Raw genomic sequence first — 1,153,433 nt, 5'->3', positions numbered from 1 at the left:
CAACAGTAGTGTCAAGCCACCCTACCCTTCAGTGCCTTACACATTTTACATAGAAAAACAAAATGTATGTGGGTCTCTTGACCATTACACTCCTGAAGGTCCACAGCCAACCCTTTCTGAATCTCTGCGTCCAGTGGTATGTTAACCCGGAAAATAATGTATATCGATTTCATTTCCGGAAATGCCTTCTCCAGCTAAGCTTCCAATCCCTTACTAGAGTTCAAATCAAATAGGCTATTAACCTGGAGATATGCCATGCATCGCCCCACATACCGATATCCTTTTCTACCCAATATAGATCTTTCACTATTTGGATGTCTGAGAAGGTAGTCTGGCCGCTTTTAAACCTGGTCAAGGTTCAGCCTGACCAACCAGTCACTAACATGTTGGGAACAGGGTAACCTTGGCTTGCCCATCCAAGCCCTAACCTCTTGCAAATGCTCTTTATAAAGCAACAGCCCTGGTTTAGCTCCAACCCTAACCCAAAAAAAGAATAGGTTGGGAGCCCAACCCGACAACCAATGCTCTTAACCCCCAAATCTTCGGGAAGCTGATTAGTTGATGGGCATACAAGGTGACAATGAAAATGTGCCTTCAAAAACCTGCTATGATGGCATGGGTTCTGTGTCTACAGAACCTCCGAGATCAGCACCACGCAGCGTCCAGGGACAGCTTTCACTTCGTATAATTCCAACAGAGATTTAACATAATAGGCTATGAACGTCCAATTAAACTTATGCAACCACCTGCTTTATCAAGTTGGAACTGTTACGAATTTTGGGGGCCCAGGTGCCTCAGGCTGCAAGTTTAAGACCGGAGTAGCCTGAAAAGGTACCAATTCCAAACCCCCCCCATTCACTAGGATTTAAGTTTTAGGGACTTCTGGTGCCCATAACCATGATCTTCGTTTTTAAACTATTCATGGCAAGGAGTTGTGTTCACAAGCCCTTTCAAAAGCTTTAAATCGACAACATGAGGCCTGTTTCAGTTTAAAAAACAAGGATACAAAGGGGGGGGTCTGCACCCGCTCACCTTCTCCAACACTGCATCATTAGGTGTAGCTGCACGTCCTTGCGATATGCTAAAATCGTTAGTAACCTGGCCCTCTGGGGCCAAATCTTACTTTTCCTTATTTTGTTATAGGAGCGGAAGTAAACAAACTAAAGCAGAATCCAATTCCTCTGAACTTGTCCCCTTCCCCAGCAGAGCCCTCTAGGAGTCCAATGCAGCGCAACCATCAACAAACCACTAATACCTTTACGGAGCTTGAACTCTTCATATACAGTAATGAAAGAAGCCCCTGGACAACAGTGCAAGCTGCCTATTGGAAGCCACTATCACTCTGCTTCCTTTCCTGCTTTTTCCACTCCTAAATAGTGCACACAACCATTCTCCTAAATAACTTCCCACTTGTATCAAGCAGGGTGTGGTAATTATCTGGATCTGATCTATCCCTTTTTTACACATTTGGATGATCTTGGCATCTTTCCAGGACTCTAGGACCTCTGCAGAATTACAATATGTACAAAGAAAGGGGTCGCGTCTTCATATTTGCCCTAATCTCTATTGGAATGTGTTCACTGCCCTTAGCCATACCTGCTTTCTTTCCAGAAAGGGCATCCCTAACTTCTGCTAGTTTAATGGATTCAACCTTGAGGCTATAGAGAATAACTGCACCATCACCACCAGAGTTGATCTTCCCTCCCCCCTGAATAGATTGTAGATGGAACAGCCTCCATCCAGCCTTGTTGGTGGTAGTAACACTACTGGTTCCCAGTATTTGGAGCCCCAGCAGACGAACACCCAGGAGGTCTTTATATCCCTTTGAAAAATAGTAAGCATCAAATCCTCCCAGGCCTTGACTCCATTCTTATTTTCTTTCTCTAGGTCGCTGTAATGTTTCTTCAGTTGCCTCACCTTATCAGCATGGCGAGAATATACCTCCTGAGATAGGACTTGGCACCCAGTGGGGAAAAAGCGTTTAGTACTATCAAATAAGAAATGGCTAGTGAACCCACGAAGGAAATGTTCAGTCGACGTGACAAGATATTCTTGACCACTAATGTGAGCAGTGTTGGTTTGTGTGTCGTGTTGTGGCAGGAGGGGTGAGAAGTTGTGGTGGCATTTGTCTCCTGCAGCCGTTGTTGATCAGAAAATAATTACTCCAGATTTGAAAAGGAAGAGGATGGCCTCCAAAGGGGTTGTCAATTATTTCAATTTCCTTTTGGGGGGCATTTGCTTCAAGGTCAAGACTGACCACCATACCCTCATTCACACCCTCTCAATCAAGGGCGATAAATGCACTCCTAAACCCCCCACCCCCCCAAGAAATGTTTTGCAGATTATCTGTTGAGGATTATGCTGATGGCTCCCGAAAGGGAGATGGAGAAAATCATGTGTTGCAGTTGCCTAAGTGACCCGGGAATGGTCAAAGATCAAGTCTCTGTGGCAACTAGAGGTCCTACCAGCCAGTGGCAGAGGGTAACCATGTGGCCTAGAAATTGTTACCCGGACCCCGTTACGCAGGAGGCTGTAACATTCTATTTAGCATGTTCCCAGCTGGACAATTCCTACGTAGGCACCAAGCCTCCCCTTTGCCCATGTGTGGGCTGATTGTCCAATGCTCAGTTTGCTCTGGATATCCTTGGACCCATTTACTAGCTCATGCCGTAAAGGTAGTTTTATTTTTGTTTTGATGTACTATCACTCAAAGTGGATGGTGTCATGAGTCAAGGATTCCACTGCCGCCAACATGATTTAGTTCCTGAGGACCTCTTTTACCCAATAATGGCATACAGTTTAAGTCTAGTTTGGTAAAGGATTACATGACATTGGCGGGCAGAGGGGTGTCGTGAGACCACCAGTATGTATTTCCCCCAGCAGAATGGTTGTATTTAACAGTTCAATAGTGTGGCCAAAGTTACCATCCAACTGGCTCGGGCTTCAGTATTCGATGTGTGAACGCTGGTGTGGACATACCTCACAACGCCTCATTCTTCAAAGGGGATGACTGTTTTGCATTTTTGCAGTTCTGTAGGCCTTTGTGAGAGCTTGTGCTTGGTTGGTTAGTAGTGTCAGGACTGGTGCCGGTTGACCAGCAGAAACTGCTGAGATGTGCAGAGAATGGTCAAGTCAGATCGAACCGGTGGTATGATGAGAGGCTATGAGTGAGTCCCCATTCTAAACTGGTGAATGTTTGAGAGTAAGGACCTATCGATTGCGTGGGAAGGAAAGGTCACACATCGCCACCAGAAACAGGGTGGTGGGTCCTGTAGTGTTATATGATTGCACCAGATTGAGCCAGCGAGTTAAGACACAAGACTGAATATGCCCCTTGACACCAACACAGATCCTATGTTTGGGGCGCAGCCCCCTCGGATTCTCCCCGTCCTGACATATGCCCTAAAGGTGCTTCCACAAAGGAGCAATAGGTCATTGGTACCACTGGTCAGGAACCTAAAGTGTTCAAGGCCAAGCTGAGGACACCCAGGTACTGTCATCCCATCGACAGACTAGTTTGCAAGGTTTCTCAGCCCATTTCAATGAATTCCATAAGGCTTATTCCTGTTCCATGAGCAAGGTTTTTTGGGGGGCCTGGAATTGAGGTTGCAGCTGCTGTTCATGTTGGTACTCCCGTGCATGGAATGGAATGCGTGTCTCACGGGGTTCACGGGTGACAGTTGGCATTGCAGAAGGACTGGGGAAGTTAGTTGCTAACTCTCCTGCATGGTGGCCCTTCATGTACTGAATAAATCCAATTACCAATCATCCACATCAGTACTGGTGTCTTTGCTTAAAAGCTGTTAAGGATGCCGCTAGGGTATACCCCATACAATAACGTAACAAAGTCTTTAATCCCTGTGGTCAAAGCAGCAAAGTCTGTTTTTTCCACTGTATCATAACCTGAAATGCTGATCAATATTTACTCAGACCTGAACTTCACCCTTCCGGAAATTGTTTAACAGCACTTTATTTGCAAGCTCGATGTATGTGGGAAGGAGAATCTTTTTTTTAATCCATTGTGGTAATAGTGCTCTTCTGATACTCTTGTCCTTAGAAAACTAGTAAGTGATAAAAGATGTTGTTGTCTGAGATCAGAGCCTCAATACGAGTTGGGCGGAGCAGTAAAATGCAGCGGTAATGCCATGACCGCTTAGCCCAAACACGAGTTTGGCCCTGCCATGGCTCATTCACCTCCAGCTCTAAGCTGCAGGTGAATGCGCCGGCGGAAAGCCATTTTTGGCGTTACCGCTGGCAGTAATGGGGCCAAAAAGCCCCATAGAGTCCTATGGACTCTTAAAAAAAAAAAAAAAAATGTAAAAAAATAAAATAAAAATGGGGACCAACGGTGCCACCACAACTCGTGAACCGGCGCAAATTCTGCCAGAACGAGCTGCGGTAACGCTATTCGCGTTGGGCAGTATCCCGGCAGTATTACCCTGGGATACTGCCCAACTCATGGCGAGGCGACTCTTGGCTATGCCAGCCAGCAATTGTTACTTATCTGTACTTGTGTTTGAACAACAAGATGGTGGGGCGAAAGAAACTTTGGCTATATTATGTAATCTAGCATTAGGTGGTGGTGTCAGTTTTTGTTAATATGTGGTTTGTATTAGCTGCACTTTTATTTGTGTATGTATGTGTGCATGAATAAATGTGTTATTTATTTAGGTGAGTGGCTCTAATTAAGAAAAGTGTACACGTGCGAGATTCTGCATGCAGTATATAGCAGTTGATATTATGGCACCCTGGAGAGTGCCTTCATTTTGTTAAAGAACACTGGGAGATGAGCCCCCATTAAACATTGCTTCTCCCATCACTGAAGGTTATCACAGCCTTGGTATCTTTATGAAAATTAAGCTACTTCTGGGGTGGCCATAATTTATTCCCTTCTGTGATATGTTCCCTCCTTCACTAGAGCAGACATCATGCCCATGGAGTCTTCTCACCCCTAAGGCCCCATACTAAGATCTTACTGTGTTTCTTCTGCTCCTCCCTCAAAGTTCCTTTCTCATCTTAATAGGCAGCCTTCATATCCCTCAGTCACTCTCCGTCGAGCTGAAGATTCCAGCCCCTCAAGAGTCCACCTCCTCTGTCACATCTGCTGGTGGTGACGTAAACCTCCTCTTTGGTTGAGAGTCAGTTTGCACAGACACCCCCCCCCCCTACATTCTAGTAGACTTTCTTCTCATTAGACCATGAACGCAAACCCTGCAGATCCTAACCAGCAATAGAAGCCTGTATTCCAAGATTCTCCAGTGGTGTTCTCACTGTTCCCAACTCTCTAGCCAACCAGAAAACTTGGAATTGAGGCCTAATGCCTGCAAGGGCTGCATTCCAATCTTCCCGTTGTATTGTGTATACACTGAGCAAGGAGACATTGACAAGCTCTGACAGGCAGCCTCTTGTGAATCTTTCCTTTTTTTTTCTCCCTGTTCAAGCCCTACTAGCATTAGATACCCTACCATTGACTTCTTTTGTGTTTTAGTAGACCTTCGCCCTCAGAGGACATCCCCTTCGGCTCTGGACCAATAACTTGGCCAGCAGTCCCCTACCACATAACCAAGCCCACTTTTGTAGGGTATCGGGTAATAATATCGCCACCAAAAATATCGCCGTACATATGGTCGTCGGGAACGGCCATAGGCGATATTTTTGGTGGGGATAATTTATGGGGTAAATGGATGGGAGGGTGTGGGGGTGTCCCCCGCTCCCTTTTAAAATATATGGGGGTTGCGGGGGTGTGCCCCGCATGGTTTCATGGGGTGATATCCCCACAAAAGTATGGCAACATTTTTGTATGGCGATATTATCACATGGAACCTTTTGTAGGCACTAACGCTTCATTGGGAACTCAAGAACTTGTGTGTGCAGTTCAGCTTCTTTGTTCGCCAGAGTGTTCATGAGCACTCCCTTCTGTATCTGGATTGCCAGGTGCTCACATAGTGCACAAGTTAAAGTATCCTATGGTAAGGATACTTCCATCCCCTGCACACCAATAAAACTGCTAATAGCCTGTATTCAAAAAATGTTTGCTATAATTCTGTTTTACTCTCTGCTACCAATATATAGTGTAGCGAATCGGATAAAGGGAACAATTCTTAAGGTAGATGGACACTACTTAATAAAGATGATTAATATGGAAAACAGTTCAATGTATTCAATATTTATTATACAAAAAAGGTATCTAAATCCATTATTTCTTCCCATAGGCACAACGTGTTTCAGCAACAAAGTTATCCCTTCATCAGGAGCAATACAGTACACAATCTGTCAACAATTATGAAAAATGTATCTGTTTAACTTATAGTTTACAATTTATAGGTATCATTAAGCGTCGTGTAAGCGATATTCAATCAACACTACATTTAAGTCGATGCCTAGTCTGGGATGCTGAGGAAAACCCTTATTGATGTATTTTTATATCCAGTTCAGTACTCTGGATGACAACCCTTGTATAACACCCCCCTCTTAGAATCCCCCTGACCCCACTGAGCCAAGAAGTAGGTTTGTTTTGCAAATTAAAAGGTTTATTTGAAAATTTAAACAATAGATCTATATATCACACTTCTATAAATAAATTGATAATGGATATTACACTTGTGAATATGAGCAGTAGTCAGCAAGAGGTAATTTATGAATAGGAACAGAAGAATAAGGTGGGAAAGAATGATTTATATGGTTCAAGGAAACGCAAGGTGGAATAAAATGCAGTACAGGAATAACTTGTTATGATTTTAGCAAAAGGTAATATGATCACTTTTTCTTTTGACTATTCACTCCCCCCCCCCCCTATGCAATACAATAAATGGAAGGAGAGCACAGTTAACGAATCCCAACAAATCACACTTTATAATGCAATACACAGTTCCAGTTCCCCCAGCAAGCTTAGAGAAAACAGGGATGAGTTTTAAACACAGGCAAATTACTTTAATGTGGTTTGCAAGGAAGTGAAAAGGTGCTAAAATTGCTTTTAATTACCTCAAGAGGTTCAGGGTAGGTGATGGCTACTTTATATTAGTTCAGGCTCACTTTAACAATACTCTATGAATGATTAGCAGATTGCAAACGAATTTTAGCAAAGAGAAGCAAAAAGCTGCTGATTTCTACAGATGAAGAAATCGGGCCAAATCGCGGTAAATTTTGCAAGTGCGTGTCTCGCGATTACGGAAAAAGTATAGGGAGTAGGAAGTCTCGTTCCTAGCACAAACGGTTCCGGAGATACGGATGATTTAATAAAGGTAGATTTTCGGATTTAAAGTAAAACTCAAAATGACAGGTAACAGCTTGCAGCTGCAGAATTGACAGGTGACAGTTGTGCAGCTTTAAAAATGACAGATGACACGATTTCTAGGAGGCTTTTCTAATTAGGTTAACATAGTTTGGATTAGATTATTTTAACTAGGAGATTGGGTTCTGCACAGTTCTGGTGGTACTCACAATATATTTTGGGCAGGAATGGGCCTCGCCACGGATCTGGTCAGGTTTTGGACTGGACTCCGGTTCTGGTCTCGGCACTTCACAGCGATCTGGGTCAGCTCTCCAGATACAGCGGCCTGTGGTTCTCTGGATCTCTGGTCTGCTTCCGGTCCGGATCAAGTGAATTCTGGATGTAACACTGCTTTCTGGGTACTGGCAAAAGTTCTTGGCACAAAATTCAGACAGCTCACCCGGCTGTGGAATAGTTTGCAGCTGATTTTAAGGATGCTGAGGTCTGCTGAGAAGAGTTCTCAGTTTGTGGGTTTAGGCCCTTGCTTTAAGTTCTGAAGTAAAGTTCTGGTCTTTGGAGATTGATGGATGTGAAGTCTGGAGTCTCCCGGCAGAGCGTCCTGCAGAAAATGGAATTGAATGTCCTCTACCTGGGTTTCTGTGGCCCTTTTTATGTGTTTTGAAAATGGGTGTGCCTGGGCCTAGCTAAGCCTGCCCCTCTCACTTATCATTGGCCAAGCTTTCCTCTCTCCCTTGTTTGGGGGGAAGAAATGGAGTGTCAGAGTGATGCTGTAGGTTTTATGGTCAGAGGAACCTTCCCTTGTCAAATTGCACACATCTATTTCTGATCCAAATACATATTTATCTATGTACCATTTTTCTCATATTATAGGTTCAGTTTACATACTTTCTGTAGCACCAAACCATCCGATCCCTGTCTTTGTACGATGTCGTGTCCACTGATGACAGAATTCTCCCCTTTTCATCCAGATAACGACCTCTAAACCTTTCCAGATTTTACACAAATGTGCACCAGGGATATGGGTTTCATATGATAAAGTGTCAGATTTTTAACATGCAGACATTTGGAGTAAGACCCTATTTTCCGCCTCTTAAAACGTGCACAGAAAAATCACAAGAATAATGATATTACTTATATAATTTTGACCAGTCCGCACTATGAGTTATCTATCTTTTTAACTTATGCCCTGGTCAAAAAAAGGGGTGTGGCTTCCCACATCACATGGTGGAAGAACTGGTTTATCCACTTCCCCCAATCTCAGCTGGCTCTCACAGGCACTTCTCCTCCCTCTTCTCCCAAGAGGAAGCCACTTTACGGCCCCCCCCAATATAACATTTGCCTGAGTCCATTGAATTACCTGGGGACTGCAGGAAAATGAACAATCAGAGAGGTGTTTAATTCCTTTTGGTGGGGAAGCAGGATGCAGCCAGGCCTGGGAACACAGCTGTTGATCCAGCTTCAACTCCTGTCGGGGGGTAGTTGTCAGGCAGAATCCAGTTTCATTAAGCCAGGTTTCAGCTAAATGTCACTTTTTGTTCCCAGTTTTCTACATTCAAATCAAACTGATAATTTTTACACATGCAGCTAGAGTGCTGATTCTAAATTCAAAAGTATGACATTTCAACAGTTACAAACTATGTGACACTCAAAAGTAGGTCCCTCATTTAATTTAAACCTTTCGATTTTTGTGGTTTTCAGTTCAGTTTAACTTAAGCTGCTGACCTCCACAGCTCAGCCAGTTTTGTTATGAACATTGTTTTGGGCTCTTTTTATTTCCAGATTTTGTATTCACACAAAACTTCATTCTGCCAAATGTCTGCTGGTGTTCAGTGAGATTTTTGACTATCCTGCAATGTTTGACATAGGCATTTTTAGCTTGCATTCAGAGAAACCAAGGTAATTTCAAAGGGCTTTTTAAGCTAACAGGCACTGCTGTTTTTCCTTTGGCACACATTCCACTCATGGCACCCCTGGCCCATCACGCTCGCACTGGTGGGTGGAAGGTTAGACGACCATTTTGGTGTGCGCACAAACTGCACGGTTCTCCTATTCTGGCGTGAATGTAGGCGGCGATAGCTCATCCCCACATCCACCCAGTCTATTGATTTAGTTCTGGGATAGAATAAAGGGCAGCGACAGCTCATCCCCACATCTACCTAGTCTATTGATTCAACATGGGTCAAAACCCTTGACAAATCCACCCCGCCCGACTGCGCTTTGATTGAAGTCGAGGGGAAGTCTGGTGCAAAGGAGGTTTTGAGCCCTTGCGCTGGTATGTCCGCATTATCTTCTTCCAATTCTGTAGATGGCACAGTTCAGCATCTTTTCCTCCACCCAGTTGGATCGATTGGTTCTCCTCGCCGGTCCTGATGGGAATATTGGGCGGTACCCCGGTCCCCTCGGGTCTCTGCTCCCGGTCCCCGGATCGTCGTCCTTGGCCAGTCTCCAGGTTTTCTTTCTCCTAGGACGACAAAGGAAAGCAGCATTACCTATTCGTAGACGTTTCTTCCCCACCATTGATATAGTGGGGTGGCATATACATTTTATAGTCAAAACATTTGCGTTCTTATTTTGACAAAAAACAAGATACAATTATAAGACATTTTTTTTTTCCAAATCATAATATTTTAGAGACTATATGTGGGATATTTTAGGGTTGGAATTGAATTACTCTGGAGCGGCCCCCTCTGGTATTGCAGAGGACTCCTCCAGTTGTTGAGTGTGCCTGGGATGGCAACACTTTAACTGATTTATAATGGACCCACTTGTCTTCCCCCTCTGCCAAACCGCCTTTGGGGATGCAGATCTTGTAGGCAACAGGGGAGATCTTGTCTATAATTTCAAAGGGTCCCTTTCATGTAGGCAAACATTTTCGCTGTTTGGCCTGGTTCCTTTGGAAATTGTATAGATAGACCCGATCACCCACCTTATATTCCTTTCGGGTAGTTTTCAAATCATAGTCCGTCTTCATGCTATCAGCTGATCTTTCTAGATTCCGCTGAGCATAGGCAAAAGCATGCTGAAGGTGTTTCCTCAAATTCTCCACATACTCATGAGTTGTGGAGGCATTTATCAATGTCTGCTCTTGGGCCCTGTAGAGCAAATGTTGAGGAAGCACCATCTTGCGTCCAGTCATCAACTCAAATGGTGACATTTTGGTTGCAGATGAAGGGATAGATCTGATGGCCATTAGGACCAGAGGTAATCGGATATCCCAACTTGGCCCAGAATCTGCCACAAAGTTTTTTAATCTGCTCACAATGGTTTGGTTGTATCTCTCCACTGCTCCAGAAGAAGCTGGCCTATAAGCAATATGTAGTTTCCTTTTGACCCCCAGTATCTCCCACATGTTTGTCATTACTTCACTGGTGAAGTGGCTACCCCTGTCTGACTCAATCCTTTGAGGGAGACCAAAACGGGAAAAGATGTGGTTAATCATCAGGGCAGCTGCTGTTTCTGCCTTGCAGTTTGGGGCTGGGAAACATTCCACCCACTTGGTAAACAAGCATGTAACGGTCAACATGTACTTGATTCCTCTAGATGAGCGAATCACGGGGCCTACAAAGTCGATTTGCAAATCTGACCATGGCAGTGTCATCCCCCTCTTTTGGAGAGGCGCACGGTGTGTGAGGGATAATGGCTGAAATTGTGCACACACAAGACACCCCTTCAAGTATTGTTCGAGGTCCTGCCCCATGTGTGGCCAGTATGCAACCTCTCAAGATTTCCAGTGTTGTGTGAAACCCCCTATGACCGGCGGTGGCTGCATCATGGGCGTGACTTAACATCAGGCTTCGGAATGAGGTAGGGACCACCCACTGATCATGGCCAGCTTGGGATTTCCTTACCAACAAACCGTCTTGGATTCGGAACCTTTTCGGACATTTCATCAACACTCTTAGGTCCTCTTTCCCAATGTAATCGGTATCCATCAGGGGAAAGTTCTCAGGGTCCTCAAGGTGTTGGTAAAACTTACCAATAATTGGATCCCCCTTCTGTGCTGTAATTAAATCAGCATCAGGGGTCTCCTTACTCCATTGTGCAGTTGAAAGATCATTGTGAGCATTGGTCTGGGACCTAGTGATGGCAGTGCCCTGGATTTCCCCCAACGGGGACTCTATTTCTATTAGATCCCCTTGGATGGCCCTGGTTTTGGCCAGCTGATCAGTTAAGTCATTTCCAGTTTTGTCTGGTCCCTCTACTTTGGAATGACCCTTGATCTTTTTCCAGTAGATGGTCATCCCATTCAATGTGACCAGATCATCAATATTTTGGATCAGCTTCCCATGTTTCAGGGGTTTGTTATTAGCACATAACATGCCTCTGGTTTTCCAATTTACCAGGTGCTCCACGAACCCGTTCCATACATAATCCGAATCTGTGATTATGACCAGTTTGTGGAGTTGATGTTGGACAGCAGTGAGGATGGCCTGATGCACAGCCATCAATTCTGCCACCTGACTACTTCAGGGACCAATTTTGTATCCAGCGGAGGGTTCTGGGGACTCATTCACCCATGCATTCCCTACTCCGGCCACCAGTTCTTTCTCCCCGTTGTCATCAACATGGTACGAGCATCCATCCACATAGACAGTGGGCATTCCCTCACACTTGTCTTCTTCAAAGACTTTGTGTGGGGAATTAAGGTATGCCTCCATGTTGTCCTTGATTTTTAGACTTTCGTCCTCGAGACAGTATTCTCTGGCACAATCATGCAAGTCAGCCAGACCTTGCGCGAGGGGACTCTTCTTGTTTTGGCCATATCTGACCTCCACAGGAAAGCCTTGCATTGACAGAATCCAGGAAGTAATCCGGCAATTACTCACATTTCCGGCCCGGATTCTGTCACTTTGGAGATATTGCAGAGGCTGGTGTGGAGGCTCCACTATGATGTGTTCCCCCTGGATAAACGGGCGGTAATTCTTCAATGCCCACACCGTTGCCAGGAGTGCCTTTTCACAATCGTTGAATTTTTCCTCCACAGAGGATAAAGTTTTGCTCGCATAGGAGATTACTTTATTGACATTGTCATGCTTTTGGTATAATACTGCCGTCAAGCACGTATTAGAGAACCCTGTCTCCAGGAAGAACTCCTTGTTTCTGACAGGGTAAGCTAGGCAAGGCGCTTGTGAGCGGCTTCTCTTGAGTTGTCTTACTGCCTCGGATTGTTCTGGACCCCATTCCCACTTGACCCCCCCCCTTCAAGAGATGAATCAGGGGTCTAGTGATCTCTGTGTAGCCTTCAATGAACTTTCTGCTGTAATTAGTCAGTCCAAGGAGGCTCCTTAGTTCCCGCAGAGTTGTGGGGTCTTTCAGCTTCTGAAGTGTTTCCACTTTCTTTTCTTGGGGACAGAGACCCTGAGGAGTAATCTCATGCCCCAAGAAATTAACACGGGTTCTACACCACTGTGCTTTCTGGAAGGAAAGTTTTGCTCCGGTGGCCCTCAACTGTGTCAGAACATAACGGATCTCCGCTATGTGTTCTTCCACAGATGAACTTTTGATGAGGACATCATCTACATAAGTCAGGTTACCCCTCGCACCCAGGTCGGGCATGGCCTTATGTAGGAAAATGTTGAATTCATTGCCGGAGTTGAGGTATCCGAAGGGAGTCCGGGTCCATGAGTACTGCTGGCCCCCAAAGGTAAAAGCCAGTTTGTATTGGTCCTCCCTACTGACGGGCACGGTCCAGTACCCATTGGTCAGGTCTATTGCAGTGAATACTTGTGACCCCTGGATCTGGGCCAGCCCTTGGTCAATGTAGGGAAGAGGCCATCGGGAAGTATGGACCAGTTTGTTGAGCGCCCTAAGGTCGGCGCAGAGTCTCCACTGGCGGTTTGGCTTCAATATTCCCAGCACCGGATTATTGAAGGTGCTGTTTACTGGACGGATTATTCCCCGGGACTCAAGGTTCTTAATTATTTCAGTAAGGGACTCCTGGATGCGAGAGGCAAACGATATTGCTTCACAAACACTGGAGTCATTCCAGGGTCCGTGGGAATTGTTGTGGTGTGTATGTCAGTGCGACCACAGTCATATGAGTCTACCGCAAAGAGATCTTGGTAATCCAAGAAAACCTGTTTCAACTTTTGCTTCTGTTCCAGAGTCACGCAGGCATCAGCTAGGTTGACTCTCTCTTCCACCATCTGCCTGAAGCCTGGAAAGACTTCTGGTTTGGCTATCTCAGCGGCCTCCTCCAGCTGGGAGGAGAAGTCCCTGGTCAGAGTGCCGATTTGGACTGGAGGCTCCAGGTGGGAAAGGCAGCCCTCATGGACCTGGAAAATCACCTCATCCCTCCTGAAGTCACAAGTGACATCTTCCTTGCCATAAGGGCAAGAAGTGTACACCAGGAAGTTCCCCCCATGCCGGGTGAAAATCCTGTCTGGTGTTGTATTGTCCTCACTGTCACTGTCAAAACAGTCCTTGGGGATCGGTCCTAACAGTTAATTTCCTAAGTCAATGGAGAAATGTCGGTCATCAACCGCCATTCCAATAATGGTGCCTGCGGCTAGAGTAATACTCTTTAAGTCGCTGTTATCCACCTCTATTGGAATGGTGTCGTGTTCTCTGTTGACTAATGGAGTTGGGTTTACCCCCAACCATTGCTGTTGGAGAGAAGCATTTAGATGTATATAAGCATCAGGGTTTTTCAATTTTTGTCCTCTTTTAACTTTCACTTCCAGGGAGAATTGTCGGGTCCTTTCTGGGATAGTGATTCCTCTTTGAGCTGAATTTCAACTGCATAAGGTAGCAATTGAGCTGACCTAAATGCTTTTTCCGGATCATCAAAGCCCATGGGACTATCCGCTAATCGGGACCAAGCTTTGAAGTTTATTAGGTCCAAACTAATGGCAAAGCGATTGAGAATGTTACTGCCTAAGTAAAAGGCGGCAGTGACGTCTCGCACGACCCAACAATTATGGACTATGCTCTTGTTGCCAATGGAGATTTTGAGCATACACCTGCTTGGCAGGAGATGTTTGGAATTAGGTGCTTCCAGTTCCATTTCCCATTTGTCTATCAGTTTGAATGTGGGAATGGCTGGATCTTTTGGGAGTTGGCGGAACATGGCTTTGCTGATGAAGCTCTTACCGTTGTTCACACACACTCGAGCGAGAACAGAGTCCTTCCCATCATTTAACCGAACAGGGATGTACAACTGCTCTCCAATCTGCTGAATATCAGCCAGGCTCTGAGCTGATTTCACCTCTTTCTGGACTATAGGAGTGGGAGTGTCTGATTGTGGATTGGTAAAGAATTTCAGAGTGTTTCCTTCCAGTGTGGAATACCACCTTAAACTGGAAGGAAGGTTGATTTTCAGAAATAGAGAGGACCCCCCATCACCAGTACTGCTATTACTGTCACATCTGGAATCTGGCTATTCTGGAAGTGAAATTCTACTTGGTCAGATTTTTGTTCAACCATGTGGCAGCTGCCATTTAAACTAACATGGTTGACACACTGTTTTAATTTTATTGGTCGGCTAGTCTGGGTCCAGAGGACCTTGTTTACACAATCTATTAGGGGTGACAACCTTCTCAGGAGGTCATTCCCTAGTAAACAAGGGGTGCCCTCTGGAGTCACTACTATGACCGGGTGTTTCACCTTGTGTCGCCCAATTTTGATGTCCAAATCTGCAGTCCCCTCGACCGGAATTTCCTTCCCGTCAAAGTTCTGCAGTTGTCCAGGAAGAGAGGTGAGAGGAATACGGCAATTCTCCCCCCTTCCTGCATTTAGTTCATCAAAGGCCCTTTTGGACAGCAGGATAGCTTGGGATCCAGTGTCCACCAGTGCCGAAATTGTACCTTGCCCCTGTACTTGTACCGGGGCATATCTTCCCTCCTTCTCCTCAAGGGGGCACAGATAAAGCACATTTTTGGACAACTGGTGGGCTAACTTTCTGGTTTTGGACATTGCTAGCAAAGAGATTTGGGCAGAATTCTGTGCAGAGCCTGGGGAATCTGAAAGAAAAAGTTGGCAACTGGAGATCAGAGCCATTGTGGCTTCCCCTGGTTCCGGTTCTGGGCCGCCCCCCCCCCCCCCTTTTCGGAGGCAGTCACCAGGATGGGTTTGAACCAGTGGATTTTGGTATTGTCGGTTCTGGGATGAGATGATGGGCGGCGGTAGCTCAGTCTCCACATCTCCGAGGTCTGAATTGACATCCCTTGGGACCCATTTTTCCTTGGGAGGAATTCCCCCATCTCTGAAGGAGAAGATCCTTTTCCCAGGATCTTCTGAGGATCCCTCTCCCTCAAATTGGAAGACCTGTACCTCCTCCACAAAGTGGGTCTGTTTGGGTCCTTTGTTTCTCCTACCCCCCCTTTTGCTCCTTGGGAGGCAGGCTTTCAGGGGCAGGAGATTTCGTTTGCGGTTCCTGGATTTCCAGGGGCTGTTTACAAGTGAGGAAGGAAGCTTCCTCCAAGGCTTTACACCCCTCTTCCCCTTGTGCCTCCTCGCTGGGAACCGGTGGGTTATCGGGGTGCTGCCCCGTCATTGTTCTGGAGCACCAGGTCCAGAGTTTGGGGCATTCTGCGGTGGCATGCTCATCTGAGGGTTCTGTTGAGCCCTCAGTATGTGACCCAGATCCCGTGCCATATTTTGGACCTGGCGCTCAAGTTGTGAAACCCGCTCAGGCTGATACGGGGCTCTATTTTCTCCCCTGGGCTGATCCCGGGAAGGGTAGCTATCCCTTCTCTGGTAGTACCCCTGGTTGGAAAGATTTTGGTACCCCTCCACCCTTGGCCTCCCCTCTCCCGGATTAGGTTGTCTGGGCTCAGGGAATTGGGGAAAGAAGGATGGATGATTTTGGGGCTGGAAATTGGGTGGATACCTGGGGAAAAAGTTCTGCCCAGGATTTGGAGAATCTCTGCCCTCCTGTGGGAAGTTGGGAGGGAAGTTCCCTGGGTTAGGTGCTTGGCTGGATCCCCCCCCCTTGGGCTGGAGGAGTCCACACATAACCCGGGATTGGTTGGTTTCCCTTGTAGCGGGGACTTACATAGTCAGGGGAGTGGGGGACCCCATTTGTGGGACTTCCTCCTCGAGTTCCTGTCTGTGACTGGCCCAAGGGCCTTCTGGGCTGTGAATTATTTGGTGCAGGCAGGTTTTTAGGCCCCACCATCTCCAAATCTAAAACGGGGGCAGCCTTTACCTCTGCCACCTTGGCAGCAGCAGGGGTGCTGTTGGTTTTGGGGTTTTTCGACGCATTATTTTTATTTTCGATGGGCTTCTGCACCTCATAGATCCGGGTAGCCTGTTCAATGACCCAGTCTAAAGATCTTTTCTCATGAAAATCTCTCACGAGCTGGGTCATTATGTATTTGGGTAAGGCATGGAAAAACGTATTGATAAATTCTCTGCTATCTGTGCGCACCCTTCTGGTGGTCTGCGCAAAAGCACAGTTTAATTCTTGCACAAACTCTTGTGGGGCCTGATCCTCACCACATTGCAAATTGTAGGCTGCCTTGCGAGCCTCTTGAGGATTTCTGTGCACAGAAAAATGTTTCAAGATGGCCGCCCTGTATGTGGACCACCTTGAACGGTTTTGATCCTCCAGCCCCGCAAAGAAACTGGAGTATTCTGGTGAGAAGGTCCACTTTACATATTGAATACAGCTTTGGCTGATCTTCAAATGGAAAGTCTCCATCATTTGCTCATAGATCTCCAGGTGTTCCCAAACAGAATATTTGGCGGCGTTCTTATGATAAGGCGTGATGACACTCCTTATTGCCTTTAATTGTTTCAATGGGTCCTTAAGCAAGGCCCTTTTTGCCTGATTGGCCTTTTTGGTTCGGGTAACCCTGGTCCATTCATCCTCCGACTCAGAAGCGCTGCTCCCAGAGGTGCCCGTCTGATCTTCCAGGTTTTCCCGGATTCGGCGTGCCTGGGAATGGCTGGCAGAATGTGGGGACCTGGTCTCCTGTGTCCTGTGACGCTCAGAGGAGTCTTCAGATCCCTCCTTGCTACCAGGATTTGCTGGACACCCCCCCCCCCACTGACCTAACTGGGCAGAGGTTTTCAGGATGCCCTTAGTGGGCCTACTCTCCTGGGGTTCCCCACTAAATTGCACTGTGCTTGGGTGCCCATACCCGGATGCCCGCCCATCCATTCCTGGGAGGTACTGGCCTATGAGCCCCATACTTCTAGCTGGATAGTAATCTGCCATCCCCGTGGCCATGGGCTCATGTGCGCGAGGGGGCATGTGGGTGGCAGAGTCCAGGGACTGGGAGAGATGAAGGCCTCTGGTACTAGGGCTCCTGAGGTTATGCTCAGGAGTTTCTCTTTCCCAGCGAACCTCATCTCTATCCGCCCCTGCTTCCTGTTGCAATGCAAGAGCCTGCGCTTTCAGTTCCTCAGTTAAGGCCTTACTAGACTCAATCAGTCTCTCCTGCATGTCTACCTGTTGCTGGAGCCTATCGTTGTGCTGACAGAGAGCCTCATTTTCTCTCTGTGCCTCCTGATTGGTCCTGGAGTACTGGGCCAGTCTCTGCTGCAGGAGGGTTACCTCCTCAGTCCCATCCCTACTGGCCTGCTCCTTTCTTGCCAGAGCCGCCTCCACCCTCCTGGTGTGATCTAGCAAGCCCTGATGCTCTTTTTGGAGGTCACCCAGCCCCTGGAGGGCCATGTGATTTTCTTCAATTCTTCTTTTTAAATGGCAGACTTCCTGGCCTAAGGTATCCCTTTCCTGACCAAGACCCTGCATTTGTGACGCCAGGTCGTCCCTCTGCCTTTGAAAGGCACCAGCTTTCTGGCGTTCTTCATCAAACTCTGCCTGGGTATCCAGGTCTTTCAAAATCAATGTATTGCTTTCCTCTTTCTCTGTCTAGTTGGATTTGCAGGGTGGCTACCTGCTCTGTGCATGCCCTGTTGAAATTGATCTGTTGCTCCAGCTTTTTCTGGCTCTGCAGTAAGGAGTCCAAACTGTCTTGGTGCTCCTTCTGCAAAGCCAGAATTCTGGATTCCTGGTCTGTCTTTTCCTGGTGCAGTATATCCATGTCCTCTTTTATTTTAATGATATACTGCCTACTATCATTTTCTGACTCCTGGCTCCTCTGCAGCCTCTGCTCAGAAGAGACCAGGTCAGATTGGGCCTTTTCTAACGCCATCTGTTGCCTATTTGCCAGATCTTGGTCTTCCGCACATTTGTCCTGCATGGCTCCCATATATAGATACAAATATGCCGCTATCCTGGCAATCTTATTGTGTTCATCTTTGGCCTTAGAAGCCATATATAATTCACTCAGGGCCACATGTAATGGACCCTGATCTCTCCATATATCTGACCCTGTTTCAGTGACCTGTTGCGCGATTGCCTGCAACCAGACCGTTTGGTCCTGATGAGACCACTCACCTCTCACAAATAGCTTATGTAAGAAGTGCTTGGCTATTTTCATATCTACCAAGGTCGTCATTCTGGAATTTGAGTTCCTTCCTGACTTACAGAAGTTTGTATTTTATTTTGCAAAACAGACCGTTTCCTTAGAGCGTTCCTTTGAGGGATGCTTTCACAGTGTAAAACAGCGTGGTGATCTAACCGGTTATGTGTATCTGGTCAGTTGGCACACTGTATTAATCTGCACAAGTGGTAAATCTAACCCAGAATATCCCGGCTCCGAGCCCCCACTTTTGTAAGCGATATTCAATCAACACTACAGCTAAGTCAATGCCTAGTCTGGGATGCTGACGAAAACCCTTATTGATGTATTTTTATATCCAGTTCAGTACTCTGGATGACAACCCTTGTATAACACCCCCCTCTTAGAATCCCCCTGACCTCACTGAGCCAAGAAGTAGGGTTGTTTTGCAAATTAAAAGGTTTATTTGAAAATGTAAACAATAGATATATATATCACACTTCTATAAATACATTGATAATGGATATTACACTTGTGAATATGAGCAGTAGTCAGCAAGAGGTAACTTATGAATAGGAACAGAAGAATAAGGTGGGAAAGAATGCTTTATATGGTTCAAGGAAACGCAAGGTGGAATAAAATGCAGTACAGGAATAACTTGTTATGATTTTAGCAAAAGGTAATAAGATTACTTTTTCTTTTGACAATTCACTCCCCCCCTATGCAATACAAGAAATGGAAGGAGAGCACACAGTCTTCACGAATCCCAACAAATCACACTTTATAATGCAATACACAGTTCCAGTTCCCCCAGCAAGCTTAGAGAAAACAGGGATGAGTTTTAAATACAGGCACATTACTTTAATGTGGTTTGCAAGGAAGTGAAAAGGTGCTAAAATTGCTTTTAATTCCCTCTAGAGGTTCAGGGTAGGTGATGGCTACTTTATATTAGTTCAGGCTCACTTTAACAATACTCTATGAATGATTAGCAGATTGAAAACGAATTTTAGCAAAGAGAAGCAAAAAGCTGCTGATTTCTACAGATGAAGAAATCGGGCCAAATCGCAAATTGCGGTAAATTTCGCGAGTGTGTGTCGCGATTACGGAAAAAGTATAGGGAGTAGGAAGTCTCGTTCCTAGCACAAACGGTTCCGGAGATACGAATGATTTAATAAAGGTAGATTTTCGGATTTAAAGTAAAACTCAAAATGACAGGTGACAGCTTGCAGCTGCAGAATTGACAGGTGACAGTTGTGCAGCTTTAAAAATGATAGATGACACGATTTCTAGGAGGCTGTTCTAATTAGGTTAAAATAGTTTGCATTAGATTATTTTAGCTAAGAGATTGGGTTCTGCACAGTTCTGGCGGTACTCACAATATATTTTGGGCAGGAATGGGCCTCGCCACGGACCTGGTCAGGTTTTGGACTGGACTCCGGTTCTGGTCTCGGCACTTCACAGCGATCTGGGTCAGCTCTCTGGATACAGCGGCCTGTGGTCCTCTGGATTTCTGGTCTGCTTCCGGTCTGAATCAAGTGGATTCTGGATGTAACGCTGCTTTCTGGGTACTGGCAAAAGTTCTTGGCACAGAATTCAGACAGCTCGCCCGGCTGTGGAATAGTTTGCAGATGATTTTAAGGAAGCTGAGGCCTGCTGAGTAGAGTTCTCAGTTTGTGGGTTTAGGCCCTTGCTTTAAGTTCTGAAGTAAAGTTCTGGTCTTTGGAGATTGATGGATGTGAAGTCTGGAGTCTCCCGGCAGAGTGTCCCGCAGAAAATGGAATTGAATGTCCTCTACCTGGGTTTCTGTGGCCCTTTTTATGTGTTTTGAAAATCCTGGGCCTAGCTAAGCCTGCCCCTCTCACTTATCATTGGCCAAGCTTTCCTCTCTCCCTTGATTGGGGGGAAGAAATGGAGTGTCAGAGTGATGCTGTAGGTTTTATGTTCAGAGGAACCTTCCCTTGTCAAATTGCACACACATCTATTTCTGATCCAAATACATTTTTATCTATGTACCATTTTTCTCATATTATAGGTCCAGTTTACATATTTTCTGTAGCACCAAACCATCCGATCCCTGTCTTTGTACGATGTTGTGTCCACTGATGACAGAATTCTCCCCTTTTCATCCAGATAACGACCTCTAAACCTTTCCAGATTTTACACAAATGTGCACCAGGGATATGGGTTTCAGATGATGGTGTCAGATTTTTAACATGCAGACATTTGGAGTAAGACCCTATTTTCCGCTAGAAACCCCCCCAGAATACACCACAGGGTCCTAACGCCTCTTAAAACGTGCACAGAAAAATCACAAGAATAATGATATTACTTGTATAATTTTGACCAGTCCGCACTATGAGTTATCTATCTTTTTAACTTATGCCCTGGTCAAAAAAAGGGGTGTGGCTTCCCACATCACATGGTGGAAGAACTGGTTTATCCACTTCCCCCAAGCTCAGCTGGCTCTCACAGGCACTTCTCCTCCCACTTCTCCCAAGAGGAAGCCACTTTACGCCCCCCCCCCAATATAACATTTGCCTGAGTCCATTGTTCATTTTCCTGCAGTCCCCAGGTAATTCAATCAGAGAGGTGTTTAATTCCTTTTGGTGGGGAAGCAGGATGCAGCCAGGCCTGGGAACACAGCTGTTGATCCAGCTTCAACTCCTGTCGGGGGTAGTTGTCAGGAAGAATCCAGTTTCATTAAACCAGGTTTCAGCTAAATGTCACTTTTTGTTCCCAGTTTTCTACATCCAAATCAAACTGACAATTTTTACACATGCAGCTAGAGTGCTGATTCTAAGTTCAAAACTATGACATTTCAACAGTTACAAACTATGTGACACTCAAAAGTAGGTCCCTCATTTAATTTAAACATTTCGATTTCTGTGGTTTTCAGTTCAGTTTAACTTAAGCTGCTGACCTCCACAGCTCAGCCAGTTTTGTTATGAACATTGTTTTGGGCTCTTTTTATTTCCAGATTTTGTATGCACACAAAATTTCATTCTGCCAAATGTCTGCTGGTGTTCAGTGAGATTTTTGAATATCCTGCAATGTTTGACATAGGCATTTTTAGCTTGCATTCAGAGAAACCAAGGTGATTTCAAAGGGCTTTTTAAGCTAACAGGCACTGCTGTTTTTCCTTTAGCACACATTCCACTCATGGCACCCCTGGCCCATCACGCTCGCACTGGTGGGTGGAAGGTTAGACGACCATTTTGGTGTGCGCACAAACTGCGCGGTTCTCCTATTCTGGCGTGAGTGTGGGCGGCGATAGCTCATCCCCACATCCACCCAGTCTATTGATTTAGTTTATTCTGGGATAGAATAATGGGCGGCGACAGCTCATCCCCACATCTACCCAGTCTATTGATTCAACATGGGTCAAAACCCTTGACAGTCCCTGTGGAATTTTAAATTAATTTACCTCAATGTCTTGTACTATACAAAAATAAAATAAGAAAGGTATTACTGTTAAACATACGAGTGAAGAATCGATTTACAGGTTTACAAAAAGGATGTTACCTTGTTCAAGAAGAAAAGTGCATAATGGTGGTACATTCAAGTAGAAGGCAGAACTATGTGAGATGATTTCTACAAAAAATAAACCGAGAATGACATGAGAAAAAGGGCTCTGTCACACAAAAATATAGGGATAGAAAAAGAAGACTGTTACTTTGCATTATGTTGGTATTACAATGCCAAATCATGTATAGTGTCATGTGGCAGTTGATCAGCACACTGGCATTTCCCGATTAGGGCAAAATGGCCGGTATTTATTTAGGACTTAGGAGCGTAAGAGACACAATGACCTGTAGTTATCACGTGATCAGTGTCAACAATGTGAATAAGACAACATTGGCAGTATTTGTGTAGGATGTCTGTGCGTACGAGATGCAATGACGTAATTTGTCATGAACGGAACGTGTCATATTGATGTAAGTAAATCAAAAGTTGTATTGGAAAAATTAAGTTCATATTTCACCCTTACATTCTTACTGTGAAAATAATGAAGACCTTACAATCTTGGAATTAAATATATTGACTCAGTGTTCTGATTTCAGGTAATCCATCCCTCTGCATTAAAGGGAACATTTTAGTGAAGTTGAATAGAAACATTACATTCTAAACAGGGAAAGGCTAAACAATGCTGACCTAGGTTACCAAAGAAGGAACATACTCTCCTGGCACATATACTCTAGATTAAAGTAATGCATTGATCCCAAACCAAAAATCTATTTCAAGGCATCACATTTAAAATAATCCTGAGTTGTTAAATGTCTGATAATGTTGCAAGGATATATGCTGATACCATCTGGGTTGAAATCATGAAATCCATGGCATCATCATTATATATATATATATATATATATATATATATATATATATATATATATATATATATATGCCCCAAGTAAAGGAGTTTCTGTTGTGAATTTCTTTGGTCAGGTTCCCACCCCTGGGTGGTTGGTGTACCGCCTCCAAAACGAGACATCTCAATTGTGCTATTGTGTGTCAATTACATTTCAAACGTCAGCCAACTGGTGATTTGGGTTACCTGTGCGGCTGCATTCCCTTACCTTCTGGGATGTCTGTCCCACATAGTATCTGCCACAGGGGCAGCAGAGGCTGTAGATTGCGTTGCCTGTGTTGCAGGTAGAGTAATGTTGTAATGTAATCTTCTATTCTGACTGTGGGTGTCTTAAATGATCTCGCTTGATTATGTGGTTATTGCAATTCAAGCAGGGATCTGTCTCAAGTTTACATTATTGTAGGAGTGTTTGTTTCATAGTATTGGATCTTTCATCTTTAATTCATCATGGATGTTTCTAGCTTGTTTGAACGCAATAATCGATGCCTTTGGGAATAGACATCACTGTTGAGGATCAAGCTGAATAAGCTTCCAATTTTTCTTTAATACCCTTGAAATATGATGACTTTGGCTCGAGTATTTCGTGTATAAAAAACAAGCAGAAAGGACCCGTTCTGGGAATGGGTTCTGTTGACAGACTTGACAACACTCATCAATTATTGAAAATTATTGATCCTTTAGGTCGCTGTTGCACTCTGAAGTAAATTGCACTTAGAATGGGTGTGTGTGGCTGGCTGGCTGACATACCCCGGAGCAGACCTTGGGGGAGGGAGGAGGCAAGAGTTGGTGTGCATACTGGGACCTACTGTGCGCTCTCTCCACGTGTTGCCTCACCCTGGCGTGGTGCAGTTCATTGCGATGCAAATGTCCCAGAAACCGTGCATTCTAGGGTTGATTGACTACTTTGCCACAGCGGTATGCAGGTTTTAATCTGGGGGCGTGGGAGGGTCGGAGGGGGGGGAGAAACTGGTGAGCCATGTTCACCCTCTCAAATTGAAGACAATGGCTCTTCGAAGGCAGAAACTGCCCGACTATTTGCACCTACTCACGTATGAAGTCAATATTCCCATTTGCTCTAACCCCAGTGTAACTCAAACGGATGCAGCAAAGATGACAACTTCTTTTCATAAAACCAAGCTGCCACCACCCTTTTCGCCGTGTGTACAAGTAATAAGAGCGACTTACCGCCCTGAGATCCCCCGATGTAGCCTTATTGGTTGGGGTGCAAGGCTTGGAAAGTAATCTGGAAAGATTCTGCTTAACTTTCCCGATGCAGCCTTAAGTGAAGTGATGTTAAATTTGCTTCACAGTGTAACTAATGATATATTTATAACGTGCCTGTACACAAGTGTTCCTAGGCGCGACAAGACAAGGAGGGGAAACAAAGGGAGGACAAAAACTACGATTTTACTAGGCCTTGTCAATCAAATCGCACAAGTGCGGGGACGAGGGAGGGGAGAAGTGCTGGTAACTTAATACATGCAGCTAAACGGTTGGCACATAAGCACAGTGAGAATGGACTGTAGGTTTGCAGGTACAGACCCTTAAGTGCAGGAGGAGCCCGGAGGCAGTTCATGGGCAACTGGACATGCAAGAGCCTAGGCTGGAGTTCAGAGGGTAGCCTGGTGACCAGCGTGTCAGAGACATCAGCAGGGGAGAGGAAGAGGGAAAGCTGAAGTGAAAAGGAAGGTCTTGAGTTGCTTCTGGAACCAGAGGTGGTTCTGCTCAAGTTTGAGAGAGGGAGGGAGGTTGTTCCAGAGGGAGGCCCCACCCGAGGACAAGGATCTGCTCCCACTCTTTGCTTGGAGAAGCGTCTGACCCTCAGAGTTGGAGGTGGATGAGCAGAGGTGTCAAGAAGGAAGATGTTTAGGAAGAGAACATTGTAGCTAGTGCAGTCCCAGGCCCCAGAAAGCCTTGTGGATGATGCAAAGGGTCTTGAACTTTATCCTTGCAACCACAGGGGGCCAGTGGAGAGATTGCAGAGTTGGAGATATACAATCCCTCGGTGTGAGGTCAAGGACAAGTCTTGCAGTCCTGTTCTGGATAAGTTGTAAAGGGCGAAGAGTAGAGGCAGGCAGATTAAGAAAGATGTTGCAGTAGTCCATCCTAGAGAAGTTCCAGGTGTTGAAATCATGGCAAAAATGGCTGTTTACACAAAAAATTGTGGCAAAGGCTGTGAATTTGCCACCGCAATCCATGTAATCGATGCGGGGGACACCCTTGCAACCCCCGCTCCCCTTAAATGGTATAATGGGGGACACCTTTATGGGTTCAAACCACAGCATTTTTTCTGTGATGTTTTTTGTACAGACTTTTTTGCTGTGGTTTTTATTACTACATACCACTAGAGAGGACTAGAGCTCTGGAGACAGCATCTGAGGGAAAGTGAGAAAAGTAAGAATACCTCGGAGGACGTGCAGCAGGTAGTTTGTAGTCTTAGAGATGTCGGAGATATGAGAGGAGAGGAGAGGGTGAAGTCAAAGATGACACCAAGGTTCTTAGCCTCACAGGGAGGGAGGGAGAGAAGGGAAAAAATATTAAATTAAAAAAAGGAGGGAGCAGGTGTACCGATGAGGATCTCAGTCTTACCCGGATGAAGGCAGAGATCATTGGCGGCACACCATTCCTGAATTGCGGCCAGACAGTCTGGTATGAGAGAAGGAGCAGAGGTGGCTGAGGGGAGCTTGAAAGATAGCTGGGTGTCATCCGCGTAACACTGAAAATTTGAGCAGAAAGTAGCAGTGCGGTGGGCAAGGGGTGCCAAGTAGTGGTTGAAAAGCCAGCGAGATGGGTCAGACCCCTGGGGAACACCACAAGTAGAGGGAGGGATAGGAGAGAGTAATTACCCCAGTTGGACCTGAGAGGGTTGGTCGGTGAGAAAGGTCAACCAAGCCAGAGCCTGATCAGTGATACCCAGGTTATCACAGAGGCGATTGAGCAGGATGGCATGGTTGAACGCACCAAAAGCAGAGACTAGATTGAGTAGAATGAGGACAGAAAGAAGTTTAGAGTCAAGATTAGAGAGCAGGTCTTCACATGTGTTCAGGAGATCAATTTCCGTGCTTCTGGCAGCACTGAAGACAGACTGGTGGTCGTGGAGACAACCAACAGATTCAGTATGCAGATTAAGCTGGGAGATGGCCAACTTCTCCAGGAGTATTCCCTGGAAAGGAGTGATGGAGATCAGGTGATAGCTAGCCGGAGAGGACGGATCGGCAGAGGGCTTCTTAAGAAGGGGGTGCACAAGGGAGTGCTTGAGGGGCAAGTGGAAGGCTCCAGTGGCAAAGTAGTGATTGCAGAAATCGGTTAAGGCTGGAGCAAGGGTGTCGATGTGGTCCTTGATGGTTCTGGATGAGCAGGGGAGAACCTGCTTTGGCGAGACCTTCATAGATTGGACTTGACTAGAAACATTGTCGGGGTGAATAAGGGAAAGGAGGAGGAGAGACGGCCACAGACGGGCCAGGAGTGGTAGAGGAGGAGGAAGGGGAGGTAGCAGAACAGAGGGTGGACAGGAAGTCCTGAGTTTTAATAGTGAAATAAGAGGACAAGGCTGTGCAGCGGGCCTGAGAGGGAACAGGAGAGGTAGAGATTGCAGCAGGATTGGCCAACTCCTTGCAGATTTTTCAAAGTTCGGTACAGTTGTTAGATGCCGAGATGCAGGCTTGGATGTAGGCTCTCTTCACTGAGAGGACGGAGAGTGAGTCTGTATTGGCTTTGGAGCAGGTGGCAGGCCAGTTAGTGGTGTGCAAGAGGCTCTGCAAGAGAGAGGAGTGGTGGGAGGGTTAGAGAAGGGGAGGGCTTAGGAGATCAGAACACCCACGGTGTGCCCTGCAGATTGAGTCGAGCCAGAGGGAAGAATAGAGAGAGAGTCGCAGAGGTTGCGAGACTCCTGAAGAAGAGCTAGCAGCATCCAAGTGGATGTTCAGATCTCTGAGGAGAAGTTGAGAGGTAGAGGCAAGGAGGGAGGGGGAGAGTTTAGACCACTCGGAGAGGAAGATTGTGGCCTGGCCAGGCGGCCTTTATATAGTGGCCACTGTGAGAGAGAGATGCCAGGAGAGAGAGAGACTGCAGACCAGGCATTTAAAGGAGTAGTGTTTGAATGCATTGGAATGATAGAAGCAAGTATCCACTCTGGGAAAACCAAGCCTACATCCCCACTGGGACAGTTAGTTGTGGGTTCGAAGAGGATCCTTGTAGCCATCAGGAAGGAGAGTGTCAAAGCTTGTGACAGAGCTGGCCGCAAATCAAGTCTCGGTGAGACCGGGTACATCCAAGTCAAGATCTTTCAGGAGATGGCAGATGTCAGAGGAATGTTTGACAGCTGAGCAAGAGTTGAGAGTAGCGATTTGGAGAAGGCTGCCACTTTTGAAGGACCTCCTTGGAGGGGTACAGGCCAGAGGTATGCCCTGCGGAAGTGTTGGAGGTGCCTGAGGGTGGGCAGAGGAGGAAGTAGGAGAAGGCAGGGAAGTCAGAGTAAGAAGAGAGGGACAGAGGGGTGGTGGAGGAAGGAGGCAACAGGGTGGCCAGAGAAGCAGCAGGGGGTGGCTGAGGAAGGAGGCGGCAGAGGAGCCAGAGAGGGGTAAGAGGGGATAGCAGGAGAGGAAAGGAAGTTGTTAAGTGTGGGAAGCATCTATCAAAAAGGAGATTGGCCTGAGGGCCCCGGACCAAGACGGTGCCATTCAAGTTGACATTAATGATGGTCTTAGAGGAGTGGAAGGGGGCCAAGAGGGCCTCCCACCGGGTGCCACTATTAATGGGAGAAGAGGAAAAATGAGAGAGAACAGAGACCATATGGGGGTCCATAGTCCTGGAGAGGGAACGACAGAGGATGTCGCTAAGGGTCTGTCTGGCGGAAGCGCTGGTGTAGGCATCGTCAATAGGGAGGCCTGGGTTGGAGAACAGGATGTCCCTTTTGAGCTTCTTCCTGCAAGACTTGGTGAGAGAGATAGGATAGTTGATAGAAAAGCAATTAGAGAAGATAGGTGAGACAGAGAGCACCATAAAGGGTGCGGGGAGGAGAGAGGGGGGTAAAGGGAGCCCAAGCAGGGGAGGGCAGGGTAGCGCTGGGGGGTAGACAGGAGGAAGGAACAAAGGGGGACACGAAAGGAAGGGGAGAACAAAGAACAAGAACGTACCTGTGAAATCAGATGCCATACAGAACCTACAGCAAAGCGCAGAGCACAACAGGGAACCTAGAAGTAAAGAATGCAGATGCAATACAGAAATCAACAGCAAAGCACAGAGCACCACAATGAACCTGGAAGTGAAGAATGCAGGCAGTGCAATGTAATGCCAAAAACCGTAGAGAACAACGGTGTTGAACACAGTAGAGAACAACACAATATCAACACTGTAGAGAACACACAAAGTCAATACCATCAACACGGCACAAAACACAACAGGATCCTTGGAGTAAAGAATGCAGGCAATGTAATGTAATTCCAAAAACTGTGGAGCCCAACACAATGTCAAGTACAGTACACAATATAACAGAGAAGGGAAAGGGCTGAGATGCGAGAGGAAGGTGGGAACGCAGGACGGCGAGGGAGGTGGGGGAGGTGGAACAGGATGCAGGGACATATGATGCGATGGAGCGCACACGGCAAGAGAGATGGGGGTGCACGCAGCCGAAGTTGCGAGGGAAGCCACACAGCATAAGATGAAAGGGAGCGCACGCTGCCTAAGATGCGATGGAGCTCGCATATGCAAGGGGGTAGTGGGCATGTGGGGGGTGTGTGAGAACTGGTTGCAGGGGGGAGCAAAGCATATGCAAGAGGGAGATGGGGCACAGGTCAGGGGGGGTTGCGTGGAGTGTGGCAAAGCTAACTCGCTTCTCCTTCTTACCTGTGGCCAGAGACAGGAGGGTGAGGTTGTCTGCGCTGCTACTCCATCGCCACCAAACACTGTACTTATAATCGGGCAGCATCCACTGCGCACCTTTGCCGCTAAACACTGCTGCCTGTTCCTGCGAGGGCTTTGCTGCACTTGTTCCGAACCTCGATTCTTATAGGCAGGGAAGCGTGGGTGTAGCGATGTGTGCTACGTGTAATCTGGCATAGTCTCCTTCGCACCTGCGTCGCTCAACACTGCAGCCTTGTCTTGCGAGGGCTTTGCCGCATGAATGCCCTGTGCAACGTGCAAACTCTCGGGAGGATAGCCTAGGGGCAAAATGCTCACCTTGGAAGCAAGACGACACGGAGGACCACAGGTTCCATTCCCCTGGTCAGTGCTTACAAACCTCTGGGTATTAAGCACGTTATAAATAACCTATCATATCATTGCAATGCAAATGGAGAAAGATATAAGGGAAAGTCTACAGCCTGCGCCGGAAGCGGGGGCCTTTGAATTTGCATGAAAATAGTAATTCAAAAACTAATTTTGCAGCAAGTTAAGTAACAGAAGATGACATTTTATCAGCCTCTCTGATGCTCTACCCCGACCCCATTTTAAGCTCCTCTGACTGGTTGGAGCTAGGTCTGTCGCGGACACATACTTCGGTTGCTCTGGAGTAGGGTGAGTCCCTGTACAGCCACGGCTATTCCAACTCTGAACTTTGCGCTTGTCACTTTGGTTAAGTTATATGAGTCACTGAATGTAAAACTCCATGACCATGTGACTTTAACAACGCTTAAATCTAAAATTTTGCGGATTGAAGGATTTTTAAAAGCTAATAAGCCTCCCCAGTTGCAAGTAATCGATGATGGCCATAAAGAACAAAGAATGTGGGGAAGAGAGGAGGCCAAGGGTCTATTCTGATCGATCAGTGGTTTGTGTGAATGTGTTAGAGGAAACCACCAGCATGCAGTCAAATGCAACACATCAAAGGAATGAGCGATATTCAGCTGTAAGAAACGCACAAGAGGACCAACTTCCGGCCCAGGAGATAAATAGAACCACCCCCACCATCTTTGGTTACAGGAGTAGTTACAGTAGTAGTAGAGGAACAACCAAATTATTCTATTTTTCATCAGCGGTAGAAACCAAGGCCTAGGGGGGGGGGGAAAGTTAAACAAGCCAAAAAAGTCGAAAAATCAGAAGGCACTTCCTAGAACAAGAAACTGTGGATCAACAACATTCCTCCAAGCCCCACAGTCCACAGATGATACAGGCTGTGGAAAAAGAGTTGCTGATCCATGTAAGGAAGCCCCATTGATGAACAATATTACTGGACAGGCGGTAGTGGAGACAGAAGAGAACTACGATGAAATGATGAACTTCACTCTATACTCTATGATCTCTACATCAGAGCAAATGCCTGTTGCACAAACAAGAACTTTAAGTAAACATAGGTCAGCAGGTCAATCCAAGATGCCCTCTAGCTTGCCTATTAATGCAATCCGTAGACCTCCGAGTGAAGAGATGAGGAAAGATTTATCAGCGCTCAAGTTTTGTGCTCTGGAGAAGAGATGAGAAAGAATTCATAACCACCAGGAGAAACGAGAAAGAGTGCAGCTAGGAAAGTGTCAACGTCTTTCACCAAAGAGACTTCTATAGATGTCTGCTCTTACAACAGATCCCTATATCTAATGATATTATAACTTTAAACAGGTTAAATATGTGTAGTCTTTTTTTATGCTTTTCCGCAGTTTAGGTCGATCAAATCAAGAGACATAGACCAGGTGGAATTTTGCTATGATTCTCAATGAAATAGAGTATTCCTTCACATTAACTCTAAGCTCGTCAGAGTATATTGGTAGCTGCATTATATCTACACAGTGGGTTTCGATTTTTCAGAAGTCTGTAGAGCAGACTCCTTGCCATTATTCGAATCTGAGCAGGGCGAACCAAGATCTGGAGAATAAACTGAGAACCTACCCCCAATTGAAAGTGAGGTGCTTGTTAAATAAACAATCAGAAGAATTCGAGCAGTCTCTCAGATGGTACAAAGGGTAGGTGGGAAGGAGGAGTCTTGGTTGTGGCTTTCTAGACCTGATACATTCTCAGACAAAAATCGTAATGGGGTATTGGAATACCAGAGGCTTTTCTATTCTGGTAAGCCCCAACATCCGATTTAATATTTCTGCAAGAAAACCTGGCTCCCCAATCGCCTGATAATAGATGGTTTTACTGTTCTTAATCCTGCAGTGAAATGAAAGAAAAGGATACCACTGTCCGGTCTCGTGTTGGCTGCGCGGAATAACAAAGGGATGTTTATCCAAGATTTAAAACTGCCTAATAGTTTTATCAAGGTAGCAAAACTAACCTGGAATAGTTGGAATTCCCAGAGTTTAGAACCTCTACTCTACTTAATGACTATTGGAACCCTGCTGCGATTTCTGTGTTTGAATATTCAGACTGTGTGGCAGCGATTCCGGATGAATGTTTAATAGATGGCACTGAACTGGTGCTTGCAATACCCTTCGAGATGGATGGGGATGCAGAATGTATTCAAACATCAATAATTGAAACGACTCAGGTAGTTGGCAAAAGGATAACTGTTTTAATATCAATTATCTAAAACAGGGAGTACAACAGACATTGACGGACGTCTCAGCATAAGGACTCTCAATGCATTTTGAAAAAAAGCGTGCTCATATAACAGAAAATCATCATATGTGACGTTTACCTACGTATTACTAACGTCATCCTATGTGGCAAACTACAAAAACCTAGTGGCAAGTGTTATAGGGTCTAAGGAAACCTTTAAGTATACTGTCTAAGGCAGTGGAATAAAGTTATTTGCTTCTTAACATCAGGTGGGGCAACTCAGTCCTCCCCTTAAACAGGTCACTATGAACGTCACTAAATACTAGACGTCCCATTAGCTAAACATACCATAGGACCCTTAATCATGCGGTCCTCTATCATTGGTTGGCTTCTAACCTTAGCAGCACGAAGGCTGAGCGTCCAGTTGCTGGTGAGCTTGTCTTAACCATAGCTTCCCACCTATTAGCATAACCATCCATCACCTCAGTGGTCTGCTGTCAATTAGGACTTTGAACTTGTCCTTGGGAGTGTTGTTTGCTCTGGAGAATTCAGGGGAGTGAAGGCACGTTCTCCTCTCATGCGTAGGTGTGACCATCATGCTCGACCAACTTCTCCCCATGTGACTGAAGACCACATAATCGAGTTTCTTAGTGTATTAGAGTACTATTTTTCTGATAGACCTCTGACGTCGTCTTGTTTTTGTCCATGCCTCCGGAACAGGAGCTTCATTCTTTCACATGATTTGTATCCAATGTCAGCTCACCCCGGCCTGATATGGCCTTGGCTTCTTGGCTCATCCAGCCTCGCCTTTCAGAGATTCGCCTGTAATTCACTTGTTTTCTTAACTGCGACACACTGGAAAAGAGGCCTTCCTTCTTTTGCTCAGCTCTGCTATTATACGTAGTGGAAACATCCATTCTTTACTGACTCCAATATATATATAAGCGAATTCAAAATCTATAAAGGCCAGATAGGTCACTTTCATTTCTCCTAAAGCCGTCGCTTAAGTATATTTAGAATTAAGCCATTCAGGGCAGTGCCTAACCCCTGGATAAATCCTGATTGGTTCAAATCGAATCTCTCGCTTTCCTTGACCCAATGTTTCAATTTTTCCAGTACCAGCAAAGAAAACATGTTCCCCTGTACATCCAGTAGGGCGATAGGCCTATTGTTCTTAGGACAGGACCTATTGCCTTTTTTAAAAACAATCTGTACAATTATAGCTTCTTTCCATGAGGCTGGTATTTTGTTTTCCCCTTAATACCTACACAAATATCTTGAATAATAACTTCCGCCCACAATTCTGGATGTGCCATGAGGATCCTGCAATCTATTCACTATAAAGCGAGCCTCAAGAATACTTTGTCTGCTTGCATTTCCTTGCATATGTACACAGCTTGTCTGATTGAGGTATTTAACAGAGGTAAGCTAAGCCAAGAAGTGGAATGTGACGGTGCTGAATTTGTTTGTAAGAAACAAGTTGGATTCAGTCAAATATATAAGCATAAAACTGTTTTAGACCGGGAGGTCCAGGGAAAGAAAAGAGAAATGAGGGCAGCAATTAAAAGTTTGGGGATATCAAAGAGGAGCAGAGATGTTGAGAGGAAAAGAGGCTGAAGCTAAGATATAGGAATCCAGCAGATGTTTGTAAACTAATTTTAAAAAATGTGATACGCCACAGGCTGCTATACTATTCAATCCCGTGCCAATGGAGGTATGGGTGGAGCATTCCACCCATACCTATGCTGCTGAGCCCTGTATAGAACAAGAGTCTAACTTGGTAAGTTTGAATGACTGGCAGTTGTAACTTGAGATGGTGGATATCGTAAGTCTAATTAGTACAAGTAGTAATTCAAGGGCACCTGGGTCCGATGAGCTATCAAACAGGATCCTCAAGGCACATCCAGAATTGTGGGCGGAAGTTATTATTCAAGATATTTGTGTAGGTATTAAGGGGAAAACAAAATACCAGCCTCATGGAAAGAAGCCGTAATTGTACAGATTGTTTTTTAAAAAAGGCAATAGGTCCTGTCCTAGGAACAATAGGCCTATCGCCCTACTGGATGTACAGGGGAACATGTTTTCTTTGCTGGTACTGGAAAAATTGAAACATTGGGTCAAGGAAAGCGAGAGATTCGATTTGAACCAATCAGGATTTATCCAGGGGTTAGGCACTGCCCTGAATGGCTTACTGCCATTCAGGGCAATGGTTACTGCTATAAAATCTCACAACACATAAAACCATAATGTTATCATTATTGTTAAAACCAAATTAAAACACCTCTTAATCATACAGTTTACAGACAATTTTTAAAAATCTCAAAACCGTTAATTTCAATGATACAGATTTCCCATTTAAAATCCTCAACCACAAATTGTCAATTATTACCCATTGAGGGCTGGCTATAAATGTTCTAAAGTATTCCATTCTCTAGACCCTACGTGCAGGGCAGAGAAGGATTAGATTCAACAGTGTCTCTTTTGAGTTTATCATGTTACAAAATCTGCAAGTAACAACTGCCTCCCGACATGCCCCTCTGATGCCAATAATCTCATTAGTAAACAAGACGTTTAATCTGAAATGCAAAAAAATATTTCTAGCACCTCTTGAAGGAAACCGTCTGAGATATAATTTCATGGTACTGGGGCATTTATGATGGAGGGTCAAATCATGATACAGGGTGGATTTTTGCAGACTTTCCCTCATACCAATCCAGTCATTCGATTGTATGTTTAGTTTGGCAATCAGGGTTTCTAATGAACTACCCACCACTATCAAGAGCCTAGAGCAGTGTGCAACAAACTGATTTATGAAAGGATCGTTTGTTATTCCTCCTTTAACCAATTCTGAATAAAGAATGACTTTAGGGGAACAGTGCAATTTTCTGTAGAGGGCTAACTGTTTCCACTCATCTTTGCTTTTAAGAGACTGCAGCCCTACTTCGTGGTAGATTGCGGCCATCAAGGTGCTATTAGACAAATAAAACAATAGTCTCCTCCACATGAGGGCTTCATAAAAGCTTAATTCTTTAAGTAACCAGCCTTGAGTAAATTCTAGGCCATAGGTGACTTTAGGGATTACCTTCCCTAGATAGTATTTTAACACAGGTACTATATAATATTTTTCATACTTATAGTCTATTTTTTTAATTTGCCCTACAGACATTGCTTTTTGTCTTAAAAGGTTCCTATAAAATCTTTTCGAGGGGTGCACAATAATAGGATAGCCCAGATAGACCATACTCATCGCTAACTTAGTTTTGTCTATATAGCAGCAAAATGTGTGTTTTTAAAAAAAACTTTGCACAGTTTTAAAATCAGTTTTGACGGGGTTGATTCTTAATTTATTGAGCTTGATTTATCGATTGGAAGCATCTATCAATCTCTGCAGTCCTTTTGGCGTATGATCAAATAGCACAAAACCGTCAGTGCAAGCCAACCAAGATATTCTAAACTCGCCTATTTTTGGAGCAACAAAAGAAGCTTTTGAGAGAAACCTGCCTATGTCTGCCATATATAAATTAAAAAGACAGGGGGCATGAATGCACCCTTGCCTAAGGCCATTGCATGTTGGTATTTGCTTAGATAGCCCACCTTCATTATTCAGACGTACACAAACCGAGGTGCCTTTGTGAATGTATAAGAGTATGCTTAGCAGTTGTTTAGGTAGACCTAAAGTATCCATTTCCGCCTCCACAAGATTGCCCGGTCCACCTAGTCAAAGGCCATGGATAAATCCATAGAGGCCAAATTGACTGGCAAATCTCGCTCTTCCCATGCTACATTTTGCATGCGGCTCATTAAGAGGCCTCCACTATCTGTGCCTATGCCTTTCCAAAAACCAGTTTGATTTATCTGGAGCACATTAGAAAACTACTTACTACCTGGCTAACATCAGTGTGCTATGTTATGTTAGGTAATAAGAGTGTAGGGTTTTAATGGAATACAGTAATTGCTGTACTCCCCACCCAGACCGCGCTTACCTTATCAGTTGCTGCTGGTTTGATGGCGGCAGATTTCACAGGCGAACACGGGACAACACGGGACAACACGGAGCGGAGCTGCTTCTTCGGGAGCTGCCCTTTGCCTTGGGCTGTTAGCCACCTCCTGGCTGCTGGCACCTGCCTGCGCACTGCCACTGGACTTCAAAGTCCAGCACCGTGCTACAATTCTCCTCCCAGGCGATGAGGACCAGTGGATCTACAGTGCCTCCTCCAGTCACCAGGGACAGTAGTCCCTGCACCCTGCCCTCAGGTCGTTTCATCGCCAGCGGCAGTCCTCTCTGTCGCGGGGCACACTGGTTACTGCTATCACAGAGATAGAAGTTCAGAGGGCTGTCGTGCGTTGCCCAGTGGTCTTGCGTTGGCGACTGCCATACAGTTCATCACAGTGTGAGATCACCTCATCTGTGACGTCAACAAGCTCCCCCTCACTGAATTTTGGTTTTCGGAGATGATTTACGGCCACCTTGCCTCTTATCCTCTCCTAAGACATTTTTGCTGCTTACCACGACTGGGTGGCTGCAGGAAGTGGAGATAGTTAATGGAATGTGTTTTTGAAAATGGCCGCCGCAATGCTTCCTGTTCCGGCGGTGATGCAATTTCCGCTGGCACTAATAGCGCAAGGATTGGCGCTGGCAGCGCTATTAGTTCCGCTTTCTCCGCAGTAGCCCTTATTTTGGCGCAGTTACCACCAGGTGCCAATAGCATTATCGTTGGGGCGCTTTCACACCAGCTTGTGATGCTGCGATAATTCCGCTGCACGACCCAGCAGTAATGCTATTACCGCCTGGCAGTAATTGCGCTGGATTACAGCCGGACTTGCATGAGCAGATACAACCATCGCTCTGACCTCGCTGACTGGCTGATGCCCTGCCCGAGGTGCTAATTAAGAGGAATGAGCAATTTCGAGGCAGGGAATGGAACATTACGCATAGAATGCTCAAGATGCTATCCAACAAGGCTGCTGATGCTGTGCCAAGAAACAGAGCAGGCAATTCCCAGATGCCTTTCGCGAGTGTCACAAGGAGGAGGACACGAGATCGGATCACATCTTTCTTTATTTACATTTCTTACTTTGGTTAAGCAACCAGCATCTTGCAGGTTTTAGGACAACTCCTTACTTGCAGGTATGCCTCAAAGGCTGGGTCAGTTGAATACCTCTCAGTCCTATGGGGAACACATCTAGAAGGCATGTGAAAGTGATCCCAAAGCTAGCAAAAGGGATTGATGCCCCTGATCCAAATTAGGAGACGTCCTCACCCAGGAACAGAGCTGTTTTGATGGTATCATACCAACACATCAAACCATTTTACTGTGAATCCCATAACATGGGATTTTAACATCGAATTTAACCGAAATTATGGATGGTTATGGGGTTGGGGCCTACATTAAGGAGGAGGAGATGCGGTGGGGGGCTGCATCGGGTCTTCCCCACACATATTGGCACAGAAATGGGTTAGAAGAAAAAACAAATCAATGTCATGAGACTCACAGTGAAAAGTTTGATGTTTTGAGGTAGCTCTGTTTTGATAATTCACAGTTTCGGGGAGGGTGGCGGAGGGGGGTGGTGTTATGAAGTGCCTATTGCATTTCATTATCTTTGTCTATTTGTTTTCTTTTGTCTTGGAGTTGGTAAAAATTCTCACTTTTGTGTTGCTTCCTGGATGTGCTGGCTGTGGAAGTTTTAATGGGGTAAGCCACTTATGGTACCCATCTTAACATAAAGGCTTTTTGTGTTTTTTTTAATTTCTTATTGTGTATTTAGTTTACTAATATTGTAGTATTGTGTATAAAGTTTAAAACCTTGCACAATTAAAATATCCATACAAAGTGGTACAACCTTAAACATCCTAAAACACAGTGTGCATACTTAGATTATCCATATTCCATCAAATTACAACCACAAATTCACAACATATAAAAAGGGAAGGTTTCATAATTGTAGATTTTCCCCTTCTAAAAATTGTAGAGGCTGAACAGGCAATTGGTGGCCTGGGGGCGGGGAAGGCCCCAGGCCCTGACAAAATCCCCATCAATCTGTTTAAAGATGAGCAGGGCATTTGGGCACCCCTCCTGGTATGTGTCTTCAACACGATAGTTATATCTGGAATTGTCCCCCAATCTTGGAGGGAGGCAGTTATTTTGGCCTTTTTTAAAAAGGGAGAAAATAAGCTGCCAGGCGATTATCACCCTATCTCTTTGCTAGACTCGGCAGGTAAGTTTTTGCAAAAGTGCTCCTGGTTCGGCTCCAACAGTGGGCTCTGGAGGGCAGGAGAATCAACCATCTCCAATTTGGATTCCAGGGGAGCTTAGTACGATTGACCAATGCTTCAGACTTGGCTTACTCTTAGCTAAATATGTGTCGATAATGCACATAAGGGTATATGCTATTTTCTTGGACCTAAGTACTACCTTTGACAGTGTCTCAAGGAAACAGCTATGGGAAATTCTGTCAAACAAAGGCATACCAGGATATCCTTTGGCTAGCATATGGCTGATCTATACTGATAACACAGCAGTTGTGAGATGCTAGTCGGGGGCGAAGAAACGGTACCTCCTTGAAATCAAGCGGGGTGTCCGCCAGAGAAGTGCGTTGGCGCACATTCGATTCTGCCTTTATATTAAATAATTGAGGGCTTTCTGGCACGCTGTCTAGACCCGCTAAAGTTGGGGGTGACAGGTTTCCGGCATTGTTCTATGCGAACAATGCCGTGATTCTGTCAACCATCCCTATGGGTGCCAGGCGAGCATTGGAGGTCTTCAAGTGTAGAGAACTCCACATGCACATCAATATTGGTAAAACCAATGTGATGGTCATTGGCCAGAAGCAAAGAGATTGCAGATTTCCATTGAAGTTCTGGAACAGGTCAGTTCTTTCGACTATCTGGGGGTCAGATTGTCTGAGGACCTATCCTGGTCGGCACAACATCATAATGCAACAGTGTGTCTGGAGAAATATGGTGGAGGAATACACCGTTCTTTCTCTAAACACAGTAGGGGGGTGTTTTCTCCGGCATTGAAACTTTATCAATCTCAGGCTCTGGGGGCAGCGCTGTAGGGGGCCAAGTTATGGTGTCATGGTAAGGTGTCGGCACTGAGTATAGCAGAGAATGACTTTTTGAGAGCCATTTTTATGCAACCAGGGGGTGCCCCAATGGCAAGTCTTCATTGGAAGGGCAATCTTCCGCCAGTGGGAGGGGTTATGCGGATAAAACATCTGCTGTACTGGGTGAGAATCTGGATTGCCCCCGTGCTTGGAAAATATAGGGAAGCTCTGGGTAACCTGTTGAGACTACCTGGCTCTGCCTTGGTTTAAACATGCGCGCTTTAGCCTTGGCTTGGAGGCCTTTCGGTTAAATCCAGTGGAGCTAACACCAGGCGCTAAAATAGTGGTAAAAGATGCATGCAAGGAGGCGACGTCTGCAGGTATGATATGATATGATGTGGCATTTATAACACGCCTGTACACAAGTGTTTCTATGCGTGAGCCTGCCAACTACTGAGCACTGGGGCTAGATATTATTACATAAAACAAGTTCAGGGCTTGGAGGACTACTTGGACTGGGTGGCCCCTAGTTATGTTTGTGCTCTATTTTTCCAGCTTTGCACCCATACGCTTAAACTAGCCCTTTATACAGCTAAGGGGACACCACAGAATGTTACATTATGTAGGATTTGTGGGGTGCTTGAGGAGTCAATTGGTAATTTTCTCCTTATTTGTCCAGGCTATTTGCACCTGCGAAGGTGGTATGTATTCCCACATTTTAGAATCAAGAACATCAGGTCGATCATACAAGCGGTGAATTTTTGTAAATGTACTGATGATTTAAATATGGTTTTTATGTATCTAAATATGTTTTAGAGCATGGCTAAGAAGACAGTATAATTTAACAATAACGTGAAACCTGTTCATTTTATTTTTCAATGCATTTGCATGGATAATATTCCATGAAACTGGTCTTAACTGTGTTTTATCCTAATTTATTGTACTACTTTTATGGTTTTACGCTGAATACAGTTTTTTTACCACAATAATTAACAAATAGAATAAACATGTAATTACACCATATCAATCCTTTTTGACCAATGGTCTAAAATCCTTTAATACCAGTGACGTGTTTCAATTAAACGGTCCCGATCTTAAAATTGTGAATGCATCATATCTTATTCTATTAAAATGCAGTCAACTCTATGCTAAGCAAAAATTGGTACAAACTATTTCGTAGATTCCAAGAAGTCAGGTTCTGCAAGGACAACCATAGAATTTCCTCTTACATTTTATATAGAGGATGCAAACCATAACCTGCGTTTTTCTAATAATCTAGGACATCCAAGTACCAAATGTTTAAGCATTTCCATCTCAGTCAAGCAATGTTGACAAATATTATCTTCGTAATTCTCTTTTTCACCAAAAACAGTTCTCTTTAGTTAATTAATAATTTTAACCTGAGTGACAAACTCTCTGGATGGAAATTGACAGCAGCATGTGCCATAAGAGCTAACCCTCTTGCGTACCTGTCATGCCGCCGAGTTCCTGGCGTCTATGGAACCGCTGGCGACGCAGAACTTAGTCCCGTTCGCCGGCAGCTTTCAGCCACGCCCCCTGTTTCCTGGTTTTACTTTCCTTCTGTTCCTATTGGTTGGGCGCTCCGCGGCCCGGTGTTTTAACCAGCCACTTCCGGGTCACGGATGCGCTGCAATGCTTCCGGTTTCGTCCGTTAGCCCTGAGTTGCTTGCTACCTGTTGCTATCTTCCTGGGTTACTCGCTTTTCCGCCAGTCGGGTCCTCGTGCCCAGGCCGGCTCCCTCTGTGTTCTCCCTTCGTCCTTCCGCTAGTCCTATCTGCCTTTCTCTCGCTCCCTTGGCTTTGTTTCACTCGCCCGCCTCTTCTGCCCTCCTTCCAACTTGCTTACCCTCCCTCCCTCCCTCCCATCTTCACTTACCGCTTTTCCTCCTCTTGTCTGTTCCGCTTGCTCCGTCCTTCTGTTTCCTACTTCCTCCCGCTCTGCTCCATACCTTCCGTGTGCCAGTTCCCTGCCTTGTCCATTGGACTTGCTCTCGCCTACCTTCTGGATTGTTTGCTGTGATCTTCCGTGTACCATACTCCGGCCTGTTCCCCTGGACTGCCTTTGCTTACCGTTTTGTTACTTCCACTTCTAGCCTCGTGTACCAGATCCCCGGATCGCTTACTGGACTGCCTGTATTCTGGGGGGGTTCACTCCACGTGTTGCCTCCAGACACTTTCCACCAGCTCTCACCCTTCAAGGATTCCTGGTTCCACACCTCCAAGGCAACCGACGTTAACACAGGGTTTTTTGTGCCTAAGGCTTTTTCCCCTCTTGGTCGATCCCGGGGGAGGGGCCCCCATGTCTCCCCCCTTGGCGGGGCACGGTGGCTTCCTCCCAGGGTCATCCCTATCTACATAAAAAAAAGGTGCGATCACGAAGAAAGCAAAAGAAGGGTTCTTGGAAGGAAGAAGAAGGTGAGTCGGGGGAGGGGGAGATCCCAGAATCTACACTGTCGGACGAAGATATCACCAACCCCTGTGACAGTTTGCGACGCCAAAAAGATATGGCCACCCCACAGCAGGTACAAGAACTCGTAGCCACTGTACAAAGTCTAAGTTTGGAGATGCAGAACCTTAAGACAGCTAATGCCACCCTTCAACAGCGTCTGACGGACAGGGAAAGACCTTTAACCGATTTACCTCCACTTCCCCTAGTGCCAGGGAAGTTCGATGGTTCCCCAAAAAAGGTTAAGGAGTTCCTGGACGCATGCAATCTTCATTTTTCCTTTCGCCCTCAGACCTTTGCCTCAGACCACGCCAAGGTGGGGTTTATGATCACCCACATGACCGGGAATGCCCTGGCTTGGGCTACCCCTCTAGTAAACCAGCCAGACCCGGTTTTACAGGACTACAATGCCTTTAAGGCCCTAATTCAACAAACCTTTCTGCGAACAGAGAGTACCTACTTGGCCTCGGAGGACCTCCTTGACATCCGTCAGGGGAATTCTGATCTACTGACATACATCACTGCATTCAAACAGGTGGCAGCTGAGGCAGGTTGGCAGGAACAGGCCCAGTATGCCATATTTCGGCGAGGTTTAAGGGAGGAATTGAAGGACGAACTAGCCCGGATAGAAAGACCGGTGTCTTTTGCCGAACTCCTGACAGCTGCCCTCCGAATTGACTTCAGAATGACGGAAAGACGTCAAGAAAAGAAGAAGACCAGGTTAAGTGTACCCACTCTCTTGGAGAGTCACTCACCCACGTCTGTACCCTTTCTACGGACCGCTAAGGAAGAACCTATGCAGATCGGAACCACCAGAGCCCCGCTCACACCTGAAGAAGGAAAAGGCGCAGGGAGGGTTCCCTGTGTATGTACTGCGGGTCTTCCTCACATCTATTAAGAGATTGTCCGGAAGTATCGCCCAGAAGGTCAGGAAACGCTCGCCCTCGGTAAACATTGGGACGCATTACCGAGGGGCTGCTCTTTGTCCCTACGCGCCTCTTTCTGTATCCTCTACTGAAACGTCTTAGGACTCCCGGTTGATGGTGCTCACAGTTTCTCTCAGAGTGGGCCCCAAGGAAGTAACCACTTTAGCCCTACTCGACTGTGGAGCAGCAGGGAACTTCATAGATACCCATTGGGCAGAACGACACGGAGTGAAAAGGATAGCCAAACGAGAAGATCAAAAGGTGGAAGGGGTTGATGGCGAACCTTTGAGCTCGGGTTTGATCACTCACACCACCGAAGCACTTACTTTGTCCATCCAACAACATACCGAAAGTATCACATTCGATATCATCAGGGCTGCTCACTTCCCCCTAATCCTGGGTATCTGTTGGCTACGCAGACACAACCCCAGTATTGACTGGTCTAGAAACTTACTTAGTTTTCAATCCTCACTATGCAAATCGGAATGCTTGCCAGAACCAAGATTTGAGACCGTCAAGACCACAAATAGCTGCGAGGTCAGAACAGTACACTGTCTCCCACACTACCTGAAGGAGTTCAACGAGGTGGCAACTGAAAAGATACCCGTCGAGCTCCCTCCGCACTGGCCTGAAGACTGTTGCATTGATCTCACCCCAGGTGCATTGGTACCCTTCGGTAGGATGTTTCCACTGTCTTTAGAAGAAAAACAATACCCCCGAACGTACTTGGACAGCAACATGGAAAACAGGCTCATAAGGCCTTCAAAGTCCCCTGCAGGGGCATCCTTGTTCTTCATCTCTAAAAAGGATTTAAAGGAGTTGAGGCCGTGTATAGATTATCGCGGTATAAATAAGGTTACCATAAAAGACCGGTATCCTATGCCATTGATCACAGATATCCTACAAGCTGTACAGGGTGCTACCATCTTTACTAAACTCGACCTGAGGAATGCTTATCACCTACTCCGGGTACAGAAAGGAGACGAATGGAAGACTGCATTCCGGACTCCTTTCGGACTTTTCGAATACAAGGTAATGCCGTTCGGGTTGGTAAACGCCCCGTCGGTATTCCAACGGTTTATGGACAGACTATTCTCCGATCTCCTGTGCCAAACCACATTTGTATACTTAGATGACATTCTGATCTACTCTCGCACTCCTGAAGACCATGTGTAACATGTCAGGGAAGTATTCAGAAGGCTCCAGAGAAATCATTTGTCTGTTAAACTCGCCAAATGTGTGTTTTCAGCCTCCTCCATTCCTTATCTAGGATACATTCTGTCAGACCACGGTATCTCCATGGATCCTAACAAAGTGTCTTCCATCATTGAATGGCCTTCACCCACCTCAGTCAAAGAGATACAGAAATTCCTGGGGTTAGCAAACTTCTACCAGAGATTTATCCCTAATTTCTCTCAAAAGATACTACCCATCACCTCGATTTTAAAGAAGTCTGCAACTCCATTCAGATGGTCAGCGGAGGCGGAAGACAGTTTTGGGAATCTTAAGGAAGCCTTCTGTTCGGCACCCATCTTACAACAACCAAACCAACATCTACCCTTCATTCTAGAGATGGACTCTTCATCAGCCGCAATAGGGGCTGTGCTTCTTCAAGAAATCCAGGGTACAGAACATCCGGTGGCTTATTTCTCAAAGACCCTAAACACCAGTCAAAGGAACTACTCGGTCATAGAGCGAGAGCTACTAGCCATGAAGGCGGCCTGTGTAGAATGGCGCCATCTGCTTCAAGGAGGAAGGTTCCCGTTCACCATTCGGACCGATCATAAGAACTTGCAGGTTCTCAAACAGTTCGAGTGCTACAGCACTCGACAGGCCCGATGGGCTCACTTCTTCGCCCAATTCGAATTCCACATAACCTCCATCCCCGGCAAAATGAATGTTGTAGCCGATTCTCTTTCCCGCCGGTGTGATTACCTGCCAGAGACAGATACGCCTCTTGAACGGATGTTTCCCCAGTCCAGGACTATCGGAATCCTTTCTAAATTCCTTCAGCAGGTGCAGGAGGATTCTGGAGGTCGTTTTGAAGAGGAAAGACATTCTAAGGATCTGGCCTATGAAATCAGGAACGGCCTTTACCTTGTCGGAGGAAAACTCTATCTACCCACACCGGCTTTCCGCAAGACAGCACTTGCCTGGTGTCATGACTCTAAACTAGCAGGACACAGGGGAGTGGCTGGCACTCTCGAATACCTTCAAAGACATTTCTACTGGCCTACGATGAGAAGGGATGTAGATCGGTACGTTCAGTCATGTATCGTCTGTCTGCGGAGTAAGTCATCTCGTCAACAACCAATTGGTCTACTGGAACCTAAGGGTCCTTGGAGCACGATCTCTACGGATTTTATAGTGGATTTACCCCTGTCTTAAGGATGCACCTGTGTCATGGTAGTAGTGGATTAATTTACCAAATTGGCTCACTTCTCCCCATTGCCTCGTGTTCCTATTGCAGCCAAGATGGCGGAAGTGTTTCTCCAAGACATATTCCGGTTACACGGTCTGCCTAACAAGATAATTTCAGACCGGGGTAGTCAGTACACCTCCCGGTTCTGGAAGGCACTGTGTGTCAGACTAGGTATCGAAAAAGCTCTCACCTCTGGATTCCATCTGCAATCCAATGGGCAAACTAAACGCCTGAACAGAACCCTGGAACAGTACTTAAGGTGCTTTATCAACTCCCAACAAGACAACTGGTACACGCTACTCCCTCTAGCTGAATTCTCTTACAATAACTCCACACATACCGCTCTGGGGTTCAGTCCTTTTTTTGGTTCTTATGGTTTTCACCCTTGCTCCATTCTTCCTGTCTCGGGCCTCTCTACTAGCGTACCATCGGTAGATTCTTCCCTCTCCCTCCTTAGAGAGACACACAAGAAGGTAGAGGAAGGCCTTAAGTCAGCCCAAGCTCAATATTGCATTCAACACAACAAACACCGTAGACCTGTACCAGGATGGGATGTGGGTACCAAAGTCATGCTCTCCACTAGATATTTACCTCGTTGGGTACATCCCTCCAAGTTATCTCCCAAGTATCTAGGGCCATACGAGATCATACAGAAGATCAACCCTGTGGCTTTTCGCTTAAAATTACCCAACAACCTCAAAAGGGTCCACCCTGTTTTCCATGCCTCTCAACTCAAGTCATTTCATGCTGACACATGGGCATGACAGATTAGACAGGCCCCGATTCCTCAGGGTTCCACTCGGGCGGAATATGAGGTCGCCCAACTCTGTGACTCCAGGTATCATAAGGGCAGGCTAGAATATTTGGTTAAATGGAAGGGCTACCCTTCATCGGAAAACTCTTGGGAACCCATCACACACATTAATGCTCCTGTCTTACTTCGCAAGTACCACTTCTTTCATCCAGGGAAACCAGGAGGAGGATCTTATAGGAGGGAGCATACTGTCATGCCGCCGAGTTCCTGGCGTCTATGGAACCGCTGGCGACGAGGAACTTAGTCCCGTTCGCCGGCAGCTTTCGGCCACGCCCCCTGTTTCCTGGTTTTACTTTCCTTCAGTTCCTATTGGCTGGGCGCTCCGCGGCGCGGTGTTTTAACCAGCCACTTCCGGGTCACGTATGCGTCGCAACGCTTCCGGTTTCGTCCGTTAGCCCTGAGTTGCTTGCTACCTGTTGCTATCTTCCTGGGTTACTCGCCTTTCCGCCGGTCGGGTCCTGGTGCCCAGTCCGGCTCCCTCTCTGTTCTCCCTTCGTCCTTCCGCTGGTCCTATCTGCCTTTCTCTCGCTCCCTTGGCTTTGTTTCACTTGCCCGCCTCTTCTGCCCTCCTTCCAACTTGCTTACCCCCCCTCCTTCCCACCTTCACTTACTGCTTTTCCTCCTCTTGTCTGTTCCACTTGCTCCGTCCTTCTGTTTCCTACTTCCTCTAGCTCTGCTCCGTACCTTCCGTGTGCCAGTTCTCTGCCTTGTCCATTGGACTTGCTCTCGCCTACCTTCTGGATTGTTTGCTGTGATCTTCCGTGTACCAGACTCCGGCCTGTTCCCCTGGACTGCCTTTGCTTACTGTTTTGTTACTTCCACTTCTAGCCTCGTGTACCAGATCCCCGGATCGCTTACTGGACTGCCTGTGTTCTGGGGGGGTTCACTCCACGTGTTGCCTCCAGACACTTTCCACCAGCTCTCACCCTTCAAGGATTCCTGGTTCCACACCTCTAAGGCACCCGACGTTAACACAGGGGGTTTTTGTGCCTAAGGCTTTTTCCCCTCTTGGTCGAACCCGGGGGAGGGGCCCCCTGGTCTCCCCCCTTGGGGGGGCACGGTGGCTTGCTCCAGGGGTCATCCCTATCTACATAAAAAAAGGTGCGATCACGAAGAAAGGAAAAGAAGGGTTCTTGGAAGGAAGAAGAAGGTGAGGAGTCGGGGGAGGGGGAGATCTCAGAATCTACACTGTCGGACGAAGATATCACCGACCCCGGTGACAGTACCATTGATAAATTAGAAATATTCTTATATTTTAGGATTACATCACAAGTGAGGCACCAATCTGACTGCCAAAGCTTCTTTTTATACGCTAGCGGATTTAACATGACCTTCTCATAGATTAGACTGTAACTGTCTAGTAACGATTTGCAGTTTGTGAGACGCCAATCTACAATGTTATGAGACAACATTGAGATACTTGCAAATAGGGAGGCAATAGGACGAGTTTCCAATTTGTTACAGAGAAGACTGTTTTTCCATAGAATCCGAGCATTCAATGAAACTAGCCCTAATTCAAATCTAATTGCTTAGGTATAGCCGCTGGTAGGGATAGGGCAGTTTTCCAAAACGTTCCTTCCAGGGTAGTGAAGTCGTGATTTGTTAGTAACAATTACATAGGCCATAAATAAAGGCCGGTATGACCTTAGACTCGTCCAAATTTTCTAATTGGGAGCCAAGAGAATTTGACATACCTGTTGTTAAAGTGTTTTTCATTTGTATGGCGAGGCTAGTGGCCTTCTCTTAAAGATAATTTAAGAAGCTAACTTTGCTCTGTTGGGCTGAGATATAGAAACCAAGATACTTAAAGACATTAACTACCTCTATTTTACAACCATTGATTCACCACAAAAGACGTTTCTAATGCCCTTTCGAGAACAATATTATTTAGTTTGTTTTAATGTTTATCAACAAATCGTTACTGTGACAAAATGTCTCAAAAACTGTTAACAATTTTGCAAACCGATGTAAATTCAATCCAGGAAGATGATGTCATCCGTTTAGGATATTTTTATGTGGGAATTATCTACACTATCTATATTCTTTCTGCTGGGCAGGCCGTTCTCCCGGATCTAAGTTCTCAAATGTTGCAAACTTTTTTAGTTTGACTGGTGGTTTTTCAGAGGGGAGCTAGACCCTAATTAGGGGGCAGAGTTCACCCAATCAGTGTTTTTGTCCCTCTGTCTATTTTTTCTCCCTAGACCAGGCCTGAGTTGATGTGACAGTGAGCTTGCTATGCCCACCCTGCTTCTTGGCATTAACATAAATGACAATTGACACAAACATCAGAGCCAGTTTACTTTTATGCAAGGCGTGGAGGGTGTGTGTTTGTGTTTTCTTTCCACTGGAGCTGCCCCTACTGTGCAGTTAGATGAAGGACCAAATTAACACATAACAGATACAAACCTTTAATTCACAGGAGACAACAGAAAGGGGACGGGTTTGATGAATGCTTATGGGGCTTATGGTTGCATCCAAAACTTAAGAGGGATAATTATTTTAAACCTGCTCGATGAGTTTGCTTGATGAAATTAACCCTATGTAAGGAAGTCTTTCATATGATACCCTGGCGTTGAGAATATGTTCCCTACGTACCTAATACTCTTATTTAGGTTATAAGAATGGATTAACACAAAATGGTGCACAAGTCTATCAAAGGGACCCCAGATCCTTTCAGGACTCCCTAAACTAAAACACCATCTCAGCTATGGGGCCCAGCTTGCCTTTTGAATAATTGTATAGTCCCTGGGATTTAGCACCTGGCTAGTTTTATGACTACTCACTTCCAGCCACATAGCACCCAGCACGCTTCTTGGTAATCTAGCATTACAGCACTCCTCTCACTTCATGGATTCTCATTCTCAGGGATACAGAGTCCAGCATGCTTTCTGGAAACCAAGGGATATGCTGCCCTGCCCACTTCTTGGGAAACTCCTACCAGCAATTATTTAATTCTACCTTTAATTCTACCTTGTTCTGGGTATTACTTTCCAGCAAGTATTTCTTCCCCATTGTTTAGGGTTTTTGTCTTACCATGAAGGTCCCATTCTCCAAGCACGAGTCATCCTCCTGCGTAAGTAACAATACTTTTGACACATTCCTTTCCCCATTGCTTAGGGCTTTTGGTAGACTATTCCATATTAACTCACTAGCCCAACGTCCACTTCTTTTTTCAATGCCTCCTCTTTTCTCTACTAGTGCATGATATATTCCCGAAGTCTGGTTCTCCCCCTGTGTGGGTCACTCTTCTGGGGTTGAGTTCTCTCCCTGTGCCTGCTTCTATACCAGGGCCTTGTCCCCCCCTGAGTTTGTCTCTCTATTAGTGATCACACTCTGTTCTCTATAGTGCCAGTTATGTAGCCCTCAGCAGGCTATTAGATATCTCCCAGAGTTCTCCGACTCTGCAAGGAATAGGGTGCCCTTCCCACCGTAAAGGGGGTATGGTGTCAGTTTCTTCAACCCCCTGGCCCTTCATAATCTTCTCAGTTCTCCTGGCCCTTCAAGTGGCTGTGATTTCACAACCCTCCAATGCATGCCAACATACCTAGTTTCCTTCCTTCAGAATTAGGAAATATAGTCTCATGTATACTGCTTGGCACAGGTGTATACTCCCTGATTGGCTGGGGAAGAAATGTAGGTTCTCTGCTTTGGTCTTATTGGGAGTGAGTATTTGTGTTTCAGTACTTAGGATGGAGGGTGCTTTATATGGCTGGTGGCCATTTAAAATTCATGCCATGTGCTGCTTTTGTTGTTTGTTTGCTGAGTAGGCAGTTTCCCTTCCTTGCTTGTGGATTTCCTTGTAGGTAAAGTGGGTTAACCCTGTGTAATTCTTGGGGATTGCTCAGTTCCCTTTACCTGTGAACTTTGGGCTGTTTTTTCCAGTTGGGTTTTAGGGCCATATACGTGATTTGTATATTCAAGCCCTGCTGCCTTATGGGCAGGGCTGCAGTTTTCCTGTGCTGTTCGGACTGAATGACATCCGTTAAGGCGTGGGGGAGGGGGTGGGGTCAAGGGTGCTTTTTCCATTGTCTTCACTCACTGGTGCAGAGTTTAACTCCCACCCATTGGGCCACGGGTTCAATGGGTAGAAATGGAGCAGGGACCCTGTTGGATAGGGGAGTTGTGAGGAGGGGATTCTATTACATCCCTACTGCGTCTTGGAAGGTTGGTCATGGGATGCTCTAGAAGTAGCTCTGATTTAACATTTTTTGATAAGTGATAGGCAGGTGGGGTGACATCTCTCCTGCTATTAGGGTACAGGATGCGTTCTGCAGTACGGAGGGACGCTGGGGAATCCACCATTTACCACCATCAGGTAGCTCCTCATCACTCTTGTGAACATCCCTGGACCCCAGAGGCTGAGGTGTCCTTAAAGAAGGCCTACATAATGTCACTTTGTTACAACAGTCTCTATGTATGAGAGAACCTTTCCCAGCTCTGGTCTGTGTATTTAAGGAAAGCTTGCATTGCAGCTGCACCTTCTTTTAGTGATGCTTGCAATACCTTTGTCCCTGAGGCACTTGCATTGCTGAAGAGAGGGAACATTGCACTGCTGGACAAGCCCCTGTTTGTGTATTTGATGAACATGTATACTGCATCAACCTTTGGCTGGTGCAAGTGTGTGCATGGCTTTAAGTGGTCAGGGGCCAGCCTGGGCTGAGCCCCGGCAGGTTCAGAAATCTTGCTTTGAGGCAGGACCCTTGCGGGGCTCACTAATCTCCTCTGGCAGCCCTGGCTGCTACAGGGCAAGACTTTCTATTCTAAAGTCTGAAGGTCTTGCTCATGTGCAAGAGCTTCAGGCTTCAGAAAAAAATGCCTTTCATCCATACTGGTGGTGCCACACCTGCGAGGCACCGCTTCAAGCAAGAGATGCCTGTGAGCCGACGCCACCATTATGGAGAGAAAAGTGAGGCCGCTGGAAGCAGAGGCCTTTTTAAAAAAAATCCTAAAGCTCCTGCGACTGAGCTCCAGGATTCTGAAAAAAAAGCCTCGGCTTCCAGCAGCCTCACCTTTTCAGCCTCAATGGTGAGGCTGCCCATCCCCAGCAGGCGAGGGGCAGCGCCACCATTAAGGCTGAAAAGGCGAGGCGCTGTCCCCTGCCAGGCAAGCCTTTAGAAAATAAATGCAGAGATCATAACGCTCTCTCCTGAAGGGGAGAGGGTTCTGATCACTACAAAAGGCTGCCTGGCAGGGGTGCTTGTAGCCCATTGAGCAGGGGCTCAGCAAGGGGGCGTGGCCTAACGAGCCAGCATGTGACCCCCCTTGATGAGCCTGTCTCCTTTTTCAGTGCCACTTAAGGCACTGAGTGTGAGTGTAATGTATTGTAATATGGCATTTGTATGGCCTGAAAGCGCTGTAGGCAAATGCCCTTGGAGGACCGAAGTCTGAGGTATAAGAGATTAGTCGGAGGAATTTGGAATGTGTGTGTGCATTTCAGCCAGTACGAAGGTAATTAGTGGTGGCTAAGACTCTGCTAGCGACCCAAGTAGAATTGGCTTGTAGTTGGGTGCTGTGAAGGCTGTTGGGAGAGTATGCGAGTCAAGGAGACTGAGTATGTGTCTAGCTAGAACACATTTTTATCGTGTCACTTACCGGCATTCTAGTGCCATAGGTGATGTGCGTTATGAGATCGAGTAGCGGGTGTTTTCAGATATTTGCGGGGGGGTGGCTGTGCCTTGGGAGGGCATTGCTAACTTCCATTGAGATAGAATGCATACCCATGAGTCATGGCTGTTTACTCATTTCGTTGAAGGAGTGCGGACTACGGGAATCCTTTGTGCATGCTAGGCACTTTCTTGGAGTCTCCTGAAGTGACTCATTGGAAAGTGTGTGTATGTGTGTGTATATACACGTGCTCGTGTGTGTGTGTGTGTGTGTATATATATATATATATATATTTATATATGCAGCTTGTACTATAGCTGCGCCTTCAATAGCTTTTCTGGTTATGTCTATGGTACCAATGAAGTTCAGCTGCTCTGGGCCAGAACACTTCCACCCCTCCTATTTTTACTCTGATATATTCTTGCTTTCATAGCAGTACATTCTGCTGCAGTAAGCTGTTCTGTCTGCAAGAAATTGCACAAGGTTTCTAGCAAAATACTGATGCTAATATATAATACATTAGATCTTGTATGAATGTTCAAGGGTTCCTCTTGTTTTCTTTGTTCTTCTTGTAACTTGTGAAGCAAGTTATTCACTGTTCAAACGTTGCATGATGTGAAGCCGTAAATATATCTATGTGCTCTGCGATTGATGTTGGTATGTGAGCTGCCTGCCCCTTTAAGGACAAACACGCAGTGGAGTGACGCAACTCTGCCGCGTGTGCTTGTAATAAACGAGGCATTGCCACGGCCGCGTCAGTGCGACCGTGAAGCCCAGACAGCAAGCATCTCTTGTAGTGTGCTCTGTGGCTGGGGCGGGGGGTGGCTCACAGGGGCCAGAGGAGCATACCGGCCACACGCTACAGTGGCGCCGAAGTGAGGGATCATTCCGTCATGGACCTGCTGGGTGTAGGCGAAGTCCATGCGGTCGGCTGCCATCTTGTACACGTGGTTGTGAGGATTGCAGCTCCTATTAGGAGTACTTGTGTGCCTCACACGTGTCATTTCTGGAACCCTTTGCGCAGGACACTTTCTACTTGTTGAGTGTGGGGTGAGGAGAAAGGGGAGGCCTCACAATTTTATTTCTTTGTTCTTTTCCCCAGGGTCCCACACCACTACATTTTTGGGACTTTTGGCCAGTAGCCTGGGAGACTATCCCATTTTTTCTGGCTGTTTGGACATTGGTGGAGGGGCTATCAACACAACAAGCCCTAGTGTGGAGTGGTGGGAAGTAACTGCATGCCCATTTATTTGACATTCTGGACTGGGTGACTGCATGGAATTGGTGGAAGGGCAATCACCAGAACTAGCCCGAGGGGGAGTGTTGGCCAAAATCGGCACGCTCAATATTTTAGGGCATTCTGCCTGGAGGACAGCCATTTGTGAGTTGCGGCCCCAGTGCTCACGTGGGGTGCTCGTCCGTGCACCACCATGGGTGACCAGGATGATGGTGCATGAGCCCCAGCGGCATCGGCAGGACCAACGGGCCCAGTGGTTGCGCGTGTGCCGAGACAGCAAGGGGCTCTGACGCCAATGCCCGAGTTTGATATTTCTGGGGCCCCGTCAAGCCTTGGACCAAGGTGGAGGCTGTGGATAGATCGTCTGGACATGTGCTTCTGGGCCACAGGTGAGACAGATGAGGACAGCAAAGTGGCCACACTCCGATAATCGGCACGACCAGCAGTGCACAAGGTTTTTCAATCCCTGACACCAGCGGATGCATCGTACACGGCGGCCAAGAATGCACTGCCCGAGCACTTCATGCCATTGGCCAAAGCAGACTGTGAACGCTTTGTTATGTGCAGTGCCAGACAGAAAGATGATGAGTCTCTAGACACATTCTATGGATGTCTGCGCCGGATGTCACTGTTGTTTGCCTGGGAGAACCCCCAGACCATGATCAGGAACCAGCTCATACAGGCTGTCTATCTGGAAAGCTGAGAAGGCAAGTGCTGCAGGAACCGGGACTCACGCTGCCCCGCATATTGGAGCTAGGCCAGCGTCATGAGGTGTCGGAGGTACGGGCGTCAAAGATGGATGGGTCTATTCGGCCAGGGAATACAGAGGAGGTGTGTGCCGTGGGCCGAGGTCAAGGAGGAAAAAGGGGCCGACGTCCAAGTGGGGGTCAGCGTGACAGAGGTGCCAAAAACCTCGAGTCCTGCCTCAAGTGTGGGTATGACCCTCTGCACCCCACAGAGTGCTCTACGCAGGGGAAAGCCTGTGGACGTTGTGGGGCAATCGACCACTATGCCCATATGTGCAGGGCGCCGGTTGTGGTGCAGAGGGGGACGGTAAGGGCAGGTTTCTTCAGGCCACAGCGGCTGCCCAATAATTTCTGAGTAGACCAGGGGGATGATGGTGTGACTCACGAAGAAGATGAAGATGAGGAGGAGGAGAACGTTTTCTTTATCTCCGGGGTCATCAGAGTGCTATGTGCTGCCACTAGAAGGCAGCCACGATGCCTCGTAAAGGTCAACGAGTCAACGGTACCGGTGCTGGTGGATACACAGTGGTCATGTCAACGTAATGGCGAGGGTGCACTATGATGCCATGGCGGCACCGCCCACACTACAGACGCCCAGGGTGCAAATCTTCACTTTTGGCTGTGAGCAGCCCATTCCATTGGCCAGAGCATTTGTGGCGAAGGTTGAGCATGCAGGGTTGTCCATCAAGGCGCTTCTATGTGACGAGCTTCAGCAGCAACACTCTCCTGAGCTGTGTGGCAGCAGACACATTGGGCATTGTGAGTTTCGCCTATTCATTGTATGTGGAAGATGTACAGGGGCTTCTCGCAAAGTACAGCCCACTCTTTGAAGGAATATGCCGTATGGCTGGTGAACCCATGAGGCTGAACATTGAGGAGTCCATATAGCCAATTGCGCTCAAGCACTGCAGAGTCCCATTTCATCTGTGGGACCTGGTAGACAAAGATCTGGCCAATTTGGTGTCGTTGAAAATCATCGAGAAAGTGGATGGACCGACCCCATGGGTGTCGCCAATAGTCATTGCAAGGAAGCCAAAGCAACGGGATTCTGTGAGAATCTGTGTGGACATGAGGCTCCCGAATAAGGCCATCATGTGAGAAAGGCACCTCATGCCCATGATCGATGACATCATTGCGCAACTGCAAGGGGCACGATTCTTTTCAAAGCTTGACCTAAAGGACAGGCTACCATCAAGTGGTGTTGCACCTGGACTCAAGATACATTACCACCTTTACCATGCACAGAGGCCTGTACAGGTACAAGCGCCTGAGCTTCGGGGTGTCATCGGCAGCGGAGATGTTCCAAAAAAACATCCGTGGGGCCCTGGTGGATCAAGAGGGTGTCCTAAACATCAACAATGACATCCTGGTGTTTGCGAAGACGAAGGCGGAACACATGGAGTGGCTGGTAAAGACTCTGGAGCGGTTGCAGGCATTGGAGCTGACCTTCCATAAGGAAACATGCAAATTCCTCAAGTGAAACATTGAGTTTTTCGGGTTCGTATTCAAGGAGGGAGGTATGTCACCCAACCCCCGAAAGGTAATCAAGATATGGTTCCAGCCCCCAATTTGTCTTAACTAATAAATAGTTAGATCCCAGCCTTACTTCATAAGAAGTGTCAATCATCTGTCACCAGACCCAGATTTTAAAGTGGTTCTTGACACTGCATTTGTACTTACTACTAAGTTTAGTGGGATCTTCCCATAGATCTTCGAGCTCAATATTTGCTAACATATTTTTCACATGCCTAAACCATGGCAACTGCTTTCGTCCCAATCTATTCAACACTTCCTCCATCCCTTCTCTGTACAATGCCAGTGCCACGGAGTTCCAAATTCTAAGCCAATACAAAACTGGTGGGAGCAGGATAGAATATTATATCTCACTAAGGCCAACCTTGCAAGCTACCGGAACCAAGGGTAGGCTTGATGGTAAACCAAAGAGACGCTTTAAGAATGTATTCTCTGCTGTTTGTATAGAGGGGCAGGCAGTGCACCTCCATAAATTGGTGCCATATACAACAGCTGCAATTGCCTGAGCCCTATAGATCTTGAGAGGGACAAATGCAACATTACCATCCAAGCATGACACCAGGCGTGCAATTAAACTGCTGTGCCGCAAGCATGTCATGGTTCTCTTTTCTATTTGTCTGGCCCCATTTCAAGTTATTAGAAAGAGTCAGGCCCAGACATGTATTTCAGTTGACCGATTCTAATAAGTAATTGCTCAGAGAACATTTTGCAGCTGGCTGAGAAGCACGTCCCGCCGGGGTACATATCATGGTGTTAATTCTAGATTGTTTGATGCGCAGGCCTTCGGTACAACATAAACTCACAAAAATATTGAGTTGATGCTACAAACGGCCACTCTTTTTGCTAGCAGAACTGCATCATCTGCAAAGAGAAGACTCCATTTATGGCTGCCAAGGCTAGGAGCATCCTTTGCCACAGCGTGGAATGCTGATGCCATGCCATTAATCTACAGTAAGAACAGTAACAGGGCTAAGATGCAGGCCTGCCTCACTCTGATGTTAATGGGCACTGGGTCAGTTGTCTCGCCATGCATCACCCAGAGATTGCGTGCACTATTCCTGTGGTAGAGGGACTTGATTCATTGGAGAGACTTGCAGGAGTTCCCAAATCCTCTAAAGGTTTCCAGAGGATGTTTCTCTGCACAGTATTAAAGGTCGTCTGGAGATCTACGAACGGCAAGTATATATAGTGGGAGTTCAACCTCACATGTTTTTGTAAAATGAGGTCCAACCGCATCACTAGATTGATTGTTGAGACCCTTGGCCTAAAACCCGCTTGGACATGAGAGAGGATATCTGACTCAGCTACCCGGTCCTCCATGCAATGCAAAATAATCCTGGGTAGATTTTTGCCAGGGAATCGATCAATGAGATAGGCCTGTAATTCGATGGTTAGTCCTTATCCCCTTTCTTATGGATGGGAATTTATGACCGCCCCCCTCTAGCTTGCTTTCCGATAGCGCAGTTGTAGGGAACACGCCATTTAAAAACGTTGTGCCTTTCAGATATTCGCAGTCATCATTCACATATGTATTATGATATAGTTCTATGGTCTGATGTCGCTGGTGGTATTTCACAGCACTTATGTGTTGTTCCTAAACATTATGTCACACTCCCCGTGATCATTCTTCACCATTTGATGGCTTTGACTGTTTTCAAGATACCCAAGGAGAAGAGACTGACCGTCAAGGAGTTGCAGGTGGAGGAACGAAGAGCTCGAATCGGAAGATATTTCCATAGAGAGAGTTGGACGTATTGCGGTCCCAGACCCCAGAAGGCCTTGTGGACAATGCAGAGGGTCTTGAATTTGATCCTTGCCGCCACTGGGAGCCAATGGAGAGATTTCAGAGCTGGAGAGATACGATCCCTGGGCTTGAGGCCAAGGACAGGTCTCCCAGTCCTGTTCTGCATGAGTTGTAAAGGACAGAGAGAAGAGGCAGGTAGATTTAGAAAGAGGCTGTTGCAGTAGTCCAGCCTAGAGAGAACCAGAGTTCTGCAGACAAGTTAGCCTCTGGGGGAACGTGAGGAAAGGAAGAATACCTCTGAGGAGGTGCAGCTGGTAGTTTGACTTCCTAGAAAATGCAAAAAATAAATTGCACACCCTATATTATAAATAAGTTGTTAGTCTCTGTTAAAGAAATTCAAAGCTCCAATGGCTTGTTCAGTCATTAAATACTCTTTGGGGGTGCGGGGGAGAAAACCAACAACCTCGGTATCAAAGGTCAGTAATATAATGGAAAAACATGGAATTCCTATTAATAATAGGAACTCCCGTCCCCTGCACACCTCTTGATATTGAAAAAAAGATCCAACAAAAATTTAAATAAATGTCATCATTTTCACTAGTTTATGTTTTTGGAACAGCTAAATTCGTAAATCATTTTGTTTTGTAATTCTTAATTAGAAAGCAAGTTTCAATAGACTTCTTAGAGACATCGGAGATGTGAGGAGAGAAGGAGAGTGTGGAGTCAAAGATGATCCGGAGGTTCTTAGCCTCTTAGCCTCACAGGTGGGAGCAGGAAGAGGGCCCAAAGTGGGTGGCCAGCGGGTGACAGGAAAGGAAGGTGCTGGTGAGCCGATGAGGAGGATCTCAGTCTTACTGCCATTAGCCTGAGGCAGTCAGTGGGTGGGTACATACCTAACAACACCCCCAGGCTTTGTGTCCCTCCTCATATGTCATCTTTCTCCGATCTTCACATCCCATGACAATAGTTTTGGCTTATAGTTAGCACTTTCAGGGCCACCTAATAGCCCAAACTATAAATGAGGAAAGTATGTCTGTGTAATGCGCAGGTAGACAACAAAATGCTTTATTTCAGACATAATATGTTCCCATAAAAGTCAACATACAAAAATAGGAGCAATCAGTTAAAAATAAAAATAAGACCTATTGTTATCCGAGATTTTTAGCCATTGTAGAACAAACATAAAAGTCACATAGCAATAGTAAAACATATAATGCATGTGTACACTGTACAAAATCTCTCTGATTTAATAATGGGATGATTTTAAGATTTCTTTCTGACAAGTTTTGTCCTTATGACTGCATGTGATGTAGTCCATTTGAAACACTCATTGTGCACAGTTGCTCGCGCACCAGGAGTTCTGAAATGAATCTCTCAAACTGTGTCACCCATTGCACCGCCCACCTGTTCCCTGAACGCACATCAAACCTCCCTTGCCACCCTCACCCAGCTGCTCCATTATCAGCGGTACACCCTGGAAACACCCTACCCTCCCCTCCTCTCCTTCCCCCCTACACTCCAGTTCTGCCCTCCACCCTCTCATCCCCCATCTATTTCCCCATTCCCAACTCTCCGCTTACCGCTCCTCCTGCCACCACCATTCCCTTTCTGGATTGCGCAATTGATAGTTCGCACTGGTTACGTGCAGAATGTGTTTACACAATCCAGTAAGTGCATTGCCTGTATAACCCTCTTGCAACAAGGTCCTTATGAATTTGAAAAGACTCTTGCCATTTTGTTGAGATGCCCCAGGATCATTGTACCAGAACTGTAGTTCTATCCTTGTTTACTGGCGGCAAGTACAGTCTAGCCAAGGTATCCTATCCTTCCACTACAGGACTACTCATTTAGATCAGTCAAGAGTTATCTGGTTAAAGCTGCTTGTTTGGTAGACCAGATCCTGACCTATAGCTCCAAGTATTAAGTCCACGGATATTACCCAGGTACGACTCACTCAACTCCATGAGAATGTTGTATACTGGAGTTGAGTGAGGCACACTCACAGGCTTCCTAAATCAATAATGTTCTTCTAGTTGTAGTGTGACAGTAAAAAGTGAATCCTCCCAATATAACTGCCTGTAACTCGCTGTTATCATTTTGTATATCTCCCATATGTAATTAACCCCTTGGCAGTCCAACTTTACGGTCAGTTATCCCCCCAACCCCCATCGACTGCATCTCTAGCTTTAACATTCAATGTGATGTTTACATGACAATTTATCACTGGAGTGTGTGCCAAAATAGTCATACACTCTGCATTTTGGCAAAGAGTTGCCACCAGACATGACTGTAACTCCGGATGTCGGATCTAACTTCCGGATGCACTACATTCGATTTTGTAGCACTCACACTAAAACACTGCTTGCTCATGAAAGCAAAGTATCATTGAACTAATGTCTGCCATGCCAACAGCGAAGGAACCGCCAATGCAGCGCCGTCTGGCCATGAGAGGACAGGAAGATACCCTGTATGAATACTTGGGACATCAGGGGTATTTTATTTCCAGGGTTTTGGTCAGATCAGTTAAGTGAAGATTAAAATGAAGTGAGGCCACACAAACCCCTTCTTGACCCCCTTCTCAATACGAAATAAATCAGACACTCACTGTCTAGACCATATGTTTGTTTGTCTATTTATTTATAGATCGCCTCTAACCCTAAGATATCGGGGCACATTGAAAAGTTACAGTTACATGACAGACAGGTATAGAAACAATACATGACGTTATAAATTACAGGTGCATTGCAGATATGTGCAAGTTCACAGTTGAGCTAGACATTTATAGTGCCCCGTTTGAGGAGAGCCAGGTTTTGGCATTTTTCCTGAAGCAGTAGAAGGAAGGTTCAGGCTCTAAGGGCTACAGGCATGCAATTCCACAATTTAGCCGCTAGTACGGGGAAGCTACTGCCCCCTGCTTTCTGTAACTTAAATCTCGGAACATTGAGGCAGTGTAGGTGTGGGGATCTTGTAGGTCGGTTTAATATGTTTCTAGTGAATTTGCATGCCAGGTATTTAGGAGCTGAGTTGGAAAGACATTTATGTGTGAGAGCGAATTATTTTAATGCAATTCTGTCTTTGACTGAAAGCCAGTGGGCATTACGTCTTGCTGCTGATATATGCTGGATTCTGAGGATATTAAGAGGCTTCTTAGCGCATTATTGTCTATATTTTGCAGTATTTTTATATTTCGCTTACTAGTCCCTAGGTACAAGGCATTACAGTCATCTAATTTGGATAGAATAAATGCTCTAGCCAATGTAATGCAGCTTGCTGTCGACCAAAAGGGTTTGCAAGCATTGATTAGTTTGCAGGTATAGGTTGTGGCCAAAGCTGTAGCATTGACTTGTCTAGCCAAGGTCAAAGCGGAGTCGAGATAGATTCCAAGTGTTTTCACTTCCTTGGAGCCTTTTATATTGATACCATCTATGTTGAATGATGTGAAATGGCTGCCAAGTTTATTCAGTCTTACCTGGGAACCGGTGAGAAGTAGCTCTGTCTTGTCATCGTTAAGCCAAAGGCCGTGTGTGGCCATCCAAGCTTGAATAATTATATACATTTTGTTAAGCAGTGACAAGTCAGTGTCGTAATCACCAGTGATGGGGATGAGGATTTGGGTGTCATCTGCATAGTTAGTGTTGGTGACACCCATATTGTTGAGATTATCGAAAAGGGACTTGGTAAAAATATTGTAAAGCGTCTGAGAGACGCAGGAGCCCTGGGGTACTCCGCAGGTAACCGATGCAGGCTCGGCAGACGCGGTTGGTGTGAATACCCTCATGGTTCTGTTGTCCAGGAAGGATTGTATCCAGAAGGTGGCTTTAGAAGAGAAGTGGGCTGTTGACGTGTGGTGATTGCAGATGACCTTATGACTGACTAAATCAAAGGTGGCCGATAGGTCTAGTAGAAGCAGGAGGGCTAAGTTGCCTTTATCTTTGAAGTCATTCATTTGAGTTTTTAAGTCTATCAAGGCTGATTCAGTGCCATGTTTCGGTCTGAAACCTGATTGTCGCAGGCCACAGAGATTTTTGGATTCAAGATGAGCCTGTATTTGTGAGTATGCTGCTCTGCCTAGAATTTTCACTAGGAAGGGTACTGTAGGTATCGCTCTGTGATTGGTGGGAATGTTGGAATCAAGGCAGTGTTTTTTCTGTAGTGGAAGGGCCCATGCATCTTTCAAGTTGGTGGGGATAGTACTGGTTTCGAAGGATGCGTTTATTAATGTGGTGAATAAAGGCGCGAGATCCTTCACCGCCTCTTCGATGATTGTTGCAGGGCAGATGTCCCCTTGGCATTTTGACGGTTTGAGACTGATTATTATGCCCTCTACTTCGCGGATGGTGACAGGAGTGAATTTAAAGAGATTAGATGGTTTTAAGGTGGGAGCCTGGGGCTCTTGTAAAGGTAGGTCGGGAGTGAGGCTCTGTTTTTTTGTTTCGATTTTCACTTGTAGTAGCGCTATTTTATCAAGCAGTGCTTTTTGTAAGTACAGGTTTCTGTAGGTGGTATAGGGGATTCTAGCTCTCTGAGGATGATGAATAATTCTTTTGTGCATGAATTGGCTTTATTGATTCTGTCATTATAGGTGTCGCTGTTTGTCGATGGCTTGCTGTAAGGTTAGGTTGTAAAGGTCTACTAATGCCGAGGGGTCTGAGTTGGTGTTCGAGTGATTGATAATGGGTTGAATTAGGGATAGCAATTTCTGTACCGTGATATTGCGGTTGTTTCTGGTGACTGCTGACGGTGCTGATGAGTTGTGTGGATTCGATCGGAAACTGTCCTCTAAGGTGAAGGATATGATATGGTGGTCAGACCATGCATATAGTACATTAGATAAAATATTGGTGTTGCAATTGAGCTCTGCAATCCAGTCTAGGGTTCTCACTTTGCTATGCGTAGGCATGTTGATACGTTGAGGGAAACCTAGTTCTGAGATTGTGTTGGCGAGGGCTAGGGCGTTGTCATCATTTGTTTTAAGGAGGCCTAGATTGAGGTCTCCCAGCAACATGATTTGTGATCCTGTTTTGGTATTTGCAGTTAGGAGTAATGCGATATCTTCCTCGAAGGTTGATATTGGTCCTGCAGGTCTATACATGAGGTGACTAGTTATTGTTTGAGATGCCGTGATTGGTAATTTGACTGACAAGAGTTCTCCTGAGGGGAATGGCTGATTAAATAGAACCATTAGGCCTAGCTTGGCAATAAAGGCGACTCCACCACCTCTAGAAGTTTCTCTGCCTAGCCTGATGATGGTGTAGTTGTCAGGTATGGCTAGAGTGAGTGTTGGACCTGCTACGGCATGAAGCCAAGTCTCAGTTATGGCTAAGAAGTCAAGTTCACTAGAGACTATAAGGTCGGCAATGTCTAGTGCGTGAGCTGTCACGGATCTTGCGTTTATGAGCGCTCACTTAATGAGTAGAGTGTTGCCATCAGAAATATAAGTTGGTAAGGTGGTAGTTGCTAGTGGGGTAGGATTACTTTTTATTTTACCTTTGCCTAACTTGATCTTGTTTCTCCTCGTGGATGAGGTTGTAATGCTAGTTGTGATTCTACTGTTAGTTGGTAGTTGTAGAGCATGTTTTAATCTAGATCATAGCCTCAGCTTTCTAGTATTTGTAGGGCAAAGGTGGTTAGGTGTAGGTTGGGTGGCATATAACTGGATCCATTGGAGTGGTGTGAGCAGAAAAATGGTACTTGCTAATGTCTTTGTGGTTGTGGTGAGTTTAGGTTGATAGGAAAGCAAGAATTTAGTCGGTATTATAGTTTCATAGGGTGGTAGAGTAGTGGACATGGTAAGGGAAATGCTAGGTTTGCAGGGTCTAATGGATGGGGCATTGGCCACCTGCTGTGTGACGTGTCTATCAGAGTTAGTTTTAGCAACTATGGCATGTGGAGCCATTGTGAATAGAAGGAGAGAACTGAGTTTGAGCAATATGCGTGAAGTTATAGTGATATGCGAGTACATGACTTATCAGGCTAGTGCTGATGTGGTTATATGCTTGGATGCTGGATCAGTTAGCTGATGCACTGACTTGAGGTTGGCTCAACTGAGAGGTATTAGTGTTAATAAATGGATAACCTGAGTAGAGAGACTAAAGGCTAGTTGGAGCCTTGGACTAAAAATGGTGCAGGCCAAGATATGGCATCTATTTAAAGATCTCGAACATTAGGCATCTTCAGTTGCAAGAGGCAATATTACATTTCCGAGAAAAGGTGGCGAGTAGCAGGTAATGTGGCCTAGCGCAATCTGGTGCAGAGAAAGCAATAACACAATTGTAAAGAATGGCAAGCCACAGGCAATATAACCTAGCGTTATTTGGAGCAAGGTAAGCAAGATCACATTTCTAAGAAAAGATGGCAAGCGGCCGGCAATATGGCCTAGCGCGCTCAGGAGCTAAATAAACAATATAGCATTTGCAAAAACGGTGGCAGGCAATGTGGCCTCGTGCGATCAGGAGCAAAATAAGCAATATAGCATTTGGAAGAACGGTGGCGGGCAATGTGGCCTAGCGCGATCAGGAGCAAAATAAGCAATATAACATTTGCCAGGAAGATTGCGCGTAGTGGCAGATTGGTAATTTCATAATAATGCAATCAGTGATATGACAGTTTGCTATCTGACGTGAGACAGTGAGTAAGGATAAACTAGCATATGCAAGGATGGTGGCGAAAAGTAGATAGTAGAAGATTTAGTACAGTGATATGGTAGATGAACGTTTCACAAGACTGTATGTGGCAATCGCAAAGTTACTGGCAGTAATAACAGTGTGGTGATTGTTCGGATGATTTTTGAGAAGCACATGTATGGCTTACCCTTCTGGGTCGTGCCAACAGTTAGGCTGAAGTGCGATCGCGTGATCTTGATGTTACAGAGATGATGTTTTTGTCTTTGGAGTCACAGCAGTGCAGGTGACAATAGGCAGCACAGCCTTGATGCTCGTTGATAACCCTCATAGTAAAGATTGCTCTTTGTTCGGTCGTTGGTGCAGTAGAGAGGCAGAGGGGAGCTGAGGCTGTAGTGATGTGTGGGGGGGGCAGCGTGTCTGGCCTGGGGCCCGGGCAGGCACCTTATCCTTTGGGCCTTACTTTGCAGGACTGGCTTCCGCCTACCAGCTTCAGGGATTGGCAGAACTAAAGGCTGCTGCTGGACAATCACGGTGATCCTTGTTCGCTATACAAAATTCTGCTTGTAGCTCCACAATTGGGCAAAGGGGGCACATTGGAAATCCCAATTTCCCTCACTACTGTCCACAGAATTGACTAAATCAACATAATCGAACGTGGTGCACAGATCCATAATGAATAAAACAAGATTACGAATATAGGAAGGGGCCCCTATGCATCATTTTGCTATAGTCCCTTGTTGTCCATCAGGCAGCCTTGCTTTGATGACAACTGCTTGCAACAAAAGCTGCCCTCAAGATATCAAGGCATTCACCATAGCAGCGCAATTCACAATTAAGAGAACACAAGAAAAAGTGAGTGTTAAATAGTCCTAAGCTTCAGCAATGCAAGGATGGGTGTGACTACTAATTGGCAGCTGTTAGACTATTCAAAGGGATGGAGCCTGTGCCACTCCTGTTACATGCATTTCCTTGCAGCAGATAGTCATGCTAGCCTAATATTTCTCACTGCACGCATATCCTCCTCTGAAATATGGAGAGCTCTCTTTGTGTGTTCATTTATCCCTTTATCTTGTATGCCAGTATGTATTTCTGTATGTATGTATAAGGTATTTATAAAGCGCACAAAGACTGTAAGGTATCGAGGCGCTGATGGTGAGAGGAGAACTGATAAGTCAGACTAAAACAAATTAATTTTTCGGGCCTTGCGAAATAGAAAAAAACTCCTCAAGATTGCGACCGTAAAGAGGAAAGGCGTTCCAGAGCATGGGGGCGAGAACTGAAAAGGATCTCTCTCCTGCTCTGGCACCCGAAATCTAGGAATGCATAACAGAGATTGATTTGTTGAACACAATGATCGACCTCGAATGTAGGGCACAATTTAGGATCACGGAAAAACTGCTCCGACATTGTGACTATCGCAGTGAACCAGACAGAGAACCTTAAACTTAATGCGCCTTCTAATGGGAAGCCAGTGTAGTTCATGTAACAGTTCTTGAGATGGGCAAGTCTGGGAGCTCCAAGAGCAAAATGTGCTGCTGCATTCTGGTGCGTTTGAAGACCTTGAAGTAGCCTCTCTGGTTGACCAAGATAGATTGCATTGCAAGTCTAGGGAGCTCATAATTGATACTATAACAATTTTAGACCTGAGAGCAGCTGGAAGGAAAGGTAAAACTTTTTTCAGGACCTTAAGTTTTATAAAGCCCATTTGACAAACTGCAGAGACCTGGGCTTCAGGAGAGCCAGTAGCCATACGTTAATTCCCAAGGCTCTAAACTACTGGAGAAGGCTGGGGACAAGGACCCAGGGAGGAAGGCCAATAATCACCGGTCCACAGCTGACCCTTGACATTAGGGCCAACCAGGAGAACGTCAGTTTTTTCTCCGTTTAGTTTCAACCAATTGTTGGCCATCCAGTCTCCGACTGCAACAAGGCAGTTTTTTACTTTATCGGGGCGGCCAGAAAAAGGCATGTTTAACGAAACAGGATCTGAGTATCATCAGCGTAGGAGAAATAATGTACTCCATGGCTGGCAAGAAGTTTAGCTAATGCATGCAAGTAGAGAATAAAGAGCAGCAGGGACAGGGCAGAGACCTGGGGGACTCCACAGTTCAGGACAATAGGCGAAGAAGTAAACGGGGTGAGAGAAACTGCTTGAACCCGTTCAAAGAAAAAAAGAGGAAAACCATTTGAGCGGGATTCCCGAAATGTCAGCCTCATGAAGACAGTGGAGCAGCTTCTGATGGTTGACTGTATCAAAGGCTGCAGAGAGGTCACGCTGAGCATATAGTTTATGCATATGCCCTAGGATGACATGATTTTCTCTTGAAAAGTTGATTGGATTCTAGGCCAGAAGTGTTGGGGTCTGTTGTAGCTGGGAAGAAACCATTGGCATGCCAAAACAGTCAGCAAATCCCTCAACCTTTGTGGTGCCGTGGAGTGTGGCTGCATATTCCCAGCTCAGTTTGCCTTTTAGGGGTGTCGGCCTGTCAACAATTTATCCCAACATGCCCTAAGGAGTGAAATGTGACATAATCTTGAGTCTTTGCAGCCTTTCAAATGCACTGGCATGTAGTGAAATGCACTGGCATGTAGTGAAATGTCCTGACTTTGCTTTTAAACATCTAAACTCAACAAGGGTGGCTGGTACAGTCTCGATAACCCAGGTGATAGATATACTTTAACAACAAATAGATCAAGACCTTAAGTGATGGACAGAACGGATTCAATTAAATATAATCCTGTTTGTACAAAATCAATTGTTCTTGAATTTTTCTCAAAGTTCATTGGTGACATTTGGCAATGAATAACATTAAAAGAAAATTTTAATTCAATGAATACCTTTCAATTTGCTTCCACAAATACACACATACCAAGTTGATCAGGCGTACCCATTTGTAACCACATTGTATTTGTATTTTGCTTATTTGTAGAGCGCACCGAACCCTTAGGCAACTGGGCGCATTTCTTAGGTTTACAAAGTTACAGTGTTACATATTTACATTACATATTTGCATTACGAAATTACAGGTGTACATAGGGTATTAGTTACGGAACACAATGGAATATCAGTGAACATAATATATACAGACATACATTATATACATATATCGTTGATTGCAGATTGCATATGATTTTCATTATACAAATGATCAAGAACAGTCAGCAATAAGCAGATTAACCATGAGCCTGCGTCAGAGGAACAGGTTGCCAGGTGGACCCGCTAGTACTAAGCAAGAGTGCCTGCAGAGTGTGAGTTAGTGTTCTTGCGCTAGAAGCCAAATTTTGATTTTGCTTCTGAAGGTGTGATAGGAGGGCTCAGATCTGAGTGCCGTGGGTACTGTGTTCCACAATTTGGTTGCGAGCACACAGAAGCTGCTTCCCCCGCCTTCTGTAAATTGAACCTCAGGATTTTGAGGCAGTGAGCTTGGTCAACTCTAACAGGGTGGTCTGATGTGTTGCGCGAGAATAGTTTGGACAAGTAGCTGGGCGCACGGTTCACGAGGCATTTGTGCGTGAGCGATCGTGATTTAGAAGCAATTCTTTGGTTGACCGATTCATGTCTCTGAATTCAGACCGATGCGTCTGAATTCAGAGACATGTTGGTCTCTTGGGATATTCAGTGCCGCCCTGATGGTGTTGTTTTGTAGTACTTGTAGCTTGTTGGTGTTTCTTTGGCTAGTCCAAAGAGAGAGCGCATTGCAGTAGTCGAGTTTCGATAGGACTAATGCTCTGTCTATGGTTGTGCAGTTTTCAGTGGTAAGAAAAGGTCTACATGCAGTTATTAAGTTACACGTGTAGGCCGTTGAGGATGTTATTGCATTGGTTTGTCTATCTAGGGTTAGAGTGGAGTCTAGGTATATACCAAGAGTTTTTACATCTTTGGAGATCTTGATGGGCTTGTCGTCAATAATGAAGGAGTCGAAGCTGGCATGAGCTTGCTGAGTCTCTGTTGTGATCTGGGCAGATGTAGCTCTGTCCTATCATCGTTAAGACAGAGCCCATGTTGTGCCATCCATGCCTGAATGACAAGGGGATGAGTATTTGGGTGTCATCTGCATAATTAGTGTAGGTGAAACCCAAATTGTCCAAGTCATCGAAAAGAGGCTTCGTAAACACATTATAAAGAGTCCGAGATACGCAAGAGCCTTGGGGGACTCTGCATGTGACTGGTGCCGGGTCTGCTTCGGCTGAAGGTGAAAAGACCCTCATGGATCTGTTCTCTAGAAATAATTGGACCCAAGTAGTAGCTTTATTGGAGAAATGTGCTGCGGAAATGAAGTGGTTGCATACAACTTGGTAATTGACCAGGTCGATAGCAGCAGATAGGTCAAGTAGAAGGAGGAGTGCGAGTTTGCCATTGTCTTTAAATGCTTCAATTTGAGTTTTCAGGTCAATCAGGACTGTCTCCGTCCCATACCTTGGTCTGAATCCTGATTGCCTACAGCCGAGGAGGTTATTGGATTCTAGCTACTCTTGGATCTGCAGATAGGCTGCTCTTTCTGGGATTTTCAGAAGAAAGGGGACAGTGGTGATGTGCCTATTATTAGTGGGGATACTAGGGTCTAGCGATGGCTTCTTAAGTAATGGTAGAACCCAGACATCTTTCAGGTTGTTGGGGACTATGCTAGTATTGAATGATCTAGCATTAATTAGAGCACCCTTAATGGGCAGGGTAGTTTTGTCACGAGTAGACTTAATATTGACAGGCGAGGAGATTTCCATGGGTGAAGTGCCTGTGGTTGGTAAGTTTGTGTGGAGATCCTCTGGTTTGGTAGTGTTGTTCAGAGTTTTGATCATGGCAGAGGTTTTAGGCATTGAAAGGACTGGTAGGAATCTGGAGCTGAGTCTGTCATTCCTGTATTTCAGTGCGCAAGGTATGTTAGGTGTGGGTTTCATGGCGAATTGTTGGAGCCAAAGAGCTGGTGAGTTAAGGTAGGCGTTGTGTAATGAAGATGTGATGCAAAGTATGGTTTCGGTATTTGGCTGCAGGCAAGAGGGCAAGAAGGCTGTTGGGCGAATACTATCTGATGATGGGAGCCTGTTGCTCATAGTCAGAGAGGTGCTGATGGGATATGGCATGTTATTAGCTCTGTCGGCGGGGTGTGCAGAGTGGTTGCTGGAGATAATCATATGCAAGATGGGCTGTAAGACAATGCAGAGTAGCAGTTGTACGTGAAGATGTGTGTGGATTTGATGCATAGTGTGGACAGGATAATGTGAGGCAGAGCGCTGAGAGATGTTTGGTTGGTGGGGTGGGCTAGCGGAGCTAGGTTTGTGTGCAAAGTGTCATATGATCAATAAGGTTGAAGTGGAGGCAGTTGCTAGGATCGTAGCTTGCCAAACGAATCAGACAGCGTATAGTATGGCCTGTTACTATTTTTAGCGGGGCAGTTAAGCACAGTAGGACCTGATTGGTGAAGTTACCTATTGTAATTCGTCATGCGGGAGGGCGAGGCATGTGCGTGGGTGTGGCCGTTTAGGCACGGGAAGTCATACAGAGCTGTCGATGAGGCGAGAAGTGGTGTGCTGCAGTACAACTAGGTCTAGAATCAGTTGCCTATCAGTTGTGAATTGGCTAACGCGGTCGGAAACAGTTATGCAGGTGAGAACAATTGACTAGTAGTTTAGGGCCGGTTTGTACAATCAGGAACAGATATACAGGTAAAACGATTCACACGCCGCTAGATTCCAAATTGTAGAGGCTGGAGCAGTTATGCAAACGGGAGCAATTATACAGGTAAAACAATTGACACGCCGCTCATGGCCGATTTGTGCAAGCCAGTGCAGTTATGCAGATACAAACAGTTGACTGGTCGGATGGAAATTGAACAATCAGGCATAGTTAAGCAGGTGAGAGCAGTTGGCTATCAGTTTAGGGCCAATATGTGTGATCAGGAACAGTAGTACAAGTAGGACAATTGATTAGCCGCTAGAGGCCGATTTGTGCAATCCAGAGCAGTTATACAAGTAGAACACTAAGTGGTAGCTTCGGACTAGTTTAGGCAGCCTGGCGTGTCTAATGTGTGGCAATGCATGGGAGTCAAAGCAAGGTAAGTGAGGCAATTGATCATGTAATCATGTGACCGCTTATCGAGCAGAGATATGCAAAGTTTACTAATTAAATGAGGATAACAGAGTTGACAATTGCAAATAACAATGGGTTAGCGCAATGGAGTAAATCATGCAGATATGCTAATGGCTATGGACAAGTGCTGCTGGTGTACTGGTGGACAGGCGCAGTGCTTACGCAAAGGGCTATACACAGATTATGAGTTGAATGGTTGGTAATGGATTGTGCACATAGAGAGAAGGCGTTTCATGTCTATCTGGCGGCGAACAAGAGGTTGGGACGGCTTACCCTGTGTGCAGGTTTGTGATGATGATTGAATCGCAGTCCAACAAAAGTCCTCTGATGAGCATAATGGGGCATCCAGCAGCAGCGGTTGGCCAGGACAGGCACAGAGTGGCTTGGCCCTTATGAAGAGTCCCTTGGATAAGAGGCAGGCTCACGCCTTCCGGTGAGGGTGGGCGCAACAAGAAGTGAAGAGCAGCCAATCAGGTGGCACACTGCTCAGTGGTTCTAGTTGCTAGGCAAGTAATAAACAATAAGTGTGGAGGGCATTTTCTAGGGCAGCGCATGCGGTGCACAGCTTGCCAAACGGCTGATGCTGCACTTCGTAGCACGGCGGTCACAGACAAGGTACAGCTGATCATCAGGATATGGTCACGGGTACCTCAGCGGATCATGGGGGTGTCCTCTGGGGTAACGATCAGAGCTTGCTGACAGCAGAGTGGCGCTTCTCCTGAGGCCGATGCCAGATGCAGACTTAGAGGTATGGGCTTCAACCCTCCCACGGAAGATGTTGGTCGCAAAGAGGCGAGCCACAGACAGGCTTGGCCCTTATGAGGAGGCCCTTGGGTAAGAGGCTGGCTCATGCCTTTTGGTGAGGGGGGGGCGCAACAAGAAGTAAAGAGCAGCCAATCAGGCGGCACGCTGCTCAGTGGTTCTAGTTGCTAGGCAACTAGTAAACAATAAGTGTGGTGGCCATTTTCTAGGGCAGTGCACGCGGTGCACACCTTGCCAAAAGGCTGATGCTGCACTTCGTAGCACGGCGGTTACAGACAACCTACAGCTGATCATCAGGATATGGTCAAGGGTACCTCAGCGGATCATGGGAGTGTCCTCACGGTAACGATCGGAGCTTGCTGGCAGCAGAGACGCGCTTCTCCTGAAGCTGATGCCAGATGCAGGCAGAGAGGGATGGGCTCCAGCCCTCCCACGGAGGTTGGTCACAAAGAGGCGAGCCACAGACAGGCGACAGGCTTGGTCCTTATGAAGAGTCCTTTGGGAAATAGGCCAGCTCACGCCTTCCGGTGAGGGTGGGCGCAACAAGAAGAGCAGTCAATCAGGCGGCACGGTGCTCAGTGGTTCTAGTTGCTAGGCAACTAATATACAATAAGTGCGGCAGCCATTTTCTAGGCCAGCGCACACGGTGCACAGCTTGCCAAAAGGCTGATGCTGCACTTCGTAGCATGGCGGTCACAAGGCAGTCACAGACAAGGTACAGCGGATCATCAGGATATGGTCAAGGGTACCTCAGCGGATCATGGGGTTGTCCTCGGGGGAACGATCGGAGGTTTCTGGCAGCAGAGTCACGCTTATCCTGAAGCCAACGCCAGATGCAGGCTGAGAGGGATGGGCTCCAGCCCTCCCACAGAAGATGTTGGTCACAAAGAGGACCATTCACACCAGTCACACTAAAAGTCAATACACACAATATATACAATCCCTTTGGTTGAATAGGATTTACCATTAACAGAACCATTGACATATTACCATACACCCAGTTTTTCTAACAATGTGTCTATTGCTTAACAACCAAACAGTGGTCGACATGTGTTTCAGCCAGACTAAACGAGCCATTTGCTGTGGCTCTCTGATACTCCAGCCTTCTTCAGGACACTGGTGGGTGCCACACTTTGCCCCACTCCTTTCACCATTCTGTACTTCTGGCTATATCAATAATTGAGCTGTGGACCCAGGATTCTGAAAATATTTTTCATGTTCAGGCGACTGCACACTTGAAAATTGACCCATATATGTAAGGTGTGCATAAATCACTGCTGTCACCTATTATCTTGCTGTTTGTTGACTGATACGGCTGAGGGAATCACTGCTCTCAGCTCTCTTGTGCAGCCTATTCTTATGCTGGGGACACTGAACCACCCTCTTCTCCGTATTCTCTCCATAATGTCTCATGGGCAAAAGCCTTTCTTCTCACAGTATCTGACACTGTGTGCAGCAGCCTGCCGATTCGCAAATCCCTGTGGTTTCTCCGGGCATCGAAGATTTTTAGTGTGAATATGGTTACAAATATGTACGCCTGATCAACTTGGTTTGTGTGCATTTGTGGAAGCAAATGGAAAGGTATTCATTGAAATGAAGATGTTCTTTTAATGTTATACATTGCCAAATGTCACCAATGAACTTTGATTATAATTTAATGTAATCAGTTCTGTCCATCACTTAAGGTCTTGATCTATTTTTTGTTAAAGCATTTGCTTTTAAACAGCCACAGGGCCAGCTAAAGGTCTGGCAGCGCCCGGGGCGAGACAACATTTGGTGCCCCCCCCTCGCTTGTTGGGGAAGGAAGGGCACCACATTCGGGGTAGATCTGCCACACCGGCACGGGCAGCCTTTTTAAGAGGCTGCCCGTGCGGTGTGGCAGCAGCACCCTGTTGAAATGGAATGCGCCCCACTCCCGTGCTGGAGCGGGGAGTTTATCACTTCAACAGAGCGCCACTGCTACCCCAGCATGGGGTAGCCTGTCCCTTGCTAGTGTGGCAGCGGCGCTCTGTTGAGATGGAAAATGACCGCTCTCGTTGCTGGAGCGCCTGGCGCCAGAACGAGAGCAGGGCTCATTTCATTTAGGGTGCTTTCCCCATGCTAGCTTGTGGAAGCCCTTGAAAGACTTCCCCGGGCTGGTGTGGCAGAGGGGCTAATGTGGCAACCTGGATCACCCATGCCTAAAGCCGGCCCTGAACAGCCATCCAGTGGCTGTCTGACCTGTGTATTCCTTTGAGCTGGATTGGCTTGTGGGACAGTACCTCTTGGGGTGCGTTGCAGATAGAGAGAAGCCAGTTGCATGCCAAAACTGGCAGAACATCCCTCGGCTTTCTTGGAGTCCTTGTGTGTACCTGACTCTGCCCCAGACCTGCTTGCCTTTCAGGGTAAAGGGCAGGTCAGCAGATTGGTCTAACATGCCAACAGGGGTGACATGTGACTGACTTGAAAGTCCTAAAATGATTCTAATTGCCCTTTAATGAGAACGGCTATATTTGCCATTCATTTCGTTCTTCCTTTCTTGACATCGCTCTTTTTCTCAATGGTGGGGTTGAAATGCTGGATTCTGAAAGCAATTTACGAATGTGTCACTATCCAACAGTCCTACCAAAATCACTGGCTTGTGAATTCTTCTGATATCCCAAATTCCTGTCGGCTTCTCGCCGGTACAGTGGCTTTGCAGGTTATGTCACTTGTGCTGACCTATCACGGGCAGTGCACCTGCATAAGACACGTGTGCAAACCTTGAGACAGTGAATCTAGTGACCAGAAGAGCAGCAATGCTACTAGCAGTATTGGTTGCAGTGCGATAGGTTAGCGGTCTGCTGCATGAGAGTAGACATCTTTACTGAGGGCACCCTTCAGGGAAGTTTCCGCATTTGGGGTCATTGGAGCTTATGCTGCTATGGGTGCTTCGTGGCTTCAGCAGGGTAGCACTCAGGGCCGTCACAAGGGGGGGTCAGGGGGGGCAAACTGCCCCGGGCCTCGCGCTCAGGGGGGGCCTCGCGCGAGCGGTGCGGGCGGCTTGAGCGCGAGGCCCGGGCGGCTTTGTATTTTATTAAACAAAACAACATCTCCTCTCCAGTCCCATAATTGTTTGTTTTCACACAGAACCTCGGGGCCCCGCGAGTCGAGCGCGCGGCGCCGGCGGCTGTGCATTTTACAACATGATGCATCACATCGATCTGAGATCTCCAGTCCCAGTGACAGACATCACAATTGTTTGTGTTTTCTCTTTCACGCAGAACCAGGGGTGGAGGGGTTGGGCTGGCTGGGGCAGGGGTCTGGGGGGGTTCAGCATAAATCAACAAAGCAAGGTAACACTCATTGTTACCTTGCTTTGATTTGCAGCATGCATGCATGATGTATGCATCATAAATTATGATGCATGCATCAGGCAGCATGTATTTGCAAACCAATTATGCAAAATTGCAAATTGCAAACAACAAGAGGGCCTGGGCCCGGGTGCGAGGGACGGTCTGTCTGGTGCTCAGGAGTCAGGCCCGGCTTCCGCGAAGAGAGACAAGACAACAAGTGTTTCTTTGCAATTGCAAAGAAACGATTCACACCTGGCCCCTGGGCAGCAGTCTGCTGGAGCCAGGCTGCCTGCAGGGGAAAGCGGCTCCGGTGTGCACTGTGCAAATGAAAGACTTTGAAAGTTGCTACTTACACTTGCTACTGCAACTAATGGCCAGGCCAAATTGAAATGCCAGGGCGCCCGCCCCTATATTATGCCCTCCCTCTGACCCTTCTGCCCTCCCTGACACAGACTAGTAGCTGTAGCTGGCATTCAACAGGTGCTGCCTGCTGTGCACATAGAGGACTGGGCTGCAGTCAGAGCTTCAGCCACGCACAGAGGAGGACCAGTGCCACAGCCAGGACTCAGGAGTCCTGTCCACCAGGACAGACCACCAGGACTCAGTGGACCAGGTCAACTTCGAGGAGGCAGCCAGGAGGCCAGGCCGGGTCCCGGGGAGTCCAGGAGAGAGACCATCGAGCCAGGCCCAGGACCACAGTGAAGCAGCGGTGGGCCGCCTACGGTACCCCAGCCCAGCCCAGGAGGGCATACAGCGGTGCCGGCAGTTGGCACTCAGGCAGCCACACCACCACACCCTGACCCAGGCCGGCCGCGGTGCCGGCACAGGCGAGGCGAGGGTAGGCGAGAGGCGACAGCAGCCAGTGTCAGTGACAGACACTTGGAGGTAAGAGAAAAAATGTCTGCCTGTTGCTCTATATAGGGTAATGTTCGTGGCTCTATCTCCCCCTCCTGGTCTCTCTCTCTCTCTCTCTCTGTCTTTCTGTCTATCTCTTTCTCTCTCTCTCCCCCCCTTCTGCCCCCCACCCATTTCTCCATTCAATCTCTAGTTGCCATGCATGTCATACCTGCCCACCTACTCTTCGGCCCCTCTGTCTGTGCATATAATGTTCCCTGATGTCACCTCTGCACCTGTCTTTCTGTCCGTCCAGCCATTGCATCGTTCGTGACTTGCTCATGCACTCTGCCCTCCTCTGTTTGTCCGCCTGCTCTTTGCTCTGTCTGTCTGTCTGTCTGCACCTCTCTCCTCCGGTCTTCGCATATTTTGCCTGTCTTCCAGGCCATCCTTTCTGCGGCCCTGTCTGTTGGTCTGTCCATCCGGTCCGATGTTTCTGCATATCTCTACCCTAAACATTCGGTCACTTTCTTCTGTCAGCCTATCTATCTTCTGTTTACTCTGTCTCTCTCTATCTCCTGCCATCCATCATTAAAATCTTCCATTTGTCCATCTGCCCATTCGGCAATACTTTTGTGAATCTGTCCGTGCACCCATTCTTCACTCACGTGTCTGTCCGTCCGTCCGTCCATCCATCCGTCCCCGCTTGCTGCATTGCATTTGTCCACTTATCCGTCCAGCCCTCAACTCTTTCCCCATCCCCTCTCCCATCCGCACCTCTTTCGAACCATCATCCATCCATCCATCCATCCATTCACAGGGCTTTCTCTCGCCCCTGCTGGCTGCTACGAAGGGACTGCATTCAGTAATTCGCCTCGTGCAGAGATCTGTGTGCCAGCTGCCGAGCAAGTTGCCCACCCACTCATCCTTCTCAGGTCCATCAGTAGTACTTGCTTTGTTGGATATAGCGCTTTCTGCAATCGTGTTTGCCCTTTGTAATGCTCTAAACACAGGCTTTGCTATTACGTTTGCAATGGCGCTAAACGGTGAGTGCGGTTCACTTCAGAAACAGTATCGGCTATTAAAGCCTTTGCAAACCTTGGTATAGTCTAGGCGCTATATAACCTAACAGTTATTGTGAAAATAGGAAGTGTCACCAGAGTGCTTCCATAAAGAGTTGCATGACAGTCGGTACAAAGAAGTACAGTGCAGCTTCAGAGTATAGCTTTAAGTCAAAATTCACTAGTGCATTTAGTATCGGCGAAAAGTGCAAAACGGCGGGTCCACCGTGCCTAAAACCCTCCCCGTGCCCTCCCTGATCTATTCTATATGCTATGATGTTTGGATACTGACATTGTTGGCATTAGTATGGGCACGGAGAGTGGTGACCAGTCATGCAATTCTCTCCTGTAGTGAGTGATTCGTGACGTGGACACTCACTAATGCACCCTATAGTAGCAGCGAGGACAGGGATGCAGTTAAGAGTGTTTAGGGGTCCCACAAAGGTTACTGTCCAACTTGTTGCAAGCTCCGTGTGCAGTGCAAAATGTGGCAAAGTCTCATGCCTCTCGTTCTCACAGTCATCTGTCATGACTCTCTCATGCCTCTCGTTCTCACAGTCATCTCTCATGACTGTCTCATGCCTCTCGTTCTCATAGTCATCTGTCATGACTCTCTCATGCCTCTCGTTCTCACAGTCATCTGTCATGACTCTCTCATGCCTCTCGTTCTCACAGTCATCTCTCATGACTGTCTCATGCCTCTCGTTCTCACAGTCATCTGTCATGACTGTCTCATGCCTCTCGTTCTCAGTCATCTCTCATGCACATGGACCTCTCTCATGCCTCTTGTTCTCACAGTCATCTCTCATGCACACAGGCCTCTCTCATGTCTCCTGTTCTCACAGTGAGTCATCTCTCATGTACATGGGTCTCTCTCAAGTCTCATGCCTCTAGTTCTCAGTCCTCTTTCATGCACACAGGCCTCTCTCATGCCTCTCGTTCTCAGTCATCTCTCATGCTGATAGGCCTCTACTAAGTTCACACACCCTCATCCTCATATTTCTTTGTGCTCACAGAGCATGCTTCCCCAAGTGCCTACTTATTTCTCTCTCTCCTCAGACCTCTCTGGGTTTGCAGTCCTATCTCATGGTTTTCAGGACTCTTTCTCGGTTTGCAGTCCTCTCTCAGGCTTTGAATGCCTCTCGCTGGGTCATTCCTCTGTGCTTGCAAGCCACCCATGCTCACTGGCCTCTTGCAACCTTGCAGCCCTCTTTCATGTCCATGCTTCTCTCTGTGAGATCACAGGCCTCCTTCTGAAAATGTAGATCCCCTCCTGCTTTTCATACGAATCATATCTGTCTTAGGTATTGCAGATCTCATTCATGTTCCCAGACCTCTCTCTGGATTTGCAGGGCTCTGTGTCCAGATCTGCAGGCCTCTCTCTGGGGGATTACTGTTGCTCAGCTCAACCTCAGTACCCAACATGCCAGGCCTGCCTGAGTTTACACTGTCTGAAGGGAACACCTCACCAAGGCTGGCGAGGTCTAGAGGTGCCGTTTCATTTTGGCTTTCCGTGTGTGTCATTTGGTGATTTGGAGCTCGCTTATAGCCACTTTGACTCGGCTGGAGGAGGAGGAGACTTCTCTCAGTGAGTGAATCACCTTTCCAACTATGGCGGGCACTTTTCTCTCGCCTCCTGTCACCCGAGTGGGCAGCTGGTCTTTTCTTCTGTTGCTGCTGTCCCCTCAAAACCAGCGCATTGAGAGGCAAGAGGGCCTAGGCAGACTTCATCTCCCCCCGTATGGGGGAAAAACAGACAGCACAAGGCCTGGCAGCTTAGATATTTGATTGTTATGTATCATATGATATGATATTTTATTTGTATCGCGCTCGTACACAGGTGTTTCAGAGCACGACTAAGCAAGGGAGGGGAAACAAGGAGAACACAACACATTATCTAATAGGTATGAGAGTTGCCAGGTAGAGGGAGCAGCAGTGAAAATAGCAGATGTGACAGTATATGGTATGCAAGGGGATTCTGTACGATACTGTTTGGCAACAGCAATGAGTCATCCTGTGCTCACAGTAGTGTTGCAAAACACAGACCTATTTACTGACCATCGCAGGTCTCATTCACATCACTTGGACCGCAATTTGAGCAAGTTTAACAACACACAAATCCCAGCGTCCTTATAATTACAAGTTTGTTGTCAACACACGTTAGAAAATAAGCAACAGAGTGGAGAGCGGGAAAGGGCAAGAAGCGTAGGCATTTTGTGGACATCCACACGCACTTTATTTAAATAATAACAGCATGATATATTAACATAAGCTCTGAAGTGAAGCACAGTGCTGCTGATAAGACACATTGGGCCTCATTCCGAGTATGGCGGTAAGGGATAGCGGCCACCGGTAACGAGACCGGTGGCGGTAATCCTTTACCGCCATACTCCGAGTTCCCTTTGCGCCCTCGCCCTTAACGCCTGCTTTAAGCAGGTGTTAAAGTCGAGGGCGCAAAGGGGCCTCCAAGCCAATAACGGTGGCCGTAATGAACGGTCACCGTTATTTGCATCTTCCCCATTCCCATTGAGCCCTATGGGGGCTCATTTGGGAATGGGGAAGAGCCTTGGTGAATGGGGAATTACCGCCCCGCCGACCTTGGAATGGGGCGGTAATTCCGCCATCCACCAAGGCGCTGCCGGTCCGGGTACGGCGTCAACCAAGGCGTTAATAGCGCCATTGGTTAGCGCCGTACTCGGAATGAGGCCCAGTGTGATTAAATGATCTGCCCAGGATCACACACTTTGGTTAATGGTGAAACCGGGATGGGGACAATTTAAGCAACTGAGCCCATCTTCACAGGTTTAGTTGCAAGTGCTTGAAGACAATGCATTCACTTCTTTCAACAGTGCAAAGGCTTTGCTGTGACTCGTGCGTCTTGTCTATGACAAACCAAGTCTGGAATAAACCTTTCTTCAGCTTGGAAACATGTCTTTGCTTTAGTTGATTTGCAGTCATAAGACTAAACCATATTCGAGTTCTTCCATAAATAAACTCAAGTAGAGATTTCTCGCTTCACTTATTTACGGTGCCACTGGCCAAGTGCAAAAAATGAAGGGGCCTCACCAAATGTTTTGCCCCGGGCCTCACCTCACCCTGTGACAGCCCTGGTAGCACTGTTTTAAAGATAAAGCCTGTATTAATTTTTATCGTTATTGCCACCCCCATGCCAATGTGTCTTCCGTGTTTGGTATCTTTCTTCATTTAAAAGGAATTTTAAAGAATGTTTTTGATTAGTTTATCCATCAAGACATTGCGAAACCTACCTGCCACATCTGCTTGTGTCCACATTTGTCCACATTTTGAAACCTGAATTGGAACAATATTCTAATTTCTCTTTGTCCGTCATGATCGTGTTTACAAAAAGCATACTTTTTCATAAATATCTGTATTAGTTAATAACTGGGCATTTGATGGCAATCCCTGCAAATGATGTGATTACCTCTGGATTTGATGGCAGTACCTGAGGGAATGGATACCTGGACACACAAACTCAATGACTGGCAAATGGTCCATGACTGCCAATTGCCTTTAACGCCACTTATACAAAAGCTAAATCTGTTAGCTTCAACAAGGCTTGTTTCTTTTGTGCATGGTATCTGTGCTTGCAAAGGAACTGGCTGCATCTGCTCATTCGAAACAGATGGATAGCCTCCTTGAAGAGGGTCTTCACTTCTTGGTGGTAGTAGGGATGGGGTACCGTGAGCAATTCGACCATCTGCATGGTTGGCGTGCGCTTGCCTGGCCTTTTTTGACATTTTTAATTAAATGGAATGATGGTAGACCGACCTCAAGAAAATGTGTGTGCCTAATCCACACTCATTTTCCTATGCTCACACCATGACAAAGCATACATCTGTGTACTCTGGACTGGACAATGCCTACAGGCACAGTCCGCTCCTGTCATATTTGATTGGAATGTGACAGCCAAGGAGTGCACAATGTCATCCTCGGGAAGGGGGGGACCAACCTTCCCCGTGCCATGGTCAGCCTGATCAACTGACAACGCTCCATGTAAATGCCCTGCTCTTTTGTTAGGCCCTACAGCTGGTGGCAGCAATTGTCATACCAACAGGGGTATTTCAAATAGGCCCACACAGGGCCTGGCTGCAGAGGATAACAAAGGAGACTGGAAACCCGGCAACCTTTCATAGGTAACTGTGTCACCCTGAAGCCAGCTTTCACCTCTCAGTATAGATGGCAGTGAACTGTTATGTCTGGGTCTGTTGTTCCAGTAGGCCACTCCGCTAATGGGACCCAATTCACAAGGTACGAGAATGTGGTTTTCAGGAGCCAGAGAGTCTGGTCTCTCACCAGCTGCAAGGGAGGCCTACTGCTTTAACAGGAACTACACAGGGAAGATCATTAACCATAGAGACTCTTTGAACACAACAGATAGGAAGATGGGTGGCACTTAGTAGCAAGAGCGAGTGATCCTAGAGCGCATTCTGTTGAGAGATGGATTCTGCCATATTAGTTCTGAGTCACACCTTGGAGGGAGCTTAGACAGAGAAAGATGATCCTCCCAATCTGGTGGAGTTGTGATGGAGATAAGGAGGAGGAGAGCAGAACCAGATCTGCGGTATCTGGTGGGCTGATAACATGTGGGTGTATTTATTTATTTATTTTAATTTTTATAACGCGCCACATGCCTGCAGGCCTCAGAGCGTACAGAAAAACTGTGACAAGACGCACAAACATGCCAAGCAATCATCCATCCTTATTCTCCTTGACCTCTCTGCTGCCTTTGACACTGTTGATCACCCACTCCTCCTACACAATCTCTCCTCCTTTGGTTTCAAGGGCCATGGTCTGAATTGTCTATCTTCCTACCTCTCTTCTCGTTCCTTTACCGTCTCATGGGGAGGTCAGACCTCTTCTTCCTTCCCTCTAACATACGGTGTTCCACAAGGCTCTGTACTTGGTCCTTTCCTCTTCTCTCTTTATACCTCACTCATCGCCCCTGTTATCTCCTCCTTTGACATCTCCCATCACTTTTATGCTGATGATACTCAACTCTTTCTCTCTTTCTCCTCCTTCACACCTGACCTCCATCTCAAACTCTCCTCCTGTCTCACAGCTATCAAGAACTGGATGTCCTCCCGCTTCCTCTCTCTTAACACTGATAAGACGAAGTCCTTTTCTTCCCTTCTAACTCACTTCCTCTCCTCCCCCATTCATCCACTTTCCACCCTCCAACCTCCCTATCTCCTCCCATGCTCCTAATCTGGGCATTATATTTGACTCCTCTCTCTCATTCTCACAACACATTTCACTTACCTCTCGCTCCTGCCGCTACCACCTATACAACATACGCAAAATCCGTCCCTCCCTCACATTCCATGCGACCAAACTCCTTATCTCCTCTCTCATCTTTTCCCGACTATTCTACTGCTCCCCTTTATTCTTTGGACTTCCTGCATCCCAGCTTACCCCCCTTAAATCCATTTACCACTCTGCTGTGCGTACTCTTTGTCTCCTTACCTCCCGTGATTCCATCTCCTCCTCGCTCTCTCATCTTCGTTGGCCACCTTTCCACTTTCAGTTAAAATTCAGTTTTCTCTGCCTTGTCTTTAAATCCTTACATGGTCTAGCTCCTCCTTATCTCTCCTCCCTTCTCACCTTTTACTCCCCCTCACGCTCTCTTAGTTCTGCTGACCGTTTCCTCCTCACTGTACCAAGGGTGTGACTTATATAGTATTCTGAAAGTAGTCCCCAGGTAAAGTAGTTCCGGCAACCACACCCAAGCAAATAGTCCCTCGGCAAGTAATCCCTTCACCCTGCTTCAGATTGGTTTACACGTGCTTCATTGGGTTTGAAACGTGCCATGTTAGCGATGGCAGAATGAGCCTGGCGCCAACGGTGCCAGGACCGAGTCCAGGAAGCCCCTGCAAGATCCTTTGGGGCCTTTAAGGTCCCCATAGGACCCAACGCCTTGGGCAGGTTGGTCTGTACCTGATACTTGGAGGTATGGACCGTGACAGTTCTTTTGTTATTGAGAGCTAAAGAATTACAAGCTATTCATTTCTGAATGGCATTGTAGATCCTGGAGGAATTCTGGTCCAGTTTTATGGAGAGCGCAGGGCTAATATGTTCTCTTGGCGAGAGGGCAAGGAGGAGACGAGCGATAGAGTTTGGGATTCTTTGGAGCTTCCTGAGCTGGTATGCCAGAGCACCTAAGTAAAGGAAGTTTGCATAGTCTATGCAGGAGAGGAGGATGGCAAGGATTGCAGAGACTCGGTATGGGTAGGAGAGGTATGGTAGGATTTGCCTGCAGATGCGTAGGTGGAAGAGGCTGGACATCGAATTGATGTGATGGGAGAGTGACAGATTTGAGTCCAGCCTTCATCTGAGTTTTTTTTTTACAGAAGTGGATGTTGCAGGGAAGTGTCCTAGGAAGTGTGGCCAGAGGATCGGCTGGGGAAGAAGTGAGGATTTGCAGCATATTCAGAGAGGCAGGCATTGAGGTCAGGGTTGGGGGAGGTCGTCTTGGGGATCTTGAGAATGATCTGGGTGTCATCTGCATAATTATAGCATACAAGGTTATGAAAGTGGATGAGTGCAGGGAGTGGGCTATGGTAGGTATTGAAAAGGAGGGGAGATAGGGAGGCTCCCTGTGGGACCCCTTTCAGAACAGGGCGAGAGCAGGAGGTGAAAGGGAGGAGGAGCATAATTTGTGAGCTGTTCAAAAGGAAGACGTAGATCAATGTTAGAGCAGAGTCTGTGGTCCCTAAATAATGGAGCCTGTCTGCGAGTTTGGTCAATGGTCTCGAAGGCGGCCAATAGGTCAAGCAGTATGAGCTCTGCGCATCCTTCAGAGTTTGCCGTTCTTTTTAAGTCATCCCAAACCGACACAAGCAGGGACTCAGTTCCTCTGAGGGGTCTGAAGTCCATTTGGGCTGGGTCAAGGAAGTTGTTGGTTTCTATGAAGAGACAAAGCTGTTGTGCGCAAAGAAGCGGGTGTTGGGCAGTAATTGGAGGGAAGGAGGGGTCAAGAGAGGGTTTTTTGAGGAGAGGTTTGATTTGATGTAAGAAGTTTTGAAGGCCTCCGGTAAGATACCTGAGGAGAGGGACTGTTTAATAATGGACTGTGCCATGCTACCTACACATATTGTCGTTGGGATGTTCTTAAGAAGGGTGGGGGGGACAAGAGTCTCTGGGGCACCCTGAAGTTCTGCTTTGTGCTAGAAGTCTGAGGAACTCTGGGTGTGACATGGGGGTGAAAGAAGAGAGGACTGGCATAGAGGGAGGAGTAGGGATGGGACTGGGTGAGGAATGGAAAGAAGCTTGGGGCCAGAACTAGTTTGGAGAGGATGGAACAGTGTCTATTGTAGCAATATTATGGAGGTTGTCAGCAGAGCTTCGCAGAATGATTCAGAGTTAGGGGATGGGGGCTTGAGCAGCATGGCGTTTTGAATTCTATGATGATTCTGTGCAGTTCTTGGCTAGGGTTATGGGAGTTGGAGATTCGGTTCCCATAGAAGTTTCTTTTGTCTTTTCTAATTTATGACCGGTAGGCCCGGGTCAGTCTTGCAAGAGAGGTTTTGTTTTGAAGGGTGGGGTTTGTTCTCCAAGTCTGTGCCAGTCAGTGCTTGATGGTTTTGAGCAATTTGAGGTGGGCTGTGTACCACTTGGAATTGGGTCCCGGTTTCTGAGAGGTACGTCTCGTTGGAGTGTGGGGTATGCGGGCACTGGAGAGCTACTGATCAAAAAGATCAATGGAGGGGGGGCGCTTCCTGTAGTGAGAGTGCTGGGAGTGAGTTTAGAAGGGAGCTGGCTATATCAGGGTTGATAGCGAGTTTATTACAAAGAGGAACGGGTGAGGGAGAGGTTGGAGAGGGAAGGTTGGTGTGACAGGAGCAGAGGGTTGGGGAGGTCAGGAGGGAGAAGATCGTGGAGTGATCGGTCCTGATGAGGGGGTGGGCAGGGTGGATCTGAGGTACTCCATTGTTGGACACTGGTGTAGTGTCTGAATTTTAGTTACACAGAAACACTGATTTTTGATCGTTTAGTAATGATAAATATCCTGCTAAACGTATAATATGGAAACAATCACTACCACTGTTTTAAAGGGATTGCACAAAAAGATTGTGTCTAAAATGCTGAATGCACATTTAGAGTGCATTCAGCATAGAAGATACGATCTAAGCCCATAATACCAAAAAGGGGTGCGGGGGTTGCGGGGTGCCCCCACACCTTCAGTTTGGTATTTTGGGCTGCAAGGGTTACGGGACTGACTGGCTACTCCCAGTAACAGTGAAGGTGCCACTGTTGCTACCATTATTGACAGGAGGGGTGGGGGGTTCATGAGGACCTGTCCTATGTTGCATCTGCATCCTCTGAGAAGCAGAAGCAATGTGTAACGCTCACCTGGCTCCCACGGAGGCGCTGGTCTAGTCTGGGTTGCTGTGGCCTCTTCAAGCGTGAGGCGCAGAACTCGGACCACCGATTGAACAGGACCCCCAAATCTTGCTTGTCTGGCCCGTAGGAATATCCTTCTGCAGATGAGAAAGGGGATTAACTGTCTACAGAATAGTGTGCTTGCTCCCCCCTTTCCCCCTTCGTTCTTCTCTGACTTCCTCCAAAACCCCCGGTTTAAGCTCACCTTATGGTTTGGAAGGATGAACTCTCCATCCTGCTTCTGGTGCAGGGGCACGCGTTCGTCCAGTTACTTCACTGGTATTCAGAATGGCGCTGGCAAAATCCACTTGACTTTTCTGAGCGATACGCCGTAAGTATGAAGATTCAAAAGTTCAAGTGTGAGCCTCTTTTTATGTTGTCTTCCTAACCTGTGATCTGTCCTTTATTTCAGGTGCAGAACGAAGGCGATGCGTTGAGGGGTTAAATTGCCGATGGTAAAATCAGGTGAGTTAGTGGTGAGGGCGACCCCTCTAAATGTCTTTATAATTCCCCAGTAATGTCTTTTGTCCTTTCCCCATAGGGGCCGGGGTGCGGTACCTGCCAAAGAAGCGGCGCCGACCCGAAATGTGGAATGGTTCACCAAGAAAAGCCGGTAAGTATTATGGCTGAAAATTCGGCTTTCCTCCTGTGTTCCCTCTGCTCACCTTTTGTCTCTTCTTCTCTCCCCTAGGTGCAGAGATGTGGCGACCGGTGCTGACAGCCGCGATGGAGCCGGGAGATGTCTCGAGGACAGGTGAGTGAAGCGCGGCAATGCAGCGAGCAACGCAATGCTTTTAAATGGAAGTCTTTCTTCAAGAATGCTGGCGGGAAGATTCCAGATGCATGTAAGAAGTTTGAATAAGTTCTTGGTTTTCACCTTTCTCTTCTCTTCTTTCCTTCAGGTGTTCCAGGTTCGAGGCGGGCGTGGCTGGAGTCCAGGTGCAGGAGCAGACACGGTGAGCGTTCAGCTGCTGGGATGCAGAACAACGCGAAGCACGTGTGGCTGTCCTGGCGTGGCTTAAATAGCCTTGGAAGAAGTCCTAGGTAAGTATTCTTCCACAGCCCCACCCAAGTAACAAAATAGTCCCTTCAGTAAAATAGTCCCTCCTAAGCCTCATTTGGCTTGGGTCTTCATGCAGCATGGTCTGCATCAGGTGAGTATGCAGCATGGTCTGCATCAGGTAAGTGCACCAAACACTTTCCTTTATGAGCCTGGCGCCTATGACGCCAGGACTGATGTCCAACGAGCCCCTATAAGGGGCTGCTGGGCTTTTACCCGGGGGCATGATGCCTGCTCCCGGGGGTGCTGGGCCTGGCCTGGTGCTCCGGGGGTAGACACCATGGCACAATGCTAGAGCTTTAAGAAACAAAAGCTTAGACTCAGAGAGAAAGAGCTTGAGTTCAGCATGGCAACCCGCGATAATGCAACCACAACTGCTGAACCACAGACATTGGGCAAAACACTGAATACAGCAAGACTCACCTGCCTAGAACCAATCATCGAAAAAATCTTCTCCGCACTGATCAAAAACACCAACCTTGCAGGATCTCCAAGGGACCTTTGTGTCCGCCAGACATCTTCAAACAAATCGTCAACCACAACACCCCAGCGACACACTTCCATAACCTAATGATCCTGTCACTTAAATCCTGAATCATACCAACTGCCATCAAATCAGCATACATCAAACGACAGGTAAAGAAGGAATCAGAAAGTGCAGAAGACCCAAGCAACTACAGACCAATATTCAACTTGCCCTACCTAGAGAAGATCCCGGAGAACCATGTATACAATATCCTACTTAAATACATTAAAACAAATAGAATAGTCAACCACTCACAAGTTGGCTTCAGAACAATCAGAGGAACAGAATCAGCACTCGTATCAATATAGTATTACCTGAAAGTAAATGCAGACAACGGCACCCAATCTGCTCTCGTACTATTGCATTTAACACAATTAGCCATGCAACACTAATAAAAAGACTGAAGGAATGTGGCATACAGGAACCCACACTATGGTGGCTCAGCTCTTTCCCCACAAATCAAACCAGAAGAACCTACTTACCACCTTTCACCTCAAACACCAAAAACATCCAATCTCTCTCCCCTGCTTTTCAACATCTACATGTGCCCCCTGATGAAAATCATGTGCACCCATGCACACCCAACTGATTATGAAGATGACCACAATCCAGGAACCAAACAACTGCTTCAGCAACTGTCACACATACAACAACAACTGGATGACAACAAACAACCTCAAACTGAACCCGGTAAATATTGAAATAATGTTGTCACCCACAGAAACTATGCAACCAACCCATAACTGGACTGCCTGGCTGGCATGGGAGCACAACCACAGACGTCCAACGTGGTAAATAACCTAGGAATACTCATGAACAAAGGAGTATCCCTGGAACCGCAAGTCAACACAATCACCAAAAAGTGCTTCTGCTTCCTAAGAATACTTAGGGGATTGCTCCCATACCTCTCCTTTCCACACTAAACCCTTACAATCATATCTCTGATACTAATAAGTATTGACTATGCAAACCGCCTCTACCTAGGAATGCTGGAAAGACTCACCAAAAAACTCCAGCAGGTCAAAAACACTGCAGCCAGGATTCTACTAAGATTAAACAGAAGGGACCACATCACTACAGCTTTGAGAAGTTTTCATTGGCTACAAGTAAAACAATGCATCAAATTCGAAGTCCTCTGCATCGCCCACAAATTCTTACACAGACAAGGAGCCGAATTCCTACAGGCCACAATCAGCCGCTTCCAGCCAAGAAGGGACCTAAGATCAAGCGACGACTTACAAATAAAGACAAAACAGTATGAAAAGAGGCCATTCTGAAGAACAGCATTCTCACACCTAATTGACAACCTATGGACCACCATATGCAAAGAAATTATAGCCACAGAAGACCACATCACCTTCAGGAAATGACTTAAAACCTGGTTATTCAACAGACAATGACAAGTGCAAAAGGACAACGATGGCAAAACATCACGGACCAAAAGAAACGCACTAATGAATGCGGTCACAGATAACAGCTGCAAAATCAAGGAGGTCCAAAGTACCCCACCGGAAGGGGAGGGGAGGGGAGAGTGAGAAGGAACATACAAAGACAAAAAGGTTGGTCATCAATGCGCCTATGCATGCAGGCACAACCAAGCTAGGGAGGGGAGATAGAGGAGGACCGGACAGTCAAATATGCCAAGCCTAGTACATTCAAGGTCGTGCAAGTGAGCAGACAGAAGTGCGAGGGCGGTGGACAAGTGAGCACGGTCCTGCAGGGGCCAGGGTTAAGTGCAGTGTGGTTGCCACTCTCATTGCACGTATTCTGAGTGCAGTAATGTGGGGCTGATTGGTGGTTTAGAAACCGATATTCACCCCTCGACCACTAGCACCCCAGAGTTAGATTTGTCACAGGTACCCTGCTCGTTTTTCCAGATTCAAAGTGTCTCTATCAAGAGTCTGACAACAGGGATTTCGAATGGCGGCTGCGAGAGCTCTCAGATTATTTTTGATGGATAATGTGTAGCCCTCGTGACACTGTCCCACTGGCTCTTTTTAAGGATATTACTGCTACTGCGAATATTTTAAGAAATTCATTTTTGCTATGAGTTTTTATTTTTATTATTGATTTGTTATTCCTAAATTTTATGCATTTTGAAAATGTATTTATTTTATATTGTATTATGATTTTGCGATGTATTTACTGTGATGTGTTACCACTTGTCACTTCAATACAGCTCCATAGTGATAGTAATTTTCTGTTTATTTCCCTTCATAATATCTCTGTTTATTTTTAATGGGTGTATACAGTGCGTGGATACATGTGAATGGCTGCACTGTGGAGGTGGACGGAGCCTCTACGATGGTCCACAGAGACCTTTATCTGGATAAAGTACCAATTCTACCCTAGATTTTTGTATGTGTGGATGTATGTATGAGTTTGGCATTACACAGCCCTTTTTATTCTGTGAAAGTGAGACTGTGAGCTCCAAAAGTGCAGATAGATGTCAAAATAAGGCCTGTCTGTCTGGTGAATGTTCATCTGCAAAATTGGGGTCTTGTACCTCTCTTTTTACCTAGTGATGCCAAACTACTCAAAGTTCATGGCAGAGCTGTACAGCCCATGGATGCTGCCTATTGGTGGGACCGTGTGAGGGTCACTGGCAACACTGATTTGCTTTAACTTTGCAAATAAATCTACAGACCATTTAAAAATCTTGTACATCATGCCTACTCCAACCCCAGCCTGGGATATCTTCGTGCAGGCAAAACACCAGCTAACCCCCATGAACCCTCCGCAGCTACCTCCATAGATCAGGCCTTTTAGCCTTTTTTCCCATTTTAATTGCTTCATCCAATCTGTTATTGAGCCCTCACATGTCATCCTTTTGAGAGACTCATTCTTTTATCCATTTTTTTCTCATTTTGTTTCCTTTCTTTCTCTCTTTCACATGTTTGTTGAATCCTTGCCCTAGGCTACAGCCATTAGAATTTTGTTTTATCCACCTTATCATTCCTTTTATGCTTACGCAGAACGGCCACCTTCCCGCTGCATTTCATTTCACTGCTAAATGTTCACCTATTTTCTCCTCCCAGCCTTAGGTGACTCTCTGCATTTTAACATGTGGGCTAGCATTTTCTCTGTCCCTTTCCCAGTGAAGTGTAACTGACTGCATTTCTGCTCTCTCTCCCCCTTCGTGTTTTATGATGGCTGCATTCCTGAGCTGTTCGTGCTCACACCAGCAACAGGAGACAGGGGCCTAGGCTCTAATCTGATCGCCACCTCCACCACCACACTTATGGCAGGAGACATCTGTACCATTCCACAGAGTGCAGTTCAGAGTTTGCTTTATCCCTTCACAGCAGCTCAATATTGCGGTAGACATTTTCTGTTTATTATCCTTCATACTATCTCTGCTTATTTTTAATGGGTGCATGCAGTGTGTGGGCATATGCGAATGCTTGGACTGTGGAGATGGGCAGAGGCTCTAGGGTGGCCCTTTATCCAAAGAAGTTCCAATTCTGCCCTAGATTTTTGTATGTACATATTGTTTAATTTACATTTATTTTGTGCTCAAATGCATCAATAGGTGTGTGTGTGTGGATGTTACCAATGCAGCAGCTCATTAGTGAGGCAATTGTCCTGAAAACCAGAGGAAATTAGGATCCTGGCAGAGAAACGCATAGGGTAGTCCATTCTGGGGGTAACAATCCTGGTTTGAGGATCAGTAAAGATCAATGGCATCCCATCACAAGAGGTATGGTCATGGGGATGGCATTTTTGGTATAGGTGATATGCTCACACACAGTGAGCAAATCAGAAAAAGGAACAGTCATTATGTTATGTTATGTTATGTTATGTTATGTTATTGGGCATTTGTATAGTGCTTTTTTTTTACCATTGGTATGATCTCAAAGTGCTGTGGGTTGGACACCCTTGGGGACTGTGGTTCAGGTCAATGGAGAGAGTAGGGTAGTAAGCAGTGCTTGGGTGCACTCTATGTGTGCGGCCAGGCTGAATTCATGTGGTCTGTAGCTGCAGGCCAATGCTAGGAGTGGTGTGGAAGTTGTGTGAGATCAGTTGTTGTGTGTGTGCAGCAAAGCCGATTTGACTTGGGAGTAGCTGCTAGAAAAAGATGGGAGAGTAATACCACAGGGAGTGCTGTTCCAATCCAAGTCACTTCCAGCCTAAGAATTCCTGCAGTGACCCCAAAACAAGTTGCTACACCCCAAACGGATAGTGAGCCTTTGGAGGGTAAAAGCAGGTTGACTGTTTGGGGTCAATCGCATCGTTGGTGTCTCTGGCCACACCTTGAAGTGGTTGACATGCTTTCTAGACCGTCAAACCCAACAATTTGAAATGGAATGAAATAAGAGGTGCATCGAACTTCGGCTTCGAACAGCTATTCCACCAAATAATGATTTATGATCCCATTTGAAACCGAATGCTCTTAAACTTGGCTGCTGGCTGGGTTTTCAGGTGGAGTTGCTCAGCATATCAAAACCAAACAGAAGTGAAAGCTGCATTACAAAAGGCAAGTAAACACTGGCCTGCCAATTCTTTGAATATTACTGCCGTGAAGATAAGAAGGGGTGAGAAGGAGTGACTTTGCAGCAGGTCTATTACAAATAAGGAAAAAAATAAGAAGGGCAAAGAGAAACACATTTAAATTAGTGGTTACATTTCTTTTATATGATGTTTGGAACTTCCTTTAATTTAAAAATAAACAACAATTCGGCTCTGAATTAGTATTCAGACAAATACTTGAACAATTATTTGGTATTCGGCGAAATAGTAAAAATACAATTTGGCACTGAATATTGGTTCATGGCTCGCACACTGGAACACGGAGTCTCACAGGACTTCTCCATTCAACATTTCCCTGAGACCATTTGTTTTCATCAGCCAAAGCCAGCAGCTGTTATTTAATTGTTAAGCAAATAACCCAAATAAGCATTTGCCTGGGCAAGCCCAATGTTCACTATCAAAGTAAGGCAGGATCTCTTACAATCCGCTTAAAGGACATTCACTGCTCAAAATGTGTTGGCTCTTATTGGTCCCAACCCTGAAATCCTTATTGTACGTCAACCAAATCCCTCTGCATTAACCTTTGATTGGCTGTCATAATTCTCTTCTCCAACTGCTATGCTAATAACCTCAAAAATATGGTTGGCATCCATCCATCCAGTGTCAACCAAATGAATTCTCTAGTTAAAGCCAACTTTCAAAGGAAACTTGCAAACCATCTTACTGGCTGTCCTGAAATATGTGTCATATGTCTTCCTATGAGAACACTGCCAATTTCTGTAATTTCATGCTTTGAGTACTGTAATCCTTGCACTTTGGAAATTCCAATAGCCTTTGCAACACACTTTAGATTGTCTAGAATGAAGGAGCTTGCCTGATCAACAAACTCAACTAAGCAGGTCACATCCAACTTGCCCTCCTTTTCCCATAGTAACAGAACAAAATGAAAAATAAGTTCAACGTGTTCACAATGATCCATTAAGCCTTATGCTATGCTTGTCTGAGTGACCTACCTAACCAGATATTTTGCCGGCAGAATCATACAGGCCTCATCTTTCCTTGCCCTCTGTAGCTGACATTTCAAGAATTGCAAGGATGGCAGCTTATGGCCAAAGAGACAGTAACCACATGCCTAGCGGTACAGCCGTAAAGACACCCTTATTTTGCCAAGTTCTCACACACTAAGCCCCTTTCCATAACCCTGTGTGCTTCATGTTGAACCAGCACCCTGATAGAGAGTTGCGCTTCATGCATTGCTATTCAAGCAACTGATAATGATGACAGTAATAACAACCGCAATACATATACTAATAATAGTGATAATATTGAGCATTAAAGGAAAACAAACAAAATTTGCAAAGCCAATAAGTCTGTCTTGGATAATGTGCAGGGTAAAATGTTCATATAATGCCTGATGATGACTCCTGTGGAGTCATCACTGATTCCAAGCCTAGGATCTCCTCCCATGTGGCCAGGGGAAAGCACCTGCTACCTCACCCTGGCCCTGGGGGTGGCATCATGAGGGAGAATCACATGGGAGGGGATGGCTGTCGGGGAGATGTAGTGATCCTATCAGGAGAGGCATGGTACACTTCCCTTCCATGTGATGAAAACCCTAAAATCCCTAAATTCCTGATGGCATGTTGTCATTATACAAATCCTTACAGTTGTAAAACCCTAAAACCTCTTCTCGCCAAACACCCTAGACAGGATACCATTCACACCTCATATGTACATAACACCTTTAGAACACCTCCTGTTTCTGATGCTTTTGATTTAAAGAAAAATCCAAAGTAATACACAATAATCCAACAGGCTCCAGCTCCCATAAACCTCAAGTACTGGGAAGAGGAAGAAGGGGTTAATGTGGACTAAAAGAAATGCCAAGCTAAACATTGTTGTGATGGAAATCAGCTGTGCCAGACTTTTTAAAAAGGGTGTACATTTTCAAGTTAAAAGGGAAGGTGGTGATGAGAGATGCGAAGCGGGCGTAGCTTGAAGCAGAACCGAAGGCAGACAGCTGAGAGCAGGCTGTGTTGAAGGAGGAAGGCACTTCTTACCAGAATGGCGAGAGACCGGGAGAAGCACAATTGGTACCGCAGGTGAACCGCTGGGGAGCCGGCAGCAGCAGAGAGGTTGTCGGGGATGCGGTTGCATTTAAGAGCAGCAGTTCAACCAGCGGGTGAATAAGAAGCCGACGGGAGGAATGGAAAAGGGGCCACAGAGCGGGAAGCGCTTCCCCGAAGCAAGGAATTTGTCGCAACCATGGGCCACGGGTCGGAAAGCCAGCAAATATCAGGAGTATTAGAAACCCTAGGGTGTACCGACAGACATACAAACAATTGGGAACTTGTTTTGAATAGCAACCAAGTAATATAGAAAGACGGAATTCACACAAGTCTCCATATATAAGATGCCGATATTGGGAAAATTGGAGTAAAAGTTGTCATAAGCAACTGAACACTAATTAAGAAGTTGAAATACAAGATCTGTTAAAGTCTTCATAAATGAGATGTCAATATGGGGAAGATTGGAACGAGTCAATGAATATTAAAGTCAAAGAATATTAACAAGAAAGTTAACAAACAAAACGGAATGTTGGCCAAGGTGACAGCAGCTTGAACCTGCAGCTCCTGGTCCCCTCCCTGAAGCTATTTCATGATTGATAATGAATTCTAAAAAGAAAATTCATGAACCAGAAAACCCTTCTTCCAAAAAACAGAAACAATTGATTGAGATGGAAGAGGAAAATCCTAGCAGCCAGGACATCTATAAACTCCTGAAACAAGTGTCCCTGGACATGGGGGAAGTGAAGACTACCTTGGCTGAATTGAACTCAAAGGTGTGTCATTTGGATGGCAGAGTGGAGGAGTTGGAAAGAAAATCACACTCGATGACCTCAGAGATGGCAGGAAGCTATAGGGCTTACAACATTTTGAAAAAAGACCTTCATGCTGAAAGAGATCGGAGATTGGAAATGGACTTTAAACTACGGGAGAGAAATGTCAGGCTGGTCGGTGTGGAGGAAGATCCTGGAGATGAACCCCTGATTTCAGTAGTTACCGGGATCTTCAAGGATTGCTTTGGTTTGTTATCAATTACTGAAGAGGATATAGATCATATGTATAGGATTGGTAAACAGCCGGGGTCTAGGCCTAGACACATAATGGTGGTTTTTGTTTTGGCCAGGAAGAAGGAAGGTCTACTGCTTGCTGCTAGGTCCAAGGGATCTGCCTATTACAGAGGAAAACCTATTTTTGTTTTTCCGGACTATCCTAAAGAAGTCATGGTGGCTAGGAGGAGCTTCAAGGGGGTGAAAGATTTGGCAAAAGCCCTGAAGGTGAAATCCTTTTTGAACAAATACAATGCTTTGACATTGGTGATGCCGGAAGGTGAGAAGGTTACATCTGACCCTAAAGAAGCTTTGTCCTGGCTGGAGGCTCTTAGGGATAAAACTGCCACGATTACTGATTGATGCAGCATTATTATTATATTTGCCCCCCCCCTTTTTTTTTTTAAATTGCACCACCCCCTTTTTTTTTTTTTTTTTTTAACATTGGATTGCATGGAGAAAGATGGCGCCGGTGGATGATTACAGTTGGAGTGGTTTAAATTCATTGTTGCGTTCGAGGACGATACCCGTGCATTCGCTTCGTGTGAAAGGGAGCTGGTAGGAAAAGGAAAGGACCTGTGTTAATGCACGCTGATCCCGTGCGACGTGTGACGCTTCGTATCTTTATGCGTCACGTGTCAGAGGAGACGTGCTTTGGGTTCCGGCTCTTCTACTCCCACCGACAGATGTCTGCGCGGGGGGTCCCGACCCCGGAGAAACGATTTCTCCGTCTGGAGCTGATCTAAGGCAGCGTCTACAGGGAGGAAATGAGTGTGCCACCAGGCTGAGTGCCTACGAGGAAATGGCACGAACTTGGCTGTAAGTTTTACTTTGGGTTGAGTCTGACTTGGAAAGACATATTTTGACTCTGCAACTATGCAAACATTGCGTGCATAGCCGAGACACCATTTTATCGGGAGCCCAGCTTGCTTTGCTGTTTGAACAAACATTTTAAGAGGGTTTTTTTTGTATTTTTATTGAATTCTCTCAAACTCCAAGCAAATGATGAGTTGAAATACATTCGTATAACCTGCCAGGAATATAATTCAGATTCCTATCAAACTTGTTTAATGCATTTCTTTGACAGATGTAGTTAAAATGAATGTTTGTCCTAATTTGAAAGAAAACTGATAGGCTCCGCGCGGCGTACACTTCCTACCCTTGGGACACAGATAACACGGCGACCAAAGTGAATTCGACAGCGCAATAAATGTGAAAATGCGGAAATTAAAAAAGCGGGAAGCTTTTATCAGCCTAAGTCCGACAGTGTAACGAATGTGGGAGCAGCCCCACCTAAGCTGAACATACGTGACTGCCTGTGGAAGCAAGCTTTCTAGGCGAGAATACTGCAAATGGGTGTATATCAGAGACAGAAAGTGACTAGAGCTAGAAGCCACACCTCCACCAGTAGTTACATGGTGTGGGCGCTCTCAATCCACACAATGTGTAACCCCTGTTGTGCACTCCCAAACAGTTTAATATAGATATATGGTACACAACCAGGGTCTGCAAACAGCAGGACTGCAGAGGCTTTGGACATTAAATATGCTGCATTCAGGAGTAGACTGGAAACCAAAAGAAAGGCCCTAGAAATCATTTTCAAAGAGGCCCCCATATTACACAATTTCAGCAGGCCCAACCCTTTTCCTGAGAACATTTGGAAATAAAATACCTTATCACACAAAAGAAGCCCAGGTTGCACTGCAGAGACCTGGGTGTATTCCATGTTTTTCTTTTGTCCAGTGCCACAGGAGGTGGCAATTATGGCCTGCATTGACTTTGGGAGGTGTGTGGTGGCATTTATGGGCCTCTCTCCGTCAAATGGACAGCCTTTCAGACTTGCCAGGCCCTTTAGCTGGTCACATTCATCTGTTGGAGCTTGTGGATCTTACAAACTATAGATCTGGCTTGCTTCTGCTGTGACCTAGAGTTGGTTCTGTCATTCTCTGTGACAGTGTGGATTTTAAATGTACTACTACCTAGTCGTTGGTTGTATGATGAATTAAGTTATATGTTTTGCTGCAATATACCTTGTTTTATTATTTTGTTGGGTCACAGTTTAAAATGTTTGTTTTTTTTTTTTTTTTTTTTTTTTTTTTGGGGGGGCTGGTTATCCTTTTTCATCTATTGCCTTGCTGTTTGAAATGCTGTTAGTTGAGATTCTGGTTTGGTGTTGCTGCTAGGTTTACTAGAGTCTAGGTGGCTCTTCAATTTGGGGTTTTTTTTGGTTGATGTAATCAATTTATGATTGGGAGGGGTACTGGGGGTGGCTTGGGGTTTGTTAGTTCTTGTTGACGTTGGATTCATACTTCTGCGGGTGGGGGAGGGGAGGGGTTTGTGAGTTTTACAAGTACAGAATTTTTGATTTGGTTTTTTGTTGTCTTTTTCTTTCTCTTATAATGTCATCCGAGAGGGGTGATCAATTGTCTGTCTCCTCATGGAATATAAATGGTCTAAACAATCCACTCAAGAGGCAGATGATTTTAAATTGTTTGAAAGATATGCACAGTGATGTTTATTTTCTTCAAGAGACCCATTTACTGATGGATGAAGTAAATGTATTACGCAAAGGGTGGATTGGGGAACTTTTTGTCTCATGCTATTCGTCCAGGAGTAGAGGAGTCGCTATTCTGATTCGGAAGGGCTCACCAATTAAGGTTTTAAACTCTTGCTCCGATAAGGAGGGCCGGGTGGTTACACTCTTGGTGGAAATCCAGGGTGTTCAGACAATTCTTTGCAATGTTTATGCTCCCTCGGTGGATGATGGTTCATTCTTTGGAAAAGTGGCTCAAATTTTACAGGATTTTGCTTGCCGGAATGTTATTTTGGGGGGTGATTTTAATTTGGTTATTGATAATATCAAGGACCGTAGTGGATCCGGTGTTGCATGCAGGCGGGATCCGACATTTTGTTCTTTCAATTCACTTGTTTCTGAATTTGCCTTGGAAGACTGTTGGAGATTGCTTCATGCTGATTTGAGAGAATACACGTTTTATTCTAACTCTCATGATTCACATTCTCGCATAGATATGTTTCTCACGGCTGGCTCAGCAACCTTGAATCTGGCGAGCTGTGACATTGGTTGTATTGCCATCACTGACCATGCACCTGTGTTTATGAGTATGGGTCTGCAGTTTGATACTTCCGGATCTTTTTGTTGGAGAATGAACACCTCAATTCTCCAGGATGAAAAGATAGTGGAAAAAATCAGGTCTGAGGCTGACCATTTTGTTGTAGAAAATAGGACAGGAGGAATTGCTATTGGGACCGTCTGGGAGGCATTTAAATGTACGATGCGGGGATTGATCCTGGGTTTGTCCAGCAGCAAGAGGAAATGTATAGAGAAGGAAAGTTTGGTTTTGGAACAAAATATTAAGCAGCTTTCAATGGATCTGATAAGTGACTCAATGAATCTGGAGAAAAGGAGAAAACTTAGGGAATTGCAGAGGAAGCTGAATGAGACTTGGAAGGCTAGATCTGAAAAGGATTTGTTTAGATTGAAATGTTCTTATTTTGATTATGGTGAAAAGTGTGATCGTTGGCTTGCCTATAGATTAAGACAACAGCAATCAGAACGATCTATCACTTCTATCATTAGAGAGAATGGTCAGGTGACTTGTGACCCGAAATTGATTAATGAGACTTTCAAGGAATATTATATGAAACTCTACCAACGGGAGTTGGATGTCAATGGATTGAATGGTTACTTTCTTGATGGATTGGAGATACCGAGAGTGAATGATTTGGAGAAGGCAATGCTGAGTGAGGCTTTGACTGTGGATGACTTGAAAACCGCGATTGGGAAGCTGAACCCGGGCAGGTCTCCGGGTCCGGATGGTCTGCCTGCTGAATTTTATAAAATCTTACCTGATTCAGTGGTAGAACTTATGCGGGATATGTTTGTAGAATCCAGGGTGGGAGGTTTGCTTCCGGCTTCTACTAGTCAGGCCATTATATCAGTTTTTTTAAAAAAGGGTAAAGATGGTTGTCTGACTTCAAATTACCGCCCGATCAGTTTGATTAATACTGATAATAAGATCCTTGCAAAATTGTTGGCCCTTCGTTTGCAGAATCTTCTTGTGAAGTTAGTGCACACTGACCAGTCAGGCTTTGTTCATGGCCGGAGGACATCTAGCAATATTAGGAATTTATTGTTGTTGATGACACATGCACAGGATATGGATGATGATATTGCGGTGCTTTCCTTAGATGCGGAGAAAGCGTTTGATCGTGTTGATTGGGACTATCTTTTTTCAGTATTGCGTGCCATGAATTTGGGAGAGGAATTTATTTCTTGGATCGCCTTGCTTTATGCCAGCCCGACTGCCGCTGTCAGGACTAATGGGCAATTGTCAGACAATTTTGTGCTACAGAGGGGTACGAGACAGGGATGTCCTTTATCCCCCCTGATATTTGTCTTGGCCATGGAACCATTGGCGATTGCCTTAAGGAGTGACGCGGGGATACAGGGTCTAAGTTTTCATGGTGCTGACCAAAAGTTGTGGTTTTATGCGGATGACCTCCTTTTGTTGTTACGGAATTTAACGGTGTCCCTTCCGGCCTTGCTGAATGTTTTGGATAGATTTCATGCAGTGTCTGGATTTAAGGTTAACTGGTCTAAATCTGAGGTGTTACCAATTTCAGGATATTGTGACAAGAACTTGATTACTGGGATAGGGTTTCAATGGTGTGAAAAGAAACTAAAGTACCTGGGTATATGGCTAACCCCACTGGTAGATGAGATGGTTGTGGTAAACATGAACGAGGTTTGTACTGATTTAAAAATGAGCATCTTGAGATGGTCTTTACTTCATTTGTCCCTATGGGGCAAGGTGAACGCTATCAAAATGAATGCAGCCCCAAAGATTAATTATGTTTTAGGTATGCTTCCGATGAAAATTGGTCAGCATTACTGGAAAAAAATTGATGGTTTCTTACAGTCATTCCTGTGGGATAATAAGCCACCTAGGCTTAAATTGTGGAAACTTCAGTTGCCAGTAGAAAAAGGTGGTCTAGGAGTACCGAACTTCAGGGCATATCATTTAGCCTTTTCAAGTCATTTTATTGTGCCTTTTTTGATAGATCTGCCTGATCAATGGGTAAATGCAGAGGCCAGTATGTTGGGTCCGCTCCCTCCAAGGGCAATTCTCACAGCGACCAACAAGTCATGTAATAATTCACCTTTGACGGTTTTTCTGAGAGAGACATGGAGACAGGTTCATGAATTGTTAGGCTCGGTTGCCTCAAGGACCATTCACTCATCAATCTGGTTGAATCCATTGATTGCTATTGGAGGCAGGTCTTTATTTTGGCCGGATTGGTTTCTAGGTGGAGTGCTCTGGATTGATGATATTCTGGTGGATGGAGGGTGGATTGGGGAACGTGAGTTACGAGCAAAGTTTCACAATGATAATTTCAGGACTGAAGACTTCAGGAAATTGAAAAGGTGTATTGGTGATGTGGCAGAGCTAGGAAGTTCAATGGTGAATCTCTATCTAATGGAGAGGGAGCCAGGTGGTTGTTCCATTGCTAGCAGGATATACAATTGTATTGTGTCTGCTTATAAGGAAAATTCTGATTTGAGAGATGAATGGGGAAGGAGGTTGGGGTATGAGATTTCGTCTGAGGTATGGCTGGATATGTGTGCGAATGTTAAACTCTGTGCAACTGATTTGGTGGAACGGTCGAGACAGATAAAGATCCTCAATAGAGTGTTTTGGAGTCCGGAGCGAATGTTTAAGAGGGGGCTATTGGATTCGGATGAATGCTGGTGTTGTGGGAATGGAAAGGGAAGTCTGGAACATCTGTTGTGGGAATGTGTGCGTGTACGGGGATTTTGGCAGGAGGTTTGTGGTGCCTGTCTGCGTGTTTTGGATTTGGATGTTGAATTGGATTTCATGACAATGATTTTGGGAGGTGGAGAATTGCTGGATGATCTCTCAATGTCACGGAAAAAGTTTTTACTCCGTGGAGCTTGTATGGGCAAAAAGCTGGTTCTCAGGGGCTGGAAGTCACGGAATGCACCTTCTCTGGATGATTGGGTTGAGGGGATGTCTGTCCTTGCATCCATGGAAAGGGTGGTCTACAAGCGGCAAGGGAAGTTGAGGTTGTATGGAAAGGTGTGGGATGACTTTCTGAGTATTTATTGATTTATTACAAGTTATGTATGTATAATATTCTGTTATTCAGTGTATTCTTGCTGAGTATTTTTGTTTTGATTGTTTGATTGATTATTTATGTGTAAACTTTATAAATAAACAAATAAAAAAAAAAAAAACAAACAAAACTTGAACAAGTCTCCATATATGAAATGTAAATATGGGGGAAGTTGGAACAAGTAATACCTGGAGCCAATAAAGTATAAAGAGTGAAGGAGTGCAACTGGGGTATACTTAAAGAGAAAGAGAACTAAGGAAAGGGTTATAAGAAAACCTGGTGAAAGTAGTACATCAGGCAGTGGGTCTTTGGGGGAAAGATACCTGGCAGTATAATATACCAGTGGATCTACCAAGCCCAGAGGGGTATTCCTGGCAAGGGAGTATACCAGGTAATCCATCTAGAGTATGTGAAAGGAAAAGGCATTGGGGAAAGGTTCCTTGCAGTAGATATACCGGCAGACCACCTTTTAGAGGTTACTGTGTAGAAGAGATACTTTGGACCTCTTTAAAACATCATTGTTTGAAAAAGACATTTTTCTCATCACCCTTAAGAATGTGTTAAAACACCATTACTTAAGTTGCTGTCTAGAAGAGACAAGTTTGCCATCCTTTCCAACCCCACTGCTTGTAAAAGACACTTTTTATCATCCTTAAGAAAGTGTTACGTGAAAGAGAAATTTCTACGAATCTTAAATAATCATTTTCAATAGTCCACATGAGATAGTTCAGGGGAAGGGAATCACCCCCTGGATGCAAGGATTGTTTCATTGGATTTACATATTTAGTGGTTGCACACTTTTTCTCAGAAGATTTTTACCTTGCACCTTTTGTTGTTCATTTTTAGTGTGAGGGTCAGATACGTTTTGGACACAAGGACAGTTTGCCTAATTTTAACAATTATTTTTGATTTCCTAGGCGGTGAAACTCTCTTTAGGATAGGGACAGAAAGGCTTTTATCCAAACCCTTTTATTTTGATAAAATGTCTAATGTTGAAAACATTACAACTTTGTGTCCTCCTCTTATTTCTGACCCCCACAGCCCCCACTGGACAAAAAAGTTTACAATTTTTGAAAGCCAGCTCTATTCTCTTTGGCAATGCTTGTAGACCCATGTGTGTAATGTAAACAAGTCCTATGAAGATAAGTGTTGCTGGATAAAATTCCATAACACTTTATAGCTTATATAATGTGGCGCTTAATGGCTAGAGCAAGGGGGCACGTGCAGGGGTGAATTGTTACTGGGACAGTGTAACATTGCCTTGTGGCAGGAGATATGGCGCATGAAGAAGGGGCAGACTCAGGGCAGGCAAGTCTGGCCAACACTAAAGAGGATGCCAAAAGGTAATGCTTTCAGCAATAGAGTCACTGTGAAGGAGACCCAAAGCTACCTGTAATGAAGCTGCTCACCAAGGAGTGCTTGTGGTAGGTTGTCCTTTCCAAGAGAACAGCAGGGGTGAAGGATGATCATAGCAATGCAACACTTGGTATGCCAGAGGGAGTTGGGGAATTAGTGCAGAGGAACAATGGGGTGATGGGCGTTAGGATGGAGGGTAACTACTGTGTCCTGAAGTATAACAATGCTAAGGTTACATCAAAAGGAAACTAGTGGAGCAAAAGTGGGTTCACAGCAACCGAGTAGCACTGATGGAAGGGGGTGGGAATATGGAAAGACCAACCTTTGGGAGATTTTGCAAATATTAAGACCTCTTTGGAAGGCAGAAGGGGTCATGGTGAACAGATTCCAATAGGATGAGACCCAGCACAAGGTACAGAAAAGGGGATCTGTGAGAGAGGTGATTTCTTGGTGGATGAATGACTGGTGGGGGAATGCATCGTTGAGAGAGAGGGGTCTAAGGTGGGGGTACTGTTTGGTCAGAGAGGGTCTTTACTGGTAAAATATCGGCGAGAGGAAGGTTTGTATTCCGAGATGCTGTCCGTGTTTTTTCTCAGGCGAAAATGTACGTCATATTTGTAATTTTATTGTATTTATAGAACGCTGAATGCCCAAGTGCTTTACAAAAGTAAAACAGCAGTAAACATCAAATGCAATTAATTGGCATGATAAAATCAGCAAGACTGCATGTGGCCCTTAAAACGAGAACAGAACAGAGAAAAAGAGGAATTGGAGCATAGAGGAAGAAGAGAACGTGTGTTCCAGTGCCTTGTCGCGAGTAAAGAAAATGAATGAAAGCGAGATTGGGGACAGGGGGTCAAGGAACTGATAGACGAGAGTGAGAGTGGACAGAACATGGTGGGAAATTGAAAGAGATCCATGAGGAGATATAGTGGAGAGCCAGACTATAGAGAGACTTAAAGACAAGGCAGAGAAAGTTAAACAGCAGACGTGATTCACATGGGAGTCAGAGAAGGGATGTCAAGGCCTTGGAAATAGGATATTGGGAGAAAAGAAGATGTACGGATAAGCTGTAAAAAGAACGTAGAGGAACCAGATGGGTAGAGGGAAGACCAAGAAGAAGACTAGAGGAGTAGAACAGATGGTAGAAGATGAGATGAGACTAGAGTTTTAGTGGCAATAAAAGAAAGTTGGTAAAAAGATGGAACCAACAGGATCGAGAAATAGCTGAGATTTGAGAGGAAAAGATGTGGGAAGAAATAAAGATGACACAGAAGTTGCGGGTGGACACGGAGAAAGATGGCAGGAGGAAACAAGATAGAGGGGGGGCAGAGGTGGAGGAACAGTCATGGCTGGAAGGAAAAGCACCTCAATCTTGGGGCTAAGATGGAGACAGTGATCAGACATCCAGGACTGAATGGCTAGAAGACAGGAAGCAAGAACAGCATCGATAGATGGGGAGAATGGTTGAGTGGTGTATACAAGGAGGAATGTCTAGTTAGGGCTTAACTGTGTGAGGGACACATTACTGGTTTGAGATTATTATTGGGGAATACTTGGACTATGAAGGTACATTGTGTGTCGAATGCATGTGACTAACAGTGAGATAAAAGGTTTGGTTTGTGGGCGAGAAATGGTTTATACAGCGTGGCAGTGTGGGAACATGTGAGCTGTGATAACTCAGGATGAGGATAGTTTGGAAGAATGCAGTTTGCGAGTGATAAACTTTAAGTAGCAGTATGTGGGAGTGTGTTGAGCTTCAGATGTGCTGAAGCAGGCACTTGTAGCTCGAAAGGCACATTTTTTAGGATTGCTATTGTTCTGAAACCCCAGAAAACAGTTTTTGACTGCCCAGACAATGTAAACTCAAACGTAGACTGTGGAAAAGAAGAATGTGGAAGGAATAATTAGGGATGAAGGCATGGGTAGAATTCTGTCCATCTGTGAACTGAGAGTATTTGACAATACATATGAGTGAGTCTAATGAATGAGGGTGTGAAAAGTTGGTCTCAGTGGTAAAACCTTAAGATGTTAAAATTCTTCATAGCCTGTTCTGGTAGTTCAGGTTTTCTACCTCCATGTTGATAGCCTACCTGTAATCACCACACCACAGGACAAATATATTAACCTGTTATTCGACCTCCCTACCACCATAGAGTATTTGCAAAGGCTTTGAGATTCTCAATAAATACATTTGTGCCCCCACTTGGAAAGGTGCCCCCTGTCCCTGTGAAACACCAAGTCGCCGTTTATCAATCTATAATGTATACAACTCAGTTTCCCACCACCTATAGTGATCTTAGCCATTGCTTTTTCCTTTCCCGGTGTCTGGCAGTCCCTTTTCTGAATCATTTGGGACTGTGTCACCACATTCTTTGGAAACTGATTAGAAATCCAAGTGGGTTCCACCAGCATCAAGTCTGTTGCTCCTCTTCTACTGAAGGGCAGCGTGTTGTTCCCCCTAAGGGTACCTCAATTAGATAAAGAGATGGCATATTCCTGTTCTCCAAAGTCTTCATAAATGCACCGCTAACCTGCAGGAGTGGCAACCCCCGGCATCCACACAAATGAGTGATCAATGATCGATACCACTCTCATGATATGTCCCCTCTGCTGAAAGGAAGTTAATAAGCAGTCAATAACAATGCACACTTATTGTCGTACAAGGGGTGCATGGAAATAATGCTTAAAACAATCAGATGTCCACCTCCCAATCCCCTGGACCTCCTCATCACCCAGACCACTAAATGCTGCTGGTGTCGCCACACCTATCCTGAAGAACTGGAAGGAAAACCCATTAAGGTATTACCCTACTGATTGCAGAGTACAATTGCAGAATTGAAACCATGGTTGCTACAACCCATCCTGATAGATATGCAAAGGCCCACCTACATTAGCTGGTCTAATTACCAAACAGTGTTTAAATGGCTGCACTGGGGAGTATTCCATCCGAGCGCCATGTCTAACCTACCTAACTCAGCCCTGCCCCTCTGATCAGTTCTTAGCTTTGCGATCTGGCTACACAGCCAGCCTTCTCTCATGAGCACATCAGCCAGCTGGATCTGCCCCCCCCCCCTGTCACACTTAGGGACAGAGGCCAAATCCCTAGTCCAGAAGGCCCCATAAAAGGCACACAGGACCTAGATTCAGGAACTGCAAACCTTCTTCAGGTCCGGAACCGTTGCTCCGAACTTGCTCACATCTACCGGGTGCTGGTCTTCGCTCCTTCTCCCCCCAATCCCTCTCACTCCTCCGATGCTGTTGTTCTCAAGAAGTGGGAGGGTGCCACAGTGGCACCAGTAATCTTTGCAAAAAATGGGATGCCCTCCATGTGTGTGCAGGTGCTGGTAATGGTCCGCACTTCATTTAGCTTTTGTTCCTAGGAAGGCCGCCATTGACCCTGTTCTAAACATGATTTTTGTATAAATTTTGCAGTCCTTTGTGGCTTTGATTTCCTATAATTGGCGATTTCTTATTGTGCAGTAATGAATGATTACGTTGTTACCTGGATGCTGCACCTGTTGAAGTGTATATTGCGGCTGCTGCAATATTAAACAAACAATTCTTTTTAACTGTACACTTCCTTGGAGTGCGCTTCCGGTATTCCTTTTCTGAACATTTAAATCATACAAAGATACATCTTTGATTGGTTATGCACATCTTTGTTTTTTATTTATTTATAAACTGATACAAAAATCTTGTTCATAGGCTTTCCAATAGGCTGACTTCGTGCATAGAATCAATCAAACCCAAGAGTAAATCAGAATAAATCAAAAAGAAGATGTAAAAAAAGTAAAAATGTCAGATATATTCGAAAAAAGAGAGGCAGAAGCTGAAGAACTTTTCCTGAGACACAGACAGACACCTGGCGATGTACGTTCATCTCAGACATCGACGTCATTGAGAAATCTATTTGAAAGATTGGAAACAGTTTCAAAAAAAGAGTTAGCCAAGTGGTGGGAAATGAAAACCCTGAGAATGTATATGGATATGGAAAGAATTCCACGAGGACTTGGAATATGTATTCTTCCTTCCTTTGAAGATGAAGATATAGAAGACTTGAAAAATTGGGAGGCTCTCCTCGCAAAAACTTCAAAAGATATGATGGTCAGAATAATCAACCATTCGGCAATAGCCCATGAGAAAGCATTGGAAGAAATTAAGATACTAAAAGAAACAATTGAGAAATTAAACTTACCTGAAATAACGTTTAAAAATTATCAAATAGATGATTATTTAAATAAATTCACTGAAGAATTAAAATCTAAAAAACAAATAGCATTCCTAAGAGACGAAATAGATTATAAAATTGGAAGAGTATACACATATCAGAGAAAATATGACATTAAAGGAACCCCTATTTCAAAACCTTATTCTAAGGCAAAAAATGTGAATATACCATCTTCAACTACTCAATCTTCTGACACAGAAACGGTTAGTGAAGCAGAAAGAGAAATGGAACCAAGTACATCAGGTAAAACACGTGAATTTAATCTTTTAGCAGAATTCAGAAGGCACAAGTCGATCACGAAATCGAATTTTCAAAAAAGTACCATCAATACAAGGGGCACAAGATCTGGTATAAACGAAGGTATATCAATCAACTTACCAAAAACAAGAGAGGAAAAAGAGGAGGAACGCAAAAACAAAGGAAGCGGACAAGGGGGAATGCAAACTAGATCACAAGACAAGAGGATGAAGTAAATTTAGTCATGAATCTAACTGGACAAGAAGTCGACACAACAACTAACAAGGTATTGAATAAAGGACTACATTTCAGTCCATCAAATAAGGCAGATTATTTTCACACTAATGTAGATCTATTCAAATTTTGTAGAAAATTAAAATTGAAAAAATACTTTGCCGTATCAATATTCGAGAAACAAAAGAAGATGAATCAGGATATCTCACCTCTGTCAGTAGAAATTGTGGAAAAGACAATAAATATCATGAATCTCACAGAAGAAAATTATACTACAGAAATGTTCCTGGATGAACAAAATATTGATCCTTGTTTATCGGAAGAATCAAACTTAAAACTAAAATCTAAGTTCATTCCTAAAATGGCAGAAAACAATGTAATTGATGTCTTTCAAAAAATGGTGAGTGCAGATCTAAGACAAAATTTCCTCAAAAATAAACAAACAAAAATGAAACACAATCTTTCACAAAAAGAATCGATGGCTATTGAGTCCTTATCAAACAATACCCAATGGATAATTAAGAGTGCAGATAAAGGAGGCAATATTGTCCTGATGCAAAGAAAAGACTATATTACTGAAGGAAACAGACAATTGAATGATAGGAATTGTTATTGTCTACTACAGAAGAATCCAATTATGGATTTGCAGTCGGAATGACACAGCATGATCAAAAATTGGGAAGAAATCGGCTTACTCTCTGAAGATGAATATCATTATCTGAACAACACTCATCCAATTATGCCAATAATATATTTTTTGCCAAAGATTCATAAAACATTTGAACAATTTCCAACCTGTAGACCAATCATCAATGGCATAGGTTCATTAACAGAAAGAGTTTCCCAATATATTGATTTACATCTTCAGCCTTTAACAACTAATCTGTCATCATACCTGAGAGACAGCAAACATGTCATACAACAACTGGAAGAAATACCCTGGGAAGAAAGTTTTCTTTTTGTAACTATGGACGTGGTATCTTTATATACCAGTATTGAACATTTAAAAGGGCTTGAAACAACAGAGTTCTTTTTGAAAACAAGATCAATTTCGTTCTTTCAACAAAATTCAATGATTTTAGAAATGTTGCATTTTGCTTTAACCAACAATATCTTTTTGTTCAATAAACAAATTTACAGACAAGAATGAGGCACAGCAATGGGGGCCAAGTTTGCACCGTCCTATGCAAACTTATTCATGGGACATTTTGAGATCAACCATGCATGGCAACATACAGCATTTACGAATGGATACATAACCTATTGGGGAAGATATATCGATGATATTCTTATGATATGGAATGGAGACAAAAAAGAACTTTTTGACTACATCAGATATATGAATGCGAATGATTATAATATCAAATTTACTGAAAAAATGAGAACATTTAATTTTTGGATCTGCTAATCTATACAGATGGGGAAAAGATCCTAACAGATCTATATATAAAGCCAACTTCAGTAAATAAAGTACTACATGCTGAAAGCAATCACGTGAAGCACATAATCAAAAATATACCATATGGTGAAATTCTGAGAACAAAACGTAACTGCAGTTCAAATGAAAAATCCGAAAATCATGTTAAATTGCTCAAAGAAAACTGTATCCAGAGAGGTTACAAAAATCAAGATGTGGACAAAGCTATCTACAAAGCTGAAAAAGTGCCTAGAACTGAACTACTAAAGGACAAACCAAGAATGGTGAAGAAAAGTGAAGAAAAGGTAGACTTCATAACGACTTTCAATAGTGAAGCTCACCTTTTGAAAAAGTTCCTGACAAAACATTGGAACATTTTGCAAAGCGATGAAATGCTAAAACAGTATATAGAAGCTAAACCCAGGATAATTTATAGAAGGGCACCAACTTTAAAGCAAAAAATTAGCCCCAGCCATATGAAAGAAGAAAAAAACGAAGTGCTAAGTCAATTTTTACAAGTACCAGCACCAACAGGAACCCACAAGTGTGGGAGTTGTGGAATCTGTGACCAAATGGAAAATGGTGTAAAAGAGATAAGGTTACCAAATGGAAAAATTAACAAACTAAAGCAATTCATTAATTGTAACACTAAGTATGTGATTTATAAAATTACATGTATATGTAATAAGAAATACGTGGGAAGTACTATCAGAGTACTGAAAATCAGATTAACAAGAACATATTAGAGCCATTAAAAATAAGGACACAAGATACCCTATGGCAATTCATTTTGATCAAGAACATAAAGCAACGGATATTAAGGGTATCAAGTTTCTGGGTATAGAAAAAATTGAAAGCATGGAGAGAGGAGGCAACAGAGAGCTACAATTAAGGAGAAGAGAAGCGAAATGGATCTGTATTTTGGATACTTCCAATACAGGGCTAATTTCAGACAATGAAATGAGTTATTGGTTGTAATGATTTGTTTTTTGAAATTCTGTTTGAAATTTAAAAATTGTTTGGGGGTTGAGAAAATGTCTAACTAAATTTAAAAGAATTGCTGATATAGCAAAAAAATGTTTTTTCTTGTTTTATATTAGAAAACTCTCCTGATGAACCACATGCGTTAAACGTGGAGAAACATGTGTTGAGAGACAAAAGGGATATGGTTATTTGAAGAAGAAAGTTTATGTTTGAAAGGAAATAAAAAAACAAAGATGTGCATAACCAATCAAAGATGTATCTTTGTATGATTTAAAAGTTCAGAAAAGGAATACCGGAAGCGCACTCCAAGGAAGTGTACAGTTAAAAAGAATTGCCTGTTCTAAACATGTTGTCCTCCAAAAACCCAAATATTCACAAATGCCCTCTCGGAAGTCCTTTTCTATTTTTGTGCCACTAATGCCACAATTCGATTAAGGAGCTGAGACATCAATCCTCCACAAGTCTTCTTGGATTGGGTTTATCAGCAGTGCTTCTGTCGCCTACAGAATTCCAGCATGCTTGAAAAAGATAAGGCATCGGCTGCACTGTTCAAAAGGCCGGTATATACTTTACTTTCAAAGCAATGTTAGCCTTCATGCACACCAAAGCCAAACTCCTCAACAGTCTCAAACCTCTCCTACAGGATGCCCTATGGTTGTTGATGGACTCTAACATGGACATCTTTTACAAATAGTATATCTCACATCTGTCAGCCTAAAGACGCAACGCCACTAGAATCGAAAACAGTTCCAAAATGGCCAAGTTCCTCCTCAAGCCACTGTTGCTGCATGCCACACGACAGTTCTGCATACACCACCCATCTTCCAGAATAGCCACAAAACCTGCACTCCCACTAAGTCAGTATTTAGGCCCAAATCAGAATTCGGTACTAGGGCCACAGGCCAAATGACTACCCCATTGAAGGTCTCCAAGAATTCCACCCATATTCTCAAGTCCTATTTCACGTCAGTGGAAAGTTGCAGTCTATGGTGCTTTTATTTCAGCCCTGACATTGTCCACACAGCGGATCTGAAGACAGGGCAATCCATATCTATAGCGTGGAGAGCAAAATATAATTGACCCACCAATACCTGGAGCTGATGTAGTGTTACTTTTCTCTATATAAAAGAACACAATTGATCAAGACCATAAGTGGTGGACAGAAAAAAATTACATTGACTTGTAACCATGTGTCATACAAAAATAGGAATGTATTGTTCTGCAAATTTCATTAATAACAATTGGTAATATCAGATCTATGATACATATATTTCATTTCACAAGCACATATGTATGTTCGTAGCTTCCAACTCCATCCAAACTATTTGATCAGGAGTATCTCTCTTCATCCACAGTCACACTCTCACACAACTCTTCCTATTCATAACACAACTAGCCTTTTATAATAATGCAGGCTTCATACAAAAAAAATATTTATGCTACTTCTTATGCACCCTGTTGATCTAATGGTGTAGCTCTTGTTCAACAACAATTCAGTCATCTACGCGTGTTTCGGCCAGACTGTGCGAGCCTTTTAGATGTGTCTCTCGGGTAGCTCCAGCCTTCTTCAGGACAATGGTGGGTGCTTCAATATGCTCCACTTTCTACAACTTCATGTGTTGGCTGCTTATCTACAATTAAAACAAAAACTCATATTACCAAAAACTGTCCCCACTTGTCAATTCTTGTTTGAATAAATCTACTCATATTACTTTCACGTGAATATCAATTCGAATGAGACCCTGCCCTACCTCCAGTGGTGACTCTAGTGACAGGTTCAGGGTTCTAGCGAAGTTCTTATGTCTCTTCTGATGTCTGTATCAGATTTGATGAGGCCATCTATGGGCAGCAAGGTGAAGAAAAGGCAACAGTCACTCTTCTATTACCTCTTCATCCCTATCTGAACATGTCCGCGTGCAGGACTCTCTTGCCTCTTTTTAAGGCAAAGTTACTGAATGTATCGGATAGTGCCCCATCGTCCCCGTCTAGCCATTGCTGACTTCTAATATGCACAGGAAACTTGAGGGTTCCCCCGCAAACCGGCAAGGGAGGGCCTCATGGTTTGATGAATACTAACAAAAGGCTGAGAGCAGCTCTGCAGCAGATAGTTTTTGCAAGGCTCACCCGTTTGTATGACTTGTCACTCTTTGGTAATTCTATGGACAATGTCTTTGCTGTTTTTTCTTCTGCGATATTGTTCTGCAAAAAAAGGAGAACAGGAGCCAGGGTCAGTATCCATATCTCACCAGTCTGTTAGGATCTGTGACATCTGACTCCACTGCTTTGTCACAGTACAAAGGCATTCACCCTCTACGACTTTTCAGGCCAACAGACACTTCCTATGCAATAACTAAGAAAGCCTCAACATAACGAAGAGGAAATCTCCAACAGCCTGCCTCAGAGTCAATCTCAATGCCCAAAAACTGCAAGTACATAGCTGGTAATGCTGTATTACCACATGCCAAAGGAAATCTCCAATTCTTCACGGCCCAGTGAAAACCATCCAGTAGTCTCACACGTTCCTTTATGCCTAGCTTGGCCAAAAAAAGGAAGTTGTTCAAATAATGGATGATGTTTTGTGACCCTGCCTAAGTGCTCACTAGCAGTTTCAAAAAGGGTACTGAAACATTCGAGTAGCATACATTTACAAAATAAATAACAGCTGTTGAAATGGAAACTTCGGAGGCTCAACTTGTCAGGATGCACGCTACTATTGATTGAATAATGATTTCAACCATCAAAGCTTCCATTGTCCATCCTCCTTAATTTTACCAATGTAGTATCTACGTAGGCATACCCCACTGAACACATCCCTGGACCAATCGCATAATTTACAGACACATGCCTAAGAAATGACAAATTGTGTATAAGACAAAACTGTTCTGGGAACCGAAAACATCAGCAAAGGGCCGTCAAGCAAAAGGACCTGCAACCTTGGTCAACCAACGCTCCTTCTCAATGTTTTATTGAGGTACCCTTGGGTTGGTTACCAGAAAGACCTGATTCTTTGAGGCTCTCTCGCCCCTGCCCAGATGAGATACTTCGGTGCCCCTGAAACCCCACTAAAATTCCTCTCACAAAATAGGGCAGCCATTGGAACCGGCTAACACCTCATGCAATAGTCCAAAACCTTCCAGTTCATCTGAGAGCGAGCTTTGGGGAAAGAGGTAGCACCCGATGACACTAATGCTTCCATCCCCTGCACCATCACACCGTCACTGACCACTAGGGGGCTCCTTCTCCGTTGCTTTTATGTGGCCCTTGAACACTGTGGGGGCTGGAGGAGGACACAAACACAGAGCAGCAGGGCTGGAACTTGTAACTGGAAGCACCTTAACTGCGAGTTTGCAAGTGATATGCCCAGCTTGAGGAAGGAAAGACATCTTGCTGTCTTCTCCCCACCTTTTCAGCTTCATATTATTATTTTTTTAAAGGTACAGTTATTTATTTGTGCTCAGCAGGTTGATTTTTTAACAATAGCCACACCTCAGGTGTGAAAAAGGTGACAGATTTATGATAAACATTTTCAGCTTCATATTTGATAACCAACTGGTTTCCTCAGCTATAGAGTATGCTGCATAGTATATACTACGTAGTATATATAGATTTTAGAATAGTACATAGTCCGTGTCTCCCAGGTGCCAAACGAATATAATTTAAATAGGGTGCCATAGCCCCCGCCACGCAAGCATGGAGGAGCGTTTAAAAAGCTCCTTTGTTCTGGAGAGGCAGTGGCCGTGGCGCAATATGTATAAAAAAAATAGGCTCTCCCACGCTGGTGCTGCAGTGGACCCTCCGTAGTGGACCTACGGAGTGGACCCTCCGTAGGTGAAAAGCTCCTGCCCCCTTGGGAGGAGCTTTTCACTTACGTTGGGTGCTGCACCAGCATGGGGCGCAGCTTTTCTTTTACAGAGAGTGTCGCTGCCACGCAAGTTCGGGGGAGCCTTCCCAGGGCTCCCCGAAGCTGGAATGACGGAGCTGCCCTATGCAAGTGAAAAGCGTCCTGTTCTCGTGCTGGCTCCAGGCTCTCCAGCACAGTAGCAGGGAGCTTTTCATTTGAGTAGGGAGCCGCTGCCACGCCAGCACGGGGCAGCTTCCCCAAGCGGTGCCCTTTTAAAGTGGAACGCTCCCCACTCCCGGGCACTGCTGCCATGCCAGCATGGGGGAGCCTTTGAAAGGCTTCCCCTGAGCTGATGTGGTGGCAGTGAAAAGCTATGCGCTCCTGTGTTGGAGAGGGGAACCTTTTCACTGACGTAGGGCATCACTGCCCAGAAACCAAAAATACTGTGGGCTCCCCCTCGAAGAGGGCAGATCTGAGGGTCGTGGCCAAACCAGGCATTTTGTGTAAAAACAAAGGGCCTTTTGGGCACACAAGAAATTCTTATGTTCCCAAAACGTTCTTTGCTTTTATGCAAAATTCATGTTTCAAATTTTAAAATTCTGGGCATTCTTATTACGTATCACCACAATTTTAAATGTTAAACATGTCTCTGATAGTGATTCAGCAAGAATGAACTCCTTTTGTTTGAGTAACGGAAGTTGGACTCTACTGTTTCATTGGTGACAATACTCACCCCAACAAAACAAGTCTGTAAATTGCAAGACAAATATATCAATTTCAGACATCTCCGGAACCGGATGTGTGGCTGGCTGTTTCTGCATTAAGTCTAGTGCCGGGTCTTGTTATGCATGGCTGGGAGTTTCCTTGGTCAGTCATGGTCCTCAGGGGTGGCTGGAGACAGTTTTGAAAGCTCGTCATCATAGGGTATATTGATATTGCATGGGCAGGCTTTTCCTCTGCCACTGTATGTTTGCTGCTGCTGCCGCCTCATTAATGAATGTTTAAGTACTATAGTATACAATATATGATGCTTGCTATGAAATCTGTCAAATAAATAAAGTTTAACGTATATACATTTTAATATGACTCTATGACTCTTTGACAGGCATTACAGAATGAGTTGCTACCTCAGACATAACCAGTGCTAGTGGTGACAGGCGTAGGCAGGTTTCGCATCACAATGTATCGCACGTGTTGTCATCAAAACATTTTCGAGCGCTGCCTGCCAAAGGACCGCACCTTTACCAGAGTCAGCTGGTAATGCAGGCCTTATATAAGAAAGGGCTGGCTTAGCAATACCCGCAGCCAACGGGTTTTTCTTTCTTGTGAAATAACAAAACTGTGCAGTAAGCAGTGCAATGAGTGAATAGTACTGCGTTTGTTAACGATATGCTACACATGCAAGTGGAGGCATTCGCTCATGTTGTGTCACAGGGAGTACCTGGATTAGTTGGCTTTTTCGTATTTGTGGTGAGACCCCATTTACTTTGCTTTTAATGAGAAATTGTGGCAAATATGTATCACTCATTAGTGATACCTTCCCCTTGTCTCCGTTTCTCGGAATGTGTTAATAGTCTCCATGTTCAGACTGTTCTTCCATTGACATGGATTCTCTCTCCTTAAAGGAGTCCCACCCCCCCATTCCAAGTAATGTTTGCATATAACCTCTTTACTGACCCCCTAGATCCACTGCCAGACTGCCTCTGTCTACTTTGGTCTCTCTCTGTCTATTTCAGATTTTGTCTTGTTTTGTTTTGTGTTCGCAGTGAGGCCGATTTGCCGCTCTATTAAGAATTCAAATAAATAAAAATAAATATATTATCCCATTAGCATTTGCAACCTCTTCCCTTCACTGGCTTTTGGGGGTCTCTCAATGACCCTGCTAGTGATTCCCGTGAGCCCCCAACCCCCACAGACTCAGCCGGAGAAGTCTGCTGTGTTCAGGCTCCCCAGTCGCACTAACGCGGCCGGGAACGCCCCCTTTATTTATAGTGCACGCGGTGGAGTGCTACGTCACTCCGCCGCATGCTCTTCCCTTAAAGGGGCAGCACCACACTCCTCCTTTTTCATGAGAACAACACATTTACATTAACAATTCCCACAATAACAACAACACATCAAATAGTGCAAATGAAAACATCACAGCCACCCTGGATCCCTTTAACGACTACAACGACCCTAGGGCTGTTCAGGATACTTGTCCTATCACGTAGTCGGTGAGGCGAGCAGGTTTCCCTCGCCCTGTCCTCAGGGGGTACCTCTTGCTTGCCTCTGGCATGGGCAATCCCTCAGCAGGCGTTCCCTCAGCGGGAGACGGGTACCTCCATGCTGTCCTGCTCCTGGGGTGGGTCAGTCCTTGTGTCACCCAGTCTCTTAAAGAAACTCACGTTCCTGGTGACAGACGATTTGCCGTCGGGTGCCGTCACCATTGATCCTTTGATGGCTACCACGTCCAACAGCTCCGGTTCATACGGGAGGGACAGCTTCCCGTGGGGGTGCCTATTTCGTATCAGCACCTCATCCCCAGGTTCCAGGTGTTGTGGGCGGAGTCCTCTCCTTGCATTCTCTTGCTCAGTCCTCAGCCGGCGATCATGCTCCACTTGCTGGTCGTCGATAACCCCAGGTTCCTTCTCGACAACCTCTGGCAGCAGTCCCCGGGGGCACCGCTTGAACAGGGCTTCTGCTGGTGCCACCCCCGTAGATGTATGGGGAGTGGCCCGGTAGACTCTCAGAAATTGGTACAGCACTCTACTCAGGCACCGTCCTTGGCCTTGCGCTATGCAGAATGTCTTGCTCAAAGTCCGCATCAGCTTTTCCGTCTCCCCGTTGGCTCTTGGCCAGAGCGGGGTGATCTTCCGATGTTGAACCCCATACCCGTCCATCAATTCCGCAAAGCGCTCACCGTGAAAGGGCGCCCCGTTGTCTGAGCACAGGGTATGGGGAAAACCATGAGAGGCGAAGACTTTCTCGAGGGCCACGACTACGTGTTCAAAGGCCACAGAGTCCACAAACTCAACCTCAGGGTATCAGGAGTATTCATCCACCACCACCAGGAAGTGTGTACCCTCTGTGGTGGATGCAAAGTCTGCATGTACCACCTCCCACGGGCACGTCCCTCTGGGTATGGTCTCAATGAAAGGCTCTTGTTGTGCGGGGTATGCAGCCTGGCACCAGACGCATGCGACCACATGTTCATCGACCCGCCGCTCCAATTCAGGGAACCACACCTTCAGGCGTAGTCAGGCCTTTGTTTTCGCGGCCCCTTGGTGTCTTTGATGGGCCAGACTTATTACCTCCTGGATCTTGGCTTGGGGGATGACAATCCGGTCACCCCTCCACAGGAGGCTTGTGGCTGAGAATGACAGTTCCTCCCTCACCTTCCACAGTTGTTCTAGCACCCCTTTTGCTTCTTGGGTGCATCCAGCCAGAGATTCAAGCACCGTCTTCCATGACTCCTGTTGCATAGTGGTCTTTAGGATGTGAAACATTCATCCCGAGCAGCTGCTGCCTCCAGTTCTTCCAGGGGCATGGCATTCCGGGTGGCTGCTTCCGCCACCATCTGCACGTGGTCATTCGCTTCTTCTGCACATGCGTCCGGTGCATCTTCGCTGCTGTTCCCCGGGTGGCGGGACAGATATTCTGCTGCATTGTTGGTGCCAGGTCTGTACACTAGCGAGACCCCGTACTCGAGGAGTGCGAGCATCCACCGTTCAATTCTCGCCGGTGGTTTTGACGAGGATCCTGTCAGAATGGGAAGCAGTGGCTTGTGGTCAGTCACAATAGTCACAGGCCGGCCTAAGACGTACAGCCTGAAATGCCTGCACCCCCACAGGATGGCCAGGGCCTCCCGCTCGATCTGGGAGTAGCGCTGCTCGGTGTCAGACAGCGCCTTGCTTGCATACGCCACTGGGCGAACGCTGTCATCCAGGCTGATCTGCCTCAGTACGGCCCCCAGGCCGAATGGGCTGGCTCGACGATTATCTCGGAGCGGAGTGTTGGGTCGAAGAATGCCACAGTGTCTTTGGCCATGGGGGCACTTTTGATATCTTCAAACGCCACCTGCTCGAGAGGGCCCCACTGCCACACTGTCTCTTTCTTAGTGAGGGCCCTTAGGGGCTCCAAACTAGATGCTAAATTCTTGATGAACCGACCACAGTACGTCACCATCCCAAGAAAACTCCTCCCCTCAGACACATTATCCGGTGGTCGGGCCTCTTTAATGTCCTTTACCTTCCTGGGGTCTGGTGATACACCACCCTCCTTGAACATAAATCCAAAGAATTTGGTGGTCGGCCGCAAGAATTCACACTTTTCCCGGTGGAGCGTGAGGCCCAGCGACTGCAGCCTCTCAAAAGTCCTGGCCAGCTTGCGTAAATGGTCCACCTCAGTCTTTGCAAATACCAGGATGTTGTCGCTGATATTCAAAACTCCTTCCAGGTCAGCCAGGGAACCTCTGATGATATTTTGAAATACCTCGGCTGCCGACGACACCCCAAAACTGAGTCTCTTGTACCTATACAGGCCTCTATGGGTGGTAAAAGTCGTTATGTACCTCGACTCTGGATGTAGGACGACCTGGTGGTATCCGGCCCTGAGTTCTAACTTCGAAAAGAAACAAGCTCCCTGCAGTTCTGCAATGATGTCGTCGATGGTTGGCGTCAGGTGTCGTTCCCTCCTGATGGCCTTGTTGGGAAGCCTCATATCGAAGCATATCCTTACTGTGTCGGGCTGTTTCGGTTTCCTTGCCACCACTATCGGGGACAGCCATGGTGTGGGGCCTTCGACCTTTTCAATAATGTCCAAGTTTACTAAATTGTCCAGCTCTTTGTCCACCAGTTCTCTCAGATGAAAGGGCACTCTCTGGTGTTTCAGAGCGATGGGCTGCACAGACTCATCTATGTGCAGCCTCACCGGATCACCAACCATTTGTCTGATTCCTTGGAACAGGGCAGAGCACTTGTCCAGTAGGTCATCTACGTCTTCCATGTATATGGACTAAGCGAAGCTTACAATGCACAGGGCCTCCGCCGCGGTGCAGCTTAGCAGCGTGTTAGTGCTAACCGGTGTCACGTAGAATCTCGCCATGATTTTTGATCCTACGTGTTCTACTTTGGCCACGAATGCGCCATCCAAGGGAATTGGCTCTGACCCTCCGAACGTGAAGATGCGAGCCCTGTGGGTGACCAGTTTTGGTGGGGTGTCCATCACATCATAGTGTCCATGGGCCATCACGTTGACAGACACACCCGTGTCCACCAGCACCGGGAAGGGAGACTTGTTTACCGCAACAATGCACCTTGGTTGCCATCTGCTTTTCGACTTGAGGGCCTCCACACTTGATACGAAGAAGATGTTCTCCTCCTCTTCTTCCTCTTCCTCTTCCGCTTGAGCACCTTCCTCCCCTTGGTCGACCTGGGCCACATTAGGTGGGCGGGATTGACGCAGGAATCCGGACCGAACCAGGCCTCTGGGCACCATTACAGGCAGAGACACCTTGCACACGCGTTCATAGTGGTTAGCAAGGCCACACCGCCCACAATTTCCTCCCACCACTGGACACTTGGTGGGGTGGGGCAGGTCATAGCGACACTTTTGACATGCTTCTCCAGCTCTCCCAGCCGCGGAAGCTGCTGCCGGGCCTCCTGGCACCTCTGCTGCCACGCCCCACCGCACATACCTCTTCCGTTTTCACCAGGCCTGTTCCTGCTTCCATCTTGGACGCACGTGCCTCTGAGACTTCATGGCAACGCCCCAGTTCCAGGATGCGAGCAAGGGTGGCCCCTGCTTCCCTCAGTACCTGTCGCCGTAGTTTCCCCGACGAACAAGCCTGAATTAGGAGTGTCCTAATCATGTTGTCTGGGTCACCCCATGCACATGCCAGGGACAGACGTTTAAGATGACCATAAAAAGTGTCCAGAGTCTCGACTTCCTTCTGGCGAGCCGATAACATTACAAACCTCTCATAGTCTGCGTTGGCTAATGGGATGAAATGGTTGTGGAGAGCTGTCTTGGCGGCATCATACGAGGCATCAGCAGGTTGAAGTGATTCAAATATTTCCTGCACCGCAGGCCCTGCAGCATGAAGCAGCGTCGCCATCTTACTGTCGTCATTCGTCTCCATGATGCCCCTGAAATACATGTCAAGGCGATGAACCCACCGTTTCCATCTGGGCCCCAGACTGGATGGAGGGCCTGAGACATCGAACTATGGAATTGGCGGAGCACCACAGGGGCCCGCATTTGCGCCATGACTTGGGGTACTGGCTGAACAATTGGTTGTGCCACAGGTGGCTGAACTTGAGGTAACTGCTGGTCTGCAGGCTGCCCACCGTCTTGATCATCAGGTGCATTCATGGGTTAAAGCACACAGGCAGCCCTGCAGAAAAGAGATGGGGGCCGCAACTCACCCAGCCAGCATAGGCCTCGGAGGCCGTCGAGTGCACCAGTCCAGTCACACAAACAACACCCACTGTCCAGAACTGATGATGATGATGACGATCTGTAGCAGATGCTGCAGGCCACCGGGTTCACCAGTGCAAAATTGTGATTTAAAAGTAGCAGCTGGTCATGATGATGATGATGGTGATGAAGATGAAAATCCTAAGCTGCAGGACAGTGTGGAGGATCCACAATCCAGCACAGATGGTCCAAAAATGGAGGCAGGGAGGTCCAGGGATCAAGCAGGCCTCAGCATCCTTCCCCCAGCACCTCGCCTTCACTCGACATAACTCGCCCAAAAATCAAATACAATTCAAAATCTGATCTCTATCATTCTGTCCAAAAATTGGGCCTGGATGTCAATCACGGGCCCCACCGGAGCGCCGTGAACATCCACTGCCTAGGCTCCAAAATGGCCGCCTGCAGCGCAGTATCTACCCAGCCCGCGGCATGGAACGAACAAGCCTTCTCATCTGCTCCATTCCAAAAATTGTTCCAAGCTTCACCGCTGGGCTCGGGCAACATACCAGACTCGTTGTCACTGTTGGGGGTCTCTCAATGACCCTGCTAGCGATTCCTGTGAGCCACCAACCCCCACAGACTCAGCGGAGACGTCTGCTGTGTTCGGGCTCCCCGGTTGCACTAATGCGGCCGGGAACGCCCCCTTTATTTATAGTGCACGCGGCGGAGTGCAACGTCACTCCGCCGCATGCTCTTCCCTTAAAGGGGCAGAACCACACTCGCCACTAAGGCCACCCCTCCCCACTCGCAGACCTTATGGCTTACCCGAGACTTTCTGTCTGCAATGCCTTTTAAGATCTCAACCCCAGAATGGGGGCGGGGCATCATCATTAGGAGCAGTGGTGGAAATGGAAAGCATTTACTCTGAGAACCCTCTCCTCCTTGGAGAGTGGGGCTGGGGTGAGGAGGGTGCAGGGCCAAGGGGCGTGGCCACAGAGCGGGTCGCACCTCTTTGTGGAACCCAACCCTGTGTGTGATGGCGATTCAGTAAGAACCCCTTTTGTTTGTTTGTTTGTTTGTTTGTTTATTTTATTTATATCGTGCACCTGACCTGGAGGTAATTGGGCGCTAGAGGATAGTAATGGTTACAAGGCATAGGGCCTCATTAAACGGAAGGCGGTGAGCCATGGCGCTATTAGCGCCATGGCTCATGCCGGTAAAATACCGGCACCGCCTTGGCAGAAAGGGGATTTACCGCCCCATTCCAAGGTTGGAGGGGCGGTAAATCCCCCTTCCGCCATTGCCCTTCCCCATTCCCATTTCTGCCCCATAGGGCTCTATGGGAATGGGGAAGGCGCTAATTACGGCACCGCAATTTTGCGGTGCCATAATTAGCTCCGAGGTCCCTTAGCGGGTTGGTTTTTAACGCCTGCAAAAAGCAGGCGTTAAAGCACCAACCCGCTAAGGGACCTCGTAGTAAGGCGGTAATGGTTAACGGTCACCGTTACCATTAACGGTGGCCGTTAACCATTACCGCCTTCCGTGTAATGAGGCCCATAGTATAGCATTCACAGAAAAAATGACAATGGAACATATATACATATTAGACATTGTACATATTATACACAGGTCATAGCAATAGTATAGGGTGGATGACATACTATTTGTGCAGATCATCTCGCAGTTAGTGGTATCAAGAGCTGTTATTTTATGTTTTGTTGAGTATCCATGTGATAACATGGCTTCTGAATTTGTTGAAGGTTTGAATAGTTTGAATATTCTGAGGGAGAGTGTTCCAAAGCTGGGCGGCTAATACCGGGAAGCTGGAACCTCCGGCTCCTTTTTAGATTGTATCTGGGCACCGCCAGACATGGTATGTTGGATGATCTGGTGATTCTGTTGGATACCTTCTATGTGAACTTGTCTGTGAGATAGGGGGGGCTTGGTAGTTAAGTGCTTTGTGAGTGAGGCAGATAGTTTTTAGGACGATTTTGTCATGTATAGAGAGCCACCTATAGTGCTTTCTAGTTTCAGATATGTGCTCCCTTTTGGGAATATTCAACGCTGCTCTGAGGGCGTTGTTTTGCATGATCTGGAGTTTATTTAAGATGGTTTTGTTCACTCCTAGATAAAGGCTGTTGCAATAATCCAGTTTAGATTGTATGAGCGCTCTCGCCAGCGTAAGGCAGCTGGTGGGGGATAGTAAAGGTCTACAGGCTCTGATCAACTTGCCTGTGTAGGCTGTGGCCGGTGAGGTCATGTTAATCTGCTTAGTTCGGTTGGACTGGGCATCGAGGTAGAAACCTAACGTTTTTACATGTTTGGCAATGGGTATACTGTTCCCATCGATGAGGATATTTGTGTAATGAGGACTTAGTTTGCGAAGGTTATTGGATGATCCGACTAGGAGTAATTCTGTTTTATCATCATTCAGGTAGAGGCCATGTGTGGCCATCCATGCCTGAATGATGATGTAGACTTCGTTAATCCGTGCGACGTCTATATCATAGGTTACTGAGAGGGGTAGGAGTATCTGGGTGTCATCTGCATAATTTGTGTAGGTGACTCCCAGACGGTCCAGTTTGTCAAATAGTGGCTTTGTAAAAATGTTGTACAAAGTAGGCGATACGCTACATCCTTGAGGGACTCCGCAGGTGATGGGGATGGGGTCCGCCGCTGCTGAAGGTGAAAACACGCGCATAGTTCTGAGCATCTGCTGTAATGTTACGTTTATTCCTTGTGAGGTAGGGGAGGAGCAATAATGGGCTTTTTCTTTTCCAAGTTGTTAATGTGCACTTCAAAAGTGATAAGGTGGTGGTCTTGACTATACTAGTGGAGTCGAATCTAGTAGGGTGATGGCACAGTTGAGAACTGCAACCCAGTCAAGTATCCTTCCTTTTTCGTGGGTGGGTTTGGTGCTAATTTGAGTATATCCTTGCTCTAGTAGTGCAGAGCCTAGAGAGATGGCGTGAGGGTCGCTAGTGTCCTTGTAGCCGAGGTTGAAATCTCCTAAAATGATATTTTGCGCCGTGGGTTTGGTGGTGTCGGCTGCTAAGGCTGTGATATCTTCTTCAAAGAACCCAGGGGGTCTTGGGGGCCTGTAAATGATGTGTAGTGTGATGGTGCTGTTAGGTGAGGTTTGGAACTTAACTGAGAGGAGTTCACATGATGCCAGCGACGTGGGGGTGGCTAGTCTTATATTGAGAGTGGCTTTAAAGATAATGGCTATTCCTTTTGTGCGAGTAATGGAAGTTGAACGCTCCTTTTTTCAGTAGTTACACCCCCCACCGTAACAAAAACATGTCTGTAAATGGCAGGACATATAAACCGATTTGGACAGCCCCTCCACAGTATGTGAGGCCTTGGCTGTTTCCGCATCTGGTCTCCCGAGTCTTCTGAAGCATGGGCCGCTCCTGTGTCTGGCAGAAAGGGGAGTTTCCTGGTCAAGCGCCTGGGCCTCGAGGTCAAAGCAGGGCTCCGGCAAGACAATATTTGCCAGAGCTTCGTTCCATCTTGTTCTGGCCCATTCCCTACGCTGGTTAGGACCATGTGCGCAGCCCCTGCTGCTCTGTCCCCTTACCTGGGCCATTGTATTGCAGTAGTTGTCATGGGCAGTGGGCGAGGAGTAGCAGCTGGTGGGCGGGCTTGGAAGTGGTCTGCAAGAGCTGCCTTTGCAGGAGGGATGAGATATTGTAACCCTTAAATGTAGGTGTGGCAACTATTGCAATCAATGAGTGTCCCATTTTTTAGTACTGCTCTTTCGAGCATTTGTATCATTGGAGGGCCCATTTTGTCTTTTGGATTGCTCGGTTTCCTTGGTTTTGGCTGCTGCGTGCATCCCGCCTCTTCTTATTGATTGTGCTCACCCCTACTTCGGGTTCACCAGCCGGTACTTCTGCAGGACATTTTGCCTGATTAATGGCTCCGTCCTGGAAGGGTTTAAATGGCAGTGCTGGGTGGTGCATGGCATCATGGGCCAGCTGCAGGATGGGTGAGGTCAGGTGCCAGTGGCGCAATGACCATTGGGCAGATTGGGCTTCAGCCCTCATACTACATTTTGGTTCATGTTGACTTGATCTGGCTGGCCAACAGAGCCGTGGCAGGACAGAGACAGCAAATGGCCTGTGTGGCAGCACAGCTAACAAAGAACCGACAATTGCCAGTGTAAAGTGTTTCTGTTCCGTTATCTGCTTGCAACATTGAAGCTGCACTAGAACAGTCATTAGAATGTGTAAAGAAGTTAAATACCCCCACACAAGTACATTTGCCCCTACCTCACAGTCTCTGAAGTGAGCCCCTCTGCGAACATTTGAAAGGATAGCCCTCCCAAAATATTTGCCTAGCTGCGCCCCTGTTGTATTGGGTGCCTGATCACTATCAGGCGGTACTCAATTACCATGCAGTGTCTCGGTCAAAGGGTGCACATTTGGCGGGCTCTGAAATAAGGTCACGGAGCCAGATATGTAGTCAACCATCTTTGTTCTCTGTCACACTCGCTCTCTCCTTTCCTCCTGTTGCTCCTCCTCTTCCGCCCCCATTTAGCGTGTCCTCTCTCTCTTACCTTAAGGTCATCCTGCAGTTAAGGACGTTCAGTTCCAATATCCATCAACAAGCTCCCCTCCCCCAACCCCTTGCTAATCATGAGACTGGCTTACATTTGTTCTATTAGTCTCCAAGGTTTTCTGTTTTCTGATGGTTCTCTTGGGTCGACCTTTTTCCTCTGTGGACTCATCTGGCCCGACATCTCCTGGGGCATCTGTTTCACTCTTCGTTATCTGCACCGGATCCTCAGCCTGACTTTGTGCAGCTTCCTCTTTGTCAGGTATGGTGTGGAGTTTCCGGAACAGAGGCATTTTGTGTTATTTCTGTTCGCTCCCCTTTGGCTGTTACCATGGATCCTTTCACTTCCACCACCTGAAGTGGGTGGGGGTCATATCTGGTGTTTGGTTGCTTCTGCTGTCATTGAGGGACCAGCACCTCTTCTCCTACAGGTAGTTGAATCTCTTTTGCTCCTCTTTGGCGGACAGCCCATTCATTCGGTAGCCTCTTTTTCTGGTTGTCTCTCTTCCTGATTTCCTTGTCTTGTTCGTCTGTATAGTCTTCCAGCTGGATCAGGAGTGTTCTTGGTTTGTACCGGATCAATATTTCCATCTGGGTTTTCCCAGTGGCCTCATTTGGTGTGTTGCACTAACTTTTCAACATTTTACACAGTGCCTGTGGCAGTGGTTCTTGGTCAATGATCGCTTTCTGTCTTTTTCCGTTGATGGCTGACATGAAACATTCTACCATCCCATTGGTCTGTGGCCACAGCGGTGTGACCCTTTGGTGTTGGGACCCGAGATGGGCTGCAAGATTGTAAATTCATGGCCTTGGAAAGGAGGTCTGTTATCCGTTTTTACTACATTGGGTATCCCTAATTCACTGAACAGTTCCTCTAGTGTTTCGACAGTACTGTGGAAGGCTGTGAATTGGACCATTTTGACTACATGGAATCTGGAATATTCATCTATGGTGACCACCTTCTCCTAGGGGCACATAGAAATCCAGGGCGACTTGCTGCCATAGTCTGTGAGGTAGGGACGTTGGTCGGAGTGGACATGGTGTTGTTGGCCTTGCTGTGCATTGACATGCCTGGCAGTGCGTGATGACATACTCCACAATGGCGCACATGTAGAGGAACCATATGTTACGTCTTTCAGACGCCGGTCCCTTTGGCATCGCGGACGACTATGTGGGGCTATCCTGACGAATACATCCAATATGGCCGGCGGTCTTGTGGACTCTGCAAGATACAGCGGTATAGTTTTTTCACGTCTTGGAGGGACGTTGCCGACTACTCACGTGATCCCATATACAGACCAAAGAACTGTTACCCGATGCATCGCTTCTGCTAGAATCGGAGCTCCGTAAATTCGCATCTAGGGTTCAATTCCTGTTTCCCTTTTCATGAGCTCTCCCTCTCTCCTCAACTTTCTTTCTTTTTTTTCCAACTATCCAGGGTTTCTCAGCGGCTCACTCCTTCCGCCGCCATTCCACAGCAGCTAAATTCTTACGCCATCATTAGGCTAAAAGATTTCATTCCTTCAAGCTCCAGATTACAGTTCTATAACACACCTGCCTTCTTTTGGAATGTAAGCCTTCACCCTCCAGCCATTAGGTAGTAGTTATTTTCCTATTTCCATATCTGTGCGCTTTTCTTTTAGAACTGAATCTCTCTCTCTACTTGTAGGACTCCTTTCTGCTTCCCAAGGGCTCCAGGCGGAGGACACTCTTGTTTATGGGGATTGAAGTCCTCTCCTTCTATGTTATCGGGGTTGTTTATCGACCATTAGGTGAGGTCTAACTACTTCTGGTTTCCCTTTATTCCGCTCTCTCCTTGCTTTCTCTTTTTGGGATTATACTTACGATTCTGTGTCTTTCATTCGAAGAGAAGAAATCCCAAGTACACGCCACTCATTATTCAGCCGGCGGCGGCCATTCTTAAGACCTGGCTCCGAAGTCTCGGTTTCCTGCTACTACACAGGGTTTTTTCCCCCGGAGGGTTTCCCTGAGAGTTGTGCCCTCTCTCTTTGGTTTTTCTATTCCCAGGCCAGAAGTGGCAGGGCTGTCTGAAAGATCTTTCACTGCTGCATTTGTTCTCTCCACTGGATACATTGCTGTCTGCCCAGGTGCGTTTTCACCTGGATTTGTTTATATGTGATATTGATAACAGTTAGCAACGCCAGCTAAAAGACAGACAGCAAGGTCAATGGACCAGCAAATGCAGCAGCTTATGGCTGCTATGCTGTCGATGTCTCTGGGAATGCAGTCCCTTAAACAGGACAACGCTCAGTTAAGGCAACAGGTTGCCCGAGCGTTTTCCGAAACACCCCCATCCACTTTGCACACAGGCAAGTTTTTGGATAGTTGCACGGTACAATTTATCTTCAAATCCCGCTACTTCCCGACAGATAAGGACAAGGTTGGTTTCTTGATCTCCCACCTATCGGGACCGGCTTTGGCCTGGGCCACTCCGTTAGTAACCTCAGGCAATGCTATTCTAGACTCCTACCTGGCCTTTGTAAACAGTCTTAAGTCGATGTTTAGCCGACAGGAGATTTCGGTAGCAATCCAAGAGCGGCTTCTTGATCTTAGACAGGATAACAAAGATCTTTTGACTTATATCACCCAGTTTAAACAATTATCTACTGAGACCGGCTGGCCTGATGACGGGCTTCTCACTTTGTTCCGGCGGGGACTCTCAGAGGAACTCAAGGACGAAGTATCTAAAGTCACTTGTCCGGCCAATCTGGCAGACATGATAACCCTCACTATGCAGATGGAATATCGCTTACAAGAACGCTCCCAAGAAAGGAAAAAGGGAAGAGGGGTTCGATCCCACACTGAATGCCCTCCAACCACTAGCAAGCAGATCCCTGCTGAAGAACCCATGCAAAAAGGGTCGGTGCAAGGTCCACTTTCTTCTAACGAGAGAGAAAGGCGAAAGACTCTGGGCTTATGCATGTATTGTGGGTCATCCTCGCATATTTTACGGGACTGTCTGATTGTTCCTCCACGCCGAGCACAAATACCGTGCCGGGAAACTCCAAGACCCTGCCGTAGGGGGAACCACAATAGGAGTGCACAAACAGAGTTCCCCACACAGAATAGATCTGTCCCTCGATGACTCATCTGCTGGCCAGGCTATGGTGGTCCTGTCCTTAACTATAGTATTACCTGATCAGGTCCTGCAGGGTATACCTGCTTTAACCAATTGTGGAGCAGCTGTAAACTTTGTTGATGATAAATGGGCCGTGGAAAAGGGCATTGCTCGGGTTTCCAAACCTCACGTCACTCCAATCCAAGGTGTAGACGGCAGCCCTTTAACCCCCGGTCCCATTCTGGAACAGACCAAACCCGTTACCTGTATGATAGCATCACATAAAGACACTCTAGTATTCGACCTGATAAAGGCCGCCCATTTCCCTATCATTTTGGGTCTTCCCTGGTTACGGGCACATAACCCATTCATAAACTGGGCAGCTGGTACTCTTTTTTTAGGCTCAGAATATTGCGTTAATCATTGCCTCTCAAGAGTCGGTGGGAGTGCAGATTCCATCAGAGGATACCAATCTTACTGCTGTTCCGTCCATAAGTCAGCTAGGAACTATACCAGAATGTCATCAACAATACCGATCAGTGTTTTCAACGCCTAGGTTCCCTACTTTACCCCCTCACCAGAGAGACGATTGTCATATAGATCTACTTTCAGACCAGCCAATTCCATTTGGACGCATGTATGTTCTTTCCCAACGAGAAAAGGCAGCTCTCAAGGAATATCTTCACTCAAATATACAGAATGGACTCATCACAGAATCAACCTCTCCTGCTGGTGCTTCCCTGTTCTTTATCCCTAAGAAAGATTCGGATGAACTCAGACCTTGTATAGATTATCGAGGCCTAAATAAGATCACTATATCGGACAAATATCCAATGCCCTTAATACCCGATATTCTAGAAGCAGTTCGGGGGCATCTATCTATACCATCTCGTATGAATCGCTCCTGGGGATGAGTGGACAACAGCCATCCGGATGCCGTTTGGTCATTATGAGTATCATGTAATGCCTTTCGGTCTGGTAAATGCGCCAGCTATTTTCCAACGATTTATGGATCACTTATTTGCTGATATTCTATTACACTTTGTGATAATTTATCTGGATGACATTCTGGTCTTTTCAACAAACAAAGAGGAACACATTCGGCATGTAAAAATCATTCTAAATCGTCTTCATTCCAACCATCTGTACTGTAAAGCAGAAAAGTGCAAATTCCACCGAGCCCGGGTTACCTATTTGGGGTTTGTTTTGTCTGCTCAGGTGATATCAATGGACCCCAAGAAAATATCCGCTGTTTTGGACTGGCCTTCCCCGACTAACATCAAAGAAATCCAGCGATTCCTAGGACTCGCCAATTTCTATCGTAAATTCATCCCCTGTTTTTCAGAGGTAATTCTTCCTCTTACTAGACTACTAAAAAACAGGGTCCCCTTTTCCTGGGATATGCGGGCTCAAAGGTCTTTCGATAACATGAAGAGTCTGTTTACGTCCGCTCCAGTTTTGTCCACTCCCGACCAGTCCCGACAGTTTATTGTCGAGACGGATGCATCTCACCATGCATTAGGGGCTGTTCTCCTGCAAAGATCTGAACAAGGGGAAGAAAGACCATTGGCTTACCTTTCGAAGACCTGTAATCCGTCAGAAGTTAATTATTCAGTACTCGAGAAGGAACTATTAGCCATAAAAAGGGCATTTGGGGAATGGAGGCATCTGCTGTTAGGCTCTCCGTTTCCTGTGGAGGTCCGCACTGACCATCAAAACCTTAAGGTACTTCAGCAAGCACATACCACCAATAGCCGGCAGGCCTGTTGGGCTCATTTCTTTCTACTCTTTCGGATCGTATTCACCTTTCTTCCAGGGAACCAAAATCTCGGAGCAGATGCCCTTTCCCGAAAGGATCATCCAACAACCAGATTCTGCTCTGAAAGACTGTTTCCTAAAGCTAGATTTATCGCGGTTATCACAGACTTCCTTCAATTACTCAAACAAGCCACAACCCGGAACTGGCAATACTGCAAAAACATTGCGTCTACTCATCAGCTTTTTAAGGATCAAGGTTACTTCTTTCACGGGGAACAGGTCTTGGTCCCTACTCCATCTCTTCAGAAGGAAGTTCTCCAGATGTGCCCTGATTCCCGGGCCGCAGGTCATCGAGGTTACCAAACTACCTTAGATCTGGTTAAACGACATTTCTGGTGGCCTGGTCTACAATCTGATGTTCGAGATTATGTATCTGCTTCCGTGGTTTGTTTACAATCCAAGACACCACGGTTGCCACCTCTGGGCCTGTGAACCTGTATGCCTATCCCAGATAGGCCATGGCAAGTGATTTCTACAGATTTTATTGTTGACCTTCCTCCTTCATCTCTTCACACCACGATTATGGTTACTATAGACTATTTCACCAAATTGGCCCATTTTACCCCGTTGCCCAAAATACCAGGGGCGGCCCAGATGTCCAAAATATTCATCTCTGAAGTTTTTTCCCATCACGGCCTCCCAGATACCATAGTGTCTGACAGGGGTCCCCAATACACCTCCCACTTCTGGCGAAAGGTCTGCCATGTATTGGGGATCAAGATAGTACTAAGCTCTCGATATCATCCCCAGACTAATGGGCAGACAGAATGCCTAAATCAAACGCTGGAGTGCTATTTACGCTGTTTTGTATCTACACAGGACAATTGGGTGGACTTACTACCATTGGCAGAATATGCTTACAACAATGCTATACATTCTGCTCTGAAAACCAGCCCTTTTCACTGCTCCTATGGGTATCACCCTTCTTTTGTTCCTACAGTGGCCTTAGCCTCTTCCTGTTGGCCTGGGGTGGACAGCCTCATATCGGACATACAGAACGGACATCGGGTCGCTCGACTGTCACTTCAAGCTGCACAAGACCGGGCTAAAAGCTATGCCGACCGACACCGCCAAGCAATACCTGCACTCACTGTGGGAGACTCGGTTTGGTTGGCTTCCCGGTTACTTCCACGCCATTTAGTTCCTTCTAAATTGTCTCCTATGTACTTTGGTCCCTTCAAAGTGGTGTCACTAGTGGGCGCAGCAGTGGTTCGACTGGCACTACCTTCTTCATGGTCCCGCATACATGCCGTCTTTCATCTATTACAGATCAAGTTGTCAGTAAAGGATCGTTTTCTACGGACAGCTAAAGCTCATCCCCCTCCTGTGGCGACAGGGATGGGTCCTGAATTTGAGATGGCCAACATATGTGACTCCCGGTATCATAGGGGCTGTCTTCAATTTCTTGTTGATTGGAAAGGTTATTCCCCTGCTGAAAGATCATGGGAACCGGCTTCAGGGGTTCATGCTCCCCGTTTAGTGCGACGATTTGTCCAGTTGCATCCAGCGAAGCTGGGGTCGCCTCCCTTGCGGAGGGGACATACTGTTACGTATTTCTGACCTGGTCCCTTTGGCATCGCGGATGACTATGTGAGGCTATCCTGAGGAATACATCCAAAATGACTGGCGGTCTTGTGGACTCTGCAAGATACAGGGGTATAGTTTTTTCACGTCTTGGAGGGACTTTGCCGACTACTCACGTGATCCCATATACAGACCAAATAACTGTTACCCGATGCGTCGCTTCTGCTAGAATCGGAGCTCTGTAAGTTCGCATCTAGGTTTCAATTCCTGTTTCCCTTTTCATGAGCTCTCTCTCTCTCCTTAACTTTCCTTCTATTTTGTCCAACTATCCAGGGTTTCTCAGCGGCTCACTCCTTCCACCGCCATTCCACAGCGGCTAAATTCTTCCACCATCATTAGGCTAAGAGATTTCATTCCTTCACGCTCCAAAGTACAGTTCTATAACTCACCTGCCTTCTTTTGGAATGCAAGCCTTCACCCTCCAGCTATTAGGTAGTAGTTATTTTCCTATTTCCATACCTGTGCACTTTTCTTTTAGAACTGAATCTCTCTCTCTACTTGTAGGACTCCTTTCTGCTTCCCAAGGGTTCCAGGCGGAGGATACTCTTGTTTATGGGGATTGAAGTCCTCTCCTTCTATGTTATCGGGGTTGTTTATCGACCATTAGGTGAGGTCTAGCTATTTCTGGTTTCCCTTTATTCGGCTCTCTCCTTGCTTTTTCTTTTTGGGATTATACTTAAGATTCTGTGTCTTTCATTCGTAGAGAAGAAATCCCAACCACATGCCACTCATTATCCAGCCGGTGGCGGCCATTCTCAAGACCTGGCTCCGAAGTCCCGGTTTCCTGCTACTACACAGGGTTTTTTCCCCTGGAGGGTGTCCCTGAGAGTTGTGCCCTCTCTCTCTGATTTTTCTATTCCCAGGCAAGAAGTGGCAGGGCTGTCTGGGGGATCTTTCACTGCTGAATTTGTTCACTCCACTGGATACATCGATGTCTGCCCAGGTGAGTTTTCGCCTGGATTTGTTTGTATGTGATATTGATAACACCATACTTGGTTGCATAGTATTTTCTTTGTGTTAAATATTCCTCAATGTCCTTCATGTGCAAGACTGCCTACTGTTTTCCTTAGGGTCCTAGGTACAACCAGTCTTCTGCCCTTTACTAGAATTCCTCGGGTGGTGGTTGTTTGTTCGTGGTGTACTTTGGCTAGTCTATTTATTTCATTGATGTCCACCTCTCGGCCGATTGCAGTTTGCATATGTAATTCCTCCACTTGTTTTCATTGGTATAGTATGCAGCTGTACTGGGGAGACCCCCGGCCGGCCCATAGAGCCGAGGATTGCTCGAGAGTACTTTAAGATGAGATAGCTGCACCTTTGAGAAGGATGGGGGTGCAGATTTATTACTCCAACACCAATCTATAAGAACAACTCAATGGTTTGGCAAAGGGAGTCCGTTTAATGACAAGTACAAAAAAAGGGGAGTCATGGAAATCAGCAGTGATGTGATAGTCCGTCTCGCTTCAACTCCAATGAACTTCATACAAATATTGACATTTGTACTCAAAACCTGTCATAATCTAACGTGTAATACTCAAAAGTTAACAAACATTTCTATTGGTTAGGAAAAGGTAACTTTAATATAGGTGCTATATCTGTATATGGTAACGGAGTGAGGGGATTTATAAACACTGTCAGGTGGGCGTCTAAGCCCTTCCTTCAGAAATGACTACTGTAGACGTCATTAAAAGTACGACGCCCCATTGGTTCTACTAACTACAGGACCCTAGATTATTTGGTCCATTGTGATTAGGTTGGCAACATTCCCTGCATATTCTTCCACTTCGCTTAGCAGCACGCAGAATGGTCGGGCAGGTGCGGGGAGCCCCTGAGTTACCCGGCCTTTCTCTAATTATAGTTACAATCAATCATCACTTCAACAACTATGTGTCAATTATCTTGATGTGGTTGGCCTCGAAACTGCATCTTCTGTCTGGAAAAGTTCTGATATCTTCTGCTGGGGCGGATAACAAGCGTAGGTGTGAACCGGGCTCTCCTCACTCGGCTGGTCATGTGATTTACACACCATGAATTTGTCTCATTTCTCTCAATTTGTGTATTTGATTCTTATTTAGCTCAGCCACTTGCCTACGCCTCCTTATCTCGACCTTTCAGAGACAGGATATTCTGTGCTTAAGTTTCAATTATACGTAGCTACTGTTCCTCTTCTTAGTAGCTTGACCTTGGCTCTTCTGGAACGAGTTGCTCTTGCTTAGTTTCGATTCAGCCGTCTCTTCTCGGTTTGCTAGAATATGAATCTCCGATCATTTGGCCTTTAGTGACCTAGGTTGATTCTGCTTCATTGTGCAAAGTGGACTCGCACTTATAATACTGTGCTTTCTTTGAGGTAGATTATGAATAATGGCGCATGCCGCGCTATTCTTCTACTTAGCATAGCAAGCTGTACTGTTTTCTTTTCTTCTTGCAGTTTCAAGGATATGTACAGGTGTAAATTGATCGACTGTATACTCATTTTGGTTACAGCTTAACTCTCTTTTGTTTGGATATCTTCCTATCACTTTTAAGTTCACAATCCCTTTTCTCATGACGTTTTGTCTCTTTGTGTCATCCTTGGGTCGTCATTCCGTCTATCTGTGAGTCCGTCCGAGTCCTCGTGACGTCACCATTCGTCTTCCATTAGGACTTTTTGGGTTTCTTCCGGGACAGTACTTAGGCAATCTTCATTTCGTCTCATTTGCTGGTAGGGTTTTCTCAATGGATACCTTACTGTCCATGGTTTTCTGGGTATTGGTGCTTCAACAGGTGTTGTTCTTCTGATAGGCACTGGGAAGAGCCCTACTGCTGCTCTCTGCTGGTTTATTTGCTCATTATACGTCGCATATTTTGGTGTGAATGTTCCTGGTACTTCAAAATAGGCGATGGGAGTGCAGGCTTTATTTGGGACCTCCTCTACACTCCCCCCTCTGGGCGATTCATCAACCACTTTTACTTCCTTCTTTGGATTAATTTCACTCGATTCTTCTATGTTTATCTTCACTCCATCGCCTGGGTTCATTCCGTCTTCATCTTCTGGATCTATACATGATGGTTTGAAGAAGTGTCTCTTTGGATATTTTTATTACTCCTTTCAGGCTTCCTGCTGTTCTTACGTGTTCGTCTTTATTCCATGTCATTAGTTGACATTGTCCATTTGGGCTACAGTAAATCCATCTTCCTACGTAATTTCTGCGTTTCCTGGGATGAAGAAACTTTGTTCCTTCTGGTGCGTGAATGCTGGACTTCACAAAGTCTCTTATTTCTTCATAAGTCAGGTCTTTGGGCTTCCATCCTGGCTTGACGTCAATCATGATCTTCATCCCTATGTTTTTTTTTGCAGTTTTCTGGCATTGCGAGATTATTAGCTTGATAACACAAAATCCTAGTAATATCATCACTAGCAGGGCTCCTAGGAACTTGAATATGTCTGCCATCCATTGTGGAACCCATGAAAACAGTGATCCAAACCAGCTGTCATCAACAACTTTGTCAGTTTCGTCGATCATCTGGTTCTGTAGCTTCATCAGCATACCTATGGCTTCTGTTAAAGTTCCCATTTTCCTCGTTGTGAGATGGTATAAATTTGCAACATGATTCTCCAATTTTTGCACAAACTCCTCTATCCATAGCTGTGATCATGTCAAGGACATATCTGTTCTGGAGAGTCATCAGTCGGATTGCTCTTAACTCTTCCTTAATCGCATTCCATCCTTTTATGGTCGTTTTGATGGTCTGCAGTAACTCCCATCTGGTTATCTGCAACCATTTAGTATTTACTCCAACTTGGATTCTTGGCACAAAAATCGTTGTGAACACTGATGAGGTGAGCCTGAACAGCCTGTGTTCATATGGGGTTGCGTGAAATGCTTCTGATTTAGCAGAGAAATAATTTTCTCTCTTCATTCGCGTCAGCAGTTCCACAGATCTCTTCTTTCTCGGGCGAGCATCTGCTTTCGGGAAACTGTCAATATTTAGATAACTTTTCAGGATTACTAATGCTGGGATGTGGACGTTCACTATGGTGCATATGCCTCCCCAGTCTGTTGGCAGTCTGATGTATGCTTTGGATCCACATGCCCAATAATGATCCATAATTACTGCAGTTCCGTGAACCATTCCTGGAGCATCAAAAACTCATCCACAGTTCTGATTCTCTCCCATTTTTCTTGTGCCATTATTCCTGAAGCAGAATTTTGGGCTTTCCAGTGGCACTATCTGTTGGAGTCTTCCTCTGTCTTCGACCCATGTCAGTAGTTTTGCAGGTTTTGGCCATAAGGGCTTGCAGCCATTCTGCACGATGTGAAAAGTTTCTTTGTAGAGTCCAGTGATCACCCATGCTCTGCATATCACCACTCCTTTCTCCCATCGGTCTGGTGAAAGCACTGTTCCCCAAATCTGCATTTGGGCTCTGTTCTTCCACTTTCGAGCCTCTTCTGGAGTTTTCCCTTGGACATTTAGCTTCGGGTTCATTTGCCATTTTATTCCTGCTCCTTTAGCTCCAGGCTTCTCGTACCTGATCACGTGGTTCCTAGTATGAGCTCTGTTTCTTGTCTTAATGTCTTGAACATAATCATCTTCATCAGGGTGAGCTGTTTCAGTTGTCCATATTAGGGAAGCGTCACTTCCCATAAACTGTCCTCTAGTTTTGCACATGGCTATGTGTGAAAGACAGTGTGCTGTCTGGACATCAATTTCTACAGCTAGGAAGATCTTGGACTTCCCCCTGCTATACGGTAGGAGTGCACAAACAAAGCATTCCCCTTCTGAATTTCGTCTTCCAACTTCCTTCATGTGCTGGTACCAAATATTATTTCCCAGATGTGCTGTGCTTTCCAGGTAGTCGTTTAGTTCATTGTCATCTCCATGCATACTTCTCTTGATTCTTAGTGTTTTCCTGTAGTTTGCTATAACTACATCCCTGAAGGCATCTGTATGGCTTTTTCTTGCTGGAGGCGTCTCAGGTATATCGGTCCATGGTGCAGGCCTCCTCATCTGCACCATTTGAGTGGACAAGAGTCTGGTAGCTCTTTCCTTTTCTTCATACATCTTGCTTCTACTGGTTATAAATGTCCATGCCAACCAGCCTGACGCTGGTCCAATGTATGGTTGCATCGTAGAACTAGTACTTGTCCCTTGTGCTGGAACATATGTGCTTGGTAATACAGTCTCTGTGGTTTTGTTCTTCAATTCCTCTTGTAGTTTCCTCGCTCTGGCTATGAACGGATAATGAGTCTACTATCAGTTGTGTCCGTGCAGAAAGTTTCTCAGAGTTTCTGATATGACTGCTTCTGTTGGTTTCCTTCTTAACTTTTCTTGTTTTCTCACAACATCTGCTGTGGAGTTTCTTATTGCAGGCAGTCTCTTCTTCTCTACTGCTTTGGTTTGTGGTTCTGCAGTCATTGACACTAGGCCTGTTTCATGTGCATTCAGTGTCTGCATGCGTGTAGTTGTCAGATATTTTACTTCATTCATTTCGTGCCGACCCTGTCTCCGGCTTTCCTTTTTGTTTGTTACCACAAGTGTGTGTGTGTGTCATTGCTAATCTCATTCATTTCAAGTTCATTTACTCCACCATCAGATCTTCTAGGGACTGGAATGACCATGGGCCTCATTACATTGTAGGCGGAGAACCATGGCGCTTTTAGCGCCATGGTTCATGCCGGTAAAATACTGGCACCGCCTTGGTGGAAAGGGGAATTACCGCCCCATTCCAAGGTTGGCGGGGCGGTAATTCCCCCTTCCACCATTGCCCTTCCCCATTCCCATTTTTGCCCTATAGGGCATAATGGGAATGGGGAAGGCGCTAATTACGGCACCGCAAATTGCAGTACCGTAATTAGCTCCCTGGGTCCCTTTGCGGGTTGGTTTTTAACGCCTGCAAAAAGCAGGCGTTAAATACCCCAACCCGCAAAGGGACCTCGTAGTAAGGCGGTAAGGATTTACTGGTACCGATAAAATACCGGTACCGGTAAACCCTTACCGCCTAACGTGTAATGAGGCCCTATATAAGGTCTGTGCTTTTGTGGGTTTTATGCGTGCATCATTAGGTGGGTGCACTGAAATTGGAACGCTTTGTGCACCAATAAAAAATGCAGTTCTTATTGTTAATGACAGTAAAACAATGATGAATATAATACACAGATACATTATGCCCCGGTAGGTCAGGCGGCAGCATCTACTTCCAGTGAAGCGGGGGTGCCTCTCTTCTTGTGGAAGGACCAGGTTGCTACTCTGGATCCCCATCTCGATCATTCACCAAATGTCAATGTTTATTGTTTCTGTATTTAAGAGTGTCCAGTGTTCCACAAGTGTCCCCTCCCTCTTGCGAGTGACAATTGTCTCTTATTTCAGGATACAGTTCCTTTGCTAGACTATGGGAAAATCAAATAAAATAACGCTTCAGCAAGTCCCTTTACTGTGCATGTTTGAAGTAAGTAAGCTCCCAATCCACTCCTCCAATTTGCTTCAACCCTGAGGACATATTGTATGCTGATCAGTATGAAGAAATAGGGAAGAATAACAACAAATATAACAAGTGAAGTTCTTGACACTGCTTCCTCGATCTGTCCCTCGGCGGAAGGCTTTTTAGAATCTCTGATGGTTAGAAAGTTCCACTTAAAGCACGATTCCATGCAGGAGAATTCCCATTGAAGGGGCCCCTGAGGGACCCTCGGGTGTGGAAACAAGGCACAATCACCACACACAAACTGATACACCAGACACGAGTTGGCCAACTGGGTCCCACGCCCCGCGATGTGTGTCTACCAGACCTCGGGGGACGCAAGAGAGCGAAGATCATACAACAGTTACATATATACAAAACAAGCATCTAGTAATCAGTAGTGTCACATCCAATACCGCCCTAATACATTTCCTTTGAACTGGGCACAATGATTGACAATGGTGACGAGTATGACACCTTCAAACATTAATTTAGTAACAGTTTGCAATTTTGTGAGCCCACAGACACAAGTCTTTGTTTTAAAGAACACAATGCTTCTGTTTCTGCAAGCAAGCTGCGCGTAGGGGAGAGACACATTCCAGGCCTCGCTATCTCCTATTTTCTATTTGCGTACTGGGGGTCAACTTGCTCTCCAGGGCTCTACTGGGCTCAAGAAAGGGGGGCCGCAAAGAAGAGCATAATTCAAGTCATTTAATGTTCGCTTCTAGCATTTCTACTGTGTTTTTGAGACTAGCTGGCACCTGTGGACTGATTAGGATGCCTCGCTGCTCTCTTCCAAGGATAGTGCGAGGGAGGAGACCGGGCATTTCTGTCTGGGTTGCTACGTTATGTTTCAACATGTCTCTCGTGGCCTTGCGTCATGCACCAGTAAAGCAGAATAATATTTCAGCGAAGCAGTTTAACAGAAGGCAAAAAGCAAACGTTAGAGAAAACAAAATGGTGATTTCAGTCACCTTAAAATGGCCGCACTTTAGTCAAGTTTATGGCTCCCCCTTTCTAATACTAAACACATGAGGCGGTTGGTCTTCGGCCAACAAAGTACATTGCCTTCCGATCGAGGGGATGTCTACTTTTTCTGGACTGACAAACCCTCCTTTTGGCCGTATGCCAAACGCCTCATCCATACATCACGCTTCAGATACTTCTGACCAAGTATCTGAATCAGATTCTGAATCCTGCTCACTACTGGTCTCATCTTCATTGTCATCAATATCAATTGACATGAATTCTGTAACTGTCTTTGATTCCTCATTACCGTGGGTACTTGATTTAATAGTGCTCTTTTTTTGTATCATCAGTACTAGGGGTGTCACGGTATTAGTTTTATGACGGTACAATAACCTTCTTGCCAAATGACGGTATCATGGTTATTGCGGTATAGCAGGTGGAGTTAACTAATCTTAACAAATATTTTCTAAAAGGTCATAAATTGTCAGGTTTATCATCAGAAACAAAACCAGGCACCGAGGGCCAGAATTGGGCTTTTCAACATACTTTCCACTGAAATGCCACCCCTTGCTTCCACCAAACACAAACACGTGTGGAAAGGGGGGGGGGGCCTGCTGCAACTGGCAAAGCAAACTGAATAGCTTTTCTTAAATGGTCCTTTAGGCTTTTAGCTCCCCCCACTGGCTACTGGTGAAGATGAACATGTTGCCATCTTGATAATCTTCATGCCACAGATCAATGGAGTCTGATGGTAGTATACGCTTGTGCGCATACACACACACACACGCACACACACTCTCTCTTTATGTTACAGCCTTTAGTTTACTTCCGGGCCAAAAGGTGTTCAGTAATCACAGACATGTTACCCTTTGGTATGGCAGCAGGGAATACCCACAGAGATGATTACATTTCGCAGTGTGACTTATTATATGTAAATTCAATGAAAGAACCAGGCAAATCCCCCATTGTCATATGTTTAGAAAACATTATCCATTATAAATATATAAACCCCAAAGCCACCAACCCAAAGTCCCGGGAGGATAGCTCAGCGGCAACGTGCGTGCCTTGGAAGCAAGACAACACGAAGTAACACAGGTTTGATCCCTGGGTCCGCGCTTAGAAACCTCTGGGTGCTTAAGTGCGTTATAAATACGCAACCAAGACAAAAACAATTACGCAACTAAATAAACAAAACCAATTTCTTTAACAGCGCCTCGATGCCTGCAGGCTGTGTGAGCGCTTTAAAAAAAATGTACATAAAAAAAAAAACCCTCTTCCTTCTTGGCACTGTATTTATTCTTCCTATTGCTAACATATTGCTTTTGTGTCAGGCACGTGTGGTTTATGGAATGGCATTAAAAACTGCTCAAACTGAAACTACTTAGCAGACTGCACATCCAACAGTGCAAGACCAAGACTGTGCAGCACTTGCTTACTGCAGCCTTTCCGAATCAGATTGAAAAGCCCACTTAACGGTATGAACGGTATACCGGTATAAACAATGTGACGGTTATTATTGTTCAATTAAGTGGTTCACGGTATCTTTAACGTTATACCGTAATACCGTTACATCCCTAATCAGTACACACTCTTCACTTATTTCAGTGCATATTATGGGTAAGCAGTGTATGCAACAACAACATGTCATGAATATTCCTAGTACTGCTACTAGGATCACAAATAGTTTTCATCCCCACAAATATAATAACTCCCAGAACCAGGAGCCTATATCCCAACCCCCTTCTTGGGTATGGAGTTCAGAGCTCAAGACGTGTAACTTTCTTATCGCTTCAAAAATCGTAGGAGAGGAGTCGTTTACAAATACACAGCACGCTGATCCCACGATTTTGCAAACACCGCCACGATCAACCAGGATTACATGAAGAGCCATTCTATTTTACAGTGTCATTAACCTACTCCCTTTCTCCTCTAATGTCATGTTGTATAATATATCTGTTGTTCCATTTATTGTTTTCTCTAAGATTCTGGATAGTTGTCGTATATTATAGGAGTTTATTGCTTGGGCCATAAATGGTATAAATGATTTTGCTACGTCTTCTACTATTAATCCTCCTTCATTACTTCTCTGTGGCCTAGAACTAGATAGTTTGGCTATGTCTATTGTTTTTAAAAGAAACACTCCTGGGAACAAAAGTCCTAAATAGCAAGTACCCCCCCCCCCAGTTTCTAGGCAACCAGGGATATGCTTTTTCTCCACATATAAAATACACAGGATCACCTACATATACAGGCTCTACTTCCCTATCAAGAATCGCTATATTCATGCATCTAGTAAATGTCCCTACTGAATAGGAGCCTTTCTTTTTTAAGCAAAAAGGAACAAAACGTGGGCTGTAGTTTACTGTATAGGATGGAGGCACTGCATCTTTATTTACTTCTAATCTCATATGAGACGTGATTACAGATGATTTATATGGCACAAACAATCTATCTTGTGGCATTGGTTTGGGCGTAGCTTTTGGCATTATCATTTGTGCTGTATGAAATATAGAGCAACCTACAGGTCTCATAATTATCTCCTCAAATTCATTCATGTTTGTGCTATCTAGTTGACCCGTTTCACTTTTATTCCATTTCCCATAATATAATGTACTCAGAGATGCACTGCATGCAGAACTTAATGTTAGTGGCTGCACGTACCAACTTATTCCTTTGCCACCATGCAGTGGCAAATGAGCACATACCCAACAATTATTCTTTCTCAGAATTGAATGTGTCATATTCATTATTTGCAATAATGTATTGTTACCATATCCTTCCCTGTGTCTTTCTTCCATTGGGGACAGAGTGTAAGTAATTACATGAACAGGGCTTTCAGTAGTGGAGATGTTTCGGGCAAGAGAATTTCTAATGGGTGCATTTCTTCCAAGTACCATAATACCAGTGCTGTCGTTATTGGGGCTATTATACTCATTACGCACATAATTATTGTTAAAATCAGCATACAATTTTTTCGGTAACTCTTTTTGTGTAATTTTCCAGTTTCTATGTTTAATTCATTATCCGCAACGGTGCAGGAGGGGGAAAAAGCTGGTTCCGGCATTTTTCTCTCACGGTTCTTCGTGGTTATCTCTCCTCATTGCACTCGTTCGAATGTCAATAAGTTCGGTAAATGTCAACAGTCCGTTCTGCCAGTTCTTAGCAGCCTGGATTGCTATGCATTGTGCAAGATCTCTGTGCGTCTGCACATTGCTCAAAGAATTCCAGAGCAGTTATTAATTGCCTTCGTACCATGTGTGCCCCGTCCGTTCGCACGGGTTCAGGACACATGGATTTTATGTTAGCACCGAGGAGCCTCGTTTTTGGGCTGTCCGATTTGCACAACCCTCACACCACTCTCCTCTAGGCCTCCGCTTCCTACTTCATCCGAGAATAGGAAACAGAGGCAACAAAAGGCAACAAAAGATCAACAGAAATGTAGGTTTGATCACTCCTTCTTCCGAGACCGTAAATTGTATCGCCTTGCTCCTGGTATCGTGTGATCAATGAATAGTGCGGACGCATTTCCAGACTCAAGCTGGGAGTCAGCCTGTGGCTCAATAGCAGATGATGGTGGGCGCCACAGTGGTGATGCAGGTTTTGTTTCAGACTGTGGCGCAATAAAAGAGGGTGGGCGCCAAAGCGGTACACGTTTTGTGTCAGCCAGCAGTGATGCAGGTTCTGCTGGACAACATTGGGGCACCCTTTGCCCTTCCTCTTTTACAGCAATCTTTTCAGGCTTCGTGTCAGGATCAGGCAAATTTTGTGGCAAAGAACTGGCAACCGTCTCTTTCGTTTCTGGGACCGCTGTCTCTTTCTGGTCGTCTCGATCAAGCAGTTTTTCAGACGGTGACAGGACCTTTTTAGCGTGGGTTGCGTGAATCCATGCTTTTCTTCCACCCACACGAATTGCCGTTTGCGTAGTTAGGAGGATCAAATAGGGACCACGCCATCTGGGTGCAAGCGATGTCTTCCACTCACAGTTCTTGATAAGGACCCACTCTCTGGGTTCCAGTGCATGTCCCGGACCAGTGTATCTTATTGGTAATGCCTCCTGCACCTGCTGATGAATCAAACGCAATTTTTGAATTAAAAGATTACAATAAATGCTGAGCACAGGGTATTCGAGTTCCCTCAGCCTTTTCGGCCGAGGTGCACACCAAACATTCGCCGGCCTCCCCATTACGATCTCGTACAGGGAGAGCCCAGTTCTAGCCTGCACAGATGTGCGCATGCACAGTAACGCTATTGGTAACGCATCTACCCAGCTTAACTTGTTTCCTGCGCATATTTTGCTTATTTTGGACTTCAAGATGCCGTTGTGGCGTTCAATAAGACCGGCAGACATGGGATGTCTCGAACAATGGAATCGCTTATCGATCTGGAGACCTGCACAAATCTGTAATATTACTGCGCCCACAAAATGTGGACCGTTGTCTGACCATATGACACGGGGCAAACCAAAACAGGAGAAATACTCCTTGAAAATTACTTTTGCAGTGCTCATGGTGGTGCAGTCTTTCAATGGATATGCTTCCACCCACTTACTAAATGCACATATGACCACTGGGACATACTTCAAGTTTTGGCATCCCTCCATCCCTATGAAATCAAAATGGATTACCTCAAAAGGCATAGAGGGAGGGCCAAAACTGCCTGTTGGAGTCACCGTTCCCTTCTCCACATTGTGTTGTAGACATGTGATACAGCTCTGGACCAGCCTCTCTACATTTTTCTTTATGTGTACATTCTCCCATACTGTGGCTAGATGCTGGACTATCTTTTTGGCACAAATATGAGTAGGGCTGTGGGCCATCGTGACCATTGCAGTTACATAGGAGTTTCTACTCCTATGTAGGGCAGCATCCAGTTTCTACTCTTCTTGTCCACCCAGCAAACTTCTAGATCTAATTCTGCAGAGCCCTCAGTCCAACCTTGTATTTCATCGGCAGTGGCTTCTGCCTGCATCTCTTTGACAGTAGCAATTCCATTTTCTATCATGCAGGACACTTCCTCAGACTGCACTGTTAACATTTTGGTATTCAAGTCAGTGGCAGTTTGCTTCGCAATTCTGTCGCAAATGCATTTCCCTCTCCCACTTTGCATGTTACTTTTTTATGTGCCTCGCATTTCACTATCACTAGGCGCTTTGGACACGTAAGTGCAGACAGCAATTGTACAACCAAAGGGCCATGTTGAATTCTGGCCCCATGTGATGTCAAGAAACCCCTCTCAGGCCAAAGTTATGGACCACACCAAAGGCGTATTGGCTGTCAGTATATATGTTTACACTCAGATTCTCAGAGATCTCACAGGCTCTGGTCAAAGCTATTATCTCCACCGCTTGTGCAGAGTTGTAGGGGATTCTTTTACTCTCCACAATACTTTTTAACGTGGTGATAGCATAGGCAGCAGTTGATGCGCCATCCGGTAATTTAAAACAGGAGCCGTCACAAAACAGTTCTCCATCTGGCTCTTTTTGTGGGGTATCTGTCAAATCAATTCTCCCCTTCGTTTCTTCCTCAGTAACCATTAAGCAATCATGGGGAGGTGATTCATTTACACCAAGTTCTTCCGTGGGCAGTGGCATTAATGCAGGATTCAAAGCGCTAGACCTCATAATTTGGATGTGTGGTGCAAAAAAGACAATTTCATATCTAGTCAATCTAGCTGAGGTGAGGTGTTGCTTCTGCGTTCTATTCAACAGAAGGTCTATGGCATGTGGCACCATCAAAATTAAGGTGTGTCCCAATACCATCCCTTCTGTTTGTTTCACTGATGCAGCAGCCGCTACAACAGCTCGCAAACATTGTGGGAATGCGCGCTACAGGGTCCAGCGCAGAAGAAAAATAGCCGCACGCCCTATTTCTTCCACCTTGTTCCTGTGTCAAAACAGCCAACGCGCAGCCTTCATTCTCGTGTACAAACAATCTGAAAATGTTGTCATAATTTGGTGTGCCCAGAACTGGAGCAGAACACAATGCAGTTTTGAGCAGATCAAATGCTCTCTGACATTCTTCATTCCACTACAAAGGCATCCCAAGGCATCCCAACATCCTTTTTTGTCATTTCCACCATTGGCTTCACAATTAGGGCGAAATTCACAATCCACTGCCGACAATAAGAAGCCATGCCTATTATAGCTCTGATTCCTTTTTGTGTTTTTGGAATAGGTATACCAGAAATGCTCTCTATCCGCTCTGCTCTCTCCCTTCTCTCGAAAGTAGGTAACCCAAATAAGCCACCTCCTTTCGACAATACTGGAATTTCTTTAAACTTGCTTTGTGGCCATGCGCTGCTAAGTGTGTTAATAGTAAAGCACTACTCCTTTTACAAATCTCCTCTGTATCCCCTGCAATTAATAGGCCATCTATATATTGTAACAATACACAACCTATTGGTAATTCTAGCATGTCTAGTTGTTCTTTCAATGCTCTACTGTAAATACTCAGACTCTCTGTGTAGCCTTGTGGAATGCGCGTAAATGTGAATGATCGTCCTCCTAGTGTGAAGGCGAACAAATATCTGCTTTCCTGGTGTACTGGAATACTGAAGAAAGCATTCTTCAAATCAATAACACTAAAGTATTATGCTGAGGCAGGAATCATTGTCAAAATTGTGGTGACATCTGGAACCAATGGGAATTGGGGATCTACTACCTTGTTTAGTGCACGCAGATCAATTATAAAACGATACGGTACCGTACCTCATTACCTCCTTTCTTATATACTGGAAGAATGGGACTGTTACACGTGCTGCCTGTAATTTCTTCAATCACCCCCAATTTTACCAAATCAGACACAATACTTTTCAATCCTTTCTCTCCTTCTGTTGAGATTTTGTACTGTGGAATACGCGGTAACGTTACTCCTTCTTTCAAAGCAATTTTCACTTGTTCTATCTTCAAACATCCCACATCATTGTCATTTATTGCCCATATACAAGTTGGCACCTCACTCAATTGTCCTGGCAACGGTTTGGACACAAATTCAGATACCGGTACATTCTGTGGTGAAATGGTCAAAAATACTCCATCCGGTGTACAGTGGATAACTGCACTTAGTTTTTTCAAAAATGTAATCCCAAAAGATTCTCTCCGCAATTCTCTGTTAAGAGAAATGGACAATATTCGGTGAATGGGCCTAATGTCAACGCTACTGGCTGGGACACTCGATTTATCACTGGGGTACCTGCAAACCCTAATGAAATATTCCTCTGCCCTGACAGTGGTATTTTCGGAACCAAGTGATGGTCTATTGAACACTTTTGTACCCCGTATCCATGAGGAAGCTATGCTCTCTATTCCCGACTTTCATTTCTACGTAGGGTCCTTTCTGATTCACAGGAATAGGCACTGGTTCCAACCCCTGTCCTTGGCTGTCCTATTGGGGAAACAACACATCATCTGATGTGTAATCGCTGCTGTTATTATAGTACGCGTTTGCTTGGGTGTCAAAAATGTTCCCACCCTTCCTCTATTTCCGTTCTGCATGTTCTGACGGCTCTGGTTCTGAGTAGAGGCTGTTTGATTATTACTTTGGTTCTGATTTTGGGTACCATTCCCTTGACTATTTTGGTGCTGCTGCATGTTATTTCTATTATGTCCATTTGCTCCAGGATGTCCCCTATGCTGTCTTCTCTGGCCATACCCATTTCTATTTTGCAGATCTGGACATTGCACTCGCCAGTGACCTTCCTCTCTGCAATATGCACACTGATTCAATCCCAGGGGCCCATGCATGTTCGAATTACCTCTGCCCTGGGCATTACCTCTTCCTCTATTGTGTCCCGCCACTTGCTGGAGTAGCACCCTTGTTTTCAAATTCGCCCTATCCTTCACCTCTTTCTCTTTCTCAGCGTTCACTCTGTTCTCATAATATTGGGCCATATGTAGTACTTCACTTGACGTTTTTGCTTGCCATGCACTTTCCGATGTCATTATTAAGGTTTGAATTGGAAGTATTAACCCTCTCACATACTTATCGACAAATAGGGCCTCATTACGACCCAGGCGCTGGAACATGGTGCTATTAGCACCATGGTCCATGCCGGTCTCCGGCATGGTGGATGGCGGAATTACCGCCCCCATCACAAGGTTGGCGGGGGCGGTAATTCCCCATTCACCATTTGCCCTTCCCCATTCCCATTTTGCCCCATAGGGCATAATGGGGATGGGGAAGGCGCTAATTACGGCACCATAAATTACGGTTGCCGTAATTAGCTCCAAGGTCCCTTAGCGGGTTGGATTTTAACGCCTGCAAAAAGCAGGCGTTAAAGCCTCCAACCCGCTAAGGGACCTTGTAATCAGGCGCTAATGGTTTAACGGCGCCGACGCTCTTTACGACGCCGTTAAACCATTAGCGCCAGGGTCGTAATGAGGCCCATAGCCTTTTCCCCGCTTCTGTGCTTACATCCTGTCCACGAAAGTCCGTGAATACTTCCTCAAATCTATTAAAATAATCTGTAGCTAACTCATCCTTGCCCTGCACACATGCAGTCAATTTGTCCCATTGAATTCTTTTCTCCGGAACAATTTCTTTCAATTTCTGTATTATTCGTGCTGGTAGTGCTACCATGTTTGGCCCTGGTTTTCCCCCTACCTCTTTATTCCTATCCTCCAATATTAAATCCATCCATGTGGCGCCATAGGCCGTTACATCATCCACTTTTCTTATTTGCTTTCATAGGTCTGCTGGCAGGATTACTGGGAATATTAGATCTATGTCACCCATAGTAAGCACGGATGATTGCAGACAGGACTCTACTTCTTCATGAAATCCCGTGGGATTCTTTCTTATATCGGGAATCGTCTGTTTTATGTTATTCACTTCCTGTCTGGAGAAGGGGACGTGCACATATTGTGCTGTATAATGTGCTTCCGTTACTCACGCTGCTTGGTTGCCTACTGCAGGAGTCTCTACTTTAGGCACAAAAGTAGGTGGGAATTCTCTCATGGGAAATACCCCACTCACTGTTCCTCCCCCTTCTCTCATATGCAATAATATTCCCAAGTCAAGTGATAAGGCTGTTTCCCCTGTTCCACGTACTAATGCTCTCTTGTATACTGCCATCATCTCGGCGGGGGGGGGCTGGCTTTCTTTTCAGCTATATCTTTGTCTATCAAATATTCAACCATCGTAACTAGTGCTTTTCTTTTCATGGGCAAGGGGTATTCATCAAATATCTCATGTATTTCCATTGTGGGGATACTAGGATCTGATATCCATTTTAACGCCTCTCGTATGCATACTTTTAAGTTATCACTTGTCTGTCTTGACGATGGTAAAAATCGCCACTGTATATATGGCTCTACCGCTTCCTTCCTGTCTCTCCTAATATCTTTACTCCTATACGCAGGCATGGCAAACATTTCAGCATATTCACCATCAAGTTCGTTCTTAAATTTAAATAGTCGGTCTACATGTTCTCTTATTTCTTTATCGTTTTCTCTACAACGTGCTAATACATTCAAATCCAACAATCGTTGTGGCGGCAACCTCCCAATTAACTGTTTCCATCTTGCCACTAAATATTCACCCATGCATTCCAACACTACCAGTCTTTCACTGCTCCTTCTGAAGTCATACATCGAAGCTAGCGCTGACGTTTCATCATTCCCATTTATATACATTTCTGCCTGTTCTTGCAACTCCCGTCTTCTCTCCTTGCTGATCGCACTACGAGTCACTCTTGCGCATCCACTTTATCCAGCCCCTTCCCTCGCTTCAATAAGTTCAAGTTCAATCAAGGGAGGGGCAGATGGGACAGAGACAGTCTCTAGGGTGGGAGGTACAGATGGGACAACGGGAACGGGAAATGACTGTTGCAGTGTTGACTGGCTAATAGAAGGCGCTAAGTGTGCGGTCTATGGCTGTGCTAGGGTTTGAACAGTTGGGAGGGGCTGAGCAACAGGAGGGGGCTGAGCAACGGTTACTGACACAGTCTTTTTGGTCTCTACCCTTAGACCTTGCTTTGTATCAGTCAATATTTTTTCTATCAATTCATCTGATACATGCAATTCTCATTGTGGGTATACTGGTCGCGTCTATTTGACTTTCTCAAACTATCATTCTACTCTTCCTCCTCTTTTTCTTTTGCTCTTTCTGCTTTCGACTTATGCCTGCGCGCATGTTTCTCTCTACTTCTCCAACGAAGCATAGCTTCCCTTCTCCAGTCCCATCAAATGCTGCAGGGCGTGTTTTCTTTTTCATCAACACCTTCTCCAAATTATCTTGTTTGTTTGTTTTATTCACTTTTTATGCGCGCCAGACCCAAGGGTAGCAGGCCGCAGTGGCAAGAAAATGCAAAACTTACATGGTTACAACATAGCATAACGTACATTATAAAATACAATAAGGTCTCTAGAACACAAATAATTACAGAATATACAATGTTCAGGTAGGATCAATAAGGGTTTCAGATGTAACAAATTAATGCGAGTAATTACACTAGGAGGTAGGTTACAGAGGTCAGCTAAGGTCAGTCGAAGTGAAAAGTTGAATGACATTTTTTCTGAAACGAAGGTAGGGCAAGTCCACTCTCAGGTCTTGTGGCAGAGAGTTCCAGGTTTTTGCAGCCTTTACCGGGAAGCTGTTTCCTCCGATCGTGGTGAGTCTAAAGTTTGGTATTGTCAAACAATTAGAGTTGACAGCTCTGGTTGGTCTAAGAGATGTTCTCCTGTGGAATTTGTCAATCAGGTATCTAGGGGCAGAGTTATTAAGGGCTTTGTGGGTCAAGGATAGCATCTTGAGTTTTATTTTGTTGTCCGTGGTCAACCAGTTGTGATGGCGTCTGGCGGAGGAGATATAGGATCTTTTGTTTATGCCTAAAGCTGCTCTGAAGGCATTATTTTGTAGTATTTGTAGTCTTTGAGTTATTGTTTTATTGGCTCCGGAGTATAGTGCGTTGCAGTAATCAATTCTGGAGAGTATTAAGGCTCTAGCCAGGATTAAGCAACTCTTATTGGAGAGGAATGGTTTGCCGGCTCTTATTAGTTTGCACGTGTAAGCCGTAGAGGAGGCAAGGGATTTTAGTTGTTTATCAAGTGATAGGGTAGAATCAAGATAGAATCCCAGGGTTTTTACATCCTTGTAAATATTCTTGTTACCTCAAAACTCACATGAATCGGCCACTGAAGGTCTTCCTGTTTTCTGGTTTCCCTATGCCAAGACTCACAAAACACTATCGCTCCAACACCATGCTTCACATACATCTCATACGCTGGCGTTCCCACAGGTGGCGCGACCTGGCCAGTTTCCAAAGGTTGTCTACCGCAGCGGAAAAAATCCTGCTAAGGTGGACAATACCCAGGCATGTTTTAACCTTATCCTCGGCTAATCAAACTTACACTGGCTGTTTCATTTTGCAAAATCAACTCTCAACCAATATCAGGATTACTTTGAATTGGGGTACGACTCACCTGATCAATCAAGTTGTCTTTTTCAAGACACAATTCGTCCGTATACTGACACACCCAATGACGTCGTGTCTGCGTATCTTTGCTCACTCTGCCTCATTTCGGGACCCTCGTCTCCTTGTGCTCTGGCTGGGCACGTTGATCAGGGATCAGTTGTGTGCAGATCTGCAAAGGAGTCTCTCATCGCTTCTGCAGGGGCACCCTGAACACCTCTTGATCCCGGCTCGATCGTCCCGTCCTCGCCGTTCTCTCCACCTTCCTTATCTTACAACGTTACACGATGGAACAAGTGGGGGAGGGTCCCTATTCGGGTGCCATCCTGAAGCGGCCCCTGAGGGACCCTCGGGTGTGGAAACAAGGCACAATCACCACACACGAACTGATACACAAGACACAAGGTTGTATTCCTAAAATCTAGGGTTTATTGCAAAGCAAATAGTCCCAGTTGGCCAACTGGGTGCCACGCCCCGCGACGTGTGTCTACCAGACCTTGGGGGACGCAAGAGAGCGAAGATCGTACAACAGTTACATATATACAAAACAAACATCTAGTAATCAGTAGTGTCACATCCAATACCGCCCCTAATACATTTCCTTTGAACTGGGCACGATGATTGACAATGGTGACGAGTATGACACCTTCAAACATTCATTTAGTAACAGTTTGCAATTTTGTGAGCCCACAGACACAAGTCTTTGTTTTAAAGAACATGATGCTTCTGTTTCTGCAAGCAAGCAAGCTGCTCGTAGGGGAGAGAGACACTTTCCAGGCCTCGCTATCTCCTAGTTTCTATTCGCGTACTGGGGGTCAACTTGCTCTCCAGGGCTCTACAGGGCTCAAGAAAGGGGGGCCGCAAAGAAGAGCATAATTCAAGTCATTTAATGTTCGCTTCTAGCCTTTCTACTGTGTTTTCGAGACTAGCTGGCACCTGTGGACTGATTAGGATGCCTCAATGCTCTCTTCCAAGGATAGTGCGAGGGAGGAGACCAGGCATTTCTGTCTGGGTTGCTACGTTATGTTTCAACATGTCTCTCGTGGCCTTGCGTTATGCACTAGTAAAGCAGAATAATATTTCAGCGAAGCAGTTTAACAGAAGGCAAAAAGCAAACGTTAGAGAAAACAAAATGGCGATTACAGTCACCTTAAAATGGCCGCACTTTAGTCAAGCTTATGGCTCAACCTTTCTAATACTAAACACATGAGGCGGTTGGTCTTTGGCCAACAAAGTACATTGCCTTCCGATCGGGGGGAAGTCTACTTTTTCTGGACTGACACCATCTGTGCGACATTAGCTGTATCTCTGATGAATGTGAGGACGTCAACACGGATATGTCTCCACACTAGCTCTTGAAAGTCAGTGACTAGGCGAAAAAGGACATTGTGTGCAAATCTGCTGTCTTCTGTTGACTGGGACATCAGTCCTGTCTTGCTGGGTTCAGGATTATATGTTTTCTCCTTGATGTAAACAATGTCTGCACTGTCCGGTCCCGGGGAGTGCGACTAGAATTATGATCTTATTTAAAAGATGGCTTAAATGTTCAGTGTTTGCTGGGTCTCGAAGACACGTGAGCGTATCTGTTGTTCTTCCGACAAGAGTTGGACAGTCTTCGATTATACGAAAGAACAGTGTGTTGATGAGCTCATCTATTTTCGCCTGTGTTGGGAACATTTGATTCTTTCTCACTGTACTCAAGGAGTATGATAAATTGTTTGGCAATGACAGTGAGGAGTTGTCTTATTGTCTTTTTGTTTTTAGGATCTTGTAAAAAGTCTGTGACACTGGTGAGCCTCCCTAACAATGACGGGTATGATCTTAGTACAAGGTCGAAATAGGTGACCACATCCTTGTCGATATCGCTACTGCGGGACACCATAAGTGATTCTGAATAGAGTCTCGGTGTGGAACGAGTCGGGATACTGCATTTGCTTCCAATCTAAGTGTCCTCGGTCAAAATTTGTCATATTCTTTTCTCATCAAGGCTTAAGTGTGCCTCAGTCCAAAGTTCAAAGTCAACAGACTGTGTTGTAGCTTACACGTGCAATTTTCTTCTTCACCCTGCAACTAGGATGCACAGTGTCCATTTTTGTATGTCCTTATCCCCTTTTTTGCTTAGATGAGGTGTCCAATTTAAGCCACAACTTGCAAAAAGTACTTTGTCTTTTCTTTGCTGGTCATGCGTCCTTCTTCCTCGTCATGGATGTGGTTCTTCCCTGTCGCTCGTCGATTCCTCTCGTTGGGGTGCAGGCAGGGGGTCTTCTCCAATGTAAAGTTTGATATTGCCGAGAAAAATCCAAGCTCTCCTGCCTTGTAGCTTCACTGCGGGTGGAGTGCAGTCCTCCACTATAAAAGGACCGTTGAATCTTGGCACATCCCACTTTTTCCTTGTATGATTCTTCACAAGGACGGCATCTCCAGGGAAGACGAGTGGAACACGTAGACCCTGAACTTGGTCTGCTGTAGTGTCTCCTTCTGTGTTCTGTGCTACGCTGCACCCTTTTCGTCATCGCTGCAGCTGGTCTGAAATTACAGTAAGGCAAGATGTCATGCAGTTCAGATAGTTTTGCATTTCAGACCCTAAAACCTCTCCTGTTGATTGGGCATCACATCTAGCTCTATCTCAGGGTGTCAAGGGAGTTCTCATTCTTCTTCCTGTGGCTATCTCGTGTGGCGTGAGATGATGGTCGGAACCTGGTTGGTTCCGAAGTGCATACAGTGCCAGTGGAAGGCAGTGCAACCATCCCTTCCTTAGAGTAAGCTTCATCTTGGCTATCCTTTCCTTTATCCTTTAACAAGCCATTGAGCTTCTCACAGATCTCATTACCTTGCGGATGATAAGCCGACGAGAACTTGTGCTTTATAACAAGCAGCAAGCTAATCTCCTCAAATATTGAATTAACAAAGTGAGGGCCATTATCTGATCTCATCACTTCGCATACCCCCCACTTTGGGAACCCTTCCCTCACTAAAAATGTGGCCGCACAGGTAGAGTCTGGGTGTGTACATGGACCTGCCTCTATCCATCTAGAGAATGGACACACCACAACAATTAAGTATCTGTACCCGTTACATACTTGAATCATGTCGATGTAGTCAACAAGCAAGTGCTGAAAAGGCCCATTTGGCCTTGGGATGACTCCTCTTATTACTTTTAATGTGTGCCCTGCCGTGAATTGCTGGCAGATTATACAGTTCACCATAAAGAATGCAACATGCTCTGCTAAATTCGGTGTGAAGCAGTCTTCCGTGAGCGTTGCTGCTAGGTTCTCTTTTGTCATGTGGGCTGGGTAATGTAGTTGCTCCATCACTATATTTAATAGGGCTACAGGCATTACTGGTTTACCAGTGCTGTCTTGTCACCACAAGCTGTCAGAGGGGTTTAATGAACACCATCGATGTTTCCACAGGTTCTTCTCTTCCTGTGGTGCCTCCCCTTGGAGTTCCATTAGCTGTGTTTGTCCCAAATTACTGTAACTCTCTGGTGCTGTTCGTGTAACCATCATTCTCTCGTTGTCATGGATAGCTTCCACTGCCATGATCGTTTCACCTTTGGATGCCATACGCTTGGCTTCCGTGTCTGCTGCTTGATTTCCGCGTGAGATAAAATCTGTCCCTTTAGTGTGGGCTATGCCCACTGGGAACTATAGTGCCTTAATCAGCCTGTCCAATAAGATTGCGTGCTGCACTGGCATGCCATCCGCTCGGAGGTAGCCCCTCCTCTTCCAGCGCGCTAGGCCTGCGTGCACTGTTGACGTCACATAGGCGGAGTCACTGTAGACCGTTACTTCTTGGTCTGCGTGATTCTCAATGGCGAGTATGAACACCAATAATTCTGCAGCTTGTGCTGAATAATGAGATGGTATTCGTGCACTAAGAAGCACTCGAAATTCTCCATTTGCTGTGTGCTTCATCACAGCAACGCCTGTACATCTTTGTCCGTCACTTTGATGGATCCTCGAAGACCCGTCAATAAAGACAATCTCTCCTTCTGCCAACGCATTTTCTTTCACCCTGGGGATTTCATCATAGAATTCTTCATAATTTGCACAGTCATGTATCGGCTCTCCTTCGGTGACTGGCTCTGCTATAAACGTAGCTGGGTTTACTATTTTACATCGGACTATTTTAATCCATAGGTTTGATATGGTCACTTCATAAGCAGAAGCTCTTTGAGATGTCAGTGTGCCTTTTGGTTTCTCTAGAATGGCAAATACTGAGTGCTCGACGTACAACGTCATTGAGCATCCCATTACAATAGTTGTAGCCTTCTCAATGGTGAACGCTGCAGCAGCTAAACTTTGTTCGCACGGGAAAGGACCTCTCATCAGTGGGTCCAAATTCCCACTGTAGTGTGCCAGGAGCTTGTACCCCAGCGTGGTTCTCTGTGTGAGTACTGCTGACATAATGCTGTCATTCGTGTGTGAAGACAGGTAGAATTCCTCTGCCTAATTGGGAATCCCGAGAACTGGTGCTGTGCAAATAGCTCTTTTGAGTTCAGCAAATCCTTCCTCCATGGTCTCAGACCATTCAATCTTTTCTTTTGTTACTTGGGCCTTCTTTAGGACCTGAAGTAACGGCTTAATGTAAGAGCTGTAGTCGAAGACCCATGCCCTAACATAGTTGCATAGGCCTAAAAAGCTCTGCATCTATTTTATTGTGTGTGGCTTAGCCGTGTTCAGTATGGCTTCAGCCCTTTCTGGTGTCACTCTCTTTCCTTCATGCGAGATCAGCTGGCCTATGTGCAGCACTTCTTGTTGACAATATTGTAACTTTTCCTTGTCGACTTTATATCCTTTCTCAGCCAGTATGGTCAATAGCTGAATAGAATCGTGCCTGCATTGCTCTTCTGTTGTGCTGCAAACTAAGATGTCATCCACGTACTGCAGGATAACACTTTTTAATGCAATATTGCTCAAGTCCATCTGCAGGACTCTGTTGAAAATAAAAGGAGACTCACAGTACCCCTGTGGCAGCCTTGTGCTTTTTAAACGCATTTGTCTGAACGTAAATGACGTCAGATCTTGTGAGTCACGCTGCAACGGGATTGAGAAAAATGCATTTTTCAAGTCAATCACCGTGAAATATTTTGCCTCAACGGGTATATTACATAGGATTGTAGACGGGTTAGGGACTAGAGGAAACTCTGCCTTAACAATATTGTTTATTGGCCTCAGGTCTTGCACTAGCCTCCAAGACCCCCCTTTACTTTTTTTCACAGGGTACATTGACGTATTACATGGTGACTCTGACGTCACTAAGATGCCCTGGTCCATCATGGCAGAAATTGTCTTGAAAATCCCCTCATCTGCCTCTCTGGACATGGGATATTGGCGGGCTCTTGGTAGAATTGCTCCTAGTTTCAGTTTAATCTTCACTTCACCTCTTCAAGAGGCCTACATCATAGGGTCCTGTAGTCCACACTGAGACAGGCACCGTGGCTATGTCGTCATCAAAATATTCAGGACGATTTAGTGCTAACATCATTCTCTGATGTACTTCTCTTTTAATCATCTTTACCCAAAAGGTGAGACTCACTTCCACCATTGTCTCTCCCCTCTCTGCTTGTTCTTCAAACAGATCGTCAATGGCAATTATCGCGCACCATTGTCTGCCCTTGTCATCGTAACCGTCAACCAAGGCCACTTTCCCTCGTATTGCAGCTGTGTGTATCATCAAGGGAAATACTTATCCCTTCTCCTCGTGCATAGGTATTCTGGGCCTGAATAAGAACTCATCAGGGGTTCTCATGATTTTTTCTGCAAGGCCTGGCAATACTGCCATAAGCACACGCATACCATACGTGAAACTTTATGGTTCTAATGGTATGGCCCTCATGGCTATATGTCCTGAGTATGCTCTAATCATTTTGAATACATTTGAGTAGTGCATTCCTGGGGTGGAACATTCTATGCCCTCCTCCGTGAACGAGATTGTCATGTTCAACTTTGTCATTAAATCTCGACCCAAAATATTTACTGGGGTCTGACGAGAATATAATAAAGGTACATTCATTTCGCACTCTCCTATGGAGACTGCTAGTGTATTTGTGAAGGGAACACGACTGGTAGCTCCTGTAAAACTCTGAGTATCTATGGCCTCGCCGGACAAGGTTAACTTGCCTTCACGTATGCACGAGTGTTTTGCACCCGTGTCTACTAAGAAGGAATGTTCTTTATCCCCTATAACGACATCCACCCTAGGTTCCCTTTGAGGGTCTGCTGTCACCGATAGGATAGAACACATCAGGGTTCCCAGTGAGCTGTCCTAGTTTATATACAAATTTGGCCCACTGTGTGCTGGTGGATTTCCCCCATTTCCATTGTTACTTCCGATTCCAGGGTTCATGGTCTGTGATAGTTGCAGCGGGGCCTGTTGGAATTGTCCTTGTGGAAAATTCCCCATGCTTTGCGGTTGCACCCTTGCTGCGCTCCTTGTGCTTGTTGTTGCACCGCGTGATTCTGTCCACCACCCTGCTGTAAAACTGCAGGTGGATTTGTCATGCCTGCTCGTGTTCCTTGGCCATTCTGCATCATGTCTTGATTTCTGCATGTGCGCGCCAAATGCCCTGTCATTCCACACAGCCAACAAACTGGCGGTGGTCGGACCATTTGCCCATTTGACATATCTTGGTTATCATTTGGCATATTTTGAAAACCTCCTTGATTATTTTGGAAACCTCCCTGATTGCTCTGCCATCCTCTTCCCCTGAATCCTCTTCCCCTGGGATAAACTAGCCACCTGCTGCATGCTTGATTCAGCTGTGCTAGTTATCATGGCTCCCTCAAGTGCATATTTTGACAATTTCTTTTGCACCAATTTCGCTTCCTCACCCTTACGAGTTGCTTCCTTTTTGCAATTCTTTTCTTGCAGCAGTCTACAGTAACGTGCAATGGTCAACTGTATTCCAGCCCAAAGTTTCGCTTCGATTCCCACCAATTTCTTGAGTTGTTTCTGCACCGGCTCTGGCAGCCCTTGGCACAGTATATGGTAAAACACAGGTATAGATTTCGTCCAGGATTCATGAGTCTCGAGCACCCATGCGTCTTGAAAATTCTGTATGTAAATTAACGGATCTTCAGACGCCTTCCTTTTTTCGTGTCATTATAGCTCCCATATCAGAAGTATCTGGGTGTAGTACTTGTAGCGCTTTCCATACTGCGGCTCTACAATTGTTAAATGGAGCTCCGTCATGCAAGGTATTATTTGTGGTTACACCAGGGTAGTCTGCTCGTGCCCACACATCGTCTGCTCTCTCACCAAGTATGGCGATTAGAAGACCTTTGATGTCCTCTATAGCTAGCGTGTTTCCTCCTGTCATTTTTTCTAACTCATGTATCCACTTTCCAGCTCCCGATGTCAGCATTGGAAGTTTGTTTTTCAGATTCTCTCTATCCATGTGTGGCCATGGAATATATTGCGGTCTTATTCCCCCCTTCTCGAGCAACGGAAATTGGAATGTGTAGCCCTCTCTTTCTTCCCTCATGGTTCTCCTATCTAAGGCAGGGGTAATCTTCCCACATCGTCGCCTGCCTGGTAGGGACCTAAGTCTGTCCACGTAGGGCGGTGAAGACACCCCCCTCTGACCGTGAGATACTTCTCCATGCCGGTCTGACTGTGTGGCTGATTGTGATGCTCTTGGCGCAGACTCACTAGTGTCTGACCATCTTATTTCCTTTTCCCTTGGGAGTCGTCTTTCACTTCACTTCCCTTCTTCATTTTCCTCAAGCTCTTCCCTTTCGGAAGGGAAGAGCTCGACAGACACAGACAGACATTGTCTGCTCCCAATTCATGCAACTTCTTGCATCTTCATTGTTTCTACTGATTTCTAATCTATCCAGGGATAGTTCCCTATTTCCACTACTTCGGGTGACATCCTTAGTGTCATAGAGCTGGGTGGTCTCTAGGCGCTCGTCTTCCCCCTAGCCCCATTTCATCATATATTCTATCGATCGTTTCTCCGATGCTTCTGGTGTCGAAGTCATCATCAATATTTGCCTAAATGTGCCTGGTACTGAATCGTACGCAGGAAAGAATTCTTCATCATAATCCGACGTGTAACACTCAAAAGTTAATAAACATTTCTAATGGTTAAGAAAAGGTAACTTTAATATAGGTGCTATATCTGTATATGGTAACGGAGTGAGGGGATTTATAAACACTGTCAGGTGGGCGTCTAAGCCCTTCCTTCAGAAATGACTACTGTAGACCTCACTAAAAGTACGACGTCCCATTGGTTCTACTAACTATAGGACCCTAGATTATTTGGTCCATTGAGATTGGGTTGGCACCAACCCCTGCATATTCTTCCACTTTGCTTAGCAGCACGCAGAATGGCCGGCCAGGTGCGGGGTGCCCCTGAGTTACTCAGCCTTTCTCCAATTATAGTTACAATCAATCATCACTTCAACAACTATGTGTCAATTATCTCGATGTGGTTGGCCTCGAAACTGCATCTTCTGTCTGGAAAAGTTCTGATATCTTCTGCTGGGGCGGATGCCAAGCATAGGTGTGAACCCGTGCTCTCCTCTCTCGGCTGGTCATGTGATTTACACACCATGAATTTGTCTCGTTTCTCTCAATTTGTGTATTTGATTCTTATTTAGCTCAGCCACCTGCCTCCGCCTCCTTATCTCGACCTTTCAGAGACAGGATATTCTGTGCTAAGTTTCAATTATACGTAGCTACTATTCCTCTTCTTATTAGCTTGACCTTGGCTCTTCTGGCATGAGTTGCTCTTGCTGAGTTTCGATTCAGCCGTCTCTTCTCGGTTTGCTAGAATATGAATCTCCCATCATTTGGCCTTAAGTAACCTAAGTTGATTCTGCTTCATTGTGCAAAGTGGACTTGCACTTATAATACTGTGCTTTGTTTTGAGGTAGATTATGCATAATGGTGCATGCCGCACTATCCTTCTACTTAGCATAGCAAGCTGTACTGTTTTCTTTGTCTTCTTGCAGTTTCAAGCGCATGTACAGGTGTAAACTGATCAACTGTATACTCATTTTGCTTACAGCTTAACTCCCTTTTGTTTTGATAGCTTCCTATCACTTTTAAGTTCACGATCCCTTTTCTCATGACGTTTTGTCTCTGTGTCATCATTGGGTCGTTATTTCGTCTATCTGTGAGTCCGTCCTAGTCCTCGTGACGTCACCATTCGTCTTCCATTAGGACTTTTTTGGTTTCTTCCGGACAGTACTTAGGCAATCTTCATTTCGTCTCATTTGCTGGTTGGGTTTTCTCAATGGATACCTTACTGTCATGGTAACTTACATAGTTTCCTGTGTATTGGTGCTTCAACAGGTGTTGTTCTTCTGATAGGCACTGGGCAGAGCCCTACTGCGGCTCTCTGCTGGTTTATTTGCTCATTATACGTCGCATATTTTGGTGTGAACGTTCCTGGTACTTCAAAATGGGCGATGGAAGTGCAGGCTTTATTTGGGACCTCCTCTACACAGCGGCCTTGATGGTTGGGTAATTCAAGCTTTTGATGATGAACATTGCCAGCATGAGTGTTGGGGAAGGGCGTTCTCTTAGATGTACTGGGTGTAGAATTCAGCTACTCTTTCTAGCGTGGGGTTTGCCTGGGCCCTTGCATGTCTCGACAGGCAGCCTGCTGGGTTTAGTTCCCTTTTGTAGTTTGTGTATTATCTTGAAATCGTATTCCTGATGCCCCATCGTTCAATCCGTGATGGTATCCGGGTCTTTGGGTTTGGGTTGCCAAACAGGGACAATAGAGCTTGGTGCTCTGTAACGAGGGTAAGCTGCTGCCCTATTACAAAGTGGTGGAAGCGCTTGCAGGCCCACACGGCTGCCAGACTCTCTGCATGAGAGTATGCAGTCTCGGTGTGTGAGAGGGCTCTGCTGGCATATGCCACGATGCTTCTTACCAACTGGGTTTCCAACTCAATCTGTGCTAAAATGGCCCCAAGTACTATGGGGCTGGCATCCACCGTCACCTCCATTTACCATTTGGGGTTGAAGTACGCTAGTTGATGGCTGGCTGTGAGTTCTTCCTTGAGCTGTTGGAAGGCTTGTTTGCAGTCATTGTCCCATAGGAACAATGCACCCTTCTTTAGTCGTTTTCGAAAGGGATCTGTGAGGGTGGCGTAGTTTGGGAGGTACCGTGCAGAATACCCTGCCATTCTGAGGAACGATCTGAAGTCTGTTACATTGTCTGGAGGTGCTAAGTTAACCATAGCACATATCTTTTCTGGGTCTGCTGTCATGCCTTGATCGGAGAAGATATGCCTGAAGAATCTTAATCATGGCTTATTGATGTCACACTTTTCTCTGTTGTGGGTGAGGCCAGCTGTCTGCAGAATTTCACACACTTCCATTAACGTCTTGTCATGTAGCTCCTGGGATGTCCCGAACACAGGGCTATCCTCACTGTAATTGAGAGCTGAAGACACTGGGAATATGAGCCTTGTGATGTTTTCTTGAAATATTAATGATGTTTTATGTAAATTGTCCTGATGACTTTATAGTCGCATAAAGGATTATCAGAGGAGAAAAGAAGTGTTCCTACCAGGATCACAGATCACAAATAATTGTAATTATTTTTCTTTGGGTCTGTTGTTTTAAAATATCATATATCAAATATTATGTTTTCAAGTATATTCAGCATACATATTGTTTGTACAAACTCTTAGCCTTTTGTCTTAATCAAAAGATTTTTAATTTCCAAAGTATATTTTTTATAATAGCAACTTTGGTGTTTCATAAAACAAGCATTCAATCACATAGATAATTAAAACGTCAAAGAACATCATATGTGAAGAGACACAGGACAAAGTGTCAAAAACAAATAAGATTAAAGTAACATAGGAAAAAGCAAGGTTGAATACAATGCTTCTTAGAATCAAGAACTAAATAGTGAATTAGTCCAATAAAGGATTTTCATCATCAGCTAATATCTCTTCGGCGGACAATATTCCAAAGTTGAATCTCTTGTATCAGAAGAGGCTATCATTGGTAGCAGATGTGGTGATGGGCCTCGAATCTGGTTGGATGACGAGCTGATGCTGACCCTAGTTTAAGTCGAGCTTTGAATACTAAACGGTCTGGTTGAGCCTAATGATCATATCCACTATGCTGGGCCCTGTGTGTCTCTCTCGCTGGATTGTCGCATTTGGGATTCGCCTGTCCACACACAGTCTAAACTGCTCATTTACTTTGGGGGCCACTACCAATGGGGACGCTGAAGGTGTTGGGCCGCTCACTCTTTCTATAATGTCATCTCTGAGGAGAAGCTATAATTCTTTTCATACTTGTGCTTGCATGTGGATCCCCACTCTCTGTGGGTGTTGTGGCACTGGGTTGACGGCTGGGTCTATGTGGAGAGTAATCATTGAGTCTTTGAACATTCCTACTACTTTGAAAAGATCAAGGAACTTCACTTTTATGTGCTGGATGGATAGGTGTTTGTCTTCCATCGTGCTGATGGACCAGCGATGTACAGGATGACCTTGTAATTTTCGACTTGTCATATTGGATTTTGATGAGTGCAAACTCATGTCTTCCATCGCCCGGATTAACTTTTGTTGGGGTGAGAATGGTATGTTGCTTCACAGCGGTTGTGGTCTCGGGTAGTAGTTTTACGTTTGATGCTTCTGGGTGTTAGCCATCCTGTGGGGATCCTTTCGTCCTGCAGCCGCTTGTTGTAGCGCAAGTTTGTATCCTGGTGGGAATGACAGGCTTTCTCTGCACATCGACTGGAAGTGGTTTTCCTTTCTGCATCTCATGCATATTTTCCCCATGGCCCTCGATGGGGAAATGTAAATCTGCACCTGTAGCACAGTCTCACCTCCACTTTGACCTCAGGTGGTAGGTGCCTGTGTACCTTGCATCGTTGCTACGCCTTCAGCCCTTTTCAGCTTTTCTATCGTGGCTGCTTGAACTTCCACCTTCTCGTAGATGCAAGCCAGTTCCATTATGTCATGTAGTTTAATGTTTTTTCATAGCAGGTGTTTTCTGAATGTTGAGGATGTACACCCTTCTATGGTTCACAGCTTTATGGCTGCCTCGTCTGAGAAGTTTGCAAATTCACATTATGTGATCTTCTTCTTTAGTCAAATGTGGGGTCTTCTTTGTGCTCTACTACTTCTGGTACCAAAAGTGCTCTTTTCTTCCAATCACATGCTGCAGTCAAGTTGGTGTGCGTGATGCTTTGCGTTATGGGCTTCCTACGTTCGTTTGGCGCTGTTCCTTTTAGGGTTTGGAGGGTCTTTTGCAACATGTAAAAGCCTTTCGGTGTGCTTTCTTGGCATCTCCATTTCCTGTTCTGTCAGCTTTCTTCCCCTTGGTGTTATGTGCACCCGCTTGTCCTGTTGGTGCGCCCATGGGGCTTCCTTGTAATGTCTATGTGCCTTTTGCTGCCTTCAGGTGTTTTATCTGCACCCTCTTTCCTCTCTCTTGTTGGTGCGCTCCCTTGGCATTGTCCCAGTAATGTCTGTGTGCCTGTTGCTGCTGGCGATGATTTATCTGCACCTTCTTTCCTGTCTCTTGTTGGTGCGCTCTTGAGGTCCGTGTTTCTCCTGTCAACCTTCCCTGTCTTTCCTCACTTGTGTGCTCACTATGCCCCGTTACTGTTATGTTTCTATGCATACTTGGTACTCCTGCAGTGTGCTGTTGCTTGAAGGCACTTGTTCTCTGGTGGCCCGTCACTTTTATGGTGTTTTCTATCTTTTTTAATTCGTGTTCGCTCGGCAGTCACAAGTTTTCTGGTGCCGTTACTTTATATTGATCTATTATTTCTATGCATACACTTGCTTTTATTATTGATCCCTTTTTCCTGAGCTCCCTTGGCACTCCTGCCGTGTGATGTTATCTGAAGGCACGTGTTCTCTGTCTCTCTCTCTCTCTCTCTCACTCTCTCTCTCTAGAGAGAGGCATGAGCCACGTGTTGGGCCGCTGTTTGAGCCATCCTGCCGGGTGTTCGTGCCCCCTCACTGCCACTTATGCGTGTAGGTGAGTTCCTTCTCCTTACCGAAGCCGGTGTTGCTGACGACGATCCATCCTGCTCGCTTCGGGTTGCTGTTCGGCCTCTTCAGATGCTATCAGCATGTAGCGGATGGTTGCCACCGTGGTCTGGACCTCTCCCTTTACTATGGCTCACTTCGTGTATGGGTGTCTCCGGGCCGCAATATGATTTCTGCAGTGGCCCTGGGAGTCTCGTGCCTTTCTACACGTGAGTTGATCACTTCATCACCAGTTGTTTTGGGTACTCCATCACCGTCAGATGGTGCCCAATTACCTTGCGGTGTCTCGGTCACAGGGTTGACATTTGGTGGGCTCTGAAATACGGACACAGAGTCAGATATGTAGTTAACTATCTTTATTCTCTGTCACACTTGCTCTCTCCTTTCCTCCCATGGGTCCTTCTCGTTCACCCTCCTCCCGCGTGTCTTCTCTTAAGGTTGTCCTGCAGTTAAGGATTTTCAGTCCCAATATTTATCTACAGCACCTTTGAGGGCCAGAGGTCAGGATGCGAGGGGAAGTCTGAGCACGCAATTCCTGCATTGCTTTTGTGCATGTCTTATGGTGCTGGTGGGTGGTGTTTCGGTCACAGGAGCAGCAGAAGACTTGAGAGCTTGTTTTGAAGGTTTCTGTTTCATGTAGCTTGTAATTGGGAGGTGGCGGTGGAAATGAGCTTAAGGTCTGGACTTTGGATGCTTGAGATCAGGATTCTAATTAGCCCTCCAATGTCTGGTTCAGGTTAGGTGGTAAAGGATCATTAATTGAGGTACAGTGTGTGTAGTGAAACAGTCTTGATCTGGTGTAACTGAGCAGTATATTCATAACACAAAAATAGAAATACATATCACACTTTTCTGCAGCGCTCTTGGGAAGGCTGCTGGGCATGGTCAAGGACCAGGGTACAGATACAGTTTGTTTCAAGCTGGGGGTTCACTACGACGAAGGTGAAAATTAACATCCACCACCTGACATGATTGTTTGGCTCCCTAGAAGGGCTGGGATACTCCATCCATTGCCGTGGAGAGCTAAGAAGGCTTCTGCAGATTGTGCATCACAGGCAGCACCAAATAGTGGTCAATTACTGGGGACAAGAAACAGGGATGGTTTGAAAGGGATGGATGTTGATGGGCCCTTGCCGTCACACCCCCAAGGACCAGAGTACCAGTGCTAGTAGCAGAGGCACCTGTTTTTGGCCCCCCACCATGATGCCCCTCTCCTGTAGACGTGATGTGAAGCTTGCACTAGGCTTTGCGTATGCCCGATTGCTGTGCTATTCACACCAGTGGGCCCTGGACGTTGGGATGGTGCCTTCCTTCCGGAGCTCCGTTGCTACAGTCAGGTCATAGTAGCCAAATACGTTGGCTGTGGCATGATGGTAAATAAAATGTTTAATGGTTCTATGTTATTTCCACGCAGGGCACTTTCACCGAAGCCCGGTTCACCGGACCCGGTTTCAACACTGTAGGGAAATACTATCCCTTGGTGTGGCCCCACCCGGCAACTCCTGTTCCAGTAACTGCGCAGGCGGTAGTCCCCGACAGGCTGCTGCTCGGTGAAAGCAGCCTGTTGGGGGGAAAACTATTTGAAGGAAGCTGGGCAGTTGGTATTTAGTGGCCTAGTCCCTCAGTGGCCAAGTGGTCAGAGCTCTCCTGCCAATCACTTATCAATACTTCCTTGGTATCACATCATGTGATGGGCCCACAGAGACTACTACACCGCCATACAATGCAGGTGGATCACACGCCTTTCATAGCAAATGTTCAGCAAAGAGAACAGGCATCTAATCTGAAGGATGTGTGGCATTCACATGGGGTTTAGGGGAATATGTTAGGACCTACAGAAAGTGCAGGATCATTGGCAACAGAAGTGCCTAGCACACCATCTGCAGCTAAGGAGAATATTACGCTCATCTGATCTCTGCGAGGACATTGGGGCACGGTTGCAGCCATCCCTGGAAGTGGAGTCCCCTTGTCAGGATTCTTCCCCAGCTCATATGCTGTGGGCTGTGCTGATTGTTGATACTGTTCCTGCATGGATATAAGAGATCCTGAGAATGTTGCTATATGACTGCCGTCTCTCTCAAACCCATCTTCCCAGAATGTGGTGAGCATGCGCCGACCCATATAGTCTCACCTGTTGATTGATGATGACGAGCTCTCCGTCCTGCTTTTCAATGCAGGGGCGCTTTTTGATAGACCAAGTTCCTTCACTGGCCCATGTGCGTGGCAGCCCAGACCAGCTGTGGCTGAACCACTCCTGAAGGTAAGTGTCTTATGGCTTTTAAAATATTGTGATGTTGATTCTTGATTATTGTCCTTATCTTTTAATGATGTCTTTCCTCCGCTTTCTCCCAACAGATGAAATGCGGCCCAGCGCAAGTTGCAGTGCATTAAGCGAGGCCAAATGGGAAGAGAATGGTGTCCACGATGCTCCGACAGAAGGTGAGTGTTGGTTTAAGGTGAAGCGCAAGGATTTGTCAAAGCGCGACCTTAAATGTAATGTCTTAGTGAATTCTAACCTTGTCTTTATCCTTTTCTCTTGCAGGCACTGTCTTCAGATGGATTGCTCTTAGTGCCACGACGTCGGGGTGGAGCACTGCTTTCCGGAGGTCTGGAGATGGATGATGAATGCCAGAGTCAACGATGATGCATGCCGAAGAAAGCACATTGCACGGTAAGTGCTGCGGCTGGTAGCTGGAAACAAGGTAAGATGCACTCAGGCTGGTAGCTGGAAACAAGGTAAGATGCGCTCAGGCTAGTAGCTGGAAGCAAGGTAAGATGCGCTTAGGCGGCGGTGAGCATTACGCTGCCATAGCAGAATAACGCGAAGTGCATGCATGAAGGATGAGCAGGCTTATATAGCCTAGCTCTGGCCGCGCCCATTAGCCTTGACTCACTGGTCCCACCCTGCCACTCCTAAAGGATGCTTACACGTGCAGTCTGATTCTCCCCAGCAGCCACACCCGACCGAATGCATGTGGAAGCCCCTGCAGGGAAAACAAAGTACTTGCACCAAATAAAAATGTGCTAGTGCGCATTTATTCATGAGCCAGGCGCCAAAGGTGCCAGGACTGAGTCCAGCTGGGCCCTCCATGCTGTATTGTTTGAAAAGGAACAATAAAAGGTTGTGTTAACCCTTGCTCTCGTTCCCTGATGGTGGGGGATCTGGGGTTCCAGGCCAATGGCAATGACAGCACTCCCCCTCAAGGCCCCTCTCACGGGTGTTCATTCTCCTGGCTTGGTGGGATTGTTGTGATGGAATTGTCTGATCAGTCGTGGAGCGAGGATGAATTCACTGGGTTCCCATGTACGGTCTTGAGGTCCATAACCCTTCCAGTCTATAAGGTAGTACAATTTAGACTGCACTATCTTGGAATCCAGAATAGTTTTGACCTCATATTCCGATTCTCCTAATATGATGTCGGGCTATGGTGGTGCTTCAATCTGAGTACCTGTTTTCATTGATTTCAGGAGTGAAACATGGAATACTGGATGGATTTGCATATTAGGTGGTAATTCCAATTTCATGGCAGCTGGGTTTATCACAGCTTTGATGGGATAGGTCCCCAGGTACCTGGGACGGAAGGCTTGTGGTCCTTTCAAGGGAATGTTTTTGGATGCTAACCAAACCTTGTCTCCAATCTGATAATGTGGGGCCTCCCTTCAGTGTCGGTCTGCAAACTTTTTCTGCTTTTCTTTAGCTCTGGTCAGATGTTCAACTGCTTCTTTAAGAATCCGAGTGATGGTTTTATGTAAGTTCGTTACTGCTGGCATTTCCGATTCGTCAAGTGAATCAAAAGTGGACGTTCGAGGATGTCGACCATGCACCGTGTAGAATGGGGTCTGTCCGGTACTAGTGTGGATGGAATTGTTGTAGGCGAATTCGGTCAACCAAAGTATGTCTTTTCAGGATTCCTCAGTTTGTTGCAACATACACCTCAGATATTGCTCCAAGGTCTGGTTGGTCCGTTCGGTTTGGCCATCGGTTAGACGATGGTGACTAGTGGATAACTAGAGATCAATTTTGGCTATTTTGCAGCACCTCCTCCAGAGTGCTGAGACGAACTGAGTTCCACGATCTCATACTAGTACTGATGGAAATCCATGTAATTTGACAATCTGTTCCAAAAACACAGTGGCGAGGGTGGAAGCAGTGGGGAGTCCTTTTAAAGGGATAAAATGGGCCATTTTGGAGAACAAATCTACAATACTTAATATGGTGTTATATCCATTGTAGGGAGGAAGATCTGTGATAAAGTCCATTGACAACGTATGCCACGGGGCTGGTGGTACCGTCAATGGACGCAGTAACCCGGCTGGATTTAGCTTCTCAGATTTGTGTTGTGCGCAGACACCACAGGTCGCAATAAATTGGGCAATTTTCTCCAAGTTGGCCACCAATAGCCTTTTTGTATTTTAGCTTGAGTCTTGGCAATCCCCGGATGCCCTTCCACTAGTGAATCATGATAGTTAGCTATTATTTGGTCTTGTAGCTTCTTGTCCTGAATGTACAACCTCCCTTGAAAATACAGTAGATAATTTTCAATGGTGTATTGGTGCCGTCTAGATAGCCACTCCTGTCGTGTTGCTTGGTTCATCTGAGATTGGAGATCGTTTTTAAAGTTATCCAAACAGGCGGTTGTGGTGATTTTGTTCTGGATTCGTTCTTCAGGAATGATGGCCACGGGCTCAGACGTGGTAAAAGCTTCTTGGTCGTCACTCGTGCGTGACAGAGCATCTGCTTTCCCATTGCGTACTCCGGGTCTGTAGGTGATGAAAAAAATCATATTGCGCAAAGAAGAGAGCCCAACAAAGTTGATGAGAGGATTGGGCCTTGGCGGTCTTCAAGTATTGCAGATTGCAGTGATCCGTGATGACAGTGACTGTATGCCTTGCCCCCAGGAGATAGTGTCTCCATGTTTTGAAGGCACCCTTAATCGCTAGCAGTTTCTTGGCCCTCATTCCGAGGTTGGTGGTAGTCATGGCGCTATTTGCGCCATGACTGCCACCAATAACGGTACAGTGTCCGGTTTGGTGCAATGGGGACTTACCGGTCTAGTCAGACCTTGGTGCGACCGGTAAGTCCCCATTCACCAAACCATTCCCCATTCCCATTCGAGCCCCTGTAGGGCTCAGTGGGAATGGGGAGGGTGCAAATAACGGGCCGGTGTTTGCCAAGCCCGTTATTTGCGCTTGTATGCTTGGCATACACCGGCCCGTTATTTGCGCCCATGTCCCTTAACGGGTCCCGTCCTTAACACCTGGTCAGACCAGGCGTTAAGGAAGGGACCCGTAAGGGACCTTGTAGTCGGGCAGTAAGGGATTACCGTACCGGTCTCCTTACCGGTACCCGGTATCCCTTACCGCCCTACTCGGAATGAGGGCCTTTGTCTGTGATAGCATAGTTCAACTCCGGTGCAGAAAACGTACAGGACCAGAATGCTATGGGATGTAATTGTCCTGTGTCGGGGTCTCTTTGTGATAATACCGCCCCCATGGCTACGTTGGAGGCCTGTGTTTCAACCACATATGGCAGATCTGGTCAAGGGAGTCGGAGAACTGTTGCTGTGGTGAAAGCAAGTTTCAACTCCTGGAAGGCTTTCTCTGCTTCTGGAGACCAAAGAAATGTCTTGTTTTTTCTCAGCAGGGAGGTAATTGGATGAACTATCTCTGAAAACCTAGGAATAAACCGATGATAAAAGTTGGCGAATCCGAGCACACTTTGTACTCCTTTTGTGGATGACGGTGATGGCCATTGAAGGACAGCATCCACCTTGCGTGTGTCCATGTGTACGCCTCGTGGTGTGAGCATAAAACCCAAGAATTCAACTTCTGTTACATGGAAGAAACACTTTTCTAACTTGGCAAACAGCCGATGCTGTCAAAGTTTTCCCAATACTGCTCTTAAATGGCCGACGTGGTCCTCCTTGGAAGCCGAGTAAATGAGAATGTCATCTTTGTAGACAAGTGCGCAAACGTCCAATAATTCTTGAAGCACTACGCTCATAAAAAATTGGAACGCTGCTGGTGCATTACATAACCCAAAAGGCATAACCTGATATTCAAAAAGACCATACTTGGTACGGAATGCCGTCTTCCACTCATCCCCTTGTTTAACTCTTAGAAGGTGATAGGCTCCTCGCAGATCCAGTTTTGTGTAAATTTGAGCATTCTTTACCTGACCCAGAAGCTCTGGAAAAAGGGGCAGTGGGTATCTGTTTTTTACCATGATCTGGTTAAACGCTCTATAGTCAATATAAATTCTTAAGTCACCCTCTTTTTTAGGTACGAAAAATAGAGCCGAAGAAACAGTAGACTTAGACGGGCGGATAAAGCCGTTAGCTAGATACTGATCTGGTAACATTTTAGATGCTGGTTTTCCTGCTCCGTTAGTGCGTAAATTCGACTGCAGGGATTTTGGGCTCCGAGCACCAGATCGATTTGGCAATCATAAGGCCTGTGTGGAGGCAGAGTGTTCGCTTGCTCCTTCTGAAAAACATCCTGGTAATCCAGATATTCTGGTGGTAAGAAACCAGTGAGTCCCAGAATAGTTTTTGTCTTGGGTTTCAGGTTGCCCTCATCTTTGTTGTAGCAAGCGTTAGCACACTCTTGAGGAAAGGTCAGAACTTGTTTTCTACAGTCGATCCTAGGGTTGTGGGGTTCCGGCCAAGGCATTCCTAATATCATCTGGAACTGAGGAGCACTGATGAGATCGAAGGAGATGTCTTCTTGATGACCATCCTGGCACATAAGCATGACTTTTTCAGTATGCTTCGTCAGTGGCCCGGATGATAACTGAGAACCATCCACTGCTGTGACATTTTCCGATTTCCACTTTTGTTGGAGAGGAATGCCCATTCGTGCAGCCAGATCTTGATCAATATAATTTCCCACAGCTCGGCTATCAATATATGCCTCTAAGGCATGTATCTTTGACGGTTGCTTATGGTTAACCAAAAGTACCGGGATGACTAGATGTGAGGTCTGTATGGATTCCTTCTTTTCGCTTGACAAGTGGACCCCTACGCTTGCCGGGCGTTGGAGTTTCCCGAATCTTGTTCCTTGTCCGTTACTCCAACTACTTTCTTGGGCGGTTTCATCGGGCATTCTCGGGGGAAATGTCATGCTCTCCCGCAGTATAAGCAGAGCTGCTGTTGCCTCGTTTTCTCCCTTTCAGCCCTGGTGATAGGTCTCTGTAATCAACTGATCTGCATTGGTTCAGTTTGTTCGTGGGTTCTGGTTTGATTGTCCCGGGGTCGCATATAGACCGACATCCCTTCAGCTTTTGTGCAATCCATTTTTCAATTCTGCAATCTGTGATCGAGCTGCACAGTCAAGTTGATGTATTCCGCACATGCCTCGGGGGGGATTGACCACTTGGGCTATAACATCCTTAAGTTCTCCACGTAACCCTCAATAAAAGAGCATAGTCCTTTTTTCCTCTGGCCACTTTGGCTGTGCTACGAGACAATTGAAAGTGGCGATGTAGGTCAATAGGTCTTGGTTTCCCTGTCTGAGTGACAATGATTAATTGTCCGAAGCTTGTCCTTGAGTATGCCTTGCAAACAATTTCTCCATTTCCTGCTGAAATTCCCCAAAGTCTCGAAGTAGCGGATCATCCTGGTTTACTAATGGTATCGACCAGTCCGCTGCGCTACCTCCTAAATATGAGAGTACAAATGCGATTCTGGCTTGATCGTTAGGAAAAGCCTGAGGCCAGCATAAAAAACAGAGGCGACATTGATTCATGAATATAGCGTACTTGTTAGGGTCGCCAGAAAAATGTTTGGACAGGCCCAGTGGCACTGCACCTGGAAGAACCACTTGAATTGGTGATGATGGCTGCGGCATGGGAGGATGAGCAAGTCCTGGTAGTGGGATCTGACCCGCGTGGGTCTGAAGCATTGGTCTTGCCAAGTCGTCAGTTTGTTCCTAAGCTATAATAAGATCCCTCCTTAAAGCATTGATCTCCTGTCTGGAGGCATGGACTTCAGCCTGTAATTCCCCCAGTAGTTGGGCCAACTGGTCTGTTTCTGAGGTTTCCATAACACCCAGGCTGTTACGCTCACCTGGCTCCCACAGAGGCGTCGATCTGGACTGGACTGCTGCGGTTTCCACCAATGTGACGCGTAGGGCCGAGATGACGGACTGGACTGGCCCACCTAGCTTCATTTGCTTGGCCCGTAGGAATATTCTTCTGCAAATGGAGAAAGGGAATTAACCACCCGTGGAGTTGAGCGTAAATCCCCCCACCCCGCTGTTCTCCCCACTGATCACCTTGGATGTCCCCTCTTATAGTCTCACCTGATGATTTGAAAAGATAAGCTCTCCATCCTGCATTGAGCGCAGGGGCGCGTAGATAACCAGTTGCTTCACTGGCTCGAAGGAATTGGTGAGTTCCAGGACAATATTGACTCTGATATTCCCGACAAGACTCCGTAAGTATGTCGTTCGTAAGAGTTCAAATGCCTGACTTTCACTCTTGTCAGATTCCTTGCAGGTTGCAGCTTGACCCTACTGAAGAGTTCCTCGTGGCAACCGGTAATGTTCTGGTAAGGGTTTGTATTATCCAACACATTTAAATAAAATAATGTCCATATGTAACCTGTTGCTTTCTCCCTTATTCAGGCGCTGAGAGAAAGTGTATGAAGTCTCGAGGAATAATGCCTCCGGTGGTAAAATCAGGTAAGTCTTTTGTGGTGAGGAGGGTTCACCTTGTTATTCCCTTGTTTCACCTTGCTGACCTTTTGTTTCCCCTTAGGGGCCGGGGTTCGGCTAGGATGCAGTGGAAGCTGCGCTGACCCGTGAAGAGGAATAGTACCCCCGGTGGTAAAATCAGGTAAGTCTATGGGGGGTATTCCTCTGTGTATTCCCTTGGCTCACCTTGCAGTTCTTGTCTTCTCCTTAGGTGCCGGAGTGCGACGGGAACATGCAGGAGGATGCGTTGAAATGTGAAGATGCTGCGAAGGCCGGTGAGTTCAGCGCGGCGCTGCAGCAGGCGAGGCGACGCGCATAAAATAACTTCTTTCTTCTAGCTCGAAGGCGCGATGGATCGGGAATTCAGGTAAGGATCAAAGGTATTGCTCTTGTTCTAACCTTTTCTCCTTCTTTCTCCCTTTTTCTAGGAGCTCCAACCTCGAGGCGGGCGTGGCAGAAGACTGGATGCAGACTTGCAGGCACGGTGAGCGTTACGCTGCTGGATGCTTAATAACGCGAAGCGTGTGCTGCTCTTCCGACGTGGTTTAAATAGCCTCCAAAGTAGTCCCAGGTAAGTATTCCTCCCCAGCCCCAGGTAAAATAGTCCCTTCCAAGCCTCGTTCGGCTTGGAGCTCTTGCAGCATGGTCTGCATCAGGTAAGTTTGCAGCATGGTCGGCATCAGGTAAGTTTTAATCTATGAGCCTGGCGCCATAGGCGCCAGGACTGACTCTCCATATGAGCTTGGCGCCATAGGTGCCAGGAATGCACCTAAATAGCCCCTAGCGGGGGTTGTTGGGCTTGCTTGGGTTAACTTGATGCCTGCTTCTGGGGTTGCTGGACTTGCTCTGGGTCCCCGGGGGTAGGCATCATGACAGCACTCCCCCCTAAGGCCCGTCCTAAAGTCGTTCTTCCCTGTGGTTTCGGTTTGTCTGGGAAATTTCGGTGGAATTTTTTCACCAATCGGGGTGCATGAACATGGTCACTAGGTTCCCATGACCTTTCCTGTGGTCCGTAACCTTTCCAGTCGATTAAATATAAAGTTTTGACTTTATCAGCTTGGAGTCCAGGATGTTCTTAACTTAACATTTGGGTTCTCCGTCTACAAGGATGGGGTCTGGTGGCTTGGTTAGTCTTGTCCCTGTTTGTACTGGCTTTAAAAGTGACACATGAAAGATGGGATGAATTTGCATATTAGCAGGTAAGTCCAACTTGACAGCCACCGGGTAGATAATGTCCTTAATAGAGTAAGGTCCCAAATCTCTGGGGTTAAAGGTCCGTGTTCCCTTTAGAGGTATATGTTTTGTGGCTAACCATACTTGGTCCCCTATTTGGTATTGTGGAGAATCACTTCTATGCCGATCAGCATCTTTCTTGTATTTTTCTTTCGCCTGTTTTAAATGTGCAGTTGCTTCCTTAAAGGCTTGTGTAATCGTAGCGTGCAGATGGTCCACTGGGGGCATTTCTAAGTGTTGGGGTGAGTCAAGGTCCTAGGTTCGAGGATGGTGCTCATATAAGGTATAAAAAGGGCTTTGTCCAGTTCCAGAGTGTACTGAATTATTGTATGCATATTCGGCGATCCAAATAATGTCTTTCCAATTACTCTCCGTCTGATGTAACATACAACGCAGGTATTGTTCGAGAGTCTGGTTGGTCCTCTCCGTTTGACCATCGGTCTGGGGGTGGTGACTGGTCGATAACCTCACATCGATTTGCACCAATTGACAGCATTTTTTCCAAAAATGTGAAATTAATTGACTGCCCCGGTCAGAGACCAATACGGATGGAAATCCGTGTATGCGAACAATGTTTTCGAGGAACTTCTTGGCCAGGATTGAAGCAGAAGGTAATCCCTTTAAAGGAATAAAGTGGGCTATCTTGGAAAAAAGATCCACAATAACTAGAATGGTGTTAAATCTATTGCATTGGGGTAGATCAGTAATAAAGTCTAACGATAAGGTGTGCCATGGTGTAGGCGGAATGTCTAAAGGTTGTAAGAGTCCAGCTGGTTTTTTCTTTTGACTTTGTTTTGGGTGCAAATGCCACAAGACATCACAGATGATTTAATATCCTTTTGCCAGGTGGGCCACCAGAATTGTCTTTTAATTTTAGCTTCAGTTTTTGCAATACCTGGGTGCCCCTCCATTAGGGTATCATGATAACAGGAAATGACTAGCTCTTGTAGTTCCTTGTGTAGCAGAAATAGCCGTCCTTGGTAATAAGGCAGATCATTGGTGACAGAGTAGTCCGGGCCTTTCTTTACCCATGTCCTGCAAGGCTGTAGAATCAAAGAGTTGCTGGATCTTTACCTGAATGTCCTCTAGAGTCTGTAGAGTAGTCATGCCAAGAATCCTTTGTTCGGGAATTATAGGTACTGGTTCAGGGTTCACTTCTGCTTCTCCCATCCCTATTCGGGATAAGGCGTCTGCTTTACCATTCTTACAACCTGGTCGATAGGTTATCACGAAATCGAACTCGGCAAAGAACAATGCCCATCGGAGTTGACGTGACGATTGGACTTGGCTGTCTTTAAATACTGTAAGTCCCGGTGATCACAGTAATGGTATGCCTGGCACCGAGAAGATAGTGCCGCCAAGCCTTGAAGGCGGATTTAATGGCTAATAACTCCTTATCGGTAACCACATAGTTTAACTCAGGTGCCGAGAACTTTCTGGACCAAAACGCTACTGGGTGAAGCTGGCCAGTTTCAGGGTCCTTCTGAGACAGGACAGCTCCCATGGCTAGACTGGATGCATCAGTTTCCACTATGTATGGAAATTCAGGGCGCGGGTGCTTTAATGCAGGTGCAGACGTGAATTTCGCTTTCAGCTCTTGAAAGGCATTTTCAGCTTCTTCAGTCCACATAAAGCGTTTATTTTTCGCAAGAGTGCTGTGATGGGATGTACAACATGTGAAAAATCTGGGATGAATCTGCGGTAGAAATTGGCAAAGCCGAGCATACTTTGTACTCCTTTAACTGAACTTGGTGATGGCCACTTAAGGATTGCGTCCACCTTTCGTGAGTCCATTCGGACTCCCTTTGGGGTCAGGATAAACCCAAGGAATTCAACTTCTGTGGCATGAAAAATGCATTTTTCCAGTTTTGCATATTGTTTGTGCTGGCGCAATTTCTCAAGGACTGCTCGGACGTGCTTCACATGGTCAGATTCTGAAGAGGAGTATACTAGAATATCATCGATATATACGACAACACAAACGTCAATGAGTTCACGAAGGACATCGTTCATGAAGTATTGGAAGGCTGCAGGTGCATTGCACAACCCGAAAGGCATCACCTGGTATTCGAATAACCCATACTTAGTGCGGAAAGCAGTCTTCCATTCGTCGCCCTCTTTTACACGTACCAGATGGTATGCCCCCCAGAGATCTAATTTAGTGTATATGCAAGCGTCCTTCACTTGGTCTAGTAGTTCAGGGATCAGAGGCAATGGGTATCGGTTCTTAACAGTTATCTGGTTCAATGCGCGGTAGTCTATGCATGTTCTGAGGTCACCTTCCTTTTTGGGCATGAAGAACAAAGCTGAAGATGCAGGGGACTTAGATGGGCGAATAAAGCCATTGGCAAGGTACTGGTCTAAGTATTGTCGTAGGTGAAGGTTCTCAGGTTCCGTAAGGGCATAGATCCCGCTACAAGGGGGTTGTGCACCGGGTATGAGATCGATTTGGCAATCGTACGATCTGGTAGGAGGTAAGGTGTTTGCCTGTTCTTCTTGGAAGACATCCTGGAATTCTTGGTATTCAGGAGGTAGTTGCATGATTGCTGTGGTTACTGTGGCCAGGCCTGCGCTCAGATTTTTCTTTGGGTAACAGGTTTGTGCACAATCCGGGAAGGTTATTCTCTTCTCTCGCCAATCAATACAAGGATTATGTGTTTCCAACCAAGGTATCCCCAGTATTATTTGGAACTGTGGGGCCTTGATTAGATCAAACACAATAGCCTCTCGATGCCCATCTGGACCCAATAATGTCATCTCTGCGGTGGAATGAGTTACAGGCCCAGAGGCAATTTCAGTTCCATCAACTGTGGTGATGACATCTGAGGTGGTTTTTCGGCAGAGAGGCAGATTCATCCTGGAAGCCAATTCGTAGTCCACATAGTTTCCTATGGCCCCGCTATCAATGTATGCCCTTACTGCGTGCATACGCGATGGCTGCCCTGGATCTACGAGGACCATTGGTATGATGAAATGCGAGGTCTGAGTATCCTTCTTCAAGCTCGGCAAGCGGACCCCTGCGCTTGTCGGGCGTGGTCGTTTCCCGAGTCTGACTCCATATGGCTTTTATCAGCAGCTCCTACCACCTTCTTGGGTGGTTTTACAGGGCAATCCCATAGAAAATGCCCAGAAGTTCCACAATATAGTTCCACAATTGCATTTGCCGTCTCCTTTCTCTTTCCTTCTGGGTTAAGGGTCCTTTAACCCCTCTGCTTTGCATGGGTTCTGAAGCCTCTGCTCCTTTGGGGTTAGCGTGGGTTTTGACCAACACCCTGTTCTCAAACTTGGCTTGATCAGCCTTTCTGTTCTGAAGTCTGTGATTTAACTGGACCACTAAGTCTATATATTCAGCACAGTCTTGAGGTGGGTTCACAACTTGAGCCAAGACATCCTTGAGTTCTCCTCGAAGCCCTCGATGAAATAACGTGATTCGTTTTACCTCAGGCCATCCAGTTTCCACTATCAACCTATTAAAGGTCACGATGTAAGATAGAAGGTCCTGGTTACCCTGTCATAGGGACAAAAGTTTGTTATCCAGGGCCTGTCCTTGGGAGTGCCGGGCAAATAGTCTTTCCATGCTCGTTTGAAAGCCCTGAAAATCCTGAAGAATTGGGTCATCCTGAGTAACTAGTGGAATTGACCAATCAGCTGCACTGCCGCTGAGATATGACAATACAAAGGCTACCTTGGCTTGATCGTTTGGGAAGGCTCCAGGTCTGCATAAAAAGTGCAAGCGGCATTGGGTCATAAACACGGCGAACCTTTTGGGATCTCCAGCAAAGCTTTCGGGTGGAGCTAATGGAATATTTCCAGGTAGGTTTATTTGCACAGGGTTACTTGATAACACAGGAGCTGGATTTCCCCCGGAACCAGGTAGGGGTGCTTGTCCAGCCTAGCTTTGCAATAGCTGCCTAGCAAGGTCATCAGTTCGCTCCTTTGACAAAATCAGTTCCCTCCTAAGGGCATTGGTTTCTTGACGGGCGGAATGCACTTTGGCCCTCAGTTCCCCTAGTAATTGGGCCAATTGGTCAGTCTCTGAGGTATCCATAACGCCCAGGTGGGAATTTGTAGGTAGGCTTTGCGTTCTGTTATGCTTACCTGGCTCCCACAGAGGCGTCGATCTAGACAGGACTGCTGCGGTCTCCACCAATGTGACACGTAGGGCCGAGATGACAGACTGGACTGTCCCACCTAGCTTCGTTTGCTTGGCCCTTAGGAATATTCTTCTGCAAATGGAGAAAGGGAATTAACCACCCGTGGAGTTGAGCGTAAATCCCCCCACCCCGCTGTTCTCCCCACTGATCACCTTGGATGTCCCCTCTTATAGTCTCACCTGATGATTTGAAAAGATGAGCTCTCCATCCTGCATTGAGCGCAGGGGCGTGTAGATAACCAGTTGCTTCACTGGCTCGAAGGAATTTGTGAGTTCCAGGACAATATTGACTCCGATATTCCCGGCAAGACGCCGTAAGTATGTAGTTCGTAAGAGTTAAAATGCCTGACTTTCACTCTTGTCCGATTCCTTGCAGGTTGCAGCTTGACCCTACTGAAGAGTTCCTCGTGGCAACCGGTAATGTTCTGGTAAGGATTTGTATTACCAAACACAGTTCGATAAAATAATGTCCATATGTAACCTGTTGCTTTCTCCCTTATTCAGGCGCTGAGAGAAAGTGTATGAAGTCTCGGGGAATAATGCCTCCGGCGGTAAAATCAGGTAAGTCTTTTGTGGTGAGGAGGGTTCCCCTTGTTAGTCCCTTGTGTCACCTTGCTGTCCTTTTGTTTCCCCTTAGGGGCCGGGGTTCGGCTAGGATGCAGTGGAAGCTGCGCCGACCCGTGAAGAAGAATAGTACCCCCGGTGGTAAAATCAGTTAAGTCTATGGGGGTATTCCTCTGTGTATTCCCTTGGCTCAACTTTCCCTTGGCTCACCTTGCTGTTCTTGTCTTCTCCTTAGGTGCCGGAGTGCGGCGGGAACATGCAGGAGGATGAGGTGAAATGTGAAGATGCTGCGAAGGCCGGTGAGTTCAGCACGGCGCTGCAGCAGGTGAGGTGACACGCATAAAATAACTTCTTTCTTCCAGCTCAAAGGCGCGATGGATCAGGAATTCAGGTAAGGATCAAAGGTATTGCTCTTGTTCTTACCTTTTCTCCTTCTTTCTCCCTTTTTCTAGGAGCTCCAAACTCGAGGCGGGCGTGGCAGAAGACTGGATGCAGACTTGCAGGCACAGTGAGCATTACGCTGCTGGATGCAGAATAACGCGAAGCGTGTGCTGCTCTTCGGGCGTGGTTTAAATAGCCTCCAAAGTAGTCCCAGGTAAGTATTCCTCCCCAGCCCCACCCCAGTAAAAAAGTAGTCCCTAGGTAAAATAGTCCCTTCCAAGCCTCGTTTGGCTTGGAGCTCTTGCAGCATGGTCTGCATCAGGTAAGTTTGCAGCATGGTCTGCATCAGGTAAGTTTTAATCTATGAGACTTGGCGCCTATGGCGCCAGGACTGACTCTCCATATGAGCCTGGCGCCATAGGCACCAGGACTGCACCCAAATAGCCCCTAGTGGGGGTTGTTGGGCTTGCTTGGGGTAACTTGGTGCAACTTGGTGCCTGCTTCTGGGGTTGCTGGACTTGGTCTGGGTCCCCGGGGGTAGACATCATGACACAGGCAAAGATTCGTAGATGCTTCGCATTCTGTTACGCTCACCTGTTCTCTGCCGGGACGTTGGGGCACGGTTGCAGCCCTCCCTGGAAATTGATTCCCCTTGTTAGGCTTCTTCCCCTGATCATATGCTGTGTGCTGCACTGATTCTTGATACTGCTCCTGTGTGGATATGAGAGATCGTGAGAATGCTGCTATATGACTGCTGTCTCTCTCTGACCCTTCTTCCCAGAATGTGGTGAGCATGCGCCGACCCATATAGTCTCACCTGTTGATTGATGATGACAAGCTCTCCGTCCTGCTTCTCAATGCAGGGGTGCTTTTTGATGGACTGAGTTCCTTCACTGGCCCATGTGCGTGGCAGCCCAGACCAGCTGTGGCTCAACCCCTCCTGAAGGTAAGTGTCTTATGGCTTTTAAAATATTGTGATGTTGATTCTTGATTATTGTCCTTATCTTTTACTGATGTCTTTACTTCGCTTTCTCCCAACAGATGAAATGCAGCCCAGCGGTAGTTGCGGTGCATGAAGCAAGGCCTAATGGGAAGAGAATGGAGTCCAGGATGCTCCGACAGAAGGTGAGTGTTGTTTTAAGGTTAAGAGCAAGGATTTGTCAAAGCACAACCTTAAACGTAATGTCTTAGCGAATTCTAACCTTGTCTTTATCTTTTTCTCTTGCAGTCACTGTCTTCAGATGGATTGCTCTTAGTGTCACGACGTCGGGCTGGAGCGCTGCTTTCCGGAGGTCTGGAGATGGATGATGAATGCCAGAGTCAACGATGATGCGTGCCGAAGAAAGCAGATTCCACGGTAAGTGCTGCGGCTGGTAGCTGGAAACAAGGTAAAATGCGATCAGGCTGGTAGCTGGAAACAAGGTGAGATGCGCTCAGGCTGGTAGCTGGAAGCAAGTTAAGATGTGCTCAGGCTGTAGCTGGAAACAAGGTAAGATGCGCTTAGGCGGCGGGGAGCGTTATGCTGCCATAGTAGAATAACGCGAAGCGCGTGCATGAAGGCTGAGCGGGCTTATGTAGCCTAGCTCTGGCCACGCCCATTAGCCTTGACTCACGGGCCCCACCCTGCCACTCCCAAAGGATGCTTACACGTGCAGTCTGATTCTCCCCAGCAGCCACGCCCGACCGAATTCACGTGGAGGCCCCTGCAATGAAAACAATGCACTTGCACCAAATAAAAATGTGCTAGTGCACTTTTATTCATGAGCCTGGCACCAAAGGCGCCAGGACTGAGTCCAGCTGGGCCCTCCATGATGTATTGTCCCCAAGGGACAATAAAAGGTTGTGTTACCCCTTGCTCTTGTTCCCTGATGGTGCGGGATCTGGGGTTCCGGGCCAATGGCCATGACAGAGAACAGGAACGTGCAGCCAAGTAATGTCGATGATGATAATGCGGTCGACAAACAGCCCAAAAGGTAACAGTTGCCCACTGTGGTGCCCACCAGTGGGTTGCCAGCGCAGGATGCACCTAAGTGGTCTAGCATCCAACATATGCTCTCTGCCTCAGAGAAATTAGCTTGCCATTTTACCGACACATCTAAAAATATGAAAGGGGCAATTTCTTGATTTTAGAACTGATGGAGAAAGGTCTGGATCTAGATGCCCAAAACGATATCATGAATAAGTGGCAAAAATGGATCCAACACTGGTTAATTGGGTGCAAGGTTTTTGGGATTGCTTGTCTCTCCCCCCATCCACCCGTCCTCACCCCGCCACTGCCTCCAGTGACGCCTAATAATGTAATTTGGTATATTGAAATAGTACTCCTCTTTAATGTTGAAGTACTTGCCCCTTAGGTTATTTACATTCGTAAGTCACCTGTTCTCGTATATATATTTCTTTCTGTCTGTTTTGTCCCTGATGTATAACCCATTTCTTTTTGCACCCTTGTAAACTGGCTTACTACTTGTTCTTACCTTTGTGCTAACCTACCCGGGAATTCCCTTCCTATTCTAATATCTATGGGAAAACCTCCTAGCATTCACAAAACTAACCCTCACCCTAAACAATATAAACATTCAAACAACATAAATGCAACATAAATAAAAGGTTACCAAACACCCAGTGTCTTGGATGTCATCCTGTTGTCTTGGGCCGATCTTGCCCCCCCAAGAATGCCCCAAAGTCAATTTTCTCCAAGGATCAAGACATCTCAACCAATTATTTGTTTGGTGAAAGGCTTTCTTCTTTACAGTTCCACAAAGAATACACAGCACCAATGGAGGTTCTTGGATGACTTCCTTCCAAGAAAGAAGAAATGAAGGTGACAAAAGTATCTTCTCCCACTTTGATTGCAACTTCTTCACTTCCAGATTCTGTGGTGTCTTATGTACAAATTGTCAGGATATTCTTGCTTGCGATTTCCTCTTCTATCAACAACTTCCTTCTAAAATGTAACTGTGAGACCGGGTCCCTTGGCTCCACAGTTAGCTTCAACAGTACTGACAGCCAGCGTCTTGCTACTGCTACCACAACTTCTACTGCTCTGTAATGTGCTGCTACAATGGCAACTATAAAGACTGGGCACTCTACAAAACATATTCCCCCTCTACAGGTTGGCAAGGCATTCTCCTTTCTATACCTTAAGAAAGGGTAGCCTTTTTGCCTGTCTTGCAGCTACCATAGAATTTGTTTCGGCCTCTAGACTATTTCTTGTTCTTCTAGAACAGTCTTTGCCATGCAGATATAAAACACCTTTGGTGAACAAGTACAAGCTTTATATACACCTGGTCTTCAGTAGTTACTTCAAAGTGGTTGTGCCACTCTCAAAGCTTTGGATGAAGACTCTTGGGTAACAATACATTCATCAGCTTCAAACACCAGTGTACAGTTATTCTATGCGTAGGATTTTTCTTTCATAGAGATCCCTCTATGGGCTTGGGTAATGCTTGTTCTGGCTTCGACTTCTACTGCTACTATAATCTCCTGCTTCAGCCTTTGATGTGTTGCAAGATGTGTATCTTCAATAGGAACAATAATTAGGAACACACAATTGTGTTTTATTATTGAACTGCCACTTCAAAGAGGGATGTGTTTCCACCTTTCCGTTGTTGCTGATTACGAGTTTGGAGGTAGCCATGCCTGTAATACAGGCAGGCTACCTCCAAACTTGCGAAAAAATCCAGCAACCGCAAATGGGCAATTACCGGGTCATGCTGAGTTTGGCGTACCCGGTAATTGCCCATTCACAGGTGCCAGTAATAAGGGACTCCCCATCCCCATTCGGCCCCATAGGGCTGAATGGGAATGGGGAGTTTGGTAGCACCGGTACCGTTAATAACGGTACCAGTGTTACCATCATGTTCTTCTCGTGTGTGCCGGTACGGCTACCAGGTCAGACCTGGTGGCTGCAAGGGCACCCACAAGCAGAACTCGTAGTATGGCGGTACGGTAGCAACGGTGCCGGTAGCGATACCGGCTCCATTGTTGACTTACCGCCATACTTGTAATGAGGCCCATTGTCTCATGTGCGTGGTCTCTTTAACAACACTTGCAACTCTTCTGGAAAGACAATGGGCCTCATTACGACCTCTGCGGTAGCCATGCCGCTATTGGCGGCATGGCTGCCGCCGAAATCGCGTCCGGGTTCCCAGAATGAGGAATTACCGGCCCATTCCGAGTTCGGAGGGCCCGGTAATTCCTCCCTCCAAGGATCCGGACCCAGACCTTCCCCATTCCCATTTCAGCACCCATAGGGCTGAATGGGAATGGGAGAGGGAGCAAACAACGGGCCGATTACGAGTGGCCCGTTGTTTGCTCCCTCTTCCCCTCACGGGACCCGGTAAGCACGCCTAGTTTTACCAGGCGTGCTTAGCGTGTCCTGCGAGGGGACCTCGTAATGTGGCGGAACAGGTTTAACGGGTCTGTATCCTTTTGCGGCACCCGTTAACCCGTTCCGCCAGGGTCGTAATGAGGCCCAATTTCTCTTCAATGAGGCTACCGGCTGCGGTCTCCGTTTTCACCAGAGCCACATGACCGCTCAGCAACAAAGTATTTCTGCTCTTAGGGAAAGAAAGGCTTTTCATCACACATAAGTGTTTCAGGTAAGTGTGTGTTTTTTCCCATTATTAAAAAGACTTCCCGCTTCTACTGATGATTTCTACTCACTCATAACTCAACGCGAGTGCAATTAAAAACTGTCCCCAGTTACCAGCAAGGAACTTCTGCTTCTCAGGAGTACAGTGCTCTCTTTTCCGATTTAAAACGGCTGTGGGCTGCTGGGGCTTCCTGTCTTTGTTTCTTCTCCTGCTACTAGTGTGGGCACTCTTGGGACCCACACCCCTCTGCTGCATGAATATCTCCGATCCGGCCTCATTAAGGGAGAGCCTCCCACTCTCCAGTTTCCCTCAGCTTGACTCTGCACACCAGCCTTAGGAACAACTGCAACTTCAGCTCTGCATTCACAGCAATGAGGCACACCTGGAAAGACTGCCTCCTGCTTTCATTTCTCTCCAGTGCTGCCATAGCTATTCAGGGTTTGTGAGCACAGGACCAATTCAGAGTTTGCACTTGGAATTTGCCTCTCTATTCCAGTGTCCCTGTTGTGGTCACACTTCCTTGTGATCTGTTGGTTAAGTGCTCTGCTTTTTCTACTTCGTCAACGACCGACCTCCCAGCTCCTGTCCCAGCTTCTTTCTAAGCATCTATCTACTGCTTCTCTCCCAGGCAGCCTTTTATACCTCTCACGTGGGCTGATTAGGTTCAGGTGTAGGCCCTTATAATTAGTTGCCTGACCTTGTTTAGAGTCAATAGGCTTGCCTGTCTGACTCGGACTCCTACCTGCCTCATTTGCTCTCTTCTTTTTCACAGTCTTTGGGGAATTCTGGGACTTGTAGTTTAATTTAGAAAATGTGATTTCTCTAATTCTTCAAAGGATGTTAAAATGGATTTTCTTCCCCAGCTTTAATTAAGCGAAGCATTATAAGGTTTAGCCCTTTTAGAGACAGAAGTCACAGAAAAAGTTACATGTTCACCGCTCCTGTTGGAATACTTTTGATCTTGTGGAGGATATGGTACCCTGGGTGTATAAAAGATTGGTTTCTTGGGTTCAACGCAAAGTGGAGTCAGGTTTTACCTTTTTACCCTTAATAGAGAATTGAGCTGTACCAAAATAGCAATAATCAATTTTCACCTTTAAGTTTGAGTTAACCAGATCTCTTGTCAAGGAAAAATACTGTGTCTCACCCTGGGCAATCTCCCCACTTCCCTGGGCCTGGTCTCCACCCAGGTGAACCTCCTGCAGTACACGACCCCCGGGATTGGGACCATGAAGCATCTGACCTCTCCTGGCCACCTGGGAAGAGACTCTAGGTATGGATTTAGTGGGATATCTGCTGGATTCTCCACTTGTTGTACAGGCATCCTTTGTGAGAATTCCTTTGCCACTTGTAAATGTGTTATTTTAAGTCATTTCAGATCGAAATTAACATCTCTGTTTCTCTGTTCTTCAAATAAATACAAATACATAAAACAATACATGTCTGTGGTGTATTGAAAAGTGCCCAGAACAGGGTTCCCAATTATGTCACTACACGCATAAGATTATTGGGGTGCAGATAGAGTTTCATTTTGAGTTTTGCCTCACACATGACATCAGATTTCACAGCATGAAGGCAGGCAGGTCAGGGAGATTCCAGTAGTATTGTCCAAATAATTTTGTCTATCATAAAACAAAAAATGGAGTACTGGAAAGTAATTTTGAATGTGATTAAGGAGGTTGATGTTGATGTCATGTGACGATATTTCCAGCAGCAGGCCTGTGTGAGCGGGTCCTCTGCTTTCCGTCCTGGCCTTTGGCAAGGTGAGTGCCCCTCTGAGCACTCCTGCCCCTTCCTCCATCTTGTTTCCATCTCTGTCCTTGCTTTCTCCCTTTCAGACTTTTGTCCTCTGCTTTCTCTCTCCGATCCTCTGCTCACAGACCCCCCTCCTCCATCTGGCCTCCATCTCTGTCTTTGTTTTCTCTCTTTTCACTATTTTGACAGCTTTCTCGCTCTGATCCTCTGCTCTGTGACCCGTGCCCTCCTTCTCCCAGCCCCCACACCTCTCTCGCTCTTGATTGGATACTCCACCTGTTTCACCTGTGACCAGGACGGTATTTCCAGCAGCAGGCCTGTGTGAGCGGGTCCTGTGCATTCCGTCCTCGCCTTTGACAAGGTGAGTGTCCATCTGTCCCCTCCTGCCCTCTCCTCCATCTTGTTTCCATCTCTGTCTTTGCTTTCTCCCTTTCACTCTTTTTCACTTTTGTCCCCTGCTTTCTCGCTCCAATCCTCTGCTCACTGACCCCCCTCCTCCATCTGGCGTCCATCTCTGTCTTTGTTTTCTCTCTTTTCACTCTCTCACTATTTTCGCCAGCTTTCTCGCTCCTATCCTCTGCGACTCTTGCCCTCCCTCTCCAAGCCCCCCTCCATCCCCCTTGCCCATGATTGGATGCTCCACCTGCGACCAGGACGGTATTTCCAGCAGGAGGCCAGTGTGAGCGGGTCCTGTGCATTCCGGCCTCGCCTTTGGCAAGGTGAGTGCCCCTCTGTGCCATCCTGCTCCTTCCTCCATCTTGTTTCCACCTCTGTCTTTACTTTCTCCCTGTCACTCTTTCTCACTTTTGTCCCCTGCTTTCTCGCTCCGATCCTGTGCTCACTGACCCCCCTCCTTCATCTGGTCTCCACCTCTGTCTTTGTTTCCTCTCTTTTCACTCTCTCACTATTTTCACCAGCTTTCTCGCTCTGCTTCTTCTTCCCCTCACTTCCCTCCACCCTGATTGTCCAGATTTGCGTGCCTTCTGCCCTTATGAGGGCAACGACACATAATGCGACCCCCAGCATTCAAATGGGTTAAATTGCAACTCTGCCCTCCCCCACTTGCAAAGCAGCCAGCTTGCTGGCTCTGCCTTTCTCCGCCTCCCTTGCCCTGCCACCGCTCCCTTATTGCCCTGGGAAGGCCATTTCTGACCTCCACTCAGGGCAGCCTTGCCCGGCCTTAGGCTAAGGGCTGTAAGGCAAAGGCAGCTCCTACAGAAGCAGCTCCAGATCGTGTCTGCCAATGCCAGCCAGGGAAACAAGAAGCCAGCAGCTATCAACCAGCAGCGTGACTGACATGGTTAGTGTGGTGCAGACAGAGGGTGCAGCAATCACTGCACTCCACAAAACTGCCCCACCTCTCTCAATACTCCTACTTCACCCTAAAGCTTGCATACAGAGACACCGTGTTAGCCCACCAAAGCTAGGCAGACTGTGTAGCTCAGCCACCTCTCTCATCTAGATGAACTGTGTCCTAACTGTGCCAGTTAGCAATATCTTGCATCTGGTCCAGGTAGGGAGAACAACCATTACTACTCCCCTTTGGGCTGCCATGCCACTCTTGGTGCCTAGCGGCTTTAGTATGGTGCACAGGGCCTGCAATGGGTTGGTGATCATATCCTGCTCTATGCCAAGCCATTATGTTAGCTAGCCATGATGGATAACCCTCTGACTACCCACCTACAGCATCACCAATTATCCTATCCCCCCAGGCACTCTGGCTCCCTATGTCTATCAGCCACAGTCAGCATTTACCACACTTGTACAAGGTAGCCATTCTGCAACCAGCCTCATTGTGTACGTTAACCACACTGCATCGTGTCAATGATGTTGGTCACCCACAGTTTGCAGTCAAGCATGTAGGGTAGGGATAGTATTGTGAATTGACTAACATGCACCACATCCACACAGAATTGCAAAGATAATCACTCATCTCATCTAGATAGAATTGTGAGGATTAGCATGCGTCACTTCTAGATAGAACTGTGAAGATATTCTTGCATCACATCTAGATAGCATTGTGAAGATAATCTTGTGTCATATCTAGATAGTACTGTGAAGATAATCTTGCGTCACATCTAGATAGAACTGTGAAGATTAGCATGCATCACATATGAACAACATTTTAGAGATTAGCATGCATGTCATCTAGAGAGAATTTTGGACATTAGCATGCACCACATCTAGATAGAACTATGGAGATAATCTTGCATCACATCTGGAGAGAATTGTGAAGATAACCTTGCGTCACATCTAGATAGAATTTTGAAGATAACCTTGCGTCACATCTAGACAGAATTATGGAGATTAGCATGACTTGCATCTAGATAGAATTTTGGAGATTAGCATATGTCAGATCTAGATAGAATTTTGGAGATTAACATGCATCTCATCTAGATAAAACTGTGAAGATAATCTTATGTCAAATCTAGATAGAGCTGTGAAGATTAGCATGCATCACATGTAGATATAATTTTGGAGACTGGCATGCGTCACATCGAGATAGAATTGTGGAGATTAGCATGTGCCACATCTAGATAGAATTTTGGAGATTAGCCTGCGCCACATATAGATAGAATTTTGGAGATTAGCATGAGTCACATGTAGATAGAATTTTGGAAATTAGCATGTGTCACATCTACACAGAACTGTGAAGATTCACAAGAGTTGCATGTAGATAGAACTGTGAAGATTAGCATGAGTCGCATCTCGATAGAACTGTGAAGATTAGCATGAGTCACATCTAGATAGAACTGTGAAGATAAGCACGAGTCACATCTAGATAGAATTGTGGAGATTAGCAGGATTTGCATCTAGATAGAATTGTGGAGATTAGCATGCGTCACATCTAAATAGAATTTTGGAAATTAGCATGTGTCACATCTACATAGAACTGTGAAGATTAGCATGAGTCGCATCTACATAGAACTGTGAGGATTAGCATGAGTTTCATCTAGATAGAACTTTGAAGATTAGCATCAGTCGCATCAAGATAGAATTGGGAGGGTTAGCATGTGCCACATCTAAATAGTGATGCCATTAACCAACCCTACCAAAAATCTCACCCCTCTGCATACACCTCTCATATTCAAATCAAACACAATCATTCCTCCAAGCATAAAAAACTGCACGCACTTCACTACACCGCAACAACAAAACAAACTACACATAGTCTTGCACAACAGCACATGATGGCAACCAACCCAAAAGCACACTCAAGCTCAGCGAATGGTGTTAACCGAACAGATGCTGCCAACAGCACATCACAAGTCTTTTGCTCTTCTCCCTCTCAGTCCTACTAACGCACCCCGCCCCCTTTCTCTTTCAGATCCTCCAGAGTGCCAAGGGGCCACTCCGGTGGTGATGGTACACGGCATAAATATCCTTTAATATTAACATCAACTACTCAATTTGTTTTCATTTGTTTATGTCAGGCAGCATTGTTTGGACAATACCACTGGGGGCAGAGATTCTTTTCACACCCAGCAGCAAGATTCAGCCCTGATGATGGACCAATAGGTCCGAAATGTATTTATTAATTTATTTATTGTTTGCTTGTTAGGTGCTTATACAGGAAATACATTCTGTTTCAAGGCGCCCACAGGGCAGCAGGGAGGGAACACCGGATAGCAGTACAATTAAATACAGGAAAATACAGAGGGGGAAGGGATGGCTGAACTAACTATGCATTGTGAGTATTCAGAACGTGCAAGTGCAGGAAGGAAGAGTGCAGTAGGGTAGGTGTTGTGGTGTATATGCTCGAGGGTGAGCCACAGATGAAGTGCAGGGTATGTTAAGTGCTATGCAGCTAGGCGCTGCATTGGGTCGAAAGTGTGAATCTCCAGTGCAGAGGATGTGCTGAAGGAGGACAGATGCTGGGGAGATTGGGTGTATGAATGGTTAGAGGCCCAGGGGATGCATAAGGGCCCAAGACACCAATCACAGCAACTGTGGGATTAGCAGAGCAAAGCTGAAGGAAGAGGAAAAGAGGAGAGTCTTGAGATGTTTTTGGAACTTCAAAATGTCCTGCTCAAGACACAGTGGGACGGTAAGGCTGTTGCAGAGGAGGGATCCAGCTGAGGAAAGCGAGCGGCCTCCTGCTCTCTAGCAAAACGCTTTACACACAGAGAGTTGGTGGCAGAGGAGCGTAGAGGTCTAGAAGGAGAGTATTTGGTGAGAGAGAGTTGCAGATAGTGTGGTCCCCGGCCCCAGACAGCCTTGTGGATGATGCAGAGGGATTTGAATTTGATCCGTGCAGCAACCGGGAGCCAGTGGAGGCTTTTTAGGGCAGGAGAGATGCGGTCCCTGGGCTTAAGGCCAAGGATAAGTCTTGCTGCTCTATTCTGGATTAGCTGAAGGGGTCGCAGAGTGGAAGAAGGTAGATTGAGGAGGAGGCTGCAGTTGCAATATTCAAGCCTAGAGAGAACCAGGGCTCGGGAACATTGAGCTTCTGGGGAAAGGTGAGAAATGGGAGAATTCCTTTCAGAAGGAAGAGTTGGAAGTGGGACTTCGTTCCTGAGTGTGAGAGAGGAAGGTTAAAGAGAAATCAAATATGTCTCCAAGGTTTCTGGCTTCAGAAGAAGGAGCAGGGGGAGTGACCAAGGTGGAAGGCCAGAGAGAAGGGAAGAAGGGAAAAAGGAAGGAGCAGGGGTCCCAATAGAATGGATCTCAGTTTTGCTTGCATTGAGGCAGAGATCATTGGAAGAGCACCAACCCTAGATGGCAGACAGACAGCCCGGGATGAAGGAAGCTGTGAGTGAGTCAGCAGGAAGTCTGAAAAAAGAGTTGAGTGTCATATGCATAAAACTGGAAGTTGGGGGAGAAGGCGGAGATGAGGCGTGCCAGCTGAGCAAGGTAGATGCTAAAGAGCCAGGGGGAGAGGATAGATCCCTGGGGGACACCACAGGTGGAGAAGGAAGTAGGAGAGGAGAAGGTGCCCAGGATGGCTTCGGAAGTTAGGAAAGAGGTCAGCCATTCCAGTGCCCATTCTGAGATACCAAGGATATAGTGGAGCCTTTGTATGAGGATGGAATGGTTGACAGTGTCAAAGGCAGATGAGAGATCAAGTAGAATGAGGACAGCAGGGGAGTTGGAGTCCAGGGATGCAGGCATAGGTGTTCAGAAGAGCAGTTTATGTGACCCTGGATGCTCAGAATCCAGATTGATGATCGTGGAGACCACCAACAAGTTCCGTGTGCGAGTTGAGTTGGGGCAAGGCCAGCTTCTCCAGCAATTTCCCCAGGAAGGGGGTGATTGAAATAGGGCGGTAGTTGGATGGACAGGTAAGGTCTGCTGAAGGCTTTTTCAATATTGGGCACACAATGGAGTGCTTGAGGGAGGAGGGGAAAGGGCCAGTGGCGAATGAGTGGTTGCAGAAATCAGCGAGTGCTGGGGCAAGGGAGTCAATGTTGTCCTTGAATGTTCTGGACATGGAGGGGGGAGCCTGTTTGGAAGAAGCCTTGATAGAGTTGACAACTCTGGTAACTTCTTCAGGTGTGACAAGGGTGAAGGAGGAGAAGGCGGAAGGAGGAGGGGGAGTGGCCAAGGAGGCAAAGGAGTGTGAGATGGGTTAGGCTGGTGAGTAAAATGGGTGTTCAGGATGTCCTGAGTTTTGGTGGAAAAATGTGTGGCCAGTGCATTGCAGAGGGCCTGCAAATGAAGAGGGGAGGAGGAGACTGCGGAACGGTTGGCTAGCTCCCTGCAGATTTTGAAAAGTTCAGCTGTGTTATTGGATGCACCTGATACCAATCCAATAACAGGTACATCCAATCAGAAATGCATTGGCTGTGTTGTGTCAGCCTTCAGTACATTAAGAATCACGTTGCTGTCTCATTAAAATTGGTTATCCAAATGGATAGAAGAAATTGTGCATTATGTTTTGATCTTTGTTGGAAAGTGAATGTAGTCTTGGTTTCTATGAGGGTACATGATGCATCAAGAAAAGATTTTCCTTCATTGGTTATGGCGCATTTGGTGGCGCTAGCCACCTATGTGCTAAAGTATTGCTAACAGAAAAAAGTGAAACATGGGGTTTGGAAAGCAGGCTATGTGGTTGGCATGATAACTGGCAAAGCTTTGGAATGGAATAGAAAAATCACAGATTGTTATTTTCAGTCCCTCTGCGTCCTTTAAACCAATGGGCACACCGTTTAGATTGATCATGTCAATCCAAACACCTGTTTGAAAGCATGTGCTTTCATCTGGTTTTTGGTCACTGAGTGATCCTTTGCAGTCATGTGTCTGTGTGTTCTCAAGGGCTACTTTCCAGCCTCCTCTCAACATGGTCGCTCTCCCTTCCCCTGCCTTACTGTCTTTGCGCGAGGCGACACTGAGCAGGGATGTTTGGTGCAGTTTAAGTCGCTTTGTCTTATTTGAGTTAGTTCTCTCCCCAATATAGGTCTCTCAAGTTTAGCAGGGGTCCTGTCCCCAAATTGCATTGTACGATATCTAGATTGCATTGATAGGCCTCTCTCCCACTATACAGGTCTCTCAAGTTTAGCGGGGGGTCTGTTCCCAAATTTTCATTGTATGATATCTAGATTGCATCGATAGGCCTCTCTCCCACTATACAGGTCTCTCAAGTTTAGCAGGGGTTCTGTCCCCAAATTGCATTATATGATACTCAGATTGCACTGCAAGGCCTCTCTCCCACTATACAGGTCTCTCAAGTTTAGCGGGGGTTTTGTCCCCAAATTGCATTGTATGATATCTAGATTGCATTGATAGGCCTCTCTCCCACTATACAGGTCTCTCAAGTTTAGCAGGGGTTCTGTCCCCAAATTGCATTGTACGATATCTAGATTGCATTGATAGGCCTCTCTCCCACTATACAGGTCTCTCAAGTTTAGCAGGGGTTCTGTCCCCAAACTGCATCATATGATATCTAGACTGCCCTGATAGGCCTCTCTCCCACTATACAGGTCTCTCAAATTTGATAGGGGCTCTGTTTACAGGCTGCATTGTGTGATATTCAGACTGCATATATAGGCCTTTCTCCCACTATACAGGTCCCTCATACTTGGAAGGGGCTCTATTTCCAAGCTGCATTGTGTGATTCGGATTGCATTGATAGGCCTCTCTCCCACTTACAGGTCTCTCAAATTTGGTAGGGTCCCTACCTGCAGGCTGCATTGTCTGATAATCAGATTGCATTGATAGGCCTCTCTCCCACTATACAGGTCTCTCAAATCTAATAGGGGCCCTACGTCCAGGCTGCATTGTGTGATAATCAGATTGCATTGATAGGCCTCTCTCCCACTATACAGGTCTTTCAAATTTGGGAGGGGCTCTGTCTCCATATCACACTCTGTGATTTTAGATTGCATTGATTGGCCTCTCTCCTACTATACAGATTTCTCAAGCTTAGTAGGGGTCCTATTTCTAGACTGCATAGTATGATATTCAGATCTCATTGACAGACCTCTAGACAGGTCTCTCAAATCCCGCTGACCAACTCACCCCCTAAAGTGAAACAGAACCGACCAGTGAATACAGTGGAGTGACACCCCGATTAGAGACTCACGCCTCATAAGGCGCATGTCCTAGCTGCACCCCTCCAAATCAACCTTTAACTATTAGACATCCTCTTAAGACCACACTGCCTGCTCACTGCAGTGAACCACGTATAGGGACACCGACACTAAAGAGAGCCACCGAGAAACACCTAACTATATAACCCCTAACAACCTCCCTAAACCTCTCAAGACAGCAACTGAACGAGTCAGCAACATCAGCCGGAAATACTGCCCACAAACAGAACCCTAACTGTCAGCGGACAGCCCTCCGCACCCATTACTACCCCACAAGACAACCAGAACCAACTGGGCATCAGCAAACATATAAAGACTAAACAACATCTTATAATGTCGCACAAACGACCCATTCCGAGGGCAAGAAAAAGAGAAGAACCAACCTACACTCTGGAACAGCAACAAAGAACCACAACTACAGAACGCAACCCTGCAGTTAGGAACAAGAATCGAACCAACACTGAGAGAAGAGAAAAATCCCTCTACTTAACTCCTTACCTCGCTAACAACTGGTCACCAGAGCAAACCAACCCAACGCTAGATGCAGCAACATCAAACTACCCAACACAAACGTGCAGAAGAAGGGTGAAAAACACAAGAAACAACAAATACACAACCGATGCGATAACACCTTACATCATGAAAGCAAGAAAAACTTCCAATCGACAACCACAACTCATGGAAGACGAACCCAATGAAAACAAAAACCTAAGACAGAACCTAGAAGAACTCTTCAAAGAAGCTGACACCCCAGAATCTACACCTCAGCAAGAGATCGGCCAGGAAGGAAACCACAACACCGATCAGAAAACGATCTCATCAAAAAAGACCAAGCAAAACGACACCTCCAAACTCCACTGCAATCTTATAAATGCAAGATCCATGTCAAAACACTCAACAGAGATCTTCGACCTACTCGATGACAACGGCATTGACATCCTGTTCATCACAGAAACATGGCTGGACGACAAATACAAAATCACACTCCAAAGCTGCCCTCCAACCAACTTCAAATGCCTTCAAATAAATAGGAAAAACAAAAAAAGAGGAGGCATTGCAATAGCATTCAAAGAACACCTGAAAATAAAAACAGACCAACCGCTCAACATCCTCAACTGCGAAACCATGGTAATACACCTAACAGCAAGCCCAAACACCAAAGTCACATTCATCCTGTTGTACAGACCACCGACATATGATGCAACCTTTGTCGACAACTTCATAGAAGCCATCACCAACATAGCCATCAACCACGAACACCTAATCATCCTGGGGGACTTCAACATCTGGTTTGAAGACAGTCAAGCCAATTCCCAAAACTCACTGATTGAACAACTCACTAACATGAAACTACGACAACTAGTCAAAGGGGCAACCTACTCGGCAGGACACACGCTCGACGCAATTTTCGCCAATGAAAAACTCATCACCACGGCACGGCCGATACAAATACTGTGGAGCGACCATCTCATCATCCCATTCGTCATCACCCTGCCTACTCAAATCTGCATTCAACCCCCTAAACTCACAACCACCTCAAAAAGAAACTGGAAACACGACAAAGAAAGCAACCTATTTGAACAACTGGAGTGAACCAAACCCTGAACTACAGAACTAGAACTAGTTGACATAGACGGGAAAGCGGAGCTACTACACAAATGGATTGCAGGCGCAATTGACAAGATCGCCCCAGAAAAACCATTCACCCCATCAAAAAAAAGAACAATGGCAAAATGGTTCACCTCTCTATTAAGCACCATTAAAAAGGAAAACAAAAAGATGGAACTGGAATGGAGGAAAGAATACAACCCAGACAAAAAAACACTGTTCCAGAGACAAATCCGCACATACAAGAAGGAAATTCAAAAGGCGAAGAGAAGGCATTATGATGACAGAATCACCAATGCCACCAACACACAAAAATAAATGTTTGATATTAAAGAGATGAGAAACCCACCAGGCTGTGACAACACCCCAACCCCCTCAGAGAAACTATGCAACGACCTGGCAGACCGCTTCAAGAAAAAAATCAATGACATCCAACAAACCATACAAAACATACCAACCGACCACAACATACTACTAAGCGAACCTATCACAGAACCTCAGTACAAACTCAAAAACTTTCCTGAAATATCAGCAGAGGCATTAACAATGCTGGTAAAACACAGCAAGAAAGCTGGATCATCCATGGACCCCTGTCCCCCGGACATCTACAAATCAATCCTCGCACAAGGAACGCCAGCAATATACTACAGAAACCTTCTGAACCTTTCACTAGCAACAGGAACTGTACCAAAGACCTTCAAATCAGCATATATCAAACCACTTCTGAAAAACACAAGTGGTGACGTAGAAGACCTCTCCAACTACAGGTCGATTTCAAACATTCCCTACCCGGCGAAACTCTTGGAAACCTATGTATATAAACTAACCCAAGAATACGTAGAAAAACACCACCTGCTAGACCAAGCTCAAGTCAGTTTCAGACCCTCAAGAGGAACGGAAACAGCAGGGACGACCTAAAAACTAACGCAGACTCGAACACAAACTCCGCCCTCATTCTACTCGACCTCTCCGCAGCCTTCGACACAGTTAGTCATGACACCCTAACCAAAACACTAGAAGACATAGGCATAACAGATACAGCACTACTCTGGACTAAATCATTCCTAGCAGACAGAACATAAACCGTATGGATTAAACCCTTCAAATCCACTCCAAGAGTTAACGACTATGGAGTGCCCCAAGGATCCTCACTATCACCACTGTACTTCAACATCTACCAGACCTCGGTTATCAGAATCTTCCAAAAGTACAACATTACATGCTACAACTACGCAGATGATACCCACATCATCTACAAAATAAAAGACACCCAAGCTGATCATTCAACCGTAATCGAGTCTCTAAAAGAAGTCTTCAATTGGATGACTGCCAACAACCTGAAAATCAACCCAGGAAAGACAGAAATCATGATCATATCCAAAGACTAAGAGAACAATACTGCCATCCCATGGCCAACGGAAATGGGAACCGCACTGTCACCATCTAAGGTAGCAAAAAATGTGGGAGTCCTGATGGACAACACCCTAACCTTAGAACCACAAGTAAATGCAACAGTCAAGAAAGGTTTTTTCCTCCTCCACACGGCAAGACGAAACCTACCTTTCCTCTCCTTCACGAACAAAACACTCACTATCGTTGCCCTCATCATGTCAAGAATCGACTATGCAAACAGCCTCTACCTCGGAATACCAGAATACCTCCTGAACAAACTACAATGGATCCAAAATGCAGCAGCCAGACTACTCCTCGAACTATCAAGAAGAGAACACATCACTCCTGCCCTAAAAACACTACACTGGCTCCCAGTAAAACACTGTATCAGCTTCAAAACAATGTGCATAACGCACAGGGCAATCAGTGGATAAGGAGCTGAATTGCTACAAAAGAAAACAACAATCTACAAGCCAATGAGACTCCTCAGGTCGAGCAACGAAATCCGCCTGGAACCAAAACCATACCTCAAGAAGAAACTCGGAGGCACCTCCTTCTACCACTTATCTGTAAAAACCTGGAACAACATCCCAAAGAAATAAGAAACACCAAAAATCACCTAAAATTTAGGAAATTACTAAAAACCTGGCTCTTCAACACCACAGACTCAAACTGAAAACCGAAACAAAAAGAAAAAGTGATGACTAAACTGGAGTGAACATGGACAACTCCCAGTACTACCGACTGTGGACAATTGCCTATGTGAAGAGGCTCCCACAACACTGGGACGAAGGACGCCGGTTAGAGTGGAACACAGGAGACACCCACAAAGACGGAGTCAACCACCCACCCTAATCCCTCCCAACACCTGCACTCGCCCCTTAGTTGCCACCAGGTACCACAGTGTGGTGGAATTATCAGGATATTGGCAATCACCACACTATCTGAGCTGTGGGCATTGGCAGGTGCACTAGCCGTACAAGTGGGAAGGGAAGACAGGTTGCACTGCGAGGGAGGCTGGGGGAGTAGGGGACCAGAGGTGAAAGGGACCTTGAAAGCCGGACGGACCCAGATCAGAACAGAGGCGCAGGGGTGCTCCTGAACCCCACCTGGGGAGATTACAGAAACCCAGCCCCTCAATTCAGGATAAAGATGCCAACTAACCAATTGCACTAACAATTCCCCCCCTCTGCATGAACCTCTCAAACTCTAAATCAAACGCAACCACAAACCTACAGCACAATAAACCACACAAACTTCACTACATTGCAACAACATAACAAAAAACACACATAGTCTCGCACAACAGTACACAATGACTACCGGCCGCAAACACCCCAGGCCCAGCCAACGGACCCAGCGGGCTGAAGCCGCCAACAGCACATCACTGCTGCTCTTTTCCAGCTTCTTCCCACTAACCCTCCTCCCTTCCTCTTTCAGAGCCGCCAGAGCGCCAGGGGACCACTCCGGTGGTGATAGAGCGTGGTACAAATGTCCTTTAACATTAACATTAAGGGCTGTACCTTTACACACTTCTTACCGAGGCGCGGGTTGAGCCCTGCAAGGTTTTCCCATCTGCTGTGTCTCGCTATGACTGAGATTACGATTGTTTGTTGTACAGCAGGATGGGGTGACGGGCAGCGACTGAAGGTGCTCTTCAAGGACAGCATCAGGCAGTCGTGCTTACCATTCAGAGGAGGGGAATTTGGTGGGAGAGAGGCGCTGTCTGTGTTGTTAGAGTTGGCTTGGTTAAGCAGAAAGAGCACCTGGCAAGGAGCGGTGTTGGGCATCGTGGTCAACTTATCTAGCAGGTTTTTCCCTCAGTAAAGAGGGGCGCATGTTTTCCACCTGGTGAGGTGCACGTTCTCAGCAGGCTGCTCTTTCAGCCGCCGAAACAAATGAGGCTGAGATGAGCTCAGGCTTCAGCATAGCGCAGTGGTTTGTTTGCGATAAGTGTAAGATTACAGGGGCTGAGTGACCATTGTCTTTTTATGGCAGTGTGCTTTGTTTGTAAATAACTGTGATAATAATTTCAAAGTGGGTTTTGTGAAGTTATGTTGTGCCTATATTGGATCAAATATGGTTGTAAGTAAAGGTTGAAATTGATTTGAATTTCATAATGGCGCTTAGAGTGAATATTTTGTGTAAACATCCTGTATTGGTAAATTAAATGTACTGCTCGCCTGAATGGGACTGATCCTGTTTGGTTTTGGAGCCTGCAGAAGGTCTGTACAGAAATAATAATAGGAGACCAGGCTACCCCTCCCTTTTCACACCTTTGGCAATATTGGATTACGACACTGTGCTAGCGTATGATTAAACTGAAGAGGGTAGGTCGAAGTCTAACCCTGCTTCCCCTTGCGCTAGACACATGAACCGGAATAAGAACAAAGGAACCATGATCAATCGTACCGTTTCGGACCAGTTCCCAGTGCGTTGAAAGGTACCCACTCAGCCGACCTTACAGCCCAGGAGCAGTGCAAATGTTACCCATAGTGGATGAGGAGCCTCGAGGTGTGACCTAAGACACTTCCATTGACAGCCTTGACTAAAGCGCAAAGAAGCCACACATAATGTCGTTAGAGACATCAAGACATAGCAGCATTAGGCATGAAGCACACATGCCATCCGCACATCAGGACACAATCACACACCCGAATACACGAAGAAAACATGCATACAGTTCTATAAATTAGGGGACATACACACGTACATACTGTCTTCACGTTTATTATTTTGCCATTAGCTTGACTGTAGCTTGACTGCAGCAATGCAGAAACCACAAGAAGCAAGAGATCCTGTGCAAAGGCTTGCAGATGCCATATGCAAATAACCTTATGGGACTGCAGGAGCACCTGAGTGACCTGACAGAGCCATAAACAACTAACCTATGGATACTACAGAATAGCACAAACAAGTTAGAAGCCATGCCATGGCTTAGGAAAATTACAGTAGGCCACCATTGTCTCAGTAAAGGCTGAGCTGAGCTGAATTCAGCGCGAACAAGAGAACAACTGCGTGGGACAGGGACTGCTGCCAAAGCCTCCAAGATACGAGTGACATTCCATTCCCTGAACTACAGTAACACTGGCTGCAGCAAGTACAAATAATTCTTCATAAATGCAGGCTATTTCAGAGCTGCATAGCTCAGAAAGACAGTCTCTGGACACGTGACCCGCCAAGCTGATGATGAACCGAAGCTAGCATCTGGGAAAGCAGAGCAGTCTCATGCAGCCAGACAATGGCTTGCAACAAAGATGTAACAGAAGAAGCAGAGGGTTGCATGATGAGAACAAGCACTCTCATAGTCTTTGGTGGTGCACGCACATTACAATGCAGACGCATATTTGATATTATTGCCTTAAAAAGGTACACCTCGAGCTGAGAACCGATTTCGGTCCCAGGCCTGGGGGTGACAGCTCTAACCAATCACAGTACAGTACCCTAGGGGTGGGTAACGAGGGGCAAGAACCAATGATCTGACCCTCACACTGCAACATTGTAGATGTAGCATTTTTTGGGGATGAACCAGGCCAGCCATCTTACATGAGAGGACCAATAAATTATCAGATATAGGGTCCGCCATAGGTGGACTACTACTCAGCACCCAATCCACTTGCTTAATAGGTTTATTGGAGAGGGGCCCATGTTATGATGTCATTGTGATGTGGATTTGCCTAAAAACTGCCCTTTGAGCCAGAGTTTGCTGAGACGTTCCAGGAGCGTGTTCCTTGTTCTGATCCCTGTTGGTTTTGGCTGTAATAAACCACAGTTTGAACTTGCTGTCGGTCTGGGCCTGCGTTCCTTTTGGGAAGGGAAAGAGTTAGGCCCTCCATGAGTTCGGTGTCTGTGAAGTCCTAGACACAGAGGCCCTCATTACAAGTCAGGCGGTGGACCATGGTGCTATTAGCACCATGGTCCATGCCCGATTCCGCCATGGTGGATGGCGGAATTACCGCCCCATTCCAAGGTGAGTGGGGCGGTAATTCCCCATTCACCATTTGCCCTTCCCCATTCCCGTTTTTGCCCCATAGGGCATAATGGGGATGGGGAAGATGCTAATTACGGCACCGTAAATTACGGTGCCGTAATTAGCACCAAGGTCGCTTAGCACCTTGGACTTTAACGCCTGCAAAAAGCAGCACCTCGGCTCGTCCTCCTCCGACTCTCTGCGGGTGAGCCGCTTTCACAGAAATTTGGGGGCAGATTTTTATCCTCTGCAGGTGCTCCCTTTGGAACACCCTCTCTGCATCTCTCCGTCTTGAGCCGGAACACCTTAAGTTCCGGAAACTCCTCAAGACCTTCCTAGAGGGAGAGCATTTTGGGAAGAGAGTGTTTATAGATAGTGCAGGCCCCGGCCACAGAAAGCCTTGTGGATTATGCAGAGGGTCTTGAACTTGATCCTTGCAGCCACGGGGAGCCAGTGGAAGGATTTCAGCGCCGGAGTGATGCACTCCCTGGGCTTTAGGGCAAGGATAAATCTTGTAGTTCTGTTCTGGATGAGTTTTAGAGGACGGAGAGTAGAAGTAGGAATATTGAGAAAGATAAGAACACTTGTCATGCTTGATTCATTATAGATGCTCAGGTAATAAAAGGTTGTGCTAGTGTAACAAATATACAGGCTGGCGCACCAAAACATCAGTCTAGCGAGGTAACACGACTTATCATGCTTGCTTTTTTAAAGATGCTGAGTAATAAATGTTATGCCACAGTAAGCAATGGCTAGACTGACTGCACCAACATGCCAGTCTAGCCATGGAATGACACTCATGAACTTAGCTCTGCCCAGTAAAACATGCAACGTCAATAAAGGATGTGGCATACGTGCTCCAGTGATCCCCAGTCTCCCAGGGCCTTACCCCCAGTCTCCCACGGCCTTACACACACATGCATCCCCTTTCATGCACTGGTCACTCAACCATACATCCCCTCTCGCATTCATGCCCACTGGATTCACCACACAGGCACACACCAAACTCCACCCAGAACATTCAAATACAAACTATCACATGTATACTCATTCACTCACCAGTAACTAACTCACACCTTTTCTTACGTCCACTCATTGCATTCTCTACAAAGGCACACAACCACACACCCTCCCAGAGCATTGGAAAACACACCATCACATTCATACTCATTCACCCACCAGTCACTCACACCTCTTACACCCACTCATTAAATTCTCTATATAGGCACAAACCCATCCACTCATTGCATTCTCTACACAAGCACACACCCAGCCACCCAGAACATTCAAAAACACACATCACATCACTTCTCATTCAGCCACCAGTCACTCACGCCTTCTCTTACATCCACTCATTGCATTCTCTACACAGGCACACATTCACCCACCCACCCAGAACATTCAATAATACCCATCACATCACTTCTCACTCACCCACCAGTCACCCACACCTTCTCATACATGCACTCATTGCATTCTCTGCACAGGCACACACCCACCCACCCAGACTATTCAAAAACACACATCCCATCACTTCTCATTCACCCACCAGTCATTCACACATACACCTTTTCTTACCTCCAACCATTGCATTGCTTTCTCTACACAGGTACACATCCACAAGCCCACCCACCCAGAACATTAAAAAACACACAATCACATTCATACTCATTCACCCACCAGTCACCCACTCAGACCTCTTACATCAACTCATTGCATTCTCTACACATGCACACACGCACCCGCTCATTGCATTCTCTACACAGGCACACACCCACCCATCCAGAGCATTCAAAAACACACATCACATCAATTCTCATTCACCCACCAGTCACTCACACCTTCTCTTACATCCACCCATTACATTCTCTACACAGGCACATGAACACCCACCCAGAATATTCAAAAACACTCATCTCATTCACCCACCATTCACATACGTACATCTGACACGCACTTCACACATGCAAAATACACATCATATTACAAAAAAAGCCTTCTTAACTTTTTCTTGCAGCTTTGGTCCATCCTTCAGGCCCCATCAGCTCTTCCATACTACACACAAACAGGAACCAGGAAGCTGCGAGATCTTCCTGGTTCCTGTATGTGAGCTGCAAGAAAGCTGAGGGGGAAAGGGTTGGAGCTGAATGTGGCATGTGACATGTGCCACATGTCACGGCCAGCTCCAACACCTACTGATTGCCTCGCTAGCCCAGCCTTTTACCCTGATGGGTGAGGACCGGGCCGGGGACCCACCAGACCTGGTGTGGTGTGGTGGGGCCTCCCATGCCGCAGGGGAGATTTGTTTTGCAAAACATTTTTCTTTTCTTTTTTTAAAGTCATCACAAGGGAGACCCCAGGGGTCACAGTTGTAACCCCTGGTTACCCCCAAATGACATCCCTGCCAAGGGGTGCAATTATCAGGAGAGAGGAGCTACCCTGTAAAGAATTACAGTTCTGCATTGCGCAGTCAGCGAGTGAGGTGATTTTCATCTGTGCCCTGTCCCTGCAGCCTTTCTAGTTTTGAACTTCACATGGACCTGTGACACGACACCTCTTTCGGCCCGCGGGTCCAACGCTATCCAGGGTGGTTGCGCAGGGCAGCTTTGGTTTTGATTGTCCCCATAAAGTTCTTCACCAGTCACTGACTGAGTCCCAGGGCCTAATTTACAAAAGTGATTTACAGTGGCACAATTACATTGGAAAACATTTTGTCCTTTAGGCCTCCAGTTTCTCTCCATATGTTGCTCTTTTCCCGTGTGCTGAAAGAGCCATCTTTGCTCTGTCTTGAGAACATTTTTCAAGGGTGGACAAGCAGAGCAAACACTCACACTGGGTAACTGAGCCAGCTCTCTTTTCCCTTTTTCTTTCGTGGTCACTAAGAGAGAGCTGGTAAACTCGCCACTGCTCACATCTACCTGCAGTTACGAGAGGCAAATATGCTTGTTATGTTATGTTATGTTATGTTATGTTACTGTATTTATATAGCGCCAAAGCCCCTAGGCATTCAGGTGCTGGGACAGAAAGAAACCTAAAGACAGATCATCCGGGTCAGATGATAATTACTCAAACAATTTGGTCTTTAACAATTTCCTGAAAACCAGGTGATTTTCCTCCTTTTGGAGTGCATTAGGCAGCTCACTTCAGGCCGTGCCGACAAAACAGGAAATGAGCGACCGTTTCCCCGAGCTCTTTTTATATGATCCACTTTAAGGTAACATGCCTTGGTGGAACAGAGATCTCTTTTGGGGTGGTAGATAGTCAACCTTTCTTTAATGTACTGGGGAGCAGTTCCAAAGACACATTTGTGACATACTGTCGGCAATTTAAACGAAATCCTTGCGGAAACCGGCAGCCAGTCCAACTCCATCCGGGCTGTAGATGTGGGTTCCTTACGACCCATTTGGTGCACAATGCGTACTGCAGCGTTTTGGACCTTCTGTAGTTTATAGACATCTTCTCTACTTGCACCACTCAGAAGGGCATTACAATAGTCCAAACAAGGATGTATGATTGCCATGGCTAGTTTGGCCCGGCTTTCTTTTGAAATCATCGGAGCGACCTGTTTTAGGACTTTTAGATGATTTTTTTTTTAAATGTATGTATATTTATATAGCGCGCAAGCAGCCCAGGGGCATTGAGGCGCTGTTACTTGCAATAACTTAGTTACATGGTACAGGCATGATAGCGATTGTTGACACATTATGAATACTACAAGACATCATACTGTTGTTACAGATATTGCATTTGGTCGTATATTACAACATATATGATAAGTATTCGTGCTGATGTGTCAGGCCTTATGTAAAGAGGGTAGTTTTCAGAATTTGCGGAAGGTGGTGAGGGAGGCCTCACCTCGGATAGTGGGAGGTAGGGCATTCCAGTGAGTGGGCGCGAGATAGGGGAAGCTGGATCTGCCCGCTTTTACTCTTTTTACTAGTGGCACAGAGAGCATGTTGGTGTACGGTGATCTGGTTGGCCTGGTAGTGGAGACGGGATGGATCCTTTGTGAGAGGTATGCAGAAGCAGTGAGGTGAATGCACTTGTGTTTCAGTGTCAGGGCTTTGAATACAATCCTTGCCTTTATTGGGAGCCAGTGGGCTAGTTTTCTGGCTTCAGAGATGTGTTCTCTTTTAGCAATGCCTTGGGCTGCCCGGAGAACATTGTTCTGTATTACTTGTAGTCGCTCTAAGTTTTTGCCGGAAGTTCCTAGAAAGAGTACGTTGCAGTAGTCTAGCCTAGAGCCGGTGATGGCTCTGGCTATGTCGGTGCAGTTCTCTTTGGAGAGAAAGGGTCTGACTGCGTTGATAAGTTTGGCATGATATGCAGCTGCGGAGGCTATTGCGTTGACTTTTCTATCCAAGGATAGGCTGGAATCCAGGTATACTCCCAGAGTTTAGACAGAATCGGAGACCGGAATATTAATGGAGTCAATGGTGAAGTGGCTGAAATGGGCATCTAGATTTTTTAACGTGTCGGGGGAACCTACCAGGAGGAGTTCCGTCTTGTCAGAGTTGAGGCATAGTCCGTTGTCTGCCATCCAGGCTTGGATGGTGTTGTAGAGGTTGTTGAGGGTCAGGGAGTCAGTGTCATAGTTACCTGTGAGAGTGAGGAGGATCTGAGTGTCGTCGGCGTAGTTGGTGTAGGAGATGCCCATAGCGTCGAGGATGAGGAAGAGGGGTCGTGTGAAGATGTTGGATAGGGTGGGGGAGAGGCAGGAGCCTTGGAGTACACCACAAAGTATAATGGTTGGTGATGCGGCGGCTAGGTCAGAGAATACTTGCATGGTTCTGTCTTGTAAGAAAGAGGTGATCCAGGCTGTGGCCTCTCGGGAGAATTTGGCATGTGGAGGAAAGGTGGCAGCATAGGACGCCATGATCCACGAGGTCGAAGGCCGCGGATAGGTCAAGGAGTAGGAGAAGTGCTGGTTTACCCAAGTCTCTAGCATCGTCCATCTGGTTTTTCAGGTCAAGTAGGGTGGTTTCGGTCCCATGTCTGGGGCGGAAGCCAGATTGGCGGAGTCCAAGGAGTTTGTTCTCTTCAATGAAGTGCTGGACCTGCAGGTAGGCTGCTTTGTCCAATATTTTGAGGAGGAATGGGACCGTGGTGATGGGTCTGTAGTTGTTGGGGGAGGTGGGATCGAGAGTTGGCTTTTTCAAAAGAGGGCGGACACAAGCTTCCTTGAGGGAGGCAGGGACTTTCCCTGTGGTAAAGGAGGCATTCACAAAGGCTGTTAGGAAGGGAGCTAGCGCTTCCGTGCAGTCTTTGATAATGGAGGCTGGGCATGCATCACCTTTGCAGTTGGAGGGTTTGATGTCCCTCATTATGTTGATGATGTATTTTTCCTGAATGGGTTTGAAGGAGAAGGGTAGGGGGGGATCCGGGGCAGGTGGTGGGATAGGGATATGCCTATTGGGTAGGGCTTGTTTAGTGGCTAGTATTTTGTTTTTGAGGAGGCTTAATTTGGTTTGCATGGCCGTTTGTATTTCGTCACACCAGTCTTTGTCTTTGGTGAAATTCTGGGGGGCGGGAGTGGGTGTCTCGAGCTCTCTGAAAATGGCGAAGATTTAATTTGTGCTAGATTGGGCTTCTGAGATTCTGGATTGAAAGGATTTGGCCTTTGCTTGGGTGATTGCCTTTTTGTATTTGGTGTATAGGGCTTTAAAGATCATCTTGTCTTTTTCAGAGTGGGACATTTGCCACTGTGTGAGTGCGGCTTTTTTCTTGTTGCGGAGTGTGAGGCGGTCAGGGGTGAACCAAGAGTTGGAATGGGTAGTGGGTTTGGATTTGCGAGGTTTGAGAGGGGCAATGGAGTTGATAGCTGCTTTGATGGCAACATCATAGGCTGTTGCGAGTGTTTCTGGGTCTGAAGAAAAAGGTGGTCTGAAGGCTGAGCCTTGGAGGAAGGGCAGTAGCCTTTCCTTAGTGAGCTGGCGGGAGCTTCTGTCGAGGCAGGGTGGGAGCGGTTGAGGTGAGGGGGCAGCAGGGGAGCTAGTGGTGAGGATGCTAAAGGTGATGATGTGGTGGTCAGACCATGGGGTGGGAGTGTTTTCTGTGATGATGAGTGGGCAGTTGTGCTGTGCTATCCAGTCGAGTGTTCTGCCCTGGGTCTGAGTTCGGCTAAGGATGGTGTTCCTGTAGCCTAGAGCATTGAGGGCAGAGTCAAGGGATTTGGCTGCTACGTACTTACTATCCCGGAGACCTAGGTTGACATCCCCAACGAGAATGGCTTTAGGCTGTTTTTTGAGGTTGTCAGAGAGGAGGTGGATGAGAGAGGCTTGAAAGTCTCCTGTTGGGCCTGGAGGGTGGTAGACAGTGTGCACAGTAATGGTGCAGTGGGGAGAGAGGGTTATTTTGACTTGGAGGTAGTTGCTGTTGTTGTTGGTCAGGGATTTCTCTATCTTTCTGATAGAGAGGCAGTTTCTGGCAATAATTGCTACACCTCCACCTTTGGAGAGGCGGTCTTGTCTAGTTATAGAATAGCCAGGGGGTAGGGCGAGGGAGAGCGCCGGGCCGGAGGCCTCATGTAGCCATGTTTCTGAGATCATGAGTAGATCTAGGTCATGGGAGGTTAGGAGGTCGTGGATGTCTAGAGCGTGGGCATTGATGGATCTAGCGTTAATCATGGTGCATTTCAGGTGGGGTTCAGTATTGGCTGGGCGGGGTTCATGATGAGGGAGGGTGAGGTGGAGGGGGTGGTTGCGCTGTGAGTGTTAGGGGAGATGCACAACACAGCTTTTACATTTGGGGGCTCATTTTCAGTGGTGTTGGAAACATGTGGCATAGCATTTGGCACAATAGCATTCAAAATGGTGGTAGAAGCATTGCACATCACAGATTGTACACTGGGGGGCTCATTTTCAGTGGTGCTGGAAACATGTGGCATAGTATTTGGAACAATAGCATTCAAAATGGTGGTAGAAGCATTGCGCATCACAGATTTTACACTGGGGGCTCATTTTCAGTGGTGGTGGACACATGTGGCATAGCATTTGGCACAATAGCATTTAAAATGGTGGTAGAAGAATTGCACATCACAGATTTTACACTGGGGGGGCTCATTTTCAGTGGTGGTGGACACATGTGGCATAGCATTTGGCACAATAGCATTCAAAATGGTGGTAGAAGAATTGCACATCACAGATTTTACACTGGGGGCTCATTTTCAGTGGTGGTGGGCACATGTGGCATAGCATTTGGCACAATAGCATTCAAAATGGTGGTAGAAGAATTGCACATCACAGATTTTACACTGGGGGGCTCATTGTCAGTGGTGGTGGACACATTTGTAATCACATTAGTTATGGAGGCAGTACAGTTGCACGAAGAGTTAAGTACTTGATTGGTCGCTGTATTGGTAGTACTTGTAGTGGATGCGGGCTTTGAGGTTTTGCGGGGGAGCCTGGCCTTATCAGCGAGTAAAGAGGGTTGTACAGTACGTGAGCATAGCCGTGTATTACGGGTGCTCGTGGGGATCGGCTGTGAGCTGATGGCGGCTTGCAAAGTACGGGCGCGCAACCTGACACGCCTTGAGGTGGAGCATGGGTTAGAGAGAAGCTTGCAAGGGTAGTGCTTCTTACCTTCTAGGTGCGGCATAGGATTTGGGCAAACGGCATACGAGCAGCGAAGAGCTGCAAAGAGCACAGGAGGCCTTTTCTCCTGGCCTTCTCTCGTCGGCTTCGCCTCTCGGCCCTCTCCCCCTCCATTTAAAGCAAGCCGACGTGACGAATGGGCAGAAGACTTCGTGGATGTTTTGGATGCTTCCATGGAAACTGCTCTGACATCCATTTTAGCAGGTTTCCGGACGGCACACGTGGCGGGCGGGTCACAATGGAATACACGGTTGTTCCAAACGATAGAACAGCTGATCCAGCATCCAGCTGGAGTGGGGGGAAACGTGCTCGCAGCGGAGCTGCAAAGAGCACAGGAGGCCTTTTCTCCTGGCCTTCTCTCGTCGGCTTCACCTCTCGGCCCTCTCCCCCTCCATTTAAAGCAGGAGGGGAGGGGCAGGCAAGCCGACGTGACAAATGGGCAGCAGACTTCGTGGATGTTTTGGATGCTTCCATGGAAACTGCTCTGGCATCCATTTTTTTTTTAAAATCATATTTTATTGGTTTTTGCATGTGTTATAACATCACAGTACATATTAAAGAACGTAATAACAAGAGTCCGATCATAACACTGAACCCCCCCCACCTTCCCTCCTGTCCCTCCCCCCTACCCTCTCCCACCTCCAGTTCAAGTTTGCGTCTGGTGTTTGCTTAGCGGGTTCTCAAGGAGCATAGCGGTACCGTCGGAATTAGTTATTGAACACGCCAAAGTCTCGGGCCAGGTTTCATAAAGTTTCGCGATCAGGTTGGTGGGTAGCAACACATCACCCTAGGGGGAGGAGCCCTTGGCCATGATGTCTCGCCTTAGGCGGGGCGACCATATTTGTCAAAGAAAGGCAGCCATGTCTCTTCGATATTTGATTTAGCCTCGTCAAGTAAGTGTGTGAGAAATTCCATGTCGTAGATGGAGCGTACTTTGGTGACCCATGCTTTTCCCCTCGGCATTCTGGGGTTTTTCCACTTCTGTGCCAGACAGCACCTGGCCGCCACCAAGATGATCTGTAGCATGTGATCTTGGATGTCTTCCTGCCCCTCTCCGGAGCCAATTCCAAAGAGGAGAAGCCAAGGGCAGGCGGGTCGCTCAATCCCATCAACCCCTTTGATCCACCTTAACACCTCACCCCAGTACTTTTGGACCATGGGGCATCCCAACCACATATGAATATAGTCCCCCCTCGCTGTCTTGCATTTCCAGCAATGTGGGTTGTATCCCGGCCTCATTCTGGCAATCCTCTGTGGGGGGTAATGCCAGCGATGCAGGACTTTTAGGGCCTGGTGGCGATATTGGAGGGAGGCCGTGGATCTGTTAGCCCGCCTGCACATCGCCGTCCACCTTTCGTCATCGATCTCCTCTCCCAGGTCCCTCTCCCATTGTGTACGTGCCGGGGGCGGGTCACTTGGGACGGAAAACAGGAAGAGTTTGTAGAGGCGTGATATTGTCCCCTTAGAGCCTCTGGCGGAGAGGAGGAGTCTCTCAAAGTCTGTGAGGTCCCTCCTAAGGGTATCCCCCCATGATGGTTCCGTGAGAACCCCCTTGAGTTGGAGATAACGGAAAGGGGACAAGGTACCTATTCCCAGGGATTCCTCTAGATCTTTCAAGGGTATGAACGTGCCCCCCACCCAGAGGTGGCCGGTCCTGCTAAGGCCGGCTTCAAACCACTTTTGGTACAATGCTGGTTCTGCTGTCTTGGCTAAGAAAGGGGGGGCCCAAATGCAACTCAGCGGAGAGGGCCAAGTCGTGAGCCAACGATAGTAGTCTCCCTCCCTCCACAGGGACCACAGCACTCTCAGGACTGGATGGTTCAAGACACTTCTCGGGATCTTTTTCCTTGGGACCCAGAGCCACTCCTCCACTGTGACGGGTGCGAGAACCCTATTATCCATAGCCACCCATTGTTTCTCTGTGCCTGGGGTGAAATGGTCGATCAAGATTCTCAGTTGGGAAGCCCTATAATATGTTTCCAAGTCGGGGTATCCCACCACCCCGTCATCCTTTGGCCTGGTCAGAACCTCGTAAGAGATCCTATGGTTTTTGCCCGCCCAGAGGAAGTTGAGAAGGATTCGCTTTGTTTCCGTGAAGAATGACTTTGGGACCAGTACCGGGAGCATCTGGAAGAGGAATAGGAACTTGGGGAGGATAACCATTTTTATGAGATTAAGGCGTGCCATCCAGGAGAGACCCAACCCCGCCCATCTTTCCACGTCTTTTCTGATTGCTGACCAGAGGGGGGGAAGTTGGCCGAATATAAGTCCTCATGGTCACGTGTCACCTGGACCCCCAGATACCGGAATCCCTCCTCCCGCCGGGCAAAGGGGAGCCCTCCCACAGAGGCTGCCTCAGGGTCCGACAGGTTACCCCCTATGAATGCCACCGACTTCTCCAGGTTGACCTTGTAGCCGGACAGTTCTCCGTAGCATGTGAGGCCCTGTAGGACCCTGGGGACCGTCTGGGATGGCTTTGTAATGTATAGCAGTGCGTCGTCTGCGAAGAGGCAGATTTTGCATTGTGTGTCACCTATCTGTACCCCCCTAATGGCTTCGTCGTTGCGGACCAAGATTGCCCATGGTTCCATTACAAGTGCATAAATTAACGGGGACAGTGGGCAACCCTGTCGTGTACCGCGCTTGAGGGGGAATGCTCTGGACTCCATCCCATTTGCTACCACCCTGGCGGAGGGTGAGGAGTAGAGTGCGGACATCCAGCCAAGCCACTTCGGGCCATTGCTTGTTGTTGTGAGAACCTCCCCCATGAATGCCCAACTGACCCTGTCAAAGGCCTTCTCCGCGTCGAGGGCCAGTAGGAGCGTGCCTTCATCCCGAGCCACCCTGGATGTGAGCACGTGGAGAGTCTTCCGCATGTTGTCGGAGCCCTGTCTATTTAGAACAAATCCTGCTTGGTCAGGATTTATCAGGCGAGGAAGGCAGTGCTCCAATCTGGATGCCAGGATTCTTGCAAAGATTTTGGCGTCCAGGTTTAGGAGCGAAATAGGTTTATAGGACCCGCATTCCGTTGAGTCTTTGCCAGGTTTAGGTATTACGGTGATGAGGGCCTGTAAGAACGTCGGGGGAACTGAGTCTTGGTTCTTAATTTGGTTAAATAGTTTGGCTAGTGGCTTTAGGAGGACAGATTGGGTCTGCTTATAGAAGTCCGCCGTATAGCCATCACCCCCCAGTGCCTTTCCCGCTTTCAGTCTTTTAATGGCGCCCTCCACCTCCTCCTCCGATATCTCCCCCTCCTGGGCCTCTAGCTCTGCTTCTGACAACTGGGGCAGGTGGTGCTCTGCCAGGTAGGTGCGAATGTCGTCTAGTGATTCGCCTGCCTGTCTAGAGTAGAGTGTGCTATAGTAGTCGGCAAAGCAGTCCACTATTTCCTTCCGGCCTTTATGGGACCCGCCTACCCCATCCCTCCGATGGGGGACTCCTCTCTCGGCTCTACAGCCTCGGGTTCTCCGTGCCAAAAGGGTCCCAACCCTGTCCCCCCGTTCATAGTACTTTTGCTTGGTGTATCGCATTTTCTTAACAATTTCCCCTATAAGGACTGTGTGGAGTTCCTGTCTTTTGCCTTGCATCTCCTCCAGGAGCGCCCCGCGGTCAATCCCTGGGTGACCCAGCTTGGCTCGCAGCCCGCCCAACTCTGTGCGGATTCTATTTTCGATGAGGCCCCTTTCCCGTTTACGCCTCGATCCTTCTGCGATAAGGAGGCTCCTGAAGGTGGCTTTTGCCGCCTCCCATACCATGGACATATCGGTCTCGCCCATATCATTTATCTCAAAGAAGGCCGCCATTTCCTTGCCCATGAAGTCCCGGAATACAGGGTCCCTGAGGAGCGTGTCATTGCATCGCCATCGGGAAGATTGTGGGGAGATGGGCAACGACCAGTTAGGTAGGAGTAGTTCATGGTCGGACCATGTGATAGCTTCCACCTTTGGTTGTTCCATCCCTCCATTTCCCTCCTCAGAGATCAACAGAAGGTCGATCCTGGTGTAGGTGCAGTGCGGGGGTGAGAAGAAGGTGTATCCGCCCTGGCCCGGGTGTGCTTTACGCCAGACGTCCACCCAGTAGTGTTCCCTAAGGAGGGCCTGCAGGGCCAGGTTGTCTTTGGATTTCGTCTTGGGTGCCCCCCCTTTCGCGGACCACCAGTCCAGGCGGGGATCCGATATCAGGTTAAAATCCCCACCTAGTATCATGGCGCCCTCTGCTCATTCGTCCATGAGATTAAAGATCCGGGTCAGGAAATGTATTTGTCCCGAGTTGGGTGCGTATAAAGTGGCCAGGGTGATGCGTTCCCCCTCGTAGGTTCCCTTAATACCCAGGAATCGGCCCCCAAATCCCCTCTTGGTCTCTACTCCCGTAAGGCGAAACATCTTATTAAGAAGGATGCCCACCCCTTCCTTCTTTGAGCTCCTATGGGAGGCCCAGTAGTTGCTACCAATCTCTTTCCCCTTTATTTTCGACTCCTTTCCTTGCCTGTAGTGTGTGGCATCCATTTTAGCAGGTTTCCGGACGGCACACGCGGCGGGTGGGATCACAATGGAACACACGGTTGTTCCAAACGATAGAACAGCTGATCCAGCATCCAGCTGAAGTGGGGGGAAACGTGCTCGCAGCAGAGCTGCAAAGAGCACAGGAGGCCTTTTCTCCTGGCCTTCTCTCGTCGGCTTCGCCTCTCGGCCCTCTCCCCCTCCATTTAAAGCAGGAGGAGAGGGGCAGGCAAGCCGACGTGACTAATGGGCAGCAGAGTTCGTGGATGTTTTGGATGCTTCCATGGAAACTGCTCTGGCATCCATTTTTGCAGGTTTCCGGACGGCACACGCGGCCGGCGGGATCACATGGAACACACGGTTGTTCCAAACAATAGAACAGCTGATCCAGCATCCAGCTGGAGTGGGGGGAAACATGCTCGCAGCGGAGCTGCAAATAGCACAGGAGGCCTTTTCTCCTGGCCTTCTCTCGTCGGCTCCGCCTCTCGGCCCTCTCCCCCTCCATTTAAAGCAGGAGGGGAGGGGCAGGCAAGCCGACGTGACGAATGGGCAGCAGACTTCGTGGATGTTTTGGATGCTTCCATGGAAACTGCTCTGGCATCCATTTTAGCAGGTTTCCGGACGGCACACGCGGCGGGCGGGATCACAATGGAACACATGGTTGTTCCAAACGATAGAACAGCTGATCCAGCATCCAGCTGGAGTGGGGGAAAACGTGCTCGCAGCGGAGCTCCTAAGAGCACAGGAGGCCTTTTCTCCTGGCCTTCTCTCGTCGGCTTCGCCTCTTGGCCCTCTCCCCCTCCATTTAAAGCAGGAGGGGAGGGGCAGGCAAGGCGACATGACAAATGGGCAGCAGACTTCGTGGATGTTTTGGTTGCTTCCATGGAAACTGCTCTGGCATCCATTTTAGCAGGTTTCCGGACGGCACACGCGGCGGGCGGGATCACAATGGAACACACGGTTGTTCCAAACGATAGAACAGCTGATCCAGCATCCAGCTGGAGTGGGGGGAAACGTGCTCGCAGAGGAGCTGCAAAGAGCACAGGAGGCCTTTTCTCCTGACCTTCTCTCGTCGGCTTCGCCTCTCGGCCCTCTCCCCCTCCATTTAAAGTAGGAGGGGAGGGGCAGGCAAGCCGACGTGACTAATGGGCAGCAGAGTTCGTGGATGTTTTGGATGCTTCCATGGAAACTGTTCTGGCATCCATTTTTGCAGGTTTCCGGACGGCACACGCGGCCGGCGGGATCACATGGAACACACGGTTGTTCCAAACAATAGAACAGCTGATCCAGCATCCAGCTGGAGTGGGGGGAAACATGCTCGCAGCGGAGCTCCTAAGAGCACAGGAGGCCTTTTCTCCTGGCCTTCTCTCGTCGGCTTCGCCTCTTGGCCCTCTCCCCCTCCATTTAAAGCAGGAGGGGAGGGGCAGGCAAGGCGACATGACAAATGGGCAGCAGACTTCGTGGATGTTTTGGTTGCTTCCATGGAAACTGCTCTGGCATCCATTTTAGCAGGTTTCCGGACGGCACACGCGGCGGGCGGGATCACAATGGAACACACGGTTGTTCCAAACGATAGAACAGCTGATCCAGCATCCAGCTGGAGTGGGGGGAAACGTGCTCGCAGAGGAGCTGCAAAGAGCACAGGAGGCCTTTTCTCCTGACCTTCTCTCGTCGGCTTCGCCTCTCGGCCCTCTCCCCCTCCATTTAAAGTAGGAGGGGAGGGGCAGGCAAGCCGACGTGACAAATGGGCAGCAGACTTCGTGGATGTTTTGGATGCTTCCATGGAAACTGCTCTGGCATCCATTTTAGCAGGTTTCCGGATGGCACACGCGGTGGGCGGGATCACAATGGAACACACGGTTGTTCCAAACAATAGAACAGCTGATCCAGCTGGAGTGGGGGGAAACGTGCTTGCAGTGGAGCTGCAAAGAGCACAGAAGGCCTTTTCTCCTGGCCTTCTCTCGTCGGCTTTGTCTCTCGGCACTCTCCCCCTCCAATTAAAGCAGTTGGGGAGGGGCAGGCAATCCGACGTGACGAATGGGCAGCTGTCATGATGCCTACCCCCGGGGACCCAGACCAAGTCCAGCAACCCCGGAAGCAGGCATCAAGTTATTCCAAGCAAGCCCAACAACCCCTGCTAGGGGCTATTTGGGTGCACTCCTAGCGTCTATGGCGCCAGGCTCATATGGAGAGTCAGTCCTGGCGCCATAGGAGCCAGGCTCATAGATTAAAACCTACCTGATGCAGACCATGCTGCAGACTTACCTGATGCAGACCATGCTGCAAGAGCCCCAAGCCAAAAGAGGCTTGGAAGGGACTGCTTTACCCAGGGACTATTTTTTTACTCAGGTGGGGCTGGGGAGGAATACGTACCTGGGACTACTTTGGAGGCTATTTAACCACGCCCGAAGAGCAGAACACGCTTCGCGTTATTCTGCATCCAGCAGCGTAACGCTCACTGTGCCTGCAAGTCTGCATCCAGTCTTCTGCCACGCCCGCCTCGAGTCTGGAGCTCCTAGAAAAAGGGAGAAAGAAGGAGAAAAGGTTAGAACAAGAGCAATACCTTTGACCCTTACCTGAATTCCCGATCCACCGCGCCTTCGAGCTGGAAGAAATAAGTTATTTAATGCGCGTCGCCTCGCCTGCTGCAGCGCTGCGCTGAACTCACCGGCCTTCGCAGCATCTTCACATTCCACCGCATCCTTCTGCATGTTCCCGCCGCACTCCGGCACCTAAGGGGAAGACAAGAACAGCAAGGTGAGCCAAGGGAATACACAGAGGCAATATTAGTTAACCCCCATAGACTTACCTGATTTTACCACTGGGGGTACTATTCCTCTTCACGGGTTGGCGCAGCTTCCACTGCATCCTCGCCGAACCTCGGCCCCCAAGGGGAAACAAAAGGACAGCAAGGTAAAACAAAGGGACAAACAAGGGGAAACCTCGTCACCACAATAGACTTACCTGATTTTACCGCCGGAGGCATTATTCCCCGAGACTTCATACTTTCTCTCAGCGCCTGAATAAAGGAGAAAGCAACAGGTTACATATTGACATTATTTTATCGAACTGTGTTGGATAATACAAATCCTTCCCTGATTATTACCGGTTGCCACGAGGAACTCTTCGCTAGGGTCAAGCTGCAACCTGCAAGGAATCGGACAGAGTGAAAGTCAGACATTTGAACTCTTACGAACTACATCCTTACGGCGTCTAGCCGGGAATCTCAGAGTCAATATTGTTCTGGAACTCACCAATTCCTTTGAGCCAGTGAATCAACTGGTTATCTACGCGCCCCTGCGCTCAATGCAGGATGGAGAGCTCATCTTTCCAAACCATCAGGTGAGACTATAAGAGGGGACATCAAAGGTGATCAGTGGGGAGAACAGTGGGAGTGGAGGGGGTTAACGCTCAACTCCACTGGTGGTTAATTCCCTTTCTCCATTTGCAGAAGAATGTTCCTACGGGCCAAGCAAACGTAGCTAGGTGGGCCAGTCCAGTTCGTCATCTCGGCACTACGTGTCACATTGGTGGAGACCGCGGCTGTCCAGTTCAGATCGACGCCCCTGTGGGAGCCAGGTGAGCGTAATAGCATCAGACTTCGTGGATGTTTTGGATTCTTCCATGGAAACTGCTCTGCCATCCATTATAGCAGGTTTTCGGACGGCACATGCGGCGGGCGGGATCACAATGGAACACACGGTTGTTCCAAACGATAGAACAGCTGATCCAGCATCCAGCTGGAGTGGAGGGAAACGTGCTCGCAGCGGAGCTGCAAAGAGCACAGGAGGCCTTTTCTCCTGGCCTTCTCTCGTCGGCTTCGCCTCTCGGCCCTCCCCCCCTCCATTTAAAGCAGGAGGGGAGGGGCAGGCAAGCCGACGTGACGAATGGGCAGCAGACTTCGTGGATGTTTTGGATGCTTCCATGGAAACTGCTCTGGCATCCATTTTAGCAGGTTTCCGGACGGCTCGCGCGGCAGGCGGGATCACAATGGAACACACGGTTGTTCCAAATGATAAAACAGCTGATCCAGCATCCAGCTGGAGTGGGGGGAAACGTGCTCGCAGCGGAGCTGCAAAGAGCACAGGAGGCCTTTTCTCCTGGCCTTCTCTCGTCGGCTTCGCCTCGCGGCCCTCTCCCCCTCCATTTAAAGCAGGAGGGGAGGGGCAGGCAAGCCGACGTGACGAATGGGCAGTAGACTTCGTGGATGTTTTGGGCGCTTCCATGGAAACTGCTCTGGCATCCATTTGAGCAGGTTTCCGGACGACACACGCGGCGGGCGGGATCACAATGGAACACACGGTTGTTCCAAATGATAGAACAGCTGATCCAGCATCCAGCTGGAGTGGGGGAAACGTGCTTGCAGCGGAGCTGCAAAGAGCACAGGAGGCCTTTTCTCCTGGCCTTCTCTCGTCGGCTTCGCCTCTCAGCCCTCTCCCCCTCCATTTAAAGCAGGAGGGGAGGGGCAGGCAAGCCGACGTGACGAATGGGCAGCAGACTTCGTGGATGTTTTGGATGCTCCCATGGAAACTGCTCTGGCATCCATTGTAGCAGGTTTCCGGATGGCACATGTGGCGGGCGGGATCACAATGGAACACATGGTTTTTCCAAACATAGAACAGCTGATCCAGCATCCAGCTGGAGTGGGGGGAAACGTGCTCGCAACAGAGCTGCAAAGAGCACAGGAGGCCTTTTCTCCTGGCCTTCTCTCGTCGGCTTTGCCTCTCGGCCCTCTCCCCCTCCATTTAAAGCAGGAGGGGAGGGGCAGGCAAGCCGACGTGATGAATGGGCAGCAGACTTCGTGGATGTTTTGGATGCTTCCATGGAAACTGCTCTGGCATCCATTTTAGCAGGTTTCCGGACGGCACACGCGGCGGGCAGGATCACAATGGAACACACGGTTGTTCCAAACGATAGAACAGCTGATCCAGCATCCAGCTGGAGTGGGGGGAAACGTGCTCGCAGCAGAGCTGCAAAGAGCACAGGAGGCCTTTTCTCCTGGCCTTCTCTCGTCGGCTGTGCCTCTCAGCCCTCTCCCCCTCCATTTAAAGCAGGAGGGGAGGGGCTGGCAAGCCGACGTGACGAATGGGCCGCAGACTTCGTGGATGTTTTGGATGCTTCCATGGAAACTGCTCTGGCATCCATTTTAGCAGGTTTCCGGACGGCACACGCGGCGGGCGGGATCACAATGGAACACACGGTTGTTCCAAACGATAGAAAAGCTGATCCAGCACCCAGCTGGAGTGGGGGGAAACGTGCTCACAGCGGAGCTGCAAAGAGCACAGGAGGCCTTTTCTCCTGGCCTTCTCTCGTCGGCTATGATAATTGGTGTTCTTTACAATGGCCTCCGCATGAGCACCTGCGTTCAAATTGGCCTCCATATAAGTGCCAAGGGTCTTCACTTTCGGGGTAACAGCTATCGAACTACCATCGATCAAAAAAACTAGAAAAGGCCTGATCCAGACTATCCCTGGCATGTTGTGACTTGTATATCAATAGCTCTCTCTTGGCAACATTTAGACATAACCAATTTATGGACATCCAGTTTTTTATGATCTGATGAACATCATTTATTTTTCGTTGGTTGACAGCATGGTTCCCACTAATCACTAAAGACAACTGAAAGTCGTCCGCATAGTTAGTGAAGAAGAGTCCTAGTTCTTCCAATTCCATGCACAGAGGAATAAAGTATATGTTAAAAAGTAGCGGGGACAAACATGCCCCCTGAGGTACTCCACAGATGGTAATTTCTGCCTCGGATGAAGTATCACCCGAGCTAAACCCTTGATCTGTGGTCCTCTAAAAACAATTTCACTCATCTAACGGCTTCCTCTGAGAGGCCTCCCGTAGTGACCAGTCTCTCTAGCAAGATTGTGTGGTCTAGCAGATCGATGGCTGCCGATAGATCGAGTAAAACCAGCAGCCCGATCTGCTTTTCTCCAGCATAGACAGCATTTGGGCCTGCAAGTCGATTAAAGCACTTTCTGTGCCATGAAAGCATCAGAAACCTGACTGCTTTTTATGCAGAATGCCACCCGCTTCAATGTATGATTGAAGCCTTATGGTAGCTACTTTATCAACCAGTTTCAAGAAAAACAGTGTATTTGTAATGGGTCGTAGATTAGCTGCGTCGTTTGGGTCTAAACCCGTTTTTTTCAAAAGTGGGGTGACCGCCACATCTTTGATTGATTGCGCTATTATACAAGATTTAAATGAGGCATTAACGAATCGACACAGGTATGGGGCAACCATTTCATGGTGTTCCAGGATTATCTTCGATGGAAGTAGATCTCCTGGGTAGCTGGTAGGATGCATCACTTTAAAGATATTTTAAATTTCTACTGCGGACAGCATAGAGAAACAAAACCCGGGGGGGGGAGTCATTCCCCCTGTCCATGGTCCTGTAGATTGGACTTCGAGCTGTCCACCTTCTTCCTATCATGCCCACCGCCTAAGTTGACGGCTGTGATAAGGGGTTACTGCTTATCCAACTCTTCTCTAATCTTATTTTGGGTATGTTGAAGTTTGTTGGAGAAGGCTTTATGGACTCATATACAGTCATCCTTAGTAGGATTACTGGTCTGATTAAGAGCTCTGGGTTTTTCCCATGATCTAAAAAGTTTTAAAAGTTCTTTAGTTTGGTTCCCTGCCTGGTTTATCTGATCATTGGAATGGCTGCCTTTGGCTTCAATGATCTTATTTTTATACTGTGTCCATGCTGCTTTATTAATAGAGTTTTTATCTTTAAGCCAGGCATGCTCTGCTTGCCTCTTGCTGGCTTTTAACTGGGCTAGTTCTGGGGAGAACCATTTCTGGTGGTTAGGGGCATCCCTGATATTTCTTACCTTCAGAGGGACGAGTCTATCTAACATGATCGTCATATCCTTATTGTAATTTGTTATTAAAATGTCGGACTGTCTGTGTCGTTTGTTTTATTCATCAAGGCGTTCATACTATCCAATAGATCAGCGGCTGTGGTAGCCTGATAATTTCTGCTTTTGGCCTTACGCAGAGGTTCATGTTGTTTTCTAAAAGGCACACAGAGTTGTATTTGACACGAGATGGAAAAGTGGTCAGGCCATACACACGGTTTAGTTATAACCTCTGTCAGTAAAATATTGCCACTTCCCATCCATTCAAGGGTGTACCCTTTTATATGGGTAGGTTCAGAGTTATAAATGACAATATTGTCATTTTTGAGCCATTTCTCTAGCTCCAAGACTTTGTTATCTTTGGGGTGCCCCTTCCAGAGGTTAAGATCCCCCAATAGTATAATGGCAGAGTTAACTGATTGCATATTGGGGTTGACACGTTAACTAAATCTTCATTAAACCTAGCAGATTCTCCTGGTGGCCTGTAAAGCGCCACGAAGTCGATGCTAACATTAAGGTTTGGGATGAGTGTAATGTGCAATATCTCACAACCATAGCATTCTATTTTAACCTCATACATCCCAAGCTCTTTTTTGCATATCATAGCAACTCCGCCACCTGGTCCTTCCTCCCGGTGTTTCCCGAAGAAGACATACCCAGGTGGAGGCGCTTGCTCTGTGGCGGGATCATGTGCATCAGATCACCAGGTCTCCGTGACGTACATTATGTGTACATCTACTGTATCCTTGACAAGAGACCTGGCATTAAGTAGTGCTAAGGTCAGCTGTGCAGCAGGGAGCAGCCTAAGTAGGGGTTCAGCATTCATCTTAACAATAGGGGAATTTTGATCAGAGTTGCTTAGGTTATTTTGGGGGCAGGTTTGCAGGCAGGGGGGGACTAGTAGTGCTAGTGTGTGCTATACAGATAAACAAAGATGACTTAAGTAATTTACTTTCTTATATCTCTTCCCCCAGAACGATGTACTCTCAGAGTCCTACATTAGTTCCCCCTGTCTTCTTGCTTTCCTCCTGTGCCATCCGACCCCTGCCTGGATATGTTCCATGTTGTCTTCAAATCCATCTTTTGCAACATACTTCAGTCCATCTCTTAGCCCCCAAATCCCACCTGAGTCCATTCACAAAACCACTTCTTGCACCTTCTCTAGACAAAGAATTCTCTACTCTCCATCCCCAATCTCCTCTGAGTGCATGGTATCTACACCACATTGTGATATGTATCTCTCTGATTGCCCACAGGAGCCATCCATGTGGTCCCACACCTCTCCCCTGGTCACTCTTTGATAACTCCATCTTTGCTGAGTTTCTGCTCATATGTACTACCTTTTGCTTTCTATTGACACTCTTTGGCATTATGTGACATAGGAGGTCAACCTGCGTTAAAATAGATTCCTCAGTTCAATCTGGATGTAAAGAGAATTGGCTAAAGCACTAAACGTGTTCTGCAATGCGCAGTCAGCGAGGTGAAATCCATTGCCGAGGTGTTCCTTGGAACCTGCAGCCCATAATCTGTCCCATGCGCCCCCTTTTTGCCCTTGAGTCCGCCCAGCCACTATCAGAGGATTGGCCCGCTAGAGCTCTGCCTTTGTCCATCTGACACGTGCATATGAACAGCACCAGCCTGTGCAGTCAGTTTCTGGGTCCCATTATGCTTAAGGGGCTCTCTGAAAAAACCTTTGAACGCTAGTGTTTGTACTCTTGCCTTTATAATGGACAAAGTAAAACTGCGATTACCAGGGTATAATGACCTGGCTGATATACTTGCATACTACTGATTGCGAACTAAGATGTCTGTAGAGGGTGTAATCCATCTTTAACATTTATCATTTTCTGGGGCTTATAGTTCTGAATATTTAAAAATACAGGTAACAGTGTACAATGTTCAAATACAGGATTGGGTATTATGATTATTATTGGGGTTTGATTGAGCGCCGACCTGGTAGATCAGACATGGGAGTTAACAGAGCTGCCTATGAAGCAGCTACCCCACCCCCACTCTCTCTATCCCTACTCAACCCCTACCCTACCCCCACTCGCTCTACCCCTACCGATCCCCCCTCTCTCTATATACCCCACCTACGCCCCACTAACTCCCCCAAATCCCCTTAGACCCACCCCTCACCCTGCTCTCTACCCCACCCATCCCACTCTCTATTCCCCTGCACCCTATCCCCACCCTCTCTACCCTTTCTCTACCCTCATCCCTATCCTCTCTCTACCCCCTCTTTACTCAACCCTAACCCCACTCCATCTAACACTACCCACGCTACCCCCTCTATTCCCCCACCCACCCTAATCCCCACTCTCTCTACCGACTTCCACCCTACCCCCACTCTCTCTATCCCTACTCAACCCCTACCATACACCCACTCACTCTACCCCCTGTGGCGCTGCCCGATGACGGGCGCGCACGCAGCGGCGTGACGTTGCACGCTGTCGCGTGCAGTTTAAGTAAACGGGGCGTTTCCCGGCCGCATCAGAGCGACCGGGAAGCCCGAACCAAGACAGACGTGTCGGTCCATGTTCTTGGAGCCGGGGCTTGCGGCGAAGCGCGCGGGGGGCGCCAGTCACCCTCAACAGTGGCGACGAGGATGGGATAACGATGCCCGGGCCCGGCGGTGACAATTTGAACAATTTTTCTCATCGGAACGAGGTCGAAGGACAGACTTCGTTTCATGCCGCGGGTAGTGCGTTTGCCCACGCGGCTGGCGGCCATTTTGTGTAACGGCTGTGGGACTTCAAGGAGCTCCGGTTTGGGCCCTGAAACGACCCCAGGCCTAATTTTTGGACGTTTCAGTAGCTAACAGCTACATCTACACGGAGGTGTGCATGTTTGGTGCATTAACTTAATTTCGGGTTTACTACGTCGAGTGGAAGCTAGGAGAAGGCCTATCTTGACTGGGCCTGCTGCATCCAGTCACTATCTTGCTACCAATTTTTGGAAAACCGAAAGGCATCCTGCTTTTTCGTCCCCTTCATCATCATCCTGGTGAACCCATCTGTCTTTATCCTCTTCATCATCGCAGAGGTGGCAGGACTCACTGCATCCTGGGGTGGCCCATGCTGAGAGTCACTGTGGGCTGAAGACTTGAGTTGCGGCCCCGATCAGCCTCATGGGGGTGCCTGTGCGCTCAAGCTCATGAGTGACACCGAAGACCAGGACGGAGCACACGCAGTTTCATCCTCGTGCACCAGTGGCCCTACAGGGTCTTCTACCCCCAATGCAGCAACCAGCAGCTCCAGGAGACGGTCAGGCAGCCGTTCCCGCCCCTCAGCCCCCAGTTCAACCTGCTGTTGCTCCTGGTGCTCAGCTGGCAGTGCCTGCCATGGTGCAGGGGCGTGCGCATGCTGCCCTGCAGCCCATCCCCGAATTTGATGTGTCGGGCCCACAATCCAGCCTGGGGCCCCGATGGAGAAGGTGGGTGGACCGCCCGGACATGTATTTCAGGGCTGCGCAAGTAGTTGATGATGAAGCCAAGCTGGCCACGATGTTGTACTCGGCAGGGCCCTCTGTCCAGGAGATTTTCGAATCATTGCCACAAGGGAATGGAACCTATGATCATGCAAAGGCCGCCCTCCAGGCATACTTTTTACCCCTGGCCAACGCGGACTATGAGCGATTTGTGATGCTCTCTGCCAAGCAAAAGGATGATGAGACTCTGGACACGTTCTACGGGCGCCTGAGGCATCTGTCGCTTGCCTGCGCCTGGGGCGATGCGGAGGACATGATCAGGACCATGCTCATCCAGGCGTGCTCATCAGGCAAGCTCAGGCGCCAAGTGCTGAGGGAGCCGGGAATAACGCTCCAGCGCATCCTTGAGCTAGGAAGGAGCCACGAGGTGTCAGAGGCGAGAGCGGCAAGAATGGAAGCCGGGTCACGCCCCATAAAGACTGAAGAGATCTGCGCGATGTGGCGAGGGGGAAGAGGAGCTAGGAGGTATGGCGGTGGCACACGGGACAGAGCTGGGAGGGCAGGAGAGATTTGCAAAAAATGCGGATACGACCTGCCTCACCCAGCGGAGTGCCCTGCAGCTGGAAAGACATGTGGACGATGCGGCTTGCCAGACCACTTCTCAAGAGTGTGTAGGGCAGCTTTGCCTGTGCTGGTGCCAAGGGGTCAGGGCCGAGCAGTCGCCACTCACCAGGGTCGGCCATCCAATGTTGCCCAGGTAGACCAGGGCGAGGAGGAAGCTCAGGCGGAAGAAGCAGAGGAGGAAGATGAAGAGAACATTTTCTTCGTATCAAGTGTGGAGCTCCTAAGAGGCAGAAATCGACAACAACCCAGGTGCGTGGTTGAGGTGAACCAGTCTCCGGTCCCTGTACTCGTGGACACAGGGGCATCAGTGAACGTCATGGCCCGAGAACATTACAACGCCACGGATCGGCCGCCCAGGCTGGTCACGCCAAAGGCCCGCATCTTTGCGTTTGGTGGCGTGGAGCCCATCCCTCTGGACGGGGCCTTTGTGGCAAAAGTGGAACACGATAGCTCCCACATCACAGCCCACTTCTACGTGACGCCAGTGAGTAAGAACACCTTGCTAAGTTGTGCAGCGGCGGAGGCTCTCGGTATCGGAAGCTTCGCGTACTCCGTCTACCTGTAGGACATTAATGACTTGCTAGAGAAGCATCAGGCCCTATTCAAGGGGATTGGGCAGATGGTCGGAGAGCCGGTATGGCTGCACATAGACGAGTCGGTACAGCCGGTGGCCCTCAAACATCGAAGGGTACCTTTCCACCTCCGTGAGCAGGTAGACAAAGAACTGGACAACCTCGTCGATCTAGACATCATCGAGAAGGTGGAGGGACCGACTCACTGGGTGTCCCCCATAGTGGTGGCAAGGAAACTCAAGCAACCGGGCGCAGTCAGAATCTGCGTAGACATGAGAATCCCCAACAGGGCCATCAGGAGAGAGAGGCACCTCACACCGACACTGGATGACATCATCGCAGAGGTGCAGGGTGCTCGATTCTTCTCGAAGCTAGACCTCAGGGCCGGATATCATCAGGTCGTCCTCCACCCCGACTCAAGGTACATTATCACCTTCACCACGCATCGGGGACTGTATCGCTACAAGAGGTTGAGTTTTGGGGTGTCTTCGGCCGCGGAAGTATTCCAGAATATCATTCGGGGTGCCCTGGCCGACCTCGAGGGCGTCCTAAACATAAGTGACGACATTCTGGTCTTCGCGAGGACCGAGGTGGACCACCTGAGGCGTCTGGCGAAAACCTTCGAGAGGCTGCAGTCGCTGGGACTCACACTACATAAGGAGAAGTGCGAATTTCTGCGCCCCTCCCTGGAGTTCTTGTGTTCAAGGAAGGGGGAGTGTCGCCTGACCCCAGGAAGGTACTGGACATACAGAAGGCCCAACCACCGGAATCTGTGTCAGAGGTGCGAAGCTTTTTGGGCATGGTCACATACTGTGGCCGGTTCATCAAGAACCTGGCGTCCAGGTCTGAGCCCCTCCGAGCCTTGACAAGGAAGGACACTGTCTGGAATTGGGGTCCGCTGGAACAGGCGGCCTTCGATGACATTAGGGGCACCCTCACGGCCGAGGACACAATGTTATTCTTCGATCCCGCCCTACCATCGGAAATCATCGTCGATGCTAGCCCATTCGGCCTGGGGGCGGTGCTGACTCAGATTGACCATGATGGCGGCGTCCGGCCAGTCGCATATGCCAGCAAGGCGCTGTCAGACGCCGAACAACGCTACTCGCAGATTGAGCGCGAGGCTCTGGCTGTGCTGTGGGGATGCCGCCATTTCCGGCTCTATGTACTTGGACGCCCGGTGACGGTGGTAACCGACCACAAACCGCTGCTGCCGATCCTAGCGGGGTCGTCATCCAAACCGCCGGCACGCATTGAGAGGTGGATGCTGGCTCTTCTAGAGTATGGGGTGACCCTGGTTTACCGGCCAGGGGTAAATAACGCGGCTGACTATCTGTCCAGACACCCCGGGCCGCCTGGAGAAGGAATTTGTGACGTCTGTGAGCAGGAAGCGGAGGAGCATGTTCAGGTTGTGGTGGAAGCTGCCACGCCGAATGCCATGCCGCTCCAGGAGCTGGAGGCTGCGGCGGCGCAGGATGAGTGCTTCAGAGTATTGAGGCAGTCCATGCAGCAGGGCTCCTGGAAGTCTGCGCTTGAGGCCCTGGCGGGACGCACTCAGGAGGCCCGGACGGCTCTTGAGCAACTGTGGAAGGTTCGTGAGGAACTGTCCTTCTCGGCGTCGGGCCTGCTGCTTCGGGGCGACCGGATTGTAGTTCCCCAATCCAAGGTGGGTGAGGTGATCGCGCTGGCACACCGGGGCCACCAAGGGGCTGCCAAGACCAAGGCCCACCTCCGGATGAAGGTGTGGTTCCCCGAGCTGGAACGCAAGGTGGACGAGTTCGTGGCGGCCTGTGTCTGGTGCCAAGCAGCATCGCCCCTACAGCGGGAACCAGTCATCGAGGCAATGCCGAGAGGGACCATTCTGTGGGAGGTGGTTCATGCCGATTTTGGGTCCACCACCATGGGCACCCACTTTCTGGTCCTGGTAGACGAGTACTCCCGCTCCCCCGAGGTGGAGTTCGTCGAGTCCGTGGCGTTTGAACAGGTGGTGGTGGCGGTGGAGAAAGTGTTTGCAGCTCACGGATTCCCGCACACGCTGTGTTCGGACAATGGGGCGCCTTTTCAGGGTGAGCGATTTGCTGAGCTGATGGTGAGTTGCGGGGTGGTGCACCGGAAGATCATGCCCCTGTGGCCTCGAGCGAATGGGGAGGCAGAACGCCTGATGAGAACCCTCAATAAGACATTTAGAATTGCCCAAGGCCAGGGGCAGTCCCTACACAGGGCCCTGTACCAGTTCTTGAGAGTGTACCGCACCACACCACATGCGTCCACGGGAGTGGCCCCGGAGATGCCCGCGAGGGCTATTGGCGGAGGTCGGAGAACGGGAACCTGCGGTCATTGACGATCAACGGGTCGAGATGGACCGGCAAGCAAGGACGGAGCAGGAAAACGTGCGGAGGGGGCTTCGCCCCCAACAGCTGGAGCCGGGCGATGAGGTACTCATTCGCAATCGACACCCACATGGGAAACTCTCCTTGCCACATGAGCCTGAGCCGCTGGATGTCGTGGCCGTCCGGAGCTCCATGGTGACGGCGTCGGATGGACGATCGGAAGTGACGCGGAACGTGAGTTTCTTTAAAAAGATCAGAGACCCCAGGACTGACCCACCTCCTGATCCGGACCTGGGAGGAGCCCTGGAGCAAGAGGGAGATCCACCCTGCATGCCGGAGTCCCCGATGCGAGGTCCGCAGGCGGACCGATCACCCGTGCCGGAGGCGAGCAGGAGGTACCCCCAGAGGGCTGGGCGAGGGAAACCAGCTCGCCTCACCGATTACGTGCTGGGACAATTGGCTGAGGATCCAGAGGGTGAGAAAGCATAGTTAAGGGGACCCGGGTGGATGCTAATAAAGGGGTGCTCCTGGGACAGAGTTTGTGTGAGTTGTTTGTGTTGTCCCGTTATTATCATGACTTGTGTCCGTTGCAATGTTTTATAGTTTGCAGTGAAGAGTTAATGATGATTGTTGGTTCTCCCCGAAAAAGGAGGAGTGTGGCGCTGCCCGATGACGGGCGCGCATGCGGCGGCGTGACGTTGCACGCCGTCGCGTGCAGTTTAAATAAACGGGGCGTTTCCCGGCCGCATCAGAGCGACCGGGAAGCCCGAACCAAGACAGACGTGTCGGTCCATGTTCTTGGAGCCGGGGCTTGCGGCGAAGCGCGCGGGGGCGCCAGTCACCCTCAACACCCCCCACCAATCCCCACTCTCTCTATATACCCCACCTACTCCCCCACTAACTCCCTCACCCCCCTTAGACCCACCCCTCACCCTGCTCTCTACCCCCACCCCACTCTCTATATCCTCATGCACCCTACCCCCACCCTCTCTACCCTCTCTCTACCCTCACTCCTATCCTCTCTCTACCCCCTCTTTACTTAACCCTACCCCCACTCCATCTAACACTACCCACCCTACCCCCTCTATTCCCCCACCCACCCTAATCCCCACTCTCTCTACTGACTTCCACTCTACCCCCACTCTCTCTATCCCTACTCAACCCCTACCATACACCCACTCACTCTACCCCCACCAATCCCCACTCTCTCTATATACCCCACCTACTCCCCCACTAACTCCCTCAACCCCTCTTAGACCCACCCCTCACCCTGCACTCTACCCCCATCCCACTCTCTATATCCTCATGCACCCTACCCCCACCCTCTCTACCCTCTCTCTACCCTCACTCCTATCCTCTCTCTACCCCCTCTTTACTCAACCCTACCCCCACTCCATCTAACACTACCCACCCTACCCCCTCTATTCCCCCACCCACCCTAACCCACTCTCTCTACCGACTTCCACCCTACCCCCAACTCTCTCTACCCCCAGCCCCTCTCTTTACCCCCTCTCATCTTTCCAAACGCTTGCTTTATTTCTTACTCTCTCACTCTCCCCCTTTCTCTCTCAGGTTTCCTCTTGCTCACCGTCAATGGCACCCTCTATCAATGGCTTCCTCCCTTGCTCTGTTCCTCTTCTCATTCTATTGCACACCTGCACCCTTTATCACATCTTGCTTTGAAACGTTCCTCCTTGCACCCTGGTGCCTATAAATGCAAAATCCAAAGAACAGCAGTATTCGCCCAAACTATTGGCTTTGCCAATGCTCGATTTTTAGTTGCATTGTACGTCACACTATGCATTCTTCCATTGCATTTTTAGGTCTGCACTAACATACACTTTTGTCTGCATTGTAGTCTGGAAAGTGTTAAACTAGTTCTCTGTGCTTGGGTGCTAAATGATAGGTATTCTATGGCGCAGTCTTTAGGCACAGCCTTTGACTGAGCCAGACGTTACATCACAGGAAAGGGCAATCCGAATAGAGGTTCAGGGGAAGGTCGCAGGGTATAGGAAAGGGATGGCATGTGCTTAGGTTTCAAATGTGTCTCTTTTTAGGATGGACATAAAAGTGCTCTCTGGTCCAACCCTGTAACCACACAATGTACGGCGTTGCATGGGAAGCAGAACTAAAGACTAATATCCAGAAAGTGCTGCATATTCACACTCATTGTAACACCAATCTGCAGAAACAGTGCTCTTAAATTGAGCTGTTTTGCTAGTTCCGGCTTCGTAGCTCATATCATTCTGTTTTTCTTGTACAGTATTTGCGGTTTTATTTTCCCACTGTAAACACAGGTGTGCAGGTATCACAAGGTGATGGGAGCCCAAAGGCTAGCACTGGGTGATCATTTCGCTCGTGATATGGGCGAACTCTTTATTTATTTATTTTGGCATTTGTTAACCGCACCCAGCCCGGAGGCATCTAGGCGCTGACTCTAGATGTTAATTTCTCTTCGGGGTTACACATGTATTAACCTTACTTGCTCTCCATTAGGTATGATACAGTCATGCTTTTAAAAGCTGTGCATGATGTGAATGCACATTATATTTCAACAAAATAATCTTACAGTACGTTACATAAATCGTACACTGGTTTTCAGTTTTATTTTTAAAGTTTATTATTATGAATGTACTTACAGTCAATAAAAATCAGTATATCATAATTATAGCAAAATTAATCTACCCAATTTATACATCCAAGATCAGAAAAATCCTTTTACTTTGCAAATGACTATTTTTTAGAGAGGTTGTAATACCATGTTAGCAAGACAAACAGTACAGCTTGCTTATGGAAAAAAGCAAAAACAGCATGGGATTTTGCAGACATGGTACCTTTTGCACACATGTGAGCAGCAAGCTTGAGCAAAAGACATTGTTACAACAGGTGGTAATTTCACTTTGAGTTAGTTGTACATGGCACACAGCCCTCCTACTAACTACCCGCCTTGTCTGCTGCAGATCAAATTATTTCACTCCCCAGATCATTTATACAATCAGTAGAAAACAAGCATTGCCGGCTCCATAAGGAATAGGCTCAGCTCAAAGAACAAGTGAGCTGAAAGGCCGGTGATCACATGGCTATTATGTGAGCTTGTAGCCTCTGCTGGCTGAATAATTACTTCTAACACTTTGTATGAAGCACACTCGGCAGCTTAAACAGCCTGCTACGAAGGCCCATAACATTCTTTTGATCTCTGTCCCACCCAGAACGACACCATCACTATCTTAAAACACACTTTCAAGCCCCAGTGTCATAGAGCCTAAATGTTACTTAACAGAACCAGGTAACCCCTAACAATCTCTGTTTACTGCAGGGTGAAACATTAGCAACATACCTCCCTGAAATAGAACACAGACATGCATGATAGTTGAGACCATTTGTAGGAGAACTTGCACTGCTTGAAAACTATCATTTTCAGCAAGGTTAGAATATTGTGCTGTACCAAGAACCTGCACTGGTTTACCAGCCATGACCATACAAAGAGAGCATCAACATTGATGTAAACATGTTAGCTCTAACAGATTTAAAGAAGGTCTGATACTGTGAAGATCATATCCCTGTTTCTGTCTGAGAAGCATTTGAGCAACAGTGATGCCTTACCATTTACCTCTGGGGCAACTGAAGCAGCTGCCATACTCATTGCTTGCGTGAAAGTGACATGATAAGAACAGAGCGCCAATTCCATGCATACCTTGCACTCGCCAACCAGGAGACATAGCCAGAAGTGGAATGTAGAAACATCACACACAGATCCATAGGCAGGCTTAGGGAGTTTTTGGTCAATATAAGAGAGCAACATTCTCATCGATTATTCCGTATTTATTGCTTTCAGAATTCTGCCTTTTTCAAAACTCTCCATCTACACTTACACTATTAGGTCATCTTTCTTTTTTATATTCTCTCTCTCTCTCTCTCTCTCTCTCTCTCTCTCTCTCTCTCCTCTCTCTCTCTCTCTCTCTCTCTCCCTCTCTCTCTCTCTCTCTCTCTCTCTCTCTCAGGTACAGAACACTTAGGACCTAATTCATAGAATGTTTTGATGTGTTGTGCACTGCAAAGCCATTTTGCACCTAAAAAGTGCACTTTTGCACTGCGCAAATCTCAATTTCTCGATTCATGAATCAGACTTTGCGTGACTTTGCGCGAGTCTATCACTACTTTGTGTGGTGCTGAGCGCTTTGCGTGACACACTCCGCAAAGTGTGGGAAGGGCCTATGCAATGAAACAAAAAAGGGGCGGAATATGCATGTTCCCCATTTTCGCTGCAAAATGAGGAATAATGAGGAATAACGTGGGCGTGTTGGGTGTCGCGCCACGGAAATGAATCACACGCCCAGTCACATGCAAACCTATCTGAATTCATGGATTAGAAAGCACAACTTCACGTCACAAAAAGTGTAAGGAAGGCATGGTATCAAAGTAAGACAGACGCAAGTGACCAGAGCTCAAGGCTGTTTATTGAACTTTTGCAAGGGTATGATAAACGCCTATCTAAACCGAAATGTAAGATGGGGAGCAAGCTACAACTATCAAATGATAAAGAAGGCAGTCCTAGTGGAGTCCTGTCAACATAAAAGGGCATATACTAAAAAAAATATTGCCAATCCTTACTACTAATTTTACAAATAGTGTGGGGGGACGTTCATGAAAAAGAAAAGTGTTCACAAAATGATGAGTCAGGATGATTGAGCCGTTGGCCTCCCTTCCCCACATTTTCAGAACGGGGCAAGGCGATTCACTCGAGCCATGCGCACACTCTGGCTTCCTCGACATGAGGATACATTTCCAATTCTAGCATCAGGGCCTTTTGTGCCCAAGTCTCTTTCCACATCAAAGTCTCTTGATCCAGAGGGCCTGATGTACAAAACAAAAATAGAAAGTTATTTTCTTCTTATAATTAAGTGATTCGGGAGTCTTTACCTGGATCCCCCTCGTCGGGCTCCAATCCCTTTTCCACTTTCAATTAGTCTCCCTCAGCTGGGCTCGGACCAATTACAGTTAACTTTATACTTATTGAAGACTTTCTTTCGAATGTGCACAGGGTTTAGCTTGACCCGTTGCAGGACCACTTTGCTACAAAGTTCCTTTTTTTATAATGCAGTCACCATTCAGTTGGATACCTAACAGAGACCTTTGAGTGAGCACCCACGTGGGGGCGGACCACTCTGTACACAGTATCTTATTTGGCCTCCTTTCAAAGTACATTCACTCCTTTAGGTTCCACTTTTTCGCGCCTTTCATTGCCTGCATTTCAAACACTGTCCTTTGTGGATTCCTTCATACAATGTTGCCGCTTGCAACCTTGGTTCAAACATAAGCTGATTTTGTATCAGTTTCTCTGACTCACCGGCTGTGCTGCTGTTACCTGCTCAGCTTCCTTGCAGGAGCTAAGGACAGTACCACGGCGGCAATCCCTACTCCTGGCCTGGTTTATCGACACAGCGACGTCCCGGATACCTTTGATGCACTGTGTAGGATTGTTCAGCTCCAGTTCCTGGTCTTAGGCTTCTCACTTTCCAAGGCTCGTGGAAATAATGGTTTCTAGAGGTCAAGGGTACTTCCCTCCTTGCAACCCTCTCCGGTCTTGCTGCCTTTCTTCTTGTGTTAAACTACCATCTTGGAAGTGCTGCTTCCTCGTGTACTTTTCCTTCTCAGAGTGTGCGTTCATGCTCTGCCTTTTATCCATGTGGGGAAGTGTGATGGGCGTCAGGTGTGTGTAATGATCAGTAATTGCCCGACCTTGCCTGACCATGGTGTTCGGACATGTCAGGTATACGGCTCTGGTGTTAGTCCATTGTCGCTCACGATGAACTGTCCATGAGAAAGTGTTTGCGTCGGGATAGGGGTATGGGGGGTGGTTGAGCGTCTAGGTATCCTACCTGGTAGGATGGGGAAAAGGTGTTAAAGGGAAGGGGATACCGTATCTCACCCTTCGGTGTCCCACTTACACTCCCCTAAGACCCCTCATCCAGGTGATCCTCCCGCACTGGTCCAACCCAGGAACTAGTTCCAATAGCGATGGCCATATCCTGGCCACCTGGATGACAGATCCCGGGGACTAGCGGTTGAGACACCTTCAGGTTTCTCACATACCCTTCTCCCAAGCGATGTAGCCGCATCTGTTTCACAGGGGAACTGGGAGAGGAAATCGACATTCCTTTGGTCTATACCTTTTCAGTGCTCGACAGTAAAACAGTAGGGTTGCAGGTCTAAGAACCATTGCATGACTCGAGGGCTGGAGTCCTTTCATTGGCTAATCCAAACTAGTAGAGAATGGTCCGTGAGGAGTGTGAACTTTCTTCCTATGACGTAGTATCTAAGGTGGATAATGGCCCACTTGATGGCAAGGGTCTCTAATGACAACATGGAGTCATTTTTTTCATGTGGTAAATGTTTGCGACTCGTAAACCAGATGGGACTCTCTAATCCGTCACAGATTTCTGATAGGACTGCTCCTAACCCTGTAAAGTAGGCGTCTGTTTGCAATACAAATTCTTTTGAGAAATCTACTACCTTTAGAATCGAGTCCTGGCACAGGGTTTGTTTTAGGTTGTTGTAACATATCTCATATCATCCTCGTCAGTCCAATGAATTTTCTGAGGTTCAGCGTTCTTTAGTTTGTCTCTCAGCCTAGCTGTCCTGTCCAAGAAGTTTGGGATGTACCTACGATAATAACCAATTAACCCTGGAAATGCTCTGAGATCTCTTTTAGTTTTAGGTGTAGGGGTATCTAAGATGGCTTTCACTTTCTTGCGTTGAGATTGTCCACTACCTTTCCCTACAAAGAAGGCAAGGTATTTCATGGCTGACTGGGCTAGTCTGCATTTGGATGGATTGGCAGTTAGGCTGGCCTCTCTGAGGGCCCTCATAATAGTAAAAAGATGGAAAAGGTGGTCCACCCAAGTTTTACTATAAATGGCGATATTGTTAATATAAGCTCCACAGAAATCAGAGTAGGGCTGTAATATTTTGTCCATCAGTTGTTGGAAAGTGGCTGCAGTGCAGTGTAACCCAAAAGGGAGGACTTTGACCTGAAATCGTCCTAGGGGCATTCAGAAAGTTGTCTTTTCCTTATCAGGCCCATATACTGGTACCTGACAGTTACCTTTCGTTAAATCTAGGGTGGATAGAAAAGTGGCGTTTCTGAGTTTATCAATTAGGTCATCAATGAGTGGCATGGGATATGTATCGAAGTCAGAAATAGCATTAACTTGGAGGAAATCTATACAAAACCTCCAGGAATGGTCAGGTTTGGTGACCAATATGATAAGGGAGGACCATGGGCTTCAAGAGGGCTCAATAATATTTGCCCTTAACATCTTATTCACTTCCTCAACCACTATCTAATCACAGGTATCTGGGAGTCTATACGGTTTTAGATTAACCACTTTTCCCTTAGATGATCTAATGTAGTAATAGGTGCATTTTACTCTTCTTGGTTTCTCTGAGAATACATCGGGAAACGGTGTGACTAAATCTTTTAAATCTTCTTGTTGTTAAATAGACATCTCTAGGTTCTCTAACATAGAGTAGTTCAAACTGAGAGAATCCAGTGGATGCCTGTGGGGTTTTCCTTCCTGCAAATAGTGACATGGGGAACATTCGGTTTCCCAATCCTTCCCGTCTTTATCTACCAACTTTCTTAGGATCATTTCAAGCATTTTATTGAATCTCTCTACCAAACCATATGTTTGAGCATGGTACACAGAATCTCGTAAGGTGGAATTATGGAGTAGCTGTTTGACTTCAGCCATGAGCTTTCTCATAAAATTTGAACCTTCATTCGTCAGGATTTCCTAAGGACAGCAAACCCTGGAAAAATACGGTAATAGGTGCTTGCTACGACCATCAAATAATAAAGAAGGCAGTCCTGGTGGAGTCATGTCAACATAAAAGGGCCTGTACTAAAAAAAACTATTGCCTGCCAATCCTTACAGTGTGGGGGGACGTTCATGAAAAAGAAATACATGTTCACAAAATGATAAATCAGGATGATTGGGCCGTTGGCCTCCCTAACCCATGTTTTCAGCACGGTGCAAGGTGGTTCACTCGAGCCAAGCAAACACACTGGCTTCCTCGACACGAGGATACAGTTCCAATTCCAGCATCAGGGCCTTCTGTGCCCAAGTCTCTTTCCTCATCAAAGTCTCTTGATCCAGAGGGCCTGATGTACAAAACAAAAATTAAAAGTTATTTTATTCTTATAACATTGCCTGACCATGGTGTTCGGACAAGTCAGGCATACGGCTCTGGTATAAGTCCGTTGTCGCTCACGATAAACTGTGAGAAAGTGGTCATGTCGGGAAAGGGGGTGGGGGTAGAGCTTCTATGTATCCTACCTGCTAGGATGAGGAAGAGGTGTTACAGGGAAGGGGATACCGCATCTCACCCTTCGATGTCCCACTTCCACTCCTCGAAGACCCCTCATCCAGGTGATCCTCCTGCACTGGTCCACCCCCAGGATCTGGTTCCAATAGCGATGGCCGTATCCTGGCCACCTGGATGACTAGATCGCCGGGGGCTAGCGGGTGAGACACCTTCAAGCTTCTCACAAAAGTAACAAGCAAACCCTGTGATATTACCGCCACATGACATGAGACGCAATTTACAAAGTGCAAATGAAATGTACATAAGGACAATGCACACCCTTTCAAAGTCACACTACCAGGATGAATCCAGATGCAGTAGCAGCAATCATATAGGTCCATGGAAGAAGGAGAAGTAGAATGATAAGGGATAGCATTTTCCACCCACACACAATGCTCTTTGGGATGCCAGATGACGAGGTTTATACAAGATACAGATTCCCTCCCCATGTCATCCTAGACCTGGCCAGGTAGTGGGAGGAAGACTTTGCATCACCCACCATCTACTCCCATGCACTCACGCCCCTGTAGAAGGTGCTGTCCACCATACATTTTTTGGCCACCTATACATTGTTGGTGGCACATCGCAGGCCACATACTCCCGGTGCCTACACCAGGTATTGCACTGCAGTACATCACGTGTGCGTATGCACATATACATGCCATGTGTACTGCAGGCAAGGCAGAGAGTGTGCCAGGAGTTCTATGCCATAGTACACTTCCCACGGGTACTGGGAGCAACTGATTGCATGCATGTTGTGCTATATAGCACCCCCCCTGAGCAACTGAGCAGATTCACCACATGCAGAAGCATTGGCATTCTATCAGTTTACAGGTCATCTGCAATGCAAAGAGAGTCATCATGCATGTCAATGCACATTTGCCAGGAAGCACACATGACAGTGGCATTTACCTATGTTCACCACTATACCGGTCCCTGGCATCCAGAACCTTTGGCAACACCTGCCTCATTGGTGAGTAACAACCATCACACACATGCAAGCAGTCACATGACACACAGAATAACAAACCATGATAATCAATGCTAACAACCATGTACACATTTGCAGGGGACAGTGCCTACCCGATCTCACTATTACTGCTCATGCCATTCAGGAATCCTGCCACTCCAGCAGAGATAAGGTAAAATGCAGCATACACAGCCACTAAGGGCATAGTGGAGCGCACATTCAGGGTGCTTAAGTCACGCTTCCGCTCCTTTGACCACTCTGGCGGAGTGTTGTTATATGCCCCACAAGTAGTATGCAAAATCATCATGGCATTGTGTGTCCTGCACAACGTTGCCACACTGCGTGGCATACCAATAGAGATGCAGGAGGGACATCGCCCTCTGCCACAGACACTACGATGCCCATGGCAGGCCAAAGGTCACAGGGACAGGATGCACACAATCAGCTTGTGCAAACCTACTTCACATAAATACCAGCTCCTGTGAAGCACACACATTGAAGCCACATCCCTGGTGACCTTCAATGATGAATCAGTCTACTCCACCTTGCCCATGACAACACCCTGAGAATGTGTGTCTGGGAGAGGCAAACTGTGTGTGGACTTAGGCATAGAATCCAATCCACAATACACCGACACAATCATAGCAAGTAGAAACAACAGTATCCCTGTCACTCTTATAAAAGCACATAACACAATTAGCAAAAACTCTGTCACATGCTCACCGCCAACACCTGTGCACTCAGACCCCCAACAACACACAGGAGAACACAAGTAGGAAGGCACAGCATACAATGAAAGCAGGAACAGACACTTTTGAGGGCTGCCCAGGCCCCCCCAGGCATATCTACCCCCCAATATACAGGTCGAGTGGATGCTCCATTCCCTGCCAACAACAAAGCTTGTACTACACATCTACATCTGAATAGTAATACATACTTAGAAAATTGCAAGTTCAGTACAGGAAAGATGCCCATCTCACCTCAGATCTTTACCCATGAGAGTTTGCTCCAGCTGTACCCAGACATGCAGCAATGCTCCCCTCTGTAGGTGTTCAAACCTGCCTACATCTCTGAGGTGTGGCATGCAGGCATACCATAGCCCTGTGTCCTTGCATAGCAGCAACCACCTCCCCTAGTAGAATGCCTCAGAAGAAAGCAAACACAAGGTCAGAGCAGGTAACACATCCATGCGCCCATTGACATTGCACCCTGTGCCCGCTCCCCTGAGTGCCTTGAACCACCCTGCACAAAGCGCACACCTGGATGCCATCCACAGCATGACACCCAAAATCACATTCTCAGCTTGCAAAGACATGCAGTGCATGAATGTAAACAAACAGGACAGCCTTGAGGTGTCCCATATGGAACAAGCAATCTGACAGCTATGATCCACTCAATGTTAACAACTGGAAGGAAACATCAAAGAGTGTGAGCACCAAGGAATACACCTCTGAGGTGTGGCATGCAGGCATACCACAGCCCTGTGTCCTTGCATAGCAGCAACCATCTCCCCTAGCAGAATGCCTCAGAAGAAAGGAAAACACAAGGGCAGAGCAGGTAACACAGCCATGCACCCAAATGACACTGTACCCTGTGCCAGCGCCCTTGAGTGGTGCCATGCAACAAGAACAAGCAATGACTCACCAGCCTCCCATAACCCCTGCTCCCACCGCATCCATGGAGCTGGATCTGCTCACCTCAGGACCAAGCACAGAAAAACACCCCATACAGTGGCAGCATTCCCACACCCAACACCACCACCACCATGTGCCACCCTCGAGGGACATGCAACAACTGGAAGGAATGACTCGGCTTCCTCCCATATCCCTGTCTCCCACCGCATCCATGGAGCCAGACATGCTCACCTCAGACAACACACAGAAAAACACACCACACAGCGACCAGAACCCTGACACCAATGTCACCACACCCTGTGCTCGCATGAACCAACATGCACAAAGTACACACCTGGATCCCATCCACAGCATGACACCCGAAATCACATTTCCCCTCCCCTTCTCCTTGCACTTTTCCCTTCCCCTACCCCTGCACTTGCGCGGTCTGAATGATACCTGGCCTAGTAGGATCGTTGTCTGTCTTCCCCTTGTTCCCCCCTCCCTGCCTCGTCGCGCCTTGAAACACTTGTGTATAGGCGCGTTACAAATGCCATATCATATCATATCATATCATATCCTCAGGTTGCAAAGACATGCAGTGCATGAAAGTAAACAAACAGGACAGCCTTTCGGTGTCCCGTATGCAACAAGGTAACCTGACAGCTATGGTCCACCCAGTGTCAACAACTGAAAGGACACATCAAAGAGTGTGAGCACCAATGAATACAACAAAATCGTAAATCATGATCAGAGTAATCACTGGCAGGGAAGTAAACAAATTGCCACCAGAGCATGTCATGCACTCTGGACACAGGGGTCAGACTGCCCTGGGATGCGGCACAAGGGGGCCTATTGATTGCAGGCATACAAGTTGGGCAGGTTTCCTGTGGGCTTGTGGGGTACCCATGGATTCAGGGAAGGGAAAGGGACACCAAGAGAGGAGTGTAAGGTCTGGGGAGTGGACATAGAACTGGGGGAGCAGTTCGGAAGGATGAAAGAGGACAAGTGGGAGAGAGGTAACAGAATGAATAATGCATAGCTGGGGCGCAGAGAGAGTGGGAGTGGGGAGCAAGCAAGGATGAGTCTGGCTGTTGGGGAGGTGAGGTGAGAGACAGGGGCTGTTAGTGGGGGAGGGATGAGAGAAGGGGGAACAGAGGAATACAGAGACAAAAGGATAGGAAAAGAAGGAAGCCAGGGCAGAGAGCTTGGGAGGCACATTGATGGAATAAAAGCCCAGGTTGGGTGTGAAGAAGGACTATAGGGGACGAGGGTGAAGGACAGACTGGTAAACAAAGGGCACCTGCCTAAGGGGACTACTCAGCTCATCATCCCACGAACACCACGGCATGCAACCCAGGAAGAGACCCATGTCCCCAACCCCCACGCAAATAAGACTGTGGCACACACAGTCCAGACTCCGCCCCACCCGCCTACCCCCCTGTTGGACACAACAGTTCATGGCCCGGTCATCGCTCCCCAGCTGTTGCTTCACCCTCCACCAGATCACACACACAGGATGGGCCCTTCCCAGAACGAAGATGGGGATCATAGGGTGTAGTGCAAACACTTGCAGGGACAACAGATGAACAGAAGCTGTGGGGACGGGATGATGTTTCACATGCATGTGCCCACAGTATACAGACACATACAGTGCAGGATTTGAACACCAATTTAGAAAAGAAAAGTCATGTAATACATTAATGATGAAAGAATATACAGAAAAACAACAGTAAACAACACATGACTTGTATGGGGAACACAGGTAAAGGCTGACAGGGGTCCACATGTGCAAGGCAATACGCATCTAAATGCGCCAGATCGGTCCTGTGGAGTGCAGGGAGACATATGGCCAGGCTGCCCTGCCATCTGTATGCAAGTAGGCTGATGTATACCCCTAGGCCAGGCACCCTGCTGGACTAAGCAAGCCAGACTCCTGAAAACCAACACAGCCATGACATGCAGTGCAACACTACCATGGGCCGGCAGGATGCCCCCAGCAGGGCAATCTTGGCTGGGACATTGCATGGGGTGTGGCATTTGTCCTGCTTGGGGAAGGAAAGAGCCGGGTTCCTTGTGCCTCACGAAATGAAAGGTGGCCCATGTTGAGTGGAAGGGAGTATCAGAGTGTGGGAGCTTTGACGGGGAAAGAGGCCTGTTAAATTCAAGTTTAATTGAGGGAAGGTATCACAAGGAGTTATGCAGAGCCTTATGTGAGGTATCTGTAGTGTTGTCAGGTTATGAGCCAGTGTTGGAGGAAGTCACGCACACATCTCGTGGAGGGCCCAGTTGTTGATGCAAATGGCCATGAAGGTGTTGCATCAGACAATGGGAAGCCAGTGGAGCACATAGAGTGCATGAGTTATGAATACCTTGGGGGTGAGTGCAAGGATGGGGCAGGCTGTGTTGTTCAGGATTTGTTGTAGCTTACTGAGATGATCGGCAGGGCCGCACACATAAATGGAATAAGAGCATTCTAGATGGGAGAGGATACTTGCCTATATGTGTGTGATTCTGTGAGGGTAGGATCATTCAAGGATGTGGAGCAGTAGATGACAGGATCTGCGAGCAGCGTCCATGTGTTGACAGAGTGTTCTATCATAATCCATGGTACTACATCACACTTACTTCACTCACCTGTGTGCCATGGGGATGTGGTGTAGAGACCACATCCAGTGGCTTGTTGGAAGAGTACTGTGTCACTGGAAACATGATTCTTCTGCCAACAGTACTTATGAGGAGGTGGCTAGCTGGCAGCCAGTGTTTGGAAATCTGTGTGTCCCAAGGCAAGGTCACGATGGGGAGCAGCCGAGGTCCTGGTGATCTGTGAATGGATGTGTGTGTAATCCGTGTAGTTGTAGCAGGACAGGTCATGTGAGTGGATAAGGGTGGGGAGTGGGCTCAGGCACTGGTTGAAGAGTATGGTGGCTAGGGAGTACACTTGCAGGGCCCTATAGGAGACAAGGGGGAGAGGAGAAGGGGGTAGGAAGAAGACTTGAGAACGTTCAGTGAGGCAAGAAGTGAACAGTAAGAAAGCAGAGTCCATGATGCCCAGAGAGTGGAGTCTGTGGATGAGGATGCTGGCATTGAATGTGTCAAAGTCTGCCAATGTCTCAAGGGGGATAAGTGCCACACAGCCTCCTGAGTCTGCTGTTATTTGCGGAAGTGCAATCGGAAACCCAAAGCAGATGCATGGATGATAAAGGGAATATGCACACAGACGTGTGGACAAACTCACATCTGCCCTGACAGTCACCATCCCAAAATCACATGATCCATGCAAACTACGTGTGCCACTGCATGCCAATATTGTGGTGCACACTTAACCAGCCATTAGGATGATTGACAGTGTACAACCTTACCTGCCGGCATAACTGTTCTGATGTGATTCCCACAGCCACTCCACTTAACACTGTGCCTCCGCATTGGGGAATGAAGAGACATTGTGCGGCAAAGGGCATGGGGACTAGGGAGGAGAAAGGGTGATCGGTGGACCTCCCATAGAGTGCAGTTACTGGATGAGGCAGGATCCCTGCAACCACATGGGACATTGGATTTCACCAGCTATCAGAGTAATTCATGCAGACTGCCCATGTGTACATCAATGTTTAGTGTGATCTGCATCTGTATGTGGGATCCTGTTGCAGTCAAGTGTACTATGGCAGTTGACACTACTGTGCATGGCTGCATGTCCCATCCTTCACCCATAGAGGCCTTGGGAGGGCAACAACACTCAAGGTTTATAAAAAAAAAAGAAACATGCGTCCATCCTAGACAGGGGTGAAAAAAAAGAAATTGTGGCCACCTTGTACATGGGTGAAAGAAAAGTGTCCATCTTGGACGGGAGCGGGGGAGCGTCCATCTTGGACAGGGGGAATACAATGTCCACCCTGGAGGGCAGTGAGGGTGGTGGAAGGGCATGTCCATGTCCACATGATGAAACAGAAAAGAGTCAACACCAAATCCTCCCCAGAAATACCCTCTTGATGGGCTTATGGAGATCAGGGCACAGGAGGTAGAGGTGGCGTTGGTGGACTGTGACTGCCATCCTGAGGTGGACCCTCAGCTGTTGGTGCATCCTGTCCACACAGTGCCAAAGCCTGGTCTTCATTGGCTAGCACCACCCATGATACAGATGCATGCATTAGCATCCCAATGGTGGAGAGGTCTCAATGAACTTCCTCCCGAGCTGTCACTTATGACTCATCAGATTGCTGGGAAAGCGTCGGCCTCAAGGCGTCCATCTCCTTGTGGAGCTGGGACCTTGTAGCCGATGGATCATCATGCAGTGAAGTCCTTAAGCTCTCCGCTTCATGGCGATTGCAGACCTGAGATGCCAACATCTCCTGCTGCAGGGCTTTTCTGTGTGCCACTGCATCTCAATGCAGGGAGGCCTGCAGATATACCAGATCAGCCTGCCGGCTTTTGATTTTGGCTTCCTAGCCCAGTTTATGGGAAAGCCATGAGGACCGCATCTCAGCATGCAGTGTCTTTGCCAGGATGTCCATCGGTCACTGCTGATGGTCCTGAGAGGCCGGATGATGTGCATCCCGGGCAGCAGGTGAGGAGCTATCCTCAGCCAGGCAATGGATGTCCCCCGCCATCTCCTACATGATCTCTCCATATCGGATGCTCGCACACAGCATCTGCTGCACCCATTAAGGCTCTCTGTCATGCGCACGCCCACCACGTGTGTGGGGCCGATGGCGGTGGGATGCCAGTGTCCAGGCCTGCCACAGTGAAACCACTGTTCTCCAGCCCTCTTTCAGCCATCAGTCCCTGATTCTGATCCCAACACAGGTGAAGGCGATCTTGCAACCGTAACCACTCTGAACGCGGGGATTACCCCTGACTAACCCTGTGACTCTTGGCTCATGTCCTCTGACTCAATAGCTCCATCGGGACTGCCCACTGGGGCAACCTCCATGTCCCTCACTATGTCTTCCACATCCAACTCAGAAGCTTCACTCCTAGAGCTTGAAGAGTCAGAGGAGTCAGAAACCCGAACGAGGAGTGCCTGCAGCACCTGTGGATTTTCATGCGGCACAACACCCTGGCCTCCACTGGTGATCTGTCATGTAACTGCCTCCTCTTTCTCCTTCACTTATGCATCTGCTGCATCATCACCTGCACAGAGACAGACAACAATTCGAGGTATGATCACATTGTAGAACATGCATATGTGCATAAAAATGCATACAGACACAAAATGGACAGACACACATACATCACACATTGTGACTTGGCACACTGTGAGTTGTACGTCACAGATGAATGGTATTCACTGACATACAGAGTCATGGCTGGGCAAATCAGGCCATGCAACATGGCATGGTTTGCGGAATCAAGAACACAGACATGCACCCAGACCTGATTGAGAGTGATTCCAATCAGTGGAAGGATAGAGGTCTGTGCTTCATCAGTGAGCCCATACTCCACTTAGCCATTTTCTTGTGGCAACATGTAGAAGTTTGACCTGTACATCTGATGACCCAAAATTTCATACAGGCATGTGTGTAGACATGATAACGCCAACCACCATTGCTACATTGCCCCTGCTAGATACTTGGCTGGCCACGGTCAAAACCTTGCAAACATGTGTGAGGAGACTGTGACATGGAACCGACAAGGACAAGCTTGCAGGTCCACTGCTCCATTGACATGTAATACGTGGAATGTACTACATTAACTATTGACCACTGTAAGGAACTCATGATGGCAATAGTAAAAACAGACACAAGTGATCACAGTTCATGGGTGTTCATTGAACTTTATAATGGGTGAGATAAATGCCTAATCTAAACCTAAATCTATGATGGAAGCAAGCTACAACCATCAAATAATAATAAGGCATTCCCAGTGGTGTTTTGTCAAATAAAAAGGGCCTATACTAAAACAAAAAAATTGCTAGTGCTTACTACTAAATTACAAAAAGAGTGTGGGATAATATTGACCAGGAAAGAAAGAAGCGTTCACAAAATGAAAAGTCAGGATGGTATGGCTGGGTCTCCCTTCCCCATGTTTGAAGCACGGGACAAGTCCGGACTTCTGAGCACAGCACCCTCCTGGGCCTCATCAGCACAAGGTTCATAGTTCTGGTTCAACGATATCAAAACATTCAGAGGCTAAGTCTCTTTCCTGACAAAGTCTCTTGCCTTAGAAGACCTGCTACTTCACAATGACAAACAAACAAAAAGGTTCCTTCAGTACTCTTGTGCCTTGGGCGACTGTTCTTCGCCCCTTGGATCTCCCTCCGTTGGGCTCGGATCCTTCTCACAACTCGGGCCTCCCACTGTCGAGTTCACTACGGCCTTTCAAGTGCAGCTTGCAATTTTCTAGAGTCTTAAGGTCCTTTTGAACAACTTCACACTGTGGACAACCCTCAGCCGGGTTCACTCTTGTCGACACAATGTTCACGGGTGTGTTAGCCTCCACCTTACAGTTTGGGCCTCCCTCCATTGGGTTCACCACAGCCGTTCTTTAATAAAATTCATGTATTTCTAACACAGTTCATGTATCTCTAACACAGTTCATGTATTGTTCATTTTCATTAGAAAGCAGGGGTTTTTCTTCTCCTAGCTTTCCCTCGCCATCCCTTCACCCTCGCCTTATTCCACAGTTCACAATCTTATCAGAAAGCGGGGTACCCTTCTCCTAGCTTTCCTCTGGCAACAGGTCAGAGACTATAGATTGTATAAAGGATTTGACCTAACCCTTATAGGACCACTTTGATGCCTTATGCCACCCTTTCCTAGGGCTTTCTTTAAAGTACAAACACATACACAACTTCTTTCTCTTAGGATTTGTGCATTCAAAAAGTTTGCCACTTGCAAACTTGGGCTCAACACAGTTTGGTTTGCTATCAGTTTCCTCCTTCTTTGTTCTCTGGAATCAAGGATAGTTCCACGGTAGCCAGCTTGCCTCTCCACCTGTGTCATCAAAGCAGGAAGCACCCGTGTACCATTGATGTCTGCTACTTTGCATGCCAGCTGTAGCTCCCGGTTTTATAATTTACCTTTCCGAGGCTTTGCGGCTCTGAGATAAAAAGGGCTAGGGTAAGTCCCCCTTTGTCAGCTTTCCAGGTCCAACCGCCTTTCTTCTCCGTTTGAACTGCCGGTTTGGTGTAGCTGTCTCCTTGTGCGTTCGGCCTTGCTTGAAGTGTGCTTTCCTTCTCAGCCTTTTATCCCTTTGGGGAAGGTAAAGGGCTGTCAGGTGTGCGTGATTATTGTTAAGTGCCTGGCTCTGCCTGACCCATGTGTTGGGACATGTCAGGTAAATGGCTCTGGTGTTAGTCCATTATCTGTTACCGTGTAAGAAAGTGTTCGTGTGGGAAAAGGGGAGGAGTGGAGCTTCTAAATATCCTATGGGGTAGGATGGAGAAAAGGTGTTACAGGGAAGGGGATACCGCATCTCAACTCTTGGTGTCCCACTTGCACTCCCTGAACACCTCTCGCCCAGGTGATCCTCCCCCACTGGCCATCCCCCACAAACTGGATCCAATAGCGATGGCCATGTCCTGGCCACCTGGACGCCAGATCTCAGGGGACTAGTAAGTGAGACACCTTCGGGTTTCTCACACCATCCACATCTCGTCCCATCTGCAAGCCGGCCTCATGGATCTATGTACATTGTTGCTCATCCATGTCCACCACCTGCCAGGTCCAGGTAATGGGTGACTGTGACATCATGCACACAATGCTGTGATTCTGTGTGAGCCATGATTGTCACACCCAATGGACGATACACAAGCAAGGGATAAATATAAGGGTACCTGTAAATATCGTAGGTCCTCCAGGTAAGATATATAAGAACTAAGAAATGGGCCTAGATATTTTTGAGGCTAGAGACAATACTTTCACAAATTGCAAAAACTGTTCTTGCAATAAAAAAAGATATTTATTTTCACATATAGTTTTCAAGTTCTGGAGTCAGAACCTATTTACATAACATACATTCTTTGACATCATACTCTCTTCATTCATAATTTCATTCATACACAAAATAAACAATATTTTCTCTTTCACAGAAAAAGTGAGACCTAACTCATCACAAAAGAACATAAAGCAATCCTGCCCGTTTCAGTATTATTTTTTGTATTTTAATACACATTTAGATGTTCGTAGAGTAGTTATAAATCCTCTCTCTTGGATCTACATATGTTTCGGTCGATCTTGGACCCCACTGGGTCCGCTATTTATCCGACCTTCTTAGGGATCAAGGAACCACTCGTCAGGGTTCCCCATATAGGAGGAAAAGAGATATCTTCTGTGATATATCTCTCCAACCAAAATCGTGTCAGGGGTAGTGTTGATGCCGGAAATCAATCCTCCCGGTCACTGCAATAAATCACATGCACATAAGACTTCAATAGGTGTCAGGCACATGAATGGTCTCCCTCAATGGAGCAATATTAAATTCAATTCTTATGGATGCTACACCATCTGCTGTTATCCTTCTCTGTAGTTTGAGGGATCAAGGGGTAATCGCGGTGTCACCTTCCACTGTCCCTTGATGCTCTTCCAGTAAATCGTGTTTACTTTTCTCTGCGATACTTCAATATGCATTTTTGAGTGATTCGCGTCTGCATCCACAGCCTAATTCAAACAGCTTGTGTGACGGCGAGCGTGACAGCGTCCCCGTGGTTAAACATGGACACATGCAAGACACTGTGAATGTGCATTCGCACCCGGGGAAGGGCGCTCAGCCAATCAGGTGGCCCGCTGTCTCAGCTACACGTGTCCCTTCCCCAGTGGTGCCTTTTTTTTCTTTTCTTTCCTTGCGGGGAGGCAACAGGGAGCATCCCCGCTCCCAAAATGACCCGATTCCCCCCGCCACCTCTTCTGGCTGTCGCCATAGATATGGAAAATGGACTTTGATCCTTTTTTATATGGCGCTGGCATCTTTTTTTTTCTTTCATTTTTCATCGGGAGATCAGCTGCGCAAGCATTGCGGATTTCCTGATGTAAAATTTAGAAAGCCATTCACACCCCAGACAAACCCCGGTGTGCGAATGGCTTTCATGGCCTGCCAGGAGGGCAGACATGGCCTTTATCGGCCCACAGAACGATCTGAGGACCTCGCTTATCTCGGATCTGCCTTAGATCGGGCTGGTGGGCAAGGCATGAAAGCCATATATTTACATGTGTGTTGCATGGCAATCCCACACATACAAGCAGCACCGTTTCCTGGGCCTGGTGGACGCGGTGACTTCCCAGGAAGCACAGCTCAAGTTGCACAGGGGTGGGCATAGGAAGGGTTAGACTCAGACAGATGACTCAGAGTACACCACCAGTAAAATGTTAAGCATTCCTTGGTATTAAATAAAGGAGTGCATATTGAGAGTGCAGCCTCTGAGATGCTCTTGAGACACACACCCTCTGGTCTGCACACCCTCATACCCCAAGTGTCCAGCTCAAGATCTTTGTGTGACCGAGCCTTTAAAGTAGGAGCAATTTCGACTGATGGCTCATTTAACAAGCTTTTGCTTTTAAACCTTAGGGATAAGAACTGAACACAGGGCATTTTCATTTTGAAGGCCAGCACACAGCATCAGTTAGCTGACCAAATCTACACATTCTGCTAAAGAGAATTACCATGCCAACCAGAAAAAGCTCAAAACAATGTTCTTCATTTCCATGTCTTATTATTTCATGCACAAAAACGAATAATGTATATTACTTTTTAGCTACACATGGCGCATGCCTGAGAAGGTTAACTGTAATTTTTAGTCAAATTGCTCTAGTTTCTGCTTTGGGACATGGACTTAATATGCATCCCCTCGGCATCAATGTACTCTTCATTTTCTCAACATGCCAACCACTTCCAGATGGCTCCTCAATGTGACTGGGCACCTTGATTAGGACAGCAGGGTTCATTGTGTCACTGTGTAGACTGTAGTGCACAGAAAATCAATACTGTGATATGCGTGCAACAATGATTTGTGCATTGCTCAAGTCACCACCCTGTTTGTCAATTTGTCAATGTGCTGCTCCTCTATGTAACGGCACATAGGACTATTTTTGTCTAATGTGTTACAACAGTGCCGGACCCAGGTCTACCAGCACCCTGTGTATGATTTATCGGGGGCACAAGCCCCCCCCTGCTTTTTGCCCAGAGTGATTCTTGAATAGGCGTATTACTTTACATTCAGCCTGATCTCGAGTCCGAGTTGGGCAGAAGCCCTTAAATGCAGCAGTAGCAGTGTTACTACCACATTTAACGGTCGGCCAATCTCTAGTCTGGGGTGTTTACCCCCAGCTGAGAGCTTGGGGGAAACACGCTGGGAAAATGACAATTTCTGGCGCAATTCACGCGGTGGTATGAACCCAATGGGGAATGGGGACTAACAGTTAACGCCTAACCCATGATCCGGCAGTAATAACACCAGACTGGTGGGCACTAATGCTAATAAAGTTGGCCGATATCCCAGCCGGGTTACCGCCCAACTCGTGATGAGACCCATTGTGTGATGTGAGGAGTCAGACATGGGAGACGGACACATAGGTGAAGTTTTCTCACAAGACGCCATTTATTAAGTAATAAAAGTTGTTAAAACGTTTATCTTTCCCTAAACTTACAAGGATTCCCCTGCCTACCAAACCAATGCTAAAAGAAAATGGCCTAACGTTCAAAATGTCTGTCCCTCACACTAATACATATAACAAAATCATGCAGGAATGATTTGGCGCTTTCGACATATATTCAAGTATAAAGAAAACAATAATTCTTATGATCAGGGTTGGATACCCTTCCCCTAGATCAATTCAGAATATGTTAAATCCAAGTTCAATTTCAGAAAAGTTATTTTCCTTTGCCAAGTTCTATTCCAAGTGGAATATACAGTTCTTTGTATTCATTACGTCCTTCACTTGGCAAGGTGACTTCCTTATGTCCACAAGGTTTCTCACCCTTATGACAATTGTTAAGGTTTCCACTTGGCAAATCAAAAAGTCTCTTTCTTCATACATCAAACTGAAAAGTCAATGACAAAAAGATTCCTTTCTCAGGAGACCAATCAGTTTTCACCACTTTACATTTCGTCTTCATAAACAACACCTTAATCGGCTAGATTATTCAAAAGTTCTACTTTAGTCAGGGTGGTTATGCAACAGTTAATCAAAACACAGAGGTGGATTTGCAATTTCCACCTTCTACTTCAGCCACAACCTTCTACCACAGTTACAGTGCTTCAAATGATCTTCTTCCTAGTCCACTCACCTGCCAGGACTAACCACTACTTGTCCCTTTCCTGTTATACTCCCCTGCATGACAAAGCTCTTACTACTACTACTCATACTCTGTGGTAAGGCTCGTTCACAACTTTCCACACTTAACTCCTTAATGAGGAAGATTAAATCAACAATACCTTCTGGAATAAGTCTTTTGACTTGTAACACAATTTGAGTATAACTTCTTTCATACACAAGAGGACGATGGTTCTTACATTGATTTGTTCTCCATCAGCAATGCAGGTTGCAATTCTCTCCCCCTTCATCCTTTCAACATGGAGGGCTTTTCCTCTGCTATCTTTCCACACAACCTATTGACTGTTGACAATGTGATTTGCAACTTCTAGGTTTGCTACATTCAATCTGCCTTAATATCTCTTGGCTTTGGCAATGCAGGACATAAGGTCCCTTTTTGGGATAGCCCTCTTTGGGACAAATGTATCCCTTTTGTTTTATATTTGCCTTTCTTTGGTTTGTACACTGTGGGTTACAATGTTCTCTTATGGGGCCTCTCGTTTCACTTAAGTCGTACTCACTTTGTTTAATAATTCCCCCTTTTTGGTTTGGACAATGCAAGTTACAATCTGCTTCTATGGGCCCTCTCTGTTTTGAATAGTTCCATTCAGTCTGTTTGAATTTAAATGTTTGTTTTTCAAAACTGGATTTATTGCGCAGTGATCGGTTTTGGAGTGCCCCGGGGTTACTTCGATTAGGCCAGCTCACCGGTAGATGTTGGCGTCTCCTCTGGACCCGCTTCCTCTGCTTCACTGCTTGTCGGGCCTTTCCACACATTTGACAGCTACGATCGGCTTCCTGCTGGCCGTGCTTTCTATCAATGGAGCTCAGCCTGCTCCACACGTGCTCCGGTGAAGCCTCACACTGGAGCAAGATGCAAGACAGACATGGAGAGCGCTCCTCCCTTTCACGACAGCTGGTCTCAGCACTGCTTCCCACTGTGCATCCTCTGCATCGCTTGGGCACCGCGACTTCAGTCTCTTTGCAGCGCCCTGCTAAAGCATTAGTTTTTGGCCCCCCTAACAAGGGGGAATCCCTGCCCACCACTCTACCCCTGTGTTTGGCCTCCCGGGGCCATGCTGCAGGCGGACAGGGAGTGGTCCTTGACAAGTGGCCAGGGCTATGGGTCGGCTGTGCCCATCATGGTATTTTGAATTGTCGCTTGTCCACTCCCCATGCCTGGCCATCTGGTGGACATGGGGTGTGCATGGTAGGTCCAGAGGACTGGCCGGCTCCGGAGGTCCGGATGGGCTACAATCTGGAATGTACTCCTGTTGTGTCTGTGAGAAGTAATGACACTTTTTGCCAAGCAACCCCCTCTGTCACCCAGGGTTCACAGATTAAATACAGGCGTAGATGCCTTTCCTGGCCTTACTGATGACAGTGTGTAAGGGTCCTGTGTGCCCTCCTCTTGGTACTTGCAGACACAACCAGGCTACGCACATTTGCAAGATGTACAAGGGCTGTGCCACACACAAAGTGCCAACAGAGCTTTTCCTGCTTTGGATGCTCTTCTGTGTGTCCAGGTTCATTAGCAACCGTACAGAGTGCCTGGCTGACGATACATCCTCCGATGACTTGCACCACAATGGCAGGACATCCTGTCCATCTGGCTCTCTGCAATCCACAGGTTCATTTTGCGGACTTGGTTCAACTTGTTTTGGACTGCTTGTCCAGCTGTGGCCAATGAGCCAGGCATCAACATGCCACATGGTTGGGGCAATGTTGACTCGGGAGCAGACCCCCTCTAGGAGGGCCCACTTGCATGGGGTCTCTCCCCTCCAAGCAGTGCATAGGCATGGAAGTGCAGCAGTAACCCAGTGGTCATGTGAAAGTACAAGGATGGTGGTCTGACCACAGGGCCTGACTTACACACAGTGGTTGTGGGCCCACAAGAGCCATGCCCTTGCACCTCTCAAACTAACCAATTTCTCAAATGCAATCTAGGGTGATGACAGCTCCACAGGGTGGCAGACCACCCTTCACCACTCAGGTGGGGTGGGCATGTGTAGCAGCCACCCCCTTCTCACAACATTGGAAGCTGGGCCCAGGCTCTCCCTCCCACCCATCCAGTTGGCCTCCTGGCACATGAGTAAAGAACAGGACACCCTAGTCTGCAGCATTGGGCCATCCACTGACATTGAGGTCACACAGACAGGGCCAAGGGTATGATGCCCATCCCAAGCCCAGCCACCTGGATTATGGTCACATGGATACACTCATGTCAGACATGGCAGACTGCAACGTTCAGCCAAGTTACTTCAATGGGTCATCATAACATGTCCAGGAGTCCTTCTGTCACCCTGCGTGTTGCAGGATGCCAACAGTGCACAGTGCTAGTTTGACATCCAACAGCGAACACATTGAATGTGGCGTAATGTGACCCACCTCCCAGCAACACTCAGGGGGCACTGGCCATTTTGATGGAGCTGACCCCACAGACAGTGTTATGCCACTAGCAGACACTGTCACAGTGTTGATGGCTCCAGGCCAGACCTGAGATGGTGCCCTTATGGGTGGCCCTGTCTCATGGCCCCACATCCATCTGTTGGTTTGGCTAGTTCCTTCAGCCAGGCCCAACTGCACATATGGCTGGGCCTGGCTCGGTCCACCAGATGCACTGAGTCACAGCTGGCCCAGCTAGGTGCCACATTTGTTGGCAGAAAAGAACACCACATCGTTGTCTGCGGTAGGTGTCTCCCTGTGTGATGGGCATGTGGCATGGGGGCATGAAGGCCTCTTCTGTGCTGGTGCCGGGGCACCAGCAAAGGTGTGTTACTACAGTCATGTCTGCTGTGGGAGTGGCTAGGCAAGGCCAGCACCTGAAGCGCCAGGCAGGACATGTGCTCTGGTAGGTGTCCCAGGGAGGTGCTAGTGGGGCTCCATAATGCAGTTGGGATCACCAGAACTCTCTGGAGGGTACTGCTCTGGGCCGTCAATGGCCTGGACCCAGTTGTGCACATTGCCGTGCCACACTTCTGTGCCACTGTGTAGGCAATTTCTGTCAAGTTTCCCCGTCCCATGCGTGACTCCTTGTTGCCGTCCTGTTTGTATCCTTTTCTACCCTGCATGTCTATGCGAGCGGACAAGGTGTTCTTGTGAGCAATGCGATGGTGGTACTGAAACATGTGCCCAGGTGAAGTTCCCATGGACCTGCCTGCATGTTCCACTTGGGTCATTTTCACATTGGTGTAGTGACGTGTGCTGATTTGGTTAAAAGTGTATGTGTCCACATGTGAATGAGCTGGGTGGACATGTGCATGTCTCATGATTATAAATCACTGTTGTGCCTACACTTGTGTGTCAGTATTCATGCTGATTGCATGAGTCTGTGTGTGTGTGTGTGTGTGTGTGTGTGTGTGTGGCAGTTAATGGTTGATTTGTGCTGAATTCATGGTACTGTTAATGCTGTATATGTGATACGTGCATCGTCACTGTTAACTGATGTCTATGTTCTTTGTTCCCTTTCCACAGATGCTGCAGCTGGCGAAGAGGGCAGTAGCAGTGCTGTGGAGCAGAGGAGCAGGGACAGAGCCTCCAGACCTAGGCGCAGACCACAGCCACACACAATTAAGACCTCCTCTTCAGAGAGCTATTTGGCTGTGGGAGCACAAATTCCATCAAGTGAGGCTGCTGAAGGTAGTTCTTGGGAGGTGTTGTCATGGGGAACTCCTCAGCAGCAGTGGGACATGGCGCTGCTATACAGGGGCCAACCAGGATGGAGGGCTCGCTGGGGGCTTCTGGACTGATAGAGTGGATGTGATGAAGGAGGCCATTGCAGGCCAACCCATGCGGTCCGGTGCGGGCATCATAGAGGGTGTTAAGTTGCACCCCTGGCCCAGAGACACGAGGATGTGCAGTCCACAGTGGAGGGTTCTGTACAACCTCATGTCCCTTGGCCATCTGCTACAGCAGTGACCACCTTCTGTAATGCCTCCACCTAGACCGATCCCCCACTTGCAGTCAATGAGGCCATCCGGTCTGTAGTGAAGCTCTTGCTGGCAGGTATTGCCAGGTGGGACAGCAGCTATTGGGGATGCTGTACAGGTTTCTGGCATGAATCTTGTACATCATCACGAGCAGATATCCTGGCACAGTTGGTGACTGCACTCCTCTTGGGTGGTCTCTGTAGGCTGGCCCATGCAATGGCCCCCTCCACTACTTCCTCCTCTGTGGCCCAGTTGGCCTCCACTGCAGTTTCCGTGGCATTTCCCACCTGTGCAGCAGTCCCACCAGGATCACGTTCAAGACCCTCTGCATTGTCCACAAGGCTTTCTGGGGCCTACGACCTTTCTAGCTGCAACAATGCCTACCTAAATACTGTCCTTCCAGAGCCCTCCGCTCATCTACCTACAACCTTCTGTGTGTTAGCCGGTTCTCCACAGATATTTGGAGGGAGATCTTTATCCTCAGCAGGGGCCTCCCTCTGGAATAGCTTCCCTGCCGCCTTCCGCCTTGAGCCTGATCTCCTTAATTTCGGGAACCTCCTTAAGACATTCCTCTTCTCCTCCTCCTTCTCTCTCCCTCTACCCTGCTAACCCCTCCATCTGCTCTATCCCTCTCTCCCTCCTTTTCGACACAGCTTGCTGACTGGCAGCCAGGTGTACCTCAGAGTTTCACAGGTCCCTAGCACCCTCGCCAGTCCTCTTGCACTGCCTCCGGGCCTGCACTTGTCTCTTCGCTACTGCACTTGTTCAATGACCCATGAGAGTGGAATCTCTCAGCGGTTACCCCAATTTATGACTGACTGGGCGCACTTGGACCCCTCCTGCACTTGTCCCCCCCTCCCCTCTCCTGCACCATTTGTGCACTTGCACGATCTGATCATACCATGCCTTCTTGAAGATCGTCTATCTATCCTCCCTGTCTCCCCTCCTTGCATGGTGGAGCCTCAATGCACTTGGAAAAACTGTAGAATCATTGCCAGACCTATTTGCTGTTATCTACACTGTTAATTGTATTATCTGTACTTACTCTGCATGTGCAGACTTGTATCGTTCAGAAATTCAAGGGCTCTGAATGACTGTTGTTTTTCCCCTTGTTGCCTCCCTCCTTGAGCGCTTTGAAACACTTGCCTTGTGTATAGGCACTTTACAAATAAACATTACCATACCATACCATACCATACCATACCATACCATACCATACCATGTCTGGATGTGCCCGTGTACCTGGTTGAGGTGGAAGCCACTGCATCAGCAGCAAGGGTGATCACTGAGCCTGCCCAGGAGCACACACAGGAACAGGCAATGGTCGAACAACAGGCACTTGAGGGCAGTGCAGGTGCCATACTCCCCTGATGATGACTATCATCTGGTCGGAGGGAATCCAGCCATGAGGCACTCACTCCCAGGCAGCAGCAGATCGGGGCTGTGAGGGGGTGGATTTTACAGGGCATTGCCACCCAGAGGAAGCAAAGCGGCGCACAAGTGCACAAACTGAGGCAGGGGTTGTGGATCTGGCTGGCTAATTTGGTTTTCGGCCAGGGTGCATTATGGGAGAGAGCAGGAGGTGGAGAGGCGGCGTGCAAGCGATGTGGCCATTTATTGGGGCGGGCCGAGGCTGATGAGAGGAGGGCCAGGGGGCAGCTGCCGCACTGGGCGAGTCCTGCTGGGCAGGGAAGGAAGCATAGGCAGAGTCTTTGGACACCCTGCAAGACCTCCAGGAGCGTACAGAGGGCTGCCTACAGGAAGCGGATGTTGTTGTTGATAAGAGGTTGAGTAGAGCACTAGAATGAGTAGATCACTGTGCTGATCATGAGTGAATTAGGACAATCCTGGTGCCAGTGAGTAGGTTCTTGGGAGACGGTGCCCTTCCGTCTCCAAAGTGGTTTGGACAGGAGTGGGTAAGAACCTGGGTCACACAGGCGCTGGGTTAGTAAAGTAGTTAGCCGGATATTGTTATCTGTTTTTTTGGAAGTAAATTCAGAGGAGTCATGTCACTTAGTATTGTGGGGATTTTATTACACAGTTCAGCTGACACATGTTTCGACCCACCTCGGTCTTTTTCAAGGCTGTGGCATTTGTATAAATATTGTGCAATGGTATAGACACACGCAAGTATTGAGGCCCAAGAATAGTATTTGCGAAGCATCCGATAGTGGTGAGTGTCATAATGGTTTCTCAAGTGACATATGTATATTGGTACGTCATTATGCAGAGGTTTGAGTAATCATGACATAGTTACATCAGTGTTAATAGCCATACAGCAGCGCGCATGGTGACCAAGGTCAGGTATACATTATACATCTGTATTTGTTGAACTTGTGAATCAGACGTGGTGATGGGTTACAAGATTGTGTGAAAGGAAATCAAGTAAACATTTTAAATAAAAGTAAACATTAAACATTAAGAGTGGACCGAGGAGTTACACCAAGGTAAAAAGAAAAGGAAAAAGAGAATGGTGATGTTAGTCGTGTTCAGTATAGTACCAGGCCACGTCGGGCCATTGAAGCTATGTGTCTCATTCATTTGTAACGTGTTCTTACCGTGTGTAGGGCGAGTGTAACCTTTGGTGTGGATTGAGAGCTCCGCGTTAGTAGCTCATGTTGAGTAACATCTGTGGGGTGAAGCAAGGGTACTAGTTAGGTGGCATGGGTTTGCCAGGTAAATGCTTACTATTGTATCATCCATTAGTTGTTTTCAAAATCATAGGTGATTGTATGATGGTACGCGTGTGCCTGGGGCTGGTTAGTGGTGCTCATGGGGGGTGGGGGGTCCTGTATGCATGTCAATGCACGGTACTGGATCCTCACTGTATCTGCGGGGGTGGCGTAGACTCCCATGTTCATGCTTCGAGGTGATTGGTTGGGCCTAGAATGGAATGGCCTGATATATCAAATTGGGCTAGTGTCACTTACTTATGTTGGTATTTGTAGTGCAGTGAGAGTTAAGCAAGGATAAGTCATGTGAACTCCATGCAAGCGTCCTAAGTACTAGCAAGAAGGTTGTGTTAAAATTATTTCATTTAGATTACGGTGGTACCCAATGTAGGATTACACATGTGAATAATACATTGTCATATGTCAAGGTCATATTAGTGGTATTTCTCTTAGATTGCGGATGGGTATGGAAGAGAAGGCTGTGGCTGACTCTTAATTGTGGGCACGCAGCAGTGTGGCTGTCATATAGAGCAAATGAACGTAGTATGGAAGTGCTAGTGGGTGATTGAATTGTTAACAGAAAAGGCACATGCTGGTGCTCCATGTAAAGTGCAAGCAGGGCTGGGAAATAAACGGGGGAGCCGCAGCGGCCACGCATGAGAGTGTGGGCTGTTGGGCAGAATCACATGCAGTACCCTTTGGGAACACTACATGCAATTAAGACTACCAGTTTAAGCACAATTTCACCTTTGGTAAAAGCCTGTACTACACAGTAAAGTGGTAGCGATGGCTGGACAGCCAGACTTATCTCAAGAGTTGAAGTGAGCAGTAGAACAAGTTACACAAAGGACCAACAAATACAGTGGTTCAAATACTTACTCAAGGTTTCTTGGTAAAAGAATATACATTCATTTACAAAGTCAGTTTGAAAACATTACACTACCAAGAGCAGCTCAATATCACACACTAACAAACCACAAATATACAACCGGTAAGTAACTGAACAAGTTTAGCTCCCCTAAAGTGGGAGCAAAATGGCACTTCAGATACTTAATAAAGGGGTAAAAAGACAAGGTTGTAAGAATCAACAGCACAAATACTTGAATAGGCAGGGCAAAGGGTTTCAGTAAACTTCAACCAGCAATTCAGTTCATAGGCCTGGGCCAAAATCAATGGTTCAGAGTCTTTGTATAGGATAGCACAGTTCTGATAGTAAATGGGTACGTTTTTGCCACAGAGTTTAGAAGAATTTGGCTAGGCGAAAAATTTGACAAATGTTTAGTGAAGGACAAGCCTTCGAAGTTGAGGAAAGTTCCACGAGCTTTCGCGATGGCCGAAAATATTTCCGGACCGCGTTTGCACAGTACCTTTTAAGTGTAGAAGAGCTGTAGCTGAGGCAGTTGTTCCTGGTAGTTCGAGCAGATCTCGCTGTTCCTGAGCTTCAGTCGTGGGGACAAGAAGGAGGATGTCAGGAGGTTCCTGCACTGCCCAGGGATGAGGCCACAAGCTTAGCAAAACGTTGTTTTAAGGTGTGAGTGCCTTAAAGTCCACTAGCTGATTTCCTTCCCTCTGGCTATCCGGTTTCCAACAGCACTCTGATGAAAATTTGACCAGATGGGGACGGTGTCCAGGTGGCTTGCGAGTTGGTCTTTCCCACCAAACTCAAGGGAAGAAGTTAACCTTGAAGGGCTTCTCTGTCGATGGAGTTTCAGGCAATTAGGACCTGCAGCAGGGCTTCACCGGTCGTCCAGGAGTTGCAGCAGTCCTCTTCCTTCAGCTCGTCTTCGGTTCTTTTGTTCCAGTGGTCGACTCTCCTTTCCAAGTCCCAGAGACTTGCTTTTAAACAGTTTCCCCCCATTCATTCCAGCCTGGTTGTCACTCACACAGCAGGGTGGCTGTCCTTGCCGGACAGCCAGCCGGCCAATCACAACAGAGTGAATTCATGTCTCCTATGAGACTAAGCACAGGGAGTTTGGGCACCTCCCTCACATCCTGTCCACCCCAGACACTCAGGCGCCAGAGGAGGGCTTCAGCACTGAAGCCCGCCAAAGGCCAGCGAAAACAAAGGGACCAAACCTGGTTTGGCGCACAGAGACAAACAAAAGAAGGACTCTTCCTAAAAGAAACTGCAAAAAAAGATGACCAGACTCTTTTTACAGATAGGTCTGGGGCGCCATTTTGAAAAACATGGCTGACCCAATTTTTAGCTACCGTTGTTAGTGCTTGGGAAAAAGCATGGTAGTTTGATCTAAACCACTGCCACCAGCCATTTAAATTAGGAAAAGGTAACATTTGACTGTTACATGAGTATTTTGACTCATGGGAAGCTAGGCAACCCCTCCAGCACTCTATAGGAAGATAGTGTGTGCTGGGTCTGTAAATTTAAAGAGACTAGTAAAATCAATTTCACTTTACATGCTCTGGGAGACAGTAGTCAGTCCCAGAGAAGGTATTTAATCCAAGTCGGAAAGACAACCCTGTGCCACTGCACTGAAGGTTCTGTGTGACACACAAGACAAAGATGATGCCTATATAACCAAAGAACTCAAAAGTACAACACACAGCAAAATACATGGAAGAGTGGAAAAAAAGGCTCACACTCTTCCCAGGTAAAAAGATCAAATCCTAGAAATCCAGCAAAGTGGCGGGGGGTCTCAAAAGGTAAGGGAAATTAGTACATTTTGAGAAGTCTCCCTAACACAGGCCAGACATCCAGAGGCTCAATTAGCTGAGCTCAATTCGTTTGAGGGTATCATAACATGTTGTGGGTATACTGAAAGATAGTGGGAAATGGGTGTGTCTGCCATTGCTGAGAGTGAATTACAAAGGGCCGGTGATTACAAGCGCTGGCGAGGGAGGGCCTCAGAACATTGTGAGCTCATATACGTATTTGCAAATAAACATTGGAGCAACTGCTATGCAGGAGTAAACCTGGAGGATGGTGGAGATTAGGCAAGAGTATGTCAGGCGGGCGGGGTGAGCCGAAGCGCAAGGGCCTGTGGCATGTCTAGCACTTCAGCTAGTCAAGGGCACTGCTCCTGGCAGGGAAGGAGCCTGGCCTTGGATAGCGGGTACTTGAGGAGACTGCCTGCGAGTTATGGTGGCGGTCAGGGGGTGAGGGTTGGTGTCAGGACTTAAAGGGGCTGCCTGGGGGTTGTGGTGTAGGTCAGGGGGGGTGAGGTGTGGTGTCAGGACTCGAGGGGGATGCCTGGGTGTTGTGGTGGAAGTCAGGGGGGTGTACTAGCAGGGGGCTGCATGGGGGTTCTGGCAGAGGTCAGGGGGTGTTGGGAGGGGGATGTACTAGCAGGGGGCTGCCTGGGGGTTTGGCAGATGTCAGTAGGGTCTTTGGAGGGGGGTGTACTAGTGGGGGGTTGCCTGGGAGTTGTGGCAGAGGTCAGGGGGGTGTTGGGAGGAGAGTGTACTAACAGGGGCTGCTTGGGGGTTGCGGCAGAGGTCAGAGGGGGTGCATGGTGGTGTCAAGACTTGAGGGGGCTGCCTGAGGGTTGCGGCGGAGACCACGGGATGAGGGGTGGTGTCAGGACTTGAGGGGGCTGTCTGGGGGTTGTGGCAGAGGTCAGGGAGGTGTTCGCAGGGGGGGTGTACTAGCAGGGGGTTGTGGCGGAGGTCAGGGGGATGTTGGGAGGGGGTGTACTAGCAGGGGCTGCCCAGGGGTTGGGGCAGAGGTCAGGGGGGTGAGGGGTGGTGTCAGGACTTGAGGGGGCTGTCTTTGGGTTGTGGTGGAGGTGAGCAGGGTGTTGGGAGGGGAGTGCACTAGCAGGGGGCTGCCTGGGCATTGTGGCAAAGGCAGAAGGTGTTGGGAGGGGGGTGCATTAGCAGAGGGCTGCCATGGGTTTGTGGCAGAGGTCAGGGGCGTGTTGACAGAGGGGTGTACTATCATAGGGCTGCTTGGGGGTTTCGGCGGAGGTCAGTGAGGTGAGGGGTGGTATCAGGTCTTGAGGGGACCGCTCGGGGGTTGTGGCGGAGGTTGGGGGTAAGAGGTGGTGTCAGGACTTATGGGGCTGCCTCAGGGTTGTGGTGGAGGTCAGGGGGGTGAGGGGTGGTGTCAGGACTTGAGGGGGCTGTCTGGGGGTTGGGGTGGAGGTCAGGGGGGTGATGGGTGGTGTCAGGACTTGGGGGTACTGCGTGGGGGTTGTGGCAGAGGTCAGGGTGGTGTTGGGAGGGGGTGTACTAGCAGAGGGCTTCCTGGGATTTGTGGCAGAGGCGAAAGCGGTGTTGTGAGGGGGTGTAGTAGCTGGGGGCATGCTGGGGGTTGTTTCAGAGGTCAGGTGGGTAAGAGGTGGTGTCAGGACTTGAGGGGGCTGGCTGGGGGTTGTTATGGAGGGCAGGGTTGTGTTGGGAGAGGAAATACTAGCAGGGGTTGCCTGGGGGTTGTTTCAGAGGTCACGGGGTGAGGGGCGCTATAAGGTCTTACGGGGCTGCCTGGGCGTTGTGGTGGAGGTCAGGCGGTGAGAGGGTGGTGTCAGGACTTGAGGGGGCTGCTTGGGTGTTGGGGCAGAAATCAGGAGGGGTGAGGGGGTGTCAGGACTTGAGGGGGCTGCCTCTGGGTTGTGGTAGAGGTCAGGGTGGTATCAGGACTTGAGGTTGATGACTAGGGGTTGTGGCAGAGGTCAGAGAGGTGTTGGGAGGAGGGTGTACTAGCAGGGGGCTCTGGCAGAGGTCGGGGGATGTTGGGAGGGGGGTGTACTAGCAGGGAGCTGTGGTAGAGGTCAGGTGGGTTTTGGAAGGGTGTGTACGAGGTCAGGGGGTGAGCGGTGGTGTCAGGACTTCAGGGGGCTGCCTGGGGTTGTTGCAGATATCAGGAGATATCAGGGGGTGTTGGGAGGGGGGATACTAGCAGGGGGCTGCTTGGGGATTGTGGCACAGGTCAGAGGGGTGTTGGGAGAGGGGTATACTCGCAGGGGGCTGAATTGGGGTTCTGACAGAGGTTAGGGGGTGTTGGGAGGGGGATGTACTAGCAGGGGGCTGCCTGGGGGTTGTGGCAGAGGTCAGCGGGGTGTTCAGAGGAGAATGTACTAACAGGGGGCTACCTGGGGGTTGTGGCAGAGGTCAGAGGGGTGAAGGGTGGTGCTGGGACTTGAGGTGGCTGCCTGGGAGTTGTGGCAGAGGTCAGAGGGATGTTGGGAGGGTGGTGTACTAGCAGTGGGCTGCCTGGGGGTTGGGCCAGAGTTCAGGTGGGTGTGGGGTGGTGTCAGGACTTGAGGGGGCTGGCTGAGGGTTGTGGCGGAGACCATGGGAGGAGGGGTCATGTCAGGACTTGAGAGGGCTGCCTGGGGTTGTGGCAGAGGTCAGACGGGTGAAGGGTGGTGTTAGGACTTGAGGTGGCTGCCTGGGAGTTGTGGCAGATGGATGTTGGGAGGGTGGTGTACTAGCAGGGGGCGGCCTGGGGTTTGGGACAGAGTTCAGGAGGGTGAGGGGTGGTGTCAGGACTTGAGGGGGCTGCCTGTGTGTTCTGGTGGAGGTGCGAGGGGTATTGGGAGGTGGGTGCACTAGCAGGGGGCTGTCTGGGCATTGTGGTGGAGGCCAGGGGGCGTTGGGAGGGGGGTGCACTAGCAGGAGGTAGCCATGGGGTTGTGGCGAAGGTCAGGGGGTGTTGGCAGACGGGTGTACTATCATTGGGCTGCCTGTACTATCATGGGGCTGCCTGGGGTTTTTTTTGTTGGTCGTGGGGGCGAGGGGGGTTGTCAGGCCTTGAGGGGGAAGCCTGAGCGTTAGGGCAGAGGTCAGGTGGTGAGGGGTGGTGTCAGGACTTGGGGGCTACCTGTGGGTTGTACCGGAGGTCAGGGGGGTAAGCAGTGGTGTCAGGACTTGAGTGTACTGCCTGGGAGGTCTGGCAGAGGACAGAGTGTGCTGGGAGGGGTGAACTAGCAGGGAGATTCCTGGGGGTTTTGGCAGAGGTTAGTGGGGTGCACTAGCAGGGGGCAACCTGGGGGTTGTGGCGGAGGTCAGGGGGTATTGGGAGGGGGTGTACTAGCAGGACTCTGCCTGTGGGTTGTGGCACAGGTCAGAGGGGTGTTGGCAGGGGATGTACTAGCAGCGGGCTGCCTGGGGGTTGTGGTGCAAGCCAGGGGGTACTACTGCAGGGGGCTGCCTGGATGTTGTGGTGGAGGTCAGGGGTGTTGGAAGGGGGTATACTAGCAAGGGGCTGCCTGGGGGTTTTGGCAGAGGTCAGTGGAATTTTGGGAGCGATGTGTACTATCGAGTGGCTGCGTGGGCATTGTGGTGGAGGTCAGTGGGGTGAGGACTGGTGTTAGGAACTTGCGGGGGGCTGCATGGGTGTTGGGGCAGATATCAGGGAGAATGAGGGTGGTGTCAGGACTTGAGAGGGCTGTCTGTGGGTTGTGGCGGAGGTCAGGTTGGTGAAGGGTGGTGTCAGGACTTGAGGGTGCTGCCTGGGGTTTGTGGTGGCGGTCAGGGGGGCGTTGGGAGGGGGGGTGTACTAGTATCGGGCTGTGGCAGAGGTCAGGGGGATGTTGGTAGGGGGTGTACTAGCAGGGGGCTATATGGGGATTGTGGCATAGGTCAGGTTGGTGTTGGAAGGGGGATGTACTAGCAGGGGGCTTCCTGGGGGTTGTTTCATAGGTCAGGAGGTGAGGGGTGGTGTCAGGACTGGAGGGGGCTGCTTGGGGGTTGTGGTGGAGGTCAGGGGGGTGTTGGGAGGTAGTGTACTTGCAGAGGACAACCTGGGGGTTGTGGTAAAGGTCAGGGCGTGTTTGGAGGGGGGTGTACTAGCAGGGGGCTGCCTGGGGATTGTGGCACAGGTCAGATGGGTGTTGGGAGGGTGGTGTACTAGCACGGGCTGCCTGGGACTTTGATGGAGGTTAGGGAGTTGTTAGATACTGGGTGTGCTAGCAGGGGGCTGCCTGGGGGCTGTGACAGAGGTTAGGGGTGTTGGGAGGGTGGTGTACTCAACGGGGGCTGCCTGAGGGTTGTCATGTAGGTCAGGGGGGTATTTGGGGGGAGGTCTACTAGCTCGGGGCTGCCTGGGAGTTATGGTGGAGGTCAGGGAGTTGTTAGATACTGGGTGTGCTAGCAGGAGGCTGCCTGGGGTTTGTGGCACAGGTCAGAGGGGTGTTGGTAGGGAGTGTACTAGCAGGGGGCTGCCTGGGGGTTGTGGTGTAGGTCAGGGGGTGTTGGGGGGGTACTATCAGGAGCTGCCTGTGGGTTGTGGCGGAGGTCACTGGGGTGAGGAGTGGTGTCAGGACTTGAGAGGGCTGTCTGGGGGATGTGGCAGTGGTCAGGGCGTGAAGGGTGGTGTAAGGTCTTGAGGATGCTGCCTGGGGTTGTTGTGGAGGTCAGGGGGGTGAACGGGTGGTGTCAGGACATGAGGGCACCTCCTGGGTGTTGGGGCGGATGTCAGGGGGGTGAGGGTGGTGTTAAGACATGAGGACGCTGCCTGTGGGTTGTGGCAGAGGTCAGGGTGGTGAAGGGAGGTGTCAAGACTTGAGGGTGCTACCTGGGGGTTGTGGCGGAGGTCAGGGGGGTGTTGGGTGTACTATCAGGGGGCTGTGGCAGAGATCAGGGGAATATTGGGAGGGGGTGTACTAGCAGGGGGCTGCCTGGGGGTTGTGGCAGAGGTCAGGTTTTTTTGGAAGGGGGTGTACTAGCAGTGGGCTGCCTGGGGGTTGTTTCAGAGGTCACGGGGGTGAGGGGTGGTGCCAGGACTTGAGGCGGCTGCCTGGGGGTTGTGATGGAGGTCAGGGAGGGTGTTGGGAGGGGGTGTACTAGCAGGGGCTGCCTGGGGGTTGTGACAGAGTTCAGGGAGATGCTGGGAGGGGGTGTACTAGCAGGGGGCAACCTGGGGGTTGAAGCAGAGGTCAGGGGGTGCCAGGAGGGGGTGTACTAGCAGGCGGCTGCCTGGGGGTTGTGGTGTAGGGCAGGGGGGTGTTGAGAGCAGTGTGTACTAGCAGAGAGCTGCCTGGGAGTTGTGGCAGAGGTCAGGGACATGTTGGGAGGGGGGTGTACTAGCAGGGGCTGCTTGGGGTTTTGATGGAGGCTAGGGAGTTGTTGGGAGCTGGGTGTGCTAGCAGGGGGCTGCCTGGGGGTTGTGGCGGAGGTCAGAGGGTGTTGGGAGCGGGGTGTACTAGCAGGGGGGCTGCCTGGGGGTTGTGGCACAGGTCAGAGGGGTGTTGGGAGGGGGTTTACTAACAGGGGTCTGCCTGGGGGTTGTGGCACAGGTCAGAGGGGTGTTGGGAGGGGGTGTACTAGCAGGGGGCTGCCTGGGGGTTGTGGTGTAGGGCAGGGGGTGTTGAAAGCGGTGTGTACTAGCAGAGAGCTGCCTGGGGGCTGTGGCAGAGGTCAGGGACATGTTGGGATGGGGTGTACTAGCAAGGGCTGCCTGGGGTTTTGATGGAGGCTAGGGAGTTGTTGGGAGCTGGGTGTGCTAGCAGGGGGCTGCCTGGGGGTTGTGGCGGAGGTCAGAGGGTGTTGGGAGCGGGGTGTACTAGCGGGGGCTCCCTGGGGGATGTGGCGGAGGTCAGTGGGGTGAAGGGTGGTGCTATGATTTATGGGTGTAGGGCAGAATTGTAGATGCCTTGATACTAGGGGTGACGGTTTCTGTTACAGGGGACGGTCCACAGATTCACTGGGGTGCTGGCTTACCTTGTGGGGGATGGTTTACAGTTTCGCCGGGGTGCCGCATGAACTTAGGGATGACGGTCTGCAGTTCAAGAGCTGCTTGAAGTTCGGGGTGCTGCTTGGAGTTAGGGGTGACGGTCCGCAGTTCTTGTGCGGTTGGATTGATTTAGGGCTGCTGCTTGGAGTTAGGGGTCATGGTCTGCAGATTTGCCAGTGCTGCCTTGAGTTACGGTGGATAGTATGCAGTTTCGCTGGGGTGCTGCCTTTAGTTACGGGGATAATACTCAGTTTCTCCGGGGTGCTGGATGGTGTTGCAAGGTCTGGCGCAAAGGTTGTTTGTTGGTGCTAGTTTTTGTTTGCATGGGGGTGTGTTGTGGGCGTTCCAGGCGCACCATGTTTTTCTTTGCTCCTCTGGCTACTTTGCAGTTTTGAATCCATGAATATGCGGAACACGCAAAAATGTTCAAATGTGTAAGTAGGTGCAAAGATGTTTATGTTGCTGAGTAGTAACACTGGTTCACAATTACCCAATTACGCAGCTCGAGCCGGAAAGAAACAGTGCCAAGCAGGACTCTCAGATCAGTCGTGCAAAATGTTTTGCCCCTGCTATTTAATTACTTTTTATTAATCGCTCTTCAGGGTGCAAGGAGTAAATGACAATTGCTGTGACCAGCAACCGTTTTTTAAAAAGCAATGAAGATAAACGGTAACAAATTGTCCAAAGTTGCCCCAGTCATGTAAACCAAGATGAAGTGAATAAGAGATCTGATCAGCTATGGAAGTGCTTCCACTGGAAGGTTTGGCTTTGTTGCCCTCCAAACAGTACAAAAAATAACATAAAAAAATAGCCACAGGCCGATACTTTTGACTCTTCCTTTTACTATGGGGTTCAATAGTGAAATAAAACACGCTATATTCACCTACCTTCATTTGCAAAATGAATAAATTGTTGGGTAGTAGACTCGCAGTAGGCGCATGCGCGAGCCTCGTTACGGGTTGAATAAAGGAGGTCCCAGCCGGCAGTTGGAGCCGGGACCCCATACTGGCCACACACGTCCCGTGTGTTCTTCGGCGCGAATGCGTGTGTGAGTGTGCGTGCCTGCGGGGGGCCCAGGAGGTCACCCTCAACACATAACACTGGCGACGAGGAGCGGTGACGGTGGGGAACGAGGCATTGCTCCGACCGTTGTCGGGTTGGAGAAAGTGTCTTTCCTCACGTCGCGTACGCATTTGGTTGGCAGCCATTTTGAGATACGCGGATCGCAGCGGTTGCGGCCCATATGGGTGCTCGTGCGCCGGCTGCGATCCGGATCCCATGGAACAATTTTTAGACACTCCATAGCCCTTTTTGGTTGAAGGACTGTGGCTACAAAATAAAAAAAAGTCAAGAAGGAAAGGCAGCTGTAAGCACCACCTATGCCTGCTGCAGGCCCACCACTCCTCCATCCTGTGCCTCTTGGTACCTGGGCACCCATCCTGAGGCCTGAAGGTCAGTGCAAGCGATCCAGGGCTGATCCAACCGGGATACTCTCAACCCAATCAACACCATGGGTGAGGAGGGTGAAGAAGAGGGAGCCCCTGCGCCTGTCCCACGCAGATTGCACAGCACCCTGGCACCCATGCCTGAATTTGATACCACAGGCCCGCCATCAAAGCTGGGGCTGAAATGGCTACTAAGGGTGAAGAAGCTACAAATGTTTTTCAGAGCATCAGGAGAGACGGATGATGATGCGAAGGTAGCCACAATGGTATATTCAGCTGGCACGGAGGCCCATAGGATTTATGACTCGTTAAATCTTCAGGTGGTCACCTATGATGCAGTGAAGCAGGCCCTCCAAGAGCACTTCCTCCCCATGGCAAGTGTTGATTTCGACAGATTTGTAATGTGTGCGGAGAAACAGCAAAGTGAGGAGTCGCTGGACCAGTTCTGTGCACGGCTGAGACTGAAGGTGTGGTTCCCGGACCTGGAAATGAGGATGGATGAGTTTGTGCGCTCATGCGTACCGTGCAGGCAGCAGCCCAGTGGAAAGAGGACCACCCATCCAAGCAATGGAAAGAAGTGAACAGCCATGGGGGACAGTGGATGCTGGTTTCGGCTCCACGGGCAGAGGACTATACTTTCTCGCAGTTGTCGACCAGTGGTCGCGCTATCCCGAGGTGGAATTGGTAGAATCCACGGCCAGTGACCACACCATTCTGGCCCTGGAAAAGATGTTTGCCACCGACGGGGTCCCCACCGTGCTGTATTCGGACAACGGCCCGCCATTTCAGGGGCAGAAGTTTGCCCAGTATTGAATGGAGAGGGGGATCAAACACTGTAAAGTCGCCCCGCTCTGGCCCAGGGCGAATGGAGAGGTTGAGCGCTTCATGCGGACACTCAATAAGGTCTTCAGAATCTCGCTGGATGGGGGAGGGGAACTATGCCGAAACCTCTTCGAATTTCTGCGAGAGTACCGCACAAGCCCACATCAGTCCACCGGGGTCGCGCCGGCCGAGGCCCTTTTCAAGCGGTGCCCCAGAGGACTGCTACCGGAAGTTGAGGGGCGCCGTCCTGGGGTGATTGATCTCATCTGCATACGGGTGGAGCGGGGCATCAAGAATGAGCGGGAGAGCACCCGCCGGAACCTGCCCGAGAAGGCGATTGCAGTAGGGGACACTGTTCTGGTCCGGAACCGAAGGCCGGAGGGTAAGCTGTCCCTCCCGTACGAGGCCCAGCCACTGGGAGTGACTCATGTCGAGGGGTCCATGGTCACCGCGGCTAATGCCAGGGGCACCATCACACGGAACGTGTCACATTTCAAGCAGATTGAAGCCACACCTCCTCCTGCGCCGTCAGAGGCGCCAAGATCTGGGCCCGGACCAGGGTTGCCGCTGATTGGCGATGAACCTCCCGAAGTCCCAGAGGCATCGGGGACACCTCGAGAGGAGTCTAGGAGGTACCCGAGTCGTGAGGGACGGAAATCCCCGCAGAGGTTCCAGGACTTTATCATGGACCCTGTGTCATAACGGGTCGAGAACTGTTCCTGAGTTTCAAGGTTGAGACTGTTATTTGTTAAAGTTGTAGTTGTTCACTGTTTGGGGAAAAAGGAGGGATGTTGCGTAGTAGACACGCAGTAGGCACACGCGCGAGCCTCGTTACAGGCCGCACATGCACATGTTGAATAAAGGAGGTCCCGGACAGCAGTTGGAGCCGGGACCCCATAATGGCTACACGCGTCCCGTGTGTTCTTCGGCGCGAATGCGTGTGTGAGTGTGCGTGCCCTGTGGGGGGCCCAGCGGGTCACCCTAACACATAACATAAATGACAGAAACGCGTCAACCATCACTCCCCGCTCTGAATTTCATCATGCCATATCCAGGGTACACATTTTGTCCTCAAAGTATATGCCTAGAACTACCGCTGGAGGGAACAGTGAACATATCCCTCCAGTCTGTGGTGATGATGCTCTGCAGCATGGAAACTATTTGCCTTCTCTGTCTGAACAAATAAAGATTGGATCCACTATTCATTGTGCCACAGTATTTTCTGTTTATTTGCTACGTGATGATGTGTTAAACTTGGACATTTGGTATTTTGATGCATTCTTTTTTTTTCATAACAATATTTTATTGGGTTTTACAGATAAGCACAACATCAACAACAATGCAGTAATCAATGGTCGCATCATGGTGATAATGTCTCTCAAGCTAACCGGTGGGTGAGGGGAATATTGGTAACCTGATCACTGTTGTCCATGCCCCTCTCTATTTGCGGTGATCGGGTGGGTACCCGCTTTCTGGGTTGCTCTGATTTGAGTCTATAGTTTAATAAAGCGGGCTGCTTTGGAGCCATCTGGTTAATGGAGGCTTTCTGGTGAGAGCTGGGAATTTAGCGGCGTAGTCCATAAACGGGTCCCATATGTTTAGGGCTCTGTTCAGGGAGCCTGAGCGAATTGCAGTGATCTTTTCGGCCACCGCTATGTCCCAACATTTGGACCATCATAGTGCTACTGAAGGTCTGTCTTCGTTTTTCCACAACCGGGCCATTGCAATTTTTGCTGCTACGAGTAGGTGCGTGCATAGACGGGGATGTGTCCTGAGATTGGGAATGCACCGCCTCCTGTTTCGCCCAGAAGGATAATTCCAGGATACCATGGGATAGATAGACTGGTGATCTCCTTAATGTGTTTTATTACCTCTCTCCAGTATACTTCTGCTTTCAGGCAGGTCCGTACCATGTGGAATAGTGAGCTGGGGGCAGGGCAACCGCGCCAGCAAGTTCCAGAAATGTTCGGATTGGCCCTGTTGATTTGAACTGGGGTGACATAGTACCTGTAGCAGAGTTTGTAGCCGCCTTCCCTGTTTGTGATGCACTGTGAACTTTTATGTAGTCTGGCCCATATTTTCTCCCATTCCTCGACCTCTATTTCTCGTCCCAAGTCCTTTTCCCATTCGAGCATATACCTTTCTTTTTTGGAGGGATTTGCCCTGTCTAGGAGTCGATAGAGGGCAGAGGTTCTTCCTCTTTTGGTTTGGGTTGTTAGAGATAATTCCAGCGCTGTTAACTCTCTGGAGCATTTTTCCCGTATCATCCTGTGGGACAGCCAGTGCTGGATTTGGGTATAATGGAATCTTTCCCGCTTGTCAACCCTGAATTTTGACTTGCATCTCTCAAATGAAATGGGCGTTCCCTCTTCTAGAAAGTCGCTAGTTTTTAGTAAGTCTCTCTCCCTCCAGGGCTGGAAGCTGAACGGGGGCATGCCTGGGGAGAAGTCGGGATTGTTCCAAATGGGGGTTAGGGGACCCAGAGCTCCTTGGATGCCCCATTTCCGGGCTGCTGCTTTCCAACAGCGGACTGTTGTGATTGTTGTCAAGAGGGGGCTGCTGTTTGCTTGTGGTTTTATGTTTGGTAGGTGTGGGAGGTCTGAAGGTTTGACTGGGCACCAGGCCTCCTCGAGTTGTGTCCATTTCGGGATATCTGCCTCTTGTACCCAGGAAAATGCATGTGTCAGCTGCGCCGCTAGGGTGTATCTGTCCAAGTCGGGAACTCCCAAGCCGCCCTGTGCTTTCCCCCGCATCATTATTCGTTTGCCGATATCAGGTCGTCCCCCCATACAAATTCCTGAATTTTCTTTTGCATAGCTGTCAGGGCCGGGCCCGGTATGTGGATTGGTAGTGCTGTGCAGTGGTACAGAAATCTGGGGATTAGGTTCATTTTTATGGCGCCCGAACCAAGAAATTTCATGGGGCTTCCACCTTTTTAGATCATTTTGGAGTTCTTTAATCAATTGCGGGAAGTTGCTTGAGCACAAACGTGACGTGTCTTTAGTGATATGTACCCCGAGATATTCGATTGCTCCTATCGCCCATGGGATCGGCATTAGGGGACTGAGGGTATCTCTTTCCTTCTTAGAGAGGTTGATTGCTAAGGCTGAGGACTTGTCCAGGTTTACTCTAAACCCTGACAGAACCCCGAATTCTTTGATCTCTTCCTATTGGCCCCCAAGGACATTGCTAGGTTTGACGCTGTTATTAACACGTCGTCCGCGTATAGTGCAATTTTGTATTCGTGGCCTCCCACAGTTATCCCTCTTATCCCACTGTTTTGCCTGATTCTTGCTGCGAAAGGCTCCATGGATAGGGCAAAAATTAGGGGCGAAAGTGGGCATCCCTGTCTAGTGCCCCTGGATATATGTATTGCCCCGGACCTGGTGCCGTTAACCCGCAGTTGGGTGGTGGGGGTTTGATAATTAGCCATTACCCATGTGATGAAATTTGGGCCGAAGCCGAAATGCTCGAGGACAGCCCGAATATACCCCCAATCCACCAAATCGAAGGCTTTGTGAGCATCCAAGGATATGACTGCCATTCCTACCTCCAGTTTGTGGGCGCTTTCAATGATATTTATCGTCCTCCTGATGTTATCGTGGGTCCTTCTTCCCGGAATGAATCCCGTTTGATTGCGGTCAATTAGGATTGGCAGAATCGATCCCAGTCTGCCGGCCAGTACTTTGGCAAAAATCTTGCCATCGTTGTTCAGGAGTGTGATCGGGCGGTAAGAGGTAGCCAGTTCGGGGTCTTTCCGGGGTTTGTGTAGCAGGACTGTGAGCGACTCCGCCATTGACCCAGTGACTGATCTTGAGGACAGGAAGGAGTTGAATAGGGCTGCCAACTGGGGTGCTAGAATTCTGACATATTTTTTGTAGAAGTTAGCAGTTAGGCCATCAGGGCTTGGGGTGGTGGATTTGAGAGATTTAATGGCTTCAGTGATTTCTTCGGTGGTGATGGGTGATTCTAGGGACTCTAGTTGTGATGAACTTTGGGAGGGTATAGTGCGCAGATATTCTGGCAGGTTCTCTAATACTGTGGGATTTCCCAACATTATGGTTTTATGGAATTTCACTAGTTCGCCAATTTTATCCGCCTTGGAGTAGAGTAATTTCCCATCTTCACCCACTAGTTTGAGAATATTGTTTCGGCTGCAGATCTTCATCAGCTTTTGCACTAGCACTTTGATAGCCTTATTCCCTTTACTATAATACAACTGCCTCGTGAAGGCTAGTGATTTGGCGGTTTGGTTGGTGCAGTGCATTTCTAGCGCTATTTTGGCTTTCCTCAGAGCCCTCTCTGTTTTCCTGGAGCTGCGTGATTTCAGCTCGGCCCCTAGTTGGTTTATCCTTTCCTCCAACTTGGCTGCCGTAATGTTCGAGACTCTTCTCTGTTCCGCCCCAGCGCTAATTAGAGATCCTCTGCTGTCTGCTTTCATTGCGTCCCAAATGATGATCATGGGGGAGTTCTCCGTTGTGTTTTCTTTAAAATAGTTGGATATCGTTTCCTCCACTTCCGTTCTGATACATTCGTCTAGTAGTAAGGAGTCATTCAGTTTCCAGTGTCTCTGAGCAGGGTGCTTTTGGCCAGATATGACTAGGTTTGCGGACACTGGGGCGTGATCAGATATCATGCAAGTGTGGATTTCTGCCTTCTTTAGACATGGGAACAGCACCCCGGAGATCACTCCGAAGATCAGTATGAGGTCTATTCTTGAGAATCCTTTATGTACACAGGAGTAGTGAGTGTAGTCTCTCGAGGTTCCATTGAATAGCCTCCAGGCATCGACAGATTCAATTTCTCTGAGCAGCTTGGCTAGGGACAGCGCTTACACAAAGTCTGCATTTGTGGGGGTCAGAGTTTTGTTCAGGTGGGGGTTTAGCATGTAGTTAAAGTCCCCGCCCATGAAGAGGTGCCCTTCGCGAAAGGCCAGGATGGTCGGGATTAGGTCCGAGATAAAGCTGGCTTGAGATGTGTTAGGACCATAGATTGTAATGATGGTGATGGGGAGCTCCTCGAAAAGGCCCTTGAGTAGGAGGAAGTGACCATCCGGATCTCTTCTTATTGTGATATTTGATAACGGGACTCTGTCGCTTAGCCACTCCTCTTTTCTTCTTTCCAGATGTGGCAAAATAGGCTTTTTTATACCTGTTGAATCTCACCCGGCATTCATCTTCTTGCCACAGGTGAGTTTCTTGGAGGAGAACGATGTCTCTAGATAGTTGCCCCAGTCTGTGTTCCACTGATCTGTGCTTTCTTGGTGAATTCAGGCCTTGGACATTCCATGAGAGGATTACTACCTCGCTTGTGTCAGCCATCATCTTTTACTTCTGCGTTGGGTATGTTGCGGCCTGTTTCCCCCACTGGGAGCTTTGTCTTTGATAGTGAAGCGAGGATGCTGCATTGGTGTTGTATGGATATTGTTGTTGTTGTGACATGTTGTGATGTTGATCGGGAGGCCAGATCTTGGGTGAACCGGTACTCCAGGCTTTGGACTGGTCCTTCAATAACCCATTCCCCCCTCCTCCATCCCCGAATTGAACTACTAGGAGAAACATTGTCCTACTGCCACTGGGAAAACTGGTGGCACCAATGCGCTAGACGTTGGCCAACTCGGCCGCCAAAATGAAATATGTTGGAGCTCGAACGTTGCTCCTGCACTGTTAGAATGGTCGTAGGCATTTTTCGCTGAGGGCCTTCCTCGTTATAAAGTTCTTGGCTCATCGCAAACTGTGTGGTTCCATTCGGCTTTTGGTTCTTTGATTCGAGAGGAGTAGTTGGTAGGGGCTCGATAGGCTGGTTTATCTGGCTATGATGATGGATGATCATCCCGGGTTAGAGTCTATCTTGGGGAGACCACGGAGTCTGCATCGTCTGCCGGCTATTGACCATTCTCCTACCGAGGACTTTCTGGGAGGGGCCTGGTTTGGTTCTTCGGATTCTGACTCCCCATCTGTTCTCCTGAGGCCCATGAGTTTTTCCGCTTCTTTCATTGACTGAATTTGTTTCTGGGCCCCTTCCCACATGAATCTGACCGAGGTCGGGAACCCCCAGTGGTATGGGATCTTCCTTTCGCGCAGCCACTCTGTGAATGTTCGCGTAGATTTTCTTTTTTGAAGAGCGGAGTTCGCTAAGTCTTGATAGAGCGATATTGTGGATCCCTGGAAGGTTATTTGGCTCATTTGCCTCGCCTCGCGCATGATTTCCTCTTTGATTTGGAAAAAGTGCATTCTCACTAGGACGTCTGGGGGGAGCGTGGATGCCTGCCTCGGGGATGTTCTATGCACCTGGTCCAGTTCAAGGGGTGATTAATCCGGGAGGGTGATTATGAACCTAAGCAGTTCCGAGACATAACTTTTTAGGTCTGCATCTGGGATGGAGGATGGAATCCCTCGTAGGCGAATATTATTCCTTCGAAACCGATTTTCTGCGTCCTCCTGCTTTGCTTCTAGGAGGTTGCATCTCGCCTCTAGGGCTATAATTCTGTCCCTGTCCAGCTCATCTTCAAATCTTTGGTCGCAGACCTCGGATTCGAGTTCGGAAGTTCGGCGGTTCGTCGTTCCACCTCCCCCATTCTCTTATCCAGAGAGTTGATTTTTTTCGTGACCTCTTCCGTGCTTTTCTGGATTTCTTTGGTCAGTGTCGATAGTAGATCTTGAAGGTCGGCCTTTGTGACCATTTGTGATGAACTGTGAGCTGTTGTGGATGTGATGGGTGCAGTGTTATTGGTGGAGTCTTCTGGTGTGTCCCCCTTTTTGGATCTTTCAGTGGAAGAGCTGGACATTAGGGCGGCGATGTCTGTTTGTTTGGATGCTTTCCCGCTTTTTGACATCTTGCGGTTAATAGATATTTGCAGCTGCGCTCTCTGCGGAAAGTTTCTGCTTACACTTTGCAGGAGAGGAACCCGGGGGCCAGCACTTGTTTCCTACCCTCCCAGGCTCCACTGTGGGGTCTTAGATGGGAAGGGGGAATGTAAATATGTAGATCCCGCCTTCTGCTGGTTGTAATCGAGCTCGGTGGGCTATTTGCTGGGCACGGGTAGGCGGTGAGGAGGCCGCTTGCAAGAGGGGCAAGATTTAGGGACACAGTTGTGTCTGAACGAGTAACTTTGATGGTGACCGTTGAGTATGGAATCTGGGCATAGATTGGCAGGAGTTTTAGTAGCTGGGCAGATTCTGATGGGCCTCTCCACCCCCCCCAGCTCCTCACCTTGTGCAGTTTGGGTTGGTGTATCCTCTGGTGCTGGGCTGCTGTTCTGTCCCAGGGGAATCCAGTCGTGCAGGCCAGTTGAGCTGTGAGCTGGCATTGCTGGAGAGCGAGAGTTGCGGGTGGTCAGCCGGATGGGGGCTTGCTGCGTCGGCTTGTTGGGCAATGGAGTTAGTTGGAGTCGGGCTGGGTTTGGCACTTCAATTGCCCGGCGATGCTGGTGCGGTCTTGCCTCATGAGTAGATCTCGGGGAGCGGCCTCAATGCAGAGCCAACCTTCGGGACCGCCAGGCAGGCCGTAGCAGTTGACGGAGGGGCGCTAATAAGCTCCGGGCGGCAACCCGCGAGTCGCTCCCCCATCTGCCTATGGTCCCCGCGCAGGAGTCGGGCGCGGACTCCTCGCTCCTGGAGCCGTGAGGAGCAGCGGAAGTTTGGCTCCCAGTCCAGGTCGGCCCCGTAGGAGAGATGGTGCTTAGGTCCCAGGTAGGTGGGTGTGGGCGGGAGGCCCCGGGACGGTGGTTCTTGACCGGCGTTATGGTGCTGTGAGTTGGGGCATCTCTTTTCTCTGCCCCCAGGGTCACCCGGGTGGGTGACAAATGCAGGGTGTTGTGTTGCCGGCGACAGGCTCCCGGATCAAGGTGCTGGATCAGTTATGGCAGTGCGGGCGAGCGAGCTGGGATCATTTGGCGGCTTTGGCTGCTTTAGCTCGCCTGCCCCTCCCCCTTAGGTTGTTCTTCGCGGGTTGAGATCGTGGCCGCCATCTTGCCATCGAGTGGGTCCCGTTTGGGAAAAGAAGCCGAATAAGGGCGAATCGACAGGGGAGCGGGGACCCACTCGAGCGATCGCTCTGGCAAAGTTTCCCCCGCAATATACTTCAATCGAGGCTCTAAACGGGGTCTGGAATCGGCGCTGTTGTTTGTGGCGCATTGGGCCAGGCAGGAGCTCCTAGGAAGTCATGCCGATTGCGGCAGCTCCGAGCCACGCCCCCCTGATGCATTTTTTGAAAATCAAATTTTTATTAAGATTTTGCGTTATAACAATGCGTAAAATAATAAAACATGAATCCCCAAATCACATTTATAACACATCCCCCCTATCCCTCCTCCCCCCACCCACCCCCAGTTCGAGCGTTCGCACATGTTCCACTTAACAGGTTCATAGAGAGATTAACAATGTCTGTCGGTTAGTTTCGATGCAGACTGGTGTTTTGGGCCCATCCTTGAGCCGCTTTCAGTTGGTCCAATCGATGGCGGCGATTCACAACCGGGGGAGACCCCAGGTGTGGGTACGTCTCCCTAGGCCGTGCGACCATATTTTTCAAAGAGGGGGAGACATAATTCTTCAATGTTTGTTTTAGACACATCATTCAGATGGGCGAGGAACTCCATTTCGTAAATAGCCTGCACTTTCGTGACCCATGCCTCCTCCCCCGGCATATGAGAAGTTTTCCATTTCTGTGCCAGACAGCACCTGGCCGCCACCAACATAACCTGGAACATGTGACCATGGGATTCCTCGTGATTGTCTCCTATATCAATCATGAGGAGGAGGAGCCAGGGGCACAGGGATCTCTCCACTCCATCAACCCCCTTGATCCAGGATAGCACCTCTCCCCAATATATCTGGACCTTCGGGCACCTCCACTACATATGAATGTAGTCCCCCTTTACGCTCTTACACTTCCAGCAGTGTGGGTCATAACCCGGTCTCATTCTGGCTATCCTTTGCGGGGGGTAGTGCCACCTGTGTATAACCTTGAGAGCCTTGTGCCGGAATTGTAACAAGGCCCTGGAGCGGTTGGCTCGTCTGCACATTTTCACCCATCTTTCGTCATCTATCTCCTCACCTAGGTCCCTACCCCATTGCAGGCGAGCGGATGGTGGGTCTCTCGGGGCGGAGAACAAGAAGAGTTTATAAAGGCGAGATATCACCCCTTTGGAACCCAGGGTGGAGATGAGGAGTCTCTTGAAATCGGTTAGATCTCTCCTGAGGGTGTCACCCCACGAAGGTTCGGTAAGGACCCCCTTAAATTGAAGGTATCGGAATGGTGACAGGGTGCCTATTCCCAGTGCCTCCTCCAGGTCTCTCAAGGGTAGAAAGGAGCCCCCCACCCAAAGATGTCCAGTTCTGCATAGGCCGGCTTCAAACCATTTCTGGAACACGGCTGGCTCTGCTATTTTGTCTATGAAGGGGGGGGGGGCAGATGCAGCTCAATGGGGAGGGCCGCCAGGTAGTAAGCCAGCGATAGTAACCTCCCTCCCTCCATAGGGACCATAAGACTTTCAGGACTGGGTGGTTAAGGACCCTCCTGGGGATATTCTTTCTGGGGACCCAGAGCCATTCCTCCACTGTGACGGGTGCAAGGACTTTGTTATCCATGGCCACCCATTGTTTTTCGGTGCCTGGGGTGAAGTGGTCTATAAATACTCTCAACTGGGAGGCCCTATAATATGTCTCCAAGTCCGGGTAACCCACCCCGCCGTCTTCCTTTAGCCTGATTTGTACCTTGTAGGAATCACCATTTTCACAAGGTTAAGGCGCTCTTGCCCATCTCTCGATATCTTTTTTCATTTCTGACCAGAGCGGGGGAAAGTTACCCAGAAACAACCCCTTGGGGTCCCGCGTCACCTGAACTCTGAGATATCGGAACCCTTCTTCCTGTAGTCTGAAGGGGAGCCCTCGCACATAGTTTATCTCTAGGTCTGGGATACCCCCCTTTTGAATGCCACCGATTTCCCGAGGTTGACCATGTATCCTGATAGGTCCCCATAGTGTTTCAAACCCTGGAGAATCATGGGAACTGTCTGGGACGGCCTTGTGATGTAAAGTACCACGTTGTCAGCGAATAGGCTAAACTTGCATTCTGTGTCCCCAATTTGTACCCCCCTAATGGCCTCATCCTTACGAACAGAGATTGCCCAGGGTTCCATCACAAGTGCGTATATCAGGGGGGACAATGGGCATCCCTGCCTCGTGCCTTGCTCCAGACGGAATTACCTTGATTCCATCGCATTAGTGACCACCCTAGCTGAGGTAGAAGAGAATAGGGCGGACATCCACCCCAACCACCTCGGCCCCATCCCCAGGGCCGAGAAAACCTCCCCCATGAAGGCCCAGCTGACCTTGTCGAAGGCCTTCTCTGCATCGAGGGCCAACAAGAGTGCGCCCTCCTCCCGCGCCACCCTTGAATTAAGAACATGAAGGGTTTCTGCATATTGTCGGAGCCCTGTCTATTTAAAATAAATCCCGCCTGGTCGGGGTGTATTAAGCGGGGGAGGCAACCCTCTAACCTGGTCGCCAGGATTCTGGCGAAGATTTTGGCATCTAGATTTGCCTGGTCCTTCCCTGGCTTAGGTAATACAGTGATTAGGGCCTGTAGGAATGTGGGAGGAATCGAGTCCTGATCTCTAATTTGGTTAAATAATTGTCAGCGGCTTCACCAGGATCGATTGGCATTGATTATAGAGGTCCGCGTATAACCATCTCCCCCGGTGGCCTTCCCGGCCTTCAATCTTTTAATGGCTCTCTCCACCTCGTCCTCTGAAATATCCCCCTCCTGGGCCTCACGCTCGGGGTCAGTCAGTCGGGGCAGGGGGACTTGGCTAGGTAAGTCTGGATGTCCTCCAGTGATTCGCCTTCAGGCCTGGAATATAGTTTGCTATAGAAGTCAGCGAATCCCTCTGATATCTCCTCCCTCTCTCCACTCTACAGCCCCGAGCCCTTTGCGCCAGAAGGGTCCCCACCCTGTCCCCTTTTTCGTAATACCTTTGTTTGGTGTATCGCACTTTCTTGATGACTACCCCTATGAGGACCGTGTGCAATTTCTGCCTCTTGCCCTGCATCTCTACCAAGAGAGCTTCTCGGTCCTCCCCGGGTGCGGATTTTGTTTTTGTTTTGCTGTCAGGAGGCCCCTAAAGGTGGCTTTCGCCGCCTCCTACACCACTGCCATGTCTGTCTCCCCATTATCGTTTATCTCAAAGAAGCCCATCATTTCCTTCCCCATAAATTCCCATAATATCGGGTCCCTGAGTAGTGTGTCGTTGCACCGCCACCTCGATGTTCTCGGGGAGACGGGCAGTGACCAGTTCGCTATCAAGAGTTCGTGGTCTGATCATGTTATTGCCTCAACCCATGGTTGTTCAACCTCCCCTCTCCCCTCCTCGGATATTGACAAAAGGTTGATTCTTGTATAGGTATAGTGTGGGGGAGAGAAGAAGGTATACCCGCCCTGACCCGGGTATGCCCTTCGCCATGTGTCAACCCAATAGTGTTCCCTCAGAAGGGTCTGTAGGGCTAAGTTGTCCTTGGAGGGTCCCTTGGGTGTTCCCCCCTTTGCCAACCACCAATCCAAATGGGGGTCCAGTATAAGATTAAAGTCCCCACCAAGTATAGTGGCCCCCCTCTTCCCATTCGTCCATAACCCTGAAAATTTGAGTAAGGAATCGTATCTGGCACGAGTTGGGTGTGTATAGGGTGGCTAGGGTGACGCGTTCACCCTCGTGGGTGCCCTTAACTCCGAGGAACCGTCCCCCAAATCCCCTCTTGGTTTCTATTTCCATGAGGCGGAACGTCTTACCCAGTAGGATACCCACTCCCTCCTTCTTGGTACTTCTATGGGAGGCCCAGTAGTTGCTCCCATTGTCATTCCCCCTTATAGTGGTTTCCTTTCCCTGTTTATAGTGTGTTTCCTGTAGGAAGAGGAACGGTAGTCTTTGTTTACGAAACATATTACTTGTGAAAGATCTCTTATTCTGGGAGTTTAGGCCCTTAACATTCAGCATGCCAATTCTCCCCTCAATCATTGTTGTTCCTCGTCTTGTGCTCTTCGAACTCCTCTATGTAGTTCCTATAGATAACCTGTCGTGAAACAAACAACCCATGACTCAAACTGTTTTTCCCCTTTTCCCTTAACCCCCTCAAAAACTTCATCCCCCTCCTAAATCCCCCCCCCCCCTTACCGGTTTTGCCAAGGCGTTCGTCATTGCCCCCCCAACTGGGGTTGGAGTTAACAACGAACCACCCGGGTTGCTACCCTGGCCCCGGGTAAAATTACATATGGGACGTTCCTCAACGCCCCCGACTCTGGGGTGACCCCTCTTTCCGTCGGCGTCGGAACCCCAGTGAGGGACACCCCTTTGCCCCCCCATTGCTCACATTATGCAATCCGCCCCGATTCACACGGGATCCCGTACCGGGAGTCTCCCGACGTGGATCCGCCGGCCCACGTCTGTTCTTGCAAACGGAGCATTTAAGAGCACTCCACTTAACGCTGGGCCGATCTTTCGCCAAGCAACTGTGAAACTTTTAACTCACAACATTTGAACAAAAAACACCCCAACTGTGGTTTGGACTTAAGCTAGGCAACACTCTCCCCTGATCCTAAGGACCCTCCAAGGGTTGTATTCCAAGCTACAGGTGGAACCTTCTTGACATTTTTCGTGTGTTCATGTGGGGCCCCCGTGGTCTGCGCGGGGGATGCCTGGTTTTTTGGAACTTTCTGGAGCCTTTCACTTTGTGTTTTCCTTGGGAAAGGTCAGGGCCCTGGGGGGCACGGCTGGGATCCCTGTCAGTTTCATTCTGATCTCTGGATATTCCCGCATGTCCCCTGTCAGGTCATCCGTGGCCCTCTGAATGTCTCCATCTGTGACTAGCTGGTATCTCTGGCCTTGCCATTTAAAAACAAGGTAGAATGGGTGTCCCCAGCGGTAGCAAACCCCCTTCTCCTGCAGCCATCTGTTGATGGCTCCGTATTTTTTCCTCATCTGGAGTGTGAGGGCCGAGAGTTCCTGGTAAATTGTCACCCTTGAGTTCCCATATTGAATGTCTTTCAAGGTCCTTGCCCTCTCCAAAAGTTTGGCCTTGTCTCTATAATAATGAAATCTTGCCAACACTGATCGTGGGCCCCTTCCGCCCCCGCCCGCCCGATGGACCCTGTCGAGCAGGAGCGTCTCTCCGGAGTCCGACCAGGACGATCCTGATAATGTCTTGAACTTTCCCCTCCAGGCCACCCTGGGTCTCCCCTTCCTCAGGTTATTTCTCCTTTCGCGGTTTTGCATGTCGTCGACCTTAAGACGGATGTCTTCCTCGCAGCGCTGCAGCTCCTTGAACCTTACTTCCATTTGTGTCTCAAGAAGGTCAGCAAAGGCATGGTTATTCTCCACCCCTTCCATCGGATCTTCCAATGTGGAAACCTTGGCCGTGAGATCAGCAAGCTTGGCACCCATGTCCGAAGGCATTCCTCTGATTTCATCGAGGATTGTCTGGATGTTGTTCTGCATGGTGTTCATGTCGGGGGCTGGCGCGGAGGGCGGGCTGGTTTCCATCCTCGGTTGCCCTGGTGTGAACCGATATCTCGCAAGGGTTTCTTTCCAGTTGATGGGCCCCCAAACACCCTGGTTTGCTGTGATTTATGGTGCGTCCGCTGGTGTCGTTCCGGTGCCCTGGGTTTGTCTACGCTGTTGTGCGGAGCGGGTCTTTAGGGTGTTCTCTCCGTGCTCGCGGTATAGGTTGCTCCCAGGGTCCCGTTCAACAGGTTACTACTCTGATGCCTCGGGGCAGGTTGCCACTGATGTGCTGGTTGCGAGTCAGCGATCTGGGGAAAAGTCCAGAACCGCGTTTGGAACCCTGCTGGGGGCCTGGGTGGGTCCCAGCCGACGTCTGCGAGTTCAATGGTGAGGGATCTGCCTTTCGGTGCGGTCCCCTCTCTATTTCCTCCCTATGACCCCCAAACGTGTTGGGGAGGTGTAGAGTTTCCAGGAGGCCTCCTGTGCTGCCCCCTGGCCGGGCGTCGCTTGTGGCAGGGTGTTAATGTCTCAGCAGGTTCCGGCGAGGGCTCACTAGGCTGGTGGTGTCCCGTGTAGTTTTCTGAGATTGGCCACATGGGGGGGGGTTTTAGTCAGAGCCACCCCGTGATGTCGGAAGAGATGTTGCCTCCAGGAGAATACCAGGTGGCTCTTAGAGCTGGTGGAGGGGTGTTCCCCAGAGGAGGCGCAGAGTGCTGTGTGGTGCCCCCTCCACTGAAGGTGCGCAGAAAGGTGTTTGGGGCCCTGTGAGTGTTCTGCCGTGTGGGCACTGCAGGCTAGATGTGTGGCAGGGTGGTATGGCTGTGGGTTCATGTTGCTCCTTTGAGCGCGTGGCTTGGAGAGACTAACCTGATGTTTTGCTCCTTGCAGAGGCTGATTTCCCTGGATGGTCTCCTCCCAGAGGTCCCAATGGGAGGAGAAGGGAGGGGGCCTGGGCACGCTCCTGCGACGGCCCAGGCCTGTTGGAAACAATGCAAGGTAGGGGGGGTTGGACCCCCGGCGATTCCGAGGCCCCTGCAGCCTCACACCTCTGCTGTTGCCCCTCTCTGGGGTGGCCTAGTGAAACCCCAGCCGCTGGAGTGCGTTGGGCAGAGGAGGCCTGGGCGCGTTCCGCGTCAGCCCAGGCCGGACGGTGTCCACACTGATGGAAGTGGGGGAGGCAGGGGAGCACGGACCCCACCGTCCACGCTGCGCGGTGTCAAAGGTGCCCAGGCGCCCGCGCCAGGCCCTCCTCCGGCCACCTCCCCTCGCAGGGCCTCGAGGCCGCTCTTCACTCCGGGGGTGGGGGAGGGGTGGGGAGAGGGTCACTGCGTCGGGGCTTCCCTGCGCCGGCGAGTCCCCAGGGGGGGGCGTTACCTCCAAATCACAGCAGGGGGCTCTCCCCGGAGTCTGCAGGTGTTGGTCGCGTGGAGTGCGCCGGCCCCTCCACATTCGGAAGAGCGGGTTGCTCCGCAGACTTCAGGCCACGTCTTTCCCTGCGATGGCTGGAGGAGGGGGAGGGCGGCGGTTCGCACACGGCTATCTCAGTCACGGGGGCACCCCGGAAGGCATCTCCAGCTTTCAGGGGCTCCACGCCAGGTCGCCTCTTGGGTCTCTGCAATTTGTTGGGGGTCACAGAGTTACATGGCGTTTATTTTTATAGGTTTCCCTGGGCCATGTGGGGAGCGTAATGCTTAGGCAGCCATCCTGCCTGCCCCCCCATGGTTGGCCTCCTGATGTATTTTTTAATTAGCGAAGGAAAGCAACAAAGCACTGTACACATTAAAAAAAAACATATTTGATGGGCAAAGTATTGGCATTCAAAATAAACAATGCAGTTAAATGACATAATTTAGATATTTATAGAAATGAATAGCCCTGTTTGGGGATATAAGCAATAGCAATAACCCAATGTTGGCAAAAGTTTGATCCAATTGTATTTTTACATTGTTCTAATAATCTATTCTGAATTCTTTATTTAATGCAGTTATAATTATAATTGTTCATTTATAACGAGCTTAATACCTGGAGTGGTTTCTAGGCGCAGGATCGGGAGTCGAACCTGTGCTGTGTTGTCTTGTTTCCAAGATAAACGTGTTGCCCCTGAGCTATCCTTCCTCTCTGGGTGCTACAGGTGTTTATGAGGGTTTGCAAACAACCAAAACATAACAATCGGAACAGTTTCAAAGGACAGTAATGTTTCCAGGTACATTTCTGGAGTATTTTTTATGAATATTGCAACAGAAACGTAGTACAATGTTACGTGCTCAAACACTCAAATGTATGGAATGGTATGGTATTGTTTATTTGTAAAGCGCCTATACACAAAGCAAGTGTTTCAAAATGTATCACTGCAAAGACAGGAAGCAACCTCCAAAAACTTTTTTTAAAGAAAGAAAAATCCTACAGCAGAGAAAGGTTGTTACATTATTTACATGTCATATATGAATAAAGTCTTGCGCAGTTTGTTTTTCCTGTTACTAATAAAAAAAACTAGAGGACTAGGGCTTTGTCAGTGCCCTCCAATATAGCCAGTTCCTAAATCTGATGGATCATGTTCCATGATTTCTTATCTGAATTGCATTAGCTAGAAGTGGTAAGTAACATGTTACACGTTACATTCATTGGTACAGTCATACTTCTCTGTGTCTGTTTCGCACATTTTCCTTTTAAAGAAATTCAATTAAAGTTTAAAACATTCCAATTAATACATTTTAAGAAGTTGGGTTGCTCTAGGCTTTTTGTTCCCGTCTGTGTGGTATTGCAAACAAAATGTCTCCTTGTTCCATTTTTAGGACATTGTTATAATGTCGTCTCACTGCCCATGTCTCTGGGATTTTTCTCAGTGTCGGTGTCATCATAGTCCGACTCCAATTGGATGTTCACTTGTGGCACTCCACTTAGCGGGTTTCTTGGGTAGCTGAAAGCAGGAGATGGTGGGCAGGAAATCTTCAGGTGAAGTGTTATGCTACAAAACAAAGGAGCCACACACATTTCCGATAAATGAATAGCCCAGTGTATTTCACCTTATTTAAGATTCCAAACAGACAAAAGGAGAAACAATGGTCTTCTGGCAAGAGACACAAGATCCAGTTAATTGATTGACAGATTTTACAGTAGTATACTCTAGGGTGCAACTCTGATTCATTTCCAGAATGCATCATCTCCACAGTCTATTTACCCCCTTAAATGGGGTTGAAAACCACCAGCACTCTCAAAGTTAGACAATGAGCAATAAGAATAGGGGACCTTGGCATGTAGTTTGTTGTTTATATTAACATTAGAATCTACAGTAACCTAAAATAATTTTGAAGCCCATTTTATCTTGTTATTCGAGAATCAATAATACAAAATGGAGATACCTAGTGTACCTTTGCACAAGAATTGACTACATATGATGATAATTAATAATTTCAAATTATTTACAAATGGCACTCACCTGAAAGGGAAGAAGAAATGAAAGGAAACAAAAAAGGAAAAAAAGACAAACGTGTGAGTTACATTTTTTTAATTGAATCATTGAAAATATATATATTATCTATCAAAGAATATGTGGCCATCACTTTAAAAAGAGTTCTCAATAATAGCAGAATGTGGTTTTAAACATGTAAAAATCACATAGAAACCACTGAGAAGAAATGTTTGAACAAGTGACCTCTGAAAATATGGACTGCCAAAGAAAAGAAAGAGCATGTCATTAATTGGGAATTCACAAAAATTCAAATGTTTAACTGGGGCAGTATAAAGGTAACGTGAGGGATGAGGGATGAAGCATGCAATGCATTATTCATTGGTTTTGTTTTAAAGGTGGTGCTTTAGGACCACCTGATGTGGTAAAACAAATGGAACTGAGTGTAAATAGTGGGAGATGACATTTGATTCATCCTCTCCACAATCCTGTCATTTGTTTCTAGCTGTGTCTGTGCACGTTTTTATTGGCTGCCTTTGCTGCCACTCAGTTTGAAGGAGCAATTGTATTTGTATTGACGTTACAAAGTCTGTGTTGATGCTTTTCCTCAGTAGATCAGAAAGGTAGTTGTTGGGCGGGTTTTGCCTGTTCTTAACTTCCCTTGTCACAATTGAAAGCAAAGGAGAAGGCACAGTTCTCAGATCAGTGGAATGGAAAACACGTGCTGCCAAACTGCAGGCTTTAGTGTATGTGTGGACTGTGTGTATGGTTTTGTGAATAATAAGCAATACAAAAAGGAATTGTATCCTTTCTAATTTGCTTTGCAAAATTGTATTTGTCTAATCAGTATGTGTTTACAAATGTTGTATGCACTTCAAATAAAGTATCAAAATGTTTTGGGATGCAAAGAGGTGCATTGTGCATTTTGTGGTATTCTACTTGTTCAGAGGTTGTGAGTTCTAAAATACAATGTGCCTCATGACACATAAGCTGGAAGCACATTATTTACAAGAATAGCGATACACTACAAACACTTCATGTATTGCAGAACAACTGCGAAAGGTGTGGAAGGAGTTAAACATTAACAGGTGGAAAAGGCACTTTTATCTTACTAAAGTGTGCAAACACATTCCTAGATAGTAGTACAAAACAAGTTTCATATGTAGATTTATAAAAGGCGGAGTCTGGAGGTTGGGAACGCGCCATTACTGGGGAACCAATTACACATCATAGAGCTACAGGGTGTTGTGTAAGAGGGGAATTGAAGCAACAAGTTCCACCAGGGTGCCTTGCTGAGGAGATAAGGTAACCTAACCAGAATGAATGGCATACACCACAAGATATGTCAAGAGGATACAGCCAAGTTAGCCTGGTTCTAAAAATGCTAGGGCCCGTAGTGCCAACTCACATTTAAGGGACATTTTGTCTGGCACAAAAAAACGGGATATCTACTTTCTTTTTAATATGGCGAATGCTGGTACTGATCTAATATCCCAAGGCAACTCATTTCAGAGATTTCCCCCTATAATTGAGATGGTCCGGCCACCAGGATGATTCCTTTTCAACTAAGGGGGTCTACATTTGAATTCTATTGATTTTTAGTGCTATTTCATCAGAGCAGTGAATACTAAGTGACTGTACAAGAAATGTAAGCAAACAAATGTACACAATATAATGAGATTACCATGAAGGCACAGTAAAACATGTTGACATTTCAGGGTAACAAGGATAGAGTGGGAGAGGATCTAATATATAGCGGTGTTCTAATGTTTGGTGGCCAAGAGGAAAATGTAGGGGATGGTACATAAGAATTAACTGGAGGGGTAAGATATGATGTGGCAAGGGCCTGGATACATTTAATACATAAGCAATAGAGGAGAATTCAGGATTCAAAGCCAAGAAATGAAATGGAGCAAAGAAGAAATAGATGTACAGGGTGAAAAACAAAATGACAGTACGAACGGTAGAATTAAATGGTGCATCACAGATCTGACAGACCTGACAGGGATGTGTTTTTTCAGGCAAGAGGAATTGATAACTAGGGCTTGCCAGCCTTTGTGACCCAACATTTGTATTTTTAACCACATTCTTTGCTGCACAGGAAGCCAGCGTGAAGCCCTGAGAAAGGAGATGGGCTCCCAAGGTTTCAGAGAGAAGGTAATAGTTGCTGCTTTTTTGGAGTAGTTGTAGATAATCAACCTCCATTCTATTCATGGTCAGGCATAGACTATTGCATTAGTCAAACATGGATAAGGCCAATGCCTGGATCACTAAAATTTCTAGAGGCATTTCAAGGCATTTCATGATTTCTTTGATGGTATGGAGATAGAAATTAGATTTCTGTGATCCTTAGTTAATTTGTGGGGTGAAGTTCAAGTTATTGTCAAAAATAAGCCATAGGCTCAGACATTCTAAAATAAATCATTTTAGTTTTGACCGCCTTTTAAAAAAAGACTAAGGTCCAGCTGGACATCCAAAAACCTCCATTCTTATCTGTACTACATCTGGACATTTTGAGGCCTTCTTTGCCAGTGCTTGCACTGTCCTGATGTCACGCTAATCAGAGAAGTGCCGTCCTGTGGCGTTGGGAGCCAGTCCAGCCCGTTCTTTTGGAGTTAACCAGGAGGGTGTTGGGTTGGTAGCCTGAGTTGCTTGTTTTACACCTAAAGTATACATCGACAGACTGACAGCCTCACCACCCCGCTCCCCAGGAAAAACAGGTACCCATTGTTCACAAGACACCTTGTTTAACAATCTGGAATCATCTGTATACATTTGAAAAGTGGTTGTGAACGATTCTGTCACACCAGGCAATGTTATGACATATGAGTTAAAGAGTCATCTAGTTGATCGATCCTTGTCGAATGCCAAAAGTCAACGGATCAGCTTGTATGAGAAGACAGCTCTTTCCGCCTCCCATGAAGGATCTCCATGCAGTCTTTGTGTCAGCTGCTCGCTGTTGACAATGTTGACAAGCCTCAGATGATGAGTGCTACTGGACTATCCTTGCCCAAATTATCCAGGATTTTTCATACTAACATTAGACAAGGTTTGGTTCTCCTAAGCGGATGGCATTCAGATTAGTTCTACTATACAAGTTTATGGGACTCGTAGTCTAACATCAGTTGTGACGTTATAAATTGGATGATAGTTGTCAATTTTTTTTTAGTAGTTGGGTGACTTTTTTGAGTTGAGGGACATCCAGACTTTGCCACTAGTATAGGAAGCTTTGCATGTTTGAAATTGATGTGGCCAATAGAAGTATTAACATTATGTAACAATGCTGAGCGAGTGTAAAATTGATCTGTTGATGCTTTTAGTTTTTTGTTATTTTGATTTTATTCCTCTGGTGAGTCAGTGGTGAAATAGCTGGATGCAAAAGTAGATGTTCTGTTGTGAGAGGAGGAGTGGGGAGGGGACTTGAATCTTGTTCGGGATTTAATGTTCTCTTCAGTTGCCCGAATCTAGTCCTCGAGTGCTGTATATAGAGTATTTGCCATTCCCTCCGATGGAAGTTGGTTAAAGAAGATTTGATGAGGGCATGGTGTTTGTTGTAAACCATTTTCACTGATTTATTTCGAGGTTAGGAGATATGATTCTGGTTGAAAAATATACCCTCAATTAAATAGTTTCCTTTTGTCTTGATCTTATTTATTTTTCACAATACGCCACCTGATGTCCAAATAATGCTGCTACTGAGCTTCTATCATATTCCTAGGCAGAGCCATCTCTATTGAAGCTTCGGAGTGAATTGGCACTGGTTGCATACCCTCCTGGTGGCGAGGGTCCACTTTTTGGGCAAACCAGAGAATAGAGGGTGTCCCTAAACTCAAGTCACATATTCATACACCACTCAAATAATTGGGGGCCAGCCAAGCAGTGCTGGCCACCACACACCAACCTCCACCTGCATTTTTATGGCCAAACTCATGGGATGTGGATTCCAGAGACATTCTAGCCAGCCATTAGCCCCAGACGGCCACAGGAACACCCACACATTCCTTTATGTGCTCCTGGCCGGAGCTCAGGCCAGAAAATGACAGTACATGGTAATTTCCACTCTCCGTCCTATCACATGCAAGGGCAACAAAGTACAGTTGCCTAGCTACCAGATTTAAGAACACTAGAGTCTCCATTTTCAGAGCATCGTGGGGAAAAAGGGCTTCCTGTCAGCTAAAATGACTATGCCCCGTGCAGCCAATGTATTAGAAAATACTGACAACAACCAGAACCAGAACAACTGTTTGGGTTAGGTTACTGGGCCAGGGAGATTCCGGGCACCTTTCTGGTAACCCTCTACCTTTGGGGCTTGTATGTAAGGCTTTAATGAGCGCCAGAAACATATATGCGTTGGGTTGCCAGTGAAATATGGATGGAACTCACTGGGGAAAAACAGTAAGAGCATCACAGAACAAAAGCTAATTTTGTAAGGGACTAAAACACCCCAGCACAAAGTTAAACTGGGTACCCTGCCAAAATAAATAACAGAGAACAGGAGTCAAAAAATGACTAAATAAATCAATAAGGGATGATATGCCGAGAAGGGGAGTTGATGTCTAAAAGTGTAAGGCTGAGTCCTGCAATGAAAAGAGGTGTACTGATTCAGTACACTCCTTTATTGCAGTGCTCAGCCTTACGCTTTAGACATGAAGACACTTTGCATGTCCTTGAACGTGGGACCACCACTAAATTATGAGCAAAATCCCCTTATGTGCATATCAACCCTGATTTAATTAGTCATTTTATGACTCCTGTTCCCTGTTATTTATTTTGGCAGGGTACCCAGTTTAACTATGTACCGGGTCCTGAGGAAGGCGTATCAAATATATTGCACCGAAACGTCCACTGACATTGGCCTGCTACACACAATCCAAGGTACTATACCATCAATGTTTTCCAAAATCCCCCAATGTATCAGGATTTATACCTATCAAAATTGAAGAAATAACTTTGATGTGACTTGATCTACACAAGCTAGGGAGTTAAACTCTTTAATGTATAAGAAATATATTTATATTTCAAATTGTTGAAATATTTTTTTTTAAGTAATGCTGATGATTTATGATCCCCGAACCGCATTAGAAGAATAAGGACTGTGACCAATTGAAAAGAGGATTACAATCAAGTTGTATTTTTATTGTAATATATTTCCATGACACACCTTAATCAATGGATCGCTCTGTGTATATCTTTAAAGATCCTCACTTTGTATTTCTTTTGCTCTTATTCGTGTGTTAACCTTTACTGATTTTATTGTCAATGCACCATTTGTTTTTGATCTGTTTACACTTTGTTGTTGTTTGAAGAAACCCAAACATGTTATGTATGCTGCCCTTTTATATCTACACTAAATGCTCATTGCACATGTTCCAGACTGTCTAACGTATCACTGTTTTGCAACCTGGAAAACTCTTCTTTTTCATTGTTTACCCCATTTCCCTGGGGACCCCGTTTTGGTTGAAATATTTTGGCACAGTGTACATAACTGCTATTTAGGGGAATACGACATTAACCACCTCATTCCTATAAATACATTTAGACGTTTCCCACTAATAATCCTGTCTGCCCACTGATTAACTCTCCACGATAACATTCCATTCTACTAGCATGGCTGAGAGTACAACCTTGAGTTATACTGAAGAACAGATGTTATACATAACTTGTGGACCCTCCCTATTCAATCCTACAGGGTGGGGCCACAACATAACCACCCAACTATCAGGAGAAAAGCGATTAAAGAAAAAGTGCTACATGGTCACTTTTTAAGAGAATACCTAAAAGGCAATGTAATCCCCACGGGCCTTGTGGTACGCAATGAACCATGCCTTTTACTAGATGACCAGGAACATAAGGACAACTTTAGCTACATTGCAACCAAGTGCAGCAGGGTCCTTATGGTGCTCACGATAACTACTGCGCAAAGAATCAGTATTACATTGACAAAGGGAACTCGAAGAGGCTGAAATGTATTGCCAACACTGGAATAGTTAACGCACAAGAAACACTGAAGGAAATTAATAAACAAATTGATACATTTTGATCCTCGACTATAAATAAAAAACAAATAAATTAGCTAAAGATGTACGAGATTTCAAAAACTAAATTTATTTATTTATTGTTTGCTTGCTAGGCGCTTATACAGGAAGTAAACACTGTTTGAAAGCGCCCACAGGGCAACAGGGAGGGGACAAGGGGAAGTAAACAACGATCGAAATACATAATAATACAGTGGGAGGGGGAGACGTACATACTGTGCCTTGTGAGTGTTCAGAACGTGCAAGTGCAGAAGGGGGGGGGAATGGGATAGGTGCTGTTGTGCTCACGGGTGAGCAGCAAGTGAAGTGCAATGTGAGGTAAGTGCGAGCCTCCATAGTGGAGGGTGAGCCGAGGCAAGTGCTGACGATAGACAGAAGCTGAGGGGGATTGGGTGTGGGAGGTCAGGGCCCTGAGGATGCATAAGGGCCATGATCCCCAAACAAGCAACTGTGAGATTAGCAGAGGAGAGGGTGCAGGGGGAGGCAGAGGTAAAGAGGAAAGTTTTGAGAAGCTTCCAGAATTTAAGAAAGTCACGCTCAAGATGAAGAGGGAGGGGGAGGCTGTTCCAAAGAAGAGAGCCAGCTGAGGAAAGAGATCGACATCCTGCACTCTGTAGCGAAATGCTTTACACACAATGAGTTGGTGCCAGAGGAACGCAGGGGTGTAGAGGGGGAATATTTAGTAAGAGAGAGTTGCAGATAGTGTGGTCCCCGGCCCCAGAAAGCCTTGTGGATGATACAGTGTCGCGGGTGCAGGAACAGTTTACAGGTTTCGCACGCAGATTTTCCTAGTTTAACCCGAGTTACAAAGTATCATGCGTATGTTGTCAGGGTGCTGGCAACAGTTAAGGGGGACCCCCTGCGCAGGGTCCCAGAGACCCCATACACTGTTTTACGGGAACACGCAAAGATAGCTGTTATGGCTGTTTCTGCTTTGCGTGGGGGCGTGTCAGCGGCGTTCCAGGCGAGACCAGCAAATACAGTTACTTTGCGCAGTAAATTCCAAGAATACGCAGGGTGCGCATCTTTCATTCTGCGGGCAGGCTTGCGCAGTGTCTGTCTCGGCACGCAGCAATTGCAGGAGAAATGCACACTTTTCCATGAATCAGGCCCTGAGTTGATAGAGGCAGTGTGCAGCCTGGCACAAGTGTCCAGGTGAAATACAAGACCTTGAACCTGTACTTCTTTAATTTTCACAGACGTTTGCACTGCATTGATATATTGTCCTTCTTTTTTTTTAAACTTTCTTTATTGTTTTTTTTACAGTAACAAAGCTCACCATCAAAACAGCAAGGAAGCCCTCAACATACCCACCCCCTCTTACCCTCCTCCCAAGTCACAAGGTCATCTTCGTTTACAGTTCACATTACAGTCGCTTTGCAGACATTGAATAGGAGCAAGTTCAAACCGCTGAGAGTTATATATAGACGCGTCTCACAACTGGAGCAGACATCCGACTCGTGTTTATTCCTGTATTATTGACCTTGGGATGATTCCGGAGACTGTGATCTTTGATTGGTTTCAGAGAAGTATTGTCTGAAGGGTGGCCAGTAATCAAATGGGCAGCTTGAAGCCGGCAGTGTAGTGGCGTACCTGGTTTCCATTTGTTCACACAGAGACTTATTCTCCACCCACTTTGTAAATGTGGATGGGGTTGGCCTTCCCCCATGACCTAGCTGTCAGATATCTAGCCAGTGCGTAAGCCATAACCAGTAGTTTCTTCTTGGTGCGTGTGCCCCCTTCAATTAAGGCTAGGAGCCATAGTTTAGGTGAGTATTCCCTCATTTGGGGCAACATTCTGGTCATTGCGTGCTCTATATTCATCCAGAATGTCTTGATGCGGGGACAGCACCAGGCTACATGATAAAAGACTGCAGGGTCCACCGCGCATCTCTTACAAGTGGGGGGCCTTTCCGGAAAGAATCTACTGAGGTAGAGGGGGGAGTCGTAGATATGGTGAATAAACTTGTAGTGGACCAGTCTGTATTGACAGTTTAAAGATATGTATCTGGTTTGCATACAAATAAATTTCCATTGGCCCTTGGTCAGAGTTTCCCCCAGAGCAGTTTCCCATGTGGTCCTGTATGTTTGATTCCGTGTTTTCGTCCCGCCAGAGCAACCTGTATATGGTAGAGAGAAGTTTGCTGGAGGTTAAAGGTTTAATTATTTGGTTCTCAGGATACCCCACAGTCTGTAATAGTGGAGCAGGGTTACAGCATCGTGTTCCCCTCTGAGTTTCAGCTCCTCCCATTGCACAAATCTGTCTTCCCGTATCAGGTCAGCTAAGGTCTGTATGCCCAGCGACTGAAACTGTTCCTTAAAGGATCTCTCATGTGTTAGTGGAATTCCTATTGTGTCATATATTGGCAAATCTGGTAGGTAAAAGGGGTTAGTTCTCAGTAATTGATTCATCCTGTCCCACGCTCTGCAGGTCACTGCAATGGGTTGAACCTCGCCTCTCGGGGTGGGTGTCCTATTGCCCCAGATCATGCATAGAAGGGTGTCAGGGCAGGCAACTGCTTTCGCCAACAGGGAGTGAGGGGAGTCAGTAATGGGAGGTTTCCATCCGGCTATGTATTGGACTTTAGCCACCAGGTAATATAGGTACATGACAGGGTATTGGAGGCCGCCCAGTTCGTATGGGCGCGTTGGTGTATCATAGGCTATCCTGAGTTGTTTACCGGCCCACACCAGCCTTGTCATCAACTTCCTAATACGGGACCAGTAGGGTGCTAGAGGCCAGATAGGCACATTGTTAAACGTATAAAGAAGTTTGGGGAGTAGCATCATCTTTGCAAGTGCTATGCGGGTTGCCTGTGAGATTGGGAGTAATATCCAAGCCTCCACCTTCTGTTCTAGGACCTCCAATGGGGTAACATAGTTATCTCTATAAAGGCCGTTGTACGAGGTGGAATCTTTGACTCCTAGGTATCGTGTCCCGAGGGGGCACCATCGGAAACTATCTCCCACATCTGTCCGCCGTACTGTAGGGGTTAGGAGAAGGATCTCAGATTTGTCCCAATTGATCCGGAGGCCGGAGAATCCGCCAAATCAAACCTCTTGTTGTATTAGTTAAGTTTTGGCGGGGGTGCTTAACGTAAAGTAGCACATCGTCTGCGTATAAGGATATCATGGATAATTGCGTGTGTATATGTATCCCTCAGTTGCGAGTGCTGTTCCCTAACGTGACAGGCCAGGGGTTCCATTGCAACGGTGAACAGGACTGGTGAGAAGGGGCAGCCTTGTCGGGTGCCCCTCAATGGTTAGATGTGTAGTGATGCTATGCCGTTAGTATATATTGTTGCCCTAAGGGCGGTGTACAATAGTTTGGCCCACCTGATGTATGTCAGCCCGAAGCCGGAGCACCCCAGTACCTCAAAAAGGAAAGGCCATTTGACGGAGTCGAAGGCCTTTTTGGCATCTAGGGCAGCAACCGCTATAGGCACTTCCCGATCGACGTTATGCATTGGGGAGAATAGGCGTCACAAGTTGTTTTGTGTGGACCTACCAGGAATGAATCCAGCTTGGTCCGGGAGAACTAGAGCCGGCATAAATGGAAGTATACGATTTGTGAGTATCTTTGCTAGAATTGTATTATCTGTGTTAACTAGTGATAGTGGGTGGTATGGGGAGAGTTGTCGGGGGTCCTTCCCGGGCTTCAGAAGCACAGTCACCAGGGCAGATCTAGTGGATTCCAGAAGGGAGCCGCTGGACAGGGCGCTCTCATACATGGCCATCAGGTGAGGGATCACTTGGTGTAGGTAAGCTTTATAAAATTCTGCCGTTATGCCATCCAGACCAGGGGCCTTAACATTAGGGAGTGTTTTTATAGCGTTGCAGATTTCTTCTTCGGTGATAGGGTTATTAAGAGAGCTCCCCTGATCCTGGTCCAACCAACCCAGTGCTATCTCATCTAGGTATTGTGTCAGTTCGTCATGACCGGATGTAGGGCGGGATGTATAGAGTTGATTATAGTATTCCCTAAACTCGTTGTTGATACCCAGCAAATCTTAAATGAGATCCCTTTTTGGTTTTCAATCTCTGTTATGTTGGTGGATTGCCATTCTTTCCTAATGGCCCAGGCCAGAATCTTGCTTGGGCGGTCTCCCTCCCTATATCTTGCCGCTTTGATCGGGTCCCCAATGAATCTCTCTTCCCCCATCGCCAGTTGCAGGAGCTGTTCCCTAAGGACCAACAGCTTGCGAAGGGTCTCGAGTGTGTCTGAGGTGCACTGTTTATTCTCCCTGTCATAAATTTTGAGCTCTAGCATCCGCATCGACTTTCGGATAGCCTTCAGGACCCTGCCCTCTTTCGAGATGCAGCAGCCTCTAACATATACCTTGATGGCCTCCCATATTATGCCTTGATTAGGTATCGATCCCTCATTAGCCTGGTAGAAGTTTTGAATGTCTTGGCCTATTTCGGATGTAAACGCCACATCTTCCAGTGCAGTAGCTCTGAATCGCAAGCGGAGTGAGGTAGGGGGGTGAGTGGAGATCGCGATACGGACTAATACGGGGAGTGGTCGGAGAGGGTTCAGGGAAGAATAGTTGCATCAGTTACGTCTCTGAGCACAGGGTCAGTGGCCATTACGTAGTCAATCCGAGAGGCGCTCCCATGTGCCCCAGAGAAAAACGTGTATTCCCGGGCCGAGGGCTGGATGGTGCGCCACACGTCGTGAAGATCGTGATACTGGGCAATGGAGGACCACCATCTACCCGCCAGCGGGAGGGCCTGTTGTGATGTTATCGACCTGTCCATCCCTAGTGTGGGAGCAAGGTTGAAGTCGCCCGGCAGAGTTGTAGTATGCCGTTCTGGATTAAACAGTGCTGGTAAGCTTACTGGCACCGTTGTTTCCAGACCGGCATACTTATAATGAGGCCCAGTATTCACAACCACTGTGCTGTTTCAGAGTTGCTGGAATTACCTTTGTTTTATTCTATAAACTGCTTGACTTGGCGGGATTCATGTTTCAACGAGTCTATTGTATGAAACAAAAAAGATTCCAGCACCTACGAAATAGCACAGTGCCATTTCGTAGGTGCTGGATTTCTTTTGTTCCACTTAAGACTGCTTGACACATGAAGCCTGTAATGAGCGTTATGTGTCAAACAGTCTACTGAATGAAACAAAATAAATTACGTACCTATGAAATAGCACAGTGCAAAGTGATACTGGCTTGTCAGTAATAGGGCTCGCGTTTGAACCCCCAGCAAGGGACAATACAGAAAAAAGGTGAGGAAATCCATTATTTTTATTGTCCCGAGCTGGGGATTCGAATCCAAGCGCTGCCGAGCCAGTGTCGCATCTCACTGCGCTACTTGGGACATGCTGGATTACTTTTCGTTCATTCCATAGAATGCTTGACACATAAAGCCTGTGTCAAGCAGGCTATTGAATGAAACAGGACTCAGGTTTGAACCCTCATCACTGGACAGTAAAATCAAAAACCTGACAGTGAGGAAAGCCACTTTTTTGTATTGTCCTATGTAAGGGAAACTTCAGGCCCTGGCCATCATTTAGGCCATGCCCCCTCATTACAGCCCCCCTCGATTTCTCACCCCACTTTTAGTACTGTGTAGGTGGCACAGAAAACTACAGCCTTCTCACAATAACCACTGTCAGTCAGTCTTAAGATGGTCCAACACAGCTTGTTTTTTTTAACTGTCCTTAAATTGTCAGTTGAGTATATTTGATTACAGCAGTGATTTTATGTTTTCTCTTCACCTAGTCCTGTCTCTTTTTCCATCCCCATTTGTTACTTTCTGCTAGCTTTCCCAGTGTCTTCTTGCTTTTACTTTTCAGCAAAACATAACGCACACTTGTCAAGACTCAGCGCCTCCTATTGATTCAAAGTTTCAGACCCTTGCAAAGGCCCCTTCCAAACCAATGGAAACGACCCTTTTTTGAGTCATAAATATAGGAAACCTGCCACCCTTTTTGGATATCAAAAGGTAGATAAGCTTGCAAACCGTGTATGGCATATAATAATTCTAAGGGGACCCTTGCCGAGCCCTTTCTGCCCACACTTGTCCATACAGACCTTTTAAACAGTCTGTATGCCGGATATATCAGAAAAATCCCTACTGTCTGTGTCATTTGTCGTATATTTCTCTGGGATCCTTCCACTGGAAGTGAACCTAGTGGGACGGTACTGCATTAACTTATGTAGAGGAGCAGCCGAGTGCCCCTACAGGAAGTACCGCCCCCTTCGTGCCGGATCTATGTGGTCACTGCGCCACCCGTAACTGCGACGGCCAAAATGCTGACGCCAGTTATGGCGTGGTGCAGTGATCATATGGATCACTGTGGCCCCTTCCCCTGGCCTGCATTACCCCTCCCAACCCCCCCACTCCACTTACCTTTAGGGTGGCACACACAGAAGTGTGCCGCCCGTACTCTGCGATCCCTGCAGTGTCAGGTCCTCCCACTTACGTGGGTTGGAGCTGACGGCGCAGGGTGCTTTTCTTTTTTTTTTCTTACGTGTCCCCCGCTTTCTGAAATGGTAAGCGGGGGACACCCCTGCAACCCCCGACCCCCATTACTGCGCCCAGGAAGAGCGGGGGATACCCCTGCAACCTCCGCTCTGCTTGGGCGTAGTAAATGTCACCCTCATTTTGTGCGCCTCCAAAGTCGCAGTGACTGCAGGGGTGCACAAATGAGGGTGACATTTTTGTACAATACCTTCGTGCCTATACGTTGGAAGCCAGAGTTCATGCATGTTTGACACCAGCAACTATGACCATTCCGAGGAGTCTTTGAGAAAGGGTATCCATTAAGAAAACCGTATCTGATGTATCCCAGGAGAGATGAGAATCTCTTGGAGGACTTTCCTGAAGGAATGTAAAGAAGGAAGGAAAGAGAAGTGGTGATGTCACACAAGGGATGATCGTGAGGCCCTGAGAAGAGTGGCTGAAGAAGAAAATGTATAGGGCCTCATTACACGGATGGCGGTAAGGATTTACCGGTACCGGTAAAATACCGGTACCGGTAAATCCTTACCGCCTTACTACGAGGTCCCTTTGCGGGTTGGGGGATTTAACGCCTGCTTTTTGCAGGCGTTAAAAACCAACCCGCAAAGGGACCCAGGGAGCTAATTACGGTACCGCAATTTGTGGTACCGTAATTAGCGCCTTCCCCATTCCCATTGAGCCCTATGGGGCAAAAATGGGAATGGGGAAGGGCAATGGTGGAAGGGGGAATTACCGCCCCGCCAACCTTGGAATGGGGCGGTAATTCCCCTTTCCGCCAAGGCTGTGCTGGTATAGGCTATGTTATTTGTGTAATTCGTTATGTGATATCGTGTGGATATGTACCATGGGGATGGGTGTATCTCGATTTGCAGTGATTTACAGCCGCAATCAAAATGTTCTCATGCGAACACACATACAAGCTCACACCCACACACACAACACACCCATAACACCCCCCCACCCACACCCTCAGCACACTCCCACCCACACCCCCAACATAAACAAACCCCACTTACCTTCATCTTCACGCTGGGTTCCTGCAGCACCAGTTCCCTTTCACTTCCGTGATCGGGACCTGGCGCTGTAGGGGTGTGTTTCTTTTTTTTTTGTAACGGAAGGCTGCAGGGGTGTCCCCTGCAACCCCGCTCACTATACCATGAAGTATAGTGAGCGGAGCGATGCGGGGGGCACCCCCGCTGCCCCCTTTTCTTTTACAATGCTACCACTAAAGGGTCGAACTTTTCTTGTTCGAACCTTCGGTGGTAGCATTTTTCGAACTTTTGGTCATTGCGACCATTTATTTTCCGTAAAATTGGCGTAGACCTGTATTTCCCCCCTTGGCTTACACATAGTTTATTTACCTCAGTTACCAGTGATGGGGTGGAATAGGACCATGTCCTTCCCAACACTTGCCTGGTTTTGCTTTAGGATTTGGTTCACTCTTTGAGTGGGAGGGCTGAGTAGGCACTTTGGCCTGTACTTGTGAAGGGCATACGTCAATTTGTCACCTTCCCCATGACTCCATGCAAATGTCCCGCCCATGCTCCTCACCCCCAACCAAATGCCATCCCCATGACCCCCATCCCCAACCTAACACCATCTCCAATGACCCTGAGCCCAACCAAAAGCTATGACCCATAACCCCCACATACAGCAAAATACTATGCCCCATGACCCCCAACCCTCAACCAAATGCTATTCCCCCTGACCCCCACCCCCAACCAAAAGCTCTGTCCCATGTCCCCCACCCCCAACCAAACGCTATACTCTATGGCCCCCAAATGCCATCCCCATTATCCCCACCCAAAAGCTATGCCCATGGCCCCCACCCCCAACCAAATGCCATCCCCATGACCCCCACCCAAATGCTATGCCCCATGACGCCCAAACGCCATCCCCAATGACCCTCCACCCTCAAGCAAAAGGTCTGCACCATGACTCCCAAACGCAACCCCCAATACCCTCCACGCCCAACCAAAAGCTATGCCCCATGACACCCACGCCCAAGTAAAAGATATGCCCCATGAGCCCCACTCCCCAAGCAAAAGCTATGCCTCATTACACCCACCCACAACCAAACACTATGCCCCATGACCCCCAAACCCCAACCAAACGCTATGCCCCATGACCCGCTCCCCAACCAAATGCTATGCCCCATGAACCCCACCCCAACCAAAAGCTATGCCCCATGACCCCCACCCCAAAGCCAGGCCTATGACCAGCATCCCCAACAAAACACCATCCCCATGCCTCCTCACCCCAACAACACACCATCCCCATGCCCCCAACAAAATGCCATGAGCACCTCAACCAAGAATACACTTACCTGGGAGAGAAGGTGGGCTGGCAGAAGGACAGGTAAACAGGAAGGCAGGTGAGCGGACGAGTTTTCGGGTGGCAGGCAGACTGACGAGCTGGCACATAGGCGGGTGGCCTCTTCCAGACGTGTATTGTGGCTGGCGTGGCAAGATTGAAATGCCTTCTGGCCTGATTAACCGCTGATTAACCGCGCCAGACGCAGTTTTGATCCTCAATTGGTACAGCACACACACTATGTGACTCATAAGAGCTACGTTTCGAATGCACTGAGCCAATAGAGGGTCAGTATTTTTCCCTGGCCTGGAACACAAAGACTTTACTAATGGTGGGCGGGCATTGTGGCTAGTGAGTCGCCCTCCACTAGAAAAGTCTTTAACATTGGCAGGCCGGAAGAAGTAGTATGCCCGGGCCGCACTTGGCCCACGGGCCATATGTTGTGCACCCGTGTTGTAGATGGTCTGTTGACATCATAACATTAACTCTAATGTGTTTCTTTCAAATGCAGAATGCAGTTCATATATATTTATTTTTCAATGTAGAATTTTCAGTTTATCCTTTTTGTTTTTGTATAGATTTTCGTACACAGGGACTCTTCTCCTTTGATTGAAAAAAGTGATAAGGATGTGGCCAACATTACAGCAGGATGATTTCTCTATGAGGACAATAAATAAACCAAAAAATACAGACTTAAATGTCCCAAAGTCTACACCCCCAGGCCCAGCAATCCACAAGGGTTGTGAGTCACTCAGAGTCCAGTCTGAGCTGTTTTGAATGCCCTAGACACTTTGCTCCCCAGCTGCTGTGAGCATTGTCCTCTTCCACTTCACTTGCTGTGTAGGACCTTGCTCTAGGGGTCATACACTGTTGACGTCCAAAGTTAGGTGACCACTGGAAAGAAGGTTAGGCTCACCAACTTCACTCCACGAGATCCATGTGTCATCTCTGGCAGGTTGGCTTGAGTCTTGGAGCGAGGAATGGTTAACTTTGGCTCTTGGATTCCCAGGACTAACCCACAAATCCCCCTTTGACTGTCCTTCCCATGCCTCAATAATGCTCCCATCCTGAGGGGTACCTCACACCACTCTCTCTTGGCCTTCATTAATGATTATTCGTTCGTCTTTCTTTTCTGATTGTATCAGAGACATTAGCCTAGACGACTGCCTCGCCAGCGATCTTCAATGTGAGGAGGAGAGTGGTGGAGGAGGTCCGTTTCCTAGACACTGGGGCCAGACCCCCTGGGGCCCTACCCTGGCTAGTGCCAATTCTGTTAAGCAACGGTAGTTCAGTTACAAATCAATTTAAGGCACGTATAGTGGTGGTGAAATATTGTACTGCAATGGAATGTTAAAAAAGAAACATAAAAAGAAACAAAGGGACAGAACTACCCTGCCTGCCCAAGAATGGGCCGAGCCCGGGATCATTCTAGAAGAAAAGAACAGAAACTGTTAGGAAATAAGAAAACCATTAGAGAGCTGGAGAATGAAAGAAGAAGAGAGAAGGAGACACTAGAAGCCTCTGTGTGTGTGTGTGTGAGGGTTTGGGGGGCAGCGGGAAAGAAACTGCTGTGCCGGGCCGTATGACCCAGTGCTTGAAGCATGGACTGGACCAAATGGGCCCATGAATGATAAAAGCCCCTGACGCCATGCACGGTTATTCCCGGGGTGAAGTAAGAAAAGCTGCCCAGTCCCCAAATGCAACCTGAAACAGGCAACCTGGCCGTACCCCTTGACAACCTGCCCTGCCAGTCGGGACAGGCCCAGTGTTGAAAGTCCTCGCAGAACGTATATAACTGGTGGCCTGGTAGGTAAAGAGAAGAATAGAAAGTCCACAGTCTGCTCCAGGTGAATTAAAGCCTGGGGCTACCGGCGGAGACCATGTAAAGAGAGAAGTCCCAGTTATTTTTAAAGGTGTAAGTATGTTTTATAAATAAAGCGGGATCCCGGTTGGGATCCCTATATAATCCACTGTGATCTGTGTGTCTAATGAAGGCGTAAAAAGTAAGAACCCTGGTGTAGCCGATCTCCTGTTAACCTGTTAACAGCAGTTTTATTTCACTTTTATTTATTTTGTGTGTCAATGGTTTACAATAATCCTTACACAAAGTTGTATAAAGTTTAAATTCATATATCATAAAATTTCAAAAGATATAATAAATGTACCATTCATTAAAAGCATTTAAAATACATTATATAAAAATAAACTTCAATGTAGATGTTCTTATATAAATAAAGATGCGCATAAAATACAGAATAATTCCTAATAGCACACATTCTATACAACTCCGGCACATATACGATGCCAAACTATTGCAGGTTACAGTATTAGCTTCATAAAGAAAGTTTTTAAAAGCAATGTGGCTTGTCATCTGAAAACATAGACAATCAATAATTATGTGTTTTAAAGTTTCTAGGGACATAGGAATCTTGCAAAACCAACAACAAGAAAGTGTGACTTTATTGTTCGTTGTCACAATACCTCACGAGCAGGTAATACATTCAAGACATTTTTAGCCCTAACTCAGGAAAAATATGTACATTGCGCAAAGTGTATTAGGCCTCAGTACAGTAGAGTTGAAAGGCAATATTGACACTAAAACATAGTATTCAATGTAGTGAGACGATTGGAGTGTGGTATTACCCGAATTGTTTGTTTACAATTGTTCGAATGACACAATTGTTCGAATAATAGGGGTCCTAATTTACCTTCTGCGCAATTGACCGTATGGTCATTTTAATATATTTTATGGGTTGGGTTGGTGTAATAATAATATAAGGGGATTGGGAGGGGGGTTCGGGCGGGGGTTGGATTGGGTGGGGTGCTGCGGGGGGTTAACTCCCGCATATATATCCTAATTGACTGTTCAAATTCGGTCAATTGTGCATAAGGTCAATTTTTATTCGAACAATTGACATTCGAACAATTCGTATACAACCTGGAGTGTTACTTTGTATTCAAAGATTAAAGTAGATAGTAACATTATTAGTAGAATGGACAATGTATTTCGCAATGTACTATTTGTAGCGCTTAAAGGCACGAAGCAGGAAGCTCTGCGCACATGGGAACAAAAGGAAGTTAACGTGGGGGGATGCGGTCATTCTGAACATTGTACATGTGAGGGTTTGACAAAGGCTTAAAATGTGAAAACATTATAGTATATGAAGACATTGTAGAACATGCAAGGGTTTTTCACTCAGTTTAAAAGTCCATGTAAATTGCAGAATGAGTTTGTTTGCTGCAGGGTAGTGGATGTTCAGCTGGCCTAGAAGGCATAGGGGGATGGGAGCGAGACACATATGGCTGACTGTGATAATATTGCAAAGGAGAACAGGAGGCAAACACTGTTTTCAGGGTCTTTATGGTCAGATTGAATTGTAGAAATTAGGCCATTTTCTTGAGCGCACGTAGGTTCTTGCATCACAGGGTGAAGCAAAGGTTAGTTAATAAACCACATGTTAGCCCGGGGGCTTTTATTGACTCTAAAGGAGAAAAGCAAGTTGTGGGTTGAAGATTATATGGCCTGAGATGGCAATGGCAAGTAAGCTTACATCAGGTAATGATAGAAAATAATACAAAGATGCCAGCGGATTGAATTTTATTGTTGTTCCAAAGGAATAATAGCTTTGTACAATCACCATCTGAGTTAAAGGGTTTCAGTTATATTGTATGAATAATAATAAACTTGGTTATTTATGAACAATATGTGTATTATGTGGAAATACGTCATATCTGATGATGGAAAAAGATTGCATGTCAATAGGGGTGTACCTTAACAAAGTATCCAATGGGAATTTTAGAGTTAGGGATATTAAGTTACTTTGTATTGGTGTTAGCCAAAGGAGTGTTGGGTGATGACTTTGTAACAAAATATGTGTGATTATGTAAATTGTTTAAACTTATATAAGCTGCTATTTTGTATTCCTCGGAGAACTGGGTTTGTTTTTCAGCTTTCAGGGACTGACTAGCCCCACCTGATCGGAAGCATGCAATAAACCTGTTTTCTGATAGAGTGCGTTTGTCTCTTCATGGAAGCTGTACTTTTGATTTGGAAACATTCAGACACTTCCCAACAAAATATATCCTGAACCTCATAAAGAGGTTTCTGCTATTTCCAGCAAGGAAATGTAATCAAATAATCATGAATCATGTAGTGTGGTTTTACCTCCATGGTGATAACATAAAATAACACAATATAGGCAATAAGTACCAATCCTCTCTTTAGTCTGACACCAATCAAAGTCCTTTGTCGCCCTTTTCGTTGGATTTTCTATCAATAAATCTAAGGACCGTGCCATATGTCTCAGCAAGTCAACAGAGCTGAAATCCCAGAGATTCAGCAATTGGCATTTGCCATCCTCTATGTATGTCCTTACCTCTCAAAACAAAGGCTTGGGTGTTGAGGTTAGGACTTTTCTGTAGAGCATTAAAGATCTAAGTTGGAATGTTGAGGCTAATGATGACAAGCCCATCTCAAAATGTAGTACCGCAATCGTTAAGCAATTTGGTTGAAAAAGAGATTCTCTCCAAATTAGCCCTTCCAATTTGTTCTACACCTCATTGTTTAAATCCAAAAGGATTTCAGCACCATAAAGAAGGGAAGGAGTCACCTTTCATTTATAAAACTTCAATGACAGTAGGAATGAGAAACATCCAAAACATGCATTGATTTCTCTCATTTGGGCAATGACGATCACTGCTTTGGAACACAAAGCAGTGCATGTATGGTTTGTAGTAGAGGGATCTATAAAACATGTAACCCAGATATTTAAATTGTTCTGTAGTTTTAACCATAACATCTTCTAAATGCCATGTATACTGATTTTGTTTTAGAATAATTGAAAAGCAATATTTTTGTTTTTGCACAGTTGATTTCGAGATTGTTAGGCTGCATGTATTTGCTTGAGGGATTTAGACTTCCTTGTAATTCAATCAGTGCAGTGTTCGGTCAAAAATGACTAAATCGTCGGTGTAAGCAAGGTAGTGTACGGGCACCGAACCGAATTTGAGTGGGAAAGCACACATCTTGTTTAGAGCTCTACACATGTAACCCAAATAGAGATTAAAGAGGGAAGAGACCAACACGCAACCTTGATGAAGTCATCAGAATTTTTAATTGGGAACAACATCTTCCCCGTGGTATCCAACCATACACTCATTTGGGTTTTAGTATGCAGTTTCATAATAAAGTATAATAATCAGTGAGACATTCCCCAAGATTTCAGTTTAAACCATAACCTATAGTGAGAAACCTTGTCAAAGGCAGAAGCCAAGGCGTCAAACACCAGATAAGGAGGAATATTTTTCTGTTTGGCCTCTGCCTGCAGTACAGACAGGATAAGACCATTTAAGCGTGTTCCTGTTCCTTTAGAAAACTTGGATTGACATCTATCCCACACATTGTGAGGACCAATAATTCAATGTAATCAAAAGCAGTGTAGCAAAAACTTTACTGGAAATATCAAACCGGGTGATGAGATGACAGCTGGGCAGATCGACTTTGTCGCCTTTTTTGAAGTATAGGAATAATGAAAGAAAGCTTCACAGAGGAGTAAATATGAAGCATATTAGCTTCATATTTTTTACTATACTTACTGAAAAGAAAATATAAAATATTAGCCCATAAATTGGGATTGATTTCAGAGTCACATTGGCCAAACTATCATGCCCTGCTGCTCTCAAAGATTTTAACTTAAGATTGGCATATAGCTCTCCAAAGTATTATAGTATGTTCACTGCTTACTGCTATCAGCTCTATTAGAATGCTACATGTCAAATGGAACTTTAACTGCATGTAGATTCTAGGTTTGACAGTTGAAGGGACTTTCAGGATGGGAGCTAGACTTGGGTCAATGCTAATCTACTGTTCTCCTGTTTCCCATCTTATCTTTACCCTGTAACCAAATTAACCAAGTTTCCTTTTGTACTTACTGTCTTCTGACTCATCCTTGCCTCCAGCGTGACTTACCTGAAGTATGATGACACTTCCAGCAGTGAATCCAGACAACGTTAATATAGGGTTGCTAGTTAGGCGTCATGACTCAGCTCAATTAAATTTACTATTTTCTAAAAATGCATATCTTGCTTAAGCAAAATCGTCCAAAGCATCAGATCCGATTCACCTAACCATAGTGAAAACTTACAGGACTTTACCAAATTTGTATTTTTCTGTTTAAGACGCCTAATTATGAACACTGCATTATTTCCTGAATATTTCTTAAAAGATCTAATATTATTATTTAGAATTGTTTTGTTATCCTGGATACCGGGATCAAAATGATGTAGGTGTGTTTTATTTTTTTACCACCAGAGTAGAATACCTTGAACTAAGCCGAATGAAAGAACCTGTAAAGGAATGATGCCCAAAGATAGCACCTAAATCCTTCTCAGCAATGCTGTCATAAAACTTGGCTAAAGTACTATTAAATATAAAGATCATCTTTGGTTGCCAAATAAATTGATTGCACCCCTTGCTCAACTCAAGCTTTTTTTACCAAAAAACTCTAGTAGGCTTGACATTCTTAGTAAAAGTGGTGCAGAGAATTCAATGATCACTATTAGGAAAGAGGACTAGGACTGTAGATAAATTAGATGAAATATCTTGCTAATTTTGCGATATAAAAATGTGATTATTGTTGAAAATAGAAAACCCCTCTGCCAAATCGGAAGCTATATCAATTTTATCAATTTGTGATTTTCTTCAATATTAAGACAGAGGGGTTCCAATTCTTCATTTGATTTGACCATCTCTAAGCATTACAATTATTGATGGCAAAAGATTTATGTGTTAACTTGGACATACTTTTTGTGCAATCATATTTTAAATGTATTTGCTGAAATATAACCATGTAGAAATGTTAACTCAAGAAATATAATTTGTTCTGCTTTTGTATGGAAAATTTTGTAAAGACCCACTCAGTCATAAACAAAAAAACCAAATGTATTTATAATTTATTAATAAAAATCACAGGGAAATCAGTTCATTTTGACACAAAAACATGCACAAAATGTACCATTGATAACAGAGCAGAGAAGACATGGGTCCTTTAAAAGGGAGTGAGAGAATGTGACTTGAAGACCAGATGTCGCAGGGGAAGGTGGAAACATAAACCAGGGACAGGACAGGACGGAACCGGATGCTGGAGGCAGAGCTAAACTAAGGATGGAGGGGTGACAGAAAGGTGCTGTGGGGTTGTCCGTGAAGGGTAGGGAGAGAGGAAAACAGGGTAATGCAGTAGCGTGGAGTGCTAGGAAACATGTTCTTCAGAAAGAAGGAGGCTTTTGAGATTAGATCTAAATAGTGATAGCGGTCCAGAGAAGGAGAGCGAGGAAAAAGAGAGCAGAAACAAGAGGGAGCACAGGGGGCACGAGTGGTGGCAAAGTGGTCAGCAGAGGATGATCGTTAAGAGCGAGGAAGATAGTAGGGAGTGAGATGAGCAAATAGGTAGGGCGGTGTGAGTCCATGGATAGTTTTCATAGATCGCCAGCCAATCTGGTGGTAGGCAGAGGAGGTAGCGGTAAAGCGAAAAAGGTTGAAAAGTGTGCAGTCTGCAAAGTTGAGGACATTTTTCAGTGGTGAAAAAGCATAGTTGGGAAGGCCATAAAGGAAACAGGCACAGTAATCAGATCAAGAAGGGACTAAGGAGGAGTTTAGCTGTTTAGCAGTATAGAAAGGAAGAAGATGACAGATTTCTTAATATTGAGGAGGTTGAGTCTGGCTGCAGTGGCAGATTTGGAGATGAAGAGCGAGAAGTTGTGTGGTGGGGCGAAGATGACACTAAGTTTATGAGCGGAAGCAGAGTAAGGAAGTTAGTCAGGAGAGAAGAAAAGAAGAGGGGAAAAGAAAGAGATAGACTGTTTGGCTAGGAAGTAAACTTCAGTCTTAGTGGAGTTTGGCATGAGCGAGTGAGTTGACATCAAATATTGGAAGCCGGAGAGACAGTTTGAAACATTTAACATCTCGTTGGATAAGGAGCGAAAGGAGAAGAATATCTGAGTATCGTCAGCAAAGAGTTGATAGGAGAAGCTGTAAGGGGAGATCAGGGAGCGAAGAGCTGAAGTATAGAGAGTGAAGAGAAGTGGCCAAGGACAGCCCCTTGGGCAACCTGAACAGAAAGGGGCTGGGTGGATGAAGGGGGGTGAGTGACGAGGTAATGCTGTTGCAGGACCCCTGAAAGTGTCTGGGTGTAAGTTATGAAGCAAACCAACGAGGGCCTAATATCTGATACCAAAGTGAAATGATGTAGACAAAAGTTAAGATTGGCCGACATTATGGAAGGCAGCAGAGAGGTTGAGAAGAATAAGAATAGAGGAAAGGTTTGCATGACGAGAGGAAGAGATGAAGTTACTGACATTGAGGAGAGCTGCTTTGGTAGAATGCAGAGGTTGGAAACCAGATTGAAGAGGGCCCCAGAGGTTCTGAGTATAAAGGAACTCAGTGAGTTGATTGACTACTACTCGCTCTAGGATGATAGAATAGTGTGGAAGAAGAGAGGCAGGGTGAAAGTTGGCAGCACAGTTAGGATATAGACCACGTTTATTAAGAAGAGTGATGACAATAGTTTTCTTATAGGATGAGGGAAAAGTGGCATTGTCAAGAGAGGAGTTGAAGAGCTAAGCAAGAGGTGGAGCAACACTGGGAGCTGTGTCCTTCACAATATGCTGGGACAGTGGGTCGGTAGGTGCACTGCAAGTGTTAGCCTCGAGGAATAGGGAAGGAATATCATCAGGGATGGTGGGGGCAAAGGAAGACATTGTAGCAGGAGAGGAGGGTATGAGTGGTGGAGAAAAGTGAGCAGGAGGAGACGATAGAAGGTAAGTAGCAAGGTGAATGGTAGACATTTTAGAAGAAAAATAGAGAACAAGATAATTTGCAGAACGAGTAAAGGAGCTGGAGGAGGGTTTAGGAGGGGAGAGATTTTTGGGGGCACCTAGTTTGGGAGGATAGAGACTAAATGAGAGAGGGATAGAAGTCACGTTTGTCTGAGTAAACAGTGCAGAAGTAGTTCTCCAGCGATAATAATATTCTCACAGTCACCCTGACTATACCACTCACAGAGTATTGTTTACAGTGGTTGTAGGAAATTTGAGATTAACACAGAATTTTTGTTCCAGTACACATTTAAAACCAAGTAAATGATGCCTGTGTGGACAATGGTACAGAGCTTACAATTCATACCAGAGGAGTCATTTGTGATGACACTCAAGAGGCCTCTAAAAGGTCGGCCAAGCCTACCCTTCTAAACCGGTTGTACAAATATTTGAAACCCATCCAATCAAGCGCGGGCTCACAGAGCTTGGTCTCCTATAAAGTAATTACATCAAAGTTTAAAAAGCAGGGTGAAGTGTCTCAGGCCTGTGATAAGTGATTACAACCCCTGGTGTTCCAAATGGGAACTACTCGATGACAAAGTAGATGCCATGCCCAGTCTGCATCATGGTTTATCGTGTGGACATAGCTTTAACAAATCTTCTCGAAGAGTTATCATTTTCGACATGTACCCTCAGAGCAGCAAACACAGGTTCGCCAACAGAGCCAAGGAGCTTGACCCTCTGTCTGAGGGCACAAACACAATCATTGGGAATAGCATAGGGAACTTGAAAAAGATCATACCCCATTGACAACAATACAACTTTAGCGGCCAACAACATGTTGTATACAACCTTGGTACGCATAGCGCAATGTCAGTCCTGTGAGGATCGATACATTCAAATTGATCCAAGTCTTTTGAGAGAAGAGTTCTTAAATTGGGTACATCGATAAGGGATTAAAAATATTAGATCTATTTAAAATAATTTCTGGATTTTTTTGCAAAACATATTCCAAGCCTAGAACGGCCGCTAAGGCAGTAACATGTTTTTTAAAACCTGTATTAACATTTATTTTAGAAAAAAAATGATTTTAAAGCCAGAGTCATCCCCCTGCTGGAGCAATTTCATTGGCACTCCATCATTAATTATGCCACAAGCTGGAACAACCACAGCCATACCGGGAGACGGTATGGGATTGCACAACACAGAGGAATTAGAGATTTCCAAATGTTCATAGACTAAGAAATCTTATAGAGCGTTGTCAATTGCTTCAAATTGTTTGTTTGACAAAGTGTGTGTAAAAAAGGAAGCATGCAATCTTGCTTGGGTAGAACCTTACTGTCCACCATTTCCACATCTGTGTTAGCCACTTTAGGTCGAATCGCTGAATATTTATTTTCATTTTTGCACTTCTTAGAAAAACAATGGTACTTGGAACTCGTCTGTAATAGAACCAACAGGGGATTTTATGGATGCTTTAGAACACAGACTTTTCTCGATCCTTTCCGCTTTGATGTGTGTTTGATTTTAATATTTGTCGATTCGTTCTCATTTTGAGGAACCATTTTGTTCCATATATTAGCGATAGGGGCCTCTACAAGTGGTGGCTGGAAATCTACTAACTGAAGAGGTAATTCCCCTACAATCTTGAGGTGGATTGTCATCAAGTGTTATGCCGTCACCATTTAGCCTGTTCTGATCTTGTAAAAAGGGTTTGTCTTCAGATTGCAAAACAGGAACAGCCGTGATCACAGGTGGACATTGAGATGATTTTATAGAAGATGGAGAGGCAGGGAATACTACTTCCTGATAAAATTTAGCATTGGTTTCTTGAATAATGTTACCATCCATCTTTCCCATAATAAAACCTTCCACATAAAATATTTTTGAATAATGGTAGATAGTAAGTCTTAGTTACATCTTACATCATGAGAGATATTGGCGCATTAATGTACCAATGAGGAGAGCACATACTTAGCGCCAAGATAGTTGTGGGGCCAATATCTAAGGAATGGTGGATATCATCCGAAGTATTAAAAATATCATGAGGTGGGAATTTATCTTCGGATAAGTTGTTCCTTAGAGAGTCAATATTTGTAGAGTTGTCCTAGAGATGGCAATAAAGACGACAGTAAAGCCATGTTCGCTGTAGTTCTTTGGGAATTACACAAATCCAATTTAGTCGCAATAGGCAGGATTTCTGACGGGCTGCTCGCCTCGGCAGGCCGAGCAGTATGAGTCCCGTTAAACACGATAAAGGTTCTGACTCAGGAGAGACAATTTGCAAATCCGATCGTGACTGGAAAACAACCTTAATAGAAGGTGTTCCCTTGCGAACAGGCATGTGCCGGGTTACCATGGCATAAGATAACTTTGGGTCCTACAAGTACTAAATACCTGCATACTGTATCCGAGCTGGGTGTTGGTCTGGAGGTTAAAGCCTGCGATTCCAATAGAACCTGCTTACTACTTAAGGTAGACATAAGTCAACCGGTAGGCGCAAAGTAGCAGTATAGCTGCAGTAAGCAGGAGCGGCTTGTCAAATACGAGGAGTCTTCTCTTACCAAAGAGGCCAGAGAATGTTCTGTCCTGCTAGCGGAATGCAGCAGACTACACTTCGGTGCACTTCGGTGCTCGCTCCGTGCTGTTGGGAGCGTTTTGATCACTTACCTCCTCCTTTGATCCACCAGACTCACCGTTCGCCATAGCACAAAACAGTTTACAGCCACAACCTCGTAACGTAGAGCATCACAGCAGACTACACTTCGGTGCACTTTGGTGCGCGCTCCGTGCTGTTGGGAGGGTTTTGATCACTCAGCTCCTCCTTTGATCCACCAGACTCACCGTTCGCCATAGCACAAAACAGTTTACAGCCACAACCTCGTACCGCAGAGCATCACTGCACTTTGGTGCACTTGCTTGCATTTTATTTTATAGGTGCCTATCTGGCTGGCCTGGTGTGCGGGGGTGGGTGTTCCATGGGCAATACCCCTGCACTGGGTTAAGGGAGGTGCACACCATTTCCCTAGATCAACCGGAAACAGAGGCTACACATACTTCTCTTAATGGCAGTAGCGGACCCTCCTGCACACAGCAGCTAGAGTTTCAAAGTATTATATTTGAGTGGTGTGGTTGACCTTGTATAAAGTGGCCTCGCCCATCACCCTTAACCCTACCCCCTCATGCATCTTTGATTTTCTGCTCTTGCCAGGACGGGATGCAACTGTTATTCCTGCAAGAAAATCTGTTCTATCATTAAAAAATACACATAAATAAATAAGCGGCAACTAATATCAATAAATGAAAGAGAACATTTTAAAGTGGGCCAACATGCTAAAAATAAAGCAGCATTATTCAGTGCACTTAAGTAAAACAAAAGGCAAACAAATAGGCGTACTTAAGCATATCCAATATATGCAGTACAACAGCTTCTTTAAAATGTATTGCCAAATCACTGATGCCACTGGCTTAAAAAAATGTGATTTAAAGAAAACCAGCTAGCAACACGTTTTGCATTCAGCAACTATTTGATTTTGATTCCCCGGGTCATATTTGTTGTAATATTACAGCTTTTGTATGATACCATTGTTTTACAGATCATACCAATAAACCTAATAACATATTAGTACTGATCTGTACATTTTCTTTACAAAATAAAAAATTATGATAACAAGTTACCACATGCGGTACATTGGGCAAAAGAAAAGAACAAATGAAACCGGCTACTTTCGTTGAGGGCTGTGTACTGGGAGGCGGAGGTGCTCAGAAATCAAATGGCTGGACGCAAACTTGGTTGCAACCGAAGCTGCTTGTTAGCTGCAATTAACCCATTACCATTTCGACGGATGTTGTTGCAACCAGAAATTACTGGTTTTAAATCATATTTGTGTGGCCAGAAGCTAAACAATGGTCACCTGAATGGCTGCAATTAACCCATTTCTGTTAGGGGCTATAGCCATGTATGTGGGTTTAGCGCCAAGGCCCATGGGTTGTTGTGTGATGCTAATAGTGCCCAGGGCCTTAACGAGTAGTATAGAAAATGTAAGAAAGTAACATAGAAGATTACAGCCTGGGTATTTAGGTTTACCAAACATACACCATTCTCTTTTGGTCCTCTGCACAGATTTCATGTGCACACCTCGGACAGCAACGTACAGAGGAGCACTGGCTCCCACTAAACCTATGAGTGCTTTGTTCCCAGATTAAACGAACAATGGAGGCCTGGCTCACAGAGCAGCAAAAGGCTTGACAGCAGAGAGCACGAAGTCGCAACCTTTTGGTTCATTCTTCTCGACTCAAGGGCATAGTTTGACCCTCAGAACTACTGGCTCCTTCCATGCCCCTTTTCGGGATCTCTGCCCAACCTTGCTTAGACTCTTGGTTTTGCCTGCAGCTCCATCAAAGGACCCCCCACCGCCTCTCTCTGAGTACATGTTGGTAGGTCGGGCTCACTCCCAAGACATCTAGCTTAGTGCTGAAGGTATTGTGGAATCTTCCCCCAGGGGAGGTGGAGGAGCCAGGAGCTGCACAGAGGATCAATCCCTCCGCCTGCCTGAAGGGGGCAGTCAAGCCACGCTGCCAGCAGTGTACTTTTCATTGTTTCATAGCCTCAAACCGACCGCGCTGGTATTGGGCGCCCAATCGTCCACTTCTCGAGTGTAGGTCTGGTGGTGTTAGCAACTCTGTCTCTTGGGCTGGACACTCTGTGGACTCTTCGGGCTTGTTGATACTATTGTCAGAAAAGAATGTCTAAACAGACCCATGAGTCAATGGTAGGCTGAATGGGGATTGGATGAAGCAGGCGGTACGTTCAGCATAATTAGCATTTATGGGGTTGGAGAGAGGATAAAGATCATTATCCTATTAGCTTGATATCAGTGTTCGAATGATATCTTATTATTATACCTTGCTTGCTGCTAAGCCTCAGCCAGCGATGTCTCCTGTTGGATGTCCGTATGAGTGACACATGAGTGTTGTTGTGTTGTTGAATGCGGAGCTTGGAACAGAGGGCTAGCTGGGATCCAAGCTCACTTTAATGCTGATGCTAAGACCCAGCGGAAGTGGGATGCGGCTGCAGTGGCCTTCACTGACTATCAAACAACTCTGTATTCAGTTAAATCACCTACATGTGACAACAATTTAGATAACACAGAGAAGATGCTGCTGGTCATGGTAATGGGGAATGTGGTTATCTTTACGCAAACGTTAGAAAAATGCACCAAACACACACACATACTTATGGCAGTGTTTTGCTTGGTTACAGTTGCCTATAGCTGCCTCTATGAGCCAACACTAGGAAGAGCCATGCAGCGTGTAACACTGTGAAGTTACAGTGAGATCTCCATCCACAGCGCTGCATTCTGGGTAATTTCTCAGAGGTTAGGGAGATCACACGGGTGTCTATTGTCATCCTACCGTTGGAAGGCTCTGCCTACTCCCACAACGAGGGGTGTCCCAAAGAAACATTTAAATCAAGGCAACCCCTTCCTGCCACATCTCTGCTACCATCACAGTTGGAAAGCTACTAACTTGGGGTTGTGTCCACTATCTGGAATTATAACACTGTAAATGAAAGAGGGATTTAGAGCCTGATTGATCTTACAATGCAATACTGGTGTATATATAATATTTATATAATCTTTAATATAGTGCTGCATTTTGGAATCCTCCCACTTGTAAGCGCTGTAATAGTAGATGTTTTTATTAACCTATGTAATGATACTCCCTCGACCTCAGAAAGTTGAAGGGCTGAGTCAGACTTTCCAGAATTCGAATTCGTGAAGTGGAGGCTCACGCCATGTAAAAAGCCAAGCAGTTTTCTCCTTCTGCTATCCACCCAGCCTAATAGATGCTTTACATTAAGAGCAATCATAACGAATGATGAAATTGTAAGGGTAACGCACACCGTGATGACCCGTACAAAGAAATATTACCGGAAGTCATTCAAAGAAGCATGTCTTTTTTCTCGATTACAAGATTTGGGCCTCATTACGGGTGTGGCAGTAAGTGGTAATATTGGCAGTAACTCTGTTACTGTCAATTGTACCGCTACGCCAAATTACAAGGTCGGGCCTGGAGTGGAGGATTTACTGCCAAGAAAATTCTGGAGGTAAATTCTGCCACTCACTGCTGAAAAATCAGCAGAATCGGCAGAATTACCCTTGGCGGAAATTCTGCCACAGTAACTCAGCCAAAAAAAAACATTGAGTCCAATTGACTAAAAAAAAAAATGGGAACATACCCCTCCATTTGTAATCCGGCGGTAATTTCACCAGACCAAGTGGCGGTAACAGTAATTCAGTTGGACAGTATTCTAGCACCGCAATACCGCCCAACTCGTATTGAGGCCCAAAGCGTTTTCAGAAAAATGTTGTTTATAATTCTTTGTAAAGCAAAGGCACTGGCAGGTCTCTACATTTGCTGAATGTTTTCTTGTAGCCCCTTAGCCACACTCCCGGTGTGTTCCACTTACCTCCGATCCAGATCAGAACCATTTGGAGAGGTATCAGAATGCACGAGCCCCGATGGAAGGCCTCCTCCCTGCACAGAAACAGAACGCAATGCGGTTATTTACTGGAGATGTTATGTAAGGATAGGAAGAATAGGATAGGTAACATAGTGGCAAATTACATTTAGGGGTTGTGTTCAATTTAAAATGTGTTGTTATGCACAAAATGGACCTTAAACACTAATGATATTCCTAAATTCACTCGCAGTTTATTGTCTAAGTTAACCCTCTAACTCAGTGAAAGTTGCCAAATGCCAACAAATACAAAACAGGGCTGTGAGAATTATCAAAGAAAAAAGGAAAACTGAACATATCAGTGAAGACAGGAGAAACTTACAATGGCTCTGTTTCCAGGATAGAATTCAGTTTAAGGCCCTAACCCTAGTTCATGGGGAAAGCTCCAGCATACCTTAAGGCTAAATTGGTTGCTTACGTGCCAGGCTGTGCCCTCAGATCCAAAGCTCAGGCCAATCTCGTCACCACCAGATTTAGGAAAACGAACGGTCTAGGTAAAGCTTTTCACACTAAGGTCGCGACCCTGTGGAATAATCTCCCACCACAAATAAGACTACAGCCCTTATATAGCAACTTCAGAAGGACACTCAAGACCCACTTGTTCAGATAAACCCCCTGAATCTACCCGTCATCCTGTAGGAAATCATGATACTTGTGTTGCACTGTAGCCTGGGTGTTAAAGGTGTGTCTGTTCTTGTCTAAGTGTGGCGCCCCGATGCCTGCGGGCTCCGGCCTGGTAGAAACAAATAAATAAAATAAATAAGAAAGTGAAAACTCTTCCTCAGGACATCGCCGAAACCCACGCCAAGCGATGCTCCATGGCCAGCCCGTTCTGGCAGTTGCCCACCGACCAGCAGAAGGATGTTGATTGCTGCACGAGATCTCTGGTTGCTGATCCATTCCCATAGTGAGTCCAAACTAATTAGCCATGCAGTCATCTCATTCTAAAGAGGGTTGGGCCTTCTGCAAGGCAAGGTGATATTTCAATAATATCCATGTTTGACTGTTCATCAATACAGCAAAATGGGGCGGGGGAAAGGTCCCATTATGTGGGGAAAATATTGAAGGGCTGTGACTACTGGCATGAGGAGCGAATCACCTGCCTTTCTTCCACCTGTGTGTATGTGGCTGCTGGGAGGGAGTGCACGATCGAGACAAAGTAGGAGCTGTCCTCATTCTAAGCCTCTGCTCTCTCGGGTTGCCACAGTATTTCTATTTATTGTTATTCATGTTTTTAGTATCTTGCATCGGAATGCAAATGGAGGTAGGCATCTTTCAATGCTTGTTAACACAACTAAAAACAACAGTATGTGGTGTTAGAGTGTGAGGCCATACACGGCAGTGCATCAAACACCTAATAATTCATACAGTGGTCACAATATACTTCATGGAAGGGGCATTGACCCTGGGATACAGCGGTGACAAACGTGATGACGCCCACTGCCTAACCTTGGGGATCAGCAGTTGGGTTTTCAAAGGGGCAAGGGTCTGCCCTGAGCAAGTGGACTGCAGGGCCTGGAGACCACCTACCGGGGATGCTCAGACCACTGCCAATATCAAAGCTATTATCCCTCAAGCTTGGACAGACCATTTCTTCCTGTCATTTGAATTATCTACCTCCAGACCACCTCCACCAGCTTCCATCATGGCCCCGCCCTGCATAACAAGAAATAAAAAGAACATCACCAGAGATAAAGTGATCCCGGCCATTCTACCTACCCTCAACGGATTAGAGGACCATTTAGACCCAGAAACATTAGTCAATGAGCATAACAAAATTATGTTAAGCCCCCTCACAACATTGCACCTCTGAAACGCAGACAAAGTAAACCCAAATCTCACCTAAACAAATGGTTTACCCCTGAAGTAAAGGATCTGCGACTACTTAAAAGGAGTTGCAGAACAGCATGGAGGCTTACCCCTTGAGTAGATCATAACATGAAACTAACAGAAATCTCCTCCCAATATGAAAAAGAAATCCACTTGGCCAAACAGAACTCTTTCAATAAGCGTATTTCCAACGCCAATTCAAGCATGAGGGAACTGTTCACCAACCTCTTTTGTAATGGACCAGACGGGCACAAAAATTGTGGTGTCTAAGTTTGCCCAGAGCAATGGTTGAGATCAATTCAAAACCGTCTGCCCATAACCATTTTTTTATTATGAGTCTTTCTGCACCATCAGGTGTAATGAAAGCTTGGACCAAACAGGGGCCAGCACAGACTAAAATCCTACAGAAGCGTTTGTTAGGGGTGTCTCCGAAAAGGTGTCTGATATTCCTATTCCTCATACCACACACTTACAAGTAGTAGCCAAGCAATAGCACTTTAATGTTAAATGTCATGTCCAGTAACCATCATCAACAAAAATTAATTCGACCTTCAGGCCCTCAAAGTACATCCTATCAGAATGTACAGACAAAACCCGCAACACAGGAAAAAGAAAACCATTGCGAGAGAGCCGGGTCCTTTTCAAGATAACACCAGCACTGAGGGCCCAATCCCATTATGCCCCGCTAAACCCCTTCCCAAACGAATGAGATTCAAGCCAGTTAGGGGATTATTTCTCAGGGATGGCCTAAATAGGCCATCAGGACACGTGCAGTGGTACGGGCTGATTAGAATCTAACTCTTGTGCGACCAAACAACATCCCCCCCCCCCTTCTTCCCAGGACCCCATCAGCCACTCTCCAGTCCCAAAAAGAGAGTTTGACAATGTCATAGGGGTTCTGGCCTTTGCTTGGGACTCTATGATATCCCGCCATGGCTTCCCTGGAAACAAAGTCACAACCTCATGTCGTCCGCAACCAATGCAGGCTTTTATTAAGCAAGGTATTCCTTCATTCTGATTAGTTCATCACTAGTTTGGGTACCCCGTGGAGGTAGATTGTGGCACATCGGAGCACTCCTTATGCTTTGGGCTTGCCCCACCCCTTCTTTGCTGGTTGCCCCTAGGCTAGTACGTTTTATATCGTCCGGGCTTGAGGCATGACCCCCCAATGGGGTGTGCTTTGGCTTGGATTTAAACACCCCTTTGGACTCCCCGATCATTGTGATACTTTCACAGGGGGCTTCAATGTTTGCAGGGCTTTGTTTCCCCAAGATCCGAATTGCAGTGATCAAATTTCCCATTAGTAAGCACTGTGCTCAGAGGCACCTGTGCATTGAGACTTTCCATGGGTGGGTTACAAGACCCCCCACCAGCAATGGTGATGGTCCAAGGCTCCCCCTCCCCCTGCAGCTTTGCTCCTCCCCTCCCCAGGGCCTCCATCAAGGCTGCAAGGATTTCCTTGATTATTACCAACACAGCAAGTGTTTGAGGGCACTTGCACCCTCTGGTTGAGCAGTGATCCCCGGGGGATGGGTCAGTGGCTATCCCAACACCCAGATTGGTTGCATGTCGTGGGTGGTTGGAGGCCCTGAGTGGGGTTAGGTGAAGAAAAGAGCTGGCCCCTGAGCAAGTAGACAGATGCTCACTCCAGGAACTGATGGAGGAGCCAGAGAAGGTTTTAGCAACCATGGAGTCAGTGATCCCTCTGTCCACTTCCTCTTCGAGGGGGGAGGGGCAGAAGTTAAGGAGGAAGCAATGCCCAGGTCATTTGCTAGCATGAAAGCTGGGAACAGGCTAGGAATTACAGAGATCGATCTTGAGGCCATGCAATTGCTTGCAGGTGCAGCTGAAATTCTTCTTTGCAGGGGGCTGCTGACTTCTTTGACCTAGGATATGGGGGTTCAGGTAACAAGTGTTCCAAAATGGTAGCTGGGGCACTTGGGGCCTCGTGGGGGCAGTAAAGGTTGGGGGAGGGACAATCAAGCTGCCCTGGTTGTAAACCTTGTCGGTATCTACAGCACTGCATATGGTGTTCCCTCCGGGCATTCGCAAATTTCCTATGATACCTGAAATAATGCCTAGGTCATCTGGCGTGGAGTCGGTACAGATCACCCCAGGGCACGTAACAAACAGGCCCTCTAGGTTGCAGCACTTTGCTCAGCAGGCAACTGTTGGGGATTCTATGGATGCCCGCCATGCGCCCCTCCACGGACATCCTTGGTCCCCCCCAGAAATTTATGGATTTCATCGATCAGTAGGTGCACCTCCTCCGTGGAATCGGTTAACTTCTTGGGGGGTAGTGTGGGTGGCCTGTTTGCCCCACCCAGCGGCAGGATCACCGGCAGTGGTTTGGAGTGGGCCTCTGTGTTGTCGCAGCCTTCTTACTGTCAACATCCTGCACTGGGACTTGGGAGCAGGGTGAACTTTGTGGGCGTCGAGTTGGGTGCAGAAGGAAAGCAGGGAAAGGGGGAGATCAGTGAGGGCTCCATGTGCTGTGCTTGAGGGTGATGTTTGGGGGTTGCGCCTTGCCAATGAGCCAATGTGCTAGAGTACAGTTACAACAATGCCCCTCCAAGGCCCTCCACCACCTCCTCCTTATGCAGCAAGCTTCCACCCCAGTCCCACCTTACTTCCTCTCATGGCCTTCGCTCCCTCTTCGAACCAGGGTCCTCAGCTTGCCTCCACCATCCGGCGCCGAACACCTGCTGTGCCAAACACAGCCCCTTGCCTCGCCGCAGGCTTCACCGCTGCAGGGTCTGTGACCGTGTTAAGTGTCCCAGGTGGGGTGGCCAGAAACCAGCAGGCAGCAAAGAAAGATGCAGGAGAGGTCAGCGGGCTGCCAAACAATGTGCCCTTGCCTCGCCGCAGGCTTCACCGCTGCAGGGTCTGTGACCGTGTTAAGTGTCCCAGGGGGCTTGGCCAGAAACCAGCAGTTAGCAAAGAAAGATCCAGGAGGGGTCTCCGGACCGCCAAACACCACGCCCTTGCCCTGCCACAGGCTTCACCGCTCTGGGGTCTGTGGTGGCGTTAAGTGTCCCAGGGGGCTTGGACAGAAACCAGCGGGTAGCAAAGAAAGATCCAGGAGGGGTCTTCGGGCCGCCAAACACTGTACCCTTGGACTGACGCCCAGTAACAGTTGCAGTGCTGCAATCTCCAGCCTCAATGCTGCAAAGGTGCCCCAATGCACTGTGCACCTGCAGACTGGACAGCTTCCTAGGTCTAGTAGTGTCAATGGGCTGTCACTCACTAACAGGGCCCAAAAGGACCACTATACATTCTACTCTTACATCTGCTGAGTTGTTCAAAAAGAAGTGATTAAGTGAATTAGGAGCCCATGCAGCTGTCTTAGAGGGCCATGTTTCTGACCTGCAGTCTGAGGCTATACGTCTGAAATCTTCCATACATTCTTTTCATTTTCCTGGCATAAAAGTAAACAACGCAGGATTCATTGATTAATCAAGAAGTCAAACCTCCTACAGTACTAATGCAAAGGGGCTGTGGTACCATGGTTTGAGATAGCAAAAATAAACTAATGCTACATGATGCCCTACTAGCTACATGCGAAAGGCATGCATGCAGCTTGACATGTGCCCTGACTCTTCTGTAGTTAAATAACAGTTATCAACGCAATCTGCAGAAGGAGGGGCTGGGTTTGACTAACTCTAGAAATATGGGCAAAATGACTGTAGGAATAAACCAACCTATTGTTCTCCTTAATCCTTAATACATTCCTTTGGAGTGCGCCTCTAATCTTTTAGTAGTAGTTCAGCTGGGCAGCTTCTCTGGTCTGTTTTGAATAGATGCAGCTCTCATCCATTAAACGCAAACATCACCTCCCGCAAGGCATGCCGCAATTAAAGGCCAAGAAGCGTGAAAAGGCACAAAGCATCCACAGGATTTCTTGGGTGGTATTGCCGAAGCTTTGCACTGGTGCATGTGCAGTTAGGGCTGTGGTGGAAATTGCGTTAGTCGATGCAAAAAACAACAACATATTCTTTCAATGCATTTTCGCACCAGGGAAAAAGGGCAAACATTGCGGTGGTGCAAAACTGCAGGCAGAATGTTTTTGTTGCACTAGGACCATTTCTGCCTTAGGGCTGATTGCCACCAATGTGCATTTTGTGTAATTGCACCCCATACATCCTCTTGATAGCCTTTGCATCTATTATAGCCTTTTCCCTTAGGATCACCCCTCCCCCGATCCGCGCGCCCCCCCTAGCTGGTAGGTATTATACATCTATAAGACACTTGCTGTGCTGGGATCTTTTCTACACCGCCTCTTGCCTTGATTGGACAGCTGAAAAACATAACCATACTTGTGAAACGGTGTCAGCGCAACTAGAACGTGTGGTTCTCAAGAGGATTGGTGGTACCAGTTTTAATGCCTGGCAACCAATCTTTTGGAACGCACTCCCCCCGGATCTCAGGATCTGTGCTACTACAGCTCTTTTAAAAAAACAGCTGAAAACAATACTGTTTGACAGAGGTATAGCTTAGTAAATACAAGACCCAGCGAATATGTGAGACACCCCCACTGCAGTTCACTATATGATTTCTGTTTGTTCTGTCTTGTGAGCACGATATAAGAAATCATATAGACAGATGGATACGTTGATAGTCCTTCCCACTTGGTTACAGGTAAAAGGTTTTTCTGGAGTTGTAACTGAGTTTTGTATCTTTTTTTCTGATGACAGTTTCTTCCGAAATATTGCCTAGCAAAAAAGCGTTGGGACAAAATAAGATCTGACACTGAAATGTCACGTTCCCTGTCTCAAAATGTTGCAACCAACACAAAGAAAAGAAACACATGTCTCACTTCACGTTGACAAAATGCACCCCTCTTCTTGACATATGTTGAATTGGGCATTTTTGGTCCTACATTTCAGTCTTTTACCCAAATAATTAATCCTATGCATTTCACACAATAATTATTTTTGTAAAGTCTGTCGCCATAGCCTAGGATTTGCTGAACTCCTACACATATACGAGCTCAAAGCAAGCGTTTAGCAAGATTTGTACAAATGTTGGCATATCTAAGCTGCATGGTCTTCTACGTATGATATACACTCAACCGCCCTTTGGAAACAAACTTACAAACAATTGCCCTTCTGATCACCCATAACACACATACATTTCAAAGTCTGCCCAGACTAAGGGAACCAAAGTCCACAATACAAATACAGCCATCGGGCAGTATTATAGGCTTGGCATTGTACATTTAAAGGGTAATACCCAAAAGTACAACAAAACCTACGTTTACAAAGCCAAACCTATTGGCTTAGCCAATAAAGGCTGCTCCATGATCTCTGTTAGAAATCTAAAGTGGTCTCTAGCCAGACCTAAAAGAAAATTGTGCAATGATATCCGAGCATTGTAAATATGAAATCATATAGTTTTCAGCTGCCTTACACAGAGTATAAGTTTGCTTCTAGTAAAAGAATCAACATATAAATCAAATTACATTTGAAAAATTCTTGGCAACTCCACGACCTCACGCAAGCGAGGTGCACGCTATACCATTTGGGTGCATGACCCGGCTGCGTGGAGGCTCCATTAGATGGCAAGCTGGAGCATCTCTAGCACAATGAGGTCCTAGATGTTTGCAGTGAGTCCTGGGCGTCTGGTGCTCACAGTCACATGCCTATGGCGCCTAGTCGGATATATATATATATATATATATATATATATATATATATATATATATATATATATATGGTGCTGGAGAGCTCTTTTGTGGGAGATTAATTCCAAAGGTCATTAGTTTCATTGCATTTCTTGGAATTTGGATCTTCTACCAAACAAAAGTACTGCCCTGCCCATAAGCAGCCCACTGGGCCTCAAGGACAAGCCCTCGCTGGAGCAGGTGCCATCTCATGAGCTTGTGTCTGGTGTTACCTTCAACATGGGCCTGTCTGTCTAAGGAACAGCAGAATAAACTTGACAGGCAGTGGAGAGAAGCCGCAGACTGCCTCATGCACCACTGTCTTACCTCGTCATCGCTTTCCTCGTCTCCCTTGTCTTTCTTCTTCTTCTTCTTGTCCTCCTCTTTTTTCTTCTCTTTCTCTGGAAGGATGTCATCAAGCCAGGCCAGGTCATGCTGTGAGAATACCCAGTCCAGCAACTTCCTTACCATAATGAGCCCCAGAATCTGAAGTTGAAATGCGAAAAGATGGATGAAAGCATGAGTCTTTCTTCATTTATAAGTAGCACACTTAGATCAAAAGCCATGGTTTGCAGATAATATCGTTTTCTTTGGTGTTTTTCAAATTGTAACGATTGTTATAAAAATATATCTTAACCTGTTCTATTTGGCGCAAATGTTTTTAGGCTTGCCAAAGACATTTATTAAAGACCAATGAAGTCGGTGATACATGCCTGTTCCTGGAGGCTATAATGGATTCAAAGTAGTCAATGCTGAGAAATGCATAAAATACTGTATACTGGAAATTGCTATACTTTCTGCCTCATTATGAGCTTGGTGGTATCTCAGCGGTAATACCACTGAGATGCCACCAAATGGTATCACTGTTACCACCACTTGGCATGACGGTATTACCACCAGCACTATTACCACCACAATACCAGTGGTGGTAGGTGGTGTTAGTCCCCATTACTTGGAGTTGGTAGGACTCCATGGGGATTTCAACAGTATTACCACCGGCGGCAATACCGACAATTTGGCAATTTTTGGGCAGTTAGGTGGAGGAATGACCTCCAAATGCTGCAGGTGTTTCCTCTGCCTTACCTCCAAACCTGGAGTTCAGTGGTATGGTAATGCGGTGCTAACTTAGTTACGACCACATTACCACAGTTTTTACCACACCGCAAAACTCATACTGAGGCCCAATATGTCCAAGTACACCATTCGCCAGGTATTGTCAGTTTATGACCATATACTGAGACTGTTTTCTAGATATTGCTAAAATAGGCCTAGGAACACTATTTGCCAGGTATACCGCCAGGGGCTCACATTATACGCCTTGAATTGCCACAAATTGTCAAGCATTCACATCATATCCCTAGGCACGTATATGGATTCCACGTATTGTCATTATTTACCAAGTATAGTCATTAAGGTCCTCATTACGATTAAATTCAGCAGAATACCGCCCAACTGAATTACTGTTACTGCCAATTGTTCTTGCGTAATTACCGCCGGATGACAAGTGGCATTGCAGAGTTAATCCGCATTTGTTATGAGTCCATAGGACTCTATGGGGCTTTTTTGACAGAATTACTGCAGCGGTAATTCCACTGCGGTAATTCTTCTGATTTTTCAGCAGAGAGTTGGAGGATTTACATACAGCATGATGCTGGAGGTAAATCCTCTACTACAGGGCCATACTCGTATTATGGCAGAGCAATAAAATTGGGGGTAATTCCATTACTGACAATTTTTGGACGCCCCGCCATACTTGTATTGAGGCCCTTAATGCCCAGGTACTCATAGCATTTGCACATAAAACCGCACTACAATACCCACACCATTATAAAAAGAGCAGCGCATACATTCCCCAAAGTGAATATTACAAAATAACACACGGAACACCACAACTAAAACCAAATAACTAACACACACACACACACACAAACACACACACACACACACACATTGCACTTAGAAACACATTGCACTTAGAAATCAATGTCCAGAGCAGATAACAACATAGACAACCCAATTCAAACAGCACAACACACCTAGACAAAACCATACAAAATAACACACACTTCACACAGTGCACATACCACAAGACGGTGCAAACCCACATACCACGTCACAATACAAATACCACACCATGAACACATAACACACAAAATACAGCAACTATACCACAACTAAAGCCACATGCCACCAAAAACCACAGATAATACTCTAAATGATACATATATGACAATATATACATAACACAACATACTGCACTCACCACAGATCCTGCACACTCTGCTGCACCACACACTTTATAGCACCGTGCACACCCCATAGCCCCATAGCACCATGAAACACCCACGCCCACTGCACCATGTCCATATCCGAGCCCCACACAGGTACAGATGCACACGTGTCACCTCATCAACACCGACTGCAGGCTGATAGAGAAGGCCTCTTGGTTTCTGGCCCAATGCCAGGATAACTTCTCACTAAACCCAAGCTGAAAGGTGATAGGGAGGGCTGTTAGTTTTCTGACTCCTTCTAGGACCATCCCTCACTCACCCGGAATTATACAAAAAGACGGGTCACAACAACTCAAGAACTCAGCAACAATACAACAAAATCATCATCGGTACCTCAAGGGGCCAGATAATCAGCTTCAGTTTGGGCAGCAGCACAGCACAGGGTGCATACTGAAAAATGATCATGACTGTGTTTGCAAAGGATAAACTTGCATTATGTTATTTTGTCTAATTGCGCAAGCGCTACGTGTGTGTAATCTGGAATGAGCAAATGTATTTTGCAGAATTAGGAGTCGGATCACCCCTCTCACAAAATGCATTGTATGAAGGTTAGTGGCATTCTTAGTGGTGAAGACCACATCAGAGCACTTCAGCCATTATCCACCAAGTGTTGGTGCATATTACATTGTTGCTCTTCTCTGTGTGTGAGTAAAGCAGGCAGCCCCTGTCCACTCCCTCCCACCTCTCATGAGATGGCTAAAATGGCTGGGCGGAGTATTCCTGTCCATCCCTCATACGCTGGCTGACCTGATCATGGGGGCGTCGATGATTGTTGAGCTTGTGGACAGCTTCCCGATTGAGCCCTCTCTAGTTGATCACATGCTCAGTCACAGCTGAGCTGCATTGTGGACAAAAGGTGTGGTGGTGTTTCAAACATGGTGTTGCCTGACACAAAATGGCACCTAATGGTTGGATGCGTGAGGAGTGGAGGCAGGGGGTCTCGCTTTGCAGAGTGCCACAAAGCAAATCGGTTTAATAGGCAGGCACTAACAGACTTGGCACCTGCACTTTCGACTTTTAAAAGAAAAAGTGCCAGGGCATTTCTCAGCAGAAGTACAATTATTTCAATGGGAGGGTACAACAACTTTTCAGCTGAGATCAATGCATTTAGTGTTCGCTTGTTAAGCGCTTATACAGGAAGTACATACTGTTTCAAAGCGCCCACAGAGCAACAGGGAAGGGACAAGGGATGAGAAACAGTTAAAATACATACAAAAATTAAATACAGCGGGAAAGGGGAAGGACAAACCTACTATGCCTTGTGAGTATTCAGAACGCGCAAGTGCAGGAGGGAGAGGGAATGGTCTAGGTGCTGGGGGTGCTCAAGGGTAAACAACAGCTGAAGTGCAATGTAAGGTAAGTGTGATCCTCCAGGGGTGGAGGGTGAGCTGAGGAAAGTGCTGAGGATAGACAGAAGCTGGGGCGATTTGGTGTGGGAGGTCAGGGCCCTGGGGATGCATAAGGGCACTGGACACCAAACAAGCAACTGTGAGATTAGCAGAGGAGAGAGGGAGTCAATAGGAGGCTATCAATACATCTCAGTAGGAAGAAGGTATTACGAGACAGAGTCCCTGTTTATTACTGTCTCTTTAGCAAGGGTGCATGATTCCACCTGGAAACTGTATAAAATGTCAAGGTGCATTTACATCCATAGAAAAGCTTTCAGGTTGCCATAGCCTCATTTGCCTGAGGTAGTTCATTGTAATTACTCTTAGGGGTGTACAGCATATGGATTTATTGGGAAGGCATGCTTGGGCCAATAGACTAAAAGTATGAGGTATTTTAAACTCCACCAGATAAGGAGTCAGTGTAGAGATGTCAGTGACCCAGTAATCTATATATATACAAGGCTTAGGTATGTTTCCATACTCAGCTGATGCAATGTATCAGTGTTAGGTTGCCCTCTGCTGTCCAAATGGCAAACTGCACCTCTGTGTGCCCTTCCACTTCAGCAACAACTATCATTTTAACAAACAGAATGAGCACGGTTCTATGCGGTCATCTTCAACTTCCACCATCGCAAATGTTCGGAATAATTTCAAGTTACTTCTTTCCAACCCCACTTCTCTTCACACAGGGCACTGCGGTTCCAGTGTCAATGAACAGTTAATTACCGGCTCAACGCTTCAGCCTCTAAAGAGTGAAATGCTGTAGAACGAATGACTCCTCACAAGCTAAAACTGAAAGTAGGTGCTGTAATTATGCGCTGTAATTATGCTACTACGCAATCTTATGCCATCACAGAGACTCTGCAATGAACACTCTGTAATGGAACAAGGTTGACAATCATGCGTCTACAAAGACACATGATAGAGGCTCGTGTAATCGATGGATTGAACTTAGATACTGTTCTTATACCACGCATACCTCTCATTCTATCTGATACAAATATGCCTTTCAAATCCAAAAGCAGACACTTTCCTATACGTTTAGCCTTTTCAATGACCATTAATAAGTCACAGGAGCAGACCGTTGACAGAATCTGCGCATACCTTCAGAAACCTGTATTCAGTTATGGGAAACTATACGTTGCTCTCTCAAGAGTTTGATCATTCGGCTCATTAAGTGTTGTATCTGAGAAGAACGAGATTGTTGATTGTGTTTACAATGAAACACATGAGTGACAAAATAAATAAAAGTGCAATGATATTTAATTAACAACCTTTAATATATGCTAGAATGGCGTATGTTTACGCCAGGTACAGCTAGTATAATTGTATTTCCCAAGAGCTAGGATCCCATTTTTATCAGCACAGAGGCTTTGACCACATCAGTCCTATGGTTGAAATCTAGCAGTACACTTGAGCGTACACAGCTGTTATTGACTGCTGCTCAGCAAGCTTTTTAATCATAAGAAGAGGCTCAAATGGAATATTATTGCCAGCTTTTCCACTTTCCCAACAACTTGTGGGCTTCTCAATGTATTTGGCCAAGTGAATGGAAGGAGGTTTTGTCTATAATACCTCATTAAAGATTTTCCTGTTTCGATTCAATCTATCATTCATTCGGTTATGGATTGCCTGAAGGTACATCATTGGGATTTCTTGGTAGCCACCACCATCATCCAGGCAGATCATTAATTGAGAGCCAACGGAATCAAGTTGGAAAGGCAGGGCAGATGTGGCACAAGGCTTACTGCCCCTCACAATAGTACGTAGTTATATGCCCTGTGTCGAAAAAAGAACACTTATTTGGTAAATGTATGCTCTAAAGGCCACACTAATAAAACAGAACCCTGTGGTAGATCACATGGTAGGTAGAGTGAAAGAGTAGGTAGGAAGAGACCCGAGTGGTAGATAGCCAAGCCGGTGAGATAGAAAAATACAGGGGATCATCCTAGACTGCTTTTAATTGTGTCCCCTTGGCCAAAACATACTCCAGTTTAGATGTAGCTTATAAGAGAATTTTGAAATTTCTCCTGTGGATTCTTGAAATGTGGGAAGAGGAACCTGTAGAACAATGTTGTCCACTGAAACTAAATTCTCACCACACGTTGAGGCCATCAAGCATCTATAGGTCCTGATTGGATCATCTTCCGACCTGGCCCAATGAGTCACTGTTGCGGTGTCCTGCTGCTGCTGCCATGTCCACTGCCTTCTGGGCTACATTGTGGGGGTTCTCCAACCTGTTAGGCATCATTTCTCTCATCCATTCATTCCGAGGGGATCTTACTGCAGATTCTGTACCCAGAATTGACACTGCAACCAAAACTTAATTCCAGCATTGGAACTGATGTCGGAAGTTTGTGGAATTCACTGACACCCTCCAGCAGTCTTGGCCACATCTTGGGATCTTGTGACACCTATTCTGCTGTTGGTCCTATTCTTTAGTGCCTGGGGGCGTTGCCTGTAGTCTTTGCTCAGAGGCCTTCTGCCCCTGAGAGTCACTACTTCTTGAACATAGACCCAACACTACAGGCTCCCATCCGAGAGCCCCTGACCATCAAACCTGTGTCTAGTCATCCTCTAATGAAGATATTACTTCATGCATAAATCTCTACAAACCAGATTTCTTCTATAATAAACTGTGTGGACATTCCTTTATTGTGTGCAGACGTGTTTAGGCTATACTCTCCTATCATCATTCTCCACTCCTAAGGGTAAGGCTTCACTGCTCTGCCTGTTGCCATGGTGAGGGTCAGGAATACATTCAGGTTGCTCTTGCTAAGCCCTCACCAGGAGATTTGTGGGAAATCTCCCAAAGACTATCACTAGCTGATTTCTATAGAATTGGAACAGGTGTATTAGTAAATTGTTTTCCTTACAATTATAATCTATTTGTAGCATCATGAGTGGGTGATGGCCGTTATCCCCGCCCCCTGGTGAATTTGTGCAGTCATTTGTCATGGGAGTTAAGAATACAGGATACTACTACTCAGGATAACAAGAGTGGAACATATGTGTGGCCTTGAGCTGTATCGCTCACTCTGTGCTTAGGGGTTGAGCAGATGTTCAGGGAATCTGGAGGGGAAGACTCGCTAAATACTGTTCATCAGAGCTGGAGGTGACAGCCCATTGGCCAAAGGTGAAACTCACGTCCCCAAATTAAATAGGCAGCACAAGGGCTGAGATTTTGACCACAAATCCCAAAAAAATTTAATCTTGTGGAACAACTTTACCTTTTCTACTGTTGCCAAGTAGATTTTTGACCTGCTGGTAGAGTCTGTTCTGGTTTACTTGCTTGCTCAATTGTGCAGGAGGGAGATGTTGGTGATTTCAGTGCTATGGTTTTATTAATTATGTCAGCAGCATTTCACACCGTCACCATGGCAACCTGTTGAATTCTTTAGCACCAATGCGTTTGGTGCAGTTAAGATATTTTCACCAATTGTTCCGTGAAGGGACTCAAATTCTTGTGTTGGGATTGTCAAATCAGACAATATTCTGCGGTTTCCTATGAGCACCGAGGAGGACCGCAGCCACGGTTAGGTATATGAATGCAAGAGCCATGCAGTAACGCGATTGGCTGACAAGTATCATCAAGCCATAAGACTGTATTGCTGTGATATTTGTGATATTTGTCTCTATCTGGGGTCCAGGCATGCCCAGTGATGGAGACACACCACATATCAGGGCAAGGTATTCTTGCCTGAGAACAGGAACAAGGGTCATGTGTGGTGCTAGTGACCCAACCAGGCCTGTTACATATGATGGAGAGATAAAGACAGAGATTTGAATTTGTCTAGTTGAATTAGCATTTAGAATTAAAACTGACAGGAGTAATTATTTTTTTGTTTTGCCCGTGTTAAGTTGTTTTGATAATCTAATCTATTTTTGAGTAAAGCACTGTGATTTTAAACGGATTGAAATTTTGAGAAGGGATTGATGAAGAATTCATAATTTAATTTTAATACATTTTCCTACATCACACGAGAGTGATGAGGAGTGAATAAATCACTGAATAGTGACATAGAACACTCTGACTATGGTTTGATATATTCCAAGAATACACATGCAATAGGTATGTAGCCCCCGGCCCAAATGGGCCCAGTCAGTTAAGGGTGGTTATTATAGGGTGGCGAGTCAGACTCCCTTAGGCACCCCTCAAAATTCTATTGTTAATAACATTTGATTCGAGTAACAGATTTGTCTGAAAGTCCGAAAGTGATTAAGGACTTGTGCCTCTCCCCAGACTGCAATGTTTTGTAATTATTTGTTAAAAAAAGTTATTAAGAAGACAATAGATCTTTTTTTCCAAAAGTGCTGCCTACTTCCCAGGTCCAAAACAACTTGAGCACGAAGAGTTGACTCGCGATCCATGCATGGTTTGGGGTTATTCTGTGCAGTAGTTTTTTTAATATTTGATGGAGAAGGGGGTGTCCCCTTCCCAAAAATAGATAGCTATATCTCAGGGATTTACCCAAAACTGTTTTTTTTTTAGAAATTAAACGACTGCCATCTTGTTTTTCTCTTGATGCAAGAGATATTCGAGGTTATAGCGGATGAAATGGGGAAAATTAAACACCAGGAAAAAGGCTATTTGCAGGTCAAAAAACATGCAAATGTCATCAGGCTAGAGGGCACCAAGTGAAATATAGGAGTTGGAGGGAGTCTGGGGACTGAGTTTGCAACACACATCTTTCTCTGGCCTCAGATAGCTGACATCTCAAAGCAAACTGCATCACAGAAACAGCATCTGTTTCAGGAAGAAGGGTGCCACCTGGGGAGTGGGCACAGATCAGGGGGGCACTTGGTGAGGAAGGCGTTGATTTTTTTCAGCCGGATATTCGTGGCTATAAAGGACTACAGAAGCCAAGGGTATGTGTAGTTCAGTACCTGCCGTTAAATCACTGGCCATGGTTCAGCCATGGCTAGTGATATGATTGACATCCAGGTCTCCCATCCATGCAGTAACCAGGTCAAACCCTGCTTAGCTTCAAAGTGAGGAAAGGGCCAGCCCAATCAGGCCATGTTGCCCGATAAAGGAGTCAAACTTACAAGACCACTTAGAGAAACGGGCCATTCTGTCCTTGCTTTGAAGCTAAGCAGAGTCAGTCCTGGTTACTGCATGGATGGGCAACCGAATGGGCATCCAAATAATTTTTTTTTAAAACCATGCTATTGTCAGTCCTTGAAAGCTTTGCAATTGGAGAATTTTTTTTGCCTTTTGCTGAATTAAATTCTGGTATTTGGAGGCTCCCAGCCAATAATATAAAAAACATTTGATATTTTTATAGCAACATTGGGTTTCCCATGCCGGCAATAACCAGGACCCCCCCTGCTTAGCTTCAAAGTGAGGAAGGGGCCAGAGCCCTCAAAGCATATTACCTATTAAGTGAACCCTCCTTGCAAGACCACTTAGAGCAGCATGGCATGAGGGGGCTGCATCCTTCCTCGCTTTGAAGCTAAGCACGGGCAAGGTTAGGTTTTCTTAGTATAGGTTTTATTATTTTCACCAGACTGACTTGGGCGTATTTGTTATTGTTTAATGGTCGAGATTACTCCCATTTTTGAGTTAGGGCCAGTTAGGAATTCTACCATCCCAACCAAAATATCAAGTAAAGGTTTTCAAAACAAACCTGTATCAATTGTGTCTGTGCCTACTGCTCGATACTATGCCTTCCTCACAAAACATTCACCCAATCACTGCATGATTTTAAGAAGGTCTTTTGAACTGCACTACCAATGGGTTAGTAATAGTTGCGTGTCTTCCATTTTACGCGAGCCAGGGTAAACAAGATTTTGTTTGCAGCTCAAGGGAGGGGCTTGCCACACAGTCCCATTATTCCCTTAATATGGTGTGCTACTTTTAGACTTTGAAAACGGCAGGAGCAAGTAGACACCACTCATCTCGAGCCCCTTATTCTCACTTTCTCAAGCTGAAAATAACAGTTAACTTTTTTTTTCCCCCTCCTCTGATTCTACACTATGTACCTCCTCCTTCAACAACTTACAGACCCCCTATTGCCATTCAACGCAAACAAATAGAGGTGCAGGAGAAATCATGAATATAGCCAAGTTACATTTGTTGTATATATTGTTATATGCCACATGTCGCTTGTTATTTGGAAGATGATCATTCAGATTTTATTTTTACTTTGCATTTTGGGACTTGTAGTACAGGACACTTGATGGACAAAACAAAACTACAAGTCACAAAATGCAACACAAAAAACAAGAACTGGATGGGCTTCTTCCGAATTACATGGAGACATGCATATACCCTCCCCATCTCCCCCCCCCACACACACACACACACACACACACACACACACACACACACGCACACTCTTGACACTGAAAACTCACACTCGACGTGTTACAATGCTCACATGTACACACAGGTGCACACGCGTGCACACACACTAACACTCGCCTTCACGGTGCAAATGCACACTGCAAGCACAATCCCTCACACACACCTTCACACCATGTACACACACATTCCACCCTACACCGCACATATATTCAAAATGAGGACTACATCAGCTCTGGGCAAAATTATAAAACAGAACAAATGACATTTAAAAAAATCACATTTCTGCTGAACGCTGCCATTGGAGAACTCTGGCCTGCAGGAGTTCTAGACACAGGACTTAACCATTATGCTACAATGATGTTACTTTGTGGATCCTTACAAGTTGCATACCTAGATTTTTATCATTGAACATATTAAATTATAGGCTAAGCATGACATTTATGCCCCATGAAGCACCAAGCCATTGTGGCCTAGTGGTTACATTTATTTATTTATTTATTTATTTATTTATTTATTTATGTGTCCATTTATAATGCTCCAGAGCCCGCAGGCATCAGGGTGCAGAAAACCAAAAAAGTGAAAGAGGGGCGAGACGACCGGACAGGGTTGGGGCATGGAGGAAGAGATTCTACTCAAAAACAATAGTTTTTACCCCTTTCCTGAACTTCAATAGATTACTCCTGGGAACAGATAAGCAAACCCCATAACTCGATCTGGTTAATCTGGCTGAGCTATGGATCTTGAAACAGTCTTTAAGGTAGCCTGGGGCTTGGCCATATGGGCATTTGTGTACTAATGCCAATGCCTTAAAGTGGATTCGAGCTTCTACCTGAAGCCAGTGGAGACTCCTTCTGTGGGAGGAAATAGGTTTGTGTCTGGATATATTCTTAACGATGCAAACTGCATTGTCTATCCTTGGCATTATAAGGGCACGAACCAGAGTGGCACAGTTGGCCTCTCAAACATAGGGCTTCAGCAACCTTAGGAGCTGAAGTACATATTGGGCCTTGTTAGCAACACTTTTGGTGTTAGCATCAGCGTTCAGAGAGGATTCAAAAGTGACGACCAGTGTCTTAACCTCACCCACGGTCTTAATGAGATGGTTCGCAATATAGAAACTGGCGTACTGAGTATCCAGTTTGGCTCTCGCCTGTGGTGAGCCAAATAACATGATCTCGGTTTTCGTAGCATTCAGGCACAGCCCGTTGTTAGACATCCACTGCTGAATTGTGGCATACACATTGTTAATAAGCTCTGCATCCTCAGTGTACTTGCCACTCAACTCAAAGACGAGCTTGGTCTCATCAGCATAGGTGGTAAAATGCACACCCAGCCCATCCAAGAGGTCACAGAGTGGACGGCAATATACATTGCAGAGGGAGGGAGACAAACAGGCACCCTGCGTTACACCACATTTCAAAGGTTCATCAAGTGAACACGCAGTACCCCATACTATCCTGGACAGACCCCCTGTCAGAAATGACCTGGTCTGAAGTTGGAGTCATCTTTTTGATCCAGACCAGGTTTAGTTTTTTAAATGCCGGGCCTTGAACTCTGGCAGACCAGGGTTCAAGGCTGTATGTTTTTCATTTGTTTTATCAAACTCATTTAATGTAATTAAAAGAAAAGCAACACAAGTGGGAGGTGGCGAGGTTTGTTGCAGTGCTGCCTGTGATCTTATTTGGCATGAGGGCGTTTAGACGTGGCTGCAATGTCAGGCACGTTCAAACATCCCTTGCGCCAAAATAATGGCGCCAAAATGGCTTTCATGCCTAAAAGGGCGTGCTGAAATGGGCGCTATGGCAGAATGGCCACACGAAATTGGTACGTGCAAAAATGTCAGCACCGAAAAGGGGTGTACCGCTTGGAGCACGCTGCTTAACCAAAGTGCGTGGAACATGGCAAATAATTTGATCTCACTGCGCATTGCCTAAAATCATTGTGAGTTCTCAAAGCCTGGAATCCAAAAGCCATGGCTGGTGGTCTGGAAGCGTTCTAAAAATATATGGAATAACAAAACCCAATGAAAAACCTTTAGTTGCAGTGACGTTATGGTGAGCAATACATTGTAACACAACCTTTGAAATTTAAGGAAAAAACATTAATTGCAGGGACGTTAAGGTGAGAACTTAACGCAATAAAACCCCTGAAATTCAGCTGAAGCCACCTTAACTTTGCAGCCCTTGTTGCGCAGCCTATGACCACAATGATGACATCACTGATGACATTACTAATTACATGTTGTATGAGAACACTAATGACATTAGAAATCACATTACTGATCCCATCACTGGCGACAACACTAATTATATTGAATGTAACTGATTACATCAATAATGGAATTAGACATACCATAATTTATAAGTTAGCTCATGAAAACTTTGATTACCTTAATAACAGTTTAGGGCGTGGACTAGGCGTTGACAAAGGCTGGGGTCACTGGCCTGCACCAAAGGCCATAGCTAGTGGTCGGTTATTGCTCGAAAATGTGCATGGTTAAAAGCCATGCCTAGTGGCCCATCACTGTTTAAAAATATATAGTGGGCAACGTTGAAAGCTGTTGTCAGTGGCCATGGCTGAAGGCCATAGCTAGTGCCCATTAATATGTTAGAACATACAGTCGGCACAGCCAAAGGCCATCGCTAGTGGCTGGTTAGTGTTGTATAATAGACAGTGGGCACAGCCGAAGGCCATCACTTATTGCATTTTTTAATTTTTCTAAATATACAGTGGACATGGCCAAAAGATGTACAAACTGCTCAAGGTCAAAGGCCATGGCTAGTGCCCCATTTATATATTAGAATGTATAGTGGGCACAGCCAAAGAGTGTTGCAACTGGCTAGTATTGTGCTAAAGTCCATGGCTACTGCCTGATCAGTGTAAATAATATACAGTGGACACGATTGAAAGTTGTATCCGCTGGTTAAGGCCAAAATCTATGGTTGGTAGCCTGTTAGTGTTTTAAAATATACAGTGTACATGGGTGAAGACTGTGGCCAGTGTCCATGACTGAAGGCCATGATTAGTACCCATTAATGTGTTAAAATATATTTGGCCATGCACACTGACCATGGCTGAAGGCCATCCTTAATGCCAGTTATTGTTGTAGTGTAATTAGTGATGTCATCATTGTGATCATAGGCTGCGCAACAGGCAGAATGCAGTTAAGGTGGCTTTAGCTGAATTTAGGGGGTTTTGTTGCGTTAAATTCTCACCTTAACGCTCTTGCAACTAATGTTTTTTTCTTGAACTTGAAAAGTTTTTTACAATGTATTGCTCACTTTAATGTCCTGCAACTAAAGTTTTTTCCTTGAATATATAGATTTTTTAAATGAAATTCATGGATTTTTTCAATAAAGTTTAAAATACATTTTAAATTTGAGGACTTTTGGCTTTCTATCCTGGGATCCGTTACATGACTGCTGCTCAACATGTGGGCCTCATTACGAGTTGCCCGGTAAAACCGGGTTCATTACCGGCATGCCGGAATGAGCGGGTCCGTGCTCGTATGAACCCGCTAATAGCGGGTGATTACGAGTGCGCGAGCACGCGCCTCCCCCCATACCGGTAGTGGCAATACCGCCATGCCGCTAAAGGGCCTGCAACCCCCCTATACCGGCATCGCGGGCCCTGCCCATAGCAGTACCGCCTCATACCAACCCCTAAATACCGGCATGGTAATACCGGCATGGTGATACCGTGTTCGTCAAAAAACGGACCCGGAAATTACGTCATCGCGCAGGAACGGGAAATGGGCCGGCGGCCATCTTTAAAAACACAATCCATTGCCATCCTCCATAACCACCAGCCGATACTCGGAGAGCACAGTGGAAATCCATAGAGGATGTCAAAGGCTAACAGGAAGACCACCCACCGGCTGCGTAAACAGCGTTACTCAGACGCAGAGCTCACCATATTAGCGGACACTCTAGCTGCACATGCAGACACAATACAATCCCACGACAAGAAGCGGGTGGTGCAGCAACAAAATCGGCAAATCTGGCAGAAGGTAGCCTGCAGGGTATCAGCCGTAGGTCCCACCCCACGCAGTGTGAGGGACTGCAGGAAGCGGTGGGATGACCTCCGGTTGAGGGTACGCAATATCATGGCCACCAATCGGAGGGAGGCCATGGCCACAGGCGGGGATGCCCACCCCCCTGCCAAATTGATGCCCTGGGAGGAGACGGCCAGCAGACTCATCAGTCCTGAGTCCATCGAGGGATTATGCGAGATGGAGACGGGTGCGGCATCAACCGCGGAAGGAGGTGAGTGATCCTGCAGATCCCTGTAGGGGAGACCATGAAGTAGCACAAGTGAAGTGGTAGAGAGTCTAGGCAAGGCAATGCATGTCCCATCACACACATGACCATACCCAAATACAGATGGCGGGCCAAACGCTGCCACACTGAAATGCATGCTGAGTGCCCATCCCTTAACCAACACACAGCCAACACACCTGGAGCTTCCCCATGTGATACTTCACACAAACCCAAAATAAAGGGCATGCCACCTGCCATGCAGTGAATGCTTACATGCCCTCTCTGAATACCCTGCGTGACAAACCTGTAAGACATGAAAGCATGATCAAATGAATAATGAACAGCACCGCCACTGCCATGTCACACCATCACTGATGCCCTGCATCTCTTCTACCCCCCCAGGCACTGATGAGGAAGAAGCAACCCAGGAGACAACTGCGTGGGCATCCACCTCACACCGTAAGAAGAGGACAACCACCACCTCCGCTGGAGACAAGCAGGCCACACCCACACCTGTCCAAGGGGAGTCCCTGGAAGCACCCGCCTCCACTGGGGAAGAACTAGATGCCAGTGTGGAGCCTGAGGGAGACACCGAGGTGACATGCCCGGCCAACCCGAGCCACGTGCCCAACCCCTTGCCCCAACACCTGCAGTCACCCACCTGCAGTGAAGTTGATCCCTGCCTCCGTGACTGTGACCTACCCACCTCTGAGGAGCCCAGTCCCGAAAATGCCACCCACGTGACTGCACAACCCACCACTCCAGCCCCCTCCAGAACCCTGGAGACACGATTGTCGATGATGGAGGCCCAACAGGAGGCCATGTTAGACCTACTCCGCCAGTACATAGCGGACAGGGAGGAAACCAGGCGGGGTATTGCCACAGCAATTGCAGGGACCACAGCGGCCATCGAAGCAAACACAGCCGCTGTCAATGCATCGGCTCGGCTAATGAGGGACTGCCTGGGGGTGGTGACACAGGTGCTGACCTCAATGCTGCTTCATATGCAGCGGCCATGGCTTGCAGGAGGTGTGGAACCTGCCTAGCGAATCACCTACTACCTCCACACCAGCTTCATCTGTTCCCACCAGCCCAGTACGCCACACACGTAGGAGTGCAAGGCACACTGAAATGCCGCCTCTGGACAGGCAGAAGTCCCAGAAGTAGTGTGGGGGGACAATGGTAGTGGGACACAAGGTTGGGGGTGAAGGGGTGCATCTTGTGGAGTCTATTGGGGGTGTTGGTGTTTGTTGGGGGGGTCAGGGAGTTTGTTGGAGGGGGTCAGGGAGTTTGTTGAGGGAGTCTGGGAGGGGGGAGTGGGCACATTTTTGCTGTTGTAAATAATACACACGTTGTGATAAGAAAAATCGATGGCTGGACATTGTTATTTTTGTGTGCATCAATTTAATGTGGTACGGTGTTCAGTGCCCAACTCCCAACATTCCCTGTGTGCATGTCCACATTGGCCCAGTGTCTGACTGACACAAGTCTTTCATAGTACCTGTGTTTCAGAAGTATTCGTGAATCAGTGCTTGGCGTACGGCATGGCCATCCCTTGCATGACGTACTGGCAGGGGGGCTACTTCACCTCCGTCTCCATCCTCATCATCCTCACCCGGCCCATGCATGTCAATGTCAGGTGGCAGTGGTACATTTCTCCGGACGCACATGTTGTGCTGCATGACACAGGCCATGGTGATCTTTGCCACCTTCTCAGGCCTATATAGGAGTGCCCCACCAGACCTGCTGAGGCAGCGGAACCGCCCCTTCAACAGGCCAAAGGTCTGCTCAATCACAACACGGGTATGGGTGTGCACACGATTGTACTCCTCCTCATGGCTGTTCTGCGGGTTACGCACAGGGGTGAGTAGCCACGGCCTGAAGGGATATCCTCCATCACCTGCAAGCAGATTCAAATAGGTGTGTGTCACTCTGAACTGCCACATTCAGGGAGCACAGTCATGGCGGCAGCTATTTGGTGTGGCCATGCACGTGTCCCTGTAAGCATGAAAAAATGTTATCTAGGTGCAATCTATACTGTCATGAGGTGTGGTAGTCTGGATGGCGTTCAATAGATGATGCAGGGTGTAATCATGCATGCTGAGGCAGATGTGCTGTGGTAGTGCAACAATGTTTTGACTCCAATTCATGCTGTTCATTATTTACTATGCATGGTCACACGGCCCACATTGCCACACTTGCCATCCTGTTCATTCATGCATTGTTTGTCATCACCATGGTGGCCTGGTTGTGCCTCTTACTTGTTCTCATCGATATGCATTATTTGCGATATGTGGCCCAGTGAAGTGTCATGTACCGTTTGACTGGTTCAGGTCAGGAGTCTTTGGCTCTGCATGCATTCTCCAATCACCGGCTATTCCCACCCAGGTGCAGTATTCCCCCCCTTATGCATCACCACACATCAGTTCCCCAAAGCACTGCCATGGGACGGTTGTGCAACTCACCAAGCAGCCAGGCACGTGGTCCAGCATGTCGCTCCATGTGATGGGGTAGCATGGAATTACCCAGTAACATGGCATCATGTGTTGATCCAGGAAATCGGGCGCAGCAATGGGTGATGATCTTCCTGGAGTCACATACCATTTGCACATTGATGGAGTGGTATTGCTTGCGATTGCGGTACACCGCCTCTATGGCATGGGGGACTACCAATTCCACATGGGTGCAGTCGATGGCACCGACAAAATTGGGTATGCCTGCCAGTGCATGGAAGCCTACTTTGGTTTCGGCTATCTCCTGGGCAGTCCGTGGTAGGGATATGTGGGTGCTTGCGTGCTTCAGGAGGGCATCCAGCACTTGGTTCAGCATGCATGAAAATAGTGGTTGTGAAATGCCATGCAGCTGGCCCACTGTGTGTTGGTAGGTGCATGTGGCCAGGAAGTGTAGCACAGACACCACCTTTAGTAGTGGGGGGATGGAAGTGCGTATTCCTATGTGGCTGGCAATGTCGTTCTGTATCATGTCCACTATGGTGGTGATGGTGTCATGGTCCAACCGGTACAGGGTGTGGATCTGCTCAGGGGTTAGGTTGAATGGGCTGGGTCAGGTGCGAGGGATTGGTGGCTGCCTACGAGGCACTGGTGGCTGCGCTGGTGGTAATTGCTGGCCCTGTCTCACCCTCCTTCTCCTCCTGCGTCTCCTCTGTGCTGCCTGTTGTTGTTTCTGTAGTTGTTGTTGTTGCTGCTGTGGTTGTTGTTGTTGCTGTTGTTGCTGTAGTTGTAGCAGTATAGGCATGTCCTCCAGTGCCATGATTGCAACTGCTAGTGTTAGCATTTTGGTGTAGGAAGGGGTGTGGTGTGTAGGTGTGCTCCTTTTGTACTGGGCCACTCTACATTGCCTACACCTGTGGGGGGGGGTTGTGGTGTGTGGATGTGCTCAATTTATACTGGCACAACCTCCATTGACTCCACCTGTGGCGATTGTGTGCACCTGTGGCAGCTGCCTTGTATCCTGCTTGCTGTTCGCGGGTGGTCTGAGATGCCTGTATGGCCAGCATCGTGCAGGCCATGATTACCGGCTTTGCGATGCCGGTATTTGCATGTATGCGTGGGTTGGAATTACCCCCTATTACCGGCATGCCAGTATTTGCTCCTTGAAGGTGCGCGTGTACGCGCCTATGCCGCTATTAGCAGCACCATTGTTTAGTGTGCCGCTAATACCGGGTTTGCGGGTAGGAATGTAATGGGACGGTAAACGATGCCGGTATTACCACACCGGCATCGTTTTTGCCTTACCGGCATACCTCGTAATGAGGCCACAGTGTTTCTGCATCGAAATTTTGGATGAATGCACGCTGCAGCGTTGCAGCGCGGAGCATGCACCGGTGGAAGATTTACAATCGCGCATGCAGTGCATTTCAATGTTTCCTTCATGGTTTTGTATCCCGAGGCCGCTCGGATTGCCTGAAACCTCCATAAACCACTAACAGAATCAGAGGAGCAAGCTAAGGAAACCTATGACAACGTGAACCTGCAGCGTCGGAGGACACTAAGGTAAACATTGAACGGTTAGTTCGACTTGCTTTCACTTTGTATTCTGTCTGGCCACGTTATTCTCCCAGTTGGAGCTTATTTGCAGTTCTAAAATCTACATCGGACATATAATATTTGTTGTATGGAAAACTGAACGTAACACTTCAACAGACTTTAATTGAAATAATTGGATCCAGTGATTATATATATGCCGAAACCATATGATGTTATTGCTTACTAGCATGTCTTCCCAGGCCAGCAGAGAGGCAGCAAGAAAGGAACAGTCAAATACACTGTTTAATGAAACACTGACTTTTGGAAAAGACAAAGGCAACAAGACCGCAACAAAAGTAAGGGACAACTGTGAAATCTCTCTACTTAAAACATTTGAGAAATACAAAACGAGAAATGAACATATGGTAGGAGGAACACACCTTGCAGAATTATATAGATGTAGGGAAAATCTCAAGAGGGCTAAGAATCCTCACTACACCATCCTTTGAGGAACAAGATCCCGACATGCTACGCGAGTGGGGAGATGCCAATAATTTTTACTCTAATACTTTTCTGAAACTGCTTATCAAATATGCCGGAAGTGATTGGGACAATATTTTGATACAAATGACTGAGATAGAACATAAAATCAAATTGGTCAAAGAAAGTGAAGAAGGCAAGAAATTGAAAAGCAACATGGAAAACAGTTAAAAACATATGAGGATGAAATCAAGTTAAGGAAACAACTTACATTTCTACATGATGAAGAGGATTACGAGAATGGCTGTGTTTACACCTTTGACCATTTCAGACAGAAAGCGAAAATAGTGACTGTTACACCTTCAAGCCACAATGAAAATACTCCTGATCCAATTCCTTCCACATCAGAATCAGATGTCACAGAGAGTGAAAATGATGATCCATGCGTACACTTTAATTTTTTAGAGGAAATGAGGCTAATCTGTCAAAATGGCAGAGCAAACAGAAAAACATGAGGAGGAAATTTCAACTCAAGAGGACAAGGGAGAGGGGGAAGAAAATGAGGAGGGCGGAGAGGGGCAGAGGGGCAGCAAGTGCAACCAACAATCCCACAGGGAGATCTCTGCGCTCTGGCAAATAAGTAGTACCAATCTGGAAGAAGCCAATAAACGCCAAGTCATACATTTATATGATCATATCTTAACAGACAAACAAATTAAAGTGTTCAATTTGGGGCTTAATTTCTGCCCTTTAGCTAGGTATGATTATGTGCAAACAAAAATGGACTTAGATTTATGCGTAAACTGCGTCTCAAAAAATTCTTTGTCACCAACACATCGCGGAAAAAAACACGCTGGTACATGAAGGTCGTACAGACATTACAATAGGAGAATTAAACAGGGGGCAAGTGGAAACTATTGAAGAGTCGGCCAACTTTGAGGAATTAGGTATCAATGTAGAATGGCTATCTATGAGCAAACTAAAATGCAAATCCAATTTCAATCCCATCAGTACATTAGGCAGTAACATCGAAGCCTTTCAGAATCTGGTGATAGACGTCCTCAAAAGCATAAGAGAAAGTAGCAGATTCCAACATAAAGATAATGTGTCAAAAGAACACAAAAATGTGCTCATAGAACTAAGCCAACTACCAAATTGCATTATCAAACCTGTGTATAAAGGCATCAATATTGTGGTAATGAACAGAAATTATTACATCAAGGAGGCCTACAGACAACTTCATGATACCAGATGTTATGAGAAACTGGCTACCAACCCCATCAAAGAAGTAAAAGTTCAGACCTTTCTTCATGAATGGGAGTAGTTAGCATTAACATTAACATTTAGATGAAGACATTTAGAGAAAAACACAAACAAACAACTGCACATCATTCTTAAAGAAAGCAGGCGAAATTTAACTCTTCATTTAATCCCCTTGGTGTCAGAGTTCCCAATTTGTCAATCCAAAAAGACTCGCGCTGGTCCAGTCTCTGTTGTATATTCATGTGCGGATCCACTTTCTTTACCACTTCCAGTATCTGAAATCTGATCTGGGATAAATTATGTTTTTTCAAATCCCAGCGTCTTGCCACTGCCGAATTTTTGTTACGGTTGCGAATGCAAGAGCAATGCTCGTTCCATCTTACTTTTGCAGTACTTGTGGATTGTCCCACGTAGTATAGTCCGCAAGGACATCTTATGGAGTAAATCACATTGCTGGAATTGCATGTTCCAAAGCATCTGAGCTTTATTTTTTCTCCTGTGTGCGGATGGTGTACTATATTGCCTTTAAGTATATATCCACAGTTCGTGCAACTCAAACATGGGAGTGTTCCGTTTTTGGCGGTGTCCTTTGGGGAGATACTCCCCCTTGTTCGTACCATTTTGTCTTTAAGATTTTGGCTCCTTTTGTATGCAAAGGTTGTCAGTTCCTTGAAAAGTGATTCTACCCTCTCGTTACACATAACTACATGGCGCACTGACCCGATACTTAGTGTTTACTTCCAGACAAAGGGCTGTCATGACGTTGACAATCCCTTGGGAGGGTGGGACCGGAGGCGCGCCTGCACTATCCAATCCTGGACGTATGGCGCTGCCTCGGTCGTCATGGCAACATTTAAACACGAAGCTCAGGTGTGCGGTTGCATTTGCAGCCCGCCGCGCGAGCAGAACGGTTCAACGAATACGGCCTAGAGGTAAGGGCTTTACCAGCACGGGTATTGAAACACACACAGCTACACCATGAAGCTCAACACACTGATTGCATACTGTTTCTCCCGCAGAGATATCTACCCCGTATACTTGAAATTGAAGAAACACGAGATGCATACTCTCGCCAGTCATAGCTAAGGTAATTACGAAACATGACGCGGGTTACTGAAGTTTGTAAAAGGTATGATACACAATGCAAATATGGGTTCGAGTATTCTAATTAGGGTACTCTGTCTTTTTCTGTTTTTTCCTGACCTGTTCATCGACATACAACTATGCATCATTTGTGACACGCTCAAATGGGGGTATGTAAATACTTACAATTTATTACATGATTGAAACGTTTGTTTGAACTACTGTTTTTTTTAAATAACGCAGCCCTGACGAAGGTGCTTTGCACCGAAATGCATTGGCCAAAGAGCTTGTACTGTTAACTGAGGATTTGTTGATTCTCTTGGGATAATTGTGTGATTAAAACACAAATCTTTTACAGCATACTTTCGAATGAGTATATTTTGAACATCTGATCATTGAGGCAAGCAAACTAGGAATAATTTAATTGAAGAATTGAAGCAAACATAATTACAAACACAAGCTTTTTTACTTGAGAACAAATGAACTGAGCTCCTTTTATGGAGCAACGAGGAGCACCAGGCTTTACAGGGTGGATCCCACTCTGTTTTTTTTTTAAATCTTCATTTGGAACAAACATTTATTGTGTGTTTTAATTATTGATGTAGCTCTTGTTCCTATACCCTTCTTAACTTGTTTAGTTAAGGATAGTGTATACGTCACACCTTTGCCGCCATTTCTCAGTCTATCATACGCCAAATGCCTTCACAATTGGGATCCGTGGAGAGCCAAAGGCACAGTCTTTTTATTAGTATGGCTTAGAAAGTAAGTCAACTTCATATGTAGTCTCAAACAGACAGTTGATGCTAATATCTGTCTTGTTATTCATTAATATCTAGCTAATTGCTAGACATACTGCATGAGTAGATCTAACAAGCTGTCTGAATAGCCCCACTATACAACTCGATTAGGTTATTATCTACAATTGGTATTTCTAACTTATAGACAAATAGACCCTGCTATATACCTGTTACTTGTAAGTCAGTGCACTAGACACGTCATTAACAGATACACGATTGCACTTTAAGACAATGTTGGATGCAAACTATTTTACAGTATACTGCATTAGGCATTGTATTTAGTTTGATTGTCTAGTCACTTTGAATATCAAGCATTAGAAACTTTTAGATGGTATTTAATGGCCGGTTCTCAAAATCAATTTCCTTAAAAGTATGGAATTATGTGCAATAATGACATTCATTAGCAATGTATAATGGCGTGTCATCTGATTTATTATTGGTTTTACGAGCATACTTAACCAGACCACTATGTGCATGTTATGGTAGCATTGTAAAATGTATAAATTGACAGATACATCTGTGGTCGGAACCTCATGTCCCAGTTCATGATGCACCTTACCAAATCCGCTTTCACATCATTGTTAACTTGATTTTAATGTGAATAGGATTTTAGTATGTTTGTTTGCTTGTTTGTTTTAATATTTGTAGTGCGCACCAGACCCAAGGGTATCAGGGCGCAGAAAGGCAAAAAGAATATTCTCAGCTTGGATGAGTAATGTCAAATAATATTCACCGCTCATTGAAACGCCATGTACTTTACTGACAATCAGGCAAGCAATTCCACGTGAAGTGGGAAAATATATTTGAAATTTAGGAAACTGATAACAATGCACGTTGACAAGTTTTGTTCCCAACATTGTTGAAAAATAGATGCATCTTGTAGAGTATTTGGTAATGATTTCAAGGCTTCTCCTTTGCTTTCTATGTCTCATTTTACAACCCTAAGCAACATGGCTGAAATGACTTGACAAGGTGTAAGCAGCTCACACAGGGCTGGAAATTGTGATCAAGCCATGGGATTGTGGCGAAACACGTCAACTGCCTTGTACCTGCTGGCACACACCAAAATGGGAGGATGATTTTATTGAATGAAATCATTAATTTTTTCAATAAAGTTTAAAATACATTTGACATTTTCAGACTTTTGGCTTTCTATGCTGGTATCCGTTACATGAGTGCTGCTCAACATACAGTGTTTCTGCATCGAAAGTTTGGGTATATATATATATATATATTCACTGAAAAAACTTAATTAAAGGGATGTTATGGTTAAGTTGCGCTAATAAAAATATATGAAATTTAGTGAAAAAACGTTTTTAAAGGGACGTTATGGTTAAGTTGCACTAATAGAAACCTATACAATTCAGTGAAAAAGCTTTGTTAAAGGGACGTTATGGTTACAAGTAAAACAGAAAAACACCAGAAATTCGCCAGTTATGGTAAGTGAAGCAACCATAACTCGCACCGCCACCGTGCACTGCTAAGACTAACACACAGGACATCAAGGATGACATCACAAATGTCATTGATACATCAGTGATGAGATCACATATCTGGGCCACTTGATTTTGTTCACTGAGATATTTAGGGCAGGTGGTTTTGTTCACTGACAGTCAGAATATGAACATTTAAAAGCTGCTATATTTCCAGAAGTTAACCATGTTGTATGTTCTTAAAGCACTTTCATTAGGGTTTGGTCTGAGATGAAGTTTCATGTTATTGACATTTTGTGGTGCAGTTATTTCTTCCTGACTTTAATTTCTCTGTATGTGCCTTTGTATGCATTGTGGGTCTTCATATATATTGTTTGTACTAACACAAGTGTATACGTCTTGTATTGTTAGCTATTTACTCCATGTTTCACATTACTGAAAACTCTTATAAGGTAGCACTCATTATTTTACTATCCAAAATTACCAGATTAAAAATATTATACCTCTATGGTGCATTCTGCAGCCATTGCTGATGTGTATGTATTATTAGATTTCTGTATTAACAACAAAACTCCAATATGTTTTGTTTAGCTGAGTACATTCTTTAATACATTACGTAGTTTATGATAGGTCTCCCAATCACTGCTAAGATCTTGTTACCAACATTATGAACACAACCCCATGTAGGGACATTTTATCAAAATTAATTTAATAGGGTCACAGTACTATGTATGTACTGGGGTACACCAATCTGCGGGGGGGGGGCAGTTTCATAAAGCTTTTGAGGCTGCGGTCAAGGAGCATGAGAAACAGGCCCCCCCACCTTAAATGTAAGGCCCACCCAACATCTTCCTCTGTCCACTTGCCCCTCCAGCTCTATAGCTCTATGGTTGGTGGCCCTTCCCTCCCTTCCCCCCACACCTTACACCTTACCTTGCCTCTCCTGGAAAAAATGTGAAAACGGCCCAAAAAAGGTTCCTTTAGTATCCACCTCTCACAGTTAAAAACCAGACCTGGGGGAAAAAAATCACAGGCCCCTTTGCAGCCTGAATAGTCCACGGACAGTGCAGTAGTCCACGGACACCAGGAAAATTCTAAGCGTGTGGTGGGGAAATGAAAATAATTTAATTGTTTTTTCGTGCAAAGATGGTGGCTATCCACAGGTGACTGTGCATGGATCCAACATGGTGACTGTTTAAAAAAAGATAGCGCTTTTCAGTTGACCGGTCCCCCCAGCCCGTATGGGTATGCCAGGATATCGCAGTGGCGGGAGGCCCCTTGTCCAACCTGTTGTGGATGCACAAGAAACATAGACATCCGAACACGGTTGTCAGTGAGGTGATGGGAGCGAGGCTGGAGGCGTGGGATGGAACGCTAAAAAGAGGAGCCTTGACCACGATTCCTTCTCCATTCATGCCTATGTTTGGTAATCCGGACTTTCCACTCGGCCTAAATGCACAGGCCTTTAAAGGAATGGGTCACCCAAAAATTTTTATTGCAATAAAAGATGGGCAATAATAAAAAAAATAGATTGCCACTTTTTTTTTTAAGTCCCTATGTAAAATTTTGAGCACATGAAGCTCAAAATTTACAAAAGGAAGCACATGGGGCATCCATTTTGTGAAATCGATGCCCGCCTGTGCTTGCTTTTGCTTTTGCGGCACTAATGAAGGAAAAGCCAGCCAGCTGTAGTAAACAAAAGCTACCACTGGGTGGCTTTTCCTTCATTGGTGCCGGGACTCGGAGGACGCAGACCGGAGACTACAGGCAGAAAAGCTGCAGCTGCATCTCGGTAAGTGCTATTTTTTTTTTTTTAAATAAGCACTAGCTGTGTTTTTTTCTCTAAGTTTTCTGGGCTGGAGGAGCCCTGAAAACTAAGAAATAAAACCGCAGCTTTAAAACGTTGTATTTATGTTTGCGGTAGCTTTTGAAGTTACCGCAAACATAAATACAACGTTATTGTGTTTGAAAACGCTGCAGTTTTTCTTTCTAAGTTTCTCAGGCTCCTCCAGCTTGGAGCACCAGGGGAGCACCCGGAGACCCAAAGTGAAAGCCAAGGCAGGCAGAAACACAACGCGGTTGTGTTTCCATGACGCGGTGTTTCTGCCTAAAGCTGTTTTCGCATTTGGGGCTTTCGGGCTCCCATGGCGAGCCCGAAAGCCCCAAATGGGAAAAGCAGCTTTAGGCCCCAAATGGGAAAGTAGCTTTAGGCAGAAACACAACGCGGTTGTTTTCTGAAATGCTAAATGCTGCAGTGTTTCTGCCTACAGCTGTTTTCCCATTTGGGGCTCTGTGGGCTCCCCGTGGGGAGCCCGAAACCCCCAAATGGGAAAGCAGCTTTGGGCAGAACACAACGCGGTTGTTTTCTGAAATGCTAAATGCTGCAGTGTTTCTGCCTACAGCTGTTTTCCCATTTGGGGCTCTCTGGCTCCCCGTGGGGATTTCACAAAATGGATGCCCCCATGTGCTTCCTTTTGTAAATTTTGAGCTTCATCTGCTCAAAATTTTACATAGCGACTTAAAAGAAAAGTGCCAATCTATTTTGATTATTATTGGCCATCTTTTTTAGCAATAACATTTTTTGGGCGAACCATTCCTTTAAGAGCTGGTCTCAGGCGGGATGTTCCATTATCAAAGATATGTACAAAGACCAAAAAGTAAGATCATTCCGAGAATGTATGCAAGAATTGGGATGCAAGCCTACAGAACATTTCCAATATGCGCAACTCCTACACTGGCTCCAACTCCGCGCTCTCAAAGATGCAGCTACTAGGCAGTTCACCAACTTTGAAACGTTTATGACCACCGATCCAGGAACATGGAAACTGATCACCAACTTGTATGCGCATCTGAATTCACAGGGAGAAGAAGTGGTATGGCAATACATATGAAGAAATGGGAAACCACACTTGAGGAAACAATATCGAGGCCCCGCTGGAGAAGTTTGTGGAGCAAAATCAGTAAGCTGACCTGCTCTATCCAGCTGAGAGAAATGTGGCAGAAAATAATACTTCAATGGCACTATACGCCAGCGAAACTTTCATGCCATGTTTCCCAATGTCAGTAGCTCCTGCTGGCGAGGGTGCCCAGCAACGGGGGACTGGCGTCACATGTGGTGGACCTGTCTGAGGATTGCGCAGTTTTGGCAGGAAGTGATAAAACAGGGCAACGAAATGGTCCCGGGGGCAGAGCACCTAACATCAAGGATATGGCTCCTGGGCATGTGGGACCTAAAACAAAGGTCGTTCTCGAGAACTCAGCAAAGAGGTATCATGGTACTAGTGATAGCAGCCTGGCTAGCAATAGCCCAACTTTGGAAGAAACCACAGCCACAACGATATATGACTGGCTCATAAAGGTATGGGGGATTGTAGCTATGGAATGGGTAATTTATAAGCTGCAACGAGATCAAGACGCTTTCCGAACTGAGTGGGGGGGGGGTGTTTTCTCCTATCTTCAGAGTGACTGTATGCTTCAATGGTGCCCTCACAATATTAGAATTTTGGACATGCTATAGGGCTCCTGGGGACTGAATTTTCTTTGAAGGCAAATGACTGATGGGAATAGAGGAATTGTGCAAGTATTGGTGCTGCTTATCTGATGGGTCGGGGAGGGGTGGGAGGGGAAAGGGGGAGGGGAAGTTGCTGGGAAAAATGGTTGAACATATGGACATTTAAGAATAAATAAGGGGGGTGGAGGGATAATACTTCAAAGCTTAAAATTTGGAGGCAGTTTGCTTAACAAGGGATGACCTTACCCTAGTATTAATGTTGGTTTATGTATTGAATTAACAAATAGCAATGGGCATATGTTGTAATGGATTATGCCTCAGGTGAAAAATAAACACGATAAAATAAAATAAAGAAAGCGGGCCCTAATTGCTCCTTACCTTTACAGAATCAACTAAAATAAGGGATGTAGCCCTTTATGTTTGCTTTAAGAGACGTCATCCTACAGGAAATTGGGGTCTGTCTGAAACTTGTTGGGAATGGTAGTTCACACATGTGTTTTATTTAATCCAACTTCTTTTGTTTCCAATAAAGTGATGTGTGCGCCCTAAGAGTCTGAATGCATTTTATGCTTGAAGGAAAACCATGCAGTGCAGTGCTAAATTTGAGTGGACTAAAAGAGCAAGCCACTTAAGAGACAACAAAACCCTTGAATATAGGGTGGCACACAGATTATGCAAAACAGGAGCTGCAACTCTGGGAAAATTCGAACTTTAGGTGTTGAGCCTTCCCAGATAAATGCACCAGCCCCTGCATTGACACCCTATTTTGCCTTCTCACATGTGAGTAGGCCCAAATAGGGTATCGCTTGATGGACTGAAGCATTGAGCAGGCAAATAAGGAGTTTTGTTGATCGATGCATTTAATTTGCAAGGTTCCCCACTTTAATTGGAAGCGTGTCCCAAATATTCCTCTGATTATTGTACACTTGAGAGACAACCACTCTTTATAAGATTTATATATGTATATATGTATTCACTGAAAAAAAACGTAGTCAAAGTGCAGTTAAATTACGCAGATATAATGAAATAAAACCTTTCCAAATGAGCGGATGTGGGAAGACATGACCCGCCTAACTCGGCACGCTCCTGTTGATGTCCCCCATAATGTCATGTCCCCCATAATGCCATTTGTATGCCATTGTGAATGCACCAGGTTAAAAGAACGGTGAATAAAACCCAGGCAGCATCAGCCAGGCTGATGACCGGCTGGGTAGAAGGTGCTGTGGTTTCAAAATGATTCTAACCACACCCGTGATTGTATTTTTTAAAACATCTGAGGGTCAATTAGTGCTTTAAAAGTAACGAGGCATGATGCTCTCTGGAAAATTTCTCAAAATGGGGCCGCTTCAGGAGAGGCGCAATCAGTGTAGGCTGCGGCAATACAAGCAAAAGTAAAATAAAGCAGATCCTCGGCACTAATCCAGAACATGTTTTATAAAGAAAGGAGAATCAAACGTGCAAAAGCCTCGATTTCTCAATTGCCTAAAAGTTAGATAAACCTGAGTGGTAATGCTGCCACGATGCGGTTGCTTTTAGGTACTGCAGGCACAAAAGCAAAGAGCGTTAGTTTGGACGGAGGAAGGAGAGACAAAGGAGATTCTTGCAAGTTTGGGGCCCGATTCATGGAATTAATTTTGTGCACAGTTCAAAGTGACTTTGCACTGCTGAAAAGTGACTTTGCACTGCAGACAGAAACCTTGATTCATGTAATTGTGCAAAGTGTATTTTTGCAGTGCAAAGTCAGTGCATAGTCATTTATGTCTGCAGTGCAAAACCACTTTTCAACCGTGCAAAGTCACTTTGAACCGTGCAAACAATTCCATGAATCGGGCCCTTGGTTATTGCTACAAACATTATGTGACGTTATAAGATGAAGGCACATGTCCTTAAAACTACTGTGCCTACATTAGCTTCGTCTCCTTCCTACAAAGAAACGCTACTTCTGCGTTTATAGTGCAGTACCCTCAATAAACCACATGATGGCAGCATTGCCTTTCAGATCGAACACAATCTTTTTGGGGATTCTGGATGTAGAGTAGACCCTCATAAGGTAGCTCTATACGGAATACACAAATGCAGCGTTTTTAACGATATAGTGAAAGCTACTTTATAATGAGGTTTATTTTAAAAGTTTAGCCCCTTCCTAAGAAATCTAAACAACATTTGACAGCACTATATAACTGAATAATTACTGCTGGAGAAAAGCAAACACTCTTTTTTTAAGGCTATGGTGGTGATCCTTAGTGGATATGCATGCAGTGAAAACTGGGTGCAACGGGTGGTATTACAGAAACTTTGCCCTGTGCAAGTGCAATTATTTACACCCTGTCAAAAATTGCCTGAGTGGAAAAAACATTGTTTGAATGCATGTTTGTACCCAGGCAAAGGACTAGGACATGGGAAAATATTGCCTGGTGCAAAAAATATGTTGAAAGAAAAAGGGCTAAATTACAGAAACTTTCCACCAGTGCCGAGTGCAATTAACACTAGCGCAACACTGCCTTAGTGTAAAACACATTCTTTCAATGCATTTGTGTACCGGGGAAATGTTTGCACTAGTGCAAAGTGCAAAAGTGCAAAGAAGGAAATGTTTTTTTGCACTGGCGCACTTTTCGCTCAAGTACTAATTGCAATTGCCACCCAAGGTGTGTTCAATGGGCTAGTTTTATAAACTGGATGGTCTGATCAGTGGGGTAAAGAGCATTCTTATTGCTGCATTGTTGCTCTTCTTGAAGTCTCATTGCATGTGCTGGTGACCAGGATGACAGATTGAGGCTGTAGGAGAGGCTTTCCAATGTTGCCAGTGACCATGGATCTTGCACTATGACAGCAGCTCAACAGGCAGGGATCAGTCAGCCGGATTGTGATTTGCTGCGAAAGGCTTCTTACCATGCACGATGCAAGATTATGGACTTGCGGGATTTACCTAGGCTGGGGGAGTCCACAGGATGGGTCCTGGAAAAAGGTGCCATGTTGATCTTGTGGGTTTGGCAGTGGGTGGCTGATCAGTGGGAACCTGCCTTTGGTAGGTGATGCCGGTTGCAGAAGCTCCAAGAAGGTGCTCCATGGGACGGGGGTCGGAGTGGGGGGGCCTGAAGGGGTTAGGAAGATGTTCACCTATATGCCCAATCTGGAGGTGACATATTTCCCTTGGTGCAGAGAGAAAAGACTGTATCTTAAGGAATTCTTTAACATGGCGACTTGATTTATATAGTGCAACATTGTGGATCAACATGCTTCTAGGCACCACAACTGAAGGCTTTGTGGTGTACACTAAGGGTAGTGCTGCTCTCGAGGTGCAAGGACAAAAGTAATAAGGCATTCTCAATACATATTTCTCTGAGAGGGACAATGCGAGGCTGGCATTTGTCTCCCCGATAGCGATGGACTTTATTACTATTAAAATTGTACAGCATCAGTCCATTTGGGATTTGTATATGAGACATGGAATGTCACTTTCTACCATTCACACAGGAAACACATTGGGGCTCATTACAAGTACGCCGGTCCAGACACAATGGTGTCCGTAAGCTTACTGGCACCGTTGTTTCTGGACCGGCATACTACATGTCTGCCTGCCGGAGCCGCCGTGCCCGACAGGTCTGACCCTGCCGAGCACAGCAGCCATGGTAGGCAGACTGTCACGGTTAGCAATGGTGCCGGTGCGTCCGTGGTCCCCACTCCCATAGAGTACCGACGCCTGACTTTCCAGGGCCGCCGGGGTTGTAATCTCCCGGTGGCACCGGGAAATCAGGCACCGGTAAACACCGGCACCGGTTGTAATCTCCCGGTTGCACCACATGGGTACCACCAGACCCGTAACGAGCCCCATTGTCAAGTATTCAAATATTTCAGAATTCAATGTTTACCCTCACATCATATTATGTGAGTACCTGCGACATTACAGATTGCTTTTGTGCATAAATTCACGGTATTAAACCTTTCCGAGGACAAAAAAGAATAATTCTATCCGGGTAAAAACCCCACTCTTCTGGAATGTCTTAGAGCCACACCTGATCCTCTATGGAGTCTGCCCTTCTTCCAGGAGGCCCTGAAAATGATACTTTTCAAGGCAGCCTTTTACCCCTGAACTGCCTTTGACTCAAATCACTCACCCCACAAGCACCCATATATGCTGATCACTAACATTGTCGACCAAGTACGGGCAAGCGTGCATTCCAACTGGGGCTACCTGCTTCTACAGTAACTCGATGCAAAGTTATGCAAAGTGGCCTAAAGGCGACATGGTCACACTTTTCAAAACATTTGCAATAAAAAATTCATACCATTTCCTAGCACTAGCAGGCAAAAAGTACTTTTACGTTGATTGTTATACTTGCATAAGTATTCGGGTCACAGTGACCTCATTTCCCTTCTACACGTGACGATCTGGGGGTAACATTATTTAAAATGTGCATCTGTGCTAAAAATGGAGCAAACCACTTTTGTCACAATCTGCATTATCTAAAAACGTTTGCACCAGGTAAAGAAATGAACCAGGCTGCTTTTCTGCTTTGCTTGCTGCATAACATAAAAAGAAATGTGTGCACTACTTGTATTTCCATGATATGCATCAAACATAGTAAATAAAGCGTCTGCACATTGTGAAAAAGTGAAATCATTTTTAGCTAATACGGACTGGGACTAAACCAGTTTGCACCATTCCATATTATAGAAGCAGCAAAATTGGTGCTGAATTAATTTGTTCCATTCCTTGCACATGGACAACGCTTTTATAATCTGGCCCCTCAATGAATAGCCCACTCGCAGTCTGCAGAGGGCGTACCCACGAACTGGTTGCGAACAAAAGCATGCCCTGCTGTGCCTCGGGCTAGCGGGCAAGTGTTCTGAGGAGCACAGAAGGAACCCAGGAAACAGGGCGCTGGAGGCCGTAGCCTGCAGCAGGTAAATGGGGGAGAGGGTAGGAGCGGGTTGAGAAGTGCGGAGGGTGTCGCGTAGCGAGCAGATGGTTGGGGGGACCCCGACAAGGAAGGGGAGAGAGCCGCGCACAAAACGTCACACCTGTGATGAAGTCACGTGGCGCGACGGCAAAGATCTGCCGTCGCGCATGTATATAAAGGGGGGCGGTCCCGCGACACAGGCAGTGCGCGCAGGAGCCTGTAACAGGAGGATCTGTGTCTGTGTATTTATTACAGGTACTGAGGGGCAAGGCCTTCACACAGGGGTCTCGGGGCAAGTCCACATGTAACATTGGCGACGAGGATGCAGCTGGGCAGGGGGCCGGGGCTCCGATATTTGTTTTAGCTCTGGTGGCCTGATCTGATGCCTGTCAGAGGCATAAACCCTTGCGCAGAAGCAAAAACCACCATTTTCGGTCCTTAAGGCAGCGGCTCCACGTATGGAGGGCTTGTGCACCGTGAGGGCAATTCTTGGAGCCCACAAGTGCCACTGACTAGGGAGATTTTTAAATTTTTCTTCTCTCTTCTCCTTTTTACATTGAACTGTACTTCGTGCCTACACGTAACAACATTTTTCCATCTGGGAGTACTGACGTGCCGGAAGGGGAACACGTATTACCTGCAGGATACCGGAAACCTCATATTGTCTGTTGCCCTACGCTGTCACTTGTGCTTTTGGTGTATCAATAGTGGGTGGTAAATGCAAAATGGACTTGTGCAGAAACCCAGCCCGTCGCCTTTCTTTGGTGAATCACATACGTTCCCCAACCCTGGAGTTAAGGTTCTCCCTGGGAATCTGCTCTCTTCTAGGTATGAAGGCAGGGCTGTCTGCTGGCACTGACACCTCCCATAGGACTCTAGTTTCACAAGGTATCACTCACAACGATCTCATACAACCCTTGGCAATCAGCAATCAGGACTGATAACTTCCGAACCACAACACAGGGTTCCCTACTCATGCCCCTATTACACACCCAGACCTGTTTCCTGGTGTGTCCCGTGTGATCCATACTCTCCTTATTACGTACTGGCAACTAACCCGTGGTGCACCAATAGTGAAACCGCATACATTCCCAACTCCACCATACACTCCAATTGCGGTGAGGTATGCCTAGGAAGTTTTTTAAAGTTTATTTTGTTTGTATTGAAGAATCATTATTGTCACTTTTTAGATTAAAAATCAGTACAGGGGAAGCAACTGTACATTGCATGCATGATCACAGGTCTCGGTGCATGCAATAGACAAAACTCTCAGTATATTTAGTGGGGATCTGGTGATGTCGACAGCATGCACGCCCCTAGTGTGAGGTTAATTATTCTTGCACCGGTTAGGTTCACACCCGCAGATGAATATAATCTGCAGATATCAGACCTCTGGACACTCAAACATGAACAGCAATGAGAGGACACCAATCACCTGTAAAGAGCTGAGGGCCATTATAGCCACAATTATGCATATCACGATTGACTGTCTCAGCCTCAGACATAATGGGAGCCTAGCACGCAGGGCGTTCCTGTTAACAAGACTCATTGGTGGTCTAGAATAACCCACTGATTCAAGTATTGAGCTTGCAAGAGTGGGTGTATACTTTTCAGTGTTCCCAGAAAAATATCCAGATCTAACTATCGAGGAGACACAAGTAAATGTGATTAGACTATGGTCACAGGGAATATAGTGGTTGTTCCACTGAGCCATAGGTAGTGGATGTATGTTGTTTAGTAAAAACATACATTACTATTGTTTTAACCTCTTAAGTGCCCTTTGGAAGTTTATATATGTTCGGACTTACATATTGAAATACTGATGTCCTGGCACTCAAAGGGTTAATTTCATGCCTTTTTCTGAACCCACGACCATTACTTCAGCCTTGTCTTGGTTGAGCCTACATTTCTCCTTTCACTTGGCCATTTTAGCGAAGCAGGTTTGCAGGAAATCACTTGGAGACCTGCAACAGCACGAATGCGTGAACGCGCACGCGCGTGCGTACACACCCACACACACAGTATTACCATCGGATCATGGGTTGGGCGTTAACGGTAAATCCTGATTCCCCATTGGATGCAATACAGCGAGCGGTAATACAGCCGAAAACAGGGTGCTAAATGGGATTTTCACCTCCAGAAAAAGCTGGATGTAAAACAGCCCATTTAGTGCCCAACTCGTGATAGGGCCATACTGTTACCGCTGCATTTAGGGCTACTGCACAACTCGTGATGAGGCCCTAAATCTTTAGGGTCAGTAAGGACCTTGGAAGTCACTCACTAGATTGCACACTTGCAAGTCATCTGTGGGGCATCTCACCATGGACCAAGTCACCTCCTTGCAATCGTCCCTGATTAGATCCACATTGTGTTTGAAACCTTTTTCCCCAGATTGCCTTATGACATTTAACCGCCTCCATCTTCTGGTGTTTATATACTTTTAGATCACTGCACTCCAATAACGACTGTAAAGGAAAGAAAATCCTGCAAATATTGAATTTTCTAAAATAGTGCATTGGGTAGAGTATTCAAAAATGTGGATATTAAATGCTGAGTTTGGCATGTACAACACTAACCAGTGTAACATCTAATGATTACATCACCCATCACCGATGACATCACTCAGGGAATGAGAAATGATACCAATTATCACAACAGTTACCCAATGACAAATGTCCAGACCGGAAGTAGATTCCAACTAACATTTGTTTCAATGAGGCATGCACCTGTGCATGGACCATCACCCACTGTAAACCTCCAGTCATAGGTTCCTCTCCTTGGTTGGAAGTTAATAAGATAGCTCAGAGGGTTGAGCACTCGCTGCGGTGACCTGTCTGTGATGTGCAGGTTTGAATCCCGGCAAGGCAAACTCAGCTTTTCATCCATCCGAGGTCGATAAATGAGTACCAACTTCGGTTGGGTGATAATTGTATGTAAATATGTTCCATGTACAGCACGTATATAAATAATACATCTTTTCATCATTATGGCATTAATCAAATATACTCTCCAATGGTGCCTGTATTGAATATGCATATTAAAATTGTGTAGACAGGGTAATCTTCCTTGGAAAATTTGCGCAAGAGCTAACCTACCATCACAGGGAAGATGATGGCTGCCACTGTTGATTTCAAAACCCAAAGGACAGCGAGGCAGACGATCTGTACCACAGTGAAGAGGTGGACACGGCGTAAGGGGACGTGTCGCAGGTACGCATAATCCGGTTGGTGTTTTGATGGCATTAGAAAAAGCTTGCAGCGATCCCAAAACTGTAAGAAAAGCAATATTACCAAACCGTTAACCGCATAGAAACAGCTCGTGTTATATATAACACGCAAAGGATCTGCTGGTGGTGGATTGGGTAGAAACGTGTTGCCAGTGTTACCCCAAGAGCCATAATAGAATCTGAGCTGCAGCTAGAGGTCAGTAGTTGGTGCAGTCACATTTTCCAACCCACTAGTGTTGCTAGTGCTTCATTCCCTCTGAAGGTCTTAGATACATGACCAGTGTAGCCACACAGCCCATATGGAAGTATTTACGAAAGTTAAGAACTGTGCCAAAGCTCTACACAGGGAATGATAAGAACTCTTAATACAGAATTCATTTTCATCAAACATTTTTATTTACCTTGAACATCTCCAAACGCACCAATTTTCCATTTAGAAAAACAGTTGGCGTTTCGTTTCTGAATTAAAACTTACTAGTTGACTATTTTTTGTGATTAAATAATTGATTGATGTAGTGATAGATAGATTGTATTTTGCATCTAAATAATTTGTTACAAATGAACTCATGACATAGCATACACATTTGTGTTTAAAACAAACCAATTTGTTGTTACAATTATTTGGGTTTGAGTCTCTTGAGTGAAACAAGGATGATTTGTTTTTTTTACAGAATGTTGTTTGAGTCATGACTGATAATGGTCTCCAACAGTTAGATATCCATCGGTCCATGGAGGGGGGAGCTCTTCCCCTTTGTTGGCATGGCACGGCCCTAAAATGGCTGGTCAATCCAAGGCATTTACTCGTCTTTGCAGTGTGGCGTGCGGCTCTTGGAATGAAAAGTCCTAGACCTACAAAGTGTCTACTCTCAAGCTTCCACTAATACCAACTACAGACCCACCTGCTGCAGAGTCATTGTAATTGTAATGGGTTATTTATAACACTTAATACCCAGAGGTTTCTAAGTGCGGATCCGGGGATCGGATCTGTGATGCTCCACGTCATCTTGCTTCCAAGACGACCGCGTTGCCCCTGAGCTATCCTCCCGAGACTGAGTCATCAGCACCTTCTGTTATATCAGACATTCCAACCAGATAACAATGAATGCACATAAATCAATGGAAATGACAACTGACACTGCCCTTCTGCTAACTGCGCATCATTCCTTAGGTCCCAACAACAGATACCGACTTGCAACAGTACCCCAGCGATTGATAAACAAAATGGCTGCTCTCTTTCTCTTTACTAAATGGGGCATCAGCACACAAGGCACTGTCTCTTGAGAAAGCCATGTTCCGACAAAACACGCACTCATGCATTTACACTCCACCTTAGGAAGAGGAAAAATTGATGAGCGTCCCAATTCCCAGCCCACCCAGACAACATTCCTAAAAACCACCAGGAGGAAATGTTCTGCTTGGACGTTGGGGGCATGTGGTACTCTCGCAATGGTGGGGTGCACTTTGTCCTCCTCTGCCGGAGTGTAAGAGGTACCCTTGATCACATACACACCTGCTGTAAGCTTCAGGTAGACCGGTGGAGGGTCAATGCAAAAAAACACCCACATTTTCATCAGCAAAAAGCGCAGGCTCTTCCCACTGTGTAATACCAATTTGGTACAGGGATCTGGAGGCAGAGCTGTATTTGCATCGGGCACAAAAGCCCCTGAAGATGTTCAGCTTCTCTGCTCTCGGTGGAAGGCCGAGGCGCCCGCCAGCAGGTATTTGCCGATTGGATGGAAGTCTCCACTCACTAATGGCAGTCTTCTGTCACAGGCGGAGCTAAACGTCTAGCATTAGATAGGCCTACAATGTCTGAGCCGTCCCACTCACCACGGCCGCTGGCGTTATAGCTTCTCTGTGTTTCTATCATAGTCTAGATTCCGCCCTGGAGGGTTTCAGTCTCTTGTATAATACTCGGCAAGTGGTTGGCTTTCTAAGCCAGCCCAGGACTGGTCTCTCAGTTGAGAAGCTTGTTTTTCACTCTCATAACATAGATGTCCAGAGTGACTAACAGCTTCCCAGAGCTTTTAGATGTGGTCCAGGTCATTGGTGCCATTTTGCATGTTCAAATGTGGCTGGACGCAGCTCCGCAAAGTTCCGTAGTGTTCAGGTTTCTGGTAGCAAGCAGGTTTTGCAGACCCCCCAAAAGGTACAGTGTTTTCTTGGCATTCTCACGGCTGAATTCATATCGGCAGTCGGCGTTCCACCACCTCCCGTGGTTCGCCGTTTCTTCTGAAGTCAAGTCTGTTTAAAGGATGCTGCTAGGTTTCATTTCACAGCAACAGTTCCCGGCACTCTGGGCTTCCAAGGCCATTCCAGTGTTATTGCTTTGGAATCATTTACAATGACCATCTTCTCTGATGGTAGAGTTTGATCATTTTGGGGCACCCTGGGACCTGCAGTCTTGAGTTATGTTTTAGGGAATGGTAACTTCACATGTACTAAAACAATACGGCGTATCTGATGGTAGGGTGAGGCTAGTTAATCCTGCTCCATTCACCTGCTGGAAAGCATATAGGGCAGCTGCCAGAGAAATCCTGGCCCCTGTGGCTCGGACCCCTCATGAGAAAGGATGGTGAGTTTCTGCAACTGACCACCATCTAAGAAATAATTCAGCAGATTTTTCCAATCTAATACCATATATTTTAATAATGACTTTAGACTGATTTGGCAGCTATCTTTGTAAAGAGCACAGGAAAGGAAAAAGTGCTCTAGTGATTTCATTGTCCCTTTACAATGTCGCGCCTTGAAACACTTGTGCATAGGCGCGTTATAAATGCCATATCATATCATATCATATCATACATACAATTAATGGTTGCCAAATACTGCTAGTTACCGCTACTAGGAGGATAAGAAACAGAAGTGATATAATGAGAGGGTGTGATGGGTGAGAGAGCAGCATCAGAACTCCTACCTGAATGCCATTTAGAGACGCCACTCCCATGTACAGGAAGACGCCGTACAGCACTGGCATCGGGATATACTGCGGATACAGAAAAACAGGGGCACACGTTCAGTGTGCCATTAACATAACAGTGCAATAAACACACTATGTTTCTTCACATGTTACATAATCTTTTTATGCCAGCTCATTGATGACATATCATGAGTTTCTTCTTCACTGGCAAATTAAAAATAGGCATTGGTGACATCAAATACTCTTTTTACAAATCAAATGAAACTCTCTTCATTTTTTAATAACCTAGTATACAAAATGTACACACAGACACATACAATACGAAAAAAAGTTCACTCAATACATATGGATATTTCACATGGCCAATACAATCTTTTTTTGTCCAAAAACGATTTTAAAACAGTAAGCTCAGGTCCTGTATTTGCAACAACATAAAAAGAATCCAACAACCTTCTTTTGATAGTTTTCTGTGCCGGTCCTCCCTGATACTCGCTTGTATAGAATTAGCTCCCTTAAACACTAGGGGCTCATTCTGAGTATGGCGGTCCGGAACTAAGGGCGCCGGTCCTCCCTGATACTCGCTTGTATAGAATTAGCTCCCTTCAACACTAGGGGCTCATTCTGAGTATGGCGGTCCGGAACTAAGGGCGCCGGTCCTCCCTGATACTCGCTTGTATAGAATTAGCTCCCTTCAACACTAGGGGCTCATTCTGAGTATGGCGGTCCGTAACTAAGGGCGCCGGTCCTCCCTGATACTCGCTTGTATAGAATTAGCTCCCTTCAACACTAGGGGCTCATTCTGAGTATGGCGGTCCGGAACTAAGGGCGCCGGTCCTCCCTGATACTCGCTTGTATAGAATTAGCTCCCTTCAACACTAGGGGCTCATTCTGAGTATGGCGGTCCGGAAATAAGGGTGCCTGTCCTCCCTTGTACTCGCTTGTATAGAATTAGCTCCCTTCAACACTAGGGGCTCATTCTGAGTATGGCGGTCCGGAACTAAGGGTGCCGGTCCTCCCTGATACTCGCTTGTATAGAATTAGCTCCCTTCAACACTAGGGGCTCATTCTGAGTATGGCGGTCCGGAAATAAGGGTGCCTGTCCTCCCTGGTACTCGCTTGTATAGAATTAGCTCCCTTCAACACTAGGGGCTCATTCTGAGTATGGCGGTCCGGAACTAAGGGTGCCGGTCCTCCCTGATACTCGCTTGTATAGAATTAGCTCCCTTCAACACTAGGGGCTCATTCTGAGTATGGCGGTCCGGAACTAAGGGCGCCGGTCCTCCCTGATACTCGCTTGTATAGAATTAGCTCCCTTCAACAATAGGTGCTCATTCTGAGTATGGCGGTCCGGAACTAAGGGCGCCGGTCCTCCTTGATACTCGCTTGTGTAGAATTAGCTCCCTTCAACAATAGGTGCTCATTCTGAGTATGGCGGTCCGGAACTAAAGGTGCCGGTCGTCCCTGATACTCGCTTTTATTGTTATGTTTTGTCCGGTCTTATCTCCTTGTGCACTTTGAGGCCAATGAGCGAGAAGCGCATTATAAGAATTAAAAATAATAATAATAATGTACGGGCACCCTTTCCAGATCGCCATACTACAATGATGCCAGTAGAGGGTAAGGATCCCCTGGCAGGCCTCACCTGCCGAGTTTTCAGGCCCCTGCTGGCATGGTTGTCACGGAAGCACTGGCACCGTAAGGAACAGTGCTGGTGCTTCAATGGCCCCATTCCAATGGGACTCCATGGAAATGGGGAGTAACCGTTACCGCCGCCCTTGTGATATCCCAGGGGAACTGAAAGGTGTCTCTGAAGGAGAAACTTATAACACATTTTCACAAGACCTTGCATCACATCTAGACAGAGCTGTAAATAATATCTTGCCTCACATTTAGACAGAACTTTGGGTATTGGCTTGCTTCCCATCTAGACAGAAATGTGAATGGTACCTTGAGTCACATTTAGACAAAAGTGTGACTATTGGCTTGCGTCACATCTAGACAGAACTGTGAACTGTGAATGATACCACATTTATACAGAAATGGGGAGCTATTCATGTGCCACATCTAAATAGAATTTTGGAGATTGGCAGGCACCAGATCGGGAAAGAACTGTGAAGATTGGCATGTGCCACACCTAGATAGCGATGGCACTTACCAACCCCACTAAACAATCTCGCCTCTCTGCATACACCTCTCAAACTCTAACCAAACGCAACCTCACCTCTAAAACACACCAAACAGCACGCACTTCACTACTCTGTAACAACAAAACAGAACACGATGGCTACCAACCGAAAAGCACACCTAAGCTCAGCGAACAGTGTTATCCGAACTGAAGCTGCCAACAGCATATCACAGCTCTCTTGCACTTTTCCCGCTTGGTCCTACTAACTCACCCTATCTCCTTTCGTGTTCAGATCTGCCAGAGCGCCAGAGGGCCCCTTCAGTGGTGATAGTGCATGGTACAAATGTCCTTTAACATTAACAAGCATTGTCGGTTTTAAGTAGAACTTTTATTCAAGCTTTTCATTAATACCTCTTATCAATTCATGTTGTCTCATAGTAATTTCACATGTTCCAGATCAGTGATATGTACCCTCTATGACTTTCAGGCTTGTGCCCTCTTCCAGCCATACACACCAGCCCTACACACACACAGAAGAAACGATAGGTGGGTAATGAGAAGTGTGGTCTATTTTTCTTATCAGATTGTTGTGATAGTGGTCAGGTTTTTTAACCTTTATGTATCTTATTTTTTATTGGTCAACTGTATTTGATGCAAGATGAGCTTCTCAACGTCCATACATTATTAATCCGTACGTGTCCTGAAGACGGCTTAAATGGCTCAAGTACACAAGGGAGAGATGTTAACTACACTGCCCACCCCCCTATTAAGCCAGAAACACATTCTGTGTTGACACTATCAGTAGACTACTATTCGATGTACATCACGAATCGTTTTTCCACTTCCGTTACTAATATCACCATTAATGTGTTTATGATTTATTAGTGTTTGCATGTAGCTCTGATGTGTTTCTCTGTATTTTTATACAATTTGTGTATCTTTGTATTGCAGTGTTGTTCTGCCTTTTGTAGATTTTTATATATGCTCTGAATACATTGTTTTTTAAGCGATCCTGACCCCATGAAACTGCTGAGTCATAGATAGCAGGTTTGCAATGGCCACACCAGGTCTGACCTCTGAATGTGTGCAAAGGCGGGGTAGCTTGTGGGATTTTGCTTGTGTTTCGCTCATCTATCAGGGCATCCAATATTCATTTGAAAAGATCTCACCTTGCCTACATTAGCAAACCACATTGAAAATAGGTTCACTGTCTCCCTTTGAAGGCAACCACAAAAAGTGCATCTCCATGTGACAAAAATCACTGCAACATCAAGTCCGCTTATTCGTTCAGCCTCATTACAAGGACTGTCGGCCTACCAGCAACCTCGCCTTTACCGTTTCTGCCGCCCGATATCCCGGTGATACCAGGATATTACGGGCAGTGGTGGAACGGTAAGTTCCCATTCCTGTGGCGTCCGATAGGACCCCACGGAAATGGGAACACTGAAACACCTGCACCATTGTTAACGGTGCCAGTGCTTAGGTCAGGCCTGCCGGTTGTTTACTGCCCCTACCGTCAGACTCAGAGTGAGCCGGTCCGGTAACGCTCTGACCGGCACCTTATTTCCAGACCGGCTCACTTGTAATGAAGGCCAATGACTTGTTTCCCAGTTCCAAATGATAAGGTAGAGTCTTAAAAATCTGTGGTTGCAGAGTTGCAAAGGCACTTTCTCCAGCATTGGATCTTTCATGGATTCACATGTTCATGAATATTCCCTGTCATCAGGCCGGGAATCCTTGGTAATAATAAAGCAGTTTTGCTTTACACTTAAAAACAGCTTGGTACTTGTATAGCCTATTGCTGTCACTTTGGGTTATACTGTCCCAGCCAATGACAGTGGTCCTCCTTATCTCCACCCCTGGCAGCCATCTACAGATTTCCACTGCACGTTTACGTGTTGGGAGGCCTCGTTGTTTCGCTCCTCAAAATTTCAACTTTTTTGTCTACTTTTGAGAAAATGTTCAAACTGTTTTCTTCATCATTTGTCAAGGCTGTGACCGCTGGTAGCGGGGATCCATTGCCGGTGAAGATCTGAACATCCAATGATCTTCTGAACATCCAACGATCTTCTCAGAGAAGTCCTCTTCTTGATTTTGAGGGCCTCTCCACACAGGCATGGCAGTCGCCAGCTAGATAAGCCTTTTCAGACCCTTCTCTAGGTGTCACCTCAAGAACATTTTTGTGGACGATCGACATGAGAAATTCATTTATTGTCTGAATCGGCACAAGGTGGACAACTGCTCCATTTGCCAAGCCTTCTCCATGAAGACTCAGAAGGATCGCCATAGAAGGTTGGTGGCTTGGTTGGAAGAGGGTCCCAGGGCCTCTGACGCAGCCTCGGTCCGGATTCATGGCTCTGCCAGGGTTGGCAGACCCATAGATCGGACTCCCTCTACAAAGAGGTTGAAATACCATGAGGACACTTCCCGGGGGAAGAAACCTAAAAGGGGACATAAGTCGCTGGCTTCGACTACATCCCCATCGACAACATCGGCAGTGGCCCAATCTATGGCCTGTCTAACCACGACTACAGCGACAACAAAACACTTGTCCCACTCTTCGAAGACAAGGGGTCCTTCAACGGCGACAATGTCTACCCTGTCTATGAGCTACAGGTGAACATTGATGCCAGTTACTTCATCCACAACCTCATCAATGACAGTCCCATTGACGACTCCGGTGATGATCTATCGATGAAAATATACAACATCGTCAATGACCTCTCCATTCACAATCAGTTTGCCAATGACTTCGAAGACGACTACAACAGTATGCAGGATCACTCTGCCTCCAATATCAGTATCTGCAACATTGGCGTTTACAGCACTGTCAACTCCAGTGCTTTCTTAATTTCCTAGGAGCATGGTTGTGCACAAGGAGATACCCCCATCTCTCTCTTCCCTACTGCGCCAAATAAAACCAAACCACTCTTCGCCCTGGTGCCAGTGAGACCTCTTGCACAGTTGATGTAAGAGGGTGCGTTCTCAGGAGATGAAGAGCCTCTGGAGGCTTTAGTCTGAGCATGACAAAATGAAGGAAGAAGTGGACACAATTGTGCCAGCACCCCGGCCACCACCAGTACCTGTTTCACCAGTGGCTGTTTCACCAGTGGATGTGCCTACTGTTCCTGTGGGAACACCAGCGGCACCCAGAGACTTGTCTGTAGACATCATGTCTACCCTGCAAACTTTAGTCACTGGATTGCAGCAGTGCCTGCTACCGCCAGCCCAGCAAGGTGTACAAGGTTGCCCAAGTAGGCCAAGTAGAAGTCCTCCTCCCTGGGCATCACGTGAGGCAGTGGCTGCACCACCACCACGCCCTGCAAGACCAACTCCTCAATTGTTTTCTGCCCTGCAGCTATGCTCACAGACACAAATCCTGGCCCAAATAAGGACACATCTCTGGCATGCATACTACTACTGATGAGTATGATGAGCTGGTGCCTGCCGGTGGGGAGCTAACAGACATGCCAAGCAGGCCTTCTAGAGATTCTCCTCCAGACGAAATCGGTTCTTCCCATGTTCTGCTCGCACAAGCTGTGAAGCTTTTTGATCTTGTTCCAGAGAAATAACGAAAGGAGGGGTTCCTTTTTCAGAGGCGGAAAGCCTCTAGAAAATTGGTAGTTGCTGTCCCAATGCTTGACGACATCTCGGAGGATGGGCTGCTGATTATGAAAAATCCTAGCTCAGCACCTCCAAAGAAAGTGAGGAGGGAAACCTAAAGGTGGCCTCGTTACACCTATCCCTCTCTTATCTCGACGGCAGAGAAATGAGAGGTTTACATCGTTCCTGGTCCCATCATCTCCATCGGCAATGTACCGCAGGTGTGAGAAACGCTATTCACTCAGACAGCCTTTTAGACCCTATCTTAATGACCCAACTGAAGATATAAGTTTGCAGTCAATAGAGCAGGTAGACTGACTGTGACCATGCAGAGGTTGAAGACCTCAAGACAAAGACTATGACATAGATGCTTTAGACATGAAGCGCATCTGCATCCCTGCATGAGGCTACTCAGACACTTAGATCAAATTGCTTGTAGACATGAAGAACATGCTTATGACCCACTTAGATAGAGGACATACACACTCTTGCTATGCAGTAACTGCAAGTTGCGCAAGAAAACATATAAGCCGCTTGCCGACGCTTAAACGCAACTAACATGGGCAGTCACATTAAATTAGGATGGGAGCCACATCTACATTGAAATGATTGGAAGGTACTAAAGGGACTCCAGAATACAGAGAGAGGCTGACATGCTGAGTTTGCATTGACGCGCAGAAGAGGCTGTCAGTGCAGCCAGTGTGCATACTCTTGACAAGAACAACGAGGGAGAATGTTTAATGTTAGCAGACAAGATAGGACAACACCTGCATATGTAAAGATTACAGTCCTCATAAATGCAAGCAGGAGAAGTCAAATGTGTGGTCCCTGCACACGTGATCTGAACCTGGGAAACAAAGCCTATTCATTCAAGCCAGGCTGAGGCGGTTGTTCCCATACAACCGAGGACAGGATGATACAAAAGTAATACCTGGTTCAAAGCCAAATGTTCTGTCGCATGATCTAGAGGATCGGAGATGGTAACTTCTTGGGAACATGCAGCACCTTTTGGGCCATTCTCACCACCTTGAACAGTTGTACTTGGCCTGGTAACTTTCCAAAGTTGCAAGGCTCAGAAGACCCTAAGCTCACACTGTGTTGCATAACCCAATCACAGTGCACTAACCTGAAATATTTGTAGTTGCAACATTTAGAAGGTGGTCACAGGAGGAGCCACGAGATATGTTTCATTCAATCAATATACTAATCCCCTACATTTGTTGTGTGTAGTCTATCCTATTAACCAATATTATTCCACCTTAGGTTTTGTGTGATGTGTCATTATTGTGTGACATCACCGTGCCTCAGAAACACCGGACGAGCCTGTGAACGACGAGACAGTATTGAAGAATGCTGTGTTGTCCATTGCTTGATCCCTGTCTGAGAGCTCTCATATAAACAGTAAACCTTTTTGCTACATTGCTGGACTCTTCTGTTTTTGAGTGCACAGGATTTCCTCGGCCCAGTTCCTCTTGCGTGTAATCAGTAAGATTAACAAATCCCTCGCCTTAATACAGGTGGTAGCAGAGAATGGCTGCCAAGACCCCTGGTGAATAATACCGTTTTTTCCCGCTGCCTGCCCGAAGGGATGCGTTGCGACCCACGAGGACTGGACTAAAGACCACATGTGGACATCGAGAAAGTCGTCAGGAGCCCCCTTGGTGAAATTTCTGCCCAATCCCCATGGGACGCCTAGCAGACCGGATGGCAGAGTGGCAGATTGTGGGAGTAACGGTGTGTGAGGGCTTCAGCAGATCCGTGGAGTGTAAGTATAGGCCCAGCAATTTAACAAATGTTGGGGAGCAGAAGTGTTGTTTTGTGATTTGTTTTTGTGTTCTTTATGAGGTATACCTGTTTCCAGGTGTTATCTAGTTTACGGATTAATTATGTATGGGTACCTGTTTCTAGGTGCTAGCTTAGTTTGCGGATGACAAGAAGTATACCCGTTTCTAGGTGGTTAGCTTAGTTTACAGATTCATTATTTATGTATACCTGTTTTCCAGGCAGTTAGATTAGTTTACGGATGGCGAGAGGCATCCCTTTGTCTAGGCACTATCTGAGGTCGCGGAAGGTGGTATCTCACTGAATCTTTATAGATGTATGTACTCCTATGCTGCGGTGTAGAAGAAGCACCACATACTTTTAACGATTAGTATCCCCTGTGAGTTAAAGAGCAGGATGACGGCTGTGCGGTATTTGTGTTGCAATGCGTAAGTGTATTGTGGGGTTTGAGAGTGCACTCAAAGTATTGGGTTTGCATAAGAGCTTGTGATGTCACACACAAAAGGTTGTTAATAGGACATAACACATTGACGCGGGGGTGAAGGCCTGCACCGGGGCACAGAATTGTTGGCAAAACAAAGTAAATATGGAAAAGATGGTGGTTTAGAACTGGACGAGGTAGTGTGGAAGCTTTAGAGGAGTGCTGTACCATTTGGGTTGGCCTTGAAGAGCATGTGGAAGAACTGTGGCTTGGCCTTTGAGAGCGGAGAGTAGAGTGAAGACGGTGTGCGGAACACACCCTGGTGGTAGTCGGTGAGCTAGAGAGGCTGATGGAATAAATTGGGGGTTGTGTTTTGGAGAAGTTGATTAATTGTGATACTGAATTTATCATTGTTTAAGTGTACAACATCCCGGTTTGAGATCAAGTAAGTACTGGAAGTCTGAGAGGGATGTGCCACTTATGGGGGTATACACCCCTGAGACACTTGTACAAGTCCCTCAGCACGGAATGGACTCACACTACTGATGGCAAAATGGTAAAGCCATGGCCCAGGGAAGGCTCTCTTTTGAAATCTGTGCTGCAAAACATGTCCACATACTTACTGCTGCATATAAAGGAAAGAAACTGAGTAGCAGGTTAGGAATATTGGAGTTATGGAAAATGTTTGAGGACAAGGAAGAGGACCCATCAAAAAAGGAGTGGATGCTCAGTCAGCATGACATAGTGGTGGAAGCGCCCATTCCTCCTTCTCCTCAAACTGCAGATCCTCCAATCGAAGGCCAGGGATTTATCCCCTTGAATGGGCTAAAAGCAATGGCAGGATATATTAACCCCATTTATGCTCCTCCTGAGAATAGTTGCGAAGATATACTTAGTGGCGCTAAGCTGGTGAATAATAAAATAGGGACTATGATTGATGAACACAAGGAACGCAGCAATTTGCAAGCTAACGTTAACTGGGGGCAACAAGGTAACTAAGGGACGCAAGGGGGACTTAGAAGTGATGGTTCGCCCAAGCGAGTGGGTGGGAGGCAAGATATTCCTTAAAATGGACGAAAAGAGTGTAACGGGGCCCAGAGACATTTAGGAGGAAGTTCAGAAATGATGGGAAAAAGAGAATGGGCAGAAATAATGGAGGAAGTGAGCAGAAGAGAAAGGGAGGAAAGGAAGGAACTGGAACAGTTAAGAAAGGAGGCAGGGAAATTAGAAGCGAAAGAGAGAGATGAGAGAGAAAAGAGAAGACAGAAAGAAACAGAGGAGAAGGTGAAAAGAAAGGCTGAGGATGAGAAGGAAAGGCAGACGTAATTAAGACAGGAAAAAGGAAAAGGAAAATTGAAAAACTTGTTAAGGAACATCGACGCATATAGGAAGAGGAGAGAGATAGAAGACAGGAGCGTGAAAGAGAGAGAAGTAGAGGGAGATGCCTCAAGGAGGAGGAGGACATAATGACAAGACCCAAACTTTTAAATGACTAGGAGGTAGAGTTAATATGGAGGAGAATTGGGACATTTTATAGGAGTAGGATTAATAGTGCTTCTGCCCCTAAGGCAAGCAGAAGCATAGCAGGGACCCCACAGAAGGGGGGAAGTGCCTCACTGGACACAATAGGAGAGAGATGACAAGGGTAGAACTTGTTGAGGAGACTTAACTTTGAGGACAACGGGAGCAAAGACAGCGATACAGGAGCGAAGACAGCGATGACAGCTTAGAGACAATGGGGTCGGAGTAAGCCCAGAGCGGGAGACATTGTGGGGCGAAGGGGAAGACATGGAAAGGGGGACACTGGAATTTGAGGCACACCTTAAGCGCTCCAAAGGTAGATCACGTAGTGCCAACAAAGTCACCCCATATGCGCAGAGGTTAAGGGCATTACCTGGATGAAGAAGAACTAGTATGGCGGGAGCATTTACTGTCACAAGGCTCAGGAAGACATGACCAAGGTATGGGGTTGACACAGTTCCTGCTGCTAGAAAAGGGTGGCGGACGACCACAATACATTCAGTGGCAACAGATGGGCAAGGACAATTTGAGGTGTAACCTACCCTCATTAACTGCGGGAATGGGGAAATGAATTGATGAGCTAGAAAGATTAATGGCAGGAACAACATTGGCAGTGGGTGACATGAAGAGTTTACTTTCAGCCATTCTTGGGAGGTAGCTGACGATATTTGGAAAAGTTACAGGTCCTCCTGGAGTGACAGTGCAGAACACAGCACATGATGGAGTGCCGTTCAATAACTGTAGAGCAGCCGTATGGTGGGCTCTCAGGGTAAAGTACCCGGACACATCTGACATAAGCAAAATCATGGCACGCAAAATGCGTGAGGAGGAGGATGCACTTCAATATATTCAGGAGATACAAGAATGTTGGCGTCTTGAGACGCATGAAACGTAGGACTAAATGGTGGGTTTATTTTACCACATATTAAGCCAGGGATTACCAGAGCAGGTACAGAAGCAGTTGAACAAATTAGTGGGGAAGGAGGTGGAGCCATGGTCAGAATTTCATTTGACTATAGTGCATTATTGTCGAAATAATGCAGGAGAATGTGAGTAAGAAATACGAGGAGAGAAAATGGGAAGTTAGTACAGAAAAAACAGTCAAAATATTAAATAGAAGGGGCGATGTTGGCAAGTGCAGAGGGGGTGGCTACCCCGAAAACTCAGTATCTGCAGCCAATGGCAGGGGGAGGCTTTACAGTTAGAGGGGACTCAAACTATTGGCTGCAGGGAAGAGGAGGTGTGACCAGGGGGAGAGGAGCAGGGCACCCAGCACAGCAGCACAGAGACGGAGTTAACTGGGGACAGCTCAGACCGATAGAGAGTCCACCACAGTGTTGGACATGCGGGAAGGTAGGCCATATAGCTTGAGTGTGTAGAGGCAGAGAGGGAATGCAGCAGAATGGGGAGGCAACATACCTGCCGACACACAACACTGAGCAACCCCACTATCATGTCCAAGATCCCACCTCGCTTCCCACTTTCAGGGGCCATTATAAAAAGCCACCTCAAAGATGTTATTGGAGGGTGCAAAGAGAGTTGAGCTAGGAAGGAATGTGTGAGGTGTGGAATGGGTGGTGGGCTAGGGAAGCCGAGGTGGTAAGTTTAGTTCGGTAATTGTACAGAAATTGTTTTCATGGAGTACTTGATTTTTACATATAAGAAATGAATGGTTAGTGTAAATGGATGAATTTGAAACCAATGCCCATAACAGATGGTCAGTTACACCCTAGAGGATGACTTGGTCATTGCAATTCTCAGCCTGTACAGGTGCAGGTACTGGGCCTCCTCATCCTGGTCACTGTGAGGCTCCCAATTTTCGGGACTGAGCATCAGCACCCAGTGCACCATGCAGCACGTAATAGTGGCCTCAAGGACCTTTTCAGGGCCTCACTGCAGGACGTCTCCTATCAGGGAAAGGCTGCAGCACCTGACCGGCAAGAACCCAGATACCTGCTGAATGGAGCCATAGGTTGCAGTGTGGGCATCATTGCAGTTTGCCACCTGCAACTGAGCGCTCTGGGTGGGTGTGAAGAGCCATGGCATTTTGGAGTGTGATGCGCCACCTGAAAAATGTAAGCAAAGATTTAGGGCCTAATTCATGTTAACATTTAGCGCAGTGCAAAGTGACCTTGCACTGCCAACAAACACGCTGAACCGGGCCTAATTCACACAGCGGTGCAAAATGGATTTTTGTGGAGTAAAGTCACTTTGCACTGCAAAAGTACTCTTTGTCCCACTGTAAATGGATCTAATTCGCAAAAAAAGCACTATGTCCAATGCTTTTTCTTTAAATTAGGCCCATTTAGCGTGGTGCAAAGAAGACTTTTGCAGCACAAAGTGGCTTTGCTCTGCAAAAATACACTCTGCACTGCTCTGTGAATTAGGCCCGGTTCAAAGTGTTTGTTGACAGTGAAAAGTCACTTTGCACCGCACTAACCCTGATTCATGCAACGTTTTCCTATGGGATTGCACCATTATAAAACACTTCCATGAATCAGGCCCTATCACAGGGTAGCAGTGACTGTGATTTCCTCATTGCCTCCTACCTTCAGCCCTGTGCATCCCACTTCATAACTGGAAGGAGTCATGGTCTGTGTGGGACTGACGGGCGCATACGTGGGGAGAGTAAAGCCAAAGGGCCGATTCATGGAATATTCGCCCGGTTCAAAGTGACTTTGCCCTGCTGAAAGGTGACTTTGCACTGCCGACACAAACCCCAGATTCATGGAACTGGGCAAAGTGTATTTTTGCAGTGCAAAATGACTTTGCACCGCAAAAATACACTTTGTTAAATTCCATTAATCAGGGTTTGTGTCGGCAGTGCAAAGTCACTCCGAACCATGCAAAACATTCCATGAAGAGGGCCCAAAAGGTTCAGGGCCTGATTCATGGAAGTGTTTTGTAATGGCGCAATTCCGTAGGTAAACGTTCCATGAATCAGGCCCTTAAGAGATTGTGGATGATAGCGAGTTACTGACGTCGCACACCTATTTTTGCTCATGTAGAAGCGGCTTCAAACCATAATGTTTGTAATACACAGACAGGCCAGTACTTATGGACATAGACAGGCCAGTACTTATGGACATGCCCCAACAAGGTATACATAGAAGCAAGGGCTGTCTAAAGGTAAATGTATGCCTGGTGATTTCAGGTGACGTTTTGGAAAAAGCAGAACATACGATAGGCAGGCATCCAATACTGCGATGTCATTGGTGCATAACGTCCTACCTTCAGAACTGGAGCGAGGAAGACCGATATCCCCGTCAGAATGAAGACTATGATACCGGTCACTCTTTGTTCCCTGCCAAAATAAAAGTGCAATCCCATGCATTAAATTCCATTCACGGCGCAAGAATGTGCAAAGAGAACCTTTCGCTGTTCTGATGTGTTTCAGCACAGGTTAACAGGGAAAAAGAAAGAAACATAGGCCGCAAACATATTGACACAATAACATTGAGTTGGTCATTTCATTGTAAATGTTAACATATTTTAACATAGTTGGATTTCCTCACAAGGAATGTAACATTGCGTTCCAGACTTCTGCAAGAAAACTGCATGGCGGGTGCAAATGATGACTCCTGTGCTAAATTGCATTTCCATGTTACTTGTGCTCCACTGATTGCATATAAGAACCATCAGGAATGCCGTCTGAGGGGAAAGGAATAGGCTCTGTAATGTGCATGTCTGAACCCCAGAAGGCAGGTTTTGCCCTGACCAAGCCTGTACTCGCGCACATAAGGTTTGCACTGAAGGCAGGGACTTTACTATGGTGCTCACGGGTGCTTTATAAAAGCCTATTGCACTCCATTTCTTTCCATTTGTCGTGTTGCGGGGAAACGTCCCACAAGGACTATCAGGCCGTGTAGGCTGAAATAACGGAGTCCCACACAAGCAGGACTAACTTTATTCTTGGACTGAGGACTGCCCGTCCTCGGACGTCACTTCCCCTAGTGGGGAATGTGACCCAAACCTCGCCTCACACATAACAAGGCTGATCAGTTACGCCTCGCAACATGACATCTCCCGCTTTCTTAAATGCTAACATACAAACATCAACCCATTTCTTCAATGAGTCTAATAGGCTTTATTTTCACTTGGACAGGCTTCCTTCTCTCTGGCCGTCCGGGCTTTGTCTTGGTGTTTCCTGTTCAAGTGCCTTCCACTCCTCCTCAGATGCTTCACTTCCTTCTTGACAGGAAACTTCAGAATCCCATCTGCATCGACTTCTCATAGGGGCTTTCCACTGAGCCTGTCCTCCCCCGCGTTCGTAAAAGTGGGATATGTTTCTCGTTACTGTCCTCCCCTCCTCTCTTTCTGCCATTATCATGCAGCGAGGCTTCCTCGCGACGTCAGGATTTCTGGAGCAAACGTGGAATCTTCCTTGTGCTGTCTATCTTGGCGTGCTGTTACCGGATCACCTACGTGAATGGACCCTTCCCACCACCTCTTTTCTTATCCGCATACTCATCTTCATCTTCTCCACCGCGTCTTTAGGACAGACCTGCCCATCACAATCCTTCCTCCCACCTTGGCTCTGGCCCTGAGAAATCCTGGTTCTGATTTTTCTGCCGAACATGAGGTCAGCCAGGCACATCCCTGTGGTGCTGTGAGCGGTGCGGCAAAAGTCTCTGAGGAGTTGCAATAGCACTTGCTCAAATGGCATGCCCGCCACCTGTGCCACTTGTAGGGACCTTTTCATATTCACCATAAATCGTCCGACTGTGCCATTGGCTTGGGGCCAGAGGGGCGTGATCTTACGATGTTGAAAACCCATGTACTGAACACATTTAGCAAATTCCTGACTTGTGAAAGGTGGGCCATTATCCGATTTGATGACTTTTGGAATGCCATAAGCCGTGAGAATGGTATCTGTAAGGTCAAATGCCGTTGGTAGCTTCCAGGGTACCGCCTCCGCTTGCGCCAAACATGTCAGATGATCGCGCTGACATTGTTGCAGGAATATCCTCACTGGACATCTTGTGCTCACTCACCCTTTGCTCGGTGTCTCTCTGGGGGAGCAGCTGCTCCCTTCACTTGTTGCCTTGTGTCTTCATGGGCCTATTCACTGGCAATATAGTCAGTCTTACTTCACTGCCCAATGTTGAGCAGGCTCTCTCCCCCTTTTCATCAAGGCATACCCTTCATTGGTTGCCTGCTTCAGGTGTGACGAGTGCTCTGCGTGCCTCACACAGCCTCAGTCCGTGTCGTGTTGTGGGGTGCAGTGGCGATGCTCCTGCAGCATCCGCACTGGTCTGCTGTGAACCTCTGGGCCTCCCCCTTTATTGCTGCGTAGCGAGCACCATTTCCGTGTCGGGTCACTTGCATTTGGGCTTGCGCTCCACAGCCCAGCCCGTCGCAATGGGGGCTCCTCTGACACACGACCGGCGCACAGGGTTCTCTTTCGTCACCTATGTCAGGTTGCGGGGAGTATCATGGCGTATAGGATGAAATAACATAGGCCCTCACAAGCAGGACTTCATTCTCTTAACTTAATTCTCGGACTGAGGACTTCCCATCCTCGGACCTCACTTCCCCTCGTGGGGGAATGTGACCCAAACCCCACCTCACACATAACGAGGCTGATCAGTTACACCCAGGGCTTTAAGTGGGGTAAGAAATCGAGGGGGGGGGGGCTCATTTGGGGGCGTGGTTTATGGGAGGGGCGTGGCCTTAAAACGTATGCAAACCGTAAGGTATGCACACAAATATATAAATGTTATATATTTGTGTTTGCGTACCTTACTATGGTTTGTGTACTTTGCAAGCCATCTTTTATAAATATCTGTTTATGGCTTGCAAAGTACACAAACCATATTAAAGTACGCACACAAATATATAACATTTATATATACTTGTGTGCATACCCTACGGTTTACGTAGTTTTCAGGCCATCTTTTTAAACATTTCGGGGTTTATAAAAGATGGCTTGAAAATTCCGGCCATCTTTCATAAACCTTGAAATATTTAAAGGAATCCCCAGGTTCGCCGAGCGTTAAAGACGCCTCGGCGACCTGTGGAAACAAAGGGATAGTTACTGCCTCTGGTGACCCCTCGCGCGAGGGGTCACCAGAGACAGTTACCTTGACTGACGTAAGTGGCAGCCAGTCACAGCGTTGCTGTGGCTGGCTTCCACGTCTTTCAGCTTGAATGACTTCATGGCGGGTGCATCTCCCGTCGTGGCTGCGGCCGTGGTGGGAAAATGTGTCCTCCAATGTTGCGGTGGGACCGGGGGGCTCGGCAGGGCCCCGGCTCAGCCCCATTTTTTGGAGACTGCCGCGGCCCGGCCCCGGCAGGCCCCAGCCCACTTAAAGTACTGGTTACACCTCAAAACATGACACCATTGTTCACATTTTCTTGGCAGCACGATGCTGGTGTTGCGTGGCAGGTGGAGGGCCTACCCTGCAGGGCCCTGCACCAGGAGAATGCCTGTGCAGGGCAACATGTCCCCGTGCTCCTCTGCAGCTGCCGAGTCCCTGCAGGGCAACTCTGCATGTGTGGAGCCCCGAGGTCATTGAAGTGCCCATGTGATCATGGGCAGACAGGGTGTTCCCTGTCCCTGGATGTCAGCTGGGCGCTCCCAGCAAATCCTTGGGCTGGCCTGTGAGCCTGCGAGCCAGCCCGGAACTCTTCAGGCCAACGTGTGTGCTGGGTGCCCCCAGCAATGGTCGTACTGGCCTGCGTGACCGCAGGTCCAGTCACAACAAAAGCCAGCACCAGCAGAGGAGAAAGGGGAGCAAGGAGAGAGATCCAGGGCAGCGCGTGCCATTCCCAAAGGATAGGCACATTAAAATAAGACAGGCAGCTCAGGTCTATGGCAAATACAGGCAGCAATTACCCACGTTGGCAGATTACTGTTGCCTGGTTCCAGAAGCTGTTTTCAAATAAGGCTGGATTCTTTCCTTCCTGATTTTATGCCCTATTTGTTGAAGTTGTACTTGGCACAATTAGTCCTAGAAATGGGGTGGATTTCCTTGTATTCGGAGCATGAGAATAAATTGCTTTGTCTTCTCTAAGCCCATGCCTGAGCCGCCATACAGATCTGCACCTGCAGTGATCAGCCATTTGCAGCACTTACAGGCAGACTTCTGAGCTTAGAAGAGCTCTACTCAGCATTGCCTTTATTTGCTCTGCATTGAAGCATGACTATCATTAGATTACTGCAGGCGCAGCAGTGAAGGGGGTGGCTGGGGTCTGTGGCATATCCATTAAGAGCTGCAAGTAGTTAGTGATTATAAAAGGGAAGGGTGCATAAAGCAGCATGTGATTGGAAATAAGGACTACAAAGTGGTGTTTGTGCAATGGGTTTTATTATACTGTGTGTCTTTCAGTCTTGGCAGCAAAGTTGTAACGCCGTTTTTTTAGACTCACATTACTTTTCAAATTGGAAAAAGTAGGCTTCCATTCAGGATGGGGAAAAATTACAATCATAGCCACCCTGCTCTGTGATTGACAGCCTAGACTGTGCATGAATGGGAGAAACCTGCTTAAAAGGCGAGGTTCTTGGGACTACAGAGTCAACCACTGGAAGAAACATCAGAAGAAACTGAGAAGTGAAGCCCGGTGCAACCTCCTAGACCTTGAATTGTCCGCTGAAGCTCTACTGCTGTGCTGACCTCCTTTTTCACCTCGACAGAGAAGCTCTGGATGGAATTACTTCTGCTCTTGGGTTAGTGGGACCAACTAACCCAGAGACAAACTCCTCTTGTGCACCATCCCTGACTTGCTGTGCCTCTCCGTTGCTGCAGAATCCCCATGCCAGCGGTCGAGTGTCCATAGTCGAGTGCAACATCTGCTGCGGAACAAATCCAGCCAAAAACTCCAGGAGCCTCCTAAGGACCCTCCAGAAGCAAGACCTCCTGGTTCAGAGGCCCCTCACCAGAGTGCCGGACCGAGGGAGCAAGGAAAGTACACCCGGTGTCCATTGTTCTGCATCAGTGCTGCTTACTAAGCGCTGACACCGCGAAGTGCCGCTGACACAAAGAAAACCCGTAGCTGTCAACGACGATCCCGAGTACCGCCGAAGGAGCACTCCAGACGTCCTCCCTCTTGTCCCCACAACCGAGGCTCAGGAACCAGGGCCTGTTTGGCTGTAGCAAGACGGAATCCAGCTGGAGCCCTTTCTTCTATCAAAGGTACTTTTTCAGGCTTGGGGGTACTTACCTTATAACCTTAAGTTGTGCTGTCTCACTTGAGACTTGCACCCACTTATTTTGTGAGTTGATTTCAACTCCCTTTGCACAGGCTTAACAGCTTGTGTTCCTACAAGTGATTTTTCGGAACTTTCTAACTTTGTGCAAGATTTATTATCCAAGAGGTACATCAGATCCATAGCAACTGTCCGAATGACTTTGTCTGTCCTGGCTCCCTAAAGGCACCCTTCTAAGTCCATTGACTTTGATACTGTTTGTCCCTCACAGGTTGTAGGCTGTGTAATACTGTAACTGCTGGGAAAGGCTCATCTAGACTTCATTGGAGGGTTTTGTTGTCCTCACCTTGTCTGAGAAATTGTTCTAACCTTTTTTACTTCCCTTAACATTTCCTTTCTGCAACTCAGAGTCTACAAAAGTATATTGGTGAGATATATAAATGCAAATACTATCTGTGTGACTGAAGTCGCCTCAGGGTGTAGGAGAAGTGTATGAAGCATATCCAAAGATTATCCACCAGCTTTATATAATTCTGACAAGTAATGTCAAAGTGTATTCGTATTGTTACAATCTTTTGCCCTTTTTAAAGAATGCTTTTTAAAACTGATGTTAAATAAATAACTATTTATAACTGAAACCTTGAGCGCAAGTGTTACTTGTCTCCTTGTATTTACGGATTTCATTTGTACAGCTCTACAGCTCACATTTACCCCTCTTGAGATAGGCCTGGCTGCTCAGTCACACTACCAACCTGTGTAGCACAGACCTATATCAAAAGGTGGGTTACCTAATACCAACCAGATAAGTCTTGTGTAGTCTCACACAGTGTGACTGCACCATTTCTTACCTAACAATGTTGACATTATTTTAAAGTTTTTTGTGGGGACTGGCATGGGAAGCACGTTAAATAAGTATACCATTTGAGAGAGGTAGACCATTTTAAAGAGTGCGACTCTGCTCTTCAGTGAAAATGGGAGAGTCACCCAGCATTGCAAATCCCGTTCTACGTCATCCCACAGAACACCATAGGCCTCTATATTTAACCCTCCAATACGTCAGAACAGGAATTGTCTGAACTGATTGGATTGCAGAGAGATGTAGTTGTGGTGGGTGGGTCCCTATGGGGAGAACCTCTTTTGTCACACTTTATTTAATAACCCAGGATGTTCCTGTGGTCACTTGTAATCTTAAGGATATGTGCTGTATCTATTGTGAGATTAGAGAGTGTGAGATATTGGCTTATAATAAGAGTCGGCTCTCAGTGTCACCTATCGGGATGCCGCTAATAAGGGGATCACTTCTGATATGACAGGCCAGAGGGTCTGAGGCTATCATGAAGAATAAGGGAGATACGATATGCCCTTGTCTAGATCAAGGTAGGTCGAGAGAGCACTGCCAGTCGAGACATTCACAGTTGGGACTTCATGTATGGGTTGAGCTCAATCAATAAAAACATAAGCAAATTGAAGTTGTTTCAGGAATCGAATGAATGAGGATCACCCAACTCTACTGAAGGTCTTATCTGTATCCATAGAGACCACAGTGTACCTTCTCAAGGGAGGGGTCTCTGCCATGTCAATAATGTGTAGAAGTCAACGTACGTGATCCGGTGAAGATCTTTGTGCAATAAGTCCCACCGTGTCTGTGCGAATAATGTCCTGGTGTGTTTCTAGACCTGGCCGGACAGTATTTTAGTTCAGATTTTCAGGTTGTTGTTTAATAATGTGATTGGATGATAGATCCTGCAGTTCAGAGGGCGCTATCCCATTTAAGTGGTAAGAACAAGTGTCGCTTGACTCGTGGATGTCGAACAAATTACGTTGATCCAAACATTTGTTAAATAGTCTAGTTCGATGGAGCGCTAGGATCTGGTGAGTTGGGGTTTCCCTATATTGTTGTCCAAGCTTTTGAATGGAAGCTTCGAGGGGTGCACTCTCTCTCTTTTTCTAAAACTCAACCCTTTTGCTTTTATCACCACTCTAGTCATAGCTTTTTTGGCATCACATAGAATTTGTTGAGAAGTTTCACCACTGACCTTCAGAGTCATGATTTCAAATAAGTGCCTTTGAGCATTTTAACTTCTGCTCTTGATAGACACACATTAGGATTGTATTTCCACCTAGGAGGTGGTCTAGTGAGGCAAGCATTCTTAAGACTTCCTATGACCAGCGAATGATCCATGAGAGCTTCAGCCAATAGCATGGCCTCCAATGGGTCATTAGGCTGTAGGCCAGAAATGAAGATAGCATCAGTTCTTGAAAAGGAGAGCTGGCGAGGAGACTGGCATGTATCTTTGCAACTGTTAGGGAATAGGAGTCTTCAGGCATCAACCATGGAGCAGTCCTTGAGCATATTCTTAAACATGATCATGGCTGCAGATGTGAAATTTTTGGGAACCCCGAATCTATCCAGAGTAGATTCCAGTTTCTCATTCCAGTCCGCTCTGTGTATCATCCGGTGACCAGTATAGGATCAGAGTTGATCATATGTAGACTGCAAAAAGGAACACTTGTTTATATTTGGGCCATGTAAAGACATTATTGACGTTTCATGAATAGCCGGCTGCCCTGTCATTGCCACCCAGGAGCTCTCAGAGTTCATCAAAACTCTCTCATGCCGAAATGGAACCTGTTTACAGATCAGTATCACAATACCCTTCTTCTGCCCCTTTCCCGAGATGACAAATGGTTGCCCTCCCCAGCGTGTGGCTAGTTTTTCAGAGTCAGAGCCACTCAAGTAAGACTCCTGCAAAACTGCAATATCTTTGAAAAGATACATGATGATTTTGGATTTCTTAATAATAATAATTTGCATTTGAGCGCTGCTTATTATTACCCACAGTGTGGGGTGCTCATTTATCGACCTCGGAAGGATGAAAGGCTGAGTTTGGCCCTGCCGGGATTCGAACCTGCATCGCAGTCTCTGCACGGATGTCAAAGCGAGCACTCTACTCACTGTGCTATCTGTCCAGATGTTTATAGGGTTGTGTATCCCTTTAATAATACAGGACAGAACTTGAAATGGGGAGTTTTTAACCGGCTGCTTGCCTTGTAATTAATGGATTGTTGGAGGGAATGAAAAGGCTCTCATTTTTTTTGCGTGTCACCCCTAGTTGTAGCCGGCTTCGCAGTTGGTTTTGCTTTTCCAAAGATATCCGGAATTGTCTTAGTGGGTTCTGTTGTATTCTCCTCTGTGTCTCCTGAGTGGGACCAACTCCTCTCTCCTTCCTCCCACAGAACAGTACACACTCCTGTTAGCCTTGTTGCAGTACCATTTTTATTGCTTACGTGAGCTGTTGAGCTATTATACATTCCTATGCGAAAAGGACAAACATACTCACTCGTAGCACTTAAGGGGTTAGTGAGATCAGGGCGATTCTGCAGGACTCATGTATCTTACACTGCCATGACTCTTTCTTGACTTTAGAAAAATAGTGTCTCTTCTGGAGGACGCCAAGTGCCAAGTCACGCTAGAATTCAATTCTATACCTGTTTTAGAGAACTTCATTATTTTGTCTGTCCTTTGCATGACTTTTTCCTTGCTATACGAGCACAGACAATATGCCATGCGGGGTCTTCAGATGAGGTTGGAGTACCTATGGGCTCTATCAATCTCAGTGTGATCACTCATGTCCAGTTGGAGTGGTGTTGATAACGGTTTAAAGCTGTCTGACCTTCTGCTCCCTTTGGCCCTCCCAAGAGCTTCATATTATTCCAAAGCTCTCTGGACTCCAGATGGTCTGGGCGGTCCATCAGGGATGCTATCTGTTTCTAAAGATGTTTCGATATGCAGGATTCAGCTGCCTCAATTCTGGCATTGATGGCTCCATGGTCGTTTACACAGGTGTTGTAAACCAGATTTGATAAGGGAGAGATATTTAGCCATAGATTTCAACAGCACCCTATATCCCCCTTACTGTGATTCTTTGTCTTCTATTGTGGAATCTGTTGGTCCCTCAGACAGCTCCTCGTCCGAGGTTTGAGATCTGATCTTCCTCCTTTGTTGCTGTTTTGGTTTTTCAGATTGATGTTCCATGTAACCCGTCAAAAGATCTCAGTGGTAGCCAGCGCCAGAATGCTGCATATTCTGGGAGGGTGTTTCAGCAGGCGAGGATTAAGGAGGTGAGACACAATGCAAAGGAACAAAGGTACCCAACGGGTGCGGTGATGAATAACATCTGCAATGCATCTTTATTGGTTCAGTGTAAATGTGTGCCGGCACCAAAACACAGAGCAGGGTCTGTGCAGGACAGAGAGTGGGAGGCACTGGGCTTGGCAAGTCCTGTGAAGTGCGTAAAGAAATGGACTATGCTGTATATAGGTGTACTCTAGTTGCTAACTTATATCTCACAGGTGCCCACGTCGGGACTCATTAAGGAGCTGGGTACCACAATGCACCAAAGGTGCATTGGTGCAGTGAATTCTGAGATCTGGGAAGAGCTAGCATGCATGCACCCTCATCCATAGAGCACCCAGAGGTGCTATTGAGGAACATGCCTCATGGGTCTGCGGAAAGGAGGAAATGTCCACATTCTGGCAATGGAGACTATTCTTCAAAATTGTTCTTCTTGAACCGGGATCCTCCTCCATGAAAAAGCCAGGTACCCAGTGTTTCTCTCCGTCGTTGCTCTTCCACCTCTCCCTAGCGTACCTCCTTCTGTGCGCTCCGGCTGTGGCCACCAGCCTCTAGCCTCCAGTATGTACAGTTGCTATTGTGCCTGCTCTCTGTATCCTGGAGGAACCAGCAGCCTTGCTTTCCTGGCCTTAGTGGCGGTGCAAGTCAGGATGCAAATCTGGAAGCCACAACTCCAAGCCCAGGGATCAGTGGCGCAATAAACACAGGGCCACAGCAGTGGCCTTCTGGGCTTCTTAGCGCCTGGAAAGCGGCTGCGCGTGCTCTGAATTTATAGACTTTGGGGGAGATGTTTTATGCCCCACTGGGGCAAAATAAGCAGAAATCGCTGCCTGTTCAGCAGTGCACACAGAGCCACTAATAGTGGCATATACTGGGGGTCATTATGACCCTGTGGTCCAATAACAACGGTGCCGGTAGGCTTACCGGAACCGTTGTTATCGGACCGGCAGAGTACAAGTTTGCAGGCGGGAGGAAATGCACCTGCTCGTAGACTTTGACAGTTGCAACAGTCCCATTGAGTCCTAAGGGACTTGAATGGGGAGTTAATTTTTCCGGCGCCTGGCTTCCGGGACTGCCGGGGCTGTAATGCCCCTCTAATTCTCCAAAGCCAGGCTCTGGAAAAAAACACAACTCTGGCGGCAGCCGTGCCGTTTTTACCGGCACAGCTACCGCCGGGGTCGTAATGAGGCCCACCGATTCAATCCCTACCCAGTATCTTAATACTCACTAATTTCCTTTAAATGGGACTAGTTCCGTACTTATTCAAAATGGTGGAACGAGCACAGTCAACAGAGTGGAGAGAATGAAGACATTCCATGTACCGATGTTTTCAAGGACAAAGTTTACGCCAAATTTTAAGTTGGCGCAAGAGTGCACCGCTTCTGTTAGAAAATACATTAAATAAGAAATGGTAAGCAATTATGATGAGCTTTCGTAATAATCTAGTATTAGTTCTAATGAAATAAATGTCTCAAATGTTCTGGTGTTTGATTTATTTGATAAAACTGTTGTTAGAGCCAACGCATTAATGCCTGTACGAAAACGGGAACATTTAATCGAAATACAAATACGGGAAATGAAAACGTGAAGGGGTTAATGTGGAAATCGATTTACTGCTTATGGCAGAAGAAAATGCGGGATTGCAAAGCACGCTGTATCGTTTTACAGAACATTGCCTACCTGACTCCCAGGAACTGCGGCTGCTCCCCGGGGGCGCTGGTCTCAGTCTCCATCTTCAAGCTGTCAATGTGGGCGATGGAGATGACCGTCGCCGCCACGTACCAGGGCAGGCCCATGAACGAGCACACCGCCATGAGGACTCCCACCCAGAACAGGTCCAAGTGGTACCCGGAGGCTTTCTGGAAAGAGAAGCATTGAATGAAGACCCACAGAACACAAGCATAGCATCCTCCACGGCTGTGTGATCAGTCCAGCCGGTAACTGCCTTATTTATATCAGTATAGATCTCACTTAAGATACATTGCGGCATCCTCGCCATAACTTTAAAATAAACATTGCGTGATTAAGCAGTGTGCAAGTTAGAACTGTATTTTTACAAAATTCAATTTTATTTCCAAATCTTATATAGGGTGAAAGTGTCTGATAGTACTAACAGGTTTTTTAGAAATTCGCCAGTGGTGTTTTTTTGATATATTTTTTTTCTGGTAGTCCTGGGGTCTTATTTGCTCAAGTGAAGGCTACCTACCGTAAGAAGGCTACCGTAAACTTCAATAGGCGCAAAGGGCACCCCCCCTTCCCCCCCCCGCACTCACCACACTAGTGCAATAACTAAAGCAGCAGGACTTTCTGAAACAAGGCCGCCTACTTGGCCTGTGTGAGTCTGCACTGCGACACAAGCCATCTGAATCTGCTGCCACTCTGTGGCGGGCGTTCTCTGTGTCGCCCCAGCCCCTCAAGTGCGACACCCAAAGCTCCCACTTGTAAAACGAGAGCCCAGATTACATAAACTCGCTATTTTTGGGTTTGGGTTAAATTAGACTGGCTGCAAAACGTGCACCATATCCCATAATACGTTCGTTTCACTGCCCTTAGTTTGCGCACATTTATTTTTGCTGAGATTAGTTCATTTCCAGCACGCAAAAGCCTCCAACCCTCCCACCAGGGGGTCAGAGGTGGCCGGGCAGTTTACACGGTAGGCCTTCCATGGCCCAGGGCCTGTGGAAGCCTTTCCCTGCTTTTGAATGTATCTTTCGCTCCCCTTCTTTCAGTCTCGAAGAAAGAAACAAAGGAACAGAGGAAGAAGCGTAGAAGAATAGAAGGAAATAAAGGAGGGAGGGAGATGGAAACTAAGGTAGGTGGAAAGGGGAAACGAAGAAACAGTGATGCATAGAAGGGACAAGGGATGGAGATGGACAGAAAGAAATGCAGGCCCCAGCTGGTGACCTGCTATCAACAGATTTTCAACTAGCATTGGCAAAGCCAACAGTCTTGGCAGTTATTGCTGTTCTTTGCATTTGCATTCATCGGCACCAGGGTGAAAGGAGGAGAGTGCAAAGTGTCAAAGGAGGCTGCTATTAGGGGTGCATGTGTGCAAGAGAATGAGAAGTGGATTAGATCACGGTTGGAAGCCATTGATAGAGGGTGCCATTGATGTCGAGCAAGAGGAAATATGAGCGAGAAAGGGTGAACGTGACAGGGTAAGACATAAAACGAAAGTATCAGAGGAAGGATATTAGGTGGTTTGGAATAGAAAGGGTAGGGTGGAGTGGGGGGTAGGGTGCTGTGGCTAAAGTGTGGGGGCATAGGGTGCGTGGGTGGGGATAAAGAGCAAGGGGGTAGGGTTGAGTAGGGAGAGAGGGGGTAGAGTGGGTGGGAGTAGAGAGTGGGTAGGATGGGTGGGGGTACAGAGAACAGGATAGTGTGGGCAGGTGGGGGTAGTGAGAGTGGGGATGGGGGGTTGTTAAGGGCAGGGAGAGGGGGGCGTGGTTGGTGGGGGTAGAGCGAATGGGTAAGATATGTGGGTTGGGGTACAGAGAATGAATATAGGGTGGGCAGGTGGGGGAAGAGAGAGTGGGAGTACGGTCTGTGCGGCAGAGACAGTGGTAATAGGGTAGGGGTATAGACAGTGGGAGTAGGATGGGTAGGTGTAGAGAGAGTGGGAGTAGGGTCAGTAGGTGAGGGTAGAACAAGTGGTAGCAGGGTGGTTGGGGTAGAGAGAATGAGAGACAGGTGGTTGTGGGTTGAGAGGGTGGGGTGGGTGATGATAGAGAAGGTGAGGGTGGGGTGGGATGGGTTGGGGTGTAGAGAAGGTGAGGGTGGGGTGGGATGGGTTGGGGCATAGAGATTGAGGTTAGGGTGAGTGGATAGGGTATAGGGATTGGGGTAGGGTGAGTGGGGCTAGAGGGATTGGTGCTAGGTTGGGTGGACATAGAGGGATTGGAGGTAGGATGGGTGGGTGGGATAGAGGGATTGGGGTACGGTGGGTGGGAGTAGAGAGAGTGTAAGTAGGGTGGGAGGTGTAGAGAGAGGGTGAGTATGGTGTGTGGGTGAGGTAGAGAGAGTGGGAGTAGGGTGGGTGGATGGGGTAGAGGGATTGGGGTACGGTGGGTGAGAGTAGAGATAGTGTGAGTAGGGTGGGTGGATGGGGTAGAGAGAGTGTGTATAGGGTGGGTGGGTGTTGTAGGGTGGGTGGGTGGGCTAGAGAGAGTGTGAGTAGGGTGGGTGGGTGGGGTAGAGAGAGGGGGAGTCGGGTGGGTGGATGGAGTAGAGGGATTGGGGTACGGTGGGTGGGAGTAGAGATAGTGTGAGTAGGGTGGGTGGATGGGGTAGAGAGAGTGTGTATAGGGTGGGTGGGTGTTGTAGAGAGAGTGTGAGTAGGGTGGGTGGGTGGTGTAGAGAGAGGGTGAGTAGGGTGTGTGGGTGGGGTAGAGAGAGAGGGAGTAGGGTGGGTGGATGGGGTAGAGGGATTATGGTACGGTGGGTGGGAGTTGAGATAGTGTGAGTAGGGTGGGTCGATGGGGTAGAGAGAGTGTGTATAGGGTGGGTGGGTGTTGTAGAGAGAGTGTAAGTAGGGTGGGTGGGTGGTCTAGAGATAGTGTGAGTTGTAGAGAGATGGTGAGTAGGGTGTGTGGGTGGGGTAGAGAGAGGGGGAGTAGAGTGGGTGTGTGGGGTAGAGAGAGGGTGAGTAGGGTGTGTGGGTGGGGTAGAGAGAGGGGGAGTAGGGTGGGTGTGTGGGGTAGAGAGAGGGGGAGTAGGGTGGGTGTGTGGGGTAGAGAGAGTGGGAGTAGGGTGGGTGGGGGTAGAGAGAGTGGAAGTAGGATGGGTGTGTGGGGTAGAGAGAGTGGGAGTAGGGTGGGTGGGGGTAGAGAGAGTGGAAGTAGGATGGGTGGGGGTAGAGAGAGTGGGAGGAGGGTGAGTGGGGGTAGGGAGAGTGGGAGGTGGGTGAGTGTGGGTAGAGGGAGTCGGGTGGGATGGGTTGGGGTAGAGAGAGTGGGAGTAGGGCGACTGGGGGTAGAGAGAGTGTGGGTAGGGTGGGTGGATGGGGTCGAGAGATTGGGAGTAGGGTGGGTGGGTGGGGGTAGACAGTGTGTGGGGTAGTGTGGGTGGGTGGGGTTAGAGAGCATGGGAGTTGGGTGGGAAGGTGGGTGGGGTAGACAGAGTAAAAGGGGGTGATGGGTGGTGGAAGTTGGTTGGGGTAGAAAACATGAAGAACAAAGCAGCCCCAGGAGGACTTGTCAAAAGTACCCCATAATAGCCCAAACAAAACCCAACCAGACCTTGTAATGAGATTGAGGTGGGTGGGGGTAGAGAGAGTGGGAGAAGAGGTGAGAGAGACAGGCAGGGCTCGATTGTTTGATTTGTTATTCATTATGCGCCTATACACAAGTATTTCAAGGCGCAACAAGGCAAGGGATGGGGAAACAAAGGGAGGACCAGACAAACAAACTTACTAAGCCTAGTGTCTTCTAGATCATGCAAGTGCACAACATGAAGTGCAGGGGAGAGGGTACAGGGAGAAGTGCACCCAGAGCAGCAGGGCCCTGAGTTAAGTGCAAGTAAGGCTGGGACTACAAGGGGCACTCCCAATCCGGTAGTGCAAGGTAAAATAGGTGGCAGTGCAAGGTGGGCCAGTCGGCAAGTGTGGGGAGAATGGTCAGGGGGGCCTGGTTTCCTGTAAAACTCAGAGGACACCGGGCAGCCAGTCAGCAGATGGAGCGGGAGCAAGAGAAGGGTAGCAGGGGAGAGGGCGCGAGAAAGAAGAGGAGAAAAGGAAGGTCTTGAGGAGCTTCCGAAACTTAAGGAGATCCGGCTCAAGGCCGATACGGACAGGGAGGCCATTCCAGAGGGAGGCACCTGCAGAGGAGAAAGATCTACCCCCCATTCTCTGCTTGGAGAAGCGACTCTCCTGTAGAGAATTGGAAGTAGACAAGCAGAGGGCTCTAGGAGGAAGGTACGTAGGAAGAGAGAGTTGAAGGTAGTGTGGGCCAAAGCCCCAGAAAGCCTTGTGGACGATGCAGAGGGTCTTAAACTTGATCCTTACAGCCACCGGGAGCCAGTGGAGGGATTTCAGGGCTGAAGAGATGCATTCACTGGGCTTGAGGCCAAGGATAAGTCTTGCAGTCCTGTTCTGAATGAGTTGAAGAGGGCGAAGAGTAGAGGTAGGCAGGTTGAGAAAGAGGCTGTTGCAGTAGTCCAGCCTAGAGAGAACCAGGGCCCTGGAGACAGTGAGCTTCTGGGGAAGGTGAGAAAAAGGAGGATACTGCTGAGGAGGTGCAGCTGGAAGTTGGCCTTCTTGTCAAGGTCCGTGATGTGTGGAGAGAAGGAGGGAGTTGAGTCGAAGATGACCCCAAGGTTTTTTGCCTCACAAGAGGGTGAGGTCAGAGTGCCCAAGGAGGGCGGCCAAAGTGAGAGAGGAAAAGCAGGAGCAGGGACACAATGAGAAGGATCTAGTCTTACTGGCATTAAGACAGAGATCGTTAGAGGTGCACCATGCCTGAATAGCGCATAGACAGTCAGAGATGAGTGAGGAGGTAGAGGAGGAGGCTGAGGGAAGCCTGAAGGAGAGCTGCGCGTCATCTGCATAACAATGAAAGTTAGAGAAGAAGGTAGAGATCAGGAGGGCCAAAGGGGCCAGATAGACATTGAAGGGGGAGAAAATAGAGACCAGGGGAACACCAGATGTGGATAGATAGGACCCAAGCTGAACCTGGGAAGGTTCGTTCCAGGAGGAAAGAGGTCAGCCACACCAGAGCCTGATCTGTGATGTCCAGGGTCGTGCCGAGACGAGTAATCAGGATGTTGTGATTGACCATGTCAAATGCAGAGGAAAAGTCGAGGAGAATGAAGACAGAAGGAGTGCTAGAGTCAAAATTAGAGAACCGATCTTCACAGGTGTTCAGGAGTGCAGTTTCCGTGCCTCTGGCTGCTCTGAAGCCAGACTAATGGTCATAGAGACAACTAACAGATTCCGTGTGGAGGGTTAGCTGGGAGATAGCCAACTTCCAGATCCAGTGGCGAAGGAGTGATTACAGAAATTATCCAAGGCTGGAGTGAGAGAACCAATGTTGTCCTTAATTGTTCTGGAAGAGTAGGTGCTCACCTGTCTGGATGAGACTTTCATAGACCGGACTTGTCTAGAAACAGGTGTTACAGGAGAGAGGGAGGAGAGAAGGAGAAGAGGGGGTTGCGGCCAAGTAGGGCCTGAGAAAGGTAGAAGAGAGAGAAGAGGAGGAGAGTGCATACAGCATGTCCTGGGTTTTAGTGGTGAAATGAGAAGCCAGAGCCGTCAGAGGGCCTGGGAAGGAGTAGAAGAGGTAGATACTGCAGTATAATTGGCCAGCTCCTTGTAGATTTTAAACAATTTGGCTGTGTTGTTAGAGGCTGCAGAGATGCAGGCTTGAATATGGACCCTCTTCTTGGAGAAGATGGAGAGTCTGTATTGCCTTTGGAGCAGGCGGTAGGTCAGTTTGGAGAGGGTGCACTCGAAGCTCCCCACTTATGTTCAGCTATTCTGTACTTGCATTTCAGAGCAGCAAGATCAGAATCATACCAAGAGTTGCACTTGGTGGCAGACTTAAGGTGGACCCTCATGACAGGGGCAGGGATATCCAGAGTGTTAGAGAGGGAAAGGTGAAGGTTGAAAAGGGCTGTGTCAGGATGGGAGTCAGCCGCAGGAGTAGGTGGGGGAGAGAAAGTGGAGGCAAAGGCAGCCACTGACATTCGCTTCATAGGTCGAATGACTGCGGAGAAGGTAGCATTGCTGGGTGGGCCCTTGTCAAGGGGGCAGGAAGCTTCAAGTGAGAAGAAAGCAGAAAGTGGTCCGTCCAGGAGCGAGGAGTAGTGAGAGGATTAGAGAGGGGGATATCTGAAGAGATGAGAACATCCAAGGTGTGTCCGGCAGAGTGAGTCGGACTTGAGGGTACAATGGAGAGGGAAAGACAGTTGCATAGGTTGCAGAAAAGCCCACGGTAGTCTGGGGAGTCCAGGTGGATGTTGAGATCCCCAAGGAGGAGAAGTTGGGAGGTAGAGGAAAGGAGAGAGTAAGTGAAATCAGCCCATTCAGAGAGGTAGAAGGTGACCTGGCCAGGTGGCCTGTAGATGGTGGCCAAGGTAAGAGAGAGGGGCCAGGAGAGATATTGAGCCTGTAGATTAGGCATTCAAAGGAGGAATAGGACTGAGTGGGGATGATGGAAGCAGGGATCCACTCAGGAAAGATCAGGGCAACTCCGCCTGCGGGCCTATTGGGCCTGGGCTCAGAGAGGATCTTGTAGCACTCAGGGAGGAGTGTGCCAAAATTTGTGACAGAGCTGGCCTTGAAACAAGTCTCAGTAAAAGCGAGAACATCCAAGAGTTCAAGGAGGTGGCACATGTCACAGGAGTGTTTGACAGCAGAGCAAGAGTTGAGAGTAGCCACATGAAGCAGGTTGCCACTTTTGAATGACTTCCGGGGAGGGGTACAGGAAAGAGGAGAACCCATCGGAAGTGGCAGAGGAGCCATAGAGATGGAAGTAAGAGGCGGCAGAGGAGCCAGAGAGGTGGAGAAGGGAGGTGGAAAGGGAGCCAGGGGAGAGGGAGTGGGAGCTGGCAAGGAAGCCAGAGAGGTAAAGGATCGAGGTGGCTTGGATGCTAGAGAGGTAGTAGCTGGCATAGGAGCCAGAGCAGTAGAGGAGGCGGGTGGCAGAGGAGCCAGTGAAGTGGCAGAACGAGTAGCAGGATCGGGAAGTAAGTTGATAAGGCAAGGGAGGCACATATCAAATAGTAGTAGTTTGGCCTGAGGGCCCTTGACTATGGCAGTGTTGTTCAAATAGACATTAAGGATGACTCTGGAGGACTGAAAGGAGGCCAAGAGAAGCTCCCACCCGGTGCCACCATGAATGGGAGAAGAGGAGGAAGGAGAGAGAAGTGCAACCATATGAAGGGTCCATTGGTCGGGAGAAGGAACAACAAAGAGTCTGTTGGTGAGAGTCTGTCTAGAGGAAGCACTGACATAGGTGTCAGTGATGGGAAGGCCTGGATTCGAGGCCAAGGTGTCCTTCTTGAGCTTCTTCATTCCAGTCTTAGTGAGAAGAGTAGGATAGGAGATAGAAAAGCAGAGAAGATGGGGGACATTGAGAGCACCATAGAGGGTGTAAAAGAGGAATAAGAAAAGGCATGCGAGAGGAGGAGAAGAGAGGAAAACACTGCACAGAGCTACGACACACAGGGCACACAAGGATGGGATTGGGAAATGGGGGTGATCAAACAGGGAACAACTGGCAATAACAGAGCACAGATGGAGACAGGTACACAAGGGCAGCACGGGCAGTGAGTGGAATAGCAGTGGGAGCCGGCCAGGCTCAGCTCAACCTAAGAGGAAAAGGCCTGGAGGGAAATGGTATTGATCACAGAGAAGCGGGAGCCTAGAGAAGAGGAGAAAGGCCTAGTGGATAGAGCGAGCCATGTGCAACAGTAGTGATCAGAGAGAAGCGGGAGCCTAGAGAAGAGGAGAAAAGCCTAGTAGACACAGCAAGCCATGTGCAAGCACACCCAGGACCACTCGTCTAAAGGAGAAATGCAAAGAACAATGATAGAGGCCAATACATTCAGCTAGCAGGAACACATGCAGAAAAATGCAGGTGAATGCAGAGAAACAGTGAAGGAGGCCAAAAGATTCACCTAGAAGAGAGATAAAGTGGAAGATGCAAGAGAAATGCAGAAAAACGTTTTCAGAGACACAGAAAAAAGTACGCCTACCTGCGAGAGGGACAGCCTAATGGTGGCATAGAGACAGTGCAGGGTGAGAATCGCATTGCTACCCAGGAGAGCGACAGCCTAATGGTTGCCTAGAGACAGTGCAGGGTGAGAATTGCATTGCTACTCGTGAGAGGGACAGCCTAATGGGTGCCTAGAGACAGTGCAGGGTGAGAATCGCATTGCTACGCGGGAGAGGGACAGCCTAATGGTTGCCTAGAGACAGTGCAGGGTGAGAATCGCATTGCTACCCGGGAGAGGGACAGCCTAACGGTTGCCTAGAGACATTGCAGGGTGAGAATCGCATTGCTACCCGGGAGAGGGACAGCCTAACGGTTGCCTAGAGACAGTGCAGGGTGAGAACCATATTGCTACGCGGGAGAGGGACAGCATAACAGCTGCACAGAGGCAGTGCAGGATGAGATCCGCATTGCTACCTGGGAGAGGGAAAGCCTCACGGTTGCATAGAGGCAGTGCATGGTGAGAACCGCATTGCTACCTGGGAGAGGGACAGCCTAATGTTTGCGTAGAGACAGTGCAGGGTGAGAATCACATTGCTACCCGGGAGAGGGACAGCCTAATGGTTGCGTAGAGACAGTGCAGGGTGAGAATCACATTGCTACCTGGGAGAGGGACAGCCTAATGGTTGCGTAGAGGCAGTGCAGGGTGAGAATCGCATTGCTACCTGGCAGAAGCACAGCCTAATGGTTGCGGAGAGGCAGTGCAGGGTGAGAACCGCATTGCTACCCGGGAGAGGGACAGCCTAATGGTTGTGTAGAGGCAGTGCAGGGTGAGAGCCGCATTGCTACCCGGGAGAGGGACAGCCTTATGGTTGCGTAGAGGCAGTGCAGGGTGAGAATCGCATTGCTACCCGGGAGAGGGACAGCCTAACGGTTGCCTAGAGGCAGTGCAGGGTGAGAATCGCATTGCTACCTGGGAGAGGGAAAGCCTAACGGTTGCGTAGAGACAGTGCAGGGTGAGAATCGCATTGCTACCCGGGAGAGGGACAGCATAATGGTTGCCCAGAGACAGTGCAGGGTGAGAATCGCATTGCTACCTGGGAGAGGGAAAGCCTAACGGTTGCGTAGAGACAGTGCAGGGTGAGAATCGCATTGCTACCTGGGAGAGGGAAAGCCTAACGGTTGCGTAGAGACAGTGCAGGGTAAGAACTGCATTGCTACGCGGGAGAGGGACAGCCTAACGGTTGTGTAGAGGTGGCAGTGCAGGGTGAGAACCGCATTGCTACCTGGGAGAGGGAAAGCCTAACGGTTGCGTAGAGACAGTGCAGGGTGAGAATCGCATTGCTACCCGGGAGAGGGACAGCATAATGGTTGCCCAGAGACAGTGCAGGGTGAGAATCGCATTGCTACGTGGGAGAGGGACAGCCTAACGGTTGACTAGAGGCAGTGCAGGGTGAGAATCGCATTGCTACCCGGGAGAGGGACAGCCTAACGGTTGCCTAGAGGTAATACAGGTTGAGAACCGCATTGCTATCCGGGAGAGGGACAGCGTAGAGACAGTGCAGGGTGAGAGCCGTATTGCTACCCGGGAAAGGGACAGCCTAACGGTTGACTACAGACAGTGCATGGTGAGAATCGCATTGCTACCCGCGAGAGGGACAGCCTAACGGTTGCCTAGAGGCAGCGCAGGGTGAGAATCGCATTGCTACCCGGGAGAGGGACAGCCTAACGGTTGCCTAGAGGCAGCACAGGGTGAGAATCGCATTGCTACGCGGGAGAGGGACAGCCTAATGGTTGCGTAGAGGCAGTGCAGGGTGAGAATCGCATTGCTACCCGGGAGAGGGACAGCCTAATGGTTGCATAGAGGTGGGAGAGGGACAGCCTTATGGTTGCGTAGAGGCAGTGCAGGGTGAGAATCGCATTGCTACCCGGGAGAGGGACAGCCTAACGGTTGCCTAGAGGCAGTGCAGGGTGAGAACCGCATTGCTACCGGGGAGAGGGACTCCCTAACGGTTGCGTAGAGGCAGTGCAGGGTGAGAACTGCATTGCTACCCAGGAGAAGGACAGCCTAATGGTTGCGTAGAGGCAGTGCAGGATGAGAACCGCATTGCTACTGGGGAGAGGGACTCCCTAACGGATGCGTAGAGGCAGTGCAGGGTGAGAACCGCATTGCTACCCGAGAGAAGGAGAGCCTAGTGGTTGTGTAAATACAGTGCAGGGTGAGCATCGCATTGCTACCTGGGAGAGGGACAGCTTAATGGTTGCGTAGAGACAATGCAGGGTAAGCATTCCATTGCTACCTGGGACAGGGACAGCCTAATGGTTGTGCAGAGGCAGTGCAGGGTGACAATCGCATTGCTACCCGGGAGAGGGACAGCCTAATGGTTGCATAGAGATGGGAGAGGGACAGCCTCATGGTTGCGTAGATGCAGTGCAGGGTGAGAATCACATTGCTACCCGGGAGAGGGACAGCCTAACGGTTGCCTAGAGGCAGTGCAGGGTGAGAATCGCATTGCTACGCGGGAGAGGGACAGCCTAACGGTTGCATAGAGGCAGTGCAGGGTGAGAACCGCATTGCTACCGGGGAGAGGGACTGCCTAACGTTTGCATAGAGCCAGTGCAGGGTGAGAACCGCATTGCTACCCGAGAGAGGGACAGCCTAATGGTTGCATAGAGACAGTGCAGGGTGAGCATTGCATTGCTACCCGGGAGAGGGACAGCCTAATGGTTGCGTAGAGGCAGTGCAGGGTGAGAATCGCATTGCTACCCAGGAGAGGGACAGCCTAATGGTTGCGTAGAGGTGGGAGAGGGACAGCCTTATGGTTGCATAGAGGCAGTGCAGGGTGAGAATCACATTGCTACCCGGGAGAGGGACAGCCTAGATAACATACTTTTTTGCCAGTAAAATATAACAGAATGCTTAGTCAAGGGGAGGGCAGCCTCTCCCAAAGTCCTCTCCAGCCCCGTGAAGTGAATCATGCTCCCAGAGGCCCTAACCTCTCCACCCCCTCCCCACCCTGGTCCACCATACACTTACAGGATTAAGCCACACAAGAAGGAACACTTCCTTCGAAAAGCAGTGTGCTCCTCTTCTGAATAAAAAAGGGCCTGGCAGGGCTGCCTAGTACCTTTTAGCGGAAAATACGGGAGGGAAAGCCCTACCAAGACTCAGGACTATGGGCCATTAACAATTGTGTACAAAAAATGGGGGTGTCCTGACTGGAAAGGTCTAAGCTGACTGCCACTTATTGTTTGCAGCCTAGGTTTATCGACAATGTGTTATCCTTGGGTATCACCATTTGTGTATTTACCAAGGATAACTGTACATAAGAGAACCATATTAATCCACTTGTGCTAGACCGTTAGTCTGTAAAAGAACAGCTTTTATTAAGTGGCTGTCCTTGTTCTTTTACATATTTTTTGTAAAGAAATTATAAGTATAAAATATACAAGTGTACATTTTTTCACCAAAAGTCACACATACAAAATATAAACAAATGTAAAACATAGAAAAGAAAGAAAAAAGACATGTAGTGAAAGATAGGACAAAGTCATACATGTGCATGCTGACAGAAGTATAACGTCATTCTGTTGCTGCTACTACATTTCATTTTTCTAGTTGTAGAAAGTTATCCTCGAAGGTAAAAGTCCTTGGATAGGTCTAACTAAGCCAGGCTAAAGGGTGACCAAGAATTATAATTGATCGACGTCCCTGAAGTGAATCTCTACTTGGATCTAGGGGGGACCCCACCGCACCGCAAGGGTAAGGGAGTCCCAGGACGTTTCGGCCTTAATGGGTCACAGCCTTCTTCATGGAACCAAGGAATCGAGTCCCCTATGGAAAATTAAGGGAACTTGGGTTACTTGAAACAAGTAACAAAACATTTTTTGAAGGACACATAATGGTAAAAAACGGGAAATATGTACATAAAAATTGTCATTGTCACAAGAAAACAAGACCCTATAATTTAAACTTGAAAAATACATGTCTAGTAATACTCGACATGGTGTACCAGAGCTGGCCTCACATCGGCCTTGATTTCTAAAATGATGGTCAAAGCTAAATTGGAAAATATAATAAAATACAACAAATCCTCCTTTGGAAAGTGAAATCAAAATTTGAAGGGGCCTACTGCCCTAGTGCATTAGATAGAGGGGATGTGCAATGGAGAGGTTATAGTACCGCATTGTTTCAACCACCCCAATCCAAAATATGTAAAGAGAGTACCAAATGGAAAGGAGAGGAAGTACCTTTAGATGGTGCTGCGGCGCAGACACATGGAATTCTGTGGCTGCTAAGCAGTACAATGGCCACAAGACAAGGATATGGCGTGCTGGACGCTGCTACTGAAGTTGAAACGAGCAGCAAGCGGCTGTCTAAGCAAAGAAAAAGGTAGAAGTTTAGACAGGAGGAAAAGGGGGGGCAAGACTAGTGCCTGGTATGGAAGATAGAAGGTCAGACACTAACAGACCATCAAGGCACTAATTTACCTTACAGGGGAGAGCCAGTCACCAATACGGAGCTTCGACTGTCTGTATCGATTTGGAAGGAAGCTGTGCAACATTGCAGGGCTGAGCAATGCTGCGCATGCTCCTTATTACGTACACTGCTCCTGCGCACATGCGTTTCTTAGACCCCTTACCTTTACTCTGAATAATTTTCTCAACCCTATAAAGACGCTGGGGATCGTCGACCACCTTTTGTAACTCCTCTGTGTCGAAATTACAGCTTACAACTTCACCAGCATAATTATTCAGCTGATATATTTATACCCCCTCTTTCACGGCTGCTTTTGCCACTATGAAAATTTCATCGGTAAAGGACTGTTGGTAGCCTTTTGTAAAGACCTTTTAACTTGGATACTCGAACGTGGTGCCCTATGCGAAAGGCTGTTTTCTTGATCTTCTCTGATATCCGTCCAGCATACAGTTTTCAGAGGTTACAGAACTGGGAGGCACTTTATAGTCATTATACACATTGATAAAAGTCTGTAATATTTCCACATAGCGTTGCGTATTGTAGGCTGTGAAATATTTCCATAGTTTAGATTTCAGGGTTTTATTAAAACGTTCAACAACCGCTGCTTTAACTTCCGTGTGTGTTATAAAATGATGCATGCCGTGTTGATTTAGAAGGTTTTGGAGGGGCCTATTCCAAAATTCCTTACCGGCATCAGTTTGTAATTTTACAGGTACGAGGCCCTTGCTGAAGATATGCTTGGAGGCTGCAGCCACTCTTTCACCAGTCTTATCCCTGAAGGCCTCTGCAAACGCGTATTTTGATAAAACATCTATCACCGTGAGAATGTACCGTGCACCATCGTTCTGCTTTTCAAGGTTAGAAACATCCACCAGGTCAGCCTGCCACTGCGTGTCTTCAGCTGTGAAAATGGTCATTCTTCTTTTAAAATGTTTTCTAGCATGTGAGGGGGTGTTTATCACGCTGTAATCTTTGATAAAGCGCATCCACACCCCCATAACTCCCAACACCACATTTATCATAATAGCTGTTATGCAATCTTGAACGCGTGTTGTTAGCCGTTGAAGCACTATAAAAAATAACCAGACACACGGTTGGTGTATGGCGTTTTATTTTATTTTTATTTATAATGGTTGGTATACATGTACAGGGTGTCGAACCACTAGCACCCCTGATATTTTATTGGACGCATCATATAACAAGCTATACACATCAATGTGGTTATCCCGCCCGTAACTCTGTAGACACCAGATACTCGAAGCATTTGACAGTTCAGATATTTCAGAGGCTTGTAAAATACGACCTTTAAGGCATAGGAATCTTGCATACATTTCATCCATGTGGTGTTTCAACACTGTTCTAGGACCCAGGTATAAAGAACCCAAGTTGTATCGGAATACAGAACCGTATTCATCACACACCGGCATCTTGATGATGTTACAGCTGTCACTTATACAGATTACACATTCACAAATCTGCCATTTCCAAGTCTCGGTACATAAAAACGCCTCAACCGTTGTGGGTTTACAGCTATTCTCGCCTTCAGCATAGCATATAAATGTTTTTCCACACACATACATCCAGGCGTCAGGTAGCGCTCCACACGTCTGGCTTGTCCTCCAGAAACGTTACCCTAGAAACAACGGTACACATATAAGGAGCAGGATTATTGTATTTTCATCTTTTTAAAAAATAAGCTTTCACAGTACCGGACACCTCTGCGGGTTTCTCCTGTGACTGTACAGGTGAGAAAAGTCTGTCTGCATTGAACAGGTTATATGGTTTCTAAAAATCACGGCTCCTGCCAGGCATAAAGATTTCATTTTTTTCTCAGGTTTGTGACAAGTTTGAATTTCCAGGATTGTTTTTGTTAGCAGACCACCCACACTCACATGTACACGCATACCCATGGTTTTATAAACACTTTTAAGCATCTGATAAACGTTATATGACTTCAGCATCTGACATATCGCTTGTATTGCTACAGATTGATAATTTCGGAGTAAACAATCATGAGCATCCTGCTGAGGGTATCCGTATTTATGCCCTTCACACCAACGGTAATAATCATACTTCAAAGATGTTTTCACAACCGATTCCGCAAAGCTTGAACCGTTACAGTCTCCAAAAGGGTTATATTTTCATCTTCTTCCTCATGAGAACTTTCAAAACGTTTCAATGTATCGCATTTCTTACACGTATCACTGTCTGGGAATGCTGAACTTTCGATCCTTTTTAATAATTGACGGCGTTAAAGGAGTTGTTCAGGCCCACAGCGCCGTTAGGCTTATCTGGCATTTTCTGCAATTCAAAAAAGAAAGAAGTTTAGCTCTTGAGCCTGTGTTTTTACAGGTTTTCCACACCCACACAAACACACACTGTCATACTTAATTACTTACCATAGTACACGTTTCAGAACCAGCATCTTCCAGTATAGAGGAGCTAGTGACGTCCATAAACAACTTGTCTTCATCGGATGCTGTGTCTGATGTCAGGGTCATTGCGGCCTCTGGAAACAGTTGCTCTAAAACAATCAGAACCTCATGCGGGGCCTCTTTAAGAGCCTTAACAGCCTCATCCATATCCACATAGTCTACATCGGTTTAGGAGTCATCTACACCGGAGTCGATGACCCCTGGTGGTTTCCCACTCCCAAGATTCAACATATCAAAACGCTCACACATTGTATCCATAGCCTCTGCGTCATCAGGGTCCCCATTGACGGTTAGCGCTGGTGCCGGCGGACTTTCAGGGCTGTAGTATTTTTGAAGGGTTTTCAAATCTTCAGCCTCTGTATTGTCCTTAGAGTAGTAGCTGTAGCGCTTCATAATTCCTGGTATTGAGGTCTTTTGAGTTTTTATTTTTTTCCAGGGCTTCAGGAACGGCTTGTACATCCCCCAATACTCATCTGAATATATCCACCCTACATGCCACACCCCCTAAAGATGGCCGCCGCTCAAACATCTCCACGACCCCCACCCTTCAAAACCCAACGCCACACTTCCGGGTCTTTGTAGAGGCCCCCGCTGGGGCATCCCCGGTTGTCACCCACAAAGATCTGGAAGTGTGGCGCTGGTGTTTGAGGGGTGGGTGCATCCGGGGGAAGCCCCTTTGGGGCCCCTAGGGATTCCAGGCCTTGGGGGGGCCATCCTGCTATCCCCCATGATGTCACATCCGGTGGGACACCCCCGCTAATGAAGAAGTGCCTGTTAAACACACCTACATCACCTCCATGTGGGATTTTATCCAGGCGGAACAACCGGGGGAAACCCTAGGGGGCCACTCCCCGGATATGACATCATAGGGACCGGATATCCCACCCTAAAAGGGGCGTGGAAACCTGTCAAGGCTAGATTGATGAGGAAAGGTATCATTCTTCATTACTCACATGCATCTTTAAAACCTCACCTCGCTGCCATATTTCGGTACGTGCATGCTCTGGGCAAGCTCTTCCTATGGTCACACAGGCTCATTAAGAAGTTCCTCAGGGACTCTTCAGAACATTCCCTCCAGTGAAAGCTCCTGTCCCTGCATGGGAGCTGAATGTGGTACTGTTGAAACTGATTGGGGCCCGTTTGGATCTATGCATCAGGTCTCCTTAAAGTCTCTATCTTGGAAGACCGCCTTCCTGGTGGCTATCACCTCTGCCAGGAGGTTGAAGAAATACACGCTCTCTCATGTAAGCATCCATATTTGTCGTTCCACTTGGCTAAAGTGGTTCTATGAACTCATCCTTCCTTTAAGCCAAATGTCCCGTTGGACTTTCATTTAAACAAACCTTTAGTTCTGCCAGTTTTCTTTGCAAACCCTTCTTCACCTGCTGAACGATCTTTGCATTCACTGGACATTGCGCTTGCCTTGAAGTTCTATGAGGCACGTATAAAGGACATTCGAAAGACTTCTCTGTTTTTCATGAATTTTGAATCTGTGGGGCATGGGAAGGACCCTGTCTAGGCTTAAAACTTCAGGTTGCTCTGCCGATGTATCATGCATTTCCATCAGCTGGCCAATAGACAGATCGTTGCCAGGCCGGCCGAGAGCCCACTCCACCAGAGACATTGCATTGACGACAGTGTTCCTCTCTGGTATCCCCTGCTGAATATATGCAGGGTAGCTACGTGGAGGTCTAGCCACACCTTCACAAGATTCTACTGTGCCAACAGGGATTCCAGGGAGGAGTCTTGTGTCAGACAAGCGGTGCTTTGCAAGCGGTTTGCATGAGGTGAGTCTGTTGCAGGGATAAGTGTATTACTTCTGTTGAGCCTTGCCACCTCCCGTGATTGTGCAAGTGTACCGCTGTGCAATCATATTCATGAGCATGTGAGTCCATGTAAGACCCCATGCTGGAAAATGTGCATGGGTCTTATATGGATTCACATGCGAACCATCCCTCCTTCATCTCTTGGCCCTTCTTGGTTCATACTGCCACTTTATGTTCATGCCATATCTGAAGATGACCACCAGGGGTGGAGCTAAGCAGGACGAATGTCATTGGCTGGGGCAGTATGACCCAAACTGACACCAATAGGCTACATAAGCGACATGCTATTTTTATCTTAAAGATGAACTTCTTTATGTTACCTAGTTTTCCAGGCCTGATAACGGGGAATATTCATGAGCCTGCAAGTCCATGTAAGACCCATGCTGGAGAACAAGCGTTACAGGTAAGTAACTTGTACCTTATTGGCTTTACCAATGCTGGTTTCATATATTGTTTATTACTGCTGCTTTTAGCCACATTCTAATCATTTACTAATCTGACCTCCAGTCTGAAAGGTATCCTGTAGGTGGGTACATTTTGAGAACAAGCGAGCAAAGAGAACATGACAAAATGATGCCTGTGCCCGAATCCTTTCAACATGCCGCCCCTTCTTCTCCCAGTACTTAATGCATGCTGCAATCTCACCCCGGTGACACTTACCCTTGCAGCTTCTTCTTCCTTTCCCGTGGGAATTAATTCATACACAGAGGGTATTCGGGCAGGAGGACTATGGGCGCCATGTCAGGTGAAAGAATACGCCTTCCCTTTGTTCTAGTACCCCCCACTTGCACCAGCTGACAGCCATCAGATGCCCGATGACAAATGGATCGTGTGGAGTCAATCCCTTTAACCCGAACCAAAAATCTAGAGTCTACAGAGCCTATACCAGGGCGCATCCTTGATGGGGTACAATACGCCAGTGAGGCCTAGGGCACCTTTTCAACAATGGAATGACAGAAGTTCCATTGTGATAATGTTTAACAAATTCTCTGTAAATATTTGACAAATTTATATTAGGGTAAGAATACTTTATTTAAGCGGTAAAGCCCATTGTACTGGGCAATACTGGCAGTTATTGGCCTGTAATCCTTACTTACAGCGCAAGCTAAACATGGGAGTGGAGAAGGATGGCGAAGTGCCCATGAATGCTGGTATTACCTGCCACCATGGGATGTATTACTGTTAGCACCGTGGGCCAGTGGTAAATGTGTGCCATTTGTTTCCTCGTGCAGGAACCAAATGCAGAGGGTTAACCATAGTACACGGGGGAACAGTGACACAGTTAAATAACCCTTTCCAAAATGGCTGCTGTATGAGGCACACACAAGTGGCTGAATAAGGAAACTTAGAAGACATAAAATCAAAGGGCTAGATTCAGAGCAAGAAGAGGTGTAGAGGATGGGCGACAGAGTACTGTGGAGAAACGGCAGTGGGTAGGTCCCATCAGACGTCTACAGTGAGCTGGGTAGATACCATCAGACGTCTACGGTGAGCTAAACATACCAATGATTACAGCCCGGAAGCGTGGCACTTTGATTTGCTGGCAGCATCGGAAAGTTTTGTCTGGGTGCTAACCAAACAATAATGTCCTCTTCTAAAAGTGTAACAGGTGGTTATAGGCAGTGCTTAATTTGTAATAAAATAAGTGCCGGGCCCAAATAATATCTAGCATGTGTATGCCATGTCAAGGTGGGACGCTCCCCGCCACTGTGGCCACCATCCACAACTGTTCCGGACAGTGTCAACATATTTGGGGTTGCAGCTGTAACCGGCTGATTGGGGGTGATGGATGCACTGCTTATGCAATATGCATGGTTTAGACATATCAATCAAAAGGAAGTGCGAGGTGTAGTCAAGAGGTAAACTGATGCCACAAGCGAGGATGAAAGGATTTAGAAATAGCAATCAGCATAATATACTATAACATAGCATACCAGATGTGTGTTTAAAGTAGACAACACATGTTTAGGTGCTTCTTCAAACACATCACCATCAACACTGTACTCTGATTCTATATGTGGCAAGCAGGGGAGTTGCTAGTTCTGGAAAAGACCCGGGGCTACGCTAATGTCAGAACTGTTGGGACTGGGGGCTAGCTAGACTTTTGGGTGTAGCTCCTGAGATTCTATCCGGGGCTACAACCAAAAGATCAGGGGCTATAGCCCCCTTAGCCCCCCCTAGCAACGCCCCTGGTGGCAAGTGGGACAAGTAAAGCGTCCATCCACAGACCATAGAGTAAACATGCTCTCTTCCGAGGATACCTTGACGGCAAATGTAGACACTGTAATGATGGCCCTGCCTGTTAAACACGGCGGCAAGATCTTGGATAGGTTGCCACTCAGCACAGGCACTCCTTGGCAGTGGTCTGTTCCCTGACCTTGTGGTTGTGGTGCTGTCTTGTAATTGACCTGCTGCTGTCCTCTGTACTGTGTCCGCCTCTGTCCTATACATGGCACTGCTGATTGTGCAGCATCATCGCAGTGAAGTGCCAGCATGTGTTTAAGACTGTGTGGCAGGACTAGCACATGCCTGCATATGGGCGCATCCCATGCCTGCCTCATACCCGAAGGGAAAGGAGCAATACCCAGCTTAAGAGGGCCCAGTGTGTGCCTGCTCAGTGCCTTCACCTCAGGGGGCACAGCAGCTGCAGAGCCGTGCATGCCACATGACAGTCACGCCACTTACCCTGGCACTTTTGCATGTGTGCTGTTCTGTGAATGTATGTGCCCCTGGTACTGCAGGTGCCCGGTTGCTGTCAGTACCACATGCCAAGCCAGCCACCCTGCAGTACTGCCGGTTATACAGTAGTGGGGTGGCACCAATGTCATTTAAGCTACTGGAGCAGTGTATGCCCATGGCCAAATGAGCAGTGAGTCCTGTCAGTTTCCAACTCATTGTTACAAAAATGGATAACTTGCACACCAGCACGAGTGTGGGGCATCCGTTAATGTGTAACAATTAGCCATCCCTGAATGCAGGGATACGTGACTTGTGCACACTGTTGTTGCTTGTTGTGGCACTATGACTGACAGTTAAAATAATAAACTTACCGAAACATCACATTATAATCAAACTGAGTATGCGACAATAAGTGCTGGAGCACAGAAATAAGTGCCAGGGCTGAGCCCCGGCAAACACCCTTCCAAACTAAGCACTGGTTATAGACTTTAGGGAAAGTGGTATTCTATTGCTATTAGCACCCCGGGGCAAACTCCGGCCGTATTAAGTAAGTGCAATAAAAAAAAAGAACATACACAGGTTCTACACACTGCAAAGCCTGCGGAGTCGGGCCTGATTTACAAAAATCAGGCCCAGAGTGTGAAAAATAAGTGGAACCCATTGATATGGAATGCGGAGCTCAGAGTGCAGCCCCTGTTCCATCTCCATGGCTGGTGTGGTAGGTGGTGAAGTGTTCTAAAGTGCCAAGGAGAGATGCAACGAGGTCTAAGGTATGGATCGCGCTCCCTGAAGATAAGACGGGCGGAAGGGGGCGGGGCGGGTGGCGGTTGGAGGGAGGCAGTGAGGAAGGAGAGAGGGGGAGCCAGAGGGCTTGGGCAAAGCGAAAGAGAGGAAATCGCAGGGACACAGCCAGTCGGCAGTTAGGAACACAGGCTTTCAGCAGCGGATGCAGCTCGCATTCTGCAAAAGCTGATTGGCTGGCTTCCATTTCGTGGGTGCTAATACTATTTAAAGGACCATAGTTCTGTTAGCATGTCTTGCAAAGGAATGGACACACCAGGAATGTCTTTACATATGCTATACTTCCAGGACCAGAGCAAGGAATGCACGTTAGGCATACACCTCTATGGGAGTGCATTCTCATCCATGGAATGGGCCTCCTACAACCCTGGCGGTAGCCGTGCCTGTAAAACAGGCACAGCTGCCGCCAGAGTTGCATTTCTTCCGGCCCCTGGAAATGGGGACGGACAGGGCCATTCCGACCTTGGCAGACCCTGTGTGTGCCCATTGCCAGGGGCCTGAATCCATAACTCCCCATTCCCGTTTGAGCCGCATCGGGTTCAATGGGAATGGGGAGGTCGGATGCACTGGCACCGTTTATAACGGTACCGGTGCATCCGACATGGCACCGTTTATAACGGTGCTGGTGCATCCGACATGCTGTGCTCGCGGGTGCCGCTCTGCCCGACAGGTCAGACCTGGTGAGTAGAAAGGCACCTGTGTGCACAACTTGTAGTTTGCCGGTCCGGGAACTATGCTACTGGCAAACTTCCCAGTACCGTAGTTCCCGGACCGGCAATCGCGTAATGAGACCCAATGTCAGTATGATGCATGCGGTGAGCAGCTGCAGTATAGACTTCCTTCTTGGCGATTCTTGGTGCAGGTTCCCATGCAGTACCTGCGGGTAAAGGTGACAGCCATACCCTGAGTTTGTGCTCTTTCCGGTTGACGATGACTGCGGTGATCTGTTGGTCCATGAAGATGAGGATGGTGACGAGCAGAGCTGGCACAGCACTGGCGATGTAAATCCACCAGGGGTTCTTACCGAACGGGAAGACAAACCACCCTCGGTCTGAGCGGGTGGGCTACAGAAAAAGGACACAAGCACGTTATTCTCCATCGACAATCATTTCTATAATGACACCGTCTTTTATATCAAAACAATGTTCATTTGTAGATTATATCATTGTTGTTTTGCCTTTGCAGATGAATAGATTTTGATTAAAATCTGCATGCAACAGATTCTGATTTCTCAGCATGTGCCTCCACGAGTTTGGGGTCTATTTGACCTAAAACATTTGACCTAATCACATTTGATCTAATTTATTTAATGTTTTATTCAGTCTAAAATGCGCGGGGAGACCCCCCACATCCTCCTTACCACTTCCCCTCAACCTAATCTATACCTTTACCCCCCCCATATATCTATTTAATGAAATGTGACCGATAAAAACGTCAAAAAAATTCAATCAAACGTTTTAGGTCAAATATTTTTAGGTCAATTATGCTAATACCGCTCACATGTACAGCTACAGGCAGCAGCCATTGCAAGCGCGTCAGGAAGGTAGACATTAGAGGCCAGTACAAGCACTTAGTCAAGGAAAGATCCGGCAGGGTCTGTCAGAAGGCCTGGGCTAAATAAAAGTAAGCTGTTCACGGGAGCGATAGCTGGGTGCCCGAGCTGTTAGTAAATATGGGGCTACTATGAGACCTCAGCTGTTGCTCGGACACACATCGTAGGTCAACAGTCTGCTTTTCTTTTCAACACTGCGTGGATAATATTACCATTGCACCACCTCAGTGTCGGGAGGATAGCTCAGGGGCAACATGCTTGTCTTGGTAGCAAGAAAACGCAGAGCAACACAGGTTCGATCCCCAGGTCTGTGGATAGAAACCTCTGGGTATTTAGTGTGTTATAACTGGACCCAGGGTAGATGTAGCGTTGGCATCAAGGCTTAAATAGGCCAATTGACTGGATCTCAGCCCACGAGACCTATGTAGACATGTTGCAGCTCTAGGGGTACCAGCCCTATGCAGAGACCTTACTACAGTTCTAGTTACTGCGGTTGTGAAGGCCCTGATTGTTCCCGGATTCAAATAGGGTTCAAGGTAAGACACCCGGGTGCTATAGGCACTTGAAACCTAAGTGATTTTTGGAAACCCGTTCTCCCGAGGCATGGACGAACGAAACATCTTTAACTTCTGAGCAGACTTCACGCGTGGCACTGATGCTGTTGAACACGGAATCATTCTGCACATGATCATCACCAAACATGCCCTGGTAAAGGGGGAGCTTCTTCGTATGACCCACAGAGGCCTGTGCAGGGCATTTGACATGGCCTCCAGACCCAGGCTGAGGGAGGTGCAGGAGAAAGGACAGGTTGGTTCAGCATAGAGCGTGGCATCTGGCCCAGGTCGTGTCTTGATGCCAGGGCTGCCCAGTCTACCTATCCATGACTTGCCACAGGATCCTTCTTAGCAGGGCAGTTGGTCATTGCTGATGCTTTGGATGGCACAGGCTGGCAGGGCTGCTCCTTCATCTCTTAGTGAAGTGTAGATGGCTTCTCGTCCTTTTCTTCGGATTTCTATCTAAGGAACACAGTCAAGGCCAACGGAGCTGGAGTAGCTTCCTTCCCTGAAGCCTCCTTTTTTCTTGGTGGTGCTATGCTGCCATGGTGGCATGCGCCATACGGGCTAGGATGAGCTGTGCAGTGCGTCTGCATTTTGGGTGGCACTATTCATTCTATAGCTCTCTATTTCTAATGCGCCTCCTCCTGCTGCAGTGAAGAGGTTCATGCAAATGAGCACTTTCTTTCATCTCTATATCCCTCTGGGAATATGATCTCGGGAGGATAGCTCAGGGGCAATGCGTTCGCCTTGGAAGCAAGACGAGGCAAAGTAACACAGGTTCGATCCCCGGGTCCGTGCTTAGAAACTTCTGGGTATTAAGCGCATTATAATTAACCAATTATCATTATAGAAAAGGGCCCTGGGCAGCAGTACTTGCCTGGGTTATACATTTTTCTATTTTCCTTTTCTGTTTTCTTTATTATTAATTATAGTTTGGAGTATGCTGCGAAATCCTGCTGAGATGTTTCCATTCACTCCCTTTCTCTAGGCTAGTGCGACACTCCAACTGCGGTAAGGCGGTTCCTTCCTTCTGCCCCGGCGAGGCAATACTGTACATGCAGGGCTCAGGTGCACAGGGTGTAATTGTGACATACACACAGGAATTACTTCTTCCCATATCCGTCTCTTACTCCGGGCGGCCTTTCGGTGCCTGAGTGATGAACTCAGGTGGTGTGTGATTTCTTCACTCCCCACTTAGCTGGAAGAGCACCAGGCAGTAACAGTGGGGTGGGGTACAGATGCCTGGTGCCATTCCAGAGAATGGTGAAGGGCAGAACACCTCACTTACGTTGGCACTGGAGCATCACTGACATGTTGCTATCACCCCTAGGATTAGACTAAAGAGGCCAGAGGGTATGATTTTCCTGGTCATTGCCACCAACAATTGGAAGGGCCCGCCACAGGATCTCAGAGCTGAACAATCTTAATGGGCTTTCCCAAAACACCTTAAGATGCTGCTGTTCACCTAGGATGCTTCGCTCGTGTGACTTTGTTCATAAAAGACTCCTTCGTATTTGTTCTCTGCCCTGTATTGTTTCACGTGATGCTTGACCTATGTGACCAGCGCCTTGATGCCTATGGGTTTAGAGAGATTTATAAATGCAAAAATAAATAAATAAATACATCTCTCCCCCCTTCATTTGAGCATTCAACCAACCAGGGTGGCCCAGCACTTATGTGTCCCTTGCTTTCTTCTTCACTCCCAATCGCAGTGTGACACAACACATATAGCCTGCAGAGGGCAACCGGCTCTCCGCCTTTACACCCGTGCCACAGAGAGAGCTGGAACTATGTGGCAGGCTGCGTCTCCATCATAAGAGGCGCGACGTGGGTAGAAGGCAACAGACAGACCTAGGAGAGGGCTTCCTTAAGTCGGACCAGAGACTACTCAGGCGGCAGCCCTCGCTCTGAGGTGGTACCCGCAGTGTTGCCAGGTTACACCTTTCATGGGTATCCACAGGGCTGCACCATTATCAGTTGTTGCTTGAGACATGTCATCTCTCTAAAACTATAGATGTTTCTAAAAGTGGACACAGATACTTGCCCAACGCATTGCAACGGCTGCATTGCCCCAAAGTGGTCCAAAGCAATAAGAAGGGTATGGAAGAGGTTGCAAGGCCAGGACTGACTGTGCCTAGACTTTGCTTGTCAATTCGAGGGCGATGCTACCTGTCATCCCTAGCCCCAGCCTTCTAGGACTCTCTGTTCCTCTTTATGTCTATAGTTGACCCTTCTAATCCCAATAGGCGAAAATCTGGTTGTTTTTTTGAAAGCCTTCAATCATTAGACTGTGCAGTATGAGGCCCATAGGCGAGTAGAGCTTTATAAAAATTATAAATAAATTATCGCCCCACATATCTATTCGGTTGTACACGATTTTTTAAAAATCTTTTTCAGAGAATGATTTTTTAACGAAACATTTATAACGAAAAAAGTATCCAATTTTTGTTTTGTTTTTATTTGGGGGTGGGGTCCCTCGACCCCCACATTTCCCTAACCCAACCCCAACTCCCTCCCCACCTGTTTTAACACTTTACCGCACCACATACATATTTATTTTAAACATGCAATACTTTTTTTGTTATAATTGTTCTCTGAAATGTTTTTGTTTAAATCACTGATACCATCCATTCTCCTCCCCCACCCACAGGTTCGACTTGACCAAATAACACTGCATAGAAATAGGATTAGAATTCCTATGCCTAGACTTTTCATTTGGATTTGACAGTTGCCTTCCCAAAGACGCAATTTGTTACCAGTTGTGGTCAGTACTTAATTTGTAAGAAAATAAGTGCCAGCGCCCAAATATTTTCTAGAACGCTCGTGACACTGCGGGCGGACAGTTCCCGCCACTGCTGTCAACACCCACAGCTGCTTCCCACAATGTCAACACATTTGGGGTTAAACTGTAGCTCGCACCTGCTTGTTGTGGTTGATGGATGCTCTGGCTATCACTACTTAATAATCAACCTGAGCCTAAGACAATAAGTGCTGGCACTCCGAAATAAGTGGCAGGGCCGAGCCCCGGCAAACACCCCCACACATTAAGCACTGGGTGTGGAAAGGCAACAGAGGAGAACAATCCTTGTTTTCTTGTTCCATACATAACAGCTGTGGCTGCGGATTGGCTGAGAAATGGATACCACTGGACGAGCCATGACATCACAAGCCCAACATTTCCCAGCCTTGCACAAAAGCTCACTTGGAAAATTTGAGAAAATGTCAACATGTGTAATTTACCTTGAAATCAGTAGGCACTTGAAGTTTAGGTGTATTCAGTCCACAAAGGAGATCAAGGCCGACAAAGATTAAAATGGACATGAAGATAGAGAAGTCACTAATAAGTTTGCGGAGCTAGACACACAGCAGATGCGAAAGTAAAGAAGGAAAATAAGACTCATTAGATTTAGTAGAGAATGAAAAAGCAGACACAACATTGCATTAGACAGGGTTAGGTGGCTGAAAAAGAGCGGAAATCAACGAGGGCATTGTTACAGAGAAGTTGCACTGGTGCAAGTTCAGTCATAACTGTGACGCAAATTGCGTTAGCGCACATTCAGATTTGTTCAATGCATGTTTCAACCAGAGCAAGGTTTGCCCTAATTCTTTACCCAAGTGCAAAAATGCATTACAATACGTTTTTTAAACTAGGGCAATGTTAGTTGCAGCTGCACTGGTGCAAAGTTTCTGTAATGCTGCCCAAAGTTATTCTTAAAGGTTTATTAAAATGTGCACTTACATTTTATATTAATTATCATAATTCACTTTGTTAACCTTGCCCTCGTGTAGCCAGTGAGCAATCGCAGCTCTTGTTTTGATCATCTGAATGCGTTTCATATGTGTACTGTGTGAGGGCAGTTTACAGAGTGACACTTGCTATATTATAGTAAGAAATTGTGAGGACAACCTTAATAATCAATGTATTGGTAGCAATATCGGCCATTTTGGCCAATGGTCTGGAGAATGTAGGCTGGTAGGGTTGGAGGAAAGAGGCAGATAAGAGAAAGACCCTAAACAGGAAAGGAGAGCTCTGTGCATACTGTCAGACAAGGTAAATATTCAGTTTGCGAAGATGGCCGAGAAAAGATGCAATCAGCAGGTTAGATTGAAAGGAAACAACATACAGTGCAGGTGATGGAAAGGACACATGAGACTGAATTGTTAAGGGACAGGCATCAGTGAAAAGCTGGTCTAAACAGGTGTAGGTGAACAGAGTTTTACCCCAGGTCCGAAAGCACAGGCTGGGCACTGTTGCCCGTATAGACCAGCAGGGCTCTGGAAGCTTTCCTCGGCTCACCTCTTGCTGCTGGAGCAGAGTTCACCTCGAGGCTGGAACACTTAAGTTCCCCTCTGGTGCTCCTGCCAATACCTGTATCAGTACAATGTGTTGAGTTCCCTCCACTAGGAGCTCCTAGATACTGAAATCTAGGGTGTGAGTTGTCTCTGACCACTTAGTTCTTGTCCTGTGGGTATTCTGAGGTGAGGAGAATTATGGTGTAAATTGTAGGTAGTCCTGGTCTGGTGGAGGTGTAACTCTAGTATCGGTGGTACTGCACAAGGTGCTGACAGACCCCCAGCAATGGACACAAGTTCAGGTATCAGGGAGAGGTGAACAGGCTTAGCAGGCTTGAAGGATCTTTGCCATTTGCAGGTTGTTGCGGTTCTCAGATCCTCGTTACCAGCAGCAGGGCCGTGACCTTGACCGTTGGCTCTCTGGCTCTCGAGACTCAGACGGCACAATGGGCAAGGCGTCAATCAGACTAATCGAGTTTAGAAAGGGAACTGTGCATAAGTTCCTGCATTTGCTCCGGTAGAAGGAAGGCTGGTCCCCCAAGGTTCTGTGAAGAGCTTCTCCATCAGTTGGGTCTTGGAGGGTTTGTGCAGGGTCTTTCACTCGCTCTTCTTCCATATGCCTACCAACAGCCGAACCTCCATATTTGAGTGAAACTGAGGTGAAAGCAAGGACTTCAAACCCCAATCAGCATCCATGCAAACATTATGAAGGCCCACAAATAGGATCTATCTCCACTCAAGACTCCAGACATCCCATCCACACCTGTTGGAGCATGCCTTGACCGGCACATCCTCTGGAAATATCAGGCGGGCATGTATGACCACATCAGTTCCGCACACGCTATATGCATAGGAACAATAGGCACTGTTCACTGCTGGATTTTAGAAGGCAAGGTAATCCTCAATGTGCATCCCATATCATACTGTTGAATTTAATATAAAAGTGCACCCGCTCTTGCAGAGCAACTTTACATACAGCCAGGGGAGGATACTCATCACAGGGCAATATGGTGCTCATGGCTTAATGTCTGCCCCTGACATATAGCATTGAGGGGTAGACATTAGGGACAGAATCCTCGAAGCGCTCCAGTGATTAGAACTTGTCATGGAAAACCATTGACGGTACGGAGGAATCACTTGGTAGTCTCTGCTTCTGCTATAATATAATTTCTTTGTTCCCAGAGAAGAAAGTATACTGGCTAAATAGGTCAACACACGAGAATGACCTGACATCTCCACGAACATTTAGAAAATAAACAAAGAGGCAGGGGAACATGAACTCCCATCAGCATTACACAGGGATCTTTCTGACATACTTTCCCACACATTTTGAAGACTGTCATACAGAGGCGTTGCTGGGGGGAGGGAGATAAGGGGGCGATAGCCCCTGGTCTTTTGGTTGTAGCCCCAGATAAAATCTCAGGAGCTACAACCAAAAGGCTAGCTAGCCCCGAGTCCCAACAGTCCCATCATTAGCGTAGCCCCAGGTCTTTTCCAGACCTAGCAGCACAGTGTCACATCCACATGCAAGGAGGGTTTATGGAGCAACCCCATAAAGGATGAATCAATGACATGTCTGTGTGGCCTTCACAGTAGTACTCCCTGGGCTGGAGAAATGGTCTTCTCTGTTGGTGGGTTCGAGTCATCCATCTTTCATATATTCATTAGGTTGTCCCAAAATGCAAACATTCTCATGCTCTGCTCCTAGCCTGCAGAATTATCAGGCCTGGATTAAGAATTTGGCGGTATTACCTATGGTAATCTCACCAGGCACATTTACTGTTGCAACATGAGGTAAATACCAGGTACCCAAAAAGGTCAGAACGATTCCAAGTCATGCATATCGGTCTGTTATTTCCAATTTGGAGTCCCACAGGACTCCATAGTGTTCAGTATTTACTGTATGTGGTAATAACCATATGCTGTAATGCTTTTGTGTTGAGGTCATTATCTCCAACCAAAGGCAGGCTCCATAAAGTGTTTTGGTAAGAAAGCACGTACTTTGGTGGTGCAATGGTAATTCCCAGATGCTTTTTACGACCACCAACAAAGTCATAATCAGGCTCTCTGTCTTGCATTTTGTACATTAGCCCAACCTAATCCCCATTGAAAGTCTTTAATCACGCGTCATATGTCATCTAACCAAAGAAACCTCTGACTTTATTCCATATTTCACCAATGAAACCTCTATCTCTGCTTACCATTCTCCCATTCAACCAATGGCATTCCTCAAATGTCCCTGTTGGTTAGTCTACTGATTTGTAAATTATGTACGACTATTATCCCTCCTTGCATACACTCTTGCTTGTTTATGTACAATGATAATTCGCTGTTATGATCAGGGCAACCCTTTACAGCTAGACTTCATAATACAAGAGTAAATGCATATGTAAAGTTTTTTTTATATAAAATGTCAAGCAAGGTTTATGACTATTGAATAGTGTACACCTGGGCCCTGCTGAATCAGTAGTCTGATCTGCAGTGCATGCTTTCTAGTGGCACAGAGCAGGTTCAGGGGTCACAGATGCCCATTTGACAGCTGCTGTGACAGCTAAGTCAATTCAGCACAGATGCTGAAGCTCAGCATAGTTATGGAAGGACTATTTGTATTCTGGTCAGACGGCCTGACCCTGCCAACTTGCAGGGCAGGAGACTGAAAGGCTGGGTCTCTCCTTTGATTATTTATGAAGTCTGTTAACACCTATTTCCAGCAGGAGAGCCTCCCATCAGGAGCTGTCCTGGGAAACAGGAATCAAAGAGCATGCACATCACAAAGGGACTAGCCTCTCACCATGGTACTGCATCCCAAAAGGGCCTTTGATACTTCTTACAAGGGAGGGCGTGTAATTAGTGTAGACAGAGGGAGCCTCGTCTAGTTGGAGGAACATTACACAATCTTGTTTCTCTTTCTCTCCCTTTTCCTTCCTGTCCCCTTCGTTTAGCACAAAGCGCATTGAGTATTATGTCAGAAGGTAAAGCCCACTAGTCTCAAGTACAGGGATCAGATTTCTTAAAACAGCTTTCTTTAGTCCAATCATCTGTCGACATTTTCCTTGAAAAGAAGGGGTCTCTGACTCCTTCTTTGATTCACTCTTGGATAAAAACCAGAGGAAGAATTCTGGGGTATCTGTTGGGAGAGGTGACTTACCAAAGCCCTCCGCTGGCAAACACTGCTCCCTAACCATCCCCAAGGCACATTTGGTATGACCTGCTGCTGGAGCAAGATCTGCCTTTCCGCCAGCCACACAGGAACGCAGGATCTCACTGTGCTGAAGAACCCCTGTAGGTGTGTGCTAGCCTTCCCTGTGTTGGGAGCCCGAGAGCTATCCTTGGGCCCCTGCATTGGGACTCATAGCAACCTGAGAGTCAAAACAGCCAAGATCTTTGTGTTCTCACTGTCAAACCACTGTGAACCATGATTCGAGCCAGTTGGACCTAGTCAAACCAACAGGACCTTCCAGAGATGCTAACCCACAAACTGAAACCAGCTGGTTTATGCACCACGCCACCTGAGCTCGTTGTCGCCTCCACTGTGTGGAGGGTTTTGACCCATGTGGAATCATTAGACGGGGTAAATATGGGGATTAAGCTGTCGCTGCCCATCATTTTACCCCAGAACAAAAATAAATCATTGGAGTGCGTAAAGATGGGGATGCGCTGTCGCCGCCCATCATTTCATCCCAGAATCCAGGAGAGCTGCGCAGTTGTGCGCACACCAAAATGGTTACCTAACTTGCCACCCACCAGTGTAAAGAAAGGTCTTTGTTAACAAAATCCACTGTTACTGATGTCAAAAAGTTGCTGAAATCGTGACTCATTGGACCACTTCAAAGATTCAACCCTTTTGTGGGGTTCCACATAACCATTTTACTGTAAGGAGCCCCATCAAAACAATGTTAAGCAAGGATTTACTACCATGTAAGAACCATTCCTGTTTAGAATGCATTAACCTAAAAAAATCCCAAGGATGGATGCAGTAACCACAAAATCCCGATGGTGGCGCTAGCGGTCTAAACTCTGACAGGAGAGCTGTTTTGCAAGATTGTCTAAATGCAAAGAAAAGGGGTCTTATTTCATCAAAGGTTCAAAGGGGTTGCCTGTCTTGGGAACTCTTGACACTTCAGAACTCAACACAAGAAGCCAGGAAATAACAGGGTTCTGTTAATTAAATGCAAAGTGGCCCCCTGGCCTCCTGATGTGAGCTTGCCAGACACCACACAAAGGACCCTTTCCTCTGAAAGGAATATGTTAATTCTGGATGTTTGCTGTCAACAAAGATCTGCCAGCCAGCAGAGATCTGTGACTGACCCACCCAAGTCTTGGAGGCGGACTCCAACACTCTGAGAACTGAATTGAAAGAAAAATATATATTTTACAAAAACACTGATAACTCTTTGTAATCAAATGACAGAAATGTATAACTTTGAGAGCTTTAATTTAAAAAATGTACCTTTAATACAAGCCCAAACTCCAATTTGTGTGATGTTCTGGGGCAAAACCCCATTGTTTATTAATATTACAGACTCCCTGTTTCAGCTAGACAAACGAAAATGCATTGGTATGTGGGTAGATATGTGAGGAACAGTTGTATAAAATTTAATGAAGAACCAATGTTGTTCAGCACATGAAAAAGTGCTAGAAGTTGCCATTTTTGAATGCAAGCTCCTAGAAACAGCAGATTTGGACAGAGACATGGCTAAATTCAGCCACACCATGTATATGTAATTTCAAGCAACTGTGTAACTGTGAAATATGTCTTTTATTATCAAACATAGAATGTGTGCAATCTGACAGAGGAGTGTCCTATCTGCAAGCCATAAAATGACATCCCTCTGACTCACAGTTCATTCCCCAATCAAATAAGAAATGGAAGTTTGACCAATTAGAAGCTGAGAGAGAGGTAGGGTCAGTGATGCTAGAGCACACCCACATTCTAAACACATAAAAGCAGACAGACAGGACAGATAGGGACCTTCCAAATCCATCTGCAGCGGGACGCTCTGCCGGAAAAATCCATACTTACCTCCATCAAACCTCCAGAGAGCCAAACTAGAGACTTCAATCTATCCAGAACTAGAGACCAGACCAGAGGGAGAAAGCAGTGCTGTACCCAGAGAGAAAGCAGTGCTGTGCCCAGAGAGAGACCAGAGTCCAGTCCAAAACCCTGACCAGATCCGTGATGAGGCCCATTTAATTCAAGAATATAGTGTGAGTACCTAGAAAACTGTGCAGAATCAATCTCTTAGTTAAAATAATATAATTCAATCCATTTTTAACCTAAGTAGAACTGCAGCTTAGCAATTGTGTTATCCTGCCATCATTTTTAAAGCTGAAAAAGTGTGCGTTTAAAATTCCAAATCTGAAAAACGACCTTTATTCAATCGTTCATATCTCCGCAACCGTTTGTGCTAGAGACTTGCAATAACTTTCATCTGAAAGGTTAGAATCGTGGCCTTCCCACGAACCTAGAACCACATTCCTACCCCTTATAGTTTTACCGCAATCGCGGAACACGCATTCACGAATTTTACCGCGATTTGCAAATTTCTCCACATGTAAAATCAGCTGCTGCTTGCCTTCCATTTGCCAGAAATTCGTTTAACCTGCTAACTATCCCTGCCTCATTGCTAGTGTGAGCCTGGACTAATATTAACTAGATACCACTCACCCTGAACCTCTGAAAGGGAATTAAAAACATTTCCAGCATATTTCTCATCCATTGCTAGCACATACCAAAGCATTTGCCTGTGTTTTAAACTTCTGTCGTGTAAGCTTGCTGGGGTGAACTGATTTACATTGATTGCATTTCTGAGAACTGTGTGTTTTCCTTCCATTTCCTTGCCTTGCATCAAGGGGGGGAGGGGATTGCCAGAGAAAAGTGATTACATTGTTTTGTTGAAATCATATTGAGTATTTCTATCCTGCATTTCATTCATTCAACCTTGCATCCATTTGAACTCTATAAAGCATTTTGTACCACCTTCTTCTTTTGTTCCTATTCACCTGGGTGCTACCTTATTCATTTCATGTCAACTCCTTATTGATTATAGAGAAGCGTGTTAGTGCCAGATTCTCCGTTGTTAATCTTTATCATATCAGATTAAGTGTGATATTCAATTATTAATTTATTATAAAGTGTCATATATATATCTATTGTTTAAATTATCAAATAAACCCTTTTAACTTGCAAAACAGAACTACTTCTTGGCTCAGTGGGGTCAGGGGGATTCCAAGAGAGGGGTGTTATATAGGGGTAGTCATCCAGAACGCATGAACTGGACCTAAAGATATATCAATAAGGGTTTTCATTCAGTATTCTAGACTAGGCGTTAACTTAGCTGTAGTGCTGAATTGAATCCTCTTACAAATTGGGGGCTCGAGCCGAGACGTTGGGTTAGATTTACCACTTGTGCAGCTTAATACAGTGTGCTAACTGACGGGATACATACATCCGGTCGGATCACCACGCTGCATTACGCTGTGAAGCATTCCTCAAAAGGGACACTCCAAGAAAAGTTCTGTTCTGCAAAAATAAAATACAAACTTCTGTAAGTCAGGACAGAGACCAATCTCTAGAATGACGACCTTGGTAGATATGAAAATAGCCAGAGAGCACTTCTTACATAAGTTATTTGTGAGAGGTGAGTGGACTCACCAGGACCAAACAGTCTGGTTGCAGGCCATCATGCAACAGGTCACGGAAACAGGGTCAGACTCATGGAGAGATCAGGGTCCATTACATGTGGCCCTGAGTGAACTATATATGGCTCCTAAGGCCAAAGATGAACACGACAAGATTGTTAGGATAGCGGCATATTTATATTTATATATGGGAGCCATACAGAATAAATGTGCTGAAGGCCATGATCTGGCAAAAAGGCAACAGATGGCGTTAGAGAAGGCCCAATCTGACCTGGTCTCTTCTGAGCAGAGGCTGCAGAGGAGCCAGGAGTCAGAAGATGATAGTAGGCAGCACATCATTAAAATAAAGAAGGATATGGATGTGCTGCAACAGGAAAAGGTAGAACAGGATACTAGATTTCGGGCCCTGCAGAAGGAGCACCAAGACAGTTTGGACTCCTTACTGCAGAGCCAGAAAAAGCTGGAGCAACAATTAGACTTTAACAGGGCATGCACGGAGCAGGTAGCCACCCTGCAAAGTCATCTAGATAGAGTGAAGGTAGAGAGCAACAAGCTGATCTTGAAAGACCTGGATACCCAGGCAGAGTTTGATGAAGAACGCCAGAAAGCTGGTGCCTTTCAAAGGCAGAGGGACGACCTGGCGGCACAAATGCAGGCTCTTAGTCAGGAAAGAGACGCCTTAGGCCAGGAAGTCTGCCATTTAAAAAGAAAAATGGAAGAAAATCACCTGGCCCGCCAGGGACTGGGTGACCTCCAAAAAGAACACCAGAACTTGGTAGAGCACACCAGGAGGGTGGAGGATGCTCTAGCAAGAAAGGAGCAGGCCAATAGGGACACAGCTCAGGAGGTAACCCTCCTGCAGCAAAGACTGGCCCAGTTCTCCAGGACCAACCAGGAAGCACAGAGGGAAAACGAGGCCCTCTGTGAACACAATGATAGGCTCCAACAACAGGTAGCGATGCAGGAGAGACTGATAGAGTCCAGTAAGGCCTTAACTGAGGAACTGAAGGCACAAATGCAGGCTCTTGCATTGCAACAGGGAGCAGGGGCGGATAGAGATGAGGTTCGCTGGGAAAGGGAAACTCCGGAGCATAACCTCAGGAGCCCTAGTACCAGAGGCCCTCATACCTCTCAGTCCCTGGACTCTGCCACCCCCATGTCCCCTGGCGCACATGAGCACAGGGCCGCAGGGATGGCAGATTACTATCCAGCTAAGAGTATGGGGCTCATAGGCCAGTACCACTCAGGAATGGAGGGGTGGGCATCTGGGTATGGGCACCCAAGTACAGTACAGTTCAATGGGGAACCCCAGGAGAGTAGGCCCATTAAGGGCATCCTGAAAACCTCTGCCCAGTTAGGTCAGTGGAGGGGGTACCCATCAAATCCTGGCAGCAAGGAGGAATCTGAAGACTCCTCTGAACTGCGCAGGACACAGGAGACCAGGTCCCCACATTCTGCCAGCCATTCCCAGGCTCGCAGAATCCGGGAAAACCTGGAAGAACAGACGGGAACCTCTGGGAGCAGTGCCTCTGAGTCCGAGGAAGAATGGACAAGGGTTACCCGAACCAAAAAGGCCAATAAGGCAAAAAGGGCCTTGCTTAAGGACCCCTTAAAGCAGATTAAGGCGATCAGGAGCGTCATCACGCCTTACCATAAGAACGCTAAGTATTCTGTTTGGGAGCACTTAGAGTTGTTTGAACAAATGATGGAGACTTTCCATTTGAAGGACAGCCAAAGCTGCATTCAATATGTAAAGTGGACCTTCTCCCCGGAATACTCCAGTTTCTTTGCGGGGCTGGAGGACCAAAATCATTTAAGATGGTCCACCTATAAGGCGGCCATCCTGAAACATTTTTCTGTTCACAGAAATCCTCAAGAGGCTCGCAAGGCAGCCTACAATTTGCAATGTGGGGAGGATCAGGCCCCACAAGAATTTGTGCAGGAGTTAAAGCGTGCTTTTGCACAGACCACAAGAAGGGTGCGCACAGATAGTAGAGAGTTTATAAATACGTTTTTCCATGCCTTGCCCAAATATATCATGACCCAGCTCGTGAGGGATTTTCATGAGAAAAGATCTTTAGACTGGGTCATTGAACAGGCTACCCGGATCTATGAGGTGCAGAAGCCCATAGAAAATAAAAGCAATGCCCAGAAAAACCCCAAAGCCAACAGCACCCCTGCTGCTGCCAAGGTAGCAGAGGTAAAGGTCACCCCCGTTTTGGATTTGGAGATGGGGGGGCCTAAAAACCTACCTGCACCTAATAATGCTAGGCCCAGAAGGTCCTCGGGCCAGTCCCAGACAGGGAGCCAGGGAGGCAGCCCCACAAATGGGGTCCCTCGCTCTCCTGACTATGTAAGTCCTCGCTACAAGGGAAATCGACCCATCCTGGGTTATGTGTGGACTCCTCCAGCCCAGGGGGGGGGGATCCAGCCAAGCACCTAACCCAGGGAACTTCCCTCCAAACTTCCCACAGGAGGGCAGAAATTTACCAAACCCTGGGCAGAACTTTTTCCCCAGATATCCACCCGACTTCCAACCCCAAAATCATCCATCCTTCTTTCCCCAATTCCCCGAGCCCAGACCACTGAATCCGGGAGAGGGGAGGCCAAGGGTGGAGGGGTACCCAAATCTTCCCAACCAGGGGTACTACCAAAGAAGGGACAGCTACCCTTCCCGGGATCAGCCCAGGGGAGAAAACAGGGCCCCGTATCAGCCTGAGCGGGTTTCCCAGTTAGAGCGCCAGGTTCAAAACATGGCGCGTGATCTGGGTCACATACTGAGGGCTCAGCAGAACCCTCAGATGGGCGTGCCGGCGCAGAACGCACCCAACTCTGGACCTGGTGCTCCAGAACAATGACGGGGGCAGCACCCCGATAACTCACCGGTTCCCAGGGAGGAGGCACAAAGGGAAGGGGGGTGTAAAGCCTTGGAGGAAGCTTCCTTCCTCACTTGTAAACAGCCCCTGGAAACCCAGGAACCGGAAACAAAATCTCTTGCCCCTGAAAGTCTGCCTCCTAAGGAGCAGAGGGGGGGTAGGAGAAACAAAAGACCCAAACAGACTCAGTTTGAGGAGGAGGTACAGATCTTCCAATTTGAGGGAGAGGGATCCTCAGAGGATCCTGGGAAAAGGATCTTCTCCTTCAGAGAGGGGGGAACTCCCCCCAAAGAAAAATGGGTCCCTAGGGATGCAAATCCAGACTGGGGAGATGTGGAGACTGAGCTACCGCCGCCCACCATCTCATCCCAGAACCAACAGCAAGAAAATCCCCTGGTTCAAACCCATCCTGGGGACTGCCTCCAAAAAGGGGGGGGCAGCCCAGAACCGGAACCAGGGGAACCCACAATGGCTCTGATCTCCAGTTGCCAACTTTTTCTTTCAGATTCCCAAGACTCTCCACAGAATTCTGCCCAAATCTCTTCGCTATCGATGTCCAAAACCAGAAAGTTAGCCCACCAGTTGTCCAAAAATGTGCATTATCTGTGCCCCCTTGAGGAGAAGGAGGGAAGATATTATGCCCCGGTACAAGTACAGGGGCAGGGTACAATTTTGGCACTGGTGGACACTGGATCTCAAGCTACCCTTCTGTCCAGAAGGGCCTTTGACGAACTGAATGCAGGAAGGGGAGAGAATTACCAGATTCCTCTCACCTCTCTTCCTGGACAACTGCAGAACTTTGATGGGAAGGAAATTCCCGTTGAGGGGACCGCAGATTTGGACATAAAAATTGGGCGACATAAGTTGAAGCACCCGGTCATAGTTGTGACCCCAGAGGGCACCCCTTGTTTACTAGGGAATGACCTCCTGAGAAGGTTGTCACCCCTAATAGATTGCGTAAACAAGGTCCTCTGGACCCAGACTAGCCGACCAATAAAATTAAAACAGAGTGTCAACCATGTTAGTTTAAACGGCACCTGCCACATGGTTGAACAAAAATCTGACCAAGTAGAATTTCACTTCCAGAATAGCCAAATTCCAGACGTGACAGTAATAGCAGTAGGACAACAGACTGGTGATGGGGGGTCCTCTCTATTTCTGAAAATCAACCTTCCTTCCAGTCTAAAGTGGTACTCCACGCTGGAAGGAAACACTCTGAGATTCTATACTAATCCACAATCAGAAACTCCCACTCCTATAGTCCAGAAAGATGTGAAATCAGCTCAAAGCCTGGCTGATATTCAGCAAATTGGAGAGCAGTTGTTCATCCCTGTTCAGTTAAATGATGGGAAGGACTCTGTTCTCGCTCGAGTGTGTGTGAACAACGGTAAGAGCTTCATCAGCGAAGCCATGTTTCGCCAACTTCCAAAAGATCCAGCCATTCCAACCTTCAAACTGATAGACAAATGGGAAATGGACCTGGAAGCACCCAATTCAAAACATCTCCTGCCAAGCAGGTGTATGCTCAAAATCTCCATTGGCAACAAGAGCATAGTCCATAATTGTTGGGTCATGCGAGACGTCACTGCCGCCTTTTACTTAGGCAGTGACATTCTCAATCGCTTTGCCATTAGTTTGGACCTAATAAACTTCAAAGCTTGGTCCCGATTAGCGGATAATCCCATGGGCTTTGATGATCCAGAAAAAGCATTTAGGTCAGCTCAATTGCTACCTTATGCAGTTGAAATTCAGGTTAAAGAGGAAGTCACCATCCCAGAAAGGACCCGACAATTCTCCCTGGAAGTAAAAGTTAAAAGGGGACAAGAGTTGAAAAACCCTGATGCTTACATACATCTAAATGCTTCTTTCCTACAGCAAGGGTTGGGGGTAAACCCAACTCCATTAGTCAACATAGAACAGGACACCATTCTAATAGAGGTGGATAACAGCGACTTAAAGAGTGTTACTCTAGCCGCAGGCACCATTATTGGAATGGCGGTTGATGACCGACATTTTTCCATGGATTTAGGTAACGAACTGTTAGGACCAATCCCCAAGGACTGTTTTGACAGTGACAGTGATGACAATACAACACCAGACAGGATTTTTACCCGGCATGGGGGGAACTTCCTGGTGTACACTTCCTGCCCCTATGGTAAGGAAGATGTGACTTGTGACTTCAGGAGGGATGAGGTGATTTTCCAGGTACATGAGGGCTGCCTTTCCCACCTGAAGCCTCCGGTCCAAATCAGCACTCTGACCAGGGACTTCTCCACCCAGTTGGAGGAGGCCGCTGAGATAGCCAAACCAGAAGTCTTTCCAGGCTTCAGGCAGATGGTGGAAGAGAGAGTCAACCTAGCTGATGCCTGTGTGACTCTGGAACAAAGGCAAAAGTTGAAACAAGTTTTCTTGGATTTCCAAGATCTCTTTGCGGTAGACTCATATGACTGTGGTCGCACCGACATCCACACCACAACAATCCCCATGGACCCTGGCATGACTCCAGTGTTTGTGAAGCAATATCGCTTGCCTCTCGCATCAATGGAGTCCCTTACGGAAATAATTAAGAACCTTGAGTCCCGGGGAATAATCCGTCCAGTCCACAGCACCTTCAATAATCCGGTGCTGGGAATATTGAAGCCAAACGGCCAGTGGAGACTCTGCGCCGACCTTAGGGAGCTCAACAAACGGGTCCATACTTCCCGATGGCCTCTGCCCTACATTGACCAAGGGCTAGCCCAGATCCAGGGGTCACAGGTATTCACTGCAATAGACCTGACCAATGGATACTGGACTGTGCCTGTCAGTAGGGAGGACCAATAAAAACTGGCTTTTACCTTTGGGGGCCAGCAATACACATGGACCCGGACTCCCTTCGGATACCTCAACTCCGGCAATGAATTCAACATTTTCCTACATAAGGCCATGCCCGACCTGGGTGCGAGGGGTAACCTGGCTTATGTAGATGATGTCCTCATCAAAAGTTCATCTGTGGAGGAACACATCGCGGAGATCCGTTATGTTCTGACACAGTTGAGGGCCGCCGGAGCAAAACTTTCCTTTCAGAAAGCACAGTGGTGTAGAACCCGTGTTAATTTCTTGGGGCATGAGATTACTCCTCAGGGTCTCTGTCCCCAGGAAAAGAAAGTGGAAGCACTTCAGAAACTGAAAGACCCCACAACTCTGCGGGAACTAAGGAGCCTCCTTGGACTGACTAATTACAGCAGAAAGTTCATTGAGGGCTACGCAGAGATCACCAGACCCCTGATTCATCTCCTGAAGGGGGGGGTCAAGTGGGAATGGGGTCCAGAACAATCCGAGGCAGTAAAACAACTCAAAAGAAGCCTCTCACAAGCGCCCTGCCTAGCTTACCCTGTCAGAAACAAGGAGTTCTTCCTGGAGACGGGGTTCTCTAATACGTGCTTGACGGCAGTATTATATCAAAAGCATGACAAGGTCAATAAAGTAATCTCCTATGCGAGCAAAACTTTATCCTCTGTGGAGGAAAAATTCAACGATTGTGAGAAGGCACTCCTGGCAACGGTGTGGGCATTGAAGAATTACCGCCCGTTTATCCAGGGGGAACACATCATAGTGGAGACTCCACACCAGCCTCTGCAATATCTCCAAAGTGACAGAATCCGGGCCGGAAATGTGAGTAATTCCCGAATTACTTCCTGGATTCTGTCAATGCAAGGCTTTCCTGTGGAGGTCCGATATGGCCAAAACAAGAAGAGTCCCCTCGCGCAAGGTCTGGCTGACTTGCATGATTGTGCCAGAGAAAACTGTCTCGAGGACGAAAGTCTAAAAATAAAGGACAACATGGAAGCATACCTTAATTCCCCACACAAAGTCTTTGAAGAAGACAAGTGTGAGGGAATGCCCACTGTGTATGTGGATGGATGCTCTTACCATGTTGACAACAACGGGGAGAAAGAACGAGTGGCCGGCGTAGGGAATGCATGGGTGAATGAGTCCCCAGAACCCTCCGCCGGATACAAAATTGGTCCCCGAAGTAGTCAGGTGGCAGAATTGATGGCTGTGCATCAGGCCATCCTCACTGCTGTCCAGCATCAACTCCACGAACTGGTCATAATCACAGATTCGGATTATGTACGGAACGGGTTCGTGGAGCACCTGGTTAATTGGAAAACCAGAGGCATGTTATGTGCTAACAACAAACCCTTGAAACATGGGAAGTTGATCCAAAACATTGATGATCTGGTCACATCGAATGGGATGACCATCTATTGGAAAAAGATCAAGGGTCATTCCAAAGTAGAGGGACCAGACAAAACTGGAAATGACTTAGCTGATCAGCTGGCCAAAACCGGGGCCATCCAAGGGGATCTAATTGAGATTGAGTCCCTGTTGAGGGAAATCCAGGTCACTGCCATCACTAGGTCCCAGACAAATGCTCACAACGACCTTTCAATTGCACAATGGAGTAAGGAGACCCCTGATGCTGATTTGATTACCGCTCAGAAGGGGGATCCAATAATTGGTAAATTTTACCAGCACCTTGAGGACCCTGAGAACTTTCCCCTGACGGATACCGATTATATTGGGAAAGAGGACCTAAGAGTGTTGATGAAATGTCCAAAAATGTTCCGGATTCAAGACGGTTTGCTGGTAAGGAAATCCAAAGCTGGCCACGATCAGTGGGTGGTTCCTACCTCATTCCGAAGCCTGATGTTAAGTCACGCCCATGATGCGGCCACCGCCGGTCATAGGGGGTTTCACACAACATTGGAAATCTTAAGAGAGGTTGCATACTGGCCACACATGGGGCAGGACCTCGACCAATACTTGAAGGGGTGTCTTGTGTGTGCACAATTTCAGCCATCATCCCTCACGCACCGTGCGCCTCTCCAAAAGAGGGGGATGACACTGCCATGGTCAGATTTACAAATCGACTTTGTAGGCCCTGTGATTCGCTCGGCTAGGGGGAATAAGTACATGTTGACTGTGACATGCTTGTTTACCAAGTGGGTGGAATGTCTCCCAGCCCCAAATTGCAAGGCAGAAACTGCAGCTGCCTTGATGATTAACCACATCTTTTCCCGTTTTGGTCTACCTCAAAGGATTGAGTCAGACAGAGGTAGCCACTTCACCAGTGAAGTAATGACAAAGATGTGGGAGATACTGGGGGTCAAGAGAAAGCTGCATATTGCTTATAGACCAGCTTCTTCTGGGGCAGTAGAGAGATATAACCGGACAATTGTGAGCATATTAAAGAAGTTTGTGGCAGATTCTGGGCCAAGTTGGGATATCCGATTACCTCTGGTCCTAATGGCTATCAGATCTACCCCTTCATCTGCAACCAAAATGTCACCATTTGAGTTGATGACTGGGCGCAAGATGGTGCTTCCGCAGCATTTGCTCTACAGGACCCAAGAGCAGACACTGATAAATGCCTCCACTACTCATGAGTATGTAGAGAATTTAAGGAAACACCTTCAACATGCTTTTGCTTATGCTCAGCGGAATCTAGAAAGATCAGCTGATAGCATGAAGACCCATTATGACCTGAAAACTTCCAGGAAGGAATATCAGGTGGGAGACCGGGTCTATCTATACAACTTCCAAAGGAACCAGGCCAAGCAGCGCAAATTTTTGCCTACATGGAAGGGACCCTTTGAGATCGTCGATAAGATCTCCCCTGTGGCCTACAAGATCCGCATCCCCAAAGGCGGTTCGGCAGAGGGGGAAGACAAGTGGGTACACATAAACCAGTTGAAGTGTTGCCATCCCAGGCACACTCTGCAACAACTGGAGGAATCCTCTGGAATCCTAGCGGGTACTGTATCAGACTAATTCAGTTCCAATCATAAAACGTACCACATCTAGTCTCTAACATACTGTGATTTGTATGAAACTGTCTCTTAGTTATACTGTTTTTTATCAAAATAAGAATGTAATGTTTCGTTATGATGAAATGCATATGCCGCCCCACTATCTCAACAGTGGTGGAAAGACGTCTATGAGTAGGTATTGCCGCTCTTCCTTTGTCGTCCTAGGAGAAAGAAAACCGGGAGACGGGCCAAGGAGGACGATCCGGAGACCGGGAGCAGAGACGCAACGGGCCCGGGGTACCGCCCAATCTTCCCATCAGGACCGGCGAGGAGAACTGATCGATCTGACCGGATGGAGAGGAAGATGCTGAACTGTGCCATCTACAGAATTGGAAGAAGATAATGTGGACATACCAGCGCCAGGGTTCAAAACCTCCCTTGCAACCGACTCCCCCTCGACTCAAGTCAAAGCGCAGTCGGGCGGGGGGGTTTGTGGAGGGTTTTGACCCATGTGGAATCATTAGACGGGGTAAATATGGGGATTAAGCTGTCGCTGCCCATCATTTTACCCCAGAACAAAAATAAATCATTGGAGTGCGTAAAGATGGGGATGCGCTGTCGCCGCCCATCATTTCATCCCAGAATCCAGGAGAGCTGCGCAGTTGTGCGCACACCAAAATGGTTACCTAACTTGCCACCCACCAGTGTAAAGAAAGGTCTTTGTTAACAAAATCCACTGTTACTGATGTCAAAAAGTTGCTGAAATCGTGACTCATTGGACCACTTCAAAGATTCAACCCTTTTGTGGGGTTCCACATAACCATTTTACTGTAAGGAGCCCCATCAAAACAATGTTAAGCAAGGATTTACTACCATGTAAGAACCATTCCTGTTTAGAATGCATTAACCTAAAAAAATCCCAAGGATGGATGCAGTAACCACAAAATCCCGATGGTGGCGCTAGCGGTCTAAACTCTGACAGGAGAGCTGTTTTGCAAGATTGTCTAAATGCAAAGAAAAGGGGTCTTATTTCATCAAAGGTTCAAAGGGGTTGCCTGTCTTGGGAACTCTTGACACTTCAGAACTCAACACAAGAAGCCAGGAAATAACAGGGTTCTGTTAATTAAATGCAAAGTGGCCCCCTGGCCTCCTGATGTGAGCTTGCCAGACACCACACAAAGGACCCTTTCCTCTGAAAGGAATATGTTAATTCTGGATGTTTGCTGTCAACAAAGATCTGCCAGCCAGCAGAGATCTGTGACTGACCCACCCAAGTCTTGGAGGCGGACTCCAACACTCTGAGAACTGAATTGAAAGAAAAATATATATTTTACAAAAACACTGATAACTCTTTGTAATCAAATGACAGAAATGTATAACTTTGAGAGCTTTAATTTAAAAAATGTACCTTTAATTCAAGCCCAAACTCCAATTTGTGTGATGTTCTGGGGCAAAACCCCATTGTTTATTAATATTACAGACTCCCTGTTTCAGCTAGACAAACGAAAATGCATTGGTATGTGGGTAGATATGTGAGGAACAGTTGTATAAAATTTAATGAAGAACCAATGTTGTTCAGCACATGAAAAAGTGCTAGAAGTTGCCATTTTTGAATGCAAGCTCCTAGAAACAGCAGATTTGGACAGAGACATGGCTAAATTCAGCCACACCATGTATATGTAATTTCAAGCAACTGTGTAACTGTGAAATATGTCTTTTATTATCAAACATAGAATGTGTGCAATCTGACAGAGGAGTGTCCTATCTGCAAGCCATAAAATGACATCCCTCTGACTCACAGTTCATTCCCCAATCAAATAAGAAATGGAAGTTTGACCAATTAGAAGCTGAGAGAGAGGTAGGGTCAGTGATGCTAGAGCACACCCACATTCTAAACACATAAAAGCAGACAGACAGGACAGATAGGGACCTTCCAAATCCATCTGCAGCGGGACGCTCTGCCGGAAAAATCCATACTTACCTCCATCAAACCTCCAGAGAGCCAAACTAGAGACTTCAATCTATCCAGAACTAGAGACCAGACCAGAGGGAGAAAGCAGTGCTGTACCCAGAGAGAAAGCAGTGCTGTGCCCAGAGAGAGACCAGAGTCCAGTCCAAAACCCTGACCAGATCCGTGATGAGGCCCATTTAATTCAAGAATATAGTGTGAGTACCTAGAAAACTGTGCAGAATCAATCTCTTAGTTAAAATAATATAATTCAATCCATTTTTAACCTAAGTAGAACTGCAGCTTAGCAATTGTGTTATCCTGCCATCATTTTTAAAGCTGAAAAAGTGTGCGTTTAAAATTCCAAATCTGAAAAATGACCTTTATTCAATCGTTCATATCTCCGCAACCGTTTGTGTTAGAGACTTGCAATAACTTTCATCTGAAAGGTTAGAATCGTGGCTTTCCCACGAACCTAGAACCACATTCCTATAGTTTTACCGCAATCGCGGAACACGCATTCGCGAATTTTACCGCGATTTGCAAATTTCTCCACATGTAAAATCAGCTGCTGCTTGCCTTCCATTTGCCAGAAATTCGTTTAACCTGCTAACTATCCCTGCCTCATTGCTAGTGTGAGCCTGGACTAATATTAACTAGATACCACTCACCCTGAACCTCTGAAAGGGAATTAAAAACATTTCCAGCATATTTCTCATCCATTGCTAGCACATACCAAAGCATTTGCCTGTGTTTTAAACTTCTGTCGTGTAAGCTTGCTGGGGTGAACTGATTTACATTGATTGCATTTCTGAGAACTGTGTGTTTTCCTTCCATTTCCTTGCCTTGCATCAAGGGGGGGAGGGGATTGCCAGAGAAAAGTGATTACATTGTTTTGTTGAAATCATATTGAGTATTTCTATCCTGCATTTCATTCATTCAACCTTGCATCCATTTGAACTCTATAAAGCATTTTGTACCACCTTCTTCTTTTGTTCCTATTCACCTGGGTGCTACCTTATTCATTTCATGTCAACTCCTTATTGATTATAGAGAAGCGTGTTAGTGCCAGATTCTCCGTTGTTAATCTTTATCATATCAGATTAAGTGTGATATTCAATTATTAATTTATTATAAAGTGTCATATATATATCTATTGTTTAAATTATCAAATAAACCCTTTTAACTTGCAAAACAGAACTACTTCTTGGCTCAGTGGGGTCAGGGGGATTCCAAGAGAGGGGTGTTATATAGGGGTAGTCATCCAGAACGCATGAACTGGACCTAAAGATATATCAATAAGGGTTTTCATTCAGTATTCTAGACTAGGCGTTAACTTAGCTGTAGTGCTGAATTGAATCCTCTTACAACTGGAACTACAAGCTCATCATTGCTCCCGCCCCCTTTGAACCGCTTTTCAAACCACCAGGAATTTAGTTGACAATCTTGATCAACTGTTGACCAGTTCCTGGGGGCTTTATCAAAATGCTACCCTTGAATGCCCCACCAGACTGTCCGACTTCAACTGGGCACCTAGCCACCAGCATCTTCACCATCGAACCAACTGTTGACCCTGGTGGCTGTCATGAGCTGCACTTTGTTGAACGCTGCTTCGAACCGCTTTGTGAACCACCAGCATCTTTGTTTCCGATCTTCATCGCAGTCGAACCGACCATGGTGGCATCATTGAACAGCGATCCTTCAACACTGCATCGGACTGCCAAACCTCGAACTGCACAACCAGCTAACAGCATCTTTGCCATCGAACCGACTGTCAAACTAACCCTAGCAGCCCTCAAGATTCACACTTCTTCGAACCACAACGAACTTGAGCTCGAGCCCAGCTCGACATCTGCTCCCTGTCTGGAATAATATGGCTGCTGCATTAAATCCTGATTCCAACCAAATTAACAGTACCAAACAGCCTGATTTTATGCCAGCGAATTGTCAAGAACAGCAAAAGGTATTATTGACTGATAACTGCCCCTTTGGTTAATCTTCGGCCCTAGAGACTGGTTAGGTAACCTTAATCCTTTATGCACAAGAAAATATCCTTTTGAAGAACATTGTGGTTTTTAAATACCTTTCACTACTGTTCTATCTTTGCATATTATGTGTTCTTTTCACCTGTCTTGAGAGAATATCCTTCCCTCAGCCCACGTCATCACAGAAGGCGAAGGAGGTATATATAGTAACTGTGCCTGTTTCATGTTTAAGATTGGGCTCGCTCTTATTTGTATCAGTGTCAAGGCTGAGCAGGCGCTTTAGCAATGTTAATGGTTTCATATAGCACGTCAAATCAACAATATTGTTTTATGTTCTTTCCTGTGGAAAAAAGATTCACAACCAAGCAATTGGATCTTACCACTTTGTTACAAGTTTTAATGTGGCTCACGTAACATCATCACAGCACATAATGGCGAGGGCAGAGTGTGTGCTTTGGAATGTAGCCCAAGCATTTGAAACAGTACAATCATCTGAGCGATAGCCTGGTAAAACACCTCAATGTGCCACATGCTACAGGACAGGTACAACATGTTTTATTAAGAAGACTCCCTGCAGCTATCAGATTACATTATGATATTTGTGGCATTTTATTTTGTTCACATCCTCCAGAGAGATTGTTATGATGTTGCTTTGAATCATGAAGTTCTTTATGCACATTACAATTTATGAAACAAAGAAACTGTGAAGTAGAAGAAGAATATGGGCCTCCTTCCAAGTTTGGCTGTGTCGGACAAGAGTAGTGGCAATTCCTCTTTTGGCGGTCAAAGATTTACCACTGTTTTTCCTGCACTGCCAAATTATAATTGTTGCTGGATTACAACCAGCGGAATTACTGCAGGGTAAATCAGTTGATTTTTGGAAGAAAAGTGGCAAATTCACCTCCGGCTTGTTGCTGGAGGTAAATTCTCCACTTTACCTCAAAAAAGCGGTAAATCTGCCAAAAATCACCATAGATTGTTATGGATTACACCACCCTACCACCACTTGTAATCCTCTGATTTACCACCAAATTACCACCAAATTCGGAATGAGTGCCTCTTTATCTTTGCTACAGATTTATAAAGGGAATGTGATGTTTGTTAAATGTTGCTAGAAGTCAGCATTCAGGTTTTGCTGAAAAATACCACAATGTTGGAAAACATATCTTACCTTCAGGCCCTCCAACCTCACTCGTATTGTCCACCCTGCATGATGGTGTCATACACGACATTTGGAAGAGAGCATCATGGGTCAACAAGTCAGGCCTTCATGCATGCTTCAAGTCAATTTCATTAACTGACAGATTTGTTAGTAAACTACTCATCTCTCGTTGTGATTGATTGCATTTTTTAGTTTGTTTAGTGGCCCCTACAAAGATCCCTTGATTCAAACAGAAGACTGCTAAAGGTTAGTAACCAAGAGCTGGAACTACTACATATACTAAAGCGTCTGAGGCCAAACCTTGATTTTACTTGGAACATGCAGCTTTGGAGTGCCTAGCTCAAAAAAGGCATCAATACCACAGAACATCAGGATGGAGAAAACAATGGAAAAGTCAGCAGCCAGGGTCCGCAACTGGAGTGGTACGAGAAAACATTTTGGATAATTAGGATGAATTAGACCAAGAAAGCTCATAGTTAAACAAAACGTGCATACCACTTGGATTGCTTACAATACAATATTACAGAGAACAAAAAAGTGAGGGTTATGCGTTATCTGATGTTTCAGAATCTGATTATTGGTCCTTGGGTGGCATTTTACATAATGCTTTAGCTCGTCTGTGCCATTACAGTTCTGTTATCGCCATGAGAGGTAGCCCTCCCTAGCTTTCAATGAAATCAAGATGAAATCTGTGTAACAAACACACCACTTCCAATATATATTTTTTTTAACCAAATCTTTATTTCTCAGCTCGATTTACATTTACAGATAACTTGCATCTCTGTATGTCACGCTGTGCGTTACATTGTGGTCAACTTCTTAAAACTTAAACATCAAGTAGTCAAAGCATTCAAGAACTGCCTCCCCCCTCCACAACCCCTCTCCCCCAGGCCTTCTAGGTGCCTCTTTCAGTCTTGTTGCTCATTTCTCTGCTCATTCTTCCTCCTCCTCTAGAATTCCCAGTGCCTGCAGTCTCTTCGGGATGTATAAGTGCAATGTGTCCCTACTTGCATAGTTTATGAATGGGGACCAAACTCTACCAAATGTCCTCAGCATTCCTCGTATTGTCGCTGTCATCTTTTCCATATCCACCATGTCCCATATTGCATAGTACCATTGTATGATGGATGGGGGTTCTTTCTGATTCCATTGTTTTTCTATGCATCTCTTTGCAGCCATCATTAAGTTTGCCCACAGTTTTCTGGCGTTACCCCCTACCCTTTGTTGCTTGTCAAATAAGGTGCCTAGGAGTATCTCCGTTCCCTCAAACTCCCTGTCCACCTCCATTATTTCCAGCACCTTGGATTTCACCTCCTGCCAGAAATGTTTAAGCCGCTGACACCCCCACCATATATGTTCCATGGTTCCCTTCCTCCCACAGCCCCTCCAACACTCTGCGGACCTCGTGGGGAACATTTTGTGGAGCCTCTCCGGGGTATAGTGCCTGTGGTGGAGAAGCTTATATTGTAATTCTTGGTGTTGTACCGAGGTGTATGAAGTGTACCAGTTCCTTAGCACCCTGTCCCACTCTTTGTCATTGAGCGCCTTCCCTTTTACCTTCTCCCATTTATCCCTCATAGACCCTCCCTCCTCCTCCTCCTCCCCACTTACTAAAATCTTACATATTGCTGAGATCAGACCCCTGTTGTTTTCTGCGGATGACATTAGCTTTTCCCACTCTGTGTGCTCCCTTGAGGCCCCTTCCATCATTGTGGGAGTTCCTGCCCAGTGCCGCAGTTGTTGGTATGCAAATCAGTCCTCCTCCTTTAGACCTATTTCTCTTTTACAGTCTTCAAATGACCGAAATTGCGTCCCCTCATAGAGGTCACTGATCACTCTCATCCCCCCTTCTATCCATCGTTTGAACCTACCATATTCTTTGCCCGGTGGGAAGGCGGGGTTCCCAAACAAGGGTGTGTGCGGTGGTGGCCAGGGCGATAGTTTGAGCTGCTCGTTCATCTTTTCCCAGATCCTCAAAGTGTACCACGTGATTGAGTTCCCGAATAGTCCCATCGGCCTGTCTCCTTTCCTTAACCCTGTAATTTTCCATAGGTGCTCCCCTGCTACTGCCCGTTCCATGCTTATCCAGTGCTTCTGATTCTCCCCTCTTCCCCATTCTGCCAGTGCCCTCAGTTGCGCCGCCTGATAGTATTTTATTATGGTGGGGCAAGCCACTCCCCCCGGTGACTTATTCCTAAATAGTGTTTTCCTTCCTATCCTTGGCTTTTTCCCTCCCCAGATGAAGCTCACAATGCATTCCTGGATGTCTTTCATTAATGTCCCGGGTATTTCCAGGGGAATTGCCTGGAACAGGTATAGTAGTTGGGGTAGGACATTCATTTGATCGCAGCCACCCTTCCGAACCATGATATGTACACACCCCTCCATCTTGCTAGATCTGCTTTGAGTTACTTCACCAATGGATGATAGTTGGTCCCCACTATTTGTCTGATAGACGTGGTTAGGTTCACCCCCAGATATTTGACCGGTCCGATGCCCACCTTAAAGGGGTTGTTTCTCTCCAATTGGCTCCTTTCCGCTTCCCCTACGTATAGGTTGAAAATTTCTGACTTCCCAAAATTAACTTTGAAGCCTGACACCAGTACATTTTTATCTCTCCCATTATTCCTGGCAGCGATTTTCCCGGCTCAGTGATCATCAAGATCACGTCGTCCATAAACAGTCCTATTTTATGTTGTGTCCCTGCCCATTAAACCCCATGAATCTCCCCGTTTTCCCTTATCTGGTGCGCAAAGGGCTCCATAACTAGCGCAAACAGAAGTGGAGATAGTGGGCACCCCTGCTTTGTCCCCCACCTTATGAGAATGGTTTTGTTAGCCCTCCGTTAACTTTTACCTTGGCTTGCGGGTGTTGATAGTTTGCCTATATCATTTTCACAAAGTTTGATCCCAGCCCCACCTTCAGTAGTGTTTGCTCCATGAAGGCCCAGTTGACGCGGTTGAATGCCTTCTCTGCGTTTAACATCATCAAGCAAGTAGGGGTATCCCCACACCTTCCCACCCTGTCAATGACATGTAGTACCCTCCTTATGTTGTCGAATGTGTTCTGCCCCTGTATAAACCCCATTTGGTCCTGCATCACCAGCCCTGGTAGAATCCCCTCCAACCTCACCGCTAGCTTGTGTATATCTTGGCATCCACGTTGATAAGTGCTATAGCTCTATACGAGAAGCACATGTGTGGATTCTTCCCCGCCTTTGGGATGAGTGTGATGTGTGCCATGTTCATGGATTTAGTATCCTCCCCTGCTTCTCCAAAGTGGTTGAATAGGTTTGTGAGGGTTTTAGACAATGAGTCCCCGAATGTTGTGTAAAAAGCTGCCTTCAGGCTGTCTTCCCCCAAGCTTTTGTTCACTTTTAATCAGGAAATTGCCCTTTGCACTTCCTCTAACCCTATGTGCTCTTCCAGCTGATCTTTTTGTTCTGTAGTTAGCCTCTGTCCTTCCCAGCTTGCTAGGTATGCCGCCTGCTTTTCCCTTTCTGCTGGGTCTTCCCCATACAGGTCAGCATAGAAGTCCCTGACAATTCTCCTTTTAGCTCCCTCTGATACCTCTTGCCTGCCATCTTTGTCCTCCAGCGTGTCTATGAAGGCTTTCTGCTCTCTCGCTCTTATCTGTCTTGCCAATGCTGTCCCCACTTTGTTACCTTGTTCATAGAACCTCTGCCTGCTCCTTAAGAGAGTGCTTTCAACTTTCCTGTTTGTCGTCTGTCTCAGCTGTCCTCTCGCATGGGCTAGTTTCCTAGCTACTTTATTTGTGCCTTTTTCTTTATGGCTCTTCTCAAGATCCTGTGTCTCTTTTTCTAGACCCTCCTCAGACTCTCTCCGCTCCTCCGGCATCTTCTTTGCAGCCTTTATAAAGTATCCCTTTATGTGCTGTTTAAACATATCCCATCTCTCCCCTGGGCTGCCCCCCTCCTACCCTTCCCTTTCTGCGAATTTACGTATCTCATTCTCGGTCTGTTGCCTCATCTCTCGGTCTCTAATTAGGTATTCCTCTAGTCTCCAATCCCCCGTTCCCCTTCGCGTGTTACCTCCCTCCCACTCTAATATGACTGGAGCATGGTCCGACAGTGTCATAGTTCCCATTTGTATTCTACTGGTAGATTGGACTATTTCTTGTGTTGCCTTTACATAATCTATCCTTGAGTTGGTCTTATGGACATGGGAGTAGTAAGAGTAATCTCTTTCTTGCGGGTGGCGTGCCTTCCACAGATCGCAGACGCCCTCCTCCTGGAGTCTGCCCACCAGTTGCCTGGACATTTTCCCCATTGCATGTCCCCTCAGGCCCCCCAACCTATCCCAGAAAGGATCTGCTGCTAAGTTAAAATCCCCAGATATGATCATCTCTCCTTCCCTGAATTTTCTCAGTTCATCTAGGAATCCTCCCAGGAATCCTTCTTGTCCCTGGTTGGGGGCGTAGACTGATTCCCAAGTGCATTTCTGGCCCATGATTCTCCCTTTTACCATCACATATCTCCCTTCCATGTCCCGCTTAACCTTGATTCCTTCAATTTGTATACTTTTGTGGAATAGGACTGCCACCCCCGCTCGTTTGGCTCTTGCCGTAGCGTGATATTGCAGTGGATAGTTCCTACTGCGCAGGTGCCCCTCACCTTCCTTCATTAGGTGCGTCTCTTGCAAACAGACTATTCCAAGCCTCTCCTTGTCAATTTCTCTCAGGACTGCCACCCTCTTGTTGGGGCTGTTCAGTCCCCTCACATTCCATGATGTCAGTTTATACATCCCGCCCTGATTACATTTTCCCCTGTTCGCTCTGGAACTTACATTTCTTCTGAGTCATTCAGCCCTCGCCTGGTTGCTCCCTACCGCCCCCCGGACTGGTTATAGATTCCCCTCTTGTAACTGTCCCTGGATCTCCGTCCAGGTTCTTGACGTGGTCCCCTCTTGGTGACCTGTGCGTAGTATTGCCCCCCACCCCCCTTTCCCCTCAATATCTTACTACACATAAAGCTATATTCTAGTCCTTAAGTTCTTTTAATTGTGAGTGTTGGTTTACCTTACATTTCTCCTCCTCAGGTCTTCCTCGCCTTTTTCGTGGTCCAGCCCTGTGGCCTGGGCCGGATCTCGGACATTGTTTCTCCTGAGTGGTTTTCTATGTTGTCGCCTCTCGTCTCCCTTGGGGCCATCCCCAAGGCTCTCAGTCCGTCCTTTGCCTGGGCGACAATCTTTTCCTCATTGCCCATGCGAAACTGGATCCGTGTCGGGAAGAGCCATCAATATCTCAGCTTCCTTTTGTTCAGTTCATCTGTGAGTGGTTTGAATGAGTGCCTCCTTGCCAGTGTGACTTGGGATAGGTCCTCATACAACTGTACTTTGTATCCTCTCACTCGGATCTTCCCTTTTGACCTGGATGCCTCTATCAACTGCACTTTGTCCTTGTAGTTGTGCATTTTGACCAATATGTCTCTGGGTCTTGCCCCTCGGTCCATCCTCCGGCTGCCCACTCTGTGAGCTCTTTCTATCCCCATGCTGCGGGCCACTTCTTCTTCTACCAAGTTCTCAAACATTTCCCGTATGCAGGCTTCCAGGTGTGGGCCTTGCACTCCTTTCCCCAGGTTCTTGATCCGTATATTTTCCCGTCTTGAGCATGCATGGGTCTGTCTACACAGGGAAGTGAAAACATCTGTGCCTGTTTTACAGAAACTTTGAGCTGGTGCAAGGGCAATTTTGCATGGTGCTAGCACTAGGGCAAACAAGAACCAGATGAATGTTTGCCTTAGTGCTAATTGAGTCCGCTGTCAGCACCAGGGCAGATATTGCCCTGGTGCAAGAATACAGTGAAAGAACATGTTTTTTCGCAAGAGGGCAATTTATGCCCTTGTACTAATACCACACATAATTTTTCTTGTGCTGGTGTACAGCTTCTCTGAGCCAATAAGATATGCTGGAAAAATGATAGACATGTTTCTTTCTACTAAACCCTACCGCAAGCCACAGCGGAGAATAAGATACCACCATACTTCTTGCTCTCTCTCTTTCATTATTCATACAGATTAACATGAGAATTTAAAGTTACTTGTATCAGCCGGGTTAATTTTAAGGACTCCATGGAGGGGGAGATCCACCAAGATCAGATAAATAAGCTCTCATTCTACTTAAAAACAAGTATGCATTCCAATTGGCTGAGCCAGAGTCTTCCCACTGTAACATTATCCTTTTTTCCCTCGGCTTCTGAAAAATTTAATTTATTCCTACAAAACTTTTCTTCGCTTTTGGTATTTCCATTTAAGGAGGATATTCAAGTTGATCAACACTCATTACCACTCATAAAATGGTAGAATATCTTTTATAATTGTGAACACAATTTGATCTCGAAGACATTCAAGCGTGAATAGATAGCCTTTTCCCAACTTATAAATCTTTTTGAACAGGAAAAGACATACAGGCCACCATAGTTCCTATGCAGAAGGCGGCCTACAGAGTTTGCAGATTTGTACTGTTTGCTTCCTTACCTTCGTAGGAAAGTATCGGCTGAACTTGAATTTCTTCAGGGATACGGTCATGGAGTAAGTCCCAAAGAATAGGATGAATGACATTAGGGCCAAATCCGGGACATATTTACAGGAGTTTCCGATCAGACTTCCGCCGTAGTTCAGGCACTCCTTCATACTCAGCTGGCTCCAGTCCAGAGCTGTTATATTAACAGTAGTGTTCTTGGAATTGGCATATCATAAAGTGATATAGTGTTAGTCTTTAAAAAATGAGTGTATAGTCCGACATAAATTGCAACATTATCAAAGGGCACCATGACAAAAAAACAAATACAACTATAACATATAAAACTCTCTCATTGCTTCACAATTTTTATTTTGTATTATTTTGTTTTTGGTTGTAAAATTAGTTACACCTTTACAAATTGGTAACAAAACATATGATACTGCTTCACAATTGAAAGCTCAGAAGATCACAGAAGATTTACAATTGATTTACAATTGGAATTTTAGACTGTTTCACCCACTTTTTTCCCAATTTCGCTGGTCAAACTGGAATTTTAGAAAACTGTTAAATAATGTGATTACCTTGAGTCATTTAAAAGTAGTCTTTATGGTGATGCAATACTCACACTGTTGTTTCTTTTAAATGATGCATATCCTAGGTTCTCAACTAAGCAACTTACCCCAGGTTGCTTTGTGATGAATTCACGGTTGTTCATGGGCTAAACGTGTTTACATTGGGTCAATCAAAAGTGCATATTATTGGGATATATTGGCAAGCTGTGCCATATCAGCACAATGTAAACAATACAGTGCAAGGTGAAAAAAGACTGCAAGATACTTCCAACCAATGTTTACATTTTACTGCCAAAAGTACTTATTACATTCCAGTAGAAATCAATAAACCCATGTACACCTGTTACTAGTCAATATAAGTAGTAAGCATATACACTCTACACAAACCATTTACAGGAAATGGAAGCTCTGAGAATCACCCCACCCCTTGACACCTGGGGAGGGTGGGGAGGTGACTAAGGGGGCTGGGTGCCACTGCAAGGCTGGCAGATGTGTCGGGAGGATCCCCTGGTCACACCCAGCACCTGGGTCAGGAGAAGATGCTCATCACATGTGCAGCATAAGAACACCTGTCCCTTTAACAGATAGACAAAGAGTATTGCTCACATAATTTCTGTGGGCACTGTAACAAAGGTGTAGGAACATTTTGTATCTCAGTCCAAGTGTGAGTATACTCAAGGGGTGGAACCACGAAACAACATCAACAGAGAATCCCCGCTCACCAGGGACCCCACTGCCAAGGGAACACTGGAGAAGCAAGACCAGTGAAAAGCACTGCCGCTCCCAAACATTTGCGAGAGGTCCTCCAAATTGGCCTAGATGGAAATAAAGCTGTGGCCTGGAGGACATGCAGACCATGCACTCTTCCATAACACGCACCACTTTTACAATGCATGCTGAAACCTAACCAGTACCAAAGTAGCTAACCAAATCACGCACATATTCAGGCTTGCGTGAAGAGTACGGTCCAGGGAGAGGGGAGAAGATTGTGTGTATAGGAGGAGTCCACAAAAGGTCAAGGATGTAGTAGTTTGGAGAATAATATTGCCTGAGTTTGGTGAAGGCTGGAGAGCAGAGGAATAGATGAGATTAGGAGATGAGAAGAGGTTGTTGAAGCAGGATCTGGGGATGTGAAGGAAAGACTGAGATCAGATCAGTAGAGGGTACAAGAAGGAGCATAGGAGAAGGAGAGATTAAGGCAAAAGGAGAAATGGGTTCAAGAAGGAGCATAGGAGAAGGAGAGATTAAGGCAAAAGGAGAAATGGGTTAAAGAAGGAGCAGAGGAAGAAGAGAGATGGAGAGCAGAAGAAAAAGATGGGAGATGGGATAAAAAGAAAGAGCGTAAACAGTGTGGTAATGATGTGTCCAGAGCAAGAGGTACAGGTCTACTAGGAGCCACTGACCCTCATTATAAGACACAGGTAAGAAGAATGCACACAGCTGTGAGTGGTGCTGGGGAAAGACCTTTTGGGTGAAAGAGGATTTTTCCTTTTCATTGGAAGACACAAAGACGTTCATCGTCTTTATTCCAACGACTTTCTTTTGATATAATTGAATCTCCATCTCGGGATAAGGAACCCACTTGGGGAAGAGTCTTGCTAAGGATCCTTTGTTGTGGAAGCTCCCGAAGGATTGCCACCCTGATGAACCAACATTTCATTTGACGAAAAGGAGAGAGAACTTGAGCCTGGCTCAGAAGGATATGGTTAGAAGGGATTGGCAGTGGCTTCCCTTTCCACCCCTTTTCAACCCGAATGTTATGAGAACCCGTTTAGAAATCAGTTTTACAAAATCTGTGATTGTGTCACAGGTGTCATTATTTCACCATGGCTGTGTAACAGCCCCAATACTCTCAAGCTACCACTTTCACCTGGCTTCTAGCTCGATTGACAAAGGGGACCCCTCATACACCCCCAAAAAATGTCACAATTCCTTGCAATGGTAGCCTATTGCTATTCTATCAATAATATTCTAGGTCAATATTCGAGCATCAATATATTTGTCCTAATTATCATAGTCAACATTTACACTTGTGAAAGTTATCATAATGAAAATTTAAAATATTTGGGAAATGACTATAAAAATCAGATTTTACAATCTCATTAAAAAATGAATTAATGAAATGTCATTCATCAAACTTTTTCAAGAATGTTGTATTTGGGTCCTATGTTGAAAATGTGCACGACAAGTAAGTGGTCAGCACCTACGCTGCTTCATTTGTTCCTTTGTCAGGGCTCTAAGCAGAGATCCGGGTGGGCAAATTATGGGGGTAATTCATGGATTATTTGCGCCAAAAAAAACGGGATTTGTGCGCCATTCTGCCCGCAAATCCCCATTTGTTAAACAGGGATTTGCGGGCAGAATGGCGCACAAATCCCATTTTTTTCGGCGCAAATAATCCATGAATTACCTTAAGGGCTTGTGTTAGCCAACTATTGCACTGACCAATACACCAATGATACACAGCATAAATGCAATAATTCCCAGGCAGAGTACGTACGTCTGTAAAAGGCAGCTGAGTTCCCAGACCTTCCTGCCATCGGGAGCAAGTTGAATTTACAATTTAGTTATTAAAAACATGGCATATAGATTAACTATATTTGTCAGAGAGTGTCCATAAAGCAGTAATTCATTACCTGTCAGGAAACACGTGGGGGTGGGGGGCGGGGGGCTCTTATTGAGAGAATACCGCTTCTCAATGCATCCTAAAAAGGAAACCTTTGTTTTAAGGTTTGATGGTTAGGTTTTTGTTAAGCACCTAGTAAACGTCTGGAAGAATCTCAGAAATAATATTTCCAAACTTCTTTTAACCTACACTGGCCACTGCCATTTGAGAGAATGATCTACATTGGTACAGACCTATATCTTGGGTAGGCCTCCTGGGCAAGATGTTCACCACATGACTGGCAACAAGGGTCCAGAGGTGGGTCCAATACATTGGGACAATCCCTCTCTTCATGGGTTGGTTGTTGGCCGCAGTTCTGAACAACGCGTCATTGCATGGATTGCATGGCGCTGTTGAACATAGCTGATACGTATCTCAATACTGGGAGTTAGGGAGGGAAAAGGAGCATTCCCATATCCCACTAATTGAACTCTGTCAGACTTTTGACTCAGTAAAGTGGGTCATGGACCTGTCTGAGTTAAACAGATTGGGTCTGCATGCCCAACTTTTAACCTGTTTTCAGTTGTCTTATAGCAAACCAGCAGAAACAGTAAGTGCTCCACAAAGGCTTACTCTGCCTGTTGTAGATACCCAGGGAGTTAGACAGGGTTGTTACTGGATTTGCTCTTGTTATTGGAGGATCTGGGCAATGCTTTAGCTCTAGTTTATTCTGATGCCCCAAACCTCAAGGGCACCTATGATATGCAATTAAAGGACATGGATGATCTCATGTCACATCATCTGCAGTCAACTCTGGTTAAAGCCATGGACCTTTTTTCCAAGAAAATTGTTTGAAACTAAATCTATCGTAAACCAAACCTTTTAGCTTTTTCCTTTTTCGAAAGGTGCGGTGTCCCTGGAACCTGAACAGGAGTAAAACAGGTTTGGCAAACATTATGATCTGGTAATGAGTTTAGCACATTTGCACAACATGGGGGTTGGAATGCCCCATAGACCAGAATTGTTAACGTTTTGCAAAAACAAATCCCTGGTCTGCTGAGATTTTGTTTCAAGTATGGTTCTCAATTGCTCATGAAATGCTCAGAAGTCTTCTTTGGAGGTCATCCAAAATAAATGTTTTTGCTCCACGTTAGGTGATCCATATCGTTTGTTTGTTTGTTTGTTTGTTTATTTGGTAATGCGCTCCGAGCCCGTGGGCATCTGGGCGCAGCAGTACAAGAGGACTCGAAACTTAGTTACAATGCCTGACACAGGCTAATTACAGAAAAACAGTGGTCGTTTACAATGGGTGATACAATGCATATAAAATAACAAGGGTTAAGCGCATAAGAATAACATTTTAACAGGTTGTACCGTTTCAGCTAGGGTGAGGGTCGTTGCATGTCATTGTTGTGCAGCCATTTGAGAGCGTAGGATCTGAATCTTGTGTAGGGTAAAGGGCATTTAAGGTTGGATGGGAGTGTGTTCCATGATTGTGCAGCTCTAACTGGGAAGCTCGCACCGCCCGCTGTGGTAAGTTTGAATCTAGGGACTTCCAATAGGAAGGTGTTAGCGGATCTCGTCAGTCGGTTAGAGGGTCTCCCGTTGATTCTTTCCGCTAGGTAGGGGGGTGCAAGATTGTTGAGGCATTTAGAAGTGAGGGAAATAGTTTTAAGTAGGATTCTGTCCTTTATCTTTAGCCAATGGGCTTCTGTCCGGTGTTTGGAGATATGTTCTCTGCGTGGGATGTTCAGAGCTGCTCTAAGAGCGTTATTTTGTAATCTCTGTAGTTTGTCAGTGACCGACTTGTTGGCACCTGAGTATAAGGCGTTGCACTAAGTCGTAACCCTAAACACGTCCTCTATGGTTGTAGGTCAAATGGTCGAATCTAAATGGTCGACAGGACAAATGGTCGACACCAAAAGGTCGACAGGTCAAATGATCGAATTTTTTTTTTAGTTTTTTCAAAACCTAAAAAAATATATATAACTAAAAAAAATTCGATCATTTGTCCTGTCGACCAAATTGTGTCGGCCATTTGTCTGTTGACCATTTGACTAGACACCGTCCTCCGTAATTGAGGGTAGGTTACATCAGTACTGAGCTTGAGATCAAATTTGTGGGGTAAGGTTACAAGATCTACATTGCACCGGCACCAAAAGAAACACAGATAGGGGCTTGGGAAGTGTTGGATACATGCTGCAGCCATCATTATAACTGGTATCCTACATTGATTACATTGGCAGAAACAAGCAACGCTGCTCCCTAAACCTTTGCGAACAAGTGCCTTAGGTCGGGTGACCGCAAAGAACCAAACAAGAAGAGAGGCTGATCTAGAGTGTCTAGAGTGTCAGCGTCAAGACAGGGAGAGGTCAAACTACCGCAGATCACTGGCACTTTATGTTCAAATTAACAATCGCCCGTTTTGATGGCAAAACAATTCCCAGCAAAGAGGTCATTAATAACAACTACTCATTTGAAAGTCTCGTGTTAGGGAAGAAAACGCTTAGATAGATTCTAAGTTTGATGTATGCTGCAATTACCATGTCAGGGGTATAACAGATCCAGCTAATTTGTTGATGTTTTTTCTATGGTCTCTCTTCCTCTTTCCTCATCTATTGAAATTCTAAGTGTGACCTTTCACCCGCCCTTACATTCTCTGATCACATTTCTTCCTTTTCTGGCATTTGAAGATTTCAGATCTATCATATTTGTGACAATCAATGTTTTCCCGCTTTCTCTGATACCAAAGCTCTTATATCCTTATTAGCTTTCCCCTGCTTAGACTATTGTTCTACCCCCATTTGGTGTCTTCCTGAACATGCCATTTCCAAATTAAGTCTGTTTTCAACTCTTCTATTCATATGCTCTGTCTACTTTCCATCCACTGAGGGCCTAATTCTGAGCTCCATGTAAAATAAGAAAAATCCCATTCTGGAATGGAATGGTACTTTTCTTATTTGCTCCATATTCTCTATCTATTTAAATAGAGGCACAGAATATAGAGCAAATCAAAAAAGTGTCCTTCCATCACGGAAAGACACGTTCCCTAGTGTACATGGAGCCCAAAATGAAGTCCTGACTCTCCTTTTTTGCTGCCTCTAGTTTAATTTTTTAAGCATCAGCTTTATTTGTCTGGCCACGTTATCTATTCTCCCCTATTTATGTCTGCACTCCTAATTGTACGCTTGGTTCTTCATCCCCTTTTCTTCGCCTGTTTCCCACCCTCCCTGTGCTCAGTCTGGTCTCTATTAATTCTCTCTTCATGCTCCTAAACTCTGGAACACCCTCCCAGTTGTCACTGCCCTCTGGACCAACGCTTTTCTCCTATCTTTCCTCTTTAAAAACGTATTTTTTATAGCCACCCTAACATTTATGTCAAGCTGCTTGCACACTGCCCTCTAATTGTAATTGTTTATTCGTAAAGCGCTAATACAAAAGTGAAGTGCTTCAAAGCGCTTCAAGGCAGGAAGGGAACAAGGGAATACAGTAGTCATTCTTAAGCCTTGAAGTTTTCGAATGATCTAACAAAAATAACTAGCATACTAGGCCACAGGCATTTCTACTAGTGCAAGTACATGACAGGAGAGAAGGAGAGAAGGGGGGAGGAGAAGGAAAGAGCATGCAATCAATAAACTGCCGTACTAGACCTAACTACTTGTCAGATAGTACAAGTGCATGACAGAGAGGAGGGAGAGAACGAGGGTGGGAGGAGGGGGAAAAGGACATACAGAACAATAAACTACCACACTAGGCCTGGTGACATTCAGATTGATTGATGATTGGTCATCTGTAATGTGCCTATTCACAAGTGTTTCAGGCACAACCAAGCTACGGAGGGGAGGATAGGACAAATGATCTTGCCAGGCCTAGTGCATTCAAGGTCGTGCAAGTGCTCAGGGAGGTGTAGGGGGAAAAAGGGCACCCAGTCCAGCAGGAGCCTAGGTTAAGTGCAGAGAGGTTGCCCCTCTCATGGAATGTATTCCGAGTGCAGTAATGCAAGGCAGAGTGCAGAGGCCCGGAGCCAAGTGCATGACTGACGGGGGAGCCTGGGACCTGTGAGGCTCTGGAGGTGCACCAGGCGACCAGTCAGCGAACTGAGCAAGTTGGGGTGGAGAAAGGAGGAGGGAAGCGGGAGAGAAGAGAAGGAGGTTAGCAGCAGAGAGGGAGAGAGAAAGAGGAAGCGAAGAGGAAGGTCTTGAGGAGTTTCCGGAACTTGAGGAGGTCCGGCTGAAGATGGAGAGAGGCAGGGAGGCTGTTCCAGAGGGCAACTGCAGAGGATTAAGAACTACCCCCAAATCTCTGTTTGGAAAAAAAACTCACCCGCAAAGAGTTGGAGGAGGCTAGGCGGAGGGCTCTGGAAGGAGAGTATTTAGGGCGTGAGCGTTGGAGATAGTGCAGCCCCTGGCCACAGAAAGCCTTATGGACTATGCAGAGGGACTTGAACTTGATCCTTGCAGCCACGGGGAGCCAGTGACTGCAAGGATCGCTCTGTTATTTATGATTTTGTAGAGTGTTTTGGAGAAAGTTATCTACAAATCCAAATACATAAACATGTTTTTTATTGATTGTTGAGATTGTTAGCCATTGTTCGTAATGTTAATCTAAATGTAAAAAAAGCAATCAGAAACTGTTTCATCTCAATGTTTTGACGCAATGAATTTTTATAAGCATTTTATGCCTGTCTCAATGGAGATATCCCAAATGAATTTGAAATGCTAACTTTAAATTCTTTCTAGTGAATTCCTGTCCGGCCGACCCACTCACTTTTCTAAAGCTGGTTGTTGATGATTTTTCAAAATGCTAAGCAGTTTTCATATGAATTCCAAATCCTCTAACATTTGTTTCCATGAGTGTTCAAATGATTGCATTTGGAAATACTATTGGTGAATATGACCAAAGCCAGGTAGAATCACCCTTTGGAAGATCCCACTGAAAAAATCCTTGTAAACCAGCCCCTTAGTGTGCTGTATGGCTGGAATCAATGAGTATAACCGAAGTCTGCTCCGAAACTCAGCGCCTTCCATTATCACCAGCTTGTCTGATTTCTCAAAAGCCCCACCCAGATCCAAATCCACCCTTTTGAAGTGTGATAGCTTGTACTTCTAAATAGAAATTAGTGAATGTGTGGCTTGATGTAAAAAGAAGATAATATTTGTTTTCAGTTCTTGAACTGAGAAGTCAAAAAAGACTCATAAGTATTTGAAACTATGCATGCACAAAGATTTCTACAAATATTTCAAGTTTAAAAAAGAAAAACCAAGTTATTCAATTTCTTTTCTTTACACCTGACATTTAAGGTGATGTAACCATTACATTGTGGCTGAGTGGGGATGGTGGGCTCCAGCTCCAATGGACTCAATACTGGAGCGATGCTTATGTCGACTATGCGGATCGTAAGGCCATGCCAAGGGTCAGTGTGTACATAGAAACTACAGCATTTTATTTTTGTGCATAGGTGAATCTTAACTAGAACTCCACAAATATTTGTATGTCTAACAATTTAAGCTCTGCATAACCTTACCTGTATTTGCTACAGCTTCTGTGCATTACCCATTCTGCTCCCTTGTCAACGCCACGTATATCTGCGTTGGTCGGCTCTAGGATATGGGTATAATCTTCTGCATAACATGATTTTAATTCTATGCCCTAAAAGCCTGATAAAGTCTACTGTGCACCAACCACCACCTCTGCAACCTGGATCAGTTCTCACTCAAAATCACACCTCTCCCTGTCTTTCTGCTATTGAGGAAATTCATAAGAATCTAATTTTGCATCTGAATCTTTGAGTGTCTGTTTCCTTTGGCTGGAGGACTCAAACTAGAGCAGATGGCACTTGTAGGGTGACTCTACATTATTAATATTATCTTTCTGCATACTGGCAGCTGATGCTGATTTAGGGAAAGCATCACCCCACTCATCAGGTGCACGGTGACTATATTTTCCCTGTTAAAGAGGTAAAGCTAGTGTTTGGGGAGGACTGAAATTCATGTACCCCATGCACATGCTATTTCCTGGCCTCTCACTGGTTGGTACTTTTTGACAGAGTAACTGCACGACCAGGTGGGACCAAGGTGGGGCCAAGTGGGAGCATATTTGGTTGCGTAGCAATGTTTGGAAATGGGCTTTTGACTCACAGCCATGCTAGAAACAGTCTCAAGGATTTGATGCTGATATATCACTGCAAGTCTTCCGTTGAGTTCTTCATAATGCTTTTTTTAAAAAAATAGAATGTTTCATTACTTTCTTTTATATCACATGACTTCCTGCAGGCTTAGAACTCCGTGTATGACGGTGAAGGTGATAGAACACGTGTTGCAGTGACTGGCATAAGGGATTCAAAATCCAGCAATCTGCTGCCAGGATAGGACTATATAAGAAGTCAGCATACCTCATACTTTTGAATATTTTTTAGAACTGTTGATCAGTCGAAAATAATATTTCTTAGGGTTGTAGAGAATCATTCTAGAAGGGTAAACAACCTTTTCCTCATCCAACTCTGAAGGACAGAGAGGCGACCAGCTGCAAGAATGCAAAGTGCAAGTGCTGCAAATAAGTAACGTTGGCATCCTCCTCTGGTTTGGTATAAGCAGAAGAGGGCCCCCATTCTTCAAAAGGACAGGTTAAATGCCACAGGGTGTTTTCTAAGTGTAAGGGTTTTACCACAGGCATATCTATCTCTTCTTCTAATTCTAGGTTTAGCCTGTACCAAGACAGTAAGCCACATTCAGACCATTGACTGATCTGGCTAATGGCTCAAACCTCTGGCTGCCAGGCGAGCCCAAGCCACACCCCACATCAAGATGCCTGGACTATACCTGCTGCAAGGGGGGGGGCAGCATGAAGCCCGCACCGTGCTGTTGAGCCTGCTCGACAAACTAAGGGAGTGACATTTTGGAATAGGGATCCCACAATCCATTGCAAGGTAGCCTTGCCCACTGGACTTTTATCTTCAGCCCTAGAGGCTAGTTATGTCTCACCTTCCCACCTCAATCAGCTACATTTCAGAAGTAAACAATATCATTTTTCTTTTCCTCATGCGTTAAAGTACCCTAAGTGTACAATCTATTTATCTCTAGTCTGAAATATCTGTGTACTTGCTTTACATGGGTGTTATTTTTGTAAGATCTGTGTATCAATATGAACATCATATATCGCACCTTGAAACACTTGTCAATAGGCACGTTATAAATGCCATATCATATCATATCATATCATATCATATCATATCATATGGTACAAAATACTTCAGAATGAAAAGAAGAAGAAATAAAGAACAGATTGCATGCATCTCATTAATCTACAACAACATATAACTCATCATCTTTGGTGTTCAACCTCTTGCTCATGGAAGAGAAACATAAAACTCAACATCCTTCCATCATAGTGAAGGTGGGGGAGGTGATGAAGAAAGAAAAAAATAAGTAGATGGCGAGAACAATCTCATAAATGGATTTAACACAGAAAATCATATATAAGTAACCTCCATTAGGATCTGCCACCCCTCCCATAACATGCTGGCTAAGCATCATACGAAATCAACAAAACCGATAATCAATGTACAATCCAGGTGCAGTTAAGCACTGCAGTGGGCTTTCAAAATTCAAGAATCCCCACTTTCCTCAAGCCCCTTTATAAAGTGGTGGCCAGACCCCAATTGTGTATACATATGTTTTTCCCCTCTAGCGATCACCTGCAATATTGCCAGATGAAGCACAGAAGCCTGAACCCCGTGTTATCAACTCCTTTTTAAAAACTTGAAATTCCTATCTGCCGCTCTGCCTGTCTCTGACCAAGTTAGGGAATTCCAAAACACTCCAAACTTGAAATAAAATCTCCTTTTGCCATGTGAGTGTTGGCAGGACCGACTCACATTCTCTGTGGTGGCCCAATTCAATGATCAGTGTCTGCTCAGCCAGACCTGGAATAGGCAGCTAAAAGACCCTCTTATCCAGGGATGCCATTTCACCAAAATGCCTGGGGTAGTGGAAGTGACACCACACATCCCTTGCCCACTAAACACATCACAGGAAGTGGTCATGTGACCCCACCCTGAAGTGACATCACAGGAAGCGATGGAACACGACAGTACACTACAAAATAATATGGTTACGATATCACTATAATGTGATGTACATGTCATACAAGAATGGCTCACTGTATGTATCGTTAATATCAGTCTGTATAGGCCCATATTAACAAATCACTGTGAATGCAAGCAGACGTCCAAGGCCAAATGATAATGATGTTATTATATAGACTTACGCTTAAACGCTTTATTTAGAACAAATATACATACAATATCACCCAACCTGTGTTGGTACTCATTATTCAACCTCAGAAGGATAAAAGGCTGAGTTGAGGTGTTTATGAATAAATCAGTGACTCACCCCCTGAAGCGGGCCTGAAATAAACCTTTAATGAGTCTAACAATGATTGTATAGAATTCCAGAAAGACAAATTATTTGTTATTCCTATTCTTTCTTATTTAGGGTCACTGCTCAAAGTGTTACACTTTTAGTACCCCGTTTTTTTAAGTGGTCTGAACAAGAAATCCTGCCATTCCAGAAACAAGGAGCCACATGGCACTGGCCACAGCCCAGGAGCTTACATCTAAAAAAAAAAAAAGCTTTTTTAGGGGTAGCAAGGGAGACCTCAGGGGTCGCTCGCAGATGCGACCCCCAAATTACGTCCCAGCTCTTATCTGACACCTTATTCATTGTGTCCTCCTATTATTGCGTGGCTTCTGGAAAGGATAGGACCAGGCCCCTTGAACTTCCATTCCTCTCAGTAATAGGAAGCGCCAACGCTACTCCAAAGCTACTTATAGCCCTGGTCAAACTCTACAGCACCAAGCCTGCCATGTTTTATTCCTCCTAAGATTTGAACAGAACTTCATTGCTAGCAATGTGGAGATAATTTCACTCGTTTTATGTTCTAAGATTTTACAATTTCTACACTGAACTTTACTACAGCTAAATGAATCAATGATGTTCCCCAATAATATATTGTAATGCATTGATCCTATATCACTCCAATCTAATATTGCACATCTTAATTCGTCACATGATCTATTGCATCAGTTATTTTCCACAGAATGAGTGCACAGTGCCCATAATCTTCAATCTCCATATGGAGTGTTATGTCTATTGATCATAAGTCTTCTAATGGACCTCGTTTCCAAACATTTCTTCAATTCGCTTCTTCTTATTTCCAATACTTACTAAGAAATTCATAGAAGACAAAATCTTCAACGTCCTATTGCAGCTTTTGCAAGAGACTAACTATTCTACGCAACCCCCAGAAGACCCACTAACTCTGAGGTAAGGCCTGTCGCTGACAGGTTATAAAGCCGCTTTTACAAAGAGTGAATGAACCAATTCCAAGAATTGTTTTAAGTTGTCCAAGAATTGACTTCTGGGGTCCAGACCCTCTGCCCTGAGAGCGCTACCTTGTGGCAAGCGATAGTCACCCGGGATGCATTAACGTTGGGCAAATCCAACGGGGGGTTGGCATAAGGGAAGTTTGATTGGTGACCTAGAAGGCCTCAGGAATTCATACATTCTTGCTTTATACAATACATATTAAAATCACAGCAATTCCAGATTGATAAGAGCAAAGTCAGGTATTTGATATTCAAAATGACTGGAAGTGCATGGGCCAATCCCTTGGTCGTTGTGGCAGAACTCCTTTTAGACGGCTATCCAGGATTTCGAAAAGCATTTAAAGAGTTCAGTGGGTGATCGGAATTGGTTTATACACTCAGGAATCCTTGGAGGTTTTCCAGCAAAGCTCCATGGATACTCTGACTTACATCATTCAGTTTAAACAGATGGCAAAAGAGCCAACATTTCCAACAGATGCCTGTATAACCCTATTTCCTTAGGGCCTCTGTGTAGAACCTAAGAATGCACTAGCCGGGGTCTTTAGTCCCGTTGCATTGGAGGCTATTTTTTTATTTATTGATCATTTGTATGACGCCTATACATCAAAAAGTGTTTCGAGGTGCCACAAGGTAAAGGGGGGCAATCAGTTCCCTAGTTCTCCAATTTGACTATTGATCGACCGAGAGGAGACAAGAAAAAAAATAGTTCTCCCATGCTCTAGAAGACACGAGGAGGAATGTCCCAGCCAGTCCATCAGACCAACCGGAAACCATGCAGATTGGGGCATCTCTAGGAACACTGACAATGGTGATAAGTCAATGTACAAAAACACTCTGTTTATGTATGCAAAGCATGATTAAAGGGCACTTGGTAAAATAATGTCCTATAGCCCCAATGCATAAACTGGGAAATGACAGCCCCCACCCCTAAATTGGATAGTGGTACAGGAAAATGACATGAGTCTCCTACGTGATTCCTACTCCATATCTACAGTTGAAGATCATGGCAATGCTTTGTTCATCATACCCATTGTGATGGTAGGTGTACATGGATGTACAGTGGTTACAAAGGCCTTGTTTGATTGCGGAGCAGCAGGTTGTTTCATGGACAACTAATGAACAACAGTTAGTCCGGATCTGTAACAGCTATAGTCCAACTCATTGAAGGATGGATGGAATCCCTTTGATCTTTGGTCCAGTCATTGAACAAACTATACCTCTTTCCATAGGAATAGCAGAGCATACAAAGCAGCTATATTTTAACCTGATTAAAGCTGTTAACTTTTCTTGCATATTTTGGGGTTGCCCTGGCTTCTGTGACATAATGGTATACTTACTGGGCTCCCGATGCCATGTTTCTCAGAGGGTTGTGTTCACCAATGCCTTGGAACCACCCCAAGTACAATAGTTCGAGACATCCATTTTGCCTGCGGCCCTAGTGGCTCCCTTGGCTTTGGTACGAAGTAAATATCATGATTGCTTTGATTTATTTGAGGACACTCTGGGGAAACAGTTTCCCCGACATTGAGTCGAAGATTGTGATACAGACTTCCTTCAAATACTGTAGTCCCCTTCACTAGGATCTTTACTCTTTGAGTGAGAAAAGATCAATCTTAGAGTATGCCTCAACATCATTTTGAAGAATTGATTTATTGTTTATTCCAAATGTTATTTTCTTCATCCCTCAAACTCAGGGTTTGTTCAGACTTCAGAGGAATAAGCCAAGTTAACATCAAGGATGAACACCCTCTACTCCTCATCTCTGACATCCTTGAGGCAGTGATAGGGGCTACAATGTTCACAAACCTAGATTTAAGGGGTGCCTGTTATCAGATACGCATAAAGGCGGGGTATGAATGTAAGACTGCTTTCAGGACTTCTTTTGGGCATATTTAGTATAGGGTTATACCCTTCGGATTTGTCAATCCCCCAGCAGTATTTCAGCCATTTGCGCATTGAATATTCTCTGATTTTCTTCAACATTCAGTTAATGTATACCTGAATGATATCCTAATTACTTTGTTTTGAGAAACCCACAAGACCAATCTGCACATGTTCTGGAGGTCCTGCAGTGGTTTTGGCAATATCAGCATCTAGTAAATCATGAAATGTGCACTTTTGACGAATTATCTGTAACATTTTTGGATACATGCTATCCGCCAAAGGTGTTACAAAGGGCCCTCGAAAGGTGACTGATGTTTTAGACTGGACTAGCTTCACTACAGTTAAAGAAGTTCAAAGATGTTTGTGTCTTGTCGACTTCCATCGAAAAGTCACGCCAACATTTTCATGAACAGGTCTGGCCATTACCAACCTCATTAAGAAAGGGATCACGTTTAACTGGTTAATGGCAGTTCAGAGAGCTATTGGTACCCTAAAACGCCTGTTTACAAAAGCACATATATTTCATCAGTCAGATAGCACCAAGACACTCAAACAGGAAAAAGGGAAATACTTTGCGGTATCTTATCTATCACACACCTTGACTGAAAGTGAACAAAAGTATTCTGTGTTAGGAAAACAAGTACTGTCAACCAATCTAGTGTGTCAGGAGTGGACACATCTGCTGTTGGGAGCCTATAACCCTGCTAAAATCAAAGTTAATCACTGCACCCCATAAGACTAACAACAGATGAAGTGCAGAAATGGCTGACAAGCATGATGAGTTCATTTCTTTACCTAATATGACTTCTTCCTGATATATATACACCAGACTCCTCGAATGGTATTGCTGATGATCTGTATCTGGTACCCCGAACCCCCACATAATTTACACCAGAGAGAAAGCATATTGGCAGACAAACTATTCATTAGGGTGGTTTCAGATATCTTACGGAAGGCCACAGACCCCTTACCAGCATCTTTCTTTGGTAGTATCCACAGACTAAAATGATGGCAAAATGATCACATGTATGTGCCTACCAAAGAGTTACAGGAATGGCTTCTGTCTATTTGCCACAATAGCAAGGTGAGGCATCCCAAGGGAAGGTATACTGAGCTTAGGGCCCTTTAGTAACGTGCATGCAATGGATGGGTTCACAGAATAACTATGTCCAAATAACTGAACCAACTCAGGAAGATGGCAAAGATAATGTTTTATTAACAATTATCTAAACCAGGGAGTTATAACAAACATAAATTTCTCTCTTCTGTCTTCTCATAAAACACACATTTTATACAAAAAATACGTCAGAGGTGACGTCATACTATGTGACAAATAATGAAAAACCTAATAGGGATTGTTATTGGCTTAAGGGGAACATCTAAGTACATATTGCATAGGAACTAGGATTGTGATTGCGTTACCACTGTCAGGTAGACAATATATGCCTACTTTTAAAACATGTCATACTTAAAATGATTAAGTACACGGTTTTCAATTGGTCTTCAAACTATAAGGTCCTTCGTTATATGGACCTCTACAATTGGTTGGCATGCTTGGGCCATGTCCGGAACATTCGGTTCACTTAGCAGCACGTAAGCCTAGACCCAGGTGAAAGGAGGTGGACCTGACTGCATCTCCCCACACAGTTAGCCCAACATCTATCATCGCCCATGCCTTCTGCCATGACGTTTGTCTTTGAATTTGGCCCTGCAAAGTATCATTGTCTCTGGGAATACATGGGAGTGCGGGCACTCAGTATCGTTGTTTTAGGACTCCAAGTTCAACTCTATTTTCATCCTTGGCTCACATGACAGGAGACCATGATTTGGTCAATTTGGCAAGTTTTTAAATGTCTCGAATGAATAAAACTCGTCACTCTTGGTGTTCTTTCTCTGAACCTTAACAAGGGATGATTCATCCTTCGCACGTTCACTTCTTTCAAGAATAGATTACCGTCCTTGGCTGCTTCAGTTTTGATACCAGGCCAAACAGCCTCGCCATGCAGCTCCACGATTTCAGCTTATTCTTGCTGTGACACAATCCTCACCTTTTCTCTTCATGGGTTCTGGCTTACTAAAATTCATGACACTAATGTCCAACTTCTATACAGTTGTGGCTTCACCTGCATTCTATTCACTACGTATAGCCAGCTTCTATGATGACTTAATCTACTTGCATTTTGGCATCTGTACAATTATTGAATGGTTAATTCTCTGCAGCACTTTGTGCACATGTAATCGTCTTTTTCATACTTAAGAGTTCACTCGATTCTTTACTTCTTCATTAGTTTCTGCAGGAATCATGCACCCTCTTCAGCCAATATCTTGGGACGTCGCACATGACTCTTGTGACATCACTAGCTCCTCCCTTTGCTCTTTTTCATATTCCTTCAGATTGTCGTCTCTTTGGGGATACATTTGATAGGGTTGTCTAAATGGGTATCTTCTTTCGAATATATGCTGTAGTATTGGCACAACTGCCGGTGTCAAACACGGCACAATCTCACACTTCCAACATATTGGAAGTAGGGGGGTGGGATTTCCTGCAGAGGCATGTAAATGCTCCTCTACATTCCCCCATCAGGTCTAGTCCTAGACCACCTCTTCAATTGTTTCCACATCCTGGCATTTTCTCTTGAAGAAGTGTTTCTTCGGCGTCCATATCTTCATCACCCCCTCAGGGATCCGGCTGATTTGACATGTTCATCTACACTCCAGGTCATGTAGTTGCATTGTCCATTCAGTGTACAATAGACCCATCGTCCCACATACTTCTTATCATTCCTTGGATACAGGAACTTTGTTCCTTTAGGTGCTACGATACTGGCCTCTATATATTTTCTGACAACTTCATCCGCCAGCTCCGTGGGTCCTAGTTTGGATTCAACGTCGATCATGATCTTCATTCCTACCACCTTCTTTGCTGTTTTCCTGCATTGGGCAATCGCTATCCTGATTACACAGAATCCGAACATCACTAGCACTAATATAACTCCAAGGATTTTAAATATATTTGCCATTGCGGAATCCATGAGAACAGGGAGGCAAACCAACTGTCATCTGTCTCATCTTCCATCTTGTTATGCAGGTCTGTCAACAACGTTATCGCCTCTGTCAACGTCCCATTCTCCTCAGCATAAGAAGGTATGAACATGCAACATGATATCCCAATTTTGGCGCAAACTCCTCCTTCCATCCCTGTGATCATATCCAGGACATATCTCTTCTGGAGGGTCATTAGTCGTATGGCCCTCAGTTCTTCCTTGATATCGTTGAATCCCTTTATGGTAGCATTGATTGTCTGCAGAAGCTCCCATCTGGTGATCTGTAGCCACTTAGAGTTTGCTACTGTTTGGATTCCAGGCATGAATATAGTCGTAAATAATGTAGTAGTCTTACTGAACGACCTGTGTTCATCAGGAATTGAGTCATATGCCGTTATTGATTTAGAATTCTCTCTTCTTGTCTGCCGGAGAAGTTCAAGCTATCTTATTTTTCTCAAATGGTCATCCACTTTTGGAAATTCATCAATGTTCAGGTCGCTTTTTGGAATCACTAATGCAGGAACATGGATGAGCACCAAAGAACATACTCCACCCCAAACCTTGGGCAACCTTAGATAAGCTCTAGATCCACAAGCCGAATATTGGTCCATGAGGACGACTGTCCCCTCTCCCATCATCGGAAACGTCAATTGTAGTTTTGCATTCTTTGTTGTATCCCACATGATTCTTTCCGTGTCTTCGGAAACACAGTGTCGCAATAGCCAACAGGATTACAACAAATGAGCCTGGTTCATCTTCTACCCATGTCAGTAGCTTGTGGTGTTTAACCCATGACTTTAAACACCTATCATTCACACTCGGCACTTCATGTATGTTCTCTGTTTTCAGCAGGTGAGCTGCACAGGACATCATTCCTTCTTCCCATAGCTTCTTGGATTTCACTCGTCCATATATCAAAAATTGAATTTGTTTCCCAACATCAAGGTGATCCAGCTATTTCCGTCACATCAGGGCAGTTAATTTTCTTCATCTCTTCAATGAACACCTCATCCTGTCCTGTAGCAGGATACACAAGCAACTTGCTCTTCCATCCAGGTTCCTTTTCCATTTGTAAGGTCTTGATATAGTCATCCTGGTATGGAAACAAGCATTTCGATCTCCATCGTAAAGTTGCCCAGCTTCCTTGGAAGTGTCCTCGAGTTGCACATGTTGCAAGATGACTGAGGCACCTTGCATCGTGCTATGGAATCTCTCTGGCAATGAAAGTGCATACTGTATTCATGGCATAGGTGATGAGAGAGCAGATGTAGCAACCCTCCTTAGATGCTTTATCTCCAATTTTTCTTATGTGTTGGTACCACATGTTATTCCCCAAACGTGCTGTGTTATCTAGATAGGTATTTATCCCTTCACTATCCTCTTATGCATCTCTCTTGTGTCTCCCAAAGGATGTGTAATAATCATGGAGTAAATCAAAAGCAGTTTTCTTAGTTGGAAGAACCATAGGGACCTCTCCTTCAGCGGAGATAGTGATTGTGAAAGATGAGGAACAGAAAGACAAAGAAAGTAATCGTGCAAGCGTATATTAAGCATAAGAACATTTAAGAGAGCCAAGAAGTGTGAGGATGTCCCAAAGAGGGAGAAAGTGTTTACAGGGAGGATGAGATGCCGACAAACTCTTGAGGAGATGAGCGACATAAGGCCCACTAATTTCAACTCCTAGAGATTCCAAAAAAATCCCAAATAGCCACACGATGGGCTTTTAAAGAGGAAACAACCAGTTCTCAGTGAAACCCCCCCCCCTCAGAAAATTAAGAATGCTCAAAGGATCACAAGCTTTAGCCACTAGGTCACAAGCAAGGCAAGGAGTGTGCCCTGTAGTTACCCTTGCCTAGAATGTGTGATGCAGAGAGATGAACCTCCACCCGAGGCAAATCTCCATTTCAAGTTCTGCTAGGTTCTCACATGTAATTGATTGATGGTCCAATTTCTCTTGAGTCTTAAACTGGATAATGATGCCCAAGAAAAGTAGCTACTTGGATGTATTTTATCTATCTAATGTTTTATTCTGCATCATGGCTGTACTATTTTGTTTTTATCCTGGAAGTGCTTTTAGTGCGATGTTTTATTCAACATAAGAATTATTCATTTAAAAAATGTACATATTGATATTTTGACAAACAATAGCTGAAATAAGAAGTTTCTCGCTAGAATGGATTATTACTTTTTACATTTCTTTTTGGGAAAGTGTTTTATATTGATTGTAAAACCGTGTTTTGACTGATATACACCAATGAACTGCATAACACTATGTCTCTGTCAATTACTATACACTCTGTCCTTGACTATTATGTTTCTAATAATGCAGTAACATATCTGTGAATCGACCTGTTGGAAAGTATAATGTTAACATTGCAATCAAGGAGATTATGGCATATAATATTTTGACTAACAATAGTTGAAATAAGAAGTTTTTTGGTAGAATCGACTATAATCTTTCTAATTTAGTTTTTATTGGGAAAGTGTTTTATCATTATTGTAAAACCGTTTATTCACGGTTATACACCAATAATCTGTGAGAATCTGTTTCTATCAATTATTATACCCTCTGTCGTTGATTATTATGCTGCTAATAAGGCATTAACACATCTGTGAATCGACCTTTTGGAACGTATAATGTTAACATTGCAATCAAGGAGATTATGTCATGTAATATTGAAAAAGTTGTTATTAACTAAAACAATACATTATTCATTAAAAAAAAGAAAAAAAACAGTTTTATGGAGCAGTTTGACACTGCATTGCGCATTTGTCTGCGAACTGGGTGACTCTTCAATTTTTGATGGAATCTTTTCAGAGCTTGCAAGATTGCTGACAATTCCCTCTAGTCTGCAGAGCTTGGTCCCTCCTCCCAGGACCAATGACCATAAGTGAAGTTACAGGCCAAGGTTGTACCCTAGCACTTCTGGCAGGCCTCTTTTGCTATTGTCAGTGGCTCAGGATGTTGGATTTCTATACACCAGAGGCTTCCGATGTAGACATGTTGCCGGGACTGTGCACACGCGCACTGCCATCTCATCCTGAACTTGGAGTCACTGGCAGGCAGGTGGGGGGCTTTCAGAGAAATCAGAGTCTACAGACAAGACTGCAGCATTGTGGCTCAGTGAACTGGAGGTAAACCTTGTTTTGTACTGTACTGAAGCAAACTACTACAAACTACAGTGACTCACTTGGCAGGAGGTCAGACTTTGTGTAGTTTCTGTTTTGTGCTAGTACACAGCAAACCAGCCTAGTATCCCGCCTTGATTGCTCTTAGAATTCTACATCAGAGAGACAGTAGTTGGTGTAAGGATGCACTGTGTTCCCTTCACTGTGTAGAAGAGGAACAAGAGAGGCCAGGGTCTTGGTAAATACCCTAAGTGGACCAGAGACCAAAGAGAAGAACCTAGAACTGATAATGTGCCATTGCAACTCTGAAATGTAAGAACCGTTTGTGTTCCTGAAGAACTGGAGTGTGGGCATATGTGTATTTTAGGTCAATGGACACCATAAACTCCAGTTTTTATAGGGAGACTGAAAATGACTGCCCCGACTCCACTCTGAAAGGCGTGTTGAGCATGTTCGTGTAAACAGTGTCGATACGCAGGAGAGTGACAGTGTAGAGGCTAATATAGAGAAGGAGAGAGCATACAAGTGGGGTAAAACCGACGAAGAAAGCAGCACCCACTGTGGGGAATAACCACCACAATTCCTTACCTAAACAGTGCTGTTCCTGCCTCTCCAAGAACAACTGGTTTATTTCTGGGTCGGCTCCACCTCCACTGCACCAGCATGGGACGTTCACCAGAGGACTTGCAGCAACGACCAGCCCATCTGTGCTGTGAGGATCAGAACAGCTCACATCCAAGAATACATCCACGTCTGCCACAACGGGAAGACTGGATGCAGTTAAAAATGTCAACATCCATAAGTGGGGCATCAATAGGCGGCTTCTGTTCCATGGGTGTAGAACACTACTTTGCTGAGAAGGTGCATCTGATCCGCAGGCCACCTTACCGATCCTCCCCTTCCAGGCCTTCAAGGCCTGCTCCACAAAACCCACTGAGAGGGGGGTCTATACTTAAAGTGTGATCTATTGAAGATAGACATACAAAACAGGTCTATGGGGTGGGGATGCCCATATACGAAGGGAGGAAATAGTTCAGTGCAGGAGCAAGAGAGCGAATATGCAATTTCTCCACTTCTGGGGGAGTCAACGGCAAATGAGCCCGCTCCTGTCACATCCCGTATAATGGTTGCATACAGCCATACATTTATATCCAGTAAGAAAATGCACAAAGACACTCAGCCCATGACCCACCCATGTCCAAGCATGAGTTTCGGGATGCAGGAAATATTTGACTTGCATGAAGAGGGTGCTATTAACAGGTCATATATCCTGTCTCTATTTGCCTTCTTCCCAGAGCTACGGGTTTTGAACTCTCAAGATATTGATTATGTAGAGATATTTGAAACCACCTACTTCAGAACATCGCTCATTCATTATAAATCAACACAGATTGTAGCCTTCATATTATCATATACAGACGTTTTTCAGAAAATAGGATACGATTTAACTGTAGGAAAGCCTAGGGACATGGGATCAACGATTGGCGATCAGAGATAAAAATGACTTGCACAACCGAAGGGAGGACTACTGAGGAGGAGAGAGCATGGCTTGCGAGGCTCAATCAGCAGACAAATGCTCTCTGGGCATGACTTTCAGCCACTCTTGCCCAAAAGAGAAGTATTCAATCCTAGCCCCCGGCCAAAACGTTCTCCATATCCTCTCATGGAATACAAGAGGTTTTCATCACTTCTGTGACCTCTTGTTCAAAGGTTTATGATGCAGATATTGTATTCCTCCAGGAAACATGTTTGAGCACTATGTTCCACCTGGATGCTTGTAGCTCAATGATGAATGTGGACACCAAAGGAAATAAAGGCTGCCCTAAGGGGGTTTGATTATGGGGTTTAGAAGAACCCTACAATACATGGATTTAAAATATCATAAACCCTCAACCTAACATAATAGCTGCCATCATAGACTAAGTAAGGGAAGGCAAGTTTTGCTGATATACGTGAATGACCCACCAGATGTGACTTTCCTGCAGAGCATTTTAGATACTATTGCAGAGATTTTGGTAACAAACAACCACGGCAGTCTGAATATGTTGACGGTCATTGGAGGAGATTTTAATGTATATTGTGGTCAACCATTCGATAATGATTTTTATAGGCACAAACAGGATGTAATCCCTCAAACAAACTTGAAAACCGGAAAGAGAGATAGTCTGGGTATTAGTATAACATTACTTCACACGTAATCACGCGCCACAACAAAAAGATAGTCTGGGCATTACACTGTTGAGTTTCATGGCTGGACAGGAGAGGGTTATGTTGAATGGCTGAGTTAAGGGGGAAAACTCGAGCCACCCAACTTGGCATATGGGGAATCTTGAGGCCACTCTGTATTATTTGTTTGTTGATTTAGCCAATCTAAGAAGGGTGGATAACATGTCTATACAGGTCATGAAGCATAGTGGCCATGCCCTAGTAGACATTGCTATCAACTTCCGGAAGGACGTGGCCGAGGTACATATGGAAGGTACCCTTAAAGTTGACACTCAGGGGAATCACCTTTTCTCATCCAAGCATAATATTAGGTCCTTTTTTTATAGCTTCTAATGACTCTAATAAATTCTGGGGAATGATGAACAATAGTACTGCAGATCTAATAATTCTTTGATTAATGTCATAACACACAAATAAATGGGTGGACTATGTCACGGAAATGAATTACTTCCAAACTTTAGTACAGTATGATAGTCCTATAGACCTGTTTCACATTAGCGAGTACAGGGTGAAGATTTAAAGATCTGATCGTTGGTCTTAAAAACTCAGGGGCCCCAGGCCCTCAGAGGCCGACCAGTATAATTACGAAAGAAACACCTTATGTCTGGGTGCGCATCTCATATCAGTATTCCTCCCTCTTTATAATTAAGGATAAAATTCCAGAGTCATTGAAATATTCCTTGTTGATCCCAGTATATAAGTCAGGAGATAGAGAGAACCCTGCGAATTATAGACTCCTTGCCAAAATGGGGAAACAAGCATTTGAACCTGCTTGCAGGTGCAGGTGACATAATAGTGCTCAATCACACTCAGATTGGCCTCCTGAGATCAGTGACAATACTTTGTAATTGTTCTGAGGAGAACTATCTATTTTTGAACTGCAATAAAACAGGTATTATGTATTTTGGGCCCAAGAAGCATGCCCCTCAAGCTGGCGGGAATGCAGGATTGAATTAGCCTTGGAGTATCAATATTTGCGGTCCCTTATCTCAAGTAGGCTGAAGGGGACCTTTTGGCTAACATTGAGTTAAAAGCCCATAGGCAACCTGGGGCTATCATGAACTTCATCAGAAACCACAATAGTTTTAGCATAAGCGGCCTTGTTTTGATTCATAAAGAAAGCATAGCTCCAACCATATTAAGAAGTATCCTTGGTGTATCTAATAGGTTCCATGTAATAATGTCCCTGCAAAAATATCTCCTGACAAAAAAGTCGCTGTTTTTTGCAGTGACGTTATTACATTGAACATGCGGGGGGCATACCTGCAAATCCTGATTTTTTTTTTTTTTACAAGGGGAGCAGCGGACATCCCCGCAACCTGCCCCCATACATAATGTCACCATATATAATGTCGCCATACATAATGTCACCATACATAATGTCACCATACATAATGTCGCCAATGGCTTTTCCCGGCAACATTATAAGCGGGGACATTAGGTATGGGGACATTGTTTCCTGATACCATCTAATAGTGTACCTGTCTGTGTGCTTGGGCTAGAGTTAGGTTTAAATTCCTTATATACCATGCTAAACATTAGAAGATCAACCCTGTGCTTCAAGATCAATAAACTGTCAACAATTCCGATGTATACCATATTGGGTAAAAAAGTCGGTGAATGGGATAACAGGGATAACAAAGTACACAGCGCACAATAAGCGTCTTTGCAAACCCCTGTACAACATAGCAAAACTTGAAAAAAATAGAACTGCAATTTAACACAACAATCTTAATGGGCACCATCCAGCACTGTTGTTATAATCCGGTCCCTAATCCCTCATTAAGTTCATCTCTTTAGGGAAATAAACTCAAAACCTGAAGTGGACAGTAGAGGATACAGAACTATGAACGTGGCCTAGACGTCCCTACAGAGCAAAGGCTTTGTTGTGTGAATGCGACAATCATGTGAATAACACATTAATGGGCCTCATTACGACCCTGGCGCTTATGGGTTAACGGCGCTGCAGCCTTTTACGGCGCACATTAGCGCCTGATTACGAGGTCCCTTTGCGGGGCCCGACCTTAACGGCTGGTCTACACCAGCCGTTAAAGTAGGGACCCGCAAAGGGACCTTGGTGCTAAGTACGGTACCGCAATTTGCGGTACCGTACTTAGCACCTTCCCCATTCCCATTGAGCCCTATGGGGCAAAAAACCTTGTAATGGGGTGGTAATTCCCACTTTCTCCATGGCGGAGTCGGTAACTTACCGGCATGGACCATGGTGCTATTAGCACCATGGTTTTCCGTCTGGGTCGTAATGAGGCCCATTGGAGCTAATTTCTTAGGGGGTCATTACGACCCGGCCACAAAGGGATATCGGGCACCGGTAATGACACCAGTGCCGGTAATCCCTTTGCGCCCTATTCCGAGGCCCCTTTGCGGGTCCTTCCTTAGCGCCTGATTTTAGCAGGCGTTAAGGACGGGACCCGCAAAGGGACTTCAGAGCTAATAACGGGACCTTAATTTACGGTACCGTTATTAGCAACCTCCCCATTCCCATTGAGCCCTATGGGGGCTCAAATGGGAATGGGGATTGACATTTTCAATGGGGAATTACCAGTCCGCAAAGGTCGGACTAGACCGGTAAGTCCCCATTGAACCAGGGCGGACACGGTACCGGTAATGGTGCAAGTCATGGCGCTAATAGCGCCATGACTAGCACCAACCTCGGAATGAGGCCCTTAGTCTCTGATAAAAACATGGCAGGGAGGTGTTATGTGTCCACTTTTGCAAACACAGGTCCCCGCCGTGCCATTTTGCTCATGTGCTTGGCGAAGTGCATAAGGGCACTGTGAAAAGGTGGTGTACATGCTTTTATGCCGCCCTGTTGCACTCCGACGCGCAACTTGATTCTGCATAGCAAGCAGGGTTTACAATGCATTCCTTTGGACTATGCCTTCTTTTTGCTGGTGAAACCTCAGCATTTGCACCAGCATGAAGGTGCCTGCTGTCGCAAATGTTGGTGTATTTCTATGGCGGAGAGGGAGGGAGAAGCAGAATCGTAAGCTACATTCCGCCCCTCCTCTCTACCTTACAAATGCATTAAAATGAGCCGTTACGCGAATGAAAGGCGTGAAAGCCCTACACAAGGCTATTATGACAGAGCCACTGCTAATCTGATGGAGTCTGATTTCTCCTTTCTGCAATTAAAACACAAATGCTATAGTGAGTATTTGCACTCAACTCCGTCTCCACAATCCTCCTATTACTGTGTGCATGTTTGTTTATCTACGTATTCAAGTCAAATAAAGCCCAGCTTGTAACTGCGACTGTGACGAGGAAGACTTTGAGTAAGTGATCAGGCGGTTACTGAGCGTTACAGAAGCTCAGTTGCCACTCCACTCTTAGCGCTTACATAACTACATGCATTTGTATTTACATGGGCAGTAGGCATATACAACAGAGGTACTTACCAAAGACATGTTAGTGTTGTTCAGTACCAGAAGAGCTGAAGCATTGAAAAATGTTGTGTTCACTGTGGAGAATAAATGCTTCAATGAACATTCTGATATTTGGCCCAATTATAGCTAAACATCTACAGATAATATACATTTTGTATGAGATAGGGAACACGTCAAGCAGTTGGATTCTGGGTACAGTAGTTCAGATACATCAATGAAACAAGCTTCCTCACACCTTGCTCTGATGCCATATTTACTCATTCATGTAGATGAAAGAGGTCATATTCGCTTGACCTGTGAAAAATGACCACACCTTTGCACTAGAAATGACAGCTTCTCGTATTTGCGACTGCTTGCCTAGCAATACTATTTCAGTGGTTTTCACCCCGGTGCTTGTGTTAGCGATATCTAGGCCGGTATTACATAACTTTGCACCACGTACAATTAGCACTAGGACAAACACTGCTGTAGTGGAGAAAGCATTCAAGGAATGCATTTTTGCCCTAGGGAACTAGGGACATATTTGCCCTAGGGAAATGTTTACCCTAGCCCTAGTCCTTTGCCCTGATACATTGAAAGAATATGTTTTTTGCAGAAGAGCAATTTTGCCTTCCTGCTAATGGCAAAGTTTCTGCAATATTTACCTCACACCAGAAATGCTGCAATGCCAATTACTCATTAACTACACACGCTATTATCAAATCTACTTTTCTTTCACACAAAGGTTTGTGACACACTATTAAGAGTCACACAGTTACCGAAAGCACATTTAATCAGTGTGATTAATTACACTCCCACAAAAAGCATTTGCATACTTAAATATTTAGTAATTAATTATTTTAGGAATTTCGACTGCAGGTCGACTGTACAGTGTAGAGAAAAACAATGGCAGCTAGCCTTGGGTGAACAAGGCAAGAAGGTCCAGGGTCATTGCTCAGTCAAATGTGGTTTGATTGATGTGTGTGGGGTTTCATGTTATTTTGTGCAGTTTCATCTAGGGCATTTTTCATGTGGACATCGGGCCTCATTACAACTGTCCCGGTCCAGAAACAATGGTGCTGGTAAGCCTACCGGCACCGTTGTTTCTGGACCGGCACAGTACAACAGCATGGCACCCGCCCACAGAGTTCTCATGGGAGCACCGGCATCATTGTTAACGGTGCCGGTGCTCCCATGTCCCCATTCCCACGGAGTCCTATTGGACTCCGTGGGAATGGGGACTAACATAATTACCGGCACCTGACTTTCCGGCTACCAGACTCGGAATAGCCCAGTGGCACTGGGAATTCAGGTGCCGGTAATTATTTTCACGGCCGGAGGCAACCCACTGGTTTTACCGGCAGGGTTACCGCCAGACCCGTAATGAGGCCCATTGTATCCGGTCTTTTTATTGCAGATAAATCCTCTCAAAATCCAGATTTCTCAAACATGTTTCCATGGAGTTCAGATCAAACGTGCTAGCACTTTGTCTTACTTGATGGAGATCAATTTGATGATCCCTCATGTTCCCTCTCGTCAAGATGAATTTGGTTTGCTGCCGGCCCTTGATTGCAACCCAGTGACAGTCAAGCCTCTCCACCTTGCACTTGACTCTTTGACACTCCCGTTTAACCCCTTCCTCTTGGACTCTTGTTATTCTGGTCCCACCCATCTCTCTTAGGCCACTGAAAGTCTAATTCACCCATCCATTCTTCTAAGCACACCTTGCAACCTATATACTGCACTCAAGATATGCTAATATCTTTATTTTCTCTATTTCGTAGCACTATCTTGTCACCACGTGACGATTTCAGGGTGAATGGCTGGAGAAAGAATCAGAAGGTGGGTTCCATGTATTAATGTCCCTGCAAAAATGTCTCCTGACAAAAAAGTTGCTGTATTTTGCGGAGACATTATTACATTGAACACGCGGGGGAAACGCAGCGAACCCCGATTTATTTATTTTTTTACAAGAGGGAACAGGGGACATCCCCACAACCCGTCCCCATACATAATGTCACCATATATAATGTCACCAATGGCTTTTCCCGGCGACATTATGTATGGGGACATTATTACCTGACACCACTTAGAGGCCCACTGGTTAAGTCTTTTCGGAACTAAAGGTGAATTACCGCTGGTGGATGATGCCCAGTTGGGAGGGATGTTGCTGGAAGGTTGGGAAGCAAATCTGAAGTTGCAGACCTTGATTAGTTGCTGTTCGTTTGCACTTAAGAGGTTTAGTAGGTTTAGGTTTGTAAGTGCATAGATTAGCACGCCAGACACATCCATTTGAAGTGGGATGACTATTAGATAAGAAGCAGTGTAATGATGTCCAACTTTGATTGGTTAACTATGGGGCCAGCTGTGTGGTTTTGGACAACCTGGGTTTATTGATACAGAAGTTGGTCAAACCTGTCGATGATCCATCGCAGTAATTCAGAACAGCACCGATAGTGCAAAGGACATTGGAACTATTGTGAGGGTATGCCAAGGTCGCCAGAATCCTGTTCAGTGCTTTCAGGTTATTGAATGCATTCATGACTACCCGAGAAACATGAAGCGTTATGGAGAGGCTTCCATTACGGCTACAAAGAAGTCTCTGAGTTTAGGAACCAGTGACTGAGAATTGTCCCCAGAGGAGCATTAGAGGATCGGAAAGACGTCACAGGTATTTAGAAATGATCTGGATTGGGATTACCTTCCCAGGAAAAGTATTAATTGATTATCATATAATTATGAACATTTTCTAAAGAACTGACCAAGCCCAAAAGGTCTGAGGTAAGAATCCTTGGGTATCTACGGAATGCATTTTAGGAAGATCTCAAACAACAATCCTCCATACAAAATGAGGCCAGTGCCAGTTGGCTCATCATGAGTTGAGCGTATCCCAGTGCTAATTGCGCCAGGATACCGGCCAACGATATTAGCGTTACCGCAACTCCGTCCGGCACAATTTGCGCTGGATCCCGAGTTGCTGTGGGGAGGTTAATCCCCATTCCTATTGGGTCCATTGGACCCAATGAGGGTTTCTTGGCTCTATTATCGCCAGTGCTATTAGTGCTGCCGCAATTAGCGACAGACTAATAGCGCCGAAAACGGGCAGAAAGGGGAGATTTTTACCTCCAGCAAAAAGCTGGAGGTAAAACTCACACTTTCCACCATACTCCAGATTGGGCGGAACAGTAAATGTGGTGGTAATAGCGTTACTGCTGCATTTTACCGCTCCACCTAACTCATGATGAGGCTATAGTCTACGCAAGTACATAACAATAAAACAGAGAAGAATGCAAATCAGACAAGACGTTCATTACGACCCTGGCGGTAAGACAACAACGGCGCAGGTAGTGCTAGCGGTGCCGTTGTTGCCTCACCGCCTCATTACGAGTTCTGCTTGCGGGGCCGCCCTGTATGCCTGGTCAGACCAGACGTGCAGAGCGGCACCCGCTAGCAGAACAGGATGCTAACAACGGTCCCATCATTAACGGGACCTTTGTTAGCATCCTCCCCATTCCCATTGAGCCCTATGGGGGCTTAAATGGTAATGGGGATGTACCGGGTCCGGGTCCCGCGAATGGGAATTACCGGGCCCGCAAAGGTCGGAATGGCCTGGTAATTCCCATTTTTCGGGACCCAGATCCGAGTTTGGGGGTAGCCATGCCGCTAAAAAGGGCATGGCTTCCTCCAAACTCGTAATGAGGACCTATGTCTGACAGAATCAAGAGGAACATTAAAAAATACATGTTTGATAGTATTTCACAAATAAGGAAGCAGGCCAAACCATGGAAAAGAGCAGTAGTTTACAACCAAGAGGAATGTATACGTCGGCTAGCTTTCAGACAGTCAATATAGCATTTATATAACATATCTTGGGAATAACTGGTAGTTCAAGACTAGTCATGTCCACTTTGAACAATAGCATGGTGGCAGACAACTCCCGGAAAGAACGATAAGGGAAAGTGACAGCTATAACCAATAAGGCACGGGCCGTGGCACAATGAGGCAGTGGCAGTCGACTAGGCGCAACAGAGTTCGGTGGGGGTAGCAGAAGATGTGTCTTCATTGTGCAATCATAAATAGACTTAGAATATTAACAAAGAGAAAGATCACTATTGTGAAGTCTGGGGGCAACTCTTGTAGCCCAGCACAGCTGGAGGCGAGTCAACTAGGCTTGTGAGTAGAGATGAGGAGGGAAGGAAAAACTGGCAAGAGGAGAGACCACACCGGCAAAGCATTATATCCCAAGAGAGGGAGGGGGTTGGATGGGAGTGGAAGAACATGTCTCACTGGGACTTGGACAACAATGCCATGTATTCAGTCTGGGAGGCATAGGCAGTAGTAGTTCATTCTTGTAGTAAAGCACAGACGTAGGTGGGCTCAATAAGGACGTGTGTAGAAAGGAGGGGGGGGGAGTAAACATGTGAGATGAAACAACAGCAACATAGCATGTTTTCCAGCAGAGAGGGTGGGCTGTCAGGTGTAATAGAGTATTTCTTATGGGCTTCGGCAATCTTATATACAGCCTTGCATACTTAGGATTGTGTGGCAGAAAAGGATTCAGGACAGGAGGACAGTGGGCGGAGTAAGGCAATGATGAGTGCATGTGAATATGTAGTCCTGTGCTGCTCCAATCAGACATTTCTTTAAGAGGAGTGTTTTCTGTACATTTTTGAAGTGGATGAGGGAAGATGCACATCACAGACCCTGGGAAGGGCAAGGGAATGGACTCTTAGTTTTTACCAGTTGAACTAAGCCCTCCAGGAAGAATAATAATGAGTTTATTATTACATTTTCTTTAATGCCCATGCAAGAGTTCATGATAATGAGGCGTAGGCAGTGGTGAACTGGCCTACAGGAGAGTCTGGAGATTATCAGGTGGCTCTCTTTTCGGAAAGCACTCAAAATTGATTCATATTGCTATGCTATTTTTGCTTGCACGTGGTAATATGGGGCCTCTTTGAGAAAATAATCGAGGGCCTCTTTTGGTTCCCAGTCCACTCCTGGTCCTGCAACCTTTGTCTCTCCAGATGTCTTGGACTACAACGCCAATGAACCCTCACCATTGACTTTGCTGGCTGTGGCTCATGGAAGTTGTAGTACAAAACATCCTACCCACTAGGGTGCAATGGAGTCGATGAATACGCAGGTATCACCTACTGCCCCTACTCGGAAATATGTAAGTACCAATTCCTGCCCCTACTTCTCACAATTACTGTACAGGTAAGAAACGATACCAGCTAAGGCAGCTTTACCGCCCCTTGAATCAGGGGTGAGAGACCAGACAAGCTAAGGCAGGCTCCAAGAAACAGTACTTTAAATAGTCATTGTACACACCTCCACCATAAAGAATTAGTTAGGTTGTGCGACACTAGCAGGGATTATAGTTAGAAAGCAGAAAGCACACGTAGGGTGCTGTATATAGCATAGAAGGGAGGAGGATTCCAGGGATCTATGTGCTTTCCATGAGATATTTTCATTGAGGGAGAATTTGTCTAAATGTTTTATTTTGTAAGACATTTTACTGCAAATCTATGCATGGGAGACCCATCTTCCCTACCTCCCACCCCTCTATCTTTCATATTGCCATAACCCACGCACCGCCCACATGCATTTGTGGTAGCATCTGTTGAAAGAGAATTGATGATTTCTCCCTTGATGGAAGAACATGTGATGGAATCTACCTATCCCGTATTCCGAAATGCCAAGAGAGGGACTCTCTACACTGATAGAGCAGATGGAATTATAAGCAGTTTAGATGCAGCATACATGGGCAAGGTAATGCACAAAGTGAATGTAACATGAACATACACAAATATAGGTCTCCAATATGGAGGTGAGAAGAACAGAAGTACAGCCATTTTCCTAGCACCGAGGCTGCAGTAAACTTAGGAGTTAGCAAGGCCTCAGACAATATGCTGAACTCATAAAAACACATTTATTTTAGAAGCTTTGAAGCTTGGCCAGACAGTAGTTCATAGCAAGACCAGGGTCAGATGAACAGAAGGGACTGGTGGGTGTGCAGAACGTAGGGACGAGATAACAGTTCCCAAGACGAGAAGCAGTAGACTCCCAAGCTAATTAAAGTACAATAATAGCACAACCAGCCATTGATGCCATTGATGCCCAAATGCATGAGATCAGTATGCCAAAAGACGTTATCACAAATAGATGAAGAGTGTCTCAAGTGGTCACAAAGAGTACAACATGCACGTTGAATTAACTCAAATCCCAGTAAATAGAAATCCATTTTGCAACATGGTCCCCTAACATGTGATCAAGACATGAAGAACAATGACTTCTCATTATGAGTCAAATATATATAACTTACCTGCTGTACTCCCTAGCATTCACACATACACAAGTTGATGCACAGGGCCAAATACAAAGGAACAGATAGGCCACATGGCCTGGGAATGATGGGGAGTACTTTTAATTGGAATAAGTGCAGACCATGGACTTCTCTCTCCCCTACCCTATGTGTCTCTCATATCTTGAAGTCCCGTAGAAGTGTCAAAGGTTGGTGCGTAAACTCAAAACACTGCCTATGATGAATAATGCCAGCCAATTAGTGGTCAGTACAGAGATGTAGTGAAACTATCGTCTATGCTGGGTTGGGCTCAGGAGGAGCCATCAGAGATGTAGCAACGAATGAGGAAATTGACACTTATGTAATCTATATATATCTTAAGATATTAAACCAAGCATAACCACTTATACGTTTTGTAACTGATATCATATTATGAAATCATTGCTTACGTATTTTTAGTACAAAATCTGCTCACACTCAATGTAAAGTTGAGAGCTGCTTGTATGCTGTCCCAGCCAAGATTCTGTGTTTTGAATAAAGCTGGGTTTTACCATGCACTTTGAGTACTCCATTATTGAGGATTGATTTTACTAGTGTGGCAAATTGGGCTCATCTCTACAATGGTAATGTGGTGAATTGTATCAAAAGCAGCCAAGAGGTCTCGGATGATCAGTATGCCATTATACCTGCCTCCTGATTGTCCAGGATGCATAGAACCTCCCCTAATAAGCCATGGCCAGTAGCTTTGAGAAATCAACTGAATATTACAAAAGAGATCATTTTGGGCTTGTTTTGTAATAAGATTACTGATAACAGTAGCACTATCACATAGGAAAGGCCAGAAAATGCTATCATTGTATGAATTCATGGATTGGATGGATGAGTGAAGATATGTGCTGCAATTTCGAACGATTCAGGAGGGCGACCTGGGTGTTGCTCTGGGAGGATATTGAGAGAGTAGCCATTATATTGCATGGACTGTAGCCTTTGCACCAGAGGATCGCTTGTGATAGCCTTTGTATTGCACAGGGAAGAGTTTTGCAGTTTAACCACGGTGCTGCACTTAGTCGAGTCCATGAGGGCGTCCAGGTTATAGTTTTAGGTGATTGTAGAATGTGCTCCACTACATGTAAAACAGGTGTAGGCAGAAGGCTGCCATTACGGTTAGGTGGGGTCTGAATGTAGCCACCTAATGATAGCTGGATGCATGCAGATTGCACCCACCATATTTTAACAACCCAGACGTACCAGAATGTTGCTAAATGTACCAATTCTAGGCGTTTACTTGATTATAACCAATGCATTTTTCCACTTGCACTCTGCACCTTTGGAAATACCCAAACCGGCGACCTCACTCTCGCACACATTTGCTTTCACCTACTACTGGAATGACACTCTGCACAACATTGCTGCCATAAGAATGTACCTACCTTTCACGTAAAAAATTCAAACTGTAGCTACACACATAATTGACTATCCTCTTACAACCCCCTGCTTATATCCCTAGTTTGGCACTCTCCACCCATACACATGCCAATTAGACATGAGTGGCTAGTTGGGACTAAACCAAACCCTCACATCCTTTATTGGTCTGTATGGACATACGCATACTAGCACCCCCCAACTTTCCCATACTTCGGACTTCGGCCCCTCTGAGGGAGCTCAACCTACAGAGCGTTGGGACCATACCCATGGTGAACGGCACTGTACAAATTGACAACATGACATTAAATTAAATATGAAATGAGGGTATGATGATGGTGTGATTAAGGAAATAGCTATAGATTCATGGGCTTGTTTTGAGTTATATATGGATGATTTTTGTGGATGGTTAAAGAACTTCAATCTTGTTTTATAGCTATACATTGTAAAGAGAAATGTGTGTAGTAAGTGCATCAGTTGTGATCAAAATGCATGTTTTACCTCTACATGTCTCTACTCCATTAGTTATTTTCCTTTGTTGACTGGCCCTGAGTGTATTGAACACTGAGAATGTGTAAATATGAATAGAGCATGTTTCTATGCCGCACAATTATATTTACATGTTGGAGTCTGCCCTGAAGCCTGAGTAGTACTCCCTGAGTAGATTTGTTTGGAGAGATACTTGTTCAGTTGAGAAGATAGGACACATTCTAGGGATTTGACCAGATAGGAGCAGACATTTATAGAACAATGGTTTGTGTGTTGTTCTGAGTGTGTTGTTGGTTTCTTCAACAGAGGTATTACCTGACCAGCCTTGATGTTTATTGGAAATGTGTCTTCTTACCCTGAGGTGTTGTTGATGTGGAGTGATTAGGTATTCAAGCTATAACAGGAAGCTTAAACAGTGGGACAAGGGTGCAGGGTATTAAGGAGGTGACTGTTTTCTGAAAGATTTCTGGAAAGAGAGGGGAGAAAAGAAGTCAACTTGACTTTGTCTTTGGAGTTTGAACCTCATTGATTGTAGAAGAATAGGCGATCATAGTCTGATTTTGTGGATCTAGTCGGCTAAAAATGTTGCAAACTCTTTGCATGTTTCCATTGAGTGTGGAATCCTCGTGGGGGCTGCAGGATTAAATGCTTGCCTCATTACCTCAGTGTTTCTTTAGCTGCTTACGAGATGCATTAACTCGTTTCCCTGAAATAGGACCTTTTTCCTTTATTGATGTTACTTGTATAGGTCTTTCATGTGGTTGCATGATATATTTTGCTTAAGGGTGCTCAGTGCCAGTTCTTCATGGATGTCCGGCATGTTGATGTGGTAATGTAATGGAGGGAGTTTATGTTTGTGCTGACGCCACCCGAGGAAGTCTTGGAAATACCAAGATATCAAACTTATTTAGAACCAAGTTTACCTTTCCACGCACTCATATTTGGTGGGGTTTGGGTTGGCCAGTTAGATATGCATGTCAAAGATGATTGAGAGGGGGTCTGCAGTTGATCTGACAGGTGCACAAGAATTAGATCCGTGGTCTGGAGGTTTCCAGTTTTAGCTATAATTCGAACAAGCGTGTGCCCTCCTGCATTAGTCCAGATTGAGCAGTGTTGTGCTTAAGTATTTGTCTTTTAAGAAGAACATTTAGGTGGTCACTAGGGTGTGTCTGTTGTCACCCCACTGTAGGTGAAACTCTCCTTTGGAAATATTGCCCCTGAGTGGGGAGCTGGTCAATACAATCTTCGCTGTTCATTATGTGTTGTTAGTCGATGGTCGATGGCAGTTATTTGTGGACTTTGGTAGATAGGTTTTGACTTTGACAACCAGATATTCAATGGTTTTGTGTGAATGGGTATGTATTTGTGGGCAGACAATGGTATTCATGTGAATAAAAGTAACACCCCCTCTTCATGTCTCCCCCTTGCCCACATGCATAATGGAATAATTGGTTTGATACTAAGGAGTGCCTGATTTTGTGGGATTAGATGTTAAACCATCCATCTATAAATATAGTGATTTCAAGATGGTGTTCATGTATGGGATAAGCTGTGCAATGTAGAGTGCCACTGCTGATTTACAGTTGTTTAGCATGAATATTTGTGTGGATGTATCTGTATTTCAATGGGAAGCCCTGGGTATGGATGGGCAGATCATGTTGATTGTGGTATCTATATGTGTCTACGATTAATTAATCTAAGAATGTGGAAGGTGTTATTGGACAATGAGAGTTGTGTTAAGGCCATGTCTGTTTCGATGGAGCACTTCATTTGTTTTCCTATGTTTTGGGAGACACATGCTGGTGACATTGTTTTCTGGAATAGGTATTGGCATCCTTGTTGTTTCCGTGTCCGTGGTGGATGGCTTCCAGTCTCATTCCTTTCTTTTCCTCAGAGGTTTTCTATGCTTTTTATAAAAGGGTGGCTGTGCACATGCAGTGTATTTGCGTACAACAAAGTCATTAGGGAGCATACTAGATATCTTTGGGTAGATTATTACTGTGGAAAGCATTCTTCCTGATTTTGAGCTCAAGATCAAATGCATTCAGTGGCTCTTTTGTGTTTTAGGGATCCTGTTTCGGGTGATTTGTTTCAGCTTAAGCCGTTTAAATAATCGCCTTTGTGACTAAACCGCTTGCGATTTGCAGTTTAGTGGTTTCCCTATTCGTTCAATGAGATACGTTTGAACCCGATGTTGCTATGGAAACTGTTTATTTGCATACAAGTGACTTTTTGTGAGGGTAGGGCCATGTATATGATGTGTGGTTTTTGTGTGTTATTGTTCTGAGTTATTTGGTGCTGTTGAACGAGGTTCAGCTCAGATACGATTTTCCCCTTGTGGTTCATTTTGTGAAAGGGTGGGTAAGAGAATGGGTTTTGAGTTTTTTGGGCCCCTCAGCATATTAACCTTACTTAGATGAATAGCTGATGATGTGGGGCAGACTCTTTTGCAATTCAGAACTGTGAGAAGGTATTATGATGGGGCATGTTCTGATAATTGAAAGGTTATGATTCACCTGCAGACATTGGTAGGCCGTGACTGAGGGGACTTTATTTCAGTTTGTCATTGGTTTGCGTTGACTAAAATCATTTCATGCCTTTGTTGATAGGTGTATAATTGGAGAAAAGGCAGAGCAGTTACTATGTGGGCTATGATGGTTAGGGGAGGTACATCTTTGTTAGCTCAGGAGTGCAAGTGGCAGACCTGTTTGATTGTTTTTGCCCTTGTTTTGACTTCCACTTATTTTATCTGTTGTTTCAGTGCTGTGCTTCTTTAGGGATGCGTCTGATCTCTCGCAGGTTATTCATTTCAGCTATTATACGGTAAGCTACATTAGGACATTGATGATGTTCTTGTGCAGGGATAGTAAGTGCCCTGTTGCATTTGCAGTTCATGCATCCTGAGCGCATCTTGAAGCGGATCCCCTTATCGAGGTGCATTGTGTTGCAAAATATCTATAGTCGAAGGGCGTTGAAGGAGTCAGGAATCCAAAGCACCACGTGTTTTAGTCTACCTCAGGGTCAGTCGATTCTCCAAGCAAAGAGTTGGTGGTAGATCTCTTTCTTCAGATGGGGCCTCCCTCTGGAACAGCCTCCCTGTCTCCCTGAAACTTGAGGAGACTCATTACCAGTTCCGGAAGCACCTCAAAACCTTTCTGTTTGCTTCTGCTTTTTCTCCTCCTCTCCCCTGCTAACTTTCTGGCTGAAACTTAACCTGCACTGGTTACCTGGCCAAGCTCTGATCGCGGGCCCAGGTCCCCTCCCCCACCAGTCGCACACCTGCACTGCCTTCCTGGCAACCCCCGCACTTGGGGACTGTTTTTCTGTATCCCTACAGTCCCACTACCAGCACCTGATGCCTGCACTTACCCGTACCACCTGCTGGCCTTACTTTTACATACTGTTATTTATTCTATTATGCCATGTACTGCACTGAACCCTCACGCTTCCCATGCAATTGCGCAATCTCAATGACACCTGGCCTAGTAGGATCGTTGTCTGTCTTCCCTCTTTTCACCCCTGCTGTGCCTCGTCGAGCCTTGAAACACTTGCGTATAGGCGGGTTAAAAATGCCATAACATATCATACCTTATATCCTCTTTTCATTTCACTTTGGTTGAGAACCTCTGCACAAGAGTACTGATGATTGTTATGTCTATGGGTTGACAGATCTAAAGTTAATTGTTAGTAGTTGATTGTCTTGGGAATTCTCCTAGGTATAGAGTATTGTTGCGATGCTGATGGGAGTGCTGTTTTTGGAGGTTCACATTTTGTTTTTAATTCACATAAAACATCACAATCCCGTTATTGACACTTTATGTTTATTTTGTTTGCTGTTGTTGTTAGAGAATGTATGCCTTTAGAGCATGTCTGTGTTCCATCTGATGGGCAGGGGAGCACAGAGGTTTGCCTCCTGTGCCTGTAGACCGAAAGGTCTGTTGTAGCCTTAACTTCAGACATAGGATGATAATGGTCAAGAAACAGTGTTTCATGATTTTATTTTAGCATGGATTATTTAAAGTTTGTGACCACAGTTTTTGAGATCAGGCTGTGGGGATACATTATTTTCAGGGTGTGGTGGACGAGCATGCTCTGGGATGGTTCTAGTAATGGCATAATGTAAGGAGATGGCAAGTGTTAGGGAGAATTATCCAGAATGGCTAATTTCCCTTACCTACTGAGTCCCTCAGCAGCTTTGCTGGATTTCTAGGATTTATTTTTTTCACCTGGTAAGAATGTGAGCCTTTTTTCCCACTCTTACAGGTGCTTTGCTGTGTGTGTTTAACATGTTTGTGTTCATAGACTGTGGAGCCTCACCTACTCCAAAAGCATCACCTTTTTAGTGTGTGTTACACAACACCTTCAGCGCAGTGACACAGGGCTGTCTTTTCGACTTCCCAACTCAGACTCCATTTTCTGGGACTGACTATTGTCTCCCAGAACATGTAAAGTTGCCATTGACTTTATTCGTCTTTTTAAATCCACAGACCCAGTACAAACTATCTTACATAGAGTACTGGAAAGGGTTACTAGTTATCCCTTTTTGTCTGTTTCTCATGGAACATTGTTTCATTCCCTTTTCATTAAGATTTCGCTGGTGGCAGTGGTAACTACCCTATTTGTTCTACCGCGGTTATTTTAAATAACCTTTGTATTGTTTTTGGCTATCTTGGTAGCCTCGAACTTAAACCCGCTGGACCATATTTACTTTTATACGGTTCCGGCTGGGTTTATTCACCATTTCTTTTTGTAAAAGTCTTTCTTGTGTTTTACTCTGTGCGCCAAACCAGGTTTGGTTCCTTTGTTCACTGGCCTTTCGCGGGCTTCTGCACAGAAGCCCTCCTTAGGCGCCTGTATGTCTGAGGGGGACAGGATGTGAGGGAGGGGTTTGAGACTCCCTGCACAGGGTCTCCTTGGAGACCCATGTCGCACTCTGGTATGATTGGCTGTGGTGACTGTCCTTGCTGTGTGATTGACAGCCAGGCTGGGTGAATGGGGGGAAACATAAAAAGCAGCTCTCTGGGACTGAGAAGGCAGAGTCGCCACTTGATCGAGAGAACCGAAGAGAAGCTGACAGAAGAGGACCTCTACCACGACTGAACCTCCCGGTGAAGCCCTGCTGCAGGTCCGAATCTCCAAACTTCGATGACAGGGAAGATCTGCAAGGAATCTTCTCCCCTTGAGCTGGTAGGAACAACCAGTTCGCCAAACTGCAAGCCAGGCCTCCCTCCTCTGGTCGAATTTGCTGTGCACAGCTACAGGGAACCGGATAGCCAGGAAGGTCAGACCCTGCTTGGGTTTTAAGGCGCGCACCTTTTTTTTGTCGCTTTGCTTCACTGCTGGTTTGTTACCTCGGCAGTGCAGAACACTCCAGTCTTCCTCCTTCTTGTCAGTCTGACAGTCGCTTCAGGAACGGTGAGCCTGCAGGACCTGCCAGGAACATCTGCCTCAGCTACAGCATTCTTCTGCTCTAAAGGTAGTGTGCTAACCCGGTTTCGTCCAGCCGCGGTGAAAGTGTGTGAAATCTTTCGCCAATCCGAGGGCTTGTCCTTCTCTATTCTTTAAAGTAACTTTTTGTCTCACCAACTTCGTTCTGAACTCTTGGCAAAGACTTAACCGTGAACTACCCTGAACTGTGTGATCCTCTGCAAAGACTTTGGTCCATTGACTTTGGCCCAGGCCTCTTGATTTGATTTCCTCACTGTAGTTCCTTTTGTAGATTGCCCTGCTTACTTACTCGTTGGTGCTGCTCAACTTCTGTCTAACTTTGTCTTTCCCTCCCTTTTAAATTACTGGAGTACCATTTTGCTAACACTTCATTTTGAGCCTAACTTGTCCAGAATCTATTGGGTGTTGTGTAGTGTATTAGAATCTTGATTTTTCAACTGCTTGATAATAGTGAAATGTTTTATAACTGATGTGTAAATAAATGTATATTCTTTTACTGAGAAGCCTTGAGTCAGTTTTTGTTTGAATCATAGTAATTGCTGTTCTTTGTGTAACTATTGATACTGCTCACTTACTCTTGAGATAAGTCTGGCTGCCTAGCCATCACTACCACTTTACTGTGTAGCACAGGCTTGTACCAAAGGTGAATGTGTACTGTCACTTGTAGTCTTAATTGTGTGTGGTGTTCCCAAAGGGTACTGCATATAATTCTGCCTAACAGCAAGTTACTTTAATACATGGAGGAGTCCACCCTTCTTGCAGATCTAGGTGTTAGGATTCTGTGGGATGTTAATGTAGTCACACTCTTGCATTTATGTATCATTTAATTTCCTTTTTTGTGGCTGTAATTTGATAAATGATCACTCTGTTAAATTGATTCTCTGTTGGACTAGCATGCTGCTGATACTGACCGTTATTAAAGTCCTACTGGTGGAGATCACGTTTTGTTGCGTCAAAGTATCTCATTGGATTAAGGGGCCTATTTATGGTCTTAAATAGGAAAACAGCAAGTACTTCCATCTTATGGTGGTTTGTAAAATGTTACATTTGTGTGATAAGCGTAAGGCAACATCCCTGTGTGTCGCAGAGGGAGGGGGTGGTTAGATGCTTTTGAGGATGACACTTCTGGTACCAGTGTAGATTAAACCACCTTCCGCAGGGGGGCGTGATTGTACGCTTGGTGATTTGTTGTGAATGTTTAAATGAGACAAATACATTGAAGTATATAAAAGCTGTCTACAAACTTCCAAACACATCAGATATGAAATAATATGGAAAGAAAGAGAAAGAAAACGGAAATGCCTTCAACCAAAGAAATCAAAACTACCACAAAATAACAGGCACTTTTAGCCCCTCTTTGAATCCATGTCCCTGTATGTGAATTACAGAATGTACCCTTCAGCTTGTCGTCAGCATCGCCCTTTGTGTTACTACATCAGAAGGCCTAGGACATTTAAATGATAAACTCAGTAAATTGTAGCAGAGTATCGCCACCACAATGTCGGGTGACTCTAGTAGTGGACTGGTCCTATCAAAAGTCTGAGTTCTTTTCCATTGTCCATATTACTCCTGAATATACCAAACCCAAGGCAGCCTGTGCTGCCATCTTGACTCTTTTCTCTCAGAGGTTCATGTGAGCATTAATTGGTAAATATCAGCTACTAAAGGCGGTGACCTTAACAAACACTGTCAAGGGCTTCCAATGATCAAATATGAGTTGTGTGACTCTAATCACAGAAGATTCATGCAAACCATTAGGTTTCATGTTCAGAAACATCTATTGTCTTAACCCTTGGTCTGCAAAGTGTGACTTTCCAGAAGTTCTCTACATGCCCTATGATCCCTCACCATTCACTATGCTGGCTACAGCTGATGGGAGCTATAGTTCAAAATATCTTGAGAGCAAAAGGTTGCAGACCTCTGCCTTAACGTTGCTCGTCATCCCCTCCCTCTTGTAGTTTAAGAAACAATGATGTATACATTTGTTTCAGAATTATAAGGTACTGTTATGTTTCAATCTTGTATCATTAAACTGTGCCTTAGTTTAGTCATTATCGTAGACATATTGGCATTATGTACATTGCTCCCAGATATTTGGGAGATGTATTTATGTTTAAAAATGTTTTTAAAATACATAAAGAAATAATAGCTTATGTGTATGTAGGTAATTTTCATTGGACCATCAAATGCCGTTTCATAACCAAAGTTTGCTTATTTTTCTAACTTAGATTATGAAAAAATAATGTTTGAATTAACCTTTTAAAATATTATTTTACTTTCTAATTTAGAGCCCAAAGGATTATAGGTGGCAATTCACTCTTATTTTGGGTCAGCATTCACCAAACCGCTCAACGATTCCCACTTTCTATAATTGCCATACTTTTATGTTTCAATCAACTTTGTTAGTTACTAATTCAATTGTCCATCATCCAGTTGGTGAATGGGTAGATGAGGGAAGAACTACCTCGCTGTTCACTGTTTTCTCCCACACTTTTTGGTTCCGGTGAATCCAGAATACTTTTAAGTATTGCTACACCATGTCTTGTGGCCTCAGAAATTCCTGTGAATTGATGCAAGTGCAGCAAAAACAGATATGATACAAATCAGTTTCCATTGCCAAAAATGGCCATTCAGATTCTGAATTAAAAATTGCTCAAGAAAATGTGGACAACCGGAATGAGCCCCTGTGCCGCGTTTGCAAAGGAATTTAGTGTTACAATATGTTTGTGTTAGGGATGACATCCTTGTTGACTGTTGACTGGGTGAAAGACATATCATGAATGCATCTACTGTGGCCCCCACCGTTTATGTGATAAAGCCACTCTGTCACACAAGTAAGTCACAACTTTAGGTTTTGGTGTACATCAGATGTCCTTAGAATAAGGGCATCTGCATAAGGTTAGACCGAGAGGTCTTCTGCTCTCTCCTTGTATTCAGAGAATTGTAGCTTGTAAGACGAATGCTACCTTTGTTCTCGTCTTATCGAGATCGCCACATATTTGTCAGTAGTAGAAGACGAAATGCAGTCCTTGTGAACAGCCAAGTACTCATTTCAAAGCAAATGCTTTGGATGTTGTGGGTTATTTGATTGATTGATTGATTGTTTATTTATATAGCGCCTATACACAATGTGTTTCAATATGTTTGGCCATATTAGGCTGATATCAAACGACTGTTTAGTCCAATTTATGTAGGATACTGACTAGGCCAATAATGTCAGACCAGGAAGTGCCCTGCCCCTAATTCGCTGAGAGAAATCACAGTTTCTACTGTAGCACTCTGACACTGTAGCTGACCCAGGATTCCATGCTTCCTTGTTCCAACATCGCCCTCACCATACTGAGCCAATCCCTGTGGTCAAATGGAGTCCTTCATAGCCCTACCCAGTAGTGAATGAAGCTGCATGTTCTTAATGTGCCCCTTAACCATCTTTTTATGCAGTCAAGCTATAGTATACTACAATACGCTATGCTGATTATAATGTGAGTGGGTATGCATAAGGGCGAACACGGTGTGACCCACTTTACACATGCAAAGGACAACGCCAACACAAATGTACGTAAAGAAATACTCACTTGAAGTTGAAAACAGCCAAACGGATGTGTGCAGCAAAAACAGATATAATACAAATCAGTTTCCATTGCCAAAAATGATCATTCAAATGTCATATTACATCAACAATGAGCAACACATTTTCTGAACATGAAGAAGGAATTACCTGTCACAATTGTATACACTCTAGAGTCCACAACATAATCCATTAAGTGCAGGAAACTGTGTTTGTCACGAATTTAAGGTTACATGTGATCCCATTGCTCGTAAAGGATTAAACGATATTTTTTTTAACCCACTAAACACCCTTCCCAACATATTTTCGGACTGGGTGCAATTATATAAACACACTCCAGTCCTAGAATATTTCAGGAAAGTGTTGGATAGTGGCTTACAAAAACATATCTTTCCCTCCACAATGTTTATTTCCAGCGATATCACTGGATACCGGTTTTAACAGCTGTCCCTCTATAGTTTAAGGGCCCGCCCAGTAGCACCCATGCACAACTACTTCACAACACATTTGGTGTTAAATGCATCAGACTCAGAAAAGGTCATACGCTTGGTTTACACATGAGGACTCCCAGCTGCGTATGAAAGGCTTCACACAAATCTCACAAACAGATATTAATCAACTAAGATGTTATTCCATCTTTAGTCAACCAGCTGACCAATGCTGAGCAACATCACAGACAATCAGGTCGGGTGTTTGGCATTGAATCATCACTCCTATGGCCATTATTCAAGATACAGGCCATAAACTGCAAAGTGACTTTGTGTCACACATACAAGTAGTGGAGACATGTATTTCATTCACAGTAAACCATCACATTTGTTTAAAGTGAAGGTGGTAGCCCTTCGTAGGGAAGCTCACACGAATCTGGTCAATTGGTAAAACTCCTCCTACTCCCCATACGATCCCAACACCCCCACCTACAGTGAGGCCCAAGAGTAATCTCTCCATCACCCATGCCAACCAACCTCCCTCCACCCATCGCTCCCCGCAAGTTCAATTACATCATGGTTACACTTCACTAAGATACAGCACTGTGGTCCACAAGTGGATATCACATCAGTGGATAACCACAACACACGTGGTACCAGTGCACAAAACAACAGTGGAAAGTAACTTCTACTATTAACTCCGATCAATACAGATGGGTCCCCATGGTGCTGTCAGTGACCGGATATAGATAGATAGTAGTGTTAAACTACTATGGCTAGTGGTATTTAGGGTAGTGCTACTAGCAGAATTAGTAATATCCATTGTAGTACCATTAGTAGCATTACTAGAAGGTGTACTACTAACAGAATATATGACATAATATATGACATACAGCAGTAGTGATACTAGTACAACTATGTGTAATAGTATTAGCATTACTAGCACAGTGAGTACCAGACGTTGTACCACTAATAGGTGTATGTGTTGCAGCACCAGTAGGTAAGTGCTAATAATATTGGTTATATGTGTCATAGTAGTAGCAAAAACGCTTGTGGCAGTACTAATATTATTGGTTCTATGTCATATTTCTGCATTATAAAGACCGAACACAAATATAAAACCCTGCTTCCCCACCTCCACCCTCTCCTGCTCATCCTCTCGTTAATCAGGGGGGGTTAACCCCCCCAAGCCCATCATTTCCCCACCCTCCACCCTCTTCCCACTGCTAAACACGGATCCTACCCACATATACGCACACAGACACATAGATGCACACACACAGTCCAAAACATACCTCTCACAATGTGCAAATATATGTTTTGACCTGAACAGATAATCTTAACTGAAACCTCTTACCTTTGTAAGTGGCTCCTTAGCTCACTGCATCATAAATGAGTGGGGGGGGGGGAAGGGGTAAGGAATGCCACTTGCAATCAGCAGGTGTTCTTTTGGTTGCACAACAACCCAATATTAGTGCCGGAGTGGCTGTTCTTCTATGGAAAAGTGCGAGCTGTGGGCCCCACCTGCCCGGATTTCGAAGTTTTTGAGTGTCTCTGATTTCAGGAGGAAGTCTCTGAGTTGACACATTTACCTCAGCATGTTTAAAAACCCTGCATGGAGCAGAGCACTGCAGAGTTCTGTGGTTGGCAGCAGGATCCTTTTCGAGTTGCTCTAGTTTCAGGAGGAAGACTCTGAGTGTGACACATTTACCTCAGCATGTTTAGAAACCCTGAACGGAGCAGAGCACTGCAGAGTTCTGTGGTTGACAGCAGGATCCTTTTTGAGTTGCTCTGTTTTTAGGAGGAAGACTCTGAGTGTGACAGGCGTACCCCAGCACGTTTAAAAGCCAGTGCAGAGAGGAGCGTAGCGCAGTGCTGCAGAGTACTGCAGTTGCCAGTAGTTGCAGCAGTTCGGGGGCAAGGGAGCCTTTGACTTGACATTGCCGACAGATAACATTAATATTGCTGCACAAAGCTGTCATGGGAGAAATTACAACTTTCACAGTAAACCTGACTCTACCATTCAAGTAGAGCAGGATGGCACAGTTTATCACACCTAATTAGTTCCTCCTGTGATTCGAGTGAATTGCACTCTAAAGAAGGGGCATACTGGTAAAATGAGGGTGGTAGAACCAGTCCCTAATACTGGCCAATCAAAGGAAACAAATTGGGGGAATGACAGTAAGAAAAATGTAAGTGAATATGTCAAGACACGCTTTTCAGGAAAGAGAATTACAGGCTTTTCCCCTTTATCTGGGACTAACAGTGAGAAAAGATCCATGTTGACTATAAGTCCCAATTTTCAGGAGTCTAACAGTTTAAATGACCTCAGTATGCTGGAATTAGATGAACTGGATGGAATGGAGGCACCCAGGGAGTCCTTGCAGTGTAATACAGATGATGACTCGATCATTACTACTCCTAAATCTTCATCTGAGAGAAAAAACTTGGATGAACTAGTATCTAGTTCTGCCACTCCATCCAAGCTTACAGAGTTTGTATCGGATGCCTCCGACAACGCTGGCTGATCTGGGTCAAATGAGGATAGCCCGAAATTACACCATACCTTGAGGGACGCCAATTATCAAAATAACTCACTTCGCCACCAATATCCACGTTAAATGTCATTTTGAGGTCATTTGTAAATCTCTACGATACTATTAGGGACGAAGTGAGCTCGCACTCCTTGTTTCTAAGTAAAATTAAATGTATGGCCTTAACTTGGAACTCTATAACTGGAAAACAAATGTAACTGATAGCGCCCACTGACCCGAGTCGAGTCACCTCGGAAGATTCAAACAGTGTCATAAGTATTGCTGACAGACTCGCACAAGAGCTTAACCACTCAGAGTCCTAAGTATGTGACTAACGTGAACCATGAGAGTTTTATTGGGGAAGCAGAAAATACAATTGCTCTAAATATAAAGCTGAGCAAAAAAAAGAGGTAAAGCTAAGAAAACGAATGGGCACCAATGAGGAACCCACACAGAAACCCAAAAATCGCCAAAGGAAATGTGTAAATAAGAAAAAGCACTAAACTGAAGAAGCAGCTGTCGATGGAATGGAGAACTCGACTATAATCCCTCCCATTAGAAAAAAATAGCTAAACAGTCACACATCATATTCACAACTGTAAATCAAGAGGTTGTAAACACGGTTGAGTGCCACAAAGAAGGGGTTCCCCAAGGAAGTGGAACTGAGGAAAAGGTGGAGGAAGACCATCTAACTACAGTCAAGAATAACTCCCCTGATCAAGCTCTGCAAACTATGCAAGTTAGGCCACCTGAAAAAGGAAAGTACTGTTGCAGAGACCACACAGACGAATACTGAAATAAGAGACCCACTTTCTTCCCTGGCAGCAGCCGCTGTTATCACTGTGAGGCCGATTCTACAGAGAAGTGAACCATACAAACCACCATATGTTGCCCGCCGAAGTAAAAAAAAGTAGACTACAGATAAACATCCTTTTTGATTCTGGCATCCATATTTGGAACTGCTTGCTCTGTTACTATGAATTGCTTGAACATTCTAGCCCTTTTTAGCGAAGTAACCCGACTGAGGCTAATTACAACTAAAGATATTGACTTAGTGGATTTCTTTGACTCAAATATAACTGACATTGTTTCTATTAAAATACCCTCGAGCGCAGTCTATGCCATGCTCCTTGAAGACACAGAAGCACTGAGAACACTGGGACATGATTTGAAACTGTGTAATGAAGGTGGTCCTAAAATCCTTACCCAGAGTTGTCCTACAAAAGAGGAGAGAAACAAGCCGAGCTTCGGTTTAGGCCTTAAAATATTATGTACAAATGGCTCAGTAGCTAACCGTTGAGTGGTATTAATGGATCAGGGGATAACTCGGGTCTACACTAGAGACGACTGGACGTGTTTGCCAGATGCGCTCTCTAAAGAAAATTAACTGAAAATAGGGAGCAGAAATTGTCATTAAGACACACGATTTTGTAACTTGTTTATCTTGGAATGTGAGGGGTTACAGTAAACTGCTTTATGACGCTTCGCTCTGCGCAGAGATCAGCTCACACAAAATGATATTCCTTCAGGAGACAAGCATGGCGAACTCAATAATGTGGGATGGCTATAAATTATATCAACAAAAAGCCTCCATAATTAAGAGGCAGGCCTCCATCTCTGGAGGGCTAATAATTGGTATCATAAATAAAACTTTTGCGAATTGTAAATTAGTGAAGGACACCTTTAAGGGACTCTTGACAATATGCGTGCCATTGGCAGATGGGATACAAGTGCAAGATCTCTTAATGATACATGTTTACTAGAACCCTTGCAAGATTAATGTTATAATATCCGAATTCAGGGACTTAATAGAAAACATTTAATATAAGATACCGGATGGTGACATCATTTTTGCAGGTGACCTGAATTCAACATGTTAGTTTTACCAGATGAAGAGCATAATACTCTTAGAAAGGAGCATCTACACCATAGCATTAAAAAACAGCATGGCAACATATGGAATAATATGTTTAATGAATGGGCACTCCATATGTTAAATGGACATGTCCAGGGAGATATCCTAAGTAAACCCACTTGGCAAAATGGTAATTGGCACTCAAGGATAGATTACATTTTCATCACAACACTCTTTTTTTTATAACTGTATTTCTAAGTTATGGAAACTAATTACATGAACATCATATGCTAATCCTCAAACTTTGTTTGAGAAATGCTACACATCAACCTAATGGCTTAAAAGAAATAGAGGTAAATTATAGAAAAAAATCAAATATCTTGGAGACACAAACTGATTGCTGTTTTCAACGATAGACCAAACCTGTTTTATAATAACTTGACATTTAATGCAAAGATGGAGGTGACGAGCGCTAATTATTTCTCCACTTTCATTCAAAATGAAATATGTGTACTCCTCGTGAGGGCCCATAATCAGAGACCAAGAGTTCATATATTTGATGATACCATACAGACCCGGAAGATAATTCTACTTGTTGAGAGTGACAGATAAAGCAATTAAATACCAAATTATTGGAAAAGGCTGAGAAAATTAGACTTCTGAAACAAAAATATAAAAATTGGTTGAAAACAAATAGGTAACTACTTGCACAGAAGAAAGGCGAACACATGGTGGAAACTATCCTCATAAACAATAGCATAAAACGTTGGTCATACATACAGAACAGGGACGGATTTCAAAAAGAAAAGCCCAGACTAACCCCATATCCAAGGAGAGTTGGGTTAATCACTTAAACAATGTGTACACTGGTATTGGTGAAGCGAAAGCAGATTACAACAATGATGAGCCGTAAAATATTTTTTTTTACCATGATGTGATCATTGGGCTGATAAAAAAAATCTTTTAATTCGAGGGCCCTGGTCCAAAATGGATTGAGTGATTGGGTTTTAAAGGACCCCGAAGATATGGGCAACCCTTTTGCTTATGTCCTTTGGAACTATAATAAAAAGGTAAAACAATCCCTACTTCTTGGAAAACATCTTGTATCATTCCGATCTTCAAAAAGGGAGATTGTCGTTATTCAACAAATTATCGTCCAATTACATTACTGGATGTATATATGTTAATGTTAATGTTAAAGGACATTTGTACCACGCACTATCACCACGGGAGTGGTCCCCTGGCGCTCTGGTGGCTCTGAAAGAGGAGGGGAGGTTGAGTTAGTGGGAGGAGGCAGGAAAAGTGCAAGAGAGCAGTGATGTGCTGTTGGCGGCCTCAGCCCGGTGGGTCCGTTGGCTGGGCCTGGGGTGTTTGCAGCCGGTAGTCATTGTGTAATGTTGTGCAAGACTATGTGTGTTTTTGTTTTGTTGTTGCAATGTAGTGAAGTTTGTGCGGTTTGTTGTGTCTGTAGATTTTGATAGTGTTTGGTTTGGAGTTTGAGAGGTGTATGCAGAAAGGGAAATTGTTAGTAGGGTTGGTTAGTTTGCATCTCTATCCTGAATTCAGGTGCTCGGCTTGCACAGTCTCCCCTGGTGCGGCTCTGTCCGGATCTGGGCCCGACTGGCATACAAGGTTCCTTACTCCCCTGGCCCCCACCTCTAACATGCTCTCTCATAGCTCCCCTTATCCTCCCTCCATACTCCTGTGGCCAGTGCACCTGTCAACGTCAACCTCTCAGGTAGAGTGGTGATTGCCAATATCTCGACAATTCCAGACCACTGTGGTACCTGGCGGTAACTAAGGGACTGCTAAAGTGTTGGTGGGATTGTCTGGGGGAATTGGCTCAGTCTTTGTGCGTGCTGCCTGTGTTCCAGTCTATCCGGTGTCACCGTCCAGGTGCCGTGGGAGCTACCCTCTCGGGTCGGGGATGTCCGTGTCCTTTACGGATTAGTTGTCCTTTTTCCGGTTTCGGTTTCCAGATTTAGTCTGTGGTGTTGAAGAGCCAGGTTTTTAGCAATTTCCTGAATTTTAGGTGATCTTCAGTGTTTCTTATTTCTTTTGGGATGTTGTTCTAGGTTTTTGCGGCTAAGTGATAGAAGGAGGTGCCGCCACGTTTTTTATTAAGGTATGGTTTGAGTTCCAGGCAGATTTCGTTGCTTGATTGGAGGTGTCTCGTTGGTTTGTAGACTGTTATTTTCTTTTGTAGGAATTCTGCTCCTTGTCCGCTGATTGCCCTGTGCGTTATGCACATTGTTTTGAAGGTGATGCAATGTTTTACTGGGAGCCAGTGTAGTGTTTTTAGGGCTGGAGTGATGTGGTCTCTTCTGGATAGTTTGAGGAGTAGAAGGAATGGAATGTTTAAAGATAACACATAAATGGGTTTTAAAGGGTTGGGTTGAAAGGAAAAATTTTGACGATGGAGACACTTATTTTTCAAAGGAAACTCATTCAGTTTTATATTACAGGCGGGGAGAAAGAGAACCCTATATATACCCGGAGAATTGGCGGCACTCGAACCTATGAGCAGAGAGAAGGGTCAAGGGACCTAACCAGATGCCCATACACAAATGTGTCTGCTGTGCAGTTTTGACAGTGGACAAACTCCTGTGAAAACTCCCATATCGTTGATTGGTCTAAGCGGCCTATGCAGTGAAAGTCCCAGGAACTTGCTGCAAAGCATGCCTAAAAAGAGGACAAATACGACCGGACAGACGATTTATGAAGTCCAAACCAAGATGATTCGGATGGAAGAAATACACAATGAATAAAGAAGAGAGGGAAAATCAATGTGTAAAAATACAAATGGGGAACCAGGAAATGTTATGGGATGGGAGTGATGGAACAAATGTGGAGTATAAGCCACACGTGAATAAAGTGTGACAAACGGGCTGCTGGGTTTCCTCAAAGCGTGACCTTCTTTCGAATTCCCATAGTGGCTGTAAAATTATCTGAGGCATAAAGTTAGTTTAAAGTTAACTGGGTAATAGAGGTGGGATTTAGATAAAAGTAAACAAAGGTATTCTTTAGGGACACATGCATGTTTAGACGGGGAGAATATAATGTGTTAGTACTGACATTGTAGAAATGTTGTAGGATACCTCCCATATTAAAATAAAGTATATCACAGAAAAGGGTGATTAGGTGATTATATTTTTATAATATAAAAAAGATAAAAAACAAAACATAACATTTGTACATTCAATTACAAATTACAAATGCATATGTCATCCATCATAAAAGTAAGAAAAATGACACCAAACAACAAAATACAGTGATTCCAATGCATTTGTGTTTGATATCTGAACACCATGTTTACAAGCTATTTCCTTAAACTGTATAAAGTGTAAGACAGAGCCCATAATTTCCCACCTGCAGCAGATCATGCAATTTTTCGCAATTTAAAAATTTCTAACACAACATACTGATAGTTGTTTAGATCAATGCCACTGGGAGCCCATGATTTCGACTTAGTGGATCCTGCACATGTATAGTGAAAATGCAAATTATATCTACTTCAGTTCTAGTTCATTGGTAAAATTGTAATTGATCCTAATAGCATTCAAAGAATGGTTAAAGGCAACCGGTAGACTATCAAAATATCAAACAGGTTTTAGGAAAGAACTGAGTACATCCCTTAATGGTTTCATCCTGAATACTTTGATATACAAGGCATATTACAAGGATAGTCCATCCCTGCATATTGCCAGTATAGATCTCACACAGGTCTTTGATATGCTTAGTAAGGCTCGGGTATGGAAGAAATGGAAAAACTACCAGCTCCCTGATAGTCTCTGAAACATTCTCATTCATCAGCAAGACAATACCAACCTTAGGAATAAACTGGATGTCAAAGGTACTCTGTCTAAAGAGATAACAACTGATAAGGGGTTGAAACAGGGATGTGTCTGCACCCCTTGTCTGTTTAATGTGTAGGTCTCTGACATAAGGATTTCTAAACAAGGCAGCATGTATATAACCTTGAATAGATGGGCATATAATTTGTTGGTTTACCTATATGGATGATATAATCCTCAAAGATCACACAGAGGTGGGTTTGCAACAACGTATTAATGCATTCCAAAATACACAGATGATAATGGATTGAAATTTAATTCAACCAAACTATCATAATATACTTTCCATGGCATAAAAGGGGCCCACATTTGGTTGGAAATTAGGGGAAGGGCGACTGGGTATTGTGAATTAAATACTATATCTGAGACTGTTAATAGATAATAAAGCTTGCAAGACCGTTACACTATTAAGACTTCATATGAAAGTAGCAATTTGGAGCCCAGATGAAACTTATTATAATAAGAAACATTGTCGATTCTGCCTAAATCCATTGATTATATTTTATCGTGCAAAGGTGATATCAGATCTCATGTACCGTTTGGAGGTTTGCACATTCTCAGAGGATATCAACTTTGAACGTTTGGAAGGGAAAATTTGGAGTAAGGCACTATCAATGCCTAATTGTGTGCCAATCCCAATCTTAAAATATGAATTAGGCCTTCTTTCTTTCTATGTGACATATTTATGGAGGGTGCTATTATTTTTAGAATCATTCGAACTTCCTCTAGAAATACCCTATATTATGATCTATGGTGCCAGATGAAAACCCAGATATTATAAACATTTTTAAAGAGAAGTGTTTTAAAATTTTGGATATTAAAAGAGGATATTATTGTAAACCCAGTTGCAGCCAAGATCAAGCTGTAGGATGGCATTGGTGCAATACTTGTGATATAAGTGGTCAATATAGTCTATATAAGGATATAGCACAATAAAACAAAAAAAATGGCATTCTACCAAACTACATATATATATACATATATGAACATCTTCCTAAGTTTTAGATTACATTTTATTTCGACTAGTGAAAATGAATATATTAGGAAGACTGTGGATGATAATTCTTGTGGATTTTGTGCTATCAAAGACAAAATCGAGACCCTTCACCATATTATAAAATGTCCAGCCATACAAACCTTGAGACAGGAAATATACATAAGATTTGTCTGAGGGAAACTGGCTAACCACTCATGAATTCTGGGAACGAGTATTTAGCAGGAGAAATACAGCCTTTACTATAGACGCAGTGAATTTCTTAAGAATGTCTAAAATGGTTACTATTTGATGGGACTAATTACATGTTATAAGCACAATTCCAAAGTATGAATTATTATAGATTTAACAATTGTAATGTTATGGAATTAATGCGTATGATTGCAATTTATGGAATTTCTAATTCTCCTCTTTACTTATTCCATATTCTTTGTATAAGGTTTTAATAAACCAATTGAATAAAGATTAAACAGGGATTTGAGAGTGGATTTTATCCCATTTTCTGTCAGGTCCTGCCCTGGGGCATATGCCTAGTAGATATTTATGTGCTTAAGTGTCCTGGGGCAGTGAATATGACCTGCACTTGCTAATATGTCCGAGAAGAAGAGCTTTATTTACAAAGTTTAGGATGGGTTTGCTTACCTTAGGAGATACAGGGGCAAAATGGAACATATATAGGTCTATATAGGTCTGCTTTCTGTATGTATTGCAAATCAAAAGTGGAATCCCTGAACCATGTTTTGTTCTATTGCCCGTTGTACAAACATGTCAGGACTGAATATCAGATACCCCATGTTGGCTGTAAGCACATCTACAGTGCTCGGGATGCTCGGGATGCTGTTATAGTTTTAATGTTTTGACTTGCCATGATGTAATTTTGTCTTTCGCAAACTTGCTAAATGCTGCATGGTACAAAAGGGATCATTTTATGACAAAGTCAGCATTATCAACTTATTGTTTGTAGATTGTATTAATCTTTATATAATTTATTGTAATTTTGCAGTTTTATTTGTTTACTCTTATGGTAATGTTTGAGATATTGATGTTTTGCTTTCATGAATGAATTTATCTGCATAAAGCTTTGATGTGTATAATGCTGGTAAATATATGCATTTTGACCACAAGCAGTAATTTCACGAAGCAGAAAATTGCTATGGAAATCCTGGGGAAAGGCTCCAGTAGCAAAGTCAAGTCAGAGCAGGAGATGGGGATAGCACAGAGAAAAGGGGGCAAAAGGACAAAGGGATTATGGGAAGGAAAAAGTATGCACAAGTGAACCCTAGTGCTAACAGGGCCTGAATCGCAGTGACCGAAAGAATATCCTCAGGAACACATTGCAAGCAACCTTCTCTTCCCTGTGTGGACCCTTTATAGGCAACTCTGTTTGCCACATGGAAGAACAGTAAGTCCTTTTTAATATTTAGTTCATGCTTGTCACTTCTGGTGGTCATCGTAGATTGGTACTGTGGCCAATAAGCATTTTCTTACCTACCTAAGTTCCTTCTCATTTCAATTTTGCCCAAACATTCCAGTGTCTCTTTGACCATCATTCTATAGAAATAGGGAAAAATGTAAAAAAAAAAAATAGCTGCCATGGAAAGGCGAGAAGTCCCTTCTTCCTTTCCATGACGGCCTGTCATGGATTGGGAGCGGACGCACTGGGAACAGAAGTGTTCCCAGCGTGTCCGCTCCCAAACTGGACAGAAAAAAGAAGGTAAGTGGGGTTGGGAGGGCGGGGAGGGAATTATTTGGATTGGATGATGAGGCAGGGGAACAACTTACCTCGGTCCCCACCAGGGGAAGATGGCAGCCTCCAGCTGTGTGGTGGCTCGGAGCGGGGATTACCCCATTCCCAACCTCCTCATTGGCTGAGTGGCTGCCACGCCCGCCACCAGGGAAGGAACGAATGTTGTGGAAGAGGGATTCCTGGTCGGGTAACGCACCAGCGAGGGACAACGATATTGCATGTTACAATCTCATTGTCCCTTGCCGGGCACTAAAATGACCAAGAACAATCTCTATCTAAGGCAAACCTTTGTTGCTTGCGTTCACCACTGATTGAGGCCAGATCTAGTGCCAGGGTCTAGATAACATACCATGCTCTCCACATGTCTACATGAATCACCATATGGATCCTCTAGACAACTTCCATATGATAATTTTCTAGCCTAAGCGTGCCCTTACACAATTGTCATAAGCATATATAGGAGCCTTTTCCTGTCTTCGTTATGTGTTTTTTCATTATAAACAGCTTTTAAAAAGCCATCGCACAGTTTTAACTCTACCTTCGTAATCTGACCCTGACTGTCATGCTAAACTGAATCCGGGAAATTGTAGCTTGATTTGTGGACTTTCTACAGCCAATAAGAATTGTTTACCATCTGATTACGTATTTATTTTTTAATGACTCAATGTGTTCAATTTCAATTTAACACAATGGATCTCACTATGAGTTTGGTTGCATTGTGGCTGTAAATTTGCCGGAACACCACGAAACAGAATTACTGTTAGCGCCACGGATTTACTGAGGGATTACGAGTGGTTGTAGGTTTTTTGGAGCCCATAGGACTCAATAGGGATTTCAGGCAATTCTGCCGAATTTGTCGATTTTTGGCAGTGCAGTGACAGATTTTCCTAGAGGTTTTTGCTGGAGGCAAATCCTCCACCTCACCACCAAACCACCAAATTGTATGGCATTGCGGCAATGCGGTGGTAGTGGAATTACTGCCACGTTGCTGCCATGTTTTACCGCACCGTCATACTCGTAATGAGGCCCCAATATTTTTCGTTAAGCCAGTTTTACACATTTTAGCTTTGATTTGAAACAAGTTGAAATTAGAATATTTCAACTTTTAATTGTACTCATTTGTTCCTCTTCAACTCTAATTGCAAGAATAGAACAGATGGATTCACCAACTCCACTCGACATCTTATTTGAGGGGAAATGTTGATCGAACAATCAATGTGATCTTACACTGCAAAAGCATTGGTGATACTGTTTATATAGAAGGGTGAATGGGGGCATTTTTCTTCGTCTTTCTTTTTATTTTTAACCTCTGTCCTCTTTGTCCCACCCATACATTATCACCTTCTTTTGCGTTTGCTTGTTTTCTGGTCTTTTTGAAAATCTTTCCTGTCACCTATTTATTTCGATGTCCTTCCTGCCCAATTCACCCTGCCCGTCCATTATCGGCTCACACTGTTTTGTCCCCCACCCCCTCATACCCTCCTCCTAATCACAGTACATTTCTCCGGAACACACCATTAGCATAGAAAAATATGAGTAATTATATTGTGACAATAATGCTGTATTCTGATATTGATTTGGTGAAAACAATGCAATATCCTTCATTTCAATCTTCTATTTTAAATTTCGAGAGATTTTGAGAGATTCTATACCAAGCGTAATGGGTGTGCTTTGTGAAAGAAATAAGGAGGGCACTCACCTGAATCCGGAGCAACACATTCACACTTATACATGGTCACATAGTCTGGCTTGAAGTCTGAGTTAATGGGGTAGTACTTGAAGGCCCCGATCATCTTCTTGATAGCGTCGTAGATGAATATGAAGCTGATCAAAGTCGAGAAGCCCTCCTCAGTGAAGCGTGTTATGTACTTTATGATAAAGCTCGCGTCGGTGGCCACCAGAAGAAGGCACTGTAGAGCCGAATGGAGGCCGATCCAGAGGCGGAACTCCATGTAGTCAATAGCGTTCCCTCTGCAATGAGTGCAGAGAAAAGTAACATCAATTCTAATGGTCACATTGTGATGGTGGCCAAACTTGCTTTATAGCTGTTATCACAACATCTTTCAATCTTGTAAGTCTTGTAGTATTCAAGTAATACTAATTGTACAGTTAATAATAAATACTCGAGAGTTGTGTTCCATGAAAACAAATAAAATTAGTATTGACTACGGTTGCATCAGACAATGTACAAGTCACGAATCGAATAGGCAGGCTACTATCCATACAAGTATACAGTAATCATGCGCAGTGAAGGGATGTTTCTCCTGTGGTCGCAAGGCGGCACATCACCAGGACAAAGGGCATGTAGGTGGACATGTGACCCATTAGGAGCATGGCAAGGCTATTTCTTGGCATCTACTGCTATTATCAGGCCCTCTTTGAACCTGTGGATTCTGGACAGCAGACATTTTACCTGGCAACCTTTAGGACACTATATCATAAGAGGTAAAGGTATTTCTCCAATGTGAGTGTTCTGATAGTGTGACTTTCCATATGAATCATATACAGTCATGTCCCCTGGCTGTGGGCTCAATGGTGCACTGCACCACATGTGGAAAGCTGCATTGATCTAAGAGCCCTGTGTCCTCAGTACACCAGCGGTAAGTTAAAGAAATGGCCCTAATAATGCTTCCTCACTGTTTTAGCAGACTAATATCGCTTCAGTGTATGTAGAGTGGCATAGCATCAAGTGGGGAGATGGATGGGTGTCGGATAGACCAAGGGTGGGGTTTAGAGCTGCAAAAAAACGCCCGCTACAGCTAGATTCTATATCTGGCCATCACACACCGGCTTGATGTGAGGCTGGACACATTGCATTCCATGCTACTGCTCTCTTATGGCTGTGACTAATCCCAGGGTATTGTCACTGCTTCCATGGGGGAGCACCTTCCCATGAGGCCATGTGGTAAGATAGTTTTTCTGAATCCCAACTAAGGGCTTAGTAAATCCATTCAACTGAGGCAGTACAAGACTCCACTCTAAGTATAAGGCTGTACCACCTGAGTTCAGGGTAGTGTAGACAGAGCAGCCAGGCTTATTTTAGTGGAGAGAGAGGGCTGTAGATTCAGTAGAAATGAAATTATAATACACATGGTCCAAAGAAACACTGAAACACTATGTATTGTACAAATAAATGTTTTTTAAAAATACAAGTAGGTCCAGATAAATGTTGGGGGAAATAAGTACTATCACATTATATATAACCACAATTATAAAAACACAAAACTGTGCTGGAAGGTACACCTACCAAAGCATATTACCTAATTTGGAACACCCAACAGGAGTTCTAGGGAAGTCCAACCAATAGTTACTTTTTAGATTACTTTCAGTAATGTAAGGGTAGTAGACCCTAGCAGGTGTACCGTGATGCTCAGCAAGAAATCACAAAATAAACCAACTGGACAATATACTTTTTGTGAATAGTGGAACACTTATTCTAGGAACAGTCAAAACCTATAACTCTGATTCATGGTTTATTTATTTATTTTGCATTTATAAATAAATAAATCCTGAATCAGAGTTATAGGACAACACAGTTATTCTAGGGGAGTTTGGGGTGTAATATTCAATTACAGTTGCTTTTCAGTTTGCAGACTAAGGGAAGCAATAACTTTAACTTATTTTAGGATAACACAGTTACACTCAGGGTAAGTAAAACCCATACACTTTTTACAGGAGCTATCAGCAACTTAAAGGAAGGTATAAACCTAAGACTGTTTTTGTGTCTGTCTAAAACAGACCAGGGAAAGCAAAACCGAGTGTTACACTTTATGAATGACTCAAAGTTATTCCAGGTAGGTAAAACCTAATGCAGACGCATTCTGGACAGGCTAACAGCAAGTCAGGGGAAGTAAGACCCAGTTGGGGACACTCATGTGTTTACCCTAACAGGAGTAGTGCAGTGAAACCAACAGCATTACGTTTGGGAAGAGGCACAACCAACTACTCACAGGTGAGTAATATAACCTTACACCTACTTTCTGTTAGAATGGGGAACCAGTTTCTAAGGAAAGAAAGATTTTATATATACTTTTCAGAATGGCAAAACATTTCTAAGGTAAGTAATAACTTTTGAAACTGTACACTCTCACAGTTACAGTTACCAACCAACTTAATGTGCAAGTAAGTCACTTTTAAACACTTATTGGGGGTCATTACGACCCAGGCGGTAATTACGCCAACTTTACCACCATGGTGTAAACTATGTTTACACCATGGTGGATGGCGGATTTACCGCCCCATTCCAAGGTGAGTGGGGCGGTAAATCCCCATTTCCCATGTTCCCTTCCCCATTCCCATTTTTGCCCCATAGGGCATAATGGGAGTGGGGAAGGCGCTAATTACGCCACCGTAAATTACGGTGGCGTAATTAGCATCATGGCGGGTTAGCGCCATGGATTTTAACGGCTGCTAAAAGCAGCCGTTAAAATTGGAATCAGGCGTTAAGGGTTAACGACGGCGTTAACCCTTAACGCCTGGGTCGTAATGAGGCCCATTCTCTTTTCTGGACAAAAGGCCCAATCCTTAGAAGTATTTTCCTTATTCTTGGAGCATGAGCGTTCTCAGTGAAAGAAGGGGAGTCACTAGGGTCTAGTATCCAACAGGCCGGTCAGGATAGGTTCTTAAGTAGCAAAAGTCAGAGTTCCTAGGAAAGACTGTTAGAACAAGTAAGTACTTTACTTTAGAGTTAGTTGAGGGTCTATCAAGACACCCTAGGAGGATTCCAGAAGTGGGCCTGGGTGAACTGGACGAGACGCCTCCCAATCACAGAAAACACCCCAAAACTACACAGGAATCAGAAGAGACTTAAGATAAGTAAAGACTCAAACCAGCACAGTACCTCAGCACAGAAGAAGATTTTGCAGCAGAAGAACTTCAGGATCTGCAGCCAAAAACCTGGTCATTGAATTCCTTCATCAAGAAGGCAGAAGACAGGACACTGGAAGGACTTGTGCAGCAAGGAACACAGGGAAGGCTCTAGGCAAGGTTTTCGTTATGGCTGGATGTGTCTCTGTGGATGTGGGACTTTTTTCAGGAGCACAGAAGAAGACAGAACATTGCCGTTTAGATTCTTGTTGTTTGCAAGGTCCAGCACTCTGGTCAGGGGACTTTTTGGACTGGAATCGTGCCTCTGGAGATCCAGCAGGGTATTGGGGTATTGCAGCCTGCAAGATCACAGCACGGCATGGGATGGCTCAAAATGCAGGCCTTCTTGAGTCTAGTGGGTTCCACCAGTTTCTGGGTCAGAGTCGTCGTTTTCGGAGTCCCCAGGTCGATTGGAAGGAAGGGCTACATCAGGCTCTGGTTACACAGCAGGCTCTCCGTTTGCTGGAAATCGTTTTAGCTGCAAATTCTTCATCTTTCTCTTTGGTTTTGGTTCCAGTGATCGCCTACCTCTTCAGCTGCCAACTGGAATCTCACACTCAGGCTGGAAGTCAAAGGGCTGCAGAGTTTCAGACTCCTCCCTCGCTTCCTGCCTTCACAGACACTCTGGAGCCTGGGCGGGGAGTCCACAGGACTCTCGCCGAAGACAAAAACCACACAATGATATTTCCTGCCCTGGATGTCAGGGTAAGGGACAAGAAAGGACAGGAAATAATAAAATGGTAAAATAACAAGACAGGGGCCATTTTGGTAAATTGAGCACACATGGGTTTCACTGATTCACTGCCACCAGCCATTAAAGGTATGTTTGTCCTTGTAACATGCCTGTTACATTTAAAATGAGAACGGGGATACTCAGTATCTCCCCCACACTCTACATAGGGTGAGGGGGGTGCTGGTCTCACTTAACAAAATGTAAAAGGGATCCATGGGACGACATAATAGGATAAATAACTACCATTTTGGAAATGGCCCGAAATTGGTTTTGAGCAGGAAGTGCATGCATCTAGTGTCACGGGGCAGGTGAGACATATCAGATTGTTGGAACCCAAGTGTATTTTAACTTTTTTGATACCTTGTGTGTTTTATGAACTTAGGAGCCACATTAAGCACTAAAAGTGTGCCTTTATCCACAGGACCACACGAGTGACCGGATTTTGTAAAAAATCTTTGGAAAAATCTTTTGGGAAATCCACAATATATCTAAGAATTATATCGAATGCAGTTTTTGCCCATTAGGGTAAGACATGTATTAAACAACTTATATAAAGCATTAATGTTTGTGCTTTAGACGAGATGTATACCCTTAATTCAGACCTAACAGATACCATGTTATCTGTTATCCTCATCTAGATTGAATTACCCTTTTGGGTGAACATTTTTGAGGCAGACACTTTTCCACAAAGAAGCTCCAGACACAGCTTTCAGACTGGATACCCTCCATTTAAGGTGAGGAGAGAACAGAATAGTCAATTGGTAATTCATTTAAGGCAATATTAGGATTGAACATTTGTTACATTTTTGTTTTAAATTATCAGGCACTGCTGGACCTATGGAACATGACTTAAGGCCTCAGCGTTTCAGAATACAATACACAGCTTGGGCTGACACCAGGTGAATATTATAGAAAACGATCATGACAGATAGTGATTTATGATGTACGAGTTAAGAAAGGTCTCGCATAGATTGTTTCACTCAATAAGTTTCCTCTTAATTTTCTTAGTTTTATAGATCAGTGTGCATTTTGAGGCATGAAAGTTGCAAAACAATTGCTGATGAGGAAGGGAAAAGAATTCCCAAAATGCGTAGAGCATATGATTCATGGATTGCTGATGTAAGAATCTTGATCATGATCCTGTTAAAAATATATTGTGCCCAATATATTGTTTTTGCAAAAAATGTTTTACATAAACAATCGAGATTGTTGATATAAAAACTATTGAGTCAAATAATTTCCTGGAGGATAAATCTGGTTACTATAAATAACTACTTAGATGGTTCTAAATGTTGATTGGATCACAAGATAATTAGGTGTGCAGGGGACAGGAGTGTTCCACAAGTTTGTGGACACCTGTTTGTTTGGTATGCAGTGATTATATATATCGAATACAAAACAACTAATACCAAAATAACTCATTTTGAAAAAAACTAAAAATGGGGGTTTGAGAGGGAATAGTGGTTTTGGGGCTGGGGGAAAAGTATTATAAAAAAAAGTGAGGGCTTTGGGGGGAACCCCACAAAACAATGATAAAGAAATGTGTTATTTTGGAATTAGTTATTTTGTATTTGTTATTTTTCATTCGTTCTTATTTCATTAGCTATAATTACATGTGACCGTTTGTTTGTCTAATTGGTAACACAACCTAGTGTCAGGGTTATTTCTCTCCCCCGCACCCTATCACTTGTTTGAAGAGAACACTGCTTTAAATGAATACAAAAGTGTGCTTCTAGTTAAGAGGAATTAGCATCGCTTCACTTCACCGCACACTATGCCACAGTTTCTATAGATGTCCCATTTGGAATAGATTAGAAATAAACTGAAATCCAGACCCTCAACGCTACAAAAGATTTCTTGCATTAAAATGTAGAATTCAAGAAGACGCAGGGATGGGCTTGCTCCTCTGCTGTAGGCCTGCCCTGTATTGCACTCACACTAAAGGGTAGGACCCAGGCAGATGGCAGAAGAGAAAGGTCTTCATTACAGAAATATCCTGTTAGAACACATTCTGAAAATCTCTTTTCACAATGACATCGTCCTCAATAACGGTGGCCTAAAACGCATAATGAAATAATGTGACAGGCTTAAAAGGTTAATGAGTGTAAAAAGCATTAAGGAAGGCCAGGAAGAAAAAGAGAAGGGTGTGAGTGGAAAGGTGCCGGGGCATTGCCTCCCACAAAGGACAAAACGGAAAACAGCCACCAAATAATAATTATTATTGAATTAAACGATTCATATTTACATTACATTTTGACTTGCATGCACCATACAGACTAGACTACAAAATGTTGGCTCATTAACTCGCATGCCAATGAAACTGCGCTAGCAATAGTGTATACACTTGCTGCATCCCTTGAAGAAAAGCATGTTAAAAATCTACAGTTTCAGTACAACCTTCCAATAAAAGAGTAGCACTTACTTGCTGAAATCAAAAAGCAGTTTTTCAAATACCAAAATGGGTCCTGTGCTGCTCAGGATAATGAGAGGCTGTCCAGCAAAGAGACAGAACACGGCGCCTGCCATGGCGGTCCCCAGAAAGCTCTCCATCACTCCCTTCAATAAAACAGCAACATAGATTTAAAAGTAGCACTGTTGTTAGCAAACTCATAACCAGTTTTAGTTACTATAAAATAGCCATAGGAATGTGAAGGTGAAAAAAAGAAAATGCCTTGCCTCCGTCAGTTATTCCCAATTTAATCGATTTTTAAACAATCGGGCATACAAAAATCGCAGATGATGTGTGTGTGTTTTAGATGCTGATGTTTAGAAGTGTGCAGGTTAACGTATTCACAAAGGTGGCCTGTTCATTCCCTGGGAGCTGGCACCAGCACACATGAGGCACTGCCAGTCCCTGCCACTACTTTAAGGTATGACAGTATCCCAGCATACTCATTGGTGCTGGGAAAACATTTCACCGCAAAGGACTTTTAAAGGACCTGTTCTTTTGAAGATCTAAAGAAAGAAACACAAATTGCTACCCCTGTTTGAGGGATAGGCATGGATTTGGGACAGCAGCTAATCATCCCTCTACTCTTACACTGAAAATAAATGCAGGGAAGGGTCATAAATGAGCCTCTGTTGCATTGCACAACCACCTGCACCTGTTCAATACAGGGGTTGGGGAATGTGCTTGGCTGAGGGAAGGATAGAGGATCTAAATATGCTCATCTATGATGCATGCATTCAGATAGCCTTTGTGACCAGGGATAACATTGTTTAGCCGCAGGTGACTATATCTCATTATTTGTGCAAATGAAAGAGTTGCAGTGCGGGGCCAATGCATTGTACCATTCTGTGGAACGGTAATGGTAGAAGCCTAGTCAACCAACATGTATTGGTGATTTATTGGTGATTTGAACCACACCTATGGAATAACTCACCCTTTTCCCACACAATCTCTCAAAAAGAAATGCAATTTTGACAACAAAAGATTTTCTTTATTTTATTTCTAAACTTCAGCACGTGCTGTGAGGAGATCACCAGCTAGATAAAGGTGAAGGAGCGTATAAAGATGTAGTCCGTGTAGGTGGCATCTTTGCAAAAGAAGACGACATGCAGCTACTACTGTTGCGGCATGTAGTAACCGTAGGGAAAACCAGTGACGTGATAGAGCATGTGTGGAGATGAGGTAAGCCCGTAAAGCCCGTAAAGGAATATTGCATGCAGGGGCTACTGTTGATATGCTAAAATACCAACCATGACGGCAGCCATCTTGGGAAATCCTATCCATTGCCAATATGCCTCTTCCTGTAGCCATCAAGGCAACATGTCTGCAGATTCTACTGCAGGGGCTAATAGGTGGCAAAGAAAAATACAGTGTTCAGATCTGGAGCTTAGGATACCGGCTGATGGTGCAGCTATAGTGGCACCGTCTCTCTTCAGCAATTTCATATCCACTACGGCCTCCAAAAAAGGGATTTAGATCCGGTGCAGGTTTTGGGACATGCTTGCAGCTGGCACTAACTCCCCCAGCACACACTAGACAGCAAATGATGGCGTGAACGAAATAGTACGCCCAGACACTTTTGGCTGAACAATGCTGGAGGTCTAATGCCACAGCAGGTATCAGTGAGCCCATCAGTGGTCCTATGTCCCTGGGAGGAGAAGGCGGCTTTGGTCCTGGACCTTGCTGGGCTGGAGTTCTTATGGAGCAATGCGCGCATCACTGGTCCTATGTCCATGGGAGGAGAAGGCGGCTTCGGTCTTGGACCTTGCTGGGTCTGGATTTGTTAGGAAGCCAACATGTGCAAGCTAAACACTCTGCAGAAAGTGATGAGTAAATATACCATGCAATTAAAGTTGTCATGCTCGAAATTTCCTGTGCACAAAATTTATGGGTAGGCAAGAAAATGTGCAATTGACCAATTGCCATGTGAGGAGCTATCTAGTGGTCCTGCCTGGTGTAGGTTGATGCAAAGCCCCTATTGTTCCCCTAACTCTGTTAAACGTGTAGACCTATTTAATTCTGTGGCATGTCATCTAGAAGATGACTTTACCCCATGACATTCCCTGTGTGGTCAGATGACAGTGCATGCTGTCCATGTACAGGACATACTGTGGGATATTTTTATCCATGCTGATGCGCCCCACTGCAAGAAACAGCCGAAAATGGATGCGCTAACCCCTGTGTGCGCAACAATTTGGAAAACTGCTCATGGCTCACCATCACAAAAGGCTGCACACCCCTGCCACACACAGTCAAATATGGGGTAAAAAACAGAACTCACTGCAGAAGAATGCCATTGGGTGCTATTACATGTAACATGAAGCAAGGCCACAGAAGTGGGCTGACAACCGAAAATGCTTTTTAAAAATGTAACCAATTGCAACCTTCAAAGTGCTGTTTCGGCGCTACATTCAGTCATTTTCCAAGCGAACCATTGAAATTAAAAGTGTACTGAAATCAGAGATTCTCCAGGTGGCTCAGAGAAAACCGGGCCTCACTGACTGACAGCAGCTAAGACATGTATTTCATGAAAAACCAGTCCAGCAACAGTTTGTTTTCAGTTACACGAGAAAAATGCAGCTAAAAGTGGCAAAAACAATCCATATCATTTTCAGCTGTGCAGAGAAAACTCCAAGCAAAGGCTGAATATTTATTTCCAGATTGCATATAAATTCCAGCACTCAAGGACAGAAATGGTGCTGGATAGATGTGTATTCTGCAAAGGAAACTCTGATGTAAAATACTCAGTTTAAATGTGCTTTTTCCATGAAGAAATTGCAAAATTTGCCTGTTTAAAAGCATGTTTTTGTGAAGGGCTTAATTCCTTTAATTGTCAAAATCCCCTATAAACTCTGTGCATTTTATATATATATATATATATTTTTTAATTAACTTCAGCCTGAAGGACTCAATGTAAACATTGAGTTCTCGAGATTTTGTTACAGGTTGTTGCACGTCAAAATTTGATTTAAAAAAAACCATGTTCGTAGAAAAAAAGCGTGTTATGCGCCTAAATAGATATATAAATCGCTAGATAATCACAGTTCATCAAGTCGTAGTGCATCTAAGAAATTTACTACAGCACAGCTCAATTTAATGCAGTGTCCAGCACTGGCATAAATCCACCAGTCTCGATTTCCTTCTGCTGCAGGCATGAATCCGCTTAGATGCAGAGTTCGCTGTGCAGTGAGCCGCTCACACTTTGTTAACAGATGTTCAGTTGTTTCTGTATCACCATTACAGAAGCAACACATATTATCTCTTCCTTCATTGATATGTCGACGCCACAGCATTTCTTTTGTTTTGAGCGCATTTAAGCGGAGTCTCAAAAATTGGGCCCTGTGATGACGAGAGGGACAGTTTGTCAGATACATGCTTGGCAGGTTTAGTTTGTGGGCGCCAGGTCCGGAGTCTAAAGTAGTCGGCATATGATTGCGACGATCAGTGTTCTGGATCCAGCACCAGAGTTCAAATTTCTTTTTTGATACTTGGGGGCGCATAATTAAATCTTTTAGGTTCATATCGGCAGCAGTTAGAATTGAGATCATCATCTCTTTCCACTCATCTAGTAGCTTCGATGAGGTCTGGCTTGGTTGTGTGCAAAAGATTTGGAAAGCTGGAGTCACTGGAGTTAGGCACATCTTGCGCAGAGCCATTAGTGATTTCCACAAAACACAAGTGTGAAGCGGGTTCAAGGATAGTTTGTATCTTATTTGAACCATCGAAATGTATGACGGTAGGCCAAGAACTCGCCGCCAAAAAAGGCCTTCCATTTTCTGCCAAAATAAAATGTCAATATTCCATGCGGCTTCTGATCCAAAGGTAATTGCTGGAACAACCTTTAGGGCGTAGAAGGTTAGAACTGGGGTGAGAGTGAATTTACCGTAATTTCTGTTCAGCAGCTGCGCTTGGATGGTGAATCGTATCATTCTGTTTTCTATGTCAAGTTTCCAATGGTGTTCATGTAGGGACTTGTTGAAGGTGATTCCCAGATAGCGAATAGAGTTGGCGATCCCGAGGGCTTTCCCATCAACTCTCCACGAGAAAGCTTTCCGTTTTTTGGAATCCCGTTCGCCAATTATAACGACCTTTGTCTTGTCAGTGTTCAGGGTCACGTTGTTGATGTTTAAATAGTCTTGTAAGTTCGTTAACTGCCGCTGAAGGCCAATTTGGGTACGGTCTAAGAGCACCAGATCGTCGGCGTAGATTATGCAGCCGATTTCGTTTTGATGGATTTTGGGAGGAAAGCATCTTAGATTTTTTCTGAACTCTGGTAGATCACAAATAAACAGTTTAAAAAGGTCGGCTGCTAGCGGACACCCTTGTTTTACTCCTTTAGTTGTGGTTATTTGGGTAGTTAGAGCGCCATGATCATTCAGCCTGATGGGGATGCCGGTTTGAGAATGAAGGGCTTTTATGGGATCGATTATGTTGCGAGGACAATTCCAGTTATTCAATTTTTGCCATAATTTGACTCGATTAATGCTGTCAAAGGCACCTTTCAGATCGATGAAAGCCAGGTAGAGATGGGTCTTGGACTTTAGAGTTTCCAGCTTTAGTATGTTCAGTAATAGGAGATTTACTTCCACACCCACACCTTTGGTAAAGCCAGTTTGTCTGATGTCGAAGATGTGGTTGGACACTACCAATTTGCAAGTTTTTGGCATAGAAATGAAGCGAAGATTTTTCCTATTGTGTCCGACAGGGCAATCGGGCGATAGTTGGCAGGATCAGCCCGATTGCCCTTTTTGTATATTGGCACAATAATCGCTTCACGCCAGGAATCTGGAATCGACATTGATGCAGACAATCGCAAGAACAGCATTTCAATAAACGTTGACCACTGTTCGACATTTTCCTTGAGCATAATGTTGGATATTAAGTCAGGACCAGTAGCATGTGATCTTTTTAAGGCTCGTATTGCTAACTCAATGTCCTCCTTGGTGATACTCAAATCCCATGAAGTTAGACCAAGGTCAGGGACGGTTGATTGTTCCAGGGATGGATTACCGAAGAGGTTTGAGAAGTGTTGCTCCCATTTTCCGGCATCAATTACATTTGACATCATGGAAGAGTGTCAGACGTTGCCTGTATTCAGGATTGCCCAGATTTCACGGGAATTCTTAGTGATCAGTTCCTTCATTAGTTCCTCAGCTCGTTCTTGTTCGATGATTACTTTCTGCGACTTTAGCCAATTACGATATATTCGATGCCGCTGACAAATTTTTGTTTGAATCGAGTTGTTGTCGCTGGTCGTGGAACTAGATTTTTTTATCGCACGGATATCGCGTCTCATGGCCTTTTTTTCTTTTGACAGTGTCGCTGAGAATATATGTTTGTACTTAGTGCCCGATTTCAAAAGATGGGGTTTAGAAGTGACAAAGTCATATAATAGAGGAGTGTAGTTCACGGACAGAGCTGTGTCCTGGTGAAATTTTTGGCCTATTTTCTCGATCGTTAGTCCATCAATCCGCAGGCGATTTCCTCCCGCGTTGACAGAGATAGAGGGTTTAAATAGGCTACAGTCTGATTGCCACTCTACGATACAAGATAGACGCAGAAGATTGTGATCGCTAGATGGCATCTCAGTTATTGTCAGGGTTATATCCTCCTCTAGTAAATTGCATGAGACCCAGAAATAGTCAATTATTGATTGTGCCTTTTGATTTGACCAAGTTGGTCATGGTGGTTGATCACCTGGGACATGTCCATTAACCATCATACAATTGCGGTTTCCGAGAGAGAGACTCCAATGATGACTCCTTATCGAAAGATCGTCAACTGGCAAAAGTTTGTAATTTCCAGCGCTGGGATCGTAGCTGAACCAGGAGCAGTTCAAATCACCAGCACATATTATTGTCAAGTTTTTGTGAATCAAGAGTGTCTCATCGATGATTGTTGTAACCACATCTATGAAGGTCTTTGTGCTTATTTTACTTGGATTCCAATATCCATTTAGGACTAGTAAGTGATTTCTCGCAGAAGTTCTTGTTTCAGCAGTTTTTAGTAGTGCTCCTTATACAAATGGATTCGGATTAAATGAGTCCAAGAGACTCCACCAAGAATTGATTTTAATCAGCATCAGGAGCCCGGATGATGGGCGTCCCATCGGATTTTTGATGGCCAGGTTTAATAAAGAGACAAAACCGTCTCTAATCGGAGGATCGGTTAGCCATGTCTCTTGGAGACAGATAACAAATACATTGGCCAAATCCAGGTCGCAAGAGTTGAATAGATGGATGAATCTGCGGGTATTCCAGGATAAGAATTCCCGTTTGCATTCAACAGGGATAGCTGATGGCTAGCGCTGAGATGTAGCAGCGTGTCGTTTGACACTTTTTTGCGCCTCAATGGAAAGTGATCTTGAATTATTTGGAATTGATATTGCTTGACGAAGATCCGCACGTCGTTGTTCATTGCTTCCTTGGGGGCTGCTCCTTGGTCTTGGTGGTGACAAATTGGGCCTGAGGGATAATGGTTCGATTGAGATGTCGAACCCAAAGACGAGCAGGTCTTCTGTGGCGTTCAGCAGGGTATTTTTGACTGAGGCTGAGGTTATATGTAAAAGAACTTGGTCACAACATTTCTCCGTGACATACTCCACGACTCAAATGTCTTCGGATCGAATGGTGCGGAGTGATGGAATACAGGAAAAAAGTTTCATCACATTATGCTGATTCAGATTAAGTTCGTGGTCTTCGTGGTGGACATTTTGTAGAAGAAGTTTACAATTCGGGTTTCCAGAGTCAGATGTTGAAGCAGCATGGACTCGTGAAATAAACCGAGGTTGTTTTTGTGACTGGAATCTTGGATGTTTGGGGTTCAAGAACCCTGAAGTTTGATGTTCTTGTTCAGCATCTTTTGTTCTGTAGTCCAGGATGTTCTTCTGCCAGGGTTCTGATTTGGAACTAGGCAAAGGTGCCGCACCAGCAACTTTGGGATTTGTATGAAGTTGGTCAGTATGCTGGTCGGTAAAAGAACCATCTGAATATATTGAGAGCTCGCAAAGATCAATCTCCGATCCTGTTGGGTTACTCACAAGGCTTTCATGGTCGGACTCCAAACGTTGTCTTTTTTTTGCAGGCGCCACAAGGTTTGGGTGATTGGCCGTTGAAGTTTCTTCCAGTGAAATGCCATTTTGGGGCAGAGGAGCTTGCAGTTTAGACCGCGAAATTAAACCTTGTTTGGTCGGAGGTATAATATTTCTGATGTATTTTCTTTGCTTCGTTTTCTGTTCACAATTTTTGTTTTTTTTCTCTTTTATGCCTGCCGAAGTGCGGTCAATTGAAACTTTTTTCACAGGTGGTTTTTGAACCGGCTTAGAAGTGATCACTATTAATTTGGCAGGGCCACCAAAAATGCCGAAGGAACTAGTAGGATTCAATGGAATGGCAAATTGAGGTGGACATTTTGGATGGTCCTTTGATGTGGTATGTGAAGTAACCACTTGAGGTGTTGTGTCCAGATTAATTATTCTAACTTCGTCAATTGTACTGCCAGTGCCTTTTTCAGTATGCTCATGCTCAGAAGGAATAACAGGTCAGTGTGGATTGTTTGCACAAGCAAGAGAGGCCATAGAGTCAGGAACAAGGATTAGAGGTTGTGATGGAGGCTTTACGATGGTATTGACCGCTGGCCTTGGAGAATCCTTGACGAGCGCCAAATTTGCGTTCATCGTTTGTGTTGAAAGGCGCATCCACTTTACAGCTTCAAGAAGGCGTCTGATAGAGAGTCATTTTGACAATGGTGCCGTGCGGCAAGATCACTTAGCCGCTCTTGCCATCGCAGGGTCTGTTCCGCCTCCCGAGATAACTGAGATTGTAAGAAATTGGTCACGGCTTCAAATTTATCCATCTTTTCTTTCAGAGTAATGATTACGGAAGTCTGGTCTTTGAAGGCTTCATGAAGTGATTCATACATTTTTAGGAAGGGTAGCAAAGCAGTGGAAGAAGCAGCCAAAACGTTGTTGTAGATCTGCATCGCTGCAGCGGACGAGAGACTCGGTTTAGATTTGGATCCGGATTGTTCAGCAGTGCTTGACTGAGAGTTGTTGGCAGGATCAGAGTGGACGTCGCTAAAACCAGAGATGTTGACAGCTGGCAGGACATGACTGTCACATGGTGGCTGTGCGACTTTGGTGCGTGAGCTTGCTCTCCTGGATGTAGAGAGAGTATCTTTGTTGATTATAGGCACGTGTGGTTTTAATCGAGTCTCTTTCACGCTGAGGCCTCGCAGATCTCCAAGGTTTTCACCTTCGACTAGATTTACACAAGAGCGAGGGGAGGTCAGTTTTGAATTTCGTGAATTATGTGAATTGTCACTTTTGTGGAAAGGCAGAATGTCTAGATCAGCATCATATTGAGAGATATTTTGAGTATTCATGATAGAGTTAGTCAGAGGGAGTGGGTGAGGAAGCTTTGGTATGTATGGCCGATCTTGAGGCTCTGTGCAAAGGGGCTGAGGTGGAATGGTGGCATTTTGGTGTTTCTTTGGTTGTTTTTCATTTGCATCGCCTTCTAAGAAGTGAAAATTGTTTATTTCATACCCACTGCGGCTGACATCTTGTGGGGTCATGGTGTTAGATTCAATGTCGCAACCAATCACAGCTTTGATATTTGGGCACTGGATTTCACGTGAGTGTTGGTCAGTGGTGTACACGCTCTTATTGATACTCGTGTTTTCGTCACCATCTTGAGAGGCTTCCATTAACTCAGTGAAATCAAAGGGAGAGAAAAATTCATCAGCTGTTGCCGAGGTTAGCAGGTTAGGATCAGTTTGTTTACAGGTGGCTACCAAAGACAAATCTGATAGGCTTGCAGGTACATGAGGTAGATCAGTCAGCATTAGTGGGTTACATGGAGGCAGGGTTTTGGAGTGCATAGAATTGTTATTGGGCGTGAAAATTGATTCGCGCTCATTGAGGACTTCAGCGGAAGCTGCAGCCTCTGCACAGGCGGATGTATTCAGCTCACCAGTTCTGGCGAGCTGACAAGTGATTACTTCTGGAAGTAGTGTGGCCTGATCATGAGCAATGTCACTGCTGCTGGGTAAGGAAAGGTTACTCATCTCGTCCCTGTCAGCTATTAGCTCGGATGTTATAGGGATAGATGTTGGGGTGCGCGATGGTGATGAAAGGGGGGGGGAGGCGGCAACACACGTTTCCAATGATAAGATGTGCTTTGAAGCTGAGACTGATGATATGTCAGACAATGCGTCAGTAGGGGAAGCTAGATCGATAGAATGTCGAACACGTTTAGAAGCGCTTGCCTTTACAGTCTCAAGAAGTGAGTCGGCTTTTAAGGCAGTCCAGGGGTTTAGCATCCGGCGCTGTTGGATGGTTTTTCTGCGCGTGTGTGGTCCTTCATTTCCTGTTTGTGCAGTCATTGTGAATAGGTCCCTGCCGGTAGCGGATTAACGCGCTCTCCACACGTGAGCTGAAGATTTACGAGCTCGGATCTCCGAAAAAACTTGGAATGGTAGTTCCGTAAAGGAGTTCGTAACTGCGGCTCCTCGCCGGCTGATTTTCAATCTACAATGGAGGAACGTAGAGTGACTTTGGGCACGACACCGTAGGACGTTAGAGGGAATCAAAGAGGTAAATCCTCCGCAGTCTTCCCGGATGTAGTTTGCGCGCCACCAGCGCCAAACAGCCGCTCAACAGCCTTCAGGCCTTTACCCCTGTTGGGCTTAACGCCGCAAGGGTGGTAGCCTGTGTCTTTTGGCTGCTCCCGAGGTCACATGATCGGCGCACGTGTCGTGCGTGGCCCCGCCTCCTCCAGGAAGCGAGTGGCAGGGATGATGATGGCAAGAGTCGAGGAGCGACTCGCAGTGCCGGTCCTTGGTCGGGAGACTCTGGTTAGTGCAGATCAAACAGTTCCAAGTGAAAGCAGCGCACAGAGCGGGAGGCAGCCTGGTCTTTTGGCTGCTCCCGAGGTCACGTGATCGACGCACGTGTCGTGCGTGGCCCCGTCTCCTCCAGGAAGCGAGTGGCAGGGATGATGACGGCAAGAGTCGAGGAGCGACTCGCAATGCCGGTCCTTGGTCGGGAGACTCTGGTTAGTGCAGATCAAACAGTTCCAAGTGAAAGCAGCGCACAGAGCGGGAGGCAGCCTGGTCTTTTGGCTAATCCCGAGGTCACGTGATCGACGCACGGGTCGTGCGTGGCCCCGCCTCCTCCAGGAAGCGAGTTGCAGGGATGATGACGGCAAGAGTCGAGGAGCGACTCGCAGTGCCGGTCCTTGGTCGGGAGACTCTGGTTAGTGCAGATCAAACAGTTCCAAGTGAAAGCAGCGCTTTATATATTTTAAATGAAAGATTGTAGGTGAATCTTAAAGTAACCCAGTTTGGAGTTAACTGGTTAATTCTAATTGGACAGTGCCCAGCCTGGGAATGATGACCCTTCATGTTGACTCTATGCTGCTACCAGGAATGCTTAAGTGATGCTGGAGGGTCTCACATATTTAGAACAAAGATCTCATTAGCCATTTGTCTTGGGCTGAGCCAAGGTCAAAGGACAGGCTGAGCATTGACCCCTTCTGGGGAGGGGCAGGAAACTTCCCTCCACACCCCACCCTGATCAAAAGGATTTGACAGCTGTTGTCTGTTGAAAGGAGAGAAAGAAAACTGCTCAAGGCAATATGTTGTTTAAAATGGCAATTTGTGATTAAGTTTTAAGAACCTTTAACTTTGCCCCATGAAAAAGGACAAATCTAAAAATTGGTAGTTGTAAATCTAATTTGATGCTCTTTCTGTGGAGACGTTAGTGAACATGGTACTACATAAGGAACCAAAGTTACACCAAAACTCTAATTGTGGCAAAACTATTGATGTTGCAAATATGATATTGTATACCCATGTTCTAGGGGTAATCGCCCAGATATGTATTGAATTAGAAATTGTTAGGCCAAACCGTTATGATTAAAATGGACAAAATTCCACAGAACGACAAAGACAGCTCTCACAGAGATGGGAATTGGACATAAGTATAACCCACAAAATATATAATGTATGTGTCCCATTTTATTAAGGGGCATAATTATAGAAATGTACATTTATGCAAAAGTTAAATCGTGGGTATTTTGAGGCAGTGTGATATGAGTGGTATATCACTCAGAATATTGAACCTATAGACATAATAAATAAGTATTTCATCTGTGCTTTACACGCTAGGCGAGACCCCATTGTATTGCATGATTGAAATCCTTAACAATACACAACAAACATGCAGGATGTGACATCCAATTAGCAGGGATTAAAGAGTACCCTCCCTGTAGCATGAATCTAAGGTACACTCCAAACCATCTCTGTTCAGTTTCGACTAAGTTCCACTTGCATGTGCAACAGGTGCTGAAACCATTGATGAGAAAGTGGGCACTGATGCCATCACTGCCACAGTCTAACCACAGCTGTTGGGGTACCAGTTACCACCACCAAGGACACCCCCAACACTGCTACAGTATGCTCTAACACCGTAGCTAGCACTGACAGCAGCACCACATTTGCTGTGTCCCTCCACATATCCATCTCACCGCTACCTACACTTCCATGCCAACAGTTTGCCTTGGTATGTGTCGCATTTCAAGAATTAAATGGCTACATTTAGGCTGGTGTCGATTTGAAAACTGGTCTGTTTCATGGATTCCATGGGGATTCTTATCGCTTATGTTCATGTAAATGTAGAGGAGCAGCTGTATACATCTGCAGGAGATCCCACCCCCTACCTCCCTTTTATTGGAGACATGAGACCATGCCGTGTTTGACACCAGCCGTTGTGCCAATACTGCAGTGAGCGTTTGGAAGAAGATGCCCATTAAGAGAAATTTATCAAATGTACCCCCAAAGTGACGATAACCTGCAGGAGGAACTCCCTGAAGGAATATGTGAAGGAGCTTGTGACGTTGTAAAAGGTGTGCACAACGTCCTGAGATACTGGCTGAGGATGATGTATAGATCCTGAAGAAACTAACGACAAAGTAAAGAATCGAGTGAGCTTTCCAATATAAAGGAGGACGATTACACATGCACAAAGTGCTGCATAAAAATAATTGTTCAATAAATGTACAGATGCTGAAACGCAAGGTAGATTTAGTCATCATAGAAGCTAGCTATGAGTAGTGAATAGAATGCAGGCGAAGGTGCCATTGTACAGAAACTGGACATTGGTATCATGAATTAAGTAACCCAGAACCCATGAAGCACGAATGGAAAACTGTGTCACAGCAGGAATGATAAGCTCACGGATCTGCGCGGCAAGGCTGCCTGGCCTAAAGTAAAGATTCTAGAAGGCAAGGTCAGCTATCTCCTGAACAAGGACCAGCGTCCGGAGGATGCAACTTTCCACATTAAGGTGCAAGAAAAAATACAAAGGATGCCAAGCTTTAATTCATTTAGAGCATTTAAAAACTGCAAAATGGACCAAAATCGTGCTCTATTGTCACGTTTATGTTTATGTTTATTTATTTATAGAGCGTGCCTGGCCGCTAAGCAACTTGGCGCTTGCAGAAAATAAATCTTGGGTTACAGGTACATGATTAAGTTACATTTCTTATGTTACAGGATCATATAATACAGGATCATATATCAAGCATTTCTTACTTACATGTGAGATATGTTACATATATCAAAACCTTATTTGTGTTGCAATGTCGGATGACTTACATGAAAGATCTGTTACAGTTACAAGTATTTACAATAATTATACAGAGTATTTGGTGCAGTTGGGGCATTTAGCGGTCGTTGGTGTTAAGCCAGAGTTTAGCGTTAGCTTTGAACACATGGAAGGAAGGGGTGGCTCTAAGTGCATCTCGGATGGAGTTCCAGAGCTGTGCTGCTAGAACCGGGAAGCTGGACCCACCAGTTCTTTTCAGTTTAAAGTTGGGGACTTTGATGCTATTTGAGAGGGCCTTTCTGATGGGACGTTCAAAGGTATGCTTAGTAAATTTTTCTGTCAGGTATGCAGGAGCTTTGTTGTTCAGACAATTGTGTGTAATGTTCAGAGTTTTGAATTTGATACGGTCATTGATGGCCAACCAGTTGATGGCTTTTCTATGGACAGATATGTGTTGTCCTTTGGGGATTCCTAGGGCTGTTCTAAGGGCATTGTTCTGCAGGGTTTGGAGTTTGTTAATGTTATGTTTACTGGTGCCTAAGTGCAGTGCATTACAGTAGTCTCATTTAGAGAGGATGAGGGCTCGCGCTATGGTGGTGCAGCTATCTGTCGAGAGGTATGATTTGCAGGCGTGGATGAGTTTGCAGGTGTAACTGGTTGCTGAGGCTGTAGCATTTACTTGCTTGTCGAGGGTGAGAGCTGAGTCTGAGTAAAAACCTAAGGTTTTAACTTCCTTAGCTACCTTGATTTTGATGCCATTGATCGTGATGGAATTGTATAGCTGGGGTAGTTTGTTCAGTTTATTGGTAGACCCGATGATTAAGAGCTAAGTCTTATCGTCTTTAAGACATAGGCCATGTGTGGCCATCCAGGTTTGGATGATTTGGTAAATTTTGTTTATGAGTCTGGTGTCTTTTTCATAATCACCTTGGATTGGGATAAGAATCTGGGTATCATCGGCATAGTTGGTATATGAGACCCCTAGTTTGTCCAATATATCAAAGAGAGGCTTTGTAAAAATATTGTATAACGTAGGGGAAACACATGACCCTTGAGGGACTCCACAGGTGATGGGGACTGGATCCGCTGCTGATGAGGGTGAGAAGACTCTTATGGTTCTCTGGTCCAGGAATGAGTTTATCCATGCCGTGGCTTTAGTAGAGAAGTTGGTTGCCGATTTGAGGTGACTGCAAAGTACCTTGTGATCTATCAGGTCAAAGGCAGCTGATAGGTCTAGGAGTAGGAGAAAAGAGACATCTCCTCTGTCTTTGCGCTCGTCTAGTTGGTTTTTAAGATAAAGGAGAGCCGTTTCGGTTCCATGTCTTGGCCTGAATCCTGATTATCTTGTCCCTAGTAGATTGTTGCTCTCCAGATAAGCTTGGATCTGAAGATATGCAGCTTTATCTAAGATTTTAAGGAGGAACAGGACAGTTGTTATGGGCCTATAGTTCGTTGGGACATTGGGGTCCAGGTTAACTTTTTTTAGGAGAGGTAGTATCCAGGCGTCTTTAAGGTTTGTTGGCACAGAGCATTATTTAAATGAGGAGTTAATAAATGATGTGACGAAAAGGGGTAGTTCATGTGCAGCCTCTTTAATAATTGGGGCAGGACAGGTGTCCCCAAGGCATCGGGACGGTTTCAAGGACAAGATGATGTTCTTAGTTTCCGCACAAGAGATGGCTCTAAAGCTAAATTGGTTAGGGGGTTTAGTTTGGTTCGTGGCAAGTTCCTGGAGGATGGTTTCTTGCGTAGAGAGGGCGATGTTGTGGAGGACGGATTTTTTGGCTAATATTTTTTCTTGTAACATTATGATTTTGTTGCATAGGGCTTTTTGAATGTTAGTGCACCAGGCTTTGTCTTTGGAGCAAGAATTTATGGGTGCAATAGGGGATTCTAATTATCTCAGAATGGAGAAGATTTCCCTGGTATTCGAATTTGCTTTTTTGATTCTGTCATTAAAGGTCTCTTTTTTGCCTGAATGATTTGTTTTTTGTAGCTGTTAGTAAGGGCAGCGAGAAGGTTTTTGTTGTGGGGAAAGGGTTTTTTCTCCAACAGGCTTCTGCATGTCGTTTCTCTTTGCGTTGGGCTTTTAGCGCGGGGGTGAACCAGGTGTTCAGATGGGCAATAGGTTTTGATTTAGTGGGTTTCAATGGCGCAATGGCGTCAATCGCCGAGTTGATGGTGTTGTTGTACAGGTCGAATAGATCGTTCGGGTTAGAGATTTGGCTAGAGTGATTAGTGATAGGTTGGATCAGGGGGAGAAGATTCGCAAGTGTTATATTTTTTTTGCAGCGGGTGAGGGCAGGTGGAGCATGCGGTTTGGTAGGTTTGGGTTGTGGAAGGTCTGAAATGGTCAGTGAGATCAGATAGTGATCTGTCCATATGCAAGGTTCAATTGCCGTTATGAGGGAAACGCAATTGATGTCTGCGACCCAGTCCAATGTGCGGCCTTTAGAGTGTGTAGGGCCGTTATTCCGAATAGTGAGGCCTGCTTCCCCAATAGTGTTAGCTATGGTGGGGGCATTGGGGTCTTTTAGGTCCTTGTAACCTAAGTTAAAATCGCCTAATAGGATGATTTGTGTTCCCGGTTTGGCATTAGTGTTTAATAAGGTGGTTAAGTCTTCTTCAAAGGTGCCTAGTGGGCCAGGGGGTCTGTAGATAAGGTGTATAGTGATGGTACGTGTGGCAGAGATTTCTAGTTTTAGGGAAAGTAGTTCAGCTGACGGCATAGTGAGGCTGTCTATTTCTTTGATGGTGAGGTTGGCTCTGCAGATGAGAGCTATGCCTCCTCCTTTGGAGGTTTCCCTGTCTTTTCTGAAGATGGTGAAGTTTGGGGGTATGCCTATCATGAGGGCAGGGACAGCGGCTTTGTGAAGCCATGTTTTGGTAACTGCTAGGAAGTCGAGTTGGTTACGGGTGATTATGTCAACGATTTCCGAGGCGTGGGCTATTAGAGATCTAGCACTGATGAGACCTCCCTTGAGGTTTTGTGTTATTTCTGTGTTATTGCTACGTGAGCCAAGGGTAGAAATACAGTTTGAACTTGGAGTTCCAGGAACAATAGCGAGTGCCCTCACTCCTGTGCATTATCGAAGACAAGGATACTCTGCAAGGAGAGGTACAAAGACAATATCATGGCAGAAGGCATGGGCAATGAGAGATGCTGGGCTAATTGGGTGGTGAGGTAGTTTCATGCCCTATCTCCTTGCACCTGGGTCTGGGTTTACTTGCTGCTAAAAGAACCAAATTTTCCAGGCATGGCACAAGCATGCCAATCTCTTGTATTCACCCATATAATGAAGGATCTTATAGTTTGAAAACCAATGAGAAACTGTGTACCTAATGTTTCTGAAATGACATGTTTTTAGAGGTAGGCATAAATTGTCCACCTGATAACAGACAGGCAATAATAATCATAGCTCCTATAGAAAAGTATACTTAGATGTCTCACTCAACCAATTCTGACCCTTCATAGGTTTCTTCACTATTGCCACGTAGTATGACATCACTATGATGCATTTTGTGTATAAGAACCATATTTTGTGTGGAGATCATTGAGAGACTGAGAGTCTGTCTGTTGATGTTCGTTGTAACCACCCTGTTTTACATAATTGTTAATAAAACAGTACTTTGCCATCTTCCCGAGTTGGTTTGGTTATTTGGACTCCGAATTATTCTGGTGTAATCCCATCCATTCTATATGCACGTTTGTAAGGACCATATGCTCGTAAATGTTTCATAGCTTCTGTAATGAACGTCAGTATGTTGCAATGTGCAAGCAGTGGAGGAAGGGAAGGGGGAAACCAGCAGGGGTGATAGGATATCACAGGGCCTCTCCCTGTTCTCTTGGCTTAGACTGAGTTTTAGAGCTCATGCTCAGATGTTTCATCCCCTCACCCTCATCTCCCTTTTCCAGAGTCTTCTGCTTATGTCGCCCTCTTGTCAGTCCGTACCAGCTCTTCCAGCGCTTGTGTTGCAGTGCTCTGGTGCCCCAAGTGCTTAAAGGGTTGAGAGGGCTTATTTATTATTTTTCTATTTTATTGGACATTTGTATGGCGCATATACACAAGTGTTTCCAGGCGCCACAAGAAGGGGGGGACAAGTGAATCATGGGCATAGGGGAACAAAAAACAAGAAACGGTTATATTGGCCTTGTGAAAATCCTACCATGCAAGCGCTTGAGAAGGTTGGTAAGTGCAAGTGTGAGCGGGTAGCGGGAGAAGTGCAGGAGTGGGGTGTCCCCAGGAAAGGGGGTAGGGATGTGCTGGGGGTGGGGGTGCCAAGGGAAAATGAGTGCTGTTGGAAAGGAGGACTAGGTTGGGATAGTCCGGGAAGTCCTAAGTGCTAGAGGAAAAGGGGAAAATGGGGAAAGGGAGGATGAGTGATGTGGGAAGGGAGGACGAGGTTGGGCTTGTCCGGGAAAGGGAGCCTGAGGGCAAGTGCTGGAAGAAAGATGCAGGGACTGGTGCGGGTTGGTCTGTCCCCTGTATGACTCTGAAGGGACCAGTACCCATTCATAGCGGCAGAGGAGGAGTTAGCACTGGAGGAGGAGAGGGAAGGAGCAGGAGAAAAGGAACATCTTGAGAAGTTTCTGAAATTTTAGAAGGTTTGACTCAAGTCGCGGGGGGGGGGAAGGCCATTCCAGAGGGAGGAGCCACCCGAGGAGAGGGATCCACTTCCTACTCTCTGCTTGGAGTAGCGTTTGACCTGCAGAAAGTTGTAAATTGAGGACCAAAGGACTCTGGATGGGAGGTATTTAGGGAGGGAAAGCTGGATGTGCAGAGGGCCTAGGCCCCAGGCGGCCTTGTGGATGATGAAACATGTCTTGAATTTGATCCTTGCGGTCAGCTTGAGCCAGTGGAGTGATTTTAGGTCAGGAGAGATGAGGTCCCTGTGCTTGAGGCCAAGGATACGTCTCACAGCACTATTATGGATTAGTTGTAGGGGGCGAAGGGAAGAAAGAGGCAGGTTGAGGAAGAGGCTGTTGCAGTAGTCAAGCCTAGAGAGAACCAGGGCACTCGAGACATTGAGCTTCTGGGGGAAGGTGAGGAAACATAGAATGACCCTGAGCAGATCGAGCTGAAAGTTGGACTTCTTGGTAAGGTCTGTGATGTGCAGAGAGAAAGACAGAGAAGAGTCAAAGATGATCCCAACGTTTTTTGCCTCACAGGTGGGTGAGGGGGAGACCCAAGGATGGTGACCAGATAGTGGGAGGGAAACACGGAGCAGGCGTCCCAATGAGTAGGATCTCGGTCTTACTGACATTAAGACAGAGCTCCAGCCCTGAATAGCAGTAAGGCAGTCAGATATGAGAGGAGAGGAGGAAGAGGTAGAGGATGGAAGCTTGAAGGAGAGATGTGCGTCGTCTGCATAACACTGGAAGTGAGGTGAGAAAGTGGTGATCAGGTAGGCCAAAGGGGCCAGATATATGTTCAAGAGCCATGGCGATAGAAAGTAGCCCTGGGGGACCCCACGGGTAGAAAGCATGGTGGAGGAGAGAAAAGAACCCATTTGCACTTGGGAGGGTCTGTTTGAAAGGAAGGAGGTGAGGCACGCCAATGCTTAGGGAGGGGAGAAACCATGGTGTATGTAGATGGACATGGGTAAGTGGTGCGTCGAGCCAACCAGCATCACCAGCTGCATACCTGCGCCCTCCCCGTCTCCCTCCTCAACAGCAGTGTTCACAAACTCAGATCCTAGCAGAACTAAGGAGCACCCCGCCACCCCCCTCTAAAAATGTACTGTGCACGTTGGCTCTTTCGCAACCCTTCTTTCATTTACAAAGGCGAGGAGCACCTGTGAAGGGTCAACACTACAAGCTGCAGGAAGACAACATCTATATGTACTGAATGACAGCACTGGCACTGTTTTTGGTCAGTTTCAAGTTTTAAACGTTGCATTTTGTTACTCTTCAAGTGTGCATGCAGAAATCAGGACCTTCTAAACAATTTACAAATACATTTAGAATGAGTGTTAAGAATGCGCCATTGGCTGCAGGCGGCCGGATAGCTGCGTACCTGGTAGTTATCCGTGGCATCCCCCAGCAAACCCCCGAAAGTGATTGCATTCGTGATGCACCCGAGGTAAATAAAGAGAATGGCTGAGATTGACTGGATATGGAAAGCTTCATAGAAATCACTCGGGAACCAGGGCAGCTTCCTCTTGATATCCAGGTAGAGCCCGCCGCAGAACCTGAGGGGGCGGGAAATACAAGGTTGGGCAGTCAGTTTTCAGGCTCGAGATGTTTGTTGCCATTTATCAACTCTTCATGTGCAAACCATGACCACAGCCAAAGCTTTCTATGGACTACAATACACGTGCCAGGTACTTTTGTTTGGAAACCCTGCAAAATGGTCTTTGATATGACCAGTACTGGAAATGACATGGATGCTTATTGTTCTTTGCACCAGCATGAAGGATGCAGCATGCACTTCATGTTCCATTGTCTGTTACTGTGCCATATAAAGTCATACATGCCCATCAGCATGTTGGATGTATTCGCCATATGCCAGGAATGTCTGCAGGAATGACCTTTACAGCATGGGATATTGTCAGTAGAAAACATGTATTATGCCCATGTTTATTAGAAACTTAGCAAGCACTGGCAAAGCCAACAGTTTTGGCTTTTGTGTAGGTATGGGAACGACCTGGTTAAGGCAGTTTTATTACACCAGTTGTGCCTTAACAGCTCCAGTTAAGTCATTACGTTTCAGAAGACTGCTTTAAAAAAAATCAATGGCAGGCACTTCGAGCTCAAAGTTTGATCGTAGGGCTTGAAAAACATGGCGCATCGAGATCCTAGTATCAGGTGTTTTGAGCGGGGAGGGGTAGGAAGTGGGTGGGAATGGCCACAGGAAGTAACATGGCCAAGGGCCGTCAATGGGTGGGTAAATAACCAAACAACCCTTACAGGCTATGTTCCCCCTCCTCATTTGCCATCTATCTCTTGCTGTACTCTAATGCAATAGGCGGTGCTTTAGAGCCGAAACTAAAAATGGGTTCCCATGTCTGCTTGAGGGATGGAAAGCACAGGAGACCACAGAGACTCACACCCCAGTGTGCACAAAAGGTGTGAGGATTCTTCCAACCTCGTTGCTCCCTTGCATCTTTTTGCCCCAAAAGTGAAGGAGATGCACAGCACCCCCTTTTCCTATGGGACAAAATATTTCCTTGTTTGGGGTGCAAAGAATGTCGATTTTGGGGGGGCATTACAATGCATAACCGTGAGGTATTACTGCACTCAGCATTTCACACCCATTGCATGAGGTGAGTACCTCCATACCCTCATAAGTATGGTCTGAGAATCCCACCTGTGGGTATTGTTCCCCCCATGCTCCCCATTCTCACTAGAGGCTGCCTGTTCACTTTGACCCCACATTTCCTGGGGAGTAGGAAAGGGAAGTAGACTGCTGAATCCATTGTGAATGGGTGCAGCACCACTGTGATGGGCAGGGGAACAGAGCTCTGGGATGCACCTACATCCTGTCAAGGGTCATGCACTCCACTTCTTTCAGTTACTTTGAAAGCCAGGCCATTATTACATATTTTTTTTAAGAACAGTGAAAGGGTGCATGACGTTTGCATACGTGTTAGCTGTTAGCATGGCAACTATGAATCCGCCCTCTCTTTTCATGCCCGCGACAGGCTCGCCCAACATTGGGCGCTCATTCTTCTCACAACAGCCCTTTGAGTCTCCATTGGCCTCTGTCACAGCATCCAACACAGGTGTGAATTTATTTGCTTGCTGGGGGAGCAGAGGGTGCGGTAACACTGCACCGCTGGTCCCACACTGAGACTTTGCATCGGTGATCACCGCACTGCCTAGCTGCATTAGACCGCTGCCTCTGGGGCGAAGCCCGCCCTTTACAAATCTGTGGCATAGCTCTTGCAGAGCGCTGTCTTTTACCTTACCTGCACCATCTTTTTCCAGATGGTTCTTCTGTGCTCCACCTGTTAACGCTCAGGCAGCCTTCTGCACCATGCCTCTCTCCGGTTACTGAGGGCGTCTCTGAAGCACTCTGACCTGAATTAGACTTTATTGCGCCTCCTGGCATCACACAGCCAGAGTGCCTGAGCCTCCTGAACCGGCAGGCCAGCTCTTGGATTCCAACCTTGGGAGACACCGCTGTGCTGAAAAGAGGAAACTGCCCAAAATGTGCTCTTTGCTCTCAAATCCTGGAACCCGTGCCCGCTGGGCACTGTCATTCCCAGCGTGAGCCTGCGCATGACCTAGGCTCGTGAACTGTGCTCGCCAGCAACGCACATCATTAATTCTCATGCACTGTGCCCTGAGTTTATTGCTCTGACCAGTGCCTAGGCTGAATTCTTACCAGGTGCTCTCATGATTGACCATATATAGAATCCAGGCTGGAATTGGAACTAGTCATTATTCTGTCTAAGAACGCTGGATGTTCCTAGGAAACATGGACATTTAGCTGTATTTTCCTTTTTTTTAAAAGTAACTTTTGACACATTACATCATAGTCAATTATATCACCAGAAACCATCATTCAGCTGTATTTGTCCGCATGCTTTTTGATCGACGTATCTGACCTGGGTTTATTGCCCAATTGTCCAGGGCTGCAGGTGCTGAGGCGTTAGACCACTAGGCTCTTTAGTAAACCCGCTGTCTTCTCTTTTCAGCTTTTGCTGGAGGTTTGTTTATTTGTTTGTTTGTTTATTTATTTATTGTGCGCGCCAGACCCTGGGGTAGCGGGCGCATGAGACAAGGAGATTTACAGCCTGGTTACAGAGGTTGCTGTGCATCCTTGTAGTCTCTCTTCCTTGGGGGTGTTACTGGCGTGCAAACATTGCAATGTCACGGGACCGCTCTGGTGATAGATTCATGCGTGGCAATAGCATGTTTTAAAAATCAACATGATACAGAACACGTGGAGAAGGCTTTCCCTTGGCGCATCGCAGTGACATTAGAAATCGTGGCACTTGCAGTTCTGCCTCTGTGCCATGGATGGGTGCCATCTTATCCCCCTGGCATCCATGGTTAGGTTCATGCAGCACAGGTGACTAGCTTACATCAGATGCTGTGGCTGTGTGTGGACAGCCAGACATTGAGCATTGCCCTGTATCTATCACTTTAAAAGACAATATGATCCTTTACAGTAACTTCTATTGGTGCCATCATGGTATCGAGTTGTTTCAGCCCCAGGGGGGAGTTTCGAAATCATTTTTTCCGACAAAAGTATTTTTAAAAAACTCATCGAAATATATGGGGTTTGAGGTTACAAGTGGTGTGGAAGGTCGGGGTAGGATTTCTAATACATGGAAGGGATGTTTTGGGGGGCCCAAATATATGAAAATGAAAATTAGATGTGTTTTTTCAAAATAATTTCATCGAAAACAATTATTTTGAAAAAACTCATGTCGATGTCGGGACATTAGAACCGTTATCATGACCCAAGCTCGGGCTAGAAGGCTTTATAATGTAGAAAGGAAGTGTATGAACCTCTGTGGTAGCCCACCCGATGCACATGCGGTGGGGCATCTTCACAGCCTTCCATGAAGTTATTCAAAGACCTATTTGCTCCTCACAACCTCTGGAGAGATATGTGGATAACATTATAAAAATGCAAACACAGATTCTTCCCCAACATAGGATAAACTGGACGCATTATGGGCCACAGACTCTTCTTCGCAGAAGATTCTCAAATCATCTGCGTTATGAGCGATCCATAGTCATGTGCAAGATGCCCCCCCACGCACTGCTCACACTGAGAGAAATAGAAGCTTTGTGAGTGGGGCAAACAAGCGTGTGTGTGTGTGTGTCACTGATCTGGAAGTGAACTTCCAGTGACAGCCACTAGGTGTCGCTGTGTTTTACCTGATATGGCAGGTATCTGGTCTTTCCATCTAACACCTTTCTTTCAAATACCTTTCCATCGAAAATTATTCACTGAATTGCCTTTCCATCGAAAAGCATATTCATTGAATAATTTACGATGGTTAATATCGATGGATAGGGTAGGGGTTAGGGTGGTTAGATTGAGGGTTAGATTAAGGGTTAGATTGGGTTAGGTTAAGGCTAGGTTTAGGGTTGGGGCTAGGATTAGGGTTAGGGTTTGGGCTAGGGTTAGATTAAGGGCTAGATTAAGGGTTAGATTAGGGTTAGATTAGGGTTAGAGTTAAGGGGGTGGGCATGGGGGTTGGGGGGTTCGGGGGGGAACCCCCCAATGTACAAAAAAACATTAAAACGTTACAAGGAGCTGGCCAGTGCCGAAATTTCAGCACTGGACAGCTCCATGTAACGTTTTAATGTAGAAAATAAATGCATGGAAATGCTATGTTTTATATTTGAAAGTACATATCCATTCGATGGAAAAGTTTCGATGGATAAGTACTTTTAATGTAAAACATAGAATTTTGATGCTTTTATTTTCGATGCATCTTTTTCGATGCATTGTCATTTCGATGCACCTTTTTCGATGGAATGACCATAAACCAATATGGCATATTCTTCTCACATTGCAGGTAGAAGGCTTTTATTAAATCCACCATAATATTGATGGCGTTAAGTAAAAAATATCCTGGTAGCTGTTTTTGTTCATATCAAATGGAGGAAAAAAAGTAAGCTTTACAGAGAACGTGCATTTCTGTGTGCCGCTAACCTGCCGGTGAACTTCCGGTGATGGCTCCTAGGTGATACTGTTTTATATGATTAGTAGCTGAAAGGGCTCTCACATTTGATGAAGATTTTCAGACCGTTGCAGAGCGTGAAGTTAGCTTTGTGGTGAAGGGTTGGGTATGAGTGTTCCAAAGGATTAGGTCCAGCGCATGAAAGGCACGGCCCCAAAATGGGAGAGGAGGTCTCCTACTAGAGGATATGGTTGAAAATGCTAACACGCTTGTGGCTTTCTACGGAAATCACTCTGTCATAGTGTAGTCGTCCCTAACATCTAAGTCGGTATTTTGGTTGGAAACTCCATTATTATTTGGCCCAGTTTTGGGACGTGTGACAGCGCTACGTGGGGTACATTTTCTAAGCTTTGTGGGTGACATTTTGACTTCACTGTGCAGTTTATGGAGTAAATGGAAATACTCTTAGGTTGGATATTGTGCCCTTTCTGTTTCTATTTACCATCAGAAAGGGTCCCAGGCTGCCATCGTATGTGAGGTGGACTGCGTCCCCACTTTTGATGTTACACAAGATTTCTGTTGTGCATATCTGCCATTTACATATCCTTGTGGCGATGCTTGTCTCAGTCAAATGGTGGTTTGTATCAAATTTAAGAAATGCAAACTCTTTGAGGAACTGATGGTAAACAGAGTTTTTACAGATGTGGCCATAAACGTTCTAGTTGTACTCTTTAAGGGCCTGATTCATGGACCTTTTTGCACGGTTCAAAGTGACTTTGCACGTTTGAAAAGTGACTTGCACTGCCGACACAAATGACTATGCACTGACTTTGCACTGCAAAAATACACTTTGCACAATTACATGAACCAGGGCAATGCTTTAACTGGGCCGGGGCCTGCCGGGTCTCCTGAAAATGGATTTGAGTCGGGGCCCTGCTGGGGCCCTCGTGGTCCCAACGCACCATTGGCGGGATGCATTATCCCATCACGGCCGTAGCTGCGACGGGAGATGCGCCCACCATTAGGTCAGGAAAGCTGACAGAAGTGTCAGACAGCCACAGCGTCGCTGTAGCTGGCTGGCACTTCTGTCAGTCACTGTAATTTCCTCTGGTGACCCCTCGCGCAAGGGGGTCACCAGAGGATTTTACTGTGCCTTTGTTTCCCCAGGTCGCCGAGGTGTCTTTGACCCTCTGCAAAACTGGGGACTCCTCTACATATTTCAAGGTTTATAAAAGATGGCTTGAAAAGTGCACAATTCAAGCCATCTTTTATAAAGCTTTGCCGACGGACAAAGATGCCTCGGGCATAAATCGAGAGGCTTAAGACAGTCGTAACACTATTACGCACGTATTAACACCTCCATTCACGATCTGGGGAATTTCCATTGTTTTTGAAGTCGGAGAGAGGGGGCAGAGCAGGAGTTGCATTTCTGGGTTGCACACAAGCATGAGAATTCCGTGCTGCTGTGAATCCAATGACTTCCTATGGAAACCGCCTGCTTTTTGCACCAGAAACCATTGTAAACGCCACCTGGCATTCGTACATGGCAGGCAGCGTTTAAGTGTAAAGAGGCTTCCATCACCTCTGTACACTTCTCATTTTGCAAGTCGCAGTTCAAATGAAGATAATTGCCGGGAGGGCTGGGGGGAGCTGTTTGCACGCACAGTAGCAAAATAAGCTCCATTGTTTTGCTACTGCTCGATGTCCTCTTTGCGCAGCCAGAGTGTTGGTGGCCTTGAGATGAGAACACTATCCTGGCGAATTAAACATCACAGATACTCTCCTTTCACTTTCTAGTACGGTCATTTAAAGAAAATATATCGGGCTATTACAAGGAAGAGCTATACATACAATACAATCTGAGTAGAAACACTTACTCCACAGTCGCTGCATGCATGCACGTGTTTGGGCAGGACATTGGTAGTCCAGCGGTATTGGCTTCGGCCACAGAATGTCCTCCTCAATCTGACCTTGTACTTGGTCAAGTTCGATCCCTCCATGCAGGTCTATGCAAAAAGGACCAGCATACCCGTCCCTGGCACTTAAGGGGTTAAAGGAAGGCTGGTCGATGCCAGAAAATGTCACCAGCAGCCTGAATTCAACAATGTCCCCAATTCCTTTCAAATGTCCATTATTAGAGCCCCACTAGATTACCAATGTTCTTTTCCTTTTGTTTAATCGAACTCTGCCAATTTGCTTTAAAACACTTTTGCAGAAATCATCTAATAAGGACTGTTTGGCAAGTGATCGACCGGACAGGCAACAGTCGTATTATCTATCTATCGCAGTCACTTGGCAGGTGATTTCCGCCTTTGGCAATCCCAAATGTGTATTGAAAGATGGTAGTTTCCACTGGAAGCCAACAGCGCCACTTTGTGGTCACATTTGGAATTACTCATTAGAAGGTGCACTTTAGACACTGTTCTTCCCAAATGATGCTTATTAAATGTTCTCGGATTACTTTACACATTATATTATTAAAACCATTATTTATGAAGTGAGTAAAGTATATAATACAGCAGGTAGATAAAAGCTGGTAGAGTAAGGGAATTGATACAGCACAGTGTATTTGGCAAGTACTTAGCCGTTCTTTTGGAAAAGAGAGTGACACCAGATTTCAAGACTATGCATTTCATCATTGATGTAAGCCTGTGTTTCATATGTATTTTGATGTTGTTTTGGGATGTAAAAATCAAAACAAAAATACTTCAACTATTCAGTTGGAAATTGTGGTCCTTTTGAACACGCCCATTTTAAAAGTCATGGCATTTGTCAATTCCATTTTGACACCACCTTTTAAATTGCTTTAGAGGGTTGGTTATAGGAGTGATAGTTCCTTTAATTTGCAAATGACAGAACATATACTCACAAAATGAAGTGCTGCTTGCGCTCAATTTACTTTCGATAATCTGAGCGACAGTGGAGGAGATACTTGAATGTTGTTGATAATGCTATCAGTCAGTACGACTGTCAATACACGTTACTACCTTCAGTTTCAAAGTGTCAGGCAGAAATGGCATTGTAATGGACCTTGAGCGAGATTGTAAAGTGGTAATTGGAGAAAGGTTTATATAACCATTTACTTGGTGGTATTATGTTAAATTGACTAGAACAGTGTCAAATGTGGATTACAGATGTATTGGAATTCATTGCAAATGGTTAGATTTTGCCCTTGTTCTGTTCATTAGTAAAGAGGCAGAAAGGGCTTTTTCATATATTTCACTGAAATGTGATTCTTATTTATGCATTGTAAATGTATAAGTCCCCCGTCACTCTGTGGTCTTCACAGCTTTGTCACATTGAGATCAGGAGGTGCTGAGGGGATGGTGGTGTGGGGAACATGCAGGAACCCAAAGCTACGATAATATGCAGTGCAAGGTGCAGGTAGACAGAGCCAGAGTTAACGACAAAAGCAGGTACTCACATACAAAAGGGAGGCAGCAGAACAAGCCTATATAGGTTCATAAAAGCAGATAAATGCAACACGGAGAAGGGGAAGTTGCAGGATACAAAGCGACTGGCCTTGCAAGTCGACATGTCACGAATTATATTTTGTGCTGCAGGTGTACAACGATGAGTAAGGGTGAAAATGCTGACTCTGCCCACACACTTCTACATCTACAAACCAAGAGCTAACACAATCATTAGTTTATTTATCTGAATGTATAAAGTGCACAAAGAGGCCCAGGGGCATTGTGGGACTGTTACAGCAGTGCTTACTTAGTTACACAGAAAGTGACAGGAGCACCTGTCTGTGGTTCTTAGGCACATTACACCATAGCCAGACAGCAGGGCCGGTGCAAGGAATTTTGCCACACTAGGCAAACTGTCAGATTGGTGCCCCCCCATTACGATCTTTCCGGGTCCTCACCGTTCTCAACCAACCGTCTCCATTTTGTTACTGATTGCTGCAACCCATTACATTACCTTCACCTAACACATTGCTCACGTCTTCTGCTGTGTATGGATTCCAATGCACTTTCTTCACATTAAACTGCAAGAGCACTAGCATGTCACTGGTACACTGTATCCAAGCAGGCTGCCTGCCTTGTGAAGGCGGTTGGATGCAGTGGTGCGAGTTGGTAGCCGACGGTCGTTAAAAATGGTGATCTTGGAGGTATCGATGAGTGGATCAGTGAGGCAGCCATTCGAGGTCTAGCTGGGTCAAGCCCTGGTAGTAACCCCAGGCAAGGTCAGCCTGTGATTCTCCAGCATTTGGACTGGGTCCCAGCATCGAGCAGTGGTTTCGGGCCTAGCAAGAGATGGGCTCAGCTAGGGCACGATGCAGCGTTGAGCTGGTTCGAAGTGCAAGCAATCGTTCGTATTGGTGGATGAGCGCATAAGCCAGCGTCAGTGTTTTCCCTCTCATTAAAGGTGTGGTGACCCAGGGAGCTTCAGCTGGTCTGATCCTCCAGACATTGTGAGGCCCACTCAGACTCGAGGACAGGATGGTTCCATTCAGGGTCTGCTCTCCTAGCTTTGGGAAAGGCCTTGGTCCACAAGAAAAGTTCACCCCAATGTGCCTTGTGGGATGGTAGGGGGCAGATATCTCTTGAGCCTTGGACAGCTCGTTCTTCACCTTAGGCTGAGGGCTTTGGAAAGTATGACTTTCCAAAAGGAGGTCCAGTGGGTTCTTCTTAGGTGTAGTTCCAGAATGAATCTAATCTTTTAAACGCAAAAGCCTGCAGATGATTGGACTAAAGCTAGCCTGCCTTAGTAGCCCAATCACAGTACTTGAAAGAAGTTGACATTTCCATTCTGACATCACACCCAAAGTGCTATGCTCTACAAGAAGTGGAGGGGACAAGAAGGAGAGAGGGTGGCAGAAATAACCAAAATAGTGAAAGTCTTGTTCTACTGATCAGATTGTTCCTGACTACTGTAACTTGTGTGGCTGTCCCTGGGAGAGGGTGTTACCTGCCCTCACAAAGAGATCAAAGAAGAGGCCTGGCCATTCAGGTTCCTATCCTGTCATTTGACAGGTTCAAACCATCTGGCCTGAATACACCTCACCTTCCACAGCTGAGCTTGGCTCACAAGAGCTGAAACAGTTGTGATATCAAATTGTATGTGACTGTAATAATTATGAGACTACCATCCACCATATCCTAACTCAGGTGCAGCTTATATTTAAATATTATTCTGCAGTAGCAATTGATTGCTCTTTTAAAATAAATTATTTATCCATTCTGTGGCTGTTCTGATTTGATCATGTTTTGGCCCCAGCTGCACTATATAAGATTTGTGTATGTATTCATTTCTATTTATGTGCTGGTTTATTATGACTTTTGTACCTGTATTTGTGAAACATTTGCTGAATTAAAGTATTATGATGATGATGATAAGGAGTGGAACATGTGTTGGCCACATGTTCTCGCAGCAATGACGATATGCTAATGAGCACAACACTGATGAAAATAAGGCAATTTTGCATCAAAACGCCATTATTAAAAGCACCTAGCATGTTTTAAGTTTTATTATACGATGGCTACACCGCCGGGCCAAGCTTCACTAAGTGGCTGCAGAGATTCATTTAACGAAGAGGACAGGGATAGAGTGACACCACATGTATAAACCCGTAAGCGCTTTCATTCATTTACTCAGGTCAGGCAGCATTTACAGTGGATTCCTATCTCAACCACCCGAGGTTAGCAGGAGTAAAAGGCAGGTGTATTCCATCGGAATCCAAAACATTCCCACTAGCATCAGAATCAGACGGTGGTAGGCAAGAATCGGGAGTTAAATGGCGGAGCGGATGGGTTTGGCGAAGCAGTAATTCCACTCTGCGACCCGCTCCACCACACGAATGAATGGAAACCTACCGGAGTGTAAAAACCATGCCTACAGGTTTTACGGGAACGTTTTACACATGCTTTTTTCATTCCGCCCGTAGAAAATTAGCGCCAATGTCACTAAGGGAAGCCATTCACTGAAGTAAGCATTATTCACTTCTTGCACAAGTCATTGGACAAACTTCATCTGAAGACCTTAAACCAAAACTGGACATGTCCTAATGTATTGTTAATGTCATTATATTAACTGGATATCTATTATTGTGTGCATGTCATATAACGTAAAAGCCATGGTGCCCACTGTAGTGGGAACTTGCTCCTGCACCATCTTCTGGAAGAACACTACCTCTCTCCATATAGGTATTCCTCCTTATATGTTCCTTATTCTGGTAGCTGGTCCTCCTATGGCATCCAGTCATTCATTCCCACGCGAACCCTAGAAGAGGAACAAGAGACTTGCCTTCCTCTTCAGAACCTCCTCTGCCAGCCAGGTCCCTTGACACAACACCCTTGATGCTGTCACTCAGAGCAGGCACTTGCCCTACATGCAGATGCATAGGAAGCCTGGTCACCACCACGGTGGCTAGGGGGGCATAGTCTTTTGACCAGCACTATCCTCTTCTCCCCGAGGACTGTAGTTAGATCTGCATTTTACCACTCTCTGTATATTTTCCCGCTAAACTACTGCTAGTGTCTGCAATTCCTCATGGGTCTGTTATTGTTCAGCTTTCTGGCGCAGTAGAAAGCTGAAGCCCAACTACGTTTCGGCGGCTGATTAGGCTTCTGCTGGTCAATCATTGCTGGTCACTACTGAGCATAACCGCATTTTCACCACATTATGGATCTTGGAAATCTGCTTTGACCGTCAACAAGCAAGGGACTCAACACCCACTGGGACATCCTTGCTACTCTCTTCTCTTACTGATCATCTCAGTGGCAATCCACCATTAATGGTCTATGCTATTGGACCAGAAATGGTGCCCTTTCAGGGCTGCAACCACGTTTCAGACATCTCAAGCAATGTGTTTCGCACCTCATCATCTCTCTTTGTGGTGGCTCCACTCTCCAGTTGATAAACATATGCTCTTCCCTGCCTAACATTCCCCAAGCATCCTCCACTTGCTAAATCATTGTACTGAGTCAGAGAGGTGTTCTCAAACCAGTGTATCGACTACCCCGGCCACCATGTTATTATTCAATTCCTACCCATTTGCTCTTAACCTGGGATCCAATCAGTGATCTTATGAAGAGGAGGGACCTCTATTGCTACAGCCATCTGGCTGCCTCCCCTCAACTTTCATCTTAATTTCTCATTCCCATTGGGGTGGGTCTGCGTGTAATACCTCATATGTGGAGTGCTTCTCCTCATTCGGGAGCATCCAGTTGGGCACCTCATTATGCAGCTAAACCTATATTTTCCAATGTTTTCAACTTACCACCCACCCAATCAGCTTCCCGTAGATTTAGAATGAAGGGATCTGCTGATCTGCAGTGCATTGTGTTACTGTAAAGACACTGGGATTTCATGAATGAAGACCTGCTATTTTCAGGGCGCTTCTTGCTGCTCGTTCCCTCATTGGTCAATGCTCTGATTGCTTGGGCCAGCCTATGAATGTCACCCTTTCTTAACTGCTGCTGACACTGCGTGTGCCTCAGTATCCGCAGCTACTAGACGCGCTGCTGCCAAATCAAGGGTGATTCCTTACTTTTCGTGACATACCTTTGAGGTATTCTACACTTTGAGGCACGGTGCTCTGAAGAAGGCCGGACCCCACAGCGCCGACTGCCGCTACAGCCAAAACCTAAGTAAACCTAAAACACTCATGACCAAAAATTAGGTGACTTTGAAGAAATATTGTTTGGGGTATTACACACTGCATATCTTGCACTTTTTTGTTGCAATATGAGCATCATGGTAAAATGATATACTTTATGGAGCATCAGCTAATTGATCATGGGGTGCTTCTATTTATTGTATGTACCATTGTTTTGTTTTGTCTCTCAGTATATTGTACTGTTCATATAGTGCAGTGAGTGTTATCTTATGCCCATCTGTAATACCATCCTAGTTGATTTGAATTGCTGATAAGTTGTCTGTGGCAAATGCAAATCCATGTTGATTGTCTGCAAGCCATTTACATTCTCGAGTTCTTGGTAGCTTCCTGTATCACATTATCGCTCACTTCAGTCTCTTAATACACTCGTGGGTTGCACATGGTGCCCTAAGCAACCTTGTTTTCTATCATCTTCATGGGGGTGCCATCCTTACCTCAGCCACTCCTTCCTTCCTTCTGCACTCCCATTGTGAAGCCGCTGAGAGGTTTAAAAAGCAGGCACACTCTTCTGTACCCCATTGGCACCATGGCCAGGATTTACAAACAGGATGTCGCTTTCTTTGGCTTTTTAATTATTGGTGACTATGACATCATTCATAGAGACTCCCCAACAATTGTAACCATTAAATGTAAGACGTTTTGGTAAAGATCACCAGTGTCTCTTTCAAACTTTCACAAATGTTCATCAAAACAATAGCAAACTCATGATTCCACATCCTCTACTTATGCAGAGCTGTATAGTGCTTCATGAAAACATGCTCTCCTTATTGACCATGACCAACAGTGTTGCCCTAATCAGTTTTAGGGTAAGACACTCAACATTCTGTTTTCTCAAGGAATGCCATCTCACTTGATTTACCTCTCTAGGGTATTGGCGTTCAGGATCTGCATCCCACCTCTACTATCCACACAATATTGTAATTCCAAAGATATAGCCTGCAGGTCATTTCTGAAGGACATCCCATTAGACTCTTCTAGAATCTCTAGAATTTGCTTTTTAGAGGGCCGGTGGGATAGCTCAGGGGAAACACGTTTGTCTAGAGACTGGTCTCTGGTATTAAGTGTGTTCTAACAGATGAATTGATGAATTAATAAGAAGCCACTAAACTTGTAGGTGGAGTGTCATTCACCAATCTATACAATAGAAAGAACATATGATGCTAGAAACTGCATTCCCTAGTCAAGCACACTTTATCAAACCGAACATAAATGCCTGCTAGTGTTCTTCAGAAGTGCATACCTGCAGAATTGTACTGAACGGTCTTGAAAAAAAATTCTGTAACTAAAAATCCTAAATCCCTGATTGCACTCATGACGCAAATGATATGCCAAATGGCCTTGACTCTTCACTCAGACCCATAATCTCGCAGAACCCAAATTAAGTCCTCCCTACCACCCTAAACCACTTTTCACCATGATCACACATTCTTTTAATTCAGAAGTTAGATTTTCCAGATCAAACCAAAGGTGTTTCTAACATTGTTTGTTGGCAGCATCACAAACACATTGGCAGGCATCTTCTTCCTACTTCCATTCCTACTTAAAGAAATCTCTTCTGGAAATCTGATGCCAGCAAATGTTATCAAAGAAAGTGCCACCTCCTCTGCAGTCATATTTCTTAAAATATGTAATACTAATGTCAATGTACTTGCCCCGCATCAACGAAGTAGAGGACTCCAGTCCTATAGCAGCCCAGAAAGGAACACTCCATTATGAAAAATCTCCGGCCAGTCCCAACACCCTTTTTCCAAAGAAAGCAAATGACAAGGTTTTTCTATAACCACATCTTCAGCACATCAGTATAATACCAGGCACAGATGCATCGCTTCTATGGCAATCTTGTAGGTGTTGGATGGCGCATATTGTGGCTGAAGGCACAGCTTTGGTCCTAATTCGCCTTGCTCTCGTAGCCTTATTTGACATGCTTCATCTTGGGAATCTGCTTACTACTTTACATTTTCGAAGGTAAATCTTTCCTGGGCTGCTTGGCTTTCTTCTTTTTTTTTTTAGAAATATTTATAATGATTGAGTCCTCCTCGGCATTCCGCATCCCTCTGGAATGTGGGAAGCCCCCGAGACCGATCCTAGTTCTCAATCTATTCAATCGAAACTTCCACATGGATGTATGCTCTAGGGACCACATGTACTTCATCAAAAAGGTCACATGTAGGGTAAATACTATATGGGTGTTTTGGTCTCTAATCTTCCCAGTAGTGTGAATACCAGGTCACCCCATGTGAATGGCCAGATTCACCAAGTTCCTGCTAATCCCACCCTCACTGCCATTACTGTGGCCTATTAGTTCTGTATATATCTCAGCCCCATTTCCACCCAATTCTCTCCAGGTGGTTTGTTGTCATTGCATTGAGGTTTGTTCTGTGGGGTTTTCTATGCAGCGTACATTATTCAGCCAAATACACATACTGATAATAGCTCTTCGTATTATAACATAATCAGTTTAGTTTAGTTTAGTTTCTTGATTTATACCACGCGCCGAACCCTAAGGTAACTGGGCACCAGAGACTTAAAGCAAATGTTACATATTACATGCAAATATCAAAGTATACGAGAACAACAACAACAACGGTAAGTGCGAGTGACCGGGGTTACTTGAGGGTCACTGGTTAGGTAAATGTGCTGCTATACAGAGTTGCTGAGTGTTGCAAGATGAGATACAGTGAGCATAAGCAGGTAGAATAGTTTCATGCGAGTACATCAGACGTTAGAAACTTTTATCAACGAGCCAGGTCTTAACTTTGGCTCTAAAGGTCCAGAACGAGGGTTCCATTCTGAGGTTAAGGGGTACGGCATTCCACTGTTTGGCGGCTAAAACCAGGAAGCTTGATCCGCCGCTGGTGAGGCAGTGCGAATACATGGTTCTGGTTGGTCTAGTTGAGTGGTATTTGAGTGGTATTAGTAATCTATACACATGGTATTGAGGACTATGCAGCTATAATGCACTGACTCTTGGCAATATGTATTGCTTCTGGCATCTAGCGGCAGTCTGCCTGCTTTTGCTGATTGGTGCATTTTTTGTTTACCTTCCTGTGAATGTTAATTCTTCACCGATCTCATGAGCGGTTGGCATCTCACCATCCTCGCTTCCTCCACCCCCACTGCCGCCTCCACCGCCCGCTGAGCCGTTCATTTGTCCTGCTTCATTCACAGAAAAGTTGGACTTTCTGAAAAGGAACACAGGGTAATTAGATGCATGTTCACATGTTTGAGATAAGTCACATTGCTCAGCGCATATATAAAGAAGCTATATACAATGCATGAGTACCATATAAGGATATGAGTGAAGAGGCCTAGCCCTCTTTCCACTACAAAGTAAGGTTTGAAGCAAACGTGAACTTGGAAACATACTTAATTCCAATTGCAGTGTTGAAAAAAGATTTGGAACAGGAAAACAAAGAGATAATCATGTAGATGCGGTGAGTTTGCAACATCACACCAGACTCCCTGGACCTGGTTGACAGGGCACATGATCAAGCCACCCACATACTGTCAATAAAACCCGTGGGGCACACTAGAAGAAATGATATTGGTGTGGGGCTGCCCAGGGAGGAGATGTGCGGTGGAGGATAAGAAGAGGAAGGGGAAAATGGGGTGGACATTTTTTTTTGGGTACAGCGGGCCCACCGAGCAAAAGAATGAAGGACGCGATGAAAAAAAGAGCAAAAGATATTTGAATTCCGATATTTAGTGCCACTGTATTAAGAGTCACGAAAATGTGTCATGTATCTAGAAATTTTATGTTCGCTTGTGTGTTGGTTTTGTATATTATCGCTCTTCTCTAAAAGTAAGAAGGACTGCTGTGTCCTTTTGCTCTGTGTCGGGTACATTGACACGCTCTGTGCCGAGGGCCACATTGACACGCTCTGTGCCGAGGGCCACATTGCTGGCTGGCTTCACCCCGTGCAAGCCCCCCTCAGAATCAACCCATCTCTGCGGGCAAGATCTCCACAAGAATACATCTGCATGAAATGATAGGGCCTACCTAATTCTAATGAGCTTTGCCCACTTCAAGTAAGTTGGATCGAAGCAAATCACTCAAAGGAGCTAATAACCGCTGCCTACATGCTCCCTTGAGAAGCCGCCCGAGGATAACACTGAAGCCTCTGACTGACCTTCGGTGGTCCTAAATGTATGTATAAAAGGGGCCAGCTTTCTGAGAAGGCCCAGACTCCAGAGGACCAGAGGTCCAGCTTATGTTCCCATCCAAATCTTGCCTTTAATAACCCCTCCAATATTTGCGCTTATGGTGTTGACATGTATTAGGTGTACTTATATGTGACCAACACCCGCTCCACACCTGAGTGAATGTCTACTATGAAGACCTGCCGGATTAACTGCTGTGTTTGAGCACAGGCGGCCCTTTCAAGTTACCTGGTGTTTCAACTGCATGCCTTTCTTTGGTTCTCACCCTAAGTTACTAGGGGAATCCAGACGTGGACCCCTTACTCACTATTCTTAGAGAGGCACAGCTCTGCCCTCCTGATGAAGTCCAACCAGACCGAAACACGTGTCTGGGGTTGCTGTTGGTACTCTTGTTCAGGGGAGAACTGCCTAGCATTTTGTTGCTGGACTGCCCCAGGGCAGGACAAAGACTCATATGTTTTGGATATTTCTCCTCTGTGAAATATAGTGAGCTAAAGATTCTGGGTAAGTCTCTCATAACCAGGACTAATGTCTGGCAGAGGGACTCCCAGGACCCCCCTTGTTATTTTCTTTGAGACCGGAGCAGTGTTTAATATTTGAATGGTGCCTTCAAACTCCCCGACAAATTTCGCTGTACGCTGTAAATCAGGGTTAAACCTTGTTGTTGGCATTGCAGCCCACAATTCGCACACGTGTGCCAATTCATCCTTTATAATATCCTGGCTAATGCCCAGCAAATGCATGTGATCCTTGTAATGATAGTTCTATATTATTTGTTCTTTTGAAATAAAAATAGTCTGTTAGTGATAGCAAATGAATATTGATCTTCACATCTATAACATGTAATAAAGCAATTTGTGAGATTTACTTGGAAGTGCAAGACGTGTATTGTACTAATGAACGTTATTCCAATGCCCTGACAGTTAGCCTGTGATGCGGCAATCCTGCTCAACCAGGCTAGAAGGAGATGGTGACCAAGGGTGACCAAGGGTGCAATGTCTACATGATCAAAAAGGCCTCTTGGGCAACTGGGCTCAGCCAGGAGAAGCAGGTGTTCTCAGGGATAATCCTTCATTATAGTTTCCTGCTTCTCTCGGCCGGTCCACACAGGGTGATATGATTGGTTATTTATAAAGCACTTAATACCCAGAGGTTTCTAAGCGCAGACCCGGGGATTGAACCTGTGTTGCTCTGTGTCCTCTTGCTTCCAAGGTGAGGACGTTGCCCCTGAGCTATCCTCCCGAGACCTGTAGTCGGTGTGTCAGGTTGTAATCCCTCCCTTCTCAAACACCTCTGACCCACATGAGATCCTGGTTCAATCCCACACCCTAACCAAAGGGGACCCCCCTGAGCCACACATAAGAAACTGAAGACCTTCTTATAGCAGCAGTGCTCTTTGTTCTTTCCACCCCCCACTTTTGGATAACGAGAGGGAATTTAGCAAGCGTGGGCAATGCAAGCCCACTCTAGTGCCCGGATGCAGGCTTGGTGTCTTCATCCCAGACTCAGCGTGAATTGCACTCAGTGCCCCGTGCCAAGCTGGAATGGGCCTGTGCTGAACTGGAAGAGAGGAGGATAGGAGAAGACACGAGCAGAGCCGAGATGCAGTCAGTCCTGGGAGAAGCTTTGGCAGGTTTTTAGAGTCTTTGTGCCGAGCTGGGGGAGGCAGACACACTGAAATCTACCCCTTTGGATACAGGGACAGAACCCTAGACCTCGTCATGGAATAGGTTTCAATAGATTCCAGACTCCTGAATCCTTCTGCAGACTCTGCCTCTACTCTAGGGATCAAGCATGAGACTGTCCTCAGAAAGCAAGATACATTACCCCCCACCCCCTCACTGTAAGTGGTGAGTCTTCCTGATTAATATGACCTCTTAAGAGTCAATTGCAACATAATTGGCCTGTTCTGTCACCCGAACACATTTTATACTTCCTAGATGTCCTTCACAAAATCCAAAAGTGGTTCGAAATGATAGAGCTCCACATGTTATAAGAACACCAGATGTTTTGTTTTCGGCATCTTGGTTCTCAATGGGGAGCTTAAGGAGTGTCCGATCCGATTTAGCACCTCGTTGGCCGATTCCACATCTGATTTTGCAAACTCGAGGGGCTACGATGCTAACATCGATGGCTATGAGAGATGACTGTCTCTAATGGTTGGAGTTATGATTTTTTTGACAAATCATAGGATGTTTAGGGTACCAGTTTCAAATTTGTGTTTACTGAGTATTTTACTGATATTTATGTTTGCCCGCTCCAGTTTACTTTCTGTTTTGTTTTATGGTTTTTATTTCTATTTTACTATACTGGTTTTAAAATGATCCTATACTGGTTTCATAATCATCTTATACTGGTTTCATAATGATGTGAACTCTTGGTGAAGAGTTGGCGGTCTGATGTTATTCCGTGTTTTTTCTGCATTGCATGGCACTGAAGGGTTCCTCGATCGTCATAGCCAACAGAGAAATCAGTCTCAAAGCACTAACCTCTGTTATCCTAAATAACATCAACTGGTTTGAATCCTTTACAAGGTATTGGGCTTCTAAATAGGGAGTTTTTTAAAGTACCACTTTTTGATAATATACTCAAATGTAGTATAACCGAGTGAGAGACGGGGCGAGCGTGATGCTTGTATGCAGTATCAAGTACGCCTAAGTACGTATATCATACGCAATTACCCAAAACCGGTACAATCATGGGATTCCTGTCTGTGTGAGGGGAAGGGGTGTGGCATGTGGCATGGATGTGGATCCAGATCATATGATGGAAACACCAATGATGTGGTAGAAGCATCTGCCTAGTCATATCACAGCAATACAAGGACTGCGCGTGTGATGGCAATGCCTCGCGTATGGTAGGAACATGTCTGGCCATATCATGGGAATACATATAATGTAGAATCCTGGAGTGTGTTGGCAATGCATGGCATGCGAGCACATGAGCATTCAATGGTATGTCTACAGTACTATGCCAGTTGCTGCTTGGCATATGATGGCAAAGAGTGTCATTTGAGAACCTGAGCTAGTGATGCAAACCCTGCCATTTGGGTGTCAGTAGCATGCTAATGTGAAACTGCCAGGGCAATGGTAATGCTGAAATGTCAATTTCTGTCAGGCATGTAGAAACGTACATGTAATTATGTGCTTAACTGGAGCACTTCAAAACTGGTGGGAATTTTCAAACATGTATGGTAATTTGCGCATAATTGGGGCATGGTGAAACTGTCACTGCAATATTCGAGGGCAATGTCAAACTGAACTGGACATTTTAAAAGGGCAGTGAAGAGACTGTAGAAAGCTTTGCAGCTAAGTGTGCCTAACTGAGCCAATGATGAATCCAGACATCATGGACATTTTCTGTGGCAATGAAGAAACTGACATTGCAATGTGTGCTTAATTAGGGCAATGTGAAGCTGGCAGAATAATGTGCAAACTTGAATTGTAGTATGGAAACTGACATTGCAATGTGTGCTTAACTAGGGCAATGTGAAGGTAGCAGAATAATGTGCACAATTGAATAGCAGTGTGGAAACTGACATTGCAATGTGTGCTTAATTAGGGCAATGTGAAGCTGGCAGAATAATGTGCAAACTTGAATTGTAGTATGGAAACTGACATTGCAATGTGTGCTTAACTAGGGCAATGTGAAGCTGGCGGAATAATGTGCAAACTTGAATTGTAGTATGGAAACTGACATTGCAATGTGTGCTTAACTAGGGCAATGTGAAGGTAGCAGAATAATGTGCACAATTGAATAGCAGTGTGGAAACTGACATTGCAATGTGTGCTTAATTAGGGCAATTTGAAGCTAGCAGAATAATGTGCAAACTTGAACTGTGTGTGGAAACTGACATTGCAATCAATGTGTGCTTAACTGGGGCAATGTGAAGCTAGCAGAATAATTTGCACACTTGAATAGCAGTGTGGAAACTGACATTGCAATGTGTGCTTAATTAGGGCAATTTGAAGCTAGCAGAATAATGTGCAAACTTGAACTGTGTGTGGAAACGGACATTGCAATCAATGTGTGCTTAACTGGGGCAATGTGAAGCTAGCAGAATAATTTGCACACTTGAATAGCAGTGTGGAAACTGACATTACAATGTGTGCTTAATTAGGGCAATTTGAAGCTAGCAGAATAATGTGCAAACTTGAACTGTGTGTGGAAACGGACATTGCAATCAATGTGTGCTTAACTAGGGCAATGTGAAGCTAGCCGCATAATGTGCACAATTGAATAGTGGTGTGGATAGTGATAGGTTGGCACAGTTAGCAGAACTCTGGAACATATGGTTATTTTGAGCGATGCCTCTAGCAGACTGGCGAACTGAACACCATTTTAACAGCAACACCCTGGCATATTTGAGCACTTTTCAGATATATATTGAACGTGCCCTGGCATATGTTGACAGCACCTGGGCTTATAATAATTCAGATGGTATTTTATTTTTTTCCGCACAAAATGCAATGGAATATGAACTACCACATGAGCACAAATGTGTGTTGTTTGCCCTGACACAATTTTTAAATATGGTGTGCATTTTTTTTGGTATTGGTATACAATGTATGATTTATAGTTTCCTGTTATTAGTGTGGCACTTTTTCAGGCATTGCTTCAGTGTTGTGCCACAAATATGTGTCGGGTGTGCAGCCAATATTTGCACCACATTTTCTGGTGGTGTATTGTGTCAGGCCTAGCCTCTGGATGAAATGACACATCTCACGTGTTTCCCTTTAGAACTGACTGCAAATCCTTTCCCTGCAACACACATCATTGTACATCTCTCTGATGTGTAAATGATGCGAATTGAGAAGAAGATGGCTGAGTCCCAAAGAGGCGACTTGCACATTTAGGAAGATACATTCAGGGAGGTCCAGTAGGAGCCAATTCTCCCTGCAATTTTCGGACATGCATGCCCCGACACCTAGCTGCTCAATGACCCCAGCACCAACGCGGTTGGATGTCTGAACCTGACTGATGTCAACCACCCCTTTCCTGTCATGCTGGGAGCGCAATTTAGCATGACAGGCCTAACATGGCCTGATAGGATACATTGCAAAAAATCCTAAAAATGCATTTGTACGCCTGACTAAGGGGTATACATATATTGGTGGAAGTGACAACCAATTGCCCTTGCTGTCCAAAGTTAGAGGCAATTCTGTTCATTGTCTTGTGTCTGTTACAAAAAGGTGAGGATGACCGGCAGGGCATTTGCTCACTATTGTGGGCAAATCACGTTTGTGAATACAAGATTTGCACGTAAATGTGAGACCCCGTGCCTTCTGGTGACCGCTAAACCGAGCCTGCAAGTCCAGATTCTCACAAACAAGCATTCAACAAAAAGGGGCCTTTGAATACATATATCGCTCACGTTTACCACTTGCATACATGTTATGTTGATTTATACCGTGCACTGCTACCGCCCAAGAGCACCCCCAAACTGAGAAATGTGTTTGTGAATCGGACCCCATGTGACTTTTTAGTTAAAATGCTAGGAACATTGTGCTTCAAAGCGTAATGTCGTAGGTATAACTTCTTTAAAATGCTGGGGTGGGCGGAGCCTAAAATGACTCCTTATGGGAATTCAGGACGAACGTGGACGCCCTTAGTACTTACGGGTTAAGGAGAATTCCAAGTGGATGGAGATATTTGGGTTGGGGCTCTAGAAACCACCAGGTTCATAGGTCACAGGCACACTGGTCCTGAGCTGACATTTGCTCACTGCATTACATTCTCACCTCTGGTCAGCAGATGGGGTTTTCTTCGGGGGCTCTATTCTGATTGTGGGGTCCCACTCTCCGGGCGGCAGGACAATAACTTCATCGAGAAACTCATCTATCCCTGCAATCAGGTCTTCTCTTTCTCGTGCTTTGTAAGCAACACCACAAAAGAGCTGCAAGAAAACATTGTGATAAACAGAAAGAAAAGACTTCCTAAAACCAGTTGGCGAGGATGGAACACACCTTGTTTTAGTAAACATTAAGGGCTACAACCTTTGTGCGATTAAATGACTTACTCTGATTGCGATTTGTATGACAATTAATGCTCAGGTGTATACAACCACAGCTGTCTTATTTTCTTTTATTGTATATGGTTCAGAAAACCTTTACAAAATAGTTTGCATAAAAAAAAGATGTCAAATACAAAAAGTATTCCAAATTAAACTCTTAAGATAATACAATAAGCAATTAAAAGACTCTAAATATTAACAGTTGAACCATATTTAAGGAAAAATCAGAAAAAATAAACTGTTTAAAAACACTAACTATTGACAATTGATTCATATTTAAAAAGAAAATCGCAAAATACATAAAACTCAAAGCAATACAGGGGATTGAATTGCCAAAGAGTCACACGCACACCCACTTTACTTTGTTTGAGTGTAGCGGACTGAAACTAAAATGTATGATTTACACTAATGCCACAAAATATCACCTGGCATCATGAAAACAAATAAAACATAATAGATTCCAAGTACATGCTACTTGACATCAATAACCGGAGAATCAGAGATAACTGGCCTGCTTTCACTCAATTTTAAGGACTTGAAGAAGGAGGCAACAGCTAAGGTTTCCGGGGTGTTTCTGCCACTCAAGTATCAGTGCCAGCTATGCATCTCTTGAACCCACTGATTAATAGGAAACGTTTTAGCCAAGTAACAAAGCCTTTTATCCTTTAACTCTACAAAATCAAAGCAGATGTCTGGTCGACTCAGTGGTTCCTTTCAGATGACAAAATCGACTCTCTAAATCATCTGTTGCAATGTCACCACGCCGTGATAATTTTAGTTAACAATACATTCCATCTGAAATATAGAAAGGTATTCCTGTGATGTCTGTCTGGAGCTTTGATAATATATGGAGCCATCTCACCCCTCTTTTTGTATTCATGGGAGAGATGAGACATAGATGTATAACCAAGTAATTTTTCATGGGTCTTGATCCAATCATGATTGTATAGCTGATTTTTTTTACCTTAATTGGGTTTAAGATGAGGCTATCTGTATTCAGATAGATTTTGTGTAAAATTCTATCACAGTTGAGTTGTTTTTAATTGCAGTGACAATTTGTATGTTTTCCAATGGGACTCAAATTCATGGTTTCCTGTAGATTCAAATAGAGGGAATCTCGAATGGGAAGAAGTAATCTCCTAAACAAAGACAAAAGTCTCCATTCCGCCCGAGCATGGATAGAGATGAGGCCCAGTTCAAACCTTATCAAACCTTATTGCGGCAAGTGGGACACAGGTAGGTACCCCTAAAACTCATCGCCATATCTTCGCTTCCCACAAGTGTAAGCATTTCAGGGATTGATTTCCAGTTTCAGTGTGATTAGCGGTACACCATATATATATATATATATATATATATATATATATATATATATATATATATATATATATATAGTAGCATCTATTTTTGATTCTCCCCATTTCTTGAAATATGTCCAATCAGTGAGTCTCACAGTACTGTGAGGAGGACTAAGGCACAACAACACTGTTGATATCGCATGCAGACCACAGCTCTTTCTGTGGGTACTGATTTTCAGTAGTCTTTCGCCAAACTATTTACATGACCTAAACTTTCTGACTAAACTTTGAATCAAAGCTAAATGTCCCTTTTTTTAAAAATGTGGCATGGGTCTATGCTGAGGGGAAGAAGTCTTAATTTGTTTACATCCTTGTTGTGTTCCTTCTCCCTATTCATCACTCACCATAATATTTAGGAATTACATTAACAACTGGAAAAGAGTTTGGTGAAGCCTTTCACAAGGCAAACTGCTACATCTCTGCATTCTTCAGACAACAGAGCAATAGTGCAATTGCACACTTGTCACTGGATCGAGGGTCTGAAGCCAATCACTGTATCCGTAAGGGAAAGGACGTAAAGCATATGCAACTATTGTTCAATGTGGCTGAGCTATATGTCCTGTCATTTATCATTCTTTTTTTTAACTCATATGTTTAAGATATGGGATTACCTGCACCCTCATCACAGTGGTCTCCTAGTGCATCCCACCTGCCTCTCGCTGGTCCACAGCGACGGAACCCTATTTAATTTGTAAAGAAACCGTTTTTTAAAATCTCCACACAGGAGTGAGTGACTTAGGCACCCCTTACTGTTGCTGCAGGGTAAAACTGGGACTCCCACATGGATGCTCGTTCTGCTGTCTGACACAAGTGACATGATCCTGCTATCATCCTGCCCGGAGAGGAGACTCAAGCAAATCATCAGTGTGTAAGGTAAGTTACAAATCTGTTTGTATGTGTGCGTGCTTCAAATGTTATGTTTGTGTGCCCGCAACCTTAAATGAGTGTGTCTGAGTGAATCTGGGATGTGTGCATGTCTTTTGCCGTCGACCAGGTGGGTGGCCGTACCAGACTCATGGAAGTGATATACAGTGGCAAAGTTGGCTCATGTTGAGGGCATAGCAGCATGAAAGTCACCATGAAAAATATCTGCTCTTCAGTCATAAGAGAAGGCTATTCTTTGATCAAAACCCGTGTAGAACAGGATGTTGGCCCTTCATAGAGAATAAGCGTTTTCTGTAAACTAAATTCTGGGAGTAGTACTTACTTCACGTTTAATCCAAAAAAGCAATATCTTTCATAAACACTTGACTGGATACTAAGTGAAAAAACCCTACAATATTTCTCCTGTGCATAATTAAGGAAATCCCAGTTGACTGAGATTAGTTAAGGACAAGCAGAACCAACTACAAAAGGGCCAAAGGAAACAGGAAGTTGCAATAAAGTCCAGGTTTGAGATCAACTAAAGTAGGTTATGAATTCAAAGGTTTCGCAACAGTTGTGGAAAACTGGTGCCAAACAAACACAGTTGTGATAATATAGATTGTAGGTTGAAACTATAGAACAATAATAACAATTCAACTGATTATCAGTCCCTAGAAACAAGCTATTGGCGGCAACCATAGGAGGGTAGCAGTTTTAGCTTGTCAATAGTAAAAGTAAAATTGTAAGAATCGATAGAACCATAAATTAAGAAACAAAAAGAATATTATTGTGTAGGCTCGACAATTGTTTTGTTAATCCCATATATGCGCCCCCCCCTTATAGTGGTAAAGATAATATAGAAGAAAGCAAGAGTAAGGAACGTAAATATATGCACAAACACAATGAAAATAAAGAGCGGCATGAAAGAAGGGATAGACAGATAGAGGTAGAAGAAGAAGCCAAGAGACAAAAAGGAGAGAAAGACAGAGCCAGTGGAGTGACAATATTACTGAACAAGTGGATGGTAGGACATATACTACTCAAATTAGACAGAAAGGGTATTGATGATAGAGAAGAAAGAGAGGAGCAGGAAAAGAAGGAAAAGGAACATGAAAGGGCATACAAAGGGGAGAAGTAAAAAGTAAGGAAGTGAAAGGAAGAACAAAGAAGGTACGAAGAACAGAAAAAAGAGAACGAGAGAAACGAGGAGAAGAAACGTGAAGAAATAGAAACACAGAGATTGAAAGTACATAGGTTTCAAAGAAGGCGAGAGGAAGAAGAGAAAAGGGAGATGGGAAGAAGAAATGAGAAGGGGACAAAGGGATGATAAAATAGATCACATGGTTAATAGATTATAATACCAATTGAAGCATGAGAACGATGCGAAGAAGAGAGAGCGCCACAACAGCCACGCAGGGAGCTGCATGAGATACCGAGAATACAGACATGGGCTGATGATCATGAGGCAGAACATATAGGGAAAAGGATTGGGGATTTATATAGGCAAATGAGGGAGAAATATGGTTTTGAGACCAGAGGGAGCCTCAAAGAATCTCCACCGAAGGAAACAGGAGGCAGACCGGATGATGTAATGATGGGCAAGCATAGACTGCTGTCCTTAAGTAGACTAGATCTTGATGATGAGGAAAGGGATAACAGCCATACCAGTTGGGGTATAATGATGTCAGATGAAGAAAGGGAAGAAAACGAGAGAGTGCGAAGAGAGGGTGCATGCAGTTTTCTGGTAGATACGAAAATAGAAAGAGGGGTAAAGTGGTCAGACTTAGAATACCCGAAAGAAAAGGCTCCAGAACCTATATTCTGAACGACCACCAGCACCATCACATAATACAATGGAAATATCCCCACGTTATGTAAGTAGATTAAGGTCACTGCCAGGACGAAGACGAATGGGTGAAACTAGCCCCACCTGGAAGACAAGAAGCATAGATGGATATAATTGTAGACCAGGATTTACACAATTCCCATGATTAGAGAAAGGAGGCGGATGACCACAATATCTACCGTGGCCACAAATGTATAAAGAAAGTATGCAATGTAAATTACCTGGTTTGACTGCACGTGAGGAAATATTTATTTATGAGGAAGAATGACAGCAGAAATTACGTTAGCAGTGGGTGACGTAAAAGGCCTACTAGCCTAGGGTAGAGCGTTGACGACATTTGGAGATGACAGCTCAAATCACACGTCGGAGCGCCATTTCATAATTGTAGAGCAGACATATGAAGGGTGCTTAGAGTACAATATCCTGACACATCAGACATGGTGCAATTATGACAAGGAAAATGGGGGAGGATGAAGATACTGTTGCTTTTATTCAGGAGATTCAAGAACATTGGCGTCTTGAAACGAGGGAACCGTGGAATAAAACCATAGCATTATTTTATCATATTGTATGTCAGGGACTGCTCAAACCAGTGTAATAGCAGGTAAAAAAACAGGTAGGGATGGAAGCGAAGTCATGGCCAGAAATACAGTTGACTATCGTACATCATTGTCGATTGTTACAAGAAAAGAATAAGATATTTTTATTAAAGGGTCCATCGACACAAACACGACCAAGAAAATCGAGGCAGGTAACCAGGAAAGGTGTACCGTCTTTAAACACACGAAACCTGATTCGCAATCTACCCACAGATGCGAACCCAGGCCTTTTTAAGCGTGCTGATACAACTAAACAGACTGTGGCTAACACCGCAAAAGATCAAGTCAGATCAACACACGCTGTCGGGCCATCGGAAGTCCACTCCAGTAAGCGTCAAAGAATGGACTCCGATCCTGAAAGCTTTGTAGGAATGTCTCTAAATCCATGATCGATATTTGCGATCTATCCACATACTCTGATGACACGTCGGACGTTCAACCTACCGCTAATCTTGGCGTGGCTTTGGAAGTTCCACAAGTGGGGCGTTTTTCGAATAGAGTGTCAGCATCAAGCAGCAACGCGAAATTTGATAATAAGTCAAAGATGTCTGAGCAAAACAAGGAACAAAAGTCATATCGCCTGAATCCAAAACATACCAGCTCTCAAGGAAATAAGTCTGTACGTTACATCTCAAAGGCTTCCACATCATTGAGTTCTCGAACCAATCTTTCAATTTGCAAATTAAGATTGCAATATCTTCATCAAGACGAGGATGATTTGAACTTGAATCATCGAAATGTGATGAAATTATTCACCTGTATCCCATCACTACGAACAATTACATCTGACGACATAAAAATCGTGGAGTATGCAACTGAACGTAGCTGCGATCAAGTTCTCTTGCATATCTCGTCTGCCTTAGTCCGCAACACCATCTTGAATGCTGCGGACGAATTACTGAGCTATGGATTCGATATTTCTCTTGAACCAACAAGCCCTAGTCATGCCAATCTAAAGTTAAGTCCAGGTCAGGTCAATCTCAATCAAAATGACCAAAGACGTTCGGACCCGCAGCAGATTGACCACACTACCGACCGCCAAAGATCGCATACTGATCAGACTTTTAAAAGCAATACGAGAAATGGCAAAACAGACTGGCATTAGCCATTAATTCCTGGAAACGAATGTCCACGTGATTTCATCTCTTGGAACACCAGAGGGTTCTCCCATTTATTTAATCATTTTGATGTGGACTTGGGAAAAGTTTTTGTCATGTGTTTGCAAGAGACATGGCTAAGTGTGCCTCCAACTAGAGACGGATTTATGATCTTACTAAATCCCACAATCAAAAACAAAATAGGGCGTCCTTCATCAGGCCTACTAATGATGATTAGGATTAATACATGGTGGCAGCTCAAGGATGTATATATCCCCAATCCGTTCGTACAAAGCGCCTTACTACAATCAAATCATCCAAACATAGGCGCGAGGAAGCATTTGCTCATTTTAAATGGGTACTGGAACCCGGGGAAAATCACTACAAAATCCTTCATCGAGTCCATAATTTACATACTTGATGACGTCATATTGAAGTATAAGAATCTCTCAATAATTTGTGCAGGAGACTTGAACTACAATTGGTTCAAGTACGATGAAGGAACTCAGAGTTACAAGCCAGCTCCTGCCAAAGAAATTGCGTCTCGGGGTCGTCAATGGAGTCAAGCACTCCACATGAGGAATTTCCAAATGGTTAACGGGCACGTGACAGGCGACCGCCCTCCAAAGCAAACGTGGTCAAACAATAAGGTTCATTCAATCATTGATTATTTCTGGGTATCGCAAAACCTGTTTGAAAAAGAATTGTCATTAACAATCGTACCCATGACCAACAGTGACCACAATCTTATGCGGCTCACCTGTCCGGTGGAATGGCCAACAAAAAATCGATGCCAGGATATTCCTATCTCAGTGAACGCAGGTGGCAACCGTTCAAGGATCGACAAAGCAAAAATCCAAAAGATCTGCCAAAACTTCAGCAACGACGAAGCAACAGCGGTTGATTATCTCCCCTTGCTTTTCGATTTCGTAACTGTTCGAGTGGCAAATTCCACCATGGGGCATAAACATAAACACATATCATCGACAATTCTGAAGCAAGCCAAAAAAGCGATGCGACACGACGTGAGGAAGCTGAAGAAGTTGCTCAAGATCACCAACGACACGAGCTCCATAATCTCTGCAATCCATAGACGTCATAAAGTGTATCGTAATTGGTTAAAATCTCAGAAAATTATAACAGAGTAGGACAAAGCTGAGCTATTAATGAAACAACTAGTCCAGAAAAACTCACGGGAAACATGGGCAATCCTCAATTCTGGGAACTCCAAACATCAGCCCATGGCGTCAAATGAGATTGACTCAGCGCAATGGATGCGTCATTACGCAAACATTTTTTGCAATCCACAACATGAAGTCGCAAGCGGCTCTAAGCAAAATCTGTCTTCATGGGACTTGCGTATTCCAGCCGAAGACATAAAACTTGCAATTCGGTCTTTGAAGAACTCTAACGCCGCTGGTTCGGACCTCATAACGAATGTAATGTTAAAAAACAATGAGGCGGAATGGGCTATCTTCATAGAATCCCTATTTGCAAGAATATCTTCAACGAAGAAAATACCTGTTTCTTGGCGGGATGCTATAATAGTTCCCATCCATAAGAAGGGCAATCGGGCTGACCCATCCAACTATCGCCCGATTGCCCTGTTGGATACCATCGGAAAAATGTTTGCCTCTTTTCTACGTCAACAGCTTTCTCAATGGTCAGTCGTGGAACAAATCCTAGACATGCGACAAACAGGATTCACAAAAGGAGTCGGCGTCGAAGTGAAATTGCTGCTAATGACCATCTTAAAACTTGAAAGTATAAGGGCTAAAACACATCTGTACGTCGCCTTTATCGATCTACGTGGCGCCTTTGATAGTATCAATCGCTCTAAGCTATGGCAAAAATTGGAAAACTGGAACTGTCCAAGTAACTTCATCGACCCAATAAAAGCGCTTCATTCTGACACAGCCATCAGCATACGTTTAAACAATCAAGGCGCCCTATCTGATCAAATACCAACGAACATGGGCGTGAAACAAGGCTGCCCACTATCTGCCCAGCTGTTCAAACTCTTCATTGCCGACATCCCAGCCCATCGCACAAATGTGAGATGTTTTCCATCAATCCTAAATAACACCGAAATTGGATGTCTCATTTACGCGGATGACGTGGTCCTTCTAGATAAGACCCAGATAGGCCTACAACGGCAAATGACAAACTTACATGAATATCTCATCAAAAACGATCTGGAGATAAACACTGACAAGACCAAGGTCGTCGTCATTGGTAGAACAAACCTCAAAAGACAAGGGGCCTTCACTTGGTACATCGATAAGAACCCGCTTGATGTAGTAGACTCAATAAGATACCTAGGAATCTCTTTTAATAATTCCCTCTGCGAACATCACTGGAAAACCGACCTAATAGCTCGAATGACTCAATTCAGCATACAAGCACAGCTCTTGAACAAATCATATGGGAAATTCACTCTTACTCCCATATTGACATTCTATTCTCAAAAAGTAGTACCGGCTATTACTTTTGGCTCGGAAGCAGGCTGGAGCATAGACGTGGCTTTTTGGCAGAAACTCGAGGGTATTTTTTGGCGGCGGGTCCTGAAGCTACCAACATACATTTCAATGACTCAGTTAAGACATGAGCTTTCCTTAAACTCGTTACACACTACTGTCTTGTGGAAATCTTTAATGGCATTCCGGAAAATGATTGTAACGCCCATGTCTCCTGCTTATCAGATCTTCTCTAAGAGTGCTGGACCTGGTCATTCCAATTTACTTGAAGAATGGAAACAACACTTGGTACAGATATTAACTGGTGCCGATTTAAATACCGACAAACTAATAATGAGACCACAATCTGCGAAAAAAAAGTTTGAGACTGTGAAGTGGATTCAGAATAACGAACAAAGGAGAAAGATGGCCTCAACATTACATGCTGGAATAGGTGAACTTAAGCTGGGAGTTCCATGTAACTATCTGACGAACTGCCCGTCGAGACACCATCGTGAGCAGTTCCTGCGAATACGGCTGAATGCCATTGACACAAGAGCCATGTTGTGGCTTCGTCATTCCAAAGAAGTAACTGATGATATATGCCGATTTTACTTGAAGGAGCCCGAATCCCTAGAACATTTAATAACTAAATGCACGATCATTACAGCAAAACGTATCCTACATCTTGGGAACTTTAGTCCTGCGAGCCCCGACTCTCGAGATTGGTGGTCTCATGCAATGGCAGGCAATTCCGTGAAACTATGCTGTGCGATAGTTGATTTCATCGCCTCTCTCAAATTGAAGGCTGTGGGTCAATTAACACAGATTGTGCCGCCCTAATCATGAAGTTAGATGGTACTTGAACAGTGGCTTTGGTCGCTCCTGTGTTCTTTATGCACTTATCTTTCTTGCATTTTCTCTTGGTTTGGTCTAGTGTTAGCGTTTTTGGAGGAACACGTGACAAAAATGTTTGGAATAAAAGTCTGATGTCACAGTGTTACGCTGAGACATATTAGACTGATGTTGCAATAAAAAAATAAAAATAAAAAAATAAGATAAAAGATGAGAATAGAAAACAGGAGGAAGCAAAGTTAGTTCAGAAAAAGTTGTCAAAATTTGCCATAGAAGGAGCAGTATTGATGAGTGGTGAAGGCGTGGCCCCACGAGAGTTGCAGCCTGCACAGCAAAGCAATGTAGGGTACCCTATAGATCAAGGTGGGTAACATTTTTGGCCACGAGGTAGGGGGAATGGACCTAAAGGACGAGAAAGCAGATTTCAAAACTCTGAAGGGGGAGGAGGATTTAATGGAGGACTGTCGTAGCAGTTCTGGAATTGTCGAACGAAAGGACATATCGCATGCAAGTGTAGACGTAGAGGGGGTGTGCAGCAGAAATGGCAAACTCCAAGAGGGAGGATGGTCTATTCTCCATATTAAAGTACAGAACCAATGGAGTATTATGCCCACATCACACACAGTATCAGTCACGTGCACCACAAGTACAGCAAAGGCAGCAGATCCTGCTGCAATCATAGTCGCCTCAAGGGCAACCACAGCAAGCGCCTATGCAAACACAAGTACAGACACAACAACAGTACACTCCAACACAACCGATAGTACCCCAATGGAATGCAAATACAGGAGTCCCACAAGCACCCACAGCCAAGTTAGGGAGTGTGACAGTAGTGGGAGGGAATCCTTTTACGGGTACAGGGATGAATGTGTATGCACAATAGAAAAGCCCACAGAGCAACCTGATGTTTTCTTTACTATCGGTGAAACCAGACCAACAAGAGGAAACAAGGGTCAGGGTAACGATAGGAGGCAAGACCATTTTGTTCCTTTTTAGACACAGGAGCAACTCGATACTGTTTTCGAGAGGGAAAGTACCCAATGACTAGCATTTCCATGAATGCGCAGGGATTCTCTGGGGCTATGAGGTTGCTTCCTTTTATTGATGACTTACCAATTTCAATAGGAGAACATGACGTGTCCATGCCACTATTATATTCCCAGCAGACACCAGTTAATATATTAGGACGTGATTTGATGACAAACCTTAACATGGCGATATCTTTCACTGATGAAGGGATAGTGTGTTCCACTCCAGGGATACACTCCATACATGTAAGAGAATTAATACTAGCATTTACAGGCCAAAAAGCATTAAGAGTGGTCCTTTTAGACCCCAAAGTATTTTATTATGGAGTAAGTATCTTGTTGACATGGCTTCCTATACTGATAGGTAAATTGTTGAGAATACTTGATGAATTTTTGTTTAGGACAGAAATACCTTTGGATGACAAGGAAGGACAGGTTATCCCCATAGAACTAGAGGCAGCAGTGGTAAATGAGGAAAGGGTGGTTGTTCATGGGACAGATGGTGAGGGAAGAGGATGGAGAGCAGTAACAGCTCTTGGTGAAGGATACAGACTAACAGACTTGACAGATGGGAATTGTTCGGAGATGAGTATTCAAACGATGAATTCGCCTTTTTCACAAGTCTCACTTATTGGATTAAAGTTGAGAATATGGTAATACCACACAGAATGGCATTGGTGAAAAAGAAACCATCATTTTTCCAGGAAGATTTAGAAAAGGTTCCAAGCATTTTATGGGTATGCCGTCCATTGATCGACATGCATTTATTATGTGTTATTTGCCTGTTTTTTTCTTTGATAAAACCCATTGAAATAAATAGGGGGCTATTGGGAGGGGTTTATAAGGGGTAGGTGGTGGGGAGGTCGGGAATAGTGTTCAATTAATAGGGGCCTTGGGGGGAAACCACCCCAAAAAGAAAAACAACAATTTTGATGTTTATTTTCATAAAAGAAATTCAGCAAAAAACCCATCGAAAAAATGCATGTCGATAAATGATCATAGAACCATTTTATGGACCAGCAGTCCATACGGAGTGGGTCTATTGAGTAGAGCAGGAGCAGTTAAAATAGACATCAAACCAGGAGCAATTTTGTCACGAGCAAAACAGTACCCCATGTCCAGAAATGTAGATGAAGGCATATTTGAAACCATTTCCGCTTTAACACAGCAGGGAATACTGGTACCATCGGAATCCCCATGTAACACAGCTGTATACCCAGTGAAGAAATCAACAGGGTGGTCGTGGACATTTATTCAGGATCTAACCACTCTAAACAATATTGTTGAAGCAAAGTTTCCACTAGTTCCGAATCCAGCTACGATATTATGTAACATCCCAGCTAAAACCAAATATTTTACAGTGATAGATTTAAAGAACGCTTTCTTTTCAATTCCCCTTCATGAAGACTCACACGATTTGACTACATTTTCGTATAGAAATCAGTGATGGAAACATAAAAGATTACCCCAGGGGTACTGTGAGTCCTCATCGATCTTTAATAGGGTTCTTAAGATGGACCTAGGTAACATACAACTCGTGGGCACATAGATTCAGTACGTAGATGATATATTAGTGTACACTGAGAGAGAAGAAAGATGCAGAGATGATTCAGTTTGATTAATGACAATACTAGCAGAGAAAGGATACAAGGTAGACAAAGAGAAACTACAATATTGCCAGGAGGAGGTACTGTACATAGGACAGCTAATCCCTCAAGAGGGGAGAACAGTGACACCTGAGAGAGCAGGAGCAATCATGAAAACTCCAAAACCTGAGACAATGAGGTAAATTCAACAAACCCTGAGACAATGAGGGAAATACAACAATTGGTAGGCCTATGTAATTATTGTAGGGCCCAGAGTGTTTGATTAGAGTACATATATATTTGACCACTTTTAAAAGGACTCAAGGAAGCACAGATATGTAAAAGTGAGAAAACATGGACAGATGAGATGACTGAAGGATTTGAAGAATTAATAAGGGCGATTTGTACAGCCTCTTTGTTAGGGATTCCGGAAGATAATGAGGAGTTCTACTTATTCTCCCATTCAAATGGAGAAGTGATCACAGCAGTCCTCACACAGAAGACAACATTAGGACATGGACATAAACCATTAGCCTACTATACTGGGATTTTAGACCCAGTAATGAAAGGGCATTACCCCTGCGGACAAGCATTAGCTGCTGCTGTTTCGTGATTGAAAAAGCTGCAAGCATTACAATTTGGTGTTGAATGACGTTATTCATTAAGCATTCCTTATTCGCCATTTTGGAGAAACCCCAAAGTACATTGACTACACAATGAGCATCAGGGTACAAAGTGATTATTTCGAACCAGGCAATAAAAATTGTTAGATGTAGAGTAGTAAATCCAGTGACATTCATAGCAGAACCAGTAGGGAAGGAGGACTATGTACATGACTGTACAACATATACTGAGTTTTATGATGATATTCCCCAGGTTAGAGAAAATGCTGTAGGAGGGGGGAAATTCAAATTCTGTTCATTGATGGTTCTTCAAAAATGTATCAAACGACAGGAGAAAGACATACAGGATCAGCAGTAGTAAAGCTAAAACGTGATGGTGAATTTGAAGTAGTGACAAGTGCAAGATTGCCTTCACATTGCTCAGCACGGGCTGCAGAATTAGTGGCACTTATCACTGCACTCCAGAGATATGAGGATGAGGAAGTGATAGTGTACTCTGACTCTGCCTATGTGACGTCAACCGTATACACAGGATTGTCATGCTGGAAAAGGAGGGGTTTCCTCTGCACAGACGGCACACCAGTGCAACATGCGCCGCTATTGGACAAACTCATCAAGGTACTAAAGCTTCCATTGGCCATCTCTGTGGTGAAGTACGCAGCCCATACTAAGAGGGCAGACATGATTTCTCGTGGTAACGAAGCCAAAGATGTTGGAGCCAAAAGAGCCGCATATTTTACAAATATTCCGGATTTTGAAGTAGAAGATGTTAAGCAAATGTCAGAACGATGTATGATGGTGAAGGAAGGTTTTAATATGTTATCCGTTGTACAGTTAATTGAGCTGCAATGTCAAGCTCCATAGGAAGAACAGGATTTATGGAAAAGACAGGTGTGTTCTTTAGCCCTCACAGAGGCTATATGGAGACAATATAGTACTGGAAAGCCAGTCATGCCTCTAGCATTATTGAAAGTAGTGCTGAATCGGCTTCACTATCCCGCACCTATAACCAGAGAGAATCTTGCTGCCATGATTGCAGAAGATTGGTTTTCACCAAATTTGTTAGAACACGTTGCACAGGTTATTGTGAACTGCATCGTCTGCCAGATGTTCACAGCAGGGCATACCTTGTGAACAGTGAGAGGAGCAATGCCCAGACCCAATGGTCTTTTTCAGCATCTCCATATAGATTATGTGGATATGTTGCAAACATGCAATGGCTACATATACATTTTAGTGGTATGTCCATTTTCTACATGGATTGAAGCAGGTCCATGTACGCACCTTGATGCTACATGTGCTGCCAAGTTTCTCTTACTTGGGGTGTTTCCTAGATGGGGTGTGTTCGGAGTTCAGAGGTCTGACAATGGGCCACATTTTGTAAATGAATTGTGCGAACAGATAGCTTTTCTATTAGGCATAAAGCACAAGTTCTTGTCTGCTTATCACCCAAAGGTGAATGGTATCTGTGAGCGTTTAAATGGACTGCTTAAAGAAAGGATATCCAGGATTAAGATGACTTTGAAGAAGGGATGGCTACATTGCCTACCCCTTGCTTTGTTTGCTTTGAGAAACCAGCCTGGCTCAGATCACCATGTAACTCCTCAATAGTTGGTGAATAGACACCGCATGAGAGTACCCCTTGCTCCTCCCACTCAAATTAAAACTGCTGCCCATAGTGTAGCAAAAACATTAGGGGAGGATATGCATGATTATTTGACATATATGATCGCTTGTGTTTCTTTTATTTCCCAACAGTTCAACAATCCGAGGGAAGGGTTGAAGAAGATTGAAAGGTACCAAACAAACTTTGCAGTGTTTACCCAACTGTTCCAGTTAGGCTGAAGAGACAATGCTTTGAAAAAAGAACACAAAGAACGCACACAGCACTTTATGCTGCCTGTAACATTACACACATTTGTGTATGCTGTTTATGTATACATACTTCGATTTTATTCAGCTCTAGTGAGACAACTAATATTTGTCAAATTTTTGGGAAATCCTAAAAACAGTCCTATTATTTTCAGGATCATCATTTCAATAATATTACAATTTCTGTTCTAAAAAAGTGTGGTTTATAAAATTGACAGAAGCTGAATGATTGAGAATCTTCCATTATGTAACATACCCATTGCTAGCAAGAAGGCTGCTTACTGCACAGGATACAATTCGACAGATTCTTTTGCAATACTTCTTCAAGCTACATTTTGTACAATGTGTTCTCTTTACTTCCTTATGCTTATAGAATTTCGTGAAATGATATTTTGTAATTTAAATGAAGCATCCAACAATGAGACATCTCTTTCTATCCCTAACAAAAGTGCTAGTGATATTTTCCCTGAGATTTCCAAAAAAATGAATTAAGTCAAGCGGGATGTTGCAGAAAATAATCAGGATATAAATACGTACCTTGATAACTCAGCCCATTTAAAAAATAGCATGTGGTATCAACACATGAGTGAGGTGGGGAGGAGAACGTCAGATGAGAGCTTCTATGTATGTTCTCTCACCCCTTATGCCATGAACACAGCCAGAACATTTATCACAAGAGAAATACATGTACATGAAGCGAAGTGTCTCAGCCACTCGCAGCATGCATGAAAAGAGGAGAGTTTGAAGGAAAATTGGCAATTCTACAATGGATGTCAAAGAGAACGTTCCCATATAAAGATGCTTATTAAAGACACAGAAGATGGAAAAGGACCCGAATTTAGGGGTGTGACTGGAGGAGAGATAAGGATTGTTGAACAAAAAAGACTGAATTGTGCAGACACATGGATTGCCAGGATGCTGAGAGAGACCTCAGTTATTGGTATATGGACAAGTATCCACCAGTGAAGATTGGGAAGCAGGAACGTTGGCATGCAGTGCCCACTTATTGATGACAACAATAGTGAAGGTAGTGCAAATAGTGAATGATGAATGTCTTAAGGATTGGGCTAAATCTGCAAAGTTACTAACATGGATTGAAGATGAAGCAGGACCTGTATCCATACTGCCCATGAAGAATGCGACACTCTGTTTCCGGAACAGGAGTCTGACCAAAGTTCTACAAAATATAGGATGCCAGCAAATAATCAATGTGCCAGGAATGACAGGACGACCTGCTGTGATAATGGGCCTCTATTGGGCTTCTGGATCCAAAGCTTGTTTGAAGCTGCCTAAAAGTTGGGAAGACATATGTTCTATAATAATAGTATATGTTCCTGCATTGGTGATCCCTCAAAGTGATCTCCACACAGACAACTTTCTGAAAATTGAGGCACACCAAAGGAAAAAGAGGTCACTTAACCTCACTCGACAGAAGAGAGAGAACTACTTTTCGGCAAAATCAATAGAAGCATACCATGACATTCCAGATGAGCATAAATTGTTCTGGAGGACGGCAGTGATATTTACAGCCATATACCTGCCGGGTGGCTACAAATCACCAGCTGGGAGTTGCTACAAACAATGAACACAACCATAACAGGATTTAATGCAATTAAAGAAGAATTGAGGGCCATACGACTCTTCACCCCCCAGAACAGGTGTGTCTTTGACTTAATTACAGCAATGGAAGAAGGCGTGTGTGTAAAATGGGGCCTTCTTGCTGTACTTACACACCTGCCCAAGATGGAGAAAATGGAACCCTGACAGAAGTAATAACTCTGTTGCCGGCCCTGCATACAAAAATGGTGGAAGAAGTAGATGAGACCGAAAATGAATATTTGGTTTTCATCTCTTTTCTCGTGGGTTCCAACCTAGATGGCAAATGCCTTAAAAATGTTGGGAGCAATAATAGTGCTATTGTTGCTGGTATTTTGTCTTATAAGAATAATCATAGGACAATGCAAGAAGACAGCAAATAAAGCAATTGGGATGAAGATAATGATCAACATGAATGCTGTGACTGATAAGCACACACAGATCGAAAACACTACCCATGAGCACCTTAAAGGAAGTCCTCTGACACCTCCAGGAATGAAGTTTCAGTATCCTTAGTATCCTAAGAACTATGTTGGATGTTGGGTATTATGTCAACCAACTCAGGAGTGCTGCCATATGACCTAGAGTGTGGATGAACACATAAAGAATGCAGGTGACCTGAGGGGGGTGACAAAGATATGTTTTTTCACTTCTTTTTATTATTTTCAACAACACAGCAAAACAAGAAAAATATATATTTTTTAAACACAAGCAATCACCGTAGTGTGGCACACCTCATAACATAACAATAATTGAGAAATTACATCATTTCCTGTCAATGTTCCATGACTCCTTTCTGTGAAAAGTCTACACATGTATGATATTCCCATCAGATGTGCACTTCAGAGCAGTCTGCTGAGTCCAACCAAACTAAGCGTGCCACCAGCCCCTAACTGAACTGGGTCCGAGAACCACAACAAAGAAACTGTAAACCAAACCCTTTCCATGCATAGCCCAGATTCCCCCAAGCCCTCTCCTTCCCACTCCCTCGCTGATGCCACAGACGTCCTCCCACTACCGCTCATCTTGATTTGATCACCCTGTCTTGCCATCCATCTGACTTTCCTGAGGCCCATCCTCCGTGGGTGCAGACATTGCCTGCATCAGCATTTTCCACGCAGACACATCATAACTGGCCCACCTCTTGACAAAGATATGGATTCCAAAGAAGCCACAGTGTGAAGAAAAGGAGAAGAAGATTGAGGGGGTGGTTGAGGACACGACCAGAGGGGGTATGTAGAGAGGCAGATGTACACGTCATTCATGGAGCCCACCCCCTCACCTCTATCATATTGGATGAATAGCAAGAAAGCATTGTGCCTGATCCTTGGCATCATCCCAATATTGCATCGAAGATGTGAAAGATATTATGCGATCAGATAACCATATCGAATGTACCCACAAACTGATGTATTAGAAGGAAGTCTGCAGTCACCTGTGAGAAACCAGAAGGTGTCTCATCCGCTAGTCCCCGGAGGTCTGTCATCCAGGTGGCTAGGACACGGCCATCGCTTTTGGATGCAGTTCCTGGGGGTGGACCAGTGAGGGAGGATCACCTGGGTGAGGGGTCTTCGGGGAGTTGCAGTGGGACACTGGATGGCAAGATGTGGTATCCCCCCTGTAACACCTTTACCCCATACTACCAGGTAGGATACTTAGGGACTTTACCCCCCACCCCCTTCCCAGCATGAACACTTTCACACGGACAGCCCGCTCTGGGAGAAGACAGACGGTGTTCCTGACATGTCCCAAAACTATGGTCAGGCAAGGTAAGGCAATTACTAGTAACAACTCACACCTGATTTCCATCAAGCTTCCCTACGTAGATAAAAGGCGTAGCATGACAGCACACTCTGAGCGAGACAAAACACATGAAGGAACAGCAGTTTTGACGTGGCAGCTGAACGAGGGGAGAAAGACGGCAAACCAAGAATGTGAACGCAAGGAGGCAGATACCCTTGACCTTTCCAGCGGAAAACCGGTACTTTCCTGAAACCTTCAGATTATAGAGCGTAAGGCCAGGAAACCAGACTGAAGAATCCTGCATTGTATGTTAGAGATATCTGGGGCCCTCCTGCATGACTGGCCAAGTCAGGGAGGAGCAACAACCGCCATGGTACCATCCTTGGTTCCAGGATCAAAGCAGTGCCAGATTAATCAACACAGCTGGTGAGTTGGGGAGACCGATGCAAGACCAGTCTGTGTTGAAGTCAAGGTTGCAAGCAGCAACATTGTATGAAGACTTCAAGAATGAACATTGTTAATGTGTATGGTGAAAGACGTGAGTAAATCTAAATTCCGGAAGCATGTTTGAACTTTAACAGAGAAAAGATATGATACCGTTAACAGAGTGATCCGGCACCGCGAGTGTGCTCAATCAAAGGTCTCTATGAGGTATCCCGCAAAGAAAGGGCAGAAAAGAAAGTTGCAAGAGAAAATTGATGAAAGTAGTAAATTGAAGCGTCCTGCAATGGTTTAAGAAAAATCCATCACACAGTCGAAAGTCTTCCATTTTTGATACAAAGAGGAAAGTTTGGAAAGTGAGATTATATGGTCCAAGCCCGATTGAGGGAGATCGATTGTGAATATTGTGTTAAAGAGGGTCTGAGCCTGATGGAGGGGGACCCGTGATGAACAGTAAATCTAAGAACTTGTAAAATGTGGTGTATATGAAAATCCTGAGAAGAAAGGAACTTTGATATTTATTTTGTTGCATCAGACCCTCTGCCATAAGAGAGTTTAAATGGTAAAGAGACTTTTGCCCAGAAGGCCCTGCTACTTATGACTTCTGCAATCACTCCTTCGCCTCTGGAGTCTTCCCGTCCCCTCTCAAGCACTCCCTTGTGCACCCCCTTCTTAAGAAACCCTCTTCCGACCCTTCCTGCCCAGCTAACTATCGCCCAATCTATATCACTCCCTTCCTGGGCAAACTCCTGGAGAAACTGGCCCTCTCCCAGCTAAATCTCCATGCTGAATCTGTTGGTAGCCTTCATGACCATCAGTCTGGCTTCAGAGCTGCCAGAAGCATGGAAACTGCTCTCCTGTACATCTGTGAGGACCTGCTCTCGAACCTTGACTCTAACATTCCATGTGTTCTCATTTTGCTTGATCTCTCTTCTGCCTTTGATACTGTTAACCATACCATCCTGCTCAACCGTCTCCGTGATAACCTGGGTATCACTAGTCAGGCTCTGGCGTGGCTGACCTCTTTCCTCTCAAATCGACCCTCCCAGGTCCAACTGCGGTCTTTCCTCTCTGACATCTTTTTCTCTACCTGTGGTGTCCCCGAGGGTTCTAACCTCTCTCCCTGGCTGTTCAACCAGTATCTGGCACTTCTCGCCCACCGAATCGCCGCTCTCTGCCCCAACTTTCAGTGCTATGCGGATGATACCCAGCTCATTTTTAGGCTACCCTCGGCCACCTCTTCTCCTTCCCTCATCTCTGACTGTCTTTCTGCTATCCAGGAATGGTGTGCCGCCAACGACCTCTGCCTTAATGCCAGTAAGACTGAGATTCTACTCATCGGCACACTCACTCCCTCCTTCCCTGCAGCTCTCTGGCCGGCCTCTCTTGGCCCTCTTCCTGCTCCTACCTGCAAGGCAAAAAACCTCGGGGTCACTACACTACCAACTACACCTCCTCAGAGGTATCCTTACTTTCCTCTCCTTCCACCAGAAGCTCACTGTCTCTAGAGACCTAGTTCTCTCGAAGCTGGACTACTGTAACAGCCTCTACCTAAATCTGCCCGCCTCTACTCTCCGCCCTTTGCAACTCATCCAGAACAGGACTGCGAGACTTGTCCTTGGCCTCAAGCCCAGGGACCGTATCTCTCCAGGACTGAAATCACTACACTGGCTCCCAGTGAGTGCGAGGATCAAGTTCAAAACCCTTTGCATTGTCCACAAGGCTGTCTGGGGCCTTGGGCCAAAATAACATCAACTCTCTCTTCCTAAATATCTTCCTTCTCGTGCTCTTCGCTCATCCACCTCCAACTCTCTTATGGTCAGCCGCTTCTCCAAACAACGAGTTGGGGGGCAGATCTCTCTCCGCTGCATGGGCCTCCCTCTGGAACAGCCTTCCTGCCTCCCTGAAACTTGAGGAGAACCATCTCCGGTTCCGGAAGCACCTCAAAACCTTCCTCTTTGCCTCCGCTTTCTCTCCCCCTCTCCCCTGATAAAATTACTGAAACTGCACTGAATCTGCAACTGGGCCACTCACCGTTCTCGGTCCTTGGCCCAGCCACTCTCCCCTGCACTGCCTCCCTGGCAACCCCTGCACTGCGGGACTGTGTCTGTATCCCTACAGCCCCCCTTCCCAGCACTTGTCTTTACTTACCTCACACTTGCCACCAGCTGGCCCTTGTTATTTATCATGTATGATATAACCCTGTACTGCACTTTTCCCTCTACCTTTCCCCCCTGCACTTTTCCCTCTCCCTCTACCCTTGCACTTGCGCGATCTGAATGACACCTGGCCTAGTAGGATCGCTGTCTGTCTCCCCTTGTTCCCCCCGCCTCGTCGCGCCTTGAAACACTTGTGTATAGGCGCGTTACAAATGCCATATCATATCATATCATCATAACTGCATCCTCTTGGCAGAGAAGCCAGTGTGTGTGCGAAGCTCAAGTGTGCTGCCTTGTTGTGTGCTAAAACGTGGGGAAGGGAAGCCAACTGCTCAACTATCCTGACATAACTTATCTTGAACACTTTTCTTTTTGCATAACATTCTTTGGTATTTAGAAGTAAGGATTGGTAATAGGTTTACTAGTATAGGTACTTTTTATTTTGACAAGACTCTACTAGGACTGCATAATTATTATTTTGATGGTCGTAGCTTCTACCCATCTTTAGATTTACAATTAGATAGGCGTTCGACCAACCCACTTAACCTTCAATAAACACCCTTGAACTGTGATCACTTGTGTCTGTCTTCACTGTTTGATACCATACCTTCCTTATACACCACTGGACATAGAAGAACTATACGTAAAGTCTGACAGGTGTAAAGTGAAGTCATGAAGGGAAGAGACGAGGATGCACTGAAATGTATACGGATACTTAAAGAATTAAGATGTGACTGAAGTGAAGAAATGTGAATACGAAGAAATCCTATACACTGAGAAGATAAGTGAGAAGAGATGCAGTAGATGTATATATGCAGAAACATAAGGTAAATGAGACATATAGAAGCTTGCTAAACATAGGAAAAATAATATGATTAAAGAAGCCATGTTGAGAAAATGGACGTCGGTTTCGTATGATAGTAAGCGAGAAGCCTGAAGTAGAAAGACCAAGGCTGCAGAGCTGACAAGCACTGCAATACAAATTCCAGCAAGAACAAAGAATATTTGTTTGGCTCAGGATCAAGGATGTCTCAGCAAGAAGCAACTGCAAGGCACAGGAGGAGTCGAAGAGGATAAGCCATGTACGTAGGACATATTTCTCTTAGATTAAGCAAAGGAGTGAACATTTGCAAGTGCCAAGCATTGTACAAATAAAGATGCGGAAAGCGTATGCAAGACAGAGCAACCAAGTCTCCACAGGCTGAGGAAAGTAATAGCACCCAGTATAATTTAATCAAATAGCACTAAATAGAAGGACAGGATGGACAAAATCATGGTCTCCTCACACATGGTGCAAGACCAGAAAACAAGGCCTATTCATGAAGCTTCAGATGACGATAGCAATGTATCTTCACTCCATTTAATGTTCTGAGGAAGAGAACAGTCAGCAAGGTCAACTACATGAAGAAGCCTTGCCTTAGGGCCTAACTGATGAGAGAAGGTAGGGTAATCAGTCAAGTGGGCAGTTGTCTGATGTTGTTCCCCAAACCTGGGATTCATTTTGCTTGCGTGCTAATGAGCCGAATGTCCAAGGTTGGAGGAGCTTGCCAACCAATCATGTGGACCTATTTAATGATAGACTGAACATTGTTGCAGAAGCCAATCCCCTGCTGTTTGTTCTGCTATTGTCTGTATTATACGTATTTAGAGGTAGTTGTGATGATTATGATTGGTCATTTATAGCGGGCTTAATATCCAAAGGTTTCTAAGCACGTACCCACGGATCGAACCTGTGTTGCTCTGCGTCGTCTTGTTTCCAAGGCGAGCGCGTTGCCCAGAGCTATGCTCCCGAGACATGATGAGGGGCAGCCGATGATGTTACTAACACCTAAATGATCTATAGGTACATATGTTCTCTTAACCAATTTCTCCACCCAATTGTTTTTTACTGTTTGCCACATAAGATGACATCATAGCTCATAAACATCGAGGTATAAAGCCTTTTGTGTAATGGAAATGCTCGGAGAACGTGTGAGCTGTGATTTGTTATGCTTGCCAGGTTTCCCGACTTTATAGAGCTGATAACAAAATAGTATTTTGCCATATTCTTTGAGTCTGTCTGGTTATTTGGGGCTGAGATCATTTATAAACACTCACCCAGCCTACCTCACCCCGACTTACCCCAGCCTCCAAGAGAACATCTCCCCTTGCTTCTTATATATATATCATAGAAAGCTAAAAAGGACATTAGCCCATTACAACCACAAAGAATCTCAACGTCTCTCACCACAACACAACCAACAATGACATCATCCGCTTGTATCCAGTAAGGTAAACCTGCAATCACTGACTGAACCCTCCATTTCTCCACCTTGCTCACCAAATGCAAACTCAAATCAAACACCCTCACATGGTTTTAAACGACCATCTCCTCAGACTCCAAACAACACAACTCTACACTTCTAACACCATTTGACAAACCCATCCCCCAGCCAATGCATTCCCAAAAAACTGTCAGCCATGCAGAGTATAGGGCACTTCCGATGTGCACCACTGACACACAGCATCACATTCTTGCATTCTCCCTCTCCTTCCAACTGCCTTAACCAACCCACTCTTTTAAAGATCCACCAGTGCACATGCGACCATGCAAATGGCAGCAGTGCACGGTACAAATCCTAGTAACTTGGTACTGGCACCCACTGACTCTGCCTCACCTGCAGCCACCCTCACCCCCTACCTCAACCCTGCTCACCCACTCTACCCTGTCCTAGCTCAGCCACCCTGCCTCACCCCCATCGAACCCTCCTATCTAACCCCAGCCAACTTTCACTACCTCACTTCCACTCACCCCAATCCACCCCGCCTCACCCCTTCTAATCCCGCCACCCGCTCTACCTTAGACTCACTCATCTACACAACCAACCCAACCCTCCCTCATCCATCCCCACTCACACTCACCTCACTGTCCCTGCCCACCCTCCTACCATACCCCAGCCATACCTCATCCATGCTCACCCACACTCACCCACCCGACATCACCCCTCCTCGTTCTCCATCCACCATACCTCATGTCTGCTCACCCCTACCCACCCTATCTCACCCTTGCTCAACCCCAAACACCGACCCTTGATCATCCCTGAATACTCCAAGCCTACCTCACCTATTCCCACACACCCACCTTACTTCACTCCTTCTCACCCCCACCTTCCCACCCTACCTCACCTCTACTCACCAACACACACCCACACTACCTCACCCCTGCTCACGTGTACCCTAGCTCACCCATCACTAGCCATTACTTAAAAAAGCCATGCATTCTTAGTAATTAATTTAAAAGTTCCATATATATCTACATATTCGTGTCACAGTGAACGGGCGTCTTTTTACTATGTCTAGTATTAATGTCACGTGTCTGCAAACCCTATCTTGCAAACATGGTTCTAATTGGTATTACCACAACACTGCGCATCCCATTACTGTGCATCCCAAAATGTCGAATTATGAAAACCCCACTTCACCACATATATATAAGGGTGGATGGGTTAATTTAATACTAAATGTAGGAGGGTATGGGGGGTTGCAGGCGGCCTCCCCCCGCATATATATATGTGGTGAAATCAAGGGGTCAAGTCCTAAGAAAAAGTGGGGGAACTCATTAATATACCAATTGAATGTGGTGTCCCCAGAAATAAGCATATCAAGTGCCGTCTGAAAAATGTGGGGGGGGGGGGCTCCATCCACCCGTGTGTACCCTCGACCTTTTGGGATGCGCAGTAAAGAATCTGCAGTGATTACCTAGATCCGCGTAGATAGCACGTATTTCCTGCATTCTTGCCTATGAATGTAAAATGCAATAAACAGCTGCCATCTCCAAAACTGCTGGCTTTGCCAGTGCTTGTTTTATTTAGGTAAAGCATGCCTGCCGCCGGTTTCGTGTGAATGAAGAATTGGCGAGGGTTGTGGTTTTGAAGTACCGACTTTGCAGCACTTTTTGTTGCAAGTCAGCTGGAATTTCCACTTCCCAGCTGCGTAGTGATTTGACTTGTTGGGCTATTTTGTGGACATATGGGCTATTTTCTGTTCTTCACGAACAACGTTGTCTTTTCATAGGTTGTTAACCACAATTAAACGGAAGACTATTAATGTGATGAACAAGGTTGGCAACCCTCTCATATTACATATTTCAGTCAGTTCGTTATGCTGCCTAAGCCTAGTGATTTGACTTGTTGGGCTAGTTTTGGCTATTTTGTGGATGTATGGGCTGTTTTCTGTTCTTCACGAACAAAGTTGTTTTTTAATACATAGGTTGTTAACCTCAATTAAACTGACGACTGTTAATGTGGTGAACAAGGTTGGCAACCCTCTGATATTACATATTTCAGTCAGTTCGTTATGGACATTTCTTTTAAATTATTTACTTGCACAGTGCCGTGCACAGTTCTCTGAGGGGCCTGTCTTCTACATCTATGGTTCTCTTTCTTTAGTCACACACGCAGCATATCGCCTAGATCATGTGATCACGCATTACGTTTCTGACGGAGGGCCATGACACATGCTTTATTTCTGATTAGTACCCCAGCGAGAGACAATCAGAATGCAACAAGCATTCTGATTGGCTCTCACCAGGTCCCTACCCGGCCGGGAATCCCCCCGTCGGGATTCCACGGCCTTTGTCCCTGGCAGGGGGCGTGGCAGCCCCTCGGCCAATGAGGAGGCTCGAAGCGGGGCCATCCCTGCTCCGAGCCTCCCCGCTGCTGAGAGGCTGCCTTTGCCCCCCGCCGGGGACTCGGGTAAGTCTTTTTTTTTTTTCCTTCCCTTCCCTTCACTCCCACCTGCCCCCTTCAACTTACCTTCTTGATCCTGCATCCCCGGCGGGGGACGAGGGAAGCCTGCAGCTGTGTGGAGACTCGGAGCGGGGCCATCCCTGCTGAGCGCCTCCACACGGCTGGGGGCTTCCCTCGTCCCCCGCCGGAGACCCTACCCCCACTCTCTCTGCCCCACCCACCCATCCCCCACTCTCTCTGGTTCACCCACCGACCCACCCACCCAACCTTCCCCCACTCTCTCTGCCCCCACCCACCCTTCCCCCTCTCTCTCTACCCCCAGCCACCTTACCCCACTCTCTCTACCCCCACCCACACACTCTACCCAACTCTCTCAACCCCCTATCCACCCTACCCCCACCAATTCACACTACCCCGCTCTCTCTACCCCTACCCACCCTTCCCCCACACTCTCTACCCCCACTCACCCACCCTACCCCACTCTCTCTACCCCCACCCTGCCCCCACTCTATCAACTGTAACCAACCCACCCTACCCCCACTCTCACTACACCCACCCACCCACCCTACCCACACTCTCACTACCCCCACCCACCCCACCCCCACTCTCACTACCCCCGATCTCACTACCCCCACCCACCCTACCCCCACTCTCTCTACTCCCACCCACACCCATTCTCTCTACCCCCACCCACCCACTCACCCAACCCCCACTCTCTCTAACCCCACCCACCCTACGCCCCCTCCACGACATTTTCGTCATTTGCATAGCGGAGTGTAAAGGTGAAGGGCAAATGGTAGAGTACCTGTGTATGCCACCTTTTGCCCTGCAATTTTACACTCTGCCGTGCAAAGTGAGAAAAGCATGTTTACATGGCAGGGAGCCGGTACAATTCCAATGAAATGTTGCCCAACACGCATACAATTGTTTCCTATAGGGTCTGCCTACTTTATGTTGGTGCATAAAGCCGGCGGACACCATAGGGATCACCAGCATTTGGGCCGGCATGAAAATCCATTCCGGCGCAAATGCTGGAGTGTTTGTATGGCGGAGAGGAAGGAAGGTGGCAGAAATGCAAGTTGTGTTCTGCCCCTCCTCTGCGCCATACCAATGATTAAAAATGTGGCGGGTGTGAATGGAAGGCTTTAAAGCCTTACAAAATATTTTTACGCCTTCCATTCACGTTACGGCAAAGTGGAACATGAGCTCCACTGTGATCAGTTCTTTTTCTCTGGAAATTTCCTGCAGTTTCTGCGACAGTCCATACTTATGCTTCACATGACTTCCCATTTTTGGACAAGTTCATTACTGAGAAGTTGTTTAATTTATCTGCAAGCAGCTTTCCTAACAGTGGGCCTCATTCCAGGTATGGTGGTCCAGAAATAAGGGGGCCAGTAGTAACATACCTGCAGCCTTTCCAGACTGCTATACTACGAGAATGCCGGTAGTGACCTGCCGGGTTTTTAGGCCCCTACCGTCATGTCTCTCACTGAAGCACTGCCACTGTTAGCAACAGTGCTGGTGCTTGAATGTCCCCATTCCCACAGAGACTTATGGGACTCCATTAAAGTGGGGATTTACCGTTCCGCCGCCACTTGTGATATCCCGGTGGTACTGCGATATCAGGCGGTGGAATCAGTGTTATGGGATTGGCGGCATCCCGCCGGCAGCACCAGCAGGTTACCATCAACCTCATAATGAGGCTCGGTGTCTACAATCACCTCTGAAATAATTTGGAAAGTTTTGAACCCATCCATGGGGGGGGGGCAAAATTATAGAGTGGGTGCAAAAAATGTCATTCCTGTTCACACTCCCAGACACATATTTGTTCTGCAGTGCAGCAATAACCACTGGACACATTTAATTCAAAATTAGATTATTGGTTACATCTTAGTACAACTTGATATACGCCATTTGTTTAATGAAACTCAACTCAGGAGAAGGTTTTTTTAAAGTCTCAATAAAGTAAAATGTATGTGTGTTTGTGAACACATGATGATGCAACATTGTATTGCAAACAGTACAGCGTGAGACCTATCAGTGCAGCCCACATCTTGGTGTTTTTGGACCTTGACGGTTTGCTAATGCTTGGGAAAATAAATGAGGCGAGGTGCTAACCATCACATCCCCAAGGGGAGGGTCGGACCCCAGGAGGACTAGGACAGGGCCCAGAAAATGCTGCCATTTGGTAAAGAAAATGGGTACATTTGTCAAGTTTGTGTATGTGAATGAGAAGTGAAAAGTATGGATACTGGGAGTGGAGCTATGCAGATGTGCGCAAAATTCCATTCCATTGTGAATGCGCATAATGCCGCTAGTATGGGGATAGTATGCTACAAACACAATGGAGTAGCTGCCTGTCAAAAGTGCAGCAAGATGCGGACATGGCGTGCGGGGGATTGCCAGATCACTGTGTGCATTGATGAGCGCAATGCCAATATCCTGAATGGTGAATACTCCACACAGTGCACGAAGACGACATAGATCAGGAATGGAAACATGATTGAATGATCATTGATATCGGTACTGTAGGACTGTGCAATATATCTTGGCAGGGCAAGTGGCAGTGTTCTGTTTCATGGTGTACTGAGGTACTGCACAGAGGCGTAGCCAGGATTGTCTAACAAGTGGGGCCTGAAGCTAATGTAGTTGGGCCTACCGAAGTGACATTAACACCTGTAAATGCCCACACAGCGCTGATGAGTGGACATTTACAGATTTTGGGTGGGCCTTGCCACTCAGGCACTACGCTGTCTATGCCTCTGGTACCGCACCCTGGGCTTGGTAACATGCCATGGCAACAGGGCATTGTCTTTAGCTAAAGCGGGTCTGGGCACTGAACTCCTGGGCACGACCACCAGTATTGTATGGACAGAGGTCATCCTCTGCTGACATAGTGGGCAAAGCAATTTCACAAGATAATAAAAAAAGGCAAACCACAATGTGTGCATGCTTGTACACTTACAGACATGCAGCCTGTACTTAAATGCTCCTTCTCAAGACACACACCTGCCTGCAAATCTCCGGAATTTCATGATGGAAAGTCATACTTGTTAAATCTCATGAAATGAGTAGGTTTTAGCCAATGTTAAATTTGACCCAAAAGTGTAATGTGGATATAGCACAAAAGTGGCACGCCGCAATATGCACTCCAGCACAAAAATGGCCTTCTTGGTGTACTGGCTGCACGAAGAAACCAGCATTAGCAAAGCCAATATTTTTGGATTGTATGCAGGGATGAGAAAGGCATTTTCCAGGCGCTGGCCTGGCAGCAGCTGCTAAATGGTGATAGGTCCTCTGTATATTATAGTTCAAAACAGTGGATTTGCCACACACTTTCTTGTGATTCCTGTTTTAAGGGCAATTTTTATTCATTTATCAATTGTTTCAAGTGGACTCAGTCCCAATTGTGGTCAGCTGACATGTGTTTCGATCGCGTGGGGCTTTATCAAGGCAGGCGGTATGAAAAAGATGCCCCAATTGGGGTAGGGTGATGAAGAGCGGTCAGTCCTATGGATGACGGCTGGGCTTGAAGTCTGCCCTAATTCAGTTAATCTGGATGCAGACGTGCGTCTTGGTCTGATACCCACAATTGGGACTATGAGTCCACATGAAACAATTGATAAATGAATACAAATTGCACTTAAAACAGGACCTTCACAAGAAAGTGTGTGGCAAATCCACTGTTTTGAACTATCAAACTAAGCACAAGGTATCCAGGAGAAACCCTTGATCATACAATAAAGGAGGTGTGGGCTTCACCCTAACCCCTTCTTGTGAACTGCAGATAAACTAATTAGGACACCACTTTTTTATCATGCAAGCTTAGCAAGGACGGTTCTACACCTAGGGCCCAACGACGCATCCTCTGTATATTATAACTGTGCTTGGAAAATGACTGTTTCATGCCTGTACAAGAGCTAAAACTATTGTCTTTGTCAATACATGACATTAACAAGAATTCAGTACAAAGAACAGAAGCAAGGACACACAAATTGAGTGTAAATCAAGTGCATGAAGGCACACTGGGTTGAGATATTTTCATTACACCAGGAGCTGGTTTATAGATGCAACTACACCATTATTTTACAGACGGATGCTAAAGAATAACACGGGCTTCTCCTTAAAATCCCAGAAATAGCTTAAAGAGTTTCTGGGACCAGGGTGTTTTATATGGGTAGACACAGGTAGTGGGTGAGAATGGGCATAGGAACTAGCATCAAAATGTGCGGTCAATGTGTGGATACATAATCCAAATAATACCCAGAGGATGTGTGACCCCCTCACATCCCATCTCTCTTCTAGCTTCACTTCCCATGGCACCTGCAGCGTACAGGCAGTGTTTAAACAATCACCTAATTGCCAAAACCTAGAAATGTTTGGAGAATCATACCTTTATTTCTTCACTGTGCTAGTTTTTCAACTTGTTATTCCGGAGTTCCATGCAGTCCCGTTTTTCTCCTTTTGATACAAGTACTTGTAGTTTTTTTCTTTACCAATTGAAATGCAGGAAATTTACAAGTCCCACAATTCAACAGGACAAACAGGACTGGGCGGCCTTCTCACTCATGGCCCTGGGAAACTTTAGAGCTCTGCGATTCCTGCCTCTCTGCCATGTTTGGAGAGTTAAATATTTGAGTTTGGACTACAATATCATCAAATATACCTCAAATAAGCATTTTGATTGGCCTCTGTCTTCAAACCATTAGGGTGGCATATTCTGATTAGCCCCTGCCTACTCTTCCCCTCCAGCCCGCCACTCTAGTCTCTAAAACAAGGCAAACTGACAACAAAATGAGCCACTGTAAATAATTCAGGAAAGGTTATAGGAAATGCAAGGATATATATGTTATGTAAAGCCATCATTGTTTTTGTTATTTTATTGTACAATGTTCTTTTTTTTTCTTCTTTTGCTCTTCTTTTGAAACTATTTGTTTTATATGTTGAATCTGTGAAAGGTTTATCTTTTAAACTAAAACACAATTAAGAAAATATGGCATATGTGTCGGCAGTACATTAGCACGCCTAATCTGTGTTCCACGAAGTAGACCAGATAAACTCTGCCTTTCAATTTCAGTTTAGTTCTCTTATTTGAAGGTCAGAATGTATTTATTTATTTATTTGTTTATCATTTGTAGAGTGCACCAAACCCATAGGTATCTGGGCGCTGGACAGGCAATTACAGAGATATAAATTACAAAGTGATGTATAAATTAGGTAATACAATTGTAGTTCACAGAGTTTACAGTTATTTACAGATAGTTACAAAAGTGCAGTATGCAATGTGAAGCATTGGGTCGTCTAGATTCTACTGGTTCCATCATTTGAGGTGAAGAGCAATTTTTTGAGTTTCCTGCGGAATGATGAGTGAGATAGGTCAGCTTTGGTGCTTGGGGGTAAGGTGTTCCATTCTTTGGCTGCTACTACTGGGAAACTACGACCACCGGCCTGGGCTCTTTTGAATTTAGGTACCGTGAGAAGGAAGGCCATGGTGGCGCGTGTGGGTTTCGTTGTTTGAGTAGGTGCAGTTAAGGGTTAAGTATATTAAAACATTTTACTTCAATACAATAGCAAAACGCCTAAACTTGCAGTTGTGCTAGGACACAAAAATTTGAACTTTGATAATGTTCAAAAATGCAAACCTGTCTTGCTCAGCATATCACAATCGGCCTGATTTAAAATCCCATTGGAAAACGCTTTGCAAACCAGGCAAATTATATTTAAGAAAATCACTAATAGAGTACAGTTGCATCTGCATCCCACTGAATAATTTGATACAGATTAAAAGAACAGGTGTGGTATTTCTAAACTCTGAAACCAGGTTTAGAGCATCAGGCATGTGTGTGCATGTTTTCACTAGTGATGTCTTTGCCAGTCTCAGGCTCCCCATCTGCAATCAATGGGTTGGTCCTTCTGGAATCGCATTCATTTTCACTGCTGTCCAAAAGCAACTACACCCAATTGACCAAAGAATATATTTTGTGAATCACTGCAGCAAAGAGTGCCCAAGATGGCCGCTTCATATACTCACATCATCCACCATAAGCGTTGCGATTGCTCTGCCAATTTCGTTGTAGGATTTGCCTTTTCCAGTAGGGCCCAGCAAAATGAACAGAAATCTAATGAGAGAAAATAACAGATTCATTAGTTCCTGGAAACAGGGCACTAGATGTACATCACATCTGGGTCAGTGACAGTGGCATAACACAAGATCTGGGGGCCACCCTGCGAGCCATGCTGAGGGGTCCTCCCCCAACTCGACAACAAATCACGGGTCGCACCACACTCTGGACCGGCCTAGATTACCACACCTGTGCAATACACACAAACATGCTGCTGAAGGGGTATGCCACACATTGCACTAGGAGAAAGATATAAATATGTGTTTTAATGCAATATAAAGCACACCTTTTGAGAAAAATTGGCTAAAAGGCCACAGTGTTTGCTATTGTTTTGTAAGGTAACACCAATCCAATACATGCTAGTCACCAACAGTTCACATGAACATTAATGCTTTGCTATTAAAAATGCCATGCCACAATGAAAACATGTCCAACTGGCTGCACAATGTAGACCAGTGTAGACACATAATAACATTACAGTAAAGCATGCCAAGCCACATTAATACATACCTAGACTGGTTGCACCAAAATGCCAGTCGAAGCAATAAGACTCATCAATAAGAGAGCACACATTCAAGCCTGCGTCTCTGCAGCCTCTAACAACACAGCCAAACTCTTTAAAATCTGCAAGGAACTGGCCAATCCTGTTGCAATCTCTACCTCTCCTGTTCCCTCAACAGGCCCTCTGTACGGCTTTAGCCTCTCGATTCTCCGCTAAAACTCAGGACATCCTGTCCACTATGTCCTCTCCCTCTCCCTCTACCTCTCTTGGCTCCCTTTGGCCATCTCTCCCTCTCCTCCTCCTTTCTCCTCTTTCTCTCTAACACCTGACAAGGTTTTTAGACAAGTCCCATCTATGGAAGTGTCATCGAAACAGGTACTCGCCTGCTCCTCCAGAACCATGAAGGTCCACATTGACACCCTTGATCCAGCTTTGGCCGATTTCTGTAATCATTCTTTTGCCACTGGAACTTTCCCCTCTCCCAAACTCTTGGAAAATCTGGCCAACTGCTAGCTTATTCTCCAAACTGAATCTGCTGGTTGTCTCCATGACCATCAGTCTGGCTGAACACCTGTGAAGATCTGATCTCTAACCTTGATTCCAGCATTCCTTCTGTCCTCATCCTCCTTGAACTTTCCTCTGCTTTCGACACGGTCAACCACGCCATCCTGATCAATTGACTCTGTGAGAACCTGGGCATCATGGATCAGGCCCTGGAGTGGCTGACCTCCTTCCTCTTGGACTGCCCTTCCCAGGTACAACTTGGTCCCATTTCACTCCGCCACCTCTCTCTACCTGTGGCGTTCCCCAGGACTGTATCCTCTCACCCTGGTTTTTCAACCTCTTCTTGGCCCCTCTGGCCCACCTGATCTCTACCTTCTCCTCTAACTTTCAGTGTTTTGCGAATGACACTGAGCTTTCCTTCAGGCTCCCCTCAGCCGACTCTCATCTCTGGCCCATTCATGGTGTCATCTTCAACTTCACTCTCTTTTTCTCTCTGCACATCTCGGATGTTGCCAAGAAGTCCCACTACCAGCTCCACCTCCTCAAAGGCACTCTTCCCTTTCTCACTTTCCCCCAGAAGCTCACTCTCTCCAGAGCACTGGTTCTCTCTAGTTTGGACTACTGCAACAGCCACTTTCTCAATCTGCCTTCCTCTACTCTCCACCCTCTTCAACTAAGCCAGAACAGGACTGCGAGACTTACCCTTGGCCTCAAACCCAGGGACCATATCTCTCCAGCCATGAAATCTCTCCACTGGCTCCCGGTGGCTGCAAGTATCAATTTCAAGACCCTTTGCATTGTCCACAAGGCTTTCTGGGCATGGGATCCGCACTACATCCAATGCTCTCTTCTAAAATACCTTCCTTCTCGAGCCCTAAGGGTTAGATGCATCGCCAGGCGGAGAGTGGGGGGAGGTAGATTCCTCTCCTCTGCAGGTGCCTTCCTCTGGAATGGCCTCCTTGCCCCTCCCAAACTAGAGCTGGACCACCTAAAGTTCTGCAAGCAGCTCAAAACGATCCTCTTCTCCTCTGCTTTCTCTCTCCCTCCCCTGCTGACCTACCTGTCTGCTGTACCAACTGGTTGCTTGGCTACCCTCAGTCTCACCGAGTCCAGGCTCTTTCGTGATCAGTCATCCTTGCACTGCCCCCGGGCCTACCATGCAGTTAGGGGCTATAACTGTAACCCTACAGTGCCTTGTTCTCCTTGCGCTACCCAGAGCCGCACTGCCCTGGCTGTACTTACTCTGAACATTGCTGCCCTGTTTTCCCCTCCCCTCTCTCTTTCGCACTCCCCTCTCCCTTTCCCCTTGCACTCCTCGTTCTCGCACTTGCACGATCTGAATGACACAAGGCTTAGTAACATCATGTGTCCCTCTGTTTTCCTTCCCTTTTCTTGCCGTGCCTAAAAACACTTGCGTACAGGCGCGTAATATATGACTTATCATATCATATAATTTTATCACAGATGCCCAGAAAAATATATAGTGCTGAAGTAAGAAACGGCTAGACTGGCAGAACCCAAGTGCCAGTCTAGCCAGGTAATTACACTTAGCAGGACTGCTTTATCAGAAATGCCCATTTTAAAAAAGTCATACCGAACTGAGGAATGACTAGACTGGCTGCACCAAAATGCCTCTCTAGCCACTAATACCACATATCATGCCTGCTTAGCATGGACATGGACGAACATTATGATTTATTGCACAATCCTACCCCCCACACATCCCCTCTCCATTTCATTCCCTACCCAACCTCCAAAATCAGCTCATGGGCCCAGAATGACCTCCACGTCTGTCTTCCTTGTCCCAGTGCTTACGTATGAGGCTCCTTGCCTCATAGGTAAGTACTGGGATGAGGAAGATTGGGACTAGGAGTAATGAAGATTACAGATAGCTAAATCAGGCATTACCTTCATGTACCTCTACCTCATCCCAGTACTTCTGTATGAGGCATAGTTCCTCATACACAAGTACTGCCTCATACACAAGTACTGGGATGAGGAAGAATAGGGCTACGAGTAATGAAGATTACCAATAAGTAATCAAGGCATTAAACACAAGTAGTGGTTCAACACCATTGAGCTGACTGGTCTTCAGCACTTCCCCACACACCCTGAAGTTGTGGGCTATGTTGACTTGACCTGGCTGACCAACAGAGCAGTTGCCAGACCGAAAAGGACACATATGTTAAACGGCACTGGGTTTCTCTGTTAAAAAGGGTCCGGCCCAGCATTTACTAAATTACAGCATTTCACTGTTAGTACCTGCATTCAAATGCCAATTTTTTTAAGCAATTGAAATTGTGATGTGGGTTTAGTACTTGCATGCCAGGGGAGTGATTGGAAGGATAGAGAGGGAACAGGAGACCAGTCATTCTCACAGCAGTCCATAAGTGGGTGCTATCAGACTTAAAGGAGAGAGTTAACTGCATGTAACGTTGAAGCTGCACTAGAATAGTCTCATTAAAATGTGTAAAGAAGTTAGATGCCCCTACACAAATAAGTTTGCTCCTTCCCACCACACGTTAAGTTAGAGCCTCTCCCAACATTTGAAGGGTTAGCCCCCCTGAAATGTAGGTTTTGTTGCACCCCTGAACACAAGCACACACACCATTCACCATAAATACACACGCACACCCAGCCATCCATACATTTAAGTGTGCACCCTTTCACCATACAGGCACACCCAGGCAGCCACCCATACATTTAAATGTGCACCCTTTCACCATACAGGCACACCCAGGCAGCCACCCGTACATTTAAGTGTGCAGCCTTTCACCATACAGGCACACCCAGGAAGCCACCCATACATTTAAGTGTGCATCCTTTCACCGTACACGCACACCCAGCCACCCATATGTTTGTGTACACGCACACCCAGTCACCCATACTTTTGTGTGCACCCTTTCACCATACAGGCACACCCAGGCAGCCACCCGTACATTTAAGTGTGCAACCTTTCACCATACAGGCACACCCATCCATACATTTAAGTGTGCACCCTTTCACCATACAGGCACACCCAGGAAGCCACCCATACATTTAAGTGTGCATCCTTTCACGGTACATGCACACCTAGCCACCCATACATTTGTGTGCACCCTTTCACCATACACTCACACAGGCAGCCACCTATATATATATGTGTGCACCCTTTCACCATCCACTCACACAGGCAGCCACCTATACATATAAGTGTGCAACCTTTCACCATACAGGCACACCCACCCATACATTTAAGTGTGCACCCTTTCACCATACAGGCACACCCAGGCAGCCACCCTTACATTTAAGTATGCATCCTTTCACTGTACACACACACACACGCATACCCAGCCACCCATACATTTGTGTGCACTCTTCCACCATACACTCACACACACACACACACGTCATGGGGCTGAGGGGAGCCATAATACTTCAGAAATAAATTGTTTCTTTTTGAAGTCACTCTGACTTCATAAATAAATTATTTCCGTTAAGGACTGAACCATAACGGAAATCATTTCTTTATGAAGGAAGGGTGACTTCAAAAATAAACTATTTATTTATGAAGTGCTAGGGCTTCCCCACCCCATGATAGAGAGGCCTCCAGCCTAGGGTCTTCATTTCATGTGGTGGGGTAGCCCCCCGACTTCAAAAAGAAGGTTTCTTTTTGTTTTCACTCTGCCTTCATAAAGAAATAATTTCTGTTACAGAAATAATTTCTTTATGAATGCAGAGTGAATTCAAAAAGAAACATTTAAAAAAAACGTGCAAACAATAATATTTTCTTTTTTTTACTCCAATTGTCCCTGTTAGGCAGAATCCTGTGCAATGCCCTTAGGGACCACTACACACAATTAAGACTACAAGTGGTAATACAAGTTCCCCTTTGGTACAAGCCTGTACTACTATGTCAGAGTGGTAGCAGTAGTGGAGCAGCCAGGCTTATCTCAAGAGTATATGAGCAGTAGCAGAGATTACACAAAGGGACCACAATTACTGTGACTCAAGCAAACACTGACTCAAGGTTTCAAGTATAAAATAGAAGTACATTTATTTTAAACCATCTGTTCACAAAACACTTCACTTTTATAAATTCAAAATCACACGTAAAATACACTACACACAACCAATTCCACTTGTTCCAGCAAATTCAAGGTAAGTACATTAGGATTTGACAGACCGGTGTTGCGATACTAACACATACCCGCGGATAGAAATGCTCACGAAGTTAAAACACACTTTGTACTTTAGAATTTCAAACAAGGGAAAAGTGGATAAAACCACAGGCAATACTTTTGTCAAGGCAATGGAATCAACGGACTCGTTCAAAGATACAGATTAAAGTCAATAGGCCTGCGCCAGTGTCAATGGAGCAGATGCTCAGTTGCCGAGGATCACACGTTGGTTCGAGATTCGAGATGCCAAGAGTACCTAAATATTGTCAGATGGAAGGAAAAGTTATAAGAGGGAAGGAAGAAAGAACAAATCTTCGAGGAGGAAAAGGGATCACCCCGATTCCGGACGGTCAGATGGAGAGAACGACCGAATGTGCAGAGTACCTTATTCCGTTGGAGAAAAGCTGGTGCCACGGCAGTTGTTCCTGGTAGTTCCTGCAGACTCACGGTTCCTGCGGCTTCAGTTGTGGGGACAAGAAGGAGGATGTCTGGAGCGATCTGCACTACCCAGGGATGAGGGAAGCAGCAGCGAAAAAGACAACAATGACTAAAAGGTGCGCTCCTTTAAATCAAGAGAGGGCTCTTCTGATGGCTATCCGGACCACTACGGCACAGCAGTGATTTCGAACCAGGAGAGGATTCATTGACTGAAGAAAAGATGAGATGGTTGATCCCACCAGGCTCAAGGGAAGAAGACTCCGGACTGGATCTTCTCTTGTCGTTGAAGGGTAGATAGCTCAGGACTGCAGCAGGGCTTCACCGGGACTCAGGGTTGCAGAAGCCGTCTTCTTCGTTGCTTTCTTCAGTTCCTTGCAGTTCCAGTGGCGACTCTGACTTCCAGCCCAAGAGTCCTGCCTTTTATGCCAAACTCCCCCATTCACACAGCCTGGCTGTCAATCACTCAGTAGGGGGGTTGTCCAGCCTGGACAACCACCTCAGCCAATCAACACAAAGTGCGACTTGGGTCTCCAAGGAGACCCTGTGCAGGGGGTGACTACACCCCTCCCTCACATTCAGCCCACCTAGACACCCAGACGCCAAAGGAGGGCTTCTGGTCGGCGAACAAACGAGGCAAACCTGGTTTGCCAAGCAAAGAAAGACCCAAGAAGGATGTTAACAAAAATAAATGGTGATTAAACCCAATCAGAGCTGAAATAAAAAGTATTTGGGCTAGCAGGTTTAAAGTTCGAGGCTACTAAAATAGCCTAAAACAATACCACATTATGCAATATAATCGCTGTAGGAAAATTAGGGTAGATATCACTACCACCAGCCAAGTCTTAATGTTAAGGGAGCGAAACAATGCTCCAAGAGGCACAGATAAAAAGGGCTAATAATTAACCCTTTCCAATACTCCATGTAAGATGGGGGTGTACTGGATCTGTGGTTCAAGGACTATGTAAAGTTAATGGCAACTTTACCTTTTCTGGGGGATTGTAGTCAGCCCCAGAAAATGGAGTCATGGGAAGTCTAAAAGACAACACTGTGTCACTGCACTGAAGGTGCTGTGTAAAACACAACAGAGTGGGGCTACTGAAGTGGTGTACTCCAGAGTCCACAATCACAAAAACAGAGGAAATACACATGGAAAAACACAGGTAAGAGTGGGGGAAAAACTCACACTCGTACCAAGTGGAAAAAATAAACTCCAAAAATCCAGCAAAGCTGCTGAGGGACTCACTAGGTAAGGGAAATTAGCCATAGAATGAGAATTCTCCCTAACACTCCCCCTCTCCGCCCCCAGACTAAGGGACAGGTGGATTAAATCCACTCCTGGATGGATCTCATACCTCTAGTCAGTTACAAACATCCTAGAGAGACCATCAGCATTTTGGTGGTGACTTCCTGCTCTGTGCTCAATGGAAAAATCAAACCCTTGCAAGGAGATTGACCATCTGAGTAACTTTGGGTTTTCCCCTTTCATTTGCATCAGCCATCTCAAGGGTTGGTGGTCAGTCTGAATAATGAAGGTAGAACCATACAAGTATGGCCTAAACCTCTTCAGTGACCACACAATAGCAAAACATTCACGTTCTACTGTTGCCCACCTTGTCTCAGGATCCTTTAACTTCCTGCTGATGAAACAAATGGGGTTCCCTACCTTTCTCATCCAGTTGACTAAGGTCTGCACCTATACCTACATTTGAAGCATCAGTTTGTACAATGAAGGGTTGGTGATAGTCAGGAGCTCTTAGGACTGGAGCTTGACAAAGGGCTTTCTTTAGACCTTCAAAGGCTTGATTGTACTCCTCATTCCACCTGACCTTTTTAGGAAATAGAGGAGATGAGATTCAAGGGAGAAGCTATGGTCCCATAGTTCTCAATGAAGTTCCTGTAATACCCAGTGAGACCTAGGAAGGCTCTCACTTGGGTTTGACTAGTAGGGGTGGCCCAGTTTTGTACAGCTTGTACTTTGCTAGGCAGTGGCCTTATTTCACCTCCTCCTACCTCATGTGCAAGGTAGACCACTGTACTCTGACTAATTTGACATTTACTTGCCTTTATGGTCAGATGGGCCTGTTCCAGAGCCTGCAATACATATCCTGGGTGATCAATATGTTCTTTCCATGTAGGGCTGAACACTGCAATGTCATCCAGGTATGCCATGCAGAAGTCCTCCATCCCATTCAGAACTTGATTGACCATCCTCTGAAATGTAGCAGGTGCATTCTTTAATCCAAAAGGCATTACCTTGAATTGGTAGAGGCCAGCTGGGGTGGAGAATGCAGTTTTCTCCTTGGCATGGTCTGTCAGGGCTATTTGCCAATAGCCTGACGTTAGGTCAAATGTGCTGAGGTACTTGGCTGCACCAAGTTTGTCCACCAGCTCATTTATCCTTGGTAAAGGATGGGCATCAGTCTTAGTGACTGCATTTAGAGCTCTATAGTCCACGCAGAATCTCAACTCCTTGGATCCTGCCTTTGGTACAAGCACAACTGGGCTAGACCATGGGCTAGTAGAGGGCTCTATAACCCAGAGATCAAGCATCTTGTTGACCTCATTCCTTAAATGGGTTCTTACAGTGTCTGACATTCTGTACCCCCTGCTTTTGACAGGCAAACAGTCACCAGTGAGGATATCGTGCTGGTCCCAAGGGGTCAAGCCTGGTGAAAGTCGGAACAGGGAGGCAAACTGATTTAACAGTAATATGCACTCCTCCTGCTGGTCAGATGTGAGACTGGAAGAGAGATTAACTCCTTCCACTTACTCAACTAAAGGTAAGCCTCTGAGGAGGTCAGGCAGAGGTTCACTCTCCTCCTCCTGAGCTGAAGCTAGGAGCAATGCCCCTATGTCAGGTCTAGAGACATAAGCCTTTAAACGGTTGGTGTGAAAGACTCTAGGAGCCTCCTTAGGATTGCCTAAATCTACCAGATAGTTCACCTCTCCAAGTTTACCCACAACTTTGAAGGGTCCTATCCATTTGTCCTGCAAGGCCCTCTGCCTTGTGGGGACCATAACAAGAACAAGCTGGTCTTGAGTAAACTCAACGATGTTAGCCTTCTGGTCATGCCAATGTTTCACCAGAGCTTGACCAGCCTTCAAGTTATCACTTGCCTCTGTCATCATGTGTGATATTCTCCGCCGGAGACCTATCACATAGTCAGTCACTCTGACTGGCTTAGGGGAAGGAGCACTCTCCAACCCCTCCTTAATCAGGGCCAATGGACCTCTGACTGGATGACCGTAGAGAAGTTCGAAGGGACTGTAACCCACTCCCTCCTGAGGGACTTCCCTATATGCAAAGAGAAGGCGTGGCAGTAGAAGGTCCCACTTTCTTTTAAGGGGTTCTTCTAAAGCACCTATCATGCTCTTCATAGTTCTGTTAAACCTTTCTACCAACCCATTAGTTTGGGGTTGGTGGGCAGTAGAGAACTTGTAGGTGACTCCACAGGTTTTCCACATGGCTTGCATGTAGTGGGACATAAAATTGGATCCCCTGTCAGATATCACCTGCTTAGGAAAACCTACTCTGGTAAAAATACCAAATAGGGCCTTAGCCACAGCCAGAGCCGTAACAGTCATCATAGGTATTGCTTCAGGATACCTAGTGGCAAGATCCACTACAACCAGGATAAACCTGTTGCCTGAAGATGTGGGAGGGTCAAGAGGAGCAACAATGTCAATCCCGACCCTCTCAAAAGGAACTCCCACCACTGGGAGAGGCACCAAGGGTGCCACATTCTTGGCTCCACTCTTTCCAGAAGTTTGGCAAGTGTGGCAGCTCCTGCAGAATTTGTCTACTTCTGAACCCATCTTAGGCCAGTAGAAGTAAAGATAGAGCCTTTCCTTGGTCTTCTTAAAACTTAACTGACCAGCCAAAGGTATCTCGTGGGCTAACTGCAGGAACGGAGTCGGTTCACTAGAGGTACTTCTTCCCAGTGCAACCTATACTTTCCAGGCTCTTTCCCATCGAGCTGAGAAGCTGCCTTTAGGCGAAGGCCTTCAAGAGTAGGACACTCTCTTTATCCTCTGCTGAAATCTGCCCTGTTGGGTCCATCTTCTGCCAGTAAAGACTGCAGTTCAGGATGTTCAACAGGGTCAAGATCTCCAACCAGAGTAAGATCTTCTTCTAGATCTGATTCCTCAGTATCTAGTTGAACCAGACAGGGTTGAACCTCACACTCAGCCTCAGCTGGTGGAGGAGTCACAGGTGTGACTTTGGACAGTCGTGAGATGTCCTTCTGGGCACAGGAGTGCTTGCTGGTTTCTTGCTGGCAGACTTGGGTTTCCCCTTTGTCTCTATCTGTCCTGCAATAGCAGTAAGTAAGTCCTGTGGACTTGGGGGGATAGTTTCCTCTATCATAACCCCAGGAGTGCCTCTCAAGGTTCTCTCCCTAGCAGACCTTGTGAGCTCCTGCTTCCTCCTGCTGGGGGGACTGGGTGTACTAGACACAACTCCAAGAGTTTTAAGGTCATTACCCAGCAGGACCCTCCCAGGTACGTTCTTTTGCACACTTACAGGTATTCTGACAGTCATGTCATTACACTGGATGAGAGCTGGTAACTGGGGAACCATTTGCAAAGGGCCTTCAGCTAACTTGGTCAGGTGTTTGGGTCCTTTAGAAACATCCTCTACCTTGAAGAAACATTCATCAACCACAGTTATGCTGGCTCCAGTGTCTCTGATGGTAGGGGCTTCCTGACCATTCACAAGAACACTATCTTTGTAATAATCTTTAGTATTATCTGGGATTGAGTTATAGACATCTAAGTGCTGTTATTCCCAAAGACGCAAGGACACTAAAGAAACACTAGCTGAGACTCTCATGGGCTCATCAGCAAGTAACTGAAAGTGTCCACTGGCTATAGGTACTTCACATCCACCTGGGAGAAGGTGTTGGAATCGAAATGATATTATGCCTCCTATCGCAGTATTTGAATGTGTATTGGCCTACGCCAAGTTGTCTAAAATATCATGTAAATAGACTCCGCGGCAAGGTCTTGACCTTAACGAAAAGTTATGTAAGTCGCCATCTTGGATTTAGCCGCCATTTTAGGTTCTCTTGTAATGTGGAAGTCACCCTGAACATCAAAATGGAGGCCGACTGACATTCTGAGTGAGATTCTGGCCGTTGTGACCTCCGCACACATGAATAATTAATATGCCTGCAGGCCACTTGTCGGGGTCGCGAACTGAGACCTTGTCCTATCCGTGACCTATGTGTAAATGAACAACTGTATCAGCGGAACTGATCAAAATGCATACATTATAGGATTGACCTGGCAAGGAACCCTAGGCCTGGTCCCGAGAATGGTTAACCCGCGAGGGGGTTGGCCAAGGGCTGGATAAAGGATATAAAAGCCCAAGTATTCCAATGTACGGTCTCTCTACTAATGCATCGAACCTTCGTTGAAGTTCGTTACGTTACTCTGAGAGCCGAATAGCTATCCGTTTGTCAATTGACTTTGGTAACTGTTGTAGCTTTTAAATAAAGCACTTTGTGTGTCCTTTGTAACCTGTGTTGGTGTGTTTCCTTTGGGCTTCCCAGCCTCATATCAATTTTTATGTTTTCACAAAGGCAAAGGAGACAGTGTGGACCCCTGAAGGTTTACCCTTACATCTGGGATCTCCTTTAACATGGTCAGATGACCCACAAACAAATCATTTACCAAATGCTTTATTGAATGGAGGTTTGTTCTGACCTCCATCTGGTCCGGGACCAGATGGTACACTAGCCTGATTCAGTTTCCCTGTGGCTTACCCTTGTTATGTTTGGGGCCCTCTTTTGGATTGGAATTATTGGAATTCTCCTTGTCTTTCTTTGACTGCTTTCCCTCATCCTTCTTCTGAGTTACCCCAGAATCCATGTGAGTAGCCCTGTTGGCAACCCACAAGTCAGCAGCCTCAGCTAACTACTTAGGATCTATCTCCTTTGAATCAGCCAAGTGCTGCCTGAGCTCAGGAGAGCAAACATCAAAAATAGACTCCTGGAATACGAGAGGCTACTCTCAACTCCTGAGATCAACGCCAGAGATCGTAGCAAATGCCGATGTGATATGCATGCAAGAAACCTGGCTTTCTAAAATGCCATGTATCGAAGGCTTTGAATCATATTTAATCTGGCTATCACTAAAAACAAAGGGCGCCCAATGTCAGGACAACTAATCCTTGTCAAGAGAAAATGCGGTTTGCAAATTAAGTTAGCGGAGCGATTTTCACCGTTCCTACAGTCAGTTTTCATTGAACCAGCTGAGAGAAACGCGATGGTGACTCCTCCATTCCATTTACTAAATGTATATTGGAATGTTACATCAAAAACCCACCAAAAATTCGAAGATGACCTTCTTGATGTCATTGATAAAATCCTGATAGGAGACCCAAAAGCTCTTATAATTTTATGTGCTGATTTCAACATGAGACTAATAGAAAATGGTAACTCCAAAACATTGACAAACCATAAAGAGAGGTGCAAAAGTGAAAGCTGGTTAGAAGAAATGTCAAACAGAAATCTAATCATGCTGAATGGAGCTACAAAGGGCGATGTCCCTGCAAAATCAACCTGGAAAAGAGGTTCCCAAAATTCGATACTAGACAACATATTTGTCTCTGAAGTGCTACCGAAAGACATTGAGTCTCTGAGAGTGAGTGAGTCCAACAAAAGTGACCATAATATCGTATCACTTGAGTGGCACAGGTCAATACCTGCAAAACGTGAACAATGGAAGCACCAATTCTCGCTAGAACCTGGTAGGAACAGGCTACGTCTAAAGAACGAGGACATCTCAGCAGTAACCAATCTACTGAGACAGCAAGAGTCTGATGGGCAACTAGATCCGATCTAATACCAACACTTGTTAGAAATCTACAAAACTAAAAAGATGTTTGACCAAAACAAACCTAATTATCAAAGACACCACTACGATCCTGAGGTGTCCCAAAAAAAAAGAGAGACATGGAAGTTAATAAGGGGAATTATTGCATCAAAAAAAACAGAATGCATGATGATGAAAAAGAAAGTGAAATATCAATATAATAACTGGTGTAAAGAATGTAGAGCGAGAATGGAACAGAGAGATGCCGAAATAATGTTGATGGCGCTGAACCAAAAGAACTCAAGAGGATTCTGGACAATTATAAATAAGTCGATGAGCCAAGAAAAATCAATTCTATCAAATATGGTACCTGAAAAAGAGTTGGAAATCCACTATACAAACCTTTTCAAAAAGGTTAAAAAGTCAAGCTTCCAGAATGCCCCTCTAACGCGTCCCTGGGCATTAAAGTTCGATTGAGATGATATTCGGTCTATTATCAAAAAAAGCAGTGCCTCGAGGGCAGCAGGACCGGATGGTCTGTCCAATACAGACCTGAAAGCGAACATTGAGGAATGGACCGAATTTTGCTATAATCTGTTCCAACTAATAATTACTGAAAGGCAAATTCCCTCGTCCTGGAAATCAGGGATCATTGTTCCAATTCACAAGGAAGGACCTCTCGATGCTGCTGTAAACTATCGGCCCATAGCCTTATTAGACGTCGTGGAGAAAGTGTTTTCAAGTCTGCTACCTACCCAATTAACAACATGAATCAAAAAACAGAAGATCTACGATGATCGACAATCTTGCTTCATCAAAGGAGTTGGATGCAGTGTGAATCTCTGCATCTTGAATTTGCTAAAAAATTGACGCCATCAGAACAGGGCAAAAGGTATACTTGGCATTTATCGACATGGCAAATGCGTTTGATGGTGTTGATAGAGAAACGCTGTGGTCCAAACTCAAAGAGCGAGGGTGCAATGAGAGTCTAATACAAGCCATCAAAGAACTGTACTCCGATACGTACATCAAAGTCTGTCTGGACTGTGAGGGAAACTTAACAAACCCTATAAGAACAAAGAGGGGAGTGAAACAGGGTGCCCTCTTGGGGCAACGCTCTTCAACTTCTACATAATGGATGTTGGAGTATCCCTGACAAAAGTGGATTCGTTTCCATCGCTGATAAACGGAGTGCAGGTACACCATATACTATATGCTGATGAAATGGTTATCATGGACTGTACACCCATTGGTCTACAAAGAAAATTGTCAGCGTTGGAATCCTTCACAAAAGACCTGGGTTTAGAGATTAACGTGACAAAGTCTGAAATCCATGTCCTAGGAAACAAAAGGGGAAGGATGAAAAGTAACCGAAGACTAAGATGGGCTCTTGGGCCAAAGAAATTGAATAAAGTCCTTCAAACAAGATATCTAGGAACAACCATTAACTCCAGCATATGTGACGAACCCATGAGAAGAAAACTGCTAAGCACCTGCAAACAATTAACAACACAGGGTGCAATAATACAAAAAAAATATGGTAAATACTCATGCCTGCCAGTAAAAAGATTCTATGAAAGCAAAGTAACTCCAATTTTAACATACGGAGCGGAAAACATGTTTGGATGCGACGCAATGATATGGACAAGATGCGAAGGTTTCTTTTGGAAGAAAATCCTGCAGGTTCCACAAAGCACGCCAACCGCTTGTGTTCTGTATGAAATGGGGATTTCTTCCCTAAACGCGAGAATAACATGGAATAAACTAGCGTTATTCAGGAAAACCTATATAGCAGCAAATCTACCACCTTTGAAAATTCTAATGGGCAACGACACGAGAAAGAAATCAGCGCTAGTCGAATGGAAGGAACAATGTAAAGTAATATTGAACCAGCTGGGGACAGATGAAAAAACACTCTGGTACAATCCAGATGCAGTAAAAAGAAAGTTGCTAGATCATGATTGGATTCACATTGGCGAGAGAAGATCTATGCAAAAGTCTCCTACGGAAACAAAAAAGCACGCCATCCTGCATAAATATCTGATCATTGCACCCTGTAAATGCCCAAGAAGGCTATACTTAAAATTTCGATTAAATAGTCTTGAAACCAAGGAAATATTGAGAAATAGACACCAAATCTCACCAGGAAACACAAAGTGTAGATTCTGTGATGCAGGAGACGAAAATTTAAAACATCTTGTCCTTACATGCAATGAACTGAAAGACAAACGTGAGAATTGTTTAATGGGAGAGATGAATCGATACCAGACGTACAATTTAGAAGACTGGTGGAGACAATTATACATTACTGAATGTAAATCACTGTTGATAGCAATGATGCGATTCTTAGATCAACTTCAATTTCTGCTAGAGTTGACCCCAGCAAATGACACATGAAAGTACACTGAACAAATTAGGAAGACATTTTGGACAGAACCTACTTAACTAGTGTAATAATTCAGCTTACATGTAGAGAAATGTTGTTTTTTCTTTCTTTTCTCTTGTTTTCTTTTTTTGTTAAGCAACGAAATTTAAAATGCTAATTTTAAGATGAACATTAAGGTAAACTTTTGATTTGAGTTTTACATTTCAAAAAGTTTGTATAAACTATATGAAATAAAACAAAATAGACTCCAACATTACAAGATTCCTCAAACCTTCATAAGAGTTTAATTTGTAACCCTTAACCCAACAATCTAAGTTTTTCAAACATTCACACACACAGGTAGCCCAAGGGGTACCATCATGCTTTTTGAGGGTCCTAAACCTCTTAAAGTACTGGGAAAGGGTATTCCCAAATCTAGCTATTAATGCTAGCTTCACACACTCATAATCCTGTTTATCCTCCTCCCCCAACTTCATTACAGCATCACTTGCAACAGGGGAAAGCCTAGAGAAAAGCCAAGGAATAAACTGATTCCCTGAGATACCCTGGATCCCATGATTGTATTCAAACATTGCTAACCAATCCAAAACATCAAGTTTAGTCTCATCCATACCTATCATTTCCTTTGGCATACTGGGTCTCTTAGGGCCGGGAGACTCTGGAAGAGAAACATTTTCCAAAGACAATTTCTTCATTTCTAGAGCATGAGCCATCTCCATTTCTCTGAGCCTTAATTCTTGATGTTTCATGGCAGTTTGTGCTTCAATACGTTTCACTTCTAACTGAAGTCTAATTTTCTCTAGTGCAATAAACTCAGGCGTATGTGCAGGACCTGTGCGGGTCCCTGTGGACAGAGGTTGTGGTTGTCTACTTCTTCTTCAACACTCACAGAATCAGAAACATCAGTATCCACATTTGCTGGAGGAGCAAGTCCTTCTGACCCACTCTCCAGACTTTCTTTTCCCAATAATTAAGCAACCAGTTCTGATTTCTTTCCTTTACCAGGGAGACTTCTCTCCCTACACATGGTTCTTAAAACCTCATCAGTGTAGTTCAAGAGACCCTCCTCAGTGTAGCTTTCCATATGTGACATGGTTTCTCATTTAAATACCTTGTGGTTAGTTGACCCCAAGAAATAGCAGCACTCTAAGTGTAATCACTATACTTCCAAATCCTCACCGCGGTACACCAGTGTTAGGCAGAATCCTGTGCAGTGCCCTTAGGGACCACTACACACAATTAAGACTACAAGTGGTAATACAGGTTCACCTTTGGTACAAGCCTGTACTACACTGTTAAAGTGGTAGCAGTAGCGGAGCAGCCAGACTTATCTCAAGAGTAAATGAGCAGTAGTAGAGATTACACAGAGGACCACAATTACTGTGACTCAAGCAAACACTGACTCAAGGTTTCAAGTATAAAATAAAAGTACATTTATTTTAAAGCATCTGTTCACAAAACACTTCACTTCTATACGTTCAAAATCACACGTAAAACACACTACTCACAACCAATTCCACTTGTTCCAGCAAATTCAAGGTAAGTACATTAGGATTTGACAGACGGGTGTTGCGATACTAACGCGTACCCGCAGATAGAAATGCTGACGAAGTTAAAACACACTTGGTGCTTTAGAATTTCAAACAAGGGAAAAGTGGATAAAATCACAGGCAATACTTTTGTCAAGGCAATGGAATCAAAGTACTCATTCAAAGATACAGATTAAAGTCAATAGGTCTGCGCCAGTATCAATGGAGCAGATGCTCAGTTGCCGAGGATCACACGTTGAACAATTCGAGATTCGAGATGCCAAGAGTACTTAAATATTGTCAGATGGAAGGAAAAGTTATAAGAGGGAAGGAAGAAAGAACAAATCTTCGAGGAGGAAAAGGTTTCACCCCGATTCCGGACGGTCGGACGGAGAGAACGACCAAATGTGCACAGTACCTTATTCCGTTGGAGAAAAGCTGGGGCCACGGAAATTTTTCCTGGTAGTTCCTGCAGACTCACCATTCCTGCGGCTTCAGTCATGGGGACAAGAAGGAGGACGTCTGGAGTGATCTGCACTACCCAGGGATGAGGCCAACAGCAGCGAAAAAGACAACGCTGAATAAAAGGTGCGCTCCTTTAAATCAGGAGAGGGCTCTTCTGATGGCTATCTGTACCACTACGGCACAGCAGTGATTTCGACCCAGGAGAGGATTCTCTGACTGAAGAAAAGATGAACTGGTTGATCCCATCAGGCTCAAGGGAAGAAGACTCCGGACTGGATCTTCTCTTGTCGTTGAAGGGTAGATAGCTCAGGACTGCAGCAGGGCTTCACCGGGACTCGGGGTTGCAGCAGCCGTCTTCTTCTCCGCTTCTCTTTGGTTCCTTGCAGTTCCAGTGGTGACTCTGACTTCCAGACCAAGAGTCCTGCCTTTTATGCCAAACTCCCCCATTCACACAGCCTGGCTGTCAATCACTCAGCAGGGGGGTTGTCCAGCCCGGACAACCACCTCAGCCAATCAACACAAAGTGTGACTTGGGTCTCCAAGGAGACCCTGTGCAGGGGGTGACTACACCCCTCCCTCACATTCAGCCCACCTAGACACCCAGACGCCAAAAGGAGGGCTTCTGGTCAGAAGCCCGCCAAAGGTCGGCGAACAAAGGAGGCAAACCTGGTTTGCCACGCAAAGAAAGACCCAAGAAGGATGTTAACAAAAAGAAATGGCGATTAAACCCAACCGGAGCCGAAATAAAAAGTATTTGGGCTAGCGGGTTTAAAGTTCGAGGCTACTAAAATAGCCTAAAACAATACTATGTTATGTAATATAATCGCGGTAGGAAAATTAGTGTAGATACCCCTGCCACCTGCCAAGTCTTAATGTTAAGGGAGCGAAACAATGCTCCAAGAGGCACAGATAAAAAGGGCTAAGAATTAACCCTTTCCAATACTCCATGTAAGATGGGGTGTACTGGATCTGTGGTTAAAGGACTATGTAAAGTTAATGGCAACTTTACCTTTTCTGGGGGACGGTAGTCAGCCCCAGAAAATGGAGTCGGTGGGAAGTCTAAAAGACAACCCTGTGTCACTGCACTGAAGGTGCTGTGTAACACACAAAAGAGTGGGGCTACTGAAGTGGTGTACTCCAGAGTCCACAATCACAAAAATAGAGGAAATACACATGGCAAAACAGAGGTAAGAGTGGGGGAAAATCTCACACTCTTACCAAGTGGAAAAGATAAACTCCAGAAATCCAGCAAAGCTGCTGAGGGACTCACTAGGTAAGGGAAATTAGCCATAGAATTAGAATTCTCCCTAACAGGCCCCCTTCCAAGGACATGTGGCTGCGGGGGCCCCTGTTACGCCAGTGGTCAGAGAAGGCAAGAACTAGGCCCCAGTTCAAATGTTGCCCCCGAGTTACAGTGAGTTCATAGTCCTATCAACTAAACTATGTGTAGTATCTTTGAGCACTTTAGCACTACGCTTAGTTCCTCCAAATTGGTTAGAAAGGAAATGTCAATGGAGTCCAGGAGAAAAATTAACTAGCATTTGGATTTTGGCTACTCTGATAACATCACTTTACCTAAAAGGCACCAAGAAATTGTCTATTCTAATTAGTGAAGCACCCTCTGCTGGAGTTATAAGGCCGTGTGGCAAAAAGGGGCGCAGTAGTCTGGCTCATGGATCAGCACACCATGTTGGAGCTGAGCAGTCTGCATCCTTTTTTGCCCCATACGCCTCCCCAGACCGCATTTGTATGGTGGCAAGCATCTTGAAAACGGCTTTCAGCTGCATTTATCATGAGTGCTTTCCATGTTTGGGTTACAGGGCATTTGCCGAAGCCGAACCACTGCCATGATTTTCGGTTCTTGCGCAGGTCTAATCTGGGGCAGTTCTGCCAGCTATTAATGTGAGGTAGGGGGCGGGGCTTAGGTACACTGATCCCCTAAGGGGGGTGCACCCCCACCCAGCAGCACACCTTTCCTGCTCTAGCGAACACAACGGCTTACTGTGCGTGATCCCCGTACGAGGTGATCGGAGAACACATTTCCCGACTTGTTTTCAGTTGTTGTGTGTTTTGGGGTGTTGAAAGTGCAGTGGCCTCTAGCGAGGCAGGGCTTTTGCACGCTTATGTGTTAAGCACATATGTGCAATGGGTACAGCATGAGGCATGAATATGTGCTCCCCATGATGCCCACATGCAAGCCCTTGCAACATGGGCCTTAGGTGTTCCGTTTTCTTTGCAGGCGTGTCATAAAGTGTGACACATGTACAATGTCCTACTGAAATCGGTCAATTGATTCTGGGTGACCCCTTGCGTGATATGATATGATAGTTTATTTATATAGCGCCTATATACAATGGACCTCATTACAAATGTGGCGGCCGCGGAATGAACAGTGCCGGTAAGGGACCGGCACCGCTCATTCCGGGCCGCCACATTACGAGTTCTGCAGCGAGTCCCGCTCCGGACGCCTGGCCAGACGTGCAGAGTGGGACCCGCTAGCAGTACAGGATGCTAACAACGGGCCCGTCATTAACAGGCCCGTTGTTAGCATCCTCCCCTTTCCCATTGAGCCCTATGGGGGCTCAAATGGGAATGGGGATGTATCGGGACCGGGTCCCGCGAAAGGGAATTACCGGGCCCTCCAAGGTCAGAATGGCCCGGTAAATCCCCTTTTGCGGGACCCGGACCCAACTTTGGGGGTAGCCATGCCGCTAAAAACGGCAGAGCTACCTCCAAACTCGTAATGAGGCCAAATGTGTTTAAAAGCGCTTCAAGGCAAGGGATGGAACAAGGGAAAATACAATGACAGTCTTACAGGCCATGAACAGTAAGGATGTGAAATTAACTATCGTACTCAGCCTGACGCAATTTCAGATAGTGCAAGAGCTAAGACATGGAAAAGGAAGGGAGGGGGAGAGTGGAAAGGAAATGGAAACAGACAGGCGACTACCGTTCTAGGCCTGAAAACATTTCTGGGAGAGCCGGAGAAAAACAAAAGGTGAGGGAGAGGGGTGCATAAAGGGAGGGACGGAACAAAACAAGCGACTATTGTGCTATGCCTGACGACATTTCAGATAGTGTTGGAGGGGGAGTGGGGGAGGAAAAAAACAAGTACGGGGAGAGGAGAGGAGACAGACGAGGTTGCTATCATACTAGGTCCAGGGACAATTCTGATAGAGTAAGCACATAGAAAAGTGAGAAAGGGAGAGGAGGAGAGAACAAAGAGTAAGCAGTCAAAAGGAGCGGAGAAGCAAGAGGGGAGAGCAAATACAATTGCAGAAGTCAGTAGTAACACATAATGTTGCTCTCTACTCTTATCCTCTCTTCGTCTTATCCTGTCTGTCTTATCCTGTCTTGCACTTGGGCGATCCTCAACCTCTAATTTAGGATACGCACCAAGAGTGCCTTTATTTATTTATTTATTTATTTTTATTTTGTATTTAATCAAAATTAGATTTTTACAAAAAGAAGAAGAAGAAAAGTCTTTCTTTGTCGTTAACTGAAGAGAAAAAGAAAAGAAAAAAGAAAAAAGAAAAAAAAAAAGGAAAAAGAAGAGGAGTCTGCCGTTTTCTGTGTGCGCTGGCTTGCTCATACCGCTGGTTGATTGAGAGTTTCGATTGCTGAAAATTTTTTTTTTTTTGCAGATTTTTCTCTATTAGTTTATTAGTTTAGAAGCCGCTATTAGCCATCTAGTTTGTGCTCCCGTGATCAGACGATTCCACCAGACATTGTGGTCGATTAAATATGAAGATTTTAGTATAGGGCCAAGAAAGGCCTCTCTTTCGTAGTCAATTGAGGGACAAGTCATCAAAAGATGTTTGATTGTTTCTGTAGATTGAGAATCTCCACACAGTCTGCAGGATTTATCTTTCGATGCGGCCCGAATTGCCAGAACCTCTTGAGTCGGTAGGAGATTTAAACGGGCTTTGAGTAGAGTTCTCATGAGGCGCTTTGACGGATATTTCAAACAGTACTCCATTGGTTGCTTCAATTTGTTATATATTGGTGGCAGGTGGGTCAGTAGCTTGTTCGCAGTTGAGTTGTCGTTGGTTTTTATCCAGTCCAACCATTCCATTTTAGATTTTATTCTCATGGGATTTTGAATTAATTCCTCTTCTGAGCAGGCTATTTCTTGCAGCATACGCTTTTGTTTCTCAGCCCAGTTGGTAACGGATTTGTTGGTTCCCTTCGCTAGTTCTTCAGAGATCATTTTATATATTTCCAAGCTGTCTTTGTTCCGCAGTTTCTTATAGAGCTGGATCGAGCTCTTCGCAACTACCACCTCCAGAGAGAGCAGGCCTAGTTCGCGCCTTATAGGAGCCACTGCTGTCGATTTAGGTAAGCCTAGAGTTGTTCTCCAGATGAAACCTTCTAGCTTTGCCCATAGGGTCGTAGGAATGGAGAGATTCGCGTCCATGCCGTAAGTCAAGGCTGGAATTATTTTGGATTTATAGAATTGAATTGCAGGAAGAAGACTAAATTTGCCATATTTTCTGTCCACTGCGCGTAATTGTGCTGTTAAGTTTTTGGTTTTACGCCACAGGATTTTCTGCATGCTGAGAGATTTTTTCGAACTATCGATAGTTACACCCAAATATTTGAATGAGGGTACTATCTCGATTTTTGATTGGTTCAAAAACCACTTCAATGATTCTTTTTTCTTACGATCTTGTTTTTGGAAGATCAATATTTTTGTTTTTGAGTTGTTAATCTCCAGATTGTTCTCCTTTGTGTACTTTTGCAGATTGTCCAGTTGTCGTTGGAAAACCCACCTGGGTGTGGTCTAAAATGATGAGACCGTCTGCATATAGGAGTCTAGCAACCGTTGTGGATCCTATTTTCGGAGGAAACGATCTAATTGGTTCTTGTGAAGTTTGGAAATCACCGAGAAAAGAAATAAAAAGAGCTGGAGCCAAAGGACAACCTTGTTTGACTCCTCGATTGGACGATATAGGATTGGAGAGTAGTCCACTGTTGTTTAGCCTGACTGATATGTGAGTATCCGTGTGAAGAGCGATGATTGGGTCAAGAATCTGGCCCGGGCAATTCCAGTTTTTCAGCTTGGCCCACAGTTTGGCTCTATCTACTCGGTCAAAAGCCTGAGACAGGTCCACAAAGGCAAGGAAGATTCTCGGTGCTCCAAGTAAGACTTTTTCTTTTAAGATCTTAGGATCATTAAGTTTGCTGCTGTGCTAGCATTTTTTTGGAAACCGGTTTGGAGAGGGTCCATAGCTGGCGATGTTGTTATCCAGGTCCGAAAGTGGGTCAAGAGGTAGGTGGCAAAAACTTTTCCGATTACATCTAATAGAGAAATTGGACGATAATTGGAGGGGTCTTTTCTCGTACCCTTTTTGAATATCGGGACGATAATTGCTTGTGTCCAGGAGCTCGGGATTATCCTTCGTTCCTTACAGTGTTTAAATATCAGGCTCAGGGCTGCTGACCACGCCTCTGGGTGCTGCTTCAAGTCGGTGTTGGCTAGACCATCTGGTCCAGGAGCACGCGAGGGTTTCAGTTTCATGATAATTGACTTGATATCTTCTGTATCGGAGAGGTCGACCCAGTCGGATTTAGTTGATGGGTATGCCCTCTCAGTGTCAGGGGGAGGATGGTCAAACAATTTAGAGAAATGGTTAAACCAGCATTCTTCCGGCACAGCATTTATCATTGGCAGGTTTGGATGAGGTTTCGTTTCGTTGATCAGTTTCCAAAATTCTCGGGTTTTCTTGTTAGCTATGATCGTGAGCATGCTTTCAGCATCAGCTTGGTAGAGTAGTGATCTGTTGTTTCTTAGCCACTGTTTATATGCTCTGAGCTCGAGATGGTAAGATTCCCAGGTGCTAGGGGAGTTCATCATCGTTGCAACTTTTTTTAGTTTTCTTAGGTGGCGGCGTTTGATCACTAAAGTCCGGTTATAAGTGTGGGTAAAGTTCTCACTACGGTTGTCTAACCCTTTCCGAGGTTTTTTGTACTGCAGGAGCAGAGGAATGTAGCTACTCCTGTATGTTGCGTCGTTGGCTTTACTATCCGTGATGAGAGCTTCGTAATCGTCACTCAAGCGTTTGATGTCGTTGACATTCATGCGCAAACGAGAGAGCTGCGTGTTCACTTCAACCGGGACGTTATAGAATAGCTGGTCATATCTCTTGGCTCTGCATATGAGGTTTAACAGGTTGTGGTCACTGCTTTCCGTTCTGATTACTTCGAAAGACGCAATGCTTGAGTAAATATTTTCTGCAACGAAGATGTAATCGAGAGTTGCTATGGATTGTCCTCGCTCCCATGTCGGAATAGTGGGTAGATTGTTGACATTTGCGGCATTACGAAGGTTTTTTGAGTTCATTAACGAAAGCCACAGAGTTCCTCTTTCTGATGCTGGTGTTGAATCAGTCGCTTTTAGGCAGTTGCAGTTCAAATCTCCACAGACAAGAATATTAGAGGTTTTGTGTTCAATCATTATTTCGTCGATGGTGCTGACAGCTTCATCACAGAATTTAGCAGACGACATTCTTTGAGGATTCCAGTAGGTATTAATTATTGCCCAGATTTCGGAGTCATTTTCGCTGTTCATTCTTACTAGCACTACCAAGAGGGCATAGGTGGCTACGATTGTCTTGATGATTTGTAGATTAGACCCAGTCCGGATGGCTATCAAGAGGCCAGAGGATGGTCTGCCAAAAGGTCCCTTTAGCGCCGGCGAGATCGCGATGTTATATCCATCAAGTGCCGGTTTATTCAATAGCCACGTTTCTTGGAGGCATATAATGTCATGGATTCCCAGGTTGTAGCTGCCAATTTTAGTTAGATGCATATGGCCTCTAGTATTCCATGACGCTATGGCTAAGGTAGCGTTCATTTGGCCTTCATTTCTGAATTCGGGTCGCCAGCGTGGTGAATAGGCTCCCCTTGTTTGCTGCTATTTCTTTAAACCTGGGGTAAAGGCATTTCGGAGCCAGGACCACATATCCTTTGGTGATGTAGGATGTCGGTGTGTTGTAGACTGATCTACGTCTTGTTTAGGGCGTAGATAATGTGCTGGAGATGGTGGTCTTTGTTCGATTCGACTCGCTGGTAATGTATGCGATGGCGAAGTTGATCTTCTATGATCTTTCCGGTTTCTTGAATCATTCCTGCCTTCCTTTCTCTCATTAGCATAGTGGTAGTGTCTCAGATGAGCAGTTCTAGATGGGACTCTCCTCGGTGTTCTAGTTCCGTAATAGACTGGTTTATCCCAACGTGGTGGAGTTCTTCCTCGTCTTCTTGCTCTGTACAAATCTTCAGTCTGTGATTTATATCTATATTTTTTTAGTGCCGGGGATTTGTTGCTTTCCGTCTGGATCTTGGTGGTTTTTTGAGACGAGATCTCAGTCAGGGTGAAGCCCTCTTGGGCCACTTTTGCGTAGGCTTCTTGGGGGATTGCTTGGAGCGCTGAATTCTTAATATGAAGATATGCTTTCGCTTGCTTATTTCTATGATACGGCTCTATGAGCGTAAAGTCGTCAGTTTTTAGTGTGTTGAGCATGTCAACCTGTTTGAGAATTTTGAGAACTGTTCTTCTATTCAAGATCATGTAGTGGTCTTCTGTCGATTTTTGTTCGATCTTGAAAAGGCGCACTGAATCCCGGATCTTGCCATTGGTTCTTACTAAGGGTTCATGTTGGCATTTGGTTTTCGCCACTTTTTCCTTATAAGGAGATGATTTACTTGAGATGGTAGATTTAGTGGATTGTAATTTTTCATACAGTTGGTCAATGCTCAAGTCACCCGCCCGGTGAGGGTCAGTCTCATCTTTGCCGACGTGAGTTGGTGCAGATGTGTTTATTTCATCTTTTTGTAGGGGCGATTGCGTTTCATGGGGGTTTCTGTCGCTGTCTCCCGTTACAGTATCAAGATCAATAATTTCTGCTGGGTCCTCGTATTGTGATACATCTATCAGTGAACTTTGGCAGATGAAGTCCTCGACAGACCGAGGCGATTGGATGGGATGGTAAGTGCCGTGTGTTCCCTTTTCGTATGCCGTCGCTTCATCTGTAGAATAAGTTCTACTCTCTTTAGAGAATTCCTTGAGAGAGGATGGTGGCTCTATTATGGGTTCATTATGTCTCTTAGACGAATCTAGTTGAGGACTTTTTGTTAGCTTCAATAATGGTTGATTTGACGTTGAGGGTAATTCTTTTTTGGAATTGGCCTTTGTAGGTCCCATTTTCTGTGGCGCCGTTTTTCTATGGAGTAATTTACTTTTTTCGTTAAGAAAAAGCGGTGCTGTTTTCGTAGGTTGTGTTTGTGGGGAAATCTGGGGTTCTTTCTCATCCAGGGAACTTCTTTCCGAGTTAGCAGTTTGTAACAGTCTTAGTTTTTCTTCCAAAATCGATAATTTCTGGTCCCAGGTTTCTCTTTGTTTCTTATTGGCTTGCTCCAAAGCAGTGATAAATCCTTCTACAAATATCAGCTTTGTATGCATCATTGCTGAAACTGTGATGCTGTCCTTTAATGAGTCGTTAATATTCTCGTAAAGCTTCCCAAACGGAGCTAAGGATATTGTAATAGCCGACATGATGGCTGCTAAGTCGTTTTTTTTTAAAGGAGAGTCTTTTGAATTTGGAGGGGGTATTTCACTGAGTCTCCTGTTCCTTGGCGGAGAACGTGGACGTGGTGAGGAGTGCGGCAATAACTCTGGAGAGAGTAGGTTTTCATCTGTTTGGGTAAGCTGATCATGTTTTTTTGGATTTTGCATTTGTTGTTCCAGCGACAATTGCGGCTCTAGTTGTGTCCCCAGAGATTGCCGGTTATTTGGAACTAAAGGAGGTAGTTGAGCATTTTTGCTGACTGGTTTGTTTTTTAGTGGAAGTTCTGCGATTAGGGGTATCGATATGCCAGTTTGCCCTTTCTTGTTTGGAGGTGTAGAAGATTTTGTGTTGTTTGCAGCCTCCGTTGTACCCAAATTAGTCGCGTTCGATGTTGGCGATTGCACTGGTTTCAGGGTATCGGATATAGAGTCTAGGTTGGGTTCTTTTAGAATCGGTTTGGTTTTTTCTACTTGGATTTTCATAATGGAGTTTTCCTTATTCAGGACGTTGTTTAAATTAGAATCGTTTTTGTTGGCGCTTGGAGAATCCGTTACTTTATTGGCATGCAGGGTTGTTTTTCTTGCCTTGGTGACAGGGGAGAGGTCCTGAATTGCTTCCAGGATTTCTGCATCCGAGAGTTTGTTGGCCTCGTCCAGTTTCCTTTTGCATTGTTTTTTAAAGAAGTCTTTTAACGCTGATGAGAGCAATGGGCAAGGTAGATTTTTTTTCCCTGTGTCTTTTTTCTTATATTTCTTTTTAGGGTTTTGTGTTTTTTTTTTTTTGTATTGAAAATCTCGCTTTAGGTTCTTAGCGGCTATTTGGGCTGTGGCAGATTCTGAAGCCGGTTCTTCAACAGTTTCCTCTATATGTTCGTTCGATGTATTGACGTTTGAGGGTTTAGTTGCTCTAGGCTTAGATAGATTTTTGGCACTTGAATGATTTTCGGGTCTTTTTTCCCTTTGTGGGCTTTTTGAAGGTAAATGATCATTGGTTGCATGAATTTGGGCCAGGATTCTGACCGGAGCCTGCAGAGTTTTTGCCTGATTGTTGATGGGCACTGGTAAATCAGTTGCAGGCTCATCCAAAGCGGAGGAAGTTGCCGCTGGAGTAGACAGAGCGTTTCCTTGGGCAGCGTCGGCGCCGCCAAGAGGAAAGAGTTTCGATATCGGTGTTTGAGGCTGCGTCTCTGAATTCGTGATCGTAGTTTCACCTCCATTGTCCTGTGGCCTCTCCCCCTCAAGACCGTCTGCCCAGGCTGCGAGCACAAGGGTAGACGCCGGCGGTCCTCCGACCGCCGAAACGTCCGCACCTCTCGCCATCGTTGGAACCTGGCGGGAAGGCTGGGCAGGCTGGACGCCGGTACAGGAAGGGGAGGAGGGGGGAGACACCTGCGAGGCAGATGGCGGGGGAGTTGAGGAAGGTGCCGCGCCCTCGAAGCACGGTGAATCCGAAAGCTCACCAACACAGCATCCCCTCCCAGCTGAAGAAACGAAAGGGTCCAAGGAAGACGCGTGTTGGTTAATTGAAAGATGCGGGGAGTTAGCTGCCTCCGCTTCTATAGAATTTGTATGTTTCGTAGCACTAGGTAGCAGCTCCATTGGCGTCTGGCATGATACATATGGAGAACGATGACCCCCACTGAAAGGATTTTCGAAATCAAAACAGGATTTCGGGGATGACAGGGTGCTGTCAGAGAATTCGCTGACCGAAGGTGTCAAGGCGATGATCCTTGGGACCTTCGGTTTTGTAGCCGGATGTTTCATTGACGAACCATCGACACTTTTAAAATTACTTCTTAGTAGTCTTTGCTCCACTGAGCAGTCTAGCCGCACTTGTTGCTCTTCTTGCGGACCTGTAGGGATCGTTCGGTTTACCTGTAAAGGGGTTTCACGTGAAATGCGTGGCTTCATTTTCGGAAGGTCGCGGGGCGCGGACATGCCGCGGACTGCCGATGACTGCCTCTACCTCGCCTCTAGCTCCGCTCGCCGCTCCGCTCCAGGAACAGGTATTTGGTGGGTCCTCCCACTGAAGAAAGGGTAGACTTTTCCCTTTGGACTACTGTCCGATTCGGAGGGGAAACAGCATTGGGTAACCACCTGATACTGCCTGGAATCAGGAAGATAAAGAGTGCCTTTATCCACTGAATCCCCAAACCCCCTACAATTGGGTTCAGAACATATGAGTCAAATAAGTAGTACATCCTGCATTTTCAAGTGAAGTGCATGGTGGGTTTGATTTTGTGGCGAGTGTTCCAAGTGGCATATTTGTCTGCCAGCCTATGTTGTGCGGCTGCAGCCCGGACCAATGAAACTGCACATGGGACACTTCTTTTAAATGACACAATGGGCCTCATTACGACCCTGGCGGAAATCGAAAAACGATGGCGGAAATGCAATACCGCCATCGAATAGCGCTCGGTGCAACTATGACCCGTCACCGCAAAGTACGATGCCATTAGCGACACCGTAGTGAACGCCAACGCTAACTGCACCAAGTACGCGCGCGCGCGCCATGCCAAACCGTAAATACCACCATGGCGCAACGGTACGCGAATTCCGACCCTAGCGGACATGTACCTAACGCCATCAAGCACGGCGGAAAGTACCATTCCGCCATGGTGAGAAGTACGGCATCGCGAATCAACCGTAAACGGCCCCACTGAGTGCCTGTACACCGCTCCCTGCCCACAAAGTACAACTCCCCGTAGGTGCAATGAAGTCACAATGCAACCAGTGAAATGTACAAGTCACCCATGCATGCCAACGAACAAAAGAATCACAAGAGGGGCCAATGGGAGCTGCAGGGCACAGATGGCACGAATACAGAAGCCATTCCAATGGACATGACCACAGTCCCCCACCAAGAAACGCACGCAAACACAGGCACCTGTGACCAGCAATATTCCGAAAATCACATCATTCCACCAGTCCACCTGGCTGACCGGCATCTGTTACACAAAACCCAATCCCCCGCCCCTGAGCATGACAACATTCAAACAGTCATATTGGCAGCCCCCATCCCTGACCTCACTGGGCTTCGTAGGCAAACGCGCCCAGCACAGTACCACGCAACTAAACTCCGAAGCTGGAACCCAATGCAGATCTCCTCACAATACATCGCTCCCCAAATAGGAATATGCCACATCACTTGCAAAGAAGAACGCTACACGGCCCATATCAGAATAGAAATTTAATGCACAACAAAATCACCAAGCCCATACAGCCATTAGGCCATGAACTCCAAAACACATTTCACCATTGTGGGCTGCATCCGCAAGAAATGACCAGCTACTACTTGTGTGACGCCCTGTTCCATCATGGTGCACAGAGCCACATTCACGTACGAAAAGGCAACATGGAAGCGCACAGAACCGCAGGGCCGTCCCAATGGGGAGGCACTAGTCCAGCTGAAAGGCCGAAATGTTGCTCCGAGCCACTAGTACTGCGTAAGGGCATGTGGCCCATTGGCGATCGTCCCATAAGATCGTAATGCTGCTCCACTGATTAACACGAAGCAGCAGGTGTCGGGAGTAAAAGCCATCTGCAGGAGTGGCATACAGATGGCAGTGGCAAAAGGGGAGGAGATACCTGTCAACCAAAAGAAAAGAAAAAGAACAGAATGGCCATCAGAACTACATTCGAACAACTCACTTCAATGATCACACTAAATCCACAGCCATATGCATGCTAGCCCACTCCAAAGGATCATCACCACCCCAAAACCACTTGCGACTCATAACCATCTATATCGAGGTGTAAACACCATCACAAACGAGTGTACCTGTGCATGCGTCTGTGAAAACAGAATCCATCAGATGGGAATGTTAACGTGCATGGACACAAGTGTCTGAAGGCGCGTCGAGACAGGGAGGGCTCAACAAGGCCAGATAGACGATGGTCCCACTATGGCAGCCCTGCATCACATAGCGCAGGGGAGGCGGACAGATTCCAAGAAGCCCTGTACATGGCAAACTCTGTATCAAATCATCTGCCCATGCATCCATTCATCATTCCCTCATCCCGGTATAAAAACGCCTGAATATTTACTCACATAACATTAGAAATATCCATTGAGTCTGTGCGTTATGCAGCCTGCAAAATCCACAGTGCCCCAGCCCGTAATTCCAGTGTTGTGAAGTAACATGTATTTGGGAACGTCCGGCCTCATCGCCCACGTCGCTATTGCGCATCCCAAACTATTCATATCAATCATTGCATCCTCGCCATGGCCCCTGTCTCAAGGACATTGAACAATAGAACGTTATATTTGCAGTCAGACCTGTGGGCATCTCCTCGCCGCTAGCTGAAAACCGAAAGCGCCGCCCTTCGAATTCCTCATTTGCAACATCACGTCGAAAAGGCATCTGTGGCCGTTTGAAATCACAAATTAATCCATCTAGTGCGGCTGTGTGTGAAAATGGCAACTGCCTTCACCCACAAATGGGACGCCCCGCCCGTCGGTGCAACTCGGTACAGTGATGCATGAGGGCCCACCGTTACTCGAGTACTACGTTCCACTGACCCTTCACAAGTCTGTTCGCGACTGCAAAGATTGTATGTGAAACAATGGGACCATAGCCGAATGTACATATCAACCAATGTTACACGGCCATCGGGTACAAATACATGATTGCAATAGCAAGATGCCATTACTCGAATTGCAGCGTTGTGTGCGGGACGTGCTCGGCCAAAGGGGAGAGCAGCTTGCACAGGTGGAATGAATCACCACAGGTGGAGGCCATACAGCCTGAAAACACATAAATTGCACACCCAGTCTCCTCCCACAACCACACCCACTCCGAAATGCTACCGGCAGGACTCGCGATGTTGGCCCTGGGGGACCTGATAGCACTGCAAGTACTCCAACTCCAAGAAGAAGACGAACACCAACTACAACCGGCCGCACGGAGGAGACGCAGGAGGAGGAGGAGGCCAAGGCAGGGCCAGCAAGGGCCACCAGCACAGCCACTACCACCACGCAGGCAGCCCGCAATCCCACGCCTCCGAGCACATCCGTTCAACCTCACTGATGAGCAGATCCACACCCTCTACCGTTTGGACCGGGACACCATAGCCGCCATTGTGGACATGACACAGGCTGACCTTGTCAGCATGATAGATAGCCCAACCGCCATCCCACCCCTACTGAAGGTGGTGTCTGTACTCCACTTCCTGGCCACAGGCACCTACCAGCACACAGTCGGACAGTTGCATGGCATTTCTCAGCCACTGTTCTCACGGACACTATTGCAAGTGCTCGATGCCCTCCTGCAGCACGCAGACGACTACATCTCTCTACCACGCTCGGAGCAGGAAATTACCAACACAAAAGTGGGATTCCATGCACTTGCCTTGCATTGGTGCCATCGACTGCACCCATGTGGAATTGGTCGTCCCACATGCCATGGAGGCCCAGTACCGCAACCGAAAACAATTTCATTCCCTGAATGTGCAAATGGTGTGTGACTCCAACAGGATCATTACACATTGTTGTGCCCGATTCCCTGGATCAACCCATGATTCTATGGTCTTGAGGAACTCTACAATACCACGCTACATGGAGCGACACGCAGGGAACAGATCCTGGCTACTCGGTGAGTCTCATTTCATGCATGATGATGTGGGGTATGTGATTCGGCAATGACCTGGCAGGAAGGGGGGGGGTGTGTGCGTACGTAGCAATGGCATTCCACATCATACGTTTATCGTCCACATACAGGTGATGCTGGATATCCACTGAAGAGATGGCTCCTCACACCAGTCCGGAACCCACGGGACCAGCATGAGGAGGACTACAACCATGCCCACTCACGTACCCGTGTAGTCATTGAACAGGCATTCGGCCTACTGAAGACTCGTTTCCGCTGCCTCAGCAGGTCTGGCGGGGCACTCCTGTACCGCCATGAGAAGGTTGCAAAGATGGTCATGGCATGTGTCATGCTCCACAACATGTGCGTACGTAGAAATGTGCCCATGCCCCCTGACGCAGAACTGCAAGCACCTGAAGATGGTCATGATGAGGGTGGGGATGTGGCAGCACCTCAAGGAGTCTGCGAGGCACCGGAGGGCCGTGACATTCGTCAGCATCTCATTGATGCATGCTTCTAGCACTCACGCCTGGTGGCTGATACATGGACACGGTACTCGTGGCACTGTGTGTGTCTGGTACATGCACAATATGGACTGTACGCCTATGATGGCCTAGTACACAAAGATCATTGTCCACACATCTCATTGGTTGATCGTGCATTGTTTATGGCATATGTGATATCATGTTGAACACCCTATCGACCCGCCACCCAAGTGAGCCCAAAACACCCCCTCCACCCTCCTACCTCCCCCCCGAACACCAGTGTCCAAAGATGCTCATTGTCAGTGGGCAGTCGCTATTGCAAGCCCCCTCTGCGGGTATCAGGGGCACCCCTGCCTGTGGAGCGCAGGTTCCTCCCAGATCTACGTTGGGGGCTGCCCTGGACGGAACTTGCAACGGATGATGTCTCTGCCTGCTCACGTCCATGCATGTCCCTAAGGGTTTGTGAGAGCTCAGTGAGCACACGGCGCACTGCGGCAAGTTCGGCACATACGTCTTTGGACGTCGCATGCAGTTCCCCCCTCAGGCTCTCGGTGCTTCTCTCCATTTGTACTCTCAGGCTCTCGGTGCTACTCTCCATTTGTACTCTCAGGCTCTCGGTGCTACTCTCCATTTGTGCCCTTAGTGTCTCTGTACTTCTCTCCATTTCTGCCCTCAGTGTCTCAGTTGATGTTTCTATGTCTGCCTTAGTGCCCCCACATTCATCGGCATGGTCCTTGAGGAGCGTGGGCAGTTGCTGCTGTTGCACGATTAACTGGTCGAGGGACTGTTGCCTCTGCTGGGCCATGGCCATTTGCGGTGGTGTCACAGAGGGGCTGGTGACCTCATGTTGCCTTGCCACAGGGCTTGTGGGGGATGGCCAGTCGTCGTCTTGTGGGTGCCCCTGCGTGGTATCCTCATGTTGTACGGGATGGGACAGACAGGGGGATTGGGACAGGCCATGGATGGATCTGACTTCGACATCCCCGTCTTCTGTGTCGGAGCATGCTGCCATCAATGGGGTGTCACCTATGGTGCTGCTGCCACCAGAGGCAGTGCCTTCTGTGGCATCCATTGGGGGGACCTGTGGTGGTGGTGTTGTGGGCATGCTGGCTGCTGGGGTGCCTGTTGATGTTCCCTCCTCTGTGCTGCCACCTGATTTGTGCTGCTGCCGTGTCTTGATGCGTGCAGCTGAGGTGGAGGGTCTTTGGCCGTTGGTCTTGGCCCTCTTTGCAGGTGTGCTGGTAGGGGTGTCCTGATGCTCGTCGTTTGGATCGGACCCTGTGGTGGAGTAAAGGAGGGCGAGGGTTATTAATGGGTCTGTGGGAATTGGAATGGCATTGTATCACATGCATTGGGGTGGTACCTGAGGGTGATTTGGGTTGGGGCCTTGGAGGTGCTTTCATTTGTGTGTGGAGTGAGGGTGCAGTTGTTTGGCAGCCTGCAGTTAGGGTGTGCCTGCTGCACGTGTAGTGGGTGTTTTAGGGGTTTTTAATTATTTATGTATTTATTGTGAGTTTTAAAGTGCGCTATCAGGCCAATGTGTGTGGACGTTCTCCTGGACATGTGTTCCTGTTGCACTATGGGGACACATGGTACTTCACATGATTGGAAATTGTGGATTTAGCATTGTTTTATTTGGGCCACCTACCTGATTCTTCGGATGTCTGCACTCCTTTCTCCATCCCTCCGACTCCCTCTATGCTCTCCATTCCAATGGTGGAGGCACAGATTTCTTCCCAGGGGGTCAACTTGATGGGTGATTCAGGACCTCCCCCGGTGGCTGTGGCAATGTTGCGGTTGGCAGAAAGTATGCTACGGACGCGTATCCGCAGGTCGTCCCATCGCTTTCTGCATTGCTGTGGGTTGCGGGGTGCGGTCCCCACCGCACTTACCCGCTGTGCCACCAGAGCCCATATGGCCTTCTTGTTCGCAAGTGCCGTCCTGGTCATTTGCGTGGAGAAGACGACGGCAGCATTCTCCTGGAGGGTCTCTGTTAGCACGGTGAGTTCCTCACGGGAGAAGTGGACCTGCCGCTTGCGGTCGCACGCTTTCTTCGCTACTTTTCCCATTTTTCTTGGTTTCGCTAGGGTGGATGACGGGTTGGGGTGTGTTTCAGGGTAGTGTTTTTAGTGGTTGTGTGGATTTTGTGGTTTTATAGGTGTACGGCGGGATGTTTCCCGTTCCGGGCCCATGTTTTTACTTCCGTTTCCGTATATTTACGGTCACCGTACTTTCCGGTTGGCGCTCACTGCGGTGTCCGCTAAGATGGGTGGCGGTATTGCACCTAGGGCGCCGTACGGCGGCGGTGTGGGCCGTTTTGGGGTCATTTCCGCCATCGCGGACTTTGCACTTCCGCCATGCCGTGGTGCTCGTGCCCGATGGGTCGGAATGGGCCGCACTTTGCTCCATCGTGCAATGGCGGAAACGCTATTTACGCTGTGGCGGTCCGGTCAGTCACTTTCTGCCAGGGTCGTAATGAGGGCCAGGTTATGAGGTTCAACTTCACACCTACTAAATACAAGATGCAGACTTAGAATTATGTATAGGGCCTCATAATGCCAACTTTAAAAGTGGTGTTTCGCACTTTGCATAGCAATTTAACTAATTGTTAGCATAACATCGGAGGCCCCCCACCATGCTTCAGCTTTACTAAAAACACATTTCTAGGCTTCTGACTTGAAGGCCATTGTTTCTTCATCCTGTTTTCTTAGTTTTTTTGTATACATCCTTAGCACTCAAGTGAATTTCAGATAGGTTGCAATAAAGGTGAATAAAGTAACTGTGCTAATTTGTGCACATTTCCAACAAATTCAACATACCTCACAAAGGCCATTCATTCATTTCATGAACACCATTTCAAAATTAAAAAGTCTTCAGTGTGACTGTAACACATTCTTAATCAACTAAGCATATTAGGCGCCAGGTCTTCGTCAGGTTACCAGCCATTCAAGACCTATGCATACACAGGCGAAACTCATTTGAAAACCTAGCACTGGTCTGTTTGGCTGGGCATGATTACCCCAGTAAAACTCAAACCAAACGCTGGTGCCCCATTGGCTTCCTGCAGACCCCAGCCAGTGTGCACGATTACACCGCCAGCCACACCACACATGATACACACACCGAACATGAACACAAATATAAAGCCGAGGCACTGAGTCCTACCCTTACGGATATAAGAAGCCAGGTCACACAATCAACTCACACGAAGACAACACACACAGACGCCAGTTTCTCCTGGTTCTGAACCTACCAGTTTCTCCTGGTTTTGAACCTATCCAATCACACTGTCCACACTAACAGCCCCCACCCTCTTTTCTTACAGAGACGCGTGAGCGCCTGGAGACCGCCCCTGAGGTGGTAACGGTGTGTGGTATAAGTCAACATAACTTACATACCAAGTGGACCTGCTCTATATTCTTGTGACTGGCATATAGGTGGTTTATTAACATCACAAAAGGTGCTATGTTGGGCCGGCCTTCCTGGTGTTAGCATTCCACCATCACAGGGCACGGGTTGCTTTCTGGTTTCACTAACCTGTAGGCACTTAGAAATTTGGGGTACTGCATCAATGCCAATGGGTGTATCCTTGCATGTGAGATCTGTAATTGATTATTCTTTAGTTCATGTGCATGAATAGTCTTAGTTGTATTTGTATCTTCATAGTTTTTTTATAATCATTTTCACTTTTGTTATTAGTAATGTACATTTATGTATACTTGTTTGTAGTATACAATTTGGATTCCCTGATGAAGACGTGGCTAAAATAATCCAACACGTCGAAACCTGTTGGAAAGAGAAATTAGTTGGTGATGTGATCATACAAATCACAACCATCATTAAGATCCATTCCAAAGCACTACGGCATATCTAATATCTGTTGAATAGCATTTACTCCTTCATGTTGTCATTTGAATATCATCCAAAATGTATGTGTAAGCACTATTTTATGCATATGTTTGTATGAGGATGTCTGTTGAATGAATGAATCAATTGTGTAGTGTAGAAATTAGTAATGTCATCTACATTGTTTTAAATATAATTTTACCTACAACCTAACCTATGATTATTCATACATGATTAATTGTCATTCATAATTTTTGTATCAAGTTAAATACATATTTTTGATACAGATGTATTAAGTTTAGGCCTCTGTATATTTTTTCAGTGTACATTGGCATGAGATCTGGCCACTCTGCCTGGGCAGAAGAAGGAGAGTGGGGCCAGTCCAGGGCGTCCTTTAGAAGGAGGGACAGACATCCGACTCCATGCTGCTGCCTTCAGTATGCATACCTTGAGAACACAGGTTTCACCACCCACCTGCACACCTGTACATATTGGCCTAGAAACCCAGAGACCTAACGTTGAAGGGAATAACTGTGTGCTGACCTGCAGCAGTCGACTTGCTGTGCTTATTCCACTGACTAACACTGCTCAAAAACATGTCTTCATGGTGACGTCTAAATCCTTGTCCTGCAATGCACATCTGTTGCTCCACTGGTGGCTTTGCTTAAATTGTATTTACTCGGTTTCACATATACTATAAAGTATGTGCCTTCCTCCCAAGGTGCAGAAGACTGACACCCTTAACCTCTGCTTTCAGCATCTTTGCGCCTTTTTACAGAAACAGTTAAACATTTACTGTTGTAACTCATAAATGATTAATTTTAACATTAAAGGTTGGATTGTACTTTGCCGTAGAGGTTTCAAATTCAACAAGAACGAGGTCAAACAACATAAGTTTTTAAAACCTTTATATTTGTAATATTTTTAAACATTTTAAAACTTTGCCAAGAGAAGCCCTGTTGACATGGGGGTTGCATCTCTATTTCGTGAATGTCCAGGGTTGTGTGTCTCTCTCTCTGAATGATATATTAATTTGGATGTCTTCATATTTGTAATGGTCCTGATTTAGTTGTGTCACTATATTCTGTTTTCGCTATTTTCTCTTCTAGTATGCCTGTGAGAGTGCGCTCCCTCATCTCCGCAACACCTATCGAGAGAGAGCAGGCTCTTCACTGCTCATCTATATCAATACTGTAAGAAACAGAACAGGGTGCAGGCAATCACTCCCCCAAAACTGCAATTCTTTACAACGTTTTTTGATAGCACAGTATTCTGGAATCCAGAGCAATGGCATTAAACTATTGCAAGCCACCTTAAGATGGATTACCAGGTACTTGCCGAACTAGTGAAGATGGAGACTAAATTTCTCCCTCGTAGTGTCCCTCGTTGCACGGGTCCTGCACTCATCGCAACACCACAGAAATTAAAGGTGTACATTGTTCCTGGCCCCTTCCTCTCCGTCATTGATGTATTGCAGATGTGAGAAACGTTATTCACTTAGACAACCATTTAGATCCCATCCTGATGACGCTGTCGAAGAGATACATTTGCAATTGATGGAGCAAGTTGACTGACTGTAACCACAAAGAAAGCTGATGACATCACGACAAAGACCACGACGTAGAGGGGTTAGACATGAAGCCCACACACATTCCTGCATGAACTTATGCAGACACTTAGACCGAACATGTGTATGACTCATTTCGCTAGAGGACAGGCACACCTTTGCTATGCAGTAACCACAAGTCACACACAAATACATATGAACTGCTTGCTGATGCTGAAATGCAACTAACATGAACAGCCATGTAAATAAAGATGGAAGCCACAGTCGCATTGAAATTAATGGAAGACGCTGGAAGAGATCGAGAATACAGAGAGAGGCTTGCCATGCTGAGTTTTCTGACACGCGCAGACCAGGCTGTCAGTACAGCCATTGTGCACAGCCTTGCCAAGGACTCAGAGGGAGGGAGCGTTTCAAGATAATAGAAGAGATAGGACACCTGCAAGAGTAAAATCCGAAAAGCCTCATAAATGCAAGCAGTAAAATTTATTTTGTGGTCCCTCCACACGTGACTTGAAACCTGCACGACAGAGCCTATTCATTAGAGACAGATAGAGACCATCAATCCCATCCAACTGAAGGCAAGATGATGCAAAAGTAATCCCGGGAAGAACTCTTCATGTTTTGCCTCAAGGCCTAGAGGATCAGAGATGGTAACTTGTTAGGTACAGGCAGCACCTCTGTGGCTGTTCCCACCACCTTGAATAGTTGCTCAGGGGCTGGTACCCTTCCAAGGCGCCAAGCCTGACAAGACCTTTGCTGACCAATCCCTATCCACCTTTCACGAAAGCTCACACTTTGTTGTGAGGCCCAATCACAGCGCGCTAACCTGACATACCTGTAGTTGCAACATTTAGGAGGTGGTCACAGGAGGAGCCACCAGATATGGCCTAGGCAATAGGGTTACTAATCCTGTATATATTGTATATGTATTTACCTCACTAACCAATCCTGTGTTCCCTTAGGTTTCTTACAATGTATCATGTATTTTGTGATGTCACTGGGCCTTATAAGACCATGACGAACCTGAGAACGACAAGAAAGTATTGGAGAATTGCTTATAGTCCATTAACTTGATCCCTGTACCGAAAATTTAAAAAAATACAATTACATTTGTCACATTGTTGGTCTCTTCCGTTTTTTGGTGCAGGGGATTTCCTCGGGCCAGTTTCTTGTGCTTGTAATTGGGAAGATTAACAAATCCCTCACCTGATTTCAGGTGGTAGCAGAGGACGGTTGCTAAGAACCCCATCGCAATTGCTTTTTTTCCCCGCTGTGTGCCCAAAGGGATGCGTTGTGACCCGCGAGGACCGGACCAACTAACTACGTGTGCAAACTGAGACAGTTGTCAGGAGCCCACTAGGTGAAATTCCTGCCCGCTCACCATGGGATGCTGAGCAGACCAGAAGGCAGAGTTGCAGATTGTAGGAGTGACAGCGTCTGAGGGCTTCAACGGATCCACGGAGAGTGAGTATAAATCCACCAATGTGACAAATATTGCGAGGTAAAAAATGGTTGTCTTGTGGTTTATTTTGTTATCTATGGAACATTCCCTCTTTCCGCACGTTAGCCAAGTTACAGGTGATGAGACGATTTTCTGTGGTTAGGCGGTTAGCTTAGGTTGCGGAAGGTGGTACCTTATTGAAGTTACAGAAAAAATTAAAAAATAGGAAAAAACGTATTTAAAGTTATCCTATGCTATTTCATGGTGTAGACAAAGGACCACACCCATGCGTGGGCACTTTTAAGAGATGGATTCCCCTGTGAATGAAAAAATAAGCAGGAAGACAACTGTGTTTTGTGGTGTCTTCGTATTGTGGTGCTGTTGTGTATTGCAGGGTTTAAGAGTTCACTCAGATATCTAAGTACTTACATTATTTTACATGCACAGTGGTTGGTGATGTCACATAAGGGTTGTTAATAAGATACAGCACATTAACGCAAAGGTGATGGCCCACAGTGGGCATGGAGTTGTTGGTAAAAGTAAAACAGAGGACCTGTTGTTTTGTAGCGGGACGATTTGGAGGTGAACCTTTTTAGAAAACGAGAAGATTGTTGTACCATTTTAGGGTTGGGCACGAGGAGCACCTGGAGAATTGTGGCTTGGCTTTTGAGGGCGGAGACTAGAGTGTGGGTGGTGTGTGCAGCACACCCTTGTTGGTGATAGTGAGCTGGAGAGGCTGGTGCAATAAATCTATTGTGTTTTTGGAGAAGTTGATTAATTGTTGACAATAATTGTGACATCGAATTTCACATTGTTGAAGTGTGCAAAAAATCCCGATTTGAGGTCAAGTAAGTATTTGCAGTCAGAGAGTGATGTGCCACCATGGGGGATACACTCCTTAAGCATGTGTGCATGTCCCTTCTGTGGTGTCAGGGCAAAATATGCAAGTATAGTGTGGAATGAACTTGCGATACAGAGTGCAAAATGGCAAAGCCATGGCCCCCGGAGGACAGTCTTTCCAAAACTGTGCTGCAACACATGACCACATATTTATATGCTGCATACAAGGGAAAGAAATTAAGCAGCAGATTAGCAATATTGGAGTTATGGAAGATGTTTGAGGACATGGGAGAGGATCCACCCAAGAGATAATGGATGTTTAACCAGCATGATGTGGGCAAAAGCACCCACAGCTCCTCCTCCTCCTCAAACTGCAAACCCACCGACAGGAGCCATGGGATTTTACCCCTTGAAGGAGTTAAAAGCAGCAGCAGGGTACACTAATCCCATTTATGCATCACCTGCGTATAGTAGCGAAGAACTGACTAATAGTAAGGCAGGGGCTATGGTTGATAAGCGTAAGGAGCACAGCGACCTGCAAGCGAAGTTGACTGGGGGCAACAAGGTGACTCAGGGATGTATAGGGGACAACGAGACAACAGCCCCGCCGAATGAGTGGGTGGGATGACAGATATTGCTTAAACTGGATGGAAGGAGTGTACCAGAACCTAGAAACATTGAGGAAGAAGCCAAGAAACAAAAAGAGAAGGAGGAAGAAGACAGAGAATGGGCAGGCATAATGGAGGAAGAGAAGAGAGGAAAGAGCAGAAATGGTTGAAAGGAGGCAGAGAAAGTAAAAGCGAAGGAGAGAGAGGAAAGGAAAAAGGAAGACTGAAGGAAATAGAGAAGGCAATGAGAAAAAAACCACTGGGTTTGGCAGCATTATCACATACCACAGTGTTCCTAAATCAAACATTTTGCCAAATGTTATGTACATCTTGATGTGCAAGGTATTATACTTGTTACAATATTTCCTTGTTAACTACTAAGGGTTAGGCCCCTGTGCCATGTACATCGACCAATTTCAGGCATCCTTTGCCTGTCTTCCAAGTATTCCTACTACCGTGACACCACCTTACAAGATGGCAGCAAGTGGGAAACTACTTGGACTCCTCTTTTGCGCACGCACACTCCATGTATACGTTGCTAAGGCAACGCCCCCCCGACTTCAGTCCTAGGTCTCATAGCAAACGGCTGCATCGGACCGTGCTTGCTTCCAACACGAGACCCATAGGTAAGCCATTGCATATTATATTGGTCAGGACTCCGATTCCCTTTCTGTATGCATGCACACATTAATGCCTACTGTATTTATTAATGCAGCGAGCGAGGCTCTTAAATAAGAAAGTCTCATGCAAATGTTTCTCCATGTCATGGACGGAGCACAGTGCTCAAAACCTGTTCCCTCTCCACGGTCATAGTGCAGGTAACTCCACGGGTATAGTGCATGGCTTGCCTCTTTATACATTATATTCATACATTATTGTCACAATCCATACATGGTCCCGTACATTTCTCTTTTCAGAGACCAACGTGACATTCTTAAATGCAGAAATTCCTCCTGAAGCAGAGACTCAAATACAAGAATCCTTTTACCTGCAGAATTATGGTTGTTATACCTTTTTAAATCCATTTTAAATACACGTGTGACTGAATCAAGTCTTCTCAGAAGCAGGCACATATATAAGTCTTGTATTTCTTACTTTGCAGACTTCCTCACCATAGGGTGTCGATCCTGATCTAAGCGATATCTCAAGTTTTGTGCAAAACCGGCAAACCAGTTGAAATTGATTCTCAGGTTTCCCAGGTTAGTCCTCATATGGGCCTTCACAATATTTAAGAACCTCTATGTATATTTACTTGTTCTTTGTTACACAAGCGGTAGTGAAGTGCCAAGCCCACATGAGGGGGGCGGACGTGGTTTCCCATGGCAACGAAGCTGCAGAAGTAAAAGCAAAGCGAGCAGCATATTTTACAGACATAAATGAGTTTGACACTGCACCGAATAAATGCATACAAGTGCTCAGCATGACATAGTTCCTTGCCCGTTAAATAAATAGTGGAATTCCAGGCAAGAGCACCAGCAGAGGAGAAAGAGTTGTGGATAAAGAGAGGGTGTTCGATATCCCCCAAAGATGCAATGTGGCAACAGGAAATCACGGAAAGCCAGTGATCCCTTTACATTATTGCAGATTGCGCTCACGCAGCTGCACTATCTGACCCACCTTAGCAAAGATGTTCTTGCAGCACACATAGAGGAAGACAGGTTCTGCCCCAAATTGGCCGAATATATTGCCACCTTTATGCACCACTGTATTGTCTGGATAAAGTTCACAGTGGTTCATATGTTGTGCATAGTGCGTGGAGCAATACTGCGCCCTAATGGACCCTTCCAACATCTCCACATAGATTACATTGATATTATCAAAAATTGTAATGGCTACAGGTATATGCTAGTAGTAGTGTGCCCATTTTCTTGCTGGATCAAAGCTGACCCATGCTCACATCCTGATGCCCTCAGTGCAGCGGAATTCCTCATCAGAGAGGTGTTCCCATCGTGGGGGGTGTGCAAGGTCCTACGACCAGATAATGGACCTCACTTTGTAAATGAAGTGTTTGAGCATATCACAGCCCTGCTGGGGATTAAGCATAGGTTTTCCTGCGCTTATCACCTGCAAGCGAATGGGTTTTGTGAAAGCCTTAATGGCTTGCTCAAAGAAAAATCGCAAAGATAAAAAATGACACTGAAAAGGGATGGCTTCATTGCCAGCCCTTAGCTTAATTCTCATTGCCCAATCAGCCTGCATCTGACCACCATTTAACTCCTCATGAGGTGGTGATAGGACAACACATGCACATCCCACTTGCTCCTCCCACTAGAGCACTGATGGACACCCATAGTGTTGCTACTGTTCTTGGTAATGAAAAGCATGAATATCTCAATTCGATGATGGCTAGTGCTTCTTTTATCTCTCAACAGCTGAAGTCCCGGCTAGTTAGGTCGAAGAAGGATGATGAAGATAACGCACAAGTAGAACAATCTGACCTGCTCAAACCACCACTTCTTTATCCAGGCGACAAGGTCCTTTTAAGAAATTGTGCTGGAGCGTGGCACAAGCCGCACTTTGATGGCCCCTTTAGAGAAGAGCAATCAACAGAAAAGCCTTTCAAACTAGTAAGGAAGAAGGCATGGAACTACCTGGGAGACGTCAAGCCCTGCCGAGGTGAGACCCCCCTAGCCCAACACATGGATGATCCACCCCAAGAAGAAATAAAAGAGGAACAGTGACAGATTCAAACATGTTCAAAGACCACAGCAAGAAATGAGTACGCAGAGAGCTAGATTAGGCACATTTGGCTTCATTATGAAGTTGGCGGTAACCTGCCGGTGCGACCGGTGGGTTGCCGGCAACCCCATAACACTGAATGCGATGGCTGATTTCCCAGTGCCACAGAGACAGTACAAGTCCCGGTGGTGCAGGAAGTTAGACGCCGAATTTTGTAACTCCCCATTCCCATAGAGTCCCATAGACCTCTATGGGAGTGGGGAGACGGAAGCACCAGCACCATTGCTAACGGTGGCGGTGCGTCCGTGAAAAGTCTGCCTACCGGGGCCGCTCCGCCTAGCAGGTCAGATCTGCCAGGTGCAATGGCCCCAACAGGCAAACTCGTAGTGTGGTGGTCTGGGAACAAGGGTGCTGGTAGGTTTACTGGGACCCTTGTTTCTGGACCACAACACTTGTAATGGGGCCCATTGTCCTTTCTTACACTAGGTGTGTCTGCAAACTGAGCTCAACAAGCAATTTTACACCTTTTTATTGCTGCATTAGCACAGTACTATCGCAGAAGACCCTGACTGTTTCAACAATGAGTTATGCATTTTGGCAAAGGTTTGTGTCAAATTCGTGGACAACATCAACAGAGTACCCGTATGCAAACTATGTACACTGCAGCAAGAGTTATTGTACTGACATGTTTTGCATTCTGCTGTCTCTACCTCTTTACCCTCTTTGCTTTATAAAGGGCTGCACTGTATCATGCACACTTTGAAAGTATGCTAGTACAACCCCTATCCCTATTGTTACCAAAGCTATCCCTGAGTTAGTTATCAGTGCTGCCCGCGAAGTAAAAAGACTTAAGAGAAGTGTGAATACTGACTTTGAGCATGTAAATGCCAACAATGCCGAAACATGTTTGGGGATGCTTGTGGTCTCATGCAAAAGGAATGTGACCTAGCAGTTCGGGCTGGACTGCTCCTTTGGGGGTGGTAGCAAGCATAATTTGCATATGGTTTTCCCTGTTTTGTAATGGCTTGACAGGCAAAGAACAATGGTCTGGTGGGTTGTCCAGAGCAATGCCAGAGGTTAAGATTTATTCCAAAGCTTCCAGCCATTACCTCTTTTGTTTTGCTATTGTTACCCCGAGAGGGACACGTATGCCCAGACGTGGGCCATGTGCCTGCTGGGCCTAGAGACCCAAGCTACTCCTCATTGATGAGGCCCAACAAGGCTGAAACATGTTTGGGGAAGCTTGTGGTCTCATGCTGAAGGGATGTGACCTAAACGTTCGGGCTAGACTGCTCCTTTGGGGGTGGGACCAAGCTTGATTTGCATATGGTCTTTCCCCTTTTGTAATGGCTTGGCAGGTGAAGAACGATGGTCTGGAGGGTTGCCCAGAGCAATGCCAGAGGTTACGATTTATTCTAAACCTTTCAGCCATCACTTCTTTTGTTGTGCAACTATGGACACCGCAACAAGAGTTATTGTACTGACATTTTTTGCATCCTGCTGTCTCTACCTTTTTACCCTCTTCACTTTACAAAACATTGCATTGTATCATGCACACTTTGAAGAGTATGCTAACCCAACCCCTATCCCCATAGTTACCAAAGCTATCCCTGAGTAAGCCAGTGCTGCCCGCAAAGTAAAAAGAGTTAAGAGAAGCATGAAAACTGACTTTGAACTTGGAAATGCCTATTAAGCTGATTCGGCCCATGTCACCAATAATATGTGGTACCAGAAACAAGGTGGGGCGAGAAACCACAAAGGAGAGCTGCAATGTGTGTTCTTTCATCCCCTATGCCATGAGTACCTCCAGAACATTTATAGCAATAGACATTCCAGCAGCCAGAGCCCAGTGCCTTATGCACTTAGCACTCTGCACTACGAGAGCCTAATTTCAAGGAAGATGGGCCACACTACGATGGATGTCACAAAAGACATACCTGTGATTACTGGAGCACAGACAAATCGATACAGTATATACTGGATAGCTGAAACAAAGGGGAAGTAAAAGTATTGACCCAAATGAAGTACAGTGCAGAGAAACGGGTAAAAGGGAAACATGAGGACTGCCAGGTTGCTGGGAAAGACCTCAACTGATGATGTATGGACAGGTGTTCACAATAGAAGGATGGATGGAAGGGATGATGGGATGCAAAGCGCAGGCACTTCTAACGGTTTCAGTAGAAGTGGTCCAGAAGGAAAATTATGACTGCCTCAAAGAACGGGCAGCGAGTGCCAAGCTGCTCACATGGGTAGAGAATGAAGCAGGCCCTTTGCCTAGTATACCGCTCAAGAATGCTTCCCTGTGTTTCCAGAATGATGGTCCAGTGAAGGTTGTGGCAAATAAAGGATGCAAACGAGCATCGAGAATACCAGGTATGAAGGTTAGTACTGCAGTAATAATAGACCACTACTGCATCTGTGGATCCAAGGCATACATGCAATTGCCACCAGACTGGGGAGGGATATGTTCTCTAGTACAGCTGGATGGGTTTCACAAAATGGAGGCACACCAAAGGAGGAAAAGATTTGTGGAGCTGACAAGAGAAAAATGAGGAAACTATATCTCATCCAAAATGGAAGAAGCACTCTATGCAATACCACCAGAGCACAGACCATTCGGCAGAACTGAAATTTTCTTTGCATCAGTTGTTCCAGGGGTCCAGACCAACACAAACGCCATATGGCTCCATTTAACGCAATGGGAACTGTGGCAGATGATCAATTCGATGGTTAAGGGGTTCAACGCCATCAAGGAAGAATTGAGAGCTGTCAAACACATGACCCTCCAGAATAGATATGTTTTGGATCTCCTCACAGCTATGGAAGGAGGCGTGTGCACAAAGATTGGCCCATCTTGTTGCACGTATGTACCCTCCCACGATGGAGAGGAGGGATCCCTCACAGAAGCTATCATGCAATTATCAGATTTACATGCCAAGATGGAAGAAATCACGAGCCCAGTAGGAGAAGATGAAGATTGGCTGACCTATATCTTTTCCTGGATACCATCATGGTTAGTCAATGGGCTAAAAGTACTAGTAGCTGCCTTAGGGTTAGTAATACTGGCCTTCTGTGTCATCAGAGTAGCAATAACACAGCACAAGAAGACTACAAAGAAGACAATAGGGATGGAAATATTACTGGATATAGAGACAAAGGGGGTCATTCCGAGGTTGGAGGTAAGGGAAAATCGATGCCGGTAAAGGATTACCAGCATCGCTTACCGCCACGGGCTATTCTGACCAACCAGACTGCTGTTTACGGCACCGTAAAGTACGATGCCGTAAATAGCGGTCTAGGATCGTGCACGCGACACACCATGCCGATATTAGTGGCATGCCGTAAACCGGAGCTGATCCCAAGTAATGCGGACATGCAAATAACGGCCTCCTGAAGCCCGAAAAGTACCATACCGGCATGGAGTAATTACTGGCATCTCCGAGAAGGTGTTAAGAACCCTGAGCAGTGTTTCCAAGAGCCACAGGTGCACACAATCAGCACAGGTGAAGGCAATGGAGTCTGGCACAGCACAAAAGGAGCACACCCACACACCACACCCCCTCCCACACCAAGATGATACCAATAGTAGTAGCATTCCTGGAGCTGGAGGCCCTGCTTGCAAGGCAGCAACAACAACAACAACAGCAACAACAACAACCACAGCCCCCAGCACAGAGGATACACAGGAGGAGAAGGAGGGTGAGACAGGCCCAGCATGCCCCACCAGTGCAGCCACCGTTACCACGCCGGCAGCCCCCAATCCCTCGCATCAGAGCCACCCCCTTCAACCTAACACCAGAGCAGATCCACACCCTGTACCGGCTTGACCGTGACACGATCACCAGCATAGTGGACCTGATACACAACGACATAGTGAGCCTCATAGAAATACGCCCCACCATCCCCCCTGTTAGGCGGAAACCTGTGCAGTTCCCTCTGGGACCACTGCAAAAGATTTAGGACTACAGGTGTTTGGCAGTAAACCCACTTGGTAGCAGTCTGTACCACACAGATTCACTTGGTAGCTGTGGCTGAGCAGTCAGACTTCCCTCAAGAAGAGTTAAGCAGTATGTGGAGTATACAATATAGGGCAATTCTTCACAGTAAGACAAGCAAACACGAAACGAGGCTTCAGTGTAAAGATATTAAGGTATTTATTTATAACGGAACATCTATCGAAAACACTATGGCACTATCACGGCAAACACTTCAATTACAATTACTCTACGAAGAAGAAACGATCAATCCCCCTAATAATATTTCGACAAGTCTAGGTTCTACCAGCATTACTTATTTTCAGACAGAGGTATATGCCTCAACCTAGATGGCACTCTAATATTAGTTAGGACGGGAGAGAAAAATAAGCAGGTTACGAAATCAACACAGTTCAATACTTCACGAGAAAAATGCAAGGCAAGAAGGCAAGAACCACAATAGATCATAAAGTTCAGAGGCCAGGCCCACTCGGAGAGAGGCAAGGCGATATGTCCCAAAAAAGTCTCTTAGTGGAAATGCGTTCGAGTCTTTGTAGCAAATTGTTATCGGCAGATTGAACCAGTTCAGAACAATACTTTAGAAAAAGCTTGGAGGCGACTCAACGGAAAGGAGAGGATTAAGACACCTCACTCGAGCCGATCGAAAGGGAAGCCAGGCGGACACAGTACCTTGTTTGTGGAGAGACAGCTCCGGCGGGGGCAGTTGTTCCTGGTGGTGGATGCACGTCGGGTCTTTGCCAAGAGTAGAGATGATCTCGTCGTCGAAGAAAACTGAAGTCCGGTGCACCACCAGGGAAGAGATCAGCCGCGGAGTGCTCCGTCACAAGGCACTACCTTTTGGTCGCGTTACAGGGGTAGTGGCTATCCGGTTGCTGGGGTGCTCTGCACGGGCAATTCAACCACTGCGTCCTGAGACGAAGAAAAAGCAAAGGGGACTGGTTGTTCCCACCAGTCAGGGGAAGAGACTCTCCGGCAGGGAGATCTCCTCTGTCGTCGGGAAGTGGTGAGTCGGTTCAGCAGGGCTCCACCGGAGGTGTCGTCGTTGCAGGTCGGCTCAGCGTTACCCTCGTCGGATTCTTAGGTCCTGTGGCGACTTCTGAAGATCCAGTCCCAAAAGCCCTGCTTTTATGCAAAAAAAACCCATTCATTCAGCCTAGCTGTCAATCAACACTTGCTAAGTGGTGCACGGGGAGGCTCACCACTTGGGCCAATCACTCCAGAGTGCGACCGGAGTTGGCAAGGCAACTCGGTCCAGGGTGCCTAAACCCCCTCCCGCACCCCTGTGGTAACCCAGACAGAATGGCACCACTTTGGAGGGTCTCTGTACAGAGGCCCGCCAAAAGTGGAACAAAGGGCTCAACCGTTGGTTTAGGAGTCACAGAGACGAACACAGACGCCATTTTACAAACCGAGTTCTGGCAGAAAATACCATCCGATAAACTTATTTAAGATAAGTAGACCGGTGGTACGTTAGAGATTAACGAGGAAAAATATCAATCTCCAACAATGGGACGAATCCCATAGGGTTATGTTCGGGGTCGAGCATAACAAGTAGTTTCCACTGCCACCAGCCAAAACTCGACGAGGGGGGACGGGACAGTGCCCCCTCGAGTAACAGACCCAGGAGTAATCGAATTACCCCTACTAGCACGTCCACAATAAGATGGTTTGTACTAGTTCTGTTAGTAAATTTAGGTCTAGTAAAGCCAATGGTGACTTTACATGCCCGGGGAGACAGTAGTCAGTCTCCGGGTATGGAGTCTATGGTGGAGGTCGGCTAGGACGCCCCAGTGTTACGGCACGTAGGGTGCGGTGTAACACACATAGAAAAACATATGAGATCCTATGGAGTAAAAGACCCCATAGCCCATAGAACACATTGACATTCAAAGGAATTACACACATTCATGTCCAAGAGTGGGAGGAAAAGAGTCTCACTCTTGGCAGGATGGAAAAAACAAACTCCAGAAATCCAGCAAAGCTGCTGGGGGACTCACTAGGTTAGGAAATTCAGCCTAAACATAGAATTCTCCCTAACACCCCCTCTACTGAAGGGAATGTCTGTGCTCCACTTCCTTGCCACAGGCACCTACCAACACACAGTGGGGCACATGCATGGCATATCACAACGCTTATTTTCCCGGATACTGAACCAAGTGCTGGATGCCCTCCTCAAGCACACAAGGGACTACATATCCCTACCAGGGATGCCCCAGGAGATATTCAATACAAAAGTTGCCTTCCATGCACTAGCAGGCATGCCAAATTGTGTAGGTGCCCTTGACTGCACCCACGTGGAGTTGGTGGTCCCGCATGCCATGGAGGTGGCTTATCGCAATCGCAAGCAATACCACTCCATCAACGTGCAGATGGTATGCAATGCGAGCAAGATCATCACACATTGCTGTGCCCGATATCCAGGATCAACTCATGAATATTTGGTCCTGCGGAACTCCATGCTACCACGCTCTATGGAGTGACAAGCTGGACAACGTGCCTGGCTGCTTGGGGAGTTGCCTGACTGGGCCATGGCAGTGCATCGGGGTTGTGAGGTGGGTGCCTGCATACTCCAGCTGGGTGGGAAGTGGGGAGATGCATACTCCACCTGGGTGGGAAGTGGGGGGAGATGCATACTCCACCTGGGTGAGAAGTGGGGGGGAGATGCATACTCCACCTGGGTGGGAAGTGGGGGGGATGCATACTCTACCTGGGTGGGAAGTGGGGGGGGAGATGCATACTCCACCTGGGTGGGAAGTGGGGGAAAGATGCATACTCCACATGGGTGGAAATGTTGACGCCAGTGCACGATGTGCACCTCACCGAACACTGTGCCCCAGAGCCAGTGAAACGGCACATGACTACCAAATCACACAGTGATGAAGTAAGGCCGACACCTAACACTACATGACTAACAGGTGACCAGGCCACATCCCACAACACATGCACCACTCATCGGCGGCCCTCACACACTGTAAGTGCATCTAGCACTATGCACTGCATATGCACTATGTCCCTTCCTCCAGCATATCACCACACCGGACAGTCATCCCTGGGACTGCATTGAACTGAGCCTAACAGGGATACCACAGCGTGGTACGAATATGCTACTGACAACAGCCAACACTCCCTACTACCAAATCTCACAGAACACAACACATCAATGATTTCACTCCAACACTGCTTCATGCATATACGATGCACGTGCAACAAGATGTGAGTGCAGACCATAACCCATACTGAGGATGCTACCCACTCCATCATCCCATTGCACAGGACACATAGCGGGGTCAGAAATGGGGCCAATGCATCCAGGGACATGTGTGTATGGGCAGAAATTACCTGCTGCCATGTAAGAGTAGTACAGTTGTCCGCCGTGAATGTACAAACACTTACCTTCATTCCCCTCTCATGCAGGTGATGGTGGCTATCCCTTGAAGCCGTGGCTCATGCCCCCTGTCCGAAACCACAGAACAGGTAAGAGGAGGACTACAATCGTTCCCATACCCATACGCGTGTGGTGATTGAGCAGACCTTTGGCCTGTTGAAGGCACGATTTCGTTGCCTCAGCGGGTCGGGTGGGGCACTTATCTACAGCCATGAGAAGGTGGCCAAGATCACCATGGCATGTGTAATGCTGCACAATGTGTGCATCTGTCGGAACTTACCCCTGCCCCCTGACATGGAGCTGCTACCACCTGATGATGATGAAGGGGTGGAGGAGGAAGAAGTGGCAGGACAGCATCATAGTGCTGATGCACAGGAGGGACGTGCCGTGCGGAAATCATTGATTGGACAATATTTCTGACACACAAGTCAGCAGAGGGTGTGAGGATGTCAGGACATCGGGCACTGGGTGTGGGGATACATGTACACTATGCACTGTGAAACATTTAATGTCACATGCGCAATGATGAATGTCCACTCTGTTGTTTTTTTGAACAACCGGTGTATTGAATTAGAAGGTTCAAATGTGAAAAACAAAGCCTCCACCACCCTCCCTCTCCCCCTCCCCCCACAACTCCCAAACACACCCTCACGCCTCTCCCCCTCCCCCCACAACTCCCAAACACACCCTCTCCCCCCTCCCCCTCCACCCACAACTCCCAAACACACCCTCACCCTCCTCCCCCTCCCACCACAACAACCCTACACCAGTCCCATAAGGACCACATAGACCACAAGTGTATGTCAGCATTGTCACTGTGCGCTCCCAAAGCCAGGGTGAGGCATGCCCTGGCGGCGCAATGTACATTGTGAGCGACGGAGCGGGTTGGTCTGAGTGGAGGAGCATTGAGACGGTGTGTCCTCCTGCTGGGGCTGTCGTGCAGGAGGTGCTGCCTCCAGGGCATCTGCAATCCGGCCAAGGACCTCGCAGAGCCGGTTTGTGCTGACTGTGATGACCTCGCCCAGTGCCCTAAATTCATTTTGCCACTCTTCCCTGGCCTCCCGATTGTCTCGAATGAAGTCATTTATGAGGCCTGTGAGCTGCTGAGAGCGTTCTGCATCCATGGCTGATGTGGCAGATGTGTTTGGTCCGCTGAGAATTGGGCTTGCATGTCTTTCCGGTGCTTCGCTAAGGGAAGTGGATACAGGACTGGCATGTTCCAGTGTAGCTCCTTGCCCTGTAAGCCCTGGTGTATCACTCTCACCAGAGTCACTGTATGAGACCTGGGGGTTGGTTTGGGCATCAGGGGTGTGGACAATCTCATCAGTGTCCTCCTCAGTTGCTCCGCATATAGATGAGGGGCTGTCGGGAACATCGAGGGGGCCCGTGGCTGCAATCTCCCCAGCCACACTGTACTCCTCAGAGTGCGGCATGGGGCATGTGTCCTGCGCCAGTGCAGGGTGGGTTAGGGGTGAGGGTGGGGGTTGTACACCCTCCATGGGCCTGGCTGGAGCTGGTGGTGTGGCTTGTGGTGTCTTCCTGCTTGCAGGTAGACGGCGGGCCATGACTTGACCCTGGAGATACCTCGCTGTCATGCTCGCTGCCTGTGGGGGTGGAAGAGAGAGACGGCATGAGCGATGATTTGAGAGTCAGCATTTGGACATGCCTACAATATCACAATGGGATTCTAGTGGGTTGTCGCCATTTGGGTAGTGAGCCTCACCTTGATCTATGCTTGGATGGTAAATGCATGCATATGTCTGGGTCACTCATGTTGGCCGGGTACTGTGCTGGCTCACATGTACACTGTTTACATCAACTGCCCTGTGTGCCTCACGGAATGGGCCTCTTCGTGTGGTATGTGCCATATAGGTTACAGCCTTGCACCTGGCATTAGCCTGGGTCTCACTTGTTTCGGCATGATTTAAAGGGGGGGTTTGGCCAACCATGACGTGACACCTTGCCCAGTCCTCAGCAGTGACTTTCATAACAAATGCGTTGGCAGTATTGACTTTGGACACTCACCTCCATCGACGGATGACGTTGCCCCGCACTCCATGTCGCCAACCCCTTCAATGGCTTCTGGGCCTATCATGGCTGCACACGTCTCCTCCCACGGCATCAATTTCATGGTGGACCTGGCCCTCCTCCTGTCTCCAGGGCCTGGCTTCTGTTGGTTGATAGGATGCTCTGCACCCTCAGCCGCAGGTCATCCCACCGTTTTCGGCAGTCCTTGGTGGTGCGGGGGTGTTGCCCACGGCGCTTACCTTCTGTGCTACCATGGCCCAGATCTCTTTCTTTTTAATTACCGCCACCCTCCGCATGTCACAGCTGAAAACGGTGTCTGAATGCTCGTGGAGAGTATCCACCATCATCTGCAGCTCATCCGGGCTGAAGCGCTCCTTCCTGAGGTGAGCAGCTCCCTTTTTTGGTGCTTTTGGCAGGATCCTGGTGTTGAAGGTCGATATCTGTAATCAGAAAATGGCTCCGGGTCCTGTGTGGTGAGGATGGCAATGGATTGTGTTTTTAAAGATGGCTGCTGTGCTCCTTCCAGTTCCTGTGCGATGACGCTGTTTCCGGTTCCGCTATTTAACAGTGACTGTAAATAGCGGTGACCGTTGATTACGGTCACCGCTATTTACAGTCACCGCTATTGCTGCTTTACTCTATGGCGTTAGTGTTATGTACGGTGCGCTTCATGTCGGTAAGGGCTTTTTGGGGCCCTTTTGCAGCATGGCTCTAGGTACATTACCGGCATGGCGCAAAGCTTGTGCCCGCGAAGTCGTAATAAGGCGCTTTTAGCGGTCTATTGCCAGCTCGGACTCGCTATTTGCACCATGCCGGTAATGATCGGTACTTACCTCCAAACTCGGAATGAGGCCCAAAGACAGGTGAGAGACACAGACTTTTGAAGAACTACAATCTCATTTGAAGCAATATCCCCTTTTCCCTCCAGGGACAAGATTCTCACATCCCCCAGATCCACGTAACTACATAGGATGTTGATGGGGTGTGCAGGGAGTGTGTTACTGTGTGGTCTGAACACAGGCTTTCTACCATTATCATTGAGGCAGTTGGAGACCGAGAAGCCTACAAAACACCCAGCACCTCATGGAGTGAGCGCGGAGTGTGCTGGGAGTGTGTTACTGTGTGGTCTGAACACAGCCTTTCTACCATTTTCATTGAGGCAGTTGAAGACCGAGAAGCCTACAAACCACCCAGCACCTCGCAGAGCGAGCGCAGAGTGTGCTGGGAGTGTGTTACTATGTGGTCTGAACACAGTATTTTTTTCATCGAGGCAGTTGGAGACCGAGAAGTCTACAAAACACCCAGCACCTTGTGGAGCGAGCGCGGACTGTGTTGGGAGTGTGTTACTGTGTTCCTGTGGAATTCGGGCTGTGGGCTTTGGCCGCGAGGCTTTGATCGGCTACATTAAACCACACGAAGGAACAAGGTGAGTGGTGCTGTGGCCGTGGCTGTGTCCTGGCTGTTTGGGCTATGGTTTACATTAACATCAATCAATCTAATATGAACATTTTAAAACTATGCCGGGTAAGGCATCCACAAAGTACAGGATGCAGAAACCTAGAAATGGTAAGCCTTATGTAAAGCTACCATCAAGGTGTGGTGAAAAGGAACATAAAGATGCTGGCAAGGGTTGTGTGCTGACCCGCTCTACTGCAGCAGGCAACAGAGAGGTACATAGCAGCCCTGCAGCTATTGGTAAAATCACTACCTATTTCCAGAGGGCAGTTATTCATGCTAAAACAGGAGGGACACAGGAAGCCGCCAGCTTTAACACGGCGCAATTGAATTATTAATACAGACTATAGGGACATTGACAATAATTTGTTACTGGCACTGTGCTAAGAACTGCAAAACGAAAGAAGTTCCTAAATTAAGGAACTCCCGTCCCCTGCACACTTTCACAAGCTCAAGAAATGAGCCAGTTAAGGTTGACTTATGTACATACTCTAGGTATGTTGTGTTATCCAGATTATTCAATTATGTTCTTTTGTACAAACAAACAGTTAAAGATTATCAATGATGAACATAAAAATATAGTTTTTCAAAACAAAATTTTCTTCCAATGTAGTTTTATTTTTCAATTCTTAAAGTGCAATACTTGAATTTCAATGCTCATATTGTATTCCACACCTTGGTGTATCAAATTAATTTATAATAGATTAATTTCCTAAATAAACAAACAATAGACCTTCAATTAACACACCAATCCCCTAGGTGGTTTAATTGAAGCATTGAATGAGCATTGAAATTCAAGTATTGCACTTTAAGAATTGTAAATAATTTGGAAACAGGAGGCCACCAGGGGGCGCAGGCGTGATGGCTGCCTGATCGTTCGGCTCCCCTGAAGCCCAGAGAGATTTGTGGAGTAAACTGCGATAAAAGGAACATTATCCTCCTACAAAGGCTGAATCCAGGTGGGGGAACTCCTGGGGATTCCGGCGATACCTTCCCGAGCTCCGGGGGTGCCCTAGTCCCCGAGATATTTGGCTTGGAGCTTCCGCGCTCCCCCCTCCAAGCCGGTGCTGTGCACGAAGTGAAGCTCCGTGGCCGGGCCCCTCCTCCCCGCAGATGGGCACTGCGCCGGGATCAATCTGTGGAATCGAGACCCCGCGCCTCTGCCGGCATCGCTGAAAGCTCGTGGGAGCCCCTCGGAGACCGGAGCCCTCGTCTGACGAGCCCACCCTCGGCTCCCGCTGTGGCAGTTTTGGACGACAGTATGCCCTGGGCCTCCGCGGCCGGACCCCGGCCTGCTGCACACGCGTCTGTGTGTCTCACCTGGACCCCTTCCTCTTCTCGCCCCCCCGGCGGTGGGGAACATCTTTGCAACAACTACCATAAGGACTCCCCCCGGCTACTGCTGTGACACAACCCTCAGAGGCCTACACCTAATAGGCCCGGGCCGACGCGGGAGCGTGCCTGGGCCCCTCTGCGGAGTGCAGGGCCCATCGTGGGGTTCACCACCCTATTAGGGGCCTACTACTTGCCATCCACAACGACCACCACCCTGGCGACCTTTGAACGCACCCACCGGCCCCACGTCGGCGTAACCATGAGTACTGGCTGTCGGGGGGGTTGGGGCCCGACCTGCCCGTCCTAACCACCACACCTCATCGGAGTTGGTACGGAACCGGGGGGAGACCTCGAGGAACATTGGGAAACCATGAAGATCTAGAGGTGGAGACACCCCCATGAGTTGGAAAGAAACCCTGGCAGGATACAAATTCACTCCCCAAAAACAAGAGATGGAGATCAACTCCCCACCTATGCCAACCCCGACATGAACACCATGCAGAACAATATCCAGACAATCCTAGACGAAATCAGGGGGATGAGAACGGACATGGGAGCCAAGCTAGCTGACCTCACCACCAAGGTCTCCACGTTGGAGGACAGAATGGAGGGGGTAGAGAATAACCAGGCGTCCACCGTCATCTTGGAGACCCAAATGGAGGCAAGGTTTCAAGAGATGCAGTGGCGCGAGGGGGAACTCCGCCTCAAAGTGGATGACATAGAAAATCGTGAACGGAGATGTAACCTGTGATTCTTTGGCCTGACGGAGGTGGAGGGGGAGACCCAGACCGGCCTGGAGGGCAAAGTTCAGGAGATCATTAGGATTGTCTTGGGAATTGACTCTGGGGAAACCATCCTGATTGATAGGGTTCATCGAGCTGGCGGAGGCGGTAGGGGCCCACGCTCCGTGCTTGCGAAGTTCCACTATTACAGAGACAAAGCAAAAATACTTGAAAGAGCTAGAACTCTAAGAGAGATAAAATACGACAACTCCACTGTGGCAATCTACCAGGACATATCCGCCCTCACGCTACAAATGAGGAAAAAATGCGGTCCGATCACTAGTTGGCTGCAGGAGAAGGGGGTCCAGTACCGCTGGGGACACCCATTCTACCTATCCTTTGAATGGCAAGGGGAAAACTTTCAGCTGGTTACAGAAGAGGACATCCAGAGAGGCATCGACGAACTGATCGGGGTCCCCCGCGGGCCCTCGGGGGAGAACGGCAGATCCGGCAGTGGCCCGAGCCGTACCCCACGGGGCCCTGACCTCGGCCAGGGGAAACACAAAGCGAAGGGCACCCGGAAATTCAGAAAAACCAGGCACCCCTCGGAGGGATGTGGAGGACCCGCACGATTATCGGATAGAGGAGAAGTTAAAAGGAATGCAGTGCTGATCTGTTGTGGTTCACTCGCTCACTCGCCCTCCGTGGCCATTGGCGAATTGGGGAGAAACATTCGTTCCACTTTTGTTGACGCCAAGGCCCGCGCGATGGATCCGAATGATTAAGAGGAAAGGGGAGAAAGTTAAGAAATGTGATGTTATTGTATTGTATTGCATTTGCCCGCAGGGCCCTCATGGGCCCCTCCATGTTTAGGGGCGTGTTATGTTGTATTGTGATGTTGCCACGGTTGGCGAGGCTTATGCCGAAATTGATGGTTGAAGGTTTTGGGTCCCACCTGTCTGAAACACAGAGTGGTGGTGTTCTCAATTGTCAGAAGGTGCCCAGGAGCGTCCCGCGAGACCTTCGAAACCCCCCCGATTCACACTGGAAGCTAGTTCACGGTGGGACCCTGCCCCTATGAGACACAAGACACGCAGTGGGAGTATAGGGGACTGGGGCGGGGGAGGTCTTGTAGAAGGATTGGACTCCGACTTAACCTGTAAAATGTTCCTATGGGTATAACCTGGAGGGTACAATCCACACTATTTCTCTCTCGGGGTCCAGGTAGCGGCCCTGGTAGTTCGTTGACTAAACCCGATGTATGTCGGGTGATGGAGATGGACGCCTACCAAAATGGGTAAGGGAAATGGGGAACTGGGGAGGGGGGAGATAAAGGGGGAGGGAAAAGAAATAGGGAACGCCATGCAATGGTACTGGGGCTCAAGTCTACGGATGATAACGGGGGCACTCACTGAGGCTTTACAGGGCAAGGATAGCGACGACCCTGGTTGAAGGTCGGATCGGTATGCTCAACGTGAAAGGTCTCAACTCACAAAACAAGTGGTCTCTCACAAGTAACATATTCCGCAAACAGAAATGACTGGCCCTCTTCCTACAAGAAACCCACTATAGAAGGGGGGCTGAGTCAACGATCAAAGGAAAGGAGGTAGGTAGAAACTTCTGGGCCTCGCACAAATCCTCAAAGCAGGAGGGAGTGGGCATCCTCTTGGGTAAATCGCTGCATCTCACTGATGTAGAAACGAAAAAGGGCTTTGGAGGTAGATTTCTTGCGATCAAGGGGTCAGCCCAGGGCACACGAGTCACACTAGCCACCCTGTACACGCCCAACCCCGGCCAAGTCAAGCTTTTCCACAAGGTTCTTGGGGTCATGGATGGGTGGGCCGAGGGAGCCACAATCCTGGGCGGAGACTTCAATCTCATTACAGACCCCCATCTTGACTGGTGGTTGGCCAAAAGGACGGAACCAAAAGCCCCCACAAAATATAATCTCGCCCTGAGGGACCTCCTATAAGAGTACTACTGGGTTGACGTATGGCGCAAATGCTGGCAAACCCCTGGGGGTTACACGTTCTTCTCCCCTCCCCACCAAACATATACCAGAATTGATTTGCTGCTGTTGTGGGAGGAGGGAGCGGGAGAGGTTGGAAACCCCACGGTTGAATCTGTGACCTGGTCTGATCATGAACTCCTCGTTATGGAATGGCGGCTGCAAGCTGCCCTGAAATCACGTAGGTGGCGCTGTAACGACACCCTCATGAGGGACCAGGTGTTTAGGGAATTCCTTAAGAACAAAATAAAAGCCTTCTTCTTATCAAACGACACAGGGGAAGTCCCAATGGTTACAGTTTGGGAGGCAGCGAAGGCCACCTTCAGGGATCTCCTCATCGCAGAGGGTTCGAGCAAGAAGCGAGAGAGGGCCCTGATAGAATCCAGAATCCGGGAAGACCTGTGGGCCATGAGGGCACAACTCACCAAGGGAAACATAGACCGCGAAAACCTCCTGAGTGAAATGAGAGAGAAGAGACAAGCTCTGCATACAGTCCTGATTGGAGAGGTAGTTAAAAAAATGAGATACACGAAGCAGAGATACTATGAGAGGGGCGACAGGGTTGGAACTCTTCTGGCACATAGGCTGAGGGGAAATGGGGTGGGCAGACACATAGAAAAGGTCAAGGACGGGGCGGGCAACGACAAGATAAAAACTGAACACATAGCCGAATCATTTGCGGCCTTCTATAAGGCCCTTTACACTAAACAAGAGGGTGAATCACTGGATGAAATTCGAAAATATCTTGAAGACTACCCCCTACCCAAGCTCACAGACCTAGAGAGGGAGACACTAGACAAGGAGATAACAGAGGAGGAGGTGGAAGAGGCCATCAAAAAGCTTACAACAGGCAAGACCCCCAGAGAAGATGGGTACACAGCGGATTTCTATAAACAATTTCAGTCCGAACTAACTCAACCACTGACCAAATTATTTAACCAAATCAAAACCTTAGAAACCATTCCACCGACATTCCTGCAGGCCATAATCACAGTCATCCCTAAGCCGGGCAGAGACCCAGCGGAGTGTGGCTCATACAGGCCCATCTCGCTTCTGAACACAGATGCCAAGATCTTCACCAGGATCCTGGCGACACGTCTCGAAAGGTGTCTCCCCCGACTGATCCATCCCGATCAGGTAGGCTTTGTAGTAAATAGACAAGGAGCAGACAGCATGCGTAAAACCCTGCACATACTGAGCTCAAATGGAGTGAAATCCGACGGTGCTCTTCTCTTGTCTCTAGACGCGGAGAAGGCGTTTGACAGGGTGAGCTGGGCCTTCATGGAGGGGGTTCTGTCGTCCTTGGGGATGGGACCCAGGTGGCGGGGATGGATGACGGCCCTTTACTCCTGCCCTTCCGCCAAAGTAGTGGTCAATGGAGGAGAGTCGGAGTCCTTTCCTTTAGAGAGAGGCACAAGACAGGGATGCCCACTGTCTCCCCTCATATACACTCTGGTGATGGAACCCTGGGCCATAGCAATCAGGACTAATGATCAGATCCAGGATGTTAAAATAGGGGGAACTGACTACAAAATAACCATGTTTGCCGACAATGTCCTCCTGTACCTCTCTAAACCATCCCAATCAGTCCCAGAGGTGTTGAATAGTCTGGAGCGATATGGTTCCCTGGCAGGCTATAAGGTCAACGTAGATAAATCAGTGGCTTTCCTGGCAGGCCAGCTCAACGAGACCGAGGGACAATACATCGATAACCTCCCGTTTTGAAAACAAACAGACGGACTCTCTTACCTGGGGATCCGAATTCCAACACACCTAGAAGATCTCTTTAAGGTAAACTACCCTCCCCTATGGAGGTCAATCAAACATGACCTGGGACGCTGGTCAAAATCCGGCCTCTCATGGATGACTCGCCTCAACTCCATCAAAATGGTAATCTTCACCAAATTCTTATATCTGTTTCAAATGCTGCCAACCCAGATACCAAACTCATTTCTCCTAGAGATCAAGCTGGCCCTTCTCCGCTATCTATGGGCCGGTAAATCCCACAGGATTGCTTATGACACTCTCACTAGACCCAAGGACGAGGGTGGAGTTAATTTCCCAGATCTAAACACTTATTACAAGGCGTCACAATTGCGCGTCCTTGTTGATCATCTGACGACTGGCCCAAAGAAACAATGGGTAACACTGGATAACACACTCTTCTCGCCGGTCACATTGGACGAGTGGCTATGGGTCTCCAAGACATCTATTCTGAGAAGGGTTCTAAAACATCCAGTGTTGGGAGTGCTGTGGTCTATTTGGAAGGAAGGGGGTTACCTAAGATGGCTCACGACGTGGCCCTCACCTTTGAGCTGCATCTGGGCTCCACCACTTTGGGAAGGGATCAACGAACCACTAGCCTTCCAGCAATAGTACGAGGTGGGTCTTTGTAGGGCCGGACAGCTTTGGGTGGATGGGGTGTTTATATCTCTAGGTGACCTAAAGGATGCCCTGGGCCTCCCTAACCTCTCCCCCTTTACAGCTTAAGGGTGCCCTTGCCGAGAGCAGATGGGGTGACACACTCAGGCGGGACCTAACTGATTTTGAGAAATTCCTCATAACACACAAAGGTACCAACGGGGTGATATTGCGGCTTTTTAGCTTTTTGTTGTTCTCTACCCCACGGGACCCCCCATATTCCCAAGTACAATGGGGGAAGCACTTAGGCACCCCCATAATGGAAAAAAGATAGACCAAGATTTGTAGGCAGGCACACCGTTCTACAACTGCACCCCAATACCGCCACCAGGCCCTGAAGTTGATACACAGATGGCACTACCCCCCCAAAGAGGATAGCCAGAATGAGAAAAGGTTATGACCCCCACTGCTGGAAATGCCACGTTGAAAAGGGGGATTATGTCCATATGTGGTGGAAGTGCCAGGTGGCACAGACCTACTGGAGTGAGGTCCTGTCATGGATAAGAGGAGTAGACGGAATGGTGAGAACTCTGTCCCCCTGGCTGGTGTTGTTCGGCATTGAGGTCGAGGGGGCCCCAAGGTGAAACACGACCATATGTTGCAGGTCATGCTAGTCGTGGCTAGATGCTGCTGGGCCCAAAAATGGAAATCACCCCGACCTCCTGGGGAGGGGGAGTGGGTAGCGAAAACACAGACAATCTATGATATGGAGTATCTTATCCACCTGATCGACGAATCCAAATCTAACATCGAGGCCCTATGGCTGCCATTTTTTGATAAATATGGGAAAATAGCCTGAGACATAAGTACTCAGCTCAGATGGTCCTCTCGATGGGAACAATAGTATCGGGGCGACCACCTTGGAGTGGGAAGAGATCGATTGTTACAAGAAATGTGACTTTTACATGTTGGACCTTGTTTTTTGAGCACCGTCTTTCTTTCGGAAGCAACCCTATGCTCGCATTGCATCTTCAGATGATGTGCTGGACCCTGTTGTTTTTATCGACCATTAAACCATGGCTTGGGATAGGGGGGGGCGGTGGGTGTGGGAGGTGGGGTTGGGGGGAAAAGGTTGTGACCTCACTTTGATATACACCAATGTTTGCATTATTTTTTGAAATAAGCCATAATTGTAAAACTTCAATAAAACCAAATTTTCAAAAAAAAAATAATTTGGAAACACCATTACAAAATAAGTAATAACATGTTTTTCTTGTAAATTTACCTTAGATGTGATTGAATGAAAATATTGAATAGGCCCCTGAAGAAGAGATGTTTTTCTCGAAACGTGTTGGGCCCCTTTTGAACAATTGAAAAATAAAATTACATTGGAAGAAAAATTTGTTTTGAAAAACTATATTTTTATCATCATTGATGATCTTTAACTGTTTGTTTGTACAAAAGAACATAATTGAATAATCTTGATAACACAACATAGCTAGAGTATGCACATAAGTCATTTATTGACTGTTTGGCTCATTTCTTGAGCATGTGAAAGTGTGCAGGGGACAGGAGTTTCTTTATTTAGGAACTTATGTCGTTTTGCATTTATCTCACAACCCATATGCCAGGGTTTACTGTTATCTCCCCTGCACCTTAAGTTAATTAAAAGCATATTTTTGCTACTAAAACATAATTAGAACTTTTAGGAATTACCTAGAATAGGAGTGCATGGTGAACACAACTGTAGATACTGTGCTACGAACTAACCGGCACTGTTGCCAGGTGTGTAACGCCATTTGCTGTTGCAGAAGGCCAGGAAAGTCATGTCGGCACGAATGGTGTCACCAAAGCAATAATACACGGGAAGGCTACAGAGTTAGCAGCCACCCTGCAAAGCCCGGTGCCCTTGGCTGAAGTCGCACTGGAGGGTACAGCAACAAGCTTCCAGCTGGGCAAGCAAACTGGCAGAAAGGGAGAGCTTCTTAGCACCACCATCGTAGCCCTCATCTTTGCCCATCGAGCGTGAAAATGGAGGATGTAGTAAGAGAACACGGAAAGTCTTTTTTCTGCATTTCTGTCCTCCTCAATGAGCTTCTTAGAAACATTTCCTAACGTTTTCCATCACCCCATCGACAGAAAAGGAGTCCTTTAATAAAAACGTATTCTAAAACTGACTCAGCTCTTTTGGCATGGTTAAGTCTTCTGCTTGCTGCAGCTGCCTAAAAGGAGGGTCAAGTGTCTGTATAGAAAGCTTTGCTTCCATCTGTTTCTGTAAATTGATGGGACAAGAGAAATGAATAGAGAATCCAGCATACATTCGTCCACACGGGTCACTGGGCAGAAGGGGAGAATAACAGATATGCCAATGCCTGGGCCACACACGGACACCAGGCATGTGTGAAATGGAGGGGAATTCCTCATGGTGCCATTTGCATTCGATGCACAAGGTGTACTTATCTCCTCACATGGTTATTTACATCTTGGAATTGTCTTTAAATGATACTGAAGTGCAATGCCAATTGTAACTTAAAACAATAGTACACTTGTGAGGTTGGGTGACGAGACGTCTTTTGAGGAAAGGAAGGGTGTTGCCAACAATTATAAACCATAGTAATTTCACAATTTTGCCATCTGAGGACAGGCTTGAACCCTTAACTTCCCAGGGACTACCCACACGCATTTAGTGCCTGTGCCACAGAGACTGACTGCGAAAGCATTGCACATATAGGCATGGAATGTCAAACTGAGCCACAGCTCCTTTTGTTTGTAACTTGCTTACATCCACAGACAAAACTTCGCAATTTATCTGCAGATACTTTGGAAAGGGAGGTAGGGGGTGAGGTGGGTCGGGTTAAAGTGGTAAGTGGGTGAGGAGGGAGTGGGGTAGTCTCTCTTTTGTGTTGCTGAAACTTTTTTGTCTTAAAAACGGATCACCCTATTGCGAGGGCTCACGTGCGTCACGGGAAACCGTACTGACAAATTGGATGCTCAGTCAGGGCTGGCTTACGGGACACATTTCAAAGGCGTCTCGCAACACCACGTATTTCAAAATAAATTGCCCTTCAGCGTTGGACAGCTTGCATTGGCGGAACCGGTTTATGCATGCCTATGTGTAAGACTTGCAAAGGGGTGCTCCTATTTGCGAGTTTTCCTCATGGTTCCAGTTGAACAATTGTTTATTGTTATGAGTTCAAATAGGACTGGGAATTGGGAAACTGACATCACATTCTCAATGTGACCATAACGCGGTTTAGCCCTTTGATAACAGAGCAATAACTTCGTGTATTGCATGATACAATGCCACTGTCATCCGCCCTGCAGAGTATGACAGTGGGGATCCTTACTGGCTGTTTTCTAAACGCTGTACTGACGGGCTGGCAACCCGCTGACATGGTGCTTTGTGTGTAACGCTGCAGCAGGAGGGAGTTGAGCGCCAGTGCCCGCCATTGCCCCGCGAGGCACCAGCCCACGTGACTGCGAGATTGGAGATCTCGAGCGCTGCCTGAAAGCCAAAGCCTACCAGCAAGTTCCAGGCGGCAGCCTACTTACCTGATGATCGGCGTACAGTTAAAAACAGGCACACTTCTATGACGGATCAGGCAATCCCAAATAAACTAACTACATTCAAGGGGGAAGAAAAATGAGAACATTAAACAACAGTGACTGTGTAGAATAAGAATGAAAGTGACAGCTGCCTCTGGATCTCTTCAAAGCACTGTTCCAGATGGCGAATAGCTGCTTTTGTATTGTTGCCTGGACTAGGACAATCATTGCTTCATTGGTGGCTGTCGTTCCAACTGTGCGAAATATAGCTTTTTGCAATATTTTACTGAGCAACAATAAACCAGGCCAGATTAGGATGACATGGGCCATTGGTTACATGGGCGCTCAGCGTGGTTGCACAGTCGCAGTCAATGTGGCTATGCATTCATCCCTCCCTGTACAAGACACAGTCCATATCGGGGTAGTCAAAACTTTAATGGGAAGTTTTGAATTTAATCAGTTCAGTGGTTAGTTTATAAAGGTGTTGTTGGGGTTCTTAAATGCGGTGAAGGGGTGGTTATGCCAATAGCAGAAAGCAGAGAAGCTGTTGCAACAGCTAAAGTCGAATTGTGGCCCAAGAATGTATATACACAATTCAGGCGATTTGCAAGATCTGTTTTAGGCATATATAAGAATCCCATTTTTGGAATCATAAATCGCTGCTCCACCGACGAACTATATTTTGCAACGTTCATCTGTCAATAGACAGTCTATGCGTCAGGACTCAGGGAACCAGAACAAACTCAAAACGATAACCTTCCCAAACTAAAGACCTACTGCAACCACCTCCTATACAATGGAGTTCATCCTATGTAATGAAATGTTCAAAATCAAATACTGAATCACGTGACACTACATGGAAGCTGTAAGAACGCACTTGGGGTTCTCACACCCTAAAGCTCTATAGGCTTTTTGTGAACAGAAAACACAATAGTATCTATCTGTTTGCTTCCATGTATTAGCTGTGACCATGTTCTCACAAAGTACTGACTAGACTGACCAAAAGTGCACCAATAGCTTTAAAATAATACAGAGCATCCTGCTCGCGAAAGGCTGGTACAAGGACAACAGTGGGCATCATTGTATTCTTTTGGGCAACACTCTGGCATGAATCGGCTGAAATACCATGTGTTCTTTTCACAATGTGTGGCAATCTTGAGTGCTGCACCGTGCCTGCAGAGCCGCATAGTGACCGGAGTATGTTTGTCCTTCCTGCCCAATGAGCTGTTGAGTCAAGATGACATCATACCACTGACACTGTTCCTGGGGCAGACTGCAGAAGCTCACTGTGAAGAGTAACATTTGCACCAGGCCAAGGCAGGGGAGCGGTAGCCCCACCAAGGAATCCCAAATATGTTGTTGAGCACCCGAACCCTGACCCCCCCCGTCCCGTTCCTCGCCCCAAAGCAAGAAATGCAATATTTCATTATTTTTTTTTGGGTCATAGTTCGATCAAAGCCAGGAGTCTGACCAGCTGAAATAAATTCAAGGAGATTCTGTCAAGTTTTGCTGAGTGGGTACTCTCCGCTCAAGCACAAGGGCAGTGCCTTATTAATAAGATTATTTGTGACGTCAGACGTCACCTGTTGGTGATGCTAATTCGCGTGTTTGTGCGATTGTGTAACTCCAACAGGAGCCTAAAGCGCTCAGTTTGCTCTGGGCATAACATCCCTAAAAAAGTTTGGATTAATTGTCAATGTCTAATTATCACAAATTAAGTGTGGTGCAGATACTGCAGCTGAGATCATAATCTTTCAGCTTGACAGTTGGCTGTGTACTCTGCGAGGGTCCAACGCAGAACAGGGACCGGCGGTCTCAGTTGTTTGGCGCGCAGCAGAACTGTTGGTCTCGCTGCTGTTCTTGATCTTGGGACAGCAGTCTAGATGATTCTCTGCAGGCAAGCCTTCTTCATCAACTTGATGTTCAGAGATGGTGCCTGGGATTCTTCTCGGAGTCTCTGCTCAAAGTGGGGCCCTTAGTATTTTGAAGTTATGGACACAGTCTCGGGAGGATAGCTCAGCGGCAACGTGCTCGCCTTGGAAGCAAGATGACATGGAGCAACACAGGTTTGATCCCTGGGTCCGCGCTTAGAAACCTCTGGGTATTAAGTGCATTATAAATAACCTATCATATCAGATCAATTGCGTTGGCCAACACTTGATCATTTCCTGCAGGTTGAGTATTCCTTGACAGTGTTGCTGAACCATTGGAAGTGTGGATTTGAATTTCTGCCAACTCCCTGGGTTTGAGATTTCGCAGAAGGATCGGGTCACTGACTTCCATGTTGGGCTCTAGGGCATGCCTAGCCCTGTTCATGCTGTCACTGGCTTGCTGTTAGCGAGTGTACAAGGGTCGAGAGCAATGGAAGAGCATCAATGGTGCATTGGCATGGTAACAGTTTGGAAGCTTAGTTGGGTCACTTGTTTGCACCCAGTTAACGAATGTGGTGTCTTGCAGTAGCTGCGTAAGAAACAGTACACCTCATACCTGATGTCTTGTTGAGTCGCCGTTGCTGTGCAGAGGCCCTTATTGAGGGTGTGCGTGAAGCGTTCGGCATCTCCATTCACCTGTGGCCAGCAAGGAGGAATATTCCAATGGTAAACGCTGAGGTGCACAAGTTATTCCTTAAAACCACTCTCTTGGAAGGAGGGGGGAGGGACATTATCCATTTTCCTTAGGCCTTGGAAACACTTGAGGGAAAATATTTCACATGGCTTAACAAACAAGAAGGGAACAGATGGAGATCTGTTTTAAGGTTACCTAATGTTGTCCCCATGGAAAGTGAATTGTGTCTTGTTTCTTTTGCCACTTTGTGGAAAATCTGCTGCACTAAATTGTATATTAAGATATTTCATACCCAAATGCATACACAAAGTAAAAACTCTTGGAGTGACCATCGAGGCATCACTTAACGCTGATGCTCAGGTCACAAATATGACAACAAGTATGCAATATCATCGCAGGCTTCTACGCCTGATAAACCCTTTTGTATCCATAGCCAACTACACCACTTTGGTAAGTGTTTTAGTGATGTCGAGATTAGACTATTGCAATGTAGTACTTGGTGGGGGAAGAAAACGCTCTAAGAAGAAATGAAAAATTCTGCAAAATGATGCAGCGAGAAGCATAAAAAAAATTCAAAACGTGTTCTCATATCACAATACAGGAGAGAATTACATTGGCTTCCCATAGAAGCAAGAATAAAATTTAAAATTAATACCATGACACATAACTGTTTATTTGTGGATGTTCCTGGATATCTGAAAACTTGTATTATGGTTTGAGACTCAGTTAGAGATACCAGATCAAAAGACTCCATGAGACTAATGTGCCCTAGATCTCGAGTCAAGGGAAGAGAAAGGTCATACCTTGTAAAAGCGGCTGTTGGATGGAATAAGTTGCCCGTTCACCTGTGCTGTCAGAAAAGCCTGCCAGTAGTCCATAAAGCACTAAAGACCTTTCTATTTGCATAGGCCCATGATTTCTCCTCCTTGATTCTCCCCTCACACTCAATGGATACTTAATCATTATTTTCTCCGCGCCCTGATGCCTACAGGCTTCGGTGCGTTAGAAATAAATAAATAAATAAATAAGCAAGTAAGTAAATAAACAAATACAAAAATAAAAAACCAGGAACGTTTATTTGGTATTATAGCTCATGTTACTTGTCGCGGGCAACAAAACCCCCTGAAGAAGAATTTACAGTTCACAGTGCATTCTTTTTGCAGGATATTCCTCAGGAGAAAGTAGATATTCCCAGATTTTACATACAGCTGATAAGGAAAGTTGTAGACTGGGATATGATTAATACTCTGGGTATTTTATATACAAAAAAGTTACGCACTTCATACTAGGTATTGAAATGTTGTAGTTATGATTTATTTTAAAAGATTTATAATGTCTCTTTGTTTTAATATACTTCCCTGCTATGAGTAAACCGGGACATGGTCATCGATTCCACACGAAGATAGAAAATGTCGATTTTGTAAGTATGAAAGTGAAACAGCTAGACATATGCTTACAACATGTCACTGTTTGAGGTATTATTATTATCGAGGTTATAAGAACTCCCTCAGTGATTTAATGATGGTTGCTTCGGATCAGTTTTGGGCTGCTAGTTATGCTGCTAATTCATTGGTGTTCTTTGGGGCTGCATATAATGTCCGGCAAAGAGTTTTTTTAAATGATGTGTTCATTAAGGTTGATATGAATTACTTTTGTGATTTTATGACTAATTTGGTATTATGCTTTATGATGATGTAATTGTCAAATTATTTTCTTACGCTATTTGTATTGTATGCTAACGTATTGTATGGGTTAATTGTATCTGTTTACCTCGTGCATAGGGTTTTAATGAACCAAAAGCACGTAATAAATAAAAAATAAATAAATTATCCATTTTCAATTTGTCAGGGATTTCCTGGGCGGCTAACATCTTTTCTAGTTAAGTGATTACAGCAGTGGCATCTGTTTAATACAGCCCCTCCACCTCAGGATGGCATGAATGGCCGTCTTTGAGGACCAATAGGTATTTGCCACTTGCTGTGGAGCAAAAATCAGCACTCAAATTTGCTCCTACGTCCGGTGCGCCACTCCTATTATCTGATCGATGCAGGAGTGTTAATTCAATGGCAATGGTTTGTAGTTGGTAACCACCTGGAAAGGGTGACCACACGTATAAGGGTGGAAATGTCAGATACCCGAGAGGATGGCAGTGGCTTCCTTCCCAATCTAGGAGTATCTCCGCTCCATTGGTGTAAGGGTGCTGCTGACATGTGTGACTGTCATCAGGTGTCCCGAATTGTCAATTTGTGTCAGATCAGCTCCATGTCCACAGGGGCTAGCGTCGGTAATAGCAAGGGATCATGGTCTCCTGAGACAGGGCATCTATGGTGCCTTGAAACATGGCCTTGTGGTCATCAGTCCACTCCCATGGCATATCAGACTTGGTGAGGTTTCAGAAAGGTTCTATGATAGCGGCTAATTGTGGAATGAAACATCCACATTGACTTGCCAGGTCTAGGAAGCTGCATGGCTGCATGACAGATTGGGGCACAGGGTGGTCTTATTGCCATTTATCTTCTTGGGGTCTGGCCCAATATCTTGATGGGCAAAAATGTATCGGAAGAACTCCAAGGTGGGCTTGAAGTATTCACACTTGTAACGGTGTAGCATCAGCCCATTGTCTTGAAGAGGTTATAGAGACCTTGCAAATGGTAGAGGTATTAATCTTCAGTTACACGGTATGAGGTATTAATCTTCAGTTACACGGTATACCAGAGTGTTATCACATATTCTTTGAGGCTGTCAAGTGCTCTTCGGATCGTATTCTGAAACACCTCAGCAGCAGACAAGATGCCAAAGATTTTATATTGTGGTCACTGACCTGGAGTCCTTGTCTAGATTCAGGTGGTAGTACCGGGACCTGAGGTCTGATTTTGAAGAAGAAGTGCCACTTAGGTTGGTGGGCATTATATGTCTCTCTCACTAAATTACCTTATTTGGTAGGTGAATATCTTTGCATATGTGTTCTTGCTATGGCCGTTTAGACTTTCATGGGATAACAGTTGCTGAAACCCAGGTGGTGGGCCCAGAGAGTTTCTAGATGATTCCAGCCTTCTTCATCTTCTTCCCCCACCTTGATTCTCATGTGGAATGAATCATGTCAGTGTCAAAAGCAGATTGGTTCAATTGAGTGCGTGGTCTATCACATGTGCATGCTTTGACCGTAGTTTGTCTAACAACCTGACCATGGCAGTGGCAGGTAAGTCATCCATATCACGGTTTCGTGCCATCTCAAGAATTTTCTATAGTGAGATGCATGTCTTACAGAGTATGTTACAGCAGAGATTTATGGAGGAGTAGCCTTGGAACAGCTGTGCTCGAAATTTGTCATTTGCATCAACTAGTTCAAATAACTTGGTGGGGTGGTGTATGGTGTGGAAGGCATCGAGGAGCTAGTTGGATATCTGAGTTGCTTGGAGGAGGGCAAATACTTTTTAACTGGGATTAATGTAAATCTAAATGTGGTGATAAGGCAGTGGTAGCAGTCATGTAATCAACTTCATCACCTGAGTTTGGTAGGGGGTTAAACAGGTTATCAACATCATCACCAATGAGGTGAAATAATGAGCATCCCTTACTCTCAGGTGCTTAAAATAATTGGTTAGGCACCTAGCCTTCTAGTCCATCCAGGCCCTTGACATGGGGCACTGTGGGCCATGTCAGATGGGTGTTATGGCGGAAGGCTGCTGTGAGCAGGCCCTGCTGATGACCAGGACTGCAGCTGTAGGCTGGTTAGCACCAGGTGCACACATTATGTGTCAATGTCATGGTTAAAAGGTAGAAAGGAGCTCTAGCTAGGCATCCCTTGTCCTGATAAGTGACTTCCCTTGTAGAGTTAATCCTGGAAATGACTCTGTCTTCATAGGATGGTGATTTGAGGGTGGTGAGGCGCCACTCGCTATCCTTGTCGTGAATTGTACAGGCAGCTGAAACAAGCTTCCAGCATCAGCCAGGTTGCAAGGCAGCCTGTGTCGTGTGCCCATGCGTACATATCTGAAGCAGAACTGCCCCTTTTACACTCATATATGCCTTCAGCAGAAGTAGAGAGTGCACCAGGGGGGAGCCAATGTGTCACCAGTTGTTACGTGTTCATAACTACATCAAGGCTGCAAACCCTGCCTCCAGAATAAAGTACACATGTTGTTCTTTGGCTGCCTGAATACTTTCCTGCTCAAGCAGAGACTTATTTAATAGAAGAATAGCAGCATCAGATGTCACTTGCTCATGATGTGTTGTGTGTACTGCTCCAGTTCGAGGCTCATTTTCAGCGGGAAACGCTCTGTGGCAAAATAGCTGTGACAAGGCCAGTACTCTGTACAGTGGCAGTTGAGAGGGCCCCAATTCCTGCCCCCACACCAGCCACTTTTAAGCAGTCCACTTTTATCTCAGGCCACACCTCAAATACACTACCGTCTTTATATAGTCTCGTCTCCATGTTAGTCTACTTGTTGTCTGATGTGTCTTCATGTGACACCCTGATGCTTCAGGGCGACCGGCGTGATACAAATAAATAAACAAACAAATAAATAAATAAATACAAGATGCTTGTCAGTGTTTTTTCATTTCTCCTAGTAACAACTGAACACAGCCACGAAACAGCCCGAAACATTCAAAGGAAAACCGTGATCTAGCACCCTACATCCCCTGCAAGATGTCCAAGACCCAACCACCTGTGACAAGCTTCTCAGCAAGCTACGATATGGCAGCTATGGAGTGGAGAGACCTCAGAGGGGAGAGAGGAGAACAGCAACGGTGTCCAAATGCAACCATCAGGAAAGTCATCTAGTGCTACTGGATAACCCTGGCAATCACCGGCAGGCACTATTACACACTCTAGCCCACTCGGGACAATTGTGGAGTACACAACACCCCCGCACAGAGACTTATATTGGGGGCAGCCAGAATGAATCCCCCAAGCATGAACCCGAGCATACAGCCTCCCGGGCTACCATGGGGAGGAACTCGGTGGAATTTAGCCCATTATTTTAAACTACTGCTTGTCTCCACACGTCCAGAATGCGGAACACAGGGCCAGATTGACTAGTGACAGAGAACCAATGAAGGGGGCTGAAGGGGGATAACAAAAGCCCACAGGAAGCAGGAAGTGTGGATTATTTAGGGGAGGTCAGAGGAGGAGGAGGTGAACAACCAAGAGACCAGCAGAAGGGAAGAAGCAGCGGCAGTGTGTGGAGGCGGTTTCTGGAAAAGTTCAGCTGTAAGCAGGTAAGTAAAGGTAGTACTGCAGTGTGAGTGTGAGTGTTAGTGTGGCAAGTAAGGTAAGGAGAGTTAGTTTGAGGACTAACTGCGAAGTGTATGGTACTAAGTGAAGAGTGCCTGAGTAGTAGCAGTGTAGAGGAAGGTGTAGAGGTGTAGCGCAGGATGTAGTGGTGTGGTGGAGGGAGTAGGGGTGCAGAGGAGGGAATACTGGTGTACAGGAGGGAGAAGTGGTGTGGAGGAGGGAGTAGTGGTTTGGAAGAGGGAGTAGTGGTTTGGAAGAGGGAGTAGTGGTGTGAATCAAGGAGTAGTGGTGTAGAGAAGGAAGACGTGGCACAGAGGAGGGATTCGTGGTGTAGAGGTGGTAGTAGTCTGGTGTAGGAGCGAGTACTGGAGTGGAGGGGGAGGTAGAGCAGAAGAGACTACTTTAGTAACCTCAATGGGTGGAAGTGTGTGAGAGATGATGAGGGACAAGAAGAGGAGGGAGGAGTGATTAGAGCGGGGGAGTTGAGGAGAGGGAGAGGAAAGCATCTATAAAGCACAATTCTCAAATCCCATTAGAACACTAATGACTGGATAGAATAGGGACCGTTAGAAAGTCCCTGTGGGAGTTTAGTCAGAAAAGACGTTCTGCCTTTAGGACCTCACATCTAGACGTAGGCAGGGTTGGGCAGTAAGAGGTCAATCTTCCCGGTCGGCTAACCTGGGCACAGGGATACCTGTGTTAGGAAGCAGTTGCAATACATGACAAGAGAGAGGGAGAGGGATATGCCTGGGGTCCACGCATATTTCAGGAAAACCCCTCGAACCACCCCTGAGATCTGGAGCGAACTTTGTGCCATCTGTGACGTTGCTCAGCATGGATTAAATGGCAAAAGGCATTAGGGACCTGGCACACATGTTTTTGTTTACGCCACCCCCAAAACATTGGGAGGGAAAAAAGGTGAAATGACTGTTCTTCTGTGTAACGTTCACTGACGGCTAGGGTGCCTGCGTCACGCGAGGTAAGTGGCATAGTTTACTTTATACCTCACCGCGTGCACGCCCCTGAGGCTGGCTGAGGTTTACTTCATTTGGAATGTGTAGAGTTAAGGGTGCCTGTCACAAGACTGCATTTTTATTTATTGTAAAAAGAGCTTTGGAAAACAATGGAGTGCACGGCAATGGGAACTGGTGTGTTGTGGGGTCTTACCAGGATACATGTAAAACCGCTAGCTACTTTAGACTGGAACAGAGACTGGAGCACAATTACAAAATACAGCCACGCTGTTGTGAGGGTTGTTTTTGGATACCCCTCAAACGTTAATTTCGGATACATGCTTAGTTTATTTAGGAATGGTGGTAGGGCGCACACACATGTCCCCAGCGAATGCAGATGGGAGAGAAGCCTGTCTGTATGAGCGTTAGTCACGTGTTAAATAGCTCAGCTGAGATCTAAAGGTTCTCCATTCCACCCCTGGCTTTGGAAAGGACGCATCTCCAGTAATTAGGAAGTTGTGCCACAGAGGTTTGCGATATTAGGAAACAGAGGCTGAAAAGGCCTCAGTCTACGTGCAGGTTGATGGGAGAGCAGGCGCTGGCTGCGCCAAATCTTTAGTTTTTAGGGCAACAGCTTATTGGCTCAGCTGTGACACGTGTGGTGGTACTGGCTCACAGCTAGGGATGTCTCAGCGGTAGAAAGCTGCCCTCGAAGACTTAGTTATAGGCTAAGATATACCACCATGTCCATTTGGAAAATCATAAACACCATTCGCGTTACAGATGTGGCCGGAAATATAAAGGTCGCCAGCCAGGTGGATGGCAGGGAAAGGACCCATGCACTATAGCCGGATGGGCTGTTCAAAGGCCTGGGTGAGCAGTCTGCCAGAAAGGTGGGGCACGAAGGCCAGATGAGCCCCCAGAGGGAGGAGTAATTATTGATGTTTAAATGGGTTACTAACAACCTTTAGGGACAGAGCCCTCCAATACATGCATGTTATCATTCTATCAACCCTGCATCCCCAGCAAAAGGAGATCAGGCTTGCCCAGATAGCGCTTTGAAACACTTGCCTATGTATGGGCGCTATATAAATAAACAATACCACACCATAGCAAGGACAAACGTAGTTGGCACAGGCCGTCTCAAGGGGAACGCAGTTACGACGGAGGATATGGTAAGATATGGAGGATATGGTAGGATATGAAGCGTATGGTAGGATATGGTAGGATATGGAGGATATGGTAGGATATGGAGCACATGGTAGGATATGGTAGGATATGGAGGATATGGAGGATATGGAGCATATGGTAGGATATGGAGGATATGGAGCATATGGTAGGTTATGGAGGATATGGTAGGATATGGAGCATATGGTACGATATGGAGGATTCGGTAAACACAAACATTTAACTTTGAGGGAGAGATGTTGGCAGGACCAGCCTGCTATGTTTGGAAATTGAAACATAAACGATATCATATCTGTGGGTGGCCAGCACATTGCATGAGCATAGCATGACAAAACAGCGACATGCAATAGCATCTAAATAAAATAATGTGATTGGGACGATAAAGGGGCCTCTTTCTTGTGCAACATGGTTTTAGTGTTAGAGGGCAGCCAAAAAGGCCTAGCATGAACTGTTGGTGGATCTACTGGACAGCGAGACTATGTAGTTATCAAGTAACATGGACACAGCGTCGTGAGGTCATCTACAACACACTCCCCTCTCACGCTCTATATCACACCCCTCCGCTCTCTCTGCGACTCGCACCACCAAACTCACTTTGTACCAATGTCGACCAAACTCTCTCTGCACCAGTGTTTACCACACTCTCTCTGTTCCACTGTCTACCACACTGTCTCTCAATCTCTTTCTACCTCGCTCTCCCACACTCACTGTCTACCACTCTCTCTCTAAACCACTCTCTGCCGCCCTCTCTCAATATGAAACTCTTACTTATCCCAAACTCCCTTTCTGTCCTGTACGGTCCTGACCTCTCACATGCCTTTATCATCAGGGTGCCACTCAACCTGAACTTATTTTTTATTTTTCCCTCCCAGCAATTCACAAGCATGTGCCCTCTCACGCAACTCCTTTGTTCTCACACACACATCCTTGGTATCTTTCATGCACCCTCTATCACTCACTTGCTCCTTGTCTCTCATGCAGCCTCACTGCCAGGCTCTTCCTCTCTCCCACCCTCTCAGACTCCTGGATCCTAACTCTTTGGTACCCTTCCTCTCACTATAGCGTGTACCATGTCTCTCACTCTCACACATGTGGCTCACTCTGGCCCAGTTCTACCAACCTTTCAGAAACACTAATAGCTGACCATTACACAGAGGTGTTTTACTGTCTCATGTTGTGAATGTACAATTGCAGAACCCAAAGTACAGTTGCAGAACCCAAAGTACAGTTGCAGAACCCATATTATATTTTTTGGCAGACATTAAAAACATGCATTTGGAAAAGCAGACAGACATTGTAAAATGACTTGCACGCCACCATCAACGGAAGTCTGTTTTCTTGCTGTTAGGAAGAATTGTCATTTATGTACTAATTCCCTTGAACCTTAGAGACCCCCAGCTCTTTTGCTGGACTTAGGACTTAATTGTTAACTCCTGAGTGAGTGGGACCTTTTTCTCCCTCTCTCGCGTGTTTTTACCTGATTTGGATTTTGTGTTTTCACTGTTTTTGGAGTCTGACATACCCCATAGGCATCTGCTTCTTGTAGAGTGACACACAGCACCTTCAGTGCAGTGTCACAGGGAAGTCCTCTGGATTACTCTTAAGGTTTAAATACCTTTTCTTGAGTGAACTACAGTTCCCAAGAAGGGTAAAGTGAAATTGACTTTACTTACCTTTTCTCTTTGTAGATCCAGCACACACTGTCTTATGTGGAGTCCTGGGCATCACTTAATAGCCCCTTATCCTACTTTATCATGTAACATATTTTTGTTTCCCTCGCTACTTTAAATGGCTGGTGGCAGTGGTTTAATTTTTCCTACCATTGTGCTGTACTACACAAGTTGGTAGTGTGTCTGAGCAACCAGGCCTATCTCAATCCATCGACTTTGGTATTGCTTATCCCCCCCCCCCCCCGTAGGTGGTAGCTTGCTAATCACTGTAACTGCTGAGAAATGATTATCTAGACTTCATTGGAGGATTCAGTTGTGCTCACATTTTTTGAGAAACTGTTCTATCCTTTTTACTTCCCTTAACCCTTCCTTTCATCAACTCAGAATCTACAAAGTATATTGGTGTGATATATAAATGCAAATACTATCCTTGTAATTAAAGTCACCTCGGGGTGTAGCAGAAATGTATTGAGCATATCCAATGAATATTCACCAGCTTTATTGATTCTGAAAAGCAATTTCAAAGTTAATTCGAATTGTTACAATCCTTTGCCCTTTTTAAAGAATGCTTATTTAAAACTGATGTTAAATAAATAAATAACTATTTATAACTGAAACCTCGAGTCTAAGTGTTACTTGGCTACTTGTATTTATGGATTTTATTTGTACAGCTCTACAGCTCACATTTACCCCTCTTGCTCAGACACACTACCAACTTGTGTAGTACAGACCTATACCAAAAGGTGGGTGACCGAATTCCAAGCAGATAAGTCTTGTGTAGTCTCTCACACTGTGACTGCACCAATTCCTACCTAACACTTGCTAATATGAAGTACCTTCAATCACTAACTTGGAGATATGTTTGAGACTTTTAAAGTAATCGCTAGGTATGTATGTCCCAAGTGTTTACTGCATTCATGCCTATTAATGTTTAATGAAATAAACAAACACAAACACCAAAACTATCGGCTTTACCAAAACTTTTTTCAATGCGAACCTACCTGATGGCCGAACTAAAAACATTGGCCCTCATTACAACCCAGGCGTTAAGGGGTTAACGGCGCCGTAAAAGGTGGCGGCGCCGTTAAACCCTTAACGCCTGATTACGAGGTCCCTTTGCGGGTTGGTTTTTTAATGCCTGCTTTAAGCAGGCATTAAAAAACCAACCCGCAAAGGGACCTTGGTGCTAAGTACGGTGCCGCAATTTGCGGCACCGTACTTAGCGCCTTCCCCATTCCCATTGAGCCCTATGGGGCAAAAATGGGAATGGGGAAGGGCCATGGCGGCATGGGGAATTACCGCCCAGCCAACCTCGGAATGGGGCGGTAATTCCCCACTCTGCCATGGCGGAGTCGGTAAGTTACCGGCATGGACCATGGTGCTATTAGCACCATGGTCCAACGACTGGGTCGTAATGAGGGCCATTGTGCAGTAAACTGTCATCTTGCAGTAAGTCCGTAACCAGACAGATATGATATCATTGGTTATTCACGGACCCGGGGATCAAACCTGTGTTGCTCCGTGTCATATTGCTACCAAGGTGAGCATGTTGCCCCTGAGCTATCCTCCCGAGACGAGAAACTAAACCGGCTCAAAAGGAGCAAACTAGGAAACAGTCCTTCTAGTGCTACGCTCTGGCTCTCTTGGAATCCATCCAATGGCAATGGCAATCCAGACTGCTCCAAATCTCTTTTAGTTTAGGAATGAGCTGACAACCTGGCTCTTTCAAAAATACCTTGGTGTGACCTCGATTGCAGCTTTCTTCCGCACTCCCCATACTTATATTTTACTGTAATAATTATTGCTAATGCTTACTTGATGACTTATTGTTATCAATGTTTTGCTCTATGACTTGTACAGTGCTCTGTTTACTCCCGACCTAGATTCGCAGTACACAAATATAATAATAATAACAATAATAATAATAATAATAATAATAATAATAATAATAATAATAATAATAATTGAAAGTTCATCAGAAAGTAGTTCTTTGTGTATACTTTGGGATTTGGGTTTCTTTGCCTATCAGTCATTGAATTGTAGGTTAGTTGAAGGTTGAGTTAAAGGATCAATTGAAGGTTTGATCTCGTTTTAAGGATTACATAAGGGGAGAAAATGCAAGTATTTATTAAGGACGATGCATTGGAACTCCCAGTGGAGTTGGGATAACAAAGGAATATTTTGGTGGGGTATTAGTTTTACTGTGCTCTGTGTCTATACAATGGTATTTCTGCAATGGTTCATTTTAATCCAAAAAAGCTGTAGTCATGAGTAAACATAAATGTTCTCATTATTTAATTTACATGTTTAATCCATCCATTTCATTTTTCACAAAAGCCCAACATGCTTAAGAAACATTTTTAATTTCTGAAATGCTGTAGGTTATACAAATATGAAAACACAATTGCTATATTTTTCAAAATAAAAGGTAATATCTTCATGTTCATATGTGCTAATAAAGTTCTTTATAAAGAGATACCAAAAAAATAAAAGGATTGAAAGCCAAGAACAAAATCAGTTCATACAATGCAGTTGGCTCGCCTCAACCTCCTAATTATTAGGAAAATCAGGCACCTCCTTCCTTTCAACACTGCCAAGCATCTCTTAACCACTCTTGTCTTCTCTAAACTGGACTACTGTGCCAGCATTCTCTTTCGTCTCCCCAACCATGCTTTCAGTCCTCTCAACAAGATCTTTAACTTCACTACCAGAACTCTCTTGGTACTCTCTCACTTCGCACCTACTTCTTTGTACCGTCACCAGGCTAGATAGCTGATGATGCAAAACCGGGCTAGATTTAAATGTCTTTTCCTGGTTCACAAATCTATCCACGATAAGGCACCACCGTATCTGTCCTCCTCTATCGAATTCTACAAGCCTTCTCATAATCTCTGCTCTGCTTCCTTGAATACCCTTGTGGCACCTTGCCCTCCCTGTGCTTCCTCTTCCTTCTGCTCTTTCTCTCTTCTTGCTCCACTTGCAAGGAATTTCTCTTCCCCTGGACATCCGAGAAACAGTTCACAACAATTTGATCAAAACCAAACTAAAAACCTAGTTCCTCACCTCTGAGTCACCCTCTTAACCTACCTCTCACCTGCCTTCTAGCTAACATTTTTCTCTTGTCCCTCACTTTCTCTACCTGCACCCTAACCCTTCATCCATCGTGGTCACATCCCTAACACAGCTGGCCGTACCTCCTACCTGCACTTAAAAATGTCTAATGTTGACTGTCCTTAATCTATGCAGAGCCACCCATGTATTGTCCCCAGTGACTGTTCCATTTACTTCCCTTCACAACTTGGTCGGAATGTCACTCAGACTCACCCCATTGTTAGAAGCTCACTGCTTCCCATCGAATCTGATTCCTTATCTATTGTATGTTCTTTTGTGATCAAAAGAGAATTTTTCTATATCAATAATAATAATACATAAATATCATCATTAATAACTCGTTCTCAATTTTATTTTTAGTATAGTCAGCACTTGCATTCTTTATTAATGTAGTACTATTTATTCATTTATTTTAAAACTTTATTAATTATCGGACTAAATTTAGTGTCTTGTAATTTCAATCAGTCTGATTTTATAGACAATAGTAATTGTAAGGAATGATCCATCTATCCTACATACACTTACACCCAAAAATAATTTTGAGACACCACACATGACAGAACAAAAAACGGTTGCCTACAAGGCTGCCTACCTTTGAAGGGGGCCTGCATAGAAGGGCCTCATCACATTTCTATTGCACTGTCCAAATGATTAGAGAGTGAGTTTGTACTGTTGTGCTTGTTTCGGTGACATCACAGAATGGCAGTGAAGCAAGCATGAAGCATCTCACTGCAGATGTGCATGAAGCATCTCACTGCAGATGTTGCACCTGCATTGGTGGCTGTGTGACATTATAAACAACCAGCATGTTTATAGTTCAGCAGAGAAGCCCCTGTGTATACCCTGAGGTTTCATCAGTTAATTTCAGCAACAGCTTTTTCCTGAAACCATTTCGTTCGAAACCAGGATCATTTAACTCCCCCGTAAGGAGATTCCAGCAGTATCACTGCAGGACTACCCGTATCTAACTAGATCTATATTTATTGGGCCCACAAGCATTAGAGACGGGGGATAATTTGGAAGATATTTGGTAGGCAGATATGTTGAGTTTTAATGTATTGTGAACTACTACAGTGATATACATGCAGATATAATTATTGAAATAGTTGTGTCCTGATAAAAATGAGGAAAGGGCTGCGTGTTTGTGTGTGACTTGTTTCACTCTCATTGAAATCTTTGTGAAACTCGTACCATATATTTGCAGATGTGAGGGGTTTTTCCGAAGAGACATTGAATGTACACAGTGGGATTGTTGAACCAAAGAATTGCTATGAGATTCAGATGTATTCAATTAAATACTTATTCTTTCTGCCTTGGAAACTTGCTATAAACACATTTTTTCACTGATAAATCAAAGTTCTTTCAACTAAAACAATCTGAATTGTACTGAGTGATTCTGTGTTCAGAAACATATTTCAAATGCAAGCAAATAATTGAATGGAGTTATCTGTAAAAGCCATGTTTTTGAATTACCTGGTTGGAACGGGCACCTCTGTCACGCCACCTAGCATGATGGACTGTGCCAGCCTGACGAACGCCACAAAGGGCTTATCCAGAAAATCCACTTCTCCCACCAGCACATTGGAGGCCTCTGCGTCCCGGGGGATCTTCTTGATGAATTTATTTTTCATCTAAAAAGAGAGATAGATTTTTATGTCGAAACCTCTTAGGCTGACTCCATCATGGAGTTGCTTCCGCTTGGAGGAGGCCATGGGGCTGCCATTACTTTCCATGCTGAAAAGGTTCTGCTAGTGGGATGCCTGAAGCGGATTACCCAGTGTTTGCATTAGTATTAAACTTTGAGATGCTTTTGCTAAAAAAAGATGACAAATTAAATTTCATACGATGGAAATTCTCAACACTTTCTATATCATTAACAAAAAAGTGTCAATACCATAACTTTGGTAATGACATAGACTAATCAATTTGGTAACAAACCATTTTCTGTTTGCATGAGGGTTTTTGATGCCAATTCGGCTGGCTTTAACTTCTATTTACAAACAATTAACTTCTAATTATTCAGAGCCAGAATTACAAGCAAAATTAGTTTGCATTTTTAGTATTTTGTAAGTGGATAAAAAGTTAAGGATGTGTCATTGCTTTTTTTTTTACAGGTCCCCATATGTACCCGACCTCTAAGATTGCTATGGAATCTCTCAATGTATACCTGGCTGATAACCACCCCATCTCCAGAGGTCATCACACCACAAAAAGCCTTACTATCACCAGGAAAACAAGCCTTACCATCACCAGGCAAAAAAGCCTTACCATCACCAGGCAAAAAGCCTTTCCATCACCAGGCAAAGAAGGTAAAGAGGTATGCAAATCCCTGATCCCATTTGGTGTTTTGGTAAATGAAGGTAGTTTCACATATGATTAACAAAAATGAATGCTTCATATTTACTGTCAATTCTGGCAGTTTGAGAAACCCCTGACATTTCATGATTGGTTTAGGCAGGTGTCACTGTTATGATGCTTGGCAGAGCTATGCCAGGGGTCAGAATGTCTGGTAAGATTTCATTTTGGACTCTGTTTTTTCAAAGGTCATTGGATAAATAAGGTTATAGGTTGATCTACAACCCCAGGGGAGTATATGATTAATTAGCACCCAGGGAATTGGCTCTAGCTTATAAAGAGGCAAAGAATGTGGGTATTCCTGCCTCCTGTGCCACTCCCTTGGGCCTTCATCTTTTTGGTATCCCCATGCCCGGTCCCATCCAGGTCACCGCCCCTTCCCAGCCCTGTTTCTTCAGCCATCCCATCACCAACACAGCCTCCCCCTGGCCACGCACCTGCACTCACCTACAACGACCTGGATTTACGCCTAGTGATAGCACAGGGGCAACGCGCTGGTCTTGGGAGCAAGACCACGCAGAGCAACAGAGGTTCAAATCCCGCCTCCACGCTTAGAAAGCAAACTAAGGTACGGTATTATGTGCGTTATAAAAAAACAATTACACAAACAAAACACCATGGTGTTAGAAGCCAAAAAGGGACTTGCGTCCTTTTCCTGTTTCTGACGCTGTTTTGCTTGGCGGTTTTTATTAATGGAAATTGGACATGTGATTTGTGCTGCTTGCCTTTCCTTAAAAAATATAAATAATAGCTCCTTGGCCAAAGACCCGTGGGCTAACAATGATAATTAACATGGGGTCGGCCGGCTGTAGCTTTGGCAACTGCCCGTTGCCATTTGGTAAAGCCCTCCCTTTCCGTGGGACATTACATAGGGTTGACGGGATGTTACCACACGGCACAGCCCTCGCGATGCGCCATTTCTATTTGGCTTTATACAGCACATACCTGGCTACGAAGCAATGGAGAGCTGTACAAGTAATGTGGGATTACCAGAGGTCACTGGCAGGGGAGGTTGCTAGTTATAGTAGCTTGAAGATTCCACCATGCTCCAGGAGTGGCATATGCATAGGAGTAGCAGACCCTAGGCGACCCCTACCTATTCTCTGTAGTACATGCATTTGGAACCAGTTCCCTGAATACTTTCAAAGTCTAAACACAACAAGGAAGGACCTGGTTTCCCTGTCAGCTTTCTGTGTTTGCCCAGAATCCAGTGAAGAAGGCCAGAACGAGGATCCCAAATGCCACCAGGTTGGACACACACACATGGCTCCTTCTCTCCTGCCCTTTTGGAAAGAAATGGAAATCCTGCTCTTCAAAGAACACCTTGTCAACTGCTTATTGGGCACACTAACTGGACCCCCTTCAGGCACCTGCCACTCCTCTCCCTGAGCCATTGGACCCCCTCTTTGCATAGACCATAATATTTTCCCAGCTAGGTTTGCACTATACAAAACACCCACACATACATACATATCTTACCATCTGTTAAACCCAATCTGAAAACCTAAGGTTACAATGAATACAAAATGCTGTCAAGAACATGTTTACCAAAGATGAAGGGATAGTATTGCAGTTCTTAGAACAGTTTAAAGGTTTTCTTTCACAAATACAGCTGCTGTAGAGAGTTTCTTTCGTGACATTGTGCAGCCTACACTCACACTATCCCGGCCCGATTGCACTCTAGTCATTACAGGGTAACAAATCAGCCAGTTCAAGTGATTCACCAATCCACCAATGGAAGAGACCAAAGACAGCAGAAACAGTTTTGGAAAGCTGTCAACCTGTCCAGCTGAAAGCAGTGACCAACACGTTGGAAAAGCCAATAGTTACGGCGTTTGCGGTGGTTTATTGCATATTATATCTATAGGTATTAATGCAGTAAGTATTTCGGCTCCACACACCGAATAATTACTGTAAAAGTTCAGAAATGTCTGCTAGGGTTTGCAGACACTTGACATTAGTAATGCGCATAGCTACTGCCCTATGTCTCACCATGACCAATAAAAGACTTGAGAGGGAGAATGTCACCCGCCCCCAAGGCACGTTGCGATGCTATGCTATGTTGTGTGTCTCGGGAGGATAGCTCAAGGGCAACGTGCTCGCCTTGCAAGCAAGCCGACACAGAACAACACTGGTTCGATCCCTGGCTCCACGTTTAGAAACCTCTGGGTATTGAGCGCGTTATAAATAACCTATCATATCATATCATATCATTCCTATTTGCTACCCATCCATAAGCCTTGCAGGGGTTTGACATGGGAAATAAAGCATTTTATGGATGTGTTGTTAACTTAGGGAAGGGTTTCAACAAAGAAACAACATAGAGCCATTGAACAATGTGCATTTGGATTATTATGAACCGCATTTGGATTATGCTTATTCGCCAAGGATCATACTTCTCATGCCACTCCATGTGTTGAGGACATTTTGTGATTTGGGCCCTCATTCCGAGTATGGTGGTAGTCATGGCGCTATTTGCGCCATGACTGACTCCCATACCGGTACCGAATCCGGTTTGGTTCAATGGGGACTTACCGGTCCATTCCGACCTTGGAGGGCCGGTAAGTCCCCATTTACCAAACCATTCCCCATTCCCATTTGAGCCCCAATAGGGCTCAATGGGAATGGGGAGGGCGCAAATAACGGGCCGGCGTATGCCAAGCCCGTTATTTGCGCCAAGGTCCCTTAACGGTCCCGTCCTTAACACCTGGTCAGACCAGGTGTTAAGGAAGCTACCCACTGGTCTCCTTACCGGTGCCTGGTATCCCTTACCGCCCTACTCGGAATGAGGGCCTTGGTCTCAGCTCCACACTCCCATCAAGCCCAATGCCTTTCAGAGGAATCACCCTCCAAGCAAACCTTAACCTCCAAATAAATGTCCATCTCCTTTGCCTACAAGAGATGACTTCACAGCACACGAAGGTTTATGAATGAAGCACCTTCTCTTACTCTGCATACCATGACAGCTGTAATACAATAGCTACGGCATTTTGGGTTTTTGTCTTCCGTAGCGCCAGCACCTCAACTGTCCTTACCAGTGATCAAACATTTACCGGAAAAATCTCTTGCAGGATGCAGAATGGATGTGCACCTTAGGAGCGAGAGTGCTTCCAATGCAACCGAGGGTCTTCCTGTGGTGACTAAAAGAACCTGGACATGAGGCTCCTGGGTGCCGAGGATGGTCAATGAACTGTGCAGGGAAAGTGGCCATTGTGTCTCCTAAGGAACACTGTGCGTCAGTTTCCCAAATATTGCAGAGAAGGGGAATAGGGAGCTGGCTACACAGATCACACTGCAGGCTGGACCAGAGTGATGCCGGCTTCTGATCTCCTTTCTATCATCAAGGCAGAATGGGGCAACTCAGGACTGCTACGCCCGTCACTGTTCCCTCCCCCCTTCCCCCGCAGCACCCTGAAGGATCACTGCCAGTGAGCCTCGTGACATATGGCTGTAATATGTATAGTACACCCCAGCAAATCCCTTATCCCCTCGAGCCCGGCCTACCCGGCATGAGTGCTGGACTTGCTGGCCCACTGCAACTCCCCCGTGCCACCTCTGCTCTTCTCCCACATCACCACACTCATGAGTACCCGGCCTGGGCACACCAGTAACTCTGAAAGCTCCTTGCACCCCCCTGCCCTGGTTGCCGGCTGTAGCAGCCCATGTCCCTGGCGCCCATCCCATAGACCAAAGGAATACAACTACAGTTGCATGAATACCCATTGAGAAGCCATTATAACGGAGGATGACAGCTAACGTTTCAACATATGTACACAGTTTTCTAGGTGCGATGGCCCACTTTCTATTAAGGCATTTGGCCAGCTTCATCCAGAATCAGTAATGACTTAAAAATCTGGTAGCCACTGGGCCAGCAGTCAAAGAAGAGCATATTTTGTTTCCTCCTGGCATGATATGATAGGTTATTTATAACGTGCTTAATACCCAGAGGTTTCTAAGCGCAGAATTGGGGATCGAACCTGCGTTGCTCTGTGTCGTTTTGCTTCCATGGCGAGCACGTTGCTCCTGAGCTATCCTCCCAAGATCATTTGGGAAGAGTTTGAGTGACATGTGGATAGCAATATCATTTTGATTTCTAATGCACTTTCACTGTTTATGGATGCTTAGGCTTCTATTCGTTTGTCCAGAAAGTGATCGTTCACAATTGTGAACATACTACACTGCACTTTCCTCGAAAACAAAAAACCATTGAAAAAAGACAAACAGAAACAGTTCTTTCTAAAGTGAGTGGCAACAAATGTTAAGAAAGAACAGACATTGCCCCTCTTCTCCTGCGGGCCTTTCACACATAGATGTGTTGTAGCTCACCTTTTCCCTGTCTACACTGCTCACTACGTGTGTGAGGTCACGAGTGCCCGGAAGTGGAATGCTGCATGAATGTTCTGCGCTGGGTGTGCTGTGAATGACAGCCGGTGAGAGGCGGGCTTAGAGAGAGGGTGCCCGCTGGATACTGCCCGGTGTAACCTGGTCCTGGTCTTATCTGCCCTGTAACTGTAGTAAAGACGTTTCCATTTGAGGCTCAGAGTGAGAGTGATCTGTGGTCAATGGCACTTTTCAGCAGGACGTACAATGCTTTTGGTTTTCACTTCCTTAAAGAGGGCGAGACAAACAGAAACTCAGATCTGGAGACTTGTGTGTCTTGTATCAGTTTCTTTCAGCGTGCCATTGGGCACTTTTATGTCTGCCATGCGCATGCTCTCAGTTTTTCCCACACATGCCCGCTAAACGAGCAGAATAAAGGTCATCTCCACTCTCACCTATGGACTGCAGGGTTAGATTCAAATGTCCATCTGCACGTGGGGGCTGTGGGGGGCGGGAGCGGGTGAAGGAATCCAGGATGTTTGACTTCTAATGGAAGAAGGTGCACCCGAGTCTTGCAGGGAGAGTATTGCCTCACAGCTCCTTGCCATTTTTCCAGCAAGGCAATAATAAGAGTTCTTGAAGATGGAATGTGTGCCACTGGTACAACGTTTTGTACAGATGTTGTAAAACGTAAAACAATACATTTATTCATATATTTATTTTTAGGTAAAATTCATTCAAGCTCAAAAATTGCAAAATAAAAATAAAAAAAACAGCAAAGTGTCGTTTTTGCTCTGTAATTGCCAACTGCCTCCCTTTTCCCTTCTTGCAGAATATTTCAAATTCACCATTAACACTTCTTTACCAATTTAGGAGTTCATCCCCATGGCTATGAATGTCTGTTCCCCCACCCCATATAATGTGCCATGTTTCACGTCGAGCAATGAACCGCGTGACACGTAGAGGAGGTCTTATCAAACGTTACTTAATTTATAAACCAGTGGGGAGGACGGTTAAATAATACCTAGCCGTCACTGGGGTAAACTACAATTCAATTTGATAATTGAAGTGCTCGGGTTAGGATAACGAAACGTGGTATTTATTCAAAGAGAAATCCGGTCCCCTACTCTGGTTTCATGTTCCCCATTCGTATGATGTCCTTCTGTCCCCTTGGGGCCTCCCTAATCTAGACAACACAAGAAATCCCAAACTGTGGTCAACACCAAGTCTATAAACCTATTCTTAAGAAATTCGTCAGTCTTAGAGTTAACTAAGCCTACATTCAAAACCTACGCGTTATGAGTCTGTCCCTAATCTGAACAATGTTAGATTATTGATTCAGTATTCAATCTAACCCGAGTCTGGGGCCCCTCGTTCTCTCTCTGGTTCCGCCAGATGCTCCTCGACAGGTGCTCTCTCTCTCTCTCTCTCTCTCTCTCTCTCGGCTCTGTATCAACATGTGGGATGAGCTTCTCTGGCCCTTTGGTGTCTTGAGCTTTACTCAGTGGGGTTTCACTTGCCAGGGTCTTTACTCGCCCCATTGTTCACATATATCTGCTTTCCTGCTTCTTGAAAGATGTGGTCTCTCCTATATAGGACGTTTTGTAGTACTTCCGTAAGGTTCCTCTTGGACCATAGGTCTCTCAGGATCAGGTCCCACCTGAACCTTGGCTTTATGAGGGATCACAATAGGTCCCTCCTAGATATTGGCTTCCAAAGGATTCACAGTTAGCCCTCCCTGGACCCTGGCCTCTTCAGGATTCACAATAGGTCTTTCCTAGACAACAAGTCCACATTGGACCTTGGCATTCTCAGGGATCACAACAGGTCTTTGCAGAGACCTCAGTTCCTTGTTTCGCTTCCGAGCAGGCCTCTTTTAGAATGTACGGCAGACCTTTCCAGAGGTCGTGGTTTCAGTGTTCTCTCTCGTAGACCTTGATTGGAAAGTTTACCAGAGTTCTTTCTCCCACACCTTGGTTGTAGAAAGTCGGACAAGCTCTTCTCCAGATCTTGGTTTCACAGTTCACACAGGCCTCTCTCATAGGCCTAGGTTCCATGTTTACCATAGGCCTCTCTCCCAGGTTTTGGGTGTAGAATTTCCAGGAGGCTTTTTTCCTAGACCTTGTTATCAACCTTTGGGTTGCTGGTCGAAGTCCTAGGCCCTGGATCTCAAATTTCCACGCAGTGAAAGTGAAACACCATCTACTGTCTAGGCAGTTTGTTAGAGCCAGACTCTCTTCCCAGCAAGTGCCTCTTGCTGGGATTCAGCAGCCTGTCGCACAGCCTGGTCAGACCCCACCAATGAGCCCTGTAGGATCAACTATCTCCTACTGACTCTCCCCTGGGTGCAAGGGAGTAGGGAAAGACACGTCCATGTCTCTCAGGACATGGACTGTCTCTGGGCTTTCTTGGCCCTTTCCTTATACCACTCCCCCTTGGCTTAAGTCTCTCACCATAGGTAATTGCCGACTTGCAGCAATACTCAAAGGCAAGTTGCCTTTCAGTATGCAAGGCTTTTGGTCATTCACCTCATAATTGTAACGTCTCCCTTTTGCCTGATCCTAGCCTGGGGTTTGCATTGGTCAGTAATATGAGGGTCTTGACTTGTTTTAATGAATCCCTCTAGTTGTTAAAGTGTGGCGCAGTAGCCAGCGCCATCTTGGATTTCACTATGTAGTGGGATGCACTGCTGTAAATCTATGTGTCTCTCTGGGCTACTTGGCCCCAGTGTTCATTCAGCTTTGAGGATGCTTTCTGCGGGTAAGTCTTGGTTTCTTCCTTCCTCGCCTGGTATTTTTCCTCTGGGATTTAACGGTTATCTGTAAGTGCTCTTAAGATGCCCGCCATCGGCTTTAATCCAATCTGCTTGCTGGAGTCTGTGAGGAATGTTTTTGCTTTCATCCGTTCCACAGAAAATTGTTCCCCATTTCCGGAAAAGTTCCTGAGTGACTCAAACTTCACCCTTCGGCACAAACTTCTCAGTGGTACCAACAGTCTCTGTTCCCATTTGGAATCAAAGGTAACTGGGATGTTCTGGGACTTGAAGTCCCTGCAGCTCTCATCCCTTGCATGGAGACTGCTGGTGAGTTAACTGCATCTCCAAGGGGATACCACCTCAGCCACCCTTGGAAAGGCACACCGGGTTGCAGCTGGACCAACCTAGTCATTCATTGTCACTACTCCTACAGGAAAAGGTGGGAAGTTCAGCCAACTCATCACACCCTTCTTTATCCCCTACAGATAATGTGACCTTTGGGTGTGTGTAGCTGTAACCAAGGGCAGTCGTGTTGAAAAACACTGAATTTAGACGATATAGGCCATGATGTCAGTGATATTTCCATTAAAATGAGGTTGGTTTATAGACGAAAATAAGATGGACTGAGTTTATGCTAGATAGATCTTCTATGAATTGCCAGGACAGTGATAGGTGGATGCTCCACAGCTCCACGGCAGATATCAAGATGTGTGATATTGGCAAGCGTCCAGGCAGGTCCTTTCGATAGTGAGTGGTTCACTATCAGAAAAGTAACACCTGCATATACCAGTACACTCAGCCTAGAGAATCAGTCTTCTCCAAACCAAGTCTTTGTGGCAAAGAAAAGCTCTTTGGCTAGAATAAGATTGTATCTGGCCAGGGCGTTCTTAATTAAAGAGCACTCATTCGCTACTGCTGCATTGTTTACAGCTGAAGCGGGTGATATGTCATCAAACCGCTGTAACATAGTGCAAATATCATTATGGAGCACTCTTGAGCAGATAGTATGACACAAGTTCCCCCTCTGCTTATAGTGTGGGGCTTGATGTGAAGGGAACAGCCTATGAAAAGGTGACAAGATCAGGTCTGGAGTATATGTGCCTTCAGGCAAGGAGTCTGCTCCATATGTAATCAGAAAATCGAGTGGTCACAGTACTCTGCAAAGACGGGCCCCAGATGGGCACACATATGCTTGCAACCTCGCAAAGGCAATCCCCAAGGCCTTGTAAAACCGTTGTTTACCAGTCACTGGTCATTAAAGTGCGGCCAGGGTCTACTCTTCAAGAAGAGGCGCAGGTAAGAAAGGACAAGGGTGTTCTTGGAGTCCATGCAGTATTCCCAAAGGTTAGATTTCGGTAGGTACGAGGGTTGGTGTTATGGCACAAAGCTGAGACGGCGATGCATGGAGAGGAATACATATGCTGCATGAAACTAGTGCACATAATTGGCATATGTAGTGGTGCCGCATATGAAATATGCTTAATGTCAGAAGAACAGTCTGCTCTTATTGCCAGTAGAGTAGCATTTAAATGCCGCAAAATCCAATGTGCCGGATTTAGGCCAACAAAAACCTTCGTAGCTTCTGGTAACCCTTTGAAAGGAGCAACGCGACTTGCATACTCTTGTAAAGACTCTCACAAATAAGCACACATAACAAAATAATCACAGATGCTGTGCCTTTTTTATTTGTGCTTATTTCAGAAATTCTCAAAGATGACCAAAGCATTTCAGTGGTCTTGGACAGCAAAGCAAAATATGTGCCGTCCATCACTTTTGCATACCTCTCTTGACACTAATATATGACAGGCTCCAAGCATCCTCACTTGGTTGCTGGGAATGCATGTCACAGTGATAGGCCTGTAAAAGGTGAAATATAAACAAACAAAAAAAGCATTTCTATCCCTATTTGAGGGGTAGAAATGCAAGTTTGACAGCACCAGTTTATGCAGCTGAGCCAGCCATTACTTGCACACCCCCCAGTGCCTGTTACGATCACACGTAGGGGAATGTGATAATTTTATGCACATATTAAAGCACATCCCATTTGTGGACTTGCGATGCACATTGAAAATGATCAGGAACGCCCTCTTATTTAATCAAATTTCCAAAGGAGTGAAAAACGTGCACATTCATGGTGTGCACATTCAAATGGGCTTTGTGGTTTGGACTGCACCTTTTTTCGTCACAAGTGATGAGATGTAGTGGCGTGTCTCAACATTTGCTCCAAAAACGTGTTTGCGAATCTGGACCTATACCTTCGTATTTGTAAAATTCCTCTACTAATGACTTTAGTAGGAAATGCCATGTCTAAAATGTACTGCTGAATTCAGTCTCAATAGACGGTGATCACTTCACGAGACAACGGGCCCATTACGAGTTTGGCAGTTGTGGTAAAAAAGGGTTTGGCAATTCCGTTACTGCCACTTTTTCCCCCAGACCCCCCTTGAAAGAACCTAACACTCAACGTACAGGGACATACTCCTGCTTACACTGCACCAACTACAGTTTGGTGATTCAAGGCAACACCGGATACCATCCCAGCACAGGCAACAAGATTCTTCTTAAGTCATTTGGCACATGCAACGGTGTGAACATCATATATGGAATAAAGTGCCCCTGTGGAAAATATTATGTTGCTCAATCCACGAGAGCAGCAAAAGTACGTTGGAATGAGCATCGCTCCTGCATTCGTAACTCGAACCCTAACTCAGCAGTGGCCCGACACTGGAGCGCGAAACGCCACAATTTGACACAAATAAGGTTCTTGATCTTGGAAGTACTGAATAGAGTCAATCCCCATGTGGATTTGGGCCTTCAGCTCAACCAAAGAGAGACATTTTGGATTGATAAACTTGGGAGCCTGTATCCCAATGGCCTCAATGAAGAGATTAACTATCATTGTTATATTTGAATTTGGTGCACTACTTTCTTGATTTCATGCAATATTATTCACACTGTTTTTGAATCTCCAGAGGTTGTGTTTGCATCACATGCACATACCAGCATGTTTTACCATGTACAAGTACCTCTGACCCTAGCGTAATGTCGAAACTGTCTGGTCATGCGATGATCCTCTGCATGCACAGCAGTCCATTGCTGTTTAATGCCCCTGAAGTCGTTTTTACACCATAAGTATGTACTAGCTTTTATTAACCACCTATTGTTACTTTGTAACCAGAGCACATTCTGCGCTAATGCATCAAGGCCGCTACTCCCGGACAGTTGTCTGGGACCCAAGGTGGTAACCATTGGTGCCACCCTCCGCGGCTATGATGCATGTTTTTTGAATTTTTGAATTTCCACAGTGGTATTTACACAGAGTACTTTACCTCACCGATATGTTTTATGTCTACATTATTTTATTTTTTTATATCCATGATTTGTCTAATTTGCCTTTGTTTATGTCTTCCTTTATTGTTAGTAATAGTAATATTATGGTCAGTATTATTAGTACCCTTGTTTTTCCTATTCATTAGTATTTCTTCTATGTCTATGTTTTTTTACTTTTTTGTTTGCATTCTTTACTTTCCTATAATTCCTGACTTGCCTCCTGCAGTCATTATAATTGATTTTCTTGCCCCTCTGATGCCCCATGATCACACATGCTGCCTTCTTATGTACGTGCCGCATCGCGCCTTCCCCAACGCGATGCGGTCATGTGTCTATATTTTTCACTGTTCCCTTGGCAACGCTTACACCCGGCGATGCACAACGGCGTTCCTCCGGCCGCCGCAGCTACTGCTTCTAATGCTCAGGTATACTAGCACACTGCCTCTGACTTGCCGTTTTCCTGGCTCATATGTCTTTTACTAAATTTGGCCTCACTCCTACAGATCGCCAACTGGATTAAGTCCAGCATACGATCGCGAGTTATACATTGAATTCACTTGAAGACTACTCGTATGACACAGATTTTGAACCTTTTACCTCGTTTGGCTACACACTGCACGCGAGGTAACCTTTTTTATTTTTGCTAGCACTGTCAGTCAACTTATCACCCGATACCACACCTCTTTACTCATTATTCCTTTTCTTTTCTCTTCTACCTCCATATTTCAACCCGATCCAAATTCTTCCTCTCATTGGTATGTGGTTATTTTTTTTTTTCATGTATTTATTTAATGACTGGTTTTGTTAATTGTTTTATGTTACGCACTGGATGTTATCTTACCATTATGCCATATTCAATGTTTTATTGCTATCATTCTCCCACATTAGTATAGACTTGCCCTGACGAAGGAGTTTAATGCTCCGAAATGCATTGGAACATTAAGTCTACTCAAATTATGAGATGTGTCAGCCGCGTCCTCACTAAGATTGTATTAGTGATCATTTTTTTGATATTTTTTTTGATATTTCTTTGATAAACACATATTACTCTAACCAAGACTTCGAATTTATTTGAACTTATACACAATTGATAAAGCCGAAGAAGTGAACTATTACTGTTTGGAACAGCTTGTTTTGAATCACATGACCCAGGTTGGGTTTAAACGGAGAGCAGCTGTGTGACTAGGTTTTTTATCTAGTCTACTGATTACTTGTTTATTATTTCTTTCCTGCACACACAGCACAGCAGTCTATCTTCCCTGTCGATTTGGCAGGGCCACAGGGGATTGGCCTCTGGAATACGATGTGCCTACTTAGGCCTTCCACCTTCCAGACGTGCGGCGGACCGGGGCACTGGGCTCGTACCTTACAGGCTGAAGTCACGCCTAAGTCCATCCCGTCTGTGTCACGGCCAGCGTGGGTGGCACCTTGCGCAAATTCTGTCGATATGGGGCTTGTAACGCATTCATGTAGCCAGCTAATGCAACTTGCTCCAGTGTCTGCGGTACTACCTAAGGGCTTTATTGTAACCAATATTGTCAGTACTACTATCTCTCATCTCAGTCTTTTTTAAAGTGTCTGCTTTTAAATGCTCGCTCACTGGTAGCAGATACTGCACAGTGTTATGATGTATTATCCAACTACTGCCCTGACTGCATGTGTGACATAGAAACTTGGTTGTGCGAGACTTCGGGCCCCGCTTTAGTGCAATTATTGCCTACTAATTTTAACATTGTATATCATGATCACCCTTCTCCTCGCTCAGGTAGGGGGATCACTATCCTTTTTAATTCCTGCTATTCGGGAAGTCCGCTAATGCTGAATCACCATATTTAGATGGAGGGATTGTTTGCTTGTTGTATGGTGTCTCCCACACTCTGCGTCCATCTTTTGGTGGTGTATCGCCCTCCTGGCTGTGATCCAGCCTTTGGTGATGCTTTTATTGACTTAGTGGCCCATCTCCAGCTTTGGTACACGCATCCTTTTTATTACTGGTGATTTTAATCTTAGAGTGAATGATTTGGCAGACATAAACATTTAGAATTGTATTTCTGTTATGAATGAATTAGCATTCTTTCAACAGGTCAAGTGTCCTACTCATGGGCTAGGAAATACGCTGGACCTTATATTTGCTCCTCTGATGTTTCAGTCTACCCTGCTTTTCCGCTCACTAGGTCTGACCATTTCATTGTCCCCATTTCATTGTCGCTTCTACGAGTCACCCCTAGCCGGGGTTGGCGTACAGTGTTTAAGTATGACATCGCGGTACAGATTAAAGCACGCCATTTAAATCTCTTTTCTTTATCTTCTACATTTGTGACAGTGGCTGGTCCCCTTAAAAACTCTAAGCCAATAGTCTGTCCTTCCGAGCCTTGGTTCTTTGATGATCTGCGTGCTCTTTGCCTTCAGCATCGGCAAGCCAAGCGCAAATGGCGACTTGGCTATGATCCTGTCGCTAATTTGGATTTTCAGCAAGCCTCTTCTGTCTATCATAGAGCTATTGGCACTGCTAAAGGGGTCTATGTTTCAGTACGCATAGAGGCATCTATCAACCATTTGAACACATTTTTTAAGGTTGCCCGTGCGCAATCTTCTACTACATCTGATTCTATTCCATCATCACATGATTTATGTTATTCCTGGTCTTCCTACTTTGTACAGAAGATTGACAAAATCTGTGCTGGGATTTGAGGTCAATATCGCCATCTACTACAGCTACTGATCCATTGCCTACCATCTTGTGGTCAGTGTTCCCTGTCTTTACAGTTGAGGATATTACAGTTGCCATTTTTAAATTGAAATCTGCATCCTTCATAGATCCTATTCCAATCTACAGTGTTAAGGATATTTAGCCACAAATTGTGCCTGTGATGATGGCAGCAGTGAATGACTTCTTTTCAACTGGACAGATTCCTGCATTCATTAAGCATCCCATAGTTTTACCTTTGTTGAAAAAAACATCACTGGAACCGGTTATTCCGGATACATTTCAGCTCATATTTCTTCTCCCATTCCTAATGAAGCTTTTGTAATCTTTGGTCCGTTCACTATTTAGCTCTTTTTTTGAAGAATCTTTATTTTTTCATACTTTCGTCCGGGGAACAGGACCAAGAGTGTGCTGGTCTGCGTTGTGGACGATCTGGCCTGGACACGTGATCAAGGCAGTGTCAGTGCTCTTTTGTTGCTTGACCTTTCTGCCGCCTTTGATGCCATCGATCATGATGTCCTGCTTGATCGTCTGACGAGGGCTGGCCTCTCTGGTACCGTTTTAGCCAGGCTCTCTTATTTTCTCTCAGAGCATTGTCAAACTCTCTCTCTTCCCCCTGTTTTGTTCCCAGCCTGTGGGCCTCAATTGTGGTGTCCCTCAAGGGTCTGCCATCTCACCTGTGCTCTTCAACGAGCCTTGAGCTCTACAGGGCTGCAGAGCAGTATCACTAAGGTAAGCCCCTCGGAGCGTGTGACGCTCAGCTGTTGGGCCCTTTGACTTTTTTTGTCGTGTTGCAGCAGATGAATATTCAAACTGAAGAAAACCGCTATATTAGCGCTGAGTTTTCTAGAAGTATGCCTTCTTGATCTTTTTGCTTGGAGGCCCCATATTTATTTCTTCATTTGCAAATGGCTGCCCTCACCCTTGGCGCAGGAGTGCCTTCGAGGGTTGCCATGGAGCACCCACAACAAAGCCCCTGATTGGCCTATCATGTGTTTTTCTTTGGCATATCAGTAGCCGGCAGGTGAGATAGCCGACCCCCATGCAGGAAGGCCCTACACAATGGCCCCTGCCCATTTCTGCCACATACCTCCTGCATTGTGCTGTTTGCTGCCTCTTCCGTGCCTCTCCCACCACCCCCAGCAGAGCTTTGAGCACTGGAGGGCTGCAGAGCAGTATTACTAATGTAAGCCCCTCAGAGCTTGTGACGCTCAGCTGTTGGGCTCTTTGACTTTTTTTATCTTGTTGCAACAGATGAATATTCCAACTGAAGAAAACCGTTGTATCATCGCTGCGCTTTCTAGCAGTGTGCCTTCTTGACTTTTCGCTTGTGGGTCTCATACTAATTTTTTAATTCGCAAATGGCTGCCCTCATCCTTGGCACAGGAGTGCCTCCGAGGGTTGCCATGGAGCACCCGCAACAAAGCCCCTGATTGACCTGTTGTGTATTTTTCTTTGGCCTATTGGTAGCTGGGCCCCAGCATGAGGGCCCTACACAAAGGCCCCTGTCTGGTGCTGAAACGCACCCCCCTTGCTGCCAGACCTGTGACCCACCCATCACATATTAAATCAACTGCCTCTTGCACACAGAGCATGTACAATTTGCCACCACCTTGCCCAGGTAAGCACACTGGATCACCTGCCTTGGGCATTCATCTCTCCATCTGACTGCCTACTGACACTTGCCTCCTTTGGCTTACAGCCACACTGCTAAAAGAGTCCTCCTCCAACTTGCAATGGTTACTTACTTTACATCTCTTTTTTACCTGCTTTTTCTGCCTACTTTGCCACACCCTTTTACTGCTGCACTGGTGCTCTTTCCCAAAATCAAAACTAGCTGTGCTTTTAAATAGTTTCAACCTCCACTTTTGTGCTATTTTAGTGCTTTTGTGCAATGTCAAACCTAGGTGTGCGTTTAAATAGTTGCAACCTCCACTTTTGCGCTATGTTAGTGCTTTTGTGCAAAGTCAACCCTAGTCGTGCTTTTAGATTGTCGCAACCTCCACTTTTGTGCTATTTTAGTGCTTTTGTGCAAAGTCAAACCTAGGTGTGCTTTTAAATTGTTGGAACCTCCACTCTTGTGCTATTTTAGTGCTTTTTTGCAAAGTCAAATCTAGGAGTGCTTTTTAACTATCCTTTTCCCCCGGCTACTAGGACGCCTGGTGAGCTGTCTCGTACCTGTGCAGTATCGATCTATTCCTGTCCCACTCCCCTCTCTACTTCCCTCTATGGCTCTCTCCATCTCTCCTATCTACTCTAACTGCTATGCCATCACATATCCCCCTCTCTCATTAATCTTGAGGGAAATTTAAAAAAAATCTCCTTTCTTGTAATCCTGGTTTACCCATCGCAGACACTTATGTCAGCGCCAAGTCCAGACAAATTGTCACTGATATCCTCTTTTCTGTCCACTCTACAGATCTTTGAACGTATTTGATTTCCACACTCTTCCTTCCTCTTCCTCACCCATTAATGGTGGCTCTAGATGGGAAGTTCTCTGGGCTCGCTTCTCATCCTCGAGGTGCATAAATGATGTCTATCACAATAGAACTATCATGGCCCAGGGTCCTCAGACCAATCTCCTCCTCTTTGACTGGCTCCTGCCGTTTCTCATCAACTCCCTTCCTGCTCCTGCTACTCTTCCTTCCTCTCTCTCAGCACCAGCTTCACCCCATCTGATGGGTGTACCACCCCCCTGTACCCCTCCTCAGAAAGCCCTTAAGCATAGTGACAGGCTTCACTTAGCCACACTTAATGCTCGCTCTGCTATCAAACATTCTTCTGATATCTGCCTCCTCCTTGAAAACTTTAATCTCAACGTCCTCGCTCTCACCGAGACATGGTTCAATGCCAGCTCAGTCACTGCTTTTGACTCACTTCTCCCTAACAGCTACAAGATCATCTCAAAACCTTGTCCCAGCCACACAGGGGGTGCTGTAGCCTTGATCGTCCCTGAGTGGTTCCCTTCTTCCCTCACACCCACCCAGCCCTACTCCTCCTTCGAAAGCCTAGTCTGTAAGATTGGCATCTCTCCCACTTCCTCTTTGACCATTGATACTATCTACAGGCCGCTGGACCCTATATCGTCTTTTCTTTCAGAAGGGGCTGATTTATCCTTCTCTCTCCTGACCTCCATCTCCAATCTCATTCTCCTGGGTGACTTCAACATCCATTTAGTCTCCTCAGTCACAGCCTAAACTCTCTTCCGTGATTTCTGCTCCTCTCTCTCCCTCTCTATTCTCCCCTCAAGCACGACCCACTCGGCTGGACACACTCTTGATGTCTTCATCCATTCTGAGCTCTACCCCAATCTCCACCCTGGTATCCTGGTCCGACCACACTCTCATTTCCTCCCACCTGGGACCTCTCGGCCCATTGCCAAACCTCCCCCAGCTCTGCCAGCCTCATTTGCGGACATCTGTCCTATGAAGTGAGTGTCAGTTGCTGGTTTGGCTTCCACCTTGACCCCCTACCTACTATGTCTGATGCAACTATTCACTCTGTTCTCACCAATCTAGCTCTCGCTATCACTGACACTCTCGACATTCTTGCCCCCTGTCATGAGGATCCACCTGAAACCTCCCTCCAACTGTAACACTTAGTATGACTCTGATATAGCAGCCCTGAATCGCAAGTGCACAGCTGCTGAAGGGAAGTGGCAGACCTCAAGCTCATCCTCTGATAAACTGGCTTGTCACCTCCTGCAAAGGCAATATCGTCTCTCCATTCACTCCAAGAAGAGGGCACTGGAGCTTCTAACAACACAGTTGAACTCTTTAAAATATGCAAGGAACTCACCAATCCAGCTGCAGTCTCTACCTTGCCTCTTCCTTCCCAGGGTCTCTGCTCCACACTGGGCACCCACTTCACTGCTAAAACTCAGGACATACTGAGTTCTCTCTCATTCTCCCGTTACTCCTCCCCTTCCCTGTCTCCTATGGCCCCTCCTCATCCCTCATTCATGCTTTCATCCTTTTCTCCTATCACACCGGAGGAGGACACTAGAGTTGTCTGCTCTATGAAGATTTCTTCCAAATAGTTCTCCCCCTGCTATTACTGAACTATTAACGACAATATCGACTCCCTTGCCCCTGCACTCAAGGACTTCTGCAATCACTCTCTTGTCACTAGGTCTTTTCCCTCTCCTCTCAAGCACTCCTTTTTGCGCACACTCCTGAAAAAGCCTTCGGCTGACCCCTCATGTTAGGCTAACTACCGACCCATCTCTCTCATTCCCTTCCTTGGGAAACTCCTGGAGAAGTTGGTCTTCTCCCAATTGACCAAGCATACTGAGCACACTCCAGGAAACGTATGAGAAGACATGTTTCAGATCTTCAGAATAATGACATCAGAAACATGTCTTCTCATACGTTTCAAAGTAATTGAAGGTTAGTGGTATATTCCCCCACCACAGACAACAGAGATGATACACAGGTATAGTTTTTTGGTTTTATTTTTAATTGAGACTATTTCAGTCTTTTATAGCACCTCATACGAAGTCCATTGTATACCATCAAAACATGTCAACATTTTCCACGTGTGTCTAACAAGAAGTGTCCTGAAGATGGGCCTAAGAGAGTCTACAATTTAGATCTGTCAAGTAGTATACTCAATTTCTTGGACCCAGAAACATGATTCAATGTTGACACATCTAGTGTTGAATCAAAATAGAGAGGGCAAACATATAGTGATATGTGTTTTGAATAACGCCCCTCACCTCCCAATAGTAACCTCACTTTCTATTCCTGCATAAACAATGAGCATGTGTGTAAAAGTTGAGACAATTCATTTTGGACACAGATTTGCATCGTAATGATGTCTGTATTTTATATGTTTTTAGTTTTGCTAACATGTTTGTGTATACTGATTAAAATATGAATTTGTTTTTCTAATATCCTCTGTATCTCTGTCTAAATCATATATGACAGCTTTATGTACCTGGTGAAATGGGACAAGCACTATCTGAACGTATGAAGAGTGGGTAGCCGTAGTGTGGAATTGTTTTTTCTGATTATATGTTCTGGTCCTCATCCACATGGCCCCCAAAAAATAAGGACCTCTTTTGCTCATTTGTAGTATATCCTCACTATCAATGGAACCACAAGTTAGTGCAGCATGTCAGCGGAGCTATTTTAAATTTAAAATGCTCCGCAGGTTCTCCCTTTTATTCCAGTGCAGCTTCGTAATCTTGTAGTTTCTGCCTATGTCACGTCCTCTATTGACACAACCTGGTTATCTTTTGCAACGCCTACAGGTTCTTCAGAAACGTTATGCTCATATCTCACCTGTGCCCCGGAAACTGCATTGGCACCCGGTAGCCCAGTGTATTCAATTTAAAGCTTTGTGCTTGCTGCACAGTTCCTTCTATGGTCGTGGGCCGAATATCTCCAGGTGAAATTTCCTCCATATGTCTCTGGCCATGCACTGCGCTCTGCTGATGCCTGCCTTGTCCCAGACCCTAAATTTAGTCATGACATTAGATGTTCTTTTTCTGTTGTAGCCGCTTCACTGTGGAACTCTTTGCCTTGTTGTCTTTGATCTACATTTAACCTTCTCTCTTTTCGTCAGGTGCTGAAAACATATCTGTTCTAATCTGCCCTGTCGTGTTGTCCTGTTGAGTAGCGCCAAGATGCCTTTCTGGTGAATGTTGCGCTCAATAAATAATTTTAGCATAACATAACATATACTTAAAACTCAAGCAAATCGTTTGCTAAGGACTTTTTGGCCAAACATTTGTAAGGAACATTCCTTGGTACTAATGCATTTCCGAGATTACCTTTGGTAGGAAGGAAGGCACTGTATGAAGGCTTACTTTATCCCTATGAAAAATTAGATAAGGTTCCTTTGAAGACAGGGCTTGACGTTCTCATACTCTTATTGCTGAGGAAAGCAAATAAAAAGGCAGTTTCCCATGTTAAAAATCTTTTTCACGAGAGGCGTTGCTCAAATGGTTTGTGCATTAACGCTGCTAAAACCAGATTTTAGATCCCACTGAGGTGAATGATTGGGAATAGTTGGATACAACCACAGTAGCCCCTCGAAATGGCGATGTATTGACTTGCTTGATAGAGAAAGGGATTCTTGCTCTCTGTTCAAATAAGCATCTATTGCTGACAGGTAATACTTACAAGGGTCTACTTTTACTGCTGTCGAAAATAGGAAGGACATGAAGGACATAACATTGTCTAATGACGCTTGCAGTGGGTTTAAATTGTGATCCCGAACCCACTAGTGAAAATATAATTGTTTGCTTTCGTATTGCTTTCTTGTGGATACTTTCCTGGGATCCATCATGATTTTTAAGCACTGCTCAGATAAATGCAAATGAGCGGAGATTAGTTCCTCAGCAGCTGTCGCACCCATCCCAGCCCGGCTCGCAAGTTCTGCAAGTAAAATATGACGTGGCCCGCATGGAACTAGAAGGATCATTGTAGAGTTGTTTTGAACATCAACATCTTATGTACTAGGGGAGTGGAGGAAACGCATACAGAGTTTTGTTTGACCGTTCCAGATGTAGAGCATCTCCCAAAGAATGATGTCTCTGACCCTCCCACTATGTGTATTGGGGCTGAGTGCATTGTACTTGGTTGCAAATAAATCCATCACTGGATGCCCCCATTTCTGGATCAACAGTGTAAGGAGTAAGACTCGGAAACAAGGGCATTGTGCTAATCGCTAAAAAATGTTATCAATAGAAAAGATGGTTGGAGAAAGACCCATCTTGCCCTATCACTAAGAGGGGTTTCCCTGCATCAACGATTCTAAAGGATGTCAGTGTCAGAATGCCCAAAAGTGAAAGAGCTCTCTGTGCTGTGTCTCCGAAATCCCAACCTGACCCTTACATTATAAACCTAAGATAATGTGAAAAGGGTATCATCTCTCAACTGGTTGAAGGTGGTTCCTTCCACAGTTCCAACACAATGTTCCAAAAGGGTGAAAAAATAAACACAATATTCAAAGTTCCACAAGTCTCAGGAGGGGGGCTCTCTGCCCCTGAGTTTCTCAGCCTTTGAATTATATAGTTCTCTAATCCAGGGGTTATGGCTCCCTATCCCTAGATTCCAAAAACTCAAGGTATTCTCTGTCGCTCCTTGACTACACAATTTTACTCAGGTTTCAAACTCGTGGGGTATGCATCCCCTCCCCTGGAGTTTCCAGAATCGTATTTTGATCTTTTATTCTTTTGGACCATAGCTTTTACCAATGGAAAATGTTACCTATTTTAAATAATGTGACTCAATGAATATGTATATGATGTTATGCTTGTGATCATTTTTATGCTTTTATGGCTTTCAGCCAAATAAAGTTATGTTCCACACACGATCTTAAGAGGTCACTCTCACTCTTTCCATCTCTTACAATACATTTACATTGCCTAGTGTACTCTCCTGCCAGGCTTTCATAACCTTCACTTTGCATGTTCACTTTTCTACTATGCCTGGTATACTCTCCTGACAGGGCTTCTTTGTATATCTGCACCAAAGTGGTATGAGCTTTCCCACTTGTACCCACACTCCTCCCATGCCTTGAATACTCTCTTGCCATGGCTTTCAAAGTAAGTTGTACCAAAGGGGTATGAGTCTTCCCTCATACTTTCCTATTTACCCCATGCCTGGAGTTTCCACAATCTTAAGAGGTCACTCTTCCTCTTCCCAATTCTTTCAGCACATTCACATTGCCTGGTATACTCTCGTGCCAGGACTTTCAAAGAAAGTTGCACCAAAGGGCTATGAGTCTTCTCTTGTGTCTTTACAATGTTCACTTTGTATTTGGGTGCAGGTCCCAGACTCACAATTTCGTTTCTTATGTGTCTGATATACTCTGTTGCCAGGACTTTCACAATTGGTTGCACCAAAGGGGTATGAGTCTTCCCTTGTGCCTTTACAATGTTCACCCCTATTCACTGGTTTCTCTTCTTAATACTTTCAGTGTTCCTGTTCCCTTACTTGGGTTCACTTTCACACCACTTCTGTGTGTTGTGCGGTCTATGCTATGAAGCGCCCAGGTGTCCCACTTCCCCTGCTCGGGCTCACCGGTCTCTTGTGGTGGTTTCAGCATTCTCTGAGGTCCTCGCTTCCTTCACTGGGGAGCCTCCTTTTGCTGATGGTGCTCTATCAGCCTTCAGGACCTGCTTCACCATGGCCTCCTTCTTGCAGCGTCTCCTGCTGTACGCTCGTGTATCATACCTTCCTTTCAGCCTCTTGCAGTTGCACTGACAGACTCTACACTGCTCCCTTCTCTGGTGGTCATTCGCTTTGTTCCCCGACCCGTGTCGGGTAAAGTGGATCTGCTTTCCCTCGATCTCCATCTTCTTTGTGGTGCCGGGCTTTTGAATGTCTCGACACCTATCGGATACTTCCAATGTCTAGAGTGCGCCTCTAGTTCAGTGCTCTGCATTACTCCTGCAATTTTTCTCGTCTCAGTCTTTCAATAAGGAGCATGAAAAAAAGTCTCATAGTCAGTACTCAGTGGGGGAATGGGTTCAATGTCACAATATGCAATACAGGTTGCGGGATTTAAAGAGTGAGTGTCAGAGCCTAAGTGGAAAGGAGATACCAGATTCCTACCAGGGAGTCTCCATTCCTCCCATGAAGGTTGTCTCCCCCCCTTGTGATCCTTCCTCAGACAGCCACCCCTAGGATCAAGATCAGGTAGCGCGTGCCCTTCCCTGGCCACATGGGAAGAGAACTTCCCCGGAGAGGGAGTGATGATGTCACTGGATTCACCACAACATCTTCACAACCAAAGGTTTTTAGTTCTCACTCATGCAGAGCGGACACTATCCTGCTCAAGTTGTCTGCTAAGATGTTTTTCTTCCTCTCTAGATGGGACACTATCAGAAAACGGTTGTTTTCCGTGGCCCAATACCATATTTGTTGCCAGAACACAAAGTGGATGGGATCAAGTACCCCTTTGTTTGCTTACATAAAACATGGCAATGGTATTGTCCATACAATGTTTTGCCACCTTCCCCTGAACAGAGGGCAGAAATGACTTTAGTGCGTAGAGAATGGCTCTCAGCTCCAAAATGTTTATGTGGTCCTTTATCTCTTGTTCTTACCAAAGACTGTGTGTAGTTAAATGATGACAATGAGAACCCCAAGCAAACTATGAGAAATCGGTTGTCACCACAATTTGAGTTTGGAGAGGTTGAAATGGAGACTCTACAAATAGGTTTTGCAATTTTACAAAAAATGTAACGGGCGCCCCTCTCTAGGTCACCCTAAGTTACCTGTGTGAACCCAGACGTGGACCCCCTGCTCACTGTGCTTGGAGAGGCACAGCTCCACCTCACTGATGAGGCCCAAAAAGGCTGAAATGCATGTCTGGGGTTGCTGTTGGTACTCTTGTTCAAAGGAGGTTTGACTGGCATTTCGGTGCTGGACTGCCCTTGTGGGCGGGACAAAGACTGATATGCAAATAGATATTCCTCCTTTGTGAAAAGTACAATGAGCAAAAAACGATGGCTGCAGACTCTCAAAGTGGGAAATAAACACAGAACAGGTTATCATGACATGTCCTGTCTGGAGAGGGGGCCTGCTACCTATTGTCGAGGTTTTGCAATTTGCTCCACTAAACCAGGATTCCTGAACGTGATCTGGTACAGAAATCACCATCCTCTGAGGACCCGAGATTGCATTGTATTGTCCTCATTTGAAGTCTTGCATGTGGACTAAATTAATGCAAGAGGCCATCAGGCCTAGCAGTCTTTGAAACCACGAAGCCGACAGTGTTTGCCGAGCTATGAAGATAGAGATTATACTTGTTGTATTGCTAAAACCCAGTCTGTAGGAGGGAAGTCCTTGATTTCATAGTGTCCATCACCGCTCAAATAAATGTAATCCTTTTCAATGGGACTATGTTTGATTTGGGCACATTTATTGAGAATCCCAATTCCCAACTTGAACAGTCTGTCGCTTGTCAACTGTACCTTTTGTATCACTGTTTCACTGTTTCGGGAGATTGAACCTTTATCAGCCAATCGCACCTTTTTCAATTACGATCCACCAGAATCCACGGCATGTGCAGGAACCACCTCCCCATCAACACCAGACTCACCACCTTGATTCTACATTCAGGAAGGAACTCATGACCCCCCTCTTCAAAGAATGGCTACTCCTTAACAGCTAGATCCACCGCCCCTCCTCTCCCCACCAATCTGTGATTGGGTGGTCTGCTCCCCCCTGTTTCCTCCCCTGATTGCTTGTAGATCCTTTGCTGCCTAATTGCCCACCTCCCTCTTCCTGTTGTTCTCTCCCCCCTCCCTTGTATGTATGCATTGCAACCTGCTTCCCTCACTGCGTACACCCCAATATGACTGGTAAAGTGTTCTGCTTTTTCCCTAGGCTAGGTCACAGTCACTAAGTACCCCAATGCAAATAAATACTGTTTATAGGTATGTACATACAGGCAACGAGCTCATTCAGAATGGTTCCCAATTCTGGCAGATAGGAATATTGCTATATGCAGGTAAGGAGATTTGCCTATAGTACCAAAATGTGGTTAAGCAGAGAGGTGGGACTGCAACCAAGGTCACAGAATCCCACATGAATCTCATACATTCCAGAATCCCCACCCTAAGACCTCCATGGTAATCAACCTTTCATCGCTATTTGCCTGTTGCAAACTGCCGCCATCTTGTTTCTGTGTTGACGGGCTAAATTCTGTGTTCCCACTTTCACCCAAAACCTGCAGCTGCATACCACACACTGCCAAGCTTAGTTCCCAGTCAAAGATGGCAGAGGACATCTCCCCACAAGTTCCACACCAGTAGGGCACTTCCACTGAGACTTTATCACAGACTTAGATGGATTGCTCTATACCAGCTGCCGGGTCTAGCTAACCTCCCAGCTGACATCATCCAATCCCAAGCCCAAACGCATTATATACAGAACAATTGTGCCACCCTCACATGACAATCTAAAGATCCCTCTTCAATCAACACAAGCCTACACCTCTTCAACCAACTTAGATGTTGTTACCCCTCTTGCCAATGCATCCTAGCTCCCGGGGACACACGAGGCTCCCCTGTGGAGAAAATAAAAGATGCTGTGCTCAAGGCAAATGATGCCTAGGAACAGACAGACCTGCACACAGTGTTCAGGCTACTTCTGGTCTGCACACATGAAAACAACCTCAAATCTATCTTGCCAAACAAGTTCTTTGTGGTCTCAGTTCCGCCAGAGCGTCAAGAGACCCTGCAAATGGCAGCAACATGACACAGTCCAACCAGAGACAATAAGATGAAAACCCATTTGACATATACAAAGAATTAACAAGATATAAATCCCAGTAACATGACACAGTCCAACCAGAGACAATAAGATGAAAACCCATTTGACCTATACAAAGAATTAACATCTGGAATAAAACAGGATGACAACAGTATACAGGCATCATCATGAGGCTCAAGCCAGGTTCCTCAAAAAAACTTGGCTCTTCTGGCGTTTGAAAATGCCTGAGGAACTGTGAGTCATGAATTTGGTATTTGACCTATACAAAGAATTAACATCTGGAATAAAACAGGATGACAACAGTATCCAGGCATCATCATGAGGCTCAAGCCAGGTCCCTGAAAAAGACTTGGCTCTTCTGGCGTTTGAAAATGCCAGAGGAAATGTGAGTCATGAATTTGCTGTAAATATAGACTGCAAAATGATAGCATGCATAAGTCTCACATAACTATTAACTTCCTGCATGATTCCTTATATTGAGTAAAATTCCATAGGCTTTCCTATTTTTAGCAAATGCTTCCTTTCCCCACATTTTGACAAGTATTCTAGCAACAGCCAAACCTTCCTCTGTGCCCTGGCACAGAACTCCAAACCTATCAGAGCCACGCTTCCTCTCGAACCTGCTCATCGATGCGAGCCTGCACCCGGACCAACTACACTAGCATCTAAATACTGCTTGCGCCCCCTAGTGAGCATGGCCTAACTTCTCACTGCTCCCATCCTCCATTTTGAACCTTCACAGAACCAAAGCTAGCCAGGGATGCTGCCTCGCGCAGCAAGCCCCGACCCAACACACAGCTTCTGCCTGTAACTTTGTGGTAAAAATAATGGGTGGCATAAGACTGCCTGTGGATGGCGCAATTGCACTGCCATTGTGAAGGCATGTATGCTACATTTCAGACCACTATTTACCGGAAACCCAGTTAAGTGCAGTTAGGCACTACCAAATGGCCACTCTGTGCTAAGAGACCACAACTGTGACAGTTTAGCACCTTCCAACTAATAACATAATGTGTGATGTACTTCAGCGTTCTTTGGCTGTGTCTCAAAGCAATGCTTTCCTATACAGAATGCGATTTAGTTTAGCTGCAGTGGGCCTCACTGGGGGTAGGCAACCTTGCAGCTCTCCAGATGTTTTGGCCTACAACATCCATCAGCACTACATAGAAAAGACAATGGTGAGGGATCTTGGGATGCGAAGGCCAACACCCCTGGGGAGCCGCAGGCTGCCTATGACACAAATGGGTCAACAATACATTCCTCGGCCAATTAATAAAAACAACACCCTTATGCACAGTTGCATGGCCACAATCCTACACATTTTATTACTGTAAAAATCACAATAGTGAGGAAAGAAGAGTGGCAGGAATGCATGCGATTGCACTTTGCATATTGTGGGCCTCATCACAAGTTGGTAATACCACTGGGATACCGCCCGGGCTAATAGCATCACCGTCACTCGGTCCGGCGCTATTAACGTCAGATCAAGGGTTGGGCAGTAATGGGTATTCCCCATTCCCCATTTGGTCCATTGGACCTGCGGTAATAGCGGCGCGCTAAGTGCGCCCGAAAATGGGCGTTAAGTTGGTGCTTAGAGCTGGGGGTAAATGATGTCTTGCACATGATTTTGCAGACCCTTAAATGCGGTCGTAATAGCATTACCGCTCTATTTAAGGACTACCGCCCAACTCGTGCTGAGGCCCTGTATGTTTTCCATCAGGCTTGAAAGTCAAAGGTAAGGATTTTTCTGAGGTCCTGTTGTCAGGATCTATGGGCATTCCTGGGCGCTTTGTTCATACAAAATATTATATTATGAGTCTAAAGAGATTCCATTAATAACAGGCAGGAGTTTGTGTTGCACATAAAGCAACATAAGTAGAGCCGTGTGGGCTGTTGAACTGGTCCCCATTCTGCTAATCCTGTAGAACAGACTGGAAAATGCCTCTGTTGTTTTGTAGAATATGCAGGGAGAAGGAAACACTGGCTGCTAAGCTTCATGAAACGCTTAACACATTCCTACAGGGTACACAAAAGCCAGATTAAAACCGGAATTCTCAGAAACTAATTGACTTTCATACCTTTAAATTAACAAAAAGTATCCTGTTCTCATTTTCCCAAGGAAGTTAATTCAGGCACACTTGGTTTCATTTTTTTTAAAAACAATAATATGTTGATATACAGTATCCTCAATGGAGTCGCAAAATATATCTTTGCAAACTTGTGTTTCAAAAGGAAAGATACTGTAAGAAATGCAACAATGTGCACCAGAAGGCACCTGGCACGATAATGCAGGCTGCAGTGAAGCAAGAAGTGCAACTCTATGGCCCAAAGCTTAGAGAAGAGTAAATGGTACCAGTCAGAGCACAATTCACAGAACGTTTAGCGCCGAGCAAAGTGACTTTGCACTGCAAAAATACACTTTGCACCAGGCCTAATTCACAGAGCGGAGCAAAGTATAGTACTCTTTGCACTGTGCTAAATGGGCCTAATTAAAAAAAAGCACTAAGGGCCTGATTCATGGAATTCTTTGAACAGTTAAAGTGTGCAAAGTGTATTTTTGCAGTGCAAAGCCAGTACAAAGTTATTTTTGCAGTACAAAATGACTTTGCACTGCAGAGATACACTTTGCACAGTTCCATGAATAAGGGATTGTGTCAGCAGCGCAAAGTCACTTTGAACCCCGCAGAGGATTCCATGAATCAGGCCCTCAGTCTGCACTACTTAGTGTTTTTTTGTAAATTAGGACTATTTAGCGTGGTGCAAAAGTACTTTTGCAAGGCAAAATCACTTAACTCCGCTCTGTGAATTGGACGCGGTGAAAAGTTTATTTTTGCAGTGCAAAGTTGCCAACGTGCCAAACATTCTGTGAATCAGGCCCAAAGGGTTGTACTAAGGAGTGCATGAATGATCGCTCCAGGGGTGAGTGACTGGGTGAGTGTTAGACCCTATACTAGCACACTCTATGCACGGATGGCATTATCACTGGCTACATTGGAACCCATCTCGATGTTGCCAATGAAAAGCGTAGAGTTTATAAATGGGTCTTCATTGACTGTGATTGGCCTTGGCTCGAGGTTTGAGCAAGGGAGCTCCAGAGCAGTAGGGGTGCATGGGGCAAGGGTGTGCCTGGCGACCTTAGCTACTCGCATTTTACTTGCTGACGGTGGAATGGGCATGCATTGTTTCTCAAAGGTTAACATGTAGCAATTCTTGTGATGTATTTGAGCTTAACATTGGTCAGCATCATCGTCAGTTAAGCCTATTTCAGACAAAGCCACTTAAAACTCAAGCAAAGACACTACTCCGATAAATGCACAACAGTATAAAATACTGAATATACAAAGCAACAAGTGGGAGAAGTAATAAGTGGCACACAATTGTCCCCAAATATTCAATATACAAGTGTTTGACCAAAAGCTATATAAACGCTAGTAGGCTCAGATATTTAGAATCCGTCCCGAGTGCAAACGGAAGTCCATCAAATGTAAACGTTATGTAGGGTACAGTGCCCTGTGGGCACGCGGGCACAGACCAACGGACCTTAAAATCCTCCACTCAATATCAATAGAAAACCCCAAAAACCATCTGATAGAAATCATGATCCAGATGTGTTGTACACAGTGCACAAAGTCAAACCCTTAGTACTAAATCACAAAAAAAGTGTATAAAATGCCAGTGCAACTCCCTACCCACAGATAGGCACGAATCACTGCTTTAACAGATCCACTTTGGTGGGCTGTGCTGCCCTTTACCTATGTCTTAAATGTGTGACTTATCACCATCATTTTCGGCGAATTTACTGCCGCGATAATACAGCTGGGGATAGTAGCACTGAAAATACCACATTGGGCCCAGTGGGGAATGGGGACTTACCGTTCCACCAAACTCGTGAGAATGGACACAAGCTACCCTTCTTCAGTCCATGAGAGCTCGCCATATTACAGAAATACGGCAGATACAATAAAAACATGCATGCAATGATGGTGGGTCTATGGATTTGGTCACAGTAGCAGCATGAAATGCTGTCCTACTTTTGTCATAATGCCATATATAATTTTATTTATTTATTTATTTATTTATTTATTTATTTATTTATTTATTTATTTATATGTGTATAAAGCACCGGCAGCCCGCAGACATTGGGGTGCTACAAGAACACAGGAAGACAACAAGAAAGACGAGACAGTGAGGATTCAGAGGTTAAGTATCAGTTATCAAGGAGTTTATTTAAAAAGGTGAGTTTTCAAAGTTTTCCTGAATGACTTCAGGTTTGATACCAATCTAATGTTCACGTGTAATTTTTGCAAACAGAGGGTCGGTGTATGATGTAGCGGGAGCTCGAATGAATTCAGGTATGGAAGCACAGTCACCTATGTAATCACCAGGTCACCTACACATACCAAAAGGAAAAACTGTGCGACTGAGCAAATCACAAGAAATAAATGCGTAACTATGTTCTATCTGCCTTTAGTATATGTTTCCCTTGTATTCATGTTATTCTTATTAATATTATTATAGTGTTAATGACCGCCGTGGGGGTATTATACGGTGGTAATGTCAAACTAGCCAAAGGTGATAGGTCAGAATGAAGTGAGGACATCAGCAATTGTACAGGATCATTATCCGCCCTGTAAGTCCTCCCCCGAAGTACCAATTGCCACTATTAGCCCACCGTTGTGAAGGTAAGAACAGAATTTGAAGTATAGTACAATGTAACACAATACTGGTCGTGGAAGCACCAGAGCGATGCAAGAGAGGAAAAAAGAATGATTTATATGTTGCCATGTTAGCAAACTTTGAAATGTAGACTTCTTCCACTCTGTGAAACTTTAAAAAAGGATACATGCTTATAATGCCACCTGGCTTCCGCCAGTTTCCAAGGCCAAGCTTCAGCGCCAATTACGCGACACCCCTTACCCAGCTGCAAATTGTACCTACCCACTAACGATGCATACGACCATGGGCACCTAGGGTACAGTGGAACACTATGCACTAGTAAACAATGTTACTTTTACTTTGATGGACCATTTCCATGTTCTTTGCTCTGAATACTATGCAATCACATGTATAATCGGTTAGATTGTGATAGTGGGGGCTCCTGATGAAGCCCTTATTTGCTTTTCAGCAGATCATCCCCCCAAACCCCACCCTCTCTAGCCCGGTGGTATTGCAGGAATTAGCTCCTGAACAACAGAAGGCGGAATGGTCTCATAGAGATTGTAAGGTTGGGAGAGCCATTTTAGAGTGGAGACTTCTTGCCTTACCTTGGCTGACTGTCCCATGCCGTAGCCCGTAATGGTAAGATGAGCGGGATTGTCCTTATTAACTGCAACTGGTTTTCTCCTTACACTCCTACTGTATCTCATCAATATTGTACCACGTGTCCCATCTGCCCAGTACCTAGTGACAAAGCGAAATTGCTTTGGCTAAACTTCTTTTTCTTCTATTGAATGTGCTTTGTCAATCATCTGCTCCTCACCTGTGTGTGTTTTTTTTTTTTTACACAGGTGTAGGTACATATGAATGTATCTTTATCATTCAGTTTGCTTGTGACTATCTAAAAATATTTGAAAACTTTTTGTTTTCTATCGAACAAAGTGTAATGTCTGTGTTTTTGTAATACTACCGCGGAGACTGCGTTTTTTATGGTGAGGCGATTTTTCCTTGTTGAATTTAATAAAATTCTTGGTCAATACATTTAATAATTTCTTTTTTTCTGTCTAATAACTTGTATTTTATATGTAAATGTTTTGATAAGTACCACATGTGCTTAATTTGTGTGATTGAGTCACTACTAGACCCACTTAGTAAATGCATTCAGCTATCAATTATTTCAAAGTTTATCTTGACACGGGAACACTTTGTTGTTCTTGTCATTTGATTACTCCATTTAGTTCCCGGTGGATATGGAGTTCATCTTTTGTTTCCAGTAGTACCTAGTGCGAAACATTGGAAAAGCAGTCAAGGGGCCTCATTACGAGGTGGGCGGAATGGGTTTAACGGCACCGGTAAAGGTGCCGGTGCCGTTAAACCCATTCTGCCCTATTACGAGGTTCCCTTGCGGGACCCGCTCTGGACGTCTGGTCAGTTATTAACTGGCCGCTTGTTGGCTCCCTCCCCATTCCCATTGAGCCCTATGGGGGCTCGAATGGGAATGGGGATGGGTACATTGAACGAGGAATTACGGGGTCCTCCTCATTCAAGGAACCCGGACCCGACTTTGGAGGCACCCATGCCCTTATTAAGGGCATGGCTGCCTCCAAAGTCGTAATGAGGCCCAAGGTTGTGCCTTTCACAGCACCAGACTCAGATGGGCCATTTTGGAATATTCAAATAGATATTATACAGTACCCCAAATCTCTATCGTATGAATATTGTTCAGTTCTGTTAGAGGCTTTTTGGGGCTGGGTAGAGGGCTATCCCTGTAGAAAGGCAGATGCAATCACAGGAGCAAAGTTACTGACCAATTTCACCCCTTGTTTTGTGTCCCAGTTACAATAGATGGTAATAGGGGCCTCCACTTAACCAGCAAGGTTATTAGAGGCACCTTCAAGGCTCAAAATAGCACTCAGCACCTGCACTGTGCCTCTTTTCCACATCCCGGTGTTACTGTAGAATGTCAAATTGGTAATATCAAAAGAGGCTGTCCAAGATTTGCCAAAAGATTGGCCTCAAGTGGCCCAAGGCGCTGCCACTTGTTTTACTCCATGTTGGCAACAATGCCATTCGAAAGTATGGGTTCTTACCACATGAAATACTAACTGGATACCCTACGTGCATGGGCACTAGCCTTCCACAAGCTCTGTGTGAAATGAATCTCCATCTTGAGGATAATCGAATTGTGAACTACTTGTGAAAACTTTCAGAACGATATATTTCCAGATGAATGAGGCTCTGGTGGAAATTCTAGATGGTGCCTGCAATTCCCTCAAGTGAGGGGACAGGGTTTACATCTACGTCCACTAGAGAAGTTTGGCACTCCAGCCCAGCTGCCACGTCCTCCTTCAATTTTAGCTCACAACAAAAGCATTGTCAGGGGCATGAGGACATATGACTCTGCATGCAAGAAGATTCTGCCGCCACCTGAAGCCGCAGCACTTCAGACACCTAGAGAACCTACACCACCCTTCATGCCTACTGGCGTGGCCACATCACCTCGCTCCCCCACAACTGCATCCGCCTCTTGACCGGATTCTGCAGCAGCAGCCACTTCTCCTTCGTCAATTGCTTCAGTTACGGCCTATCTCCCATCATTGGCTCCGGCTCCGACTTCAGTTCATGCTACTGCCACATCTCCAGTGGTTTCATGCACTGCCGAAGAAAGTGAACACTAGCACATCACTGCTGCATGAGGCGCAGAGACAACAACCTTGCACCGGTACAACCTCTGTCCTCAGCTTGCATGGTCGATTGCTTGCATTTTCTGATTTGAACATTTGTTGCACCAGGCAGCACACATTTCTGCTGTTTACATTACATTTGTTGAGGAGGTGTCTGACAGCATGTCTGGAAGAATCATCTGCAAAGAAGGTCTGTGCTGAAGCTTTTTCTACAGTCCTCTGTAGAACATTGTCATAGGTGGGTTACTGCTGCTTATAGGAATTCTCGCGATGGCGCATACGCATAATTTCCTACAACGCAACCTCACAGCAAGTTCCCCGCTCCTTCTCCTGGGCATCCCGATAACTACCTCTGCCTACGGGTAGCACTGCTATTCGTCATGCTTGTGGGGATTTACGCCGCCTGCTAGATTCTCAAAGCCCTGTGAGGAACAGGTGTTGATCTGTGACCTGTACCTGAACTTTACTGAGAACCTGAACATAGACTGAGCAGAATTGATCATACAACATGCCTTTCTATCATCTTATTATTCTGTTCTCAGTACTGATTGTAGGAGACTTTACCACTACTTGTCTTAAGTCCACAGACACTGGTGTTCACCCAGGGGGAAAAATAACTATCGACATGTGACCTGGCAGTAAGCCTGCATACAGAACAAATCGGATCGTTGGGTCTGTGGACACCTTCCACATGACACTGATTCTGGTTTCCCAATGTAACCCGCTTCCTTTGATTGGGGGACATCTATGATGACCGTACACTTGTTTCCGGGCCTGACTGTCCTAAGGCTTGCACAAGTCATGGGTCGAAGTTTAGTTTACTGGAACTCAAAATGTTCCACCACGTTTTGAAATTAATAAAAAAAACTGCTGCTACCAGATTGTCATTTCCCACAAAAGTTGTCCTCTGTTATGTAAACCATGTCACACTATGGGTGCTATGGTGCAAACCCCCTTCCTGGGCAAGCTCTTGGAGAAGCTGGTCATCTCCCAGCTGATCCACCACACTGAATCTGCTGGTTGTCTGCATGACTACCATGGAAACTGCACTCCTGAGCACCTGTGAAGACTTACTCTCAAATCTCGATTCCAACTCTCCCTCCATTCTCATCCTTCTTGACCTTTCCTCTGCCTTTGATAGGTCAATCATGCCACCCTGACTCCATGATACCCTTGGCATCACGGACCTGGTACTGGACTGGTTGACCGCCTTCCTCTATGACCGACCATCCCAGGTTCAACACGGCCCTTTTCTCTCCTCTGTCACACTCTCCACCTGCGGGGTGCCTCAGGGCTCTATCCTCTCGCCATGGCTCTTCAACATCTACCTTGCCCCTCTCATCTGATCTCCTCCTCTCCTCACTTCCAGTGTTATGCAGACCACATGCAACTCTCCTTCAAGCTTCTCTTCACTGCCTCCTCTTCTTCGTCTCTCCTTCCTGTCTGACTGCTATAGAGGCATGGTATGTTGCTAACGATCTCTGTCTTAATGCAGTAGGACTGAGATCCTTCTCATTGGTACCCCAGCTCTCTCATTCTCTCCTACTCTCTGGCCTCTCTCCATGGGCCCACCCTCACTGACTAGTGAGGCTAAAAACCTTGGTGTCATCTTTGACTCCTTTCTCTCCTTCTCTCCACACATCACAGACCTTGCCAAGAAGGCCCACTTCCAGCTGCACCTCTTCAGAGGCATTCTCCCTTTCCTCACCTTCCCCCAGAAACTCAAAGGGCATCATTAGGACTCTGGCGGTCCCGTAATGAACGGTGCCGGTACGGGACCAGTACCGTTCATTACGGGCTGCCCTATTTCGAGGTCTGCAGCGGGACCCGCTAAGGACGTCTGGTCTAACCAGACGTCCTTAGCGGGACAAGCTAGCAGTAGAGGTTGCTAACAATGGCCTTGGTATCAACAGGCCCGTTGTTAGCACCCTCCCCAATCCCATTGAGCCCTATGGGGAGTGGGGAAGTACCGGGTCTGGGTCCCGCAAAAGGGATTTACCGGGCCCTCCAAGGTCAGAATGGCCCGGTAAGTCCCCTTTCGCGCGACCCGGACCTGGTACCCAGTATGGAGGCAGCCATGCCCTTATTGAGGGCATGGCTGCCTCCATACTCGTAATGAGGCCCAATGTCTCCAGAGCTCTGGTCCTCTCTGGGCTGGACTACTGCAACAGCCTCTTCCTCAATCTGCCTAATTCCTCCCTTCACCCCTTCAACCAATCCAGAATAGGGCTGCAAGACTTGGCCTCAAGCCCAGGGACCGCATTTCTCCAGGCCTAAAATCTCTCAACTGGCTCTTGGTTGCTGCGAGGATCAAGTTCAAGACCATCTGCATCATCCACAAGGCTTTCTGGGGCCTGGGACCCCATTAGATCCCACTCTCTCTCCCTAAATACCTCCCCGCTAGAGCCCTTTGGTCTTCTAGCTGCAACTCTCTGCAGATCAGTTTTCCAAGCAGAGAGTGGGTGGGGGGGGGTAAATATTTCTCTTCCGCAGATGCCTCCCTCTTGAGTGTCCTCCCTGCCCTTCTCAGACTTGAGCCGGATCTCCTTAAGTGGCTGAAGCTTCTCAAGACCCTCCTTTTCTCTTCCTCCTTCCCTCTCCCCATCCGCTGCTAATGTCTCCTTTTGCGTAATTTTGACTGGATGCCTGGTTCCTTCAGATCCACATAGGGCACCACGACCAGTCTACCCCCGCACTTGGTCTCCCCTGATCTTGCACCACCCTACTGAGATCCCTCCCCCTGCACCTACCTGGATGGGCCTGCACCCCTTGACACCATCCAGCCCGCTCCTCGCACTTAGCGTGTGAGCCTTCTTTTCCCCTGCACTCTCTGCAGTGCTCTGGCATTTGTCCACCTGGCCTCCTCTTAGCAGTAGCCTAACCCATGGGCCTTCCCCCGAAACCCCTGCTATTACATGCTCACCACTCTACCCGCACTTCCTTTCCCTCCTTAGCACCAACACATTCCACTCTGACCGGCACTTCCCCCCTCTCCTCTCCCCTGCACTTCTTGTTACTGAACTTGCACAATCCAAATGACACAAGGAGTAGTAGGCCAGTTTTTTGTTTTCCTCATCCCTGTCCCCCCTCTTTGTCTTGCTGTGCCTTGAAACACCATTTGCTGTATAGGTGCATAATAATAATAATAAATAAGTAAGTAAGTAAGTAAGTAGGTAAGTAAGTAAGTAAGTAAATAAATAACTAAATAAATAAGAGCAAGTGTAGGTGTACCCTATCAACTACATAGAAGCATACTGCCAATGGTGTCTCTTTCTTTTTCAATTAAAGAGGTTACGCTTTAGTGAATCAGGTTATGTACGTACCAGGGCACCTATTTTATTTGCTGAACTTCTGATTTTAACTGATGTGTAAAGGTGGGTGAAATATGAGATTGTTAGTGTTCATATTCGTTTTGCATTGTTTGCTGTGCTTGGATCATTCTCTTTGGTCTAAGTGATGGGGGAATTTGAGGGAGGGCTCAAGGATCATACTTTATTCTGTATTCCGGTCATGTTTTGAATAATATAGGTTGATTCATTTTCGTTTTGATGGCATGTGCCGGTTCAGAGGTGTTTTGGAGTATTCCTACAGTTTTGTTTTTTATTAGTTTGTTCTTTGTGTTCTTCCTGGTGAGGTTTTCTTGTTGGCTGAGTTTCAGGTGTTCCTATGGTCGGTGAGGCAAGATGAGTTACACCTTCATGGCATGTTATCCCAAGATCATTAGAATTAAAGGAGTGTGCATGGTTTTTGCATGTCTGTCCGTTGTTGAGTGTTTGTTCCGTTTGTTCATTCAGGTAAGACCTTTGTTGGGCGAATGTCAGGTTGTATCGTGGCAATGCTTTATAGCTGTGTACTGTAATGTTTGTTTCTTGTTTGTTCTTTGTTCTTATCCTAGTGCCTTTGGGGCACACTAGTGTAAAGCTCTTGAATGGCTACATTTTGTGTTTTCCTTTAGATTTGTTTTTTGTAATTCAATATTTCCATTTGTAATTCCTGGGTCATCTGATGGTGGTTGTGTAGGAAGGGCTGTGGGTGTTTGGCATGCTCGCCTGATGCATTTGGATTGCTGTGATTTGGGGTTTTATCTGTCATTTATATCATTCTACTGCTATGTTTGTTGGGTTGGTGCCAAGTCATATGATGGCGGCCAATTTGTGGCAGCGAGTTGTGAGTAGTTTTCTATCCCTGTGTATTAAAAAACAGGTTTTTAGCAGTTTTCTAAATGATAAGAGGGTTTCTGTTGTCTGTATTTCTTTAAGGGCGGAATTCCACAGTTTTGCTAGGAGAGTGGTAGAAGCTGTGCCTCTCTATTTGTTTTTCTCAAAATGTCTGGATTCGATAAGTGTTCATTGCTTGATCCAAGTTCCCTTCATGGTCGGTAGATGTCAGAAACGTCAATTAACCAGAATTCCAGGGGCAGCAAAAGTGACATGACACTTCAGATGACAACACAGCAAGTAACATCACACGACCTTTCCACTGATGACATCACAATAAGTGACATCACAGATGTAAAAGTAGGAACTTACATAAACTACAAATGAATACAAAAAATGATAAGTTTACCTAAAAGGCTAATTTAGTTAGAAATTCTATTTTAACTATGGGCAGCTTGGTATGCAGTGAGTGAAATCATGAAGCGAAACCGAGCCCACTAATTAAGCATCGCCTTGATCCATTTGCATTGGATACAATGTCTAAGACTCACGATAACGTGTCACTCACACGATTGAATGTAATCACTACAACCTGCAATTCTTCTACCACTGCCATGTTACCTAATGATGCAAATGCCACTTTATCTGTGTCTATGACCCCAGAAAATATGCCCCCCACTGGTCTGAATGTAATTACCGCAATCTGCAATTCTTCTACCACTGCCATGCTACCTAATGATGCAAATGCCACTTTATCTGTGTCTATGACCCCAGAAAATATGCCCCCCAATGGTCTGAATGTAATTACCGCAATCTGAAATTCTTCTACCACTGCCATGCTACCTAATGATGCAAATGCCACTTTATCTGTGTCTATGACCCCAGAAAATATGCCCCCCACTGGTCTGAATGTAATTACCGCAATCTGCAATTCTTCTACCACTGCCATGCTACCTAATGATGCAAATGCCACTTTAACTGTGTCTATGACCCCAGAAAATGCGCACCCCACTGGTTCGGATGTGCCACCCTCAACCATCAATGTCACCCCTGAACCGCACCTCAAATGTGCCCTCATCAACGCCTGATCCATCAATGCGCACGCGCTAGACATCCACGACCTCATTACCTCCCTAGATTTAGATCTTCTAATGGTCACCGAAACTTGGCTACACGAAGCCTCAGGCCCCGCCATATCCCTCGCTCTCCCACCTGGCTATGCCATCATGAGACAAGATCGCCTGACCACTGGAAGCGGTGTCGCACTCATAGCCAAAGACTCGATCACCATCAGAAAGGTGGACAAAACTATTAACAATAACAGCAACTACCTTCAATTGAAACTCACCATCACCCTACACCTCATCTATCGACCACCAGGACCCTTAGGAGACTTCCAGGCCTCCATCACCCACCTCCTGGCGGACAACCTTAAAAAGTCTTCCAAAGCCATTTTCCTTGGAGACATCAACCTTGGCCTGAATGACGCCAAAGACCCCGCGGCCAAAGCTCTTGACACAGCCCTAGCCCCCCTAGGATTCGTCAACACCATCACTAACCCCACACACGCCCTAGGCAGATCACTAGACTGGATCGCCCACCACAATTGTCCCCTCACAGTCACAGGCAACACTCCCACCCCATGGTCTGACCACCACACCATCACCTTCAACATCCCCACCACGACAACCACTTCCCACTCCCCTCTACCCTTACCTCCAGCCCTTACAAGGAGTGCCTGTCAACTGACCAAAGAAAGACTCTTTCCCTTCTTACAGGGACCTGCCTTCAGAGCCCCATTCTCCAACGACCCAGAAAACCTGGCCAAAAACTACGATACTGCCATCACGGCAGCAATCAATACCATCGCCCCACTTAAACCTCGCAAAACCAAACCCACTAGACACGCTAATGCGTGGTTCACCCAAGACCTTCTAAAACTATGCATCGACAAACGAGCAGCATTAGCTCTTTGGCAAACATCCCGGGATGATAAAGACAAACTCAACTTCAAATCCCTTGCAAATAATTACAAGAAAGCCATCATTAAAGCCAAAGCTAAATCTTTTGAAGATAGAATCACGGAGGCCAAATCGAACACCAAGGAAATGATCGCCATATTCAGGGAACTTGAGACCCCCACACCCACCCCCCAAAACTTCACCACGGATAAATAATGGAGTGACAACATCCAAACAGCCATGCGCAATAAGATCAGCACCCTCCAAGCCAAAATCGTGAACACCAAACTAACACTTTCCACCCACATTACACCCTCCCCGCCACCACCGCCCCCCTCACCCACAGAGGCCCCACCCACCTTCTTGTTTAAAACCATCCAAGAAAAAGACATGATCAACATCATGAAAAACATAAAACCCTCCAATTGCAAAGGCGACCCCTGTCCTGCCTCCATCATCAAAGACTGCGCAAACACCCTGGCGCCTTTCCTAAAAGCCTTCGTCAACGCCTCCTTCACCACAGGGAGAGTCCCCGCATGCCTCAAGGAAGCATGGGTCCGACCCCTCATAAAGAAACCCACACTTGACCCCACCTCCCCTAATAACTACCGCCCCATCACCACTGTCCCTTTCCTCCTCAAGATTCTAGACAAAGCAGCCTACCTGCAGGTCCAGCACTTCCTTGAAGAACAGAACCTCCTTGGACTGAGACAATCCGGCTTTCGCCCCAGGCACGGGACAGAGACTGCCCTACTCGACCTCAAAAACCAAATGGACGACGCAAGGGACCAAGGCAAACCTGTCCTGCTCCTTCTCCTGGATCTGTTGGCAGCCTTTGATCTTGTAGACCACAACATCCTCTGCCACCACCTCTCCTCCACAGCCAACTTCTCTCAAGAAGCCACCACATGGATCACCTCCTTCCTCCAAGACAGGACCATGCAGGTCTTCTCTGACCTAGCCACGGCATCACCCTCCATCATGCTATGTGGGGTGCCCCAAGGCTCCTGCCTCTCCCCCACCCTCTATAACATCTTCACCAGCCCCCCTCTTCCTCATCCTTGACGCCATGGGCATCTCTTACACCAACTACGCCGACGATACACAGATCCTTCTCACTCTGACAGGCGACTATGACACGGACTCTGCTACCCTCAACAACATTTACAACACAATCCAAATGTGGATGGCTATCAACGGCCTCTGCCTTGACTCCGACAAAACTGAGCTCCTACTCGTAGGCTCCCCTGACACCATCAAGAAACTTGACGCACAGTTTAGTCACTTCACTATTGACTCAATCAGGATCCCAGTACTAGACACAGTAAAAACACTAGGCGTCTACTTAGACTCCAACCTATCCATGACCAGACAAGTAAACGCCATCGCCTCCTCTGCTGCTTACCATGCAAAACTCCTTAACGCAATCAGACCTTATCTGTCAAAAGAAACATGCACTAACATAGCCAGGGCCATAACTGGCTCGCGGCTTGATTACTGCAATATTCTCTTCCTAGGGACCTCCAACAAAAACCTTGAGAAGCTCCAAGTAATACAGAACAGTGCCCTGCGTGCTGCACAAGGCATTGCCAAGAGAGAGCACATCACTGCTGCCAGAAAAGCATCCCACTGGCTCCCCATAAAGGAAAGGATCTTATTCAAAGAGCTAAGCATCACCCACAAATGTGTCCATCTTGCCGCCCCAATTTACCTTTCCCAGAGGATCCACCCGGTCTCCTCCGCAAGACCCACTAGGTCACCCTATGCCAGCATGCTCTCAGTACCCAGGGTAAAAAGAGCCAGAGCAGTGGGCTCCAGCTTCCCGTACCTTGCTGCCGTACACTGGAACACCCTCCCTAGCTCCCTGCGCTCTGAACCCTCACTGGCCGCCTTTCGGAAAGCCTTGAAAACGACCCTGTTCATCTAACAAACATATGCCCTAGCCCTCATGAATGTCATGTATGATGCATTACGTGGTATGACACCACCTATATCTGATCACACGTCACTGCCTCACTGTAAGCCAAGTCACAACCTGTACCCATTGTAACAAAGTTTTCCTTACAAGTAACAGTGCCACAATGCCCCTGGGCTGTCTGCGCGCTTTATAAATGTAATAAATAAATAAATAAATAATTTACTTATTGTGATGTCATCAGTGGGAAGGTCGGGTGATGTTACTTCCTGTGTTGTCATCTGAAGTTTCATGTCACATGTCGAGTCAATGCAGATGCATAAGTTGCCAGTGTTCTGTTTCTTTATGAGGACGACAGGGCTGAGCCATTCAGATGACTCCACCATCTCTATGGTTCCTTCTTCTAGCATCTTGTTGAGTTTTTCTTGTAGTGCGACTCTCGCCGTTGCCGGCACCGATCTCACCCTGTGCTTGACTGGTACTGCTCCTTGTTTTAACCTTATCTTGTGTACATAGATCTTAATATAGCCAGGCATGTCTAAAAATAATTCTGGAAATTCTTCTTGGGTGATCGACGTCCCATTTTTGTTTATGGACAGCACTTGTCCCTCCACACTGGGGTCGAGCCTAATTTGCAATTTGGCCTGGTCATCCCAGCCTAATACTGGTGGTCTGTTTTCTGCAAGGTACACTTTGGTTTTGGTGACTCTTCCTTTGAATTGCACTGTCGCCCTGATGTTTCCTAGGAGAATCACACTGGCACCTCCATAAACTGTGGGACTAATGTTTGTCTTGTACGCCTCCACTCTTTCTTTTCCCACAATGCTTTTGTACAAGTTCAATGGTAGTATGGTGAGGTCTGAGCCAGAGTCCGCCATTACTCTTGTTTTTTGACCGTCGACTTTAATGGTACAATGGGGCTTTTCCCTTCGGGTTGTGAAGCTGTTCACCATTAGAAATGTGGCACATGCTTCTTCTGACTAGGCCTTATCTCTGCCCTCTTCACTCTGGATTGCCGCCACGGTCTTCCTCCATTTCCACGTGCACATCTACACAAAATGTCCATACTTTCTGCATCTCGAGCATTCTTTATTCCTGGCTGGGCATTCTCTGCTGTTGGCTTGGTGGCTGGTACTGGCACATCTGTGGCATTTCAATGGTTCACGTTTCACTGCTGCGTGATCTCTGGATTCGCGTTGCCCTCTATCTCTTCTGCCTCCGTATTGTACCCACTGTACTTCTGTTGATTGCGAAGTGATTCCCCAATCCTTGTGCCTGAAGGATGTATCTTCCACCACCCTTGCAATTTGAATTGCTTTGTCTAACAATATTTCCTTCTCAAGAATAAACGTATCTTTTACCTTTCTGTTGTTCGTGTGCACTATGAGCATGTCGCAGATCCTGTCCTCCGACATAGCTCCAAAAGCGCACAATGCTGCCAAGTCTCTTAACTTGACCACATAATCGTCCACAGGTTCTGCAGGTTCCTGCTTCCTGCCATAGAATCTGATTCTGTGTAGTACGACATTTTCTTTACAAGAGAACCTCCTGGCTATTCTCCTCTTTGCCTCTTGATAGGCATCATTACTTTCTCCTGTTGGGGCTTCTGGGTTTAGGCCTGCAAACGTTTGTTGTCCTTCCACGCCCATCGCATTCAGCAACATGACCTTTATACATGCAGCTGGATATCCTGTTCCTCCCATTACCTCTAGGTAAGTTTGAAACAAAGGCTCCCATTGGATCCATGGAATGGCTGGCTTGTCTGGGACTTGCAGGAACGGCGGCGATGACGTTGCCCCTTGCCTCGTGGGGTTATTCGTTCACACTGGGATCCTCGCTGCCAATCATGTTGTGGTCTGATTAATGATCAACCGCAGGCAGGAGATTGCAGTTGTGCTTATTTATTCACTCTGCATACACTGCACTAGCTTTAAGTACATTCGCAGCATAAAGTATGTTAACTTCATACATAGAGTCACTGCTGGCTTCACCTGCATGCAAGGTAAGGGAGTAGGTCCATGGTAAGGAGGCTTCAGGGGGGAGCGTTGGGCTGCGTTCCTTTCTCTGGCTCGCCGTGCTCGTAATATCGTTAGCAGGAAGCCTGCTTGCCATTTCGCGTTCAACTTTTGCGAGACCTCACGCAGGACTTCCTTCAAGTCCTTTACACTACAGACACGCTTGGTTAATTGATATGTAGCACTGCCCTGCGCTAAAAATAGATGGACAGAAATGCTTTGAAGAGCCTTGCACTTATGCCACTTTTGGGCATAACGTCAATGTGCTAAAGTAGAAAGCTATGGCCCCTTCCATATTTTGGTCCAAAATAATCCCCTACAGCAAATCCCAAAACTGTACCCGCCTTTAAAATTCCTGTTCCACAAAATGTTCTCATGTGCATCGTTTGTCTCCCTTGCAGCGTCACTTACTAAATGTGGGCTATGAGGAAATAAGCCTTGGTGTGCTCCTGAGCCTCAGAGTGGTGGAGTGGAGGGATTCGAAGGTTGGTCAGGAGGGGCTCTGTGTCTTCTCATTGGTACTATTAGAGAAAGCCAGATCGGCCCACACCAGCATCCTCAGCCCTGCCGGCTCACACACACTGCAAATACACCACTGGGGGATGAGCAGACATTAGTTTGTTACTTTGATGAATACAAAGGTCTGATGAAGACTCTACCCCAGCAAAATGGCTTAAATGCAGGCCTTGACAGTGGCATCTGCCATTCAGCATTAGCAGGGGGGTGGGCAGTGCTGTCTTAGCCCCCACTTGGGGAGGTAACTTCTTAAACCTTATGGCACCCTTACATCTCTTTCCTGGTTCAAAGGTATGTGCACAAAACTAAATAGAAATGCATTTTCATTTTGGGGCACCCAATTCCACCACATCCATTATATTCCAGCTCTTGCCACAGCATGGAATTGCCACTGCGCCTGTAATCAGGGGTCGCAGAGGAAATGCCAGGGTGGCAGAGGGATTGCCAAGGGTTGCATCTATTATCTCTACTGACCCACACTTGGCGTCCATGGTGGAGGGTGATTTTCAATTGAAGGAATTCTGCTCCCTGACCATGCAGTGTTCTGTGTGAGATGCACAGTGCTTCCAAAGTGATTATTTTCTTCAATGGTACACTGATAGCCAGTGAATGCTTCTCACAGCTGGGGTGATGTGTTTCCTCCTGTTTAGTCTTAGTAGAAGTCTTAGCACTGTGTTGTGGATATGTTGTAATTGTTTGGTGATGTAGTCTGGCATACCTAAGTGTAGGCTGTTTGTGTAGTCGATTCTTGACGATACCAGTGAAATTATGGCCAGGTTCCTGTGTGAACAGCTGAACTATGGCATGATACATCTGACTGAATGTAGCCAGTGTAAGCATTTCCATACTGTGGCGATGACATGCTGTTACAGAGTTATCACACTGCTGATGTATTCATTTATTTACAGCATTTGGAATACGCCCAAACCCAGGGGTATCACGGCGTAGGTTACAGAAAGCTTACTTATCTGGTTACAAGGTAGTAACATTGCATTACAGGCAGAATTAACACTAGATTAGCTACAGTACAGATATATGCATTTGGGTTACAGGTGGGTTGTGCAAGCAGGTAAAACATGTCATAGTTACAGTGTAGGCAGTGTTATATTCAAGACATGTTAGGCAAGTTGCAGGTTAAAATTGATTGAAGAGCGATGTTTTAATAAGACTCTTAACGTGCTGGTGGGAGGGCTCCTTTCTAATGTGGGTGGGGAGGGAGTTCCAGATCTTGGGTGCTGCTACTGGGAAGCTGCCCTCCCCTGCCCTAGAACTCTTGAACCTTTGGATGAATAAATGAGTTCTGGAGTCGGATCTGGGGGCTATAGTGGACCTTCTTTGGGAGATAGAGTTGTTGAGGTGATATGGGATATATGGTTGTTTCTTTTTAAGCTAAAGGCTGCCCATAAGGCTTTGTCAGCAGGTGTAGTTTGTACAAGTTTGTGCTTGTGGTTCCTAGAAGGAGAATGCTGCAGTAGTCTATTTTCGATAATATGGGGGCTCGGGCTAAGGTGAGGCAGTTTTGTGGGGTCAGGAATTGGCGACTAAGTGCGATGAGTTTCGCCATGTAGGCAGTAGAGGATGAGAGGGCACTGACAGGTTTGGTCATCGTAAGGTTAGAGTCTAAGTGAACACCCAGATTTTTTACCTGCTTGAGAACTGGGATGGGTGTTCCATCAATGGTGATGGTTGAGTAGTCGGCGTGGATAGTTTTTATTCTGTAAGGGGAGCCTACAATCAGGATCTCCGTTTTTTCATCGTTAAGACACAAACTGTTGCTGGCCATCCAATTTTGGATAATGGCATACACCTTGTTAATGGTGGTTGTGTATAGTTCATGGTTTCCTGTGATAGGAATGAGGAACTGGGTGTCGTCGCCGAAGTTTGTGTATATGACTCCCATGGCGTCAAGGGCTGCAAATAGGAGTATTGTGTATGCATTATACAGAGTGGGGGAAAGGCAAGAGTCTTGGGGACCCCTAGGGGTAATGGTATCGGATTGGTGGCCTCCTTTCCAATAGATACTTTTGAAGTACGTTCTGCTAGAAAAGATTTGACCCAAAGGGTGGCTTCTGTGGAGAAGTTGAAGTTTTCTGATAACGCATTACATAGCTTGTCATGGTCCACCAAGTCAAATGCGGCAGAGAAGTCGAGTAAGAGGAGGATGCCAGATCCCCCGAGTCTCTTATGGAGTCCATCTGGATTTTTAGGTCTAATAAGGACGTTTCTGTTCTGTGATTGGGCTGGAAGCCAGATTGTCTGGCTCCTAGCAGATGGTTGCTTTCAAGATAGTTTTGGACTTCAGAGTAGGCTATTTTATCGACTATATTTAGAAGAATGGGACGGTAGTTGGTGGGTATGGTTGGGTCCAGAGATGCTTTTTTGAGGAGTGGGGTGACCCATGCTTCTTTAATACTGGCAGGGACAGAATTGGTGTTGAAGGAGTCATTAATGAAGTTGGTGATAATGGCTCTTAGCGTGGGCACACACAGTTTTACTAGATATGCAGGGAAGCTATCACCTTTGCAATTGGATGGTTTTAAGGAGGAATTGGTATTTAGGACCTGGTCTTGGGAGACCGTGGAGAATTTGAACTGCGTGGCTATTTTATCTGTGTCTGCATCAGGTGCTAGGGGCGGTATGCTTTTGCTGGCCAAAAGATTCCTTTTAACTAGTATTTTATTTTGGAGTGTGAGGATTTTGGAGGCTAGTGCGTTTTGAATGGTCGTGCACCAGGCTTTGCTAGAGTTAATGAGGATGGTTGATGGGATAGGTGCTTCCAATTCTCTGAGTATGGAGAATAGTTCTTTGGAGTTGGAATAGGCGTTGTTTATGCCGGTGTTTAGCGAGTTAGCTTTGTGGGCTATAACAGCTGCTTTGTAGGTTTTATTGGCTGATAGAAATGCATTGGCCGAAGCGGTGGATGGGGCCAGAGCTCTTTTGTTGCGCGGGAGTGCCATCAGCTCTTCATTAAACCAAAAATTGGTTTTCTTGGCAGTACAAAGTATTTTCGTCAGGAGTGGGGCTGCTGCATCAATGGTGGACTTGAGTCAGTTGTGGTAGATAGAGGCAATACTTGCGGGGTTGGTGATTTAAAGTAGATAAGTCTTAAGGGATTCCGTTAGAGTGGGGATGAGTCTGCTGTGAGATTGCGGGTATGTCTCATTGCAATGGGTTAGGGTGTAGTTGGAGGTACGCCCTGAATACTCAGCATCATTATATTAAAACTATTAAACTATTAAAAATATGAGAATTCCAAGATCAAGTCTCACAGTTGAGATTTATGGTCTCATTCTGGACCGCACCAGTGAGGTGAAGCTGTGCCTTTTTAGCCTTTTCACGCACTCCTAGTCCACCTCTGGACTACCCTTGACAACATATTCTGAAACCCCAAGTCCTTAAACATTTACAATGATATGTGAGCACCTCAACTGAGAAGAAACATGGCCAAATAACCTGTTCTGGTATGTTCCCACTCGGGAGGGTCACACGTTTTAGCTCACTGTACATTTCAAGGAGGAGAAATCACCACAGGCACAGCTGCACCTCACTGACGAGCCCCAATAAGAATGAAACCTGTGTATGGGATTGCTGTTGGCACCCTTGTACAGAGGAGAATTGCCTGATATTTTGGTGCTGGATTGCCAAGGTGGGTCTGACAAGACTGATATGCAAATGGATATTTCGCCACTGGGAAAGGTACAGTGAGATAAAACATGGTTGTAGAACTTGATTTTTGGACGTGTTTGTTCTCATTTGAGGGGCTCCCACATTGTTGTAGACATAAAAGAAATAAACGTTAATTTCGTCACAAAGTAAAGAGAGATTTTTTTGCACAAAGCTGGGGAAAAAGGTGAGAAGGCAGCATTGAACAGTGATGTCATCAATGGCATTTGTGATGTTATCTTTGATGTCCTGGGTTTTAGTGTTAGCAGTGCACGGTGGTGGCGCAAGTTTTTTCAGTTTTACTTGTAACCATAACATCCCTTTAACAACGTTTTTTCATTGAATTTCATAGGTTTTTATTAGTGCAACTTAACCATAACCTCCCTTTAACAAAGTTTTTTCATTGAATTTCATGGGTTTTTACCAGTGCATGCTATTTTCCTACAATTTACTAACATCATACTTACCCGAATATAGCAACATTTTGGTCGAATTTACAAAGTTTCACCTTAAAACTCTGTCATTTCCCACCTTCTAGCATCATTTTTAACACTTCTATACACTTTGAGCAACTTTTTCCACTGTTTTTCCGTCCGTCGACATCCGCGAACCTCTGGCGTCATTGCGGACCTTCTGGACAGTGCCACGCGACCATGCACTTGCATGCAGCATGATGACGTGTCCACAAACGCATCTGCACTTCGCTATCGGGTCCTTGCTTCCAGGACAGTACGGAACTGCATTTTCTACTGATTTAGGAACTTTCAAGCTCAAAATGTACCCTTGCACAGCTCCTACACCAAACTTACTCATTATCCATTAACAATCTAGTACAAAGCACATACTTGGAAGAATATTAGCCACCACTACCACCAGCTGGAGGACCTACACAACAAAAAAAGTGCATTACTTCCAAAGACAATCAAAATGACCAAGAACATGAGGAAGTGCCTACCACTAGCACCCAGAGAGAATCATGGGTGTGGCAGTTCTTTACCACTGTTGGGAATGTACCAAAGGCTAAAGCTACCAAAGTGAAATGCACTGAGTGCAACTCTACTCAGTCGCGGACTACCTGGACAGTACTCCTACAGGACAACCTCCATGCAGCGCCACACCAAATCCAACCACTGCAATGCTCTCAGAATGGTTGTTTCTTTCTTAACATGTAGTAGGCTGTCTTCCTCCACCTCATCTTCCTCAACCAATACTGAAAAACACAGACTACTTCTGTGAGACACAAAATCCCAATAGCTACCTTGCAAGCAATAAAAGAGGCTGTTGATCCAAATCTTTCGAAGACAACAGTCCTCTGCATATACTGCAACACACCACTCTGCAGGGGGGGGGCAATTTCAAAGTGCTTTTGAAGCTGTAATCCAGGAGAATGAGAAACACTGCCTCCTACCTTACATGTAACACATGCGCAACATCTTCCCCTGTACACCTGCCTCTCCATATTAGTGCTTGGTGCCTCTTCCCTCATTTCCCTCCCCACCTTACATTCTAACATCTCCTGCAAAAAATACATCAAACAACAACAAATGGAAGGTTCCTTTGGGAACCACCTTTCACAGTTAAAAAATAGAACAAAAAAAAATAATCAGTAAAGTACAGAGACTCTGTAAGATTTTCCAACATTTCCATTAGAATTTTGTGTTATGCTAATGGGAATAATGTGGCGTTCCTCCCCCGTTCCAGGGACTGGAACGGGGGATAATGGGCCGGCAGGCCAAGTTATCAGCACAAGCGAAGCGAGTGCGGATAATGAGGGCTCCAGACCGTTATTCCCTGTTCTAGCCCCTGCAATGGGGGATGAAGACCATTAGCACCCTGGAATCCCAAAGCGGTAAACCGCGGTGCAAAAAAAAAGGATTTTTCTTCCTACACCGCTATAGGAAGGAAAATTATTTTCCAAGATGGCCACCATGGAAAGGGAAGGCGGGGCGCTGTACAGAACCCCTTTTCCCTTTCCTTGGCAGCCTGCAGAAGATGAAGAGGGAACCCTTTGACCATGTTACCACAAGCACAATTTTCTTTCCATTTCAAACCTATCCCACTTTCAAATAACTTTACCACATAGCCGGTCCCAGGTGGACACGGCCACCTTAACCCCCTGTCATCCCTTGTGGTCATGGCCAGTAGAAAGATTGTCCGGGTCATGACCTTATGCCATGACCTGGACAATCTGGCCACTGCCCATGGCCACAGGCTTCATACCTCAGTCACCAAAAGTATATCGCTACTTTTTGTACCTGCATTATGACAAAAATAAAACATTTGCAAAACCATGCTTTACAGTCCTTGCCAATGCTCCTTACATGAGTTTGTTGGATATCCACCAATGTTTTATTTTATCAAAAGTGTCAAAATGTATGTACATACAATAGTCATATAATTTAGCCCCCACTTGACAAAAACCATACAGACTTTATACAAACAAGGTTGGGTCTATAATCTTTCTGGAAACATTTGTCCACATTCGTCAAACAGCAACAAAGTTATAAGCCATTTAAAAATGTTGAGACCCCCCTCTAATTGAGCACGCTTTTCACCATCCAATCAGTGGGCGCATCCGATATCTGCAGACATCACATCGTCCTCTAGACCAATCGGATGCACGTCCACGGACCGAACAGGGAAGTGAGTCCGCGGACCAAACACAGATATCAATAATTTTATTTTACTTGCTTTTAGCCCATTTTAAAGAAATCTACTGGAGGGATTTACACTAAATTTACAAAAGCATGCTTTCGGGATCAAGCTGCCACTCCTGCAGCAAATTTGGTGAAAATCCATCCAGCGGTTTAGGTTGTAGGCATGAGCAAAACTTCTATGTCAATGAAAGAAAAAAAAATTGGGACCCCCCTATAACCTCTCCTTGATGAAACCTCATCAAACTTACCCAAAACATTCTGAGCGGGCCATATACTTTTTTTTGCAAAGTTTGGTAAGGATTTGTCCAGGGGGAGCAAAGTTGTAAGGCTCCCAAAAAGTGCTCTTCCTATGAGTTGAGCAACTTAAACATAACTACACGGCCGCTACTGCAGGCCGTGTAATGAAAATGAAAAGAAAGCGTAAAAACAAATGTTCGGGATTGCACTCCCACTGAGCCACGCTTAATCCTCGGCCCAATTGCCGAAACAAACTCTCCAAAATTGAATTTATTGAAAACATAACATTTTTAATCAAGTCACAAGTGGAAAAAAGTTAAAAACGTGGTAAAATGCATTTCACAGCCCTCCGGCTGCTTGCTCACATATGATATATATATATAGCACTGGATGGAACATGTTGATTCTGATGCAAGGACTTATGGTAGCTGTAGTCATTAGCTTTGCAGGGAACCTGCTCACACCCAAACACCCACAGTGGGGAAGGGGGGAGTAACCCACTGTGCGGCTCTCCAAAGCAAGACGTATATAGCCCTGGTGCATCACCCTGTAGGACCTTGGAGCTTCCACCCTCCAGAGTACCTTAAACATAGACAGCACTGGTGGAGGATAACATCGGTAGCTGTGGAGGTGACAAGCTGATCTGCCAAATGTACAAGGGGGTCAGACAAAGAGACAGATTGTGTGAGACTATAACTGGCTATTGAAATTGCGTTGAGGTCTTTGTGAGTAAATGCACATTTTCAGCTATACAAACCCTGGTGCTGTCATCTTGGAGCGCTTTTCAACACCGCAGAAGGATTGATTCCCATCCTGCACAGCTTACAAACTACAGCCCACACTATTGGCCCTCTTAGAGAAGGACTAGGGCACAGCATACCGATAGTTGACAGTCTGGAGGGGTATGGTTGCAAACAGTCTGTTATGCTGTGGGCCAGTCACCATCTGAAACCAAATGAAATTCACCTTCTGGCACAGTGGAGTGCGGCCTCAATGTATTACTCAAAGAAGGCTCTCATGTCACAAAGCATCAGGGGATACCGGACACGGTGGCTCAGAGACGAACATCTCCAAGGTTTTCTCCTAGACCCACTTCAACCGCACAGCCAATGCCAGTCAGGTTTGCTGTAGTGCAAATCTAGGCCCTTCTCCATCCATGGGACATGGTCAAAGGAATCATGGAGGGGATCTTCAAACTAGAGAGAGCTTTCAGCTACTATCAAGTCCCACCTGGCACTATCTTCAGAGCTCAGGGAAAGGGCATTCTTGGTCCATAATGACAACCATGTGGCCAAAACTGTTATCAATCAGCCGGGAAGCATGAGGCCCCATTCACTACAGTTAGTAGCCCAAGGGATAATGGGTTGCCCCAATGCCAACCTTCCTTGCCTCAGGCTTCAGATACTGGGACAAGAGAACACCAAAGCACATGTTGTCACCGAGTCACCCTCTCATCAGTGGATATTCCTGGAGAAGCTCTATATTCCCTCATTCCAGTGTATATGTCACTACACTGGACCCCTTAACTCTGAGAACTCAGACCCTCTCATCCCCTTGCCCACAGCTCTTCTATTCCATGTGCGGTGCCCGCATTTCAGAGAGTACTGATCTGAATTCAGAGTGTGGGGTCCCTTTCATGCAGTGAACCCCCTGCTTCCCAATTAAACCATGGTTCCTACACCTGATAGTAGATCCCATTCCATTCCATATAGGCATAAGGCCCCTGCTTTTCCCCATCTCCCAGCCTCAACGCCGAGACAACTCCAGCTCACAGCTTGGTCCCCGAAAGGAGAGCCCAGAAAGGAAAGATACCTTATGCCAGACAGTGACATCTTTTTTAGCCTGGTGCAAGGAGTACAGACTTGAACCACTTATGTGCGACTCAGTAAAAGTTTCTAAAGTCATCTCAAAGCCTGATCATACTTATACAATGCATCTAATTTCCTAAAATGCTGTTATTGTATTTTCTGTTTTCTTTTAAAGCGTCTCAAACACCCTCTTTATTACATTTTGACCTGTTCTATGTTCTCCCACTTTGCTTTCCAGTCACTTTGTATCCACCTTCAAAATCTTTATAAGCGCCTCAAAAGTTAATCACTGCAAAGATTTCTGATTCTTTAATGTCCAACTGCACTGTTTCCATTTTTTACATATATTATAAATACAAATATGCGTTTAAATAATTGTGAATATCTCACACTGCATAGTAGAATTAGGTATATACCATTTAGACAAACCTGTGTAATTTAGTTTTTATGTAGCACTACTTTTCAAGAAAAGAATGCATAGTTAAAGACTAGCTGAAAATGAAAGGTGGGTTCTCTTTTTACTTATTACAAATACAGCATAGTTAAAGACTAGCTGTAAATGAAAGGTGGGTTCTCTTTTTACTTATTACAAATACAGCATAGTTAAAGACTAGCTGTAAATGAAAGGTGGGTTCTCTTTTTACTTATTACAAATACAGCATAGTTAAAGACTAGCTGTAAATGAAAGGTGGGTTCTCTTTTTACTTATTACAAATACAGCATATATTTCAAAAGTCAGAAAAAAATGGAAACTGCCAGATTTTGACATTTTAGAAATGTTCTATATTTCAGATTCTAGGTCAACCCCATGTTAGTACTGTGGCGAGCTTAGACACGTGGCCAGTTTTCTGTGATGCAACCATCATACTATTTGCATGTGCAAGCTGAAAAGGCACACAGGTCTGCGGCAGCATGCAAAGACAGATTTTAAAAGCAGGCTAAATCTTGTATATTATAGAGAAATACTGTTAACGAAGAAAATAACTTTCCGCGGACTCATTTTAATGCTAGAAATGATTCCACGTTTACAGTTTCATACTAGATTTACCAGATTATTATAATGTTAAAAAGTTACATTAAAGGTTTCAGTTTAGATCTTGGAAGCAAATCATCTTATAGGCAGGAGTGTTCAATAGTTTTCTGTATAATGATCTATATTATTAGCATGCACACACTCTACCGAACATTACCTGTACCCAGGCCTTAGAAGCAGGCTCATGTGTTCGCCCTCTTTGCTTGCCCTCATTAAAATAAACAGAAACCCTTCGTCCAAAACAAGGCCATTGGGTTTTGAAACTTACTACCTGATCTGGGCTTGCAGTATCGGAAATGTCGTTCATGCTTCTGCTTTGCGCGTGGTCTACAAGAAGGGAAGGAATACAAACACATTGCTCGTGAATGACACAATACACCTTCGATGTAATGATGTACATCATTGTATAATCACTTAAATGACACGTGCAATGCTGATCATGGCCGTGGAATTGGAAGCCCTTTGTAAATGACAACACAATATTACTGGCAGCACCGACAACACGTTTCCTTTTCTGTGCACAATCATTAACTCAGGTCCTTCAGGTCACTAATTCATAATAATAGACCGGGTCTGCTGTATCCCCGTCTTTCCAGGTACCTTGAGGCTTACCTGTGAGAACTTTGCTATACAAATCTTCAAAAATAAATAAATGCATACATTGTGGGAATGGTCATGAAGGTTTGCATAAAATAAGCATTGGGAGGTCTCATTAATGAATAATACTCGCTGGAAAAAAGAAATATGGGGATAACAGTAAAGGGGTAAAGTCTGGATGTCCCAAGCCCTTGCACACATTTGCTGCATACGCGGAGTGCTGTCACCTGCACAAAGAGCTGCCACAGCGCACTGAGAATATTAGTGGCAGCCAAAGGATAAGCTGTGTGACACAATGTGTGGGATGCGATCACGTTACGGCTCCAAAGTACAAGGGGGTCAGTGTGCACCTGCGGTGGCGTGTCCAGGGAGTGGACTGGGGTGCCCCTGTTACCCCAGGAATCGGATTGGCCACCCCAGGTCCCCCTCATTATACTAAACTGTGATCATTCTGTGTGTGTGTGCTTTGAGAAGCCTGAAGGTGTCTCACCCACTAGTCCCTGGAGAACTGTCGTCCAGTGAGACAGGACACAGCCATCGTTATAGGATCCAGTTCCTGGGGGTTGACCAGTGGGATGAGGATCACCTGGGCAAGGGGTCTTTGTGGAGTAGAGGTGGGACACTGAAGGCTGCGACACGGTATCCCCCTCCATGTAAAACCTTTTCCCCATCGTATTCCCCATCGTACCCTGTAGGATATTTAGAAGTTCTACCCCACACCTTTCCTTTTCCAACACAAGCACTTTCTTACACTGTAATAGACAACAGACTAACAGTAGAGCCTTTTACCTGACATGTTCCTACACACGGGTCAAGCAGAGTCAGGCAATTGATACTAACCATACACACCTGACAGCCCTTTACCTTCCCCAAAGGGATAAAAGGTGGAGCACGAAAGCACACTTCGAGCAAGGCTGAACGCACGAAGAAACAGCTAACCCAAACCAGCAGTTCAAATGGAGGAGAAAGGCAGTACGACCTGGAAGGACGTTGAAGGGGGAACTGCCCTTGCCCTTTTCAACTCAGATTGGCGAACTATGAAATGAGGCAAGTGTGAACCCGACAGGGATGCCGAAAGAAAGCAAGGAGAAGGGAACCCATGCTTTCTGATGAAAATGAGCAAATCAAAGGCAGTGTTCCAGCGATGCAGTTTGGAGCACTAAACAGCATTGCTTTGGGGTTCAACCGGTTCGAACCATGTGGTAAACACTGGGTAGGATCGGCGAGTACCTCTCCCCATGGTTTGATTAACAGGTCGGCGATGGCTCAGTTGTGCGGTTCAACAAAGTGGCCCTTCGAGTCATTTTGTAAGTGTTGGTTCAAGTTGGCGAGTGACACTCCAGCGGTTCGAGATGGGATCCAGTGATGTACAGTTGATTCGAGCAGGTGACGGTCGAGCTGGTTCAAGGTGCAATCACGCTGTTTTGGAGAGTATTCGATTGAGTGCCAAATGCAACACTGCTGGGTCGTGTGGTATGAAATGAGGTTGAAGTGGGAGGATGGGATAACACCCTACCCCCAATCTCATCCAGACCATGGCCTAGGGGATCACGGCCCAGACACCCCCCACGAGGGGAGTTCATCTACTTACCAGATGACAAAATACCCTGGCTCAAAAACCTACACATACGAGGACTATGCCCACCAGCACGCCAGGCTCAAACCAACGCCTGCGACATGGATCAGCTCGACAAAACAACAGTCATGAGTATTCACATCGTTAGAGATGCCATGCCGACATAGCCAACAGACAAGAACACACGTGCCACCATGCACACTGGTCACTCACACACCAACCTACACAAAGAACATACTCAGTGCTACGACGCAGCGGACTGTCACACCCACAGACATGCATCATTGTTATTTTTCACATAGGCCTTCTACAGCACCGCAGAAACGCAAGACACCTGAAGAGCTCATGTACATGCTTGCTGACGCTTCTCTCACCACTCATCCCTATGAGGACACCACCATGTATATCTAATGCTGCCTGTGACACTCTGTCGCCCCGCGACCTCCATATTATGGATTATGTACCGCCATCCAGAAACTAGGCCCAAGTAGGCCGCAAGCAAGAGTCCCCAGGCAGGAGCCTCGCAAATGAAAACCCTCCCAGAGCAAAATACAAGTGCTGACCATGCAGAACGAGCCCCTAACGAGAGCCCACAGCCAAGGCCACGATGTTGCAACCCGCACGCTGCACGCCCAGCGCCACGGTTACACCTGCAGGTGCCAAGCCCACAGAGACAGAATACAAAATCTAATGCTCTTAATTCCACTCCAGCTACGGTCTCTCCACAAGTGACCAAGCAGAACTGACAAGATGCCAAGCTTACAAGTTGAGAAGCCACCTGGGTCCCACGTCTGGGACACAGGTTGCAACAACAAAGCAGCAAAGATGGACACATACAGTGATGGGAAAGACCTGCTCATCAGCCCATAAGCAGACCTGTCCATTGTCCGCACTAACACATAGTTGCACATTGTTGCTAATGTCAGGTACACCGCGGGCTGGGAACAGTGATGGTCCCAGGCTTGGGGGCTCGCGGGAGAACCAATCAGAATACAGGGGGTTTATTACTGACGCCACTACTCCTAGCCAATCACCAAGGGTCCCCTTGTAACAATTCCAAAGTAGCAACTGTTAGGGACAGCCCAAGTATACCACCTGACCTGTCCTCCACCACTAATATCTCTCCCTATAGGGGACATATACTAACCCTACCACTCGGGGAACCAATCCAAAGTGGCAATAGGTTTTGTGATGATTTTTCCCAGGTGACGCAAGTAGCGCGTCATACTGCTGTAAAAAGGGCCTGCGAGCCCCACTAACGATGAGAGCTTCTCCGGATGCATACGGACTAGGCGTATCCCTGCCGTTACTCTAATAAACAGCAGTCATTGCCTTGCTCCTTGTGTGCGTGTGTCATACTCCTTCTGGGATGCGGGAGGAGTTGGGGCCTCACTAGCCCAGAGGTCCGCGGACGGCTCTGCCGGCCCCCGGGATAATCACCCCGACAAGTTGGAGGCACTGCTGAGATCTGTTTGAGGTCTGTTTCCCTGAGAGCATTATTCCAAGGCCTACGAGGTGACCCGGCAGCGTGGCCTCCTTTGCCGTTGCCCCCTTTTGAGGACTATAGGACCATCGCGGAACTGCGAGAAGACCGGACAGTGCAATCCGGATATTGGCCCTCGGGAGCCGCTTGAGAAGTATCCCGCCCGTGGTTGGCGAGTGTCCAGACTTGGTCCAGACGAGGGGAGGTGGTGAGCCGCTTTGGAGGGGTGCAAGCAGTAGAGTGGCCCTACCTCAAGAGAACTTGGTGAGTATGACACATCCAACAAGCAACATAATGTTGTGCGGGAGGGGGGAGGAGTTGTGAAAAGGGTGGCGGGAGGTGTTTACAGTGTGTTGTAAAAGATTTGATAAATAAGTGACGATAAACGAGTGAGTGGTGGCAGGACAGGCACAAGGGCTGTCCTCTACCGCGTCATGGAGTGAATTGAGTGGACGGAAAGGCACCACGTGTGGTTGTTAGAAGGCACTGATTTCTTCAGATCATGGGCACCTGTAGGGAAGGTGTGTGGCTTTCCTATGAATTGGCGTTTTAGATCAATGAGTAGATGAGGATCCCTACTAATTGAGTGTTGAAGCTCGTTAGGTAGATGAAGTTTCCCCGCAAGAGGTAGCTAGTTTGTCTTCAAGTGCGGAAGATAGTTGGCTGGTTAAGCTCCCCTGGTGAGGGGCATATCACACGCGAGGCGACGCAGCGTGCACAGTCCGATTATAAAAGTTTATTGTGGTTTTCCTTGCTCCGGTTGTAGCGACAGGACAGCTGTGGGGTTTACGAGGGACACAAAGAGTTAAAACATATCGCGCGCTCTTTCATCTTATAAAGGTCTCCTGCTGGTAGTAGTTTGAAGAAGTTGGTGACGTCACCCGTAGGGCTTGTATAGGATACCGCGACCATCTCGTGATGATAAAGGGGTGGCCGGGGGGATAGGAAGTGGGGAAAGGCCGTGCATGGAGAACGCTGGCAACCCTCGATAAGGGAGGGGCAAACGGGGAGAGGTGGCCGCGCATGGAGAACGCTGGTCACGCTCAGCAAGGGGGTTGGAAAAGGGGAGGGAGAGGTTTGAAGAAAAAGGAAAGGGGGGGCGGCTGTAAAAGCATGCCACACAGGGCACGCAGCCGCAGGGGGCTTTGTGCGCCATGGCCATAGGGGGCCATACTGGTGACATCAGGGGGGACAAACAATAAAGGAAAAGAACTGTATATTTTGCGATTGTATTACTTTTCAGCGGACGGTCGGAAGTACCCAGTTTACGGGGCCAGGTAAAGAAGGTTGATATTGAGAAAACAAAACTGTAACATGGCCACATATTACGGGTCGGGGTCTGGAATGAGAGGAAACGCTTTAACTACACCCCTCCAACACATTTGTACATCACTATCACCATACAAGGAGAAAATTATCAAGTACAGTATCGACTGGACACAAGGAACAGACAACAAAATACTGACACCATGGCCGCCTAACGGCAGTTTTGAGTCATACAGACAAAACTTGCTATTGACATATATACTCAACACGTACAAGGGAAAGAAATTAGCTCACCATATAGAAGTGTTCAACTTATGGAAGATGTTCCAGGGAGCCAGGCCAGGGGCAATGGGAATGTTTACTATGGAAGGGGCAACAGAGGAGAAAGGGAGCGAAGAAACGAAGGCAGTGAAGGAGGCGAAAGACAACGAAGAGGGAACGGCGAGCAGCAACGCACTATGCGCAGAAGAGAGGAAGAAGGAGAAAGAAGGATTGGGTACAGTATCAGAAGAGAAGGTGAAGAAGGAAGGGACAGAAGATATGCCTCTGGCAAAGGTAGTGAAGAAGGAAGAAGGGGGGGTTTTACCCAGTAAGACAACTGACAGCCGCCGAGGGGTACTCCAACCCCGTATACAGCCCTCCACCATATGTCCCTACAGATAGCTACCAGAGGTGGGAGGAGGTGACCAGCATGATGCACTTAAACTCCACACAGGCAGGAACGAAGGGGGGGAAAGAAAGTGGGGAACACATCGCAACCATAGGACCAGACGAATGGGTAGCAGCACAGGTGCTCCTGAAGCTCTGAGGGACATTAACAGGGGAAGAAGTGGACGTAGTGAGGAGGATGGCAAAGGATGAAATGGGTGACACACAGACAGTGACAGAGGTGAGTAAGACAAGAGAAGGTCAACTGTCAAAGGCAGAGGAAGGAATGTTGGAGGAGAGGTTGGCTGAATTAAGAGATGCACGAAGTTCACTGATAAGACAGTTCGAGCAAGAAACATGAGGAAGGAAGAAGGAGAGAAAGGAGAATAGGGACGAGCAGGAGAGGATGAAGGAACTAATGGAAGAAAGGAAGAAAGAAGCAGAGCGGATGAAGGCAATAGCAGAGAGGGTGTCACGAGCGGAGCAACGAGACATGAAAAGGAGGGAGGAAGAGAAAGAAAGGGAAATAGAACTGTGGAAAAAGAAAATTCTATCTGAAAGCGCCCAGAAATATGATTAAGGTAAAGTAATAGAGAGCATATTAAAAAGGGAACGGGCAAAATGGGAAAGGAAGAGGAAGAGAGGATACTAGCGAAGGTAAGTGCGGAAGTGTTGGAAGAACTAAAAAGGAAAAAAGCAGAAATAGGTGGTGGAATAATAGGAAAAAAAGATGAGGAGAGTGGAGATAGGAGGGTGGAGCACGGTGTAAGAACATACACACACCAGGATTTGGAGGTGGCTTCAGCATCAACACAAGGGGCAGCTGTTAAAGGAGGAGAGCACAAGGAAGCAGACTTAATAGATCTAAAGACAGTGACAGTGGGCGGAAAACGCACAGAGAGGGGATTATCTTTTCCTGATGGATTTTGCAGCGAGGAGGAAGAATGTTTAGGAAAAAGTGGAGGAGATGGCAATGGTGGAAGTTTAGAGAAACTGTACATTACACGCACCAACCACGAGTCACCATGGTCTTGCGAAAGAAGGGAAGAAGATACGAAAGTGTAACGCTCACCTGATTCCCACGGAGGCACTGATCCCGGCTGGGCTGCTATCGTTTCTTCAATTGAAAAGCGTAGAGCTCGGACGACTCTCAGGACTGGGCTTCCTCTTATCAAATGTCTGACTTGCAGGGTAAGTTTTCTGCAGGTGGAAGAAAAAGGGTTAATCACCGTTTGATGGGATTCCTTCTCCCACCAATCGCCAGTTTCTCCCATAGCCTAGCTTTCTACTTGTCTCGGCGAGCTCTCACCTTAGGCGTATAAATGCTGAGCTCTCCATCCTGCGTCTGGTGCAGGGGTGCGTGGATTCCAGTTACGTCACTGGATGAGTTCAGTGTTGAGGTGCAAGTCTTTTGCGGCCTTAGTTGTGGCACTGGTGCTGGGATGCCGAAGAGCGATGCCGCCGTTACTGCACGAGCGGATGTCTGTAAGTATACTGTAGTCTTTAGGCTTTAAAAGATGGGCACCTCAATAATCTCCCTTTTCCTTTGTTTCAGGCCTCAGGATGCTGTGGGCGTAGTTTTCCGTTGCCGCTGCACGTGCCGATGCACGTAAGTATAATGTTCATTGGCCTCTTTTAATGGCACCTCTAATAATGTCCTTTTTCTAGTTTTCAGGTACCGGGATGCTGCGGGCTTTATATCCGTTGCCACTGCACGTGCCGATGCACGTAAGTATAATGATCGTTGGCCGCTTTTAATGGCACCTCTAATAATGTCTTTTTCCTGTTTTTCAGGTGCCGGGATGCTGAGGTTGATGCGGCCGCTACTGCGCGTGCAAAAACTGGTAGGTTAAGATGAATGCGACTGCCTTCACCCGAACCCCTTTTTAATTATGTCCTTTGCCTTTCAGGTGCAGAGAAGCTGCCGAAGAGAAGGCCGCGGTTAGCTCCGTTGCAATCACGGATGGATCAGGTAAGCGGGCGCGGCTGCGAGCGAGTTGCACTTTTCTAACCTTATGTTTATTCTTTGCAGGTTTTGCCGCTGACTGGATTCCGGGATCTGGTAAGTATTGTTCTGTGTCTTTCTTCATCCACAGGTTGCTGCGCGGAAGCTGAAGATGACTCTGGACCTGGAATGCAGGAGCCGACTCGGTGAGCGTCCTGCTGCTGCTGCAGAATAACGCGAAGCACGTGTTTTCCATCGGGCGTGGTTTAAATAGCAGAGAAGTGCTTCCAGTGTGTGTTCTTCCACCGGTTCCACCCAGGTAAGAAAAGAGTTCTTGAATGGAGGGAATAGTTCCTCCCAGCCCTGATGGCTGGGGACTTCAACCAGACTGGTTTGTTCTGGGTAAATATGCAGCATGGTCTGCCTCAGGTAAGTCCACCCAAGCATTATTACACTGTTTATCAATATGAGCCCGGCGCCTATGGCGCAGGGACTGAAACCCTTCATGAGCCTGGCGCCAAAGGCGCCAGGACACGGTCCAAAGGGCCCCTGTAGGGGTCTGCTGGGTCCGGAGTAGTGGAAGACGGGTCTGCTTCTGAGAGCGCTGGGCCAGTCCTGGCCCCTCGGGAGTAGCGCCCATGACAGCAAGGTGAAGAGAAGGTAAAAGAGGTAGCAAGTAGAGAGTCACAACTATTAACACCGACACCGGTACAAATGCCACGCACTCTAACAACACAACCTCTAAGACCACGCCCACTGACACCCACCCCTGCACACACCCCATATGTCAACAGACTTAGAGACCTCCCAGGATGCAGGGAGGAAGAGCGGGTGAGCACACCCATGGTGAGACAAGAGGGTAAAAGGAGAGGGTGGAAGGATGAAGGGGATGGAAGAACAGACCACTGTACTATTGATATGATTGAAGAATTACCTGACACAGAGAAGGAGGATGAATACACCAACATAACCCCACGGGTACGGGGGGAAATGAGGGGGTACAATTTAATGCCACTTCTGGAAAGGGGAGGGGCCAGATCACAATATGTCCCCTGGAAGCATGCCGATAAAGAGAATATTAAATGCAGACTCCCCTCACTAAGTGGAGGAGCAGGGAAGTGGATATATGAGAAGGAAAAACACACTGCGGGGCAAAGACTAGCGGTGGGGGACGTGAAGGGGTTCTTAATATCTCTTAATACTGGGGGATGCTGCAGATGAGATCTGGAAAAGGGCGGGTTTCCCAGGGGTCACAGTAACAGACACGTCACATGATGGAGTGCCATTTTGCAAATTGCAGACATGTGCTGTGGCAGGCTTTAAGGGTCCAGTACCCAGACACGTCAGACATAGGAGCAATAACGTCACGCAAGATGCGTGAGAATGAGGATACTGTTGATTACATCCAGGAGATTTAGGAGAAGTGGCGCTTGGAAACACGGGAACTATGGGATAAAACACAAGCAATTTTCTACCACATACTAATACAAGGACTCCCGGAGCAAGTACAAAGGCAGCTGAAGAAAATAGTGGGTATGGAAGTTAAAGCCTGGCCGGAAATACAACTGACTATAGTACACCACTGCAGGCTGTGGCAGGAAAAGATGAAACAAAAGGCGGAAGATAGGAAGGCCGAAGAGGCAAAACTGGTACAAAAGAAGCTATCCAAATATGCCATGGAAGGAGCACTAATAACAACACCCGCCCCCACACAGTTCACGGTTGCACAAGGCACAACACAACAACAGGTAGCACAACTACAACAGCTACAAGTGATCACACAGCAGATGCCCCCGCCCCCACCATACACGGTATACACAGGAGGAGGATACATGCAAATGAGAAATGGATACTCTACCAACTACAGGGGGAGGGGTGGTATGACGAGAGGGAGGGGCTATGGCCAACAGGCACAACAACAAGGAGGGTTCAGGGGCTACTACCAAAACGGACAGCAAGGATACCAAGACAACACAGGGGGTTTCCCATGGCAGACCATAGAACCACCAATATGTTGGATATGTGGGATGGTAGGACACATGTCACGCACATGCAGGATGAGGCCCACCCAACCAGCCTGGGGGGAACAAGGGCATACTGGAGAACAACAGGTTCAACATCAACAGGGAATACAACAATGCCTACCACAACAACAAGCGCCACTACAACAACCACCACCACAGACACAAGTGCAAACATACTCATCACTGCAGCAACAGATACAAACATACACATCACCGCAGCAACAGATACAAACATACACACCACCACAGCAACAGGTACAAACAAACACACCACAACAGCAACAGACGATAGCACCACTACACCATCAAGTGCAACTGGTACAACAGCTCACACAAGTACAGGACAATGCAGTATCAACAACTAATGAACAACTACAGCATACACAGCTGGGGAAGGTGACAATATTGGGTCACAACCCTTACACAGGGAGCGGTCAGTCACTATACCCACAATAGGACAGCCCACAGATGTCTTTGATGTGTCCCATCCTATCGGTACCACCTAACACTGCAGAGGAACCACGCATACAAGTGGCGATAGGTGATACAAATGTTTCCTTCCTAGTTGACACCGGGGCCACTAGGTCTTGCATAAGGGAGGGGAAGTTTAAATTGTCAGATGAAGCTATGTACACTCAAGGATTCTCTGGGGCTCGAGGTTTGGTTCCCTTTACTGATAACATCTCCTTATCTATCAGAGATCACGACATGTCTCTTCCACTTCTGTACTCGAAACAGTCACCAGTAAACATACTTGGAAAGGATATAATGAGCAGACTGAACATGACCATCTCCTTCACGGAGAAGGGCATAATTTGCTCCACACCAGGCATCAACATGCTCACAGCACGACAAATATTGCAGGCTTACTGCGGCCAAACAGTGGCCAGGGCTGAGCCAATTGACAGGGGCCTCTTCCAATATGAGACAGACATGGCAATAGCATGGTTCCCTGGAATTGAAGGCATAATTTGGAGAAGGCCAGCAGCTTACCTATTCAGACCTGAAACACCAGCAGGTGAAAAAGAAGGAAAAATGATTTCAGTAAGCATTGAGGGCATTATGGCAACTGCAGACTACATAACAGTACATGCCCAGGACAGGGAGGGGAGGGCCTGGAGAGCTGTAATAGCACTGGCAGAGGGGTGCAGGCTTACACAGGTATCTGATGAGAAGCTCTTCTCAGATGATAATGGAGAGGGAGAGATGGTGTTTCGGATGAGCATTAATATATGGTTGAAGGTAACATACAAGCAAGTGGCACTAAAAATGCCAATGGCACTAGAGGTACCTGCCCCTACACCAGTACCATTTTATGAGGAAGACATGGCAGCAGTACCAGCATCCCTGTAGACTACCAGTCCATATGACGTTGGCTGCATCAAAAGCATTTGTGGAGTGAAAATAAAATTGAAAAAAGGAGCCATACTACCGAGAGTGAAACAATACCCACTATCGAAAGAGGCAGATGAAGGCATTTATGAAACAATAACAGCCCTGATAAACAATGGCATACTGATACCATCAGAATCACCCTGCAACACTGCTATGTACCCAGTGCGCAACGCGAAAGGAGGGTCTTGGCGTTTCATCCGGGACCTCAGGCCCTTGAATTACATTGTAGAAGCAGAATACCCCATAGCAGCCAACCCAACCACCATACTATGTGGAATACCAGCACAAAAATGCATTTTTCTTAATACTTTTGCACCCTGACTCGCAGGACCTGACAAGCTTCACATACAGAAACACAAAATGGAAACACACAAGGTTGCCCCAAGGGTACTGTGAGTCACCATCCATATTCAACAGAGTGATACAAATGGATTTGGGAAACATTGAGATGGAGAGCACGGTGCTGCAATACGTTGATGACATCATCATTTGCAGCTCCTCTGAAGAAAGGTGTAGAAAGGACAAGGAAAAATTACAGTACTGCCAGAAAAAGGAAAAGATAAGGGGAGGGTGAGAGCAAGACAAATGCTGATGAAGGATGGTTACACACACATCCCTGACACACATATAATGGAGTTACAGGCAGCAGCACCTATGGCAGAAAAGGAGCTATGGGTAAAAAGAGGATGCACAATGTCACCCACAGATGCATTGTGGTGTCAGAATAATACAGGGAAGGTAGTGATGCCCCTGACCCTACTGAACACAGCTCTGGAGCAACTACACCACCCCATGCACACAGGAAAGGAAGTGATCGCACCACGCATAAAGGAGGCCTGGTTCTGCCCTGAGCTAAATTCACATGTTGCAAACTTTATCAGCAGATGCCTAACTTGTCAACAGTTCACAGCCGGTCACACGCTGCAAGTGATAAAAGGTACTATACCCCGGCCGGAAGGACCCTTCATACACCTGCACATTGACTACATTGACATGATCAACGTATGTCAAGGACAAAGATACATTATTGTAGTGGTGTGCCCATTTTCAAGGTGGTTTGAGGCTGGGCCCTGCTCTCATGCGGACTCATTCAGAGCTGCAAAATTCCTAGTGAGGGAAGTTTTCCCAAGGTGGGGAGTTTGCGAAGTGCTGAGTTTGGACAATGGCCCACACTTTGCTAATGAGATGTTCAAGCACACTGCAATGCTCGGCATCAAACACAAGTTTGCATGCGCATACCATTCACAGGCTAACGGTATCTGTGAACACCTGAACGGCCTGCTAAAAGAAGAGTGCCAAAATAAAGCAGACAACTAAAAAAAGCTGGTTGTACTGCCTCCCCTTGGCCCTGTTTGAGCTGAGAAATAGGCCAGTGTCGGATCACCACCTCACTCCCCACGAGGTGGTGACTGGACGTCAGATGCATCTTCCACTAACTCCACTCTCAAGGGCCCTGACTGATTATGAAAGTTCTGCAAATGTTTTTTGTGACGAAATGTATGAATATGTGTCTTCCTTGATTACTAGTGTCGCCTTTATCTCACAACAGCTCGAGCTCACGCGGGGCGGGTCAAAGATCAGCCAACCAGAAGAGACAAATGAGGAAAAAGAGCAGCACAAACAGTGGACTATCGCGGAAGAAGACCACGTTCTCCTCTGCAATTTCAACAGGAGGTGGAATAGCCCCCGATTCACGGGGCCCCACCTGGTGGAATCGGTGGCTCCTAGAGCCATTAAACTATCCGACAAGAGGGTGTGGAATCACCTGCACGACGTCAAGCCCTACAAAGGTCAGACCCGCCCTCGCGTTGACGACAGGGCCACCGCAACGACAACAGCATCAGCAACACCAACAACAGAAAAAGACGCCGCAACTACAACAAAAAACAACTGTGACACTGCCCCTGACCCCTTCCCAGCCACAGACACACCCATAGACTTTGGACAATCGCCCACAGCCCGCCCCATGGTCACGAGATCCCAGAGCAAACAAACTGCTGCCCCGCCCAGCCCCGTATCTGCCACTAACCAATAAAAGACATTGTCTAACAAAATTGAATACTGCACCACACATGTAAACACATGCATGTTCTCTTTCTCTTTTTTGTCTCGCACATGCAGGTACCGCATATTATTGTGTTGTAAAGGAAGTGAAGTTACTAATGTTGTGTTTTGCCCAGGGGTAAATGCTACCCACAGATGACAATACCCCCGAGGCACTGTCACACCAATTTGTATACCATATAAAGAGGCCAAAATATTTAAAAAGGAGAAGGGTATGTGCGTATTACAACACATTCATTTTGGCCATAGAACAATCATTCCCACATCTCCATGAGCACTTACCAGCTCTGAGAGATAGGTCACTAAGATTAGCGTGGGAACAGCTTTTCGCCTGGGCACTAAATGACTATCTGATAGGGAGAGCTTGATTAAAGAAAACTAACAAATGAACGCATGTTTTCAGAATTTTCAGGTGGGCATCTTTAACTTCATAAAGAATAAGCTGCAGGACCGCAGCAAAGGTAAGAACAAAATGACAGTGATATTAGGTATTGTAATAAAGATAGTAGGAGTGTTGGTCATCACTGGTCTAATTGCTGCCTCTGTCTGGCAGTCACGCTAAGCTTCTGGAATTGTGGCTGCACCCAAATCTAACATACCCCTTCCCTCTGCTGCAACAGGTACGGTGTCAGGTGGTACAAGTAAGACAAGAGGTGATGGAAATAGGGTTAAACGTAGCACATATGGAGATATTAGGGGATTGACACATATCTCACAGATTCAGCACACGTCTCCAATAACATGTGGTATCAGCACATGACCAAAATTGGTAAGGAGACAACTAAGGAGAACTGCTACGTGTGCTCGTTGATCCCATATGCTATGAGCGCATCAAGGACATTTGTAGCTACTGAAGTACTAGCAAAGACAGTGGAATGCCTGATATATTTGGCATTATTCCAAACGAAAGGACGATTTCAAGGGACAGTGGTATCACTTCAATGGGTAACAAGGGACTCATACCCATATGAAAATAACTTCCTCAAGACATATCTGATGTACCATAGCAAACGCCTACATACTGAAGGTTTCAGATACATGACAGATGGTCCTGAAATATGAGAAACAAAGAGAGTAACTTTAAAATACCTGCTGTGTGATTAATATGCAAGGGAAATTGCTGGTGAACAAGGGTTTTGGGAAAGACCTTTAATAACAATAACAGGGAAAATATATACAAATGAAGGATAGGAAATAGGAGTGGCTGGGAGCAATATGGTAACAAGAGAAAATATTAACTCAATAAAAGTCCACAATGACAAATGTTGGATGATGTGGGTAAAACATGTACCACTGCTGACATGGCTGGAGAAAGACGAAGACCCAATAACTATACTACCGCCAACTGCACCCACACTGTGCTATCAACACAACAGGGATGTGGATGTTGGAAGCAACAACAACTGTAATATAACAATACTGATAGCTGAGGTGGGTGCCGGGGCTGCAGTTCTAATGGACCACTATTGGGCCTGCGTCGATAAAGCATACTACAGCCTACCTCCGTCATGGAATGGAATATGCACTATGGTACATGCCAACGCACCATCTCTGGTTGTGCCTCAGAAACATGTCAACTTGGCCAACTTCCCCAAAATGGATGAAGGAGAAGGAAGGAGGAAAAGATCTGTGTCATTTGACGAAGGTGACGAGAACGACGACACTAACGTTTTGTCGAGAGTGAAAAGACAAGGAGAACCTCTGATGGGAAACTACCTGTGGAGAAGATCGGAAACAGCTCTCACTTCCATCCCAAGGAAGATCGGAACACAGACTGTTTAGCAGAGCAGCAATGTTCTTCTCATCAATAATACATCCAGGACTACAGGCATATGGAAATGCAAAATGGCTCCAAATCACCCGATGGGAGCTAATGATGACGATCAATTCAACGTCAATGGATTCAATGCAATGAAAGAAGAACTAAGGGTAGTACGAATGGTAGTACTACAAAATAGGTATGTGCTGGACCTCCTCACGGCAATGGAAGGAGGAGTTTGTGTGAAAATGGGACAATCAAGTTGCACATTTATCTCCGCTAATGACGCGGACAATGGAACACTTACTGAAGCAGTATCACAACTAGCCCCGATGCACTCGAAAATGGTTGACCAAAGTAAAGGAGTAAAAGGAGACGGCAGCTGGTTTTCCTTTCTGTGGTCTTGGATGCCTTCATGGCTGTCAGACGGCCTGAAGTGAATTGCAGGATGCATTATATTGGCAGTGGCTATATTGATTGGAATGAGATTATGGAAAGGAAGAAGAGCTTGTACAACGGACGAAATGATGGAGATGGTCGGCATGCACACGTTACAGCCAGCTGATGATGACAAGCACACAGACATGATCATACAGGAAAGGGAAAGGTTGCGCAAACAGATACTTGATAATCACATAGATCCGCCATCTGTGAAGGTGGAGAACCCAAGGAACCCAAGGAGCTATTTTGGAAGATGGGTATACTGCAAACCTGGCGGCAGCTGCGTTTACATGTATTGGTCATTTGAAGATCATGTCAACCACAACGGGCACCTGGCCGGAATAACTAAAGTATGGAGAGTGAAAGGAGATAAGGAAAAGGATGATTTTGTGGTCGACAAGTCGACCAGAGGGGGGACTGAAGTGGGAGAATGGGATAACACCCTCCCCCAATCTCATCCAGACCATGGCCTAGGGGATCACAGACCAGACACCCCCCACGAGGGGAGTTCATCTACTTACCAGATGACAAAGTACCCTGGTTCAAAAATCTACACATATGAGGACTATGCCCACCTGCACGCCAGGCTCAAACCAACGCCTGCGACATGGATCAGCTCGACTAAAACAACAGCCATGAGTATTCACATTGTTAGAGTTGCCATGACGTCATAGCCAACAGACAAGAACACACATGCCGCCATGCACACTGGTCACTCACACACCAACCTACACGAAGAACATACTCAGTGCTACGATGCAGCTGACTGTCACACCCACAGACATGCATCATTGTTATTTTTCACACAGGCCTTTCTACAGCATCGCAGAAACGCAAGACGCATGAAGAGCTTGTGTACATGCTTGCTGAATCTTCTCTCACCACTCATCCCTATGAGGACACCACCATGTATATCTAACGCTGCCTGTGACACTCTGTCGCCCCGCGACCTCCATACTATGGATTATGTACCGCCACCCAGGAACTAGGCCCAAGTAGGCCGCAAGCAAGAGTCCCCAGGCAGGAGCCTCGCAAACAAAAACCCTCCCAGAGCGAAATACAAGTGCTGACCATGCAGAACGAGCCCCTAACGAGAGCCCACAGCCAAGGCCACGATGTTGCAACCCGCACGCTGCACGCCCAGCGCCAAGTTTACACCTGCAGGTGCCAACCCCTCAGAGACAGAATACAAAATCTAATGCCCATAATTCCGCTCCAGCTACGGTCTCTCCACACGTGACCAAGCCGAACTGACAAGATGCCAAGCTTACGAGACGAGAAGCCGCCAGGGTCCCACATCTGGGACACAGGTTGCAACAACGAAGCGGCAAAGATGGACACCTACTGCGATGGGAAAGACCTGCTCACTAGCCCATAAGCAGACCTGTCCATTGTCCGCAATAACACATAGTTGCACATTGTTGCTAATGTCAGGTACACCGCGGGCTGGGAACAGAGATGGTCCCAGGCTTGGGGGATCGCGGGAGAACCAATCAGAATACAGGGGGCTTATTACTGATGCCACTACTCCTAGCCAATCACCAAGGGTCCCCTTGTAACAATTCCAAAGTAGCAACTGTTAGGGACAGCCCAAGTATACCACCTGACCTGTCCTCCATCACTAATATCTCTCCCTATAGGGGACATATACTAACCCTACCACTCGGGGAACCAATCCAAAGTGGCAATAGGTTTTGTGATGATTTTTCCCAGGTGACGCAAGTAGCGCGTCATACTGCTGTAAAAAGGGCCTGCGAGCCCCACTAACGATGAGAGCCTCTCCGGATGCATACGGACTAAGCGTATCCCTGCCGTTACTCTAATAAACAGCAGTCATTGCCTTGCTCCTTGTGTGCGTGTGTCATACTCCTTCTGGGACGCGGGAGGAGTTGGGGCCTCCCCAGCCCGGAGTTACGCGGACGGCTCTGCCGGCCCCCGGGATAATCACCCTGACAAGTTGAACCCGGTCTGAAAGCAATTTGAACCATTTGAGGTGATGAAAACTGGGTTGCTGGCTGTCTTGGAACTTAGGAAGCTGTGAATCCCAATCCAGGGACTCAAGGGGAAGATTAGTCCTTGTTCTCGGGCTCCCAGACAAAGGGTGGCTGGCATACAACTGCAGGGTTCCTTCAGCAGAATGAGATCCTGGGTACCATTGTGGCTGTTCTTGTCCCAGCAACAGCTCACCCTAATGTTCCCAGGGATGCTAGGGGAACAGAGCGTGTCTCTGTCTTGGGCATTCAGTGTTCTCCTCAACGGCAAAGGACTTTAGAAAGATCAACTCTCCCAGCAGAGGTCCAATTAATTCTTACTCATGTCATTGTTCAAGAGTGAATTCAATAACGAGTAGGAGATCACTTATTTTAAGGCCAAAAGCCCACATGAGATTGAACTAAACCTAATCTGATTTAGGGGTCCAATCCCTGTTCTTAGAACAAGTGGACCTTGCCTTCTGACATCATACACAAAGTGCTTGTCCAAAAGTGAATCAAATCAGGAGTGGGATACCCCTTTTTTTTTTAAAAGCAAATGTCTACAGGTGATTGGTAAAATGGTAAAAAAGAAAGCCTGCTTTGAGGGTCCAATGCCTGTCCTTTGAACAAGTAGACATTTCCTTCTGACCCCACACACAAAGTGCTTTGTGATACAGGAGGTGGAGAGGACAAGAAGGAAGGAAAGAGGCAGAGAAAAACAGGATTGCAGACCCTTCCCCAGTTGGTCTGATCTCCCTCTATCTCTACTAACCCTTTCAATACTCAATAGAATGAAAGGCCCTTTTTGGTATGCAGCACCGTGGTGTGAGGCTACTCCTTTTGTTAATGGTTGTGCCTGTTGAGAATTATGTTACTAGGACGGCTTCCTGTGGAGTGGCTGTCTCTCTGGGCTTACCTGTCCTCACAAAGGAAAAAAGAGAGACAACTCCCAAGGGCTACACTCTTGCAGGGAGAGCAGAGACAGCCTGGTTTGTGGGAATGCAGATAATGCATTCACAGGTGAGCTGGGCTCACAGGGCTGAGACATATGTAGTACCAATCTGATGTGGCTGTTAATCTGTTAATAATTATGAGAAATACCATCCACCATACCTTAATTCAGGTATGGCTTATATTTAAGGTTTAACATGTCACCAGGACAGTAGACTCAGATAAGGGTTTTTTGGAACAGAGCTGCATATCTTAAATGCAGCCCAGCACCGCAGAGACTTGGATACCACTACAGCTATCAAATGGGCACCTGTGACCTCTGAACCTGCAGTGTGCCATTGGAGAGCAGATGTTGCAGATGAGGCTACTGATGCAGAAGGGTACAGGTGTACATTATGCTTTTGGCATGGAGCTCATGAAAGGGGAATCTGATTGGCAGATTATCCTTTCTGAGATGGAATTAACTGCATCATTTTATTAATGCAATAAAAAATAAAGCCAGGGCTTCTAGACGATTGCCATCTGTCACAGTACCATGGGCCTCACTGGAACAGCTGGGGCTAAAGGAATGAGCCCTCCTGGGCACAGAACAAGAGAGATGACAAGATGCAGTCAGCAGGTCATACGCCGCGGGGAAAGCATTCTCCCTCGTGGCTATTTTCATGTTCAACGTGAACGAGAACAAATGAGGGGCATGCAGCTTGAGTCCTCCAGCATATTAAAATGAAAGTAACATAGGACAGGACATACACTGTCCATGTCACAACAGCAGCCATAATGTAATGCTGTGTCCAGGGACAAAGCTGTGCTGTCGAATGAAGCTCTCACCGCGTGGAATGGATGTTATTTGCAAATTGGCACACACCGAGGAGAGGCCTGATGTCTATTTATCATGCGACCCAGATGCTCTGCATTGCAATCAGCCTGTTTGCCTTGGGACAACATTTGCACATTAAGCGCTGAGCAAGGGATTATCATTTGCAGCATGACCCTGCACACACATCATTTCCTCCTACACCTGCCAAGGTGTGCACCTTTGCCTCTAGCAGAGCCCGCTGTAAGTTTACTTCTCTCAATGCTCAAACAACTTACTTTCAAGGTGAGAAATGGGAGTTCAAATTCACCTTCAAACACAAATTTAACCCACATTAAATACAGTTTCTACCAAACTTTATACCACTTTTATGTCTTGAATTGCATTAGAACAATGATATTGCTGAATAGTGTTAACATCTGATTTCCTTGTGAACATCAACATGGAATTTTAACTACTATCCCAGCAGGTTGGTTTCAATTAATTAAGATGTAGTGCACATATTCTCACTGCACTGGTTTGTGTACGTGCCTGTCAGAATTGACCCTAACTTGCCGCTGTACCTTCCAAACATGGAAGGTAGTATTTCGTCCATGCGAGAGGACCCGGGGGACCCTTAGGAAGGAGGTCAGGATTGAAACGCTTCTGAGCGCGTGTCAAGTCATGACTGTCCTGTTTGTACCACTGGATCAACAGTCACATTAATGAACTTCCAGATCAGGGATTCGGAAAAACTCCAGAAAGTCTGGTGGCTCTGAAAGACTGATCGGAGCTAGTCTACGTGGCCACTGGCTTTGTGTGTGAAAATACTTTGGGGCCTGACCTCACACTGGCCTGATACATACTTCCTAACACGTCTCAAGTGACCATTGTCTGTAACAAGTTCTCTGAAAATGTGCTAATGTTAAGTTGATTACAGCTTTGATAGATGCCTCCCCATCTGAAAACCCCCCACTTAGCTCTAAATAGCGACCATGTACTTGAATTATTTCAAGGCAAGAATAACCCAGAATCCAAAAATCAACCCCATCTATTATGCTGTTTGTTGTGGCATATTGAATGTTCCTCACATCACTAAAAACGAGCAACATGACAGCCTATAAGGAAAGGATCTTATCGAACAGGCGTTTGCTGGATGTGATTACATCTTAAGGTACCCTAGAAAAACCAAGAGCAGATTGATTGGACTCACGTCACTGCAGTCTTTCAGTCACGATAGATGATCGACGATTGCAAACTGTGCTGGTTAAGTCTGACTTCCAATAAGAAAAGTACGTTTTCGGTGGCTTATGATTTTGGCCCCATTTGACAAATCTTCCCAAACCGTTCCCTAATTGTTTTACAGGAATCGCACTTGCAGACCATGGACTTTTTGCAGGATCCATCTGGACCCTGGATACAAAAATCACATTGCGGCCCTCTACACGGGGAGGGAAGGTGGGCCCCAGGGGACTATAGTATTACCCCAAAAATAAAGAAAATGGTGTGCACCACTGAGAAGGGTGGAAGCCACTACTGGCCCACAGCCCACTTCTACGTCCGTGGTCCGTGGGCCACATAAAGGTTTCGACCCTCGGATACACACACAGACCAACGTGTTGGCCTGTGGGGCGCCCTTATGCTCATTGTTGCCATTCAGCCTGGTCTGCATGACCTGGGCCCACTAGCCACTGGACATTTAATTAGGTCGGCAGACAGCCTCACTGCAAACCATTGTGCTACTTGGTAGCCCAGTGGGTCAACAACTGGACCATGGGCGAGGTCTCCGAAAATTAAAAAAGGGCTGCTTCACCACCACGTTTTTCTATGGCTCTTTTCACTTGCCCAAGTTCTGCATGAAGTATTGGTACATGCATGCCATTTGTGTTGGGAGACGTGGCAACGTGAGCAGTGCTTGGTGACTATTTCACTTTGTTAAAAGTGAATCTGAATAGCAGGCCTGACATTCATGCAGAGTCCATTCACTTGTGGCGCTCCCTCTGCTCCAGTAGATGGGAACCCATCACAATTTTGCTAAGCCATAGATGTAGGACAAGAACACCCGACCCTTACGTAGGCCCTAGGCCCATCCAAAAGGACCTTTGTCCTACAGCCCCGCTGCATTGAAGTCCAGGTAGTGATCTTAAACGTAAAATGTGTTTCCACTGATTTCAACTTTTCTCTGTGTTGCGTGATTGAGCGTGTGTGTGCCTACGTATGCCTTCTTTTCCGTGCGCATAACTTGTGCCCATTGTTCTTACTCATACACCGAACATACGTATCATAGTGCTGGGGACATGCATGCTCCATGTGAATTGCATGTACGTATTGTGCTTACTGGTGTTCTGAGTGTAGTCAACATATGTGCATTTTCAGCCTATTGTGTGCCTACTGGGGTCACTTCTGTTCCATGCATGTTGCATATCTGTTCCGAGTTTACTCACATTCCGACTATATCGCATGAATTTGTGTGTCGTGATGATGTATGCTCTTTGTCCAAAAGACATTCAGATCGTGCAAGTGCAGTTACAAGAAGTGCGAGAGAGGGGGGCGGGTGCTGGTCTACGTGAAGTGTAAGGGTGGGAGGGGAAGTTCAGCATAAGAGGGGAGAGTGAAGGTGAAAGAAGGGGTGAAGGGTGGGAAGAAGGTGAGTGCTAAGGGGACGCCAGGAGGGCAAGTGCCAGGGATTGCATGGGGTCCAAGGGGTGAATGTCCCCATGCTAGGTGCAAAGACTGTGGTGGAGTGGGTGGCGGGCACCTGGTGCCCTGTAGAACTCAGAGGGAACCATACAGCCAGTCACTGCAGCAGACGGGGCGTTAGCAGCGGAGGGGGAGAGGGAAGCAAGAAGAGAAAAGGTGGGTCTTGAGGAGCTTCCGGACCTAAACAAGTTCCGGCTCAACCCTGAGAGTGGCAGGGAGACCATTCCAAAGGGAGGCTCCTGCGGAGGACAGAGATTTAACCCCACTCTCTGCTTAGAGAAGCATCTGATCTGCAGAGAGTTGGAGCTAGAGGGCCGAAGGGCACTAGCAGGGAGGTATATAGTCTGATTCACAATTGACTCTGGCCCCACAAATTACATCTACTCACTCTTCGCCACCTTTAAACAAACACCACTGTAGCTGACACTTACTGCATGGACCATTAAAGGTTAGCAAACAAAGACAACACCATGCACCTCTGGTACTCCTGGGAGTGCACAGATATCAAACAGGCCATTTGATGGGTAGAAAATCCTTGATACAAAATAAAGTACAGCTTGCTCTCAGTATAATAAGCAGCATCAGGGGCTATAGAAATAGCCATGGCCACATAACAACACAACAATAATCAGGGCAGAAAACAAATGTAGACAATGCTTTCAGGTGTGGAAATATTGCTCTAACCCTTTCTCTAAGCCATCGGTTCAACAATTTGTGGAAATATGCAGTGTCATAAATAATGTCTAAAATATTGATATTAAGAACTCATATTGATAACACAGCTCACTCTAAAATGGCTCCTCCACCAATCCCACAACAGTAGCTATGCAAATGGTCATAATTCAGGCCTATCTTGGGCCAACATACTTAGATCCACCAGACAAACCACATACGAGGAAGACATCCTCCCCATCCAGAAAATAAATTCATCAGATGCCAGCCACTCCTGCCACTTCTCCTTGTAATCACAGCATCCCTCAGACAAGACACCTTCCTTTATGCTCTCAAAATAGGCTTAATATGCCTGCTTCTCAAAAACCGACTCTTCACACATGCAACTTTTCAAACTATCACCCAATTATCAACCTTCCATTCATGGGAAAAATACCTCCTGACAGTTACAACAACACATAGACCATCATGGCCTCAGGCAGGGTTAACTGTCTGGGTTCCGGCCCAGGGGTAGTTCAGGGACAGCAACCATATAGGTCCTCAATGGACAAGGCAGGTTAGGCATTCCAGCTGGTCCTCTTGATTTCCTGTCAGCGTTTGGCATGCAACCCTTCCTGAAGACTCTTCTCACACTACTCACAACAAAGATTGCTTTATCAGACTCAGTATTGGCTTGTTTTGCTTCATACCTGTCAGACAGACACAAGCTAGTCCAGATGGGAAATCACAGTCAATATTTTTCTAGCCTCTAAATGAATCTAATTCAGCTGGAGAAGGACAGCTTACTTTACTGGACACTTGTATGTGAGTAAATGAAAATGTAAACTGTTTTCTAAGTCAAGAAGAGCCATTAAACAAGATGATCACACATTTTTTATTCAGAGGATATAAGAAGCAATTCCATATTTGCTGTTTTCGTCTTACTTTTGTGTGAACAGAATTTGTGGTTCCGTGTGGTAATCAGCATTATGAAGGCTGGACACAAAAAAGACAGTTTTTTGTGACTGATTTTGTGCAGCCATCAAATGTGTAATTATCACTTTTCAGGGGGGATTCACCCGCCGACGCCCTGGAAAGCTTATCCCACACCAACTCTCACCTCCACCCTCTCCCGCATTGTCAGGATTACTTATAAAATGGGGGGAGGTTCTCCGAATGGTCTTTCTAAAGAGGTATTTAATATTTTTGAAAATAAAAAAACAGATTTTCACCTAATACCGAAGTTAGGATACTTGAAAATTATACTTGCGAGCCTCTGTGTCTTTAATGAAAGCCAGATGTTCCAGTCACTGAAGCTAGGAAAATCACATTTTTGCAGAACTAAGCAGAGACAACATATTGTCCAGAGAGATTGATCAAAGAGGCACAGTGCGGTCAAGCTTACTGTAATAATAAACCCTTGCTGATTCTTATTGCTTTGTGACTGGAAAAACTCTATATACTTCCACTGAATAATTCTTAAAAGAAATAACAATATAATATGATGCTGCACTTGCGCAACTTAAATCAAATTTGGTCAGGATAAAATAAACCTACGTAAGCGTCCATAAGTAGAATTTTGTCTGGTTCTCAGATCTTCTGTTGATCGATGAAAAGCAGCTCCAGTTGGCACAGTTCGCACAGGACTACGAGCTATATGAAAAAAAAGATAGAAGAATTGTCAGGAGTAGTTTTTTTGTATAGGCATGAGAACTTAATTGCCAAAGAGAAACAGCGAAAATAGATCATTTGAACAAGGAAGTCCTTCAAAATTTGCTACTGGAATAAAATCCTGCCAGAATCATCAATTTAAATACAAATTTGCTTGCCCTCTTAAAAAGTGACGAAAGATGTCTTACTGCACACCAAATAGCTGTACAAATATTGCTATAACTGGAAGAAGCATGGTGGTAAGCAAAAGATGCTTCTTAAATGTTCTCCCTCACCTATGACCTGAATGACTCCCAGATTGGAAACCCAGGAAAGGGGAACAGATTTCTAATTCGGAGTGGCAAATTTCAGAATTTTAGACACAAGAACGTATTTCATCTTGAATAAAAGAATTGAATCAGGATTCTCAAATATAGGTCACAATACACAATGTACATCCCTGTCATTGTCACAGCACATATTAAAGCAATCAACATCTTCATCTTCTTCTCTTCTAGTTCCTTCACACTTTTCTCCCCAACACATTGATATGATATGATAAGGCATTTATAACGCGCCTATACACAAGTGTTTGAAGGTGCGACGAGGCAAGGGAGGGGGAACAGAGGGAAGACAGAGACAACAATCTTACTAGGCCAGGTGACATTGAGATTGCGCAACTGCAGGGGATGGGGGAGGTGGAAAAGTGTGCAGGGAAGGGGAAGGGCAGTACAGTGCATAGGACAAACAGTCAAATAAATAAGACAATAAATAAAAAGTGCAAGGCTAAGTGCAGGCATCAGGTGTCAAGTGCTGGTAGGGGGCTGTAGGGATACAGAACAGTTCCCAAGTGCCAAGGCAGCAGTGCAGGTGTGCATCTGGCAGGGAGGGGGGCCTTGGCCCGAGATCAGAGGGTAGCCAGATAACCAGTGCAGTTTCAGTTTCAGCCAGGAGTTCAGCAGGGAGAGGAGGAGAGAAAGCAGAAGCAAAGAGGAAGGTCTTGAGGTGCGTCCGGAACCTGAGATGTTTCTCCTCAAGTTTCAGAGGGGCAGGGAGGCTGTTCCAGAGGGATGCCCCAGCAGAAGAAATAGATCTACTACTAACTCATTGCTTGGAGAAGCGACTGATCATCAGGCAGTTGGAGGTGGATGAGCAAAGAGTGCGAGAAGGAAGATCTTTAGGAAGAGAGAGTTGAAGGTATTGAGGCCCCAGAAGGCCTTGTGGACAATGCAGAGGGTTTTGAACTTAATCATTGCAGCCACTGGGAGCCATTGCAGAGATTTCAGTCCTGGAGTTATACGATCCCTGGGCTTGAGGCAAAGGACAAGTCTCAAAGTCCTGTTTTGGATGAGTTGCAGAGGGTGGAGAGTAGAGGAAGGGAGATTTAGAAAGAGGCTGTTGAGCTTCTGAGGGAAGGAGAGGAAAGGAAGAATACCTGAGGAGGTGCAACTGGTAGTGTGACTTCTTAGAGATATCAGAGATGTGAGGAGAGAAGTAGAGTGTGGAGTCAAAGATGACCCCAAGGATTTTAGCCTCACAGGTGGGAGCAGGAAGAGAGCCAAGTGAGGCCGGCCAGAGAAGGAAAGGAGGGAGCAGGTGTGCCAATGAGTAGAATCTCAGTCTTACTGGCATTAAGGCAAAGGTCATTGGTAGAACACCACTCCTGGATGGTAGACAGACAGTCAAAGATGAGAGATGGAGAAGAGGTGGCGGAAGGTAACCTGAAAATGAGTTGAGTGTCATCCGCATAGCACTGGAAGTTGGGGCAGAGAGCAGCAATGCAATGGGCAAGAAGTGCAAGGTATTGATTGAACAGCCAGGGAGAGAGGTTAGACCCCTGGGGAACACCACAGGTAGAGATAGAGGATAAGAAGGACCCAAGTTGGACCTGGAAGGGTCGATCTGAGAGGAAAGAGGTCAGCCAAGCAGGGCCTGACCGGTGATACCCAGGTTATCACGGAGGCAGTTGAGCAGGATGGCATGGGTGACCGTGTCAAAGGCGGAAGAGAGATCAATTAAGATGAGGACACAGGGGGTGTTGGAATCAAGGTTGGAGAGCAGGTCTTCACGGATGTTCAGGAGACCGGTTTCCGTGCTTCTGGCAACTATGAAGCCAGACTGATGGTCATGGAGACAACCAACAGATTCAGTGTGAAGATTAAGCTGGGAGATGGCTTTTCCAGGAGTTTACCCAGGAAAGGAGTGGTGGGGATCGGCCAACAGATAATGTAATTCATCTGTTGTGCATGGCTCCCATTGAAAGCTATCAGCGACAATTCATGTTTTAAAATGCCATATCCTCTTATTATGATGTCACAGAAGAGCAATAGGAATTTCATTATTGAATGCTGGGCGCATCAGGGCAAAGGGGAGCAGCATTTTCCTCTTGGGTCTCCATGACCCGAAGCAAGCACAGGAAGTCTGCTGTCCAAACAGTACAATCTGCTGGCAATGTGGGACAACATTTTCAACTCCATGCCCCTCATAGAAACAAGGGATACATTGCCCTTGTCAGTGCAGGAGCCGTGGCCCATGCTACCTGTCAGATGCATGGCCTAGTTTAACTGAGGGAGCTAGACTGAGAGGGCAGTGTGTGGTAGAATGCTAAGCAATCTTTGTTTTTTTCATGGGGGAGAGGGTATACATATAAACTAAAGAGGTTGGGGTAGGATAGCAGGTCACAGGTAACTCCTATTTTTGTTTAGGGGTAGGTGTGTGGGTGGTATATAAAAAGGAAGGTGAGGAACTGCAGAACTGCAATATTCCTTTTTAAGGTGGAGGTTGAACAAGTGGCTGTGTGAGGAAGATGGGGAAGTTGACAGGACACCAGGTATATTTTACCTTACTATTCATTGGGAAGGGTAAGAAAATACACAAGTGATGTTGGCAGGGTATTTTATTGCAATCATGGGTGTGGAGGGAGGATATCCATGTTTTGCTTCCTCTCCACGCCTCCAGTCCCCACTACTGCAATGTTGGTCAATTTGAACCTCAGAGGGGTTGGAAAAGGGACAATAAGGATAGCATACATATGCAGCATTACAGATGGTTAGTTATCAAAACAGAGCTACATTCCAACTCAGGGTTCCAAGTGATATTATAGAACTCAAGCTACAGTTTCATTGTCTTTCAGAAGTCACTTGGAAACACTGTGTGGAACATATCCCCATAGTTAATAACTTAATGGGGGAGTTTGTCATTTCATGCTTCATGTTAGAGAAGAAATCCTACATACAAGCTCAGACAAGGTCTATAGCTTTCTATGATCATATGACATACATTTAAGGGGCGCTTGAAACCTTTTGCTGGCATGATCACACCATTCACCTCACAACTAAGTTGTAACGTAACGTAAGCTTTAGTTCCGAATAAAAGTTCCTTAAAAGCAACACACAGTAAGTCATGAAAGATTCTTAGCAATATCAATAAATATAAAAGTGACCATAAAATAGATTCAACAGCAGAATTAATGTACAGAACATAAAGATTAAATACGTTCAAATCAATATCAGTTTTCCACTTGTTGGATTTCAGATCTTTCTCTTATTCTAAAACCATTCACTAAAACGTTTGCCACAGACGAGCACATAAATGGAGTATTACACCTAGCTACAAAGGTCAGAGCAGGGCCACAATGCCTAAAGTGCATTGTGCGTAGTACCAGTAAATACACAGGACAAAAGAGCATGAAGTGCATTAAATCTTCAATTGCACCAGATCCACATGTGCATGTATCGTCATTAGGCGGTGTGTCTTTCCACTTACTGGTAAGGGGCTTGTTTTGGAACACACCTAACCTAAATTTCTTAACAAGTGAGCGAGGGTACCAATTTCTTATCCAATACAGATAAAAATCTGCTGAAGGAGTTAGTTCGATGGGAATGTATGCGCGTACCATTGATTTTCACACCTCGCAATCCTCTTTAAGAGAGATCAGGCTATGAAGTTACATTCCTTCAGCATTGACTTCCAATTTGAACCTGTATGGTTTGTGTCGTGAAACCATGATTTCAGACCAATGTGACTTAGTTCTTCCTTGACATACCATAACCAGTCTACTCTCACCACTACTGCACTGCCAAGAAGGTCAGTGTTTAACCCACACGTTGGGTACGCTGCCGGATTCTTCTGAATGGAACACCAAAGCATTAAGGGCCTATGTTTAATATAATCAATTACATACAGCACCCCCAATTTAGCATGGACAGAATAAATCTGTGCACTCTGTGGGACTCTTAATACCCTACGTATGAAGGCATTTTCTGCATTAGCAAGTAACTGGACATTACTATATCTCTATATGCCTGCACCATAGGTGTCCATTCCACTAGACTTTTCTCTGTACAATCTCAATATTGCTGTTATCGGCCTCCACCGAGTATTTTGGGGAAAGTGTAGCAATGCCCCGTTGGGCTACCTCATCCAAACTGCTTGGTTTGTGATGTGCTTTCTCCACCCAAGTGTTTTTGAAAAGGAAATGTCAAAAAGCAGCAAAGTTGAACCCCTTCCAATTTAGCCTTTTAAAAAATATGCCGTAATTAGGTCCTTTACAGATCCCTTATCACCTTGAATTTAGTGTTTGTGGACAAATATCTTGCCTTCATAAAAGAGGCAAAGATGCCCACCAATCTTCTCAATGCCCAATGTTCCCGGGCACACAACACTGTGTCATCTACATATAGTAGCACTGGATAACAGAGCCCAGAGAGGATGGGACAATCTTGTACACAACTAAATTCACCCTTGAGATTGTTAACATAAAGATTGAAGAGGAGGGGGGCTAGCAAGCAACCTTGCCGACCCTCTCATTTCAAATCAAAATGGGGGAGACAGTTTCCTTTCAGGCCCATAACTTATGGACACTTGCAAATCTGTTTGGAGGACCCTCAGCAAAGGTTGTGTATAAATTCCTTTTCTGTTAGCTTCACCTATAATAAGCCCTGATTCACGCAGTCTAATGCGCTAGCCAAATCTCTAAATGCTAAGAACATCAATGATTTGTATCCAGATATACTTGCTAACTAAAATGAACAGATTCAAGGTCTGGTCCGTGGTCCCCAGACCTTCAGGAAACCCAAATTGAATCAGAGAGATTGAGTAATATATCTTTGACCAGCTGAAAACTCTTGAAAACCAAAGTCTCCCAAACAATTTGCAGACTGCATGTAACAATGAAATAGGATGGTAGCCAGACAGATTAACATGATCACCCCTCTTAACAATTGGCATCAAAATGGATAACCAGGTCCCTACATGTTGTGTTGAACAGTCCGCTGTTGGCGGGGGAACAAAAATGTACACATTCAAGGGACAGAGATCCAGTCAAGGGCTCTTAATATTAGAGGGATTTCTTAGAGTGGTCAGTGCTTCCCTCTGATTTAATATAAGAGCAGGAGAGGAGTTATTGGGGGCGTGATCAGTAGGTCTGCTACAATAGGTCCAGGGCCACAGTTATCATCTTTCCCCCCTCTTTATAGGGCTGGAAAACTACCATTTCGATCACCTGCCAGATTGGGTTCTGTTGTACCTTCTGCCACTAGTCTCCAAAATTTTGAAAAGTCTCTGGCACTAAGTGCCTCTTTGAGGTTATCCCAGGCTTTAGCCATAATGTTCTGTTTCCCCACCTGATAGCATTTTTGTAATCTTGACGTCTTTCCGAAATCTCAGGATTCTTAGCGTGTTTTTTAAACTGGCTAAAATGTCAGTTTTAGCATCACTGCACTTCCTATCGAACCTGACCAGTCCACTGGGGGGACTGTGAGTGCAGCGAGCTGCATACTTTGAACAGGGAAATAATTACACCTGTGGGAGAATTCAATTGGAACCTGGGTGTGATTAAATTCACCTGTCGGATTAGCAATTCTCTCTGTTGTATATCGACAATCTCCTTAAATGTCGGCCAACAGTTTCTAAACCTAGTAATACCCTATTTAAGTACATGTCTGTTATTAGCGGCAGTGCCGGCATTAGATCTGCCATGATGAATAACTGCTTTGATCTCTATAGTAGAGTTAATATAAGAGGATTGTGATCACTCAACCCAATGACTACCACATAATGCCACTCGTTAGTGCGGACCATATATTAGTCAATTATGGTACATCTACTGCTTCCGCATTTAAAAGTGTATGTCCCAGGAGTGTCGGGTATACACTCACCCTTTAAGGCCCTGCCCCCAGTTCTTATATGTGCATCAACAACCAGAGGGCTCATTCATCTCTTCTCGACTCAGTCATAGCAGCCTTGCATTGACGTCTCTGCCGATTATAATCTTACAGTCATTTGCGCTCTCATCCTCCCAAAGGCATTCAAAGAAAACAATAAACCCTGCAGCAACTTTCTGTCAGAGAGTCCGATTGGCACTATACAAATGTATCAGAACTAGTTTGCAGCCAGAATCTAAAACTAACTTTTTTACAACCCAGGTAGATAAAGACACTCAGAGGCTCTAGAGCAGATATCATAGATGTTGCACTCATGTGGGAACTCTGGTTAGCTGTCACTTCCAATGTCATGTGTGATGTCATATGCAGTGCATGGCAAGGGACCTGCTTTGGTTGCTTTGTTGAGAATAAATAGCAATTATCTGTGATTGTTTAGGTTTCGCGTTGCAACAATAACGCCATTTTAACATGATTTTTTCACTGAATTGCGAGGGTGTTTTATAACAGAAGGTTAACTACAACATCTCTTCAAATAAAGTGTGTATGAGTGATTTTCAAAGGTTTGCACTACAGAAGGATACCATAACTGTACTTTACAATGTTGATTCTGTTTTTTTTATGATACACCCTAGTATATCCCTGGGCATTGCCTTACCCAAGCTCCAAAAGCAAAACCAAAATGCTCTCTGTGTGTGCTTTGGACACCCCAAACACTCACAAAGGCCACACAATTTCACTGTTGAATTCATGAGTTCTCTGAATCCAGATCTGAGGCTTCGGATCCCAAACAGTATATATTTTCCCTTTGGAAACCAGTTGGAAATGTGGGGTTTCCATATGGCATAAGCACCGCTGCAACTTCAATACAAAATCCCTGATGCTGCCATGGTTTGCAGTCACAGCAAGGAATCCACAGGGAGTTAGTGGACCGTGAAGGCAGGCAACTCAAACATTTTCAGACCATCTGTGGCCAATCAAATTGCTCTTCTTCCACCCCCGGTCGAATTCTGCATTACTGCTATGCAAGTGCGCATATTAGTCCATGGTCATGATCAAAAAATCTTAGCGCCATGTTGATCCACATACTAGTCCATGGGCCTGCAATATCTCAAAATTGCTTAGCGCCATTTCCACCCACTTGTTGGGATTTTTTTAATTAAACCGTTGGATGGATTTTCACCAAACCAAGAGAAGATCACGATTTGTCCAAAACACCAACTTCACAAGCGGAATTGGTGGAAATCTGTCTGGCCCTTTGTGTAGTACATGGAAAAATGCATCATTTGGGACCCTCCCTCCATAGCATTGCACCTCCTGGACAGAACTTCTCAAAACTTTCCAAAAGAATTCTGAGTCAGGCCTATATGTTTTGTGTCGTTTTTTAGAGCGGCACCATAGGTTATTTGCATCTCAAAAAGTACTCTTCCTCTGTGGATTACAACTTTACCATAATTCGATTGCAGACACTTGAATACATATAGATTCTAAATTTAAGCACACAAAGTATTGCTAGGTTTCGTGTTTTTAATGTTTTCTTTGTACAGAAAGGAAACTTTGTTGCCCGCACATGGGATCCAGTTGATACTGGTATTTGCAGGCATGTCCTGGGTTCCTACTCTTGCCAGTGATGCACCAAAAAGAGAACTTTCCAGGTGCTTCACAAGGAGGTAATGCACTGCTGCTGATGGTCCACCTTACACTCTGGAATTATGTTTCCACTTGCCCGTTGCTATGATAAGCAATCGTCTGCTTATTTCAGGCTTGGCTGGGTAACTTAGGATGCTTTTATTTGGACCAGCGGCACTACAATGCCCCATGGAGTGCATACACTGTTTGCTATGGGCTAATCACAATAATACAGTGTTTTGCATAAACCCCTGAATGCATGGAAACCCAAAGGCAATTGAAATACCTAAAAGACATCCCAAGCTTGGTGAACCAAAAGGACCAATTTTTCTTACCACAATGCTGTTGGGTCCAGAACTCAAGTTGAGCTGTTTTCCTCCCCCTCTCAGAATACTGATGGGCACAGCCTAGCATGAAAGCCAGAAAAAGACTGCAGCCGACTCTGCAACCCTGGCTGAGTTGAAGGACATCTTTTAGAGGTATTGGGGGAAATGATGCAAAACTAGACTTGTGAGCTTCAAAGGTGGATTGTGTGCTTCAAAGTCTTGAGGTTCACCACACAAGTGGAGCAAAGAATTTCTAAAGTGGAAGATCCTACTAAAACGATAGACTAACACTAAATAGATAAATAGATAAATAAATAAACACCGCCTTCAATGGCAAAAAACAAGTTGACGGGATCATGAATATGGTGCAGGCTAAGAAAAAAGACTTAGAAGAGCTGTGTAAGCGTATTTACATTATTGGCCTTCTTGAATAGGTCAAATTGGAAGCAGGGAATAAGATACAAAAATGCTGTCGGAGCGGTTTGATCCATTAGAATTCCTAAAGAAGTTTAAAGTGTAGCGTGTAGAGAGTGCACACATGCCTGCTGCATAAAACAGTTACAGGAGTGAACCGAGGCCTATAATAGCCGGACAGTTGACTGAGTAGCGACTGGCCAGAAAAACAGAAACTTATCTTACCAGGATGTGATGATCCTGGTTTTCCCTGACTATGCGGTAGATGTCGGGAAGGCCAGAATGTCATTCGTCAAAGTGAAAAAACTGTTAGTGAATGTCACTTGTCCTACTGAATGTTATACCAGACCAAACCCGTAGGTGGTTCATAAGTAGAGAGACTACTTCTTTGCTACTCATGAAGATGCTTTGGAATTTGTTGGGAACGTAGGACAACCACAACATTAAAAAAGAATGACATGGTACAGAAGAACCCTATAGGGTCCACTATTGATAGAGGCTGCGATAGGTGCTGTGTTGGAGTCTCTTAGTTTGATCACAGGGGTCTCCTGCTGACAACAGGCGTTCATTGATGTTTATCATGAATGGTGTTCTAGGATATGCTAGTGTACAGGCTCTTGCATGGTATCTTGTAGCGGTTCTTTGTTTAGTGGCAAGATGCCAGATTTGCCCTAAAGCGGATTCCACTGAGGAGTTCCATGAAGGGTTACTCTTTGATTGGGTTAAATCCTGTGTATTTGAAAATGGGACATTGGTCTGTTGGCAAGCAGGTTTCTTTGTCTTGTGAAAGTGGATGGGGGGGCTATTTTTTATGGATTAGCAAAATGGGTGACATGTTGCTGCAGAGAGTGCACACGAGAGGGTTAATGCTTATCAATTCTAAGCTGCCAATGCCAGAATGTCAACTGGGGTGGGTGGAACATAGGTGTGAAATGTAATTTATTGAGATTTTACTTGGGAGGGCTCAATAACTGAATCAAGACTAGGAAAGTAATGCTATTCCTCAATAGACACAAAGGCAACATGGACTTGCTGCAGGAAACTCACCTGTTAGAGAGTGAGCATGTGACTTTAGCAAGAACAAGGGGGTTCTCAGATACTTTCCTTGCTTTTCGAGGGGCATTATGATTTTAATCTGCAAGCTCTTAACATTCAACTACATACAACCAGGAGCAGCAACATATTAGATTCCTGCTTGTGGCTGGTACACTGGAGAGTCTCAAGTTAGCCTTTGTCTGTTTGTATGCACCTAAACTGGTACGCCTGAGTTTCATTGTGCATCAATGTGTAAAGTTCACAGGGGTTATTGATTATATGCTGATCTAGGGTGGAGACTTCAATACAGTTATACATCTACAAATGTATTGATCAAAACAATCATCCCGGCTACTCAGTAAATCTGCTAAGCATGTTTTGGAGCAGCGTGAACTACAGGATTGATGGATCGTTGGCATGTGCTGCCTCTAGAGGGGCAGCAATTCATGTTTTACTCTTCAGTGCATGCTGCTGCATCGAGGGTTTACTACTTACTGTTACCGCTTGTCGCTCAGAGTCAGACCCTTCCTACGCTCTGACTAACCTTTCCCCTATACTGTGGTTTATTCATCTTCTAACGTCACAATGTAAGTAAAGGATGAGGTTGTTCAAGGGTAAACGGCTAACCAAGATATCATATGAATATAATATTTACATTTGTTTGACTGAATCTATTGTGTGAGTAGAAGACACCATTTCAGCAAAGCCCCAAAGCCACCCAGTAACCATATCTGGAGGTTTACTTGAGTTCAGAGCCACTGTCAGTGCACTGTGGGCATGCATTGCTCCACAGCAGGATTTTACATTGTACTGCATGCAAAGTTGTATCAACCTAATACAGACAGCCCTCAAGGATATAGACAACTACAAACACAGTTCACCCTCAATGGCCACCATGGGTGTGGCACAGTCTGACATCTTTGTAATTTCATTTTTTAGGTCAATTCGGAAAATGCCAGTTCTAGAACACTATTTTGGCAAACCTTCAAGGTATTTGCTTGTGAAATCTACAGATCAGTGTCCAACAGGATAGAAGAACCTCACTCAAAAGAATTGAAATGGAAATTAGTGCCCTGGAACAGCAGATGGATAGTACTGACTACGATAAAGTACCTGCAGACATCAATTTGAGTTTAGAAGAAGGTTTGTGACCTGGAGAATTGAGAAGGAAATGTATAGGGCAGAAGGTACCCACCAGAATGCATGGACAGGGTGAAAAAGACCTGCATGGGCGATATGATATGATAGGTTATTGTGGCTATTTATGGCAGAGATGGACCCATAATATATTCCATATATTAAGAAAGAGAACATTGAGCTGTTTGTCACTTAAGAGGAAATCAGTGCAATATTTTGGAGTCAGTTAACCAATACAGATTTTTCTAGAAGTGTTTTAGGTGCTGTGGATGCCAAGTGTTCGCTAGATAATTATAGCTTAGATTGACGGGGAGAAGAGAGATGCTCAAAATACCCCTATAACTACAAATCAAATGAAGAAGATTTTTGAAGATCTGCCTCTAGGTAAAAAGCCTAGAATTGATGGATTGTCAGCAGAATGCAATGAAGCCTACCTATATTTGATGGCTCCCATCTGCTTGACAGATATACTGAATCATTAGGAAAAGGTGTCCTCCTTTCCTCAACCCTCAAAGCATTAATCTCAGTGCTTAGGAAACCAGGGGAACCTCACAATAGCTGCACATCATATTTACTGCTTTCCCTAATTCAATTAAGTAATAAAATACTCAACAAAGTAATTAACAGATAGGTCAATGCACCTGATGCCTTCAGCTTATCCTGTCGGATCTAGCCAGCTTTATTCCGCAGAGGTCGACAACCTATAAACTACAACAAGTAATAATAATAATAGTAATAGTAATAGTAATAGTAATAGTAAAAGTAATAGGTGAACCCAGAGTAGGCGTGGGCGAGAATGGCTAATTCCGTTCCATGGGAAAATTTGCGGATTACTGGAAAATTCCACCAAACGCATCAATTTCGCCCGTGAAGCGGAATTGACCATTGGGGTCTTTTCCTACCCACGATGTTGTTTTTTGAAAAAAATATCTTTTAGGTGGGTAAGGGCCTTTCACCCCTTTAAATGGTGTTTTCTCTGAAATCTTGGTTATTTTGTGTGTTTCAGGGCCACACAAAAACGGAAATTTCGTCAAAAAATGAAATGTTCGAGGCCCCAAAAAAATGCCAAAAGTGCATCAGAGCAGGATAATCCCTCAGCCAGTGGAACACATTTGTTGGTGAATTTTGCCAATTCTGTTTTGCCAGCCGGATGAAAATGCATTTGATTCTGTAGAATGGAGATATATTTTTGAGGTGATAACCGGGAGGAACTATGGTTCCTATTTTATGTCCCTGGTTGAATTAGTGAATAATAGACTGGCAATGAATGTGAGGACTAATAAACTGATCAATACAGTGTCCTAGAGTAATGGACACACCCGTCCCCTGTACACCATTAATAGTGATTCTCAGTGAAAACTAAGGAAGCTTAAGGAACTAAATATTCATTTATAGAGAGATGAATTGTAGTCTAGATATAACATAATATTTTAATTTATACAAACAACATATAAACAAGCTCAATGCGTTTCGGGCATTACCTTCATCAGTAGCGAATGTTCAACATTTAAGAATATTCAGAGTGCTTCAAATATCAATGGAATGATTAAGAAGACAATCAATGTCACCTGTTTCATTAGTGTCCAGAAGTAGATTATGTAGACCATATTATGCAGTTATCCTCATATGGTATTCTGTTTCTATTTATCTGGCTCACTCTGATGGTGGATAAGTCCACAAGATAACTTCTCTTGCGGCTTTAGGTGAGATCAAACTCACGGTTCTGTGTCTTGGTCTCTCTCTCAAGAAAATTCAGTATATGTGCGACAAAATTCTATTGACTATTGATGAGCTTGGTATGGGTGGGGGTAACCTAATGATCAAATTGTACTTTGATGATTTTACTGTATGAGACTGATAGACTGGGGTTATGGTGATCCTGGACTCTGAGAAGTACTGGCTATCACATTGAACCTTCATTCTGATATAGTGAGTGTACAGATCACTCGGCTATTAACATAGAAAAGATGATGATGAGGGCCCCAGCTGTGCGGAAGACTGTGTTTATTAGCAGCTATTGCATTGATACAAGAAAAAGGGATGCAATCTTTCTAACGAAGACTGGTTGGAACAGATTAGCTGGCCCTACTACAATTGGTAGACTATCTGACAAAAATATGTTGCCGCACAAAGTGTAGGTCTTCCCCGCATTCACAGAGGGATCGTTTCACATATTGACTAGGTGTGAGGAAATGGGGAGCTGGGGTGTGGCATGGCGAGTGTTGCGGCCGGATTCACAACTCACAGGCTAATAAACCCTTGAGGTGTGATGTTTTGGGACCCCGGACTGCTTTGAACTACAACTCCCATGATGCTTGGTGCCTGGAGTGCATGTGTAATGCACGCAAAGTTGTCGGGGCCTTGATAAGCTCCTCCCAGGTCCGTGCCGCTTGCTGATGATTTTGGTGGATGCAGGCACGGGTCGGAGGAGGCAGGAGCAAGGTTCGAGTGAAGGCAAAGGAGCCGGTTGTGTGGCAGCAACTAGGCGGGAGATATGGAGAGTCGGCTCCCTTCTTCTTGTTCACCCGCTGCGCATGCTGGCGTTCATGTCCGGTGAGCGAGATAACAGATGCAGTGACTACAATGCTCGCTGTACTGTGTCTGGGGTGGTGCCGGAAGGACCCCGCAGGCATCAGTTAAGTGAACACTAGTTGTTTGGGGCATTGTGAGGAACGATGTGAGAGTAAATGTAAAATTTAAGGAACAAAATGCTAACGCGCACATGGAATGAAAACGCATTACGGAAAGGAATGCTGAATGCTTAATTATGCACGTGTCTTTGTGGCTGCGCTTACGCTGTTTGTTGCTACATATACACTGGATTCCATTGCCATGAAAGACGCTCATAGTGCGAGCAGCACAGCCTCAGGAATGTCATCCTGTGTGTTCTGCAAGGTTCTCAGGCAACTTTTGTAGCTTTAATGTCGAAATTGTCAAATGCTACGATGCATTTAATGTGGCTGCTTAATGTGCTACTGTTTGTTGCTGTGCACTGCTTAAGGTATAGGCTGGAAACTATAGCAGTGTAGGAGTGTGCCCACAGGTGTTTGGCGTTCCTAAAATAAGAAGGGGCACATTAGGGTGAAGGTTCAGTACGTCAAGCACTTCCTATGGAGAAGCGAGTAATTTTGTAAAAGTGCAAAGGGCCTCAGCATAATATGGACCTGCAAGGTTCATGTGTTGTACGTCTGTTCCCTCAACCCCCAAGACCTATCCAAAAACAAGTTCCCCTAACCATCTATCCAGTTTCTCTAATCACCCCTTCCCTATGCACAACCCCTCCCTAACTCTCTTCCCCCCATTGGCTGCCTCAAGGTTATCTGTTATCTAAGAATCACGAACCCGTGCCAACCAAGGTGGGAGGTTCGACTACCATTCGGCTTCCGTCGTCAGGAAGGAGTTGTGAGATACTCCATAGGGCATGACACTAGGATTATAGGTAAAATAAATCTTTATTGACTTATTTGTTTATGGGGAATTTCTGACCATGCAAGCATTCCAGTTATGGGGAGGTATTACAGTACTTGATATGTCGTTGTATGGCTGAGAGATATGATCAAGGTGAACTGAACATCATTCCTGAACACTCTGCCTAGTTACCCTTAAATTATGCAATTGCTGCAAGAAGAGCTAGACAATTAGTATTGGCATTGTATCCTATGGTGGCTCCTGGTGATGTCAGGGATACTCAAGGTAGTGATGGGGAGGCATCTGTCAGCAAATGAAGCGAGTTCCATGAATTATAGGAACATGCCTATACAGTCCTAAAATGAATACACAGATGCTCCCCATATTAAAGACACAACACATGTCTTCTGAAAAGTAAATAATTAGGAACTAGACTCAGCTCATACTGTCTTGGTGACTATGGGAATCGAGTCACTATACAGAAAGATACCGTAGCATGAACCCACAAGAAGAGTGGTGGAATTGTTAAACGCTGAACATCGTCTTGAAGCATTAAGGACATTTGCAGAGAGATCTCTGAAAGAAATCTTTCTTCATGGTGGGCGTAACCACCAGATTGGGGGCACTGCATTGGATACCACAGTGGCTCCCAGGATTGCAAATCTCTACATGTTGAAGCCACACCAAGGCTTCCTTGAGATTTCTCTCTGTTCCAAGTTGGAGAAGTTTAAGCTGAGTTTTATAGAGATCAACAGTTGGGCTGACCTTTATTCTAATGGGCAGCAAGTTCCAATGGTTGAGTAGGGAGAAAGAGCAGAGGTGAGAGAAGGTACAGGGGGGGGCATGAGCAAGAGCATTGATAGCTTTGTAGACTAGAAGAACTTGGAAACGGAGTGGTTGTTCATGGAGAGCCAACCCACATGTTAGTAGTTCAAAGTGAGGGAGGATCTGGGTAGAATGGTATACAGTGAAATTGCAACCAACACAAATTTAGTCAGTGAAAATGTTGTCGTATAAATACCTTTGATGGGAAAAAGTTACCAAGCAAAAGGTAGCCAAAAAATGCAGCTGAAAAGTAGCCACAAATGTAGTACTAATTGGGTTGTGGTTAGGGTTAAGGAGGGTGTAGTGGGCTTGTGATTGCCTGGTTTAGGGTTAGGATAGGGGCTGTGGTAAGGAAAGGGGCTATAGTAAAGAAGTTGTGGTTTGATTAGTCGTTAGGGTGGATTAAGTGTCATGGTTAGTGTAAGGGTAGGGGTTATTGTAAGGCTAGGGCTAAGGGAGTAATGGTTTGGGTTTGGGTAAGTGGTAAAGAAAGGGATAGGGAAGTTGGCGGGGACAGGTGATGTTGGTGTAGGATAGCGGTTAAGATCAACCTAGTGGTTAGGGTAAAGTAAACATTAGGGCAAATGGTAGAGCTGCAGTTAGAGTAAGGCTAAGATGAGTATTAGAGCAAGGGTTTGCGTTGGGGGGGTTAAGTAATTTGTGACAAGCTGGTGATGGGGTTGGAGATGGAGATGGGTTCACTGTTCATTTTCTATTTATTTTGTGTTCTGTAAGAGGTCAGGGTAGAATAAGGGTTATAATTAGGGTTCGGGGAAGGTTTAGGAATGAAGTTAGGGTGATTGTGGAGGTTTTGTCAGAGGTTTGGGCCATATTTAGGGTTACAGTCTTGTACCTCTGTGTATACAGCTTTTTAGGCAACCTTATTACTGGCAGAATGTTCACACTTTGCATTGCTTGTACTGAATGACTCCATTTTTTAAATTGACTTTTTGTTGACTACATTTTCACGTGACTACATTTTTCTGGGTACATTTTCACATAGAACCTGTAGCATGCATAGCATGTAAGTAGCGAAAGTGAGGACTGTGTCTAGTTGAGGGAAGGAATAGAGAGGAAGGTTAATGAGTAGGCATGAGCAGTATCTGAGCTTGTTGAGCATGTGGTTGGAGATTAGAGTTTTCATAGAGTGGTGAGTTAGTAATGGACAAATGGTCAGAATCTTGTGATGGTTAATGCTAGCAACAGAGACAGTATTTGTGATGAATTGTTGCAAGGTAGAGGTCCTCAAGGTTGCAAGCCTCGGGCGAGGGCGCAAGAAGGTCAGGCAGAAAGGAGATAGTAGACGTTGGAACCGAAGAGAAAGATTACTTCTGTTTTCAAAGAGCTCAGCATAAGGCATCAGAGAGCCACCCTGTGATGGACTACAGTGAGACAGCTGGTAAACCATTCCAAAGTGGCTGAGGTAAAGAAGCGAAAGGAGAAAAAGATTTGAGCATTGTCAGCAAAGATGTGATACTGAAAGCCAAAGGACAAGATAAGTCTACTGAGGGCAGATGTATAGAGGGTGAAGAACAGAGGTATATGGACAGATCCTTGGAGGATGTCGATAGTGAGATGGGTGGGGTCAGAGTTTGCAAGTTACAGGAGATTTTAAAGGATCGACCTTCCAAGTAGGAGTCCATCCAGGTGAGAGCAGATTTGCAAAACCCATGGTCCTGGGTTGGGGGGAGGAAAGAAGAGTGATTTACAGTGTTAAAAGTGGGAGAGTGGCTCAAAGGTATGTGCTTTTAAGAGAGTTTGGAATGGTGAGTTTCTGAGAGAAGGTTGGAGATATGAATGAACGCAGTATCAGTGGAGTGTTTACTACAGACGCCAGATTAAAGTGGCTTTCCAAGGCCATTACTCTCAAAGTACTCAGTGATCTGGTTGCAGAATTCCTGCTCAAGGACTAAAATAATGGGGTAAGAGGGAAATAGAGTGAAGGTTCACCAGGACAGTTGGGTGTGATGAGCCAGGAATGAGATGCGGACACAGATGAGAGACGTTTGTGGTTACAAACTTTTATTAACAAAAATGGGGGTTGAAAAATTCCTCACTATCCCTGATCTATGAGGAATTATCCTACCTCAACCAAAACGAATGAATCTGTCCAATTTCAAGATGGTCAAACAAAAGGTCTGTCCTGTGTCTGTATTTCAAACTCCAAGGTTTAAGGGTATTGACTCTAAAGTTTTCCAAGTGTTCAACACAAAAGCTCCAATTCAACAAAAAGGATTCCAATGAACAATGTTCACAGTTCCAGGGATCAGCTTCCTTCCCCAGATTACTTGTATCAAGTTTCACCACGTCAAATGAATATTCAGGCTCCAAGAGGACTACTCTCTCCCCTTGCTTTATTTATTTCTCTTGGGGTTTCAGCTCCCTTCTCCAAGCTTTCTCTTTCCCTTTAACATGTTGCAAATTGGAAGGGTATGTCTCTTCCTAAGAACTATCTTTCTCTCTTTACAATTTTACAATAGTTCATTAATTTAATGGCGTTGGCCTTCCCTAAAGTTCTGTACAATAGATAGTTGGTCTTCACCTGGGATAATCTCCCACCAGGACTTGTCACACAAATGCCTAACTTTCACTTCACCTGGTGCACTTTCCTACCAGGAATGTATTATATAAACATCAATCTTCACCTGGTATAGTCTCCCGCCAGGACTTTGTTATACAAATACTTAACTTCACCTAGTATACTTTCCTGTCAGGACTTTGATACACAACACTTTGCTATGCAGATACTTAACTTGGTATACTTGTTTGCCAGGACTTTGTTTTATACAAACATTCTTTGTTATACAAAAGCTTTGCTATACAGATACTTACCTTCACCTGCTTTGTTATGCAAACACTTTGTTATAAAGATACTTAACTTCACCTGGTATACTTATTTGCCAGGAATTAACTATACAAGTCTCTCAGCTTGGGGGTAAATAATCCAGGAATAACTTGCTTTTCTAATACTCTCACTTCTTTGGTAATGGTGCTGTTTCCCTTGCGCTGCATTCTCAAGGAGAGATTTAGTTTATTTGACCACCCAGTAACCCACTTGTTCCTTTTAGCCTCACTGGTTTTTCTGTTGCTTCTCTGGAGAGAAATATACTCGCCGGCAACCTGGTAACCCTTTTTCCTTCCCAGGGCTTACCGTTTGTCTACAGTGTTTCTCTGCTCTACCCTCCTTCGGCATACTGGCTTTGCTTGTGCCCCGTCAAGCGATGCACTCTTGTTGCATCAGCTCTCGCAGTGTGCTGTCCTAGCTGCTCTCTCTCTTTCTGCAGCACACTGCCTGCACCCTGGTTTCTCCACTCATGTATCAGATTCACCTTCAGATTGCCTGCCATGAAGTGCTTGCCTTCAGCGTGGTGCTCAGCGGTTTTACGGGTTGCGAAGCAGTTCAGCATCTGCAGCCCTCCTCTCTCCTTCTCATAATCAGCTGCAGCCGGGCCATATTTGAACTCCGCGGGTTGCTTACTCATTTGTCAACAACTGGAATGCTGCATTGGTCACCCGGGCTTCACGATCCTCATTACTCCATTGTTCTTTCTTGTGTCAGTCATTATGAAGTTGCTTTCTGACTGACTTAAAGGACGTGGATATAGAGTCTCCTGGGAAACATCCCTGCAAGGGAAGGGGGAGCATGTGGTTTTCTCTAATGCTATCATCTGGTCTCCCAGAGAGTCACCTCCCCCAGGTGGTCTTCCCTCATAGAGCCGTCCCCAGGGTCAGGGTTAGGTAGGGGGAGGTCATCTAAGGGAAAGGAGTGATGATTTTGTCAGATGCATCACATGGCTCACAGGGTTTTTTTTCATGAGAGGTTGAACAGTTGCAGATTTGAAGGAAGGGAAGAGTCCAGTGGAGACAGAGGGAGAGAGGTTAAAGTGCTTGAAAAGATGGGGTGAGGTGGTTGGGGCTAAGTGTTTGAGTCTTTTAGGAGCAAATGGGTTGATAGGAGTGCAACAATGGTTGGCACTGCAAAGGATATGCGCTAATTTGGTAGGAGAGTTGGGGAGAACTAGTCAAGAGAATAAGGGGCAGGGGTGAACATTGACTGCCAAAAAGAGAGTATGGGAGGGAGAGAGAGAGAAGGGCTGCAAGAACGTTTTTTAGAGATTTTATAGGAAAAATGATTAAAGACATTAGTAGACAGGAAGAAGGCAATGGATATTGGCTTGGGAGATTTGAGCATCGTTTGGAGGGTAGATGCAAGTTTGTGATTGTGAAGGAAGAAGACTACGTTTGTGAAGTAGGAAGATTTGGCAGAGTGCAGTTCAGAAGAGAGAGCAGCAAGGGAGTTATTGTAGGCTAGAGGTAAATGGGGGTCCATAATTTGCACCAGCATCGTAGGTCAAGGCTCAAGTTTGGTTTAGGATCTGGATCTCGAAAGTGATCCAGGGCTGAGGAGGAGGGTGGGAAGTGGTGAATGTGCATGCAGGATAGTGGTGTTCAAAGGGAGTCATACGTGCGTGGTAAAAATCATGAAAAGCACAGTGAATGGCATTAATAGGGGAGAGCACAAAGGAGTACTGCTTGAATGTTGCCCTTGGACAGGACAGGAGGGTGGAAGGAGCAAGACATTAATGTTAACAATGGAGTGATCAGATGGAGAGAGGTCAACTGAGAGGTCAGTGGAGGAGTATGAAGTAGAGCCAAGATCAAGAGAACTGTCATCCTAGTGGGTTGGCTGGTCATGGACGAAGAAGAGGCAGTGGTCAGATAGGAGGTAGTACAAGGTGGATGGCTATATAAGGCTTGGGAAGGGTAAGGCCTACCAGCATGACAATGGGGATGTCAGTGGGAAGTAACTGAAGGGGAAGGTTGAGGTCAGGGACTAAGGAGTTAAAAGAGACCGTGAGTCAGTGGAGAGCCAAAACAGTGAGAGGAGTAGAAGAGGGGATTTGAACTGCGGCATATTCAAAAGAGGTGAGGTGATGTCCAAGAGGGGCAGGGGGGCATTGATGAGGGCTTTATTTATAAGGAACCCCACACACCATCCCAACTGTTGGGGGAGAGTGGGAGAAGGTGGCAGCCTGACTGTGGAGAGCCACTTCTGTATGAGCAATGAGGGGAAATATAAGATCCTGTGCTAGCAAGAAGTGATGAAGAGGGTTATAGGAGTCAGAGTGGTTAGCGATGCAAGGAGACTTGTTAAACAGTGATTGAACATTCCATAGGCCAGGTGAAAGAGTGATAGGAGGTGGGTGTTGTGCGGAAAGCCAATGGGATAAGTAAGGTTAAAGATCCTGGGCAAATCGGAGGTTTGGTTTTGATGGGGTACAGGTGTAGGGGAATGGTATATATGGGGCAGAAGGAGAGAGAGGTAGAAGTTAGTCCAAATTGTGCTGAAGGCTACAAGAGAAGGGCAGGAGAAGAGTGAGCACAAGGAGAAAGGGAGTGAAGTCAAGGTGCGTGGTGGAGAGTAAAAGAAATTGGTAAGTGAAAACCATGAATGAAGGGTGCAGAACAAGAGGAAAAGATTAGTTTTGTGAGCACGGAGGGGCAAGGGGAAAGGAAATGCTAGCTAGGGAACAGCAGGTATAAGTTATGAGTTGGGCTAGAATGGGGTTACAGGTGACCAAAAGACAGCTAGCATGCCCAAAAGATAGACCTTCATGAGTTCTTCAAGGTAATAACATCTCCTGGGTGAATAGAGAGTCACAAGTATGTTGTCAAGATGGGGAGTTTTCTGTTACAAGTCTGCATCTTAAAGGAGGATATGGTGGCATAACCCCACTCCCTACTTGTGCAATAATGTATTGGGGTGAAGCACAGTTGGTGTTGAGAGACCCATGAACACTTTTGGAAATGTAGGGATATGAGGCGATTTCTAACCCAGTTAATACAAATATATATATAAAACACCCACATAATTTGGTACAAGTATTGGGATCAGTCATAGCTGACGATGTTCACGATTTGAAATGTAGGCTGTGTTGCTTGTTAGCAAAATTAAACAATAGACATTTTAATTCTGCTCTCTTGAGGGTTTTACTTTCAGTTCTGCCACTTTAATACATTATTTTCCTCATCAACGTGCATAATATTAATGTATAATACGTATTTGGATTATACACATGGCACATGCTCTTTTACATAATGTTATGCTATGTACATTATAAGCTTATCTCACCCCAGGGACTCTTGATAGTTCTGTACGATCAAAAAATGCTAATAGCTGAAAACATGATGACTCCAGCTGGTGTACTAGGATAGCATGAGGAACCTTGGAGAGTAATACATAGAAAGCACTGCATCAGCTAAAACACGTAGTTATTCATGTTACAGGGTCAGAGAAATAAGCACATTAATTAGCAAGGATGTAAACTTGTGGAAAACTCATCATCGGTCCTAAAACCTCATGAACAAATATGTAGGAGACGCTATATTACCACGATGCTGAGTCGATCATCTAACTATAGTCTGTGGTTCTTGATGAGCTCAGATATGTAGACCCGGATCTATTTATGACTATGATCAAGTTGAATCCAAGCATTCAAGTAGGATCCACAGCTGGCTTTTGAATACCACAGTGAAGATTGGAGATGGTTAAGAATCCTGGAGGGGACATTCTGGAGATGTATTATAGGCTTGGGACCCAGTACTCCTGTTGAAATAATTGGACTTTAACTCGGTTTGACTTCTTTGGTGGCAATGGCATAGAAAAGAAGATGTTTGTTACATATTAAATCCAGAACTTCCCCCATATGTCCATTGCTTTCGATGCTGGGAGAGGAAATCAGCGCAAAGCTGACATGTAAATTGACAACACTGTTGTTTGAAACCATTGATTGGTGCCCAAATTGGGATGATGACGACCATGTATTACAGAAAAGCTTTATCAGAAAATTAGAGCAAAGGGAGTGACCTATAAACTGCTCTCACTTGTGGACTCTTAAGAGTTACCAGTCTGTAATTATAAATCTAACTCAGACATTTAGGGAACCTCAATGGTACTTTAAATTATACCCGTCCCCTGATTTGCGCAGATTCCCCTCTTAGTGCGGACCAATAGAATTCCTGTACTATCAGTCCAATATTGGCCCAGAACCGGCAGTGGTTAAAACCGAAATAATATGTTGTGTGGCATCTGTGGTCAAAAGGAAACTCCTCGACATGCTTTGGGCATGGAGCCACTTTGGGAAAGGCACCCCTTGTTAGCAAGAACATCACCCTTTCTGAGTTGGAACCACCTGCATGATTTTATAAATGTAACGAACAACAAAAAAGCCAGGGTTTCTACACCCTTCCCAGGTGGCAATTCCCAACAGGGGACAAAAACCAAAACTGTTGGAGTAATCAGAGGAGACAACTGGAAACTGTGCAACTTCACGTAGACACTGAGTCAGGAAATGTGCTTAAGCCAGAAGAAAAGAAATGAGTACTCCTGTAGGTATCAATTAAATGTGTACCATTTTTTCATTCTTCTACCAATAGACAGCATCAGGGGTATGGACTACAAGCAGTGATTCAATATTACTGAACGGACACGTTTACTTTACAGACCTAGCAGTAGCTTACATGCAACACACTGTACGGACATGTTTACTTTACAGACCTAGCAGTAGCACACATGCAATGCAAAGTACGGACATGTTTTCTTTACAGACCTAGCAGCAGAGCACATGCAACACACTGTACGGACATGTTTACTTTACAGACCTAGCAGTAGCGCACATGCAATGCAAAGTACGGACATGTTTTCTTTACAAACCTAGCAGTAGCACACATGCAACACACTGTACAGACATGTTTACTTTACAGACCTAGCAGCAGCGCACATGCAACTCATTGTATGGAGATGTTTACTTTACATACCTAGCAGTAGCACACATGCAGCGCAATGTACGGACATGTTTAATTTACAGACCTAGCAGCAGCACACATGCAACGCAATGTAAGGACATGTTTACTTTACAGACCTAGCAGCAGAGCACATGCAACACACTGTATGGACATATTTACTTGACAGACCTAGCAGTAGCACACATGCAACGCAATGTACAGACATGTTTACATTACAGACCTAGCAGCAGAGCACATGCAACACACTGTATGGACATGTTTACTTGACAGACCTAGCAGTAGCACACATGCAACGCAATGTACAGACATGTTTACTTTACAGACCTAGCAGCAGAGCACATGCAACACACTGTATGGACATGTTTACTTGACAGACCTAGCAGTAGCACACATGCAACGCAATGTACAGACATGTTTACTTTACAGACCTAGCAGCAGAGCACATGCAACACACTGTATGGACATGTTTACTTTACAGACCTAGCAGCAGTACATATGCAACGCAATGTACGGACATGTTTACTTTACAGACCTAGCAGTAGCGCACATGCAATGCAAAGTACGGACATGTTTTCTTTACAAACCTAGCAGTAGCACACATGCAACACACTGTACAGACATGTTTACTTTACAGACCCAGCAGCAGCGCACATGCAACTCATTGTATGGAGATGTTTACTTTACATACCTAGCAGAAGTACATATGCAACGCAAAGTACGGACATGTTTTCTTTACAAACCTAGCAGTAGCACACATGCAACACACTGTACAGACATGTTTACTTTACAGACCTAGCAGCAGTGCACATGCAACTCATTGTATGGGGATGTTTACTTTACATACCTAGCAGTAGCACACATGCAGCGCAATGTACGGACATGTTTACTTTACAGACCTAGCAGCAGCGCACATGCAACGCAATGTGCAGTCTAAAAATCCTCTTGGGAATTCAAATTGAAGAATATAGGGATTTCAACTTTTTCCCTCCAAAGTCACATTGAAGACTTGCATATATAAGAGAAAGAAGAAATATATAATTCAAAGATCTACAAATCATTACACATGTTGTATACATTTATTATGAAGATTATTTCAATAAAGGCAAAAAGAAAACATAATTTGCTTCTTCAAAGCAAGGGGAATTGACTGTATGTTGCAAAGAGCTCAACATCCAAATCATAACATTCATGAACAACTAGTCGATTTTCTAAATATACTTATATCTTGCATTATTCGTTCAGACTAATGAGTGTAAAAAGATCACACACACATGATACACTCAAGTATTGAAAGTATTGCTGACGAGAAAACCTTCTCTCTCTTGGCATCTAAACATGGTCGGAAACCATTTCAATTTCAACGTCCTGTGCATGCAGCACTTCTATAACACACACTTCCCTGTGCCCTTAGACACCGTATATGCACACTGATTTCATGAACCACAGACAGTCCTCTTTACAGTTACACTTAGAATACACATTCAGCCCTGTGGCATCAGTGTACCCATCTGCTATGAACTTTGCTGGGGCCACATTGGTCAATCTGCATGGCTTCAAAGCAGAGAGCTACCATGCAGTGTTATTATGTAATTCATGTGTTTGTGGTGTTGTTGGAAAGGAGGGAGATGTGTTGTGAAGGACTTGTTCTGTATGGATGGAATGCTGATATGAGGTAGTGGAATGTTTGGTGTTGAATGTAGTGCCAAGGTTCCAGGAACTACCATGCAGGGTCACATGGTTTGAACTCCTTCAGCTCCACCCATCATAAGTAGTACGGGGCAGATACACATAATTTGGTATTAGCATAATTGACCTAAAAACATTTACCCTAAAACATTTGATCGTATTTATTTGACCTTTTGTTGGTCAAATTTAATTCAATATATATATGAGGTGGGTAAGGATATAGATTCGGTTGAGGTGGGGGGTGCAGGGGTCTCCCCCTGCATTTTAGACTGAAAAAAAGTCAAATAAATTTGATCAAATGTGATTAGGTCAAATGTCTTAGTTCAAATAGACCCACATCCATGCTAGGTAACTTCAACCCTCTCACCTGTACTCTGGCTTGACTATGCCTGATGCATATCATGCATGCACACAGGAGTTCACGTGATATCTAGGGCCAGAACCCTAGCTTGCACGCACCGGTCATAATTAAGGCCACCCAATGCACTAGGCACCTCAGAGTCTACCTCGGTATAGCTGAACCAAAGCAACATGATTACAGCCTCAGTTCGGAGAACTCCTCTGACCCTACCCTGCATCTGCACATCACCACATGCAGCAAAATGTATCCAAGTCACAGTGCATCCAGACACTGGACTCCGGTGGATCAGGAACCCGAGTAATGCCGCAAAAAGATAAAGCTCTGTGAAACCATACCAATGGCAGCTGTGTGCTCTTCAAAACACCTTTGTCATGGTCGTCACAGTGTGTTTGCATATCCTATGGCCAGATTCCTGCGTCCTTGGCAGCTAGAGGGCCTTACATTGGTCATTAGGGTTGTAATATCCTGCCTGTGGCGAGTGGAGGAGAATGGGATTCACTTTCAACATATATTTATGTTCACATCTCTTAACATAAAAAGCCTTCAGCAGATGGTAAGAACTGCTAAAGGCTACAGACCGAATCCAGGTTTAAACTGTAATGTGCGGATGGGAAGACCCTGGACATGCCCCTAAAATCTTGAGAATGCCTAGCAGCCATAAAACGTTCTTAATTAATGCAGTGAATTAATCTTCTGAAACCTCATTGTTTAACTTACTATTGCTTGATGAGACGGATTTTCCTATATCGGCCAGCGAGCGATGTATGGGTTTCTTAGTCTGGTGTCGGTGTTTCCTCAGTAGCACGTAGCTTATCTTCTCCCTCAGCTCCGGCTTAAGGAGGCCATCTTCCACTTGCTTTTCAATGACATCATCTGGAAATATGACAACTTAAATCATGAAAGGCTCCTCCTGATAACCAGATATCACATAATTATCACAGACACACTACTAGTGTGGGCTCTTGGTGTATTTGCCCGTGTCAAGGAGTATTATTATTTTACATGTGTAGCTGCGCAACAAAGCCTGAAGGCATCTAGGCCTAGTTGCGAGTAAAAGGCATCAGGCATCAGTAGGAGGAAGGAAAACATTAGAGGGAGGCAGATATATAGTGAGTCCGACAGAAATTATTGAACAGGTGAGTCTTGAGTTTTTTTCTGAACAATGGATAGGGTGGTTCAGCGCGGAGAGGGAGATTGTTCCGGAGTGTAGTTGCGGCCACAGGGAAGCTCGAGCCACTGGCTATTTTGCGCTTGAATCTAGGGATAATAAGGTAGCAGCTGTGTTGGGAGCGCAGGGGCCTCGTCCCTCGTCGGCTTGCGTCTACAAAGTCTCTGGCTGAGGTAGGGTGGTGCATTGTTCGAGAGGCAGCGGTGTGTGAGGGAAAGGATTTTGAGTAGCAATGAAAAAGGGGATACTTTAAAGTCAGACCAAATGCTGTTATCAGCTTTATACGATTGTACACAAACGTGCAGAGTAATTCATAGAAAGCTGATGCAAATCTTTTAAACTCATGCACTTGATCAGGTTACTCCCGCATCACATGTTTCGTTCGAAGCACTGCGTCAGGATGTAAACTTCAGTAAAACAGTTTTGTCAGTGACCACTTCAGGCCCGTGAACAAGGTAAGGTACAACGGACCAGGGGTGTTGCTAGGTCTGGAAAAGATGTGGGGCTGTGATAAAGTCGGAACTGTCGGGGCTAGCTAGCCTTTTGGTTGAGGCCTCTGAGCTTCTATACGGGGTTACCACCAAAAACCCAGGGTTATAGCCCCTTCAGTCGCCCCCCCCCCCAGCAACGCCTCTGCAATGGAGAGCAGCGGGTCTTTGCTCTATCTTAAAATGCCCGAGTGCAAAAGGTCAGCTCCATGACACCTTTTTAGATACAAACAGATGTAATGTTACCATAATTTTTTAAATCAGATAAATCATTATTGTCAAAATTCAGAGTTAAAATGTGTGCCAGCAAATTACCAAAATCGGTTGCAAAAAATACCATCTAATCTTTTCTGAAAAAAATCTAATTAAAATAAATGTTAAACGATACATGAAATGCCTATTTATCTTCTTTACTAACTATATGCATTTATGTTGTAGATGCTTAGTTTTGCTAATGAAACAATTGAAGTATGGGTTGTTGTTAATTGGCTATTTATTTCTTTATGCTTTTTGTAGCAGTCCTATGCAGCCAGAAGATGGCCTCTGAGTCCGGGTGCCAGAAAAGAAGCGGCTGGTAGAAGTGCGGGAGAAGTGCACGAGTGGGGAGAAGACACATGAGGAACCAAGCTGGACATGAAAGTGCAAGAGATAAGAGCAGAGACTTGAGGAATTGTTCCAAGCAACAGTCACTTTCTTTGGGTCAAAGATGGGAAGGTCAGGAATTGCAAACAGTAGTAGCTTGTCTCACCTAAGACCTTTTGAATGGTCTCTGATCATTCACCAGGGTGCCAGGGACCTTTTGATTGGTCATAAGAATATAAAGTACCCCAACTACCAGGTGGCAAGAAGCCAATGCCCATTGGTCTTCTGCATGTTGTGTCATGATTTCAGGGGTTTGTAATGGGCTGTGGACTCATTCACATTGTGGTCTATGTGAGGCTGCCAGATGTGCGCTCCCTCATCCACTAAGACCAACATTCCTGGTAAGTGTGATGTTCAATGATAGCATCTGGCATAAAGGCACACACTTTATTGTGCTGTATTTTCTCCTTTTAGTTTCTTTTGTAAAATGATTTCAACCCCGAGATTCGTCTCTATTCTGGGGGGACTTGCTCATTGTTTGATACTCATGCAAGATGTGAGGGGTTTTCTCTGCCCGGCTTGCTTAATCCAAGTGTCCTAGGTCTGAAAGGCTTGCTGATGAGTCTTTGAATGCTTGATATCCTTTGGGAACTTAGTCCATTTAAGGCAATGTGTCCCTTAAACAGTTACCTGTTGAAGTGTTACTCCAGCAAGCAGCAGACTCTAGGACAGGGTAGTATTAGCAGGGTAGTATTAGGGCACCGGCCGTCCCTACAAGAAGAAAAGTCTGCCCCTCTGGTGGGGTCAAAATTTCACTCTCTCTAAAAAACAAATTGCTTGCACAAGACCAGTGTTTTTAAGCCTCGAATTAGTGAGATCTTTGCACCGTCTCGCCCATAGATACCAAGAGTAGCTTGCCACGGGAGGATAGCTCAGGGGCAACATGCTCGTCTTGGAAGCAAGAGGACACAGAGCAACACAGGTTCGATCCACGGGTCCGGGCTTAGAAACCTCTTGGTATTAAGCGCGTAATAAATAACCAATCATATCATACGGCTCAGGTTGTTTGCCTCTGATCGCCAATGTTTCAGTTGGGTGCTTGAGAGCTTCCTAGTTGCATAAGAGCCAATAGGGTGACCTGCCACAGAGCCTGCTGTCACTTTCTCTTGGTGACCGGGGCCAGCAGGTCTAGTGGTAGCTCATGGACCCACCATGGCAATGTGTCCTTTGCTGTGGCTTGTGTTTCTGTAATGCTTTCAAATGGTTCCTTACTGGATGCGACAGGTTGCTAACAATTTATTTATTTATGTATTTGGATTTGTAAAGCGCACTAGCAGCCCAAGAGCATCGAGGCGCTGTTGCATGACATTGTCTTAGTTACTTGATATTGTCTTAGTTACATAGGTATACTTGGTTCCTGGTTACAGTGAGCATGTTACAGTTATAATGAAAGGTACAAAAATAATCAGACTGGAGAATGCAGTATTCATAGGACGAATGGTGCAAAAGATAGTTAGATAAACAACATGGTTTCAATTAATTTCCTGAAGGCTAAGTGCGCCTCAACATTTCTAACCTGGGGGTGAGGTGTTCCAATGTGTCGCTGCCAAAACTGGGAAACTAGATCCTCCTGCACGCATTCTCAGGATTTTAGGAACAGATATCCTATTAGTATAGGCCATTTTTGTGGGTCTGGTAGGAAACCGGCTTAACAACTGTTTGAGCCAGGTATAGAGGTGCCCGGTTATGTACACATTTATGTGTTAGGGCAAAGCTTTAAAGTGAAGCGTTGAAGGTGGTGCGTCAATAAACACATACAAATTGACTGTTGCTGTTTATACCTGGTCTGGTAACGCAAAGGGCTGTGATATTTCTCTGTGGTTTGAATCTGTGACATACATAGGAAATATCTCCAAAAGGAGACCAGAAAGAGGCACCTCTTCCTCCCCTGATGGAGAGACAATCCTACTGGCTGCAGCAACAAGAACCTCGAACTGCCTGAAGGCTTTGGCTGTCAAAGGGTTGTGGAGGACTGGGACCAAACAGCAAAACCACCCAACCACATGCAGACCTGACCATGGCACCACAGCACCTGCGAGCGAGCGTGACCTTGCAGCTGCCGGGTCCGGACTCCACAAGGTTGGATATCTTTTTGCGTTGGCGCTCATCCAAAACTTGAAATAAATGTAAACAAAGGAATTGACAAATTTTTATTTTTGAAAATTCCAAGGTCCGAATAACAAGGACATCATGGGAGAAGCACCTCTACTCTCCACGTAATTTTTAAAAACTACTGAACGGATTTCGACTACACCAACATAAGGCACATCTGCACTGCTTTTTGCCAGTGCTGAAACAAATGTGAACAAATTCATCTAGAAGTGTAGACCGTGTGCCTGTTCAATAACTGCATATTGTTGCCACTGGAAAAGGAATGCAAAAAGTACATAAACACAACTTTTTTCACGCTTTAGAATTTTTAGTCATTGGACGAATTGGCAGCTGGATTGGACACAGTTTTTCTGGAAGAAATTGTTAAACTTCCCAAAAATTGTCCCCATTTCTGCAATAAAATATGAATTGGGGTTACACTCTCTATAGAGTGTTGTTATATGGAAAAATATGTTTTTCTGTGGAAAATCTTTTCTGCTGAGGACAATTCAATTTGGTGGTGTCTCAAGCAGCTTAAGGACAGTAAGTCCAACAAATCCTTTAATGCCTGGGTTGACATATGCGCGGAGTGCTTGCTGCAGTGTGACCTATCCTTGGAAAGGCTGATTGGAAATCCGACAAGTGTGGGAAAAAGCTTCAGAACTGGATTGGATGATAACAATCCAAGAGGTGCATGAATACAGGCAATTTTCCAGCATCTTGTTGGATGTAAAACCAGCTGTGATTCTCCAATTTTACCTGTATAAATTGCCTACCGCCTTTTGCTGTACTAAGTTCCTGCAGCTGCGCTTTAAACTTTACCCAACTTTTTAGATCATCGGGGCTGATGAAAAAATAAAATGAACTCTAAGGACTTGTTGGCACTGCAATAATTGAGCCAAAATCGAGACAATTTATCACCTGCCGGTCGAATGTCATACTTTGCATACCAGACGGCTATTTCATTTTGGCTATCTGGTACAGGGTCTTTGTGCAATGACCTGTTCTAGCCTATGGCTTAATATTCTTTTAGCTAGATCCAAGACTTGGTGCCTTGCAGCTTTGCGCTTTCTGGATGAATTATTTCCGAGAAAATTGTAGTTCTGCTCAAGCATGGATTTTCAACTGAATTGGTTTAAAAAAAATGATGAATTTGTCTTTTTTTGAATGTCTTATTCTAGTAAAACTTATCAATATGCATCTATTACAACTGCAATGCTTTTATGTGTTTTTTATTTCCTTTGTGTTTTTATGTTTTGTGAAACATTCAATTAACTAATTACAATAAATTAAATACATAAAAAAGCTTAGACACAGTTTTGTCCAGGAAGAAAGAGAAGATTTGTTCACAGAGTTAGAGAGGCAGGGGTAGGAGTGGCAGAAGCAGGGGGGAAGATAGTTGTTTGAGGATAGTGTGAATGTCTTGTGGAAGAATAGGTCATTTTGGCAACTTTGATGACTGGTTGTTTTATAAACTTTACGTTATGCAGCGTAAGTATGTTGATCTGCCTTGTAGGGAGAGTGCTAGCAGCATTCAGCTGACACTGCAAGGGTTTCCTTAAGACAGCAATCAGGGGTTTGGCATTAGAGGGCAAAGGAAAATATGGAAGCAATAGAGACATCATAGAGAGAGGATGCAATGATGTGGACAGAGTGGGTGACAGAGTTAGAAATGTTTGTGCAGAAAGCTAACAAAGAGAGTTTTTTTTCAAGGATGCATATCACACAAGGTGGAGTGGGTAAGGTGGAAAGACGGGTCAGGAAAAGGGTCAGCCAGGAAAATCTTAATAGAAGAAAGTAAGATTTATGTAGCAAACAGTTTAGTAAGACGCTGTATATATTTTTTAATTGAAATTATAAAAAGGAAACCATTTGGGAAATTACTGTTAACAATGTTATACCTATAATCTGTGGCAAGGAGTATCCCTCCAGGTCAAGCAGCACGGTTCCTGATTGTAGGCATGTGCGGAGTTCAAACAAGCTATGCAGGGATAACGTTGACACATGCGGTTTACTCCACCTCTCTCCACCATCTTCCACTTTTTCTTCAAACTTTATCCATCTGAAGAAATTCACAATATTTCACATGTTAAAGTTATTTAAAATGCTGTGTAATACAAATCATGCGTCATTTAAGAATGTGGAAGGCAATGCATTTGTAGGTCTATGTAACGCAAAAGACAATCTTATGGTATACTTATTAATTTGTGTATTTGATTTCAAATTGTTTTCTATGCAAAGACCTTGCATAGTATAAAAAATATATTATACAAATATAAATACAAGTAAAATATAAGAAACATAAAATTGTTTTTGGAAAATGTAAAGATCGATACTGGATAAGATCTCATTATGTGAATAGTGGAAATACTTGGCATGTAGTACTCAGAGCACCACAATTCCTCATAATATAAGTGTATGTACTTACAAGCATACATTTGTAATCTTGAACACTTTCATTCATCAACTCTTCTTACCTCTTATAATTTGTCAAATCCGAACATATTCATATTGTGTCAATTTTCAAAGGATTTAGTTAAATACATGGTTTATATCACTGACTGCAAAAAGAATAACCATAGAAAGTTTCTATACAAATCACAAAACAGAACGGACAGATATAGCATATGGTGTGACTAGTGTTTTTCCATTACAGGAGGATCAAATTCTCAATATTTAGAGAATCTTTTAATCAGGTGCTGACTCAGTCTTGCATTTAGAGATTCATACCATAGGCAGTTTGACAGTTAATTAGGGAAGGACCTCTTGAACCCTTAGTTTAAACATATAAGCGTAATAATTAAAGAAAATCTATCCTTCTGTGATCAAGGGTCTAACTTAGCTTTGCCATCTGATGAAGTACTATTTTACTAGCTTTTTTATTATTTCAGGTTTCCACACAATCGGGCCAAAAGTTGTGTTAGTTGTGTAGGTAAGATTGAATAGTTGACTCTACAGTTAGGCCACCAGATTGTATCTTAAATTTCATAAAGCAAACATTGAAATAATCACTTTAGAAGAGTTAGTTGTGTTTTCCAGACATTGATGAAGAAAAATAACACCTTTAAAATTAAGATCTACTCTGTTTTCCCCAGCAAGATTACAAACCATCAAGGCACAGTCTTATGTGGCAGTATGCGGAAGTAGCTGTTTCTCCCGGGAGGAGGAATAATTCCTACCAAAAATTAACCATCATATCCATCATATTTCTCTTTCTCACTCAGGGTGCAGCTCAGCTCCCACTCTGACTGTCTGCCAGAAATCCGTCAGGACTATCTATTGGACAGGCATGGAATGTGCTCCATCAGGGGCTGGTGTAGGCAGCAGCCAATCTCCAAAAGTATAATGTCTGTCCTTGGTACTCATGAGACACGCATACAAAAAGAACCTCTTGTTCAGCAGATGCACACACAGTCCCCATATACTGACTTCACCAGGGGTGCTTGCTGTTCTTCTTATATGATTATTGGCTGAGTACTGGGTGGGATGGGCACAGCCTACCACTTTTCTGTACATTAGCTGTTGTTTGGAAAAAGGAGGCTGAGTCGAGTACTACTTTATTGCTGAATTCTGCTTCCAGAGATCGTGGTGCTGGATACATCTGTAAAACAGCCATTTTTGGTTGGAATCATTCCTCCTCATGGGTTGCATGGACTGAGGAAACCCACACCTGACATCTGATGCCTTGCCTAAAATATCCCAGCCCCATAAGAACAAGATGGTCTCAACACAAAGGCCCGGCCCATGAGCTGGAGACCCTAGCTTTTTCAAGAACTAAAGTAAGTCTTTACTACATTTTATGTTCTGGCCTCTTGATTAGTCAGATTTATGGCTTCAGGGTGAATGGCTAAATAGTACCAGAGGTGCTTCCTGGTATGCACGGAGAGATGAAGGACCTTTGGTGGTGTAAAGAGAAACAGAAACCCAAATCATGAACGATAAACATAATCGGCGAGATCAAATAATCACTGCACCTCTTTGCAAGGGAAAGTGAGGTTTATTACATGCAAAAAGGTCTGAGACGGTCCGGTAGAACAGAACTGACGTGGAGCTCCTCATGCTTCATAAAGTTACAGGTTATATAGTGGAAAAATGCAAATCTGCACATATAGGTTGCAATGTCATCCCACCACCCGCATTGGCTATCACCTATAGAACATGCTGATGTCCCCCTGTAGTCCCTTGATCAATTGGCCACAATTTATCTAAACCCAGTCCCCTAAATATGTGTCCCACTACATTATCACTATTGAATCCCGGTATGGGATTGGTTAAGGAAGATATTGACACATCTATAAACTGTGACAGTCACGTGATGTTCACCCCTCTGATCCTGACACAATCAAATTAAACTGGCAAAGCCAACTTTGCTTTGATAAGACAATAGGCCTTCTCATAGCAGATGCTGCGGCTCAAACAAGCTGCACCCCTGACCTTGTACTCAATTTATTGGCATCATCTCTGCTCCTCCTATCCCAAATCATGGATTGTTCCAGACACGGCTCCCCCTTATCTCTTTCAAACCCCAGGTGCCCAATTATGACATGACTGGGGCACCACTTTTGAGCCTGAATTTCAGGGATTTATTTACATTTGTTGTTCGTCTACCTGTAATTCAAAAGGAATGATGGCTCCTTGGGTGTGGACAGTAGTGCACTACTTGGCATTAAAAATCCTTATGCCATATTCTCGCGAATTTGTCCTTCAAAGGTCACATGTCTACCAGCTCTTGCAGCAGCTAACATTCTGCTCCAACCACGTTCAGGCCGTGCAGCTGGATATAAGTAGCATTTATATATACACTGTGGGTGCCTCTGACCTCAGCTTCTCTCCTTTGGGGTGGAAAAGGGATTTGTCTTAGGACTGAGCTAAGCGAAGTTGCAGCTCCACATCAAGGCCTGCGGTCTATTCTGTTCATTGTGTACTAGGCCTTAACATTTAATATGGCGATACTCCTGACATGTTAACACACTGACCTCGCTCCTACCACAATATCTTTCCAACTCCATCCTCCATCTTCTTCAGCTCCTTCCTCACACCTCACTAATGAACATAACGTTTTATACAACTTCTACACACGGGGATACCCAGGCATCCAAAAGGAACAGACCACAGTAGCACTGGCTGTTCTGTGGAAAGGCTTATCATTTTCTCGTGAGGCAGCCCAATCACATTTACTGGCTTTTAGCCAGCGCATATATCAACAAACTTTGTTAAAATATATGCATAATGTGCATGCAGGTATTGAATACTGTTCTCTGAAGAATGGAGGAGTGTATTGATTGGAAGGAGAATGTTGAGAAGTTATAGGAAGAAGTTTTGGAATTAGAAAACAGTTTAGAGAAATATCAGGAGGAATTTCAGAAACTGCCCTAAACTAAAGATGTGTCTGAGATCAATGAATTTATTGGTTATTTGTAATGCGCCTATACACAAATGTTTCGAAGCGCAAGGCCCCATCAGGGCCTCAAGGGAGGCGGTAAAAATAGTGCCACCCTGTGACAATGATACTGCAAAAAGGAGAATTGTAGCATCCTCTTTTACAATGACTACAAAGAAGGGTTCAAAAAGCACAAATTATGAAGTAGTTACAGCAGATATGTTGTCGATGAAGACGAAAAAGGATTCCCTCGGGAGGAAAGATATGCAAAGTAATGGAGCTATTGCCAGAAAAAGAGAGGGAGCTGGAGTGGCACAGGGGGCATTGGGGGAGGTGCACAGTAAATTGGGTAACAAGTTGAAGGCAGAAGAAAAGAAGTCCATGGTATGGTCAGGAAGCTACAAAAAATGAGGGTAAGAAACAGAAACAACATATCATCAGACAATGTTAAAAAGGACATAAGTAAGGTAACCCAGCTTTATAAAGGGAGTAAAGCTCTTGCAGGGAACTACATTGCCACGACCCGCTTCCTGGAGGAGGCAGAGTTACAGCCGCCCACGTGCGTGGTCACGTGAGCAAACCAATCCCTCATCCCTGCGCCAGAGTCGCCCGAGTGGCATGTGTGACTGAACTCTGCAGCGGCATTGTTTTCAGCGTGCTGCCTTTTTGAACTTCACTTCTGTTCCCGGCACTGCGAGAAAAGGAGTAAAGCTCTTGCCGGGAACTACATTGCAGCGACCTGCTTCCTGGAGGAGGCGGAGTTACAGCCGCCCACGTGCGTGGTCAAGTGAGCAAACCAAGCCCTCATCCCTGCGCCAGATTCACCCTTGCGGCGTAAAGCCCGTCGGGGAAAAGGGCGCCGGCTGTTGTGCGGCTGTTTGGCGCCGAGGGTGCGACCATCAAACGGGAGACTGCGGAGGTGTGTCCTCTTTGATCCCGTTTACGAGAAAAAGGTAAATTTTGTGTATTGGTGACCTCACGCCCAATTAACATACAGCTTTGTTGCACAATCAAAATGTCTTTAACTCCGCAAAGACGCAAAACCAGCATGCCTTCCCCAGCGGTGGCCTCCAATACACCAATGGAGGTTGTCGCAACCAGGTCTAAAAGTAACTTGAAAAAAATCACATCATCCACATCAATAACTTTGACTCCGCGTGCAAAAACACGCCTAAAAACTCAACTTGCAAGCAAAGATATTAGGCAGTTCAGCCCGGTATTAAAAAATCCTACCCAACCTTGTGCAACACCCTCTTCCCAACAAGAAGACCTCAATGCAGAAGGTATATCTAAACAAGCTAATGAGGCACAAATGGAGATCCCTCTAAGCCCCTCTATGAGGTGCAATGAAGAACAAATTGGACCAAACCAAAATATACCAAATGTAACATCAGATCTAAATCAAGTGCTGTTATGTTGAATATTGTAGAGTATGAGGTTTTAGACAACATGCCAATTTCTGATAACACCATGCTTCAATCTACAAATCAAACTGAACAAAAGAAAGATCCAACACTGCAATTGGATAAAATAACAGAAATACAAGAGGATGAACTTAATGATTCGAATGAGGAGGTCTTCTTGGAAGAAGTCAAACAAATGACGCCTAGAAGTGTGATTACATCTCTCACTAGGTCGTCTACGGACTATCACCAACGATGCTCAATGGACTCTACCATTTCGGATGCTGCGTTTTACATACTTCCAACGCCAAGACATCGTGAATCATCACGTGAAAAAGAAAAGGCTCCTGCTAATGCAGGGCTTTTGGAAGTCACTCTTATGGCAGTAAATACAACAATCAAGAGTTTGTTCAAGTTATTTGAAACTCTTGAATGTAAGATTAATTTACAATCCGCTAAGATTGATCATATAACCTCATGGATCCAAACACAAGCGATGCAAATGGAGAAATCTTGTCGAGCTGAAGAACTACTTAATGATCTATCCAAAAGTATTGAAATTGTGACCGTACCCACCACATATTCTGCTAGTCTTCCAACATTTGAGCATGTCATTTGCCCAATTGAAGCGGATCCGCAAGTAATTACGCAGCAAAATACATCATGGATAAGTGTTGAGAATTCGCCTAAAATAGTGAAGCAACCAGCAAATAGAGCTCAGTATGATCTTTTTAGCAAACAATCACGGAATAAAGGTCGTGCCAGACACCTTATCACTAAACCGTTCCAATCTATGAAACGAAATAACAAAATAACTAATCGTATCTTCCGTGCACAAACAGTGGACCTGACTGCTCCTGCAAAGCCTAGTGTTGATCAGTCAACTGATGATGACATTTCAGGTCAAAAGGTTCCTGTTGTACTTACGTCATTGAACCATCATATACCACAAATCAATGAGTCTCCACTAAGTCAACTGGTCTCGTCTTTGGAAACAGCAATTCCAAATGAGCCTGCATTAACAAAGAATCTATTGACTCATGAAACCTATCCAAAGGCTCAATCAATCGAGATAACCGAAAAAATAACGCAAGAAATCTTGCCAACAAAGAGGTCACAAATTGAACAACTCAAAACTGCGGTAGATGCATACATTCTCCAGCGTACATCTGAGATAAAGGATCTGGCCGCAAAAAATGTTTTGCAGATCACTGTGGCGAAATGCTCTGTGGACACTGTACAGCACAGTAAAGCGCTCACTGAAACTCAGTGTGTAAAAGATAGAGAAAACAGAAGACATTCTACACTCAATCTCTGGAACGTTCCAGAGGTAGTAAACGAATCCCATGATGATGAGACATGGCACGATCAAAATGAGAAAATTAAATCAGTAATTGAATCTTATTTGGATACTCGTTTGGCACCGTTGCTCATGCCAAGATGCTTAACAGAGAAACCGAATAAAGTCACGTTTTCTGATGAACAAAGACCCGACAGTGACCTTGACCTATGTCAAAAGACTAAACAAGTGACCAGTGGATCGAACTGTAAACAATTATCCAAAACTCAAGAACCTGCAACAAAACAACAAAAAAAGGACCTAAAAAGAAAACAAAAATTTGCAAACCATCACACATTAATCTTAAAATGTCGTGCGGCTCCTCATCCTCAATATGATCTATCTCGCACGAGTGTACTTAACATCTTCAGTGATGTGCCAGAACTCGGAGACCTCACCTCATTTGACATTAACCAAGTGGAATTTATTTGTGATACCAATGAATGAATGAATGAAACTCTTTGCAATGGGTTTTCTGCTTGCTCAAGATCCGGAAAGAAAAAATAGCGAAATAACCCCGGAGAAACAAGTAATGGCTATTCCATCTACAAGTGTTTGTCAGTGCTATAAATGCAATGCTGTTGATTCTGTATTTCTTAATGCCCGTCTCTCTCAGTCATAAACACCATCGACTCAAGAATTCAATGGGCAAAAGTTGACTTTGCTACACTTGTAAGCTGGAATACAAGGGGTTACTCCCTTAACTAACCCCAACTCCCTCTTGAATGACGCAGACATCATAGTCCTTCAAGAAACATGGCTAACTGATGCACCACTATGGGATAACCATGTCATCGCAATTAACCCTGCAATTATAGCTCAAAAAGGTCGCCCGATGGCAGGGCTTCTGGTAGCCGTTAAATTGGGAACTAAAATACAATTACAAGCATGGGAAAACCACAATAAATTCATACAGTTGGTAAAAATCTCGATGGAGTCCAAAAGGCTTGCATTAATAAACGTTTACAGAAACCCAGCCGCGATTACGGACTTCTGTTTTTATAAAGATCTGTCCAAAATGTTTGATATAATTGCACAATCTAAAGAAATAACTGATGTTATTCTAGCGGGGGACCTCAATATTGATGCTTTCAAATGTGAATTGCGGAAAAGAACACAGGATTATAAAAAGTGGAGTTCTCTCATGAAGCAATTTGACATGAGAATGGCTAATGGATCATTACCGGGAGATATTCTGCAACATGCTACGTGGCAAAGAGGAACATCGACAAGCACTATAGACTATATATACCTCTCAGCAGGGCTTTTTATGTCATCTATTGAATTTAGGATAGTCAAGCAATCGAGCAGCGATCATCATATGCTATCTCTATTGTGGCCAAGAGACACACAGGAAGAAAGTCTCAAATCTCAATGGATGCCGCAAAAACTGGCAATCAATAATGCAAAATCACGATTTAAGTGGACACCGTCTAAACTGATAAGCCTAAATGCAAATTTAATGTTACAAAATGACTCACGGAATACTCACACATATGTGGAAGCACTTGCCACCTACAAAACCCTCTTTATTCCCTCGGGACGCTCTCATCTTCATACATATGATCAGTCACTATCTAAAAAAAAAAAGGAACATCGTAAGGAGCTGAGATTAGCCAGACATCTCCCATGGCCTGAAAATCAAGAATTATGTACAATTCTAAAAACTCGTTATAGATCCTGGATACGGGCTCATAAAGGACAGTTATTTCAACAGGATGGAGAGGCCTTTTTGACAGCTACAATAAGTAAGAATTCTGCACAAATATGGCAATTACTCAATCAAAAACTAAACCCAAACATTCAGCAATCACAACTAAATGGAGTTACTGAAAGTCAATGGGTAGCACATTTTTCACTACTGTACACAGACAAAGCCTTTCAGTATGATCCTAAGAGTTACTCAGCAGTGACCTGGAACATAGAATGTTCAGAAGAAATAATTGAGACGCTCATAACTAAATCTTCATCTTCGCGAGCAGCAGGCCCAGATGGCATAACTAATTATATGCTAAAAAAACATCCACAACTTTGGGCCAAGATTCTGAACAACATTTTCCAGCTCATATTAAAGACACGGAAGATTCCAGAATCATGGCGCACGTCTGTCATTGTGCCAATTTTTAAAAAAGGGGACCGTAGCATACCAGCTAATTATCGCCCGATAGCGCTATTGGATTTCCCAGGTAAAATATTCAATAGATTAGTCTTAACGGCTTTCAATACTTGGGCACTTGAAAACAAAACCAGGGACCGTAATCAAACAGGCTTTATTCGCGGATTGAGGCCGTCTGTAAATCTAATGATCCTCAATGCATTAAAAGCTCAAGCACAACAAACAAAAACAGCATTATTTTTCGCATTTATTGACCTAAATGCTGCGTTTGATTTGGTTTCTCGCGTAAAACTTCTTCAAAAATTAGTTAAAGCACAGTGCCCACAAGATCTAATCGACATCATAGCTGCTCTTCATTCAGGCACGTCCATTCAAATTCGGTTGTCCTCTACTGGCCTGCTTTCTTCAGCAATTAATACATCAAGAGGCTTGAAACAAGGGTGCATCTTGGCCTCGTCACTTTTCAACTTCTTCATTCACGATGTCCAAGAAATATTTTACAACTTACCTACTGACTCACCGAAAATGAATTGTCTTATAATACAAGCTTTATGGTACGCCGATGACCTTGTGCTAATTTCTAAGACACCGACAGGCCTCCAAAAGTTAATAACTGCACTCTCAATTTACTTTGAAAATAATGAGCTATCAATGAATATAAAAAAATCCCAGATTATAGTTGACACCCCTACGAGATCACAAAGAACCAAGTTCGTATGGAGGGTCAAAAATATTACCCTCAACATTGTCTCAAGCTATAAGTACCTGGGTACTCAATTTGAAGCTAATTCTGTGACTATTGACCATCATCGTCTACTACAAAGTAAATTGAATATTGCAATTTCCCAGTCTAAATTGATTCTTTATAAATATGGTAAATTTTCCATCAAGCCTGACCTACATTATTGGCATCAAAAAGTAACACCTACAATTTTATATGGGATGGAGGCACGAGCTTTAACTGACGTGAAAGATCTAGACAGAATGGAAGCTAAATTTTGGAGAAACATCTTACAGCTTCCACAAGCAACTCCGGTATCATGCATAAGGTACGAACTCGGCCTTACATCACTCAAGACAAGATATCATTGGCAGCTGTGTGCATTTTTCAGGAAATGTTTATTGAATATTGAAACTGAATCAATTCTAGCTGTACTGGCGGCATATTTATTTAATTCAAATCATCGATTCATAGTTAAATGGGCCACCTATGTCTATCAAATAATGGCTGTAGCTGAAGTAGATGTAGAAACTCTAACACAGAACCCTAACCGAGCAAAAAAAAAAATCTTTTACCAGGACTGGTTGTCGAATCGTACTCTTTGTCTGCATTATAAAAATTTCAGTAGTTATTTGTTTCCAGACAAAAAAATGGGAACTGTTGAAAATTATCTGTTAAAATCACCATCTCCTCAAGTTCGCACGGCAATCATGAGAATGTGTTTCAAGTTGTGGTTGACCCGAGACATCCTGGCACAGCAGAAACAAATAGACATGTCAGATAACTTCTGTAAGTTTTGTCAAAAGACATCACAAAAAGAAACTTTAGAACACATCGTAGTGGAATGCCCTGCTCTGTGCTCGTCAAGAAACAATGCATACAGGAAACACATGACTGTGGTTGCTAATGTACAGCAGAACATGAGATGGGCCTATTTGCTAAACTCCACGAATATGAGTTTATTTATTGCTTCTGTTGAGTTTTTGAACAATCTTAGCTTGCATACACTATGCGATACTTGATTCTTTCATAAAACCTGTCCTACAATTACATGTCAGATGCATTAACATGCTCAAGTTTATGAGGCTTAAGGACATATTGTAACATATTGTAAAATTATGATGGCATTAATGTATTTTATGTATTTTACATATTTTTCATATTTTACTTATAGAAGTATTCTTGTAAAAATCTCTTTTGATTAAAAACAAGAAATAAAAAAAATAAAAAAATAAATAAAGGGAACAATCCAGAGGAGTTACTGATGGTTCAACATCAGGCTTATCAGATGATGCATTGATGCATTGGACAGGGATCAATTAGGAAGAAGAGCACCCATGTATTTGTAATAAACACCCACAACAGGACATATGTGAGACTCAGTACCTTTTTACAGATGGAAACAATGCAGAATACAGTGAGAGTGTGAGTGTATGTGTAGAGATGATAACAGTTTTTTATGCAAGAATTTTGCCATCAAATCTTAGTATGAGTTATTGATCAATTTAACTCCTACCAAAGACCAGTGCCCATGATAGTACACAGAGACTTTGGGCCTCATTACGAGTCTGGTGGTAGCTGTGCTGGAAAAACCGGCAGGCTGCCACCAGACCGGTAATTCCATTCCGCCTCCGTGATTGCCGGAATCACTGGGGCATTACAACCCCGGTGACCCGGTAATTCTGGAGGCGGAATTCTGTTAAGCCCCATTCCCATGGAGTCCATTAGGACTCCATGGGGATGGGGACAATGTAAACAGAGGTTCCGTCTATGACGGAGCCGGTCTTTCCATTTCTAGCTGGCGGGAGTGACGCCTCCCGCCTGCATAACTCGGAATCAGCCGGTCCGGAAACAACAGTGATGGGGAATTTACCGCCACCGTTGTTTCCGGACCGGCAGGGTGATAATGATCTCAAATACATTTTGCAGGAAGCTAGTTTTGTCAATGGAGCAGAAACTGAGTATTTGGGCAACTCTGCGCCAGGTAGTCTGGGAAGGGGTAGAGGATAGGATGGATGTAATGCAAATGATGAAAGAAGCAATAGATATTAAAAGACATTGGAATGGGCCGATCAGGAACATCTGATCCAAAGGAAGGTTGTACAAATGAAGAAAAACAAAATGTGGCTGGAGGGAGGTTACCCACAAGGAAACTGGGAAGGAGAAAAGCCTTGGGCAATGCGCAATGTCAAAAGGTAGGAGTGGAAACAGCATTGACCCTCAGATGATAAAGGATTTAGAATACACGAGGGCACATGGAGAGGATGAAGATAAGCGAGAGAAGGAGGTATATTTGTTAGAAGGTGCAAAGAATGTGGTAGAGGGAGAATGATTTAGGATAATATAGAGAAAAATATCTGTGAAACAACAGAAGGTCAAGTGAGACTGTCAAATAAAGTGTTTTTATGAACTGGAGAAGGGGGTGGATGATTTCAAAGAGACTCTGGAAAGGTTAGCAGGTACAAAGGACTGGAGAAGTACTAATGGCATTGGGTAGGCCGTGAAAGCAGGAATTATCCTGAACAATAGGTACACCCAGAGAGCAAGAACAAGACATGAGGGTTGTGGTACAAATGGGGATAATGCCCAATAGAACAGGGACATGCCGATGTGGGCGTCTGGAGGAACAGCCATCCCCAACATATCAATGCAACATGACAAATGAGGCTCAGCCACAGTATAGTGTATTTCAGGTGGTGGTGGAGTCAATTAAGAAACAGGTGTAGTGGTGGATTGTGGGGCTGCAGTTTCTCTAACAGTGTCTGAATCCCACCCCCCCAGAAAAACCCAATACCAAATGTTTGAGATTACATTTTGGGAGGGGGCCCCATTACTCTTTCTATAAAGAAAAAGATTATTAAATGTCCTTGTTTCGATTTGGAAGAAGATAATTGTGCATATTGGGAGAACAGTGCATAATGGGAGAGGACGCAATAATGGTGAAGGGCTCCTTTTGGATTTCATGAACATGCAGCTATAGCAGTCAATGGATAATTGAAATTTAACAGTGGTTCCCCTGGCTCCATCCTTTGGGGTGTGAAAGCAAATAAACAGTTAACAATCACAACTGATTGTGGTGTGTGGCAGGACAACAAAAATATGATGTGGGAGCACAAATGATTGGATACAAATAAATGTTACTAAGAATCCAGAATATGTAAACCCTTTCAGTATGGCTCAGAGGACTTTTGTGCCAATTGCAGACTCCATAAGACACTGCTAAACATTACTAAGAATGCAGAATGTGAAAACCCTTTCAGTATGGTGTTGGGAAGGGGGCAGCCTCGCCTTACCCCCCTCGAAGCACTTTGATGGGCCATGGGGGCAGAGGGCAGTGAGGGGGCCACCTACCAGTTCAACAGGACCCTCCTTCAATATAACCAAATATAGTCTATTCACATAGTACAGCATAAGGCGCGCAAAGTATTGCTATTTTGCATAGATATTAGTAAACATAGGGAAGGCCTGCACGGAAAAAGCGCCATTGCATGCATTAGGCCCAAATTGCGAGATGATGGAAATCTCCAGCCATGCCTGAGCTCCCATGAGGACAGCCCACACCCCAACTACCACAACGCCTCTTCATTGCTCTAACAGTGTTGCAGAGATGTGTTTTTTACTCAAGAGGAATGTGCCCTAGAAGGCTGTGATCACAGACCGGCACCTGGTGTGCATGTTATCTCATACTGGCCAAAGCATGACCTGTCCCATCCCCAGGTGACCACGAGTTATAGCTGATGTAACTGACTAAAACTTAAGACCTCTGAATTCCATGCCACAAGGTGCCCTTTGACCACCAACCCCAAAGTTACAAGTCCTGAGATGGTCAAAGAGGACGGAATGGGAACATCGTGAAGCGACAATCGTGTGTTTTGTATTGCAAGGTGCTGGGAGGGATACATTATAGTTCACAACAAGGGTGGAGACCTTGGAGCCGGATGGCTCGGAGGGGAGTGAGTAAAATGTGTGTGTGAAAGTTAGAGTGCTTCAGAACCTCCTTTGTGCGTGTCTTAAGGCCTGCCAAGTGAACAGTATGAGTCCAAGTGAACAGTATCAGTGATAGAATTGTTGTATGGTAGGAGTATCATTAGTTTGGTTTCTGACCTTCGAAGTGAGATGAAGAAGATGATCACTGCAGCACCCATGTGAAGGAAGATAGACGGATCGGGCTGGAACCAATGGCTTGGCATCCCTTATGGGGCAGGCGAATACTGTATAGGCGCACACCAACCAACCACACAGGATTTTACCTTATGCATTGTGTCGTGTATGACAATGCTGTGCTTTATAAGAATCTGCTTGTACTACCTAGCAGCAGAGTTCTTTGCTGTTGCTCTCATCTGTGTGTGAGATTAAAACATGTTATCCTTACAAGATCGACTTGAGCCTTTCTTTCCTAGCGTGTTATATTCTCTCTGGTGTGAGCGTTCAGGGACTTGCCTTCAATTGGTGACCCTGATGTGTTCCCAGCGCCCCCTGTATCTGCAGAGGCTTCCAAATCGCCTCTCCAGAAGGAGCCGCGCCCACCTACAGTGACCATGCCTGAAAAAACGCATGTTCCGAGTGGCTTAGCAGGGGCCATTTTAAGAGAAGTTCTCTCTGCTCTTTGAAGCGGGCGCAGCTCTGAGGAGAGTGCGGGCCTGTGTTGGAACCCCATGAAGGAGGAGTTTGGGTGAGCATGCACATGTGAGTAGACTCTTGTAAGTGATAACAAGTAGGGGACAGATGTATGGGGTGTCAGCACATGGAGAGCGAGGTTGTTTGCGTGACGTGGGTGTGGTTTGTGTTATTATTTGTTAGTGTTTGTACTGTGAAGAGATTATTTCGGTGAGGCATTATAAGGTAAGGCAAAGTTAAGGCAGGGAGCCCCTCCTCGGAAGGGGAGGAAAGGTGGTACCACAATACAGCATATTATTTACAGGAGGAATATATAAATAAAACTAGTGGTTTCATAATAGGCCTGGAATAAGTAGTGGTTGTTATATCAGCATGTTATTTTATTACATTTTATTTATGTTTTATTGAATGAAGAACTGGCCCTAGAAGGGGTGGTAATTGTGTGTGTCACAGTGTGGTGTGGTATTGGATGCTTTTGCGCAGTGGTGTATGGGTGTAAGGAAGAGGGATAGAAAAGGGTGGGGGTGGATTTTCTTTTTTGTTATAATCAAGCGGCAGCGTGCGTGACGCGTTAGCGGGACTTTGCAGGGTTAATAAGAGATACATATCACTAGCATGGGGGGGTGGAACGCCAATAGAACATATGTATAAGACCCTGCCACTGTATCTTGACCGGGTGGAGAAATATCATAAGCAGTGGGTCGCAGAGACAGGGTGCTGGGGGGTGACCTGCCCATGGCCAGGGCAGGGCCCACACAAAAAGAGCATCTTGGAATACATGTCCACATTTTCTGTAGCAAAATATAAGGGGAAGCAGCAACAGAAGAGAGAAGAAATTCTAGATCTCTGGCATATGTTTGAAGACACAGAAGATCAAGGGAGTGGAGTAGAGGCACAGAGACAGAAAGATGGGTAGTGCAGGAAGGGAGAGGGAGAGGACGTGGTGCCAGTGGAGTGTGGGGGATTATATCACTTGAGAGCACATCCACAGAAGGGTACATCAATCCAAGCTATGTGACTGCTGCAATAAGGACCCCTTCTGCTGTGGTAGGGTCCCCTTCAGCACCAGTTACACCAGAGGGTACCGCTCCCCCACCTCTGTATATGGGAAGTACTGGCATCAGCGAGTTACAGGTCAAGGGAGCTTGAGGATAGCCTGACAGGATTGCTAACAGAATTGAGAAGGATACAGACATCCCCAAAGGCAGTAAGGGATATAGGGGCATGGAGAGAAGCATCAGGAGAATGGAAATCAGGGGAAGTGCTGCTTATGGATACTGAAGGATAAGACGTGTAGGTGTTGAGAAAGAAAGAAGCCTGGGTGGGTGAATAATCATGGGAGAGGAGAATACGGTAATGGGAGAGAATGTGGAGGAAGAGCGCGATGGTATGCTTGATGAGGGTCAGAGTAAAGGAGAAGGAAGGGGTGAAGAGGCGGCTTAGAGTACTCCCCAAGTAGGAGGTTTGTGAGCGGGGGACAGGTTATGATGATATGATATGCATTTATAACGTGCCTATACGCAAGTGTTTCAAGGTGCGATGAGGCAAGGGAGGGGGAATAGAGGGGAGACAGACAACGATTCTACTAGGCCAGGTGTCATTCAGATCGCACAAGTGCGTGGGAAGGTGAAAGGGAGAAAGTGCGGGGGGACAAGGGGGAGGGGACAGTGCAGTACATGGGATAATAGAATAAATAAATTAACGATAAGTGCAAACATCAGGTGTCAAGTGCTGGTAGTGGGACTGTAGGGAAACAGAAACAGTCCCCAAGTGCAGGGGTTGCCAGGAAGGCAGTGCAGGTTGAGGAACAGAGCTGGCCGGATGGCATTGTTAAAGAGAAGAGGAGTCACGAAGAAGGGTGTTGGAAGTAGGGCAGAGATGCTGATGCCCCTCATACATAAGGGGGCAGGGAGGACATAGTATGTGCCCCGGCCCCAGGTGGATAATAATAATGTAATTAAGGCCCTCCCGCAGGGATGAGCAAGTGGATATATAAATTTGAATAGCAAACAGCAAGGGTGCCCCTGGCAATAGGGGATTTTAAGAGCTTCACGGTTGCGATAATTGGGGACCATTCTGGGGATATATGGGTTAAAGTTTGATATCCCGGTGTAACCCTGGGGGATGATCAGCATGATGGAGCACTGTTTAATGGAGTTAGAGCACAGGAATGGGGCGCAGTACAGAAGGCCTTTCAAGATACCCCAGATGTACAGTCCTTGATGCAGTATACTATGGGTGATGATGAGTACCCAGCTAGATTTATTCTCAAAATGCAAGAGATGTGGAGAGCTGAAACGGGAGGACCATGGGATCAGTCAATAAAATGTGTCTTCTTTTATTCTAAAGAGGGGCTTGCCGAAGGAAGTGCAGAAGGCATTGGGTAAGATTGTGGGTATTGAAGTGAAGGGGTGGCCGGAAATACAGATTATAATACTGCATCATTGTAAAAGGATCAAGGAGCGGGAAAAGGAAACAGTCCAAAAATGTCAGGGATAAGAAGCGAAATTGGTGGAGAAAGAATTGGCAAAGGTTGCTCTCCAGGTGCTTGTATCGACGTCAGCACAGGTGGAAGGGACAGAGCGTACCAAGCAAGTTGTGAGTGCCACTATTGCGGCGCTCTGGGCTGAAGGAGAACAAAGACAGTAGGGCAGAGGGCAACAGTATCCTGGCCCACAGTGGCAACAAGGAGGGCCACAGCGAGGAAGATGGGAATTCCGATGGGCAAGAGGAGGAGGTTTTGGACCAAGAGGGGGAGGGGTGGATTTGGACCATCCCAATGTTGGAATTGTTTGAGGTAGGGGCATTTAGCAAGGGAATGCAGGAGCAGGTCTGCAGTGGGGTATCATTATGGACTGCAGCAATAGGGCCAAGGGCCCCACGGGCCTCAAGGATTAGGGTATTCACAACAGGGTCAAGGTTATCAGAGTCAAGGGTATTCTCAGGGGCAACACCAAACATACAATCAACAGCCTCAAGCATCTGACATGCAAGTTCGGCATCCACCGCAGCAGCAGCAGCAGCAGCAGCAGGACAGTACTGTCCTGATGAACAGGGTACCCAGTGGGGCTACTGCCCCCTTTGGAGGAGCAGCAGTAATAGGAGGCAACCACCTCTTATTTACTGGAACAAACACATACCCTGACTAGGACAGCCCACAGAGAGCACTTGTGTGTCCAGGCTTTTCGACACACTATCTACCCTGAAGAGGAACCTTTGGTGGGGGAAGAGATAGGAATCAGGCAGTTCATATTCATGGTGGACTCTGGTGCAACTAAACCATGTATCATGGAAGGAAATTTTCCATTATAGGAAAACTATCGTGACACGCAGGGATTCTCTGGGACTATTTCCAAAGTTCCATACACTGAGGAGCTGTACGTAAAGGTGGGAGGGAAAGTAGTACCAGCCTACTTACTATATTCTAAAAGTTCCCCAGTCAATTTACTGGGCAGGGTGCTGCTCAGAAAGTTAAACATGGCTATATCCTTTACAGATCATGGTATGTTCTGATCCACGACTGGGATGTGAGTTGTAAGGGCAATGTTGATAATAGATACCTTTGACAAGGGAGGTGGTGTTCGTGGAAGCAATGCCCCAGATTGCCAAACAGCGTTGGCGAGTGCCCACTGATTTTATCTTTCGTCCAGCAGTGTCACCTGAGGTGGTGGCGGGAACGATATTGTAGCTGGATATGCATGGGTTGTTGGATTCAGACAAGAGGGTTGTCCTGTTAGGAGTCCACATCGATGGATGTGAGTGCCGCACAGTGCTCTGTGTAGATCCAACGGTACAGCTAAATGAAGGGACAGATGATGAATTGTTTGAAAATAACAAAAAAATTGGGATTTAATCCTACAGATCGGTATCCCCTGTAACTTAATGATACAGTAACGAAGAGTGCAGTGCCCCCTGATGGTAGCGGTAACTCCGTCCTTATTTTTTGATGAAGACTTACAACACGTGCCCTCACAGTTGTGAACTACAAACCCAAATGCCATAGGGTTATTGAAAGATGTGACCCTGTGCTTATAACACTAACGCCAGGTGCGGTGCTGCCCACAGTAAGAAAATATCCATTACCGAAACAGGGGGCAATTGCAGAGTGATTCAGGATTTATGCCCCGTAAATGACATGGTATAGAAAGAATTTCCAGTCGTTCCGAATACTGCAAAATTTTATGTAGCATCCTCAAAGAAGCCACATATTTCACTGTAGTGGACTTGAAAAATGCATTTTTCTCGATTCCACTCCATCCTGAGTCGAGGTACCTCACGGCATTCATGCAGGGTCAGATGCGGGTCGAACACACTAGATTTCCTCAGGGGTACTGCGAAAGCATGAGCATATTTAACAGAATACTGCATGCCGATCTAGGGAATATTCAGGTGCCTAGCACGATTATCCAGCACGTGGACGATCTGCTAGTGTGTAGTGACAGTGAACAGCACTGCCAAAGGCACTCCATTGCACTAGTACAATTGTTGGCCTCTAAGGGGTACAAGGTCAATAAGGCCAAATTGCAATATTGTCAACAGGAGGTGCTCTATCTGGGGCAGTTCATATCAGTGAATGGTAAAAGAATACTACCAGAAAGGGCAGCGTCAGTACGCGTCACCCCAGACCCGCCTCAGTTAAAAAAAAAAATTCTGGGCCTATGTAACTAATGCAGGGCCTGGATTCTAAATTATGCGGGAAAAAGATGTGGCCATTTTTGCAGGCTCTTAAGGAAGCACAAAAAACAAAGGACCAAAAGTTACAATGCATGGCAGAAATGATCAAACAGTTTGATGACTTAAAAGAAGTCATTAGTTCGGCACCCGTACTGTCCACCCGAGATTATACGCAGGAATTTTACTTGTTTTCAAATTCGGATTACCAGTTTATGACAGCGGTATTGACCCAGAAAAGGACTATGGGCCATAATCCATTGGCCTTTTATAGTGGCACTTTGGATATAGTGATGCAGGGGCAGTTTGTCTGTGAACAAGTTTTAGCAGCTACGACCTTTGCAATAGAGAAAAGCTCTACAATTGTGCTGGGGTGTTCAGTCACATTGTATGTGGAACATTCTTTGTTCACCATTTTGGAAAGGTCAAAATCTACTTTGGCTATGCAAAGATCTTCAGCAAATAAGAACATCATTTCCAAACCCATATTCATGTGGTTAGGTGTAAAATAGTGAACCCTGCCATCTTTTTAACAGACATGCCTACTACAGAGGACTTAACGACGCACAACTGTGCCACATATGAGGGGGAGGAGGACGACATTTCCAAAGCAAGGGACTGTGCATTGTCATATGGTGATATACTTTTTGTTGATGTGTCTTCCACAATTGATCAGGAGGATGGGCAAAGACGGACTGGGGCAGCGGTGGTACAACTTGAGGAAGGAAAGTATGAGACAGTGGTTGCCTATGCATTATTCTGCACAGGCAGCAGAACTCGAAGCGCTAATTGAAGCATTGAGAGTGTCTCAAGGGTCCCATGTCACAATATATTCTGAGTCCGTGTCCATTACAACTGTGAACGCTGGTCTATCCCGCTGGAAGTGGAGGGGGTTTCGAAGAGCGGATGGATCACCAGTGCAGCATGCGGCACTGCTAGACATACTGATAGAAGCATTATCCCAGCAATCTGTTGTGGCGGTTGTCAAGTGTGCCACCCGCACTAATAGGACAGACGAAATATTGATGGGAAACACAGCCGCTGATGCGTCAGCCAAAATGGCGCCATATCTGCCAAATGAAATACCCGCTGAGTACATTGTGACTTCCCCACCAGCAAGTGAACATCCAGCACCTTATACAGCATTGCCCGTCTCCCAGATTATCAAACTACAATGAAGGGCACCTGAAAAGGAGAAAGAGTTGTGGTCACAGAGAGGTTGTAAGCAATCTCTGACAGATCTGTTATGGAGGCAAGAGAGCTCTGGGAAGGCAGTATTGCACCAGGAACTGTTAGTAGTAGCCTTTGAACAGTTACATTACCCATCCAACAGTTTGAAGCAACACATAGCAGCAGATCTACAGGAGGACTGGTTTATACCAAACATCCAGGAAACCAATGCAGAAATTGTCACACATTGCACCACATGTCAAAGTTTCAGTACAGGGATGACACTACGGTAATTACAGGGTGCCTTGCCCCGCCCTATTGGGCAATTCCATGAATTACACATAGACTACGCTGACATGGGTGAGCATTGTAATGGATCCAGGTACCGCATTGTGGTGGTCTGTCCTTTCTTAAGGTGGGTGAAAGCAGGGCCATGTGCGCGCCGGATCCCAAGTGTGCTGCAAGGTTTCTAGTGTGGGAAATTTTACTGCACTGGGGTGTGTGTGAGGTTTAGAGGTCAGATAATGGCACACAGTTCTTTAATGCGTTATTCTGACACGTTACAGCATTACTTGGCATCAAGCACCGGATGTGTTTGATTTACCACCCACAGGCCAATGGCATTGCGGAGAGGATAAATGAGCTCCTTAAAAGCAAGTTATCCAACTGTGAACCACATTGAAGAAAAACTGGGTGCACTGTTTGCCCCTGACTCTCTTCAGTTTACGCACGCAGCCAAGAAAGGACCCCCATTTGTCACTTCATGACGTGGTCACTGGTTGAGGTATGCATACTTCCATATCCCCTGTAAAAAGGGCTTCAGATGCACATAGGGCAGCAGCGGTGATAGGCGATGAGTTCAAGGTGTATTTGACCACACTAACTAGGGCCATTAAATGTGTCTCCTGACAGATTGCACCTCCCGGTATTGTGCCGACAGAGACTCCGGATGTCGAGACTACTTCTATGGTGACAGATCCCGAGCATATGACCACGCAACCACTGCTGCCTGGTGACCTCATATACATCTGTAATTTTGTGCACAGATAGAAAAACCCTTGGCTCCAAGGGCTCTACGAGGTGGTGTTTTTTACTCCCCTCGTTGTAAAAGTCAAATGGCATTTATAACGCCCCTATACACAAGCGTTTCAAGCTGCGATGAAGCAAGGGAGGGGGAACAAAGGGAAGACAGAGAAAACAATCCTACAAGGCCAGGTGACATTGAGATCGCGCAAGTGCAGGGGAGGGGGGAAAGGGAAAAGTGCAAGGGGTAGGGGGAGGGGGCAGTGCAGTACATAGGATAACAATAAAATAATACAAAACAATAAATACAATAAAATTAGAAGTGCAGCCAAGTGGTAGCAAGTGCCGGGGTAAGTGCAGACATCAGGAGTCATGTGCTGGTAGGGGGCTGTAGGGATACAAAGAACAGCCCCCGAGTCCAGGGGGTTTGCCAGGGGGGCAGTACAGGTGTGCAACTGGCAGGGAGGGGACCGGGGCCCGAGAACAGAGGGTAGCCAGGTGACCAGTGCAATTTCAGTTTCAGCCTGGAGTTCAGCAGGGGAGAGGAGGAGAGAAAGCAGAAGCAAAGAGGAAGGTCTTGAGGTGCTTCCGGAATCGGAGATGGTTCTCCTCAAGTTTCAGTGAGGCAGGGAGACTGTTCCAGAGGGAGGCCACAGCCAAAGAAAGAGATCTACCACCAACTTGTTGCTTGGAGAAGCGATTGACCCTGAGGGAGTTGGAGGCGGATGAGTGAAGGGCTCGAGACGGAAGATATTTAGTAAGAGAGTGTTGAAGGTATTGAGGCCCCAGGCCCCAGAAGGCCTTGTGGACAATGCAGAGGGTTTTGAACTTAATACTCACATTCACTGCAAGCCAGTGTAGAGATATCAGTCTTGCAGAGATATGATGACTGGGCTTGAGGCCAAGGACAAGTCTCGCAGTCCTGTTTTCGATGAGTTGCAGAGGGTGGAGTGTAGATGCAGGCAGATGTAGAAAGATGCCATTGCAGTAGTCCAGCATAGATAGAACCAGAGCCCTGGAGATAGTGAGCTTCTGGGAGAAGGAGAGGAAAGGAAGAATACCTCTGAGGAGGTGCAGCTGGTAGTGTGACTTCTTAGAGACGTCTGAGATGTGAGGAGAGAAGGAGAGTGTGGAGTCAAAAATGACCCCAAGGTTTTTAGCCTCACAGGTGGGAGCAGGAAGAGGGCCAAGAGAGGCTGACCAGAGAGTGACAGGAAAGGAGGGAGCAGGTGTGCCGATGAGGAGAATATCAGTCTTACTGGCATTAAGGCAGAGATCATTGGTGGCACACCACTCCTGGATAGCAGACAGACAGTCAGAGATGAGAGAAGGAGAGGAGGTGGTGGAAGGGAGCCTGAAAATGAGTTGAGTGTCATCCGCATAGCACTGAAAGTTGGGGCAGAGAGCGGAAATGCAGTGGGCAAGAAGTGTCAGGTATTGGTTGAACAGCCAGGGAGAGGGGTCAGACCCATGGGGAACCCCACAGGTAGAGATAGAGATAGAAGAAAGGAAGGCCCGAAGTTGGACCTGGGAGGGTCGATCGGAGAGGAAAGAAGTCAGCTAAGCCAGGGCCTGATCTGTGATAACCAGATGTAGGGAAATAACGAGACAATCAATAGATATTCCTACAACCAAGCCTGTCAATTTCAGCGGTGCATGTAAATAACACTAAACACACACACACACACACACACACACCCCGCCCCCCAGGGTACAGTACTGCAATCATTAACCATAAAACAGTAACACTTTGCAAGAAGGGGTTGGTAATTAGACTCCAGCATCCATCTGTGCTGAGAATAGGAAATTACACAATCTTAGCTGTTATTATGAACTTGAGCCCAGAATCATTCAGTGAGCAGCCCCACTGAATGTTGAACATTTTCACAGGGAATATGTTTGAGCCAATGCACAAGGCAATCATAGCTGATATGGGGGTGCAGACATGTATTTTACTGGACTCCAGTGCAGTTTCGAAGGAGGATCATATTATATGACAAGTAATGATGCACCTCATGGTTCTTGTGACTCACAAAGCCTCTGGCGTCACCCTGTATCTTTAGTGTCCTTAAGGTAAATAATATATTATGCTTTGTAATACATTGTGTGACAATTATATTATGTGCGATGATATATAGAAACCTATGGGAGAAGAGAATCTTCACATCCCTTCATTCCATTTGGAAATTAGGAAAAACAGGAGACTGTTGGGAGGCAAGTATATGTGTAGTCAGTCTTAGGGGAGATAATAAGTGTGGTCACTTATATCTGCGTATATGCAAGTTAGGCTAGAGATATGGCATTGGCAATGCTTGCACTCTGACAGAAAAATCATGTCTCTTTTTCACACTAAGGTGTGCCTAAGCCTCCATTCTGACTGTCTGTGAGAATTCCATCTGCGCTATCTTTGGGACATGTTTGGAATGTGCACCACGAACAGCACATGTGTTACGCTCACCTAACTCCCACGGAGGCGCTGGCCTGGTTCACGCTGCTGTGACCTCTTCTAAGGTGATGCGCAGGGTTCGGAAGACGGACTGGACCGGGCCCCCAAATCTGGCTTGTCTGGCTCGCAGAAGTATCCTTCTGTAGGCGAAAATAGGGCATTAACTGTCTGCGGGGTAATGCAATCGGCCTCCCACTTCCCCCTCTCACCCTCCTTGAAACCCTTCTGTGATTTCTCGTAGCGTGTCACCTTAGGGTCTGGAAGGACGAGCTCTCCATCCTGCTTCTGATGCAGGGGCACGTTGGTATCCAGTTACTTCACTGGATTTTCGGATTGGTGAGAACCAAACTTGCTTGGCTTCCAGGTAAGTTTTTTGATAAGAGGTTCTCCTTGTGTCCATGCATTAATGTACTAATGCTAGTGTCTTTTTCCCCATAGGGGCCGGGGTACGGAATGCCGGGGAACAGGCACCAACCCGAGATGAGAGGTGAAATCCTTGTAGAAATCAGGTAAGTCTTTAATGAGCGTTTTTTGGTTATGTCTTTTCATTCGCTCATTAACGCTGATGTTTCTTTTTCCCCTTAGGGGCCGGGGTCCGGAAATGCCAGGATGCGGCGCGGACCCGAAATGAAGAGGGAATGAATCAACAGGTAAGTCTTAACATGGAGATTTAGCTTTCCTTATTCCCTTCTCTCTCTCACCTTTTGTTCTGGTCTTTTTCTCCCTAGGCGCTGGGGCGTGACTGCGAATCCGGATGATTGCTGCTGAACATGGAGGTGCCCTGTAAAGGTGAGTGAAATGCGGCGCTGCAGCGATCGACGCGATGAGCTTTTAAATTAAAGTCTTCCTTTTCAGGATTGTCGGCGAGATGTCTCCGGGATGCGGTTTTAGCAGGTAAGGACTTTTCCTTCTTCTGTTCTCTTCTTCTCTTCCTTTGCAGGTGATCCAGGATGCTGGCAGGCATGGCAGAAGCCAGGATGCAGGAGCAGACACAGTGAGCATCCAGCTGCTAGATGCAGAACAACACAAATCACGTGTGGCTGTTCGGGTGGGGTTTAAATAGCCTTGGAAGAAGTTCCAGGTATGTATCCTTCCTCCAATCAGGTATGTATCCTTCCCCGACCACGCCCGGATGGTAAATTAGTCCCACAGGTAAAGTAGTTCCTTTCAGGCCTCAAGGAGACCGGGATCCTGCAGCATGGTCTGCATCAGGTAAGTGCACCCAAGCATTCCCATAATGAGCCTGGCGCCTATGGCGCCAGGACTGATGTCTTTTATGAGCCTGGCGCCATAGGCGCCAGGACACTGTCCAAAGGGCCCCTATATGGGGTTGCTGGGTCCTTCCTTGGGGACTGGATGTCCGCTTTCGGGGATGCCGGGCTTGAACCGGCTCCCCGGGAGCGGGCATCATGACAGCACTCCCCCCCAAGGCCCCTCCCAAGGTTGTTCCCTCCGGGGGTTTTGGTTTGTCTGGGAAGAGTCGGTGGAATTTCCTGACTAATCGAGGTGCATGCACATGGTCGCTGGGTTCCCACGACCTCTCCTGAGGTCCGTACCCCTTCCAATCAATTAGGTAGAACAGTTTTGACCTAAACATTTTTGAGTCTAAAATGTTCTTCACTTCGAATTCGGGCTCCCCATCTATTAGAATAGGTTCTGGAGGTTTGAGTAGTCGGGTTCCAGGTACCACTGGTTTCAGAAGTGACACATGAAAAACAGGGTGAATTCGCATACTAGCTGGTAAATCAAGTTTAACAGCCACTGGGTTAATTATTTCCGTAATAGAATAAGGTCCCAGATATTTTGGGTTAAAAGTTCGAGGCCCTTTGAGTGGTAAATGTCTGGTAGCTAACCACACTTGATCCCCAATGTGATACGGAGGTGCTTCACTCCGATGTAGATCAGCATGCTCCTTGTATTTTCTCTTGGCTTGTTGTAAATGCGTAGTTGCCTCTTTGAAGGCTTGGGTAATTGTAGAATGCAGATGTTCTACTGCAGGCATTCCGAGGTTCTGAGATGAGTCAAGGTTTGAGGTTCGAGGGTGATGCCCAAACAAAGTATAAAAAGGACTGTGGCCAGTTCCAGAGTGTACCGAATTATTATATGCGTATTCGGCTATCCAAAGAATGTCTTTCCAGTTGCTTTCAGATTGCTGTAACATACACCGTAAGTACTGTTCAAGGGTCTGATTTGTCCTCTCGGTCTGACCATCTGTCTGAGGGTGGTGACTGGTCGATAATCTTACGTCGATCTGGCCATTTGACAACATTTGCGCCATAAGTGGGAAATGAATTGGCTTCCCCGGTCAGAGATTAGTATAGATGGGAATCCATGTAGCCGAACAATATTTTTGAGGAATTCTTTGGCTAGGACAGAAGCTGAAGGTAAACCTTTCAAAGGAATAAAGTGGGCCATTTTCGAAAACAAATCCACAATTACCAGAATAGTATTGTACCCCGAACAAGGAGGCAGGTCCGTAATAAAATCCATTGATAGGGTGTGCCAGGGTGCTGGTGGTATGTCTAGAGGTTGAAGGAGACCGGCTGGTCTTTTCTTTTGACTTTTATTTTGGGCGCAAACACCACAGGACATCACAAAAGATTTAACATCTTTTCGCCAAGAGGGCCACCAAAATTGTCATTTCACCTTTTCCTCTGTTTTGGCAATACCGGGGTGTCCCTCTATTAATGTATCATGATAACCGGAAATAACTAGTTCGTGTAATTCCTTATGTGGCAGGAATAAGCGTCCTTGGAAATAAGGTAAACCATTATCTATGGTAAAGTCTGATCCCTTTTGTATCCATTCCTGTAAGGTTGTAGGGTCCAGGAGTTGTTTCACTCTGGCTTGAATGTCTTCAAGCGTCTGTAACGAAGTCATGCCTAGAATCCTCTGTTCGGGAATTATTGGTACTGGTTCTGAGTTTGTATCAGATTCTCCCATTCCAATTCGGGATAAGGCGTCTGCTTTGCCATTCTTGCAGCCAAGTCGATAGGTAATCACGAAATCAAATTCAGCGAAAAACAAAGCCCATCGGAGCTGCCGTGATGACTGAGCCTTGGCGGTTTTCAAATACTGTAAATTCCGGTGATCAGTGATCACTGTGATGGTTTGTCGAGCGCCAAGCAGATAATGCCGCCAGGCTTTAAAAGTGGACTTAATGGCTAACAGTTCTTTGTCCGTGATTGCATAATTAACCTCGGGTGCTGAGAATTTTCTGGACCACAATGCTACTGGATGCAGTTGGTTGGTTTCGGGATCTCTTTGGGACAGGACAGCTCCCATGGCTAGGCTGGATGCGTCAGTCTCGACGACATAAGGGAGATCTGGACGCGGATGTTTCAATATAGGGTGCAGAGGTAAACTTGGCTTTTAAATCCTGAAAGGCCTGCTCAGCTTCTTCAGACCATTCAAAACGTTTATTTTTCCTCAAGAGTGCAGTAATGGGTTGTACCACGCGTGAAAATTCCAGGATAAACCTGCGATAGAAATTGGCAAAGCCGAGCATGCTTTGAACCCCTTTTACAGAGCTAGGTGATGGCCATTTGAGGATGGCATCCACTTTTCTTGAGTCCATTCGGACTCTTTTGGGTGTCAGGATGAAACCTAGAAACTCGACTTCTGTGGTATGGAAAACATATTTCTCCAATTTAGCAAATAGTTTGTGTTGGCGCAGTTTTTCAAGTACTGCCCTGACGTGTTTTCTGTGATCAGATTCCGAAGAGGAGTACACCAGAATGTCATCGATATATACGACAACACAAACATCGATGAGTTCCCGAAGGACATCATTCATGAAGTATTGGAAGGCAGCCGGCGCGTTACATAATCCGAAAGGCATCACCTGGTACTCGAATAATCCGTATTTAGTACGGAAGGCAGTTTTCCATTCGTCGCCTTCTTTAACTCGTACCAGATGATAAGCCCCCCGGAGATCTAACTTGGTGTATATGCGAGCGTCCTTCCCCTGGTCAAGGAGTTCAGGGATCAGAGGCAGAGGATAATGTTTTTTAACCGTTATCTGGTTCAATGCGCGGTAATTGATACAAGTTCTAAGGTTGCCTTCTTTTTTGGGCACGAAGAACAAAGCCGGGGATGCCGGGGACTTTGACGGGCGAATAAAACCATTAGCTAGGTATTGATCCAAATATTGTCTCAAATGCAGATTCTCCGGTTCGGTAAGGGCATAAATCCTGCTACAAGGGGGTTGTGCACCGGGCACCAGATCGATTTGGCAATCGTACGATCTGTGAGGAGGTAACGTGTTGGCCTGTTCCTTTTGGAAGACGTCCTGAAAGTCTTGGTATTCCGGAGGTAGTTGCATGGAGGCAGAGGTTACAGATGCTAGGTTAATCTTCAGGTTTTCTGGGTAGCAGGTTTGTGTACAATCCGGGAAGGTTATTCTCTTAGCTCGCCAATCAATTTGAGGATTATGTGTCTCTAACCAAGGGATTCCAAGAATAACCTGAAACTGTGGAGTCTTGATTACATCAAACACAACATCCTCCCGATGGCCGTCGGGACCAATAAGAGTCACCTCAGTAGTGGAATGTGTTACCGGTCCAGAGGCAATTTCAGTTCCATCGACTGTGGTGATGACATCTTTGCTGGTTTTAGGACGGAGAGGGAAGTTAATCCTAGAGACCAATTCACGATCCACATAGTTTCCAATAGCCCCACTATCGATGTATGCCTTTATTGCATGCAACCGCTTAGGCTGTTCTGGATCTACGAGAACCATTGGCACAATGAAATGCGAGGTCTGAGAGTTAGTTTTCAAGCTCGGCAAGCGGACCCCTACACTTGTCGGGCGGAGTCGTTTCCCGAAACAGAGTCTTCATGGTTTTTATCAGCGGCTCCTACCGCCTTTCGGGGCGGTTTTGCCGGGCAATCTCGTAGAAAGTGTCCAGAATTCCCACAATAAAGACATAATTTTAACTGCCGCCTTCTTTCACGTTCCTTTTGTGTTAGGGGTCGTTTAACCCCTCCAATTTGCATAGGCGCAGAGACATCAACTCCCTTGGGATTAGCATGGGTCTTGACCAACACCCGAGTCTCAAACCTGGACCGATCTGCTTTTCTGTTTTGAAGTCTGTGATCCAATTGGACCACTAAGTCTATATACTCTGTGCATTCTTGGGGCGGATTTACAACTTGGGCCAAGACATCTTTAAGTTCTCCGCGAAGGCCTCGATAAAACAACGTGACTCTTTTATCCTCTGGCCATCCCGTTTCCACAATTAGTCTATTAAAGGTTGCAATATAGGATAGGAGGTCCTGATTGCCCTGTCGCAGGGATAGAAGTTCGTCATCCAGAGCCTGCCCCGGAGAGTGTCGAGCAAATAACCTTTCCATGCTTGCTTGAAACTTTTGAAAATCACGGAGAATCGGGTCATCTTGAGTAACCAGTGGAACTGACCAATCGGCAGCGCAGCCGCTGAGATATGACAATACAAAGGCTACCTTGGTCTGATCATTAGGGAAGGCCCGCATAGGAAGTGCAAACAACACTGATTCATGAATACGGCGAATCGTTTGGGGTCCCCAGCAAAGCGTTCGGGTGGGGCCAGCGGCATGTTTCCAGGTAGATTAATCTGCACAGGGTTACTGGAAACCACAGGAGCGGGGTTCCCTCCGGAACCGGGTAGAGGAGTTTGCCCAGCTTGACCTTGCAAAAGCTGTCTGGCCAGGTCATCAGTTCTTTCCTTTGATATTATTAATTCCCTCCTAAGGGCATTAGTCTCTTGACGAGCGGCATGTACTTCGGCCCGTAATTCCCCCAGTAATTGGGCCAACTGATCAGTCTCAGAACTTTCCATAGCGCCTGGGTGGGAATTTGTAGGAAGTCTTTGCGTTCTGTTACGCTCACCTGACTCCCACGAAGGCGCTGGCCTGGTTCGCGCTGCTGTGACCTCTTCTAAGGTGATGCGCAGGGTTCGGAAGACGGACTGGACCGGGCCCCCAAATCTGGCTTGTCTGGCTCGCAGAAGTATCATTCTGTAGGTGAAAATAGGGAATTAACTGTCTGCGGGGTAATGCAATCGGCCCCCCACTTTCCCCTCTCACCCTCCTTGAAACCCTTCTATGATTTCTCGTAGCGTCTCACCTTAGGGTCTGGAAGGACGAGCTCTCCATCCTGCTTCTGATGCAGGGGCGCGTTGGTATCCAGTTACTTCACTGGATTTTCGGATTGGTGAGAACCAAACTTGCTTGGCTTCCAGGTAAGTTTTTTGAAAAGAGTTTCCCCTTGTGTCCATGCATTAATGTACTAATGCTAGTGTCTTTTTCCCCATAAGGGCTGGGGTACGGAATGCCGGGGAACAGGCACCGACCCGAGATGAGAGGTGAAATCCTTGTAGAAATCAGGTAAGTCTTTAATGAGCGTTTTTTGGTTATGTCTTTTCATTCGCTCATTAACGCTGATGTCTCTTTTTCCCCTTAGGGGCCGGGGTCCGGAAATGCCAGGATGCGGCGCGGACCCGAAATGAAGAGGGAATGAATCAACAGGTAAGTCTTAACATGGAGATTTAGCTTTCCTTATTCCCTTCTCTCTCTCGCCTTTTTTTCTGGTCTTTTTCTCCCAAGGCGCTGGGGCGTGACTGCGAATCCGGATGATCTCTGCTGAACATGGAGGCGCCCTGTAAAGGTGAGTGGAATGCGGCGCTGCAGCGATCGACGCGATGCGCTTTTAAATTAAAGTCTTCCTTTTCAGGATTGTCGGCGAGATGTCTCCAGGATGCGGCTTTAGCAGGTAAGGACTTTTCCTTCTTCTGTTCTCTTCTTCTCTTCCTTTGCAGGTGATCCAGGATGCTGGCAGGCGTGGCAGAAGCCAGGATGCAGGAGCAGACACGGTGAGCGTCCAGCTGCTAGATGCAGAACAACGCGAAGCACGTGTGGCTGTTCGGGTGGGGTTTAAATAGCCTTCGAAGAAGTTCCAGGTATGTATCCTTCCTCCAATCAGGTATGTATCCTTCCCCGACCACACCCGGATGGTAAATTAGTCCCACAGGTAAAGTAGTTCCTTTCAGGCCTCAAGGAGGCTGGGATCCTGCAGCATGGTCTGCATCAGGTAAGTGCACCCAAGCATTCCCATAATGAGCCTGGCGCCTATGGCGCCAGGACTGATGTCTTTTATGAGCCTGGTGCCATAGGCGCCAGGACACTGTCCAAAGGGCCTCTATATGGGGTTGCTGGGTCCTTCCTTGGGGACTGGATGTCCGCTTTCGGGGACTCCGGGCTTGAACCGGCTCCCCGGGAGCGGGCATCATGACAGCGACAACATGACAGGCCTTGGGACTCAGGCCTTTGGAAGCCTTTGACGCACAGATATGCAGAACCAGTTGGTCAGTGGATGGACACAAAGCCCCCAAGTGGGTGGATTGGGGCCAGCTTACCAGACTTCTGTACATTAGGCGTTGCCGGGGAAAAAGAAGGCAGAGCGCAGTACTCCTTCATTGCTGAGTCCTGTTCCCCCAGAGCTTGGGCTGATAAAACTGTTAACCTCCGTCCCTGCTGCTGTCATTCTTTGGGGAAGGGCATCCAGTATTCGTCCTGGCATGGTAAGAGAACATAATACCAAATCTGTCAGTAGGCCAAGAGATTAGTCTCTTGCCCCTGCTTTTACTTCGTCCCTACACACAAAAAGAGATCTGTGGTTAATCTGACATGCGTGCAACGATATATGTCTGTGCCGATGTGACAAGGGACATAACTTTCCTCCACTTCCCCTTAGGGAAGATGGATGAGTTATCTGCAGCCTGCCACCATACATAGCATGACCTTGCTCATATGAGAATTATGGCGGATCGGAAGAAGGAGTCGGCCACCCTGAGGGCATGATTCAATATCTTTTATTAAATTATAAGTAGAAGGTTTACCTTTCTCTATAACTAAAGGGAATACCCTACCTATCTAAAGAAACTACAGGTGTTCACCAGTTGTCAGAAAGGCCAAAGTAACAATATCCTCCATCCAAACTAACTCTATCTGACTGTACCACTACATTTAACTAACTGACATAGGTCAAGAGAATGGGCCTCATTACAAGTTTGCCGGTCCGGTAACTACGGTACCTGTAAGCTTGCCGGTACCGTAGTTACTGGACCGGCAAACTACGAGTTCTGCTCGTGGGTGCCTTTTCGCCCGCCAGGTCAGACCTGGCGGGTGTACCGGCACCCGCGAGCAGAGCATGCCGGATGCACCGGCACCATTCTGAATAGTGCTGTTGCATCCGGCCTCCCCATTCCCATTGAGCCCTATGGGGCTCAAACGAGAATGGGGAGTAAACGTTTCCAGCCCCTGGCAATGGGGAAATACAGGGTCTGCCAGGGTTGTAATGGCCCTGTATTTCCCCATTTCCAGGTCCGGACAAATTATTACAAGTGTGGCGGCAGCCTGCCGGGTTTACCGGCAAGGCTACCGCCAAACTTGTAATGAGGCCCAATGTCTTATCTTTGCCTGGTCTTTCCTTCGCTTTCAGTAGGCTTGTTCTTTGCAGTCTTTCTCTGTGGTATAAACATTTCTCGATACAGTCTCCTGGGATAGTCTCGGAGATCAACTCTTGCAGTTCTTCTAGAAAAGTCTTGGGTTTCGTATTTTATGTGGTCCTATAGTTAGAATATCTTCACTTTAGATACTTTCTCACACTCTTGTCATCACTTGTACACTCTTGTCTTTCCATTCAAGCTTTCCTTATGTAGGTTTATCTTGAACCCTTTTTAGGCTTTCTTCGTTGTAACTTCTCTTACACTGTCTCTTCTTTTATCTTGTTCATTCAAAAGTTTTTATCCTGTCTCTCACTACATGTTTCTATGTTAGACTTTCCCCAGTCTTCAATTCTGAGGTTATAGGGTTTCTTCCCTTAGTCACAGGTAACTTGTTTCCAGTCTCTGCTTGTTCCCCACCTTCATTGCTTAAATCCCTCTTTTATAGTCTTTTCACTTCTGTTATTAACAGGTTTCTCTTGTGATAACTCGTCCTTACGACTTGGACGATGTTTCTCTTCTCATGTAATAACCCTCTTCCCTGACTGTTTTTTTTGTTACCTCTAACTCCAATTTCAAAGTCTAAGCATTACTCTCATACTTAGGACTGGAGCAAGTTTCTTCAAAACTATTATGATGCCTCGCTGACCTCCCGCTTCTCCCCGTTACCCCGGTACCTCTCCTTTGGTCGGGACGGGGCTTGGCTCTTGCTCGGGTGTGCTTTCTTGGTCTTCGGTTCCCGTTCCCTCATCGGGTTACTGCTCTGCACTCATGCTGGTAGTCGGAAGCTATCCACGCTTCTTGTACTGATGATCTTGGCAACATCGTTTGTGCGTCCTGCCCACCATGCTACACTTGTGGTCATGCCATCACCAGATAGCTCGTTCATCGTTCCTTCCTCGTGAGGCTTTCCTCGCATCAACACATGCTGGGCCTTTGGCCTCTCGTACTGGTGTTTTCCACCTCATTGAAAGTGACGGGCTCGGTGACTTGCCTTGCTTCACCTCCACAAGGAGTAATTAAGTCAGGGGTCTTCCCCTCCTCACAAGGCTCTTCCTCATCTCTCCTACTCATCCCAGTTTAATATATACATCTCTTGTTAAAGAAACATCTTTCTTTTCTTTTACAAATGGGTTTCTCTTTTCATTGCCTTCAGCCAACACCACTTTTACCAAACCACCAAATTGGGGTGGGCAGAATTAGCACCAACAAATAGTGGATTTAGCTACAGCGCTAATTCCACCGGATGGTATTACCTTTGCCGCAGAGGTGTGCACGTGCTCTCGCCACCTTGCAATGTGTCGGTAATTCCGCTGATAAGGTAATGGTAATGATAATTTTGTACAACTCATAATGAGGCCCAATATGCCTATTAAACTCCAGAAACATACATTTCATATTCTCTATTAACTCTCCCCAGAGGCTTCTGAAAACAGGCCATCTCCCACTCACCAACAACCTTTACCAGGTGTATCGGCTGGCATTGTGGTAGCTTGGCCTAATTACTGGACTAGATGAAGACCCCCTTTGCACCCTGCCCTCCTTGCCTCCCTGACTGCAGAAGGTAGGCATAATGCTTAAAGATAATTCCTACTCATGTCCTACCATACTGAAGCTAGACTGTGTGTCTTCTTTATATAACACAGGCCACTTGCCTCTACATCGCTTTGTTAAACAACTGGGCTTAGGCCATAAGATAGCAGCACAGAGTAAACAATACTCTGTCATCTCTCCCATCTACCCATTAGCCATCACATTTATTGCCAGGCACCTACTTGCCCTGTACTCCAGAGTATAAGGTCCAGACATTTGCCACATGCCTACAGTCTTTCCTGACACATTCAGACATGTCCTCAAGCCACCATCACCCACATTAGCAACGTGAGATAAGGTTTTGGATTATTTGCTATTTTATGCACACCAGGGTAGCCCGGAACAGACCTTTCATATCCACAAGATCTGAGATAGAGCCACTACGATACCTGACCAACCTCCACCTTTCTTAAATCTCTGTCAATGCAATGGACCAATAGTACCTTCACATGTGTCTGTGTCAATTGAGGAACATGTAGTGGCTCTCGGAATAGCACCAGCAGACGTCTGGTGACCGCATGCTTTCATAAGCAGATACTTAGTGCCAAGGTGGGGTTAGAGGATCAGCCCATATAGAGGCAAATACAAAGTGGGAAGATGCTATTGACACATGCCAAAAGCTGGGCATAAATACCAAAGGGTGGTGTTTCCAACTCACTAACCATTGAGCAGTACTGAGGAGGGAAGGTAAGCAGAAATTAACTAATCTTACCTCTTGAAAACATATCTCCATTGAAGGCATGCATAAGAAAGGAGGGATGATGAAAGGAATACTTAGTCAGCAGAGCATTGCTGAGTTTAGTAGGTGAAAGGGGGAACAGGGAAAGGGAGAAACAAGCTAAGGACTTTGCAGTCAGGCAGACACTCTACATGGGCGCCAGTTGTGGATAGGTTCAGCAGACCACTAGCAGGTGTCTGTGCCACAGGACGGGGAGTCATCAATGGGTCTCCTGATTTTGGGTAACAAACATTCAAAGTTTAGTATTAAAAGGGAAGCCATTATTGGTCAAACATTCTTAGCATGGGTTGGGTCTCTTAGTGAACGTGATGTGTGTGGAATCAGCATGCCTTCCATAGTGTTCTGTGTGGATGATGTGGCCGGGCAGCTAGTTTCTCTGAGGGAATTGAAGCACCCAACATGATCCCCACAATCAAGAACCCATTTTTGTCTGCCTATTGGAGAATTTGGTAGGAGCTGGAGCTCTAACTGATGACTTTGTGCCCGGCATTAGAAATACAGGAGAAAACAGTATGAAAACAAACTGGGTGGAAGCCTCTGTGAGGAGCCAGGAATGAGACACGGAGACAGAGGACTTGGGTTTGTTGCCATAAACGTTTATTCAAATAAAATGGAAAAAGTCTTACTGTCCCTACTCTTGGAGGTATTCTCCCTACCTCAACCAAAACTAAGGGTCTGTCCAATATAAAGATGTCCAAAGCAAACAGTCCAGTGTCTGAAATCCTATCCTCACTCTCACATTTCAAAAGTAACTCTAAGGTGCTAAGGGTAATGTCTCTGGTTTTGAAAGGTGCACACATTTTCAAGTTCAAAAGAAATATATATGTTTATGTACTCCAACACAAAAATTCCAAATGGATATGGTTCACGGTCTCAGGGGATTCCTACCCTCCCCGGGTTTCTCTTCAAGAGACTTCAAGACTCCTAAGGGCACAAATCCTCCTTGGAGTTCTCTGGTCAACACACAAAATAAAACACATTGTATTCAACACAACTTAGATGCGAGTCCTAACTTCGCAGGATACCTGGTGTACACCCCTGCCAGGTTATTTTCTACTTCAATTTTACTTTGCTCAAAGTCTTGACTTTGACTGGTGTATACCTTTGCCAGCACTTCTTTATGGTGTACTCTCCTGTCAGGGCTTTCATGTGATTTCCTTTCACACTTGCAAACATGGCTTTGTTACATTCACCTCCATTAGTTCCCTTTTGGTAATAATTAATCTCATATTTTCTTTCATTCACTTCACTTCACTTCACTGTCATTTAACATTATTTGGTAGCATTGCCATAGCACCCCGGTGTCCCACTCTCCCTCTTTAGGACTCACTGGCTTTCTGTGGCGTTCCTTGATTCTCTAGTGGGAAACGGAAAGCAGCGGTTTGGTATCCCACCTCCACCTCGCAGGCTCACCGGCTTCACCCTCCGACTTCCACGTCCTTCGCAGCTCCCGTTTGGTTGCTAAATTCTTCTCTGTGTATGGGCGGCATAGGTGCTGCTCTTCCGTTCTCATGGCCGTCAACCAGACTTGCCTTCTTCTTCTGGTGTGGTCCCAGTGCGGCATACTGTCTCCTGCAGACTTCCTCCTTCTGCCTTCCCCTGGAGCCGATTGGCTCCACAGATTTGTCTTCAGAGGTTCGGTAGCCCCTCGGTCGATGCCGTGAGGAAACGGCTTCCCCAGGTAGCTCTCTCTTCCACCTTTCATGTTCTGCCATTTAAATATCCCAGCACCTAGTATACGCTCGTAACCACTAGAGCGCGTTCTGCAACTTCTCAGCCTCATGGATCCTCATTGCTCCATTCAGCCTCCTCGTCTCAGTATGCTCCTATGCACGAAAATGTTGGCCAGTTCTTGGTTTCTTTTCACATGATAGTGAAAGAGGTTATTAGTACGTTTTGTGGCTATGGGAGGGAACTCTTACAATAAGCCATACAAGCTTGAGCTATGGGGGAACATCCATATTAGGGAAAGGGGGTACACGTCTTCACTGGATGATGCCTCTGGAGAGTCGCTTCCCCCCTTGTGGTCCTCGCTCATATAGACGCCCCCAGGGTCAGAATCAGGTAGCGGCTGCCATCCCCTGGCCACATGGGAAGAGGATACCTCTGGGAAAGGAGTGATGACATCATCAGATTCATCACACCTCTCTCAAGATAGTTTACTTCAACATTTGCCTGATGATGGCTTATGGTATAGTTAACCATAGGGCAATTCCTAGGGCAATCAAGCGGATCAACTTTTCCATGTGAGTCCATGTAGGCTGTGATTTAGCACCTTGAAGCGTCTCATGTGCTAGATGGAATTACCAATAATGATCTCAGACCTAAATAGCCAGACATACTCAAAGAATATGACAAAGTACTAATTTATTCTCAGCATAAAATAAAGTAGGCCAATCTGACGAACAACAAACTGTAGTCCACACACTCACACTTCAATTTTGATTAAACAAAGGCTTCATACCACAATATGCCTAATCTATGATGTCATCCTACGTGGCAAACTGTAAATATGATTGAAGGGAAGGATTGGTAAAGGGAACACATGTGCCTAAATGTCATGTAAGTATTAGAAATATTACTGGATGCCCCTTATCTGATATGCACGCCTTGAACCACCTCTAAATACGTATAATACAGATCATAGCAGAATAACAGCAGTGGGCTTGCCCGTGCAACATTATATAGCATGCTGCTACATAGACCCTCTGATTAGTTGGCCTTCTCTCCCAACCTTGGACTTTCGGCTCATTAGCAGCACGTAAGCAAAACAAAATTCAGGTGCAGAGAGCAATGGCAGACTACTACTCACTAGCCCAATTAGTCCATCATCTCTTATTGGTCAGGCCCCAAGACAAGGCTTCTTCTTTATATTTGACCTTGCAGCCTGTTCTCTGTTCTGGGACTTTTAATGGAGTGTAGATACACCATTATCTTTGTCTGGAGCATAATGAATAGCCCTTGTTTCGACTTATGAATCATGTTTGAGGAGACCACGATTTTGTCCATTTCAACCTTTTATTTACTGCTATTTGATTTAAATAAGTTGGGTGTAATTACTCCTCTTGGTCTCTGGAGACTTGCTCACTCCACCTTGCATTGGATTTTCACATCTTTGATTGCCCAATACTTGGCTCTTGCAAATGTTTTCTTCTTTGCTTAATCTAAGAGAAATATGTCTTACGTAATGGCCTATACTCTTGACTCCCTTTAGTGCCTTGCAATGATCCCTTGAAGTGGTATCCTTGATCCCAGGCCAATAGACTCCTCTTTATTCCTCACACAAAGCTGTTTTTCAGCGTATCCTGACTCTGCAGCCCTGGTCCGTCTATGAGGTAGCTTGATTGATTTCAACACGAGTTCAACACCCATCTTTCCATCATGGCCGCTTTAGCCACATTATGCTTTCTTCTGCAGCAAGCTTCTATATGTCTCAACTACCTTGCATTTCTGCGTACATGCATTCACTTCATCTCTCCTCACTTATTTCTTTGGTGCATATGATTTCTTAGTCTTCGATTACATGTTTCTCTTATTACTCCAGTTACATTTTCATTGTTTAAGTATTTGCATATTGTTTCGGTGCGTCTTCGTGTCTGTCCTTGATGACATCACTCTGCCCTCGTCCAATTTCACATATAGCTCTTCGATGTCCGATGGTGTGTGCACACATCCTTCCACCCTTTCAGAATAAGAGCACATTCGATACGGTTAGGTGAGTTCATATCGTCTTTCATACACTCAATGCAGTATTGGGATAATATCTGGTGCCCAACATAGGGCTCTTCTACTGCTATTCCAATCTGATAGCGGTGAGAGGGTGGGAGCTAGGAATGATGTGTCTACCTGCTCCTCTACAAGGCCATTCCAAAGTCAGTCAAAATCTACACATACAATTTATATCTTCACACTAGAATGTTGTTCAAACCCAAAGGGGAACTTGAAAGTCTTGAATGGGTCTTGTTTCAAATCATGGACAACGGCTAAGGAGAAAGCTGGAAAATATGGCTTTCTGGTTATACTGAGAATCCAATGGTACATACGTATTGTTTTATGGCTGAACAACCAGAGTTATTACCACTTCAGTTTGGGACACTAGTCTTTGGTAAGAAGCGTGAATACATATATGTTGCGTTCTGTTTCGACAACGAGGCAGTGGTTGAGTAAGCAAGAAAGAAGCATGAAACATTCAAAGTGGTCAAAACATTCAATAGCGACCACCATCTGCTACTCTTAGAATGGTTGGCCTCCACGTCTAATATCCAGGATGCCTGTGGCAGTATTGGTTTGTAATGATGGTTCTCGTCTAAAATTATCAAATAACAGCATAAAGAAACTCTCGGTGGACTTTAAATCAGCAGGTTCCAAAGTGGAATACACCCCACTTTTGGAAAAATATTCTAGCAAGTGTAAGAAGAGAACCCAACCGACTCTAAACCATCTACACGTATTCAACAAGGAATTGGTGGTGAGAAGAAAAGAGGTCAGGAGGCTCTCAAGGATGGCAAAGAAAACTAACTTACTTAAAGGTCAAGAAATAGCTTGTATGGAAAACAGAAAATATAAGAACTGGCTGCTCTCCATCAGACTGTCAATGTACCAGAACAACTCTGAAACAATGTTCAGGGCGCTTGCAGGCAAGGATCTGAGGACCTTCTGGCCATTGATAAAAAATTGGTAGGAATTGTGCCAAACAACAAGCAGACGAACCCGATAAGTGAAGTTGATTGGACAAACCATTTAAAAAACGATATGCTGGGGAACTAAATAACAACTTATTAAATCTCCCTGCTCACGGGATAGAGCCTTGCGTTTTCTCAAGTGACATCAGTGACATTCAAAAACGCATCCAAAGGTTGAATAGTTCACAAGACACTGGCCCGGACGGTCTGACCAACTACATGTTGAATTGAAACAACAGCCTGAAGAATGGTCCGGTTTTATACATGCTCTGTAGACTCAAGTCACCACATTCCGTCAAATCCCCAGTTCATGCAGGAGGGCGATAGTGGTCCCAATCTTCAAAAAAGGAGAGCGAGAGAAGCCTAGGAACTATCGACCATCGCCCTCCTGGACGTAATTGGGAAACTGTATGGCACAATAATCCTGGATTATTTCCACAGTTGGTGCATACAAGTAGGCTGTAATGATCCATTTCAAACGGGCTTTGTCAGGGGCATTGGGACCTCAGTCAATATATTTCTTCTTAATAGATTCAAGGGACACACACGAGATCGAAAGCCCAAAATCTTCATGACCTTTGTCGATCTGGTCCATGCATTTGAGCAGATCGACCGTGGAAAACTGTGGGCAAAACCTGAAGTTAAAAACTGTCCGGGTGCCTTATTAGATCCGATGAAGGCTATGCATTTTGATACAGCATTAAGAGTGCGGTTGGACAGATCCGGTCTTCTATCTAACAAAATCACTACCTCAAAGGGAGTTAAGCAGGGGTGTCCAATGACCCCAGCATTATTCAGCTTTTTCTTGGCAGATATGAAGGAGTCCAACTTGGCAATACGAACTTTCCCTCCAAAGGTATGGGGAGTCTGACTATCCCGCCTATTGTATGCGGACAATGTGGTCTTAATCGACCACACCCCAGTTGGTTTACAACGACAATTGGACTAGCTTCACAGTTACATCAAATCAAACGGCCTTGAAATCAACACGTAATAAACAAAAATTCGAAGTCTTGGAAACTCAAATAGGAGAAGGAATCATCACTTGTGGTTCCTTGACAGAAAGGGAATGGAGCAAGTGCACTCTTTCAAGTACTTGGGTGTATGGCTGAGCGACGCAAAAGCAGAAGTCCCAATGGTGCTGCATCTTCGAGCTAAAACTAAAGCACTGGCGAGCCAAGCATGTGCCTTGAATCAAACGTTTGGGCACTTTTCAATAATGCCGGTATTGCTATTCTACAAATCAAAAGTGGTTCCTGCCATAACATACGCAGCGGAGGCAATGCCGAGTATTCTAGAGTCAGTATGGTCCCAGTTGGAAGGTATTTTTTGGAAGAGAGTGTTGGGTGTTCCAGTATCCACGCCGATGCAAATAATCTGCCGGGAGCTGGGGCCCTCTCGCTAAAAGTGACAGTGGAGTGAAACAGACTAGCGCTCTTTAGGAAATGTTTTATATCTCCACGTCCAGACATTCTGGAAATGCTCCACAATGAAATCACGGCAGTGCAAAATCCCATGCTCAATAAATGGAGACTGAAAATAATCAGTCAAATTGAAGTAATAGGAGGATCAGTCTATCTATTACTGACAAATCCTACATGGATCAAGAACAAACTTAAGGGCCAACACTGGATAATCACTTTGGAGGCAGCCGCTAGTTATCAATCTGTCGCCCATCTGCCTGTACAGCCTCGAAAACTGGGCGCGGTTTGCAACTACTTTAAACAGTTTCCGAATAAGAAATTTAGAGACCAATTCTTAAGAACCCGTCTGAACCTTCTCCCTACAAACGAGATACGGGCAATTCGGGGCCTATCAGAAGGGAATACATGTTGCTATTGTAAAAACAACTTGGAGGTGGAAACCTTGAAACATCTCATCATGTTTTGTCCAGCTCTCATCGAGGCACGCACAGCTCAGTTTGGTCCTTTTTTATCTGGTTCCGGATCCTCGATTCAGAGGTTTGGTGGAGTACTCTAAAGGATGGAGGCAAGATTCAACCTGCTACTATGCACCGTATCAGTATTTAAACAAATAATTGCATTGTATAATATTAAGCCTTTTCTTTTTTCTTTTTTTCCCCACCATTCTGGATTCTCAAACCTTGATGGGTCCTCTCACCTATCTCAATATGCACTTTCTGTGAGCTCTCATTCTGAGTGTCCTCATCTTGCCCTGCTGCTCAATTTGTGTTCCTCTCGCTTCCTGTCTGCCTACTCTGGTGTCCTTCCTCCTACTCTATGGTGCTTTCCGTCTCTCCTATCTTCTCTAACTGCTTCTCTATCGACTGTCCTGCTCTCCTCACTAAATCTGGTAGGAAAAAGTTTAGTTTAACAAGGACATCCTGGTCTCCAACCCAGGCCTCCCTATTGCTGACACCTACACCACTGCCGCTTCCAAGGAAACTCTCACCGACATTCTCTTTGTCGTACCTTCACCAGACCTATGGACCTTTCATATGGTCTCTGTGCTCTCTCCTTTCTCTTCTCCTCACATTAATGGTGGCACCCGGTCGGATGCCCTCCTGGCCTCCTTCCATTCCTCTAAGGTCATCATTAATGTTTACTTCAATGGGACTGTCTTGGTCCAAGGTCCTCAGGCCAACCTTCACCTCTTTGATAGATGCTTCCCGTGCCTCATGAACTTCCTTTCTTCTGCTGCTGTCCCTTCTCCCTTCTCCATGACTACCTCACCTCCCCCGTCTGCCTCCTTCCTGGCAACCTTGCCTTCCCTTTCCCTCTCTGCCTCTTCTCTGGCTTCTTCCACACCTCTGCAGGGAGTACCTCTAATCTGTATCCCTTCCCGGAGGTCCTTCAAGGATGGCAAACTTTTCCACATTGCCACTCTTAACTCTCGCTCTGCTGTCAAACACTCCTCTGATATCTGCCGCCTTCTGGAAGAATTGGACCTTGATGTCCTCAGTCTCACCGAGACTTGGTTCACGGCCAGCTCTGTCACAAGCTTTGACACGCTCCTACCTGACAGCTACAAGATCCTCTCCACACCCAGGTCCAACCGCTCTGGTGGCGGTGTAGCCCTGATCTTCCCAGAGTGGATTCCTGCCTCTGTCATTCCTACGCAGGACTACTTCTCTTTTGAATGCCTTGTCTGCAGGCTCTCTCATTCCCCTGGCCATTCCCTTACTGTGGCTACTATCTATCGACCGCCTGGTCAGATCTCCTCCTTCCTCTCTGAATGGGCGGACCGCTCCTCCTCACTCCTGGCCCCAACCACTCAACTCCTCCTTCTTGGAGACTTTAACATCCACCTGGATGCCTCCTGTCCTCCTTCCGGACTCTTTCTCGACCTCTGCGACTCTCTCTCACTCACTATTCTCCCCTCTGGCCCGACTCACTCTGGATGTTCTAATCTCCTCTGACCTTCCGCTTACTATCCCTCTCACCACTCCTCTCTCCTGGAGTGATCACTTTCTCCTCTCCTCCTACCTCACCCTCCCTACCCCTCAGGCCAAGCCACTTCCATCACTGCCACCCACCTTCTCGGTAATCCGACCCATGATGAAGCGTGTGTCAGCTGAGGCTTTTGCCGCCACCTTCTCACCCCCCCACCCCCTTTGGCTGACTCTCACCTTGACACAGCCCTCTCCTCTCTCCACTCTGCTATATCTGATACTCTTGATATCCTTGCCCCTGTCATGAGAATATGCCTGAAGCCCAAAGCCAAGTGTAACTCCTGGTACGACTCTGATCTTTTCATCCTGAAACGCAAGTGCAGGGTGGCTGAGAGGAAATGGTATGCTTCATGTACATCCTCTGACAAACTGGCCTGCTGCATGCTCGGAAACACAATACCGGCTCTCTGTCCTAACCAAGAAGAGAGCTCATATCCATGCCCGTGTCTCTGCGGCTTCTAACAACTCAGCTGAACTATTTAAAATCTGAAAGGAACTGGCTAATCCTGCCGCAGTCTCTACCTCTACTGTCCTTTCCCAGGCCCTCTGCATGGCACTGCTTCTCACTTCATCTCTAAAACTCAGGACATCCTGTCCTCACTCTCTTCCTCTCCCCTCTGCCCCGCTACCCTGCTCCTCCTCTGGCCCTTCTGCAGCCACCTCTCTTCCCTCCTTCTCTGCCTTTCCCCTGTTTTGCGCAGACAAAGTTTCTAGACAAGACCGATCTATGAAAGTCTCGTCAAAACAGGTTCTCCCCTGTTCCTCCAAACCTATCAAGGACCACATCAACTCCCTGGCTCCTGCCCTGGCTGATTTCTGCAATAACTCCTTTGCCACTGGAGTCTTCCCATCCCCCCTTAAGCACTCCCTTGTGCACCCTCTTCTTAAGAAACCCTCTGCTGACCCCTCATGCCCGGCTAACTATCGCCCAATCTCTATCACTCCCTTCTTGGGCAGGCTCCTGGAGAAACTGGCCATCTCCCAGCTGAATCGCCACACTGAATCTGTTGGTTGTCTTCATGACCGTCAGTCTGGCTTCAGAGCTGCCAGAAGCACGGAACCTGCTCTCCTGAACATCTGTGAAGACCTGCTCTCCAACCTCGACCCTAACACCCCTTGCGTCCTCATCCTGCTTGATCTCTATTCTGCCTTTGATACTGTCAACCATGCCATCCTGCTCAACCGTCTCTGTGATGACCTGGGTATCACTGGTCAGGCTCTGGCGTGGCTGACCTCTTTCCTCTCTGACTGACCCTCCCAGGTCCAACTTGGGTCCTTCCTCTCTGCTGTCTTTTACTCTACCTCTGGTGTCCCCCAGGGGTCTAACCTCTCTCCCTGGCTTTTCAACCAATACCTGGCACTCCTTGCCCACCGCATCACCACTCTCTGCCCCAAATTTCAGTGCTATGCGGATGACACCCGACTCATTCTCAGGCTACCCTCGGCCTCCTCCCCGTCCCTCATCTCTGACTGTCTGTCTGCTATCCAGGAGTGGTGTGCCGCCAATGACCTCTGCCTTAATGCTAGCAAGACTGAGATTCTCCTCATTGGCACACCCGCTCCCTCCTTCCCTGTAGCTCTTTGGCCGGCCTCTCTTGGCCCTCCTCCTGCACCCACCTTTGAGGCTAAAAACCTCGGGCCAATCAATTAAATGCAAATAAAAAAAAATAAAAACATATGTGACATCCTTTCCACTTTTCTCCAGAGTGCCTTTGCACTCAGGGTGAATCAGAATCAGAAGATGTTTGCAAACTGTAGATTTTGTAGGGAATGTAGTGCTCTATGACATGCATGTGTACTGAAAAAGGACCCTAATCCTTCTGCAAGCACACATTTTCCTCGTGCTCAAGCCTGAAAATAAAACCCAACAAAAATGAATGCCTAATAGCACAAAACCCCACTATTCACTCATTCCCTTATATGTGGGCATATGCAAACTATGCAAATAGTTTGAAATAGTGCCCTAGCACCTCCAAAGAGCTCTCAAGGTGTTAGCAGTCAATTCAAGGAGAACAAGAACAGAACTTGGGCAGTAGATCAGAAGCGTGTGGAGTGACACCAGAGGTAAGCTCCAATGTCTGTTCTTACACAGCGTTTCATGCCAGATCTTTCCAGCTTCTAAGCACTGTAACAACAGTGTTATCATTGCAGCAATAAAGGGTACTGTATTAATCAACCTAAGAAAGAGGAAAGGCTAAGTCATCCCAGCCCCTGGAATCGAGCGTTGCAAGTGAAGGCTCGTCCCATGTGAGAGGCGAGCACCTATTTTGTGTGCCCTCCACCCTGGCATAGTTCCACAGTTGGGCCACCTGCACTGCGAACGAACCCCCAGCTGGTCTAGCTTTATCAAATCTAGACACCTTCTGGAGATTGAGGCCGGGTAAACGTGGTTACCACACAGAGCGGGCAAAGGGGGTGGGAGTGGTTGGAAGCGGAGCACTTCTACTCTTTTAAGTAATCTTTTACTGCTCCTATACTTTTATTTGAAAAAAGAAACTGTTCCGGAATGGTATCGTTTTAAAATAAAAGTGTATGAAGAAGGTGAAACTTGCCCTTCAGTGCGCTGCACTGAAACATTCATTTAACTAGCAGGTGTGTCTGTTTGCTGGTTTGCGCGTTGGAGAGGCTATAAATAGAATCAGTCTATCTATAAATAGAATCCGTCTATTTGTAACCCAAGACTTTCTTGCTTGCACTTTGTGTGTACCTTTAGCCCGAGCAGGCCTCAAGATAGAAATAAAAAAAATACTATTCCATGCACTGACATGCTAAAAGAGGTTCCCATCGAATAGTTTTCTGTAAGCGCTGCTGCCTTTTGAACAGCAGGAGAAGGCATAACGTGATCTGCTACAAGTCATTTGAATTGAATTGAAAATGCTGACCCACTGTCTTCACAGTCCAATTAAGAAGGCAAAATCCCTTGGAAACTCCGGGGCTCCTAATGCCCCCTCCCCCGCAGTTTGTGGTGCAGTGTGGGGGCAAATAGCCCCTGAATATTTACAGATAATCCTCATTTCATAGCTTTGACCAGCAAATATTCACAATTGTATTTTTTACAAAGTGTGAGCAGGTCTACTTGCACTCCTGGGGATCCGGAGAGTGGATCTGAGAAGGCGTTCATATCTCTAATGCTCATCGAGGGGCAGGACTACACCCAAGGGGGTAATATCTCTGAGAAGACGAATGGAGGAGTTCATACAAAGGATTGTATGAACGGCCAACCTGGATCTCCACATTTTGTGTAGTCTGAACAGCTGTGGAAGAATATGGGCTATTGCCGGCACATCGACTGCTTCGCGAAAGGTGGGATGCAAGGCAACCTGGAGCCCTCTCTATTCCAAGAAACCAAACTTTCTCAAGGATCAGGGAGGTGATCCTCAAATTCTTCCAAATAAGTATTTCTCCTGTGGTCCTCAATGACAATGCATCCTAAATGTGTTCCTACTGATTTTTCCTTTCCTGAAGTCCAACTCAGACAATCAATTTGGGCCTTACCTGGCGGATTCCTTCCACTCCATCTCATCCCCGTCGTGCTGCAGGGTGTCCATTTCAGTGAAGAGGGTGGGAGTGGGCAGATCCTCATCTTCGGCGAGGATGTACTTCAGGCGCTCAACTGCAGGGGACACTGAAATAGGAAATGGAAAGTGTTATGAAAAATCCGGACACATATTCCTGCTGAATCATGTTTCAAATCTTACAATCCTTTCAGATTTGGGTAACATTTTCCAAATGGCCCGGGAGAGTCCATGATTACAGAGAAAGTGCGCCACAAGTCTTTCTAGAAAGTCTCAAGCTATTTCTACCAGCAGGTAATTCAAAGACAGTAATGGGTTTTCCCAGAGTGATACCTCATCCGTCTGAGCAATAAGGGAGATTTGTAATGATCAGGTGTAGGTTTTAGGACTAGGAAACAATGGCTCCAGAATAAGGTATTGCTTTGAACTGAGGCTCCGTGAGTGGCATTTGGGCATCTCTTCTTTATTTATTTATTGTTTTTTTGTAAGAAGCTTAACACTGATATGAGTTTGGTTTCTAAGCACGGATGTGGGATTCAAACCTCTGTTGCTCTAGGTGGTCTTGATTCCAAGACCAGCACGTTGCACCTGTGCTATCTTCTATTCACAAACTTTGTTATTTATCTTGTGATCTCTTACCAGAGTGAAATCTCTTTAAGTACACCACTCAAGGTTGATAGAGTTGTACTTGTTCGAAAAGAGAAAGATCCTGAGCAATTCCTCATTGGCTGCAAAGCGGCATGATCAATATAAATCAGATTAGTATGCATTGGATAAAGTACCGCGACTGCGATGTAGAATGTGACCTGGACGATATGTGACCAAATAGAAGAACGAGGCCAAAGGTTCGATTCCTTAGGAGGTCATTGAACACCAAAAGGTTTTAATGTCCTCTCTTGTGGAAGGTAGTAGGTGCTGTATTCCTTACCATACATGGTCACACCACCCTTCAATAAATGGGGCCTCGTTAACAAGCTGTGCAGTTCCTCTGAAAATGTCACATCGTGCGATTTATGATGGTGAGGGATCCTATCTCTAATACAGAAGTGGCCACATGGCCCTTCCATTGACCGGATTGGGCGCCCCCAGCCTTTGCGCAGAGCGTTCTGTCGAGGGCATTCCCTCATTTGCACGCTGCCGTGCCTCATGCGGAGGAGAGAATCTGATTGCCTGTGTGTTTGCTTTGTATTATCATAAACGTGCACGGGCAATCAGGCCATGTGTTTGTGTGCTACCTGGGTGTTTCAAACTGGGGGAACAGAACATGAGTTGGTACCAAATCAAATGACTAACATACCAACTCTTTATGCCACCAATCCCAGCACAACCAAACATTAGAAAATGGAGCCCTGGGCTGCTTGCACCCATCAGAAAGTAAATTCAAGGTATCAATATCACCGTTTTGTGAGTGGATGTAGGCCTTGAATAAAATGATAGTAAGAAAAACTGTGGGTTGTAACTGAGGGTCATCAAGTGCCAAGAACAGCTAATCCAGACGCGGGTTGCTTAAGGTAGTGCCTCCCACGTCACAGTCTCGTTCACAGCCTCTGAGCTGAGGTCATGGGATCTGCAATGTCAACGACGCAGTGAGATCGAGAAACATAGGATGATCAGCATTCAGTGCAGCAGGAGCAGCAGGAGGGCCTTTCTAGAGCCTCCATAGGATTGGGCATGAGCTTCATGATCATGAAGCATAAAGGGGAGTCCCTTGACCTAACCACCAGATCTTTGATATGTGTGCTGTGTGGATGTTCCTTTTAGGTCACATATGCAATAATTCAGTACAGTCCAATTTTTAACAAGAGCACGAAGCTGACATTGTTAAAGATGTATTGGTCCTGGAACAAATGAGTCGGATATTATCCCTATGAAAATCATACTGAAAAATAATCAAACCAATAAATAGGAATGGGATTTGTCAAATTGTTTGTCCATTTCGAATTTTGTTTAATGGTGACAAAGGTTGTTGGAAGGCGATGTGATCTTTGTTTAAGTGTTTACACAGATCCTGTTATCATAAAATTAGTTAAAGCTAATTAGGGGGCCATATCTTAAAACAAACATTTCCAAAGCCAATAGGTCTGTCTCTTCATGTAGGAGTTATTGTTTAATCAATGGATAGGAGGTTGGATTGATGAGTGTGATTGTGTATATATGGGATGATGAGCGTGATTGTGTATATGGATGGGATGATGACCGTGATTGTATATATATGGGATGATGAGTGTGATTGTGTGTACATATGGGATAATGAGCGTAATTGTGTATATGGATGGGATGATGGGCGTGATTGTGTATATGGATGGGACGATGAGCGTGATTGTGTATATGGATGGGATGATGAGCGTGATTGTGTATATGGATGGGATGATGAGCGTGTTTGTGTGTATGGATGGGATGATGAGTGTGATTGTGCATATGGATGGGATGATGAGCGTGATTGTTTATACATATGGGATGATGAGCGTGATTGTGTGTACAAATGGGATAATGAGTGTGATTGTGTATATGGATGGGATGATGAGCGTGATTGTGTATATATATATATGGGATGAGTGTGATTGTGTATATATGGGATGATGAGCGTGATTGTGTATATGGATGGGATGATGAGCGTGATTGTGTATATATATGGGATGAGTGTGATTGTGTATATATATGTGATGATGAGGGGCATTGGGTATAAGGATGGGATGATGAGCGTGATTGTGCATATGGATGGGATGATGAGCGTGATTGTGTATATGGATGGGATGATGGACGTGATTGTGTATATATATGGGATGATGAGCGTGATTGTGTATATGGATGGGATGATGGGCGTGATTGTGTATATGGATGGAACGATGAGCGTGATTGTGTATATGGATGGGATGATGAGCATGATTGTGTGTACATATGGGATGATGAGTGTGATTGTGTATATGTATGTGATGATGAGTGTGATTGTGTATATGTATGTGATGATGAGTGTGATTGTGTATATGGAGGGGATGATGAGCGTGATTGTGTATATATATATATATGGGATGAGTGTGATTGTGTATATGTATGTGATGATGAGTGTGATTGTGTATATGTATGTGATGATGAGGGGCATTGGGTATATGGATGGGATGATGAGCGTGATTGTGTATAGATATATGGGATGAGTGTGATTGTGTATATGTATGTGATGATGAATGTGATTGTGTATATGTATGTGATGATGAGGGGCATTGGGTATATGGATGGGATGATGAGCGTGATTGTGTGTACATATGGGATGATGATCGTGATTGTGTATATGGATGGGATGATGAGCGTGTTTGTGTATATGGATGTGATGATGAGCGTGATTATTGGATGAGTGTGATTGTGTATATGTATGTGATGATGAGTGTGATTGTGTATACATATGGGATGATGAGCGTGATTGTGTATATGGATGGGATGATGAGCGTGATTATGGGATGAGTGTGATTGTGTATATGTATGTGATGATGAGTGTGATTGTGTATACATATGGGATGATGAGCGTGATTGTGTATATGGATGGGATGATGAGCGTGATTGTGTATATGGATGGGATGATGAGCGTTATTGTGTGTACATATGGGATGATGAGTGTGATTGTGTATATGGATGGGATGATGGACGTGAGTGTGTATACATATGGGATGATGAGCGTGATTGTGTATATGGATGGGATGATGGGCGTGATTGTGCATATGGATGGGATGATGAGCGTGATTGTGTATATGGATGGGATGATGAGCGTGATTGTGTGTACATATGGGATGATGAGTGTGATTGTGTAGATGTATGTGATGATGAGTGTGATTGTGTATATGTATGTGATGATGAGTGTGATTGTGTATATGGAGGGGATGATGAGCGTGATTGTGTATATATATATATATGGGATGAGTGTGATTGTGTATATATATGTGATGATGAGTGTGATTTTGTATATGTATGTGATGATGAGGGGCATTGGGTATATGGATGGGATGATGAGCGTGATTGTGTATACATGTATGGGATGAGTGTGATTGTGTATATGTATGTGATGATGAATGTGATTGTGTATATGTATGTGATGATGAGGCGCATTGGGTATATAGATGGGATGATGAGTGTGATTGTGTATATGGATGGGATGATGAGCGTGATTGTGTATATGGATGGGATGATGAGCGTGATTGTGTGTACATATGGGATGATGAGCGTGATTGTGTATATATATGGGATGAGTGTGATTGTGTATATATGGGATAATGAGCGTGATTGTGTATATGGATGGGATGATGAGCGTGATTGTGTATATATATATGTGATGATGAGGGGCATTGGGTATATGGATGGGATGATGAGCGTAATTGTGTATATGGATGGGATGAGGAGCGTGATTGTGTATATATATGTGATGATGAGGGGCATTGGGTATATGGATGGGATGATGAGCGTGATTGTGTATACATATGGGATGATGAGCGTGATTGTGTATATGGATGGGATGATGAGCGTGATTGTGTGTACATATAGGATGATGAGTGTGATTGTGTATATGGATGGGATGATGGGCGTGACTGTGTATACATATCGGATGATGAGCGTGATTGTGTATATGGATGGGATGATGGGCGTGATTGTGTATATGGATGGGATGATGAGCATGATTGTGTATATGGATGGGATGATGAGCGTGATTGTGTGTACATATGGGATGATGAGTGTGATTGTGTATATGTATGTGATGATGAATGTGATTGTGTATATGTATGTGATGATGAGTGTGATTGTGTATATGGAGGGGATGATGAGTGTGATTGTGTATATGTATGTGATGATGAGGGGCATTGGGTATATGGATGGGATGATGATCGTGATTGTGTATATATATATGGGATGAGTGTGATTGTGTATATGTATGTGATGATGAGTGTGATTGTGTATATGTATGTGATGATGAGGGGCATTGGGTATATGGATGGGATGATGATCGTGATTGTGTATATATATATGGGATGAGTGTGATTGTGTATATGTATGTGATGATGAGTGTGATTGTGTATATATATGGGATGATGAGCGTGATTGTGTATATGGATGGGATGATGAGCGTGATTGTGTATATGGATGGGATGATGAGCCTGATTGTGTATATGGATGGCATGATGAGCGTGATTGTGTATATATATATGGGATGAGTGTGATTGTGTATATGTATGTGATGATGAGTGTGATTGTGTATATGTACGTGATGATGAGGGGCATTGGGTATATGGATGGGATGATGAGCGTGATTGCGTGTACATATGGGATGATGAGCGTGATTGTGTATATGGATGGGATGATGAGCGTGACTGTGTATATGGATGGGATGATGAGCGTGATTGTGTGTACATGTGGGATGATGAGCGTGATTGTGTATATGGATGGGATGATGAGCGTGATTGTGTATATGGATGGGATGATGAGCGTGATTGTGTATACATATGGGATGATGAGCGTGATTGTGTATATGGATGGGATGATGAGCGTGATTGTGTATATGGAGGGGATGATGAGCGTGATTGTGTATATATATATATGGGATGAATGTGATTGTGTATATATATGTGATGATGAGTGTGATTTTGTATATGTATGTGATGATGAGGGGCATTGGGTATATGGATGGGATGATGAGCGTGATTGTGTATACATATATGGGATGAGTGTGATTGTGTATATGTATGTGATGATGAATGTGATTGTGTATATGTATGTGATGATGAGTGTGATTGTGTATATGGATGGGATGATGAGCGTGATTGTGTATATGGATGGGATGATGAGCCTGATTGTGTATATGGATGGCATGATGAGCGTGATTGTGTGTACATATGGGATGATGAGCGTGATTGTGTATATGGATGGGATGATGAGCGTGATTGTGTATATATATATATGTGATGATGAGGGGCATTGGGTATATGGATGGGATGATGAGCGTGATTGTGTATATGGATGGGATGAGGCGCGTGATTGTGTATATATATGTGATGATGAGGGGCATTGGGTATATGGATGGGATGATGAGCGTGACTGTGTATACATATGGGATGATGAGCGTGATTGTGTATATGGATGGGATGATGAGCGTGATTGTGTATATGGATGGGATGATGAGCGTGATTGTGTGTACATATGGGATGATGAGTGTGATTGTGTATATGGATGAGATGATGGGCGTGATTGTGTATACATATCGGATGATGAGCGTGATTGTGTATATGGATGGGATGATGGACGTGATTGTGTATATGGATGGGATGATGAGCATGATTGTGTATATGGATGGGATGATGAGCGTGATTGTGTGTACATATGGGATGATGAGTGTGATTGTGTATATGTATGTGATGATGAATGTGATTGTGTATATGTATGTGATGATGAGTGTGATTGTGTATATGGATGGGATGATGAGCGTGATTGTGCATATGGATGGGATGATGAGCCTGATTGTGTATATGGATGGCATGATGAGCGTGATTGTGTATATATATATATGGGATGAGTGTGATTGTGTATATGTATGTGATGATGAGTGTGATTGTGTATATGTATGTGATGATGAGGGGCATTGGGTATATGGATGGGATGATGAGCGTGATTGTGTGTACATATGGGATGATGAGCGTGATTGTGTATATGGATGGGATGATGAGCGTGACTGTGTATATGGATGGGATGATGAGCGTGATTGTGTATATGGATGGGATGATGAGCGTGATTGTGTGTACATATGGGATGATGAGCGTGATTGTGTATATGGACGGGATGATGAGCGTGATTGTGTATATGGATGGGATGATGAGCGTGATTGTGTATATATATGGGATGAGTGTGATTGTGTATATATATGTGATGATGAGGGGCATTGGGTATAAGGATGGGATGATGAGCGTGATTGTGTATATGGATGGGATGATGAGCGTGATTGTGTATACATATGGGATGATGAGCGTGATTGTGTATATGGATGGGATGATGGGCGTGATTGTGTATATGGATGGGACGATGAGCGTGATTGTGTATATGGATGGGATGATGGACGTGATTGTGTATACATATGGGATGATGAGCGTGATTGTGTATATGGATGGGATGATGGGCGTGATTGTGTATATGGATGGAACGATGAGCGTGATTGTGTATATGGATGGGATGATGAGCATGATTGTGTGTACATATGGGATGATGAGTGTGATTGTGTATATGTATGTGATGATGAGTGTGATTGTGTATATGGAGGGGATGATGAGCGTGATTGTGTATATATATATATATATGGATGAGTTTGATTGTGTATATGTATGTGATGATGAGTGTGATTGTGTATATGTATGTGATAATGAGTGTGATTGTGTATATGGAGGGGATGATGAGCGTGATTGTGTATATATATATATTTATGGGATGAGTGTGATTGTGTATATGTATGTGATGATGAGTGTGATTGTGTATATGTATGTGATGATGAGGGGCATTGGGTATATGGATGGGATGATGAGCGTGATTGTGTATAGATATAGGGGATAAGTGTGATTGTGTATATGTATGTGATGATGAATGTGATTGTGTATATGTATGTGATGATGAGGGGCATTGGGTATATGGATGGGATGATGAGCGTGATTGTGTGTACATATGGGATGATGAGCGTGATTGTGTATATGGATGGGATGATGAGCGTGTTTGTGTATATGGATGTGATGATGAGCGTGATTATGGGATGAGCGTGATTGTGTATATGTATGTGATGATGAGTGTGATTGTGTATACATATGGGATGATGAGCGTGATTGTGTATATGGATGGGATGATGAGCGTGATTATGGGATGAGTGTGATTGTGTATATGTATGTGATGATGAGTGTGATTGTGTATACATATGGGATGATGAGCGTGATTGTGTATATGGATGGGATGATGAGCGTGATTGTGTATATGGATGGGATGATGAGCGTGATTGTGTGTACATATGGGATGATGAGTGTGATTGTGTATATGGATGGGATGATGGACGTGATTGTGTATACATATGGGATGATGAGCGTGATTGTGTATATGGATGGGATGATGGGCGTGATTGTGCATATGGATGGGATGATGAGCGTGATTGTGTATATGGATGGGATGATGAGCGTGATTGTGTGCACATATGGGATGATGAGTGTGATTGTGTAGATGTATGTGATGATGAGTGTGATTGTGTATATGTATGTGATGATGAGTGTGATTGTGTATATGGAGGGGATGATGAGCGTGATTGTGTATATATATATATATATATGGGATGAGTGTGATTGTGTATATTTATGTGATGATGAGTGTGATTTTGTATATGTATGTGATGATGAGGGGCATTGGGTATATGGATGGGATGATGAGCGTGATTGTGTATATGGATGGGATGATGAGCCTGATTGTGTATATGGATGGGATGATGAGCGTGATTGTGTGTACATATGGGATGATGAGCGTGATTGTGTATATATATGGGATGAGTGTGATTGTGTATATATGGGATAATGAGCATGATTGTGTATATGGATGGGATGATGAGCCTGATTGTGTATATGGATGGGATGATGAGCGTGATTGTGTGTACATATGGGATGATGAGCGTGATTGTGTATATATATGGGATGAGTGTGATTGTGTATATATGGGATAATGAGCATGATTGTGTATATGGATGGGATGATGAGCGTGATTGTGTATATATATATGTGATGATGAGGGGCATTGGGTAGATGGATGGGATGATGAGCGTGATTGTGTATATGGATGGGATGAGGAGCGTGATTGTGTATATATATGTGATGATGAGGGGCATTAGGTATATGGATGGGATGATGAGCGTGATTGTGTATACATATGGGATGATGAGCGTGATTGTGTATATGGATGGGGTAATGAGCGTGATTGTGTATATGGATGGGATGATGAGCGTGATTGTGTGTACATATAGGATGAGTGTGATTGTGTATATATGTGATGATGAGGGCATTGGGTATATGGATGGGATGATGGGCGTGATTGTGTATACATATCGGATGATGAGCGTGTTTGTGTATATGGATGGGATGATGAGAGTGATTGTGTGTACATATGGGATGATGAGTGTGATTGTGTATATGTATGTGATGATGAATGTGATTGTGTATATGAATGTGATGATGTGTGTGATTGTGTATATGTATGTGATGATGAGGGGCATTGGGTATATGGATGGGATGATGATTGTGATTGTGTATATATATATATGGGATGAGTGTGATTGTGTATATGTATGTGATGATTAGTGTGATTGTGTATATATATGGGATGATGAGCGTGATTATGTATATGGATGGGATGATGAGCGTGATTGTGTATATGGATGGGATGATGAGCCTGATTGCGTATATGGATGGCATGATGAGCGTGATTGTGTATATATATATGGGATGAGTGTGATTGTGTATATGTATGTGATGATGAGTGTGATTGTGTATATGTATGTGATGATGAGGGGCATTGGGTATATGGATGGGATGATGAGCGTGATTGTGTGTACATATGGGATGATGAGCGTGATTGTGTATATGGATGGGATGATGAGCGTGATTGTGTATATGGATGGGATGATGAGCGTGATTGTGTGTACATGTGGGATGATGAGCGTGATTGTGTATATGGATGGGATGATGAGCGTGATTGTGTATATGGATGGGATGATGAGCGTGATTGTGTATACATATGGGATGATGAGCGTGATTGTGTATATGGATGGGATGATGAGCGTGATTGTGTATATGGATGGGATGATGAGCCTGATTGCGTATATGGATGGCATGATGAGCGTGATTGTGTATATATATATGGGATGAGTGTGATTGTGTATATGTATGTGATGATGAGTGTGATTGTGTATATGTATGTGATGATGAGGGGCATTGGGTATATGGATGGGATGATGAGCGTGATTGTGTGTACATATGGGATGATGAGCGTGACTGTGTATATAGATGGGATGATGAGCGTGATTGTGTATATGGATGGGATGATGAGCGTGATTGTGTGTACATGTGGGATGATGAGCGTGATTGTGTATATGGATGGGATGATGAGCGTGATTGTATATATGGATGGGATGATGAGCGTGATTGTGTATACATATGGGATGATGAGCGTGATTGTGTATATGGATGGGATGATGAGCGTGATTGTGTATATGGAGGGGATGATGAGCGTGATTGTGTATATATATATATGGGATCAGTGTGATTGTGTATATATATATGTGATGATGAGTGTGATTTTGTATATGTATGTGATGATGAGGGACATTGGGTATATGGATGGGATGATGAGCGTGATTGTGTATACATATATGGGATGAGTGTGATTGTGCATATGTATGTGATGATGAATGTGATTGTGTATATGTATGTGATGATGAGGGGCATTGGGTATATAGATGGGATGATGAGTGTGATTGTGTATATGGATGGGATGATGAGCGTGATTGTGTGTACATATGGGATGATGAGCGTGATTGTGTATATATATGGGATGAGTGTGATTGTGTATATATGGGATAATGAGCGTGATTGTGTATATGGATGGGATGATGAGCGTGATTGTGTATATATATATGTGATGATGAGGGGCATTGGGTATATGGATGGGATGATGAGCGTGATTGTGTATATGGATGGGATGAGGAGCGTGATTGTGTATATATATGTGATGATGAGGGGCATTGGGTATATGGATGGGATGATGAGCGTGTTTGTGTATACATATGGGATGATGAGCGTGATTGTGTATATGGATGGGATGATGAGCGTGATTGTGTATATGGATGGGATGATGAGCGTGATTGTGTGTACATATGGGATGATGAGTGTGATTGTGTATATGGATAGGATGATGGGCGTGATTGTGAATACATATCGGATGATGAGCGTGATTGTGTATATGGATGGGATGATGGACGTGATTGTGTATATGGATGGGATGATGAGCATGATTGTGTATATGGATGGGATGATGAGCGTGATTGTGTGTACATATGGGATGATGAGTGTGATTGTGTATATGTATGTGATGATGAATGTGATTGTGTATATGTATGTGATGATGAGTGTGATTGTGTATATGGAGGGGATGATGAGCGTGATTGTGTATATATATATATATATATATATATATATATATATATATGGGATGAGTGTGATTGTGTATATGTATGTGATGATGAGTGTGATTGTGTATATGTATGTGATGATGAGGGGCATTGGGTATATGGATGGGATGATGATCGTGATTGTGTATATATATATGGGATGAGTGTGATTGTGTATATGTATGTGATGATGAGTGTGATTGTGTATATATATGGGGTGATTGTGTATATGGATGGGATGATGAGCGTGATTGTGTATATGGATGGGATGATGAGCCTGATTGTGTATATGGATGGCATGATGAGCGTGATTGTGTATATATATATGGGATGAGTGTGATTGTGTATATGTATGTGATGATGAGTGTGATTGTGTATATGTATGTGATGATGAGGGGCATTGGGTATATGGATGGGATGATGAGCGTGATTGTGTGTACATATGGGATGATGAGCGTGATTGTGTATATGGATGGGATGACGAGCGTGACTGTGTATATGGATGGGATGATGAGCGTGATTGTGTATATGGATGGGATGATGAGCGTGATTGTGTGTACATATGGGATGATGAGCGTGATTGTGTATATGGATGGGATGATGAGCATGATTGTGTATATGGATGGGATGATGAGCATGATTGTGTATACATATGGGATGATGAGCGTCATTGTGTATATGGATGGGATGATGAGCGTGATTGTGTATATGGATGGGATGATGAGCGTGATTGTGTATATGGATGGGATGATGAGCGTGATTGTGTGTACATATGGGATGATGAGTGTGATTGTGTATATGGATGGGATGATGGGCGTGATTGTGTATACATATTGGATGATGAGCGTGATTGTGTATATGGATGGGATGATGGGCGTGATTGTGTATATGGATGGGATGATGAGCGTGATTGTGTGTACATATGGGATGATGAGTGTGATTATGTATGTGATGATGAATGTGATTGTGTATCTGTATGTGATGATGAGTGTGATTGTGTATATGGAGGGGATGATGAGCGTGATTGTGTATATATATATGGGATGAGTGTGATTGTGTATATGTATGTGATGATGAGTGTGATTGTGTATATATATGGGATGATGAGCGTGATTGTGTATATATATATGGGATGCGTGTGATTGTGTATATGTATGTGATGATGAGTGTGATTGTGTATATGTATGTGATGATGAGGGGCATTGGGTATATGGATGGGATGATGATCGTGATTGTGTATATATATATGGGATGAGTGTGATTGTGTATATGTATGTGATGATGAGTGTGATTGTGTATATATATGGGATGATGAGCGTGATTGTGTATATGGATGGGATGATGAGCGTGATTGTGTATATGGATGGGATGATGAGCCTGATTGTGTATATGGATGGCATGATGAGTGTGATTGTGTATATATATATATATATATATATATATATGGGATGAGTGTGATTGTGTATATGTATGTGATGATGAGTGTGATTGTGTATATGTATGTGATGATGAGGGGCATTGTGTATATGGATGGGATGATGAGCGTGATTGTGTCTACATATGGGATGATGAGCGTGATTGTGTATATGGATGGGATGATGAGCGTGACTGTGTATATGGATGGGATGATGAGCGTGATTGTGTATATGGATGGGATGATGAGCGTGATTGTGTATATGTATGTGATGATGAGTGTGATTGTGTATATGTATGTGATGATGAGGGGCATTGGGTATATGGATGGGATGATGAGCGTGATTGTGTATACATATATGGGATGAGTGTGATTGTGTATATGTATGTGATGATGAATGTGATTGTGTATATGTATGTGATGATGAGAGGCATTGGGTATATAGATGGGATGTAGAGTGTGATTGTGTATATGGATGGGATGATGAGCGTGATTGTGTATATGGATGGGATGATGAGCGTGATTGTGTGTACATATGGGATGATGAGCGTGATTGTGTATATATATGTGATGATGAGGGGCATTGGGTATATGGATGGGATGATGTGCGTGATTGTGTATATGGATGGGATGAGGAGCGTGATTGTGTATATATATGTGATGATGAGGGGCATTGGGTATATGGATGGGATGATGAGCGTGATTGTGTGTACATATGGGATGATGAGCGTGATTGTGTATATGGATGGGATGATGAGCGTGACTGTGTATATCGATGGGATGATGAGCGTGATTGTGTATATGGATGGGATGATGAGCGTGATTGTGTGTACATATGGGATGATGAGCGTGATTGTGTATATGGATGGGATGATGAGCGTGATTGTGTATACATATGGGATGATGAGCGTGATTGTGTATATGGATGGGATGATGAGCGTGATTGTGTATATGGATGGGATGATGAGCGTGATTGTGTGTACATATGGGATGATGAGTGTGATTGTGTATATGGATGGGATGATGGGCGTGATTGTGTATACATATCGGATGATGAGCGTGATTGTGTATATGGATGGGATGATGGGCGTGATTGTGTATATGGATGTGATGATGAGCATGATTGTGTATATGGATGGGATGATGAGCGTGATTGTGTGTACATATGGGATGATGAGTGTGATTGTGTATATGTATGTGATGATGAATGTGATTGTGTATATGTATGTGATGATGAGTGTGATTGTGTATATGGAGGGGATGATGAGCGTGATTGTGTATATATATATATATATATATATATATATGGGATGAGTGTGATTGTGTATATGTATGTGATGATGAGTGTGATTGTGTATATGTATGTGATGATGAGGGGCATTGGGTATATGGATGGGATGATGATCGTGATTGTGTATATATATATGGGATGAGTGTGATTGTGTATATGTATGTGATGATGAGAGGCATTGGGTATATAGATGGGATGATGAGTGTGATTGTGTATATGGATGGGATGATGAGCGTGATTGTGTATATGGATGGGATGATGAGCGTGATTGTGTGTACATATGGGATGATGAGCGTGATTGTGTATATATATGGGATGAGTGTGATTGTGTATATATGGGATAATGAGCGTGATTGTGTATATGGATGGGATGATGAGCGTGATTGTGTATATATATGTGATGATGAGGAGCATTGGGTATATGGATGGGATGATGAGCGTGATTGTGTATATGGATGGGATGAGGAGCGTGATTGTGTATATATATGTGATGATGAGGGGCATTGGGTATATGGATGGGATGATGAGCGTGATTGTGTATACATATGGGATGATGAGCGTGATTTTGTATATGGATGGGATGATGAGCGTGATTGTGTATATGGATGGGATGATGAGCGTGATTGTGTGTACATATGGGATGATGAGCGTGATTGTGTATATGGATGGGATGATGGGCGTGATTGTGTATATGGATGGGATGATGAGCATGATTGTGTATATGGATGGGATGATGAGCGTGATTGTGTGTACATATGGGATGATGAGTGTGATTGTGTATATGTATGTGATGATGAATGTGATTGTGTATATGTATGTGATGTTGAGTGTGATTGTGTATATGGAGGGGATGATGAGCGTGATTGTGTATATATATATATATATATATATATGGGATGAGTGTGATTGTGTATATGTATGTGATGATGAGTGTGATTGTGTATATGTATGTGATGATGAGGGGCATTGGGTATATGGATGGGATGATGATCGTGATTGTGTATATATATATGGGATGAGTGTGATTGTGTATATGTATGTGATGATGAGTGTGATTGTGTATATATATGGGATGATGAGCGTGATTGTGTATATGGATGGGATGATGAGCGTGATTGTGTATATGGATGGGATGATGAGCCTGATTGTGTATATGGATGGCATGATGAGCTTGATTGTGTATATATATATGGGATGAGTGTGATTGTGTATATGTATGTGATGGTGAGTGTGATTGTGTATATGTATCTGATGATGAGGGGCATTGGGTGTATGGATGGGATGATGAGCGTGATTGTGTGTACATATGGGATGATGAGCGTGATTGTGTATATGGATGGGATGATGAGCGTGACTGTGTATATGGATGGGATGATGAGCGTGATTGTGTGTACATATGGGATGATGAGCGTGATTGTGTATATGGATGGGATGATGAGCCTAATTGTGTATATGGATGGCATGATGAGCGTGATTGTGTGTACATATGGGATGATGAGTGTGATTGTGTATATGGATGGGATGATGGGCGTGATTGTGTATATGTATGTGATGATGAGGGGCATTGGGTATATGGATGGGATGATGAGCGTGATTGTGTGTACATACGGGATGATGAGCGTGATTGTGTATATGGATGGGATGATGAGCATGATTTTGTATATGGATGGGATGATGAGCGTGATTGTGTATATGGATGGGATGATGAGCGTGATTGTGTGTACATATGGGATGATGAGTGTGATTGTGTATATGGATGGGATGATGGGCGTGATTGTGTATATGGATGTGATGATGAGCATGATTGTGTATATGGATGGGATGATGAGCGTGATTTTGTATATGGATGGGATGATGAGCGTGATTGTGTATATGGATGGGATGATGAGCGTGATTGTGTGTACATATGGGATGATGAGCGTGATTGTGTATACATATCGGATGATGAGCGTGATTGTGTATATGGATGGGATGATGGGCGTGATTGTGTATATGGATGTGATGATGAGCATGATTGTGTATATGGATGGGATGATGAGCGTGATTGTGTGTGCATATGGGATGATGAGTGTGATTGTGTATATGTATGTGATGATGAATGTGATTGTGTATATGTATGTGATGATGAGTGTGATTGTGAATATGGAGGGGATGATGCGCGTGATTGTGTATATATATATATATATATATATATATATATATATATATATATATATATATATATGGGATGAGTGTGATTGTGTATATGTATGTGATGATGAGTGTGATTGTGTATATGTATGTGATGATGAGGGGCATTGGGTATATGGATGGGATGATGAGCGTGATTGGGTGTACATACGGGATGATGAGCGTGATTGTGTATATGGATGGGATGATGAGCATGATTTTGTATATGGATGGGATGATGAGCGTGATTGTGTATATGGATGGGATGATGAGCGTGATTGTGTGTACATATGGGATGATGAGTGTGATTGTGTATATGGATGGGATGATGGGCGTGATTGTGTATATGGATGTGATGATGAGCATGATTGTGTATATGGATGGGATGATGAGCGTGATTTTGTATATGGATGGGATGATGAGCGTGATTGTGTATATGGATGGGATGATGAGCGTGATTGTGTGTACATATGGGATGATGAGCGTGATTGTGTATACATATCGGATGATGAGCGTGATTGTGTATATGGATGGGATGATGGGCGTGATTGTGTATATGGATGTGATGATGAGCATGATTGTGTATATGGATGGGATGATGAGCGTGATTGTGTGTGCATATGGGATGATGAGTGTGATTGTGTATATGTATGTGATGATGAATGTGATTGTGTATATGTATGTGATGATGAGTGTGATTGTGAATATGGAGGGGATGATGCGCGTGATTGTGTATATATATATATATATATATATATATATATATATATATATATATATATGGGATGAGTGTGATTGTGTATATGTATGTGATGATGAGTGTGATTGTGTATATGTATGTGATGATGAGGGGCATTGGGTATATGGATGGGATGATGATCGTGATTGTGTATATATATATATGGGATGAGTGTGATTGTGTATATGTATGTGATGATGAGTGTTATTGTGTATATATATGGGATGATGAACGTGATTGTGTATATGGATGGGATGATGAGCGTGATTGTGTATATGGATGGGATGATGAGCCTGATTGTGTATATGGATGGCATGATGAGCGTGATTGTGTATATATATATATATATATATATATGGGATGAGTGTGATTGTGTATATGTATGTGATGATGAGTGTGATTGCGTATATGTTTGTGATGATGAGGGGCATTGGGTATATGGATGGGATGATGAGCGTGATTGTGTGTACATATGGGATGATGAGCGTGATTGTGTATATGGATGGGATGATGAGCGTGACTGTGTATATGGATGGGATGATGAGCGTGATTGTGTATATGGATGGGATGATGAGCGTGATTGTGTGTACATATGGGATGATGAGCGTGATTGTGTACATGGATGGGATGATGAGCGTGATAGTGTGTACATATGGGATGATGGGCGTGATTGTGTATATATATGGGATGAGTGTGATTGTGTATATGTATGTGATGATGTGTGTGATTATGTATATATATGGGATGATGAGCGTGATTGTGTATATGGATGGGATGATGAGCGTGATTGTGTATATGGATGGGATGATGAGCGTGATTGTGTGTACATATGGGATGATGAGTGTGATTGTGTATATGTATGTGATGATGAATGTGATTGTGTATATGTATGTGATGATGAGTGTGATTGTGTATATGGAGGGGATGATGAGCCTGATTGTGTATATGGATGGCATGATGAGCGTGATTGTGTATATATATATGGGATGAGTGTGATTGTGTATATGTATGTGATGGTGAGTGTGATTTTGTATATGTATCTGATGATGAGGGGCATTGGGTGTATGGATGGGATGATGAGCGTGATTGTGTGTACATATGGGATGATGAGCGTGATTGTGTATATGGATGGGATGATGAGCGTGACTGTGTATATGGATGGGATGATGAGCGTGATTGTGTATATGGATGGGATGATGAGCGTGATTGTGTGTACATATGGGATGATGAGCGTGATTGTGTATATGGATGGGATGATGAGCCTGATTGTGTATATGGATGGCATGATGAGCGTGATTGTGTATATATATATGGGATGAGTGTGATTGTGTATATGTATGTGATGGTGAGTGTGATTGTGTATATGTATCTGATGATGAGGGGCATTGGGTGTATGGATGGGATGATGAGCGTGATTGTGTGTACATATGGGATGATGAGCGTGATTGTGTATATGGATGGGATGATGAGCGTGACTGTGTATATGGATGGGATGATGAGCGTGATTGTGTATATGGATGGGATGATGAGCGTGATTGTGTGTACATATGGGATGATGAGCGTGATTGTGTATATGGATGGGATGATGAGCCTGATTGTGTATATGGATGGCATGATGAGCGTGATTGTGTATATATATATATGTGATGAGTGTGATTGTGTATATGTATGTGATGATGAGTGTGATTGTGTATATGTATGTGATGATGAGGGGCATTGGGTATATGGATGGGATGATGAGCGTGATTGTGTGTACATACGGGATGATGAGCGTGATTGTGTATATGGATGGGATGATGAGCGTGATTTTGTATATGGATGGGATGATGAGCGTGATTGTGTATATGGATGGGATGATGAGCGTGATTGTGTGTACATATGGGATGATGAGTGTGATTGTGTATATGGATGGGATGATGGGCGTGATTGTGTATATGGATGTGATGATGAGCATGATTGTGTATATGGATGGGATGATGAGCGTGATTTTGTATATGGATGGGATGATGAGCGTGATTGTGTATATGGATGGGATGATGAGCGTGATTGTGTGTACATATGGGATGATGAGCGTGATTGTGTATACATATCGGATGATGAGCGTGATTGTGTATATGGATAGGATGATGGGCGTGATTGTGTATATGGATGTGATGATGAGCATGATTGTGTATATGGATGGGATGATGAGCGTGATTGTGTGTGCATATGGGATGATGAGTGTGATTGTGTATATGTATGTGATGATGAATGTGATTGTGTATATGTATGTGATGATGAGTGTGATTGTGAATATGGAGGGGATGATGCGCGTGATTGTGTATATATATATATATATATATATATATATATATATATATATATATATATATATGGGATGAGTGTGATTGTGTATATGTATGTGATGATGAGTGTGATTGTGTATATGTATGTGATGATGAGGGGCATTGGGTATATGGATGGGATGATGATCGTGATTGTGTATATATATATATGGGATGAGTGTGATTGTGTATATGTATGTGATGATGAGTGTTATTGTGTATATATATGGGATGATGAACGTGATTGTGTATATGGATGGGATGATGAGCGTGATTGTGTATATGGATGGCATGATGAGCGTGATTGTGTATATATATATATATATATATATGGGATGAGTGTGATTGTGTATATGTATGTGATGATGAGTGTGATTGCGTATATGTTTGTGATGATGAGGGGCATTGGGTATATGGATGGGATGATGAGCGTGATTGTGTGTACATATGGGATGATGAGCGTGATTGTGTATATGGATGGGATGATGAGCGTGACTGTGTATATGGATGGGATGATGAGCGTGATTGTGTATATGGATGGGATGATGAGCGTGATTGTGTGTACATATGGGATGATGAGCGTGATTGTGTACATGGATGGGATGATGAGCGTGATTGTGTGTACATATGGGATGATGGGCGTGATTGTGTATATATATGGGATGAGTGTGATTGTGTATATGTATGTGATGATGTGTGTGATTATGTATATATATGGGATGATGAGCGTGATTGTGTATATGGATGGGATGATGAGCGTGATTGTGTATATGGATGGGATGATGAGCGTGATTGTGTGTACATATGGGATGATGAGTGTGATTGTGTATATGTATGTGATGATGAATGTGATTGTGTATATGTATGTGATGATGAGTGTGATTGTGTATATGGAGGGGATGATGAGCGTGATTGTGTATATATATATTTATATATATATGGGATGAGTGTGATTGTGTATATGTATGTGATGATGAGTGTGATTGTGTATATGTATGTGATGATGAGGGGCATTGGGTATATGGATGGGATGATGATCGTGATTGTGTATATATATATGGGATGAGTGTGATTGTGTATATGTATGTGATGATGAGTGTGATTGTGTATATATATGGGATGATGAGCGTGATTGTGTATATGGATGGGATGATGAGCGTGATTGTGTATATGGATGGGATGATGAGCCTGATTGTGTATATGGATGGCATGATGAGCGTGATTGTGTATATATGTATGGGATGAGTGTGATTGTGTATATGTATGTGATGATGAGGGGCATTGGGTATATGGATGGGATGATGAGCGTGATTGTGTGTACATATGGGATGATGAGCGTGATTGTGTATATGGATGGGATGATGAGCGTGACTGTGTATATGGATGGGATGATGAGCGTGATTGTGTATATGGATGGGATGATGAGCGTGATTGTGTGTACATATGGGATGATGAGCGTGATTGTGTATATGGATGCGATGATGAGCGTGATTGTGTATATGGATGGGATGATGAGCGTGATTGTGTATACATATGGGATGATGAGCATGATTGTGTATATGGATGGGATGATGAGCGTGATTGTGTATATGGATGGGATGATGAGCGTGATTGTGTGTACATATGGGATGATGAGCGTGATTGTGTATACATATCGGATGATGAGCGTGATTGTGTATATGGATAGGATGATGGGCGTGATTGTGTATATGGATGTGATGATGAGCATGATTGTGTATATGGATGGGATGATGAGCGTGATTGTGTGTGCATATGGGATGATGAGTGTGATTGTGTATATGTATGTGATGATGAATGTGATTGTGTATATGTATGTGATGATGAGTGTGATTGTGAATATGGAGGGGATGATGCGCGTGATTGTGTATATATATATATATATATATATATATATATGGGATGAGTGTGATTGTGTATATGTATGTGATGATGAGTGTGATTGTGTATATGTATGTGATGATGAGGGGCATTGGGTATATGGATGGGATGATGATCGTGATTGTGTATATATATATATGGGATGAGTGTGATTGTGTATATGTATGTGATGATGAGTGTTATTGTGTATATATATGGGATGATGAACGTGATTGTGTATATGGATGGGATGATGAGCGTGATTGTGTATATGGATGGCATGATGAGCGTGATTGTGTATATATATATATATATATATATATATGGGATGAGTGTGATTGTGTATATGTATGTGATGATGAGTGTGATTGCGTATATGTTTGTGATGATGAGGGGCATTGGGTATATGGATGGGATGATGAGCGTGATTGTGTGTACATATGGGATGATGAGCGTGATTGTGTATATGGATGGGATGATGAGCGTGACTGTGTATATGGATGGGATGATGAGCGTGATTGTGTATATGGATGGGATGATGAGCGTGATTGTGTATATGTATGTGATGATGAGTGTGATTGTGTATATGTATGTGATGATGAGGGGCATTGGGTATATGGATGGGATGATGAGCGTGATTGTTTATACATATGGGATGATGAGCGTGATTTTGTATATGGATGGGATGATGAGCGTGATTGTGTATATGGATGGGATGATGAGCGTGATTGTGTGTACATATGGGATGATGAGTGTGATTGTGTATATGGATGGGATGATGGGCGTGATTGTGCATACATATTGGATGATGAGCGTGATTGTGTATATGGATGGGATGATGGGCGTGATTGTGTATATGGATGGGAATATGAGCATGATTGTGTATATGGATGGGATGATGAGCGTGATTGTGTGTACATATGGGATGATGAGTGTGATTGTGTATATGTATGTGATGATGAATGTGATTGTGTATATGTATGTGATGATGAGTGTGATTGTGTATATGGAGGGGATGATGAGCGTGATTGTGTGTACATATGGGATGATGAGCGTGATTGTGTATATGGATGGGATGATGAGCGTGACTGTGTATATGGATGGGATGATGAGCGTGATTGTGTATATGGATGGGATGATGAGCGTGATTGTGTGTACATATGGGATGATGAGCGTGATTGTGTATATGGATGGGATGATGAGCCTGATTGTGTATATGGATGGCATGATGAGCGTGATTGTGTATATATATATGGGATGAGTGTGATTGTGTATGTGTATGTGATGATGAGTGTGATTGTGTATATGTATGTGATGATGAGGGGCATTGGGTATATGGATGGGATGATGAGCGTGATTGTGTGTACATACGGGATGATGAGCGTGATTGTGTATATGGATGGGATGATGAGCGTGATTTTGTATATGGATGGGATGATGAGCGTGATTGTGTATATGGATGGGATGATGAGCGTGATTGTGTGTACATATGGGATGATGAGTGTGATTGTGTATATGGATGGGATGATGGGCGTGATTGTGTATATGGATGTGATGATGAGCATGATTGTGTATATGGATGGGATGATGAGCGTGATTTTGTATATGGATGGGATGATGAGCGTGATTGTGTATATGGATGGGATGATGAGCGTGATTGTGTGTACATATGGGATGATGAGCGTGATTGTGTATACATATCGGATGATGAGCGTGATTGTGTATATGGATAGGATGATGGGCGTGATTGTGTATATGGATGTGATGATGAGCATGATTGTGTATATGGATGGGATGATGAGCGTGATTGTGTGTGCATATGGGATGATGAGTGTGATTGTGTATATGTATGTGATGATGAATGTGATTGTGTATATGTATGTGATGATGAGTGTGATTGTGAATATGGAGGGGATGATGCGCGTGATTGTGTATATATATATATATATATATATATATATATATATATATATATATGGGATGAGTGTGATTGTGTATATGTATGTGATGATGAGTGTGATTGTGTATATGTATGTGATGATGAGGGGCATTGGGTATATGGATGGGATGATGATCATGATTGTGTATATATATATATGGGATGAGTGTGATTGTGTATATGTATGTGATGATGAGTGTTATTGTGTATATATATGGGATGATGAACGTGATTGTGTATATGGATGGGATGATGAGCGTGATTGTGTATATGGATGGCATGATGAGCGTGATTGTGTATATATATATATATATATATATATATATATATGGGATGAGTGTGATTGTGTATATGTATGTGATGATGAGTGTGATTGCGTATATGTTTGTGATGATGAGGGGCATTGGGTATATGGATGGGATGATGAGCGTGATTGTGTGTACATATGGGATGATGAGCGTTATTGTGTATATGGATGGGATGATGAGCGTGACTGTGTATATGGATGGGATGATGAGCGTGATTGTGTATATGGATGGGATGATGAGCGTGATTGTGTGTACATATGGGATGATGAGCGTGATTGTGTACATGGATGGGATGATGAGCGTGATTGTGTGTACATATGGGATGATGGGCGTGATTGTGTATATATATGGGATGAGTGTGATTGTGTATATGTATGTGATGATGTGTGTGATTATGTATATATATGGGATGATGAGCGTGATTGTGTATATGGATGGGATGATGAGCGTGATTGTGTATATGGATGGGATGATGAGCGTGATTGTGTGTACATATGGGATGATGAGTGTGATTGTGTATATGTATGTGATGATGAATGTGATTGTGTATATGTATGTGATGATGAGTGTGATTGTGTATATGGAGGGGATGATGAGCGTGATTGTGTATATATATATTTATATATATATGGGATGAGTGTGATTGTGTATATGTATGTGATGATGAGTGTGATTGTGTATATGTATGTGATGATGAGGGGCATTGGGTATATGGATGGGATGATGATCGTGATTGTGTATATATATATGGGATGAGTGTGATTGTGTATATGTATGTGATGATGAGTGTGATTGTGTATATATATGGGATGATGAGCGTGATTGTGTATATGGATGGGATGATGAGCGTGATTGTGTATATGGACGGGATGATGAGCCTGATTGTGTATATGGATGGCATGATGAGCGTGATTGTGTATATATGTATGGGATGAGTGTGATTGTCTATATGTATGTGATGATGAGGGGCATTGGGTATATGGATGGGATGATGAGCGTGATTGTGTGTACATATGGGATGATGAGCGTGATTGTGTATATGGATGGGATGATGAGCGTGACTGTGTATATGGATGGGATGATGAGCGTGATTGTGTATATGGATGGGATGATGAGCGTGATTGTGTGTACATATGGGATGATGAGCGTGATTGTGTATATGGATGCGATGATGAGCGTGATTGTGTATATGGATGGGATGATGAGCGTGATTGTGTATACATATGGGATGATGAGCATGATTGTGTATATGGATGGGATGATGAGCGTGATTGTGTATATGGATGGGATGATGAGCGTGATTGTGTGTACATATGGGATGATGAGTGTGATTGTGTATATGGATGGGATGATGAGCGTGATTGTGTATATGGATGGGATGATGAGCGCGATTGTGTATACATATGGGATGATGAGCGTGATTGTGTATATGGATGGGATGATGAGCGTGATTGTGTATATGGATGGGATGATGAGCGTGATTGTGTGTACATATGGGATGATGAGTGTGATTGTGAATATGGATGGGATGATGGGCGTGATTGTGTATACATATTGGATGATGAGCGTGATTGTGTATATGGATGGGATGATGGGCGTGATTGTGTATATGGATGGGATGATGAGCATGATTGTGTATATGGATGGGATGATGAGCGTGATTGTCTGTACATATGGGATGATGAGTATGATTGTGTATATGTATGTGATGATGAATGTGATTGTGTATATGTATGTGATGATGAGTGTGATTGTGTATATGGAGGGGATGATGAGCGTGATTGTGTATATATATATATATATATATATATATATATATATATATATATATATATATGGGATGAGTGTGATTGTGTATATGTATGTGATGATGAGTGTGATTGTGTATATATATGGGATGATGAGCGTGATTGTGTATATGGATGGGATGATGAGCGTGATTTTGTATATGGATGGGATGATGAGCGTGATTGTGTATATGGATGGGATGATGAGCGTGATTGTGTGTACATATGGGATGATGAGCGTGATTGTGTATACATATCGGATGATGAGCGTGATTGTGTATATGGATGGGATGATGGGCGTGATTGTGTATATGGATGTGATGATGAGCATGATTGTGTATATGGATGGGATGATGAGCGTGATTGTGTGTGCATATGGGATGATGAGTGTGATTGTGTATATGTATGTGATGATGAATGTGATTGTGTATATGTATGTGATGATGAGTGTGATTGTGAATATGGAGGGGATGATGCGCGTGATTGTGTATATATATATATATATATATATATATATATATATATATATATATATGGGATGAGTGTGATTGTGTATATGTATGTGATGATGAGTGTGATTGTGTATATGTATGTGATGATGAGGGGCATTGGGTATATGGATGGGATGATGAGCGTGATTGGGTGTACATACGGGATGATGAGCGTGATTGTGTATATGGATGGGATGATGAGCATGATTTTGTATATGGATGGGATGATGAGCGTGATTGTGTATATGGATGGGATGATGAGCGTGATTGTGTGTACATATGGGATGATGAGTGTGATTGTGTATATGGATGGGATGATGGGCGTGATTGTGTATATGGATGTGATGATGAGCATGATTGTGTATATGGATGGGATGATGAGCGTGATTTTGTATATGGATGGGATGATGAGCGTGATTGTGTATATGGATGGGATGATGAGCGTGATTGTGTGTACATATGGGATGATGAGCGTGATTGTGTATACATATCGGATGATGAGCGTGATTGTGTATATGGATGGGATGATGGGCGTGATTGTGTATATGGATGTGATGATGAGCATGATTGTGTATATGGATGGGATGATGAGCGTGATTGTGTGTGCATATGGGATGATGAGTGTGATTGTGTATATGTATGTGATGATGAATGTGATTGTGTATATGTATGTGATGATGAGTGTGATTGTGAATATGGAGGGGATGATGCGCGTGATTGTGTATATATATATATATATATATATATATATATATATATATATATATATATATATATGGGATGAGTGTGATTGTGTATATGTATGTGATGATGAGTGTGATTGTGTATATGTATGTGATGATGAGGGGCATTGGGTATATGGATGGGATGATGATCGTGATTGTGTATATATATATATGGGATGAGTGTGATTGTGTATATGTATGTGATGATGAGTGTTATTGTGTATATATATGGGATGATGAACGTGATTGTGTATATGGATGGGATGATGAGCGTGATTGTGTATATGGATGGGATGATGAGCCTGATTGTGTATATGGATGGCATGATGAGCGTGATTGTGTATATATATATATATATATATATGGGATGAGTGTGATTGTGTATATGTATGTGATGATGAGTGTGATTGCGTATATGTTTGTGATGATGAGGGGCATTGGGTATATGGATGGGATGATGAGCGTGATTGTGTGTACATATGGGATGATGAGCGTGATTGTGTATATGGATGGGATGATGAGCGTGACTGTGTATATGGATGGGATGATGAGCGTGATTGTGTATATGGATGGGATGATGAGCGTGATTGTGTGTACATATGGGATGATGAGCGTGATTGTGTACATGGATGGGATGATGAGCGTGATAGTGTGTACATATGGGATGATGGGCGTGATTGTGTATATATATGGGATGAGTGTGATTGTGTATATGTATGTGATGATGTGTGTGATTATGTATATATATGGGATGATGAGCGTGATTGTGTATATGGATGGGATGATGAGCGTGATTGTGTATATGGATGGGATGATGAGCGTGATTGTGTGTACATATGGGATGATGAGTGTGATTGTGTATATGTATGTGATGATGAATGTGATTGTGTATATGTATGTGATGATGAGTGTGATTGTGTATATGGAGGGATGATGAGCCTGATTGTGTATATGGATGGCATGATGAGCGTGATTGTGTATATATATATGGGATGAGTGTGATTGTGTATATGTATGTGATGGTGAGTGTGATTTTGTATATGTATCTGATGATGAGGGGCATTGGGTGTATGGATGGGATGATGAGCGTGATTGTGTGTACATATGGGATGATGAGCGTGATTGTGTATATGGATGGGATGATGAGCGTGACTGTGTATATGGATGGGATGATGAGCGTGATTGTGTATATGGATGGGATGATGAGCGTGATTGTGTGTACATATGGGATGATGAGCGTGATTGTGTATATGGATGGGATGATGAGCCTGATTGTGTATATGGATGGCATGATGAGCGTGATTGTGTATATATATATGGGATGAGTGTGATTGTGTATATGTATGTGATGGTGAGTGTGATTGTGTATATGTATCTGATGATGAGGGGCATTGGGTGTATGGATGGGATGATGAGCGTGATTGTGTGTACATATGGGATGATGAGCGTGATTGTGTATATGGATGGGATGATGAGCGTGACTGTGTATATGGATGGGATGATGAGCGTGATTGTGTATATGGATGGGATGATGAGCGTGATTGTGTGTACATATGGGATGATGAGCGTGATTGTGTATATGGATGGGATGATGAGCCTGATTGTGTATATGGATGGCATGATGAGCGTGATTGTGTATATATATATGTGATGAGTGTGATTGTGTATATGTATGTGATGATGAGTGTGATTGTGTATATGTATGTGATGATGAGGGGCATTGGGTATATGGATGGGATGATGAGCGTGATTGTGTGTACATACGGGATGATGAGCGTGATTGTGTATATGGATGGGATGATGAGCGTGATTTTGTATATGGATGGGATGATGAGCGTGATTGTGTATATGGATGGGATGATGAGCGTGATTGTGTGTACATATGGGATGATGAGTGTGATTGTGTATATGGATGGGATGATGGGCGTGATTGTGTATATGGATGTGATGATGAGCATGATTGTGTATATGGATGGGATGATGAGCGTGATTTTGTATATGGATGGGATGATGAGCGTGATTGTGTATATGGATGGGATGATGAGCGTGATTGTGTGTACATATGGGATGATGAGCGTGATTGTGTATACATATCGGATGATGAGCGTGATTGTGTATATGGATAGGATGATGGGCGTGATTGTGTATATGGATGTGATGATGAGCATGATTGTGTATATGGATGGGATGATGAGCGTGATTGTGTGTGCATATGGGATGATGAGTGTGATTGTGTATATGTATGTGATGATGAATGTGATTGTGTATATGTATGTGATGATGAGTGTGATTGTGAATATGGAGGGGATGATGCGCGTGATTGTGTATATATATAGATATATATATATATATATATATATATATATATATATATATATATATATATGGGATGAGTGTGATTGTGTATATGTATGTGATGATGAGTGTGATTGTGTATATGTATGTGATGATGAGGGGCATTGGGTATATGGATGGGATGATGATCGTGATTGTGTATATATATATATGGGATGAGTGTGATTGTGTATATGTATGTGATGATGAGTGTTATTGTGTATATATATGGGATGATGAACGTGATTGTGTATATGGATGGGATGATGAGCGTGATTGTGTATATGGATGGCATGATGAGCGTGATTGTGTATATATATATATATATATATATGGGATGAGTGTGATTGTGTATATGTATGTGATGATGAGTGTGATTGCGTATATGTTTGTGATGATGAGGGGCATTGGGTATATGGATGGGATGATGAGCGTGATTGTGTGTACATATGGGATGATGAGCGTGATTGTGTATATGGATGGGATGATGAGCGTGACTGTGTATATGGATGGGATGATGAGCGTGATTGTGTATATGGATGGGATGATGAGCGTGATTGTGTGTACATATGGGATGATGAGCGTGATTGTGTACATGGATGGGATGATGAGCGTGATTGTGTGTACATATGGGATGATGGGCGTGATTGTGTATATATATGGGATGAGTGTGATTGTGTATATGTATGTGATGATGTGTGTGATTATGTATATATATGGGATGATGAGCGTGATTGTGTATATGGATGGGATGATGAGCGTGATTGTGTATATGGATGGGATGATGAGCGTGATTGTGTGTACATATGGGATGATGAGTGTGATTGTGTATATGTATGTGATGATGAATGTGATTGTGTATATGTATGTGATGATGAGTGTGATTGTGTATATGGAGGGGATGATGAGCGTGATTGTGTATATATATATTTATATATATATGGGATGAGTGTGATTGTGTATATGTATGTGATGATGAGTGTGATTGTGTATATGTATGTGATGATGAGGGGCATTGGGTATATGGATGGGATGATGATCGTGATTGTGTATATATATATGGGATGAGTGTGATTGTGTATATGTATGTGATGATGAGTGTGATTGTGTATATATATGGGATGATGAGCGTGATTGTGTATATGGATGGGATGATGAGCGTGATTGTGTATATGGATGGGATGATGAGCCTGATTGTGTATATGGATGGCATGATGAGCGTGATTGTGTATATATGTATGGGATGAGTGTGATTGTGTATATGTATGTGATGATGAGGGGCATTGGGTATATGGATGGGATGATGAGCGTGATTGTGTGTACATATGGGATGATGAGCGTGATTGTGTATATGGATGGGATGATGAGCGTGACTGTGTATATGGATGGGATGATGAGCGTGATTGTGTATATGGATGGGATGATGAGCGTGATTGTGTGTACATATGGGATGATGAGCGTGATTGTGTATATGGATGCGATGATGAGCGTGATTGTGTATATGGATGGGATGATGAGCGTGATTGTGTATACATATGGGATGATGAGCATGATTGTGTATATGGATGGGATGATGAGCGTGATTGTGTATATGGATGGGATGATGAGCGTGATTGTGTGTACATATGGGATGATGAGCGTGATTGTGTATACATATCGGATGATGAGCGTGATTGTGTATATGGATAGGATGATGGGCGTGATTGTGTATATGGATGTGATGATGAGCATGATTGTGTATATGGATGGGATGATGAGCGTGATTGTGTGTGCATATGGGATGATGAGTGTGATTGTGTATATGTATGTGATGATGAATGTGATTGTGTATATGTATGTGATGATGAGTGTGATTGTGAATATGGAGGGGATGATGCGCGTGATTGTGTATATATATATATATATATATATATATATGGGATGAGTGTGATTGTGTATATGTATGTGATGATGAGTGTGATTGTGTATATGTATGTGATGATGAGGGGCATTGGGTATATGGATGGGATGATGATCGTGATTGTGTATATATATATATGGGATGAGTGTGATTGTGTATATGTATGTGATGATGAGTGTTATTGTGTATATATATGGGATGATGAACGTGATTGTGTATATGGATGGGATGATGAGCGTGATTGTGTATATGGATGGCATGATGAGCGTGATTGTGTATATATATATATATATATATATATATGGGATGAGTGTGATTGTGTATATGTATGTGATGATGAGTGTGATTGCGTATATGTTTGTGATGATGAGGGGCATTGGGTATATGGATGGGATGATGAGCGTGATTGTGTGTACATATGGGATGATGAGCGTGATTGTGTATATGGATGGGATGATGAGCGTGACTGTGTATATGGATGGGATGATGAGCGTGATTGTGTATATGGATGGGATGATGAGCGTGATTGTGTATATGTATGTGATGATGAGTGTGATTGTGTATATGTATGTGATGATGAGGGGCATTGGGTATATGGATGGGATGATGAGCGTGATTGTTTATACATATGGGATGATGAGCGTGATTTTGTATATGGATGGGATGATGAGCGTGATTGTGTATATGGATGGGATGATGAGCGTGATTGTGTGTACATATGGGATGATGAGTGTGATTGTGTATATGGATGGGATGATGGGCGTGATTGTGCATACATATTGGATGATGAGCGTGATTGTGTATATGGATGGGATGATGGGCGTGATTGTGTATATGGATGGGAATATGAGCATGATTGTGTATATGGATGGGATGATGAGCGTGATTGTGTGTACATATGGGATGATGAGTGTGATTGTGTATATGTATGTGATGATGAATGTGATTGTGTATATGTATGTGATGATGAGTGTGATTGTGTATATGGAGGGGATGATGAGCGTGATTGTGTGTACATATGGGATGATGAGCGTGATTGTGTATATGGATGGGATGATGAGCGTGACTGTGTATATGGATGGGATGATGAGCGTGATTGTGTATATGGATGGGATGATGAGCGTGATTGTGTGTACATATGGGATGATGAGCGTGATTGTGTATATGGATGGGATGATGAGCCTGATTGTGTATATGGATGGCATGATGAGCGTGATTGTGTATATATATATGGGATGAGTGTGATTGTGTATATGTATGTGATGATGAGTGTGATTGTGTATATGTATGTGATGATGAGGGGCATTGGGTATATGGATGGGATGATGAGCGTGATTGTGTGTACATACGGGATGATGAGCGTGATTGTGTATATGGATGGGATGATGAGCGTGATTTTGTATATGGATGGGATGATGAGCGTGATTGTGTATATGGATGGGATGATGAGCGTGATTGTGTGTACATATGGGATGATGAGTGTGATTGTGTATATGGATGGGATGATGGGCGTGATTGTGTATATGGATGTGATGATGAGCATGATTGTGTATATGGATGGGATGATGAGCGTGATTTTGTATATGGATGGGATGATGAGCGTGATTGTGTATATGGATGGGATGATGAGCGTGATTGTGTGTACATATGGGATGATGAGCGTGATTGTGTATACATATCGGATGATGAGCGTGATTGTGTATATGGATAGGATGATGGGCGTGATTGTGTATATGGATGTGATGATGAGCATGATTGTGTATATGGATGGGATGATGAGCGTGATTGTGTGTGCATATGGGATGATGAGTGTGATTGTGTATATGTATGTGATGATGAATGTGATTGTGTATATGTATGTGATGATGAGTGTGATTGTGAATATGGAGGGGATGATGCGCGTGATTGTGTATATATATATATATATATATATATATATATATATATATATATGGGATGAGTGTGATTGTGTATATGTATGTGATGATGAGTGTGATTGTGTATATGTATGTGATGATGAGGGGCATTGGGTATATGGATGGGATGATGATCATGATTGTGTATATATATATATGGGATGAGTGTGATTGTGTATATGTATGTGATGATGAGTGTTATTGTGTATATATATGGGATGATGAACGTGATTGTGTATATGGATGGGATGATGAGCGTGATTGTGTATATGGATGGCATGATGAGCGTGATTGTGTATATATATATATATATATATATATATATGGGATGAGTGTGATTGTGTATATGTATGTGATGATGAGTGTGATTGCGTATATGTTTGTGATGATGAGGGGCATTGGGTATATGGATGGGATGATGAGCGTGATTGTGTGTACATATGGGATGATGAGCGTTATTGTGTATATGGATGGGATGATGAGCGTGACTGTGTATATGGATGGGATGATGAGCGTGATTGTGTATATGGATGGGATGATGAGCGTGATTGTGTGTACATATGGGATGATGAGCGTGATTGTGTACATGGATGGGATGATGAGCGTGATTGTGTGTACATATGGGATGATGGGCGTGATTGTGTATATATATGGGATGAGTGTGATTGTGTATATGTATGTGATGATGTGTGTGATTATGTATATATATGGGATGATGAGCGTGATTGTGTATATGGATGGGATGATGAGCGTGATTGTGTATATGGATGGGATGATGAGCGTGATTGTGTGTACATATGGGATGATGAGTGTGATTGTGTATATGTATGTGATGATGAATGTGATTGTGTATATGTATGTGATGATGAGTGTGATTGTGTATATGGAGGGGATGATGAGCGTGATTGTGTATATATATATTTATATATATATGGGATGAGTGTGATTGTGTATATGTATGTGATGATGAGTGTGATTGTGTATATGTATGTGATGATGAGGGGCATTGGGTATATGGATGGGATGATGATCGTGATTGTGTATATATATATGGGATGAGTGTGATTGTGTATATGTATGTGATGATGAGTGTGATTGTGTATATATATGGGATGATGAGCGTGATTGTGTATATGGATGGGATGATGAGCGTGATTGTGTATATGGACGGGATGATGAGCCTGATTGTGTATATGGATGGCATGATGAGCGTGATTGTGTATATATGTATGGGATGAGTGTGATTGTCTATATGTATGTGATGATGAGGGGCATTGGGTATATGGATGGGATGATGAGCGTGATTGTGTGTACATATGGGATGATGAGCGTGATTGTGTATATGGATGGGATGATGAGCGTGACTGTGTATATGGATGGGATGATGAGCGTGATTGTGTATATGGATGGGATGATGAGCGTGATTGTGTGTACATATGGGATGATGAGCGTGATTGTGTATATGGATGCGATGATGAGCGTGATTGTGTATATGGATGGGATGATGAGCGTGATTGTGTATACATATGGGATGATGAGCATGATTGTGTATATGGATGGGATGATGAGCGTGATTGTGTATATGGATGGGATGATGAGCGTGATTGTGTGTACATATGGGATGATGAGTGTGATTGTGTATATGGATGGGATGATGAGCGTGATTGTGTATATGGATGGGATGATGAGCGCGATTGTGTATACATATGGGATGATGAGCGTGATTGTGTATATGGATGGGATGATGAGCGTGATTGTGTATATGGATGGGATGATGAGCGTGATTGTGTGTACATATGGGATGATGAGTGTGATTGTGAATATGGATGGGATGATGGGCGTGATTGTGTATACATATTGGATGATGAGCGTGATTGTGTATATGGATGGGATGATGGGCGTGATTGTGTATATGGATGGGATGATGAGCATGATTGTGTATATGGATGGGATGATGAGCGTGATTGTCTGTACATATGGGATGATGAGTATGATTGTGTATATGTATGTGATGATGAATGTGATTGTGTATATGTATGTGATGATGAGTGTGATTGTGTATATGGAGGGGATGATGAGCGTGATTGTGTATATATATATATATATATATATATATATATATATATATATATATATATGGGATGAGTGTGATTGTGTATATGTATGTGATGATGAGTGTGATTGTGTATATATATGGGATGATGAGCGTGATTGTGTATATGGATGGGATGATGAGCGTGATTGTGTATATGGATGGGATGATGAGCGTGATTGTGTATATGTATGTGATGATGAGTGTGATTGTATATATGTATGTGATGATGAGGGGCATTGGGTATATGGATGGGATGATGAGCGTGATTGTGTATACATATGGGATGATGAGCGTGATTGTGTATATGGATGGGATGATGAGCGTGATTGTGTATATGGATGGGATGATGAGCGTGATTGTGTGTACATATGGGATGATGAGTGTGATTGTGTATATGGATGGGATGATGGGCGTGATTGTGCATACATATTGGATGATGAGCGTGATTGTGTATATGGATGGGATGATGGGCGTGATTGTGTATATGGATGGGAATATGAGCATGATTGTGTATATGGATGGGTTGATGAGCGTGATTGTGTGTACATATGGGATGATGAGTGTGATTGTGTATATGTATGTGATGATGAATGTGATTGTGTATATGTATGTGATGATGAGTGTGATTGTGTATATGGAGGGGATGATGAGCGTGATTGTGTATATATATATATATATATATATATATACATATATATATGGGATGAGTGTGATTGTGTATATGTATGTGATGATGAGTGTGATTGTGTATATGTATGTGATGATGAGGGGCATTGGGTATATGGATGGGATGATGATCGTGATTGTGTATATATATATGGGATGAGTGTGATTGTGTATATGTATGTGATGATGAGTGTGATTGTGTATATATATGGGATGATGAGCGTGATTGTGTATATGGATGGGATGATGAGCGTGATTGTGTATATGGATGGGATGATGAGCGTGATTGTGTATACATATATATATATATATATATATATATGGGATGAGTGTGATTGTGTATATGTATGTGATGATGAGGGGCATTGGGTATATGGATGGGATGATGAGCGTGATTGTGTGTACATATGGGATGATGAGCGTGATTGTGTATATGGATGGGATGATGAGCGTGACTGTGTATATGGATGGGATGATGAGCGTGATTGTGTATATGGATGGGATGATGAGCGTGATTGTGTATATGTATGTGATGATGAGTGTGATTGTCTATATGTATGTGATGATGAGGGGCATTGGGTATATGGATGGGATGATGAGCGTGATTGTGTATACATATATGGGATGAGTGTGATTGTGTATATGTATGTGATGATGAATGTGATTGTGTATATGCATGTGATGATGAGGGGCATTGGGTATATAGATGGGATGATGAGTGTGATTGTGTATATGGATGGGATGATGAGCGTGATTGTGTATATGGATGGGATGATGAGCGTGATTGTGTGTACATATGGGATGATGAGCGTGATTGTGTATATATATGGGATGAGTGTGATTGTGTATATATGGGATAATGAGCGTGATTGTGTATATGGATGGGATGATGAGCGTGATTGTGTATATATATGTGATGATGAGGGGCATTGGGTATATGGATGGGATGATGAGCGTGATTGTGTATATGGATGGGATGAGGAGCGTGATTGTGTATATATATGTGATGATGAGGGGCATTGGGTATATGGATGGGATGATGAGCGTGATTGTGTATACATATGGGATGATGAGCGTGATTGTGTATATGGATGGGATGATGAGCGTGATTGTGTATATGGATTGGATGCTGAGCGTGATTGTGTGTACATATGGGATGATGAGTGTGATTGTGTATATGGATGGGATGATGGGCATGATTGTGTATACATATCGGATGATGAGCGTGATTGCGTATATGGATGGGATGATGGGCGTGATTGTGTATATGGATGGGATGATGAGCGTGATTGTGTGTACATATGGGATGATGAGTGTGATTGTGTATATGTATGTGATGATGAATGTGATTGTGTATATGTATGTGATGATGAGTGTGATTGTGTATATGGAGGGGATGATGAGCGTGATTGTGTGTATATATATATATATATATATATATACATGGGATGAGTGTGATTGTGTATATGTATGTGATAATGAGTGTGATTGTGTATATGTATGTGATGATGAGGGGCATTGGGTATATGGATGGGATGATGAGCGTGATTGTGTTTATATATATATGGGATGAGTGTGATTGTGTATATGTATGTGATGATGAGTGTGACTGTGTATATATATGGGATGATGAGCGTGATTGTGTATATGGATGGGATGATGAGCGTGATTGTGTATATGGATGGGATGATGAGCCTTATTGTGTATATGGATGGCATGATGAGCGTGATTGTGTATATATATATGGGATGAGTGTGATTGTGTATATTTATGTGATGATGAGTGTGATTGTGTATATGTATGTGATGATGAGGGGCATTGGGTATATGGATGGGATGATGAGCGTGATTGTGTGTACATATGGGATGATGAGCGTGATTGTGTATATGGATGGGATGATGAGCGTGACTGTGTATATGGATGGGATGATGAGCGTGATTGTGTATATGGATGGGATGATGAGCGTGATTGTGTGTACATATGGGATGATGAGCGTGATTGTGTATACATATGGGATGATGAGCGTGATTGTGTATATGGATGGGATGATGAGCTTGATTGTGTGTACATATGGGATGATGAGTGTGATTGTGTATATGGATGGGATGATGGGCGTGATTGTGTATACATATTGGATGATGAGCGTGATTGTGTATATGTATGTGATGATGAATGTGATTGTGTATATGTATGTGATGATGAGTGTGATTGTGTATATGGAGGGGATGATGAGCGTGAATGTGTATATATATATATGGGATGAGTGTGATTGTGTATATGTATGTGATGATGAGTGTGATTGTGTATATGTATGTGATGATGAGGGGCATTGGGTATATGGATGGGATGATGATCGTGATTGTGTATATATATATGGGATGAGTGTGATTGTGTACATGTATGTGATGATGAGTGTGATTGTGTATATATATGGGATGATGAGCGTGATTGTGTATATGGATGGGATGATGAGCGTGATTGTGTATATGGATGGGATGATGAGCCTGATTGTGTATATGGATGGCATGATGAGCGTGATTGTGTATATATATATATATACATATATATATATACATATATATATATATATATATATATATATATATGGGATGAGTGTGATTGTGTATATATATGTGATGATGAGTGTGATTGTGTATATGTATGTGATGATGAGGGGCATTGGGTATATGGATGGGATGATGAGCGTGATTGTGTGTACATATGGGATGATGAGCGTGATTGTGTATATGGATGGGATGATGAGCGTGACTGTGTACATGGATGGGATGATGAGCATGATTGTGTATATGGATGGGATGATGAGCGTGATTGTGTGTACATATGGGATGATGAGCGTGATTGTGTATATGGATGGGATGATGAGCGTGATTGTGTGTACATATGGGATGATGAGCGTGATTGTGTATATATATGGGATGAGTGTGATTGTGTATATATGGGATAATGAGCGTAATTGTGTATATGGATGGGATGATGAGCGTGATTGTGTATATGGATGGGATGATGAGCGTGATTGTGTATATGTATGTGATGATGAGGGGCATTGGGTATATGGATGGGATGATGAGCGTGATTGTGTATATGGATGGGATGATGAGCGTGATTGTGTGTACATATGGGATGATGAGCGTGATTGTGTATATGGATGGGATGATGAGCGTGATTGTGTATATATATGTGATTCAATGCAAAAACTTTGTTAAGGGGACGTTATGGTTAAGTTGCACTAATAAAGACCTATGAAATTCAATGAAAAAACGTTGTTAAAAGGACGTTATGGTTAAGTTGCGCTATTAAAAACCTATGAAATTCTGTAAAAAACATTGTTAAAAGGACGTTATTGTTACAAATAAAATTGAAAACCACCTGAAATTCTCCAGTTATGGTAAGCTAAGCAACCGTAACTCGCGCCACCACTGTGCACTGCTAAGACTAACACCCAGGACATCAAAGATCACATCACAAATATCATTGATGACATCACTGATGGCATCACATGTGCATTTACTTTTCACAGAAAGGGTTGTGAATGTAATGTTGGCAAAAAAGTATCAGGGATTATCGGAAGATGTGTAATAAACTACATACTTCATTACACAATGGCCCTCATTACAACTGAGGTGCTAAGTGCACCAACTTTACCACCATGGTGTAAACCATGGTGGATGGCGGATTTACCGCCCCATTACAAGGTGAGTGGGGCGGTAAATCCCCATTTCCCATTTTCCCTTCCCCATTCCCATTTTTGCCCCATAGGGCATAATGGGAGTGGGGAAGGCGCTAATTACGGCACCGTAAATTACGGTGCCGTAATTAGCACCAAGGTGCCTTAGCACCATGGAACTTAACGCCTGCAAAAAGCAGGCGTTAAGGTGGGAATCAGGCGTTAAGGGTTAACGGTGGCGTTAACCCTTAACGCCTGAGTTGTAATGAGGGCCAATGTAGTGTTCTAAAGAACATTCCATTGCAGTGTTCTTTCTAGTACAGAAACCTACTCATACAGAAATATAGGTATTGGCTGCAGCATACACCACAGAGGTGCAATATTTGTAATTTTCCAAAGTTATATAATAAAACAGTGAATGCTTCTGTATCAGACTTTTCCGTACTGTGAAGCATGTACTAAGTAGCTAATAATGCATCACTTACTATATATTTCTACTAATACTCAAAAAACATAACTACTACAATGCATACAAATATGGGCCTTATATATGGGGAGTAAAGTAAGCAAACAAGAGGCAGTATCATTAGCAACTGTGTATAACCTACATGATTGTATTCACGCACAAAAACGATTGCTGTGTTTCAGGCCTGCTTCTTCCCCTATATATGTACATCATAAGATGCGATTAAATTCTAAGGAAAGTAGTGTAAGAACATGTGAGAATAGCAACATCTATAGATGTAATACCTTTTGAATATTAAGTTTCTGACTGTCAGTAAATAAAACCACCTGGTCTATATATGGCAGTGAACAAAAAAGAAGGGGCGAGGCATGTGATGTCATCAGTGATGTCATCAATGATATTTGTGATGTCATCTTTGATGGCCTGGGTGTTAGTCTTAGCAGTGCACGGTGGTGGTGTGAGTTATGGTTGCTAAGCTTACCATAACTGGCGAATTTCTGGGGGTTTTCGATTTTACTTGTAACCATAATGCCCTTTTAACAATGTTTTTTTACTGAATTTCATTGGTTTTTAGTAGCGCAACTTAACCATAACGTCCCTTTAACAAAGTTTTTCATTGAATTTCCTAGGTTTTTATTAGTGCAACTTAACTATAACGTACCTGTAAGAAAGTTTTTTCATTGAATTTCATAGGTTTTTATTAGTCCAACTTAACCATAACGTCCCTTTAACCAAGTTTTTTCAGTGAATTTCATAGGTTTTTATTAGTGCAACTTAAAAATAACGTCCCCTTAACGTTTTTTCATTGAATTTCATAGGTTTTTATTAGTGCAACTTAACCATAACGTCCCTTTAACAATGTTTTTTCATTGAATTTCATAGGTTTTTATTAGTGCAACTTACCCATAACGTCCCTTTAACAATATTTCTTCCGTGTATTTCATGGGTTTTTACCAGTGAATGCTATTTTACTACAACTCACTAATATCATACTTACCCAATATAACAATATCTGTGTCCAATTTACAAAGTGTCACCTTAAAACCCTGCCATTGCCCACCTTCTAGAATCATTTTTAACACTTCTATACATTTTTGCAACGATTTCAACTAGTTTTGCATCCATAGACGTCTACGAACATCTGACTTGATTGTGGACCTTATGGACAGTGCCACATGACCATACGCTGGTGCCGGCATGATGACAGGTCCGAGAACCCGTCTGCAATTCACGATAAGATCCGTGCTTCGCGGACAGTTTGGAACTGCATTTTCTACTGATCTAGGAAGTTTCAACTTCAAAATTTCCCTTGCACAGCTCCAACACCTATTCCTATTCATTATTCATTAACAATCTAGCACATAGTACATACTCTTAGCAAAACTGCTATTTATCTTAACATGGCATCAGCGATTGACATCCTTCCTCCCAAAGAGCCACCACCACTGCTGTAATCAAGGAGCATGAGAAACACTGCCCCCTACCTTAAAAATAACACATGTGCAACATTTTCCCCTGTCCACCTGCCCCTCCATATTAGTGTTTGTTGCCTCTTCCCTCATTTCCCTGCCTACCATTCATTCTTAGCTCTCCTGCCAAAAAAAAGACATCCAAAAACAACAAAAGAAATGTTCCTTTAGGAACCATCGTTCACAGTTAAAAAATAGAACAAAAAAAACGTATAGACTCCATCTACTTTATGTTTCTCAGTAAAGTACATAGGGCCTCATTACGAGGAGGGCGGTACGGGGTTAACGGTGCCGGTAAAGGTGCCGGAGCCATTAACCACTTACCGGCCCATTACGAGGTCCACTCGCGGGACCCGCTCAGGACGCCTGGTTTTATCAGACTTCCCGCGAGCGGCCTAGCATGCTAACAACGGGCCCGTCATTAATGGGCCCATTGTTAGCATGCTCCCCATTCCCAATGACCCCTATGAGGGCTCAAATGAGAATGGCGATTGACCGGGTCCGGGTTCCCCATTCAGGGAACCCGGTTCCCTCCAAGGTCGGAATGGCCTGGTATTTCCCCATTCAGGGAACCCGGACCGAGTTTGGGGGTAGCCATGCCCTTATTAAGGGCCTGGCTACCCCCAAACTCGTAATGGGGCGATAGACTCAATAAGATTTTCCAACATTTCCATTTACATTTTGTGTTATGATAATGGGAATATTGTGGTGTTCATCCCCCGTTCCAGGGACCGGAACGGTGGATACCGGCCCAGCAGCCCAAATTATCAGCCCAAGCGATGAGAGGGTAGATAACGAGGTCTCCGGACCATTATCCCCCCATTCCAGCCCCTGTAATGAGGGACGAAGGCCATTAGCACCCTAGGTTCCCAAAGTGGGAACCTGGGGTGCCAAAAAAGGATTTCCAAGATAGCCACCATGGAAAGGGAAGGTGTGGTTCCATACAGGGCCCCTCTTCGCTTTCCATGGCAGCCTGCAGAAGGCGAAGAGAAAACCCTATGACCATAGTACTACGAGCACATTTTTCTTCCCTTTCAAACCTATCCTAATTTCGAACAACTTTACCACAAAGCTGTCCGCGAATCCAAGATGGCGGACGTTTCCAAACATCTGATGCACTTCACGCTTTTCACCATCCAATCAGCGGGCGTGTTTGATGTCCGTGGATGCCACATTGCCCTTTAACCCAATCAGAGTTTTGTCCACAGAGCGAACAGGGAAATGTGTCCGCAGAGCGGACATAGATATCACAAATGTTTTGGGACCTACTTTTTGGTAATTTTTTTAAAAACTACTGGATGAATTACCACCAAATTTACAAAAGCACGCTTTCGGGACCAAGCCGCCGCTCCTGCCGCAAATTTGGTGAAAATCCGTCCAACGGTTTGGGCTGTAGGTGTGAGCCAAGTTTTTCTCCATTCAGACTATGGGGAAAAAATAAATGTTGGTACCCTCTATAACTTTGCCCCCCATTGGCCAAACCTCACCAAACTTTGCACAAAAATTCATAGTGGAATAATACACTTTTTTTTGCAAAGTTTGGTGAGGATTCGTCCAGGGGGACCGAAGTTATAAGCTGCTCAAAAAGTGCTCTTCCTATGGGTTTAGCAACTTAACCATAACTACATGGCCGCTACCGCAGGCCATGTAATGAGTGTGATTGTGTATATGGATGAGTGATGAGCGTGATTGTGTATACATATGAGATGATGTGTGTGATTGGGTATATGGATGGGATGATGAGCGTGATTGTGTATATGGATGATGAGCGTGATTGTGTATACATATGGGATGAGTGTGATTGTGTATATGGATGGGATCATGAGCGTGATTGTGTATATATATGGGATGAGTGTGATTGTGTATATGGATGGGATGATGAGCGTGATTGTGCATATGGATGTGATGATGAGCGTGATTGTGTATATATCTGGGATGAGTGTGATTGTGTATATGGATGGGGTGATAAGCGTGATTGTGTATATATCTGGGATGAGTGTGATTGTGTATATGGATGGGGTGATAAGCGTGATTGTGTATAGAGGTGGGATGAGCGTGATTGTGCATATGGATGTGATGATGAGCGTGATTGTGTATATATCTGGGATGAGTGTGATTGTGTATATGGATGGGGTGATGAGCGTGATTGTGTATATAGGTGGGATGAGTGTGATTGTGTATATGGATGGGATGATGAGCGTGATTGTGTATACATATGAGATGATGAGTGTGATTGTGTATATGGATGGGATGATGAGCGTGATTGTGTATGTATGGGATGAGTGTGATTGGGTATATGGATGGGATGATGGGCGTGATTGTGTATATATGTGGGATGAGTATGATTGTGTATATGGATGTGATGATGAGCGTGATTGTTTATATATGTGGGATGAGTGTGATTGTGTATATGGATGTGATGATGAGCGTGATTGTGTATATATGTGGGATGAGTGTGATTCTGTATATGGATGAGATGATGAGCATGATTGTGTATATGGATGTGATGATGAGCGTGATTGTGTATATATGTGGGATGAGCATGATTGTGTATATGGATGTGATGATGAGCGTGATTGTGTATATATGTGGGATGAGTGTGATTCTGTATATGGATGGGGTGATGAGCGTGATTGTGTAGATGGATGGTGGATATTATTGGAATAGATATGATATTATATGTCATTTATCATGTTATGGGTGGATATGTGGGTGTGCTGTGATGCACATGACTGCGCCATCAAGCTTTGCATGGAGTTGGGCATACCGCATAGGGCTGGGACTGCGATAGTCTGGAGAGTTCGAGGTGGGATAAGCCAAGCCGGGTTTGGGCATAGGGGTGTGAAAGAGGACAAGGGGCAGATGGATGGTGTGCATGGGTTTGAGGGTCATGTGGCAACGAGCGGTTGTGTGTGTGGAGAGCAGGGGGGGTTCAGTAGAAATAATCTGTTACTGATCCACTGGGCTTTAGATGTGTGTTAACACATTTCCATGACACATGAAGGAGAGTTTGGGACACATATTGTTGCCATCAGCGTCACCTATTGTGCGTTTACCCAAGGGTTGGGCAGCAGGCCACCCCTTCAATGGCCCGCGCTCTCGTTTGACCTCTGTCTCCTTGTCATCCGCTCATGTAATCAATGTGGTTTCTGCCAATGACAATGCCTGTTCTGACTATTCCCTCCCTGCGTGCTCTTTCACAGCTGAACATACACGTAGGTTTAGAACGACACATTTTACAGGAGTCATTGGTCATGATAACAAACATGTTACAATATACAACAGCTGTGGACAGGTTGTACTGATTTGTTTTCACATAAATACATAACTTGTGTATTACAGTAATAACAGAAAGGTTGTAATACAACAGAGGACGCTTGCAAAACCGAAATTTTGCAAAACCACTCATACAGGGCACAATACTACAGCTGAGGTCACACCATCGTCCTTTAGCCTGCAATCGGATGTGACTCTGTGAGAAGATGAGTTTTCATGGTACAAACCTCCTGCTATGGTACACCACAGGGTCCCATGTCTCTTTCCTCATACATGGAGCAGGTGCATGAACATTTGAGTCCACTGCTGGGAGCTTGCGTCTTCGGGTACATCAAACCTTGAACCTGGAAGCAGTGAGGAGATGACCGCCTGTCCCCTGCTGCTGTCACTGGCTATGGAGCACATGCACTGACCCAAACAAGGACCTTTGAGGTCTTTTGTGATCACCGTTGTCCATTGGAGAGATCAGATTACCAGAAGACGTCTGTCAACACAACAAGGACCAGAGAACCCCTCTATTCCGTGGCCCCTCCTTTCACTATCCTTTGACTGCCATCTCCAGGTGCCATCCCGCTGCATGGTCTGCCTAGCACAGGTTCTTATACATGCCATCCCACTGCATGGTCTGCCTGGCACAGGTTCTTATACATGCCATCCCGCTGCATGGTCTGCCTGGCACAGGTTCTTATACATGCCATCCCGCAGGTTCTCATACATGCCATCCCACTGCATGGTCTGCCTGGCGCAGGTTCTTATACATGCCATCCCACTGCATGGTCTGCCTGGCACAGGTTCTTATACATGCCATCCCGCTGCATGGTCTGCCTGGCACAGGTTCTTATACATGCCGTCCCGCTGCATAGTCTGCCTGGCACAGGTTCTTATACATGCCATCCCACTGCATGGTCTGCCTGGCACAGGTTCTTATACATGCCATCCCGCTGCATGGTCTGCCTGGCACAGGTTCTTATACATGCCATCCCGCAGGTTCTCATACATGCCATCCCACTGCATGGTCTGCCTGGCACAGGTTCTTATACATGCCATCCCACTGCATGGTCTGCCTGGCACAGGTTCTTATACATGCCATCCCGCTGCATGGTCTACCTGGCACAGGTTCTTATACATGCCATCCCGCTGCATGGTCTGCCTGGCACAGGTTCTTATACATGCCATCCCGCAGGTTCTCATACATGCCATCCCACTGCATGGTCTGCCTGGCACAGGTTCTTATACATGCCATCCCGCTGCATGGTCTGCCTGGCACAGGTTCTTATACATGCCATCCCGCTGCATGGTCCGCCCGGCACAGGTTCTTATACATGCCATCCCACTGCATGGTCCGCCCGGCACAGGTTCTTATACATGCCATCCCGCTGCATGGTCTGCCCGGCACAGGTTCTTATACATGCCATCCCGCTGCATGGTCTGCCCGGCACAGGTTCTTATACATGCCATCCCGCTGCATGGTCTGCCCGGCACAGGTTCTTATACATGCCATCCCGCTGCATGGTCTGCCCGGCACAGGTTCTTATACATGCCATCCCGCTGCATGGTCTGCCCGGCACAGGTTCTTATACATGCCATCCCGCTGCATGGTCTGCCCGGCACAGGTTCTTATACATGCCATCCCGCTGCATGGTCTTCCTGGCACAGGTTCTTATACATGCCATCCCACTGCATGGTCTGCCTGGCACAGGTTCTTATACATGCCATCCCGCTGCATGGTCTGCCTGGCACAGGTTCTTATACAGCCTTCCCTAATCTGTCAAATCCTCTCCTGTTGGGCCGCAATCCGTGATCAAACGCTGAATGGGTGCCCGATGCCAGGATACCACCTTGGCATCTATCAGGGTCCAGATTTAATTAACACCGGGGCGCATGGCAATGTACTGCATGTGTGCGCCAGTGCAAAGTTTGCCCAGCATTTAATATATGTAAAAGCTGAGACAACTGTGCCAATTGGAAGGAGTCTACAAATGTGCTTTGCAGTTCATTGTTGCAATAAGAATATGCAAATCCCCAATTAGCATGGTCATTGACATAATTATTTGAAAGGCAATTAGGCAAGTGCATTTGTGCACTGCGAGGAATTAAGTAAATCATATTGGATCAGATTGGGGGTAGGGGGACTGATGTCTAGAAAGATCTTGACATTTTGTGGCCTCAAACAAGGCTGTGCACTTGCCCCCCTATTATTTAGCCTGTACTTGTCCGATCTTGGGATTTCCCGGGAGAGCATTCGTGCATTTCCACCAAAGCTGAATGGATGTGAATTCCCATGTCTGCTCTACGCAGACGATAGATATTGTTTTCCTGGATGAAATAGGCCTGCAACGTAGAATTTCAGCTTTCAATGATTACCTATATAAAAATGGCATGAGAATGTATGTCAAAAAATCTCAAGTTCCCCTCATGTCAACTGCCACAAGGAAGTCAAGGGCCTCCTTTTCATGGAGGGTTAAGGAAGTTTGGCTAGAAGTAGTGGACAATATTATATACTTGGGAGTCAAAATAAATCAGAACATCAATGAAAGTGCACAATTGGATTGGCTGAGAACAAAACAATATGGGCAAAAGGTGATGCAGGTCTTTACATATGGAGCAGAAACACTGCCCAACCTAAGTAAAAAAGTATGGCCCCTGATGGAGGGGCACTGTTGGCGCAGTGTACTAAGACTCCCTAAGTCCTTACCGATAGGAAACATTCGACATGAATTACGACTACCCTCAATGGCCTCCATAGTTCTGTGGCAGGAGATTTCTTTATATCGGAAGTGCATTGTGCTAGAGGGCCCACCTCCATTTGCCATCCTGAGAAATATGAGTGTGCCAAATGACAGATCTTTGAACCTATGGTTTGTTAGAAAGAATGAGATACTAACTAACTGTGGAGTGGATACCGATCTGCTGAGGGTAAACTCTCTTAAGGTAAAGACGACTTTGGAAAGGGCAGGTTGGATTAATACCTGCGAAGCCAGACCTAGTGCCTCCTAAACATTTAGATGGTGGATTGAAAAAAGGGTCTTAAAGATCTGCTTCTCTACCTCCATAAATTTCCCTCAGCATTTCATAGGGACCTACTTATGGGATGCCGTCTGAATGTTATGCCCACTCATGAGATACAGTTCAAACGACATCAAGAAGGTGTGGCTAATGATGTGTGCCGATTCTGTGACAAAAAGGAGCAGGTGGACTCACTCTTTCATATTGCAATGGAATGTGAGGCTCTATCTGTGAGAAGATCACAATATATGTGAGAATATCTGGAGGGAACTGGATGTCTATCTCTGGAAGAATGTTGGGACTGGCTGATAATGGGACAAAAGAAATCGGTCGAGTATTTGGCATGGAAACTGCGCATGTATGCTCTACCATTAAGATAAGGGCAGTAGAGCAGACTTGTTTAGATTTGGGGATTATGATGATGGAAATTTGGCCTCATTGATTGCTGATTTTTACTTCTCAGAGGGATGACACCTGTTTGGCTCCGCTGTAGCTGCTTTTTATTTTGACTGTAAGAAAAAATCTATATTTGAGATTGGTGGATTTCTTTTTAAACTGTTAGATGTTTCTTTTGCTATTATGTTGTAGTAGTTTGAAACCAATAAAACTTTAAAAAAAAAGAAATTAATGAAATCAATGTGGCAGACATTTCTGCACAATTGTGTACATGGCGCCAAACCTCCTTGACCTGATATGTCATGAATACAGTCATGTCCATAAGTCTAGACTGTGCCCCTCACCAGGACTGGCCCCTTAGTAAACGTAGTGGCATTCCTAGACTGTGCTGCAGACCACAGAGCAAATGATCAGCACCACACACTGATATATAGATATATATATATATAGCCCCAGCGGGTTTATATATATATATACCCAAGCCCCAGCGGGTATATATATATATATATACCCGCTGGGGCTCGGCCTCCCTGGCTCATCACTACTTTCATTGAAACATGATCTGATCAATGGAAGAGACAGACCTCGGACACTTCAGAATAACAAGTCATAGTCCAAAGAAGGTCCAATCTACAGGGTGAAGGCCTGCCCTACACCATACAAACACATTCAACTTTCAATAGTAGAGTGGCAGGGCATCCTTTACAATTACTTTCTAAAATATAAAAAGGAGCCATTCTGCTTAGTATTTGGCAAACTAAAAACATTTAATTTTTAAAAATTCAGGAAAAAACAAATCATGCAAAGGATTGTGGGTATGCAAATTGCCTTCTGGTGGTTTGCTTACACTCCCTCTCACTCTGTGTTTGCAGCATTAGTTAATAGTTGTTACAGTGCGTTTTGTCACCTTCTAACCAGTCAAGGAGGTATGTGATAAAGCAGGCCAATCTGACCCTTGTCTGCTGGGATTAAAGGCCAGGACAGTAGTCTGCATGCACAGAGCCAGGAAGGACTTTGCTCGTCTTGAAGACTAACATGGGTTTGCTGATGAAATGTGCGTCTTAGTCTTTGGAGGATGCCATCTTTTTAACAGCTGGTGGGACTGCACCTTTCCTCCTGCAGTGCTTGAGCTAGTGTGTGTTTACACTACGAGGTCGCACAGCACCACCTTTTAACAAGCAATGGTACTATGTACTTTTGAAAGTTTGCTGCACATCTGTACAAGTTAACAGTGAGCACACTAGATACCTATTGCGTTAGAAACAGCATCGATAATGCCATTGCCAGAGTATCACCCAGACTCTGTTCAACACCTGCTGGTGTGGACTAGAAATGGAAAACACCCCAGGCGCATAAATATCAGCTGTGCTACCCCATTAGTTAGAAGAGGGCCTGGCATCCCAAGAACTGCTTATATGTGTGTCGCGCTAGTGCGTGAACGCTGCTGATTTGGTTCAAGTACAATGTCTGGCATGAGAAAAAGGCAGGGGTGTAGGTAGTGAATCTAGCAGTTTATTGGAATAAAGTTCTGGCTTCCTAAAGCACGCATCTATTCAGCTACTCAAAGAGGAGATCTCGCCAGATGTTCCGTGGCCATGGCCACAGGCAAGCATTGACCGGAGAACGTCCTCACTGTGCTGAAGCCCCGAGAAACTGCATCCACAAGTTGCGCTCCAGCAGGTGAACATCAGCAATATACATTGAACACAAGAAATGTGGTGGCAACCAATCCAGGCCAGTTACTTTTGCCTCGGCCAGTCAGCTGATCGAAACCAGAGCCCTCCCCGAAACTGAGGCACTAGAGTTCTGACATGGTGGTAAAGCCCAGGTTTCAAACATGAAGTGCTTTTTCTTATATACAAAGGGCTGGCCAGACTGCTGATCCAGGGTATCATGCTAAGTAAGGAAGTCCCCCACAGGAAGACCTGTACTCTTTAGATATTCCACGCATACTGTGTGTGAAGATCCTCCCATGCACACATTTCTGATTGTTTCTCTTATAATAATCTTTTGAAACGTATAAGATTTTATAAGAATGAATTAAGTATTTGGGTGTCATATAAGTTCTTATATAGGTCATGTTATTGTTCCCTAAAACCCACTAGTTTCTTACAAATTCTTATAAACTACTTATCCAAACCATAAAAGGAATTTTTGTATGGGCTGGCATCACCCAGAATTGTTATTTTCCGCACACATTAGTTTAACCCTTAACTGCCAGGCTATTATGCAAGTCTATGCAAAAAGGACGAGCATACACGTCCTTGGCACTTAAGGGGTAGAATTGTCAGATCGACAAACTCTTATGTTGCAAAAACCTAGTGTGTTGACTTCCCCGACAGTATCCTTCGATTGAGCATTGAAATGCAAGTCATCACCTGTGGCCTGTCACAGATGACACAATAATCACTTTGAGTCTCAAGGACAATTCAGGGATTTTTATTAAGATTTGTGTAGGTCCTCTGGCAATCCCTCGCTCTCTCATCTAGTGTTGAACATCCTTCCTAACCAAAGCGTCTCTAGCCCCTGGTTAGTGCTACAAAGTTTTGACCCCTACGGTCTGAAGCAGATTTGTACAGGTATTGGAGTAAACGTCGGCTGCCAAGACTCCCTTAGGGACTTCCTATCTGTCCATACTCTACCAGGTATATCTATTTTTACATAGAGCCCTGATTGGATATTTGGACTATTATACTTTGCTGTTTGGGTCAATATTATATCCCCTACACACCGCTCTTAAGTGCATAGCCTTCCCTAGGCCCAAGTTAACACAAAAGCGAAGGAGGTATATCTTTGAACTGGGCCTGTTTTACTTTTATGATTTTGTTGTTTTTTGGGGGGGGGCGGTGTGTGTGTGCGTGTGTGTGTGTGTTCGTGTGTGTGTGTGTGTGTGTAGGCTTACTAGGTCGTGTGTGCATATGTGACTAAAAGCTAGGGGGGTCTTTGCTTTTATTTGCACTGCAAGATTTCAAAAAGCTGTAGATCTGTCCCTGGAGGATTTGTTAGTGGCTCCACCCTGGCTGCCCCTGCATGCATCAGCCCTTGAATGGTAGATGGCTCGGGTAAGCATAGTAAACCACATCCCTAGGTGAGGTATTTTGTTTGCCTCATTAGCGATAAGCCATCTGGTCACACAGGGTGCTTCCTTGGGACTTATCAAAGTAAGTAGGGTCTCTGACTCATGGATGACTTGCCAAAGGCATCCTTGGCCATCCACATCTCAGCTTCACTCTGGTTGTTTTCAGTCACGGCACCCACTGGCAGAGTTTCCTGCATGAGTCTTGGTGTTGTCACACATTAGTTACCTAGTTTCGCCTATTTGCAAAACCAGTATTTTGAGTTATAGCAATACTGTGAGAACACCACTTTTGTCAACCTAGATATTGTTACTGTTACCCAGCATCAGGAAAGCACAAAGATCCTACAATTGAGGGAGAATCAATATTTGTGGTGTCTGTTTACACCGAGACATGTGTGTTCGACAAGTTTGTGTTCCTCAGACAAGTTTGCATGGAGAGGTACTTGCTCTGATTTCCCCACAATACTCAAGGCCTGATTCAGAGGTGCATGTTCAAATGGAAAAGTGCTGTGAGACACTTTTCCATGCCATGAAGACATGCATTCCAGTGTATTACAGGAGTGGCGGCAATGAACGAAGCCCGCCACTCCTGCAAAGCCATGCCACCCGCTTCATATGCAAGGGGCTGGCAAGGACTGGATTCAGAGTCCAGAACACCCTTCCTGCATCAGCCAAAAGAAGTGTGAATAACGGTACCATTGGAGGTGCTGTTAAAACCCAGAGCACACATTCTCCCATTATGTACATAGCATTTCTCAAACTGCCTCACCACTTTTCTAGTTCAATGAAAGTTTAAGGATACGTTCTTGCATTAGAAAAGTGGCAGTCTTGACCCACTGGTGCACCCGTTTCCCCTGCAAAGACAGATTGTGGCAGCTTTTGCTGCTGGAAAACAAAAGATTTCCCCAACAATACGTCCTCCTATCTCCGAATGATGGGGGTGTCAACTGAAGGGGAGAATGTCGTCTTTCCACGCTATTTCTAGCATGGGCCCTGAAACAGGCCCTCAGTCCTCTTACTGCATGTGGGCTAGCCATATAAACACTCAGACATGCCTCTCTCCAGTATTGAGCAAATATAGAGTATGCAAGTGGGTGGCTTCGACTTCTTGTGTGCAAGCTATTGCCCTGCAGCCATTTCAATGTTCTTAAAACACAAAACAGGGAAGCATTCAATTGGTGGTTGTTCTGGTGAATGCCAAAGCCCTAAGGAAAGATCAGAAGGAAAGCACCTCGGCCACAATGCGGAAAGCGGTCCATTTGTTAAATAGAAAATGTCATGGAACCTTGCAATCAAATAATGACTTATTAATGGACAAATCAAGTGTTGCTGGTGTGTGGGGAGGAGTGGAAGAAAACAAATGGAAGGTGATTGTGTTGTTTAACTTTTACCAATTGTATGAACAGCTCTTTATTCCATGATAGGACATGTTGTGTAGAAAAGAACCTGTCAATCAACGCATTGCTATTAGGTTATTTTAGAAAACCAGTAAGGATACATGAACTCCCAGCCAACAGTCATGCATCATGGCTGCAGATGGGCAGGGGCTGAGGTTTTATCTAAAGGTTGTATCTCTTAGAGACATGATCATTTCCTGCTTAGTGTAACTTTAAGGGCAAGGTTTAAAATAAGGTAGCTAGCATTAACCACTCTGAAATCTCAAGCAACATGGAGGGAACCAAATCGGCATTCAATGTGATTGACCATTTGATTGACCATTCAACCAAATGGTCAATCAAGGGCCAGCTCCCGCAACAGGAGGCGGGAGACAGCCCTTGTGATCAAAGGCCCGCACCTAAGACCCCTGTCTGCTCCCTGTCCGATGCCGAAACGCTGCGAGGTGAGTTTCTCCACCCCCTCACATATGCACCTCTAAGGAACCTGGACTTCCATGACATTTCCCACCTCCTTGGCAATGGGTTAGTTCTACCCTGTTGATCACACTCGTACCCCTTTGCCTTCACCTCCTTCTCCATCTCACTTGCCACCCTATGCCTACAGTCTGTTTTACACTCTGCTTTCACCCATTGCTAACATTTGTTCCTAACTATGTTCTGAGTCTGGATGCATTTTTGCACTTTTTGGCTGTGCCCTTTGGGTTGTATTGCGAGCACTTCTTTTAACTCGGCTGACCCAGTGACTGCATCATGCTACACTATCCTGATGTCTCTAAATTGATTCTCCACCCTACTCCCCCCGTTGCTCTACCTCACCCATGGAACTTCTGTTTCTGTTTCTTATATCTTCTCAAACTCTGCCTATTTATCACCACATGATCTGATGTAGCGCCTTGCAACATGAGGTCAGGCTTTTCCATATCATGTTCCTGGACTTTCTACTTGTAACTGCATGCCTAGATGTAGCTGCCTTGCAACATGAGGTCAGGCTTCCCTATGTCATCTACCTGGACTTTACCTTGTAACTGCATGTCTTGAGGTAGCCGCCTTGCAACATGAGGTCAGGCTTTTCCATATCATGTACATGGACTTTCTACTTGTAACTGCATGCCTAGATGCAGCTGACTTGCAGCATGAGGTCAGGCTTCCCTATTTCATGTACCTGGACTTTACCTTGTAAATGCATGCCTTGAAGTAGCCACCTTGCAACATGAGGTCAGACTTTTCCATATCATGTTCATGGAATTTCTACTTGTAACTGCATGCCTTCATGTAGCCTCCTTGCAACATGAGGTCAGGCTTTTCCATATCATGTTCATGGACTTTCTACTGGCAGCTGCATGCCTTGATGTAGCCACCTTGCAACATGAGGTCAGGCTTTTCCATATCATGGTCCTGGTGTAACTGCATGCCTTGATGTAGCCTCCTTGCAACATGAGGTCAGGCTTTTCCATATCATGGTCCTGGTGTAACTGCATGCCTTGATGTAGCCACCTTGCAACATGAGGTCAGGCTTTTCCATATCATGGTCCTGGTGTAACTGCATTCCTTGATGTAGCCACCTTGCAACATGAGTTCAGGCTTTTCCATATCATGGTCCTGGTGTAACTGCATTCCTTGATGTAGCCACCTTGCAACATGAGGTCAGGCTTTTCCATATCATGGTCCTGGTGTAACTGCATGCCTTGATGTAGCCACCTTGCAACATGAGTTCAGGCTTTTCCATATCATGGTCCTGGTGTAACTGCATGCCTTGATGTAGCCACCTTGCAACATGAGGTCAGGCTTTTCCATATCATGGTCCTGGTGTAACTGCATGCCTTGATGTAGCCACCTTGCAACATGAGGTCAGGCTTTTCCATATCATGGTCCTGGTGTAACTGCATTCCTTGATGTAGCCACCTTGCAACATGAGTTCAGGCTTTTCCATATCATGGTCCTGGTGTAACTGCATTCCTTGATGTAGCCACCTTGCAACATGAGGTCAGGCTTTTCCATATCATGGTCCTGGTGTAACTGCATGCCTTGATGTAGCCACCTTGCAACATGAGTTCAGGCTTTTCCATATCATGGTCCTGGTGTAACTGCATGCCTTGATGTAGCCACCTTGCAACATGAGGTCAGGCTTTTCCATATCATGGTCCTGGTGTAACTGCATGCCTTGATGTAGCCACCTTGCAACATGAGGTCAGGCTTTTCCATTGCCTGCAGTTGCTAATGAATGCACTTTGTAACTGTTTTAACCATATTCTTAAGCTCAAAGCGCCCAGATACCTCAGGGTAAGGTGCGCTATATAAATGTCAAAAATAAATAAAATAATAAATAAATAAATGTATACGATGAATTGGTATGTGCTGGGAGGAACCACATTATGAATTGTTTGTAGGGGTTTATTGGGAGGAAGAGAGACTAAAACATTTGGAGATTTGGGGGAATTTGTTACTCAAACTTGCTGGTTTCTGGATTGATTGTACATGTAGGAACATGAAACAGAACTGCTGAGGGCATTTAAAACGATGCCTTCTGACCATGAGTAGGTTTGCCAAGCAAGGGTCAAATACAAAATGGCACGGTCAGAGAGAAGAGTAACACTTAAGGGGGAAGTTTGTTTGAAACTTTTAGAAGCAGCTGAAAATAAAGGTTCTTCAAAATTCTGAAATGTAATACTAGAGAAGAGTGGTGGAAACCCTAGGGGTAGAATTATCAAAGTGCATGCAATGGGTCCCCAATGTGTGCAATATTCTTTCAAACGCTATGCAAAGAGTCATACACCTCCAGAAGTTCATTTTCTATTGGATCCTATCTAAACATGTAGTTGGCCTCAATGGTGTAGTTTAGGTTGCCTTTATGTAATTGACTGCCATTTTGACAATGTGGGTGAAGAACAACTCTGGCTGACATGAAGGGAAATGGCAGTTCTGATAGTCTTCAACACTAGAAACACTGCTAGAGTCAGACATGGCAGAGAAGGTGAGGCTACTGAGGAATGTTGAGGTGAAAGCAGTGTGCACAAAGGCTGTGTCGCAGTGGTGTGTTCAGACTCTTTTGACTGGGTTTGCCCAAGTGGGCCACTGACCTATGCAGGGGTGGCATGAAGTATGAGCATACACACACACACACACTCAATAATGGGGTGGCAACTGGTGCCGTGGCCAATCAAATTCCAGGTGTAGCACGTGCCAGCCCAGGCCACTCCCTGGACACGCCTATGGTGTCCTGGCGCCAACTCTTTTCACCTTTCCAACCAAGTCTCTATATGCCTACCAGGAAAGTATTTTTCTGGACACGCCTTGTATTGATAAGAAGCGGATTCCAGTGTTTAAGTTATGCAGATGATGGCGTATTGCTAGCATATACTTCCTGTGCATGCATAGGTAACTCATAAGGAAGAGAACTGCCTTATAGTAAACGTAAATAAATATAACATAATGGCGGTAATTGACAAAAAGGTAAAGTTAAACCCAATATATGTGGGAGATCATAAATTTGATATTTGCCCCAAATGTACGCACCTGGTATTTGTTTTTTTCCCGCCCTTAGCTGGGATGATCATGCAAGCAATTTAGCAATTAAAGTGAGCCAGGTGTATGGGGAAATTCTTAGAATGCTAGCTAGGACCTTTCCTACTTGCTATGAAGAGCACAGTTAGCTGGCACCAGACCCACTTCCCACCTGTCTGCATGACAGGTTAATGAATAGCTAGATACCTGAGCACGTGATGCTGACCTCATGTACGTGCTCTGTTATCATCTGTAATGGATGCCTCACCTTCATTTTTTAAAATCTTTTTTGACAGGATGCACTTTTGCATTTATGCAATTAGGGTGCAATTAGGAAATAATGCATGCTGTGACTAAATAAGATAGCAAGATAAACATTTAAAATAAATATTAACCGTGCAAAGTGCTTTAATTTTTTTCGCATATTTACATAACACAATGATTTGCTCTCTACCCAAAACCTACTCAGACTGTTCACCCGCTCTTGCTCACTCGAATTACAAAATGCAGTCTACACCCCCAGAATGGCTTGTGTTCATGTGTCTGCAGTCCCGGCGGACAGCCATTATGATTCAGCCATGTTGGTTGTCTCATTCGAGAACCACTTTCCAATTGGCTGACGCATGGCAACTCCTGCCGCAGATACTCAACCCGGCACAAGTGCACCATAAGGGTTTCCAAGTACCAGAGAACGAAAATAGAAGGGAAGGATGTTGTACTATTGGTAACCATTTACAAATATATCCACGATTTTTCCCTTGTTGGTCCTGGTTGTGCACGACGGGCACATAAAAAACTCTTCACCGTCAGCAGTGATCACTATAGTACATTTTATTTTTTATCTCAGTGCAAGGTTTGCCATTTCTGTGACATGGCCGATGCTTTCCCTTGACATGTATGTTAGAAAAAACAAAACAAAAAACCCAAATGTGATTTTGTTGGATCAGATTGGATTCCCAATTGTTGTGTCTATTCAGTTGCCTTTTCAAAACGATCACAAGTGGGCATCTCGAGCATTGGGAGTAGCCACAGTGATCTAATAAAAAAGTTGGAAAAATGATTGACCCATAAAGACCTCATACCTGTGACTAATTTGGAAGACGTCCAGACAGCTAAAGAATGACATCATGGCAGAGGTGTAAGTATTGAATCAAGACATTGGTATAAGACTCCATTGACGCCCCCACCTTTAATATGATCGACTCAATACTTATGGGAGGTCATTTCCATTACTCCCCTTGACCTTGGCCTAAAAGGTATCAGTGAGAAGAGCACCACGTGACTCTTGACATGATTTCCAGAAGAGGTAGAGGATGCTTGAGTAGTACCTCATTCCTATTTCATTTCTCTTCGGATTTGAATCTGCCTCATAACATAACACTTGCTATTAATATTGGCAGTCAAAAGCAAAACTTTACAACATTTATCCTAATATAAAAATGTTTTCATTTTGGTATAGGTCCCTATTACCAAAATTGTTACCAAAATGTTCAATGTGTTATCAAACTTGTGTTCCACTTCAAATATTGACAAATATGTATTTTCAAGATTGGTGTGCAACATGGTGTATCCAGTGTTAGCGTACTTATTCTTGCTCTTGCTGCATCTCTTTTTCTGCAGGATTAGTAGTTGGTCAGGGATAATTTGCTGTGATTTTCCTGGGATACGCACACAGCAGTTGTCAAGCCTGAAGGACACACAGCCTTTCACTACTAAATGTGCAAGGTTCATATCAAACCAAAAAGACACGAGAACTACTGAGCTGTGTATGGAGCTGTGGGGACTACTGCTCCCAGGTGGTACTGCAGTGACCGCAGGGCATGGATGTGCCCTTTGAGCTGCGAGGCACCTTGAAAAGAGCCAACGTAGTGCTGAAACGGCACAAAGCACGTCACCCTCATCAGAGGCGAAGGCAGGATTGTCTAACAAGTGGGGCCTGAAGCTAACGTAGTTGGGCCCACCACAGTGACATTAACATCTGTAAATGCTAAAGCAGTGCTGCGGAGTGGGCATTTACAGATTCTGGGTGGGCTTTGTCTGCTCAGGACCTACCCTGGCTACGTCTCTGGCTATCATGCCATTTCCTGGAAGCCCGGGAGTCGGGGGGGGGGGAAGAGGGGGGGCTGTGCTGAGATGGCTTTGTCTGAGAGATCCACTACCAAAGAAACCAGGGAAGCCGTGGAGCCAGCAAGTAAGTCTGAGGGAGAGACTCAGTCCGTAAGTGAGGAACTACTGATTGATGCATCCAACTTGTTACCTCAGCATTCTTATGCCTGAAGAAGAGCTAAGCCTCCTGTTATCATGAGTGGCAAACTAAGATCACTGATTTCTTTCCTTTCAGTCTATCTAATAGCAAAAAGGGATTGCTCGCAGAACATATGAACTCTTCCTTGGCCTGCCTTGGAACAAGAATCAAGCTAAGCCCTGTGAGCAAAGGGCTGTACTCTAATTCCTGGCTGTTAGGCTGTGGCGAGCGTTCGTTTGGAGAAGCATATTGAAGAAAGAAAGCTTGCCTGGAGAAGCTCTTTGACAGAAAGAACGTGTACTCACGGAGGTGCGTGTGCCCTTAAGGGGGAGGAGCTATTGTGTCAGCTGGCGGAGTCACCTGACTTCTCCCACCTACTTGTGGCCGCCTCCAGCGCCCTTGCGGCGCTAAGCCCTGTGAGCAAAGGGCTGTACTCTAATTCCTGGCTGTTAGGCTGTTTGGCGAGTTGCGAGCCGCCGAGGATTATGCCTGGGTCAACACTTCCATCACCGGCCCCATCAGCCTCTAGGACCCGAGCGCAAAGGAAACGCGAGGCACCCGGAGGGTCTGCAGTATCTAATATCAAGGGGCCGACGAACACAGTAAGTCGTTATTTTTCATGTGTTTCTAGCACAGAGGAGCCAGGATGCCACACTCCCGGCACTGCCCCTCATGAACCCAAAATCCCATGCACGCAAGTGGTCGTGCCCAATCCACATACGCTATCTAGTACAATGGAGTCACAACCAAGTGAGCTCGAAACAGTCGAGCTGAGCGGGGCGAGCGCTACTAACTTACCCGGCATAAGTGCTGATGCTTACAATGGCCAAACATCACAGACCGTTGCTTCAAACAGTGGAATTCAGGCCAAAATGGGAATCGAAGACAGCGATCATACCAGCTCTGATATACATCCTGAGTTAATTCCCTTTGTATCTTCTGAGGAGTTAGCGGCCACACTCACGGTACCGGCGCCCGCTAACATCATTCCAGGCGGAAAATCCGCATTAGGAGGCGGGATTCAAACCGTGGCGTCTGTGGCCGATTTAGATCAGATGGAACAGCCGGAATCGCCGGGTGAGCATGGGCGGTCTATAGAGTGGAGGGAAAACGTTGTATCTGTATGCCGTGTTGGAGGCCGCCCCGTGAGCGAGAAAAAGGCTAGCGCGTCTTCGAATAAGGCGCGGACATTAGGCCACCGAGCAACAGATTCCAGGGGCGAATGTGCTGATTCACAGAAAGTTGGTCTTGGCGAGGAGCCAGACGCGGAGGTATCTCTTTATGAGACCTCGCCTAATCCCGCCCGGACAGCCGGATTATCCTGCAGTTATCAAGGAGAAGAGTTGCATGACGAGGTGTTCGTGGTGCAGCCTCTCCTGGCAGACTGCGTTATAACCCCAAGCGCAAGTGAGCCTCCCAAAGCGGTCGCCTGTGCGCACGACCCAAACAGGAGAGACTCCCTAGGAATTGCAGACAAAGTGCTGGGTAACTTGATAGCACTTAACAAATTACACCGGCAACTTCCAAACAGAGGTTCCACGCAGTCTTCAAATCTAATGGAAAGACCCTTAGTCAAAAGATCAAACTGCCAGCTGTCAGGTGCAAATGAGGATATATGGCACAAAGTGTGTTATAAGCGCGCAAAATTCGATAGGTGCTGCGAGACCAATGCTAATGTTGATGATCCACCTACCCAACTATTATCATCTCAAAAGAGGGTAGCTCCGACTCGACACAACATAAACACAGTAAACGATATTCCCATAGCCATGTCGGCATCTCCTGGATTAAATGGCACAAGCTTAGATGACTCTCAAGACTCTTCTTTTATGGAACGGCCTTTCCCTAAAATACGCCACTGCAAAGTACCGTTAACGACGAACGTGAGGGACTATCAAGTCAACGAGTCCTCGCCCAATGAAGACACTCGCCCATCACCGCAAGATCTGCAGGCCATTTTATTGTCATCAACAACAATTGCGTTGGCTCCGTTCATGAAATTATACGAAACTTTGCACGAGGCAACAAGGGATTTAACTACTACGGTGGCCTTAGCTTTGTCCAAGATAATCCACTTAGAGCAAGTTTGTGAGCAGACACAGTACAGTCAACAAGAAAGATCTAAGAGACTTGATCTATCCTTTAACCTCCTAAAGGAGCAAAAGCTAAATGACACCTTGGATAAAAAATTACTGGCTGATGTTGCTAGAGAAGCTCTTGCGTTATTCAAATCTGAGGGGCGTTTCTCAACTAGAGAATGCAACCCCAAAGAAGGGGGTTGTTTAAAAACTCCATTGGTCACAAGTAATGAAGCAAGTTGTGCACAAGGTCCGCCTGTGGTCAACTTAGGCAAAGAAGTGCTCACGGATAGTGAAAGTAGCACTCTGTTAAAAGTAGCCACCAAGAGCGGAGAACAACCTGCATTGCTGTCTGCTGCATCTGTGCAAACGATGGAAGCCTTGAGAGACCTAAACCAGAAATTATCTGTACATCAAACTGAAAACTCTGAATCCTCTAGTGGTACAGGTTGCGAATCCTCCTTAGATATCTCGTTTAATACCGCCTTCGAACAAGCCCGGAGCACTTCGAATCAAGCGCAAACGGATACTCAGGTGCCAGCTTGTTCAAAGCAGCCTTTGACTGTAAACTCCTCTGCAGAGTCGCCTGCAAAAAATTTGGAAGGGGTTCAAACCGCTACCTATCCGTTATTTAACGGAGGTCATCCATCAGTGGTAATGTTACCTCAACCAAAAAGGTCAAACGTGAACTCGATAACTCAACTAAAAAAAACTAAGAATCAACCGAGCAGAAAACAAATGTCCCTAAACGGTGCTCGTAAATTCTTGCGAAACATCAACGTGGTTCCAAACGAAGTCAGCTCATTAAAAAAATGCATATGTAGTTCGGCTTTGCAAAATAAGCCTTTACAACAAACATCTGCCTGCCAATCAACTTCCTCACATAACACAGACTCAGTCGTTACAGACCAAACTCAAGAGACTTCAATAGAATTGTTGAATATGTCAACTTATGATGACGAGGACTGCATAGACCTTGAAAATGAACCGTCCCCCTCTGGGACTGAGCAACAAATTGCACTGGAGCAATCGATGAGCGTAATTGCACAAGTTTGCACAAACGGTCACCAGGCACTCGTAACGGGACCCGTTACAACAAACATAGATCGAAATCAAGAAGAGTCTCCTCATGATGTGGGTCGACCAACGATGCCAGGTGGCAGAATTTGCCAGATTGTCAACAAAAACAACCATGCTTTGTCATGCTCACAAGGTCCTGTGAGCCCTCCCTTTCTGACTTTATTAGAAAAGAGGCTGAGGTCTTTGGCCGCCAACCATCAAGAGCCCTTTATTATTGCAGAGGCAACTGCACCGAAGGTTGGCAACCTTGTATATGTGGAAAGAAAAAAAACACAAGACCAAAAAGGAGTTGATGGTACACAGCCTTCGACACGAAATACGGGTTGCCTTAGAGACACAAAGGAAGCGCCAAAACATGTGCGATTTAGTAAAAGATCTTCGCTAAGAAAAAATTCCCCGTCTATGCCGACCAATAAAATTATAATCGAGAGCCTTGAAATCTCGGACAACTTAACACTGAACCGAGGAAACATTGTTAGATTGCTGCACTCGGTCCCCTCACTACGATCGATAAGTTCAAACGACCTGAAGATTGTGGAATTTTACGATGAGATCAGAAATGATAAAGTAGTACTGCACGTGGCGTCTTCTTTAATTGTAGCAACAATCATGGAAGCAAACGCAGCATTATTCTCCTTGGGCTTTGACGTATACGAATGGAATGGATTACAGCAAGCATCACCTAATACAGGTGATGCGGTTGATAAGTATAAATCTGTAACTCGAGTATCCATTCTGAAACCATCGTTAGGGAATAAGGTGCTAGAGGACATTGGAAAAAAGAAAATCTGTGGTCAAGGTAACAATAAAGATTCATTGTGCGGCATAAACACTTTACGAGCAGTTGAGAAGAACGTATCGACTCATAAAATGGCTCCGGCGGCTCAAAAAGACGAGATAACCATAACTATACATGGAAGCTCACCCCAGATTACCATTAAAGATGTTGGAGTGCAATCCGAGACATCCAGTACAGAAGATCCGGAGTGGGGCTGGTTACCAAAGGCCTTGGCAAACACCTCTCAGCAATAATGCCAGAACCCTACGGTTCGAAATACGTGCAGCATCGTATCTTGGAACACGCGGGGATTTACGCATTTATTCAATTCAAATTGGATCAACGAATGGCAGGTAATCTGTCTACAAGAAACATGGCTAACAGAAGCTCCGATCTCGAATGATTTTGAGGTGGTGATTAATCCCGCCATTAAATCTAGTAAAGGGCGTCCTATGGCGGGGATGGCCACCATGGTCAGAAGATCTTCGGGCTGGAGACTTGTAAGCTCAATGAATCACTCGCCGTTCATTCAATCTACCCACCTAGAATGGGCCGGTGTAGCAGGTTTGGCGGTGGATTGCCTAATAGTGGTCAACATCTACTGGAATCATAAAAAGGCCGGCGAACAAGTCTTCATAGACGAAACTATGGAGATATTGGACTCTTTTGTGTCAACATCAGGATGGCCCAACATAATGTTATGTGGAGATCTTAACATTGACCTGCTGAAAACACCAAACTTGATGACAAAAACATACTTGAAGCAGGCATGGTTAGATGAGATGGCCGCTCGTAACTTCCAAATGTTAAATGGTAATACCTGTAATGACATGCCCCCTGCTAATACTTGGCGCCGTGCAGACCAGGCTTCGACGATTGACTATATGTTTGTCTCAGAGCAGTTACATCCGCGTATAGTCTCATTGAAGGTCACAAAGAAAAACGCTAGTGACCATGACATGCTGATAGCAGAATTCACCGCACTCGAAAAAATTCCATCGCAGATGTGGCAATATAACATTCAGGCTACCTCGAACAGAGTGCGGCTATCCCTAAAGAAAGATGAGCTGGAAAAGCTTGCAAGCGACTACTGTAAGGTTAGTCAGCATTTGGAATATGAGCAGCTGCTACAGCAATTTAAACCTAAAAGGGTAGGTCTAAAAAATATGGGCTATGCGCGTGCTCACAGCTTTGATGTGGAGGTGCTAAAGCATAAACGTATGCTACGTAGTAATTTAAGACACTCAAAATCCCTGGGTCAACTGGCCCGTATACAAGCTGTTAAGGTTGCAAAACAATCGTACAAGAACTGGCTAAAAGCGCATAAACACATGTTACTACAAAAAGATGCCGAAGTGTTGATGAGGTCATTACAAAATAAAAATACTTCAGCTGTCTGGTCTCTCATTAACAACGTGTACGTGCCCCAAGAATCAATCCAAACCTGTATGGTGTCAGAGGCTGATTGGATATCGCACTTTAGAAACTTATACATGTCAGCTGGACATCCGGAGGTCGGTATTGAGGATTGTTCCAAACCATGGGATCTGGAATTTAGAAAAGAAGACATAATAGAAATCATTCAGAAAGCAAAAAACTCGCGGGCACCAGGTCCAGACGGGCTCACAAACTTTACGATTAAGCAGTTCCCCGAGATATGGGCAAGTCTGTGCGAGACACTCTTCAAAAGAATAGTACAGATTCGGCAATCCCCAAAATCGTGGAAGAGTGCGATCATCGTGCCTATCTTTAAGAAGGGCAACAGATCAGATCCGAAAAATTACAGGCCTGTGGCACTGTTAGACGTGTTAGGGAAAATTTATGCAACAATGTTACAAAAGAAACTACTAGCTTGGTCAACAAGTTCTCTACACGTCGACAAACGTCAATCAGGCTTTGTGAAACAAGTGGGTTGCTCGTTAAATCTTCTACTGATAAACATAATTAAAATGGAGGCAATTAAAACGAACACAAAGGTGTACCTAGCCTTTATAGACTTTTCATATGCATTTGACACCATTGATAGAGCGCTTTTGTGGGAGAAGTTGAAGAACTGGGGATGTCCAGCAGACTTAAGGGAAGCAATTAAGGAGCTCCACTCAAAGACTTCTATTCGAGTGAGACTAGATCGTTCGGGCTTGTTATCCGCCCCCATTGATACTTTTAGGGGAGTAAAGCAGGGCTGTCCATTAGCAGCAGCCATCTTTGGACTGTTCATCTCCGACATTGGCGACTCAATCAATAATGCAAAATCCTTTTCCCCGAAAGTGGCTAACACACATCTAAGTTGGCTGCTTTATGCTGATGACTTGATTGTATTGGACATGACACCAATTGGCCTGCAAAGGAAATTGAATGCTGTGCAACATTATGTCGTGTCCAATAATCTTGTAATTAATGTCAAGAAATGTGAGGTACTGGTATTGCAGAACTTAAATGGCGGCGGCGTAGGTAGAAGAAAAAGAATAGCTTGGTCACTGGGGCATGAAAAGTTGCAGTTCTCACAAAGTGTCAAATATCTTGGGATGACAATTAGTTCTTCCATCAACGACGGGCCTTGGCTTGCGGAAACTAAAAGGAAGTGTAACCAACTCGCAACCCAAGCCCTGATACTTAACAAGAAATTTGGCAAATTCTCACTACGTCCAGTCTTAGCCTTTTACCAACAGAAGGTGATACCGGTTGTGTCTTATGGTGCAGAAAATGCGCTGGGATGCCCTTATGAGACCTGGGCCAATCTTGAAAACTGCTTTTGGTCGAGAGTATTAACACTCCCTAGGGGGGTGAAAACATCTTGCATAAGATATGAACTGGCGCTAATATCTCTGCACGCAAGAATCTGTTGGAGCTTGTTGAGCTTGTATCGAAAAACCTGCAGTCGAGCGCAGATCCCACAGTTTGAGATTCTTCATAATATCCAACCTGGAAACTCCAAAATTAGCCAGATGTGGTTGAAAAGATGTGAGACAATTCTGAAAAAATACGACATAACGGTCGATCTGCTTCATGAGAACCCGAATGCAGCTAAACTAAAGATCTGGCGGACAGACTGGGACGAGACTTGTGCAGAAAGAGCTGCTGCTGGAAGTTCGAGTCATGCTCCATTGGAAGCACGTGCCTTTAACAGCCTTCAGAAGTATGTGTCTTTATTTCCCAACTCTCAGGCACGCAGACTGTTTATGCTGTTTAGGCTAAACATGTTTAAAACGAAGGATCGCCTCCGATCATGGAGGAGCTTTGCCCATCTAAGCCCGGAATGTAGGTTATGTGCAAAAGGTCCTGAATCACTAAAACACCTAGTTTTATTTTGCACCAAATTGAGATCTGAGAGGACCATACACTTGGGACCATGGAGCTTAGCCCACCCATCATTGTGTGCGGATGAGTGGTGGAGTTCAATGTATCAAGGAACCGATCTAAAATTAATTCTGCCTCTAATAAGACTGCTGGAAACCATAGAAGCACGTTTATTGTCATTAGGGGAAAGCATTTCGGGGAATGGAGCCCGTGGTTGAAGGACCAAACATGAAAAGAGAGGAGAAAGCTGTAATGAGGGAAGGAACTTGAATGGGGCAAGGGAAATTTGATGAAGATGTGTGGATGTTTTGCGTTAGATTTTTAAAGGTTTGTAAAAACCAATAAAAAAATAAAAAAAAAAAAATAAAAAAATAAAAAAAAAAAAAAGAATCATGGAATCTCTTATTGAAGTGGAAACGAATTGTTGTAGAAGCATGCTGCAACACACTCTGCCAACAACTTTGTCTGAAAGTGAGAGGGTGGTCGAGAGGGAAGAGCCTGCATTAAAGTTCCCTTTGGCAAGCAGCCTTAGAACCATAAGTGTGGAGGTAAACACACCGGCACACAGAGAGAACATATTATGCCACTGGGCCCCGCTGCCACGCCATTACATAACTCTACTTTCACTGAGCCTGCTCTGGAGCTAACTGGGATCACTAGTGAAACAAACAGTAAGGATTTACTGAAGAATGCCCAACAGTCCATAGAGCAGGTAGATGTATCATGGGGGGGGCAACATATTGCATTAAAGAAAGGCATGACAACATCAAAATATCACATATGTTTGCAACCCCCCTTTCTATCCTGGAGGAGACCAACAGCGACCATAATTCCCTGACTTCAATACTTAAGCTGAAGGCCCTGGACATTTTGTTGAAATCCTTGGTGGGTCACTTTGAGAAGATATTCAAAGAAGTTAACACTCATACAGCTTACTTGAGAGAAATCATGAATATTTTATGCAGCGTGCATAATAGAAGAACAAAGAGGTCCTGAAATTTCTGTAAACCACCCGGTTATGAAAGGGGACCTGCTGAAGCATCGTAAGAATCCGGCATCTGTGTCGGTTCTAGATAATAACATGCTTATTGGTACGGATTATGGAGGCAAAGACTGATCGAATAGCAAACGTGGTGGACTAGTAAATCGCTCGCAACCGCAAGATGAGATGGAGGTGTCAGATGAGGATATTCCTGCCCAAAATGTGAATGACATACCGATGATATGAAAGGTTATTTATAACACGCTTAATACCCAGAGGTTTCTAAGCGTGGGCCCGGGGATCGAACCTGTGTTGCTCTGTGTCATCTTTCTTCCAAGGTGAGCATGTTGCTGATGAGCTATCCTCCCGTGGAGGCTAGAGACAACCATAACCTTAATGCACCTATGAGGAAAAGGACCACAAAAAGAGGGTTTGATCTTCCTTAGGTGGACATCATGTGACTATTAAGAGACTGGGAAATTCATCTAAACACAAGTCCAAATACTGTGTTAAGTCTAATAAAGATCACTTGCAATTGGAGATTGATAATGGGGGGAATATACAAGTATTGAAATCAAGAACATCAAGGGGAAAAAAAAGAAAAATACAAAACGGACACAGGAAGGCAACGTGGACAGACGTGAAAGTGCCAGACTTTGAACGTGAAGGCAAGGAAATACAGGATGGGAAAGGCACTAAACCTCTATACGATGACATAAAGCACCCAAGACAACCTCAATCAGATATCTGTGGGTCCTTTCACTCTTCAACTTTGCAGATGTGCTCGGCTACTGCAACTCCACTGGGCAAATCCCTTGAAAAGACCACTGACTTAGAGGGATATGTCTGCTGTTTACAGACTCTACGGATCAGATATTACAGGAGAGGTCAATAGTATTCCAAACACAATAACATTACCAAGACGACATTGATAACTAAAATAACACCTAGATATAGGAGTCCGACCCATGTCGGGGAACCTGGTAATAGTGGCCTAAAAAGCCACTTGACAAATATGGATTATAGCAATTGGAGACCACACGGACTCTTGACTAACGAGGAACTGAATCTGAATACGGGTGTCAAAATACAAAGGCCCTCATTATAAGGTAGCCGGTAGGCCGCTGGTACTACCGGCAACCTGCCGACAACCTAGGCTTACCGTTTCTGATGCCTGAGGCAGCGGAGGAACGGTAAGTTCCCATTCCCATTGTGTCCTATAGAACTCCATGGGAATGGGAAGACTGAAGCACTGGTACAGTTACTAATGGTGCTTCAGTGATTTTTCTGCCGCTAGGGGCCTGAACTACCGGCAGGTCAGGCCTGCCGGTAGTTCATAACCCCTACCCGCAGACACGGAGTGAGCCGGTCTGGAAAATGTGCCGGTAACCCTTGTTACTGGCACTTTTTTACAGACTGTCTCACTCCCAATGAGGGCCAAAGTCTCCTTTGTCCCACACACAACGTGGTTCTGTATTGAATTAGCTACATCTGATTTTTCCTTTATGCACCATTGAGTCCAGAGACATAGTGGATCAAATTGAGCAGCGAGACAGGGCACAAAAGGAAAGCCAAAGGGAAGACTCCCTATCAGTCTCACACATGATTACCATCTAAGGTCACTGAATCTGGATTCTGACTTCATACTGGCTGGATTGGTTTCAGGGAAATGGCTAGAGGGTCATTCCATTGTTTTGAGAATCAAGATTTAAGATCCACCAGGCATTGATGATACTGAAGAGATCCTACTGGAACATCAGAATCCTTCTTTGGGTACAATACCAATTGTATTGTTGGGCAATTTCAACTTGACGATGCCTTGTAAGCTATGGATAACCTGGAAGATGCTCTTAGCATTCCTTCGGCTAAACTAAGACAAACTCAATTCAATTCAAATGGGAAGAAGCTGCAGACGTTTCTAAAAAGTTACAGATTAATCATGTCGAATGAAAGATGTGTGGGAGATATCCCAGGTTCCTACACCGGAGTGACAGAACAAGGTGGTTGGTTCCACAATAGACCACTGGTGTATACAGGTGTGATTCTACGATCTAATACATAGGGCATCATTATAAGTTTGCCGGTCAGGAAACAACGGTGCCGGTAAGACTACCGGCAACATTGTTTCCGGACGGCTACCTACAAGTCTGTCTGCCGGAACTGCTGTGCCCGACAGGTCGGACCCTGCCGGGCGCAGCAGCTACGGTAGGCACCCTTGTCATGGGAGCACCAGCACCATTGTTAACGGTGCCGGTGCTCCCTTGCCCCCATTCCCATAGAGACCCATAGGACTCTATGGGAATGGGTATTAGCGAAATTGCCGGCACCTGACTTCCCGGCCACCGGACTTGGAATAGCCCAGTGGCACTGGGAAGTCAGGAGCGGGTAATTCATTCCGAGTCTGGCGGCAAGCCGCCGGTTGCACCGGCAGGGTTACCACCGGACTCGGAATGAGGCCCAACGTCTGGAAATCAGACATAGAGAGCAGAGTGAGCATTATCCCCTTATGCTCTCTTGCTGTTCAACCAGCCTGGCACTCACAGGTGATCTGGTGGGAGATAAGGGGGAAACTGAATTATGTGGAAACATAACAAATTAGAGGAAAGCAACAGGTGTTTTACCCTGCAATGTGTGCATTGGGCTATGCAATGATTGTGATTTATAGACCTTTTCACTGATTTTGGCTTGTGAGGAATGTCTCTATTTATTTGCCCAGGTAATCTCTGTGACCTTTCCTCCATGGAGGGAACATTGTGGCAAGATCTCATATAGTAATAAGGTGGATAACAGGATGAACAATCAACCCTTTGACCGAATCATCAGGGAAAACAAAGAGAGATGAGGAAGACCCTCAGGGAACACTCTAATCCTGATAAAGATTTACCTACTGTTGTTCCACTACAAAAGGCTACAAAAGGGGCCTATCATTAAATTGCTGTGCAACTATATGCAACTATAAAAAAGATCCTCAGTCAGGCATTGGAAAGCATTAATCCAGATTATGAAGAATAATTATGTTTGTAGCTTTTGGAGAGTGGCCAATCAGAAGTCCAGAGCTACTAAACTAATGGTGGGTGCCTCAAGGGAGGCATGGGAGCTTTATCTGTCCAATAGACTGGGAGGGCTGGTGGCTCCAACTGGACTCCTGTGCAAAGAGAAGAATGTTGACACCTCATACATAATGTGCGTGATATTGTTGCTCTGATTAAGAAAAGCAAGGACTCTAGAGCTCCAGTAACGAAAGGTATTTGCAACGCGCTAATGAGAAAAAATCCAGAAGGTTCAGGAGTACTATTGTCCTTGTTTAGGATGATTAGGGGCACTAACTGGTACATGGACTAAGAGCATTACTGCCCCAGTCTATAAACGGGCCCCACAGTCTGATCCTAAAGGTTATCACGTTTTAGTGATGTTAGATGCCACGGCTGAAATCTTCTCTAGGACTTTACTGGATGAGTTGACAATGGGCTGCGCAGAAAGAGCTCTTGCCCTTCAATCAAACAGGATTTTATGAGACCTAGTCTACCTCTGATAACATCACGGACTTGCTCTCTTTGATTGAGGAAGCTTGTCATTCCTGTAGACAACACATCTATGCTGCGTAGGTTGATTTTAGCGCGTCATTTGACACTGACGATCACATTAAACCGGGGACGAAACTTCAGTGTTGGGGCATTCTTAACATCATTAGTAAATTGTACAGTAACAACACGCTAAGAGTTAGAATGAATGCAAAGGGGGCATTCATTTCACCTAAAGCATGTTATTGCGGCCTTAAGCAAGACTGCATATGGCCCTCCTGCTAGTCAATCTATGCATAGCAGGTGTCTCATTAACATTGGAGACTAACTACCGACCGCCCTAAACTGAGAGGAGAGAGATTGTCCTGGTGATTTTCTCATTGGTCTCTGAGGATAGTTCAGAGGCAACGTGCTCGCCTTGGAAGCAAGATGACACTAGCACCACAGGTTCGATCCCCGGTCCGCGCTCAGAAAACCTCTGTGTATTAAGCGCGTTATAAATACCCTATCATATCATATCACCAGTCAGACCCTGAAGGGCCAACACAACCTCCTAAATTCACTTCTGTCGTTTGCTGTGGAGCACAAAATCAATGCTTTAAAGACCAAGGCTATGTCATTCATACTGACAAAAGTAAGGTCACTATGAACTACATTTGGTGACTGTGAGGTTCCACAGTAGAAAGAGTAACCGAGTATAACTATCTGGGCGTCATGACTAATGACAAACTAAATTGGGGGGGGCACATGTGGAAAGATTATAACTGGAAGTGAGGCAACAGCTTGCACCTGTAAAAGGATTTGCTCTTTGCTCCTTGAAAGCCATGATCGTTTCGAAGCGTATGTACAGGAGTGTGATCAGGGGTAAGAAGAGAAACTGTGACCCTAAAAGACTCCAGACTGTTTGTACTAAAAGTCTATTCAGTTTTAAAATATCCCTTTGGTAAATGCTCTTCTCTCAAAGCATCAAGCCATGTACTCCTGGAAATGAATACAGACCGTTGGTCACTCTTTGCACACACTTCTGTTAACTGAGGCAAGAAGGAGGATATGGACATACAAGAAGTACCCGTGCTCTGAACTTAGAATGGCATCAAGTGGGAACAACAGCTGGAGCATAACTCTGCATCTAGACCAACATTTTAAAAACTTACGAAGCAGCACTAGTGCGAGCAGGACAGTCTTCAACTATGGGTTCACTCATTAACAAAAGCTCCCAGCAGCAACGATATCACTGGATCCGACCTCCCGCCAAAGTTGGGTCAATGCATTCATGAATTCTCTAACTCCTTAGTGCCTATGGAGTACATGAGCATTTAGTTTAATCTTATTGACACTCTGGATATCCCTGGCCCATGACTGAAACAGATCGCACCTGTTGACTTTGCCTCACCGGGGAAGTTAAGACAGCCAAACATCTCCTGTGAATGTAATCCATTGGCGAAGAACAGGCTTAGAGTCCTTGCAGTCGTGGCGTTTATGCCAGTCGCTGTTGCACTGCAGACTTTATACTGTGTGAATATCTAGAAGGAACTGACGTGTCTCTTATTTACCATCCGACTAAATTATGGGCTGAGATTGGGGAGTGCCTTGGGCTGCTTGGAGTCAGAGGAATGAGATCATTGTAAGATTCGAATTAGGAATTTGGGACCTTGTATGAGATAAAGCAATTTTAGAGTTGGTAAATGATTCTGCTGTTTGCTGGTGTTGGCCCCCAAACTGAGGTGTTGCAACACACCTACATCTATGGCAGAAACGTTATTCTTGCCTCTGTATATAGATGTCATATAATGTTTACTTAGATAAGGCGGAAATAAAATGATATTTTACTTTTTATAAAAAATCAGATATGGCTGCATAATAATTAAAACATATTTTAAAAAATGTCATAGTTATAAACAGTGCTCTAACACCCAGTGCCTAATTTATGGGGGTGTTGGCCCTGCGACGTATTACGGAGCATTGATACTTATTGTGCTTATTGTGTCAGACTCAGTTTCTTTTTGATGTTGTGTTTTGGCAACTATATTTGAACTGTCAATCAGTCGAGGTCACACAGGCCCTTTGTCAGGTGTTTCTATAACAGCCAGCGCATTTTGATGACATTTGCACCTTTTTGCGGGCTTTACTGCTCTATGTTAGGGTCTGATATATGTGGTTTCAGGTATGTCTGCCCATTGAGGTCTGTGAACGCTTCCCGCACTAACCCATTCAAATTCGACATTCTAACACAAAATATGCATACCGACTAAACCAGCCACACAGGGCATTTAAATACCCCTCTCTACATAAGAGCACTAAACCTCTACAACACACTTACATATCACATCAAAAGCCAATACATCCGAGAACTACAGGCACACATCATGGCTCCCCTTGGGACACAAACGCCTTTATGCTCTTGGTGCAGAACACCTAGGAACTAACAATCACGCTGAGCACATGGTTCTTCCAGGCTGCATGCATTGCACAGCAACAAAGCCATCTTTCATTTTCCCTTCTCTCTCAATAACCTCCCCCGCCACCATCTCTTTCAAATATGTTAGAAAGATTGGATGTTCAGATATGACAGATAGGTCGGGATGGAAGGGCAAGAAAGATATATTAATAACACCTTGGTCTACAAAGTACACACAGGCAACAATGGACCACCAACAGAAAATAGATAACAAGGGAGTGGGTGATTTCCAATTTAGAGCCCCAATACCAGAGTGGGGGACAAGACACGCCCCTACTTATTACACTAAGTTCACAAACAACACAGCTGGGAACGTGCCACACCATCACACCATCACTCATAACAATTAGATGGACAAGAAAGAAAAAAGTGGAAAAAATATGCCTACCTATAGGACAACCAGATACATAGAACAAGAATTATGAGGACTAAGAGATATAACCCACTATATGTATAACCCACTAACCCTATGCTCAAATCTCGGCATACCTAACTCACCCGCAAATCCAAACAACCATCTTCTCGCTAGGCAAACCGCACGCACTTCACCACACCGCAACAACAAACAAACAGCACATAAACCGCACCAACAGCACACAAGGTCTCGCACTGGTCTAATATTCACACCAAAGCTCGGCGCACAGTGAAAACCCGAACTGAAGCTGCCAACAGCACACCACTTCTCTCACTGTCCTACTCCCTCTTCACCCATTAACCCACCCTGCCTTCTTGTTTGCAGATCTGCCTGAGCGCAAGGGGACCAATTCCGTTGGTGACAGTGGGTGCGCGGTAGGACAGTCACAAGTCAGTGCTGCCACCAGAAGGGGAAGGCCACTGCCGAGGTGTGACTATGCTGATTGCTGACCTGTAGGCCGTCTTGTCTCAGTGTTTAACCGGCAAGCTCTTGCTCTTTTCTCTCTGCATAACCTGTCAAAATCTTTTGCTTGCTAACTAATATCGTATCTCAGGTCATGTTAAGTTATCGCAAGAGTTGCAGGAGCAACCCGAATGTTGGCACGGTGGGAGCTGGGAGCAGCGGGTGCCGAGCTGCTACCTCGATGTGGCACAGGCTTGCTAGAAAATAGTGTGGCCCTGGCATCTAGTCTTTTTTCAAATTGTGTACTGTCACCACCTAATCAAATCTCGAGCATACTAGCTAAATCCCTCCTATGCCAGCAAGCAAAACATGCGATGTGGCTTATTTTTCTATAAGAGTTTCCCTTCACAGGGGCTTTAGCAAAGGCGTGTACTGTGAAATCCCCTCTGTTCACGGAAGGCTCCTAGCCCCGACATTGGGTGATATTAAAGGCTTATGTGGTCAGCCACAGAAAGCCTGACAACCGATGCATGGTGTAATAAAGTGTAAAAAGCAATTATATACTTAGTGTAAAATTAATATTCGAGTTCCACCTTTGACCCCGACTACCACTGCTTCATTCTGCGCCCCTTGCAGTTTTCAAACATTGGTAAACAAAGTTACATGGTGACAAGGAGCAAGCAGCACACCTGTGAGTGAGCACGAGGCTATCTTGTAATGAAGGCTTTTACTATGGTCTTAAGGTAATTACATTTTAATCCACGACCAAGGAAATGTTTCTGACAACAGTGAACTACTGTTATGCATCTTATGAAAGGACAAGGCATTTCCAGAACTTACACATGCATAATTCCATTCATCATGAGTATTAATGGGGGGCTTCCGGGTGATCAACGGGCATCATGCCATCACATCTTTCCTCTCCAATCGTCCCTCCCAGGTCCAACTGGGGTCCTTCCTCTCTGACATCTTTTTCTCCACCTGTGGTGTCACCCAGGGATCCAATCTCTCTCCCTGGCTGTTCAACCAGTATCTGGCACTCCTTGCCCACCGCATCGCCGCTCTCTGCCCCAACTTTCAGTGCTATGCGGACGATACCCAGCTCATTTTCAGGCTACCCTCGGCCTCCTCCTCTCCTTCCCTCATCTCTGACTGTCTGTCTGCTATCCAGGAATGGTGTGCCGCCAATGACCTCTGCCTTAATGCCAGTAAGACTGAGATTCTACTCCTCGGCACACCCACTCCCTCCTTCCCTGCAGCTCTCTGGCCGGCCTCTCTTGGCCTTCTTCCTGCTCCTACCTGCAAGGCAAAAAACCTCGGGGTCATCTTCGACTCCACACTCTCCTTCTCTCCTCATATATCTGACGTCTCTAAGAAGTCACACTACCAGCTGCACCTCCTCAGAGGTATTCTTCCCTTCCTCTCCTTCCCCCAGAAGCTCACTGTCTCCCGAGCCCTTGTTCTCTCAAAGCTGGACTACTTTAACAGCCTCTATCTTAATCTGCCTGCCTCCACTCTCCGCCCTCTGCAACTCATCCAGAACAGAACTGCGAGACTTGTCCTTGGCCTCAAGCCCAGGGACCGTATCTCTCCAGGACTGAAATCTCTACACTGGCTCCCAGTGGCTGCGAGGATAAAGTTCAAAACCCTCTGCATTGTCCACAAGGCCTTCTGGGGCCTGGGGCCTAAATACCTTCAACTCTCTCTTCCTAAATATCTTCCTTCCCGAGCCCTTCGCTCATCCGTCTCCAACTCCCTCAGGGTCAGCCGCTTCTCGAAGCAACGAGCTGGTGGTAGATCTCTCTCCGCGGCAGGGGCCTCTCTCTGGAACAGCCTTCCTGCCTCCCTGAAATTTGAGGAGAACCATCTCAGGTTCCGGAAGCACCTCAAAACCTTCCTCTTTGCTTTTGCTTTCTCTCTCCCTCTCCCCTGCTAATTCTTCACTGAAACTGCACTGAATCTGCAACTGGGCCACTCTCACCGACCTCGGTCCTGGGCCCAGCCACTCTCCACTTGCACTGCCTCCCTGGCAACCCCTGCACTTCGGGACTGTCTCTGTATCCCTACAGCCCCCCCTTCCCAGCACTTGTCTGCACTTACCCTGCACTTGCCACCAGCTGGCCCTTTTCTTGTACTGCACTTCCCCCCTCCCCTTCCCCTTGCACTTCTCCCTTCCCCCTACCCCTGCACTTGGGCGATCTGAATGACACCTGGCCTAGTAGGATTGTTGTCTGTCCTCCCCTTGTTTCCCCCCTCCCAGCCTCGTCGCTCCTTGAAACACTTGTGTATAGGCGCGTTACAAATGCCATATCATATCATATCATACCTCAGTCGGCTGGAGGCTCAGCGGGTGCATGGAACAACAAGCACACATTCTGGCACTTGGATGGAAGTGGTCTTCCTGCCCTACCACATGACCACAAAACTCCTCCAAAAGGCCCCCATCCCTCCTTCAGATTCGGCCATTGGGCGGAATGAAAATGAGATAAAATGGAACCTGGCCCGGTATCACAACTGTAAGGCAAAGTTTGAATGCAGTACCCTCTGGGAACACTACAAGCAACTCTGAATACAGGTATAGGCAACCCAACCTTTGGTATACGCTTGTAATACACAGTTTTGGTAGCGTGTTGAGCAGCCAGGCTTATTTTAAGAGGGGGGATGTGAGCAGATGTGAGCAGTAGTGGAGTTACACAAAGATTCACAGTTACAGGTATTCAAATAAACTCTTACACTCAAGGTTTCTTGCATAAACAATTATTAATTTATTTATTAGTCAGATATAAAGCCTTCTTTAGAAGGGAGCAATATAATAGTAACACTCAAATACACTTCAATACTGTATACTCTGAGTTTCTGAATCAGACAAGACCCATTTGGGATGGCCCACAGACACACCTACACCCACAGGTTTCTACAATGACAAGGGTGCTGTGGACATTAATATCTTACTGTTGCCATTCATAACACTCTTAAAAGTTATTAGAACACAAGAGACCACACATTTCTTAAGCAGGGAAAATACTTTCAGATCCTCTTAGAAGAGTCATATAATTCAATAGGCTAAACTAAAGTCAATAGGCAAAAGTCTTGGATAGGAGGAAGTACTTCTGGTAAGCAAATGGAAAAGTCATTGCACAAGTTCTTAGGAGTCTTTGATAAAAAGAAGAATCAAATGTAGGGCCACAAGCTGATTAGACTTGTGAGTTGCAGAAGTTACAAGCACTTCCACAGTAAGAGGTAAGTTCTCTTAGACTTGTTTTACAGTACCTTGGCAATGAAGAAAAGATGCAGCTGATGACTTCTGTTCCTGTGCAGCTCTGTAGATCTCACTGTTCCTGGGCCTCAGTCGTGGGGAAAAGAGGGAGGACGTCAGGGGACTCCTATACTGCACTGGGATGGTCAAAACTTGCAAACGGCAAACTTCACTTTCAGTGGCTGTTTCGCGTTTCAGCTTCTCGCGGCTACCTCAGATAGCAACAACGCAGTTTCTGGCTGTTGAGGTTTGCTCAGGCTTGGTTAGTCCTGCTTCTTGGGAGTCGGGAGGATCTTCCAAAAGCTCTAGGCCAGCTTAAAAGCAACACACACAAAATGGTGTTCCTCTCCCTGGCTCTACGGTTTACAGCAGCAACTCTGTGGAAATTTAACCAGCTCCGAGATGGATGTCCAGGTGGCTTACTTTGGAGTTGATTGGTCCCCCCAACTCAAAGTGAGAAGTCGTCCTTGCAGGGGCTTCTCTGTCGATACGAACTAGATGTTTCGGCACTGCAGCAGGGCTTCACCAGGCAAACCAACGATCCAGGAATTGCAGTAGGCATCCTCTTCAAGCTCTTCTTCGGTTCCTTCATCCAACGGTCGACTTTGCCTTCCAAGCCAAAATACTTTTTTTTATTCAGATCTCTCCCATTCATTCCAGCCTAGCTGTCACTCACCCAGCAGGGTGGCTGTCCTTGCCGGACAGTCAGCCAGCCAATCACCAAAGAGTGCATTTGGGTCTCCTAGGAGACTAAGTACAGCGAGTTTTGGGCACCTCCCTCACTTCCTGCCTACCCCAGACACTCTGGAGCCAGAGGCGGGTTTCACTCCTGAAACCCGCCAAAGGCGAAAATGAACAAAGCGCCCAACCTGGAGAAATAGAAAATCTCTAGAAAGACCTTTCCACAAAGACATGGTGAAAAAAGAAGACCGGGGAGCATTTTGTCAAAGATGGCACCAACGCTTGCTTTACCGGAGCTGCGAACAGCCGCAGTAAATGCGAACCAGGGTAGTTCAAAATGAAACCACTGCCACCAACCATTCAGTGAAGAAAGGGTAACATAAAACATGTTACATAAGAAGATAGACAAAGGGGATACTAAGTAACCCCCCCAGCACTCTATTGTCAATTTCACTTCACTGCTCTGGGAAACAGTAGTTTATCCCAGAGAAAGGTATTTAAACCTTGGGGAAATCTGGAAGACTTCCTTGTGCCACTGCACTGAAGGTGCTGTGTGACACAATGTACAAGATGATGCCTATGGAGTTTGTCAGACTCCATAACCAAAAGAAACACCGAGGTAAAATTCACATTAAAATACATGAGAGAGTGGGAAAAAGGGTCTCACTCTCTCCAGGTTAAAAAGAAATCAAGTACTCAAAATCCAGCAACGTTGCTGGGGGTCCCCTAAGGTGGAGGGAATTAGCACATTTCTGAGAATTCTCCCTAACACCAACCAATCACAACACTGCGCAATGCAAACAGCACCTCCTGACATTCTGCGGCTGCTCTGCCCAGAGTACGGCCCACGTTTGGCACAGAAAGTCAGTGCTATCCTTATTGGTCACAGATACACAGCTCAATTGTGACGTGTGGAAACCATGTGTGGTGAACCTCTGCGAGTCCAGGCATGCATGCATTTTTTTCGATTAGTGTTATTGTTATGCTTCATGAGGGAAAACCCTATGTGGTAAAACAATTCAGCGGTGGCAGCTCGTACTCCGCAGCCTTGCGGCACAGCTCGCGGTATCTGCAGACACACACCATGACCTTTGTGATGGCCTGACTTCGCTGATCCTTGACACACATGCACGCATACACGCATGCGCATATGTGCACACACGCATGCACACACGCATACACACCCACACACACACACGCGCACTCACACCACCCCACCACACTGCAACAAGCAGTCCTATCATGACATTGATTTGCAGTACATAAACATTGGTGCAAACGTGCCTTTGAGGACCGTCAGGTGTGAGATCTGCCAGTTATATAAAAACTGCACAAGGTAACACGAATGTACTCCTTCTTCATGAGAGACCTGGGGTCAGGTCATGTAACATTTGCATCAGTGCTGAAAATTAAGCATACACAAAAATCTCGATGCTTAGGTAATACCGAATGGAGCAAATAGGTGTTTCCCCTATCTGCATTATCAAAACACCTTTTGTATTTGGATAAAAAATCACCAGGCTGTTTTTTGTACTATATTTCTTCGAGAACATAAAATATCTTTTTTTAAACAGTCTGATTCATTTGTAGTTCTAGTGAAAATAGTTTAGTTTTCTAGTGAAAATAGTTTCAGACAATATGGATTGGAGCTAATCTTGTTTGCTCCTTGCTTTCCTTATCTTGAGCTGTGATTGGCCATTAGTGCAGGCTAGTATGTCCTGCTCAGGTTTGGAGATAAGACAAGTTCAGCTTAGGGGGAGTTGCTTCCGTGTATTTGAATGTGCATTTCATGGCAAAAAGGAGTGCCTTCACTCTTCCTCAAGATGATGTGATGCCCCCAACCAAAATGGCTACTCGTGTGATGTAGAGATGTAGGAGGCTAACATGTTGCTCGGTGGCCCACAGGACGATAGTGGATTGGCTGAGTGCCTATGACAGAAAGATAATGAGATGGGCCAACTATAAATGGACAATCCCTCACAATAACCCAGACTGCTGGTGCAGGTTTTAAATTCTCATCTTCTTTCGAGCTTAGCCATTGGATGCTGTAATTACTGCCTATCAAAGTAAAGCCCGAAAAGTATTGACTTTTGAGTCTGTGCTGTTGGGATATGCCTATCCAGCAATGTGGCAATGGGTAGACTACACCTGTATAAGACACCTACTTGCCCTCTACAGGGGGGCCTCTTGACCTGGACTATTGTAAGCAGCATCACTAAGATTAATTCTATCATTCAATGGCCCAGAACTTGGACAAACCATGGACTCCCTTTAGTGCAATGTATTTGACCAGACCTGCCCTTGTATGCTCTGTTATTCAATATGGAAGCAGGTTTAACTTGTCTCACTAAATGTCTTCAAACGAGAAGGAAAATGTGGAAATGGAGAAACAGTGTGGTAGAGCATGAATCATTCTGGCCCTATCGCCTTGGCCGAAAGACGTTTATGCAGGACAGCCAAACTGTCACCCACATTATCTTTTTAACTAAACTAAGCTTCGATCTTCCTTTTCTGATTGCAACTAGTGGACATGCTATTGAGTGTTACGGCCCATTTTGGCCGGATTCCGTTGAGACGCTTAAAAACATTGTCTCCCCCCCCCCAAATATGTGGAGATCAGAAAGGGAGCTCACCATTGCTAAAACTACAGTATTGCCCTGCCATGCTCCGCCTCTTACATGTATCAGGCAGAGAGGTAATTTGGGCCTTGCGCCTCTTCAGAGGTAGATGATGGGACTTAAGGAAACACTGTTACCTTTGTGAAAATACTTCTTAACCGGAAAGCAACTTTTATATATTTTAAAGTATCCTTTCTTTAATACAAGGTATTTTGGGGGGAAACTGGCCCTGTCTGTCGTTACTACTTTCGCTCTTGACTATTACTAAGTGTTGTCTCCACTATATGGGAAATCATCGGAAATTATCAATTGTGCGAACATTTTAATATTGCTTGTTGCGTCTGATCAAGATGCACTTTTAGAACCTTATTACTTTTTTTGTACTGATAAAAAAAAAAGAATGCAATCTGTATTTATTTGAGGGACACCTTCACACACGAGCAGTTTTATTGTTATTGTGTGTTCTTATGTAACGGGTTTGTATGACTCATCATTAATGACCTTTATAAAATTGGAAGGAAAATGTTTTTATGTGTAAAAATGTGCTTTTATCGGGTGGACATCTCAAAAAACATAACTACTTTGATCTGACCTAACAAGGTAGATGTATACGGTCTTTCACTATGAGCTGCATGCTTTGTCGGCGTTCCCCATGAAGATGCTTTTTAAGAGACATATGCTCAGTCGATCACCACCATGCCTAGGGCCTGCTGCAACACAGGTGAAAATGTCGCAACTCGAGAGGATCGACAATGCCTCTTGTATTGGCTAGTGGAACGAATGCCCCTTTGCTCAGAAATTACACGAAGGCCCAATGTACAATGTTGCAATTATTATTAAACTATATGTGTACAGGGGGCTTTAAAAATGTATCAGAATCACCAAGAACACATTGAGACATATAATCACAGGACTCTTGGCTGTGATTACACAGATTGGGACGGGGGTGGCGGGGGGGGGGGGGAAGCCGCCCCTCAATGCAAGAATATAGATGCTTCCAGTTCTTCTGGCTCCCTCTCCGGGAGACACACAGCAGTATGAGCAGGTCTATCATTTCCAATAATTCAGATATTTTGGATCCTGTCCGGACGACTAGGTGCATGCTTTCCAGGGTGCAATGCCACTTGACTAGCCAACCACAACAACAAGGTGCAGGTTAACCCTCAAAGCGCATGGAGTGGTCAGCTCGCCTGGCCCCATGCGCGAGTCCAGGATCCGGCTTGCTGGGAACCTGCCGGTGGAGGCCCTAGATGGAAGAGCTTGACCATATTCTCCCTATCGAACCACTTTGCTCTCTTTTTTGGGTGTATGAGCTTAGCCTCCCTCTGACTTCTCTTCTCATCCGATGATGTCTCTCGGCCATGTAGTAGCAGCACCGGTCTCCCTTTCTTTCAATGATAAGAATACTTTGAAGTCATTTACTTTGAAGTGATTACTTCGAATTACTTTGAATTATATGTATGTAGTCGTGGGTTAAAGGGTAAAAAGGTGGTGGTGAGGGGTTTCGGATAGGGGTGGTAGTGAAGGAGAAGAGGGCCATGGGGTGTGGTCCCCCACATTAAATAACAAAAGAAATTCGTAGTATCATCTGGAAGTAATCACTTGGAAGTCAATAGCCACAAAGACATTTCTCTCAGTAAATTGCAATGAAACCTGCAGCACCATGTCACATCTCCTTCCTCACGTTGGCCCTGCCTTGGGCTGAGCTGGTCCACCACAACCATCCTAGGCTGGCTAGCTGGTCTCCTGCCCTCTTGCTCTCATGGCATCGCCTTCTCTCCCTCTCGGGGGTTGAATCTCGCCTTGAAATCTCCTGTTTTTCTTCACCTTCTCCTTCTCCCTTTCTGGATCAGTGGTTAGCAACTCTTCCTTTCTAGATCACTCTTCACCTCTTTGGGCACAACTGTCTTTGCTCCTCAAATCTTTCTGTCTCTCTTCTTCATTCTTGTGGGCATAACTATCTCTGCTCCTCACATCCCTTTTGCAACTTCTTCGTCACCTCTTTGGGTACAATAACTTCCCCTCTCTGAATTTCTCTCTCTACCATTACCTTCTTTGCCCCTTTACACACAGCTGCATATACTTTCCAGACCTTTGGGTGCACCCCCTCCTCCAACTGTGTAAGATACCCGAAGCTGAGCCAGTTGTATAGATCTGGGTTTTTCATCGGCCTTCAGGGAGCTCGTGATGAAGGTGGGCTGTGCGGTGAAAGGTCCCAGGAGCTGCCCGCTGTAGCTTAAGCAGTGCTTGTGAGTGCTGTTATAACAGAGGGTGCTTTTTCCAAAGGCTAGCTGAAATGCCAGCTCTTGGGATAAGTGAAAGTATTGTTCCAGTCTCTACCTTAGACATTTATATTTTCTTTCACTTAGAGGGAGACATCCATTTCCTAGACGTTTAAATGCAGTCCTAATCCTGACATGAATTGCCACATGTTCTGGCCAATATAATCTGTGGTTGTGGGGATGGCATCTTTTTCTCAACAACACCCTCTCCCCCACACCTATCATAAACCGGCTTTAATCTTCGTTCCTGTGAAAACATCAGAAACTCCTCCCATCAAAAGGTCAACTACCCTAATCCTTAACTCAAGTACTGAACCTTAACCTTGATGTTCTACTCAGCTCTCACCCCTGTTGTTCCTCTCGGATTTCAAACTGATCACTCTCTGCGGAGACTTGCATGCCTTGCTACCCTCCACTCTGACCATGATCTCATTAATACCCAGTAACTGCCCCCATCCGCCACCCTGCAGCCATAACCAAAACCATAGTTGTTCAGGTCCACATGAACCATATCCCTCTGATCACACATACATCCACTGAACTACCACTGCTCCCTATTCTACCAGCCAAACTACCATCTCAAACTGTGCATTCAGTGCACAAGTCTCCTTCCTCTATTAGGGGGGGTGGCCACCAGTTATTGGCATTTGCTACCTTTCAGACCTCCCCAAGTCTACCACTCACAGGAATATTCAATTCATTCTATGAGGCCCTAAAGTCAACTTTCAAAATTGTTTAGCCCTCTCGCAGCCAATTTGCTTTGCTAGCCTCGGCTTTGCGGCTGCATCACGAAAACCTGGATGTGTGCCCTTCGCCAGAAATGAGGGCAATCATGCACACTCGAAATGCTCACTGACTACAAACTACTTTTCTATCTTCATTGCTAAGTGGAGGGTTGTTGCAATGTATTCCTGGGCCTAAATCTAACACATTGTAATGGTGAAATGTAAGGGGTTACCAGTGTGGCTGCATCAAGGGACCAGTCTGTGACAGACAACCCAATATCACCATAAGTTCTATATGCTGTGGAATATCAGGATGGGTCCAATGTATCTTGCACCAGTGGTTCAGTCAAAAAGGCATTAATAAAGTATTAAAATAAGTATAAAAATGAATGTGTTATGTGCAAATAAATACAAAGGAGGGAGAAAGAAGGGACATAAGGGAAAAGAAAGAGTAACTCATTAATTTCCTATCTGTAAATACACTCCACAATGTGTGAAATTGTACATATAGGAATATCTCATAGACAATTCTTGTGTACACGAACTTCAACTGGATTACCCCTTCAGATTGTTAATCTTGTACAATGATATACATATTTCAAAATCACTTTATGCCTTGGATGATATAAGGGTGTTAGTGCTATCAATATCAAATATTCCACGGTATTGTTATAAGGCCTGTTGGCTTTCCCCACATACGTCAGCCCAATAAATAGTATTCTTTTATTGTGCTTGTAAATTGTAATCTGTGCAACATGTTGCTTCTCTAATGTTGTATTGGCGTACCGTGTGCAGTTTACAACTATACACCAATACAAACGTGGAGGAGCCAACTACTTCTCATACAGAAGGATTGTCTGTGACAGAGCACTGCCGGGAGAGGGGGTATGAGGTTAGACATTGCATAGGTCGACCACTAGGATCCACTTTTATGCAACTGCACAATGAATCTTAATAGGGTTGATCAGCTTGGGGCGGAGCAGCTTAGGTCGATCAATTGATCCATCTACCAACATTGGTTGATAATTAGACATAGGATGCTGAGGTATAGGGATGGAAGGAATGTGAAGGTTGTTCGCCGATGGCTTTCACTGACTTGTGTTGCCTTGAGATGCAAGGCTCTCCACACGGGGGCACTGTGCCATGAATTACTCTGGTAATGCTGGTCTATGCCATAGTGTATCATTTTCCTGTTTTTCTGCTTTATCTGTTTTATGCATTTATTTTTATAATGGTATTTGTATAGCATCGATGTGGCACCAGTGGGAGGGGACATTCTGGATGTTTACATGACACATGAGATGAAAGGACATCACAAGACGTGTATAGATTCATAAATACACGAGGGATATTTACATAGCTCAGTGAAGAGGGAGATACATTGAAACTTGGCTCTGAAACCGTTGGCTCACCAGATGCTTCAAACTAAAATTCACTTCATCCTTAGCCAGAATAGTAAATGATGAGAGATCATGGAAGTGTGGGAGGAAGTCTGGAATTGAAATGTATGTGTACCCCCCTGGTGTACTGCTGCATTATAATATCAAGTAGGGCCTGCAACTGCCATGTTTAAATGACTGTTTCTTGCTTCTGTGAGGCAAGGCTTTAGGCTTTACTGCGAATGTCTTTGCAATGAAGGCTCTTCGCCTACCTAGGATGTAGCTATGCTCGCCTCCACATCCCTTGCATCTAACATGTTTCCCTTTTGGCATATGCAAGTGTGCTTTAGACTCCCGCTTTCCAAGGAAAAGAGGAAAAGGGAGTTATCATACTGCAAGCATGCTTGTCAGCCTGAGACCATGTGTACCTTTGAGGAGTATATTCCGTTTTTTTAGATGTATCATATTATGCTGTGCTTCCTGATAACACTGGGCCTCATTACGACCCGGGCGGTAAGGGATTACCGGTTACGGTAAGGTCACCGGTACCGGTAATCCCTTACCGCCCAATTCCGAGGTCCCTTTGCGGGTCCTCCCTTAACGATTGGTTTTTCCAGCCGTTAAGGATGGGACCCGCAAAGGGACTTTGGAGGTAATAACGGTACCGCAATTTGCGGTACCGTAATTACCGCCTTCCCCATTCCCATTGAGCCCTATGGGGGCTCAAATGGGAATGGGGTAGGGCCATGGTGAATGGGGAATTACCGCCCCCGCAAACCTTGGAATGGGGCGGTAATTCCGCCATTCACCATGGCGGAATCGGTAGTTTACCGGTGGCAACCATGGCGCAAATAGCGCCATGGTTACCGCCCGGGTCGTAATGAGGCCCACTGTCTCACATGTACATATGCAGCTGGTATCAACGACTTGGATAGAGAGGCTTTGTTCCCTGTTTGTAACATTGTTTCATTATGATTCTTTGCCCTGTCTGGACCCCCCCCACCATTGAAATGCATGTGTTCCTTTGGGTATAAGAGAACAGTGCTGGGAGGGAGGGGTGTTCTCACTTGCGTCGAAGTCACATACTGACATTGGTTTGTTTTGTTCTGCCATCTCCTTTTTTAACTAATAAATTGTTCACCAAACCATCGGAATAGTCAGTGTTAAATTTTCCATGTCAGAAGTCATTCTCTAAAACATCTGGCACGCCCCAGGTTGCCAACCACTTCGTTAGATAGAGAGTGGTTAGTAGAGGGTGAAAGTGTTACATATTTCTTTCTTTGCCGAAAGTGTGCTTGGGGGAGCGAGCCAAAGGTTGGTGAAGAGAGTTCCAGAGAGTGGGGACTTCAAATGACAAGGCCTATTATATGGTAATTTCCTTGATGATTTGATTTTTCAGAGCATGCTCTGTTGGTATCAAGTCTTCTGGGATTTCTTTTTATATGTTCTTTGAAGGAAAAGCTTTTCAGATGCATCTTGATAGCAAGTCCGCAGTTAGGACCAGGAGTCAGAGGAAAACTGTGGAGGGGGTCCAGGAACATTATAGTTCCAAATAAATATTGATGGGCCTGGGAGCGAGAATGGAACCTGAGGGGACTTCACAACTGACAGGAATGACTGGGGGATCTGGACACTTCCATTTTTATGTAAGAAAGAACTGTGATGAATCCGATGGTGTCATCACTCCTTTCCCGACGGTGACCTCTCCCCATGTGACCAGGGGATGGCAGCCGCTACCCGATCCTGACCCAAGTTCGACTATATGAGAGTAGATCACATTGTAGGATACAACCTCCGGGGGCTGTAGCAGGGCACCATTGGACAAGGCATGGTATTCCCCTTCCTCTGTTGAGGATACCCCATCCATACCCAATGCCTTAATGTCATATTGTTACACCTCCCCTCATCCATTTAGGCAGAAAATAGAAGATATTTCCTCAAAAACTGTATGGAAGTCTCATACCTACAAGTCACTCATAGCTGACCTGCCCTTAAAGAACACTTACCCAGACTTTGTATGTAAAGCATCAGTAATGGACTACCATTTCTATAACTTCAAGGATACTGGGACGAGGAAGAGGAGCTGAATAATGCAGAGCAGAAAAGACCAAGAGTACAGGCTGCGCTCTAGTTGGCCAGTGCTCATAGCCGTAGCTGGGAAATTTAAACAACAGTCACAGCTAACTGTTGTGTGCTGTTGCTGGAAGGAGAAGGTTGTTTCTTTTGTTTGGGACCGTGACACCGTGGGGCTGCAGTAGCTGCCATGGAGCCATCTGGCTCAAAGAGGTGGAAGAGGAATGTTGATGGAGAAAGAAGACACGCTGAGGGAACACCCGAAGCCAACATCCGCAGCTGTTGATCGACACCGCTTACCTGATGGAAGCCTGCCGCAGAGCAGTAGAGCCCAGCATGGACAGCAATGTGCAGAGAAACCGAAGAGCAAGAGCATTGAGACAAGAAAAAACACTGATCGCCTTTCACTGGTTTGCCACAGAAAGATGGAAATATGCCAGCAAGAGCCAATGTGTCCCCGCAAGGAAAACAGGGACACAGGGGCATATGGGCTGCCATGCCGCATGGAAATAAACAGAAGTCCTGGCAGGAGAGTATACCAGGCAGTTACAAGTGTGTTCATGAAAGCCTTTTCAGGAGAATATCCCAGGCAGTTGTGTGTTCAAGAAAGCTCTGGCAGGAGAGTATACCAGGCAGTTACAAGTGTGAATAAGAAAACCCTGGTATGGAAACACACCAGTCAAGGACCAATTGGACAGTGCATAAGAAATACAATGCCAGAAAAGGAGTCATGAGAAGGATGTATCAGGACGAGCCAAAAGCAGTGTAAAACTCAGAGAAAAGAGGAGTGAAAACCTGGCAGGGTAGTACACCAGATATCCTAGCAAGATAAAAGAGAAAGAACCAAGTTGTTTTGAATATCAGTTGTGTTGTAAAGAAAGGGAAACTCTAGGAACTGATATCTTTTGAATATACAACAGAGGGAAGAGAAATCCAGGGGAAGGGAGTCACCCTCCGGAACAAGGAACTCTATTCTTCTGGAACTTTGGCTTTGGAGCTGTGCATTTTTCTTTTGGACATGTATCAATCAGTCAAGGCAAAAGAAATTACCCTTTTCACCTTAGAGTTAATTTTATTAGGGTGTGAGGGTCACGATAATACTTTAGACATGGGACGGTTTTGTTTTGGACATTCTGACACTCACAGAATCTTCGTTCTGGTTTTAGGTAGGAAAATACCTCCAGTGCAGGGACAGAGAAGCATTTCCCTGCCCCCTTTTATTTTAATAAAAGTCTTTGACTAAAACCATGAATCCCTTGTGTCCAAGTCTCGTTCCTGGCTCCTCACAGAGCATAAGTGTTAAATCAAGTTTACGCCCCCTGTCATTGGACAGCTGCACCTTCAGCTAAGAAATCCAGGGGAAATTGTGGAAAACTAACTGGCAATAATAGCAGCTCACACAGAATATCAGGTGTCAATCCTGCTTGCAATGCTGATCCAAACTTCTTGCCAAATCAGCTAATGTTCAGCAGAAATGTCCACTAATATGTTAGCCCCACTTCCAGACTGAACGTCTCCTTTGGCTGATATGCGCTATTACAAAAATGGATTGTAACATCCTTTCCCTAGTAATAACTCTCTTTTTAAAGTTTAGAAAAAGAGTTATGAGCAATATTGTTACAGCCAGTGATTTACAATGACTGTCCCTAACTTGACCTCCCACTGGATCCTTTTTCAGAAGAGTATGTTTACATCAATCCTGACCCTAATTCATCTAATTAGAGACTCAGAACCCTATATTAACTTACAACTGGCATTGCACTCTCTTGCATCTGCAAAGGCTTGTAATTCCCAGCCTAGGCCCCGGATCATGACGATCAATTGCTCATAGCTTAACGAGTGAGCCTGACACTCTATTCTTCGATACAACACTCAAAAGTAGAAGTTGACGAGAAACCCTGTCTTACCGGTCCTACTATTTTAAGTCGACAAGTGGTTCCTCTCTTATGATTTACCAAACCTGCTTAGTGTGTGAGTATACTGTGCAGCTACACTAAAGTGCATTGTCTATGCGCACGTTGCAAAGCTTCCCTTACTCCACAGCACTGGACGCTGAAATACAATCTCTCTGTGGAAAGATGGATTCGGGCCTGGCTCCATCTGTGGGAAGTATTGCTGTCAATTAAACAGGCACTTGATGCTTTCACAATTTTTATTCCATCGATTTTTGTTCCCGGTCCCAATACTGTCACATCATATCTTGTCTATTAAGGGCTATGCACAATCGACAGGCTCTTCTTGCAGGGATGCAGTCCCTGCGGCATGAAGGATCCATCTCCAGGATTCAGCAGGAAGAGGAAAGTGGAAGGTTCCACTCAGTCTTGTTTTGAGTGCAGAAAACAATGCATGCCTACCCAGGGATAGATATGAAGGCCTTCAATGCTTTCATTGTACTTTATCCAGTCAAGTCAGGTTTATTTTATTTGCAACACTTGTCCTAATATCTATGTATCCACAATATGCCATGTAATACACAAACATTTTGAAAATATTTTAAACAAATCTAAGAAAATAAAATATGAAAATGCCATTAATTAAGTTTTATAGGCCTACTCTGAGGACCCAACTGGAGTTATGGGCCCTGAAGACAGAGTTATGGGCCCATAACTCCAGGTAATCCTCGAGGGCAACGTCTATAAAGCTGTTATGTCCAATGCAAATGTCGGGTTGAGGGGGTAAAAAATAAGGCAGGTTAGTTCCCAGCATCCACAAAGAAACATGATGTGGAGGGAGGGTGGAGATATGATAGGTTATTTATAACGCGCTTAATACCCAGAGGTTTCTAAGCGCGGACCCGCGAATCGAACATGTGTTGCTCCATGTTGTCTTGCTTCCAAGGCGAGCACGTTGCCCCTGACCTATCCTCCTCAGATTCGTCTGCCAGGTGTGACCTGGCCAAGATTGAGGCAGCAGGGAGCAGAGCCATCCACTCCAACTCCATCAAGGTAAGGAGTGGGAGGATGGGAGCGGGGATTTCTGCCATGGATGACAAGGGGAGAGGTGCAGGCGGTGAGTTTGTCAGCACATCGCTCCCGTGATGAAAGGGAAGTGCCACGCTGAGAGCCCTGCTGGCGGTCTTGACTAACAGAGTCACACAGTTACCCCTCTCATTGGTCAATTTCCGGGTGTCTTATTGGATTGCCGAGCTCTGCTGGCTCGTATGGCCCAGAAATTGGCCAATAGAGGAGTACCTAGAAACACCTGTGTTCAGGCGCATTATAAATGACTTATCATATCATATCATTACCACATCACTCCCAGGGTTATAATACGGCTTAACAAGGAAAAATAAACATCTAGCACAACAATATCATCTGTGGCTTGTTACATCCACGTATTTATGTATTTAAATTAGCCTAGCCAGAACAAGGACTTTGTTTAGAAAGCAAAAAAATCATTCTGTCAGCATAATTGACCATTCAGTTTTACAATTGTTTCACCATATTTTACCCAAGGCAACACATTCACGCCTTCTTTAGGTTTGTTCTTTCACAGGTGCTAGATCTTTATAAGATAATACCCCAATTTGAGCAAATGCTGCTGGAGTGGATCTCTGTGATGTCACCCCTATCTAGAAATCAGAAAGGCCTATTTTAGAACAACTGACTCAGGGCAAAAGGAAAGGCCATTGTGAGATTTGTCATTATGCATTCCAGATGGCATTGATGCAGCACATGACTTCCCTGGATTTGTCATTATGCATTCCAGATGGCATTGATGCAGCACATGACTTCCCTGGATTTGTCAGTATGCATTCCAGATGGCATTGATGCAGCACATGACTTCTCTGGGTTTGTCATTATGCATTCGAGAGGGCATTGATGCAGCACATCACTTCTCTACATTTGACATTATGCATTCGAGAGGGCATTGATGCAGCACATCACTTCTCTGGTTTGTCATTATGCATTCGAGAGGGCATTGATGCAGCACATGACTTCTCTGGGTTTGTCATTATGCATTCGAGAGGGCATTGATGCAGCACATCACTTCTCTGCATTTGACATTATGCATTCGAGAGGGCATTGATGCAGCACATCACTTCTCTGGGTTTGTCATTATGCATTCGAGATGGCATTGATGCAGCACATCACTTCTCTGGGTTTGTCATTATGCATTCGAGAGGGCACTGATGCAGCACATCACTTCTCTGGATTTGTCATTATGCATTCCAGATGGCATTGATACAGCACATGACTTCCCTGGATTTGTCATTATGCATTCCAGATGGCAATGATGCAGCACATGACTTCTCTGGATTTGTCATTATGCATTCCAGATGGCATTGATGCAGCACATGACTTCTCTGGGTTCGTCATTATGCATTCGAGAGGGCATTGATGCAGCACATCACTTCTCTGGATTTGACATTATGCATTCGAGAGGGCATTGATGCAGCACATCACTTCTCTGGGTTTGTCATTATGCATTCGAGATGGCATTGATGCAGCACATCACTTCTCTGGGTTTGTCATTATGCATTCGAGAGGGCACTGATGCAGCACATCACTTCTCTGGATTTGACATTATGCATTCCAGAAGGCATTGATGCAGCACATCACTTCTCTGGGTTTGCCATTATGCATTTGAGAGGGCACTGATGCAGCACAACACTTCTCTGGATTTGACATTATGCATTCCAGAAGGCATTGATGCAGCACATCACTTCTCTGGGTTTGTCATTATGCATTCGAGAGGGCACTGATGCAGCACATCACTTCTCTGGATTTGACATTATGCATTCCAGAAGGCATTGATGCAGCACATTGGACTGCCCCTGGGATTCCTTTCCTGCACCAGATCTAGATTATCCAGAAAGAAAGCTCAGTGATGTAACCACTCTGTCAAGACATCTGTGCTCCACCTTCAGGACACAGGTGAGTATTCAGACAGGAATCACTCAGCCTTCCAACTTTCCGAGGTTGATCAAATTGAATTCCGGTAATTTGGGTAATAATAACAGCTGTTGGTACAAACTTTAGAAGCAAGAGAAATTAAAATGAGGTGTTATTTATAGATATAACAGTGCTATCTCAAGGTTCTTCCCCGCATATTCACTCTACTCCCAGCAACAATAGCATTTGCAATTTTCTGTCTGATACCAGTGTTTTCATTTTCGGCTGGTTCTCTTTGGCCTGGTCTCAGCTGAAACCGAATTCCAATGCTGTTCCTACCCCTGGTTAGCCAGCCCCATGATGCAGGTCACTGAATTAGGACAATTGGATGATTCAATCCAATTTATTCAGTTGAACAGAAAGCATTGAATGGGATTTGCATGGTGTCCCCGTTAAATGAATGAAGATGCTTTTTTTTTAGCACCCGGGGTACCACTTTAGTAACCTGTGGTGTTAATGGCGTTCTTAACTCGTTCCATGGGCCATACCGGGCTAAAGTCTCAGTGCCCTTGTTAACTGCTCTTGCTTTGCTCTGGCCATTAACATGGGCTGCCAGGCTGTTACCACGGTATGTCCCATGGAACGGGTAAAGAACGCCACAGTATAGCGTGTGGAATGGCTTGGAACCCGTATTGAGCTGGCTACTAACGATGTCACACCAGAAGTCTGTCGAGGAGTCCAGCTAATGTGGCTGCAGACAATTAGCAAGCCTCTGGTTTCAAAAGAGGTAGGTCAATATTCTAATGTGATAGACACATGCCTCAGGAGATGTCCTCAGTAGATATGGACCCTGGAGAGCTTCATCAGCACAGTAGGAGCAGGATATAAAGGTCACTGGAGGAATGGTGTGAAGCTAACATCACCAAACAGCCCTCCAAAGTTCAGGTGATATGTTCAAGAATATGAAGGACTAGAACCAGGTGGCAGAAGAATACGCAGTGGCCTAGAGTCCAAGCAACTCAATAGCAGGCAAGAAAGCAGAGATTTCAGATTGGCTCCTTCCCCACAGCTCACAAAATGTTATAAATACAAAACAAAAATTCAGTGGGCCTTATTATGAATGTGGCGGTCGATAACAAGGGTGCTAGTAAGCTTACCGGCACCCTTGCTTCTAGACCGCCACACTACGGGGTTATCGCTGACCTTGTATTGATGCCCAGTGTCTGCCAATGAATGCGGCATTGCATGCCCATGGGAAAGGGCTTAGACGAGCCTGTTATCAATATTATTATTAGAATTTTGTTATTTATTGAGCACAGACCTATCTCCGGCAAGCAGCTGAGCACTTTAAAAGTCATGGAGTAAGTTCAGGGCGAGGGAAGATCGCCATAAGAGGTCTGGTACTAAGAGTGGGGTAGAGGGAGGGCAGGTAATTTGGCAGCAATGGATCTACAAGCAACCAGGGTAGAAGAGCAGATTCCAGTCTCTACCGTGGAGGCTGCGCAGACCTTGGTGTTAGGGAGGAGCCATGTCATGAATAGGAGGCTCTCGAGCCAGTGATACAAGCAGCGAAAGAGGGAAAAATGCAAGGAGTTCAGGCACGGAGGACGAAGCATCAAAGATTCTTGGAAACATCAATACTCTATCTATATTTACTAGTTTACTACATTGTGCAATAAAAGATGTAATGCAAAGAGAAAATGCGGGAAAGATAGAGGGCGAGGTTAACCAGTAGACAGACCATAGTTGTGACCACTGGCCCAAGCAGGATCGGAAGCATATCTCCTCGTTAGGTTTAATTTGATAAAAAATGTCCTTTGACCATTTCACATACAGCACACTGTGTGACAAAGATCTCTCTCTGCAGACTGTCCTTTGGCCATTTCACACACAGCACACTGTGTGACACGGATCTCTCTCTGCAGACTGGCCTTTGGCCATTTCACACACAGCACACTGTGTGACACAGATCTCTCTCTGCAGACTGTCATTTGGCCATTTCACGCACAGCACACTGTGTGACACAGCTTACGCTCTGTAGACTGGCCTTTGGCCATTTCACACACAGCACACTGGGCCTCATGCCGACCTTGGTGGGGCGGTAAATCCCCAATCCCCATTTTACCCTTCCCCATTCCCATTCTTGCCCCATAGGGTATAATGGGAGTGGGGAAGGCGTTAATTACGCCACCGTAGATTACGGTGGCGTAATTAACAACAAGGTCCCGTAGCGCCATGGTTTTTACCGCCTGCAAAAAGCAGGCGTAAAACCGACCATGGCACTACGGGAACTCGTAGTACGGCGGAGAGGTACGCCAGGCACTACGCCGGCGTAAAACCCTCTCCGCCAGGGTCGTAATGAGGCCCACTGTGTGACAAAGATCTCTCTCTGCAGACTGGCCTTTGGCCATTTCACACACAGCACACTGTGTGACACAGATCTCTCTCTGCAGACTAACCGTTGGCCATTTCACACACAGCACACTTTGTGACACAGATCTCTCTCTGCAGACTGTCCTTTGGCCATTTCACACACAGCACACTGTGTGACACAGATCTTTCGCTGCAGGCTGGCCTTTGGCCATTTCACACACAGCACACTGTGTGACACAGATTATGCTCTGCAGACTGGCCTTTGGCCATTTCACACACAGCACACTGTGTGACACAGATCTCTCTCTGCAGATTGTCATTTGGCCATTTCACACATAGCACAATGTGTAACAGAGATTACACTCTGCAGACTGTGAAACCAGAGATTGTATGGAGAAGCCTAGTATGTTATCATTAGAGAATCATTACCCATTTAGGGATTCAGTTATCCATCATTCATTCTGATTAGTAGTGACATTAGTTATCCATTATCCACATATTATGTAGCCCTTTGCATTTGCTATAGAATTCGGCCTGTTATATTTGAAGTGCCTTGCTAGAGCCATGTAGAAACTTGCAAACACATGTGGAGATAGACTGACTGTTATGTATTATGTATGCATTGCAGAGACACGCATGGTTGTGCACTTAAAGTATGCATTGAGACATGGTATAGTGCTTGCCATTGAGAGAGAATGAGTAAATGCTAGAATGCATGAGGCCTATGGCTTCTAAGCCATCCTGAATGAGACAGAACAGAAGCGCCACAGACTGCAAAAGGTTGTTTTGAGTTACACTCGAATGAGGAATGCGTAAACAGTTTGGTTGTTCAGACAGAGATAATGTGACTCTTGTCCGAGTGGAGAAGCGAAGAAGGGATGCTGGTTTATCAGGCCTGGCTGGTGCTCACAGACGAGAAAAGGTGGGGCCATGCAGCAGAGAGCGAGTGCTTTGCACAGAGAGACCGGATAGAGGGATTTTAGAAGCTAACAGTGGAGTGAATAGAGGAATATGGAGGGAGATGGGAGGATGGTATGATATGATATGATAATGTATTTATAACGCGCTTAATACCCAGGGGTTTCTAAGCGTGGACCCGGGGATCGAACCTGTGTTGCTCTGTGTCGTCTTGTTTCCAAGGCAAACACGTTGCAGCTGAACTATCCTCCCAAGACCGTATTGTTTCGTAACACAGATAGCATGTACAAGATAGGCTGAACTGTCACGATGACAGAACACGCAGTAATTGGACAAGAACAAGACATGCATCACAGACTTTCAGGCACTGCTCGGATTTAGAAATGCTGACAGAGAGATGAGTGAATGCTTAATGTAACCATAGAGATGTATGTACATCATTTGACACTATAACTGAGCAGTAGGAGTGTATGCTGTCTCTGAGATCGAGGGAGTGTCGGGATGGAGATGACTCTGAGAGAGGGGTGTAGCAGAATCGGATGGCTTTGGGAGTTCGAAAGCTTGGGGAAGCATTCTGATGAGAGCTGATGCAGTTCGATCTGGCAAGGAGACTGGCAGAGAGGGTTGGCAGGAAGACCAGACCACTGAGAGGCCAAGTAGAGGCCCTGACTGACCGTCTGGTTGCAGAGTGACCTGGAGAGAGACGAGAATGGGAAGCTTGCACATGGCAAGAAGGGGAGTATTGCTGATATGAGGCCTAATTGATCTGAATAAGACACGTGCATAGGGAATTAGGACAGACACTCACACAGAGCTTTGGGTTTCGAGAAGGGGAAATCAGACAGGGATTGTCTTAGAGCGAGAGTGTGAAGTGTGGTGTGGATTGGAGAGGAATGGTGAGGATTGGAGACGAATGCTGAATGCTGATGCTTGCATTAGGCTGCATTAGACATGATAGATCCAGCAGGACTGGATACGTTGCTATCAGATGCTGTTAGATTTGCACCCAGAGCATAAAAGGTGCACATTCGAGAATTGCATTATAGTAGTGTTTGTATCATGCCTTGCTGTGCATGAATAAATGTATTCTATTGTTATAATTGAAACTGACTTGTGTGTTTTTATTTGTGTCCTTTGTTATCTTATTTCACGTGTCATTTCTTAGCATTTGGTTAGGTTTGTGTGTCCATAGCATAGTAACTTAGGAGTAACAAAGTGCACAATCACACTGAGATACAGGAGCGGGTGGGCATAGTGATCCACACCCCCTGAGGTAGATTTGGAGACTAGCAAGTGGTCGCCCATAAGGGGCTAGGCCAAAGGGAATTTTGTTTTAGAACTAACAGACTGGCCTTTGGCCATTTCACACACAGCACACTGTGTGACACAGATCTCTCTCTGCAGACTGGCCTTTGGTCATTTCACACACAGCACACTGTGTGACACAGATCCCTCTCTTCAGACTGGCCTTTGGCCATTTCACACACAGCACACTGTGTGACACAGATCTCTCTCTGCAGACTGGCCTTTGGCCATTTCACACACAGCACACTCAGTAACACAGATCTCTCTGCAGACTGGCCTTTGGCCATTTCACACACAGCACACTGTTTGACACAGATCTCTCTCTGCAGACTGGCCTTTGGCCATTTCACACACAGCTATAGTTGACACATATCACTCTCTGCAGACTGTCCTTTGGCCATTTCACGTAGAGCACACTGTTACTCTCTGCAGACTGGCCTTTGTTACTAATGTGCACTTTGACTATCCCCCGGGCTCTAGTGGGGATATGATTGAGAATGAATTCCTGGTGGCAGTTCACCACACCACCGTGGTGGTCCGCCTCTTGCTCGGTGATTATAGCTTTCCGACATTTTGTAATTACACGAGCGTCCCGCCCAGAAACAATCATATCCCCACTAGAGCGCGTGTGCAGCCCAGCAGTAACGCTGTGTTTTATATGAAGCAAAGGCAGACCACACATGTATCATGGCTGCGTTATACATTGCATTTGAACAGTAGCTTGAAATGTTCACCTGAGGAAGGCAGAACACATAATTTGGTGTCGCTGAAACTAGTTGGTGTTTTGTTTTGTTTAAGGACCCCTTTTCCAAAAAAGCTTGTAAGCTAAATATGGTTGGGTGTAATATTTAAAGTGAAGGACTGTGTTCTCTACAAATAAATCCTCCAATCATGTTGGCACTTGAGCTGCTTTGTATGTCACACACAGTTCAAGAACCAATCATGGTTTCCTCGGGTTTATTGTCTGTTCGGTGGCAGAGACAAAAATGTTCTTCCAGTAAAACACAATTCACAACTTAGAAGCCTCAAATGGAATCTGACTCCTTAATACTCAGCTGCTGTGCCATGAATTCCAAGCTTATATTGGCACGAGTCCAGCTGAGATTAAAGTCGATCGACACGTTCTAGGCGACCACAAAACAGAATGGGTTCATGGCTAATTCTGTTTCTCTTTCACTCGATCAGAAGAGGATCCTTCTTCTTCTTCTTCTTCAAATTATCGAATGCGTGGGTGGACCCAGGCAGGCGGTTCCCCATCCAAAAGGATGATGTGCACCTACCCCACCAATCTTACACACAGCCCTCACATTCTCATAACTCCTCCCACCGCCCCGTTTGCCCCACAAAATCCAGCAGCACACTGCTCCTCTCCCTGCCTCTCACCTCGACTCCTCCCAGCAAAGCCTTCCCACTCAGTTCAGCCACTCCCAGCGCAGACAAACGAACCCTCATCAACTCTCTCTCCTCAACATGCCTCCTTTCCCTTTAGTGTAATATGTTGGCATCTGGTGACTTGACTGTGTTGCGCTATCTTTACAGCTTTAACAGTCAGTACATTGATGACATGTGCAATGTGCAAACACACGTTTCAGCGTTCACTTTGGCAAGATGTCTTTAATCTCTTTGGGCCTAATTCAAGGAATATTTTGCACGGTGCAAAGTGACTTTTCACTTCCAAGAAACACCCTGATTCATGGAACAGTGCAAAGTGTCTTTTTACTGAGCAAGGTCACTTTGCACTGTTCCATGAATCAGGGTGGAGCAGTGCAAAGTGTATTTTTACTGAGCAAGGTCACTTTGCACTGTTCCATGACTCAGGGTGGAGCAGTGCAAAGTGCATTTTTGTAGTGCAAAGTCATTTTACACAGCAAAAAGACACTTTACACAGTAACATGAGTCAGGAATTGTGCCGGCAGTGCAAAGTCACTTTTCAGCAGTACAAAACATTCCATGAATCGGGCGCTTGTCTTGGTTGACAATGATGAAGTAGTTACTACTTGAATGTGTTTATTTGTAAGGTCAGTAAGGTCAGGTTGAGACAAACGAAAATTAAAAAAATACCAGTCTATTGAAACACTGGGACCAAAGCAGAATGCTACATTAACAGCTCACATATTAAAGTCATGCAGTCCACATGGCTAATGTCCCAGATAAATAGCACTCTATTCTGCACGCCAGTGACATCACCCTGGCCTGCATGCATGGCGGGTACTGTATCATTAGACAGTGGCAAGCAGCATGTGCCATTAAAGAAACATTGGATGTTTTCGAAGGTTAACCTAGTTGCAGGGAGAATTGTTTTTAAACTAAATGTCCGAATTGGGATTGTTATTACACAAGGAATTGATTTACAGATGTAACGAACAGATGATGGAAGAAGACTGCTTGACAACATATGAACGGCATCCCCTCAATAGCACATATCTTGCTGCGGAAATTGACCCTTGTGTGGGTGTTCTGTGCCGGGATGGGCTGCTGCAGGTGGGCTGAAAAAGACATACATTGGGCTTGATAGACAAATCATTTTTCAATGGGAAAATCCCATTGAGAAATGCTCGTGAATCAGGCCCTTTGCCATTAGCATGCACATGGAGGTGCAGGGGGTGGGAGCATTGTGAGACAACACCTGCAGGATGTGTATCCTGCCCTGCATGCCAACCGTCTCTGAGCTTCTCTTCCAAAATCCATTCGTTTTCGCTCATAGGTGACGCGGCTAGTAACCAAAACTAAAAAGGGCAAGGAATGGGATGAAAGGAACTCTAAAATGGCAGAAAGGTCCAAGCTCTAGAAGCAATGTGGGAGAAAGAATGAGACAAAGAAGTGGATTAGAAGGAGAGGGGAATTAAGGAACATGTGGAGATGAGTTTTGTGGAGTAGGGTGACAACCATGTATTATATGGAATAACATTACCAAAAATGCATGTAAGAACGCATACTGCAACACATCTCCGAGTGCGGTGAGCTTATAAAGGCACTCAGGCTAAGGTCTTATGCCTCTGTGATGTATAGTCACATAAGTCCCGGTGACTGGCAATGTTGTTATCTTGTGCAACCTGTGCTACTTTATCACGGATATAAATGTATTTTGTACTTCCCTTGTGACAATGTATGGTGCGGCAGACAGTCTCTTCTTCAGTGCCTCCATCTTCCCTTAATTGTCCAATGCCACAAGTTATGAAAACCAGTGCCTTTCCCAATTGCCTTATTTCCTCATTTAAGGTCCACTCTAGGTTCATGAAGGGGAGACATAGTGACATGCAGCAAAACCAAGGGAGTAAACTGAAGGCAGCATTTCATGTGGGTATGTGGCCATTTAGATGAGAATCGGGTGTGTCTGCAATGCAGCATGTTTGGGCCAATCCAGAACAGGACTGCAAGACTTGTCCTTGGCCTCCAGCCCAGGAATCGTATCTCTCCAGCACTGACATCTCTAAATTGGCTCCCATTGGCTTCACACATCAAATGCAAGACCATTTGCATTGTCCACAAGGCCTTCTGGAGCCTGGGACCAAACCACCTTTAGCTTTGTCTTCAAAGGTATCTTCCTTCTCGAGCCCTTCGCTCTTCCATCTCCAACTCCCCGAGGGTCAGTTGCTTTTCTAAACAACGAGTTGGGGGCAGTTCTCTCTTCGGCCTGCACCTCCCTCTGGTACAGCCTCCCTGCCTCTCTGAAACTTGAGCAGAACCACCTCTGGTTCTGGAAGCAGCTCAAGACCTTCCTCTTTTCTTCTGCCTTCTCATTTCCACTTCCCTGCTGATCTCCTGTCTGATACTGCGCTGGTCACCTGGCCACCCTCTGAATCATGGGCCCAGGTCCCTGCCCACCCAGTTACACACTTGCAATGCCTTCTCCCATCCCTGCGCTTGGGAGCTGTAGCTGCACCCCTACGGTTCCCCCCTACTTGCACTTATCCGAGACTTGTTTGCACTTAGCCTTTGCACTGCCACCTGGTGGCTGCACTCTTTTTTCTATGTCTTGATCCTATGTCCCGCCCTTCTCCTCCGCCCCTTCCCCAGGCACTTTTCCCCCTACCTAGCAGGATCTCATTGTCACTTGGCCTAGTAGGATCGTTACCTTGTCCTCCCTAGTCACCCCCACCCCCTTTGCCTCGTCGCTCCTTGAAACACTTGTGTATAGACGCGCTATAACTAAAATATCATAGCATATCATATCAATTAAAATGAGAGTTGTGGCATGTAAATGAGAGTGTGCAGCACCAATCATAGTGCTGTGATTAACACAAAGAGCAAGAGGCAATGCACTGGAGGCGCCATCTTCAGAGAGGCACGTTTTGTGCATGCGGAAATGGCATCAGCCTGAGTGCAAATGTTTTTCAGTTGGTGCTAAAGCCATATGAGCATGCACAAAATGCAACAGCTGTTGAGCAATTTATCGTACAACAGCCCTGGGAAATTCCAATAACAATGAACACGGCAGGACACACATCCGACGAGTAATGGAGATTACATCAAATGAAACCAAAGTGCAGCAACTGCAATGCATATGGAGCAAGTCAAACACAAGTGAGAGTGCCGCAGTTTCAAAGAACATGGAGGCAACGGGCATGATGCACACAGCGTACACACGCCTTCTAGCCATTCCTGTCCAAGTTACTCCCGTAAATATCTACGGCGGAAATCCGTGCCTGTCCCACGGAGTAGATGTGTTTTGCACAGGACAACAACACATAAGCAGTACCAACAGCACACGAGGACTGACATCGATCCGATACTCGGATCCGATACTCGCACCAAAGCTCAGCACCCGGTGCATACCGAGTTGAAGCTGCCAACAGAACACCACTCCTCTCACTATCCTACTCCCTCTTCACCTTACTAACCCATCCCACCTTCTCGCTTACAGATATGCAAGAGCCCCTGGGGACCAACTCCGTTGGTGACGGTGTGTGGTACAAATACCTTTAACATTTAACATATCCGTCCTGGAACACTGGAATGTGCTTCCTTCTCCCACTCTAGAGGAAGGACCATCGGATCTAGGGCGGGGGGGCACAGCAGCTTTCGTGCGTATGTCTTGGTGCGGCACTTTCTTCACTGCACTTGCAAAGTTTGGTGATCTGACACGTAAAACAGACTTTAGGTAACGATGGAGTCAGTCTGCAAACGAGCCAGCCAGGCACATGGACACATGTTGTTCGTTAGCACGGCTTAATTTATTTATTTATTCATTTATAGAGCACACCTAGCACTTGGGCAACAATATAACTGTTCGCCATGTTTGCAGCGATAGCAGCGCTATTCCACGGTATGTATTATTCTACACGCATTCTAGAAAAGTGCGTGATATAATACTCAAAGGAAAGTTCCCACCGCAAGCAACAAGTAAAATCAGTCATGCGTAGCGCCATGGTATAATGGTTCCTACCTGGCGTCGGTACTTGCAGCCTTCGTTCCATTTCACAAGGAGCAGAAAAGCCTCGAAAAACAAGAGCCCGTGCGTTATAAGCAGTTTGCGGAACTCTTGTGCTTCATAAGCAGATTAACAAGAATCTGAAGTATTTCACCCTCCGCAGCAGCAGCTTTGGTGACGTTGTGTTACCAGAATTACCGAGGTGCTGATTCAAACAGGCAACAGGACAGGACGTTAAGCAGCATTGGCAAAACATATACAGCGAAACAACTGGTGGCATATTGACTTCACTGGAACCGTTTAATGAACATTTACAGTAGCTATTTATTATAATTCTGAATGGCCAGAACTCCTTCGAATGAGCCGCTACAGTCGGGCAGTGGTGCATAACAGACCACTCAGAATCAGGCTGCCATTTATTTATTTATTTATCTATTTGATTGATTTGCATTTTTGTTCAGCGCTGACCCTACCCAGAGGAGCACCTTACAAGGTTCAAAAGTCTGGAAGGGAGGAGGTGAAATAGAAGTGGCCACATTGTTCAGGACAGGAAACAAGGATAGACAGATGATGTCCGTGGAGGCGGAGCGGCACGACTAGATGTCGGGAAAGAGGTAGGTTTGGAGGCGTTTTCCGAAAGCGGTGATGGAGGGTGCCGAGTAGCAGGGTGTCCCCGTCTCTGGGTGCCCACTGGGTGAATTTTTGTTTTTGAGTGAATGTTAGTTTGCAGAGTGAAATGCATAGGAGATGTGGACTACCGTGTCTGTTGTGTGTGTGGGGCATGGCTTTCGGTTTGTTGTTTAGGTTGCATGAAGTTCTGAGGTGGATACAATGCTGAGTCCTTTGAAAGCAATTCTCTGAGGTATGGGGAGCCAGTGGAGTTGTGAAAGAGCTGTGGGGTGATGTGGGAGTGTTTGGATAGGTGCAGGACGAGTCTTACTGCTATGTTCGGTATGGCTTGCAGGGGGCGAGGTGTTGTGGAGGAGTACGGTGAGAAGCTCATTGCCGTAGTCCACCTTAGAGAGAACTAGTGCTTGGACTCCGGTGCAGAAGTCGCGAGGGTAGTTCAGTTTAGAGAGAACTAGTGCTTGGACTCCGGTACAGAAGTCGCGAGGGTAGTCCAGCTTAGAGAGAACTAGTGCTTGGACTCCGTTGCAGAAGTCGCAAGGGTAGTCCAGCTTAGGGAGAACTAGTGTTTGGACTCCGGTGCAGAAGTCGCAAGGGTAGTCCAGCTTAGGGAGAACTAGCGCTTGGACCCCGGTGCAGAAGTCGCAAGGGTAGTCCATCTTGGAGAGAACTAGCGATTGAACCCCGGTGCAGAAGTCGTGAGGGTAGTCCATCTTAGAGAGAACTAGCGCTTGGACTCCGGTGCAGAAGTCACAAGCGTAGTCCAGCTTAGGGAGAACTAGCACTTGGACCCCGGTGCAGAAGTCTCAAGGGTAGTCCAGTTTAGAGAGAACTAGCGCTTGGATTCCCGCGCAGAAGTTGCAAGGGTAGTCCAGCTTAGGGAGAACTAGTGCTTGGACTCCGGTGCAGAAGTCGCGAGGGTAGTTCAGTTTAGAGAGAACTAGTGCTTGGACTCTGGTACAGAAGTCGCGAGGGTAGTCCAGCTTAGAGAGAACTAGTGCTTGGACTCTGTTGCAGAAGTCGCGAGGGTAGTCCATCTTAGAGAGAACTAGCGCTTGGACCCCAGTGCAGAAGTCGCAAGGGTAGTCCAGCTTGGAGAGAACTAGCGCTTGGACTCCCGTGCAGAAGTCGCGAGGGTAGTCCAGCTTAGGGAGAACTAGTGTTTGGACTCCGGTGCAGAAGTCGCGAGGGTAGTCCAGCTTAGGGAGAACTAGCGCTTGGACCCCGGTGCAGAAGTCGCGAGGGTAGTCCATCTTGGAGAGAACTAGCGATTGGACCCCGGTGCAGAAGTCGTGAGGGTAGTCCATCTTAGAGAGAACTAGCGCTTGGACTCTGGTGCAGAAGTCACGAGCGTAGTCCAGCTTAGGGAGAACTAGCGCTTGGACCCCGGTGCAGAAGTCGCGAGGGTAGTCCATTTTGGAGAGAACTAGCGATTGGACCCCGGTGCAGAAGTCGTGAGGGTAGTCCATCTTAGAGAGAACTAGCGCTTGGACTCCGGTGCAGAAGTCACAAGCGTAGTCCATCTTAGGGAGAACTAGCGCTTGGACCCCGGTGCAGAAGTCTCAAGGGTAGTCCAGTTTAGAGAGAACTAGCGCTTGGACTCCTGCGCAGAAGTCACAAGGGTAGTCCAGCTTAGGGAGAACTAGTGCTTGGACTCCGGTGCAGAAGTTGCGAGGGTAGTTCAGTTTAGAGAGAACTAGTGCTTGGACTCCGGTACAGAAGTCGCGAGGGTAGTCCAGCTTAGAGAGAACTAGTGCTTGGACTCCGTTGCAGAAGTCGCGAGGGTAGTCCATCGTAGAGAGAACTAGCGCTTGGACTCCGGTGCAGAAATCACAAGAGTAGTCCAGCTTAGGGAGAACTAGCGCTTGGACCCCGGTGCAGAAGTCTCAAGGGTAGTCCAGTTTAGAGAGAACTAGCACTTGGACTCCTGCGCAGAAGTCGCAAGGGTAGTCCAGCTTAGGGAGAACTAGTGCTTGGACTCCGGTGCAGAAGTCGCGAGGGTAGTTCAGTTTAGAGAGAACTAGTGCTTGGACTCTGGTACAGAAGTCGCGAGGGTAGTCCAGCTTAGAGAGAACTAGTGCTTGCACTCCATTGCAGAAGTCGCGAGGGTAGTCCATTTTAGGGAGAACTAGCGCTTGGGCCCCAGTGCAGAAGTCGTGAGGGTAGCCCAGCTTAGGGAGAACTAGTGTTTGGACTCTGGTGCAGAAGTCGCGAGGGTAGTCCAGCTTAGGGAGAACTAGTGCTTGGACCCCGGTGCAGAAGTCGCGAGGGTAGTCCATCTTGGAGAGAACTAGCGATTGGACCCCGGTGCAGAAGTCGTGAGGGTAGTCCATCTTAGAGAGAACTAGCGCTTGGACTCTGGTGCAGAAGTCACGAGCGTAGTCCAGCTTAGGGAGAGCTAGCGCTTGGACCCTGGTGCAGAAGTCACGAGGGTAGTCCATCTTGGAGAGAACTAGCGATTGGACCCCGGTGCAGAAGTCGTGAGGGTAGTCCAGTTTAGCGAGAACTAGCGCTTGGACTCCTGCGCAGAAGTCGCAAGGGTAGTCCAGTTTAGGGAGAACTAGTGCTTGGACTCCGGTGCAGAATTCGCAAGGTAGTCCAGCTTAGGGAGAACTAGCGCTTGGACCCTGGTGCAGAAGTCGCGAGGGTAGTCCATTTTAGAGAGAACTAGCACTTGGACTCCGGTGCAGAAGTCACGAGCGTAGTCCAGCTTAGGGAGAACTAGCACTTGGTCCCCGGTGCAGAAGTCTCAAGGTTAGTCCGGTTTAGAGAGAACTAGCGCTTGGACTCCTGTGCAGAAGTCCGAGGGTAGTCCAGCTTAGGGAAACTAGCGCTTGGACCCCGGTGCAGAAGTCGCGAGGGTAGTCCATCTTGGAGAGAACTAGCGATTGGACCCCGGTGCAGAAGTCGCAAGGGTAGTCCAGCTTAGGGAGAACTAGCGCTTGGACCCCAGTGCAGAAGTCGCAAGGGTAGTCCAGCTTGGAGAGAACTAGCGCTTGGACTCCCGTGCAGAAGTTGCGAGGGTAGTCCAGCTTAGGGAGAACTAGTGCTTGGACTCCGGTGCAGAATTCGCAAGGTAGTCCAGCTTAGGGAGAACTAGCGTTTGGACCCCGGTGCAGAAGTCGTGAGGGTAGTCCATCTTGGAGAGAACTAGCGCTTGGACCCCGGTGCAGAAGTCTCAAGGGTAGTCCAGTTTAGAGAGAACTAGTGCTTGGACTCCTGCGCAGAAGTCGCGAGGGTAGTCCAGCTTAGGAAGAACTAGTGCTTAGAATCCGGTGCAGAAGTCGCAAGGGTAGTCCAGTTTAGGGAGAACTAGCGCTTGGACCCCGGTGCAGAAGTCGCAAGGGTAGTCCATCTTGGAGAGAACTAGCGATTGGACCCCGGTGCAGAAGTCATGAGGGTAGTCCATCTTAGAGAGAACTAGCACTTGGACCCCGGTGAGGAAGTCGCAAGGGTAGTCCATCTTGGAGAGAACTAGTGATTGGACCCCGGTGCAAAAGTCGTGAGGGTAGTCCATCTTAGAGAGAACTAGCGCTTGGACTCCGATGCAGAAGTCACGAGCGTAGTCCAGCTTAGGGAGAACTAGCGCTTGGACCCCGGTGCAGAAGTCTCAAGGGTAGTCCAGTTTAGAGAGAACTAGCGCTTGGACTCCTGCGCAGAAGTCGCGAGGGTAGTCCAGTTTAGGGAGAGCTAGTGCTTGGACTCCGGTGCAGAAGTCGCGAGGGTAGTCCAGTTTAGGGAGAACTAGCGCTTGGACCCTGGTGCAGAAGTCGCGAGGGTAGTCCATCTTAGGGAGAACTAGCGCTTGGACCCCGGTGCAGAAGTCGCGAGGGTAGTCCATCTTGGAGAGAACTAGCAATTGGACCCCGGTGCAGAAGTCGCGAGGGTAGTCCAGCTTAGGGAGAACTAGCACTTGGACCCCAGTGCAGAAGTCGCAAGGGTAGTCCAGCTTAGAGAGAACTAGCGCTTGGACTCCCGTGCAGAAGTTGCGAGGGTAGTCCAGCTTAGGGAGAACTAGTGCTTGGACTCCGGTGCAGAATTCGCAAAGTAGTCCAGCTTAGGGAGAACTAGCGTTTGGACCCCGGTGCAGAAGTCGTGAGGGTAGTCCATCTTGGAGAGAACTAGCGCTTGGACCCCGGTGCAGAAGTCTCAAGGGTAGTCCAGTTTAGAGAGAACTAGTGCTTGGACTCCTGCGCAGAAGTCGCGAGGGTAGTCCAGCTTAGGAAGAACTAGTGCTTAGAATCCGGTGCAGAAGTCGCAAGGGTAGTCCAGTTTAGGGAGAACTAGCGCTTGGACCCCGGTGCAGAAGTCGCAAGGGTAGTCCATCTTGGAGAGAACTAGCGATTGGACCCCGGTGCAGAAGTCGTGAGGGTAGTCCATCTTAGAGAGAACTAGCACTTGGACCCCGGTGAGGAAGTCGCAAGGGTAGTCCATCTTGGAGAGAACTAGTGATTGGACCCCGGTGCAAAAGTCGTGAGGGTAGTCCATCTTAGAGAGAACTAGCGCTTGGACTCCGATGCAGAAGTCACGAGCGTAGTCCAGCTTAGGGAGAACTAGCACTTGGACCCCGGTGCAGAAGTCTCAAGGGTAGTCCAGTTTAGAGAGAACTAGCGCTTGGACTCCTGCGCAGAAGTCGCGAGGGTAGTCCAGTTTAGGGAGAGCTAGTGCTTGGACTCCGGTGCAGAAGTCGCGAGGGTAGTCCAGCTTAGGGAGAACTAGCGCTTGGACCCTGGTGCAGAAGTCGCGAGGGTAGTCAATCTTGGAGAGAACTAGCGATTGGACCCCGGTGCAGAAGTTGTGAGGGTAGTCCATCTTAGAGAGAACTAGCGGTTGGACCCCAGTGCAGAAGTCACGAGGGTAGTCCATCGTAGAGAGAACTAGCGCTTGGACTCCGGTGCAGAAGTCACGAGCGTAGTCCAGCTTAGGGAGAACTAGCGCTTGGTCCCCGGTGCAGAAGTCTCAAGGGTAGTCCAGTTTAGAGAGAACTAGCGCTTGGACTCCTGCGCAGAAGTCACAAGGGTAGTCCAGCTTAGGGAGAACTAGTGCTTGGACTTCTGCGCAGAAGTCACGAGCGTAGTCCAGTTTAGGGAGAACTAGCGCTTGGTCCCCGGTGTAGAAGTCTCAAGGGTAGTCCAGTTTAGAGGGAACTAGCGCTTGGACTCCTGCGCAGAATTCGCGAGGGTAGTCCAGCTTAGGGAGAACTAGTGCTTGGACTCCGGTGCAGAAGTCGCGAGGGGACGGGTGTATCTTGACTTGCATAGCAGGTTGCATTAGACATGTGTCAGCGATTCGTTTACCAGGTGCTACACCATTTCCTAGCTTTTCCCGTCTTTTGATCACCATGTCAGTGACTGGAAAATGGGAATCCCATGCCTGCAAAAGATGCCAAAAGTGCTGGCTTAGCCAGTGCGTGTTACCTGAGCAGTAAGTGTATTGGGCGTCATAGGCTTGTATGCATTTTGTTTGCTCTTCTTATTTTCTGCTTCTTTTCCGTCGTACCTACTTCCCGGTCGGAGAGCACAGCGAGTAGACCACTTGCTTTGACATCTGTGCAGAACAGCAGGCTCGAATCCCGGCAGGGCCAAACTCAGCTTTTCATCCTTCTGAGGTCGATGAAAAATGAGCACCACACACAGTGGGTAATAATAAGCAGCGTGTTAACGCCATATAAATGCTACAGTATTATTATTATGTCTCCTAAGGAAACAGAGAAATCCCTGCATGGTTCCTCCCCACAGTTGGCTGGCGCTTATACACTTCGAATTTAGGAGCACACGGTGAATTCTAGTTTTTCCTGTCGGTTGCTGCCCACCTGTTTGTGCTTCTTGTTGGGTGTTGAACAGTTTGCTTGTGTTACCTGGGTTACAAGAATGCTGTGGAAGATTAGGATAGCTGCGGGGTGCACACAGCTATGCAAGCAGACCCCAGGACACCCATGGAGGTAGAAACACATCTTATGCACACACTTATAATGTGCATGATTTCGGTCCCGGTACAGAGTTACATTCTTAGACTTCCGTCTGCGATGCGATCTGCAAACGTATCTGCGGAGTTGTTTTCTTAAACCAGTGAACATTTACCTGAATTGAAATGTGTGATTATTGCACGCGTCCAGCCTTATTTGGCGTTTCTCATTATGGAACCCATTTTCCTCAGTCCTTATCCAGAACACAGTTACCCAGGCCCAATAGACCCCTGTATGCGCACCGCCTCCTCCAGCCTAAAGTCAGACGAGCCAAAGCCGTGGCTCCAGTGTTCTCTATATTGCAGCCAAGCAATGGAAATCATGGCCGCCTGCAAGAGCCGAAGCTTCCTATTGGGTATTCCGAAAAGCCCTCAAAACCTGATTGTTTACCCAAAATGCTGCCTGCCTGCTTATCACCATCTATTCCGTACTACACTGTTCTATCTCCCTTATGATTGCTTGCGAGTAACTGGACTAACAGCGCCTGGATTCCTCTGGGTTGTATGTGCACTTTATAAATGAATACAAACATAAAATAATTTAAATAACATTAAATAAACTAAACCAGCCAGTGTACATTTTATAACAAAAGTTCAAAGACCAAGTGAAAGATACAATTTTATTCTGAATAAATATGCCAGGCCAAACACAAGGAATCCTGAAACCTTAATAATACATTACTCCCATAGCACAAGGTCAGTGCAGGACAATAGACATCCTCCTGGGATGGTTTATGGTCATTTCATCTAAAACCATTGCATCTAATGCCATTCCATTGAAATGTTTCTATCTAAAAGATTTCCATCTAATGCATTTTATTATATTTTTTCTTTCTTTTTTTGGGGGGGGTCTGCCCCCAAACCCACATACTTTACCCTTTAAAATACACTTGAACAAAAATGAACCCTTTACCCCTCCCCAAAAACATGCATTAGATGGACATTTTTTAGATGGAAAACATTTGATGGAATGGTTTTAGATGGAATGGGTTTAGATGAATTGACTAGATACCTCCTGAGATGAATACTTTCATAGTCTTTCTCACGGTGGCTGTCAGATCAAAGGACCCAGGGTACGAGTGTCTGACCACTCCTAAAAGCAGCTGCTTGAAGGTGCACAATACTTTATGCTTATTGGACAATCACACCATATAAGCTAGGGCAAGCAAGTGTGAGCCTTCGCTTCCAACCTCGACCACGTTTAGGACTACAAAAAGCCTTGCCTTCATGCTCCCTCATCTGCTCCTGACACACAACTTCAATGGCCTAGGCAGGCTCCGCTTGACACCACCACCCACTCCACTCACACCCGTCTAGTGCCAATGGTCAGAGGGGGGTATCATGCCCAGAGGCAATACGACTCCAGCCTGGAACTCTCTAACGAACTGCAAAGAACACACTACCATCAAAGAGGCCCATGCCCGGCGGAAGGATGAATCAACTGTACGGTGCCCCTTGCCGGATGCACACAGCAGCACCACACATCAGTTGCCATCGCTAACCTTACATAGCTGCCACTCAAGCTACACTAGCCGTATCAGGGTCATGTCTGCCTTGGTTGTCTACCACCCCCACAGCCTCTCCCCAGAGGTATTCTGACTGTGCCCAGTCACAGTGCCAGGAAGATTGTTATGCCATGTGATTTCAAAATGTCTTATACAGCGCTAAGAAACATAGGGTTTTAGAGCACTAAGAGCCAATATGAAAGAAGAAGCAGAATGCAGAAAAGCCCAGAGAGGGTGGTTATCGGCCTAAATGTAGGCAAACAGAAAGTTTTTTAATTGCTTTTTAAATTATTATAGTCCGGTTCAGATATTCTGCCTGCGAGTTCCAAATGTGTGCTCTTTGCACTCTAATCCTTTTCCACCTTCTGTGGAAAGGATGGATCTGTGAAACACTGTTTCCACCACCTGCCATAATATCCCGGTGGCAGTGGGAAGCCAGGCGGTGGAAACGGTGCAGAAAACCCGTCCCTTACCGACTGGTTTTATCAGCAACCTTGTAAAGAGGCTCATGGAATCTAAGCTCGAGTTAATAAATTATGGGGTCCCCCAGGGATCTGGCATCTCCCCTTTTTTGTTTAACGTTTACATCAAACCCCTACATGATGCACTGACGATGAAACACAGATCAATTCGACCTTTGATAGAGATTACCAGACTAAATATTGCTCACCTCCACATTATCATTCAATATATCAATCAATGGATGTGTGATATTTGGTTGAGGTTGAAACAAGATAAACCTGAGCTCCTGGTCATTTTGACTCTGCGTTTGATCTTGGGATCACTGATAAAAACCCAGCTCATAGAAAACATGTTGGGCATATGTCTAGCTGCTACCTTCTCCATGAGTGCCTGTGCCAATATTGTACACAGCTCCACTATTTTCTATCTTATGCTGTTAACACAGTCACAATATCTACCTTTAGAATAGCACTGTAAAGCTATTGTCAGAGCCATTATTGTATCTAAGCTCAATGACTGTAGTGCCCTATATGCAGGCTCTTCCCAAAACATCATTCAATGACTGCAGGCCGTGTAGAATACAGCGGCATGCACTGTCACTGGTACCTAAAGAAGGGCACACGTAACCCCTGTACTGAGGACTCTTCATCGGGCCTCTTCACAAGTTGGGTGGTATCCCAGCGGTAATTGCGCTGGGATGCCACCCAAAGCAATTAGTGTAACTGCTACTCGGTCTGGCACAATTTGAACCGGATCACGAGTAGTGGTAAGGCAGTAAATCCCCATTTCCTATTGGGTATATTGGACCCAATGGGGATGGGTGGCGCTATTACCGCCTGCGCAAATACCGCCGGCGTTAATAGCACCAAAAATGCCCATACCGCTGGCTCATTCATCTCCAGCTTAGAGCTGGAAGTCAATGAGTCCAGGTAGGGCCATACTCGGGATTGGGTGGAGCGGTAAATGCAGCACAAATAGCGTTACTGCTGCATTTTCCCACTCCACCCAACACCTGATGAGGCCCATTGACTTTTGCTTAAGGCCAGGATCACAAAGCATTGTATTGTCATACTCTGCTGTACCTCAAAATCCGACTTAAAGCTTAAAGTGTGTTCCTCTTTTTGACCACATAGAGCCGATACAAGGAAACAGATTTTCATTCCACGTAAGGTAACGCAAGCTTCTGGTAGCTCCTTTGTGACTCTTGCTGCAAGATCCTTGATATCTTTCCACGAGGATATTTGCATCATTAAAGACCTGCTTCGGTTTAGGAAAAAGACAAAAATGCTCTTATTCTACTTCCCCTCCATTTCTTTCCCATCTACTTGTGCGTGGATACCCCTGCGGTCGGGCATGTGAAGATATCAACAAATATAGATTAAAACACAAATACAATCAGACTTCTGTGGCACCTCACACTGCTCTTTAATGCTGACTCTAGTCCTGCTTGACTGACACAGTTTGGCCAGAAGACGCAGAATAGTTCAAAGCATCTCAAGGCATTATCTGGCACCTCGATCATGCAACTCAGTCTATGTAGACTAATCTCATGGTCAAGGGTGTTAAATGCTGTGGACAAATCAAGCAAAACGACGCGCGAGTCCAAGTGCTTACCCATGCTCCATAAAATATCCTCTTGTACATCAACATGGATGTCTCTGATATCCTGGACTAAAACCAGACTGTCTGTCTCCCAAACAACAGTAAACCTCTATTGATATTGATATTTTATTTCTATCGCGCTCATACACAAGTGTTTCAGAGCACGACGAGGCAAGGGAGGGGAACAAGGGAGAACAAAAACAACCATCTTACTAGGCCCAGTGACATTGATAACGCGCAAAGGGCTATAGCTGAAGTGGCACTATCATATTGAAAATTCTAATCTGTGGAGTGTTGCCACTTTGCCCTGATTCATGGAATAATTTGCAGGGAGAATTGGGACTTTGCATGCCATTCTGCGTGCAAAAATCTGTTTGTCGATTCATGGAATTGACTTTGCAGGACATTTCCGAGACTTGCGGGGACTCTGCGGATGTCCGGCACGTCTCTGCGAGTGGTTGAGCACCAATGCAATCAAAAGAACACACACAGTGACACCTTACCCACCCACAACACCTACACTGCCAGCATCCCAGAAAGCCCTGCAGCGAAGGACCAGGTACCACGCACCCCTCGTCGTGGTGATGGGACATTGTGAACACTCTGATCCGCCACAGTCAGTATGACAGTGAGAGCACTCCCAAAGAGAGATCACTGAGAGGCTGGAAACCCAGGATCTCCTTGGAAGTACTCCCAATGCCATGATATGGCACCCCCTGATTAACATGGCAGCGTGGCAGTGCAGTGAACACTGGCAGGGGAGCCGATGATGCAAAGCCCAAGACATTGGGATGCAAACATATCAGCAATTGCATCGAAGACAGGATCTGGCAGAAGGCAGCTGTTCACAGAGGCAGCAGTCATACAGGAAGGCAGGGCACACAGGAAACTGGCATGAAAGAGACAAGCAGACATGAGAAATGATTGAGAAACAGAGACCAAGGACCCTGCCACACAAAAGGGAGAAGGCAACGTGCAAGACGAAGGGAAGGCAGACTTCACAGGGACTGGATTGACCGGGGTCCAATGTGCTTGGAACTGAAGGGAGCGTGGAGATGCACAGAGCAGCTGTCAACAGGCTGCTTAATATCTGCTGGTGTACCATGCATTGTACATGTCCACCATGGCAACAAACAACACCTGGCCAATGGCGCGGCCTGGTGTCTGTGATGTACATGGCATCCCCCAAATGGCCATCAATGCTGTGCTGTGTGTGGATCAGTCTCGGGGTAGCACCCCGACAAGGGGCAGAAGGACCAATAATGGACTGCCTGTGTGGGTACTGTGAGAAACCTGAAGGTACTCTCACGTTTTCTCCCCAGGGACCTTCTGTTCAGGTGACCAGGGAAGGGCCATCGGTTTTGGATCCCGACACTGGGGGTGGACTAGTGAGGGAGGATCACCTGGGTGGAGGCTACTTGGGGATTAGAGAGAGGGTACCTGAAGGCGAGACATGGTATCCCCCATTTCCTGAGAGGGATTCACTTTACCCTCTCTCAGCCTTTGTAGGATATTGCTGCCCAGATCCTACTTTTCCCCCGGAGGTCAGACCAAGTACTGAGAATAAGAAACTAACACCAGGAGTAATGAAGATTACCTATAGGAGACACCACTATAGTACTGAGATGAAGAAGAGGGAGCCTGAAGGCTAAAGAGCTGAAGTTCAGGCAGGTCCTGTTAATTGGACTAATTGTGGTAGGCAATTGAACCTGGGACTTCACACCTGCAGCCTGTTAGAGACTCACAGGTGTATAAAAGGTGGAGTCCACAACAGCAAAGGAAGCGAGAAGGGAAGTAAGAAGCCTGTGGAGTGAGAGAGGAGCGGGAAGGCCAGCAGAGCCTACGAGAAACAGGAGGGGAACAGAACGCTGAGACTCTGGCGAAAGGCACAGTATAACCGAGTGTCAATGCGTGGTGATGGAGCCGTGTCTCCAAGGAGTCCGGGAGTGCGAGAGAAGGGAGCTATGGATGCAAGCGGTCCCTATGCTGTGGCTGAGAGGTGCTCAATCCCTGACTGGAAGCAACAGTCTAGGGGTGTCTGTGGGGCAGGCAGTGAGATCCTGACTGCACAAACCAAGAAACTGGGAAAGAACCGTTACGTGACCTGGTTAGTGCCAATGAATGAGAGAAACATGTTGCGCAGTTCAAAGTTATTGAAGCTAAACTGTATCGGAGTGGTTGCGTGCAGGCAGCACATTCTCGAAAGCCTCTGATGAAAACCAAATGATTCAATAGACGAATGCAAGGCCCACAATGGGCTAATGAATAACAATGTTTCAGAGCGCTCACGCTTAAGGAAGTATACATGTTCAAAAGACTCTGAACAGTTAAAGGACAATTCTAAAGCAACGCGAGCTAGTGAAATTATGGGAAAGAATTTTCTGCAAGTAAGCAGCCGAGGGGATCAGCGAAGTGTGAGCAAAATGCTGAATTGAAAGTTTATGCGAGCTAGTGAAATTATGAGAACGTTTTCTACAAGTAAGCAGCTGAAGGGAGTAGCAAAGCATGAGCAAAATACTGATCTGAAAGTTAAAACTGCATTTGAATCTTCCAAGTGTGAATAACCCAACAATCCTAAGTTATGGGGATAAAGTGCTTGGGCAAGGGCAACTGGTTGAGCGACCTGTAGTGCGTAGACCAGGGAGTCCCAACAAAATGAAAAGGAACTGTACAAGCAACCAAGAAACCAGAAAGAGCGGAATATTGGTTTTGAATCAGTGCAACAAGCTGCGGCAAAGAGAAACCTAAGTTCCTACTGAACACTGTGAGATTATTGGGGATGCAAGACTGTAAACTTGGGGCAGGAAGACCTAAGCTTCTTGGTAGCATTCACTTTTGGAACTTTGTTTGTTGTGTACCAGCATCTGCAGTTTGGGTGGAAGAGCACTTAGCCTTTTTTGGAACATTGTGTTGTGAATCCATGTTTAAAGCTTGGGGAAGGGAACCCCAAGCTTTTGGAACTTTGTTTTGGTGAACCTGCAGCTTGGGGAAAGAGTTCCGAGCTCCTTTTGAGAACATTGGTTCTCATTATAAGGTTGGAGGTAGCCTTGCCGGTAAAGCCGGCAAGGATACCTCCAAACCGGCATGAAAATCCGGCACCCGCGAATGGTCAATTACCGGGGTATTCCGGCCCGCCGGACCCAGTAATTGCCCTTTCACGGGTGCCAGTGCCGGTATATCCCCATTCCTATTTGAGCCCCATGCGGCTCAATGGGAATGGGGATGCCTGGTGCTACAGGCTTGCTGTGCTCACGGGTGCCTTTCATTCTGCCAGGGCAGACCTAGCAGAATGAAAGGCACCCGTGGCACAACTCCGAGTTTGCCAGTCCGGATACAACGATACCGGTATGCTTGCATGCTGGAGATGGTAAACTGTCAAATCCTTTGAAAACTGCTGCCGTGGTTGCATTGGGACACAGCATACATGAATTCCCTCCCCATTGGCATTCACTACATCCACTCAACATCATTACCACTGCCACATGTCACCTTAATGCAATCATGCACCCTGACCAGGACTGCATGGCTCATTGCATCATTGTGCGCAACGTAGTACATGTAGTTTATTTGGTGCCAGCTGCTTCTCCTCTGGTGGCCCTCCTCTAATGGCCAGTGCAGAGGCCAGGTTGACACTGAACTTGCTCTTGGTCCTATGTGAGAGATCATTCACCACTTCGGGACCTGTTCAGCAGTGCGCATCTCCACACCTATGGCAGTGATCTGGTCTGCGACCTGCTGCCAATGCACCATCCGTTGTATGGGTCTTTGGGTGCTCCCTGCATACTGGCACATCTCACGATAGTGATCGGTCAGGTAGTCAATGAGGATCTGGATCTCCTCTTCAGTGAAGCTCCTCTTCCTCAGTGGACCCATCTCCTGTGCTGTCTCTTGGGTTGAAGCCTCTTCCTGCTGTGCAGGGTGCCCCTTCATGGCCCAATAGGCCCCAGGTCGTGGCGCTTCACCTGTCTGTCTGCATCCATGTTGGCGTCTAGGTGCCAGGTCACCTGTGGCCTGAGGCCCTCCATGTCCTCCTGGGGATGGGGCAGATGTGTTCTCATCACATCCCTGACCCCGGCTGCACCCTTTCCCTCTTGGGGCCTTTCCACTCATGTTCCAGGTGTAAAGGACGAGTGGAAGTCCCACCAAGATATTGTTCTGAGCAATATGAGGAAGGGAACAGTCTACATGATGTGCGACATAGATGTGTGGTCCCGCAAGGCTCCAAAGTACTCCAACAGCAAATAAATATGATACGTGATATGTAGAGGCACCCCTGAATTACACAAATGCGTACACAATAGCGGAAAGCTTCCGAAAGGCAAACAATGCTGTACGTGATACACAGTGGCACCCTGAGACTAAGAAAATGCAAACTTGACACACCGTAGGTCTCAAAAAGTACAAAAATCCATGTGCGTATGTCAACCCCCCCCAAAGAATAATACAGTACGCATTGCCTGAAGGAAACAGCTTGCGTAGCACCCCTAAATACGCATGCTATACCTGTCCGGATCGTACCTTCAGGTGCACTACCAGTGATGCACGTCACAGGCCATATATTACACCGTCATCCCTGCGAGCCATGAAGGCGTGCCGTGTAGGCATGCTGTAACCCCGCATGTAGGGCGTAACTTACGCATTCAGGGCCTTTTCTCTGTTATCGGCTGCTGCAAATGTGAAACGCACACCACAGTTCCTCCTGCCTGGGAACTCCTGTTCTTGCCTTCTCCAGCCCTGCTTTGCCTCACTCGCTCCTAAACTGCTGCTGCCTGGTCGAGTGTGAGTGCCTGCTTGTGTCCAGCACTGTCTTGGAGTGCCAGCTGTCCAACATTTGCCTGGACTCCTGTGTTGGGCCTGTGACTACCCCTTCTGTAATTGTAATGGGGACTTCCACCTGCCAACACCACCAGAGCGCAACAGCGCCTACCCAGGACCCATGAAAGCCATACCTGCCTCTGGGATGCCATGTCTGCCCCATATACATCCTCTGAGGAGTGCAGCACCCCCACATCGAGGCAGAGGGCTGCCAACTTCACCACCACCAAAGCTGCCATCCTGATTGATCGGGTCATGGGCGCCAATGATGCCCTGTTTAACTCAGCAACACAGCTGGGCAATAACGCAAGGCAGAAGATCTTGGACGACATCACCATTGCCATCAACGCAGATGGGGTGGCAGAATGCAGGAAGACCATGGTCCAGAAGCATTGGGATGACCTCATTGCCCATAGCCATTCCATGGTGGTGGCACCCCTTGCCAGGGAATCCACTGTGGAGGTGTACCGTGCAGGCTACCACCAGTTCACCCAGGTAGAGTTGCAGATCCTTGAGAGGTTCTATCTGGAACTTCACTCCCAGATCTTGACCTGGAGATGTCGTCTGGAGGCTGCTGGTGAGTAATAATAATAATAATAATAATAATAATAATAATAATAATAATAATAATTTAGCATTTATATAGCGCTACGAACCCTCAGGCATCTGAGCTCTGCTTATTATTACCCACGGTGGGTGGTGCTCATTTATCGACCTCGGAAGCATGAAAGGCTGAGTTTGGCCCTGCCGGGTTTCAAACCTGCGTCAGCAGGCTCTGCTCAGATATCAAAGCGAGCGCTTTACTCGCTGTTCTATCGGACCGTTGTGGAGCAATGCTCTTCAGCATATGTGTGGCATGCATGTTTGCAGATGCCACATCCTGTTTGCAGCTTGTGTGTGGTGTGAGAGGCAGCAGATGCTGCCTCATGCCAATGCTGGGCATATGTTGCATCAGACATTGTATACTGGAATTTGCATGGGTATTGACAGATTTGTCATCAATGACTTCTTGTACTCTGGCACATGCTGTGTGAGATCATGAACCAAGTGCTGCGACAGTATGAATGCAGACATGCTATGTTGTGGGCAAGTGAGGAGCATGCATGATGGACAACTATTTTTGTGGCACATCTGATAGTGCATGTGCGAAGACACATATGCTGAGAATGGAACATGTGCATGGATGTCTGTGTATGTCAAGTTGATTACTTGACATCTCCGGGACAGGGATGTGACGTCTCATCCCACTACATTCGGAGCACAAGTGTATGTGTGTACATGCAATATATGTATGCTGGGAATTTGTCATGACTGTGATTCAGTCATCACATTACACTCATGCAGCAGTTGACATGCAGTTTGCATGGACATGTACATGTGTATGTGCATTGTGTGTGTGTCAGTTCCTGTTTGAAATATGCTGCTTGTTTGGTGATGTTAATGTTGTCTATGACACACATGCATTGATTATGATGACTGATGTCAATGTGTATTGTCCCATTTTCCACAGTTGATGCAGCTCATGAAGAGGGCAGAGGCATCACTGTGGAGCAGAAGGGCAGGGACCGAGCCACCAGACCAAAGCTCATAACCCAGCCAGCCACTAGTGAGACCACCTCATCTGAGGGAAAGTTGGCTGGGGGAGCGCAAGGAACATCATGCAGAGCTGCTTGGGGTACGTCCCAGGAGGTTGTTGTGGTTGTGAGCTCCTCAGTGGCTGTGGGCAAGGGTAAGGAAACAGAGGGGGCATCCATGGAGGAAGGCACTCTTGAGTCATGCAGGGAGATGGAGGCGGTGGTGGAGGAGGAGGCAGATGAAGGACAGAACACAGGGTGGTGTTCAGGCTGCACAGTTGGGCCAGGGACAGGAGGATGTGCAGTGCACCGTGGAGGTAGCTGCATAACCTCCTGTCCCTGCTCCATCTGCTGCAGCAATGACTACCGGTGTGGATGCCTTCACCCAGATTGAGCCCTCCCTTGGGCCCAGGGAGGTCAGCTCAGAGATGTCACATGCCCTTCTGGCTCTTATTGCAAGGCGGGTGGCCTCCATTCATGAAGATGTGAGAACTTTTTGTTTCAAGCTCTCACAGCATCCCAAACCGATGTGCCTCTACCTGGGCCAGCTGGCACAAACGCTAGTCTCGGGTGGTCTCGGCACTGTCACATTCAGTTTCCCCCTCCTCCACTGCCTTCTCTGTGCCCCAGTCATCCTCCAGGGGGCCTTCCTTGCTAGTTTCCATCACAGCCCCCTCTACTCCTATCCCACCCACACCACCCAGTCTGGTGGTCAACACATCCCTGCCTATGGTGGAAGTCCCAGCAAGTACAGAAGAGGTGGTCACTGTGCCTGCCCAGACACCAACACAGGAACAGGCATCAGTGTGACAGCTGGCACCTCAGGACAGTGCTGATGCGTTACCCCCCTGAAGTGCAACATCCAGATGGCGGGGGTATCTGTGCAGTGTACGCTTGGCCAGGCAGCAGCAGATTAGGAGTGGCCAGAGGCAATCCTCGCAGGGCCCAACAACATCAAGGAGGCAAGAGAGGCAGCAGCGTTCAGTCATCTGGCAGGAGGAACGTAGGCGATTCAGGAAGATGGTGTGCGTCCGGATGGACTTCAGGATCCAGCTGATGGCAGAGAGGCATCAGGCTAGGATGGCACGGGTTGCTACGGCCAGGGCAGAAGTGGTGGAGAGAAACACACTGAGGCGGGCTGCCATCCTCGAGGATGCTTGCAGGGAGTAGGATATGAGGTTTATCGAGAGCCTGCAAGTCATCCAGGAGAGAACGGTTGCCCGCCTCCATGTGGAGGACAATGAAAGGGATAAATGGAGGTTGTGATGAGAGACTATTGAGCCCGCTGCAAAGGTATATAGTTGATTGTGTGGATTTTATTTTTTGACTTTGTTAATTTCTGCCCTTAGACATTTCCCCCTTTCATGTAATAGTTTTTTTTAGTTTAAATATTGATAATACAGATTTCAGTTTGTTCAACACACAGTTGTTGGTGTATCTTTGTTCATGTGCTGCATTTTGTTTCCTTTGATTTTGGTATGCATTTGTTCTGTGACTGTCACGTGGGTTGGGGACCTCACTGTGGATGTATGGCATATGCGCATCAATTGTGCAGTCAGTGTACGGTAGGTGTGTCCCTCCGACTGCATGGCCACCCACCTGCGTACATCAGCTACCACCCAGTGGATGCTCTCATGTCATGCTGCACATCTGCCACTGAAATGCTTCATCTTCACATGTACGGTTTTTTAATCATTCATGTCCTTGCCTCACCCACTCTCAGGCTTCCTTTGCATCACCCAAAAACATGCCTGTTCAACTTGTGTTAGTTGCAGGGGCTTTGACTGCTATGCTTTCCTACCCAAATCCCTTCATTCATAAATGTTTGCATGCTACTTTGCACACACATTACATATGACTCTGTCTTATCAGTGATGTCTTGGACTTGTGTTCTCCTAGGTCATTCACATACGCCACTTTGAGGCCATTGCAATGGCACATGATCACGATACGTCACATTGCATTACATTGCTTTACTATGTCACATGCTCTCTGAGATTCTGAAACTATTAGAAAAACCAGATACACTCCAAGCCACCTTCCAGCCCACAAGCCAGGACTGTTCCACAGTCCAAGCCGCCTTTGAGGCCAAGGTTTCCAATGCAAGAAATACATTGTAAACTGCCCAGAGCACTGCCACCACACCCAAAGACCAGCCGATTATTGAACTCAGGGCTGATGAACAACCCATCTTCTCGTCTGCTCCAATCTCTATACCAGACATGCAAAAAATGCTATCCTCTATGCACCCTACCTCATGTTCGGAAAACATTCTTCCAGCAAAATTAATCTTGGAACACAAAGATCTATTTGCCCCTTTCTTGACCAGATTTGTAAATGCCTCTTTTAAAGATGGATTGGTACCTGACTCAATGAAAGCAGTCAGAGTTACACCTCTCCCTAAGAAGCCCAATGCAAACACAATAGAACCGAGCAACCTCAGACCAATCACAAATTGTCATTTCCTCCTCAAGATCTTCAGTACATGTGCCACTTCCCAGCTTCAAGCCCATGTGGAACTTAATGGCATCCTCCATAATAGGCAATCAGGCTTCCGACCCTTCTTCAGTACAGAGACAGCTCTCGTCGACCTCCTGTCCCACAAGCTAAAAATCATGGACGAGGGGAAAGCTGGGATGTTGATCCTACTAGATCTATTCGCATCTTTTGACTTGATAGATAATGAATGTCTCCTGCCCTTCTTATGCCGTCTGAGTCATTGCTCTAAAGGGGCTGTTGTCAGGTTCCGCTCCTTCCTCTCAAATCGAGAGTCAAGAATCCAGTGGGGCTCAATCTTCTCTCCATCAGCGCCTGTTACGTACAGGGTACCACATGGCGCTTGCTTATCGCCCGTGCTCTTCATCCTTTACACCAGATCGCTGTGTTCACTGCCAGACAACTTGGGTGCATATTTCACAAACTACGCAGATGACTCCCAACTAGTCCTGGACATTAGCGGCGACCACACCAAGGAATCTGCTGCCTTAATCAACATCTATAATCAAATTGAAGACTGGATGTCTGAAAACTGCCTCTGGCTGAATGGCAGCAAAACAGAGCTCCTTATATTTGGCTCACGGCAGCCTCGGGGCAAACTTAGCACAGACTATAAAAGCTTCCAAATTGGAAACAATACCAACCAAGTGCAAAATAAGATAATAACTCTGGGCATTCAACTGTAGGCCTCCTTGAATGCAGAATCTCATGTTAACTACATGAGGCAGACCTGCAACTACCATCTATGCCTGCTTAGGAACATTCGCCCTTATATCGCAGAAAAGAACTGTGCAATCATCGTACGAGTAACCATCCTAACCAGATTCGACTACTGCAATTCGCTATTAAGTGGAGCCTCACTTTTCAAGCCTAAGAATTGCCAGATAATACAGAACGATGGAGTGTGCATTGTCGAAAATGTCAATAGAAGGAGCCATATCTCGGACCACAGAAGGGACCTCCACTGGTTACCAATACAGGAACGCATACAGTTCAAAATGTGGAACACACTGCCTCCTGCACTCAGACTAGAGGCAGACTTAAAATTGATTCAGAAGTCACTGAAAACTCTACTCTTCAATTGATTCGAGTAAAAGCGTAGTACTTATTTCCCTAGGTCAGATTGTCCTGTCTTCTGTGTTTGTATGAGCATGTCCCTGCCCTCCTCTGGTGTCTGAGGTGAGGGGGTTTGGTGGGTGGTGTCTGGGCTTGAGGGAGCTGCCTGAGGGTGATGGAGGTGAGGGGGGCTGGTGGGTGGTGTATGGGCTTGAGGGAGCTGCCTGGGGGTGGTGTTGGAGGTGAAGAAGGCTGGTGGGTGGTGTGAGGACCTCAGGGGCTGCCTGGAGGTGGTGTTGGAGGTGATGGGGGCTGGTGGTTGGTGTGAGGACCTTAGGGACTGCCTGGGGGTGGTGTCCGAGGTGAGGGGGCTGGTGGGTGGTGTTTGGGCTTGAGCGAGCTTCCTGGGGGTGGTGTCCAATTTGAGGGGTGCCATGGGTGGTGTCTGTGCTTGAGGGGGCAGCTCTGTAGTAGGGGTATTTGGCAGCAGTTTGGGTGTGTTTGGAGTAGGATGGAGGGTTATCAGGATCGCAGGGATGCAGCCGTTACTTATGCGGGAGCTCATGCAGATTGATAGGGTTTCATCCGTTACTTACGTGGGCCTCGCACAGATTGACTGGGGTGCAGCCATTACTTACAGGGGAGCTTGTGCAGATTGGCTGGGGTGCAGAATTTACTTTCGGGGGACCTTCTGCAGATTGTCAGGGGTGCAGCCGTTACTCACGTAAAATCTTGCACGGATTGGCTTGGGTACATCCGTTTACTTACGTGGGACTTCGCGAAAATTGGCAGGGGTGTAGCCGTTACTTACGTGGGATCTCACGCATATTGGCTGAGGTGCAGCCGTTACGGGGGACCTCTCGCAGGTTTGCAGCGGTGCGGCTATTACTTACGTGGGACCTCACGCAGATTGGCTGGGGTGCAGCTGTTACTTACGGGGGACCTCCAGCAGTGTCGCCAGGGTGCTGGATGTTGGGTCAGAGCTGGACGCGGAGGTTTGCAGAATGGTAGGTCTATGTTTTCTTTTTGGTTTGCATGGGGGTGTGTTTTGGGCGTTCCTGGTGCAACTCAGTTTTCTTTGCGGGTCAGGCTGAAATGCACGTTTGAATCCATGAATACACAGCGTGCATTGGAAACTTTGCATGTAGGGCCACGTACCGTCGTTCTTTGCGGGATCTAGGCACACTTTTTTCATGAATCAGGCCGTTGGTCTATAATTACCAGGTATTTATGAGTCTATAGACATTATTGCAGAAGAGGTTTAATCCATAATGTTTATGTACTGTGGTACCAAACTCTGAACCAAAGAGTAAATTGTAAATAATGTGACAAAGGGGAGTCGCTCTTTTACACAGTCCTTTACAATTGGTGTGCGACAGGGAGTTTCTGGACAGGATGTGGGGTTGGGACTGGCAATAGTAGGTTTAATATTTTAATTGGAGAACTTGTAAAAATGAAATATTATACACGGTATAATCAAACGATCGCCGAATTCTGATTTTGATTTGGGCGTGCTATTATAAAAAATATTTTTATTGTAAAATATTTGATGAATGTTTGGGTTCCTAATTGACTCAATTGACACAAACACATTTACCTAGGTGATACTTACACCAGCTTTACCAAAGTACTCTTGCTGTCTTCAGCGAGCTTCTGCTGTTACAAAATGATCTTCACGAACAGAGCGAGTAGATGAAGCGATGCAGAGGTGGTGATCAACTGCCTGCCAGCGGGATGACGGCGGATTTCCCCTTTTCACAATGTAAGATATATGTAAGAATTCCATTAATTCGAATTCTTCAGACACCAATGCATGGAGTTCTGAAATGCATCAGAAGAAAAAGAAGAAGAAGAAGAAGAGGAAGAAGAAGAAGAAGAAGAAAAGGAAGAAGAAGAAAAGGAAGAAGAAGAGGAAGAAGAAGAAGAAGAAGAAGATACAATCCTTCGCATATTCAAAACATGCTCCCTCTTTGCATGTTCTAAAATGTTTGTAATTTTTAGAGGTCCCCCAGAGTTGGTCTGTCCTATCAGGGTGTTCATCCATTGCTTATTACATCTCATTACTGTTCACCCTGTTTGAACAAGATACTTCCCACCACCTCCAGATGCTCAGTGTAGAAGATCATTCTCCCCCCAATGTTCACCTTTTTTGACAAACTCACCTACAGACTCAGATTCATGATGATTTTAAAATAAATACAACAATTCGAAATTTTCGTAACCACTATAGATTTTTCCAAAGATCAAGGTTCCTGCTGCTTTCAGGAGTCTCCCCCTTTTTTCCTTTCTCCATCACAAACCACAGGGTTTAGAGTAGATATGTCTTTAGGAGAAAGCATCGCCCGAGTTAGTAACTCATTCAAATCTCTTTATACCCCCATATATGGTGTCATTACATTAAAATCCACACTTTTCTAATGCATTTAAACTTGGAAGAAATTTAACTTCTTTATTTGATTTTTGATCATGTATAAAAAATGTCCTCTGATATCAAATGTACTGTATTTTACCCCCTGTGGGCACTTCCTTCATTCTTCAATCTTGGGGCCTCCCATTCCCAGAGACAAATCATCATTAAGTGTCTCATAGGATGTTTAAAAATAAAGGAATGTGTTGTAATATATGTTATGGAGTAGTGTGGAATCCTACTGCTGTAGGATTCCACACGTGCTGACTCTCTTGTTTACTTATGTGGTGGACATTCTTAATTCCACAGGTTGCAGTTGGAAATCGTATGGACCTGATGGCAGAGTCCTGCTGGGCTCAGGCTGGCTACATTAAAGCTACCATGTAACTCATCCAGTGTACAGCCCCTCTTTCTTACACTGGCGACAAGGGTAGCCAGCCTAACTCACGCGCCTTTTTGCACAATCAGAAGCCCAGCAGAACAGGAACTCTCCCTGCCGCTGTCACTGAGTGCCCCCAGCGTGCGGCGAGCGAACCAACCGTCCCCAAACCAGAGAAGTACCTCATTGCCCATGTGCCCTGTCTTCGCGGGCGAGTGGGGGGCGGTGAGTGGACTGCTGCCTGCATTCAGGGGTCTGCGCTCCTCGGCCAGGGTCAAACGCGGTGCTGTCTCCATCTCCAGGAAGTGAGCGTTTCCCGGCTCCACGTCCGTGTGCGCTGCAGGTGAGGAGAAGTACTCTGTTGCCGGCGTGTACTTCATGGCCGGCATGCCCTGTCTCCTTGGACGTTCCCTGTCTCCGCAGATGTGTGCACATCTCGTGAGGGGGTGGGCTGCTCGCAGGGGAAGCGCCCTGGGGCAGTCAGCTACTTTCCCCATGCCCCGCTTACAGTTACCGGATTATCCGCACTGAAGACCGGAAGGGGAGGAGTCGCGAAGAAGGGAGGGAATTTGAAGCTTCAACCCTCTTTCCATGGCTGTGGTGCCAGTCTTCTGAAAACAGGAGAGATCTAACAGGAGGGGCGTTCCCTTGCCCACTATAGAGCGTTTCTTCGCTCATCTAACGGATCCTCCCAGGCCAGCCCGTCGCTGGTTAACACTTTCGGTTCCAGAAAAGGAGTAAGCTGCGATTCACAGCCAGTAAATACGTGCACTGGTAGCAGTGACAATTCCAGGACTGTCCGCAGTAATTAACTCTTCGAGTTCTCAGCTCATATAAGGAGTGAACTGAACTCTGAAAGCACCGCCAGTTAGCTTTGGCACAGGCATTAGTGGCAACTCTTTAAAAAAACAAATGACTAGATAAAGACTAATAAAGGACCGCAGAACTGCTGTGAAGGCACTGGCAACTATTTATTTCCTCACGCTTACAATTTCTTCCACCACACAGTGTGCACGCTACACCACACAGTGTGCACGCTATGTCAGTATCGGGCTAATTGAAGGTCTCCAGTCAGAACAATGCAACACAGCAACGCACGCCTACCTCCTGCTTTCCTTCCCAATCCAGGTGAACCTGCTATAGCCTGGGATCTGTGGGTCGATACATTCAAGGTATACCTCAGGGCTGCAGGCAGAGCCAGGCTCACGGATGACGACAAGGAAGCCGCCCTGCTGAATTGGCTAGGCACTGAGAGCCTCAGGGTCTTCAGACACCTTCCTGGCCCTAATGTGTGTGTTCCCCGTACTGATGGTGGAGAAGGGGTTGATGCAGCTCAAGATGTGGTACTTGCCTACGAGACAGCCCTGGGAAAGTTAGAGGCGCATTTTGGAAGAAGAGCCAACGTCGTACTGGAGAGATTCCATTTCTTCTCCAGAGCACGGGGAATGGGCGAGAGCATTGACTCATATGTTACGGCACTGCGGGCCTTGATTGCCACGTTCAAATTCACAGGATCAATTGACAAGTATATTCGAGATCAGACCATGATGCAAACCAATGACTTTAGAGTAAGGGAAGGACTATGGATAGAGAAAGATCCTCCTTTGGAAAAGTTCATAGAAATATCCAGGGCTATTGAAGAGTCCAAGAGGAGTGTTAGGGAAGTGACTGACAAGGGGGAGAATGTGCTCGCGGTGGTGTCCCAGAGGAATGATAATTTCAGAGGCAGATACAAGGACTCTAAGGGGACGCCTGGATCGAGGGATGTGTGCAAGAAGTGCAGATGGCAAGGGCATCCGACAGGGTCGAAGGAGTGTCCAACTTCCACTGTTGACTGTAGGAAGTGCAAAGTGAAGGGACACTAGGCTTGCATGTGCAGGAGTCTTGCACAAAACAGAGAAACTGTGAGAATGGTGGATACGAGTCAGGATGTGGAGAATGTGACAGTCGTGGGGTATGTTGGTTGTTCTGAACCCGTGACTGAGAATGCGCGTGAGGGTTTATTGCTGAGTGTGGGCCATGGGAGGAAGAGTGCATGGGCCACCCTGATGGTCAATGGAGCTCCTATAGAGATGATGGTTGACACCGGGTTCCCATACACAATGATTTCTCCCGAGCTTTACGTCGCGAAATTTCAAAAGCAAGTAACTGAATTGTCTACGTCAGAAATTAATCCTTGTGCTTATGGCCGGGTCCCCATAAAAGTTCAGGGTTTTGAATGGGTTACTGTTGAATTTGAGGGATGTAAGACCCGAGGTAAACTTTGTGTGGCTCACAAGGGGGACCCTGTGGTCGGATGCGATGAACAAGCAGCATTGGAGATCGAGATACGTCCCGGCAAGGCCATCCCTGTGTTGAGTGTGAGTGAGGGCATGGAAGGTACTGGGTACTGGTACTGGGAGGGTCAGAGAGTTGACTGCAGAAGACCTTGAAAAGAAATTTCCTACTGTTTTTACGTCAGTGTTGGGCAAATTGAAGGGATTCTTGCACAAGATTATATTGAAGAGAGGGGCCATACCCTGTGTTCATAAAGTCAGGAGGGTTCCCATATTAGCTTGGGATGGTTTAAAGTGTGAACTGGACAAGCTCCTCCAAGCTGGTGTCATTGAGGAAGTGGAGAGTTCCGAATGGTTGGCCCCGGTGGTGTTGGCACGCAAGGCTGATGGAAGTATGAGGATGTGCGTGGATCTCAGGGATTTGAACTCTTGCATCTGGGTGGACATGCATCACCTACCTAACATCAACGAGATGCTCACTTTGGTGGGGGGGGCTTCTTGTTTCTCCACTTTTGACCTCTCATCCGCTTACCACCAGATAGAACTGGATATTGAGTCTCGCCCATTAACGTCATTCGTGACCCCTTTTGGTGCTTTCCGTTTCCGTAGGATGCCTTTCGTTTTGTCATTCGCGTCTGCAGTGTTTCAAAGAATAATGCAGAAACTGTTTGCGGACATCCATGGCGTGGAGTGCTTCCAGGATGACATACTGGTCTGGGGCAAGTGTCAGGCTGAACATGATAGTAGAGTCTTGCAGGTGATGGAGGTACTGAGAAAGCGCGGCCTCAATGTCAAGTTAAGCGAGTGTAAGGTGGGTGTATCCAGTGTAACTTATCTTGGACATACTTTGGATGCCTATCCCAAAGAGGACGTGAAGGTGTTTAGGGATGCCCCATCTCCGATAAACAAGGAGCATCTTAGGTCGTGCATGGGCCTTGCCGAATATTATAGCCGTTTTGTGCCTTCCTATGTCGACAAGACTGTCAGCAGAAGGGCTTTGCTTAGGAAGGGCATTCACTTCCAGTGGTCTGGTGAGTGTCAAAGGGAATTTGACAGTTTAAAGAGGGAAGTTGATCAAGCTCCTTCCCTGGGTTCATTTTCCCCCTGCAGGAAAACTGTCCTTACGGTCGATGCTAGAGAGTACGGGATTGGTGCTGTTTTGGAACAAAAGGAGGGAGGCGAGTTTTGCCCTATTGCTTTTGCCTCCAGGGTACTGAGAGATGCAGAGCAAAGATACGCTGTCATAGAAAGGGAGGCTTTGGCCGTTGTGTGGGCATCGATGCACTTAATAACCTTCTTATGGGGATTGGAGTACACCCTTTGCACCGATCATAAGCCTTTGGTGCATGTGTTGACCACTAAGGGGCTTTCGCATGCCTCATCTAGAATCATGAGATGGATGGCGGATATGGGCGAATTTTAATTTCAGGATTGAGTGTGTTCCCGGAGTGAAGAATGAAGTAGCAGATGGTTTGTCGCGGTTTCCCTGTGCCAGTAGTGCCGATGAGGTGAAGGAGGCGGACATGGATGAGTGTACTTTGGTAGCAAGCATTGTTCCTGCTGTGGGTGAGCAGGTGTGGAGTGAGGAGTCTTCCCGTGATCCTGTGTTGATTGAGATCAGGTCTGTCCTCAAAAGTGGGATTTTGAGTGAGAATTTGTCCAAGCTATACGGTCATGTGTGGCATGAAATCTCGGAGGGACCCTGGGGTATTGCCAGGGGCCAGAGGTTGGTTCAACCGGAGTTGCTTAAGGGGAAGCTTGTGGCTTTGGCCCATGAGGGTCACTTGGGAAGGTCCACAACAAAGAGGAGGTTGAGAGAGTTGTATTGGTGGCCTAGGATGGATGGCGATATAGAAGATGTGGTAAGGGACTGTACGGCCTGTTCTGCGAGTGACAAGAGTAAGGCTCCGTCTTCCCAGCCGGTGTATCCGGTTGATGTTCCGTAGGAAGTGTGGTCGAAAGTGGCTGTTGATATAACGGGCCCCTTGGATGCTTTGGGTGGGGGTCTCATGTTTATAGTGGTCATGGTCGATTACACCTCCAGGTGGGATGGAGGCCACTTCATTGTCCACTGTGATGGCTGAGAAAGTTGTGGAGTTTCTAACTACGGTTTTTGACTGGGAAGGGGTACCAGACGGTATTGTTACTGACAACGGGGTGCAGTGTATGTCCGATTGCAGGCAGGAGTTTTTGAGTGGCCTGGGAATCCATCACCATAAGGTCTCACTGTACAATCCACAGGCTAATGGTCTTGTGGAGCGTATGAATCGGTTTGTGAAAGGGGCCATTCAGTTAGCCCTGGCTAATGGACTTCCGTGGAAGAATATGGTTTCTGAGGCTCTGAAGCATACAGATAAACTCCTTCAGCACTTACCGGTCATTCCCCGTTTGAGCTGATGCGGGGAAGGAAACCTGGTTCGAAACTCAGGGTGCCGGCGCTGGGCGGTGGTACCCATTCGCAGGTTGACATGCGTGAAGTCTTGAATCATGTGCGTCATAAGCAAAAGTGATTCATGCAGACACAGCTGGTGTGTAGGAGCCCCTGTCAGTGAAGGTGGGGGATCTAGTCCAAATTAGGAACCCAAGGTTTGTGCCCAAGGGTTGTAGTAAGTATATGCCACCTCGGGGGGTGACGAAGACCGGGCGAGGATATGTTAAGCTTGATGACGGGTCCAGGTGGAGCATGCGGCGAGTGGTGGTTGTGGAAAGGGTCCAAGGATCCCGTATCGAGGGTAAGCCAATGGAAGCCGGTAGTGGTGTGGGTCACTCTGAAGTGGTTTCTGAATTTACTCTTGGGGATTCAGTTTCTGATGCAATACAAAATCCCAATCCTGAGGTTCCTTGTGCAGATGTGGGTGTGCCGTTAAGCTGTCATGATGACAGAGCTGATTTGGTTCTGGTTGAGGGTACTGCTGTCGGTGGCGATTTGGTGTGAGGATGGAGTTTGCCTCCCCTTGTCTTACTGCTCCGGTTAGAGTCATCGGTCATCCCATCCATGAGAGAAAGTTACCTGCCAAATTTGGGGATTATGTTTTGGGTGCCATAGTACAGTAGCTTGTTCTTACTGTGTTTTTCCCTTGCTCTTTTCTCTTCTCCTTTCCCTAGTGTTTTTGTATGGGGTGTTGTTTGGATGGGGTGCGTAGTGATGAGTGTTGTGTGTATGTGTGAAAGTGTGAGGTTTTGTAAGTTATGGGGGGAGAAGTGTTGTAATATATGTTATGGAGTTGTGTGGAATCCTACTGCAGTAGGATTCCACACCTGCTGACTCTCTTGTTTACTTATGTGGTGGACATTCTTAATTCCACAGGTAGCAGTTGGAAATCGCATGGACATGACGGCAGAGTCCTGCTGGGCTCAGGCTGGCTACATTAAAGCTACCGTGTATCTCATCCAGTGTACAGCCCCTCTTTCTTACAGAATGCGTCCTCATTCAGCAGTGCAGGAAATGTCTCAAAACATTTGTTTTTGATGTCTAACTGAGCGATCAACTCAATCAAAGGGCATCCTGGAATGACTATCACATCTAGGCCCTAGTTGCGCTTGCAATGTTGTTCTGTTTTCTGTTTGTTGCGGTTATGTGAGTGCCCTGAGACCTCTGGGTTAGTGTGCGTTGTATAAGAATTCACTTAGTTAGTTACAACACCCTCCCTGCCCCAAACAAATAAATAAATAAAATAATTCATCCAGCTTTAAAAACCTTCTTGAAGTAAGAAATTATTTTTATCACCCAACCCTGAAAGCTTAATGTGAACATTGTTCTGCAAAGAAGAAAAACCAAGTCTCTTTAAACACACATAGGATAATTCCAACTTTTGCGGTTCAGTAAAACAGTGGCAGTAATGGAATGATTGTCACACCGCTAAATTACAACTTCAGAAGTTAAGTTGAGGAAACACCTTCTTCACTTGGTAGGTGTAATGCTTTGCTTAATATGCTTTCATACTGTGCCAAATCAACGCCTTAATAGTATAAGAATGCCTCGGCTTGGCCGTTGAGTGTCGTACTTTACATCTAAAAACTAGAGAAAATGTGACAGCGTTAATTCCTGGTATTAATTCCTGTAAAATCACCATGGTGTTCTATGGATTTCAAACATGTGGACTACCTCCGTCGGTAACCAACGTGGTAGTTATCTCAAATTGAGTGCCAGCATGGTAAACAAGTTTGGCAGTATTTGGGGCAGATATACTGGCAAACATTGAAGATGGCCCAAAGTAGCTTCGATATTTAGGGCCTGATTCATGCAAGTGTTTTATAATGGCGCAATCCCATAGGAACACGCGGTGTGAATCAGACCCTTGGAGCCTGCAGCATTTCTTCTATGACCTTCGCTATGGAGTAATCATCATTATTTGGTTACGATGAGAGTTATTTAATACGTCTGGGCAGTAGTTGGGTTTCCATTGTAATCGTACAATCGCTCTATGAAGAGGAAAAATAAGGGTTTAGGATCTCTCACCAAAGCTACCATTAGCCTACATGCCAACATTTTGCAGCAGCTGGGAGGGAGATTCTCTCCGAGCAATCGCAGGGTTGAATTTCCCCATTAGAATGCATTAGGGTTAGAATTATTTTAGGAGGGAGGCAGTAAAAACAGCAACATGTTTGGCCTCTTCAGTGTTACAAGCGATCTTGTCCAGTCATCTGTTCAAGATTCACTTCCATGTGCTCAAGAAAACAAATTTCCAAGGTTTCTTCTTCACCCTCTAACTCCTGCACCCCCGACACGTGACGGGCCATTCAAAAGCAATACCAGGTGAGACTAGTAATGACTTGCATCACCAGCTGTTCCAGACTTCAAAGGCCAGGTTGCGTGGTCCGCATGTCAGCATTAATTTCTGGCTGCCTCATCAAATGCGGATCCAACCCCAATTCAAGCTCTTCTGGTAACTTCCAAGACCGCCAAATGGGCATTCTATTGTTTAGGCTGAATCCAGGAACGGCTCTTGGCCATCATGTTGCTTTCTTAACAAAGTGAGACCAAACAAATTAGGCTATTTGTCATTATGTCTTCATCTAATGCTATATTTTCAACTATTTTGTTTGTTTTCTTTATTATGGGGATTCGATGGCAGTGATTAATTTATTGGGGAACTCTGACTTATGTTTCTTTTGTTACCTTACGGGAAAAAGACTTTCCTCCTGAAAGCACTGTTCCTCTGAGAGCACTGTTCCAGTGGCGGGAACAAGACTTTCCTCCTGAGAGCACTGTTCTAGTGGCGGGAACAAGACTTTCCTCCTGAGAGCACTGTTCCAGTGGCAGGAACAAGACTTTCCTCCTGGGCGCACTGTTCCAGTGGCGGGAAAAAGACTTTCCTCCTGAGTGCACTGTTCCAGTGGTGGTAACAAGACTTTCCTCCTGAGAGCACTGTTCCAGTGGGCGAACAAGACTTTCCTCCTGAGAGCACTGTTCCAGTGGCGGGAACAAGACTTTCCGCCTGAACGCACTGTTCCAGTGTCGGGAACAAGACTTTTCTCCTGCGGGAACAAGACTTTCCTCCTGAGAGCACTGTTCCGGTGGCGGGAACAAGACTTTCCCCCTAAGCGCACTGTTCCAGTGGCAGGAACAAGACTTTCCCCCTGAGCGCACTGTTCCAGTGGCGGGAACAAGACTTTCCTCCTGAGAGCACTGTTCCAGTGGTGGGAACAAGACTTTCCCCCTGAGCGCACTGTTCCAGTGGCGGGAACAAGACTTTCCTCCTGAGAGCACTGTTCCAGTGGTGGGAACAAGACTTTCCCCCTGAGCGCACTGTTCCAGTGGCGGGAACAAGACTTTCCTCCTGAGAGCACTGTTCCAGTGGCGGGAACAAGACTTTCCTCCTGAGAGCACTGTTCCAGTGGTGGGAACAAGACTTTCCCCCTGAGCGCACTGTTCCAGTGGCGGGAACAAGACTTTCCTCCTGAGAGCACTGTTCCAGTGGCGGGAACAAGATGAATCACAACGGATACAGAGGCTGGAATAAAACTGCAGCATGGAAAAGAGGTACAAATCAGCAAGGTACAGAAGACAAACAAGGATATACGAGGAATCGCAAGAATGACACCATCTAAAGGAACGTGTTTGAGATCAGGAGACCGATACTACAGGCTTCTTGCTCAGAAGGAGACAGTCTATTGACCAAAGGTGCCCACCGACAGACTTATATAGTCCAAGAGCCTGCCAGGGGCTAACCCAAACAGCACAAGGGCGCAACTGGTGAGGAGAGATTCTGAAGAAAGCTCCTACTGGACAAGAGAACAGCCCTTAATGAGCAAAGATCCCCGGGCAATGGCAAGAGGCCTGGAAGACAAGAACATGGGCTGGCAGTATTGGGCTCAACCATCCGCAGAGTCATGGGTAGAACACATCCAAGCAGTCAGTGGAAGGCCAGAGAAACAATGCAGGATATTTATAACCAAACAATCCAGAGAATTATGGTGTTGATTAGCCCTGTTGCTACGCCAGCATGAAATATATTCCGCTACAGCTTCCGGCGTGGACCGAGCTCCGCATCGGCTGACATCACTGCGCTTGGCATGATGATTTTCCAGGTACACTGAGATGCATAGTTCGGTGGCATGGCAGCTGGCGTGGCAACCACCAGGTGCTACGATGCGTGCCCCGCCGGGCATTGATTTTGAAAGTTTGTATTTAACCTTGTCACAACATCTCGCATGAAGGGTACCTTTGTGCTTGGACTGCTATCATAACGTTAAAACAGAATACATCAATGCATCAACTAACATCTACTACATATACAGTAGTCATCATAAAAGCGCTCTCCAAGCACATTCCACATGGTGGCTAAAGGAAGCAGGAGTCACACAAGAGCAGGTATTGGGTCCGCCATCAAGAACCTCAGGCCTCACCTTTCAGTGCCAGAATTAGTCTAGCTCTGCTTAAATCTCAAAGCACTATATGGCAATTCAGGGCAGGTGTTACTAGGCATAACACTTTGGGACTTGCTTTCAAAATATAGCACGATGGATGGAATGAGAAGGTATTAAAAGAGGTCCTGATGGCGTCAGTGTACATTTTGGTATTGCACAAAAATACATTCTTGTGTATTTCAGAGCTTGTTTGTGGTCGTTGTGGTACTTCAGCACTATTAACGATGCTTGTCTTAATTGTGACTGTAAGTTCAGTAAAATATGATACTACTGATGTAGTATAGCTTATATTATTTTATTTTATTGAGCCTTTGTAAGGCACTTTATACAACAGAATTGTGTTTCAAAGTGCCACAAGGCTAAATGGGAAGGGAACAGGGGAAATAATGATAATGGCAAAAACAGTAAATATACAATCATGGGCCTACTAGGCCTTATGGCATTCGGACGTGCAAGTGCATTGGGGAGAAGTGCAGGGTATGGGGATGTAAAAGGGGAGCAGAGGAGTGGACAAGTGCTGGTGGAGAGAGGGCAGGGAGGGAAGTGCTAAGGGGAGCCAAGGAGGGAAACCTCAGGCTAAGTGCTAGTACAGCAGACTCTTAAGGGAGGGATGTGGAGCCACCAAGCAGGGCCCGCAGGCCAGTGCAGTGGGGTGGGATGCTGGTATTGACTTGGAGGAAGGGCATGGGATCCTGTGGGATTCATGAGGATCAGGCCACAGGTCACCGTGGCAGTGGGGGCAGAGTTTTGAGCAGTTTCCGTAACTTAAGGAGGTCTGGCTCAAGTCTGAGAAGGGAGGGAGGCTGTTCCAGAGGGAGGCACCAGCCGTGGAGAGGGAGGCACCAGCTTGGAGAAGCATTTGACAGTCAGAGAGTTGGAGTTAGAGGAGCGTAGGGCTCTAGTAGAGGAGTATTTAGGGAGAGAAAGTTGGAGATTGCGTGGTTCTGGGCACCAGAAGTCCTTGTGGATGATGCAGAGGGTCTTGAATTTCATCCTTGCAGCCACCGAGAGCCAGTGGAGAGATTGTAGGGCTGGAGAGATATGGTCCTTGGGCTTGAAGCCAAGGATAAGTCTTGCATCCCTATTCTGGAGTAGCTGAAGAGGGTAAAGGGAGGAGAGAGGGAGAAAAAGAGGCTGCTGCAGTAGTCCAGCCTGGAGAGGACCAGAGCTCTGGAGACATTGGCCCTCATTACAACCCCGGCGCTAAACCATGGTGCTATTAGCACCATGGTTGGTGCCGGTGTTGTAACGAGTCCGCCATGGTGGAATGGGGAAATACAGCCCCATTCCAAGGTCGGCGGGGCGGTATTTCCCCATTTCACCATGGCCCTTCCCCATTCCCATTTTCGCCCCATAGGGCTCAATGGGACTGGGGAAGGCGCTAAGTACGGTACCGCAAACTGCGGTACCGTAATTAGTACCAAGGTCCCTTTGCGGCACCCTACTTTAACGGCTGGTAAAACCAGTCATTAAGGTCGGGTCCCGCAAAGGGACCTCGTAATCAGGCGTTAAGGGTTTAACGGCACCGACACCTTTTACGGCGCCGTTAAACCCTTAATGCCAGGGTCGTAATGACCCCCATTGACCGTCTGGGGACAGGTGCAGAAAGGAAGAATTCCTCTAAGGAGGTGGAGCTTGAAGTGGGACTTCTTGGTATGGTCCATGATGTGAGGGGTGAAGGGGAGGGCGGAGTCGAAGATGACCCCGAGGTTTTCGGCCTCACAAGATGGATGAGTTAGAGGGCCCAGAGGGTAGAAGGAAAAGAGGGCACAGGTGTCCTGATGAGGATCTCTGTCTTGCTGGCATTGAGACAGAGATCATTCGCTGCACACCAAGCCCGAATGGCGGACAGGCAGTCGGAGATGAGAGAGGAGGAAGAGGAGGAAGTAGAGGGAAGTTTGAAGAAAAGCTGTGTGTCATCGGCATAACACTGGAAATACAGTGAGAAGGAGGAGATCAGGTGAGCAAGAGGGGTGAGATAGATAATGAAGAGATATGGTGATAGGATAGAGCCCTGGGGGACGCCACAGGTAGAGATGGTGGTGTAGGAGGAGAAAGGGCCCAGTTGCAGCTGGGAATGGCAGTTAGTGAGGAAGAGGTCAGCCAATCCAGTGCTATGCCAGTGATGCCGAGAGGATCACAGATTTGTTTTATGAGGATGGAATTGTTGACAGTGTCAAAGGCATAGGAGAGATTGAGGAGAGTGAGAACAGCAGGAGAGTTGGAGTCAAGATTTGAGAGCATGGTTTCATGGGTGTTCAGGAGAGCAGTTTCCATGCCTCTGGATGCCTACAATCCAAATTGAGGTTCATGAAGGCAACCAACAAGAACAGTGTGGAGGGTAAGTTGGGCGAGCACCATCTTCTCCAACAGTTTACCCAGGAAGGGGGTAGTAGAGATAGGCCATTAGTCAGCTAGGCATGAGGGGTCAGCAGACAGCTTTTCTAAGAGATGGTACACAAGGGAACGCTTGAGGGATAAAGGGAAAGAGCCAGTGCCGAAGGAGTGGTTACAGAAGTCAGCAAGAGCCGGGGCAAGAGAGGAGATGTTATCCTTAATGGTTATTGGGGAGCAGGGAGGCACCTGTTTGAATGAGGCCTTCATAGAGCGGACTACTTTAGAGACCTCATCCGGTGTAATGGGCAGGAGGGGTTTGGAGGAGGGGGGGCCAAGAAAAGCAGGGGAACAGGCATGGGAGAGGAGATGGGGGTAGAGGAGAGTGAGGTCAGGATGTCCTGAGTTTTGGCTGTGAAGTGGGAGTTAAAGGCAGTGCAGAGAGCCTGGGGAGGACAGGGAGAGGTGAAAACTGCAAGTGGATTGGTGTGTTCCTTGAAGATTTTGAAATGTTCGGCCATATTGTTAGTGGCTCCAGAGATGAAGACATATTAAATTAGGACATATTAGACATTGAAGCTTAGGACTTATTAGTATGGTAACAGGTAGGGTCATTGCCGAATGCAAAATACAGAAAATGTTTTTTGTTAGATTTATGTCAATTCTCTGAGATGGTTCAAGAGTTTTAAAACATTTTTTGCCAGGGCGCTAAGGGCCATCCTTCTCTCGCTGATCTAGAAGTTCAGTTTACTCCTTAACCTGGGCGTCCTTAATCCCGAGGTTATTATCTAGGGGCCACAATTCCTAAATTCTAACTTTTCATATGAGAGAGCCTAAAGGCCATTGCCTTATCAGCCTAATCTCCCCAGGGATGTCCTAAACATGTCCTACTGTATCTTGTTACTTGTTCTATGCGGTTGTAAGGAAGCACCTTTCAAAGACCCATGCCCCTCTCCAACTTCTTCTTCTCATGCCCAGATGGTCCTCACCCTATCTCCTGCTACTATTCAACAATATTCCTGCTAATATCCTCCTTCAAATTCCACCCCACCTTCTATCCTAGTATTTCCTCCTACAATTCCTCTACCTACACACTCCGATGTTACTCTCTCCTACTCCCTTCATTTCTCTCCCTTGCACAATGACTACTCTTCCCCTCTCCATTCCACTATAACTCTTTTCTATCCACTCAACTACTCTCCCCACTCAACTCCACTATTACTCTCCCCTTTACACTACACTACCACTCTCCCCTCTACACTACCACTCCCCCTTCCTATTTACTCACCCTGTTTTTACTCCCTCAGTCACTTTTCCCTCACTCTCTACACTTTCGTTAGCACTTTCACTCATCTTCCATGCACAATCACAATGCAGTACCAATTGCTTTCACCAACGAATACCCCCCTTTCCCTGACCAATCCCGTCCTGAATTTCCGACCGAGAAGTGTTACAATGCTCAAAGTATACGAATAAGGGACTTACCCCCACCCCTTTTTTCTGCACAGGGGCTGCAATGCTGAAACAATGACAGCCCACGTTTGCGAGTGTCCCAGTTCATATTCGGGGGCCTCGTTCTGGCAAAGTCAGATGCAAACAGTTAAGAGTCTTTCTCTCCATTTGGAAGCTGCTCCACTGCAGGTCTGCGACTGCTTTTGAAAACATTGGGCTGTTAGATCGTGGAGGATATTGCAGCAGATGAGCAGTGTGCGGCATCTGGGGTGGCTCTGCAGGCGTGCTGCCATCAAAGGTGGATGCTCTCTCTCTTCTCGCTTGATTTAATCATGGGATTACTGGAGTTGTTGGCTAAACAACTCCGGTGGGCTGTTGTCTTGTGGACGGTCTGCCCAGATCTTGGTAGTATTTTGTGGTGATCTGAAATTCAAACAAAGAAACTGCCCAGCGATGGTTTCAGGAGGTGTGAAGTGAGTCACACTGGTACTGTGAATACTCATGCAGGCAGTTAGGGAAGGGACAGGAACTAGCGCCCTCCCAACTGCCACTTTCCCCCCTCTGTCTTTGGCTTCCACCTTGGTAGGCCTACCACTTCAGTCTGAAAAGGTCAGATTACTGACCTTGTCACATCTAGCATAGAGATTACTCAGCAAATATATTGTCAATTACATCTTTCAACATTCAATGAATGCATATTAAAAGTACAAAATTAGCTAAACCATGTTATTCAATTCTACATGGTTTACAATTAATTATTTACAATCTATTTGCTTAAATTGTAAAACTTCACAAATCTTTTTACTTTACCTATTTGAACATTAAGAACATTTCACAACCTTTTAACTTTCAACCCCACGAATGGTTCTCTTCTATAGTGCCAGTCTTGTTTATAAAACGAGCAACATTTTAAAGTTCCCGGGCCTGGTCACTGGACACCCCGTACAGCGATGTCTCACTGTTTCATTAGACCCTGCAGTGCGACATAAATCTATGCATTCTCTTGTCCCTTGGGATACTCCATCTCGCACCTAAAACCTCCAGTGTTTGAGTGAAGTGGATGATATGATATGTTATTTATAACACGCTTAATACACAGAGGTTTCTAAGAGCGAACCCGGGGATCGAACCTGTGGTGCTCCGTGTTGTCTTGCTTCCAAGGCGAGCATGTTGCCTCTGAGCTATCCTCCCCGAGAATGTTCATAAAATATGACATCTACCTCTGAAAAACAATCTTTATATGGCTGTACTTTAGGGACCTTAGCCATTAACTTTGAGAGATCTTTGTACAATGTTAAGTTGTCAAACTCTCCGTGAGTAATTCCCCAATCATGTAGACAGTATGGGCCTCATTACGAGTTTGGTGGTGATTCAGTGGTAAATGTGCATAATTACCTCCAAACTCACTTGTCGTTACCCCCACTTGATTGCATGGGTTTACCACACACAATCACAAGTGGTGGTGGGGTGGTGTTACTCCCCATTTATGGAGTACATAGGACTCCATGGAGATTTCAGTGATAATCTGCCCAGGTAATTCCGCCAAATGAAGCTGCAGGAAAATCCTCCACTTAAAGGTGAAACCTATAGTTCAACGATGCGGGAAAAACAGCAGTAATTCTGCTACCATAAAAAAAGTGGCTTTAACAGAATTACCACCTGTTTATTCCTGCACCGCCGAACATGTAATGAGGCGCAACGTTTTTTAACATTCTGCATTATTAACCATTCTGTTTCACCTTCATACTTTTGGAAATGTAAGTTTAGTTCCTGATACACAAATTCGCCATTTATCATGAACTGTTTTATGACCTCTCAGGATGGATCACACTCCACTTTATTAATGTATAAGGATGACTTTGCAGATCCTTTCCTTACTTTTACATGGTGCGCACGTTTCCTCAGTTTAACTAAAGATTCCAGGGAGTTTTAACACAACTCCCCTCTTAATACATTGGAAAGAGTCGGTTGGAGGAGATTTAGCAGGTATCTCCAAGGGTACCCTTCCAATTTTGACAACCAGCTCTGCTTTTAATAGCATAGAGTATTATTGGCAACAACTTTTGTGACTAAAACCCAGATGAAGTGTTTTAGTGTATAAACCCATCAATATAAATAATTTTTTGATTTTTACTAATTACTGGAATTATTTTCATTTTTTTTTTTTTTAATGTATTGTCTAACCTACACCCATTGCATTTATCCTGAAGCCTAAGTGCAAGCCCTTTCAAATTTCCTCTAACCTTCCCTTCCCCAAGTACCTACTGAATGGAGTAGGCTTATGTTTCTTCGTAAAATTCATCACCCTAGTCCTTGCTACACCGATGTCCAGACTTTGTTTTTTATCAATGTTAAGCGCTAATGTGATGTTTACAGAGAAAATGCTTGGTGTACATCTATCTTTTTTAATCTAAGGGAAATGTTTCCAGTGTAATGTGCCTGTCCTTAGAATATGCTAGAGACTGTCACCCTGATTCATGGAATTATTTGCGCGTAAAACGAACATTTGCGCGCCATTCTTCCTGAAAATCCCCATACCTCAAACAGGGATTTTGTTGCAAAAAGGCGCGCAAATGTGATTTTTACGCGCAAATAATTCTATGAATCAGGCTGTGTGACACTATGGTGCTAGCTCTCTCTCTCTCGTGACAACGCGGAGCAGAAATCTGTTCTTCTCTAAGCAACCCTATTACACTGGCAACCAGGGTTCAAGTCCTAAAAAAAAAAAGTGGGGGGCTCATTAACATACCAATTGAATGTGGCATCCCCAGAAATTAGCATATCAAGGTGCCCTCTGAAAAAGTGGTGGGACTCTGTCCACCAGCGTGTACCCTCGACTTCAGCCCTGCTGGCAACAAAGTGATGCTAGCCCAACATCAGAATTCCTGCATTTTGTCTGTGTATGCATAACCAGAAGTTATTGTACAGGTCGGAGTGCTCAGCTGACATTTCATGGCTTCCCTGCAGGGACTTAGGCTACCCCACCTGTCTGACTCTAGCCGGGAATGGATCCAGGACACTTTGTACAGATCCCTGTAGGTGGTCTGTGCATAAGAGAACACCCAAATTATATTTCATACAATAACAGTTTTATTCATGTGACCTATAAAAATAGCATTACAAAGCTATCATCCAAAGCCTTTTGTTTGCCCGTAATTGCTGTTTAAGGCATCTCAAATCAACCTCATACAATGAATCTTTGCAGTTTATGCAGTGTGAGTTAGTACATCTGGTGACTTTAAAATGTGGTATGGTTGTCTTCACATCTGTTTAGTCGATACTAATGGTGTTTCTGGCACCCTGTGAGTAGCTAGTCTTCTGTTGCCGTCTTCAGGACAAGTGTAGGGGACTTGGTGGTGTCATCGATGTATCACAAAGTTGGGACATCTAAAGCTAAGGAGGTACAAATTAGAAACTGGGTGTGTCTCTAAAGGGACCGTGGTGCCTGGAAATTGTGCTGGGCTGTATCCTACCTGAGCCATTTCTTTACAGCGTCACAGGTTGGTGAAGAAAACAATTTGAGTTCTTCGCTCCAAGCGCCTCCTGTGCGCTTTTGTTGAATTCGATCCTGTGTGTCTAGGATCTGGTCCGCAGCTGAATAGCTGTTGAACAAGATAATTAATATCTAGTGATATATTTGAGAAAACGGGTTCCTACACTTGCATTTATTGTGCAAATGCTGCCATTTATGGCTGTGGTGTGGACCCATTGTCGGTGCTCGCTATTTGGCAATGGTGCGGTGCTGTGAAGCTACATTCGGCTCATTTCCCTGTGCCTTGCTGGTTCGTGTGTACGTGAGCAGGGTGTTTTTTTAAATATAATACCAGTACTCCCCGTGCGAGCCTGGCATGCAATGTGCAGCACCATGTGGACCCTCTCTGTGTGTTGGGACCTATTGTGCTCAATGCGCTCTGTGAGGCACCTGTCTGTTGGCGTGATCGGCGAGGGAACCAAGAGGTATCTAAATGTCCTCCCCATGACTTCTGGGCGTGTGGTATTGAACACCGTGGGGGTCCTCTCAGTGGTGAACAAAGTGCTCATTATTGTGCTTAAACGGCATCATTGCTGTGCGGGGGGTTAACCGCTCTGTGTAGCAGATTCTCGCTTACCTGTACACGCATGTAGCTGCAGTTTGTCTGTAGCTACGCGCATGCGTCTCATCTCTTTGTGTACGCGTCGATCGGGAGTACGTGTTTTAGTGTAAGGCGGGCATGCGCACGCAATCAGTGTGTTTGCGTGGCTGAGAGGGGGGAGTAGTGTCTCGGCCGGAGACTTTGTGCTGTGTGAACTATGGAAAACTATGTGCATGTTGGTTTAGTGTACTGTCCACTTGTCGAACACAATAACACCATGGTGTATTATTTTAATGTTTTCAATTTTCACATTTTCTTGTTAGTATTGCTTTGCATCAACAGGAACGCAATTGTATGTATCCATTGTCATATAGTGCTGGCACTTGGCATTATTCAGTAGTTTGAAAACACATTATGGCATATTTTTTCATTTTTTCACATTTTTGTTAGTAATGCTATGCATCAACAGGCACATAATTGTGTGTATCCATTGTTATATAGTACAGGCACCTGGCATTATTCAGTGGTTTTAAAACGCATTATGGCACAAGTTAGGGCTGCATGTTACACCATGTTGAATTAGAAACCAGGGATCACATTTAATTGGGGTATTTCGCATTAACAGCTGTATTTCCAGAAAAACAAGTTCCACTCAATGGACACATTAAGACCATTTTTCACTGTATCAAGACGGTGTATCCATTTATGCTCAAGTTTTCTCAGTTCTAAGTCTCTGTCACCCCCCAAACCCCCTGGGCTTTTGCTTCTATAGTTTGAATCACCCACCATCTTAGTTCTGTGTGTTTGTGTTCTTTTTTCGCAAAATGGGCCACCATTGGTTTATCCTCTATTTTGTTTTTCAGGCACGATCTATGCTCGCAAATCCTTTGTCTTACTTTGCGTTTGCTTTTCCCTATGTATACGGATTATATGGGCATTTGATCATGTATACGCTCCATTTGGTCAGACAATTTGAGAAGGTTTTATACTTCCATATTGCAGCGTTTAAGGAGACCTCATTCTGGTCTTGTTTAAGATGGCAGACTGAGCACTTGCCACAGCGGTAATGTCCGACTACTGGAGGGAGATGCCAGAGAGTCGTTTGGGCTGTTGTAGTAGGTCTCTCTGTGGGGTATGTATGTACCAGATAATCCTTGATGGGTTGGAAAGTATCTGTTTGTAGCAAGTGCCAATTTTTCATGATCGTCTTTCTCAGTGCGTTGCTGACCGGTGAGAAAGTGGTAACGCAGGTCATCTTTTCTTTCTGTTCTGTTCTTGTCTGTTTGGTCAGGCAGTCTGTTCTGTTCCGGTTTCTCGCCGTTTTTCGGGCTTTCCTTATGATTGCTGCTGGGTACCCCCTATTTTTTAGTCGGTTTTCTAGGTCTTTTCCATGCTGATCATATTCGGGTAGGCAGGAGCAATCCTTCTTATTCTCAAGAACTGACCAAAAGGTACATTTTCTTTGAGCGCTTGCGGGTGGAAACTTGTGAATTGCAATAACGTGTTTTTGTCTGTGGGTTTCCGGTACAGTATAGTTGTAATTGTACCATCTTCTGCCCTGAGGATGTTGAGGTCCAGGAAGGCTAAACTGTTGGTGTCATAGTGCATTGTAAACTTAATGCAGGGGTCCACGTTGTTGAGCCATGTGTGAAAGTCTTGCAGTTCCACAGTGCTGCCTGTCCATATGGTGAAGATGTCGTCTATGTACCTCACCCATCCGACTAGTTTGCTCTTATGTTGGTTTGTATCACTGTATATGAATCGATTCTCTAGATTGTCCATGTAGAGGTTCGCGATGTCTGGCGCGAAAGTCGATCCCATGCTGGTCCCTCTGATCTGCTGGTAGAATTGTCCCTTGTATATAAAGTAATTCTCCATGAGAGCCAAACGAATACATTCTTGGATAAAGGAGGTCGGTGTCGATATGTCTGTGCGTTGGTCTAAGTAGTCCTTGAAGACGTTGATACATTCCATTTGTGGTATGCTTGTGTATAATGCCTCAACGTCAAAGGTAACCAGTATGTCTTGTTGCGAGGTAGGAATGTTGTTCAGTTGTGGATCATGGCTGTGGTATCTTGGATAAATGATCTCATTTTTCTAACACATGGCCTTAGGAATACATCCGTGTTTATGGACAGGGGTTCCAAAATGGACCCTATTGCAGAAACTATAGGTCTGCCTGGAGGTTTGGTGGTGTTTTTGTGGATTTTGGGGATGCAGTAGAATGTGTCATGCTGCCTACCCCCTGGCATCCGGATCGAGTCCATCAGCCCCGGGAGCAGGCATCCAGATACTCATTAAAAACCCAACAGCCCCGGCTGGGGGCTGTTTGGATTCAGTCCTGGCGCCTTAGGCGCCAGGCTCATCATAGAAATCAGTCCTGGTGCCATAGGCGCCAGGCTCATAGACTTAACTTACCTTATGCAGACCATGCTGCAAATGAGTCCAAGCCAACGTGAGGCCTGGATGGGACTATTTTATTACAGGGACTATTTTTTACTCGGGTGTGGTTCTGGGGAACTCTTACCTGGGACCACTTTGCAGGCTATTTAAACCACGCCCGAACAGCAGCTCATGCTTCGTGTTATTCTGCATCCAGCAGCGTAACGCTCACCATGTCTGCAAGTCAGCATCCAGTCTTCTGCCACGCCCGCCTCGAATCCGGAGCTCCTAGACAAAAGGAAATGAAAGGAGAACAGGTTAGATCACGGACATTATTTGATTCCTTACCTGATTCCGGACCCAGCACATCTCCGAGCCTGGAAAGGACATTATTTCAGCACGCGTCGCTTCGCCAGCAGCAGCGCCACGTTATACTCACCAGTCCACTGCATCTTTCAACTCGGCGCTGCCTCCATCATTTTCTTCGTCGAAACCCAGCACATGGGGGGAAAACAAAAGGAATAACAAGGTGAGCCGAGAAAACCGACAAAGACAATCTCTTTGCCACCATAGGCTTACCTGCTTTACCACCGGAGGTATTATCCTTTAATTCGCTGCATCTTTCTATGCTGCACCTAAAAAGGGAGAGAAAACAGCAAGTTAAACTCATGCAACTTTTACCATACAGTGTTTGGTAATACAGACTCTTACCTGAACCCCATCAGCTGCCTCCAGGCAATATTCTTTTGGACCCAGCTGCAACTTAACGAGGGAATGGAACAAGAGTGAACATCGGACATATTGAACTCTTTGAACTTTATAGACACTGGAGTCAATATTCCTCCGGAACTCCTCCAGTACCTTCAAACCAGTGAAGTAACTGGTATCTACGCGCCCCTGGATGCCATGCAGGATGGAGAGCTCATCATTTAAAAACATAAGTTGAGGTTACCAAGAGGGGATATCGGAGGTGATTAGTGGGGAGAACGAGAACAGTTGGGTGGGCCATCACTAAAGTCCACGGGTGGCTAAATCCCTTTCTCCACTTGCAGGAGAATACTTCTATGAGTCCAGCAGACAAGATTAGGCGGGGCAGTCCAGACTGTCATCTCTTCACTACGCATCACGTTGGTGGAGACCACAGCTGTCCGGGTCCGATCGACGCCCCTGTGGGAACCAGGTGAGAGTAACAGAATGCTGGTATTACTGGATGTTCTTTAGTCAAGAAGGCTTGCTCATCTTCGTCGATCCATCCTTGTGTGTTGGCATACAGCATGAGGCTTCTTATTTCCTCTGCTAGGCGTGGTGTGGGGTTGTTATCCAGTTTTTTGTAAAACCGAGTATCACTGAGTTGTTTGGTGGTTTCTTCCTCGTGTAGGTCTTTCCCCCAGAGGACGATGCCACCTCCTTGTCCGCTGGTTTCACTAGAAAGAGGTTATTTGTTTCTAGGTTCTTCCGGGCTTTTATTTCTGTATTGGTAAGATTATCTCTGTAGTGGGTTTTGGTTTTAAATATGTTATCCACTTCTCTGAGGATCCTGTTCTCAAAGGTGAGAATCTCTGGGCATATCATTGATGCAAGGGGAGTGAAGGTTGACTTTGGTTTCAAACCTTTTGTGGTCGGGTCTCGGTCTTTGTCTTGTTCCCTTGTGGAGTCTCGGAAAAAATATCTGAGCCGAATCAGTCTGAAGAACCTCCTGATTTCGACTTCAGTGTTGAAGCGATCTGCTTTGTTTATCGGGACAAAACTAAGTCCTTTACTGAGGACCTCTATCTCTTCTGGTGTTAGGCAATACTGGCTTAAATTGAAGATTGGAATCACCAATTTTGTTGGGGTGGGGGATCCACTGTCGGGTCCGCATCCCGTGGTAGCCTTGTTGTCTCGGTCTGCCCTGATTGCCTCACCCTTGAAAAAATTGTTGTTGTTGTCCTCTCGGTTTTGATGTTACTCCGCCTCTTGGTGGTGAACCTGACCCGCTGCTGTTTGAAAAAGAAACAAACTTTCTTGGTGGTCTTCCGCCCGATCTGTTGGAGTTGCCACTATTCTAGTGCTGATAGAACCCTGGTACTATAATGCACATCGCACGCCAGGCTCGCACGGGGAGTAATGGTATTAAATTAAAAAAAAAACCCTGCTCACGTATACATGAACCAGCAAAGCACTGGGAAATGAGCCGAATGTAGCTTCACAGTACCGCACCATTGCCAAATAGCGAGCACCGACAATGGGTCCACACCACAGCCATAAATGGCGGCATTTGCACAATAAATGCTAGTGTAGGAACCCGTTTTCGCAAACATCTCACTAGATATTAATTATCTTGTTCAACAGCTATTCAGCTGCGGACCAGATCCTAGACACACATGATCGAATTCAACAAAAGCGCACAGGAGGCGCTTGGAGCGAAGAACTCAAATTGTTTTCTTCACCAACCTGTGACACTGTAAAGAAATGGCTCAGGTAGGATACAGTCCAGCACAATTTCCAGGCACCACGGTCCCTGTAGAGACACACCCAGTTTCTAATTTGTACCTCCTTAGCTTTAGATATCCCAACTTTGTGATACATCGATGACACCACCAAGTCCCCTACACTTGTCCTGAAGACGGCACCAGAAGACGAGCTACCCACAGGGTGCCAGAAACACCATTGAGTGTCGACTAGACAGATGTGAAGACAACCATACCACATTTTAAAGTCACCAGATGTACTAACTCACACTGCATAAACTGCAAAGATTCATTGTATGAGGTTGATTTCAGATGCCTTAAACAGTGTATTACTACCCGGAATTTACGGGAAAACAAAAGGTTTTGGATGATCGCTTTGTAATGCTATTTTTATAAGTCGCATGAATAAAACTGTTATTGTATGAAATATAATTTGGGTGTTCTCTTATGCACAGACCACCTATAGGGATCTGTACAAAGTGTGCTGGATCCAGCATCAGACAGGTGGGGTAGCCTAAGTCCCTGTTGCTTCTATATTATATTTCCTCATGACCTAGGCCCCCCTTATCAAAAAAGAGGGCCACACTACCCCCTTATATTGTAAAATGGCCTCCCTACAGCAACTACTATGACAAAGGTACAGGCCGGTGCAAAGCACATTAGAATGTTAGAGGAGAGCACCACAAAATAATCGGACAGCTTCGTCTTTCTGTTTTCAGTGTGTAGAGGAGGCCCCAAATATAGCCTGCACTCCAGTCGCCCATTTTGAAGTACCAGGAACGTTCACACCGAGATATGTGACGTATGAAGAGCAAGTAAACCAGCAGAGAGCCGCAGTGGGGCTCTCCCCAGTACCTATTAGAAGAACAATACCTATTGAAGTACCAATAACCAGACAACCATGGGCAGTAAGGTACCCATTGAGAAAACCCTACCAGCAAATGAAACAAAATGAAGATTGTTTAAGTACTGTACAGGAAGAAACCAGAAAATTCTTAATGGAGAGTGAATGGTGACGTCACGAGAGCCCAGACGGACTCACAGAACAAATGACAAACCAAGAATGACACAAAGAGACAAAGCGCCCTGAGAAAAGAGATTGTGAGCTTAAAGTGATAGACAGCTATCAAAGCGTAAGAGAGTTAAGCTGTAAGCAAAATGAAGACAGTCGATCAGTTTTCGCCTGTACATATGCTTGGAACCGCAAGAAGCTAAAGAAAACAGTGCGGCTTGCTATGCTAAGTAGAAGAATAGAGCAGCAAGCGCCATTGTATATAATCTATCTCAAAATGAAGCACAATATTATAAGTGCAGGTCCACTTTACATAAGAAGCAGAACCAACTCAGGTTATTACAGGCCAAATGCACGAAGTTCCATATTCTAGCATCAAGAGGAAAAAGGCTGAGTCGAAACTCGGCAGAGGCAGCTTGTGCTAGGGAAGCGGAGGTAATATAGATAGAAGCTGTAGACAGTAGCTACTTTAATTAAAGCAAAGAACAGAATATCCAGCCTCTGAAGAATCAAGATAAGAAAGCGAAGGCAGGTGGCAGGGTGAAACGAAAATCAAATGCACAAATGGAAAGAAACGAGGCAAATCCATGGTGTACTAGCACGTGACCAGCCGAGCGAGAGGAGGCACGAGTTCACACCTACGCTTGGCATCCGCCCAGACAGAGATATTAAAACTTTCCAGACAGAAGATGCAGTTTCAAGGCCAAACACAGTAACATAATTGACACATTGTTGTTGAAGTGATGATTGATTGTAAGCTTAATTGGAGGAAGGCCGGGTAGGTGAGGGGGGCACCCTGCATCTGGCTGACCATTCTGCGTGCTGCTCGGCGAAGTGGAGAGTTATGCATGGGGTTGAAGCCAACCCAATCACAGTGGACCAAATAATGTAGGCTCCTATAGTTAGTAGAACCAATGAGACGTCATACTTTTAGTGACGAATACAGTAGTCATTTATGAAGGAAGGGCTTAGATACCCACCTGACAGTATTTACCCAATCCCCTCACTTTGTTACCATATACAGATATAGCACCTATATTAAAGTTACCTTTTTCCAACCAATAGAATTACATGTTAACTTTTGAGTGTTACACGTCAGATTATGATGCGTTTTGAGTATGAAAGTTATGTTTTGTATGAAATTCGAGGGAGTTGAAGCGAGAACGGCTGTCGCACTGCTGTCAATTTCCATATTTCCCTGTTTTTTGTACTTGTCATTAAACAGACTCCCCTTTGCCAAACCATTGAGGTGTCCTTATTGATTGGTGTTGGAGTAAGAGACCCTGCACCCCATCCATCTCGAGGTGCAGCTATCTCGTCTTAAAGTGTTGCGGTATTAGCACTTATAGCAAACATTTGCCCATTGCACCAAAACAATATTAATTCGAGGCACTTTTGCATCAGGGCAAGGTTTGCCAATATCATTCCATATTATTACTCGAGCCCACATTGTCCTGGAGCCAGATTATTTACGATTTCCATAAGGGCAAGAAACTGGTTGCGTGTTCTTAGCACCAGTTTTGCTGCCTAGTAAATATGGAACGGAGCAAAAAAGGTGTGTCCCAATCTGTGCTGTCCAAGATCGGACTGGGACAAGAAATAGGCCTGGACACTCAAGAAAAAGTGGCCCACCCTTGCCTCAAAAATTAGCCCACCCGTCGCTTCACAACCCTTGACCTCTGATGACATCACCGTAAATGATGTAATTTGACCCCACCCGGAAGTGACATCCTGGAAGCGATGAAACACAAGCTTTCACCCCTTGCCAAAACAGGAAGTGGCATCAAAAAGCATTGTTCCTAAGTATACTACGAAAAATATGGTCATCGTTTCACTAATGTGATATACATTTCATACAAGAATGGATAACCATATGTATTATTACTATCAGTGTTTATAGATCCATATTGTCAAATAACTGTGAATGCAAGCAGACGTCCAGGGCCAAATGATATGTTATTGTACAGCACTTACGCTCTTTTTATACAACAAATATGCACACAATATCACCCAACTTGTGTCGGTACTCATTTATCGACCTTAGATGGATGAAAGGCTGAGATGGCCTCGCTGGGATTCGAACCTGCAGATCACACACACATCACAGCAGCAAGTGCTCAATCCACTGGGCTATCATATCAGCTATAGTGAAATGAGCAATTACTCTGTAGTGGATACCATTAAACTGGTAACTGAGATTTAACACAAGACCAGTTAAGTTCATCTGCAGGTCTGGTGCAAAGTTGGCCACAGTTGGCCATATGCTGCAGCAGCATGTGAATGATGCATGCATCATAATTTATAATGCACACATCATGCATGCAAATCAACCATCAAAGCAAGGTAATTATGCCGTTGCGGGTGCTTTTTGTTTGTTTAAAAAAAAATGTTCAAACATTTTTTTTTTCAAACCGGCACAGGCGTGGGAAGAAAGCGGCCCCCAGGGACTACACATGTCGAGTGGCAGATGGGCCAATCCGACCCTGGTGTTATCTAAAACATTTGTACTAGGGCAAACATAAACCAGGTGGTTTTTTGTTCAAGTTTACTGCATAAAACAACAAGAATTCTGTTCAGTATTTTCTTTAAATGTTATACAGCAACCACAATACACATATCTAATTGTTGTCCTAATAAAAACTAATTTGGTCTATTTTTTTAACAGTAGCAACGTTTAGATACAGTGGTTCCAGGTGCAAAAATGTTTTGAAGGAATACATTTTTTGTAATACGGTAATGTATGCCATAGTGATAATACTGTGCACAATTGTACTTGCACACGTGCACAAGTTCTGTAATATGGCCCCAGGTTGAAATCCCTGACAGATACTGTAAAGAGAGCTAAGAACACTCTCACAGCCGAGCTTAAAAGCCTAAATGACAGTAGACCACTGAGGTGATGATGGACTGATATGCTAATTGGTGGGAAGCAATGGTTAAGGCGAGCTCCACAGCACTTGGATGGCCAGCCTGCATGCTGCTAGACGTAGATGGAAAAGTACTGACGGAGGTTAGAGTGCCAACCAATTGTAGAGGACTGCGTATTTAGGGGTCCCATAGTTGTGTAAACCAATGGGACGCCGTGTATTTAGTGATGTTCACAGTGGTCATTTTTAGGGGAGGGCTTAGTTGCCCTACCTGATGTTAAGTAACCAATCACATAGTCACACTTTTTTAGACTAGTATGGATCATATACTTAGATATTCACTCAGAGCCAATCACCCATACTCATAGGTTTTGTAGTTTGCCACGTAGGATGACGTTGGTAGTGACACAGGTCAACGTCATTGATAACGAGTTTTGTGTATAAATTCTCCATTTTTTCTTAAATGCATTGAGCAAGAGGATTGAGCGAATTCGTTGATGTTTGTTATGCTCCCTGTTTTAGATAATTGATAGTAATACAGTCTTCCTTTCGTAAACTACTTCAGTAGTTTTGATTAAAGATGTATGAATAAAAATCTGGATCCCAGTCCATCTCCCGGGTAATTGCTACTCATCTTAAAGGACTGGGTTATCAAGTTCACTAGGCTAAGACTTGTCTAGTGATATCTAGCTGGGTATTCCATCTTATCTGCTCCCGAAACTACAAAGATTGCAAAATACTGCTGAAAGTCAATGCCTGCAAAGGGACAGATATTCGTCTTTGACTCAAGCACTGGTGCTCTTCATTGGCCTCCATTTCGTAGGAGAACATTATTCAAGGCCTAATGACTTCCACGCAAAGCCTATTATGACTATCCATTGCATATCAGGCAGAGCTTTACAATCACGGGAATACATGCTATTGAAACCAGCAAAATTTAAAAGACTCAGAATAGGTAGGTGGTAAATGCCTTTTCATATTTTCAATCCGACTACGGAATACGCTACCAATATCGCGAAAAGCTACCCAGAAACTTCTGCATTTTCATAAACTGTTAAAAACTTACCTGTTTACCACTGACATTTAATGCCGTCCTCAATTTGCTGCCGATCTTCATCGCAGCTGTTCTACATTGCCAAGAGGCCGTTAACATAATAAAATAACATGCCTGGTATATGTGACAATGCAGAAAATTTGGCACATGTCAGAACGCAACATTTCAAAAATTAGATCAGAAAATATGGATTGGAATTGGGAAGAAAATTCTTGTTTTCTATTTGAACAATGTTATTCATATTTTGAGGTGGAGTCTAAACATATAGTTATGCCATAACTATGCAATCAGGGACATTTACTCAATCAGCTCAAAAGCATCAACTAAAATTGCAAACTATTATGTACAAAAATATTGCGGGCATTTTTTATGTGGATGCCCTATGTGACTGTGGACATTCACATCTCTCAAGTCATCCTCATTTGGAAGATGCCCCCCCTCTTCTGCTTGGACTCATTTCCCCCTTCCCGCAGAAAAAATAGTTCCCATACATTTCAATCAAATCACCACCTCATCAAGCTACGACCAACCCCTAAAAATGTGTGAATTTCTAGTAACTTCAGTAGGATCACCCTCCAGACAATCCCCATCTTTGGAGTCACGATGGGTTAAGCGGTATGTCGCACCTGACAAGGCCGCAATGTGTTTAGGATGTCTACTTACTGGTTCGGCCAATGTTGTTGTTTCCATGATCATTGCCATCTTTTTCCCCTTCGTCAAAGTCTGATCGATCACGGTCCCCATAGTATCTTTCATTGTTGTTGCTTTTCTCTCGACTTGATGTTGATTTTCTTCGTCTCCTCTTTCGCCTGTAACTTTGAGGTGGAGGAACTCCGATGTAAATGGAATGGTAGTCTGATGAACAAAGAAAATCACAAATAAAATAATCAGGATCGTAATGTTCGCATTGAATAAAGATAGGGGCACTTATCGACAGATATCTTTCCAATCTATCCACTTTAAAAATTCATGAAAATCTATAATGGGAGTGTAGCTTTAGTAATCTGTAAAATATTGTTTGTTGTAGTACTTACCGTTGCATGCGGTTTTCTGAGGAGCATGAATGTATTATGACTGTCATTCTGTATTCCCCATGTCAAAAGAATTTTCATCACTTTTTAGGGGAAGGAAATGCATAAGGGAAGCAGTTCACAACAGTGCAGTCCCATGGAACATGAAGAAAAAAAAATCAAGAGAAGGGTCAGGCATGACCCTCCAATGAATTGTGCATCTTCATGCAGAAAGAGGGCGAGGAATTAAGATACATTCTTAGCTTCTTTGCGGAAAAATGCATATTTCAAAAGTGATGGGATGAGCTAACACCAATCGAAAAACATGCCTCGACCTTAGGCATTGGTGCAAAGCTGTTGATAAATAATACTTCCGGTTTTCACAAGGTATTCCAACCCCAAACCGTGTGGTTATTTCCACATGCAATATTTGGAAAATATCACATGAGATATCTCAACACTCGCATTGATTATGTTGGGTAAAAATCGAGAAGAATTACAATGAATGTTTTGATCAATTCTACTAGATTCATGGTGAGCCATTAACTGAAAAAGCAGCAGAGCTTCACAGCACAATTAGAACGGGAAAGCATCCAAGAACTTTATAAGTACGAGAGCAAGGTAGTGAAAAGCCTCTAAGCCAATCTTTATCTGACATATTTTCAAGTTGTCAGCCTACAACCAGGGTACTGAAATTATAGCTTATGCATATAGAGATGTATATATTATTCACAGACACTTGGTCGACCTCGAAAGACCTGCAGTAGGACCGATCCACTTTATTGTGGCAAAGCTTCTGCAGTAAAGGTTTTTACGGCTCTGGTGGATAAAGAAAAACAGGGATTATGGGAGAGTCCACCCGTGCAATTCAGGTAACCAGTGGCCCATGTACCAGTTCACACAGTCAGCGGGGAGAAGGCAGATGGCAAGTGGTAGCTTTGAAATGCGAAAGTGCGGAAAGATAACTCGAAAAATTACCTTGGTCCCCGGAAATAGTAGAGGTTTGTTATATTGACCGCAAGGATCTAAAAAGAAACTGTAATTTCAAGAAATCATCACAGGTGGCTAGATTAGGTATTGAATATGTTCTGTGCTCTGAGTCTTGGTTGACCCATGACTGCATTATATTCTTTGGCTGTCCAGTCCAAGAGGGGTGGCCACATGAAGGTAAATCAGTCCTTTGTCTCTAGGTGAAGAACTGTGATTTTCTCGAAGCGCAGCACAGTCAATTTTCTTTCATCTACATTAGTTTTGATGGAGACACAACACCCCCCCCCCAACTGACCCTATAAAGCTTGAATGAGTGAATTGGCCCCACCAGAACCTAGGCAACAACTTCATTATTGGTTCCCCCTCTGAGTAGTCATATATTTATTTTTATTTGTAAGTTGTTTTAATCAAGTAAACTTGATTTTTCAACAAATACAATTAGAAACCTTTTACATTCTTTCCAGTATCTACAACATTTATAAAGTTATACAATTATGAAAAAAATATAAAACAATTAATATGACATATCTAAGTACTTCAAGTGAAAAAAACAAGCATGACAATTGTGAGACAATAATAACTCCTAAATAACAAATCAAGATTCAATTAAAAAAACTTCATTCATAAAAGTGAAAACAGAACAATCACCAGTCCTAATTCATAAAACAAAAAACTAAAATGCACTTAATCACAATTTGCTTTGGTTTGGTCTCTTGTCCTTAAGTTTCAAGCTATAGAAAATGTTCAGAATAGCGTAACTTAACGGCTGCCTGTGAGAATAAAACAACAGCTCCCAGAATCTATCACTAATAGTTATGACATGATCCATTAGCAACGGTTTGAAATAGATGATTCTTTGCATGAGTAATGATGGACAATCTGTACAAAGATGTTTCAGTGTTTCTGGAACGGATTTACAAAATCAACAGGGTAACTCGCTCACAGATATTAACTTGCGTTTATATAAAAGTTCATGGGTTGGCCAAATGTTCAATCGATAGCGCAGGAAATCATCTCGCAATCGTGAACTAGGGAAAATCATCAGATAGCTTTCGGTTGTGCCATAACGTTTCATGTTAAAGGGAGTATCAATGAATGTGTGATATCGTGTACACGCACTGCGCGTTTGTACCCAATCATACTCCCATGAACGTATTTTGGCTTTATTTGGATTCTCTAATAATAGTGATGTTGATATACCTATTTCACTAATGATTTCCTGCGCTTTTGTTCTCCAGGTCAGAGGAAACACATCCATTGAAAAATAAAAGATATTTTGCAATGATGTTGATTAAACCAAACTTATCGATCGCCATTACACATTTTCTATGAAGTGAACAAATTTTCCATTTACAAATGGCATATAGCAACAATAGGCCCAGCTCATGTCTCACGATACATATAGGTTGCGACAATGGTAAATTCAAAACTCGTTTCCAATAACAACCCTCAATGACTGTCCAATAATTATATGATTTTTTTAGAAAGGCCTCAGTTCCATAGGTAATAACTGGGACAAACATTTGCTTGTAGTAAGTTAATATTGGGATCAAGGAGAACTTACAGTACTTGGTTTTGATTAGACGGGCCTGAGACACAGCTGTTAATATTTTTTGTTTAACTCGATGATCATCAGCATTAGCATTCAAGTTATGCGTGACAAAGGTGCCTGAGCACATATATGACAACACTGTGTTCAAGGTTGTCCTTTGTAAGGGTCACTGATAAGTAGCACTTCGCTGTTTTGTTGTACCAAATTGGATTACCTTGGTTTTCAATATATTGATAGTTATACAGTTTGCGACTGAATACTTATCTAGAACTTTCAATAAAGCGCGGAGACCATTCGCGGTCTTCGAGAGCAGCACCAGTCATCTGCATATAACAAATGTTTAATTTGGACATCATTAACCTTTGGTGAATCTGTGATGATAGATGCAAATTCCTGTCCTATGTCTGAAATAAAGAAATTGAATGTTGCTGACACTAATAAACAGCCCTGTTTTAGGCCACATGCGGTCTCTATTGGTTCCAATAATAAACCTTCTTTATTTAGCCTGATCTGGATAGAAGTGCCTGAGTGCAGTTGGATGATCCACTTCAAAATATGCCATTATCCATGAGTTTTTTGTATAGTAACTTGTGGGGAATTGCGTCGAACGTCATACGAAAATCAATGAAGGCCATGTTCAGGGCGTGATTTTGTTGGTGGGCATGATGAATGATCAAATTTAAAGTGATAACATTTACTGCAGTGCCTAACCCGGGCAAAAATCCTGTTTGAAATGGATTGCACAATTCACTAGAATCAAGCCATGAATTGAATTGTTTTAAGACAAGGCGAGCAAATATTTTGCCCGGGCAATCAAGAAGGGCGATGGGGCGATAGGCTGTAGGGTGAGCCCTCTAGCCTTTCTTGAAAATTGGAAGGATGATTGAACGTCTCCATGATTTAGGTATTTCACCCACAGCAAAAATATGCTTAAAGGTTTCAAAGAGAATGGATGTCCATTCTTGGGGATGATCGTTTAACATTCCATTGTGTAGACCATCCGGACCACTCGCTCTTGATTGACTAAGATTTTTAATGCAATCTAATATATCTGCATGTTCCAATCAAAAGGCATGAGATGATACTAAGTTCAGTGAACCCCAATGGAAGTCCGGAAACAGAGAATGATAAAGATCTTTAAAATACTCACACCATTTATCATTTGGGACAGCAGAAGTAAGCACAGCAGTCTGGGATCTTAAGGTGGGCACATTTAGACAATTCCAAATGCCACTAGTTGATTTGGTGATTATCTGCCTCAGCATTTCCTCACTATCTTTCTGGTATTGGAGGCACCTCTGACTTTTCAACCAATGTCTATACGTGGATTTCAACTTTCTTTTTAATCCTGGTCTATTAGTTGCTGGCTCATATCTTAAATTGCATATGTCCTGTCTGAGCTTTGCCTTTTTTGTTGGAGTTCCGGGTCAAAGATATGCTGGTGCTTGTGTCTGATGCTAGAATCATGCATTTTTATTTGCTTGAAAATTTGCATCATGTTGACATAGCACTTGGAAGCATTGGATAATGAGGAACTGAAAGAGTCAGTCAGAATGTGTTTGTAGTGATCTAGTTTCCTCGAATTCCATCATAAGCGAGTGCTGCTTTTATTCACTTGAAGAGAATGTAAGTGAATGTTTTTGTTCAAGGACTGTTGTTCGGATGGAAAGTCAAAGTGCATGATGAGCTTATTATGATCACTCACAAACAAAGGTGTTACAATCATAGTCTGTACCTGCAGTAAACATTTCTTGCTTATATAGATGTAATATATGATGGCCTGGCGCGTACCACATGACCAGGTTGAAGATGCAGGCACATCACCAGACACAGTGTCATTCACCATGACGAATCCCCTTTCTCGCATAATTTTACACCATAATCGTTCTTCAGGCGTGTGTTTATCATTCTCAGCTGGTAAAATATGGAGATTTAAATCACCAAGAATGATAGAGAACGTTATACTAGGATCTGCAGTTATGTTATCCAGATGACATAATAGATACATAAAAAATATTTCATCTGATAGATTCCGTTTACTCCAAAATATGTCAATGGCAGCTAGGCTCGCGCTGCCTCGAGTTAGTTTCACTGCTTGGAAATAGGGGGACAGAGATGGATATGTCACAGTACTGAAACCGCTGTCATGCTTGACAGCTAAAAGAAGACCGCCGGAATGCCGCCCCATTGATTTTTTGAAAGCAAAAGAAGAGAGAACTGTGTGCGAGGTGCAGATTGGGGTGACCATGAGCCACGTCTCCTGTAATACAACAATGTCAAATTGATCCAAATCACTCGTGGCTGAGTTTATAAGGTGAATGTGGCCCCTGGTGTTCCAGCAGAGAAGAGTTACTGTATCTTTCCTAAACTCTTGTTATGATTTACCCCCATACTTCTGCATTCCTGAAGATATAGATGTTTGACAAGGGGTTATTATTTTAGATGTATCATTTTGCTGTGATTGATATATCATTATTTGAGCTTTTTCAGCTTTATGATTATTCGGGTTGATATTTTGAGACAAGATGAAACCCAAGTCAAACAGAGATATTCTTGCCTGCCTAAGTAAATTGAACACTAGGCCTGAACTTACATATATTTTGACTTCTGATAGGTCATTTTGATTTGCAAATTCCACCAGTTCAATGTCGGTGGTGGTTAGCTCTTTCAAAAATGGAACGTCAGTGCAGATGTTCAATGTACTTGTTCTATTAAGAACGTATGTTGGAAATGATGAGGCACGACATTTCAAGTTAAGACAATAGAGTAACGATTTACCAATAGCATGTAAATTCTGGGGATTTGCAACTAGTTTGCGTGTATATATATCATAGGTCGTATGTATGTTCTGTCTATGACTTAGATGATCATTTGTCTATTACGACCTTGTAACAGCATATTCGTCTCAGGTAGTACGGACGTTATTGCTGTTTTGTGATCCCGATTGATTGATTTAAGTTCAAGCAAGTAGGAATCAATGGAAGAATTTATGTATTCTCTTAATTCTTGCATTGGGGTTGTAAATTGGGAGTCAGGCTCTATGTGTATGCCACAAGCTGTTACAGGGTTCACTACAGAATTCGTTTGAATCTGCGGCTGTTTTAAGGACTCAGCCTTGAGGAATTTATCATGTTCTGCATGATTATCGATGGAAGTTTGAATATTTATAGCCTGTGGGATCATGTCAGCAACAGATTTTTCAGTCAGGTCCACAGGGGACCTTACAGTCGTAGTCAACATGGTCTGGATGGCCTCTGTTTGATGTAAAGGTTTTCCAGGCAGGTCCACGGGAGACCTTGTGGTCATAGTCATCATAGTCTGAGTGGCCTCTGCTTGAGATAAAGAAACTGATTGTACTGTTGGTGGGGAATGCAAAGTATATGCATTAATGGAAGCTCTTATTTCATCTCGAAGTTGGGCGATAATTGACTCAACATGATTCCTCGAATCTGGCTGAGCTATTAGAGATGTTGAAGGCACACTATGATCTGTGATATAGGTCTCGGGTCTCATGACTAATGGACCTGTGGTCTCGGATGGAGTCAAGGATAAAGATAAAGTGTTTGCCGAAGTGGCCTGTTTAGTTAAGGCCACTAAATCATCAAGTGGTTTATATGGTGTCAATGATGATGTCGCTTTCACTATTATTTCAGGAGCTAAAGACTCTGAATGTTTCTCTAATCGAGATGCAATTCTAATACATTTTCGTGATTTATCTTTTGATTTCGGGCAATGATTTTTTTTTTAGTCAATTTTTTGATTCTCTTCCAATCTTTCCTCAAACGTTGGGAGATTGCCGATTTGTTAGATGATATAGACGAGAATGTAGTGAACAGCTTGAAAATATTGGTTGGATCTTTTGTGTGCAATTTGGAATCCTGTGCCAGTCCAGGCTCAGTCGGTGGGTGGATGGTATCATCGGTAATGGTCTGGGGTTGCACTGGATTTCGAGTATCAGTTGGCTCCCATTTCAACGTTCAGAGTTTGGGGTAGCCCGGTATCATATATAGGGTTTTTGAGATCTCTGGGAAGAGAGGTTGCATGTTGAATGTCACTTGCAGTAATATAACTCTTCATCACAATAGTAGAATCCCTGCCAAAGTATTGCTCTATGAGCTTTGGTTGGTAGGTCACTTTGCTGTCTAATACCTCATACAATTTTGCTATGGTTAGCAATGCAGTGTTCATTGCACTCAGTGTGTTGTTTAGTGCTGGAGCTTCAGGAAATGAGAAATGCTTGTCTTGAGACTTTTGTATGAAAAATACGGATGTTTGATCTACTTCTTGGAATTGTGTGCGCCGAGGAGTGGGCGCTATAAATGATGGCGATTCATTTATGGTGTGATTATGGGATTTATCTAGTACTAGAGATGGTGCAGAGTTAGAGTGGATAGATTGGGGGGAGGAAGTACTTTTAGCAGGTATAATGGTGACATTATGTGTAAGATCTTCCAGTAGTTGTATTAGATCTCCAGTATTTGAACAAATATACAATACATCAGAAGTGGGACCGGAAGAATTGTTAGATAAATTCATGAATTCCATGATATCCTCATTTCTTCGCCCGTTATTCGTAATTGCTTGTGGGCTCGGCGCACGTTTACTTGGGCAGCCACCAAGCACCAACCGGGTTCCATGATTATGGCTGGTGTTGTTTTCAACTGTGTGACATTGCTAGAGTGAATGCGGTTATCTAAATTGGCTTCCTGAAGGAGAGGACAAGAAGTCTGAGTAATTGGCTTTAAATGGGTAGTGGCTTGTAGTTCCCCTGCAAGACATTCCAATGTTGTATCAGTAACTTCCCTGGGGCAGCAATTGTTCGCTGTACTTTCAGTAATGGAGCAGTTGGCCTCGACCCTGGAAGGGGGTCGAGTGACCTCTGGTTGAATAGACATTTTAGATGCAGCTGACCCAGAGTTAAGATCAGTCAGTGTAGGTGGCGACAGTAGCCCCTCAGCAGCACCCGTGGCCAGCAGAGCCAAGGTACTGTCATCCGCCAGCATTGACGTATGCAAAACAGTCAATCGATCTGTTTCCTTTATGGGGAGGTCAATACTTGAATGGTACTGTATGTCAGATGTAAGGGACAAAGAACGTTGTAATTTAGTGCCAATAGGGATGGTAAAGGGTAGAACTGATTGCTTGAACAAGGGACGGGCTACGGCAGCCGACTGTCCCAAAATAACTCCCGGCATGCCTGTTTTCAAAGTATTTTTACGAAGGACCATTATGTTCACTTAAAAATGAAATAACACTTTCTTGATACCACGCAATGTGGATTATAAGCCTACCTGAGAGTGAGTGTTGCCTTCGCTGTGCGCTAGTTCGCTAGACAGCGAGACAGCACCATGCTTAGCACCGCACTTCACCACTGGGCGCGTGCCACTGCGTGGGCACACTCGTGAAATAGGATGCTGGGAAGGGAGGCGGGCTCAAACCTCTGTGAACAAATGAAATGGAAGGACCAGTGATTACTACGCTAACAAACAGGAAACAACAAGCGGCAGACGTATTCCACAGACGTATTTGAATAGAACTCTTGATGATTGGGGTGAATCCCTCGTACCATTCGCATCCGGCCAATCACGTCGCACGAAGGAGGTACGTTGGCGGAAAAGTCTTAGTCCATGCAAAGTAGCCCAAGCAGCATAGGTAGAGCAGTGTAGGGAAGCGGGCCAGCGAGACAGCACCACACTTAGCACCGCACTTCACCACTGCGCACCATATTCATGGAGAGGTCCTAAAGCAATATGTGGTATGGGAAAGGATAGGATCTCCCTCACTGCTAATCTGCCAAACTGCCCTAACCTATGGAAAATTCACCATATGCAGAAATAGGCACCCTCCATTCCACATCCTCTGCAACACCTATTTGTTTTAGAAGGTGAGGAGCTTTGCTGGAGCGGAGTCAGGAGTACCATGCGTATTATATTTCGCATTGGTGTTCGAGTCATTGGATGTCTTCTACTGGCTGGGTGGTGTGTTGCCACATAACGGTCAATGTTTCCTCAGATACAAGATCCTTTCTCACTTACTATTACTGGATATCTTCAATTTACCCATCCTGGCTTCTGGTAGCCAGACTTCTGTACATATGGGGGATGAACCTCTTGCCAGACTCGTCTCTGGATGATTTTTGAGCATTTTTGGAAATCCCTGCAAACACGCCTTTCTGTCTTTTATCATTCAAAGTCTGCTTTGCAGCAGAGGAAATATCTTATTTCCCCATGCATACATATATCCCTCCGACTGATGCAAACTCCCTTCCTCCATATCTCAGAGTTCTTTCATGTGCACAGGCAGCATTTTGGAATAATAGGGAAAAACAGGGCCGGGAAAGAAGGGAAGCCTCCACTTGTTCACCCAATTCCATATCTCGATGATGCCCCTCATTACATCTATTCAATCATCCCCAGTGTCAATTGCCCCTCTTCATTCAAAAACCGAACCTGACCTCATCCTCTTCTGAATTCACCCATATTTGATGAGAACACACTTTGAAAGTAATCAGCAATGTAAAAACGTCAAAAGCACAAGCATTAATCTGTATTCTTTTATGGCGATGTTTCCTTTCCGACTACAATGTACTCAAAATGGCTGCCCCTCATGGTGCAAGCCCTGTTCTCTGAGCCACCTTGCACTATGGCCTTCTTTCTGAAATTGAAAATTGGTGCATAGGTACATGCACGTTTGCAAGAGTTCTGTTCAGGACTCCCTGTCAGTGCTTTGGTTACCTATATTGGTTGGAATTGGAGATTGAGTCTGTCTGGTACTAATCCAAATCCCAGCCAGAGTGCATTTGGTTGTTGGGCACATTGTGGGGTTGCATGAGGGGACAGCCTCTATATGTTTGAATGTTGCAGGCCCCTACCATTGGAGGTCTGAGTCTGCCCGGCATTAGTTTGGCATTAAAGAATAGGTCTGAAACCATTCAAGAAGCTCAATCAGTGTACCCACACATCCAATGCCAAAGGACTGTCATAGAACCACGAGAGCACTACTGCTTCCATGAGAACCCCTGTCTTCAACTCGACTAGGTAGACCTCAATCAGGTGCCTTCCTCCCCTGGGCTGGTTGGTCCAACCAGCCTGTAGACTTTCTTAGCATACCTTACTTCTAAGAAGGCAGAAGAGCTGATGGGTCTGCAATTAGCCTACACAGCCCAGGACTGAACTGCAGTGCTGCACGTGCACTGTCTAGCTTTGGAGCTAGAAACACTGCGAGTATCCTCTCTGTATCGCTTGTAATTGCAAACCTGCTGCGTCCCTCACTACAAAGAAGGGCCTATTAGAATCGAAGTCCACACACATTGCTTCTGAGTGTTTGCTGACCCTGTCATGGGTCCCAATGAAGTCTGTTTCCGTTTGTTGATTGTGATGGACCCTTCTGTAAAGTGGAAGCCAAATTCAAGCTACAGATTATGTGTACTCCCCCCAAATAGCCTGTTTTTGCTGATGCCAACAGTACTGTAGCCCTGGGGGTTGCCTCTCTTGGTTCCTTTGTAAGGGCAGATAGCACCATCCCCAGAGAGACACCCACTCCACAGGAAGCTGTCCTGGGAACAGGAATCAAATGACATGCCCATCCTCAAAAGGAGCAGCCTCGCACAAGGGTGCTGGACATCAAAAGTTGTTTTATTCCATTGAGAAGGACAGGGGGCGAGGTTCATGTAGTCAGAGGGAGCCCTTCACAGCTGGAGGAAGGCTCCACATCTTGTTTCTCTCTGCCTCTATCTTTCCCCTATGTGACCTCCACTTCCTATCCAGAAAGAACTTTGGGTGTGATGTCAGAATATAAAGCCCACTTGTTTCAATGGACCACTGAAGAAGGCTAGCTTTAGCCCAATCACCTGAAGACTTTTGCCTTTTAAGGAATGGGTCTCCTGCCACTAATTTGATTAGCTTTCAAGGAGATTTCTTTGTAGCCTTTTTGGAGAGCAGTCCTTTCCAAATTCTTCCAGTAGTGAGGTGAAGGCAGGTGTTCCAAGGCAGACGCAAGCACTGTCCCCTAACAATCCCCAGGGACCATTGGGTGTGACCCGCTGCTGGAACAAGACCTGCATCCATGCCAGCCACACTGCTGCCAAGTATCTTACCGTGCCTCAGTACCCCTGAAGACACGTATAAGCCTCCACCATGTGTGGGAGCCTGAGAAAATGATTAATCTTAACCCTGAGATCAAGGAGTGTGACTCACAGCTCATGAGAGCCAAGACAGCCAGAATACCTGCAATTTCACTGTCGAACCGCAGCAAGCTGTGTTTCTAGCATGCTCGACACAGACTGAACCACCGGGACCCTCTGGAGCTGCCTTTGTCACTAGCTGATTTTCAAATCACTGCCCTGCATTTTTTAACCTGTTTGCCACAGCACCGTGCCATCTGAAAGAGCACCCTTGCTTCAGATCGAACACAAATGTACTGCTGCATCTCCACTGATCGAATTACTGTTTGAACCTCCAGCTTCTTCATCGCTGAACGAGTCCCTGATCGAATCGACCCGGATGTTCTTCCCAAACTGCATCCTTCAAGCCCCCACATCAAAACGACTCGCCTGCGCATCCCATCCCTTCATTAGCCCATCCCCTGCCAAACCTCGACCGCTGAACCGAACCTGAGGATTGCCATGTTCCACATCTCTTGAGTAATGCTTCGAACCTCAGCCTTATTCAGTTCTACCCAACTTCGACATCTTCTTGCCACTGGAAACCACGACTGACACATTCCAAACCACATTGAACCACCGAACAGCAACGAGAAGCCTGGGTTGCTGTTGTCAAACTGCCAAGACACTGCATTGCCTGATAACTGCTCCTAGTCCATTTTGTGGCCTAGAAACTTGCAAGGTCACATAATCCTCTTTTCAACTGAAGAACATATCCTTTGTGGTTTTTATTGCCTTTTCACCCCCTCTCATTTCCCAGAGTGCTGCATCTTGCATATTGTGTCTACTTTTTACAGGGTTTGGTTTTTGTAGTTTTTTTTCGATTCAGTCATTATTGTACATGTGTGCTTAATTTAAGTATATATATTTATTTAGCCTTGATTGGACATTCCTTTACTTTGAACTGTTATACTTTGCTGTTTGGGTCGCGACAGAACCACATTCACACTCCTCTTGACAGTATATCCTTCTCTCAGCCCACATTACCACAAAAGGCAAAGGAGGTATATCTCTTAACTGTGCCTTATGAATGTGTTGGCTCTTTCACACAGGGTAATCTTCATATTTCCTGTAGGTGCTTTGGTCAACGCTGATGATCTATGCCAGCAGAGAATCTTTAACTATAAAAAACCATTCCTGCTTGTTTCCTCCATTGCTCTGGAAGCTAAAAACCTCCAGTTCTAATTGGGCCTGCATTAGGAAGAACTTCCAGCCATGGAACATATATAAAGGAGTCCCCTAATCATAACATATCACTCCACACCCACGCATGTGCACTGGTTACGTGGTATGTGATATGTCATTTACAACGCGCCTATACACAAGTGTTTTAATGTGCGACAAGACAAGGGAGGACATCCAGGTCAAGTTCTTCGAGGGGGTGGCAGATGTCAGAGGAGGTTTTAACAGCAGAGCGAGAGTTGAGAGTAGCGACTTGGAGCAGGTTGCCACATTTGAAAGACTTCTGGGGTGGCGTACAGGCTTGAAGTGAACCCAGCGGAAGTGGTGAAGGGGTTAAAGAGTGGGCAGAGGTGGTAGAAGGAAGTGGCATAGTAGTCAGAGAAGAGGAGGAAAGAGCCAGGGAGGCGGTGGACAAAGGAGGTGGCAGAGGAGCTAGAGAAGAACTAGTAGGAGGAGCAGGAGAAGAGAGGAATTTAATAAAATGTGGGAGACACCTATCAAGGAGGAGGAGATTGGGCTGAGAGCCCTGGACCAGGACGATACCATTTAGATAGACATTGAGGATGGCTTTGGAGTTATGAAGTAGGCCAAGAGTACCACCCATCAGGCGCAACCATTAATGGTTATAGCATTAAAGGTTAATTGATGAGATGTCTTTTGGCAACCAGAGCATATTTGGTCGGGGAATCCACCAGTGAAAAGCTGGCAGAAAATCTGTGGGACCACATTGCTCTGTCTGTGGACTAGCAGGTTTTCTGCCTCCTTTCCACCAGCTTTCGACTGGTGTATTACTGGTGTGAAGGCACGACTGTGCAATTTTTAAATACAGTTCTTTCCACCATAAGAAAACTGGTGGAAAATTACTCCCAATGAAGTCCATTGTCTGTGTTTGTGTTATAGATCATTAGTCAGTAATCAGGCGCATGTCCCTTCACTTACAGCACATCAGCCAAGGAAGTTCCTGAGAAAGTTACACGTAGTTATCCAGATAGTCAATGGAACATCTCTCTCGTATAGTAGCCATTATTTTTCCCTTGCCTGGATAGTCTTCAACCTTTATTAGCACAGGCCAGAGTGGCTCTTTTGATGCTTTCTATCCCTGCCCGCCCTGTAAATTCTGTCTATCTGTACCTTCATGAACCACATTGCTGTGAAGAAATAACAGGTCTTGGATACATCATGTGTTCTCCTTTGCACCCCTCCTTAAGGGATTTCCTTATGATAAATATGATGTTCTCCCTGTGGGAGTGACCCTCCAAGTCGGCTAAGCAGTCCAGTGTTAGAAACGGTTGCAGCGCCATTTCTGAATTTGAGAAAAACTGCTATTGGTACCCCGGAACGACGTGCTGGGGTACTAATGGCATTATAACCCTTAGAGGGGGGCATTACCGGAAGGGTAATGCCCTTGGGGCTGCAATAAAGCCCTCACTTCGCTCGGGCTTCTAACTACGGCCCCGTGGGCATAACCGTACCGGTAGTGCTCCCCCTCCTTGGGATATATTGCCTAAGTGGCACATTCTAGCAAATGTGATGTGCCATTAGTAGACCTCACTTTAAGGTATAGGGTCTCCTAGATGTCAAGGGTGCCACAAATGTATTAGTTACCCTGATTGATAGATACAAGCCATGACAAACATATAACACCTGCCACTGTTAAGTATCATATGATAAAGCATCGCAAAAAAGTAAAAAATAAAAACATCAACAATAACATGGACCTGGTCCTGTCAGGGGTAAAGTTGTACAGATATACAACCAGATGAACAACTTGTCTCTAAACGCCCTCATGACAGATTTCAAGGTAACTGTCTAATATTTTCTCAAAGGTGTATGTGTTATTTCTAAGGCTATATATGACTTTTTGCAGAGTGTTCAAGAGGTCAATTCATTTAGGCACTTTCACACTCCTCCCAAGTGATGCTCCATTCAGGCCACCAGCTTGCTGCTGCTCACCTATGAGGTTCAGTCAGCATTTGCTTTTTGTCATTCCCTATAGTTCTCAACACATTCCCGGATACAGGCATGGCCAAGATAAATCACCCCGGCCTTGGGTTGATACTAGATCACTATGTTTACAGGCAGGTAATAAATGACATATATATCATTATATGGCACAAGTATTTGTGGTAAGAGTCCCCATTCCTCACTGGGTTTTCTCTTTTTAGAGGTGCAGAACAGCCTCTCTGCGATTGAATAGCCCTACACCAAGTGTTATTAGTGACTAGGGGGATGGTCCACTCAGCCTGTGGTGGTTCAGTGGACGAACCAGGGTCATCAGCACAGGACAGTCACAATGTCAAACCGCTCTACTGCCATCTAGGACACGCCTCTTTAAATACTTTTCATTTTTTAGATTCAAGAACATTCAATATGGACGAGAGAAGACATTTATCTTAGAATGCCCTCAGTATCTAGGTTGAAACATTTGCTAGATTCAAGCCCTTAGGTTTTTGAGAACTAACCTGTATTTGGACTGAGATTGTGTTTTTCAAACCCGTCCCATTTAGGCAGACATCAAGAAGTACTCGCAAACCCTCCTGCGAGGAAGGAAGACTAATACCCCTCTCCCCTTTCCCGACACAAACACTTTCTCACGGATAGCTCACTGTTAGAGAAAACGGACTAACACGAAAGCCATGTCCAACACAAGGCTCAGGCAGAATCAGGCAATTACTGATAATTACACCCACCTGACTTGCATCACACTTCCCCGCATGGATAAAAGGCGGAGCATGAAAGCACACTCTGAGTAAGGCAAAACACACAAGGAAGCAGCAGTTCCAAGATGGCAGTTTAATACGAGGAGAAAGACGGCAAGACCAGAGAGGGTTGCCAGGAGGGAAGTGCCCTTGACCCTTTGAAGAAAAAAACACTACTTTCACAAGCCCATGAGAATAATAAACATAAGACAGTGAATTAAAGCTGAAGAAAAGTGCATTGTGTGTCGAAGTTACCCGGGGCTCTTCCGCATCGATAGCCGAGGTGGGGAGGAGCGATTGCCGCTGTGGTACTGTCCTTGGCTCCTGCAACAAAGCAGCGCCAATAAAATCTGCACAGCCGGTGATTCGGGAAGACTGATAGCAGACCGGTCTGTGTTAGAACCAAGATTGCAAGCAGCAGCATTGTGTGAAGAAATCTGCAAAGAACAAAGTGTGAGGCGTATGTGATGAATGACACAGATTTAATTGAATATCCAAGGAGTGAAATAACTTTTGATAGCAAGATAGATACCATTCAAAGGTCTCTGTTAGGTATACAACTGAGAATGTACAATTGTGAACTGTGAAATTGAAGTGGTTCTGCAACGAGTCAAGCTAAACCCTGTGCACATTCGAAAGTCTTAGATAGCTAATACGAACTGCAATTGGTGCGAGCCTGGCTGAGCAAGACTAATTGTGTAAAAGGGATCTGAGCCCGGCTCAGGGGTATACAGGGTGAACCGTGAGTAACCTGAGAAAAGATATTCTATAAGCATTGGAGAAGAGGATCTGAGCCTCGAAGAGGGGGATCCAAACTAAAGGTTGTGGTATCCAGGGTGAAGACTGACTCACCTGACTTGATTATATGTAAAGGAACTTCATTTGTTTTGGTACATCAGGCCCTCTGAATCAAGAGACTTTGATGACTAAAGAGACTTGGGCACAGAAGACCCTGATGTTGGTAATGTGTCCTAATGCCCGAAGAAGCCAGAGAGTGTGCTATACTTGAGTAAACCGCCTTTTCCCGTGCTGAAAATATGGGGAAGGGAGGCCAATGACCAATGGCCTGAACATCCTGACTTATCATTTTGTGAACTATTTTTCATGAACATTATCTCACACCATTTGTAATTATCGGTTTTAGAATAGGCCCTTTTATTTTGATGAGACTCCACTAGGACTACGTTATTATTATTTGATGGTCGTAGCTTGCTCCCATCTGTAGTTCTAGGATTAGATAGGCGTAGATACCCTTGAACTGTGGTTCCCTTGTGTCTGTCTTACCTTGATACCATGCCTTCCTTACACAACCCTCAACGCCAACTTGAGTAAAGTAGTAACAAGACGACTGGCTATCCTAGGACAAAAGCTGAACCCACACTGTGCCCCTCCACTATGCTTGCTCCAGAAAAGTGCAACTGAAGAGGACCAGTAAGACTTTTTCAGAAATGTCGAGCAGATTGTTTGAGCAGCTCTCAGGGAGAAAAAGTGTTGGCCATTGCACATTGCCCTGTTATTGACTGGGGTACTCCAAGCCTCTTATAAGGGAATCAATGAGGTTGTCAAAATCAAATATGAAACCGTCTGGGATGATATCCTAGAGCATCTTGGATATGATGCAGAGTTTCTTCTGTAGCAGTTAAGAGAGATAAAACTAGTGTTTTCTGAAACTTTGCGCCAGATGATGTATTGCAATTTGAGCTGAAACCGAGGAATGGTTGGGACAGAAGACCCTTATAGAGATATAAGAAAACTTAATTTTAGAACAATTCATCAATGCACTGCCCCAACAGCTCCAGAGACCATTTGGGTAACCAAACCAACCGATGTGCAACAAGCAGTACAAATAGCCACCAGATTCTAAAAAGCCCAGCAATGGCGACCAGCATCTAAGAGGCCCTCCATTGGAAGCCCATTTTCATAACCCCTTCACAAGAAGTAGATGTTAATCTGAGGAACAACATGGGCAAATATTTGGGGGTGCTGCAGAATGTCAAGCCCATCCCAATCTGCTTTCCTGAGGAACCACTCAGATGAAATTGAAGAAGGCACCACCTGTCACGAGGGCTGGTGGAGCCTTGGAAAGAAGTTGTTCCATGATTCCAGAATGGGAAACAATTTAAACAAGTTAATGTGACCCTACTACAGAGGTGCCAGAATGGAGAGACGACTAGATCAGGGAAGAATCTCGGCCGCAACACTTGGACAATACCCAGGCATAGTTGACTCAGGGGGAGAAATACAAGAGATTCTATCCACCTCATAAAAATAGACGGGAAGATTAACAGAGTTCTGTTGAATTTTTTGAGTCAATAGTCGGCGGTACAGGCCGACCTGGCATATCCTAAGGAGCTTCTCCTTAACCAATATTAGCTATGTACATTGCAATCAAAAAGTCTCCCTGAAGGGTTGGGTCCTTCTGAGCACCCACCGAGAACCAGCAAGTGCAGAGATTGAATTACAGGCTGGACTTCGTGAACCAGTACTTCTTGGAACAGACTTTCCTGAATGTTAGACCAGGTTGGAACAGTTGAGACAAAGAGACTTCTCGAACCTGAAAGAAGAAGAGGCATTTCCTTGCCAGTATGGCGATGCAGGGTTGATTTAGGAGTGGCCCATGTATTTCAACTTAGAACAATACCAAACCTTTGGGCTTTTGACCAGGAGATCCATTACAAGGTGAAGTTTGCAGGCCACAATGGTCTGACATGGCTTGTGAAGGTGATCATGGTGATATACAAAATACCTAGAAATTAGAACCAGCTCTTCCAGGCACCCTTCAGACCAAGGGCCGTCTGACAGTGGGGTGACAGGGCAGTAGGGAAATACTTTGAGGCATACTAAGCACTCTACAAAAACATCCTTCGATTGTAACTGGGATGGCCTCAGCCTAGGACAAAGTTTACAATGGATGAGTTGCTGATGAGTACGAATAATGGCGATCACACAAAAGCATAGCGAATAAAAAATGCAAAATTAGAAGTATAGTATATTAACAGCATACCACACCAAAAAATGGCAGGTTTTGCCAAATTAAGCAGAATTAATATACCCTGTACATTTTGAAAATTGAAACCAGTAATTCCTATATTAAACAACTGCTGTGAAGAAATTCAATATACATACATGGTATTTAGCTAACATGATTTAGACCACTTACCTCTATGATGTACACTTGCAGCAAAGTGAATTGTGATATTTAGAGGAAACATCTCTAATTAATCTAAATTGGGCAATATGAAACTGTATGTATACATTCTAGTATAGTGTGAGTACCGCAAACATTTGGGCAGATATGAATGTGTCGTTAGCATTAAAAGTGCCCAAGGGGCGTTGGCTGCAGTTAGACAAATATGAATCATAAATAATATTTAGAATAGTCGAATTGGTATATTGGAAACCTATTTAAACATTTGCTTCATACATTATTTTTGTTTCTCACGTGATTGTCTTCTATTTGACATGTAATGCTGCATCAAAAAACATGTCTCCCTTGATTTATCTGAAGGTGGTTTATTTGTATAAAAGAAATTCTTTAAAATGAATAATGTAAGCTCTTTATTCAAATCTTATCGGCATCTCTCTTTTATTTGTGCTGTAGCATAACCAGTGTCTTTCAGTTGTTCTTATAATTGTGTGGTATGAAGCTGAATGCCACTGTCTGGTGAGGAACACAGAATTTCTCTGATCCCAAGTTTCATATTTGCACAATCTTATCATACACATTGGCTCTGGTGCGAAAAGATTATAGCTTCAACCCAGGTCTTTGAAATATGTGGGGTACAGTTAGAAATATATGGCGTGAGTAGATAGAGAGGGCTACAGACAGAGAATGCCATAAAGAAGGAAGGATTGAACGAGTGATGATTGGGAAAGTTCTGGTCCTGTGCTTCTGAGACACAATAGTAATGTGAGATTCCACCGATCTGACCTTCCTAACAGAATTGTTGAACCGTGTGCCTGCTGGAGGAAACATTATGCACCTCCTTGCATATATTTTCTCTGACTTTTGTAGTCCAATGTTTACTGGATGTAAAAATGGAATGCTGAGTTGGGGCTCCCTAGTTTAGGCGCAGTTAACAGGTTTCTCGCTCTTCCCAGTCGGCCACTGCTATTTGTGGACTCTATCTTTTATATACCTATGAGTCTACAACAGGCTGCAGGTGTAAGGTCTCGGGCTCAACTGGTTGACCACAATTAGTCCAATTAACAGGACATGCTTGACCTTCAGCTCTACAGCCTTCAGGATCCCTCTTGTTCGTCTCAGTACTATAGGGATGTCTCCTATAGGTAATCTTCATTACTCTTGGGGGTCAGTTTCTTCTTCTCAGTGCCTGCTGGAGGAAACATTATGCACCTCCTTGCATATATTTTCTCTGACTTTTGTAGTCCAATGTTTACTGGATGTAAAAATGGAATGCTGAGTTGGGGCTCCCTAGTTTAGGCGCAGTTAACAGACAGCACGGTCCACCCACTAAAGGTCATGGAACCAGTTGCCCTTACCCAAGCACTTTATTCCCATGATTTAGGATTGCAGGGTTATTCACACTTGGAGGATTTAAATGCAGCTCTTTAACTTTCAATTTGGTATTTTGCTCACACTTCATTGCTCGCCTTGGCTGCTCACATGCAGAAAACTCTTTCTCATACTTTTATTAGCTTGCATTGTTCAATTCTGTATTTTGCTCACATTTCATTGCTCCCTTTGGCTGGTCAATTGCAGAAAACTCTTATCTCACCATTCAGGTTTTATTGGAGGCTTGCGAGAACGTGCTGCCTGTATGCGACCACTCTGATACAATGTTGCTTCTCCTTCTTTCAAACGCGCACCGGATCTTTCATTCATTAACACTCACTGGTAACGTAAACTGTTCTTTCTCTGTTTCTTAGTTGCACAGTCAGGATATCACTGCCTGCCCACTGACATCCCTAGACTGTTGGTTCTAGTCAGGGACTGAGCACTTCTTGGCCATAGCACATGGACAGCCTATTTTCACGGCTCCCTGCTCTCGCTCTCCCCGGGTCCTTGGAGACAAGCCTCCCTCGCCACGCAATGACACTCTGCCAAACTGTGTCCTTCTCCAGCTTCAAGGGGCTTCGTTCCTCTCTGGGATTCTCGTGGGCTGCACTGCCTTTCTGCTCCTCTTCCCCACAGGCTTCTCACTTTCCACAGGTTTCTCGCTCTTCCCAGTCGGCCACTGCTATTTGTGGACTCTATCTTTTATATACCTATGAGTCTACAACAGGCTGCAGGTGTAAGGTCTCGGGCTCAACTGGTTGACCACAATTAGTCCAATTAACAGGACATGCTTGACCTTCAGCTCTACAGCCTTCAGGATCCCTCTTGTTCGTCTCAGTACTATAGTGATGTCTCCTATAGGTAATCTTCATTACTCTTGGGGGTCAGTTTCTTCTTCTCAGTACTTAGTCTGACTTCAGGGGAGAAGTAGGAAATGGGCTAAATTATCCTATAAAAGCTGAGGAAGGATAAGATAAATCACTGTTAGGAAATAGGAAATACCATGTCGTGCCACTCTGGCACCCTCTCTTCAATCCCCAAAGACCTTCTACGCAGGTGATCCTCCCTCGCTAGTCCAACCCCAGGGTCAGGATGCAAAAGCGATGGCCTTTTGTTGGCCGCATGAACAGAAGATACATGGGGAGTGGAAGTGAGACTACCTTCTGGTTTCTCACATCACATATTTTGTTTGCTTCCTCTTTTTTAATTAATCTTTGAATCTATGTTCTCTGATATTTTAACATACAGGTGTAATGTGCATGTACTTTTCATATTTAAGATCAACATATTCATTGGCACTGATGTTTGATCAGAAGTTGTGCTTCGTTAATAAGAGGCAACATTTAAGTGGTTTTAACACACACCTCCCGCCTGTATTTTTAATGTTTTTTTACAGATTGATAAAATAACAATGCTAATGGAAGCATAAGAACAACTTTATATGAGCTATGGTAGCTATAACCAGGTATGTTATGGATAAATTATCCTTTCATATATGTCTATTCTTTTCAGCCCGACTATCAATAGTGCATCTCCTGTCGCACTCAAGCAGGTGAGGCTCTGCAACCCCATCTTGGCCGGAGTTCTGTAGATTTTTCTGCCCCCAAGTGCTCGCCTTCCTAAGACCCCTCCTTTACCTCCCACTCCATCCACACCCACCCCGTTCCATTGAGATTGGTTCTTGGACCAAGGTCTCGGTGGATGGCTCAGGGCCAACGCTCTCACCTTCAAAGCAAGATGACAACGAGCAACACAGGTTTGATCCCCAGGTCTGCTCTTAGAAACCTCTCGGTATTAAGAGTGTTATAAATAACCAATTATAATTATAAATGTTGTTGGCCCAACACACTTTCAAAAACATGGCCTCTTTTTGGCCCAACCATCAAGTGTGCAGATCATGCTACACTCAAGCAGGTGAGGCTCTGCGACACCATCTTGGCTGCAGTTTTGTATTTTTTTCTGCCCCAAGTGCTCCTTGTGGCCTCTGTCGCTCGCCTTCCTCGCCCCCTTTCCTTCCCTCTCCAGTCTGCCCCCGTCCACCTGGCGCCACAGAGATTGGTCCTCGGACCAATAAAATGCTTCTTCACTGGTAGAGACAGGGCAGGCTTACGCAGTCAGCCGCCGGCAAAGGGTCACAGGCAAAGAGCAGCTTCCGACTAAGCAGCTCCACTCTGTGCTTGTCTGTGTTTGCCAGGGAAGCCTGCGCAGTCAACTAGTAGCGACTGATAAGGTAAGTGTGGTCTGGGCAGGGAGTACAGCCATTACTGTACTCCAAAATAAAACACCACCCTTAGTACCTAATTTCGTATACCTACATGCGTTTAGCCTAAATTGTATATGGTAGTTATATTTTTCTTTCAGCCAATTGAGTAGGGTGGGCGTATTTTGCATTTAGCCTGATTGTGTAAGTTAGCTATACCTTGCTTTTAGCCCAACTGCATTAGTTAGCCATATCTTGCATTAAGCCTAATTGTGTAGGGTGGCTGTGCTTTAAGTTTAGCCAAATTGTGTGAAGTAGCCATAGTTTCCATTTAGCCTAATTGTGTGAAGTAGTCTTATTTGGCATTTAGCCTTTTTTTGTAGAAGGTAGCCTGTCTATTATATTTAGGAGTTTCGATTACACTGCTTAACTCAAAACTCAGGGAGCCACATCACGGGTTGGGCAGTAGCCTTTAAATGCGGCAGTAACAGTTTTACCGCTGTAATTAAGGGCTGGCCCTATTATGAGTTTGTCGCTAAATGGGCTGTTTTACCGCCAGATTTTTTCTGGAGGTGAAAATCCCATTTAGCACCCTATTTTTGGTGTAATTGCCACTGGCTCTATTAGCGCACAGTATTTGTGCCAAAAATTCCCCATTGGGTCCAAGAGACCCAATGGGGAATGGGGATTTACTGTTAACGCCCAACCCATGATCCAGCAGTAATAGCGCTGGACCGGTTGGTGCCAACACTATTACAGTTGGGTGGTACTACAGCCGGGATACCGCCCAACTCGTGATGAGGCCCAGGGAGCCCATTGCTGTGAAAAGTAAAATCTCAGTGTTTCCTTTACTGTTGCCAAAGTTAGAACCAGGCCATTTCCTGTTCGCTCTACCAAAGTTAGATCTAGGTGTTTCTATAGCAGTGCAAAACTATCAAGGACAACATCTCCTCTCTTGTACCTTCAATGGCTGACTTCTGTAACCATTCCTTCACCACCGGTTCTTTCCCACAACCTCTTAAGCACTCCCTTCTGCACCCTCTCCTAAAAAAGCCATCTGCTGACCCTTCCTGCCCGGCTAACTATCACCCTTTCTCCATCCCCCCTTTCTTGGGCAAACTCCTGGAGAAGTTGGTCATCCCCAGCACTAAATCTGGAAACTGCTCTCCTGAACACCCGTGAAGACCTGCTCTCAAATCATGATTCCAACTCTCCCTCTATTCTTATCCTTCTCGATCTTTCTTCTGCCTTTGACACGGTCAATCATGCATCCTCATAAATTGTCTCCATGATACCCTAGGAATCACGTAGCGGGCACTGGCTTGGCTGACCTCCTTCCTTTCTAACTGACCTTCCTAAGTGCAACTGGTCCCTTTCTGCTCCTCCACTTCACTCTCTACCTGCAGTGTACCTCAGGGATCTATCCTATCGCTGTGGCTTTTCAATATTTATCTTGCCCCTCTGGTTCACTTGATCTCCTCCTTCTCTACTCACTTCCAGTGTCATGCTGATGACACACAGCTCTTCTTTAAGCTTCCCTCCTCTATCTCTTCTTCTTCCTCTCTCATAACTGATTGCTATTCAAGCATGGTGATCTGCTATAGATCCCTGCCTTAATGTCAGTTAGGCTGAGATCCTTCTCATTGGGAGGCCTGCTTCCTGTTTCCCTCCCAATCTCTGGCTGCCCTCCTTGGGAACCCTCCCCTCATCCTTTCTGACTCCTCTCTCTCCTTCTCTCCCCACATCACGGTCCTTGCCAAGAAGTCCAACTTTCTGTATCACCTCCTCAGAGGCATTCTCCCTTTCCTCACCAGTTCCCAGAAGCTCAATGTCTCCAGAGCTCTGGTTCTCTCTAGGCTGGACTACTGCAACAGCCTCTTCCTCAATCTGCCTCTGTTCCCCGTTTGTCCTCTTCAACTAATCCAAAATAGGTCTGCAAGACCTATCTTTGGCCTCAAGCCTAGGGGCCGCATCTCTCTAGCCCTAAAATCTCTGCACTGGCTCCCGGTGGCTGCAAGGATCAAATTCAAGACCCTCTGCATCATCCACTAGGCTTTCTGGGGCCTGGGACACTGCTATATCCAACTTTCTCTCCCTAAATACCTCACTCCTAGATTCCTTCGGTCCTCTACCTTCAACACTCTGCAGATCAGATGTTTCTCCAAGCAGAGAGTGGAGGGTAGATCTCTTTCTTTGTCAGGAGCCCCCCGCTGGAACGGCCTTCCTGCCCCTCTCAGACATGAAGCAGATATCCCTAAATTCCAGAAACTTCTCAAGGCTTTCCTTTTCTCCTCCTCCTTCCCTCTCCCCTTCCTTGCTAATATGTCTCCCTGTCACTGCAACTGGTGCCTGGTCCCTTATATGCCTTACTCGGACCAGGCCCTCCTCGTCCAGTCTACCCCAGCAGCCCTTAACCTGCACTTGCCCTGGGGGCACCCTTCCCTAACAAGCCTGAATCTGGTCCACGCCTTCCTCGCACTAGCTGACCCTTACCCATTGCTCCCCCTGGCACTTGGCCTCCTGGGCTCCCCTAAGCACTTGCCCAGCCCTTCAGGCCCCTGCCATCTTGCACTTCCCCCTTCCCTCATCCCAGCCCTTCTGCCCTGACCTGCCCCCTCCCCCCTGCACTTGCACGATCCGAATGTCACAAGGCCTAGTAGGACCGTTATTCTACTGTTATTGTTTTTGTTCTCCTTTGTCCCCCCACCACCTAATTGTCTTGTGGCGCCTGGAAACACTTGTGTATAGGCACCATACAAATGTCCAATAAATAAATAAAACACAAGTTAAAACTGAGTGTGTCCAGTGGTGTCCATTTGTGGTAGTTACTATAACACAAAAGGTGTTCCTGACAACCTGTAAAAGGTCTCAATAATTTAGAATGTAATCAAGCATTAAATGCATTATATACTTATAAAGTAGCACTGATCCAGTATGTTCTGTTAATTTATAACATATTTCATTTTTTTTTTGTCCTCCTTTACAGTGAACAGTAATGCCAAGATGCACTGAATGCAACCTTCAACTTCTGCATACATCAATGCTACAGTGAATCCACTTAATGCAACAAATATTCTAGCTACAAAACAATTAAATACTAAATGATGAAGAAACAACAGTACATATTTAAATGCAACCAACCGTAATACATATAGCTGTCTAAAGTGCTGACGTGCTCTAAAGTAAAGCAACGTACATTATTCATGTGCTAAAAAAAACTATTCAGGGTTCCCCAGGAATCCTGACGGGCCTGTAACTACTAATCGTACAGTTCCCATAAATTCATGGTCAATTTGTGTTAGTCAGCTATATCTTGCATTTAGCCTCAATGCGTAAGGTAGCCTTACCTTGCTTTTAGCCCACTTGTGTTAGTCAGCCATATCTCCAATTTAGCCTAATTGCATAAGGTGTCTCGGGAGGATAGCCCAGGGGCAACGTGCTCGCTTTGAAAGCAAGACGACAAGGAGCTACACAAGTTCGATCCCTGGGTCCGCACTTAGAAATCTCTGGGTATTAAGCACTTTATAAATAACCTATCATATCAATTTACATTTAGCCTAATGGTATAAGGGAGGTTTACCTTGCTTTTAGCCCATTTGTGCTAGTCATCCAAATCTCTCATTCTGCATTTACCTAATTGTATAAGGTAGCAATACTCAGCATTTAGCAGTTACAAGGTCTAGCCACATGTCACACTTAGAATAGTGAAGACTAGTTATGCGTCACATTTAAATAGAGTTGTGAAGATTAACCAGGCGTCACACTCAGACTTGTGAACATGCAGAGATTAGTCATGTGTCACATTTAGTTAGAATTGTGTACATTAGTCACATAGAATAACTAAGAGAGTGGCCAATGTACTACCCACCCCGCTGATGCTCCCTCCAGCACACCACCAAGTACTATACACGCCCACTGAGCTAGCCAAAATATACACAAACACACACCCAGCATAAGTAACACTCGCATACAACAAACAACCCTTGACACTGGACCTTACCCAAACAGATACAACAAGCCAGTGCACACAAACTGAAATGCCAGACAATCTCCACATAAAACACACCGACACACACCTCCAACACAACAAACATTCACACAGAAAAAAACAGGCATTGTGCCTTACCCAAACGGACACAGCAGGCCAGTGCACGGAATCAACCATCTGCAAGCCAACACACACAGACACCAATTTCTCCTGTTTCTGGACTCATCCTATCACTCTAACCTCACTAACCAAGCCTGTCCTGTTTCTTGCAGAGCCACGTGAGCGCCTGGAAACTGCCCTGGGTGGTAGCGGTGCACGGTATACATCAACATAACATAACATAAAATTTAAGAAAATATCATTAGAATGTTTTTAACTATGCAACCCGTTTTTAAAGTTTAAAAGTCTGTATTTCTGATTCACTTTTCAGCTCTGTATGTTTTTGTTGCAACGAAGCAGTTAAATTCTGCATTGTAGATTTATGATCTTTATCCCAAAGACATGTCCATAGTATTAATGACTACCTAAAGACAGAAACATGCGTGTTGTGGTCAATTAGTCTATATAAAAAATTGACTGGCAATTGTTTATATGAGGGGTTGCTGATGAACATTGATTTCTTTTTCATTGCTCAAATAGAAGGACATTTTGTACAGGGATATAGAAGACTTTGTACAGTGATTATTTAATTGTTTTATATATTTTTTTATTTTTGTATGAATTATAGGAATTGTTTATTATATGTGGAGTGTGTGTTTTAGCTAGATATGCTACACATTTTATTTGCAGACATTATTTGCAAATATTAGGGCACTTTGAAACAAACACAATGGGCCTCATTACAAGTCAGCCGGTCCGGAAAGAACGGTGGTGGTAAATCCGCCACCACCGTTCTTTCCGGACCAGCTGATTAAGAGTCCTGCAGGCGGGAGGCGGACATGGAAACACCGGCACCATTACAGCATGGTGCCGGTGTTTCCATTTCCCCATGGGGATTAACAGAATTCCGCCTCCGGCAATCACGGAGGCGGAATGGTAATGCGAATCCGGCGGGAACCTCCTGAATTACGGCACGGTTACAGCCGGACTCGTAATGAGGCCCCATTTCTTGATGTATTGATGCCTTAAAAATGGCCAACAAAATAAATACATTTGTAATACATTTGTAATAAAAACTGAATGTGTTGATGAATTATAACATTACTGTAATAAGGTTTCATGTTGAATTGTGAAAAGTGTTAGAAAGACAGACTGGACAATACAATAGGTCTTTTTTGTCTCTGATATTTTAACATACAGGTGTAATGTGCATGTCCTTTTTAAATTTCAGATCACCATATTTATTTGGCACCGATGTTTGATCGGTAGTTGTGTTTCGTTAATGAGAATTATATGCCTTCCATAAAGAAGTGCTTAGACATGCAATTCTGTATAAGTATGATATGATATGGCATTTATACTGCGCTTGTACACAAGTGTTTCTAGGCGCTACAAGACAAGGACGGGAAAACAATGGGAACACAAAACAACAATCTTGCTAGGCCTTGTGTCATTCAGATTGTGCAAGCGCAGAGAGGGGGGAGGGGAGAAGAGCAAAAGGGGGTGGGGATGGAGAAATGCAAAAGGGACGGGAGGAGGAGAAGTTCAGGTAACAGAGTGCAGCCACGGGGTGGCTAAGTGCCGGTAATTAGAGGGTGCAGCAAGCGGGTGGATAATAAGTGCAGAGAGTGGGTGGGCTGTAGGGTTACAGATACAGACCATAAGTACTAGGGGCGCGGGGCAAGAGGCAGTGCGAGGTGCACCTGGACAGGCAGGGAACTGGTCCCAAATTCAGAGCGTTACCAGGTGCGTGGAACAGAGGGGTCATCAGCAGGGGAGAGGAAGAGAGAGAGAAAGCAGAAGCAAAGAGGAAAGTCTTGAGTTGCTTCCGGAACCAAAGATGGTTTTGCTAAAGCTTGAGAGAGGCAGTGAGGCTGTTTCAGAGGGAGATCGCAGCCAAAGAAAGAGATCTGTCCCCAACTCTTGCTTGGAAAAGCGTCAGACCGTCAGAGAATTGGAGGTGGATGAGCGGAGAGCTCGAGAAGGGAGATACGTATGACGAGAGAGTTGGAGGTAGTGCGGACCCAGGCCCCAGAAAGCCATGTGGACAATGCAGAGGGTCTTGAACTTGATTCTTGCCACCATTGGGAGCCAATGAAGAGATTTCAGAGCTGGAGAGATACGATCCCTGGGCTTGAGGCCAAGGACAGTTCTCACAGTCCTGTTCAGGATAAATTGTAGAGGATGGAGAGTAGAGGCAGGAAGATTTAGAATTTGGTATCCAAATGAAAATACAGGAACAAATCAACTGCAATTATATGCATCTGTAAACAAATTAACATTGGGAGTACAATCGGAGACCTACGGACAAGAGTTAGAGAACATCTATCAGCAATCGGTAGCCAAGACAAGAACTTACCTTTATCCGACCATTGGCAAAAGTCACATCAACTAAATGATAAAAAGGATATCAGATTTATTGGTTGGAAAAGGGTTCTTTTGGGACCAAGGGGCGGCACCCAAGAACTGCTCCTACGCCGTGAAGAGGCAAGGCTCATTTGCCGATTCAGAAGTGGGGACACAGGTCTAAACACTGACAATGAAATGGCGTATTTCTTATGAGCCTTCCTTCAGTCATCCAACTCCTACAGGTCCCAACGACTTGCCAGACACACCCACGAACAAGCATGTGTCAATGTACATGATCAATAACCTTAAATGATGTCAAACACAACTAATTATCCAAATGTTCTGGCCTTATAGCCTTATAGAAGTTGCCACAATTACATAACTCACACTGGGCCTCATTACAACTCAGGCGGTAAGGGGTTTACGGCAGCGTTAACAGCGCCGACCCTTACCGCCTGATTACGAGGTCCCCTAGCGCCATGGTGCTTTTAACACCTGCTTTTAGCAGGTGTTAAAATCCATGGCGCTAAGGGACCATGGAGTTAATTACGCCACCGTAATTTACGGTGGCGTAATTAACGCCTTCCCCACTCCCATTATGCCCTATGGGGCAAAAATGGGAATGGGGAAGGGTAAATGGGGATTGGGGACTTACCGCCCCGCCTAGGTCGGAATGGGGCGGTAAGTCCGCCAACCACCATGGCGTAAACGTAGTTTACGCCATGGTGGTAAAGTCACGGCCCAGGCGGTAACTTACCGCCTGGGTCGTAATGAGGCCCACTATGTGCACGTTTCACCAGACACTTTTTCTGAGCTTATCATCTATAGCAAACTACCTTTCCCACAAGACACCAGCACGGAACTACAATGCAATCAGGTGTATGTACTGAGGCACTCTCTTTGAGTCTATCATCTGTCAGATAACTTCCAACAAGACAGTAGCGCTGAACTCACTGCACTTAGACCTGGACTTACATAGAAGAATTATTAGGAGACGTTTACGTCCGTGCCCTAATACAATTTAATTAAAGAATACCGTTGTTCAGTTAACAAACCAGCATGTTATTTAAATAATATGGCATTTTATGTTGTAACAAATACCGAGCACCACAACCTAATCTGACAACGACATATACACTTCAGGAAGCAGGGAACGTACCACCATTTTGCATCGACATGGGACGCGAGATAAATCTTTGTAGGTAAACCCTTAGGGGCTATGGCAGCCCACCTACCTCGAGGACCAATCCCAACGAGGTCCGCCCGTCATTTCACACGGACGCATGTTAAAGATAGTCAATACCGCAACCTTTACTAATGACAACACGAAGCGGTATCAGAAGACTAATGTATTAGCATCTTAGTAATACATTGCGCCTAGTTTCCAACCTTGTCACACAAGATTTCAAACAACAAAATACACACTGGCGCATGCAGTTTCCCATTCCTGCTTTAATGAAGCCCGTCATTGACTTAAGGCCCACTACGATCACAGCCGCATTAAGCAGTGCGTAAGTTATATTTGTTTTACCCTTTGCAGCCTATATATAGATTCGTTTTTATTCCTATTTTTGGAACACATAGATTGCCACGGGCACTGCCCGCTCCTTGAATTACTTAGTTTTTTCAGACGTAACTGGGCTAACTTTGATCGCGGTGACAAGAACTAGAGCCTTCATGAGTGCCAGTAATGCCAGATGCCAGATGTACCATGCCGTGTATATACAGATACTATTAATAGTGGGATACCAAGAATGTAAAATGACTTATTATCCCCCTTTCTCTCTCTGCCCCTCCTTCCTACCCCTCCAGTTGGGAATTATCCCAGTAATATTCTACATACAAACTACCCTAATGGTCAAGAGTGACAACACTGGGGAAGGAACAAACCTTTTTCTTTTCCTTGCTTTGAAACCTGCACAACAACTACATTGGTATCAAGTATTGAAGTTTACTAACTTTTTGTGTACAATCTTATTTTATTCTGTCTACCCAATTTTCCTTCCCTTATCCCCCATCCTTAATCTCTGTCTTTTCACTATGCACAAAATGCGCATGCATATATTTCAATTTCTGTTGGACATATCGATACAATGATACCATTTTTCGGTTTGCCAATCATGACGTTTTATTTTCGTGTGCTCTTTCGCTTCCTGGTTATTTAACTGTATATTCTTTGATGATGACGTTGCATATTTTTCATGTCCAATTAAATGTACACCTTGTATTTTCATTATGATTTTTCTTTTAACAAATGATCTGTCCAAACATGTTTTCCACATATAAGATACGCCCTGATTTGAGAAAGGCACTTTGCCGAAACACGTGGTATCTTAAAGGGCCATCAAATTAAACTCACCAATCACTAAATACTTCTGGATTCAGCATCATTTGTTTGGCACAGTAATAGGGTCTGTTTAAAGCATTTCCTTTCCAGTTCGACAAACGGAGTAGGGGAACTCAAAGTCTCCGTTTTCTGACACACCAATGCGACAGTGCAAATTTGCAACTAAGAAATCGCGGAGGTCTCCAAGTGATATCATCCAAAAAGTTCCCTCAACAATTTCAAAATTTAGAAAGAGGCTGTTGCAGTAGTTCAGCCTTGAGAGGACCAGAGCTCTGGAGACAGTGAGCTTCTGGGGGAAAGTGAGGAAGGGAAAAATACCTCTTAGGAGGTGCCGCTAATAGTTTGACTTCTTAGAGACGTCATAAATGTGAAGAGAGAAGGAGAGGGTGGAGTCAAAGATGACCCCAAGGTTCTTAGCCTCACAGGTAGGAGAAGGAAGAGGAACCAGAGTGGGTGGCCAGAGAGAGAGAGTAAAGAAGGGAGCTGGTGTTCCGAAGAGGAGAGGTGGATCTCGGTCTTACTGGCATTGAGGCAGATATCATTAGCGGCACGCCACTCCTGAATTGCAGGCAGACAGTCCGGAATGTGAGAAGGAGTAGAGGTGGCCGAGGGGAACCTGAAAGAGAGCTGCGTGTCATCCTCATAACACTGAAAGTTGGAGCAGAGAGCAGCTATGCAGTGGGCGAGAGGAGCCAAGTATTGGTTGAACAGCTAGGGAGAGAGATTAGACCCCTGGGGAACACCACAGGTAAAGAACGTAACTGGACAGGTCCTATGCAAGTTAAATAAAATGTTAACATTCACAACAATGTAAACACAAATTAATCTGGCCATAAACTGCATTGATCAGAGTCACTCAGATGACCTGCAATCAGAGTGACAGTCTATGCAAAACCTTTTTATTTGTCCAATAAAGGTTTTCACCGTAACCTTTACCACTGATAATGTACTTAAGTAATAACAAATGTTGTCTTACCTTCATCTTCATCGTACCTTTTCCGAGGACGTATTCCCTTCTCCCCGATTAGCTCCTCATCGTCTGTCATTTCTGTAAAGTGAGAACATTGAAAAAGCTAATTCATTATTCAGATCAAACTGCAAGTGTTGTTTACTGGAATGGCAGAAATATTTAATTATTAAGGGGGGCATTTCAGTGCCAAACGTACTTCGACAGACCAATTAGATAAAAGTGCACATATACATTGGCCAGAGAGGTTGGGGTCATTACACATTTTTCGCAGCGTTTTGGAGGTAGGGCGACAGCCCCAAACCTGGAGGTTTAAAGAGCCCAAACTAAGCAGCATCTACACATGAATCTGAATTGTGTGGGAAGGTCAAATTACCCATCTCTCCAATACCTTAATGATCCATTACATTTAGAATTCGGGATAATTGAAGTTGGTGAAGCACTTCTACAGTGGATTGGAATTTTAGTAACCCTCTAATGCAGGTTTATAGGACAATATATGTCCTCTTCCAACTTGGTGTCAGCAACTCGCCATGATTCCAATATATCCGGAAAATGGCAAGGAATTAGAATTTGTTTGGACTGTGGAATAGTCGAGGACTGATATCAATTCCTTCATGAAACATTTCAATATGTTTTTTTAATGATTGCTTTCTTCCCTCTGTTTTAACAAACTGTAGTAAAGCCAGCCTCATGTATCACTTTTTAGAGAAAACACACACTTCGTTGGGGTCTTACTTGGGTATTATTAAGTTGTTTCTATTTTTTTATAATTTCATTTAGATATTTACCATTAGCCAGTTATGCCTCGAAGTAGCCAAACAAAAGTGGGGGCTTATGTTGGTTCTGTGAAAATGAGAAGGAATATAGAACACTAGCGGTACCAATCAGCGTTGCTCGGGTCTGTAGCTGACATTCACGTGGGGGTCTGCTATAGCTTTGTGTATGTTTTATAGTGTCATAACTTACTATTACTGAAAAATCGAAAAATCTGCAATCACCTTAAACACCTATACTGATAGCACAGGGCCGGACCCCACTTCGCCCCTTTGCAGGGCGAATGGGTGGGGTTGGTCACATTTCCCCATCACCAGTACACCACAGACTGGTATGCCGACCATGTGCCCTAACTTCCTATTTTTGGAAAAGATGCAAAATCGTCAATCTCCAAAATCGCCTATAGTGCTAGCAAGCGCCGGACCATGCCCTGTGCAGGGCGAATTGGTGGGGTTGCTCAGATTTCACTATCGTCAGTATACTCCAGACTGGTATGCTGACCTCAGACCAAAATTTCAGCCCACCAACTGTTGCGGGGGTGGAGCCAACAATTGCAACATTGGCAATCTTCTGCAATCACCTATACTATTAGCACGGGGCCGGACCCCGCCCTGTGCAGGGTGAATAGGTGGGATTGGTGAAAGTTCACTATCGCCAGAACACCCCAGACTGGTATGCCAACCTTGGGCTAACATATCAGCCCACCAACTGTTATGGGACTGGAGTCAACCCTGAACATACAAAACCAAGATCACTCACTTCCTGAAGAAGCAATTGAATGACGCAGCAATTTTGGCCAAGTTTCACTCTGTATGCAATACCTCAGTAGCCAAAGTCTGCCAATAATACCCTTTTGGGGGAAAATCGTGGTGTAAATAGCCCCCAACTTTTATTGTGCGACACTGAGTCTAACATCATGTTGCATGACTCTTAATCTGGCCTCGAGGCAACTAGAATGCCTGAGAATGCCTATGTATTCCATGTGGGATGAGCCACTGCACTTGCTGGACAATGGTACCCCAGAACGCTCATCCTCCTCAACCTGCCAGCGGTGTTTCACAATGTGAACCTTACTATCATACTCAACACCATAATACCCAGTCTTGGCATCAGTGGTTGTGCTATTGAATGGATTGCCTCTTCTGTCCAAAACAGAGATACAAGTGAGGTCTGGATCTTTTCTCTCCAGAGGGAATGTCTTGTGCTGTGGTGTACCCAAAGGCTCTGTTACCTCACAGTAGATTTGTGAACACCTGTCTCAAGCCACTTACAGACTGCAGATCTCCCTTCTCTGCCTCCTCCCATACCTCTGCTCATGACAACCAGACTGTTTTTAAACTGTTTAACCCCAGACAAGACTCAGCACTGCAAGACAGCCATGTTATCAAGAGAGATGCCACAGACAACAAAAGTATTTTTCAGCCAAGCTTTATTAATGTTCAGGATGGTGTAACGCCTAACCAATCCTATGCGATGGTGGGATTTCCCTGCCTAAAAATATCCAAGGAAAGTCTTTGGGCCTCATTACACGGTAGGCGGTAAGGGTTTACCGGTACCGGTATTTTACCGGCACCGGTAAACCCTTACCGCCTTACTACGAGGTCCCTTTTCGGGTTGGAGACTTTAGCGCCTGCTTTTTGCAGGCGTTAAAAACCAACCCGCAAAGGGACCAGGGAGCTAATTACAGTATCGCAATTTGCGGTGCCGTAATTAGCACCTTCCCCATTCCCATTATGCCCTATGAGACAAAAATGGGAATGGGGAAGGGCAATGGGGGAAGGAGGAATTGCCGCCCCACCAACCTTGGAATAGGGTGGTAATTCCCCTTTCCACCAAGGCGGTGCCGGTATTTTGCCGGCATGGACCAAGGTGCTATTAGCACCTTGGTCCACCGCCGTCCGTGTAATGAGGCCCTTTGTCTTATAAGTCCAAAACAAGAGTCTGTCTCTGTCAAAACCTATGCTGCCCTCACAACTACAACAAAACTAGTGTGGGGGCGAGGGGTGTTCTAAACCAATTATAACTGTTCCACCTTAGGTAAATAGAGTTCTCGGATGAAAGTTCAATATAGTTCCAACATAACCTTGTTCCGCTACAGATTAATCAGTCTCCTTTAGATTCAGCAATATTACAGTTCACATCATTTGTTCGTCTCAGGTCTCCCTTCCCCAAGTTCCAAAGGGTAACACAGTTCATACAACCATTTAGAGGTGGGCGAGTCTGGCGAGGCCCAGGCCGGCCTGGGCTCCAACGGGGGCTCCAGCCCAGCCCTCCTTTTCGGGATGGTGCCCCCAGATGCCACGGGCCCCACCATGGCTGCCTAGTGGCAAAAAATAATACAAATGTGCATTTCTTTACATTTTGCCTGCGCAGCGTGGGTAAAATGGAAAGAAATGTCCATTTTGTTTCTTCATATTCGAGCATTTCATCCCATTTTGCCTGTGCCGAGAGTGCGTGCAGGGGCTGACAGGCATGCCAGGACCCTGAAACGGCCTCCACAGAGAACGGGTAAGTTGATATGTGCGTGTGTGTTGGGTGTTCATGTGTGTTTTGGAGGCGGGAGGAGTCATGGGAGGGGAGGGAGGTGGTGGGGGCTGAGGAAGCAGAGTTTGGGGGGGTGAAATCCCCTGATTTGAAGTAAACCCGGGAAGATTGAAACAAGAACAAGATTGAGACTGTAACTATGCCAATGTCAATGTAACCATCAACTACCCTGCAACAGGTTCACTGTAACCAAGAACCACAGACTGCTTCATGTAACTAAGTCAGCCTCGCTGTAACAGCGCCACGATGCCCCAGGGCCGACTTGTGCGCTTTATAAATATTATAAAAAAATAAATAAACAAATGAGCCAGTACTTTTTTTTAATAACAAAACACTTATTGTAGTAAAAGGCTTGCCCCATTTCGGCAATGCTTTTAATAAGGGATTTTTGGACTTAGCCCCTTTGGTATCAGCACATAAAATGCATAATTCAGAACGGTGGTAGAGTAGAGGAAAGGGCCAGGGGGAGAAGCCTGGAGGTGCGACAGTGTCCTCCTGTTATATTACGATTGACACCTTTTGACAGCAATTTTCAAATTAGTGTTGCAACTGTTTTTCATTTTCTCAATTACGTTGTTATTTTAAATGTGATCATTATTAACTTTTTTTTTAATGTTCTTTTTTTTTTACCTTGTTCTATTATTTCTGGATTATTATTACATTGGATCTTAGATATAAAACGCATCAAAGTGCATCATTGAAATAGTTGTTTGAGATGAGGAAGTCCATACATCTTTTATACTCTGGAAAGCGTAAAAAGCAAATGTGAAAAAGCTTTGAAGGTAGCCAACTTTCACTTACATAGAGAAATAAGAATGATCATTTCATAGATCAGTGCCAAAGTTACCTTTTGTTTTTCGAAAATTGTTTACATACAAGTACCAATACTTAGATGCAGAACATTGCTTAAGGACTTATTATATACGAAGCAGGGAGGTGTCTGCTACTACGCATAATCTGATATCATTACTAGCAATGTAATTGCAAGCCATAATAGGTCTTTCAGCAGCCCATACTTATTTATTTCTTGGTTTTTTGGGGGGGGGAGGTGGAGCTCCAATGCTTTGTTCCACCCTAAAAAGAAAGAGGTGGAAAGGAAAGGGATGGCAAGGGGAGGAAACGCTATGAGCTTTCAAATCCATGGAAGATTCAAGAGCAATTGAGTGCCAGGGAGGAAGAAGGAAGTGCAGCGCATCCAAGGTAGACAAGTTTGCAATAAGTGCAAGCGTAATGCATGAGAAGCCAAGGAACTGCAAAGCATGAGTCCAGTGTCATGATCGTCTCATCTTGATCAAGCAGGCAGCATAATCATCAAGGGTCGGAGGAAAGCTTGAACAGGGGTGTCTTCTGTCGTTTAGTTGTATAGGGGTCTCTGTGTAATGGGAAGGTTTTTCTAGAGAGAGTCCGCAGTAGTGTTCAACTGCTTCCCCCATTCTACTTCCTAGCACAGGCCAGAGGGTGGGTGAAGTCAGCAGCGGATCTTAAAACCCTAGGAGCGCAATGCTGGTTGCTTTTCTGTTGGATGTAACATGGTCACACGGTTCGATTTAGAAAGACCACTCTGTGCCGTCACAGAGCGGTCTTTCTAAAGGGTTTTTTTTGTTTGTTTTTTTAAAAAAAGGTCTCTTGACCTAATACCGAAATTCCATGTCATCTTACACTGGTATCCGGAACACTATGTGGCTCCATTTAAATGAACGTGCTGGTACTTCCAAATAATCTCTGGTAAAATCAAATACCATAAAAAGTTCATAAATATGCCGAATCCAGAAGGTGTCTTGCACAGATTTCCATGTGTTCATTCCGATTTTGGACTGCATAGTTACATTCTCAGCAGGATTCGAGAGAAGAGGTTTCTTATAAAGTCTTCCCTTAGTCTTATTTGTAGAGGGCCAGTGTAAACGACATGATCTCCCACAACATCTCTGATATAAAATCCTAAAGACTCAGTGGTAAGGCTTCTTGAGGCACCATTGGCTTTTATTCAAGACACATAGGCCAACCTCACCACTTAACTCCCACCAAAAGAGCTGAGCTGCGCTGGAAACAAAAAGATGCAATGTAAGACTGTAAACAGATACAAAACCTAAGATCCAATACTCTTAACTTCTGAGAGAGAATGATAACAGCATAGTAAATAGTACAACTTATTTACTGACAGATCCCAGTATATCATTGCCTCAGATGGAGCAAAAAGAATTAAATAAATCCAGCTCTTTTGGATTTTAAGCTTCAGTTTGATGGTCAATATCTGCTAGCAGGTATGATTCAAATGTAAGGCTGATCTGGGAAACCTGTGGCTTTGCCTGGTCTTTCATCCCTTTCCCACGAAAAAGATGGCAGGCCTTTAGGTGCAATTGCAAGGCCTTTTAATTTTGAACAACTTGTGGAGCGGACTGTCCTCAACCTGAGGCTGTTCACTGAAATGGAGCCTGCAGCATCAATTGGACCACACAGTGAAGAAGTGAAACAGTTTTCAGTTGATGAAAAAGTTGGAGAAAAGTTTATCAGAGGTGTGGGATGTTGTTGTAATGCTGGAAGCAAATCACTCAATCACACTGACCAATTTCTAGTATCTGCAGGAGGCTATCTGGAGTAAATGAGAGTAGACTGTGTCCAAATTAAACTCTATGATCTTGGTGAGCTCAGTCAGTTTAGCAGTAAAAGTCATCTTGCTGTGAAAATAGTCCATGAAGTGCAGAACCAGACATATCAATGCTGCGGGTGTAAGTGGTTGATTTGTTGCGGACATTGAGAGAATCTCTGACCAAGAGGGCTGCAGTGTGTTTTTGATGAAGTCCCGCTGTTCACCAGCTGGCTTAAAAGAAATTCTCACACCCATGACTCTTTCGGCTGTTAAGACTTAGCATTTCTTTGCCCAGTGCCACCAATCACAATGTCCTACACCGTTTTTGAAGTAGTCATCTTCAATGTACAGTATTTTATCTTCCCTGGCTTCACAATTTATATCTTTGGGTTTGGTTTTTACTCATCTATGGGTGCTATAAGAAACCGAAGGGTGCTCTCCTGAGTTGGAGTCGGGAATCCCTTATCCAGGTGGCCAGGACACGGCCACCGCTGTTGGATCTAGTTCCTGGGGGTGGACCAGTGGGGGAGGATCACCTGGGAAGGGGAGCCCGGGTCGTGTTTGGGAGAACATCCTAGGTGAGATGCGGTGTGGCACCGAGGAAAGTTAGAAGGAGGTCCAAATCTCTGAGACTGTTACAGGTAACCAAGTCAACCTCTCTTACACCCAATTAATCACCCTTCCCTAAATCCAACAACCCCGCCACATCGGGTCAACTTATTAGGTATCCAAACCCTGTGGCTGTGGGAAACTATATCTCCCTGAATCCCTGTTGTCCTGCTCTCTACTGAAGGACTCCCAGTCATTCTTCTCACTGTCCCTCTGATTATTAATCCTCAGTCTCTCAGTCTACCTTAACCAAACATTACCATTCCCACAATCCCCCTTGCTCATTTCAAAATAATAATCCTGGTCATTTACGCTTGTCCCATGAACCCTACCCCGTAGGATGTCCGGAAAGTTTACCAACCCCCTCTTTTTGCCATCGTGACAGACAGCCGACTAAAACTAAAACCGTTTACCTGACATGTCCCGATACACGAGTCAGGCACGGTCAGACAATTGACAATAATCACGTACATCTGACGGCCCTTTACCTCCCCCACAGGGATAAAAGGCGGAGCATGAAAGAACACTTGGAGCAATGAGCAAGACCAAACTCACGAGGAGACAACTAACCGATTACTCAGGGTTATCCAGACATGGACCCTTGCTCTCTGTGCTTAGAGAGGCACAGCTTCTCCTCACACACACAGAAACGCGTGTCTGTGGTTGCTGTTGGTTTTATCTGTCAAAGAAGAATTGCCTAGACTTAAGTGCTGAACTGCCCAAGTAGGTGGAACTAGACTGATATGCAAATGGGTACTTCTCCTGTGTGAAAGTTACAGTGAGCTAAAACGTGATTGTAGACCCTCCTGAGTGGGCACCTTCATAAAGAACTGGTCATTTGGCCTTGTTCTTTCAAGGTAGTGGGGCTCCCACAGGGTCAGCACATAGTCAAAACAAGACTACAGGAATATCTCTAAGGCTACTCAAACAAAGTGTGAAAGGGACTGAACCCTCCTTCATTTTGTGGTATCTTGCCATAGGCACACACAACTCCCCTCTTTCACACACGGACACATACATAGTCAAATAATATTTTATATCATATGCATTATTCTACATTAGTACCTGGTCGGTGACATCATGGTGCATTCCAGAGCAATTGAAGTACAACCTTACCTTCTGTTTTGCAACCAACGTGCAACTACTTAGATGGGTTGGATGCACCATCGGCCACAACCTGACATTTTGCCAGGTTCTTGCTCCCTGCTTCCAATCTCCTGGCTCCATCAGACCTGATCCCTGCTTGTCACCCCGTGGGCTCCCATCACCTGCTTCCTTCACTCGGCAGATCTCACTTACCTCTTTCTCAGACTCTCCCCACATTCCTCTCCCTCTCACCAGCTTGTCACCATCCTATCATGGCAGATTATGGAACTAGAGAAGGGGCTACCAATATTTTCCTACCCAATTTCAATGGTGGACATCTCCTTTGATATTTTTTCTAACTGGTGAAATGGCCACTGGGTTGTTTCTAACATAGCAACGAATGCTATTAGCACCCTGGACAACATGCCTATGTTCTAATAGTTATAAAATGTGGTGTTGAATAGAGACAAATCTGAAATCTTCATCCTACAATATCAAATCCCCTCATTCTGTCCGTTCCTCTAGCCCGGCAAGCTTGGTTCAGCTCCCAGCCATACAGCCACTGCCAGAAACCCTGAAGTGAATTTCGATGATAGTTTTTCCTGTCCATTAATGTCAGCACAATTGTCTGAAATGTTCAATTACCACCTCAGACCGTTTGCCTCTTTCCTGCAAACTCACCACTTCCACCAATACCTCCTGGGCAAACTTCAAGGAATTCAAAACAAAGCAGTAAGACTCATATTCCATCTGCACCTCAAAGACCACAAAACTGCAGCAATGAACCACTATCACTGGCTCACAGTCTCCACTTGCATTTTTTGTGTCACACACAAAACCATTTGCGGATCTAGGTTCATTACCTGCTGGACCATTTCAAGGGGTACTGCCCAGCCATGCTTCTTCTCTCTTCAGAATGTTCTCTGCTTCATGTCTCCAGCTTCTAAAAACTTAGATGTGGATTCAGAAGACTCACAATCCTGCTCCAAAGATTGTGCCTTGGCCCCGTAAACTGAATGGTGGTTGGCTTCTGATGCCCCTCCTTTCGTGAGGCCTCGTTAGGAGGACTTTTGCCCTACTGCACATTTTATGCCCCCATTCTCAATGTTGTTTGGACTGTAAATGTTTGTCTTGGTACATGTGCAGTGTCTCTTATTATTAGACCTCTGGCCCAGGTCTCCGGCTGTGCATTCCGCCTGGGGTTTTGGTATTCCTTCTCCATCATGGGCTTTGCAGTCGTTCGCCTCCACTTGTGGCTCGTGCATTTTGACGAGCGTTCCTTTGGGGTTCTAGTTTCTCACCCCAACCTGAAATCCGGTTTTCCTCAGTCCGGCTTGGACCTCCACATTTCCTACCCCGCCCTTAGGTTCGATTACTTTCAGCCAGCCTTGGGCTTTTAACTACAGTTCTGTACTTTGGGACTTGGTTTTCCTTAGCCCAGATAGTACTTTCAGTGTTTTCTCCTGGCTCTGCAGTTCAACTTCTCTCAGCCTACCATGGCCTGTTGAGTGATCTACCAGACCTTGGGGTTCAGTCTTTCTTAGCCCGCCTTAAGCTGTTGACATTTGTACCCCACTCATGGGTTCTTCTTCTCTCAGCCCACCTTGTGAAGATGAATGCTCTTCCCTGCATTGGGGTTCTATGCCTTTTATCCCGCCTTGTGCTGTTTGCATTTTTACCCCACTCTGGGACTTAACTTCTCTCAGCCCGTCCTGGGCTTTCAGGTGCCCTACCCTGCCTTGGAGTTCAGTCTCGCTTAGCCCACCTAAGGCTGTTGGTGGTTTTACCCTGCTGTTGGTTTGACTTCGCTCAGTCCCAGCCTTGGGGCTTGGTCTCTCTTATCCTGCATTGGGCGATTGGCTTCTTTACCTCGCTCTGGGGTTGGACTTCTCTCAGCCTTTCTTGGGATTACAGGTGCTGTAGCCCGCCTAGGGGTACGGTCCCTCTTAGCCTGCCTGGGCTGTTGGCATTTTTACACCACTCTGGGCTTCGACATCTCCCAGCCCACCATGGGCTTTTGGTGTTCCCTCTCCCTACCTCCTAGAGCCACTGCGTACCTTCTTCATATGAGCTATGCTCCTTGAGAGGCTTGGGAACGTGTCACAGCTTGTTTCCCTCCTTCGGTTCCTTTCTAGTGGTTTGGCCCGGGTGGAACTCATCTTCTCGGCCTACAGGCTCCCTTCAGGCCTTGGATGCCAGTGTCCCGATATACAGGTCTTCCCGAAGATGAATCTCTCTGTTGCTTGTGGGGGCCGGTTGTTCCCAGCTCCAGTAGGACTCAGAGTGCTCGACAGACCCTGCCGGAGACCTTCTCACCCACTCTGGCGCATGCTTGCGCGTATCCTGCTACTCCTTCCCGCAGTATGGCACCGCCGGCTGTACTCACTCTCTCCAGCTTGGATTGGTCCATGATAATTCTCTCAGAAAGGTGGTGGGTCGGCCCGGTGCTACTTCAATCCAGGTGATTGCTGCACATGTCGAGGGTCAGTATCCACACCAACCATGCTCACAGGAATCTTTGTTATCACACAAGGTAAGCCCCATATAACCAACACGACTTTTGGTATCAAGGGGAGAGGAAGGATTGCTGATAACCCTGTAAGGGGATCTCCTGTCCTCAAAGTGGGGTTCACCCCTAGTGGGAGCCCACTTGCTCTGTCCTCTAGGAGGTGTTAAGCTTAGCGGGCTCACCTCCCTTGTCCCAAAGGGGGTGGCTCCCACTGGTGGAAAGGGGATGAATTACCTGGATTCGTCACATACCTCTACTATTGGCTTTAAGTCCTCCTCTAACTTGCCAATGGGATACCGGCTGAGAGAGTCCACATTGTCTTGCTCTTTGCCCTTTCTATGTTCAATAGTAAAGCAGAAAGGCTGCAGGTCCAGAAAACAGCACATCACCCTGGCGTTGGTGTCTTTCCCTAAATACATCCACGTCAGGGGTCATTAATCCGTCTGTACTTTTTCCCTGTTAGTTAAAATCTCAGAGAAGTAATGGCCCACTTGATGTCTGAGCCTCACTCTAACTTTGTTCCTGGGAGAACAATATCCAGCTAATATATAAGACCAGTTGTTCGTTATGCAACTGGGATATGGTGGATCCAAATCCTATTTTATATGCATCAGTTTGGAGAATTAATTCTTTGTTGAAATATGGCATCTTAAGAACAAGCTCTGTGCACAGTGCCTTCTGTAGGGTATCTACGCTGTACTGATATTCCCGATTCCATACAAGTTTGATGGGCATGGCATTCTTGAGCTTATCTGTTAGATTGGCTGCAATACTTAAAAAGTTTGGGATGAATCGATGGTAATATCCTGCCAAACCTAGGAAAGCTGTAACTTCCCTCTTGGTTTTTGGTGGTGTAGTTGAGGATACTGCCTTCATCTTCTCCGCTTGGGGTTGAATTAGCCCATTACCCACAAAATACCCTAAGTACTTTACAGCACTTTGGGGCAGGTGGCACTTTTTAGGATTGGCTCTGAGCCCTGCTTTCCTTAAATCTCTAGTGACCTCTGTAAGGAATTCATAGTGGCAACAGTAAAGACAGACACAAGTGATCACAGCTCACGGGTGTTTATTAAACTGTATGCATTGGTGAGAAAAACACCTAATCTAATCCTAAAGCTAGATGGGAGCAAGCTACGACCATCAAACAATAATAAGGCACTCCTAGTAGTGTCTTGTCAAATAAAAAGGGCATATACAAAAGAAAAACGATTGCCAATCCTTACCACTAAGTTACAAAAATAGTGCAGGATAATGTTCACTAGAAAAGAAAGAAGTGTTCACAAAATGATAAGTCAGGATGGCATGGTGGGGTCTCCCTTCCACACATGTTTAGCACAGGACAAGGCGGGATTCCTGAGCGCAGCACACAACCGAGTACCAGAAACTTCAAGGGCCAAATCCCTTTCCTCAAAGTTTCTTGCCTTAGAAGGTCTGCTGGATCCAAAACAACAAACAAACTAAAGTTCCTTCGGTGGTCTTGCACCTTTGGCCAATTTCTCTTCGCCCCTAGGGCCACCCTCTGCCGGGCTCGGATCATCTTTGCAAAAGGGCCTCCCTTAGCAAAGGCTCCCTTCCCTAAGCTTAATGTACATCCTTTAGGGGTTCCCATGCCCTAACTTACTACACTTCTGGTCTCCCTCAGTCAGGCTCGGACCATTCCCTGATGTCGAAGACCTTTGAGTGTGTGTGGCTTTTGCTACAGACCTCTGCAGGACCACTTCGCCTTTCCCTTCAATTCACAGTTTCTCACAATCTCAAATGTTTGTTTAAACAGAGACTTTCGATTGGGCACTTTCACTATGTCAGACAACTCTGTTACTGTGTAGAATCTCTCCACAGTTCACAAGTAATAGGCAAGGTGCAGATGTCTTAAGGGTTTTATTTTCACTACATGTCTCATAATGCACATTTCCCTATGGTTAAATAGTGCATTTCATGCTCTCAAAAAAAAGTTAATATATTTCTGAAAAGTTCCTGCTTCAGCCTCACACACGTGCCAGGTTTCCCCTCACTCAGAAATTCACCGGCCATGCGATGCTGTCGGGAAAAGACTTGCCGCTCTCATCCACCCAGGGAAAACAGCACTGGCCTGTATCTGGGCTGCTGTGAGCAGCTCTGCTTGCATTTTGGGTCTCTCTCCAGGTTGCAAGTCTCCAGTCACACCGGCATTCCGGCATCTTGCTTTTCCTTGGCCCAAGTAGCAAGTGGGGCTGGGATTGAGAAGGCATCCCCTGCTGAACTCAGCCATGCAGCCTCCCTTCAGTTCCCACAACTGCTGCTCCCTGTGCTGCCAGGAAATCCACCTTTAATACACCTGGGTTTCTTTAACAGGCTGCAGGTGTGAGTTTGGGGCTGGGTATGCCTGTCCTTGCCTGACTATCAGTGGGACAGTCCAGTATGAATATGGGGCAGTCTGTCTTCTTTCTCTCAGTGTGGTTTTGAGTAATCTTTATTCTTCTTAGTCGTCTCCTCTTCCTCTTAGTGATTTGCGAAATTGGGGAGAATGGGTGTGATTGTGATAGAGCACTTGACCCTGCTTTGCCTCAGTATTTGCAAGGACAATGTATATTACTAAAGGTGGTCTTTCTAGTTGTAGTACATGGGTAACTCAGTGGGGTAAGGGAATTATGGGAGTTGTAGTTTCCTGTCGTGATGTTAGATAGCTTGTGTATGGAAACGTCAGAAAGGAGGGATGTATTAAATGTCCTCTGGTTCTAGAAGAGGGGGGGACTGGGTTGCTTTTAAGGGTCAACAGATGATTTGATTTCCCATGGTGTTTTCTCTTTCCCTTTTCTAAGTTAAAGAGTTGGGGTGCGACAGGATTCTGCTGACAATATCCTCCGAAAACAGAGGGGGAATCGGGTAAGGGTGTGTCGGGCAAAAGAGGGGATCGCTGTATGTGAGCAGATCTCACTTTGGTTTCTCTTCGTTTTTGCGTAAAGGCGTTTTTGGATAAGAGAAGGCATTTTACACCCATTCCAGATTGATCGTCTGAGTTCACACCGAACTTAGTAAAGGAGCCAAGTATCCTGAATCAACTAAGCAGATCTGTGGAACTGCTGGTGACCCACTGTACGGTTTGGCACCCTGAGCCCGCTGTTGTCCTGTCGGACCCCCTGTTTCTGATCAAACCTCAGGTTTCTCACAGTAGCCAGGGCAGATTCTGAGCGTTCCAAGATGGTGAACACTGCATGCTCTACGTACAGTGTTACGGAACACCCCATGACAATCGTGGAGCATTTCTCAATTGCAAATGCAGCTGCAGCAAGCGCTTGTTAGTATGAGAACTGGCCTTGCATCACAGAGACTAGCACTCTGCTGCAATAGGCCAATGGATTGTGGCACATTGTGCTCTTTTGTGTGAGCAGCACAGTCATTAGCTGGCCATTGCAATGGCAAAACAGATATAACTTTTGTGTTTAGTCAGGTGTAGCTAGCACTGGGGCAGTGGAAACGACCTCCTTCAAATCAGCGAAACTGGCAAGCATGTCTTTTGTCCATGCAGTCTTATGGTCTTTTTATTGAGCCTCTTTAAGGCCCTGCAACAGGGTTCTTTTGTGCACAGCGTAATCTGGGATCTGTGCGCCACAGTAATCACACAGCCCTAGAAATTCCTGCATCTCTTTGACAGTCTTGGGCTGGGGAGTGTCGCCCACTGAGGCAGAGCGATTGGGTATCATTTTCTTCCCATGGACATATATCAGCTGGCCCAAATACAGTACTTTTTGGAGGCACTATTGCAACTTCGCCGTGTCTACTTTGTACCCCTTGTATGCCAGCAGTTGCAGCAGGGTGAGAGAGTCCTTTCAGCTGCCCACTGTCACTACACACCAGCAAATCATCAACATACTGAATGATGGCACTGGGCACCTGAATGTTTCCTAGGTCTGCATGCAATATTCAGTTGATACTGGGGCACTCACTGCACCCTTGGGGCAATCTTGTGTGCTCAAACCGCATTCCCCTATGTGTGAAGGTAGTGAGCTACTGCGAATCAGGGTGCAAAGGTATTGAGAAAAAGGCATTTTTCAAGATCTACCACATTGAAGTGGGTCATCTCCTTGGGGATGCTGTATAGTATCATTGCAGGATTTGAAACTACAGGAAATTCTGCCTGGACAATGCTTTTTAGAGGGCAAAGGTCCTGTATCATCCTCCACCTTACCCATGTTGCCTTTTTAATTGGATAGATAGCCCTGTTGCATGGGGAGGTGGATGGCACTATTATTCCCTGTTTCAGAAGTGCCACAATGGTGTCCCGTATGGCCCTCTTCCGCCTCTTTGGACAACGGGTACAGTTTAACCCGGGGTAACAGTTTGGCATTGTTTCTTCGTCTGATCATTTTTCCGGGGAACTGTTCGAAATAAAACTGCTCGCATGCGAACAATCCTCAGATGAACAAACTTAAACAAAAATGGACTCCACCCCCAACCCCTCCCCTTATTACCTGTTTGCCCACCGCCACGTCCGCTTCACCCCGGCAGCATCAGATCCATCCCTCTAACAGAGGTTGGATCTGATGCCGCAGGGTCCCCTTTCCTTTCTTTACATTTTTTTTTTGTTGATCCCCCGCCTCCTGAGTTGAGAAAGCAGGGGTCACCCCTGCAACCCCCCCTGCAACCCTCAAGGTCAATACATACCGAACATGGGGAGCTGGGGACACCCCCACAACCCCTGCTCCACATGTTCAATATGTGTTAGTCTAATTGTTAGTTTGTAATCGATCGAATGGTACTGGCCGAATTCGGTCAAATGAACCATTCTATCAATTAAAACAAACAATTAGGCTAATACCCAGGGTAACACTACTCCTGACTTGAGTGTTATTTGAGTGTTATTTGGACTGGCGCCACCCCCTGCAAGAGCCCTAATTCATGAGCATTAGATGTCCATAATCTCTCTGGGACCTGATCTAAGTCACCATCAGAGAAGGGGGGCGTCGTGTCAAGGGCCATCAAGGAACACTGCACCTTTCGATATTGCACCATAATGTCAAAAGGGATACAAATTGCTAACACTATCTCCCCATCGTCAACCCGATCTTCAAACAATTCTGCATCTGTCACTTCTTTGAGGGGCACCGTTGGGTCAATGCACAATACAGTACGCCACTCACACCCATCAGATTCTGTGCCCACCACAAGAATCCTTCTAGCTGACACAACCATTCCCTGTAAATGTTGAGACAGTATCGTACTTGCCACAAGCTCTGGGGTTACCACGGGTCGGAAGATGAAATCTGATGGTACCCGCCAACACATCTTACCAATCTGGGGCACTGCATTAAGCAATTCTGTAATCCTGTACACAAACATGCATGGGTCTAGGGGGATGCCGCGAACCATCACCCCTCCCTCCTCTGGCCTGTATGATGACCATGGCCCTTAAAACACACATGCCTGGGGTGGCACATACCACCCAACAGTCCGTGAAGAAAATGGTCATGTACAGTTTGCTCAACAAACCTTGTCCCAACAAATGTATCAGTGAGGACTCTGAATACAGTCAAAGTACACAGCACCAGAGAATCACTGAATGTCAAGAGTTTCACCTGATGATGGAAAGTCTCCCTCACTGATGCATGATGTATAGGCACCTGTGTGGACTATAGAGATGAATTGCTTATTACCTATCTCTGCGGCCATCAAGGGTTCCTCGTCAGGGTGGGTAGTCATGGACAGTACTGGGCACGTAAGACCTTTCTGTGAGCTGTCCAAATCAGAATATCTACCTGGGAACGTGAAGGGGTTTCCTCCCATGACACTGACCCTTCAGTAAGGTGCTTCTGTTCCATTCGGCACTGCATTGGGTGTGGGCATTGGACCTCCGTACAAGGTGTACTGCTGGGCCGCTTGCGGTTGCACATTAGGAAGTGCTTGGGCCTGCATGTGCGGGCGGTTTGGTGACAGCTGTGTGTAGGCCTGGTGTATTTCATAAGGTATGGAGGTGAACCTGGGTGGCTGTGGTAGCGCTGAGCAGGTTGTTGTATGTGTTATACCTAGCACCGTACCTGCTTCTACACTCTCTTGCAAAATGTTCCCACTTCCCGCAGCTCCAACATTGAGACTGTCCCATACCACCTTTGGTCCCAATCCTGCTGAACACCCCTCAGCCCCCTCTGCTCCCTTGAAACCCTCTCTATCCAGCTGCATAATTTCTGCATAATTTCTGGAGCCACTTATGCCTCACGTTCCTCATTCTCCAATACTTCAACACAACAATACTTCAACACTGTCCCAGTATCCTTCCTGCACCTCTTGATGTACCTCCCTGTCCGATCGCACTGTCCCATAACCTGTGCTTTCCACCCCTCGATCTCCACTACCGTTCTTCTCAACACGCACACCCATAATAGCAGTGCTATCCAGTCTAAACAAAATGTCTCCAGCCCTCCACTTGTCCAACCCACACCCCGGTTTGCTCTCCCCTTCTTTTATTGCCCTCAAACGGGGAAGCTCCACTTGTGTCGCCTCTAATGCCTCCTCAAAGTCTTTCAGCAATTTAATGTCCTGCTATGTAATGCTGTTTGGGGTTGGTTGATATGGGAGTGGGGCAGTGGCATGTGGGAGCACATATGTTGGGTTGATGTATCATGTGGCTGGGCGGCCGGTAAGTGGAAAAATCCCCTCTCTAGGCACGGGCTGCAACGCTTCCTCTGGCGCTGTTGTGTTTGCTATATTTGAGGTGGCACTATCTTTGCGTCAGGGCATACACCCGGCAGTATCCTCTACCATTTTCCACAAGTCTATTATCACTTCTGCAGTTGTTTACCTTTATACTTAGCAGTTAGGAAGGTGCTCATGTGCTCTAATGTCTCTTTGTTATTAGTTCCGTACTGTGGCCAGAGGCGGGGCATTCCCCCTTGGGTCTCCACCATCCACTGCTTGTGGTACTTCTCTATCTTATCCCTGTACAATGACAACAAACAAACTATACATGTACTCCAGCGGATTCGTCATATATTCAAAAGAAGCTTCTAGTTATGCGTCACACACAATGTTAATATAGCTGCCGCTAACAGTCTTCCGTTCCCACCTCCCAGTCAGCCCCTGTCCACTCCTCCCCCATCTGCGCACACTTCCACACTTCTCACTGCTAACACTCACAACACCTCCACAAATGGCTCCTGTACACCACTGCGGGTTGCACGCTTGGGACTGGTCACTGTAGATGGGTGCGGCCCCTCCAGGTATGCAGCCTGGAAGCCTATGTCTTTGTGGCGGTCGCTGGGATCCAATCGGGGTCACCAAAAATGCAGAGAAACTCCTGAACGCTCACACCAAAAATAATACAACCCACTAGGGAAGAGGCCCAGCACACCTCTTGCAAAGCAAACAAAGTTTTATTTCCATAAAAACAGAAATGTGCCAGCAAAGTACTCTGCTGCCACGGAACGTTCTGGCCAAATCAGTATGAGCAACACTTTATGAAGGCACACAGCATCATCAGTGATGTAAATTACATAATCTACAAATCCAAATGGCTGGTAGGTGCGACCCTATACATAGGCTACCTGCTCCATAGGGGATGCCAGGCCATTGGTCCCAGCCCCTTCTGTCCATCTTCTTCCATGTGGGCTCCTCCTTGCGCATCATCAGACGTGAAGAAAAACAATGCATGCTCTATCTCTAACCTGATGTGCACCTGGTACTGCAGATAAGGGCTATGTGGATACTTTGAGGCCATTGCATCACACACAATAATTCTATTCCAGACATGCTGGCGCCCATCCAAAGCTCCCCACCCTTGTTTTAGTTATGTTGTTTTACCCCTCTGGGCACCTTGCAGGACAAATCACGTGACCTATGGTGAAGGCAACTGGCCCCGGCTTTCTGATCTTTCCTGATCGATTGGGGGTCTAATAGTTTTATGGTTGGTGGTCTGGGACTGACTAGTACCTTGGAATGCTGGTGGTCTTGAGACGGGGGCTTTTGGGTGCTATTATTTAGAGCTGGAACAGGGAAGGTCGGAGGCTGGTGCCCTCTTTCTCATAGGATCGCTTTTCTCAGAGAGCTCTCAACCCCATCATGGCCCTGCAGGGCGCATTACTTATGGGATACAAAATGCTGGCAACATGAAACAATGAAGGGTCTCTGGCTTCTCTCACTGGTGCCCAGGCTACAACCCGTTCTCGCCTGCATACACTTATTTTTATGTCTGTGTCTCTGGCCTGCCGCCCTGGCTGCAGCGTAAGCCTAGGCCTCGATTCCAATGTGACTGCTACCATAAGAAAAATGGCATTTGATTTCACATGTACGCTAGAACAAAAACATCTCTCATTCTCCCGCACTATGGCCCTTGCTACCACCTCCCTACCACCTGCCCCCTCTCTGAGTCCCTACTGCACACTTCCAGGCACACTTCCATGCCTGTGCCTCATCCGAAAGCGCTTATTTATTGTATTTGTTGACAGTGCCCAAACCAGTGAGTATCACGGGCCTGGTACATTGGTGAACATGAATAAGGTACACAAGCATAACAGTAGATACTATGGAGAGACATGTAGAGGGGAAACCCCAATTACTGGTTAGTCATATTTGTTAAACAACCATGTTTTTAGCAGTTTTCTGGAGACGAGGTAAGATGGCTGGTCTTGGATGTGAAGAGTTAGGGCGTTCCACAGGGTGGAGGCAATGACTGTGAAGCAAGTGCCCCCAGCCGCGCTGGGGGGCCTGGGACGATCGTCCCCCCCTTCCCAATATTGTCAGGAACCACAAACCTCTCAATCCTATCTGTTTTCTGTCTGCATGGATTGCAGATGCCGGAGGCCCGGAGAGCAGTTGAGGAGGCAGTGTCATGGTGACACTGGAGGTAAATGGGTAAGGGAAAACAAATCATTTTTGTTTGTTTCAAAGCGTCTGTGCGAGGATTGTATGCAAAGGCATGTCCAATCAAGGTTCTATAACAATACATATACTTTAATTAAACACACCATATGAAAAAAACGACAAAATACACTACGCAAACCCACCCCTGTGGAAAGAAAAGAAACATAGAAAGATAGAAATATGCAGCACTCTGGATAATGAAACTGGGGTGAAAGGAACGAAACAACCACAATGTTTGTGAAGGATATGTTCTTTTGCGAGAAAAAGGATTAAAATGTGATCTAACCAGTCACTAGAGCTCACTAGGGCTCACAGATGGGCCAGAGTGGCAATTAGCAGTCAATAATACTTTCTCACTATTCTTGGCGGTTCAACAGCATTGAATTAGGCTTCTTGGCACTGTGCAAATGTTCCGAATCAGGTCGAAGGTGACAGTTGTGGTGTTCCAGATGTCAAAAGGGTTTCAAGCCCGGGTCAAGTTGAAGTTTGCTGCAGTTTGAAGTGGTACTCGAGGAATGTGAATTGAGAGGGTAACATCTTCACTGGGAACATGGTTTCCCAGTGAAGATGCTGATGACTAGATGCGCCATTCAAAGTCGTTCGATGCAGTGTTCGAAGGTTGCGTTTCGATCGCACCATCGACTCAATTGGTGAAGAAAAGACATTTGGTTCAAAAGGTGTCTTGAATCATGCAGGAATGATCTTGTTTGAGCTGAGCCAATGACATGGCCAACTGGCACTGAGACAAAGTGGTTTGAATGTACAATACATTGGTTCGCAGATGGGAGAGTGCCAAAAGCAGCACCGTAGGATCCTAATGGGTCAACCTGCTCAATTGTGCTCGAAATCCAGCTCAAAACGGGTTGACAGCGAAAACACAGAGATCCTGCATGTCCCCATGGGCAAGATAGGACCTTATTCTCATTATGCCAAACATGAGGGAAGCTGGCAAACTCCTGCAGGGGTCCTTTAGCTCCAGACAGATTTCCTAAGTACCGGTATGGCTGGCAGAGAGCCAGATCTTGCTCCAGCAGCAGGTCACCCCAATGTGCTCTGCAGAAAGTTAGGGAACAGAGTTTGCCTCTGCCTTGGGACACCTTTTATCACCTCACAACTGGAGGACTTTGGAAAGGACTGCTCTCCCACCAGGGCCAAACAAATTATTTTTAAGGTTTGAAGTTCAGAGATGAATTAGAGAAGGTATGGGAGACCCTCTCATTTATAGACAAAAAAAACCACAGGTAATTGTACAAAAGCAAGCCTGCTTTAAGGGGTCCAATCCCTGTCTTTGTTACAGGTAGTCTTTACTTGCTTCTCCACTCACTTCAAGAGTCTGTGTAAAAAGCTCTTGCTCTATCTGAAATGTCGTCAGGCATAGTACGATAGTTAATTTCACATTCTTAATGTCTCAAGGCCTGTATGAATGTCACTGTATTTTCCCTTGCTCCCTCCCTTACCTTGAAGCGCTTTGACACACGTGTGTATAGGCGCTATACAAATAAACTATCAATATCAATGCTCTGTGCATTGTTGGTAACTTGGCATCGTACCCTGCGAAACGGATTGTAAATTATGTTACTTTTTAACTAATTTGTTGCAGAAAGTGTGCAGTAAAATGTACCATTTTAACCCATTATTTAAAAGCAATTCCTTCTCTTCCCCCCTGAACAGCTCCTGGTTGTTGCCTCACTACAATCGGCCCTCACATTCAGTCAGGCGCCACACGTTAGACAATCCTGGCTACACCTCTGCTTCCCCTTTTGTTGTTGACTCCTGGGTTTAGAAATCAAAAGTGGCAATTAGCTGTTGTCGGGGGGGAAATTCTGCCGGGGTCGGCCGGGCCGTCCGCAGACCTCCGGGCAGGGAGGCCCCAACACCTCCCGTATATCCCAGGTGTGAGATAGAGTATGAGACGCACACAAGGAGCAAGGCGACTCTGCTGTTTATTTATGCAAAACGGCAGGGATGGGTCAAGGAGCGTACGCGTTCGTCCTGACACACACACAATCGTGGGGCTCGCAGGCCCTTTTTACTACATTATGACGCGCTACTTGCGTCACTTCAGAAAGTTAACAAAAAACCTATCGCCACTCTTAATTGGTTGCTCGAGTGGTAGGGTTAGTATAGTACACATATAGAGAATGATATTAGTGGTCAAGGTGTAGTCAGGTGGTATATCTGGGTTGTCCCTTCAATTAGATACATAAGAATTGTTACATGAAGACCCCTGAGGATTGGCTAATGTTACTGACGTCTGAGATAAGAGCCCCATGTTCTGATTGGTGCATCCGTGAGCTCCCCAGCCTGGGACCACCGTTGTTCCCAGCTCTCGGTGTACCCGTGTTTGCAACAATGTTTCAATATGGGTACATGCAGACAATGTGAGGATTTATTCATAGGTGGGAGCTGACCGTTCCCACTGTAGCAGGTGTCCATTGAGCCTTTCAAGTGTCCCGGCCTGTGTCTCGTAGTGAGGGACCCAGACGCCCTGTCTCTCCTGGGTTTTGGCATCTCGTCAGGTTCGGCTTGGTTACGTGAGGCGGGACCGTGTTTGAGGCAGAATTCTGCACAATTAATATTGTTTTTCCACTGTGTGTCTGGTTTAATTTGTAGATATGATTCTAACGTTGGTACGCGGAGTGCGAGGTTGCAACATCGTGCCTTTGATGATTTGTTCTTGGATGTGGGTTTGCAACATTGCGACCTTGGCTGGGTGCTCCACCAGGCTCATTCTGCAGGATCAGCAACCTGACTTTTGCTTTGTTAATGTCCACGGAACTCTTGCTTGAGGCCTACTTGGGCCTGGTGCATAAGTGATCCATTTCGTGCATGGGTGCTTTAGATTATAGTGGCATATATTTCCATGATCAATATCGTGTTTCCATTATACCTCTCACGGTGGTAACGGGTTTCAAGGGAAGCATGAGCAAGCGTTATAGATGAGTTCATGATGCGTCTTGCGTTTCTGTACTCTGAAAGCCTATGTAAAAATAATAAAGATGCACGTCCGTGAATATGCCTGTCGCCTACGTCAGAGCACTGAGTATATTCTTTGTGTAGATTGGTGTGGGAATGTTAAGTGTGTATATTTATACAGATGTGCTTCCCGTTGTCTAGGTCGTCATGGCATCTCTAACGACGTGTGGTTTTTAGTCTAGCTGATCCGAGCCGCAGGTGTCGGCATGGCCAGTGCGGGCTGCTGGGCAGGCAGGTGGACACATCCGTATGTTCCTGTACCAGGGTACCTGGTCGTCTGGTAGATGGACAAATTCTTCTCGCGGCGGGTGTCTGGGCCGTGACCCTCTAGGCCAAACGCGAGAGGTGAAGGACGGGAGCCTGGTCTTCCATTCTCCCACTTCAGTCCCCCCTCTGGTCGACTTGTCGACCACAAACATATCCTTCTCGTTATCTCCTCTTACCCTCCATATCTTAGTTATCCCGCCGAGATGTCCATAATGGTTTACATGATCTTCAAATGACCAATACATGTATTCACATGTTCCTCCAGGAGTACAGTATACCCATCTTCCTATGTAGCTCCTGGGGTTCCTTGGGTTTTCGATCTTCACTGATGGTGGGTCTAGATGATTGGTGATAATTTGGGTGCGCAACTTCTCCCTTTCTTGTATTATCACACCTGTATGCTGGCCGTCATCTGCTGGCATTAAGGGGTGCATTCCCACCATTTCCAGCAACTCGTCAGTCGTGCGTGCCTTCCGGGCCTTCCAAAACCTAATTATGATCAGGGCAGCTCCAGCCAAAATAGCACATCCCACTATTATTTTCAGTCCATCTGACAGCCAAGATGGCATCCATGACCATAATAGTGAAAACCAGCTCTTATCCTTGTTCACACCGTTACTTTCGTCCATCATTTTGGAGTGCATCTGGGCCAATTGTGAAACTGCTTCTGTCAGCGTACCATTGTCAGCATCGTTGGCAGGTATGAACGTGCAGCAAGATTGTCCTATCTTTGCACAAACTCCTCCTTCCATTGCTGTGAGGAGGTCCAATACATATCTGTTCTGGAGTGCAACCATCCTTACAGCTCGCAGCTCCTCTTTAATTGCGTTGAACCCATTTACTGTTGAATTGATGGTCATCATTAGTTCCCACCTTGTTATTTGGAGCCATTTTGCGTTTGCGTATGCCTGCAGTCCCGGATGTATTATTGAGGAGAAGAACATTGCTGCTCTGCTGAATAGTCTATGTTCTGGCGGTATTGATGTTAGTTCCGTTTCCGACCTTCCCCACAGGTAATTTCCTGTCAATGGCTCTCCTTGTCTTTTTCTCCTGTTTAGGACAGTATCATTGCTGTTGGTCCTGTTTCCTTGCTCCTTCTGGAGTGGTGCAGATCTCTTTCTTCTCTTATCCCCTTCATCCATTTTAGGAAATTTCGCCACATCGACATGCTTCTTAGGTACCACTAGTGATGGTACATTGACGTGTACCATTGTGCACACACCATTCCACAGGGGAGGCAATGTATGATATGCCTTTTCCCCACAGGCCCAATAATGGTCCATTATTACTGCTGTTCCCGCTCCCCCCTCAGGTAACTCCATCACGTTTGCACAATTGGTGTTATATCCTACGTCCACCTCTCCTTTATGCTGGTAGCATACTTTGGGTGCAGTCAATGGTAGTATAGTTATCGGGTCTTCATCTTCTTCTACCCATGTGAGCATTGGTACATACTTGATCCACGTCGTCCAACATCGATGATTGTGTGTCTCGATAGTTGAGATAGTTTCTTTTGTTACCATGTTGCTGCCAATCACTCCTATCTCCCAGCTGTTGCCCAGGAACACCTTTCCTGTTATCGTCAGTAGCGGCCTTTCCCAGCATCCTTGTTTACCCGGAACTTCAGTGGCGTACCAATCACATGGTAGGTACTGCAGTGTTACCTTCTTTGTTTCTCCTTTTGCAGGGCCACTTGTTATGTACCTGAATGCTTCAGCATGTAAACTGGTCTTGTGATAACTCAGATAGGTCTTGAGGAAGTTGTTTTCATATGGGTATGAGTCTCGTGTTTTCCATGTCATGTGCACTACTGTTCCTTGAAATCTTCCTTTCGTTTGGAACAGGGCCAAATATATTACGCACTGTGCTGTTTTTTCATCTATTTCTGTGGCAACAAATGTTCGTGAAGCGCTCATGGCGTATGGTATTAATGAGCAAACGTAACAGCTATCCTCAGTTGTCTGCTTACCAATGCGGGTCATGTGTTGGTACCATATGTTGTTTGTGACGTGTGCTGAATCTTGTACATAATTATCAATACCTTTATTGTCTGAGTACGTGCTGCGTTTAACTCTATTTTGCTTGGGTGCAAAATTACTATTACCACCTGACGTAACACCTGTTGCAGCAGGGGACGGGGGTATATTAAGGTTGGGTGCAGCAATAAAATCAATAGCATAGCTGTACTGCCAGACAGAAGCAGCCAAGAACCCGGTGATCATAAAAATCCCTATTATTTTTATTACATATGCTAATTTCACCGGCATTTTGCTCTTACCTTGCTGCGGTCCTGGCAGCTTATTCTTGCGACGTTACAGTTGCCCGCCTGAAAATTCTCAAAAGTGCTGGTTATTAAATGTTAGTTTTGTTACCTTTAAGCTCTCCCTATCAAGTAGTCATTCAGTGCCCAGGCGAAGAGCTGCTCCCACGCTACTCTAAGTGATGGGTCTCTTAGGACTGGCAAGTATGGGTGGAGGTGGGGCATGTGATATTCTATGGCCAGGAGGAAGGCTGTGTAGTATACACGTACCCTTCTCTTTTTTAGGTATGTTGGCCTCTTTATTTCGTATACAAATTGGTGTGACAATTCGTCTGGGTAGTTATCGTCTGGCAGCACCATCTACGCCTGTACACTGAACTTGTTAATTAGCTTTTCTTAACAATACAATATTACGCAGTTCCTGTATGTGCGAGAGAAAAAGAGAACATTCACGTGTTTACATGTGTATTGGTGTACGCAATGTCCTTTAGTTTTAGTTACAATTGTACTTAGGAGTCAATGGGGGGGGGTTTGCGCTCAGATGGCGAAAGTATTTTTACTCTTTGAGCGCGTGACCATGGGGTGGGCAGTATGGGGATCACCCCTTTCTTCGTCAGTTATCGTCTCCGAGAGAACAATTGGGTCGTTGTCTGTGGTGGAACTTTCTTCCGCTGTCGGCGATGTTGTTGCTGTTCGTCCAACGGACCTGTCGTTGGCGCCGGGGCGGGTCTGCAGTTTGTAGATCTTTACGTCATGTAGGTGGTTCCAGGCACGCTTATCCTTTAGTTTTACTGCTCTTGTTGATACGTCCTCTACCAGATGGGGGCCAGTGAACCTCTTCTCGTGCCACCTTCTATTGAAATTGCGAAGTAGTACGTGGTCACCTTTGGCAAGTTTGCAGGAGTTCTCCTTTCCCAATTCCGTACTTTCGTCTTTTTCTTGATTGCTGGTGGACCCGCCCCGTGTGCGCTCGAGCTGTTGAGACACAAACACCACACTAGTAATCAAAGAAGACACATATTGATACATTTCATCTCCTAACACATTCGCTGAACTTTCGTTATCGGTGAATGCCCTTGACGTTGGAGTTAGGGGAAGGCGCATTTGACGTCCAGTAACCACTTCGTGAGGGGTGAGGTGGTGGTCGGACCCTGGCCTGTTTCTAAGTTCAAACAATGCTAACGGAAGGCAATACAACCAACTTTTCTTTGTTGTTTGTTGTATTTTAGCAATTGCCTCCTTCAACAGGCCATTCAGGCGTTCACATACACCATTAGCCTGTGGGTGGTATGCACATGCAAATTTGTGTTTAATGTTCAGCAGGGATGTGATATGCTGGAACATTTCATTTGCGAAATGTTTTCGTGCCCCGCCCCCCTCCTTCGCGTAACGTTAGCTCACTTGTTACGAGCGGCTGCACGTGATGTTTTCGTGCCCCGCCCCCCTCTTTCGCGTAACGTTAGCTCACTTGTTACGAGCGGCTGCACGTGATGTTTTCGTGCCCCGCCCCCCTCTTTCGCGTAACGTTAGCTCACTGTTCTCGCACTCGTTTCGCTATCATTCATTCCATTTGCAACACTCAGTTAAACCTTCGCTGCACATCTCTACAATACCTCCCCCCTCCCTTATTTACTTCCTCCCCCTCCCTCACAATTTCGCATTGCTTGTTGTGCGTGTCATGCTCACCAAGTTCTCTCGATGCAGGGCCGCTCGACTGCGTGCACCCTCCAAGCGGCTCGCCACCTCCCCTCGTCTGGACCACGTCTGGACACTCGCCGACCGCGGGCGGGATACTTCTCAACCGGCTCCCGAGGGCCAATATCCGGATTGCGCTGTCCGGTCTTCTCGCGGCTCCGCGATGGTCCTGTAGTCCTCAGAAGGGGGCAACGGCAGAGGGGGCCGCGCCGCCGGGCCTCCTCGCAACGGGAGTGCCTGGAAAACTAAAAATAAAAGTTGATCTTAAACAGATCTCAGGATCTCAGCAGTGCCTCCAACTTGTCGGGGGGGAAATTCTGCCGGGGTCGGCCGGGCCGTCCGCAGACCTCCGGGCAGGGAGGCCCCAACACCTCCCGTATATCCCAGGTGTGAGATAGAGTATGAGACGCACACAAGGAGCAAGGCGACTCTGCTGTTTATTTATGCAAAACGGCAGGGATGGGTCAAGGAGCGTACGCGTTCGTCCTGACACACACACAATCGTGGGGCTCGCAGGCCCTTTTTACTACATTATGACGCGCTACTTGCGTCACTTCAGAAAGTTAACAAAAAACCTATCGCCACTCTTAATTGGTTGCTCGAGTGGTAGGGTTAGTATAGTACACATATAGAGAATGATATTAGTGGTCAAGGTGTAGTCAGGTGGTATATCTGGGTTGTCCCTTCAATTAGATACATAAGAATTGTTACATGAAGACCCCTGAGGATTGGCTAATGTTACTGACGTCTGAGATAAGAGCCCCATGTTCTGATTGGTGCATCCGTGAGCTCCCCAGCCTGGGACCACCGTTGTTCCCAGCTCTCGGTGTACCCGTGTTTGCAACAATGTTTCAATATGGGTACATGCAGACAATGTGAGGATTTATTCATAGGTGGGAGCTGACCGTTCCCACTGTAGCAGGTGTCCATTGAGCCTTTCAAGTGTCCCGGCCTGTGTCTCGTAGTGAGGGACCCAGACGCCCTGTCTCTCCTGGGTTTTGGCATCTCGTCAGGTTCGGCTTGGTCACGTGAGGCGGGACCGTGTTTGAGGCAGAATTCTGCACAATTAATATTGTTTTTCCACTGTGTGTCTGGTTTAATTTGTAGATATGATTCTAACGTTGGTACGCGGAGTGCGAGGTTGCAACATCGTGCCTTTGATGATTTGTTCTTGGATGTGGGTTTGCAACATTGCGACCTTGGCTGGGTGCTCCACCAGGCTCATTCTGCAGGATCAGCAACCTGACTTTTGCTTTGTTAATGTCCACGGAACTCTTGCTTGAGGCCTACTTGGGCCTGGTGCATAAGTGATCCATTTCGTGCATGGGTGCTTTAGATTATAGTGGCATATATTTCCATGACCAATATCGTGTTTCCATTATACCTCTCACGGTGGTAACGGGTTTCAAGGGAAGCATGAGCAAGCGTTATAGATGAGTTCATGATGCGTCTTGCGTTTCTGTACTCTGAAAGCCTATGTAAAAATAATAAAGATGCACGTCCGTGAATATGCCTGTCGCCTACGTCAGAGCACTGAGTATATTCTTCGTGTAGATTGGTGTGGGAATGTTAAGTGTGTATATTTATACAGATGTGCTTCCCGTTGTCTAGGTCGTCATGGCATCTCTAACGACGTGTGGTTTTTAGTCTAGCTGATCCGAGCCGCAGGTGTCGGCATGGCCAGTGCGGGCTGCTGGGCAGGCAGGTGGACACATCCGTATGTTCCTGTACCAGGGTACCTGGTCGTCTGGTAGATGGACAAATTCTTCTCGCGGCGGGTGTCTGGGCCGTGACCCTCTAGGCCAAACGCGAGAGGTGAAGGACGGGAGCCTGGTCTTCCATTCTCCCACTTCACTGTGTATGTATGTATTCTTCCCGGCTTGCCCTTCACACTTGGTTGAGGAAGGGGGGCAGCCTACTCGGAATGGCAGCAAAATCAATGTCTTGCAAAGTGACTTTGGAAATGTTCTAATTGGCGGCAGAGTGAACTCACTGCTCGGGAATGACAGCCCGGCCACGCATGACTGAAAGCCAGGGGCCGGGAAGGAAATCGAGGCAAATTGTTTTTTGATTCATTCGGTTACTGAAACATCTTGCTAAATGCATCCTCGCTGTCAACACCCCTGCTTTTGTTCAGATTACCAAGAAACAGAAAATATGTCATGCGCTGTCACTCATCAACACAGATAAGAACCTTGTTTCAATACCCAAATGGAATATATTTTAATGTGCGGTGCAGTAAATATTTGCAGATATTAAGAAAAGTGTGCATATGGGAGTGCATTAGATATATTCCCTGGCGAAAGTAAACAAACAAGAGAATGACATGTTGGAAAATAAAAGTAATTGCAAGCACATTATACCTGTCCTGATCATGTGGCACTGTGACATTTAATCATCTACCTATTCAATCGATTGGAAGATGCCAACCCTCACTCTATAACTATATGAACTTGCTAACTACTCATCATCTGATTAAAAAAACACAATGAAGACACAATTGTTTGAAAAAAACACAGTAAAAACCCACATTTAAGCAATATTTTCCGAGATACTGCACTGATCATACAATCTGAGTTTTATTGTATTTTGCATTCAAATATATTGTATCTGCGTCTGCCATTTGCCGAACCATCAGTACTTGTTTATTTTGACATTGTGTACTACTTGTTATTATTGTTGCTACTGTAATATGGGCTGTGTAGTATGTTTGGATACACATCAGCAATACAATCACAAGAGAAAATGGGACAAGCCTTTCTCTAACTCAATTGGGATTCAGAAAGCAGACTGTGCCCTGTTCCTGCTCTAATGTGGATTATTGAGAGAAAGGCGTGTATTTCTATGAAGCAATGCAGATTACCCCTGCAAGTTGCGCAGGGAGTCTTTATTCTATTAAAGACACGGAGGCGAGTATTATGCTTCAACTTCTTTAGAACTACTTATCAGCAGTTTCAACAAAAATAACAGAAATAACCAAAAATGACCTCTTTCACACATTTTCTCTTTTACTTTCTGTTTACTGTTCTTTGAACAACATTTCCCTCTGTACATACTACTCCTGTAGTCCTTGGCCTTCCTGCCTTATCCATATGTCACTCTCTGTCCTTCGCTCCTCCTCTTCCTTGGGTGCTCTGAACTGATCCTCAACGGTTACTTTAAACCAAGCGAAAGAATCTCAACAACTTTGTCCTTCTGACTTCCTTGGATACAATGCTAGCTTGTCGTGCGACTTTGTCCTGTCATGCTGCTAGCAGTCCTTTCTCGTCCCTTGCTCAACATGTCTTCTGGTCACCTCCAGCAGAGCAGACAAGTCTGTTACAGTGCATGCGCCGGGTGGGAATGTAATGCTTGCCTCTGTGTCTTTAAGAGAATCAAGACTCCCTGCGCAACATGCAGGGGTAATCTTCATTCTATGTCAAGACCAGAGACGAGCATTATGCTTGTTCAAAGCTCCCCACTATTCCTGTCGCCAATGATTGAATCGACTTATTAGTAGAATGTCATAAATGCACTATCGCTGGCCCAGTCTGCCACCTGTAGGATGTCCTGTAGCGTCACTCCCGCTGCAAAAGCTTTAGATGCCACAGCGCCTCTTACTGAATGTGCCCTGAACTTCCTCAGGTAATTCCCTGCTAACTGCATAATCTTGCAAACCCATCTGGCAATGGTGGCTGTCGCCACCGCTTTGTACGGCTTCCTATGCGCTATTAAGAGCTGATTAATGCCTGTTGGATTAATTTCTACTGTTCTGTTTTCATACTCACTTATACAAGCTGCCACACACCATTTCGGGTGCTTCGGTAGATAAGGATAAGAGATAGACACAGAGTTAGCCTTTGTCCTCCTAGCTAGTGTGAAAGTAACTCTGTGTGGTCAAATACTTTCCTGTTCACATCTACGGCTTTGACATCCGATGCGCATCGGCACGATACTAGCCATAGAAGCATAGCCAGTTTACCTGACAATTGCTTCAAAGATAGGTATTTGTTGGTTGGCTAGTACACTAGGAAGCGCAACACTACTGTGGCGTCCCATAACTGTAACTATGTTGGCTCTGGTGATGCTCAAAATCGGGCTCCTTTTATGAGTCTTATTACAGCCAGGTTTTCTCCCATCAGTGTTCCGTCCACGCGCAGGTGGCCCGCTGAGATCGCTGATCTATAAACCCCTATGGTCCTGAATTCTTTTCCGTCTTGTAACACAGAGGCTAGGAAATTGAGGACTGCTACTACAGGGGCAGAAATAGGATGAAAATGTCTCCTGCACCAACAACCACTTACTCCAAGCCGCTTCGTAGCTCCTCCATGTAGAAGGTGCAGTGGCAGTGCCCAACGTTTCCTGATATCCTGCATGCCATCAGCGGGAGAATCCCTTTCACTCTCAGAGGATGAAACTACCCAGCTAGGTCTGTGAGCACGTATTCTCCTGATGGGAGAATTTGCTGAAAATCTGTGGCCAGCTCCATTAGAGTCAGGAAACACACTTGAGATTTCCACACCGGGGTCACTAAAATTAGGGTCGCCCTATCTCGGCATGTGTTCGCCAGAACTCTGCTCAGCATTATGAAGGGGGAAAGCATAGTGCAGTTCCCCTCCCAGTCTTGCAGAAATGCATCTCCGCCCTGGGCTGTTGGACCTAGTCTCCAGCTGAATAAGCTGCTTTTCTGAGTGTTTAGCCTGGACACGAACAGGTCTGTGTTCACTGGCCCCCATAGCAGTTCCAGCTGCTGAAACCCCTGTCTGTTCAGTTTCCAGTCGCTGGAGTCGGCTAGGTACTGGGAATTCCAATCTGCTACCACATTGAGTGAGCCTGGGCGTTAGTCTGCAGTCCGTGATTGCAGCCAAGAATGCCAAAAGTCCTTTGCTAGTTCCACAAAGAGTTTGGATTTCGTACCTCCTAGGTTATTGATGTACTTGACTGCAGAAATGTTGTCCATTTTCAGCAGAATGCACAAGTTCACCTTGCCTTTCATAAATGCTTTGATTGCAAAGGATCCAGCTGGTAGTTCTAAACAATTTATGGGCAGCTGTACCTCCTGCACTCTAACTTGCCCCCAGTCTATAGCAAGCCGCACCGTGCTCCCCAGCCTACTCTGCTGGCGCCTGACTATCACTAGTTTGGGGCGGTCTCTGAAGATGGCTCGCCCATTCCAAGCATCCATATTCTGCAACCACCATTCCAGCTCTTTGATGGAATCGTGGTCTAAGGGGATTGTCTGATGGTATCTCAACCCTTGCTGGAGGTGTCTGATTTTCAGTCTCTGTAGGGCCCGGTAATGTAGAGGCCCCAGAAATATGGCATGAATTGATGACGCTACAAGCCCTATTACTCTCGCTAGGGCTCTCAAAGATATCACTTGCGTGTCGAGACATGCCTTGATCTCTCTCTTGACGTCTCAGATCTTTCTGGTTGGCAATTCCAGCATTGCTGTTCTGGTTTCTACTATGAAACCTAGGGCATCTATCCTCTTCATCAGAGTCATGTCTGATTTCTCTTGGTTCACTAGGAATCCTAAGAATGTGAAGAGATTCTTCACCCACATCCTCTGACATATCAGCTTTTCTCTGTCGTCTGCTAATAGCAGTATGATGTTTAAATATATAATCATATGCATTCCTTTCTCTCTGATTGCTGCTGTTACTGGTCTCATGAGCTTGGTGAAATCCCATGGTGCTGATGCTAGCCTGAATGGCATTGTTTTGAACTGCCAAAACTGCTTGTCCCAGATGAATGCTAGGTAAGCCTGAAAAATGTTCTTGGACAGATATCGTGAGATACACATCCTTTAGGTCGATCCTTGTTAACCAACCTCTTTCTCCTTCTTCAGCTGTTCAATTCCTTCAAGCTTATAACTGGTCTCACTTTCTCTTTTCTGTGAACCAGGAACATATTGCTTATGAATCTTGGAATCGCTGTGCACAGTTCGATAGCTTCTTTTTGCTCGAGCTGTCTCAGCTCGTTGTGCAGGTTCTCCCTCTCTGCCAGTGTCATGTGTATTGCCTGTGGCCTGCTCTCTTACTTTGGCTGTTTAATACATTCTAATTGCAGTCCCTTGGTTGTCGGAAGCAACCAAGCATCCCTGGAAAGCCGCGCAAGTTCTGCCAAAATTGTAGTGTTCTCCCTCCCACTTTTGGATATACAAATGGTATCACCTGAGGTAGGGCCTTCCGCTCTTCCTGTGTCTCTGATCCTGAAACCTCCGGGAAATCGTCCTCTGCAAGGGAAGGAGGAGTCTTGCTGTTTGTTCTCCCAATAGTGGGCACTGTTGTTCTGAGGCCTCCTTGCTGCTTGGAATCAATTGGCTGTTCATCCTCTGTAGCAGCTGGTCCGAGCAAAAACTCTGCTCGGGAAGATTTCCTGATAGAGGCTTGTGCTTTTTCAAACCTGTCCCTACACACCGCGCCATCTCCTTACCAAAGGTCTCTCCGAAGAGGAGACCCTGCGCTGCCTCGCCTGCTTCATACGTAGCTAGGTCAGCCAGCTTAGCATCTATTTTCAGTGGAAGTCTTCCCCTCCTCTCTGATATTGCCAAGTTTGTGTTACCGAGCAGACATAGTGCTCTCTGCACCCAATTTACTAACGTGTCTACGTCTACCTCTTCTCCGGTGTCTTTGGCTTGCTTCGCTGGGTCCATGATCTTTGCTAATGGGCCTGTGAGTTCTAGTACGTTCTCTTGACAGCTTCTCCAAGACCTGTCCATACCTTTGCGAGGGTCTTTAGCCATCTTGATGATGAATGCATTTTGGCATCTCATTTTGGCGCATCTGCCACCTTGCCTGGCAGATCTGGGTGCAGGTATTACACCTTCATGCGCTGCTTTGTATCTTTGTCTAGCACCTTCCTAAGTCTCTGTGTCATGTACTTGGACACCCTGGGGGGCGGCTGCCAGTCTGACAATCTGGGGTTTCTAATATTCTCTGGGTTAAACATGTCTGTTATCTCTTACTCGTCACCTTTTAGGTGTTTCTCCTTTTGGGCTCTTTTGCCTCCAGTGGGCTTTGCCCAATATTCTTCTAGTTTGCTCTCTCCATCATCTTGTGAGGAGAATATGACTTCTGGTGACTCTTCTTCTGAGTCTAGGTTTCCTTCTCCCATATTGTCTTCCCCTGGGGTGGGGGTCATGAGGCTTGGCACCGCCGATTTCTGTAGGAAAGCATTCCTTAGCTTTCCAAAAGCACCATTAGCCTCTGGGGCTTCATTGGGTACCCTGTAGTTGAGACCTGGGGGGTCAGTAGAGGCCTTCCTCTTACGGGTCTCGCTAATCCCCTGAAGGTCTCTCTCTGAGATCTTGGTGGACATGCTTTTATTGTCCTCTGTGCTCTTAGGTGTCTGACTTAGAATGCCTTCTAATGTAGCCAGTCTGTCTTGTAAGGGTGTCACCCCTTGTGCCACTGCATCTACCAACAAGCTTCCTAGCACCTCTTTGAAGCTATATGCCAGGTCCTGTGCCTGCTCCTCCTCGCTCCATTCATACTCTGACACTTATGTCTGGGTGCTCTGTGCCAATACCTGAACTAGTAGGCTCAAGTGCACATCCACTGCTGCAATAGTATGGATGCTCCTTTTTCTTTGCGTCGCCAGTGCCCCCTTTTGTGTGCTGCTTTTGGCAGCATGTTCTTGCTTCCCTTTGATTCGCACATGCATTTTTATGTGACTTGTTCTCTCTCAACTCCTTATCAGAGTCCTGCCTGCTGCTGCCAACATGCTGGGATTGTGTTGTCATTCGCACATTCTGCTGTGTTGTCCCAGCGTTATTCGTCATTTGCACTTATCAAATATGATCCCCCGTTAGCCCCCATGCCCGGGTTCTCTAACTGTCCTTGGAGATTACTGTGAGGCACCGCGTTGCTCTGTATGACATGCGTACCTCTTCTGGCTCCACCCTCGCAAGGGAGGGGGCCGCTCCTCGCGGGCAGTAGAACACAACCCTGGGAGTGCCGGTAAAGCGACACAGGTCCCGATCTACCTCTGCTTCTTTCCTGTCTCTTGCGTGGGTTGTACTAGTACCCTGCTGCTCTCTCCTATCGCTGTGCCCTGCCTTTCTTCATTAGGCCGGGTAAGGGGATGACTGCGTTATCTCATATCTCAGCATGCTCACATCACGTTCCATAATTAAACATAGCTTCAACCACACTTATGAATTTGTTACTGCATTTCTTAGCACTATGTTGGTAAACTGACTTAGGAATGCTATATCATATGCACATTACAACGCTCTGATACAAAAGAGTACTTATCTTGCTGAAGAGCAGAAAATGAAGATGAGGAGCGAAGGACAGGAAGTGACATATGGACAAGTCAGGAAGGCCAAGGTCTACAGGAGTAGTATGAACAGAGGGAAATGTAGTTCAAAGAACAGTAAACAGAAAGTAAAAGAGAACATGTGTAAAAGAGGTCATTTTCGGTAATTTCTGTTATTTTTGTTGAAACTGCTGAGAGTAGTAAATAAAGAAGTTGAAGCATAATGCTTGCCTCCAGTCTTGACCTAGAATGCACTGCACTTTGACAATATTGCCAAAAAGAGCAGACACCGCCGGTCGGACACCATCAGAGGCTGAAACTGGAAGGTCATGGATGGAAATGCAAGAGCCAACACCTCTTAACTCGAGGTAAATTCCCTGAGTAGACTTTAATTGTTCTTTTAGTCTTACACGCCAAAATACCACTTTGCAGAATTGGGCCCTTGGTGGGTTGGGATAGAATTAAATAGTCCTTTAAAGGGGGCCAATGCAAGTGCTTCTAGGCACAGGTTATGTGGCAGAGAGCTTTGAGGCCATAGATAATGGAGATTGTATGTTTACAGCCATTATTAGGCCCATGGTCATGAAAGAGGTCAAGGAGGATCAGCGGACAAGTAATCCAGTAATCTTATGCCATGTTCAGTAGGGTATCTATGGTAGAACCTGGACTAGAGTAGCCACAGAGGCCATTTGTTTGCGAAAGTTGGGAGAGTTCCATCATGAGTGCAGTGCTGAGTGCCTTTGCCACACATGGCATACCAAAGACGAGTCTATAGCTAGCCATGAACTCTGGTTCGTGTTTGCTTTCTTTAAGATGGATATGAGAGTGACAAGCTTAGCCGTCCAATGGACCTCCTTTTTGCAACAGTTCTTGATAAGATACGTGATGAGAGGAGTTAAATGATTAACCACATTCCCAGTTGACATTCCTGACTTCACTCAACACCATTTCAAGGAACTCATGCTTGGTGACCCGAATGTGTCATTTGAATGGACAAACCATTACGTTTGTTGACATAGTCATTCAAAATATGCATTTCGTTGCCTGCTCCTCAATAATCAAAGTTACATGGGCAGCACACACCTGAACTCCTGTTTCCATTGATCCCAAGCCTTGGTATAATCCCCCAGGTTACACAGACGGTCCTCCGAGGCACTTCATAAAAGCTACAAATAATGAACTCTGCAATGGAAGGGACCACTTCTTCCCACGTTATAATATGGGAAATAAAGGTAAAGTGAGTTTCCTCCTGAGTAGTCACCCAGTAAATCACACTGTGTAAGGAATGCATGGTATCAACAGTAAGACAGACACAAGTGACCACAGTTCAACAGTGTTTATTGAACTTCAACAAGGGTATGATATACTCCTATCTAATCCTAAATCTACAGATGGGAGCAAGCTACGACCATCAAATAATAATAGCGCAGTCCTAGGGGTGTCTTGTCAAAATAAAAGGGCCTATACTAAAATCCCTATTGCCAATACTTACCTTTAAATACAAATAGTGTGGGGGTAGTGTTTATGAAAAAGGAAGAAGTGTTCACAAAAATGATACGTCAGGATGTTCAGGTCATTGGCCTCCCTTCCCTATGTTTTCAGCACGGGACAAGGTGGTTCACGTGAGCATAGCACACTCTCTGGCTTCTTCAGCACGAGGATACAGTTCAATCATTAGTATCAGGGTTTTCTGTGCCCAAGTCTCTTTGCCTACCAAAGTCTCTTCATGCAGAGGGCCTGATACGAATAGACACATGAAAAGTTATTTTCCCATTAAAAATACTCAATTCAGGTGATTCTCTATTCACCCCGGTGCTCCCTCAGCCGGGCTCAGATCCCTTTAATACAACGATCATCACTTTAGATCCCCCTCTTCCGGGCTCAGTTCCTCTTTCACAAAGTTCACAGGATATTCTTTCTCTGGTGACTCACCGATCACCCCGGATCCCCCTCAGCTGGGCTCAGATCCCCTTCGTAATACAATTAGTCTCCCTCAGATGGGTTCGGACCAATTTCAGTTAGCATCAACTATCAAAAGCTTTAGAATACGCACAGTGTTTGGCTTGACCCGTTGCAGGACCACTTCAGTTTCACAATTCCTTTTTACATTTGACACCTTTCAGTTCAATACCTAACAGAGGCCTTAAAATTAGCACTCACGTGGTGCCGGACCACTCTGTTTACGGTATATGTCTTGGCTTCAAAGTCACTCATCTGCTGTTTAATTATATTTGTGTCGCTTGTCACATATGATTCACACACTGTTCTCTTCAGTTTTCTCTATACAATGTTGCCTCTTGCAACCTCATCAGGGGTCTACTCAGATGCGACCACATCACCCCAGCCCTCATCAACCTTCACCTGCTCCCACTGCATGCACGAATTGCATTCAAGTCTTGCTGCTTAATCTATAAGGCAGTGCCCTCGAGCCACCCAGCTACCTTGCAGAGAAACTCAGCATCTCCAGCAGACAGCGCACCACCAGAAGCCAGAACACGTGCAGACTTGATATCCGCTGCTACAAAAGGAAAGGACCTGAGAACAAGCCGTCGCTGCCTATGCACCAAGACTATGTGACCTCCTCCCTGTCAGCTTCAGATTCACCCCCATGCTCCTCTAATTCAGACAAGAACTCAAGACCCACCTCTTCACGGAATCTCTCTGCCTCAACACCTGGGCCATCACATCGCCCCACATACCACCTGACTCGCTAGATCCCGCTCACCCCTCTCCTCCACGCCACCCGGTACAGCTGTACCCCTCCTCTGTGCCCCTCTGTATCCCACCCCTGCTGTATATCTGTTCTGTTAATTCTGAAAACCATTCCGTTATGCATCTGTTCAGTTGTATACCAATGTAAAGCACTCTGTTATGTATTTGTATTGCTGCTTAACTCTGTAAAGCACTGCGTAGCTTCTCGAAGCTAGGTCCGCACTCAATAAATACCAGAATAATAATAGGTAGTGTTAGTCCTGATGAAAAACCCAGAACATGTGTATAGAATGGTGTCAGATAATGGCCCGAAACACTGTGGCAAACTGTTTGAGGTATTGTTTCTAGCTACGTGAGGTGTAATTTACAGTGGAATGCTGACCGCTTGCATCTTTGTGAGACAGTTGGATGAAGTCTTTGACAGACAAAAGGCTAATGGTCTATATTGACCATGCAACAACATTTCTTAACCGTGTGACAATGGAATTCTACCTCTCCTACCTAGCTTGCTGATTAATTCGCTTCAGGCTCCACTGAGCTCAAATCTATGTTAGCTGTTGGCATCAGATGAATTGGGATTCCATGTCAGCAAGCCTGACAGACCATCATTCACGAGAAGGGGCAGTAGCAATGGCATTGCTATTCCGTGTCTGCTGGATCTACACATTTTCTTCCGCCCTGCATTTGGCACATACAAATGGCATTTTGGGATGGGGAAGGGTGAATTAAGCAACCACCTTTTGCTTAGGACAAATGAATTCGTTTTTGTCTGAATTAAAATGCATCATTAAAAAAAAATACATAAAGGCAATTTAGCTGACTATGTCCTTTTAGTATCCACACATGACTGTGGCATAATTTCTGTACATGCACAGAAAAAGATCTAGCCCTTTGCTTTGGGTGTGGTAAGAGAGATCTGGCACAAAATCAGAGATATGTTTGGCTTTATTATAGGTCCAACAATCTCAATAATGTTTGCAAAAGTAAAAGGTTTGGAGTTACAGCGGAAAGGCTTTGCTTCTCAAAAGTAATATAGACAAAAATATACAAAGTGTAGAGTAACCTCTCGACAAACAGACCAAATGAAAACAACTGCCTAGGGATAGAGGCTCAATGCACCCTTTTGTGAGAAGAACAAAAGCTTTATTTTGTATCCAAAAAGGAAAAGGCCTGACAAGGTATTATAAGTCCACTGATGTAGAGCTCTCTCTCTTCTTCAAAGCGAACAGGTTGTTATAACGGCAAAAATCATGACGTTCATGACGTGTACAATATACAGTGTTCATTCCCCACCCTCATTGGCTACCGCCTATTTATATGCTAATAATCACATACAGCCCCTTGATCTATTGGCCACATCTTCTCTGATTTCAATGTCTTCACACATGGGTGTTGATCTCTTCACCTTGATCACTGTAAAATGATTGGATACATTTCTGAAAGCAGTGCCCTGACCTGAGACCTAATCACGTGATATGTACTTGGCCTGCAACATGAGCTCAGAGGATAACTTTGAGGCCAGTCTGGTCCTCAGGAATAAAGCATCCCTTTTCTCATCCCATACGAGCAGGTGCCCCATCATACCTACTCACTGAGATCTTCCAAGAGTTGGCATCATCCTTTGCCCTCCCCAGTACAAATCACAGACTGTGTTGTCTTCTGCTCCCCCCTTATCAGCTACCGCTTCCAAGGGGCAGGCCTGGGTTTCCTGCAGGTCCCACTAATCAGTCTAAATAATGAAGGATGTAGGAGATTTGCTCATGGGCATCTGGTAGTTCAAATGGAATGACCATTCACTGGGAGCCCTAGTGCCCAAAATCTATGCTGGTGGTTTGGAAACTCAAGACCTCGACCCCTGCTCTCCTGGGTTTGTCCTTCAAAATCGGCTGCAGCCCTGACTGATAGTGGGCCGCTCATATTCCTTTCTAATTTCGCAAGGCTCTAACAAAATGTATCTGCATGTGTGTTTTTGTGTTTCCTTCCTCACCAAGGGTTTTGTGCACCCAGCACGGCCTGCAAGGATTCAGGCCTACCTCTGTATATAGTGCCAAAGATCCATTCTATATATATAAATATATATATAGTCAATGAAAAAACTTTGTTAAAGGGACGTTATGGTTACAACCGAAAAACCTCAGAAATGCACCAGTTTTGGTAAGCTAAGCAACCATAAGTCACGCCACCACAGAGCACTGCTAAGACTAACACCTAGGACACCAAAGATAACATCACAAATGTCATTGATGACATCACTGATGACATCACATATCTGGACCACTTGTTTTTGTTCACTGACATATCTAGGCCAGGTGGTTTTGTTCACTGACAGTCAGAATATTAAAATTTAAAAGGTGCTATATATCTAGACGTTAACCTTGTCATATTTTCTTAAAGAAATAATCAGGATGAAGAAGATCCTACAAATAAGCCAGTTGTGCCGTGCATGTGTATTTATTTTACATTGACACAGTCCTTTTTTAGTTCATTCAACAATTTATTTTACAGATCTTTCGATAAGCACGAAAGTTTTTTGGCATCAAACGGACAAAAGTGATTGTGAACGGTGGTAACACGGGTTAAGTGTCAACCTCTGATGTATTGAGGTTGAAACTCCACACTGAAGTACATTCCCTGTATAGATGTGATAGAGAAAGAACTATCAAGCAGGGAAAGTATACCTGAGGCTTGAAGATGGCCCCAGGGTTAGTTCACACAAGGTGTACACAACAAATATTTACACAACATACACAAGGGGGAAGATATAGTTGTGTCATGGGGATCGACACAGGTGTGGATACAGGTGTGTTTCGGCCAAAACATGGCTTGATTGAAGCCGGTCTATATGCTGGCCTTCATCAGGAAAGGCACCATTGGTGGTGCTGTCCGTTGATTCTGCTGCTCCAGTGGCAGTGGCAAGCTGAGAACTATCCTCACGTGGTTGAAGGATAGTGTGTGCGTGATTGCACTTAGGAATCTGCCTGAGAATGCTTCAGGCCGACATCTCTCGGGTTCCCGCTGACTGTGAAAGGCCACAGTGGGTCCCAGATCGTAGTATGTCCGGCGTACCTCTGTATACGGGGTCCTCAGCTCGAAACAGTTTCATTTCGAGCTGAGGACCCCGTATACAGAGGTACGCCGGACATACTACGATCTGGGACCCACTGTGGCCTTTCACAGTCAGCGGGAACCCGAGAGATGTCGGCCTGAAGCATTCTCAGGCAGATTCCTAAGTGCAATCACGCACACACTATCCTTCAACCACGTGAGGATAGTTCTCAGCTTGCCACTGCCACTGGAGCAGCAGAATCAACGGACAGCACCACCAATGGTGCCTTTCCTGATGAAGGCCAGCATATAGACCGGCTTCAATCAAGCCATGTTTTGGCCGAAACACACCTGTGTCCACACCTGTGTCGATCCCCGTGACACAACTGTATCTTCCCCCTTGTGTATGTTGTGTAAATATTTGTTGTGTACACCTTGTGTGAACTAACCCTGGGGCCATCTTCAAGCCTCAGGTATACTTTCCCTGCGTGATAGTTCTTTCTCTATCACATCTATACAGGGAATGTACTTCAGTGTGGAGTTTCAACCTCAATACATCAGAGGTTGACACTTAACCCGTGTTACCACCGTTCACAATCCCTTTTGTCCGTTTGATGCCAAAAAACTTTCGTGCTTATCGAAAGATCTGTAAAATAAATTGTTGAATGAACTAAAAAAGGACTGTGTCAATGTAAAATAAATACACATGCACGGCACAACTGGCTTATTTGTAGGATCTTCTTCATCCTGATTATTTCTTTTTTTGTACATATACCCACCTGGGTAAATCAGGACTCCGCCAGGCGCCCTATATTTTCTACTATATTTTCTTAAAGTACTTTCCTTAGCGTTTGGTCTCAGCACATGGTGCACATACTTGGGGCAATAAGTAGGCCTCAAACACACAATTCATTTGCATACATGAAGATAAACTTTAATGTTATTAACTTTTTCTGGTGACGCTGTTTCTTTCTTCCTTACTTTAGTTTCCATGTATGTTCCTCTGATTTGTATGCACTGTGGGTCTTCATATGTATTGCTTATACGCGCACAAGTGTGTAGTAAGTTTTGAATTGTTAGCTAGTTATTACATGTTTAACGTTACTCAAAACTCTGATAAGGTAGTACTCATTATTTTACTATCCAAAATTACAAGATTATAAATATTGTAGTTCTTTGGTGCATGCTGCAGCCATTGCCTATGTTTTATATGATTAGGTTCCTGCATTAACAACAACACTCCAATACAATGTTGTTTAGATGAGTACATCCTTTAATAGATTAAGTAGTTCAGGATAGGTCTCCCGATCACCCCTGACATCTTGTTACCAACATAATAAACACAACCCCTTGCTGGGACTTTTCATCATAATTCCACATGTGATGTCATCAGTGATGTTTCAATGAAATTTGCGATGTCATCTTTGATGTCCTGAGTGTTAGTGTTAGCAGTGCACGGTGGTGGCGTGAGTTATGGTTGCTTAGCTTACCATAACCGGGGAATTTCTATGCTTTTTTGGTTTTACTTGTAACCATAATGTCCCTTTAACAAAGTTTTTTCATTGAATTTCATAGGTTTTTATTAGTGCTACTTAACCATAACATCCCTTTAACAAAGTTTTTTCAGTGAATTTTATAGGTTTTTATTAGTGCAACTTAACCATAACGTCCCTTTAACAATGTTTTTTCAGTGCATTTCACAGGTTTTTAGCAGTGCATGCTAATTTCCTACAATTTACTAATATATTTTTTTTTTATTAGCATCAATTAGTTTTCAAGAAAACTTTAAATGCAAATAGTTCATTAATTAAAACAGAAAAGGAAAAAAGACAAAAACTAAAAATTACACATCTATATATAGGGAGGAAAGTTTGAGACCAGAGAGATGATGTGTCTAGTTTTGAGAGAATGTCTCTCACAAAGTTCAACAGTGCCAAAGTCAGAGATACTTTTCCACCCCATCTTAAAATGGTCCACCTCTCGTGCGGAGGATTTGTCTCAAAGTTCTCGAAATGTTTTCCCAACCATTTTTCTCTGGAGGCCGAGAGTGGAACACAACTCATTACCAAATGCTGTAAAGTTTCTACCTCCAAACCACAGCATTGGCACAGAGTTAACCCATCTTCCCTTTTTTTGGACCTTCTCCCCAGCACCTCCCTAGTTGGGAGAAGGTTCAAGCGAAATCTCAAAAACAGCTGCCTTTCTGAGTAGGACGGGAATTTTTTGAGGTATGGGAGCAATGTACCTCTGCTGTAGTGTTCATCAAGTCCCAAGGTTATGGATGGAAATAGACTGAGCCTGTCCTGGGTAACGATCCAATCCCAGTCCAACAGTTTGTTCTTTACCCTGGACGGATTTTCCAGTAGCTTGTCTACATTTTGGGCAATGACTTCCAAGATGCCTGTACATGTATTCTGCCATGTATTTAAAGCTGGTATCTGGTTACCAGACAGTGCTTCTTTTATAGCCATGAAACCACTTCTTTCAGGAGGAACCAAACATTTGCTGTAAAGGGTTAGTGTTTTCCAGACCATAGCGATATACAATGAGGTAAGCCCCAGTTCTTTCCTCACGCATTCGATTGGGAGAGATGAAGGTAAACTCAATACCCTTTTCCAGAACTGGCTTTAAAGCACACGCTAAACTTCTGGTGCAAGGAAGAAGTTGGCCTCAGCTGCGTAAGTCAATACTGGAGAAACTTTAAGTTTGTAAAAGTCAATGAGGGGATGAAGTGAGAAGGAACGGTAACGTGACTTGATTAGAAGTGCTTGAGATGCCAAATTTTTAACTTTGCTTCTTAGCGTAAGAACACCCGGATCATCTTGGATGCTGTCGTTGAGTGTGATGCCAAGATAGATCATTGACGAGACCACTGGAACGACTTCCCCTGTTAGATGCCACCTAAAGGTCGTAGCGGAGTTCATTGTTCCTAACCCCATGATTTTCGATTTTTTTGGGTTGATTCTCAGTCCGTTTTCCTGAACGTACAGTTCCAATGCTTTCAGCTGTCTCTGTAGACCTATCGCAGTCTGATCTAACAGAAGGTCATCCTCAAACAACAGCCTACCCACAGGGGTCCCCCCAATTTTTGGAGGGAAGCTTCTTACTGCCCCAAATGCTTCAAACATATCTGATATAAATAGGCAGAAAACGGCTGGTGCCAAACGACACCCCTGCTTCAGCCCATTTTCAGACGCAACTTTGTTGGATAGGGTTCCTTTTCTGTCCAGTCTAATCTGAATGGTTGTTCCTGTGTGAAGAGCCTCCAGGGGTTCCCTCAGATTGTTTGGGCAGCCCCATTTCCTTAGTTTGTTCCACAAGAGGCCACGATCAACAGAGTCAAATGCCTGTTCAAGGTCTATTGACGCGATATAGATGGTTTTGTAGGTTTTTCCCTTGACCATACAATTTAGTATGTTAATGATTAGTATGTTCAGGGATGTTCCAATTCCCTTGCAGAACACCGACTGCCAGGGATCCTGGTGATGTGACCGCCAACTCCAAGCGTTCAGATGTTTGAGGAGCACTGCAGTGAATATTTTGCCCACTACATCCAGTAGGGCGATAGGTCTGTAGTTCCCAGGTACAGATCTATCACCCTTCTTGAAGATCGGTACAATTATAGACATGGTCCAGGAGTTAGGGATCCTTTTGAGTCTAATTACGTTTTTGAACAGGGTTGTCATAAATTCAGCCCATTTCTCCAGGTCTCTCTTAAGGATGTCGTTTGTGAGACCATCCGGCCCAGCAGCACGGGATGAATTTGACTTGTTGATGAAATCCACAATGTCTTGTTTGTCGATTTTCAAATCCCATGGTTTGTCCGATGGTAAGAATTTGTGGGGGCCGCTGATGTTTCCTGCGGAGTAGAGGTTCTGATAGTGCTCCTCCCAGGCCTTAGGTGGAATTGAGTTTACAGTTTTTGAATCGACAGGGATGCATATCTCGTTGATTAGTTTCCATATACCAGAGATGTTTTTACTGGTGACTAGATTTAACATCTTCTCACTATCTTTTTGCAATAAGAAGTGTTTGTGTTGGGTGAGCCAGTTTCTGTAGCTGCTCCTGGTTTCTTTGTACAGAACTAGGTCACCAGGCGTATTGGATTTTTTGAATTGCCTCCTGGCCCTTTGAATGGCCTTTTTTTTGGCTACGATTTGGTGGTCATAGGCATGCCTATATGTAGTGGGACTACTCCTATCCACAACTGTTTTGTGGAAGACCTTCAATAGCTCAATGTATTCGATGGGATTTGCATTTTGGTCTTGCTCGACAGATTGTAGCCCCAGTAGATTGTCCAATATTGCACCCATGTCTTTTCTCTGGATCCTGATTCTGTTTCCACCCGGAGTCAGGTCGAGTTGATATTCCGGTAGGTGTTGGACAATCTGGGAGTGATCTGTATTCCATTCCTCAGTTTCAAGTTCCAGGATATTGTGATCGCTCAAGTCCGTTTGGATCACTCTCAACAATTTTAGTTTCCCCATCAGTGGTTCTGTTACAAACATGTAGTCCAATGTACTGCCTTGGTTTGCCCGTTTCCATGTAGTGGCAGCAGGTAGGTCGCCCAGTAGGCTTCCGTTTACAATTAAGATGTTTCTACTTGCTAATTCTTTGTCGAGGTCGACTCCTCTTGATATGTTCTTTGTGGAGTGCAAGGACAGAAACTCGATTTTTCTCCCCTTTTTGTCAAAACATTCCATATTGAAGTCTCCACAGAGGAGGACCTCCAGGTTTGGACGCGAGATCCTGGCGTCATCGATCGCTTTAAGCAAGGCTTCCTTGAAGTTGTCCTCTTGTCTTTCCGTGGGTCTCCAGTAGATGTTACAAACGAGCAGGTTCCATTCCACTAGGTCAGACCCTACCTTGGAGTTTAATGGGACTGTGGTTAGTTGTATCCAAGGGTTTTGATTTATGGACGAAGTCACCCTTAGACCAGATGTGCGTTTAATGCCCAGCAGGAGGCCCAAGCTAGGTCTACCCTTAAGGTCCTTTATGGCCGGGTTCAGGAACATTTCATATCCGTCTAGGAGGGGTAGGTCGCACAGCCACGTTTCTTGTAAGCAAAAGAGGTCGTATTTTGTTAGGTCCCAGGCTTGTTTGCCAATCAGATAGGTGAACCCCCTTGTGTTCCAACTCATGATTGTTTTGCCTTTAGCCAAGTTGGTTCGTGGAGCACAGGAGGGAGCCGGCTGGCATTATGATTTTGCTGCTAGGAACCCCGCCAACCACCTTCAGTTGTCCGGGCTGCTTACAGAGTTCTCCTCGAGTGTGTTCGGGAAGCTGCGCGTTGGAACCCCTCGGACGTCAGCCTGTGTTTCGTCCTGGGCCCTTTTCACCAAGTGCGATGGATGAGCACGTTCCAGTACTGGTTTGTACTTTTGAGATCCTTCATTGACGTGGTCCCTGTCCTTAATGCCTTCAGAAGAGGTACGCTTGCCATCCTCCAACTCCTTAAGCTAAAACCCACAAAGATTGAGTTTGGGGCCAAGTTTGAGGAGTGCAGATCTTGTGTTCCATTTCCCCATATGAAGGATCACACTATCGTGGTGCTGCTCATTGTGAAATTCGATCAGATCAATGTCCTTTGATTTCAAGTTGTCGGGTGAGTCAATTGAATGTACAAGGCGCATTGCATTGTTTCGATTCATAGTGAGGTTGTCTTCGTAGCCAAGAGTTCTCTTCAGAAGTACTCTATAAGGGCCCTTACCACCCTTTACATCCGGTCCTTTGTCTTCATTTTTGTTTTTGGGCCCCGATCTTAAGCCTGTGTCAGTATTTTCACCCCAAGACACTGTTCTTCGTGTGCCCTTTACGCACTCATTTTGGGGTTTGGAGTTTGTTTCTTTTCTTAAGTTCTTCATTTCCAGTGTAATCCTCTTGCTCTCAAGGGTCTTGAAGGCCATGACTCCAGAAGTGTCCTTGGTCTCCCCCTCCTGCACTGGGGCACGAGCCTGGCTGACCCTTGGAATGTGGACTCTGGATTTCCACAAGAAGCTCCTAGCTGAGTCAGCTCCCTTTACGTTCAGTTTTATTGCCTTAAGGATGGGAGATTCAGCTAGGATGTTTCCAACTTCTTCTCACCTTTTGTTGGCCCCTTCCACCTTTTGAGCTGAGACATTGGGTTCTGATATTGCCAACCTTCCTCTTTCTCTGGACTATATTCGGGTGCCGTAGATGCTGGGCCCACTTCTTCGACCCAGGAGTCGTTCGAGTCTGAGTAAACTGATAAATCCATGAGAGAGCTGTTCACGCTATCGTTGTGCCTCTCATTATCTGAGAGGTAGTCGGTCTCTTCGGTAGGGATCTTTGATTGCTTAGTGAAGGCCCCAGCGGATTTCCTTGTAGTTCTGTCATAGATTAAAGGTTGGTCGGGTAAGACCAAATTTCTGAGTAGAGTTAGCCTGGTTGTAGCTTTTGGCCGAGCTGGTGCTTTTCGTAAGATGGAGGGCGCAAAGCCTGACTGTTTTGTCGACCCAGAGATGGGTTTTCCATAGTTTCTGTCACCTTTTTTGTTGAGTTCTAATTTTTCACTGGCCGTCAGATTTACTCCTCTGTTTGGTTTTGTGAACAGATCGTATAATTTAACTCTGTCCTTAGGTTTGGTCGGTCCAATTGGCACAGTGGTCACCGGAGGTAGAGGGTCCACCACCGTTGGGGTAGTTGAACTTAAGTCTTTGTGAGAAGTGCCGCCCCTCGTCTCTGTAGTGGGTTCAGTGCCAGTGGATTTGTCCTGATGTTTTGGCGAGTTAAAAGTTTCCTCTGATCCCTTCCCAAATGACGGTGTAGTCTGATTTAAAGACTTTGCTGGACTCACCACGCCAACCTGGGCGCCACCCACTCCTTCTAGAAGAAGACTTGACCTCTCTGATCTCCTAGTTTCTCTATCCTTGATTATTGGCTCAATGATACTCTTTAGGATTTCTGCGGTTTGATCAGCACTTTTGTCCAGGTTTGACTGGATCGCGGTAACGAATCCTTCTACGAAGATCATTTTGGAGTATAGCATGGCGATGGTAGTCGTGTGATCCCATAGCTGCTCGTTTTGTGACTCAATTAGTTTCATGTATGAGGCCATTACAAGCGCAAATGCTGTGTTAATTTCTGTATCTATCTTTGGATCATTTTTGGCAGGTTCCTCCGCCTGAGTGGTGGCCAAGATCATTAAGAGATCTTCATCAGTCGGTGAAGGTTGTCTTCTAAATCGTTTACTAGGAAACAGGGCCTGCTGCGGAGGAAGTCCTTTGTGAGTCCTCAAGGGGTAGCCTCTGAGTCGGTTTTTATCTTGGTGTAAGGTGGCTTCCCCATCTGGGGGTATTGTGGGCGTTGGGTCCCCATTTGAGCCCTGTGATAGGGGCGCGTGCCACCGATGATCCACGGATCGTGGGATGTCTGGAATAGCTGGATCAGTTTGAAGTGAAGTTCCTAAGGGTTTCCAGCCTCAATTTGACCTTTGATTTTGGTACTGGGTGAAATTTGTCCTATTGTCAGTTCCAAAGACAAAAGGGGTGCCATCATGGGCATTACTGGGCTTTTGTAGAACACTGGAATTGTCATTTGCCACAGTTTTTTCCTTTTGAGGACTGTCGCAAGAATGGCTCTGTGTGGGAGTTTTTTGAGGTGCCTGGCTAGCTACCTTAAGTAGCGGCTCTTTTACCGTTGTATCCTTGTCGGAGCCTGTAGTGTCGCCACCCTCCACTCCAGAGTGAAATGTGTTGTTTGAGGGTTTTGAAGATGGCTTCGGTTCTAGGTGGTGAGTGTCCGCCCGTTTTATCGGGCTAGTCTCTTCAACGCCCTCCTCTGTTGTTTCTGTTTCAGATTGCAAGGTATTAACATGTGACTTAGTTGTACCGGTGATTTCCACTTCGGGATAGAGGTCCCGGCCAAGCCTGTCCTTTTTTCCTGTAGGACAGAACTGTCTTCCATTATGATTGTTAAGAGGTCCTTTTGCTGGTAATTGGGGGGAGGAGTGCCTAAAGGAGTAATTAGCTCCCCCACTAGATCTATTTGGCCTATGTCCTAATGATCAATGAACAGTTTGAAAAGCCTGAAGCAACCCGCCACAAGGTTTGCTGGTTAAGTGTAAGCCGTGAACAGTGTGAATTAGTAGTGAGGTTTACCTTCCAGCCTTCGTGCCTAGCTGCCGTAGACTGTTGTTGCTGCAGCTCCTCATGTGAACTAACAGGGGTTCACCTTTACACCAAGGCACAAGTGGTGTGCAAATTCTTGAGAGGGATCGAAGAGAGTAAGCCTCCGCAGTCTCCCAACCAGATGTAGCGCCACCTGCGCCAAACAGCCGCAAAACAGTCGGTGCCCTTTGCACCTATCGGGCTTAGCGCCGCAAGGATAGTGGCCTCGGTGTTTTGTAGTCCCACAGAAGTCATGTGCAAGGTCACGTGACCAGCCCATCTCCGCCTCCTCCAGGAAGCGTGTAACTCCTGACAAGAGCCCTCCAATGGCTCGCAATGTCGGCGTTTGGTTTGTGCTGCAGTCGCTTTCCTTGAGAAAACTAATATCATATTTACCCCAATGTAGCAACATTTTTGTCCAATTTACAAAATTTCACCTTAATCCTCTGCCATTTCCCACCTTCTAGCATCACTTTTAACACTTCTATACACTTTTTGCAACTTTTTCCACTGTTTTTGCATCCGTTGACATCTGCAAACATCTGACGTAATTGCAGACCTTCTGGACAATACCACGTCACATGATAATGCGCTCTTGCGTGGCATGATGACGTGCCCGCGAACGTGTCCTCACTTCGCGATCAGGTCAGTGCTTCGAGGACAGTTTGGGACTGCATTTTCTACTGATCTAGGAACTTTCAAGCTCAACATTTACATTTGCACAGCTCCTACACCTAAACTTACTCATTATCCAATAACAATCTAGTACAAAGCACATACTTGGAAGAATATTAGCCAAACTGCTATTTATCTTAAAATGGCATCAGCTATTCCCATCCCTCCTCCCCAAGAGCCACCACCACCATCAACTGGAGGACCCACTCAACAAAAAAGGCGCAGTATTTCCAAAGACAATGAAGAGGACCAAGAAGATGAGGTAGAGGAAGTGCCTACCTCAATCATTGGTGTGGCCGTTCTTTACCACTGTTGGGAATGCACCAAAGGCTAAAGCTACAAAAGTGAAATGCACTGAGTGCAACTTTGCACTCAGTCGTGGACTACCTGGACAGTACTCCTACGGGACTACCTCCATGCGTCACCACACCAAATCCAACCACTGCAATGCTCTCAGAAAGGTTGTTCATTTCTTAGAAAGTAGTCAGCTATCTTCCTCCACCTCATCTTACTTAACCAATACAGTAACCACACAGCCTATTTCTGTGGGACACAAAATCCCACCAGCTACCTTGCCAGCAGTAAAAGAGGCTGTTGATCCATATCTTTTGAAGAAAACAGTCCTCTGTATATTCTGCAACACACCACTCTGTAGGGGGAAGCAATTTCAAAGTGCTTTTGAAGCTGTAATAAAGGAGCATGAGAAACACTGCCCCCTACCTTCGAAGTAACATACGCTCAACATCTTCCCCTGTCCACCTGCCCCACCATATTAGTGCTTGGTGCCTCCTCCCTCATTTCCCTCCCCACCTTATGTTCTAACCTCTTCTGCAAAAAAGAAAATACATCAAAAAACAACAGAAAGAAAGGTTCCTTTAGGAGCCACCTTTACCAGTTCCAAAAAAATAGAACAAAAAAATAGAACAAAAAAAACTCTTATAGACTCCATCTACTTTACATTTCTCAGTAAAGTACATAGACTCAATAAGATTTTCCAACTTTTCCGTTAGCATTTTGTGTTATGCTACTGGGAATAATGTGGCGTTCATCCCCCGTTCTAGGGACTGTAACAGGTGATAACAGCCCATCAGCCGAAGTTTTCGGCCCAAGTGAAGCAAGCACGGATAACAAGGGCTCCAGACCGTTATCCCTCGTTCCAGCCCCTGCAATGGGGGATGAATTAGCCATTAGCACCCTAGGTCCCCAAAGCGGTAACCCGAGGTGCTAAATAAAAAAGTATTTTTCTTCCTATCCCGGGACGCCTGCCAACCTTTTCCAAGGTGGCCACCATGGAAAGGGAAGGCTGGGCTCTGTACAGAGCCCCTCTTCCATTTCCACGGCAGCCTGCTGAAGGCGAAGGGAGAACCCTATGACCATATTATCACAAGCATATTTTTATTTCCCTTTAATAACTTTACCACATAGCCGGTCCCAGATGGACATGGCCACTTTAACCCCATTTGTCATCTCTCGTGGTCATGGCCCGTAGCCAGATTGTCCCAGTCATGACCTTATGGCATGATCCCGACAATCTGGCCACTGCCAATGACCAAAGGATATACCTCAGTCACCAAAGCTATAACACAATTTTTTGTACCTACATTATGACACTTGTCAAAAAATAAAACACAGGCACATTTGCAAAACCATGCTTTAAGCTCCTTGCCAATGCTCCTTACAAGGGTTTGCTGAAAATCCGCCCATGTTCTATTTTTTCAAAAGTGTCAAAATGTATGTACATACAATAGTCACATAACTTAGCCCCCACTTATCAAAATCCATTCAGACCTTACACAAACATTCAAGGTTGGGTCTATAACCTTTCTGAAAACCTGTGTCCACCTTCGTCAAATGGCAACAAAGTTATAAGCAATCTAAAAATGTTGAGACCCCCCTAATTTAGCCCCCTCTTGGCGAAATCACACCAAACTATACAAAAACATTGATATCTAGATTTAAAATAGTTTTGCAAACCTTTGTGCAGATTTGTCAAATGGCACCACATTTATAAGCCTTTGCAATATTTTGGCACCCCCCTCTAATTTTGTTCGCTCATTCAGAATCAGGTCTAGAATCAAATTCCAAAATATCATGCAGTTTCATTGAGTGGTGCCAAAGTTATAAGCCATCTAAAAACTGCACTTCACCAACCCTATAATGGAGAAATAGGCATAGGTGCCCATGAACATCTGAAGTGTTCACAAACATCACAGGACTGTACCAAAACATCCAGACTGTTCGCAGACTTCACGAATGAAAAACACCTGTGTTTTGGCTTCTTACAGCCATATCCCATCCCATCCTCATCAACCCTCACCTCCCCAGAAATTGTTTGATAAGTTTGACAAGCGCAATCTTGTGTTTTTTAATATGTTTTCACCCTGATGTTCGCAGACAACGGCGGCTGTTTGTGAATCCAACATGGCGGGCATTTTCAAATATCTGACGCACTTCACGCTTTTCACCATCCAATCAGTGGGCGCGACCAAAGAACGTGGATATCACATCGCCCTCTAGGGCAATCTGATGCCTGTCCGCGGACCGAAAAAGGAAGTCAGTCTGCAGACCGAACCCAGATATCACTAATTCTTTTTACCTACTTTTGGGCCATTTTAAAGAAAACTACTGCACGGATTTACACCAAATTTATATAAAGCACGCTTTCGGGACCAAGGCACTGGAGGTAAAAAACAACCATTTTCGGGCCGTGTTTGGCTGTTTTCGGTGCTATTACCACTGGTGCAATTACCACCAGAGGCAATAGTGTTTTCCAACCGCATTGTATCCTAAGGACCCAATGGGGATTTACCACCCCCTCCGAAACTCATAATCCGGCACAAATTGTGCCGGACCGAGTTGCGGTAGCACTATTAGCATTGGGTGGTATCCTAGTGCTATTACCGCTGGGATACTGCTTAACTTGTGATGAGGCCCTTAGAGTCTTGTTGATTATTTGTCTCAAAAGGACCTACAATAAAAACATGTCCTGGGTAATTCACCTATAACCGCAAGTCTCTCCCCTTCCGCCTGTGCCCGCTTATGTGTATTTCCCACATATTAGTACACTTTCTGCCATCAAAATCGTTTGGGTGGGTCTGAGATCTGAACGTGCATCCCAAACAAAAGCATTTTTTAATTTTATGGTTATTTTCTTTCACTTTGGATATTTAGCAACCATGCAAAGAAGAAAGGGGCATTTTGTCAGTAAGGTGGGCATTTTTTATTTCTGTTAGTGAAATTCAGGAATGAGTAACAGATCTTTGAAAATTGAATTTACCTAATGAACTTTTATCTCTGATTTCAATGTCAGCAATTTTGCCTGTCCTTGACATTTTGTTTTTATGGAATGTGGACTTTTAGCGCCTGATTCATGGAACGTTTTCCTATGGGATTGCGCCATTACAAAACACCTACATGATCAGAGTGTCACACATTATTAGGGACAGCACATTTGTATTGAGCGTCACTGGAAACAGTTGTAATCAAAGAAGAAAAACTGAATTAATATCAGAAAAGTTATTAAAAATATCTTGCATGTGGATTTTATCATTGGACGGGTAATCCTATCTGGAGCCATTGGTTTTGGTACGTCTACAGGTACTGGTGGCTATTTGGGAACAGCCGTTTCTAATTGTGGATTGGCAGGGTGCCAGCCTTTGCTATAAATCCTAACATGGGTTTGTGCCCCTAGGCTGCCGCATAGGGATGTAGAATTGGGCATGTGCACATGTGGTGTTCATTGTATTATTTAAATGGATTAATTTGCAGGTGTAACTCGGAGAGAAGACAATTAGCGTGGAATGGAGGAGACTTAGATATGACCATCGCATCGGAAAGCAGAACTGGCTGCCAGCTGCACCTAAGACTCATAGAAAGCAGCCCATTATCTGCTTCATCTAAATTACCAACTAAGGATCCTATATTGATCCTCAGAGATGAGATGGATTTTGAATGCAGCCTTCCATATATATTTGAACCGACACAAGGCAGCATTCTCTATCCATAATCTTAAACCCAATATTTCTTTTGTGTCGTAGGTCATTTCCATGTTTGCAATACAGAGGCCAACTGATAAACCTCTTTCTTGTCAGTTCTCCCCTTGAACATCCTCGGGTGTTTCTACTTGCAGGAACACTATAGTTCATATAACCTAGAAGCAAAATCAATCCAAGACCCCAAGTCTCCCGGAAACATATCATTTGAAAATTACGAACGAGATAAATCCATTCCAAATCGTCCAATTTTTTTGGGATCCAGCTATATTTCAGGAAGTAAAATGAATGCCATCCTTTTCTCCTAAATTTAAATGCAAGTCGTGATACTAACATATGTGGCCGTGAAGCGGGCGACCTTAACGTCAGTCACATATGATCAAGTTATCCTCCTCAACCAGTGCTGGGTGTAACGATTCTTGCTCTCTCTCTAAAAGTTGAATAAACCAAATGAGGTCTTTATCAACGTTCATCCAAGATCTACCACCTAGCACAAAATCAGCCAGGTGCACTTGAGTAGAACTGTTTCCCAGGATCAAGAGATTGGTAATCAATTGAGAGAAAATCCTGTACTAACATCTCCTTATGCCAGGGTAACCCAAAAATGTCTGTTTAAGAATCATTAATGCCTGGGGGGTTGTCGTATGCTATGTCATTTCAATAGCACCTCCTGACATTGTTATGGCTTTGAAGCACTTTGGTGTGGAAGGCCCTTCAGAAGACCCAAGTCTGTGCAAACATGAAAACAAAAGAGCATTGCATTGCTTGTAAATAGTAATTAGATAATAGGTGACTGTTCAATTACTAGCAGAGCGGACTCGTTTAAATAAAATATAAAAACCATGCCAATCAGTGTGTTCGGGCGCAGAGAGGACTGCTAGCTATATAGAGTGAATATATGTTTCAGCTGGACCGCATTGTTCATGGGACTCAGATGTAGGGGTTGCAGCGCTAAAGGGGTATGCGTGCCCCTGCACCTGCTCCTTGCACGTATGTCTTGTTAAATACATGAACTCTTATGCCTGATCCAATGCCTCACTTTGTTAGCCTGGTGCTCTGTTGTTTCATAGTGATGCTTTAACAAGTTTGAATTCCCTAATAGGCATAATGTCCATAGTCTCACTTTAGGATTCATAATTCTGACAGTGACTTCGACTGACAACTTTACTTGATGGCATCGGCCCAACAGAGGCTTCAGAGCATGAAGTCGGGGAAGGTTTCTGACAGTGAACATCTGAATTGCATAATGGACCTTCATTTACAATTCTACATTTCCCCTTTGAGGACTACATTTGTGATACCCCTTTTCTCTCATTGCTGTTTGAGATTTTTCAACTGTGCTAACCAGTTCGGTAAGGCTGCTTTTCCCCACTGGCCTTCAGAGTGTTTCTTTAACATTTGAATCCTTTTCACCAAAGCTGTTCGCATATTATCAAAACAGACAAAAACTGTACGTTTCTGGGAGAGTACTCATGTTAGATTGTCTTTGTGCAAGTACGTGCACTCGAGCCACCAGAGTGTGCACCTCATTTATAAGCCCAATTAGAGCTGGTCCCAACTTCTCCTAAACTGCACAAAATGCACAAGACCCCATAGCTCCTTCTCAAGCCCCCTCTCTTCTAATATTATTATCCCGTTAGGCATTCAGCTGAGAAAAAACGTCTTCGACAGCCAGACCTTATCTCTTGCCCTAATTCAGTGTCCTCACGTAAACTTAAAGGAGCAACTCCACTCACCACCTCCTATTAAGCCAATTGGAAAGATCCCTCATCTGAGCTCCGGACCCCACCCAAGCATAGCCTAACCCATCCTGTACAAACCCTAGTGTATCGGGGGTATGGCTGCTGACACAAGTTAATATTTCAGTCCTTCTTGACATGTTCTTCTTGGCACTTCAAGAAGCAAGTCGGATAAATGGGCAGCTTGTGCATTTTGGGTTAAATCAGGTGATAGGTAGTGCTGAGTTTTTAACAATAACTTCAGCAGATCCATCATACTCATCGATCGACATATCTGCCTCCTTACTAACTGCTCCTGTGTCTGCTTTATAATAATCACCTTTCAACAACCCAGCTGAAAACGGGGCCACCTCATGTCCATGAATTCCATGATCTTCTCCGAGATCACACAGAAAGCACTGCTTAATTTGTGCCTGTGTTTTCCGGTGGCCAACACTGGAACTCTTTTTTTCGGCATCGCCACTCTTTTCACTGGCTTACTGGGGACCACCGGGTGCCACTGCCACTGAGTCTGTCCAGACCGTGCACAGAACGGGAGTGCTAAGGCTGCTGCTGTGTTGTGTCTGCCGCGCAGGATGAAGTCAGGCAGTCTGCACGGCGCACGCATGCACAGCAATGGCAAGCCCTGACTGTGCCTGAGCCGCACAAGTCACCTCAGCTCAGCCCAGGTCAGCCCAGCTGCACCCTGACAGCTAGGTCGGCGGACCATCGAACTCGAACGTTAGGTACGGAATATTGTTACTCGGTCACCCGTCCATCCACCAAACTTTCATAACCTAAAAAAAAAAAGTCCCTTTCGCAGGACTCCTAATATGGACACACCTGCCAAAACATGTAACTTCTACCATCTAGGTGACTCAACTGTATATTTTAGTCCAGCTGTAGCATGCTGGGCTGAATTCCGCACAGGTTGAGGGTACAGTGAAATGACTCCTTTTTGAGGATGTGCCTACCGTCCTCATCTGACTTGGCATGTGGAGGAGACTTTGGTGAAGGAACCGGTGGATGTCTTAAAGGCGGGGTAGGTGGACTATAAGATTGCGTTCATCACCTTTCCCAACAGTGTTTACACTTCCTACGTGGCTGCAAATGTACCCTGAATGTACTGGCTGTTTTTGGATCACTTGACGGGCACTCCACCCTCTAGTTTAGCCATGGTGGCATTTCATATCGTAGCCAAATGTGTACTAAATGCATTGGTATCACTCGAGTATACATTTCTAGATTATTTGGGCTACCAGCAGGTGCTCAAATTAGGGCGGGAAGTGTATATACAGTCGGTGCCCGTTGGCTTTGGTGATGTTTTGCAACTTAATGAGACTAGATATGATATCATATGATATGATATGGCATCTATAACGCGCCTATACACAGGTGTTTCAAGGCGTAATAGGCTTTAATGCTGTGTCAAATCAGGATCGTAGTAGTATAGGAGCCCTGAGGCGTGTCCATGGTGACGTACTCTGTGACCCGGAGGAAATTACACGAGGGCGGGTAAGAGAGGAAGGATGGGCAGTAGATGCGACAAACACAAGCAGGAGTTGTACTGTGGAAGCAAGCAGTATGACTTGTTTTGTCTCTCAATTTTTATATTGAGACATTACATCTAGCTCGTAGAACGCCACAAAGTGGTTATTTACATTCGATGAGCCCCCACCCTCTTACACAGTTCATATGGTGCAATACACCGCCTTGATACCACGGGGCACATTGTTAAAATAAAGGCGTCCAAAAACAATATCGAATTTGGAGAAAAAAGTTAAAGTAAGCCCTCGGCGAGCAAAGTGCAACCAAGGCCATAGACGCTGCATTGACTTAAGATTGTGTAACCTCCTCTCCCACACTTACAAGATTGGTTGTAAAACGCACTCTTGCAACCCCTTCTTTGGCGCAGTACAGGTGAGGATATCACGCGCCCCAAGGTCCTGCTGTGTCTTTGGGTAGCAGAAATGTCAGATCATCCCCTATTTTCTTATGTGACACGGCAGATGTCAAATGTTTGTTCTGCAATCCTGCAATCAAGTATAGTTCATCAACACCTTAGCAGATACCCCTTCCCCTCCACCTGGGTATGAGGTGTATCTCTTCTCCGCCCTGTTTGGGTATCTCAGAAAGGCCTAAACTCGAACGCAACCTCAAATTCTGTGGCGATTGGGATTTTAAAGGGTTTCTGCATAAAGTTCCACCGTTGTGAGCGTTTTGTGCAGAAGCTGTCTAGAGTTGGCATCTTTTTGGCGACGTTCCAAGAGTCTGCATTTTCAGAACAGGCTCGACATGGTGTATAAGCAGTGCTTCATTTGTGGGGGGCTTGCCAGGGCTCAGTCCCAGCACTTATTTCGGACACCCAGCACTTATTTTTAAGGCCAGTTTGATTATGTTGTGGTGTTCTGGCAACTTTATGACTTTAACTAGTCAGTCATAGTACCATGATAATCAACAAGAGTGTGCACTGGCCAGGGTCTTTGCATCCTGTGATGGCTCATTGCTATGCCGGTCAGATAGCACAGCGAGTCGAGCGCTCGCTTTGGCATCTGTGTGCAGAACCTACTGACGCAGGTTCGAATCCTGGCAAGGCCAAACTCAGCCTTTCATCCTTCCGAGGTCGATAAATGAGCACCACACACGGTGGGTAATAATAAGCAGTGCTCAGATGCCTGAGGGTTTGTAGCGCTATATAAATGTTGAATTATTATTCACAAACCTGAAGACCCAGGTTGGCAGGGCAGGACTATTTATCCATTTTCATGGAAAACAAAGATTTGTAATGTGAAGGTCCTGGGCACTGATGCTGGTCATGTCCACACACTGATCCACTCAGTCTGCATGACACTGCTGCAAATTATCTAGTGTAATAACAGTCTAGTCACCATCCAACAGCCCCTCACATGGGGCAAAGTCAGTGAAAAGACCCATAGTGAAGAAGCGATCCAGTCATGAGTGCCACTTGCTGCAGTGTTTGACAGGCAACTCATCAGTTCAGTAATGATTTTACCTACATTCGTCCATCAATTTACCCTAGGAGGAAAGCATTTTTTCTCTTTTTTCCCCTGGTTAGATAGCTAACATGCTCCACTTGACATCGATAGGATTAGAGCTACATGTCAACAGTGATCTGTTTCAAAGAAACTCAAACATTTATTTTATTTCAAGACACAACATTTTATTTCACCCTCAATGAACCACTGACAGTTGGAACTTCAACCCCAAATATGTTGACACTGTATGGTGCAGCGGGGTGACAGGGTATGGAGCAAAGGTGGGTGGTGTCAGCAGTAGACGGGCAGCTGCAAGAAAATATTTGGGCCCTGGCCCTTATTTTCTTACAAATTAAGCCGTGACAGATGGATTTCTAACTCTACTATTACATTATTAGCCTCACTAATAAGGGCAAGTATTGCCACAGACTTTGTTGACTTGAGCTGCTTTGGCCACTCAAGTAGGCAATCTTGCAACTCGAATTTTACCTTTTTCTTTACTTGCATCTCTAGGATCAATCTCTGGGGTGCTTCGTGCTTTCTCGTAACCAGCTGATGTTTTAGCAGACAAATATCCTACTTTTCACAATGTCAAGTGTTTTGCAGCCAGCTCCTCACCTGGAACCCTATCCCATAATCACCCTGGGAGTGAAGTGACTGCCTTATGGCAACAATAAATTAGTAAACTCTGTATATTCTAAAATCTAAAACATCCCTGCAGTGAATTTTAAAAATAAATGTGTCCACAGAAGTTCTCCACCAATGAAAATGTAATTAAAAACTCTTTCCCTTGAGACTACAGTAAGAGACAGTCTTCAAGGCTTCAGGTTTTCTGGTCTATTGCTCACAGATGCACCCTGCACCATGCCCAGCAACACCTATCTGGTTCTCAAGCGCTGGTCAGTGCCCAGCAGTAACTGTGTATTACAGGGCCTGCGGTAGCAGCCCTGTAGTTATGGTTAAGTTGCACAACCCATAGGAAGAGCACTTTTTGGGTGGCTTATAACTTTGTCCTCCCGGGGGGAATCTTCACAAGACTTTGCAAAATAAGTATATGGCCCCATCAGAACTGCTAAGTTTGGTGAGGTTTTGTGCAGGGTGGGCAAAGATAAACGTGGGGGGGGGGGGGGGGGGGGGGACGAAAACGTGTGTTTGTTCCCATAGACGCAATTGAAAACAAATATGTGCTTATGCCTGCAGCCCAAACCGCTGGACGGATGATTCTCACCAAATTTGCTCTAGGAGCGGCAGCATGGTCCCGAAAGCATGCGTTTGTAAATTTGGTGTAAATTTGTTCAGTTGTTTTATGTAAAAAAGTCAAAAAACTAGGTAAAGAAAATTAGTGATATCGGATTCGGTCTGCGGACTCACTTCCCTGTTTGGTCTGCGGATGGTCCAGAGGGCGCCGTGATGTCCATGAACATCGGAGGTACCCGCTGATCAGATGGTCAAAAGCAGAGGTGCGTCATATTTTTGGGAAACGCACGCCATGTTGGATTCACGGACAGCGACCGTTGGCCGCGAATATCGCAGTAAAAACATAAAAATCACAACATTGCATTTGTCAAACGAATTAAACAATCTCTGGGGAGATGAGGGGTGATGATGATGGGATATGGCCATAAGAAGCCAAATAACGGGTGTTTTTCCATCCTCGAAGTCCGCCAACAGTCCGGATGTTCAGGTACAGGATTGTGATATTCGTCAAAATCTCAGATGTTCTGGGACAGCCATGCCTATTTTTGAATTACACTGCATGAAATTTTGCAATATCATTCTAGACCTGACCTGAATGGTTCTGCAATGTTTGGTGCTGTTTTGGCAAGAGGGAGAAAAAGTAGAAGGGGACCCCAGAATAGTTGAAAGGCTTTTAAATGTGATGCCATTTGACAAATCTGCACAACAGTTTGCAAAAAGATTTTAGACCCAGAATTGAAAGGGATTTGCACGGTTTGGTGGGATTTTGTCAAGTGGGGCCTAAATTAGACGCAGGCCTCAAAATATTAGATGGCTTATAACTTTGTTGCCATTTGATGAATGTGCACACAAGTTTGCAGAAAGATTATAGACCAAACCTTGAATGTATGTGCAAGGTCTGGATGGATTTTGTCAAGTGGAACCTAAGTTATATGACTATTTTATGTATGTACATTTTGACACTGTTCAAAAAATAAAAAAAATGGACAGATTTGCAGCAAACTCGTGCAAGGAGCATTGGCAAAGACATAAAAGCATGGTTTTGCAAATATGTCTGTGTTTTATTTTTTGAAAAGTGTCAAAATGCAGGTACAAAAAATAGTGATCTACTTTTTGAGACTGAGGTATAGCCTGTGTCCGTGGGCAGCGGCCAGATTGTCTGGGTCATGGTCAGAGGACATTTGCTTTAGGGATAAACAAGATTTGTTCTTCTGGTATAATATGTTGTGGGGTTACAAGCTTAGAATTTACCATCTCAGTTTTACCAGGAGGTTGGGAGATATAAAAATGACAATAAGCGATAACCTCTTCTGGCATAGTGGTAAGAGTATCCTTTTCAGAGGAAGAAAACTGTGTCTCACCCCATGGAATCACCCCACTACCCTGGGCTCTGTCTCCACCCAGGTGATCTTCCTGCAGGACACCACCCCCAGGGTTGGGATCAGGAAGCGTCTGCCCCCCCCACCCGCTGGCCACCTGGGAGGACACTTTAGGCAGAGGTTTAGTGAGGGATCTGCAGGAAGTAATAGGGAATGTGTTTGCATTATTGTTTTGAATTTGTGTACTTTTAACTGTTGGAATATTAGTATGTTTGTAAGTTTGATATGTGGTAATGCATCTTTTGTTTTTGGTGTAACAGCACTTTTAATTATTGAAGTAGTGCTAGAACTGGTAATAGGCAATGTAGGTTGTATTTATATTTCAAAGGCAGAGGTGTGTACTGTAGAAATACATTCAAAGTTAGACTGAGTGCCAGGGACGTCAATTAGGGGGAACGCACCTACAACCCCTAAGGTCTCCCTTGCCCCCTCTGGTTTCCCTTGCTATCCCTAAAATTAAATTGAAGCGCCTGGGCTCTGGCCAGCACCATTTGGCTCCTTGTTTCTGGAGTGGCTGGCTTTCTTTTTCGGGCCTCTTAAAAAAACAGGGGGTTCCACTAGTGTAACACTTTGAGCAGTAAATAAGAAAGAATAGGAATAACTATTCATTTGTCTTTCTGGAATTCTGTACAATAATTGCTAGACTCATTAAAGGTTTATTTCAGGCATACTTCAGGGGGTGAGTCACTGATTTAGGCTGTTCCCAAACACCTAAAATTCACAATGCAGACAAAGACGTCCAAAAAGCATTTAGAGCAGAAAAAGCATCCATTTCGGACTATGTATTTTTCTTTTCGCAAGTTTAAGTTATAGCATGTTCTATCTGCTGTTGTCTCTGTTACGATCATCACAAGACATTCCATCTCAGTGTCCTTGGTGACTTGACAAATTCCTTGTGCCTAAAAGCTTGTGTACAGTCTAAAAATGTTTGAAGATAGCACACAAAGTGGCCCTTGATTTCATTGTGCCACAATTAAGGCTTTGTTGTAATGTTTCTATCTTTCCTGTTTGCATGTATCAGGTAACGTGTGCCCAGAGTACGGGATGCCGTGTGAGTCTTTCATACACAGTTATGAACCCTCCCAATGGAACGTATTTTTCCAACCTCTGAAGCCTGAAAAGTAGATCCACACAGGCTTGACATGTGGCCAACTTTGCACCAGACCTGCAGATGAACTGGCCTGCTGTTGAATCTCAGTTACCAGTTTAATGGTATCCACTACAGAATGTAATTTGCTGTCTGCCTTTGAGAACGATCAGATATGTAATTGCTCATTTTACTGTAGCCGGTATGTAGATCAGTGGGGTGAGCGCTCGCTGCTGCGATGTGTATGTGATCTGCATGTTGCAGGTTCGAGCTATATGTCTTTCTGAGATGATGATTTCATTTTTATCTATCAAACAACGTACAGTATCACAGATTCTTAGGGACTCAATTTGGACGCTGTCATGTTAATTGCAACAATTTACAAGCCCACTGGGGAATTATCTATTTTTCTCAATGAGATAGCATTGCACAATGACCATTGTCCTTTTTGAATAGAACACATTTTCAACATATAATGCAGCCAATCTAGTATAAAAAATATTTACAGATGTACTAGACAGGGGACACCATCTTAACAGATATCAATAGGTGATCTCTTCAGTACCTACAGAGTCATAATCAATTACTTAGATATGTAGTTCATCCAGACTACTGCTTGTTGTTGAAGATGGGTATCAGCAGATCCATTCCCATCCTTCTGTCCTTTCCCTGACACAGTAGTTAATCTTGCATCTATGTTGCGACATCTAGATACTCATCAGATGCCATTTTGCATAGCAATTGGCAGACAGCCATACATAGCATATTTATGCATTGGAACATACAAGCATTGGCTCCTAAAACCTGACTGTATATCCTCACAATGCCTGCATAAACTGCCTCCTGTCATCTAGCAACAAGCACCCTAACATAATGTGCTTTATGTAACAATCTGCATTATGTATGAATTCTAACCAGCACTTAGCACCTTAGTATAAATGCTAATTATTGTATAACATTAAGCCCCATGCAAAATCAGTCCCAGCAATAATATTTATTTAGTATTTGGTCGTAACGATGCATCTATTTTAGGCACTTGGCGGCATTCATTTAGAGCTCACAACTATGTGTAAGACACTAGTTGATAATGGCCGCCACATTTTTTGATATTAGCTAAGGTACTATTCAAGTAGTCATGTGACCTAGTGGTGACTGCTTCCTGTGCCCGGGTCTTACTGTTTGAAATACTCACACTGAGTCATTTTACTTTTAACATTAGCCTGAAGAAGTCTGTATAATAGATGGAACTCATGGCGATTTTCTAACCCGTTGTTTTCGGGTGTTTTGCATTTGTATCATGCCTAAGTTTTAAGACGAATGGTTGAATACATTTACTACTTTCTGAACTTTTATCAAAAAATTGGAGTGCCAGGGTTTTTTCTTGCAACAAAAAACGCACCTCATTTTTATCTGGAATTGATGTTTGTTCTGTTGGACCTTGTGACATGATAATATAAATCACCAACATTCTAAACATAGAGACATACTAGGCTAAAATGGCCAAAATGCAATTTTGGTTTTGCAGCAAATAAGGCAAACTAGTCCTTTTACTATTTTTGGACCTAAACTTTCTCCTCTCCTTTCCTTCGTGTTTTTAAATGGGTGTTTGACAATGAGGCAAACTGTTGTGAGCAAGCGGCGAGTTGGCCACGGAACGCGTGAACGTCTCAGCAAGATAAATTGCTACACTTGGGAGGACCTATGCACTTTGGTCTTTTTGCATTTTTAAATGGACTTCCATGTTTTGTAAATATTACGATTTTCCCTGGTCTAAAGAATAAAGGAAGATATTTTTGGATAACAGAGGTGTGGACCCGGCAGTATTTTTTCCAAATTGAATTGGTTTGCTGATTTGCTGTGGAGAGTGTAGCTTGAATCCACTGCACGCAAGGCAGAAAACTTTATTAGAGGTATGTTATCGTTACAAGTAAAACCAAAAACACCCAGAAATTTGCCAGTCATGGTAGGCTAAGCAACCATAACTTGCACCACCACTGTGCACTGCTAAGACTAACATCCAGGACATTAAAGATGACATCACAAATGTCATTGATGACATCACATATCTATGCCACTTGTTTTTGTTCACTGACATATCTAGGCCAGGTGTTTTTGTTCACTGACAGTCAGAGTATGGGAATTCAAAAGGTGCTATTTATCTAGACGTTAACCTTGTTGTGTGTTCTTAAAGTATTTTGGTCTCACCTCATGGTGCACATATACGGGGCAATAAGCAGGCCTTAAACACACAATTCATTTGTATACATGAAGATGAACTTTAATGTTATTGACATTTTCTAGTGATGTTGTTTCTTTCTTCCTTACTTTAATTCCCCAGTATGTGCCTCTGATTCGTATGCATTGTGGGTCTTCATATGTATTGTTTGTAGTAACACAAGTGTGTAGTAGGTCTTGAATTGTTACTGAACAATCTGATAGGGTAGCATTAATTATTCTACTATCCAAAATGACCAGATACAAAATATTGTAGTTCTATGGTGCATGCTGCAGCCATTGGCTATGTGTATCTATGATTACGTTCCTGTATTAACAACAACACTCCAATATAATGTTTTGTTTAGACGAGTACATTCTTTAATACATTAAGTAGTTCATGTTAGGTCTCCTGATCACCGCTGACATCTTGTTACCAACATTATAAACACAAGCCCTTGTAGGGACTTTTCAGAAAAATAATTTCATATGTGATGTCATCAATGAAATTTATGGTGTAATCTTTGATGTCCTGGGTGTTCGTCTTAGCAGTGCGTGGTGGTGGCGCAAGTTATGGTGGCTTGGCTTGCCATACCTGGTGAATTTCTGTTTTTTTGTTTTTGTTTTACTTGTAACCATAATGTCCCTATAACAAAGCTTTTTCACTGAATTTCAATTTGCTACAAGTTTCTTATATTATGCTCACCTCCAATGTAGCTGCTCCAGAGTCCACGGTCAGTGCAGTAGTCCATGGACAGAAGATAGCATTCACAAAGCCCAGAAGCACAGGGGAGAACAGAACATGTTCTACCCATCAACCAACAATCACATATATATAAAACAACATTACTTATATTAACTATACACAAATATACCTTTTTGTACAAATGATTAATTCAAACTGTACACATTATTTTTTTATTTATGACACAATATAATGGAATGCACCAAGCACAAACCATAACTGTACACCTCACATTATCACTTCAATACAACTCTGTCTGGGGTGTTCGCTCTCAAAATGGGGGTGTCCGTGGACAGCATGCCGTGTCTGGGCAGGTCCGTTCTCGTATGATGAACTTTTAATTAGTCAGCGGACAGCGAGCCTGTTCTACGGACACTCATGCACATGCGCGCTGCATCTCCTGCCTGATGGGTGTCCGCGAATGGTTGTCAGCACTGCAGATGTCATCATGTGACCTCACATAATCGGTGCGACGGCCTGACCGCAAACGGTGTCTGTGCTCCGTGGACAGTTAACTGCATTTTCCGCCAATCTCAGGAGTTTCAAGTTGAATGTTTACCCTTCCAGAGCTCCTAGACCCATTCTTAGTTGATCTGGCAACTTTTTACAACTTTCCAAGGCCTATTTTTTGACTCGATAGTCAGTAGACAGTTCCTCTGAAGGGACTCACCCATTACTTCCAGTGATTCTCAATCTGGCTATCCAGGAGAGAGCAGCTCACAGCACCTGTTTTGCAGAAATTTCAAAACTAAATCCAATGGCATCTCTTATGGCCATCCCTCCTCCCCAGAGGCCATCACCACCACCACCACCAACACCACCAGTTGGGCTCTGGCAGGGAAAACCTGGGCTGTACCCCTACGAGAGGACCTCCATGTGCTGCCACACCAGATCCAACCACCCAGGTGCTCTGGAAAAGGCTGTACCTTTTTTAGGGAGAAGCAGATTGATGGCCTCTACCGCATCTTCCTCAACCACTCCTGTTAACACACAGACTACTCCTCTGGGGCAGAAGATCCCACCGGCTCCCTCGCAGCCCACACAGAATGCTTTTGACACTTACCTTTAGATGTATGTACTGTGATCTACCAATCTGCAGCGCGGAGCAGTTTCATAAAGCTTTCGAGGCTGCGGTCAAAGAGCACAAGAAACACTGCCAGCAACTTAAATGTAAGGCCTGTCCAACATCTTCCTCTTCCTCTGTCCACCTGCCCTTCCATCTCTGTGGTTGGTGCCCCTTCTCTCCCCCACCTTACCTTGCCTCGCCAAAAAAACAATAGCCTTTAGGAGCCACCTTTCACAGTTGAAAAATAGAAGTAAATGAAAAAATAACAACTGCATTTGCAGTTAGTCTGTGGATGTCTGGAAAACTCCAGGCGTGGGGTGGGGGAGTGAAAATCATTTAATTGTTTTTCATTAAAAAATGATGGCTTTTATATTATTTTATTATTTCATTTTATGTACTAAACTAACAAATATTCTACATAACAAATTATTTTTTCTAACTTTCCTAAAAAGTGCTTCTAATTTTCTTTCTCTTTTTACTTTTTGTTTACTTCAACTACTAAAGAATACTTGAATACATACATATGTTCACAAAAAAATGCTTCAATGCATTTTGAACGTTTTCAAGAAAAATCTGATTGCCCACATCAGTGAGACGCACTCCATCTCTTCAACAAAATGTTGACAATATCAAATTTAATATTTCATCATCATCCCAGCGTCCCACAAAAAAAGCACATACAACTTTATTGTGCCTTGCTTTCTCAATTTGTGGACAAAATACATTTGAATGCATCTACATTTGTCTCTGAGCTATCTGTGCAAAAATACTTTTTGAATGTGGAAACAGTTCCATCAACTTTCCAAATGTATCCTTCATTGCAAATGGTAAAGAAATTCTGGTAACATAGCCCAAACTGTTGCCTCCACAGTGAACTACAATGATGTCCGGATGCTTCAAGTGAACAATATTCTCACAAAATGGGAGTATTCCGCCCACTTCATTCCTTGAACTCCATTGTATGAAACTTGAAATTCATCACATCCAAGATTGTCAGACAAGCCAGAGTGCTCAGAATACACCTTCAGCCAATGTGGATCCACGAGTCTCCTACAATCCAGACAGTCTGCTTCCTCAAAGCCAAAGCCATAGCCATTTTCACTAAACACAACAAAGATAACTCATGCAACCCATTCTTCCTGCACACCACACCCAGGAACCCTGAATGGTTCATCCCTGATGTGTGTGGACTGTCGGCAGTCCACTTTCCATGCCAGGCATCCTCAAAATACCAGGATGTCATGTGCGGTGTCCACGGACTACTGCAGTGTCTGCGGACATAATGTCCAATTGAAGGGGTGGGGAGCTTTACACTCAAATTAAACAATTTATTCTACAATGGTGACTCTTAGAATAACCTTTTTTTTGTTTTTTCATTTCCACATTTTTTTGCTCATTTTTCTATGCTACACCTACTAACAATTGCTTTCATATGCACTCCCCATTTTACCATTTAAGCTGTTCACATGAACTTTTGCAAAGCATTTTTAATATTCAAAAGGAACATTTCATGTTCCACGTCATTTAAATCCATTCCATTGTTCCTGAAAAGTATTTACACCAACCAACATGATATTTTCATTTGGAAATATGCTAAGCGTAAGCCATTGAAAAAGCACATAAACCTTAATTCATTCACATAGTGCATAGCTTCATCTATTTGTACACAAAACACATCTGTAAATCTCCATATTTCCCTTGGATTTATTTCAGAAAAAAATATCTTTGCATATGCAAATAGTTCCATTAAGCTTCAGAACATATCCCTTAATGCAACCTGCAAAGATACTGCAGTAACATAGCCCAAACTATTTCCTCAGCAATGCACAGTATTAATATCTGGACATTGGAATTGAGCCTTACTCTGACACAATGATAATAAACTCAGCCAGTTTAGCCCAGAAACTGTATACCACCAAACTTCCTCGCCATGCAATCCAATATTAGCAGAGATTCCACTAGATTCAGCATAACCTTTCAAACAATTGATCCAACAATCTTCCAGCAGCCGCACATTCATCTTCTTCAAAGCAATAGCCACAGCCATCTTCCTTATACACAACAAACAAAAAAACCTGTTACACTGTCTCCCTGTAAACCACAACCAGAACACCTCATTCGCTAATTCCCACAGTCCCCTTTCCATGCCAGGCATCCTTAAAAGACCTGGATGTGGCACGTGCCGTCCGTGGACTACTGTGGAGTCTGCAGACATGTAGCACAGGGCAGACCTTCGACACTTTCTACTTTCATGTTTGTAACGCCCCCTCATTGGCTGCTTTCAAACAGTTGCACATCCATCCACCAATCACATCCAGAAACTTTACATGTAACCCTGTCATCTCAGTTCAACACTTCAGATGTACTCTTGAACTCTCATAGTACATGTCTCCTGATACTCACAGCCACATGCATCAAAAACTATTGCATCTAACAAGACATAGTACAGGTTTGCTTATATTTGTTTAAGTATTTTTTCATCTCTTTTACAAATGTATGTGTACAGGGTTCCTGCCACTTACCCTGTAGTAAGCTTCTCAATAAGCATATTCTCTTTTTTAACCACTCTAGCAAATGCCATGTATTGCAGCATTCAGCACCTGCTCACATTAAGTGGCAGTTACTTACGATGCTGTGCATATAACCATGTGTCTTTTTTGCAGAATTTTCATGAAATTTAATAAAAACATATGTGCATTTATAGCAGCACTGTGTGTAACTTTTTTTTATAAAAGAAAGGAAAAGCAGATAGAAAAGATTTGTCGACCATTTTTAAGTTGCACTTGGTGTGTGGAAGTTTAATATCTTGACAATACTGCATAATTGCTAACGTGACCCATTCCAATTTGTAGGTGCTTATCTAGTCCTACTTTCTTCTATGTATTCTGGGACTTGTAGTCCACATTTTCTAATGGAAAAAGTGCAACTACAAATCCCCATTACAAAGAAAAAACTCAAAAATGTCATAAGCACCAACATCTTGCAATGGATCATGTTGGCAGGTATGCATGTACTGCCCACATATTAAACTTCCAGACACCAAATGCCACTTTAAGATGTACAACAAATCTTTTCCAACTGCATTTCATTACTTTTACAAAAAAGTTACACAGTGCGGCTATATATGCACATCTACATTTTCTGTCTCCTAAAAAGTAACATTTTTAAATGGTCAGCATTTTTCATTCCATATCAATCTTACACTTTCCAACATCACTCATTACACCCCTTACACTGCCACCATTCTCCACCTGCTCACACATATGTGTATACCACCAAAGTATCTACATACAACACTTCCGCTTACATATAAAGTACTCTTCTTTCCGAACCTCTACTACAAGACACCAAACACTGCTGCAACAACAATCCACAATTGCATTACCACTAGGTCACAGTTCATATTCTTTATAAACACTGTAACATTTTACAAATACATGACACCTCAAACACAGCACTTCTATTATAATCAGCAGCACAAAAATAACCTAGATATGCACCTTTTTCTCATACCCGAACAGCACTACTCACACTCCAATTGTTTTAACAGCATAGTTAACAGAGCTTCGTACACCACCCATAACTCAACTTTATTAACTCTTTTTCTCAACAACTCCCAATACCTTCATAAATAACAACTTTGCTTACTGAAAGTGCTTCACCAGATTGCCAGAGAGAGCTATAAAAAAAACATCCACATCCTACAAGTACATCAATATAGCAGGTATACATTTCTAATTGTAACAACGTGCTTTCAATATATATTAGCCTAGAGTATTATTTTCGAATCAACATTTATTTCACTCTTAGGCATTAAATTGCAACATTCACACTCTTTCTTTTGCCATCTAAACACCACCATTACACCAACCACTGTTTTCTTCAAAACATCATAATGTCCCTACTTATTCAATCACACCACCACTCAACCATACAACCACTCCATTACTCAATAAACCAAGCCCACCACACTCTTACTCTTACAACCTTCCCAACTACACCTGTCATCCCACTACACAATCACACAGCACTTGCTTCATCTCTACAATCACACCCACCCAACCCATCCACAATACATGCACATACATTCCACAAATAACTTTCAAACCCATACTTTCTTTTTCCCTGACAGAGCACAATGCCTACTAAAAGGCAACAGTGTAGAAAACAAAGATAACATAGAACAGATCAAAATAAAAGCAAGTCAAATAGTCACCCACCACTAAACAATGTATAGAAAACATTCAAACAAAACAGATAGTAACCTCACTCAACAAAACTAAACCAGCGACCACTACAAAACATATGGCCCCACTTCCAAAAACTAAAAAAAGATGTACAAGCAAAATCAGACCTAATAATAACCTAACACTATATCTACCAATGTTAATGTAGTCACAGTAAAGCGTTCCAAAAAAGAATGTGCATCATAATAAAGTTTATTTGGATAAAATCCATAAACCAGTGCAAAGCAATACAAATTCATAATTCAAGATAATAAAATGCAATAGTAACAATCACGGTAAAACACTCACTAGTTAAAATCTGATAACATTCAAAAACAACATTTTAAGATTAGGCGTTCACCATTCGTTTTCTTCTATTCCATGCCCTTCTCAGAAATTCTAGGGAATACTAGTCAACAACTATGGGTTCAGCTCACAGGAAAAATATGAGTGCAGGTCTGTATTGATTTAAATTAGCTTCTCTCAACAGTGGAGTTATAGTCCATTTCCTAATGGCATCATAGCATGGACAAAACAAAATAAAATGTAACAGATCTTCTTTTACAGCTCTTCAGCCTGGACAGACTAAGGGCTGCTCATAACCCTCCCATCACCATGGTTACCATTGATGCCCACTGAAAAGACCACATAATTTTCTTGAACAAAGTGCAATTAACTAAACGCCTTTTATATAAACAGAGCTACTTGTTTTATTTTTCTGGGGTGCATATACAATCCGATGCATTCAAAGTCATAAACAATTCCGGTATGGCCCCTGGTATTTAAATGACACGTAACCATGACTATGTACAAACACAGCACTCGGCATTTGGAGGCTCTGCAAAGCTTGGAAATGACTCAGCGTTGTTAGGTGAGTTTTGCTTCCTCATTTCCGCATCAAGGTCCGTATTGGTACGCGATTGGACTTCAGTATTATTAATGATCACAATGGCGTTTTATACACATTATGTGCATTCCGGACACGGAACGGATTGTAATTGACACGCCTTTACCAACAGACGATCTGGGGCTACCATACATAAGCACTCTGAGATTTGGAAGTATCAAGAAGGCGTTTCATACACGTTATATGCATTCCATACATGGAATGGATTTTAATTAATACGCTTTCAACCAACAGGCGATCTAGGGCCACTATACCCGAGTACAGCAAGGAGGCTGAACTAACTACAATCTGCCCCCACAAAATCCTCCAGACAGGGTAAGAGTGCGTGTGCCATCCTCAAGGGGTGAGTACACAAGACTTTAACACTCTGTCCTCTACAATTGCTTGACTGATAGAGCCTCTGTCTCAAATTTCATTGACAGATACGTGTGATTTTCGACATTAATAGTCTCGCCAGTTACCCAGCCATCACCACTTGGCCAGGGCCCACGACTTGGCTCCGACGCAAATGGCAGATAATGGTAAGACTATGTTAGACCCGCAATCACGGTCGTAGTTTTGGGCGCGCAATCCATGCAAGATTGAAACCGAATTTTAACAATAGTCATTATTTTAAATTGACAGATTTGCGTGACCCCTGTCACTACAGGCTTACTAGCCATTTGGGGACTTTTTGACATTCCCATGTACCATTGACTGACAAAATACAGGTAAGATCATGGCCAGTCCCTTGTATCACAACCAAATTAAAGCATTTATTGTGCATGACTAAGGTAATCATCTATGCTACCCAAAATATACCCCTGACACATGGTTATCTGTACAATGTTTTTGACAGAATCTACAGGACGTTCCTACTCCCATTGCTATCGTCCTGATGAAGGCCCACATAACAGCAGCTACATAACACAGCTACAAGTGGCTGAAACACAGTCATGTTAACTTTTTATTCTTTGTCCCAGTGTCTAATTCATACACTGTCACAATTTTGTGTAACTCACTACTTGCGGTCCAATGTGTACAATTGTTCCTATGTTACCTTTATGGTGTGAAGGTTGTGTACATGTCTATTGTATTAATATTTAAGGTTATTTCCTTAGGCAAACACCATTGTATCACAGGTGGATACTGTTTTTTTGTTAATTAATAAATGTCCTGTGATATTTTTTTAGTTTGTAGATTAAAATTCTTGATTAAAACAATCATGGCCAGTGTGTGAAATCCAATAGGAGTATATTTCTGCAGGTATATTTGACCCTGTTCATTTGTCTTTTTTACTGCTCATAACCCTGCCAATTCCTTGTATTATCTCTTAGCAGCATGAGGTTAAAGTGGGACTAGTCAATGCCCAGCGATCTACAGGTCTGTTGCTGTGTAACAAATAAGGTTGAATTACATCTGGTTTCATGAGTAGCATATATTTTCTGTTTGACTCAAGAGAGAGCCCAGTAGATTCACGTTTTATTGAAATTAAAGATCGAAAGGCCCTCTTGTAAATGTTACTTTCGACTGCAGTTAGCAAATCATCTGGGCACTGTAGGCTTGGGGCATTCAGCTGTATCAGACAAACAGAAATGAAATCCTGCCATGGGGAACCCAAGAGTAAACTTTTGATAATTTGATGAGACAAGCTAGCTCTCGGGTTAGTCCATATTCCAAGCCAGTGCATAAGTGGCATTGCATACCAATCATCCCCAATATGCGGTATACCTAGTTCTGTGTGAACACCATAATTCGGAGCTGAACTAGGGAGCCCTAAATTATTTTCAGTGAGCTCAATGGATGCTAAGTTGTTATTCCCACACAGGGCTGCCCCATAGTTAGTAGCTGCCTTTTCTTGTACTTGATACACTTCCAGTATTAGATGGAGTGGTTGAAAGTAGCACAGGTTCCTAAACTGAGAGATGCCCCCCAATGTCAGTTTCATTTTTATACATTGTCTCTGCACATGGGCCACCCCTCTCAAAATTTCAGAAAAGCAAATGCCTTAATAATCAAATTTTGACACCCGTGGGATGATGGCACCATTGCTTACCATGTTGCGCATTTTGACTTTTTTTTAATATGTTTATTTTAACAACAAGGCAGGAAACAAATACAGTTGTACATTACTGTGAGCTTCCGAACACCTTTAATCATATTATGAGCTCTCTACCCATGGGATGATGGCACAATTGCTTACCATGTAACGCATTTTGACTTTTTTTTAATATGTTTATTTTAACAACAAGGCAGGAAACAAATACAGTTGTACATTACTGTGAGCTTCCGAACACCTTTAATCATATTGAGAGCTCTCTACCCCTCCCTCTCCCCATCCCATCTCGTATGCCTGCCCGGGTTGCGATCTTTGACATTTTTACCTCTCCCAGAGCTGCATGCCATCACGGCTGACTTGCTGGTGTTTACTGTTAACTTCAGATTAGACATAAAATCAGTATAAACATCGATAAGCTTCTGATGGCTTCCGGGGTATGTGCAACACACCCACACAAGGATAATCTACCTTTGAGCTCATCAGGGCACTGTACAGTCTGTTAATGTAGAGAGTAGACTATACTGGCACTAGGACACAGCGCTGACAGACTCCCGATGCTACCTCAAAATAACGTGTGCATTGCCCCTGTTCCCTAAAGCGAACAAAAGCCCTAGTATCCTTGTGAATCATTTGTAGGACTTTTAATAACTCGGCCGGGCAGACAATGGACCCAAGCACCTGCCACAACAGTGCCCTGTCCACCTCGTCAAATGTGGTGCTCCGGTCCATAAAGACCAGATAAACTGTTTCACTCTTTCCAAAAACAGAGAATGCCCCTACCAAGTACGGATTGAGTGCTTGTTCACGTGTACCCAAACCTGGCCTAAAACCATATTGAATCTCCGAAAGGACTTGGCTATTCAGGATCCAGTCCTCTAGGTATTGTAACATGACAGATCCAAAGACTTTGAAGGAAGTGTCCAACAGTGAAATGGGCCTGTAAGCCACAGGGCTTCCAGGGTCACCCTTTTTAAAATAAGGGGTGGATAATTGTGCCTTTCCAGGATTGCAGGTAAAGACCTGTTTCCAGAATGGAATTAAAACATATCGTCAAGAGAGGGACGCACAGTTCTGATTCACACTTATATAAATCTGCTGGAACTGCATCTGGACCCAGAGCACGATTGTGCGATTGCTGATTAACTGCTGTCTCCACCTCCTTCAAAGTCAGCTTAATCAAGGAAAATCAGTATCCACCCCTGTACCCAGTCACCTGGCCCTGATATAGGGATGAATAGTGGTAAACCAAGATGGAGCTCCCACATGATTTTCCCTATGTGTCTTCACTCTCTTGTAGGGTGGGCCTCCTGCGACAAAGTCTCAACATTTCGTGGAGTGTGTGTTCAACACAGCGAGCAGAAAGTCTTCCCATGCTTTGCTCTCCAAAGAATCTTTCCTGAGTTCCATTGTCCTTTTGTAAATGGCACTAGCCCTGATGACCTCTCCCATAGGGCAGTCCTTGTTTCTTGAGATCTCTTTTAGATAGTTTTGCCCACTCCTGCACGAATCATCAAACCAGCTAGTCAGCCTCCTTTTACTTTGTTTAAAATCCTACTGAAATGATTCCGTCAGGGACCTCCACAAGTTTTATGACCAGAGAATGATTTGGTTCGAGTGAGTGACCTGAGCAAGAACAGAGAACATGCACTCCAAATGAATGGACATCACTTTATTTTGGGTTATTATTGGGGTCACAATTTGCCCATTTTACTCTTTGTTTGCAATGTGGATTAATTTCTCATAACTCCAACTGTGGGAGGACAACAACCGGCAAATTAGGGCAGTCCTGTCTTAACAGCAGCCTCAGAGGAAAATGGTTGCTAAAAATATCCTGTACAACCATGAAATCCAATATTAGTTTCCAATGTTGGATGTGCATACAAAAGTAATCAATGGTTGATGACCCCTGGGCATTTGTAAATGTCATCTTGCCAGGAACAACAGAATGCGTGCGTCCATTCAGAGAGCGCATTCCCCATTCCATGAGCCACATGCTCACTTGTAGGCCCCTAGGGCCACTCGGTCAACAGACATCTGCGGGCATGCGATCCAGTATGCCAAGTGCTCACCCGAGTCATCGAGGTCAGTTGGAATCCCGTTGCTCAGTTTCACATTAAAATTCCCTCCCAGAATCAAAACCGTGTGCTCATCCAGGTGATCTAGAATAGAACACTCAAGCAGATCTTTCAGTGCCCCGAGCCGATTGGCTTCTGAGGCGTGGGATCGCAGTAACATATTGAATACAGGAGATGTTAGCTTCCCTTACCCTGATACGGTAGTTCATGGATGATTTAATCAAAATCGCCATACCCCCATAACAACACCTCTTTTGTTCTTATGCGCCAGGATTGAAAGTGAAACAAATACATCCATCTGTATAGGTTCTATAGATTCACGTGTGCCATTACGTCTATTCTATCAAGTTTAGACGCAGCCCCCGCTATATTCCAGCTAAGAATGGTGATCACATCCTCGGAGGAATGGGCAGGCAGTTCCCCAGCTGGATGAATAGCCACCTCGGACCCTGAGGGGTTTTGAGTTCCTGCATCAGAAGCCCCTAGTCAGTCCAGTTCTTCAATGCCTGACATGGTGTCAATATGGGTCGATGTGATACCTCACCACCCACATTCCAGGCTCCACTTGCACCTGTGCTAGGTGGGCAGCTGGGCCCAGCCCTCCCCCTTACCACCTTCCAATTGTCCCGCTGTAAGCTCAAAGGAGTAATGTGCGGGGGATCAAAGGCAGCCAAGAGAATACATTTGCTCAAACTATTTACACTCTTCATCTTATGTCGACTGGGGCCAAGGACGAGAGTTAATAATCCAGCATGGATGGTGTTACTATTGTAACAATCACACAGTCACCATCTCCCTGTTTAACTGTGTTGCACACCCATGAGGCTCTTCTGGCCATCAAGATGCTCCATTGATCGGTTTCCATGTCAGATAGATGGGCGTTGATCCAATGCATTGTTTTATCTATTAGATTGCCGTCTCCTCTGCCCCTTCTGCCAAAATAGGGACGCAAGTGATAACTCCCACCAGTGGTCCGGCTTCAGCCGGGAGATCAAAAACAGCTTGATTTGTCCACAGTGTCTCTGTGACTAAGTGTGCAACCAGTTCAGAGATGTTATGTTGCTTTGGTTCTTTGGAGACTATTGCCTCATTCACTCCAGCACTATTTGGGGGAATATGCATAGGGTCTGCTGGCCTTGTAAGCTTCTCAATTCCCTAGGGTTTAGCCTGGGATTTGGACTGTGCCTCAATAGCTGGTCCCGAGACCAAGCCCCTGCCCATGGCCACACTACAAGCGGAAACCACACGTTTGAGTTCCAAGACGTCATTCTTCATCCCTCTAATGGGATCATATAGGATGGGCAAGGAAATGTTAAGGGAATTTTTTAGTGATGAAATGACATCCAATACAGGGGCCAATTTCTTGTCCAGGACTTCTTCCAAAATCTTAAAGTCACTGGATACTGAGACCACACTATTGTCCCCCTGTGAGAGCAATGAATGTGGCAAGCCTCTGCTCTCATTCCCCTCTCTGCAGGGCTATCTCTATTTGGAGAAGGGACCGACAATTCATCATTTCGCAAAGGGTCTACTCTAGCCCAAACAGAAGGGCCACTCAAATTTAGACAAACATTTATATGTTTACGGAAACTGTAAAAACACTTGGGGAGAGCCACAAGCCACTTTCGGCCCCAGTTTCTTCCCACACAGAGCTCCGTGCTAGGATGGAGATTATGTAGAGAGGGACAGCAGGCAGGTAGCGGGCTCCTCTTCTTCACAAGAAATGGCAATGGAAACAGTAGAAACACTCGGGGAGAGCCACAAGCGACCACTTTCCTCCCTACTTACTTTCACAGTAGAGTTCTTCACAATCTTATAAAGAGAGCTGAAAAGTCACGATCTACCCTTAAAGACTGCTGCAGAAGACTAATCCTCAAAGCTCTAATTGACAGCGCATTTCTACTAAAGAGAAAGTTACATATATTGATTTTAAACAGAATGAAACCACTAACTAAATGAATCAATAAATTACCAAAAGTACTTCTAAACATGCTCAATGTCAATATAGATACCTTTTCAAACTTCTGTGAAGGTGAATGGGTTCACACAAGCAGCACAGAACCATATTTCAACGAAAAGGCTTATAAACAATAACAAAACAACCCAATTGCCATAGACAGTAATGGTCGGTGGTATGAAATGGTAGGAGACAGCATTGTGGCAAAATAAACCCTTATAGAAAAAACATCCCCAACAAACTGCCAACCAAATATTTCTTTCGCCCAAACAAACCATCCAGTGTATAAATGGACATGCAGCTCAATGTGTAATGTACACCAACAATCCTTTAATCTTTACAACAATTCCTCAATCACTATGTGAAACTAAAAGAACAAAACTAAAATGAAAACTTTACAAACCATGGACTCTTTCCCAGTGCGCAGCCACAGTGGACTTCGAGGACATTCATTAGCCTGCTTTTCAGGAACTGCTTGCAAAAGCAATTGCCACCACATGTCAGCAACACACCATTCCGCAATACGGAATCTTGTGCATAGACTATACTATCATCATCATCATCATTTTGTTTATTTTCAGAAATGCAAATTACATTCCACAAACACAATACAAAATACAGAATACAATACAAATATGTTGCATTAGGGACCACTTCCATATGAACTCTAAAAAACCCAGAGACAAGTCACAGCCTAGCACAATGATAAACATACTGATTCACTTATCGTGGCATACTTCTTAGCATACATTTCCTCAGGTAAAGTGCAGTTTTTAGGTATATTAGCAGGGACCAGCCCACACGAGGTGAGTCAGCCCACAATAAATATATTAAAGCAGGCCGATATTGCACAAATCCCATTTCAAGCAGTAAGGGCCATAGGACAGAGCCTCTCACTTTCGCATATGCAGGGCATAAAAAGGTCCTGATCTAAAACGGCAAAATTTAAATAACATTCTCCTACATTGAACAGCTAAAGAACTCCCTCGTGAAATAGAGCTTTGGAACTGAAGTTGACTAACAAAATGCAGTAACTTTAGAAAACAATAGCGGAAACCTCACAAACACCAACCTCCTAACGAACACATACAAAAAAGAAATAGCTAAGTTTCAAAACACATTTGTTGAAATACCAGACTAGGTATGTGCTGTTGTCGCAGAACGTTTTATAAAAAGAGCACAAAAATATTAGATATGGCCTACAAAATAGAGGACAATAAGGAATCCCAATGGTTCCAATGAGCTTTATATCTAACAGCAGAAAATAAATACAAAAGAACTGACCCCTCAATAGTTTGCACATACTGCAATACAAACTTGACAATAACCAAATGCCATCACATGCTGTCACTAATAACATAGAAATATTCACACTTCCAAAAGCTCTCCAACAAATTAATTTGTATGAGAGCATTATAATCCAAACAATACAACCAATGCAAGCTACAATACACCTTCAACCGAAAACAGCTAAATTGCCTCCATCTGAGTTACTAAAAGGCATCTGTGGCAAAGTAGTATATTTGCCATTAGATCTTAAATAAAATGTAGAAAATCTAGGAGTACAACAGCCAATATAGATCCATCTTTGATTGTACTAGTTAATGGTGTCAAGACGAAACAAATTGGCAAATACGAGTCGGCTTAAACAAAGTTAGATAAGCCCTATAATATCTGAAACAAAACAATTAACACTACAAAGATATAAACATAGAACACTTAAGAGAAACCACCTAAATAATTCAAGAGTCACCACCAACTGGCCAATTTGAACATGTAGATCCTGTTACTGCAGCCAACATATTAGCCAACATATTAGCTGGGGGAAACCAGACGTGGTCTCCCTCTCACTGTGCTTAGAGAGGCATCAGCTTCACCTCACTGATGATCCCCAACAAGGGTGAAACATGTGTATGGGGTTGCTGGTGGTACTCTCGTTCAGGTTGGAATTGCCATTGCATTTCGGTGCTGGACTGCCCTTGAGCAGGACAAAGACTGATATGCAAATGGATATTTCCCATCTGTGAAAGGCACAGTGAGTAAAAGCAGTGGCTGGGAACTCTCAAGTTGTTAATAACCACTGAACAGGTTATCAGGCCTTGTTCTGTCGAGAGAGGGGCGCCTGCTACCTTTGCAAACTAAATTTCAAGGAACTTGGGATTGGTAACCCTAGGTCTCCTGGGGGCAACCAGACGTGGTCTCCCTCTCACTGTGCTTAGAGAGGCATCAGCTTCACCTCACTGATGATCCCCAACAAGGGTGAAACATGTGTATGGGGTTGCTGGTGGTACTCTCGTTCAGGTTGGAATTGCCATTGCATTTCGGTGCTGGACTGCCCCTGAGCAGGACAAAGACTGATATGCAAATGGATATTTCCCATCTGTGAAAGGCACAGTGAGTAAAAGCAGTGGCTGCGAACTCTCAAGTGGTTAATAACCACTGAACAGGTTATCAGGCCTTGTTCTGTCGAGAGAGGGGCGCCTGCTACCTTTGCAAACTAAATTTCAAGGAACTTGGGATTGGTAACCCTAGGTCTCCTGGGGGCAACCAGACGTGGTCTCCCTCTCACTGTGCTTAGAGAGGCATCAGCTTCACCTCACTGATGATCCCCAACAAGGGTGAAACATGTGTATGGGGTTGCTGGTGGTACTCTTGTTCAGGTTGGAATTGCCATTGCATTTCGGTGCTGGACTGCCCCAGAGCAGGACAAAGACTGATATGCAAATGGATATTTCCCATCTGTGAAAGGCACAGTGAGTAAAAGCAGTGGCTGCGAACTCTCAAGTGGTTAATAACCACTGAACAGGTTATCAGGCCTTGTTCTGTCGAGAGAGGGGCGCCTGCTACCTTTGCAAACTAAATTTCAAGGAACTTAGAATTGGTAACCCTAGGTCTCCTGGGGGCAACCAGACGTGGTCTCCCTCTCACTGTGCTTAGAGAGGCATCAGCTTTACCTCACTGATGATCCCCAACAAGGGTGAAACATGTGTATGGGGTTGCTGGTGGTACTCTCGTTCAGGTTGGAATTGCCATTGCATTTCGGTGCTGACTGCCCCTGAGCAGGACAAAGACTGATATGCAAATGGATATTTCCCATCTGTGAAAGGCACAGTGAGTAAAAGCAGTGGCTGCGAATTCTCAAGTGGTTAATAACCACTGAACAGGTTATCAGGCCTTGTTCTGTCGAGAGAGGGGCGCCTGCTACCTTTGCAAACATATTAGACCAGTATACAAATTACCCACTACACTCCAAAGACACCATTGAATATGCATTAGAAACATATCAAATGCGTCAAGCCAAATGATTCCCAATGAGCATATGGGGGAAAATAGTGTAGAAACATGTTCTTTTCCTATAGTCTTTCCTACAGGAAAAGGAGGAAGATATGATGAAAGATCCACAAAAATTAGTGCATCAGAATATCGTTCTTTACAAATGTATTCTGAAGACCCCAGATTCAGACAAAATGTAGAATACATTTTCCACCTCCTGTTCGAAAGTGAACTAGCAACTCTATGCTATGGAGTTGCACACACATTAAAAAGAGGCTCTCTTTTTTAAACATGAACGCTACCCAACTGCTTCAAAAGATAAAAGACAAAGATTAAGTTTTGCAGTCAAATATCCCAAATCTCTTGGCAAAGATGCGTGGTACAAAAGAATACTGGTTCTGATGTCACGCTGATGCACGTTGTATGCTAAGGAACTGAGGCCCACCCTCATGGTTTGTTACTTTAAGTTTTACAGGGTACGCATGGGATGACTTGCATGACTTCTTATGCACTGCAAATAAAAATATAAATATAAATGGAAATATAAAAACACCAGAAGAACTCTGTTCCCTTGACCCTGTCAATGTATCAAGGTACTTTCACCATCATTTCATTGCCATGCTGCACTTCATCTACAATAAAACTACTCCTCCGCTCGGAGAAGTGTACACTTTTTTAGGAGAAAAGAATATTAATCCAGAGGAGCACCATACTTCCACTTGCTTTTGTGGATAAAAGACGCTCCAAAATTTGGCCATGAAAGTGATGCCAGTGTTTAACAGTTTATTGAAAAATACCTTACCTGCGACATCCCTTCACAAACCACGCTTAGTGACCAATGTACACAAATTTTGCGCTTCCAAAAATATAAGTGTGGCAAATACTGCTGACATAGATATAGAAACAAAGGTACGCTCACAAGAGGGATGTGGCTTCTCAAACAGCTCCAGGCATATATAGCGAGGCAGCTACAGTGGACAAAGTGCACAAAGTGGCTTTACCCCCCGGCGAAAAAAGTGATCTAGTTTGTCCAGTAGGGGGGGGGGACTGTACAGCCCCCCTGCCCGGGAAGTGGTGAACCTGTTGCAAGAACGAGTAAAAACCCTGGCCCAAATACTACCAGAATAAATCTAGAAATTATTGCTGGAAAGTCTGAGGATACTTTGGTGGAAATAACAGGAGCTAATATGCCCACTGTGCATCAATTAAGAGGAGTGAAATGTGTCATCTAAAAATACATAGGCTCACAGAATATTATATGTTGTTTTAAAGGCTTTGCAGACGGTAATAAGAACTACTATAAAAGAGCTTTAATTGAGGCCTTGGCTGATATCTTGGGAGTCCAAGATTTCCCTTTTAATATTTTACTGCCACTCGAATTTTAGCAGATTGTATGTTTTGTGGAGGGTGCAATGTCAGGTTTGGGATAGCAAACCCACTTTCAAGGGCCTGTGTAATAAATTATAATGAGGCATTGTCATACAGAGGTATCGAGGTGTACAAGTATACAAAGCATGAAGTATGTCACCAGCATGGTACATGGTTCTATCCTAGATGGGTAATTCATATTGAAGGGAGAGTTGAGCCAGCAGAACCAGAGAGTATAGGACAGACTATCGGCCATCCCACCACCTTTGATAATAACCATCTCATCATGGATCAATCCAGTGTTGAATTAGAACTCAACCTGAGACAAACTCCTTGTTTGCCCCATACAATGATTAAAAGTAATATATCAGCTTAGGCATGCAAGTCAGTGTATGGGTGCATTACACATGTACCTCCAAGTCTGCCCTAATGACGCCTTAACTGTTAGTCACCAGAGCAGCTCTTTAGAGCAAAAGATAGGTATTAGTTTAATAAACTGGAATTATGCCAATATGTCATACTTATGCTTCTAAGGTACAATGCAAATGGTACCAAAAATAACTGTAAGCTCACTAGCCTTACACAAGGCCAAGTATCTCTTGGCAACACAACCTTCTCAACAGTAGGCATAATATACCACACTGGTGCCACAACCATTTCTGGACACTATATTCTGCATATGTCAAAAAAAGAAGTGGTTGGTTTGAATGTAACAACACCTCTGTTACTCCAAAACATAGGTTACCACCAAATCTAACAAATGCCTATTTAATAATCCCTTAACCCAAATGTACTCACTAAACTGTAGCACAATAAAGAGAATACGCCAACAGGTATCTAACTGCATCCATAATACTACACTAGTACTTTTAAAGGTCTACATAGTTAGAATACGCCAACAGGTATCTAACTACTTCAAAAATACCCTTCATTGCAATAAACTTTAACTACGCCATCACAGTTCTTGTTGCTGCATAACTTCTTGTAAAGTCTAATATAGTTAGAATGTGCCAACAGGTATCTAACTACTTTAAACATTCCCTTAATTACAACAAACTTCAAACAAACATACTATCACACTTACACTCACATAATTGTAACAGTTATTTTTTAATCCTTTATGGATTTTTTCCCCCCAAGGACCCAATGATTACTTCAAGTCAAAACAACAACCGAGTGGCACATGCTAATGGTGTACCAAACATAGTACATAGCATGTACGGTTTATGAGGGCCAAAACTTGTATGCAATCAAAGCTTTAAACGATCCTGCTTTACAAATTATACTGTTTTTTTCACAGAGATTTTAGCTGTATTACTGTATGCAAATAAGTACCAATACCAAGTATAAACAAACACACATTCCATAAGCACTATCCTTAATTGTACTACAATGATAAATGCCATATACACTTCAATTATATCACTCCACCATATTACAAATACTGTATACTCCCACTACATTACTTATAATTACTATTAATATAGTGTGTGTGGCCAGTGGTCAGATTCTTGGGGAATGTACAATACACCTTCACATAGCAAAACTCGCCCTGAACCCCCTTCAATTGAAATGATGTCTGCGTACACCAGAATTGGCAGCGGACTCAGCAGCACCTGCACCCCCATTTTACACCTATAAAAACAGCTTAACATCATTTTCATTACACTCGCCCACCCTTTTCATGCCCTCTTTCGGTCAAATAACCCCAAATGTCTTTTCCAAACTGCTTGTCACTGCAGTGTCCGCTGACCCTTTTTTCACCTATAAAAACAGCTTCATATCATCTTTCATCCACTTCCCCACCCTTTCCAGCCCCTCTTTCGGCCACCAAATAAGTTTTTCACACTTTTTTCTCACCACGCTATCCGCGGACAGCTGCCAGTGTCTACGGATGTAAGATGGTGACCGTTTAAAACAATTTGCCACACCTCACGCTTTTGAGAATCCAATCAGCGGGTGCGTATGATGTCCACAAACATCATGTCCGACCCTGATTGGACCAGAGACGTCAACGGACCCCGAATTAGGAAATGAGTCTACGGACCGGACATCTCAAATTCGTTTTTTACATACTTTTTGGCTGTTCTTTTAAAAAAAACTACTGGACGGGTTTACACTAAATTTAGAAAAGCATGCCTTCAGGACCATGCCGCCACTCCTGGAGAAAATTTGGTGACAATCTGTCCAACGGTTTGGGCTGTAGGTGTGAGCAAAACATTTTTTCCATTGCGTCTATGAGGATTTCCATACATTTTGGGACCACCCTATAACTTTGCCCCCCATGGACAAAATCGTACAAGACTTTACAGAATCATTCCGACTGGGGCATATATTTTTTGTGCAAAGTTTCGTCCCAGGTGGCAAAGTTATAAGCCACCCAAAAAGTGCTCTGTCTATGAGTTGAGCAACTTAACTATAAATAGAAGCACACTAACGCAGGCCCAATAGTTTCTGGGCCTGCAGTAGCGGCCCAGTAGTTATGGCTAAATTGCTCAACTCATAGGAAGAGCACTTTTTGGGCTGCTTATAACTTTGCTCCCTGTGGAGAAATCCTCACCAAACTTTGCAAAAAAAGTAGTTGGCCCACTCTGAATTTCTGCCAAGTTTGGTGAGGTTTCGTCAAGGGGGGAAAAGTTGTAGGGGGGGTCCCAAAAGTGAGTTTTTTTCCATAGACATAAAGGGAAAAAACTTTGCTCACGCCTACAGCCAAACCGCTGGACGGAATTTCACCAAATTTGACGCAGGAGCAGTGGCTTGGTCCCGAAAGCCTGCTTTTGTTATTTTGGTGTAAATCCGTCCAGTAGTTTTTTTTAAAACAACCAAAACATAAGGCAAACAGATTAGTGATATCTGGGCGCGGTCCGCGAACCCATTTCCGCGGACATCAGGACGGGGCCACTGGTTGGGTGGTGAGAAAACGTGAAATGCGTTGGTTTCTGTGGGATGCCCGCCGTGTTGGATTTGCTGACTTTTTTGGGTTCCGCAGACAGCGCTGCAAATTTTTTGTTTTTAAAAAAAAAATAACATTGCACTCAACAAACAATCTCTGGGGATGTCATCTTTGATGTCCTGGATGTTAGTCTTAGCAGTGCACGGTGGTGGCACGAGTTATGGTTGCTTAGCTTACCATAACTTGCGAATTTCTGAGGTTGTTCAGTTTTACTTTTAACCATTTTTAACCATAACGTCCCTTAAACAACGTTTTTTCATTTAATTTCATAGGTTTTTATTAGTGCAACTTAACCATAATGTCCCTTTAACAAAGTTTTTTCATTTAAAATATATATATATATATATATATATATATATATATATATATATATGACAAAAAAGACAAAAAAGAGGAGCGGGGCGCACTCCAGTTCCCTGCACAGTAAACCCACTCAGCCACTGCTGTTCTGGTAGCTGTAGTCATCAGGTTTGCAAGGAACAAGCTCACACCCAATCCCACGGTGGAGGAAGGGGGGGGAGCAGCCTACAGTGAGGCACCCCAAAGCAGGGCATGTGATACCTTGGTGCAGCACCCTATTAGATTCTGAAGATTCCACCCTTCAAAAATCCTGGATACATGACAAAAAAGAGGAGAGGGGCACACTCTAGTTCCCTGCACAGTAAACCCACTCAGCCACTGCTGTTCTCCTTCTACCGGTTTCGGTGCTGCAGAAAGGTTTAAAAGAATCAGTGTCACCTATCTCCCTGTGACCCTCCCTCAACTCTAATAATTTCTCTCAAATTAATATGGCTGCCGTCTTGGCACTTTGGATAGGTTGAAAACTAGATTATTAACACACTAATAACTTATTGCTCTCTAAATTGCAAGACAATTGATCTGTAACCTCTGCTTCCCAGATTTTACGTATGCAAGAGTGGTAGGGAAAAGATTGATAATTAGCAGGTATTGCCAAATCCAAATTTGATTTCTTCAGCAAGGGGATGACTACTGCTTCTTTCGATTGACTGTGAATATACATCTAGACTGAAAGGCATGATCACATCAATATAATCTTTTAAGAAACCAGCTGGAAAAACAGACAGAGGAGAGGAGAATGATTCGAGTTTCTGAACTCATTACATCACAAATTGATATAAAATAAAAACAAGTGAATCGGGGGAGCGTGGAAACACAGGTCACAGCAAAAGCATATTTCCTAGGTTCTGCAAATATTGCATAACGCAAACTGCTGATCTTGCACATATAATACTAAGGATTGCGGAGGATTATGTCTTCATTTGTTGTGTAAATCTATTGTAACATATTTGCAAAAGATTTTAAAAAGTTAGACTGTGTCTAAATTCTACCTGCAAAATAGAGCTGCATCGAAATAGCACTTCCTCAATCAGCCATCACTCATCTATTATGCATAATGTTCCACTTCCGGACGGCTATGCAGGACAAAATGATCGCTGGTGTCTGCAGAACAAAAGCCCCGCAGACCCTCATTTGGACATCCTCCCAAATGGAGTGAAAGTCCCCTCAGCTACCAGATGGCAGCAAGGTGTCATGGTTCCCAAGAATTGTATTCATCAAAGTAAACCATATTTCAAAAAGGTTGCCAATATTTAAATTAAAATGAATGTGATTTATTTTACTTCTGACCCAAAAAACACATTTTTCAAAGAATGATCGTTTTACAGAAATCGTTTTGATACCAATAATTCATAAACAATAGAAGGATTGCTTATTGCAGTTCATGTAAATTAATATCAACTAAGGCATAAAGTTGTTACTTCAGAGAATATAAATCTGTATTATTCTGAGGTTTCTCGATGTGATCCGCTTGTCAGGGCAATTCTTGTGGATGTAGCCTGAATATCTCAATGTGTTTCAGATCAGTTTAATCCTTCAAGAGTAGATATGCCTGTTTTATCAATTGAATAAGTGTAGCACCTGATTGAAAGTTATAGTTTGGGCTAAATTCTGAAGACAAAAGTCACCAAAACATATAGCTAATGGTATTGTGTTACAAACATCAATATTGTATCTACTTATTGATCCAAATCCTCATGTCAACAAGAATAACAAAATGATAAAACGGAACCTTACAGAAATGAAAGCGAGCATATGCGTGATGGAACTAGGCCATTTATTGACTATTATATTTGTGTATGTGTACATTTATAGCATGGCTTGCATTATTGTAACAGGCAAACCAATGCTCTCTGAGTCAGAAGAAATGTGCTAATGTTATAAGCAAGAGAAAAATAGCATACAAAGTCCTCTTCTTCTTCAGATGAAGAGTTGAGCAAATTTGCTGGAAATAACTGAAGTGAGAAATTTTAATTCTCCATGTTGCAGAAATTTACATTATCCAGAAGATATTAAAATCTTTAAGAAAAGTCCTTTTATGAAACACCCATGAAGTCAGGGAGGTTGAACAAAAAAGGGAATATTTAATTTATAAAAGACCACCTTAAGGGGGGGAATCGTTACCAGGCCAAATCTAGCTCAAGTCTGGTGTTATCCTTATAAGGATACCATGTCATCTTGTGACAATTGCATATGGTCTTTGCATATGATCTGTGGATTGACGCCTGGTGGCAGAGCCGATAGAAAAACATGAGGGCATCTAATGTTGACATTCCTCTCATGTCCTTCCATGGTCCATGCTGGAGGCGGCACTCAACGCGGGAAATGTCAATCACCTTACTTCCCTTCTTTCTACATCTTGCTGCTGTGCATGCAAAGGAAAATATAAGGAGCTGAGATGGGAATGAACATCACCATCCTCAGGTGATTTGAAAAAAAAAAGTAAGCATGTGTGCATTGTGGGAATATATATGTGTAAAGAAAAGGTCATGTGTGTAAGCTCATGTGTAAGTATAAGCGTGTGCCTATGTGTGTGTGCATGGTCCGCCAGGGAAAGGAAAAGGTGGGGGGAGGAAGTGTCCAGCATATGTGTGACTGTGGGGGGGAGGGGACTCCTTTTGCATAGTGTAAGTGCTAGCAGCATTGAGCATACCTATCGTGTGTGTTTGTATAAGGGCAAAAACTGGCATTTCTGGGCAAAACCAACACAAGTGTAATCTTACTGGGGTAAATAGTCAAGTGTTTTGTACATGTTCAATTGTACTACAATTTTTTAAAAGAGCCATCATGAGTATGTTAGAGGGGCAAACACTTGCATCATTTCTGGCTAATTTCATCCCATAGAGTGCCCTTACAGAGACAGTATTGGCTCTATTGAGCAAAGCCATCGTGTGCATGATTTTACAGTGGCAGTACTGGCATTATTGGGCAAAGCCATCATGGGTTTGTGCTTGCAGTTGTACTATGGGCCTTATTGGTCAGAGCCATCAGAGTGTTTTCATATAGTTACAGTTCTAGTATTATTTGCAAAGCTAACTTGTGTGTTTTTACATCGGCATTACTGGCTTTAGTCGGCAAAACCATCAAGGTTGTTTTCCTAAAGTGGGAGTATTGGCCCTGTTGGGCAAAGCCAAGAATGGTGTATTGTTACACACTACATAGGCAGTACTGCCCTGATTGGATAAAGCAATCATGGCCATGTTCCTACAGTCTTTGAACGGGCAGTATTTGGCAAAGTGAACAAAAATGGGTTCCTGAAATGTCAGTACTGGCATTTAGGGGCAAAGCCAACATGAGTATGTTCTTACAGTGGAAATGTTGGAAAATATTTTGGGCACCAGCATCCTGAAAATACATGGAAAAAATGCTTCTGTGTACTATTGAAGACCACACACATCAATTGATTTTTTTCATATCCTGCCCTACTGAACAAACTGAAAATTGCATGGATTTCTACTCCATTTCTCTCAAAGAGTATATTGAAAATGCATAATTGTAACCCATTATTAAAATTATGTTTCTGGGTGACAATCCCCTTCCAACCCAAGACCACCTGGTTTGTTTCTGCTTGACCACAATGTTGGGCTGTCATCTCTCATTACTGGGAAATCTTTATGCCCTCCCATTGCAAACTACTAAAATTGGATTTTACTATTTGAAAAGAGGCATTCTTTAATTTGACCACCAATAGTGAAAACCCAATGTGTGCAGTGCATTGCGATTTGAGATACCAATGCATTGTGATGTACAATTGGAAGATTTCAGGTTTCTGGTAGGGCTCTCAGTTTGCCGTTTTCATCATTCTTCATCATTAGGGTATTTACTGAGCACAGAATTAGCTTCAGGAAGCCATTAAGCGCTTTACAATCATAGGGGGAAGAACACAGTGAGGGAAGAAGAGAAAAGGGGAGTGAGGATCTAACAGGAGAGTGATGGCTGACAATTGAAAGCCAGGGATCTACAAGTAACCAGGGAAGGAGGAATATCACAGAGTCTCATGTCGGGAGGAGCCAGTCCTTGAAGAGGAAGGTCTTGGGCTCTTTCCTGAACCATAGAAGCAATTGGGCAAGTCTGATGTTGATGGGAAGGGGGTTCCACAGTCTTGGAGCATAGACAGAGACGGCCTCTCTCTTGATTCTTTCTTTCCTGCACTGTCCGAGTTCAAATGTGCACATTTCCTTACTTCTGGTGGATCACAGGCCTCCTGAGGTGCTGTGTTTCTCAGTGAGGTAGCTTAGGGACTTCAGGGTGACAGCCTTGCAGATGACGCAGCAGGATCTGAAGAGGATACTCAACACCTTTCCGTCTGATGCCTGTTTGTGGAAACCACTCGGCTTCATGACACTCGACTACAGTGTTTTGAGGGCAAGGGAAAAATATGGAGCCGGGTGTTCCCTTTCTCCATGAATGCTTCACAGAACACGGATTTGCACACATGTGGATGGATATGCATTTGTTTCCTGTCTGTATTTGATTGATGTTTAAAATCATACATTCATAAAGTTTTGTGTTTCCATGTTGTCAACCAGCCTTTGCACACCACAGATAGAGAGATAGCATGAAAAAAGGGGGATGTTTTCAAATTTGTGGGTGAGTCTTCACCTGCAGCAGGGCCTTCGAGTGGCCTGGCAAATATTGCACTCATCTCTGTGTTCTGCACTGGATGTATAATGTGCAGCACTTTTATCAGCGGGCACAGCAGTAATTTGGGAAAGGCTCTACGTAAGGTTCTGAAAGCCAACTGTTCACAGATTTTACCTACCTAACCTGTGCCTTATTCTTGGACATGGACCAAGAAACGTATGCACTGAACCATTTTTACTTTTTAATTTACATTGGGCCAGATTATAGAAACGTTGCACTAGTGCATGTACAATTTTGCACAATGTTAGCGCTGGAGTAAACATCTGTTGTTTCAATATATTTTTGCACTAGGGAAAACTTTATCCAAGTGCTATTACGGATATCTATTAGCACTTTGACAAACGCAGTGAAAGCATATGCTTTGTGTACTAGGTCAATGTTTGCCCTAGTGCTAATGCTATAAAAACGAACCAGGATGTCTGTTTCACACAAATGGTTAACGATTTTGTTTTGGAAATGCATTTAATGCTGCATGCTGTGTAAACAAACTGACCACATGCTGGTGAAACTATCACACCACTCGATTTGTTGACTGTTTTATGCCTTGAGATTTCAGCAATACACCCCAACTGTGATATTACAGAGAGTAGTTTCCATGCTCGGTGTGAAATGACACTCCACTTCTGGCTTTTAGGCTCATAGCACTTAGAATTCTGGTACCTGATGTCCTGAATTTATCATGGGAAAACCAAACCATGTACTGTACAGTAATGCAACATGATAGGGGTTAAAAGACTAGGACTTGTTGAACCAGAACATCACTGGAGGTCTCTCTTTATCGGACATATGGCTGGTGGTGTTATGTGCAGAGAGTGGTCAATTGTTTGCAAGTGTTACTAGTTTAAGTGTCCTGTAGCCTTTTCTTGCCCGAAAGTGAATCTGCATATATATCTCTATTGTGTGGCGGCGTGCTACATGCACTACCATCAGCAGTCTGGTGTTAGCAGGCCAGCTAACCACTGTATGCAGTCAGTTCTAGAGATGTGGGTATGTCTGTGTGCAACCTACACAATGTAAACTATAAAAGCTTTGTTAACCAGCAGCGTATTGCCTGGAATGCTCTATTAATTGGCACCTCCATTGTCATTAATAATAAATGTTTTGGTTAAGGGAAATATAGGAGGCACATGGCAGAGCAAACGGCCCATAACGCTTTAGTATCTAGACTTTTCTCTTTGTTATCTGACTAAGACAACCAACATTAGGTTAACTGGAATTTTTGATTCCTCCAGATCACCAACTCTACCCATCACCTGTGGAGTCCCACAAGGCTCCTTCCTCTCCCCCCTGATCTTTAAACTAAACATGAAACTGCTTGAAAACTTCCTGTCTCCACACAACATTCACTAATGCCAGATGACATGCAGCTCTAACTCAGGATGCCCGCCATAGAAGACCACCACAGGACTAAGGCCTGCCTCACATAGATCTATTCAAAGATGTCCAGTGCTCACCTGAAGCTCAAACCCTCCAAGACAGACTTCTTGCTGCTGACCAACAACACCGAACTCCCTCACATCCAGGCCTGGCCATCTTCCACTGTGGACCTCCAGGGTTTCACACCACAGCTGACCACCTGTGCCAAGTCCCTTGGGTTCTAAATCAACAGAAATCTCTTCTCTACGGAGCACATTGCAAGGACATCACAATAGGCGTGTTACTAACTTTCCCATCTTCAGAAAATCAAGCCCTTCATCCCAGAAAACAACTTCAGATCTACTGTCCAGGCCATGCTCCTGTCCCACCTGGACAGTGGCAATGTCCTTCTGGAAGGCCTTCCAGTGACCAACCAGGCACCCCTGAGAGGTGTCCTACATGCTGCACCATGACTCATCACAAAACTCTGCAAATTCAACCACATCACTCCGACCTGCGTCTAACGGCGCTGGCACCCTCTGCAAGCATGTATCACCTTGAAATCCAGCTGCATCTTCTACAAAGCGGTAGTCCTCACATCCCCAAGTTACCTCGATGTGAAGCTCAGCATCTCGGGAGGGCTCTGATCCATGAGAAACACAGACATGTGCAGACTTCAACTCGGCCGGTGAAGAAAGGAAATAACCAGAAGACAGGCTTTCTCTATCTATGCCCCCAGACTCTGGATCTTCACTCCCCATCACCAGAAGACTCACCCCTTTGCTTCTACATTTCAAGAAAGAGCTAAAGACCCTCCTCTTCAAGGAATGACTCTGCCCTAACACCTAGGTCCGCACACCCTTCACTCATCACCTAACCTTAGGGTGGTCAATCTTCTCGATACCCGTTCCGTCTACAGGTTGCTTGTAAATCCCTTGCTCCTAAATTGACCACAATGCCCCTGCCCCGTTGTTAGCTCTCCGCTCCCTTGTATTTCTGCTTGCCTCACTGTTTACTTCCGCCTGTAACTTGTAAAGCGCTCCGTTGCTTATTATTCTAATTTGATTATCTGGCACCACTGGGTTCACACTGGTGCCAGATACTCAAGATGTTACTATATTCGACATCGGTATGCAGTCTGTATATTGAAAATGTTATAATGAAACACACATATATCGAGTATTTTTTAACGAAAACCTGTATACCGAATGTATTTTTGGGTGGGGTAAAGGGTTACATTTTTTGGGGAAATGTTTGGGGTGGGTTTTTAAGGGAGGTAAAAAGAAAAATAATGCATTCCGTATACAGGTTTTCGTTATAAAATACTAGATATATGTGTGTTTCACTACAACATTTTCGATATAAAGACATGTAACCTTCGACATCCTGTTAAACCAACATAACCTTTTCTCACGAGCCAGACCTTTTTTAAACCTCAGAACATTTGCTTTAAGAGTCAAGCTTTTTGCATGTAATGTAATTTAATATAACAAAGTAATGTCACAGTTCCACTTACACATGCACGATCAGAATGACACAAGGCCTAGTAAGATCGTTTGTCTTGTCCTCCCTCTGTCTCCCCTTTCTGTCCTGTCACTCCTAGAAACACTTGTGTACAGGCGCTTTATAAATGACTTATCATATCACAGAGTGAGACTTAAGCCCACTGCTGGGCTCTTGGAGATGTAAGGGACGGCAGAGCATAACAAGAGGCCAGAAACAGAACCCCTCTGCTGAGTGCAGATCGAAAAAAATGATAGGTGTCCAGTGCCTTTTTCTATCAACCACTTTATCTTAATGAAATTAAGAAGAAATGCAGCTGCTCCGTGTGCCCCTTGTGTTTTGTTTATCCGCCGAATAGCATGATCCTTATGTGTTTGAATGAGGTACTCGTGGTTTCCAGGTGTATTTGGCAATATTACCTATGTTACTGCACTGTTCAAAGCACAAACAAATCAGAGAATATCACCAAAAGCCTGATCACATGTATTGTGCTGCATGTTACAGAAAAGCGAGCAGTGCATCTCACGGCACCATTTGACAACCTCATTTTAAAGAGCGTTTGCACTGTGCTGCCAATTCCTGCAAATGCCATTCACATGTAGATTTGAATTGTTTCTTCATTCTTCAGTACAATTCGCATTCATGGCACCTGCACATGCTATAAACTCTTTCTGACTTTTCAGAAGGTTTGATTGTCAAAGCAAACTGCAGCTGGCAATATAGCTTAGCGAGCCCCCACCACAAAGCCGACTCAAGCATTCATCCATCTGAGGTCATTTATTTGCGTGCCCTTGACTTGGGTAATGAGGACATCCATTACTGCGGCGCTTGGAAGCAAGATGAATCTCAAATAAAGCACTAAACAAAAATGTGCCATTTTTATTAAACAACCCTGTATTTTGCTAAACGGAGTGACTGCGCCGGGGTGTGTTTAAACGGCATGTCTCACTAGGAGCGTAAGTATGTGTACTCATTTTGTGTATAATACAGGGTTGGATTGGCCCATCGGCTTTTTTTTTTTTTTTTTTACAAAATCCTTTCATCCTTCTTAGGTCCATAAATGAGTACCATGATAGGTTGGGTGATATTGTATGCATATTTGTGCTATAAAAAAGGGCTTAGGCGTAAGTGCTATACAATAACATATCATTTGGCCTTGGACGTCTGCTTGGATTCACAGTAATTTATTTTACTTAGGTGCAATGCTATTTGATGCCACTTCCTGTTTTGTCAAGGGGTGAAATGTCGTGTTTCATCGCTTCCCGGGACATCGCTTCCCGAGACATCACTTCCGGTGATGTCATCAGAGGTCAAGTGTCGTGAGACGAGGGGTGGGCCACTTTCTTTTGGGTGACCAGGCCTATTTCTTGTCCCAGTCCGACCCTGGTATAATATTTCGTATTAAGGCAAAAGAGATATATTTTTACTCATTAGATCAGTAGAAAAATTAATTTAAAAAATACTCGATATAAAAATGAATTTAAAAACTGGTGTCGGGTCTGTCTTTGCATCATCCAAATGGACCATTTCCAGATGTTGTTATAAAAAAAACAGCTGCGCAAATAATTGGCAGGTTTTGCCAAGCGCCACTTATTCGGAGCATTGCCTGCGTGCCACCACCATTATCAATGCTTATTGGTATACCAGTGCCAGGTTTCATTGCACAACTTTAGCAAACAATTGCAAAGTGTTACTATCCTCAGTTGGCAGACAAAGACCAGACACTATTACGCAGATGCCATTATGACTAGTTAGTACACGTGTGCCAAATGCCATTATGCACGGTTAGGGCATTGGTACCAGACGCTATTCTGGCCAGGTAGCAAAACAGCACCAGATGTCATTATGCCAAGTAGAAAATAAGTGCTAGGTAGTATCATGCTCAATTGGTTCAGATACTATAATGCCCAGTTAGCATAGCAGTGCCAGGGTTCATTATGCCCAGTTGTGTCAAATTCCATTATGTCCAGCTAGCACAAGGCTGGATGTCACTATGCTCAGTTAACTGGGCAGCGGCAGATTCACTATAGCTATTTGGGATATCAGTGTCAGCTTCCATAATGCCAATCTACCACACGAAGGCCAGATACCATTATGCCCAGTTGCTCCAGTAATAAAATATTCAATTGCACCCTGGCAGCGAAGCAGTGCTGAATAACGCTATGCTTAACCAGCACAGTAGGGCGTAGTTCCCAATTATTATGTCACTGTCAAATTCCATAATGTTCAGAACAGCAGTTTCAGTTTTCATACAGCCCACTTAGCAAAGTAATGCCATATTCCATTATGTCCAGTTAGTCCAGCATTGACAATTTCTATTCTGTCCAATCATCAAAGTAAATCCAGATAGCTTAGTGCTGGTTAGAACAGCAAGGCCCGATTCCTATATTCCCAGTTGGCAGAGCATTACTGAATGCCATTTATGTAAAGTTATAATAATAAGGCAAATTCCATTATGCCCAGTGAGCGCAGTAAAGTTAGACCGGAGTATGACCAGTTAGCATGGTAACCAAAGATCCAAGTATGTTTAGTTCCCACTGCAAGACCATGTTCCAGCATTCCAAGTTACCTTTAAAAGGCAAAAGGGGTCCCACAGGTGCAACACGCTCAGTGGCTTTGATAATCAAATGGATAGATCAATTGGTACAAGTGTACTTATTATCATTGAATATATGGTGAAAGTGGTGCCCAATAAGTCAGCAATACCCAATTGGCACACGCTGAGTATTGTTTCGCAACAAATCCAGCTTGCTCAAGGTTTGACAGATTAAGCTGGATTCAGATGATTGTTACACAGATCAGGATAAACTCGAGGCACAAAAGATCATATTTCAACAAAAATTATATGTCTGTATCTAAATGTCATTTTTGTTGAAATATGATCTGTCTTGCCTCGAGCTTACGCTTGTCTGTGTAACAAGCATCAGAATCTAGCTTAATCTGTCAAGCCTTGAGGAAGCTCGATTTGTGGCGAAACAATACGCACGTGCACCAATTGGGTTTTGCTGGCTTATTGGGCACCACTTTCACTAACAATAAATAAGTACACTTTTACCAATTGATCTATGAGCTTAATCACCATAGCAACTGAGGGCATTGCAACAGGGGGTCCCCTTTTTTTTCTTTACAGTAATTGGACCGTTCATTGTTACAGGCCTCCCCCTAGAAAATGCTGACAGTAGGTATTTGTGAATTCTCTCACTTTCCCTAAGGAAACACTTGGCTTACTTATGGGCAATGCTGCAGGGCTGCCCAAAGCGAGGCAGGGTAACTGCTGGTACCATTCGGCAAGCATGGGAGAGGGGCAGCTGCCTTCCCCCAAAGCCTGCTCCCCCCTCGGGGGGGCAAGACAGTCAGCTGCAGCCGGCCTGGGGGCTGGGTCAGCCCCCACAGCTACACATGGAAGACCCAGGGCCACCCCTGAGTCTTATATAAGAGCTGCACAGCTCTCAGAAAAATACAAACTGTTTGTGGACCCTGAACGGGGACCCAAACAGTCAGGAGGTTCGCTGTTCACTTAGCGTCCTCCACTCTATTTCTTTCTTTTCCTCAAAGCCCTCCCACCCTAGAAAAGAAGGGAGAAGAACAAGGAAGAGAAATACAGGTCACTGGACGGTGACCACAACAAGGCGTGGGACAAGAAGGCGGCACGGGCCAGAGGGGTTAACCTCAGGACCCGGTGCCCAAAAGTATGATATTATTAGGATACGCGATTATTGTTATTGTTTCCATAACCATATCTTTAACAATAAAATCCTACAGCCTTTCATTGCCAACACTTGACAAACGTGTGGTCTTACCTTTCTCTAGGGAGTGAAAGGGTCCTGGTAGCCCACAACCACCGTTACGAAAAGCACTAAGGTAACTAAGGTAAGTTGCGTGCATATGGGTCCAGCAGTTATTCAAAGTGGGCGCAGCGACCCGTAACACTGTTACATTTCGATCTATACATACCTTAAAAAGGCCACGTTCCATAGCCCCACTTTGCACAGTAAATCCAGATTTTATCGTACCCAGTTACCGGAAAGTGATATTTCACTATGCCAGGTTACCACATTATGGATGGGTTCTTTTATATCCAGATAGAGCAGGAATGGAAGAATCCATTATTTCTAGCTACCAAGTATGTCCATTAATCACAGAAATGGCCAGATTCCATGGGTCCAGGCAGCACAATAAGGCCAGATTCCAGGATGTCCACTTAACAGGATAAAGGTAGGTTCCATCATGCCCAGTGAGCAGAGTAAGGCCAGATTTCAGTATGTCTAGATGTAGCAGTACATACAGTAGGCAGAGTTAGCCCATTAATGCCAGATTCCATTAGACCCAATTGCAGTAGTGAAGCCAGATTTAAATATATCTTGTGATGTCAGTAAGGCAGTTTCCATAGACTCTCTTAGCACAGCAATGTCGGATTTCAATATTTCGCAGTATCACCAAGCAAGTAGATTCCAGGATGCCCAGTTGGCACGGTAAGACCAGATTCCAGAATGGCGAGATAGCAGAGTGATACCAGACTTAATTGACTCGGCACAGTAAGACCCGATTCCAGAATGCTGAGATAGCAGAGTGATACCAGACTTAATTGACTCAGCACAGTAAAACCAGATTCCAGAATGCCGAGATAACAGAGTGATACCAGACTTAATTGACTCAGCACAGTAAGACCAGATTCCAGAATGCCGAGATAACAGAGTGATACCAGACTTTATTGACTCAGCACAGTAAAACCAGATTACAGTATGCCAAGATAAGAGTGCTATCAGATTTAATTGACTCAGCACAGTAAGACCAGATTCCAGAATGCCGAGATAAGAGTGCTATCAGATTTAATTGACTCAGCACAGTAAGACCATATTCCAGAATGCTGAGATAGCAGAGTGATACCAGACTTAATTGACTCAGCACATTAAAGCCAGATTGCAGTATGCACAATTAGTGTATGTATCTAAGTCAGGCGAGTCAGTAACAGGGAAGGTGCATCCTTCTTCTCCCCCAGCAGTTACTTGCTCCCCGGCCTTCCTGCAATTCTCAGTGGGTCACGGTGGCGTGTTAGGCCAGGGAACTCTAGGGAAATGGAGAACAGTGCCTCTGCACTCCTTCAGACTTGCTCAGCTCCCGGCAGCACGAACACTAATCATGTGACCGTGGATGTGGTAGGGACAGGGGAGTGCATCAAAACCTTGGCGCAGACGCCATCTCTCCCTGTTCTTCACCCACTTCCTCAGGCACACTCTTTTTGGCAGTGAGGTGATTAAAGCAGGCGGGTTGGGGGTCGGTGGTGCCTCAGAGATTTCAGAGAGCGCAGGGATACCGCACCCATGCTCTTCCCTGCCTTCCTGGGTCTATATTCCTTGTTTTATACCCGCCCCCTCACGACAGGTGAGTTCTTAAGTCTCAGTCTACTTCCCTGGATCAGAGGAAAGATGCTTCCTGTGATGTCTACACAGGGCAGGCCCAGGAGGCTGCAGGTAGGATCCAGCACCACAGATGTGGCAGCTACATCCCTGCCGGTTCGTTTTATCCTAGCTCCGCAAGATATCAAATGGAAGGTGAACAGAGCTTTGAAAGAGAAGACGGACAAAAATCCAGAGCAGCAGCAATCAATAGAAGAAAGGACCTACCTTTAGAGTAGTGTTATGAGGAACAACGGGGGACCAGAGAGATAGCACAGAAGAGCCAAACAGCTGAACAAAACCTAGCCTTACATCACACCAGAGGGGGCGCAATGGAGCTCACCCCAAAACGCAAGATCAAGATAAACCGTCTCAGACTATAAAAAGGGAATGAATATTAATGAACGCACTCTAGAGCGCCCACTCTAAAAGGCATGTTCTAACCACGTTCAGGACAGGATTCCTAAATGCACGTGATTTTCCTGAACTGCATTTGCTGTGACGATAGCATCTACTGTCTGAAGAGCAGCCCAGTTGCCTCTTACGCCTACAAACGCTATTTAGTTTCAAAACACGAATTTATGAGAATAACACCTTTTTCTGATAAGTATCTTGCATTTATTATTGCACAAAGAAAGTTAGAACAATGGAAATGTGAATGTCCACCTATACACATTATGGGGAGGAATAACTCAAGCTTCCTGGGGAAGTTGGAATGAGAAAATATCTCCATCGCCAACAATCGAAAGTGCATTCGAGTATCTTCAAGGGCCAGACTGTCCAATATTTGCACTAGTTCTAAACATTGAACAGGTGCTTAGATGATACGCAGTGGTGCAAACAGGTTATCTATATAGGTTTGTCCGAGGGCAAGACAGACAATTAAACTGTGTGTGTACTATGTTTGCTGCATTGCATAAAAGGAAACGTGTTTGCCCTATTTCTTTCGCGTTACCCAGCAAACATAGTTAGTAAAGCAGCCTGCTTCATTTTCACCCTAGTTATTTTTTTTAATAGATAATACGGATCAGGGCTAAACCTGTTTTTACCATTCTGATTACTTAAGCAGCAAAGCTGGTGAAAACTATATTTGCTGTATGTTTATGCACAAGGCCTACGATTTAATAATCCGTTCGCTTTGTCGCGATCTGTGCCATCTTTCATATTCATAACACAAATTTAATATTTCTCCATGTCTGTGTTCCTACGGTCCTTTATGTCCTGTTTCGGATGCATTTGCATTTTTGAATTTTTCTGGCAACATCAAATGGACTGCAATGTATTTAATCAATGGTGCATTAAATCTTGTAACAACGTATGGGCCCCTCAAACATACAGCATGCACTAAAAACGTAAGGGCACCCCCAAAATACATAATAGACGACGGGCTGACATTTTGAACGGTAGCATTAGCCATCACTATTTATTTATCTGCATTTTTAAAGCGCTCACACAGCCCACGGATATCGAGGCGCTGTTACAGGAATGGTTTGTTTTCTAGTTGCGTAATTGTTTTTGTTTTAGTTGCGTATTTATAGCGCGCTTAAATACCCAGAGGTTTGCAAGCGCGGACCCGGGGATCGAACCTGTGGTGCTCCGTGCCGTCTTGCTTCCAAGGCGAGCACGTTGCATGTTGTCTTCATATTCAACACAGTTTATGTCGAACGTTTGTTATTTATGTATATTCCCGTGATGCAGCTACTGTTACAAATCCGGTGTAAAGTCAACAATTCCGGAATCTAAGCAAAAAAGTTCCTTAAATCTGTCTTAGTGATCAATACATAATATGAATGAGAATCCCACTAACAAGGTACTATTTAGGTAAAACGAATCTCTCCAAACTGCACTGCGCGGAAAGGCCCTCCACATTCCTTTGGCTGCTCTAAGAGCGAGACATGCCAGGCCCGTTGGAGACCGTAGCGCCTCGCATTCTCACCTGGGGATTCTAGCCGCGCTGGAGAGCGGGAAGCACGGAGGCCGCTGGTCGCGATGATGGCATCTGCTCCGTCGAAGCTCCGAGAAAGGCAGTGTTCTCTGGGGCCGCTTTGGTGTGTAGCAGATTTCAATGATGTTGCATTATTGATCCCAAACGCCAGCAGCATGAACTGGCCTGGTTTACTTTGGGTTCGGGGCAATGCCGATTGATTTTGGGGGTCTTTCGCATGAAAGGAGCGAGCCCGCTGTGTTTTGAATGTGACATTGGTGTCAAGAGCACGTGCAGTTGATACAGACGCTGTGTGCAGCCCACGGGCACGTCTGGTCACGTCGCTCACAAAGGGACCATGCTGCTGGACCACGGGCACCAAACACGACGCGTGAATCCCTTTAGATGGCCTCTGCCTGCATTTATTCACACAATGCAACCATAAACACATGCATGGAATCATGCAACCCTCGACAACCCTCTTGCCAATCGCATCCCATTCTTATGCCTGGGGGAGCGGTTCTGTCCAAATACCCAGCGCCTAGCTGACATCCGGTCCTTGCAGAGCACTACACATATCCTTATAATACAATACCCCAATCCCAGAGAACGGTTCTGGGGGAATGAAGAGGCCGGCGCCCCCGTGGCCTCCTCCTGCACGTCCTTGACCACCCCCTCGACTAGCTTACTATGCTTTCCCGCACTCAGAGTCATCTGTGCTCAAGGCAGTGCTTAATTTGTAAATACAATACATACATAAAAAAAGAAGTTCCAAGGCCCAAATATTTTCTAGCACTCCTGTGACACTGGGGGTGGGCAGATGCCCACCACTGCTGCCAACACCCATAGCTGCTCCCCACAGTGCTGACATATTTGGGGTTACACTGCAGCTCACACTGCTCACTGCGGTTGATGTATACTCTATCACCACTTCGTAATTAAAGTGAGTCTCAGACAATAAGTGCCAGTGCTGATCCCTGGCAAACCCCCCCACAAATTAAGCACTGGCTCCAGGCGACCACTGAAAGCCCTCCGTCCACATTGGCAACACCGAGTACAACACAATCCCATACATCTCTGGCAAAAAGGAACGCCCAGCGGACCAAGCCAGATCATCCAAGGAGAAAAGGCAAACACAGATTAAAGCACTTTTTGTGATCAACATGTCTGCCCCCTCCCACACTGCTGCCTGCACCTGCTGGCCCATGGGAGGCCTCTAATCCAAGGGCACAGGCCCTCTGTTCTCCACACATATGTTGTTACCACAGACAACATTGCGCTGCTCCCCTCGACCCAGCGCCCTTATAGGTGTTCCCTATTGAGACATTCTCCTGAGCTACCTACCCCCTCTACACCATTGTATTGGCAAAGCCAGTGCTATTGACATAGCGCCAACCTAGTGTCCTCTTCCTGGACCCTCCTACTCACCCGAGTGCTGCGAGCAGTCAACTGTCAACCCAACACCCGTCTTCTCTTTCACAAATCTAGGCCCCTTTATCACAGCCCGTCCTGCCGGTACCGGGCAGTCTCTTCACCCTACATGGCAATATGCATTCGGTTAAAGGCAGAGAGCAGGGCCACTGCCCTACGAGGTGCTTCGGAGCAAAGTGGGGGAGCACTTCCTTGCTCCCCCTCTATTAGGTCCGTGCCTGAGACCATCACCTGTGAACTTCTGGCGTTCAGCGGAAGCGCCAGAGGCGTAGCCAGGATTGTCTACCAAGTGGGGCCTGAAGCTAATGTAGTTGGGTCCACGGCAGAGACATTAACATCTGTAAATGCCCACACAGCACTGCAGAGTGGGCATTTACAGATTTTGGGTGGCGCTGCCTGATCAAGGATTACCCGGTCTACGCCTCTAAAGCGCCAAATAACGACATCACCATGCCACATTGTACTGGAATAACCACTTCACCCCGATAGCTCGTTTTCCCTCCCTGCGATGGACCCAATACCTCCCAAAAGCATTGTCCCGGCATGTTGCCAGGCCTTGCTGACATACTTGTAGTCCAATAAGCAGCGCCCTAACCCATATATAGGACTCCAGAGTGCCGAAAAAGCGGGACATCTCAGAGCAGTCAGACCTTTTCTCAAGCGGTGGCTTCTTTGGGAGGACCCGGTGGCTGGAAGAAAGTGTCCTGGCAACTCAATCCCTGATGTTCTGTTAGGCAAGGTTTTAACACTTGTCTTTGCTTCAAGTAACACCCTGCTAACTGGCAGCACTTTAATTTAATGGCTACAGCTACCATCTTCCCATTTTGGGCGATTGTTGAAGGGACCTGCTCACTTTCAGAGCTGCCAAGAGCAGGAATAAAATAGAGATGAGAAAGGGCACCATAACAAATGCCTCTCAGTTACCATTGAAAACATTTATTTTATTAGCAGGGCCTTTCTTGGGCACGATACCCCCTCACCCAAACCCTTGCAGTTACCAAACCTGTGTCTGCTACCAATACAATTAAAGTGAGTAACACAATTAAACACCTTTTAAAGATTCAGTAATATCCATGATGTCTGCTAGCCTGACATGGAAAACATTGCGCCTGAATCTGTTAATGATTTCAATCAGGCGATTCACCCTGGTCTCAGCCTAGTATGCAGCGCACAAATTAAATACTTATTTTATTATGTCTATAGGTTCAATATTCTAAGTGATATACCACTCATATCACACCACTTTTCAAAATACCCCCAGGTCACAATGGACCAAGAATCAGGCTAGTTGGTAAAGGTAATATTTATTTATTTATTTAAAATTCAAATCAGACATGCTTTGTAATAGGGAGCAGCCATCACCAGTGTGGTGACAATAACAGATAGAAAGGGATGTGAGGCAGCTAAATTCACTTTTTGCAACACAGAATAGAAAATATCAGAGAAAAGAACACTTTTGGCTTGTTTGAAAGATAGCACTTAAGTTAGGATTTCCCCCTGCAAAATTCCTTAACCCACAAATAAGAAATTCTAAAGAGATATTAGGAAGCAGCAAGTATTCAGGAATAAAGAACAGTGTACATGATTTTAATACAACCTTCCCTCCCCATACAAGAGAGAAAAACAGATTTGAAATCTTACACTTTTAAAATGACATTCGAAAATGACTTATCAAAACAATGAAAAGTGTGCATAAATCCTTAAATCAATATACATTTCTATGGGAGCAACATGGGAAAGATGCTAACAATCATAAGCTATATTATGAGCAAAAGTAAACACTTTGGATCTTAATGGAAGTATGGAAATCATTTAAATTGAAAATCACACATGTACAACTTTGCAGAAATGCGAATTCCCGCCTAAAATCAACCAAACGGTTTTTAAGAAAAACGGGTGGAATGCACTGTTTTGGAGTACGGTTTTTGTGCTGGGATGTAGCTACAGGTCATATGTATAGAATTCAGAGTTCAAATGAAGTCTCTAGCTATTAAACTGAGGAAGATATGCAAGGTTGAATGAGAGGCGTTTTTAGAAAAACCGGGCAGTGAAAACCGGGCAGTGAAAAGAACTCAGTTTGGACAAGAAAATATTTACTATAGTTTACTCTATGACTAGAGAATTCCGGCTAGAATACCAAGGAGGGACAAAGTAAGCCCTGGAGTTGATTCAGGACTTCAACACCAAATCCCCAGTGTCCTCTCCTGGCGGAACTAGTCGTATCACTAGATGTAGGATGGATGGGTTAAGATTTACACAAGATGAAAATGACTAAAGAAATGGCGCTTAGCAAGATAGATCAAAGACTGGATTGCAATAAGGATTCTGACAATGGGCTTCATTACGACCCAGGCTGTAAGTTACCGCCTGGGTCGTACCCTTACCACCATGGTGTAAACTACGTTTACACCATGGTGGATGGCGGATTTACCGCCCCATTCCAAGGTGAGTGGGGTGGTAAATCCCCATTTCCCATTTTACCCTTCCCCATTCCCATTTTTGCCCCATAGGGCATAATGGGAGTGGGGAAGGCGCTAATTACGCAACCGTAAATTACGGTGGCGTAATTAGCACCATGGTCCCTTAGCGCCATGGATTTTAACGCCTGCAAAAAGCAGGCGTTAAAATCACCATGGCGCTAAGGGACCTTGTAATCAGGTGTTAAGGGTCGGCGCCGTTTACGGCGCCGTTAACCCCTTAACGCCTGACTCGTAATGAGGCCCACTGTTACAAGTTATTAAGGTAAGGATTGGATGGTTTAGAGATTGGGATGGAACATAACAATGCAAGGTATGCTATGATTTTTCTATGCTTCCTATTAATACTTACAGTCCACTTTAAGTTAAGATTTTGGACCGTCAAGGGTTCTTGTAATCACACGGATCAGTCTAACCAAGGACAGCAGGGCACATCTGGCAGGATAGGGTCAGCTGGGTGGTTCCGGTCACTGGACTGCACACTGGACTGCGCTGGTTTCTGGAGATGGGAGATCAGTGGGATGGTGAGTTTGATGCATGCAAGCCTTTAGTAGTAGCAAGCCAGCTGGATCACAATGCTTCCCTGGGGTTTTGGGATTTGTTTCAGAATTTTGAGGCCTAGCTGAAAAAGGAGTTCAGCAATGCTGAGGCGTTAGCTTGGTAAGTAAAATCAGGAATCAGGAACAAGGATGGAGGATTCAGGAACAGGGTGCCACGCAGAAAATCAGTATGAAGTCAGGAATCAGTGTGTTATGTGCTGTGAGGTTCCCTTATTTATAATGCCAAATGACGGTTTATAGACATAATTTCGAAATCAAAAATTTCGAAAGTCAAAAAGTCGAAAAAAAAATGTCGAAAAAAATAATGTCTAATTTATTTTTTATGACGGTTTTTTTTTTAAATGGGGGGGTTCCCCCCCAACCCCCGTTTTTTCTTTTTTTTTTGTTTTTACCTATTTTTTTTATATAAACTAGAGCCCAAAAAAAAATATCGAAAAAAAAAATAATTCGACATTTTTTTTTTCGACATTTTTGATTCGACATTTTTGACATTCGGAATTTTGTATTCGATATTATGACTGGACACCCCAAATAACATCACTAAATTATACGGCAAGGGCAGTCTTACAACCAACACCCATGATGCTATGATTGGGCAAGAGCATAGTTTCCACCTTGCTCTTTGCTGGTTGGATAACAGAAAAGGCTGTCATATTTATGGTATTACTTTTACAATGTCTAGGAACCTCCCCTAGCCCCTAGAACCAAAATCTAATTTCCCCACAAATACGTATTTATACAGTGATGACATCTGAGAAAATCAGATGCACAGGTTACATATTTCGTGGGTCACATTTCAATCCAAATACCCAGTCTGTGGGACCTGGTTTAGGCTTTCTGCAACATTTTGGCAATTTTAAACCTGAAAGATTTGGCCTAAAATTTCTCAATTTTGTACAAAGATGCACATTTACCCCTGGAATATGTGTACAAAAAGTCAATTGCCAATTTCCATACTTTCCCCACAAACAGTTATTTGTCACAACTTCTTTTCCTTATGCAGTATAGGGTTCAATCACATCTTCAACGAAAGAGCATAAAATTAGATTTAAAATACCAACTTTCAGATTTCTCCTCATTCTTGTGGCAAAGTTAAATGTCTTTAAAGTTCAATTACAAATAGGCATTTAAACACCAAATGTCCTTGGCAGTTTTTTCCCTTTTCTATCAACTGGCAACAGCTGTCAAATTCCTTTGAAACAGGATGAGGGGCTCCTTTCCTTTGACTGAAGTTTCCTGCCTTTCACTCTTGACAGGTGAGAATTTTAGCCTGCTATTGTCTCAGCCTTAGGCAAAGACGAATGTCTGATGTACCCCCCATTGTCCTGGGATTCAAAGCCCCCATGCTCGCAATTAGTATTACCTGCTCCAGAGGTTTATGAGGGGTCACCATTTCTCAGGGATGGCACTCTGGGATAGCAGTTTCTTTTTTTCTTTGACATAGTTTGCCATTCAGCCTGGGTTTCTGCTTTGATGTATACTTTTAAATCTTAACTTTAAACATATAGAATTAAACAGTTTATATGTGTATTTGTAACAGTAGCAAATCCTTTCACATGCTTGAATAATCAAGCCTTTACACAATGATACACTTTTAAAACAGGCAATTTTGCTCTTCATTCAGGAAAAAGCACATTTAACTTATTTCTTGTAAATTCAGTTTTCCACTGCAGCAAATACCCATTTAAGTCAGCTCTAGTCCTTCCCTTGAGTGCTGGAATGGTTTGAAGCATGGATAATTGTATCAAGCATTTGTTTAGAGTCTTTCTCTGGACAGCTGATTCTTGATACTTGTTGCAAAGTTTCAGCCGCGTTTCTCTCGGGTTTGCTTTCACAAAGATACTTTTTCCTGGAGCTGTCATTCAAATAAGGCCCGGTTCCTCTGAGCCACAATGGATGATCCTGAGCATTTCAGGGCCTTTTTGATCATATTGGTTTATGAGAAATGAATGGATTTGGCGCCAAAACAGCACTTTGAAGGTTGAAAAATTACATTTAAAAGAGGCATTTTGGGGTTTTCAGCACAATAAGGCTGCTTCTTTCCTTTGCTCCATGTTGACTGTGGCAGAGCCCACTGGCATGCTCCTGCAGTGAGGACTTTGTTTTCACCCCACCTGAACTGTGTGTGGCAGAATGTGCAGCCTTTTTCTGGTTGTGACACAAACACAGTTTTAAAGATGTTGTCGCGCACAGGAGTCAGTGGGGTCATTTTGGGCTGTTTCTTTCATCATTGCAGTAAAGTGATGTAGTGAGGCACATCTGAGTGGGTCAATATATCCCACAATTCACAGTGTGTTTTCCTATGGGATTGCACCATTACAAAACACTTCTGTGAATCAGCCTAATGGTTTGCATTTATGTGACTGGCTATCATGTATAACAGTAAACTGGAGTCAAACAAGCTCTGTGTGTCAAAGTGTTATATCAACAGTGGTGTAAACCAGGGCATTTTCAGATTGCATTATTTTCCATTCAGGATGTGCAAATAAAGCGACAATTATAGTCTCTTGGATTTACATTTGTGTAAAAGGATTTACATTTTGTCAAGTTGCTTTACTGTGTGATTTGTAGATTTAGCAAGTAATCACTATAAGACAGTATTATTGTAGTTATTGAAAGCCACAACTTAAATCTCTGCACCAAGTAAAACTTGGAAAGTATACAGGCAAGTTCCTAAATTGCAGATTGGGTTAAAATCCAGGATTTACTGCTTAACCAAAGTTGACAATATGTGGCAAAAAATATAAAGTCACTGTGACTTAACTGCAAACATTGGAGTTATTAGTAGTGATTACGTTCACACTACTCTAAAAAATCTCCCTTGGGGCAGTTTTAAGGATAGCACTTGATATAACAGGCAGATGCATAGTCTCACCAGCCATTCAGTGCAGAGATTCTAATACAGACTGCTGCAAGACCAACGTTTATTTCCTTCCATGTCGCTGCCAGTCAAGAAACGTTGCTTGGGCCATCCAGAGTATTGCCTCACAGGCACAAGAGTGAAACTCTTTGATGTGCTCGGTTATGTTTTTTAGTCGTGCATGCAAACCTTCTGCTGTTTGCACAGGTTCTTGGAGCTTCGTGATCTGCAAGAGGTGAGACAGGGGATTAATGCAGAAGCAAGGGGAGCAGGGAAAGTTTGCTTTGTTGCAGTGCTGACCTGTGCACATCTGAAAAGGTAAGGATTTCTGTGGTGTGCACGTTGTAGATATTTAGCGAGTTGTCTGTAGCAGTGGTTAATGTACACTCTAACTTCTATTGTTTGTGTGGTCGTCTGAGGAGTGTATGTGAGTAGAGTTTAATGAGTGTGGGTGAGGTGTGTTCGTCAATCAGTCGAGTGGTGTATAGGGAAGTTTAGTATAGACATGTGGTGCACATTCCATTGTATAACGGTCTTGTTTTGGTCCAGAAGTTGTGTGACAATGGGACCTGTCTGTTAGGTTGGAGATGCTAGGATTCTTAGGTGCTTATTTTTACCAGTCTTACCTAACAAACAACCCAATATCTGGACACAATCTTTTCCACTTTGGAAACATCAGAGTAGGTGACATTGATTTATTATATCCAGGTAAAACATTATTTCTCAAGCTAATATGCCTTATGATGCCGTGCTATACGGAGTTAGGATTAATGATGCTGTGCCATAGCACAAGTTCAGGGTCCACAGTTCTTTTCAGTCTCCCCTCTGACAGCCCACTGACACCTCAAAGGCACATCAACTGTAGTGCCACTCCATCTTACATTGAATTATGATAAAATGCAGATGGACATGGACCAGGATTTAGCAATTGACTAAGCCACCAGTTGAAGTGTTTCTCTAGCCCCAACCGCACAGGTTTGTGTAGTTGCACCTTGGGCAGAAGACCTGGCAAACAATGCAGGGGTAGCCCGTTCTCTTTCCAAAAGTATCAGCTGAACTGAAGTGCTACAGATGATTGATGTGCAGGTGTGGGCATGATGTATATCTTTGGCAAATGCTGATTTTGAGCAGATGGCCTTATTGCAAAGGCGCTTCTGGGAAGGTCTAGATCTTCAACTTATTAAGAAGTATCAGAGGGTTTAAGGAGATCCCAAGTTTTCCAAGGCCAGGTGGGAAATACCCATTCTGGACATTGGGCTTATAGCTAAGAAAAGGGGCATCGTTTTTTGTTTGCATGCATGCTAGCTTGAATGTCTTTATATGTATGCATTTGTGTGTGCCTGGGGCAAAGGCACAGTTTGTGGGCACTGAACCACCTGATGCAGAACTGGGGACAGGGTGACCATGCATAGAGACAGACTGCAGCAGTACACATGGGCACTAGTAGCATGAGAGCGGGCAGTGTGGGCATATAGTTGAGAAAGGCCTTTTTTGTGTGCACTAGCAGCATGCAACTGTGTTTTGCAGGGGTAATGTTGGCATGCATGTTTGAGACCATCCTCATTACTTTGTGTGGACACAGAAAGCATGAAATGGGGACAGACATTAGGATCTGGAATGGGCAGAATATGCTTCATGACAGTGAGGCAATGCTCGCATATATTGTTGAGGTTTTTCTTGAGCACAGACAGCGTCAATACCTGTTATGTTTCTGTTTACTGCTGGTGTCTATTGGAGTGTTTCATATGTGCCCAGCAGAGTGGAGTGCAAATTCGACACTGCTTTCAAATGTTTCTGAAATGTGGCTGTAAAATGCGTAACTCAGCCCATTATTTTTAAATATTTTAAGGGGATCACCGGCTGAAACCTTACTGCATTGGTTCAGGGGCGGCTACTCGATACAATTCAAGGAAACATTTGCATCCCTGCATTTTACAAATTCAACTGTTTAAACTGTGCCAGACTGTAGAGGTATCGCTTGCCATTTTACACCAAGGTATTAAAGGAAGTGTCCGGGAATGACAACAGTTTTCCCATGACCTCACACCCTTTGCTGGCCAGTTTTATAATTTTCCAGATATTGTAGGATATTTGGAGGTCTTCTTGGGACAATAGTGAACTGCACTTGCACTAGTGGTAGGTACAGGCCATCAGAGTGCTAGCTTCTAACACCAAATGTTCAGCTAGAGCCATCATATACAAGACTAACCTTTGCATTTTCCAGGTGCTACTCCTATCACATGACAGGAATTGACACCATTTGCCGGATATTACATTACATTTCTCAGTGCTCACACCATGCCAGGTACTGGCACCATACACCAAGGGATTTAAACCACATGTTAGCTGTTGTCATCATATGTTCTGTTATGGTATGGGTCTGAGTATGACCAGGCACGATCATCAACTGCGTCAATTTCTCAAAATATGCTCAAGTTCTCATCACATAGCAGGTATTTCCATCATTAAACTGGTCCGATAGCACAGCGAGTAGAGTGCTCGCTTTGACATCCGTGCAGAGCCTTCTGACGCAGGTTCGAATCCTGGCAGGACCAAATTCAGCCTTTTATCCTTCCGAACACCACACAACGTGGGTAATAATAAGCAGCGCTCAGATACCCGAGGGTTCGAAGCACTATATAAATGCTAAATTATTATTATTATTAAGGTATTGCCATCTTTTGTCAAGGTACTCATAGCATGTTATCAATTGCAATAATATGCCTACCTACTTGTACTGCAAGCTAGATTTAGCCATGCAATGCCCAAGGGATCCTCAGAGGACTTGAAACCAAATGAGTTAACTGTTTAACTCTTAGCACGGGAGGGATCATGGTGGACAGAAATATCCCTCATCCAAAGGGATACAGTGGAACAAACAGTATAGCTATCAAATATCTGGGGCCGTGGTTAATAGTCCTTCACTCTCTCGCTTGTGGTGGCAGACAATTGAATGAACTTTATTAGCTGCCATGACCACTATTAACATACATAAGCCAGTGCATTTAGAAATGGACGTAAGCAGTTATAACACAATGTGAGGCCATGTATGTTGGTACAGGAAAGCGGGCAAGAGAGACATTGCAACCGGGAAGTGAAAAAACCCATGATGCATTGTGTTGAGAAGAGGCAGCGTCCATAAGGCGCTGTGGGACTAAGTATGGGTATAGCATGTGACTAAATGTAGACACGAATAGAAGCGAGGATGCCCACGCAAGATGCCAGCCACGCGATTGTTACAGGTGGACAAGTGCAAGAAGTAAACAGTTCTCAAGGGCTCAGTCATGAGATAATGAAATGTTCTCTGTTAGAAAGTGCACCAAGTAAAGTGGATTTACATTTCTCGGCTGGGGTGTTCAATTGGTCAGACGGGGGATACACTGTTAGTGAGCTAAATCGTGGTTGTAGGCCCTCCTGAGTGGAAGACATTCCATAGAAAAGGGTATTTGACCCATGTTCGTTCTCAGTAGAGGGGCTCCCACAGTCCTTTGTAACTTTGTAAAAGTTGGGGTTTCAGCCTAAGTAACCCAGGGTATTCCAGACGTGGACCCCTTGCTCACTGTGTCTTAGAGAGGCTCAGTTTTACCTCACTGATGAGGTCAGACTAGGCCGAAACACGTTGCTGACCGTACTCCAGGACTAGGGACCCCCATATGGTCTCTGTTCTCTCGCCTTTTTCCTCATACCCCATTAATGGTGGCACCCACTCGGAGGCCCTCCTGGCCCCCTTCCACTCCTCTAAGACCATCATTAATTTTTACTTAAATGGCACTGTCTTGGTCCAGGACTCTCAGGTCAATCTCCACCTTTTTGATAGATGCTTCTCACGCCTTATCAACTTCCTTTCTTCTCCTGATATCCATACTTACGCCTGTCTGGCTTCTCTGACACCTCCTTCCTCTGCCACCTCTCTGGCACCCTCTGCTGCTTTTTTGGCCACCCTATTGCACTCTTTCTCTGCCACCTCTCTGGCACTTTGTTCTTCCTCTCCGACTACCCTGCCATCTCTTCCTTCCTCCTCTCTTCATTCTCGGGCCCCTCCAAAACACTTCCACAGGGCGTATGTCTGGACTGCACTCCTCCACAGAAGTCCTTCAAATGTGACAACCTGTTTCACATCACTACTCTCAACTCTCGCTCCGCTGTCAAACATTCCTCTAACATCTGCCGTCCCCTGGAAGAGCTTGATTTGAATGTACTCAGTTTCACTGAGACTTGGTTCATGGCCAGCTCTGTCACAAGTTTTGACACGCTCCTTCCCGATGCCTGTATGACCATCTCCGTACTCAGAACCAACCGTCCCGGCAGGGTGTAGCCTTGATTGGATCCCTGCTTCTGTCATTCCAATGCAGGACTCATCCTCCTTTTAATGCCAGTTCTGCAGGCTCTCTATCTCTCTTGGCCTGCCTCTCACTGTGGCTACTATCTACCAGCCACCTGGGCAGGTAGCCCTCTTCCTCTCGGAGTGGGCTGACCTCTCCTCCTTCCTCCTTGCTTCTACCTCTCAACTTCTCCTCCTTGTAGACCTGAACATCCACCTGGATTCTACTAGCCCCTCTTGGGGGGGGGGATCTCTCTCTCTCTCTCTCTAAGCCGACCCCAGCACTGCCACCAACCTTTCGGTCATCCAGCCCATGAAGCGCATGTCAGTTGAGGCAGTTGCCGCTACTTTCTCTCCTCCTCCTACACCTTTGGCTGACACACACTCTGGCACAGCCCTCTCTAACCTTCATCTTTCTATCTATAACACTCTTGATGTCCTTGCCCCCGTCATGAGGATCCGTTTGAAGCCCACATCCAAGTGCAACTCTTGGTACGATTCCAACATCGCCACCCTTAAACGCAAGCATAGGGCAGCTGAGAGGAAGTGGAGAGCATCAGGTGCACCCCTTGACAAACTGGCCTGCCGCCCGCTCCAAAAGTAGTACAAACTCTCTGTCCTCTCTAAGAAGAGAGCCTACATCCTAGCCCATGTCTCTGTGGCAACTAACAACTCAGCCAAACCTTTCAAAATCTGCAAGGAGCTGGGCAATCCTGTTGCAGTCCCTACCTCTCCTGTTCCTTCCCAGGCCCTCTGCATGGCCCTAGCATCTCAATTCACCACTAAAACTCAGTACATCCTGTACACTCTCTCTTCCTCTACCCCCTCTTCCTCTACCATCCCTGGCACCTCTTTGGCTATTTTTCCTCCTCCTTTCCCCTGTTTACCCCTGACAATGTTTCTATACAAGTCCAATCTTTCTCATCCAGAACCATCAGGGACCATGTCGACACCCTTGCTCCAGCCTTGGCCGATTTCCGCATTCACACTTTTGCCACTGGAACCGTCCCCTCCTCCTTAAGTACTCCCTTGTTCATCCCCTTCTAAAGTAGCCCTCTGCCGATCCTTCCTCTCCAGCTAACTCCCACCCGATCTCCATCACTCCTTTCCTGGGCAAACTATGGAAAAGCTTGCCATCTCCCAGCTTAATCTGTATACTGAATCTGTTGGTTGTCTCCCCGACCACCAGTCTGGCTTCAAAGCTGGCAGAGGCATGGAAATTGCTCTCCTGAACACCCATGAAGACTTGCTCTCTAATCTTGACTCAAACTTCTCTTCTGTCCTCATTCCCCTTGATTTATCCTTTGCTTTTGACACGGTCAACCACGTCATCCTGCTCAATCACCTCAGCGACAACCTGAGTATCACTGGTCAGGCCCTGGCCTGGTTGACCTCCTTTCTCACTGACTGACACTCCCAGGTCCAACTTGGTTCTTTCCTCTCTTCTATCTCTCGCTCTACCTGTGGTGTTCCCCAGCGGTCTAACCTTTCTCGTTGGCTCTTCAACCACTACCTGTCACCTCCTCGCTACCGCATCGCTACATTCTGCTCTAAATGTCATTGTTATGCAGATGACACCCAGATCTCCTTCAGGCTCCCCTCAGACACCTCTGCTCCTTCTCTCATACCAGACTGGCAGGCCGCAATTCAGGAATGGTGTGCCACCATCAATCTCTGCCTTAATTCCAATAAGACTGAGATCTGCCTCATCGGGACACCTGCTCCCTCTTTTCCTCCCTCTCTCTGGCCGCCCACCCTGGCCCCTCTTCCTGCTCCTACCTGTGAGGCTAAGAATCTTGGTGTCATCTCTGTCCCCACCCTCTCTCCTCACATCTCTGACGTCTCTAAGAAGTCAAAGTATCAGCTACACCTCATCTGAGGTATTCTGCCTTTTCTCACTTTCGCCCAGAAGCTCACTGTCTCCAGAGCCCTCGACCTCTCTAAGCTGGACTATTACAACAGCCTCTTTCTAAATCTGCCTAGCTCTACTCTTCAACCTCTGCAACTTTTCCAGAACAGGACTGCAAGACTTGTCTCTGGCCTCAAGCCCAGGGATCGTATCTCTCCAGCTCTGAAATCTCTCCACTGGTTCTGTGGCTGCAAGGATCAGGTTCAAGACCCTTTGCACTGGCAACAAGGTTTTCTGGGGCCTGAGACTGCACTACCTCCAACTTTCTCTTCCTAAACATCTTCCTTCTCGACCCCTCGCTCATCCACCTCCCACTCTCTGAGGGTCAGATGCCTCCCTCTGAAACAGTCTCCCTGCCTCCCTCAAACATGAACTGAATGGTGTCCGGTCAATTGGTCGACAACAAACTGGTCGACTGCAATTTGGTCGACACCATTTGGTCGAATGCCAAATGGTTGAATTTTTTTTTTTTTATATATATGTGTTTTGTGGGTTTTCGTGTGGGAAAAAAAAAAAAAGAAAAAAAGGGGTTTGGGGGGGGGGAGACCCCCCCAAAAAAAACAAAAAAGGGGTAAAAAAAAAAAAAAAAAAAATCGACCATTTGGCATTCGACCAAATGGTGTCGACCAATTGTCCTGTCGACCAAATGTTTTCGACCAATTGACTGGTAACCGAACTGAATCACCCCGGTATCGGAAGCAACTCAACACCTTCCTTTTTGCTTCCACTTTCTCTCTTCCTATACCTTGCTGATGTCCCGGACTGCTCTGCACACTGGTCACCTGGCCACCCACTGAAACTTTGGCCCAGACTCCTGCATGTCCAGTTGCCCTTGCACTGCCTCTGGGTTCCCCCAGCACTTAAAGGTCTGTATCTGCAACCCTACAGTCGCTTGTCTCTCTGTGCTTATGAGCCACCCTTGGCAGCACTTACTGAGTTACCTGCACTCCCCGTCATCCCCCTGGCACTACTCTCCTCCCTCCTCCCTGCACTTGTACAATCTGAATGACACAAGGACTAGCAAGATTGTTGTTTTGTCCTCTTTCAGCCCCCCCCCCACCTCCTTGTCGCACCTAGAAACACTTGTGTACAGGCGCGTTTTAAATGTCGCATAGCAATTTGCTACGCAATTCTGTAGGTGTGCTAATCAAATGAACACTTGTGTAGCAAAGTTAGCTATTTAAGTTGCCCTCTTCAATCAAAGCAAAGCTTGCCCTGCATTCCTCTCTTGAAGTCAGTGCTCTCTTCACCATCTTTTCTCTGTTCACGTCAGTGCTAATGGAGGGAAAGTGCAGCAGTAATCCTCTCCTCCACTCAAGTGCCAAAGGCATGTGTAGGGGTGCTAGGCAACACGTTCTTTTTCAAATAATTGCAAACCAGAAGTAATCAGGATGATACTTTTATTAAGCTTTTTATTTCCTGTCAGGCATAGACAAGTATGTGTCAACTTTCTAACTTTTAATTAGAAAGACAGTCATGCAATTCCGTTCCTAAAATGTAAGTTGTTAAATAATACATAATTACAGTATTGAAACTCTCCATGCTTTACAGTAAAGGTTTAAGTATCTGAATTTCATAGTATCAACTATATTTCATTTTGTTGGGGAAGATGCATCATGCTGACTAGTGAACATTTGAAAATGTACATTATCACATGATCAAATGCTTTTTGAGGGGGGGATGTCTTCATCAGCCATATCTTCAGCAAGTTGCAGGGGAGTCCAAAGAAAAGGGCCACAGAGCCTGAGCAGAAGGACCATGCAGAATCCGGGATTAGAGACTATGCTTCAGAGACTTAGTGGAAGTCATACATGGAGCTGAGAAGTAGGAACGAGGAAAGGATGCCTGCCAGACAAGTGTAAACTGGGGCAATATGTAGAGAAGGTGAGGACAGGGACGCCATCCAGTAGGGCGCAGCGGCCGGAGAGAGCCCTGATGGGTAAATCCATAAAAGAGGGCAGACCGGGGGATGAGGAGAAGGTGGGAGGATTAGGGATGGATCGATGCCTGAAGCAAGAATGAGAAGCCTGCACAAACAGTGTGAAATGGTGACACATTGCCCTGGGCCAAACCCAGATGGAGCATGCCACTGAACAAAAGAGAGGGGGGAGAGAGGTATGGGGAGGAGGGAGAGGGATGAGGAGGGTGGGAGACACACAAAATGCTTCTGGCTGAAGGGAGAATTTTAGAAGTTGGAGTTCCTAGAGCACATTATGGACGAGAAATTAAACATGAACGATGCTGGATGGAACTTGAAGTTAAAGTTCGTACAGTACATCAAGAAAGTGATATTAAAAAGAAATACTATATCCTGGAACTTGTATTTTGAGTCCTCAAGTGCATTAAGAACATAATATTAAAGCGAAACATTGCATGCTGAAACTTTTCAGAACACCTAGAGCCTACTGAAAAATGTAAGCTGAAGGAAATTGTTGCATTCTGGAAATTGAAATCAGAAAACCTACAGTTCACACTTCTAAAGCATGTAGGCAAGTGAAGCTAAAAGACAATATTTCCCAGTGATTCGAAGACCAGAGTAACCAGTCCTGTAAAACATAACAGAACCCAGGTTACCTCTCAAATTAGGATATTAGCATTTCAGACCATATGACACTCCTGGAAAATCTTCTCACTAATACTGAAATGTATTTTTTTGCTATACAATTGTTGAAGTAATCAAGTTGATGAGCCGGTCACAAATGTTTTTAGAAGCGTGGCACAACCAGACCTGACTCAGAAGTAGACCCTACTGACAAATAGACCAGCAACTTAAAATAGTCAGCGAATTGCACCTTTGTTTCTGTGATCTGGGTCTAAGCTATAGCTTGAATCCCAGTAGCGCACAACTCCACCTTTCATCCTTCATTTATGGATAAAATGCGTTCAACTAAATTGGTTAGTAGTTCTCACACCTTCACATTCTCACCGCCCCCCACACGCTCAAGATACGACTTGACGCCCAGGCCTGCCGAACTCCACCCATGAGCACCCAGTTCCTAAAAGCGCTAGGAAGCACCACACATGAGGCCGCATCTTAGCGCTATATAGATATCAGTGATCACAATAACAGGAGACGGGCTCTGCTCCAGCCCTGCTGGCCCAACGGCCCCAGCCAACGCCCATGGCTCCCGAGTGCCACCAAACCACATCGCACAATCCACGAGCCATACACAGACAGACTCTAGTCTATTGTCGCCATTTCTGAAAACCATGGGCCATCGGTCTGTCCATACCACGCACACATTTTGGAAAAACCAGTTCGGGGAAGAGGGACAACATGTTGGTGGTTACGTTTATAGTCAAATATTGCTTTCCGTTTGAAGCCTCTCTAGATGTCATGGATACATACATTTGAGAATATGCTAGATTGATAACCCATGCAAATCATTTTCAAACATTATATGAATCTGTCATACATTTTGCACCCTCGCAAATAAATAAAAAGTAACAAAATAGTAGACTTACTGTCTAAATACATTATTTAATAGTATGCATTTCACGCACACATTGAAATCCCTAAAACAGCCTACAATAAAGCAAAAAGAAACGTCTGCTGTTGCATGAATAATTCAAGCGGCCTGTAATGAATTCGAATATCACCTGCAACAGGCCACCCTTTTCATTTGATCTTCCCAGCTCTTAAAAAGGGACGTGTGCACGTTCACTGGCTGGGTAGTGGTGCTGTTCCTCCCATCTGCGGGTTTAAAGCCAGGTTTGTCCGAAAGAATACCCATTTCTAGCCCAGGTGCCCACGAAAACCGGCCAAAATATAGTCCAACAGCTTGGTAGGCAGTCGGGTCGGCATCAATCCTGTGGGTATTCCATGTGGGTATTCCATTGTTATAGTACACAAGTAGTACAGCTGTGTGTACCATCAATGCCAATCCTACTGCATCGGCGGATCTCCTGTCCTTTTCTGCCTACAACAGCCACTGTATGTAGCAGACAGACTGAGGCACCCTTACCATGTATCCTGGGAAGAACTTGTGTTTTGTTGCCGTGCTGCAGCCGTCCGAATTTTAGTGGTGTGGTGGGCCGCACTAATGGCTGAGTAGACCCATGTTGCACTGGGCCCCTGGGCGGCCGCCTCTAGGCCGCCGCTCAACTGAGGCTCTCCCCTGTGATAACCCTACAGCTATGCTGACATCCGCAGCTCCCCACTTCACCCATTGGAATTGCCGCCGTAGGTTCTGCCGGCATCTGCTTCCCGGCCCGCGGAATGTGGGGCAGGGGCTGAGGCGGCCGTGTGCCCGGCGTGGAGAGGTGGCGGTTTGCCCCCGTCATCGCTCCCGTAAGGGGGTTGTGCACGGGACTGCACATCTATTCCCACCGGCTCCTCCGGCACCTTTGATCTGCACGCCTCAGCAGAGCTGGCCTGACGTGAGGGCCGCCTGTGTAGCTCTGAATGCTCTGGAACTGGAGCTGGGATGCCTTGCGGAGCCGCCTTGACCCCTGTGTTGACCTGTGCCAGATCCTCCTTCCAGGGTTGGTGACACTGCAGCGAGCCGCGCTGCGTCTGCTTCGGAGCCTTTGAGCCCCGACTGGCCGCTGTTGTCCCGCCAGCGGCCCCCTGGGCGTCTCCTGGGGTGCCTTTCGCCCGGTGCATGCGGGGGATTGGGCGCAGCCTCTCCCAACACCTGGAAGCCATCGGGCACCATGCCCGATCTGGGGGCATGCTGGCCCCTCTGCTCCGCGCCGGCCCTGGCCTCCACTGACATTACTCTTGCCCAGCAGCGCAGCAGCCGCCTCTATATCCTTGGGCCACTGTGTAGCACGATCACTTGAAGACACCCCCAGTGCGGATGGTGTCTCCCACCTCCTCCACACCATCTGCATGTCGGCCGCATCAAGGAGAGGCACACACAGCCTTTCTGGCTCTGGAACTGATTGAACCTTTTGCCCAGCGTCACCGCGGTGCATCTGGACTCTCTGTCCATACAAACCCCGGTGGATCCATTGTATGCTCTGCACATTATCGTCTACCAGTGTCCTTGCTATCCACATTTCCACTAACTGGGTTCGCGCATCTCCCATGGTTATGAGTTCCTCCAGATGCCATGCTGACTACTGTGCCCCATAAGCACGTGGATACTAACCTGTGTATTGACAAACTGCACTGCAGCCAGCCATAAGCCTTGCGAGAAGGGCAGCATATCTGCACATACCATTCTGCCTCCTGTGTCCTTCATCGTCCGTACCATTATTTGTCTGGGGACCGATCACCGGATGGACCACACTGCTGCATCAACGCTACACTGCCTGGTTGCCCCCGGCCCTTGAACTATCATTTAGCCTGCCCCCACTTGTAGTCCTCGTCTTCCTGCGCCTCCACCCCTGGCCTTCACTACAGCCCACCGGGCACTGAACTTTGTCTGGCGTTTGTTCAGACAGCAGGTACGAATACCACAGCCAGACACCATCTGCTCAGAACCCACAGCTCTGTAAACAGAACAGAAATGTCTAACAGATCACGGGGCGCCAACAAAGTGGGGGCCATGGATAAGTTTGCTAAAGTAGCGCCCAGAGTGGAACCGGGTCTCTTATCGATCGATCAGGAAGAACCACTTCACTCCCAGACACACCAACCCCCGACCTCACCGGGATGATGGAATCCAAGAACTTTGCCTCCTTCCACAAAAAATTGGACGATATAAATGCCAACGTCGCATCGCTCAAATCTCAGCTGGATCAGGCTGGAACTAGGATCACTGAAGCAGAGTCTTGAATTTGAGTCAACGAAGACGGGCTACACACCCTTCAAGATACGGTTACCTCCCTAGCCCGTGACATGAAGCATGTGAAAGCGAAATGTGATGATTTGGAATCCAAATCTAGAAGGAACAATATACGAATTATAGGGGGTCCCCAAAAATGCTCTTAAGGGCCAATTGGAGCTAGCAATCAAAAACTTGCTTAAAGAACTGTTGGACAATCCTCACCTGTCCCCCTTTTTTGCTGTTGAGAGGGCTTATCGTGCCCAGTCTCCACGACCTAAACCCAGTGACTTCCCTCTACCTATTATCACTAAAATTCAGAGCTATAGGGACAGGGATCACATCCTCCGTTTGTCACGCGAGAAAGGGGAACTGTGCCTTGGCTCTCAAATAATCAGGATCTTCCCTGACTTCTCCGTAGTGGCGCAACAGGAGCGACGCCAGTTTCTTGGTGTAAAAAAGATGCTACAGGAACGGAATATCTCCTATGCCATACTGTTTCCGGCATGCCTGAAGTTCACCTACAGGGAGAAACTATACTTTTTTACTGTCCTTGTTGAGGCAGTGAAGTTCACTGAGGCGTAGATACCACTACATTATCCAGCGGAGGACCTTATGGAGAATGTCTGAATCACGGCTGTACTGCTCTGGGTTCGCCCAGTTTTGTGGTAGCTAGTATCCTTCAGCTTTTTGGGTTGATAGTAATGTGTTTAATTTACTGGCCCTCACTGTGTGCGTGAACAATGTGGTGCTTTGTTTTACATCTGGGTACATGGGCTACAGGAGGAACCTCCCAAACATACCATGCCTGTCATAACGGCTGTCATAACGGCTCGCCAGTAGTTGTATCGCTGCCGCCCAATATACTATACTGTGTCTCGGTTATCCAGAACTGATAGACCACTTCCGCACCCGTTTAGCACTGTTCCCCATTACTGTCTATACTAGTGAGATGCAATGATGTTCTAGTGAAACACTCTGCCGATCTTGGTACCAGTTCTGGTACACCACTGCTTCTGCTAAGTTGATTCCACGGCAGCAGTGCACCCCACTGCGGTTGCAATGGTTACCTTAGAGAGCGTGTTGAGTATTGGCCCCTATTGTGCCTGCAGTGTTCCTGGGTCAGGTTGGGCTCGATACACTGTAACTGGGTTGGGAGTGTCAGTTGACACTAGCGGGAGGGGGGGTACACTGCCAGTTGTGACGGGGTGGTGTGGGAGGGGGGTGATTTTGTTGGGGGATTTTATGCTGAAAATGGCAGAGGCGGAACAGCACTTCACGCCACAAAGGGGCGGCATTATGGAAACAAACCTACCCACACACACGTGCGCCAGGGCACACTTGCTGGGATGTACCCTGATATACTGAAATTACCAGTAAATTCACGGCCTACACCCAGAGACATGGAATTAAAATCCTCCTGCTGCAGGAAACGCACACCTGAGGTGCCTGGAGATGAACATCGCACCATCTTGGGGACCAATAGATTTTATACAACCTACTTTACTCAGGCCAGGGGAGTGCTGACATTGATCCATAAATCGATCACATTTACTCTCTTAAAAAGCTACATCGACCCAGAGGGGAGGTACATTATTTTATACTGCACTATGGTAAATAGAGAATATCTTCTTATGAACACCTATGGTCTCAATGTAGATACCCCTGACTCCATTGATACGATAGCCTCTATCCTGTTGGGTTATGTGGGTGTCCAGATTATCTGTTTGGGGGACATGAATCTAAATCTTGACACTGGGTTGGATAGGACGGGAACAGCTCCCAGGATCCTGTCGTGTGTGGCACGCAGGCTACTTATACATTGCACAGCACTTGGAATCTGAGATGTTTGGAGGGACCTTCACCCTTGATTGCGAGAGTATATGTACTATTAGTCAGTACACGATAGCTCCTCCAGAATTGACCTTTTCCTGGTGTCTAGTGACCTGATAGGGAAGATAGACAAAGCCCAAATACTTACCCAATCTGTTAAGGATTTCAATCAAGCAATGCACCCGGGTCTCAGCCTAGCATGCAATGCACAAATGAAATACTTTATTGTGTCTATAGGTTCAATATTCTGAGTGATATACCACTCATATCACTCCCCTCCTCAAAATACCCCCAGGTCACAATGGACCAGGAATCAGGCTGGTTGGTAAAGGTAAGATTTATTTATTTATTTATAATTCAAATCAAACACAGGTTTTTATATATATGGGGCAGCAATCACCAATGTGGTGACAATACACATCCGAAAGTAGGTAAGGCAATTGAATTCACTTTTGAGCAGCACCAAAGATAAAACGCAAAGAAAAGAACACTTTTGGTTTGTAGAAAAAGGTAGCGTTTAAGTTAAGATTCCACCTGCAAAGTTCTCAATTCACAAATGAGCAATTCTACACAGATGTAAGTAAGCAGCAGGTATTCAGGAATAAAAAGCAGTGTACAGGGTTTGAATGCAATATTCCCTCCCCAAACAAGAGAGAAAAAACGTTTTGGGAAATTTTACACTTTTAAAATGACAGTTGAAAATGGCTGTGTGAAACAATGAAAAGTGTGCAAAAATCCTTAAATTGATATAAATCTATATGGGAGCAACACTACAAAGATCCCAACAAACATACACTATTATATGAGCAACAGGAATCAGAATAAACGTTTGGAAATACTTTGAATGGGAAAACACATGTGTAAAACGTTTGCAAAATTGTGAATTCCCACCTGATTTGCCCTATGTGATCTTTAATCAAAACGGGTCAAAGACACCGTTTCTGGATGCGGCTTTAGGTTAGGGATGTAGCTACAGGTCTTAGGTTTAAATCAGAGTTGAAATGAAGTCTCTAGCTAGGTTATGCACGTTTGAATGAGAGGTGTTTTTGAAAATAAAGGCGCGAAAATGAAAACAGAAATCAGTTTTTACAATGACAATTATGCTCTAAACTATGGTATTCAGGCTGGTTACCAGTTTGAAACACAGTAAGCTCCAGAGTGGTCCGTGGAAACCAACCCCAGCACCTCCGTGTCCGCCTTGGAGGACTCAGTCGGATTACCCGTGGGATGATTTTAAGGGTATGGAATTTCACAAGACAAAAGGATTTTAAAGAAATGATCCCTAGCACAAGCAATCAAGGCAAGGTTTCAAGACTGCTGTGACAATATTACAAGTTCTTAAGTTAAAGGGAGGATGGGTTATAGATTGGGATAGGACTAAGAAAATATAATATGGGTTACTATGATTCCTATTGATACTTACGGTCCACTGTAATTTAAGATTGGACCATCAGGGTTCTGGTCATCCGGATCGGGTTTACAGACAGCAGGGCACTTCTGGCGGGATTGGATCAGCTGGGCGGTTCTGGTCAATCGGACCGGCACCTCAGACTGGACTGGATTGGCCCTTCTGGTTGCTGGACAATAGATCAGTGGGATGGCGAGTTTCAGCAGGCAAGCATTAATGGTAGAAAGCCAGACTGGATCAGAATTATTTCCCTTAAATTTGGGATGGCTTCAGGGTATGGGATGGCTGAAAAAAGAGTTCAGCAAATGCTGAGGTCTTGGCTTGGTAAAGAAATCTGGAATTAGTAGCAAGAAGAAGAATCCAGGAACAGAGTGCCACACAGAAATCAGAATGGAGTCAGGAATCAGTGTGTGTCTGTTTTGAGGTTCCCTTATTTATCCTGCCAAGTGACATCACAAAGTTTATGGTAGGGGCAGACTTACAACCCACACCCACCAGACTATGAGTGGTCAAAGGCACAGTTCCCTCCTTGCTCTTTGCTGATAGGATGACAGAAAAGGTGGTCATATTTTATGAGGTGACTTGGCAAACTCTCAGTTATTTGGACTAAATTTGAACTTTCCCACAAATATATATTTATATACTTATGCCCTCTAATAAAATCAGACACATCAATACCATATTTTGTGGGTTACCTTTACATCCAACTCCCAAATCGGTGAGACCTGGCGTTGTCTTTCTATTAAATTTTGTCAATTTTGATCATAAAGGTTTCGCCTAACTTGGTACAAATACGCGCAATCACCCCTAGAACATGGGTACACAATATTAGATTTGCAGCATTAATAGTTTTGGTGCAATTAGTGTTTTTTGCATAACTTTTGTTGGGGAAAAGCTGGACCCCCACCAGGGCAGTGGGGGCCAGCAGCCGTACCCTCACCAGCTATGGGAGACCCCAACACCTCCCATATGGCCCCCAGAAATGCAACAGAGTCCCAAGCAGGCAGCAGCATGTTCCAAACTGCGTTTATTTCTGGGCAGCAAAAAGAAAAAAAAACACGCAGAGCATCGTGGACATCGAGAGTTCAGGCGCCGTCTCCCCCGGGGCTGGCTTGCAAGCCAGCTTTATGATCACACTGCAGGCTGACCTCACAGAATTGGATCAGTTCCCAGAAACCTAACTCCTCCTGCTATTGGCTGCTAAGTGATAGGTTACCTATGTAGCCCTTATAGAGAGCCTGATAATTGGATATTAGCCTTTTGCGTCAGTGGGTTGGTTTAGCTGTGCCAGCCCCCATTACCTAATTCTAACTTGTTGCAATATGACCTTGTTCCCATAACTTTTTAGCTGAACAAGCAGTTCGCACCTGGGCTCTGGGCGCTGATTAGCTGGGCTGCGCCATTCTTGTTACAATTTATGTTTCAAATGTTGTGCGAGTCCTTGAGAAAATGTCTTTCTTTCCCAGAAAGAAAAAAAAGCACACTGGGTTGCCGTGATTTATTCGCATTTGTGGATAAAAAAATGTTTGTCTGCAGAAAGCAATCTTATCTTGAATGTGCGGCCTTGGCAGCTCGGAGGTTTTGCGAGGAGAACATTGCTGAAGGCTCCCGCAGCCAGTGTTCAGTGAGAGAAATGAACTTGGCTGTAATTTTCCTGAAACATGGCTTTACACTGTGCAATTAGACCATGTTAATTCATATAGGCATTTGCAAGCCTTTAAACAGGGATTTTTGTGTTTGTAGATTCTGATATTGCAGCATTGATTCTAATGTAGCATGGAAGTTGCACTGTTGGTGAAGTGGGTGTGTTTCAGCATATTTGTCACCCATGGGTGCGCTGGGGCCTGGTTCAAATGATAAGTGCGCTCCTTGTTCTTCCTGCTGTTCTTCTGTATATGCGCCTGGGGTGAGAGGGCATGGGTTTGATCTCGATTTTCCCTCTTCAGTCCCCCCTCTGGTCGACTTTGTCGACCACACCACCAAGCAACATTCACCTCTTTCCGGTCTGCATATCTTTGTCAATTCCTTGAAGTGTCCATAATTTTTTGCATTGTTGTTGATGAACAGTACATATAGGAGTGTTCTCCTTCTGTGTTCCACCACACTCACTTCCCTTCGTACTTCCTCTGATCACAGGGAGTGGCCACCTTTATTACTGCTGGAACCATGTTGCACACCGCTATCTTAGTCCGGCTCTTCCTTTCACCATGTCTCTTATTTGCATTCCGATAACTTCTTCTGTTGTTCTCTTGCAATGTATCTCTATCTTGCACAATGATGCTGTGCTCGGTACTAGTCCTTCCGTTATCACCTTCAATCAACCAGGCAGTCATGATGTCCTCCATTACCATGCAAGCACTAGCTAGTTCTTTGCTTTCTCTTTTCAGATGCAGTTTTGCTGATCATTCTTTAGTATGCTGGTACTTCACCCATTATCCTTCTGTCTCGCTCGAGAAGTAATTCCCCCCTCTTTTTACTCCTCTGTCTGTTTCTCTTCTTCCGTTGTTTTCCATCTTGGTGAATGTGTCACTCTTCACATCTTCCTTGGTCATCACCAACAAGGGCATGCTGATGCGCACCAATGAACACTCTCCTCCCCAATTCAGTGGTAGTTTCTCTTGATCTTTAGATGCATGTGCTCAATAGTAGTCCATAAGCAGTGATGTTCCTGCTCTCATCTCGCAACTTCTCTCAACCTTCTTGCATCCAGAATGATTGTCCACTTCTTGCCACTGTTGTGCTGGTAACATAACGCTGGTACCTTAACAGTATACGTCCTTCATTCTCCACCCAAGTGACCATCTTTGCTCTTTTGTCTCACTCCGTTAGGCACTTATCATATTTTTGTCTCTTTTATTTTATTTTTTCTTCTCTTTTTGTTTTTCTTTCTTCTTTTATTATTTATTTATTTATTTTTTCTTCTTTTTTTTTCTTGCAGCTTGCTCACTTGTGCATTTGCTCATTGTTTCTTCTCTCTCTGGTCACTTTCCACATACAGTTGTTCTCCAATTAGCTGCTTTATGTAATCATCTTCCATAGGGGATTACCCCCCTTTTTTTTTCAATCTCAATGTTGCTGTCTTCCCTTGAAATCTTCTTCGCACCTTGGCATACATGGGCGTCGTGCTCTGCTGTAGTAATTTCTGTTGTAATCAATTCTCTTCCGGCATATGTTAAAGAACAGTCAGGACAGCTCTCTCCAGGGGTGTCCCTACCAATTTTGTACATGTGTGCATGTTGTTGGTCACTTCTGCTATGTGTGTTATGTGTATGTTTTACTCCCTTTGTGTCTGCCCTTAACTCTCCTTACTTTAGCAGCAGCTTTTCCTCACCCACTGACGCCGTAACTCTTCCTGCTTAGGTTAGGGAATGTTAGCAGGGGATACAGCGGTAATGCTCACTATTACAAATAATTTTCAAATTACCACCCCCATTATTTCGTTCATCATTAATAGTCCCATCGTGAAGGTAAAAGTCCTTATTTGCTTGCCCATAACCACTTACGCTGCTGGGTCCTTGCAGCTGATGAGATGATAAAGTTGCCCGCCTGAAAATCGCAAGAAAGGCGTTAATAGTTAGTACTTGTTAGTAACCTCAAGCTCCGCGAACTAAACAATCACTAAGGGCAAAAATCAAACCTCCCCCTGGACATTTCGTGTTTTCAAAATTTCTCAATATCGGTAGGGAAAATCTTGGGCTGTTTATTCAATGGAAGCAAGGAAATATACTTCAGGGAAACAGGCTCTAAGGGGTCTGAGGTTCTTGATAGGGTGGGCAATTGAGTGGGGAATGCTACACGATGTTTTAATCAGTAGGCCTCACAGTTTCTAATGGAAGATAATATTAAGGAAATTTCCTACACATTTCTAACAGCATACATACGCAACAACCTGCATGTGCGGGGAAAAGAGAAGGAATAAAACAGTGTTACAGCTGTAGGTGCACAAAATGTAATATGAACCTCAATTAAACTTTGGGAATGCGTGTGTCAGTCCCTATTCTAGTTGCTAGTGTGCGTTGGACCATAGGATGGCCATGTTTCCCTAACTCGGGAGTGTTCGTGCTATTTTGCAGTTCATGAAAATCTCTTGCGTTGGCCCTGTTGATCGTTGCTCCCTCGTTGCCAGGGTGACCACCGCTTTGTAGGGCTTGACGCCTCACACATCTAACAAAGTCTGTCAGGAGGGGAAAAATGGCCCACTGTAGTCCATAGCCATTGGGTGTTGGTTGTCCGTTGTCTTCAGGCCTGCCCTGGGTCCTTTATATGGCGAGAAATGAAATGGAAGCGCTTGAGACCTGAGAATTTACATATTCTTCAATTTCTTGACCTAACCTCTCTGCACTACTCTCACACTATTCAGTGTCCTAGTGGGAGGAGCCAATGGTACACCTATGCACCATCCTGTCACCACCTGGTGGCGTTCAATGGCGGTCTGACTGTAAATTGTTACACAATTCGAAATGTACCCAGAAAATGGGTAGGCACTTAATTTATGTGAAGATACTCATTACACACTTGGATCATATATACGCAATTTAGGTGCTAGTGTACAAATGGGCCTTTGGATCTTTATATTTACTGTGCTTTTGTTGTAAGCTATTTATAGTGCGTGCCTTTGTCCCGTGGGGCATCAGGCACTGACAAGCTAAATAAGGGAACATCAGGGTGGTAAGTTTGTCATATAGGGTGGCTGTGTTTCTAAATTAAGTGCACCATGTTACTTAGTTAAGATAATCGCAGGGTTTTTAAATCTTTTTTTTTCTATGGCTCCTCTCTCAACTTCTCAGGGCGTGCCTCGCAGTGAACTGCAGGCACTTTAAGCTGGTACTAATGAAATTCGCTACCAATTATTCGCTACCTGTCTCTCCCCCCTCTTTGTATTTATTTATTTATTTATTTATTTATTTATTTATTTATTTCCTCTTTTCTTGCAAACCCAACCCTCACAATTTACTCCCATTCTCTCTATCCCACCCCATGTCCACTTTTTAAACCCTACCTACTCTGTTACTCATTTAGTCTAGTATTTTATTACTCCACTACTTTAATTACTGTTACATTTAAACAATATATTTATCCCCCCCATTATCTGCTCTCAAATTTTAATACAACCATCATTCTCCAGTTCGTGCAGCAATGACCTCTTTCCCTATGTGTGTTGGCTAATGCATTTGTGCCAGTGCTATTTTCAAAAGCGCTAGTGGCATTACCACTTGCACTGTCATTTTGTCGCCAAATTAATTCTGTTGGGAACATGGATCATCCACCCTTTACCCCTCTTTCTCTCCTCCTGTGGTGAACTGTCAATGAAATGTAGGCCTCCCCCCTCAAGTGCACCTTCTTCCACCTTGTGTGTCTCATTTAATTGTTCTGTGTTAATCGTGTATTCATGAGCCCAGTCTCCTCACTGAAAGATGTGTGCTCAAAATGTAGCTAAATGTACTCTCTTGTGATGCGCTATCATTATGCACCCCCCTCTGTGCCGTGCACCCCCATTATGCTTAAACAATCTTCCTTACTTTCAACATGTGTATGCCTGGTGTTTAACAAGTTATGGATTTCTCTGTTAATAAGGTGGTCATATCCACATCGCTCATGATGTCACAAATGTCTCTTCCCTAATGCATGGCCTAGTCGTCCCACTGTCACCCAGAAAAGAAAATGTTTTGATACCTATCACCACCCCTTTGCAATTGTCCTCTGCATTATTGAGTGTGCGTGAGTGTGTGTGTCGGCGCGCGTCTCGCCCGCTCTGTCGGGGAGGTGGAGCATGAGTGTGTGTGGCAGAGTTAGTCAAATCAAGTTTGTCTTGGGCTGTCCTATTAGCGGTATAATGTCAATCTATGTGCTTTGAAAGGTTTGTTACCCATCAGGGAGACCCCACCCAGTCATGTAACCGGTACCATTGCTATTGAGTCAGTGTTCTGTATGGGTGCTGGCTGCTGTGCAGTGCCCCTGTGTTGTGATTCTAGTCAGTCCTAGGGTAGTGGTGCTGTCATTTGTTGTTTCTGTACATGTAGTGGTGACAGTACCTGCGTTGGTGCTTGTGGTGTCTGCTTAAATGATCCCATCCTGCCCCATGTATCCTCCCCACATGGGCGGTGCATATTGTGTGGTTGTTGACACTGCTATTGTGATTCTTGTGCGTGTGTGTTGAGGCTGTTTTTAACTGCCCCTCCCATTGCATACTTTAATAATTTATTTTGTGCCTACTTGTCCTCATCTGCCTTTCTCTGTCCCTGCGTTTTCTTGCCACAATCTACAATGCACACAGTCAATGTCTAGCGCTCTATCATTCCTTCCTCCCTTCCATAACCCCATGCATGCTGCACCACCCCTTACTGATCCTCTATCATGTTTGGCAGTGCTGTCTCGTTCAGTCCTTCTCTCCTCCTCCAATCCCTTTCTTCCCTTTCCAGTTCCCCCTCTCTGTTGCTATTGTTACTCCTTGCACCTCCCCCGTTATCTTCCCTTTAAATTTAATTCCTCTGTACCTGTGCCTTCAAATCTACTTCCATGCACTGCAGCCCTCCTTTGCTCACTCCTGTGCTGCTAGTGGGTTGTTCTGCACCTTCCTGTTTGTGTGTTGTGATTGTGTGTGTGTGGTGTTTAAATGTCCTTCTGCTGTTTTCAGTTCTCTCACGCAATGCATTCCTTGCTTACCATCTGTGTCATCAAATATTACACTCCCGGAGGTGCAGAAGGGTGAGTCCCCTCTTCCCTCTGCTCGCGCTGGTTCAGCATCAGCTGACCCCTCGCATCTTCCCTTTCCTTCGTGCACACAGTTCAACTGTAGCCATGTGCTTTTAAAGTTATTCCCGTGTAAGTGCTGTGTATGTGTGTCCTTAGCGATTGCTGCACGCTTCTGGAGAAGCCGCCTATGAGCAGCCATGGTCTTTTTTTAATTTAGCTTCAGTACTTTTGAATCTTTGCACACTATGTTTTACTTACTTATTTCGGCATGGAAGCTGTGTGCTACACAACAAGTGAAGGGGAGTCATTTCTGTAATGTGTGATACATTTTACCTCTATTCAATTTGAAAATTCCGATAGTCCGCTGTTCAGGGAGCAAAAGTTAGAAGATAATTGAACATTTTTCAACTTCTGTGAGCCTTCTTGGCTCCGCACCTTAGCCAGCGCACTCCACGTGCAGCCCATCTTCACCAAACCATTGCCTTCTCCGGCACACCCCCACAATCTTGTGCATGTGTCTTCCACACACCGCCTCTGGGTCACCTATTCTCCAAATCCAAAACCACACCACTATCTCCTCACCATCAAAACTCTGTGTCCTATGCATCAATCTGAAGGTGACGTCACCAAACTAAAAACACAGTGCAAATGAACAGACAAATGTGCATACACAGAACAATAACCCATTTCTCCCAACCCCACAAAAATCCCAAAATAAAACCCCGCAATCCCCACAGCTGTCTTCCTGTCTCAACTGGAACAAGGTAAACTATAATAAAAACTCTTATAATTGGACTGCACACGCTGCGTCGCCTCACGTGTGATACGCTCCTCACCAGGGGACCTTAACCAGCCAACTATCTTCCGCACTCGGGAACAATCTAGCTACCTCCTGCGGGGAAACATCATCCACTCACTGAACTAAAACGCTCAATTAGCAGGGAACCTCATCTACTCATTGATCTATAACATCAATTCATAGGAAATCCAGACCCCCGTACATGAAATCGCCATCCAGACCAACCAGTGCGACACTCCTGTCCTATATGTGGGGAGTCACTACCCCACCCAATAGGCTCAAAAACACAAGAAGGGACCACTGCCACCGCCCCAGTCCCAACTACAATTCACGTGCCGATCACCACCAATGCGCTGAATTTTGCGACAATGTACAATCACCCACCACCCAATTTACAATGCCTCCCTCAGTTTCTACCCAAACAAAATAACTTAACATTTCTGCAACATACTGATCAACAATGCATCATAATACTTTAAACGTTTCCCCCCCTCAAAGCCCATGTTGCTGGTTGACTTACATTTTCCTATGCTGCACTGGCAGTTGCTCCGCTGCTGGACACCCCCTCAAGGCGCTTCACCGGACCCCTTCTCCTGCAGGGCTCTCACCTGCCCTCAAGCGGGGTATTTCCAAGTGGCCCCCGAAGCCTTTAGCCGGTTACGCGTTTTCCGGTGGTCTTCAGGTGCAGGCGAGGGTCCCACAGCTTCCTTGAGTCGGCGGCAGGAAGTTCAGTTCAACGCAGGGCTTGCGCAGGCAGTGCTCATTCACCCATGTTACAATGAGCAATGAGCCTCACAGAGGGCACCAACTTGTTGGGGAGAAGCTGGACCCCCACCAGGGCAGTGGGGGCCAGCAGCCATACCCTCACCAGCTATGGGAGACCCCTACACCTCCCATATGGCCCCCAGAAATGCAACAGAGTCCCAAGCAGGCAGCAGTATGTTCCAAACTGCATTTATTTCTGGGCAGCAAAAAGAAAAAAAAACACGCAGAGCATCGTGCACATCGAGAGTTCAGGCGCCGTCTCCCCCGGGGCTGGCTTGCAAGCCAGCTTTATGATCACACTGCAGGCTGACCTCACAGAATTGGATCAGTTCCCAGAAACCTAACTCCTCCTGCTATTGGCTGCTAAGTGATAGGTTACCTATGTAGCCCTTATAGAGAGCCTGATAATTGGATATTAGCCTTTTGCGTCAGTGGGTTGCTTTAGCTGTGCCAGCCCCCATTAGCTAATTCTAACTTGTTGCAATATGACCTTGTTCCCATAACTTTTTAGCTGAACAAGCAGTTTGCACCTGGGCTCTGGGCACTGATTAGCTGGGCTGCGCCATTCTTGTTACAATTTATGTTTCAAATGTTGTGCGAGTCCTTGAGAAAATGTCTTTCTTTCCCAGAAAGAAAAAAAAGCACACTGGGTTGCCGTGATTTATTCGCATTTGTGGATAAAAAAATGTTTGTCTGCAGAAAGCAATCTTATCTTGAATGTGCGGCCTTGGCAGCTCGGAGGTTTTGCGAGGAACATTGCTGAAGGCTCCCGCAGCCAGTGTTCAGTGAGAGAAATGAACTTGGCTGTAATTTTCCTGAAACATGGCTTTACACTGTGCAATTAGACCATGTTAATTCATATAGGCATTTGCAAGCCTTTAAACAGGGATTTTTGTGTTTGTAGATTCTGATATTGCAGCATTGATTCTAATGTAGCATGGAAGTTGCACTGTTGGTGAAGTGGGTGTGTTTCAGCATATTTGTCACCCATGGGTGCGCTGGGGCCTGGTTCAAATGATAAGTGCGCTCCTTGTTCTTCCTGCTATTCTTCTGTATATGCGCCTGGGGTGAGGGGGCATGGGTTTGATCTCGATTTTCCCTCTTCACTTTTGTTCCTTATGCAGGAAGAAATCCTACCAAGTTTTCAACTGGTTAGCATGGGTTCAAATTTATATGTATGTACTTTCCACTCATTTACTTATTCTTGCTGCCAAGTTAAATAAGTTCTGTGGCACCATAACTAATTTAAATCCAAAATCACAAGTCCGTTTTTTCTTCCTTCACAAGAGTAAGCAAATGGTCAGTCCTCTGAAGTTCAATGAGAAGGCTAATCACAGAGAATGGAACATCCTGCCCCTCCCCTGTAGGGATGAGTGTTCAAGCCTGCCATTGTCTTTGCTTGAGCCACAGACGAAAGTCTGATGAGGTCCTTTGTTCTGAGTATGCAAAACCTCCCCACAGTAATTAAGCCTTCCTTCCAGCAGTGGAGTGTCACTCTGAAGTGTCAACCTTTCCCAGGCTGAGAACTGTCAAGCACAATTGTAATTAACTCCAAACTGGGTTACTTTAAGTTTTACCCACATCTTTCATTAAAACAGATACATTGAATACAGTTTATCAGTGTATTTTGACATTAGCAACCCTTTGACATTTCTTCAAGAATTAAGCCTTTCAACAAAAACATGCTTTTCAAACAGGCGATTTTCACTTTCTTCATGGAAAAAACACATTAAGCTGAATTCTTTTAAATCCAATTTCCTATGCAGTACATACACATTTATTCAGCATTATTTCTTTCCTTGAGTGCTGGGATTGTCTGCAATCTTGATACATGTATTCAGCCTTTGTTTACAGTTTGTCTGCACAGCTGAAATTGTTACATGTTGCAATTTTAGCCACATTTTCCCTGTGGAACTGAAAACAAATGATCCTGGATTGCCTTTTTCTTAGATACATTTCAGAACTGCTGTCAGTCAATGAGGCCCGGTTCCTCTGGCCATAGTGAATAATTCTGACATTTCAGTACCCTTCTTAATCTCAACGATTCAATGGAAAATAAATGGATCTAGTGCAAAAAAACAGCACTTTTGAAGCTTGCAGAGCTACATTTTAAAAAGGCATTTTCGGTTTTCTGCACAATCCTGCTTCTTTGCTCCATGTTTAATGTAACAGAACCCACTAGCATGCTCCTGCAGTGAGAATTTTGTTTTCCACCCCCACTTTGACTGTGTGTGGCAGGGGTGCAGCCTTTCCTTAGTTGTGACCCAAATGCAGTTTTGCAGATTCTGGCGCGCACAGGAGTCAGCGCATCCATTTTGGGCTGTTTCTTTCCCCATTTGTACAGTGATGTAGTGGGACAAATTGGAATGGGTCAAAATATCCCACAGTACACTGTCCGACCACTCCCCAGTAACTCTGCCAGTGGAGCTGGGCCCGTCCAGCCCTACATCTAGCACATGGTGCTTTAAATCTGCTGCCCTCCTAGACATAGTATTTAAGGCTGACATACTGGCGGATATCGTGACCTTCTTTGAATAAAATACTCCACATGCCACCACTGCCGGGGTCCGCTGGGAAGCTTTCAAAGTATATATTAGGGGAATGTCCATCTCAAGGGAAGCGGGGGTACTGAAAACTATAAGGAATGACCTGAGCCATTCTGAATCCAGACTATGGGAGCTGGAGAAGGATAGCATGGCAGCAACAGACCCCAATAGACTTGTACGAATTAGGGAGGAACGTGAGGTCTTTGAGACACATGCCATGAGGGAGGTTAGCTACCTTAGCTGCCCACAGGCTGCAAGGAGATATGGGGAAGGCGAGACACCGGGCAAGACACTTACTCACCTAGTGAGAGGGGAGTGGGGCCAGGCTCAGATTGAGTCTGTCAAGAACGCACAGGGTATCCTGCAGTGGTTGGACCAGAAGATATTTGATGTCTTTACAGAGGTTTATACCAGCCTGTATGCATTACCTCCAGAACACAGTGAGCAACGAATGAGGGACTTCCTCAGTCAGATACCCAATACATACATCTCTCACTCAACCAGGGACCAACTGGATTCCCAGAGCTCATTGGAGGAGATTGTTAAGGCCATTTCGGACCTCCTGAAAAGGTAAGGGCCTGGGCCCAGACGGACTCACCTCTGAGTTCTACCAGGAACACGTGGTGATTCTTGCCCCCAAATTGTTGGAGGTCTGGGCCGAATCGCTCTGAGAGTCCATCCCCCCCTCCTCCCTACATGAAGCTGTCATAACAGTATTGGTCAAGCCCAATAAACCTGACGACAAATGCGGCTCGTACAGGCCTCTCTCACTCATGAATATCGACACCAAGATCTTCGCAAAGGTAATAGCCAACTGCTTCCTTCCGATCATGACGTACCTGGTGCACGAAGACCAAGCAGGCTTCGTGCCCTGGATATCCACTTCCCACAACATACGGAGGCTTACTAATGTGATGGCTAGAATCGACCAGGACACAAATGCTGTTGCAGTCACGCTTGATGCCCAGAAGGCACTTGACATGGTCTCATGGAAGTATATGTGACTGGTCTTAGAGAAAATGGGGTTGGTCCCAATATCATTGGATATATTAAGTTGTTATACACGGCTCCAGTGGCAACGGTTCGGGTAAATTCCCTTATGTCTACATTGTTTACACTCTTTAGGGGCACCCGCCAGGGCTGCCCGTTCTCCCCAATCCTCTTCGCGTTAGTGATAGAGCCGATGGTGGACCACGTTAGAGCATGCCATGTCCATAGAGGTATAAGATTGAAGGACACCCCCAAAATAATTTCCCTATATACAGATGATGTTCTGTTATACATCCGAGACCCCGCCGCCCCCTTGGATGCCATTCTGCATGATATCACATGCGTCTGTACCTTCTCCGGCTTCACCATCAATTACTCTAAGTCAGAGATTCTTCCACTCACTACCACTTCCCAACACCCTGCCTTGGAGTATCCGCTCCGCTTGTCCCCCGGTGGAATCTGGTATTTGGGAGTTGAGATGTCCCTATCCAGGTCCACTTTGCTGGCCGATAATTACACTGCAGTGGCGCAACTGGCTGAGTCTAAAATGGCGAGGTGGTGCTCCCTCCCATTGTCACTTTCTGGGCAATTCAACGTCATCATGATGATTGTGGTCTCCAAGTTCATAAATATCTTTAGTAACTTGCCCATCTGGCCCGGTAAACAATATTTTGTGAGGTTACACAAACTGTGCGCATAGTTTTTATGGCATGCGGATGCGGTACACAAGAAATGGATGGACATGACACTCCCGTATGAAAGGGGGGGATTCACTGCTTACGATTTCACACTGTGTTGGACTGCCGCACAGGCCCAGTATGCCACGTACTGGTATCGGAGCCCTCTGACTCGCCCAGATGTCAGGTTGGAGACAACAGTCCCAGCAGGGCCTAATAGTATGACCTTGATATTTTGTCTGGATTATGCTCCGGTTTCCCCGCTCAACCCAATAGCGACTACCTTACGTGCCTGGAGCTGACTCCTAGACACAACAGCTGAATCTCACCCGTATTATAAATGGCTCCCTGTCTGGAACTTCCCCGGGCTGGAACCAACACACGATGCAGCCTTAGCTCGTCATTGGGAGGCTCTGGGTTACCAGGCATTGACTGACTTCTTTACTGAGGGGGAAGTTCATCTACCCACTAACACGGAGACAGGGTCATTCTGGATCCGCACTTGAGATGTTACAATATTACAGACTCCGCGCCGCCTTCCGTGCCAAGTGGCCCACTTTTCCAGATGAGCCTCCTGATACTCCAGAGGTAGCCTACATAGCTAACTCGAGTGGTGCCCGTGGCGTCGTCTCCTCTCTGTACAAACTACTGCTGGCATGAACTCCAACCCAGACCTCAAAGGCACGCACTGAATGGGTGGACGAACTAGACCTCGAGATCTCTGACCAACTATGGAAGAAGACATGCTCACATACAAATAGGGTATCCCTTAATTTTCACTACCGAGTCATGCAGTTTAAATTACTGAACAGATTGTATTATACTCAAATTATCCAAGTTTTCTCATAATAGTATACATACCTGTGCCCGCTGTAAGGTCAAGGAAGCGGACCACCTACACATGTTCTGGACATGTCACAAATTGGGCCATTTTTGGGATTGGATCATGAAGACCCTCACTGACATCAGAGGTGCGGTTATAGATCCTAACACATTAGGACCATTTTTTGGTGTGTGGAATACAGATGACACTAAGAGGATGGCTAAATTCCTGAACAGAAGTTGTATGGTGGCCAAGAAATGTGTGCTCCAGAGCTGGAAGAGCCCTTCCCCCCCAACTCTGCAGAAGTGTCTTGGTGTACTCACCTGGCCCCAAACCTGTGAAGAAGAATATCTCAATATGTTTCTGGCACATTCTCGCCCTAAGAATATATGGTTGGCTTTCAACAGTTACCTTGTCAATCAAGCTAATAATGCTTTGTGGGATGTTTTGACCCACTTTTTGCTCTGCTTTGTGGCATCACTGTGTTCTGATGGTGCCTAAAATAGTAAAATGGCCACAAAACCCTTGTGTGCGCCAAAACCTCTGAAAATCACATTTTGCAAAGCACAAAAAGATGGCTGCCCAATCTGCCATGCATGTTGTCAGTGGTGGAACAGAGATGTCACTCCTGAAATATGTCACTGGGCTCCACAACATGTGAAAATAGAGCACAGAAAGAAAAGCAGTGCTTTGCTAAAGGAAACCCCAAAATCTTGCTTTAAACCTTTTTTCTTTGTTGCTGAAACTGCAAAATGTCGGTGCAAAACAGCATCAAACATCCAAAATTCTTGCTGGGTGCTACAATTCACTTAATGTAAGAAATCACTGTGAACTTACAATGTCCTGAAAAGCTGAAAGCATCAAGGGATTACCACAGCAAATGTGGCCTGTCTGTGAATCTGTCAAAATCTGGGTGCAGTACCCTGGACCGCCTGAATGACAGCTGTTAGTAGACTGCCTGATTAAACTTTAAACATCTATAAACTGAAATCAAATGTTTGCAATCTAAGAGGCCTGTTGTTGAGAGTAACCCATCTTGTAATTGTTTTGATTCCATGGTTTAAAATTATAAATAAGTATTTAGCTGTGATTTGATCCCACATGTTTGTTTTATGCTAAGGGAAAACTCAACAGAAGTAACAATTAAAGTAAGCTGGTTAAAGCTACGAAACTGGAATAACCGCTTTCCTCACAGAGGCAGGGCCTCTCCTTCCACCAGGAAATCATAGCAAAGCAATAATTATAGGGTTTGGGAAGAACCTGGTCTGCAGTGGGGAAGGAAACAAGGGCAAACTGCAACGCAGGAAATGCTAAGTGTGAGGACAGTCGTAAAATGGCTTCTGCCAAGAGAACAGGGAGGAGACTGCTTCTGAACTGAAGGGAAACACAAAAAGGTGGACCCAAACAGCCATCTGTGGCTGAACATTCACAAGGAACATTTTGTTTAAAGACTTCTAACTTACCACTTAAAATTGTAAAAATACAAAAGTAACAGAATTGTAAATCTAAATTTTGGTTGCACATTTCAAGAGGCGGAAAGATCATGTGGCATGTTCTGGAAAGAAACGGCATAAAATGTGATTTTACACCAAATGTATTTCTGCTAGAAGTATGAAACTTTATACACTTATGCCCATGTTATACGCGCACACTAATAGAAATTTGCTGATAAATTGGACATTGTGTTCCGGATGAAAAGGGCGAAAATCGGTTAAACGCAGACAAGCTCCCACAGCGAAAGGGTTTTGAGGAGTAGCTACTACACAAAATATGTAATCTGTATATGTGATTGTTATAGAGGTTCCTCACATGCAAATATGTCTTGTGTCAAAAGTAGATTTTGTGTTCAAGAGGCTAGGGGTGGACTCTAAGCCTCATAAACCCACATCATAAAGGTGACACACTATTTATCTCCTCCTATCGAGGCAGAGAGGAGACTCTGACCAATCGCCTGTCAAAGGGGCGAGCTTAGGATAAAACAGCACACACACACCCTTTATCATAGCATAAATAAAGACAGCAGAGGGCAGATAGGGACACACAGATTCACTCACTATCCCGATGCTGGCAGAGCACTCTGCTGCTGAACTTCCCATCTTCCTTGCTCCAGACTCCAAAAACTTGGCAAAGCAGAAAGGCCCATTGCATAGCTGAACCAAGGCCTCAAATTTTAGAACCAGAATCCCACATACCTAAGGTGAACCAAAAGACAGCCAGGCTGCGCTGTACTGCTTGTCTGCTGAAAATAAATGGCATCATAACCAAGAAGGGCAGATTCAATCCAATCCTGTGCTGTGCTGTGACCAGAGTGCCATTGAAGATCCAATCCAGTCCGGTGCGGTGTCCAGATCGCCTTGACGCTGCCCAATCCGATGTGCCAAGCAGTCTGTCCTAAAACCAGATCCAGTTCCCTGACCAGAATCCCGACGGTTCCGTTGAAAAACATATCCCGTGAGTATCTATAGAAAGAACTGTGTCACTAGCATATGTACTGTCCATAGTCAATCCCTATCTTAAACCCATCCTATCTTGTATTCCAAACCTCTGTTGTTAGGAGTATTTTTACATTGTCTGAACTCTCCATCCAAACCATCCTATCTTCCTCCTGTACTAGTATTGTTAAAACTATCTTTGCGCTGATATTTTTCATCTGAAGAAAGCGAGCTCCTCTGCAGGCAGTCACCCTGATCAAGTGGCTGTGTTCCTGTGTGGTATTCATTTATTCATAGTCATCCTCTAGTGTAAGAAATCCCATTTGTCATTTTAAAAGTGCATTCCTGTTTTCCATTCTTGCGCCTATCTCAAAAAAACGACTTCCACGAAAACGTCCATAACTTCCTCAGTTTTTGTGCTAGAAACATAATTCTGCTTGCAGCTAACTTCCACAGCTTTAAATCACATCTAACACTGCATCCCAAATCCATACGGTTCTCCCATTATCGCGATTATTGCGCTGTGAAAAGTTTGCCACAAATTTTATTTTTGGGAAATTCTGACACGTGATACGTGTAAAACAGCTTTTCATTGCTCCCGACTTGAATTTTAAGATTTCAAATTGTTTCTTGGTATCAAATCATTGCTTGTGTTTGTCTCCAACCATCCAAAGCAGCTCCCATAAGAATGTATAGCAATTACAGCAATTTTGGCCATATTAGTGTTTTGCCCAGTCCATTCTAAGATAACTTTAAAAGCCATTCTGACAGCTTGACAGTCAATTCCATTTTTCTCTTGTGTTTGCTGGGGGAAAGTGGGATTGATATTTTGTTGAATTCTGCCATTCCTGAATACCTGCTCTCTCCTCCTATCTCTTTACATTGCCTATTGGGGGTTGAGGGGTGTGCAGGGGGAACCTTTAACCACAGTACTATTTGATCTGAACACACACACAAAAGTATTATTTCTGTGCTGAATTGTTTGCTCACTATTACTCCGTGTGTATTAAAGACATTACTCAGAGTTACATCACCCCATTGGTGATTATTGTGTACCCATTAAAACATAGTGCGATTAAATTGTAAATACATAAATAAATATTTAAACTTTGCAAACTTATTTCTGTGCTGAATTGTTTGCTCACTATTACTCCGTGTGTATTAAAGACATTACTCAGTGTTACATCACCCCATTGGTGATTATTGTGTACCCATTAAAACATAGTGCGATTAAATTGTAAATACATAAATAAATATTTAAACTTTGCAAACCAGCTCAATTCCCGGTTCAGTGTGACCGGGGGGGAGGTTGCAGGAGAGGTGCGTGATATGAGTGGTACATCGTTCAGAATAAAGAACTTTTAGACAAAAATAAATAAGGATTTCAGTTGTGCATTACACGTTAGGCATTGACTTGGATTGAAGTCACTTACAGATTCTGGTACAAATTCACCTGTGACCCCACCGGCGTTACCTTAAATTCTGCAGTAGCTCGTGACTGTCTGCTTAGCTCTTCAGTAAATATGGTGCTCTCCACTATGTGGTACGTACCTTACTAGCATGTTGATTGTATATTATGCTCTCTCGTGCGTGTATTGCTGTAAACCTCTGCCTATAAATAAAAGGTAAAAACAAAGAAAAAGTAGTAACAGCTGCACCATTTAAACATTTTATTCTGAGACGGGCATCAAGTGTTTCAACTGACGCGGTAAAGTGAATATATACAGCTTACTTATTTTAGAAGCATCCGTCCGTGTGCGGGGGACATGGTTCTACTTTTGTCTGGCCCTGTAACTAACTGTTCACTCATCTCAAGGTTTAGGAAACTCTTGGACTTCAAGGTTAAATATTCAGACTTTGTCCTCCCAATTATACCCTCATGTCATAGAGCAATGTTTTCCTGGCTGTGTGCGATTAGTCTGGCGAAATAGAAGGTGGCTGCTGTACCTGTGGATTGAAGTCTCATTAAACCTCGGACAAGCACTGGCCGCTAATGCACGAGGATAAGATGAAGTCCGGCATTCGAAGGGGGTAGATGTTTACACTAACGCTGCTGGGGGAGATAGGTATTATAAAAATGGTTCTTCCCCCTACATTTTAGTACACGTTTAGCACGCTCCCACGTCCCTCCCCTCCCAACTCCTTCAGGTTAAAAAAGAAAGATTGTGGCACTTAGACGCAGGACTTAACACCATCGCTATGCGACAATGAAAAGACCCTGGGAATTTCACTGTGCGTTTATAAAGAGAAAGATGATTGACGGGTTTCATTCTGCTTCCCTAGTGTAGAGAACAAATTAATCATAGAATTTACATTTGCCCAGCACTTGACTTCTGCTGTGCTAATCCCTCGCAGCCCATATTCAATGGCTATTGGCTACCCTCTGCTTTGCTACCAATGGAATTGTGGGGAACGGGATGAATACATGCTTGATCTTGTGTAAGTGTAACCTAATATTCTATTCACCATGAGTGAACCATATCATTGTTTCACTGCTGTTTCATTAGATGATAGACGTTGACGCAGCAGCTTAAATGCTGATTTGCTTTCTTCATGCCGGCATGAACCTCCCCATTCACAATCACACTTTCAGAGGGAGCCAATTTTAGCCAGATAGTGGATGGCAATGAGTAACGTAGAGAGGTGCCTCAGGGACCAGTTTCTGCACCCTCTATCAATACATGCTTTCCTCATGCTAGGGTGGTCATAAGGTTCTATGTCTCCAGGACAACATATGTACAACAGTTGTATTCAAAGTACCAGGACACAATGGTCTGTGAAGGGAAAAGCTAGGACTGAAAGACAGATATTCCTGTGGTGTGAAGCCCTAGTGTTATCACACAGCAGCCATCAAGGGTGTTCCAAGACAGAGCCTGGCATTGGGCTATGCAGACAACTGCTCATGCTCCTGCAGCCTGCCTGTACACTATGGTGGCATCAGTGAATCTGCTCTGTTTCCTAGCTGGCACATTGCCAGCACTCAGGCCGTAGCTGTGTCGAATTATGGTCTAGAGTCAGAGAGGCCGTGTGCCGGAGCAACTTGTCTCCAGCGATGCCCCTAGAAGCGATGCAGCTCCTGTGGTCCTTCCCACTTCTCTTATAGACATCTGCTTAGAAACACATATCCCCTGCCTCCTGACATGAGGCTCCTACCCCATTATAGCAGCAGCACTGCTCAAGCAGCTGTTCTCTGCGGCGGCAGCGGGAGCAACGTCTTTAGTATCAAGTAGCTCTGTATTCCAACTGGGCAGGGCAATTAACCACCTGTAATGTGCCCACATCTTCCCTTTGGAGTAGGTAAGCCTAGCGCATGGAGTGAAATGTCTTCGAAGTCTGCCGAGTGCATTTTTACACCACATGTGAAATTGGCTGTGGGGAGACATGACTCCTTCCGGACAGATCTGTGCATCAGAAATGCTCTATGGGGCATGGCTAGTTCTAGCCAGCTCCCCTGTACATGCTCTCTGATCCTGCCCCTGCCTGCTGTTTGAAATCCTGCCTATTTTCTTCTACAGCCGATTGTGCCCCCTTTTTTTATTTTTTACACCGCAGTTGAAGGTTCCTGACACACCCATCCAGGTCACCCCGTGCTTAACCCACTACTCGCTCCGGCTTCTCAGTGTTTCCCCATACACAGGCACGTACTGCACACCCCGCTATTCATAGCACTCATCCCCAACCCACGCCAGCCCCGGTCCCCGCCCATGGCCCGGCCTGCACACTCAGTCAGGGGCCACTTTCACTTACCTTAGTAGGCTAAGTGGGTCTCGGTCTCGTCGAGTCTCAGGCTGCCTCAGGACTGGTCGTCAGTGGTCCAGTCGGCGTCGAAGCAGAGCAGGAGTCACACTCTGTCTCTCTACTCACCTCTCAGGAGCACGCATCACTAGTGCCTGGCTTCTTCTGGAAGCTGAGGTCGAAGCAAGGCTGCGCAGCAGTGCACTGCCCACACTCGAGTCGCAGGGGCACCGTGCATGCAGACTGCAGTATGTTGTTGTTCCCCGGCCTGGCTGGGCACACATGTGATGCAAATGCGCAGGCGCGGGGGGGAGAGGGAGGAGGAAGGCATGAGTGAGCAGCCTACAAGCAGTAGAGTTGTTGTTGTAACAAGATAAAAATCCTAATAGTACCTGCTGGTGCATGCAAACGTCAGAGTCTGAAGTTTGCACGGATCACAGGCTGCAGACTCAGATACACAAAACTCAAGAGAGACACAGAAACTGGGGGGGATAAATGCCATTGTATCCCCTCCACTTAAAATTGTTGGGGGGATTTGTCCCCCCAGTCTCCCCCATGTCCTGCGCCCATGCTCAGGATGGATGTGAGCAGTACAAGACGTTACACAAAGGACTTGCAATCACAGTAGTTCAAACACTATTCAAGGTTTCTTGGTAAAAGAATATATTTTTATTTACACAGTCAGTTGGAAAACATTCCACTAGTAAGAATCAGCTTAATATCACAATCGAATACACTACAGTACACAACCGATACGTTTCTGAACAAGTTAGGCTCCCTTGAAGTGGGAGCAAAATGGCACTTCAGTAACTTTCAAAAGGGGTAGAAAGACAAGGGTTAAATGAATTATAGCACAATTACTTTCATAGGCACGGCAAATAGTTTCAGTTCACTACAACTAGCAATGCAATTCAATAGGCATGTGCCAAAGTCAATGGTTCAGAGTCTTGGATAGGATAGCACAGTTCTGGTAGTAAACGGTTAAGTCTTTGCCAATGTTCGAGGAAGTAGTTTGCCAGAAAAAGAGTCATATGTCGGTGTAGGAGCGAACAAGACTCCAAAGTTGGGAAAGTTACACAAACTTTCACCGCGGCAGAAAAGATTTGCACACTGCGTTTGCACAGTACCTTAGGTATGAAGAAAAGCTGTAGCTGAGGCAGTTGTTCCTGGCAGTTCCTGCAGATCTCGCTGTTCCTGAGCTTCAGTCGTGGGGACAAGAAGGAGGACATCGGGAGGTCCCTGCACTGCGTCGGTTTTAAAGTGCAAGTGCCTTAAAGTCCACAAACTGGTATCCTTCTCACTGGCTATCCGGTTTTCAACAGCACTCTGATGAAAATTCGACCAGTATGGAGACAGTGTCCAAGTAGCTTACGAGTCGGTTGTTCACACCAGCTCAAGGGAAGAAGTCGTCCTTGAAGGAGCTTCGCTGTCGATGGAGATTCAGGCAATTCAGACCTGAAGCAGGGCTTCACCGGGCAAACCAACAGTCCAGGAGTTGCAGCAGTCATCTTCCTTCAGCTCGTCTTCGGTTCTTTCGTTTCAGTGGTCGACTCTGCCTTCCAAGTCCCAGAGACCTGCTTTTAAACAGTTTTCTCCCATTCATCCCAGCCTAGCTGCCACTCACCCAGCAGGGTGGCTGTACTTGCCAGACAGTCAGCCATAGCCATAGCCATAGCCAATCATGCCAGAGTGCATTCAGGTCTCTTAGGAGACTAAGCACAGGGAGTTTCGGGCACCTCCCTCACATCCTGTCCATCCCAGACGCCCAGGTGCCAGAGGAGGGCTTCAGTACTGAAGCCCGCCAAAGGGCATCTAACAAAGGGACCAAACCTGGTTTAAACACAAGAAGGATCTTTCCTAAAAGAAATGGTGAAAAAAGATAAGTGGAGTCTGTTTTTACAGAGGGGTCATGGGCGCCATATTGAAAAACTTGGCTGACCTGATTTTTAGCTACCGGTGTTCACAGTCGGGAAAAATACAGGTAGTTCATTCTAAAACTACTGCCACCAGCCATTTCAAGAGGAAAGGGTAACATTTTCTCTGTTACATGAGTGTTTAGACTCAGGGGATGCTAGGCAACCCCCTCTAGGACTCTATAGGAGGACAGTGTGGGCTGGGTCTATGAATTTAAAAAGACTAGCAAAGTCAATTTAACTTTACATGTGCTGGGAGATGGTAGTCAGTCCCAGAGAAGGTATTTAAACATTGGGGAGTCTGAAAGACACCCCTGTGCCACTGCACTGAAGGTGCGGTGTGACACACAAGAAAAAGATGATGCCTATGGAGATATTTAAAATCCCATTTCCAAAGAAAACAAAAGTAAAACACACATCAAAAATGCATGGAAGAGTGGGAAAAAAGGCTCACACTCTTTCCAGGTAAAAATTTAAATCCTAGAAATCTAGCAAAGTTGCTGGAGTCTCAAAAGGTAGGGAAATTAGCACATTCTTGAGAATTCTCCCTAAGAGTCTCCCGTTTTTATTGTAAAACTCAATGTCTAAAATGGAGGTTCCCTGTGAATCAATAAGGCAATTACATGCAAACCACACCATTACTTAGTAAAGTTCTTGTACAGTCCTGTAAAGAAACCCTAGGTATTGAAGATGAGACATGGTTCCAAAATATACAAACTTCAGTATTTGAATCCATGGTCATCATAGCATTGGACCATTCTCATCATTTTGTCCCTGACGAAAATTCCACACAAGCAAAGGGAGTCAAATATCTTGAGCCACGGTTTCATTTGTGATGTTGGATATGACACCCATTCCTTTGTATTTTCTATGTATTTGATTGTACATTGTTTTTACAAATGAGTTTGGTCTGTTCAAATTGTGTTAACAGATGCATTTAAACTTAGAAGTATTTATGTTGATCTTAAATATTTAATTTGTTATATAGGGTGGTTTCATCTTGCTTTAGAATTCAATTAAATATATTTCTTCAGCTAGTGAGGAGTTTTTCATATTTCTTATGTATTACACATACTTTTTGGGTCCCATGTCATCACTCCTGAGGTGGATTTTCACAGAGCTGTTTTATCTCTTGTAGATTATCTATGGTATACCCCACTGTCTTACATTACCCAGTTTTAGCCTGCTGTGTGGTTATATGAACCTACAAATAAGGACATGGTGCACTATAGTACTTATTCCGGTCTTCACACAAGTCAATCCAAATCTTAATTACTCCCGATAATGGAGATAAACAGGAAAGATTCGATGTGTAAATTAGTTCAAATGGTCTCCAGACCATACCAAATAATTAGGGGTGAGATTCTCTAGATTTTATAAATCCTTTTTTAATAAGTACAGATATTACCAATGGAGCTTAAATCAAGCAAATTAAGACATATCCCTTTGTTAATTTCTGGTAAGAATTTACTTAATAAAAAAATGATATTACCTAAACGATTATAGAAATTCTTCTGCAAGCCACATAAAGACATTGTTGGGGACGAAGCCCCAGGTATGCCAGAGGGACACTGGAAGTTTGCAAACTTGGAGGGCCCAACACACTCCCCAGGATACACAGAGGACTCAGTCAATGGCAAGTTCAAACTGTGGTTTATTACAGACAAAACCAACAGCAATTAGCACAGGAACAGGGACTATTCATGCACATCTCGGTCTTCCCAGCTTGCAGGCCGGTTTTACTCCCAAATGGCATCAGAACTTTGTCACAACCTGGGCCCTTCTCCAGAAAACCTATCGGGCCAGGTGATTGGGTATGGAGTATGTTATAAGCCATTCAGAACATTATAGATGTTATTTTGCTGGCCCTCGCATATCAGGTGGCTGGCCTGTTCCATCCCCAATTCACTAACTATAACATTGATGCAGTGTTGTGGACTTACCATTGGTTCTTTCCTGTGGCTATCCACCCCTAGGGTTCTAAACTGCAATTGGCTAGAGTGGACGTCCCCAGGCCTGGGATCCGCAAAGATTCCCAGCTCACTGTGTACCTCTTCAAGGTGATGAGAACGATTATGTGTCTGTATTATAACTTGTGTGTTCCACCTTTGTCTTATGAGATTGCTCCCCTGTCCGACAACACTTGTTGCATACTAGTTGCAGTCTGTGTCTGGCAGCCTGGGACCGGCTCTCCTTTTCCACTGCTGATCGCTGTCCATTGTCTGCTTCGGCCACATCATATGTTCAGAGACCACGAATTTGAGCTCTGCAGCTCTGAATTATGAGGATTTATTCTTATTCTATGCAGCTGTTCCCTTTGTCACCCGGGATTGGAATGCAATCCGTATCTCTAGACCTTGGCTGTGTGTCCTGTCACACACTTCTTGCTCTCTATCCAGCCTGAATCAGCTCGTCTTTTGCTCAGAGGCCTGAGGCCTGCTGTACTTTTCCTAAGCCTTGTAATGCGGTTTCTAGAGTGTCCATGTTATACTACATCTCCATAGGTTAGTCACACTTGACTGTGTCAGGTCCCATAGGTGCTCCTGCACTTCCATAGGGTTATTCATGTTTAAGCATCTGCAAGCTTTGCTCAGGATCTCTTGTGCCTTGTGATTTCTGTGTTACTGTATTTGGCTAATGCCAAAAATAATAAAAGCAATGACAGTATGTAGACGTATCTGTCCTCTAACTATAGAACTGTACGCTCGTGTTCTTCATATATTCGAGTTTCTATTTGTGCCCCGAAGTGCGGATGGCACATGTGCTTCATGCCTATCACTGCTATGTTGAGGTGTATCTAACGACTTCAGCAACATGGCGTCTTGCTGTTTAGTGCAAGCTGTTAATACATGTCTATGATCATGAGCTGCAGCTCTTCATTCACGCATGGATAGATCTGAATGTCCCTTGGTCGGTATGGCTGGCGGAGGGGATACCTCAACGTATTTGTCAATCATAGACCCATTAGGAACTCATCCGAAATAGAATGGGTGATGGCGGTGTTCGCTGGCCTTCTTCCTTGTCATGAATTTAGTGGGAAGGGGTGGTGTTCGCAGGATTCCGACCCCCTGGTCAACATGTCAAATTTGTTATAGTACTCTGGCATAGACCGCATAAAATGATCACATCTCACCAAGCCGTAAGAACATTGTGTGTTTAACGCACCTGATCTTCAATTGTATTTGCTAGCAGCACTGGCTCAATATGCATCATAGTGGTTTGGCACTGAACAGCTACCGCCAACTGTTAAGATTGAGACATTAGCAGCTGGGAAACAGGATCTTCATTGCGGTTAATAAACATTTACACTGACCCATGTTTGTGCGACCTTGGCAGATGGGCAAATGATTTTACAAAAAAACTGTCTCCCTGTTGCCATGCTTCAGAGATATTCCACTATGGAACCAGCCAAACGGGATTTGATACTGATAAAGCTGATTTGCAGAGGTTATGGTCTTGCCCACAATTGCAGGAATTCAGCACGCAGGTTTTTTTTTAATTGTCAAAAAATCACCCAGTTCACATTATCAAACAAACCTATATGCTACTTATTTGGATCTCTAGGTAAAATGTCAAAAGTGAAACATAGAATCCTTAACCAAGGCTTCCTAATGGCCAGAAAATGTATACTTCTGCTTTATGAAGCTTACTTTGCTTAGGATTTTGATGTAGCAGACTCTTGTGAACCAAGAGTGAGTGCAGAGCCATACCCTTGATGGGTGAAGAGGCTATGGAGCCCCATTGCCTGTCTAAGTTTACCTTAAATAGGAAACGAGGTTCGTGAAAGACATAGTACTCTTTCTGGTCTGCTGACACATTCTGGGAAGCTGGCTTTCGAGATCATTTCCACGATGTCAATCTTGATCCTGGGGACTCAAGTGGGAATTTTCCATGAGACTCTTCTTCCCTAATCCACAAGTGTCTCTTCCAGATCCGAACCAGGTTTTCCTCCAGACCAGGAGATGCATTCTGCGAGTTGTTGTTTCTGGGTTTTGGGCTTACTGAGAAAAGGTTGGGGGGAGTTCTTATGATGGCATCTCTAGGTCCATTCGACAAGTACTCTGAGGTCAAACTTGTCACATTCTTGCTTAGTTAGGTAGGTCTTTGTTTGGAAGTTTTCACTGCGGATCCACATATTTGGAGTGTGTAGCCAGCCCTCGATGACAAACTCCTCTGACCCAAGTTGTGGTACAACATTCGGCATAACGCATACAAACCTTTGACTAACCCCCCTTCACCCCATGCTTCCCCCCCTTTAACTTCTTCTGCCAACAGGAGGACTTCCTCAAAGTCATGCACATGAGGACATCTTGAGTTTTTCCTAGATGATGGAAGAACACATTACCCATGTACAAAAGTTGCTGCACCAACTTAAGAGAAAATCTGGTTTTCAAGTTGTCAAAATGCCATTTGCATTAGAAACACATCTAATGTTTGGGTTATGCACATTCACAAGGGATTAACATTTATGAAGCCAAGATTCATCCCCTCAGCAACTGGCCCTCTCCATTAGATGTAAAATCAGTACACTTTCTACATTTTGCATTGTTGCATTGAATTGCTATTTTGCAGCCATTATAGAACCCACTGAAACATGTATGTCGAAAAGACTGCTCTTTCAATGGACTAGAAAAAGCCTTTCGGTATATAAAACAAGCCTTCCAGCAACTAAAGCAGAGGCACACCGTACATTTTTTTCAGATGCTCCCGATTATGAACTTAGAGCAATACTCTTTCAGGAACATTGAAAACAACAGACTATATTGTAATGTTTGCTTACTACTTCTGGTAAGATTTCCGCAGCTGAACAAGATTATTCAGTTCTAGAGCAATACTTGCTGACTATCCATGCAGCATTGCTGCAATAGTGAAACCTCTTGGAAAGTGATGCAGTTGATCGAGACTTCCGTACAAACAATACAAACAAACAATATTTACAGACTAGTTCAACCAATACCTGGCTGGTTGGCAGAACATCTTCCACGCCTGTAAAAAATATTCCCCAGATTACAAAAGTAATTATACTAGGTATATATGGGGGGAAATGGGAATGCTGAGCCTCAGGTTGTATTATCGTCGTCACAAGACTAATGGTGGCCATGAACAGAACCAACCTTGGCAACAATCTCTTAGAGAATGCAATAAGAAAGCTTGAAGGCTTACAACCACCAGACATGCACTAGAAGACAAACTAGAGAAAGTATTGAGGAAGAGGGAAAAGGTTTTATCAAAATGATTTTTAAATTATTATTGTTGATGGTCTGTAATCATTTAAAATGTTCTTTTCTTTAGTATTCAGTGTTATTTTTATGATGTTTATATTAAGCATTAGTACCCGGCGGGGGTTGGGGGTGGCAGCCTCCCAGCCAATGAAGAGGCTCGGAACGGGAGAACCTCACGCTCCAAGCCTCTTCACGGCTGGAGGGTGCCATCTTCCCCCAGAGGGGAATCAGTAAGCACTCTGCTCCGCTCACCCTCCACAGATTTCTCTTCCCACACACCCCCAGAATCCCCCACTTACCTGCTTGTTTGCGCCTCTTCAGGAGCAGACACGCTGGAAACACTTCTGAACACAGCGCATCTGCTCCTGATCTGCAACATTTGTAGTCTCCTCTCGCTTTTCCATGGCGGCCTTGTTTTGCTTTTTTCATATTATTTTAATGGCTGCCATGGACAGGGAGAAGGGACCATGTCTAGTCCCTTCCACAGTTTCCATGGTGACCATTTTTTTGTTTACTTTTATTTTTACTATTTGCAATGGCAGCAATGGAAAGGGAGAACGGACCACATTCGCCCTTTCTTGGCAGCCTTTTTTGTTTCTCAACAGAAAAAAAATGCTTTCAGTACCCTGGTATTATGGGATGGGGTACTAATAGTAATAAGCCCCTTGCAGGGGGTGGCATTACCACTTCAAGTAATGCCCTCAGGCCTGTAACTATGGGCCCCGGGGCATGCTAATGCCCCCCCCTTGCTCGGGGTTTATTGCTTAAATGGTCCAGAAGGAGAGCAATATATTCCTTCCCCTTAATATTGTTATAAATCCATCTTTAGCTCCATTAGTTAGTGAGTGAATGAGTCTGTCCCTGAGTGAGTGTGCACTTAATCTTAAATAGAACAGTAACCCCACCTTTGTGAGGTGTGCATACTTGCCCAAATCGAATTTAGTCAATATATGTGATTGGACAGTGTTCCAAAAGTCACATCACAGTAGACATACCCCTCTGCAGTCATTGGGCATATTAATGAAGGAGGCAGTCTGATGGGATTAACTTCTCCACCGCATTTCCCACCCATTTAATGTGAGGTCATCTCAGGGATTCTTGCATTTAATATTGACACATCCTAAACTTGTAATTTTCACACATATAATGACTTTACTAATTTGTTAACGAGATTCCTCTTTCTGAAGTGAATCAAATAGTTCTCATGCTAATAGGACCAATGGTTAATTACTTACAGATTTTGGCTTTTACTTTCTGTACAAATTATTTTTCATCTCAAAGTAACAGGCTCGTCCCTGCTGACGCTATGACACATGGCACTACTATGCACCATTTTGTTGCAACAAAATGCAAATTTGACTAATTTGCATGCTGAAAATGACCTTCCACAAACGGTTTTCTACCACCTAATAGAGCATGTCTAGCCTAGCCGAACACTGCAAAGGAAAAAATAACTTTCTCAGATTTTCTGATGAAATAGCAAATCCTACTGTAATAAAATGCATTTTCCCAATCCAAAATATTAAATTGCATCTGCAGTTGGGTCAATCACAACAGACAATCTGGAGTCTTCAGTTCCTTAGCTATTAGTTCAGGGCTACAATTGATGACCTGGCGGTGATAAGGTCTTTGAAGCTTGAAATCCTCAGTTCTGTAGAGTTTCAGTTAACCTTTGTCTTTTCAGGTATTTTCTTTTTCTGCCTTCATGAGAGCCTGGGGGATTGAAAGGTCAGATTAGGCACCAGAGATCTGCTGAACCATCTTTAATTGTTCCTTATCTGAAGCCCTCCATACACAGATGCAACCCATAAATGCCGGCTTAGGATTTACAGTCGGGTCCAGTTATCTTTATGGCTGAGTCGACCGATCTATGTGAAAATATTACATTTTGTACAGCGAGGTCGAAAACATTGAATTTAAAACAATATATTTTAGGTATTTTAAATCTGAGGTGTCACCCCTGCCACCGTCCAGATCTCCCTATTTTAATAAATACCCCACCCCCTCCCATTTATTTCTTTATCTAAATTTGTCGTTTTCAATTTAAGGTTTTCTGCATCACAGTAATGGCCTGCATTATTTTGTAGTGATACCGATCTGGTTTCACACCTTATTTTGGGGGAGATTTCAAGGGCAAAACACACATGTCAGAGTTCAGTTCTGCCTTCCTTAAATGTGCCTCCATTCACACCTTCAACTTTTTTAAATGTACATTTTCCTGTTGCCCTTCATTTTGCATGTTCCCCAAAAACACAACAGCATCAAATGCAAATTCCTTTTTTCATTCTGAAACTGCCATTTAAAAAAACAAAAAAAGGGGGTTTCTTTTACAAAACGCTGGAGCGTTTTGCAACAGTAAACATATTTTAGTACCATAGTCTTATGGGCCGCGGTACTAATAAATAAGCCCATCACCATGAGGTCATTACCACTTCAGGTAATGCCTCAGGGCCTTCGTTAAGGTCCTCGCTTCGCTCAGGCCTGTATCTATGGGCCACAGGGCATTACCTGGAATGGTAATGCCAGCCCTGCGAGGGGCTTATTGCTTAATTCACTTTCTCATGTATCATAAAAGAGGCCTTAAAAAAAACAATAACTTGAAAGATCAGCCTGGGACTTGTGTTCAGGTTAACAATAAAAGTAACAACCCTACAACATATAACATCATAATGACAATTTACAAGATGGACAAGTTTTGGTTTAAAGATAATATGGGGCCTCATTACGAGTTTGGTGGTGTGGAAAAAGAGTGGCAGTAATTCTGTTACCGCCACTTTTCCCGCACCACCAGTGGAATTACTAGTGGCAGAATTACTGAGTGGCAATTCCACTGATTGTTTTAAGGAAACGTGCAGGATTTACCTCCAGTTTGATGCTAGAGGTAAATCCTCCACTTCTACTCCAAAAATCTGCAGAATTACCACTCAGTAATTCCCTTTATGGTAATTTCGCAGACAATCCCCTATGTAGTCCTATGGGACCAACGCTGCATTACTACCACTTGTAATTTCATGGTAAACCCACGGGACCAAGTGGCATTAACAGTTATTTCATTTGTCGGCATTCTGGCAGATTTACCACTGGAATACTGTCAAACTCCTAATGAGGCCATAAACTGTTTTATTGGATCCGAAATTAAAGCTGGAGATATTGACATGGTGTCGTGGTTTCCTACTTTTTGGGCATGGATGGGTGAGAAAAATACAATTTTGTTTAGCAATATGCTGGTGGCTAAATATAAGAAATGGCATTTAAAACATGAAAGCCTTCAATCTGCGTTTACATGACGACTGTGGCAGGAAACAGAGTTCTCTGTGTTCTCTACCTTCCCTCTACAAACAAATTCAAAGCTTCTCATCATCGAGATGCCCGGCTTGGAAAGGCAGTACATATATATTTATTGTGAAGGATATTATCAAAATGGTGAATTTCCTATGTGAAGAGGGAGGGAGCCCAGCCCAACTCACCCGTGGTGCTGGAGCATGTGTGAGCAGACCCCCACCCTCCCCATGCTTACTGGTGGCTGCAAGTCCACAGAAGACCCCATCGCCGAGAAAGAAGGAGTCAGTGGGGCTGCAGCAGGCCACTTGGCAGCTGGGAAGATGTTGGGCTGTGGAGAAGCCAGCAGCAGGAGGTCGACTCTTGGATCCTGCTTAGCATCCAAAAAGGGAGCCTGCACACCACCACTAGCCCACCCAGGAATGTTTATAATGAAAAGGCCCCATGAAATAAAAACTCACTAAAGCACCGTAAAGTGAAAGTCGGCCTGTCCCCAGGTCCAGGCGAAAGGGAACTGAAATGTCCTTCAAACAACAAGCAGGCCATTGTGAAAAATGCAGCCAAAAGGGGGGGTTTGGTGGGTTTACCAGCTCTTATTAAGCTTCTGATCCCTCCCCAAGGCCTTACCCTGTTACACACCTGGAACCCCGGTAATTCATTGGACAGGGTAAGTATCCAATCATGATAGGGGGTGGGATATTTAATTATGTGTGCATGGTTTAGTGTGGGTTAGTTGGGTAAAGGCAGAGATGGCATAGAACATCCAAGAGACCAGATGAGAAGAGAGCGACTGGAGTGCGGAAGCTATTGGACAGAACAATTCTGTGGAGTGTTGTGGGTGTGAGAAAGGAGAACATGAAGAGTAGAAGTAGAGTAGGAGTAGCAAAGTGGTAGTAGTGGCAGAGATAGTAGTAGTTGGGAGTATAGATAGTAGGTAGTGGGAGAAGCAGAGTAGAGACTGAAAGTAAAAGGAGTTATAATGTGGTAAATTGTTAGTAGTGGGCAGTAGCAAGTGAAAATGAGTAGTGTGATGACAGTATTAGTGGGAAGAAAGAACAGCAGAGTTGGGATAGCAGTGGGGAGAGAGCAGGAAGAGCGACAGGGAGTGGGAGAATAAGTAGTTGTAGGAGCGGAGAGGGAATATAACAGAAGAATTGCAAGAGGCAAGGAAGTAGATTGGGAGTCAGTATGGTTATTAGTGGTGGGGCACCCAGTTACACCTACAATATCCTGGAATGTCTACATCCTCTGAATTATCCACCTTTTTCATAGTCACATCTTCTGTTTAAACGGCTTACCTACCAACGTTAAGGACTGGGATGCAAAAATTGCTAAATTCCTAAAAGATTAAAAAAACAAAAAAATATTAACATTAGCAGTACCCATCCACCTCACTGGCCCATTTCACCCCATTTGGTGAAACTGCAGTTTTGTTACATTTATTGAGCAACATGTTTAAGAGATTATATATTTATGATTTTTAGGATATTTGGAGGAGGCATGAGAGATAAGGTGATCTGAGGGGCTTGCCTCCCATCTAAAATGCCACAATAATGAAGAAAACGGCTACCGCAATGAGGTAATCCTGATGTCACTGAACAGCAGTACTCCCCCAGTTATCCACAGACACTGGAACAACACCTGAGATATTACTACATCTAAATCACTGGGCTGGACTGTTAAGGACAAGAGACTTTACTACAATGACATCTTTCCTTCATCCATCAATACAATCCCCTTTTTTCCTGTTCTGAAGCATTTCATTCCCAAGAGTCAATTATAAATACAAGGAACGCACTAACAAGGGTAGACACAAAGGGCCTCTATACAAACCTGGGGATTTGGTCTAGTGAACAGCAAATGTATCTAATTAGAGGTAATCGGAAACTGCCACCACAAGATGTTGTGGATCCGTTCAAAATGCTCAGGCAAATCCATCCTCTGGCTTGCCAGCTTGGTCTGGCTCTTTCTTGGCAGACATACCCTATGCTCTATGGAGCTTTTTTAAAACCAGTGATTACACAAAATCTAAACACCACCTTGTTACTCATAAACCACAATAATAAAGAAAAATAAGAGGTGAAAAAGATCTGGGTGCCACCAACCGATACGTGATTTCCGGCCAGGAGGAGCAAAAGGGTGTGACCTCTAAGATCCGAAACCCATCATTAGCTCAGGAAATAATAGCTCCCAGCAAAAGCTTAAGGGGATATAAGACTGGAAAGATCAAATATGCAGTCGCTCCCAGAAGGAAGAAATGACCAAAACCATGGATTTCTGATTTGAATTAAGAGAGACTATCCATTAATCCTGAAACGAGCAGCAGTCTTTGGAGGGAAGGCGGGTCTGTCAACCCCTAAATCAACCCTAGCCTGTAGCATCTTCTAAACCCAGAGGATCCCGTAACAGGAAACAGTCTTCCTGCTTCACTAGAAATACCAGAGATCCCTTGCAGATTTTCTCAGCTTTTCACTGTAACCCTTTCGAAAGATTCCACGATCGATAAGCCATGGCAAAGTCCCTACCTCCTCAAAATCCTATTATCTGCCACTTCCGTAGAGTTACCGTGTTCCTTTTCATACCAAATGCTTAAATTGCAACAACTCGTATTTCGCCCCAGCTGTCAAGTTAGGGCTGCCACCGGCCTTGCGTACAAAAGAATCACGTTATGACAGCAGGAGCTGTGGGAGAATCAGTGGCTGAGGGGTCCTTCTCTGCAATCTACACACATTCATAATTAATTTCAAGCCAGGCGAACAAGCTACTTCCATCCCAAGACCGGTAAGGCGGCAGAGAATCCACTCCAGGGGCATGGTCCACACACCACAGATGAATGCAATTTGCCATTGTCTGGCCTTTAAGGCTGGCCCACATAAAGGCAGATTACAGTTCATGAAGGGTGTTGATCAGGCTGGAAGGAGGACCATGGGGACTGAGATGATGGGGGCAAGCAAGCAGGGAGAGGCAAGCACAAACTGAGATGGGAGAGGAATGCAAAGTGGCAGGAATTGGGAGACCAAGAGAGAATGTGGAAGATTGAGGAAGAGAATGGAGATGGATGGAGGGCAGAAAAAGGAGCATTGAGTGGAAAGACCTAGAGTGTTGAACAGAGGACAGAAGGTAGCAAAGAGTGGAAAGATGAAAGACCCTGAGGGGAAATTAAGGAGCAGAAAAGGTGGTATAGAGAGGAAAGCCCTGGATGAAGGAATAAAGATAAGAGGAAGTAGTGCAAAGTGGAAAGCCCTAAAGAGAGGAACAGAGAGTGAAAGAAGTAGCAGAGTGAAAAGAACTGGAGGAGAGAAAAGAGTAGATGCACTGATGGGGTGGTATTGAAGAGAGGAGCAGAGTATAGAGGAGGGCTAGAAGAGAAAACAAACCTTGAGAGAAATGTGAGAGACAGCAAAAAGCAAGCAGAGAAGGAAGGACAGTATCCAGAGGGGTTTGAAAGGCATAATCCTCCAGGGGAAAGGAAGAGAATCTAGCATGGGTGGTGAAGGGGACATGATCGTGGCAGGGCATTGAGGAGAAGAGAGAAAAGAATACCAACAATGAACCAGAAGCGTGGGCACATGGATAAAGAGGTCCGATAAAAGGAGCAGCTATCCATCCTGTACTGAAAACAGGTCACCAATATTACGGGGCGCACAGCAAAGGCTCCCCAGACCCAGTGAGATCGGCTGAAGCACAACCCAGTTGTGGCAAGACCTGCGATAAAAAAATTTGTGTAGTTTACAGAGGCACTCAAAATTATGGCACAGGTAACACACACAAAAAATAGTTTTTAGATATTCATGAATTTCAATAATCAAATTCTTGGTGCTCGAGGGATAGTAGGTTTCTCTAGCCTGAAAGCCTCTACTAAATGAACAAAAAATAATCACAACAGAACCTCTGTTAGCCCACCACACTCTAGTCGAGTACAGAATACTCTTCCTCTCAACATTAATGAAAATCTGGTAATACATAAATATGGTATGAAATTAACAATGCATGTCAAATAAATCACTTCATTCGAACAATCAAACATATGATATGTTCCTTGTAAATTCACGGTAATTATATACAATGTCAAAATAATGATAAAGCACCGGCTTTATCATTATTTGTTGTTTTTGTTCATTAAGACCGGCGGTAAGCCCAGGACCCACGAGTCTGGCAGGTGAAGCGTGCCATGTAGAGACATCTCGCCATCCTGACTAAAGCGATGAAAGTGGAAACCACCAACAAATGCCAAGAAGGGGGTGCAGAGTACATTTCAAACCACATTCACCAGGAGTGACGTTCGTTTGACCACCACAAGGCGGAGCCCCAAGAAAGTGAAGAAGTAATGATGGACTATGTTTCTCAAGCAAGCTGGAATAGCCCCCTTTTGATTTTTTAGAGAACCTCTCACTGAGTTGCCTCTATATCCAGAACTCTGGCCTTATTTATTTTGTAAAAGTAAACCTGTTTGAACTTAATTTCCAAAGTACAACATTGTCTGTTGATCCTTCTGTCATGATAGCCCCCAGAGTGCTCCCTGTATACAATCGGAATATTCAGAACGAACGCAGATTTCCCACCTGGAACATTAGTGGATGAGCACCTGAGCAGAGAGCGCCAGTCACGCTCACCCATCGAGATAGAGGCAGAAGATGGCTGCTGTGGGATAGGTAGCAGCGGGCTTCCGGTGTTTGATCTCCTGATGGTAAGGATATGGTGCCTCCGGGTTTCTAGGAGTCCTGCATTCCCCACTGAGCAGATGTGTGAAACAGCAGCACTCCTTGGAACTCCCCAAAGGATGCAGGCGGGATAACCATGCACATCAGCCCACAATGAAATGAGGATACTTTGAATACATGGTTTTCAATTGTTGCACCAATATTGAATTTCTTTTGACAGCGATTCATGTTGCTGTGCGCGCGGATCCGTCATTGTCATTCTGTTCCCGCTGCCTCCCAACACAACTGGCTCTTCTGCTATATGGACAGCTCTCCTTTCACCCAATGAGCAGTCTGCTTTTCGACTTCTGGCTGATCCCATTTCCTACTCGGAACTCCCGGCTATCGCTCTTTTCCAGCCCTCGTTTCCTCTGCTTCACTGCCAGGTTTCTAGTTCTGACATTCAAGGGCCTACATATAGCCCATGGCCTAATGCTCACAGTCAGACAGAACCTGAACCCACACATTAGGGGCATTTGTCTGTCTGTAGTACACAAAATGCTCCTAAACACCTTGTTGCCCTGTTTTGATTACTCATCAGGCCTTTGTCTTATCAAACACTCAGTGTGTGTACACTGTGTGTACTAGTGACAATGTTGCCTTTTCCCTGGATGCACGTTATCAATACCCCTGTTATAGCTTAACTGCGAATAAATGTGGCTTACTTAGGTTGATTTTAAATACCATTTGTTTTCTGCTTAAAGTTCTGTCTCCATTTCTTCATGTGTTCTGTAATGTAAACTATAATGCTAGAGTGTGTGTGTGCTAGTAATGGCAGACATGCGCAGAGAGGTAGGGAAATCATTTGGCTCTTGACTGTCTTGCTGTAGGCTCAACTATGGTGTGTATGTGTGTGTGATGAAAGTGTCATCAACACGGTGTATGGGAGGATTGGTCCAAGAGACCCCCCTCCCCTGCATTTTTTCCCCCCTGCGAAGTCCATGGCTCGTCAGGGGTTCCGTCTGCCACCAGGGCCCAGGTGGTGGGTGGGACACTGGCTGAAGACATTGACCAAACATGCTGTATTTGGCTAGGCCCTGGAAACCATTTTGTGAAATAAAGATGATTTGAGCCCTGTGCACCGCAGCGCGGCCCCACCCTTGGAGAGTTTCACTTATCCCTGTGGCTGCAGCTCTCTGGCAGATCCGCTGAGAGCCCGTTCCCACGAACAGACGGACATGAGCTAGTGTTAGATACCAACACTGTAACATTTCACCTTCCGCAGTGTATCGCTGTTTCCAGTATGACCCGGTCAGCAGGACCGGGGTGGAAAAGAACTGTAAAATGGTCCCCTGACAAAAGCAGAGTCCCCAAATACTAATGAGCAAACCACCTGTGATGAAACCTTTCTCTCCATGACCTTTCTGACTAAAAACCTTTAACCTCCATGTAGATGGCAGAATGTGTGCTTACATGACATTCGGGATGAAGTACCCACATCCCCGTAGCCATGCGCAAATAGTAAAAGTGTCCGAGGGGTTTTTATGTTATATGTTTCACCGAGAAGAACTGCACCCCAAGGTCCCACGCCATAACTGAACTAATGCTGCTAGAGTGCAAAGGAAGACGAATGCAACCCTATTGGGAGCTCATGTAAGGGGTGCACGAAAATGCACCATATGTGTGCCCAAGCTCACTATGTGTCACTGCCGTCAGTCTTATTGGCGGGTTGTTCCTGTGTGCCCCACCAACCTTACTACTACCTCACTTACCGCACATGTATAGAAATGTAACAAAATGTTGTGGTTGTTAAATACTTAGCGTATAGGTAACGCGTTTGAAATGGCCATGTGAAAGGCACTAACAATGTCAAAACATAAGCTTTAAAAAGACTCAATGAGTATTGTATATTATGTGAATGTTTATGTCTCTTCCACTTAAATCTGCAACACACGAGTTAAATACCTTTGTGAGCATATGCAAGGCCATTCCCCCCCCTCCTCCCATTAAGGCCTGCCAGACGAAAAAGCAGAGGCCTGTGCTGCTCTGCTCCACCTCCCCCAATTCGGCTGGAGCCGCTTCAAACATTCACATTCCCCCGCAGCACCCAAGACCACGGCCTGCCACCTGAATTATTTACAACCCAGCAGTAAACCCCGGCCTTAAAACACAGATCCAAAGGCTCCCTTTCTTAGGCTCCACGACCCGCCGGCTCACCTTAGGTTAATGGCCCCTGTAAAATTAGGACACCCAATATTATAGCAACACTACAGGAACACATTCATAATGACTTCTAACAAGACATGATGACTCGGACAGCCGTCCCATGCCCCGAGGCCCAACCTCGCGACCTATGATACCCGGTCAACAGTACGATGGTAACCATGTATTGATGTATCACCAGAGGACCCTACTCGAGGTGCATTCCTCCTGTGTTGCATTAACCTGTAGAATAACCTATTGGAAGATTTATCGGAGAAGATAATATTGCAATGTTGCATGACTGCGGTGTGCGTGGCCTTAGGGCAGAAAGTCAGGAAAGACGTTCATCACTTACACTGGTCACGGCTGGCACAACACCGTCCGGATGAGCCCAGCTGATCTGCCCGGTCCAGCCCAGCCCACGAGGGTAACCAGTGTCGTCCAACGACCACGGCAAACCACATCGCAGCAGCACCTACAGTTAGTCGTCGCCACCTAATCCCTATGAACTTGTGCCCCCTATAGCATGTAGGTTCTTATGACGCTTTTTGTAAATATATACGCCTGTCTTTGCTATTGTCAGACAGAGCGCTCTCGGAGTTTGCAGAGTTCTTTGCATGCCCTATTTTGATTGATAAACTCCCATTTAAGCTCACCCGCACTTTGTCCTAGCCTTATTCCCATCTTGGGAGAGTCCATTATTGTCTCTCATTGTGGGGAGGATCGTGCTATCTGGGGGACGCTCACCTTCAGTGGTGACCCCGAAAGCGTGATTATTATTTCCTGCTAACATATATATATACCCCTACCGTCCCCTTTGGCATGAAAATCTCTGGTCGAAAAGGGATACGCACGGTGCGCCGGCACCGGAAGGCTGCCCGTCAACGGCGACCGGTACGCTCAGAAATGCGCACTCAACAGAGAGAGGGTACGGGATCCCGGTTGAAAAATCCCCTTTGAGTGCCGCTCGCCGGAGCCGGGGCTGACCGTTGAGCGTGCGGCGACACTGCCTGGACGGACCCAGTTTCGGAGACTCTCGGTTCAAGACGGGCACGTGAGTATTAAGTGCGAGCGACCATAAAGGGAGTAGGGGAGGAAAAATAGGACAGGGAACGAGGCTGATTGAAAGGGGACACTTTGGGACTACTAAGAACCACTCTAGACTTTCTTTACTTTTTCTTTGCATATGGCCATTGGGATTAAGAGGTGAAAAGAGATAAAGAGACTGGAACCTAGCTCCGCGAGGGGGTAGAAGGCGGCGCCGCATAGTGCTATCTTGACTAGTACTGGGAATATATGAAGAAGTGGAAAATGAGATGAAGGTGTCTGGTAAAGGAAGACACGGTAAATACATTAGTGACTGCTATTCTTTCTATTCTTCTCTCTGGGTTCACGGGGAAAAAACAGGGTTAGCACAAAAAAACAAGGGAGATAATCTAAATAGAAAGACAAGTTTATATCAAAACTACAAGACGAATTTATATCAGATTAAGACGGAAAGGGACAGCTGGCAAGGGAGGAAAGGGATTACAAATTGAGCTATGAATAGAGTGTTGCCTATGAGTGTGTAAGCATCGTATGTGCCGGAACATGCTTGTTACGATGAATGTGTAAAGGTGGTCATAATTGCATAATTATGGTGTGTTATGGTAAGTGTGACCAGAAGAAATTTTACAAAGAAGAGCGCAAAGCGGTAAAGTGATTGTTTCTTTTTGATTCTTTGGGCAAAGTTGCTGAAGATATTGATGGTGTACGAAGGGTGGTTTGCTTTTGTATGTGCCCCCTAAAGTATACAGAATAGAGGCTGTGCGCGGCCATTCTTATATTGTACAGGTGGCAGAAACACACACAGGTCCCCACGCGCAGTAATACACAAACGCTTAGATACATCTGGTGATACATCTATATAAGGATATATATAAATATACATCAGTATCGAACAACCACGAACGATGGGGGCAGAAACACCCTTAGCACATATTTGTAAGAATCTACCTGGGTACGCTGAACGCATTAAGAAATATCACGATCAGTGGATCACAGAGCTGAAGGGGAAAGGATTACCCCAGATATGGCCCGAAGGGGGATCATTTGACGAGAGTGTCCTAGTTATGGTAGCTACATGCATTTGTTTGAAGTACAGGGGGAAGCAGCTACATAATAGGAGAGAAATATTAGACCTATGGAGATTGTTTGAAGAAATACCCCCGCCTAAGAAAAGGGAATTAGGTACTGATCTGCCATCTACCACTGACAATCCACTACTGATACCAAAAGATGACAAGGTGTCGCCAGAAGGGGAGCCACCGGTAGAGATAACTAGGTTGTACCCAATATTAAATAAGCCAGTGCCCGCAGAAGGATACAGTGACCCAACATATGTACCCCCGACAACAACCACTAACACTCAAGGGCCAACAGCACCCCCACAGTATGAGAGTCATAGAGAGCGAGACCAGGCAAGTACACCAATAGTGAACATAGAGAAACTAACAGAAGACCTAGAATCCAGGCTCTCAATAGCAAAAGATGAGCTCTCGAGAATAAAAAGTATATGTGAACAGACTGCGATTAATGCTGCTAGGTCGGAGCCCACATCAAGAGCGGAGAGTGAGAATAAAACCATTGACGAAGGGTGGAAGAAGGGGGAGATATTGTTTAGGATATAAGAAGAGCCGGCCCGAATAATTGAACTAGAGGGGAGGGAGGAGCGTACTGACAATGAGACAAGGACTACAGGAGGTAGAGAGGAGCTATTGTGTGATAAGGGAGAAGACTTAGAGGAAAGTGAAAGGCTAAGCATGGCAATGGGAGGAGGAAGTGAGGGGTTGGATGGCACATGTTAGGGAGAATTCTCTGTTTAGGCTGAATTTCCAAACCTAGTGAGTCCCCCAGCAGCTTTGCTGGATTTCTGGAGTTTGTTTTTTCCATCCTGCCAAGAGTGAGACTCTTTTTCTCCCACTCTTGGACATGAATGTGTGTAATTCCTTTGAATGTCAATGTGTTCTATGGGCTATGGGGTCTTTTACTCCATAGGGTCTCATATGTTTTTCTATGTGTGTTACACCGCACCCTCCGTGCCGTAACACTGGGGCGTCCTAGCGGACCTCCATCATAGACTCCATACCCGGGGACTGACTACTGTCTCCCCGGGCATGTAAAGTCACCATTGGCTTTACTACACCTAAATTTACTAACAGAACTAGTACAAACCATCCTATTGTGGACGTGCTAGTAGGGGTAATTCGATTACTCCTGGGTCTGTTATTCGAGGGGGCACTGTCCCGTCCCCCATCGTCGAGTTTTGGCTGGTGGCAGTGGAAACTACTTGTTATATTCGACCCCGAATATAACCCTATGGGATTCTTCCCATTGTTGGAGATTAATAGCTTTTTCCCGTTAATCTCCAACATACCACCGGTTTACTTATCTTAAATAAGTCGATCGGATGGTATTTTCTGCCAGAACTCGGTTTTTAAAATGGCGTCTGTGTTCGTCTCTGTGACTCCTAAACCAAAGGTTGAGCCCTTTGTTCCACTTTTGGCGGGCTTCTGTACAGAGACCCTCCAAAGTGGTGCCATTCTGGCTGGGTTACCACAGGGGTGTGGGAGGGGGTTTAGGCACCCTGGACTGAGTTGCCTTGCCAATTCCGGTCGCACTCTGGTGTGATTGGCCCAAGTGGTGAGCTTCCCCGCTCACCACTTAGCGTGTTTTGATTGACAGCTAGGCTGAATGAATGGGGGTTTTCTGCATAAAAGCAGGGCTTTTGGGACTGGATCTTCAGAAGTCGCCACAGGACCTAAGAATCCGACGAGGGTAAAGCTGAGCCGACCTGCAACGACAACACCTCCGGTGGAGCCCTGCTGAACCGACTCACCACTTCCCGACGACAGAGGAGATCTCCCTGCCGGAGAGTCTCTTCCCCTGACTGGTGGGAACAACTAGTCACCTTTTTCTTCGCTCCAGGACGCAGTGATCGAATTGCCCGTGCAGAGCACCTCGGCAACCGGATAGCCACTACCCCTGTACCGCGACCAAAAGGTGGTGCCTTGTGACGGAGCACTCGGCGGCTGGTCTCTTCCCTGGTGGTGCAACTATCTTCAACTTTCCTTCGACGACGAGATCATCTCTTCTCTTGGCAAAGACCCAACGTGCATCCACCACCAGGAACAACTGCCCCTGCTGGAGCTGTCTCTCCACAAACAAGGTACCGTGTCCGCCTGGCTTCCCTTTCTGCCAGATAGAGTGATGTGTCTGAATCCTCGCCTTTCCATTGGGTTGCCTCCAAGCGTTCTTTAACTTTCTGTTCTGAACTGGTCCAAACTTTCCATAACAATTTGCGATAAAGACTCGAAGCGCATTTCCACTGAGACACTTTTTGGGACATATCGCCTTGCCTCTCTCCGAGTGGGCCTGGCCTCTGAACTTTGTGATTTGTAGTAGACCCTGCCTTACTTGCCTTGCATTTGTCCGTAAAGTATTGGTACCGAGTTGATTTCATAACCTGCCTTATTTTTCTCTCCCGACCTAACGAATACTAGAGTGCCATCTAGGCTAAAGCATACACCTCTGTCTGCAAATAAGTGATGCCGGGGAACCTAGACTTGTCGAACTATTGTTAGGGGGATTGATCTTTTTCTTCGTATAGTAATTGTGATTGAAGTTGTTTTCCGTATTAGTGCCAGAGTGTTTTCCATAGATGTGTTGTTATAAATAAATACCTTTATATCTTTACACCGAAGCCTTGTTCCGTGTTTGCTTGTTCTACTGTGTAAATTGCCCTATATTGTATACTCCACATACTGCCTAACTCTTCTTGAGGGAAGTCTGACTGCTTAGCCACAGCTACCAAGTGAATCTGTGTGGTACAGACTGCTACCAAGTGGGTTTACTGCCAAACACCTGTAGTCCTAAATCTTTTGCAGTGGTCCCAGAGGGAACTGCACAGGTTTCCGCCTAACAGCGCATGTTCAGGGAGAACCATGGAAGAAGAGTGGGCAGGACGACTAAGGAATAGGTTGGGGAAAATGGCACCACTAGGAAAAAACGGAACGAAGGTGAGTGCAGATACGACAACAAAGGGGAGGTTACAACTCCCATTAATACACAGGGGATGAGGGAGGCCAAATTACATATCTTGGGCTCAGATGGATAAGGCCAATTTGTTACAATCATTGCCCCCGCTATCAGGAGGGGCAAGCAAGTGGATATATGCATTCGAGAAAAACACAGCTGGGGTACCTCTAGCAATAGGTGATGTGAAGAGTCTGCTAGTATCAGCAGTGGGGGATCAAGCTGACAGAGTATGGGTAAAGGCTGGATTCCCGGGAGTAACTGTAGACTGCGATCGCCATGATGGCGCCTCTTTTAACACAGTACGTGCCAGGGTGTGGGACGCCTTAAGAGAGACGTTCCCAGACACCCCAGATTTGCAGTCAGTAATGCAATGTACAATGAACGACGGGGAAGATGCTATGGATTACATTTTCTGAGTCCAAGAGATGTGGAGAGCAGAAACGGGCACGCCCTGGTATCAATCAACATCATTATTCTACTTCATAATAAAGAGGGGGCTCCCTAAAGAGGTACAAAAAGCACTTGACAAAATCGCAGGTATTGAAGCAGAAGGATGGCCCGAAATACAGAGCATAATGGTTCACCACTGTAAACAAATAAAAGAGAGGGAAAAGGAGATAGCGCAGAAAAGATTGGCAGACGAGGCAAAATTGGTACAAACGAAGCAGGTGAAGGTCGCTGTAGCCGTAGCCGCGCTCCCACACAGCAGGGAGGGAGAAGAGGAGGAGGAGGGGCTGGTAGCAATACAGGGGAGGATGGCAACGAATTGGGCAGGAGCAGGGCAACGGCAGTGGAACGAGCAGGAGCAGAGTGGAGGTCCGCAGTGGCAAGAGTGGGCCCCTCGAGGGGGACGAGGTGGGTACAGGGGTCATAGAGGGGGTGGACAGGGGTACGGGGGAGTTGGAGGAAATGGATGGCAAGGTCCCAGAGGTGCGCAGGGAAGCTGTTGGAACTGCGTGAGGTGGGGGCACTTTTCCAGAGAGAGCAGGAGTAGAACAAACAACGGATTCCCAGAGATAGAACACTATGGCAACCCTCACCCGGGAAGCCCATATGGTCTCCCAATGGGGCAACAACAAAGGGAACAAGGGCAGGGGTACCCAGAGCAAAGGCCAGGGCATCACTACAGAACACAGAATCACCCACAAAACAACGACACTATGCACTACACTCGAGTCAACCCTTTCTCAACGACTGCAAATGGAGCCCCAGCAGCAGCCCCCTATAGTGGTGTATCAGTAGTTTCAGGAAATGTGTTCAACCAAGGGGGGACAATGAGACAACCAGCATAGGACAGCCCACAGAGAACACTTGCGTGTCCTGTACTATCTACAACCTACGATGCAGCGGAGGAAGCATTGGTAGGGGCACAGATAAGAGACAAGCAGTTCATATTCATGGTGGATTCGGGAGCGGAGAAATCATGTATTCGGGAGGGCCGGTTTCCGTTATCTAACCGGAAGTTAGAAACGCAGGGGTTCTCTGGGGCTGTAATTGAAGTTCCTTACACAGAAGCTTTGGATGTGACAGTGGGGGGGGGGGTAAAACGGTAAAGACGCCCTTACTATATTATGAACAATCGCCAATAAACTTGCTCGGAAGGGACCTTCTTAGTAAACTTAACATGACAATATCATTCACAGAAAGAGGGATAGTGTGCTCGACACCAGGAATATGCCCATTACGCGTAATGCTGGTAGTGCAGGCTCGGACAACGGCACCGGAAACACGCAGCATGCCAGTGGACGGGAGAATGTTCATCGAAGGCTTAAAAAAGCTGGCCCAAGTAGTCCCCGAGCTAAAAAAGTTGGAGTGGAGAATACCCGCAGAATTCATCTTCCGCCCAATAGTGCGCCCAGACATAGCACCAGGGTCAGTGGTATCCTTAGATCTGCATGCCGTCCAGGTATCAGCAAAAAGGATTGCAGTGATTGGAATGGACATAGATGGGTGTGAATGGCGCACTGTACTGTGCATCAACGTTAACATTGCCCTACGGGACTTATCTGATGAGGATCTCTTTTCTGATGCAGAAAATGATGGCGAGATAATAATGGAAATAGCAATGCCCTGTGACATTTTGATTCAGACGAGACAAATTCCCGTCCAGTTGATGGCAGTGGTGGGAATGCCACCGTCCTTTTTTGACGATGACATGCGCCTGGTGCCAAACAATTTGTGGACAACAGGCCCCCATGATGTAGGGTTGTTGCATGGAGTGACACCAGTGGTAATAAAGCTCAAACAAGGGGCAATTTTGCCCCGAGTGAAACAATATCCATTGTCCCGCGAAGCTGAGGAAGGGATAAAAGAGACTATAAATGCATTGTTAGCACAGGGGATAATAGTGCCTTCAAACTCCCCATGTAACACCTGTATCTACCCGATAAAGAAAGCAAAGGGAGGGGCTTGGATGATGATCTAGGATTTACGCCCCCTAAATGACGTCATACAGAAAGAGTTCCCTTTAGTTCCGAACCCTGCTTCAATATTATGCAGCATCCCAAAAACGGCATCACATTTCACAGTGGTTGATTTAAAAAATACATTCTTCTCCATCCCCCTGGCAGAAGAAAGCAGATACCTGACAGCATTCACGTTAGGGGGAAAGAGATACGAACATTGCAGATTACCTCAGGGATACTGTGAAAGCCCAAGCATATTCAACCGCATACTACACGAAGACCTGGGTAATTTATCAGTTGAAAGCACGATCATTCAGTACGTAGACGATCTGCTTGTCTGCGCACAGAGTGAAGAGACGTGCAGAAAAGACTCAGTAACACTTCTAACACTGCTGGCGAATAAAGGATACAAGGTGGACAAGGGAAAGCTACAATACTGTCAGACAGAGGTGCTGTACCTGGGGCAGCTGATATCAAGAGACGGGAAAAGAATAATATCTGACAGAGCGGAAGCAATAAGGTCAGTGAGAGAACCCACAACAGTGAAGGAGATGCAGAAATTCTTGGGAATGTGTAACTATTGTAGAGCATGGATATTAGATTATGCAGCCTACACAAGGCCATTACTGCAAGCACTCAAGGAGGCCCAACAAGAGAACAGGAAAATAGAGTGGTCAGAAGAGATGAGTTACTCATTTAAATCACTAAAAGAGCTGATTTCGAGTGCTCCAGTACTCGCCAATCCTGATTATGAGCGCCAAATTTACCTGTTCTCACATTGTAAGGGAACCCTTATGACAGCTGTACTGACACAAAAGACTTCCCTAGGACACAAACCATTGGCTTACTATAGTGGCACATTGGATGCGGTGATGCAAGGCCACTTCACGTGCGAGTAGTCTCTCGCTGCCGCCGCGTTCTCCATTGAGAAAAGTGCCACAATAGTAATGGGGTGCCCTGTCACATTGTTCATTGAACACTCATTATTTGCAATACTTGAAAGATCAAAAAGTACACTGACCACACAGCGAGCAACTGCCTATGAAATAATACTGTCCAGCGCCAATATTCACGTGGTACGCTGCAGGACAGTAAACCCAGCAACATTCATCACAGAACCGTGCACACTAGAGGACATGCAAGAACACAATTGTGCAATTTACACAAGGGAAACAGGGGTGGACACGGTGGTGTGCGAAAACGCCCCGAGCGAAGGGGAGGTGTACTTTGTGGATGGATCAGCATCAATTGACATGGACACAGGAGAGAAACATGTGGGATTGGCAGCAGTGAGGTTAGAAGAAGGTGAGTATGAAGTACTAGTACAGTATCGCCTTCCATCACATTTCTCAGCACAAGCGGCAGAACTTATTGCCCTGATAGAAGCATTACATGCAGCTAAGGGTTGTGCAGTAACAATATATACAGACTAAGCCTACATGATGATGACAGTACACGGAGGTCTAGCAAGGTGGGGGCGGAGAGGGTTTCGAAGGGCAGATGGTACCCCAGTGCAACATGCTGAACTACTGAAATAATAGATTGAGGCCCTAAAAGATCCAACAGCGGTAGCAATAGTGAAATGCCAAGCACATACGTCCAACACAGACGTTGTGTCTTTGGGGAATGCGCCAGCGGACGCTGCTGCCAAGGAAGCCTTGTATTTTGAAAAACGTGAAACAGGTGAGTACATATTACAGCACAAGACGAACGAAGAATTCCCAGAAGGATACAATGCCATGCCCTTATCACAAATAATAGAGCTGCAGGAAGGGGCCAGTGGTGATGAAAAGATGGTGTGGGAAAAAAGAGGGTGCAGCCAATCGGCAACAGACCTATTATGGCACCAAAATAACTCAGGAAAAGTAGTAATGCCCATCAAACTGTTAGAGATAGCATTTCAGCAATTACACTTTCCAGCGCACAACACCAAACAACATATTGCAGCAGAGATACAAGAAGACTGGTTCGTGTCCTGTCTCCAGGAGCACATATCCAGATTGACAATGGAGTGCACAACATGCCAGATATATAACTCTGGAATGACGCTACGAACGCTCAGGGGAACAATTCCAAAACCCATAGGGCCCTTCAGAGAACTGCACATTGACTACGCGGATATGGGGGAAAGGTGTTATCGGGCACACTACATGATAGTGGTTGAATGCCCATTCTCAAGGTGGGTGGAAGCAGGCCCATGTGCGTGACCTGATGCTAAAAGCGCTGCAAAGTTCCTAGTAAGGGAAGTGTTCCCGCGTTGGGGAATTTGCGACGTGGTTCGCTCAGACAACGGCACTCACTTTGTGAACGAGCTCTTCAAAGAAGTGACCACATTATTGGGAATAAAACATAAATTGTGCTCAATTTATCATCCTCAAAGTAATGGCGTTGTCGAAAAGATGAACGGACTGTTAAAAGGGAGACTGTCTAAATTGTGTTTTTCGTTAAAGAAAAACTGGATCTACTGTTTACCCCTTGCGCTGTTTGAGCTGAGAAATCAGCCGAGCAAGGACCACTATCTGTCCCTGCACGAAATTGTGACAGGGAGACGGATGCACACTGCACATTCCCCACTACGCCAACACTCAGATGCACACAGAAGCGCCACGATATTGGGAGATGAGTTCACAGAATACCTGAAGAAGCTAACTAGGGCAGCGCGTGCAATCTCAAAGCAGCTCTCACCACCATTCACAAGGGAAGAGGGAAGCACGACAGTGTCCCATGCAGAACACGAAATACAGGGACAATTAATGCCAGGGGAGTTCATTTATGTCCGGAGCTTTGTGCCCCGGTGGAATGCCCCAACGTTCCATGGGCCGTACGAAGTGGTGTTTTGTACCCCTACAGCTGTAAAAGTAAAGGGGCTCAAATACTGGATACATTTGACAGATGTGCGAAAGGCATATAATAGTGTACAGGAAGAGGTAGATGAGGAGGCACAGACAACAGCAAACAAAATTAATGAAAATGATGAGTGAACGTGAGCAAGTGAGTGGAGGAATGTAACTGACAGACAAAAGAAAATGTTAACAAAAGAAATTATATTACAGGTTATCGATGGAGATAAATGAAAAAAAAAAAACTGTCAAGTGTAAATAACGATGTGAAAAATATGTATATTGTCTGCTCCCTTCTCTGTACATCTCTCACCTTCCCCCCTCCCCTACCCAACCCATCTCCCTTCCATGACCTCCTGGCACAAACAGTGCCAACAAAAATGTTTACATGCACGCACTTAATGCACTTTTATATCTCAAACAGGAACTACCATGGCAACAAACGGGCAGCCTGCAACGGATAGATTTATTAGATATAGAGAAGTTTTAGCTGAAAGATGTAGATATTCGTATGAGTGTGGATTGTCTGTATGCATTGCATTATTTTTTACAATAATGTTTGGCCTGGTTACGTATTGGTTTATAGCGTTCATCTCTATCGAGATGAACGCGGGGGGAGGGAATAACGGAATTAATGTGACAAATGAAACAACAATTGTAAATACTAAAGAAGGTGATTTTTTGGTATGGGACGGATCTAAACTGGTATGGGGTTATTACACGACACCACCCAATGTTGCTATCTCGCCAAATGAAAGACTGCAGGAGAAAACGCAAAACAGCACAACTTCCCCGCCAAAAGCGTCTAATTACAATGCCCATAGTTAAATGATCGCAACCCCTCTGTTCTATCATGGTTGTACAACACCCCCACCAGCGTGTCCACTCCCGCAACAGAAAACACACTGCTAGACAGCATGAAGAAAGAGAATGAAAAAATGGCAGTGAGATATGAAGCATGATATGATGAATGGGAAAAGGGGGATGAAGGGGAGAAAGGGGGGCCCACACTGTTCCTTGCCCAGGAAGCTGGGAAATATCTTAGAAATAACAGAAGGAAAAGGGAGGCGGGAAGGAGGAAATATGATGAATATTACGGGTTGGGATTGGACAAAATGGAAGACCCACGACACCCCCACCAGACAAATAAATGGTATGCAGACATGAGTGCAACGACTAAGCAAACAACAAATGAGAGCTGTTATGTCTGCTCCCTCATTCCCCATGCTTCAGGTACACCCAAAGTATTGCTACCCAAAGAGTTGCCTATTGTTGATGCCCAATGTCTCCTTCATCTCACGTTGTGCAGAATTAAGAACACCTTCCAGGCACATGAGGTAACTTTTAAAATGTTGCAGAATGAGAAGACCTGTTATCCGAAGGCGGTAGGAGTGATATGTTTGGAAGAACCATTTTTTATAATACAAGGGACACTATTTTCAGAAAATAAGTGGAAAGGTGAAGAGATAATGTGCAAAGCTGAAGCGCTGCGAGGTGTGGCACCAGAGAAACTGCAATGGATAGAAGAAACTTGCACACCAGTCTGGAAGGAGCACATCTCAAAATTGACTTGGGTAACGGCCATTGAAAAGCCCTTCAAGCTACAGAAAGAAATAAACTATGAACTGTGAAGGGGGACAGGAAAACCATCATGGGGGTAAACAAAAATTGCAACAAGACCCTCACCATCCCAGATATGAGAAAGGGGACAGCGGCCCTCATGGACACTTATTGGGTATGTGGCAACCAAGCATACCTGCACCTCCCACAATCCTGGGGTGGCAGCTGCTCATTGGCCACCCTACACTCCGCACTAATGGTGATACCGGAAAGCCACATTGATGGGAGCAAGAAAATGCGAGAAAGACCTCAGCAGAATGAGGTCCAGCCAACTGCGGAGTCACAAGTGTATGTCCTGTCTTCCGGTAACAAGGAGGAGGTGCTGTCACGAAACAAACGATGATCAAACTACATATCAAAAGCATCATCAGAGCTGCTGGCACAGATCCCGGATAGGTATCGATTATTCAGCTCTGCAGAAACTTTCTTTGCGTCACTCATCCCTAGCATCCAGGCACGAGCAAATGCAAAGTGGCTCCAAATCACACGCTGGGAGCTGATCCAGCTGGCGAATGACACTGAAGAAGGGTTTAACGTAATAAAGGGGGAACTGCGAGCACTGCGGCTAATGACCATGCAAAATAGGTATGTCTTGGACCTGTTGACAGCAATGGACGGAGGTGTTTGCCGAAAAATTGGAAGTGCCTGCTGCACTTTCGTACCTTCCGAAGACGCGGATAATGGTTCCTTGTCCCATGTGATCAAAGCAGTACATAACCTAGGAGAAAGAATGAGAATGGAAGGTGGAGCAGAAGAAAGCACATGGTTCGACAACATCTTCTCCTGGGTCCCATCGTGGCTGGGAATGACTGTTAAATTTTTGATGCCGGCAGTAGTGTTCCTCCTTTTTATTTTTTGCATGTGCCAGGTGGGTCTTCGATGTTGTGCTAACGCCGTACCAAATGGTGCAATGATGATGGTGACAATGGGCAACGCCCGTGGTACGATACAAACCATGCAGGAAGTACAGGTACAAACAGGAACAGATATCACGCCAAGATTCCAGATGGTGCCCATATACCACGACAGGTATATAGTAGATAAGCTATGGCACACTACCATGAAAGCGCCACGCATACCTGAATGGTATGAGGAGGTGTGGGTGGACTTAGAAGGGGACAGTGGTTGTATATATCTGACCTGCACCCCGGACGAATATGCTAGGAGAGGCGAAAGCCTGCGAGGAGTGTGCAGGGCATGGATGCCCATAAAAGGCACCCCTGCATGGGATGACGCTATAGCTGAAGAGGAAGAATGCAAGAGGTTGGAGGATTTAAAGTATTCGTTACTTAAGTAACGAAAGGGGGAAATGTATGGGAGGATTGGTCCAAGAGACCCCCCTCCCCTGCATCCTTTCCCCCCTGCGAAGTCCATGGCTCGTCAGGGGTTCCCTCTGCCACCAAGACCCAGGTGGTGGGTGGGACACTGGCTGAAGACATTGACCAAACATGCTGTATTTGGCTAGGCCCCACAAAACCATTTTGTGAAATAAAGATGATTTGAGCCCTGTGCACCGCAGCGCGGCCCCCACCCTTGGAGAGTTTCACTTATCCCTGTGGCCGCAGCTCTCTGGCAGATCCGCTGAGAGCCCGTTCCCACGAACAGACGGACATGAGCTAGTGTTAGATACCAACACTGTAACATTTCACCTTCCGCAGTGTATCGCTGTTTCCAGTATGACCCGGTCAGCAGGGCCGGGGTGGAAAAGAACTGTAAAATGGTCCCCTGACAAAAGCAGAGTCCCCAAATACTAATGAGCAACCACCTGTGATGAAACTTTTCTCTCCATGACCTTTCTGACTAAAAACCTGTAACCTCCATGAAGATGGAAGAATGTGTGCTTACATGACATTCGGGATGAAGTACCCACATCCCCGTAGCCATGCGCAAATAGTAAAAGTGTCCGAGGGGTTTTTATGTTATATGTTTCACCGAGAAGAACTGCACCCCAAGGTCCCACGCCATAACTGAACTAATGCTGCTAGAGTGCAAAGGAAGACTAATGCAACCCTATTGGGAGCTCATGTAAGGGGTGCACAAAAATGCACCATATGTGTGCCCAAGCTCACTATGTGTCACTGCCGTCAGTCTTATTGGCGGGTTGTTCCTGCGTGCTCCACCAACCTTACTACTACCTCACTTACCGCACATGTATAGAAATGTAACAAAATGTTGTGGTTGTTAAATACTTAGCGTATAGGTAACGCGTTTGAAATGGCCATGTGAAAGGCACTAACAATGTCAAAACATAAGCTTTAAAAAGACTCAATGAGTATTGTATATTATGTGAATGTTTATGTCTCTTCCACTTAAATCTGCAACACACGAGTTAAAAACCTTTGTGAGCATATGCAAGGCCATTCCCCCCCTCCTCCCATTGAGGCCTGCCAGACGAAAAAGCAGAGGCCTGTGCTGCTCTGCTCCACCTCCCCCAAATCGGCTGGAGCCGCTTCAAACATTCACATTCCCCGGCCGCACCCAAGGCCACGGCCTGCCACCTGAATTATTTACAACCCAGCAGTAAACCCCGGCCTTAGAACACAGATCCAAAGGCGCCCTTTCTTAGGCTCCACGACCCGCCGGCTCACCTTAGGTTAATGGCCCCTGTAAAATTAGGACAGCCAATATTATAGCAACACTACAGGAACACATTCATAATGACTTCTAACAAGACATGATAACTCGCCAGCCCGTCCCATGCCCCGAGACCCAACCTCGCGACCTATGATACCCGGTCAACAGCACAATGGTAACCATGTATTGATGTATCACCAGAGGAC

General features: G+C 45.4%; 1 protein-coding gene across 9 annotated transcripts; it reads right to left on the bottom strand.

Annotated features, from left to right (window-relative positions):
- Positions 1-277,119: 277,119 nt before the first annotated feature.
- On the bottom strand, positions 277,120-1,079,664 carry SLC4A5 (solute carrier family 4 member 5). Of its 9 annotated transcripts, none has more exons than XM_069617635.1 (26): positions 1,079,496-1,079,664; positions 980,178-980,249; positions 948,769-948,960; positions 797,897-798,026; positions 752,508-752,668; positions 746,935-747,090; positions 721,337-721,432; positions 697,782-697,840; positions 644,984-645,141; positions 565,439-565,526; positions 534,286-534,440; positions 527,425-527,565; positions 512,184-512,358; positions 493,533-493,666; positions 487,211-487,482; positions 456,899-456,960; positions 430,652-430,852; positions 424,459-424,572; positions 398,251-398,412; positions 377,158-377,336; positions 366,425-366,497; positions 353,739-353,807; positions 350,691-350,864; positions 316,221-316,379; positions 308,351-308,418; positions 277,120-277,805 (listed from the first exon to the last, which is right to left on the bottom strand). In XM_069617635.1, exons 1-26 carry the CDS (start codon positions 1,079,659-1,079,661, stop codon positions 277,640-277,642), a joined length of 3,582 nt encoding a protein of 1,193 aa, XP_069473736.1. In that variant the 5' UTR covers positions 1,079,662-1,079,664; the 3' UTR covers positions 277,120-277,639. The 9 variants fall into 9 exon arrangements, with proteins under 9 accessions (XP_069473736.1, XP_069473737.1, XP_069473739.1 ...); XM_069617636.1 differs by lacking the exon at positions 424,459-424,572 and adding an exon at positions 402,698-402,811; XM_069617638.1 differs by having other exon boundaries at positions 456,899-456,933.
- Between the last annotated feature and the right edge of the window lie 73,769 nt (positions 1,079,665-1,153,433).

The sequence above is a fragment of the Ambystoma mexicanum genome, chromosome 10 (genome assembly GCF_040938575.1).
Source record: "Ambystoma mexicanum isolate Mex_15411 chromosome 10, UKY_AmexF1_1, whole genome shotgun sequence".
Classification (NCBI taxonomy): domain Eukaryota; kingdom Metazoa; phylum Chordata; class Amphibia; order Caudata; family Ambystomatidae; genus Ambystoma; species Ambystoma mexicanum.
The sequence above is the reverse complement of the archived record's forward strand: the minus strand, read 5'-3'. Positions and strand labels throughout refer to the sequence as shown.

What these genes read in the sequence shown, in the direction of transcription:
- SLC4A5 (XM_069617635.1), bottom strand. Translation starts at nt 1,079,661, where the DNA reads ATGCTGCTGGCGTTTGGGATCAATAATGCAACATCATTGAAATCTGCT. An exon ending in AAGGTACGATGAAGATGAAG is followed by an intron (nt 948,961 to 980,177) that starts GTAAGACAACAT and finishes TTTGTTCATCAG; the next exon opens with ACTACCATTCCATTTACATC. An exon ending in GAGGTGCCCGTTCCAACCAG is followed by an intron (nt 565,527 to 644,983) that starts GTAATTCAAAAA and finishes TTCTCTCATTAG; the next exon opens with ATTTCTGTTCATTTTGCTGG.